The sequence below is a fragment of the Miniopterus natalensis genome, chromosome 12 (assembly GCF_054644295.1).
Source record: "Miniopterus natalensis isolate mMinNat1 chromosome 12, mMinNat1.hap1, whole genome shotgun sequence".
In the NCBI taxonomy this organism is placed as follows: domain Eukaryota; kingdom Metazoa; phylum Chordata; class Mammalia; order Chiroptera; family Miniopteridae; genus Miniopterus; species Miniopterus natalensis.
This window is the reverse complement of record NC_142092.1, coordinates 61788429-62941861: the sequence shown is the minus strand read 5'-3', so window position 1 is coordinate 62941861 and position 1153433 is coordinate 61788429. Positions and strand designations below refer to the sequence as shown.

The following is a 1153433-nucleotide window of genomic DNA, read 5'->3' as shown; positions in this document are numbered from 1 at the left end:
TTACTTCCACCAACACAGATGGTGCTTTGAATGCAGGTTTCAGTGACAGTTATATTTTTTACTATCATTTTATTCCTGACCATGTTTAGTTCATTTATCTTGTTCTTGTTCCTTGAGTCCCTAAATATTTTTTGAGCTCTTAATTCATAAACATTTGTGCTTACATTTTATAAATGCAGCAAAAATATTTGGTGACAAATGTCATTTCATATGTGGTACAATTTTGGGAGGTATTCTATTGTCTTTCCTTTGTAAGGTTCCATTTCCTTTTTATTCTTGCAGGTATTTTTCTAGATCCTATGCTGACTTTTCTTGTGTTACCATCATCATGGAGTGAGATTAGTTTCTTTATTTTTTTGTGTGTGAAAAATTAGTGGTAGTGTGAGAGAAGTGGCACTAGCAGGAACCAACTCACGGTTTAATCCCCTCTCACATGCAGTATGTGGGGGTTGTATATGTATGTAAGGGGTGTAAAAATGAGAGAGAAGCATAAAGTTTATGTCTCTGTTTTTATTTGTTAATTCTGTTGCTTTTAGAAAGAAGATGGGATAAAAGATACATTTAATTTTCCTTGTTAAAAGCCAAAGTGCAGCTATATGTTTTCAAAGATCACTCTAGTTACACTGAATAGGTTGAAGGAAGGCAAGAGATGAGGTAAGGAGCTGTAAGGGGACTATTATAAAAGTGTATATAAATATCATGGCTGGTGATATTGGAGACAGAGAAAAGAGAATGGAGGTAAAATTAATAAGACTTCATGATTATTCCAGGCTCTACCACCAATAACCTATCATCTTTCCAATGGCTGGAGATATGTTTGTTTACCTATAGATTCTCAAGGACCTACAGCAGGCACCAAGTAAAAACCAATTACTATATATTACAACCAAACAATTTATTCCAATTAATTACAATATTGTACTGGATTAATTACTTTTTATTTCTCCTTGGAAACTGCTCAGGTCACAGCAAGGGGATTTGTGTTAAACATTTTTCTGCGTCAGTTCTGTGAGATTTTTGTAACTTTTTCTAAGAGTCCTGTAATGTTTTGGACATAACCAATGTGATAAGTGACTTCACTCTACACATACATTTTTACATTTTAAAAATGGAATGATAATGATAATAAAATACTGCCACCAATACTACCAAATAATAACTGGATGGGTTTTTCTTGGGATTAGTGACTAATTGTTCAGTGTGTCTCTCATGGGCCTGATTTGTCTAGGTACCTGCTAAGGGAGCTCCCATGTACACTTTCTTTCTCCTTTCTGCAAAAAAGGTCACAGGCTTGGTTAAACTCTCATCTTAGTCTTCCCATGATAGCTTTTGCTTTTCTTTATTGCGGTTCTTTGCACAGAGTTTTACAATTATGTTTTTGTGCTTGTACTGCCAGGGTGTAATCACCAGGGATCATGAATTCTACCCTCATACATACCAGTACCTGAACATAAAAGGTCTGCCATATATTTTCAATCAATAAATAATTGATTCTTAATGTCAGGCCATTCCGTGGTTGGAGATGCACTAGTCCTTGCTGCCCACTTTCTTAGAAACATAAGAATTAAAGCAGGACCACCCACAGCCTTTGATCCTTGGGTTCAATAGAGAGGTTCATCAGTAACAAAAACAACCCAAATGTGCCATATTTGGAAGAGCATGTGGGCTTCTATGAGCAACAGTCACAAGCCATCATGTTTTGGTGAGTCATAAATAGCTTTGGCATCACTCACTTCCAGAAGAAAGGCTTTAATTCCTGAAGGAATACCTTCCATTAGAGGAGATACATATTTCTTAGGCAGAATACAGCTTCTTGGGAAAATATAGTCTCTATAAATGTATATAAAACAAAATTGTATTATCGTCAAACAGCTAGATTTCCCCCCCTTCTTTTAAAGTGTAATTTGTTATCAAGTAAGCCCTTTACTTTTATTTGGGAAATTGAATAGTTGTAACTAACCCAATGAAACTGTGCTTTGTAGAAGTTGGCCTTCTACAAATCAGTTTCACTTCCTTCTCTCTAGTGGTGCCATAGCTCATCCTAGCAAGACAGTCAGTTGGCAGTTGTTTTCTGAACTCCTGCAGGGTTTTCAGCAGCACATTAAATGATTGATGCCTAGAAAGTTCATGACTGAGAATGGGGAGGGGAGGGAGTGTCTACTGTTAGTCTAGTCACAGTTTTATTGAAGCTGGCAGAAGAACTATTACCATTCCTGAAGTATAGCAATTCTTTCATGAAAACAAGCATTTTTGTAAACTAATTTGTTTTTAGAACCAAACCAAATGCTATTAACCAATCTAAAATTCCAATCTGGAATTGTATCCCTTGTTTTTGATAATTAGATATGTTATTAGATATGTTAGGGAATTAGATATGTTTTTGTGAAGACTTACTATGCACCAGGTACTTTGCATGTTATATCATTTCATTCTCATTTAAAAAGAAAAGTTGGGGGGAGGGGCAACTTTAGCCTGGCACAAGAGAAGTGAAAATCATCTTACATGTTTGATGGATCTATTCCATTATTTTTAAATTAATTTTTAAGAATATTTATCAAAGCAATACACTATATATTTTTCAAAAACCAAAACATTTTTAAAAGAGGCAGTAGCTTCCTTTTACACCCTAGATTATCATTCTTGGAAAGGCAATCACATTTTAACACTCTTAAGTTCTTTTAAATTTGAATTGTTTTATGGTGGTAGGTGTTTCCTTTTGACTTCTTATCTACAAAAGATAAAAATGTATATATTTTTCCCACACAAATGCATGCAGATTTACATATGTCTTCTAATCATGACCTTCTAAGAATAATTATATCACAGTAATACCTAAAACACTCTAATAGGTCAGTGGTATACTTACATTAAATATCTTACCGCTGTACCAAACAATTCTATTGGCTAAAATTAAATTTATATTCATATCATCATTTAGTTATGAAACCATTGTACCCAGCAGAGCCACCAGTGTGTATACTGTGATCACATATTGTTTTGTTTTTGTACAGTTTTGTTTGTTTTTATTGGAGTTAATAATTGCCTCCTTACAATTTGCTCAGTTTTTAAAGTGTCTACCATTAAATTAGCCTGCATTTTCAGTAGAACCACAAAGCTCCTTTCATTGTGAACAAAAACACTGCTTTGTTCAATCAATTCTAGTTATTGAAATGTGAATATAAGCCTTCTAGATGTCTCTTGTCTTCCGGCTCTTATTCGAAATGGTTATTCCCTGGGTCTTTCATTTATTGGTCATCCTGAGATTTTTCATCTCCATTATCCTGACAGTTCCATTTTCCTTTCTTTCCTGTATTGGGTCCAAGTGTTCTTGAGTTTTTGTCTTCCTCTTTTTTGCTTTATTCCTTCAGGTTTTGGAAACATATCCTCCAATAGATTCTTGGAAAAAATAGGAGGTAAATTCTTCAAGACCATATATTTTTAAAAATATTTTTATGTCAAGTAACATTTATAGATAATTTTCATATAGAAATTTAGTTTGCAAGAGGAAACCAAACAGACCATAACGCTAGAAAAGTAAGGAGAGGTCAGATCATTTCAGACCTTCTGGACTTTGGTAAGAAGTTTGAATTTTGTTCTGAATGAGATAGAAAGCCTTTGGACAGTATCGAGTATAAAATGTGAAGATATAATTCTGTTTTATTAAGTATTCTTTAGTTACCATATAAAGACTAGATTCTGCCCAGCTGGTGTGGTTCTGGGGTTGAGAGTCAACCCACAAACCAGGAGGTCACCGGTTCGATTCCTGGTCAGGGAACATGCCTGGGTTGTGGGCTCCATCCGCACTAGGGGGTGTGCAGGAGGCAGCCAATTGATGTTTCTCATCATTGATGTTTCTACCTCTCTATCCCTCTCTCTCTCAAATCAATAAAAAACATATTTAAAAAAAAAACAAAAAACGACTAGATTCTAGAGGGATTTGAGATAAAGCAGAAAGGCTGTTGGGCATGATGAAAATAATCCAGGTAGATAGAAATTTGCATCTGGAACTTAGTAATGGAGAAAGGAGGTAGTGAAATGGCATCAGTATTGTGTAAGTAGTGATGCCATTTCCTGGTGTAGAGAAGACTGGGAAAGAAATAGGTTCCAGGAGAATAAATGGATAAAAGTCAAGAGATTTATTTTAGTACAGGTTACTTTTGAGAGGAGTTGTCACATGGCTCAACTTAGATAACAGAATCTTGAATTTAGGGAATTTAGACATGATTTTTAAAGCTGTGTGATTATCTAGAATAGAGGTTATCAAACCTCAGCCTTTGGGCCAAATCTGACTGCTGCCTGCATTTGCAAATAAGGTAGTGTATATGTTTTAGCACAACTGCACTTATCTTGCAATGTCTGTGGCTACTTTTATGCTACTCTGACAGTGAAGTAGTTGTGACAGAGACCATAGGGCACCGAAGCCTAAAATATTTACTCTCTGGCTCTTTACTGGAAAACCTTGTCGACTCCTGACCTAGGGAGTAAGTATAGGTAAAGAAGAAAAGACGCTCATGGATAAGCTCTGGGATTCCCAACATTTAAAGAATGGGAAGGGGAGGGTAACCCAGCAAAAGGCATGGAGAAGAAGCAGTCAGAGGAGAGGAAAGCCAGGGAAGTCTGATGTCCTAGAAACAAGACTTTCATGATAACTGAAAGTGTCTTAAGAAAAAGGGAAGGGACTCACCTTTGACAGATGTTGCTGAGAGATGAACTAAGATGAGGATTGAGATTTGATCACTGGATTTGACAAGATGAATTACAGTGAGCTTGATGAGAATAATGGATAAGGAAAGGAGTGTTAGCGACAAAGTCTGATTGGAACAGGTTCAAGAGAGAAGGGAAGGTGCAGGAGTGAAAATAGTGAACACAGAATAAGATCTGCCCTCTTGACAGATGTTTAAGTGTATGATAGTGTTGTTAGTTACAGACAAGGTTGGTATAAAGTGATGCACCCATGACAGAAAGCTGTTGGAGGCTCTTCAAAAAATTAAAAATAGAAATACTATGAGATCCAGCAATCCCACTTCTGGGTGTTTACCCGGAAGAGCTGAAATAGGATCTGAAAGAGATCTTTGCACTTTCATATTCATTGCAGCACTAGTGACAATAGGCAAGCCCTGGAAACAACCTGAATGTTCATCGAAGGACAAATGGAGAATGAATATAAATCATCTTTTGAGCTCTACTGTAAAGACAAGCAGAGAAACAGGGTGAAAACTGAAAGGAGGCAGAGGTCAAGAATAGGCAGGGCAGGCTGCTGTGCCAGAAAGCAGACTTTGAGGTGAGGACAGGCATGCAGGACGGTCACTAAGGGCATGTTTTCAACATCTTTGGAGAAGGCGAGATTAAACAGAGGGAGAAGTTGGCTGAGACGAAGTCCAAGAAAAGCTTTGTCCACCCCCAGGGAGAGCTTGGAAGCCAAGCTTGCCCTTCAAGGTGGCCTGTGATGAAGAGAGGAAGTCAGGCTAATTTCTACCCTCATTGGTTAGTCATTGGGTGAAGGCTGCCTCAGGAAGTGAGGACACCCTTGTGCGAGTTGGCCCTGCTCCACCAGGACAATTCCTTAAGGTGTATGACAACTGAGAGCTGTGGCTCAGCAGCATTCCGAGCAACTGCAGGAATAAGTTTTGCATTTCCAAAGAGGAATCTAAATGGCACATTCTAGAACCACTTTAGAAGGAACTCTAAGGAACAGAATAGACCAGTGAACATGATAGGACCACAGACATGGAAGCATGGAACAGACCAACAGATCTCAGAGGGAAGGCGGGAAAGAGGGGGGGAAGAGATTAACCAAAGAACGTATAAGCATGTGTGAACAGCCCCTGGACAGACAATGGACAGGTAGGGCCTGGGGTGGGGCAGGAGGCGGGTGGAGGAGGATAGGGGGGATGGGGCATCTGTGACACTCTCAACAATTAAAATACGGGATTCCCTGCCTCCTCCCTTCAGCCTCTTCAGTGCCTCTCTCAGGATGTCTTCATTGTTCTGAAAATCATTAACTTTGCCTTGTGACTAACTACCAGTTGGTCTCTGTTTTATGCCTTATCAAAAAAGATGGGAAGTAAAATCTATTTTAGTAGCCTGATGTGTCTCTCCTTCTATTAAAGGATATTAACATAACCAGCACTTTTACTTAAAGAATTAAGGATTATTGTTTTAATCTAAAGGTGCTTCCTGAAGACTGCTGGCCCTGGTCTATAAAAATCTAACAAAAGAAATTAAGTGTAACATGAAATCAGTGGCTGGTACCTTTGGCCTTTGGCAATAGGGTTGGGTTTAAAACTAAGTTAGGAAGGAATTTTTTTTTTTAAATATATCTTTATTGATTTCAGAGAGAAGAAAGGAGAGGGAGAGAGAGAGACAGAAACATCAATGATGAGAGAGTCATTGATGAAGCCCACAGCTGGGCATGTGCCCTGACCGGGAATCGAACCACGATCGCCTGGATCCCCAGGTTGACGCTCAACCGCTGAGCCACGCCCGGCCGGGCTAGGAAGGAATTTTCATATCACTTAATGTCTTTTCTTAAATAGTTTCTATTAAGTTCCTTTCATCTAATAGATGTCCTTTATTTATTTATGGCCTCTTTACTAATTTGGAATCATAGGTAGAAAGAAACTCATCAAGCCTCTAACCCAACCATCTCCCCAGTCCAATGACACTTTCTACGAATGATTTGGCAGGCGCTATCTATCTCTGCTTGCAGACATCTGTGTGGGGACCTCAGCAATTGTTTTCTAGTACTGAGTAAAAATGGTTCCCCTATAACTTCCATCCTTCAGTGCTGGTTCTACCCTCACAGGGTAGGTATAACTTCTCTTCTGAAGGAGAGCCTTTCAGAGAGGTTTAGTAACTTTCCATCTTCTTTCCCTAACTTTCTACCTACCTACTCTAGTTACTCCTTTTCTTCCAGCTAAATATGCCCTCCATATTCACCCAACTTAGGCAGTAAGCTCGTAAATTCTTGGCAATGAATATGCAGCCTAAACACCAGGAAATATTTCTAGTATTTTTATCACCCCAGTTGCTCTCCTGTGTTATTTCTACCCAAAAATGGGGTGCTTCCTCTTGGTTAAGGATTTCTTTCTCTTTTCTCTTTCTCACCTCCATACAAGATTCTCTCCCTAGAAAATCTTGGCTAACAGACCCCATTTATGGAACCTGAACCCTTACCCTGTGATAGGCAGTACACCAACCACTTTACAGCCATCCCCTCACTTAATATTTGCAAGAAACCTAGAGTTAAATACTTTTACTATCTCTGTTTTATAAGTGAGGGAAGAAGTCTTTGAAAGCTCAGGCAACTTGCCCAAGGTCTTACTTAGCCAATAGGTGGTGAAGAAAAGAGTCAATCCCACATCTGTCTGACTCTAGAAACTGTGCTCTTAACCACTAGGTAATGTTTATGTCTCTTACCATGGCTCTAAATAGTATCTAAGTGCTGGTTACTCCCCAAATGGATATCACCCCTGTTTGGGTTGAATTGTGTTCCCCATAAAGATATGTTGAAACCCCAACCTCCCAGTACATGAGAATGTAAATTTATTTGGAAAGGGGGTTGTTGCAGACATAATGAGTTAAAACGGGGTCATATTTGAGTAGAGTGACCCTTAATCCAGTATGACTTGTGTTCTTATAAGAAGAGGGAGATTCGGACACAGACATAGAGAAGAAAGTGGAGATGATTAGACACGCAGGACTATCAGAAGCTGGAAGCACCAAGAAAGGATCCTCCCCTAGAGCTTTCTGGGGAAGCACAACCCTGCCAATACCTTGATTTCAGACTTTCAGCCTCCAGAGCTATAAGGCAATTAATGTCTGTTATTGTAATCCAGCCAATCTGTATTAGTTTTTTACGACAGTGTTGGAAAACAAATAGAATTCCTCACGCCTCTATTCAGTACTTCAGACTCACATTTCCAGCCATTTCTCAACATCTTTTTTGGATAATCTCCTAGGTAGATACCATCCGAAGTAACTTCATGACCTTGACTGCCTTCTTTTTTAAAAATTAAATAAATTTCACATGTGACATTATGTGAATTTAAGGTATATAGCCTCTTACTTTGATACATTTATATAGTCATACCATTGCCAATATAGTGATATTTATCACATTGCATAATTATAGTACGATATTATTGACCACATTTATTATAGTGTACATTAAGTCTCTATGGCTTATTTACAACTCATTATAAGCCTGTGCCCTTAAACATCATCACTCTTATCCCCCCAACTCCAGTCCCCTGGTAACCATCATTCTGCTCTTTGTTTATTATAGGTTCTTTTTTTTATTCCACATAACTGATATCATATAGTACTTGTTTTTCTCTGACTTATCTTGCTTAGTTTGATGTGTTCAGGGTCCATCCATGTTGTGACAAATGGGGGTATGCCTCCTTTCTCATGGCTGAATAATATTCCATTGTGTATATGCACCACATCTTTGTTATCCATTCATCCGTTGAGGGGCATTTGGGTTGTTTCCATATATTGGCTATTGTAAAAAATGCTATAATAAATATGAGTGCATATAGGTCCTGGAAATCCTGTTTTTGCTTCCTTTGGGTATATACCCAGAAGTGGAATTGCTGGATTATATAATAGACCTATTTTAAATTTTTTGAGGAACATTCAAATTGCTTCCCATAGTAGTTGAACCAATTTACTTTATTACCAATAATACGTAAGTGTCCCCTTTTCACCACATCCTTGCCAACACCTTGTCTCTAGTGTCCTTGGTAACAGCCATCCTAACAGGTGTGAGGTAATATCTCGTTGCTTCCATTTGAATTTCCCTGATGATTATTGATGTTGAGCATCTCTTCATGTGTCTGTAGACCATTTTGGTATTCTCTTTGGGGAAAAAAATGTATATTTAGTTCTTCTGCCCATATTGTAATCAGGTTGTTTCTGTTTTGTTTCATTGTTGTTGCTGTTGTCCTCATTAAGTTGACTGAGTTCTTTATATATTCTTGATATTGACCCCTTTTCTGATATATGGTTTGCAAAAAATATTTCCATTCTGCAGGTTCTTTTCGTCAGTTTCTTTTGCTGCACAGAAGCTTTTGAGTATCCTATAGTCCCATTTGTTGATTTTTGCTTTCATCGTTTGTGCTTTTGGCATCATGTCCAAAAAATCACTGCCAAGACCAATATGGATTAACCTCTTCCCTATGTTTTCTTCTAGGAGTCATATGATACCAGGCCTTATGTGTAAGTCTTTGATACATTTCGAGTTTATTTTTGTGAGTGGTGTGAGATAGGGGTCCACCATTCTGCATGTGTTTCTCTAGTTTTCCCAGCACCATTTGTTGAAGAGACTATCCTTTCCCCATTGACTCTTCTTGGCTCTCTTGTCGAATATTAGTTGACCATATTTGCTGGGATCTAATTCTGGGAGCTCTATTCTGTTCATATTGATGTATGTGTCTATTTTTTGTCAGTACCATACTGTTTTCACTACTATAGCTTTTTAGTTTAGTTTGAAATCCAGAAGCAATACCTTTGGCTTTCTTCTTTTTACTTAGGATTGCCTTGACTACTCAGGGTCTTACACAGTTCCATACAGATGTTAAGCTTGTTTCTTCTATATCTTTGAAGAACGACTTTGGTATTTTGAAGGCAATTGCATTGACTCTACAAATGACTTTGGGTAGTATGTCTTGCCTGCCCTCTTGACCATGGTCACCTTTTAGCACTCTTCCTACTCAGTCCTTAGGGCCCACATTCACACAGTTATTCATGCCTCAAAGATTGTTGTTTACTTTTCATTCATTTTAAAACATTTATCATGTCCCTGCTAGATGCCAGATAGGTGGTGGGAGAACAATTAAAGTAGCTATTATTAAGCTGGTGCTTACTATATACATGGTACTCTTCTAAGGGCTTGTATGTATTATCTCATTTATTTCACACAGCTACATGAGGTAAGACTAGTAATACACTAATTTAACAGATGAGAAAATGGAGGCCCAGAGACGTTAAGTAACTAGCATGGAAACAGACAGGTGGCCAGTAGCAGGATCAAGATTTAAACCTAAACAGTCTGGCTCCAAAGTTCGTGTATTTAATGGCTGAGCTTTCCTGTCCCTTGGGAGGAAGTAGCTCCTGCTTTCAGAGATGATACAGAATTTTAGAGGATCTAAAATATTTTAAAAAGTAATTATGTGAATGAAAATAATTTAATAAACTGTGATAAGTGATGTGAAAGGAAATTAAACTGCATTAGGAGAGAGGCCAGAGGATCAGGTTTCCCTGGAGGAGTGATACTTAGGCTAAGATCTGATAAGGGTGTAACATTTTGCCAGGTAAAGAGAACAGAAAGGGAATCTGAAGGCACAGGAAACAACATACAGGGTGAGGCAAAAGTAGGTCTACTTGGCCATTGTAACATTCTTTTGAGTTAATGAAACTATTGTAATAATCTTAACCTGCATGTTTTTTTCCATACAACTGTGAACCCTATTTTTGTCCCACCCTCTACATAAGGTCTTCTGATGGAGTCAGACCACACATTTATTTCTCCCTCGTGCCCCAAGTCCAATTGATCACCCAGTGTCGTTGAATCCATTTCCTAAATATTTCTCCATCTCTCCTTAAATTTGAATCTATTTCTTAAATATTTCTCAATCTTTCTACTTGTCCACTGTCACTTTTAGACAACTGTAATGGTCTCCTAACTGCTGTCTCTGCCTGACTGCCCTGTCATAATGTCACAGTCATTGTTCTCATTTATTTATTTATTTTAATTTTTTATATATCTTTATTGATTTTAGACAGAGGGCAGCAGAGGGAGAACACCAATGGTGAGAGAGTCATTGGGGATGGAGCCTGCAACCCGGGCATGTGCCCTGACTGGGAATCGAACCCCAATCACCTGGATCCTAGGTTGACGCTAAACCGCTGAGCCACGCTGGGCTGGGCCATTGTTCTCATTTGAATACAAATTTGATTGGGTCTCTCTCCTGATGAAAACTCTCCAATAGCTTCCCCTTGCTTTCAGAATGAATTCCCAAATATTTACCATGGTGCTATGAATATCTGAGATTTTTGTCTGTCTGGTGTCCTTTTCTCATCTCTGATAATAGCAACCCACACTCCCTGCCGGTGGCCTTTGGAAACCACCTCTATACCACATTTTTGTGAGGGTATAGTAGCTCCATCAATTACAGGACTTGGCCCTGTAGACCACAGAGGTGAGCATGTAATCAGGAAATGATCAGTCATTGTGCTCCATCCCCTTAGACACAATAACTTGGTCTAAAACAGTGGTTTACAAACTGGAGTGTACATTAGAATGACCAGAAGCTTCTTGTGGAAACCTAGATTGTTGAGCCTCACCTCAGCATTTCTAATTCAGTCTGCCTAGGGTGGATCCCAAGAATTTTCATTCCTAACAGGTTTCAATGTGCTGCTGCTGCTACTGACATTGATTCATTGATGCTGAAGGTCAAGTATAGGCCAGAGACAAGCCATAGAAGTTGATATGTACTCAATAGAGGAGAGAAAAGGTCTCCTTTTTTTGGAATCTATGCTAGGAAGGTGTTTGAAGCCATTATTGGCCAAAACCTCTCAACCCCTAACACCTGGAAAGAGTCTAGCTGCTGGATAAGATGTGGCCAAAATGAAGAATAAAAAACTGAGCTGAGAGTTAAGGAGAGTCTGTGCAGAATAATTTTAGTTCCTGGATCTAATTATCACCCAGGTTACTATTACTTCTATTTTCCTTTTTTAATATGAGCAAATGCATCCGTTGACAGCCATTCTCCATCCTCGTCCCTGTCCCATGGACACTTCCTTTTTCAAATGAGTTATGGTATTTTTGTCAATCACTTGCAATAGATTCACCCTGGTTATAAATGCATGGCACTTAGTAGGTGCTGAATAAATATTGTTGAAAAGTGAATAAAGAGTGAGTGAATCAAAAAATGGTAAGTCAATAAATCTATTTTTTATAAGCAACTTCATAAATATTGACCTAGAAGGGAAAGCATAATCTATTTGAAAGCGAGAAAACTGCTTATAAGACATTATATCTAGTAGTATAATCTTATTTTCCTAAGGAAAAAAAACCTGGTCAAACATACACACCGAAAAAGTCTGTAAGTTCAATCCATTGTGGTTATTTCTGGAGGATTATGGGTGATGGACTTTTAGTTTCTACTCTATATATTTTGGTGCTCCTTGAATGCCTTAAAATAAGCACAAATTACTTACATTAAGAAGCAATCGATAAATATACTTTCATTTTGAAAAATAAATGCATAGTTTGAAATGAAATATAACACTTTAGATGTGGTCTGACCAGAGTAGTTTGAAGATAGCTACCTCTTGCTGAGCTTGGGAGGCTGGACTTCTAGTTTAAGAGGGACACATTATATGCCAGGCTCCCAAGAAGGTATTTTCTAGCCTTAGGTTAATTTTGAAAGTTTAATTTCTACCACAACCTAGCAACCCACTCTCTGGAGATTGTTCTGGACAGGGCATGGTTTTCAGTACAAAAGCAATGGGGAGATTAGAACTGCAGGAGACTAAGCTTAGGAGTAAACTTTTGTGGCTTGGCTACTTTGACAGTCCCCATCCATCCCACACACTGCACATGAGTTTTTCTAACCAGAAAACCCTACCCAGGAAAATGAGGCTTCAGGTGGAAATTGAGAGGTGGCATTCGGCTGGGAGGAAGGATATTATTATTGGTGAATCATGTCCGGTGGGAGCTTAAGAGGCAGCCCAGGCACCTTCGGGTCTTGATGTTGTCATCAGTGGTACATGAAGTTCACACTGAAGTCTTGGATGAGAACCCAGGGGCTGTTTTGGGGAAAATGACTATGCAGAGAAAGAAGTGGATTCTTCAGTTATGTGTGAGAAGAGACTGTAGAATAAGTTCAGGTGTGGGGTCATCTTGGCGAGAACATGCAAGGGAGAGGGTGTTGGATGGAGAGAGTCTACACCTGGAAGTCGGACACACGTGATACTAGTTTCAGGCTTGCCAGTAATTACTTCTGGGGTTGTGGGCAAATCATTCAATCTACTTGGACTTCTGTTTTCTCTGTTAAGTGAGGAGTTTGAACCGGTGATTGCCACGGTGTGTGTCTTGTGTAGGAGCAACAGCTGGATTGGGTTTCAGCTCCCACCTGTGCCACTTCCTAGCCCTGCGTCTAGAGTTAGTCCTCCTGCCTAGCAAGGGAGGCCAGCTGTTGCGCCTGGTTCACTGCATGGATAGGTGCTCATGGCAGTGCCCCTGACACCATTATGAATGAGACTGTGTCCTACCCACTACATTGCCCTTTTAGTAACAGTGATTATCATCGTGTGTGTTTATCTATGTGTACCACCCACATTGTGGATAGTCTCACAGACATGCTGTGTGGACCTAGTGGAGTGTGCATGCCCTGTTAGAGGTAATTCTCAGTCATCAGCTAATGAAGACAAAGAAAAGTTAGTGGACTTGTCCAAAGTCATACAGCTAGTAAGTGTAGCAGTTGGGATTTGAACCCGGTTGTGTATCTCCAGATCTCTTCCTCCTAACCCTCCAAATTACACAGCCCCTCCTGAGTAAAATTCCTTAGGAGCACTTCATTCTTTATCCCTGTGTATCACAAGCCAGAGGTAACATAACATCAGATAACACCTTTCAGTTGCCTTGACATTTGCACTACTCCAGGCCTTTCTGGTAAATGTTCACACTCTAACCACTTTTGAGTAATCCTTGCCTAGAGTTTGCATTTAAGAAGGATCTCCTTGAGCCACAGCACACATTTGACATGTATTTCTGAAAGTGGAGTCGTTCTCAAACTATTCTAAGTCCCTTCCCCCAAGGGAGGAAGACAGAGGAAATGAACAAGTCATGCCAATTAATATTTGAAGATAAACAATTATTACAAAAACCTGCAGAGAATGTGGGCTGGGAGAATTCCTTTGCTCCATGTAATGTGCTGCCAATCACAGGGACTGGCATCCATGTTCCTGTGTTCCCTTCACTGTCTCACTGCTGCTTCAGCCACGGACACAGATCACATCTCATCACAGCAGCCCCCTGACTGGTTCCTCCCTCCATTTCTAGACCAGAGTTGGGTGCTAGTGATTCCTTGGCATTGTCACTTATTTGGTCCTAAACCATCCATGGTTCTTCCTTCCCTACTGGTGCTTGAACAAGGTCCTCAAGGTCTTTGTGATATGGCCCCAGCACAGTCTACATCGCAGGCACCCATTTTTCTTCTTTACCTACCCTTTGACCCACACTTGACTGTTGCGGCCTGTTGAACAAGTTCTCCATCCTGTGTGCTTTGTGCATGCTGCCCCTTTCCCCTGGGGTACCCTCCTCATCCTGCCTGCCTTACTTTAACTTCTCCTCCAACGCCTCAGCCCAGAGCGAACTCTTGGGCCCTTGCACTGGCCTCTTCCTTGACCAACTTTAAGTTTTTGCTTAAATGCCCCTTCTGTCAGACCTTCTCCCTCTATATAACATAAAATTGCAATCACCTCCCATGCTGACTCTTTCCATCTTCTGCTTGATTAACGTTCCTCCCTAATGTCCGTCATCCTCTGACTCACTCTGTATCTTTTCTGTTCATAGATTGTCTGATTCTGCCATTGGATTATTAGCTATTATATTCATTGCTGGGCACTTCATGTGTAGAACAGCACCTTATACAGAGTAGGGGTCTTATCACTAGGCACTGAATAAATGACTGCACAGTGGAACACGGCATGCTTAATTTACCCTCTTGTTTCTCATGGACCATCATGAGGATATGGTTGACGCAACACCAGTTTCTGAGAAACGTTCTGGTAGGAAAGTAGAGGCAGCTGACTCAGACCAGGACTGTCAGGCAAAATAAGCGAGTCATTATTCTTGCCCTGAAAGAGGAATATGTTGATAAATTAACAATTAAATAGCACACAATGTGGAAATAACTTTGCCAAAGGATAAAATTAACTCTCTTCTGCACATCTTTTTCCTCCCACTTGTCTTTAAATCCTTTGAGGACTTGGTCCAGAGCAAATTCATCCATTTTTCTCTCACACTCCCCACATACATACCAGCTGCCAGGTATAGTACCTGGAGGGAGGGAGCATGCAAGATGCCTGGTGGGTAAATGAATGGCTCCTGAAACAATATGCAAGCATGTGATCCCTCTCCCCCTTAAGCAATATAAATGCCGGTGGTGTGATCTGGCTATGAGATGATTGTATTTTCCTGTTTATCCATTTGCCTGGCACAGCGAGGCAGGATTTCACGGTCATTCACTCACTGATATATGGCGTGATAAAAACAGGCATCTGCCTATGAAGAGCAGTTCTCCATAAAGCTTTTCTGAGGAAAACAGATCCAGTAAACTGAGCTCACGCCCATTACTGGGGATATCTCCAAATTTATTACTGGAAGTGGTATCCGGAGGAGAGTTGACATAGCCTTCTCCTGGTCAATCTCATCAGTGGTGACTTGGAAGGCATGAGGTCATCTAAGCCATGGAAACCTCCTGACCCTCATCCACCCCCGGGAAGGCTTATGTGGGCTGCTGGACTCTGAGGGGACACTGCTTCCCTTAAGATGACTCCCTTGTCTTCAGATTAATAGATGAGAAAACTGGGTCCAGAGGGGGACGTGATTTGTGTAAATTCACACAGCTGTGCTGCGGAGAAGTATGGGCTAGAAGCCACCATCAGATGCATGTTTGTCACCTACTCATTGCTTGCATACCTCCAATGACAGAACATAATACTACTCACTTGAATCTTCCAGTTTGTATACTGATGTGACTAAAAGAAATATTTGATTGAGAGCAGTCTCTAACATGAGACCAAAACAAAAGTAATAAAAGTCCAGAGAAAAACACACACAAATTAATTCAAGAAAAAATTTAGTGGCAGTATTATATACTGATCACTGTGTCATTTCATCTCTTCAGCCTGTATTACATAGCTACCAGTTACCTGCTTTGGGGTACTAGGGATGAAGACAGCCTTTGTCTACCAACGTGGTTTACAATCATGGTTCTGAGGGTGTCAGTAGCCAAAAAAAAAAAAAAAAAAAAAAAAATGAGAAAGTTTGATTCATATATTCACAGTGCCTATAAGAACTGGAAAGTTGTGAGGAGGGAGGGGACCATGATTGAGGGCAAGAGAGAAGTCTACCGGTCATGGCTGGCTCCTCAGATGCCCAGTCTGGACGCCTAATTTTAAACTCTCTGAAAGTGTATTTGGGATTGTTTCACTAGCCAAGGTCAAGAACTGAAGTGTAAGCTAAGCTACAGCAAATCAAAAATTATTTCTGATTCCTTCTTATCTTTTCAATGACTAGCTAAACTTGACACTTAGGTGATGCTAACACATATATCCTGAATTGTTGAATCTGGCAATTGACAGATTACACAAAGCAGTGGAGAATTAAGAGCCAAAAATATGTGGTTCAGACTTCAAATGCCAATAAAATGCCAACTCAAGAAATTAGTGAGGGGTGGGAATACCAAGTGTTGAGGGTGGGGTTTGTGCTAGATTTTGATTAATGATAATCCTTCTCATCTGCTTGGTGATTTAGAAGATGTTTCTATATCCGAGTTATTAATCTAGCTCTCAAAAAAATGAAAAGTTGGCAGGCATTATTTATTACCCCCACTATAATAGGGGTAAATTGGCTCTTGAAAGGATTCACCCATAGATGTTCCTCCCTGCAGCATTATTTGTGCTTTGTATCAGCATCTTGCCATTATTGGATGATTAAGATGTTTTAAATGTGAGGAAAAATTAGACAATGTAGAAAATTGTTTGCAAAAACAATTACAACAATTCCATCATCCTTGGATGTCCACCTTCCTCAGTGTGTCTGTGCCACTCCTGTTAAGATGTGGGGTTTACTTCTCCAGGCTTGAATTTGGGCTTGGCCACATGAATTCCTTTGGACAACAATACATCAGCAAGTGTGACAAAAACAGAGGCTAAAAAAGGGCTTATGCATCAGAGCTTATAATCTTTTGTCTCTGTTGGAATCCTGAGGCCGCACTATGTAAGAGCTCAAGCCCTCCTCCTGGAGACATCCCAGCTCACAGCATGCCCACTGTCAGACCTGAGCTAGGCTACCTAAGACCCTCCATCTCTAATCAAATTGCCAGTTAACTGCAGTCATTCTAAGTCACCTCAAGTGAGACCAGCAGAAGAAACAAAACCAAATCCCAATAAAAAACCCAGCCCAAATTTCTGACCCATAGAATTGTGAGCAAATGAATTAGTGTCCTAAGCCCCAAAATTTTAGAGTGGTTTTACAATGAGAGATAACTGGTTCAGAGGATATTAGGAAAACATTATACAATTAAGATAGAGACCTATCTTGGGTTCCTTGTGACATGAATGTGAATGGAAGAACAAAACTTCAGTAATTCCCTTATGGTAAAAATAGGACAGGCATGTAGTCTTCCGATAAAACTAAAAACCCTGGAGCTATTACTGCTTTTGGTTCATGGCCAGAGTACAAAGGTGGATTAATATGGAAAGGTACCCCCATCTCTTCTATTACAAAATTTCCATAGCGTAGTATTTATGTGGGACCACTGAAGCCAGCATCCAGTGAGACTTTCCTTCCAGAAATCTGACCATCCAACGACTCTCTAAATATAAGTAACTGCTGGAATGAGGTGGGAGGCAATATCCAGAATCAATCTGGGGGAAAACATATTTCACTATGTCCATATTTATTAAAAGAGAGAGACCATAAGTAAGTCTGGCTTAAGATATAACCTACACCTGGTCGAAGAGATAGCAGGAAGGAGATAAAAGCTTTGGGGGAAATAACCACATCATTCACAATGCTCACTAAGACACTAAAGGAGCACTAAGAGTATTAAAACAATTACATAATAATTTTCATTGCATGATGAATTTATATTAATGTATAAATCAATTTATAATGATAGATTTTTAAAAAATATTTATTGCCTGACAAATGGGTTTTATTATAGTGGTGAACCTATAAAATAGTACTATCCAAAAGCTATTTTCAAAAATTAAATTATTTTTTAAAATAGCAATTTTACTTACACTTCCAGGAATGTTATTTTTATTCCACATATTGATATTTATTAACAGGAAACAATTTTTATCAGTAAATATTTAGATAATGTAGTATCTATTTTGGTGTCTGACATTTTCTGAAGAATGTTTCTTTGCTCTTCTTAATTTTGATATTTTCACTAAATTGCTTGCAATTTTTTCATGTTATATTAAGAAATTTAAAATTGTTGACCTCTTTAATTGGCTCTTTTCTGCATAATACTGAGAAAATGCTCTCTGTAGATCCTGAGTACCTGGGAAGCTCAGAGCAATTTCTGCTACTTAGAGGAAATTATTAACTTTATTTTTTCACATTAAAATGTGCAAATACTTTAGCCCAAATATTTTTATAGGTACTATCTTTTCCCCTCAGTTTAGCTAAATGGCTTTTTCAACAAATATTTTTACAAGACAAAAACTCATCAAATAAGTGATACTAAATTTAGATGTTGCAAAATTGTACACCTTCTCAGTACAGTACAGAATATAAACTTATCGAATTAACCATAGGAGCTCCTTCAAAAGATTGTTGCAACAAATCTCAATACTTCAAAATGACATTTAATCTCACTTCCTGCCACTGCCCACATCCAATCATCATTATCCAACAATTGTCCCAAAATGATCTTTAAAAATGTTTTGAAGGAGATTCAGAAACTCAGCACTTAATCTTTGTTTTATTAAAAGGACAGTTTTATTTTTTATTTTATTGATAATGAAACAATTTATTGAAAATTTAATAAGTATTACCAAACAATTAAAGCCACATCTGGTTGTAGATCTACACCATACAATAAATGTTAAAAACCCCTGCCACGTGCATTCTGGACACTCTCTGTGGAAGGACCGCTCAGCCTTTATTTCCCATACATGTTTCATGCACACCTCACTTCTTTATTTCTCACTGACCTACCTGTCTGGCCATTTCCTCCGTCTCAGAGCCTGTGGTGGGGCCACGGCATTATTGCCTGGCACACCAAGTGGCCAGTGGAGGCCGCACAGTTGACTTCTTTATTCCTGCACCTCTGGACACAAGAAGGATGAGGCTTTTCCTAGCCAGCCCTGTCTATGTGCTAAGTCTACAAAGGAAGTGTTGGTGATTTTGAGTGTAGAAAGTTCTGAGATGAAAACTGGGCTATGGATTGTTGTTATTTGGATGACTAAGTTAAAGGAAGACCTTAGTATTCAGTGTGTTTCACATTTTGTTAGATGAGGCCATGGTGAAGTCTAGAGCACAAAGTGGAAGTCCTCCACACCATCCCAGCTAACTTAAAGGCAGCTATTAATAATAATACTTTTTAAAATATGCAAACCTGGCCAGTGTGGCTCAGCAGTTGAGCATCGACCTAGGATTCAGGAGATCGCAGTTCGATTCCTGGTCAGGGCAGATGGCCCGGGTTGCGGGCTCAACTTCAGTCGGGGGTGTGCAGGAGGCACCCTATCAATGACTCTCATCATTGATGTTTCTATCTCTCTCCCTCTCCCTTCCTCTCTCTGAAATCAATGAAGACATATAAATTTTTCTTAAAAAACAATGGGAAAGCTTGAAGAAACGGTAAACTTGAACAATAGGACAGTGTGTCCCAGGTACATTGAGTTCTATGGTCACCTTACTTTAAGGTGTTTCCTTTCTGGTAGCCATATTCAAACAAATGGTGTTTGACTTAAAATCCTGGTTAAAATAATCTTAGTTTATTGGCTTTGAATAAGTAAGGAAGAAATTTTTTTAATTAGTATACATATGAGGACCTATAAACTGTTTATGTTCAAAAACAAAATCAGACCATCTTTTATGCTCATTCTGCATATGTGAAAAATATGTGTGAAAGGAAAGAGTGACTTCCCTCTCATCGCACAAGGGTGCTGCAAAAGGAGGCTGAAATTCAGATCATGTCACTCTTTCCAGTGATTTTCTGTTTATTATTTCATTGAGTGGTGTTATTTTAAGCGGTGTATAAAGCCCTTCGATGAATGCTCCATAGTCTTGTGGTCGACACTCAAAATCCTCAGCTTAGAACTCAGGACCCATCGTGACCTGGTACCCTTCCTCTAGGCTTACCTTCCTCTGGCCTCTCTATGTTCTTCCTTCCAGCCAACTAGGATAATTTTCATTTTTGGTAACATGTTTCATGCTTCGGTGACTTTGCTATTGCCTCTGCCTAAAATTTGTTTTAGCCCATATCTTCTGTTCATTTAGCAAGTATTTATTCAGTGTCTATGACACTTCAGACTCTGCTGGCATAAGGGGTTGGTAATGAGCAGGTAAATGAATGAATGAGGCTCCTTTATCAGTTTGAAGAATGGACAGGAACTACAGTGGGGTGAGACATGACATTCTAGGTTAAAGGCGTCACAGGAGCAATTAGCATAAAGACAGACTGGGCGACTCCTTTCTCCTCCCCCCTTGCTCTTTGGTTTATCACAATTTAAAACAAGAGTAGGAAAGTGGTCCTGACCTCCAACCATTTAATTACTCTTACATTCAAGCTGATTGCACTGGGTGCCTCAATAAAAAGTAAAAAACAGGCCATAACATGGTTACAACTGGCAGAATCACAGGTGGGAACATGGCTCATCTTCTAGGACATATTTAAAGGCCACCATCTCCAGGAAGCTTTCCTTCATACTGCAGACCCACTCCACAAGGTGTGAGCTCCCCCTCTTCTCTGTCCTTCATAATGCTTAATACCCACCTTTTTTAGCATTTATTTTTATCTGGTATTGATAGTGATTTATGTCTCCTTCTTGTGTCCTTACATCCCATCCTTTACATATTGTGAGCCACCTGAGGACAAGGCACCAGGAGTCATGAATTTTTGCAGCACCTGCCAACATGTCCTCAGTGTTCTGTAATTTGATTGGAAATTTTAATTTATTATTTGGATGCATCTAGCTTAACCATTTTCACTCAGTTGCTTGCAAAATGTAGAACTATTATTTCTTTTATGTGGGTAACACTTTCCAGCCCTTTCTTCATTGGCCTCCAGCCATATAAGTTTCCATTTTATTCCTTAAGCTCACCCAACCCTTTTTCACTTAATGTCCTCCATACATATTGGTTCTTCTGCATGAAACACCAGTCTCTCCCAGTGCATGTGCATGTGTGTGTGGTGCACACACACACACCACACACACACACACCAAACACGTACCATATACCACACACACTACACATCATGCACACCACATGCACATACACACCACACATACCAAACACACCCACACACACCACACACTATACACACACACCACACACACACCATGCACACACATATCACACACCACACACAGATACCACCCACATACCACACATACACCTACATAGCTGGGTCTCTCCCAGCCTTCAAGCCTTAATCTAAATACCAGCTACTCAGAGATGCCTTTCCTGGCTACTCTACATTGACTACCCTTTCCTCAGCACACTCTCCCATGCCATGAAACACCACCCTCCTTTCATATTGACTACCCTTTCCTCAGCACACTCTCCCATGCCATGAAACACCACCCTCCTTTTGGTGCATTTGTAGTTTGTAACACTATACTTATTGGTATATCATCTGTCTCCACAACCATATCATAAGCCCCATAATGGCTCGGAGGCCTATTCCATTCATCCCTGTACACCTGTGTTTAACACAATAGTTGATATGTAGTCAGCACTCAACACATAGTTGTGGAGTGGGTGAGGTTCAAAGTGCTTTTACAAAACTCGCCATGTCTTCCAAATCTTCCTACAACCCTGGAAGTTGGAGGTGGCAGGTGAGAATGTTCCTATTTCACCCAGAAGGATGCTGAGCCACAAAGGAATTATCAACACCCTGCACAGAGTCTGTGAAGACGTTGTTCTAGTCTCCCTATCTGTAGCCCATTATCGACAACCTGCTGCCAACTCTCCTGCTCTTTCCAAACTGGAAACAGAGTTAACAAGTGCTGTTAGCATGACTTTGACCAAGGACTTCTCGGGAGACACTCTGAGAGCTCTCAAATGCCCACTTGGGCAGGCCGCCTTCAGTCAGAAGCAGGCACGTGTTGTGGGCTCTGAAACGGGAAACCTTCTCTGTGTCACAGCTGAAAGCACCGCTCTGGATATTTAAAGCAAGCCCTCTTTTAAAAAATTAATGACCTGAAAGGGGAGAGAAGAAGCTGCCTGTGTAATGCGGAAAGAGGAGCTGGATGACCACAGTCCTGGTCTCTCTCCAGATGATGTCATCATCAGTCTAGATAATAAATTTGTAACAACGTGGCTGAAAGAGATTAGACACGATTTCAATATAAGTCAAAGGATCTGGTGGCAGCAGAATCTAAAGGGAGGACTGTTTTAAATCTGGCTGGCACACAGTTTTCTATTCCCTGGGTAATTAGATTACCCAGAGGACAGAGCAGAAACCACAGGGAGCTCTGGCTGTGGGAGCCCAAATGCCCCCAGCCAGTCAGAACAGGCAAAGTGGCCAACGGGCTCTTTCCTGTTGTGTTGGCTAAGCATGCCCTTCTAGCTTGGAAGAGCAGAAACGGGAGAACACTTGTTTTGTTTTTTCTAGAAGTCAGCCACTCACTAAACATGTATCATAAGACGTGATCCCAGAGAAGGTTTCTCTCAACCATATAGTCCTCACCATCTTTCTTGTTCCTCCTGGGATCTGTTAGTGTGACTTCTCTAGATTTGGTCTAGAGTATGCCATCCCTTACAGGGTATATGTTGATCATATGTTTCACACATGTTCTCAGTTACTCGCGGTGTCGTGTTTTAAAATAGTTTTCATTCCATCTGTAGTGTTAGAATGGGATAGAGCTCAGTTGTGGTGGCAAATCTAGCCCCAAGGTTTTACATGATCTATCTCTAGGGAATCTCATAGATCCTTGTAACTATAAGTGTTTGGTAAGGAAATGAATGAATGCATGCATAGGGTTGAATTCTTGCTTAGGGCTACAAGAATCACCGGAATAATTTAATTATTCCTGAGACACATATCACCACCTCTTTTATCTCAACTCTGAGGTTTTCCCAGTCCCAAAGTCAGACTGAGAGATAATGGCTCCATGTGCTTTTGATTTGGCCATCTCAGCTGAGCATGTATAAAGGGTATACTAGTGAGGTCCACTTCTCTTTATTACCGTCTTCGTCCAAGCTGGTCACTCCTCTCTGGCCCACTAGAGTAACCTTGTTCAGGTTTCCCTGCAGCCATACTTGCTCCCCTCCAATACATTGTCCAGTGCCAGTTTGGTGTTTAAAAATATTAATTGGGGCCTGGCTGGGCGTGGCTCAGTGGTTGAGTATCAACCTAGGATCCAGGAGATCACGGTTCGATTCCTGGTCAGGGCACATGCCCAGGTTGCAGGCTCGATCCCCAGTCGGGGGGGTGCAGGAGGCAGCCGATCAGTGACTCTCTCATCATTGATGTTTCTCTCTCTCTCCCTCTCCCTTCCTTCCTCTCTCTGAAACCAATAAGGATATAATATATATATATATATATATATATATATATATACACACACACACACACATTTTATATATATATTATATATGTATATGAATTGGTTTTGGTTATAAACACTTAATGATTACCTGCTGCTCACTCCTCTGATAAGGACCAAGATTCTTCTATGAATGGCCTGCAAAGCCCTGTGTGGTCTGATGTGCACCCACCTCTCCTATCTCTACTTAAAGACCCATGGTTTTCTTGTTCAGTTCTTCAGCCACACAGGTGATTTAATTCTCTTGAACATGGCTTGATCCTTTCCATCTCTGAGGCTTCATACTTACTGTGCATTCCATCTGGGATGTCCACCTCCTCACGCATAGCTGGTTAATTCTAATTCACGTTTCAGGTCTCTCTCCATTTAAGTTACTGTGTTACTGAAGTCTCCTCTTAACCCATCACTTCAACGAGAATCTGTGCACATGCACACACACATGCATATACACACACACTAGCTCATCTCCTAGCTTGACATCCCCTCTCACTTAGTAGAACATTTCCCCATGTATAACTGTGTTAGTTTACATGACCAGTTGCTTAATTGATTGTAAGGTGTGGAGGGGTACAGTTTAAGTGCACTGCTTTTCCCAGAGACTGGGACATGATCAGTAAACACTTGTCAAATGAGTGAAAGAAAGTGTGTCTCAAGTTTCATGACCCCAAGAAGTCAAAGACATGAGTTCAATTCTGAGGGGCCTCAGGACATTACAGGCCACAATCCACAACAAAAATGATGACGACGACGACGATGACGGTGATTATCTACCATTTATTGAGCCTTTGCAAGGCATTTGACACTGAGCTAATAGGTTTCTATATATTTCTAATTCAACTCCCACAAAAGTGCTGAGAAAACTGAAGTTCAGAGAGGTCAGGTGCTCTGCCTGGGGTCATATAGAAAATGCTGAACCTTGGACTTGGAGCCAGGTTTGCCCAACTCCATCATCTGTCCCTTTTACAGTTCACCTCAGGCCTCTTCTCCTGACTATTTAGAAATGGTTTCCCTGCAGCCTGGGAGTAAATCAGCAAGTCAAAGGACATGGTCTGTGGATGTGGAGTAGGGACATGAACCTGTGGGCAAAGGAGGAAAAGTCATGAAAGAGGAGCATGTCACAGAGGAGCATGTCACTGTGTGGTGACATGCAGTGGGGGAGGTGTTTCCTCACTGGCTGAGGTGTAAAAATGTTGCTCACTGATGTTTTCTTGACAGTAAAACTGAGTTATGATGGTGTGTTATAGAAATATTAGAACATAGGATGTAAGTTGTATGAAAAAGCGATATAGCTGCTGCCTTTTGAGGATTTTGCCAAATGACTAGTCTAGAAAAGTTTAACTGCAGTTAAACATCTGGTGGAAATTTGTCCACATCTGCAGCTTTCCCTACCCATCCCCACCCCAGCCTCAGCAAGGTTCTTCCTATGAAAATGTCTAAAATCAATTATTTTAAAAAGCTAGTAATGATTTTTCTTTTTTCTTTTTAACCTGTGACTATTTTCCCAAAGCATCTTTAGAAGAATGTCATGAATTTAGTTTCTTAATTTTTTGAATGTTTGAAAAAATGCACGTAAATTGCATGAATAATAACTACATGTGAGTGAAGCTTACCACTGCACTCATGTGCTTAGCAAATAAATAACTTTGATATCATTGTAAAGAATGTTTAAACACTGTAAAGAGAACAAGCCATTCTCAAGCACTTTACATACCAACTACTGATAAGCTTATTACAAATCACTTTTCTTTATTTACCAAGATATGTCCCTAGAGACACCTACTTGGCAACTCTAGATTGAATTAATACATCTTCTTTAGAAGAGAATCTGCATTTATTTTAAAACTTTGTGTAACTCAAAGCATTACAGATGTATGCTGATAGATACACATTAGTCAGAATAGGAAAGCTTCAGTGTTTACATAATGCCTTCTCTTTGGAAGTCTGTTCACGGGCCACAGAATCTCAAGCTTCCTTCCTTCCTTCCTTCCTTCCTTCCTTCCTTCCTTCCTTCCTTCCTTCCTTCCTTCCTTCCTTCCCTCCTTCCTCCTTCCTCCTTCCTCCTTCCTCCTTCCTCCTTCCTCCTCTGCCTTTTTTTTTTTCTATGCCCCAGTTTCTAATGCATGGCTCGTCTTACTGTGACTGAATGCTCGGATTTAGAAGAGAAGGTGTTCAGAGCAGAATGTTATGTTGCCTCAACAGCAACAACATAACAAAAAAATGGAATTGCATATTGAATCTTAGTGTTCAGTATTTTAGCTTCTAAAAAAACTGGCCAGCATTTAAAAACATTTTATTACAACATACTAGTAAGTGTCTATTATGTATCTACCACTGTGTAGGCACTGGAGAGATATAAAGCATGTCTCTAAATCTTGAAGAGCTTACTCTTGTTAGGGAAACAAGATCTTGTTATGTATATTGATATAAAATAGATCAATGGTGATTTTGCTCCCCGCCCCCAGAACATTTGGCAAAGTCAGGAGACATTCTTGGTTGTCACACCTCCAGGGCAGGTGCTACTGACATCTAGCAGTTACAGGCCAGGGATGCTGCTCAACATCCTGCAATTGCCAGGATAGGCCCCCTCTCCCCCACAACAAAGAGTTAGCCAACTGAAGATGGCAACATTATGGAGGTAAAATATTTAATACACAGAGCACTAGGCCTGATTGAAAGAAAAAAGACTGAATGACAGCTAGTTCCTCTGCCTTTGTTCTGTTCTTTCCTATTCATTTCAATGTTCAGACCAATAGTGGTACTTAAGGGAAACTATCAGAAGATATAACAGTTACAAATGGAAAAGAAACTGACATGAATATGTTTGTGACCTGCAACATTGACATGAATGTTAGTTATCATTGTTATCATTTAAAGATAGTCTTAGAGGCCGATCCAAAAGCTACACTTTACAGGCGTAAAAGTTGCAAGTAATTTTTCTAGGGTCACCAATTACCAAGTGATAAAACTAAGGTAAGCTTATTTTAAAGAGATGTGTGGTGCTGTGCCTTTCTTTAAAAAAATTATCCAAAAATTCAAGGTCTAAAATGTCCAAAAACTTGATTCCAATCTAGGATCTGGAATTTGATTATAGAGCTTCACCATCTTCAAAACTCCACTCCACCCACTGGATTCTAGTTCTCAGTTTTGTCCTGATGAAACCTGGACACAGTCAGCCAGCGGAAGGCAAAACAGCTTCCTTTCTAAACCCCACTCCTGATTGGCAGGACTGCTGAACTTTGATGAATTTCAGACCTGTCTGAGGCAGTGGTAATAAAAGACAAAACAAGACCATTGAGTTGCTAGCAAAATGTCCTCAGAAGGATACATCAGTTCCTCAAATACAGTAAAAAAATGTTGCCAATGGTCTCCAGTAATTAAGAGAGCAAAGTTGCTGGGTGGGGTCTCAGAGATTACCTTTCCAACATCCTTGTGATGCAGGTGGGAGAACAGAGCTCCAGAAAGGAGAAGTGACTTGCCCGAGGTTGCATAATGGATCATGACCGAGCAAGAACTACAGTTCATGTCTCTTGGGTCTCTAGTAAATAAACAGATATAAATAAGTAGATATACACATACAGATAAAATTGTTCCCTTAAAAGCACGCTTAGGACACTCATCATTTCACTCTGACATCTTTGACCAGAGCCTGTTGTAGAGTTGTGACCTGAATAAGTGTAGAGTGACATCACTTCTAGGACATCTGCCCCTACTAGGTAGCATCTAAGACTGTCGCCAAGGACACTTCTAATCTCCTTGGACATGCTGTTTCAGCTACTTGCTTGGCTGACATCAGCCTGACTCACAGTTTCAGAAATGGCAAGATGTGCACAGTAAGGAAAGAAACAAACTCATGCCCAAAGCTAGGTCAGGTTTGCTCCAATCCTCTCCAAACCCCTGTAGCTACCTGGAGACGGCTGCAGAGGGCCTACCTTCATTCCACAGCTGAGCAACAAAAGTGCCTCCATTGGAGACTTTACCTCCCAGGGGTGAGCTGAGATCATTTCTGGCAGTGTAGTACTCCCTGTTTATTTTTAGATCAATAAAAGCGAGCTCATTGGTTGACTGCTGGGCGCACACAAATCATTTGGAAGCTACAGCTCTGAGAAGATATCTTCCAAATAAGTGCTCTTTGATTTGTTTCTGTCTACAGCCATAAGAAAAGAGGTTTGTTGTGATGTCCACGAAGCTCTGCTTTATCTTTGCATTTCTTGTGTAAATGTGGATGTGTGTGAGTCTGTGTGCCTGCTTTTGTGTGTAGACATGACATGCATAGAATAGAGATTATTCTTAAAAAGACACTTAGCCATTCCTCTTCATTTATACATTTGTTCCAGGACATTTAATAAATGACTATTGTGTGTGTTTCACTACATGACATTCATGACTGTCCTGAACCGTTGGCCAAAATAAAACAAGCAATAGAGCCATTTCCACAATGAATCAAACAAATATGTACTGAATGCCTTCTATATGGTAGACATTGATCTACATGCTCAGGACATAATGCTAAAGTAGAGTCCCAGTTACACAAGAGGACATGATCTGGTGAGTGGGGTACCTGTGTAAAGAGAAATGCATGATACAACACAGTAACAGAATAGAGGCTGCATAACATGCTCCATGAGAAGAGACAAGTGAGCAGTGAACTCTGCCTGGGGAAAGTAGAGAAGGCTTCCTGGGCAGATGACAGCTGACCTGGAATTTCTCCCATGGTCAGGACAAACAAAAGGACAACAAAGAGCTTCTCTGGCGTTGGAAACAGACCTAACCTTTCCCTCTGGAAGACTGAAGCTTCCTGGGAAAAGAAAGTCTGAGAAAGCCCCTGGAGCATTCCCTCTATGACCAATGGCCAGAAAGAGAACCTCTGTGTCTCAGGCACTCTCAAACTGGGCACATCACACAGGTCCGAAAATTGCTGCTTTAGGGAAAAAAAATGCAGGAACCCATGTGGTTTTGGAAGGTGCTTTCCCTCTGAGTCACTGCTCCCCGGCACCCAGGCCGAACCTCAGGCGGGAACAGAGTGGGTTTCCCCAGCCTAGGCCAAAACAAAGCCGTGTTCAAACCTGAGCTTCAGAGGAGGAAAATGAAGACTTTGTGTGTCTGCTGCTAGGATAAGCAGACTCACCTTTGTCCATTCAGTGGTGCTATTAATATACAGACACTTCCTGCCCCCCGGAGGACTTGGAAGTGTAACAAAGTTTGGGGATACCCAGGGGCAGGACTCCAGAACTGAGAAAGTTGTGGGTTGCACCCTGGACTGAGATTTTGGAGGCTTTTGTTCAGTTATCAGCTCTCCCATGAACTGTCCAATCGTAGGAAAATCACAGTCCTTTTTCTAGGCTGCATCTTTCCCTATTGAAAATGGCGATTGGATTATACTTCCTTATGCGATTCTTATGCTTAGGAGTCGATGATGATGATTCTGTTTAGTTATGTTCACAGCCTAATAGATCTCTATAGATTTGGGCCATTCAGTAGGAAACCCAACCATTTTGGCTAGGCCACGATGGGAACTCTGTGGAAGAAACTGGTGAGCTGGCAGCTTCACAGCCGGAGACGCCTCTCAGTGACTGGAGTAGATGGTATTTGTCTACGATTCCTGCCTTTGCTAGGCTTCACTTGGCAGAGTATCTTTCCTGGTCCCAATATTTGGGCAGCATTTTATGACTTAGGTGAGACAATGGAATGTGGGCAGAGTAACAGTGTGTCCGCTTCATCCTGAGGCTCTAAGAGGCATGGCAAATATATGCCAGCCTTTAGGAGCTTTTTCCCTCTGCCAGGAGGACAGCATGCCCCAGAGAACCATTGCTTCTTTAGCCTGGGTTCTGCAGTGAAAATTTTAGAGTTGACCTGAGCCCATCCATAAGCCTGGAACCCAGCGTAGCCAAGTCAAGCCCAGCCATATGACATTTTATGGTTTAATGTGTATCCATCCCTCTGTGAGCCTGGGGTGTCTTTTCATCGATGTAGGCCATGGAGACTTGGGGGTTGTTTGTCATGCAGCACCATTATTTCAGCCAAAAGCTGACTGATGTGGTGATCCTCCATAGATTACCCTGCAGAGCTGTGGATAGGGCTCTGTATTAGTTTCCTATTGCTGCTGTAACAAATGACTGCAAGCTTAGTGGCTTAAACAACACTCATTTATTATCTTATGGTTCTGGAGGCCAGAAGTTTGAATTGAGTCTCACTTGGCTAAAGTCAAGGTATTGGCAGGGCTGCCTTCCTTCAGGAGACTCTGAGGAACAATCCATTTCCTTGTCTTTTCCAGCTTCTAGAGGCTGCCCGCATTCCTTGGCTCAGGACCCCCTTTCTCCACTTCACAGAAAATAATGTCTTCAGTACACTGCCATCTCTCTGATTCTCTTTTTCTGCCTCCATCTTCCAGTCATAAGGATGCTTGCAATTATATTTTTTCCACTTAGATGATTCAGGATAATTTTCTTAAGGCCAACTGATTAGCAACCTTAATTCTATCTACCGACAGTATTGGTTCCTCTTTGCCATATAACCTAACAGATGCACAGTTTCCAGGAGTTACAAGGTGGACATCCTTGGGGGCACATTCTGCCTACCACAGGAACCATACCTGATCCAATAGTCATAGGAAGACCAAGTGAAAGAAGCATTTGTTGCGGGGCTCCTGCTGACTCATCAAGGACCTCTTCTTAATTTAAGTTCAACCTCTAACCAAGGAAAGGAACATCTGCATAATGGACATGGAAATCGAGCCAGATTTGTAATAAATTATGTCTTCACTTTGAAATGACTAAGATATTCTATCCCGAAATGAAGGAGGTCATGGTGAATTATAGTGCTCAGTTTCCAACATATCTTTAAGTTTTATTTGGTTATTGAAAATATGAATTAATCATATGATATGGGACCGAATGTTGTTCCATATCCTGACGCTTTGTGGTCTAAAAATCCTGGTCCTCTCCACCCTTGTCCATGTAGCACTTCCCTTATATGATAACAACACAGCAAATTTCCTTCGCGACCATCTCACAGAGCTGGAAAATAGGGGTTTAGGGAGGGAAATGTACTGATTGATTTGGTGACCTGGTGGCAAAAAGCCGGTTGAAGATCTGAGGCAGAGCAGTACTGGCCAGTGGTGCAGTAAGTGCAAAGGCCCTGAGGCTAACCCTGGCCTGTTCAGAGCAGCACAATCCTTGGTGTATCTCTAGGGAAGTAAGTGGTAATAGATGAGGTCAGAGAGGTAGGCTGGGGTCAGGTTAAATGGGGCTTTCAGGGTATGGGGGAAAGTTCATAGTTTATTTTCATTAAGATGAGAAATCTTTAGAGGTTTTTGAAGACAGGAGTAAACATGGTCTTATTTCTATTTTTTAAAATAATGCAGTGCTAGTAATTGACTCTGGAGAATGAGTGTGTCCCAGGGAGACTGGGGAGCGGGTGATCACAGTGGTCCCTGTGAAAGCTGGACATATTTTGACAGTAATGCAGTTAAGAACTGGGGCAGAATTGGGTGTAGGTTGTTAGGAAATGAGAGGAATCAAGAATGCCTTGTAGGTATCGAACCTGAGCAAGGAAAACTGGTGCTGTTCATTGAAATGCAAAAACTATGTAGAAACCAGGGGAGGGGGTCTGGAAGGGTGGCAGCGGAAATCAGAAGTTCAGTTTTAGACATATTGCAGGTAACATATCTATTAGATATTCAAGTGTGTCATTTTAGTAACTAAAAGTATGAATCTGCAGATGATGGGTGAGGTCACAGAAGGAGAAAGGGAAATGTGGGCGTCATCAGAACAGGCAGGGTATCAAAAGCTCATAAAGTCCATGCGGCCACCCAACGAGAGGAGGGTGTGAGGCTGGGGCCCAGTGTCCCCAGGTGTGGAAGGAGCACCAGCAGGATCCTGTCAAGGATGCTGAGGAAGAGAAGCCAGTGAAGTAGGAGGCAAGTGAGAGAGGGTGGCACCCTGGATGCTAACTGGAGGAAGTTCAAAGAGAGAGCAGGCGACCATGTCAGATGATGCCGATGAGCAACAGGGTGACTGAGAGGCTATACATTTAATATGTCGATGAACTTTGCAGGACGGAAAACAAATTCTCTTTAACTTTATCGAACCCACTTCCCCCCAAAATTCATTTGTCCAAACAACATTTTTTGTGTCATATCAGTTACCACGCCTGGCGAGCACTCAGATCTTAGTTCAGGGGAAAGACAGAGCACGGCTACCTCTCCTTTCCACCCCTCCCTTGCCTTCCTCCTAGGAGAGTTCTGTGAGAAGAATACAGCAGGAGGGGGGATGGCCTGCGTCCTTGCAAACGTGTGTGGCCTTTCTGTCTGATTTCGATTAAGCAAGGCCTGGTGTCTTAGGTATGAGAAGACCTCACATATGAAAGTTAAGCCACAAGCAAACTCCAAACCACAGCATTCAGAGGCTTTCTTGTCACAGCCAGGTCTGCCCTCTGGCAGTGTGGCTCCAGCGAACCCTCTGCAGTGTGGGCAGGACCTCGCCTGGCCTCTGTCCTGCCCTCCCCCCATCGGAGCCCTGAGTTCCACTGTTGCTTAAAGAGAAGTGTCAGGAAAGATTTTTTTCTTTTCCAGATCCTTGGCAAATGTTTGTTCCGATCTATTTTGGTGTCATTAGCTCAACACTGTTGTGTTGTTTTCTTCCCAAAGAATTAGAAGGGTATTTCAAACACACATTTATTTTTCCTCTCTCCTTTTATCACTGTTGCCCCCTATTTTCTCTTTCTGTCCTTCTTCCTTATTTTGACCTACTTGGATTCCACGTGGATTTTCTCTGCCATGGCATGGAAATGGCCCACTGTGGCCAGGGCAGAGTGGACATGCTCTGCTGCCACGGTGACCCTTGGCTTTCTCAGCATCCACTTAAGTTGCAAAGCAGAGCAGCTGCAGCTGACGTAGAAACACCTGTCACCCAAGTCAACGTCAGGGACCTTCGCTCAGTGCACAGCTCATGTTTGCTGCTCACGTGCTCTATGTGAGATAAAATCTTTGCCAGAGAGCAAAGGGAAAGGGTTGGACGATAAGTGAAACTGAGAAGGGCCCTTTTCCATGCCGGTGGCTGTCAAAACATTGTCACTGAATCCTTTGCAAGCGCGCTGTAAGGTAGGCATCATTACCCCCATTTTACAGGTCAGGACACTGAGGCATATTGAGATGGGACTTGCCCAGTATCAGTCAGAACTAGTGTATCAGCCCAGGCCTTTCTTTCTTTCAATGAGGGGTAAGAAAGAAACAGGAAACCAGTTACTGTCTTCCAAGAGGAGGAGAAATTTATTTAAGAAAGGTAATTTATTTAAGAACACGAATTAATAGAAGATGCAATGCCTATACCATGTTGGTCAAAACAGACTTCAAGTGCATTCCCTTGTATTTTGTTTTAACATGGTCCCTCTCTACCAGATACTATGCTGCACACTTTGCAGGATTCCTGAAAGTCGAAACAACCTTGCCATGCAATACTATTATGTAAATGGATACTGTTATGTAGATAGAAAATGTATACTTCCTTCCTGTCTTCTTTACTTAGTTCCTTTTGTAAAAACTCACCTCAGACGTATTTCTCAATGACATGAAATATTTTGATGGTCATGCTGGCCATAGACACACATACCCTAAAAGAGTAATGAGCACTTTACTCCCAGATTCTTTTTCTTGGATTGGAAAAGCTTACTGCTGTTCCAATTTGACACCTTAAAAAATCACCCAGAGTGGCATAACAAAGAACCTCTCTCTCGTCATCTTAAAGCATCTCAAAAAATTTTTTTTCCTATTTCTGGCCTAGGCGTTCTCCCTAATTTGGCATCACAAAATGAACAGGAATGAAGGAGGAAACTTTTATTTCTCCTGGAAAAATATGATCTATTCCTGTTTCGAATCACCTTCAAAAAACTAGATACTTGGTCCTACAAAGTTGTTTCAACTGCAAAATATGGGGACGTTGATGTCTTGGTGAACTGCAGTAAATACTAGATTCTTTGAGCTGGCTTGCTTCTCAGCTCCCACCAGCAGCCTCGGTACCGGGCCAGCCCACATTTTAATCCAAGGCAGCTACCATTCCCTCCAGGGTCCTGCTCAGCCCATCCAGGAGGGTGGAGGTGGCCTCCTCCTACCCCTCCTCTCACATAGGATAGTGCCCTGGTGAGTGGATGGCACCCTGGGGGTCCATGTATCCCCCCCCCTGCCCCCGGCTTCAGAAATGAGACAAACAGATCAGATATGACTGTGGAATAAACCTAGAATTTTATTTTTAAAAAATCAACAGTCCAAGTTTCTCATAAGTTGTTTATAGCAAATAGCCATTTATCAGGATGTCCGTTTTTCATACAGCCAGAGAACAATGAAAGTCATGGGCCTGCTCCTTCCGGAGTCAAGCTAATCCTTCTTTAATGGCTAGTACGAGGATTTGTTTCTCTCCCAACAGTTTGGGGCTCTGAAGGGCACTCACATGCTCTGCTGAATTACACCGGATATATCACATTAATTCTATTAACCAGCTTACCCTCTAAATCTTTAACCAGGCCCCGATGCATATGCATTCACTGGTGTGAATGACTTCAAGCAATCCCGGAGATTGCTCCTTGGAGCTGTAGCTGCACTGAAAGGTGAGCCAGTCTCTGACCTTACTGCATTCCACAACGTTAAATAATCGGCTAAATGGTTACAGCCCTTTTTCAAAAAGGGGTACTTGCATTCTCCTCTTACCCCCTCCCACTCCCTTGCTAGCTTGGAATTTGCCTTCAAACCAATTCCGGACCGTGAACTGTGATGGGCAAAAGCAGGAGATGTTAGAGGCACAGTCTCCACTGAAGAATGAATGTAGAGGAAATCCAAGGAGCAGTTTCTAAATCCCACCCTTGCCTCACTATGGCATTATGCTCACTTGCTCTCAGTGTCCTAGAAAGTTTTTATGCCCCCCCCCCCACAACTTTAGTTAAGTGCCACTTTGGCTTTTTTCTTTTTACAGCATCCTGTGCTTACCTCTATCAAAAAGAATCACAACAGCCCAGCCGGCATGACTCAGAGGTTGAGTACAGACCTATGATCCAGGAGATTGTGGTTCAATTCCCAGGTTGTGGGCTAGATCCCCAGTAGGGGGCGTGCAGGAGGCAGCCGACCAGTGACTCTCATCATTGATATTTCTGTCTCTCCCTTCCTCTCTCTGAAATCAATAAAACCATATTTTTTTAAAAAAGGTAATCACAACAATAATAGTAGTAGCTAATATTGAATCTTTACTATGTGCCAGATAATTTTCTGAGAGCTCCATAAATACCCACTTACTTCATCTTTGTTACCACCCTGTGAGGCAGGTGTCATTATGATCCCAACTTACATATGGCACAGCTGAAGCACAGGGTGGTTCAATGACTTGCTTGGGGGACACAAAGCCAGTAGCTAGTAGAGCTAGGACTAGACCAAGGCTGGTCCAGGCAAGTGGTCTAATTCCACCATAAAGACTCGCAGTGTGGGGTTACATGCAGATATGAAGTTGTTCATGTGCTTTACTCCATTTCATTCTCCTGGCCGTTGTGTGCAATAGGGGTCATTTTACAGATGCAAAAGTAAAGTGATTCATTTTATTGAGTCCATACATTGAGTAAGCTTAGAGTCAGGATTCAGATTCAGGTCTTTCTGTTTCCAAAGCCCAGGCTCTCCATCACTCTGCCTTAGGATACAGTTTTATAGTTGCTTTTTTAATTTTTCCATGAGTTTTTCTTGTGTGTGATCTCAAGATGATTGATTTCTATGTGGTGAACCGCCCCCCAACCCAGACAATAGCTATGATATGCCACCATTTATAAATGCTTGCTATGCTCACCTGCACTGACTATATTTTTAGCCTTAGCCTGTCAATTGGCCTCATCCGGGTAAAGAGAACTTCAAGGGACGGGACAACATCTGTCTTAGCTTTGTCCGTGTGGTTGCTCTGTCTTCTCTGAGAGTGTGGATGGAGATGCAGAAACCTCCACCCCTTCCGGTCCCATGAGAACACACATGGTGTGTGTAGCAAAGCCCCGGCCTACGATGCAGCACTGTACTGGTGTGAGGTGACACAGGCATCTCCCAGTACCTAAGTGTGGCTCATTGTCTGCCCTGCCAAAACCGGGGACTTACAGATGGTCACAACTGACGTTGGAGGAGCAAAATTGTAGAATCAGAAGGTCCCAAGTTGGAGTTTATTCTCTGGATTTCTTTCTCTGGGAGAATTCCTAAACGTTTCTGTGCTTTGATTGTTGGCATGAAAAGTGGGGAGTAGTACTTACCTTATAATATTTCATGGCAATTAAATGAGAAAAATATTCACGAAATACTTGACACAGTGCCAGGCACTTAATAAGCTCTCAGGAAGAGGTAGCAATTATAATGATTATGCTAAGCGATCTCTGCTTTTCTCCTACTTACCTCCCGGACAGTCTTCGCTGCTATAAGCCCAGATATATCCAATGTGTTGTATCTGCAGAACGTTTCATCAGCAAGAAGCAAGAAACCATTTTGTTCATAACCTTATATTTATTGAGTCCTTGCTGTGTGCCAGGCACTGTGCTGAGTACACAGCTAATCCTCCCCACACCATATGAAGTAGGTGTAGTTGTTTTCCCCCATTTTACAGATGAGGAAACAAAGGCTTAGAGAAGCTCATCAGCTTGCCCGAGGTCATGCAGTTAGTAAGCAGCAGGGATGGGATTCCAACTACAGCTGTCTAACTCCACAGCCTGATTCCTTAACCAAACCTGGCATGCTGAAATTTTCTCCCTGCGAGCTGGGGTTGAATCTCTCCTGTTTTTAAAATGGGTAACAAAGGAGAGCAAACACTTGGAAGGTGGAATTTACCCAGCTGTAAGCAACATTTGGGACTTGGCTTGCCAACGTGGAAATCTGCTTGTTTGCAAGCTTTTATGAGTTGCGTAGCCCGGTCCCTTCACTGGCTGTCTTCTATGTATTCTTTACAAATGATCTTCAGTGAACTTTTGGGTTCCGGGAAGCAGCTGGAGGGTTTGCAGAACGGGCTTTGCACTTTTCTGGCACAGATGTCAAATGCTCTTAAATTTAACACAGATAGGACTGAGTGGCTATTGATTGGACTCTCGACACAGAGCTCTCAGGTTCTCCTTCTATCATATTTTACTACATCCCACAGTGATGTTGGTGACCTTCTGAGCTTTCTTTGAAATCGTATTGATCATGCAATTAAATGGTTTCTCAATGTGTGTCAGAAGTCCAATTTGAATGAAGCTCCTGCTGCCTAGTTCTTGTAGCTTCAATCCACAATCCCAGGTAGATGTCCCCTCTCAGATGATCAGCCATCATATTGAAAAGTGGGCGCTGGGTTTGAAAGGGTAACTCCAGGACGGGTCAGAGCCCGCATTACAGGAAACACTACCTGCCCGGCGTGCATCTTCTACGTTCCTCCAATTCCAGGAAAGCAGTATTCTGGTTTTCAATAGGGCCACACTCAGATGGCAGTTCCACTGGAACAGGGGACACAGATTCTAAAGCAGACTTGCAAATTCTAAAGGTGTCTGTATTTTCTCTGCATGGCAAAACGGCTCAGGGAGGGCCCCAGTGAGTTCAGGGGGAAGCCACCGTTGGAAAGGTGGTGAATGCGCCTTGTTTTCCCATTGACTTACTGGATGGGTTATATGCTGCTGAAATCTGGGCCACATTTAGGAGATGGCATGGTTCAGTCCATAGATGACCCTCCATTTAGAGTAGTATCAGAGACTTTCAGAAACTAGATATGGCAAAGTAAGGGGCAGGAAATCCACTGTAGCCTGTGATTCAGGAGATAGGAATTGTGGTTCCATAACTCCCAGTGTAGCCTCAGCAAACCTTGCCTCCTCAGCAAGGCTCAGCTTTACCATCTGTAAATCGAGAACATGGGGCCTGAAATCCCTTCTCTATGAACAAGTTTCTTGTTCTGTGTACAGCGTGCATGAGAAGGCGTGTGCTTCCCCCTCTCTGAGTGGTTCTCGGGATGCAAAGCCTGTAATAACTAGGAGTGAGAAAGAAAGGAATGACTTTCAGCTCTGTTTTCAAGGAGAAAAACCTCACCACTCATTGGCCCAAGGGGGCAGCCAATGTTTCCAGAAGTCTGGTGTTAACTGAGCTCAAATCTGAACCCTTGTGAATTCTAAGGCCAATTTTCCAATCAATTCCAGCTGAGAGTCAGAACGCTCTTTGAGATTTAGGGACTGGTGAGCTGCAGAATTGCCAGAATAGAGCTGCAATTGCTGATTCTATTGCTCTGGACTCAGAACGAGTCCTAGTAATAATAATACTACTAATAATAATAAAAATACTGGCAGCGGTGCAGAGGATCCAATCTGGATGTCAGCAATGCATTTGAGTCTGTTTCCAACTCAGCGACAGGCAGGCAGGATTTAATCCTCAATGTATTCCTAACATCTTATAAAAATCTGTTGCATTTTGGTGTTTTGTTTCTTAATAGGCGGATCCACACTCAACAACAATGACAACAGGTTACAGAGAGCTTTCTGATGTTAGTCACCCAACTAGAAGTTGGTGGCTTTGCATTTTTGCCACTATTTACAGTTAGTGTTTAGAAGTTAGGACTCACCCAACTTCGTGTCAGTGTAGACTACTCAGGAGCTCCAAGGGACAGTTGAAAATGCAATAATCTATGACTACCAACAGTTAGGCAATTCCTGTGTACCTGGAACTGTAATGACCTCTTTACACAGAACCCTAACACCTGGGGACACCATGAGGGCCTCTCATTACACTGTTTCACAGGGAGGAAACCGAAACTCTGAGCAGTGAAGGAATTTATCCAGGAGCCTGTAGCTGAAAGCTTAGAGATTCGAACTCCATTCTGTCTGGTTCTGGGGCTCATGTTGATTCTGAAATTCTGTGCCAGCAAGTTAGGGTGCCTGTGATCTGTCTCCTGTGACAGCCTGTGCTATTCACAGCATCTCCTGTGAAACTCATCCTTCACCCAGTCATGGTACAGAAGTAAAGCTATTGGCTAATTGGCTGTTATAAACAGCAGGTGAATATGAGAAGTTTTGCTTCGTTTTAAATAACTTAGAATGTCATGTATAAATAATAATATTTTTTAGTTATGAAAGTGAAATGAATTCATTGTTAAAGTTTTAGAAAATTCAGAAAGTCACTAAGAAGAAAGTAAGTTATCTGTTGTCCTACAAATAGGAGACTGCCATGGCTAACTTTTTTTTTTTTCCTGAATTCTATTATGGTCAGGTGCTCAATTCTGGAGCCAGACAGACGTGCTTAAGTTCAAATCCCAGTTCAAGCAATTATTCATTGAATAGATTTGCATTGATATGAGTCCTCTTTTTGTTTGTTTATTTGGACTTTGAACAAAATTAACTTATGAATGGCATCACTTTAAAAAAAAAAAAAGCCAACACTTTTATAACATTTATTCCTTGTCAAGTACTGTTCTAAAGCTTCATCTATAAATTCATGTAATCTTCACAAAAACCCCATAAGGTGGGTACAGATATTGTCCCCCAATTTACCCAGGAGGAAACTGAGACAAGGGAGGCAATTTCCAAAATCACCCAGCAAGAAAGTGTTAGAGCTGGGACTCGAACCCAGGAGTCCTAATTCCACAGCCTGTGTACTCAACCATTAATGATACTACTCCTAGTATTATTGTTTTCTTCATAATTTTTGTTTTACAAAATTGGAAACATACTAAACATATTGTTTTGTTATCTGCTTTCTTCATTTAACAATATGCCTTGAACATGTTTCCAAGTCATTAAATACTTTTAGGGAACACAATTTTTTTTGGATGTTGACATGGTATTCAATTGAATGTCTGAAATGCAATTAACTTAGCCAAATATCTATTGTTATGCATTTCAGATGTTTCTAATTTTTATCTCTGTAATAAACAATGCTGAGATGAACATCATTGTACATGCATTCTCTGGTTATTTCCTTTGGAAATTTTCCTAGAAAAAGAATTGCACAGTCAAAAGGATATGACATGTTTTATGTGGATATTGGTGTTTTTTGAGAAATAGGGGATCTCTTTGTAACTTCACCACATCAGACACACTACTGTGACAAGGGAGCTATTAAAAGTCAAAAAACTAGAGTTAGGGCACGCACATTGCATATAAATATTTATTAAATATAAAACCAATGGTTCATCAGACCAGAAGGCTTGCTAATTCATGGTTGGAAAAACGTAATAGCTACTTAACCCTACATGTTGGGACAACCCCACTCCAGAGTCTGGAGGCAATCTGCTTCATAGCTTGGTGAAAAGAATAGTGCTTTACTGAGCAATTACCATGTATCAGCACAGAACCAGGTCTTGTAATGACCCTACATTGGGCAATGGAAAATGTACTTCACAGATAAGAAAAGGAAAGGCTGTGTGTCTTGCCCAGAGTCACAGAGATGGGGAGAGGCAGCCTGAGTGAGGCCCGGGCATGCCTGTCTTTCTGTATTTCACCACGTTACTCCAAAATTTCGACAATTCTATATCAGGACTCAGCAGAGGAAATATCACTATGGCCTGTGGTGCCTGCTCCTGCATCTAGACTTCAGTTTTAGTCCTATGTGTATTACACAGTTCTGTGCCCCTGCCTGTTAGCCTTTACCTGGGACCTGACACAACCTAAACAGCTCACTTCATGGTATCTCCATATTGTCACTCTGGGTCTCGGAAAGTTAGGTGTGTATAGGGGACCAACTCCTGCCCAGTTGTAGCTTTTCCAGTTGTAGCTCTAAAGGTCCCTCATCCCAGAAACTCTATGCCTCAGGCAAACCAGGACAGTTGGCCATCCTAAATATGGAACTACACCATGAATCCTGGGTGAGACACTCACAGATGTGTCTCCTTAAGAATCAATCAATTCATTCACTCCTTTACTCACACCCGGTCCATAGACTCAGTACTCCGGGTGAGATTCAGATAGAGGTAAAATTTGCATTTGTTATGTTCTTGGTTAACGGTTTCCAACAGGAACATGATAGGAAAGCGTAGCTCCACTGCCGCATAAGTGGTGCGATATGATCATGGAGCAGGCACTAAAGGAGCACTGGGGGACACTGCCATTAAGGAAGGTAAGAGAAGGCTTCCTAGAGAAGGGGATACCTGTGCTGAGTAGAGCAGGTGCTGTGGGACTGGAACAGTGGAAGAGTCAGAGAGGCTACTGAGAGGACAGGATGGTCCCGGGAGAGGGAGCAGCAAGAACAAAGGCTCAAAGTACACGCTCATACCCAGAAACGTACGGTGCATTTGAGAAGCCATAAGAAGCTGAGCCTTGCCGGGACGTGGGACAAGGGAATCATAGTAATTCCAGGACCCTCGTGAGAGACAGAAGAGAAGTAGAGGGGGAATGTTTACTGAGCAAGTTGCTGCCCATTTCAGAAAACGCTGAGATTGAGAGGAGGGGCAGATAAAAGAGCAAAAGAGGGTCTAATGCAGAAAGCTGTAAAAATTTGGGGCCTGGTGTCTCGGGACTTTACATAGTAGGTGACAGCTCTTTATTCTCTAATTTGTTCATTAAATAGACATTTATTGAACATTTATATGCCAGTACTTATTGTAGATGCTAGAACTATAACAGTGAATAAAAAAGCCAACTTTTCTGCTCTCATAGAACTAGCAATAGACAGATATATTCTCATAGAGCTAGCGATAGACAGATACAATCTTACAGAACTAGCGATAGATACATTCTCATAGAACTAGAGATAGATACATTCTCATAGAACTAGCGATAGATACATTCTCATAGAACTAGCGATAGATACATTCTCATAGAACTAGCGATACACAAATACATAAGTAAAGGAGTTCTCTTTGGATAGGAACACACATAGTGCACAACTAAAAGAGCAATGTGACAGCCAAGGACTGGGCAGGGAGTATAAACTGGATTGTTACAGCAGGTTTCTTTGAAGAAATGTCATTTGAGTTGGAACCACAAAAATGAGAAAAGCTAGCTGTGCTAGGATAGTGGAAGGCTGTCTCAGGCATGGGAGACAACAAGAGCAGAAGAAGAGTCGACTCAGTATGTTGGAGGGACAGAAATGTAACCAATGGAACTGGAATTGGGAACGAGAAGGGGAGGGGACAGGGACGAAGATGAAAACATCGACGACCAGACAGAATGAGGCCTATGGAATGGAAAGTTATTGAAAATTCACTAGTGAAGCAACGATGTCATTTAAGCTAGGGCTTTCTACAATATCACATACACCCCCAGAGACCACCATTCAGTTTCTCATATTATCACTTTATACTTCTATGACCATAGGAAAGACATTTGACGCACTACTAAATGCCAGGCATATAGTGGTGAGGAAAACAGACATGAAACCTTGCTTCTCTGAAGCTTGAGTTCCTGGCCCAAAACTATAGTGATGATAAATCTCACTCTGTAAAGATGTTATAATGGCCAACTAGGGTTACAAGAGACAACACCTAGCTTAGTGCTGTACACAGAAAAAGTTTAAGGAAGGTTGAGCACTCCCCCTTTCCATTATGAAGCCATCAACCACGGGGCCAGCTCAAGGTCTTTTTCTGTTTTTAGCTAGTGCTGTCTTTGTTCAACTCAGTTAAATTTTTCAATAACAGAGTCCCCATTTGGAGAAATAACATGTCCACATTTTGGTATTCCCATCATACCCTTAAACTTCCACGGGCTACTAATTTATCCCAAACTCCAGTCTTCATCACCCTAATTCTGTTTTATTTAAAGGATCCATTACAAATTTAGAAAGACAGTGAGGATGGCTAAAGATCATAGATGCTCTTGAATTGATGGCCAAAAGCAGTGGAACACAGGTACATTCATGGTAGAAACTGAGGCTGCAGCAAATGCCATTAATTTTTGTTTATGTAGCATCTGCTTACTTCACTCACTGGAACCAGCATTATGCATGGCCATGCACTACACATCAGGTATCCGGAAAAGGTTACTTATTACCTGCTCCTTGTGTGAACAGGGGCAAGTCATTTCCGAAGGAAGCCATCTTAAGGATTTTCCAGCATTTACTTTCCCATGTTCAGGAATTCTTAGAAAAGTGAATGATTACTGATAGGTTTCAAGACCTCTTCTACTTGAGCAAACTCCAAAGGCATTTGAAAGTTTCTCCAGCAAGGCTGGCTCCCAGATTTGGAAATCTAGGATCATTAAGCAACCACTTCTCAATACATCACATGCCAGGAAGTGGTTCACAAAAATGATGTGACCTAGAATTATGCCTTCCAGTCATTTATATTCTAGTAAGAATAGCTGTCCATTGCCTTCAAGCTAAATCTCAAAATCCTAAGTGAGGTCCAAGAGGCCCTTGGCAGGCTGCCTCTGCTCTACCTTCACATTGCCTCCCCAGACACCTTTTGTCCTTAACAGTCACCCCAGTCATGAATTTGTCCCACCTGATTTCCCAGAAACAATTTGATGTGGTAAAAAGAACACAAATTTCAAGTCCAGGTTATGCAACTCACTTGCTGTGTATCCTTCTGCAAGTCAAGTTCCCTCTCTGAACCCCAGTCTCTCTAGTTGTTAAAATGGGTGGGTAGTGCAAAATCATCTCTACTCTTCCTTCCATCACTGATACTCCAGGATTCTAGAGGTAATTGTAGAACAAATAGGACACCTCAAGAAATGTTACGGGATGTCTTCTCAGACCAAAAAAAAAGGAATTAGCTTTCTTCTGCTCACTCAATTCTTTTTTGCCCAGAGTGGTAAAACTTAGGTCAGCAGAGCTAGTCCAGCACACTGCCCATGGTATTTATCTGCTTCTGTTTCCTGCTGAACCTCTAAGAATACTGACTGAGGGTTCTTTCACTGCCTCTCATCAGCTCTGACATCCTCACATCAATCCTGAGAAGTGTGGGTTGTTATTTCCATGGAGGCTTAGACAGGAGACTTCTCTGAGGCTGTGCAATAAGACCATGGAGTACGGATGTAAACCAATGCTTGGGCTCCTTCTGGGACCACAGAAAGCCCCCTGTGCAGCCCATGTCCTGTCTCTGGTCCTCATGTCTGGGTCCCCATGCAGAAGTGGCAGCATAAGAAAGTCTCTGAGACTGAAGGCTGTGCAGGCATGTTTACAGTGACTGGCTTCCCTCTCTGCAGGGGGGAGAGGCCAGCTCTGTATGTGATATAAGGAAACCACAACAAGGCAATCCCTGGAACTATAAAAGCAAATTAAATCAGGGGCTCTGGCTGGGGATTCAAACGTCTTAGGCGCTTTGATTTCTCTAGAGAAGCTGGGAGATCTAGCCATCTCCCGTCATGCACTCTCCCCCCAGTTGCTGCGTGGTTTTGCCCCAGGTTTTCAATCTGGTTTAAGTTGGCCATTTGGAGAGGAGCGACTTCCTGGGCTTGGAGAAAACAGCGCTTTCTGGGCTGGGGGAGGATTTTTGTCTGCCAGTCTGCTCTGCTAACAGTGCGGGGAAAGCTGGGATGCTGGTGGGCTCCCGGTGGTGAGGATAAGGGCTCCCGTTTGCTGAGGATGGGCAGCTCTGCAAACACTCCCCCCACTAATCCCCACAGCAGCGCCATCGCAGAGATGCAGCAGGGACTGTCTTCATCCCCGTTTTACAGATGAGGGAGCTGGAGCTGAGGCTCAGGGAGATGAAATAACTGGTCTGAGGTGACGCGGCCAGCGAAGACGAAGCCATGTTTCAAATTCTGGGTTGTGTGACATGAACCCATTTCCTGCTAGACTGCATAGCCATACTACCTCCACTCCATCCTACGATGCTGTCTGGGTCCCTGAAGATAAATTTTAAAAGAATAGCGCGACCTGCCCCAAAGGAGACACCCATTTTCAGCTACCCAGACTTTCTTTTATTTTTAGGAGAGGGCCAACATGCATAGATTCTTATGACTAGTTTTCAGAATGACATTGACACACATAAATAAAGATTCTCAGCACCAATCATCTGGCAGGAGGAAGGGTACAAGCAGAGCAGAACTGAGGAAGGAAAATAACAGAGGGAGTACACGTATTTTAGAATTGCTAAGCAGCCATACAGCGTAGTACCTAAGCTTGGACCTTCTGCCGCAGTCTACCAATACTGGAACCAGTCCTTCTCTTGGGCAGATTATCTAACCTCTGAGCATCCTTTCTCTTTATCTTTAAAGAGAAAATAACATTGCTACCTAACAGGGTTGTAGTGAAGATAAAATAAGTTACTATCTACGTGCGCTTAGAAGAGTACCTGACACATTGTAATGATATACCTGTTTGCTAGTATTATTTTTAACAGGTTTATTAATGTATAATCCAGATACTGTATCATTCACACATCTAAAGTATAAAATTCATTGGTTTTTAGTATATTCACAGAGTTGTTGAACCATCATCAAGATCAATTTTATAACAATTTCATCACCCTAAAAAGAAATCCTGTGTCTATTAGCACTTACTGCCTATTTCCCCCAAGCACTAGTTCAGTTTCTGTCTGTACAGATCGGCCTATTCTGGAGGTCTCATTAAAAGAGAATTATATAATATGTGGTCTTTTGTGACTGGCTTCTTTCATTTAACATAATGTTTTTAAGGTTCATCAATGTTGTAGCATGGATCAATACTTCATTCCTTTTATGGCTGAATAATGTTTCATTATGTAGATCTACTACGACCTTTTATTTATCCTTTCATCGGTTAATGGGCATTCGAGTTGTTTCCACTTTTTGGCTACTAAGAATAATGTTGCTCTGAGCATTTGTGTACAAGTTTTCTGTAGTAAAACATTGTTAATTTTCTTTGCACATATACCCAGGAAGGGAATTGCTAGGTTACATGGTAACTCTGTTTGACTTCCTGAGAAGTTTGCTACACTGTTTTCCAAAGCAGCTGCTTCACTTTGTATTTCTTCCAGCAATGTATGCAGGCTTCAGTTTCTCCGCACTCTTGTTAACACTCCTTATTGTCTTCCTCTTTTATCTTAGCCATTTTAGTGGGAGTGAAGTGGTAACTAATGGTGCTTTGATTTGTATTTCCTTAATGGTTAATGATATTGAGGATCTTTTAATGTGTTTGCTTGCTATTTGTATATCTCCATTGGAGAAATATCTAGTCAGATATCTTACCCATTTTTAACTGGATTATTTGTCCTTTTACTATTGAGTTGTAAGAGCTCTTTATATATTATAGATTATTTGTCCCTTATCAGATACATTATTTGAAAATATTTACATTTTCTAAGATTACGAATTTTTGCTGAAAAGGGGATCATGAAACCTTAGGATCATGAGCTTTGGAATTAGTTCTGAGCTTGAATGCTGAAGATTGTCAAGTACAATGTATCGTCAGTGTTGCCTACTTACTTAGTGGCCTGTGACTGAGCTCTCTGAGAGTAGGGACCAGGTCTCATAAACCCCTGTACCTTTAATATCAGATTACCTAATTACTTGGAATGTGGTCATTCAATAAATAGTTGCTGAAGAGATGCACAAGATTTTCAGTATTAAATCATCAAAATCATAATGATGTGTCCTATCTCTTGATAACTGCTTTTCCTGGGCCAAAGTTTTTCTACCCATGGCTACTATATATCCAGTGAGAACTTTCCCCGTAGGACTATTCAAGTCACATCAAAATCACAGGAGAAAGAAAAAACCTTCTAGAATGGAGCAGGAAATACGCAAGATGAGCCTGGAACCTCTTGCAGTGCCAGGAGAAAAGGTGGTGTTCAAAAAATAAGCAAAGAAACAAATCCCACAATGACGAGAGTATGTCCAAGGGACACAGGAGCCTACCTAAGAGAGCTCCCAGTGGCCAAAGCTGGGACGGTTTGCACAGCAAAATGAATAGAGTGGCCCTGGATTATAGCTCTAAGTAGAAAACAAATAGCCCTGAGTCCATACTGGTATAAATAAGTGATTAGATAAATAAATTAGGGAGGACAGACAAATCTCCCAGGCAGAAGAATTTCATGTAATTTATGTGAGTTACTCTGCCCGCAAGGAGGAGGAGCCTCTTTTCCACTCCTGAAGTGTGGGCTGGACAGAGCAACTTCTCTCCAATGACTACAGTATGGAAAGGGTAAACAAAGGGGAAATTCACGGTGGAGACACCTGACACATGGGACCTTAGCCAGGTGATCGAGGCTAATGTTAATCATGATAAATCATGTTGACCCCTAATATGATGGCATGAAAGTGCCACTTTACGTCTGTGATTTTCCTCCTGAAAATACACAACCCCAGTCTAATCATGAGCACAAAAACCTCTGACAAAGCCCAATTGAAGGACATTCTGCAAAATGCCAAACCTGTGCTCCTTAAAACTGCCCAAGGTCATCAACAACAAGGAAACTGTCACTGAGAAACTGTCACTGCCAAGAGGAACCTAAGGACACAGGGTGACTGAATGTGGAAGAGAAGCATGTTAGGTAAAATCTAAGGCAACTGGAATAAACATGGACTTTAATTAATACTAGTATATCAATAATGGTTCATTAATTATAACAAATTTACCATAGCAGTATAAGATGTTAATGATGGGGAAAACTGGATGTGGGATATATGACAGGTATGTACTATCTTCACAATTTTTCTGTAAATCTAAAACTGTTCTAAAATTAAATTTTATTTTTTAAAACTCTCAAGGAAACACATATATTTTAAAACCTCGAGTCTATATTTTTTAATTGATCTTTACTGTTGAAAATATTGCAGGTGTCCACTTTCTTTCCCCATTGACCCCTTCCACCCCACACACACCCAACCCTCACCTCCCAGGCCTTCACCACACTAATGTCTGTGTCCATAGATTATGCATGTGAGTTTTTTGGGGGGAACCAAAAAAAATCCACCCTCAAGTTTCCCAGTTGGAAACAGAGTCTATATAATTTACCAACATAGCAGCATCTCTAAGTGAAGGATTCATAATCTATCAGCTTGCTAAACACTGGCAGACTTAACCTTCTCAATTTCACCTTGCTCCCTGAATGAGCTGCAGCAGGGAGCATGGGAGGTGGGCATGAAATTATCTGAAAACGTTTGCCTTAAGGTCTGGTGCAAAAGATCCTCTGAAGTCTGGAGCAAAAGCAGTTTCAAGCTATGTAAATATCAAGCAATGAAATTCCATATGTTGCGTGCCAGGTGCGTTCAGCTGCCACAGCTGTGCACAAACGGTGAGCGGACAGCTTGGGTTGTCAGGCAGGAGAAGTGTCATGCTTTGCAGAGGAGAAGGCTATGGCTGCCAGTTGGAGGTCAAGGGGTGACATGGATGAGTGACTTGATCCCAGCAACCTGACAAGTTAAATCATGGGACAGTTGAGAATTCCATAGGAGGCTCAAAGATTGGAAAAACTGGTTAAGGGTATCAGAGTCTTTGGAGCCAGGGGTTGCCTTTGAAACATGCTGTTTATTTTAGAAATTATATTAAAATTGCATATGTATGATGAGGGCAAAGATAGGAGAGAGATTTCCATTGTAATTAAATTTAGATGGTCATTGGAGGAAAAAAGAACATCATCAAATATAAAAAAGTAAAAGATAATAAAATTGCTTATTGTGAATAAAATTGACGCATCTGGGATAGCGTTTAAGCTTTCAGCAGTTGTCTCAACCCTCTCTAATGCCTGTCCGTTTGGGTTAAATGCTGTTTAAATCTGAAGATAGCACAAAACCTGGACGTAACTAATATTTCAGAAACGAGTGTTGGAACATGAGCATTTAGGGGTTAGACATGAGAGGTGATGTGTAAAGTTATAGGTCTAGCCAGCTTTAGAGGTTGGGAAGCTAGGAGGTTTAAGACGCGGGCTAAGTTTTCAGTAGGAAACTCTCAGAATCAGGAGCCTTGAATTCTACTCTGAGCTCATCCATTAGATTTCCAAACACACTGTTTCTCCTGTGGAGCATGAAACAGAGCTGAGGCATTGGTGTGAAATTCCTGACTTTGAATCCCAGTTCTGGGCCTTGATTCTGTGACACTTGACCAATAACGTTATCTCAGGACCTCAATTTTGTCATCTGTAAAATGGGCGCATATCTCTGTCAAGTGCTGTGGAGAGAATTCAATTGGTGAACTTCAGGACCTTGCCCCAGCATTTGACAGCACCTGTTTTTCTTTCCCAAGATTGGGACAATATTCAAAGTGACCTGGACAAATTAGAACACTAATCCGAAAACAACGAAGGATTTTAAAAGAGTATCACCCTGCTGGGTAGCTCAGTTGGTTAGAGCGTTGTCCCCATACGCCAAGGTTGTGGGTTCGATCTCCAGTCAGGGCACGTACAAGAAACAACCAACAAGTGCTTGAATAAATGGAGCAGCACATCAATGTTTCTCTCGCTCGCTTGCTCTCTCATCAATCAATCAAAAAAAAAAAAAAAATTAAAGAAAAGTTAGTATGGGACTGAATGTAATCTGAACCAACTCAGTCCATTATACATGGCTGGAATGGTTTAGATTCAGGTATGGATTTGTGGAGCAAGGAATGGGAAGCCTAAGTCAAAGCCGCATTTCCAAAGTTAATGTCACCTGGTGAATCTAATAGAGTGTCTGGTCATTCCTGTAGTCAGACCACACTTAGGGCATTGACTTTCATTCTGAACATCTTATTTTAAGAATGAGATTGACAACCTGGAGTCCCAAAGAAGACTGAAAAATAGCATGAAAAGTCTGTAAATCTTGTTCCGTGGGACAGTGGCGGGAGAACAGATTCGTGAGGCCCGTAATAGCTCTCTCCAAATATCTGGAAAGTGCCCATTTAGATAACTATGAAAACCTCTGGGTGGCATTTCAAGTCAACACGAGAAATAGTGTCCATATCTCATTTTCTTCTCTCTAAAATATGCAGAACCTCTACCTCCACGCTGACTCGTAGCTGGCAGCCTTGCTTGATATTTCGCCTGGAAAATGGAACCAACCAGGAGGTCATTTTAACAGGCTCCCACCTTCACATCCACCTCCCTCCCTACATCTATACTAATCATCTCTATTCTGACCTGCTGTACACTAGATGTTTCCAGTTTCCTGTCCAAGACCAAAATATTCTCCTCCTCCAAAGAACGTCTCCTCTCTCTCATCTAGTCATTTCTCAGGTAATTCCCTCCTCCTTTCTCCTGCATCATTAATTTTCCTCCCTCCCAGATCTTTCTGTTGAGCTTGGAAAATTGTTGTTATTTCCCCCATTAACCAAAAAAAAAAAAAAAAACTTTGGCTCTATTTTTCCTTTTATGAACTATAAAAAGGTTTGTCTTTTTCCCTTTGAAGACCTTGAGTTTCCAGTCTCTCTTCTCAGTCTCCCTTCACTTCAGTCAAACTTTTACCCACACTACTCCAGCAAAACCAGTCTTATCAAAGTGACCAGCGATTGCTGTGTTGCTAACTCCGGTGGTCAGTCCTGTCCTTGTCCCGCCTGACTGATCAAGCGGCATTCGATAGTGCTGATCTCTGTCCTCTTTGAAACACTTTGTTGTCCACCGCACGTTCCATCCACCTAGATTTCTTCCTTCCTCTCTGGCCCCTCCTTAGCCTCCTTTGAGGATTCTTTCTAATCTCTTCCATCTCTAAACATTGAATGCCTGGGACTCACATCTGGGATGGTTTCTCTTTATCTGTACTCACTCCCTGGTTAAAGCTCTCCCATTCCAGGCCTTTAAAATTCCACCTCTGTGATAACTCCCAGATTTTAGCAGCAACCTGGTGATATAACTCCTGAACCTCAGATTTTTATAACCAACTCAATCCAACATCTCTACATGATATCTAATTTTGCATTAAAAACTAGAAGTCCATCACTGAACTCTTCATATTTTCCCACCACACTTACACCAGACCTGCCTTACCCATAACATAATTTTCTACATTGTAGATCGTGAAAATGTCATTTTCTTTCCAAAGGCCAAAACACTTTTAACCTTATGATCTTGCTCTTTCACTCTCTTGCTCTTGAATCCATCAACCCTCTTGGCTTTACATTTAAAATATATCCATGATAAGGTCACTCCTCACTACTTCCACTGCTATTCCCATGGTCCAGGCTTCCATATCCTTTCACCTGCATTATGTCAATAGCCCATGATCTGTTCAACCTGCCTCTACCACTATACTCTTCTAAAAGTTCTCAACATAGCAGCTAAGATAGTCTTTAAACTTTAATATATCATGAATCTCCTTACCCAGAACCCTCTAAAGGTGGCCTTTCTCAGAGTGTGAAAGCCAATCTACAAACCATGGCCAACAGGGGCCCTACAGGTCCTGCCCACTGCCATGGTCTATCCTAATAATCTTTTTCTCTCTTCACTTCAACCACATTAGCCTCCTCAACACATCAAGCATGCTCTCACCTTTGAGTCTCTGAAGTTTTTGGTCCATCTACTTTGAATGCTCTTCCGCCAAATAGTTTCATGGCTCAATTCCTTCAGTTATTAAGGCATCATCTCAATTTGACCCTTTCTGGCTATTTACCTCCCACACTTCCAACAATTCTTACCTCCCTTTCCTGTTTTATTTTTTCCCCCTTAATCTTTTTTGACATTAAGATGCTATGTGTCTTACTTGAGCTTTCTGCTAGAATGTAAGTGCCAAATGGGTAACAGTCTTTGTCTATTATATAGGATACATCCTCAACACCAAGAACAGCCCCTGGCATAAGTATGTATCAATAAATACCTAATGAGTAAATGACTGGCTGGAAGGATGGCTAGATAAACCAGACTTCTTAGGGAAGAGGCTCCCTGTCATTGGGCATACCTCTTTCAGAGATGCTGAAAATGAGATAATTGCATAGGGCCAGCTATTTCCAACTCCACGATTATATGAATGAGTTACAGCTTAAGCAATTTGGAGATTTGGATATAACTATGCAATACTGACAGTCATAGAAGATTAAAGCAGTATGACATGTTTACACCTTAAAATAATGAATAAATCAAAATATGGGTATGATTCCATTTTATGGATGAACCGCTTGTGTCCCAAAAGTGCAAGTAATCTGCTCTATGTCATAAAGCCAGCAACTGAGAGCAAAGAGAACTACTCGAAGTAGTACTCTGCACACTTAACCACACTTAATCCTGGCTTAAAGTCTGGATCTATGTAAAAACTATGGGAAATCTTTTTTTTTTTTTTTAACCTCTGCTCCCATAGTTGAAATCTAAATAGAAGAAGGCTCACTTTATATTGTTTCTGAGAAAGTGTTTCTTTCATTAGGCACATGTGCCTTTTTTACCTATGCAAATTAGTTTTAAAGTATTATTTTATTACAGTGTTTCCTAAGAAATAATTTAAAAGGAGTGTCATGCTTTGAGTTATTTTATTTATGGAAATAGGTAGACAGAACATTTGAAAAACATGCTGCCTTATTGCCCTTAGCTAATGTGTAAGAACTGGGTCCCATGTAGTTTCCTCTACCAAGAATTATAGATTTGATCACAGGAAGGTGAGGTAATGAGGCCCAAGGTGCTGATGATTCAGCAGCTGAACCATAAACAGAACCTTAAAAACTCCTGAATTGGAGACCAGAGTGCTCACTTTCTGTGGTGACAGGGGAGTGACCTGAGGTTTGGCTCGTAAAACCTTTGTCCCTTGGGGCCTTGTCAGGAACACATGTAGCTGCAGCCTTTGGGTAGCTGAATCCTGGAAGGGGCAAAAAGAGCAGCTCAGTTCTCATGTGGTGGTTCCTCTCTTTAAGTACAAAATATATTTTGCTGATGCTTTGAAATGCAAAGAAAACCACATCTTCAGTTCTCGAGAGAAATCCAACATGCTCCCTATCAGAGGTGGTCACATCCTGAATGTTGCCCCCTAAGTCTTTTTAGGATCAACCAGCCCTCCACCCCAGCCCTCACTTCTGGCTGGCAACATGCTGGTCAAGCTGGACTTGTATCCCAGTCATCATTTAAAAACCACGGCTCAACTTACACTATCCACGCTGAGAGACTGAATGACTACATCTTGCCCTGCTCTCTTTCCTTCTCTTTTTACTTATTTGTCAACCCACATGGAAAATCCTCTCTCTCAAAAAGGGAAAAATCATAGGCCTCTGACGACATTACAGACAGTGTGTGGATCAGAGTACAGGGACCGTGATGCGTTTGCTTACAGAAGGTTGGAAGGAAGGAGGGGCGTGTATGTGAATCACTCAGCACAAGGTGAAAATATTGGTGGAAAAATCCAGCCAGCTGATGACTCTGAAATTTATTTAAATATAGTATCTATGACCCATGTTTCCAGGGAATTTAAAACAGTGGTTTCCATTGACCACACAATCCAAATTCCAAAGAATCACATACTTAAGTGTTCTTTTATGGACTTAACACAAGAGGAGAGTAGAGAGAGGAGGAACCAGAATAGTTCAGAGTGATATGTAAATAGTTTAGGCATGTGGGGTGTGTGTGTGCATGTGTGTGTTTGTAGAAGCTTGCTGGCCTCAAGGGGAATACAAAATACTTGGGGCCTGCCAAGGTATATGGTTTCTTTTACATTACTCTATCATATTGGGAAATCTCTCAGCCTCCCCTAGCACTCAAGACACAAAGAACTTAAGACACAAGTTTGCCAACAAAAACTACCGTTTCCAGCCTCACTCCTGTGGGGCCCAGCTCAACACCACTTGTCAACGTAGCTTCCTGCACCCATTGCTCACCAAATGTCCTTTGTCTCTATAATAGGCTTGGCTCAGAGTTTTAGAAGCCAACATTTTGTAAGTACAGACTTTCTGTTCATTCTGGAGGGGGAAAGGGGCAGCACAAGGAAGGGCGGGTTTCCTAAATAATTCTGAGCTTTTGGTCTGCACTGGTCATAGACCTGGATTTGTCTGCTTTTTTTTGCAACTTGGAGTTTTACAAAAACCTCTCTTGGCCTTCCTCCAATTTTATCTCTATCTTGTAGGGGGTGATCTGTTTTGACACATGTTCCCAATGTTCTCCTCCCCCTTCTTTGATGAATATCCTAATGCTATTTACCTTTGCATTTATCGCTTGTATACCATAATAAATTGATATTTTTGGTTTTATGGGTTCAACATTTTAGAATCCATTTCTCTTTAAATTCAGATTTTATGCTGTGGTTTATTATGGATTTTTAAAAACAGTTGAAGTAGGGAAGGTATAGTTGATCTCACTGGGAAAAAAATCAGACTATCCTAATCTGCAGCTCTCTATCATTTATCTTTCCTCTGTTCTGTTCAAATGTTTCTAGAAGGTTGAACCTTGATATCTTTAACCTAGCTTTTACTATAGCTTAAATTAATTTTATGTAAAGTTCATTCATTCATTCATTCAGTCATTCATTCATTGAGTCCCTATTATGAGTTTAATTATTATTTTTTCCTTCTGATGGTGCGTCTGCCTTGAATAATTTTCCCTCTTAAACCTGCTGCATTTCATACATGTAAGTCCTTTCCCCTGGAGACACCCCAGGTCACTATAGTGAGTCCCTGTGATTCTAGTCTAGAGTGCTCAAGTGGGTCATGGTAGCCTTGGTGACCTGAATAAAAATGAATACCGTATTTCATTAAGCTTTTTAGAGCAGTGGAAGCTGTTGGTGACTCCAATATAAGCCTCCTTGGTGGTAGCTAGTTTTCCAGTGTGTCCAGGCCTAACCTCTCGCAATGTTCATGCATTCAGTTACATCAAAGGAAACTTTAAATATGTCCATCTAAGTGAAGTTTGATGAGCCCTTGTACCATTTCAGGCCTAGTTTTCTCACCCTGTTATTTCTCGCTCTCTAACTCCACAGTGTGCTGTTTACTAGACGGCTCTAACTTGAAGTCCCAAAATGGAATCATCTTCCTCCCCCTCTACCCCCTCTCCTAATGGACAGTAGGACCATCCACAAACCACTTAACCAGAAGCCAGAAAGTTATTCTCGACGCACCATCAACCCTTACCCTTTGGGCCTACCACTTCCAAAATCCTAGTAAGGCCACCTGTTCCACCGTTCTTGCTCCATCTCACTCCATCTTGCCGAAGTTAGGCTTTCTTACCACTTGCCTGGAGAGCAGTGGCCTCCTCACTGGTCCTTGTACTCTACACAGCAGCCAGAGTGCTAATTCTTAAGCATCAGTTTGGATCTGCCCCTCTACAGCTGAATACCCTTCACTGAGGTTCTTACTGTCCTCAAGAGAATTTCAGGTCATTTAAAAAATATATACCCAGGCCCATCTACCTCTAGGGTCACATTGCCTCTCATAAGCACTCTGCTGCAAACACACCAACCCTCTTCTGATCCTTCATACCAGGCATGCTTGCTCCTTCGGAGGTATCCATGCCCCCTCCACACTGCTGCTTTTGCTTTGGGACACTCTTCAGGAGCACCAACCCTGTCGCTCCCTGAATACCTACCTGCTCAGTTCATTCATTCAGTGATAGCGAGGCCCTCCTCCACATCAAGCACTACGCTAGGTCCTCCAATAAAGGATCCAACCCTATTCTTTTGCATCAAGGCTCACGATGTAGAACAGAAGAGCATGATGATCGGTAGGCTGCAGAGGACAGCATGCAGGAGACAGATGTGGTTGATAAAGAAATTGCACTTTCTAGACAAACGAAACCAAGAGGCACAGAGACAGAAACTGGCCCTGAAAAGTGGCACAAGTTTGAATACAGGTTGCTCTTCCACGCCCAAGGTTAGTGCATCCTTGTTGTAATAACAGTCAGGAACATTGAGCAATGATCACAGTGTAGGCTTTTGTAGCAATGGCTGTTGTTAATGGGAGTGTTTTGGTGGTGGGGGTTGTTTTTCTTTTTTCTTTGACAATTACAGAAATAGGGAATCTTGAGATTATACCAGAATTTGCAGTTCATCTATCTTACCCCCAGAAAATGCTTTAATCGCCTCAATAAAATTGACTGAGTATAATCTTCCAATATGTGCTTGAATATCTCCTATTATGAGGATACTACTCCAACTTTGAGGAAATAGAATGCCAGGTATAGAGCTAAATGCTGTGTGTTCAAACTCTGCTTCAACCATGTATTGGTCACCAGAATGCAGCCACTTCTTTTCACCCCTCTGTTTGTTCTTAAAACTGAACCTTAAAAATCTATATCTTGGAAATGAACCTTAGGTCACCTATTGAAAAGTAGAGAGATAAAGTATGTGAAAATGCTCAGCCCTGCAACAGACACATAGTAGGTGCACAGTAAGTGGTAGTCCCTTGCACTGTGTGATGCTCTCTTCTTCATAAAGTACCTGTTAAGACTTCACCCTGCTACAGCATTTCTGCTTTCATATGTGGCTAGGGGCCCTAAGGTTTACCATCTCGCTTATTAAATCTAACTTACGCCCCCCTAGAGATGCATAATCAAGTGATTTTGGCATGTGAAATAAAATATAGCAAATGGTACTGCTACAATTATTCAGCTGCCAGGATGCTTTACAGCGATCCTCAGATGATGGGTTACATAGGAAGCTCTGGGGTAAATAAAATGAGTTTTTGCAAACTTGTAAATGGTTCATTTAACTTGGTTCTTTAGGGAAAGAGAAGAAAGCCTTCACCTTTTCCCGTCTTGAGAGAATAAATGTTAAAATACTCTGCCAGATTTTGTGCTCAGCAACTCAGGAAGTGTTTTCTGTTTCTGTATTTTACTTTTTATAAAACAGACTTCTTCTTGGCCCCTGGAAACAGTCACAGAGATAAGAGACAATAAAAATATTGGAGTATGTTCATCGTCTATTACAAAGCTCACCATTACTAGAATGTTAGGTCTTCAAAGAGGAAGGTATAATTGTTCATGTACTACTACCAGCAAGCTGAGCAGAGCTTTACCTCGAGTAGTTGCTTGAGAATTAATCAATCAAATAATTCCTGAGAAATAGGCTGATATTCTTAGGCCGAGCAAGTGCTTTAACAAAGCCATCTTCAATTTAAGAATATTTTAAATGGGGTGGGGTTTGAAATGAGAGGAAAACACAAGCATTCAGAAACACATACAAGGCTTTTGTCATAGCATCTTGTACAAAAACAAATTTAAAATAAAAACAAAAATTAGATTATTCAAAATAGAATCTTACAGTTCATCTATAAAATAGTTTTCAGACAGTTTTGATTGAGAAAAAGGTACATATGTGTGAGTGTGTGTGTATACACATACCACAATTTTTTGTCTTGAGATGATGGGAGGTGAATAGTTTTATTTCCTTTCCTTTGGCTATTGTTTGTGTAAAGTTTATATTTAAAAAGTCTTTTTGCATGACATTGATTAGAGAAGGGTTTTCCACCAGGAGAAGACTGTCCTGTCTTTTTAATTTGATATTAAATATACTTTTTGCGATTAGCCCTGACCCAGACCAATTTCCCTCAAAACATCTTATTGACATATACCTTATTAGACTACCACACTTGGCCAAGATCATCTCAAAGACTTCTGATGTTTAGTTAATAATAATCAGTTGTATTGGGTGTATTTATTATAGTTCTCTTTGGAAAACTCAGTTTGAGCACATGTTGGGAAATGGCCTTGGATCGCCTTGTCCAAAAAAAATTTCTGATTCTTTGTGTCCCCACCCCAAACTATCCCCGTTCTTTAGAATGGTGTTGGCCTAAAATCCACATTGCTTCTAAGAAAAAGGGAAACTTGCAGTTCTTTGGCAGGAAAAAAACTGTGTTATAAAAAGTATCTTAAGTCTGTGTTTTGATCATCAGAAGATAGGAAAAATAAATTTAGCCAAATTTTTTTTTTTCCGATGGCAGGAATAAAATGTGATTTTTATTGTTAACGATACTAATAAAAAAGTCAATTCAACATTGAATGTTGGAGATTGTGGGTCATATACGGACACATATATCATTATCCTAACCCGAAAGCCACCATTCTACTCTCTGTTTTAGCGAGTCTGACTATTTTAGGTGCCTCATATATGTGGAGTTATGCGGCATTTGTCCTTCTGTAATAGGCTTATTTCACTTAGCATAATGTACTATGGGTTTACCCACAATATTGTGTGTGGCAGAATTTCCTTCTTTTTTAGCACCAAATAATATTCCATTGTGTATATATGCCACAATTTGTCCATTCATTGATGGGCAAGTAAGTTGTTTTCATGTATTGGATATTTTGAAGGATACTGCAAAGTAAATGAGAGTGCAGATGCCACGTTGAGATCCCAGTTTCATTTCTTTTGGATATATATCCAGGAGTGGGATTGCTGGATTGTATAGCAGGTCTATTTTTAATATTTTGAGAAACTGCCATACTGTTTTTCATAGAAGCTACACCCGTTTACAGTCCCATTTTACAGTGCACTGGGGTTCCAATTTCCTCATATCCTCGCCACCACTTTTATTTTGATTTTGGTTTTGATAATAGCTGTCCAACAGGTGTGAGGTGATCTCTCGCTGTGGCTTTGATTTGCATTTCCCTGGTGGTTAGTGATAATGAGCATCTTTCCCTGTACCTGTTGGCCTTTTCTACAACTTCTTTAGAGAATGGTCTGTTCAAGTCCTTTGCCCGCTTTTTAAGTTGGGGTATTTTTGTCCTTTGCTGTTGAGTTATTAGAGTTTGTTATATATTTTAGGTATTAACCCCTTATCAGATATATGATTTGCAAATAGTTTCTCCCATTCCATAGGTTGCCTTTTTAATAAGTTGATTGTTTTCTTACTTTACAAAAGAGTTTTAATTTGCTGTAGCCCCCTTGTCTGTTTTTGCTTTTGTTTCTAGTCTTTTTGGTATCGTCTCCAGAAAATCATTGCCCAAACCAATCTCAAAGTTTTCCCCCATGTTTTCTTCTACAATAATCATGCTCTTAGTCAGTAAATGTTAATTGAGTGATTTGATGCCAGTCTATCCTTGATGGATCATTAATGGCATGCATGACCAGTCAACCCTGTAGGCATCTATTTGCACACCTAGGAAATCGGTTGCTCTCTGACCCATACTTCTCAAAGTTATTGATAGGATTTACTGAGCTGGTGTCTGTAAACTGTGCAATGTTAACACAGTGGTGACATACGACACTGATACAAAACTCAACTCTTTGTGGAAAGAAAAACAGCTTGGCTTGAGGGTGCTGCTGATGGCTGTTAATAAGGATTCCATTCATGAAAATTTTTTGATAGAAAATTAAATCAGTCACCAATCTCCAGCAGACTTCCCCCCGCCCTCCACCCCATCCTCCACCAGGACATCCTATCCCATCACTCCTTGATTTTCGTCGCCATGCCTTTCACTATTTGATGTTTCCTCTTTATTATTTTGCCTTGTCCTTTCCCCTGCATTACAGTGTGGCCGCCACAACAGAGTGGTGACCCTACTGATCATATTAAATGATCTGTCCGCAGTGCCTATAACAGTCATGGTCAGAGCAAGCACCTCGTCTGTGACTGTGGAAGAAATAAACAGATGCATGAATAAATAGACCTGAATTTTCAGGGCACTAAGAAAATCTGGAGGAAAAAGTTCTTTCTATTTTCCGGATAAGACTCAGACTCAGAGAGGTTGAGCAAATGGCCCGAGTAGTTAGGAAAGCACTCTAACTCCAAAGCCCATATCTGTTTTTGTTTTTTGTTTTTTGTTTTTTTGTTAACACATCATGAGCAGCTTTTCTCCTGCATGATGTATTGGTCTTCTAGAGCTTCATAACAAAGCACCAGAGAATAAATGGTTTCTAAAACAAATTTATTTTCTCACAGTTCTGGAGGCCAGAAGTCCAAGACCAAGGTGTCCATAGGTCGATTTTTTCCTGAGACTTGTCTCTGGTTTGTAGATGGTCATCTTCTCCCTGTGTCTTTGCATGGTCTTCTCTCTGTAACTCTCTCTGTCGAAAATTTTTCTTCTTGTAAGGACACTAGTCATATATGATTAGAGTTTACCCTAATGAGCTTATTTTAACTTAATTACCTTTCTAAAAACCATATCTCCAAATACAGTTCCATTCTGAGATATTGTGAGTAAAGGCATCAATATATGAATTTTGGAAAGACACGTTTTAGTCCATGAGAGGTGGTGATGTGAACTATCTCAGTCTAGTCCTGGTCTGCCACTAACACACCATACATGCTAATGTCCAGTCATTCTGAAAGACTTCCTGTGGGCATTATCACTCCTGGTTCTCATACCTACTATCTGGAGTGTCCTGGCAAGATCTCCTTCTGAAAATGAAGACAGCTCTTTCCTTCTTTTAAAAGCCCTTCATGATCACCGTCTGTGTGTCAGTCATTGTCCCAGTGAACAGTCCAAGAGAATAAAACAGGTAGAGCACTTACTCTCAAGAAGTATCCAGTCTAGTAGAGGAAGCACGCAAGTCAACAGAGAAGGGCAATGCAAGGTGTTCTCTGCTGTGACAAAAACAAAACAAAGCATGGTCCTCCATTGGAGCACAAAGGGCAACTAACCTGAATCTAGGTTAAGGTCAACATCCCAAAAGGGAGTAATTCCTAAAGAGACTTGAAAGGCAGGTAGCTAGTAGGCAGGCAAGGGTAGAGAGGGTAAGTATAGTGTAGTCTGTGTCTCACAGGCTGAAAATCCTGGATACAGTCATAACCTCAGATCAGGCCTCAACAGAGTCACTAGTCTGGAAAGCTGGGAGGACAATGACTTTGGGGTACACAAAACCATGTCAGAAGCCCATGCACATTTTAATATGTGGGGTCCTCATGGAGAGCTCATTGCTAAGTCCCAGAGCCTTAGTGAAACACCATGAAAGCTGACTTCATGACCCACAACGAATGAAGAGAAGCAACCAGAACCATGAGTGGTAAAGTAGAAGCATTACTTGGAGGCAGGCAGGGACAAGGGAAGAGAGGAGGAAACCACCTCACAGTAGACTCGTTGGATTCCCTTCAGGGAAAAGTAAATAACTCTGTACCCACAGCAAGGTCCTGAGACCATCACTGTGGGGCCAGGCAACCTTTAATCCCCCTTCAGGACAGAACTCAGTGATGTTCAGGGCTACAGGAGGAACACTTGGGAGATCTCTTTCACCGGATTGCAGGCTCGAGGTAGCTCTGATGGTGTGCCCCCCACACACCTACACAGCAGGTAAGGAGAGTCAGGGAGGCCTTCTCTGGAGGGCAACACAAGGTCAGATTGGCCTGTATTTGAGTTCAGACCAGGTTCTTGGAGTCAGGTGGGCGTGTGTAGATATTTTTAAGCTAAAAGACTCAGTGTCACCGAAAGATCCAAACAGCTGACCCTTGCTGCCAGTTTTTAAAAGACACACGTCAGTGTGCAGGTTTGATGAGGAGTATGTTCCCTTGGCCCTCCGCCCAGGCCCCTCTATGGCTCTGCCAGAGGTGGGGATGCGTGGGAAGGCACAGCTCATTGTGGCAAACCTCAGCTCCCCAGCATGTCTGGCTCTGGCAACCACCAAAGGTTAAAATAATTTTAATAAAGTCTAATGAACAGCCCAAAGCCTCAGAGTTATTCCTAGGTCAGTGGTGTTTCAGGCAAAATTCTGGGTTCAGTCCATTTCATTAGAACCATTTACTGTCACAGTTCATGGCAACCTCTCACCCACGAAACATTTGCAGAGCACTAAAATTAATATTTGTAGGTAAGTATAATAGCATTCATCCTGTGCCAAGAGCCTCGGTAAGCACTCTGCAAGCATTATCTCATCTAGTCCTCAAAACAGGGCTATGAGGGTGGTCTTATGTAGTATCCCTAATTTACAGATGAGCAAACTGAGGCTGAGCAAAATTAACTTTCCCACTGTGACCTGGAGAGTAAATGGCAGTGAGGGGACTCAAACCCCAGTCTATTAAACTCCCAGCCCCTGTGTTTTCATTGCTATGTAACATGCAGTTTTTACACAAGTCAGGCACATGTTAAATAGGGGTACTCAGAGATAAATAAAACCACACTGCTGTCCTCTAATTGCTTACAGTCTAATAGGGTAGGTAAGTAAATAAGTGCAATACAGTAGTGTATGAATAGTGTCCTAAGGCCGACCTGGAGAAGCTGTGAAAATTCTGAGGAAACGCAATGAAGCCAGTCTGGAAGGTCAGAGGGTTCCTGGCAAGGGTGACTCTGAGCAGGGTTTTGAAGGATGAGTCAGACTTAGCCATTGGGGTGATCGAGGCACAAGAATCAAGACTTTCGTGTAGTTAGGGGACTTCCGAGTCGCTCGGCAAAGCCTGAATTTGTAGTAAGTGACAGGGAGCCAGTAAGGAGCATATCTGGGGAGAGCTCAAAGCTGTGTATTTTGAAGCTCACCTTAGGACATAGGTTGGCAGCGGGGCATGAAGGGCTGTAACCCAAGTACAGAGCTGGGCAGCCACGTGTCCTGTGCCACCTTTGGCACCGATGCGCTCACTGCCTGCCTGAGAAGTGATGCTCGTGGCGCGCGCTGGGTTCACAACCCACCTGTTTTCCATCTGCTCATTTGTGCCTCAGAGGGTCAAACTCGCCTCCTGTAGGTCCCTGCAGAGTTCTGCAGCCATGGAAATTGAAAAGGAAAAATCCTCAAGTTTGGTTTTCTGTGGTCGCAGCTGATTAGAACCACATTTGACAGAGTGTAAGGAGGAAAACACCCCGAGTTTGAAGGCCGCATGTCAGAAGGAGGTGAGCAATTAGGTGCCTTGGTCTGGACTGCGCTACCCCGCGCTGATCCAGAAACTGGCCTGCTGGCCTTCCTGGGGCCGGGAGTGGCAGGGAAGGGCACGGCGAGGCAGGGAAGTCACGCACGCCCCCATCTCTGCCAGGACAGTTCTTCTCCCCGTGTCCTCCCGCGAGCCCATGCCTTTCTTCTTCCACAGCTCCTATGAGTGTGGCTAAGTTCCACATCCTGCTTTGCCTCCAATAGGGGGAGAAATAAAGTAAATCGCTCTGTGGCAAGAAGAGGCTGGTGTGATTGATTTATGAGAAAAGGAAGGTTAGAGGAACAGTATAGTGCATAGCCGGACAAAGACTCGAGGGAAAGCACATGAAAGGGTGCAGGTTTGAAGAGCAGCTCTTGGGAGACGTCAGGGAAAGCAGCACAAACAACTCCAGGCAGAATCCAAAGGAAAGAGGGGAGGAATGAGCAGGTGCTGCCTGTCTGCAGAGGAGGGGTTTTATGCTCATTGATTCTGATTCTCTTAGCCCTCATAGTATTATTGTGAGGTGAAGTACTTTTAGCTTCTTTTACAGAGAAGAAATCGACACTCAGAGGGGTTACATTATCAGTCCCAAAGTAATGCACTATAAAATGGTGCAGGTGAGTTTGGAATTCAGGTTCAACCTCTTTTCTTGAACTTACCAGTAAGCAGGAAAACTGAATTTTTGAGGTTGGCTAATCCGATGTAGACCCAATAATTTGATAAGTCTGATTTTAATACTTTCACAGTATTCTAATTGTGGAACCAGGACTTTAGTTCGTACTATATAGTTCAACCAAATAAAATAGAAATATCATTGGAGAATCAAGTCAAGAGGGAAATCAAATCATCCTTCCCAAAGACCCCTTGCCCCAAAACAATGAAGGGATTGGTCTAGAAAGGATCGGTCTCTTTTAGAAGGGAAAGTGTGATACAGGGGGGGATGTCATATTGGCCTGAGTTTAAATTATAGCTCTTTCTATTTTCAAACCAGATGATCTTGATCATGTTGTATTTTTTCCTCTCTTTCATCTCATTGATTTCATCTGTAAAATGGACATAGTATTTCCTACCTCACAAGTTGGTCACTAGAATTAAATGGGGTAGTTTTGTAAAAGAAATCCCTAATACTATAGGATTTGGCATACAGCAGGTACTCAGTAAATGCTCAGTGACTTTAAGTTCTTGCCGACAGGATGAAATGATAATTATATTATTGCTATTACTATTGTTATTGTTTCCACAGCTACGATTATTGCTATTGCTTCTAAAGTCTTTTGCCTCTAATAAAGAAACTCCCTTGATCACTTCTGATGGAAATGGAATATCTAGCTCTTTCTTTCATTCTCACCCTCCCCCCTCCAACTCCTTTGGCTTTTTTCCACAGAAACAGAAGGAGACCATCAGAGAAGAAATATACACATACACACAAGCACACACACAAATGCGACAGCCAAAATGGTAGAAAGCATCTGCCAAAAACCTACAACTTTACACCAGGGGCAAACATGTGACTTTACTTTCCCCACCAGGCTGGACTTTGCTGTCATAGCAAAAATTGATCTTCTGTTTGTGGAAAATTACGCACAGTTCCCTCTTGTCTGTGCTGGGGAAAATGCAAGTCTAAATCCTTGCTCACAGATTCTGGCAAGTGTTTCCTGTTTTATATCTGCTGATTTCCCCCCCACAAATAGTTATGGAGCACCTATTATGTGCCGGGCATGGGGTGAGCCATGAGGAAGAATTCTGAACAAAAGCATACTTGCCCCGCCTTTGTCAAGTTTACAGTCCGGGCGTGGGGAGGAGGGAAAGATGCATATGAATTACAGTCTCTTATAAACTGTGATTGGAGCGAGGATAAGGGTAAGTAGGACTTGAGTAGGTAATGAGAAAGGGGAAAACATCACAGTCAAATTACCTATTGTTTTCCTTAACTGTAAGAAATGCTACAAATTGTAGAGAACAAAAATGCTACAAATTGTAGTGACAAAACTAAGAGGAATTAATCTGAGTTAGGAAGAGCTCATGCCCGCCTGGCGTGGCTCAGTAGTTGAGTGCCAACCTATGAACCAGGAGGTCATAGTTAGATTCCCAGTCAGGACACATGAACAGGTTGCGTGCTCGATCCCCAGTCTGGGGCGTGCAGGAGGGAGCTGATGAATGACTCTCTCATCATTGATGTTTCTAACTCTCTCTCCTCTCCCTCTCTCTGAAATCAATTAAAAACACACACACATATATTTGAAGAAAAGAAAGAGCTCATGACTTGATGTCTGACCTGGTGCCCAATCCTGACATCATCGCTTACGGTTTAACTCAGTCTTCCTTAACAGGTTTTTAATCTGTTCAATGGGAATAATCCTTGCAAGGCCTAAAAAAAAAAAAAAAAAAATTCATTTAAGTCTGTTCTCTCTGCCTACACAGCTCTCCCTACCTCTGCTGCCTGGTTAATGCCTATACACCTTTAAGGTTTCACTTTAAATGCTGCTTCCTCAGGACCATCTTCTTTGACCTTCCCAGACTAGGCTAGATCCCTCTATTACACACCCCAACAGCACCATGAACTTCCCTTTCTGCACTTACTACACTGATAGTGAAATAGAGTCATATATACACCTTATTAATGCCTGTCTCCCACACTCAAGCTCATGAGGGCTGGGGCCTCGCCAGCCTTTGGCATCACTGTTTCCCCAGTTTCAGGCACATGACCGGGCCTCAATAAATATGTTTGGAATTAAGTGGAATAAATCCCAGCACATTCCTGGCACAGGCGAGGCCTTTAGTAAATGGAGCTTGTGACTGTTGTGTTGTTGGATGCAGTAGTGTTACAGAAGAATTTTGCATAGTGAAAATCACTGTCGATAGCAGTAAAGTTTACCCATCAGTTATGTTTATTATGTTCTCTGATAATTCCCAGATTTTCTGCCTACCTCATCTTCTCAGAGACAAGCACTACCTGAGCTTCCACCGTTTTTACTGTGTTGCCCTGTCTCCCCTCACTGCTACCGAGTAGACCCTGAAGTCTCCAACCAAGTGCCTGGCTCAGGAACCCCGTGAGATGGAGTCTGAGTAAACCAAACCCACCATCAATTATAAAGTATTATCACCTTGCACTGGTCCAGTACTTATTTTTATACTTCCAAAATACTCATACTCATCCTTTCACTTAATTCCCACATTATATCCACTTCATTGATAAAAAGAACTGATACCCATTGATAAAAGTCGAGTAGCCATACCCAAGTCCCACTGCAAATGATTTGAATCAGAAATCTGAATCAAAATGCCCTGGAGGGCTAGGCAGGTAGCTTAATGGGATCCAGTGTGGTGGGAGGGGATAGGAAGACCCGCTTTGGAAGAGGAGCAGTCCTGTCAATGGCTGGCAGGCAAGTTTGCCAGATACTCAGTTTTTTAAATAACACTACAGTGAGAAATCTGGATTTTTATATGAATTTCACCACTTTCAATATTGGCATTTGATTCATATTCTTTTAAGACACCTTGCTGTCCAAACCAAACATAGCCACGGGTCGAATTCAGCCCCTGAACCACCAATTTATAAGCTATGATTTAAACTTTGGAATCTTCCAAAATAATAGGCATTGTCCTTCCCAGAGGGTCAAATCTCAGAGGTGGGTGGTCCTTGGACCCTAGAGGTAGTTCCCAGATGTTGTCCACTAACTAGTAAAATGAAAGCAGAACATAGTGGGCAGCTTAATGTCCTGACTTGGCTAAATGAGAACGATGTTGCACTCCACTCTTGATTTTCTCAAAGTGTACTAAGTCAGGAAATCCGAAGTCTGGAAACCAGGGGTTTAGTACAACCCCCACGTTTATGGAAGAGAAGACAAAGACCCAGGGATGTTAACTGCATGAGCCCAGACATCAAGTTTGCGGAACACTCCCCTCTTGGGTAAGACGCCTCACTTCACACAGCTCTCAACGTGTTCAGGACCATCTAATTCTTGACACCCCCCCACCCCTGCAAAACTGTCACCTCCTTAAGGGCAGGAGTCATCTCCTCTTTGTCACGTGTTGTCACAGAGGGATGCATGGGAAGTAGGTGCTTTGTAAGGACTTGTAGCCAAGATCGTTCCCCATCTTCTCCTGTGAAGTTCTGCTTAAATGTTCAGAGCTTCACCGAAAGCCCACATCTTCTACAAAAGCCTCTTTAGATCTGCTCAGTTAAAATATGTTTCCTTCCCTGGGCTCCTACAAAGCATTTCTGCCTCTCCACCATAACACCAGCCTGGTGCGGGAGTCACTGCTGAGTTCTGTTTCTGCAGCAGAATAGTGAGCCAATGGTGGGCAGAGCCCATGTCCTCTTAACTCAGCATCTCTCACAGAGACAAGCTCAGCATCTTGCCAAGAAAAGTCCCTAACAAATATCTATTGAAGTGTCTTCCTCGTAGTGGCCTGACATAGAGCTGGTGTAGAGTTGGTGCTTAATAAATGGCTTTTGATTGCTCTTCCCTTTTAGAAGCCAACATAATACCCAGATTATGATAGGCACGCTATAAAACGTTGTCAGTGAATTCATGAAAAAGTGACCTGACTGGCTAAATACAGATCCCTTTCTTAAAAGCTCCAGGGAATTTCAAGAAACTGACAACCTCAGTCCAAACACCTCTATTGTGAGGTTTGAAGGGGAGTTTGGTGCAAGAAGGTTTCTTGATGGCTGTTTGAGGCAGGCCTAGGGTATTTCAACAAGGGCCTAAGGGAGGAATGTAAGCAGCACCTATCCTCAGGGTCATGCAGCCCCCATGGTGCCTTAGGATGATGGTGTGAGCTCCTCACTTTCCCTTGAACTCCCTCATTCCAGCCCTAGTCTTAGGTATGTTGTGGGCCCCAGTATTAGTCGGCTCAGGCTGCCATAACAGTACCGCAGATTGGATGGCTTACGCCATAGACACTTATTTTCTCATAGTTCTGGAGGCTAGATGTCCAATATCATAGTGTCTGCAGATTGTCTTCTGAGGCCTCTCTCCTTGACTTGAAGATGATTGCCCTCTTGTTATGTCTTCACTGAGGTTGCCCCTCAGTCTGGGTGTTGTCTGTATGCTAATCTCCTCTCCTTAAAAGAACACCAGTCCTACTGCCTACCACTGTGACCTCCTTTTACTTGATTAACACTTGAAAGACCCTATCTCCAAATACTGACACATTCAAGGTACTAAGGGGTTAGGATGTCAATATAGGAATCGGGAAGGGGCACACAATTGAGCTAATTACAGTTGTTAGCTATAGCTAACAATTTGTTTGATATCTTTGACATAGTTTCTACCTAGGGAAATTAACACTTGTAATAGTACCATAAACAGTATTCGTGAAAGGCCAGTTATGTGGGGTTTTAATGCAACATAACAGTATTTGCTCCTGCCAGAGATAACTGATCCCTTCTTCCTTCCACTACCTCTGTACCATGCCAGCACCTCATACATCCGTCCCTACTGAAAGCATCAGGCAAAAGAATTTACTACGTGCTAGACAACTCTGGTTATGATGTATGATTTTTTGTGATGTGAACAGACAGGGAGAGAGGAGCAAGGCCCAGAATCATTTATGTTGCCCATAAAGCACCATTACAGACAGTACCTAAGTTTAAGTGCCCATAAATTCTGGTAAAAATGATTTAAATGATATCTACTCCAGAAATAACTTTAGCTGATGGATCACCCAAAATTTAGTTCACTGGTGGAGGTTGTCTGGGGATTCTGGCACATTGGAAGAGACAGAACTATTCACTTGGATCATCTTTAACTAGGATAACTGATAACTATGTTAAAAATATAATAATAAAAGCATACAGTTTTAGGTATAAGGGCAGAACTGGGAATACTTTAAAGTTAAAGATTTATAGCTCTATGTAGTTCAGAATATTCCAGAAACATGTGGTTGTGCTTTCTTAGGACATGCATCGTTACTTGAGCTGCTCAAGCAGCAGTTGGAATCTCCTGTCTTTCCTTGCACTGGCATTACCACCTCAGCTCTGGGGTCCTTATGCTTCTTGGCAGAAAGGGTAGATTAGGAGGGCAGTAAAGGCAGTTTGAGGTGATAAGAATGGCAACAAGTGGAAGATGCTAGTTGGGTAAAGAAGTTGTAGCACAATGACTGGCCAGTCTTATCGAACGATCCATCTTCTGAGCTCCTCTTCATAATCATTACATGTCATGAAGACGCACCCCCTGAATGACCAAGCCATCAGGCTCCCTGTCTTGCAACTTTACCCTCACATTTTCTAAGTCTTGGAATCTCTGTGCTACATGCTAAGCAATATTCTAAAACTGATTTTCTGTTTTACACATTCTTTCTTCAGTGGTGTCTAAATTCCTGTTTAAAACTGCTGGCTTTATACGTTTCAGATGACAAGTTTAGTTTTCATACTCCAAGTTCTCTAAAAAATTCTTTTGTTGTTGTAGTAAGATGCATATATATTTCAGATTGTTTTATTATCTCTTGGAGTTGCCATGTCTTCTGTTTGCTGCCCTTTATAGTGGGCCATTTCTGCACATACTTTTCAATATCCTGTTTGACCTCATCTCTGTGGAGGCTGTTGTGTGGTCAGGGGGAGAATTCTAATGGTGGTGCTCAGGGCATAGAGGTCAAGCCCAGTCCAGCAACAGTTCCAAGGAGGATAATTGATCATGCTTATCAGGTTTCTGAAATAGAGATTGGATTGGAAGCATAGTTAGTACACTGGACTAGAAGATTCACCAGCTTTGGCATATAAGATGACTGCAAGGAAAGCATGGGCCAATGACAGGATAAGGCGCCAAGAAAGCTAATGAGTGAGAATGCTGAGTCCAGGCCAGAGACTGCAGTGTCATGTTCTGGCCTCTAACTGGAATCCACTTCTGCATCTGGGCACGCAGTGCATTTAGAATAATATTAAATAATTAGAAAGTGCCTGGAGTCGCTATACTGCTGGATGAAGGACCCAGATGTCACAGAGAAACTGAAGAAACCGGGAATATTTTGCCAGGGAAGAAAACCTTAAGGCTTGTCATAATGTATTTAAATGTTCGAGTTTCTGCCTTGAGGCAGAAGAATTAGACTTGTTCTGGGTGAACCTCAGAGAGCGGAGCCATGACTGATGGGTGAAAGTTATACAGAAGGAAATTTCTGCCCAACAGAAAGAAATTTCTAACCAGGGATAGATGTTACAAGTTTTAGAGGGAGGTGTGAGTTGTCTAACACTGGAATAATTCAAGGAAAGTCTCAAAAAAAAAAAAAAAAAGAAAGAAAGAAGATCAGTGCACAACCAATGACCGGACTGGATGCCCTATCCTGCCCAAGTGTGATGTTGGGGGTACATGGGTCTGGGACAAGAGTACCAGGGATCGCTACCACTTTGATGTGATGATGTCGGGCACATGTCTTTACCTCTTCTGTGAGAATTAAACAGAATAATTCATATGAGTACCTAGCACATCAAGAGAGACATAAGCATCTGCCTTCAACTAAACTATATATATAAACATCTTTTCCTCTCGTGACCCTATGATGTAATTAGTTGCTAAAATTCCCCTTTGAACAAGTGAGAAAACTGAGACTCAGAGTGGAACCAACTCACCCAAAACACACACCTAATAAGTGGAGTAAAGAAAGGCTTAATCCTAGATATTCTTTCTCAAAGACCCGACCCCTTAAAGCTTAGCTTATATAGCCATCTGCAAGTATGTTCTCTTATCCTAATGATGCCATTTTTATTAAGTGTTACAGAAGCATGTGTCTTATTTCTTCCACTTGACCAAGACCTTCTGGGGCCTGAAACCACATCCATGTGCTGTTTGTACTTTGTATCTCTAGCTCAGTCCTAAGCACATAAAAGACCTCAGTATTTCTCACACTGTAATTTTACTGTAAATTTATTTCTGGAGAAGATGATCTTATAGTACTTATTTGGGGCTGTTGGCTGATAGACATTGAAAATCCACAACCATGAATGTTTTCATATTTCTTTCAGTGATCCTCATGGCATCTACCCCATCTGAATATGTAGATGGGCCTCCCTCCAAGTTCATGTCTGTGTGTGCTTCCAGTTCAAAACATGGGCAATTCAGGTTACTATCAGGGGCACAAGCTTGTCGACTGCTATTTATGTGACTTTGAGCAAGTGACTTAGCAGCTCTAAGCCTCAGTTATCCCATGTGTAACATATGTATAATAAGCCCTCTCTTGCAACTAGTTTGTGAAAATTAAATGAGATAATAGAGCAGAAGCAAAACAGTGTGTTCAGTAAAATGTTTCATTTTCCTTCTGAGAACATAAGTGGTCTTCTTGTCCCTTATTTCTAAGTGAGGACATTGGTGATTAAATCTGGGCAAAAGAATGGGGCCATTGTGATATAGGATATTTCCAGCTCTAGACCTCAGAACCTTCCACTCAATGATTCTTCCCTAGTCGCTAGCTGGATATTAAAAAAAAAAAAATCCAGTGGAAGATTCTGAGGTCCTAAGAAGGACTGAGATGAAAGGTGCCACTCAGAGAGAGGAAAGCTGCTCCAGCCACAGCCACATTGGACTATGGTAAGGGTAGTATATACTAATTAGTTTGGGGGACTGTTTGTTATAGCAGCTAGTATTACTTGCCCTGACTTATACAACTAATAAATGCACCAAGCTATCTAGCACATAAGAAACACCCATAAGCGCTTGCATTCTTATTTAACACCACAATATGCCAAAATAAGGATATTTCCAAATAGCAACACCATTAAAGTTTATAAAGCTTCTCATCTCTGTACAGAAAATGTATTTATTTGAATTTTGCAACTTTCTTTAACTGTCAGGGAGTGAATAAAACAGAAAAATTAGAAGGAAAGAAAAACTCCTCTTGTATGAACATTCTCTGTGGGCCTGATGGCCGAGCAAGTGCTTTGTTCAAAGTGCCTCTCACCTGGTAATGCAGATGGTTAGCATTATCAAAACACCTCAGAGAGGACACTGATACTCAGAGCAGGCTCCAGGTGTGCATAGCTCATAAGTGAAAAAATTAGAAATTTAGCTTCAGCCAGTGCATCTCCCTAATTGATTCCCTTTGGAACACACTGAGAGTCTAGCCCCCTAAAGGTGCCACAACCAGCCTTCCAATGAGCTCATAGGAGACTGCAAAAGTGTCCACTCCAAGCCCCACATTGCCTTCCTCTGCAAACACTTAGTCTACGCTATTGTACGTGGTTTCCCAGCAGTTCCAAAGATAGGAATCTTTTCCATCTGCATTGCTTCTCACGAAAAACATTGTAGCAGTGGTTGAGTGAATCAATTAGATTTCAAACATTTAGAGTGAACTATGATTGTCCCTTTATGACATCAAGTAAACCAAAAGAAATATGCTTTTTGCATCCCAAGAAGTAAATATATTTTCCACAAGGGAAAATATGGGTGCCATTTGCCATTGAGTAATATGGCAGCAGATGGAACTCAGCATGAGGCACAGAAATCCATGGGTGTTTCCTGGTGGAGATGCTGTTTGCCTGAAAAAATGCTGAATTGTAAGGCTGTTTTACAGCAATAAAAATAAACAGCGTTATTCAAACATAATTAATCTTCCCCCAAATGTTCTTCCTTCCTTGGTGTTTTTGTTCTCACCAGTGTTTGAGGAATCTCTCCCGAGGTTTGAGTCACCAAACACCTAGTTTGATTTTTTTTTTAATGTTTTATGTTTAGATACAGGCATGTCATTACCCACTGAGAGCTTAGTCATCCTTTCTCGAGGTCACATCAGTGCCTCCACCCATCCCCAAGTCTAGCTTTTCACTCTCAATTACCCCATTACCTTATACCTACCTTTGACTGCAGCTCATCTAGAAGCCAGCTAATTCCTGCATAGGTCTTGCACCATCCCATCTTTGCCTCTGTTCCCTCCTTTCTGGTCTCTTGGCCTTCGTAGCCCCCTAAGAAAATCCTTCTATCTTCCCACACCCTCTCTCCTTTCTGAAAAGACTGATTCATTTATTTGTGTGTTTGTTTGTTCAATAACCCTTTAAGTGCAATATTGCTATAGATGCTCATTTACCTTAATTCTTCCAATTCCATTAGTTTTTGACATGAAAAAAATATGTAACATTAAATATACGTGCAATAGATATATGTAAAGTAAAAACATATTAAACATAGAAATATACATAACACAGCATGTTTTGGCCCAAAGCCATGCCACAACTAAATAACTAGATGATGGAGACAGTTTTGACCCAGGCAATTGGACAGAAGAGATCTAACCTATATTCACACTACTGTGATGTCTCTAAATAGAACATCCTCTGGACCCCATTTCCCCCGGGAAATCAGGGAAGCAGAACTTGAAAACAGAGAATAGAGATGACTAAATAGTGAAAAAATATCTGGGCATTAGGCAGCCTCAGCTCTTATTCTGGTTCAGAAGCTAGATTTCTGCACAACTGGGGCAAGTCATTCTCTCTGGCATTCACTCTTGTCAGTGATTCTGAAACTGCAGAGAGAACTCTAGGGGGCTCCTGAGTTTCCTTAGGTGCCCTGAGGGGTGGGGGTGGAGCCAGTTAGATAATGTCCTGAGAGATGAAGAGGAATGAAAATAGCTCTTAGTGATGTTCCCCGAGAGCTCAGCATCCCACGCTTCACCAGTATTATCTCATTTAATCTTTTTAGCAACCCAACAAGGTAGGTACCATTCCCCCCATTCGACAGCTTAGGTAAGCAAAGCGGGGAAACTGAGTAAGAGGATCTGAGATCTAATCTTGCTGACTCCAAAGGCAGTCACTGAGCCGCTCCTCTAGTCTGGAAGAGGACACTGCCTTTCCCAGGTGCCAGAGGACGAATTTCAAATGGTGAGCAAGACGCTGAGCCCAGACCCTGCACCACATCACCTGGGCTTCAGATTCCCAGGTTCCCACCCCAGACCTACTGGGTTTTGACATCCTGGCTTGTGTCCCAGAGATCATGTTTGAATGAGCTTTTAGGATGATGCTCAGGAGCAGTGATCTTTTAAAACCACTTTTTAAAAGGAACAGTAGTTGGAGAACTGGTAGTTTCATGCTGTGAATGCCGAAGTAACCAAGACTGATGGCTCAGGCCAAAGGAGGAATACAGGGTATGCACATGTGCATGCCTGTGCATGTGTGTGTATAAGCATGTGCATGTGTGTATAAGCATGTATATGTGTGCATATATGTACAAGTATATGCATGGGTGTGCATGGATGTATACGCGCGCGTGTGTAATCATGTGCATATATGTGTACCAGTATGTGCATGGGTGTGTATAAAAGTATGCGCATGTGTGTCTGCCTGAATATGTGTGCATGCGTGTGTTTAAGTACATGGGTATGGGTGGGTGCATGCACCTGCTTGTTTACATGTATATTGGTGTCTGTGTGTGTGTGCATGTGTGTGGTGTGTGGTGTGGTGTGCTATGCTGTGATGCTAAACTATCCTGGGGAGAGAAAAGAGAAGCTTATGTTTAAGGATTGGTCCAAGTGTTCACTCCAATGCCAGCCTTCCTGGCAGTCTTCCTGGGCAGTCTTTCTCGGCCATTCTACTCAGAAGCTCATCTGCCACCACTTTCCTGCTTCACCCTGCTTGTTTATCTCTAGTTTCACCTCGTCTTACTGTATTTATATCACTCCTCAGTGTTTTTACTTATTGCCACTCCTCCTGTCGAGCATGAGCTGCATGAGGACAGGAATCTTATTTTGCTCACTGCTCTACATCATCATCTCAGCAGGGGCTGGTATAGAGTAAAATCTCAATGCCTACTTTTGGAGTGAGTGGATAATAGATGGGATTTCAAAGAAGCATCATTTTATGAGTGTGGAAAAATGTGTGAAGCTGGCCATGGAAGGACTAGGCAACCCCCCTGCCAGGTCAGTAGGAAAGAGAAGGAGATTAGGCGACCCCACAGGAAGCAGCCCAGTGAAGGAAACCACAGGAGAAGGCTCTAACACTTGGGAACCTTTAACAAGTTCATTCTGCTTCTGGAAATGAGTTTTTCCATCAATGAGCACATCTACCCCCTGGGGCAGATTCAGGGAGTTAAGTGTGAAAATGCTACAGAGGACTTAGCGTAACAGTGAACGTGAAAGGCGGGCTCGGCACGTTTGTTCCTTGGGGACACAGTGGAATGAAGTAGCTCGCAGCCTAGAGCCCGGCTCTGAAGTCATTGCTCATACGTTTGTTCTGGCTCCACCACAATTAAACTTACTGTGGGACCTCTGGAAAGTCTCTAAACCTCCCTGAGCCTTCGCTCTTTTATCTGTAAAATTGTATATAAATGCTACCTACCTTAGAGTAAATGGGAACAGTGAAGGACAAAATCCACCGGAAACATTTAGCATTGCACCCAGTACGGAGGCAGCAGGCTTTCAGGATGATCTCAAAGTTTATGCTTATTTTAACTCTTTCTGCTGTTCTTCTTCTATGGAAATATTAGGTAAGTTCTGAGCTCCACATTCTATCTGTGTAAAGGGATTGCAGGTAAAGTCTCCCTCATGAAAGCAGTTATCTGTGGGATACACTGGCAAGACCGGACTTAAGAGAAGAGCATCCATGTAGACTCTGCACCCTTCCAGCAGTGCAGTCTTTTCAAGAGAGAATGCTGTTCAGTACCTGTATTCAGTATCGCCGCTAGCAGTTACGGTGGCCTGGCACAGCGTCATGGCTGTATGGAAACTTTAAAATGGAACCCTGGATGAAGAGTCTACCCCAAACTTGTCCACAGAGAGGGCAGTCACAAAGACTAGGTGAATTGTAGGAAGGTCATGAGTTTGGGATCTGCCATATTGAAGGTGAAATGCCAGAGGACATTCCATGTGGGGATATCTAGATGTAGGAGTTATATGTTAGAAATAAACTGCACATCTGTGGTGTTTGAAACTTTAAGAATGGATTGGTTGCCTGGCTGGCATGTCTCAGTGGTCGAGCATCAACCTATGATCCAGGAAATTGCGGTTCCATTGCCCGGGTTGTGGGCTCCAAACCCAGTGAGGAGCCAGCCTGCAGGAGGCAGCCGATCAATGACTCTGTCATCATTGATGTTTCTATCTCTCTCTCTCCCTTCCTCTCTCTGAAATCAATAAAGACATATTTAAAAAACAAAATGGATAGGTTTAACAAGGGTAGGGTCTAGAATAGTATATTCCAGTTTGCTCCAACATGTTTATTGGGATTTTCTAATATGAGAATCGGGTAGTGAGTGTCCCCCACAGTTTGTTCACCAGAAAATCCTTTTAACAGTCAACCTTTCAACTAGTATTCCTAAGAATGCATTTTGAGGAACTCTGATTAAACCAGCAAACAGAAGAGGGCCCCACTGATTAAGACAAATTGGGTTTTGCTTCAGTAACAACTAACCTCCAATTCTCAGTGGCTTAAAACAACACAGGTTTATTTACTTCTTACCCATCATGAGTCGGCAGGGGAACTTACTAATTGCTGTTGCTCCAGAAACCACATTGGTGGAGTCACCACCATTGTCAGTGTCATTGGTCTCTGCAATAGACAGGAAGAGACCCCTGGTGGGTCACAAGTCCATTCATTAAATTCCCCATCATGGAAGAGGTAGATATTACTTATCTTTAGAACTCTTTCACCAGGACTGGTCTCATGTTCCACTTAACCACAAGAGAGGGCTAACCTACCATGTGATCAGAATTATTTAGTGTGCAGCAGTAATATCAGTCCAAAGGCGAAAACTCTAGTGAATTTCTTCACTTACAGAGCCAGAGTAAGAATCTTGAAACAGGAATAAGAGATGGATGAAGGATTTCAGCCCATGGTTCAAGGCACAGGTTTTTCTGGGTTCTGATCATTGAAACACTCAGTTCACACTTCTCTTTCATTCTCCTTGGAAATTCTGTGCTGGCCTAAGGTCACATCTTTTTTGGATGGGAATGTTGATTTACCATGTCCCCAGCCCTTACCTGTGTCACTATTTTATCCTGAAATCCCTTCTGTTTCCTGACCTGTTTCTGGTTGGTGATCTAACTTTTCCCTTCTCTCATGGTTTAAGGTTAAACAAGAATCATCCCATTTGACCTTTGTGGGTTTCACTCCTGGTGTTCTCTTGCTCAGACTTTGGTGCATGCCTTCAAGGAGCCCCACCCCTGGATGGTGGGTAGCCCATCCTCTCCTTTCAACTCTTATCCCAAAGCCAAATACCCTGACCAACTCATAAGTCAACTTTCTCACCTTGATTAAGGTAATATGATGCAGTATAATATACATAGGATTTGGAGTTAGACAGACTGAGTAAAATCCTGACCCTACCGCTTCTAGCCTTTTCACCTTGGGTGAGTTACTTCTCACCTCATTCAACCCTTCTTTCCTCATCTGTAAAATGGGGTCAATGACCCAAGACCTCACAGACCAGTTTTGACAATTACAGGAGAAATGGTAGTACCTGAATATCAGTTCTGCACACCAATCCACCAAAAAACTTAGTGGCTTAAAACAAAAACAACTTGTCATTGTTCCTAAGTCTTTAGATCTGCTGGAAACCCTGATCTGGTTAGGCTTGGATAATATCAGCTGGGCTTACCCATGTGCTTATAGTCTGCTGGGGACTCCACTAGGACTGGTGTTAGTCTAGGATGGCCTCACTCATTGTTTGGCAATTAGCTAACTGTCAACTTGGGCTACAGGGGTGATTTGACCATGTGTCTTTCATCATGCAGCTGGCTAGGTTGGGATTGTCCTCATGGCAGTTGGCAGGGATCCAAGAGGGAAAGTAGAAGTGTGCCAGGCGTCTTGGGCCTACATTCAAAACTGGCATAACGTTACTTCTGCCACATTCTATTGGCAAAGCAAGTGCCAGGTCTGGCCCAAATTCAAAGGGTGGTGAGATAGACTCCACCTCTTGATGGGGGAAGCTGTCAAGTAGCATCACAAAAGGTGTTGATACTGGAATGAGTGGAACATTGGAGCCATTTTTGCAAGCAGTCTACCACAGTCTCATCTTCTTTCTTCCTCTCTCAGGTCTTACCTGTTTCACTCTAGCCCTGGTCCAAGTGACTGCAAGCTTTCTTGAAGGCAGGGACTAGACTATACATGATGCATCTCTACAGCCTGCATTTCCTGAGCATCAAATGATCACCACCACTATCATCACTGCCATTCATTAAATAGTGAATTTATTCCAGATTCTGTTTTAGTCACTTTTCAACATATCTCCTTGTCCTTACAACTATTCTCTTTCTAATTGCTACTCTTGACCATCTTCCCGTTCCAAGGCACTTGGTAGGTACCCAATAGGAATCTATTAAATGAACCTTTTTTTTGGTCCTAAGCTACACTGTGGGGTTAATACCTGTTTTGTAATTCTGAAAGATGGATCCAGAAGTGAGATGAGTCAGTCATTCCCATCTCTGACTTCTCCCAATACCCACCTGTTTCACCTCCAGTTCACCCCACAGACTTGTTTTCCTGGGTTGAATTCAGCCTCCCATGAACTCCTGTGATATTTATCATGCCCCGAAGTGCCCATATTACTCATCTCGCTCACCCACACACCTCCTACTTCCCTCCATTCATGCCTTTGCCCACCACCATTCTAGCCCTTTGCTTATGCCAGTTTATCGGTTATTTTTCAGAGAGAGATACCACAAACCCTTCTGCTTAGTCATAAAGAGCAATAATAATAGCATCGTTTTTCTAGTGCCAAGTACTTGTCCTGACATCTCATTTGATGTCTGAAACTGCCCTGATAGTACGTGAGGCAGGTAAAATAATCCCCATTTACAAGCATTGAAACCAAGGCAGGGAGAGATTTAGTGGCTTTCTCAAGATCACACAATACAACCATGTTCAAGATAGGAGGAAAAGTCAGGGTTTCTGATTTACAGGCCACAAATAACTCCATCTTCTTGTCCTTCAATCTGATCTGGTCTGAAGTTTCTTACAGTGCTAACTCAGTATAGTCAAGGAACGTCTAATGGTTGCTGACTGTATGCCAAGCACAGTTCTAAAAGGGAAGGCAAGCGAAGTCTGTCCGTCTAAGGAGAAACACTGCTGCGTTGTATGTGGAGGTGTTTTATATTGAGGCGGTCCTGGTTCTAATCAGGTTTCTATCCCTTGCTCATTCTGCGATCTTGAATAAGTTGCATATTATGTTTCAACCTCAGTTTCTTCAGCCCTTAGAAGTGGGTATCTCTTCACACCACAGGTTTATTAGGAAAATTACATGAGATGATGCACATAAAACTCTGATACATAGGAGCCATTCTGCAGGCCATCATTATTGTTGTTGTTGTTGTCAGATGTGAATGAGGTAAGACTGAGTCATGTTAGTCAATTGTTCAGCCCTCTGCGATTCAGTCTTCATCCCATTCATTTCTGTTATTCACATTTGTCAGCCAGAGATGTAAATGGTTCACCTACGGAAAATATAGTCCATTTTCATTTGATGCCCCTAACTCCAGGATGGGTCTTGTAGCTCAGATGAGTAATCTGAAACACAAATGACGTACATACATCTCTTAAGTGTCTTTTATCCCCTTATGTGAAGGTGTATATGAGCTGGAGGAAATGGTAACTTAGGTAAACAACGATATCCAAAACATGCAGGGAGACAAAACAGTGAGTTGGTGGCCTCTGCACCCCTGTGGGACTTGGGTTCTGGAGAGTAAATACAGCGTCCTGGACTACGATGCTCAGGAGAATGGTTGTTTCAAACTAAAATTCTTCGAAGGCAATTTCAAAGAATTTCAGTGTATTGTAGCTTTCTTATTTTTTGAGGTATATCAGAACCCACAAAAGTTAATGACAAAACCTAGACAAATTGTAAGCCTCTCCCTCTAGCCTCTTGCACTCCACGATGCCTTAATAATGGTAAATCAGCACCTTTCTTGTATTTGTTTTGTACATCTTTGTTTATAAACAGATTTGTATTTACTTCTTTCCACTTAGCCCCTTTGACACCCATGTGAGTGAGTTAAAGTGATGTTATAGCTCATTTGTAAAAGTAGAGGTGAAGGAAGTGGACTCGGAGGAGTGAAGTGGCATGCCCACCTCTTGGAGTTCATGATGGGACAGCTGTCAATCACACCTCAATAAAGGAGTTTAAAAAACAACAACTGGAAGTTGAGTGCACAATCCCAGGACACCAGCGCTTTTCCCAATGGCGTGCTGAGTAACATAAAATGAGATCGAAGCTGGACTCATCGAGGCATTTCCACCCATGCTCAGCTACGCAGGAATGCTGGTAAAGCATGACTTTCTTCTTGAGGACTGGAAAGCTGGGAAGATCTGAGTGGAACCATAGAAGATACCACTCTGTAAGGAGCAAGGAAGGGACTAAATAATTCAGTGAAACTTAATGGGCTTTTCAGAACATGCCAGCAGTCTCTTCCTATTCTCCAACCAGATGCCATGGAGCCAGCACTCTTCCTGTCTGTCTGATCCATTTGGGGAGCCTCCTTGGGGGACCAATGAAGGTTCTTCCTAGAAGGTGGAGGCCCCTCTCCTTGGGAGAAAGGTCGCCTTGTGAGAAGCTCACTGGAAATGCCAGGGGCTGGTTTGTACAGATGTTGGTGAGACTAAGTGGGGTGTTGAGAAGCTTGAGGATTTCCAAATCTTTGGACTGATACTCTAGTGTCACAGGGCTATACTAAATAGTTTCCTGGCCCCATCACAGCTAGCTCTCCTCTGCGATGTCATGATGTTGATACCATTCTGGATGTCAGTGTCCCCTCATAAAACAAGGAGGTTGGACTCTTGTCCCTGAGCATCCTTTGAGTTCCAAACTTCATGGTTTAGAATCACTTAGTAAAGTGAACAGCTCTTGTCAGGACTCGTTGGGTGAGGCAGTCTAGTTATATCACCCAGCTTGGGCACATCAACCTAACTGAGGCGCAGTTTATTCACCTGTAAAAGCAGCATAAAAAGATGATGCTTATCTCATGGACTTGAAAAGGCTGAATCATTTCTTGCATGTAAAATTCTTTGTTGCCAAGCTTAGCGTGTAGCACTCACGTTTTAGCTGCCATTGTTATTATTTAATATTGACTTCATTGTGGTTTTCATTCCTTTTCTGCTTCCCCATGAGCCTCTGAGGCCAGAGCAAGATATAAAGCCAAATAGCATCCCTATGGACTTCTTGGGCCTCCAAGAAAAATGCATACTTCACATCCTGTGGACTATCAATTAGTAACATTTTCTATGGAAGTCAATTCCCTGAAGAAAGAAGGATTTCATTTCAGGCATGAGAAAGGAGAAGGAAACAAAGATTAGTCACAGCTCCAACATGTCCCAGTGCCATCGTGTTATTATCTCAGCAGCCAGGTATCCAGCGCGTCCATAGCTACTTCGCATAAGGGGGAGTTGCTGACAAGCTTCTCAGCAGAGCTCTCTCTCGCAGGTGTATAACCACAGAATTAGCCCAGACATTATTTGAACAACAAGCTCTTCTCATGACTAAATTGAAGGGCTTTTACTTTCAGGCACAACATCTGCTTAATATAGAAATGCTGGGTTTTGGCTGCTTGTATGTGTCTGCTAGGTCACCCGAGGAGATTCAAGCTCCCTTCCCCAACGCATGGAGTTCAAAGTTCAGTCAGCTGGAATAGAGTCAAGTCCCCTCTTGGGCTGGCTTCTCCTCTCGTCCTGCAGTGTTTCATCACCAAAGAGGCTCAGCTTCTCATTGTTACGTGTCCTTTTATTTAGACAGTAGTAATAGTGAACTGAGACTGTGTATATCCTTTAATTCATTTGATTATAACATAAAACATACTAAGAAAATTCAAGCAATAGAGAAATACATCCATGAAAATATAAAATTCTTTAGTCAACCATATACCCCAAAATCTACAAGCTCATACCCTAAAGATGATGACTATTGATGGTATAATGTGTACCCCTACACAATTTTGTCTATACATTTATAATTGTAATTAGATGGAAAAAATTTATTCAATGGAAATCATTATATAAAGGGCATTTGTTTGGGAATATGTTTGAATTTGAAAATGAGCTCTTAAGTAAGGAGAGGAGGAGAGAAGAGGGCTGGAGAAAGAGGAAAGAAGTCATATAGAGGCCAGCAAGATGGCAGAATGCCATGTTTCAGTGCCACCTTATATGTTCAGTAACTCCACAAATATTCAGTGATGGCAACAAAAATAAGAAAGGATGTGGGTGTGAGTTGATTTTGGAGATACAGGTAAAAAGATTTGAGTTTTGTATCCCAAGTTCAAATGGAGTGTAATGGAAGCAGCATGAGTATATGTAGAAACAACCATATGGAGAAAAACAAAGGGGGGAAAGTTCTAGAACTTACAAAAATCATAGAGAAAGCTTTTTAACATTAAGTCATAGGGAATTTAGGTTTGGGCCAAGGTTAACTATGCTTGAAGTCCTCAGCTACTGATATATATACATATATTTTGTATGCTATATGATATATATATGCTTTATTATTGTATGTGTATATAAATGAATATACATATCTACACATGTATGTGTGCACATTATATATATATATATATACACATATACACACAAAACTATATATGCTTTTGTTTTACAACTTGCTTTTTTTTTACTCAGAAAAATGTCATAATATTGATTCATTGTATTTCAAAAATATTTAATGATTGCCTGCAGTGAGCCAGGCACTATGGTACAGGCACTGGAATACAGCCATGAAGAGTCCTTTCATCTCAGTAAATCTATAGCTTCCTTCTTAATGATTCCATTGAATCCACAGTGAAAAGTTTTGTTTTGTTTTGTTTCATTTTCTAACATGTCCTCTAGTGACAGGCATTTAGGTTGTTTTTAGCCTTTTGATGCAACGTGCTTTAGTGTACTGGTATATTTGTTCATGTGTGCAAATATTTTTGAAAGTAGCTTCCTTGAAGAAGATTGGAGGAGTCAGGGCACATGCATATTTTAAAATTAAATCTATATTTTCAAATTCACCTACAAGAGGCTAATGTCATGAAAATTTTACTTTTTAAAATATCATATAACTAAAGACTATTGTAGAAGCAGAACCCCTATCAGATCCTGTCAAGAATATTGATGATGATGATGATGATGATGATGGTGATGATGGTGATGATGATGGTGATGGTAATGATGATGGTGATGATGATGGTGATGATGATGGTGATGATGATGATGATGGTGATGTTGATAATAATGATAACGATGATGATGATGGTAGGTAACATTTATCATATTCATACAATATTCCATATATTATGCTCTGTATCTTTCAAACCTTGTGGGCTCAAAGAAATGAAACTTGTTCAAAGATACAGGGAAGGTAGATGGCAGAGTGAGGATTTGAGCTCTTTTCTCTCATACTCCAAAGCCCACTCTACTCCTTCAACAGTACATGAGGGTTTTCAACACACTAGTATTATGAGGGGTTCCACTAGAGAAAACTGCATAATAAATAAAAGGGTTCTATGACCAAACCAATTCTGAGAAATATTTTTTATAATCTGTATATTTTTGGAGATTGACAATACTCATTAATTAAATAAATCCTCTGGGAAGATGTTTGACCAAGCCAAATAACTATTTCTCAAACTTAATTTATTGTTGAATCTTTAAATTAGTACATGTCTATTCTGAGGAACACACTTTGAGAAATATTGTACCTATAGTACAGTGTCTCTATGACTCATTCATAGAATCTCAGGCATTTTTAAAGATTTTTTAAAATATCATCTACACTTAGAGATTGACATGGATAACATCCCTCCCTGGAGCCTTTGCTGGGAGATCTGCAGAAACAGTGCCTACTACCTCACGGATTGTTGTTAGAAAATTGTTTATTTTATATGTAACCACATAACCCTGTGAAATTTAATCGCTGACTCTAATTTTGCCCATTTGCAGTATCACAGAGTATGTAGATTCCCACTTTTCCCTTCAGATTTTTTTAATTTCCTAATGTTCTTTATATATTTTTCAGCATATTGCTTTCACTAAAAATGCAACCTCAATCAAAAACCATACCAGAACAATTAAATTAATGAATCCTGTTATTAAGAAATATAATGTGCTTATTCACTGGTGTTCAAAGAGTCTATCTGGGATTTATTATTGTGACTCATTTAAATACAAAGTATAGTCCCAATAACACTGATTGCCTTTCATGTTTATCTATGAAATCAAATATGAATGAGTATGTAATTTTGAAATATTAATTAATCTAACCCAGCTATATTATTAAAGACTATGTACTTAATGGAGGAAATGTTAGGACCAGTGGTGTGTTTTTTTAAGAGGAATTATGCAAAAAATATATATCTCTCTTTCATTTTCTCAAAGATCTAACTTGAAACAAAATAAATTAAAGTACCTATCTTGGAAAATATTCCCTTCAGATTTTTGAAGCCAGTATCACATCTTAGTCCATCCCTGTATCATAGGTTGATACTCAACCACTGAGCCACGCCAGCTGAGTTAGGTAGTATTTATTGAACACTATGTGCCATGCTCTGTGCTATCGTTTTATATACAATAGCACATGCAATTGTCAAACATCATATTTTGAAGTAAGTCTTATTATTGTTATTTTAAACAGCTTTTCAAAAGGTGGGAGGGAAGGAAACTTTTGGAGGTGATAGGTATGTTTAGTACCTTGATTGAATTCAGTTTTATTATTTTCCCCATTTTTATCAAAGGGGAAATTACAAAGGTAACTTGTCCAGAGTCCCAGAGTGAACAAGGAGTAGAGTCAAAGGAAGTCTGTCTGAAATCAAAGTCTGCTTAACCCCACACTTAGCCTGAAGCTTCTTGGACTTTGGAATGTATTCAAGTCTCCTAGGCCTTAGATACACACCCTATTCAGATTCTGATGCAGTCGGTCTACAGTGGGCCAAGGAATTTACATCTGGACAAGCACCACCAGACAATTCTGAGCACCATATTTGCAAAGAAAACTTTTTCAGATGATAAGTAGATTGCTCTCTTATTAAGAATTGATTCCTCCCCCTCCCCCCCCCCGTAAATGTGGTGACCTTCTAATCAGAAAATAGCTGAAAACTGAAAAAACAACAAGAGCAACAACAAAAATGAATCCATGTATGAAGAGAGGAAAAGTGAGTGATGTTGAGATAATGAAGGAGGGTGAAATGATCCATTCTGAAGTCCTGACACTCAGTGATGTTAGACATTTAGCTTAGACAGTGGTTCTGATCACAGTGATTTTCTTTTGCTTTGCCCCACTGACTTCCTGAATTTCTGGTTGGAACATTCCCTGGAACCAGAAACAACATAGCAGCAAGAAGGAAATAGAGCAGTGACTGGATAAGGGGCTTGGTTTACAAATCAATGTCCTCTCTCCTCCTGCTCCCTTCCAGACTTCTGCAGCCAAGAGGAGTGCACAGAACCGTGAACAAAAGGGGCCAGAAGATGAGCAGCTTCCTGTGGGATATGAAATGTAAAACTTATGCATTGCCTGGAAATACCATAAGAAATTAATATTTGTTACAGAAACAGTAGGGCTGCATTAATATTTTAATGGTGAATGAATATTTAATCCAAAACTCTGGATGGAAAGCGTACAAGACAACCATGGCAGGAGCAGTTACGCCGCCCGGTTAGAGATGTGAATGATTCATTGGTTCTGTCAGTAGTAATAAGGCCACACAGTGTATCCATTACATAATTCCTTTGAAATATTGGTAAGTCAGTCTTCAGAATCAAAATCAGGAGTGTTGTTCATTCTCTAAGAGGCAGCATAATGCATTGGACAGAGCGAGTCTTTGGAATCAGGGAAGCCTTGGACTGGGTACCGACTCCACGGTGTACTGACTTTGCTCCACGAATCAGCCCATTCGCCTCTGTGAGCCTTTATCTTTAAGACGAGGCAAGCATCTACTTGATGGGATTGTTGGCCATATACCTACTCACTGAATTAATGTTTCCTGTTTTGTTTCTCCTTATTTTTATAATATGGTCCCTCTCATCTCTCCTTGGTGGTCCCACTACACTTTATTAGCTTCTTTATTCTACCACTTGGGACTTTATATAACTTAATATTAAATTATAGAGACCCGTAGGCCTTAGGTACAGGTCTCCTCTTGGCCTATTATTTATAGCGTGATCTTGAACAAGGTCCTCAGTCAACCCCCTAGGTCAGGGGTCTTAAAATTGGGAGAATGACATTTACCTCATTGCATTACAATATTTATGACATATACATATAAAATGAAATATTTTGGACCATTCCTATTTTACAGATGAGAAAACTGAGATGCAGAGATCAAATAATTTACTCAAGGTCGTTCAATAAGAACTAAAACCAGGTCTTCAAAGGAGGGCTTCTTGAATCCACACTGTGCATGATAATCTCTATAATACAGCGAGAAGACATTTTAAGTGTAAGTTTGCAATGAAGAGTTAGCAACAAAGTGCCATATGATGTGTGCTCCCTGGGGGCAATAAGTCTCATTGGCCTAAGTTGTTGTATTTCAGTGCGTGTGGTAGCTGCTTGCCTCACCTAACCTAGTCTAGAACCCAGCACATTGACTACAATAGGCCAATCATAAAAGCTAGAAAATTGATTTATTGCATTTATTTATGCATTGAATTGAGATGTTACTAAACTTTATTAGTTTTTTTCTCATATTCACTGTGAATGAAAGTGTTTTCAAGGTAGCACATCTTCTTTATCCATTCGTCTGTTGGTGGACATCTGGGTTGCTTCCACATCTTGGCTATTACTAGTAATTCTACAGCGAACATAGGGGTGCATATAACTTCCTATTTAACAAATGCTCTTGTTTTCTTCAGATAAATGCCCTGAAGTGGAGTCACTGGATCGTATGGCAGATCTCTCTTTATTTTGAGGAATCTCCATACTGTTTTCCGTAGTGGTTGAACTAATTTACAGTCCTGCCAACAGTGCAGGAGGGCTCCCTTTTCTCCACATCCTCACCAGTACTTATTTGTTGATAAATTGATGAGAGCCATTCTGACAGATGTGAGGTGATATCTCATTGTGGTTTTAATTTGCATTTCTCTGATGGTAAGTGATGTGAGCATCTTTTCATGTGTCTGTTGGCCATCTGTATGTCCTGTTTGGAAAAATATCTATTCATGACCTCTGCCCATTTCATAACTGGATCATCTGTTTTTTTGGTGTTAAGTTGTATGAGTTACTTATATATTTTGGATATTAACCCCTTATCAGATGTATCACTTGCAAATATCTTCTCCTATTTGGTAGTTTGTATTTTCATTTTGTTGATGGTTTCCTTCTCGGTTCAAAAAATTTTAGTTTCATGTAGTCCCATTTGTTTATTTTGTTGTTGTTGCCCTTGCCCAGGGAGCCATATCCAAACGATGATGGTGATGATGCTAAGAACAACATCAAAGAGTTTATTGCCTATGTTTTTTTCCAGGAGTTTTATAGTTTCATGTATTGCATTTAGTCCTTAGTACATTTTGAGTTGGAAGTGTATCCCAGCAGCTAGATATCCCTCCCAGCCTGAGATGGCTGTCCTTTCCTGCCCCATGAAGCCGAAGACTCTGAATTCATTTCTCTGCTCTTTAAAGGGGGTATGTGTAGAAATTCATCATGCCCTGTTCAGTCCTCACTTCCCTAAGAAATTCACTTACTGAGAACATTTTAAAAAGAATCCCAAGGACTCCACAGAAGAACTTCAAAAACTATTAGGTGAGTTTAGCAAGATTGTAGGATACAAAGTCAACAGAAAAAGAATCAACCATATTTCTATGTTCTGACAATGAACAGTTACAAACCCAACGTAAACACACAATCCTATATACAATGCTTATAAAACACTTGAAACTTGAGGTATAAACCTAACAAAACATGCACAGTATCTATAGTAATAGCTAAAAACTACAAAACTTTTGTGAAATAATTTCTTAAGACATGTCTTCAATGGAGAAACATCCTATGTTTGTGACTTGGAAAACTCAAACAAATTAAAATGTCAGTTCTTCCCAAGTTGATCTATAGGTTTAATGCAATTCTTATCAAATCCCAGTGAGATTGTTGTAGAGATAGACAAACTGATTCTAAAATTTATAAGGAAAGCCAAAGGAACTGCAATAACAGTCTATCATTGATGGCCAGATAGACTCGTGGATCAGTGGAACAGAACAGAGAACCTAGAAATAGATCCGCACAAATGTGTTCAACTTACTTTGGACAAAAGTGCAAAAGCACTTCAATAGACAAAAGATATCCTTTCCAACAAATGGTTTTAGAACAATTGAACACTCATAGACCCCTTCAAAATAAGCCTTGAACTATACCTGTCATCTTATACAAAAATTAAAATAGATCACAGATCTAAATGTAAAACATGCAACTAAAAACTCTTAAAACACTACATAGGAGAAAATTTTTGTGCTCTAAAGTCAAGTGAAGAATTCTTAGATGTGACACCAAAAGCATGATCCATAAAAAACAAAAAAATATTAAAGTAACTTCATAAAAGTTAAAATGTTTGCTCTGTTAAAGAAACTATTAAGAGAATGAATGAATCAGCCATAGACTAGGAGAAAATATTAGGAACTTATTTATCTGACGAAGAATTCATACCCAGAATATATAAAGAATGCTCTAAACTCAACAGTAAGAAAACAAGCAATCCTATTAGAAAATGGCAAAGGATTTGTACTGTCACTTCACTAAATAGGATATATAGGAGGTAAATAAACATATAAAAAGATATTCAGTATAATTTGCCATTAGAGAAATGCAAATTAAAGCAACCATGAGATGCCACTGCACACTTAATAAAATACCTAAAATAAAAAGTCAGGTAATACTAAGTGCTGGTGAGGATGCAAAGCAGGAGGATATTTCTTACAATGCTGGAGAGAATATAAAATGTGACAATCCCTCTGGAAAACAGCTTAGTGGTTTCTTACAGAGTTAAACATTCATTTACCATGTGACCCAATATGGCACTTGTGGGTATCTGCCCTAGAAAAATATCTTAATATGACACAAAAGCCTTTAGATGAATGTTTGTAGCATCTTAATTGCAATTTCAAAACATTGGAAACAACCCAAATGTCCTTTGATAAACTGTAGTGCATCTGTACAATGGAACTCAGCAAGAGAAAGGTGCACTCAACCTCCAAAGTCCAAATCAGAAGCATCCAATCAGTCAGATCCAGGCTATGCCTTCAGGACCAGCATGCCTAAAGGGACGCATTTCTTCACATGGGCTTACTATGTCTCTCCAAGGCTCACAGTGAAGTCCCCAGAACTAGAACAAGTCCATATTTGTGGCAGGTCAAATGACAATTATCTACTGTAGGTACTAGCATCTCAGTCTTATAGCTGAAAGCACCAAGGCTCAGAAAAGTATAAAAATTGTCCTAAGATTCCATAGCTATGTTTTTTAAAACCACTTTATTGAGGTCTGAGTGACATGTAGAAAGCTGTACATAATTAATGCATACAACTCAAGTTTGGGGACAAGAGTGCATCTGCAAAATCATCACCACCATCAAGCCATAAACATATCTGTCACCTCCCAGAAGCTTCCTCCTGCCCCTTTACAAAAATAATAAGTACTGTTAGTAGTAGTAGTATTGTTAAGAACACTAACCATAAAATCTATTCTCTTAGAAGTTGTAAGTATACAATATACTATCGTTGGCTATAGGCACTATGCTTTATATTAAGTCTCCAGAAATTATTATCTTGAATAACTAAAATTTTATACCCTTTGACCATCACTTCTCCATTTTCCCCTCTGCCCAGCCCCTGGCAACCACAATTCTATACTCTGGTTCTCTGAGTTTGGCTAGTTTAGATCCTACATATAGGTGAGATCATACAGATGTGTCTTTCTGTATCTGGCTTATTTCACTTAGCAAAATGCCCTCCAAGTTCACCCATGTTGTCCCAAATGTCAGAATTTCCTTCTTTTTAAAAGCTAAATAATATTCCGTTTTATGTATATACCACATTTTCTTTATTTTTATTTTTATTATTTTATTTCATTTTAAAATTAAATTTATTGGGATGATATTGGTTAATAAAAATTATATAGGTTTCAAAATTTTAAAAATTTACTTGCAAAGATATACGTATACCACTATGTTCACTGCACCATTAGTCACGTGCTCTTTATCCACTTACGTCGATGGGCACTTGGGTTGCTTGCACTTTGGGTCTGTTGTGAATATAATATGGTTATGGACATGTGTGTGCAGATTCCTCTTTGGGTCCATGTTTTCCGTTCTTTTGGATGTACACTCAAAAGAAGAATTATTGAATCATATGGTAATTCCATTTCTCATTTTTTCAGGAATTATCATGCTCTTTTCCATTATGGCCGTACCATTTTTACATTCCCACTAACAACGAACAAGGGTCCAATTTCTCTGCTTCCTCATCAGCGATTGTTATTTTCTCTTTTGTTTGTGACAGTAGGATCCTAGTAAGTGTGATGTGAGTCCTGTAGGATAATATCTAGTGCGTGTTCAACACTGGCTCCCAGAGCTCCCTGTGGGCTGAGAGTTCCAGGTGCCGGCATCCATTGGCAACTTGCTTTTATTGCTTTCTTTCACTTTCTTGTTTGTATTCTATATATCCCCACTCTCCTACCAGGGTTTCCTCTGACTACCTCCCAAATAAACTACTTACACGCAGACTCTTGCCTCGGGGTCTGCTTCTGAGGATCTTGAACTAAGACACCTCTTGGAGATTATTCCTAATCCCTCACAGCGCTTATTGACAACAGCTACCTTGATCAGTCCTTGATCAGTGGCACTAAGTTGCTTCTCAGTATTAGTTTTACAAGAGCACCTGTCCCCACAAGCAGTATGGGGGCAGTAACCTCCTCAACACCAATTAGTTCCATGAGCATAATCCATATTCCCAAAGAAATACAGGATTCATTCAGCCCATCCCATAGAAAAGAAATCCCTCTATCTTTAGTATACTCAAAACTCTTACAACTTCGGAGGTAAGTGGGAGCTCACAGATCTATGCAGTTGTTTTAAAACTATATTCCATGGATCCCTGGGGCTTGGGGACTCTGAAGATGTTTACTTTGTGCAATATGATAAATAAATTTGTTCTATACTAAATGTTGAGATATTTCAAGTGAGCTAACTTTGGTTGCTAAATTTATTGCTTTTGGTACAGAACTCTGGTCACAATCTCTCCAATCATCTCTTAATTAAAAATATCCAGAGTCTTCTAGGCAAATTTTTTAATGTTATTATAGACAAACATATCTTTGTTAATCAGAACTTTGTCAGTCCTGTGTCATCACATAATGACTCCAGATTCCTTGTTCTTTATGTGAATCAAGAAAATAAAAATATTAAATCACCTCCAGGAAAATCCATAGCTGCTTTTCTTTCATATACACATATATTTATATATGCTAGAAGTTCCAGTACAGGTTGCATAAATATAAACAAACAGGAAGGTTTCCATAGCCATAGAAGTTGGTAATCTATAGATCTAGGTCAGCCCTCACCAATTCATAATTTCCCACAGCAGCATCTTGACTTGTGTGCTTAAACGTGGCTAGCTAGAGAAAGCTTTTACCTCCTGGAGGAGTCTGCTTTAGTTTAGAATATTTCTAATTGCTACGAAGATTCCTGTGTTTGCCTCCTGTTGGACTGAAATCTGCATCCCTTCCATCCAGGAGAGATTTTGTCTCCTTAGTCTTTCAGGGCCTCCTCCAGACCTCATTGGGGTTTCCCAGGGTTCTCCCACAAGCAGGCAAAAACCACTGCAAGCATCTGAACTCCTGGACTTTTGGCACCCGGCAAGGAGAGTGTCCCCCTTCGCCACTTGCTGGCAGCAAGTCTTCCCTCTCCAGTCCATCTGTGACATATAGGAAAGTGAAGGCAAGGGTATGGATTTCACCAAACCTAATCAGAGCCTTAAGTGAATCATCAGGGGTGGGGGTAGGAGGAGAGTTAGGGGTGCAGAGAAGGGGTGGGCAGCTTTCCAGCCCCACAACATATGGCAATAGTTTCATTGAAAGCCCAAGACAGTATTCATTTCATGCAGCGACATCGCCCCAAGAAGCACACAGGCCAGATTTCTAATACATGAACCCTAAATCCAATTTTTCAGATCTCCTCGTGACCCCCCCGAGCCAGTTTCTCATCCTTATGTTGTTGAGGACTCTTTTCTCCTTGAAAGCTGGGGCAGTATGAGTGGAATGTTTTGATTTGCTACAGCCCCCCTGAATTCTGCTTTCCCAAATCAATTAATTTCCACACATTCTGACAACCAAGGGGTAGGAGCAAAGGCTGAGGGGAGCAACGGTTGGGTGGTGAGAGGTTAGGGTATAGCAGGGGGTGAGATGAGGGGAGATCGGAGCTCCCCAGAGGGGCTTAGCCAGGGGAAGATAAATTACCCTTGTGTTGGTGATGAGAGAAAAGGACTGGGGGAGAGCTTGGTATCTGAGATGAGCACACATGAGCACTGGGGGGGGGGGGGGGGGCAGGGGAGATTGGCCGTCAATCAGAGGGTTAAAAAACATAGAAAAAGTCAAAAGCAACATCATTCCAAGGTAGGGAACTGGGGAATTAGAAGGCCTCCTCCACCGCCCTTCCCCAGGTTGCCTGGGGCCCCGGTTCTGTTTGGCTGCCTGACCGTTGCTCCTGCAGTATAGCCATCAGAGGTGGGCAGTGGCTGTCTCTACAGCAAATGTCCGAATTCTGGTGGGAGAGATGGAGAGAGGAGCCTCTGCTTTTCTACCTTCTTTTGTTTCTCTCTTTCTCCCACTCCTCCTGTTCTATTTCCCTCCCTCACTTTCTCCCTCCCTCCATTGTTCCTTTCTCCTTTCCTTTTCCTCATTCCCTCCTGATCACCCGGCCATCCCATCTTCCAGAATGTACTCAACAGCTCTTCTGTGTTGATTATAATTGTTGATTATGTTGATTATGATAAGAAAGACCAGGCCTCTGAGATACAATACAATTCAATTGAAACAACATTGACTCATCAAGCTCTGTGCTAGATGCTGGAGATACTGGGTCTACAAAGAGGAACACGGCACCGTGACTGCCAGGCCTCACCGCTCTGGGGGGGAAACAGGCATAGCATTACTCAGATTCATTATATCTGTGTGGGAGGCTCTGGGACCATCAACTGTTCTTGAATCTGTAGCATGCAGGACCATGCCTGGCCTCATTAGAAACCTGTGACGTGTCAGCTACCTTGCATGCTTTATTGTCAGTCCTTCCTCCAGCCTCATAACAAAGATACAGTTATTCCCATTTTACAGACGAGAAACAGAGCTGTGGAGAGATTAGGCAATTTCCCAATGATAAACCGCTTAAGAGGTGAAATGAAGATCTGCCTGAGGCCAACGCAGAATGGTTTCCTATCCTTCTTTTCGTGCTGCTTTCTACAAAAATATGTGAGTAAACAACTACTGAGGAGACTAAAACCTTCCTAATTCGAGAAAGAAATCTTATCCTCCTTGGTAAGGAATCTAGGTTGTAACATATTTTGCAGTGCACGGACCTCTACCAATGAACGTGTAAGTAAAGCTGGCGTGGTCCCTGTTAACCAGCCTGAGGTCTCCGTTGCCTGCACACCCACATTTTGCTGATCTGAGCTCTCGCTGGCATGATCGTGGGCCCTCAGCGTCATCCGGCTAAAGTCTCTTTCCAATTGTTTTTTGGTATCAGCCTATGCTCAGTAAGTTACCACTTGTCCTTCTGTCCTGGTCCCTTTAGTGCTGTCTCCTGCACTGTCACCTGGGGCAGTTGCTCACCATAAACCTGACACTCAGGACCCTGAAAGGGAAAATGTGCTTCTGCTAAGGATGATTCACCCCAGGGTCCCTCAAAATACACTACCAAATATTTATGTACTACTCCTACTACAGGCCCAAAGTGGAACATGAGGGAGGCTCTGCTCATGGAGTAACTGACTCATCGCAGGCTTCCACCGAGTCTCAGCAGCGAGGAGAGAGAGCCCCTTGCCAAACCCTGCTGGGTTTTTTTGCAGTACACATTACATCAGAGCCAACTGTGTCCTGGTCAGAAATGGCGAGAATGCTCCACTCTTCAACTCTGCATGGCTCTGTCACCTGAGCCCAGAGAAAGTTTGCTGATATGCAGTCGATTGACTGCAAAAGTCTTCACTCCTCCCTGAATCCATATCCTTTGATTGTAAACCCACTGACTCTGGGCTTGGGCCGTGGGACTGGTTTTGTCCAAGATGATAATAACAAACTTTATGTAAACAGAGCCTTGTAAAAGTACTTGCAAAAACATGCCTGGCCCAGACTGCTGGAGGATGAGACATGTGAAGCAGAGCTAGTTGGCTCAGCTAAGACTATTGTAGATTCACTGACACTCCCCTGATCACCTGAGTCCCAGCACGACCAAAAGAGCTGCTCCACCAAGACCATCCCAATTCCGAAAAACTGCCCAAACAACTCATAGACATGTAAAAAAATAACATGTGGTTGTTTAAAGCCACTACTTTTGGGAGGATGGTTTGTTATGTAGCTATAGCTCACTGATATATTTATCATAAGTTAAATCTCACATATTATCTCATGAAAACAGATGTTTTAGTGCTTGCCACCAACATATTCCTCCAAAGGGTCAGGCCCATCTGAGAAGGAAGCATAATCCTCGACTTTCCATCTCTGGCATCTCTCCTCTCTTCTCCACCTTCTGCCCCAGGCATCTGCTTACAAGAACTAACCTATGATGCTGTCAAGAAGCAGATACCTGCTACCCACTCCACTCTCCTGCTCTTAACTCCTCCCTCCTCCCTGTCCCCTCGCTCTGCATTCTCCAGGGCACAAACCTGCTCTCTCGTCCTTCACTAAGAGAAAAAACTAAACACAAGGCTCTCATATAAATTAATTAATGCAAATAGATGCCTATGGGTCTACCAAATCTATCGGTTCATTTGGCATACATAGACAAGGCTAAATTTCCTTTAGTCTAAGCTAGGATCTCACTACAGAAAAAATAAATATACATAAGTATAATTGATATACACTAGCATATCATACACATACACACAGATGTGACTTGTATGGATTATATAGACACAGTAAGATTAAATGGGTAAGGATAAGTAAAGGAGATTGCATTATGCAAAAATACATCGTTACCACTAAGAGAAGATGTCATTACTACTTAGGCCTTTATCATGTATTAGCATCACACATACCTTCTCTTAATTATAGCAGATAGAAATTAGCAGGGCATGAATTAACAATGTTTTTGTGCCTGCTTCCTGCCTTATGATTTTTACCAAGGACACATGAGAAGTTTTGACCTTCCAGGAACCCATGGCTGGTACCTGGTAGGGAATCAGCCTCAGCTTTGCCAGGTCATCCTGATGGCATCAGAATAAATCAGAGCTGCTCTTGCTGGCATGTTTCTAAAAACTCTCTTTATCTCCCTGACACCTGCAGACAGGCCCTCTTTTTCTTTGATCCATACTTTTATTTTACCTATTACAACCCTCAAATCAACATCAAGAACAGTATGTCTTTCTTCTCTCAGCCAAAAAAAGGGGGGAGGCTCTGTATTTCATGAACAATAATTTGCCTGTGAAATACTTGACAAGGACCAGCTCTGAGCACATGCATGCAGTAAAAGGAGCCCTGGGCTAGAAGTCAAGAAGCACAGGTTCTAATCACAGCTCTGCATCCAACTGCCTTTCTGAACTTGGCCACGTTACTGGAGACTGGACTTATGTGTCCTGTTTGATGCTTGCTATCTCTTCGTTGAAGTTCTCACTGAGTTCCTTGAGCATCCTTATAACCCGTGTTTTAAATTCTGTATCTGGTAGCTTGTTTGCCTTCACTTAGTTTATTTCTTTTTCTGGAGATTTCTCCTATTCTTTCATTTGGGGCATGTTTCTTTGTCTCTTCATTTTCGCTGTCTCTCTGTGCTTGTTCCTATGTATTAGGTAGATTTGCTATATCTCCCAGTCTTGGTAGGGTGGCCTTATGTAATGGGTGTCCTGTTGGGCCCCAGTGGTGCAGTCTCCTTGATCACCTGAGCCAGGTGCTCCAGGAGTGTCCCTTGTGTAGGTTGTGTGTGCCCTCCTACTGTGGTTGAGCCTTGATTGTGCTGTTGGCCCATAGGTCGGTGGAATTGACCCCCAGGCTGACTGGCTATGAGAACTGGCCATGACCACAGTGTACGAGCTGCTGTGCAGAGGCTGACCCCACAGAGTAGAATTCTCCCCAGTTGGTTCCGGTGCCTGCTGAGACCACCCTTCAGGTGTGCCATTTGTGGAGCTAATTGGGGGGTTCTCTGGTGTGGTCTGAAGCCAGCCACTAGGTGTGTTGGTTCTGGGGTCTCTTTGGAGGGGCTCTAGTGCAGGCTAAGGCCAGCTGCTGCCTGTGACCAACCCAGGGCTACCTATCAGGAGCTACAAAGCAATCCACAGTTGGTAGCCACCTGTGCTGGACGTAGAGATGCTTGGGAGAGGCCATGCTGCAAACCAAGGCTGGTTGCCACCAGTTCCGGGCCTGGGGCCACTGGGCAAAAGGCCTCCAGGCTGGATCTTTGTCTTCTTGTCTACTTGCCTTTGAAATGCAAAGTTGTATTAAATATTCTTTAGGACTCTAGCTTCAAAAACCAAGTAAGTTGATCTGGAGGTTCTTAAACTGTCACAAAACTGGAAGCTGTACTGCTTGAAAGTTTAGATCTTGGATTCCATCACTAGACTGCAGGACGTCATGATTTTTGCCTGGACCACTGCAGTAGATTCCCATTTGGTATTGGAGTTCTAATACTACCCTTGCATTACCACAACTTTTTCCACAGATAGAGTCCAGGGTATTGTCTATAAACATAAAATTAGATCAGGTTCCTTCCTTGTGTCAGTCCTCTAGTCACTTCCCATTGAACTTAGAATTCAGGCATCTACAAAGCACAATCCAGCTCTTTCCCACATCATCACATTGATCTCCCATGACCCTTGCATGCTGACAGACAGCAAGGAAACAGGAACTCCAGTCTTACAACTGCATGGAACTGAATTTTCCCAGCAACCTGAATGAGCTTCGAAGTGCATTCTCACCCCCAAACCAGGAAGGGATGTTGTCCTGCTGACACCTGCATTTCAGCATTGTGAGACTTTAACCAGAGCCTACTGGACTTTTTGTGAACCCCAGCCAAGCCAAACTGGACTTCTGCCCTACATAACTGTGTAATAATACACTTTTGATTTTAAGCCACTAATGGGGCAGTAATTTTTTATAACAGCAATAAAAGACTTATACGACAAGTGACCAAGCTCATCTGGGGAGATTCCACGAAGAACGGCATCCCTGATCTTCCATTTCTTATGCCTGGTTTTCCTCTCTTAGAACCGTTATCCTTCTCTGGAGCAATACAAACCCTAAGGTTCGAATTGCTCCCAGCCTCTGGCTGAAATGTAAGGTGATGGAACTGACACGTCATTGTGCATAGAGACATCAGAGTCAGGTTCTAGATGTACCAGGTTGATTTCCCATGAAGTCTTGGGACCCGCTCCTGCTACCGCACTTGAAAATGGAAAGAACAGAGTGGGGCATGTTCAACGTGGAAAGGGGTCTGAAAATCATGACAAAGGAAGAACTGGGGGTGTTGTGCCTAAAGAGCAGGCAGTCAGGGGAGAAAGGTATCTGTAGGGTTCTCAGAGGGGTGAGGAAACAGACTTCTTTTGGTTCCAGGGAAGAGAACTTAAACTTATGGGTCCATAACTTAGAGTGCTGAGAGCCCCAGGGAATGGAGCTAACCATGAAAGGCATTCAGGACTCCCTCAGAGCATGCCCTACCTGAGGCTGTGGGCTGGGAAAGCGCTGCCCAACAGGAGTTGGAGCACTCCAGAATCTCTAGGCCAACACTTACCAATAAATAAACCCAGGCCCAAAGAGCAAGACTTGTCACATGGCCTCCAGTCTTTGGGCACAGTGAAATTCTGTTTAAGTTATTCCGGTTTCATGGAATCATGGAAGACCCATAGGGAAGCCCATCTAAAGAGAACCTGCTGCAGCTCTTTGGGAATCGTAACTCCTCCTTGACTCTTTTCTCTATGATGCAGACTCTGGCTCCTGGTACCTTTATGGTGACCTACTCCCTCTGTCCATGTGCAAAAATTAACATGTGGAAATTAAGTTCTTGTCTGACTCCCCCTCCAAAAAATCCTCAGACTTCGGATGTATCTGGAACCTATACGTTCTTTTGTACTTATGTCTCAAAAAGGAATTTGTACAGCAAAATAAGGGTCCAATCAAGGTGTTCAAATCTTGTTTGACAGAATGAAAGAGTTCGAACTTTCATTCGCTCCCTCACTCTTACACTTGAAAAATATTATTTCCTTCTGTGCTAAATACAAATGCTGTAGAAATGAGTAAAATAAAATGCTCACTGTCTAGTAGCCCATGGGGAGATGACATGGGAAAAGACCACAGTACCATGCTACGTCGGAAGTGCTGGAGTGAGGGGCTCTCGGGTGAACATGAAAGCACAGAGCCCTGAGGATCAAGGACAGGGCCTGCTCCACATACAATCCGATCGCTGCCTGGGAAGCTTGCGGGTGGGCGGACTGACAGCAGATAGGCCCGGGAAATTTGGCTGAGACCAGCATGCCACGTGAAGAAACGTGTATTTTATTCTGAAACTAATGTGAATTTGAGGGTATATCTAAAGGATGGAAAGGACATGGTTATATCTTGTTTTTAGAAAGACTTCTGATAAAATAGGGATGGTCCATTTCCTGTAATCTCCTTAGCATCATCCAATTTTAAAATTATTCTCATTAACGTATGTCCAGTGGCCTTCCCTTTTGGCTACATAATGTTAGCTACTAACCCTTGCTTTTAAAGAATGTATATAAGTGGTGATTAAAAGATATCTTTATAATATTTGCACATCCAATATTTATAGCAGCATTAGTCACAGTAGCCACAAAATGGAATCAACGCAAGTGCCTATTGACAGGAATGTTACTCAGCCCTAAAAAAGGAAGGAAATTCTAACATATGCTACAACAAAGTTGGACCTTGGATTCTATGTGAAGTAACTCGGTCACACACACACACACACACACATAAGTAAGATGTGATTCCATTTATATATGATGTACCTAGAGTAGTCCAAGTCATAGAGACAGAAAGAAGACTGGTGGCTGCTGGGAACCAGGGGGAGGGAGGAATGGGGAGCTGTTTAATAAATACCAAGTTTCAATTGGGGAAGGTAAAAAAGTTCTGGAGATGGATGGTGGTGATGGTTGCAACAACGTGAATGTACTTAATGCCACACAACTGGATATTTGGAATGGTTAGAATGGTAAATTTTTTCTTATGTATATTTTACTACAATAAAAAGAAACTAAAAAATATAGGCAGGAGGTAAAATTCAAACCCAGCTGCAACAGAGCCCTGGGTTAGCATACTATACTCTCCAGCTTGTCGCCCACAGGCCTATTTGTACCAGGAGACAAACATGGACCAATTTGAGTCCCTTTTGTCCTCTTGAATCAGGGAAATTCCGTCTCTCTCATTGTGTGCGATCATACTGCCAAGGGCCCCCAGGAGAGGGACGGTCTGCCAGTAGTCTGTCTATCTCTCACCTTTCCCCTAATGTTCGACATGAGAACAGGAGCTCAGATCTTTTCAGAGAGAGGGAGAGGGGACATCTGTGTGCCGAGCCAGGCCAGAGACCTGAGTTGCCCACTCTTGGTCAGAAACCAGAGAGGATGTTTGCTACAAAGTAGGATTCCAGGAACCTGGTGCCTACTGAGGTGGCACCAGGAAACAAACCACCCGAATAAACGGAAGGTGCTGTCAGAAGTGAGCATGAGGAAGAATTAGAGGAAGGTACAGCAGCCCAAGTGGCACAGAAAGAGCACTAAATGAAAGCCAGGTGGCCTGGGTCCAGGTCCTGCTCCGAGACTTCATCCTCTATAGAGCTATGATGCGTAGTAAATGGGATGACAAAATATGAAGTGTATGTACGCTGTAGGTACCCACAAATGTTACTTCCCCTCCTCCGGGCATGGCATCAAGAGGTGGTCCAGCACTACAGTTCTATCAGGTCTGTCCTCACATCCATCTGTGCATCTCTCCTGCAAAAGATACTTCACCTTTCCCCCATATATGTCACCATCTTACTAAATGCCCACTGTGTGCTAGACATTGCTATGTAGCCATCTTGTGAAATGCCCACTGTGTGCTAGACATTGTACTGACTGCACACCTTTTATCTCACTGGAGCTTTTACTTCTGATGCTTTTTTGCTTGTAAGGCTTCCCTCTGACTTCTTTCAAGTTCATCTTGTCTTGCAGGTTTCAGACAACACCTTGGGGGAAAAATTGCAGTTGGAGTCCTAAGGCTAGGTGATACCAAATAATGTGCTCAGGTCTCCTGGAGCTCTTCCTCTCCTCACTTATGTTCTTGGAGTTTTCATGCTATTCACTGCTCTCAGTTATCTAGTGAGGGGGGTTATGTGGGGTGGGGGGATAGCCAGGGTCTTAGCAGGTAAAATGATAATTTAATTTCTCCAATTTCTCCAAAATGATTCCAATTTCCTCTTGAAGTTTTATTATTTATTGGGGAAAAGGCATCAGTAGATATTTGTTTCCCGTTATGTCCAGGGACTGGCCTCCAAGGACTTTAAGCATGGAGAAGATCTTTGAGATGGTTTGGTGCAGAGGTGGTGAGCTTAGATGTCCACCAAGGCCAGGAAGGGGGGCTGACTGAGTGACACAAGTCAGGAAAGTGAACTGGGAAGGTAAAGCCTCATCTAAGGAGGAATTTACCACTGATGTCCCAGGACTGATGTCTTCTGTGATCCTAGGAAGGCTCTGATGCATTCAGATTTTGATGAGTTGGCAATTAATTTTTTTAAAATATTAATGTTGGCATTAAATGCACGTGTTTTAAAATATACTATCTATGTAGGCCAATCATAGCATGTCAGCACAGCCCATGGGCTACCACTTTGCAATTTCTCACTTTGTCCAAACGCCTCATTTTATAGAGGCCCGGGAAATACAAATTACCCAAAGTCATACCAAACACTCCTGGCAGAACTGGAGTGAGAACTCAGATCTGAAGCTGAGCCAGATCTTTCCATAACACCTCCAGCTGTGCCGCCCTGATGCTTCCTCCACCCCATGTGTCAAGAAAGGCAAAAAAGAAAGGCAAAGGGGAGGGGGAGACACGCTTGGGCTGAGGGAGCAAAACAGTCCCTATGATGGAAAACCTGGTACTTTCTTACACCTTCCTCAACTCAGCACATTTTCCTAGGCAAGTGCTATCTGCTGACCGCGTACTAGGACTGGGGACTCACTGCGGAGCAAGGCGAGAAAGGTCGCACCCTGGTGGACACCCCTCTCTAAATGGGAATGTGCCAGCTGGGATGGGAGTGAAAGGATTGCGAGAGCACAGAGTGGGGCACCTGGCCCAGCCTAGTGGTCACAAAAAGCCTTCCAAACCCGAGGAAGGGAGTGCCTGAGGGGAGTGATGGCTGGTTGGATGGCAAAGGGAACAGCATCCCCTGGAGTGTGAAACCCCAACCCCCGTGCTAAGGGGAGAGGAGAGGATTCATGCGACCATCCCAGTGGGTGGACCGGAACTCGTCCGTTCTTTTTTGCAACAACCATTTGTGAGCACCTCCTTGGTGGTGGAGTGGCCCTAGATGTAGGAACACATGAGGGAGATGAAGGGTCAGGGTCAGGGAAAGGGCTAGCACAAAATAAACTGGGAGGGACCCAAGTGGAACTGAGAAGGAGCCATTAACACTACCTGGGGTGTGTCCGCCTCTGTCCTCTCATTTGAACCCTGCACCAGCCTCCTAACTGACCCCTCTGCCTCCCATCTTGACCCTCTTAGCCCATTCTCCCCCTGGCATAGCAGAAGTCTTCAGACGACGTGAGCCCATGCCACGCCATGGCTCATTTAGTGTCAATGTAGCTATGGGATCCTGCAGCGTGTGGCCCTGGCACACTTATGACTCATTTCTTGCCACTCCCCTCGAATCAACAAACTTCCTTCCATTACCTGAACTCATTATCTCACCTCTAGACATGGGCTTCCCTTGACACAGCTGGGCTCAGTCCTACTCCTGCTTCAACCCTCAGCTGAGATTCCACTTCCTCCGGAAAGCCTTCTGGAATGCCCTCTGATGCACATGCACACACACAATCACACACTTGCAGATCTGGAGTAGGGGACCCTCCTCTGAGACCCCTCAGTGCCCAATCGGAACTTTTACCATGGGGCATTCTAATGTCCTTTGTCTTCTCTAAACACTCAGCTACATACAGGCACATACATGGCTGCTGTGCTCACCACTCAACTCCCAGCATGTCCCACGGTCTCTATCTAGCACAGAGTGTGTGCTCCCCCTTCTAGAAATGGTGACACAAGGCCATGTGAGCTCCCCAATATCAGTTTATCTGATAGATCCAGCACTGTCCCCCACCCTGATCTGAAAGCCGGGTTCCCCGCCACCCCCTTCCTTCTGTGCAAATCTCTCCCCCTGTCCCCATGTTCCACCTCCCCACAGGTCTGGAAACAGCCCTTGCTGCATTAGGCTTTATTAGACTTTATTGCGTTCACTTTGAAGCCGTGGCTACACATGGCCACACAAACCCTGGCATCCAGGCCTCCAACCATCCAGATCCTTGGTGACCTGGCAACCAAACATCTGGGCCACTGACTCATCTTGGTTTCTTTGCATCCACGTGGTTTGGCACACTTAGGTACTGCCTGGAGGTCGGACACTGAGACCTGGTGCCGTGACAGTTTCCGTCTGGTCTCTTGAAGTCATCAAGGGTTTGTATACATGGGCAAGGCTTTTCTAATCAGGGACCAGCTGTTTGTGGTGAGGGATCTGTCTGTTGCTCCCACTATTAATTAGTAACATTGTAGAAAGCAGAACAAGCGAAGGGAAAAAGGAAAGTTTACCACTGGGAAGAAGAAGTGGGAGCCATATGTAAAAACGGGGGGCAATGGAGACGTTGCATTAACGAGGCAGGATTGAGGACCCTCAGGTGAGAGACAGATATTTCTTCTCTGTGACCTTAGTGAGGAAAGCCATGATGGAAAGTTGCAGAAAAGAGGGTTGTAGACTCTATCCTTTCAACAATAAGGGCTGGATCTTATTATTTGTTGTTTTTCAACCAACATTTTTCAAACACCTATGAACTCTGGGCCAGTGCCTGAGAGAGGCATGTGATGGCCAGTTACAACACAGAGGTCCTGCTCTCAAAGAGATGACAGCCAAAAGGGGGGAAAATGACACAAAACCAGAAAATCATGACGATGCAATGTTCATGTGCAAGGCATCGTGGGAGCAGAGGCGCAGGGCACCGTTTGAGGTTTCAGAGCTAGCACTAGCACTTACTGGTGAAGTGATCTGGAGCAAATCTAACCTACCTGGCATGATGCTAGTGGACCTAAAAGGATTAAATATAGGCAACAGCGTGTGTAGACTAAAAATTGATTTATTGGTGGTAATGTCCGCTATTCAACTTTCCCCAGTTCACACAGGATGATCTTGTAAGTTATTGAGCTTCTGGTCACTGAAAATATTTAAGGAGGCCAGATGGTGTCTAGGATAAGAAATGTTTAAATGGAAATCCCTCCACTGGGGAAAGGTCTATCAATGCCTGGGGGTCTCTATTTTATAGCACCTTGTAAATAGGACTAGTGAATTTGGTTCTTGTTCTAAAACATGTGGAGCGTGTCAACTCAGGAAGCTTACAGCCATCTGGCACTGAAGAGTGATCTACCTTTACCAGTGGGATTGAGAGGGCCATCCCTGGCCCTGACCCTGGCCCGACCTTTGTTTTCTCACTAAGAACATGGCCACCTAGACCCCAGTAAGGATGAGGGGTGAGTTCCGTCTGCATTCTCCAGTGCCCTTGATCTAGTTCCAAAGTTTCTTCTAAAATGTTTCAACTCTTCCTTCTGTCTCATTTTCCTTTCATTACTGGGTCCTTTTGTTTTACTTCCTAAGCATGTCTGTATTCACCATCTAGGCATCCTCTTCGGTCAGGCCTCACCGCCTCTCACATTAGTCCTTTCATTTCTAGTCTTATTTCCTCACCTCCAGCATCTAGTAGAGTCCTTTCTTCAAACAATAGTCAGAGTGATCCTTCGAAATGCAAATCTCATCATATCACCCCCTTATATAAAACCATTTATTGTCTCTCTCTGGCCTCAGGATCAAGCCCAGGATTGCTGAATGTCTTATAGGGAAAATTCTCCAGCTTTTTTTTTTTTTTTTTTTTAAATCATTATGCACAGCACACTCTTGGTCAGCCAATCTAACTGCATCTCTCAAATTGTCCATCGGAGTTCTTCCACAGGACCTTTGCACATGCCATTTCCTCTGCTTGAAAATGTCAGCTCTCTCCTTAACTGATTAAACTTATGTTTTATTCTCTGTGAAAATTTCCCTAACCTTTTCCCTCTTCACACCTCATCTAAGTTAGAATTAACCATTTATCCCTTGACGCACTATAGTGCTCCATATGCACCCCTATCAGAGCAGTTCGAATACTTTATTACACCTTTTTAAACACATATTTAATACTTTACATAGTTTTTTAAATATATATATATATGTTTTTTATTGATTTCAGAGAGAGGAAGGGAGAGAGAGAGATAGAAACATCAATGTTGAGAGAGTCATTGATCGGCTGCCTCCTGCATGCCCCTACTGGGGATCACGCCCGCAACCCCGGTCATGTACTCTGACCAGGAATTGAACTGTGACCTCCTGGTTCATGGGTTTATGGTCAACCACTGAGCCACACTGAGCGCACTGCACTCATTTCTTTGCAAGACTGTTTTCCTTATAGGTTTTTGAGGGCAAAGACTGCATCCCAATTGCCTGACATAAAGTATTTTTAAAATAAGAAATTGAACCTGAAGGTCTTTTATTCTATAAAAAGTTCAAGGCACTGAGCATTAAGCCAAAGATAAAGTCAAGCAAATTTCAAAATTCACCCTCTTTTTTCAAGTGACTCCCAATCTCCGGACAGGAGCCTGCTAATTAGACTATGTAATTAGTGTCATCATGAAGATCTGAAGAATAATGAAGGGAGGTGAGATTTTTCATTTTCTTAGGCCATCTGGGGACATGGACAGCATGACTATCAAAAGCCACACCATGAACAAAACATTCCTTCAAGCAAGAGATAGTCCCACTGATGTGTCTGTGGACTGGGGAGGAGCTGCTGGTCTTGACCAGAACCTTAGCTCGCGCGGTCAGGGTCCAGAGGGTGGGCGTGTGAGCAGCAGCAGCACTATGCCCTCCTCTGAGGAGGCTGCGAGCCAGTGGTGCTGGGTCCCATCCCACGAGGGCCATCGCCGCGGAACAGGAGGACTCGGGGAGCATATTCAGTCTTGATGGGCTGCCATCTGGAGCTGTCAGACTTCTTTCCCTCGGGCAATAAAGGTGTTGTTTGAAGCTTATTAATCCAGAAAAACAACAATAACAAAAGTATATAATTACCTCTAAGAGTTATCTGGGCGGGGTGGGAGCCGCTGTTATATATGCATAACTTCCCCGGGAATGTGAAGGGCATAGTAGTCTCTCTTCAAGGGCAAGGCATACTAATGAATACTTTACAACGGCGTGTTTATGTGTTTATCTGTGAGGCAACCTGTTTTTCTGCATCCGAGAGCTGTAGGACTCCTTGGGCTGGAAGCACCCAGAGCAGGGGAGCATCATTTGCACGAGTTGTGGAATTCCTAATAGTGTCATTAGTATGATTGACAGGCAGTTAGGCTTGTTCACTGTCCTCACAACATTTCTAGGCTTTAAAAGTGTTTCATTAGCATATCCTAACAAGGAGTCAGCTGAACTAGCGCCATCCACAGGAATTGAGAGAAATGCAATTGGTGCCTTTGTAGGACTCAAGAGACCTGGGATCCTGTTCCAGCAAAGGCCAGGGTCAGTGGATACCTCCTCCATTCCTCCATTTCCCCATCTCTAAAATGGGCATGGGAGCTGTTGGACGGGATAAGCTGCTTTTTGTTCTGTCTTTCTTGGCATCTGTGTTTCCGTGGGCTTTGTTAGCTCAACTGCCTCTTTCCCAATGATGACGCGATAATAGAATATTGTAAGTAAACCTTCAGAGAAAGTACATTAGAACATCAAAATTGCCACACTGATGAGGTAGGGATATATAGCTCTGGGCTCTGGGCCATTCATAAGGAAGACGCTATGATCAGTCTTAGTGAGGTCCAGTGCTCATGGACACCTTTGTAATGTTGCAAAAGTGATGACAGCCACGTCAAGCAGGCTGGAGGAAGTGCCCATCACTCAATCCCTGTGCCCATAGGGATCAAACAAGTGCACTAACTGTACTTAAGTGGACCAGTGGCTATGGTGCTCTGGATCAGTGCTCAGATTGTTCATGCTGAGAATAATTCTTATCTAGCTTAATATTATGATCAGAGAGCTTTCAAATCCGTGCATTAGGTATTTGTTAGTGAGTAAAGAGAGCAAGACACTTGGACTGAGTCTAATTTGACAGGTACGAGCTGTGTCACTGGGAGAGACAGAGGTTGTGAAGCTTGCAGCACGGTTCCTGGCGCAGTGAGTTCTCGGTACCCGAGACCTGTGAGGTGTGCAGGAGAGGGGACAGTGAGACCCATGTCCCAGCTGGCTCATTCATCCAGTCTGCCTGAGGCCAGTTGTCCTCACTCCTGAGCCTGTGTTTTGTTTGTATAAAAGGAAGAAATAAGAAAATAGTACAGGGAGAGAGAGGGAGAGAGAGAGGCTTGCGTTCAGTAGAATTCCCTGCCTGTGGTCCCAAGTAGTGTTTCATTCTTCAGATCTGAATGTCAGCACCTACTGCAAAGGTTCTATTGTCATTATCAAACTAATATTTGGCCACCCTGGTAACAGAAAAAACAAAAAGGACAAACAGGTATTTGTAGCAGAGTATGTGCCCGGCAGGGAGTCTGGGAGCCACGTTAGTGGACAAAGTGCGTGCCCAAACCAAGCGCGCTTGCTAAGGGGTCTCTGGGTTTCCTTTCCGCTCCCCTGGCATGGCAGACACACATGATGTGGCGGAGAAAATGACAACCCGAAATCCAGCAATTATACATGCATTTGCATCAAGTCTTAGCTTCTCAGGTTACCTGCCTTGGAGCCCCAGGAGTCTGAACTTTTTAAGGAGAGAGAGAAAGTTCCAGTGAAAATAAAGAACGCCATTTTTCTTTCTCGCTTATGAAATATAGACTGAGGATGAACTTGTCTACTTGGATAGAATGGGGTCCCTTGGAGCAGACCTGTGTGGTTGGGCCCGCTCCTTTGCAGTTGTGTAACTCTGTCTGTCGTCCACGGTTCGAGCCTTGGCAGCAGGCTGGTGCGGCGTGAGGCACAGGCACCGTGCAGACAGCCAGGTCTCTGAGCACGTACTCCGGGCCGGGCGCGGTGCCAAGGCCTCCGGTGCCCTATCTCACTGGTGCCTCACAATAACCCTGCAAAGTAGGCGATTTTAGGCCTGTTTACAGACGAGGAAACAGAGACCAAGAGAGAGCTGAGGTAATTTGCCCAGGGGCATGCATCTTGTAAGGAACACAGCCAGAAATTAAACTCCCGCCTGTCGTGCTCCAAAGCCTGTTTCCAAGACACGGACCTTCTCCAGATCCTTACATCCTGCTTGGCCAGGGAGGCCATTGATGTAAGACTGCAAAGCTAGGGAGCTGCTTCTGTGAGGGCTACTCCTCCGTGTCAGTTTATAACCACACTCTGTGAAGTGAAGGAGGCATTGTTGCGTCCATTCGTCAGATGGTGAAAGTGAGGTGCAGATGGACAGAGTAATTGTCAGAAGGCTAATGGCGGGACAGCTGCTCAGGATGTTGAGGTTTGCCTCAGGAGTTGGCCTTGACATTGAGGTAATGGGGAAGTCTGGTTCTTTTTGTTGCTTTGTTGTTGGTTTTTATTTTTTTCCTTTCTGATAACTAACAGGAGAAATGTTAGTCGGGAGTAGTTAAGAGCAAAATTTCCTTAGTTCAATGGCTGTGGCTGAAATCCTCACACAATCTCCTGTGAGTGGGTGAGCCTCTCCTGGTCTCAGGCTACCCATCCAGAAAGCATGACTAAGAATCGTGCTTATGTCAAATGGGTGTTGAGAAGACTTGATGAGTTAAAGCTAAGCAGAGGGCAGTGTCTTAGAAAGCACCCTAGAAATTTCACTCATTCTGTCGTTACCACTGTCCCCCTCATCATGTTTTATTGTCTAGCAGCAAAGGGAACCTGCATTAGGCGGTCAGGATGGGGTATGCTCACACATCAGGGTGCACATCAGGAGCCCCAGGCTCACCCACCTCTCGGCTGTTTTACCCTAGTTCAGTCCCTGGACCCTGAGCTTCAGGCTCCTCGTCTCTGAAGTGGAGCTGGTCAAGATGCCTGCTCTCGCACCCACCTTGCAGGGCGGTCCCGAATTTCCAATGAGATGATGGAAGAGAAAACCTTTTCACAAACTAACATGGGCTGGGTATGGAAAGCTCTGGGCTGCTAATCCATCTTTCAGTATTTTCTTCTTTGTTTTAATATCAAAATTTGTGCACAAATATACCTCCATTGTGAAAGTAGAAGCCAAACAAGGCAAGTATAGTCCCCTGACACACACTGTTTGCTTGCCCTGAGCTCTCTCATCTCTTCCCCAGAGGTACCAAGTGTGTACCATTCCAACCCGCTTCTGTCACATTTGTTTTTGGTTTGGTTTTGTTTGCTATTTTAGTTATTTATTGTTTTGCCTTTCCAGTGAGATATGTGGCTGGGTGGTTGAAGATGAGGTTCCCAACCCAAACTGCCTGAGTCTGAACTGTGGCTCCTTCATGTTTTATCACTGGATAAATTCTTTACTCTTCCTGGGTCTTTATGTTCTCGTCTGTGAAGTGAGAGCACCCATTGTATCAGACTTAGGACTTTTTTGTGAGAATTGAAGAGCTTCATGCAGCCAACAGGTCACCAGCGCCTGGCACCTGTGTTCCTCAATGTGTGTTCGTTAGTCTTATTATCAGAAAGGCAAACTCGTGAAGACATGGGCCACAGGTGAATCCTTGGCACTTAGCTGAATACCTGGTTCCCAATGGGCAAATGACACATATTTCTTAAATTAGTAAGAGAATGCTATGTTCATTTTTTTAATCTTCACCCAAGGATATTTTTTCCACTGCTTTTTCAGAGTGGGGGGGGGGGGGAGAGAGAAATATCCATGTGAGAGAGAGACATCAATTGGTTGCCTCCTGAACATGCCCTGACTTACTGGGGCTGGGGATTAAGCCTGCAACTGAGGGATGTGCCCTTGACCGGAATCGAACCTGAGACCCTTCAGTCCGAGGGTGATGCTCTGACCACTGAGCAAAACCAGCTAGAGTGCTATGTTCCCTTTTATGTGGGGATGTCAAGGATTAGGGAAAGCTTAATGGAAAGACTACTGAAATAAGAAGAACTGGTACTAACTGAGCATTAACTCTGCACAGAAGAGTCCTGTGTGCATAATACATGCTGATTTATTTAATCCTCGGGGAAACCCTAAAGGATGGGTCTTATTGTCACTGCCCTCGCCTTACTGGTGAGGGAGCTGGGACCTGGCAGGATAAGACTCCTGCTCAGCCACACAGTCAGGATTCAGGCCCAGCCAGTGCGGTGCAACATGAGCATTCTGTTTCTCTCAGCCTTGCCTCTGTCTCCAACGGTTTGTTAACCGGTTTAGCATGAAGACCCTGAGTGACTTGGGCCAGTGACAACAGCAGAGTGTTTTCCCCACTTACCTTTCTGGGCCAACAGTGTTCACTCCTCTCCCCTCTGGGGGTAAAGATGATGATGTGGGACACAAAGATAAGTCTGTATTGCCTTTGAGAACATATGTGTCCTGTGGCCCAGTCAGTGCCAGAAAGATGCTGAGACCGTTTGGTGGGCTGAAAAGCCTCGCTGGCCAGAGAGCCACTTCTAACCTTGGAGCTCATTTGACTTAAAGAGGTAGCCCACTGTTCTGAATGGTGTTGAACAGTAATGCGGAGTGCCCCCCCGGGTGCTGATGAGAATCTGGGGCGAGCTGAGTGGGTAGGGACTGTTAGGGGGCACATCATTCAGGGTGTGTTCTTTTAAAATATATACTTTAGTGACTTTTTTTTTAAAGAGGAAAGAGAATAAGAGCAAGAGAAAAAGAACGTTGATGTGAGAGAGAAACATCTATTGGTTGCCTCCTATACGCACCCCAAGTGGGGACAAAACCTACAACCTAGGTAAGTGCCCTGACTGGGAATCGAACTGGTGACCTTTCGGAGCACAGGACAAGGCTCAACTAACAGCCACACCAGCCAGGGCTCATTTGGGGGTTTTAATAGGACTCCCACTGGAATCAGGGTGATGGTGATCAACCTTCTAAAATCAGAAGTGACTTATCAACATGGGCCATGCTCAGAATCGTTTAACAACTGGTAGCTCAGACACCACGCCATCAGAAAGAATGTCAGCCCTAGAGAGAGAATGGACAGCGGTCCCAGAGCACAGCCTTGCCAGAGCATGTCTGCTGGCCATCAGCTCAGGCACCAGGTAGGGAACCAGGAAACCGGGAAGGCTCACTTCGGAGTGGTTTAGATGTGTGGCTTTGGGAGAATGCCCTCCCCTCTGAGTCTCTTCATCTGGAGATTAAACAGGTTGCAAAGCACTTTGTACTTTAAGAGAGTGTGCGTGTGTGTGCGTGCGTGTGCATGTGCGTGTGCGTGTGTGTGTGTGTGTGTGTGTGTGTGTGTGTGTGTGAATGACAATGGGCTGGTGCAGCACATGCTAACATCAGCCCCATATGCCGCCTGGGAAGGATTATGTCCACCTGACAAGACAAGTAGCCACACAAGGCTACGCATGAGTGTTGGCTGAATGGCTTGAAGATGAGATGAGAGTGAGTTTCCAAGGAGGGGGAGGGGAATTCTCACCAGTGGAGGACATGAGTAAGGTTTCCTGAAAGAGCCAGGACTTTCTTCAACTGTTTTCTTAGAATTCAAAGGACTCAAGCTATGGTCAAATGAAAGAAACAGGGCATTATGCCGGAGTCACACCTAAAGAGGAGTAACGGAGGTCCCTAGGAGTCCGCCAAATGTTCACTGAGCTTCTATTCAGCCTAAACCATAGAGGGTTAACGCCACAGGCGATCTCAAAAGGCAGAAGACTCAGGTCTCACCTTTGAGAAGCTTAACATCTGGCACAGAAGGGAAGACAAGTACATAAATCCCACCATACAGGAGACCAAGCAAAGCTAAATAATCCTCTGGGAATGATTTATTTTAATGTTTAGTAAGAAATAATGTTATGGAGAAGGGGATTATTTGCATTAGATTGGAGAAAAGCACATAGGTTGGGGTTTGGGTTTCAAAGTATATCTTCTAGCAAGGTGATTTGGGGCAAATTGCTCCCTCTTTCTAAACTTGGATTTCCTTCTCTTTTAAAACAAACAGAGCAAAACCAGCCTAATCGAATGGCTGTGAAAATATGCACCCTCGTATTTATACGTGGCACACGGAAGGTACTCAACAAGTCACACTGTTCCTCACGGGTATGGACCAAGTTCCATCAGAAACCTTTGCCGGATCCCTTTCCCATGGCAAGGTTTTTTCAGAACAATTAATCACACGTCTTCAATCTCAGTTGATATAAAAAGTGGCCAATTGGACGGCGATTCTGCAATTTCTGGAAAAAAACACAGAGTTGAAAGCATTGTCCATTATGTGACTCAAGGCCTCTTCTCAAATGAGCCACAAGATACATTTGTCCTGGAATTAAGCGGAAGGGGTTATCAAATGTTTTATTTTCTGTTCAACAGAACAAGGTGGAAGGAATGAACAGAATCCCCACCACAGCCCGTTTCCGATTTCTCACAAAGCTTCCTCTTTTCCCCCGATTCCAACTTAAAACAATAGAAAGATTAATGGTAGATTAGAGGCAGGCCAGCCAAGCAGTTAAGAACGTGTGAACTTTGGAGTGAGATAGCCTTGTCTTCAAACGTGTCATAAAATCCAACTTTACTGAGCCTCATTAAAAAAAAATATATCTGCATAATGGGGATAAGACAAACTATAAATTATAGTTTTGAGGAGTAAATGAAATAATGCATTTCATTAAATGAAATAACCATTCAAGATGCTGTCTCTGATAATAAATTACAGCTAATTATTATTACTAAAGAGAGTAAATATAAAATAATAGAATTGATAAAACTATGTTTTTCTATAGATAAAAAATGCAGGAGGGTCAACCATCAATCTTCATTTCAACTCAAATTCTACATTTAAGAAATGCCTTGGTCACCTGAGATGAACACAATGACACTCTTTGGGATGAGTCAAAGGACCAGAGCTGGAATCTAGGAGCTCCGGTTTCAGCTCCCTAGTCATAAGCCTGCAGGACGACTAAGAGGATTCTAGTTCATTCCAGAGCCACCCATTACGGACACAAAAGGTTCAAAAAATACAGAAGAAGACACCTGGAGCTCACCAGCTCCACCTCCAGCCAGAGTGGCTCCTAACCTTGAACCCCCAACCCCACTGCATGCAAGCGGTGTGCTCACTGGCTCTCTTTTCTTCATGGCCTTGAATAACAGGCAATTATTAAATCAGGAACTTAACTTTTCAGGCAGAGCTGGGAGATAATAAAAAATACTCAGGGCTGATCATAAATTTATTTGTTAATTTGAGTTAAGAAGGTAGAAGGATGTACAGAAAGCTGCTGAGCAATTCAGATAGGCTGAGTTCTAACCTACCTCCTAGTCTTGTGAAAAGCTGAAAAGCTGAGTACAGTACAGCACATAGTAGGTGCTCAGGGCAGGTGGATCGTTATTACTCTGGCACAGTTTTACAATTGACAACTCTACTACATGTGTTAAGTGAATCTAATTAAACTACTGTTGGGAAGGAAGTAAAGAAGCTAGTGTTTACCCAACTCCCACTGACATATGTACTGATCGCTATGAAACATGATACCCAGCCTCTCATTCAACCTCCTAGATAACCCCAGGAAATCTATAAAAATGAAAACCAGTATTCAAAGGGGCAAGTGATTCTTCCTAGCCCCTGATGCCAGGACACAGAGTGCTAGGCCCAGAGAAGCTGGGCGCTCCACTATTTGTGTACTCTCTGTGATTCAGGGATTCTAGATTGTTTTTTCTCCTGTAACGTAGAATGATTATTGGACCCCTTCTGCAGGCTTGTTAGAAGGATTAAATGGGATCACTCCTATGAAAAGCATTTAAATATTGATTGGAACATAGTGCATACTCAATAAATACAAGCTCTTAGAATCGTTATTTAGCAAAGATAGGATTCGAATCCAATTTCTTCTACTCCCAAGTCCACATTCTCTCTAGTGACCCTCAACTTGGTCAGCCAAAGAACTTCAGTGTTTCTATCTGGGTGTCCACAGGTATTATTTGTGAAGGGCTGGCAAAATTAGGTATTTATCAAAAACCTAGTATGTCCACAGCATCAAATGTATTGGCATCACAGAAAAAAACTAAAGCAGCAAAAAATATATATACATACACTTAAACGTCTATATACAGGTTGTCCAACAAAAACGTATGCATACTTTAACAGCTAGTGGCTCAATTTTGAAAATTAAATGTACTTTAATAAACACTGCCTTTATAATTAAAGTTTGTGTATACATTTTTTGGGAAACCCTATAGATGTACAAATCTCTGTATATGGGTATATTTATATATACATATTTATTTAAATGTAATGGTACTAAACCATCAGCTATGTGCAAAGTGCTGGGCTAGGCATTTGGGTATACACAACTATGAATGCAACAGAATCTTTGTCCACAAAGGAAGGGGTGACAAGCACATGTGCAATTAAATGTAGTAGCTGGCTTTGGGGATGTGCCCAGAGAAATTCAGAAGAAGTTCTAGGACAGCCCAGAGGAGGGAGCCCTTCAGACTGGTGGGGGAGAGAGGTGGTGACAAAACTGGCCCTTGAAGATCCTTGCCCTGGAAGGGTTCTAATCTTGGAGAAGAGACATAAACAGGACAGGAAGAACAATTGCAAGATCCCATCTAATCGCATTCCGGATTCTACCAGACAGACAATGCTTGCCTGGGGATTCTGAGATGAGACTAATCCTTCTGCCTTGGAGTAAGACGTAGGCGGGGCTCCGACTCTAAATGAAAGCTTGCAAAAGCCCAGAGGGCCATAAAATTCAGATCCTGTAAAGAAAGAGAGCACTCATTTATTGAGCACCTACTTTGTGTCACACAGCACACTATCCTCAGGACACATCTATAATACGGTCACTGAGACTCAGAGAAATCAAGCTACTTGCTGAGGGTTGTAGGAACTCAGGCCAGGATGGCTCTGAAATGGGTACTCTGAGCCTCCCTCACTCCTTCACACCCTTCCCAAACTTTAGGGAGCCACCTAAATGTTACTCTCCTAACTTCCACTAGACCCTGACACCCTCCCTGGCAAAACACCTTGTTTTTACTTATTACCAAATAAAATGAATATTGAAGGGGCATATCCTAAGAGTAGAGGAACAGAAATATTTTGATTCTAAAAAGTAGTTTTTAGGACAGAAATCCCCAGAAAGAAGGGACTCGCTGGGGGGAAGGGGGAGAGAGTTGACCAAGTATGGGATGATTGGATGTGAATTATTGCCATACTGCAATAATTAACGGCTCCATCCCACTTCAGATTTGGAAGTAACCTTAGGAATCTTCAACTCCTGTTTGTTCATTTCACTTAAGAGCAAACTGAGGTCAAAGATCTCACAGAGGTCAGAATTAGAAACTAAGTCTCCTGACTCTCAGATGATTGCTCATTGACTATAGATAATGAGAGGGACAAACCCATGAAAGATCAGGGGATGGAGCAAAAGAGAGAGCAGCATCTGACATGTTGCTCATTACATATAAATATATAAGGATGTCCTGCAGAGGCCAATGATTAGGGTGATCATGAACCAAGGGTTACGATTTATCCAGTCCTATTCATGCAGTCAAAAACACACACATGCGTACATAATACATGCGTGCATAGATACATACATGCATAAAAGAGTGGCTTCCAAGACAGGTGGGATAGAATAATAAATGTACATTCAATGAAAGACAAGTCCAAGGCTTTGACACTGGTCCCAGTACACTTAGGGACTGAGATCGGAAGCTCAAGGAGCCCCGAGACTTGGACCTCTCTGGCCCTTCCTCTTTGTGCCTGCCAAGGACAGAAATGAAAACTCGGTCTCCCAGAATACAGTTTGTCTTTAAGGGCCTAAGGAGCACTTAGTTCTTGACAACAACAGTAGATTAAATGGTGTTTATATAGCAGTTTTATAGTTTAAGAGCGTATTTTGTCTTCAAAATCATTTTGTGAAATACCTAGTCCTGTTTTAAAGGTAAGAAAGGGCAGGGTTAGCGATGTGACTCACTCAGGGCGTAGCACCGACATGTCGGAGGGCATGGGGACTTAGAACTATAGCCCTCGTGTTCCCACTCTTCCTGGGAGAGTCAACAAAGTCCCAAATGTTTAGAAATATTCAAAACTATTGTATGCAATGACTTAGAAGCCCCTGGAAGAAATACAGGTTCCAAATGCCTAACTGCCACGATTGAAGTGAATTAGTTGTCATCTTCCAGCCTCTATTAGGGAAAGAGGGGGTTTGTGGGGTATAATTCATGCAGTTCCACGCAGGGGTGTGTGTGTGTCATTGAACCGCAGCCTCTTGGCTTTCCTCGGTTACCTGGAGTTGCAGAAACTGAAAGATTTGCTTAGGCGAACTCCTTATCCGTGGTGCTTCTTTCCATCGTCTCTGGAAACAATGGAGAATGTGGTGCCATTTTCATTTTATAACTGGAGAAGCTGAGTTCAGCCATCCTTGGCCCGAGACTACAGGGCATGCGCTTCCCAAAGCAAGATTTGAACGCGGCTCTCCTGTGTTCAGAGCGGTGGCGTGATCCCTGCACACTGCACCCTGGCTTTTGCAGAGGGGATGGCTGCCTCGTTTGCTCATTCCACAGCTCTACCTAGCTTCACCGCCACCAATTCTACACTAGTGTCCCCTCTGCCTGAAGAGTACAGGAGCGAGCCCAGCCCTCCGAGAGCACCTGGAGCAGCCGAGGACAGACACATGGGGAGGAGAGTGGCGCGTCAGTGGGGTTCATTTCACCCCAGGCTTCCGCATGCTATCCACATGCGAACCTCACACAGCATATTTTTATCACCACATTATTTGAACAGACTGGGAATAATAATGTGTAATCCACCACTGCTAACTCATTTTGACTTATTAAACACTTGGAGAGAGAAAAAAGAACTGTTTTGCCATAAGGGGGAGCTTTTGAGTTCTATAAAGAGGGGGAAAAAGACGAACAAAAATATATCCCATCTATGTGCCAGTTCAACACAGACCTACAAAGCAGCAAATTGGTTGGATCGTTACCTGTGACTTGAACAGTGTTCGGGAACCTGAGCTCCTGAGGGTGATTTAAACAAAACAGGCAAATGAACGTGTTTCTCTCATCTTCCAATATAAAACGAAAATAATTCCTAACAACCAACAGGATATTTAAGAGTATCCAGGAGAATTCAGAGACCTGCTTGTGCTGAGTCCACAGCTTCTGAAAGGCAAATGCCTCTTCTCTGGTTTCTCCTGATTCCGTGAGGACAACATTTGGGCCAGCTGAAGCCAGTGACACCGGCCCAGGGAAGAGGGGGGACTTTCATCTCATCCCTGCCTAACTTTAAGGGAATTCTGAGAGGGAGAAGAGGAAAGAGAGGGAAAGATAAGAAAGGTAGGAGGGAAGGGAAAGGAGGAGAGGAAGGGAGACAGACAGAAGGGGGAGAGAGGGAGAGAGGGAGAAGGGGAGAGAAAGGGAGAGAGGGGGAGAGGGGAGAGTGGAAGGGAGAAAGACAGCATTAAAAACCCTGAGAATCAAGTTTCAGGACTCTCTATGTGCGACAGAGAAGGCTGAGGTTTACCAGCAAAGTGCAAAGGAGATCCTGAGAGGAGCGATGGTGTTTTGTTGGTTTTTTCCCCCTCCCGCCAGGAGAGGGAAAAATAATAATAAGGGGAGGGGGGAGACGGAGGGGAAAAAGCCAGCAAAACAAAACCAACCCAGGAATGTGTGTTTTGAGCAGGAATGAGGAGAGCTGGGAGGACCATAAGGGGGTGTGTACAGAATTTCATTAAATTGTTACTTTAAGATTGTCTTCTTAAAAAAAAAAAAAACACGGAGGGGAGGAGAAGCGGGAGCGAAGGAAAGGAGGCGAGCGGCAAAGTGGAGGCAGGCGGGGTGGCTCGGCCTCTGCGAACTGATTGATTAGTCATGATCCCCGCAGTTTTAACAGGGACTCATTCAATTGGGAAGGTGGAGCGCTCGGGAGCAGATTAGCATACGCTTGTTTACTCATCTTCTGAAGGATTTTTCCCCCTCTTTCATTTTGTGCAGGAGGAGGGAGGGGAGGGGGGCTGGTGGGGGCAGGAGGGGGCTGTGGCTTGTGTTATAAAGGACGCAAAAAATAAATAAATTAGAGCATCTTTTGGGGGGAGGGAATTCAGCGGAGCAGTGTCTTAGAGGAGCTTTTTTTTTTTTTTTTTTTTTTTTTTTTGGTAGAGCGAGAAATCATATAAAATAAAATGAAATAAAACGAGGAAGGCAGCCAGCTGTTAGGGGGGAAATAAGGCAGATAAAGGCGCGGGGAGAGAAATTAACTGCCAACCAGGAGGAGTTGGGCTGTATTTTTCAAAGGTGGGGGGAGTGGAGCACACACCTTGAGGAGGAAAGCGAGAAAGAAAAGAAAAAAGCAAGTGGAAGGGGGGGCTCGCCCAAGAAGGGTGAAGAAGCGAAGAAAGTCGAGGCGCCGAGGCTCCCAAAGCTGGCAGCTCCGGGCGGCGGTGCAGGGGCGAAGGGGGGGCGGGGGGGACCGTCGGACATGCGGCTCTGGAGTTGGGTGCTGCGCCTGGGGCTGCTGAGCGCCGCGCTGGGCTGCGGGCTGGCCGAGCGCCCCCGCCGGGCCCGGAGAGACCCGCGGGCCGGCCGCCCCCTGCGCCCCGCCGCCGGCCCGGCCACCTGCGCCACCCGGGCGGCCCGCGGCCGCCGCGCCTCGCCGCCGCCGCCGCCGGGCGGTGCCTGGGAAGCCGTGCGCGTCCCCCGGCGGCGGCAGCAGCGGGAGGCGCGGGGCGCCGCCGAGGAGCCGAGCCCGCCGAGCCGGGCGCTCTATTTCAGCGGGCGAGGCGAGCAGCTGCGCCTGCGGGCCGACCTCGAGCTGCCCCGGGACGCGTTCACGCTGCAAGTGTGGCTGCGAGCCGAGGGGGGCCAGAGATCTCCGGCGGTGATCGCAGGTAGGCGAGGGCGCCCGGCGGGCGCTGCACCGTCCCCGCCGCCCCAGGGGCGCGCGGGTGCCTGGGCGCGGGCGGCGGGCTGGTCCGGGGCTGACGGGTGTGTCTGCGCGGGAGCCGCCCCTCCGGAGGCGCGGAGGCGCCCGGGCGAGCTTCCAGACTCACTTTGCCCCATCTGCGGAATGGGCGCTCTCAGAGGTGTTACCCTTTTCCCCCCGGGGAGGATCGCAGGGTGCGCTCCCGGAGGTCTGAGACCTGCGAACTAAGCGCTTCTCCCTGGGAGCCTCAAGCACGTAATCCGTGCTCGGGATGGTCAGAAGTACTCTCTGTTTCGGGTGGAGGGGAGGGTGACCCAGTTGGGGTGCATGTGAAAAGAGGCCAGGGGACCATGGATTTCGTGGACTTTTTAATCGAGGTAACCCCCTTCCCTTGACCGGGTTATCCTGAAAGCCTGCAAGGGCGAGGTTGCTGTAATCTCCTGAATTTAGAAGTCCTTGAGTGCCCCAAAGTTGCTCTCTGCTTGATGTCTGCCTCTGGGATTCACCCCTACCTCCCAGCCACACACACACACACACACACACACCGCTGGCTGTGTCCCGCTCTTCAAGCCTGTTGCCTGACACCCGGGCCGGGGTAAGACCTTCCAGACGCTCAGCGCGCCAGCCTTCCTCCCCGGACTCCGCTGCTGCACGGGCGCTTTTCTCATTTGGGACCTTGAGTTCTCCCGCCTCACCCTCCCTCTCTGTCCCTTCCCCGGTTGCACAGCAGAGCTCATAGTGAAACCCGACTCTCTGCGAGGGTTGCAAACCTTAGAAATGCTCCAACATCCATTCCCCCCTCCAAAAAGGAATCTGTGGCAATTCCTTTAATGAAACTGGGGGACAGAGGTGGGGTGGCGCTGGAGGAGGGAAGGAAAGTTTTGCCTCTTCTGGCTGGGAGATTCCCTTCCTGCACAAACAGCCTGGCCATGTCCTAGGACGTCCTAAAGTCTTAAAGTGAGAGTAGGGGTTCCCCCTTCGCTGCAGCCAGGAACGTGGGGAGGCGTTTTGCGATCCCACCCCGACACACACTTTCTTAGAAGGGAAAGCTCTGAGCTCTTCGTCAATTCTGCTCCTTTCTGTCTTGGCTGAAATGTCTCCGACATAGCGACGGAGCGCTGACTCTGTCCCATTTACATGAAGTCCATTTCTGGGGGGGGGGGGACCCAAACTCAGCTGCTATGCCAAGAATGTGCCCCCGAAGCTCCCACTCTCTGGCCGAGAAACCAAGAGCAAGAAAGTGTTTTCCCCCCCACCCCTGACGTCATCATATGCTATTTTTTCCCCTCCTTTCTCCCCAGGAGGGAGAGGGAAAGTGAGCTCATTCACTCTTAGCCCTCAAGCCCTCCTCGCCCAGAGCAGGGTATAATACAGGGTAGAGGAGAGACGCTATTCATAATGATGATGATGATGATGATAATTCAGGGCTGTGGTCTGTTTACTTCTCTGTCGGAACATAAGGAAAGCAGAGCCTGCTGCTTGGAGGTGATTTTCAAAAGATGAGTAGATCAGGTTTTTCCTAGTGTTTACCTGTCATAACCGGTGATTTGGGAGCCTTCCCTTCCAGAGGGGAGAGCCCAGGGTTATATAGGTATCATCAATGAAAAGGCAGTAAATGCATTTTTAAAGAAGAATATGTAACACCTGGGATTCCACGGGAGCTTGCTTTAGAAATGTCTGTAATTCAGACAAGGAGCCTCTCTTCACGCGCGCTCTCCTGAGCGCTCATCCGCTGGCACACAAAGATCGTGCCGTAAAATACTTTAATTGGATGGGGGACGTTAGGTTATTATTGCCTGTATAAAATGCCTGGTCCATTTTATGTGTGGAGAAATAACATTCCTCTCAAAAAGAAAAAAAAAAAAGGTTCTGCTGTAGTATAGCACCAGAGAGCCAGAGCTTTTCTCGGGAGGATACTGGCGGATTTTTTCCCTCCCCTAGTTGAGTCTGAGCCAGATTTGGCCGTGTGTAAACACCTGGCCCTGTGCCAGAAAAGACTCATTCTGCGGATCCTCCACACCGGAGAGGCTGTCGGACTAAAAAGAACCTGCTTCTCCTTGAATTAAAAAGCAAACAAACAGAGGTTCTTTGCAGAAGCACTTTTTCAGCTGCTTCCCTCGTGTAAGTTTGGGCTGCGAGAGAGGCAGGGCCCAGGTGGGCAGCAGGATGCTGGTGCCGAGCCACGTCCTCCCGCTGCCTGCGACCTCAGGTGCCCAGTTTGCTGCCTGACCTCTGCTGGCTCCCTCTGGCTGGGCGTCGCCACTTTCCTAGGAATCCCTGGTCACCTATCTTGAGAGAGCAGGCATCTCTCAGCAGGGACCGCGCGGCTGTTTCAGGCAGAGGGCTGCTGCCTCGCTGTCAGGCCGGGCTGCCTTACATCACTCTTTGCTGCAGGATTCGACTGGGTTTCGCAAAGGTCTAATTTTACGGTGCAGTTAACCGGGTCTGTCGTCTGGCAGCGGCAGGCCCTGCCGCTCCTGGTAGGCGGGCTGTGCTCCCAGATCCGCCTGGGATGCTATTTCTGCCCTGGTTCAAACTTCACTGACACCAGTTCAGACAGGCGCTTGGAGAGGCAGAGGGAAGGAGGGAAGGAGCAGTTTGCTTCTGAAGCTCAGAAAACATGCCTTTTATTTTTCCAAAGGGGAAGGAGAAAAAATATATATATAATCTATATGAATACAGATATATATGAATAAATATAAAAGGGAAGCTTGGGCAGGCAAAAACAAAGCTAAAGTTAGAAAGTGCCTGTGTGCAGGATTCTCCGGATGACCCACCAACAATGGATGGGCTTTAGGATTGAAGACTCCTTAAAGGTTACCGGGAGAAGGGTGCTGGGAGGCTAACCAGGCCAGTTCTCTCTCTGGCCGAATAGAGAGTCAGAGACAGGGACAGGTCTTCAGTGGCAGGAACTGGGATTTAATCTGGGCACCCAGACTTCCAGGCCTTTTCCCCTAGGCCTCCGAGACAACGTGCCTAATAAACACCGTCACCTCTCACCCCTTGCAGACCCGCCACCCAGACAGCCTTCAGTCTTCCCGCGGGCAATTTGGGCTGCCTTTCAAGTCCCGGGGAGGGGGACTTTCTGATGCATCCCTTTGTTTTTGTACCATACCAGGCAGGCTCCAGACCCCTGCCCCTCATCCCCAAGCGCGCCCACCCCAGTGCCCTCTAGTTTGAAAGAGAAAGGAAAAGAAAACAATAGATTCAATTTGCTTCATGGAGCAGAGGCCCCAGCAGCAGTTAATCTTGTTAAAGTTTCTCCCGACCTGTTAGATAAGTGAAATGTGGACCCCACAAGCGCTGCCCTCCTCCCACCCCATCCCTTAGTGGCCCAGAATCCCCGCTCAGAAGGATTTACCTGGACCCCACCAGCGCCTCTGCTTGCCACGCTTTCTTCTTTTGTTCTAAATGTTGGGCTGTTGAGTTTGCCAGCTGCTCAGAAGTCTTTTTTGTTCCTCCCTGCTGCAGTTCCCACTTCCCACTACCCCCCCCAAAAAAAAGAATACCTGCCTTTTCCCAGCTTGAGGGTTGCTGTTGGAAAAACTAGGTTTCAAGGGGCTGGTACATTAACACCATTCTCCCCCAGCATTTGTAGTCATGGGGGGCTGGGGGGCGTCTAGAATATTGCAGTGGTTAAAAGCCAGTTTTAGTAGTCAGGTTACCTGAGTGGGAGCCCACCTCTGCCCCTAGCTGGCCGTGTGACCTTGGGCAACCTGGTTGGCTCCTCTGGGCTTCATCTTTCTCATCTACAGCTAGGATAGTGTAAGAACCTACCCATTGAATGAGCTCATATGTGCAAACTGCTCAGAACAGGATCTGGTGTACAGTAAGTGCTCAATAAACTTCACTCTTATTATTGGACGTGATTTCCCAAAGATCTCAGTCTTGATTTTATGGACTGAGGACACTTAAAGGCAGGAAGGAAGCCAGCTGTTCCTGGGTGCCTCCAAGGGGCCAGGCACTGTGCGAGGTGCTTGCTTTGTGCCTGCACGGTTCACTCTCACAACCACCCTGGGAGGTGGGCATCATCACAGTGAGGAAACAGAGTCACAGAGAGTTGAGTGACTTAGCCTGAAGTCCCACAGGCCATCAGGTGGGCAGAGTGTAGATGCCAGCTTGAGTACCAAGTGCCTTTTTCCTCTTTAGCAGTCTTTTGGGAGAGAGAAGAAATGACTGCAGCAGAATGTCCCCATTCCTTCCTGCCTCTCTGTGTGTGAACATCACCTACAGATACAAAATAAGTGTCAATCTCCCTTGGAACCCTGAGTTTGACCTAGCAAATCTGTTTTTCTTTTCATGCCAAACTATCAGACAGACCGGCCTTGGACTTTCTGTTGCCAGTTACTTGCTGTGTGATTTGAATCAAGTTACTTCAGCTCTCAGTGGCTTGGTTTGCTCATCTGTGAAATGGGCATAGTGAGATCAGGATATTGCAATAAAATAGCTATGCAGAAAGTAGCTGACATGGTTCCAGCTTGCATTAGGGACTCAGTCAGCCGCAGCTGCACCCTGGAAGCAGCCATATTCTCTTTCCAGGTTGCTAGGTTGGTCTTTAGCAAGTGGGGCCTGTTTGAGCCCTGGTAGGGCTTCTCCTTCTGAGTTGCCGGGGAGTGTACCAAGAGTAGACAGTGTGTCTTGAGGAAGAGTTAGCCCCTCTTGAATCCCTTCCTTGCACTGTGACTTCTTCTTCTTTGACCTACTTGGGTGACCCCTTGGTGGTAAGAGCCACAGAAGGTCCAGAACCACTGGACCTGTAAGCAGGAAAGGCAGATAGCCTCAAGGGGGAGCATGTACCCCCAGGAGCAGGAGCCAGGCGGTGTTCACAGCGGAGTCCAGGTCACAGACCTACAGTCACATGCCTCTTGCTCCTTCCCCAGATGGCCTCCAACTTCCAAGTTCCCCCAAGCAGCCATTCACGTGGACAGACAGGGTGATGGCGGCTGCCCCACCCTCGCCCCTCTGCACAGAGGAAGGCAGACTTGATGCGAGAGGGGTGGGGCTCAGGAGCGTGGGCCCAGGCATGGGCTGGGTCAGGCAGCTCATTGTGCAGCAGGGAAACTGAGGACCAGAGACATACAGGCACTGATAATTAAACTGTGTCCACAAACCACCCACTCTCAAATGGGCCGGGGAGATCATTTGGTCCAGTAGTTTCTGTCCCTGACAGCACTTGGCAGCACCAGCTTTTAAAACATCCCAATGCCTGGGCTGCCTCCCAGGGTTTCTGATGCCATGGGTGTGGGGTTAGCCTGGGCACTGGTGGTTTTCAAAGTCTTCTCAGGTAATGTGGAAGGACCATCAGTGGGAAGAATCACTGATTCAATCTGATGTCTCCCTGCTCTACAGATGGGGAAACTGAGGCCCAAAGGGGAAGTACTGTTCTCTGCTTATGGAGCTGGTGAGCGGCTGAACCTTTAGAGAAATTCAGCTGTCCTGATTCTGAGTTTCCAAACACCAGGAGCGACCCTTTGTCATTCTTAATTCCCCTGCTGACCCCAAGCCCCTAGGTGCCCTGGCCCTGACATCCATATTTCCAGAGCTATTCCTGTGTGTGAAGCCACATCCCCTGCCTTTAAAGTGTGAACATTCTTGTAGGGGTGTAAGATGTTGAGTTTTATGCATCTGATTTTAAATGAATCTCTCCAAATGTGTGGGAGGGGGCCCCCTCAGAGCAGAACCAAGGGATATTCAAAAGGGAAGCTCAGCTCTGAGGCATTCTGGCTTTGCCCTGGGCTAGTCCTATGAGAAGGGACATGTTCCTATTATTTCACCCCCCCATCACTTGGGACACTGTGAGACCAGCACTAACTGCAGGTGTCCCATATGAGGAAGAGAGATCCCCAGGTACCCCAGGTAGGTACAGGCAACTTGTGCCACATCTACCTATGGCCAAGGGCTCCAAAATTCACCTCCCCTCACCTGTGACATCCCTTCCCTGGAATTTAATTCTCTTTCCCTCAGTGTCCCCCTATCTTTCTTCTTGATGCACTGAGGGCTTTGCATCATGCCTTGATGAGCTTATTGGAAATGCTGAGCACTAACCTGTGGACCTTGGTTCCCTTGGCTCCATTGAAGATCTGAAACTGGGACTCAGGAGCTCTGAGTTCAAGTCCTGACTTGGCCTCCTGTGAGCTATGTGACTTGGGGCCTCTGACTCAACCACTGGGGCCTCAGGGGAGAGGGATTCAGGTGTGGTTACACTCAACATTTCACAGATTGTCACAGGAACCAGGTGGGACAATGGTGGCACACGCTGTTGGGCACGGTCAGACCCCCACCACAGATCAACAATAGTAGGAGCCAACAGGTGAGAGATGTGAGGGATTTGCACCGTCAAGGTCACCCCTGGAGAGGTGCCTTTATTTCATTTTCCACACTGCAAATGATAAACAGTAGCCTAGTCAGCAAATCTTTTGATACCTGTGACCTCACTGGAGTCCTTTGATGTTGGGACTTCACAGGTCTGCCTAATTCTACCACTTACTTGCTGAGTGACCTTTGCAACTGAACTGTCCCTCTCTGGGCCTTACTGTTCTCAGGATGCACAATGAGGCGTAAAGATATAATAGGGGCTTTCAAATTGTTCCCACAATTTTATGGAACCCCTGGGGAGAGGAGGAAGGGAAGATCTCTGCCCCACAACCTTCTCACCTGTTCTCCTTAAATTATGAGCTCTACAAGATTCCACTTAAATGAATGTGCAGATTCCTTAGCTGCAGAATTTGAGTAGACATGGGCTGACATTAGGAATTATTGTGACTTTTGTTAGGGGTGATAATGGTAGTGTTATGTATTTTTAAAGATCCTAATCTGATTGAAATGCATGCTAAGTATTTATAGGTAAAATGATGTTATGTCTGTATTGTTTGTTTAAAATTCTCCAGAGAAAAAAAAATACATAGGGTGCTGTGGGGAGGGTGTAGATGAAAGAAGATTGGCAACCTGATGACATCGTTGAAACCAGGTCCCAGAGACATCGGGCTTCAGCCCATTGTTGTCTGTTCTTCTGTGTGTGATCAGAGAGTACCATAATTAAAAGTTTTAAAAATTAAAAGAGTTTCAGAGCGACAAGGAGAGTTGACATCTTAGGTCCCTGTGTGTTCAGTGAGCTAGTAGGTTTCCAAATACAGAGGCACCAGCTTCGAGAGGATTCAGGACTCTCCCAAGGTCACACAGGTTAATTGAGAAAACACAGTGTAGGCTCCAGAATTTAGTAGATCGACCATCCTGGGAAAGCGCAAGGGGAAGGAAAGAAAGGTGGGGAGCCTTAGGAAGGGCAGGTAGAAGGGCCAAGTGGACCCTTGCTGCGCACTCAGAAGCTTTCAAGTGAGGACATTTGTTGCTGTATGGAATTGTCCCCCACACTGTGAAACATGTAGCATCCTTGGTTGTGTGCATACAAGTCCCCTAGGATCTGCTAGGCATTGTGACGATACAAAACATTGTGACAATGCACATGCACATACACACACACACATTGCCACATACCTCTAATTTTTCATGACTGGCTCCTTATTTCTCTCCATCTCTGGTAGCCTTAGGAGTATCCTAGAACCTTCTAGAGCCCTGGGGGAATAACCTGCAGTTGACTAATCTCAGCAAGAGCTGACACCATCAGGAAACAGGGAAAAGGAGCCTGTGTTCACTGAGGAAGTATTTTGTGCTTGTTGATCATAGGACTCAAGAGTCAGACGGCCGGAGTGTGATTTCCTGACTCTCCCACCTGCTCCTTGCATGACCTTGGGCAAGTTACTTAATATCGTCAAGCTTCACTTTTCCCATGCGTAAAATGCGGATAGTACTGGCTCCCACTTCACAGGGTTGTTTTGAAGATTAACTGGGCCTCCATGTGGAAAAATGCTTAGTAATGGAATCTAGACCATGGGTAAGCACCCAGTAAACGTTAACTCATATCGCTATTATGTGTGCCTGGCCCTTGCCACACATTATTTGAAATTCTCTCAATAACTCCCTGAGTTAGACAAATGCTTCTCTCCTTCGGCAGAGCCAGGAATTGCCTCCCCCCTTGTCACTCAGGAAAGATTTCTTGCGATTATCTTAACATAAAACAAAAATTAAAAGACAAACAGAATAAACACTTTGTTGTTTCATATTGCAAAAGCAGTGATTGACCATTGTAGAGAAGCTAAGAAATACAGATAAAGCAAGAGACAAAGTAAGATGTAACCATCTTTTCCCAGGCATTTGACAAGTGTTTATTGAGCGACTGCTACGTGCCAGGTACAGTGTGAGGCCTTGAGTACAGAGCAATGCACCGAAGAGGAAAATGCCCTTGCCTTTGGGAGTTGGTGTTGGAGGGGGGTGAGAAGCGAAAGGTGAAGACGGAATATAAATGAATGAAAAAATATATTGCATAAGGCCAGGTGAATGTTTATGAAGAAAAATAAAGTAGAGGAGGGATTCTTGGGAGTGCTGTGTGGGGGTGCAAGTTGTAGGAGGAGTACAATTTAAACAGGCTTGTCAGAGGAGGTAGTAATGAGCTGTGGCATTGGAGATGAGCCCTAATTGCAGACCCAAGGTCATGTCGAGAAGGCCACCTAGCCTTGCAGAAGGAGGAGCGAGCAGTGCACTGGGAGCTGGGACATGTCACTCTAGAGCATTCATTCCTTAGCTTGATGGGTGCCATTGGGTAATTCACTTTATGTCTTGGGCCAGTTTTCCTCATCTGGACAATGTGGGTAAGGAGGAGTTTATCTTTGCCCTAGAGAACCTTCTAGCAGAGATCTCCTAGGATTGGATACGTCTAATCAGGGCTATCCTGAAACAACTTTGCAAAGTTGGCATTCGGTCCAGTTTTCTTCCTTTTTTGGTGCATTTTTGTCCACTAGGTGGTGCCTGTGCCTGTCTCCCTCAGGGGCCAAGTGCCCGCACACTTTCTGCTTCCTTGCTCCCAGCAACACTCATTCTCAGGAAAGTACATGGTATTCCTTCTTGCTAACGTGTCAGTGACTGGCAGCAACTTAGAATGTTACTCTTCCAGAGACATACATACTTTAATATCTCCCCCAAATCTTTGACTCTAAAAGCAGAGTATCCATGGGTAGAATTTCAGTCCAAGACTGACTGAAGACATTATTTGGGGAATATTGGTACTTCCCAATGGCTGGAAGCCATCTCAGCAATAGTATTGCTAATAATAGCTGCCATAAATATGTAAAAATCTCACTGAGTGGCTTTCCCTGTGATCACTTACTTGGCTAATGGTTAGAGGACTCAAATTTCATAATTTCTTACTATACAAAGGCCATCCCAGTGAAGTTTTTGGACATCAGAGTGAGGCACTGACTGGCCTTTTAGTCTGGCTTATCATTTCAGTCAGATCATTTCAAGCATTAAAATAGTAAAACTCTGGAGTCTGTAACCATCTGTTAGCCTGTTTTCCTTCCGGTAGTGTCCAGTACTTTCATCCATGGAGTACCTCTTGTTCCCTCTGCCCCCTTCCTTTCTCTCTCTCTCCCTACCCCTCATGCCTACTGCACTGACTTTGGCCACTTAAATTTTTTTTCAAAAGAGAAAGAACCCGGGGTCCATACAACCTGGAAGAGTTGGAGACATGACCCTGTTTCAGTTTTAGAGAACATGAGAAGGTCTCAGGTTCAAGTCCACTTGTAAGAAACAGAAAGTTGAGTAGGTGGGAGGTCACAGCTTGGGATCTATGTATGAATTGGGGGCGGGGGGGGGGGGGGGATATGACTAAATGCAGAACCCGGCTCCAGCCTTTTTTGCCTTCACGAAGTTTGTGGCCTAACCTGTACCTATCACCTTTGCAGTCAAAAAGACATTCCTGTATCTGTCCCGTATCCATCTTCCCTAATTCCTGTTGCTTTCTAAACATGAAATGTGGTGGGCAGAATAGGACCAAATGTGTTCGTTTGGAAGGGCTTATTTCCCCCAATGAGATTAGACATCTTTCAGCTACAGAGGCTGGTGAGAAAAGAGAGAAAGGTAGGTTAACAAGCCAATCAGGAGCAAGTGGGCCTTGCTTTTAGAGCTGCATAGTACGCAGACAGAAAACATAAGAAAATAAATACATATTGTTTTCTGTTTCATGAAGTAGCATTCATGTGAGTCCAAAGACCCATCGTGTGTGAGAGCGAGAAGCACTCATCTCAGCCATTCATCTCATAGATGAGGAGCTGAGGGTTGGTGGCAGGCACGGTGTGCCCAGATGAGTGACCAGGCTGGGTAAGAGCCTCTGTTTTCTGAGGGTTAGGCCAGAGCTAGATCTGCTGGTTTCCTGACTTTGCACCCTTTCCCATGGAGTAATTTCCATCTCTTTGCTGATGAGCATCATTTATCTCCAGACTGCTGGACTCCAGACCGATGGACCAAATTTTTCTTTGGGAACTTCAACATGTACTTCAAACTCAGTATGTCCACAGCTTAATCATCTTTCCTCCAAATTCCTTGTGTCTTCGTCTAGTGCCCCTGCCGTGGGTATGCCATCCACCATATTCAGTTGGTCACCAGCTCCTGTCTGTCCTGCCTCCTTGACAGTTTTGCAGCCTTCTCTCCTCTTTTCGGCTTAGGCCCTCTTCATCTGTGGCTTTGACTCTTTCTCTGGTATTATGGTGCCCACTTCTCTGAGCTTCAGCCCCTGTACCCCTGCAGCCTACCCTTTAGTACCCGATAGTCAGATCTTTCTAAAATGCAAATTTGACTCTAGCTAGAGGTCCTTCAATAGCACGGGAGTTATTTTCAGTACCCCGGATAACTTAACTGTTTTCCACATCATTTTCTTTATTTGGGGCACCACTTATATCCCCATGCACCGTTTTGCAGAACACCTAAGCCTCTACAGGATTCTGCTCCAGGCTCCCCTCTTCTGGGAAGTCCTCCCTGACTCTTCTCCAAGGAGAACTGGTTTCCCACACCCCTTACCCATCTGTCTCCACTGCACCCTCTGCACACATATATCAAAAGACCTGGACTTCTTTCTCTCCCATTTAACTGTGTGCATATTTGAGGTTATTTGAGGCCATCTTCACTTCTCCACTGCCTAGCACAGTGCCTGGCTTATAAAGGAGTAATATGTATTTTTGCTCAATGAATGCATGACTGCAAAGAGAACCAGCTAAATATCTAATGATTCTGGAAGAAGGAGCTCAGGAACCTCAGGCATGTTGCATTACGTAACCAAAGCACATGACCTACCCCGTGTGTCACACTCAGAAGCATTACACAGTGGTTAATTCCATTTCCCCTTGAGCAAAGGAGTCAGAAAGAAAAAGAAATCTGGTCTTCCAAAACAGAGCGGGGAGGGAGCAGTGCACTTAAATGCCTCCTCAACTCACATTTCGGCCTTTCTAATCCAAGCCACATTTTAGCCTTGGTCTACCCTTCTCAGCCCCTTGCCTGTTTGCAAAGCATTTGTTCTGTGTGCGCCCTGCAGCACATAATTTTCAGCTTCACCCTGCTCTTAGATTTCCCCCTGCCCCTCGCCAGCTTCTCCTCGGTCCTCGAGCTTCCTGGCGGCCCTGTCCCTTGCCTGAGTTTGCATCCATTCCCCGTCCTTGATGGGGGGGCCTTTCCGTCTGCTTCCCTTGATCTCGTGAGACCTTGAGGTGACCTCAGGATCTGGAATCCTCAATCCCGTTTATATCCCTTGGGGGGAGAGTACACATTGTCAGCCGTAATAACAGTAATAAAAGCAGAGAGCTTACTATGTGCTGGCACTGTGCTGAGTGCTACACTTGGAATCCTGTGAGTTAGACTTAGAAAGTTACAGGACTCGCCGAAGGCCCCACAGCTAAAGGGGAGTGGAACTGGGGTTCAAATCCAGGGCATTATAACTTTTCTGCATCCGCAGCGCCTTGCCATCACCTGGGATGCAGCAGTCGTCTGGTAAATGTTCCATGTGAGAGGATGGTGGGTGACTGAGTGAGTGAGTGGGTGATGGCCGCCCAGGCCCCGAGGCGCACATTTAGAGACTGTGCAATGGAAAGGGAAGGTGTCGAGGAAGAGAGGGAGGAAGACAGCTAGAGATGGAGGAAAGTCTGAATGAACCTTAAAAGAAATAGGCTAAGAAATCTCTGGTATGCAAAATTGATTTTGTTTGCAGGTGACTTCTGGGCAAAAAGATCATTTGCACCCACAAGAGCATTCCCTATCCTTAAGTCGTCTACTGGGAGATATACACGTATTTCAAAGGTGCTCTTGGCCAAAAATGTTTCCAGATTTCTCTTTTGGGAATCAGAGCCTGGAGTGTGCTCTCCCAAATATGCCCAAAGGAGACACATTGTCACCCTCTGAGGGGGTCCCGGGTACATTCTGGGCCAGATATGACACGTGTGTAGCGATTGTGCTGCATGGACTGTGAGGTGCTGAGTAGAAGATGACTGGAGTAGCAAGGCTGAGTTGTGATGCCCTCTCACTGGAGCTGATTAAGCCTCTGTAGAGCCAGTATTAAGCTCTGAGGATGACTTCTCTCCACACCAGCCCCCTGGGCTGCTTAGGTATGATCTGCTAAAAACAAACAAATAAAGTATTTTATTCATCCCTCCCCCAAATTCAGAAGCTGGGATGATGCTGGAGTCTGCTTTATCAAATCTGCTCAGTTTACAGATGGAGAAACTGAGGTCCAGGCAAGTTAACTTGTTAAACTAAGTTAAGTTGAGTAAACTTAAGCAACAGATGGGCAGCAAACGTGAAGCTAGAATTCAGGTTTCTTGACTCTGAAATCAGTGCTCTTTCCACTGGACCCTTTTGTTTTTCGTCACAGTGTGGGATGACAGTGACATCTGTGGGTTCACATTAGTAAGCTCATTAGAATCTATCATACAGCTGCTCAGTTGCTTTTCTTAAGCACTTCTTATGTGCCAAACCTGTGTCCAGGGATTCTGTGAGGTCCAGTAGGAAATGACAATCTATTGGGAGAGGTGTAGCAATCCCTCCCTCCCTCCCTCCCTCCCTTCCTTCCTTCCTTCCTTCCTTCCTTCCTTCCTTCCTTCCTTCCTTCCTTCCTTCCTTCCTTCCTTCCTTCCTTCCATTGTCCATTCATCCATTTACCCATTTATTTAATTAGATAGTTATCGAGAAATCTGTGTGTATTATACATGGAGCTGGGATATGTGGATTAAAACAAAGAACAGGGCACAGTTCCATCCCTTGGGGAGCTCCCAGTCCTGGTGGCGGAAGCAGACTGGTAAACAGAATCATGACCTCATGGTAACTGCTATAACTAAGCAATTAATAGCGTCCTGGGCGAGCACAGAGGCGGAAACACTGTGGTGTTGAATCCATGTTTTTATTATGGGCCTAGAAGGTGCTCCGAGTTTTCAGAGGCATAAGAGGCCCCTTCCACCTAGAAGGGTTGGGGACTTATTTTTGAACTCGGCGGCATGGGTATGTATATGGAGTGTGTGCCTTGCCTTTTGTGCGGATACGTCATGTGCATCATTTGAAATGTAGAGCCACAAATCAAATTAGGACAAGGAACGCTTTTCAATTCACGTCTCAGCTGAGGACATTGACCCAGAGTAGCTTTTAGGAGTATGACGCTAGGAAATGATTGGCCAGTTAACCCATCACATGCGAATCAAGTCCCACAGCCCCTTGCATCCCCCTCGTTGCACTTCTCACTGTTGTGATCGCCTCTGAACGTGTCTGTCTCTCCCCACTTTTCTCCAGGCTCCTTGGCAGCAGAGGGCCCTCTGTCTTTGTCGCGCCCTTACTCCTGCTTTAGCAGGTCCCCAGCCCGCAGGGTGGTGCTCAGTGAACTTTGCTAGAGGAAGATGGCTCCGAGTAAGGGTGAAGACAGGGTGACTGGAAGCAGGTGCTGTGAGGGGAGATGCTTCAGGAAAGGCGCCATGGGCCTTAGGAAGGGCCAGGCAGTGAGGCAAACGTGGCACGAATGGCGCTGACCGCTGGGATGGCCTGGTGGGAGCTGCCCGTCACCTGTGTCCTTCCCACCTCGCCCGCCTCCCTTTCCTTCTGCTGAGCCAGGGCACCATCCTGCTGCGTTCCAGCCCTTCTCCCCTGGCTTTCAGCGCCTCCCGCCCGTCCCTGGTCCCTGGAGAGCGGCTGAGGAGCCAGGAGCCACCGTGTGGGGTGAGCCTGGGCCCCTCCCGCACCCTCCCCAGGCCACAGAGACCTCCCGGAGGAAACAGCCGCACTTGGCCGGATCTCGGCTGTGCGCCCGGGGCACCTTCCCAGGGCCTGGCACGGCGCAGGGGTCCAACCAATAGTGGGGGTGGATTTCTGGATGAATAAATGATGAAAATTGACGGTGCATCCCAGCCAGTCTCCTCAGCTCACAGGTGGAGAAGCTGATGTCCAGAGGCGGCAAGGGCATTATCCCCAACCCCATCCCAAATTAGGGACAGAAAAGGGCTAGGCCCAGTTGTCCTGTTTCTCCCATCCAGCCATGTTGTCCTGGGATGTGGGCTCCGCTCCCTTGAATTTGGTCACAGACATTTCAGCTCATTGGATCCTGTGGTTGGATAGAATCCAAACTGTCCTTTTACAAGTGGGAAGCCTGGAGCCCAAAGAGGGGGAGTGATTCGTCCAGGGTCCCACAGTGAGGCGGTGACGGCACCAAGGCTTCCAGAACCCCCAGCCTCTGCCTGTCTCCCTGCAGCCAGCGCACAGAGAGTGTGTGATGTGCCCGGCGCTGGTGGAGATGTAGCAGCGAGGGAAAGGGGCCGGCTCCTGCCCTCATGGGCTCTCTGCTCTTGGGAGAAAAAGACAGTAAATGAAGATGGGAGACGAGAGGATGAACAAGAGGAGAGAGGGGGAGAGGAGGAGGGAGGGAGGGAGGGAGGGAGGGAGGGAGGGAGGGAGGGAGGGAGGGAGGGAGGGAGGGAGGGACGGAGGTGTATATAAACCTCGCCCTGGGGGGAGTTCAGGACGTTTAAGGAGCCTGCGTGCCAGCCGCTGGCAGACGTGTGTGGGAGCCGAGCGCAGCCCAGGTCACGGATTCGGATTTTAATCCGGACGAACTAGGAAGTTACCAGAAAGTTTCAGACAAGGGTGTCACCGTATCTGGCGCAGGTTTCCCAAGGATTGCGCCGCCTCCTACGTGGAGACCGTAAGATGTGAGGGCGAGAATAGAACGAGGAGTCCCGGGGATGCCGTTATCACGGTGAATCGATTGCCATGCTCTTACTGGTTTATGAGTCAGTATTTCTCTCATGCCGTTACCACCCATTTTCTTATTAATACCATGGCCAGCTGAAGTCCCTGACTGGCACTGATATTTTAGATCCACAGAGGAGAAGGGGGTTTGTTGCCCTTCAGTCCAGAGGGACCTGAAGGGATTTGTGAACCCCAAGACATTTACTGTAAAAATTTGAGGCTGTGCACATTTTTCTGGGGAGAGGGTCCAGAGTTTTCATCAGTTTCTTAAAGGGGTCGATGGCCCCCAAACGATGGCTTAGATTCTGACAGGCAGGGGGCACGAGAGGTCATTTCCTGAAGCGCGTTCCCAGCCCTAAACCCCGAGCACTCTGGGAGAGCCGTGACAATGAGAATGTTGATGTTGAGTTGTCACATCAGCCTGAGGGATTGCACTTTCCTTCATCTGTACCCTTGTTGGAGTAAATAGAATTTGGGACGTTTTTTGCTCTAAGGAAAAGTTAGTTTATTCCTTAGAAATATAATCTACAACTTTGTTTATTCAAACTCCGGTCTCTGAGTTTCTCTGAGTTTTAAAATAGGCAAGTTCACTTCAAATGTGGCCTGAGGTGGTCCTGACCATAATTACTCACTGTGGCCTTTACCCATGAATCTATGGATCCAGATATCCATCCAGTTTCCACCCAGCCAGCCATCCACTCACCTCTCCCGTCCTCCCTCCGTCCCTTCCTTCCCTGCCTCCCCAGTTTCTCCATCCCTCCCATCCATCCACCCACCCTTCCATCTCCCCACCCTTCCATCACTCCATGCTGTCATTCATCTACCCTTCCGTCCGTGTAATCTTCCATTTACCAGGCTCTGTGCTAGAGTTGGGGGCAGGAGTCAGAACACTCCAGTGCCTGTTTTTATGCCACTGTGTGTGCGTCCTTGAAAGAGTCCCCTGAGGAAGCCCCCTGAGCCGTTTGCTTTTACTAGAGTACTGGTGTGAACCCCACTTCAGGAGTTGGAAACTGGTTTGAGAAAACTAAAGCGACCTGCCTGCACAGTTACACTATAAGTATTTACAGGATGCTTCGAGCCCGGGTCTAGACCACTGGAAGCTCCTTTAACACACTCATACTTTAGTTCAATAGCAGCTTTTACCCTCAGGTCAGCAGGGGGTGGGAGACCAGTAGAGAAGGTGAAAAAGAGGCAGGACTCGGGGAAAGGGCAGACTTCAGAAAGAGAGCAGAGAAGGGAGCTCACAGTCACCTGGCTCCTGGGACTCTGCCCATAACCCCCAAAGCCCTTGTCTAGTGGCTCTAAGCCTTCGTGATCCCTGTGTGCCCCTGGCTGCGTGATGTAGCAGGAAGCCCTCGTGGCATGGGGTTGTTTCAGTTTCCAAAGCATTTTCGACATGTACCTATCATATTCCCACTCGCCTTGTAAAACAAGCATTTTCATTTAATACAGTGAGGTCTTTGTATTCGCAACAACAAACACATGGTCTGAGACTCGCGGACACAACCTGCCTTTCTCTCCAACACCCTCCCCGCCACCCCAATCTGTCCGCCCTCACAAAGCCCAGTGTCAGCAGAAATAGCTGTTTACAAACAAGGGCTCCAAAAGAACAGCACCAGGAGCGCAAACAAACCTCTCAAACACGCCCCCAGCTCTGTCCTCGGAGTCCTGGTGAACAGCGTGTGTCACTGGCGGCAGCTTTCGTGGAAGGCTTCCTGCCTTTCCATCTTTCCATCTGTCTTCATGTCTGGCTTCCTCTGTCTCCCTCCGCTTATTCATTAAAACTGTGAAGAGCCTGGACAGGGGAAGGCAGTCAGATGCTGGCCTGGGCCTCCTGGATTTCTGGAAAACAGAGCCCAGACAGGGAGTTGCTTACGAACGGCAAGACAGATCCAAACCCGTCCAGCCTGCAGTGTCATCTGAAGAAGCAGCTGACTGGAAAAGGATCATTAATTGGGTGGACGTGAATGTAAGAGCCACACGAGGATCATGCAGCTCTAGATTATTTTCATTATCGGCAACTGAAGGGATTCTTTCACCACCATCTCAAACTTGAGTCTGCTATAGCTCCCTATTACCTACACATGGTAATGATAACAGTGAACACACTTAACGCATAATATATGCCAGTACACTGCATGCATTAATTCTTTAATCCTCACAATGACCTCCTGAAATAGGTTCTATTATCATTTCAGTTTTCTAGGTGACAGAATTGAGGTCCAGGAAGGTCCACTGACTTGCCCAAGGTCGCACAGCAAGTAAATGACAGAATGAGTCCCCAGAGTCCACATGCTAACCACTCCTCCACAAAACTCTAGATCAGGTCAGAATTCCTTAGCTTGACATTCAGCTTCCTCCCTAAACACCGTTTCCTACCGAAACTTTCCTAGCTCCTTACATCAGGGTTTCTCAGCCTCAGCACTGTTGATGTTTTGGAACAGCTAATTTTTTGTTCTGGGAGTTTGTCCTGTGTACTGTAGGATGTTTAGCTATATCCCTGGCCTCTACCCACCAGGTGCAGTAGCAGCCCCTTCACCCTAGTTTTGGTGAATAAAAAATGTCTGCAGAAACATTACCAGATGTGCCCTGGTTGAGAACCATTGACTTATGTGGATTCTCCTGATTAAATAGAATTATCTGGCGTTCCTACAACATACATTCCCACCTCCATGCTTTTTCACATTTGACCTTGCAGTGTCCTTGACCTCCTCCCCATCAGTCTTCTCTAAAAGACTTCCAGAGTCTTTCAGTTCCTCAACATCTTTTATAGCCAGAGAGGAAACACTAGTCTGTCTGGGTTACTGATCTACTTGCTTTTATGCTTTTTTTATTTTTAAAATGGTCACCGATTGCAAACTTTCCATTGAAAACCCCCTAAAGATTCCACAGGAGTCTTGAGTTAACAGCTCAGTTCACTTCATGTACTCAGCAGTTCTTTAGTGGGGTCTACCTTGTGTCGGGTCCCAAACTAAGCACTCAAAGTATGAAGTCAAAGAAGGTACAGTCCCCGCACCTCAGTTTATGTGATAGACTGTCTGAGCTGGAAGGGAACTTAGAGAACCACTCTCCCCCCTCTCCCAGTTGAATAGTTGGGGAAACCGCGCCCCAGAAGGTATTTGATCAAGGTCAACTAGAGACCAAGCTCAGGGCCAAGCTAGATCAGGTCAGAATTTCACCTGTGGAGTAATATTAAAATTCTGTAGTCCCAGTGGGCATCTCAGTATCATTTTTCATCTGGAACCTTTAAAGAGCTCATTTGAGTAGAGCAGCAATTCACAATTTTCTAGCAGATACCAAAACAATAGAAATTGATAGCTGAAAAGCCTGCCTGTCATCCCTCTGCAAAATTTTGCTTACATTCCACACTTCTTAATGACTGCAGATGGCCAATGAGCACTGGACAGGGAGTCCTGAGACATGAGTCCTGGTTCTTTCAGCTCTCTGACCCTATCCATTAGAATGTCATGAAATCCCTTGCTAACGATCCCTACCCCGATGGATTTTCTTCTGGAAAAAAACCGCCAGAGTCCCCGTTGTCTGTGGAGTAAACTTCAGATACCTGGCACGATGCCATCCCCAGCCCTTTGCGGTCTAGCCTCAGACAGCCCTTGCTATTTCATTTCCCTTTATTACTCTGTGTACCCTTAGTTCCATCGAGAGCAGACGTCACAATGCTTGGCCTTGGCGCATGTTTCACCTTCTGCTAGGTCTTTGCCCAGCTTCCCCCGATCAAATTCCTGTTCCTCATGCAAGGCTCAGTTACTGAGTCACTCATCCAGGAAAACTTCCCTGAGCCTTCTTGTCTGAATCAAGTAGCTCTGTTTGCTTGTACCTGGGCCACAACTTACTCCACTCTGCTTTACTTACTTATAATTAAAACTACCCCCCGGCCTCACACGGACAGTTTCCCCTGGCTGGGCAACATCATGGAGAAGTTAAGAACATGAATTCTGGAGTCTGATTGCCGGGGTTTGAGTCCCATCTCTGTCACTTGCCAGCGAGTTACTCAGGCTTGGGCATGTTCCTCGGGCCTCCCTGAGTCTCAGTTTCCTCTGTAAAATGGAGACAGTAACAGTACTTGCTGCCTGGGTTATTGTAGAGGTGGCCCGAGCTAATCCATGCGAAGAGCTCCGCACAGTGCCTGGCACGCAGTGGACGCTCGGCGGGCGTCAGCTGCCATCGCTGTCCCTGCACCGGAGAGTAATCGCAGGTGGCACCAGCCCTGTGGGGCAGGGAGCTGCCTGCCTGGCCGAGGCCCTTCGTTATCGCCCTTTCTCATCTCTCCCCAGAGGCCCCCCTGGCTGTGTGGGCCAGATGAGGTGATGGCAGGCTCGCCCGCCCAGAGAGGAGCTTTTGTTTCCAGAGCTCAGCCCACACTGTCTGGGGTGCGTTCTTCACAGCTCCCGAGGGCCTGCGTCAGCTGGGAAATTTACATCACCTGGCTCCCCCTGTGGGAACCTTCCCCCTGAGCCCTCGCGTGGCTGCCGGCGTTCAGTGCCCTCTCCCGATGCAGCTCTGGAGGTGAGGCTCCGAGGTCCGGAGATGACCCAGTGTCCGCTCATCCATTAGGCAGAGTTGGCACAGCGCCTAAAGTCCACTGTACTTTTAGGGGCCTGTAAAAGTGGCTTGATCTCTTTTAAAATCAGAAGAAAAAAGTTAATATAATGGTACTATATATGTAATAATGAATCTAGCTTCCTTGTTATATAAATCTTTATAGCAGCGTGATCATAAAATATAATTATATTTATGGGGTAGGAAAAGGCGGCGAGGGCCTGTGAAAGTCATGATGAAGAGGGATTTTTCCCAAATCAGTAGAGCATTAGTGATGAATCAAGGCAGAAGTTCATATCTTATCACCCCCAGTTAGAAATATTTTCCCTACTTTTTCAAAAAAGGCCCTCGAAGTTATTTCACTGCAGTCTTTTCCTTCTGCAGATGAGAAAGGAGACCAGAGAGAGGGTGCAACTTGCCTCAGGACACACAGCTTAGTCATGCCAACACTCAGTTAAGTCGTGCTTTCCTGACTCTTTGTCACTTAGTACTTCACACAACCAAACCTAGGACCACTGACGCCAACCTCCCACTATATGGAGGGAGAAATGGGGGGCCAGGTGTGGAAGGGGCTTTACCTAGTGTCACAGAGGTGCCTACTCCTGCTTCCAAGTTGAGGCTTTTGCTCTAGTACTGTAAAGTTGGTTCGGAAATTTAAAATCTACTAAAATCAGGTTTTCTCACAAGCCTTGGGCCAGTCTTTCTTTCCTTCTTTCTTTCCCCTCTCCTCCCCTCCCCTCCCCTGCCCTCCCCTCCCCTCCCCTCTCTTTTTCTTTCTTTCTTCCATCCATCCATCCATCCATCCATCCATCCATCCACCCAGTGAATGTTTATAGAGTATTTATGTTCTAGGCACCTTCTAGATGCAAAGTAATGAACAAACATGTACTCTTTACCTACTTGGAGACATACTCTCCCCATGTGCATGAACAGAATCATAATTTCTATTTTGCCCCCTTTGGAGAGTTCTGGGAGAAGCAAATGAAATAATTAAGATACTTTGTAGACTTTAAAACTTCAAGGAAACTTATGAATGCTTTCTGTAATGTTATAACCAACGCAGTGTATAATCAGTTTGGGGAAGGTTTAAAAATTGCCTATATGAAGAAGTAAATATGTAACTAAAAATTTTTTGCTTATGTCTATCCATAGAAAACATAAGGCATTGGTTGAGCTCTTGGCTTTGGAGTCAGAGAGCCGGGTTCTAAGCCTAGTATGTTATTACAAATCAAATGGCCTTTGCCTAGTCGGAGCAACACTCAGTCTCAGTTTCCTCATCTATAAAATGAGACCAAAAGCACTTATCTCAGAGTAGTTGTAATAATTCAAAGAGATGACGCACGTTAAGTTCTTTGGCCTTGTAGATGGCATGCCATAGATGGAGGCTCTTTTTCTTTCTCAGTAGGTTCATGAGGCTCTGAATGGCATTAGAACCAATCAGAGTAGTGATCCTAAGGATGCTGTAAGGAGACAAGTCTGGTAACAATAGGTCTTCCTAATTGCACAGTATCAACTCCTCTTGTAAGTACATTGTATCAACAGAAGGGCTGGCCTAGAATAGGGAATAGCAGGTTTCTCGCCAGAGGGCACAGCCTGTGTCTGGTCCATACCCAGGACTTCCAGCTGGGACCTGATACATAGATGACCCATGAGCTGTGTTGAATGAACCAGTGAATGGATAAATGGATACTCAGGCAGGGCTTGGGGGTTTTAATTTGGGGAGTAGAAGAGGCAGGGATAACTCAATCCAAAGCCTCAGACCTTGCCGGGGCTGTCCTGAGGTCAAGGGCACGGAATAACTCCAGGGGTTCCTGAAGGTCAGATCCTGGACCACTGAGTGGAAAAGAGAGGGAGGTGATTTGGGTTCACTGTAGGAAAGCAGCGAGAAACGCCCGACGGTGCCAAGGCCTTCTTCAGGCTGCGAGGTGTCCTCGGATTTTGGAAATACGAACAGCCACTGTTGAGATGTGGGACAGGTGGCTGCAGCAGGGGGGTGGGTGTTAAAGGAGATGATCTGATGGCCTTAAGGGACCCTCCAGCCCTGACTGTGCCTGATGCCGTGGATGATGAAGGGAAGGCCCGGGGCCGCTGTGAAGGGCGTGAACAGCGGGATGCACCGGTCCTCAGAAATTGCCCGGGAGTGGTATCATGTTCTCTGAGGTTTGACGAGTGAGTGGGGGGAGCTTGTAGGTCCCGAAATCATCAACATGGCCAGAGGTAGACTGTCCTCCCCAGGGCAGCTCCGACATGAGCCCCTCAGTCTGCGGGGCTCAGCTTTGTGCCATGGCGACGTTTAAGGGTGAGAAACAGCAACAGCAAAAAGCATGAGTCCCCCCCTTCCCCCTCTGCGCTCATCTTTGTCTTTCTTCCTCTCCTCCCCCTTTCTTTTTTTAAGTTGATCTGCACCAATTTCACTGACAATGTGAAAAAGAGAGCAGGGAACACGTCTCCCCATCTCAGAGGACAGCGTCAGACAGGATAAAGTTTTAGCAGCACAGAAGAAGGAACAAAGCAGTTGGTTCTGATTCTGAGAAAAAGGAGCAGACTTGTATGATTCACAGGAATAAAGAGTGTAGCTAACGTTGATCACGTGCCATGCGAAGGGGCCTTTGCATTCTCTCTGAGTCCCCGCCGCGGCACGAGGCGCTGCCACCGGTATTGCCGGGTCACGGGCGGGGAAAGTACCAGGGAGGCGGAGGGGCCGTGCCGCAGGCTCCACGGCCGGCGAGCGGCCGAGCTGGGCCTCGGGCAGATCAGGCTCCGCTGTGCACAGGCTCAGCCCGCGTTCCACCCGGTGACCGTGCGCCGGGTCCCGGGGCGTGCGTCACCTCCACGGCCCTCAGAGGCAGATGGCATCATCTCCGTTTTAGAGCGGTGAGGACCAGTACGAGGAGAGGCGCCCTGACTTCCCAGGTCTCACAGCCAGTGAACGGGGGCTCAGCGCTTGAATGCACGGTGGTGGTTGATCTGTAAGACCCCGACCTTCCTACGCCCGCCCGGCCGGCTCACGTAGAAGCAAAGGCGGCAGGCTGGAGAGTCAAGAGTCAGAGGGAAACAGGTGAACCCGAGGCCTCGAGAACACCTCGCCATCCCCACTGCACCGGTTAGGCCTGTGTGTTAACAGAGCGAATGGGCTTTCGGGACCCTTGGGCACACTCTTGTCAGCCTTCCTCACATCTGGACAGCCTCACGTAGTTCACAAGGAAATCTGCATGCTTTCTCTCTCTCCTCCCTGGAAAACGATGCCTGAAGCTTACAGGATAAGACTTTTTAATTCTTGGTGTACATGTGGGAAAACTGAGGCTCAGAGAGTCGAATGAACTCATCCAAGGTCACACAGCTAGGAGCTAAGGTAAGCAGACTCGTGTGGCCAGGGCAGTTTCAGATAATGGTTCCCAGCAGAGAGAAAGACCACAGGCAGAGAACAGACACCCCCATGGGGACTCTTTCCACTGCTCCACACGGTCCTGCACAGGGAAATCGACCCCACACATTCACTCACATGGACAACACATAGGAGACACCTGAGCTCATCTTGACCTTGTGGATTGTTCCAGAGGGTCACTTCTGATATTCCAGCCTCTCTTACAGCAGGAGACAGGGAGCCCAGAGCTCAGGATCGTTTGGGATAAGCCTCCAGCTAGGTGTGATTTCTTTCTAGCCGCCTCCTTCCACTGAGCCCAAGATCAATCCTCTGAGTGAAAGTGGGCCTGGAGGGTTGAGGATGCTGAGGAGCAGTCCCTCAGCTCCCGAGGGACCTGCCTCGGTGACACCCTAGCCTTTCTCTGCATGCCTGGGGCTGCTGAGTCCCCCAGGGGCACTTTGGTGGTCCTCCCCCCGACCGAAGCAAAGGCGGGGACCATGGGCACACTTAGCCCAAATCTGTCTGTTTTAATCACTGTCTTCTGGACTGATAAAAGCTTCCCATAGGATTGCTCTCTCAAGCATTCCTCTGTAGCTTTGATACCAGCCATTAACTCACGGAAGGGAAAACAAAACAAAACACAACAAGAAAGGGACCAGCTCCAACCCTGAGCTCTTAAATCTTTTAGGCTCCTGAAAGAAACCAGACTGTTGACCTACATTCCCCACTTTCATCCCCGCACCCTCTCACCTCTGCTTGTGTTTCCCCGCAGAGGTCCCGCAGCTAGTGGACACCCTTAACTTGGAGGGCCCAAAACCACCTTCCTCCCCTTCCTCCCCCTCCTCCACGACCTCACATCTCCCGCTGTGGGAACCAAGGCTGGGATGTCTGAAGGGCCTGGGATCTCAGAGTCGCAGGGAGTCTGAGACCAGCAGGACCTTTCGGCCATCTGGTATACCCCTCCTATTTCATAGGGTGGGGAAATGAGGGAGCCCAGAGAAGGGAGCTGCTTTCCCAGTGACACACAGCAGAGTAGTGGCAGAGCCGGGGTGAAGAACCTTGACCTTGGGCTCAGGGTTATTCCCAATGGAGAAAAGCGCCTGGAGGAGAGCTCTGGCTTAGAGTTGTCTGGTTGTGATTCCGCCGCTCCGGCTGGGATCCTTCAGGGACAGGGCGGGGCGGGGAATCACTCGGCTTCCCCCCATCTCAGTTTCCTTCTCTGTCACAGGACCATCAGGAAAGCCCTCTCCACTGGGTCACTCTTGAGCACTAACGGGGACGTCTGTGCTTAGCAGAGACCTGCTACATATGAGACTTTCGACAAATGTTCATTGTTATTGTCATTAATTGAAAATGCTACTGTCACAGGCAGAAATGACCTGGGTAGAGTTTCCTCCCCTCCCACCTCCACTCTCCCAATGAGAAAAAATAGGTAATAATATAAACTTCATATAAATCCGTATCCTTTGCTAATTGTCCTCCTGAGACAATGATGGAAGAAAGCCAAGTGTTATCAGAGCTAATTTGGTGTTGAGTTAACCCATCCTGGGAAAACGTTCTAGGGGAAAAAACGCAGGATGGAGGCAGAGCTGAGGCCCCGCTCGTCTGGGGGGGGGACAGAACCTGAAAGCAGGAGTCTTGAATCCCAGTCTGTCCTACTGCTTAGTGCTCTGTGACCTTGGGCAGGCGACCTCTCCTATCTGATTGTCAGTTTCCTCATCTGTAAATAGCGCCTATTACGCAAGGTTGCTGTGAGGGTTCTAGGAGAGCAGCTATCCACCTGCTCAGCACACAGCAGCTGCTCCAGATGCACACTGGAGCCGAAACACGGAGGCACCCTCCCTGTGAGGACCCGTCCTGTGTGTGGGGACCACACACGGCAGTTTGCGCCTCTTTCTAATACAACTTGTTCTGCTCATCATAGGAACTGAGTAAATGGAGGCAGTGCTTCATAACCAGACAAGAATTCTGATCTGGGCACGAGGCACTGGAAGATGGGATGGATCTTAGAGAAATTTTGGGAGGAGAGCTGAGAACGCTTGTTGAACGATGGTGTTACAGTTTTCTAGGGTTTCCATAACAAAGTACTACAGACTGGGGGACTTAAACAACAGGAACTTATTTCCTCACAGTTCTAGAAGCTTGGCATCTGAAATCAGGTGCCCACGGTGTTGGTTTCTTCTGAGGCCTCTCTCCTTGGCTTGTAGACAGCTTCCTTTTCCCTGCGCCTTCACATGTCTGTCTTCTGTGCATGTCTGTGTCCTAATGTTCTCTTCTCCTAAGGACACCAGTCGTATTGGATTCGGGCCTACCCTAGGGACCCGTTTTAGCTTGATTGCCTCTGTAAAGACCCCGTCTCCAAATAAAGTCCCATTTTGAGGTACCAGGGGTTAAGCCTTCAACTATGAATTTTGGGGGAGACACAATTGAGCTCATAGCAAATGCACAGGAAGATGGGAGGCAGCCAAGAGTGTGACAGCAACCTTGACGAAAAGACCGTTTTAGTGTAAACCCTGTAAGTTGGGACAAGCCTGTATCAGACACCAACAGGCAGGGAAGGAGGCTAGTGATGGGAGTCCAGACACTGAAGGACAGGCGCAGGGAGGCATTCCTAGCTCCATATAGGCAGCAGGTCCAGGAAAATCTTGGGTCCCTGTAAAGTGGGGTGAGCCAAGTAGAACAGAGTAAGCACTAGTCCTAAAGCATGTTGATTCTTAGTCAGGGTTTCAGGCCCAGGCAGAAGAATGACATGGGACAGCAGCCTCCTGGCTTGCAGTTCAGTTCAACTTGCTTGTGTTGGCGCTGTGGGACTTATAGAAATATTTTTGGAGGGGCTGTGCCTTCAAATAGCCCATACTTGGCGCTTCATGCGATGACGTGATTAGGAACCTGAGCCTAAGAATCCTGTAGGCCTGTATTCCAAGCCTTGTTGCCCTGGACAAGCCTCTTCCTCTCCCTGAGCCTCAATTTTCTCTGAAAAGGGGCAAGGCTGATGGTTTTGTTGTGAAGATGAAGTGAGAGAATTCATGTAGGGCACACGATACTTAGAAAGTTCTAAATAAAAGGTACACTGCTCTTTAAGAGGCCAGCGAAAGAGAAGCACCCCTCCCTTCCTTCTTTTCTTTATTTTTTACTCTTTTTTATTTTTTTATTTTTTTTTTATTTTAGAGAGAGAGAAGAAGGGAGAGGGAGAGAGAGAAACATCAATCGGCTGCCTCAACCTGGGAATCGAACTGGTGACCTCTAGGTGCACAGGACAAGTGCTCAACCAACTGAGCCACACTGGCCAGGTCTGTTTTTTACTTTCAATAACGAACTTGATGGAGCACCTACAAAGTACCAGGCTCTGTGCCAAATGCTGGGCATTTCAAAATGAACCAAATAGACACGAATCGTGAAACAGTATTACAGGAGTGGTGAGTTCCCGGAATGTATGGGAGGAAGAGTCCTCTGTCCCTGGGGTGGAACGCAGTGGTCAGACAAAGCTGCTCCGAGGTAGTGTCTGTAAAGTGACCCCGAAACCCAGAGGATTCTCCCAGTCCAGCCCTGGCCAAGGCCTTGGGAGATGCCCCAAGCGTTCTGCCTTTGGACTTGCCTCCTTCATGCATGCTTTTCACCTCTGGGGTGAGGTTTAGTGGGTAGATGAAAAGAAAGAGAGGCAGTGACAACCAGGCTTCTAGGTGGGGCTACGAAGCCCTTTCCACAGGGAGCTTCCTGCAGGAAACAGAGGGACACGTTAGAAAGGCCAGCTGACCAGGGTTCAAGTGACTAGTGATCACCCTGCCACCCAGGGCAGGCCCCCGTCCTGGGCTGGCCTCCCCTCCCCACCTGGCTGTGGGCCCCGCATACCTCCTGGGCCGGGAAGGGCTCTCTCCCACCATCACCGCCGGCTTCCCCGTGATCGCCGCCTCGGGCAGGCCTGTGCCAGTTAGAAGGGGGTGTGCGCACGGTCGCCCGCGGCTTCCGTCCCGCCAGGTGGGCGAGCTGCCCCGGAAGCAACCTCCAGCACTGCGCAGATGGCGCTGGCTTCAGACCCATTCTCGCCGTCTCCCTGCGTCTGTCTTCCTGGAGAGCCTTGGGGAGAGCCGACGGGGTGGAGGTGTCTGGGGCACCCCTGTGTCCCCTAGAACACTGTTCCGTGTCCTGTGTGGAGATACACAGAGGAAGGGGGACCTAAGCATGCAGCACTAGGAAATGACAGGAGGCGTCCCATTCAAATCCACACACAGTTTTGACTCCCTCTGCTTACAAGCAGCCGTTCTGTGAACAAAAGAGCTCTTAAATTGTGGCGGGAGATGATTTATTCCAAACCCCTCCTGTTTCAGAGAAAGGACACAAGGCTCCGCAGCATAGGGGGTGGTGTGACTTGCCCCTGGCAAGTTCACCCAGCAAGCTGAGCCCAGATCTCTGGTTCCAGGTCCCTGGTTCTGGGCTGGTGGTACACAGTGCCCCACCCCCTCCAGCCCCTGAAATGGGACTACTGTTAAAGTTATTTTCATACAGAAATAAGTCCCCGTTCCCATTATACCCCCCACCCCACCCCTGTTGAAGTCAGTGATTTCCTTTCGCCACTTACACTCCAGGTAAATATTTCCCTCTGAACTTCTGAAGCCACCGCTTCAAGGTTCTCATTTCCCTTAATGTGTTTCCTCTGGTTCCCCTGAAAACCCTCTCTCTGCCCTCCCTCTGCCTCCTGGGGCTCAGCCACCTCTTAGTCCTGGCCCCGTGTGCTCAGTGTCACAGGGTCTGGCCTTTGCTCACTGTTTCCTTCATCTCTCAGCTGCAAACAGAGGTGCCCTGAGCCAGGGTCCCAGCCCCGGGAAGGTTCTGAACTGAGGGCACCCTACAGATGTGTAAACATTTTACCTTGCTAACCCTGCCAGCCGCCTTCCAAAGGCAACAGGAAAACCCTGGACTGAGAGCCCCTGGCAAAATAAAAACCTGCAGAGAGAGAGAGAGAGAAATGGAGAAAGGATCCCATTTCAGATGTTAATTTCCTCATTAGAAGGATTTTCTGTTCCTGGGGTGGGGTGGGTAGAGCCGGGGAGGAGCAGAAGGTAAGCTCAGAGGTAGGGTGGGGGATACAAGAAAGGGGGCTCCAGGAAACATTGCTCTCCTTGGGTCCATATGGGGTAACTGATTCCAAATCCGGAGCGAGAACCTTGGGTTTGGAGGGGCCAGTGAGGCGGTGCTGTCTCCTGCTGGCAGCTGAGCCCGCAGGGATTTATGATTCCTAAGTAGGGCTCCTCAGTGGGCTTTGCCGGTGGGTTGCAAGAGGACTGGTGCTTTTGGAGCCTTCAACCTACCTGCTCTTGGTACATCCGTCGAGGTGCCCTCAGGGTACCTTCTCTCTCTGACCTTCCTGTGTTTGGCTTCCTGTCATTTTCTACTTTCCATCCCTGACATCACTCCCAGACCCTCCAGCGTCTGAAACCTGAGCTTCCATTGGATGGCCACTGTGCGCCAGGGCTGGTTTAGCTGCTGTCTTTCAAGTGTGACAACATATTTAAAGAGAGATACAGATGAGGGAAGCAAGACCCGCAGGGCTGGAGTGATTTGCCCCAGATATATAGCTAGCAACTGTCATCATCAGAATTTACCCCAAGCCCAGACCCTGCTCTTCCTACCCCACCGAGAACACACTGTCTTCTGATTCTCTCTGAGCTTTAGCCTTGGAGATGTAAAGGAGCGTTTTTGATTCTGCCGGTGCTTTTCGCTTCTCCCACTGATCATCTGTGTGCTCGTTGAAGAAACACTAAGTGCCTGCTGCAGGCAAGGTGTGGAGCGAGCTGCTGACAGTCCAGGTGACCCGGACGGAGTCATCACCCTCAAAAAGCATCCAGCCTGGGGTGGGAGAGGGTGTGACAAGATGACTCTGAAACCAGAAAGCAAGTGTTCAGTTTCCTAAAAGTAAAATGAGTTCAGAGAAAATAAGGATCATTTCTTATAGGGTTATCAGGGAGAGTTTCTTGGAAGAGGTGGTTTCTGTCTTAGCCGTTGGGAAAAGGGAATCCCAGAAAAGCACACTTAGACCAGGCACGGGAGGGAATCTTCATTCAATCAGTGCCTTCTTTTATCAGGAGGAACCAGGACCCAGAAGAGGTACTTGGGGCTTCACCAAGGTTGCTCAGCCTGTGAGAACAGGTTGGCTTCGTGGGGACACTCTGGCTGTTTCCTGAAGGGCTGTTGGGCAGGGAGTGGGAGGAGAGGTGTAGGTGGACTTAGATGCCTGGTGCCAAAACTGCCATCCACGTCAGCTGCTAACGGAGAGATGTACACAAATCCTAAGGCCCCAGGGCCCACAAAGGAGTAACGACTGCGTGGCCTCCCCTGTTGACTTTCTGGAAGCTCTCCATGCTTGTTTGATGAGCGCTAATAGCAGATGCACTCAAAGTTATGGTGACCGCAGCAGTTCTCCAGCTGAAAGTAGGGCCTGCCCTTCTAAATGAGCATCTTTTATTCATTCTCGTATCCCTCTCTTTCTCCTCCCACCTGGCTTCATGCTTCATCCGACACTTAAAATACACTCTTAATTAGACGGTCCTCTTTCCCATCCAACAGCCTGTCTGTGCCAGGGACACTGGGTATACTCCAGAAAGGCTGGGGGACGGAGGTTGGCGAGTGTAAAGATAATTAGATCCAGAGAGGATCTGGTAAGTGACTTCCTGGGGTTCCCAGAGTAAGTCTAGAGATGTCTGGCTTAAAACTTTCCCAAACACCCAACTAAAACTTGTGACATCCCCAGGCAGATGGTGTGGTCCAGATCCCTGGTGGCATTGATGGTGGAGAGGGAGATGCTGTAGAGTTAGTGCAAAGAATAGTGAATTCCAGGGTCTGATGGATCCAGGATCCACTTACCAACCAGTTGACCTTAAACTTATCTTGTTACCTTCTTTAAATTCCATTTCCTTCTCTGTTACCTTACGATCACCACCCTGGGAGTATTACATAGATTAAATGAATTAAGGCACACGTGGACCTTAGCACAATACTTGGCCTGCCAGAGAGGCTTGGTAGGTTTTCCTTGTTATTAACTATTATGTAGGAGTCCCCAACATCGGCTTATGTTAAGAGGCTGCTCTTTTTATTATTATTATTTTTAATATCAGCTTTAGTGTTAGAGGCAAACAAGCTGAATAGGGTCTCAGGAAATTGGTCAGTGACTCTGTGTAATCTGACAAATGCCTTCCATTCTCTGACTCTCAAGACTTTAACCCATCAAGTGAAAGAAGTGAAAAGTGGTGACATCTGGAAACCTTCCAAGCTCAGGTAGTAGGCATCCCTGCCTTCCTTTGGAAATAAATGTCAGGGCTCCTATAGAGATAGAAGCAATAGATTTCCTTGTCCCCGGTTCTTCAGGCCAACGTTCCTGACAGTTCACCCCCCTGAGCGCTGGACGGCTGCTCGTGCCTGATGTACAGTCAAAGTTGTGGTGGCCGTGGTAGGAGCTAACCTACTCACTGAACACCTTCCACTCATCATCACCCCCCTCTGTTTCTCCTCTTACCTTCTGGATCATCCTACACTAATAATACCCTCTTATTTACAAAGTGCTCTTCCCCGCCGAACAGCTTTGCAAAAGTCAAAGGTTTTCAGATTTGAATGATCATTATTGGTGGCGTTGTCTTTGTTGTCTTTAGCTCAAGTATCTCTTCTTCAAACAAAAATGGTTTTTGTATGTTCCATATTCTAAACCAATAAAAGGGAAACTGCTTGGGGTACAGTTATGGTGAAGACCCCCCCCATCTCAGCTGTCCTCTGTTTCTCTAGCCCTGGCCTTGTCCCAGGGGTGGTCCCAGAGGCTCCTGTAGTAACTGCCTGGATCCCATAGGGCCCAGTTCGAAGACCATTGGTCTAGGACAGCCTGATATAAACTGTATCAGAAAGAAATAATTTACCCCCCTTTATTTCCATCTTTTATTTATTCATCTTTCTTTTTTGGGGCCACCTAGGGCTGTATGACAAGTGTTCTTACACCTCGCGTGACCGAGGATGGGTCGTGGGCATTCACACCGTCAGTGACCAAGGCAACAGAGACCCACGCTACTTTTTCTCCCTGAAGACAGACCGGGCCCGGCAAGTGACCACCATCAATGCCCACCAGAGCTACCTCCCAGGCCAGTGGGTATTCCTGGCTGCCACCTACGACGGGCGGCTGATGAAGCTCTACGTGAACGGCGCCCAGGTGGCAACCTCCGGGGAGCAGGTGGGCGGCATATTCAGCCCGCTGACCCAGAAGTGCAAAGTGCTCATGTTGGGGGGCAGCACCCTGAATCACAACTTCCGGGGCTACATTGAGCGCTTCAGTCTGTGGAAGGTGGCCAGGACCCAGCGGGAGGTACTGCTGGACATGGAGACCCATGGCCTCCACGCCCCCCTACCTCAGCTCCTGCTGCAGGAGAGCTGGGACAGCGTGAAGCGCGCCTGGTCCCCCATGAAGGACGGCAGCAGCCCCCAGGTGGAATTCAGCGGCGCCCACAGCTTCCTGCTGGACACGAGTTTGGAGCCCCCTCTGTGCGGGCAGACGTTGTGCGACAACGCGGAGGTCATCGCCAGCTACAACCAGCTGCCCCGGTTCCGCCGGCCCAAGGTGGTGCGCTACCGCGTGGTCAACCTCCATGACGACGGCCACGAGAACCCCACGGTGAGCCGCCAGCAGATCGACCTGCAGCACCGGCAGCTGGCCGAGGCCTTCCAGCACTACAACATCTCCTGGGAGCTGGAGGTGCTGGAGGTGAGCAACTCCTCCCTGCGCCACCGCCTCATCCTGGCCAACTGTGACATCAGCAAGATCGGGGACGAGAGCTGTGACCCGGAGTGCAACCACACGCTGACCGGCCACGATGGCGGGGACTGCCGCCACCTGCGCCACCCTGCCTTCATGAAGAAGCAACAGAACGGGGTGTGTGACATGGACTGTAACTACGAACGCTTCAACTTTGATGGTGGCGAGTGCTGTGACCCTGAAATCACGGATGTCACCAAGACCTGCTTTGATCCCGACTCTCCACACAGGTAAGACCTTCTGGGCCCAGCTGAGAACTGAGCTTCCCCTGCCCCCATTTTACAGGCAAGTCCCCTGAGGCCCATAGGGGTCCTGGGAATTTTCCAGCTCACAGGGCAGCTTCCTAACTGCGACCAGGCTGTTGTTACTCACGTAATCATGGGAACCACATCAAGCGTAGTCCATTACAAAAATATTTGTCCGCTGCCTACTCTGGAGTAAGAAGGAAAAGTCATAACCCTGTCTTCTCTGAGAGTCTAAATTGGGTGACATGAGCTGAGTACAAATAGCTGTTGAGATGTATGTGGCAGAGTGGGTTAGAGCTGTGCAGTCCCCTACGTAATCCCTAGGCACCTGTGGCTGTTTACATGTGAATTACCTAAGATGAAATAAAACTGAAAACCCAGTTCCTGAGCCACACTAGCCACATTTCACATACACAGCAGCTGTGTGGGGTTAGTGGCTACCATACTGGCCAGAGAAATGTGCTCTGTTGAACCGCGTGAGTGAAGCTGGGATCAGCTGGGGTCACACAGCCTGGGCTCAGATCTCAGTGGTACTGTTTTCTCACTCTGTGACCTCTTGGAAGCTATTTCCCATCTGTGCAGTGGGAATACTCATGGTACCCACTTCGCTGAGCTGCTCTGAGGATTGAGAGAGAGCATATGTATAAAGCGCAGCCTCTCTTCACAGTGAGTAGGAGGTAGATACTCTGTCCTTAATATAATGAGGGGTAGCAGGAGCTGTGTTTAGGGGACAGCCATCAGGGACCACAGAGAGAAGACACACTTGCATGAGAGTCTTGGGGAAGGCATAGGTACAACCTGGACATCAGAGACTGGGGAGAAAGGAGGACACTTGGGCAGAGGAACTTATTCATGTACCACTGAGAAGAGGGTAGAAAGGGGGGGTCGTCTGTCTAATGCTCCCTTAGCCTCTGCCTTGTGCTATCTACTCTTACCAGGGACCCCAAGGGAAAACCCAAAGGTGAACCCATGGGTGATTTATAGTCAGTGTGAGACCAGGAAGAACTAGTTCTGAGCCAGAGAAACAGTCAGCATCTACTCTCCGGATGTCCCAGATTCATGCTGAACTTTTCCATTCTGTCCACACGCAGGACCCTGGACTTGCTGATAGCCCGAGTGCATTTGCAGACCTCGGCAGGTTTTCTGCTGACTTTTCTCTTTATGTCTCTCTCAAAAGAGCAAGGGCCTCCCATGTACAGGCAGAATACCTATGTGTGAAGGAATGATGGTGCTGGCAGGAGAATGTCGTGCCTGGCTGCTAGCCAACGAGCATGTCAGCTCAGCCTCCTGGCACCAGGCGGGCCCCTGGACTCTCACCTGGGCTCAGACACACGAGCAGACCATGTGGGAAGAAGCCTTGGTGTGTGGCCAGTTCCTTCCAGGTCACGGTGCCCTTTCATCTCTGCTCTCATTTGGGCTTTGACAGAAGTTGGCAAGGAAGACAAGACAGAGGTTAGCATTTGCATTTGACGGACAGGAAAATAGAGGAACTTTGAGAGTGAAATGACTCGGCCAAGGTCATGGGTTAGGAAAGTCATTTGTTTAAATCACAAATGCAAGTCTTCCAAGATTAATGCAGTGTGTGCTCTGCTGAGCTAGACTCCCAGAAGTTACCACTGTGCTCAGATAGAGTGGGCATGGGGAGGGCAAATGACCAGAAATAAATAGCTAGAAGTCATTCACCCATTTGTTTTTCTTCATTCATTCACCCATCCATCCGTCCATTCATCATTCATGCGACACATTTATTTAGCACCTAGAAGTGCCAGGAAGGTGGGTACCCTGAGCCCTCTTTTGCTGAAGGAAATCCAGGATTCAGAATGATGAAGGGATTTACCCAAGTTCACTCAGCTAACAAATGGAGAGCTCGGATTTGAACTCAGGTCTATGGACTTCAGAGCACTGAAGGAGGGTCTTTTTAAGTTCAAGAAACAATAAGAGGCAGAGTTAAAGGATATGGCTGGCAGGCAGGACTAAAGCCTTGACAGAAAAGTGCTGAGTAGGATTGGGTCAGGCCCGAGAGCAGTCGGCCTTTGTGGCAGGCGCACTGTGCTGGCATCGAGGGGCCAATGGGCCCCAGGCCTCAGATACCTCACAATCAGCAGACAGAGCTGGCAGGCCCCAGCAGCCTCCCCCTTTTCTAAGTCATGGGACCACATGCCCCAAATGTCTGTGAGAGGCCCTGTGCCAGTGCTGTGACTGCTCCCGCCAGGGCCTGTTTATTTGCTGGCTGGGAAAGTCGTGTGCCCTGGGTAAGCCCCTCCGGGAATATGTTATCTCCTGACGGTCTTGGGGGTGACAGTGCTCTGGCAGAATCAGCTCTCCTGTGTGCGGAGAGAAACCTGTGGACATTTGTAGAGAAATACTTACTTTGTGACTTTAAAAACAGGAGGGGGAGGAGAGAAGAAGAAATGAGACCAGGAAAGAAGGAAGACAGGCACCTGTGATAGAGGCAGTGGAAATTAGATTGATGCTATCTAGGAAATTTTTAATAAGGAGCTGAACTTAATTCTTACCCAAGGTGATATTTCTATCTATCATTCCCCTCTCTCTCTCTCAATGAGTAAAGACAATATTTAAATTACTTCTTATCAATCTATGGTGAAGGACTGGTTTTTATTTTTTTCTACACGTTGCAAACCAGTACCTTTGTAATATACAGCAAAACTGAATTTGAGATACCACTAGAGTGGTGAGGCAGTGTCCGAGTCCTATAAAAGTTTCTAGGTGCTTACTCCCCATTTCTGTGCAATAGACTGGTGAGGAATAGTTGGTACATTGCCTACTCTGAGTAGCCCTGATGAAAAGTCATCATTCTGACAATTTATGTAGCGGGTCCTTCGAGTAGAATATGGCCCACCGTGATGCAGCTGGGCAGCGCAGGAGACCCCGTCAGAAAGCTCCATGTCTTTCAACACATTCAAACTCACTTGCCATCATGGTCCTTGGGCCCCCTTAGCCCATGTTCTCAAGCGTTCCTTTGTTAAAAGAGCATCCAGTCCTAGCAGATCTGGGGCCCCAGACCTAGAAACATCCTGAGATCACTGGTCCCAACCCCTTATCCTCCGTGGAGGGAAACTGAGGCCAAGGCTCACCCAGCCTTAGTGCTCACACTGGGGTTAAGGGTGCTCTAGATCCCTGCATCTGGTTGTCTGCTGCGCCCCGCCCCCCAGTGCTGCCCAGACATCCTTGCAGGCCACAGACACCTGCCCCTCACTTCTGTCCCATTCTCTTCTTCTTCCCAACTGTCCTCAAGAGCTTGGGACTAGGCAGTGCTAAGGGAGGGAGTGTGGGAGGGAACTGGATAATGGCCTTGGGTTTCCCCAAGCCACTGCAGATCTGTTAGAGCTACAGCCGCAGCGAGTTTTCCTTATTAAGAGGTCACGATAAGGACAGCCAACTGAGGATGAGCACAGAGAAGGGGACCGGGACAGTGAGGGGGCCAGAAGCCATGCCATATAACCATTGAAGGTATTGAGCCATGACACATGCACTTCAAGTTATCAGAAGGCATGTTCAGTGGGAAAGGGAACAGAATTATTGTACATGGCTTCTAAGCCGTGGATGGTACCAGTGTTGCAATTACAGGAGGCAGCGTTGAACCGAGTAACAGATAACGCCATCCCTTATGAGAACTGTCCTTCCGGGGGAGTGATTCTCTGCGGGTGAGTGAGCTCCCCATCACCTGAGGCATGCACAGTGAGACCGTAGCTAGGATTACTGTAAATGGTGGAAAAGGGGGCCTTGATGGTCTTGGGGTTGAGGACTACACAGCCCAACTTTTTGCTTATGTCTTATTCCAAGTCATTGTAGGGAACCAAATGGTGACTGTTTCTCTCCTCTAAACAGGCGTCTACTGGGGACATCTACCTCTGCCGGCCTTTCTGCTAGTCACTGGGGATGTGGCAATGAGTGGGATACATTCCTCACCATTAAGGGGCTTCCACTTTAGTGGGGGAGTCATATTCAAACATAAGAAGTTGTGATCTGTGGTTTTAATGACATGCAGTGGGCAGGAGGTCTAAAGAGCAGAGGCTGAGTCTGTCTGGGGAAAGCGAGGCAAGTCGGCAGAGCAGCCCTGACTTGAGGCATCAGCACAGGCGGTGCAATGGGAGGTAGAGCTGCGGTCTGCGCCACTCGGGTCCTGGCAGGAAACAGATGGCACATTCAAACGGAATAATTAAGGACAGTTGAGAGGGAGGCTGTGTTGAAGGAGAGACTATTTACAACAGTGTCAGCAGGGTTGAGGACAGCCAGCGAGGCCAGAGTCAGAAACAGTGGGGAGAGATTTCCGCCCTTGGCCTGTAGGGTCGAGAGGAGGGTGTGGCCATGGCTGTGTGGAGAGGGCTTTTGGGGAGCCCTCTGCTGTGATTCTCAGCAGAGAGGAGAGGCCAGCTACAGCACCCTGGCCAGAGTCATTTTCCTCTGCCTCCCGGCCTCCTGCCAGTGCTTTCCATCGGGGACCAGGCTGGAAATCACAAGGGAAAGGCACCCAGAGAGAACAGCGGCTCAGGGGTGCGGGCAGGGTGGAGAGGGTGGGGAGTGGAGGTGGGTGAGCAGACAGAACACGCCCGGAGCCCGAGAAAGCGCCCAGGTACAGCACCAGCAAGGGGCGGAGGAGTTGGGAGAGGAAGGGCTTGGAGAGTCAGGAGTCATGCAGCGGCGCTGGGATCCAGACCAGGAGCAGGGAAGGGTGCAGTTTTCTCATGGAAAACTCTGACATCAGGCTAGGTCCTTCCTCCCTGCCTTTTCCCCTTTCTTTCTTTCCTCCCCTCTTCCTTCATTTTCTTTCTCTCTTATTTCCTTCCTCCCTCCCTTTCTTTCTCTTTTCTTCTCTCAATAAATATTTGTTGAATGCTTCCTCTGCGCTGGGCCAGCCCCTGCCCCCTTGGAGCTCAGATCTAGTGGATGAGTCAGTGAAATAAGCATGCCATTGCGATGTCACTGGTGTGAAAGAGGGACCCTGGTGTCACTAGGAGGAGCAGTGTGTGAACTTGTAGGGAAACATTTTGTTTTCTCTTTATTGTTATTACTATTTTTAATGTAGCGAGGGCATCCCATGGCCATGTTACTATTATTTTTTTGGACCCAAGTTGACATTGCTGGAAGTCTTGGGAAAGGGGACTGTGAGCCTTGAGGCGGCCTGTTTGACCCCTCTGCTGGTAGCTGTAGATCCCACAGCCTGTCCCCAAGCCCTTTATCAGAGGCCATTCAGTGGTTGGTCTTCATTCACTGGTCTCACTTCTCTGCTGGGGTGATTGCAATGAGCATACACTTCCTTCTCCCAAGTTCTCCCCAAATCTGGAAGAGTTGCATGGAATCAGGGACTCTCTGAGGAGAAGAGAGCCCCGCTCCCTCTTGCTATAGAGGAGGAGACTGAGCACCCAAGAGGGGCAGCGCAGACCCGGGCCTCACAGCGAGAGTGCAGCCAAGCTGAGGGCAAGACCCCGAGTCTCACCTCCCAGCCCCGAGGCCTTCCATCGCCCCCTACACTGTCCTGGGGTCTTAGAAGCCAGCAGCGTGAAACTAGGGAAAATCCTGTTTGGAATAGTCATGTTCTTACTCTTCACCCATATTTTGTTAAGACACTTTAGTAAACAAGGCACCGAGATAAATGCCCTGGACATCCCAGACGTAATCTCTGTCCTGAAGCTGCTCGTAAGCTGTGGTTTAATGACCTTTGGTTACAGTCGCTCAAGAGATGGCAAGACGGCAGGTGATTAATTTCCAGCAAACCGCGCGGAGGATAAGGCTACATGCACTCTGAGAAAAGCCAGGCTCGCTGTGGCCTGGGGAAATTCGGGAAGTCTTTCTGGTGGAGGGGGTGTTCATACAGTCTTCCAGCATCCAGCTGTCTTTGCAGAGATAGAAAAGAGGTGGGTGGGAGCAAAGGGATGCAGGTGGGAAGGTGCGGGGAAGACTTCAAGCAGGTGGGTGCCATGATTTGTTCTTCAGGTCATAGAGCTCGAAGAGTCAGACTGTTACAGAATGGAAGAAGAACTCAGGGAAAGAGATCCCAGCCCTGGCTGGGTAGCTTCTTAGCTATGCAATCTTGGGCAAGTCTCTCAACCTCCCTGTGCCTCCATTTCCTTCTCTGTCAAAAGGAAATAACAATATCTGACCACTTTGAGGGTCACATAAAACAATGCCCCAGAAAGAGTTCTGGGAAGAGTTAACCAGCGTGCAGATGAAAAAGGACTGTGTTATTTTTTCAGCTACTTTTTTCATTCTTTTCCAGTAATCGTGTAAGAGAAATTGCTTGGAATTTTATAATCAGAATATCAGAGTTTATTTAACGTGACTAATATTCATTAGAGCAATAGCAGGAGTCAGGCCTGGTGTGGTGGAAAAACAATGCGTGCTGGAGACTGACCAGGGTCTGGATCTTGCTTCCACCCTTCACTCGCTTGTCTGACCTTGGCTCATTTCTCAGTAAGAGTCGCTGGTTTGTCATCTGTAAAAACTAGGTGAGAACAGCTCTCCTGGGACAGGTCAGGAAACTTAAAGGGAGTCATTTGGCACAGTGTCTGGCGCATAGTAGGTGCTGGGATAAGCTCCCTCCCATCTGGTTCGCACACATGGATTCCTTCCCATCAGCATTGTTTTTTGGAGATGCCATCAGGCAGCCTCATAAAGAGGCCTAAATGGAACCAGTACACACGCTGAGGGCATTTACCCAGATTACTTTCATTCTTAAAATACTCACTACTTTTTTTTTTTAGGACTGTCCACAGAACTGACTTTTTAAAATAAAGACTGCATAAGTTCTATCAGACGCATTCAGCTTGCAGTCACTAGTTTATCTTGAAAACGACCCAAATATCTAACTGTGTTAGGGGATGTTTCCACATGGGAAAATCCCAGGCATTGTTGGGATTGGTTATAAGCAGTTGACGTTCCAATTTGGTTGAAGTTCCTAGATTTTTCGACCATCTCTGGGCCCTGTGCCTGCCTGGTCCAAACACACACACCCAGGCCACTTGTACTCAGGGTCTCATCTTCTCTGGTTCCGTTTGGGCTTCCCTTGTGCTTATCTTCTGAGCTAAGTCCACCCTATTCGCAGGTCCCATCTGTGACCCTGGTGCGCTTGTGACCTTGGTCTTTGAGTGCATAATAGAGGGGTGAACTGCCCATGGCCCCTGAAGGTGAGGTTGGTAAGAATCTCAAAATAGTGACCTGTGAAAAGCAGCAGAGGATCAGTAGTCTAGCAAATTCATAGGGTTCCTGGTTTTGAAGAGCATCTTTGAATTGAGTCCCTTAACATTTTTGTGACCTTGAACAAGTCTCTTTATCAAAGACTCAGTTGCCTCCTCTGTAAAGTTGGGGTGACAGTAACACACTTGGGGATTTAGAGGATTCAGTGAAATAACACAAGTCAACTGTTTAGAGCGGCGCCTGGCACTTAGTGAACTCTCAGAATAGCAGTGCTGGTTAGTTTGGGGATTTTCCATCTCCAGGAAATCTTCTGACCTCTTACTTACATCCCTCTTAGTCTCCAGCCCCCCTTCGATCCTGAGCCCCCTCACCAGAACCTCAGGACTTGCACGGGAGTTGGAGACGACCTAATCACTCTTTACCACCCGAGGGCCTCCTGCAAATTCCATTTTTAAAAGAGTTTCTTTACCCCCCCGAAGCTCTACGCATATTAAATGCTAATGTATCCGTTCTTGAGAGGTAAGCAGCACACCGCACTATATTAATGCCTTTCCAACCAAAAGCAGAGGCATGGCTGGGATCTCAGGACGGGGCTCGCTGCCTAATTCACGCCTGTCCTGGGGAAGGAGGGCGCCCTGACATGCTCAGGACCACGCTGAGCCGGGCAAGACGGGGGCCGAGCCGCCACCTGACCTGGGCTCTTGCCACAGCACACTGTCTCTGAGTTTACCGAAGCTAGCTGGAATCCTTTCTTGGAGACACTCCAGGGAGGCCTGCAGCTTGCCGGGACCTGAGGTGGCACCCTTTGTCACCCTTTTCCTAGGTGTGTTTCCACGTCTGGCTCCTGGGCGGGTGGGAGCACCGGGTGCCCTTTGCAGGGCCTCAGCGGGAGGCAGTTGGGTTTTTCCAGCCCGGGTTCGGCATAGTCAGCACTCTCATTTTCCTCTCTCCATCCACTGGTGACACTGACCACTCATGACAGCCTCAGTCAGAAGCCCTCCCAGGTTGGGGACAAAGCAGCGGGGGTGTGAGGGAGGGTTGAGAGGACAGACAGCAGGACTGACCTTTTGTTTCCACGAACCACATTTGCCTCCATCGATCACAGCTCAGCTTGTGTCTGCAAAACTCACAGCTGGCTGGCCCTCCACCTCCCGAGAGGAGCCTCTCACCTCCGCCCTCTCGGAAAGCCCAAAGCTGTGTGTGAGCAGCAGTGGCTCTTGCTCACAGGTTTGGTGGCAGAAGTTGAACAGGCTTCCATTTCCCCGTTGTTTGGTGGGGCACTTTCTGCCTTTCTCCTTCCCTCTCTGCTTCTCTCCCCCTTTATCCCATTCTAGGTTGTCTGGGTGGCCTGGCCGTGAAGGGTGGAGGGTGAGGGGCTTATTGTCGCCATTTCCAGCTTCTGATGTTTGCGATCTCAGCCTTTCTTGAGTTCAGCCAGCCAGCCGCAGCTCTTAGCCTTGAGCTTGACTTCTGACTACTGAACTATTTTTATGGCCACAGAGGACAAGGGTGATTATAACTCCAAAATGCACGAGGCATCTCAGAATCTCACAGAGGGTGGAGGAGACACCCGAGGGAGAGCTCTTTCCCATAGGGATTCATGTTGCAAAAAGCCAGTTTGCCTGTGGCTTGGCAGGACATCAGGAAGGAAGTGACCAGATAGTTCCGGTAACTTCCTAGCCACTGTGGAGTAAGTCATTTCTTTTACTTCAAATTCTTCATCTGTAACAGGGGAGGATTTGGGTAGGATATTTCTAAGATCTCTTCCTATCCAGGCGTTTTCAAATCAGACACTGTAATCCTGGCTCCAAGCTTGTGAGGACTGGAGCTACAGTACAGATGGGAGGTTAATATTGAAAGGTACAGGTATTGCCGGGCACTGACACTGGTGACATCCAGGGAGATAAGAGACAGCCTTGCCTTCCAAGTATTTACCAGCCCCTGTATCTTAATCGCGTATGAGGTATTCAGAGTAGTAATGAAGGAACAACTGTACTTTATGACAAGTTAAAAAAATCCTGCTCCCATTACTCAAGTCCCAGCAGTAGCCTAACCACGGTACCCCCACCTCGGGCCGTCTGCATGTCTGCTCCTTTATTTATTCGGTGTCCTCAGCCCTGAATGTGGCATAGCTCTTTCCAAAAATCAGTATGAGTTGAATTTTACTTTCCAGAACCTGATAGACAATATCATGCTTTTTCCAGCATCATTTCCCCATACTTGAACTCTGACTATCACAAGACCCTTTGAGAGCTATCTCTTTTTTAACCCCGGGAGAAACCCAAGTTTGGGGAAGTTCGTAGACTTGTTCAGGGTCATCCAGAGAAGGCTACATTTACTGTAACATCTCTCTAGTTCTAACTTTAGATCATTCTGTGATTTGCCTAAGGTTAGGTGATTTGTACGGGGCCACAGTTCACACTGAAAATCTAGAAGTTGCCACATTAACACACATCAGTGATGATGTTGTAATTCTTGCTCTATTTTCCCCAAACATAATATTGTTCAGTCACTTTTCACATCACTTCTATGGTTTTCGTGGCTAAACCTTAGAGCCAAACTACACAGTCTGATGAAACACCGTGGGTACCTAGAGCGCTGTGGCTGCTCCGACTTATGAAATTGAGGTGATGGGTCCTGATTTAACTGCTTCAAGTGTAAGGCAAACCACAGGGCCCTCGGGGGGCTGTGTGTGTATTCTGCTCAGTGTGGTCAGTGTATCATTTATCAGCTGTGGCTTTGATCCTCTAAGAAGAAGTGAGGCGGTGGGAAGAGGCGGCTGTGGGCCCTGAAACTGTTGTGCAAGCAGATTGGACATGAGATCCTCACATTACTATTCCAGTACCTTCAACACACCACCCCCCTTAGATTGTGCTTCTTCTTACTTCCTGGGGTATTCTTCTTGCTGAATGAAAGTAAATCCTGAGAACCTGGGGCTGTCAAAACAGAGATGATGGTACCCCGTGCTGAGATCTTAGGAAGTGACCGATCATTCCAGTGTGTATGTGTGTGTGTACGTGTGTGTGTGTGTGCGCACTCGTGCATGCACCTACTATGTGCAGGCAGAGTGCTAGGTGCTGTGGGTACAGTAATGAACATTTCACAAGGTAGGTGCGATTCTGCCCTCAAGGAATCTCCTGCACGTAGGTGAGTAGCTAGTTGGTAAGTGCTTGATGGAGAAGTTCAAGGCGCTGAGGAGACACAGAGAAAGGGCACTTGACTTGTTAGGGGTCAGAGCCACTTCCAGTCTGAGTCCTGAAGGATGAGTCATGTTCACCAAGGGAGTGTCGCTGAGCTTGCCAGGAGCCAGGTGCTCTGACACTTCGCCTTCTGCTCTGGCGTCTCTAACAGCTACTTCCAAAAGGGAGTGAGGAAAATAGGAGCTGAGTAGTTCCTAGGAAAATGCATTCATTTTAAATCTGTCCTTTATCCTGAGATGATTTTATTCTTTCCTTTGGAGTAGTACTCCAGTCCCCTTTACTTTATTATACAAGAGGCATCCTAAATGGTGTGGGGAGCTATCTTCAAATCCTTTATTTATTTGTCAAAGTTAAAAATCACTACTTTCATCTCAATTTTTTTAAATGATCCAAAGTTCTGAGAACCTCTCCGTTGGCCCCACCTGCTCCTGTGAGTCAGCACCTTCCTCTCCTCCCAGATCCTCAAAGTTCTCCATCCCGCCCATGTCCTGGTCTCATAGTGAACCTGTCCATCAGTGAGCCTCAGACCAGCAATGTTCCTGAAAGTTGCCCTTCCATGGGACTCAACAGAGGGCACAACCCTAGGAGACAACACTCCTGCGGAGCCAAAAGGTTATGGCACCAATAGGGGGCCGGGGAGCATGGATGCACAGGATCTGAGGCTAATAAGGTGAGATGCCCAGTGGACCAATCAGAACCAGACCATCATTCACCTCTCTCCCCCCACCCCCAGGTGGGCATAGAACCATCCCCCATGTGTAGAGACCTCTCCTGCTTAGATGTTCTCAGAATATTCCCACAAGCCTCTGCCAGCGCCTCCGTTTTCACGGTCTTCTCTCCTCCGTCCATCTTCTACAGTTCCCCAGAAAGGAGAGAAAGCTCTTTGGAAACCATGAACCAGATCATTTTTAGTTTCCCTAAAATCTGCGAGGGTCTGCTTGGAGCTTTCCTGACACTCCACCCTCTGTGACCTGGTGTACAAGAGCCCTCTCTGTGGCCCCTGCTGACCCCTCCAGCTCACCTGGGGGAGTTGCCCCCATGCCCCCAACTTTGCAGCCACACCAGAGGACATGCAGTGCCTTGCTCTGCTCACGCTCTTTCACACCTCTCAGTTTCTGGAGCTTCAGCCCTTTCCATGTCTCGCACACTTGGTCCAACATCCAGTCAATGTTTATTTTTCATGTGAAAACCTCACCGGTATCTTACCCACCTTCAGCGAGGGGTCATTGCTCTGTGCTTCCATCACATCCAGTGCCCTTTCTATCTGAAAACACATCATAAGAGAAGGTAAGAGACTCACAGTGAAGGATATGGTTTGTTGTAGCCAACAGACTGGGGCCAGATCCCACCTCTGACACCTGTGAGTGGGAAGAGGGACTTTGGAGAAATGGTGTCACCTCACTGAGCCTTGGTTTCTTCCCCTGTAAATAGGGGATACTCATACCTAATACATAGAGCTTTTGTAAAGCTTCAAATAAATAATATTTTTTAAAAAGTACTTCAGCAGTTCCAGGGTGTAGTCAACTCCCCAAACGGTAGGTTTTACTAGTATTATCACATTATATTGTGATCATCTGGTTATTAGTCTCACTTCCTTTATAAAACTGCTAACTCTGTGATAGTGAAAATCGTTCCTCTTTTATATTTCATTTCCAGTTTCTAGCTTAAAGCATGGTATGTGATAGCATCTCAGTCATGTTGGTGAAAGAAAGAGGGAAAGACTGAATGAACGACACACAGGGAGGAAGGGAGTTAGGGAGGGAGGAAGGGAAGGAAGAGGAGAGGAATGAAACCGTGATGTATTCAATAAATGAATAAAGGAATAATCAGTTTTTCAACTGATCTTTGATTGGTGCTGTTAGCCATGTTTCTTAGACTGTGTGTGAAGCTTCTACACAAAAGCTGTTGTTTTGGGAACCAATCATTCAGGATTCCGAGAATTTAATACACTCCCCAAGCACTTGTTTCCCCCTTTGCCTCTCCTTACAGACAAGGGAGGCATATTTAAGCGTTTCTGACAATGAAACTAAGCAGGAGCATAAAGTCCAGATCATTAGGACCCTTGGGATAAAAGTACAAAATCCAGGTTTTAGAACTGGTCACAGCTTGGGGAACGCTTGTAATTTGGAGCAAGGGATATGAATGCAATAAACATTCTGAGGTTTATCTTGCTTTAATGACTTGTCTCGAGTGGCTTTGATCTCTACGTTTGATAATCACTTTCAAATGGTCTAGTGTGTTTTGAAAGTGGAGGAGTGGGTCACGGACTTGAGATCCTCCTTGGGAATGACAGGCTGCAATCAGAATTTGGAAATAGGCAGTGTTAACAGGACTTGCTCTAAGAGTTGTAGAAACAGGGCAGCCGCCCTGTGAGGAAGACAAACACTACCTTGGTCCAGGGGTAGGAACCAGGGTTCACTGATGGAAGGGAGACAACCACAGGCCTTGGGAGCTAAGGACTGTTTTCACCATCTCCAACAGTAAGCTAGAAAGAGAATTAGGCATTTGGGGGCCTTTTCGCAGGGTTGGCACCCTTCTAGGCACTTTCTTATGTATTTCTTCCTTGAATTTTTATATTCTCCTTTCTAGGTTGAATGTGATCATCACCATTTTACAGACGAGGAAACTGAGGTTCAGAGAGACTGAGTCACTTCTCCAAGGTCACACTGCCCCTTAGTAGGAGCAGGAGGATTTGAACTCCAGTCTCTCTCTCTTTCTCTCTCTCTTTCTAAATATGTTTTCATTGGTTTCAGAGAGAGAGGAAGGGAGAAGGAGAGAGAGATAGAAACATCAATAAGAAACATTGATTGGCTGCCTCCTGCGCGCCCCCTCCTGGGGATCAAGCCCACAACCTGAGCATGTGCCCTGACCAGAAATCCAACTGGTCAGTGTTGGCCTGGGCTCCCTGTGAGCCATACCTCTACCAACCATCTCTAACATGGGAAAGCCCATGTGTTACGTTTCTAGAGTTGGAAAAACTCGAGCTTTCCATGATTTATTTAAGGGATCTGTTGTTGTTGTTCTGCGTTTTGAATGTAGTTCCCTTTCGCTTCTCTTTCAATAAAACAGGCCCTGACAGCTCTCTCATTGAGATTATTACAGAGTTGTACCATCTCAGGCCAGTGCATTTAGGAAATATGTTGCTGGCACTCACCAGCGAGTGAGATGCATAAAGAAAATATTCTAATGACAGTTGAGTTGAGAGAGCTTTGATCTCCCTCCAGAACTGCTCTCATGGCTTTGAAACGCAGTGCTGGCAGAGGGGCACAGTCTGGGTGCCTTGGCACTCGGGCTGGGCCCCTTGAAACTGACATTCCAGGGGACCTGCAACTTTCCCAGTAGGATCCAGGTGCACGGGCTGTGCAGGGAGAAAGGAGACACCTCTCGAGAGGCCGCTTAGGAGGGACTTTCCAGTTTAGCCCAACATTTCCCCAGTTGTGTTATCTATGCTTTTACTTGGTTATAGGCAAAGGCAGAGGTGGGGTAGGGAAGGGATTATGGTCAAATATGTTTGGAAACACTTTATACACTATCTGCCTGAGTCCCGTTTTGCATATTAAAGGCCCTGAGAATTCTTGCAATTAAAAAAATATACGTATTCAACCTTGTTTAACAGAGCACGTCCTACACCCACTTGACTCAGAAACATTTTTCCTTTAAACACGCATCTGGTTCTTGTGGGTTCAGCCTTCTACAGACCGTGATTTGAAAGACACTGAGCTAATTCAGCAGCTCACTGGCCAGAGCTGCAGACCGGGCGGCGGAGCCTGGCGGGAACAGGCCTGAAGTCCAGGCAGCGCAGGCTCTGCACGGAGGCCGGAGGCCACCCCCCTCCCATGCCTGACTTTCCAGGCCCTGCTCCCCTGCGGGGAAATGTGTCCCCGCAAGGAAGAGATGACTTTACTAATCGATACAGCCGTGCTGCCACGTAGCCTAGTGGATAGAGGCTTGTGGTCGGACCCCTCTGTGACCCTTGGGCAAGTCACTGCATTTCTCTGAGCCCTGGACTTCTCACCCTCTTCTGATGTAATGCAGTTTAAGAGGGAGGTGCTCAATACCTGCCAATCAGCGGTAGCTCTCTCTTGAAGGGGAGTTCTAGGGGACACAGGTGATAAAGACTTGGCCCCCACCTGCTTGGAGCTCATAGTCTGTGGGGAAGACAGATGCTCACACGGTGGAAATAACACGAAGCACAGTGATAATAAAATCTCCAGAATCACCAGAATCCATAATAGGGGGGTTCTGAAGAGGGAGAAATCATTTCCAGCTAGAGATGATGATGATGATGGTTTTGGTGTTGCTAATCATTACCGTAATTATGATGATGCAATAAAAAGAACCAAGGCTAATCAATGGGTGCCTTCCATGGGCCAGGCCTGGTGGGAGGGACTCTCTCTGCTTTGCCTCCAGTCCTTCTGACACCCTCCTAAGTGGACATCATGGTCCCACGTTACAGGTGTGGGTGGCCCTGCACGGATCCGTAGAGCACATCACCCGTAAGCTGACCCGGGAGTGAAGGGCTGGGTTTTAGACAGTTGACATTCAGGAGGAGAGACTGCGGGGCAGAGGAGGGGAAGTGATGGACGTGCTCAGGGAATGGCATTGGGGGAAACCGGAGGTTCTCCCATGAGGAAAGTGGGAGAGTGGGAGAGGAGGAGGAAGGGTGGGTGGTGGGGATGAGACACTGAAAACTGGGACCGGGTGGGAGAGCCACCCAGAGGTGGAGTGTCAGTTCAGGAGTTTCCCTCCCAGCAGGAGAAAATAGGAGGCCGGGATATGGCGGGGCTGCCCGCTGGGACTGTGCTAGGTGGCCTCATTTAACACTCCTGGTATCCTGCGACTAACCGAGGCTCGGAGAGGTAAAGCAGCCATGGACGTAGGTCTGCCCATCCCACTTGGAGAACTTGCTTATAAAGTAATAAACACACAGTTTGGGATTTGGATTGATTCTCCTGGGCTAATGATTTTTTGAAAAAATAAATTTGACCAATTCGTGTTATACACACAGGACCAACCTCCCACAGTGGCCGAATGGAGAGGCAGGGGGCCGTGAGCAAGCCCCTGCCCCTTTTTCATCATCAGCCTTTCTAGACTCTCGTGGTCCTGCTCCACTTGACCTTCTGTGGTTTCTCCTCCATCCAGTGCCTGGAAGGAGCCAGCAGTATCTTAAAGAGATGGGAGGAAGGAGCTAGATACCCACATGCACTCCTCTCCCCAAGCTTTTCCCCTGGCGCATTGGGGAGACACCCAGCTTGGCTGTGAGTTGGTGGGAAGACCTTAGCCAGCAGCGGAAAGCTTTCAGCCCCAGAGCTCCTTTCCTGTGGGTGGGTCCCCCCAAAAGGGATGGAGAGAAGCGAGGCCGGTGGGGCTAGGAGCCAGGATGGCTGTTGTGGATTCTTTCTCTTTTGGGAGACAGAGGCTTCTGAAAGCATGAAAAAGAAAAGCCCACATACAGGCAGCGGAATAGCTCCAGCATCCCACATCACTGCCTTGGGCCAGAATGAACACCACCCCCTGAAAAGATCGCCTCTGCGATTACAGCTGAGCAAATGGCCCATTAAACGCCTCCCCTGGCCCTCCCCTCCCTGCTCACTGGCCCACTCTCAGGAGGCTTCCTCAGCCTAGAGCAATGGGGCAGCGAGGTGACTTTCTCTAATCACCTTTGTGTTCTCTGCCGGAGAGAATGCTTGATGGAAACAGACAAACCAATTAGAAAATAATAAATAGCATGGACAAGGCTGATCCAAGAAGACCCCAGCTTCTCTGTGTTTTCATTTTCTTCCCACACATTGTTTCCCTTTCCGCCCTGCCCCTGGGTGCACTTGGAAATGAGGGTGAGGTTGTGGCAAGTGCTGGCCACATCTAGGGTTGCACTTGGCCTTGTCACTCTGTGATCTTGGAGCCCCCCGTCACTTCATCTGTAAGATGGGGGTAAATAGTAGCAATAGCTCAACATTTATTGAGGTTTTCTACATGCCAGGTATTATTCTAAGCCCTTTGTACTTTCTTCTGTTAATGTCCCAAATCCTCTGAACAACCCTAAGAGGTTGGTCCTATTATTACTTTTGTTTTGTGAATGAAGAAACCAGGGTTCAAGAAGTTCAGTAAATTGCCCAGGGTGACCCCAATACCAAGTAGAAGAGCTGGATTCAAACCCAGGGCTCTGGCTTGAGAACAAACTATCTTACCCACTGTGTGCTTCACCTGTTGCTGAGAGATGGGACAACATGTGTAGCTGGTATACAGCAAGTGCTTAGTAAGTGTCGGTTTTCCTTCTCTGATCACAGAACAGACTGGTTGGCAGTCCTTATGAGGCTCCCAGTCCAAGAAGTTGAAGATGGGATCTTCCGGCAGAAAATAGCACAGCACCAGGACTTTGAGTCAGTATCTGGACTTGTGTGGCTGCCTTCGAAATAAGTCACTTCATCCAAGTTCTGGTGAACGTAGATACAGCCTCTCCTGGCCCTGCCTGTGGCTCCCAATTCCTGTTAACCTGTTATTTGAAAAACCATAAAGATTACGGTCCCATGAGTATTTGGCCTCATGAATTCGTGATGACGTGGGTAGACAGGAGGGCACTCGAGGTCTCGGACATCCCCTAGTGCCATCAGAGTAGAGGTGTAAGGTGGTGACCCACAGCCGTGCTCTGTGAATCACCCAGCGTATCAATAGGGAAACTGAGGCCTCAGGAAGGAAGTGCTGAATCTGACACTGTGACCTACATATTTTGGCTTTTCTCGTTCCCAGTGTAAATTCAACTCCATCCACACGTACCGAGTGCTGCTCAGGTGTCAAGCCCTGTGCTGAGGGTGCAGTGAACAGAGATGAGTAAGGCATGTTCCCTGCCCTCTGGGGAGCACAGAGTCGCAGATATAGACAGATGCAGTGATTGTTGGGAATGGTGTTAGAGTGCCTCCAATACGAGGTGGATGAGTACAAAGATGGCAAAGAAGGGGGAGGTGACACGGAAATCAGGGAAGTCTTCTTGGAGGAGAGGTCCCAGAATAGACTTTGGATTTGTTCATAAGAGGACAAAGTGGATAGCAGAGTCCCTGACAGAGGGAACAGCATGAGCAAAGGCGCTGGGGCTGATGTGTCAGCCTGGGTGCTGCCAGTGGGGCATTAGAGAGAGGAGACACGCAGATGAGGCTCAACGCAGAGACAGGTTCTTGCAGGTCGCGCAGGGGAGCTTGGTCTTTGCTCTTTCACATACGGAGGCGCTACTGTGACTCAGAGGGAAAGAGAAGGGAGCCGTCGCTATGTGCTCTACGTGCCAGGCCCTGTGCCAACCCCCTATGGAGAGACAACATTATGAGAAAGGAAAACACTATTAACTGACTCTGTGACCTTAGCGAGGCATGAAAGTTCTTTAAGCCTCTGTTTTCTTCTCTGGGAAATGGGGATAGTAATGCTGCCCACCCTGGTGTAAATAAGCCCATTAAAGGGGATAGTCCGTGTAACGCCGGGCCACGTAGGTGGGCCCACCAGAGGGAAAGTTCTTAGGTCCTGAGCACCTAGGACATGCCAGTCCCTTTCCAACGACCATTTCTTTCTCTCCAATATGTGTGTGTTCCATGTATTAAAGAGCTGAGGATTGTGCTGCGGGGAGTTAATTCACTTTCCAGATGTGCCAGACGACCGTGGCAGCTACTCCAATACAATGTCCCTCTCTAGGCCATGTTACAAAGACACAGACACTTGCAGAATGCAGACTCATGATGCCCCGTTCAGAGGAGTGTGGGTTTCCCAGCTAGACAGGCTTGGCCTTGAATCCCAGTTCTGCCACTTGGGACAACCTGTTGAATAACATTGGGCCGCGTGTCGCTCATCTTGAAAACCACGTAACAGCCCCTCCTCGCAAGGTCGGTATGGAGATGCAAAGAAGGCTTCCCAATAAGGCTCTGTATGGACCAAATAAATGGTCCAAGGTCCGCAGGGAATGAGCAAAGGAAGAAAGAAGCCAAGACTAGAAAATACGTTGTCTCTTCCATGGTCTGCGCTCTTCATCTGTGCTCCTGTTATGTGGCCCTGTCACCAGTCTATACGGCAGAGTCCTTAGGGACACAGAAGTTGACTTTAGATAATCTCAGTCCTGAACAGCGCTCTGCTATTTGTAAACTGAGCGGCTTTATCAAGTCTCTTGAACTCATAAGAATGTCGTTTTCTTATCTGTAAAATGGGGTCATATCACTTACCTTGTAGTATTACTGAGAAGTCGATGAGGCGGTGTTTCTAAAGCGCTTAGCAAGGGGCCTGACGGCCGCTCTCGCGGAATGAGCCGTGGTGCCTGTGATGTGAAGGGTAACTCTTGCGGATGGTGATGACAGCCAAGGTTCTTTTTCTATTACAGAGCGTACTTGGATGTCAATGAGCTGAAGAACATTCTTAGCCTGGACGGAACCACACACCTCAATATCTTCTTTGCAAACTCCTCGGAGGAGGAATTGGCAGGAGTAGCCACTTGGCCATGGGACAAAGAAGCCCTAATGCCCTTAGGTGAGAACGAGAGTCGCTTCAGGAGGGAGTTGGGTTAGTGCAGGGACACATCCACTAGTGATGACGACTGTCACGGTGGCGGTGGCCATATGGGGATGGGCAGCAATCTACTTATTCATCACTTTTTAATGTACAAAACTCTTCAGCATCCCTTATCTCATTTCAACCACCAAGAAATGCCCTGAAGAACACAGTCTTATTAACCCTGTTGCACCAATAGAGAAACTGAGGCTTACAGAGGGAGTGGGGCTTATCCAGGGTCACACCCATGTTGGCGGCAGAGCCATGTTTTGAATTCAGATTTATTAATTCTGCCCATCAGTTGCTTTCATCTTATGGCCCCTGCCTCTTAGTTCATGCAGATATCTTCCCAGCCTGGCAGCCACATTGTGCTGGCACAGCCACATGGGTTGCCTTGCAGCCACCGAAGAGGCAAGAGAAAGCAAGTTTGTGAGAACTCCTTGTTCCTTCATGATCCACCCACGAACAACACCAAGAACTCTTCTTACATGCAAAGTATGCATATCCATAAACAAAACACATGTTTATACACATCAACCACCAGACACCGAAATGACAATGGTTTCTGAATCAGGCCCTGCAAGCAAACATTGAAGTTGTTCAATTTTTATTTTTCCATGCTCTCCTCCAGTTCACGGATATATGCAGATGTGCATTTTTAACTTGTGCATATTTGAAACCATAGCATACGTGCAATTTTGTGTTCTTTTTTTCCGCAGACTGTTATGCTATCTGCATTTTTCCATGTTGCAGCGATCTTCATAATTACTTCCCACTCAACATTTTTCCTTTAACATCGCAAGAGAAAACATCTTTCTAGGTTACTTCCATCTCTCTGAATACGAGATTTGTAATGGCCACATAATATTCCTTTGAGCGAGGGCACTACAGTTCATTCAGCAGTTTCCCTTTGGTAGAATGTTCCCATTTTTTACCCTAATGAGTAGTGATGACTCAATGGGCACCTTCATCAGAGAATGTGAGGGCTCAGCAGAGTGACAGTGCTGGATGCTTCCCCTGGCTGCCTGGTCTCCCAGTGGTGCACCCACAGTCCAGTAGCTGCGTCTGCACTGCCTTGGAGCTGAAGGACTCTTTACATGACAGCTTTGTGCTGAATCAAACTCTCCTTAGTTCACTCTAGACGGCCCTCATTTTTCAGTTGTTTTTAAGATGATGAAACGTGTGTGTGTGTGTGTGTGTACATGTGTATGATTGTGAAAATAGAGATAGATACAAAGATAAATATGTAGTGCTCTCAACTGGGGGGTGGATTTTATCTCCTAGGAGACACTTGGCAATGTCGAGATATTTTTGGTTGTTACAAATGGGGGGATGCTACTGGCATCTAGTGGGTAGAGGCCAGTGATGCTGCTGAATCTCCTGTAATATCCACAGGAAAAAATAATTATCTAGTCCAAAATGCCAGTTGTGCTGAGCTTGAGAAACCCGGAGATACATGATGGACGGGCAGACAGACGGACAGACAGAGAGACAGACAGGGATTAGGCAAAAGAGAGAGAGCAACTAAGGCCAACTTAGGGATGGTCAGCGTACATCACACACCTCGTACGCTGTACAGGAATCGTGCTGGCCCAGAGCCCAAATCCATGGTTGTTCTCAGCTTGAACAGACTCAGTAGGATGGTCTTAGGCAAGTCTCTTTCCTTTCCCAGATCTCAATCTCTTCAAATTTTACATGAACAGGTTAGACTAGATGGTGGCCTCCAAGGACCCAGCTCAGCCCTGAAATTCTGTGCTATTGGAAAAGCAACCGAAAAGGCCCTCAGCAGTCTTAGGAGGGGTGAACAGCAGGCTTCTAAAGTTAGAGAAAAACACTCCTGATAATTCCACAAATTTCAGGGGCTGGCTCAGGACCAGGAATACAGAAGGCTATAAATCCATAGCATGTTATAGTGTTTCAGGATGATGTCAGGCTCCAGCTATTTCACCTTTTAAGAGAAGCCGTGAAACAGGACTCGGGCTCTGTGCTGTTGCCTGTGGAAAGGGGTGCGTTGGGAGGGAATGAGGTACCACAAAGAGAGCAGCCTGGACCTTAAGTCTGCAGGCCTGTCCTTACCCATGAAGACACCTGTGGGGCCCTTCTCTCCCCCCACGTCACCTCAGTGTTGAAGCTTCCTGGAGAGATGGAGGATCACTGACGCCGTTGTGGCTGCTGCTCTTAAAACTCACCAGAGAGGCAAAGTCACCTTCCCAAGATCACACAGCCAATGTGAAGCAGATTGCAGCTTGCAGGCCATGTCAGGCTGACTGCAGCTGTCCTTCAGGCTGTGCTGAGATGCTGATCATAAGCAGTTTCTCTGAAGTAGCCCCAATCAAACCCAATTGATTAGAACCATATATATGTACTTTCCTGACCCTCTTCTCCTGCTGTTACGCCACGATCCCTGGAAAAAGTCTTGGGTGGGAAGGGGATTATGTTTCGTGTTATGATTGACAGAAAATAATTGAGAGAGATTTCCTGTCTCACTTTCTCCTCCCTGCCTCCGCCTGCCCCTTCTCACATGCACGCGTGCATTCACACCCCCGCACACCCTCCCATACGTCCTGATCTTTGTGCTGGAAGAAGGCTCTGAGCAGCAGAGAATTAGCAGACTCCCTGAGCCCCTGACAGGGAGCTCCCGCTCCCGGCAGTTCAGGGCGAGATGAAACCCCGCTCACCAGCCCCAGGCCTGCCGGGATGGAGCAGCAAGGCTCTGCCCTCTTCCCATTCTTGTACAAGATTCTACTTGGCTCTTAAAGTTACTGCTTACAGGAAGCTCAGATCTGAATTTTAAGCTTCCCTTCGACACACTCAGATTTAAAGTTGAAATATCTTTCTGCTAGCCTGTATGTATTTCTCCATTGCCTGAAATGAACAAAGAACGGTGCCACCCATTGGTTCTGCTGAGACCTGTTCCATTTGTGTCCCCAAGCAAAGCGATGCTCAGTCTTCTAAGATGTGCAGTGTGGACCATTGCTTTTCAAACTAGAATGTACAGACCAGTCATCTGGGCTCTTGTTAAAACCTAGATTCTGTAGGTCCTGGTGTGGGGGTGCGGGGGGCTGAGATTCTGCATTTCTAACACCTTCCAGGTGCTGTGCATGCTGTTTGTTTTGGAGCCACACTTTGAATAACAAGTAGTTAGACATGAGTAAGGCACTTATTGTATGTCAGATGTTATACTAGCTGCTTACATGTGATTAGATCTGGCAAAACTCCTTTTGTTGGGTGAGCATTCAGCAAATATTCAACATGCATTTAAGGAGATGCCACATCCCGGTCCCTGAGGTAGGCATTAGCAGTAGAAATCAGGTAAAGAGCCCCAGCCTCGGAATCTAAGGATCATGGTCCAGGTTTCAGCCCCATACCAACTAGCTCTTAATCATGGGCCAGTCACTTCACTTCTCTGTGAGTTGGCGCCCGTCTCGTTGGGCTGTGAGTGATTGTGATTATATGCAAGAAACACTCAGCGCAAGGCCTGAGGAGACATAATGATGCTCGAGAAAATTGGCTTTATGGTCATGGTTACAATGACAAGTGCCCACGGTGCTGACCTCCATGCGTGTTCACTCTCACAGATGATAGACATGAAGGGATGGGGTTCAGAGGTGGTCATTGGCTCACTCCATGTTGCAGAGTTCGTGAAGGCAGACTGAGAACTGAAACCAAGCTGTTTGGCCTTGGGGGCTTCATTTAAGCAGAAGCACATAGAATGCTTATAAACCAGGGCCTGACTTACTTTCCAAGGAAGAGGTTTCAGCCGAAATGTTTACCGGCCTAGAAAGCAGAGTCCTTGAATTCTAACCATGCCAAAGTTGGACATCACTGTGGGTAGGTTGCCTCACTTCTTTAGGCAAGTAGTGTTGTTTTCATCTGAAAAATGAAGGGATTGCATGAAATGACTTGATACTCCTTCCTGCTGGTTCAGTGATTCATATTATGAGTCATAACAGATCCTGGGGCAGTGGAGTCGTAGGGTAGAAAAGCCTGGGGTTACTTTGGGCAGCACTCCATTGATTAGGGGATTCCTGAGTCAGGAAGCAAAGTGTCCAGCTTGCCTAATGCTCTGGTTTTCCCCTTGCAGGTGGCATTGTCCTGAACCCATCTGTCTATGGCATTCCTGGGCACACCCACACCATGATCCACGAGATCGGGCACAGCCTGGGCCTCTATCATATCTTCCGAGGCATCTCAGAAATCCAGTCTTGCAGTGACCCCTGCATGGAGACCGAGCCCTCCTTTGAGACCGGAGACCTCTGCAGCGACACCAACCCAGCCCCAAAACACAAGTTCTGCGGTGACCCAGGGCCAGGAAACGACACCTGTGGCTTTCATAGCTTCTTCAACACTCCTTACAACAACTTCATGAGCTATGCAGGTAGGGCCCTACTCTCTGCAGGGTGCACGGGGCTGGGTGTCACATGTACGTGGATGATGTCGCATCCAAAAGCTCCTCAGAAAGACACACAGTGGGAAGCCGACCGGGACCCATAGTGAGGAAACCTGAGTAGGAGGCCTGGCTCTGCCACTCGGTCGCCTGATACCTTTCAGTCCATCACATCCCCTCTCTTTTCTCAAGAAAACAGACTCTTTAGACTCCATCTCTGAGGTCCCTCCTGGTTGTGCAGCTGTATTTTTCTCAGCTGGTGGTTTTTGAACTTTTTTTGTTTTTTACATAAAACTCTCACACCCTCCTTTACTATTTTATTACCAATAAAATAAAATAAAATAAAATAAAATAGAAGGCTTTTAGTTTTGTAAATACATAATGATGACATGAGATGCATACCACCTTTTCCTAGCTGCACATGTCCTGTCAAAGCCATTTTGATGCCATCGGTAACAGTACTAAGGATTCATTCACTGGGTGCTAGGGTGCCCTGTACCTCCTGTTAGCATATATTAAGGCCACATCTAGCCCTTGTAACATCTTCGGCAAATTAGCACAAGACACCCCTTCCTCAGAGCAGTTACAGCCCTCACTGCTGGCGCCTCACGGCAAGAGCCCTTGTGTAAGGTGAGAGCTACAAAATTGCATATGATAGCCAAGCACAAATTCTGTGACGATATTCCATTTAGGCGTCTCTTTTCCCTCTAGAAGAAGTGAGTTCTGGGAAGGTGGAGATTGCCTCTAACCCGTCACTGTATTCCTAGCACTGAGAACAGGGCCTGCGTGCTTAATAGATGTGAGGAAAGGAGGGGAGGGAGTCATGGACAGAAGAAAATGAATAAATTACCTTGTAATAGGTCTATAAAATTGATTCTTATCAATAATAGTATTTCTACTTATATAAAAGGTTATTGTCTATAAAAGACTTTATAATCTACACCATCTCATTTCATTCTCACCAAAAATCTAACGGGTAGGAGCTGTCCACATGTTACAGATGACAGGACTGGAACTGAAGTTACTGCCCCAGGTCACACATCTGGCTCCAAGCGCTCTTGTCCCTTCTACAATTGTGCCACTCATCACAAGAGGCCTAGCTGATGGGCCAGTGGGGAATTGAGCAGCCTGGGAGGTTTCACACTCTGCTCCCTGGAGATGCCTCAGGGGGCTGCCCTGGGTGGGGCTCTGGGCCTCTATCTCCACTTGAGCCATGTGTTTTTCGTTTCTACTGGGGTTTGAATTTGGATTGCATGTAGAAAGATGATTTTGTTATTAAAATGCAATGAACTAGATGATCCCCGTGGGTCTTCCTGATCTTCCATTTGGGCTGGTGACCTCTGGGGGCCTCGGGTTCATACAGTCCAAACCTGAGGTCTCTTGAAGAGGCAATAACCCACCCAGGCACCATAGAGTCTTTAGGTTTAGTTATGTAAAAAAAAAAAAAAGAAAAAGAAAAAGAAAGAAAGAACAGAGCTGCTGAGTGTTTCCTCAAAAGCAGATTCCCACTGGGTGCCCATTCCCAGCCCAGCTGGCATCCCACATCCAGTGCCCTGTCCCCTCCCACGGCCCTGCTTACGGTCCATTTCTGTAGCACCTTTCCTTGGCCAGCGCCACGCACATGGAAAATAAACAATAACATGAGTTTGGAAGCCTGCCGGCCTCTTAGGAGCCTAGGAGCTGCCACTAGCTACCAGACCCCCATAAACTAAATCTTTTTTTGTTCCCCTTTGTACAGATCTAAAGGGTGATTGATTTACTGCTGTTTTTTTAAAGGAACCCCTCAGCTCAGTGACCCATTAACAGCAGAACTAATTCACTGAGCTACGATAACAAACTTACACCCACAAAAGCATATTCGAGGCGACCACGAGCTTTGAAATGTTTGTTTTCCTTAGGATCTCTGATAGATGAGGTGACAAAAGCAGCTGGAGGAAATTCAAAATGCAGAGCAGGATCGGGTTCTCAGGGCCCGGAGAGCAGTGCACGGGGGCTGTGCAGTGAAGGCGAGAGGGCAGAGGCCCCTCGGGGTCAACTGCTCGGAGTCCCGTCCTTCCTGGGTGCGTCTTTCTCAGGCCTGGCCACTAGCTGGGTAAGGAGTCCAGTGCAGAGCCATCTGCAGAACTTTCTGCAAAGGACATGTTCCGTGCCTGTGCTGCCCTTGTGTGGCTATTGAGCATCTGAAAGATGGATAGTGAGACTGAGGAACTGAGATGTAACCATACATGGCTGGTGGCTACCGTACTGATGGGCACAGGTCTACAATGATGACTGAGGCCAGACGCTGTGTGAAACACTCCATAGATTTGTCTCACAGAACCTTCCAAATAACCCAGTGAGGTCAGTGCTATTATTCTTGCACCCATTTTACAGATGCAGAAAGTGTAGTTTAGGGAGCTTCGATAGCTGGCCCAGAGTCACACAGCAAAACCAAGACCAGTTTTTCTTACTGCAGAGTTATTAACCAATAATTATCTGGCTCTCTTTCTGATACGAGACGAGGTTGAGAGGGTCCCAAGGGCTCAGATCAAGCAGGCAACGGGCAGGTGATGGGGGCGAACCTAGTCGAGCAATAGCAGAATATGGTCACGTTGCCCTGGGCAGCTAGGAGAGCAGCAGCCTGGATTCTGCTTCCTGAAGATAGTAGGCCATGGGGGGCCCACCGAGTGCCGGGGCCACCTCAAGAGTGTGGTAACCTGGCCTTCTCCAGCCTGTGGGAGCAGCTGTCTTGTCACCACCTTCCTCTGTGTTAGGGCCTTTAATGTGTACATGTGCTGCGGCCCAACTGCCCCATAGCTAAGGACCATATCCTAAGGAAATAAATCAGTGAATGTGTTTAAAGATTTAGTCATAAGAATGTTCTTAGCAAGGTTCATTCTTGGAATATTAATTAGGCATTTACTCTGCCAGGCATAGAAGAAATGCTTATACGTGTGAAAGATTAGAAACAGCTTACAAGTCCGAAGGGAATGGATTGCTGAAATAAATCACAAGGCATCCATATGAGACAACATCATGTGGCCACTGATGATGACATAGAAGAGATGGAGGGACACAAACAGTGGGAGCGTGGCCTAGTGGCTCAGAGCATGGGGTCTGGGGCATGGAGACCCAGCCTGAATCCTCCGTGCACTAGCCTCTGACTCAAGACAGTTACTTCTCTCCGAGCCTCAGTTACTTCATCGATACCATGGAAACCAATCGCACTTAACTTGTGTGATAGGTGTCATCATAGAGGTGACAGGCTTAGTATCATAACTAGTACTCAATCAGCAACAGCTAGTGCATCATTTATGAGTCATTTAATGTGAAAACAATTCCACAGTCAGTCACAGAGTCTTATGTATAGAGTAAGGCGCGCGTGTGTGTGTGTGTGTGTGTGTGTGTACACGTGCCTGTGTATACATTTGTGATGATGGGAATTTTACATATCCACACCCATATACATATACACGTATTCCTGCATACTAAATATTAATTTTATTATGTCTGGGTAATGAGTTTAGAGTGATATTTATTTCTTTATAACTTCTTTGCCATAATCCCAGTGTTGTACAGTGAATATCTGTGACTTTCATAGTCACTTATTACTACTCTCATTGTCATTATTGTTAAAACAACAAACAGAGAGGGACTTTGACAAAAGGCAATGCAGTTATCCATGCACTGGACACGGGTCATCTTGCTAAACGCTCTCCTCAGCTTTAGGGGGCAGACAGCCCCGTCACCCCCCTTTCACAGTGGGTGGAGGTGAGGCTGTCGGGCCAGCGTCCTGCCCACAGTTCCGCAGGAAGTGGAGGGGCCGCATCGGGGCCCTGCGCCTCCGTGCTGCGTGGCCTCCCAGCCGCAGATGCCAACGTGTTCTTGAGAACAAAGCTCCGCTAGCAAACCAGGGCACGCCATCAGCATCGTGGGGCTGGTGCAGCTCCCGGCAGGCCGGCATCCCCAGATCCCTTTCTGCTAGGCGACAAGGTGGGGACAGAAGGCTGAGATGTGCTGGCTGGTCCTGAGACCAGGGTGAAGTGGCCGCAGATCAGGAGGGGAGGCACGGGTGGTGGGAAGGCAGACATTAGCTGAGTGAGACAGAGCACTCCTGATAAAGGGAAGCTCTTGGGTGCCTCACCCATGATTCTGATAGCACCCCAGTCTCTGAGTTCTGGACCCCGGGGCAGGCTTTGTTTCCTGGCTTCAGCTTTAAATTTCAGATGCATTTCTGTTTCCCGACCAGGCTCTATCACCTACCCATTTTTCAAATTCTCTTTTTATTTACTAACATGGAAATGACTCATTTTTAAGTTATAAAAGATAAATATGCTTCATTGGGGGAAAAAGAAACAAATCAGGGTGTATAGAGGGAAAAAGGCTGTGCTTCTTCCCCATGCATCTTGATAAATGCTTTCGACGCTCCAGCCCACCGAAGGCTCACAACTCTGTGTGGTGGGACTGATTTAAATATCCCCTATTTATACGTCAGGGATATGAGATGAAAGTTACTTCCTTTATTTGTAAATGATTGGTTAGCATTCTGGTCTATGCCTATTCAAGGTACACAGCCATTTCCTTATTAATAAAGAGATGTGCTGTTTCTAATGTTTTTACTATGGGAAATGGTGCTTCAAAAATCCCTGTATGTGTATTTCCCCGTATTTGTTCATGAATATCTATCTGTTACATTCTTAAATGTGCTATTGCTAGATCAAAGAGAATGAATATTTTACATTCTGTTTATTATTTCCTGCTTCCAGTTTTCTAACACTTGCGCGCACGTGCACACACACACACACGCACACATGTGCACACACGCGCGCACACGCACGCACACGCACACACACACACGCACAGGCGTCACTCCCATTGGGTGCCGTGGGCATTTACTGAGCATTTACCATGGTTCTTGGTGCTGCGCCTCCCTGAGCCCTGGGCTGTGTTCTCAGATAAGCACTTAACCGTCATCATCCCCGCCTTCCAGAGGGGGCGTGAAGCACCGAGGGCTTGAAATCACTTACTCATTTGACTCCAGCTCCATCACGCATCGATCTCGCCATGCAGACACACGTCCTTGGCCACCATGCCCTTCTCCTGTCTCTAGCTTATCCAGTGGCTGTTCCACGGCTTCCAGGATGAATGGCAAAGTTCATAGTAACAAGGAAAGTTGCACTCGATGATCTGGTCCTTACTGAGATGTTTGAACTCCATTCTCCAGGCAGTGGGGAGCCATAGAATGTCTGGTATCCAGGAGGTATCGGGGCTTGAGGCAGATTTACTTTACGCTAGTCATTCTTTTACGGAGCTTGCTAAGGGACATCAGGCTCCTCTGCTGCCTTCAGATTAGGAAAGACTTCCCCCAGGGTGCTGGAAAGGAGACTGTTAAAAATTACTAAGGGGCTCAGAGGCAGCTTCTGTGTATGACCTCCTCGCACCCCTGTCCTCTCCCCAAGCTGGATTCTCAAGGTCACGTCCAACTGCCCAGCACCTGCCCAAACTTATTTTCAGTTTGTTTGATAAGAGAAGTGAGTTTATGCTGCAGGATTCCCAGTGGTGGGTTTATTTTAAGATCTGGCCAGCCCTGTGCTCCTCCGTCTGGGGCCCAGCTGCGGAAATCCTGACCAGGCGGACACCTCTGGGAAGTGGTGCTTTTGGAAACCAAGCCAAAGCAGTGCCTTGCCCTGCCCCTGGGGCAGCTGAATAAAGCTGTTGGAGGAAGAGACAGGAGGCAAGCTTCTTTCGTGGGGGTGAGTTTTGGGTCACCGCCTTCAGTCCACATCTCAGGAAAGAGAGATTGGGATTGAAGGTCATTACATCTAAAGACATTTAGGGGATTGTATTCCAGGCCCCTCAGACTCAGGTTTAACTCCTGTTTATCAAGCACCTGCAGGACCCACACAAAGTCTAGTTTATTCTCAGTTCTCGTATTGATTAGAAAGAAGCCTGGCCTTGGAGGCAAGATTGCCTGGGTTCGAATCTCAGATTTGCCTCTAGCTTTGTGATCTCCAAAAACGTTGCTTGATCTCTCTCAGCCTCAATTTCCTCTTCTGTAAAATGGAGGAAATCATAGTATTTATTACAAAAATAGTGGGAGAGTTCATTGTGTCCAAAGCACACTGTGCCATGCCTGGTTCATACTGAGCACATGATAAGAGGTCCCACTGTCCGTGCTGCGCAGGAGTTGTCACTGTCCTCATGTTCCCAGCATGCGCCTTGTGCCTCTGTGGTCTTGCAGCTCCGCCTCCTGCAGTCCCTCAGATTTCTTTCCCAGTCTTCGCCATGCAATCTGGGTGACCTCAGGTACCTCCTCCTTTAGAAGCCTCATCGGTTCACCTCCTTCCCCAACATGCTGCCTCCGGTTCATCAGTGGTCGGCGTCACAGACTTTAGCAGCCTCATAACAGCCTTGACTCATACAGCAGCCTGACCTTGACTTTGTACCTAGATTGGCGGCTCCTCAAGGGCAGGCGTGTTTGAAGTGTCACCTTTCTGTGGCCCTTGGCACAGAGCAGGGAATATGTCACAGGTGCTCAGAAGGTTAGTGTGAAGGACAGTCGCACCGCATCAGTGAGGAGCAGAGTTAATGAAGGAGCGGGTGAGGGAGTGGGAAGGGAAGAAGGAAGGGACCGAGCGAGCTACCGGATGAGCGGGAGAGAGACTGAGTGGTGCGGGAAGGACAGACAAGGGGATGAGTGACTTACTGACCGGTGGACTTGGGGCTCATGGAAGGCAGCTTGTCCTTAGTCACGACCTCTGGGCTGTTCCCTCTCGGCCTCAGACGTACTCTTCCAGTTCCATCCGCCCTCCGCTTCCTCCTGTTCCCCCTCACCTGTCTCCAGAAGTGATGACGACACTAATTTGTTCACAGGCCATTAACTCTTGAGTGCTGCAAGAGGCCAGCTCTGAGCTGGCGGGGGCTGGGGTGCGGGCTCCTGGGCCTCCGGGGGACGTCATGCTTCCCGTGCATGTCCCCCGTGCGGCCAAGTCCTTATCTGTCCCTCCGCCCCCTGCAGACGACGACTGCACCGACTCCTTCACGCCCAATCAAGTCGCCAGAATGCACTGCTACCTGGACCTGGTGTACCAGAGCTGGCAGCCCTCCAGGAAGCCGGCGCCCGTCGCCCTGGCCCCCCAGATCGTGGGCCACACGGCTGACTCCGTGACGCTGGAGTGGTTCCCACCCATCGATGGCCACTTCTTTGAAAGGTGAGTGTGGCCTGTGAAGTGTTGACCCCCCCCCCCCCCCCCCCCGCCTCTCCTGCCAAGAGGAGGGAAACTTGCCGGGAGAGAGAGTTTGCTGTTTTCTGTCTTCGCCTTTGTTCAGCGGGCGCCCCGAGCACCCAACACAGTGACTGGTCCATAGGGGCACATCATAAATTTGAGGGTGAAGGAACAAGGGAATGATGGCTAATGAAATTAATAAGTAACAATGCATTCTAGGTGAATAAAATGAATGTTTAGCTTTATTTTATTATGAAAAACCTGGAAACCTTTGTTAGAACCTCCTCTGGGATGGATGGAGGTGCTGGTCTTGTCTCCAAGAGCTCAGGACTTTCAATTGGCAAACACCTCTGTAGACATACTATATGTGAAGGTGTGTATATGTTTATGCATATATTCATTATACGTGAAAAATGCATATATGTCATAGATAGACGTGTGCATATATCTATTTATCTATATATAACCTTAGACTGTGCTCAGTGTTTCTGTGTAGGATGAAAGGTAGAATTTTTACAGGACCAAGACTTATACACTGAGGCACAATACCTGGTCCTGCTCCCCTGTCTGTCATTTACTAGCTGTGTGGCCTTGGGCAAGTCACTTTCCCTTCCTGAGCCTTACTCTTTTCCGCTGAAAGTGGGTCTCATGTCAGTGCCTGAGGTGGAGACCGTCCCCCGTGGTGCCTTCAGCATTGAGACCCACTGAGGAGCTCTAGATTAAGAGACCCAGATTTTAAAGTGTCATGAAACTGAACTAAGATGTTGACATCTATTTTGGAACTTAGCTATAATATAGGACAGATTAGTATATCACAGCACCCCCACCCCCTGCTCCTCTTGGGCATGTTTACCCACTAATAGTGATATAACATTGATGATGCTGAAAATCATAACCAGCTAATCATGAATTAATATTGCTCTGTGGTTGCGGTTACCTATCAAGTGCTTACTCTTTGCCAGATTCTGTACTAAATGCTCTGTATACGGTCTCATTGTATCTTCTTAGTAACTCTACAAAAAAGGGGTCACCTTCCCCATGGGCCAGACGAAGAGGGAACTAGACCTCCAAAAGGCTGAGAGATTTGACCAGGAGCCCATAGAAGCTGGTGGGAGCTGGGCTGCAGCTCACGTTTGCAGTGCCTGGTCTCAGACTCCCATGTGTGTTCATTAAGTCCTTACAAAACCCGAATTATGAAGGAAGCGTGTGTGTGCATTGTGTATGTGTATATAAAAAATATATCAGATCATGGCACCACATTAAACTTGGGCTCTAATTTTCCATCCTGCCATCAGTCCTTGAATCTAGAACCTTCATTGGTAGCTGGGGGATGTGACCACAGGGAAGGAAATGCACTCCCTAAGCCCTTTGTGGAAACCCCCTCCCCCTGCCCCGGCTGCTTTCGCTGGGAGCTCAGAGCCTGGTTTGGGAAACCTCATGTGACACTTCAGAGCAGACTTTCCAGCAGCCCAGAGATTTATTTATTTTCTCTGTGGCAATGAGAAGTATCAGACTCTTGGTCAAGCCTTGGCCTCACTTCCACTTAAAAATGGAAGTTTTGTAAGTGAAGCTTCCTGTGTATGTATTCAATTTGTATTTCATAAAGCAGTTATTGTCCATTAAATAAATACCATCTGATTGTTGGAAACCTATTGGAGGGTTAATTGTTGTGTAATGAGATATGTCTCTATTCCGCAGTGCCCTCAGCTTCAATCAATATGTTTTTAATAACCGATAGTCAGTGGGTACTTGAGGCTCATACAATAGCTATTCTGTTCAGTCTAAGATTTCATAACGGAGTTATCATATGTTAAATTAGAGCTGACGTTTTAGAAACATGTCTAATTAGGGTTAACAGCTATGTAGATCACAGTCTATGGCTAAAGGAAGTCGGTCCACAAGTTCAATAAATTGTTGTAAAGAAACGGAACTGTGTATATCACTCTACCTTACACACAGCATTTATACTCCGGCAAATTGGCTTAGTTTGAAGTACACAAGCTTTGATGTCGGGTTGTGTGTGTTCATTCTGAACTTCACCACCCCAGTCTACAGGACCTTGGGCAAGTGATCTCACCTCTTGGGTTCTCACTGACCCCCTGATCTTCCGTTAAAAAGGTGCTAATCATGCCCACTTCACCTGGCTTTTTTGGGGAATTCAACAAGATGACCCCTGAGATATGCCTGGCACACACACTCTGTTTTCCAAAAATATTAGCTCCAATATTGTACAAAGTTTTCCAGAGCTGTTTAGCTACTTGGAATTGTTCTTCCCCTGCAAAATCTCTGGTGTTTCCCACTCCATCCATCAATGCCAACCTGTTGCCCCTGGCCATCCTCATGTCCTCCTGCTGTTCCTCACATCTGTGGCCTCAGAGAATACAAGGGCTTTCCTTAAAAAAACAGATTCAGATCCTCCCACAGCCTGTGTCCTCACACATGGGCAACTGAATAAATAATTCAAGGCCACCCCCCGGCTTTTCTAACCCCTTTAGTTCTGTCTGTCTTGCAAACATGTGTTGACTGGCTGGTTTCAGTTATCTGAACAATTGGCAGTGGTGTTTTGAAAACAGCATTGGACTGGGAACCAAGAGACCTGGGTCTGAAGCCTTTGCGACCTTATCTGTGCCCCCTTCCTCAGCCCAGGTTCCGATCCATAAGCCAGAGGGTTCTTTCTCAACCAGGTTCTACTCCCAAATCCCAGGATACATAAAATGACTTGGAATAACTATTTTCTCAGTACTCTCAAGGATGCTACATAACTAGTACCAATCAAGATGCAGAAGAGAGAAATTGATTCATTATATGCAGTGGAAGCCTTAGCGAATCACTATCCAGTAGGACTTTTTGCAAAAGTGGAAATATTCTCTATCTGCCCTGTCAATACGGTAGCCATCAGCCAACTGTGACTAACTTGAAGTGTGACAAATGTGACGGAGGAACTGGGCTTCTAAATTTATTAAATTTTAATTTAGTTTAAATTTAAGTAGTCACATGTGGCTGGTGGTTGCCATATTGGGCAGCATAGACTTGGAGCTTAAGTGCTGACTCTTACAATACCCAGATACGAAAGAGGATCCCTTTCAGCATTAGTATCCTGTATTTCTAAGTTTTCAGTGTGTGTGTGTATCTGTGTAGATACAGGTGCCTATAAAAATCAAATAAGTGCCAAAGGTAAGAAACACATACAGTCCCTGGATGGATAGGACATTGCCTGATTTTGATAAAGGCCACATAGACTCTGTGACATTCCAAGCTATAACCTTGGGATGATGACTTTGTACTCAAGAACCCTGGTTTACTAATCTGTAAAATGGAAACATCACATCTAATTTACTGACCCTTGGATGGTCAATGTCTGGTAGTTGTACAGCGCTAGCCACCAGAGGCAGTTCAATGACTATCCTTTGAATGTATCGCTGAAACAATGAATGAACATGTGAATCAGTGATCGATATGAGAGAATATGCTTTGTGGAGCCTTGTGAACACAAGGCACATTGCTGTCGGGTGTATGATGGTTTATATTCACTCATCAAAGTATTTATTGAAAGCCTAGGATGTGTCAAGCACTCAATGAAGTGTGCAGGTGACTATATGAATATAATCCAGAAAAAAACACCCAACATTTAAAGAAATAGAAAGAACGACTCAATGGCCATTAAGGTCAGTGTGGTTTCTGATATCATCCCGGGACATTTGTAATCTTGTTGTCATCATAAAGCCATTCATGTGGCTCGGAACTGCTATGCATGGGTTGTGGTCACTGTAACGGAACTCTGCCCTCCACAGTGGTGCTAAGTGAGTCCGTTTCTTCATTCCTCACTCTTTGCCTATAAGTTTATTTGTATAATTGTTATTATTGCTAGTTCGGAAGTAACTCATACATATTCAAAATATATAGAAAATTCAGAAAACCAGAAGGAATGAAAATAGAGTGGGTAGGGGATCATCCTGTGTTCCACCACCAGGAAATTACTTCCAATAATATTTTATCACATTAAGGTTATTTGAACAGCATTGAAATGCTGGCTATAGATTCCGTTTTCAGTATGACTTCAGTTGACTGTAGATTCAATTTTGAATATGCTTTTTTCACTTAACATTATAGCTTACATTTTCCATGAAATTTCATAATATTTATAAATATTTTTGGAATAACTGCTTACCATTCCATTGAGCAGATTAACTTTAGGTTATTTAATCACTTTCCCATCTCTGAATATTAGTGTGCTTTTAAACTTTCTATCTATATATGTTTTTATATTTACAAGTATGAAGCTGAAGATGTAAAATCTGAAATTGAGGATCTAGACTAAGTTAGTCATGAATCTTAACAATATGTCTGAGTGGCTAGTACTTATCTACCCATATATCCATCCATCCATCCATCCATCCATCCATCCATCCATCCATCCACCCATCCATTCATCCAACTACACATGTTGACCATAAAAGCAGATAAGCAGGGGTTTGCTCAGATTTAGATATGGGGGTGAGCTGCCTGGCAGCCATGTGAAGGAGGAATGGGGAGCACCAGCAGACTGTGACGTTCATAGCACTCTCTTCCTTACCATGTGAGCCACTGGGCTACAGAGCTTCCCTGTGAAGGGAAAGCCCTAAGGCTCCCCCATTGTGTCTTTGCAGGAAGCCAAAGGAGAGACCTTCTTCTAGGAATGATGAAAGAGCTATTGGCAGGATCATTGCATTTTGAGAAATAATGGGTTGGGCTGGCACATTTCTTGGCATCTTTCTTCCCTTTCCAGTTTCTTTGCAGTGGTTGCTCAGATTTGTGGAGTTTCGGTCCCCTTTGGTATATGAGGGCTCATCCCTCTCCCCTCCCGGCAACTGCCTCCTAAACATATGCCAAGTCTGGAGAACCAGTAGGATCCCAGAGACTGTTGTGGCTAAAGGGAGTTTGGATCCAGATACAAAAGACAGTAGACAGTAGGGGAAGCCACCATAATATTCCACTTCTTGGGCCCGTCCCTTTGAGGGATTGGCTCGCCCCTTGGAAAGCTGCTAAAAGGAATAAGTTGGCATGGTAAGGAAACTGCTCTTGACTGTTAAACCGAGGAGTGACTCATCTATCCCAGAATGCTGGGGTTGGGAGGTTCTCCAGTTATCTTCTAGTTCAGCCCACTCGTCTTCAGATGGAGGAACTAAACCATCCTTCTTCCTGTTTAATACCCGAGACACAGGATGGTGCCTGGCACCTGGTAGGTACCTGATAAGGACTAGTAAAAGAATAAAATTTGAGGTCAAATGGGGCAACCAGTTTTCTCACAACCACACATCAGATTCTCAGTGGAGGTTTGAGTGGCTGATGAAATGAAGATTCTGCAGGTAGCGAGTGTGATTTTGGCCTGTTGATTCTGTGTTGCTTGAAGTTAAAGAAGTGTATCCACCATCAGAATGGGAGCCACTCCAGCCCCAACAAGGTCCTTGCTGGGCAATGGGGAGGAGTCTCAGATGCAGTCATATTCTGGGAGCTTTGGCATCAAAGGGAGGGAAGGGGGTAACGTAGAATAATAGTTGTGTCCTCTGCCCTGTTGCCTTTGGCCTGGTGGAGTCAGGGGCTCGTTCAACTGTTCCTAAGTCGGTGCATTTTCCTTCTTTCCTTGGCCTCCTAGAGAATTGGGATCAGCATGTGACCTTTGCCTGGAAGGGAGAATCCTGGTGCAGTACGCCTTCAACGCCTCCTCCCCGATGCCCTGTGGCCCATCAGGACACTGGAGTCCCCGGGAAGCAGAAGGTAAGCCAGCCTGAGAGCCCATTGACAGGTTGGGTGGGGGAAGAACAGTTTTTTTGATACATCTGGAGTGTTAGGATTTCAGTGGTCTTTTCCACACACCATGTCATTCAGTCTTAAGATTGCCCCGCACTGCCAGTCTTTTTAAATTTTTAATTTTGGTCCTTTAGTCCAGCTTTATTGAGATATCATTGACATATGACATTGTGTGAGTTTAAGGTGCACACTGCTATGATTGGACACATACATATTACAAGTGATCATCACAGTAAGGTTGCGTAAGACATGCATCACCTCACATAATTACATTTTTGTGTGAGGTCATTGAAGAGCTACTCTTAGCAACAGTACAGCATTGCTAACTAGAGTCACCGTGCTGCTGATTGGAACCTCAGAACCTTTTCACCTTGTAACTGGAAGCCCGTACCCTTTGCCCAACATGAAGGCCAGGGTTCATGCCTTCATTCAGCACATGGTCTTTTGAGTATGTGCGCCGCCCCAGGTATATCATCTCACTCTACGGATGTAAGGCACTGAGACAGTCAGTCAGCACCAAGGCCACACACCTGACAGACACACCGCACGTGTGTGTTTATATACCTCCAGACCCCCACAGGCTGTAGGTACAAACAAGGTCACCTTAGAATCAGTGCACACATTTGGGGGCTTCAAGACATCAGTAGTCTTTGATTCCTTTTTAGTTATTTCTGGGATACCCAGGGCATTATCCTATATGTCATGACTCTTCCTTTCAGTTCCTGCCATGTGCCCTTCTTTTGGGATCGGTTTATCTGAAAGACCCTTGCAGGAAGCACCTCATGACTGCCCCTGTTATGGGCTCCACCTGGGACCAGACCCTTCCCTGTTCACGGGGATCTCCCAAGCTTCCCAGGGCGCCAGCGATCTCTGTTCTCTTATAGTCTTGTCCCCTGCCAGATACACTTGGTTTTCTGTAGAAATTAGGAGGGCGCCTTTTGCCCAGTGTTTCTTTACACTGTGTCCCTGCAGCAGGGCTGCTTGGAACTTGGAGACCCTCGTGGTCTGTTGCTTCTGCAGTTTCCTTCTGCAGTATCTCTTGCTTTAGTGCTCAGATCTAGTTCCTGAAGCCAGCCTGAGGGAGGGAGACCCCATATTTTCTTCTTGGGCTTCTGCCTCAGCCTCCCTCATAGACTTTGATTTAGAACACCCCTCCCCTCCCCCACTCCTGTGGCTCCTGTGCAGGTCAGCTCAGGCCAATAGTCCCTGGGCGGGGACAGGAGTCCATCAGAGGGAGCGGAGTCTGATCCCTCATGGAGGTCCAGTGAGAACTCCTCTGTTTCCCTCTGTATTTTTAGAGAGACAGTTAAAAAGAAAAAGCCAGAGACAGAATAAAGCAGGGCCGAGGGATCAGAGAGGCAAGTGAGGGAGACAAATGACAACAGTCTACTTAATCTTCTAAAGTAGCTTAAAATAAAAATGAGAGTGGACCTCGGGAACTCTAAACAAGCCCATCTGGAATGTAAAGCGAGAGGGCTGCCTGGAGAAACCCTCGGCTCAGCCTCGCGGAGTCACAGGCCCTCGGACGTGGAAGGGATGCTGGGGGTCACACAGCTTGGGTTCTCACCGGGTCAGGAAGCCCCCTGCGCCCTCCCTCGCGGAGGCTTTCCTAGCACCAGCTTGTATATTTCTGGGCCTTCCTGTTCCAGCTCCACTTGTTAGAAAGTCCTTCTAACAAAGTCTGCAGTCAGGACTTTCCCACACAAACCCAGCCCAGAAGAAAGTGTGTATCGCTAAGGGACAGCACTTTCTGTGTTCGCAGGGAGTAAACCAGTCTCATCTATGACCCCCGCAGGAACTGTGTGCCAGGCACGTGGGCAAAGCTGAGCTGACCGTAGTCAGAGAAGCAAATGGCTGATCACCATGCGGTGTGATGAGGCCTGTGCTGATAGCAGTAGGGAGCACTGGGGGCGCAGCAGAAAGGGGGCCTCACCCAGAACTGGAGACTCGAGCTTCCTGGGAAATGTCTCCACACCGGTGAGCAAGGTGCATTTGAGAATGTGAAGGACATTGGGTGGGCTTAGCGTGATCTCAAGGCTTATGTTTCTAGGGTTCCTCAAAGTCCGAAATTATTTTCACAGCAATACCATGACACGGTTTACCGTCTCCACTACCACTCTCTCCTGAGAGCATGGTAGAGCTTGGCAGCAGCTCCCTGGAATGTGAAGCCGTTACTATGAAAAAACTCGTGCTTATGTGCTCTCGTATTTTCAAGTTTCTCCTTTTTAATTAATGATACAGTAACTACTCATAGATATGACCCCCCCCCAAACAAAAGTCTGTCAATAATATTGGAAGAGCTTCAATGGATTTGGAGCATAAAGAACAAGGTGTGGAGTGGGGAGAAATTGGACTGGGTGAGATATATACCGCCCAGAAGGGGAATGGTTCGGATTTACACCAAGGGCGGTAAGGAGACAGCACGTGCCTAGGCGGCCTGGAAGAGGTCGGTGGCAGTGAGAAGGGAGAGAAGTCAATGAAACAGAGATATTTGGGAGGTAGGATCAGCAAGACTCTCCCCTGAGGCTTCTCTGGCGAAAATCCTCTTGGTTTGTTCTGCCACTTATGTGAATGAAGTAATTCCCAGACATCCCCCCCACACCTCCATCCAGCACAGCCGTCCATTGGTTACGTCTGCTCCTGGTTTGTCCCTGACCCTCTGAAAGCATGATACGCAGCAGTGAGTTCCGCGGCCACACCAAGCCCCGGTTCCCTGAGCTCACACAGGCCTCCGAGGATCCCCAGCAGCCCCGGCTTTTCCTTCAGGATATGTAAATTTAGTAGATGCACGCCAGGAAGAGACACTGCTCTTTTTTTAGAGCATCCTATTACAGGCCCTGTGATCCCTTTGGCTCAGACTCTTTTTAATATCCTTGAAGAAATAAACTTTTCCATGAGCCAAACTCTGTAATTTATTTCTCAACTCATTTTCTTCCTATTTATCTTTGCGTGTTTAAGTTTTTGGATTTCCCAAACTAACATAAAGCTCCCAAATCCATGAGCGAAGCCAGCCGTATCCTTGGGGCTGGGGAAAGAGCATGGGGGTGAGGGTGGGGAGGTAAAGAGGACTGACCCTGGTTCTAGCCTGTCCATCAAGGTGCTGTGTGCCCTTGAGTGGGTCACTTAGCTTTTCTGAATAGAGCAGCCTACCCACAGAGTGAATGCCCTGTCCAGCTCTAATATTCCAGGCAGTTGTAATTCATTTACTTTAAATTTTTAGTAACAACATAGAAGATTCTATACTTAACATATTTACTGAATATCTGCCATGTTTTATTAACTCCATTCCATGAACTTCAGGTACACACAGTCACAGGAATTCTTGCTTTGTCTACAGAAAGTGGTTGTAATCAAAAGAAAACTCGTTTTTCTATCTCTTCAGCAAAAACTATATTTCATAGATGAAATTCCTTCTGAGGTATTCAACACTGCACTACATTTGTAGCCCAGGAATTAAATAGCTAGATCTGGCGGACTCCAGTCCCAATTAAGGTGACTTACGCAAGCATATAATGCATTACAAGCGCTGGGTTTTCCATGAGAGATTAACACGTGGCACTGTTTCCTTTTTTTCTTATTTGCATGAGCCTCTCCCCCGTTTTCTGCCTAGAATATTTCAGGTGCACTGAAGTTTTCATCTGGAAAAAACTTGGCTCCAAGTTTTTATAACTGTATTTGTGTCAACAGCTGCAGTGTATATGCACATAAATATAGAATAGATGTCTGTATAGATCTTCATAAATGTAAATTTAAATCAGCATAAGTATGTATAAATATATTTTACACACACACTTGGCCTCGTTTCTAGTGGGCAGCTTATATAAACATGTGAGCTTTCCTTTAGTCACCGTACATGTAAAAGGATGTGTATTAATAATGAAGTAACAGTACCTTTGCGTTTTTCCCTCCCCCTCCCTTCTTCCCTCTCTCCCCCCACTCCTGCCCCCCCCCCTTTCTCCAGTCCTCAGTTTCTCTCCTGTCTCGGCCTTTCTCCTGCCCTGCCACCACACGTGCAATCAATTTCCCATCTGTGTGATGTTCTCCGTAGGGCTCGGATTGCTCCTCATCTGCTGTGATGTCGCTTTCTCCAAGGCACAGCTGTGCATTCACTGTCTGCATTAGCACAGATGCCTCCTAGCTGGTCGCTAGACTAGAAGCCCCATGAGGGCAGAGACTGTGTCTTTAGAAACCTCTGTTTTTTCTGGGACTAGCCAACCCTGACACAAACGAGGCACTCAATAAGTATTCTTTGAATGCATGGATGGATGGATGGATGGATGGATGGATGGATGGATGGATGGATGGATGGATGGATGGATAGACAAATGGATAAAAAGTATTTGTGTCTCTAAACAATGATTTTTCTAAAAGACGACTTTCACTTGCTTGATTAAAATTCTCCAGTAGCTCCCCACCTCTCTCAATATGAAGTCCAGCTCCCTTACAGGGACACACAAGACCCTTCGTCACCTGGGTTCTACTTTCTTTGCAGCCTGATCACCTGCTGCCCTCCCGTTGCTTTCAAAACCGCAGTCGTCTGAACGCACATTCTCTATCGACTGTTCTCTTGGTTTGGAATGCCTCCGCCCCTCGCAGGCTTTTCCTTAACTCCCCCTTACTTTTGAGAACAGAGCTAATACAGACACGAGCATCTATTAAATATTTCATCCCATTTGAGTTTTACAGCAACCCTGTAAGGCGATTTGCAGTAGGTGACACAGTGTGAAGCTGGAGAGCTGATATTTTAGCCCAACCTCCAGGGCGTCAGAGCCTGGCGTGCTGCCAGCACCAACAGTATCACATAATAGTCTCCTCCCCATCGGGGGAATTACTTAACCATCGGAGTCTCAGTTTCCTCTTCTTTAAAACGAGTTTCCTAAGACCTGCATCATAAACTTATTGCTGGGATGAAAAGAGCTGAGGCGTGTAACGTGCCTGGCGCCACGCCTGGCACGTAGAGGATGGCCGATTCATGGAGCCTGGTACCATCGAAGGGATCGCTGCTTCGTGATGGGTTGGACTCAGGGACGCTTGAGGCTCTTTTTTGACATCTAAAAGTTTGTGTCAGATAACCAGACAAGCACAAAGCTTGCTAAGATTTGTATTCCTGTTTACTTACTTGAGCACAGTGACCAGGCTCACCTTCCTGTCCTTTTGAAAGCTTTTGGCCCCTCTTTTGATTAACAAGAAACCAGGCAGAAAGCCTGAGCCAAACAGATGTGTCATCTTTGCCCTCCTGTGGCTTCCCACCGCAGACAGTTTCTCCAAGGAAGGGAGAGAGATTGCTCGGTCCCTTGCCGATTCCAGAAGAAGGCCCCTGGAGGGCGTGGAATGTTCCCCGGGCGCTCACATCCCGCAGCAGGCTCCATGGGGCACCATGGGGCGTCCCCTTCTCTCCTAACTTCACATTACCAGGACAGAAGGGTCTCCATTTAACATATACGTACTGAGAATCCACGATGTTCACTGCCTTTGGTCCAGGCTCTGTATTAAGCAAAGACTACATGGTATTGAGTGTAACAGAGCTGCAGAATAGAGACAAAAATGATCATGATCCTGCAGGATTTGCTGACGAGCAGGTGAATTAATTAATGGCTGTGGAATGTGCTTCATATGTATTGAAATGTTACCCTCAATAAAGCTTACTGAATGACTAAGCGATACATATATGCCAACAACCCACAGTTAGAGGATCAGGAACTCAGCGGGATGGAGAGGAGATGGCAAGGAAGGCTTCGGCTCAGGTGGGGAGTGCCTTGGACTTACATTACCGATCGCTGCCAGCCGGCCTTTGCTGCAGTAGGTGAATGAGCCAACGCGGAGGGGCCGAGGGAGCCTTGGAGCCCTGTGCATCTCTCCTTGTTCTGATGTGTTATATCTAAAAGGCCTCTCTGGATTTTGCCTGTCCCCCTATTTCTTCTCTTCTCTATCTCCGCTTGGTGTTTTCTCTCCTCTCCCTTGGTGGCAAGAGGCAGGGAGATGGGAGGCGTTTACAACCGTCGCCGGAACAGGTTTTCCACCCCAGATGACTTTCAGGTTTTCATATGGCGGCGATTCTGTTTTGCTGTAACAGCATCACGGAGCCTTTCCTGACAAATACTGCTTTTCCTCTTGCTTTAGAAATGCCCAGACCCCCATTCTCCACCAACTGCTGATGCCCGGGAGGAGGGGTGGCGGTGGCAGGTAGCACAGCGTAAGGTCCTCTGTCCCACCCTCACCATCGGCTCTGCGTCTCTTGCTCGACTCTCTGAAACAAATGAGAGCCAGTCACCGTGTTGAGTCCTGACTGCTCTTCTCAGCTGCGCGGAGGAGAGCTCTGTGAGGGTCCAGGACTAGTGATCTCAGCCGAGAAGAATTCAGAAGTCGCTGCCGTCTGACATCAGTGGGGATGAGGCATTGTCTCCAGGAGGAAAGAGCAGAAAATTCCCTCCCTCCTCCTCCCCCTCCTCCCCCAGCCCTCCCCTTCCCGAGTCAGGCTGGCCAGAGCATGGGGAGCTCAGTGGCGTGGAATGGCCTCGTTAGTGAAGGGCAGGAGGAGCAGTAAGGTGGCCCCAGGGCGGCCTTCCAGCTCTGTCATTCATGGTTCTAGACAGTTTCCTCCCGGAGTCCTCAGCCCCAGGGGCAGAAGCTATCTCCCCTTTGCTGAAGGTTTCTGGCCCTTCTGTCATTCCAAGCAGGTTGCACCACAGGTGACATCATGGGAATTCTAGTTTATCTGAGTGGCCCCTGCATCCAGTAGTGAAAATGAACTTCAGCTTCCACAAGAGACAACACCGGCTTCTAATGCTGACCTTGACACGTCAACCTGTGAGGCTTGGCCCATTTCCTCCATATCTCCCCACCTCTGAAATGAGTCCTTACAAGAATTAGAAAAGTTTATGGGTCCTAGTAGGTGTCTGACAAGTGGTTGTCCTTCTCTTCTTTCCATCGTAGTCGCAAAGCCTACAAATGGGAGTCGAGGAAGGGAACTTTGGGCATTAATTCAATAGTAAGACACTTAAAAATAGTCTCGACCAAATGTCTGGTAATTCACTTAGGAGCTCCACTGCAGTGGTGGGGGTGAGCTGGGTGCTATGCGGACAGCGGATTCACCGAAATGCTGAGAGTCTTCCCTTCCTTCTTCCCTGCTGTCTGAGTTTCTAGTGAGGCCAACCTCCCTTAAGGTCTGCAAGAAACTCCGAGGATCAGACTGAAAATCTTTGAGAAACTCATAGCCTCATCTCTTCCCCATAGGTCACCCAGATGTGGAACAGCCCTGTAAGTCCAGCGTCCGCACCTGGAGCCCCAATTCAGCTGTCAACCCACACACGGTCCCTCCGGCCTGCCCTGAGCCCCAAGGCTGCTACCTTGAACTGGAATTCCGCTACCCTCTGGTCCCTGAGTCTCTGACGATCTGGGTCACCTTTGTCTCCACTGACTGGGACTCCAGTGGGGCTGTCAACGACATCAAACTATTGACTACCACGGGGAAGAACATCTCCCTGGGCCCTCAGAACGTCTTCTGCGATGTTCCACTGACCATCAAACTCCGGGGCGTGGGCGAGGAGGTGTATGGCATTCAGGTCTACACGTTGGATGAGCACCTGGAGATCGATGCTGCCATGCTGACGTCCGTGGCAGACAGCCCCCTCTGCCTAGAGTGTAAGCCCCTGCAGTACAAGGTGGTCCGGGACCCTCCCCTCCAGGCGGACGTGGCCTCCACCCTGCATCTCCATAGAAGATTCACAGACATGTAAGTGTGCTTTCCTGATAAGGAGAGAACCGAGTGGGTGCGCTGTGGAGGGACGAAAGGAGAGTCAGGCTCCCCTCTAGGGCTTTATAACGTGGCATCGTGTGTAGAGTTGTCTTAACAAGGCCGAGTTGATATGGTGGGAAATACAATGGACAAGGAACCTGGCGGCTTGGATTTGGGTGATAGCTCTGCTGTGTGACTCTGAGCACCACCACCTTTCTGACACACAGTTTTCGCGACAGTTGGCTGAGGATCAGCAGTGAAGAAGTCATTGATTACTAACGAAACTAGAACAAGCAGAGTTTGCTAGCGGTTTCTTTTTTATGTTAAATTGGAGAAGATTCATGCATCCTGATTGCTCCTCCGTGGGTGAGGAGAAGGCGAAGTTATAGCAGGTTGGCTGGGAGTTGACCACGTTCCTGGGTGTTTGCATGAGAATTTCTCTGGGAGGGGAACATCGCCAATTATGGTCCTTGGTTTATTTTTATTTTGGAAATGGAGCATGTGTTCAAACCTGTTGGATCCTCACGGGCCCCTGCGGATCTAGGTCTTCGTGATTCTTTTGGATAGCCAGTGCCTTTATAGGATGCAGTGTTTCTCCTCATATATATTTCTCAAACCACCCCTCCAGTACACCCTCCTCAATCATCCTCAGGATTTATATTTTATGAGAGAGGCCACATCCTGAGGAAGCCATCAGTGCTTTGCCCATATGCCCGACAGTGGGCTACGGTCTTTACATCGTTAACTTACTGCATCCTCTCTGCATCCACAGGCCTATTATCTTTCTCATTTTATAAACAAGAAAACACAGCTTAGAGATGCGGAGTCACGTGCCCAAGATCACACAGTTGGGAAGCGGTGAGATCAGGATCAGGATTCCACCTTGACACCTAAGCCAAGGCACTTAACCAGTGTTCAGTTAACGATGCGACTCCGGCTTCTGCTTTAACCTAACATGTGAGGGAGCCTTGGCCATCTAATTTGGGTACCAAGACTCTGAAGTCCATCACCACACATTTGTGGATCATTTATCACGTGCCATGGATATTGGTAGGGAATGCTTTGAACCTTGGAAGGAACAGTAGCTCAGGAGTCAGAGGCCCCCTGTTTCCTTCCAGCCAGTCCACTTACTAATGTTAGATAAATCAGCCAATCTCCTTGAGCCTCAATTTCCTCTCTGTGTGATGAAAATGTTGAAGCCCATGGTTTCTATGGGCCTTTTGTAGCTCTTTCTTTGATTCTAAGATGATATAAGACGCAATCTGTGCCCTGTCTACTTGAAAATATTTACTAAGCCAATCATTAATAGAAACCAAGTTCTGGAGGAAACTTTTAATCTTTTTAAGAGACAGGACCACTTTCAAACACTTTCCCAGCACTTCCTTTTACATGCCAGCAATTAACGTGCTCATCACAAGCAGATCTGGCCCATTCATTGCCTCGGAGATGAAGAACATCTGTTTAAGAACTCAGAGGGAGCACTTGGTTTGTGGACTTGAAACTTAAAGAATTGTCCTGCCTTCAAAATATTCCATAACCCTGTCTCTTCCATCTGCTAACTTGTCTAGGGTAGTAAAGTTCCATAAATATGCATCCACTTAAAATTTCTTTATAAAACCATGGAGGTAATAAAGAGTAGATGTCTTAAAAACCTCAGTTTAAACACAGCTTTTTTTTTTTTAACTCAAGTTATGAGCCTGTGAGAGCTGACACTGGTTGATAAGTAGAGAATGGTGGAAATTAAATTGAAGAGCACAAGTACTCTTTTCAGCCAAGTCCCAATCTTGCTGTGTGATCTTAGGCTCATCACCTACCCTTTCTGATCTCCAGAGGCCTCCTCTACAAGACGGAGGTCGCACTCGCTTAGTGGTTCTCAAACTCTGTTGCACAACGTGAAAACTGGGGACATTTCTAAGTTGCCTGCTCCTCACTTGCATACCCTCTCAACCCTTCCCTCCCCTCCCAGGTATTGATTTAACTGGTAAGGATAAGGCCTGACCATCGGACTCTTAAAATCTCACCAGGTAATTATAATGTGCAGCCAAGTTTAAGAACCACAGTGCTGAAAAATCAGGTTCTCAAAGTGTGGCCCCCGACCAGCGGCATCAACATCAAGTGGGTGCATAGAAAGGCCAGGTCCTGAGGCTCCAGCCCAGATGACTGAAGCAGAAACTCTGAGTCCCTGGCTTTTTCAGGTGACTCCGATTCTGGTTAAAGTTTGATACCAGTGCTCTAAATGATCTCTAAGGCCCAGGAATCTGCAAGGTCTCTTTCACTCATACAGCTACTCATTGGGTTTACAGCTATGCATTGAGAACATTCTTTGTGCCAGAGTCTGTCCTGGGAGCTGGAGATTGGAGGGATGACTCAGACCCGGCCCCTTCCCTATAAACACTCACACGTTAGTGCTAAAGACCTTAATTACTGACTAAAATGCCTAGTCCTGTGCCCATGTGCTTCTAGAACCACCACTCTCCAGGTCCACGCTCTTGTGCACTATTTGTTCTTTCATTCACTCCGTCAATATTTCTTTAGTCCCTGCTCTGTGGCAAGCACAGGGGCTAACCTGCGGCATTGGCTGGCCTTTCTCTTTGCTTTCTTGAGCCCCATGGAATTTGTTAGAGACCCAGGCTGGGCTGCCTGATCTGAATGTTCTCAGAGACTCTGAACTAAGTAAAACATCATTCCAAGTCATCCTACCACTTCAACGCCTTTATCTCTTAGTAATTCAAGTTCCGAACTCCAACACAAATACCTCTGTGTGTCTCCGTGTGTGTGTATTTGGCTGCTTTCACATTTTTTCCATATCAAATAAATTGGCTCATATACAAGTTCTATATAAAGACTGTTTTGGAGAAAAAGAGGAGAGAGAAAAAAAATGCTTTTTTTTTTCCTTCCCTAACTCAACCCATTACATGATCCCCTTTGACCTTTGTCTTCATTTTTTTCCCTCAGCAAAAATATTTATTCTTTCCGTTATCTGCCCTGGAGATAGTTTCCCAAGGTATGACATTGATGAAGGGAAGGGCTTCTGTGCTCGCCCCATAGACTCTTGCAGTAGACTGATGACTTTTGGCCGGGACAGGGGAGAAATTCGGAACGTCTCCCTTAAGTGGAAACCCCTTCATTGAATGAGAAGTGACACTAGCAGAGGAAAAGGGGGACCGGTGCCAACTCTGCTACTAATTCACATGTGACATTAGACATATTGCGTCACTTATTTAGACTTCAATTTCCCTGTGTGTAAAATGAGGGGAAAACATGTTACGAAATTCTATGTGGATCGATGTTGTTCTTAGGTGACAGGTGATTCATTCTCTCTCTCTCTCTCTCTCTCTCTCTCTCTCTCTCTCTCTCTCTCATCCCTGGTTCTGGATGCCCCAGTGAAATGTGTAGTGTGTGGACAATAACCATGATAATAATAATAACTACTACTTACTGAACACTGTTTTAAGTGCCTTACAAATATTGATGAGGCAGGGGAAGCTCAGAGAAAAGGCTAGAGCTCAGAAAATGCACTCGTCCCACCTACCATAGCTGGGGATGGCTGAGCCAGGTCTGATTCCAAATCCCACCTTCTCAAGCACGGCGCCTCCTGCTGTCGCAGTGCAAGGCAGACATGCATCCATGCTGGCTAAAGTTCAAGATTCAGCAAGGAGGAGACAGGCTTAGAGCACACAGGCCTCTAGCCCACGGTCAGTTCCTGGGACCCGGACTTGCGGCCCAGCAACACGGGTTGCACGGCCAGTTCTTTATGCCTGTGGCTGGGAAGAAAGGGCAGGAAGGCTTCTGTTTCTCAGCTGGACTGTCAGCTTGACTTGGGTCTGTATGGAATCTTCAGATTTCCCCAAGAGTGAAGGCTTGACAAAGCTAAGCCTTTTTTTTCTCTTTTGGCTTTTTTCTCTTTGGCTTAGAGTAAGTGAGGTGTAAAGCAAACCAGGAAGAGTGAATAGCAGCTCCGTCATTATTTATCTATTGATCTGCCCGTCCATTCATCATCAGTTCATTCAGCAGATATTCACGAGTGTCTAGGATCACCATGGAACTAGGATAGAGATCTCTGGCCTCGTGGGCACGCAGTTTAAAGGGGGAAATAGGTAAGGAATCCAGTGATTATACTGCAGCGTGAAAGATGCTATTGTGTGAGGAGTACAGGGAAACTTAGGAAGAGTATCTAACCCAGTTTGAGGTAGTTAAGGAGGTTTCTTAGGTGAAGTTCTGTACACACTGAGACCTGAAAGATGAGTAAGAGTTGATCTTTGAAGGGACTAGGGACAGTACTGATGGTTGAAACCAAGTGAGCTCTCAGGAAACATTGGTGAATGAATGAATGCATAAGTTAATGAATGAACCAACATACTATATTTCATAGCAAAAGTGCATGTTCAAGTGCAAACAAAAGTAGGGTTTTGAGGAGGGGAAATGTAGTGATCTGGGTTGTCAATCACTTTGGTTCTTAAATCTACTTCATTCTTTTTAATGGCTGTATAGTATTCCATAGTAGGAATAGTTATACTCCTAATGCTGGGCAATAGGTGTTTCACACATTTTTCTATTACAAACAAATGCTTCAGTGAGCACTCTTGTATTAACCTCCTTGTGGGCACATGTGAGCATCTCTCCAGGCTGATACTGAGAGATAGAACTGCTGGGTTATAAACTATGGACCTTTTTCCTTTCAGTGGATACATAGCCTGTGGCATCCTGAGAGAGTGAACTAGCTCACATCCCAACAGCAGTGGCTGGTGGGTCCCATGTTCTACGTTGCCACTACTACTTGACAAAATGAAGTGCTTTGTCTTTGGCCATTTGGCAGGTAAAACAGGACTTCTCTTTGATGTTCTTATGATTGAACATCTTGAGTGAGTGTCTTTCAGTTATTTACCAGCTATTCACATTTTCTCTTCTGCAACTTGCTAATGATATCTTTCACTTATGGTTGGTTGTTAATCTCCTGATGCCCCAGTTTTGCCATTTGTTAAGTTGGGATTTTAATGTCCACCTTTTTTGCATATCCATCAATGTTATTGGACCCTAGGGTGAAGCCGGTAGTCCATAGGGTGCTATCATCTATGAAGTTACTCTGAGTAATCATTTATGCATTAGTACATTTATCAAATGCTAATTAGCATGCTCTCAGTGACATTCTATATACAAAATGGGTGACAAAACTAACCTGGTTTCTGCCCTTGGTTGGGAGCTGAAGTTAGTCATCTTGTTAACCACCCTCCCATATGCTAGTAACATCCACTACTAGTAGTACTAATGTCACTACTAATAATAAGCTACCATGTAGTAGATATTTCATCTATGCTTGGTATCTTTTACAAGCCTACCAATCAGGTGTAGGTATCAGTGTGCCTTTTTAGATGGGGGAACTGAGACTCAAAGAGATGCCATTCACTAAGGTCCCACAGTTAATAGATGCTGGAGTCCAGTTAGACATCTTCTTGCCTGACCCCAAAGGGTGTGTCTGGCACACTGTACAGCATAGCCAGTCATTGCTGTGATGACAGTCAAAGGGGGATGTGGCATCTCAGTGGATGCAGAACGTCAATGTCAAAATTAGCTCTTATGGTTTTCAAGAAGCAATGGAATGAACACGCAAAAGATAAAGTAACACATTTTTCATTTGTTTATTGAACATTTGATTAGACAAGGAAGAGTCCTGATGAAGTGTACACATAGTCAGACCAGTGTGGTTTCCAGTAGCCTGTTGCTGAGATGTATCCTCCAGGGTCGACCTCCTCCTGAGCTGAGCAGGGCCTTCTCCCAGGCCTCCCCAACATGGTCTAGCCTCTGTGCTGATGTCCTGCCCACCAGGACAGAGGAGCAGCATCAGGAGTGAGAGCCGTTTCTCCAGCCCAGAGTGAATACCTCTGTTCCTGGCCCAAGCTAGCAGGGTACAGAGTCAGCACAATCTGACTCTATTTCTGGAAGCCAGGCATCATCCACCTCTGACTCCCTCTCATCAGTCTGAGGCCAAGTACCTCTCAGAATGAAATACGGGTTCCGAGAACATGAGGGTTTAGCAAAATCAACAGATCTCCGGATTCAGCAGCAGCCATAGAAGTGCTGACTGTCTCCAAGTACCTTCTCGATTTTGAAAGTGTGAAGCATCCATTTGATGCTGGCACCACTGGAATTGCTTATCTGAAAAATGTCTGTGTATCAGTCTGATGCACCGCTGAACTTTACAGCAAGTGGTCGTTACAGTGTCTCTTCCACAGATGTTGACTAAGACCCACTGAAGTGAACTGATGGACCTGAGGCTCCATCAGTTGAAAAGTTCATTCATTCATTCATTCATTCATTCATTCATTCATTCATTCATTCAATAACAAGTCCTTATGACCCGTCCATCTCAATGCTGGCGCTGTAATCATGAATCTTATAATTTGATAGGAAAGCTGAACTGAAAAATATCTCACATAAAAATATAATTACAAACTAAAGATTATTGTTACAAGAATATAATCCTCCCTTAAAGGAAGGGGGGATGGCCCTTCTTATGGAGTTCGGATTTATTTGTTGGGAAGTGGAGAACGAAACCAGTCAGATTTGTGTTTTTATAAAATTGCCCCAGGTTCCCTGTGAGGAAAGGACTGAGGAAGATGGATACAGTCCCTATAGGGTTGTAGCTCAAGTCCAAACCAGAGGTTATGGTTATTGGCATAGGGAAGCGGGTGAATTGGAGCTATGTTTCAAAGGTGAACTCAGTAGGACTTGGCGATGTGTTGGATGCTGCAAGGGTTTTAAGGCGGAGCTGTCCAGTGACTCCCGTTTCTGGTTTGAGAATTTGGAATGAGGGGAGGGCGATTTCCTGAAATGGAGGAATAGATTTTAGTGTAGTATTTGATCAGAAGGTTTTCCAAGACTTTCTTTGGGTGACAGTTAGTGAGATCAGGTTGCAGTGTGCCCTGGAGTCACCCACTTTGTTCTTTTGCTGTTCGCCCTGGGGCCAGGTAGGTAGGTTGGAGTGGACTTGGTTGTGTAGCTCCAATTCCTGATTTTTTAGAAAACAAACAAGTGAATAGGAAAGAGAAGGGAAATGACAGCTGTCAGAGTAATTACAGATGTGGGAAAGATGGAGGAATCTATCTCACACTGGGCATCGGCAAGACGAGTGGACAGAATCCATCCAGTCTGTGCTTGGAGATGATGGGCACCCTTAGGACAGGTCTTGGTGGGTTTGTGTCGTGTCTGCTGAAACAGAAACCTCAGGCGTTTACTTTAGAGAAGCTGAATTCTGCATCAGGAGATGGGATTCCCTGGCTGTCACACGACTGCCTTGCTGTGGGAGCCTGACCAAAATCCCTTCTATGGTTTGAACCTCAGCTCCTTCCCTTGGAAAAAGCGGGTGATGACTCCTGCCCACACAGTCTCGCAAGGGGTGCCCTGGAAAACTACTGACACAATAGACTTGGGAGAACATGATGGAGTCTGGGGAACTATGAAGATTTAAATGTTTATGATTCTTTCTGTTGTTTGGTTTTCATTAGGCTTGTTCTTGGCCAGGGCCAGGCTGGAGAGTATGTGTGAAAGGCAAACACAGGCACACGAACCGACACACACGGGACCCTTTCTGTTAAACTAACCGGAGCTGCTGTGGTTCAGTGCTGGATTAGAAGAAATGAAAGATACCCTGCACTTTAATCTCTGTCGCTGAACTAAAGAAAAAATTAAAAAGGGGAAACCCACCAAAATGCTGGCTCCTGGATCAGGAGACCAGAATTTCGGAATTGATGTGAAAGTTTGCTGTGTCCTTGGAATGTGACTCTCCATCCGTGGGCCCAAGTCCTGCTTCTGGGACATGAAGAGAGAGGTAGCTGACTCTAAAGGACAGTCTCTGTGCTGATGTTCTGTTCAGATCACTGATTGTGTCTAATTCGGTAAGGGCGGAAGGAGCAGGTGACATGTCACACTGGCAACAAGTCTGGACCATGGGCTCGGAGCCTGGCCCCTCTAAAGAAAGCTTTTCAGGCACACTGGGCCTCCCCCTGGCATATCTCCCTCTTAGGGCTTATCGAGCTCTCCCTTTGTGACAATTTCAGAACATACTGGTGCGTTTTCCTGTTCAGTGGCATTTTGACAAGAGGTGGGGACTAGGCAGGAGTTGCCACATTACCCTCAGCTTCTTGCGTGCAAGGCCAGGCGTGGGGAATGGCCAATACACAGAGGTAAATATGCATGCATGCAAGAGTAAGTAAACTCTGTGGCAGATCACTAGGTAGCAGAAATTCATGATGATACAGATTATGTTCGAGGCTTTTCTTTTAACTTCTAATATGGATTAGTTACCGGAGAACCAAAAGAACAAACGAGAATCTTATAACATGGTCTTTTCTGCTCTTCGGGCCTCAGTTTCCCTATCCTTAAAGTGAAGGGCTTAGTCCCTATGATGTTAAGTCAGTCTTCCATTCATTCAACAGGCAATTATTTAACACTGTCTTTGTAACAGGCCCTGTGCTGGGCAGTGAAGGTAAGTAACCCAGGCAGTAAGGGAGTCCCAGCCCAGTAGGAGCTTTGTCTAATTAATGTGAGAAGTAGACAAATACACAAATAGTAACAAAACAGGGAGAAAGGTTTTACCATAAGAGAAGCACATGGGCTAGGAGCTCCTGACACTCATCTTAAAGAGTCAGTGAGAACCTCTGGAAGAAGGTGGCATCTAAGCTAAGGCCGGGGGGGTGTAGCCAGGGTGGGGAGACGAGGCTTCTTGCTCACGGTGGCTGAGCAAAGAGACCAGAGAGGTTGAGAGGAGGCCGGTGACGAGGGCCCAGAGTGCCAGGCCGAAGGGTCTGGCCTTCACTGCGAGGGTGGTGGGGACTCACCGAATGTCCTTAGGTAAGAGAGGGTCCTGATTAGATTTGGTTTTGGGACAGCTCTTTGTCTATGTGTGGCTCTCTGGGTGGATATAGGGATGGAGGCACAGATTGTAAAGGGTAAGGGGAGGGAGACAGTGTTGCCAAAACTGAAGTAAGAGATGATGGCGGTGGTCTAGGGTAGTGACCCTGAGACTGGAAGGAAAGGGGTGGGGCTGAGCAAGACAAATGGGCCGGAAATACTTGATGCCTGAGCAGAGGCAGGAGGAAGGTGAGTGTCGGGGGGAGATGCCTGTGTTACTGGCATCACCGAGACAGAATGTGGAGTAGAGGCACGTTTGGGTTGGGGCGAGAGGAGGAAATGAGTTCAGAGGTGCCTTCCAGTGGCCAGCCTCTGAGTCAGTGGCTGGCACACAATTACGGTTCACTGGAAACCATAACATTTCTCCCCGCCCTAGAGCTGCGGGAGCAACGGAGGTGAGCTGGAGAATGTGCGCATGTGTGCGCACAGGAATGAGTGTGCGCACGAGTGTGTGTGCACTGGGGTGGGCAGGCAGGGCCCGTGAGACCACTGTTTGCATGATCCACTGATTCTCAAAGGTCCCCTGGGGGATCGTGGGGTTAATCTTCCGTAGCACTAATGCCTATAACGTTACAAGGTACGGGCTTTGTTTTCTACCCGGGATTAATCATTCACTCATGGGCTTTAACACAAGCCAGACACCACCTCCCTGTGCCTCACGCAGAAATGCCAGTCCCCCTTGCATGCTAAGGCTGCCTCTCACATTCTTGTCAGGGTGGGAAACAGGGTTGTTTGCCCCAGTTTCAATATCCCATAGACTGGAAAGTTTGGAAACTTCCATCCAAGGATGTTAGTCAAAAACACCAGGAAGGCTGGCCTTGGCCATTAGCTTTCTGTGACGTGCGGCAATCTCTTCCCCTTCTCCACGCTCTGGAACCCGCCCCACCATGAGAACCTTGGGCTAAGTGATGTCTGAATGCATCTAGTTCTGAGTCTACATTTTTGTGTTTCCTTCTTGAGCTGAGCTCCTTCTATACAAACTCCGTCTTCAGAGTCTTTAAGCAGAGACCATTATGAGGTGCTCCGGCCTCCTACTTTCTAGGAATTAGACTGAAAAACTCTCAGACCTGGAAGGAGCTTTGAAGCCCTTTCATTTCTAAAGTGTTCACTTGAATACCTTACAAATGAAAGAATTGAGCCCGGGAGGGGCGGGGGCACTTTCTCAGGGCCACAGGGTCCTGCCACGGCAGGACGGGGAATTGAACCTGAGCTTCCCGATTCCCCATCCAGGCGCCCCTCCCCCATGTCGCCAAATGCTGGCGTTTGGCCAGACCTTGGGACTCCGAGCGGAGTTGGGCCCTCTGATCCCGGAGAAGTCTCCGCTGGAAGCTCAGGGTGAAATCACAGAGAGCTGACATCGGTAACGTCATGGCAGCTGGCGCTGGTGAGGGGGGTGGTATAGGAAATGAGAGAACACATTTGGCCAAGCTCGGGATCCACGTGACCCTCCAAGGGCCCTCGTTTCAAAACAAACTCAACCTTTTAGGTTCAAGTTCTCCCTCTCGTCAGAAACGTGACTTCCTGCTTCTAAGAAGCAAAGCTTACAAAAGAGCCCAGAAGACTTCGCGGACATCAAATAGCTCTTACAAAATAGCGTTTTGATGAGTTAAGTGTAAATGAATCAGAAACATAAGGATTACATTTTCCCCAAGTGCACATGGGTTTCAAATTTGAGGGGAAATGGAGTTTGCTAACTGCACGCCGGCTTTCACCGAACCTAGAGCATTCATGGAGCTGGTCGGGGGAGAAAAGAAAGAGCAGCCCAGCCCCCAAATGGTTTTAGATGTGGTGCCAAATTCGAAAATGCTGTTGGGCTCGCCCTCTGCCAGTAATAAAATTGCTGGCCACCCAGAGAGGCCACAGGGAGGAGAAAGGAGATTGCTTTCCCCACTGGCCCCTGGTCTCAACAACTGTGTTCAGTTAGTGCCGCTCAATCACCAGCTGTCACTGGGTCCCCGCACTGGACCCGCTGGCCCCCACTTGGCCTCGATTTTCACACTGTGCCACATGCCTTGTTTACCTCCAACGGTATCTGGTGTTTTGGCCCCCAGAGGCCTTGGCGACCGGTCAGTTTGTCACAAGCCCCTGCTCTGTAATCAAGAGGCCTGTCCATCACCAGCAGGGGTGTTTGAGGAAGCTGTCACACATCGCCTTTGGTTGCATTCAGGAAAAACAAGAGTCCCTTGTAGATCCTTTCCGCTCTCCTCTCTTTAATGCTATCCAGGTGTGGTGTTTCCCCCAAGCTGGTGAACGTCTTTCCTTCCAATCTCCGCCGGACTCAAACAGCCAGTTAAGTCTCGGGACTGGTGTTCCCTTATCCCAGGATTTGAAGCTCTGGATCTTTTATAATTTCCACATTGTCCCTCCGTTCTTTCCCTTGTTGTGTTTTGTTTTTTTTTTTTTTCTTTTTTTTTTTTTTCATTGCACCAAGAAAGTAGAAAATCATTTCAATTGGTGGTAAAAGATGATTAAAACAAAATAACAAAGGCCTTGGCTGCAAACTGTTAGTTTCATTAAATTTGCTACTGTGTTTTAAATTGGTACCAGGGCAAATCCTTGGACAACCCTGTCAAAGGCTGCTGGAATTAATCAGTCGCATGTATACATTTGTTCCTTCCTGAGCCTTGCACAGAATGAGGGCAGCATTGTCAGTGTGCAGAGAAGATTTGTGTTAGGTGTGCGAGCAGGGTGGACCCTACTCTCACTGCAGGGACCCGAACGCCCCGAGGATGCTCGGGTCCCTGTCATCTCTTTCTTCATTCCTTTACTCCTGACCGTGAGTTGGAGCTCACAGTAGTCACCAGAAGGAATGAGAAGATGGATATTGCAAGACAGTAGTCCATTTTCCCAGACAAAGATTCTTTCCTGGCACCAGAAGCTCAGCATCACAGCTTTGCTTTAATAAAAGGGCACATGGAGTGGAAAGTGCTGCTGTCCTCTGAGTGGTGGGCCTTGGAAGGAGGGACCCGTGGGAGTGGAGGGAGCCCAGGCTGTCTAAAGACATGGGTGCTGGTTCAGTATGTCAGCTGCTGTTAGCACATCTAATTCTGACTTCTACAACTGGACGGGGTGGGGGCGGGGGGCTTAGGAAGTGATTGTGTTCAACCCCTGCTTTTATTACAGTGGCTCTCCATCACTCGGGGACCCAGCATCTTGCCTCAGAGGCTTCTGCCATCTATGTCCACTCTAAACTGGCCATCTAGGAAAACTGCAGCACTTCCTTTATCTCACCTTGGAGTTCAGTCTAAATGAACTTTCTTCACCTAAAAAGGTTCACCTGTGTCCTCTTTTGTGCCGCTCCCGCTGCTCAGAATACCACGTGCATAATTTATGTCTTTTGACATTTTCCCATGTGCACTGTCTCAGACTTTAATTCATTCAGCAGATATTGTTGGAAACCTATTCTATGTCTGTCAGGCACTGTGCTAGGCACAGGTATATAGCAAAGAAAGACTTACATGTTCTCTGCCCTTGAAGCACTTAACATGCATCAGGGACGAGCAGGCATTCATCATCTGATTGCAAGGAAGCATGCTAAATTTTATAATGAGGTATGGGATGCTAAAGACACCTGTAGAAGGAATTTACCTAATCCAGGTGTTGGATATCTCCCTAAACCTTTCCCATCCTTCTAACCTCTCTTCGGTCTTCCTCTCTCTTAGTGCTCTTCAGACTCTACCTTGTATTACAACCATACTCTACGTGACTTGTCCTCCTGTTTGCCCTTGAACTGTGTGAGACTGACGATATCTTCCTCATCTTTGGGATGACTCTTATCAGAAACTCCATATATATATTTTTTTATTTTTATTTTTTTTTAATGGCACAAGGAAAGGGAGGTCCAGAGAGAACTGATTCATCCAAAAACACAACCAAATTGGATGGGGGAACCATAACCGTTTTTCTTGACACATTTTCCTGGTGACATCCAGAGTGATGTCAGAATTGCCTTTCAAGAAATTCCTCCCCAAGGGCGTATTATGCTCTTTATCCCAAGCCCTTTACAGCCAGCCTCCCTCAGTGGGAGGCCAGAGTACCTCTCAGCCTAAAGCAAAAGTGAAGTGTTCTCTGAAGAATTTAGCTGGAGCAGCAGCTTGCTAAGAGACATTAGGACTGTGGAGGGGAGCTTGGCTTCTCTTCGCGTAGTTTCAGCATTCTGTATTTGGTTGGATATGAACGCATTGCTCACTGGGTGTGCTTATCCAAGGAGTCAGCTCAATATCATGGGGAAAGGTCAGTGGTTGCAGAGTGAAGCAGCATGGTTTAAATTCTGCTTTATAACGATTATCTCCCTGACCTTGGGCAGGTTACTAAACTACCCTGAACTCAGCTAAACAATGCACATGACTTCTACCTGTCAGGTTTCTATTAAAACATAGTATGTACAACTTGGTGGACTAACTGATCCAAAAATATCTCCAATACCAACTTCTATGCAGAAATTCTAGATAAAACATAACTGAGGTAGCTGTCCGCCTTTCAGATGCATGACTGGGATCAGAAAAACATGTTACCTGGGGCCAGAAATAAACTGAAACTGAGAACGAGACAGGTATGTGCCCCACACCTCACATTTTATTGACGCTGTTTGTAGAAAGGGAGAGTCATAAGACATGGTAACTGAGTGGACAAGAAACGTAAATAAAAAACCTGAGAATTGAGAAGAAACAAACTGTCCATTGTTCTCACCTGTGAGAGCCCACATAGAAACAGTGGTAAGAGCCAGCAGATTGTTAGCACTAACAAAAAGGTCTGTGAGGACTTCTAACTAGAATATCAAATTATAAAACTCAGCCCCCAAATATGATAATACGAATGCAGATATACAGGTACATGTATGTGTGCAGATAGCTAGATACGTGGGCAGATTAAAGCTGCCATTTACAATAGTACTGACATTTATAAAAATGTCATCACAAGTTTTACGAAGAAAGCTTTAAAACTTTACTGAAACCATAAACGATGACCTGAATAAATAAAAAAATAAGCTGCGTGTGTAAATGGAAAGATGCAGTGTGACAAAGATCTCTTTTCTCTTCATAGATTAGTAGAATCCGCGCATAGATTTGTAGCGTAAATCAGGACTTTTGTAAAACCTATGGAAATTAAAGTAGACAGCGGTGGATAAGATGATAGGAAAAAATAGACCAATGAAAGAAGATAAGCCAGAAACAAACTTGTCTGGGTCCTGAGGGATGTATGGTGAGGTCAGTATTTCAGTTTGGCAGTGAAAGAATGGACCACTCCAGACATAATGCTGGACAAATGGTTCATCCGTATTTTGGGGGGGGGGGGGACAACCCTAACTCCCACCGTTTTAAAAACTACGTTGTATGTGATTGAAGCCATACATGTGAAAATTAAAACCTTAAAACTATTTGAAGGAAACAGAGGAGACTATTTACAGCCATAGAGTGAAAAAATAGTTATTCAACAAGACATGAGAAACACAAATCATGAAGGAAATGATTTAAAATTCTACTCAACAGAGCAGCATAAACAAAATAAAACAATAGGAGTCAGGGAGTTGGCAGGGGTATTTTGCAGTACCTGTAATTGCAGGGTTAGTACCCAGTATATGTGAACACACTTACATATCAATAAAGAGAAAGAACACAGTGTAAAGTAGGCACAAGTGGTGAATGGTGAACACAACCGGAAACCTGCGTGGTCAACAGACACATGAAGTGATAGCCAGTCTTGTTAATAACCAGGGAAAGGCAAAATAAAAGACTAATTAGATATCATTTCATACTAATCAGATTGGCAAAAAATTAAATGTTTGGCAGAATCAAGTGCTGGCGAGGACCTAGAGCAATCGGAAGTCTGTTGGTGGGCATGTTAATTAGTACAACCATTTTGGAAAATATCTTGGCAACACCTAATAAACTCGAAGGTACAATTGCCTTCAACCTGATGATACCACTTTAGATGTCTTTCCTTCAGACCTTTCTTGCTCAATGGACAAAGGAACATGAACACAAACATTTAAAGTAGCATTATTGAAAAATCAACCCAAATGATTACCTAGTAATGATAGTAATAATAATAGAAACAACCTAGGAGTCCACTGAGAGGAGAATATCAAATAAAGTGTGGTATATTCATACAGTATGATACTTAGGGCAGTAAATTATGAGCTAGATCTACACGAATCAATACATGGGATCTCAAAAACAATACTGGGCAAAAAATTTTAAAAGCCAGCTACGTAATGATATAGTATTAACACATTTAAAATACGTAAAACAAGGCATATGTGCAAAAAGTATAAAAATATTCATGGGAGGGAGGGAAATGGGATGCAGAAAGAGCACACAGGTGGGTTGGAAACAAGTACACAAAACAGTATATTGAATTTCTTTTACATCAAAAGTAAAATATATAAAGAAAATAGAGCAAAATGTTATACTTTGACACAGTTGGGTAGTTAGTCGTAGGACATTGGTTGCAGTGTTCTCTGTACCTTTCTGTATACTTGGTAGATTTTCTAGTGAAAACAACAACAATGGTATGTATCAAGCCCCTTGGCACACCTCAGGCCTAAGGGTGATTGTTTCCCCCTCTCCCCATTCTTGGCTGGAAGCAGGTGCACAGAGTGCCCAGGCATTACCCTCTCTGGTGTTTAGCCCAAAGCAGAACTGGAAGACTCAGGCTTTCCTGAGCCAGAGGCATCCTACGTGGTCCCCCACATCCTGTCTCCCAGGTTAGACAATCTGGGTGGTAGGTCCTGAGCTATGCCCATTCTCAGTGCAGAATTTTACCTGCTGAGGCAGCTCCTAGCCTGCGGAAAAGCGCATAACAGACAGATGCAGGAATGCTTTCTCGTTAAATTAGGACTATGGATTGCAGAGCTGATCATCACAAGCCTTCCAGATTCCCACCTCATATGTAGAGAAAGAAATGCATGGTCAGAGAGGGGTAGTGTTTAGGAGAATGTGCATTTCTGCTGACTTCCAGAACTTTCTAGCAGGCCTCAGAATGTGCCCTGTACTTGGTTCACAACTGGGTCTCTTAACCTCTATTCTGCTGTGTTTTTTCAGGTCATAACAGCTTCCACTTCCAGAAAACACTGCCTTGGGATGAAGTTAGGTAGACCTGACTCACGTCCCTGTCCCATGACAAAAACAGTGTGACTATGAGCAGTAGCTTCAGTTTCCTAAGTATTACCTTTTTCATTGGAAATGGCCTAGAATAATAAATCATTCAAGGGACTGTTGTTTGATTAAATGAGATTATTCATAGAAAATACTGGAAACTACGATTGCTGTTATTATTGCACAAGAAGGAGTTTCAAAAAAATATACACAGTTGAGTTACACAGACTATTTGGAGAAACTCTGTGGTACGTGAATGCTGTGATATGGAGACAATACACCCCCAATAAGGTGCAGTCAGGAGGCTCAGACAGGGGTTCCTGGAAGAAGCAAAGTGGGGTGTGTCCATGGTGCAGTGAGGCTCTCCCCCCCTTCTCCTACTGTAATTTCGTATTTCTCATTTTATCGTTACATTGGTATGGGGCAAGGATCATAAATTCTAATGGAAAGGTAGAAAAACAGAGCCAGAGAAGTGAATCAACTTGCTCACAGGTGTCAGATGGGTTTTAATTGACCTGCCTTATTAACTACACACCAGCACTTGAAGTAGTATGAGTTTTGGCCAAAAGCTAAGTCATAGGGTGCGTATATGAATATCCTTAAGATTTGATCATCTGTAACTGAATCTTCCCATACGATCATACCCCAAATTTGATAGACTTTCCCATCAATAGGACATTTCTGAGGATTACAGAGCAATCTCACTGGTGAAGAAAGCCAGTGTTTTTGTTTCTGATTGCCAGAAATGCCGCCCTCAGGCAGGTGTGTCCTCTGAGACACTTGCGCAGAAACGATAGCTACACGTTCGAAACGGTTTTTAATGTCATACAAGGGGTGCACAGAGCAAGCCTCCAAAACCAGCCCACCTTTCAGAAGCCAGTCTCATCACACTGAAATACAACCTCCTAAATTTATGATCTACTAACCTGAAACTAACCTGGGAAGCAGTTTGAAGAATGAATGATTAAATACTAATGGAGGTCTGCTTTTCTTCTTAATTGCACACGGCACTCAGAATTCTATGAAAGAAATCAGAAGTCATGAAACTAATCGTGCTTCTGATGAAGTGAAAAAAGTTTGGCTCCAAAGTCCCGGCAGGGAGATTTTCGGCTGGCTCATCCCTGCACTAAATGAGAAGATTTGGGGTTGGAGAGTGGCTTTGGATCTGAGAAATTCTCGTGGTGTTGGCAGGACTGGAAAAGGGAGCTCTAGAGGCAGGAGGGCAAGCCAGAGGCGGCTGCAGCCCTCAAGGCTGAGATGTTGGAGGCAGCCGGGTGCAGAGGGAATGAGGTGGAAGCTTGTGGGTGGGAAGGACTGACAGGGGCTAGGGTCTGCCTGGATGTGGGAGGCACAGAGGGGAAGGAGTTCGAGTGACACTGTAAGACCTTCCAGATGGTTTTGGGAGCAGCTGAAAGGAACAACTTGAAATAAACGTCCTACTTTTAAACCAACCATGAAATAGGTCCTAACCTCCAGCAAAGCCTTCAGAAGCCACTAAGCTGGTCCTGGGAAAATTCTATTCTACCTGGATGCCTGAGAAAAGAGTCCTTGTTCAGCATTCATTTTGGAGAAAATGTCATTTTATCACAGGCATTCTTCAGTGATAAAACATAATCTTTTTAATAAGCTGTACCCTGTTACCCCTTCCCTCCCTTTCTGTGAAGGGAGTCACCTGGGCTTCTCCTTTCCTATCTGAAAACTTGGGATAACAGCCCCAGTCTTCCAGGAGATAATGACACCTGAGCCAGGCACACGCCGCTGGAAGGAGGGTTATTAAGGTTTCTCTACTGGTGTGCCATGTGATGCTGGTGGGCTAGGAGGACAGTGGGTGGAAGTTATTGGGAGACAGATTTTGCCCCAGGGAAAAGGCAAACCTGGGATCCAGAACTTTCAGGTGTTGGCATAGTCATCTGGAGAGAAAGCAAGCTTCAGGCAGGCACTGAGGGTGTTCTAGCCAAAAGGCGGGGTAGAGTTTCCATAACAATATGAAACATGGGAGAGACGGTGACCCCATCTTCGTGGGTTTACCTAACCAAGGTTACAGGTAGGTATCTGTTACTCCATCCCTTCCAGTACAGAAAGCACAGCATAGCTCTAATGAATGAGAATCGGTAATGACTAGTAATGGGTTGATATGTATTAACTGTTTGTCACAGGCGGGCACATACTTGCTTCATATATGTTCTCATAGCCAGCCTGTAGGGAAATGCTGTGAGGCCAGGTCTGTGACTAATGTGAGATGGGCTCAGAGCGGAGAAACGCCGGCCTGCGACTCTCAGGAGAAAGGGGTGAAGTCGGGCTAGAAGCACATTTGCGGGCCCCGGGTTGTAGTTATTGAGGAAGGGGAGGAGAGGAGGGAGCAGGAGCACGGGGACAAATACTATCACCGCACCTTAAATAGTATCAGCCATAAATCACTGGGACGCCCGCCCCAGAGTGAAAAGCGCAGGGTGGGAAGTGGTTCCCACGCTCCCGCCTTTCACAGAGCTCCGCCGGCTTCGGGGAATGACCACGCACCCCAGTGGCCGGGGTGTCGCCCAAAGAGAGTTTGCTTCACGCCGTGACGTGTTCTATTTGTTTAATATAACGCGAGCCTCCATATCTTAGAGCAAAATGAATGAACACAGTAGCACGCCTGTTATCTCCACCTGCGCCTTCATGCAGCCCCTGGGAAGAACAATCCCCCCCCAATATTCCAGTTTAGAGGAGAATCGGAAAACGTATACGTTCATTAGTGTAGAGGTGGGTAAGATACTGAACGAACTAAAAGTAAAAATAAAGTATATAATTATATCAATGAACTAGCATTCCAGAGGTCTGCAGGCGGTGGTTATTCAGTCATCACGCAGGATCTCAAGAGCCGTACACATTTCACCTGCTCAGCTTTCACCCACAGCACTGATGGAACCCCAGGGCCTTCTGGTCTACCCCGATATGCCCATCCCTCCAGCACTGCTAACACAAACTTTCTTTTGGGAAATAAGCCCAACATTCTCGGGAAGGCATGTTCCTCGCCCGAGTCCTTCGGTGCTCATAAACTCCAGCTGATCGTTGTGTTGAGAGTCAGGAGACAGTGTCCGCCCATCGCCCCTACACCTGTGGTCGTACTGGCTTATCCAAACAGCCCCAGGCCCAACAACAGCTGAAAGGACAGGTGGGCGGGAGGACTTGAGATTCTTTGCCATTGCCCCTTTGTTTATGAACATACTCTGGAATCTGATAGGAATTCTCTTCATTATCATTTTCTGTGTTTTTTTCCCATGGCACTTTTTTGTTGTTGTTACTAATAAGTAAATAGTTGATGCAGAGGGCAATGAAAGAAACAAATACATCTTCCTGTGACCATGGTGGAAGAGGAAATGGGGATGGGGATTTGTTCATGTGGAATCGATATAGATATATCTGTGCCTTAGCCCGGCTGGCGTGGCTCAGTGGTTGAGCATCGACCCAGGAGATCGTGTTTCGATTCCTGGTCAGGGCACATGCCTGGGTTTAGGGCTCCATCCCCAGTAGGGGGCGTGCAGGAGGCAGCCGATCAGTGACTCTCATCATTGATGTTTCTATCTCTCTCTCTCTCTCTCTCTCTCTCTCTGTCTCCCTTCTCTCTGAAATCAATAAATAAAATAAAAATACACACACACACACGCCTCGGAGGATAATTGGCAGCAGCCAGGATCCTTTGGTGGCAGGATGAATTCAAGTGGGGACCTGGAAGGGGCTGACGAAGGGAGGGAGGTGATCTGGTGTAAGGTTGAGTGTGAGGTAATCAGAACAAGCCTTGAACTAGGAGATCTTGAGAGCAGAGGAGACATGCAATGGAAGCCAGGTGGAAATCCGGCAGTAATCAGTGCCAGAATGGCAATTCCTAGTCGAAATCGCTCCTTGCAGGGGGTGGGATTATTAAAACAGGCCTAAGCTAGGGATTAGAGAAGCAGAACGCAGTATGTTGTTTAATAGCATGTGATTGTAAGGAGGACCCCTCACCTCTCTATGCCTCAGATTCATCTGCAAAATAAAATGAAAATACTAGTGCACTTGTAAGGTGGCTTTGATTCTCAAATGAGAAAATACAAGGAAGGTACTTAGCCCCGGGCCTGACATTCTGTTAATGGATGCTGCTATTAGTATTATTATTATTTTGGTCAAGAGCGAGAGACATAGGGAGGAGGGAGAGAGTCACTGGGTGTGCATTGTAAGGAAAGGGCTTACTGGCCTGAAATGGGGTTTCTGCTCAGGTCTCAAAACAGTGAGAACAGCTTAGAGGATACCCACCGAGTCTGGCGTGGCATTTACCCACCTCTGCGCCTTTGTTTGTTCCATTTCTATCTCCCTGGCTGGCATTCTCCCACATCTTCATTACAGGCCACATACCATCCGATTCTCACCCACCAGGGCTATTGTAAAAGTTAACTTCATAACATTGTTAGTAATATGCACGGCCATCTGTCCACTGATGCTAGTTACTATTGTCATGCATTTTGGTCTAAACCATCTTGAATGGAAGAGTGCCTTCACAGGGGAGACAATACAAATTACCGGATAACTGAATGTGCGTGTGATTTTAAAAATCAGAAGCCCGTTAGAACGTACTTGAGAGGATGGATCCGCCTTGTCCGCCCCTCCCCGCATCCCATCTGTCGAGCTAATCGTCTTCCGTGTGTTTCCAGGGACCTGAGGCTTGGCAGCGTGTACCAGTACCGGGTCATCACCATTTCTGGAAGCGAGGAGAGTGAGCCATCACCTGCTGCCATATACACCCATGGAAGCGGGTACTGTGGCGATGGCATTATCCAGAAGTAAGTAGCTCTCGCTAAAGAAAGGGGAGGGGTGGTGCTGATTAGGCCAAGAGAGGGTCAGGGTGCTGAATAGAAGAGTTTCTGGGATGCTCTTCAGTGAGCCACCAGCAATCCCCAGCAGTCTATCAGTTTGCAGCAGTTTGCTACTCTCGGAAGAAAGACAGTGATGATTTTTTGAACACACCTTTCTCTCAGGTATGTAATATAACATGATTTCAACAGAGCTACCATCACGCACTGACTACCAGTATGCTCTTGCTCCTGGTGGGTGGATGCGTGCCGCAAGGATCCTAGTAGTCCTTCCCATCCCAGGGACATTCAGCTAACGGGTCACAGTGCATCCAGGGCAAAGCACTTTTACATTCTTTGCTGGTTACCAGTCGCATCTGTTAAAATTGCATATTTATTTGTCATTCTATTGTGTTGTATTATATCAACAATTTACAAAATGAGTGAAAGGCTCATAAAAATACCAGAATATTCTAACTCGCTCTAATGCTAAAACCATGAATAGTGAGCAGTACTCCAGAGTGAATACGGAATGTGAAGATAGGTACAGACTACAGACAGGCAAATTAGTGAATGTAAGGATTCCCCAGGAACAGCCAAAAAGGAAGAGTATGATTAGAAAACAGAAAGCTAGGCATCTAAAACGTGGGTTTAATGGGCTCAGCAGCCCATTCCTTCCCCTTGTCCACAGGGCAAGATGTTATGCAACCACAAAACAGGGGCAAGAAGCCCATCAAGAGCTTTGCCTTATTTTTTTTAAAGTTTTTCTTCCAGAACAAGCACAAAATCGAACAGGTTTTTTTCTCTAGAGTTGAAGAAGAAACCAAAGAGCATTCACAATTAAGTTCCTTATCGCTAAAACTGCGTTTCGTATCGCTCACGTAGTTGCGAGTCACACTCTCGCTAGGACTTTTAAAACTATTGGCAAATCGAATGATAAACATTACGCGTGGAGATGGCAAAGCAAGCTACTGGCAAAATTCCTTCATTAAATGGCACAGCTGGGTGTCCCATAATATCTGCAAGGTGGAATGGCAATGACTGGGGGGCAGGGGCGTGGTGAAGAGCGTTGATTTCACAGTCGAACGAGAGCGCTGATGTGCGGACCGTGCACCCACTCGTAGGTGTGGCCCATACACGAAAGGGACGCACTGGACTGTTTCTCCAGTGCGTTATGACAGTGCTGAGGGCAAAGCAGTTTACTGCGGCGCTGACCGCGATCCTGTCGCTGTGATGTAAACTGGACACCTCATGGGGATGACAGGACCCGCTAGGAGCTCGGCAAGTTTGACACAGTTATGCAAGGAAAGCGTTTGTGCATGAATAGCCCTCCGCACACATGTCGGTTATTGGCCTGCAAGGGCCTGGGACTTAGCATTGAAGGGAAGGGCGAGTGCTGTGAGTAGGATCTGAAGAGGGCCAGTGAGTTACATCTTTTCAACTTGCGGGGCCAGGAGACGCTCCTGTGAGCAAGATTCTGCTCCCCGCACAGCACGCACACTGAAGTGCACCGACGGCTCCAGGAAAGGTACCAGTTCAAGTTTTGAAATAAGGAGTGATGTTTTGTTGACACTGATAAGGCCAGTGATGATTTTTTTGTACATTTTCAAGGGGTTTGCTGACGTGGTGTATCTCAGGGATATCTATTCATGTCATAAAAGTCCTGCAACCATGAATTCAAAGCTGAACTGTCAAGATTTTAATATTGAGGAGCTAATGTAAGGTGTCTTAAGTGTTGAATTAAGGTGCAAACCACCTGATTGCCAAGAATTGGACTCTTCAAGTATAGAAGATGAAGCTCCTCGTGTGTCAGAGGATGAAACTGATGATGGGCTATTGGGGGTATTTAAGATCCACGCCCAGATGCAACAACCAGACATGCAGATACGGTTTCCAATACTGAAGGCACTAAAATCGGGGCCAGGGAAGCCCTGCGCTCGTCTCTCCCACACTAAGACATCAGCTTCCAGGCCCGTGCCCCTGCATCTGGTGGAACTCTGAGCCGCTGCGCGAGGCAGCCTCCGGGGAGAGTACCCCATCATTGTGGGTCCAGGACGGAGCAGCGGATCCAGAATCTCCAGGAAACACTTGCGGTCATTGCTGAAAACCCATAATTGTGATTTGGGATTTTCTAATTTAGCACAAAGAATAAAAAAGGAAACTCGCTCGATGTGGAACCTGATCTCTAACTCAGTCTCTCCACTTTGGGGCCAGATATAGACGCGTTGGTAAAACACTGCAAACAGTGTCATTCTGCTCGCTGATCTAAAACTTGACCCCTATTGTTATTCATTTAAATGACATTCTTAACAACCAAGTTTTTTTAGTGTTTTTACCTAGAATCGGTATCCTGCATAGACATCAAATACGTGTTAAGTTACCTGCAGATACCTAATCATTGCTGATGGGTCTTGTAGAGATTGAAGGCAGCTAATGAACAGTTCCCCAGGCAAAAACAGACAGACAAACACCCAAAAACAAAACCACAAAACACAACTTTGAAGAAAAGTAGGGATGGCATCTTAGCTAATTGTATTTTCCGGGGGGTGATACACACTCATTTGCTCTGTGTGTGTGTGTGTGTGTGTAGGAGAATTTACAGAGTCATACAGATAGACTCCAATTCAGTGAGGGCCCTTATGGTTGAAAACACTGGATGAATATATGACAATGATAATAATATTCATAAATATTAATTGAACCTCTACTATGCACTGTGCCACACAATCATTTTCTTGGATTCTTCCAACAAACACATGAGATAGGTCCTATTACTATACTTTCTAAAAGAGAAAATTAACACATAAAGATTAAAGTGGTTTTCTCAAGCTTCCAGACCCAGTAAGGAGCAGAACCAAGATGTGAACCCAGGGCCCAGGTTTCCATCTGGATTCATCTTTGCCTTTCTGTGTGACTGATAACCGTGCAAAACAAGTGAAGGCGTAGCTACACGCGTTCTGCTATGTCCCAGGCATTGTGCCAGGCCTCCGGGCGCAAGGATGACAAAGACTCTGTCACTTCCTTTGGCATCTTAAAGCCTAGGATAGGGAACTCTCAAGTAACAGGCAAAGGCAGACAGTTTGACAAGGGCTGTGATAGATTGAGCCTGGTGTCTTTGGTCACAGAGAAGACGGCCACCCACTCCAGCCTGCGAGGTCAAGGAAGGTTTTCCAGAGCTTCTCTATCTAATGATAGATCTTTCATGCCTAGAAGATATTTGTGGTGATCCTAATTTTATGCTTAAACCAATAGAACACACTGTTTGGGTGGTGAGGGAAGGCGGTTTAGAAGTATTCTTTGTGGCTTAGGGAACCCAGCCCAGGTTTTAAAAAAATCTCTCCCCAGATAACCCATGAAATAGCTAAGAAGCCCAAGGCCATCACCAGTTTCCAACTTGCAAGATTCCCTGGTGGAGATTGGAATAGGGGCCCAGCTTGGAATCTGGACTTCTCTGCTCCAGGGTTTGCAGACAGGAGAGAACTTGGGTGGCTCTTTGGAGATCAGTGCGATGTCCTGGCCATCTTAAGGATTGATGGCAAGGCACCATCCTGCTACTCTGACACCTCCTAAAAGCAACAAACATTGCCCGGGTGAAAGGAAAAGTCTGAAGCCTCTCCCATGCTGTGACAGGTCCCAGCTGGTCTCTGGGGAGGGAGGGACAGCTGCCACACACTTTGCAGAGACCTCCCAGGACAAAGCGGGAATGGGACTGTGATTCCCTGAGCATCTACTATGTGTCACACAGCGTGCCGGTCACTTGAAATTCCATTCCATTCTTGCACCTGCTCTAAGGAGTAGGTATAATTCTCTCCATTGTAACCTGTGAGAAAACTGAACATCAGCATCTAGAATAGCACCTTCCAATGGATTTTTTTGCAACAATGGACATACTCTGTGCTGTCCAACGCAGTAGTCACTGCTGCATCAGCTACTGAGGATTTGAAACATGGCTACTATGACTAAGCCATGGAATTTTTAATGATTTTTTTTAATTGGTTTAAATTGTCAAAGAGAGAAAGATCAGACAGAGAGAACAAATGAGTTGTTGGAGATCACACAGCTAGTCTGGAACATGGGGATCAAAAGCCAAGGTTCTGATTCTGAAAAGATGAGATTTTCTGTAAAGCTGCAGTCCATCCAATCTTCCAGCTATTATTTCTCCTTCCCTTCTCCTAGGTCCAATTAAGAGGCATTGCTCATTTTCTTCCCTTCCTAACCTCTGCAGAATCACCATTAGGTGGTGACAACAATTCCTAAAATAAACAAGAGGAGGCATTTTTGTTTCCTGGAAGCATAGTTCCCCAGGCCTAGGCATCCTTGACACCAGGAAGCGACCTGCCCCATGGAGAAGACAAAACTTCCTGAGCGTGAGAACGGGAGAAAATCTTACCTTTAAGGGCACTGGGAACGTAGGGAGGGGTTGAAACAGGGCCTAGCGAAGGGCAGCATTTATAGTTTAGAAACGCCAAAATCTCCTGTAAGTGCACCATTTTCAAACGGCAGTGATGTTTTCCGGACACCTGGCAGCAAGGTTTTCCATTCACTTGTTCACTCCGCCGTCCGTTTCTCACTCCCATCTGACTTACTAACTTAACCAACAAGGTCTCAGAGAATGATTCCCCGCGGAAATTCTGTTTGTCACCAGAAGCGAACACTAAGGCAGATGTAACAGGATCTTCCAGAGTCACCCCTTTTAGGCATCCCATTTTGATGGTGCTGGGGGACAGGCGCTTGCCCGAGGCTTCGTGGGAAGGTCAGGCCCAGGGGGGGACTTTGTGACATCCTGCTGTGGCTCTGAAGCTGACGGGATGCCTTTCTGTTCTGTTCTGGTCTGCAGAAGCCGAGGGGAAGAATGCGACGACATGAATAAGCTCAATGGTGACGGCTGCTCCCTTTTCTGCCGACAGGAGGTTTCCTTCAATTGCATTGGTGAGTCTGTCATTTCCCTGGGCCTGGCTGGACACCTGAACAGTAAGGAATGTTGGCCAATGACAATAGCAGCAATAGTTGTGACATTATTGTATTGTATTGTATTGTATTGTATTGTATTGTATTATATTATATTATATTATATTATATTATATTATATTATATTATATTATATTTTTATTATATTATATTACAAATACGTGTTGAGTGCCTCCTGTGGGTCAGGCACTGTTTTAGGCACCAGGGAATGCAGTAATGGAAACAAACAAGGGCAGGTCCATCCCTGCCCTGGGAGGCTTATGTGCTCATAGATGACATCGATGACTGGGAACTAAGTCTCCTTTGATCTAACTCTGCCTTACACAAGTTGTTCTTCACACCAGCCATCCAGGATGGTGATTAGCATAGATTTTCAAGGCTTTTATTCTTATTTTAGAGATGAGCAAAATCAAAAGTCAGAGACATTACAAAATTTGCCCAGAATCAGAAATGATTCGAGACAGGACCAGGACTTGGACCTCATCTTGGTTGATTGATTCTTAAGCATGTACTCAGTGCATTTTACTACACAACCTCCCTCCAGGATCCAGGGATCACCATGCCACACACACACACACACACACACACACACCCGCACACTCACAACCTTGAGCGTTTCTCTGGCTCAAGAGGGGGGTACAGCAGACTAGCCTGTGTTTAGAAAGCAAGCGCCCCTTTCCCACCTTCCCTCAGCCTTCTCTCCGAGTCTGGCTGGTCTTGCTTCAGCCCCACTCCGGAGGCCCTGGCCAGCCGAGGGCTGGTAAACAGACTGGGTTGGGGGGCAGGGATGGAATTTTGAGCTGGCCCAGATGAGATCATACTTCCTTTAAGATGCAAATCGATACCTGAAGATCAAAGGTCTCCCGGCTAATCCCCTGGGCTGGAGGTGAAAACTAATCACAAATCATTTGCAAGTACAAAAGACAGAGGTGCTCTATCTGAAGAGGGAAGGGGCTGCCACCTAGGGAATGAAAACAGTGCTGGGAAGATTTCTCGCTGAAAGGCAATTTTCTAGGACTAAAGGGGAGGAAATGTCCTGGGGTCCTCACATTTGCAGTACATTACAGGGGTGCGTTTAGACCATCTCCGGGTAAATTATGAGCTCTACGAGGTCTTTTCCGTGTATTTCCTTTTATTCCACTCTCAGCACACATTTATTGAGCACCTGCTACCTCCTTGGCACCTAGTAGGGGCTGAGCAGCACAATAAAGGAATCCCACTGCTGCCGTGGATAGGAGAAAGGAAAGATGGGAGGGAGGGAGGGAGGACAGGAGAATTTCTAGGCAAGGCCTTGGGTTTTTAAGTGGGGGAAGGTGGTTTATTTGTTTTCCCACTTTTCCATTGATTTCACTATGTATGGCCCATAATAAAAGCTTGATATTAGCCTAGTGGTGTGGTGGAAAGAGCCTTGGACTAAAATGAAGAAAACCGGGCTCCAGTCCTAGCTGTGGTGAGAACTTGCTGCATAAAGCTGGCCAAATTGCTTCCCTAGCCTGGGCCTCAGTTTACCTTCTGTAACTTAAAGGGATTCAGTGAGGTGGTCTTTAAGCGTCTTACCTCCACTTTTGTTGTGTGATTTTCAAGGTACGATTATTATTTCTCAAAATCACAAGCTCTACTTGAACCACACCCTCGCCTTTGCTGTCATCCTCACAACACCTAACATTACTCTCAGATCTTGCTGGAAAGTATCTTTCTGTTTTACTTGCACGAGGGTGCCCTGTAACCCATGTGCTTCTGGGAGAAAGGTAGGATGTGGAGAAGGTAGGAAATGGTACCCTAAAAGAGATGCTTGGGTTTTGACGTCCATGTTCTACGTTGCTTTAGCAGTGTGTAGCAATAAACAAAAATAAGGTAGCCCCTTGCAGGTAGAAGCTTATTGTCCATGGAAAGGGTCTGCAAACTGCTGTCCATGGACCAGAATAGGCCTATGCTTACATTTGTAAATAAAATCTTACTGGAACACAGCACACCCTTTCTTTACATATTGTCTGTTGTGCTTTCCTGCTACAACATCAGAGTTGAGTGATTGCAACAGAGACCTAAGGGCAAAAGAGCCTAAAATATTTACTACCTGGCCTTTTACAGACCATATTTGCTGACCCCTGGTCTATGGATTTAGAGTCTTTGATGCCCTTGATGGTTGGAGTCTGGTGCAGAGAGGAAGTGAGAATTATGACATAGTTCATTTCTTAGAAAAAGAACAGAATTTTAAGCATACAGTGGTAGGGCCTGGGAGACTCTGTTAGGAATAGGACTGGGCAGCGAGTCCAGCCCCAGCTTGCCTTACCTCTTGGGCCTCACTTCCCCGCATATACAGGTCCCCTGGTGTGGACTCAGTGAGTGATCTGCAAACTCTGTTACCTGAAATGCTTCAAAGGAAAGGAGTGAAGATGAGGGAGTTAGTGAGAATAGGACTTGAACCCTGGCAGATCCATTTATATAGGGTCATTTCCTGCTAGGTTCTACCTGTGCTGCTGCTGTTTATTGAGCACCTATTACAAATCAAGCATACTTATAAACTCTTACTCTCACAACAACTCTTTTAGTGCCCTGCTCTTACAAAAGAGGAAATTGAAGCATGAAAGGTGAACTCAGGAGAGGCAGTTAAGTCTTAGAACTGGGGACTCAAACCTAGAGAGCCTGACTCCAAGGCTCACAGTGGTGAGCTACTTGCAAAAAGGTAGCTCTGGGTCTTGTGGGGCTTCAGGGACGAATGAGGAACATATTGCTATTCAACAGTCCATGGAGTAGATTAATGGAATGGCATACAAAGCTGTCGGTGTGGATAGTGTCCAGGGAAGGCTCTCTGTTACCCTGTATGTTGAGTGTGGCTTGCGCTAGAGGAAAGACCTCCGCTATGGCCCCCGTCCTTGCCATTTACAACTCCGTTATAGAAACTCACAGGGACACTGGGCATTTCAGGAAGAAAGGTGTCTATCCAGAGATCCCAGCTCCTGGGAACTATGTGCCAAGGACCAACTCCATGGCTTTGAATCTAGAAAACCATCTTCCTCTAAGAAAAACAGCTGAAGAATAGACGTGACTCTTTGGTTTCCCAGAGATCCAGTTTTAATAAGTCAGAGAAATGGGATTAGGGTGTGGGAAGCTTTGCAGAGGTGGACGCTGTTCTGGTCATTACATTTGTGAATACAGTGGTCAAGAAAGTGGCCAAGAAAACAGGCTTGAGTGAGACTGACTTGGGTCCACACCAAGATTTAGATATGTAATCTTAGCTAAGCTACAGTATCTTCATCTAGAAAATGGTAAAATTTCTGGGACTCAACTGTGGAAGTTATTTACCAATATTTTTGGATGCTTACTATTTGAATCCCTTCCCTAGATTTAGAAAAGAACCCTCCTTGTAATAATAATGAGGCAGAGCCCAACCATTGTGACAGAAGTTGAAAACCCAAGCATCTCCCAGTCCCCCTTGTAGCTGAGTGTGGGCACAAGACCTACACTCTTCCCCTTCCCCTTTCTCAGGCGCACCAACCAAATACCGAATCAGAAGACACAGGGACCCTGCAGAAACCATTTTGATAGAGATAGTGGCAGTGGCCACAACCCATGCAGTTCCAAAGTACCAACGACAGCATCCAGCACTAGGGTTGAAGGTTCTGTATGTAGCAGCAGCTCTGCAATGTCTACACAAGATCAGCCATCGGACCTAATCTCGAGCTTGGAATTGGGCTTTAGAGCCTGTGAGCCTGGCTCTCCAGCCCTCCTGGAGAGGCTTCCATAAGTATCCAATGTTCTTTGAATAGAGTTTGTTTGTTTGCCTGTTTTGCTTAACTTAGCCAAGTTGGTTTCTGTTGATTGTCACTTAGAATCCTGACTGAAAATTGTTGTCATAAGATACTATGAGGTTTAGCCCCACTCTCAGCAAGTTGGACATGCTTGGTGCACATTAACTGTTAATTTTCTCAGTGTGTTCATGTGTGGGGCTGGGTATCAGCAACAACCACCATTTGTCGATACCCACAAGGTGGTAGGCCTGGTGTCATGCACCTTTGTATAATATGAACCTTTGTGAGGTCTCCAGTACCCAGATGAGGTATCTGAGACCTACAGGGACGTCTTAACTTGCCCAAGGTCATATCGCTGCTCATGGAGGTGTGATCATGTCTCCAGACCAAGTGGAGAGCCTCTGCTTTTACTACTCTGCCACTCTGCCTCCCCATCTGAGTGACTTCTCCCTCCCTCCCTCCCTCCTTTTTTATTTTTTGTCATGACCATTCAGTAGGGCTGATGTCTTCCCTGGGTTTGGTACCCACCCCCCAGTGTGAGGGGGTGACAGATTTATGGTGGCGTTTCCATTTACCCTTCAGAAGCCCACACATCCGGAAGTATTCCCACGGGGCCAATGTGTTGTTATGCAACAGCCTGGGACTTCCCTTCCCCATTCTCACCCCCAGTGCCCTGGTCCCCCTGCATATGATAACTTGCTCGTTAAAAGGAACACCGCCCACAAGACCTCTTAGGCGATGCGTGATACGGCCTCGGCAATGTGGAAATTATCTTGTTCTCCCCCCTCCCCTTGGAAAGTATAACATACGCCAGGCCTGAGATTTCAGTTAAGAAATGTGGTGTCAGTAAAGCGATAACGCGCCCCCACCCCCCCACCCCCACCGGGCCACAGGCACTGGCGGGAGGCATTGTTCAGCAGCCCTGGGAATTCTTTTCTAAAGCTCTGAGTCAGGAACTACCTACGGGCTGCTGCTAACAGCGGAGGGAAGGCAATGGTCAAATTAGACGAAATGTGAACATCACCAAAAGGAGTCACGCTTAGTGACAGACCTGAGCCGGTGCTGGACATGAGCTACCTTCTGCCCTGACGCTTAGCCCACAACAGGAGCTGCGCTGGCTGAGGCCCCCCCGCTCTGTCTCCATTCGGGAATTCAGCACCGCTGGGTCCCCGTTAGACTTGGAAACCCGGGCGGCACGTTAGCATCTCAGAGCCTCAGTTTCTCCCTCTGTGAAACGAGAGCGATTGGGCTGAGGGCCCTAAGGCTGCTCTTCCTCTTTGCCACGGGAACCCTCGATCTGTCAAGCACCTATTTAAAGGCCTGGGGGTTTTCTGTGCTGCTGGATGCTGATGTATAGTTAAGAAAACAAAGCAAAGGGACCCCCACGTTGGCTTTCCCAGACACGCACGCTCCCTGTGCGTCTCTGTTTCTGGCTCCTTCCCCATTCCCTGCCATTAGCATCGCTCTGCCTCCGGTCCCCACAGAGCATCTCCAGCCCTGTCCTACAGCCAGGGCCAATAACTCAGTTATCTGGGAGGCGGATAAGGGGGAGGAGGAGGGATCAATCGCCTCCCCAGCAGTCCCTGGGAGGGGCAAGGGTCACCCAGCCTCGTGGCCCTCTGTCAGGCCGCCCTGGCCTGCTCTGAGCCAAGGGCAGAAAGGAAAACAAGAAGATGAATCGCCACGTCCTCTTGGTGGATGCTCTGATGAGACTTTAGAACAACAGTGACTAAAAAGGAAAACAGCATCTGGTAGGGAGAGGGGAAGAAGGATGGGTTCTGCTGGGAGTCCCAGTTATTATTATTTCCTTTTTAACAACGTGAAATCGTAATAGACGACCCACCTCTCACCTTACAAAAAAATGAAAAATTAAAATAAATAAATAAAACTTCTGGCTGCCTTTGTTCTTTTACCCCTCTCTCTGTGGAAGGCAGAGTAACTTTCATCAGAATGCCTTCCCAAAATAAAGCTTCCCTTGGATGGAAGATAAGCCTTTAAAAGAAGAAAAGAGAAATCATAGTGGTAGGCGTGGTGGTGGTGACAAAGGTGATCACAGTGATATCTGTTAGCTGGAGAGGTGGCATGCTGAGCACTGGCATGATGGCCTATGACATAATGATTCACGATGAATTAATATGGATATGGGTATCCACCCATGTGGATTCTGGGTGAAAATCCTGGCCCAGACACTTCTTATCTGTGCCTGTTTTCTCACCAGTAAAATGGGTTAGTCATAGTTCTGACTTCTCACAGTTGTTTTGAGAATGAAATGAAGCTATATAGGTAAAGCATTTTAAAGCAGTGGCACCTGGTAAGTGTTATATATGAGTTTGCTACTGCTGCTGTAATTAATGTTTATTAATATAATTAATAAGTTGTACCAATCCTCCCAGGAACCCTAGATAAATAATATTATTATCTCAGTTTCGTAGAGGAAAGAAACTGACGTTCCGAGAGGTTAAGTAACTTGCCCTGGGTCACACAGCTAGAAATAGCAGAGGTGGAGTGCACAGGACCTAGGCAGAATATGCACTTAACCATGAAGTTATTTCATTTAGGAGGCACTCACCTGGATCAGCCTCTGTGCTAAGAATCCTTTTTAAAATGATTTTATTCATCCTTCCAGCACTCTGTATAAAGTCCCTTTTGCTGGTGAGACCACGGAGGCACTGAGAGGTTAAGTGAATTGCCTTCAGTAATGCGACCAGCCAGTCAGAGAAGGAGACTCCAATCCCATCTGCCTGCCTCCAAAGGCCACATCAATGTCCAGAGGAAGCCCCCCTCCCCCCCAAGAGCACTGGAGAGGCTCCTTTCCTGGCTTCTGCTTTGGTGCTACCGACTCCCAGCAGGAAGCGAAAGTGAATGCACATGTCCTTCCTGTGCCTTTTTCATGAGTCATGAAAATGACAACTTTCAGTTATTATCACCCCATAAATGTTCCCCTACATAAAGCCCATGCCCCCGACATCAGGCCGTTCCGGGTGTGGGGCTGTATTTTCATTTTTAACAGCTCGCCCTCCTTTGACAGTAGCCGTGCTGTTTTTTTAGCATAAGGGGAGCCTGACACTTAAGGGCAATGTGTTAGAGACAGAGGGGCCTGAGCGCCAATGTCTATTGGTTCCTGGGTCATCTCGGATTTCTCCCATCCTCTGTCTGAGTCTCAGTCTTGTCTTCTGAAAAATGGACATCATTATAATGCCTAGAGTTCTGTTTAGAGAAAGAAGGAAAGGAGGGATAAGAGTGCTTAGCTCAATGCATGGCAGTTAGGGAGCGCTCAAAAACACAAGTTACTGCCACTGCATCTCCTCTGCTCTCACGTCCCATCTAAACTGGCAGTGACGCAAAGTGCCAAATCCGTCCCTGGCAGAAACCGTCCTGACCTGGATCCTGCCATTAAAACGTGGCGAGACCTTATGCGGTGACTGTTCTTGGCTTCCCCAACTAGAAAGGGATGGCGGTGAGCTAGGGGAGCTCCCGGGCCCTTTCAGCTCTGACTTCTAGAATTTAAATCCCAGATCATTATTGTTTCTAAACTGTGCATTTTAAAAGAAATGAGGGCTTAGGGAGGAGAAAGGAATTCCTTTAACCCGGAGGGTCAAAGGGGGTCGCGGAGGGAACAGAGGCACAGGAAAAGGGGGCGATGGGGTGGAAGGCTGCCATGCGGGGCAGGACCAAAGATCTAAAGTCCTCTACGGGGAGGTCTGATGGATGCATTCAAACACCCTCGAGTCAGCACCGGTTAGGATCAAGCTTGCCATCCAGCCTCAGACCACAGCTTACCACCTCCTTTGGAAACCCGGGAGGCCTACCCCACAGAGAGGCCAGGCTGGAATGAAAAGAAACAGGACAGCCTCTGACGCCAGAAGGGAGCAATTCTAGCCCTCAGCCCAGGCCGGCTTCCTGACTTTCAGGGAGGGGTCAGGCTCAGAAGGACTTGGAGCTTTTGCCTGAATTCGAGGAACCGGAATCAAACTTTGATGTGTGCCTTTGAAAGGCAGCCCCAGTCCTAGGCAGGTGAATCTGGGTAGCCAAGAACAAGGGCTTCTTTGTGGCACTGAAAGTGACCAGAAACCTGCCCGCGCCCGCCTGCGCCTTGCTGTGCATCTGTGCGGTGGTGACCTAGGTAGCCCCGGAGAGGGGAGAGCCCCGGGGGCCAGGTGTCACGGCCTTTTCCTAGCTCCTCGCTCTCTGCTCTTTGTAGGGGACCATGTTTGGTTGGAAGAGACATTTAATATTCATGAGTGTGATCTCCACTTGAAGGGAGTGCCCTGAGGGAAATTGAAATATTAAGCAAGTGAGGGAGATAGACCTAATTGTATCCTGTTCTTTTTGGAGAGAAGTAATGTGCTTAAAATAAGACTATGGCTAGGCAGGCAGGATGGTGAGAGAACCCCGCTGCCCTAGCCTGCAGGATAAATCGGCTTCATGCTCTAACACATGCAGTTGGAACCAGACAGAAGCTGGTGCAGATTGGCTGCTGGGTCACACCAGGTCACCCATTCACACACTTGCTGACGCCTGCTGTGTGCCCAGCACTGTGCCAGCTGCAGGGAGAACAGCAGTGAACCAGGGAGGCCAGGGAAACGACACTAAAGAATTGTTGAAAAAACAATTGTGGAGAATTCCACTAAGTGGAAATACTCGGAGGTGTGTAAGTGAAGGCCCTCCTTTCTGTGGAGGGGCCAGGAGAGGCCTCCTTGAAGACCTGACATTTAACCTGAGCCTTGAAGGCTGAATAGGAATGGGACAAATTAGAAGAAGTGGAGCAGGGGGATGGGGTGAGGACTGCAGGAGGTCCAGACCCTTAAATCCTCCAGGCAGGAAAGGGCTTTGGAAGAGGTCAGAGAAAGCACGGCCGGAGGGTCGTGAAGGAGAGAGAGCAGAGACTGGAGCCTGGCAGGCTCTGATCCCTCAGGGCCTTGAAGACCATGCTGAGACTTGCTTATGGCACAGAAGGACAAGAAGGCACCTGCTACATGTGAGTCCCGCCTTTGATGCCAAGCCCTGCACTGGACATAAGCAAGTGCATGTTCGCATAAGTCAGGCATCAGGATGCTACTGTCCCGGACAAACCCTACACGCTGCCTATTTGGGCAGATCAACCTTGATTGAAAGAGAACTAACCCCTTTGATTCAGATATTTAACCACTACAAAGAGAGAGTGGAGCAGTTCCAGTGGAGACCTTGTATGGCCCCCATGAAGCCAGAATATTTACTATCTAGCCCTGTACAGAAAAAGTTGCTAACCAACTGCAGGCAATGTGGGTGAAGGGATGTCCAGTTAGAGAGAGATCGAGGCAGTTGAGAGATGGAGAGGTGAGGCTATCACCTACCCTTCTCACTCCTGGGCCTGTGCTAGCACAGCTGTGATTGTGAAAGTGTGGCTCCCCACATTTTCCGTGTACACATCAGATTTCCTCACCTTTGAGGGAAGATGTCATCCTGCCTATCCCTGTGTCCCCAGCATCCAGCTCAAGCCAGTGATTATCTGGTGTACTGAACCAAATGACATTTTGAGGCAGAAAATAGTAGCCAGAGGAGCCCAAGCGGCTCAGAGCCTCGGGCAGCACCCTGGATCCCCCTGGGGTGTAGAGGAGAGTGTGTTCACGCTCATGGAGAACCTACTGCTTTGTCTCATTTCACGCTCACAGTGCCCCTGGCAACCAGATGTTAGTATCACTACTTTCCAGATGACACAACAGAGCCTCCAAATGTTTAAGTGACTTTCAAGAAAGTGGCCTCAATTCAGTAAATGTTTATTAAGCTGGGAAACCACCACAAGAGGAAACAAACTTTGGTGCTTGCCGTGTCCCATGCTGGGCCCACAGCAACTTAAGTCTCCTCCCTTGGTCTTCCCGAGGCTGCAGGAAGGTGGGGATTCTTACCTGCATTTTGTACAAGGAGAAACCGAGGCACAAACAGATGATATGACCTGAGCAGAGCAGGTGACTGTTAAGTGGCAGAGCTGGGATTTGAACCACGATCTGCCTAACTCCAAACCTGGAGGAGCGAAGAGATATGTATGTGCATTTCTACCCCTCTTCCATCTCACCTTCCCAAACGGTAGCCAGAATAGCAGAAATGGCTTGTTATTAATTTAATTAATTATCATTTTTCTATTCACTCCTCCGATTAATTGCATTGCCCCTATATGGTAGTTTTAATATTATGGCCAATTTATAGATAAGGGAAAGCACAGAGATGTGAAGTAACTTACTCAAAGCTCCCAGGAAAGGATTCGGGCTCTGGAAGCCTGGCTCTTAAGTCCTCAGGCTGAACTACTGGTTTATGCTACCTCTTGATGATCTAACTTTTATCTAACTTATTTTAAGTGAGGTTATCTAACTTCTATTTTTTTAAGCGTATACTCTCCAGAGCTGGACAGCCTACCAGCAAACAGATCACGAGAAGGGGAAACGATAGGCTGTGCAAAAGGAATCTCTGAAGAACAAAAAGATCCCAGGGTCTCCTTGAGAAACACTGTCTGGAGTGTTTGTTTACAGATCATTAACTACCTAACAGAGGGAGAAACTAAAGGCGACTTTCCCCTGGCTGCTCCTGATTAAATACCAAGGAGAAATTAAGATAAAGCAAATCTGAAATTATAATAATTTTTAAGGGTTTTCAATGTTAATTTGCCAGACAGAGAGAGAAAATAGGGCCATGCCCCGAGTCTGCAGCCCGGCTCACAAGCACTGGGGCTGCCTTCTCTGTCCTGGGACCGCAGGGATGGGGTCCTGCAAAGACAGCGGAGACCAGTCTCTCTAGTTTTTGTCTGTATGAAGCACCTGCTGCATACAAAGCTCTGTGCTAGGCAGGATGCAGACGGCAGTGACAAGTAGGAGCAGAAGTCCTCCACCGGAGGACTTCAGAGGACAGTGGTCACTAAGGATATGCAGGGATTGGTGTGAGGCTGCACCAGGAGGAGTGTGAAAGCCTCGGGTGGAGGGTGGGTGAGCCTGTGGCAGCTTCCTGGACAGCTGGGCTCAATCAGACCAAGCACAGCTCTCTGCCGCTGTAGGTCCAGATGGCAGGACATGCTAGCTAGGAGCAGTGTTTTAAGATCCAGCTCCCCCCAGGGGGTGCCCTTCAAGAGCCTACAAAGTACTCTTGATGAACTGACCTGAAGAGACATCGGTGTGATTTTGGCTTTCAACACCCATCAGAAACCAGCCCCAAAGTATCCGTGAGATTGAACTATACTTGTCAACTGCGGTGGGCAGGACTATAAAGATCCTGGTTAGAGTGGGTCCCTCAGTTCAGGAGTACGAAACCACGTGTGTGACTTGAGTTCAGCCTCATGCATGAGTCTGAAAGTCCTCTACTTTCCCATTTGTCTTCTCGCCTTTTGCCAAGACAACTAAATGGAGAGAGTGAGAGAAGCCAATGAACCTGACTCAGAAGCACGGGGGTCAGGCTTGGCCCCCCCAAACATCTTATCCGAGAAATGAGAGTGATGTCCTTTACTTCGTAGGATAGCTGTGCTATATTCTTTAATTCACTTATGAATTTATTAATCACATATTTATACACCAGTGCATGCTAGGTACTGAGGATGCCAGATCTGCTGTGCTTGGGACAGTTCCTGTCCTTCAGGAAGTGGCCAATAATGTTGCTTTTAAGCTATTAAAATAATAATCTAGTTCTTATTCCAAGGAGAGAACTCCCTGTCGCTGGAAGAGAACAAGCAGAAAGCTGAGAGTCAGATAGGAAGCCAAAAAAGGTGTTTGCTATTAAAGAGGATGATTCTCCTTCGGCTTCTCTGGCTCTTCCTTGAAATTCTGCATTCCCGGGACTCTGAAGTCTTACCTTCTTCCAGTTGTCCTTGCCCTCTCTGGCCATCCCTACCCAGACCTTCTTCTGCCCATCCTTTCAACGTTTGCAACCTCCCAAGGTCCGTAGGGGCCCACTTTCCATCCTACACTCTTTCCGCGAGCCCATCACTTAAAAGCAAAGACTCCGAAATCCCTGTCTGCAGACTGGGGCCTTTCTCGTGCCCTGTGGGCTTGTTCATCTAGTTACCCTGTGGCAGGGGTGGGGAAATCACTTGATCTGCCCCTGCCAAGGCCACTGCAGGCGGGACTTGAAATTCAACAAATTCAATTAAATGTTTGACCAAATATATCAGGCTAATTTTTAAGTTGATAATTTTGTATGGCCGGCGAATGATGTTGTAAATATCCAAATGCTCCCTGGCAGAAGAAAGGCTCCCCACCCCTGCTCCGTGGGGTGCCCCACAGGGACTCAAAGTCAACGCGTGTGTCTGATACAAGGCTCACCACTTCTCTCCCCAGACCCGCTGCAACTCCTGCCCTCAGCCTCCACTGGGGGCGCCACTAGCCAACCAGACACTAAGAGGAGAAGCTTGGGAAACAACCTGAACTCTTGCTTTTCTGTCATTTCCCACCACACTTTGAAAACCTTTTCCTCCCAAATCAGTCCCTCCTCTCTCTCCCTACCTTTTCTGCTCTACCTGAGCCCCGTGCCCCATTTATGTCAGCTCCTGCCTGGACTCTTGCAAGAGAACGCTAACAGGGCATGGTCCCTGCCCGTGCTTGCCCCATCTAGCTTCCAGTGGAGCCAGAGCAAGCCTCATATAAGGCAAATGTCATTTTTGTCTCCCTCCCTTCAACAGTGCAAGGTGGCTCCACGTTGCCCTTGAGACGATCTAAATTCTTTCCTAAGGCATCAAGGCCGGAGCGGCCTGCTCTAGGCATGTGTACCTTAAGCTTCTGGGCTTCGAGCTTCCTTCCATTTGCTCTCAGGGCTCCCCTACCTGGGATGTATCCCCACCAATTCCTCCTCCTCAGGGATTCAGCCCAGGTGTTACCCCTAAAGGAAGCCTTCCAATTCTGGGTAAGGTTGAGTTGAGGGTGGGAGGTGGTCCCTCCTCCGTGCTCCCACAGCATCGTTCACCTCAGAGCCAAAAACTGTGCAGTCAGTAATCTCCTTACCTGCCCCTCTCACTAGCCTCTGAGCTTCTGGGGTGCTGAGACCCAGTTTAAGTAATCCATTCCCAGGATTTAGCCCAGGACCTGGTTAAAAACTTGTGGTTCAGTAGATGTAGACTATGAGTGAAGGACGTATTTCTAAAGGGGTGTTTCTTAAGGATAACTTTCTTAAGTTTTCTTTATCAGGAAGCAAGGTGTAGGAGAGCTTTGCTGGTCTTTAGAGTCAGACTTTCCACCTCTTGGTGGTCCTCTCTGCAAGATGTCTTGGTTCCGGCAGCTCAGGCTGCTTTCAGGCTCAGACTTCTGAGCTCGGTTGCTCCTGTTCAAATCCCGGTTCTCCCACAAAACGGGTGGGGGCTGCTTTAGTCTGATTTACCCTCCTGTTACGGAGAGACTGGCTGGAATGGTAACTCTCCTTCTTTATCTCGATACTGACTGTGGTCATAACTCTTTGACAAGGTCCAAACGTTTTACAGCTTTAGAAGAAGGGGTGTGTAGAAGCAGTGACGTTGGTGGTTACTTAAATCACCCCACAGGACTGTCTGATAACCCCAAATCGAGCTGCTTTCAAAACCAAGTCCCGGTGGCAGCTAGCTTCCTCTTGGGAACACAGCCTAATTAACTGCCAGCTGGAAAGGACTGCAGGTAGGCCACCCCCCAGGCAGAGAACTCAAAGGAAGCGGGTAACTGTGTAAATAACACTGCTTTAAGGGGCATTTAAGCCCGGGCTCTTTGTTAAGGAAATTGATGGCTTTGTAAGTACTGCCTCTGAAGGGAGTACTTGAGCCGAAGGTTCCCCCGTAGTAAATTCCCTAATGGACTGCGGGCCTGGAGGCTGGGCCCCCGCGTCTTCAATCACTTGCCAACAAAAACTCGGATTCTACTTTAAAAAAATGGAAAAGGTTTCAGCAAACCATAAGTTATTGAGCCTGTGCTGTTTAACTGGCACGAGGTAGCGGAGACAGGCTGCTTCCTTCGGGAAAGGGAGACTGCTGACCTTCCACAGAACCCTGCGTGCGAGGCCGGCTCCCTGCAGCTTCTCGTTTCCCCCTCCCCGGGCTGCGAACAGTCATCACTTCAGCTGGCGGAGAGGAAGGGGGCTGCTCGTGGATACCGGCTAATCTGCGGAGGGCAAGGACATGCCCTCAGCGCCATCAGGCCCCTGAGCCCCCAAGTACCACACAGTTGTAGGGCATCCTGGACAGAATCGGATCGGCTGTCCCATTAGATGCCCCCTCAGTATCCACAGCCACGCAGAAGACGTGAACGAGGCAGCATGGGCCGAGGGGAGGGAGTGGATTTGGGGATCAAACTGATCAGGATTTGATTTTTGATTTATGAACCTCTTTAAACACCACTTCCCTTGTCTGTGAAGTGAGGGTGATAACACCAAACACGACAGCTGCTTCTAGGGTTAAATGACACGACAGTTTAAAAGCATTTAACGCAATGCCTGGTGCGTACCACGTCATGCAATGATTCGCTTAGCAAATATACTTATGACATGGGAGCTGTCATTTTAATTGGAGAATTTGATGATGCTATGGGACAACAGACAGGGACAGCTGGCCCTCCCGGGGTGGACTGCCAGAGAGATCTCCCAGAGGAGTGCCTGGTTCAAACTATGGATAAAGGACGGGTGGAGACTCGCCTTAGGAGAAGTTGGGCTGGGAATTTGCAGGGAGCTTCTGCAAAGGTGGGGAAGTGAGAGAGACTATGGCATGTTCAGGAAAGAGACACAATTGCAGTCTGCCTGGAGCTGAGGCTAGAGGGCATCCGAGAAAACACGAGCAGGCTACGAAGCAGGCAGGGCCCAGATGATCTCTTGTCGGTTGTCATCAAGCCTCTGTTGGAAAATGTTGAATGCATTTTCTTCGGAGGCAGCCAGTTTCATTTTCAGACCAACTGGAGTTTGTTAGAGGAGTTTTCTACTGTGTCCCCCCTGAGCCTTCTCTTTAGGTTAAGCATTTCCTTACCTGTGTGACCACTGCTTAGAGATGGTGCCTCTCTTGGGCCCCAAAGGTGACCAGTGGCTTAGAATTGGTCTGCCCAGCCATCTCCAGGACCACAGGAGACTTCTTCTCTAAGCTCCGTTCTGGCGTCTGCAGCCAGCAGTGCAATCTGCAGTCTCACACTCTTGTTGGGGCATACACCTCCAGTGGGTGGAAACTGATTTCAGAGAGACCACTAATCCTTGGAACTTTTTTTGAACATGAATAGTGATGCTCACCCTTATCATCTTTGATCAGAATACAGAGGTTTTGTTGATATGAAAATGTTCCAAGTTAAAGCTTAAGATCTAGGACCAACTTTTCCCTCCTTTCCTTCCCCTTCTTATTTCCTCATTGGGAAGAGAGAGAGACGTGCTCACATTTCTGTAGGAATAAAATACAGTTTAACAATACCAATCAAAGAGCACATGGATCCAAAAGAACATAAAATCCTCTTCAAAGGGCAGAAGAGTAGCCCATCTGTCACGTAAGACAAAGAAAACTTACCTGAGTGAGGTGCAGTCCTGCCCAATGACTCGGTTTCACTCTCTAGAGCACTGCGGCGTGTCTCCCGGGCTTGGGGAAGGACACTGTGGCTCGAATGCCTTATTCTTTGGACTTATCTGAGCCATATGCTGGCTGGCACACTAATCAGAGCTCAGGGTGGGAGGGACCCATTTGTCACTAGTTTCCTGCATAGGAACCCTTCCAAGAACCCACCACACTGCGGTCACCTCAGCCACAACCAGACGGGTAACTGGCTTGGTGTTCACGTGGTCCCCTAATTCATCCCCACTCCTCGGCTGCTGTTGACATAGCGTCCCCTTGTCCAAATGTCGCTCTTTGGAACCTTGGGGATGTCTTAGCAGACAGATGGGCAGCTTGTTTTACTGAATTGAAGAATAGATTCGCACGTGTGTGCACACTGACTTTTACCGAAAGGCACTGTTTTTCTTCATGCTCACAGGCATGCATTTCTCACAGACCAATTTCTGTTTAACATTGCATGTTTCCAGTATTTATAAAACGAGGCTTATTTAGTCAACCCAAGCCCCGGGCTCTATAATGATTAACTGTGCAGCATTCAGCAGTCACTAAGCCTTTCTGAATCTCAGTTGTGATACTTGCAAACTGAGGCATGAGGACTAGGTAATTTCTAAAACGCTTACAGCACTAAACCTTCACTTATCCATTCATTCAGCAAATATTTTCTGATTGACTCCTATGTCCTGGAATCGAAATGCAATAGTGAGCAAAACAGCCCACGCTTCTGCTCTCATGGGGCCGCTCTTCTGTTTTAGAAAGAATGCAGTGATCAAATAAACTTTTGAAGGAGCAATATAATGTATGTAGACAACAAAAGAGACTAGTGGGGGGAGAGAGAGCCCGCAGTGAAAATAGTGTGGTTAGAGCGGTCTCCCCAGGTAGGTGATGGTTGAGCTGAGACTTAAGCAGTGTCTTAAAAAAGCCATTTGATGATTTGGGAGATGAGTTCTAAATTGTAGCCATGATAAAAATACATGAAAACATCGACATGTTTGAGTATGTTCCATAATGTTATTTTACTTGATCATTACAGCCGCTTACTGAAATGGGTAGGAAAAGTAATTTTGCCATATTTTAATAGACAAAAAGAATGAAGCCCAGAATGATGACGATGTGAGCTGCCTAGTAAGTTAGTGGCAGAGCTGAACTTCAGAGTTTGATTTCATGTCCCTGCTTTTCCTTATAGTGCTCTCCTATGTTTTTCAGAATGGGCTCAGTTGCAGCCATCTCAGTCTTCATTTCCCATCTCCAAACTGAAAAAAGAAAAAGAAAAACAAAACTGGTTTAATGATTAAAGGAAAACATACATCTAGAACCAAACATGTTTAGAGTGATTTAAGGAGCACATGAAGCTGGCTGGATTAACTCTCTTAGTCTGCAGGGGGGGAAATAGTAGCCTAGAGAGGGAAATGACTTGTCCAAAGCCATGGTTAGAGTGGAGGATATCTACTCGAGACTCCAGCTGTCTTGACCAAGCTGTTGATTTTGAAACTGGGTCCCATTCTTTATTCTTTCTTTCTGTTTTTTAAACCTATTTTTGTATGTATTTATTTGGGGGGGTGATGAGATCACACTAAAACCACTGGCACTCTATTTGTAGTTTGCTAACTTTCATCACTCTTCTTGTCACTTCTGCATACTCTTCTGCATATGAATGTTTCCGATTGTTTTTCTCCATTTATTATTAGCTTTTATTATCCAAGACAAATCTCATTTTATTTCTTGCTCATATTTTAAAGACCTTTGCGTCCTGCATATAATTCTTCCTCCTGTCTCTGCTTAGAGCACCAGCCTTATTTTGTGGCCACTATAGAATCCATTGTGGTACTGAAATGTATCCCCTCTTCTATCAGGAGATAGCTCAGGATCCTGAATGAGACCCGGCTAAACCCCATTCAGGGCTTAGAACATTCTTTTCTATTGAATGTATTGCCATTTATTAGGATCACTATCTTTGCTTAACAACCTTTTTAAGCCATTCCAATAACTGTACTAAATTCAAGGTGATGTAAATGTATTTTCAAGTTCCAATTCCTAAGCCCATCAAATCTCTTTATTAAATTCCAGTCTAGTATGCACCACATTTTTTTTTACCTAGATATTCCATTTCTTTGCAAATTCAGTTAAGAAAGAAAATAAAACAATATTTAGCACAGATGGTGAGTCACAATGTCTCACAGGAAAAAATATTCTGGGATGATTTAGATAGAATTAGATATTTTCCCCTAATATGTGCTTGGATTTGTAATATGATCTCATTCTAATTAATATTTTCATAAAAATCTTTCTGTAATACAGTCTGATGAAACAGACTCAAATCAGGTTTGAGGTATCTTCATTACACTCAATAACAGAGATTCTGAAACTTCAAAAAAAAAACATTGTTAATACGTTATTTATTGACTACTTGCTTTGAAATTGACATTATCCTAAGTGTTAAGGAGGTAAATAGAAGTAAGACTTTGGTCATCCCAGAAATATCTCATAATCCAAGAGCTGTGCATATTCATTCATTCATTCATTCATTCATTCATTCATTCATTCATACATGTCAGTTCACGAATGGCAAGGCAACATTCTTGATCCTAAAGAAAAAGCTGCCCTTTGAGACATGCTCCCATAAAACTCATGTCTTGCTGGGGAAGAAATGGTCATCAGTAAAAATTTATTTTTAGATAGAGAACAGTACTGTGAAAGAAATAAGATACGATGGTATGCTGCTCTCTGTGGGGTTGGGGAAATAGGAAGCGAGCTTACTATAAGTAGATGGGGTTGTTATTTGAGGAAGTAAAATATTTGAACTGAGCCATAAATGATGAAAAGGAAGGGAGATTGAGAAAAATCCAAGAAAAAGTATCCCAGGGAAAGTGACCAACATGTGCAAGTTCCTGGGGCAATTACAAGTTTGATTTATTTAAGGAATAGATACTTGTTGAATGGATAGATTTCTGCATTTATGGATGAGCAAATGAATGAATGAGAGGTAGTGAGTAAAGGGGTAGTCAGAGGAAATGTTCAGAAAAAGTAGGGCCATGATACAGGCTTTTATTTTGTTCCATGTGACAAGGGACTCCATTGAGGAGCTTCAGGTAAGAGTGTGGTCTGATATAGTTTATGTTTTTAAAGAGCACTCTAGCTGTGGTCTGGCAGAGGGAAGACTGGGAATCAGTCATAGAAGCAGCTGATTAAATGAGCGTTGCCATAGTGAGGATGCCTTGGAATGGGGTGCTAGTGATGGAGCAAAAGTGGATCCTTTTGGACTATTCTGAGATGAAGGAGTCTACAGGATGTGGGCCTTTATTTGGTGTTGGTGAGTCGGCTGAAAAAAATAGGAGTGATGATTCAGAAGGTTTTGGTTCGGCCATTGTTGAGCAATGTTGTCATTTACTAAGACGGGGAAGAAAGGAATGTGGGAGAAACCATTACTCCTGTTTTAGACGTGTTGATCTTGTGATGACTTTAAATAGATATTTAAGTAGAGCTGTCATTGTAGACAGCTGGGACTCAGAGAAGAGGTCCTATCTAAAGAAATGTTTGAGTCATTAGTACATAGGTTTTATATTTAGAGCTTGGGACTGAATGAGAAAATGTAGATAGATAAGCAAAAGGGGGGCTAAGTCCTAACCCTGAGGTGAACACTTAGTAAAGAGCTAGGGAAGCAGAAGACAGCCAGTGAATCTAGGTGGGCAGAGCTGGGAGCCAGCAGGGAAGAGGCTGGCAGGGTGCCCTGGAATTGAAGAAGCACCTCAAAGAAGATGGAATGGGCTAGTTCTTTATTTGCTTCAAGATGCTTTGACATTGTGGCTTGTGTTAGCAATGTTGAGGTCGGTGGTGGTCTTGACAAGGTTGGCTTTGTTGGAATGATCAGTACCGAAACTGGGTTGGAGAGAACTAATGAGTGACTTACAGGAGAGAAAGTTTGTAAGTTTACATAAGTCGATCAGTTTTTTTGTGAATCCTGGAAAGAGAAATGTGAAATAGGAGGCAGGGTGATAAGGTGATGTGGAATGATGGTACTTATTTAACTTTTAAAATGTACTTGACTTAAGTTTTTTAAATGGAAATGTTTCTGTAGGCACAATATCCTATTTTGGTGGTTTGGCAGGAGAGAGTAGTGATAGAGGAAATAGAGGGAATTGGTTTGTGCTGGACAAGGAGGGATGCGGAAGATTGACAGATGAGGCTTCACAGACCTGAAAATGCTAGAATTAAATCTTGATGGAAGACTCGAAGGTGGAAGGTAACCTTTCAGGCTAAAGAAATAAGGAGGGCAGCTCTGAGGTGTGAGTTCCGGGAAGGAGCTGTGTGCCTTTGAGAGTGGAGCCTGGTCAGAGGTGAGACTAGGTAGGCAAGGCAGAGCTAGACTACAAAAGGACCCGAGTGCTAGGTGGGGGAGCGTGGATTTTGCAGGAGTCAATTAAGTATTTTAAACATGATCAGATTTACATTTTAGACTAATCACTCATAGGCTGTTTGGTGAGAAGGGACTGAAGTAGGGAAGCCCTCAAGCCTCTTAGGAGAGTGGTGTCAGGGCCAAGTGGACAGAGGACAAGGCTGTCCCCCGAGGGTGCTCTTCATGGTAGGCCTGAGAGGGGAGTTGAGTGGTAACATGAGACTACATCCAGATTCACTCTTCCTTTCCTGGAGCTTTTGGTTTGCTGGATGGTGCCTGGTTGTCACAGTGAAACACAAGAAGGAATTTCTGGCCCATTTTGGTATGTGGCCAACCCTTGAAGGAACCAGAAACCGCCCTCAGCTCCACTGATTCAGTAGACTTCATCAGCATCTGAAGCTTGTTAGCAGATTCATGGTTCTGGAGGAGCCCTTCGCCACACTGTCTTTTGTACCCTGGGCAGGCTGATCTGGTTGAGAAGGTTAAGAACAACCCCCAGTTTGACTAGAATTAAATGAGGTCAACAGTGTGGGCTTCTCATGAAGCTCTTGAAAGACAGGTCATGTAAAGTTCCGATATCTCTGCTCCAGAGGAAACATATGCCAGGAGAGCCACCTCCCACACCCCAAGCTTTCCTTTTGAAAACCTTCGGGGGTTAAGTGCTCCAATTTCCCCTGTTCCAAGAAGCTATTATTTGGACACAAAGATTGTGCATATTTTGGTCTTTTTTGTTGTTGTTTGGATGAATTGTTACATGGCATGAAGCTTGTTGTGGTTGGACCCATCCCTAAACAAACAGCTGAACTCAAAAAATACTTTTTATTCCTGGTGTTTAAAAAAAAGAATAGGAAAAAAAAAGGTAATCATTGGACTAAAAGAGAATCTCCTAATGCCAATCAGTCACTGTTCCCGCAGCTGGAAATAGAAACAGATGCTAATCTCAGAAGCGGTCCCATCTTCATAAACAGGAAGTTTAGAAAGACAGGTAAATCTATCCATCCTCTGGAAGATACCTGTCTAAGTGTGCGTTCAAATTCTTTGCTTCCTCCTTGAGTCCTAAACCAAATCCATGTCCTATTAAAACTCTCATTTCCCCATCTGCAGATAGTTGTTTTTTCTCAATGGACTGGAGACTCAGTAACCCCAATAGCTTCTCAGACTAGTTAAAATATTTAGTCCACACTAGTGGCTGTTGTGAAAAGGGAAATCAGAGCTTCTCCAAAGCAATATGGAAACTCTGTAAAAGGTAAAAAAAATACTTTGTTGCCAGAATTGTATACTGAAAACCCAGTCTTACGAGATAGCATCATGCTGTACAGAGAACATTGCATTGTGAGTCAAGAACCATCAGTCCAGTTTTGTTGCTACTGGAAATTTTCTCTGAAGGCTTCAGTAAGTCACTGCAACCTCACTTTCTTTATGTAAAATGAAATCATTGCCTTCAGCTCCAAGATCATCATCATAGGCCATTTATTGATCGCCTGCTATTATTAAATGATCTGAGCATCATGCTAAACAGTCCATCCTTCAACCGTTACTCAGAGGAGGAAACCAAGGTTTAGAAAGTCTAAGTGATTTGCCCAAAGTCAAATAAATAGTAGATGGCACATCTGCTAAATAAAGTCAGGCCAACGCCTCACTGTCTCTAAAAGTGTGAACCTGACAGGTAAACAGGACTTTCCTGATCAGAAGTATCTTCAAGGTCTCCCCGTTTCTGACAGATAATATTCAAACTCCTTAACATGACACTGCAATCCTTGCTCGGTCTGGCTTCAGATCAGCTTTTTAATTTATCAGCTCCAGGATCCACTGAACTCCCTTAACCATAACCTTGCCAGGTTACTCTTACGCACACATATGGATCAAGATGCATTCATACTCTTCTCTGAACATGTGCGAATTCTTTTGATCCTCCAAGTTGCTGCCCCCAAAGCATCTTCTCGGGAAGCCTTCCCCATTCCCCCTGCAGAAGAGGAGTCCTGTCTGATCCACCAGTGGAGCCCCAGGACCAACATAGTCACAGAGCAGATACTCAGTATCTGTTGGTTAAATGGATTGATAGCCTCCTCCAGTTCTCCTCTGGGTGTCAGAGCCTGTCTCAGCTGGGGATGGTAATGTCCCTCACTCCTAAAACCTCCAGGAAGGTTTGGTACCTCTTCCTTGCTGCCCGTTTATTGCTGAAATATTGCAAATGAATTACTGTTTCTTCATCCCAGCTGGGCATCATGGAGATGTTTGAGAGACAACCAAACATCTTGGGGGTTTGTTTTAGAACAACTGCAACCAATCCCAAAGTTGGAAGAAATTTTATAGTAAAGTCAGTATATCTTTCAGGCAAAATATGTAGTCATTCCGCTGGAAGAAGATGCCTCTGTTTTGATGAAATCCGGTCTGTAGCATTCTCATGGTATGGCCAGTAATCACATTAAGAAGAAATACACCAGTGCCTGGATGGTTTGGACTGGGCATAATCTAGTAATAATACAAATTAAATAGAAGGCATTTGTTAGTATCCATTTGTCATTAATCCACTCACATATTCCCCAGGCGTTTATTAGGCCCCACCTCACTCCAGGTACCATGCTAAGGGTTGGGAATACAGATGTACAAGGCTCAGCAATTTGGCGCAGAGAGATCCTACCCAGCATTTTATTGATTCTACCCAGCACTTTATTGAAGCAATCTAAAAGGAAATCTTGTTTCTGGCTTATATGTGGGGAAACTGAGGCACGGACAGGTGAACTAACATGCCAATGTTACCCTGTTACCAGGGGCAGATCAGGAGGGTGAATCCAGGGTTTCTGACTTCAAGGATCAGAACTCTTAACAATAGCTTGACCCCCAGCGTTTGCTTATGCTTTAAGGTAAAGGCGTCTCATTCCCCTAAGACTTGGCTTTCTGAGCTTTCAGACAGGGGTGGCGATCTCTGCCTATCTCAGTGTCCTTCGGACATGCCTCGGGAACGCAGAAGCGTGGCGTTTCAGTTCCATGGCACAGGCCCGCAGAAATCAAAGACTAAGCAATGAGAAGTGACAGCGGCTGTGCCTGTCCACTTGCAGAGTCCCCTGGCCTCAGGCTCCTGGACCTGAGCTCATTTCTTCCAAAAGGAAAGGAAAAGTAAGCCTCTTTCAAATAAAAGCTCAGCCGTGGAAGACAGACTTGGCAATGCCTCGGCACTCACATCAAGACTCCTAGTCGGATAGAGCAGATCCTAAACGGGTCACCACTCGAAGGGGACTGCATCTGAATGGAGGAGTCCCTTGTGTCAGGAGAGGATGGGCTGAGACAGAGGAACCAGACTGCCCAGTCCAGTCCCACTGTGAGCCAGTCGCAACTGGTGTCTCAACAACTTCCCTTTCACCCTAACACCCAGTGTAAATTAAAAATGAAGAAAAATGAAGAGTTCAGCTTTCAAACTATATTTGGACAAAAAGTATGTGCATCAGAGGTGCCCAGTTTCTTTCATTCATTCATTCATTCATTCATTCATTCATTCATTCATTCATTCATTCAGCCGATCCTTACTGAGAGTCTAATAGGTTTTCACAGCACCCCTCCCAATGGGATGTTTTATTAGCAGTGCTACCCGGCCGCTGCATGGAAGGCAGGTGGCAAGGTGATCATTTGACTCCAGGCTCTTCTCACTACAATGTGCTCGGCTCCCGGCATTAAGCAGTCAAGAAGCACCAAGTAAACGGATGTAATCACAACAGGAAGGCCGGTTTTGTTCCGCCGTCGCTGTCTTTGTTTCTCCTGGCCACACGTTTGTGTCCCATTCCTGCCATGTCCCTTCAGCGCGGCGCTGGAGCGGCGAGGGACAGGGAGCTCCCCAGATGAAGACTGGCGGTGTGGCTGAAGGGCCCCTGGGACTCCAGCAAGAGAAACCGATAGCAGAGTCCAAGGATGTTATTCAAAAGGGGACTCAGAGAAGCCTCGTCAGCAAAATCTTGAGGCAGAAACCAGGCATCTTTCCCCTCCCCTCTCTCTTTCTGCTCTTTAGCTCTATCTCCTATCTTCTCTTTAAACTCTGTCTCTACCAATCTATCTATATATCAACTATCTACCTATTTAGGTACCTGTTTACCTACCTATACCTACCTCTTTCCTCCATTCCCAGGTTCTGCTGACTCCAGACACACATATATTAATGTCTTAAACACAATCAGGAAGAAATTAGCTGTCATGAGAACTCAACTCTAGCCCCAATTCCTGACACTGAGGTCTTTGATGAGGGAATAAGTTAAGTCATCTTACAGAATAGATGTTCTAGGATCTTATTATAATCTCACTCTGCTGGTCTTCCTATTGGAAGAAGAGAAAGGTGTTACCCTGTGATCTTATCTGTAGGAGGCTGCTTCATTATTCTGTGGGTGTGACATGTAGGGGGAGACCTCTCTGTGAGGTGTCAAAGACCAGGCTTTGTGCTTCCAGATCTGGGGACCCCTTACCTGCCATGGCTCTCAGGGTTCCATCGGATAAAATGGTTGAGGGGCTGGTGTTGTACCCGCCATCTCAGGAAATTTCTGTACAAACAACACCAGATAAGCATCATTATCTCCATTCCTTTTTGGGTGAGGTTCAGAGAAGTGAGGTTATTTTATTTCAGTCCTTATATATAGCAGAGTTAGGATCTGAAACTGGCTTCGCCTGATGCCAGAACCTATGCTCTTTGCAATTCCCCGTGTTGGATTTCTGATGAGTGAAGTCTACACTGATGGCTGGTCACCCTTGGATTGGGCCTGAGTTTTATTCTTCGTAAGTTGGCCACATTCACAGGGTTGCCGGAGCTCCGGAGAAGTGCTGAGAGTTATTCTTGCCCTGCATGAGCTGCCAGGCATGCTACTGGCCACTGGAGTCCTCAGCTGGCTCCGAGGCATCCTTAAATAATTGAATTATAATGAATCGATTTATTCTGGCTCTTTTGATAGTATTTCACTATGTAAACAAACAAAGGATTTGGGAGCTTGGAAGAGGCTCAACATTCTACAGACCCTGAATTCACCGGCTCCCTTTTCAGATAGTCAGCGTCCTAGAAACCCAAGCCTTGTTTCTGCTTGACCCAGGCTCTTTCTGTCTCAGGGAAGACTTCTTGAAAGTGTCTCAAGTGAGTACTGACTTCCGAAGCTGCTTCCATTCAGTCGCTTAGAAATAAATTCACCCCTTAGAAGATGAGGCCCATTATTTTAGAATGTGCAATGCTTACTTATGCCCATTTTCTATGAGAGTTCTCTGGCTGTCCTGAAAGGTGGCCCTGGCTGGGACAACTATTTCCGTGTTACAGACGGGAAATCAGAGCTGAGCAGGGGAGATAATTATGCAAAGTTATACAGCTAACATAAGGGACAGAAGTCAAATCCTGGTTTAAAATGGGGCTCCACTCCCTAATTCTGGCGTCGATAGGTAAAGGATGTCCTAGATCGAGCTGTGTCTTCATGGCAACCATCTATTTTGATTTGCCTGGGAAATTCGGCTTTTCCCACGGTACCTGCCTATTGCCTGGACATAGTTTTTATTGAGTCTCTGTCACTCTCCAAGTGTACTTTGTGGACGATAAATTGCATGGTCACCTGAGATACTGGATGGGGAGTAGATTGCGAAGGGCTCGCGGTCTTTAGGAGGAGGTCCAGCGTGTAGCCAGAGGGAGCTCTGTGTGATACTTGCTAAGGTGGGGATCTTTATAAAGTAGGAACCCATGCAGGAAGGGGTACTGAACTTCGCCTGGAACACTGAGAAACTAGCACAGAACACCTGACATTTGAGTGATTGAAATATAGGCAAGGTGATCTCTTTAGGATGGCTGCATGAACGATTTCTCCTTGTATTATTCTGTGTTGAATTTCCAAGAAGCATACGTAGGTCCCACCTACTCAGAAGACATCTTGCTGGCTCTGTGCTTCCACGATCTTTGTCCTTGTAGCTAGTGAGAACCCTCACAGCCATCTGTACAGTTAAATTGTCCCAGGCAGAAACATTTGCTGCAATTTGAGTCACATGGGGCTTGGTTGATCTTATATAAATGCCTACAGTATCTAACAAGCCCTTGAAACCTAGAGCATGAGACTGGAAGGGCTTCTAGGGTCCCAGTGGTCTAACCCCCTTCTCTATAATAATGATAACCAGGCCCAGAGAGGAAAAGAGTCTTGTCTAAACTAACAGAGCCATTTAGTTACAGAGCTGGGACTGGAGCCAGCCTCTCTTATATATAAATTCATTCTCACTGCAAAACTGAAATCCTCTCTGGAGTTGAATAAACCTCAGTTTGCGACTGCGGAGTTCTGTGGAATCAGAGAATGTACCCAGAACTTGGAAAGTGAAAGCCTGACTTTGAAACCAGGATCCTGCATTAACACACTGTGTGACCTCAGGCAGAGTATTGATGACACGTGAGATCTTGTTTTCCTAATCTGAAAGACTGAAATAATAATTAAAATAATAGTACCTTCCTCACCAGGTTGTGTGGGCTCACTTGGGGTAATGAAGGTAGAAGTGTTTGCGAGCTTGCATGTGTGCATATGTAGTAAAAAACACGTAAGATCTACCCTCTCAACAAAATGTTAGGTGTACAGTACAGTATTATTAACTATATAAGCACAGTGTTGCTCAGCAGATCCCTAGAACTTAATCACCTCGCATCACTGAAATTGTATACCCACTGAACAGTATTTCTCCATTTCCCTTCCCCCCAACCCCTGGCATCCACCATTCTACTTTCTTCTATAAATTTGACTACTTTATATATACAGGGTGTGTTCCAAAAAATGTATACACACACTTTGACTAACTATAAAGACAGTGTTTATTAAAATACGTTTCATTTTCAAAATTGAGCTATCAGCTGTTAAAGTGTGTATACATTTTTTGAGGACACCTTGTATATCATATACATGGAATCACACAGTATGTGTCCTTTCATGACTGGTTTATTTCACTTATTATGTCTTCCATGTTCATTCGTGCTGTCACATATGGCAGAATTTCCTCCTTTTTTTAAGGCTGAATGATAGTCCACTGTGATTATCAATGATGGGCTTAGCAGTGCTGATGATCCTGCTGGTCCAGTTCCCCAGCTGCTGCTCATAGCTGAGACCAAGGGACAAGTACCTATCTGTTCTCTCCCTTCTATGTCTGTCTCCTGCAGATGAACCCAGCCGGTGCTATTTCCATGACGGTGATGGGGTATGCGAGGAGTTTGAACAAAAAACCAGTATCAAGGACTGTGGTGTCTACACACCCCAGGGGTTCCTGGACCAGTGGGCCTCCAATGCTTCAGTTTCCCATCAAGATCAGCAATGCCCAGGTTGGGTCATCATAGGCCAGCCGGCGGCATCCCAGGTAAGACCCCAGCTGTGGGTGGCGCTTCCTGCAGATATTCTGAATCTCTGCTCTGCTCCTCAGAGCTTCCCACCTCAAAGGCAGTGTCCTTGGATGTGGCCACTTGACCATGTCTCTAGCCAAATGTCATTCCAGGGCCTCAGGAGTACCACTTCTCAGGGATTAGACACAGAGCACCTAAGCACAAGAAACCTCAGGGCAGTAGGGGTAATGACTGTCCTCTTCTGTCCCTCCCTGTTACAATGCATATTTGGGGAAAGAATTCCATTTTGGACGTACCAGTGGAATTCAATGGGGCAGAACACATTCTTTTGGGGGAGTCCCACATTTTGTGGGGGGCAGCAGGTCGTGTGCTTCTTGAACATTCTCCTGTGAGTTTGCTGTGTGGCCTTAGACCAGTCTCCCCACCTCTCTGGGCCCCATTTTTTCCCATCTTTGAATTAGAGAGTGGTTCAGCTTGATGATCTCCAAGGACTTTCCCAACTCTAAAAAGCTGTGACTCATTCCCTGGTCCCCTAACGCACTATTTACCTTCCAGGGTTCTTCCCCAAAGGACTTTCAGCTTAGTTGAGGGAGTAAGAGTGTTGGCGCCACCAGAGCTTATGTGATTCTAGGGATGGTGGTGCTGTCCCCAGAGCCCCCTTTCCAATTATGCTGCTGAGCAAGCACCTGGCTACTTCTGAGACTCCCATTTCCCAGAGACACGACTCCTGACCGCCTGGCCCCGTGGCCATCTCTGGGGCCAGCCTGCCTCCTGGCCTTGGAGATGAGTCATTATTCTTAGCCATTTCCTTCTCACACTGCTTCCCTGATTCAGGGTCGGGGGGATGGCATGATCTTAGATGAGAGAGAGATGGAACCTTCTTCTAGGGCCCAGCAAAAAGTTAAGATGGGTACACTTCATGTGTAATGTTTATTTTATAGTGTTTATCTGATCACTTTTCAGGTGTCTCTTTGCTTATGCTTACACCCATTAGATTATTTATTCATTTGCATTCGTTTATGACTGCCCTGAGGAGAGTGTGTGGAGAGAAATGAGAAAGGAAGCACAGCGCTCCCTAATGCTTCTGCTGGACAGTGCCCGCCTGCCGGATGGATGGATGGGTGGGTGTGTGGATGGATGGATGTATGGATGGGTGGGTGGATGGATGGATGGATGGATGGATGGGTGGGTGGATGGATGGATGGATGGATGGATGGATGGATGGGTGGGTGGGTGGGTGGGTGGGTGGGTGGATGGATGGATGGATGGATGGATGGATGGATGTATGGATGGGTGGGTGGATGGATGGATGGATGGATGGATGTATGGATGGGTGGGTGGATGGATGGATGGATGGATGGATGGATGGATGGGTGGGTGGGTGGGTGGGTGGATGGATGGATGGATGGATGGATGGATGGATGGATGGATGGATGGATGGGTGGATGGATGTCTAGGGATCATCCTCCCCCGTGCCGCCTCTGGCTACACCCAATTACGCAAACCCTAATAACCTGTTTGTGTGTCTGACTCCCCCATTAGGCTGCTGGTTCTTTGATAACTGCTTTGAGTTTTGTTCGTTTCTGTCCCCTCATCTTCAAGCATAAGATCTAGATAAGACTAGCTGCTCAGGGAATGTGTGTTTAATTGACTATAGATTCACACACACACGTGCACACATTGCTACCTACAAATGGACAGCACTAAGAGACACTGTTCATGAACCACGTCGCTGCGATGGAGAGCCCTGCTGCTCACGATTGGCAGGGCTGGCTGGCAGCAGAGCCAGGAATCCCAAGTTCAACGCTGGCATTCAGTTCCTAGAAACCTTTAAAAAACATCATTCAAACAAGGGAATTATTAACACACTCAGACCCTCAATGAGCAAGAAGTGAGGTAGCAGCTGTGCTTAAAATCACCCAAAGGTTATTGCTACTAATGTGAGAAAAGGAGAGAAAGACTTTTCCAGCCTTAGCATTTGAAACAGACTTCGTAGGGCAATTATTCCACTTTTGCAAGAAGGGGGCTGTCAGGAATTATGGGCAATTATCTCTTCCTAAACAAAAATCCAATTAAAAAAAAAATCATTATAAATACTACAAAGAGGAGCTGAGGAAACAAAATCATCCTTTTGCATTATTCATTGCAACCAATTTTATTTTAATGAAATCGACTAGGTTCCATTACTCTGGGCTTGGACATAATCTTTGTTACAAGGAGACTTCAGCTGTAACTAAATTTGCCATAATGAGATCAACTCACTGGAGAATACAGGGTCGGGGAGGGGTGTGTGTGCGGGCTGGGTGCAGGGCCAGGCGGGGCGGCCTGGAGGGCTGCAGAACAGTCTCCTGAAGTCCCCCTCGGAAAGCAAGTGCCTAGACATCCTTCACACACTGTGCCCCATGACGCACACACATGTACACACACACAAACACCCAGACACGCGGCCTGTGTAATTCTGAGGAAGACTGTTCATGGAGTGGAAACTAGCTCCCATCTGACAGCAGAGCAGAGGAGGGCGAGGGAGAACCACGACCCTCATTGCCTTGTGCAGTGACCAGAGGAGGCTGGTGACTCATTTTCACCCTGTCAGGGACTCCAGCAGAGAAGGCGATGGCTTGAGAGAAGGAGCTGGGAGGTACGTAGATGCACCTTCCCCCTCCACAATTAAACTCTCCTACTCCTCCCTTGTGCACACACATGCACACGCACACGCACACACACAGACACAGACACACATAAACTTTCCTACAGGAACAGGCCATGTAAAGAGCCCGGTTCCAGATAGTGGGAACCAAAGCAGGTACAGGAGAGCAGGGGAGGGGACCGGTGGTTATCCAGGTCCCCAGCCGCCATACTGAACTCTCTTGTACATCTCACAGCCTGTCCCCTTGCCATTCCTCAAGCTAAGGATTGTTACCTACCTTGGAGAAACCGAGAGGGGGAGTGGCTTCCCCAAGGTCACATAACCTATAAGTGGAGAATCTAGGATTAGGAATATCTCATGGAAGGTAACAGCAGAAGTTTAGGACTATGTGGTCATGTTTCAGCATTGGACGTAACTGGATTCCTGGATAGTATCCCTGGGAAACAAGCAGAAAGAATCGTTAGTGTTGTCACTGTGCAGACCCCATGAGATGCTTGAATTTTCCTCTGGCAGGCTCACAGTCACTGCCCACAGCTTTGAGTTCAGACGCTTCCACCCCCTGTCCAGGTGGCCCAGTTTCCTGGTCCCCTCCTGCTCACGAGGCATTCATGAACTTGGGCAGTGATGAAATGACTACAGTTGTTCCCATTTTCTCTTTACAAACCAGTTTTTTCCACCCTGCCTTTCCCTGATGCTGTAAAAGTGATAAATGCAAGTGTCTGAGTTATGTGCTAGAGGAAAGAAACCCAAAAAGGCGAAAGACCCAACCTCTGACCTTGTCCGTGTGCAAGACGTGGGCATGAGAGATCTACGGAGGGAGTAACTCTGTCGGGATAAGTTGGCAGGTTCTCACCCTGACTGCTACAGAGCAACACTCATTGCGCTATGGGTCTAGAAAGTGGATTAAAGCTTCATTTTCTATTTCGTAGAAGCCCTCCACTTCTAAGTTTCTGATCTCTCTCGTCCACTCTCCTCAAGCAAGATCCCAAATGTGGTTGGGACTAAATTACTCCACCCTGAACATTTAGTCTCATATCCAAGTGTTATCACCAGTATCCAAACTCCCTGGTTGTGCAAATTGGGCTGAACATCCTATAATAGGAGACATTCTTTGGATATTTTGGCCGTGCACCTTCCTGGCCCAGCTGGAATTCAAAAAGTCCTTGAGACAGAACGAAAATGGAAACGAACCCAAGGAATCGAGTTCTCTCTCTCCCGGGAACCTCGGAAGTGGATTGGTTTAAAAGCGCTTTTGCAGAGATCTTGTCCTGTTCTTACTGTGTCCATGTTTCACAAATCTGCCGGACGGAATGCGATGTAGATATTCCTCATCCTGCCCCCACCCCCAGCATTTGTACCAGAGCCCATTTCCTCTTCTCCCAGCGGGCACCTCCCTCCTCCTGCCGTGGCCTAAGGAAGAACTGCAAACACTGAGACTATCAGGAAGGTGCAGTGTTCTCCCAGGAATTAGGGACCTTCGGTCAACCAACCAGTTTTCTTGGTTAATCCTTTAAGGCTAAAACTTAGACAAGCCTTTCCAGGAGAGTGTTTTCAGGGCCAACGTAAAGCAACCCTTTCTAAGAATGAGACCTATCCGCAGTAGGACACAGGGCCTTGTGACTTCACTCCCGCCAGGAGGTGTTCAGCCCAGGGTGACTGAACAGGAGGTGCCTGCCTTGGGGACCTACCTAGGCATCCCCGCTTCCTTTGCAATCTCGTCTATGACTTTGTCTTACATCAGCCCCTTAGTCGGTATATCACGTCGGTCCTTTGACGCTTCACTTTGGGTTGCTTTTCCTGTTTCTTGGCATGTCTGTAATACGTGATGCCTCTGTTACAATGCAAATCATGATTTGCCTTGTGTTATAGCCATTTGTATTAATTCATTTGATCACACAGACACAGATTTGAATCCTGCACTGAGACCAGTGAGCAGGTAGAGAGCATGGGCTCTGATGGGGTGGAGTGGAAGCCGTGCAGATGTGGCTTTGCTCTGCTCGCTTCTCTTCTTACTTGTGAACCTGAAGCAAATGAACCTGTTTCCTCCCCCAGAAAGAGGAAATGATAGCACCTACCTGGGGGAGACTAAGGGAGCAAATCAGAAAAAAGCACTTAGCCCTGGGTGTGTGTTTTCCACTTAGTGGGTGGTGCCAAGGTTAATTCCCTCTCCTTCATGTTAGGCTCCCCTCCACACCCTCGCCCCAGAGCTGGCCACAGCGACCCACCCAGGACAGAAACTCAGTCAGCACTGGGTTGAGTTCAACACAGTTGTGTTAGCAAATGTTTGCTGCAATAACCCAAGACTGGGCCAGGCGTTTTGAGAGATTGCAGAGAAGTTCTGGCCTGTCTGCTGCCCTCATGGAGCTCACTGCTTCATTAGAGGGGTGTATCCATCCAGAAATCCCAGCCAAGACCCAGGAGTATGAGATTCAGAGGGAGTTACCCCGAGGAAGGAACCATACTGCTATCAGCTTACCCAGCCAGCAGGGGAGAGAGCCAGCATGTAGGGGTGGAAAAGCCCTTTGCCCACTTTCAGAAGGTCCTGGAAAAATTATAAAAATGTCATTTACCAAGTTCCTCTAGGCTGTGCATCCATTTTTCTGAATCCTCCTAAAACAGCTATAGAAATAGAAATTGCTGTTCTCAGGTGACAGATTAGGACAGTGAGGCACTGAGAACCGAGGGACGAGCTGTGAGGCTCACCCTCACGGGGGCAGAAGCAGGATGCAGGCCACTGTGCGTGTGGGCTCACGTGCAGGACCAGGCAGCTCACGCCAGCTTCAGCGACTGACACAGGACACTAAGCCCGGAGAGCAGGCGCCCTTGCTTCCCTTCGTGTGGAGCGGGAGCTAGGGGAGCACCAAGACTGGAGGCCCTCTCTCCACTCCCCCAGCGCTTCCCCCCGTTTCTGCCATGCCGCCTAATCTCCACCTATAGGTGCTCATTCTTTAAGGTCAAGGGTTGCCCTCTTCAGAAAGGCATTTAAAATGTGTGCATGAAAATATGGGAGGAACATAGGAAGTGTTAGGTGTTGTCAACCCCTGAGTGTAAAAGAGATTTTGTAGATTCGGGACTTCTTCCTGATGGTTTCTGGGTTCTGGGAGAAAAGATAAGAAACGCACACATGGGACAATTGTAGAGGGAAGAGGAGACTTCGCTTGGTTTACAGATTTGTCACAAGCCATGTGCTCTACACGGGGAGCCTAGAAATGTCAGTAAGAAAAGGGCAAGGTGTGTGGGCTCCTTGATGGCCGCCAGCTCTGAGCCAGGAAAGCAGGGCCATTGGTCTGTGTCTTCATCCTGTGTCCAGAGGAAGGGAGCAGATACCCACTGGGTTACAAGGGTAGGAATCTTTCCAGAAGCACTCATGATGCAGTCAGTGTAGGAGGTGCGGGGACAGGGGAGCCTACAGGAGGGTGGGGAGATATTTCCTGTGGGAGTGGTTGCTGAGCCGCGACTAGAGGGATAAGCTGGGGGACAGGGGAGGAGTGTGGATGGAAGAGCAAAGTCAAGGTCGGGTGGGGAGAGAGAGAGGAGAGAGGGAGAGAGACAGAAAGAGAGAGAGAGACACAGAAAAAACAGAGAGATGGAGGAAGAGGGACAGACAAACAAACATTCAAAAAGGCCAATACAAAATGAGGGAAAAGTCAAGAGACATGAGCTAGAAAGGGATATGGGACATCCTTCAGGTGCCTGAAACTGAGACTTTATCCTGAGTGTGGCGGGAGCCTCTCGGAGCTTTAAGCGGAGGGCTAGCAGGTATTCACTTGTGGGAGGGACGTCGATGGAGCCTCCTGTAGGCCAGCCCCGTATTAGGGGTTGGAAGCACCTTATGAAACTGGGAGAAACTGAGAAACTCATCAGGAAGAAACTGAGTCTCAGGGGGATGAGCCACTGCACCTATGGAGCTCCTTCTGCTTACTTTTCTTGCCCCACAGTGCTGGTATTAATTGAAAAGGCCTCACTGAGAAATCTTGCATGGATAAGCAATTCTCCGATGCTCTTGAGGTGATATTATTTGCAAAGGGCAGAGGGAAATCTTGGACTCACACTCAGTGCTGAGGACACTTCGAAGGGTTGCCCCTTCCCCACATGTACCTCCAGGAGAACATGTGGCTCTGCTCACTGGTGACACGGGACAGCATCTGCCCGTGGAGGAGTACAGAGGAGGGGCGAAGGGAACACAGGGAAATGGAGAAGATTCCAAGCAGTTTTCTCAAATACCCAAGGGATCTGCTTTCTCCTGGTGGTTTCTCAAAATTTTTTCAAGAGCACATGTGCAAGTCATCTAAGGAGACAGAACAGGAAGTCCACGGTCTGTTACAGCCTGTCCTGTTGGTGTAGGGCACCCAAACATCCCTCCAGGGGAGTTCAAAGCAGTGGACCAAAAAGGAGACCCCTGAGCTGGACCCTATAACTGCCTCAAACTTGTCAGGGAGTCTTGGCCCGGGAGGGACTTTAAATCTATCGCATTTTTCAGGATCCTAGCAAAGGACTCTCCTCCCAGTCCTCTGTTATTCCTTCCGCCTGCATCCATTCACTCTTTCAATGCAGATTAAATGCCAGGCACCATAGCTGGCCTTGAAAACTTTGACTGATGGAAGTTTTAAAGGAAAAAAATGAGATTTAGGATCAGATCAACCTAGTTCTCAGGTGTAGGGTTCACCGCGTACTAGCTCTTCACTCTGGGCAAGCCAGCTATCTTTGTCCCTGTCTAATTCCTTGCCTATAAAATAGGAATAATAGCATCTGTATGGCAGGTGCTTGTCAAGGATGAGACAGTTGAGCCAGCAATGTCATTTTCCTTCTGATAGCAACTGAGAAATGTTTTAAAGAAATGCTTCTTGCTGCCTATGAAGTTAATAGCAACCAAGAGATCCAAACAGAACAACTGAGGCATTTTTTTGCTTTTATGTTTATTATTTTTTAAAGACATATTCTTTTAATCGTAGAAGTCTAAGCAGAGAGAGACTTTTAAGAGTCTCTTGGTCTTACTTCACTTAATTAAGATTTGACTTTGATTAAACAACTTCCCTAAAGCTCTTCGTCTCCTGTCTGTTAAGAAATGGTTCTGATATTTGGATTCAAAAGCAGTGTAATCTTACTGTGGACTTCTTTCGTCCAAAGCATCACTTTGAGCCATGGGTTGAGATTGGGATGAATAATTCAGCCACTGCCCTCCAGCCATCTGTCGTGTCCATGGAGGAAAGGGGACACTGAAATAGGCACTTCTAATAAGAAGAGACAGATGTTGGCCAGCTGCTGTCACTGGTGGACAAGTGAAGTTAACCTCGGAAGGGTAGAGATTGCGGGGGAAGGGTGAGCCTGAATAAAAGGCAGGGCCTGGCATTCCTGGTCAGGCAGCAAACAGGTATCGGTGGAGCAGGAAAGGTGCCGCGTGGAGTGAGGAAGGCCTGGTGTGAGGAGCGTGTCTTCATCTCCCTCTTGCCAGCTGGCTTCTGACCTGAAGCCCAAGAACAAGCGAGGCTCTGGGGTTTGGGGCCACCTCCACCAGTTCTCTGCAGAAAGCAGACCCAGCCCTGCCAGCCCACCCCACGTGGCCCCTCTGGGAAGACCCCTTGGCCTGTGTCCCCCCTCTTCATGCCTGACCCCCTGCATCGCACTGTCTCTATTCTCCAAGCCTTCTTCCCCTCTTCATAGGTTCAGGACCAGACCCCTTCCCCTGTCCCTGTCATTCACTCAGGCTCCCTTAAGACCCTTCTCCATCCTTGCCTTTCATTTTCTTTTCTCTTCTTTTTAAAATTATTGTTGTCTTTTCAAGTGGGGGCACTGGTGTTTAGCCAGCGTGGCCTTTGCTGTATAATTTAGTTTCATGTTCTGTACCCAAGAAACATGTAAAAAATGTAAACAGCATTTGCTCTCCGGGGCTGTATTGCATTTAGGAAGCCAGAGCTGGTCAAGCTTGCTGAGCCCGCTGCTTCTCGGGATTGAGTTCTGTCCCCAGAACCACACGCTCATTTCCCTAAGTCTCAAAGTAAACTTTCTCAAGCCAGGCCCAAAGGAGGGGGTCCTGGGGGGAGTTGGGGTTGGCTCCGGATTTTGTTTTGTTTTTGTTTGTATGTGTTTGTTTTTGAAGCCCCAACCCCCCTCTACCCTCCCTCCTATCTGTACTTTTTAAATTGCCTGGATGTGCTATCCATAGAATCAGATCAAAGAGGGCCCCCTGCCCTCTCTCCCGCCCCAGCCATGGATTTCTCCAGACTCTCCAAATTCTTCAGCCAGATCCAGGTGCCAAGAAGCCCTGGATGCATTTGTGCATGTTCCTTTCCCCAAGAGAGATGGACCCAGACAGGCATGAGAGAGGTACCCCTGCCCAGGGGCGCGCTTCCCTGGCGCTCCTGCTCACCCTGGACCCTCTCCCAAAGTGGACCCATCTGTGCAGCTGGTGGAAGGGGACTCTCGGCAGATGTCGGCATTTCTGGCTTCACAGTGTGTGGTTCAGCCTCAGAGAGGTCTCCCAATGGGAGGCCCGACCAAGGAAGGTGAGAAAGTGCAAAAGAAGGAAAGAAGGGAGAAAGGAGAAGAGAGGAGTATAGAAATTAGGGAGACAAGAGGAGGAGGGGGTGAATAGTAAAAGATGACCAGTAACAATAGCATTCCTGTAATGACAAGAGCTGATATAATGATAGGAGCAGTGCCAATGGCCTGGCTCTCCGAGTAATGGCTTCACAACCCTACCCCGAGTTCCACAGTGTTTTAGCGCATTGACATCTGCCAGCCGCTCTGTAAGGTAGCCACTGACTTTCACTGGGTTACCGAGGAGTTAACTGAGACTCACGGCGGTTAAGTAACTTATCCAGGTTTCTGCAGCTAGCCCGGGGTGGGGCAGGGAAATCTAGAATTTGAACCCACACCTGTCTTGCTCTAGAGTCAAGAAGAAAGTAGGCAGGGATGGGGGGGTGTTCATTGTGTCTAGTGTGTGGGGCTATGTCTGGGCCCCTGCTTGTGCGGGGGCAGTTCTCATCCCACGCTGCCTCCCAGGGTAGGCACTATTCTCTATCTCATTTGCAGTGGAGGAATTTAGGCTCCGTGAAGGGTTCAAGGTCATGCTGACAGTCGATGGCAGATGCTTAGAGTCCCCCACATCCCTTTGGCGGTGAAATGTGTGTGACTTCCACTGCTCCAAGGAAGGTTCTGGAAAGTGGCAGGTGTGGGGACTGTTGAAAAGTTCACAGTGCAGATCCCAGATCACACGGCGGTTGTTCCCAGGGACCTCCTCTCCAGACAGCTGCTTCATCACCCCGCTTCTGTGCAGATGTGGGCTGCCCGGGCCAAGGGCGCCACTGGGGGAAAGAGTCACTCTGGAAGGTCTCTGTCCCTCACTGGAATCTGCTGATGAGGTAGTGGACACGTAAGTCAGCAGTGTCCATTGGGCATTTGGTGGGCAAAGCCCCCAGTTTGGGTATCATGATCACCACCCTTACTTCTGAATTGTCCTTAAGAATGAGAGCCCTTGTGTGAGCTGGAAGGCCAGCAGGACCCTGTAAGAAGCATGAGCTGTCCCTGATCTTTTGGTCCTTGCATGTGTCTGTGCACTGCATCCTTTGGAGCTTCCTCCTAGGAAAAACCAAGCTGGAGGCAGCTCTGGCAAGAGCACTGTCTGCTCTTCAAAAGCAAAGAGGAAAGAGCCAGTCACTTGGTGGTTTTTCAGCCTTTGCTCACCAGTTACATGTGGGGATCAGAGACCCTGAGATCTCAGTGAGAACCCAGAGACAATGCATGCCGTGGGGTCAACCTGGCATTGAGTGGGGTCCCTGCAGGTCTAGTGACTCGTACTTTATCTTGGACATAACTCAGAACTCACAGACCTTAATTAGGAAAGCTGGAGAAGACAAGGAAGGGGGAGGGAACAAAACAGCAAAATCCTAGCTTTATGAACTTGAGAAAGTCATTCTTTTAACACATAGATGTTTTTAAGTGAGAAATCACTTCTCTGACCTTTCTTCAATAGGCCAGTGTGGTCAAGACTGCCTTTAACCGCCACTGGGCTGTTTCTAACCACAGGTTTCGGTGACCAGGCACAATGCTAGGATACGGTCAGCGCTTTTTTGCTTAACCCATGAATATCTCAGGGCTTTCAGAGAAGGGCCAAGAAGAAGTCTGGAGGCTCTGAAAGACCCTGCTTCTCTCCAGGTGGCTCTGAGCTGAGCGGCGATTTCCATGTTTCAATGCTTTGCTCCAGAGTTGGCTGTGTTCCCCAATTCTATTCTGGATCCAGTAGACAGGGCATTTTGGAATCAAATGAGTTGGACTTGTGTTCTTGGGTCTTCTGATATCTGATTCTCTGCTGAGGCAGTTTTGGAGCGTGGGATTTAGAGCAGCCAGAGTTGCCTGCTCCTGCTCTAGAACCACCACATCTCCATCTTCTGGTCTAGAACCAGAAGGGTTTCGGTGCTCAGCATGCTTCTCTAGACCTGGCAACGCATCTGGGCTCTGAAATAAAGACTGCGATGCTTCGGGCCGGCCGCGCCTGCCTCGGGACTATCGTGCAGCGCTGGCAGCATCCGCGTTCTGGTCAGAGCTGATGGATCCAGAGTCTACACTGCTTTTCTCTCCTGATCTAGAATTCATGAAATTTCATCAATTGCCTTCAGTATCAGTGTTTAAAAAAGGAGAGATTTGGAAAAACAGAAAGTTAGCGATGTGTTTTTAAAAATGTGCTCAGAAGTCTGCTTGCAGCAAGATTCCGCACCTCGAACTTTAGCCTTCAGGCCTCTGCTGTTGACATCATCTGGGAAACTGGGTTGATCATGCTCAGCTGTGGCCCAGTTTTCCCCTTCTCTTGCCTTTTTTTCTCCAGCCCCTGCTCCCCGGAGCCCACGTGACATTAAGACTGCATTTCAGACCCGGCCCTCAGGCCTAGATTGCCTGGGCCACTCCCTCCTCCATGCCCCTGGAACACAGAACCTACCATGTTGCTCTAGGAGTGTCTGAGTAATCTCACCCTCCATCCACCCCCTCTGTGGATTTGGGAGCCCTTCAGGAGAAGGGATTTTTTTACCTTTCTTTTTTACCCCTCTGGGATCCGTTTTCTCATGTAGATCCTGGGGAATAAAGAACCTAACATGTTAAGTGCTATGTAAATGTATATTGAATGAGTGACTGCAAGAATTAGTGAATGAATAAGAGAGATATAAGAGAAAACTTTGAGCAATGTTTGGGAAGAATCTGAGTCTCTCAAAAGGAAGCACAGATCTCTGGGAGCCCCCAAACCCCTGCCTCTCACCCCTTAGGAATCTCAGGAAGGTCCCACAACCCACTCTCCTGAGCCTGTCAGCAGCTTGCTGCTGGAGAAGGCACGTCTGCCATGAAGTCACCCACGGACCATCTGGCTGGGGATCCCGTGTTCCTCTTCTGCTACAGGGGATTACGTAAGCTGGACAGCAGCCTCCAGATGTTAGCAGTTTCTGCTCATTTTCCCTCCCTTTTCAACAACAATAATAATAATTAAAACAAACACAGGTCTCATCCCCCACCCGCACCCCTGAAATTACAAACAGGTGGGCCCAGATGCCCTTCCCTCTCCAAAGGCCTCCTGGTCTTGAAGCAGAGCAGCTGACCCTCGGCGAGGCCCACCCTGCACTAAGCCCAAAAGCCCGGCCAGCTACCCTGTGACTTGGGCCACAGGCCCCAGAGAGAGAACATGGCCATGTCATGAGAAGTCCCTGCGCTGGACTTTCCCTCTCCCTGGCTCCCACCCCCAGAGCCTTGGCCTCCAACTTAAATGGATGTATTTTGGAGGACTAGGTGGCTTAAGAGATTAGTAATGAGATCCCAAGTCTTTCAGTGCCGGGTCAGGAGTTCAGTGGCGGGCCTGGGCGACTCGTGAATGGCATAATTACAGAGACGGGAGCAGGCCTGCCGAGGGCCCATGTGAAATGAGGCTGCCAGGCCTTTCAAGGGAGGGGTTGTCAGCAGCACAAAAGCAGACTGCCACATCCGACACTAATCACTCTCCCTTGTTAGAGGATTTAGGGGCTGGAGCACCCCGAGCCCCCTGGCCAGTTCCTCTTCAAAACAGGCGTCTGGGTTTCGGCGATGGGCGCAGCCAAATGCCTGACCCTACTCGCTGTAAGATGGGGAGAGATTGCTGAGCCCGTGGGCTGGAGATGTGGGAACTAACATTTCACACAATGTAAATTGGTGACCAGTGTCATTATTTTAATGATTCCTTCCTCTCCCTTCGCTTCGGTTTCTCCATCTGGAATTGGGCCATAGGAACCTCCCCTTCACAGTAACTTAAGGATGGAGTTAATACCGATGTTGTCGCCATCCTCATTATGATCACCGTTGACACTGTATTGCCTCAGTGTCCTCATCTGTATAATAGGAGACAGACTTGGAGCAACACAGGCAGGGGTCAGGCCCAGACTTGAGCACGCTCTTTGCCCCCTGCCTCACAAGAATGGGAGGATCTGCCCTTGGAACACAGCTGCCGGCCAGAGTTGCTGGTTTAAATGAGGGCACAGAAAACATGTTGGGCTTGCCACCTGGTGTGGATGCTCTGTCAGGCATCTTTCATCACTTTTTCCCTTTGAAGAAGGTTGGGACATCCCATCTCTGTCCCCTAGAAATCCAGAGCCTCTGTCTGTGAAGTTAAGCAATTGCATGGGCAATCCCCAAGAATCAGTTCTGTGATGCTGAACCATCTCTCTTCTAAGGAATTGTTTTCTTCCTGTGCAGATGTTAGTATGATGTCTGAGATGATTTCTTTGCTCCTTCCCTTTGAAAGCCTAGCCTTTTTCTGCGTGATCATTTGATCAGGCCAGGAGTGTGCACCCCAAGCCACCGGATTCCAGACATGGGGAGGCGCAGGCCTGGGGGATGTTAGACCCCTAAGGAGTGTGAAATGCCTCATGTGTTAGGAACAGACCCCTGGGGGGTGGGGGAATGGGGTGCTAATCACCCTAGAGCTCCAAGGCTGGAGGGCATGGACGGTGCCAAGTTATCTTATCTGGAAGTGTCTCTGGGTGAAGGCCTCAGGTCTGTCTCTATTTCCAGAGCTCTGGGTGGGAGTGAGGAGGCATCCCTCTGCTCCACACACAGGCCCTCTGCGCAGGAAATGCTCCTTTGCTTTATTGTCAGTGCACGCCAAATGATAAATCCTGAAACTGAAAGAAAGGCAGGCCACCCCTCCCCCACCCTCCCTCTATCTCTGTGAGGCAGGCGTCAAAGGGGAAAGCTGCCCTGGAGGCCCAGGGAAAGTGATAATTGTTTCTGATGGTCCCTACAAGAAAGCCTGGTGTCTCTGTCTCTCTGTCTCTCTCTGTCTCTCTGTCTCTCATTGTCTTCCCTCTCTTCATTGTTATCAAGGGTGTAAGAAGGAAGTTGGAGAAGGGGATTGAACATGTGTGTGTTTGGGTGTGTGTGTGTTGTGTTCTGTATCTTAACCCTCTGTTGGTTGACCTTTACGTTTTCTATCTTCAGGGGGTCAGTTTGTAATAAGGGGCATAGGAAAGAGGTCAGGGTGGATGTAAGAGTGGGGAGAAGAATCCAGGTGGAGAGGATGACAGGACTTAGCAGCCAGAGAGAGAAGCCCTGAGCCTGGGAGTGGAACTTGGGTTGCATGTGTTTATATGTGTGTGACTTGAGATACTTGTTAGGAAGCCTGCTATATAGCAAAGGATCAATAACTTTATTGTTATTGTTGCTAGTTCATTTTTTTATTCAACTAATATTTGCTTAGTGCCTACTTCTGGCCTTCCTCTGCTGTTAATACTGAAGATGTCACAAGCGAGACCCCATTCTTTCTCTCAGTGAGCTAACAGCCAAGTTCAAGGATTGCAGATGGGTTCATTCATCTCTTGGGCCAGTCCTGACCAATCATGAGTGGCTCATGGTAGCCTTTTGTTGAGATGGATTCAGAGGTCTCCACTCTGGGGAAGCGTGCACTGTTTAATTAATGACATCTGTCCTGACGAGAGATGGGGGCATGCCAGCCCTGGCACCACATGCTGGCTCAACTGGTCCAGGGGGCTCACTGTTAGCTCTCAGCCTCAGCTTCCCATCTGGGAAGTAGAAGTAATACTAACACCTTTCTTATAAGGCTGTTCTAAGGATTAAATGAAATAATGGTATCAAACAGGCTCTGTGGTGCATAACACTAATGAGAGAAGTCACTGTGAATACGAGTTACTATTGTCAGCATCCTATTTAATGCACATTCACTCCATGTGAGCCTGGGTGGTGGACAGGTCTGGCTGCAGCGCTTGCTAGTCCTTGTGCCTGAATTTTGGATCTGTAGCTGGTTTCCCTGCATCACGTGGTTGCTATGATCTCTGCACATTGGTCTGAGCCTATGGAGACCTGGGCTTCTGGGTCAGATGTGTCATCCCTGAACCACATGTATCACCTTGGAAAAGACACCAGTTCAACACAGGCAGCGTTCAGTGAGCCCCGCCCAGTGACAGCAGTGAAAAGGAGAGAGAAATGGGGCACAGGCAATGGCCTCGAAGCTCACGCATGGAGACGGGTGGACATACGAGAACCACGATGCACGTGCATTTCACAGAGGGTCTGACCAAGAGTTACCAGCAAGTCCAGCCACGGGAAGGAAGGGAATGGACTTGGAGTCTCACCCTTGGCTTTGACTCCTAAGCCATGGGGGAGCGACTGATGCCTTCCAAACCTCAGAGTGATTGTCTGCAACGTGGGGACAAAAATGTTTACTCCCGGGGTTGTTATGAGGGCCAGACGAGATGATACAGGGGGAGCACCCTTCCTAGTAGGCCGTCTTTAAGAGTGGGTGTCCTTTCCCTCCCCCACAGGAGCACTGAGGAGGGAGCAACACATTCTGTAGGGAACAGCCAAGCTGGCTTGACAGAGGTGGCTTTATTTTACCTGGGCCACTTCGTGTCCCTGTCTCCGAGGCCCTTTCCAGCCAGGATCTGGCGGCTGCCTCCCAGCAGGCATTCCCTCCTGCAGTCGTCATATACAGAACTCTGCCCCTCCTGCAACCTTGCAATTCTTGGGAAAATAACTTGGCATTGGACCTGCAAGCCTGAGGTTAAAATGTGGCCTGAATAGAAATGTTGGGAAACACTGCCTGGTGTGCGTGTGCGTGTGTGTGTGCATGTGCATGTGCGTGTGTGCTGGTGCGTGTGCCTGCCCACTGCGTTAACGTGTATTGTTATTGTCAGCAAGAACCCCGCACTCGCCCCTCCCTATCCCTTTTCCTCTTTTTTTCCTATGAGGCCCACTCCCAAGTCCCTTTGGGTTGAAAGAGGAAATTGGAGAGGATGGGCTCGAGGTTTGACAAGCACTTCCTCCCTCCCGTGATTGACAAAAGGGCATGTAAATCTGTAGAAGAGAAATTCAATAGAAACCTCATGGCATCTCCCCTGTGTGGGAAAATACCAGAACTCCTGCTCGCCTGTTCTCCCTCATCCCCGCCTTTGTGTACATCGTGTGTGGGTGGAAGATAAACTGGATTTAAAAAACCCTTTGAAAGCAAGACATCGTTAACTCCTCTAATTGAAAGCAGTCTTCGGCAAAGGAGGGGGTTTGGAGGCGGGCGCTGGGTGTAGTGGCTGGCAGTGCATGGAGTGGCCTAGAGTCCCCAACTCCCGGGGGCACAGAGGCCCCTGCTTCGGTCATCTTGGGCACCTCAGGCACTGTCAGACATCCTGACCCATCCAGAGGAACTTACAGCGCACATTCAAGGCTGTCTGTCCCCTCCCCACTGGGCTCTGCTCCCGTCTGTCCTTTGCGATGGCTGGAATCACATCTCTGAGGACCATCCCTGCTCAAATGCCTAGAGCTCCCAAAGCTCTGGGGCGGATCTCCCAGCTCTTTTGCAGCACACACAAAAAGAAAAGAAAACAGAAAACACATTGCTGGAATGGATGCGGCACACTTTTATGCTACCCCTCCAGGTGTCTCAGATGGAAAAGGTGGCTGTGAAATTAGCCCCCACCTCAGAGCGTCAGAGACATGGGCCCCACGGGTCGGCCCAGAGGCCAGCAGGAGGATTACCCTTCATCCCAGAGTCGGCACTTTCTTGGCAGCAGGCACTAGGGAGAGACTGGAAATCAGAAGCTGGCCGAATGTCAGGACTGAAAAGCCCTTTGGGGCTTCATCTTACTCTCTCTACAGGTGGGGAGGATGGGTGTCAGGAGTAAGCGACTGAGTCAGTTCTGGGAGGTGGGTCCCTTGGCTGGCCACCCAGGGCTCTTGAGACCACATCGCCCTGCCCAGGGCACACCTACAAGGGCCTGCTTTGGTCTGTTGAAGCAACTTCTACTCAGGAGTGCAGGAGAAGGCAACGAGGAGAAATCCCAAGCGCAGCCCGAGAGGACAGGCGGGCCCTTTCAAGCTAGCATCTTCGGGTAAGAAAGTGGGCTGAGTTGGCACCTGGATTTGAATCCTGGTTCTACTAATCAGTTCTATGACCTTAAGCAGATTACCAGGCCTCAATGTCCTGATCTATAGAATGGGTATCATAACAGCACCTAGCCCACAGAGTTGTCGTGAGGATTGCATGACCAAGGGGTATAGCGTCCTTACAGCAGTGCCCAGCGTAGGACAGGCACCCAGTACAGGCTGCTGCTGCTCTGCTGTTGTTACTGTCGTTCACGGGGCAACCGTGGCGTCCTGTGTGCTGGGCAATCTGCTAAGATTTATTGGAAGATAAATAAAACGTGATTCTCACCTTGGAAGTCTTCAGAGTTGAAAGGGCTAAGACTGGGCTCTAAACAACCATAATCCAACTTGACAGGTGCTGTAACTGATGTCTATATAAAGAACTAGGTGGACACATAAGAGAGAGCAATTAATTCTGCCCGGGGGTGAGCCAAAGCTTTCAGGGGAAGAGTGATATTTGAGACTGGCTTTGAAGTGTGTGCACTATTTCACAGAATGGCCAGTCCAGTGCGGTGGAGGGGAGTTGGGGGGTTGCAGGGAGAAGCCTGGGCGCAAGCATCACTGTGGCAGAGTCCGCGGCATGTGGGAGAAAGAGGTATCCGGTGAGAAGGGAGCACCGCTGGGGACACATGTGGACACCTGCCTGCTGCTCGTGGGGGAGCACAGCTGGCAGCAGAGAAGGCAGGGAGGTGCTGAAACAGCTGTGTCCAGGACACTGCCCATCCTGTGGCCCACAGGAAGCCATGGAGGGAGCCCTGAGTAGCATGGTGATATGATTGGTTTTTCACTTTGGAAAGTTGATTGTTCTGTGTGGAACGGCTGGTGGCCAGCAGAGTGGTAAATCGGTGCTTGCTCTCTTCTCCGTCAGAGGGAGCGGGGGTTTTCACCAAGACAACGACAGAGGTGGTACCTGGTGACTGAGTACATAGAACATGAAATCACAGGCATCAGGTTGCATGCACAACTTGATGGAAAGAGTTGCTTAAAGCTTCTGTGCCTAATTTCCTCATCGGAAAAGTGGGATGATGGTTCCAACCTCACAGAGTGATTGTGAGGATGAACTGATACTGTGACCTTGAGACCCCTGGTGGATGTATTTACTGGGGGTGTCCTATAGCAGCCGGGGCACTTAGAGATTATTTAATACAAGCACTACATTTCACAGATGGGAAAATCGATGTCCAGCTAACCAGTGGCACAGCCAGAAGTGACCCCTGTCTCCTGGTTCCCATGGGTGGTAACTGAAGTAAGCAGGTATCTCTGCAGATGATGGAGGGTCTAAGGGATTCTGCTAAAGACAAGAGACCCCCCTCACAGCCAAGGGGGGAAAGTGGTTGCTTGCCCCTGGGTTCCTACAGGTGCTAAGATGGTGATAAGAGGCACTGACCTGCTCAGCCTCCATCAGAGACCTAGGTCTGGGTTTCTTGGAGAAGAGAGAGGCATGGGGACTGGAATTCTTGTCCGCTATTTGTGCCATGAATTCTTGGAGGAAGAGGGAGAACTCTCACTGGAGATGGTTCTACCCAACAAAGGTAGAATTGTGAGGGTGTGGAACATAGGTGAGTAAAGGGCATCAAATTTTGCATTTTCATAACATTTTTGCTGCTTACTTCCTGTGCTAAACACCTACCTCCCTTGGCCACTGAAAAAGGAATAATCTCAGTAGTGAACCTGTATTCAAGTTCCCAGGAAGAACAGGGGAAAGTGCAGCCAGATACTTTTTTTGGGAAAGTGCAAAAAAGCAGGTGGATGAAAACAGAGCATCCCCATAGAATTAGTTACCTTGGGATCACACTTGCATCCTTAGTGACCAGCCTTATGGCTGTGGGCAAGGCACCCTCAGTAAGGGGCTGCTGCAAGAGCAGATTCATGCCAGGTCCTATCAAAGCAGGAGGCTTGGGAGTGTTTGCCCCCCTGCAGCCTCCCCCCAGCTCCCCAGGAACAGAGATGGTTGTAAGATCAGCAAGGGCTTTGGGCAAAGGTTCAGCTGGATTTGTTGGTTCCTCTCTGACCTGCTTTGACTGTCCCTGGTCAGGATCCCAGCCAGCTTGAAACAAACACAAAACTAAATAGGAAAACAGAATAAAATTACAGCAGCATGCTCTTCTAAAGCCCTGTCTAGTGCTGATAGGGCTGATGAGATAAGAGGAAATTGTGTGGAAGCAGGAAGAAGGCTCCGTGCGTGTGGGAGATTCTCTGACCGTGAATGCTTTAGATGGGGAATAAGCACCCCCCAACAGGCACACCCTGCGGCCCTCCAGAGATGTGCTCCGCCGCGCTCTGCTGGGGACAGGCGGCTAAGAACACAAGGGGAAGGAATTCCAGAATGAAACACGTGAATTGCTGGCCCGGATTCCGAATGCCATAGATAGTTTATGCAAAGTCTCGCACTGTTGTAAAACGTAACACAATCCACTGGCAGAGCTGCCTAAGCTGGGTCCCAGTTGTTTTTGAGAAAAATAAATAAACTTGAAAACATCTTCCAGCCCATTAATGGGGCTATGTTTTTCCCGTAGTCCCCTGGGTGTTAGGCTTCTAGAGACCTGAATACCTGAAGCCATCACCTGATCCCTGGCCAATGAGATGGTTGATCCTTGGGACCTTTACTGTCCTTAAGAAGTTACCTGTAACATTCAGGAAGCCACAGTGCATTTCCAGGATCCACGGATGGAGAGGGAGGGTGGGAAACTTTGGCGATGAACACAGTTCAATACTTTTCAGTGTTTTTAAAGCAGCCAGGCTTTTTTCTTAAATGAAAATTGCAAGGCCTCTCGATATCTAAAATGGATGATACTCAGATGATGCCCTGGTTGAAATGGTGGAGCAGAAGCTACACAGGTTTTCCCCTCAACCTGACCCCCAGGCTGACACCTCCAAGGGACCCTAGGAATTCACAGGTGATACCTTGAGAACCCAGGACGTGATCCAATATTCAAAGGTGAAAGATAAACCCAGGGCCCAAAGGGGTCAGGTAACTAGTCTACGATTACACATCAGATGTTGGGGAGCTTGGACCAGAACCAGGTTTCCCTCATCCAGAGCCAGCTCACCACTGCAGAGCTCGTGGGTGACAATGTGTGATTCTCCAAAGTTGGTTAAGCAACTTACTTCCTTTATTTGAGGCCTCAAGAATGGACCGAGTAATGTTAAGGGAAACTGGATGAAGGGCATAGGGAACTCCCAGTAGTACCTTGGCAGCTTTTCCATAAATAAAAATTACTCCGAAAGGAAAAGGTTATTTTTATTAAAAAACCAAACGAACAAACATTGATGCTTGCGATTGTAGATTACAATGCGGCCAAGTATTATCTTGAGTTTGATTTAGTGATTTTAATGTATAACCCTTCCACTCCATTTTTACTTCTGTGCTCATTTGTATGAATCCCTGGGTGTAGTCTTGCTTTGTGTGATTTGTATAAATGGCATCAAAATGTACTTACCCACTTAGGTCTTGCACGTGGGTCTCATCCAGTCCTCTCAATATTCTTTTGCTCATAGAATCCCACCAAGTGACTCTGTCGTATTTTACGCATCTTCCCTAACTGATGAGCGTGTAGACTGTTTCCAGTCTTTTGCTATTGTAGATATTGATGGAGTGGATATTCTTGACCCTTGAGGATCTCGATCCTCTGCAGGCCAGCCTTACTGCTTGGATCAGCAGACTGAGACCTGCCGATGTGGAATGATGGGCCCAGATTCCCAGGGCGGTTTTGAGAGAGGAGCCACTTCAGAGGAAAAGCACTGATTTGGGATGAACTTCTGCAAACGTTCTGGCCAATCACGAGGACGACTCAGCTCTTAAATCATAGCCCTTTCCTGCTCTACAGTTTACAGTTGTGTACACCTTTGCGATTACTTGATGGACATCTGCGCATATTGTCACTCTGAGCTCCTCACCATCTGTTTTATCCACTGTCTTGTCTTCACAGTGCTTGGCAAAGAGCAGTTACTCAATAAGTATTATTTGAATGGATGAACCGGTGAATGAAATGACATTTGGATACAGGCAAAACCCTTACGTCTGAAGGATTCCACTTGTTTATACGTGCGCTGTGTTTCTTTGAACGCCACTTCGTATGTCTGTCATTGAGAACGAGTGCGTGTGTATGTGTTTGTATTTGTGTGTATAGATGTTTGCATATATTACGTGAAGTGGTGGATCTGATTTTCTTTGGGGTAAGCAAATGCTCATACTAAGGTAATCTTGCTCTGTTGTGAATATGGCTCTGAGCACAGTTTACAGATTGATTCTAAAGTGCTCTGGTTGGTGTGCAGGAGCCTCTGGTGTCCAACCCTTCAGCCTGCCTTTTCTGCCACTTTCCCCCAGACTCGAACAATACCAGGCAGCTTATCACAACATGACCCTTCTGGGTTTCTGCTTTCCTCTGAGCCTCTGCTTCTGTTCCCTCTACCTACAAGGCCCTTCCCCTTATCTCTGCCCTCTTCTTCCAGACCCAACGCAGATGTCAGCTCCTGTAGGACTTGTCCCCATAAGAACTACTGTCAGCTCTCCCACCAGAACACGTTGTCTGTTCGTCCTTGACCGCACCGAGGGCTTGCCTCCCAGGGGAGAACACGGACTCCTGGAACAGACTCTTATCTCTTCACCCCCGGCTCTTCCTGCGGGGCCAAGAACAAATCTCGGTTTATCGATTTGAATTTAATTCCACCTCTGCAACCCTCCACAACGCTTGTTTTTCTTTATCTTTCCCCAGGCGTGCCGAACCAAGGTGATCGACCTCAGTGAAGGCATTTCCCAGCACGCCTGGTACCCGTGCACCATCAGCTACCCCTACTCCCAGCTGACGCAGACCACCTTCTGGCTCCGGGTAAGCCGAAGCTCTGAGGGCCTAGAATCCCCAGTGGCCCCCAGGAAGCAGTGCCTCCCAGGACCCTTTCTCAAGGTGGTTTCTCTACCCACTGAGGGTGCTCATTGGAAGGACAGGGGACAAAGCACTTAGCGATGGGATGCTTTCCAAAATGGGATTCCTTAATTGCTTGTGAAATACCACCCCCAAGTCATTCTTGTCTTGGCAGAGTTTGGATACCTTTGTCTGCCTGGATCTTCCTATGCATTGTTCAAGACCTTTTAAAATGATCTCTTCCATGAAGTGTTTAGTGATCCCCCCCAGAGAGAAGCGACTCTTCTCTCCCCTCTAGTCCTGCATGTGTTTGGTCACATGTCAGATGGCACTTGTCACATGGTATTACATAGTAGTCTATGAGCCCATCTTGCAGAGGACTGTGATCCTATTGCATTTTGATGTGCATGGCACTGACCTACATCGAACTCCATAGTCCGCAGAAATGCAAGGACCGTGTCTTACTTCATGTTGCCTAGTCCTGAGGTTGGTATGGAGAAGTGACAAATAATAACAGAACCATTTTTTACGGTATAAGTATGTGCCAGACACTTGACTCCCGTTATCTTACTGAGACTAACAGCCACCCTGCCATACAGATCTTCACTTAATCCACCACTTAGAGATGAGGGAACGTAGGCCCAGAGCGCCACAGCCACCACGGAGCATCCGCGGGGGCATCTCGGGAGGAGCAGAGCTGCAATAGGAGCAGAGTTTCTGATCTCAGAGCCTGTGCTCTTCACTGTGAGGTTTCCCTGCCTCCCTGTTCCCATGATGGAGCCATGATGAGTAATCCAGTCCCCGAGATAGAAGGTTCTCTTTCAGACTCCTACCCTGTGGCTGCTTCCCCACCAGGAGACAGGACATGAGTGACCCTCTTATGTCATATGCATTTCAGGCGTACTTTTCTCAGCCAATGGTTGCTGCAGCTGTCATTGTCCACCTGGTGACCGATGGCACCTATTACGGGGACCAAAAGCAGGAAACCATCAGTGTCCAGCTGCTTGATACCAAAGATCAGAGTCACGATCTCGGTGAGCAAGTCCCCTCGGGCCTGACTTGCTGTCGGGACCTGGTCCCACAATTGCCCACGTGTCGTCATGAGGGTCAGCTGAGATTGGGCTCTTCCTTCCCCTTTCCTCTATGTTCTCAATGTGGCATTCTGATGCCTTCAAGTCAGGATGTGTCTGTGTGTCGAGAGGAGCCTGAATCTGACAGGTACAGGGATGAGGGTCAGCGTGAAAGTCCTCCCTTCACTTCAGTGGCTTCCTTCTGCCAGTCACCTTTATCTAACCTCAGCATCCCATCCCACATGACCCTCCAAAGACCGTGGGGGGGGAGACTGAGCCAAGGCCGGTTCCCACTGTACATGTGGGACCCTGGGTCACAGGGCAGTAGCTCTTGACCCTATAGCCAGAGGTGCTGTGAAAGCTCCCAGAGTGCCCACTGTGTGTCCAGCATGAGCTCCGGACTTTTCCACGAGAGTAAGAACCAACAAAGGTCCGATTCAGGTGAGGAGCCAGATGCCCCAGAACAAGGGCTAGAGTTCACTTGTACCCCGGTCCCACCTCTGCATACCCTCATGAGCCATGGGACACGGGAAAGAGCCCCAGCTCCAGAGCTGATAGGCAAGGTTTGAATCCCTGCCCCGCCACTCACGCACCTGGAAAATGTGAGCAACTTTCTCCATCTCTGTGCCTCATTAGGAGTTCTGCCTTCCCTCCCATGCGCTTCGGGACAATGGTGCCATTTTATAGTCTGAGTGACACATTAAATGAGATACGCCTTGAGATGGCGATGACCGGTGCCTAGCACAGGACCTGGCACCAGGAAGTGCTGTCACCTGCTTCCACGTTCCCGGTGAGGCCATTCCAGGTGCTCGGAAGCCCAGGCCCGCCCCGCAGCCCAGGCCCCAAGGCCGTGCCCACGCCATTCCACAGGGAGCTCATTTCAAAGACCCCTAGGAAGCAGGCCGGCGACGGGTCATCCCAGGGTCAGGCAGAAGCCAGGGGAGCAGCGAGGGCTTTTTGGTTTTGTTTTCATGTTTACTTATTTAGTTAGTTTTCAAGGCAAGGGGGGACAGCCTAATAAGGAAGAGAGAGAAAACCCCTCTGGACTTATCTGGATTCCTGGTAAATTTCCCTAAGTGGGAAGCAAATATTTTCATAGCTGGCCCGGGAGATCTGACCACAGCCCGGCTCGGAGCAGAGGGTTTCAGCTGAGGGAGCGGGGAGCAGTCCGGTTCCCGGGGAGCTCTTTGGATCCTGCTAATTGATGCCTGAAACTTTCACATGTCCCTGTCCCTCTCCACTGGGCCCCTGTCCTCGGTCTTCAGAATCCTGATTTCCCCTGTAGACGCGGCCCAGCTCTAAGAGAGTGGACCGTTTAAGGGGGCTGCTGGGCAGGGGATTTCACGTCCCAGTCTGGCAGGCCTGCCCAACATGGTTCAGGTCATCCCATTTTCTAGATACAGAAACTGAGAGTTAAGGTTTGCTGGAGTCACATAATAGGGAAATGGCTAAAGCAAGAATCAGCCAAGTTCCACCAACACCAAAATGGGCTTTGTTTTACCCATTGCATCCTGCCTATCACTCCCTTCCCTCTTCTTCTGGATGTGCCCTGTCTCCCTGCACCCTCCCTGCCCCTCTGCCTTTCTTCCTGAAGCCTGGAGACCTGCTCCCTACTGCATTCTACTTGGGCTTTATGTCACTGGCTATTCTGTGTCCCTCTGGAAGGCCACTTCCTGCTCAGGGTTCCGTCTCCTGTCCACAGAATGGTCACAGAGTCCCTTTCCTAATCACAGGGCTGCTCCCAAGTCCCTAGATTTAGAATGAGAATAGCTCCCCCACCCCTGAATGGCCTGTTGCTGTGAATTGTTTCTGGAAGGCAGCCTGAAAACTGGCAACTCGGACCATGAGGCCCTAGTGCAATGTGGGAGGGAGGAGAGGGCCGGCCAGTGATGCTTGGCTGAGGGGTGGCCCTTTGCGGGAGGAGAGGGGCCCTGGGCGATAGGTGAAGGGAAAGCTTAGGGGGCAGGGAGGCAAAGGGGTTGGGAAGATTTGGAACCAAGAGAAAAAGGCAGACAAAGAAACTTTCAATCAAACTCAAAATCCCCGCTGGCCACCCAATGGCGCTTTTGTGCAGTGACATGAAAGGGTCTGGGGGCTTCTGGAAGGGCCCGTTGGGGAGGGCGTGACTGGCCTTGAGTAATGAGCCTGGCCCCCTGGCCCTCTGTCTCCCCTGACAGGCCTCCATGTCCTGAGCTGCAGGAACAATCCCCTGATTATCCCTGTGGTCCATGACCTCAGCCAGCCCTTCTACCACAGCCAGGCGGTCCGTGTGAGCTTCAGTTCACCCCTGGTCGCCATCTCGGGGGTGGCCCTCCGCTCCTTCGACAGCTTTGACCCCGTCACCCTGAGCAGCTGCCAGAGAGGGGAGACCTACAGCTCTGCGGAGCAGAGGTAAGGCACCCTGGGTCTGCCCACCCTGGGCCATTCTCTCACCAAGTGGCGGTGGAGGAATTCTGGGACTGGGGTGGGATAGCCATGTGTGTTGCTGTGAAAATCTCGGCTGTGTGTCTCTCTTCCCCAATTTCTGGGCTCTGGTCGGTGCTGCCTTTGGACCTGCATTTGAGAGAGGAAGGTTCAGCAGGGCTGGGGAGTGGAAAGGGAACCTCTTTCACCTGGTTGCAGTCCCACAGCTGACAGTGGCTTGCAGGGTGACCCTGGGAACATCACTTTCTCTCTCTGGGCTTCAGCATCCTCATTTGAACACAGGGTAGGTGGATTAGCTCGCTTTCAGCTCTGAAGTACTAGAATATCCTGCGTCCTGAGGAGGCATAACCCTCTGAAATTTAGGGGGAGAGAGGAGGACTGTTACTTTTTTCATCCCAGCTCACTGCCTATTTCAGGGACTGGTAAAATCTCTGTTTCTCCAAGCCCAGCTCCTGAGACCCCACAGTGGGCTAGGAGCCTGTCTTTTAGCTACATAACATCACTTCCTTAGTGCCCTTGATCTGTCATCTGTTAATGAACCTGGCTTAGGGCTAAGAGGGGAAGGTGTTTCCTGGATGGAAGAGAAGCTTTGGTGAACCTCCTATTGGATCTGAATGTACCCCTTCCTGCCTGTGTGTCCGTGAATATGTTGCTTCACTTTTCTAAGTCGCAGTTTTCTGTTTTGAAACAAACTGGATGGTAATATCTACCCCATAGGGTGGTCTTGAGGTTGAATAGTACACTGTAGATAGAGGTGCTTCTGCAAACTGCCAGGCACCAGGCAAAGCTAATGCATGAACAAAGGACATTTATCTCCATATGACATTTGACATTTGACGGGGGTGCTTTTCAGCACAGAATTCTGCACTGAGTTCTCAGAGTTGGGGGCTGGAAGAAGCCTGGGAGATGATCTAGTACGTAAAAATGCCCAAACTTCTGTACCCTCTAGAATTCCAGGGCACCCAAAGGGGAAGAACTGGTCCAGCATCACCCAGCACTGCTCATGTTTATTTAATGAGATCCAGAAGGAGAGAGAGTTGGGGTCTCAGTGGGCTCCTCCAGAGTGAGGCCCTCTGAAGGGCAATGCAGCCCTGCTGTGTGTACCTGGGAGCAGGGAGCAGAAAGAGGGGTGGGAGGGCAACATCGGCCTTTCCCACGCCCCTGCTGCCCCAGAGGACACAAAAGGTGGTTGCAACACCCACATTGCTTTGCGCCCACTGTCTCTAGCCTCTGTTGTGCAAAGTCTGTTGCAATCCTTTGGAGGCCAAAGAGCTCCTTAAATATCACTCATTGTTATATTTCACCCTAAGAGGGCTTCTTCCTCCCTGGCTCTCCAGGCTATAAAAATAAGTTGATTCTCAGAACCCAGAGAAACATTGTGGATGGAAACTGCAAACCCATCGCCTTTGCCACAATGCTTTCTGTCCTTACCCAGGCACCCACAGCCTCCACAAGTAGACTGAGGCCGGCAAGGCTTCTTTGAATTCTTAAGTAACAGTTCCTGCACCCTGAGTAAACAGTAGGAAGTGCTCAACCTCAGAAACAAACCAATGGATCAGGGTTTATCAAATTCTTTGACTTGGGAAAGAACATTGAAATGGGAGAGAGTGTTCTCCTTCCTGTCTCTGGTTATATGCCTGTGAACCTGTCGCTCCTTCTCTCTGGGCCTCAGTTTCCCCATCTGTGGAATGATAATGGATGGGATCTTTCCAGTTTTAATGGTCTGTGATTCCCAAGAGCTAGGAGGGGTGAGAAGGAAGAGGAAGGGCCCGGCATTTATTATTTTATTATCTTATTTCATTATCATATCCGGCCTGGGGGGTATGGAAAGAGCGAAGGAGTTGGGGCTATCAAAACCCTGCTTTGTCAGTCCCTAAAAGCAACGCTCTGCCCCCCAGAGCCAGGCACATCTGTCCGGGAGAGGAGGACTTTTCACAGCTGCTCACCTGCGAGCATGCAGTGAGGGAGACAGTGGAGCGGTGGGGACGCAGCCCTGAGGGCCTCTGCTGGCCTGGCCCTGAGCTTGGACCCGGCTGGGACAGGGACAGGCTCCCAGGGCCCAGGACCCCCTCCTGAATGCCTGGGTGGGGTGGGAGGAGGAAGGCAGCTGCTCCTGGGGAGCTGAAGAGGCATTTACCCAAATAGGCAAGGCTGTGCAAATGTGCAAGTGCGTTCAGACCAACGAGGTGGAAAGAAAAGAGAAATGAGCAGCGACTGTAAAAAGCCATGGGGTGTTTTCCTTCCTTCTCAAAACACCAAGGTAAATAGCGTCGCTTTTTATAGACCTCAGCTTGTAGGAGAAACATCCCACTTTGCTCCCAGCTTTCCCCAGGTAGTGAAAGGGGCTGTTTCTCCCCTCCCCGCTCCCACCCCTTTCTCCCCCCTCCCCATCTGCTCTTTCTCCCTGTCTCTCCTTGCCTCCCCTCCCCTCTGTCTCCCTCCCCTCTCTCCTGTCTCACCCCTTCCCCCCTCATTTCCTTCCTCTTCTGAGAGCAGCGTAGTACCTACTGGGCTGCCTTGGAAGAAATGTCGCTGCTACATCAACTCAGGTGGCATGTTCTGACCTAGACTCGGGGGTCTCCATTCCCCTGCAGTGCTCAGAAAAAATTCAGGGGTCCAAGAAATCAGGATTGGGTGTCAAACGAGAGGTCCAGTTGTGGAATTCTGTCCAAACCCGAGCTCCACAGTCTCCTTTTAGGGGAAGAGGGAAAGATGGGGGGGGGATAGTGATGGTGGTGAGGGAGTTAAGAGGCTTTTTCAATAAGAAACACAATCTTGAATTGAGGCTCCAGTGAGTCTCACACACACACACACACACACACACACACACACACACACACACACACACACACACACACACACACACACACACACACACCCCCCACCCCTGTCTATCCTTATGGTTCTAAGCAGACATTGGGCCATTTATTATGAAATTCAGTAGACCATGTGTTTAGACAAATAACTTCCCCCCTCCCTCCCTCCCTTCCTCCCTCCCTTCCTCCCTCCCTCCCTCCTTCCTTCCCTTCTCCTGCCCCCTTTATTGTTTGCATTCTTTCTTCCTCTACCTCAAACTCTTACTTTCTCATGCCAGCCCATCCAGAGAGAGGCTGCCTGAGAGGGAAGTAACTTCTGGAAGGCCAGCTTTTAGAGAAAGGAATTCTTCCTGTGGCCCGATTAACTCCTTCCAGTCAGCGTAACTCTGCGGTTGGAAGGGGTGGTGGGTGCCCACTGGCCAGAGCCAGGAGTTCCTAGAGTCTTGCCCTGACCAGAGCCCATGCGTGGGATGGCCTCCTGCGCGAGTGTTTAGGGATTCATATATAAGATCCGGAGCCCGGAATGAAGCTGCCCACGGCCAGAGGCCGCAGGGCTCAGATCACTATCCGCACGCTCACCCAACTCCTCCAGCCCACCAAGGCACCGGAGCCTCTCAGAGCGTCTGCTGGGGGTCACTGGTCTGGGGGAGACACCTGCAGACAGAGGTGCAGTGCCTGACATGTATGTCCACTGTGCCGGAGACTCCGGGCTCTTCTCCAACTCGCATGAGCCCCTGTCAGAGCCCGGCCCTTCCGCATCCTTGTCAGTCCTCGGGATTATCAAGTCTCTTTTTTCCCAGGGGCTCTGCAGTGATGCATGTCCGTTGCTTTGTCCTCATGAAACCATGACTCCTGAGACCTGGGAGACTCTTAAGAGCTGCTGTGGTTCTGTTTCCTCATCTGAGGATGGGAAACCTAAGATCCAGGCAAGAGAAGTGAGTTAGCCAAGGTCACCCCTACAGTTAGGGGCAGAGCCGGCCTTTGAATCCAGTTTTCTGGATCCAGGGCCAAGATCTTCCCTCTTCATCGGAGGTTTGAGCACTGCTGTGCCACAGGCCAGACTAGGCCACTGGCCCTCTCCCACCAGGCAGCCTGGGACTGGAGTGAAAGGCTGCTTGGGCCAGGCACGTGCCCTCCCACCCGGTGCTCCCAGCTCACCTTGCCTTCACATTGTCTACAGACTCTCTCCTCTGCCCCACCACGTCACTGGCCTCCAGAATTCCAGGGCAGAGGAGCCTCTTAGGATCGCTTCTCGCAGTCACTTCGTTTCTGGGCAAAAAAAAAAAAAAACAAAAAACAAGCCTTATTCTGGTAGCTCTAGGGTCTCACTTCCCAAGCGCTCCCGCACTGCGGGTGCCAAGAGCATTTTCCCTCTGCTCCTTCCAGTGCTCGGCATGCTGGGTTTGTTTTTGTTGTTGTTGTTTTCTGTCCCAGTCTGAATAGCCTGGAATGATTTATAAACAACCTGCCAGTTATTATCTCCACTTGCCCCCAGCATAATTGCAGCTAAGTAGCAGGGCACAGAGCCAGGAGAGGAGCCCTCACCCGCCCTTTAACTTGTGGCTGTTCCTGTGCTGGTTTCAGTTTGACCCCAGTGTCCTCTCTTTTGCACATTTGGGGCCATTTCAGGTGGCAGTGGGGGCAGCAGTTTGGGGGCTTGGCTGTCAGATCACCTAAGGTTTTAGCCCTACCTGGAACTATAAGGAAATAAGTTAAAATATAGATAAGAAAAGAAAATCCAGAAGTATCTAATTATCTGCATCCCGGGGAGCAGGGAGGGAGTTCTCCACCTTTGTCCAGATGTCCAGAATCTCATCGGCAGCTTACCTGTGTCCCTTCCCCCATCCCTCTGATCAGCCCCATTCCTCCCTTCTGAGAAGTATCCCTTTTTCCTTTCAAATTATCTCTATTGACCGTCCATCACGAGTATTAAATTCTTCCCCCACTTTTTTATTTTTTTATTTTTATTTTTTATGAAGCCAGAGGCTTTTCTTTTGTTTTGTTTTCTTTGTTTTAATTTTTGTTTTTGTGTTTCAGAAATGACAGGGCTGTGTCAGGGAGGTATTTGGGAGGGGCAGTTGGGGTAATGTTTATCGTCTTTGGACAATGTGTTCACATAACCCTTTCCAACTAAGTGGAAAGTAAAGGAAGGGACTTGGGACAGACAGGCAGATCCACACAAATTCTGTCTACACAGAGGACCTTTGGACGAGCAACTTAAACTCTTCAGTCTCCTCTTCTTCAAGGTGGGGAGATAATGCCACCTCAAGGAGTCACTGTAAGGATGCAGACAAAATGCCGTGGATCAAACACAGAGGCCAGTGCCCAGCACATAACACCTCTCTTCCCCTTGCCTTCCTGTCTTCAAGCCTGCAAACCAGGTGCAGACAGATATGCTGAAAAAGTAGGGATGCCTCACTCCCCCAAAGTGTGTTCTGGAAGATGCTAGTCCTAAGAAATGTCCCATGAAGAAAGGTTATCAGAGTTTGGAGAAATGGACATACCTTAGCCTCTTCTGGAAATCCAAGTGTGCTTTAGAACATTCAGGGTTCTGAGAAGTCCTGCAGTGAAGAAAGCTGACTGGTCTCATTCATGCAATGCTACCTTTCTCATCTGACTGTGAAACCTTTGTGGTCGGGTAACTCAGGAATACTTTCCTTCTAGAGCAGAAAGAGCCAGAGTACAGAGACCACTTTCTCATGGAGCTGTAGTCTCCAAAGCATTTTTCACGCATTGATCTTTCTACTCTGCAAACACGCTGAGCTCCACCCTCTCTTGGACCTTTGCACATGTTCTTCCTTCTGCTTGGGATTCCCTCTGCCCCAAACCTTTGTATGGTTGATCCTTTCCTTTCATCCAGGTCTTAGTGCAGACGTTCTCTCTTCCTGGAGGCTGTCCTTGGCCCCTGTATACAAAGTGTCCTGCCCCCAGCCCCCCACAGTCACCCTCTATACTTTTACCTTGTTTTAGGGCCCTTACCACATGCATCACTGTCTAAAACAGGCTTATGTATTACTTTACTTTGGCATGTGTCCTTCCTCAAACACACAGGTGGCAGGAGTCTGACCTGTCCCCTCCATTGCTGTGTCCCCAGTGTTGAGAACAGTGTCTGGTACGCAGCAGGGCGCCCAGAAAAGGTCTGTTGAATAGATGAATGAGTGGCTGGCATGTCATCCTGCTGACAATCTTGAGAGAGAAATCATTTTATTACCTCCATTTTGCAGATGAGGAAACTGAGGCTCAGGGTGGTATGTAACTTTCCAAGGTCAAATAGCTAATAAAAATGGCAGAACTGGGGCGGGATCCCAGACTTGCCCAATTTCGAAGTCCTGTGCTCTTTCCATTCTAGAAAGTCAAGTTTTTCAGCTTGCCCTTTTCCTGCAAAGAAGAATATTAACATGCACAGAACTGAGGGCACTGCTCCTTCCTTAATGGCCCCACAGCCCAGAGAAGCCCAGATCTTGTCTCTCAGTGGGGCTCCTAGAGTCCCCTGGGTCATCCTCTGACATGAACCCAGGGACATCCTGGGAGTGCAGAGAGAGAGTAGCTAATCTGTAAGGTGTAGTTAGAAGACCAGCTGGGAAGCTGGTAGCTCCCAGAGTGAATCCAGATGAATTGGAACCACGTGGCCCTTTCCCCAGCCCGTACACAACATGAGCAGATGCACTGTTTAGTGTCAAGGCCCTGAGTCGACTCCACAGCCACAGTCTCTTTGAGGTCCCCGTGTGGCACAGCACCAAGGCTCTGAGGAGCAGGAAGGAGGGTGGGAGTTGGAAAGTCTCAGCATCTCAGCGCATGTGAAGGAACCCGCTAGCCCTGCACCTACTTCCGAAGGGGCGGTGGGTGGGGGGTTATGTGGACAGTGCAAAGCCCACATCAGCGTGGGGGCTGAGGCCTAATCAGACGCTTGCCCTCTCCCAGGTATTTAAAAAAGTGAATTGGAACAAAAAGGTGAATTCGTTGGTGGTATGTTCTGGAGATTTTAGCTCCTCCCCTCCCTCACCCACTTCATTTCTCACCACAGTTCCCAGCAGGGGATGGAGTGTGGTGGTGTTTAACCGGGTGCCTGTAAAACCCTCAGGAGTGTGTCCTGAAACTGGCAAAAAGGAAAAACACTGGGGATTTCTCCTTAAGCTGGTGTGGCCCCCAGTCGCTCCCTGTCTCTCGCCACCATTCACCTCTCGCTAGTTAGGGGATGTTTACTATATGCGAGGAGTTTTTCTTGCCAGTGCGAAGTGAACCGAGATGAAACGGGCATTATCTCGACCCTCAGGGCAGCTCCAGTGCAGGTGTAGGGAGAGGTTAACCACAGGACTTTGGAGCCGCACATCTGGGTGGGAGCTGCAGTAACTTAATCTCACTGGTCCCCGGTTTTTCCAGCTGTAAAATGAGTAACACTTAGCTCATAGGGTTGTCGTGAGGATGGAGTGAGCTCATGTACATACCCACTCGTGAATAGCCATTCATGCGCCGGAGGGTCGGTGTAGCTGTGATAGGAGGGGAAAGGCCGCCAGGCGCAGGGGTGTCCTGTGGCTCTCGCCTGCACCCTCCGGGATGAGCACACGTTCCGGCCCGGGGGGCGCCAGGACCTGTGCTGCTGGTGCAGCAGGACCCCGCAGCGCCAGGGGAAAGGGGGCAGGAGCCTGCAGGGAAGCTCACCTGGGGCACAGGTAAAATGTCCTGTGGAAATGTACCTGTACCGGGACTTGAAGAATAGGTAGAATTGGAATTGGCAGGAAGATTGGAACAGCAGCTGCAGAAGACACGAGGCGTGATCTCTGTACAGCTTTCCTAGCAATTCACAAATTACAGTTTATAAAAGACTCTCCATGCAACACCTCCCTGGAGGCTCATGGCTCTGTGGGTTGGCCGAGCCTGAGAATATGCTGCAGGTACATCAGAAAGGTGATGTGCGTTGCTCAGAGTTACGCAGCGTCTAGGTAACAGAGTATAGATTTAGTTATATCGTTAGCTGCCATTTACTGCGCCCTTTTTTGTGCCAGGAATTCTGCTCTGTACTATCATAAAACATAGAGAGGCTTTCATTCAATTCGGTGTCAGGCAGATAAGAAACACAGTAAATACTTGCCATAAGGGAATGATCCCCATTTCACAGATGGAAAAACTGAGGCTCTGCAAGGTTTGAAACATAGTAACTTATAAAGCTTCCAAGGATTTGAACCCTGGTTTGTCTGTTTCCGTAACTTGCGCTCGTAACACATCCGCTGCCTCCAGAATCTTCCTCACCCAAGCCGGCTCCCCTTCCTTCCCTCAGTCTCCTCTTCCTCTCCTCAGTCTCGGCCTCCTGAAATTTTGGAGAGGGAGGCCATTGGCTCTCCTCTTCCAGCTGGAGGGCAGAGGTCCTGCAGGAAAGCTCCCTCTTACCTGCCTGTTTCCTCCCTCCAGCTGTGTGCACTTCGCGTGTGAGGCCGCTGATTGTCCGGAGCTGGTGGTGCAGAACGCCTCTCTCAACTGCTCCAGCAGCGACCGCTACCACGGCGCCCAGTGCACCGTCAGCTGCCAGACGGGCTACGTGCTGCAGATACAGCGGGACGACGAGCTGATCAAGACCCAGGTGCGTGCAGGTGCTGGCCTGCAGCCCTCCAGCCTGGAGAGGCCGAGCGGGCGCTAGACGTGCTCTCGGCTGGATCTCCAGCATTTAAAGTAGCGATGCCACATAGCAGATGCTCAGTGAACGTGGGCTGATTGAATGAGTCAGTCATGGATCAGGAACTTGTATGACAGTGGTTCCGGGCAGAGTAGTGTTCCACGCTACAGGTGTCAGAGTCTTTGTGTGGGCTGCAAGTCTGGAAGACTACGGCTGAGCGTTTCGAATGAAACCTTTACAGTCAAAACTCTGCTACAGTTGAATGGGCTGCTTTAGGAAGAGGTGAGCCCTCTGTCAATGAGGTTCATTCATCCATTCATCACAGAGCACCTTTTCACTGGGAACCAGAGGGTATACTAGAAGCTAGAGGGGAGGAAGTTGCTAAGATAAACCTAGTTTTGCCTCTCGAGCACTTAGGATGAGCCAGTGAGTCACGACCAAGCAGTGTAACAGCACTGTAAAGGGAAGTGTGAAATGTGCAAATGCCCTGGGAGAAGTGACATGAAAACTGAGGATTAGATCAACAGGCAAAGGGGTGTGTGCTGGGGAGAGGGAAGAGCTACGTGTTTTGGGGTTCTGGGCACAGGCAGGGATGGTAAGTGGAAGCCCACAGGCGAGAGAGAGCATGCCACACACAGGTTTTTCTTTTTCTGAACTCACCTGAGCAGTGAGGCAGGATCCGCTGGCATAAGGCCCTGTTTGTGTGGTTAGGAAGTCTGGGTTTATCTGTAGGGCAGCAGGGAGCTGATAAAAGAAGTAATGTGGTCCAGTCATGGTTGATGAAGGCCCTTCTGGCTGCCCGCTTGGGTGTGGCTTGGAGTCTGGCAGTAGACTGGCCCCAGGGAGAGCCCTCAGTGGCCATCAGAAGAGATCGGGGGGAGGGGTGTGTCCTGCACGAGGGGTGTGGCAGTGAGTGGGTTTGAGATACGGCGTAATGTTGCTTCAGCCAGACGTTGCTGCCGGGTCTCGGGTGGGTGAGGGAGAGTGGGGCTCGGTGGCAGTGAGGCCTGAGACTTGAGGATTCGGAGCTCTGTCACTAGATGCAGACTTCGAAGTTGCTGCCGGGTCTCGGGTGGGTGAGGGAGAGTGGGGCTTGGTGGCAGTGAGGCCTGAGACTTGAGGATTCAGAGCTCTGTCACTAGATGCAGACTTCGAAGTCCAGGACCCCACCAGCAGACTTCGCCTTCATGCTGTGAACACACAGGGCATGTTCCTTGGTGCTGGGAACAGCTATTGGTACCAACCTGCAAGCTCTAGACAGCTTGTCTTAGACCCCTGCTTCCGTGGGTCAGACAGGGCAGGTCTGAACTCCTGTGGAGACAATTAGGCTGTTTGGCAGTGAGGCCCTCTGCTCTCTTTGATGTGTGCTGTAGAGGGGAAAGTGTCCTTTGCTTTTAAAATCCCAGATCCACATTTGGCATCCCTAATGCCCTAGGATTTGGTGCCTTCCTCCGTGAATGGGAGCCCCCAGGGTTGCGGATGACTGTCCCTCTTTTGGCTCAGTAGCTTGGCCTCGCCCTTCCACCCATGGGGCCCTGTCACCTTCTAGGTTGGTTCCAGTCACTGTGGACCCTATGACTTTCCCCAGCCTTGTTCCTTTTTCACATCTACCGCTCTCAACTATTGAACCATCAAATTCTAGCGTGGGGAGTGGCTCCTGAAGCAATTCTTCGATTCAGTGGCAGTGGGAAAACTGAAATAAGAAAGAGACTTGTCACAGAGGAAAACCATCCAGGGCCCCAAGATCCCAGAGAGCCCATTGTCCACCAGACACTATAATAGATTCCTGTAACTGCCTCCAGAGCCAGAAAAAGATAGAGTTTGGCAGACAGTGTCCTATTTTGCGCCATGTGTCAGAGGCCCTTTTGTGAAAGAACTCATCACGACCCAGAGGTCTTGAGTCTCAAGATTCTTATCAATATAATGAAATAATGACCTGGAGAGCTATAGACAGCAGTTAGATGCATAGCCTTTGGGTTCAATTTCCATTTATTCTCTTTCCAGCTGTGTAACCTGGGGATGATCACTGATTGTCTCTGAGCCTCAGTTTCTACATCTGTGAAATGGGAACCGAGATGCCTAATTCATGCAATTGTTGGGATTAAAAGTGGGCTGCAGGGAAGCACTAAGCATTGGTCTCCTAAGCAGTTGCCTGGGGAGAAGGGTGCTTCCCCATATCTGGGATGCAGTCTGCCACCACTCACTGTGTCCACTCCTGCCTTCCAGACGGGGCCCAGCGTCACAGTGACCTGCACTGAGGGCAAGTGGAACAAGCAGGTGGCATGTGAGCCTGTGGACTGTGGCATCCCGGACCAACATCACGTCTATGCTGCCTCCTTCTCCTGCCTGGAGGGCACCACCTTTGGCAGCAAATGCTCTTTCCAGTGTCGTCACCCAGCGCAGTTGAAAGGTAATGGAGCGCCCTTCTGCTGGGCTCACCCTGCTTCCTGCGCGGGAATCCCAGAGACTCTTCCAGGTTCTCCTCCTGGGTCTCAGACACCAAGCTTTGGATGGATTTTTCTTTCCACCAATTGTACTTATGTAAATGTCCCTGCTGGGCAGCTAAGGAAAAATCACGAGTGTGGATAAGTGTGGCAGTGGAATCCTCTCCGAGATCTTGCAAATTTTGCAAGAAAACGGAGGAAAATAGGGCGAGAGAGAGGGAGGAAAAGACGATTAAGAGAGTAACATTCTCAGGATGTGATTAGGGCCCAGTGAGCCTAGGAGGTGAGCATTATAATCCTCATTGCCCCAGAGGGGGACATTGTCCAAGGCTACCATATTAGTGGTGGAATTCACATTGGAGCCCAGGTCTTGGCTTTCTCCAAAGCCAACTGCCACTCTTTAGGAAAGGCTAGCAGGGAGAGAGGGCGGGTGTGGCTAGGAGCTGATTACTACCATCTCCTGGGCTAGACAGGAGGAGTATTAGAACTCAAATCAGACGTCATCAAGCAAACTGAAGAAGAGACCACATTTAGGAAATGAGTGGGAGGCTGGTCCGAAGGGCACTCAGAGCTCATCAGGAATCACTGGTTATGGGAAAGACGGTGAAACTGAGGTCCAGTGAGAGGAAGGAAGGAATTTGTGCAAAATCACAGAGCAAGGTAGTGGCATTATCAGGATAAATGCTGTTGGCTTTCAACTGACTATTGGATTTTGACATTATGTTCAATTATCAGAGGTGCCAGGACCCTCTCCTTAGCTTGGTTTATCAGAGGAAGCATCGCCCCTTTATCAGATATCCAAAATGATACCTCACTCGAGCACAGATGCCCATTCGGGTCCATAATTCTGTAAAGTGTGTAAGAGTAGACTTCTGTGGGGTGGGGGTGGGGGGTTGGAAGAAAATCTGTAAATTCCCTTAAACTTAGATATAATGTATATTCATGAGTCTCAGGCATTTTGAAGATCAGAGAGCATCATTAGTATCCCCAAATTTTCAAGGGGATACACAACTTTGAAAGATTAGTGGACTTGAGTCTCTGGGAAGCAGTGTCTGTGTTTAATTCCTTTCAACATTGCTGTCATCGAACCCAGGGCCTGCACGTAGGGAGACTCAATAAAACATATTGCCTAGATGGTCCAATGAAATGATGACAGTAACACCACAGGAAACATTTCTTTTAGGAATGAATGAAAGACACACAGTCTCACTAAACTGTCCCAAAAGAGAAGCAGGGAACACTTTGGGGATGAATCCCTTAGGTCCCTTGTTTTAAACCCAATACGACTTGAGTAAAAAAGCTGTAGACAGTTCATTTGAGCTACTATAAAGATTTGACCTGAGAAAGGTGAAGAGACCAGTAGAAATTGTAAACCCTCCATCATTAGATTATCTGAGCCTTTCACATGGCCCATTTGCCCAGATGTGGGGTGTATGGCTAAGAAATCACACACATCTCAGTAAGAGGCTGTTGGAAATGTGTATAAATTGGCATTGAATATTACAACCCTCATTGCGGCTAATAATAATTCTTAATCAAAGGGATTCAGACCCATCTGCCATTGCTTCTCTGCTGACCACAATAGAGGAGGAGTCGCTGTGCTGTGGACACGAGGACCCAGAAAGACCATCATTTTGATAGCGGTTGACCCCAACTTTGCCCTTCCCTTAAGAATACAGGGAAGCATCTCCCCAGTGGCCACAATGATGCACTAGAACCCATTGGCACTGCGTGCATCTCAAACCATGGGGTAAAGAGTTCGTCTAAACAATTTCCTCCCCAGGACTCGGGGGTTAATGTCCCCAGATGAGCAGCCACCACCCAGGACAAGCTGCCAAATGTAGACTCTGGGAACCTGGTGTAGCACAAGTAGCACCACAAACCCACTTGCCCCTTCTATTCCAGGTGAATTTTTCTTGACTTCCACTTAAATTCCAAGCCCAATAATGTTTAATGGGATGGTTAAAACTGCAGCATTACTTATGTCGCCTCAACTGAACCAGGTTGGGTGCACTTGAATTTGACTGTGGAGTGGGATGTCTAACGTAAGTGTGCCCTCTTTTAAAACACTGGCTTTCTATTCTGGTTCTTGGTGCCTTTTCTATCCCTGCTTTGCCTCTGTTACCTCAGATATAAAACTCAGTCTCTTCACTAATTTCTATAAGATACCCCGATACCATCGAGCACCTTCCGAAGAGAGGGACTGATCCGGTTGGACAGGGACAGTGGCCGCATCCTACAGTGCCCAGCACTTAACTTTTCTGCCGGCCCTCAGCTCTTTTAGAGGTCCCTTACCTTCTCCCTTCTGAATCCTGCCACAGCCTCCCTCCCTCTAGGAATTCCAAATTCTCTCCCCTCTCAGGCAGGGACCCTTCCGTCTTTCTCAGAAGCAGGTAGCCAGGCCCTGGAGGGTTCGGCTTTATTCCACAGGTCTCACCAGGCATCTTCCCACAAACAAGGTCACCTCCTAAGAGGAATTTTCTTACAACTCCTAAAAGAATGTTTCCTCTTATCCCCCCAGTATTTTGGAGATCTGAAAGTCTGGGGTGTCCTGGGGTCCAAACCACTACTGTGCTCTTTGTCTTTCTGCCTTGGTCTTCTACTGTGACCTCTGTGTCTTACCAAGAAAAATAAAACAAGTCTCTTCCCAATTCCACCAGCACTAGCCCTCAGCTAATGCAGCCACCTGAGTGTGTATTTGTCCTTGCCAGCTGCAGTTTTGTTTTCTCAAAGCAACATAGGGGCCAACAATATATAGCCTTTCACATCCTAAAATGTTAATTTAGGGCCAGAGAGGTTAGTTGACTTGCTCAAGGTCACAGGTAGATTCATAATACTTCATGTACTTCACAGATGGATATTGAGGGCCTACTGTGTGCTTGGCACTATGCTGTATTCTAGAAATAAAAGAATGAAGAAGATGCATTCCCCGCCTTTATGATGCGGGCAGTGCTGACACCATGCATGGGGTACAAAGAGCCAGAGCTTGGGTCTCCCGGCCCTTCCCTCCTGGATTCTGTTCTGGGTGAATTTTAATCTCCAAGCCCCTCCCAAAGAGATTGGGTCTTCTGTACAGTCTTTTAAATAACATAACAAAAACAGGCACATCTCCTTTGACACTATGTTTATAATTATTTCAATACTCGTTAGAGACTGAAATTTCCTGAGGCACATTTGTAGACAGGCCGAGCAAGTTTTACTTTCTTGACTTTGAAAGTTGAACGGATGAAGGTCAGGGTCACATGAATATGCATCAGAACCTTCAGAGCACAGAGGTCAGGGCCGAGGGGGCGCAGTCTGGGCATGGACGGCCAGTGTCACCCCCCACTTTCTTAAAGCCGGTGCGCAGGAGCGGCCGCAGCTGCGCGGGGAGACACGGATGCTGCCCGGAGCAGCGGCTGCACCCCGGGTTTGCTGGGCGGGGGCGGGGGCATGTCCATGGTCCTGAATCACCAGCTCCTGCCTTTCGCAGGCTTCTTCCTTCGACCCTGGTACAGGGTTAACTCCAGCTTACCCTCTCCCAGAATTTACGTTCCTGGCTTGCGTCTTTTCTCTCTCGATTAACATTTTGCAATTTTTATGTTATTTTGCCGCAAAGGAACCGCGCCGTTCATTTCACAATTCATGATTGGCATAGCAGATATGGGATACTTTTTAAAGAGTCCCAACACTTTTTCCACAGATGTTTTGTCCTTGGGGAATTCAGAGAGGGTGTTCCCCGCAGATCTTTTATAACTCCTCTCTCCGCTAAGCACCTGCCGTCCCGGGCACCCGGCAGCACCGCCCCTGTCGCCACAGCAGCGCAGGCAGCCGCGTGTGGTCTCCGGGCGTCCGGGAGCCTCCGCCTCGATGGAAGCGAAATGAATCGCCCTTCCACACCCTTCACTCCTCCTGCTTGATAGAGAAATATCTGCAGTTTGTTTTTGCAGCATCGCAGTTTATCAACGTGGGATCCCCCGGGGGTTGCAGACACTAAATTATCTTGTGCTCGCCAGATGATTCACACTGACGGTGACCGGAACGGGGGAGAGGCGGAGGAGCTGCATAAAGCTGCACAGACTCTCTCTCCTTTTTCCTGCTTATTTCTCTCCATGGTACTTACCACCTCTTAGCATGCCGAAAGGTTTACTGCCTGGCATAATTTATTGTGTGCCCCACCCACCCCGTCCAAGGAGAATAGAAGCTCCCGGAGGGCAGGGTTTGAGGTTTTGTTTTTAAGTTTTGTCCATTGCTTTGTCCCAACATATAAAATCGGAGCTGGCATTGTAGTAACCACTATGTAGATGCTTGTTGAATGAATGAAGGCTTGTGTGTAACTCACATGGTCCTTTCAGATCTTCTAGTGCAGGCAAAAGATTAGGAGGGAGCGAGGGAGGGAGGGGGGAGTGAGGGAGAGACGGAGGGAGGGAAGCAAATAAGGAATTCAATAGCATTTTTCTGGACCCTTTTCATAAATGTATCTTCTCATCAGCATGAATTGTTTTCTTTCTGTAGCTAAGATATTGAGGTTTGCCTCTCAGACTAGATCATAAGGGCTCTGCTGAGCATATATGGCCAACTTCTCATTAAAAACAGTAACCATCTTGTAGTTACACAAAGCTGGTTTTGAACTTCAGTTTTGCCTTTTACTAACTGTGAGAACTTGGTCAAGTCACTCCTCTTCCTGAGCCTCTGTTTCTAACGAGGAAGCCTCAGGCTAGGAGCACCGCTGTGAGGATACAGGAGATTCCACACCCAGGCACTCAGTACGTAGTAAATGTCAGCCTCATCCCTGTCACTCAGCTCTCCAACCTTCAGATCAGACCTTCCAACCTCCAAATCCCAGAGCCTCCCCGTGCTTCCAGCCCTGGCTGTCAACACCGTTCAGTAATGGCCCGGAAGAGGAGTTTGATTGAGAAACCCGAGTTTTAGGCCCGTCTCTAATTGTCTCGGGGAGGGTTGGGGCAGGCCGTGTTGATAATATACGACCTGGCAAGGAAAAGCCGGACTCTCTGTGTTTCACTTTTATTTGCTACGTCCCCATCAGGCCAGCTTCCCGATGGCAATCAGCACGTCTGTCAGAGCTGGCATGGGCTGCGGGGGGACGTGCTGCTCTCTCAGCTGCTTTGGCAAAACTTCACGGACACTGGGGACTGAAAAGAAAGTGAGGCCTCTGATACCACGATGCTGTCGCCTCCAGGCAGGAGGGGAGCTGGGGTGAATGCGGAGTGCAGGGCCAGCAAGGGGCGGCCTTGAGGCCACACAGCACACCGGAGCCAGAGCTCTCAGTACACTGACAGGCACTTACGCTGCCAGCTATTAGAAGGCAAGGACGTTCATCCCTGGGCTCAGGTGTCCACCTGGCAAAGCCAGATCTCTTTCCTCTGCAGTAAAGAGGTTCAGGAGAAGAGGTCCAGAGCCTCAAATCTTTAATTCACTATAGACATGGGGTAAGTCCCCCCCCCCCCCCAAGCTGGATCTCTTCTTTGGGGCACTCTCTCGATCTCCCTAGGTTCCTGGGTTGTAAGTGGAGAGTCTGGAATTACAGGTGGAAGGAAGATCCTCTGGTTCCTCAGGTTGGCTTAAGTCCAGGCAGCTCGTGAATTGGCTTGCCTACCAGAGACCCCCGTCTGCTAACCCTGCCTGTCTGTTGTCTCCAGGCAACAACAGCCTCCTGACCTGTATGGAGGACGGGCTGTGGTCCTTCCCGGAGGCCCTGTGCGAGCTCATGTGTCTCGCCCCACCCCCGGTGCCCAACGCGGACCTGCAGACTGCCCGGTGCCGAGAAAACAAGCACAAGGTGGGCTCCTTCTGCAAGTACAAGTGCAAACCTGGATACCATGTGCCCGGCTCCTCTCGGAAGTCAAAGAAGTAAGTGGGGCTGCAAACACAAACCCCCAGGTTCAGGGTTTCAGGAGAGCGGGGCCTTGCAGTCTGACTAGAAGAAAGTGCTCATTTCTTTAATGGAGGCACAACCCACCCTGGGAACCTTGATGGACATTGTTAATGACTGCCTACTGGCTGTGTGACCTCATGTGAGTGACTTCACTTCTCTGGGCCTCTGTTTTTTCAACAGTAAGCTGAAGGTGACAGTAAGAGTTTCACATAGGATACTGTGAAGAATAAATGAGAATGTATACGTAAGGTGCTTGCAAAGTGCCTGGCACGTAGTAATTTTCAATAAACAGTGGGTGTTAATGTCCTCGGAGTGTCAGCACCAATCAGACCACTTGGGAAGAAAGGGAGAAGACCGGGACTAGCACGGCTTGGGTTTAATTTCAATCCACATGTAACTACGACAAAATCTGAAAGCCTTGCTTGCCCCCATTGAAGGATTTCTATGAGTCAATTTTCCTCAATCCCTTCACACGCCCCCCACCTCCCAGTAGGACAGGTAGGGAACCAAGAACAGGAAAGGGGAGTGAGAGACCAGCTGGCCGCAGAGAAACTTGGGTGTTTTGGTAGAGCATGGGTCTAGCCATTGGGTCCTTAAGATCTTCTTTTATCTCTTCCTTGAAGACGGGCCTTCAAGACTCAGTGTACCCAAGATGGCAGCTGGCAGGAGGGGGCTTGTGTTCCTGTAACCTGTGACCCGCCTCCACCGAAATTCCACGGGCTCTACCAGTGCACAGACGGCTTCCGGTTCAACAGTGAGTGCAGGGTCAAGTGCGAAGACAGCGACACCAACCAGGTGAGACCAGTACTTGAGTCCCTCTCCTGTTTGCGTACCAGAGACCAGCCTATATTTCAAGAACCCCTTCCTCCAGGGGACACTCGGCAGATGACAGATTTGTATAATAGCAACATCACCAATGCAGAAGTTAAGAGACTGGATTCCAGTGATCTTTCTTTGTAACCTCTCTGAGCCTCGTTTTCTTCCCTGTAATGCCATATTTTATTTGTTCAGAGATTCTTAGCTTTGAGAACATTTTAGTATTGGAACCCCGATGAGGGAAGTCATCTGTGGAATCTGAGTGTATGAATTTGATCAAAGATAACTTAATGAGATAGGAATGACCAGGGCTGTTTTGCCAACTTTCCGCCACCATCAGCACTATATTGATCCCTGAAGTAAAGTCACAAGACTACCACTATCTTAAGGCATCAATGGGCTTCTCAAGTGTAAACAGAAAGGGAACCATATTTAGACTTGAGGTACAGTTTTGAGAAAACTTTGGAAAAGGGGAGAAGGGAAGGAGATGGCAGGGATTGGATTTTATCTTAATCCACATGTAACTGAGAAAGCCCGGTACTCTTGCCTGCCTCTGCTGGAGTTCTGTGAATTAATTTTCCTTACCCCTTACACATACCCTCCCCTACACCACCCAGTAAGGCATGTAGGGGATTGAGAATGGGGAAGAGAAATGAGAGGCCAGGCTGGCTCCAAAGAGACCACAGTCCATAAGGATCTCCACCTTGACAGACCCAAGGCATTAGGGTCAAACCCCAAACACCATGCCTCACAGGTGTGCAAGGTTCTTCATCCAGGTGAGGCCAGCGTTCTGCCAACTGAGCCCCAGTGCAGGTTTCACCCTCTGCCAGTACTCACTAGTCTTTACTGTTGGCTACCAAATACCAGGCACTGCCAAACCACCATCCTCTCGTCCTCTAAGCAATCACCAAGTCCTAACCATTCTCCCTCCAAGACCTCTGAAGTTCTCACCTGTCTGCAATGCCACCAAGCTAACTTAGGCCACCACCATCTTCCCTGGGCCACCATGCAGCTTCCTGACCATCTCCCTGTTTCTACGTTCTTGCCTCTCTCCACTGTAGTGTCTGCATTTGAGCCAGAGCAGTTGGTTTGGAGCACATCTGATCATGAAGGTTCCCCTGCTTAAAGCCCTTGTGAACCAGCCACTCCCGTTTCCCTTGGGCTAGAATCCCAACTCCTCAGTGTGGGATTCAAGACCTTTCCTCTGTCACCGTAAGACTGATCTCACCTCTGCAGTCTTTCACCTTTTCAAGCTGCACCCTTCCCTCCAGGAACCCTGTCTTGATGTCCCTTCCCCTGTCAGGCTCAATGACAGCATTGCACACAGTGCACTGAAATTCACTTATGCACCTCCCCCACCCTCCTGCTTCCTCCCATCCTAAGCTCTGAACTCCTTGACCACATCTTTAATCCTCCCTGTGTTTTGAACACTGGGGACAATGCCAAGCACCTGGTAGGGGCTCAAGAAATGACAAGGCAGGACAGAGAGCTACAGTGAACATCCAGGCGAATCTCTTCATTTTCCAGTTCAGAAACCTGAGGCTCAGAGAAGTCACTCAACCACTCAAGGTGACATAGCTGGGGTCGGCGGAGTCAGAATCAGAACCCAGGTCCCCCCAACTGTGGACAGACTGAATCCAATAGGTACTACCTGAGAATCCTTGCTAGTGTCTCAGGGATGTCTACGTGCCCGCCCCAGTCACTCCCATCCTTGACGGCCAGGGAAGCAGAAGCCGGTGCTGGAACAAGCTAAGGCCAGAGATTACCACGGCCTCACGCAGGCCAATCAACTTCCCTCTGCCTCCCTTACATAAAACTGTTGCTAACCGTTACCCCGACTACTGAGCCAAATAATATTCTGGCCGCGGTCATGTTATCATACTGAAACCCAGTCTGCCTGGGGCTTGCCAAGTACCTTTCATGGCCAGTTTGTATTTAAGGGAGAGGAAAATGTAAATTTATCAGACGACTCAAGCAGTTCAGTCTGGCAACGGGCGGAGAGGCCAGACGCAAAGGAGCAGGGTATTGCTCGTCGGCTCGAAGAATGATGGAGCGCGTGCCAAATGGGCTCCTAATACAATTGACGTTTCTAGTTTGTACTGCAAATGAATTTCCTCTACCCTCAGACCGGGGGACTGAGAGCCAAAGCTAGTATTCACCTCAGATCCCCTCTTGCTGCCTGTAAACACGCAGAAACGTACGGCCCAGAGCATCTCGAATCCAATAGCTTGTGTGGAGCAGGAATTCTTCGCTGTCCAAACCAGTTCCAGACCCTGGCGGAGAGGAGGGGGGCTGTTGTAGGGGAGACTCACGTTTGCTCTCCCACTGCCACTAAAAGCAAATTAACGGATAAAACCTCCACTTTATTGGTTCCTTGGGAGCCAGGATGATGCGAGGTCTGGTGTCTGAGTTCGGATCCTGGCTCCACCACTTACTAGCTGGGAAACTTGGGCGAGTTATTTAACTCTTTCAGCTTCAGTTTCCTCATACAAAAAATGGGGTGGTGGGGGGGGGGTAATAACACCACCTACCTCACGGTTTATTTGTGGGGATGAAATGAAAGCAGTGTATGTGTACAGGTACCCCCTGGAATTGTGCGGAACACACTGCGCCCCCATACCCTGCAGCCCTGGGGAAGGCACAAATGAACCAGCCTGCCTATACGGTCGCTTCTGGAGGGGAAAATCCGGGATGCTCCCTGCGGGCTCCTACAGGAGCTAAACACAAAGGCAGTGGCTTGAAAGTGAGGCCAGAAAGTCAGAGAAGGGGGCATCCATAATGCATGAGGCCAGGACGTGGGGTGGGGAGGTCAGTACGAACCAGGGAAAACCTGTTCTCTTGCTCAAATTAACCTGTAGAATATGTGGATTCTCTAGACCAGTGCTGCCTGGTAGAATTTTGTGCAATGATGATGTTCCATAGCTACGCTGTGCAGTGTGGTGGCCACTGGCCACGTGTGGCTATGGGGCACTTGAAAGGTGCTAGAAGGCTTGCCCACAGTTGCAAGTTAGTAGATGGTGTTGACTGATGCACAGCGCCACTCCTCCCACTGCCTCCAGAGCTTAACTGTTTAAATCCTGCACTTCCCGGTTCCACCTTCCCCTAGTGTGGCCACATTTCTCTCGGCCATTATTTTGTATGTTTTTATTTCTACTAAGGAGAAGAAGTCTAGTTCTCCATCTCCCTTCACCTCCCCTCCCCTCCCTGCCTCTCCCCTCCCTTGCTTGGTAGTAAATCCACAGAGGCTTACAGTCAAGAGACCTGGCCCCAGCATTGGCAACCTACAGGACTGGGCACGTTGGCCCCCCTTTCTGACCACTGGCATTTCTAAAATGTGGGTGATGGTTGGGCTGATACTTAGAGACAGTATAGCAGAGTGGTTAAGAGCCTTAGCTAACTTGCAGAAAGCCCGATGTGTGTGTCAATATCTAAATGCTTCCCATAGGCTAACTCCCAGGATCCTCATGAAGACTCTTGGGTAGTGGATGCCATGCCCATTTAACAGCTGAGGAAACTGAGGCATGGAAAAGTTACAGGACACAGATAGGATGTTGTAGAGATGGGGTTTGAACTCTGGTATTAGTCCATACTCTTAACCATGACTCTGGCATCATTTCAGAACTTACTTTTTCAATTCCAAGCTGAGCCTTAGTTTCCAAATCTGTAAAAGGGACATCATTTCTCCTCCACTACATAGTTAAAAGGATTTTTAAATGTGTGGAAAACACCTGGCACATAAAAGGTATTTGATCATGTAATTATCATAAGCCTTCAGCTCTTTGTGGACCTGTGTAGTTGAAGAGAGCTTGAGAGAGTACAACATGTTCTTTTTTGCAGACGGATGCACAGGCACAGAGAGGCAAACTGTTTTGCTGAGGGATGCTTAGCCCTCTTGTGAAAGATTTCACCTTAGTGTGCAAAACTGTGCATTTAGAGCCAGATATTCCAGTGGGCCCCCTGCCACTGGGCCCTGGTCTTCCCAGATTGGTTGCTCAATGTCAGGTCTTCTGTGGTCCAACCAGACTCAGCATCAGGGATCTACTCCAAGGATCTTCACGAGGTGGTAGGCAAGCCCTGAGTGCACCAAGATCTAGTCCTAAAGGAGGGTTTGAAAATCCAAAGAGGCTCCAGAAAGTCTGCTGTGCAGGGGGCACAGCAAAGGAGTGATGGCGGGAAACGAGAAGCATGCTGGAGAGGCAAGGTGACCACAGGGCCAGAAGGAAGGACATGCACGTAACAAGAGATGGGGCTAGACATGCTGTCTGGGTTCCACTGTGGAAGCCCGGAACTGCCAGCCTATGAGCATGCCTTGTTTGGAAGGCTAAGGCACCTCCACAGGAGTCTTTTAAAAGCAGATTTAGTCAACAGCACAAAGTGCCAGATGAACTGGGCAAGAGGGAGAGAGACTGGAGGCAGTAAGACTGGTGCCTTCATGCTCCCACCTTTTATGGTGGAGCCTTCCCAGTTCGAAATTCCCTGAGCAGATTCCAGCTAGTTCTAATACATTCTCTGCTGCAAAATGAGCTCCCCAGCCAGCTCTGGCCCAAGTAGTGCTGAGGTCTGCAGCCCTTCGGGGGCTGGAGGCCAAATGCATCATAGCCTCAGGCCAAGGCTCCAGGAAATTGGGGTCAATTCCTACTCCCCTGGGGGCCCAGCAGAATCATGGGGCCTGGATCCTGGGGCTCTGGGAGGGAGAATTGGGGTTCTCTGAAGCCACATGAAGCCTCTTAAACTTGCCTGAGCTCACACAGAACATCTAGGGGTGGACTATGCAAGTCGCCCCGCTGCTGCATGCTGGGGATGGATCACCCTTCACCCATGGACACAGAGCTTCCCACTGCAATTGGACCCTCCTTGCGCTGGCCCAAGAGAGGCTCAGAGAGGGGCTCCCTTTATTTTCTGAATCCTGCTTCCTTGCAGCTGTTTTCCCAGGCAGGGGAGCTTCAGCCTGCATCAGCCCTTTCAAAGAGTTTATTTATTTCCTCAAGCATGCTCTCATTCATTCATCCCCACATGCCCTCATTTCTTCATTTACTCACCAACTCATTGATTTCCCTGTCCATGCATTCATTTTTCTTCTTTTATTAACCAAATTCATTCCATAACTCTCTACCTATTCACCCTACCTTTTATTTTTGTTAAGCAAATAGTCCATGAGTGAATAGAAATATCCATTGAGTGATGAATGAATGAACTGAGTGGCCAGGGCCTATTAAATGTTGTGGGAGGCCCTGAGGCTGTGCACATGAATAGGGCATCTCCCTGGGCTTGATCTCATCACCTAGGTGGAAACAGATGACAGACAAAGAGGTGATGCGTGTCAGAGACCTTAAGGTGGGTGGCGTGCTCTGCAGAATTGGAATGCCACTAGGCCAGGATGGCTTGTCCTAGATGACGATTATGGGGGGAGGAGGGGAAGGAACAGCAGACAGAAGGGCAGGAGCACAGAAGCACGGCAGTGTGAACCTGCTTATGGTGCACTGAAGAACGCAGGCAATTTAATCGGAAGTCCAAGGTAGATGATGGTGCTATAGGGAGCAATAGGCAGGAGAATATGGCAGAGTTAAGGCTGGGGGTGTCCTAGGGTTGGACACAAGAGCTGCAGTGGAAGCTGAAGTGCATGCAAGCCGTCCCAGAGATTGGTGCGCTGGTGGAGCATGGTCAGCTCCTCTGCCTCATGTGCTTTCTCTCCTTATCGTGAGCTTGAAAGATGGAGAGAATATACAGCTTGTTCTCATGTAGATGGACCCCGTGTGCATACACCACCCATGGTTCTGTTTCCAAGGGCAGAGTCCAAATGTAAGCTGATGTTTAAGGCCCCACACTTTACTGGCCTTTCCAGCTCCACCCTCCCTCTTTTTCTCCCTTGGGTCCCAAGACTGGTGGGGTCAGGGGTCTTTCTGCTACTAACTATACGTCCTTGCACTTGCATGTTTGGCCTTCTAGAGATGTCCTCCCATCCCTATTATGCTTGTGATTTGACATATCCTTGAAAACTCTTTTCCATATAGCACCTCCTCTATGAAGCCTTCCCTGCTTACCCTCTCACAATTGGTGACTGTCCCCATGTACACTCAGCACTGTCACCGAGCACTTCTCTGGCTGTTCACATGACTTTCTTTTCCTTGCCTCACTGGGACAGATACTTTGCTCGCTTCGCTTTCGGGCCCCGTGGAGCTGGGCACAGAATGGGCACTAAAAAAATGCTGCTTGAATTCAGAGGCAGCTCTGAGATTTCTACAGGGCTGGACTCCCTTTCTAATCTTAGACATTGGAAGGGGGTTTGCAGAAAGGACCTTGTCCACAAGCTGCATTTGCATAAATGCAGTAGACTGAGGAACTGTATACTGCTTGTCTTAAAGAACTGAGGGAGGGCAAAGGTTGAAGTATCCCCATGCCACCTTCTTGGTGCCAGTATTGCTGGAATGGGCTGGAATGGAATGGAATGAAATGGAAGATGCCCGCAGAAGGGAAGGGAAAGGAGAGGAAGGCAATGCCCTGGAATAGGAAGCTTCTCAGCCAGGCCCAGAGTGCCCAGTTAGCAGATGGCAAGCCCTGGCATGGATGCTTTCTCATTGGCTGAGAGGAAGCAGGCTTTGGTGTGTACCTACCATCCTCATGAACAGCCCCAGGACCCGTGCTCTCACTCACTGCACGAGCTGGGGTGCATTGGGGCCCCTGCCTTCTCAGTTAAAAAAAAAAAACAGCCAACAAAACAAACCTCTCTGATTGAAGTCTCTGCAGGAACACTAAGCCAGGACTTAGGGAACCTGGGAGCTAGGCTCTCCGGGATGCTCTGAGCCAGTTTCTTCCTACACGGAGTCCTCCCTCAGTGTCCTCATCTGTAAAACAGAGGTACTACCAGTGCCTCTAGTTTCGGGTGATCGAATTACACCAGTGTGAAGAAATTGTTTGGGGACGCCTTCAGAACTCTGGGAGATGTGAAATGGTTTCCCTTTTTATTTTGAGAAGCTTAGATTGAGGGTGGGGTGTCTCTTGGTCCTGACTGGGTTTCCATTCTGTTCAGGGACGCGGGAGCAATGTCATCCACTGCCGGAAAGACGGTACCTGGAGCGGCTCCTTCCACCTCTGCCAGGAGATGCAAGGCCAGTGCTCGGCCCCGAACCAGCTCAACAGCAACCTCAAACTGCAGTGTCCTGAAGGCTATGCCATAGGTAGGATGGGCACACGGCGGCACTGGGGGGAGGGGGCAGGACCTGCCGGGAAGCCGAGCTAGTGCTCTCTGGGTAGCTGGGGACCTTGCCATGCGGGGCCCTCCCCCTATGAGGCACTGGGGAAACGGAGATGGATGAGACCAGACTCCTTCCTCCAGGGAGCGTTAGGGCACGGATGTTGTTAAGCAACAGTGGGTGTGTGCATGTAGTCACACTGGAGTACAGAAGAGCTAGCAGATCAGTGCCCTGGGGACACAGGAGGCTCTCGGAGGAAGGGACACTCACACAAGGCTTTGAAAGAGCTTGATGGGCAAGAAATTATATTCTAGACAACAGGAACCATGGGGCAGGGGGAGGGAGATAAGAAAGCAAGGGTGGTTCGATGCAGCAGCCTTTATTATTAATCTTAACATTTGCGTAACGCTCATCGTTCATGAGTACCTACTGTGGGTCAAGCACTTTAGAGGTCTTATATCTTACCTTCTCGGTAACCTCCAACAGCTGAGAAAATTGAGACTCAAAAGGATAACAGAACCTGCTCCAAAGCCTGAGTTCTTTCCACAGTGTCTCAGTTGCCTCCAGAATTAGGATAAATAAATAGCAGTTTCAGAATATCATGTGTGCGGTGATAGCGCGTTTGCAGGTGCTCCCAGCGAGGGGAGACAACCTGGGCTTTGATGCCAGGGATTTGCCTGGTCGAAACCAGGAGTCTGGACAGATGCATTAATCACAGGCTCCGAGGCTTCCTGGGGAGCCCACCGAGCACTGAGCCTGAGCTCAGCTGAGGACAGTGCCGCTGACCTTTGGGGCCGATTCCCTAATTGACCATGATGAAAAGCCCAGGGAATTGAATGTCCTTTCTCATGGCCAGGGTGATTTATGGGACAATCACCAGGCATGTCTGCTGCAGAAGGTTATCTGTGTGCACACTCACTCCCTGTCACACAGAGCCAACGTGTTCTGCACCCAGCAAAGGAGTGGCCACTTCCTGAGAGTGGAGGTGGGCAGGGCCTGACCACCTCTGCTGGAGATGGAAACACATAGCCTCAGAGCACAGGGTCCTTTGACAGACTCAGAGTAGAAATCAGCACGCCTTCCTACCTTTAGTCCAGAGGACCTGTCTCCTGCAAGGGTTGGAAATGCCAAAATGGATGGTTGCCCCCTGCGATGACTCGAAGGCTCTTTAAGATCCTACAGAGCCACCAATCCAAAGGACCCTGACAGGAGGGTTGCAGAGAGGTGGCATCTCGTAGGGCCTGCCAACAGAGACATTCTAGAAGGCGGGGGCCACAGGTATAGCAACAGCGAGTCCGGTTGGCTGCTCCTTCCCAAGGCCAGCGCTTCTCCGCTTCACCCCATCAGTGCTGGTGGGTGTGCACGGCTCTGGACACTATGCTTGTGACGGGGCCCCTACCTGCAACTTACAATGTGCAAGTGGATATTCAGTCATACTCACGACTGACATTAAGCAGCCCTGGGAGAAAAACACTGATTAAGTTACTTCTATTTAGAAAAAAAACTGTAAAACAGACTTTCTTTATGTCTGTGTCCACTGACACATTCAACTATATTCACACGTGCATAAATAAACACAAGCACAAATGCTCAGTAATGAAACATAGACAGACCCAAACACACACATCATTCAGTAAACTCATGCCTAGCGTGTACACATCAGCCAAATGCCACACAAACACATACACACACAAGCACATACACAGCCACACGTAGCACATGCTCTCATGTGACACATAAGTACACACACATCACAGGCGCAAACATACCTTATGCCCCAAACATATCAAACATGCAGAAAGATGCACAAAAGGCAAGCATAGCTCACACCCATGCACACAAGGACATATCGTGCCCACTTTGAACACACATTGCATTCCCATGTCACAACCACATGCAAGTGAGCCACAACACCTGGCTCTGTGCGCCCTCCGAACAGTCTAGAGGCAGGCGGAGGTGTGGCGGCCGCATTGTTTTACCCCTGAGCTTTCTGTGGGCAAAGCGAAAGGGAAGGAAGTCTGCATGACATCGGGCCTGGGTCTCCTTCCCCTCCCCTGAACCCATGCTCCCACTGCCGTGCAGATGCCCTTTTCTGAGCGGTCACCAGGGTGAGTGGGGACACATGGAGGGGGGCTGAGAGAAAAAGCAGCCTGGGACACTGGGGGAGGAGGGACAGCAGGGTTCCTGCTGGACGCCAGCTCCCCTCCGGCCTCACCTCTGAAGGCCCCTCAGGTGTCCCGCCCAGGCTGAGCCCCTCCCCGGGGAGCGGGACTCAATCGGAGGCCTTGTAAACGGGGGTGAGGTATGTGTTGGTACATGTCAGACCTGGGGGCTGGAGGGCACATCTGGAGCCACCCAGAGCAGCAGCTCTGGGCCCCACCCCCCGCAGGACAGGGAGGCTTCTGTGGCAGTGAGAGCCCTCGGAAAGCTGCTACTGCCACCGGGGCTGCCACCCGCCCGCTCCTCCCAGGAAGGAGAGGCAGGCAGGGGCCTGGTGAGATCACTGCTCTGTAATGATGCCAATTAGGGCTCACATATCACAACACAGCAGCCTGGTCCTGAGGCCCAGAGCTGCCCGGGAGTGGGGGGTGGGGAGTGCAGAGAAGGGAAATTAGGACAGGGCTGCTGCACTGGGTAGCAGTGGCCTCTGTGTGGACCAGCGATGGCCTCCGTGTGGACCAGCGATGGCCCCCTGGGCGGACCAGCGATGGCCTCCATGTGGACCAGCGATGGCCTCCTGGGCAGACCAGCGATGGCCCCCTGGGCGGACCAGCGATGGCCTCCTGGGCGGACCAGCGATGGCCTCCTGGGTGGACCAGAATTTTTCCTTTTTTCCCCTCTTGGGATAAGCCAGCTTTGGTCTGTTTCTCAGAGGCTGCCCCTCCTTTTCTCAGACTCGCTTTATCATGGCAGCCTCGCTTCCTCCCGGCTCCCTAAAAACTCCTTCGGAAGGGACCTCATGACGCACACAGCTCCGAGCTTCCCCCCTGCTCAGCGAGTCCCCCTTTATTCTCATCGCTCATCTTGTCTTTTGTCGCTCTCCCCATTGCTCTCTTCCCCTCTGGCCCTCACCCGCCACTGTCCCCTCTGCTGCTGTGTCCCCTCCTCCTCTGTGTGCTCCATCATGCCATGCCGAGTCAGAGGGACCAGGGCTCTCACCAGGCCCTGTACCCGCCAGCTCCGTGCCCGTCGCTCTCACCTGTGCGAGGGGCACGATGACACTTTATCGCAGGGCTGGCTTTGCAGAAGGAGCAGCCTGTGAAAACCACCGGGCGAGGCGGGGCCCTCCGCTTCGGGGCGCAGTGTCCTTGTGTTTAAAGTGAGGTCCTGAGCTGTCCTGCGCCTGCCACCCCCCCTCGCCTCCTCCTCAGTCCCACTGTCTGTTCCAACGAAGGGGGTGACACCCCGGCAGCAGGAAGGACCCTGGGCGGATCAGCTGCACCTGAGGAGATGTGGACGCGGGGATGTACGTGCGTGTGGGTGTGTGCGGGGTGGGGCACATGTCGGTGTGCAGTTGTGAGTATGTGAAACACAGAGTTTATTCTTGTATTATTATTTATCAATTACTGTATTATTTTCCAGCTGCAAATCTACTTTGGCCCCACGCTGTACGTACACACATTTATACGCACATATACCCACACATTTGGAAGGGAGCCTTCAAAATGGCTAATAGACTACATTATTTTATTATTGATTTTATAGAGAGAGGCAGGGAGAGGGAGAGAAAGAGAGAAATATTGACGTGAGAAATATCAATCAGCTGCTTCCCCTGCCTGCCCCGGCTGGGGGTCAAACCAGCAACCTGAGTATATGCCCTGACCGGAAATCGAACCCGCAGCCTTTTGGTGTAGGGAATGATGCTCTAGCCAACTGAGCCAGGGCAAGAATAATTTTTTTTTTTTTTAAAGAGTTGACTGTCTCTTGTGAACCACTTAGTGTTCAAGGGTGGTCTTGGCACTAAGGCAGGGAAATGACCTCCTAGGGCTCTGGTCAGATTCTAACACCTCAGTTCTTTGCCCACATGAATAAGCCCCTTTTCGGAGTCCTGGGGAGACCTCATAGGGTAGGATTGGTTTTGGGGACACTTCAAAGTGTGTGAGGTCAGGGCAGAGAGTGAATGAGGCAAATTCTAGTCAACTTGCCAACCCACAGCTTGAAAGTGAACTATCTTCAAGGAGGCGCCCCTGGACCGAGGGCTCCTGTCCCCGTTGGTCACCCTTGCCCTCGTCTCATTACCTGATTTTTTTCCAGTTCTTTGTACTGCTTTCCATGTATTCAGCCATTTATTCATCTGCTCGTCTATTTACATATTCATTTCCTTCGTAAGATGCCTATCCCTCACTCACTCTCCATGTCCTTCCATCACTCATTCCCTCCTCTCCCCTCCATCTGTGCACTCATTCCCTCAGCGTCTTCCATTCATTCCACAAATCCTTATTGAGCGCCTGCCGCCCACCACGCACAGTGCCAGGCTCTGGGCACAGAGGGGGGAGCACAGAGCGTGCTGACCTCATAGAGTTTACCATCCAGCAGGGAAGAGAGTCACTGATAGAGCGTATCAGTCACCAAGCAGTAATGTGACCAGTGCTGTCACAGGTGCCTGTGAAGGGGATTTGGCCCCTCAGGAAAGCATGGAGGTCCTCCCTGAGCAGGCTGGAGGTCTGAAGGGTCCTTGGTCATGCGCCAGTTGAAGAGGAGTGGGAAGGGTCTTGGAGGCACAGGGGAGGCATGAATGCAAGGCCTGTGCAGAGAGAAAGCCTGAGGCTAGGGACCTGGTGTTGCGGGCCTGCAGTCACCATTCACTGGGCTGGTGCTTACTGAGCAACCCCTGTGTGTCAGGCGGCTGATTAGGCTCAGAGATGAACCTGCCTTGTCCCTGCCCTCCCGAGGCATCAGTGTAACTGTGGAAAGGAGGCAGAAGGGATTGGGACCAACACCGGAGCAAGACTCCTCACGCTGAACCCTGCTCACTCTGCTGCACACATCAGGGCAGGGTCCCTAGAGGATTTGAACTGGGCCTTGAAGCCAGTAGGACTTGACTGCAAGGAGGCAGATGGTCCAGGAGGAGAGAGAGAGCAGGAGAGAGGCGAGGAGTGTGAGGCTCGGAGGGAAAACCAGGCGCGGGCCAGTTGAACAAACAAAGTGTGAAGGTGAAAAGTGGGAGGTGAGATGGCCCCAATCACGGAAGCTGTGAAGGCTAGGGAAAGGGGGTTGGACTTCATCCTGGGTCTTGGATGTGGGGAACTTGGAAAGGTTTTCAGGCGCAGGAAAAATAAAATCAGTCTGGGCTCGGGGCTGATGAGAGTGGCAGTGGGTGCCTGTGGATTGGAGATGAGAGAACAGTCAGGGAGACCAGAGGGAGCCCTGCTGGGGAGTTCACTCCACCTCACTGCCCTCAAGGGTGGGACAGCTCCATCCACTGAGGACCAGAGAGTGGCAGGGCCCACACTGGGTGAGAGCACCCAGGGGCATCTGGAGACGAGCTGAGCGGCCACCTCACACTCTGCTTCCCCTCAGGGTCAGAGTGCGCCACGTCGTGCCTGGACCACAACAGCGAGCCCATCATCCTGCCAGTGAACGTGACCGTACGCGACATCCCCCACTGGCTGAACCCCACCCGGGTGGCGGTGAGTGACACGGGCTGCCTTCCTGGGGCTAACGGGAGGGAAATGACCTTCTGAAACACTTACTTTACCCTGGTCCTGCATTAATCCCTTTACTTGTGTTAAATTATCAAATTGTATCACACCTGCACATGGGGCAGGGACTCATTCGCAATCATTTCTTCAGTCCATACATATTTAATACATTCCCTGTGTCGGGCCCTATGGTAAGGACCTATTATTTACTGTCCCACTGAATCCTGATGACAACCTAGGAATAAGAGGACTGATGTTTCTAGTTACAGAGGAGGAAACCAAGACTCATACACATAAATGGCAAGCACAGGGTCTGGTCAAACGCCTGTGTGTCTGGAAAGCCTGCACTCAGGAGAATGAAGCTATTGGGCTTCTCTAACAAAAGTTCTTGGAGGGCCTTCCACAGCCCACAGCCTGGACTTGTGCTATCTTTACCCGGGCTTTACTCATTTGGTGGAAAGCAATTAATATGTGATGTGAGAAACTAATAACACCTACAGTTTATAAAACACCTACTATGTGTGTGTGCCCAGCACTTGAACACAAGGCCGCACTGAAACTCCAGAATGGTATTACCGTGCAGGGTGGACAGCACCCTCTGCATTCTGGACTTGCGGACCCTGAGATCTCAGGAGAGAGAGCTCGAACCCAAATCCAGTGCCCGGCTCTTCTTGCCCAACCAGACCATTGGAGCCCTGCCTCCTGGCAGCCAATGTCAATGCCCAGTTCATTTGTGGGCTGGCCGTTCCCACTTCCCTTTATGTGATCAGTCAGGGGCCCCCAGAACTGATATGGGGGCCCGCTCTTGTCCTCCAGGGAAACACGCATCCCAGGCCACATGTACTGATTCTGGGCACTGGTTCCTTACCCTGGAGAAAGTGGGAGAAGGTATCAGGGGGTGCACGGTGAGGTTCAGCTGTGTCTCTGGCCTAGCCTTGATGCCTGGGGTGCTGGGAGGCCTCGCTGTCTGCCCGCCTGCTGCAGATCACACCCTGGATAGCCAGGCAGAACCCGATACTGGGTGTCCAGTTTCTCAAACGAGCCAAGGGCATAATTGCAAGGCCTTACTCAGCACTCTGGGTCTAGGCACCTGGCTCTGGACCTGGCCAGCCCCTCTGCTGCCCCGTGCACCCCAGCATCCTCCCCTCCCCCTCCTTCCTCTGCGCCATCTCCAGCTCTGTCTCCTTTTCCTGCCTCTGTTTTCGGTTTCTCTCGGTCTCCCTGCCTCTGACTCCCTCTCCCACGCATCCACCCCACAGGCCCGCTTCCCTCAGCTCATGCTCCTCCATCCATTTCCTCCATCAGCCTGCCTTTCCCCGTCCCTGACCCCGAGTCCCGCAGAGATTCTCACCGAATGCCCCAGCTGATGTGCTGCACACACCCAGGACACACTCAGAGGCCTTACGTCAGACCCCAAGGAGGTTGGAGATCACCAAGCACAAGCCCCTCATTCTACAGACGATGAAATGAGGAGCAGCTGCAGGGGACTAGGCCATGGTCACCCAGCAGAGCCAGGAGCAGATCTCGGCTCCTTCCCTGCCATGCCAACCCCCTCTCCTACCCTGACTCCCTCATGCCCACCTGCAGGGGATACGCAGGGCAGACCCAGGGGACCACACTCACACCCAGGACCACCGGGCTTCTATGCCTGGTCCAGACCTCGTTCCCCTGGGCCAGCTTCTACTCAGGCCTTTTCTCCACACCCCCTGACCCTGGGTGAATTCCCACCCTTCCCTCTGTGAGCCCCGGGCACTAAAGAGTTCAGTTATAATTCACTGTGAAATAAATCCAGGGATTTGAAAGCCCGCAAGCCCCCCTCCCCAGTTGCCCACCCGCTGCCTGCCCGCCCCAGCCCCCACCCGTTCCCCGGTCTGCCGGCCTTTATTGATGCCGGCCTACCGAGAGAGCCATAACGAGGCTCAGGCCTCCCCCAGTCTCCGGAGGCCTCATTATCCAGGAGGAAAAAAGTGCGGTAGAAACAGGGAGGAGGGCGAAGGGCAGAGATTGATGGTTTCCAGGAATACGGCAGAAAGGCTGGCCTCCGCTGCACACTTGCCCCTTGTGTGGGGATAGCTGCAGAAACAGAGCTGCTGGTGCGGGCGTCGCCAGGTCCAGGCAGGCCCTGGACAGCTCTGCCTCCTGCAGGTCTGCCTCCCAGGGCCAGGGCCAGGTAGATGGTTGGGGACAAGACTGCTCCCACCCCACTCCTGTCACCTTTGTCCCAGGGTAAGAAACTGAGAGGCAAGAACTGACTATTCATGGACACCTACTGTGCATCAGGCATTGGATCAGGCATTTTCCATCTTTAATTTGCACCCCCACCCCTACCACACACACACATGTGCACACACATAGCCCTTTGAGATGGGTATTAGTCTCTGTTTTTCCAGTGGAGGAAATGGAGTCTAAGAGATGGGAGCCTCATGCCTAAGAAGAACAGAAGGGGGACCCAAGTCAGTTTAATGCTGCAGCTTGCTCCAGCTACCCATGCAGCCTCTCTTGAATGGACAATAATAATAAAGGCAAAATGTTTACTGACTGCTTAACCAGGGATGTGCTGGTAAATGGTTAGCAACTGGCTCTCCCCAAAAAACAAACTCATTTGCACCATTTGCCACTTACTGTGGTGTAAATATTCCCACCACAGCAGATGTCAAGTTTGGCAAGTCGCTGTCACTGTACAAAGTTAGGAAGAGAGAAACACTATTGTCTCTTGTGAGCCATGCAAGCTGGCTGCAGCCCACCACTGGTGCTCAGTACATTATGTGCTCTCTTTATACCTACTGGCACATATGGAGGGAATGATGACTACTTGGATGAGTGCAGTATCACCACTGACATGTGTTATGATTAGTACACCACAACAGTGACCTTGTGAAGGCAGGGCCATGATCATCTTATTTACCATGGAACACCCCACTCCCCGCAGCACCTAGCACACAGTAGACACTCACTAAATATTTATGGTTGGTGAGTGAGGTGACCAAGGCTCTAGTTCAAGCCCAGGCACTTTCTTGCTGCATGTCCTTGGACAAATCCTATCACTTTTTAGGCCACAGTTTCCCCATCTGTGAAATGAGAGATAGGCTGAGGTCAAAGAGCCACAAACTCAAACATCTACAGGAACCAGGCAGGCAGGCTGAGTGGGTAAAGCAGGACGAACACATCGTTTTTTTATGTTTAATACCTATGTATATTTTTCATAGTAGTAGTATTTGCTATAAATATTTCAGAAAGACTTAGAGAAAATATAACAAACGCTCATGTACATACTACCCAACTTAACAAATAACACTTTTCAAATGCAGTTGAGGTTCTTTACTTCTAATTGAGCATTAACTTGCATGGCCATCTTAAGCCTAAGGGTTGGTAAATGTTTATGTTTATGTCCACTCATGAAACCAGTACCCAAGTTGAGGTGGGGACATTTCCAGCTCCCCAGAGTCCTCCCTCTCCATACTAGCCAGGCAATGCCTCTACCACCAAGGTAATCTCTATTGGTTTCGTTTATTTATTTATTTATTTATTTATTTATTTATTTATTTATTTATTTATAAATTGATATGTAATTGACATAGAAGATTATATAAGTTTCTGGTGTACTAAAATATCTTAGTTTTACTTTCATTAAGAACAAAACACTGTACGCCTTTATTTTTTTCAAGTACTCCCTTATGGAAGCCCCCCTCCCAGTACCCACACACATGCACTTTAAAAGTGATGGGGATACAGAGAAATCTTCTTCCAACCTAATAAATGAGACAATACTATACAAACTCAAGGATAGATTGAAATGCCCCTTGGGTTGAACACTGGAGAGACTGCAGGGAATGGTGGGGACTGTGGTGAATTGAGGATAACAGGCTGCTTGGTGGCCAGATTTTCTTTTTTTTCTTGAATACAAGAAATCTGGAGTCTTTAAAATATGAAATCTCTCATTTTTTTTTTTTTAATATTGGCAACTAATTTTGACTTCTGTTAAGGCCTTCATGTGCCAAACCAAACATTTCTGTGGGTTGTGTAGCCTGGAAGCTGTTGGCTCATAACCTTTGAAGGAGATAGACTCCTCTGGCCCCGGGCATCTAGAATTCAGGGCTCAGGCTCTCTCCCTCCAGCTCCTCGGGAACTCCTCCTGTCTGCCCAGCATTTCCTCTTGCTCAGGGGTGCTGGGAGGGTTTCCCAATAGAAAATGGTGCTCACAACCTCAGAGGCTTATATTTCCTTTAGGTAGGTGGGACCTTGGGTTTTATAATGGCTTCTGGAAAAAAAAGGGTGGAAGGAGGAAAGAGGAAAAGAGGAAGAAAGGGAAAGAGGGAAGGAATTAAGGAAAGAAAGCATAAATCACCATTTATTGAATACCTCTGATATGTAGGCTCTGCTTGTTAGGGAATTCCATATATTCCTGACCGTCATCACCTATGTGTATGATTTGGGGCAGGGTGTTTAACTTCTCTGTGTTTCAGTTTCCTCTTGTATAAACCAGAGTCAAGATTAGTACCTATCTCATAATTAGTTTAAGAATTAAATAGAGGAAAGTTCTGAGCACGGGCTTGTACCATAATATTTGCTTAATAGAGAGTTTTGTATTGATAAGGATATGGGTAATGGTGCTGGGGTTGGTGATGATTAAGATGATGACGGTGGTGGTGGTGGAGGTGAAGATGGAAGGGTTGGTGGTGGTGATGATGGTGGTAGTGCCGGTGTTGTTGCCGATGATGATGGTGGCAGTGATAGTGGTGGTGGCGTTGATGCTGGTGGTCACTGAAGCTAGGAAGACAGTGTGTCCTTCCTATGCACCAAGGCACGAAATGAAAGCCGCCGTACAAAGCCTGGTCTGAAAGGACTCTGACGGGACCAGAGGTCTCCCCAGCATCAAGAGGAACAAGGCTGACATTTGAGGGGCCCCATTGGGATCTCCCAACTTGTGGTGTAAACAGCCTAGCCTTTCCTTCATCTCCTGCTGCTTGTCCCCTTTCCCAGTTCTCCTCACATACAGAGGGGCCCTGTAGTGAGACAGGTGGGGCGTGCAGCCCTGAGAAATAGTGGAAAATCCAAAACACCTTGGAAAGATAAATAGGCTCATGCAGATAGTATAAAAGTCCTTTTTCTGAACTCACGTCAGGTAAACCTCAACTGACAGAAACGTGTACAACCACACCAGGACACTCCTACAGAGGGATTAAATTAGCTCCCAAATAAATAGGGGGAGGGATGGGCATCAAGTCCCTAGTGGATCCTAACCCTGCTGTTTCTACTGCTTGAACCGTTACCAAGTGTCCCTCCAACGTCCCTGAATTTTGGCTGAGAACAGACTCCCAGACCTAGATGAAAGGCTGGTTCAGGTTTCCCAGAGAATGAAAGCAGGTGATTCTCTCTACTTCTAGCCCCATGGCTGGGAAGCGGGGGGCAAGAAAGTAGCTGAGCTGGAAGGGAGGAACACTGGGGCCACTCACATTCCTTCATCTGGCCAACACGTGTGTGTTCGCTGTGCTCCATGTCTGGTCCCGGGGAGAGACTGAGATGTCTAAAACCCAGGCTCTCCCCTTAAGAACATTAAGTAATCGATCCTAGGTTAACCATGTCCATATTATTTATCTCAGTGTGTCATCACAACAAGCCTATGCCATTTTCACTACCCATTTGACAGATGGGAGAACCAAGTCTCAGAGTGGAAATTTACAGAGCAATTTTAAGTCAGAATTGCAACCACCCCCGTCATACCTCAGCACCCAAGGTCTTTCCCATATATTGCCTTGTGTATATCTATTGGGAGAAGAGGCAGTAGGGAGCTAGATAGTAGATTTCCTATTTCAAGATTGGTTGGCCAATTTTCAAGGTAGGTTGTTTGTCCAAGATCTTTAATTCAGTCTACACTAAACTGATTCTCTGAACTGGACACTGTGCTAGGTAGGCATAAGGAAGACAAGAAAATATAGACCCTTGTTAAAATCATCTCTATCTTGAGATGGATCCATTCGTTCATTTATAACATAAATATTTACCGGGCTTCCTCCATGTGCCAGGCACCATTCTAGGAATGGAAGATCCAAGGGTGAACCAGAGATGCTGTGGGGCAGAGAAGAGAGACGCCCAACCCAGTCTTAGCAAGATCTCAGAGTCATGTCATCTTTGTTCCGAACTCACCAAGAAACCGAATTACTATTTGCGTCCCCTGTAGGTCTGCCCTCAGGGAGAGAATGAGCTGGTCACATTGCTTCTCCATATTCTGGCCCATGTGGCTGCTCATTTCTTAATTAAAGCAAATCAACAGGCCCCCAGCCAGGAGAGCAAGCCCTGATCTTATAGACTTCCGAGGCTGGCCCCTGACACAGTCACTTCTCATTGCAGATCTCAGCATGTGCCTCCAGGTCACTTTTATTTTATTTTTTTACTTTTTAAGAGAAATCATTGTCACCTGGCATGAAAAGTGAAATATCTATGGCAGAACAGAGACGAGAGCTTCTGGGAGGGCTAAGCTAAGTTAGCCCCGTTCCCGATGCTGCTTTCTCTTCTGGTTTTACCTTTCTTTTTTTTACCGACTTTAAAAATTATCACCATGTTGGATGTTATGTTATGAGCTGCCTTAAATCATTTCCGAAACAATTGCCAGGTTTCAAGTTCTGGTTTCCCCCACCCAGCAGCTATGGAGCTTGGGGAATTTTTGTCCTTATGACCTGAGATTAATGCCCTCCTCTGCATGGCTAGAAGTAAAGAGGCTAATGCACAAAGCAGTTAGCATGGTGCATGCACTCAATACAGTTCACTTGTCAGTATCATGACAACAGTTATTATTATTAAAGAAGGCTATAAATAAATACATATATGCACACCTGTAAGCTCTGCCTGGGGGAGGGGGGCTGCAGAGGAAGGAAGTCTGGAGCAGAAACTTCAAAGATAACTAAAGATTCCCCAGGTGAAAAGATGGGGAAAAGCAGTTCAGAGAAGGAGAGCAGCAAGAACAAAGGCTCAGGAGTGGGGTAGGGAAGGGTAGGCAACTCGGGGAAGTGCGAGCCGGCCCATAGGCCATGGCTGCAGGTGGAGGCTGCAAGGGTTCTCTGTCTCCACGTTTCCGAATCGAAGGTTAGTTCACTCATCCTCTGGCTCTCAAACTGCATTTTGGATCAGAACCATCTGGAGGCTGGCTTTTAAAATGTACAGTTCCAGGCCCTGGACCTCAGAGGTTTGGATTCATTAGATCCAAGGAGGCCCCAAAGAATGTGCCTTTTTAATGTGTTCCCACAGCGATCCTGGGAAAGTGGTCCTTCCTCAGTGTTCTCATGCTTCCTGCCCCACCATCGCCCCATCTTCCTGCTGCAGCCACACACGTGCACGCACATGGACACATAAGCACAGGAGGCACACTTACGTGCACACACATGCATGTGCACGTGCGCTTGCTGGCGCTCTCTGTTTCTCTCTCTCTGTCTCTCTCTCCCCACCCCCTTCCTCCTTCCTCCCACCTTACCCTCAACTCTGTCCATGGGTCAAAGATCAGCCACAAATTTTCTGAAGGGCCTTTCTGATCCTGTCTCCATCCTCCAATTCTGCTCCTGTCAGCCCTCATTCCTGCCAGGGAAATACAGAATCAGGACACCTACAGCAAACACCAAGTTGTCTTAATCTTGTGGCTCCTGTTACTGGAAGTAGCTGGGCAAATTCTCCACGTAAATGCTCAGGTGAGGTCAGAACTTGGAAGCTCCAAAGAGAGGTGGGGTGGTTGAATGTGGTGCCCACAAAGAGATGGCTCCCTCCTGGAACCAAACCCATCTGACCCGTCTCCCTCTCTCCACAGAGAGTTGTCTGCACGGCTGGTCTCAAGTGGTACCCTCACCCTGCCGTGATCCACTGTGTCAAAGGCTGTGAGGTGAGTTCCTAGAAATGATCCTACTGTTATTGTTAGCGTTGTATTAATCACGGCTACCATGTACTGTGCCTCCTAAATGCTGCAAATCCCTTCAACTGACTTCCTGGACTGGAACCAGCAATCCTATTGCACAGCTGGGGGAACTGAGGCACGGAGATACCTACAAACATACTCAAAAATATGTGTAATGGGGAACGGCATCAGGATTCCCAACCAGGTGCTTCTGCCTCCTAGCCCTGTGTTCAGCGTGGCATTGCATTTATGAAAGAGGGAGGGAGGGAGGCCGTATTGATTTAGCATCTGCCAGGATTTACCAACATTTTCACATTTAACCTTCAGAGAACCACACGGGCAGGTTTTTTCAATTCCCACTTCACTGATGAGCATCTTACAGGTTACTTCCTTCTGCCATATGCTTGTCACTCATTCACTCTTCAACCCCAGGAGTAAGGTGGACACCTTAGACCCAGAGGGTCTCTGAGCTGAGAGTGGAAGATGCCCTCTGACCCTTCAACTCTGACTTTGCAGCCATGCCCTGGAACTTGGCATCATAGAGCTTGGTCTCTGTGTATCAGGGACCAGCTTGGGGAGGGGCAGGCTACTAGGGATGTCATCTTTATTCTCAGGGGGTGCTCCTCATAAAACTAGAAGACCTTTCTGTATGCCCCCATGCCCCTGTGGCTCTCAGCTGGTGGTGAAAAGGAGACCCCAAATCCCATCCAAGGAGACATCCACATCTCTGTGGTCCCCCCAGAGCCAGCTCAGGAAAAGGCAGGTGAAATGGACTAGGCTGTGCTCTAGAAAACTTTGTATTCGATGAAATTCTTAGAATGCCACAACCAGAAATGCTCTTCTAGGGGATCTAAACCTGATCTTTTATTTTAAAGATGGGGAAACTGAGCCCTAGGTGGTGGTTGGTCTGAAATGTGATAGAATGCCAAAACCGGAAGGGTTCTTAGTGTGTCCTGGTCCTGTTCATTGGTTGGAGAGATGACACTGTGGGCCAGAGAGGGGATAGACTGGCCCAAGGTAGCACATGATTCAGGTCTCCTGACTTCCAGGTGGTGCATTTTCTTCTGCAGTAGGTCACCTCCTGCTCATGAAAACCATCCCCTCACCTGGAAATGTCACAAGACAGTCCCTGGGTCACACAGTTTTTTCTACGTATTGGTTAGGAACCTCCTGCAGCATCTTCTCAGGGCACTTGACACTGGAGTCTCTAAGAACCCCCTTGTCCCAAGAGTCGGCCAGGAACAGCAAAACCAAGGCCACAGCCATGTGGTTGTTGCTTCCTCCCATCTCTCTGGATCAGTCGAGCATTTCGGGCAAAGGGAGCTTGGGTTACCTGGGCACTTATTCTGCTGAGTCGGCGGTCTGGGCCACCAGTGTGACAGCAGAATTCGATCCCTCCTTTGACTCAGCACTGGGGCCTAAGAGACCCTCACCTGTCAGGCTCTGAGCCCTGCCAGTGATGCTTATCTCCTTTGCCCTTGCAGGTGCCCCTCGTTTCCTTTCCTCCTCAGCTTAGCACTAATGGTTTTTCTCTTATGTGGGACAGATAAGTATGCTCAGAAGAGATACAAATGCTGGGTCTAGGGAGGGGGCATCCACCTGGAGTGTCTAGAGGTAGCCAAGATCCAGAAGGGGTTTGGGACCCCAGCCCCCAGCCCTCTACCCCAAGCTGTGTCCAAAGCGGTCATTCACTCACTCGTTCAGCACAGCATCACTGACCACCTGTTATGTGCCCGACACCACTCTGCATTCTGAGAATGAAGTGATCTTAGCCAAGTGAAAACAGTAGTTATACTCTCCCCAAGTCACCTGTGGAATCTTCTTGCTCTCCATCTATCCATGCATCATTTATCCATGTATGCATACATCTATCATCTATCATTTTACTAAATAAACACTCAGTGATAAAGTTTTGATCAAATTGCCAGGCATTTTGCTGGCAAATCTAGGATATACAAATGGATGACACACATTCCTGCCCATAGGAACTCATAAAGGAAATAGACAGTTAAGGAGAGCAGCCTAAAATAGGTACCGAGGCTATAATCAAACAAGTTCAGGAAACAATAGAAGCACAGAATGTCTTGGGGGTATTAGGGAAGGCATTTTAGAGGGGCGATGTTTGAACTACATCTTGAAGAATGAATTGCTTACATTGTTAGAAGTAGCAGCATGACAAATTCCAAAGACAAGAGAAATCTCTAAGTAGCAGATGTTTTCACATGCCCCTTTCTCTAGAAATTCTCCCTTCCCCACCCCTAGATAATTAACTCCCGCCCATCTCATGATCTCAGCCCAAATGTCCCTTCCTTGGGGACACCTTCACTGCTCTGCCTCTGCCCACGGGATCTTGGTCAAGTCCCTTTCTTGTTCTGAGTCTCAGAGTTGCCATCTGTAAAGTGGGAATAGCAATGCCTACCTCACATGTTGTCCTGAGAATGGAAGAAGAAAACAAACGTGCGAAGCACTTGACATCAAGTGCCCCTGTGCTTCTGGGATAGAGGATGGGAGGTCACAACCATGTGCAGACCACTGTGCCAAATTCCTATGAATTCTAACGCTTGATCTGCACAATTCCTGGGCAGTTTGCATTCCTCTTCCTCTTATATTTGCATATATTTTATTATAAATTATTTTTAATTACCTTCTACCAGGAAAAGTGGGGCAAGGGGACTCAAATTTTCTTATCATTTCTTCAAGTAAAATGAGCCCCCTACTTCAGGAAGATGTAAGTGGTCTGCACATTCCCCAGGATACAGGAGCGTGTCTCCCAGGATAACAGTACTTTAGCTGGGAAACACTTGGCTAGATAAGACTCTTTCTAAATGTATAAATGTTGACTTGTCCAAGGGGGTGTTGGGATCTGAAGCCAGGTAGAGGTTTGTGAGATGAGACAGCTGAATGATTACAGAGACCACCCCCTGATCCCTCTGGGATGCTGACGGTACCTTTCCTTCCTGCCTCTCTCCTCCTATATAGCCCTTCATGGGAGACAATTACTGTGATGCCATCAACAACAGAGCCTTCTGCAACTATGACGGTGGGGACTGCTGCACATCCACGGTGAAGACCAAAAAGGTAGGCAACGCCCCCTCCCCCCTGCAGCCCTCCCACAGGCCCCTCCAGCTTACCAGGCCAGGATCCCCCTACCTGTTGGACAACACATTGTCCTGGTGTGCCAGCGCTCGCCTGCAAGCTGTATTGCATTATATTGTATTGCATTGTATTGTATTGCATTGTATCGTGTTGTGTTGTATTGCATTGTGTCGTGTTGTGTTTTTTATTGTTTTAGTCAGTAGTTGAGCTAATGTCATGTGGGTTTGGAGGCTCATGGAAGATTTTTGCAGATGTGGTCCCTCACCCTCAAAGCTTAGACAAATAAAGGTATAATGCATACTTTCAGAAGGGAAGGAGAGTGCTACGAGGGCTTGGGTGAGAGGTGGGAGAAGGCTCTGCAGAAGGATCGGATTCGATGCCAAACCTGGAGCAATGAGGGGAAGGAGCGGGGGGTAGCCAGGGAAAGGGTTTCAGGGGCATGAGGCTGGCATGTAAAGTTCTGCAGGGAACATGCACTTCTAGGGGTGGTAGCTAAAGTTGAGGGGAAAAGAGAAGACGGGACGTTCCCAACAAGGTCGGTCACCAGGACCGCTGAGCATTTTATAATCTCTTTTGTTCACACCTGTAGAATTAGGGATGTGGTCTTGGTTGTGATTTTCTTCCTTTGTGTATTAGGATGCAACAGGACTGACTCAAGTGTTTATAGTAAAACCGAAACCTTGGACTGAGATGCACAGCAATCACTCACAGAAGGGTGGCCACATCCACTTTCCTCCTGGCCAGAGCTGGGACCAGAGTTGGGGGCCCCAGCCAAGAGCTGGGAGAGTGGTGGTCAGCCTGGGCCACCCGAGTTTAGAAGTAATCTTCTGATGAGTGAGTGCGTGGGAAAGTCTTTCCATTTTTATACTGAGCTGAAAAATCACCTGATCTCAGATATCATTTGATCTAATCGCTCATTTTTAAGGAGAACTGTGTTCCTAAGAAAAAGCGAAGGATCATAGTCAGTCTTGTGATGATCTGGTCAAACTTCTCATTTCACGAAGGGAGACCTGGGGCCCATAAAGGAGGGATAACGATTTGTCCTCAGGGGCAAAGTGAGAGATGGAAACGGAGCAAGTCTCCTGGCTTCCTACGCAAGTCCCATTGCATTCCACATCCTTAGGGGAATTAGGCTCCTTCAGGAAGGATACTCTGACCCCAAAATGCAGCATGGATAGGACAAGGCCCAAGGGACACACTGAAACTGGACAGCACGAGGCTCGACCAACCGAACCACACCCGCCAGGCCAGTTCTTTGCTAGTTCTGAACATGCTTAACAGTCCTCTTTCCCATTCACGTTATAAATGTAATTTTGGCTTTTTGTGTGTTGAAAAGACTCCCTTCTTCCACTTGAAACTGTTGTTCCTGTTAGCCAAGGCTGCGGAATGCCGACGGCCGGGCTTCCTTCCTGCAGCGAGATGCGTGATCACGGGGCACGTCCTGGAGCCCAGCACCGGCCCGGCCGTGTGCCCGCGGCAGGCACGGCGCCCCCTTGGCAAGCCCGCGGCCTATGGAGGCCACCAATCGTTAGGCAGTGAGGCATCCAGCATGCACTTAATTACCTTTGCGGAAGAGGCAGTGCGGGAGAGGTGTGGGACCTTATGGACAGTGCGAAAGTCAGCAGGTTTCCCCGAGGAAGTGACGTTTGTTTTGAGGCCTGAGCCATGAGCAGGAGTTTTCCAGGAGCCAGGAGCAGCGGCTGGGGCGGGCGGACAGAGCCTCAGGACCGTGTGCTCCGGGTAGGTTCGGGCCGGAGCCCTCTCCTACGGTGCCCGGGGCTTGGCCTTAGTCATTAGCTGTGAAGAGTTTTGGGGGCTTTCTTCAGCTGTGAGATTCCTGGAAGTCTTTCTTCTGGAGGACAGAGGTGTCCCAAATTACAGGCATTCTTCCTGTCACAGTCTAACCTCTACATGAGTCCAACTTCTTGAAATCTTTCCACTTTCTCTTGTAAACACCCAACTACTCCCTGCAATAGGCTGCTTTATAGAGATAATAGGTGGAGAAAGTATATAAGAATCTAAAGTACCTCTAAGTGAGCTGCCGTATATGCCAGACACGGCCAGACACTTGTCCTCCGTTGTCTTCTTTAATCCCCATTTCAACCCGCCGGGTTGCCATTAGCCCGTCGCACAGGTGAGCCAGTGCTGGCTCAGAGCGCCTGCGGGACTTGCCTGAGTGCACTTGGCCTCGAGTGCCAAGGCTCGCGTTCAGACCCAGTTCTGTCTGACTCAGAAGCTCAGCTCTTTCTCCTGGACGGGCTGAGTCTCCAAAGAGGAAAGCAGGTGTCCTCAGAGCACCCGGGCATGACCGTCTCAGTTCCGGTTGGAGACAGTTCACTGTCAACCAGACCACCAAGGAGCCTTGGGTGTGGGACCCCTCCCCTCGGCAAAGGCAAAAGCAGCTTTTCCCAGCAGCAGAGACGGGGCTGGGAGTAACCGAGGCTCCCAGCCTGCCAGTCATCCCTGACATCCCAGACAGGAGTTTCCCCAAGTGGAAAAATGTCCTGGTTCTGTCTCCAGTTTCCACAGCAGGGTGCCTCTGAGAGTAGGAGAGGGGCCAGATTCCTTCCTCTCATCCCCGTGCCTTTACCTACTTGTCCCACCTGGACTCTTGGCCCCAACACATATCATGGGACATTCCCTGACCATGGACACCCAGACTGGCACTCAGAAACTCATGGAGAGGGCAGATTTGCTTCTGTACCTTCCCAAGGACAGTAATTCCATTAATTGAACATACAGATGTGCCTGGCCATGGGTTGGAATCTGTGTGCATATTATCTCACTTAAATATCCAGAACCACCCAACAAGGTAGAGAGCTGAGGCTCAGAGAGGTAGAATCATCTGTACGAGGTGACAGAGCTGTGTTAGGATTTAGCTTTTCCTGGCACCAGCAAATAATGTAGCTGCTATTTATCGAGAGCATGCTATTTGCCAAGCATAGTGCTAACTGCTTTTACATGTGTCATTTCATTCACAGTAGCCCTCTTGTAGGTATTGCCTTTGTATCCCCATTTTATAGACGATGCAACTGAGGCTTAGAAGGGTTGAGGTCACGCGGCCAGGGAGTGGTAGAGCTGAGGTGCAAACCCAGTGGCTCCTAACCCTGCAGCACCTGCTTCTCTCTAAGCCCTGCTCTGGACATCTCCTTGCTGTAGGCTTGCATCTGGCCCTCCCCCAGTGGGTGGGCTTCTTGCTTCCCAGTCCTCCTGGACTGCAGTCCTGGGTGTGAACTGCGGGCCCAGGGTTAAGCGCTCCGCACCTTCTCCCAGACTTCCTTCTTGCCAGCTCTCCACCTAAACTCTTCCCCGTCCCCAGGCCTGGGGCCTCCCAGTCACTTGGCCCAGAAGGATGTCTGTCTGCTCCCTCCATCCTTCCTCCCCTTGTTTGTCTCTGCAGACACCAGCTGTTTCCCACATCTGCCTTGTGTGACCTGGGCCCGGCTAATAGACAAGAGCAAGACAGTGCAGGAAACTCGGTCTGACGGGTGACCAGTGTCTCACCCAGACACCTGTCTGCAGCGCGAGGCAGACAGGAAGGGGCGGGCCGCAGCTTCTCAGCGAAGGTTGATTGTTTTCCTGGTGGGGCTTTGAGGAGCCTCCAACACAGAGCACATTTCCAGAGCGGTTGCTTCCACAGTTTTCCCCCATAATAACCACAACAAAAAGCAGTCCTTCTAATCGCAGCCGTTCTGAGTAAGCATGCGCTGGGCTGGAACGGAGGAGGGCAATCACCTAAACACGGTCAGCAGACCCAGGCTCCCTAATGGGCCCACGGTCACGGTCATGTTGCAGGCAGCTGCGAGAGACACCCCTGGAAGGCGTCTGGGAAGGGGGGGTGCAGTCCCAGCTCCGAGACTTAGCTCTGTGACCTTGGGCAGGCCAGGCTCACCCAGCTTTTTATTTCTTGATATTTGGATTCACTTCATGTCTCGGGACTCTCTACGTGGCCACTGAGCGAGAACTTGAAGGTGACTAGAGAGTAAGAAGTTGTCAAGCCTAGAAACATATCCTCGCAGAGGGCACGCCTCACCGATGACATTAAGTGTAGGCTGCCAGACTGACTTACTAAATCTAAGTGAAGACAAAGTGTTATACCCAGAGGTAGCCATTGGTCTAAGGAGGCCAGTGATTCTATAAGCTGTGGGAGGATCATCATGATCATGAGATGGAAAACAACCTTCTCAGCAGAGTGTCCAAGATAAAGGGTTGGACATTGGGTGTCAGAGTTAGGGATGTATATCAGTGGCTTTTACATCTTGATTTAGCGACCAGAATGACCCCCTTCTCCATCACACCTCTGTGCCAAGCCCTGCAGTGTCTCCCCATTTTAATCAGAGTAAAACCAGTTCTCCCAATGGCCTTTAAGGCACCACATGCACTGCCTACCCCATTCTCTCTCTGACCTCACCCCCCACCATCGGTGCCCCCTTCACTTGATCCCAGCCCTCTGGACTCCTTGCACAGGGCAGGCATCCTCCTGCCTCACAGCTGTTGTCACTGGCTGTTCCTGTGGCTGAGAACCTTCTCCATTCATCCTTACCTCACCTCCTCCAGTCTTCGCCCAAGTGCCATGCTCTCAGCGAGCCCACCCTGACCACCCACCTTATATCACCCTGGCATTCCCAGGCCCACTTGCCTTGGCTTCCACTTCTTTTCCCTCCCACAACACTTACTACTTTGGCACATACTATAAAGTATATGTATTGTTTATTGTCTGGCAACCCCTACCCTCCTTGCTGCTGGGTGGAGATTTCATGAGGGCAAGAATATGCATCTAATTTGTTTCCTGACGAACCCCGGGTCCTGGTGCTGTGTGATAACACTGAGCTAGGCCACGAGCAAGAGGGACCTGGGTTCCGCCACGCTGAGTTCACGTCTCGTGGACCGGTGGTGGGGCACTGAGAGTATAGTCAGTGCTCATGGAGACACAGCAGGTGAGGAGAGTCGAGGAGCTTCTAGAGAGGGCAGCGCCAGAGCTGAGACATGACAGGGTTAGGTCTTTCCCAGTTCAAAGAAGTGGGACGATGACCAGACACAAGGATGGGAGAGAAGGTTGCTTCTGGCAGGGGGCATAGTCTGTGCCAAGACCCAGACACAGGGAAGACGACAAGGGAAATGATGGCTCCTCAAGTGTGGCGGGAGCAGAGTGCACGAGGAAAGGGGCAAGAGGTGAGCTGAGAGGGATGAGAAAGGCTGTTATAAGCCAAGCCAGGAAATTTGGACTTTATCTAGAGAGCAATGGGGGTAGTCAATGAGTTTAAGCACAGAAGCAGCCTAGAAGGCTTCCTGGAAGAGGGGATAGATATGCTTAACTTGGAAGGTTAGTAAAGATAGAGGCAAATGGCTAAGCAGATTAGACAGATCCCTCCTTGTCCAAAAATCACTGGCTTCTGGAGCATTATAATTTCCTTATTTGGGATGTAGCTTTCACTTTTCATGTGGATGAATTAGACACTCATTTTAGCTTGTTCCTATGAAGGAATCTGCTCCTCTCTCCTGAAAAGTTAGTATTATCATAACTATTGTCATTGCCATCATCACCACCATTATCACCACATCACCATCACCACCATCACCATCATCATCATCACCATCACTACCATCATCATCATCACCACCATCACCACCACCATCATATCACCACCATCATCACCATCAGTTGAGCACGTATTATATGCCATGCACTGTGCTAAATACTTGAATTTTATACTCTATCCAAAATACTTCTGTGTGGCAGGACTGCTATTACCTCCCTTTTACAGAGAGAGAGACTGAAGCCCCCCAAAGGGAAGTCACCTGTTTGATGGCACACACAAGTCAATGAGAAGGTGAGGACTCACACCCAGGTCTCCTCCTGGTCAGGCTGGTGCTTTTCTCCGGCTAACCAGCCCTTTCCTCCATTTTACCCCCCACTCACTCACATTTAAACAGGCCCCTGTATTCACTGACTGCTCCACGCCCTCCGCCGGGCACCGAGGCGCTCACAGGGAGCCCTCACACCCACCATCACACCATAGCCTACTTGGTCTTGCTAAGTCTTTCCGTCAACACTGCGAATGCCCTGAGACTCACCGTGCCAAGCGATCTGCCCAAGTCCCACAGAGGGCGGTGCACAGAGCAGGCTCTCTGCCCTTCAGCACTGGGCCCCTCTTGCTCACCCCCCCCCCCCCCCACTGCACACTCTCTGCTTGTGACCTCCCTGTGGAGTCTGAGTCAGAATCCAGCCCCTGCCCGTCTCCCAGCTGCGGATGAGACCCGCGGCCAGGGCCTCGAGGTGCCTTTGCTTGGCCTGCATTCCCGGGCCGCTCACACACACCTCACACACACGGGCAGAGGTGTCAGCCCGGGCAGCTCACCCTGAGAGAGAAACCCCTGTGCCTGAGCGACATCTTCAGCCCGGAGGGAAAAAAGGAGAGAATCCTGGCCTTTAGTCATTGACCTGGGCTTGTTGACAGAATCCCAGAGTGGGTGGCCAAGCCATTTACGGGACAGCCTAGCCACATGGTGCTGGGTATCCCACATGTAAACTGGCCACCACAGGCGCTTGTGCTGTGGGTGGTAGGCTTTCTTGGGAGGCCATGTGGGGGAGAAGGTGGGAAGCTGCTGGGCAAGGCAGGGAACCTGGGAATCCTGCTGAGAGCTGACATTATCAGGATGTAACTCTATCAGGATGCCCTAGTTTCTTTCTCTGTGAAAAGGGGACCCTGACTCCCACTCTGCCTGCCATTTTGGGGGACAGTGGGGAGGAAAGGTTACGGACAGGGATGCAGATCCCAGGCTACCTGCCAGCCCAGTGACTCACCTCTTTGCATCTTAGTTTCCTCCAAGATGTGAAACAGGGATAGTAAGAATAGCTGCCTTGTTAGGGTGGTTGGGAAGGGTGAGTGAGATGATGCATGTTGAGTTACCTTAGGGCTGGGCACATAACAGGGAGAGAAGGCTCTTGGCTATTAGAGCCACCGTCAGCCTAGCCAGGGTGCCTTGTCCTGACTCTCACTTGCTGAAAACTCTCAGTGTTTGGAGTGGGCTTTAGAATCCTGCATCGTCTAGTTACTGACTGGCAGTGAAGCCCAGGGCAGGTGTGCTTTGTTTTAAATATTCTGAAGCCTTTATTTTCTCATCTGCAGGATAGGTAGCTAATAAGGACAGCCTGGCGAGGTGGTGTGGAGTCCACATGCTGGCACATGGCATCATCTGCATGTGGAAGGCCCTCAGGAAATGCTCGCGTGCTTGTGTGTGTGCATGCATGTGCATGTGTGTGTGCGTGTGTATAAAGTGGTGTTCACTGCTGTGAATCTTCATGAGTGGGCTTCCCCGGTCTTTTCTAGGTCAGACCTGGGAATGCCTGGGAGAGTGGGTGGAGCTGGCTGTCTCCACCTCCTCCCAGTTATAGGCCCTTGATCAGGAAGGTGCTTGTGATGAGAGGACGGCAGTTCCCGCAGAGGCGAGAGGAAGGGCAGGAGGAGGGGACAAGATGCTGGGTGTCCCTGCACCAGGCACTGTGCGAGCTGGTTTGGAGGCAACATTACTTTGTTGACTCCTTCCCACACTCGGTGAGGTCTTTATGAAGACCCGCATCTTACATATGGGAAGATGAAATCCACAGGGTGCCAAGGACTTGCCAGAGCCATGCAGTGGCCGTGTGGAGCCCACCCCAGATTGGGGCTTGTCAGCCCCCAAACTCCTTGCCAGGGCTCAGTAGACGCAGCTGCGTTTCAAGCGTGTGGTGGAGGCGAGGAGCTGCTTGTCTGTAGACCTGCCTCCTGAGAGCAAACCTTCTAGGCTTCGCTGTATTCTGCTTGGCATCCCTTCCCTTAGGTGCAGACACATTTCTTTGGGAAAATGCTGAAATGGCCTGGGCTGACCCAGGGAGGAGAGAGAATGGTCACTCACACCCACAGAGCCAGGGTGGCCAGACCAGCCTGAGAAAGGAACTGAAGGCAGAGTGTGGCAACCAATGACTGTTGGGGATGGCGGACAGGGGACATGCAAGGCAGGGTGTGTGCAGAATATGCATTTTTAGGTCATTTCAGGGGGTTGCCTTCTGCCTTTCTCAGCCTGTGAAGGACTTCCCCACAGACAGAACGGTACGGACCATTACAATCCAATCTTCATGTACAAAGAGGGGAACCAAAGCTCAGGGGAGGGAAGGAACCTTTACCGAGTCACCCAGCAAGCAAGTGCAGGAGGAGAGGCTCCCTGACGCGTGTTCTGCCTGGATAGTCATGTATTCATTTGTCCCTCCATCCGTGGGTTCATCGAACACCTGATCTTGGTATATAAAGACTCAGTTCAAAGCAGACATGGTCCCTGCCTAGACTGAGCCGGGATACAAGTGCAGACGTGCTTAGTACAGGGCGGCGTCGAAACAGGATGCTGCGGGACGGGGTGAAGGTGCTGTGTCCTTGGCCAGGCAGTGGGGAAGAGGTAGCACTCGAGGTGAGGCCTGAAGAATGACGGGGAGCTGGCCAGGGGAGAGCAGCGGGGTGGGGGGACATTAATGGCTAAAGACTTACAACTAGGAAAGCCCTCAGAGTATTTGAGGAACCGGTCAATAAATAAATAAGCCACAGACAGTGAGGACAAGAAGGGAGCCAGGAGAGGTCTAAGAAGCGTGGAGATCAGATCCTGCAAGGCCTTGAACGCGGGGCAAGGACTCGAGGTCTTATTTGAAGCGAGAGAATCGTTGAGTTTTTGCCTGTGTGAGGTGCAGCAGGAAGCATGAGCGGACTCAGCTGTGAGACTGTCCCTCCTGGGCCCTAGAGCCCAAAGGGAAAGAGCTACCGAGAGAATCGTGCGGGAGACATTAGAGGTAACTGGATCATCCTAATGTTAGGATGTGGGCAAGGGCAGGGGAAGGGGACAGACAAGGGCAGGGGAAGGGGACAGACAAGGGCATGGTTGAGCTGAGGACAAAGAGGCCGCCCAAGTCAGGGAGGGGGGAGAGCGCGGACAGTAGGCAGGAAAGGTGTCACAGGCGGTGACATCTGAGCTGGTGGGGAATCTGACTCAGCACACATGTATTTAGCATCAGGTATCTCCCGAGTGTTAGGCCGTGTGCTGGGGCTTTTGCATATTTCTTCTTGTTTGTTCCTCAAAACCATATGAAATACTGTGTTTTTTTTAAATCACATTTTTATAAATGTAGAAACTCAAGGGTATGGCAGTGAAGGGATTTTCTCAAGATTGTTCAGCAGGTATGAGGCAAGCGAGGATGCCACCCCAGGCCTCCTAGCTCCCAGGATGGTCCTCTCCCCACTCAACGTCAGTTGTTAGGTTTGGGCTTGGCTCTGCCCTCAGTTCTCCCACCTAGACTGGAGGGTTTTCTCTATGCCTTTTCCAGCTCTAAAATTCTGTGCTGCTTTGGAGGTGAAGAGGTTGTGGGAGAATATTCTAGATTGGAAAGTATAGCCTCCCCAACAGCATGGAGGCTGGGAAGAAAATATCCTATGCAGGGAACAGCAGCAAGAAGTCTTGCCCAGCGTCAAGCACCTGTGGCGTTAAATTGACTAGAGAAGCAGATAGGCTGGCCGGGAGTGCAGCGACCGTCAGAGAGGAGAAGTGAACATCCACTCCTTCTATGGACTGGGCCCTGGAAAATGAGAATGAACGAGACCCACATGGTCCTGCCTCATCGAGTGAGAGAGGAAACACATGTATATGCATCTATGTGTGTATATGGTTGAGCTCTGAGCATGTAACACACTGTGTACTAGGTGTTTTCCGTCACTTCCTTCACTCATCCCTCATCACCACCTCAGGAACACATATGCTGTCACCATTCCCATTTCACCAAGGCTCAGGGAAACTGTCACATGCTCCAGGTCACACCTCAGTTAGGGACAGAGCTGCTGGGGCTGATACTTCGATCTTCCTGTTCATTCTTACATTTTAAATTATTGCATAATTGCAGGATGGGGAGGGAGGGAGGGAGGGAGGGAGGGAGGGAGGGAGGGAGGGAGGGAGGGCCAAGAGGCAGAGAGAAAACAGTTAGATACAGAGAGAAAATGAATCCACAAGCTAGAGAGTCAAAATGCTCTCTGAGGCTCCGCAAGCACTCGAAGACCCTGCCCAGGCAGGAGGCGAATGAGGTCATTCAGTCCATCTGCGCAGATGGGGGACCCTCTGGGGAAGCGATATGCAAATGTCATGATGCAATGAGGTGAAATCCACTTGGCTTGCGTTAGCCCAGCCTGGGCTCGGCAGGGCCTGCACTGTGCTCTTTGGAAAGACACATCTCCGGCTGCGTGGGGAAGACGTTCGCTCTGCTGGGTTCTGTCTCTGTTTCTAGAAAGGAAGGCGGCTCAAGGTCACTGAGCATGTGGGGATGGAGTGGGAACTGAAACTCAGGCCTCTCGCTTTTTCTTTTTAAACTTTTTTACAATTATAATTTCTGATTTTTCCCAGCTTTGGGAATACATACATAGAGCAAATCACATTGTATGCCTCTCACTTTTTCTTATGCTAAAGTCTGTTCCCCAGGTCCTTCAACCAAGTTGTATGCAGTATGTCTATGTGAATTGCCCCCCCTCCCCCAGGATCTCAGGTGCCCTAGCTCTGAGCTTGCTGAGACATGCTTCTGTGATTTTCATCATTGCCCCCCAACATTGAAATTACCAATCTGTGCAGAGAGCTGTGTTTTCTTAAGATGCTTTCATATCCTTTATTTCACTTGATCACCTCCACAGTCCCACTTGATATTCCATTGTCAATTCTATGAACCAGCTCTGGGAGAGTACATTACGATTTTTCACCCATGATTTCATTCAGCTCAAGAGGTCATCGCAGTTCTATACCTAGGAGCCCCTAAGGGTTAGGGAGAGGGGGCTCGTCCTACTTGAAATACAAGATTTGTTACTTATTACTTTGGGCGAATGCCTGCCCCTTTCTGAGACTCAGTTTCTCCATCTGTAAAGGGTAATTGTTTTTGTACCTATCTTATGGTATTGTCAAAGGGCTTGATGTTTCCCTGTTTGGAAAGTGTGTAGCACATTGCCTGACCCATAATAAATGCCACTGAAAATGAAAGCTGCTTGGATAAGGACCGTGATCATCTTGATAAAAGTTATCATAGGGCTAGAAAGAAGCAGAGCTATAACCTGAACTTGAATCCAGTGATTGTCCCCTGCCCTGCCTCTCTGAAAATTATTGCCTAGGACACAACCATCTGGTTCACCTCTTCTCTCTTTCTCTCTGCAGGTCACCCCCTTCCCTATGTCCTGTGACCTACAAGGTGACTGTGCTTGTCGGGACCCCCAGGCCCGAGAACACAGCCGGAAAGACCTCCGGGGATACAGCCACGGCTAAGGAAAGAGGAGTTGTCCAAGAATTCCCAGCGCCAGGACCTGCATCCCTTTGGTATTGATTTCACAGTCAGCTGCTCAATGGAATGGCCTCTCCACACCAGGGATCCTTAGCATCCAACCGGTTTGCCTTTAATTTCACCCAGGAAGGACTCCTAGTGGGGGCGCATGAACCAAGTCTCACCATGTTGAGTAATGGAATGGAACCATCCCAAAGTCTTAGATGGATTACACATACAGGCGTGCAGTCTCAGAGCCTCCTAAAAGTCTAACCATTTGTCACACGACCACCACGAGAAACATGTTCTGTATCTAGGAGTGTGCACATCTGTGGTTAGTACACATGCATGCATACACACCCATACAAACATCTGTGTGAGGGCAGTTTTGGAGACTGAGCAGAGAGAGACTGGAACAAAGTCAATCTTTCCTTTCCCAAGCTCCTAGCCAACACTGTCCTTGGGAGAAAGAGAGTTTTGCAGAAAACTGCTAAGACCAAGTGTTGAGATGCCAAGAGCGTTCACACCCTGAGGCTTGGAATACGTAGGGCGTGCACACTGGTGCGGTCCTTTGGGACCGGAAGTGAAATGGTCTCTGAGCACCTACCTTCTAGGAAAGTAGGACCCAGGAAGAGGTATAGAACCCAAAATATACAAAGCCCCCTGATTTTTCCGCTGCCATGGGGGATTTACCCCAACTCCAGGGTTTGAGGCCAAGCTGGGAATGGCTTAGGATTGCAATGGCAAGGTATTATAAGAGGCCCCTGCTTGAGGCTTGAGGCATGAGGCCACAATATCCCTCCAGAACCCACCCATTCCCCAAATCTTGCCTTGGGACCACATTTGCTGCTACTTTTCCTGCTGCTCTATCCTATACATTTGAGGACCCCAAGATGGTAGGACTAGGTTAGGAAAAACCCTACACAACCAAACAGTCTGCCTTAAGAGTGACCCGCATTTCCCCACAGCTCCTCATTCCCAGCCCTTCCCCAGGAGAGAGCCCCACTGGCCCGCGTGGTGAGAAGTTCTGTACTCTATGGTTGGGCTTCTCGTCCTGGAAGGGAGTTGAGGGACTTAAGATGCTGGAACCCTCACTGAGAGTCCAGAATGTTTAAGCCAGTGTTACATTTTATAACCAAGTGGAACAGTGTTAAATTTCTATGATGTTGGAGTCATCCAGAGACTATTAGAATTGTAGGGACTTGAGTTATTCTCATTAACCAAGCCTTCCTGCACCTCCAGGCTACAGGGGGCTCTGGTCCTGAGCACCTCTCGGTGGCCCCGAGTAGCTGTACTGCTGAAACAGAGCATCATCGTGGATGTGATCAGTCTAGACTGTGCTCCAAGGGGCCATCAGAGGGAAGTCCAAAAGTTCCCAGCCTCTGTCCCCCACACCCAACATGGTCATCCTGTTTCCTGTCTTCCGTCTGCCAGTGCCCCGTCCACACCCATGGGTGGGCAACCCTTCCCACTGCCCCACATTCAGCCTCCAAACATTCAGAGTGAGTTAGTCAAATGCATGTGGAAGCCTCCACCTCTTTGGGGCCCTCTTTGCCTCTTTCCAGCTAGTTACTTTCCACTCCTTTGGATGAACATGGGGAGAGATGAATACAGGAGGAGGTGGAGAGAACGGTTCCCTCTGACATACTTCCTGAGACCTGGAACTGAGAAGATGAGGCGATGGTAGGGTCTAAACTAGATGCGTCACAAAACGATTGCTATAAATCAAGTCATCTCAAGTCTAGAGAAGACAACCCACAAAAACCAAGCCTAGCACAGGAACGGGAACTACCAGGCACAGGTGCTGACCCTCTCATTGTGCTTCCGAGGCAGGCGTTATTGATCAGCTATAGCCCTTTTCTCTATGGGGACCAAAAATAACTTCAGAAAGCTCCTTACTTCATCACTCCCAACAGCAATTACCTGCTGATCAAGAACACTTGAAAAGACATTTATTGGCCATCTTTGGTGGTCTGTTATGTTAGAAAACATCTATCAAGGTGCTTTTTGCACAGGTGCCCACAAATAAGGATGCAGCGCGTAGATAGTTTTGTGTGGCTTGTGGTTTATTACCAACTCTGAGACTGAGTTCCAGAGTGGACAGGCTGCCACCTTGTCAAGGCCAGGCTCAAATATTTTATGTTTCTTCCTTACAGGCTCATATTTTTAGTCAGGACATTTTTTTTCCTTTAATTACCAGGGCCAATTGTTAGCAAAATAATAGTTATAATAGAAGAGCTTTCCCTGTTTTGTACGGCTCCCCAGTGTCTAAGAGATCTTTCCAACACGTATAGCCCCTGTCTTGCCCTAGCTCAGTTACATTCGTTGGAAGCTCTGAGCTAAGAAAGGTAACTTCGTTAGCCCTCCCCGGTGCTTTATTTCACCAATAAGCAATGCCAAAAGCCTTGGAGACCCAAAGACAACATCACCAATGCTGGGGCTGCAGGAACCACAGAAGAACCTCACCAGCGTCCCTGAAATCAACCCTCACCCTCTTTCTTCCTTCACTGTCCCCTGGTCTGTCCCCACATTCTCCAGCTGAGCAAAGTTTCCTGAAGGCTGGCTTCTACCTTCAGATCCCCAGATTGAGTTGAGCCCTCTGAACATACATCCAGCCAGTCTCCTCACCGTCATTCAGACCTGTCACTCCCAAATTCACATTTGCCAAGGCTACTGGGCAAGAGGGGCTGCTGGATTGGTGGCCAGCCTCATGCCCACGCGGAAGGTGGAATTAACAGCCCTTTGCAAACCTTAGTGGGGGCGGGTCTGCTCGGTTTGTGCAATGCACTGATATACCCGCTTTCATTTTCTTTCTGGAAGCAAACTTGTCTCATCCTTCCATCATCTCCCGTTCAGGAGAGTGGAGCACTCGCAGGAGGCAGCTGGGAAGCAGTGCTGTCTCTTAGCACTTGGGGGTTCTGGGTCTGAAGAAGGATTAGCCTGTTAGCAGCAAGAAAGAAGAGACGAGGTAGACAGTCCTCTAAGCCCTCTCTTGGGGAGCCTTTTTAAGCCACAACCCTAACTGCCTGCCCAGAGGACTTGCATTTCCCCTACCCCTCACCCCCGATTCAGTGCCAACCACGTCATAAGGGAAGACAGTCCTTGAGAAGCCCATTTTGGTGGCAGATGGGGTGTCACGGAAGGGAGAGATCCATGGTCATAAACAGCAGGGCTCTGAAGATGAAGGGTGTCGGCTGCTACTCCTGGCTGCAGCACGTTGAGTCTCTGCCTAGACAGTTCTCTTGGTCTTGGTCCCACCTGGCCAATGCTTTAATGCTATTTGTTGAAAATAATTCTTTGAGACAGATTTCAGCTACCTCCCTTCCAGGTTTGATTTAACTTGGTTGTAACTGTCCATTTGTTATAGGTCTTACCTGTGTTAGAAAGAAAGAGAGGAAAGCAAGGAAAGGAAGGAGGGAAGAAAGAAAGGAAACCAGTACTTTCAAAAGTGACCAGTTTTGAGGTTTTGTGCGTGTTTTTTCTGGAACTACTTCAAGTGTAAAAATAAAAGGAAGAAATTGATGGTGACAAAACTCTACAGATAGAAATTAATAGAAGGCAAGGACATGAAAAGGAAATATGCATGATTAGAAATAAGAATTTAAAACAACAACAACACTATTTTTGTGCTTCCTAAAGAGAATTGTTTATTCTACAGACTGAGTAGGTAGACACAAGCATCAGGATTTCCCTGGCAGGAGACACAGAGTGGGATTTTATTACACTGCTATTTGCTGTACATTGTGGTAGGTCCAGGAAATAGGGCACCACCCCCCCTTGATGTGCAGTCGTCGTTGGGGAAGCGTTTTCTCTGTCTGTTTGTTGGCAATCTGTGTTCGTAAGGAGTGGGAGAGCTTGCGATTGGTCTCACCAGATATTAAGGGGACATGCTTTTCACATTATAAAATGTGTGTATCTCCCAATAGAGCCCTGAGCTTTACAAAGACTGTACTTAGAACCACACTGAGTGGTCCACTTTCCTAAAGAGCTGCTATATGACCAGGCAGGTAATTCCCATGGGCTTTGAGAAACAAAACAAACCAAGCAAACAACAAACATAAAAACTTAACAGCACCTGAAGAGCCTGTTCTTTTTAAAATTCATTCAAGTTTTGCCAAATCCCTACCCTTTGTTGGGTCTGTAAAGGAAATGTTTAATAGCCAAAGCAGGAATGATGTCCCTAGAATAAGAACCTAGAAATCTGGACTCCAGGCAGCAGTTTGCTTTGTGATCTCGAACAAGTCATCAAATCGCCTCTCCATTTGCCTCAGTTTCTCCAGCTGCAAAATGGGGATAATACTATTTAACCTACCTCACAGTGGGAGGCCGGGGAGTTGTGAGGCCCTGAGGTTTTACACAGGCTGTGGCGAGCTGTGAGAGCCAAGGCTGCACACAGAGTTCGTGGGTCCCCCTTTCAGGAGTGCACAGACTGCTGGCCTTTTAGGGTAGACGGCGCATGCGCCTTTGGTATTCTGAGGAAGAGAGCTGGAGCTCCTGGATGAGTGTCCGTGTTAAAAGAGAGGCTTGTATCGGGGAATATTTCATCCTTAGGTAAACTGGACTTTTCCCCCTTATCCTGGCCTTGACCAGGTCTACAATTTGACTCATAGCCAATTACTTCCTGCAAAGTAAAAGCCCATTTACTGTTGTCTGTTCAATACTTCCAGGCCATTTCCAACTTTATGGAGGAAGGGAGTCCCTCAGATCTCTTTTTCCCGAGTGTTTCATTAGAAGATCTGGCTTTCTGAGTGCAAACACCTCGGGGCTTCGTAAACTAGACACCAGCAGTCAGCAAGGAGAGTTCTGAACAATTACTGAGTTGCTTTTTTGGGTCTCTATAATCAATAACCTGTCCGCAGATACCTATCTATATAAAGATATTATATATAAATATAAATTTACATATATATGCACATGTATATATAGTTGTACATATATGTGTGTATATATATACTTAAATGTAATATTTACAAAATAAAACTGTGATCTCGTCTAGAGAAAATGTATTCATATTACAAACTGCTCTTCCATATTTATGTACCATATTATACCTTTTTATTATTGTTATAATTATTATGGGTATTTCTAATTATTATGATGTTGAAATCTGTTTGGCACCTTCTGGAAACTACCAAAAAATAGCTCTCCATTGAAGTGCTTAAAAATCTGTTCTCATGAGAACTCTACTGGCCTCCTATGAAAAAGGAAAAAAAAAAAAATCTAAACACCGAAACCAAAACACGATTCCAATCCTTTTTCTGTACCTCACGCGCATAAATTTGCTGCTCCTATTTTGGGTTTTATTATTTTTCCTGTTTATGTGTTTTTATGGATCTAAGTTAAGTCTTTTAGCAATATATAAAAATGTAAATAGTAAACTTTATTTATTAAGAATGTCATCTTTTTTAATTTATATTTACACAATTGTTCATCTAATTTATTTTTTCTATACGGTTTTAAATACTCAGACATATTTTGCTGTTCATGGTATTTTTATCCTGTTCTCATGGATTAGTTTTTCCATACTGTTTTCTCTGGTCTCAATTACAGGTTGGATCTCACAAAAAAAACTAATGTCAAAGACAGAAATATTTTGCCACTGTTGATTACTATACCTTAAAGTTCTATATTATGAAAATATATAATAGCTTGTATGCTTCAGTATGGAGTGGTGTGTTTTTTTGTCTGCTGTGGAAATCAATGGACTCTCATAGATATACACTAAAATCCCAGGAAGAAAACCCCAGGGCCTGGAATGAAATCAAAGGCAGCATGAATCCCATGTGCACCTGATCTGATCTCCACAGACGATTCCTGGAGAGCAACTCCATTTTGCATATGCAAACAGGGAAAAACATTATCACATCTTTTAAGAAAGTGCAGTTTTCAGGGAGCTAAATAAAAGTTACTCCAGCCCTGCCTGCCCTCTTGAATGCTCTCCAACAATACGCTTCCAGCACGTTCATTATTTTAATTTTTCTCTGCATCATGGTCATCCAGTTCATCCAATGAACCTGCAGCCGAGACTGAAGTTTTGCTTTTTTTGAGCTACCTATTGGATCTCATTTTTAAAAAATCTTATCACTACTTAGCTATGTGATCTTCGGAAAGTTATTTAGTTGCTCTAAGAAAGAGTTTGCCCATTTGTAAAATGAAAATAAAATACCCACATCATGAGGTTGTTGCTAGAGTAAGATAAACACGCAAAGTTTCTAGAACTGCGACAGACATATTAATTCTTGCTCTGGTTATGACGAGATGGGCTGCTTGTGGCGGCATTAATCAGACACTAATTTTGTTAAGAATAAAAACGAGATGCACTAAAGCTCTCGCCCGCACAGGCGCCGCCGTGGAGCGAGGTTCCCGGCGCTTGTGCTGCGCGGGCGCCTGCAGTTCAACCACAGGACGGTCAGAATACACGATGCTTGAAGTGCTGAATTCTGCACAAAAGGGCAGTCTCGGGATCTCCGTGTGAGTCGCATAAAAGGGCGCGCGTAGGGAAGTCCGGAACTCCCGTAGCAGGTGTTTTGGCCAACCCACTAAGGGACACACGGGAGGACACCAAATAAAATAATAAAATGAAATAGAGGGCACTGCTACGATCGGCCAGGTAACTGGTTATTTCCAAAGTGAGATGAGTGATTAAAGTTTTAGTTTTATTGGATTCACTGTGAAGACTGAAACCAAAAATAAAGAACAGCTTCATGAAAAGAGGCGAGTTTTTCCCAGGTAGAAAGATTAAGTGAGAAAGCCTTAATAGGACTTTTGTAGTCCCTGGTTCTGTTGGCAGAGACCGGGAGCCGCGGGGCAGAGAGTTCTCGCGGGAGACAAGAAACGTTCCTTCTAGTGTCCTTTGCGTGCACACGGGCACACGGGCACACACGTGCAGTGATGGAAAAGTTCATGGGCTTTAGTTGCTTCATCTGCCAAATGGTAAAATGACTTCTTACTCGAAAACAGGCAGAAACAGCATACAAACCTATGCACATCTGTCACCCAAGGTTTAGAGTTTGTCTAACTAGAAATGTGGTTTTAAAGCCTTTTTACAGAAGAAAGAAAGATGGGGGTGACATTCTATCATGCGACGCTGGCGCTGGTAAACCCAGTTCTTCCAAAAGCCAACAGTTAGGGCCCGGGTCAAAGCACAGCCTCCCCGGAGAGGCCTGGCTTCCCCGAGTGGAAGCTTTAAACTCTCTCAAGGAACGAGGTCTTGAGTTAAGGATCAGGGAAACCAGGCTCAAGGAACATCTGCCCCTTGAGCCCTGGGGCGAACACATGTCTTTTCTCAGGCCGGAGGAGTCAGCAGTGTGGAAAAGGCACGTGGTATGTTTAGCAAATGGGACCAGCAGGTGTAGCATCCTAAGGAAGAAAACCAACACGGTGCTCTGGAGAAACTGAGTAACAGGCCAGTGTGCGTAGAAAGTACCTAGAGAGGCTAACGGTGGGCCAGTGAGAGGATGCGGAGGGCACCGACCCGTGCGCCATGCTGAGGGTTCCGGGCATTATCTCAACAGCCTGGGGAACCATAGGATGGTTTTCTGGAAAGCACTTTGCATGATCAGATCTGTGGCTGAGGAAGATCCTTAGAAGGCAGTGTGAAGGAGAAAACTGAGGGAGGGAGGGGCAGATGTAGGGCGTCAGAGGACACTGTGTAGTCCAGGGAAGAGCCATTTGGATGAAGTGGTAACGGCGGGCGGGCAGAGGATATTTCCCAGCTATTAAATGGTGAGGTTGGACAAAAGGACCCGCAGCGTGTCACGTTCTGTGATTCTAGAAACTCTTTTCTACACCACCGCTAGTGACTGACTTCAGATTCCTTTTTTTAAAAATTAATAAACTTTATTTTTTAGAGAAGTTTTGAGTTTATAGAAAATTTGAGCAGAAAGTAGGGTTCTAATTAGATTTCCTTTTAAATAGTAAAATATGGGGATGGGGACATCGAGCTATTTTCTAAGATGAGCTATCAGGAAAATATAAAAACACAAGTTATTTTTATCGTGTGTGATATCAAATAATATTCCTGCTGGCCCCTCTGTGGTCCTGCCAGGATGAGGTCTCAGGATTGGAGAGGAAAGCTTTGGGGAAGGTGTCAGAATGGATTCGGGAGGGATCTGGGAGCCTAGTTATGTAGATGCAGCAGTTTTCTCCACCTGTTGGAATTTCAGTAGCCTTATTCATGGAATGGGAGTTATAATTTCTGTCCTAAATGGGCCAAAAACACCATTATTTAAATACTCCAAGGATGGCAATTATTTCAACTTAATCTCAACACAGACTGACTGGTAGTGATTGCAGTGCTGGGTTGAGAAAGGTTTTCACAATATATCCAGGCTCCAGGAAAAAGAGGAATGGGACCTTGTGCAAGTCATCTCTCTGAGCTTATTGCTTCATGAGGAGCTGCCTACGATGGAAATGGGAAGGACGCTGGCCATATAAATGCTCTACTTTTCTTTCGGTGTTTGGTACAGTTTTTTTATTTGTCAAATGATGAATTGAAGTTTGCGTTGAAGAGGAGATTCTCCAGGGCTACACATCATGCAGGCCACAGAGCCCCGCATTTGCCTCCCTGGCCAGTACCTTCTCTCCTTGACCAGAATTAGAGATTTAATCACCTTTGTGCTATCCGGATCCCCTTGAACAAGGGACCGATCTGTACCATGACTGCTGCAAAGTGAGCATTTCTGCCAAAAGCTGCAGAATCTTGGTTTTTGGGATGGCACTGGTCTTGTCATGTGCACTCCTCTAACCTCCCTATCTTCTGACTGAACAGCTGGGGTGGGAAAGACAACCCTTGTAATAATCTAAGGAACATTTTTGCGATAGAGAGCCTGGAGAGTTCTGGGCATAAAGGTGGAGTTTACCTGAGGTAAGAGGAGGTGGGTGTTTGAAACATTCCAGGTCCCCAGTATAGCTGCTGGGTTGGAGAGCGTCTTTAGATGTCATCTTTAGAAAGAATCAGTATCTAATGCTAAAGATAAACATGCCCTAAGACCCAGAAATTCCACTTCTAGAAGTACACCCATCAGAAATGGATAGATACATAAGACGGTTTCTAGAACGTGTATAGTAGCCGTGTTTGTGGTAGCCCAAATTTTAAAACTCCCCAAGTGGCCATCAACAGTATGCTGAGCAAATAATTAGTATATATCAATGCACTGAAATGCTATACAGCAATGAGAAGAAATGATCTACAACTTCATGTAACAATATGAATAAATCCCACAAAAATCATGTTGAGCACAAAAAAAGCAAGACACAAGAAATGCATATGTCATTTCCACTTTATGAAGTACAGAAATAAGCAAAGCACCATTAATGGTGCTGAGACAACGGGATATCCACAAGCAAATGAATGAAGTTGTACCCCTACCTCACACGATATACTCAAATTAACTCAAAATGGGTCAATGACCTAAAAATACAAAGTAAAACCATACAATTCTTAGAATAAAACATAGGAATAAATCTTCATAACCTTTAATTTGGTGATGGGTTCTTAGCTATGACACCAAAAGGATAAGTGAGGATAACAAAATTTAGACTTCATCAAAATCAAAATTAAAAACTCATGCACCAAAGGGCATTATCAAGAAATAGAAGAAAATATTTCCAAGTCATTTATCAAGAATATATAGAGAACTATTATAAAACACAAAGGAATCCAATGTAAAATGGGCAGATAATGTGAATAGATAGTTTTCTAAAGATTAAAGACAAAAGATGGATATAATTTTTAAAACGGAAAATAACAACTGTTTGTGAAGACGTCAAGGAATTGCAACCCTTACATGCCCAAAATAATTGAAGGCAGTTATTCAAACAGGTACATGTTACACACATGTTCATAGCAGCATTATTCACAGGAGCCAAAAGGTGAAACAGCCCCTATGTCCACCAAAAGATGAATAGATGAACAAATTGTGGTAGGCTCAAACAAAGGGATATTGTTCAGCCATAAAAAAGAATAAAGTATTGATTTTATATATATACACACACACATACACCAAAGTGGATGAACCTCCAAAACATTATGCTAAGTCAAAGAAGCCAGACATAAAAAGTTACATATCATGTGGTTCCATTTCTATGAAATATCCAGGATATATAAATCCATATAAACAGAATACAGAGTGGTGGTTGCCAGGGGCTTGGGGGAAGGCAAATGGGGAGAAGGTGATTACGGGGTAAGGGATTTTTACTATGGTGCGATGGAATTTTTTGGAAACTAGATAAAGGTGGTGCTTGCACAAAATTGTGAATATATTAAACGCGACCAAATTGTTCACCTTAAAGTGGTTAATTTTGTTATGTGAATTTCACCCAACTGATTTTTTAAAAGATAGACTGGAATAAATCCACAGGTGAATAGCAAAATAATAACCAGAAAAGGGGGAAGAGGGGGAGGAGAGAAGGGCAAGAAGGGGGCTGGGCTGACAGAAGTCAGGACAGTGGCCCTTCAGAGAGAGAGACAGGGTTGTCACTGGAAGACGACAAGGAGAGGGCTTCCGGGATGCTGGTAATATCCTATTTCTTGATTTAAGTTCTGGTTACACAAGTCTGATCAGTTAATGAAAATCCATCAAGCACTTACCGGAAGTGCACATACTTTTCTGAATGTATATTCTATGCCAACGTAAAAGCTTTCTAAAAGATTCGTTGGCAACAATGCTCCATTAGAAAGAAGACATTTTTCTAGAGCATTGAAAGTGAAGACCCCACTTCCATTCAGCAGAAAGAATTGGTACCCGCATCGCCCCCCTCCCCAAATTAGCAATAATTCTTTGAAACGCAACAAAGCTTGGCCATACAAAGGGCGGGGAGGGGGAGCCACGTGGGCTCCGACTGTGGGAGAGCAAACAGGACTCCTGGGTCCAGGTCTGCCGCCTGCTCTACAGCACTGCGGCCAGGGTGGCCCCCTTCGCCTTGGAGCCGCCTGGTTCCTCATCTGGGCATCGGGGATCGTGAGGACCAAGATGAGATGAAATGCGCCGGTCTGGGCCTGCTGCTGTCACACTGTGTGCCGTGGCGGAAATGCAGGAAATACCACGGAGAAGTGGGGGAAGAAGACGAAAGAATGAGGCGCGTTCCCTGGAAGCCTCATGCAGCCCTAAACAGAGCTAGAGCAGGTTTCAATCTGCTCACCCCGCAAGCTTCTGTGCACTGAGAGTGCCCGTTCGATGCCTGCCTTTTCCTTTCCGGGCCTTCGTATTTCTAGGAGGCCGTCCCAGGGGTAATCAGGTTCCAGACTCTTCGGCAATGTAATCCATTCTTCAAGTGCAAAAGGATATAAAATGTCAATCAAATCTAACCAAAGAGGAGATGAGGGACCCTCCCAGTTGGCCCATCTTTATCTTCTCTAACCTACCAAGGATCATCCCAACAGCACCCACCCAGAGCTTTGGAGGTCTAAAGAGCATAAATGCAAAAGCAACTGATCTAACCTAATCTATTTTACAGATGGGGAGACTGTCAGAAGCTCAGTCAGGGCCTGAACTTGTCACTTCCTCAGAGCCCCTGAATAGAAGAGAAAGTAGCATTGCTGACTGACTTGTCCTGCCGCTACCTGGGCTCTGGATTCTCCCCACAGAGGTCTTGATGGAGGAAATTATCTGTGAGGTTCTGGAAGCCTGGGCTCCACGCCCAAAGATAAAATGATACAGGCAAGACCCACACTTTTTTGACATTCTGTTTTCTCTCTTCTTGACATGTAGCCGGGCCATGGTTCACCCCGGGGAGTGGGGGCTTCTTATCCCCAAATTGCTCTGAGGCTGCGCCACTCATAGGCCGGCCTGGGCCACCTGCCTAGTTGAGTGCTTCCATCTCCCTCTTTAACCCGTGGCTCTCTAAGCCGAGCATAACTCCTCTCGGGGGCTGCAGAGATGGTGACCATGTCCTTTGGTCAATGTCTGGGTGTCAGCTTGTTGAAATCATAGTTCCTTTCATAAACATACTACCTCATACTCCGCAAAATACATTTAGGAACACTTAAATATATTTGTTCATCCAATTATAAGTTGAACAGTTGTTTATTGAGTATTACTATGTGCAATGCATTAGATTAAGCACTAATAAGAGCAGTGGCCAAGACAGACAGTCACAGCCACAGCCCTCACAGGGTTTACCTTCCAAATATAGAGAGAAAAAAACCAGCTCATTGGACTGCAGTGTTGTCAATGGGGACACCATCCCAGAGGGAAAATTATAAAAGCTGTAGGCACAGATAACCACAAAGACCAAGAGGCTGAAATAGGACGTGGCTTACTTGGGGAATGGCAAGTGTTCAGGTCACTGGGATCTAGATTGGAGATAAAAATAAATTAGGGACCACAAGAAAGAAAGGTGCCAGCTAATGCCGGAGAGGTACAGAGACAACAGATTGCTAAGAGCTTTGTAAACGTGTGTCTCAGTTTCGGTTCCTTCAGAAGCAAACACCGAGGCAAGGATTCGAGGGCAAGGAGTTTATCTGGAAGCCGACCCCAGCACCCACCAGTTAAGGAAGGTAGCCACAGAGGATGTGGGCCCTAACGTGTTACCACCGTGAGCCACTGCAGCTTAATTCCCCTGAGCACTCTGAACCAAGGGAGAGCGCTCCTGTGTTACCCCGCCTGAGAGGCCGGGAAGGTGGGCTCCTTGTCCGTTCACTCTCATCCAGAGGTTTCCCTGGGGCGCTGATCTCCTCCAGGACACTGCTCTCTCACGCTGGCAGGGAGAATGGGCTCGGGCCACCAGAAAAGGCTCTTAGAAAAAAGATGTGCGTATGACTGACTAGGGGAAGTTAGGGTGGCATACTCCAGGGTGGCAAGGCTAAGGGAAGTGGGCAGGGGTCCATGGGCTATGCTACAGGGCTAAAGCGTTCATTCCCTCGTCTAAGGGTGATGGACAGACATGGACATTTTCAGAGAGAGCGATGTCAGGAACAAATTTCAATTTTGAGGGAGAGCCCTTTGTGGGGCACAAGGGGTTCAAGGGAGAACCGGGATGTACTGAGAGCCAGCAGGAGGCTGGAGCAGCAGCCCAGGGGAGAAAGGCCCTGGTGGTGATGGGCAGCAATGGAAAAAAAGCAGTGGGATTGAGAGAATGGTGAAGTAGCAGGACAGCATCAGGGATCGATTCGATATTAAGGACTAGGGGCAAAAGAGGTGGTGTGATTTACTTAGAATCCATGCACTTGCCATGGACACCTGGAGAGTCCAGAGTGTTTAGGGACAAAAAAGTAGCCATAAAAATATAAAGGCCATGGGGAACCAGGTCAAATCCATACGAATTCAGATTTCCATAAAAAAGGGAATGGAGTGTCATGACAACTATGGATGGTTGCCTGAGTCCTTTTAACTATTTAAATCCACAAGAAACTGCCCACTGAGTCTCCAGGATTAGCCTCCTAACAGAGTAAAGAACTGTTGGTCTATAGCTCGTGATGCCCTTGAGTTCTACTGAGGCTAGTGTCAGCAGACCTCTCAGAAACTATGGCATTCTCATCACAGAGGTCCAACACTTTTTTCTAGAACCAGTGGTGTTCAAACTTTAGCATGCATTAGAACCCCCAGAAAGGCTCCTGAAGATTCTGTGCCCCACCTCCAAAGTTTCTGATTCAGTAGTTTTGGAACAGGGCCCCAAAATTTGTTTTTCTAAAAACTTTCCACAAGATACTGTTGCTAGCAATGAGGGGGCCATGGTTGAGAACCACAGATACTGGTCCCTCAACAACCCATGTACTCACACAGACCTACTAAGCTAGGTGATATGCTTTCCAAATGAAACGTGCAAGAGAAGCACCAGATGGCTCCTGCCCTCAGGCAGTTTCCTGTCTGTTGGCAAGGACAGGACAGAGTGAGCACATACTTGAATTGTATGGTCAAAGGCCAAGCATAAGAGGGACTCAGGCCTGAGGACAAGAATGGGGTGATCAAATGGGATTCTAAGCCCAAGAAAGAGTCCGCCAGGTCAAGAAGGGAGAGACGGGTGTTCCAGGCAGGGGGAGAGCCTACAAGAGAGCCCTAGTGGCAGGATGCACAGTGATGAATTTGGAGAACTGCAAGCAGCTAGGCATGGTCAGAAAAGTGTCCATACCTGAACAATCACAGGAAATGGAGCTGGGAAAGAACCCAGGAGGCCTTTTGGAGGAGGCAGGACTTGAGATGAGCCTTGAAGAACAGGAGGGCTTTAGCAAAGAAGGAAGGGTAGGAGGCTGAAGGCGCTTTAGGCCCAGGGATTTTAAGGACTCCCTATTATCTCCCTCGTTTCCTCTCCTTCCTTCAAATGTCTGAAGGACCATACAGGAGGTGTTCTGTGAGGAGTCTGTCTAGAAGGTGGGATCCTCCCCTGGCTCCTACCAGCAGCCTGTCTGGGCTCTGCACGGAAAAGGAGCAGCTCATTCTCTCAGACAGCACTGCTCCATACAGAACATATTCCATTCCAGGATTACAAACACATCCATGTAACACAGACCACATGTCAGAAGGGAAGTGACCAGACATCCCATCTTCTCTAGTCCCTGAAACACAGACACACTGCGTCTATCCATCCATTCATCTGTGCGCGCGCACATGCACACACACACACGCACACACACACCCTCTCTACCAGCACAGGCCAGGAAGGCGCAATTCCCAAGAACCAATTGCAAAACCTCTTTCCAAGGATCCAGAGAGAACTTAGTTTCCAGACCATTAGTGCACCGTCCAAGACCTAAACCCAAACCTTGATATTTCTCTTCCACTAGGGGAATGGCTTTCCATCGAGTTGTTACAAATTTTTCTCTGTGTTGATATTTTAGAAATATTTTCCACGAAGCTCCCTGCCAAATGCTTTCATCTCAAACATCTGCAGTCCCCTGTAACTCATGTTAACACATACAAAGCGGCAGTTGTTGGGACTCCATTCACCTGTAAATTTCAGTTGTCTTCATAGCCTGAGATTTGTAAACAGGCTCAGTTCTCAAGAACACAGCTGCCCCACGTTTAGCTTGCCTGCGCCCTCCGCTGTGGATTCTGCCTACTTGCTAGACTTACCTTTTGCTAGGATCACTGCACCACCGCCTACCCCACCCTCACTTTATGCTCTGGGCAAACTGAGCTTCCTTTGGTGACCATAGCATTCCATGTTCTCTTAGTTCTGAGCTTTGAAGACAGGCTCTGCCATTTACCTGGAGACCCTCCCTTAACTATACATAGCTTGCTCCTACTCAGTCTTTAGGTCTCGGCTTCCATAAGCATATTAATAATTATTTTTATAGCTTTCATTGATTGCAGGCTTGCTATATCCCTGGCATGAAACAAAGTACTTGATAGGCACTTATTTAATATACACAATAACCCATAGGTATAATTATCAGTATTCTCATTTGATAAATGAGGAAACTGAGGCATGACATTTTCAATAACTTTCCCAAAGTCATATGACTAGTAAGGCATGAAATCTGAATTTGAACCCAGACAATCTGATTCTGAATCCCCAAACATAACTAGGCCTAATGATGTCCCTTGAAGCCCTTTCCAGGCTCAACCACACCTGGCAAGCCTGAGTCCCGACCAGCCCCTATTTCTTCCAAAATTGCCTTACCCATCCCGCACTCATGGTCCGTTTACTTCTTCCATTCCACCAAATACAGAGAAGCTGTTTTTCATTCAACCGGTATCCCTTGGTTCACAGTAGGTCTTCTGTGATTGTTTGATGAAGATATGAATAAATTTGGACTGAGTATGAGTTAAGCATCATTCATGAAGAAAACACATGCTGACCCAATTAGTGATATGAACTCCAGGCTGTAACTAAACCAATTATGGGGGGAAAGATTTTCAGCATTTTGGTAAAGTCTGCCAACAAAAAAAATCATATGTCAATTACCAATCCTTTTCATTTATTCATCAAAGAAGGAGCCCCAAAGACCTCCAATGAGCATGTGGTTAGAGATAGAAAAAAATCTGATTTAAAAAAAAAAAAAATCAGTAAATTCCAACACTGAGCGCATTTGCCTGTGTTTGGATAAACAGAGTCAAATATGGGTAGGAGTTTGGTTAATTGAGTGGAAAGCTATGTTTAAATTTTCAAGGCCAGGTGGAGAACTGGGCAAACAGAAGGGTATCTGAGTACCTGAGAAGGGGTTGGTTTAACCAAGGCGAGCTCACCCACCCAGGAGGTCTAGTGAGGTTCAGCTTGAAGATAGGTCTCAGCCTCCACAGGCTCAGATGTGAGAAAATGCCAACTCCTCTGCCTCAGGCCGGGATGGGTTCTATAACCTAAACCTCCAATTCTGTACATGAAAATACCCACTGGATCTCAGAGACTTTGTACTAAAAAAATAATGTAAAATTTCATTAACAATTGTTTAAACTGATCACATGTAGAAAAGATAATATTTAGGCTTAAGTAAAACATATTATTAAATATAATTTCACTCTTTTTTATTCCATTTTTAAATGTAGCTACTAAAAATTTTTAAATGACATGTGTGACTCACACTATATTTGTATTGGGTGGCACTGACCTAACAATACTTAATATTCAGCCTCAATTCCTGCATCTCTTCCCATCACAACCTGTGCTCCAGGTACACTGACTACCTTCTGGACACTCTAACCTGGCAGGCCCTCTGTCACTGTCAACCCCCCAGGCTTTATTTATATGGAAACTTTTGTTTTTTTCATTTACTCTTCCTCAGGCTTTGGGCCAATCAAATGAGGACAGTGGGATCTGCTCTGCCCACTGCGCTGGGCATCAGCGTAGAGGCATCGGGGAGAGAACTTCTCAACCTGTAAAGTACTCTCCAGATGTAGGCTATGGCGGGGATTATCCCCCAGGTATGTGGGCCAAGCCAGCACGGACACATCTGCAAGGAGCAAACATCTGGATCCTGGCATTCCATCATCCAACCTCTGCCTCCCTGTCCCCTCGGGCACAGCCCCTCTTCCCACCCAGGGGCGGCTTGCCTGCCGGTCCCTGGTTGGAGCAGGAAGAAGAACATTCCTCTGTCCTCACCGGGTGGAAATTCCATCTCTTCGCAGTTTCCATCATGTCAGAGTTGCACTGAGGGTCCATTAAGGCCTCTTATGGGAAGAGAGGAGGGTGTGGGGAGAGGGAGGGAACGGGAATCCCTTTCACTGAGACTTTTACTAGCACCCCTAGATGAAACCTTTCCATTCAGTCACCAAAGCCCTCAGAGGGGCAAGGCTTCTGCTAGAATGTGATCTTTTAAAAACAGGCCAACAGCAAAAGAACGCCTCATTGAATCTCAGCCTGCATCCATTGAGACTCCCCGCTCCCCCAACCATTTTTTTCCTCTCTGCTTTCCCGAATACAACACTGTCTGGCTTAGTTCTCAAAGCAGTTTTGGATTTAAGGCTGAGGGTGATTTGCAGGGAGGTCCCAAAAGTAAGTCAATTCTGTTCAACACACATTTGTTTGGCATTAAATATGTGCCCGGAACCATGCTGGGTCCTGGAGGCCCAGAGGCGCGTGGACCACTCGGTGGCGATCACACAGCAGTAGCGGGAGACAGCTGCGGAACCCAGAGCTCCCTGGCCGGCTTAGGTGGGGCTCGCATAGACACTTGGGGATCTCAGAAGAGAGGGCAGTACCTAGTCTTGGGGTTGCCTGGCTCCAGCACAGGACCAGGCACATAGTAGGTCCTCCCTAGGAATAACATGAATGAAAAAATGAGCCCTGTATCTGAGAGTTCAAGGAAGGCTTCCCTCCAAGCTCCCAAACACTCTTGGATCATGGCTGACTATCCGTGCCAGGTTCATAGTTTGTCAGCAGCAACGACATAATGTGGCAGAAGGGGCATTTATTGCAAGTAGTGGGAGCAGCCTGGCCCGCGGGTCTCCACCTGCGAGAGAAGGGTGGAGAAGAAGACTTGAAGGAGCTAGAAAGCCAGGCCCTTTCAGAGGCTCAGCAGCAAGAGCTAAAACATCTCCTGGCTCTACAGCTAAACGCACCCCAGCGGCTCCTTTCCTGCATCAGTCTGCTCACGATTCCGAGTCCTGGGAGTGAGATTCCAGTTGGTACAAGCGGGTCATATGCCTGGGTCATGAGAAGACTCATCTGCAGTGGCAGAATGTAACACTTTAAGTTCCACCAACACCATCCTCAATGGGTTCTCCACCCTCTCCTTCCAAGAAATCAGGGTGTTGCTGAGAAGCAATAACTGTTGCTGAGCAGCCAAAAAAAAAAAAAAAAAAAAGAAGAGGACAGTTGGGCCGAAGAACGAAGACAGCAAGAGTCTGCGAGCTCAGGAAAGCACAATGCGCGGTTAGGGAGGGCTAGAAAAATAAGCAATGGGCGGGGACTTCCAAGCAACTTGGCATGACTTGGGTATAAGGCATGAGACAAAAAGTGACTGGTTGTGAACAGGGGCACAGCATGGCAGGCTTAAAGTTGAAACTGCACTGTGCGGTGACTGGGATAAAGAAGAGGCTGAGGAACCCGGGGCCACCCTTGCCTTTGTCACTGCTGCTTGGAAATATCGTGATGTTTCTGCCCACCGTTAAGGGCTTCAGTATATTCTGTGACTGTTACACCCCACTGACACTGAGACAAATAGATTAAACAAGTCCAAATGCCATTAACCCAATTACAGATGTGCAGGCCGAGCTCTGCGCCTGGCCCATCCCCAACTGGAAGCTTCACTTAAGACTTAAGAGGAACAAAGGCAAAAAATTCTCATCTGTGGCCCATGCCCCATGTCCCCAGCCAACCACTGAAACTTCTGCTGACCAGTAATCACCCTTTGTTCTGTTTGAGTTTGTTGATTTTGTGTTTAGCACAAGCCCTGGCGTCTTACGTAACAGAACATGTGGTTGGGTGAGAAGCTGTCTCTCCCCGAAGTTAGGTTTTCCTGGAACTTGTAGTGATGCCAAAGGAATGGACAAGTGAAAACTTAAGGGAAAGCAAACCACAAGCACCTACTGTGTGCCAGGCTCTCTGCCAGGCCCTTTCTTATTTATTGGTAATGTCTCCCTTACAATGTCCCAGAGAGGTAGATGAATCTGGGGAGTCCTGTTTTTCTGGTGGGAAAATTGAATTCCAGGTCTGTAAAGGTCCCATGTTTGGGGGAGCTGGAATTGAAACCCAAGTTTGTTTGACTCCAAAGACTGGCATTCATTCCTCAGAATTACTCTGTCCCTTGATAGTTCTTTCTGTAGTTGGTTTGTTCTTTGCCACAGGGATGTGAGCTTCAACTTGGTTGACTCCCAATTTGTACCTCTCTATTGATGGAAAGCTCACCACCTCACACACACAAAATATCCTTTATATGAAGCCAAAACTGGCCTCCCTGGGCAAACCTCTTGTCTCTACACTATTCTCCTGAGCTCCAACAAAGGAGCCCATTCCTTCATCTACATGTCCACTATTATAATATCTGAAGATGAGATGGGGCCTCGATGTATTCGCCATGTAAGATCAAACTCTCTGTGACCTGGTTGGAAAGGTTCTTGGAGTTCACCTAGATCTGTGGTTCTTAATTATGGCATGCATCGAAGTCACCTGGGAAACATGCATGGATGCAGATTCCCAGGTCTCTCCCAAGACACTGGAATCTCCATGAGTGGAGCTTACACATCTCTCTTTCCCCCAAGCTCCCGAGTCATTAGAACGGTTCAGTTTAATTCTCCAAATTATATTGCAGAGGAGATCAAGATCCAAAGAGGGGAAGCAATGTGCCCAAGGCCACACAGCCAGTGCGTCATGCTTTCATTTTCCAACGAGGCCAGGCCAGCCTTGCTGATCCCTGCAGACAGCCCCTCTAAACACACACCTCTTTCTTGTGCTAACCCAGGAAGGCCGTTCATTGGCTGTGGGGTTGAATAGCTTGCAAATGAGTGAAGAAACTACGTCATCCCTGATCATAAAACCCAGTGAACTGCAACCAGGCTGGTATTTGTTCTACAGAACCACCTGGGAGGCCAGCCTGACTTGGCACTGGCCTTGCTTCCTGAGCAGAGGTAAGCTTTCCTCCCTGCCCCTCCCCACGTGCCCAGACATCAGGAAAGGGGATGGGCGTGGGGTTGCCGAGGGGTCAGGAAAGCACTGGAGATAAAATCAGGGAATATTCCACTGGTGGTTCTCCCAGCTGCATGACCTCAGACAGGTACTTTTTCCTTCTGGTCCTCAGGATCCCCATGTGTAAAATGGGAGCACTGGCCTCTAGCACAGCTATGAGAACAGAGCTCCAGAATCACAGTGTCCTAAGTTAGAACTGTCTCCCAGCTCCTACAAATGGTGTGACTCCAGGCACATCACCTAACCTCCCTGAGCCTCAGGACTCGTTCTGTAAAATGGAATGTTGACCGTTACATCATGGGGTATGAATGGAAACTAAATGAGATAATGCAACTTGCCACGGACCATGGCCTTGGAAACTGCTCAAGGAATGGTAGTTACTGCTCTTATTGTGATTGAAGTTTGTCATTCCCAAGACACCTGCCTTTCAGACCAAGAGGGAGAGTGCTGAGGCCTTACATTTGGGCAGATTCTTCCAGTTCCTATTAGATGGTCTTTCAGTCCCCCAGGGGCTCCATGGCAATTCCACAAATGGACCTTTTGCCAATGGGGGCTGCCCTGAAGATCAGAAGAAAGAAGCCCAAAGGCCTGTGCTGGAGACCCTGTATGAACACAAATCCAGCTTCAGTTTCCTTGTCCACAGAGCATAGATCATGAGCCCTGTCCTTGAAGACTCCAGTAGAAATGGTCTTGAAACGATGTAGAACCACATCAGGACACATTTTCTGACCATCTACGATATGTGTTGACCTGTTTTGGGCAGACTTTAAAGATGGCCCAACCCAGGAGTTTACATTTTGGGGAAAAGAAACACGTAAAGAGTCAATGAGAACTCAATGGGCTAAGTAGAAATATCACAGAAGTATGGGGATTGTGAGAACCAAGAGCAGAAGCCCCTATCTTAAATTTGAGGGGTATGGTCGGAGAAGCTTTCCTGCAATAAGTAACAATTCTCTTCTGGGAGTTTGCTTTGTAAATCTCAATGTCCTCTACAAATATATGGAATTGTTTACTTCCTTTGCTTCCAGTTGTGGGCCTTGAGGGCTTGAGAAGTCAGGAATATCAGAGCTGAAGGATTCTTCAGTGAAGCTCTAGCACAACCAATCTGCCTATGAAAAGACACTGAGGGCAACACTAGAGAGAAACTGGCCCAGGGTCCCAGAGCCTGTCAGTGTCAGAGCTGGGTCCAGAATCTGAATTCTTCACTTCCTGCTGGCGGCGCTCACTGATGCCATAACTAACAACTTCCTCCAGAGCTTCTTCATCTCTGTCTTTGTTTCTGTATGTCTTTCTTTCTCTAACACACACACACACACACACACACACACACACACACACATACACACATGCCTGTTTGTCCATTAGAGCACACTTGTGGCCCCTTGCCCTCTTCTAATGCCAACTCCTGTAAAACAGGAAAACAGAGCAGCTTGGCTTCAGCTGTAACATGTACAAACACATGCAGCAAAGTTTCCAAAGGGAGACAGTGCATGCCATTCAGGGTCTGGCAGTTTTACCAGCAGAGGCCCATTAAAAAGCATACCTCACACAAAGCCCGTGGGTACAGCCCTACACAAAGCCCGTGGGTTTTGTTTGGCTGCGGTCTTCTCTCCACACCCCTGCTGTGCTGCACTGATGGTGCAAATGGGAAGGGCCACTCTTCTCAAGGGATCCTAGGCCTTCATGTGCTTCCCTGGGATCCTCCCTCAGGGTTCCTTCCATCTGCGCATCAAGCTCAATTTTACTGGATGACTTAATTTTATTATGCGCTAAGTCCAATGAAAGGTTCCACGTACAGAGAGAATCTTCCCCAGTCCATGTCCTTAGTCCTATAGGGGACAATTATATGACTGAGAAAAATGCTGGAATGAGGCAAGGAGTCCCCACTCTAAGACTCCAGAGGAGAGAGTTACCAACTTCTTCTGGGAGAGACAAAAGGTCTCAGGGAGCCAGTAGAGAACATTTCAGCTGAGTCTGCCCAAGTTGGAAGGGCATTCCCAGCAGAGAGAACAGCACATGCAAAGGCTGAGAGGGAGGGTGTGGAAGGGCATTTTTTGAGACTTTTCAGTGTGACCACTGAGTGGGGTGTTTAGTACAAGAATGACAGCAACTAACACTTACTCGTTACATGCCACGTACTGTTCTAAGTATCTGACACACTGACCCATTTAATTTTCACTAAAACCTTTGAGGAGTGCTACTAGTTCCCCCAATTGGGAGAAGAGAAAACCAACACATGGAGAGGTCACTTGTCCAAAGCTATTGGACCTTTAGCAACCAGTGGCATGTATGACCATGAGTGTGAGACTGGGGTTGTCTCTAGGGCAGTAAAGTTGGCTGGGGATCCAGGCTCTGCTCCAGCCTTGCTAGGACCTTAACCTTCTCTAGACTGGCCAAATGGAGCCATCTATTCTGCCTCTGTCAATTTCAAAGGGAGGTGGTGAAGATAAAAGGGAGAGAGAGGTGAAAAATGTTCCCTGTACATGAGTCATCCTGGAATATAATCCCTCATATCCATGGTACACATCTTCCCCAGTATAGTGGGGGCATATGGAGAACCCAAGGCCCACAGAGGGTAAATGGCCTGCTCAAGGTCATCCAGCCACTCTGCTACAGAGGCCAGGCTAGAACCCAGAGCTCCCCACCTCAGCAGGCAACAGAGAAGAGTAGTTAAAATTCTGGGCTCAGATGACACCTGGGTTGAAATTCTGGTTCTGTCACTCACTTAGCTGCCTGAGACCAGGAAGTTTCAATTCCCTCAACTCTAAAATGGGAATGGAAATTTATATATAACACAGTTGTTTTGAGGAGTACATAAAACATTACATATGTAAAAAATCTGGTGTGTGGTAAGCAATCAATCAGTTAAATGATAATGGTAATGAGGATGAAGACAGTGATGGTGATGATGATGATGGTGATGATGGTGATGGTGATGATGGTGATGATGATGGTGATGATGGTGATGATGATGATGGTGATGGTGATGATGGTGATGGTGATGATGGTGATGATGATGATGGTGATAATGATGGTGGTGATGGTGATGATGATGGTGATAATGTTGATGGTGATGATGGTAATAATGTTGATGGTGATGATGATGATGATGGTGATGATGGTGATGATGGAGAGAGGGGAGGGGAAGGGAGGAGAGGGGGAGAAGATGATGATGATGAAGAATCCAGCACTCTTTCCATAAGTCTGGCAACTCACTCTTCCAGAAGACTTTACACTGGTTTTACACAGCCCCTCACTATGATTCACACACCTGCATTTGGAAGTCATAACATATTTGTGCCTAGTTACACACAGGCCCATGCATGGTTTCCACATAAAGTTAAATGATATTTTTGGCTCTAATATGTTCCAATTACTGTACCTGCATGATGTCAATCATGCCTCATCCATGCACTGTCCATTGAGCCTATGTGATTTGTCATCCACTTCATGCCTCAACTGGTTCTGCCCAGTCTAATTCAGACATCAGAGGGAAAGGGGAAGTTAGCAAGTCTTTCTGACATCCCCTTTAATACCACTCAGATCCAGCCTCACCACTGCTATGGCTCTGGCTCAGATATCATCTCTCTCGTAAACAATACTCATCTAGTCTTTTATCCTATCCTATCCTATCCTATCCTATCCTATCCTATCCTATCCTATCCTATCCTATCCTATCCTATCCTACCCTATCCATTATCCCATCCCATCCCAACCCATCCTATGATATGCTATCCTAATCCTAATCCTAATCCTAATCCTAATCCTATCCTATCTTATCCTATCCTATCCTATCCTATCCTATCCTATCCTATCCAGTCTCCATGCTGCTGACTCTCTCCCTTCTCTCCACTCTCCTACCTGCAGCCAGAGGAATCTCTTTAAAGTACTTATCTGCCCAGGTAACATTTTTGTGTTCAAGTCAATGCTTTCCAATGGCCAGCGAGGCCTGGCTCTGCCAACCTCTCTAAACACAGCCTCCTTCTCTCAGCCCACACCAGGTTCTCAACATCCCTCAAACTGATATGTTGGTCTCTCTACTCACAATGCCTTCTCCCTCCTGCTCTCCTTACTGAGCTCTCATACATCCTTTGAGTGTGAGGACTTTCCTGATGCCTGCCTTCCAATGGCAGCGTTAGTCACACCCATCCTTTCTCGTGTAAATAAGCCATTGTAATAACTATTGATTAAGAGCTTTTGTTTTCAAGCATCCACTGACTTTATATATACATTAAATTTATACAATTATGTAATTTAATCTTTCTAACGGTCCCTTGAGGTAGTGTATTTATCCCCTTTATAGGTGAAGAAAGTGAGGCTATCAGAGGTTAAGTTAGTGTCAGCTAACCTGAGCCCCCAATTAGCAAGACCTGTTGGGCTTGCCTTATACAAATCGCTCAGGGTCCAGCCCCTCCTCTCTGTAAATTGCACAGCTAATATTTAAACCCAGATTGGCATGACTCCAAAGCGTCTGATTTTATCACACTGTATTTAGTTAGCTAAGTTCTGGGAGTTCGCTAAGGGAAGGGTCTGGGTCCTGTTCATCTCAGTACCCTAACCCTAGAAATTAGCACAGGTTGGAAGTTAGAGAGACTTAGCTTTGGACTTAAGATAAAGAAGAGGGCATTACACGCAATAGCCTGAGGAGGCAGCAAGCACAGTGCTCACCAGTTTGAACTCTTGGTCTGCCCAAGCTTAGGTCTCGGTATCTCAATGTCATCACTTACTAGCTACAGGATTTAAGCAGGTTATTCAACCTGCGTAAACCTCAGTTTCTGTCATTGTAAATTGGTCATCATAATAGCACTTGACTGTTTTGTACATGGTTAAATGAGATGCGCATGTAGAATCACTGATATGGCAAGGACACCATAAATGGTAGTTAGCCGCGTTTTCTATGCAGTTCACTCTTCATCATATGGCCTACCCAAAGAGACGCTTTTTGATCATGCAGAAGATGGGAGTCATCTAGGAGCGGTTTCCTGTGCACTCCCCCCCACACACCTCTGTGTGTTCACAACTTCTTTATTCAGTGGTGGAGACCACACGGAAAGTCCCATGTTTGCCAGCACAGTGGTACAGGAGCGTCCCTGGCATTTTCAGAGGCACCACATGAATCAGTGTGGCCCGGCAGAAGCCAGGGTGGGTGCTGAACTCAGCAGCCTCATTTGCACTTCAAGAATTTTTCTTTCTCTTTATCCAATGAAACATCTTTATTATTATTTTAATCCTCACCCGAGGATATGTTATTATTGATTTTAGAGAGAGGAAGGGAGAGAGAGAAACACCAATGTGAGAGAGAAACATCAATTGGTTGCCTCCTGTACACCCCCCAACCAAGGATAGAACCGGCAACCTGGGTATGTGCCCTGACTGGGAATCGAACCCGCGACCTTTCGATGTATGAAATGACACTACGACCACCTGAGCCACACTGGCCAGCCAATGAAACATCATAACAAATATTGGTCTAGCCTCCTTTCCTTTCCTGTCATGGCAGGGCACACGCGCGCACACACACACACACACACACACATCTATTCAGGCTCCTGGAATTTCACTCTGGAGAGCTTTATGGTGGCTGGGAAGGGCAATAGGCTCCATGGTGCCAGGAAATGGAGATTGAAACCAAAGAGGGGCGTGGGCAGAGGAACAAGTTGGGGACAGCCTGATTGCACGTATCCTCAGGGGTCAGCTGTCTTCGGCCAACTGTGTGGCTCTCCAGAGGCCACAGCTGTCTGCAAGAGGCTCAAAGCAACCACATACTTCTTGGGGTTCTTGCTATTGCACTGAGTTCCACCATCAAGGCCACTTCTCTCTGAGTTAATTTTTTAATACTATTTACAATTCATATATCTCACAGGCTGTTAGTTATTAATTCCATTTCTTAATCGGACTTCTGTAGACCTTTCCCAGCCAAAGTTTCCTAGTCATCTTCCTAAGATTCATAGCATTACACATATTGTCTCTATCAGGAGAAAGGAAAAGTTACTATATATTATGTTGGATGCATTAGAGTTACTCTCTCACTCAGGCCTCACAACACCACCATCAGGTGGGACTATCATTGATCTCATTTTGTTGATAATGAAATTGAGGTTCAGATGTCAAATTACTCACCCAAAGTAATAGCTGGTGAATGGCAGCAGTCAGATTCAGACTTACTCAGGTTCAGACCACAGCCCCAGCACATTGGGAAGTTTAACTTACTGCAACTGATGAGCTAAATTTTTCTTCAGGTTGGGTCAAGACAATGGAAAGCTACAGCAATGAGGAGACTCGGCAAAGGCCTGGGACCTAGGGTTCAAAAAAGGGTATATATGAGAGGAATTTAGAACAGGGCTTGGCATGTGGTAATGCTATAGACTGAATGTTTGCGTCCCCCCAAAATTTACATTTTAAAACCTAATCCCCAATGGGATGGTATTTGGAGGTGGGGACTTTGGGAGGTAATTAGGTCATGAGGACGGAGCCCTCGTGAATGGGATTAGTGCCCTTACAAAGGAAACCTCAGAGAGCTCCCTCTTCCCTTCCACCATGTGACGATACAGGGAAAAGACTGTCACCTAGGAACTAAGAAGAGAGCTCTCACCAGACACCAAGTCTGTTGACAATCTTGAACCTCCCAACCTCCAGAACTGTGAGAAACAAAATTGTGTTGTTTATACGTCACCCAGTCTATGGTATTCTTTTATACCATAATTGACTAAAACATGCAATTGACAAAGAAGGGCAAGTACTCAATGAATGGTAACTATTACTTTTTTGGTAAGATCTTGGATCCTCTCTGAATATACCGTTCCTGGGAAAAGAGTCATCAACACTGTAGGGAGAATTTATTCAGCTTAACTCCACCTTATACTTCTAGAAACGTAAATCCAATAATCATACTTCTTGAAAGAGCACCTTTGAGCTTAGTTTTTGGACACTGAGCAGATCTCTAGGTACCAGAGTCATTTGGAAGAATCTCCTTCTGCTTTGTTAACCCATGTGGATTAAAGTCCTGGGGGCTGGGGGCTGGGGGTGGAAATAACCTCAGCATGTAGGTTTTCAGGAAGGGGACTGTTGATCTCATCATCACTCATAAGTATTGAGAAGTAGGCATATTTTTAACTGCTTGTATCTTACTGATGTTCACCACCCTTTTCTCCCTGAATCCCCACAGTGCCCGACTCTCTTCTCTTTAACAGGTGTCATCCTTGCTTTATGAACTACCTGACCTACATCCCACTTCCCCTAGTCAGCCAGCTTCTCTGAGCTACTGTCAAGGTGTTAGGAGTCTACAATGCCCCTTTGCACTCATGACCCTCCCAGGTAACACACTGGAAGCAATTCACGTGCCATGTGAAAGGTTTCAAAGGTAGATGGTCTCCTTCATGACCACAAGGTCCAAACTGCCATCACTTCTTGCCTGGAAAATGACAAGAGTCACCCTTTTTGGTGCTTTCACCAGTCCAACCTCCACCTTGTAGCTGGAATGTTTCTTTTTCATAAAGAGCGAGTTGGCCATTGCACTCTTCTGTGAACGTCCTGCGGTGACTCTCAAGTTACTTCAAATACTGTCACACTTTTGGTTCAAGGCTTCCCAGGGGCTGTCCAGCTCCCAGCCTTACCCCTTGCTACTTCCTACTTAATCTCTCTTCTCAATGAAAGTGCTTTCGGCCCTGGGATGAGTTCTGTTTTCTCTGACCTCTGGGCTTTTGCTCATGGTGTCCCATCTGACGGGGGCAAATCCCATTTTTCCTCACTCTGCTTATTTATCTCTGCTCCTTTGAGCACAGGTGTCACGTTTTCAAAAGAGCATTTTATCTGTGTCCAGTTTGTCTAATGGCCCAACAATGAGTTCAAAGAACCTCTACTCTTCCCCCACCACAGCCCAAAATCACCAGATTGCTTCTCTACTGCCACTGGAAGGTAAGTTCCCCAAGAGCAGGGCGCTCCTCTGTCTTCCAGCCCATGCCCCGTGCCTGGCATATAATAGATAATCAATACATATTTGTTGAGTGAATAAGCAGAGGTCCCCCGTTGGTAAGAAACACCACCCAAGCAGAAAGAGAGACAAGAGGAACTTTTAATGCATGGACAGTCCTGCAGGGGCTCTGGGCAGACCCACAGGCGGCAGGAAGAGGCAGAGGTCCTGCAAACTCAATGACATCTGGGGAAAAAAGCCCTAAAGACCCGAGCTTCCTCACTGCAACAGTCCTCCGGGCCCCTTGCTGACGCGGAAGAGGCCCGGCTGTCTCTCCACCGGTCTCCTCCAGGGCTCCAGGGCTGCAAGGAAGCTGAGCGTGGCCGTGGGAAGGAAGAAGAAAGGCCGCTGGGTCTCCACCTGAAAGCTCCTGCCTCCCAACTGACCACCGTCCATAAGAAAAAGTTTAAAAAGGGGAGACTTCGATAGAGTCAAATAATATCTTAGAAAAAATAAAAGATAGGCAAAAATGGATAATTCCAGTGGTTACAAAGTTCTCTGGCGGCTATCCACGGGAGAGAGAGTTTGCTTTGGCCTTGCTGGCAAGCCTCGCCTGCCAAGCCCATCCTCAGCTGTCCCCCAGCCCACCCAGGCCCCGGGATCCACGCGAGTGCTGCTCCCCCTCCCACGGAGAGTCTCTGTGCTCACGGAGGGCGGCGCCCTCCCTCACCGGCCCTTGGACTCCCCATACGTGTTTCGGGCCATGGACACCATCTTCTCCTCGCACGTGACCTTGGTGTCCTTGAGGATGCTGTACCACACCATCCCCGCGGGCCGGACCTCCTCGCTGCGGCAGAACAGGTAGGGCACGGTGTCCACGCGGCTCTGGATGTAGGCGCTGCGCAGGAGGCCGGCGCAGTGGCTGCTCACCCTCTCCAGCCGCCGCAGGATCAGGTGCGCCTTCCTGCAAGGCAGGAGGGGACAGTGAGGAAGGCGCGAGCCCAGGCGGGGGCGAGCCTCTGGGGGCTGAATCAAGGTCGACAGGGCAAAGGGGACTTGTCCCAGCCATTTCCCGTCCATTCCTGACGTGAGTGTGGTATTTCAAACACCCATTCAAGCATCACAGTATCCCTCCCCTCTCCAACTGTGCAGTGTCTAAAAAGTGAGAAAGAGGGATAACCTTGGACTCAGCATTTTCACTACTGAGATAGGAGAGTCCTAGGAGGGATGAGGTCATCAGCTCTGGGACTCTGGCCCAGTAGAAATGATTATAATAGGGATAATCAACAACAGTAATAACTAAAATTTATTGACACCATGTGTGAGAAGTTGGGTACTTTATTTACATTTAAAATTTTTATTTAATCTGTACAACAGCCCTGAATATATTGCTCTTTTCACACTTAAGGGTGAAGCCCAAGGCTCAGAGAAGTGACATTACTTGACCAAGGTCAGACATCAAGTTGACCTGGGAGCTGGACATTTGGATCTAGGCCATGAAAACCCACAAGTCCCTCTCTATCTGCTCTCACGCTTCTCTAATTCCCTTACACTCTCTTCACAGTCAGGAAATTTGGAATCGTATGTCACAGCTTAGTACATATGTCCCCAAATCAGAGCCTCTCTGCATCTCATTTTTCTCACATCTAACACAGTGATGGGGGGCCTGCCTTCCTAAACTGATTGTGAGATTAGCTCTGAGAAAGGCCTAAAGCCTGACACAGAGTAAGCGACCAATAAATGACAGCTACTGTTATAGAGAATTGTTACAACGATGTCTCAGGATCGAGGTCATACAAACAGTGGTCTGAGCAAGAATCCCTCTGTGCCGTGGTGAGCATTCTTAGTAATTTACCTGGAGCCCTTTACCTAGTACCAGGGAGAGGACCCCGAGGAGATAAGACTGCACAGAAGATGAAAGCCACCAAGGATCTCTGAGGTGACCTAGTCTGGGGCTCTCAAAGGCAGGGATATCGCATTTGGGCCAGATCATTCTTTGTGGTGGAGGCTGTCCTGTAGAAAATCCAGCAGCGTCCCTGGGCCTCTGCCCACCAGATGCCAAGAGCACTTCCAGTTGGGAACCAATGACCCAGTCTGACCTGCTCTCACGAAAGATGTGGAAACAGGCTGAGGGAGGGAAAGGAATGTCCTTTCCTGGGTCCTAGCAACCACAGGTCAGCGTCACTGTCCATGGGCCTGTCTCCATGTGCGGAATCCGCTTTGCTTTATGTCCCATCACCTTCTAGATACCCAGGAACTCTGAGAGGCTAAATAACAGGCTCTCCTGCTGTCCTCTCCATGCCCCTGCGAGACCCCGGGAGGCAGGACGTTTTATGACAACAGACCCCACAAATGGGAGACTGTGTTAGGCACCTGCGTGGCGGCTGGAAAAGGGCCGGCTTATGTGTGTATGTTTTGTGGGCACAATTTACGAGGTGCCTTTCAAAAAGTCCCCTTTGTATAGTTCACCACTTGGGTGGAATATTTCCTGAGGTGCCAAGAATTCATAGCTTCATAATCTCACTCGAGTGGCCGCACTACCCACAGTCCTCGCTCCCTTCTGGCAGGCGCCCCCCCGAGAGCAGCCTGGGGAGCTTATTTCCCTCCCACCCTCCCCACTGGAGTCCTTGCTCTGCTCCTTAATAGCTCCGTGTCCTTGGGAAACTTACTTATGGTCTCTAAGGCTGTTTTTTCGTTTGCAGAATAGGGCTGTTGTGAAGTCAAAGAGGATTCAGTCATCAGTTGCTCATTTATTGAGCGTTTACTATATGGCTGAGCTCCCCATCCAGAGGGAAAGACAGACAAATTAAAAGTTACAGCACAGGTGGCAAGAGCAAGGGTACAAGGGGGCGCAGGACCGTGGGAAGGCAGGGGAAGGTGCCGAGGTGGGATCGGGGATATCCAAGAGGCCGTCTTTGATGGGGGGCAGCTTGGGTTGAGCCTCATAAATGAGGACAGGTCAGGTACTGAAGAGGGCAGGACATAACAGGAGGAGAGGCAAAGGCACGGGGGTAAGGGGTTCCATGGGTGTTCTGGGAACTTGTGGCTGGAATCCAGTGTGCTAGTGGGGACACAGTGGGAAACTGGGGAAGTGGCAGGGGCCAGGCCATTGAAACTTAGAAACCGGTTGTATCTAGCACTGTGACTCATGCAGGCTCTAGAGCTTGACGGCTTGGGTTCCAGTCCCAGCTCAGCCACCTACTAGTTCCATGATACTGACAGAATTATTTAACCAGTTCTGCCTCAGTTCTCTTACCCATGCAATGGGAATAAGTGTATCCACCATAAAGGGTGATTTTCAAAATACACAAAAGCACTAATCTCTCTATAATAAGCTGTCCATAAATGTTACCTATGATTTTTGTCACAGGGTAAGTAGGGAGTTACTGAAGTTACCGAAGGGTTTCAGGCACAAGGTGACAGATTCAGAGCCTCCGTGTTTAAAAACATTTCTAGCTGCCTCGCAGAGAACTGAATTAGGGGAGGGCAAGACTGGTAGCAAGAAACAAGATAAAGAACACATCCAGGTGTCACTGTTCTTAGGGGTGCTGGTTTGCTTTTGTTCTCTGTACTTTTAAAAGAGACTTACTGTTTCCTCATTTATAAAAAGGGAATAACATTTGCCTGCCTCATAGAGTTACAGTGATGCTGAAATTAGTTAATATTTGTAAAACTCTTAGGAAAGTGGCACACAGTCAGCCCCTCATAGGTGTTAGAAAGTATCACCACCATCGTCACCACCTCCGCCACGGCCATCATGATTATTTGTGTACTGGTTTAAGCCTTGAGCATCTTTATAAGTCAGTGGCAGGAGACAGACAAAAACAGTAGCAGCCTCTAATATAAGGGCAGAGTGCTGGGTTGGAAAGCATGCCAGGTGCTATGGGGATATATCAAGTGGACACCTAATCATCAGTTTAGGGGCTCAGAGAAGCCTACCTAGAGGATGTAACATCTAAGCTAGGTCTTCTATGATTAAACAATTACTTTTCAGGCAGACAGAGAGGCAGAGGGGATATCCTCCAAAGTTAGACTGGAGACAGCATAAAACCACCAATTGTATGTAACGGTCATTGCACAGAACGGGTAACAGACCAGTCAGCTTGGCAGAGATCAGACCATCCAGACTCTGCTAAGCCACGGTGAAGTATTTTATTTGTGGGGCAGTGGAGAGTCACTGTCCGATCCAGACAGTCACAAAAATAAGCCACAAATACAGAATTAGGTTGGAAAGTGAAATTCCTCCAACATACCCCATTGCTTTGTCTTCATTGGCTCAGCCAGTCCCTCCAAGAGAGTGTTGGGGCTCAACTGAACCAAGCCTCCTTTTGAATGGGTGGGGAAACTAAGGTTTGGAGTGAGAAAATTATTTGCGTTAACGAATGACTTACGTTAGTAACCAAGAATAAGCTAGAAGCAAGGCTCCTGGCCATGTAGAGCTGAGGTGAAATATTTGGCTCTGAAGCCCCAGACTCAAATCTTAGCTCTACAACTTAGTTATATGGATCATGAGCAAGTTCTTCAATGCCACCAATTCTTAGTTCCACGTCAGTAAAATGAAAATATAAGAGTGCTTGGAGGAGTACCTGGGCAATTTGCTTAGCTCTCACTAAATGTTAGCCAAGGTTCAGAGTAGCATTTTATAATAGAAAGCACATAGGTGTCAAGGCACATTAGGGCAAGACATTTTTCTTCTGTGAGCCTGTTTCCTCACTTGTAAAATGGAATCGAGGTGCTTATCTTGTGGGGATGCTGTTAGGCTGCAATGAAATGACTGCCATAGGCACCCAGGTTGCGGATCTGTACATAGTAGGCACTCCACCAATGCCATTTTGCTTAATTGTCCCTGCTCTTTCTCCACCATACACGCCTTGGCATGTTGGTTTGCATTTAGATCACAAAGACAGAAGACTTCGGAGAGTGAAGCCATGGAGAGAAGGGTTGGAGGTGTTCAAATGATGGACCAGAGGAAGGGGAGAGAGGAGCCAAAGGCAAGAGTGCTGGGTAATAAATTGTAAGTAATAGAAATCCATAAATCAAAGGCCCGGCATGCACCAAGCTTTCCCTGGAGGGACAGATAGTAGGGCAGAGTGACCACTTTTCTCAAATACCGAAATGAAATCTTCCGCATTGCAGACTGGACTCAAGCCTACTGGGACAGGAAGCAAGAGGTGAAGGAAGGCCACCACATAATAATTTATTGGTTCTATCAGCAGTGAGATTGAGACAGGGATGGCTTGTGAAAGAGGCAGGGGCTGGGATCAAAAGCCACTTCTCCGGGAATTGTAGAACCTTTGACCAACTATCCCATTCCCGGCACTATGACCCAATCAGCTGCTGACACAGTTATCAGACAGAGACCTAATTTCTAAGGGGGCCTTGGAATGGAGGGGAAGAGAGGAGGCAATAAGAAAGCATTCCCGATGGCCTCGCTCCCTCCTCCCCGTCTCTTTGAGTTGAGCTCAAATGGCTCTGGGTTAGCTGACCTAAAGCTTAATGAGAGTGGAGGGCATGACATGGCTGCAAAACCTTGGAATGCAACTTCTAGAAGTGGAGAGGGCAGATCAAGGGAAGTAATGATGTCATTCATGCCGCCCTGGTCAGGACACATCTGGAAAACCCCAGTCACTTCTGGTAAGAGGGACATATGCAAATTGTAGCCAGGTCATGATGATGACGGTTGTCTCAAAAACAAGTCTTCTGAGGAATGCTGAAAACAGGAGTGAATGTGTCCACTGAAGGGGGGATGTTGGCAAGTGGTTGTGTTGTTCTAAGAACTGAAGACAAGTGGTGGGGAAAATTGGAGTCAGGGATGATAATGACTCTAACTGACGGGGTACCCACTATGTGCCAGGAACCTATGCATCATCTTTAATATAACTCTCACCACAGTTCTAAAGTGTGTACTTTATTCCCAGGCCTCAGATGGTAAAAGTGAGCCTCAGGCTGGTTATGTGATTTGACCAGGATTAACAGGCTGAGAAAAAAGGGTTGCAGATCTCTGCTGCAAGGCACCTGAGTTTTACTCATTAAGCCACTTGAAAATTGACAGAAGGCAAATTTTGACTCAATGTAATTAAAAAAAAAACAACTTAAAACAGGAGTCCTCTAAATATATAATGAGTCCTTCAATATCTCCAGGGGGTCCCCCTTCACTGGAAATGATCAAATCAAATGGATTTTAAAAAGGAGTCTGTGTTAGTCTATTTGGGCTGCTATAACAAAACACCCCAGATCGGGTAGCTTATAAATGACAAGAACTTTTTTCTTAGTATTGGAGGCTGGAAATCCAGGAGATCATTGCACCAGATGATGGTATGGTGTGGTGGTTGGTGAGGACCTGTTTCTTGGCACTTTAATGGCACTTTCTCACTATGTCCTCACAAGGTGAAAGGGGCAAAGGCTCTCTCTGAGGTCCCTTTTATAAGAGCACTAACCCCATTCATGAGGGATTTGCCCTACTGATCTAATCACTTCCTAACGGCCCCACCTCCTACCACCCTCACATTGAGGATTGGGTTTCAACATACAAATTTGGGGGAAGACACAAACATGTAGACCATAGCAGAGTCAAAGTTGGAGTCAATTTTTGTTTGTTTGAAATATAAAGTGAATCAGGGGTTTGATTCATAGAAAAATGTCATCTGCTGAGCATCTGACAAGCACTTCACAACAGAACATGGTGTGACACAATTGCCAAAGAATTCCATTCCTAAGACAAGAGAACCACACTCACTGAGATCTACTCATGAGTCAACGTCATGCTAAGATAAAGGTCTTCAAAGCGTCCCAGCTACCATCAATCATGCTTTCCCTTTGTTGCTGAAGTGTTTTGTTTCTCTATTGAGCCCCATTTTCCCTTATTTGTGCACAAGTCATAGGATGCAATGTGTTATAATGGATGGGACCCTGGTTTGATATCGGAAGACAATGTTTTGCATTTGGGCTCTGCCATTTACCAGCTGTGTAACCTTGAACAATTTACTTAACGCCATTGATTTTCTCTTGCTTAAACTTCAAAATGGACTGATCAGGAAATGAAATGAGACATAAGTGAGTGGGCCCTCATAGGTGCTCAACCAGTATTTCCCACCTCATACTTAGACAGTGCACAGCTCGCCAGGGGTCCAGATCCTGACTGTGCAAGGAGAATGGATTAATAAGGGTGAATTGACTTGAAGGGAGGAAATTCTCAGTCCTCGGCTTTCAAAATCTAGCAATTCTCTAGCCAGGGTTGATAAAGGGAATTCTATGTCACAAGAGCATCATGGGGGGCTTGGGTCATAACCACACCATTCTTAGTCTCAAGAGATCAATCCCACTTAAACAAAACCTCTTAAAGTACTTACTCTCTTCTCCTTACTTTATCATTTTAGTCAAATGTAACAGAGAACTGAGAGGCCCAAGAGTGGTCAAGGATGTTCAGACTGGAGCAAGTTCTGGTCCCTGGCCACATATGAGCTCAGTTTTTCAAATCTCCTAATAGGAACCGTATGGCTGGGACAGCTGAGTGTCAGCAGGTCTTCTCTGGGCAGCTGTTTGAAGTAACCTGTGGTTGCCATGGGAACCAGGCTCTGGTGGACATTGGCTTGATATATTTATTAGGCAGAAGTAAGAGACGACCTTTTTGTCACTAAATTTTATGAGGATAAGTGATCACAGATCTGGAGGCTTGGTGATTATAGACCAAGAGAATCCTACCAGAGCTCATCCCATAAGATCAGCTGCTTTCACCTGGGCCTGCCCATCTGTCCTATTTTAGCTTTTATCTAAAGAACCTTCCTTTCTTGTGAAAGGGAGAAAGTTATAGTCCAGGGCCCAACAGAACAGATAAGGCCCTACCCAGGGAAAGATCCCTTTTATCCCTGGACCAAGCTCTCATCTCTTCCCTTGAGGGCCTCACATATTTGGAAGGTTACTGCAATCATGGTGAGGACTTACGGCGAGAGCTCAGGGCAGAACCAGACTCCATAAACAATTGTGCCACTCTGGGCAGCTCATTTAACCCCATGGGCCCTCCAGTTCTTTATCATCTTTGAAATGGGGAGGATACCCTACTTTGTCCAGCTTACAGGGCAAGTCTAAAGCATTTGAAAGCACAATGCGCTGCCCATTAAGTATTCCAGGAAATCTTGCAATTCTCTCTAACGCCACGGATGCTTTCCTGGCCTGGAGCACCACTCTGTCTCTCCCCGGCTATTATCACAACAGCCTCCAGGGCCTCACTGCCTCCCTCCAGTCTGGGCCTCTCTAGTCCATGCTTCCAACTGTAGTCAGAGGGATCTTTCTCCCTTGACAATCTAATAATATCACCCCCCCTCCCAGTGAAAAACACTTGAAAAGCTTCCCATTACCCCAGGGAGATAATCCAAACTCTTTAACCCTACTTAGCTGGCATTCAGGGCTGGCCCCTGCTGACCTCCCCCTCTTATCTTTAACCACTCCTGCTGTCACACACTTTGCTCCAACTACTTGGAAATTCTTTCAGTTCCTACACACACAGTGTTTACCAAAGTGTAAAAGGAGTTCCCCCAGGACTGGGGGGTGGGATTTGAGGTGGTGCTCACGATGATCATAGACCCGGTATTAAAGGACAGTGAATCACACTGGGAAAGGCAACTAGCTTCCCTTGTTCATTCCCTTTCCTTCCTCCAGATTACTTAAAAAAAAAAAAATCTTGGTTTAGCACTGTGTCTTTAGTATTGCTCTAACACTCGCCAATCTCCCTTTTTAAAGGGAGAGCCTTGGGTGCCTCCAGGGTGGAACAACACTGTTAATTTTTTTTCCCACTGCATGAATGTTTAGGTTTAATTTTCTACTGAGGTTAGACGGTGCTACTCTTCCATTTACAAAATGAAACAGTGCTTTCATTTCAAATATATTTTCAATAAGAAGTGAATCTAAGGAAGAGCCTATGACAAAAATGTGGCAGGGAAACAATCATGATCATAAGTGCGGCAGGCAAATGATCATGATCATAAGTGTGGCAGGCAAATGATCGTGATTTGTGAGGAAAAGCCCTGCTCTAATGTAACATTATCTCCTCTGCGTACTTCCCAGGGAGTCGCTCTGCCCCAAGCCCTCCAATCCTCCTCTCTCTCCACTTGCCTGACCTTCCTCACCCTTTAGGTCTCAGAGGTCAGCCCCTGGGAGGCCCTCACTGGGTCACCTAGACCAGGTTTCTATGACCCCCTGCCCAAAGGGCCCTATTATTTTGCTATCGTGACACTTACTATTCCTGTTCTCTGCTATTGCTTGTTTAACTACCTGCAAAGGTAAGCTATGTGTAGGCAGGGATGGCTTCCACCTTTTTACCATTGCGTGGTCAACGGCCAACATGTAAGACGTGCTCATAAGTATGTGCTGAATGAATGAATGATGTTTTTAGGTGAGGCATGAAATGCAGCCACCATTTCATATGCTACTTTATTAAGTTTCAGAAGAAGTTTCTTAGTTCTGTTTGAGTCCTCCATAGCACTTAGAACAGTGGTTGACATAGTAATTGTTGGTGACAAAAATCATGCCTTAATACATGTTGAATTTATGAATGTATTTAGTCATGGTTGCTACTGGACTTCATTCCAGAAAAACTCAGATGTCTTAAGGAACAGTGGGAAGAGCCTTGGGTTAGGGGCCATGACCCTGCCAACTGTGCCTCTCCATGATCTTGGTTAGGAAACAGCTCCTCAATGAGCCTCCATTTCCCATCTCTAAAATCAGAGGTGGAAGTTGGGCAAGAGGAGTGATTAATCAAAAGAACAGTGATGTTTCTCAATTATCTGACATTCCAGGAGTCCAGGAAGCTAAGATTCCAAGATTCTTTCTCCCTGCCCATGTCCCATCTCTACGTAGCCCAGACATGACTGAGGTGAGTGCCACCCTTATTTATTTGATCAAGCCCATTCTCAGCCTATGAGGCAAAGGGAACAGTAAAGTCAAATGAAAGCAAGAATAACTGACCCTTCCACTCACACTCATCTGCTCATACCTGGGCCCCAGCTCATCCTCACTCCTCCAGACGAAGTCGCCGAACTTCTCATAGTGAGAGTTGTAGTGGTGCTGGACGCGGAACAGCATCGAGGCCGAGACCTCCATCAGCATGTTGTAGGCAGTCTGCTGCTCCTTCCCACTTGTGTACCCATTGTACAGATTGTAGATCTTGTCAGCTATCTCTGAGGGGGAAAAGTGCAGGCACAGATCACATAGACACACTCTATCAAAGAGGAGCAAGTCTGTCCATTGGCAAAGATAATGTTGCCCATTATGGGTTTTCCTTCATGGCTTTGGCTAACTTAGCTCCATGCTCCTCCCTCAGTTCCTTCACTTTCTTCTCCCAGTGCCAACATGTGTGGGGGTGGGAAAGCAGTGGTGGTTAGTGACTGCTGGGTACAAAAGTTAGAGATAATATGGGAGTCACTTGGCAAGTGAAGAAATGGGTCACCTACCTTCTGCCTTGTTGTCATCCACCAGTGGACAAGCTGTCCTTAGGGTCACCGTGCTAAGCTCCGAGTGCCTCCCTCGTGTGTCCACAGCATACAGAGTGAACCTATCGCACAGCAAGAAAACAAAGTACTGGGCTGTGGCTTCAGAGAAGCCCTGGACAAGCAATGCGAGGAGGAACAGAAACCATAGCAGGTGTGGTTGAGAAAGCTCAGGCTGCAGTAGAAAGGATTTGCAAAATAATAATAATAATAATTAATTATAATTATAAAGCATTTACTGAGCACCAACTGCCTCCTGGGCACTTTGCACTTAATCTCTTAATTTACAAGTAAGCAAGCCTAGAAGGCAGGGATTTTTATCACTTACATTTCACCAGTGAGGAAACTGAGACACTGCATATCCTTCCACGGACTCATAGTGACTGCGGAAAAGAGCAATCTGAGTTCAGTGCTTGAGCAGTGAACCCCAGTGCTGTCCTGGATAGCTGGGTATACCCACATATATTACTTCATTCATTTATTTAACAAATACTTAGTGGGCATTAAGTATGCACCAGGAATTATTTCAGGTGCTCAGGTTGTAAAGATGAGCGAGATTCAAGGTCCCTGCTTGCAGAAAGCTAATCAAAAGTAAACAAAATATTATTTAATGGTAAGTGTGAGAAAAAGTATACTAATATGAGGTGAAGAAGACTCGTGCGGAGGGGGCTGTGGGTGGCTTGGACAGGGTTGTCCACGAAGGCCTCCCAGTGGAGAGAACGTGTGAGCTGAGGAGGGAATGAGAGAAGGAGCTGGCTTCTGGGAGGAATCCCCTGGGGGTGAGCCTTCCAGGCAGGGACAGCAGTAAGTGCAAAGGTCCTGAGTAAGGAGAGAAGGGTCCCAGGCTGTTGGAGGAATCGGTAGCTGGTGTGGCCATAGCAAAATGACATGAGGTGGAAGATCAGTGGGCATCTCAGTTATTCTAGGTTCAAGGCATGCCCCCGCCTTCCCATGATGTCCCTTGAGGCTCCATGCTGGACTGGAGGAAGCAGACAGCAGACAGAGGGCATTAAAAGGGAAGAGCAGGAGAACCACAGACCTGGTGGATTAGGGTCCAATCCAGGGCACAGATTTCTTTCTAGGACAGTCCCTATCCTCTGACCTACCTTGAGAAGGCTAAGGCTCTCTGACTCTTCACACCTCCAGATAGCAAAGTTCTGTGGTGTAAACAAAGTGTAAGGAGTAGAGAAGACTTGCAAGAGGAGGCGAGCCTTGAAAGCCAGGAGCAACCTGAACAGAAGGGTTGAGCATCTGCATGTCTTGTCTCTGCCATGCTGTCCTCTTTCATGTCTTCAAGGTCAGCGGCAGCAGTATGGCATGGGAAGAGGGTTCCCTGGGCCAAGTAGAAGAAACTGTGGTCCCAGGGGCCCTCTTTCCTTTCCTCTTTCCCCAATACCTCATTGGTTTCAAACATTGGTTTCAAAGATGCCAAGTAATTGAGCTATTATTACATATTAAGTAGAAACTGGACCAGAACTTAGGCCTGCCTGAATCCAAAGATTATATTCTTAATCACCTTGTACAATAGCCCCCCTATCTGCGGGGGATGTGTCTGTGACCCTCAGTGGATGCCTAAAACTGTAGCTAGTACCCAATTCTACAGGTACAATGTTTTTCCTACACACACATTCCTACAATTAGATCTTTTAGGCAATTTTATGGATAATAGATTTGTTCTTAGCAACCTCAGCATACAATTTTTTTCTTTCCTTATGAAGTTGAGAACTTTTGCCTTTTCAATTAAAGGAAGCACGTCTTGGCTCCTCCTTGGCATATCCGAATGGCCAGCGTCACTACTCGTGTGCTTTGGGGCCATCATGAAGTAAAATGAGGGTGACTTGAGCACAAGCACTGAGATACCACAACAGTAGATCTGATAACCCCGATGGCTACTCAGTAACTGACAAGTGGGAGCGACTCCAGCATCAGGCATCTGTGACAGGCAGGCCCCTGCCCACCACCTGCTCAGTGTGTGCGGATATGAAAGGTAAGTGCTGCACAAGGTGAGTTAAGATCGGCGAGTCTTGCAGAGGGATTGAAAGGAGATCACAAAGGAAGTTCAGGATGTGAGAATAAACATCTAGCAAAGTGGGGAGGTCAGGCCAGCACGGGGTGAGTGCCTACTGCCCAAACAACAGCCCAGTGGCAGAGGCAGGATCCAAGCCCAGCCTGCAGCTCCCACACTCAGCGTGGGGGCTGCTGTTCCCTGGCGTGGGACCCAGCACTGTGGATGCGGCAGGCGCTCAGCAAGTGCTTGAGTAAACCAATGAACTCGAGCGCATCGCGTCTCATTCCTCAGTTTCAGTTTCCGCATCAACGGGATGGGAACGGCGCGTGGCTCTCTCAAGGACTAGGTGGGGTGACACGTGAGAAGTGGCTTGTAAGCTGCAGGTTTTTATAAAGACCATGGAAGAGCACTTATTTGTGCAACAGTAAAATACTTTCTTCGAGTGGAAGAGAAGGGGATGCGTTTCAGAGGGAAACGTGAAAGGCTGCAGTGAATGGAACGTGCGAAGGAGCCCGAAACCAAGAGGGGGTGGCCTTTTCTAACACTGCTTTCCCATCGGCTACACAGGTTTCCACGGAGCCTCCACAACACATTCCTCCACCGCGAGGGCCCAGGGCCACCTCTCTGCTTAGCCAAGGGGCATGAATACCGGTATTCTGGCAAAAAGCAGTCTCAGGTTTTCGAGTTACAAAACCTGGGTAGAATCCTTGCTTTCTCCAATTGCTGGCTGAGCAGTCTTAATATATATATATATATCTTTATTGATTTCAGAGAGAGGAAGGGAGAGGGAGAGTTGAAGCATCAATGATGAGAGTCACTGACCGGCCGCCTCCTGCACACCCCTGGCTAGGGATCGAGACTGCACCCGGACATGTGCCCTGACCGGGAATCGAACCCTGATCGCCTGGATCCTAGCTTGACGCTCAACCGCTGAGCCACGCCGGCCGGGCTGAGCATTCTTTACCAAGTCACTTTACCTGCTCTGAGCCTCAGTCTCTGCACCTGTCAAGTAGGGTGAAATTATCCACATCTCACACCTCGAGGATCAGGGCTCAGTGATATAATGACCGTGACAGGCCTGGTTCGGTCTTTGCTCCCTAAAAGGCGGCTTCTACGTGTGTCATTAGAGTAAGCGAATGTGTCAGCGGAGGCCTGGGGATGGAGGAGGCCTGGGGCCACCCTGCCGGTGGGGGCGGAGGGGTGGGGAAAGAGGAAATGTCAACCTCACAGGCCTGGGTCAGAAGTCACAAGGCCATACGCTTTCTGCCTGTCTCAGCTGTAATTGTAGAACTGTTCCAGAGGCACATCTGAAAGCTGTTAGGGGACCAGGCAGGGCCTGGGGGGGCTCCCTGTGAGGGGAAGAGCGTGGCGGCCCCTGATGTGGAGGAAGAGGGAAAGGGAGGGGGAGAGATGGAGAAACAGACCCACCTACGTGCCCGTAGCGTGGAGTGAAAACGGGGAGAGACAGGGACTGAGGGGGCGCAGTCAGGCCTCTGTGTTTCCCAGGGCTTCCAGAAAGGTGCCAGCTCCCTTCTGCTCAGTCTATCATTTTCTTTTTGCCCACGGAGACAGGCTGAGAGCCACTGAAGTTTGAACTAGAACTCCTGAGCCATCCCCATCTTCACATTACAGGTGGGGAAACTGAGGCCCGGAGAGAAGAGAGACCCACACTGGCTTTTCTGATGCCTCCTGAGCTTCTTCTCTCACTACCCTGCTTCTTATACAGCCAGCAGACTTCAGTCCAACTGCACTCCTGGGACACTTTTATTACAAAAGAGGTAGGATGGGTGACAGGAGCCTGGAGCTCCAGGCTCAAACCCTTGCTAATTTTGCCTCTGATCTTGTTTCAGGGGAAAGAATGCTGGCGAAGGTGGCCGAAAACCAGAGTCTGTGCCCCAGCTTCTGCACAGACTGAGGGCCTGTGAAACCCTGGATGCCTAGAGCAATAGGGTTTTAGTGTATTGGGATTTCATCGTGTAGACAAGGGCCTGGGGACTGACTACTCAAAGGCAAAGTATTTTTCAATGTTTCTCCAACACCCTCAGGACAAAGTCCAAATTCCTTACCAGGGGCCCTCAGTGCCGCTTCTTCATGTCCATTCACTGAACAGTACTCACTATTGAGTCACAAATCAACCCTGGCCGCAGATCCAGCCGTGGTTACCAATCTGCTTCCAACTCTGTCCCACAGTGAGACCCTATCCAGCTGCTAAAGACTCTAGAACATGGATCCCACCTCTTTGCCTCTGCACACACTGTAACCTCTATCAGGTCACCCTTCCCCTTCTCCACTTGACCCTCTCCACCTTTCCTTGAAGCATCAGAAAAACCTCATCTCCTCCAGAAAGCCCTTCTCCCTGCAGGACTCCCTGTTACAGCCCATGTCACCATAGCAGGCCAGTGCCCGTGTGCCTCTCTCTGCCCGTGAGTATGTGAGTATCCTCAGGGCCAGAATGTGTCTCTGCCCATCTCTCTCCACCTCCATCTGGTGCTCAGCTACCTAAACCATGAGGTGCCCAGCAAACACGTTCCAGAATGAATGACAGACTGAATGAATGACAACTATGAGGTAGTAGTGCCCTTGTCTGGAAATCAGTTTTTCCATCTGTAAAATGAACAAAACACATTTAGCTTGAAGGGTCGTGACAGGAGACAGAAGAACAGAATAGCTAAAGGCATGGCTTTGGAATCAGGTGATATGGTTTTCAATTTCTGGTTCCTCATGTAGTATGAGGCCTTGCCTCAATTTACCCACCTGTAAAATAGGAATCATAATATTAAATCCCACTGTGTAGGGTCATCTTTAGGAGAAGTGAAATGTGGTATGGGAGTGCTTGCCATGATGCCTGGCATGTGCTAGCACTCAGATCACTGTGGGTATTAGTTTCAATAGCATTACTATGCCAGGGCCCAGGGCTCTGACTCCCCCCTACCCAGAGCAAGCTGTCCTAGTGGAGATCAGAGGAGGGTGGGTGGGGAGGAAGCTGTTGTTGGTCCCATCCGAGACCCCCAGACCCCTCGCAGCAGGGGTGAGAGAATGAAACTGAGAAGTTAATTGGCGGTGAGAGCTTCTCACGGATCTGACAGGGGGTAGGTAAGAGCCAGGACAGAGCCCCAGAGGCCCACGTCAGGACCGTCCCCGAGAGTACGGGAGAATGCGTTTGAAGTCTCCAGGCCAACGCCTGCTCTTCCCCAGCCGCCGCATGATTTAGGCATTCTGGGGAGGCGAAAGTCTCCTTGCTGATTTGAAGGGAAACAGATGTTTCCAGGCCAGAAGCCCTGGTTTTGTAAAATGCTCCTTGCTGCAACCCCCCCACACAGCTTTGGCAACCAACTTCCCCTTAACTCGCTGCCCCCCTTCCTCCAACTGCCATCTCTCCCCTCCCTGCCACCATTCCCAGCACAACTTGGCAGCTCCAGCTCCTGGGCTGAGCAGCTGGATGGCCAGGGGCACCTAAAAGCACTCCTCTGGGTCTCAGTCTCCTGTCACTGCAGCGAGAGAACTTAACCAGGACCACCTCTGAGGGACAGGCTAGATCTGACATTCTAGGGACTGGGGGCTTTCCCTCTGGGGTAGATGGTGTTATCCATTTCAAATCTTTCTCTGTTGGAGTGTATGGCAAAGAACATGGGCTTGCATATCAGAGGCCTCTGGGTTCCAATCTCAACTCCACCAGCTACTGGGCAAGCAGAAACTTAACCTCCGGGCCTTGGATTCCTTATCTGTAAAGGTTTCATCTCATGAGGTTGTGAGAATTAAATCAGAATTCGATCGCCCCCACCCATGCTTTAGGTTTCTTCTGAACAAAATTGAGTACCATCCCTCTTTCCTTTGATTACCCGTGGTGCACAGAAGAGTCTGGACCCCGAGCACGTGTGTAATAGTTTGCATTTGATTATTGGCAGGAAAACTTTCTAGACATGCGGCAGTCCAAAGACTCGGGGTCCTAATCCAGCTCTGGTTAAGAAGCAGAGAGAGCATCTCATCCCATGACCATCATGTAGCAGGATGTGGTGTGTATGATTAGAACAGTTTTGGGGGCCTGACTACCCAAGTTCAAATGTTGGTTCTGCAACCTACTATCTTCATGACCTTGGGCAAGTTCATTAATCTCTCTGTTCTTCAGTGTTTCTTGTCTTTAAACTGTGGGTGATACTATTATCACCTTCAAAGGGATATTAGAGGGATAAAGTCATCAAAAACAGCACCTGGCACATGGTGAATTCACCATTATTCAATGTGTGTGCGTGTGCTCAAATTGTTAATCTCTTCTCTAATGGTTTTTAAATGAGCTCCCCACCCAAACTCTATGACATTGCTTCCATTGAGAGGCAGAGGCTCTGTGTCCCTTCACCTTGAACGTGGGCAGGTTCTTGACTCTTTTGACTAATAGAGCGCAGTGGGAGAGACACTGGGTGACTTCAGAGTCTGGGTCATAAAGGCTGTGCAACATCCACCTTGCTCGCTGAAGCTTTCTCACTTGGAGCCCTAAGCCTCTGAGCAAGACATCCTGGTGTGGGAAGCCAGGCCACGGAGAACAGCTACTCCAGGCACCTTAGCCATCCCGGTGTTTGGGTCACCCCAGCCCAGGCTCCAGATGGATGGATGAAGAAGCCTTCAGGTAATTTCAGCCCAAGTAGTCAAGTCACCCCCAACTTTTCAGTCCTTGAAACTGAAGCCCCAGACCTCACGGCGCAAAGGCAGCCCAGCCTGTTTGCCCTGTCAGAATGCCCATGAAGTCCATCAGCATAATCAAATGGCTGTTTTAAGCCACTGAATGTTAAGGTCATTTGTTATGTCATCAATGGTAACTGTGACAACTTCCAAGCATCTAGAGCAGGGGTCAGCACACTGTGGCCCATGGGCCAAGTCTGGTCTGCTTCCTGTATTTGTAAATTATATTTGAATGGACCACTGCCACACTCACTTACTTAAAATGTATTCCTGTGGATGCTGTCGCAGGACAGTGGCAGAGCTGAGTAATTGCAACAGAGACCATATGGCCCATGAACCTAAAATATGTACTATCTGTACTTCTAGAGAAAAGTTTGACCTTGACCTTGGCCTAGAGTTTTAACAGTATTTAACATAAAATCATTTGCTTACATTATTTTGTTTGATCCCAGGGTTAGAGATCGTTCCTGTTTTACACATAGGCTCAGTGAGTTCAGGTGACTGTCCAAGGTCACAAAGCCCTTCTGTCCCTGGGTCTAATGCCAGGACTGCTTGCTGAAGATCTGAACTCAGGCTTGGGCTCAGACACTGAATGAGCAGCATGGCCTTGGGCACTGCCCTGGGGTCCTCAGCCTGTGAATGAGGGCACTGGGCAAGCTGCCAGAATTCCGATGTCCAAAGTTTTCCCCAGCTGGGTGCTGGCCACCAGGCAAAATACCTCTGTTTTCCATTCGCCCAGGAGTATCAAAGTGAGACCCGAGCATGGATAGCCAGGGGTTGCTATGGATCCCAACCCAGATCCACAGCAGCCCACCCACTCCCGGCACCAAAACACAACCTTCTTATCTCCCAACTTGGGCTGGCAACCCATGCTTTCTACCAACATAAATACTGAATTCCAGCGCCCAGCACAGAGGGCCATCATGGTATAAGGACTCCAGTCCTGGTTTCTACTTTGAAAACAACCCAGTCTGAGGCTGGCTTGGGAGACCCTTCCTGGGACAAAGGTGAGTCTGTGTTTGGACTCTAAACATCCGCTCCCCCCACTTGCACTCCCTTCAACCCCTCCAAGTTCATGAGCTAACAGGTAAAGACTTCTGGTGGGGATGGCAGCAAAGAGAGCTTTGGGGGAGGGCAAGTCTGAAACCAATGCTGGTGCTAAGCTCGGGCAGAGGCAAGAGCAATCTAGAATCAGAGCTAGACATCCACTGCTTTGCCTGCCTCAGTACCAGAAATTCAATGGGATGTGACATTACCCTAAAAGTCACAGTGCCAAGAACACCGGAACTCAAATGAATGATTATAGCACTGACATTTAAAGTCAAATAAATGTAAGATGATTTACAATTAAACCATGTTGGGTATATCTCTCATACCAGGGTGAGGAAAACGATGCTCACAGCAGCCTAGCTCTGTGTGCGTCCGCACCAGTGGGACACCGGCCAGGTGCGTGGCCCTCCGCCAGGCGGGGGAGACATGCTCATAGAGAACGGGCGTTCTCCGTGCTCTCGGGAGCTCACAGAAGAACAGGGAGATGGCCAAGTGCACACAAATAGGATGCAGAGCAACGAGCACTTCAATGAAAATGTACTCTTGCCTCCACCCAGGTTGGCTTCGGGTGGCTCCCTGCTCCCTTCTTGCAATACTGGACTAAGCCCTGAATTTGCAGGCCACCTGGATCCCTGGTGGGCTTTACCCCACAGGAAGGTCAACCACCTGCAGGAATCTCACTTTTTCCTACTAAAAAATGGTAACTATCCTTACCCTCCCCACACAAAAAGCCTTAGAGGGGTGAAGTGCCAAGAGATTTTAATAAACAAATACTATGCAAATGACCTGTCAGAGCTCATTCAGTCACCTGCCAAGTGCAACCTGACCCCTCTTGAAAGAAAAATCCCGGTTGGCATCTGACCTGGCTTCACAGTATTTTTTGTCTTGTCCTTCCTTTACTTCTCTGCCCCTTCCCTTCCTTCCCCCAACCCTTTCTTTATTTTCAGAGAATGGAGTACATGATAACATGTAGTTGGACTGACCATAGTTCTTAGTTGGAGGGTGTTCATCTTTTGATAGGTTGCTTTAGGGCAAAGCAGACAGACTAATTTTATGGTTTCAAGTCAAGGAATGAATTGAGCATGGAATGCTCGGTTATTCTACTTCAACTTGTATTCCTGGGATCTTTAAAGCAAATTGTGGCCTTTTTCTCATATATTTTTGTATACTGGACAGACTCTCTGAAACTCAGATAAAAAAAAACAACACTATCATTTTTAAGTAACTTCAGGTATAGAAATGTTTTGCAGGAAAGCATAAGTTGGAGGTATGTTGGACTGAGAGAGAGAGGACATGACCTTGTCGGTTTAACCTTGTTGTTAAAGAGCTATGTGTCTTTGGACACACTGTCTGACCTCTCTGTGCCTCAGGTACCTATCGATTTCCCCACAGGGATGCTATGAGGACCAAAAGGTCATTATGGACGTGAAAGTGTCTTAGACGTTCCACCCGCATTTCCTGGGCATCTACTCTGTATCAGACACAGCACTGGAGCTTTCATACAGTCGTCTTCTGTTCTCTTTACAACTGCCTAAGGGGTGTGTGTTATTAAATCCATTTTACAAGGAGGCAAGTGAGCCATGGAAATTTGAATTCACTTTCCAAAGACTGCACAGATCTAGTGCAGCCAGGCGCCGGCATAGGTCTCCTAACCCAAAGTCCAGTGCTGTTTCCAAATGGATAGAATTATTAGGTATTCATTGGTCCCAACGGGGTCTTGAGTCACAGTTCAGAGGAGGCTAGTCTATTAGGAGGGTGAACTCCACGTTCCCAACTTTTGACAAGAACGAGTTCTTAGTACAGGAACACCATCACCCGTCACCCCTTCTCAGCACGGACATGGCTCCCCTCCCCACATCTGCCTCTCAGGCCTGTATCTTCCTACATGGTGCCTTTAGAGACTGCGTTTTGCCAAGGCCAAGTCCAGAGGAGAGGAGGCCAAGCAGAGGCCACCAATGTGGATTTACTCTTGGACACTGAGTTAGGGAACACTATGGGCAGGATGATTCTTATTTAGTTCAAGATAAGCTCAGTCTCCATGACATGTGCGAGCTGTGCTTTCCCAAGGGTGGAGGGATGGGTGTGGGAAAAAAGAACATGCCTGCACTTGGAGCCTGAAGGGCTCAATTTGTATTTTGTCTCTATTTCCTATTCCATCATCTCTGAGAGCCTCAGTTTCCATACCTGTAAAATGAAGTCAACAATATCTGACTCCCAAGATTGTTGTAAGAAAGAACAAGGGAAATAGCTAGAACAGCACTTTGTACAGTAAATGTTATCTTGCTTGTCCCCCTTGTTCATGGTACCCAAGTAAGATGATGTGGGGAGGATGTTTCTTGAAAATCAAACCCTGGGCAAAGGCAATTCTCTGCAAGGTGTTAAAAGCAATAGGCCATTGTTTTCATAAGGTTTGGTTGGAGCTTCAGCACAGCCACTGGGTGTATAGGCAAGTCCTACCAAGTCTCTGAGCCTCAAGGAAAGTCCAATATCCCTTATAAATATAGACAGAAGATACTAACAAAATCCAATAACATGTAAAAAATATATACACTATGACCAAGTGGGATTTATCCTGTGAAAGTGAGATTCAGCACAAGAAAGTCAACCAATATAATACACTGTATTAATAGAATAAAGGACAGAATTACACGATCATCTTCATAGACAAAGAAAAAGCTTTCACAAAACCCAACACACTTTCACAATAAAAGCACTCAACAAACTATAAATAAAGAAACCTCCCCAAACTTGATAAAAGGCACCTGTGGAAAACCCATAGCTAGCATCATACTTAAGGGTAAAGACTGAAAGCTTCCCCCCAAAGATCAGAAACAGGACTAGGATGTCCATTTTCCCTCTTTCTATTCAACATTGTATGGAAGGTTCTAGACAGGGCAATTAAGCAAGAAAGAGAAATAAAAGTCATCAGATAGTAAAGGAAAATGTGAAACTATCTCTAATTGCAGATGGCATGATCTTGTATTTAGAAATACAAAGGAATTCACAATAGATCTTAAAAAGAAAGAAGTCCCGTACGGTTACATGTTAAAAGATTAATATACAAAAGTGAACTGTATTTCAACATACTAGCAATAAGCCATTGGGAAATAAAACTAAGAAATAAGTGCATTTGCTGTAGCACTGAAATCAACAAAACATTTAGGAACAAATTTAACAGAAGGAGAGTAAGATGTATACACAAAAAACTACAAAACATCATTGAAAGAAATGAAAGAAGACCTAAACAAATGGAAAGTTGTCCTGTGTTCATGGATGAAAAGACTTAACATTGTTAAAATGGAAATAATCCCAAATTTATCTATAGATTCGATACAGTCCCTATTGAAATTCTAGCTGTTTTTTTACTGTTTTGGGCAGAAATCGACATGTTACTCCAAAATCATCTTGATGAAAGAAAACAAGATTGAAAGACGCATCCTGATTTCAAAAATTACTACAAAATCACATTAATCAATACTGTCTAATATTGATACAAGGATAGATACAGATCAATGGAGTAAAACTGAGAGTCCAGAAATGAACTTATACATTTATAATCAACTGATTTTCAACAAGAGCGCCAAGACAATTCAATGGGGAACGAGGGGTCCCGTTAAAAGTTCTATTCCTAGGTATATGCCCAAGAGAATGGAAAACATATGTCCACAGAAAAACCTGCACACAAATGTTCATAGCTGCATTATTGCTAATAGCCAAAAGGCAGAAAACAACTTAAATGCCCATCAACTGATGAATGGACAAACAAAATGTTTTATTTCCATACGACTGAATATTATTCCACCAGGGAAAAGAGTAAACTCTTTCACACTACAATATACCGAAACCTGAAAACAGTGTGCTAAGTGAAAGAATCCGGGCTGAAAAGATCACATGACTCCATTGGTATGAAATGCCCACAACAGGCGGATCCCTAGAGACAGAACGTAGACGAGCGGTTGCCGGGCTGGGCGGAGGGGCGATGGGGTGTGGATTTCCTTTCTCAGATGATTAAAATGTCTGCAATTAGCTGTGATGGTTTCACAACTTGTGACTATCCTAAAATCCACTGAATTGGATACTCTAAAAGGGTGAATTCCATGGTATGTGAATTAGATCTAAAGAAATAAAAAACTGTAAGAAAAAAACCCCAGTGATGTCAGCTTAGAAGAACCTGCATCCATAATGTGGCCATGGCAGGAATTCAGTGCCTGGGTCTCTGATACCTGTAGGTTTCTGAATCCTGAGTTTGAACAAACAACTCCTGCCCCACCCTTTGCCCCATACTTGCTCATGTAAGTAGAAAGTGTTAAAGGGAAAACAGGGACCTTCAGTGGGACCTGAAGTGGGTAGCAGTGTCTCTGGTTTATTTGCAAAGGCAGGAGAGTCTGAGGACCACAGCAGAGCTGCTCCAAACCCTGGTCCGAAGCAGAGCTTAGGAGCAGAGCTCCGTGTTTAAATGTCACCTGTGTTTAAATACCATCTCTGTTGCTCATGGGCTATGTGACACTGGGTAAGTACTTTATGTTTTCCAGCCTCAGTTTCCTTGTCAGTAAAATAAACACAGTTCCACCTGCCGCACAGGGTTGTTAGGATTCTTCAGAGCAGAGAACATGCCCTTGGCCAAGTTCTTGACAGATGGTAACAGCTCAATCCGTGGTTAGAATGACTGCTTTTAATGATCCTCATCTGCATTTTCTATCTCTTTGATAAACAAAAACAAACAACTGTGTTCAATCCAGGGCGGCTTCACCTTGAACCTCTGGCACAGTCCCAACAACCTGTGCGGGCCCCTCTCTCCGCCTGACGTTCTCCCTCCAGCGCCGTTCCTCACCTGCTTCCAGCCTGTGCCTCCTTCTCGGCGAGGTTCCCTTTTAAGTTTCACCTGCTGGGCCCAAAGTGTCTGAGAACACCATTTACCCGGCTCTATTTTGTGTCCATACTTATAATGTTCAAATATGTTATATAAAATATCCTTGTCTGTTATATTATTGATTTTGTCATTCCCACTTGAATATAAAATACACATAACAAAGACTTATTGTGTTATAAATCACTGACATATCCCCAGTGGCAAAAGCTATGCTAGTCACAGGATAAGTCTTCAATAAATATTTATGGAATAAGTGAAAATGTATAGATTAGATGATAGATTAGATTAGATTAGATAGATAGATAGATAGATAGATAGATAGATAGATAGATAGATAGATAGATAGATAGATAGAGATAGAGATAGAATAGAGATAGATAGACGATGATAGATGATAGATAGATGATAGATAGATGATAGAGATAGATAGATAGATAGATAGATAGATAGATAGATAGATAGATAGATAGATAGATAGATAGATAGATAGATAGATATGTCCACATGTCTGAGCATGTGTAGGTGCGTGTGTGTGCGCACATGCGCACGTGTGGATTGGGGGTAGAATGTGAAAAATAGCATACACATTGCTCAGGGGGGTCTTTTTCCCACACTCAGCACTTGGAAGCTGCAGAAGGAGAGAGGAGAGAGGAGAGAGGAGGAGGAATACAGTTTTCACAAGCTCAGGGACTTGGGAAGGCTAGACCCTCTGTGTTTGTTTGAACAGCTCTCTGTTCGCTTTACAGCATTTCTAGAAACCTATGTGCACCCAAGTGCCTTGGCTGCAGCTATTATAAAAAACAGGTGCAGCCCAGCAACCCTATGCACCAGTGGACACTACATGAGAAGAGATTAAAAAGAAATATAAAAACACAGACCGTGCCTCTCAAGGGGCTCCTGATTTACTTAACCAGACAAGATATACGTCTGTCTCATATATACCTATCATCGTTGCCAATTATTGGCTATATATTATCTAATTTACTCTTTGCAACAGTCGTAAGTAGTGGAGCACATTATATTTATATTTACAGATAAAAAAATGAGTCTCCAAGAGATGAAATGAGATCCCTGATTCACATGGCTAGTCAGTTGCAGAGCAGGTTCCAATCCCAGAGCCCACCTGACCCCACGTCTGCATTCTCTGCATTACACAGCACCCCCACCATGAATTAACAACACTTCAGTCCTAATCCAAAAGGCACCTGAACAGATAAGACATGCCCACATGAACCTATGGTGAACAGGACAGGGTAGAAAGTTAGGTGCTGGTAAAACTACTCAGAGTAGCTGTAAGGAGGTTGCCAAAGTCTTTCCTTAGGTGAGAGTGGGGAGCTGTTCCCCTCACCAAATTAGGAAGGCAAGAGACATAGAGGTAAAGTTACTTGGTACAAATAGTATGACTTAAAGATGGACTGTCCAATCCAGGCTGCGAATAAAAGGTTAATGATGGCGAAAGCACACTGGGCTTGGCCTTGTGATACCTCAGCAGGATTCCCAACAGAGTGGGGAAGTGCAGAATGCGCTGGAAGCAGCTGCCCGGCAAGCACGGAGGAAAGCCCTGCCTATGTCAGCCCTGAGCTCCTAAGGGGAGCTCAACGCTCACAAGCTGAGAAACTGCACCAGCTTGTCAAGTAGCTGGTTCAACCCTCAGTTTAACTAAAGCTCAGAGAGGCCAATCAACTTGTCCTAGGTCACACAGTAAGTTCAAAGCGAATCCAGGATTTGAATCCAGGCTCCCTGCCTCCCAGGTGGGCTGCTGTCTGGACACAGCGAGGCGAGCAGATTCACAGGACTAAGGACCGTGCTGAGAGTGTGCTGTCCTCCCCAAAGCTGTCACCTTACCTCCTCTCCACTTAGCAGGGACTGTCAGTGGGGACCCCAGGGAGCTTTTATGCTGAGCAATTTTTGCTCTGCTTTGAATGTGTTTATTTTTCTGCTTTCCCTCCTTCCATGCCTGCTCTCTGGGCTACACTGTCCTGTTCTCTGCTCACCCATATAATGCAGCTTACCACTTCTTCACATCAGCCTGGAAAGCAAATGTCAGGCATACAGATGCTACACGCCGGACCCCTGTTTCCCCAAGGAACTTGCAAAGGGGGCGCCTCTCCTGCTCCCAGGCGCAGGCTGCAGAAACGGGCTCAGAGCCTGCCCGAGATGCAGCAGAGTCCAGGATTTGAACCCAGGTCTGTCTGCCGCCACCACCAGGGCTGCATACCCCCACCATGCTGCCCCTCCTTGCTCCAGCCAGCAGGCCTGATCACTGCCGTGAACTCAGGCAACCCCACATAGCCTTTGTCTAATATCTCGGAGCCACTGCCGCCATCCAGCTCCCTTTGCCCCATGAAGATAAGCCTCTCTGGTCGACTGGACACATTGGCCTTAGAAACCTTGAGCTACCAGAATGAGGGCAACAGGCTGGCTGGGCACAGTTGGGGCATCCGGCCCTGATAAGACCTCGCCATGGCTGGACAAGCTCTCAGAGACGTAAGAATTTGCGTAAGCAGGAGATTGGAAGAATACATTATTAAAATATTTATTTATATTCTTACAGGTATTGACATAAAAGGGGGGGGAGGAAGGTTCCCAGGAGAGATAAGATCCAGTAGGACTTTCTGTGCCTGACTTTTAAATATATTACAGAAATTAAATAAATATTAATAATAAATAATAACAAAAGCTGCATGTCAGCTGGAAGTAGCTGCAGTTTCAACAGCTACCATGGGAAGCCAGGGCTGATGGTGGAAATAAAAAAGCAGAGAAAGAAAGCAAGCACAGAAACAAGCAAACATAAACTCACTTTGCTCTTTGGACTGGACTGATGCAAATTTGGGACAGCGGCTGTGCCTTAGGAGGAAGGGGCGAACAGAATAAGGCTGGCGGTGGCGAGACAGAGGCATCTTCCAGTGAATGTTTAGTTTTAATTTGTGTCAGGAGGAGAGAAAGGGCTCCGGAGCAAATGTGACCGGATCCTGATGTGTATTAATCCTGCACTGCAAGCACATGGCGGCTTATTATACGGTCTCCATACTTTCTGCATTATATTTTCGTTTTCATGATTAAAGCAAACAAATGAATGCATCCCCGACGGCAATCAATTCACACTTTGCAAAGCTTATTACAAAAATAACCTTGAAAGCAAGACAAAGCTGGGTTTACGGCCCACGTTTTACATTCAGAGAACTTGCTGTTTGCAGGGAGGGTGGGGAGGGGGCTTTCTAATCAAGGACAGACACGGGTGGCAGAGTGATAGAGCCAGCCCTTAATCAGCTGCTCGGCCGAGGCCTCCCTGTGCTGCATTCACCTTGACTTTGAAGACAAAACTGTTCCCTCCTGCGGGAGAATCGCCAGGAGGTTTGGATGGGTCCAAGGCCTAAGGCGGCACCCGCCACTCCTGCTCTCTGGCTTCCCGGCCAGTCCACCACCTTCCCCTCTCTCCGCATTCCGACCATGAGCCTTGACATCATTGTTCGGGAAATGTCTCTTGAAGCCTGGCTATGAGGCTGGGACTTCTGGGCAGTCCGCCCCAACACCCTGCTTCACGTTTCCATCAGCCCCTTCTCTCTGGGACCCTCCTCACCCAGTCCCTTGTTGTGAGTTTTGTTGCTGTGCCTCAGTGGGGTTTCCCACCTCCCCACCTTCCTCAGACACAACCTTGATGGTGAGGTGAGGCTGGACTGCGCAGTGGTTAGGGGGCCAGGGCGATGGCAGGGAAAGACCCTGATATAGGCCCTGCTCTGGGCTGCATCCTGTGAGCCCCTAAGACTCTGAGGACATCAATGTTTGTCGTCGGTTCTGTTTGTTTCCCTTACCTGGCCTTTCTTGGAAGCATGGTGCCCATATCCGCTTAAGAACCATTTCTCCACTTCTCAGTGTGATGTGAGTAGGGCTGTCTGTCTGATGTCCCCACCTCCCACCACAGTAGTGGTGACACCACCCTAGCAAGGTGACCAGAACCCTTTCCTGGGATTGATACGGATGTTAGGAAGAGGGTGTGTGTCTCTCTCCCAGATCACAGACATAAGGGATCAGCAAAGCCCGTGGCCACCAAGACCCAGATCCACCTCCTCCTATGAGAAAAACCCACCTCAGAAAACAGCCAACCGTATCAAAGCAGAGCAGAGGCAGAGAGAGGGAGTCTTTAGCTACCATCTGAACCCCTGGACTCCTCCAGGGCTGAAGTCAGCACACCTGTTGGACTCTCCCTAAGTGGATAAACTCCACTCTTTCCAGAAGCAACTGAGATTTGAGTTCCTGTCACTTACATCCAAGAGTGCAGGCTCATCTGTCCTTCAGAAAACCCTTCAGGAAGCTGTTGTGAAGATTAAACAAGATAATGTTGTTTAATCACACACTTAACATAGTATCTGGTACATTTCTAAGTGCTTAAGAAGTGGAGGGGGGAGGTGACTGTTGTCCTTAACAGGACTCTAGTGGACTCTTGTCCCAGAAGGAGGGCTGCCCCCTGCTCAGCTCGGCAGCTCAACCTAGTGACCAGCAAACAAACCTTCTACCACTGCCTGACTAGGTGACCTTGGTCAGGTCTCTCTCAGCTGGCCCAGAACCAAATTTCCAGGCTGGAGGAAAGACCTACACCTCCTCATTCGGGGCTAATTGCTCCTGCCTGCCTGCCTGAATGCCTAGGGCAGGACGCCGTGAACAGTGAATGGCACTGTCCTGTCTCTCCTTTACTTGTCATCGCCACCTGCTGTGAGCTCTCTGGGAGGAAGAAACCACATCTCACTCTCCTTTCAATCCCATTAGCCGCTTCCGTGGCAGGGACACCCCTAAAGAATTTCTTGCTGTTTCATAAACAGATGTGGCCAAATGCTTCCACAGGCTTATTTTATAACTCCTGTCCTACTGGGAGGAGTCAGATGGGCACACAAACTACCACAGGAGGTGCAGCTATAGCCCAGAGTAGGTGCTTGGAAAACACTTCCTGGCTGCTGCTGGTCCTGCCCTACCTGGAGCCAGCCTAAGAGGCAGGGACTGAAGTAGGATCCTTACCCATCAGCGCCGGGCAGGATACCTGCTGCTGAGCTGTCTCTGGCTCACCCCTCACCTTCTCTCATCCTGTTCATCTGACGCTGTAGATGGCAACCACTCTCCTTCCAATGTCGGCCTAGACTGGATCTCTTGGCCCCTCACCCAGGCCCTGGGAACAGCTTCCTTATCTGCTTCCTACATCTCTCTTCCACCTCTAGCCTCCTGCCGATTTATTAGCCAGCGACCTTCCTAACAGGCCATCTGACGGTATCTACCGAGCAGCTGCTCGAAACACGGGAGGGTCCCTTTCCCCTCGAGAGCAAGCCCACACTCCTCAGCCTGGCAACAAAGCCCTTGACGGTCTGAGCCCCACCAGCCTCTCCAGCCTCAGCACCCACATCTGCCCCGCTGCCCCATGACGGCTTCGCAAGGTGTGCAAATCACAATGTTGCCTTGTTGTTCAATAACTTTGCCCATAGCGCTCCTCCTTCCTGGAAAACCGTTTCCCCTTCTCTCTGTATCTTCCTTTGCAAGTCAACTAAAATGTCACCCTTTCTGAACCGCTTTCACTGCACTGAGAGGCATTCTCTCCTCCAAGCTCTCATATCAAGGGACACATTTTTTAAAAAAATTGATTTGAGAGAGAGAGGAAGGGGGGGGGGAGGATAGAGAGAAACATCCATCGGCTGCCTCCTGTATACACCCCAACTGGGGATCGAACCCAAAACCTGGGTATGTGCCCTGACTAGGAATTGAACCCACGACCTTTAGGTGTACAGGATGATGCTCCAACTTACTGAGCCACCTGGCAAGGACAAGGGACACGTGTTGTCATGAGCTCCATGATGGCAGAGGCAATGAGCTGTTCACCTCTGGGTCCATAGAAGGTAGTGCAAAGCCATACTGAGGAAGAAGCCAACGCTCTGAAGCCAAAGGAACAAAGACCAAAGCTTACAGGGAGGAGGCGACATCTGAGCACACCTTAGGGAAGAAGTGTGCGCTGGATAAACAGAGAAAGGTTGCAGGAGGCTGCACCTGGCTGGCAAAAACGTCCTGTTTCCCTACTTTTTCTCCATAGCTGATCTGTATGCTGTAGAAGCAGCTCACGGATTTTCATTGGCTAGCAGCGCTGTAGTTTGTGTACACATTTGTCTCCTCCCAGCAGAACAGGAAGCTCTGTAGGACAGGTGCCCTGTCTCACCCCTTCTACTGGCCCCTTAAAATAGGCTCGACAGGAGGGAACATAGTGCAGAGGTTCAGAGCATGGGCTCTGAGGTCAGAAAAGACCTGCTTTCAAATACTAGTTCTGTCATTTATTCCTTCCTTGACTTTGCCCAGTTTATGAAACCTTTATTTCTTTCTCTCTAAAGTGTGGGGGAGACACGTCTGTCTCATAGGATGATAGCTATGATTAAATATAATATTACATGCATGTGTTAATTTTTTTACCCAATAAATATTTCCTGCGTGCCTCTGCATGTGTGCAATTAAGTATAGAGTTAAACAGAACAGACGGCATCTTCACCCTCATAGGCCATCAAGTCTAACTGAGGACGGACTAAACAGGCCACTGCAAAGTTTAGTAACTGTAATGATGGAAAGGGATGGGGAGCGTAACTGAGGTGACGGGTTCTGGGGAGGCTGTTTCTGAAGAAGCAGCTTTCAGGCTGAGAACGAAGGATGAAGAGGAGACGCAGCATGTGCCAAGGCCCTGTGATGGGTGAGAGCACGAGGCCCAGCATACAGGAGGCTCATTACATGCTCGTGTGACTTCCGTGGAGGCTGGGCTGCTTAATGATTAGGGGCCCGGGCTCTGGAGCCAGCCTGTCTGAGATTAAATCCTGGCTCTACTACTGACTATCCCATGACATTAGGCAAACTTCTCAGCCTCTCTGGGCTTTGGTTTTCATGTCCGTAAAATGGGGACAATAAAATACTGTCCTCATTAGGTTATTGAGAGGAAGGATGAGTTATGTAAAGCATTTAGAAAAGTGCCTGGCATATCACACTCTTTCAGTAATTCTTGTGATGATTCTTTCCCTTTTTCCTCTGAAATATTTACATGAATACTGTTACAAAGGAAAAGGCAAAGGCCTTGCCTGAAGAAGACATAGCTGGGCTAGGAGCTGATAAAGAGTAACGGAAAAGTATGGGACGTTGTCCAATAAAAGAGTAGGGACTCAGCTGGCCTCTCTGTAAATAGTGCAATCCTTGTATCACCTTTCCTGGTGCCAGTGGCACTCCTGCGACGCCTCCGGGGGACTCCCTTTGGCCTGGGGTGGTTATCTGGATTTGGACAAGGTTACTGGGATTCCTGGAAGCAAGTAAAACTCCAAGAGACTGTATTATTTAAAAATTCACAGGGTTAAAGCAAAAACAAACAAATTAAAAACTCTAGGAATTACCTCTGCTCCTTTTTTTATAAAGATGCTTTTGCTGATTTAACATCCATCAAGAAGCCAGCAAAGTTGCTGTTAATTCACCCTGTAGCTTCCAAGCATCTTCCTGGCCCCTGTGTTCCCTCTCCCTGTTACAGGCCACAGATATGATTAAGAACAAGTTCTTCATGGTCTTAAGTGACTACACACACTGAAGGAGAGGTTTCTGGGGGCGGGTCCCCGATAAGGATGAGAGGCGCTGGATAAGGCGGGGGGAGTCAGGCAGGCCGCCCCCCACCCAGTACCCTCTCCACAGTGAGGCAGCGCCCGGCCTTCCTTGCTCCTACAGATCTGTGACTGTTTCCCAGAAAGCAATAGTAACTTCTCCCTTTTCTGGCAGGGACCCCTGATGCAACTCCCTGCAAACAGGGCCTCTCCCTCCCCTGCACGCTGGCCTCACACATGCTAATGCAAATGAGTCCTGACCCAGCCAGGGGGCTGTGGGAAGGCTGCCAGGAGCTTTAGAACAAACACGCAAAGAATGTTATTTCACTTCTGGCATCCTGGGGAAAGAGGGTCGGGAGAGGGAGGTGGGGTGGCGAGGGGTGGAGGGAGAGAGAATGAACACGAATGTTTACCACAATACGACCAAAGCAAGTGGAAAGGATGGGAGGAAACCCATAGGAACAAAGGGCCTACTAGGTGCCAGAAACTGACGTTCAGAATCCTTCTTTAAGAATTTCACGAGCACTACAGTAGGGCTGATTACTCCCACTTTTTGGACGCAGGAAAAGGCTTGGTCTCACAAGTTAGGTGTTTTTTTTTCAAAGGTTTCCCAGCTACCAAACGGTAGACTCAGGACTTGAACCCAGATTTTAAAATATCAGTATACTATATATCTCAACGATCCTGAACTTTCTGCTCTTTCCTTATGTGTCCCTTCAACTTCCCACCCCCTGGACTTTGTATTTCATCTGTTTCCGCTACCTGGGCTGCAATAGCCTCCCTGATTCTAAAAGGTCAATGTTACCCATCCTTCCAGACCCAGCATTTGCACCTCCCCCAAGGTACACTGGCTGTTAGAGATGAAGCCCCTCAGAACTTCCATGTCTTGGTCATGGGGCAAATCACCCTCTACCCCAGGATAATTAGCTGCTCACAAGCTTATCCCCAACACTGGGCACAGCTCTTTCAATCTGAGCTGTAAGATTTCAAATTTGGCCACACCACTGCCTATATGAGAAACATATCAGAATATATACGAGAGGACTCGGGAGCCAGGTCTCCTGTGTTAGACTCGTGGTTCTGCCATTTACTGATTGGGGGGACCCTGGATAAGTCCGTTAGCTTTTCTGTCTTTGTTTCCTTATTTATAAAATGAGGTTACCATAGTGCCTACCTTAGAGGGTACCATATTGTGAAGGTTCAAAGAGTTAGTGGACATAAAAATCTTAACACACTGAGTGGCAGGCAGTGCAGCTGGATAAATGGTGGATTACAATCGTGGGAGGCAGGCAGGGGCATGTCACTGTTATGTCCCTGGCTCATAGATACAGATGTTTACACGCAGGACTGACTCCCTCCATCCAACCTGCGATACCTATTACTGGCTTTTGGTATTTGCTGAATTGAGTGCCTATAAGTGCCAGGGGTTAGCAAATTCCTAAAATGAGGTTTTTAAAACCTGTCCCACTCTGACCACTGGCAATCTTAGTTCTCTGTGATCATGAGAACTATATTAGAGATGGCTTTAAAGAAGTATGTGGGGGGGGGAAGGCATTTCTTGTTATGTTAGATGTTTGGGGAAAACAATCCCAAATTCGCCACATTTCATGTCCAAAGGGGTCCTGGGACATGCTTGGAGAGAGCAGAGAACTGTGAGCAGCTTCACAGTAGGACAATTTGCTGACTATGAGTCCCCTTCACAGTCATCTCTGATGAAGACCTACTAAAGAAACATGTGTACTTGGTATGTTCTTGACACTGAGTACCTTCTGTGTGCTGGACATGTTATGCCTGGGAGCCCTGCATGTGATAACTACTCTGTATCTGTTTCACAACAAAACTCTAATACAAAATGTAGCAATACCCTCACCATCCACATGTGAAAACAGAGAGCCAGGGAAAATAAGTATCTTGTACAGCCAGAGAGTGTCTGAAGTTTGCATTGACCCCAGACTCCTAGGCTCCCAGATGCACAGGATCAGGGGCACCTGCATGATCAGATCTAGGACAAGAGAGCAGCAGGTGGGCTAGTGGAGCTAAGGGCCCTGGTTCAGCCCAGCTCTGACTCTGGTTCTATGGGTGACCTGGGGCAGGCCTCGTGCCTCCCTGAGCTTCAGTTTCTCCTGTACAGAGAGAGGGTTCAGTCAATGATGTCTGAGGCCTCGAGCTCTATTCTGCAGTGATTCAAATGTGAAAGCAGAAGGGGGTTGTTGGTACATGGGGGAGTCTGTTCTTGGGAGAAAGGAGAACAGAGCAGGAAAAAAAATGCAGGAAGAAATCTGGAATCTGTCTTGCCTCTGTGTTTCTGCACATCATTGAAGGTGATTCCCTGCAGTCTGCTAACACCTTTCCAGTGATGACATCAGGGTTATTAACAGCAACGTCTCCTTCAGGGATGGAGGTGGGACTCAGGGGTGGGGGGTGGCAGCCCCTCAGCATTAATGGACCCACAGCTAAGACAATGGATGCAGGGAAGGTTAGAAGACCTGGTTTCTAGCCTGGGTTCACTCCTATATTCAGGAGTTCCTAGAACCCTAGAAGGCCAGCAAAGAAAGGGACTTCTCCATCCAATCCCCTCACTGTAACCAGTAAGAAACTGAACCTCAGGAAGTGAAGCTCTTTGTCCAAGGCCCCTTGTGGATGGGCTGCAAAGCTGGGGACAGAACCTAGTGTGGCTTGTGATCCCAGCCTGGGAACCCTCCTCATGCTGAGCTGTTTCTGTTCCTTCCCCCTGACATGGGGACCCTAAGGTACAAGGTAAGAGCCCTGGATTAGGTGTCAGGACCCCTATGTGTTAATCCTGGCTCTGCCTTGACTGTGAAGCCTCTGGGTCCCTCAGGGCCTTTGCTTCCTCATCTTTACACTGACAGAGTTGAACTAGATTAGAGATTCCAAATTAGTGACCTTCAGGCTAATTGTGAACTACAAAATTGGTTTATGGGACCAATTTTAAATTGGTTGCCGGCAAGTACTAATTAAGAGATTTCACTTAAACACCTAAACTTATGGCTTGGAAAAATTTTCAACACTGGGTCTACATTCTCCCATATTAGTGATTACCTGGACCTAAGTATTCTCTGCTGCATTTCTAGTTTACCACAGTCCCCACTGCTCCCTATTACCAAGCACCTGGCCACACTGTTCCATTTCTGTCACTTTCAACGTCCTCCTTACAAAGCCCAGCTGAGAGCTTGCCCCACGTGCCTGAGCATGGGGCTCTCAGTGCCCCATGAGATTGCCACCCTATGAGGGCCAGCATTGGAATGTTTCCTGACAGTGACCTAAAACCTGCCTCCCTCACAGCTTTAGCCTCACCTTGTTCTCTGGGGTCCGAGTGACCACACTTGTGCCCTCTGACACCTGCATAGCTCTACTGAAGTTGAAGACTGGGGCCACCGTCCTCTGTGTCTTCTTTTAACTGGAATAAACAGTCCAGGGACATGATTTCCAGGGCCTTCGGTGACCTGCTTCTGCCCCTCTGGGCGTCTTTCAGATGCTAGGCCTTCCCCCCGTGGAAGTCAATTCTTCCCTGCAGCCATGAAGCTTGTTCATGCCACCCGCCCTGAGTCCTTGCCATGCTGACCTCCCATCCCGCCCTCCACACTCCAGCCGCACTTCTGCCGCGACAGCTGTTGTCTTTCGCCTCCCACGCTTCTGACCGATCTGTCCTCTGCCCGAGACCCTCTGCGCCGCTGCATTAGTTTTCTAGGGCTGCCAACAAATGACGGCAACTGTGATGGCTTAAACAATAGAAATGTGTCCTTTCACGGTGTGGAGGCCAGAGTAGGAAATCCAGGCGTCAGCAGGGCCAAGTTCCCCCTGAAGGCTCTTGGGAAGAATCCTCTGCCTCTTCTGGCTGCTGATGGCATCAGCACTCCTTGGTTTGTGGGAGCATCACTCCATCTCTGCCTGCCTTCCCATGGTCTTCTCTCTGGTGTCTTTCTGTGTCCTCTCCTCTTCTTACAGTGACACCAGTCCTTATCTTGGATTTAGGGACCAACCTAATCCGGTATGATCTCATCTTGATTCTTAACTCATTAGGTTTGCAAAGACTCTATTACCAAATAAGGTCACATCTGAGGAGTTGGGCAGACATAGATTTTGGGGGAAAAGGGGTCTTATTAAACCCAGTGCCCCCTCCTCTAATTTCCTCAGGAAGACTTTGCAGTAGACGTAGCTGGGCGGCAGCCCTTCCTCGGTATCCCCCAGCCCCTGGCTTTCCCATTAGAGCCTGACGTGGAGCATCAGGTTACTGCCTGGTCTCTTTGCCGCCCTGCCAGGACCATGAGCAACACGAGGGCAGAGACCTTGCCTGGCTTTGTTAGTTCTGAATCCCAAGTACCTGGCTCAGTGTGAGGCGCACTGTAGATGCCCAACCAATGTGTCTTTTTCCTTAGTGCTCTGCACTGCAGTCAGTTATTACAAATAGGAAAAGCTGTTTGCAATGTTTCCAGAACCATGATGAGTCCCTGTGGCTACTCTTGGGCCTAGCATATGCCTGACTCCCAGGGGAAGGGCACCATTTATTAGATCCCCAAATGTGTGAGGACCCGCCCTCCCCCACACCTAAACCAGATGCCTCCCTGACTCTCAACACAGCCTGTTCTCCACACCAAGTTTAGAGTCATCACCACAAAGCACAGGTTTAAATATAGACTGCTCCTCCTCAAAAGCCTTCCCTGGCTCCCCGTTGCCTATGGGATAAAGTCAAGCTCCTCTGCCCGGCATTCAAGGCCCAGCTCTCCGGCCTCGGCTCCCATCCCTCCACCCTCCACAAGCTCACACACGTGGTCTGTGCCCCATCCCTCGGGAACCCTGGCTGGCGTCCCATTCCTGGATGAGATCCTGATGCAGTCCGAGGAAAGAAACAGCCTGCCCGAGAGTCCCCAGCAGGTTTTAGGAGCCTCACTGTCTGTCGGCTGAAAAACAGGGTTATTTTTCCTCTATGAGTCTCTCTTGGCTTGGGACGCACAGCTGTGTTTGCTTCTGGCATGAGGACAGCTCTTCCCCTCTCTAGGGCCCCGACTGTGCACTTTGGAGAGGTCAGCATGACCCGATGCTAGATGGAATGGAGTCTTCCGTGGCTGGGCTGTCCCCTCTACCCTTACCCCTGACCAATGGGACAGGGCACCACAGTCAGGGAAAATTCACAGTCCACCAGGGCTTGGGGACATCAGAGGTCCCGGCCCCTGCTGAGCTCTGGGACCCTTGGCCACACCCGACTGGCTGTTTACCACAGAGTCAGATTATAGGCCCAGACCTTTGTGCTTAGGCGGGGGTAGGAGGTGGGGGAGGGGAATGGGAGGGGAAACACTCAGAGGATAGAAGGAGAGAGGTCCAGGGGCTGAGCAAGACAGAGGCCGAGAAGTGGTAAGAAAGGTAGACAGAGACGGATGCGGAGAGAGCAAGTAGACACGGAAAGGCAGGATTCCGAGCGACAGAGAGCGCAGCATCCGCGACCAAGGCGGAGAGACGACAGGAAAGCAAAAGGGAAGAAAGAGGGGAGCAGAGAAAAGAGTCAGGCGGAGACTGCAACAAAAATGAACAAAAGGAGGGGCGCGGGGAGGGGAGGGGAGGGGAGGGGGGAGGGGGGAAGGAAGGAAGGAAGAGAGGAGGGAGGGAGGGGGAAGGAAGGGGGCACGGAGGGGGAACTGAAGAGAAAAAAAGACAGACAGTTTCACGGGGAGAAGAGAAGCCAGGAGAGAGCGGGACAGGAACCGTGGGGCCGACCTGGCGCCCTTCCCCGGTGTGTCCTGGAGCAACCTTGGGCCTCAGCCTCCGCTCACACTGGTCCAGAGGCTGCAGCCCAGGACCCCGCTCGGCACGGGAGGCCTCCTCTGTGCCTGTCTCCTTTCTCCTGGGAGCCGAAAGTCCCTCCAGACACTGGTCCGGTCTCATCGGGGCCTTGGCTCAGGAGGCCCACTAAACAGGCCGGCCACTGACACCGCAGGAGGGAAAAGTATCAAGCCTGAAGCTGAATGAAGCTCTTCCACCCGAGGCCAACCCTCCTAACTGCCAGGGGCCCGGGTCCATCTTCTCGCTTCCGTTATCTCCTGAGATGCACAGACTCTGAAATCATGAACCGGTCCTCCGGGACGGTCCCGTTCCACCCCTCTTCTCCCGATGGGGAACCGGAGGCCTCCGAAATGGAAGCGCCTTGCCCAAGGCCACATGACTGCTCGGGGCCGAGGCAGCATGATCCTCGGGTCTCTGCCTCGCATCGTCTGGGCGAGCACTTCAAACCCAGCCCTGGAGGGCCCCTGACGACTCTCATGCTGTTTCCAGTAAATTCTGTGCTGATTCTTGGCACGAAGAGAGGAAATGAAGAGGGTAGGGTAGGAATGTAAATAAAGGGAAACTTTGGGATTTCATCTAATATATAATTATAGGATCCATGGTGGGGGTCCTAGATGCTTCTGCGAGGTACTGCTCAGGCTGTGCCCGAGCGGGGAAAGGGTGTCCTGGGGGTGACAAGGATCCCAGCAATGCTCCATCTGAGGCTCCAAGCCCCTTGGGCTTTTGGAATAGCATCTCTGGGCCGGAAGCCTGGACTTGTTTGCAGAAACACATGGCATTCCGGAGACGCTGGGAAACTACTCAGCAGATGAGAGCTGGGCATCCTGGGCATCTCAAAAATGGCACTGGGAGGATATCCTGGGCGGAGCAGGGGCCCTCGTACTGACTCAGGGTTTAACTGTTTGTGTGGCACCTGCCACGGCTGTAGACGTAGGGCTTAGCTTGTTGTTCTGCTGGAATGCTGCAAGCACTCCGGTGTCACCATGGCAGTCCCGGGCACAAATGCTCAGGTTAAGTGTGTAACCACAGATACTCACAGCAGTGGGTCCTCCCCCTCCCACCACCTATGAAATATTGACAATGAGTTTGACACCAGCTCGTGCTCTCTACTTGTTTCAGGTCACTGAAGCTTCGCTGTCTTATGAAATAGGTCCAATTATGATTCCATTTTACAGATGGAAAAAAAGGAAACTCAGAGAGGTTAAGAAATTGGCACAGGGCCACACCGGGGGTAGGTGTTGGAGCCGAGGTCTGATTTCAAAGCCCTCATCAAACAATGTGTGTGTGAGGTGGGGAGTGGGGAGAGGCATGTGGATTGAAGGCCTCGGGGGGGGGGGGGGCCTGGAGGAGGTCAATGGGGGAAAAAGGGGGACATCTGTAATACTTACAATAATAAAGATAAATTAAAAAACAAACAAACAAAAACATCTACTGCCTTCCAGCTGCTGTTGACACACAGTGATCATGCTAACCCTTCCTATGCACGGGACCTGATGGAAAATTCAAAGCCCTTTCTCATATACTCTTCAGTTCAAGCTCTGCAACAACCTGTGGGAGTATAATTAATGATCTCCAGTTTGCAGATGAGATGAATTAGCTCCATTTTACAGATGAGCAAGACGAGCTGTGAAGTACCTTCCCCGGGGATCTGCAGGCTGGATCTGGGTCTTCCCTTCCCCAGTGTGTGTTTGGTTTTTTCCATCGCAAACAGCGTCGCTTGCAGTTAGCAGGCCCTCCTCCACACTTCATTCATACCCTCACCAGGTACCTCCGACAACTCCACACGTGTGTGTACAGGACAGTGACAGCACATGGGGTGGGGAGGGGAGGGAAGGGGAAGGTGGGTGTAAGAGTCAGCTCGGGTACGAATCGCTGCTCTCTCTCTTCTTGTCACGTGACTTTGGGCAAAACGTTTCCTCCTTCAAGCCCTACTTTTCTCATCTGTGAAGTGGGAGATGATGATGAAGACGACGATGATGATAACAATACCACCAGATCCAGAGAGTTATGGTGAAGATTAAATGAAACAGCACAGGTAACATCCTTCACGAGTTCCCTGGCATGCTGTGAATGCCCAATAAACTGATTGTCACGACTACTTGTATTACCAGGAACTCCTGGAGGCCCAGAGACTCGAGACCTTGGTGTGGCGCCTGCATCCCCACCTCAGTGTGCAATGCTTAGAGCTCACTGAGTTTAACCTTTCCATTTCACAGATGAGAACATCAAGGCCAGAGGAGGGGGAGGAACTGGAGTCAGGTCTCACTGGGAGCAAGTGTGGGAATTGCTGTCTGACTCCTGACCTTAGGCTCTTTCTTCACAATGCCTTTCCTTCTCCAGGGCCTTGGTGTCCCTTTTGCTCCTTTCCTCCAACTCCACCCACCTCTGCTAAAAAGCAGTGTTTGCCTGAGCCTCTGGTCCCACCATGGGTGCTGGCACGTGGTTGCAGGCCCCAGGCTCCCTTGGCATTCTTTTCATAGAGCTGAGGCCAGGGAGGTGAGGGTGGGCCTGGGGCAAGCCTCCGAATGTGTGGGAATGAGCCCCCCACCCCAGGAATCAGGCCTGGCTGCCACTGTGTGTTTGCTCAGGACCCTTTGGCAGTCATCCATGGTTAGAGAAAGGCAGGGCAGCCAAGACAAGACAGAGGTTAATTACCTTGGGTAATAGGAAATTGGGGAGCGGCAACAATAAGGGTGTCTAGGCCTCTGGCCAGGCAAGGGCAGAGGCCACAGAGGCCCAGCCTGGCCCGGCCCATCTACCCGGAGTAGAGATTCCTACTCAGGGTCACCCTCAGACTCCAACAACCCAAGGGTGCAGGGGCTGGCCACACGATCAGACCTTCTGTGGACCCTCTCTCTCTGCTGCTCTTTGTTTGCTTTCATTCAAAAAAAACAATGAAACAAACAAGGAAATTCAATTTAAACAGGGCCGGAGCGCTGCTGTTTCTGTTTTGTTACACCAGGGTGAGCTTAGGACAGAAAATCAGCCATGACTTTCACTCCTCCAGTTGGTCTCAACCCTGTGGCGCTATGCAAAACTGCATGGAGGGGCGGGCTGCAAAGGCAATCTGCCTTGCTAGGTGGGGTGGAGGGGGGCAGACTCAGAGAGAGACAGCAGGACAGAGAATCTCAAAGAAGAAACAGCAGAGAAACTGAGACACACGCAGAAATCACGAGAATAACAAATAGCAAAGCAAAGAAGGAATCACTGGGAGAATGGCAGGCAGACAAAGAGAAGAAGAGACAGACGGAGACGCAGAAAGGCACACAGTAGGGCAAAACAACAGTGAGAGAGGCAGAAGAGCTGGAAAGGCCAGAGCCAGGGAGGAGGGGAAGAGGGAGGAAGAGAAAAAGTTTCCTGGCAAAACCAAGCTTCCCCGAACTCAGGCTGGGGTCCATCTCACCCCCCTTCGTTTGGAAGGTGCTGAAATTGCAAAACAAAGAGAGGAACGTTTGCCCAAGGTCCCAGAGGCAGAGGCGGTGGCAGTGGGCTACGAACCCAGGCGTCCGGCCTGAGAGACTGGTCCTCCACACCTGTGCCCCCCGAATCCTTCCGTCACATCCTCTGGCAGCGTGCACAAGGGGTTCGGCGCCCGACTGTCCCTAATTAAAACTCGGGGGTCTGGGCCCAAGCTCTCTTTCATCTTATTTCCTCCCAGAAGATCCTGGACGGTCATTCTCTCCAGGGCTAGTGGGACCCCCCACGTGCCTCACAGGGTCTAGCCCCCCCCAGGATGGTCCTTGGAAGAAAGCAAACCAGCAACTAAGTCCAGAAGAATGACGCAGAGAGGAAGGAAGGAGCTAACTTCCTGCAGGCCCCTAGAGGCCGGACAGCCTGGTAGACCCCGCTCATGGAGTTTCTCACCTAATGCCCCGCCCTGTAACCCGGTGGGATGAGAATGATGGCCAGCCCTCTTTTTCCAGAAGAAACTATTGCATAGAACAGTGGAACAGGACTTGCCCGGGGGCAGGTGATGGGTAGGGGGCAGAATCAGGAACTGCCCCCAGCTCGGCCTGTCCTTAGAGCCTGGGCTCTTTCCACTGCCACACACAACCTTTTTGGCCCAAGAGGAGTAAGACTAATTTTGGTAAGAAACAAGCAAGCAGAAAATGAGAAGCCCCAAGAACTGACACTGGAACTATTTTAAACTCGGGACCAAGTCGGTCAGACTTCAGGGCAGGACAGCTGCCAGTGGGATGAGAGACGGGTCCAAACAACACCCAGGCTCCTTGTTGGAACGGCCAGGTCTCAGGGCCACTAATACAAGGAATTTCAAAAAGAAAATCAAGAGGTATGTGGAGTTAGGTATAGCAAGCTCACAAGCAGCACATTTCCAAGGGGAAAGAAGAAAGGATGGTCCTACTTCAAGAGGTAGGAAGAGGGCAGGGGTGTCCAGCAGTGAAAAAAAGAAGAGGTGGGGTGGGGGTTGGGGGGAAGGTCCTCACTTTTAAAGGATGGCAGGTGATTTCTCAGCTCTCAGTGTTAACTGCTTTTGGGGTGCCATAAAACATTTCACTGCTTTCTTTCACTGCTGGGCCCGCAGGATTCCAGCCTAGCTAAAGTCAAGTCCCCGCAGTGTCACGGAGACAGGGCTACTACTTGTGTCTCAGTTATAGGAACCCCCTGCCGGGGCTCTGCTCCCCTCTGCTAAGTGCTATCTCTCCCAGCAACTGCAGAAGGCGGGGGAGGGAGTTGAAATTAATTTTTACCACCAACAAGGGCAACGAGAGCAGTAGTGATAACAGCTAACACCTATGCTCCCACTGGGAGCTCATCGCCAAGTGCAGGGCTTTTGTGCACCGTCTCATCAAATCCTCCTGGGGTCCCAGTGAGCTGGCCATCGTGTGACCCGCCTTGTCATGGAGGAGGAAGTGGAGGCTTGGAAGGTTGAGAAGCTCACACAGCTGATAAAGAGCAGGGCGGAGATTTGAACCCAGGTCTATCTGCCTCCAGTCCATGCCCTTAGCAAGGGACAGAGGGACCAGAGGCCAGCCATCAGAAACCTTCAAAATATATCTGCTGAATAAGCCAGTAATGGATGAGTCATCAAAAATGCAAATGAATAAAAGAACTGATGACCAAATGAATGAATGATGGAGCATAAAATGGATGAATAAATAGATGGGCGGACAGACGGATGAAACAAAGAAGGCAAGGAGGGATGGATGGAGCGATAGATGATTGACTGGGTAGCTGGATACATGAATGAATCACTGAGTAAATAAAAGAAAAAAATGATGAGCCGAAGAATTGTAATCCTTGCGATAATGATGCTCACCCTGTTAACAACTACAGTTTCTAGGTTGGTAAGAGAGGTGGTCTGCGGTTTCATAATTAGGGCACATGAAGAAAACTGGTTTCTAGAACTCTATAACATGATGGCAGCGCCCAGATGTGGCAACAATCACTGAGATGGGGAACAGAAAGCAAGCATCTTTTCCCTCTGAGGTTACACACGAGTCTCAGAATGATGCCCCTTCCCATCTCCAGAAGTCTGGATGCAGGGACTCATACTCTATGAAGGAGTGATAATGCTGTCATTTCTAAGGAACTGGTGGGATCTATTACTAAAAATTCATATGTATATACATGCATAAACATATCTACATATATGTAAATAAGTGTATATGTGTATATACACACTGCGTGTTTACGTATACAGAGCATATATATAGAGCACACACTTCAGATACGCTAAAATAATATTTTTCAAGGAGATATCATGAAATTGAGAAAAGAACACAGGCAGGGACACTGGCCAGAGCCCTCCTTGCTAACTTGTCACCTTCCCTCTTTGGCCTACAGATTCTTCATCTGCAGGAGGCATGTTTTGAGTTTCTGGCCTCCCTGGGCCCTTCAGCACCAGCCATGTATGCTTTTGTGACTCACTATGGCCACGCTTCTCCAATGGCCCCTTCTACACCTTAGCGCCTCAAGGTGCACACACAGGCTGGCCTACAAGGCACCTGGCTGGCCTGTGCAGGTGATCCATGCCTTGGCCTCCAGGCTTAAAACCGTCCTGCCTGCTTCACACTCCCCATGCACCCAGCATGTCTTACTTGTAGAGGCCGTCGGGCTCCAGACACTTGAAGATGACGGAGTAGATACTGACTTCAGGGACCTCTCCATGGCTTCGACCAGCTGCTACACAAGATGTGCCCAGGCCAGAGAGTAAGTCATCGGCAAAACTCAGGAATTCTCCTGGAGGGAGACAGAGAAAAATGAGCTCCCCGGCTCAGGCCTTGGTGAGTGGACATTCTTACTGTCGTCCAATCCCATCAAATGTCTGCATACCATTGTCAGGAGAATTAGCACAGGGTATGAAAATGCCACAGGTTAGTACACAGTCCTATGACTCTTTGTTTAAACTTATGCCTGAACTTTCTCAACTGTAAAGTGGGGATACTAATACCTACCTTTATAATAGGGTACCAAGGCTCAACTGAGCTCAACTGATGTGTAATAAAGACGCACGAAAAGGCTGCAGGGGGACAGTGTTCTCTGTAAGTCCCTTCCTTTTCAGAATTGCAGTTCCTGTCCTGTATAGAGAAGGAGCTGGACTAACAATGTAAGATAGGTTTCATGTCACCTGGCACTAGATTTATGGAGTGCCGTGTAGTGATGGACAGAGGCCTGGTCCAGCTAAGGAGGTAAGAATTCAGTGACTGATTAGTGATGAAGGATATGGGACAGAAAGGGACAGTGGAAGAACACATGCCCCGGACACCATGATTTCTAAGTCACCTGGCCATCACATGTTAGAAAGCAGCTGACATTTACTAGAAATAGGAGTAATGCGGAAGATTCGATGAACACTAGAAAGAATGAGTGAACATTTGGAAACCCGAGGTCACTTCACTTTGTTAAGAATCTGCTGCATAGCTTTGGGCAACCGAATTCCCATCTCTGAGCTGTCGTTTTCTCCTCTATAAATTGGAGGTGCTGGAATCACTATTAGGGTTTTTGAAAAATAAAATAAAACTATAGCTGTGCACAAAGATTAAGTTCTGAGGATAAGCATTGCAGCACTATTGAAACGAGCAGGAATTTAGAAATTAAACGTCCAACAACATAGAAACAGCAATATCAATTAGAGTTCAATGATGCAATGGAATATTTTATAGCCCCTACAAGTAATACTGTGGAATGGTATGAGTTACATGAAAGGATATTCATGGCATATTAAGTTTATAAGCAGGTTGCGCTATTACAGAATAATCTACTTTGGGGTGGAAATTTTACATGTGTACCTATTGAGAAAGAGGAGGCAAAAACACAGCAAATGCATGCTAGTTGCTGTGTCTGGAGACTGAGACAATGGTTACTGTTTCGCTCTTAGTTTTGCTTATCTCTATTTTCTCAAATTATCTACAATGAACATGTATTGCTTTCGTAACAAGGGGGGAAAATCAATAAAATTTACTTAAAAATAGGTGAAGTGAATGAGCCAGACCAAATGGCGTCTGTGTTCCCTTCCAATTCTAAAAGTGGACGATTTTGGAGCAAAGTGGGCACGTGCGGTATTTTATACCACGCAGGATGAAACGGTCTGAGGCCTCCCCACTGCGGAGCCCTTGTTCACCTTCCTGCCCCGCCAGAGGGCCTCGCACTCCCTGCTGCCTCATACGCTCAGTAATAACAAGGGGGGGACATCCGCTCAACTCTCTCTTCTCGGCTGGGGCTGAAGGACAATCCAGTTTAACGGAACCATTGTGGAACAGTGTCTGGGAAGAGTGAGACCCAGAGAAGTCAAGTGGCACTTCTGTCCCAGGGAACCGGGCGGGCAGAACACGCAGATCGCTTCCTGTTAGTGTTTCAGAGGAAAGGCCACTCTCGCCTCACGCGTGAACCGTGTAACGCTCGTCTCACCGAAGTGTCTGGGTGGGCCTGGGATTCAGGTGAACGACGGTTTGATAACGTGCTGGTCCCTGTGGTCCAGTATAACAGATCTGATGGGGAGTGTTTTTTGTTTTCCACTTTTTAAAAGGCTACCTACAGTCCACAGCCTTGATCCGTAGACGCCAGAGCGCGGGTCTGGATCAGGCTGCCCGTGACAGGCAAGTTCAGCCGCTATCGCCAGGCAGACTTGGGACTGAATTCTATTTCCACCATTTATTGCCAATCCCTTAGCCTCTTAAAGTCTAAGTTTTCCTTTCTGTGACAAGGGACCCATCACTCTTTTATGAGTTTGGAGTCTAGAAAGAAAAAAGCTGAGTCTAGGAAGAAACTCTTTGCCCAGAACGAGAGGTCTTGCTAGAAAATACAGGTAAATGAAACCCATTTTTTCTATTACAGGTTTTCGCATCCCCTGTCCCCTATTTCTTCTGTAGGCCTCTTCTGTCAGCTTCTTTCATAGTGAAATCATAAACCATGAATGTGTCTCTTCCAATAGGTACCACAGCAGAGCAACACATGGGGTGAAAATGAAAAAATGAAAACCCCGGGGGGGGGGGTGCAGGGCCTGGGATTATTCACCGAATGCAGTGAGGGCTTTGTTTCTCAGGATTCCACGTCTGGCTGCTTCCATTTGTTTTCTTTGAGCTTGGATCCATGTCTGTGTACTTTTCAATTTGTTTCCAGATAGCCATTGAAAAAGCTGGCCCTTCGCGAGGGAATTCAGTTTGCTGTGGCCTGTACTATTAATTGTCTTCCAGCCAAAAGATGGTTGACATTCATCTTCAAATGGGCATAGCTTTCCAGATATTTCCATGCATTTCAGGACAATTTAGACCATGGACAAAAGCCCCATAAATACTGGCACACAGTCCTTCGGTTTACAGGTTCAGTTCAAATGAAGAAAATGGATAACATGGACTATGTAAACAGTCACACGAAGGGCATTCTAAGGACAGCGAGGTTCCAGTTCTACTTGGGACCATCTATACTGAAGGGCCTTCAAATGAAAAGAATGTGAAAGAAGAAAACTGACATTTAGTAGCAGCTTTTCTTCTTTTCTATTTCATCCTCACAGTAGTCAGTCCTAATGAGTTAGATTTTAGGAGCTCATTGTAAAGCTGAGGCCACGCCTACAAATTTAGGAAGGGACAGGGCTGAGATTCGAACCCTTACCCTCCTAACTGCAAAGCCATACCTTTTCTTTTATACTGTGCTGCCTCCTAGAGAAAGTTTAAAACAGACAGTGTTAGAGAGTGAGCTTTCTCAATTCTGTTCAATTTGCCATTGAATTCATTCCACTCTCTTAGCTCTTATGGGCTTGGGGAATGAAACAATAAAAGAAATGGTCCCTGACCTTCTACAGCTTGTAATCTGACAACAGGAAGGGTTGTTAAATACGAGAACAGGCCCATAAAGTAAATTGTAATATTGCTTTTCTTGGCACTCTGTTCGAGAAGGTTTAAATGCAACCTAGATGGAGACAGGTGAACGAGGCAAGCCCTCGCTGTCCCTCCTCACTTAGCGGAGGGGGGATAAGAGAGGCCTGGGGCTTCTCTATGCACAAATGCATTTCAGTGCAATTCAACACATGCACTGTGGTTCCACAATATAACATCTTCCCCAGCGGGCAGCCGCACAACGGAATGACCGGTAATATAGCGCAGTGCGTAAGAGGCTGGGCTCCGAATCGACTCTGCCTAAGATTAGATCCTGGTCCACCCCCACCTACGGCTTGCCTTGGACAGGTTCTATCTCCTCACATGTAAAAACCATACTACCCTGCAGTATGGTTGTGAATATCATATAAACTACCATGTATATTGTTAGAAATCAATTAGCACAATGTCTGGCCTACTGCAAGAGCCCGAAAATATTTCAACTACCATTATTGTTTTTGTTAACTATTGTTGTCATAATCCAGGAGAGAGATGAGGACTCCTAGGGATTATTTTTTATGCAACCCGCTCCCTCTCCAGGTGACAAAACTGAAGCCCAGAGAAGGAAAGTGGCAGCCCATGGCCGTACACAGTGTGGGAGGAAGACTTGCTCTCCTATCAGATACAGCAGCCAACCTATGAGACAACATCGCCTAGAACTTAAGGGCTTCCAGAGCTGACCCACGAGCCCTTTGCTCCTCAATTTCTAACCAACTTTATTCAACTTGAATGCAAGCCACATCTCCTGGGTGTTTACTATAGGCCAGGCACTGGGCTAGGCACATAGTTTCACCCTGCTATCTTCTTAAACTTGCAAACTCTGAGAAAGATAAAAATCCCAGGAGAGAGAGAAGGAGTTCAGCTGCTTTCCAATAGGCAACATAGTCTACCAGTGGTTTGCAAATTAGAATATCTAGAACTCTGGGGGTCAGAGGAATGGCAAATGTGGGGGGAGGGAGCTAAGTCTGTCTCCTCTACACCCATACCGACCTTCAACCAGATTAATTCCACTTCAATCTATTTTATATACTGATGGCCCCTGTTTTATTTAGGTTGGGAGAAAACACTTAAAAAATAAAAAGCTTGGCTGAAAAGTTGTATTGCTGGAAATGTTTGAATCCTAAACCCCTGCCACCTTCCCTGATAGAAATACAGGAGTCCAGGAATGTTGCACCCCACCCCCTGCCCTGGGCTCTGCATCCACTCCAGGCAGAGTCCAGAGTAACGAGCTCTTGGCCTCTGAGATCCGTGTCCCTTCCACGAGGACACTGCCTGGGCCACCTCTGTCCCTCCTCCCTGCTACACCGTTATGGCCGAGCCTCCTAGGCCCCGGCTGCTGCCACCACAGCCTCACCCATGCCTGTCCAAGACTCTGACATTCTTTTTCTGTTTCCCTTCCCTTGAAAACAGATAGGGAGCTGGGAGTCGCCGTACAGGAATGTGCCTGTTCCCCATTATGGCTCTTCTGGGGCTGTAACCCGAGTGGGCTCGGGCCAGACCCCCACACATTTCTTTCTCCACTCAGGCTCCAGCCTTGCTCACATTACGATCCACAGAAAGGGTCGATCGCCATTCTAGGGAAGCTTCCAAACCAACCCAACAGAGCACAGAGCCGTTTTTTTCGGGAGGCCCCACCCCCTGCCTCCATTCTCTCTCCTGCTCCTTTCATCACTCCCTCAACCCTCTTGCTCCTCGCGGCTCCCTCTCCCTCTCTTTCGCCCCTCACCCTCTGCCTCCAATGGAGGTCACAGTCAAAGCTGGCCACAAGAGCAAATTGAAACCAGGTTGGGAGAAAAGCAGCAGAGAAATTCCAAGATGGAAGGGGTGGGAGCAGTGAGTTATTTAGCCCAGGTGGGGAGGAAGGCCCCAGCTCAGGACGCTACACTCTTTTCAGGAAACGCCAAGGGCACTCTGAGGCTGCCCTGGGCTGGCCTCTCTCTAGCCTGCAGCGGCTCTTCCCTGGGTGCCCAGGGAGGAGCGGGCGCGGGGTTTCCCTGCCTTTCTTTGACTTGGGCAAATGTAGAAATTCATTCTGAGACCTTGTCAGTGACAGAATGCTTCTTGGAGGGCCTCACCCTACCCGCCGGAGTGGATTCTCTCCTTCCAATCCATGGTGGTGTTTTGATGGTGCAACAGGGCAAAGGGCGTGTATTTGGGGCCAGAAGAGACCTGGTTTTGGAGCCAGGACCGCCACTTTTGAACTATATTATCTAGGGATGAAGGGACGAACTCTCAGAGACTGCTCTTCATCTGGGAAGCGGATGGTCATCAGAGACCCCGGCCAGGAATGAATAAGACACGCACATCCCTGCCACACGGATGGTGCACCAACGCCCGTGCCCCGCACGCTGCTTCCTCTCCCGGCTCAGGTCCCATCAATTTGCTCATAAATTTTTAGTGGCCAAACTCAGCTGCATTTAGATACATTGCATGATACCTAACTCCCTAGAACTTCCTTTTTATTTTTATTTTTTCAAAAGGACATAAATCTTAAAAGAAGGAAAGGAGGGAGGAAGGAGAGAGGGGGGAAAATGTTTTAGTTAGTTCTCACTGTGTGGTATCGAAAGCGTTTGGCATTTTTACTTATATTGTCTTGGTTGAACATTCGAAACAACCCATGTCCGTGAATATCCAATATGCCCCAACGGATTAGGTTCACTGAGCTTCTACAAATGAGGAATTAGGTGCCCTAGCCCATTTGGCTCAGTGGTTAGCGCGTTGGTCCGAGGACTGAAGGGTCCCGCCCGGGTTTGATTCCAGCCAAGGACACGTACCTCGGTTGCAGGTTCGATCCCCCGCCCCAGTCAGGAGGCAACCAATCGATGCATCTCTCTCACATCAATGTTTCTCTCTCTCTCTCCCTTCCTCTCTCTTAAGCACATCCTCGGTGAGGGGTAAAGATTAAAAAAAAAGTTCTGTGAGGTCGATTTTATGATTACCACTTTATACATGAAAAAAAAATATATATATTCAGAGCTCTTAAGCAAGTCGCCAAGGTCACACTCCATCTAAATAACAAGGCTGACTTCAAATCCAAAGCTGTCAGATTCTAAAACCTGAGCCTTTCCCATCATAAAACACTACCCGGGGCAAGGGACACAAAGAGTCCATTATTGAACAAAAGTCACCGAGCATTTCCAATGCCCTGCTTCCTGTGGCCCCGGCTTGCTGACCTCATCGCCCGTGTTCCCTTCCTCACTTGCTCGCTCCTGCCACGCTGGCCCTCTTCCCCCACGCCTAGCATGCCAAGCACGTTCCTACCCAGGGGCTCTGCGCCTGGAGCGCTCCTCCCAGCTCTCTGCATGGCTCACTCCCTCTCCTTACCCAGATCACTGCTTAAATGTCACTTCCTCAGACAGGCCTTCTCCAGCCACACAACTTCATCCAATCACTCTCTGGGACGGTTCCCTCTTTTACTCCTTTTCATGAAATGTATCTTGTTCTCTCATATATTGGTGAATTAAAATATTGTTCGTATCTCCCATTGTAAGCCCCAAGAGGAAGGGTCGCCGTGGTGCCTGTATGCAGCAGGCTTTCCATAAATATTTTTCTAGGGACTGTATGTATTTACTGGGTACTTTAAACTGAGCTGATGGCTGGGAACAACATGAAGGAAAATGTCTTAGTCTGCGATCCCTGGGAAGAAGAGCCTAAGAGAAGGGCTCGGGGTGCAGATGGTTTGTCTGGGAGGTGATTCCAAGAAGCAGGCCTGGGGGAGAATGGTATAGGGAAGGGGAAACACTGACAGAGAGGAGCATCATTATGTTTGCTTCTGTGACTGATCGGGACGCTGTTCCCCTGTGACCTTCTAAGAAATGAATGGGACGTCTCCCAGAATTGTTTGTCTGAAAGCTGAGGATCCAAAGCATGTACCCATGATTCCTGATGACCATAGGCTGGGAGCCTCCTTGGGAGTGTAAATTTCCCCACACTATTTTTTTTAGCCGTGCTTGCTCTAGGATGTACGGAGCCCCCTCAGTCTTGCACAAGGCCGTGGGGCAGAAGCTGGAAGCATGGGCTCGATGCCACTGGCAGGACAAGGTGAGCCTGGCTGTGGACAGAAGTGCCCACCACAGCTGCACCTGAAGTAGCCACGGGCCAAGAGGACGTGGCATGGCCCCTCGAGGCCTGCTACAAAGACCCGATATCGCTCTGCCTTTAAGGAATTTACAGAAAAAGCAATGGGGTGCCTTCCTCACTGAGGTCTAGGACAGACCTGCTAGTCTCACTGTTGAAACAGTCCACAAGCAGTTACTGAACACCAGTAAGTACCAGGGAAAACATGACCCACTGCGGACACAGCACAAAGTCCCCTCCTCCCCTGTGGTGCTCACAGCTGAACGAGGCAGAATCGTCATGGTTGCTTTTATGAGGGACCCAGACTTTAATAATATTAGCCTCAGCATTAACAGGCGCTTGGCGAACAGTCTGCCCTTTCCTACAGCTGGATTAATTAGGGCCATTAAAAGCCCTGGTCATCCCCACCGTCCCGAGGACAAATGATGCTAACACATTTGGCCGGGGAAGGTATTGCTAACATGTGTGCAGAGAGCCGACCTGGGGACCGGACGGCGGAGGAGGGAGGGCCAGGGAGCCAAGGCCCGGCCTCACCGTCACTCTCTGAGGACCGCAGCGTGGCGGGTGCAGCGCTCACCCACGGAGGGCTTTCTTTCCCTTTTTTAAAGTATCAATCCTAAATGTCACACTATTGTGAAGGGGAAAGAACCGATTGTACAAAATGTGCTTCTCATCAGAGCCTCAGTTCCTTAACACTTGCGGCTTTCTCCGGGCTGAACACGTTAGTCACCGTCTCCCCCTGTGCGCAAAGGGCAGCGTGTGTGCCGACGGCGGGCCCGAGGAGCCCCTGTGCCCACGAATGTGCCCAAACACTGTGTCATCTGGCAGAGCTGCGCTTGCTACTCTCGCTTTGTCGAGAAGAGCGGCGCGGCTCAGGGAGCCGGGGCAGGCTGCCGGCCACACAGCACTGCGCCGCGGAGCTAGGCCCCGAACGCAGGCTGGTCCGGCGCCAGGGCTGTGGTTTTTTCACAACACGCACTTCCTAATTGCTCTGTCTCCAGGGCCTCGGTCTCCCGGTCTCTCAAATGAGGACGTCAGTATTCCTCGGCGAGGGGGTCAGGAGGAGTGAATTAAATCAAGTCCATAAAAATCGAAAAGCACTTTATAACCTGGAAAGCGCGATGCGTACGTCAGGGGTGGTGGTTCGGGGAAACCCGCAGAGAGCCAGGGAAGGTGATGGGAATGTCAGATGGGCGCCGCTGCAGTCAGAAGGGGGGCGGGGAGGCCGTGCTTTGCGAGGTGCTGAGGTCTGTCAGTGTGAGGGCCTCACCACACACGAGGACACACAAAGTGCAGGAATGAAGAGCCTCTCGCGGGGGTAGAGCATAGACACTTACCCGCCGGTGACATGGAGGGGTTTCTGCATCACAGGAAAGGAGGAAAGAGGGAGGGGAATGGGGAAGCTAAATGCAGAGAAACGTACATACCACTAGCTTCCTGCGATCGCAGCTTCCAGACCCCTCTCAGCTCCCGAGCCCAGCTTCTCTTCTGAAGTTCTGCCTCCCCGCGCCCTCCTGGCCGGCCAATCTAGAGCAGAGCACGCCGCCCACCAGTGGCAGCCTACAGCTACTCTATTTGTTTATTTACCCCTTTACTGTCATTTGATGACTAAAATGTTAGCTCCACGACTTCAGGAGGTTGTCCATTGTGGCCCATCACGTTCATGGTCTCCCCGGTGTCTAGCAGCAGAGTGTGAGGGACACAGTAGCTGTTCATTAATATCCACTGAATGAATGGGGTGGGGGGGACCTGGAGAGGTGGCTTTGAAAACATGTTGAGACAACTTGGGGTTTTCCCTTAAGTTTTGCTCACACCCAATTTCTTTCTAAAAACTTTCCTTGGCCACCTCTCCATCCGGCAAGGGTCAGGCCCTTCTGCTGGGTTCCCACAGCGCCCTTGCTTCCCACCACTGTGGTCCTTCACGCAATGCTCTGAGATCACCTGTTTAGTGTCTCCCTCCCTGGTGGGCTTGGAGAACCCATGGAAAGGGACCTGGCCTGTCTTACTCACCATCTGAGCCCTGTGCCTGGGTGTATGGGACAAGGAAAACTTCCTTTCTGGATGGAAGTCAGCCCACGAGCCCAGGGCTGGGCTGGGTTTCCTTGTACACCATCCTGAGCAATGTGTCCCATGAGGCCAGCAGATCTTGTGTGAAGAAGCAGTAACTGCAGAGTTGGGACCTGAGCTGCGCCCCCACCTCCCTGGGAGACTCTATGTGCCTCAGTTCACATCGCTGCCCAAGCAGATGGCCGTGATGGAGAGAAGGTGCATTAAGCACTCCCCCATCTGTACCTGATTTGATCTTGCAAGTAACTCAATGCTGCAACCCTCCCGACTTTTCTCTCTATGTGCCTGTCCCTTTGTTTCTTCAGTCTTAGCCTCTCCAGGCTCTTCATCTACCTGCCAGACCCCCAAGCTCCAGGAAATTTCCCTCATTAATAATATTGCTCCTTGATTTCTGCCCAGCCCCAGCGTTGCTGCCCAGCCGAGACCTCCGCCGCCTCACCTCAGCATCCACGCTGGCTGCCCAGATCCTCTCTACAGTGAGGATGGCCTTTCTCTCCCTACAGCCTCTGCTCTTGTAAAACTCTTTACAGTTTATAACGTGCGCCCTCACCTTCTCGTATTTAAGCTTTGTAAGTGCTCAGCAAGGTAGGTGGGATGAGATGGAAGTACAAATTCCCATTTCATGGAAGGAAAAACTGCAGCTCGGGAAAGGGCTGTGTCCCCCTGAAGAGCCACCTGGGCTGGAGCCTGCCCAGGTTTCCTGACTCCTCGTGTGGCGCTCCAGCAGCTGGGCCTGGGCTCTGGCCTCCTGCTTCAGACTCGGAGCCCACACGGCCAGCACAGCCTGACAGCGCTAATGAGGCTCTAGCCTCTGCTGAGCTCTCCAAGCATTTCCCAACCCAGACACCAGTATCAAATCCCGTGAGCAGCAACACTGTGCTCAGTCCTGGGCTTAAGTCCTGGCTTTGCCAAATGATTCTTCTAAGCAAGTGACTTAATCTCCCTCAAGTCTCACTCTCCTCATCTGCACAATCGGTGTGAAAATGCCCGTCTGAACATCACCGATGGAGTCGCACTGAGGACTGACTGACAATGTATTCAGGACTTAGCACAGGGCTTGGCCCATGGCTAACACCTAGTAAATGGCAGTTTTGTTCTTACTACCATTATTATGAAAACTGCCAATTCATGAAGCATCCTCTATGGGGTAAGTAGACAGAGAAATTCAATGATCCAGGAAAAGTGGATTATCCTTGTGAATCGGGCACCTCACCCTCCTCCCAAACCAGGCCAGGCCAGAGACTCAAGACTGTGGAATGCCCACAGCTCCCCTCCACTTTCTAAATAGAAACCTCGGAGCCCGTGGTCAGCAGGTAGCTGGGATCGCTTCGTAGATGACGGAGCCCCCATTTGTCTTTCTCCCCACCTAGGATGGGACTAAGCTTCAAACCGAAACCTGACCGGAACCCGTCAAAGGTAGCTCCTGAGGATCCCATCATGGCACCACAGAGGATTCAAATGGGATCCCGAAGCCATTCCATTGCTCTGACCCACTTCCAGGCCACACTGGCCCATGCACGCTGGCCCACACACACACACACACACACCCTCCTCAGACCATCCCTGTGCCCAGGCCTACAGCAGGGAATCTCCAGGAGGGTGGAGAGAAGGTTGGCAAAGATGAGTCAGGTTTTCTGGTCGTGCGAGCAACACCATTCCACCAGGCTGAGGTGAATCACTGAGAAGAGGTGGGACCCGGGAGGTGGCGAAGAGAGGTGGACTTCCAAATGGGGGTGGCGGGGGAGAGTCAGAGAGAACTACAGCCAGGAAATACTCAGAGTCAGAGAGACTGAAGGAGAAATAGACACCAGTAGAAAGGACCGGGAAGAGAAAGGAAAAAAGGGAGTGGGAGGGTCATAGAGAGATGGAGAGGGTTCGATAAAGAGGGAGGGAAGGAGGGAAAGAGAGAGAGAGAGAGAGAGAGAGAGAGATACAGGTAGAGACTAAAACAGAGAGAAACAGAGACAGAAGAAGACCAAGATTAAGAGAACTGGAAGGGCCTGGCCGGGCGTGGCTCAGCGGTTGAGCATCGACCTAGGATCCAGGAGATCGGGGTTTGATTCCCAGTCAGGGCACAGGCCCGGGTTGCGGGCTAGGCAGCCAATCAATGACTCTCTCATCATTGATGTTTCTATCTCTCTCTCTCTTTCCCTCCTTTCCTCTCTCTGAGATCAATAAAGATATGTTAAAAAAAAAAAAAAAGAGAGAGAGAGAACTGGAAGGGAGGGAGGGAGGGAGGTTATTGTCCAGCAAGAGAATGGACAATAGCAAGACAAAAGTAGAAACAGGAGAGAGGGAAGTGGGGTGCTGTAGAGTGAGAGGCTGGCCACTGAGCCGCCAGCAAGGCTTCACGTGTCTCGGCTCTCCCGAGGGCTGGCCAGTGCCGCCTCCGCTCGTTCCAGGCTGCAAGGCTGTACCTAGTGCCCCGGGCAGAGGAGACAGACCCTGGCCCAAAGTGTCGATGCTGCTTTCTTCTCCCTTCAGCTTTGGGCCAAAACCCAAGACAGCTGAAGATCTTATTCCCCCACAGCCTGGCTGGGGGACCCACTTAAATTGCACAGGCAGAGGCTACTTTCTGGAGATGCTCAGAGGCCAAAAAGGCCTCCACCAGAAATGAATGGCCTTGAGCAAATGACCTGGGCAATTTTCGTGACCATTTTCATCCAAATCCCCCTCATGTATCCCTCCCACGCACATACAGATCTTTATTTTCACTCTCTAGAAAAATGACTCCCTGGCTTCCCCATTTATATTAAAATTTTCCTTTAAATAGAGAAAGGGAAACAAGCTCTCTCTTCAATCCACAATGAAAGCTATAAAAGGGTTTTTAAACTTGGAAAATTGGGCTGGTCAGTTTTTCCTACTGTTTAATACATGCATTAGGTTACACTGCGTGAGTGCACATGGTTTATAAGCTTCTAATTCATACCTAGCCCTGCGAGTTTACAGCTTTACATGTATATATATATATATATATAATATATATATATATATATAATATGTGTGTATGTGTGTATATTACACATATATATTTATATATACACACACAAATACTCACATGTGAGTGTCTGTGTGTACATAAGTAATCCCTCTAAATTGTACAGCTCATTCGAGTTTACAAAGAACTCTCTCTCACTTGATCCACACAATAACCCTGGGAGGCAGGCAGGGCAGGATTAGCGCCTCCACTTCACGGGTACCTGTGTGTAAGGCAGAGGCTCCAGGGCCCCATGGGTCTCCAAGGGGTCATGGCCCGTATCACAGTTCCCCATCTCCACAGTCACACAGACGGATTTCACGACCACAGGTCTGGGAAGGGCCCAAAACCAAGGGAAGCCTGAGGCATCATCTGGACAGGGTTCCCTTTCACAGATGGGAAGACCGAAGCTGGGAGAGTCACCACTGGCCCATACGGCATTTCTGTGCCAAGGAGACAAGGATGACAAAAAAGCATCCCTTCTGCAGGGCACTTTCGTTCCAGTATCTGGGATTCTCCCAAAGTTCTGACTTATTAGAACAAGACCCTTGATCGCTGACTGATGCACGTCTGTGGCGTGTCCGACTGGAATGGGGAGCGCTGGGACACGGCAGCACTCTGCGCCCCAAAGCACGCGTAACCGTACCTGGCCGCCTGGCAGGAGCTCAGACAAGGTTTGGGCAGAGACAATGAGAGGAGGCGGGGGGGTCGGGTGAGAGAGGCGCCAACCGGATCACGGGGCCTAAGGAGAGAGCTCGTTTCGCTTACAGTGTAACAGGAATATAATAATGACTCGTGTGCATTAGGTGCTTACTCGTGTCTAACGCTGACATACCTCTAACTGCTGCTTGCACCTCCGCCTTGCTTTCTCAACTAATCACATTAATATAATAACTACCATGATGATGGTGGTTATCACTATTTGGGCTTTCACAATCCTTAGCTACCATGCCTAGCATTTCATGGAGTTTATCATGTTTGGGCCTCACGAGAACTCTGAGCTCTGTCCCACACTTACAGGTGAAGACATCGGGCTCCCAGAGGGGCAGTGCTGGCCCCAGGTCATGCAGCAGACTGTGTGGCTGCGGTCTGAGTTTTACGAGGACAGGGGAGAGGTCAGAGATACCTTGTCACCCTCTGAAGATGACTGAAGCGTCTACATACTCACAGCTGACCGTCCCCACACGCCGGACCCTACCTGGTGGACAGGGCATGGGCTCCCAGCAAGGGCAAGAGATTTGGATCAAGTCGCATCATAAGAAGCCCCGACCAGGAACGAAAGCAGCTCTCTGACTTGTCATCCTGTGTGCATTCCCGTGTCTCACGGCCTATTCATTCCTTTAATCACACCGAGGTTGTCGATGAAAAGAGCCATCTGGACGAGGTACTCGTGAAGTCTGTGCTCTGGGGCCCCTATGGGAGCTCAGCTCCAGCCTGGCTTTAACCCGGCACCCAGCTCGCCTCCTTGTTTCCACCTCTCCCTCACCGGCCGCCCGATGGGCGAAAACAAAGATGGACAGTCATCGAAATTGGGAACAAAAGGCAAGGCGAAACAAAATCGAGGCCGGGAGGCCGCCACAGCAGGCGAAGCCCCGTCTGTGGACTTGCTGCTTCAGCGTCCTTTGTGTAAAGGGGAGCTCGCACCCCCACTCTGACTGAATGTTTTAAAGGCTTGATGTGATGTAGATGATCTGTCCCAGCGCTTGCCTTCGATGCATAAATGATGCTGTTTCCAGTGCAAGGAGAAGTGACTACTGGCCAGGGTGCTCACACTGGGCTGGAACTGTACAGTGTACATGGCATTTCACATCCACCACTCCTTACCAGGGTCTGTAAGCGATCCAGGGCCCCACGGCCCCTGCAGCCAGGGCCCCTCGGCTCCCCGCTTGCTAAGCCCACTTCAATTGCTCTGGAGTCATGTCCTCAGAGAGGTGTCCCCTGGTCACCATAATCAAAATGACATCCCCCAACCTCCATCCACATGCTCACTTTCTTCTTCTTTTTGAGCTCATATGACCCTTTGACCGTACACTGTACGTGTATAATTTTGTCATCACCGCTCCCCATCTACACTGGAACACAGGCTGCATGATCGGAGAGATTTTGTTTTGCTCAGTGCTGTCTCCTCAGCCTCTAGAATAGTGTTTGGTGCATAGTAGGTGCTCAGTAAGTATGCACTGAATGACTTAACTCACAGTTCCACACAAAACACTAAGAGGCTAGCCAGGCTGGCATTTGGGTTCCCATTTTACACATGAATCAACTGAGGCCTAAGGAGAAACAGCTCCAAAGCCCTTCAGCTGGTAAGGCACTGGCAAGCTGAGGTGTCAGATTCCAATCCAAAGCTCTTTCTATCCTACTGCATTTATTTCCAATGATCACTCTCTTGGCCTCCAAGTAGACACAGGGCAGTGGATGTTACCTGGGATTCTGCTGTTTAGGCGAGAGGCCACAGGAGATGGAGGAGTTTGGAGTGATTTCCCCATGTGTTCCTCACCCAGAGTAGGCCTGCCAGCGCCATGCTATACGCAAACCAGAGCGCTGGCCCTGGGCTGCAAGCAGGCTGCAGAGCACCCACGTTCTAGTCCAGCTGCCGGCAGCCAGAGGGAGGAAGGAAGGGACTGGTATCAAGTTGACAGAAGGTGGGAAGAGGGTAGGAAGGGACTGCCACCTACAAGGCTCCAACTGCCACCTACAAGGCTCCAGAGAGCCAGGCAGGAGAAGTCCGATTACCCTTTTAGAGCAATTTCCACCCTATAAAGAGGTGATGACTGACTTCATTGCCTGGAGGTTTCCATTTGCCTCCTGGGGACAGCCAAGTCCTGCAGGGGAGGAAGGGACTCACGGGCTCGTAGGTCGTCAGTGAGAGGAAGGAAGCTGGGATTGAACTTGGGCTGTGCTCTGACTTCCTCTGTGACTCACCTGCCCTCTCTGGATGCCATTTCTCCCACCTATTAAAGTAATTCTTGGGCTTAGAGGAACTCCGGGGATTGATCTGGGGAGATGGTGTTGAGAAAAAGATGGCCCATGGAATGTACACACGGTATAGGCCGGGCACTGGGCTCGGTGCTCTATATCCATGGATCTCTTTAATCATCACAGAAACGCCTGAAGGTGGAACTACTACGCTCACTCTGCACTTGGAGAAATAGAGGTGCAAGGTCAATGATCATGTCCAAACTCACACACATGGTGAGTAACAGTGTTGGGATCAGAACTGAGAGCAACCCAGGCTCTTAATAATTTGTCCCCACCCCCATGCAGAGTTGGGGTATTGTCACCTGGTATCCCCAGAAGTACAGCCAGGGCCTTCAGAAGTCATTAAAGGGAATCTTCTGTTTCCCATACAGAGAAACAGGCACAGAAAGGAAGGTGGCGTGTCTGAGGTCACAGAGCAGGATCAAAGCAGAGTCTAATTAGAACCGAGCCAGACTTTTCTACCAACGTAAACACTATTGAACATGCTATGGACGTCCACAGTCCATCATTATTGGCCACGAGAGAAGGTGTGCAGGCTGTAAGTGTGATCCTAGGAAAGATCCTTCCCCTCTGGACCACAACATCCCCAGGGACTACCACAGTGGATACTCAAGGTATTTTAGAATAAATGAGTGAAGAAAGGAAGGGATAAATGCATGAATGAATACATTCCCAGACCAGAGTCACTCCTCTCTTCTTCCTAATCTTGGCACCTTCCCACAGTGGTACTTTGTCCACACTCATGTACCTGTCTGTTCTTTCTGTCCTTCTGAGAACTCAGTCTTCAGGCACTTGCCTAAAGCTCACGCCCATCTCGGCCACCTTCCCACTCTATGTTCTACCCTGGTTCACAGGGACCTCATTAGCATCTAAACCTGGGCAAGTTTCACAGCTTTTCTGGGCCTCAGTTTTCTCACCTACACAATAGGGATGGTAGCAGAGTCTCCAGGGAGCTGCTGTGAGGATCCACAATGTCAGGTGAGTTCAGGCATCACACGGTGGTGGTACCGTCATGGTCATGGTCATTGTCTTCTCCACTCACGCTCCTAGAACTCCAGTTCCCTTTCAGTGTGTCCTTTCCGCAGGAGCAGTCAACTGTCTATGAGGTAGGTGTGTGTGTGTGTGTGTGTGAGAGCGTGAGCCCACCCTTGCATGCTAGAGAACGTTTTTGGGAAGCCCTGATCATAAGCACATCACGGGCACCGTTGCCTTGGCATGGCACTTTACAGTTACTAGTCACAATAATACAGATAAAATATTTAAGAATGCTTGGCTTCTTAGATAATCTAAACCAGTGATTTTTGACCTTTTTCATCTTGTGGCACACATAAACTCATCACTAAAATTCTGCAGCACACCAAAAAATATATTTTTTGCCAATCTGACAAAAAAAAAAAAAGGTATAATTTTATTCATTCATACCGGATGGCTATTGTTGTGCTGGCTGCTGTCATCTTTTTATTTGACAATCTAAGGGAACAGAGGTCAGCGCCCTTGGCTAAATAGTCAGGTGTTGCATGTTTTAAAAATTCTTGAGGCCCGCTGGTCGAAAATCGCTGATCTAGACCAATGGTCCTCAAGTTTTATCATGCATCAGAATCACCTAGTTCGGGGCTCTTGTTAAAACACAGGTGGCTAGGCCCCACCTCCCAGGTTACTAGTTCAGTCAAGTCTGCGGTAGGGCTGGAGAATTTAGATTTCTAACAAGTTCCCAGATATTGACACTGCTGCTGGTCTGAGGACCACATTTTGAGAACAAGTGATATCAACAGTTATATAATAATGTGCCTCATACTTATTTGCATATAAATATTATTTCTTGGGCGGGAGAGAAGGGAAGTGGAACTATGGCTAGTAGTCAGTCACCTGAACACACCTAGGGGAGTGAGAAGGACCTAGACAAGAAGGGGCTGAGGAGGGTGGCTCCCATTGTAGAGATGTGGAAACTGAGGCTGAACGATGTCCGTCATACAGCTAGTAAATTCCTGAGCTAAGTCTGAAGCGCAGGTCCATCTGCCATTCAGTTCTATAATCTCTCTACTAACCCATGATATTTTTTCTTGTGCGTTAGTACAGGTATGAACAGTGGCTAAGGAAACCCAAAGTCAGGAATTCTAGGGCAAGTCACTTCCAAAAGAAGGCTAACTTCCTGCCTCAGAGACACCAGCAGAGCAGACACAGCCTTTTGGGATGGCATGGCACAGAAAACACAGCACAGTGGCCTTGGGCAGGTTACTAAACCTCTCCGAGCATCCGTCTCCTTGGTTGTGAAATTCAAGGCCGTAATGCCTTCCTTACAGAATTGTGAAGACTGGCAATAATTACACAGAAAGATCCTAACAGTCCTTGGCCCAAGGAGACCCTAAACAGCAGGAGGCTCTTGTGATTTTGACGATGACGACTCTTCGGGGAGGCTCTAAGAATGGACGTGCAGGAGGCGGGGGGCGGGAGAGGTTCAGATGGGCCGGCCCGCAGAGGCTTGGGCAGACACAGGCACTTCCTCCCGCACCAGGCCTTCGACGCCTGCTTCAAATATTACTCTCTAAAGTCATAATTTGCTAAACCGAGCAGTTCATGGGCCTTACTTCACAAATTATTACTTTGCTGTTTCAAACGCCTCCCATAACGAGAACCAGCCCTCCACCAGGCAGGCAGTCCGAGGGGAGCCGGCGAGGAGCGCACTGTCTCGGGGGCAGCACACGCGTGCAACAGACTTTTGGCCGGTGCTGGTTGGATTTTTAGCGAGGGGAGAAAGGCCAACATGCTTGAAGAAAAATCACACAGCTTAGATGCTTAGATGTGGACTAAGGTCTGCTCACTCTGAACTTTAACTGTTACGGATGCCGCTTCCCTGTTTCACCGGCGGATCTGTTCTAATGTGGGTTTGCACAGCCGAGCAAGAGGAAAAGCGACTCCCGGTGGGAGAGGGATTGGGGTCCCTTTCTGAGTGACTTCTGCAGATGTCTGCATTCTTAGCCATCGAAGGAAAAACCTCTTATTTTATTGTAGTCCTGCCTGGTAGGTGCCACGTAAAACGTAACTACGGTGACTGGAAGGCAAGGGCACTGCTGAAACACAGGGCTGTACTATTCGAGCCCTGGATCGTAACCACCACGGGTGAGAATGTTTCCATGGGAAAATGTGGTCAGAGTTCCCTTCCGAGCCGAGGTGCCAGAACACCTCTCCCCGCCGCCTCGCGCGCATCCCCGCGAGGCAGCGTGCTGTCATGGAAAGAGCTCTATGTTTAGAGCACGATGACATGAGTCCCAGATTTCCTGCTGTATTAGCTGAACGGCCCTTGGACTCTCTGAGGCTCAGTTTCTTTACCTGTCAGGCAGGCATGAAAACTCCTACTTCTTTGGGGGTTTCTGAGCGTAAAAGAAAATAACGTTTACGGTATCACTTTGAGAGCTGTGAAGCCCCCATACAACTTTAAAATAAATATATTTTTAATGATTTTAGACAGAGAGGAAGGGAGAGGGAGAGCAATAGAGAAACACTGATCGGCTGCCTCCTGTACACCCCCTACTGGGGACTGAGCACAAAACCAGGCGTATGCCCTGACCGGAATCAAACCAGCGACCTCTTGGTGCACAAGATGATGTCCGACCAACTGAACCACACCGGCCAGGATACCCCCGTGCAATTTGGAAGAGTGGATATAACTCTCCAGTCTGTTAGGACGTGAACCCCCTAAACAACTTCTACATGAAAGCGGCATTCACTTCTCAGGGCTCCGTGGCCAAGGCCCCAGGCCTGTGTGTGGAGGTGAGCCTGCTTCTGTCTCAGAGCTGCCCAGGTGACACTGCTCCAAAAGCTTCACCTTTCAAATGGCTCAGGCTTTGGAGAGAGTGTCTACAGCGGACGGGTAAGATCAGAGAACTCTGACTATCACAGGTTCAGAAGAGCTGGGGGAACTGCCACATGGGAAACAGGATACTAGTATAGAATCAAAACATCTCATTTCAAGTCATAGGTACCAAGGGGTGGAGGAGGGATCCAAGCCAGAGCCAGGGCAGCTGCGGCTGGGAGAAGTATCACCTGTAAACACGAGGCCCTCCTGTGATTTCACCGTTACCACAACAACCCTTCTAGGCTGCTATCGTTTTACAGAGGACGGGACTGAGGCTCCGAGAGGCTTAAGGATTTACCCACAATCCCAGTGCCCCTCAGTGGCCACGGCAGGACTGGAAACTAAATCTTATCCCCCAAATTCACTACTGACCTCATTCTGCAGCGATGCCTCCTGGGCTGTGCTGAGGCTGCCTCGGGCTGACCTGTCAGGAATGAGCTGGAGCTGTGGTTCTCAGTCCTGGATTAGCTTCCAAGAAAGAAAGAGAGAAGGAATGCAAGGAATGGAAGAAGAAAAGAAAGGAGGGAGGGAAGGAGGGATGGAATAGGAAAAGAAGAGAGAGAGAAAGAGCCTGGTACTTCACCAGCCCCACTGGAAAGGGATCTTTGGGCTGTGACCTGTGACTTCATATTGAAGAACATTCTCCAGGTGATTCTTGTGCCCAAGGACAGAGAACCACAGGGTCTGGGGGGCTGGGGGGGGTGGTACTTAGGCTCTGGCTCTGACTTGTGACTTCTACTATCCCTTCAAATCCTGGTCTGTGTGTCCAAGTCTCTGTCTTTTGGCGCTCAGAGTGAACTCTCTTCATACTGATCTAAGGAGAAATACTAAAGATATAGTCCATGCTTTATCAATTCTGAGATACACACTTTCAGAAGATCTGAAATTGAGACGTGTCCTACAAGCGATGCTGAGGCAGGAATAGTTTCCGTCACCCAGGCAGCAGAGGTCACTGGGTGCACCTGGGCAAACCCGGGTGTCATTCCAGGTGGGTCAGCTGGATACCAACAACCCTGGGTGTTTCAGGACACAAACTACTCAGGGACTAATTGTGGAAGGAACATGAGTCCCAGCTGTTGTCTGACAGCCTTCTCTGACAGCTGCTGGTAAGATCAGAAAAGTACCAACATTAGAATTCGAAGGAAAATTCAAGAGATAATAATGGAGTCTCCTTTTAAAATATACAGTGACAAGCCTTGGCCAGTGTTTCTCAGTGGTTAGACTGTTGGCCTGCACACCGAAGGGTCACAGGTTCGATTCCTGGTCAAGGGCACATACCTGGGTTGCAGGTTCCACCCCCAGCCCCTGTTGGGGTGCCTGCGGGGGGTGGGGGAGTGGAGGGTACCAATCAATGTGTCTGTCTCACATCTTTCTCTCTCTCCCCCTCCCTCCCTTCCACTATCTCTACAACTCAATGGAAAAAAATATCTTTGGATGCGAATTAACAACAACAAAATGCAATAATAAAAATGAGTGGTATATTGATACACGCCACAACGTGGATGAACCTTGAAAACACTGTTATGCAAAAGAAGCCAGTCGCAAAAGACCCCATATTGTAAGACTCCGTTTCTATAAAACGTCCACAATAGACAAATCCAAAGAGACAGAAAGTAGGCTAGTGCTTGTTGAGGACTGGGGAAATGAGAGCAATAAGAGACTGAGGGTTAATGGAGGTGGGGTTTATTGTGAGGGTGCTGGAAATGTCCTAAAATTGATCGTGGTGATAGTTACAACTCTATGAATGCACTAAAAGCTATTAAGTGGTACACTTTAAACAGGCAAGTTGTATGCTATGTACATTATATCACAATAAAGCTGTTATAAAAAAAACTATTGCGGGAGGAGGGGGGATACAGCACAACCAATCCTTTGGCTAGCAAAGAGGGCAGTGATATATGGGAGAACCCAGAATCCAATGCCCCTGAGTCAAAAAGGGATTCAGAAAAGGCAGAAGCCGGATGTGAAGAAGTTTTATGAATATGTGAACATTTATTTGACTTTTATATCACAAGAGTGATGCATTATAAAAAATAGGACCAGAAAAAATGAACTCTTCCAATAAGTCTAAAAATTTAATTGCCAGGGAAGCGTTGGGTTATAGTTCAGTTGGCAGCATTTTCTTTTCTTTCTTATTGGCACTTAAAATAAAGTGGCTCTTAAAATCCATGGCATCTCAATGTGATGAAATACAGTATCTGAGTCTCAGCTACGTGAGGCTGATTTTTTGCAGTCAATGACTAGCAGTGAAATATCCCTCACCTACTCCATTCCTAAGCTTTCACATCTGTACAGTGGATTTATTTCTAAGGATGCTCTGGGCTCTCAGATGTTCCAGTTCTAATTTAAATTTCTATTCATGTCTGGTGGGAAATTCACCGTTCATTACACCCTGCCCAGACCACAGGCTTGAAAAATTAGGAAACGAGAGAAATGTCACATCTGTCTGTTTGTACCTTCTACAAACAGACACATGCTGCAAGAGAAAGGTAAAATGACTTCTTGCACCTTTCCCTTGGTTATCTACAGATTTCACTGCTTGGTCCTCTCTGGATCCCAGATCCCCAGAGACCTGAGAGTGAGTGGAATGACACATTAAGGGGAAAACTCTGGGCCTGTGGTCAAAGTGTTTTCGCCACCCCAGCCAATAGCTTGGGCAACAGCTTTGGCCTCTGGACGAGTTCTCCTTGGGGTGCAGTTGTCCAGCTTGTTAGGTGGCTTCCTGATCAGCTCTCAGGGTGCCAACCAGGACATCTAAAGCGCTCGCCTCAGAGGGAGCTCAGAGGGAGAGAGGACTTTCAAAAAGAAAAGAAACACACAGAAGAAGAGACTGGCCTCTCAGCTCCGTCGGTAGGTTCCAGGATTCCTTTAGTGACCAGACTTCATAAAAGATTATTTGTGTCTAAAAATGCAAAGGCCAATGTTTATTTCTCCAAAGCAAGCGAGGAATAAGAAATGCCTAAATGTTAATACTGGAGAGAAGGTAAATAGAATCGGGGCTATAAAACACTAAACAGACGCTCAAATGTTTGCAATACTACAAGGAAAGACCTGGCTTTCACCATGTGATAAAAAAAAGGCAGAAAAATGTAAAAATATATTATGTTCCCCGTCATATAAAGAATATGCGTTTTCTGGGAAGGAAATATGCCAAGAATTCTGATCATCTCATACTGGTATAGTCCTGAGTGATATGTTCCTGTTTCTGCATTCCCTTTTCCATCATGAAATTCAATTCTATGAAACATAATTTTAAATGTTTTTCTTCTTGTAAAAAAAAATATATATATATGTTTGTTACAGAAAATTTAAGGAAAAAAGATGGGTGTGTAGACATGCCAGCCCTAACACAAAGAAAAGAACTTACAATAACGTGATAGACCTTTGGTACATACGCATATATTCATTGCTGCTTGAATAAATACACAGCGTGCACACACATGCACACACACACGCGCACACACATACATGAGAGCCATAACAGCTGAGACACTGCAAGGTCCACCCATCCTGCAACTCTATTTCTGACAACTGGTCCCAATGAACACAGCACTAGATCGTTTTAGTCATGGTTTTCCTAGGTGACCCCATCCCTTTAATCATAGCTGATTGGACCAAGAATAAAACCTAACCCGAGGCGGCCCAATCATATTTTTTCCTCCTGGAAGTTAAAGCTGGCAATACCAACCTACTAGGAAGACGGGCAACTGGCTGCAACACTGGCCTGGGGCAGCGGCTCTATTCTGTAAGCAGAGGCAAGGGATCATGGGCCCCCAAAAGACTGAGAACAGCACCTGTAGCTCCTAATAACTCCCCCGTTCCTGTGTCTTCTTGATTTACGAGATTTCTCCTTCTCAGTAAAGACACCCACCACCCTACAGCAAAAAGTGCTTTAATTACAGCATCCCATGTCTTATTGTGTAACTGGTTTTCTTTAATAGCAATATGTAATGATCTTCTTTATGTCCTTACTGTGCGCATCCTTACATAGAAATCTTTTATAAACACACACTGTACAAGACTTCCAATTTCTCCACATCCTGGCAGACACTTACTGACCTTTGTTCTTTTGATAATATCCATTCTGGCATGTGTGAGGGGATACCCAATTGTGGTTTTGATTCACAACAAGCCAAGATATTGAAACATCCTAAAAGTCCATCACCAGGTGAACAGATAGAGAAAATGTGGAATATACATACAATGAGGCGACATGGATGAACCTTGAGGACATTGCGCTAAGTGAAAGTCACAGAAGGATAAGTACCACATGATTCCACTTACACGAGATATCTAAAATAGTCAAACTTGCCCAGCCGGGCATGGCTCAGCGGTTGAGCATGGACCTAGGATCTGGGAGATCGAGGTTTGATTCCAAGTCAGGGCACATGCCCAGGTTGCGGGCTCGATCCCCAGTCGGGGACGTGCAGGAGGCAGCCGATCCATGATGACTCTCTCATCATTGATGTTTCTATCTCTCTCTCTCCTTCTCTCTTCCTCTCTCTGAAATCAATAAAAATATATTTTAAATAAAATAAAATAGTCAAACTTATAGAAACAGAGAGTGGAATGGTGGTTTCCAGGGGGTGGGGGGAGGGGAAATGGGGAGTTTCAGATAAACAGGCCTAAAGTTTCTGTTTTGCAAGATGAATTAGGTCTAGAGATCTGCTGTACGGTAAGTTCCTATAGTTAACAACACCGTATGGTGCACCTAAAAGACTTGCTAAAAGGCAGAGCTCATGTTAACTGTTCTCACCACAATAAAATAAGATGAAAAAACAAAGAAGCCGAACATTGCTTGAAAAGCAGAAGCCTGGCGAGGTAGCACAGTGTACCACTCTGCCACATCCTATGTTGCTCAGCCGAACCAGGGAGCCCTCTCGGATCCTGTTCCCTTAAGACAATAGCTGCACTTTCCTCAACCCCTTTCCAGTGGCCTCTCTTGAAAATCCTCCTCATGCACAGATGGTCAACATTATGATGGAATTTTGTTTTTCTCTCATGTGAATGTGGAGCTGATAGAAGCTTCCCGGCTCCTTGGTGGGATCTGCTGACAAACCGATGGCCCCAGAACCATCTGTGACGTCGAGATGACGCTTCTGAGGCTCCTCTCGGTACCTTCTGCTGAGCCACGGGGCTCGGTGGACACGCGCTGCGGAGGACCTGGAGTTCAGACGTTGTCACTGCCCCGCACAAAGCCAGCGTGACGCGGAGTGCTTGACTCACCCCTCCACTGTGGTTTCCCCCATCAGGACACGGCAGAGTCTAGTTCCAGGGAATGGGGAATGGGTGAGCAACATCAAAGTCCCTGAGGAAGCACTTGGGAAGAGGCTGCTGGAAAGGACCCTGTTTGTAAGTTAAGGGGGTTGCTCTCAGAACCCTCCAAGGGCACTATATGGCTGATACTCTAGTGGTCCAGGGTAAATCAACCCTGAAATCTGCACTGAGGCAGTCATGCTGAGGAATATGCACCGTCTGGGGAGAGGGGAGATATCTACATGAAAGGCGGAGTGTTTCTAGATGATGAGGGGAGGGCCCTCCACGTCTAATCAAGTGACTCACCTACGACAGTAGCCCTTTCCCACAAAAAAATGTTTATCATCAAACACTGTCATTGACAAAGGACGCAGGTATCTTAGACATACTGGTGGTAGGTCTTCCCCTGAAATGGTCCGTCCACCTGCTATTTTTCCATATTTATGGGTGATCTGTTACATTTACACATCCCAGAAATAAAGGACAGGATAACTTAGGCTCCTCTATTTACACAGGCTTTATGAACTTTTGACACAAAATCTACCACATTTCTGAGAGATGCACATTTTTTTGGTCCTGGGTTGTTTAGATGATTAGTTTTTAGGAGGATCAGAAGTTTGCACTGGAACACTGTAAAGGCGCACAGACCTCTTACACTTTTTTATTTCTATTTTTTAATTGATTTCTTTAAAAATATGTTTTTATTGATTCTAGAGAGAGAGGAAGGGAGATGGAGAGAGAGAGAAACACTGATGAGAGAGAAACATCGATCGGCTGCCTCCTAAACTGGGGATCAAGCCCACAATCTAGGCATGTGTTCTGACCCAGAATCAAACCGGTGACCTCTTGGTGTACAGGATGATAACCAACTGAGCCACACCAGTCAGGCCAATTGACTTTTTTTTTCTTTTTTAAAGAGAGAGAGGAAGGGAAAGGGAGGGAGGGAGAGAGAAACATTGATTTAAGAAAGAAACACCAATTGGTAGCCTCTTATACGTACCTGCAACCTAGACATGTGCCCTGACCAGGATCGAACTGGCAACCTTTTGGTGCATGGGACAACGCTTAACCAACTGAGCCACACTGGCCACGGCAGACCTCTTATACTTCTGACACCAAAGATCACACTTTGGATCAGGCACTGGGGGCCAGGCCTCTGTACCACAGGCATAAATACAACAGCAATTTTCCAGGAGCCAAATCAGTGGGAAATATGTCAAAAAAGATGAAGCCGAGACACATTTCTGTGGCTGTCTTAAGACATAAAAAGCTATGAAGCATTAAAAAATGCCTCAGAGGGATTCCTGCATCTCTCTTCCCAGTGCAGAAACATCCTCCCTAGCTTGTTTTGGAGTCTAAGCCAGAAGACCCTTGGTGGGAATGCCAATGTCCTGCTCCTGGACCAGCTACCGGTTCCCTGGGTGCCCAGCAAACATGGATGGGCCCTGATCCTCTGAAGCTTCTGGGACACCGATGTTCTTGGACTGCCCAACAAGTCCTGGCCCAGATGTGCCAACTCACAGCCAGGGAGGCCAGACCTGGCATAGGGGGCTGCCTGTCTGGGGCCATGGGCTATCCTCAAGAAAACAGAGAGTTTGAGAGGGCCTGGAGTTTCAACCCCTCAGTGGCTAGATGCCAGTGAGTTTCTGTAACTCTTATACGTGTTCCTGTGGAACCACCTAAAGATTTATGTAGAAAGAATTACTACTCGAACTGAAGAATGAACTGCCAATTGGAGTCTTCACATATACCCCACCATGCTACACTCAGCACCTAATCTGGGATATTCCAACCCCTTCTCATTCCCTTAAACCAGTCATTTTTCAAATATTCCAAAGCAATAGAACCCACTTTCCAAAACACCTCACCTACACATCCTATATGAGAACATGACAGTGGGGACATCAGATTGTACCCAACACCTTTCCCCATCCCCTTATCAGCTGCTCCATCACATAGCTTGCTATTCCCTGAGGCCTAGCCACAGATCCCTGAAGCTCTGAGAAGCACATATGAAAACCATGGTTTAAGGATTTTTATAAACAACTTATATCTTTCTTAAAATCCAATTTCAAAAATCACCAATTTTTAGCAGGAAAAAAATATTAAGCAAATTCACACGTGGTCAGTGTCAGCATGCATTCAGCAAACATTTTCTGCACACAGGGTGCAGGCCAGGCACTGTGCTAGGCAGTGGGCATGAAGAGAAAAATAAGACACGACTCTATCACCAAACAGACCTTACTACTGATGGCCCTAGGAAAGCCACTTGCATCTCTCTGAGTCCCGGTCGTGTCCTGTGAAATGTGCTAACAGTGTGAGAGGTCATGACTGCTGTCATCTGGAACCTCTTCATTTTCCACTAAAAGAAGCTGAGTTCCACAGTCGGACATCAGACTCCACTCCTGGTTTCCTGGCTTCCGGCTGAGCAGTGTTTTAGATTCCAGGACTGCCAAGGATGGCAGAAGTCGGTGAGGGCACTCTGTGGAGAATGACTTGGGGACAGCAGAGATGGGGCGGACCCCTGAGTCTTCCAACCCAAAGTGCTGAAGGTATGGAGTCTTGGATGATAGTGTGAAAGGACTCCAGGGGTAGGGTACCCACAGCCTCACAGAAGTGACAGTCAAATACATCAGTCTGATAGACGAGTCCCCATGACCTACAGCATTCCCTCTGCTTTCCAAATGCCTGACAATTTGCAAAGCATTTTCACTGGTAGTATCATATCTGATCCTCCCAGCAAGTGTTTAGGTATGTAGGAGGGACACTGGCCCTATGTGAAAGATGAAGAACCTGAGTCTCAGAGATGTGAACTGACTTGCTCAATATCAGACAAGCGACAAGTAGCAGAGCCTGAGCACCTCAACAAGTCAGGAGTCCCGTGCTCCACAGTCTCTGTCCTAGCTGAGTGATACACTGAATTAAGAGACAGGCCTAGGTCTGAGCTTTAGCTTGGGAGTACAAAGATGGAGTGGCTTTGAAAGAATTAAAGAAGAACAGGGGCTGACATCTGTTGAATATATATCCCTCACATCAAAACGAAGCACGGTTGTTGCCTTTGGAACTTTGCAGTAAAATGGGGGAGACGGGCCCATCAAGAGGGAAAGAGTATCTCACCTGATGAGTCCTATACCAGACTATGTACAGGGGCCTGTTGCTGGTTTGTAGCAACCAGGTGATAGAAGTGTTTTATTCCCAACTTTCTGAGAAAACAGAGGGTCAGAGAGGCCAAGTCACCAGCCTCCAGTCCACCCAGCCAGTACGTGAAAGGACCAGTGACTCCCACTCAGAAGCCTTGCTCTCTGGACTTCACCCAGCTTCAACGAGAACATCTGCAGCCCTGCTGGTTGGAGCGGGTAGGAATAATATTATTCCATTTAGGTTTTATTTATGTGGTGCCATGATATTTATCTAGAAGCTTTCATCTGAGAGATGTGGAGTGTTTTATAAACAGGTTCTTATGATTGCCTCTCTCCCCTTCCACTCCTCCACCTGAGTCCTTGGGAACCAGAGAGGTTGCCAGAGATGGCCAAGGTCACAGTGTGCACAGGTGTATGTGTGATGGTGGTTCCCCATGTGTCGACACAGCTGTGTTTGACGATAATAGAAATCATCTTACCTTGTATATCTCTCTGTTGTTTACTAACCTCTTTTGTGTCCAACTTTCATTTGATCTTCACACCGGTCATGTGAATTAGGCAGAACAAGAGTCAGTATACAGAGGAGAAAGCTGAGGTCCACGGAGGTCAATTACTTTGCCTAAAGACACGCAGCCTGTCATTAAAGGAGTGGAGATTCACACCCAGGTCTATTGACCCATGTGAAAGCAGCATGGCTGAGAGGCTGAGCTTTGGATCCAGCAAACCTGAGCTTGTGCTGTTCACCTACTATGTACCTTCACCTACTATGTGCCTTCAGGGCTGTATGCCTGGGACCCTCTCTCCTATCCTGTTTCTTCACTGTGAAGTGGGCCAACTAATCACCCCCACCCTAGTGAGCTGTGAAGAATCCACATGAAAATTACATACAAAGTATAAAGAATGTATCACAACGGCGGACATGTAGGGAGCTCTCAATAAACAGCAGCTATAACAAAGATCCCAACCAAGATGTTCCACTCTAACCGCTATCTGGGAGGAAGGAGCGAGGCCTGCATATGTGTGAGAGGGTCTACTTGGGGGCAGGTCAAGGCATAAGGTTCACCTGTAGCTGAGGTTCCAGCCCCGATTCCCCCGCCCCCCGTTAGGCCTCCGCTCCTGGGAGGCCTGCACTCTCAGGCAGCCCAGGGGCCCTGCCCACCTGTCTCCGGTCCTCCCCATCTGGCGGCCCCACTTTGCCTGGGAGAAGAGCGGCAAACCTGCGTCCTCAGGTGCTCTCCTCCTAGCTCGCCCACCTCGGGAGACAGCCAAAGAAAACCAACGCACTCTGTTTGTTTTCTAAGCTGGAGCCAGAAGCGATTCCCGTAAGGCATGCCCGGCTTAATGGGGCTGTGTCTGGGCCCTGCCCCTACGCCAGGCTCTGGCAGGGTCCGAGGCTGCCCTCCTGCCTGGCCCCGCTGCCGGTGGTGACATTTGCTTGATGGCGGGCCGCGTCTCGGTTCTGGCCCTGTCTGCACAAACTCACCCTGTGACCCTGGACGTGTCCCTTTCCCAGCTCAGGGCCTCAGTTCCTCCACTTTTACCAAATGTCAGTTTCTGCTTCTTCCTTTTTCTTTTAAATTTTTTTTTACTAAGGCAGCTTCTTCTAATCAGTAATTCTCCACCCTGGCTGCTCAAGAGAATCACTCGGGGAACCTTTTATAAATGAATGCCCGAGTCCCACGCCTGTAAATTTTCCTCCCGTGGGTCTGGCGTGGGGTCTGGGCAACAGCAGTTTTCAGAAGCTCGAGAGGTGGTTCCAGCGGGCAGCCCGTTTCTCGGCCCACGGCCCTAAATGAATCCTGAGAGCCCCGTGGACTCTGTCATTTACTGATTCTCTGAAAGAGGTAACGGAGTGGAAGCAGAGGCTTCTAGAAGGAGAAATCCTGATGGCTCTTTGTTCTAAACCACCAAGCCGGCAAACTGAGGCCCAGAGAGAAGCGGTGAGTCTAAAGCCTTCGAATGAGTCGCTGGTGGCCGGGTCTAAACCTGGGTCTCCCGAGTCCCGCTACAAACACCAAGATGTAGATAATAAAAGGATTCGAAGGAGGGAGCGGGGAAGCTGAACGTCAGGAAAGAAGGAAAGGCAGGTGAGGGCAAATTAGAAAACGCAAGAGGAAGGAAGTAAAAGGGAAAAAAATGGGAGGTAAGGGGAGGGGAGGGGGGCACGTGGAGGAAAGAAATGGAGGAAGGAAAGGCAGGCACGGGCACGAGCCACTCGGACAGTCCCGGCGTCCGTCGGCAGCTCTGAGGCACCCTTGGCTGCACAGCGCTTACTTGGCAAGTGTAACCTGGGCAGGAGCCCCCACGCCCGCTGGGGCCCCAGGCAGGGCCGAGCCTGCGTGCAGGGGGCGGACGGACTTACAGCCGCCGCTTCCTCCCCCGCTCCTGCCCCTTGCTCAATCCAGGCAGCAGGAGGCAGGATGGATGCTCTCCTACAAGGTGATCCGGGCAGAGGGGCCCCTGCAGCCTTTGGAAGGATTCCCGCGAGGGGTAGGGAACCGATGGGGCAGAGGACCCTGTGCTCTTGCCATGCTTAACCCCGGGCAGCTCCGAAACGGGCCTGTTTTCCCGCCTCCAGGCCCCTGTTCGATGCACGCAGCCGCTGGGTGTCCTTCCCGCGCACACCCTGCCTGGCATGGCACCGAGGCCACGTCTGCTCGGCTCCTGCAATAGCTCCTTACTCTCCATTCCCCCCGTGCTTCCAGACTACCCTGAAGACCGGTTGGGCCCCAAATGTGAGTGGGAGCCTCCTTCCTACCTCCACTCCGTTGCTTATGCTGTGTCCACCCTCCGGTCCTACGGAGCCCACAGGCATCCTTCCAGCCCCACTTAAAATGTCACACGAATGTCCCTGTTTGAATCCCACCCCTTCCAAATGGCCCGCTCGGACCTCCACGGTCAGAATCACTCCCTCCGCCTTCTACCCTTCTATCTTCCCACATCACTTTCCCCGACCCCCCTCGGCGGCACTCAGCACCCCTACCCTGGGCTTCTGTGTCAGACCACAGAGCTGGGCGTTTCTGGGTGACCGGAATTACGTGTGTGTAACGTCTCTGGGTGTGAGCTGTGGACTCCGGACAGACCTGAGTTTCAGTCAAGGCCCCACCACCTGCTGTCCCCCATGGGCAAGGTGGATGTCAATTCTCCCCTCCTAGGGAGCTGTGGGCCTCACCCCAGCAGGTCTAGAGTGAAGAGGAGGTCAGGAGAGCAGGAGAGGATGAGAATGAACCCCACGAGGCTGCGGCTACGAGGATGCAGTGAAGGCTCTTTCGTGGGTGGGGAAACTGAGGCTGGCAGCTCTGAAGTAATTTCACACTCAAGATCTCTTTCCCTCCTCCTAATAGCCCTGGGAGATAGAATTTCCTGCCCCTAAAATGGGAGAAAGACCCTATCGGATGTAGGGTAGCTTGGGCAAAGGGCAGGGCGATCAGAACTGGGACCCTCCTATCCTCTAGGTGCCTGGTCTTGCTCTGGGGCTCCAGGCCTGCAGGAAGAGAAGCGGCGATGGAGCCAAGGGAAGGGAAGGCACTCAGGGAACCCTGCTTGCTAGTGCTGGGCCCTCACAGGAAGCCCGGTGGGGTGGGGTGGGGTGGGGTGGGGTGGGAGGAGAAGACCCCTCCAAGGGCCTGCAGAACCCTTTGGGAAACGCTGATTTGGTTTCATCATCTCAAGGAGTCTCCGTCGTGGTGACTCTGAAAGGTCAGTAGACCTGGGACCCCTTTGGGGAGTGTGCCAAAAGTAATGATTCCCAGAAATTCCCTTTCAGTAGCTTTGAGCTTTGAGGTCAACCCAGTAATTTGCATAATAAAATGCTCCCCCTGGTGACTGTGATGTCGGTGGACCGCACAATGCAAACTGCTTCAGCCCATTCCCTGATCTAAAGTCCTCTCCTTCTGCTCCCAGCCTGGTGAGCCCTTCCTCAGGATCACCTTTTACTGAGAATGCTGAGTAAACCCACATGTGTACCCTCTTCCTCTCCTTGTACCCGCGCCCATCACTTCCTCCTGCCCTGTGTCACCTGGGCCAGGGACTGGGGAGAGGTGACCGAGAGAACCACAGACCCTTCCCCCTCCACGAGCCAGCCCCTCCCATGGGGCTCCCTTGACACCCCCTCTTGAATCTTTCGGGCCTTAGTTCTGTCAGTGACTGTATTTCCTTCCCTCCAGAATTGCTTCCGCTCCTCCATTCGTTTCCATTTGGGAAACTGGCCCCGACAGCCAGAGTTAGTGGTCCTGGCTCACCCTCAGAGTCTAGCCTCTCTGCCCAGTCTTCTCTAGCCGCCTTCCACCACACACACCACACACACACACCACACACATGCACACATGCCATATACATACGCACACACACTTACCACACATTACACATACCACACACACACCATATACATACACAAATTTACCACACACATATATACACATACCACACACATACCACACATATACACCACATACCATACACAGAAGCACACATACATAATACATACATACATACACATACACGTACACCTGCCACATACATATATACACATACCACACATGCATACACATCTACCACACACATCTACCACACACATCTACCACACACACACACACACACACACTCTCTCTCTCTCTCTCTCCCCACTTTCCCACGGATTCTACCTCTCAGCATCCCTCGGCCCTCCCCTCACTGCCATCGCTCCAGTTTAGCTCCTTCTGCCTGGAGCACTGTATGTAGTTCAGTGAGGCTCCAGAGTGGAGAGTGAGGGGAAGAAATCAGGCCTTGGATCAAGGGAGCAGGGCCTTCCTGTCTCAGATTCTCAAGAAATAGGAAGAGCTGTGGAGGTGCAGGGGAGTCAGAGAAAAGTCAAAGACGTCTACCCAAGTTTGTAGCTCTATCCAAAATGATAAGGCCAGCAGATTTTTAAATCGTCTGCCATATAAATATGCATATGCATATACATATACAATACACATATACAATATACATACACACCACACATACATACATATACACATGCACATATACATAGTCACAAACACATCCTTGGTTGTACAAATTTTCAGAAAAACAAAAGCATCCGTGAGCACTTTGCTTCCTGTCCTCCCAGACTTGGCCCACGGGACTCTTATAACACCAAAGATCCTAAGATTCTTCCCTCTTGGAATGTGTGAAGGCGTGGTGAGTGAGAAAAGCATTTTCTTAGTCAACTTCCTTCCCATGTGTCAGTTAATCTATCATCTCCAACGGGCATACTGCTAGGAAAGTAATATGTTTTGTTCATTTTCATCTATTTTCTGTGGGAGTTTTGTTGGTGCTTGTGTTCGTGTGTCTGTCTGTGGATGTGTGTGTGTATATGGGGGGGGTTGTCTCAGCTGAAAGTAATCTAAGGAAACATGTACTTTTCAAACACTTTTTATTTAAACAGAGAACCACTTATTCCTAATAACATCTCCAGAAAAACCCAACGGGTAAAGGTAAGATACTTCTGCTAACAGCAGGAGGTGAGTGGGCAAAGGGACTGTCTCGTCTAATTTACCCCCCTTGATGGCTCTTGGGGTGCCTTATAGCATCCCTCAGGTTCTAATAACATAGTTTCAAAAACTACTGATCTAGTCCAAACTCCTTATTTAGAGAACCAGAGAGAGCAGGAGACTTGCTGGAGCTCACACAGCAGCCATAGCAGAACTGGGAGTTGAACCCTTGGTTCCTAACCCCCGCATCAGTGTTCCTCCAGCTAAGGGCTCTCCTGTGCATGCCGGGGCAATAAACCCAGCCTGGGGTCAAGGGAAAGAAGACAACCCAAGGCCTGGTGCCCTGAAACTTGACATCACCTGGGACCAGGTTTGGGTCCGGCCACTCTGGTCCAAGCTGTTATGGGCACAGCAGGTGAGCATCCCAACCCCTGCAGGACGATCAACGGCTCCTGGTGAGCCTTCAGAGCTTCATGTGGAAATCCATGGAATTATTAGCGTCATGGAGAGAATGGGAAAGTTTCCGTCAGGGAGAGGGGGCAGTAGAGTGGAAGGTGCCGGGGCCCAGTACAAAGACTGGCGCAGTGTCAGAGGACCTGGCCAGGTGAGACAGACTGGAGGGAGTCCCCTGGAGGAGAGTCTTCAGAGATGTCCGGGTCCAGCTCAGGCAAACCTCTTGTTGAAGAGCAGGTATTTTCCTCCCTCTCTTGGCTTTTGCATTTCATTTTTTAGATTTTCTTTTTTTAACAGTCTGCTGGTCTGTGCCTGCAGACACGCCAGGGAAGATGCCGGAGAGTCTGCCTTTGACTCTAAAACAAGGCTGATCAATAACCAGTCTCACCTCACTTCATTTCAGTTCCCAAATTAAAAATATATAAAAAGATGCAACTTCAGAGGTTTAGAGCACTCAGCTCCGCAGAGCCTTAGGTCAGGCTGCGAAGTGCAGAGAGCACTGGGCCGGGGGTCAGCACTCGTCCTGTTCACTTTTCTGCACTTCAACTTCCCCGGCTGTCACATTACTATTACCCTCAGCAGATATGTACTGGGCAGCAACTCTGTGCAGGGCACCGGGTGAGGCCCTGGGAGAGAATGGAAAGCACAGGGGAGTAAAACTGTCTGCTCTCAAAATGCTCATGAGCACGTAGCCCTGGGAGGCCGTGGAAAGAGTGCCAGCTATGGAATCAGGGAGGGCTGAGCCTAAGTCAAAGGTCCACCTGTCCAGGCTGGCATGACTTGGGCAAGGCGCTTCAGCCAAGTCTCCTCTGCTCTATGCCTAAGGTCGGATGACAGCACCTACCTAGCACAGCCCTGGGCACACTGGTGGCCCTCAACAAAATGACAGCCTCTCTTCCCTCTTCCACAAAATGTGGGGGAGTCAAATCTGGGGAGAACTCGTCCCTGGATTCGTTGACCTTGAACAAAAGCTGAAGTTCAGAAAATAGTCTCAAAGAACAGATGGCAGGCTCCAAAGGGCCTTCTACCAGAGATAGGAGGATGGAAGGAAAGGTGTGAGTTGCTAAATGAGTATTGAATGAATGACTAAACTATTTATAGTCAAAGTTCAGTATGCTTGTGACTGATTTACTTTTAAATTTTTATAATTTTGCACAAATTACCTTATTACTAATAGTAGTCAATTCGAATGCACTTCTTAAGTAGGATATAAAAATACAAAGTGGTAGCTAGAATGCTGAACACCTAATATCTATCTCAGCAAAACCATGGACACAGAGTGTCACGGTACAAAAAAATAATATGACAAAATCCTTACTGGATGAGACTCTGCTCCTAAAAAGTAAACTGTTTCCCTCAAAAAGGCCAGTCTATGTTTGTGTATGTGTGGGTGTTTTTTAAGAATGTGATGATGCTATTCTTAATTTTTTATAGATTTTTGAGAGAGAGAGATTTTTGTTGTTCCACTTACTTACGCATTCATTGGTTTACTCTTATATGTGCTCTGACATGCAAGAGAACCTGCAACCTTGACATATCGGGACGATGCTCTAACCAACTGAGCTGCCTGGCCAGGGCTCAGCTGATGTGTGTTTAAAGGACAGGGAGAACCTGCTCTGAAGTCTAGTGTCCTGGGTCTGATCCCACCATTGTCACAGACTTACAGTGTGACCAGAATCCAGTCCCTGGGAAAAAAATCCTTTTATTGGGCTACATGGCATTTACCACAGTGTGGGATACATCAGAATTAAATCATATTATGGGGGGGGGGGGGGGGGGGAATGGTCCAGTTTTCTTTCAGTCCTTCACATTCAGTCATGGAGAAGGTTTGGTTTAGTGCTGATTTTCCTGACAGTTTGGTCACATTTGCAACCTCCCCCCTTTCAAAGAGACAAAACAAAGCTCGGGCTCAGAATGTTCCGGAGGCAACAGCATCTGTCTGGAATTATATACAATTGTTTTGTTTTCATTGTATTGATTTTTGGGGGGCTTGTCTTCTATTATGGCAAGTAATCCTGGTCTTCCATTTACTGGTAGTGATATAAATTTCCATTCTGAAATCATTGATTTCACCAAAAATAAAAATAATGAAAAAGAAATGAGTCAATTTCAAGAAGAACACATTAGGTTAATAATATCCCAGATGCGACAAAATTGTGAGGCTGACGCCTGACTGCGGGGTAGGAGAAGCTGTACGTGAAGATTCTGCAGGGTCCTTCAAGGAAGGGAGCTGTGATTCCAAGGTTAGCTCTTCCAACACGGTGCCAGCCTGAATATTCTTCAGGGGGTCGAATGCACACTAGTTTTCAGGGAAACCAGGTTTTGGTTTCCGGGAAAACTCAATTGTATAAGGTGATACCGAGATATTCAGGAGCATTTCTTTTCCTCAACCGGTTGCCATAAAGACAAGAAGCAGGTCTAAGAAGGCTCTGGGAAAAGTTAGTGCCCTTTCAGTTTAGAGGCCACAGAAAACAGCCCGCAGCTGCCCAGACGCCACCCCAGCGAGAGGCCGAGGCCCTAGGATTTCTCCAAGCTCCCCAGCCGGGGCCTCCCTGCTCCCTGGCCAAGGAGAGAGGCGAGGCCAGCTGCTCGGGCCGCCCACTCGTGCGCGCAGCTGGAATCCCTTCGCCAAAGCCAGGCAGGGCCCCGCTGCAGGCCCCTTCTCCTCCCCACCCCGCTTGAAATAGAGCAGATCAAGAGGGTGAAACCAGGACAACCCAAACCCAAACAGCAGGGTTTAGTGGGATGGGTGGGCTGTCCTGCCCCCAGTTCAGCTCATTCCAGCTCCTGCCCTCCAGCCCCCAGGCCATCCGAGCTCACCAAGGCCTCTGGCCGAGGCAGGCCTCAGGGACAGCCACCAACAGTGCTCAGAAGACACTGGGCAGGAAGAGGTTCCCAGCTCGGGAGGGGCAGGAGGAGAGGGAGGGAGAGAGATTTCTCCACGGATTCAACATGCGCTGAACAGTAAATGGAGTCATCGGAATTAAAAAACAAACCAAAAATCTCAACCCTGAACCAGACAGCCAAACGACAGGAGCTGCTGGCTGTGGACTGAGGAGAGGCCTCGGGGAGTGGGGGTGTGGGGAGGGGTCGATTATTATTAGGGTAATTAACATCTCGAGTTAGGGGCTGCTAGTTCTGTGATTCACTGACTCACCACGTGGCTGCATCACACATGCACAGCATGGCACGGGGCTGGGCAGAAAGGACCTACTGTGCTCATCCATCTGTTCATCCATTCAGCAACATTGCATTCAACACCTACCGGGTGCCTCAGGGCTGGGTATTAAAATACAGTAGAGAATCGCTGGATGCTGTCTTTGCCCTCCAGGTCCTTTACTTTCCATCAACAAAAGCAGGAAATTAGAATAAATAATTGCAATATAGTGTGAAGACAGCTTTCAGAGGAGCACTTGAATCCCACCTCACCCCTGCTAAGAAGTTTCTGAGACATGGAGAAGCGTCTCCGCATCCCTGGCCTTGTGTTGCCTCGTCGGTGCCAAGTCTGGAGGCCCAGACGTGTGGTTTTCAAGTCGTAGGGCTCTTTGGAAGTGCCCACAGGTGCTGGAAAGGGGCTCCGGCCTGGATCCCTCGGCCACCTGCTTTCATTTTGCTTTGTACATCGGGCTTTCCTAAATTGGGTTTGACAACGCATTCGGCTGATGTTAGAAGAAAAAGAAGAGGGAGAGAGGAAGAGGGGAGGAGAGAGGGTCCTAGACATCAGTCTCCCCAAAGTTAACCCTGTAACTGCGGGTCATACGGAAATATATGTCTATGACCATATTTACATGCTGAGATTATTTTCCCCACTCTATCCATTTGTTTTCCTGTAAGCTACTAGAAAGCTGAAGTCATGAGAGTGTATGTATATGCACATATCTGCACGTGCCTGTTACACTTACAGAAAATGTATACAGAGAGGTGTAGATGAAGAGAGATGTGAATATAGGCCCCACTGGGTGTGACGCAGGGCCCTTCCATTCAGTGGTGTAATGGTTGAAAGCACAGTGTCTTCCATCTGCGTGACTACTATTTCCTGGACATGGGATTGGGTGGGGGAGCTGACTTAATTTTTCTAAGTCTCAGTCTCTCATTCTGTGAAATGGGAAGAGTAATGCCTAACTTGGCAGGACATTTGGGTGAATTAAATAAGAGCTGTCATTACAGCACTTAGCATGGTGGGCAGCGAGGAACAGAAGCCCATTCGGCAAACTCTGAATGGTATTTCCTTTCCCCTTTTTTGCTGCTTCCTAAATGTCTAGGCATGGACGACCACCATATTTTTCTCTGTGCCCTTCTTGCTCTGAATTCAGACAGGGCCTTGCCGCTTGGAAATCATCCTTAAAGAAAACACAGGTTGGTAACGAGGTGGAGGGCTATAATTTGGAAGATCTTAGGTGGAGTCCCTTCACATTTCTACATAAATTACCTGAGTAATGCATAGTCCTGCAGCAGGATGGTGGAAAGTATATGTAAGCAACAAGGAGGGGAAAAAGTTACCTGCAATCACCCCACTTCAAAATCACCACTGTTGGCACCTCAGTGCATATTTCCCAAGCCTTTTTCTAAGTATATATAAACAAGTGTAATATTTTCTATGTCTCTGAGCAACTATAAACCCCCAGGATGAAAGAGGCACCGTGATAATGCAGACAAATAAGACACTAGGACAAATAAACACACACCCCCCTTTCATTTTGCTCTTTGGTTCGTGAACAGCTCTGAACTTGCATTTGTGTCAAGCAGTGTCCACGTTCCAAGAGGCTAGGGTTGCAGAAACGTGGCTGGATTTTTATTATTACAGAAGTCCCATTATGGAGCTATGACTACGGAGCTAGAATGACCACGTCCGCTCCACTGCTGCTCAACCGTTCAGCCAGTGAGTCCCGGGCTCTCACTAGGAGCCACGTCCTCTCTGATGGGGGCCTGAGATGACGGGCACTGTCCCCATCCTCCCAGGGCACGCAGACTACTGTCATCACACAGTCGCCGCTCCTTTCAGACCCCAAATTCAGCCCATGACATGGTCAACCAGCTGGAGACCTTCAGATAAAATAGCAATACAAATAGCAACAGCAGTGGCAGCTACCACTCAGGAGGACTTCTTAATATCACAGAAACTATGCCAACACTTCACACCTGCTGTGTCCGATTCTCTCGACACCTCTGCAAGGTAAATGCGGCCACCCTTTTTAAACCGTATTGACAAGAAAAGCAAAACGGGACTTGCCTAAGGTCACGCAGTCAGCGCGTGGTTGAGCCCGGATGACATAAGGAGGCCCTGTGCAGCAAGAAGGCTGATAGCAGGACAGGAGCTGTTTCTCAGCAGGACCAGAGCCCAGGGTCACAGGCCAAGGACTTGGCCTTGCTTTGGCCCAGGAAGGAGGGCCAGCTCAGGGAAGGGGACCCAGGCAGCCCAGGAATATCATCGGCCTGGGGAAGTTGTACCTGCTCGACTCGGTTGAGCCAAGGGCTCTGATGGGGCTGGACTCCCTCAGACCACCCGCCTCAGCCTCCGCCTCAGTCTTGAGCCCACTGGCCCGCCCTGCCTGCTCCGTCCAAAGGGCAGGCGACACCTGCCAGACACCAGGTGCGCCTCTCGCATTAGGCCCCTGATGCGCTGGGGCACACAAGAAAGAGCCGGGGCTGCGGCCAAGATGCAGAGCCTGCTAATGGGAGCCTCAGTTTCCTCACATGAAAAACGGAGAAGAGGGCATTACCTACTACATAAGATTCACACGAGGTTCGGAGAAATTAAGTAAAATTGCCTGGCATGTGGTAGATAATTAATAAATACTCATTCACATTCACTTTTTTTCCGTTTTTTAAAATAAATACTTATTATCTATGATGGGCCAGTCATTGATTTTATTTTAAGTTTTGCAATTACAGCTGACATTCAATACTGTTAGTTTTAGTTTCCGGGATAGAGCATAGTGGTTAGACCATCGCCCACTTGACAAAGTGTGTTCCCCGGTATGGGCCAGTCACTCTTGTGCTTACAACAGACCAGTAAACAAAACAAACAACATGAACAAGCCAAACAGGGGAACAAATGAAAGATTGTTGCCTTTGCGGAGGTTATACTTGGGGATTACATGGTTCTCCGGTGATTAGAAAAAACAACAACAAACAACCAGTTCTCACTCCACCTGGACTACCTTGTTTCTTGTCGCCCCATTCCCCCTGTGGAAGGGCCCCCTGGGGCTGGAGGGGACCCCGCTGCTCCTCCTGAGGGTACAGTGTTGCACTCAGAAGGACCCTCGGAAAGTCCACGCGGGCCTTCGCTCCGGTAAATCCTTTGCCCTAACTTTATTCCTAGGGACCGATCCAGAAGGGGGGGACCTTGGGACTCTCATCCCACCAGGTAGACAAGAGCATAATACAGGGGGGTGCAATTCAACAGACACATGCTCAATACCTTCCTATGCCAGGTCCTACGCTACTGCGAATCAACGTGGAGCCCACACTCAGATTTTTTCACAACTTATTTAGAGGCCAATTCTGATCTCAAATAACTGTGAGCCATCTGTGGTCTTTGCTCTTTAATTCCACTGAGAGTCACTGCACATCAGTAGATGTATAGCTGCAGAAAAAACATTCGATTATGGAGGCCACCATCCAAGAACCCAGTGGGAATGTTACAAAATAGATGATATATGCACTGCATTACCATCCTAAAAATAAAATAAATAAATTCCGAATCCAGAAACACATCTAGTATCATGAATTTTGGATAGGGAATTGTGGGTTGAGCTGCAGAGAACTTAAGGAACTTGTTCAAGGTTACGCAGCTAGTGAGGAAGTCTGACTTAAGAACCTGCATTTTGGGGGGCCTCTACACTATTCTGTCTTTCTTACTCTCCCAACTATTACGGGGTGCCAGGCACTTTATAGCCTTCTTTAAAGATTTTAATCCTCACAACAATCAAGTAAGTGGTTATTACTACTGTCCCTATTTTGCTAATAAAGAAACAATTGCTGAAATCAACATACTTAAGGTGACGCTGCTTAAGTTAGCGGGGCTGGGATTTGAACCCTGGGGCAGGCTGACTCCAACTCTCACTCTGAGTCGCTGTAGATACATTGCCACTGCCCAGTTAGGTCCAAAACAGGCTGCAGCAACGCATGACTTACACGTTTCTTTGGCTTATGGACAGCCTCTCTCTTACCTCCTTGCAATTCATTCTCCACATAACAGCACAGTGATATTTATAAAATAAAATCTGATCGTGTCACTAATTCACGAACTCATTCATTCAGTAAACAATTTTGGGGTGGTAACCTCCATGCCAGGCATGTCTCTGGTCACCAAGAAGGCAGTGATTTAAAAATAATAATAAAAGGGAGTGTCTAGCCCCTTATAGGGTGTCAAACTCCTGTTTCCATTCTACTTAGAATAAACACTGAGAGCCTTAGCATCAGACCCAGGCCATCTGAACGCCCCCTCCCTCCTCCCCCCTTCCTTTCCCCTCATTTTCTCCTGCATTCACAGTGATCTGTGGTGAGTTCACCCATCATTCCAGCTCCCTCACAGCCTCAAGTCCTTGGCACATGAGAGTTCCTTTATCAGAAATAGTTTTCTTTAAAAGTAGCCCCGCCTTCATCCATGGGGGTTGTGTTCCAAGACCTCCCAGGGGATGCCTGGACCTGCGGACAGTGCCGACCCTACGTATGCGATGATTTTTCCCATACGTACCCACCTTTTCACTTAAAGGAGGCCCTTTACAGCTTCTCTCTGGCATGTCCGCATTGCCAGCGTCCCTACTCATGCTTTGGGGCCATTGTGATGTAAAATGAGGGCGACCTGAACGCAAGCGCAGCGACATCGCAGCAGCGGATCTGATAACCCAGACGGCTGCTTAAGTGACTAAGAGGCTGGGAGATGCTGGACAAAGGGATGAGTCACATCCCGGGCGGGACAGAGCTGGACGGCTCGGGATTCCATTCCACTATTCAGAGCGGCACACGCTTGAAGACTTACCAACGGTTTATTTCTAGAATTTTCCACTAAATATGTTTGACCTGTGGTTGACTAGGTAACTGAAACCATAGAAAGCAAAACTGTAGATTGGGGAGCTACTGTCCATTAATAAATGTTATAATTAAGTTAACGTGTTTGTCTTCCTCTATGTTTTTTCTTGTTGACACAGGTATCTCCAAACTCCAGGAAAAGGTTTCTGGGACCCAGGGGCCATTCAATAAATACTTCTTGAATAAATGAAGATATAAACACTATGTCAGAGCACAATTTTTAAAAATGCTAAGCCAGTAGTGTAATATTAGGACATTTATTTTCTTGTATAACTTAGTTTATTGGGGCTAATTACTGATCACCCTCTCCGCAGCTTTACTGAGATATTACTGACATACAACCTATATAAGTTTCAGGTGTACATGATGATTTGATACATGAATATATTGTGAAATTACCACAATAAGGTTAGTTAACACCTCCACCTCCTCTCATAATTACCTCTGTGTGTGTGCTGGTAACTTTTAAGATCTGCTCTCTTAAAATCTTTCCAGTATGTAACACGGTATTGTTAATGATAGCTGTCATGCTGTACATTAGGTCCCCAGAACGTGTTTACTTTATAGCTGGACATTTATATCCTTTAACCAACATGTCCCATTTCCTCCGCCCCAGACCCTGGCAACTGCCATTCTACTCTCTATTTCTTTGAGTTCAGCTTTTTTTTTTTTCAATTCCACATATAAGTGAGAACATACAATATTTGTCATTCTCTGTCTGACTTAATCACTTAGCATAATGCCTTCAAGGTTCATCCATGTTGTCACAAAAATCAGGGTTCCCTTCTTTTTTATGGCTGAGTAACATTCAAATCACACACATACTTTTTTTTTTTTTTAATCACTGATCCATTGATGGAAACAGGTTGTTTTAGAGGCACAGAACTCCATTATTAACATCTGGCTGGATGGGAGGCGCACAGTAAAAAATACTCAGAAAAAGTGAGAGTGCCTTTAGCTAAGAATCATGGATGTTTTTAGAAAGGAGCCCCTGGAGGAAGAACCGTCCGTGCATGTGTGAGGAGGGCTGAGCGTACAGGTGTCTAGGAGAACCCTGGCTTGTTTGTAAAAATGAAGCTGAGAGACTTTGGGGAAAAAATGTCTAGAGACATCATGCATGTGAAAAAAAACCAATGCCCTTAAAAAAAGCAAAACAAAACAAAAGAGTCCCTGCTTCAAACCCATCCCATGAGCACAAACCCTCCGGTCCTTCCCCCCCGGGTGGGTCCCCTCTCCTCTTAGACCCTCTGGCCTAGTGAGCATCTCCACGCATTTCATCACCTCCCGATGTTGGTTCCCGCAACCAGGCCGGAGCGCTCTCCTGATGGCTGCCTATTGCAGAGGCCCCAGCAGACGTTCAAGAAACACCTCTTGACTTAAACTGAACTGAATCCAAATAAAATAAGCCGAGGCCCAATCAGCTGCATTTTTCTCACCTGTCTACTGTCCGGTTGTCATCTTGCCTTTCCTAACATTTAGCTGGATCGTCAGGTTCCAGATAGGAAAAAGTCCTTCCAACTTTATGAGGCAAAGGAGACCACCACAGAGTAAAGGAGAAACAAAGACTGACTTTGAGACATACGCAAAATGAGACTGAGAATAAAAAAAAAAAAGCACCTCCTTGTCAAAATTGATGTCTCCCACCAGCACCAGGGAGCGAAGCTAAAGATCCCATCCCTCTGGGTATCAGGCTGCATCCATGACATAGCGCCACTGATTTCATTTCTACGCCACGAACTGACCTGACAAACTTCAACTGTAGAGACCACCTGAGAAGGTAGCTATCGAGGGTAAGAAGGAAAAGGCCATGGACTCTTCTTCCAGGGCCTGGGTCATAGGTGTCCCCTTTTCATTCCTTTGGCTTTCTCCCACGTCTCATAATTATGAGTCTTTATGTTTTATTAGGGGTTCCCTACTGGCCAGCAAAATTTTAAAGTCCGAGGTCGTTTCTCCTTCCTGAGCAGCCTTTCCCTCGGCAGGCAAGTAGGAGGTAGAAACTGAAACTAAGGTGGCTGCCCTGGGCCGTGGAGCTAGAATGACACTGGTGGGCTGAGATTAAACCAAAGAATGTTCCGAACGCTGGGGGAGTCCCAACCAAGCTTCAGCCTAGTATTTCCCACACTGAGCCCCTAAAGGTCGCTCCTTTGGGAAAAAGTGCATCATAGTCAAATACATTTAGGACGCATTCTCCAAAAATCCTTGTCTGAGATTCGCAATGCCCTTTATCATAGCAAAGTCTCCAAGAAGTCACTGAATAAAGAAATCCACTTAGATTTCTTTAACCAACCACCTTCCAAGCCCATTGATCTCAGCACTCTTTTTATGTTCCATGTTGGACATATTAGGACCCCACAGAACTAATGTTCTTCTGGGAAGACTTTGGAGTTCGGGTCGAGATGTAAGCATGACCTTGCCGAGTTAAAGATGATTCTTAGAGAGCACAGGCTAATGTAGGACCTTGAAGGGTGGAGAAAGAGGAGGCATTGAGGAGGCCGACCTGAGAAGGAAGGTTCAGGAGGCTCCTGTGTTTGTTTTATTTATTGATTTCAGAGAGAGGAAGGGAGAGGGAGAGAGAGAGACATCAATGATGACAGAGTCATTGATCAGCTGCCTCCTGCACACCCCCACTGGGGATAGAGCCCGCAACCTGGGCATGAGCCCTGACAGGGAATTGAACTGCAATCTCCTGAATCATAGATCAATGCTCAACCGCTGAGCCACCCCAGCTGGGCTCTTTTGTTTGTTTCATAATGCATTTGATAAATATCCATTCAGTGCCCATTCTCAGCCAGAGAGTATTCTAATTGCAGAGGCCACAGCGATGACCCAGAGAGGCATGAACCTGAGCTTCACGGAACCTCCATTCTGCAGTTGGAGGACAGATGTAAGCAAAAAACCACAGAGCGATTCCTCTCTCCAGATGGCCAAGGAAAAGGACCTGGGCCTGCCGGTTAATCAAGAATTCTCCCAGCAGAGAGGCAGGGAAAGGAATTTGAAATAGAGAAGGCATGAGCAATGGCTCCCTTGCCATCCTTAAATACAGCAGGTGCACTCCTACCTCAGGGCCTCTGTACTTGCTCGTCCCGCTTCCCCTTTAGGTCTCTGGACACACATTTTTCCTCTGTTTTATTTTGTTTTCTAATCTCTGTCTCCCCCTCCTACTAGAGGTATCCTTGAGAGCTGCATAAGTGGTGCCCCTGGAGTTATGTTCCACTGTGTGACCACACCCTCCAGAACATCTGCTCTAGAAAAGCAAGGGTCTTGTCACTCTGTTTCACTCATGCATCCCCAGCACCTGGTGCCTGGCACACAGTGAGCACTCGAGAGGTATTTACTGAATAAATGAATTAATGAGTGAATAAAAGGTGTGGGAAATTTGAAGGACAAAGCGAGGAGGAAAAGACGAGACATTTATTTAGCATGAACTCTCTAAGGCGCATGGATCACAGAAATACCATCGATATCATGTCCACTTTATAGGTGAGTCAACTGAAGCCAAGCCAATAAACAGAGAAGCTCAGGTCCAAACCCGGATCTGATTCAAGCAGTTAAAACGACCTGGGCTTGGTTAACTTTTGGTGATCTCAGGTGGCTCTCTCGGTTCTTGCTCTTCCCCTAATGCACTTCTCCCCTGCACTAAATGTGCAGCTTTCTGTGGTGGCCCAGGGTGCATGGACCTGGCTGGCTCCCCATCAAGGGATCGATGCATAATGAATGGCATGGCAGCCCTCAAAGCTGGGGATGACTCAGCAGACCAGAGCTGGGGAAAAGAGCCCATCTCTCCCCACCCCAAACACCTCATCCATTCTCTGATGTCAGGCGCCTGACTACCCCCATGCCGGGCCAGTTAATAGCTCACCCTATAAACTGGTGCGTAACAAAGTCTACTGCAAGGCCGTCATCACTCCCTCAGGTTTGGCTGATCTCTGTGCTGACCACAGGTTTAATTCCAACTGGCTGTGGTCCCCTGCCTGGGGTCATTCAGAAATCCTTCACTCCTTGGCTGGGAGTCTACAGAGTCACAGTGTTTGTGATGGGATTTGTGAGTTTCCTTCCTCCCTTCCTCCCTCCCTCTCTTTCTCCCTCTCACCTTTCTTTCCTTCCTTTGTTAATTCGTCCACCCAGTTTCTCATACAGTTATGTATTCATCTATTCATTCATTCATTTATTCATTCATTTATTCAGGTATTGCTATAATATTAATTTATGGTATGTATTCATTCATAAAGGCATACATTGACCCACTCTCTTAATCAAACCAGGTATTATAAAGGATATCATGAGAATTATCTGATCTTGGAGAAACCACTCAACTTCTCCAAGCATCATTTTCCAACTGAAAGAGGCAGAGCGGGGGTCCTCAATGGCACAAAACTTCTAAGTCAGTGAGAACCACAGGCCTCCTCCAATTCTATAACACCTTGAGTTAAGATTTATAAGCTACAACCCCTGCCCTATGAGAGTTCATAGCCTAAGAAAGTGTCTTTCAAATGTTTTTTTACTGTGACTCATATATTTTACATCTCAACCTAGTATGCACACGCACCTATATATGACTGAAACAAGTTTTATGAAATAATATTTACACTTGCTATATGCAACATATATTCTATTTATTCTGTTAAATGTTGGCCACAATCCAGGAAGTTAATTTTATGACCCACTAATGGGTTATGAGCTGAGGTTCAAAAAGTATGGTCTAGACCATCTAGAAAGAGACTTGGTTACAAGTATGTATAGTACAAGCTAGCTTTTTGGACATCGACATAGACTCTCTACTCTCATATTCTTTCCAACCCAGCAGCCGTCTACTAGTGGAAACTCTCTCTTAAATGCCTCTCGACTGACTTCCCTTCTTACACTCGCTGGCCCTGCCGTCTCCCTCGTCTCCCTCCCACACGGACCCTGCTTCTAGGCCGACTTCCTGCCTCCGTCTCACTCCTCGACTCTCCCCTCCACACCGCGGCTATGCATTTGAGGAGAAGTCTGTAATGTTCCTCACTTATCTACAGTCTACAAAACAAATAAATGCACCCCATTCCTTGGCCTTGTCTGGCCTTGGTTCCTTCTTCAGGGTCATTTCTCACTAATTCCATCTTGCATCTTACGTTGAATCCATGTTGAGCCACTCGCAAGTCCTTCAGTCTTCCCTGCTCTTTCACGTCTCCAAGCCTTTGCTTTTGAGGATTTTTCTGTCTAGAATTCCCATTCTGCCAAACACTGGGTTTGTTCAAGGATCATCCAGCCACTTATTTTTCTATGCCGCCTTTTCTGACAGGCTTCTTCACCACCCCCTTGCTTTCCACACGATCCTGAGTGTGTTCATTTACTTGTCAGCCTCCCTTGCATGAGTCCCCTATGGCCAAGGGCCATGTTTTGAGCCCCTAGTCTTCCCATCTCCGCAGTGTCTGGCACATAGTTAGGTGCTTAGAACACATTGTTAAAGGTGCACAGTGTGATCTGGATAAGGTACATCCAATGGAATCTGAGGCGTCGCCTCTGGCAGCCATGAGCATGCAGCTTGGGAATCCAACAGTAGGGGGCGCAATGAGCCAGGAGCCCTGGTCGGAGTGCTCCAGGGTCCATCTGTCACCACACCGGCACTGAGGCCCTGTTCCGTGCAGGCTCCCCCAGCCAGCGCCTGGATACCGCAGGGGTAAGAAGGCAGGCCTGCTCCCGGGAGGCACAGGACTCCTCGGATGGAAGACCATCTTGGGGACTCCTTGATGGCCCTGCCAGACATCCTTCAAGCCTTCCTCTCTCCCCTTCACTCAGGGAAAGATCTGCACCACCGTCTGATGGCTCTCCCGGCCTGCAGACAACCTCGCACAGGTGTTTCCCCCTAATAAAATCCTTGAACGTTTCGTCCCATCTCAGCATCTGCTTCTCAGGGAGGCTGATCAGCACACGGTCCTCAACGTATACATGAGGGAACCGAGGGTCAACGCGCTCACGTGACTTGTGAAGGACCTGCGGTTCAGCAGAGGGCTGGCCAATGTTTAACAACTGGCTTTCAGGAGAAGAAAAAGGGAGGGACAGGTGCTGATTCGTAACATTGGCTGGTTTCCACGGTGTGCGCACGTCCATCACAACTCCACTTCCAACTTTACACCACCGAGGTGACATCACTGAGCATGGCATTGGGAGACACCTGCCCGGTGGCCCTCAGGACCCAGTGCCGCCGGCTCCAGCGTACCTCTGCGAGGCTGCAGGCCTGGGCTTCTCTCTGCTGGGCATCTGCCGACAACCCCCGCTGTCTGCTTCACTCCTAGGTGCTCTTCCCAGGAGGGTGCCCTGCACCCACCCTGTCCCGGGAAGTGTCTGTCAGGCCACTGGGCCGGGCACCTTGTGCATCGGGGGCTTCTCCATGGGCAGGAATGTAGACTCTGCTATGTGAGAGTGCTCATGGGCTGTGTTCTCAGAAAAGACGCGAGGCACCACGGTGGCCTTGGGTGAGCTTCCTGGCTGCGGCGTGGGAGACGGATCGAAGGGAAGGCAGAAGACGGCAAGGCCCATAAGAGGTGGTTTAAGTAGAGCGGCGGCGCCCGAATGAAAGGTGGTCCGCTGACCCGAATCTCTTTCACCGAGCGCCCTGTGGTTCCGGGAAGCGAGTCTCATTTGCTTAGTCACATAATAAGCAAGCTGGCCAAGTCCTTGACCACCCTGACCTGTCCGGTCTCCTCCGGAGGGACAGCCCCTCTCAGGATCGCTCAAGGGATCCTTTCCGTTTTTAAAAGGTACCCTTTGAAAAGGGGGAAACGAAATATCCCAAGTCTGGGTAAGTTTCTTTGCAATACTGCTGCCAGGGGAGAGTCAGGCTGCGGGCGGTCAGCAGCTCGTGGGGCGGGATTAAATGAGTTGGCGTGGGTGGGTCCTGGGGATGGACGGGGACACAGGGGCCCAGGGAGAGGGAGCTGTGGTCCCTGCTGAAACTGACGCCCAAGCCCCGGGCCCAGGCGGGTGGCTCATTTTCCCGGTGGCACCGCCGCCCCAGCTATAGCCACCAACAGATCGGTGCGGCCTCCCCAAGGGCACCGCTCGAAACCAGAGAGGGAGACGAGGCCGGCTGACGTGGGCTCCAGGCTCGTCCCGGGGCCGCTCCTCTCTCTCCCGATTCCCTGTCCTCTTTTCCATTTTTCAGCGCCCTTTCTCTTCTCCCGCCCCATTTCTGGCCTCTTACAGAAACATTTACTGAATTCCGCGTGCTTTGGATGCATGTGGACGCGTGCCCGCAGAGCGAGCGTGGCTGTGGTGTGGGGTGGGTGCGGGCGCGTGGTGCCTAATGCGTTATGTTCCCGCTTGTGGAGCAGACCAACCCGGCGTGTGTCTTCACATATGCACGGAACATATGTCTCTGCACACGCCCCTGGGAGCTGGCGACGTTTGGGCTTCTGTCGCCTGCGACCACGAGCCTCCGGAGGTGTCTGCCGCGTGCGGTGCGCGGCCCAGTGCCCGGTGCCTCCGCATGCGCGTGGGTCCGCCGTGTGTGCCTGTGTGCTTACCACGTGTGTCTTTGTTTTCCGCGTTTACACGTTGTGCGCGGCGGGAACGTCCCTGTGGGCTGAAGTGTTTACTTACGTGTGTGCCTCTGTGTGTTCCCTTTGTTAGAGCTTAGCTGGGCGAGACGACGCTGCCGTGTGTGTCTGTGTGCGACGGATGGCACCCGTGTTGTGGCTCCGCAGCCCGTGAGTCTTTAAAAACCCCTCGGTTGTATCCTGTGTCTGCGTGGGGTGCACTGTGTTTGTTGTTTGTAGGTACAATGTGCCTCCGCTGCCTGTTTCCCTGTGTCCCTGACTGTGAAATGTTCGTCTGTGTCTCCCCTGCCAGCTCTTCCTCCCCTTCGGGTGCCCCAGCCTCCCTCCTTCCCCTCGCCTCCCTAGACTGTGACCGTTCTCAGCTGACACCTCCGCTGCTCTGGCAACCGGAGAGCAGCCTGGAGAAAGGTCAGCTGGCCACCTTCTGCCCGGCCTGCCCAGCGCAGGGCCGGTTGTGCGGTGCGGGGGCGCCCTCTGTCGGCCACGTGGGCCAGGCGCGGCCCTCACAGCCGGGGTTTCTTTCCAATCCAGATCCCCCGGAGGCTTCCGCTGGGTTAGTGAAGGGCCTTAGAGAGGGAAACGACCACGCAATTTCTCATTCAAACTGAGACGCTGCTGGGAACAAAAGAGGGTGTTATTAAGCTCACGGAGACACTGAGTACACGCCAGACACATCCTGAGTCGACGGTCAGGAAGACGTCCCTGACCACTACTCAGGGCACAGCCCCACCGAGATGAGACTGCAAAATGTGTGCTGGCCCTCACTTAATGGCTACTCCCAATTTATATTCAAGCCAGTTAAAACCTCAAACCCACATTTACCTGATGATTTCATGCTCCCCCCGCCCCTTCCCCCAGGATAACTCCCCAAGGCTTCAATTTCCCCTTTGCAACAGGGACCCAAGGCTGAGACCCAAGCGTTGCAGTTCCAGAAAGAGGGAGGGATCAGCTGTGCAAGATGCACACTGATAGGTTCCCAGTGGGTGGACATAAGGAAGCCAGAGGAACCCCTGCGGGAGGGTTTCACTTAGTGGAAGAAGAGAGAATAGTAATGGATGCACCCAGAACTTGCCATGCCCCCAGCTTCGTGACTCCAGGAGCCTCAGCAGGAGGGGAAAGGAACTGTGTGCTCAAATGTGGGCATGAACACGCACATACACACACATACACACACGCATGCACACACACACACCCCCAACGCAGAACTCTCAGGCAGTCTCTATGGCAAATCATGAGGTCTGGGAGCAGGCACATTTTCTACTTCTTGACTTATAGAACAAACATCTAGATGGCACTATTTTATGCAAAAACGTAGATTTTCATTACATTCTTTTTGCTGGTGGGTAAAGAGGAGGCTGGTAAGCAGTGGCTGCTTCAGTAAGTTCAGCATGGCAGGGTTGCAGGGGACACTAGGGGCCACCTGGCCCAGAAGGTCGAAAATGTGATTTTTCAGAACGCTGCCTCTCATGAGATATTACTAGTTATTTCAAGGTGTGGCCAGATCATTTTTTTAAATGCAGGGTTAAATAAAGTCAAACAAACTTGTTTCCCACAGGATGTCTCAGAGTCTTTAATATGATGATACGTCTTATGAATTTCCAAGAAAGGGGGAGACTGCAGGCAGTATTTCTCCAAGTACATGGACAATAGAATTTCTTTTTTCTCTTTCCCAGAAATTTAGGAGAGAAAATTTAGATTTACACCTTGATAAAGCAAGATCCCAGCTAACATAGGCATAAGTCAGTTACTATTCAATTCCCACTGCCTAGGATAGTCACATGCTGTGTTTTCATTTCGTGTGTTTGTTTCAGTTTATCTCTTTGGATCTTGTAATAACCTGGATAGGCAGGTACTATGTTAACATGCTAAATGACAGAGAGGGGAGAGGTACAAGGGGGTGAGGTGACTTGTCTGTCCCACATTCATGACATTTTGGTCAGTGACAGAGCAAGACTTGGCGCCAGGAGTGTCTCTTTCTAAAACACACATACTTCTTACTCTGCTCACTACTGAGGAACATACCTTGACAGAAAGTTTAGAATGGGGTCCCTGCCCGTAAAAGCTGTACACTATGCTTAGAGAGGTCTTTTTAAAAATAACATACAAAAAGAGGGAAAGATGTGGTACTGAAAATTAGAGGGTAATAAGTGGCATCACATATAGGAGGTAAGCACACTCAGTGAGAAGGGGGAAGGTCAGGGAAAGCTTCCTGGAGGAGGTGAACTTTGAAGGATGCAGAAAGCTTAGTTAGTTCAAGCATCGGTGGCTTCTTAATGTAAAACCCCAGATAGTAAATGTTTTCTATGAGCCATATAGCCTCTGTCCTAAGTACATGGCATTCCCATTGTAGCAAGAAAACAGACACAGACACCAGTAAATAAATAGTTGTGTTTTGATAAAACTTTATTTATAAAATAGGCATCTCAGTCTATGGGCCCTAGTTTGCCAACTCCTGAGTTAGATGGAGGGAGGAGGGGATGAGGCCTTTCGGGACTAGAAGAATCTCTTATACAAATGCAATGAGCAGCATACTCAAAGGCCAGCACCAGGCCTCAGGTCTTCTCCTAAGTGTTCCCTCTGTCTCCCACTCCACCCCAACCCCACCTATCCTGTGCTCTAAGCCCTGAGGGTGAGCTCACTGCAGCTCTGCAAAGAGAAAGCTGCCTGCCTTCCAGATCAGCTGACAAATAGCTCAGCAATCCCAGAGGAAAGAGCTTGTGAACAGGTGCCTGGACTTAGTTTGTTGGAAAGGCAGAGAAAGACAACAAACCTAGTTCCCTCTTGGAAAGAGCATTGGCCTTTTCTCCTTCCTAGAAGTCAAGGCCAATGTTAAAATGCTTGCCTGTTTCTGTATACGGGGTGTGGACCGCCTGCCCCTTTGCAGGTAGCCAAGCCAACCTGCAGAGGTCCCCATACTCATCAAATGTAACACATCAGAGCAACCTCCCTGTTCTCCTATCTCCAGCACAGGCCTGATGGTGCTTTTCCTTGCACATTAAACGTCGGCAGTCTCCACGTGGTAGAGGTTCGCAGTCAACTGCTCCAGCCTGGCATTCAAGGCCCTGCACATCTGACCTCAATCTAAGACTCAGCGTTGTCTCTCGAGCATCCATCCCAGCTAGACTACATTTGTCTCTGTGTCCCTGGGCATGGCGTACACCGTCCAACCATCCTGCCTTCGCACTTGCATCTGGGATGCTCTCCTTCTTCCTTCCTCTCATCCAAGTCCTATCCTGACCTTCAAGGCTCTGCTCAATTCCTCCAGCTTGGTGAAGACACTGTTCTCTCCTCTCAATTGCCACAACCCAGATACTGCATTTCTCAAGAGCAGTATTACTCTTCTTGGCTGGTTTTTTCGTTGTTTTCCAAAGTGAAACTAACTTTTTAATGATTATAAAAAAAACACACAAACTCGCTGTTTAAAAGACTGAAGCATTCTAGAAACTATAATGAAAGAAGAGAGAAACTCAGACGGGTAATAAAGTCTGAAGAGGTGAGAAGGGGTCATAGGGCACAGTCTTCCAGCGCATGCAGCAGGTCTGGTGTGGCTGAGTTAAGGGCCCCTACTCAGGAGTGGCCAGAGATGAGGCTGGGGAAATGGAAGGAACCAAAACACCCTAAATTCTGTAGGTTTCATTGTCTTGATTTGCAGATTTCCAGAGAAAAAGCAAAAAAAACAGATGGCATGTCCCCCCCCAAGCACCTAGTCTGTCACATTGTAGGTGATCAATAAATATATATGTTCAATTAATAGAAGGTTGGTCTTGAAGTCTTAGGCTGAGAAAACACTTCTAACGATTTCCTAACATCGCTCATGTAGGAAAGGCACTGAGTGAGAGAGAGTCTGCAAGAGAAAGCTCAGGGGGACTGACTCCTGCAGATGGTCCCGTAAACTAATTCCTTAATCTTTCCCCCTCCAAACACTGACTGAGCCCCTCCGCCTCTGTGGGGACCTGTGTGCTGAGGCTCAGCGGGGGCATGTGAGCCGTTAAGTTGCACAATGAGCTGCTGGGAAGAGCAGGGCGTGAGCGGCCCCTCGTTTGCACACTGACCTCCTCGACCTTGGGAGTAGTTCACAGAGTAGCCTAATCTTAGGTTTGGAAGAGCCCAAAAGGTCGCTGAGCCCGACCCCTCTGTCCACATTTGGGCGCCTTTGGGCCCCGCCCTGCACACTCCCAGTTACAGGAAACTAACTGGTCGTCTGTCCAGGAGGCTGGCGCGGAGCAGTGTCCAGGATGCAAGTGTGGACACGGAGCAGGAGCAGGAGCCTAATCCCCGAGGAAGCGCTGACTCGATGCGAGGCGCTGACGAGGCACGCCACCGCCACCGCTCCGCCAAACCCTCATGACAGTCCTGAGAATGGGGATTAATGCCCGTTTCCCAGGCACGGCAACTGGGGCTCCGGGGGACTGAGTCACTGGGCCTCACCGCACATCTGGGAAGGAGGGAAGCTGGAAATCACACTCAGGGTGGCCTCCCACCTGGGCCCATGGTAGTGTAGCCAAAAAGGAGCTTCGGGTCAGACCCAGACACTTAGGTTGTCCCCACAGGAGGCCGGGGTAGCAGGGGATGGGAGGTGCCAGGCTGGGGCAGGAGTGCAGGAAACGCCCCAGGACAGGATTATGGGGCACTGGCAAGGACAGCCCTGCTGGCTCATGTGTCCTCGGTTCTCTGTACATATGCCTGTGCCTGCCCCACCAGGAGCATTTGGGCATCTCCCCTTCCCAAGTCTCAAACAAAAGAGGGAGGGAGGAGAAGGGCTCGGGGGAACAGGAGTGCCCTGGCCTGATCCCATAATCACACAAAGCAAGCCCCACCCTGGATCTGTTACCAACTCTCCTCTGAAAACCATCAGAAAGCTCATCCCACACTCCCCCTTGCTTGGAAAGCGCTTTCATCTTTTCAACAATCATTGTGTCGTCTCCTGGCCGGGCTCTGGGGATGACAGCAGACATTTATCTCGCTCCTTCCATGTGCCAGGAGCACCGGCTGCTAAGTGCTTTGTGTGCATTTTCTCACTTAATCCTAAACACAGCCTTGCGAGAGAGAGGCTGTCATGGTTCCCATTTTACAGATGAGGCTTGAAGGCTCCAAGGAACGCGCCCCAGCGATGGAGCTGGGATTCAAAACCGAAACCGCAGACCCGCAAGGGCGCTCAAGGAACTCACTGGCCATCCTATGAGAGAGGAAGGCGGGGGCAGGGCAGGGGTCTGTGCTGAGCCCTGGGCTTGTGAGAACACAGGCGGGGGTGAAACAGGAGGCAAGTGGCAAGGGTAAAAGGTGGGAGGCCGGGGGTTAACCTCGGGAAAAGTACTTTAGTTATGCTGGTTGTCTCATTTCGTTCCTTTTTCAAGCCTGTGGAGAGGGGATCAACATTCCCATTTTACAGAAGGGCAGTTTGGAGTTTGGAGGAGCCGAGTCACCTGACCTAAGTGATAAATCCAATAATTAGGGGCGAGCTCTTCAAACAGTCTTAAGCTGAGGGTGGGCTCTTGAGCGGGGTAGGCATGCAAGGGGACCTCAGGAGAGTCAATGCAATGTGCAGTGGCCGGAGGTGAGGGTGGCAGGCCCGAACCAGGGAGGGGAGGCGAGATGAGGCTGGAGAGACCAGAAGGGGTCAGATTTTAGAAACCCTTAAAAACCACACCAAGAAACCAGGACCTGATTCCAAAGGCAAAAGAGAATGGCCGTTTTCTAATCCTCCCACCAACTGCTAAGTGCAAATCTGAGGGTGATGGGCAGGGAAAGCACTGTGCAGGGTGCGGACAGGGAGAGAGGTTAGGGAAACATTACAATAGCCCAGGAAAGCGGGGGAAGAGGAAGGGCCCCAGGCTAAGGAGCCCTGTGCTGAGATGACAGTAACAAGGTCATTTTATTATTGGGAGGCGAGGCTCAGAAAGGAAAGTCCCGATCACTGTTAGAGCTAGCCGCCCCCCCCCCCCCCCGACTCTGAGGGCCCTTGGTGGAAATGCTTACACTCTTTCTTCCAGAATTCTCTCTTCCACTATTTAACAGCGTAAATACATTTTTATGTGTATATTTTTAATCCCCACCTGAGGATATTTTTTCCACTGCTTTTCAGAGAGAGTGGAAGGGGGGGAGGGAGAGAGAGAGAGAAAAACATTGATGTGAAAGAGACACATTGACTGGGTGCCTTCTGCATGGGCCCCGACCAGGGCCGGATCCAGCCTGCAACCAAGGTACATGCCCTTGGCCGGAATCGAACCCAGGACCCTTCAGTCCCAGGGCAGATTCTCTAACCACTGAGCCAAACTGGCTAGGGCATGAATACATTTTTAATTCTCCAGATATGCCTTCTATGATTCTCATAGAAATTGAAATTACGAAATCACAAGTTCAGAAGAGCCAAAAAAAAATACACACAAACGATTATGTCCAAAATTCATACAAAGAGGAAGTAGCCGAGAAGGGTTTGAACCCAAAGCCTGTGTCTCTTCTGCTCTATCACGCCGAACCCGAGACAACCAGTGCTTCTTCTTCCCAACACGCGACCTCCCCACTGATATATATATTTTTTATGTTGGGTTTTTCAAATGGGAAAACTCCTGGCCGAGGAAATCAAGTATGCAATCCATTTCTGGGTGAAGCTATTTTTGTCTGCGGCACTCTGTCCCTTCCGAAGAATCGCAGAAGGTTCAGATCAGCAGAAAAGCAGCCTGAGAATGTCATGCTTTAACAAGTTCCAAATATTTCTGTATTATTTACTTATTTTCTTAGGAAGTGAACTCCACATGCGGAGGGAGAGGGGACCAAGAAGGAGCCACATACACAGGTATTGATTTTCTCTTAAGGAGAGAGGCCCCTGGGAAAACCATAGCCTCCCATCACTGACCCCCTAATACAGGTCTATTACACCCATGAGCCCATTTAATTTTATTAATATTGATCCCCTAACTCAGGTCTATTATTCCCATGAGCGCCGCTCTCCTCACAACCCCAGGAGAGCGGCACTATCGCCCCTATTTTATGGATGGGGTAACTGATGCCTAAAAAGGTGAAGTCATGGGCCTGTCATCACGTAGTCGGACATGGAAGGAGCTGAGGCTTGAACACAGGACGTGTCCGAGATTTTTTTCTCCCACAGTCGACAGCATCCACCTTAACACTGCAGAGGAAATGCAGGGGGTCGGTTCTTAGGGCAAAGGTGGACAAACACTGGACAGAAGAGGTGGCGGTTGGGGCTGAAACAGGGAGCAGGTATTTGACACAGGGCCGGAGAGGCTGCCCGAGGTGACACCCTGCCCTCTTGTCCAGAGCCTCGCTGATCAGCTTCGTCCCGGATCAAGGACCCACGGCCCTGGGAAGAACATCAATGAGAGACCGGCTGGAATTTAGGAGGGGAAAGGGGAGCAGGAGACAGCCAGGGACAGATCTGCCCTTCAGTCTGGGCGCCCCGTGAGACCAGGCTGTGTCCTAAAGCTGCTGTTTGCTGCAGGACAGCCAAGCTGGTGGCACAGGAGGGCCAGGCGTAATTGCAGACCCGGCCTGGTCTTCCCTCTCTTTTTTCCCTGGCTGCCATTTTCACATGAGAACGATAAAAGATCCCAGAAATGGGAGGTGCACTTAATGGGGTTTTTTTTGGCACCAAGAAATTAATCTTTTTTAAACCAAGGGGATTTTTTTTTTTCTTCTTTCCTAAAGATCTTTGGCAAACAGAAGCTAAATTGCTTCCAGACCTCATGAAAGGTATTTTGTGCAAACGAGGTGTGATTTACACTTCCTTTAATTAGTCTGAACCCTGGAAAAAGAGAGAAATAATAGAAAACAAGAGCTATGTAGAAAACAAGTCCAAACAGCCCTAAAATAACAGTTTTGTAAAGGCATCAGCCGAGGGTGTTAGAAAGAGACCAATAACAACAACAAAAAAATCCTTCTAATTCTGGGAGTGGAGCAATTACAAGTGAATTGAAGTTTTGTTGGACTCGGATCCCTGGGGATGGGGGTGGGGGGAAGGTTTGGCAGAAAGGAGCCTCAGTGCTCTCGGAGTCAGCTTCAAGTTCTGGTTACCTTCCTTCCGTTAAGACCCAGTCTTTTCTGAGGGCATCTGGGGTCTTGGGAGCCAGAGCCAGGAAGGCGGAGGACAGTTCTGTTTGCAATCACAGACACTTTACCATCCGGTCCGTCTCATAGCTGGGTCGCAACATTTTGGAAGGGGTGTGGCCTCTGGAATCACAGACCCAGGTTCAAGTTTGGGCTCTGCCACTGGCGACTGGAGTGACTCTGGGCAACTTGAGTCTGCAATTATCAACCACTTCCCTACTGCCAGGCCTCTCTTTTCCTGGCTGCCGAACCCCCCTAATCCTATTATCCTATCAGGTTGCTGCTTAGCCCCATTTGCAGGTCCAGGCGCCATCTATCTAGAAGTTAGTTGCTGGGATCACTCAAGGCTCAGACCCAAGCCCACTTCTCTCCATCCATTGACTTTATCGAGGCCACGTATCCGCAGGAACTGTTCACCTTTTCATCTGAGTAACTTTCAAAGTTCTATTGCTGGGGCCACATCTTCGTGTCCAATGTCTTGCTACATCTTAGCTGAACGTTTCCAGGCGCTTCAGATTCAACACATCTAAGGCTGAACTCAGGATCTTCCACCTTCATCGGGCCCGCTCCCGGAGAACAGGACCCTCCATCCTTGGTCCTCATATTCCTTCACCTTCTGTGCCTGATCCAGGTTCAGTGGATTTTATCTTTGCACCGACCTTGCACGGCATGATCCAATCTTGCCCCATCTCCGTGCAACATGGGAAAGTTGAGGGAGACGGTGTCTGAGCAGGCCCCGGCTGGGACACTGTGCGAGACTCAGAGGTGATCATCTCCCTTCCCCCACTCTCCTCTTCTCTCTTACTCTGGATCCACCCATAGCCTGGGCCCAGGAGCCCTTCGAGGAGTTTAAGTTTATTGATACAATACATGACCCAGCATGAAGAGTCTGTGAATCTTATCTTTATCTTTGTTAATCCCATCCCTTCTGACTACTCACCTCCTTCAGGAGAAGGGGAAGGCCAAAAAAAAAAAAAAAAAGCCCTTATCATCGCACAATCACACCTTTTGGGTAAAGGAATGGACTAGCCCAAGGGACGCACTAGGCAAGCTAAAAGAATAAGTCCATTTGACCTTGTGAGTGTTTAAGGGCCAGGGGCTCCAGGCTGCCTCTAGAACACTGGAAACCATGGAGCCGGTTTCATCGATACAAACTGCACTGCTCATACCCGAGTGAGGAGTGATGAACCAGAGACCTGGGCAGGTCCCGGCTCTGCCTCTACCTTGCTGCAGAAACTAGGATCAGCCCCTTCCACACTCCAGGGCTTGATCCTCACATCTGTACCGTGAAGGGGTTAAACTAGATGCTTTATGTGGGCTCCGGCAGCTCGGCAGCTAGGGGCTAGCAGAGCTTTGCTATAAACCATGCAGAGAATGAGAGAGGGGGCCGGGGATTCTCCTTCGAATATCCCCAGGGCTCAGACAGGATGTACCTGAGATTTCAAACTTCGCGCCCACTGATTCGAAGCCTGCGTTGGACACTGAGCTCTCCATCTACCCAGCTATTTTTGTTGCTGTGCCTTTGTTTGTTCATTTATCCATTCGCGCTACAAACGTGCCCTGTGTACTTACGCTGTGTGTGGAACTGCGCTAACCGCAAGGATGCGTGAGAGAAGGCCCATCAGGAGGCTCACAGGTTGGCTAAAGACACAGGAAATCACGGTGAGGTTTAGAAGTTACCCTCCTTTCCAAAGCGCCCCTCTGATCGTGTTCCTGATTCTCCTCAGAAGGCTTCCAAGGCTCCCTCCGCCTACAGGATGAAGTCCGAACGGCCCAGCCCGTTTTCTAATCCCTCTGCGATCTGGCTCGTCTCCTCTCCCCTCAACCGCATTCATTCACCAACACTTGTTAAGAATTAAGCATGTGCCAGACACTGTACTAGTACCAGAAAACCGGAATGCAATGTTGAGCGACAAAGACTCGAGCCCTGCTCTCCTGTCCTGGAGCTTACAGATATTAATCAAATCATCACATTAATTAAGAGCGTTCCCTCAAGCTTTCGGTGATCCAGCCCCACAACACGCAGGGCCTCCAACCCCTTCAGACGCTCATGGCCCAGCAAGCCTACCATGATGCCCTTCTCGGACCCCTTTGACGATCCACTGACCTTTTAGCAACGGCATCTGTCCTGCTAATCATAAAGAAACATCTGCCTAAACAGAGAGACTATTTTGGGTTCCCTAAATAAATTTTTATTTTATTTCAAAGCGTTTTTTCAACAATAGGTAACACATCTTGATGTATACTGCACTACCATAGGATGTGGCCACGGTCCCTCCACAGGAGCACCCGTGCTTAAAGTCAATGGCTTACTGTCTGGCTCACCCAGTCAACTCTCAGGTTGAAGAAGGCTGAGTTCCTGCCTATTCTGGTTCACCCATGAATTCCCAGCATGAAGCCCAGTGCTTGGCACACTGTAGACGTTCAGCCATGTGTTGGTTAGATTGAATCACCCTGAGTGAACCTCAGAAGCGTCATCCAAAAGGAGATTGTGGCAAGCAGAGGTTCTTACCCCTCCCTCTACCCCCTTGCTTTTTTTTTTTTTTTTTTTTCCCCCAGATGGGGAAACAGAGCCTGAAAAAAAGAAGCAACTTTCCAAAGGTTGCAGAGAAAGTTGGTAGCTTAATTGAAGTCAGAACCAAAGGGAATCCAACATCCGGAACTCCTGCTCTACCACACCCACTCATAAACCTCGAGTCTGAAATGGCCAGGAAGATATGGCCTTGGGGAAAAACAGTGCTTGACTGAGGGCTGACAGGCTCCCCAGCCCTCGCTGCGCAGGGAGTCGCTGAGTGGGCTCTTCCAGGGCCAGTGGGCCCATCTGCATGGGAGAAACCCCAGTCTGCCCCCAAACAAGGCCTTTGACTGAACAAGGGAGTCAGTCGCCCTCTCTAACCCAAACTCTCCGAAACACTATTTCCTATTATGTCTCGATAACTACCACGTTTAACCCGCCTTCAAGATTAGATCTCTGAGCTCACAATGGCTCAGTCACTCAATTAAGGAGGGAAACTTTAATCTTCTCCAAACACAGTGATGTGACATAAGCCAGTGGCTAGGATTATGTCTCACTCAGGAAAGAGAGAAGCAGGGAGAGATGGGTGGGTTGCTTATGACAAGGAATTTTCCAGGGAACTTTCAGTGGTGTGGGCCTCTAAGTTTCAATGTTCTGGTCCCCAAAACAATGCTGAAGGAGAGTCATAGGGGTGAGGCTGGCTCTTCTCCCCTTGGCCTGAATCCCTGGGTGACCTCCAGGTGTGTTCTGATTCTTGCCTGGACAACTGGCAGGACACTCATGAGCTTTACACCCAGGCCCAGAGAATCCTAGAGGAAGGTGCCAATCTCCATACCGACTTGATCAGGCTAATGCAGGGTATGGGGAAATGCCTCTTAATGAGCAATCCATTCCCTCCCAGGGCCTCAACTTGCACATCCTGAAAAGGCAGTTGGCTTGGATAATATCTAAAGTCCCTTCCAACATCTAGGTTCAGTAATTGCAAGACAATTTGGCTTACCAGAAAGGGCAGGGACTCTAATAGACCTTGTTCAAATACCAGCTCTGCATTGGACTAGTGATTTCACTGGATTGACCAGCAGTTTCTTCTTTAGAAAAGGAGCACCAATTTATAGCTCACAGAATTGCTGTGAGGTTTCGAGAAAGTATAGCTGATGTCCTAAGAACAGTGCCCAACATACAAACACATGCAGTCGATGGTAGCGGTCACTTTGAGAAGGTCCGTAGACACTGGCTAATTAAGGACTGATTTCAGGCATGAGAACTTCATAGATAAAATCTCTGAGTTTTGAAAGGAGTCATGGTCTCAAGTTAAAGATGCTGCTAATTCATCAGCAACTGCTTGTCTCCTAGAAGCCACCAATCCACAGCTGGCGAAACCTGCTTTCCTAAACTCAAATGGCCATTTTAAAAAGCAATCCAGCCCCACCGGTGTTGCTCAGCAGTTGAGCGTCAACTCAGGAACCAAGAGGTCAGCAGTTCGATTCCCAGTCAGGACACATGCCCAGGTTGCAGGCTCAATCCCCAGTAGGGGGCGTGCAGGAGGCAGCCAATGGACGATGTTTCTCATTGATGTTTCTATCTCTCTCTCCCTCTCCCTTCCTCTCTCTAAAAATCAATAAAAAATATATATATACTTAAAAAGCAATCCACTTATAGAACATCCTGGTCTCAGGCCAGCTTTGGAGGGAACTACTGTTTTAATGGGGAGGGTTACTAAGAGGGACCTTGGTATGGACTTAAATTTAGACAATCTGGGATAATGTTTGCTGGTGACCGAGCCACGTAATTAGTTGTGGGCCACCCACAGTACTGTGCCCAGGTTTCAGCTCCCCCATTCATACAGTGAGGGTGATGATATAAGCATCGAGGAGTTACTAAAAGGATCAACTGTGAGAACCTCAACTCCTTGCAGGGTGGCTGGTTGGCAATAAGTCCTTAGTACTCCTGCACCTTTTACCAGCTATGTGTCCTTGGTTAAATCACTTTCCCTCTCTGAATCTCCATTTTCTCATCTGGAAAATGAGTCCAAGATACTCCGCATGATAGGCCTATTGAAAGTCACTGATGAGATAGACAGCAGAAGGCATTACCCAAGGGCAGCAGATGCTCAGGTCGTGCCCAAGCCCTTTTAGAGACGCATTCCAGCATCTCTATCCGTCCAGGCTTAAAGTGATAGTACTTCTGTGTAGACAAGAATTTTAAGGTCGCATTTCCATCTCTGCCCTGGCAAAAGGTTACCAGTATTTCTTTTTTTAATTGTCATTAAAGTGATCAGAGGGGAAGTTGTCCAGACTGTTGTCCTAGGTCCAGAGTCTTACTACAAAACTCAAACTCCACCCAAAAACCTGAGTCAACTGAAAAATGAGGCACTGGGCATAAATCACACCAAAAATATCCACCCTCCGCTTTCCAGGATCCCAGATGACACTGGTCATTGAAAACCCATCTGAGTAACCCAGAGGGAAACTTCAGCTCTGCTTAAGATAAAGTTAATGCCCAGCATTAGTGTTAAAACCCCAAAAGTTCCTTCCAAAACTGTGACCTTCTGTTAAAAGACTTGCTTTTGTTTGGTTGTATCTTGTAAAACACTTGAGCAGCAAATTTAGAAATAGGGCCAACTGACAGCCTTGGGAACTGAATATCTCTGATTATTCACTGAACAGAGACAGTAGACGCAGAAGCAACAGATGAAATGGTGGTACCTACGCCAGGACTTCTGGAGCATCGAAGATATCTCAGAACCCAGAATTGCAATGGGTCCTGGGGTGGGAATCAGGAAAAACCTTGGGGAGAAAGCAGAGCCAGTTATAACTGCAGTAGGCTTGGGAATGAAGATGGGTGAAAACCGACACCATTTGACCTTGGATATGCTACTTAGTGTCTCATTAATAAAATGGGTCATGCACTTCCTACTCCATTAGTACTACTGAGTATTACTATCACAAAGGGCTCAGTAAATGGTAGGTTTTCTCTCTGACATCTCACAGTAACTTTTTTTAAATTGAGGAATCTCACTTACATATAACAAAATGCACAGATCTTAAATATATATTTTATACCTCAATGTTTTTGAAAAATGACCAGGATCTCTATTTTTACATAGGTGGCTGACCCATGTCACAGAGACTTAGGCAAGATAAATAAAGGAAAAGAGATTATCCCTCTGGGATCTAGGAAACACATACCTATAAGGGAATTTACACATGGACTGGTACAACAATTTTCTCTTTTCCTTCCACTGGGAAAACTGAGACCTAGAGAACTGATTTTGGGGAGCAGATGTGGAGAAAGGTATAGAATTCTACAGTGATTAAAATGATCCTAATAATTTGCAGATATCTAGTCCATGCTTAATTTGTCCCAGGAAGATAACTCTCCCACTACATGCTTCATCGCCAACCACGTTGAAAGGGGCGCAGCCTTGTAACCATTGGTTACCATACTGGTTACATTAAGACAGAGGGCCCGGCCAGGCATGGCTCAGTGGTTAAGTGTTGACCTAGGATCCAGGCGATCAGGGTTCGATTCCCGGTCAGGGCACATGCCCAGGTTGCGGGCTTGATCAATGACTCTCTCATCATTGATGTTTCTATCTCTCTCTCTCCCTCTCCTTTCCTCTCTGAAATCAATAAAGATATATTTAAAAAAAAAAAGAAGACAGAGGAATGGAACAAATGCTGAAGGAACAGATTGCTGTGCCAAATACTGAATGTATAGTTAACAGAAACTCGATAATGTTGAATGAATTAATGTATAATCTGTAGACAACTCCATCCACCTGGACTACAAACGCTCCTCTTAATGTTTGGAATAATTGTTCTCTTAGTCCCATATGCACACGTTGCTAAGTGCGGTGTCCTTCTCAAGGCTCACTCCTCACCCATCCTAGAGGTTTCCCAGTCAAGGTGTCCTAGTGCCTTGTGGAGAGAGAGGGGAGAATGACACCAGGTCTCAACAGGCCCTCTTTCCTTCTTTGGCTATCATCCCTGTCACTACCATATGATATCAGTATGGGAATCAGGTGTTCTGTATGGCGCTATGCCAGGTCATGGTGGAAGAGGCGGCACCGGACGGTTGCCTTACCTGGGCCACAGTGGTTCTCCAAGGGCTGACAATCCCACTCTTTCAGCCACAAGAGGTCCAAGCTTAGGCTCCCAAGGCTGCAGGTTAATTTCATTCCTCATTTTCAGTCATGACCACCATGCCCAGGCAGCTGTGCATACTTTAGCTCAGAGCCTGAGGCACCATCAGACATCTCCCTCCTACATGCTGAGTTCCCCTATGTGTTGGGACAATCTTAACCCACCTGAGAGGTTCCATACTTCACAAGGGAAAGGCAATCGGGATCTTCCACCCATTGTTCCCAGCAGCTCTTGGATGTGTAATGAAATTTTCATAGCCGCTACCCTTGAGCTCTACATAACAAATGTTAAGGAGAGAGCCTTTCTCAGGCCTCAAATTCCTCTTATTAAATTCTTCCTCCAGAGTAACCAATGGTTCTCTACTGGCCTTAATCACCTTTATAGACCAAAGAGAGGCCATTCACAAGAACTTCCCAAGACAAAAAGGCTCAGCTCCAAGCTAACTTGCTGCCTTTAGATATAAAAACTACCGCCCCCTTTTAAAATGGGAGCTTCCCTTAGAACCAGAAAAAAAGTAATAATAATAAAAATACAACTCTCTCCCACAATATGAGAGAATCTCACAATAGGGTAAACAAAAGAACCCAGGCACAACAGAATGTGCATTGTATGATTTTATATTTTTATGTAGAATCTGAAAGCAGGTAACTTTAATCTATGTTAATAGAAGTCTGGGTAGTCATTTACCCTTGAGGAAGGAGCTGTGTCTGAATGGGAGCAAGGGATGAGCTCCTGGGAGGCTGGCAATGTCCTGCACCTTGAGCTGGGTACCATTACAGGGCTGTGTTCACTTTGTGAGAAATTCATCAAGAGGGAAACATATGGTTACTGTACTTCTGTGTATGAATGTCACACTTCCATAGACTTTTCAAAAAATAAATACAGGCACTCTGCCAAAAATGAATGAATGCAGAGAGAATAGTATATGCATTTAATATCCTAGAGGCTTGAGATCATAAAACCTTAAAGACAGAAAGACCTCAGAGGTCATCAGTTTCAACCACCTCATTTCAGAGAGAACAGCTGAGGTCCACGGCGCAGAATCCCAAGATCACACAGGGACTCATTGTCGGATCAGGTCTCCCAAACCCAGCCCTCTGTAGTGTCGCTCTCCTTCTTCAGATGATGAAGCGAAGATGGGACCAGAGTCTAAAGAAAAGCCATGCATCAGGGTATCAAGGTACAAAAATTTTTCAGACACCAATTAATCTGCCTTGCACATGGCCTGAGCAGCTGAGACAAGACAGATGTGGCCACATAAATGTGTTGCCCATGACACATGGGTTGGAAGCGTGAGGCACAAGCAGCTCTAGAGGAACAAAAGGAGAGCTTGTCTGCCAGGAATGCATTGGGAATGAGGATTCCAAAGAGGTCATCCAGGGAGAAGCTGCGCCTGAACCCCGGAGAAGGCTGGGTGCATTTACTGACATTCCAAACATCTGTGCTCTTGTGAGGCAGATAAAAGGGAATCCGCATCCCTGCCTTGAGGCATGATATATGGGCTTCCGAGGCACTGGGTGTGGGCCGCCGCTGAAGGCATGATGCAGAGCTTGATGGATGAAGGCTGGGGAAACTCATGAGGCCACACATTAATAAAAATTATCAGACTGTCCTGGTTGGCGGGATAGAATGCTAATGCCATTCTCCATGTGGACGTCACAGGCAGGGAATGTCTGGAGGGAGCTAACCTGCTTTATATCTTTACCTTGATCCCACTTGTCCAAATTAGAGCCTCTGTTCTGTTGCCAAGACCCTACAGAAGCCAAGACTCTACAAGACAACCAGCCATGGTCCTCACTTGCCTCTAGCCATCCTTAATTCAGAGGGTGAAGGTGTACTCTATCTACAGCTTAGGCCTAGAAATATGTTCTGTGACTCTCCATGGCCCAGAGAATAGGTCTGAATACCTTATCCTGGCATTCAAGGCCCTCATCCACTTGACCATAGACTCCAGTCTCTTTGTGTCACGTTCCTCCACACACTTTTCCTTGGTCTGTGCTCTTTCCTCTGCCTGAATTTCCCTTTCCTCATTTCTGCTATTGAAACTCTTCTCATCTTTCCAGGCTGAGGTCACAGGCCGCCTTCTTCAAGAAGGCCTCCTTGATCACCAGTTCCCCAGCCCAACCAATCTTCCTTCCATTGCAAGTTTTTGTATCTATTTAGTCACACTTCATTTTTACTAATATCATCATGTAGTTGTCTGCTTTTCATTCCTCTCTCCCCAGAATGAGTGCTCTAAGAGAGAAGAGATAGTATTTACCATGATCTCCATTAGTTTCCAAGAACACAACAATATGCTTGGCATGTGTTGTTAATTGTTCCATATACACATTTTCTAATGAGTATGTAAGAGAATCCTTGGGGTGGCCACACATAGCCAGTTTCTGATTTCAGCCTCAATTGCAGTGGACAGTTCCAGCATGTGCTGAGGCTCAGCTTGTGCTGTTCCAGTGACCTCCACCCGGAGCACATGCCAGGTCTCTGCTTCCTGCCCTGAGGCCTTCTTGGATGCCATGGGAGAGCTCATCTCGCGCAGTCAAGCAGAGCCCAGGAGTGTAGGGGAGCGGCGATGTTCAGACGTGGGTAGGGAGCCAGATCAGACGACTCCAGCTTTGCACACTCAGGCAATAATGCTGGAGGTCTTAGTCTCCTTCGCAGAAGGTGCCAGTGGAATGTAGCCCATATTAGCTCAATAATGACCCTGTGAGCACAACCCCTGCGTTGGCGCTCTCCCCTAGTATCACTGCCCAAGCTCCCCACAAAGGTTTCCTGTGTGCACCTACCAAGGAAAAGACTTGCTCCCAGTCCTGGCTCAGGCTCTGCTTTTAAGTTAATCGACGTGACAAACGAAACAAAACAAACCAAAACGAACACATGTCCTCTACTTTAAATTACAGTTAGGGAACCAACTCCTGCACAGAGTAGATAGTCTATAATTATTTGTCAGCTCGAAATGACTGAAAAAATATGAGCCTCTAGTCTCAGCGTAGCGTGTGGATAAAGCCCTGCTTATAAACTACATAATCATCAAGATGGTTGTCCAACATTCCAGACATAGCTGATCCTAGGTGAGAACATTAGGAGAGCCCAGTCTTGCTGACATTTGATTTCGTTCTGTCACTTTGGGTTCAGCCAGTCGCGCATATTCATGGAACACGGCTCCCTCTGCTACAGGCCCAGAGCTCCCCCGAGGAGCTCCCTCCGCCGCTGCGGAGCAGCCAGGCCTGACCTTCCCAAGGTGTGATCCATCACGCGCATGCTGACAGCACATCTGTGCCCAATGCAGGGAACACGGAGACCTGCAGTCCCCGGCCCAGGATGTGACCCAAGGGGCTCGGAGCTAAAGTTTCCCCATGATTTCTGCCTTGAAAACAATTCCCAGCTCCCTCTCTGCCCCCAATCAAAAAACACCCCCTAAAATTTGATTTCTCTTTCATTATACTCTGCTCTCCTTTCTTTCATTTAAAAAAAAAAAAAAATTAATCTTTTTCCCTTGAGGAATTCCTTGGAAGCTATGGAGAGTAAGGCTAAAGACATGGACTTCTCAGTGAGAGCTAATTGGTTTCAAATCCTGCCTCTGTCACTTAGTAAATACATGTCCCTGGGTAAGTGACTCTCCCTCTAAACCTCAGTCTTCCCATCTGTAGAATAAAGAAAGTAATAACTACTGTTTGGAATAATTCTGATGATTAAATACTATACAGAGATAGCAGGTATGTCAGTGCTCAGTAAACAATGGCTCTTTCCTTTCCCTGCAATTAGCGTAGTACTTTCTAAAATGTTTACCAAGTTACCGGTATGGAGCAGGTAACCAACAAATGCTACTGCTACAGCTCCCTGGAAGCCAGCTCAGCAAGGGAGAGCTGGAGTTGCTCTTTCCCAAATGTAATGAAACTCTCTCTCAAGGATGGTTAGAGAAAGAAATTTATTTTCTCGCCTACTAGAATGCATGGCTCCCATCTTTCTGGACTTTGAAAATGATATGTTCCTTTCTTGGAGGTCATTCTCCCCGAAACTCAGGCTCCCCCGAAGGATGACTGCTGCCCGGCGGTCTGAAATAATAAGTGCGTGAACCCAACTCCGTAGGTTTTGTGACCAAACTCTTTGGCACTTGAATTGTCAGTGTTGAGGGCAGGGATTATTCCAGGACGCCTGCTGTCTCCTGGGGCCTACAGATTTACACTCATGTACTTGGAGTGGCCTTGGTCAAGTCAGTTCTTTTCCGAGTTGTACTCCTCCTCAGTGATTGGGGGACCGGGGGGGCACTGGGTAGAGGTTTATCTGTGGACCCCATGGTGCTCCCAGACTTCCTGTGATCCTAAAGGCCCTGTGCAATCGTGAAGTCAATACTCTGAGAACTTTGATGTGCTAGAAACTCACCTACATCATTGATGACCCCTGTGCCTGAGGCTTTTAACTGGGCTGATGATCTTGGAGAGAAACCAGGCAATTATGGGTTAACGGGCAATGCCAATGGGGCCCCTAACTGTTCTCTTTTAAGCCAGTCTTCACGGTAGTTATAGGCAAATACCCTCTTTTAGGGGACTCCACCCTTACATTTTCCAGCTGGGGTGGGTGAGGCCAGATCAGGGCAGGGCAGTTGGGTTCTGCCTGAGGAGCTTGGGGTCAGGTAAACACAACTCTTTGATCTCATCTCTTATGGCTCCAGGGATGTACCCAGAATCGCTCCCTTGGAAGGCAGGACAGGATGACTCAAGGAGAGGGCAGTCAATTCCAAGAAGTTTACGAAGAACGGGAGTGGGATTTGTGGACAAATCCAACCTGGAGAGTCCTAAGGGCTCATGGCACGGAGACCGGTGCTGGGTGGCAGCCAGGAGGTCCTGCCTGTGTGCCAGCCGGAACGTGCCCACCGGGAGATGAGGGCTAGTGCCATGACCTCTGGGGTTCAGTTTCTTCATCTGAATTGAGGGGACTGGCCTAACTGACGTGCAAGGGTCTCGTAAGTATGATATTTTAGGGGTCCAGAAGCATGTGACCCAGCGGGCTACTCCTGAGCCTCAGTTTCTGTTTTTGTGAAAACGCGGATGCCAACAGTATCTTCATGGCAGGATCGCTGTGAGGGTTAATGAGCTTCTCACCACCACTGCCTCATTCGCTCAGTGCACCCCTCTGCTGGTTACCCACTGGGTTTCTACCGTACCCACACTCTGCGAGACGGGGGGTGAACAAGTGAATACGGTGATGGCCAGAGAGAGACCCTCAGGGAGCTCGAAGTCTTGGGGGGCGCACAGCAAACAGAAATGGGAGCCATCTGAACAAGACATTTCTGTTACTGCTCAACCGTCAGCTCCACACCCCTGCCCGTGTTCCCAGCAAACACAGTCCCAGACGTGGTGAGTATACAAAATGTTCAAGGGAAAACGTTCCCCGACCCTGGTCTAAGTTAGAGGTGACACATTCAAATATCTGCAGGGGCAAAGCAGATAATGAAAGGACTGTAGTGAGCCGGGTGTCAGAGAACCTGGAAGAGGGAGACTGTGACATACTAGAGCTCCCGCGTATTCTCTGCCGTTACTCACCTGCCACCCGCCAGCGCCCCGTGGGAATCTGAGCCGGAGACTCCTAGAACCTGCCCTTCCCCAGCCAGGAAGCCGGGCTCGCAGGTAAGAAACAGTCCCGCTTTCAAACAAAAGCAACTTATGCAAACATATAAACACGCTGTGTAGCCACTGGTTTGCCACCTCTAGCTTAAGGACAGGTCTTACAGGTAAGTAATGGTGCGTATTTTCCGAGGGGAAGGTAAGGACAGAGGGGAAAGGCCGAGTGACTGCTGACCGTCCTCCGGGCGCCGGGCATCCCGCATACACCATGCACTGTTCCGTCGATTCCTCACAACAAGGCTGGGAAGTATTGGCGGTTAGTTATCACTCCCCCCTCTAATACATTCCCATATGGGGCATGTGTTTTGAGAAACACCGGGACAGGTAAGACTCTGGCAGCGTGAGGAAAGTTAAATATGGGGGCAAAACTCAAGGCGGGGAAGCCTGGCGCATAGGTTACACTGGAAGTATCTTAGAGCGGCCTTGGTTGGGGGGGGGGGGGGAGGAGACAGATTCCAGGTTTGACGGAGAAGAGATTTACGAAGATTTTAAAAGCCAATCAGTAACGTCTTAGAGGGAAATCCTACTTCCCTCTCACCTTCCTTGTCTGATGGAGGAGGAAGGGGCCTTGTAGCTGCACAGTGAGCCCTGGGTGCCCGTGGGTTCTGCATCCACGGAGTCAACCAACCATGGACTGAAAATACTGGGGGTGGGGGTGGGGCAGGGATGTCACACTGCTGCTGACACGTACTCCGTACATGGGCCCATGATGCTCGTGTTCGCTGAGCACGTGCAGGCTTTTTTTTCTTGTCAATTATTCAAGAAACACTAAACACTACAGCTTAAAATCTATTTAGATAGCATTTACATTGGATGAGGTATAAGTAACCTGGAGGTGATTTAAAGCACACGGAAGGCTATACAAGGGCTACGTGTAAGCAATACACCGTTCTACTAAGGGACTTGAGCATCCTGGACCTTGGTACCTGTGGCGGTCCTGAAACCAATCCCGCGGATGTGTGGGGACGACAGCACCCCTTTTCTTGTCTCCACCTTCACCTGTCTTTGGTGCCTCTGCTTAGTCCCATGCCAGCCATCCCTCCAGCTGGGCAACAGACGCTGGACCTTAGTCCTGCAGACCGGGTCGCCTAGTCCAACCCTTGATGCCACACAGAGCCCGTTCTTGGCGCAACGACGTTTTGTAGGAAAGACCATCCAGCCATTCTTGATTCCCAAATCCAGAGGCTTCTTGCCTCCGGCTGCCATTACACTGGCAACGAAATACGGAAAGGGGACCCAAATTCAATTCCCGACCCCACTGTTCCTAGAAGTGTGACCTTCAACCAACAGCTTCATAAAACTGATCTTCAACTCCCTCATCTGTAAAACGGAGGCGATAATTCCCTCCTATTTGGAAGAATTAATTTGTGAATAAAACGAAATCATAGATTCAAAGGTCCTACAATTAATCTTCAACAGAGCGGCCAGGGCGCTAAAACTCTTACCCTTCGGTGTTCCTTAAACATCGCCATAGTCTCATCCCTTCTATAGTCCTTTCTCTCTTAATTCTACCACTCAAAGCCTACACTGCGGCCACACGGCCCTTTTATGCCCTAAGGCCCCTGCATCCGCCTGTCCCACGGGTGGGCATGCTCCCCACGCTCAGGCAGCCCTCGGCCTTCACCCCATCTCGCCAGTGGCGGCTCGCGCTCCAGGCCTTTACTGGTGGCCTAGTACGTGCCTGGCGTTTCACAGGCACTGGGGACAGGGCAATGAAAAAGATGAACACAGCTCCATCTTGGACGGGCTAATATTTTAGCGAGCACAGCAAACGCTACACCCTCTCTCCCCCAATTCAAAATGCATTCACTATCATTATAACAAGTTGCTACCAAGCGAGTGTCAAATGCTAAAAATTCACATAACCCATGAGAGGCCAAATCTAATCTGAACATTCAGCTCAGCGACATTTAAGCTGAGACCTGAGTGTACAGACCCACTCAGCAAAGGAAACTGGTGGTATCAGGAGTGGATAAAAGACGGGAGAAGGCGGCAACAATAACTCGTAATTATTAGGCCACGCCAATTTTTCTCATTCAGTTAGAAGAGTTATAAAAAGCTCTTAAAGGGTTTAAATTAGGAAAGTGATGCTTATAAATCAGATATCTATTCATCAAATACTTATTGAGCGTCCAAGGTATTCCAAGCACTGTGCTAGGCACTGGATATGATCTGAAGTTGTATTCTGAAGGGTAATTCTGGCGTCAGAATTGAGAACTGAACGGGGTAAAAAGTGGCTGATGGGAAGACTAATTACAAGGTGATTGCAAGAGTTGAATGCTGGCTTAGACTAGACAAATGAGAACAGAAAGAAAGGAGTAGATTCAAGAGACAATTATATCTCGATAAAGCCGAAAAAGGGACATCAGGAGGTTGTTAACAGTGATGAAAATACGAAGCATCGACTGCACGATGGTGTCTTAGTTTGTTTGGGCTGCTGTAACGAAACTCCACGTATTGGGTGGCTTATAAACAACAGAGATGTATTTATTGCTGTGCTGGAGGCTGGGAATTCCCAGATCCAGGCATCAGCAGACATGGCACATGGCGAGGGCCCACATCCTCACAGATGGCCTTCTTTTCATTGTCACTTCACATTGCAGAGGTGGCGAGGGATCTCTCTGGGGTCTCCTTTATAAGGGCATGAATCCAATTGGTGGTGCTCTCATGGCCCAAACACTGCCCAAGGGCCCTGCCTCTTAATACCGTCACCTTGGGGGTTAGGATTTCAACATATGAATTTGGGGGGGGACAGAAATATTCCGTCCATTGCACATGGTTTAGGGAGATGACTAAAGAAAGGATAGGACTGGTAGCGGGAGATAGAGTCGTGATACCAAGGGATGAAAGTCCTGTTGAACTTAAAGAATGCATGGTGGGAGTGGGGGAGCAATACAACTGACAGGATAAAAGATCATGGTCAGAGCTCACCCCATGGCATGTTGGAAATCACAGTTTTGACGCAACGACATCATGTGAGGACAAAGTCCAGGGTGTGACCTAGGCTTGAGTGGCTGAGGTAGAATGAAGGAAAGTTCACTGGAGATGAGCAGGGTAAGGAAATAAGAGTGGACTGTTGGACAGGGCACCCAGGAGGCCCTGAACTCATCTATTGTGATGACCAGAGCACGGAAGAGAGAAAGCTGCAGACCAACAGCTTAAGTACTTGGAGAGTCAGCTTCCGTTGATATAAGAAGATCAAGTCTGGATTCTATTTGACTTTACCTTTTGCGTAATGACTGAATTTCGTGGACATAAAGCAGGATGGATTTAGTCTTGACAAAGTCTTTGGGTGGAAGGTAGGCACTTAACTACCGTAACTCGTCCCTGGCCTGGAAGGAGGTTCTAGAGAGTGCAGAGGAAAAGGTAACTTCTCTTAGAATCTGCAATGGGCAGCTGGCCCTAAGGTCAAGCAGGGCAACAGGCAGCAGCGAAAGGAAGTGAGACCTGAAGAGCACTTTTTTTTTTCAGCCAAAGGGGTGAGCTCCACATGGGGACTGGTACTCTTGAGTCTGAGGGCTTGATTGGTATGATTAATTACTGTGACCGGTATCTCGAATAATTGCCTCCTCTAGGTAGCCTTTGCTGAGCCCACTGGACTAAAGTAGGAGACCCTGTGCTGTGCTCTTACAGCATCTGAATTAGCTCAAAGCCCATGGAGCTACAGTGTAGTTTCTTGCTAAATTGCACCTCGCTCTTACTAGACCATAAGCTCCATGCAGACAGGAATCATGCGTGTCTGTTACCAGGCCGCGCCCAGCACGTTCTGCAGCGCCTGGGCCCTAAGCAGAGCTCTGGATACGTCAATGGCATGAGTGAGTACGCTCTGCAAACTGCAGTAAAAACTCTGTGAGATGGAAGGCAGGCTGGGTGGCGTGGCGAATGGAGAGAATTAAGACCCTCCAAGTTCCTTTTCCCTTTGGAGGCCCTTGACTCTAGAAACCTCTCACCCGAGGAGCAGCTGGAGTGACAGAAACATTTTCTGAGGGCCTAATATCAGTTCCAGATGTGTGCAGTCATGTCGGTTTGTACCTCACCCTGTAAAACATATTTTCCTCACCACCCCCCTCCACTCTGGCCGAGGGAGTGGGGCCCGGCCTCCAATGACATCACCTCCCGCAAGCTGGTCCAGGGCAGGCAGACAGCAGGCGGGCGAGGGCCCCTCTGGCTTCCTGGACGAAGCGTGTGGCTCACCGTGGCCCGTGCTGCCTGAGGAGCCAGTGGAGCTGCCACAGGGTTTCACACGCAGCTCCAAAGGCCCTGCTCCCTCTCGGCGGCTGCTGCCACCATCCTCTCAGCAGCCAGGGGGATGTGGGGTCTTGCTGTCCCTCACGTTAAGTTCTCCCCTTTACTTGAGGAGGTCCTCCGCCTAAGGGCTAAGATGGGATGGTGGGCATGGGGGGGGGGCATGTCTTTTCAGTGGTAGATTAGAGTTCATGCAGACAGGGAGAGAGAGGCTATAAAGTGGGGCTGGGTGGACAGAGACGTCTTCTGATCATTTGGGACATTACTCTTGACCCAGATCCAGATGAGTCCAGATGAGCAGCTTCTACCTGAGCCAGCTCGGAGAGACAAACAGGGGAAAAGACAGGCTGCCACAGGGGCAGAAGGTGACATGGAATGGAAATCACCAAAGAAGAGACCGACAAAGATATAAAGAGGAGATGCAAAAAGAAAGAAAAAGCGGAGAGTCAGGAAAGGGTAGAGAAAGGAAGAAAGAGAGACACGAGCTGAGAGTTGGCAGGAGGAGAGCCTGGTGCTGATCATCTGGGGAGCAGACCGTCAGGCTCCCAGATGCCAGGACAGACAGGGGCACTGACCAGCTCCAGATGTTGCTGCCTTTCGTGAGGAGGTGTGGGGGGATGGTGGGGAGGGCCTGCTGCCTCGGTGAGGGCCAACAGGGCCAGCTGGCCTCCCAGCCCTGAACCAAACAAGCTAAAGCTGGGAATCCCATGGTGAAAGACAGAAGTCTCTGATTTTTAAAAGGTTAAAGAAAAACCCAGCAGACGATAAAATAAGATGCAGGAGAGTGCAGTGGGAGATCATGACCCTGGGTGAGACCCTTCCCATTCCTGTCTCCACTCTTCTGATCTTTACAATGAAGAAACTGACCTCCATCCCCAAGGTCCTTCCACTCTGGGTTTGAAGGTTCTAGGAAGCTGGCATACATAGAAGCTCTGATGACAAAAAAAATAAGGCATCTGAAGGGCTACATTCCCTATAAGGTCAGAGCACTCCAGCTGGCATCAGGTGGCTAGAGACCCCTTCCTGTCCCCTAATTTCCATCTGCCTCTTGCTTTATGCTCAACCAGAGCAAATCACATCAGGGGCAACAGGACTGGTGGAAAGAAGTTTGGACTTGGAGGGGAGAGCAGGTCTAGAAACCAAAGCCCCTCTTCTAGCTCCGACTCTACCGCCAAACCATCATGTGTGTAACCTCTGGACAAGTCCCTCCCCTTCCTCAGCCTTATAGGTCAAACAGATTTGGAGTCATTAAGTCTCCTTGTGCCTCAGCCCCCTTCTGAGCCCCACCCCCCTGTGTCTACCCCGGCCCAAGAGGCCGAGACCCGTGCCAGTTGCTCCGATGAGGCCATGCAGAAGAACCAAACGTCTGTTTTTAATATTGAGGACAGATTAGCATGCGGGGAATTCAGCCACCCTCCCCCCCCCCCAAACAAGCTTCGTTCTGCTCAAAACAGCTGGAACAGGAGGCTGCTTGTGTTTGGATTTCCCAATAGAGTCCCAGAACCAACAGAGCAATGGTTTCTCTGAAGGAGATAAAGTGGGCACCAAACCAAGGAGTTGGGGGCAGAGGAAGGATACAGGGCAACAGAGGAAGCATCTCAACAGCCAGTTCAAACGGGTGTCGGACAGATGGCAGCCATAAAGTGTGTGTTTGTGTATGTGTGTATGCGTGTGTGTGTATGAGTGGGAGAGAGAGAGGGAGAGATTGTGTGTATGCATGCATCTCTGTGCACACACACACACACACACACGAGCTCACGAATAAATAACAATTCCAGCACAGCATTCGTCTGCCAGCAAAAATCCAGAGAGATCAAAGACAACGACCACATCTCCCTGTTCTGGCCTCACCTGGCCAAATGTGTGAGTAATCCCCATTCTCTATCCAAAGTAAGTCTTAAACCTTATTTTGTTGTTTACTTCCTAACATTTAATTTTCCTTTTCATTTTTTTTCTAATTCATGAAAATGAGACGCAATTAAATTGTATTAGTCCCTGCTATGTGCCAAGAACTGTGCTACATTTGACTCTCAAAGTAGCCTGTGAATAGGTGGTGTCTTCCCTGTTCCACAGGGAGGGAGACTGAGACCTCAGAAAGGTGTTGACTGGCCCTAGATTTCTCAGTGAGGTGCAGTGGGGACCGAAAGCAGAAGCCAGGTTTTCTGAGGTCCATACCCCTGCATCGGGCTTACATGTTCCAAGCAAACACAGGAACTGAAATCTTCGCATTTGGGCTGGGATCCACTTCCAGATGGTTGAGCGGTTGTAAAGGTGGCGCAAGAGCAAAGAGATGGGATCTTGTTTCATACCCCACCTGACATCTTCTACATCATCAATCAGTCATGGCATTTTGGAAGGCCTACTATGTGCTCGGCTAGACTCTAAAACTACATAAGATCCCATAAGACCACAAAGCACTCAAGGAATTCATGCCACAATTAAAAAGTTAAGACGCGCATATGCCTGCCCAGACACAGTTCAGTTCCGTGAACAATGAACATCTATGTATGTCAGGCACTGTGGGAGGATCCCAAGTGATAAAGACACAAGAGGCGTTTCCTTGTTTCTTTAAACACAGCTGCCCACTGAAATACTGCATAAAGGGCTGAATGAAAGCTGTACGAGGAAGGATTAAAAAACCTGTGCAGATGGAGGCACAGGTCATTACCTTCATAGGTCATTACCTATGTCATTACCTTCAGGCTTCTGAATGGCAGCAGGAAGAAGGGGTGATATCTGTGGGAGGTGACTCCAGGCCAAGTAACTCAAAAGAAATCAGTTTTATCTGTCCCCCCCTTCCCCCCCACAAAGGAACTCTTGGATCAGAGCAACTGCTTTTTTGGACTATCAAGAGGAAGAATCTTGGGTGTCCATTTCTAGACTAGAAGGAAAAATGGGGACTAGATTTATTTACCCTACTGCTTAACACATTAAGAAAACTTAAAACAATAAATGTACATAAAACAAGTTTTCAAACTGGAACTCCGGCAACAAAGGACAGCGATCCTGGATGATGGGAAACAAATTACCTGAGCCCTAAAATTTCCTCAGATTTCTGTCTTTAGAGAGATTCCAGGGAGCAGGATGCCTGGCAGGTTTTCTTAACTGAGAAGACAGAGTTTTCCGCCCGGGGCGACTCGAGGGACTGGAGTTTACAGGGTAGAGTAATGGAGGGGAGAGAGCTGTACAGATAGAAAATTAGAGAGATCTGTGGAGGGTCCCCTTTCAATATTCAGCAGAATCGTGACTGATGAATGTATGTGAGGAACCTACCAACCTCGGAGGTTTAGATGGAGCAGCGCCCATTGCTCATTAAGGGGCCAGAATCAGTTCCTGTTCCACCAGCCACACTGGAAAACCTCATAATTCACGGGCCATTGTAGAGAGCACAGAGAAGGGTGTTGCCTCGGTATTAGGAGTAATTAGCCCTAGACTAAACACTGCTCTGCTTCTACCTAACAAATCTTAAAAGCAAGACCCAAAAGAATCAAACTGTATCCAAGAAACTGTGCCCCAAAACAATTCAAAAATACCGAGTGGGGCAAAAGTAAGTTTACAGTTGTGAGCACATGAAACATAGAGCTTATTCTTGTATTACTATTTATTAATTACTGTATTATTTTTTCCATATGAACAACTGTAAATCTTTTTTCTTTTTGCAATTCATTTTGTGAGGCCAAAATAATCTGATAGCAAAAGAGACAAAGGCGTTACAAGAAGAGTAAACTACAGGGCAGAATCCCTCATGAACACAGATGCAAAAATGCTAAGCAAGTTTTAACACATCAAGTCCAACAATATACAAAAAAGATAAGGCATCGTGGCCAGGTGGGGTTTCCTCGTTCCAGGAGTGCAAGGCTCTTCATCATTTGAAAATCCATCCATGAAATTTACCATATAAACAAACTCAGAGACATAAACCATACAGTCATTTCAATAGACACAGAACATTAAATAGTCATTTCTAATGGAAACAAAACAGAATGGAAACCTCTCGGCAAGCTAGCATTCAGTCTTCTACCCTTAAGCGAGATGTTACATAGAATGAGCACTGAGCTGGGAGCACGACAGGCTGGGCTGTAAAGCCCGGCTCGACCTGCACGGGTTGTGGGAATTTGGGACAGTCACACACCTCTCTGGGATTCACTTATTTGATCATAAAACAAGGTTGGAAATCATTCAGAGGGTGATATTAGCTAAATGGTGCCACAGGAATTTCCAGCACTCGTTCCCCTCCTCCATCCCACCATGCCCCAGAAAAATCCATTTGGACCACAATCCATGCCCGAAAATACCTTCACAAGAACTAAGGTTTATAGGTGAAGGGTTATAGCACCTGGGTAAAGCACAGAAATAAGAAAAGATGCACTGAGGAGGGTAGGAAAGATGGATTCACATTACTCCCATACCCCTCCCCAAGCCAGGGGCAGCCCAGTGCAGAGAGAGAAACTCTCCCTGTGGGAGGAGAGAGAAGTGATTATCTGACTTCGCCGAGGACCCCACAGCAGCCCCACCCCAGCACCAGGCTGACCCCCACGGCTGTAGGTGGCTCCGACAAGGTGTAGGCTTCTGTGAACCCGGGTCCCTGCTCACCCCAGTGGCTGCTGGCTCTCACAACACCAGGCTCCCAGTGGACTGCCAGAGACCCAGGCCCCTAACCTACCCCAGTGCTATCCAGCTCCCATGGCCTCAGGCGGCCCTTGTGGCCTAGTCTCCTAATCAGCTTCTGTAAACCCAGGTTCCGGACAAGCACCCTCAAACCCAGGCTCCTGGCTGGGCCCAACACAGGCTGACTACCATAGACCCAGGCTTTACACCCAACTCAGCACCGGGCCAGTTCCCATGGTCCCAGGCCCCTGACACCCCAGCACCAGGCCTGCCCTCATGGGCCCAGGCTCAAGGCCAGCTCCCACGGACCCAGGCTCCCAACCTGCTCTAAAGCCAGACCTGCTGGGACAGACCCAACCTCCAGGATGATATAGCTTCTCAGCTGGGTCAGACTTTTTTAGAAGAACTCAGAGAGCACTCTCAGGTACAACCAAATACGTGTAACCCTTTGCTCTTCTCCTGCATGTCTGCATCTTTTCCAAACTCCTCTTACACAGCACTAAGGACAACTATCTCAGCACGTCTCACTAGATAAGGCAACTGCTTGAATCTCTTTATCTCAGTCCCAGAGATGACCTCCAGGAAAGGTCAGATCCCCTTCTGCATTAACTAGCCACTTGATATGTGGCTTTGAGGATCCAACTCAGAGAATCGGAACTTTCCAACTATCTGCAATCTGCTATCTTTCCCTTATGAAATCATACACAAGAGCACACAGGCGTGGGAGCCAGGTGGCAACCAGCAAACAACGAAACCTCCCAGTGCCCTCTCGGGTCAGATGATGCGGAGTCCCCAAAGACAGCAGAAACGCCCAGCCTCCCTCCTCCGTGACACGGCCCTCACGCGAGGCCGGCCGTGGGCTTCCACTCACCCGTGTAGAGGTCCGTCTCCGTGTACTCTTCCACTTTCTTGTGCTGCAGAATATAGTCAGAGACCTTGGTCCCGATGGCCGGCTGAACGTCCACCCACTCCAAGGAGACCACGGTGCTGGAGGGCTCCACGGTTGGGGACAGCCGCAGCCTAGAGGGGGTGACAGGCAAGGGCGTTTGTTTGCCAGCCAGCATGAACCCCCAAAGAGTCTGCGTGTGTCAAGATGAAAAGCACAGGCCTCAGCCTGAGTTCAAACCCTAATTCAACCCTCCGCCACCACCTTGTGTGAACTTAGGCAATTCTTGAGGCTTCTTTCAGCCTCCGTTTCCTTGTCTGTAAAATGGGGCTAAGAAGAGCTACCTTTCAGAATCAATGTGGAATCCGGTAAATCAAGCCAAGCACACAGCGTGTGCTCACGGGCAGTTGATTGGCTTTCTATTTATTTAAATTATATTCTTAATGATGCCTCGCTGTCAGATCAATTGGCGGCACTTTCAAACACTGTAGCTTTCAATCTCTCTGCCATTTTCAATCCCTCTCTTTAACATCCTTAAATCAATACTCCCTCACAGAGGTCAGGAATCCTGGGAAATGCTTTTATGGAGCAAAATAATAATAATAAATAATAATAACAATAACAGAATGATTGAAGGGTCTTTAGAGAGAGGGAAGTGGCATTCTCCCATTTGACAGATGGGAAAAGTAAGGCCCAGAAAAGGGAAATGATTTGCACCAAGTCACATAGCCACTTGGAGACAGAACCATGACGGTAGGTTTGTCTGTCCTTAGCCCAGTTTCTTTCTGTCTTTCCACCATACCACACTACCTCTTTAAGGACCATCTTGCAACGCAATTCCACTCACCCCACAGAGGGGTGTTACGGGGCTCTGGTTCCCACGGCGGGCCCCTGCCCAGCTCTGCAGGGCTCCCCACACCGCCCTCCCTCTCGATGGCGCTCCTCCTGCAGGTGCCCTTCCTCCGCCCCCTGGGCGTGGATTCCCAAGTCCAGGCTCTCACACAGGCTCTTCCTTCTGAAACGTGACTCTTGCCTCCCATCCAGGCTTCCCTGACTCCCTCCCTCCCCTCCAACTAAAGCATCCCCAAATTACTCTATTAGCATCTCTTTTTCTTTCATATTTTCATTACTTAACTGTTTTCACTATATCTTACTTTCCTGTTTTTGCTTTGACATTTGTTCCCCTCACTAAATGGTCAGCTCCCTAAGTGCACAGACTGTGCCTGATTCATTGATTGATAAATTCCCCAGTGTCTGACACAGGGCAGGTGTTCAAAAATTACTTATGGAATGAATGAATAAAATGAACTTTCTTAGAAAAGGCTCTATACCTTCTTCATCTCAGTATCCCCAGTGTCCCACACAGGCACTGACGGCACATGGTAGTCGGTGCCCAGTGAACCTTTGCTGAGTGGAGGAGTCAAGGAAGCAATGATGGACCGAGGGACATCATTAAAACAGCGGGGGCCGCAAGATCAGTGTCTACCCTGCCCAAGCTCCCCGCTTTCTTAAAGGAGGCAGGCCCGTGGGAACAGAAGCAAATCATGGCTTGGACTGCCAGGGCTGGAGTGTGTGCCCATGGAGAGGGGTGGCCAAGGCGGAGGGGCCATACATACGTACACCGGCTGCGGGAGGGGGCTGCAGTTGGGGAGCCCACTGGCATCGAAGGCGCTGAGGTCACACCTGCACCAGTCATCGATCACGTCCCCTTTCCCTGAGCACCAGTAGGAGCTCATCAGCGCGCTCCTGAAGGCCTGCGAGAAAGGAGACAGAAGAGAAGATGATGGCCGTGGTGGGGAGGTTGAAAGTGAAGATACCAACGGCCGTGATAGTCCCCGGCCAAAATTTAGCAGCAACCCTCGCAGGCACAGGGCACCCCCTGGTGCCTAAACCCCCACCTAGCACTCTACCACCAGGTGTTCCCACTCGGAGCCTTTCTCTACCCAGCGGCCAGAAGGACCATCAGGATGGGATCCATTGAGGACCTCCTCTGGGCCTGGCACTGTACCTGCCTCAACTCACTTCCTCTTCACCACTGCACACGATAGGTATGCATGAAGATAATTATCATTATTTCCCATCTGCAAACTGGAAAACTGAGGCATAGAGGAGGTAACTTGCCTGAGGTTCAAAGCTAGTAAGAGAAGGCGCTGGGACCTGCTCCAAGGCATTCTGGCTCCAGGCCCTGTCTTCTTAAACACCCTGCTGCGCTGCTTTGTGTAGGAGTCTGACTCCCCTGCTCAGTAACCTTCAGAGGCTCCCCCGTGGCCCTCAAGATAAAGTCTAAACTCCTTACTCTGGCTCCTGCCCACCTGCCCAGATTCATCCAGCACCACTCGTCCGACACCCCTTTCCACGCCGCCATCCACCTTCCTGAAACCACCGACATTTCCACCAGCGGTGTGAGTTTCCGCTCCCGGGAATGCGCTCTAATTCAGGAGGCAGCCAATAGTTTCTGTAAAGGGCCAGGCAGTAAATGTTTTTGGCTTTGCGACTAGGTAGTCTCTGACATTTCAGGCACTGGGGAATCAGAAGGTTTCACAGCTCTTTTTAAAACTTAGGGCTTCCAGAGAATGTTGATCTCTTACACCTTTGCAAGGTAACAAACAATGTCCCTCCCCTCCCTCCCTGCCTCCCTTCCTTCCTTTTTTTAACTTTCTGTGCACTTTGTAAATGAAAGCTCCACACTGCCTATAATCACGGACACTTGATTACCAAGGTGTCGCTATTTCCATCCTGCGCTGTGTAAGGTGGGTCTGGGGTCTGCCTCCTTGGCTACCCAGAGCACAGAGCTAGAAGAAGGTGTGTACAAGGATGCTAGTGCGTAAGCCCGTCACATTTCTCCCAGTGCCTCTGATTAGGAGGCTCTAATTATTTTTACCATATATTCTTACCCACGTCCTTTCCCAGGGTATGCACAAATGATCTAATTTCCCTTGAATTAAGAACAGTGAACCAAACATATTAAAAAAATAATTTTAATAAAAGCGAATGTTCACAGAGCACTTAATTACACAGAGTAAGGTGTTTCAAGGCATTAAAAATGTAACCTTCACAACAGTCCTGAGATACAGATGGCACAATCCTCATTCACAGTTAAAAGAACCAGGAATCAGAGCAGTGAAGCAATTTTCCCAAGATCACACAGCAAGCACATGGTGGAGGTAGAATCCCAGCCCAGACCTCTGAGCCTCCTAAACTCAGGTCTTTTCTATTTAACCACGCAGGGCGGTAGATTAACCCCACAAGTAGGGATGCCAGATTTAGTCAATAAAAATAGGACGCCCAGTTCAATTTGAATTTCAGGTAAATAACAGCTTTTTTTTGTGTGTGTGTGTGTAAATATACCCCACCCAATGTTTGCATATCAGGTATGCGAGCCAGGATCCGGCACATAGCAGTAACATTGTGCCTGCTACACGTCAGAAACTAGGCTGGGAACAAATGTCTGTTCTCCTCCCGGCATCTGAGGGGGCACTCTCAGCAGGCCCGAGACCAGATGGGACGGCATGAAGTCCTGCTGACTGACAGACTGTTTTCTCCCCCCACTTGCAGGTTCCCCCTCACTGAAATTAACATGCGCCAGGCTCAGGGCTCAGGATCCTCTAACATCTCCCGCCAGCAGGAAGGGCTTAATTACCATAATGGTGCAATCCAGGGCCACGGGTGAAAGTGACGCAGATGGTAAGAGGCTGCCTTAGACTCCAGCGAGGGGAGGAGAGGGAACATCCTGTTTTGTTTGTGTGTGTGTTTTTGTTTTTGCGGCACGCACGCAGGCTCGGGTGCGCGTGCGCGCGTGTGTGTGTTCTGTAATCAACAGTCACTTGAGCTTGTGGAAAACAGAACAGAAAATCTCTCTGGACTTGGTGAGTTTCACCATCCAAGCAGCTCTTGGGAAGAAATCCTGTCTGTGCTTCTCCACATCCACTGGACAGAATAGGGACCTGCGCAGTGGCCAGGCAAACCCTGGACGGAGCGCAAACGCGCCCTGATAAAAGGCCTACATCAAACGGGGGGCCCCGAAAAGGCAGCAGAGGCCAGCGCTGTGTCAGCGAAGGCTCGCTCTTCCCTGACGCCTTCGGGCCTTGCAACACTCCATCCCGAATCCAGGGAGCTCTCAGGGGAGGAGAGGCGCAGCACGCTCCAGCTTCCAGGGACTCTGCAAATCATCTCATCTAATGCATTTTTACCCAAGCAGATATCGTGGCTCAGAGAGACTGGCTGGCTGGGCCAAGGCAACAGAGCAGCTTTGTGACGAAACGACTCTTCCTCCTTTTAAATCTCAGAGTTGGCCCTGGAGATGGGTGTCGCGTCCATTCACAGAAGAGCAGAGGAGCGAGGCCGTGAACTGGAGCCCATCCGAATCCTGGCACCTTCGACTTTCCCAGGTCGCACAGGAACGGTACAAGCCAAGGTTTCATCCAAAACATCCTTTTCAGCTGCTCGGCCTGATCACGTGCGGATGCATTGTTTGTGTGCCTCTGTGTGTGTTCTCTGAGGCACTGAAACCTTACACTGGAGCCATTGTTGACTCCTGGCTTTTGAGTCAGTGAAGGGACTTAAGAAACAAATCCTGTACTTAATACAGGGCTAAGGGCTATATTTGCATGGCCATTGGTTTTCATAACAAAGAACGTTCTCGTTGCCACTACTTATAAATGCTTCCAACTTCTGGCTAATGAACTAGCAAACCAAGGCGGGCGGGAGGAGAAGACGGCCACAAAAATGTTAAGCAATCCAAATAAACTGGGATTTATTTTTCATTCTATTGTTACTTCCCTATTTGAACTTGCATAAATCAGTCCTCTCTTGAAGCCTCAATTTCCCCATCTGCAAAATGAGGACACAGAAGATAGATTTTTGAAGGTTTAATTAAGTTTAATAAACACTCACTCCAAACCACGTGCTGCGTAAATGCTGAGGAAGGAGATGAAAAGCCCCGGTCGCTGACTTCAAAGGGCTCATAGCTTAATGGTGAAGACAAACACAATTACAATTAATACGGTTCAAGTGCTATGAAGTAATAACACACAACGGGCTGTGAGGATACAAAGGAAGTGGCCCTCCCAGCTCTTAAGAATTTTGACAATGTCTTAGGAATCTTAAGATTCAAGTCAACATCCACATTTGATTAAGGTAGTTGGGGCCATCTATATAGAATGTCACCAAGCCCATGAATTAAATTCCACACTCTATACTTACGGTAACTGTGTATTTTACACTGAAAATTATACTCAGGGCTTGACACCAAGTCTGTTATTTTTGATACTAAGATGGTTCTGGTCTGTATGATCGGAACGATGGCCTGAAGTCCTCACTCAAGGCTTAATGGATTTTGTTATCGACGCAAGATTGGTCTTAGAGCTGCCAAATCCATCACAATTGAGGTGAAAGACCTTCTAGAGACAAAATAATCATCACCTTTTTACTGTGTTAGTGCCTAACACAGTATCTTACAGATAACATAAGTCAGTCAGTATTTGTTGAATTGAATTAAAAGTTCACAGGAATGTTGAGTGAAACAAGCCCATATATAAATGATTAAAAGCAAAGAAAATGTGTGTGTCTGTGTGTCTGTGTGTGTGCGCGTGATCCTTTCTTCCCCAAGATTACTTGCATCCCCAATGTCAGTGAGCATCACCCCCATCAACGCGGTACCTCCAGCCAATAACGGAGGGTCAACCTGGGCTCATCCCTCTTCTCATAGCATGTCTCAAAACCACCTTCTCTTCCCTGCTCCCAGGCTGTCTCCCTGGTACAGGTCAGAAATGCCTCTTCTCTAGGCATTCGTCACAGCCTCTGGACTGGCCTTCCAGCTCCAAGGTCATCTTTCCCAGCACATTCTAAAACATTACCGCTTGGGCCCCTTTGAAAGTCCCGCCACCGTCTGGGCAATACCTCCGATTCTTTATCTTAATTTTCAAAGTCCTTTCTTGCTCATCCTGGGGCTCGTCTCCTGTCTTCTCCCCACGGTGCCCACTCTGTGATCCGGCACAAACCGCCTCCTTGGAGTGATGCACTGTTTCATACTAAGCCTTTTTTTCAGCTCCGCCTCTGGTCTACAAGCCGGTTCTCCACAATTGCTCCTTGCTGAACGCCAGGAAACGTCCTGTCCACCGGGACCCAGCCACACTCGGGAGATTTTGACTCTCCCTCCTATCATTCCATTTTTGCCCATTTCAGATTTCCTTGTAATGTTTCCTGTTGATGGGTCCTTCTTGTTTATCACACTGTTAACTCTTTCAGGCCAAGGTAATATATTGATTTATCACCATGTCCCCAGCTCCAGACATGAGTCAACATATAGTATGGGCCCAAAATACATGCTGAATTCCAGAGCCATGTCATAGGATGCTCTGCCATGGATTAAACCTGTGTACTTGCCATTGCTTTTCTCTCCCAGCAAAAAGGATGACAGAAAAGCAATTGGTCACCATAAAAAGATTAAATTTCCAGGAAGCCATTGAAATAGGGTCCGGGGTGGGCTACAGAGGTAGAATGCCTTTTGAAGATACTTGAGATTACTGCTCTGGAGAGTGGGTTGATAGTTTTTGCCAAGAAAGTGTTTGAAGGTTTAAAATAAGATGCTCCGAGGACCCTAGAGAGAAATGGGAGGAGGGGAGAGTGGCTGGCCCTCTCGCTTTGTAGGGACACTGATTCCTAAGCCCGTGCTGACCACGTGTTTGATGAGTCAGGAGGAACTGGGATGATGCACACAGGAAGGACTGAGGAGGACATCACAGCAGTGCTTCCCCAGAGGCCCACGTAGCCTAGACCTCTGGGGTAGGGCCTATCTGGGCCATTACCATCAGTCAGCAGCATGCCCCGGAGTGGTGGCTGCAGGAGATGTAATCACTCATGTCCCTGGTAGCTATAGGAGCTGGAGACCAGGGGCTGGAGCCCCATTCTTTGGGATGGAATAAGAAATGCTGATGTGCCCTGACAGAGAGGAGATGAACTAGTTATCTTGTTATAAACTAATGACCGCATAATTAAGCAGCATGTGTGAGAGCCCATTTGGGGAGAGAAGCGGGTAATGTTAATAGGCTTATTCCCAAACAGAGCAGGAAGGCAGGTGTGGGGACTTTAAAACATAACCCTAAGTATCTTTGGCATTTCTGTCATCATGAGGTGGGATCCAGGGTCCATCCCCTTGAGTCTGGGCTCTATGATTGCTGGACCAAAAAAAAAAAAAAAAAAGTACTGCCACTTCAATGTTTGGGTCCAGACCTTATGACACTGGCAGCTTCCACATGTCTCGGGGGATGCCTGTTCTTTGAACCCAAGCACCATGCTGAGAGGAAGTTCAGGCCACATGGAGAGGCCACATGTAGGTAATCCAGCCAGCAGACCCAGCCGAGGTCCTAGCCAACAGCCAGGTCATCTGGTGGACATGTGAGTGGGGAAGCTTTTGAGATGACTCCAGCCGTGGCCACCAGCTGACTGCAACCACATGAGAGAGCTGAGTAAGACCTGCCCAGCTCAGCCCCCTCAGCCCCCAGCATGATCGGAAAATAATGAAATGATCATTGCTGTTTTAATGGATTCGGAGGATTGCATAGCAATAAGTAGCTGAAACAGCAGGTAATGCACCTCGGAACAATCCTGAAAGGCTGCTTGGAGGAGGTAGCATCCAAGGAGCAGCTGGGCAAAGGGAAGTAAGAACTTCAAGCTCATGCATATCCCAGGAGCTGGCGGGGCTCTCAAGTGCATAAATGCATACTCATTGTCACAGGTCCCTGTCATTTCAGATCTAGAAGAATCCTGAAAGGTGATACTGGCCTCACAACTTCCAGGCAGAGGCCCAAAGAGGGGAAGGGACTTGCCCAGGTTTACACCACAAGAATCTGGCAGAAACAAAGCAAGATTTTCATGTCAACTAACATTCACTGCATGAGGTCGCCTATCTTTGGACCTGGGTTTAAGCCACGAATCAGCTGTGCTGGTGGATACGAAACACCATAATAACATTAATGAGGGTGTGCTAAGCACTTTCACAGATTATCTCATTAAACCCTGCCAATAGCCTTATGAGGCAGATCCTGCTGATACCATCCCCATTTTACAGATATGGAAACTGAGGTTCAGAAGGGCAGAAAGCCTGTTCAAAATCACCGAGTTAAAAAGTTAAAAAATGTATTACCTCATTTAATTTTCCCAACAGCCTGTGAGGTAAGTATGGTTATTATGTCCTTTTTACATTTGTGCCCAGGGTCATAGAGCTAGTAAGTGGCACGGCTGGGATTTGAACCCAGGCTCTGAATTTGATCTGGGTGTGGAGCCTGTGCTCTGAAATACGAAACCTCCAAATAAACACTCTGACAGAGACGATCCATTCTTTGAAAACGTTATTTACACTCTTGATTCCCCCACCTTTGGCATACATTGCAATTTTTCACTGTGCTGATGGGAACGGACCAATGAAAACGCCATCGGTAACTGCGGTTTTTGTACGTCAAATGTCAGCAATTTCACATGGCTCAATATAATAGAAGCCACAGAGCGAATATAATCCCAAAAGAAGAGGAGAGAGAGCATGAAAAAAGCAGAATGACTGAGATAGGAGAATCTCAGGGAACGCAAACATCTGACTAACTTGCTGTGTGACCTCTGAAAGTCCCTCACCCTCTCTGGGCCTTACTGTCACCTGTAATTTCTTCAACTTGGACATTAGTCCAGAGCATTGCTGGTTCTGATCACATACGTTCTGGTGTGTCCTGGGTTTTGCTTTTTCTCAAAGCTGCCCACCGTTTTCACATCCTCTGTAAAACCTCCCATCTTAGATACACTGCCTGGAACCCTTTAAAAATTCCCGCCCAGCAAAACCATGGAGACAGTAAAAGGATCAGAGGATGGCCAGGGCTGGGGGAAGGGAGGGATGAACAGGTGGAGCACAAAGGATTTTAGGGCGGTGAAACTATTCTGTATGGCACCATTATGATGGATTCGTCATTACACACTTGCCACAACTCACAGAATGCACACCAAGCGTGAACCTTCGAGTAAACTGCGCACTGTGAGTGACAGTGATGTGTCATTGTGGCTTCATCAACTGCAACACGCTCTGGGTGGGATGCTGGTGATGGAGGAGGCTCAGCGTGTGTTCAGTGGTGGCGGGAGGGGGGAGCAAGTAAGAACTAGGTACAGGACACTCCATTTTTTTTTCTATATGTTTGTTGATTTCAGAGAGAGGAAGGGGAGAGAGAGAGAGAGAGAGAAACATCAATGATGAGGGTCATCGATGGGCTGCCTCCTGCACGCCCCCTGCTGGGGATCGAGCCCGCAACCCGGGCCTGTGCCCTGACCGGGAATCGAACTGACAGCTCCTGGATCCTAGGTCGATGCTCGACCGCTGAGCCACGCCAGCCGGGCCTGACCACTCAATTTTTTTAAATAAACGGGGTTGACTACTTTGACATATTTTTTTTGGAGCATCAGTGGCAGTTAAGAGATAGCAGATAGTGGCGGCATCTAACTCAGGGAGGGGAACTGCCCTCTCTCTCTCCCCCCTTCCTTTCTTTCTTCCTTTATTTCACATCCTACACTATAAAACAGTCAAAACACTATGTTGCACATCTGATACTAATATACTATCGTATGCCAACTAGACTTTAATAAAGCATTTTTTAAAAAAAACAAATAAACTCAATTTTGCCTGGAACCTAAAATGTCTCTAAAAAAATAAAGTCTATTTAAAAAACTCATGCCAGCTAACATCCTCTCCGTAGAGGAGGCCACACAGATGACAAGCATACCAGCGATGGTGTCTGAGGAAAGGGAGGAGTGGCAAGAAGAGATGACACACTTCTTGGCATCTCCTGATTCTAGGCCTGGTGGTAGGGAACCTGTCTATTAGTTCCTATAAGCCTCCCAGCAGCCTGTGCAGCAGCGACTCTTCTGTCTGCGGTACTCCTCTCAGATGAGCAAGTGTAGGGTCGGAGAGTAGAGGATACTGGCCTGGGGTCCCCCAGAAAGAATGCAGTAGAGCAGAGGGTCTCTGACTCCAAGCCCAAGCTTTGCCCCCTGACCTCCCTTGCCTCAGCCCCCACTTTCAGCCTCTGAGTCAACACCCCGCCCCCCCACTGCAAGGCCATACACTGAAGGACTAACTGGCAGGGGCCCATTTCCTATATGAGCAATTGTGCAGCTTGATCTTGGGCTCTATAAATCACAAAAATGACACCTAATTTCCCCTGTCAGGACGAACTTGGCTCCTCCAGCCATTCTCCCCTGAATGATGGGAGCCTGACAGAACAGCTTGTTAATCTGGGTGACAGGGGGAAGACATTTAGAGCCAGCCAAACCCCCCCCCTCTTGCCACACTTACCTCTGCTAATGAAAAAATATTAGAGAAATAAATACACAGCCCACTGAGACACTCCTGCATGGGGCTCTGTCAGCTGTCTGTTTCAGAAGATGTACAGACACAAGATGATAGGTTATATGATCCCCAGGCAAGGAGCTATTTGTCTTGTCAGTTCACCCAGTATTTCAGCTCCCATCGGCCTCATGTAGAAGACAAAGTGCTAGGTTTTAATGCATTAACAGTGAGCATTTCTGAGCATGTATATGCCAGGCGCAGAGCTCAATGTTTGCCATGAAGAGAGTCTATGTGCTTCCACAGCAACACCAGGAATTGGGTCCTCCTGTCACTCCCATTATACAGAGGATGAGACTGTGGCCTTGGTACGTTTGGGTCCCTTCCCTGTGTCACATAACCAGTATTTCCCAGAGCAAAATTCAAACTCAATTTCTTCAAATTCCAAAGCCTAAAGCCTTCACTGCTATGAATTAGTGTAATCCTCATCGGAAGCCTGGATGTTAGGTTGCATTGACTCCATGGGATCTTGGAAAAAGTTAAAATTTAGAAAAGCTTGGGGCTCCTGTGAGCAGCTGACTTGAACTACGTCAGGAACCCAGGATGACTCCGAGTTAGGATTCGAACCCAAGTCTGATTCCAAAAGCTGAATCTTCTTCTTCACCCTGGTCCTTTTTCCTACAAACTGAACACAGGTGGGAGTTGAGGTGCATGACGTGTTCTCAGGGTGAGACAGGTGACCAGTTAACCTTGCTCTGCTCAGTCCCCAAGTCCTTAGTCTCCATAACAGCTCTCCAAAGTGTGTCTTCAGGGACATGACTTCAAGGGGATATTAACTGATTCGAGTTCCAAAAAATTGGGGGCGGAGTGAGGAAGGTTGTCTCTGTGGTCAAATAAATTTTAAAAAGACTAGATCAAACAAAACCAAGTCAGTTATTCCACATGGAACTTTCAGGGCCATTCCTATGCTAATGGCACCAGGAGGCCCTAGGAAGTTCATGTATAAAACACAGCATTTCCCAAATACACTTGTCCTTGGAATTTCCCCCCCACATGGCATATGGGGGTCTGGCGCCCTGCAGGGCCTTCTCCAGGCTTTGTTAGTCCAGATTTTAGGCAGAATCTTCCCCAGGCAGCCAGCGCAGGTGGCTGGGTCGCACTGATGATCTGTGACCACCGTGATTGGCCTGTCTGGCCACAGACTTCTGCCACTTCTCACTCGACGGCTATGAGTTCTCTGGATGCCTTTGATCTAATGTCAGGCCCTCCAAATCTCCCTCTGCTTCTCCCTCCTGCATCACCTCTTGCCAATACCCTTTTTATACTCTGCTCTCCAGCCATGCTTTCTCACCTCTAGCCTTTTATATGCTATTTCCTCTCCTGTATCACTCCTCCCCACCCAATAATTTCCCCAAGGATTAATCCATCAACTCTCAGCTGGGAGACAGACCACCTCCTGCAGATGGCCTTCCCTAACCCTCTAAAGCTGGGACAGACCCCTTCCTTTAGAACACATCTCCCCCACCTTTCATTATAATAAACCTTAGTTTACCATCTTCTACTTTATTGTCTATTTCACTGCTCATCTGTTTCTCCTAATAGACAGTGTACAAATTGAGGTTGGGGCCCTGTCTGCTTTGTTTACTATTTAATCCCTAGTGCCTGACATAGAGTCGGGGTCCCGTAATTGATTAATCAATCAGTCTATCAAAAGTTAATTAACTTAAGAACCTTAATCTGTTGCACCTCTCTCTGTTCCTTCACCCCATGTTGGCCTTGGCATGGAAGATTTCTCCTCTGCCCAGAGCCCTGGGTTAATTCTATGCTCTTAACCTGTTCCATGCTCCTGCCAGTTGCTAACATCACTCCTGAGAACAGCCCATGCATGGAGACCAGAAAAGGGGAGAGAGAGGGAGAGAAAAAGAGGGGGAGATGGGGAGGAGGGAGAGAAAGAGAACTTAAGTGCAGGGAGCAGCAGAGGTGACAGGCTCCAGGGTTACTCTTAAGAGTGGCTCCCTGCATCCTGGCAGCTCAGCTGTACCTTCTGCGCGTGAATTACATGAAGAATCCCTAACTCGTTATAATAATTTCTCCCTTCTTTTTGCTTAGAATGTTTCAGTGTTTGTTTTTTACCACTAAAAACTTTGGCTAATACAAGTATAAACATTCTACTTCTTAGCCTAGCACATGGGGCCCCTCATGCAGTGGTGCCTAAAAACCTCCCCAGCCTCATACCCACCCCACCCTCCACAGTCAGCCCCAGCCCCACATACCAGCTACATTGAGCCACTTGTCACTGACCAGACGGGAAACAAACTTTCACGCCCCTGCATCTTTGCGTGTGGTTTCCCTGGGCTCAGAACGCCTTCCCTGCGTTCTGCCTCTGATTGAATCCTACTAGTGCTTTAAGACCCACTACGACTGCAATCGTTTCTGGAAACCCTTTTCCGACTTCCCAGCAGAATTTAAGGCCCCCATTGCACCTTGGGAAACACATCTGGTAGTGAACTACAATATCTTATTGAATTATTTACTTGGATGTCCCTTCTCTCCCCTGAACTTGGAGTTCTTTGCCTTATTGAATCATAAGCTCCTTGCACAAGACCTGACTCAAAGTAGGTGCTCCGTAAATGTCTGTTGCATCAGAAGGGGTAGCGCGGATAGGGGTAAACTCTGAGGAGTAGAAGATGGGGAGCTCTCTGGATGTCCCTGCTATGTCATCCTAAGTAGGCCCACTCAGTCATCAGAGCAATAGATTGTGCTTACGTTGCTCCAGACTATCTCCAGACCATTTGTCCTGCCTGTCACTGAGCTGATAGCAATAATGAAAGTGATGAATAGCAGGCCAATTATGAGCAATAGGAAACATCAGTTACAACTCCAGGGAGAAGACACGGCCATATCAGTAGCCTCATCCATCTAATTGTGAGTCATCTTTCCGAGGCATCTTGCCCTGTGACCTTGAACTGCCAAGGGCTTCTTAGTCTTGCACAAATCCAAGTTCCTCAGAGGATGGCTCCTCCTCTCAGAGCCTGTCTTCTTCAAGGCGTTGTTATTGTTTCTGGCCCACTCAGTCCTGGAAGGGGAGACCTGGATAGAACTCGTGTGCTTTTCCTGAAGAAAGACTTTAGCCAGGGATCCCAGCCCCACCCAGTAGACAAGACCTGTCTTTTTAAGGCCTGTTGCCCTTTGAGATAGCAACTCCTCTACCCTGTGGTGAGAACATCTGGAGATGAGAGGCGGGTGGGAAGGTTTCAAGTGGAGGATTAGTCCAAGACTGGGGAGCTTATGTTGCTAAATGCTGACTTTAGTTAATGGTGAGTTCTGAATAAAGGACTGCGAAATTTCCCTCCGGTGGCCACTGGTGACCTCAACTTTCCAGTACACCAATTTTCCCCCAGGAGGCGTCTGAGGGAGGCAGTCTCTCCAGCTGGTGGGGCTTCCACGGTTGGGCCTGTGGGCGGGGGCAGGAAAAGAAAGGTCAGAGGACAGGAGGGGACATGCTTAGTCTAGACCAGACTGAGCTTATCTTTGCCTCTGAAAGGGAGCCTTAGGTATTTGGCTGAAGAGGTTGTGAAAAGGGAGATTTCCATTTCTAGTTTCACTGTAGCCACACTTCCATTATGGCAAGTTGGACACAAGAAGTCTAGATCCCTTCAGCCAGCAAAGGATGGTGCACACGCTGGAGGGAAGGCACAGCAGGGAGGTTAAGAGTATGGGCTTTGGAACCAAATCCCTGGGTTCACATGTTAGTGCTATCGCTAAGCAAACTGAGAGAAGTGACCTCAGCTCTCTCTGTCTCACTTTCCACGTGTGTCAAACGGGGATGTATTAATACCTACATCAATACAGAACGTCCTGAGGATCGTTTATAAAGTAATGCTGGGTCTGTATGTGTACCCACACATATACATATATTTGATAATTAAAAGACTGTTGACCAAGCCCTGAACTTGGGTGTTCTCTAGATGGAATCACACTGATGAACACAATCAAGTCATTATTTATGATTATGTATAGACATAAGCAATTCTAGACATATCTACGCTCGCAATTATTTTTATCATTTTTAATTTTTTCCAGTGGGGAAACTGTATCATTAGAACCAACTGTCAGAGACAAGATTCTTTGCTTTTGGGTAAGTTTCTGTGAACTGACTACCCTTTTCATTTTTTAATCACTGGCTGCCCGAGGGTAAGGCAATTACTATTTACTGTGTGCAGCTCTGTGCCCGATGCTTTAACCGGAAGCAAGAGCAGGAACAGAAGAGAAACGGAGGCAAAGGAAAGAGAGGGACGGTGAGGAAGGTGAGGGAACGGATCGCAGCTCACACTGACCGGGTTTTCAGCCCTACTGGGCATTGTGAAGTGCTTTTCACACAGAATCCATGTAGCTGAACATAAACTCTGTGTTATCCTCAAGGTGTAATTAAGTTGTATCTCCACGTTATGTGGCAAAATGAGAATATAAGTCTAGGTCTGCCTGCCTCTCGTACCTCCTTTCTTTACGACTTTCATCCTATGTAACATCCAGAACCATCCTAGAAAGCGGGACTTAATATCCCCACCTTACAGGTAAGAAAATGGAGTTCAGGCCGGCCAAGTCACCTGTGCAGTGACATCCCGCAGGTGAGCATGACACCTGGAATTCAAATCTGTGTCTGGTTGACTCCAAAACGTGGGCCCTGTACATGACATCTCACTAAAACCCAACAGTTTCAAAATCCCACTAATAAATCTGTTTATCTTAAATGTAACTAATAACCTTCTGAAAATAAAAAAGTAAATAAGCCTATGTATATATAAATATATGTATTATGTATAGCAGGTGCTCGGATAACGTCATTTTGTTCACCTCCTTTTTGTTATAATGTTGAGATGCCACAGGAACTTCTGTTTATATCCAACAGACTAGGGTAAAATTGGTTTGGCTATCCATTATTTTGTTTAACGTCACAGAACCTACTGATGATGTAGAGTGAGGACTTACTATATGTCAATACACCTACCAATAGGTATATGTCCATATCTCCATTTTCTCTAACTCTATTCAAAATGGGTCTCTGTGCATTTGAGAAACAACAACTCCGGGAGAAGCACTGTGGAGGGATGGCCAGAGCCTCACGAATGTGTTCTTGCCCACCTCCGAGCAGCTACCACCCTCTTTCCAGGGTATCCCCCCTCATTATTTGAAGGGAAGCAATGATTTCTGGGAAATATTCAGGTTGGGCAAGCTGAAGTTGAAGAGGCCAAGCCTCAGCTCCCTTAAGAGTGGATTGATACTCCTAATCAAAGGTTGAAGAAAGGGTTTTGGATTGAGTTAAGAGAAGGTCTTTGATGATTTTTGAGACAAGAACTCTAATTCAATGGTGGAGCAGAACTCAGCTTCCAAGAGGCTGAGGCATGACTAGGAGGTGGGAACAGCAAGAAGCTTTACTGTCAAGGGAACGTGAACAGAAAGAGAGTGACAGGAAGGGATCCAGAATCCAAGAGAGGCTCCTTGCTCCTAGAACGGCTCGCCCATGTCACAGTGTACAGAAAGGAGTCAGCCATGAGGTCATCACTATCACTTACAGGGTGAGACCAGGGGCTATGAAACCAGGAAAGCCTGTGCTTGAACCCTGCTTCCATAACTACCAGTACATGACATTGATAAGAGATTTCTCCTAAGCTCCCATTTCCTGTAGCCTTGCAAAAGTTATGTTTTGAATACCTACTGTGTGCACTGAAGATAGAAGCTACTGTGATCCAGGACAAACCCTAGAGTCTGGAAGCAAGAGACCTGGAGTCCACCTTTAATTCTGTGGGCAGGTGCGCAGTCTGTGTGCACTCTGCCTTCTCGTTATGAGTCACACATCATCAAGGAGAACACCGACCTACTGGAGCCCTTTCAGAGGCTGGGACAAGCAGGAGGGTTGGGATGAGACTCCGTCAAGCAAGAGGCAGACCCACGTGATGAAACCTATTGAAGGAACTGGGGATGTTGACCAGAAGAAAAGTCCAACCAAAACCTAACGTGTCTTCAAGTACCTGAAAGACTTAGAACCAGGAGAGAGGACTACCTTTTACTGAGCTGCTTCTATGGGCCAAGTATTGTTACCAAGCGCCTTACGTGGATTGTCTTAGTTCATTTACAAAACAATCCCAAAGGGCAGACACTATTAATCCCATTTTACTGATGAGAAAACAGAAACTGAAAAACGTAAGTAACGTGCCCGAAGGCGCACAGGGATTTTGAGGCAAAGCTGATATCTGAACCCTCATTTCTCGGATTCCAAGACATGTGCTCTCTCTGCAAGTCAATAGATAAGACTGTTTCAGTACAGTGTTGATGGGTGGAAGGAGACACAAAAAGAATGGGAAATGTAGAGGAACATATCTGACTGAGGGTAACAGAGGATGTTCTCGTGGTGAGAGCAGGCTGCCTAGGGGTCACTGAGCAAGCTGCTAACTGGGGGTGTTCAAACACAGGCTCTCGCAAAGTATGGTACAGAGGACTTGTTAGTTTGGAGAACATGGTAAAGGTAATGAGGAATTGTTCTGAGTCCTTACCTTTTAGAAATACAAACCTGCGCTTTTACACGTAAAATTATATAATGTTTGAGACGAGAGCAGGCGACGCCAGCTTGGTGTGAGTTGACCTCGGTTGAAACTAGAAGGGGGCAGGTACGTGGAGGTTCATCACACTCTTTTCCCTGCCTTCATCTATGTCATGCTTTTCTACACTCAGTTGTTTGGTGGCTGGGTAGCTGGAGATCCAGGGGCTTGACAGTGAGTGCTCCCCCAAATGGGAAAATTTGGAGAGGAAGCTAAAAATGCAAAGAAACGCATAGAACCCGGAGAAGCCGCTTTCCTCGAGGCTTTCCCCGCCTCCCGGGACACGCACCCCTGGCTGGGCCCGCTCTGCTGGGAAACGCTAGGAAGGCCTGGCTGCTGCCCAGCGCAGGCTCGCCCGGGCCGGCGGGCTGCGCGGGCACAGAATCACGCTGCTCTCCCCGCGCACGGCGAGGAATCTGGAAGGACTCTCCCTCCCGAGACTAGAGAGACAGGCGGGGAGTCGGGTGGTTTGTGGAGTCTCTCTGGGCCCTCGGCATCGCTGCTGACCGGAGTTGCCTCATGGCCCGAGAAGAGCCCCTGTGAGCGGGGCCGGGCTCCAGCAGGGCCGGGGCCAGCGGCTCCCTCTGCTCCTGGAAGCGCAGCTCTGCCCTGGCTGGGGCTGTCTTTGCAGGACTTCCTCGGATAAATGATGGTTGCGTGACAAATGCGTGGTTATGGGACAGCTGGAAAAGGGATTCCAGGCCTGGCTCTGACATGTGTTAGCCCTGTGTGGTTCCAGAGGGTGGCGCCTACCCTTTGGGAACCTCTGTTTCCTTATCTGTATAATGAAGATAGACGTTGAAACCTTCTCGGGCCTATTGGAAGGATTAAGGCAGCAAGTGTATGGGAAAGCAACATGTAAGCATATCACTCATCCACTCATTTATTCTCAAAAATAGATTTCCTGAATGTCTACAATGCACCAGGCACTATACTAAAAGCTGTTGGTACAAAGCTGAGCAAAAAGTATGTCCAGACCCTGGTTCAGTGGACTTTGCCCCCTAATGAATAGGAAAATATTTTGACTTGATATAAGGAAGGATATTCTGAAAGTGAGTGAACCAGGATGCTCAGGGGTCACTGAGCAAGCTGAGAACGTTCATACCCTTTGCAAGGCGCGGTAGAAAAGAATCAAGAAGTAGACGAGCCCTGGATGGTGTGGCTCGGTGGGCTGGAGCATTGTCCTGTACACGGAAAGGTCGTGGGTTCGATTCCTGGTCAGGGCACACCCGGAGGTTGCAGGTTTGATCTCCGGTCAGGGCACATATAGGAGGCAGCCGATCAATGTTTCTCTCTCCCCCTGTCTCCCTTTCTCTTCCCCTTCCCCTCTCTCTAAAATCAATAAACATATCCTTGGGGGAGGATTGAAAATACAGAGAAGCAGAGAGGGTTTGGATGCCTGCTTGAGGCATCCCTGAGCCCACCCGCGCTTCCCTCCTCAGAAGAGCCACTGTCATCATTAAGGAAAATAACAAAATGTGGACGAGGGAGAGAGAGGAGACCCATTAATCAGACAATTACAAAACATGAAAGCGTCATTAGAAACTATGGTAACTGCTATGGAAGAAAGAAAAGATTCAAGAAAGGAAGTAAACGAGCACACGGGGGATCTGATCACATCTAGAAGCCTCAGGGATCCGGTAGGGGAGGAGCAGCGAACTCGGTGGACAGGAGCGAGTGGAAGGGCAGGACAATCTGAGCAGAGGGAACAGCATGTGCAAAGGCCCTCTGGAATGATAAAAGACATTGCTTCCAGGGACTGGAAGATCACTGTGGCTAGAGCACAACAAGCCAGGAGGGGAGAAGGGGTGAGTCTTAAGGAGTTGGCGGGGCCCGTCCAAGCAGCCCCTTGTAGGTCACTGTAAATACCTTGGTCTTGAGCCTAAGAGCAATGGGAGGCCAGTTAAGGATTTTAATCTGGAAAGTGATGTGAGCAAGTTTCAGTTTTGAAAATATCTCTCTGGCTATCAAGGAAAAGGCTGGATTAGAGGGGGCAAGGTTCATTGTGAGCCAGTTAGGAGGCTCTAGCACTAGTCCAGGCAAGACTTGGACTAGACTGGGTAAAAGCGAACCTATCTGAGAAATTCTTAAGAAGAAAAATCTGTAGGATTTGTTAATGGGTTGTCGTGTCGGGGGGGTGGGTGCAGACAGGAAGAAATGAGAGGTATCAAAGATGTCTTATTGTTTTCAGGATTGTAAGAGCTGAGATAGAAAACACTATCAAAACATAGGTAAAGTCATTTGTGACAAATGAGGAGAACCCATTATATGTCCATTGGATGGAGGGAACCAACCCTGGAATGAATGCGGGTGACTCAAGGCAGAGAGCAGGAGATAGTCGATTTTTCAAAAACTGTGGCCATTAACTAAAGACATGAAGACAGTAGATGGAGAAGGCAATATAGTGCAGTGATAGCGTCAACAGTACACATTAGACTTCTGTTTATTATACTTGATTCACAAAGTTGAAGGGAGGCGGCCAGCAGAGAGGGTGTGTGGCCAAGTGAGAAAAAGCTCAGGTGTCCAGGTCAAACCCTGGCTCCACCAGTTCCTCTTGGTAGGACCTAGAGGCAAAGCGACTGAACTTCTCCGAGCCTCACTTTTCCTCATGGAAAAAGAAAGATGGTGATAGAACCCACCACGTGGGGTTGATGAGAGGATTCAGTGAGCTACGTACGAAAAGAGCTTGAGCTGAGCTCCTGGTCCAACTGAAGCGCTCAGTAAATGGTTGTTATTTTTAAAAGTACATGGGAAAGACATTCAGCCGTTCTCTTCTTTATTACGTTTGCTAACTGAATTCAATGTCCCATGCGGTAAAAACGAAACAAAATAAACACACACCAAAAAAACAAAAACCCCACGACCGCCCTGACCTCTGACATGCAAAAACATTTGCATTTGCTACGTCTGTGTGTCTCGTCTCTCTTATGGAACCTGGTAGTTTTCTGGTCTCACGAAATTGCCATGTTCTCCAGTCCCTCAAGTAGACAAGCCAAGCATTAAGTTCCTCTTCTGTAATTGACCGTGAGCATGTTGAGTAACGTGGATTGTCCCCTCTCTCCTTTGATCTTCCCTCTTGCCAAGGACTGCCCACAGCCTGGTTGCTGACCAGTTCGCCTGCTTCTCAGAATGCGCGGGACACGAAGAGGAAGTGGCCCACGACAGCAGAGGAGATTTACGCCAGACAAGAAGAAGTATTTGACTTTCTTAATCCCCAAGCAAGGAACTCCCTGAAGGAGTTTCAGAATGAGGAAGACCAGAGATGTATGAAGCATGATTTTGGGCAGTGGTTCCCAAGCTCAGGGTGCATCAGACTCACCCCCCAGAGAAACAGAATCAGGGAGAGGAAGCCAAGAATCTGCCCCTATCCACATGATGCTGATGGACTTTGAGACACTGAGATGCAGGTTTCTACACCCCACTAGGAGCTCCTAACCTCCCTTACTCTGCTTCTCATTTCCCCCCCTTCATTTTCTAATATACCCTATCATTTACTCTTCTGATTGTTTATGTCTCCCACACATACTCCGGTAGAAATTAAGGTCCAGATGGTAGAAATATATGCCTGTTTTGCTCCCTAGTGTATCCCAAAGGGCCTGGCCCACAGGAGACAGACCCTTAGTAAATATTTGTTAAAATATTTGAATTGAGTCTCCCAGCCATCTCATATCTGGACTTCTGCAGTGGACATGGTAACTAACTGGCCCTCGTATTTTACTGTTCTACAATATTTGGGTCAAGAACATTTAGTAAAATGTGCTGATTCCAGGTGTCTTTTTTCCCCAGAAAAAGAATTTACAAGAATGTATAATTCTGTAAAAACTTTCTGGGGCTGGAGACCCAAAGACCCCTTAAAACCAGGGATCTGAAGACACCAAATGAATAACCTTTGCCATAAAGCAGCCCTGCTCCCTGTAATTCACCCTTCAACTGTTGCTGTAGTTATGAGCCTAAAACTCACATTATTCCCTTGACCCCAAATCTTGAAGGGCTCCTTAAAGTTTACATGATACCCACAAGCTTCAACACAGCATTCAAACGGGCCCACAATTCAACCTTCTGCATGGCACTTCTCCAGTTTCATCTCTCCCAAATCTTTCAGACCTATCACTAGAGTGAGAAACACATGGACTTTAGACACAGACATCTGGGCGTGAATTGTGACCCCACAGGTCACTAGCTGTGTGATCACAAATGAATTATTTATCTCTTTAAAGCCTCAGGTTCTTGCTTTTGAATTTGTGAAATGGGCATAACAGTGCATACTTCGAATGTGTTGTAGACGGATAGAATGAGAAGACACATACTAATATGCTTAAAGCCCTTTAAAATGCCAGGGTATGGTTGGCACTCAATCATAGTTGGGTTTCTGTATCATTGCACTCATATGTGGGATGTAAAACACAAAGCGACAAACAAAATAAACAAACTCACAGATACAGATGACAGAATGGTTACCAGAGGGGAAGGGTGGTGGGGGAAGGGCAAAGAGGTCAAATGCAAGGCGATGGAAGGAAACTGGACTTCAGGTGATGAGCACACAAGAGAGTACACAGGGGTGGTGCTATGAAGTTGTACACCTGACATTTATATAATGGTGTGGACCAATGTCACCCCAATATATTTGATAATAAAAATTTTAAAAATAATTGTTGGGTTTTAGTTTTCTATATGTTTGGCACATAGTATTTGACTTAACTTTTCCCTGCTTTTCTGATACATCTTGGTCTAGATCAAGGCTTGTGAAACGTTTTTGGTGAAGGACTTGGACAGTGAACATTCCGGGCTTCTCAGGTCACACCGTCTTCGGAGGCTGCCACTCGACTCTGCCATTGCTGCAGGAAAGCAGCCGTAGGTGACATGCAAAGAGATGAGCGTGGCTATGCTTGATAAATTTTATTTGTAAGAACAGGTGCGGGGCTAGTTTTCCAACTCTGGCCTAGACTAGCTGTGGAATTTCACCGACCTGGGCTCAAGCTTCTCTGAGCCTCAGTCTCCCCACCTGTTACTTAGGGACAATAGCGCTTCCCTCCTAAGCTGCCAAATGACTCACTGCGATAAAGCTGTGAAGCCCTTGGCACAGTTTTTGGCAGATGACACGCATCTGACAGGTAGTGTTGTCTTCGGCAGCAGCGGGTCTGCCTCAAGCCATTCGCTATCTGCCCACGTCCACCTTCCCTGCCCCAAGCATCTTGCCCAGAGTCTCCCTTTCGGAGTTGCTTTCTCCCTCTTTCCTAACGCTGTTGGAATGTCTGCTGTGTTATTTGAAAACAAATCGTGCATTAATGCAGCATGTGCAAGTAATTATAGTTACTTATGTGGCTCTTCTGCCTCATCTACCCGACCAGGGCTCCTGAAGGCAGGATCTGTGTCTTACTCCCTCCGCACTGCACCTCCTGGTGTGGCCTCTGCACCCACGGAGCACCCAGGGCGAGGGATGTGGTGATGGTGAGGCTGGTTGTGATAATGACAGTGGTAGCGGTGGTAATAATAACGGTGTGGGGGGGGGGAGGGCACAGTCTTGGCTGTTAATTTCTTTTCAAAAAGCAGTCATTTGGAATTCTCTTCTCAGTTTGAGCCAAGAGTGTAAATAGAGAAAACAAGTCTTTCTGGCAGAGAGGGAGGATCTGCTGGAAGGTCAGACAACCACAACAAGACCAAAATTACACAGGGCTCTCCCTTGGGCAGAATGAAAAGGAAAAATCACACACCTCACATTATCGGAAGTCAGGGGACCCAGCACTAGAAAAGAATGATTCAGATCTACAGAGTATTTTACAGTCTTCAAAACAATCGCAAAAGGGCTCCTCATTTTTCTACCCAAGAGCCCTGCGGGGAGGTTAGCACCATCCACTCCACCGATGAGGAAACTGAGTCTCAGAGAGGCGACATCTCTCAGGTCAGAAGCCACGCCTGCCCCTCGGAATTCAGACTTGGCTACATGACCTGGAGCAAGTCACTGTTCATGTCTAGGCCTCAGTTTTACTATTTGTCAAATAGAGAGGTTGATCTGGAAAAGCAATGGGACATACATTTAATACCCTTCTCTACTCATACATGCTGTGACCTTGGGGTAGAGTACAGGATATGTATATCTTTCTTTGCCCGATATTAATTTAAGGAGGGAAACTGGTAATATCTCTGGGTGAAAAACACGTTGCAGGCCCCACCTTCCAAACTCAAAATATGTTCCTTATTTTTAGGGTAGAAGTTAGATCTGACCCCTCACAAGGCCAGAGGGGACTTTGGGCAAAGTTGACCAGCACTTATCATACAGAGAAAGAAACAGAGACCAAAACAGCAGAAGCATGCATGTCCAACATCACAAAATCACAGGTGGAGCCTAAGGTGTCCCAGGTGTCTCAGATGCCAGGTGTCCCAATTCTCTAGTTCTTCCAAAGAAAACATTTAATCCCCAAATGGAGAGGGATAGATAGTAGAGTGCCTGCTTTCTACACAGGAGCCAAAGTCAGGTCACCCAGACAGATGGCAGAGGTGGAATTCAAATCCAGCTCTGCCTGGCTTTTCACCAGGACACTGGGCTGTCTCCCCCACTTGGACTCTCCTCTCCGTCTTCACTCAAAGGCTAAATTAACAGGCACACAGAGTCTTGTCCATTAAGTACTAGCTATGCTCAGCCAAGCTCTGGGGCTTTGGGCTGTGTACGGGTCATTTAACAGGTGGAGGGAGGAGATTTACATATTAATCAAAGTTTCCATCATGAAGACTTTTTTCCTGCTTTGCTTGTTCAAAACCACAGGGTGAAGAATAATGATGGTTCTTTTCCAGCTGGGGCAGAAGGCACCTTCCTTTCCCACGTATTCGCAGACATGGACGCGAGGCCACCCCAGCCACCACGGGGCTAGTGTCCGGTGGTCCCGAGGCTGTCCAGACCACACTCTGGCTCTGGCCCAGACTCAGAGACCAGAGCTGCCCACAGACCTCAGGCAAGTCATACCCCCTTTCTGATACTCCTGACTGTGTCATAAAATGGGACTCAGGAGCTGCTCGGCACCTCAAATAGCTCAAGGGACTGGGAGTTCTGACATAGAAGAATGGCTCCATCCTGCTTTGGAAGGCCTACAAGAGAGGGAAATCGTTATGCTAATGTTTAACTCCACCTTCGGTATTCCTTGCCTGCAGAGTGTGAGTTCCAGAAGCATTTATAAAGTGAGAAACTCATTCTAAATTCCCTCCATTTGTGATCTGCTCTTTTGGGTTAAGCAATGACTTCTCCCATGCAAAATACAGATCCCACCCTAATTATCATGTCCCCAGCTCTTTGGGCATCTGCAAAGTTACCACCAAGAAGAGAAGGTACCAAAGGGACCATAGAGAAAGGAAGGGGCCGGTTTAGACACACCATATTTTTTATCATTATAGATAAATTTTGCCCATTACATGCTATGAGCCATGTATCTCATGTGATTCCCATAAAGGAGGGATCATGAGACCACGTTTTACAGATGTGGAAACTGAGGTATAGAGAGGTCGTTCAGCATCACACGGTGACTAGGGGATTCCAGCCCAACCTGGGTGGGATGCAGAGCCTGCACTAGCTGATTCCACTTAGACAAAGCCTCTTGCAGTATGAGAGTCCAGGCCTTTTTCGAGTTTTCCGCATGTGGTCTCTGCCTCCGGCTGCAGAGAAAGGCAGAGAGCTGGAGGAATCATGAGGAGTGATGGGGGTGTGGGAAGAGGTAGAAAAGCAGGTGCCTGAGATCATGAGAGCGGCTGCTTTCTTATCACACCGGCCTCCCTCAGTGGCCATACTCCCCTCCTCCAGGCTCATTTCGTGACCTAAAGGGGCTGTCCTATCCACTCCCACCACAGCCTGGCTCCCTTGGAGATGCCTAAGACGCCACAGCCCTAGGCTGCTGTGAAACTTTAAACAGGCCTGTCTGGGGGTTTGAGGATGGGGGTGAGGAAACCGGAGACCAGGAGGGAGCCAGCTCTAGTCACCAGCTCTAACATTCTGTGCAGGGGTGACTGAGAGGAGCGGTGCTTGAGCTGAGAACCAGCACCCATGCTCTCCCCCTGAACTCCTCCATGGCTCCGCAACACCAGGGACCAAACCCCTCGCCACCACAGCCTTCACAGCTGCGCTCCGTCTGGTGCTGCCACCTCCCGTCAGCATTGCCCATGGGGCTGGCCCTCAGTCTCAGCCCCGGCCACACTGGTTGTCACTCAGCCGCTGGGGGAAATGGGCCCTGTTTGCTAATTCTTCAGGCCTCTGCAGGAGCTGGGCCTTCAACCAAGCATGTGCTCAGCCTTCTCCCCTGCCCCAAACGCAGTCCTCCAAGTTCACTTTATGTACCTGGCCCCAAAAGATTCCATTTCAATGTCACCTCCTCAGGGCCCCTGTTACACACTTTCAAACCACGGCCGTGAACTCCTCTTGGTACTTAGCACAGTCTGTCTTTATGTATTTGTGTGATTGTTCCATTGATATCTGTCTTCTCCAAAACTCTGTAAACTCCACGAAGATAAAGACCATGTCTACGTGTCATACTCTTCACTTCCCAGGGTGTGACACAGTACTTGGCACACAGTAGGTGCCCCAAAATAATTACTGATTGAATGAATCTATGACTAGTGCTCCCAGGGCTCCAGATCGCCTGTAAGGAGAACAGTGACACCTAGTGGCCACTTTCACACCCTTGGCTGACAACACATCAAGAAGGGGCCTCAGGAAGACCTCACTGAATTTCCAGAGTTGAATATTGTAAGGATGGTAAGGGAAGCTGGCACAGAAATCAGAAATGAGGTACTCGTAGGCAAAGAAGAAAGGAACTACCACTCCCTTGTTCCCATACACATGCCAAGAACACATCACAAAAGTCCCAGGACTGAGCTAGTACTGACATTACAGATGATGAGAGTGTGGCCCAGGATGGCAGTCCTCAGGGCATGTTCACGGAGCAGCTCATAGAAATATTAATAGCCTCACTCACCTTGATGGCTGTGTAGCGAGAGCTCAGCCCTTCACAGCTACCAAGGTGCTGTTTTTTTCGACCTCGCTGACACACCACCGGTCAGACCCACCTTCATGTTCACTGGAAGCTTCAACGGCCTCCACGGGTCCCCCTGCTTCCACTCTTACATACATTTCCACAGTGGACGCTCACCCTGAAGCCAGAGGTGTGGAGACATATGCGTATTTGGCTTTTCTGGTGTTGTTACTTTGGGGACCTCTGATGCACAGAATTAGATTATTCGAGATGTTTGGTTCATGATGGAAGCTCACCGTTGCCCCACGCATGGTTAGGCTTGATGTAACATCCAGTTAGTGCTAATAAGTCAGCTAGTTTTAATTCTCTAACGAACTCCCACAAATCCACCACACAAAACGCCAGCTAGGGACTTGGCTCCCCCGTGACAACCCCTGCTTTCCCTGCCTCAAGATCACCACCTACCTGAATCTATGGTTATCATCTCCTTGATTCCACTTTTAAATGGTTTACTGCATCTGTATTTGTTCCTAAAACATAATGTATTAGGGGTGTGTGCGTATCTTTTTTAAACTCAAAACAGTAGAAAGGATACCATGCTGTTTCAAATGTATCCCTGGGACTTGTTTTCTTCATTTAAATGATGTTCGCTCATCTCATATTGTTGCAGCAGTTCATTCATTTTGCCCGTTGCACGGTACTCCATCGCGTGCATGTTCCACCTCAACTCCATCCTGTTGATGGTCACCTGGGTTGTTTCCAGAGGGCTCCTTCTGCCACCCAGATCTAATCCTGTCACCCTCCTGCGGATCATGTATCTTCAACATCTCAGTGCCCTCCAGGTAGGATCCAAACTCCATGATGCAGCTTAAATATCCTAAAGGACTGGGCTCCTCCTTACCCCCGGGCCTCACCTCTGCTCTCGCTCCGTGTCCTGGGAGTTTCTTGCCGTCTCTGTGCAGACCTTGTCTGTTCCGCCTCTGGCTGTCCACCTGATACCCCCCCTCACTGTTACTCTCACGCCCCTCTGTCCTCGCTGCAGCCCTCACTACCCTCTGGCACTTCCTCAGCCCACTGGGATGCTATGGGAGGGGACGCCATCCATGGCCTCCTGCTGGACTTGGCCAGGGTCTGCCACATTGTCTCCTTGGGAGGCCTGGAGCTGGGGGGGGGAGGGAGGGTCTGCAGAGAGGAGAGTGGGGACCAAGTAGAGCCGCTTTATTCACCCTCCCGCTCGCCCAGGGAGTGGCATCGCTATTCCTGGTTTTATGGACTGGCGATCCTGAAGACTGCCTTTGGAAAAAGTGTGCCACGGACACAAGTTTGCAAACCAGTGACGCAGATCGCGCGCATGGCCCCCTCAAGCCCCGGCATGCCGTAATGGAAAGTGAGAGACGCAGAAAGAAGATGAAGAGACGGTACAGTTTCACAGTTAAGCCGTCGTCTCTGGAGCGAGCCAGCTTTCAGTGAATCACTGAACATCTCTGAGGCGTCCTCGCTCGTGAAGCGGGTGGGACACTGAAATGAACCATACGGGATTGCCATTTGGACAAAGAAAAGATGGTCAAGTGTCTGCGTTTTCATAGGAATCCTCCTAGTATTTATAAGAAAAACACGGCTTTGAACGGTGAATCAAACAAGGTAATCCAAGGATAGGACCGAGGCAGATACGCTAGCTTTTCCCCAAAGCTGCGTCTTCTCCCAGATACACAGATGCGATACATTTCCCTGCCTCACGGCAGACCCGTGCCCAGCGGCTGAGTTCCAGCCGATGGAAGGGGGCCCGAAAGGGTATTTGCCACTTTTAGCCTGGCCCTTTTAAACTGCTCACGTGCAATCCCCCATGTTCTTTACTTTTCCACCTCAACTGTGGAAACATCAGGTGGATGGAGCACAAGATGGAACAGGCTGGATCCCTGAACTGCTTCTCAGAGTAAAGCTATTCATAAAAGAAAAAAATCTATTTCAGACTCTGCGCAAACAAGAAATAACCTCTGTTGCATTAAGCCATTGAGATTTGAGGGCGTGTTTGTTATAGCAGCGAGTGTTACCCAGCTATATATGTACTTAAAACACGGTAAGGCATCAACAAATGCTAGTCATGATATGATGATGATGATGATGATGATGATGACAACGGCGAAAATCCCAACAGACCAAGGGCCCACAGGGCAGGAGAGGGGAGGGTTGGCACTACCTAGATTTGACTTAGTGGCTGTGGCTGGGGCTCACCTCCTTGGTGCCATTGTCTTGGATGAGCGTGTAGAGTGGTACCACACGGTTGATTTCCAGCAGCACCGGCGTGGGGCTCAGCTGCTCCTTGCCTGGTCGGCGGCAAAGGTGGCAGGTGGATGGGCAGCGGCCTTTCTCCTCACAGCGGATCTCCACACCCGAGATGAGCTGGTCGTCCGAAAGCATCTGCGCCGTCAGCAGACCTGAGAGGTAGGTGATGAAGGGCATGGACTTGAGCTCCTTCTTGCTGCCCAACTCCGTGGTCTCTGGAGAGGGAGAGAGAAATTCAGAATTGTTCAAAAGGTCGGACTCTTGAGCCCATAAGGAGTCCGATGTGCTAAGGAGCTCGTGTCAGCTGGAAACGAAAAAATATGACAGAGTGGTTTGTTCATGATGCTTCCGTGAGAGCACAGGCCTGAGGGTTCAGAGACCAGGATGGAGCCTTGCTCTTACATTCAACAGCCTTCTTGCTCCCCTTGGGCCTCACAATCTCCATATTTAAAGATGGTAGGTTGGATTAGAGGATTCTCCAAGGACCTTGCAAGATGTTGATATTTGAGGATATTTCCTCCAACCACAAATTCCTTTCTTCTATGGTCAATTTACAGAATTTCTACCTTTCTTTCACAGACTCTCTCCAGCCCTATGTTTTTCATGAAGTCCATGTAACAGGGGAAGCACAGCTTCAAAGTCAAGCCAGTTTCAGTTTAAATCTCAGTTCCACTTGATAACAGCAACACCACCTCGGGAAAAAAAGTCTCTTAACCTCCCATTAGTAACTAATTCTGTAAATGGGATTAATAACACCAACTGAAATAGTTATGAGGGATAAATGTGACAGAAGGAGGTGGACCTGTCTGGAAAAGACATCATCCCCCCTTTCTTTCTGTGCCCATCGGTTCCCTTGTCCAAACTCTTCTCCTGCCTTGCTCTCCCTGTGCACCCTGAGATCTGGTGCATGCATGCTCCATCCTGCGCTGTATCTCTTGATCCGTATGAATAGCATCTCCCAGTTCTGTGCCTTTGCTCACCCTGTCCTACTTTCCCCTCTGCCTCTCCAAATCCTAAGCACCCATCAGTGCTCCATTCCAATGTGACCCTCTTCAGGAAGTCCCTCTTCTTCGTCCCAGTCCCTCTTCTCTGAATAGGTATTTCCACTTATAAGACCTTACCTTGTTAAGCTCATTGTCTCATCCCATTTGCTGCTGACCTCTCTAACTATGTTATCAGGTCTCGGAGCTCAGGGCCCAAGTCTCCCACTCCTGTCCCTGCCTCTTCAGTGCCTGGCATGGTGCTAAGGATGTATTTGAAACCAAATCAAAGAGGAAGACTATGGAACTTGGAATGGCTAGAATGACATTCATGACCAAGTCTAAAGGCTCCAAAATTCTTCTGAGGACTTCTAGGGATCCCAGGGAGCACCTCAGCAGCTACCTGAAGAGGGCAAGAGGAAAACCAAGCAGGCAGAAGAACTCTACATTCATATCTCAAATTCAAGTGGAACAGTTCCATTTCTATCTGTTCTATAGACTGGCCTTGTACATAAGATTTCGTAAGGAGAGAGGGGTGAGTGGCTATATCAAAAAGCTTGAAGAGGCAGTGATGTGTACAACCCAGAGGGTTCCATTTACATTACAGACTATGTGAACGGTACATTCAAAGTTGTGCAATGCACGGTCTGGTCTGAGGGGCGAGGGGCTGTACTAAGGAGCAGAGCCTGCTACAGATGGCAGTTTCTTCCAAGCCTGGTAAAGTCAAGGCAAGTTCCTGCCTCAATGGAACCAAGTGCCCTGGATTGTCTCCTGCTTTTGCTCTGGACTTGCAGGGACACGAAGCTGAACTGGAAACGGGCTTGCCAGTTAGAAATACAAATAAATGCAACCTTCATTCATTACCCTCTGGGCCCTGGGGCCTGTTCTCTGGGCTCCACCTTTTCTGTCTGGCTGTCAGCAAATGCTTATGAGCATCAGATCAAAGGCTCTGGGGGAGGAAGACAAGACGTATTCCAGCTAACCAGTCCTTCAGAGGGATTAAAGATGGGTAGTTACAAGATAAACAAAACAAAGATGTGAAGAAGGCATCTCAGCAGCTGGGGAGATGGAGACGGTCTTATATACAGACAGATGGAAAGAAGATGATGACTTTTGGAAGTGTAAGCCAGAGGGATAGTTTTGGAGGAAAATTACTTCAAACTTGGGAGAGAAAATAACAGTTCAGGAGAGAAGGGGCAGGGAGTATTAGAGCTGCAAGGACATCAGGGAGCAGTTAGCACACACTCTGACCCAAAGGTCAGTAAACTGTGGCCCTTGGTTCAAATCCAGCCCTCTGCCTGTTATTGTAAATAAAGTTTTATTGGAACACAGCTGTCCTCATTCTTTCTATTGAGTATGGCTACAAGGGCAGAATTGAGCAGTTGAAACAAAGACTCCATGGCCCACAAAACCTAAAATATTTACTATCTGATCCTTGGCAGAAAAAGTCTGGAAACCTCTGCTCTAGCCTTAGGTTATAGATGGGGAAACTGAGTCTCAGAGGGGGGTCAACCTATAGTCAAACAAGAATGTGGAACAATGATGGATTCATTAAAGAAAACCTGGAATTAACTGGACCATCAACACACTTGGATTGTGCATCTCCAAGGAGACAACCGTGGCACATCTTTTCTCAGTAAGACATCTTTCAAAAACAATTGAAAAGCACACCTTTGAAAAAACACTATCTAGTACCACTCTCCCATTTTAAACAGGAGGAAATTGTGTCCCAAGAAAGGAAAATTACTTTCCAAGGTCACAGGGTGAGTTAGTGATTTTCAGCACTGGCCCCAGTTTGTCTGATCAATACACCACTTCAACCATTGTTTTTATGTTGTATTTTATGTAGTTTTTAATTTATTGATTTGAGAGAGAGAGAAGGGAGAGAAGGTGCATGGGGGGGAGGCATCGATTTGTTGCTCCACTTATTTATGCATTCTTTGGTTGATTCTTGTATGTTCCCTGACTGGGGATTGAACCCACAACCTTGGCACATTGGGACCACGCTCTAACCAACTGAGCTACCCAGCCAGGACTTATCTCTTATTTTAAAACGCAGATGGCCTGCCCCTCATAGCACCTTGCAATGTGCACATAATTTAACTGAGAAGGAATGCAACATGGGGCTGGGAGTAAGACATTCCCTTGATCAAACAAACATTCATAGCCATTGAGTTAAAGATATAACTACCCATTTAACAATAAAACAAACTGTAGCTGTTTGCTGGTCTGCCTTTGCCTAATAAATTTTAGCTTTTTCAGTCAATCAGGTCAACAAATGGGGTTAAAAGCCCAGAGTCCAGGCTGAAACCTGCGCCGAAGTAGTGGTACAGAATTCACAGCCGAACTCAAGGGCTGGTTTTGCAAAAGGAAGGCACTTGGGTGTCATCTGGTCTCACTCCACCGCTGAACAAGTAAAGGACCCAATACCTAAGTGCACACTTATTAACAGTGACCCTTTCTGGAAGGATTGCGTCATGTCTAAGTCATGATCTGGACGAAAGTTGCAAGGGGGAAGACCTTCAGCCATTCTGTTCGTTGCTCCACTGAAGACATTCCAGTTGCTAAAGCTAATTGCTTCTGAAACCTCACTCTGTGGCTAAAGTCATCTCTTTAAAAGGTGAAGCCTATGTTCTGCTCCTTCTTAAAGCTCTTCCATGGCACGTCACTGCTCTTAGGATAGAGACCAAAATCCTCACTACAACGTGTAGGTCGTGTGGGATCCAGACAACCTGTTGGCCTCTCCAGTCGGATCTCTTAGCCTGCTGCTCCTAGCTCTCTGACTTCCAGCTACACAGGCCTTTAAGGTCCTTGCATATCCGCTCGCCTTTCTTTCCCAGTCTCAGCAGGTGCTCTTCTTACAGAATGCTTTCCCCCATCCATCCCACCCCTAGCCCCTGGCTTCTCCTGGCTCCCGCTCATCCTTCAGATCGTAGCTCAAGAGCCAGTTCCTCAGCAAAGCCTCCCCTGAGCTGTATCCCGCATGCCGCCAGTCTATATATCACAGTTTCCCACTAAAGATCCTCATAGCATCCTGCTCTACGGGTCGCCTGCTAATGTCCCCAGACTGCGAGTTCCAGACGGGCAAGAACAGTACTAGTCTTGCTCATTCCCACACTATCTGCTTTACACGGTACCTGGAACAGAGCTGGCTTCCCACAATACTTTCAATAAGTAGTTGTTGAATATATAACATATCTACATACCCTGATCAGTGTGCTCTTATTGAAGCACTGGTGAGTCTAGGAGACAAGACTTGTGAATTTCAAGATCGGTAATTAATGGACGGCTCCTAATCCAGTGACCTCTCCCCAAAGTAAAATCGGCGCTCTCGACGGGAACGTTGGCAGTCGAGTAACTGATAAGTCTGCCCGCTGTTCTGACCCCCCTAAGTTTTCACAGGGGGCCTTGCCATGGAGGGGATGGGAGAGTTCATTTGAAACAGGCCATCTTTAACCAGCAAGGATAAAGAGCATTTTTGAAGAGTCTTACCCTCTGTTCGCATTTCCCATCCCTCTGAACAATGCTTCCAAAATAGGATCATGTCTGGTTTCAAGCCCGATTCAGTTCCAATGACACTACAACCCATTCATTTGAGAACCTGCCAACTGAACTCTCTTTTTTCTTCTCCCAAATTCCTGCTGGGTATTATTTTGATGCCACAAAAAAAAAAAAAAAAGTCTCCGTTGAAGTGACAACTCCTTGTTGGGAGGGCAGCCAGGGCTTTTCGGCAGGAGGTGATGGCACGGCTTGCCCTCATCCAGAAAACAAAACAAAGGCATGAGACTGAGGGCTTCTGGGAGAGCCAAAGTCGTGCGAATGTTTGTCCAATACTCAGCAACAGCTCAGGGCACTGCCTCTCGCGTCAGGCAGCTTGCTTGGCAGTAGGCTTGCACTTGAAGCATTTAAAGGCTCCACGGGGACCAGAGGGGCTCAAATTAGAAACGTTAAGGGTGGGGGAAAGAGGGTGAGACTTTTATATCATAAAGAATGGCCTTTATTGCAACAATGGCCTCCCAGGAATTGCTAAAATGGGATCATTTCTTAGGCGGAGTAACTGTCTCCTGTTGGAGGAAAGCAAAGGCTCTGAGGCCTGACTCAAGGGCCCAGACAGATGTCCTTAACAAAGGGAAGGGAGCCAGCTGAAGCGCCATCAGCAAGGCCTGCACTGGGTGTCACGCAGGCTGAACTTCTCAGCCCAACAAAGTTCAGCACTGTGAGAGTGCCAATTATAGGTAGCAGTACCAGTTTATTTTTTTTAATTTATTTTTTTAAATCCTCACCTGAGGATATTTTTTCCATTGCTTTTCAGAGAGAGTGGAAGGGAGAGAGAGAGAGAGGAAGAGAGAGAAAGAGAGAGAGAGAAACATCGATGTGAGAGAGACACACTGATCGCTTGTCTCTCGCACGTGCCCCAGTTGAGGCGAGCCTGCAACAGAGGTACGTGTCCTTGGCCGGAATCAAACCTGGAACCCTTCAGTCCGCACGCTGACGCTCCAACCACAGAGCCAAACCGGCCAAGGCAAACATTCAATCAGTTTAGTTGTTATTACTGTTGCTGCTGTGATTGTTATAATTATTATTACTCTGCTGTAACAGGATGTTAACACTGACATTTCTATTGAGACATCAAGACAGGATAGAAGTGACATCCCAAAGCCAATCCCCAAAATGCAGAATTTACGAAGGAGATGAATCCAAACTTGTTTCATAACTCTAGAAACCCCAGCCAGAACAAGGGATAAGACAAGGTCAGAGAGCAGACAGGACGGACTGAGGGGAGCTTTGCTTTGCAGAGAGCTTCTATCACCTGATTTTTCGAGTTCCCAGTGACCCAGGTGGGACATGGAGAACATGCTACCTTCTAACCCCAGGTTTTGTGAAAAGGGGCCTCAGGAGTGCCTCTTGGAGAGCTTGCTATGTGCCCTTGGAAACTGGGAAGACAGTGGGCTCGGGCCTTACTCCACCTGCAAAAGCTCCAGTTGCCTGTGGCAGCAGAAGAGGAGCGGACGCATGGGGATTAGCCCCGATCCAGAGGCTGCCGGTGTGAAAACTGCTTGAGCATTTTCCCTGGGCCACATGTGGGGCCCATAGAAGAAAGGGATGTCCTGGAATTTTGAGTCCCACTCAAAAAGAATTCCAACAGGTTGGCGGGGGGGTTCCCCCACAGTGAGGATCTCAAAGGAGTGGGCAGCCAGAGAAAGAGAAGTGAGAGAGGTCAGCAGCAGCCAGCCAAAGAGACAGTACACCCTCCCGGTACTAGGAGAAGCCCCTGGCGCTGGGAATCACTAAATCATGTTCTTAACTTTACTGATGTACAAATGGTAGCTCAGAGAGGTAAGGGAATTTGTCCAAGGCCACACAGCTAATAGCTAGTCTAGCTTTTCGTACCTGGTTCTACTGCTCCTTCTATCCTGCAGCACTAATTCTCATTCCTGCACAATAAGTAATCTCTCTTTAAAAAAATAAATTTTTAAAAAAAATTTATTTTAGAGAGAGAGGAAGGAAGAGGGATAGAGAGAGAGAAACACCAATGTGAGAGAGGAACATCGATCAGTTGCCTTCCATATGTGCCTTGACCAGGGATCAAACCAACAACCTTACGGTGCATAAAACGATGCTCTAACCAATAAGCCATGCGGACCAGGGCATGAAACACCTGGGCCTTCCCTATTCCTGACAGCACCAGGCTCCCCACCCCTTTCCATGGGCTAAAGGATCTCATGAGGAAAAGGCATTTTAGGCCACCTGGTCAGAGGTTCCATCTAGTGTGTCATTCACCACCAAATAACCCTCTAACTTCTTTTGGACACTTCTCACTCTGCAGAGCCCATTACCTCCTTAGGCCTAGCAGTGGGACAGCTCTGTTACACCTAGATGCCCGTCTCCATCTGTAAATATTCCCTGTTAACTGCAGTCAGGAATTCCTCCTTAAATGACCTGCTTCCTACACAGTGGAACGCAGTAGACAAGGGTAGAATTGGACGCTTAAATCTAAAGCTATTGAGTTAGAGGGTCTGATTTGAGATCCTGGGCAAGTCACTTCACTTCGCCAACCTTAGTTTCCTCATTTGTAAAACGGGGGTCTGATTGCTCATTGAACTGCTCCGAGCATCCAGCGTGAGATGCAGCCCTAGCTGACTGATACCTGGGTTCTCACAAGGTCCTCCCTGCAGGGTAAAGACTTGCCCTCTTCCACAGAGGAGGGGACCGAGGCTCAGAGTGACATGGAGCACCCTTGACAAGAAGGTACTTGTTTCAGTTCAATCGCTAAGGAAGTCCATACTCTTCGTGGGACAGGGAGAGGGACCCCTGGACACTGACCGGTGGCCGAGTCGTGGCTGACGTCTTTTGTTTGCTTGTTTGCAAATTAAAATTATTTTAATATATTTTTTAAAGTACAAAAATCCCCGCGTGGCTCTGCTGTTACTTGTCCTGAAGAAAGTGGGGCAGAGAGTGAAGAATGCCGGTGCAGCGCAGTGGCCCCGACGGTGGGCTTCCCCGCACGCTAAGGTGTGCTCCCGCTTCCTCCCCTCCCTGCACCTTGCTTTTTCCTTCTTAATCCCCAAGGCTGTTCGGTCAGCATTAAAGCTTCGCATTTCCTCGGGCCTCTGGAGCGCAGGTGGGCTGTGGCCCGCAAAGGGCGGCGGAAAAGGGCATGTGCGGTCGCCTGCTGCCCTCTAGTGCCAGCTTGAGATGCTTGCTCTGGGGGAAAATCGGTTCTTCTGTGCCAGGCAAGGACTACTGCGTGCAAAGCAACTTGCTGCGGGCTGAGGACAGCGGGGCAGCCAGCAAGGGCTCGGCTCAGACGCGGGAAGCCCGCTGTCAAGGCCCTGGAGGGGGAGGGCGGGAGTGAAAGTACGAGTGATGGGTTCCAGTCCCCGTGGTACCCAAGAGGAGAGCTTTGATCGAGTGCATCAGCTAGGAAGGAGCCAGACGAAGGAGAGGGAAGGGGCTGGACGGAAGGCGGAGAGGGGAGACGACCTGTGGGGCAGGACCCTGACGGTGCCGGGAAGAGATGAACCCCAGGCAGCCGCCGAAAAGACATGGGCTTGTGGATGGGGTGGGGGGGGCACATACTAAACCTGCCGAGCTCAGGGGAGGCCTGCATGGTGACCTTATCATCCCAGAGACCTAAAGTAAGCACATCGGATGGTCTAAACTGAAAACTTTCTAACTAAAGTGGCTCGTGGTGAGTAGTCACATCCTAGGCCAGCATTTTCTCCTAACAAAGGTCAATTTTTACCTTAACTGAGCCTGTTGTATGTATGTATGTTTTATTTATTTTGCATCTGCAATAACACACCTGATAACATCCCTTTGGAATATCAAAGTAATTTCCTCCCCCACCCAGCCACCCACCCCTCAAAGCACAACCAGGTACCTCGGCCGAGACCACAAATCCCCTCATTGCCTCTATTACCAAGTTCATTGTTAACTAGTACCTAACTATCCTATACCCGCATATGTAAATGAAGTATGTGTTTATTTCTTTTGCTTGGAAAGGGATCAGAGGGTGGCAGTTTGTTTTCCGATGGCTCTTCGAGCCAAAGCCTCCAACTGGTGCCACCCCAGGTCCAGGCTCTTCTCAACGTTTGAACCTGGCAACCTCCCACGGGCCCCAGGGTGGCCTGCTAACGCCTGGCTGTCCTGCTCTACTCCCACCATCATGTCCAGGTAGGAGAATCTGGGAATTTCCATGTAAAGTAGGTCATTACCATCTCAGAGGCTTGTTTCCTGACCCCTGTCCAGGGATGCTTCCTTTGGGCCCTTCCTCCTTGACCCCAGGCCTAAGGAGCTCCTGGAAGGAGGCAGAAGGAACTGAGGAGGAACTAATCTTGGAATCCTTCCCTACGGGGATAAGTGGGATCCCAGGGAGAGGCCGGGCTTCCAATTAACGAAGCTTCCATGCTCCAGGGGACAGAAAAGGGGCTTTGGAGTCGGTCCCCAGGGCCTGGTAACCTTTGGCTGCAGTCTGTCACCTCTCTCTGAGGAACCTCTGTTTCCTCAGTCATAAAAGTAAGGTTACAAAAATTGTAGTATTCCTAGTCCAAATCACGGTCATGAGGATTCGAGGAGATCCACGATGTCTTGTGCTTGGCAAGAAGAACGGGAGCTCAGGCCCCGGGGATTTCCTTCCTACCCTGTCCCCTTTTCACAGGCTTTCCCTACTCTGTCTGAAAAAGAAAACTAGATTGTTATAATACTAGCAACCACAAGAACAAACTCCTTGGGTGGCAGCGCCCTATGCTATTTTACATTTTACCAGCAACTTTGCATTGTCGGTGGCGTTGCCCTCCTTTTAAGCCCAGAAGAGCAGAGGCTCTGAGAGAGGAAGCCTCTCAAGCTTGCCCGCGGTCACCTGCAGAGCCTCGGCTAGCCCGGGAGGCACCTTCTGTAGGAATCAGGAAAGGGTGCTCTTCCACTTGGGTTCAGTCCTGTGGGCGCGGGCCTGGCCGGCGGGGCTGCCCGAGGCTGATCCAGTGTCCCCTCACGCCCTTGCCTGGTCACGGTTTGTCACGGTCATGCAGTGCACAGCCTGCGCACCTCTACCCACAGAGCCTGGTTGAAGGCACAGAAATTCAAACCCAGATCTGTCTCGCATTCAGACTGTCAACGTAAGAAATGTCCTGTCTTGCTGTCACACTTGTAACTATTTCCACCAAAATCTTAACAACACTTGGGGCTAAAAGGTCACTTTTAAACATGCTGATGGGCAATGCTTTTGGGAAACATATTTAAGGGGAGTTACTTTTCCCATTAGCTTCCATCTTCCCTGTAGCTGTGCTGCTAGGGTCAGGGAGGGCGACAAATGAGGTCACCCATCAAAAAAAATAATAAAATAAAATAAAAGAAATAAAATAAAATAATTAAATAAAAATAAAAATATAGGACAAAGACCCATCAGGGATTCCCTGTCTTATCACTGAGGAAACCAGTACAATTAATATTAATATTAACTAGGATTTTATATGCACATATTCCAGGCCAGATGTTCTGCTGCTTGCTTTGCATACAATGCCTCATTTGGTCTGTTAACCCTAACAGCGATGAGGGGTAGGTTTCATTACTGCTCTTTAAAGATGAGGAAATGGAAGCTCACGGAGGTGACATCAGGAGTTGTGGAGAAATGAACTTCCACCTTGACCTGTCTTCCTTGTAAGCACTTTCCCACTATCTTAAGTTTCCTGGAGATTCCGGTGCAGGCAGTTATAGATTCTGGAAATTAAATGTGCAAATACTCTGCTCATTATATTCTAGTGACTAGCAATAAAACTCTTAAAATCACTATCTACGGACAATCAATAGGGAATTGGTCAACAAACTACGATGTAGCCACACAGTGGGGTCTATGTTCCTAAGAAGGAACTAGGGCAATCTTTACATGCATATGGAGGAATCGCAAATATGTTTTATTAAATGGAAAAAGCAAAGTGCAGAAATGTGATAGTGCTCTCTTTTTTTTAATAAAGAAGAAATGTAAATATATATATACATATTATATAAATATATGAGATATATAACAGATAGATATAGATAGGCAGATAGATAGATGATAGATATAGACAGATACAATTTTTCACTAACAATCACTGAAACAAATAACCACAGCAAATACAAATAGTTACCCCCAAAGGGAGCAAGGAAACAGGGTCAAGGGGAAAAGAGTAGAAGCCGGAAGTTTTTGAATATATCTTGTTTTATACATTTTAGCTTCAGAACTACGTAAGATTATTATCTATGTATCTTAAATCATAAAAGACAAAAATAATCTCTACAAATTATATGCAATCTGAAAAAAAAAAAATCTAGCTACATATCAATGTGTTGGCATAACCACACAGAGAAAATAATTATTTTGAGTGGCTTTAAAATGCGGTATTTTGACTTTACATGCTTAGTGAGAAATATTCCAAAGAAAAAAATAACCTGCAAGTAAATCTTAAACTAGGTGCAATAAACACATTGCTAGTTCTAACACTGGTGTTATTTTGAAACTATTAGGCATACACTGCAGGCTACAGCAGACAAGCCATTACAGACTGTCTTTAAGAACTAAGATTACCAGCTAAAAGGCAACCAATCCAGGTACAAAGTCAAAGATGAAATATTCTGCATGTTGAAATTTCAAACAGAAATCACATAAACTTATCATTTGTTTTTCTCTTTTAAAAAATAAACATTTTATAGCTCTGTCCATTGAAAAGGCCTAGAAGTAATTGCAACCCAATGGTAATAAATAGCCTTAATGCCCAGACTCTTGTTTTTAAATATCATTTCCCACTAAAAGGAACAAAAGATTCTTGAAAAACTCCCTTATCCCAAGTCTGGAATTGGTGTGGTACAAGCTGAGCCTGGGAGATCTTGCTGTTGCCAAAAAGCAGGAGAGCTGCCCACGATTAATGGGGTCCTTTCTAAAGGACAAAGAAGCCAATTTAGAGGGGCTCATGCTGGCCTAACATTGAACCAACTGAACATCAAAGTAAGGACTATAATTGATTGATCAAATAAATAAATTTCCTGTAATTCATAGTGTTCTTCACACCAAAACCGAAAAACAAATGAACAAAGCCCATTGGTCACCATTGGCGATGGCTAGGAGACCAGCTCATTATTCTGAAAAATTAACAAAAGAATCAAATATTAGTCAATCCTTCATCATATGAACTGGATATGAGGGTAATCATATTGTTCTTATAAATATTGCAGGTTCTAACGGCAGGAAGAATTACAGAATTAGAAAATTACTATTTTGCAATCAATAGATCCAGACAGCTATCATCAATGAATCCTCAAACCACTAAGAGAAAGGCCGATGGGAAATTTTCTAATTGATGGGTCAGACTTACAGCAGCTGCCCCGCTGTCCCGTAAACCGGACATCCAGTGCTTTCGAAATGATGCCACAGGAATTGCATGGCACAGCTGGTCTGCTTCCGCTGGCACTGCTTGGGCCCACGGGTAGAATTCAAGGGTCTGTGAACTTGTGTGGGGAAAAATACATCTTTATTTTCAGCATCCTCTAGATGCAATTTAGCATTTCCTTCCATTATGAATGGAGGCAATGGCCTATAGGAGCGTAGCACTTCCTGTGACTTTGAAACAATCAAATTCACACATATTTCTATCACATTACAGTTGCTACAAGTATTTTAATTATTTATGTGCAACTCTACTTAGAAATTATTATAGCTATTAAGCTCTCCACTAGATCTTGCCAATAATAAAGGGGCCTATATATCACTCCATTATGAATTTTTTATATTTTGATAACTATATCTTGATATCATTTCTTCCTTGCATAGTCAGTCCCCATGTATTTAATTTTATGCATTTAAAAACATTATTCTGGGAAGGAGGTCTATAGTCTGCATCATTCTACAAGAGGGGTCCACAAAACAAACAAAAATCAAAGTGATGAATCCCTAGGAGAGAGGAACGAGTTTAAAAAAACCACCAAGAGAAAGCCATCAGCCAATCTGCAAAGCCAAACATTCTAAAAAAACAAAGGTGATGTCTTCAAAAAAATAATGGCAACATTAGGAGGTGTAATTCTTACCGATTAAAGAAGACCTAGTACAGCATGCAGACATCTGGGTCGTTATTTAAACGCAGCTACTACAGAAAGATATTGCAAAGCAATAAAGGAAATTTGAATGTGAACTGCTAGACGGGATGATGATCATGTTGAGGTTATGTTAAAAAAATAATTGTCTGTTAGAGATACATGCTGAGGTATTTACAGGAGGAATGATAGGGTATCTGGGATTCCCTTTAACAGGCTCCAGCAACAAAAAACAAATTGGAGGGGAGGGATAGCCCAGGCAAAACTGGGAAACTATTGACAGCAAGTGCCTCAGGGTGATGGGCACACAGGGACGCACTCTACCATTTCCTCTCCGTGTGTGTGCACTTTCCTCGAGAAAACACCGAGAGCAGAGGCTGCCAGGAGAGCCAGGGACTCACTGCAGACAGTTACTGCGGGGAGTGGAACGCAGAGGGATTGTCCACGTCCACGTTCTGTACTGTTTTGAACCTTTCTTCCAAATGCACTTTCACTTGCGTTATGTTTAAAATTTTAAAAATAACAAAAGGCCAATCCTTCCCAATAGACCCTTGGAATGAGCCCCCAGCCCTGGCCAACAACTTGACTGTGGTCTCGTGGGAGACCCCGAAGCAGAGGCTCTCTCGCAAAGCTGTGCTCCGACTCCGGCCTGGCAGAAGCTGCCACATAAGAAATGTGTGTTGTTTCCAACGGAAGCCTTCAGAGGCAATTTGTTATACAGTGATAGGCAAGTGATAAAGGCAGGCAGATATAATTTTATATTATTGCATGAAAATTCTCGCAAGTATAAACCTCTAGACTCAGACACGTTTGGTTAAGATGAATCCGTTTTAATTTTCTCCCCTACATTCGATAAGCAAGAAATGCCTCTCCCTCCTCAGAATTCAGTTGCTAATAAGGCAGGAGGAGAATATTTTGTGGAGAATAGCAATAATAACAATAATCACAACATAACAGTAGTTAACGTTCACAGGCTACTTATTCTTTATGCGGTAGTGCTCTAAATACTTTAGATCTCTAAAGTCATCTAACATTTACAAAATCCCTATGTGGCAGATAGCTGGTATTATACCCAGTTTGCAGAGGCAGAAAGTAAACTTCAGAGAGGCTAAGTCAGTTGTCCAAGGTTAGGTACCTTGTCTTACAAGTCACCAAGCATTGCTTCAGGCTACCTCCTAATCTGTTTTCCAAAAGAATCTTGCAGGTGGGTGGAACTGGGGTTCCAACCCAGGTCAGACTCCAAATCCCTTACCTTTTCTACTATATAATGGTGAACTTAACAAACTTATTTATTATAATAATAATAATAAATACAATTAACATTAATGCATGTTAGGCACCATGCTAAAATGTTCGTGCTTAACATCCAATATCTTACTTTGCTGCCCCAAATCCTTTGATTTAGCTATTGTTCTGCCCACTTTAAAGAGAATGAAAGACAGGCTAAACTAGAGATCTTCACTGTAAATGGCGAAAACGATACTTAGCTCACGGGGTGGTAACTGTGTCCCCCAACAATATATGTTGAAATCCTAATCCCTAGTACATCAGAATGCAACTTTACTTGGAAATAGGGTCACTGTCGATGTAACTAGTTATATAAGGTCATAGTGGAGTTTTAATTAGGTAAGATGAAGGTCATACTCAATCTAATAAGACTGGTGTCCTTATAAGAAGACAGACACACACCAACAGGGAGAAAATGACCACATGAAGACAAGCAAAAATTGGAGTTATGCTACCACAAGCCAAGGAATGCCTGGGGCCACCAGAAGCTAAAAGGGGCAAGGAAGGTAAAAGAGATTTCAGAGAAAGCATGGCCACATCCATACCTTGATTTCAGACTTCCAGCCTCCAGAGCTGTGACAGAATAAATCTCTCTTGTTCTAAGCCACCTGTATGTGACACTTTGTTATGACAGTGCTAAGAAACTGATACAGGTGGTTTCAATCTTAAATGAAAAGCCATTATATTAAAATGCCGAATAGAGTACAGGCGTATCTCGTTTTACTTCACTTCACTTTACTGTTGCTTTGCAAATACTGTGTTTTATTTTAAAGATTTTTCTAAAATTGATTTTTAGACAGAGAGCAAGGGAGAGGGGGAGAGAGAGAGAAACACGAATGTAAGAGCAAAACATCAATCGGCTGCCTCCTGCACGCCCCCTCCTGGGGGTGGAGTCTGCAGCCTGGGCATGTGCTACACAGAACAACACCCAGCCCGCTGAGCCACACTGGCCACGGCTATCCTGCATTCTTTTACAAATTAAAGGTTTGTCGCAACCCTGCATTGAAGCAAGCCTATTGGCACCATCTTTCCAAAAGCATTTCCTTATTGCAGGTCCCTGTGTCCATTTTGGTAATTCTTGCAACATTTCATACTTTTAAATTATTACCTTCGTTATGATGATCTGTGATCAGTGATCTTTGATATTACTATTGTAATAATGACTCCCTGAAAGCTCAGATGATGGTTAGCCTTTTTAGCCCTAAGTATTGTTTAGTTAAGGTATATACGTTGTTTTAGACATAATGCTACTGCACGCTTAATAGACTAATTGAGAAACCAAAAAATTCCTGTGGCTTACTTTTTTGTGATATTTGCCTCACTGCAGGGATCTGGAACGGGACCCACAGCATCTCTGAGGTTTGCCTGTATTTACAGCGCTCCACAAAGAGTACTTAAAAAATGTTTGTGTGTGTGAGGAATGCTGATATTGTACCAGGGTATGCAAAGCCACACACTTAAATGAGTGCAGTTTCCTAGGGTGTTTATTTGACTCTGAGATTTCGTGGTATGGTAATTAATTTAACTGGTAGGTAGTTGAAGCATTAAAAACAAGATAGTCAAACACATATTTTTTAAGAGAAAAGAAGAGTTTTGTTGTTACTATTGTTTAAAAGCATGCTTGAGCTACATCCCCAGACTATCAGGAGCACCACTGGCTCCACTCCATGACTGGGGGAACATCCGTATAAAAATATCAGCAGTCCTGAATTGAGACTTTGGGCTGGTAACTGTGGTTTTCAGCAAACAGGTTGCAAACTCCCAACCTGGTCTGAGAAGAAGGTATAAGTGAGGTCTCAAGGCCGGGAAGAAAATATTTGACAGCAACTCTCCTATCTCCCTGGGACATGGGGCTGGTAGAAGTACCCCAGGCCCTTGTTTAGAGCAGCTCCTTGCCATTCTGGTGAAAATGGCCACATTAAGTCTCCAATGCCTCAGAAACCCGGGGCAAGGGGCAGTCCCTGCTCTTCTCTGATACTGATCAGAACAGCTCATGGGAATGTCTTTGCCTTGGAAGGATGACACTCTGTGGTCATAATGACAGCCTTGGATTGACCCGTAATCCTTGACTTGCTAAGCATTGTCATCTCTTCTCTCTTTTGAGTCTTACCAAGAAACCGTGCTCAACAGAAAGAGAGCCGGTGTTGTAAAATGTGGGTAGTGTTTAGGTGGTGCTTCAGAGCATGTCACAGGCCCGAGTGGCCCCACCGCTTCACACGAGGCACTGTAAGTAAGCTAGTGAATCTTGCTGAACCTCAGCTGCCTCTTTTGTAAGATGGAGCTGCTGCTACCCACTCGAATCATTTGTTGAGGGCATTAATTCTGACTTGTGACCATATGTAGGAAGTACCTGGTATATTGCTGGTGTGCAAAGAATGGCTGGTTCTTACCCAACTGATCCCAGTGAGTGATTCTGCAGCTAGAATAACTCTAGGTCAGACAGGGAATGTGATTTGCCTAAGGTCACATTTCTAAGTCTGACTCACTCACTCAGCAACTCTTATGCGCTGGGCACTGTGCTAATAAGATGTGACAACAAATGGGCATTGTCCTTCAGGGAGCTCCCAGAACACTGGTGAAAATCGTGAGGAATTAAAGTCCAACCCAGTATGTGTTCGGTGAGAAATCGTCAAATTACAGATCCTGCTACTTGCTGAGCATGCAGTGAGCACTTGGGAGTTCCCAAGGGCCCGGAAAGGTGGGAGAAGCAAGCACCCCTGCTCTCCTGGCCCTGCAAGGCTTTGTCTGCACCAGGGCTGTCTGTGTGGATTTTGAGCAAAACCTGCCCCAGGGCCTTTCAGTCTCTGACTGAGCTCCCTCTTTGGCCTACTCCTGGCCTATCTGGTCAAACCCTGGCTGGCTCTGCATTGTAAGCATATCCCTGAAGTCTCAGATAGGCCCAGAGTCCATACCAACTCAGGCACGCAGAGCCCTCAGGCCTGCTCAGGGAAGCCATGAAGTATATCAACCCAACCTCCCATTTCCTTCAATATCTGAAATGCTGGGAGCTGGGGCTTCTGGAACCAGCAGTCCAGAGAGTGTAAGAGCTAATTATAATATATATATATATATATATGTATATACCATATATATATATATTTAGCATTAATTAAATGTAAGCCACTATATATTAATAACCTTAGTCCTTACAGCAAACTTCATTTCAATTTAGAGATACAGAAATGGGCAGAGAGATTAAACAAAGTTAAGAGGGTGGGTTCTCAGGTAGGATTGAGTTCCAATCTGGGCTTTATACTAATGAACACGTGGCTTTGTCATTTAATCACTTGGGCATCAGGTGCTTATCTCATAGGGTCTTTATGAGGATTAAGTGAGCCAAGCTTGTGAAGTGTTTAGCTGCAGCCAGATGCTAAATGCTCAGAGAGTAATTTTGTTACTGTTTTTGTGTCGTTTTATCATTGTGCAGGGTCACACACCTAAGTGGGATTTCAAGTCCCAGCCCATTCTATACCAAACCCCTTCTTGCCCCTAAGCTAAACTATAGGATCGCCTGTAGAAACCAGTCAAGAGCTCCACACGAAGGGGCCACAGGTCCTCCCTAGCCTGTAGGCCAGACCACCTCCCCCTGGCAAGACTCTACCCTTTCCCTGCTACCCCAGAGCTAGGCTTGGGTTTGGGTTCCTGGGTAGCTTCCGTCTGCAGGCACAGGAGCTACAGTGTGCGTTTCCACCTCTACCTCTGCTGAGGGCGCCTCCCAACTGAGCTGGCAAAAGACTCCTCCCAAGGTTCATCAGATAACCTCGTCTCCAGGCTTGATGTGTCATCGGGAGAAACAGGGGCCAGAAGCACTATTTTCTAAGCAAGTCTGGTTCTGTATTTGCCCCGGGGTGGAAGTTGTATTCTTCCCTCGGCCCATTTCTCAGAAGGGAAAGCTGAGGTCCAGAGAGGCCTTCTCGGGTGGCGCCAGGGCTTTGTTAAGGACCACTCCTGGCGGTCACGGTTTAGCGATGGGGTTCAGACACCTATTGGAGTCGGATTTAGCTTCCGACTCTCTGAGCGAACTCAGGCAGGCCCCTCTCGCCTCAGTTTCGTTCTCTCTGCAACAGAGACACAAAGCTCAACTATGCATCGCCAAGATCTACAGTTCTCAGCGCAGAGCTTGCCGCTACACGGCCGCCCCGCTGGGAGCCCTGGGACCTGGCGGACTACAAGCCCCAGCATGCCTCGGGAAGCCGGATCCAGTGACAGACAGGTGGCTCTGCGAATTGGAGCCCGCCCAGGGAGGCGCTGCGGCGCGTGCGCAGAGTGCAGCGGCGGGTGGGCTGGACGTGGTTGACGCGGCGGAGCGGCGGGCGGTCAGGTAGGGGGTGGGAGGGAGGGTCCGGGACCCGCGGCCCCCGCGGGAGTCGCGGGCCGAGGGCGGCGGCGGGTGGGGCTGCGCCGCGCCGTCCCGCGCGCGAATGGCAGGGCGCGGGGACCCGGTCTCAGCGCCCGGCCGGGGTGGGGGTGGGGCTGAGAGGGGGCCGGCTCGGGAGGGGCTCGACGGGACCGAGCCGTCGGCGGACGAGCCGCTCCGGGCGGGAGCGAGGGCTCGGGGAGCTTCGCGCTGCAGCGTGTTGGGAGGTACGCGGAGATGTGGGGGCCCCGAGGAGACGCGGGGTGCAGCATCTGGGAGGTGGGAGGAGACCTGGAAGCCCTGGAGGGGGTCAGGGTGCAGAATTTCGGATATATGAAGGAAATCTGGGAGACCTGATGACATTTGGGGTGCAGAATCTAAGGAGATTTGAAGGAATCTGGGGGCGCTAGGATTCTAGGGCTGCAAGATCTGAGGTCAGAGGGGACAGGGTTAGGGGCTCTCCTCACTGATAAGGAGGAAGCATTTTGGGGTGGGGTCTGGGGAAGATTGAGAGGGCGACTTCTTGAGGGAATCAGTGGGAAGCAGTGTCTTGTTTGCAAGAAGGGACCTGGGAGGGTTTGGTGACAACACGTGATGTGGGGGTGGGCAAGGAGGAAGGTGCACGGTTTGAGGGCGCACCGGCCTGATGGAATGGGGGGATCAGACTGAGGGAGGGCAGAAATCTGAGGTGTGGATGGGGGTGTTAGACTGGGATGCAGGGTTGAAAGCCGCAGAGGTGAAAACAGATTAAAGGACCTATGTCAGGGACCTGGGGTACCTGAGTGAGGAATCGGTGAGGCTGCACTGTGGAGCTCTAAAGACTCTGAATTCGGCTGGAAAGTGGATTTGGGGTGGCGATGTCATCCCTGGGCTACAGAATTAAAGTGCCCTGAATAGATTTGCGAGTCGGGGTTACGGGCTGCTGAAGGAATTTCCCCGACGTCTGCACTGGAAGCAAATTGAGTTCTGGGGACCCGAGGACCTAGAAGTCAGGCATGAAACCCTGAGTGTGTGAAGTTTCGCAGCCTCCAAAGGCTCAGCAGCAAAGTCCAAAATCCTGAAGGAGCCTGACTTCCTCTGTGTGAGGCTGAATCTCCCTCATTCATTAATCAAAGATCCCTTTTCATGAGGCAGCCACGAAACCCCGGCCTGCCCAAAGCGGTAGGATTGGGGAAGAAGAGCGGTCAAAGAGGGCATGTGGCAGGAAACCAGTCAAGGTCATCTCCCTAAGCTTCCTTTGCCTGTCCCTCCAAGCTGAGACGGCACACAGGATGTGAGGCCTCCAGGGAACGAGTGGAACGTGATCTCGGGCCTTATTTTCCTCATCAGTTAAATAAGTAGATTGAATTAATCCTACGTTAGGTCCATAACATCTCCAAGAGGCAGTGGCTCTGTGAATGAAGTGGGAGAGAGACCAGGGGAACGCACGTGTACTGAGCATTTAGTCCTGTGCCAGGTTCTGAAGCGGTGGTTTCTAACTGGGGCCATGTCCCCCAGGGGACATTTGGCAATGTCTAGAGACATTTTTGGTTGTCACATTTGGGGTGTGGGGTACTACTGGCCTCTAGTGGGTAGACACCAGGGATGCAGTTAAACATCCTTCAGTGCACTGGACAGCCCCACAATAAGGAGTTATCTTCCCCAATGTCAGTAGTGCCAAAGTTGAAGAACCCTGCTGTAGAGTGAGGTACCCTGGATTCAGATCCTGGCTCTGTCGCTTCCTGACTTGGTGATCTTGATCCAGACTTGGTTTTCATAATGGCTCTACTAAGTAGGCTCTACTGTATCCAGTTTTACACACAAGGAAACGAAAGCATAGGAAGTGACTTGTCTAAGGTTCCATAGTTAGGAATGGCAGGGCTAGGCTCATACTCAGATCTCTGTAACCCTGCATAATCCCCCTTTCCTTGCTTTGTCCTGGGTGGACCTGCTCAGTCTTATATTCTCAACCGATTCCCCTCTAATGAAAGGATAGCCCAGTGAGTATTGCTGAATATCAAATTGCACCCTGCAGGGATAAATCTGTCTAATTAGGTAGGGAGTAGCCCTGGACTTTGTTCTTGATTTGTTCTTACACCAGGACCAGTGGGTTGATAAGGGAAGGAGCTTTAGGTTAGCAGAGAGGATGGGGTATAGGGACTAGAAGGTGAGGTATGGAGGCCACTGGCTTGAAAGAAAATATCTCAGAGCAGGGATTGAGGCCGAAGACAGTCATAACTGTTGTTCTGAATGATCTCTTTCAGGCTTCTTTCCCCTGGGGCAGAAGAGCAGCGTTAGTTCTATCAGCTCCAGGACTAGCTATAACATTGCTGAATCCAGTTCAGGAACATAGTAGGACTGGATCGGAAGGCAAGAGACTTAGCTGGAATATTCACACACACCCTTAAGGACAGTATGTAAAAGAAATTGACTCAGCCTGGGAATCAGAGGCTTGAAGTCCAAAATCCTTCCTCTGCTGCTAATTTCCTAAGTGATCTTGGACAAGTGCTTGCTCTTATCAGCCACAATCTGTTTTTTAATACGAATCGCTACCACTTACCAGGTTTATTATGTGCATTATCTCTGTTAATCCTGTCAGTGGTCTGGCCAATAATCTAGGTGTTACTCCCCATTTCACAGATGAGAAAAGTATTAAGTTAAATGATTCACCAAGGCTAGGTAGTGAATGGCAAAGCAGAGATGCCAGCCCAGTTCTCCCTGACCCCTAACCTGCATTATACTAGTTTCATTAGAAAGCCTTTTCCAACACTCAAGAACCCACACCCACTTACGTCTGAGAGTGGTTGGTAGTCAAAAGTTTATGAGGCCCTTGAAGTGGATCGTGTCCATGCACAGTGACATGCAGCCTCTGTGACGTTCCCTCCACGATGCTTCTGGTCGAACAATCAGATTTAAAAATCAGTCCTCAGTGCATCTACCAGCCTCTCAGCCACACTACCTAGAGCCTAATCAGCTCAGGAGCTGTGACATCTTTTAAGTCGATGTGTTTTTATGGCTGGGAGTGGACATACCTGGATTTGAACTTCAGTTCTATGACTTATCAGCTTTGAGACCTTGGGTAGATTGCTTTCCTCTGAGCCTTGGTCTCCTTATTTATAAAGAGGAATAACACTTACTTCAAATAGTTATGATAAGAAAAAGAGATATGGATAACAGGTATTATGAGAATAAGAGATGTGTATAACAGGTATTGTGAGAATAAAATATGGATAACAGGTGCTTGGCATTCAGTTCAGTAAATGGTAGTTTCATGAAAGGAAGGAAATGCTGCAAGGGAACTAAATGTTGCTTTGCCGAGTTTCAGTGATCCCAAGCGGCCCCCACCAGGCTCCCCAAACTCCTGTCCCCTCTTGTACCTTTCCCAGGATCAGCTTCCTGAACCTTTCATCAAAATTTTATGATTAAATGAACATGTGTTATATGCAGAGAAAGGAATGGAAAGAAATTGGAGTGGGTCAAGATGAGTGGGGTTCCCCTGGGGAAAAAAAATTGATTTTTTTCCCCCCTTGTCCTATTTTCTTTGAGTCATGCTGGCAGAATTGATGTTACCCAAATGTTTGTGGGAGATGCAAGGGAAGCTTTCTAGGTCCTTCAGCTTTAGAGGAAGGAGGGAGAACAGACAAGCATTCTTCCAGCAAACTTACTGATGTAACCTGTCCTTGATATATGTTAGCTATAGCTTCCTTTCCCACAAGCATTTCCTTCTGGGTTTTAAGTGTCCCAGACTGGTACAGCTTTAAGGTCAATCCTATGTTTCCCTATAAGCCCCTACTTGTTGCATTTATCTTAACTGTTTGCAAGGTGCCTTAAGTGCCCTAAATAAACTTCAGAATCCTCCCCCACACAGGGCAGGGTGTCAAGTGGGCACCTCACTGACTTCCTTACCGACAGTCCCCTAGTCACTCTCAGGGAGTGACCACTGGTGGCCTGGAGATGGTTATGTACTTGATTACCCTTCCATTCCAACAAAGGAGGGATACGTGCAGTTTTGAAAGCCCTTATGAGAGGAAATGTGATAAGCCTTGCAAAACCCAGTCAAACCAGGGCAGTGTGTCAGGAATAGGACAGACCTTTGTGTCCAGTGAAAAGAAATGCATTAGTGCTTTACATGTTTTTAGTTTTTAGGTGAAGAGCTCTGTTTTTGTCTGCTTTTGCTCAAAATTATACCTCCAGTGTTTTCATTGGGCTCAACTCATAGTAGATACTCAGTGAGGATTTATTTATTTGCTGGAAGTTCTCCAGTTTTGCTCATAGCCTAAGACTCCAAGGGGCTGAATATAGGCATCTAGAAAACTACCCCATGGTGGAAATTAAGCACTGGATGGAGATTTGAAACCTAGGTCATCTCTAATCCTTTGGTTCTGAGATCAGGCAAAACAGTCTCCAAGGAAGGCTCAGAATGTTTATTTGCGAAATGTGTGGGTCTCATAGCTTGGGCACAGTCTGCCTGTTGCAAGTGCCTACCCATTTCTTACTGGCTGGGTGGTGGCTACACTGCTGCTACTACTACAAAACTATTATTTACTGCACAGTTAATTGTATACCTTGCTTGGTACTATACTAAGCCCTTTATGCACACAATTTCATTTCCTTTTTGCAGTAACCTTGTAATGAAAACACAGTTTTGAAGCCCCTTTTCTTAGATAAGCTGAGAACTAAAGAGGTTAGGTAACTTGCCCAGTTCTCCACGGTAAGTGGTAGAGCTGGGATTCAAATCTGGAAAGCCGGACTCCTGAGCCCACTGTTCCCAGTTCTGCCATGTGACTAATGCGGTCTTGGTTTCTGGACTCATCTCTGTTACTCTCTGAGATTACTATCGCTACTAACTGTAGCATTCCACATTTAGTCCCTGCAAGAATGAGGTACACAGCTTATTTTCTGAGCGAGAGAAGTTACAGGTTCATTTGCCCAGAAGTTTCAAGAAGGGCTATTTAGTGTCTGCAGTCAGATTCCTTCAAATCTTACCAATCCTTTTCTTAGTCTTTTTATGTCATGAAAGGAAAGATTCTTCATCTTTTCAAAGTACAGTTTGAAAACTGAATACTCTGTTAACACTAGTACTAGTTATGATTGTTAATGCTGTTCCTGATTGCTATTTGTTGTAATTTTAGGAACAGTCTTTCATTGCACACCTGCCTGTTTCCAGGCTAAGCACTTCATATGCATTATCCCTAGTTGTCACACTAGCTTCTTTATAAAATAAGGAAACATGTTAGTGGGGTTGAATAACTTGCTCACTGTCCCACAGTGTGTAAATGTCAGTGATCATTTGATCCCAGCTCTGCCTGACTTCATGGGTGTTGTGTTTGTGTGTGTGTTTGTGTATGTGTGTGGTGGTTTTTTTTCTGCTACTCTGGTCATTTCTGTCATGGACTAGGGGAAGCTGCACGGTGCCAGAAGTGGCTAGATCAGGCTAGGATGTGACTACAAAATTTTCCTGCTTAAGGGGTAGATTCTCATCTGGAGCTGGAGAGCTGGGCCGGCATCACGTGGGGTGTGCAGTATTAGTCATGAGGTCAAAGGGATGTGGCACACTGAGGTGACATGAGGTGAGGGGGTCAGGAGTTAACAGTACAAAGTGAACAAGAAACATGTCCACAGTTTCATGAAGGCAGCCAATATTATAAATAGCATGTTGGGGGTTCATTCAGATTGGTTTCAGATTTTGTAGCTGGCATTAAATGGACAGCTAATTTAAAGACCTGGAATGGTGAGACAATTCCTTTTACCTGTCTGGTCTTTTCAGGGAAACTAAATAATAATGGAGTTTCCACCTGAATCATCCTCAGTATGAACAGTAATGACAACACGTACCCTTCTGGAGGAGAGGAGCCTTATCTGACTATCACGTAGCTCCATTAAGGCTAGGACCCTGAATTCCCAAGTTATAGAAATGGGAGACATGGGTCAGGCTTTTTCCAGGTCTGAGGCTATCTCCATGCCTGATGCTGTAGGAATGGGAGCTCATCTTTCCTTGGCAAAGCATGAACACTATAGGGAAGGAATTCCTAGCTTTGTCTTCTGCCTCAGAGAGCCTAGCAAAGGTGCAGATGGCTGAGATAACTCCGAGGGCAGATGTGCACATAGTAAGTCCATTTTTTAAGGTGGATGGCTTAGCAGGGAGGCAGGCAGGAAGCTTTTTAATTGAAGGAAGTAGTGTGGTATTCCAGAAATGCAGGGGAAGAATTTCTTGGTATTTTTACAAGTTGGCAGGCTTGTTTAATGAGCTGATCTGCAGTGCCAGCTCCGGGAAGCACAGATGTCCCTATGCTTTGTAAGGTAACATGCTCTGGATCCAAACACCAACTGTCGCCCTTAGTCTGTTGTCTCAGATGATGGGAGGACTGGAGCTATTCTCAAAATACAAATTGAGAAGGTTTGCATGGCTCCTGAGTTCAGGTTTCTATCAGTGTTTCTGTACTATTGCCCAGACCCAGGGCCTCCCAGCACTCAGCATGCATAGTTTCAGATGTTTACAGGAGACCTTACAGGTGGGTGATAGGTGGTCATGTGCTATTTTGCTGAGGCATAGGTTTGAGTTGTAACAGGTTACAAAGCTGCCATGTGGGAGTGGGTCACTCAGCTTATAAATCACATGATGGCAACTACATCTCATAACATTATTGTTCCTTCTTCCTTGTGGGGAAATTATATGCTATAAGGCTGCATTTCCCAGGGCACAATCTAGAGAACATTTGTTAAGAAGTGTTATATGACAGCTAAAAAGTATTGCTTCAAGTAATGTTGGATCAGGCAAAGTTAAAAATATCTGTTCTGCAGGGATCTGCAGGGTTCCAGCTGTGTGGCCTTGAACCAGTCTTCCTGAGCCTTAGTTTCCTCCTCTGTATACTAGGATAATAGTACTGGTACCTACTTCAAAGGGCCATGATGGGGATTAAATGAGATTACATGAAGCATTTAGCATGTTATTGAACACGCAGTAGATACTAGATATATACTATTTCCTGTCCAGTGAAAAAGATACAGGTTTCAGGGCGGTGGGAGTGACATGAGATAAATTGTGCGTGTCGGCTGTGATTTGTCAGATGCAATCGAAAGCCAGATATGGGGGAAATCTGTAACATGTATCTCTGCATTGACTCCCCTTCTTTATGCCTGGAAAGAGAGCTGATGGCATTTGCAAAGCTTTCATCCACTTGCCTCACTGTCCTTAAAACCAAGCTAACCCCTCCTCTTCCTCGGTGGTTGAGCATCTGCATGTCATGAAACTGCACAGGTGGCTCGGTAGGATTTGCATTTCAGAAGAGATGAATTTATCCATGCGCCTCACCTTGCTAAATGTACTCATTCTAATTCGGGGTATAAATTGGCAATGGCGTAAGGCTGCAGAGCACCGAGACTCTGGTTCTATTTCACGAGCATATGTGGACTGAGGACGGTGGGAGTACTCATGGCATGTACTGTGTGAAGCCGGGGTGTGCCAGCCTAAAATAAATTGTCCTGGGAAAGCGCTACCATTTTTAAACTCATCTGGGCTCGAGTCTTTGGCTAGCATAGCTCTACCACTTCCCCACCCTCATCTACTCAGTTTATAAACCTTAGTGGCTGTACTTCTGGAATATTGCTCAAATGTGTCTTCTTTCCATGTCCACCGCCTGCTCGCTATGTCAGGCTCCCCAACACTTCTGCCAGTCACTGCACAGCTTCCAAACCAGTTTCTCTGCCCTTTTCCCCACTCCGTTTGAACTTCGCTCATATCAGCTCCAAAACACGCATTGCTTCACTCTGCCCATTAAAATGCCCTTCAAATGGCTCATTTTGGCTGTGAAGACTTCCTATAATCGTGCCCCACTTTCCAAACCAGTTAGTATAAACCCCCTGTATTCTTCCAGAATTTTAACCTAAGGATGAGAGGAAAGAAAACAGATTTACTTCAGACCTTTTTGGTGCTGAGTCTTAGCGTTTTATACACTACACTCATCTCACTTGATGCTGACATTAACCTCGCGAAGGCAGGAGAGAGAAGAAACAGGCCCAGAGAGGCTATGTGTTCTCTATTCTCTTTCAAATTCACTAGCTCTGTCCTTCCCCATGCTTTCTAACCTTAGTTAAGACTGCCCTGTGCCTGGAACACCTTTTCCCCCACCTCCGCATATCTGTGCGTCCTCCCAGGTCCCTGTCAAAGCCATCTCCCCTCAGGAAAGTCCTCTTACCCTTCAGATTAGAGTGAAACCCTCTTAGCTGCCATCAAACTTAGTTTATATCTACTTTCTGCCCTGATTACTACTTACCTTTATTTTTGTCTCCTTTCCTAAATTTTGAATATCTGAAGGACAGAACTTGTATCCTGAAAACCTTAGTATCTAGTACAGTACAGGGTACCTAGTCTTAGATGGGCGCATAGGTGAGTAGTTATGAGGATGCATGAATGGAAAATACATGTGTTTTTCTGATCTAATGTTTTGCTAATCATCATCAATTTCTGTTTCTCTGGGTGATTCCTAGGTCCCCAAACGTAACACGATTAAAAAGCCTCCATGCGGTTGCCCACACAGTTCTCTTTGCTTAATGCTTTTGTCCCTCATTGCCTTGTTTATCTCATGACATATCTCAGGAGCGGCAGTGCTTCTGGGACGCTTTCCCCACAGGTAGAATCTGTTACTGCATCCACTGTGCTCTGGCAAAACTTCCTGTACTTAATTTTTGGATGCCTTTCTCCTAATACAAATCATAAGTCGGAGACAAAATATAAAAATGATCACCAGCATTTATCAAGCCACCACTTGCCAGGTGCTGTACTGAGTGGGTCATATTCATTATGTTATTTAACCCTTCCAAAACCACGTAACGTAGGCACCATTGTTATTTCAGTTTTATAGATGGGTGATGGGGAAACTGAGCTTTGGGAGGCTTAGGTTACTTCCTTCAGGTCACACGCCTAAGTAAGTATCAGAGACTGGATGAGTGATTGTAGCTATTCTCTAAATGTTCCTTGAGTGGGTTAATTTATCGAGGCACTGGAATAATGGGCTCCTTTTTCTCTTTAGCAGAACTTGACCTTGAGGAGCATGACTGGTAAGCTGTTCCGTTCTGGGCTGTGCTAGCAGGACCCTGCAAAGGAAGAGCGATGGCCACGGCAGCAGCGGCAGCTTCTCACTTGAACCTGGATGCCCTCCGGGAGGTGCTGGAATGCCCCATCTGCATGGAGTCCTTCACGGAGGAGCAGCTGCGGCCCAAGCTCCTGCACTGTGGCCACACCATCTGCCGCCAGTGCCTGGAGAAGCTGCTGGCCAGTAGCATCAACGGGGTCCGCTGTCCCTTTTGCAGCAAGATCACCCGCATAACCAGCCTGACGCAGCTGACGGACAACCTGACGGTGCTGAAGATCATCGACACAGCCGGGCTCAGCGAGGCCGTGGGGCTGCTCCTGTGCCGGTCCTGCGGGCGGCGGCTGCCCCGGCAGTTCTGCCGGCCGTGCGGCGTGGTGCTGTGCGAGCCCTGCCGGGAGGCAGACCACAAGCCGCCCGGCCACTGCACGCTCCCGGTGAAAGAGGCGGCCGACGAGCGGCGGCGGGAGTTTGGTGAGAAGTTGGCCCATCTGCGGGAACTGGTGGGGGAGCTGCAGCGGCGGAAGGTCGCCCTGGAAGGTGTGTCCAAGGACCTCCAGGCGAGGTACAAAGCCGTCCTCCAGGAGTACGGGCACGAGGAGCGCAGGGTCCAGGAGGAGCTGGCTCGCTCTCGGAAGTTCTTCACGGGCTCGCTGGCCGAGGCCGAGAAGAGCAACAGCCAAGCCGTGGAGGAGCAGAGCTACCTGCTCAACATCGCCGAGGTGCAGGCGGTGTCCCGCTGCGACTACTTCCTGGCCAAGATCAAGCAGGCAGATGTGGCGCTGCTGGAGGAGACGGCCGACGAGGAGGAGCCCGAGCTCACCGCCAGCCTGCCCCGCGAGCTCACCCTGCAGGACGTGGAGCTCCTCAAGGTCGGCCACGTGGGCCCCCTCCAAATCGGGCAGGTCGTGAAGAAGCCCCGGACAGTCAACATGGAAGATTCCTGGGCCATGGAGGCTGCGGCCTCCGTGGCCTCTGCCTCTGTTACATTTAGAGAGATGGACATGAGCCCGGAGGAGGCGGCTGCCAGCCCCAAGGCTTCGCCTGCTAAGCAGCGGGTTCCCGAGACAGCCACCAGCATCCAGCAGTGTCTCTTTCTCAAGAAGATGGGTGCCAAGGGCAGCACTCCGGGCATGTTCAACCTGCCAGTCAGCCTCTACGTGACCAGTCAGGGCGAGGTGCTGGTTGCTGACCGTGGCAACTACCGCATCCAAGTCTTCACGCGTAAAGGCTTCCTGAAGGAGATCCGCCGCAGCCCCAGTGGCATCGACAGCTTTGTGCTGAGCTTCCTTGGGGCTGATTTGCCCAACCTCACCCCTCTCTCAGTGGCCATGAACTGCCACGGGCTGATTGGTGTGACTGACAGCTACGACAACTCCCTCAAGGTGTACACCTTGGATGGTCACTGTGTGGCGTGTCACCGGAGCCAGCTGAGCAAGCCCTGGGGCATCACAGCCCTTCCCTCTGGCCAGTTCGTGGTGACCGATGTGGAAGGTGGAAAGCTCTGGTGCTTCACCGTTGACCGAGGAGCGGGGGTGGTCAAATACAGCTGCCTCTGCAGTGCCGTGCGCCCCAAGTTTGTCACCTGTGATGCCGACGGCACCGTCTACTTCACCCAGGGCTTGGGCCTCAATTTGGAGAATCGGCAGAATGAGCACCACCTGGAGGGTGGCTTCTCCATCGGCTCTGTGGGCTCGGATGGGCAGCTGGGTCGCCAGATCAGCCACTTCTTCTCAGAGAACGAGGACTTCCGCTGCATCGCGGGCATGTGTGTGGATGCCCGTGGCGACCTCATTGTGGCTGACAGTAGTCGCAAGGAGATTCTCCACTTTCCCAAGGGTGGGGGCTACAGTGTCCTCATTCGAGAGGGGCTTACCTGTCCAGTGGGCATCGCTCTCACTCCTAAGGGACAGCTGCTGGTCTTGGACTGTTGGGATCATTGCATCAAGATTTACAGCTACCACCTGAGAAGATACTCCACCCCTTAGGGAATGAGAAATAGGAGTTTCTTCTGGACTCCAACCAACTTCCCCTCCCTTTTTCCTTGGCTGTCAGCGGTACTGTAGAGTAGACCTGGCCTATGTCTCCATCCCAGCTGGCTAGTCCTAGAAATTTAGAAGCTCTTTCAGTTTTTTTATTTGTGTTATTTCCCCCCTAAATTTAGAGCTTTATCAGATGCATTTCCTCAAACAAGATCCATGAGGGGTCAGCTGAAGTCCAATGAGAACTTAGACACTTCCAAGGCTTCAGTATAGAGCTTCTGCCCTGTGTTTGAAGTTTGCCCTTGTGTTGAATGCACCCTTGTTGATTTTCCTCTCTTGGCTTTGAAGACTCTGGTCTGTTATTTCCCTCTTATTACAGTGTTTCATCTGTGACACCTTCTCTTCAGCTCTGCTGCCCTCAGTGGGGGTGCTCCAGTGGGATCTGCTCTGTCTTTCCGTGACAGTCGAGACATCATATCCTTGTGGCATGCTGTCCCAGGTCTGATCACCTTCACCAGTGCTACAGCTCATTCATTCAGTGCCACTGAGGGAGATACACAGTCCCTTTGGGAAGCAGTTCCTCTGGCCCTGCTCTGGCCCTCTGGGTGTTCTGTTCCATCTCTGATTGGTCTCTAATTGCAGATGTGACAGAATGGATTGACCCTAGTTGGTTGATGTTGAAGACTTTAGTCTGGAAGTTGCTTGCCTTTTAAAGGAGCATACGGATTGGAATTATGCCAAAGCACAGGAAGTTGGGAACAGCAAACATAAATGCTAATATTGTCACAGTAAACACTCTTGGATAGTCCCTAGAGCTCGTACCTTTTCATCCCACCTTTCTCCACGGACCTGTGCTGAGAGTTGTGTGTGGAATTGTACCTTATAACATAGGCCAACTCAACAAAGTGGGAACATGGACGCATCGCATTTCATTAGTGAAACAAAATTGTCGGGTCCTTCTTCTGTATTTTCCTCAAGTGAGTGTATAATACTGTGTTTCGGGGTTTATTTCCACTCTATCAAGCATTAAATAATTGATAACTGTTTCTTCGTCACTGGTGTTCGTCTTTTAATTAAATATGGGATTTGCGAGGCGAGGAAATGTTACATTGTTTTGGTTTCATGCTGGTTTGCTTTCCTGTCTGACACTGCATTGTTTGTGAGCATTAAGGATCTACCCAGGTCAGAATTCACCGAAAATCTCTATTAGGTAAAGACAATCCCAGTTTTATTCCCACATACACGGTTCCTAACCAGCCCATCCTAAACGGAGCCTTCTGTCACCTGCTGTGTCCTTATAATTACAGTTCACAAAAGGAAGGCTCATGCTTTTAAGACCAGAAGTCGGTGAGGGGATTTGAGACTGTCCCTGAGGCTTGGCGTTTACTAAGTTACACATCTTGCTCTTTAGGTGCAGGGCTCATGGCAGGCCAGAGAGCTGTCAGCTTGCTTTCATGGAAACTGTGCCAAGCTGAGCTGCTCAAAATTGTATTTTTGGTGATGGCCTGTATTGTTTGTTTGTTGTTTTGTGGGGTCTTGTTTTTGTTTTTTGTTTATTTGGCTTCTGTTGGAATCCCTGCCAAAGGACAGGAAAGGAGATAAAATGATGTTGGACTAGTTTGTCTTGTGCTTTTCACCTGAAGAAAAGCCCCATGTTCTGATTATGAAATTGCATCCCATTTGCAAAGATTGTGTACTTGAGAGGAAATTGATCCAATTAAAGGTGCATCACAAATGACTCCACTAGTTTCTCTAGCCACTTGATCTGTGCTGGTGGCCGACAGCAGGAGATCTGTCTTTGCTGTCAGTGGGGGACTTGCTGAGGCCATGACAGTGGCTGAGGCCTTCGGCACTTGGTTTTCAGCAGAGAAATGAATATTACGGGCTGGCTTGCTGTAAACTAGGCCCGGGATCCTCTAGCTTTTGGAAGGAAATGCTGTCACTGCTGGCATTCGGCATTTAGGTGTGCCCACCTTCGAACCAGCACTCATGCCTTTGCTCCAGTATGGCAGGTTTCTGCTGGCTCAGAATGGAAACAAGTGTGGTCTCAATGTTTTTCTTTCTTTGATGTGAGTATTTCAGGCTGTGCTTAGTACAATCAACTTTCAATTATCTACCATGTTGACTAAATTGCAGAGTATAACCCCAAGAAACTAACTTCCTCAACAGCAGTTTTTTCTGTTTTTTTAAGCAGCAGTACCCTTATTCAAGTAAAGTCTTAAGTGTAACTCTATATGTAAAATAGATCAGAGAGCAGCTGCTCTGGCGGAAGCAGGTTTGTGGGCCTGGGGAACAGGCTTTGGCAACCCTCGCCTAACCTGTGTGCTACTGCAAAACTGTGAATCTACAGAGCATTTCCTGAAAACCACTGAACTACAGCATTGCTTATTTGCAGTTCCATCTCATTAGCCTTGTGGCCATGGACAAGTCATATAACCTTCCTCTTGTGGAAGATGATGGAAATGATTCCTGCCTCCAACAGGGTGTAAGATGTGAGATCACAGACATGAAAGTTCCAAGTACAGTGCCTGGCATACTCAATGAGTGATAGAAATTACTGTCTTCTTTTATCGAATTGTTCAAAAGAATGGCATGAAGCTGCCTGACCACTCCAAACAATACCTTCCCTCTTTCCTATTTTACAGATTCCTACTGGGCAATCAGAACCTTTCTCAGGCACCTTCCCCAGCCACAAGTCTCCAAATAAATCTGATCACCAGTTCCTTTTTACAACAGCTCTGCCTATTTCCTGTTTCTAATACTGTATAAGTAACTGTGTTACTGGCCCGTATAGCTGAGCTTTATTGAGGGCTAACTTTAATATCTAGCTACAGGCACATGACATGGGTTCTAATTTAGAGTAAGTCCTCAGTTTTTAATTGGCTGTTACTTACTTGACTTGATGTTTATGGGTCCTCCAGGAACTTGAGTCTCTCTAACACAGCCCCCTTACATGGGATAAATACTCTCAGGCAAGCCCTTTTATAAAGTACATAAAAAAGCTAAAGGCAAGCCTGGCTGGTGTGGCTCAGTGCTTGAGCATCGACCTATGAACCAGGAGGTCACTGTTTGATTCCCTGTCAGGGCACATGCCCCGGTTTCAGGCTCAATCCCCAGTTGGGAACATGCAGGAGGCAGCTGATCAATGACCCATCATTGAGTTTTTCTCCCTCTCCCTTCTCTCTGAAATCACTAAAAACATTAAAAAAAACAAAAAAAACACACACTAAAGGCAAACAAGTGACATAGATTGGTCAAGGCCCTGCTTTCCTTTATCATTCTGAGTAATTATATAGAATTGAAGGTTTGGGAGCAATGAGTCATTCAGTGTTGACTGAGTACCTACTGTGAGCCAGGCACTGTGCCAAGTTTCAGAAAAGAATAATGATAAACTATGTTATCCATGTGTCTGCTTTCTCATAAATAATTCACAGTCTTTCCTGTCTGAAGTATGTGAAATCTTGTGTTCCATTGCCCTGGACTTCCCCAAAGGCCAGGTATAGGCAATGTCTGAAAGACTGTGAGGGCTGGGCCATACCAGTGTATACTCCTGCAGGGGTCACCCACTGAGGGTCGCTTCATTCCAGTCAGCTGGATAAATGGGGGCTGAAGTCTCCCAGTGTTCCTGTGAGTAAGGCGAGTAATGCTTAAATAGTGGTGCCTTTAATCTAGTGCTAATTAATGATTTCTGAAAATTGAAGTGGTACTCAGCTCTGTAGGAGGGAAGTGGAAGGCAGAGCCTAGGAGGAAACTCAGGGCTCTACCTTGCACCTGACCAGGCTGCTGGTTTGCACGCAGGACGTGCAGCCCCTCAAGGGATCGCCGGATAAATTACAGATCTGAAACGGGAGGTGCCTGGATGAATTTTACAAACATGGCAGTGATGAGGTAGGAGGCTATTTAGTAAAATACACACTTAAGACTCCAGACCTGTGGCTTCATTTGGTCAATATCATTAATATTCATGGTACCTTGGCTAAGTCTGAAGTTAATGAGGCAGCTCCAGGACTGACAATATGTTCTAGTGGGAAAGGCATTGGACTTGGTCTGGGTCTGAATCACAGCTCTGCCTCTTAACTGGCTGTGTTTCCTCAAGTGATCACCACACACCTGTATCAGTTTCTCTATAAAATAAGCAGGCTGGACTAGACTAGATCATCACGAAAATTCCTTCCGGCTCTATGATTTTAATTTCTTAATCAACTAGAATTATGATTGAGTTTTCCCCCAGTGTTTTTGCATAATTCTTGCTATAACTATCGCGTTTACATGAGAGTGGTAGAAAGACCTTGCCCTTGGTAATCAACCCCACCTTGGTCCACTTGCTTACTCTACCCCAATTAATGCAACCTTAGGTCAATCACTAGCTATTGTCACTCTATGGACCTACAGTTTCCTCACCTGGCAAAATGCAATGAGAGCTTATGTTTTAAAGATTTGTTGCAAGAATTAAAAGATAATGGGATGGTATATGTAAAAGTAATTCAGAAAATGTGACTTCCACTGTAGGGGGCAAAGGCTTCCTTCTCATGGTGAACTGATGTAGATTTTTTAAGCCATTATTTGCCCATGGACTCCTGGTGCAAGAAACTGCTCCCCTCAGCTCCACACTGTGTGCCATTCAAGTGTAGTTCCTGGCTGCACACTGGGCTGACCCTGAGCCTGTGACCTTCCACACCCAGCTGCTTATTAGGCCTCGGATCATGGGAGCAGCATCTTGAGCGCTCAGCACAGCCAATGAGGCCTCCTTGCTGCCGGAAAGAGCCAAACCTGGGCCCCGTGTCATATCCAGTCTGTAGAAGGGACTGCTCCCCCAGCCCCAGATGCCAGATGCCACAGTGCTGGAGAAGGCTGCCTTCTTTCGCAGGTCCTTTGGCTATCTGGGGAGTCCCTTCTGATCAAGTGAACAGCAAGGGGAGTTTATAGGCTTTAGAGATGGTGTCTCCACCATATGAGCTGGAAAGCTGCTGCTTTGAAGTCCTCAACTGGGATATTCCTAATCATGGGTGGGACCCAAGAGTCAGCACATCTGGGCAAACTCCGTGCCGCCTCATTGTGTTGGATGCCCTGGCCGACGGCCTTTCTGCACGTTTCTACAGACTCTTGGGCCATCGCCAGTGACCTGCTCATCTGGTCCAGTCAATGGCCGCAACCCTTCCCTGGTTGCTGCTTTGGGGTAAAGAACTCTGGGAATCGCTTGCCTCACAGATACCAAAAACATAACTCAAGATCACCCGCATCTCAACACAGTAAATCCACAATGAAAGGCTGCAAGAAGACACTCCTCATACCTTTCAGAACTCAGACACTACTGGTAGTGACCAAAACATACAGCATTGGGCCCTTGCACAACTTAGGGGGATTTTCCACCACACTCCCTTCCCTTGGACTGCAGGCCTCAAAGAGCGGCATAATAGCTTACTTCAGCAAGTTCAAGTTCACTCACATGAGACTTGGTACCTCTCAGTGATTGAACATTCAGTGTGAACTATAATAGAGATTCCTGCTCCATTTTTTTTAAAAAAAAAAATATCTTTATTGATTTTAGAGAGAGAGGGAGAGGGGGAGAGAGACATCAATGATGCGAGAGTCATTGATCGGCTGCCTCCTACAGGCCCCTGACTGGGGATCGAGCCTGCCATCAGGACATGTGCCCTGGCTGGGAATCGATCCTCGATCTCCTGGATCCTAGGTTGATGCTCAACCCCTAAGCCACGCCCTGCCGGGCCCTGCTCCATTTTTGACATTTGACTTGCTGACAAGTTTCAAGCCTCACTACTCCCCTTCTTCAGCCCCACTCCTGGGCACACTGATAAGAAAGCCTAGGGCTCTCACCTTTGCAGTCCGAGAGGTTCAACCCTTGCAAGTGCCAACCAGCACGTGGAGACCGCCCCCAAAACCTTCCCCCAGCCATTACGTAAGAACCAAGCCAGTCTCATCTCCCTGCTCTCTCAGGCCGTTCTTGGACACCTGCCCTCCCCAGAAAGCTTTGTTATGTGAGTGATACATCTTTTTATATCCTCTTGGTGTCTGTGTGGTATTATTAGTTTCATCATCTGACCACATGTTAGGTGGGAGCCCTTCTCACTACTTCAGTGACAACTGTTTAAACATCAAGAACAACTTCCTAATATGATAAATGAAAACTGTGTGAATTTAATTTCTGAGCAACCTCATGAATAAAATCCTGTTTTTATGAAATGGCATTTAATATTTACACTTAAAAATAATAATAAATCTCTCAGGCCCAAGGATCTGAAACGTGTTTGACAGATTTAGTGATTCTGTACAAGTGTTAGAAATAAAGTTAGATTAAAAATAGCATGGCTCAAAGGGTGGAGGAAGCATGTTTCCTCACCTGATCCAAGACTCAGGGGCTGGGGCTGGGGCTGGGAGAGTAAAACCTGTAGCGATTGACACCCTGGAGGAAAAGACACCTACAAATGGGCACATCTACCCTGGACCCTGCACAGAAGACTAAAGAATTGTTAGGTAAATGAGAGGGACACACAATAAAGCAAAACCCCTGAAAGTATGTGCTGTTCCCTTCTGACTATGGCCAGATATGCCTGCTTCTGTCAGTGAAATGGGGGCTGTTAATCCCAGCCCACTTAATGCGTTCAAGGTCTCATCGCCTCCCCAAAGCAATTCACACAAGTAAAAGCAGCCAGAAAGGAGCAGTACAGGCAGACTGACCTAATGCCTCTCTAAATAAAAAAGCAGAAACAATACTGGGTGTGGCAGGAGAAATAGCTCCCTAAGGAAATGAGTTGCAAAAGGAGAGCTTTGTATTTATGGTGGAAGATACTATCTCCTTCCTTGACTTCAATTATCTGCACAACTAGGTCCCAAACCTACAATTTTCAGGTCTTAGCTTTCTTTTGATCATATATATATACATATATTGCACACACATACACACACACACACATCTCCAACTGCCCACTTTATATTGCCAGGGGATGTGCAATTGTGAGCTAGCGCGTTACAGGAAGATATCCCTCAGAAAACTTACACTCGGCATATTCTAAACTGAACTCAGCTGATGGATTCGCGGGTTTGGATACCTGCTGTTCTGCTTTTGTTCCCCTTAAGGAACAGCAGCATGGGCTCAGGCACCTAAGCCAGAAACCTTGCCCCCATCTCTAGTCACTTCCCTCACCTCCCACCTCCCACCATTCATCATAAAGCTCGCATCAAACTAGCAACTTAATACTGTTCACGTGCATGTACCCTTTTCTTCACCCTCACAACTATTAAAATAGAAGCTGCTGTTTTTTCTACTGAAACATTCCTACAACTTCTTAACCGATCTTCCCAACCCTAATCGAGCCTCCTGTATACACTCCCTCCCTTTCCACATGGATCCCCTCCGTACACCAGCCAGAGTAGGATTCTAAGACGCAAATGCTAATAATATCACTTAAAACCTTTCAACGGCCTTAAACTGGGCCTAGTAAAAGGACTGGGCCCTCAACAAGATCTGCACGTCAGTGGGATATGGTTCCTGGCTCACTATCTTTCTAGGTTTATCTCCTGTCCGCTGCCTCCCTCTCTGGCAATCTGCTCAATCCACTCCCCCCATTCCCCATCCCCACCCCTTATTTTAGAACCTCTATTGTACATGCTTTCCTTGCTGCCGGAATCACTTTCCCTCTCTCTAGCTACCCATGTCTACTAAATCCCACCTCCCCCAGGTTTTCTGGGGTGCCCTTCCTGATCCACCACACAGTGCGAGTCAGGTGGCCTTGTCACATTTTGGGTTTCCTCCTTCTGGCATTTACACACTGCACCGTGACTTCCTCGCTACCCATCTCTCTCCAAGACTAGGCTGAGCTCTGTGAAGGCCTAGTGACATTTAATTGACTGTTACATCTATAGCACCTAGCCCGGTACCCGACACAGAGCAGGCACTATCGCTGTCACTGGGTAAAGCCAGCGCAGGGGGTCAGCCCCGCTCCTCTGCTGACACAGATGAACGCTTTGGGTTGCAGGTAGTGCCAGCTGGCCAAGCCACCTCCTGCTCCTCTCGCCAGCTGCCTCCCTGATCACTGACCGAGGCTGTGCCACAAAACGGGATGTGGTTGGAAGCTGGGAGGGGTGCTTCCCTCAGACTGCATTTTCCTTAGAGAAGCTTCCCTCATGGAAACTCAAACTTCATCTTGGTGCAAAGTCACCACTGCAAGACAAGGCTCAAAAAGACACCTCTGATTGTACGATATGTAAATTTTATCCCAATAAAACTAACAAAAAGAGGTACCTTTGGACACATGGTCTCCTGAATGACCCCTCAACACACTTTCTTGGACGAGGGAGGGACGAGAGGAAGATAATTTGAGACCTAACGCTTTCACTATCAAAGTTCCCCTTGAGCAAGCTGCGCGTTCCCCCTGGGGCTCTCTTTCACCATCTATATTAACAGATTTAATAGTGTTATTAAATTAAGGATCTTTCCTGTTGCAAATTTCAATGATTCTGGTGTCCCAGCCCTCAGGGACGTCTTGGACCAAGATCTCCAAAAGGAGCCTTCCATCGCCCTGGGCACCTGTGGAATGGGAGAAAACAAAAGTACAGACCCCCAGGACTCTCAGGAGGAACCCTGTGGTCTAGGACGGGGTCAAATGAAGACAGTCAGGCCAGCACTCGCCCAACGGGTCAATGGCCACGTCCGTCCCTAAGGCCTGGCTCAGAGCCTGCACCCGGCCCCACAGGCCAGGTGTTGCCAGGAAACCAGGCTCTGGAGCCAGCTGGCCGGCATCGCGCTGGCCCGGATCCCGCTGACCTGCCTGCGTCTTTTCTCCCTCTTCCTGCCCAAGGGCCCCTCATCATCTCAGGGGAAAGAGAGATGCCTCTCAGGACTCTCAGGAGGCCGGCTGTGGTTAAGTAACAGCCACTGTAGCTGGAGAGAGGACTGGAGGAAGAGAAGATGGTCGAAAGAGAAGGCAAGAGGGACCGTCATTTGCCAGCTGAGCCTGAGTGACACAGCCTACCCCAGCCCGAGTCTCAGTTCCCAGGCCCGACGACACCGGCCTTAGAGGGCTGTTGTGAGGATTGAATGAGAGCCCGTGCGAGACGCGCCCAGGGTCCCTCCTGGCTCGTGGCGGCTCCCAGCGCGCAGCGTGTTGTTACAGGGAGACAGGAGCGCATGTGGGCTTCGGAGCCCGACGGTCCCGGGGTAGAATCCCGCCCCGGCCTGTGACCAGCCATGTGGCCTTGAGCAGATGAGTGTTTCACCTTTGGGAGATGCTCATAATTCTCTCCACCTCACAGCGTTGCTGTGCAGACAGCTGGGCTCCTGTGGTTAATTGGCCCATTGTAGGAACGCAATCCAAGTCAGTCATTGTTGCCTGCTCCTGTCGCCCTCCCTCAACACACACACACACACACACACACACCCCTAAATATTCTTCTTTTTTTTAAAAAAAAGTATATTTATTGATTTCAGAGAGATGGGAAGGGAAAGGGAGAAAGAGAGATAGAAACATCAATGATGAGAGTCATTGATCGGCTGCCTCCTGCATGCCCCCTGCTGGGGATCGAGCCCAAAACCTGGGCATGTGCCCTGACCCGGAATGAAACCCATGACCTCCTCATTCATGGGTCGATGCTCAACCGCTGAGCCACACCGGCCGGGCCCTACACATTCTCCATGAGCACAACAAGCTTGGTATTCAGCCGTGCAGACATGCTCCCCTGTCCCCCACTATTGGCCTTTCTGATAACTTTGACTTCTACTCCCACCTCCAGGTTCAGGCAGGACTCAAATTCACAAGCTGGCGGACTGGCCGGAGAGCAAGAGCCATGGTTTTAGAAGGTCTGAAAGGAAGGGGGTTTATATCTTAGCCTGCTGTACTCAGGACTGGCCAGAGCTGCACCATTATACTTTCTGTTTAGGAAAACTAATAGTAATAATAATCATCACCGACTTAAATGTGTTTTATAACAATAACTGATAATAATAGTAGGTAGCATTTCCTGAGCATTGCTTATATGCCAGAGGCCGTGATAATCACTTTAGAAATACTATTTCATTCAGTCCACAGGCTCTAACTGCTGAGCCAAACCATTTAGGGCTCATTAATTCTCATAACAAGACTTCAAGGCAAGCAATATTATACCCATTTAACAATGAACAAATTGAGGCCCAGTTAACCAGAAGTCACACACTCGGCAGATGGGACAGGTGACACAGGCACAGCTTGATTTGTAGGTTGTTACATGCTGAAAGGTGGGCCTTTGGTAAGGAGCGGGTGACAAAGACTGATTTGTGTTGATTCCTACTATTGTTTGTCTTGAGCTCCTTCTATCCATTAATCACAGGACCTGCTGTCATCTTCATAACCTTCGTGAAAGTGCTCTGTGAGTGCACTGCGCCAAGCACATGGGAAGGGTTATTATTCTTGGGATGCACCAATGGGAAAAAGACAAGGGTGTTCCGTTCCAGATGGACTCAGTCTTAACCAGAGAACAAATGCTTTTTTTGATAATTTCATCTGGTAGGAAAGGCAGTCTCGCGGGCCTATTTGTGTGTAATGAACCACATCCTGTATCGTCTTTTTGCAAAGTTCCGAGGAGAAATACATTGGCTCTCTCCTCTGGCGTGCTACAGGCTCGAGAATGTCCGGCTCCTATTTAACCTCTGGTACCCCTGCCTCTCAGAGAAAAAACACAGCCTCAGAGCTCTATTGATCCAACAAGCAGTTGCACAGGAGCCAAGGCGGGAGGGGGAGGCAGTATTCAGCCCTCCTCCTGGCACACTGGGACCCTGGCATAGACGAATGCAGCCAGGCTGAGATCTCTGACCCACGTTATAGTTAAGGGCTCAGTGTGACCGAAAGGCAAAGAGTGTGGGCCAGGTGGGGCTGGAGAGGTTGGCTGGGGACACATCAGGTCTGAGAGAACCATGGGGAGGAGTTTGGAAATCAGCCTCAGGGCAATGAGAAGGCACCCAGGAGTGTTCCTCCAAGGAGTGGCATGATGAAACACGCCATCATGTTTTAGAAACAGCCCATGACAGTTATTTTTACATGTGACCTCGACTGGATGTCCAGATATTGGTCAAGCATTAGACTGGATGTATCTGTGAGGTTATCAGTGAAGGTGTTCTGGATGAGATAATCAGTAGATTGAATAAAGCAGATTGCTCTCCCTAATGTGGGTGGGCCTCATCAAATCAGTTGAAGGCCTAAATAGAACAAAAAGGTTGACCTCCTGTGAACAAGAAGGAACTCCTTCTGCCTGACTCTTTGAAGCTGGGACACTGGTCTTTTCTTTCCTTTAGACTCAAACTAAAACATTGGTTCTTGGGTCTCAAGCCTGCCAGCTATGGAGCTGGCTCTCTTAGATTTCCAGTTTGCTGAGCCGATCTTGGCTTGGAACTACTCAGCCTCCATAATCACACAAGACAATTCCTCATAACAAATATCTATCTCTCTTTCTCTCTCCATATATAAATGAAATCAAATATATATATATTTCATACATAAATCATATATAATATATAAATATATCATACATACCCTATACATTAATATTATACATAATAAAGAGACTTTTTACCTACCATCTATCTATCCATCCATCTATCTATTTGCCTACCTACTTATCTATTCTTTGCTTCTGTGTCCCTGGAGAACCCTGGCCGACCCATGTCCTCAGGGCTGTTGCATGGTTTGGGTTGATGAGAGACAAGAGTGGATGCAGGGAGACCAGTAGGAGGCCCACACTGGAGTCCAGGAAAGACATGAAGTCAGCTTGGGACAGGGTGGCAGCTTTAGGTGGAAAGAAGTGGACAAATTCCAGAGATTTTTGGGGAATTAAAATGGAAAAGACTTGGGATGGCTCTTCACGAGAACACTTGGGAAGGCGTAGTAGTGTGGGGCAGAGTTTGGGCAGCAGGGGAGCTACTGTGACAGCAAATATCAGAGGAGAGCTTGGAGGCGGAGGTGGAAAGTGGGAGTCCTCGGCGGAGGGGTGACAACAGAGAGCACGGCTGAGATTCCCCACAGACAGCATGCAGTCGGGAAGAGGCGCCTGCAGGATGGGGCCTGCGAAGCCATGGCGACTGGTCGGGCAGAGGGGGATGCAGCTGCCAAGGAGCGGACAGGGTGGGGCGGAGGGCGGTGGGCAGTCAGGAAGATCTGGTACCGTGGAGCGCACACATAAAGGGCCTCGAGCTGGAAGTGGCCAACTCCATCAAATGCTAATGAAAGGTCAAGCAAATGGGATTTGAAAACTGCCCCTGGACAACTAGATCACCGGGGAAAGAAACCAGTACCCATGCAGGTCTCAGCTCTGGAACCAGCTCCTTTCATGTCTGGTGGCCGCTTTTGAAGCAAGGTCCCCCAGGAGGCTGGATGCCCGGGAGAGTTCTCCAGTTCACAGCAGGCCCTGGCCACACCTGTCTTCACAAAAGGAGGTGACATTTGACTACATCGTTCCCTCCCCCCTTCTCCTCTCCCCACCCCAACCCCTGGGCTGCCTTTCAGACAGCCAAAGTTCCTCTACAGCGGAGTCTAGAAATGTTTCAGCTGACATTCAAAAGTGCACTGTAATTCAAATGGAAATGCAGAAATCCACTCCCTGGGCAGTCTTGGGAAATTATAAGAGAGAGAAAATATATTTTAAAGGTGGCAACAGGCACACATCTGAGTGGATATCTCTATCCTATGGACTCTCCCAATCTAAACTCAAGAGCAGTGCGACCTTCACCTGGAGAATGTCCTTTCACTGGGTCACTGAGTCCCTAAACTTGAAAAGGACATGTTAATTGCATACATTCTCTCTTCTACACAATCTCTCCATTTCCTTTTGTGAATTTCCCTGCATTTGTCTCTTTGTTTTCCTGGGTCTTCCTATTTTCCTCAGTCAATCTCTCAGTCTCTCTCTCTCTCACACACACAGACCCCCTCCCCCAGAATAAACAATCCCTTCACATACACAGATCCTTCACCTTCCATAGTCACTTTCTTCATGAAAAAGGAATGCAACTAAAAATTCAGGAAACCTTTCAGACTGGTCATTTTTGCATCCATCACTGACCACCCAGAATAGAGGGTGACAGAGGATGAGGAAAGTGCAGGCCACAGAGCCCTTCTGAGATGTCCCCAGCAACGGTCCACAACTACCTCCCTCTCCTGGCTCCAGCCCTACAGCTGAACTCACCTAGGCCCCTCTCAACCCCAGGCCAATCTGCCCCTGTCCTTGGTCCTGAGTCAAGTGACAAGGGATGGGAGTAAATTAGCAGCCGTAAAACATCCCCTGCTCCCATACAGACGTGTGCACACACATGCATGCACATGCGTGCGCACACACACACACACACACACACACTTGGGCACATGGTTACCTGAGTGGATGTGGCAACTACTGGTGGAACAAATGGGTTGAATCAAGATAATAATTAGGTGCCCTGCTCAGTGCTAGAGGAGCCCATCCTTGATCTGTCTATTTGCTCATTGAATCCGGTATTTTACAGGTGGGGAAATTGATCTTAGTGAATCAGTTTGCCCAAGACCACAGGGCTTCTAAGAGGTAGAGCTGGGATTTGAACCAGGATCCATCTGACTGCAGAACCTTGTGCTTTATCTCCAAATGAGGAAGTCTATGCAAGGTAGCCAGATGCAGGCTCACTTTATACACAGAGTCTTAATCATTAACTACCGCTCATGTGTCAAGATCACAGGTAGGGAGAGCATGTGATCACCAGGTCAGAGAGTGAACTGAAGCCCTGATTGGGTGAAAGGTAACTTTTCAAAATACAGGTATATCCAGAGCACAGAAGCAAGTAGTGAAAGTACTGAGCTGGGGCAGGAGACTCAAAGCTTCACGTGGTGCTGGGGACACATGCCCTGGGACCAGAGCGAACAGTGATAGGAACCTGAAGGCTGACAGCTTCCATGCTCATCTGGTTGCCTTGTAGGGCCCAGCTGTCCCTGGCATCTGTCAGATGCCATCTGATTGACATGCCCAGTGCTCCAAGCCCCTCCAGACTAGTAGAATGCCCACCCAGGATACTGGCTGGCAGTGAAAGCCCCACCCCCCTGCCAGGATCTTCCGAGTCCTTCTGCCCAGGCCCCTCTGGAATCAGTCAGAAGCTGGGCCTGTTTCATTTTGCCCCGTTATGGGGAAAACAATACATAGGGTATGGACCGCTGCTCCCACTTTCTGTAGCTAGAGCAGACATTGCGAGTTAATCACAGCGTTTTCAGTGACCCCAGCTACCTCCATGCAGTGGTCTAGACAAACCACCCCAACTGATCAGAAATGGCACATGAATCGAACGCTAGGATCCACCACGTGATAGTGACTGGGTTCCCTCCCACGGGCCAGGCCCTCCCTCGTTCTCACTGTGCATCAGGGGATTAAAAGGAGTCTGTGACAAAAATGATGAAATGTTGGGAGGTAAGACAGGCTGGAATGGGGACAGCGCACACGTCTTGTCCATTACGGTGCCCCAGCACCTGGCACAAGGTCTGCGAGAGGAAGCACGTGGGACACAGCCGTGAACTAGAGGCTCAGTGAACGATAAACTGTCAAGCGCTGGACGAGGCCTGTGGTTGTCACCCAGGCCCTGCTTGGCCTCTTCTCCCACCGCCTCTTCTACCTGGGAGCCCGCCCTCTCCGAGAGAAGGGAAACTTGCAGGATTGTCCTTGCTCCTGACGTAGAGGCTGCTCAGGGAAGACTGAGAGCTGCCGCCAGGACCAGAAGCCTCAGCGGGTGCCCACAGTTTTTGCTTTATTTTAAGCCACTGCTGCTCGTGTGCCCACTGTGCCAGGCGTCTTACCTATCTTATCTCACTTCATTCTCCCAAAAGCCATGCGAGGGAATCGCTCCTTTAACAGGAGGAAGCGGAAACGGAGAAGTTCCTTCCCCCTTGGATAGCTGGCAGGGATTTTAGAAGAGCCACCGGGATGGAAAATCCTGTCTGTCCCACGTCAACCCTGCTCCTCTGCCCGGCCTCTTCCCACAAGCTCTGCCCCCAGAGCGATGGGCTGCACACCCAGATTCACCCGACCTGGCTCCCGGGACCCCCCTAATTGCATTTAGCGCATGTCAGTGGCGCACACTCGGCGGCTGGGGAGAGGAGGGTCACCGACGATATCTGAGTCCAGAGGTCCCTCAGTTCTCCGGGGGAACGTTCCCCGCGTCTCATCCCCCCACTCCCAGCATCACTCTCAAGTTAAAAACAAAATCAAGCCACGGTACCCGATGTGCCGTCTAAGTGGCCCCAGCAGGTGATGGAGAGAGCAAGAAATACACCCAGAGCGGTGCGGCTGGCCTCGGCGCATCCGTGTGCTCGTCTTGGGGGTGAGCAGGGATGACGGCCTTAGGGAAAGCGCCCTTGCCCTGGGGGCCCAGAGAGAAGAGCTCGGGTGCCAAGTTCATCCAGCAACCTCGGAGGCTCCGCGCCCTGAAGGGGCCCAGGCTGCGGCACTCTCTCTGCCTCCTTCCCCATCTTACTTGTACCAGACGCCACGCATCCTCTGTACAGAAAGCCTGAGATTTCCTGGGGCGAACGAAACTGCGGCCACGAAGGGAGGCGGGCAGGGATTTAGCATGAGCGCGGTGCCCCGGCCCCGAATGCAGGACGAGGCAAATTAGTTCAGTGGCCACGGTGAGCGAAGGTTTTTATAAACATAACCTAATTGCATTACCTCGAAGTCCTGAAGCTTATTGCCCTGCTTAATGATGTGTCACATTATTTATAGGGTGGCACGACCAGACTTCTATTGATTTAATGCACTTCCTTAAAGACCGTCATTGTCACAGCCATAAAACAGCTATTCCCAGGCAACTCAATTATGTCCCCTGTGCCTATAAACCACCCTCGCCCCTCGCAGCTGCACGCGGGAGGCAGGGGGTGAGAGCACGCAGCGGGTGGGGGCGGGCGGGAAGGGTCTGGAGGTGTCAGATGCAGGTGGGCCGGGCTCCTCCAGTTGGGGTGAGAGGCAGTGTAAGAGGCGGGGGGCAGGCAGTGTGTGCCCCGCTCTGTCCTGGCCCTGCTTGGCGGGGTGGAGCCGTGTGACTCTGAGCAAGCTACCTCCTGCCTCTGGGCCTTAGGTTTCCCAACGATGACACTGGAGTGCTGCCCCCAGTGCGACCGGCAAGGTCCCCCCAGCTCCGCATTCTGCGGTTTTATGAGTTCTGGTTGAGCCACAGGAAGAAGATGCAGGCACGATTTTAACATCACTCCCCACCCTTTCCGTCCATCCAGAGCCTTTCTTTTTAAATTAATTGATAACAATAGTAACAGTGATGACAGGAAGCAATCCTCACCTTATTACTTATTAAGTAATTATTACTGTGGGCACTTGACCTAGCATTTCTGTGACTCATTTTCTCATCTGTGAAATGGGGGGATGAATACATGGGCCTAATAAAATACATAATGCATGCATGCGACATTTCTATCTTTCTCAAAATGTTGTTATATACACCACTTCCCCTTAATGTGGGAGCTAGACAAGAATAGCTGTCTATGTACTCATCTCACAGGAAGGGAAAACTGAGGCAGGAAGGGAATGACTTTCCCAAGGTCAGTGACAGAGGCTGGTCTCCATCTGGTTTGGGAAATTCTAGTTATGATAATAGCTGGGACTCCAAGGGAAATAAGATCTGGTGACCCCCATAAGATTAAAAGTCCTTCCTTGGGAAACTGTCCCCTCAGACATGCGGTGATCTCTCCCAGAGGAGCTGGAGCTCTTCTTGGCTTCCTCCAAGAAGCCTGGAGAGAAGAAGATGCCCCCTCCCCATTGCCCTGCCCGAGACAGTTGTTTCAAGCAGAGAGAGAGAGAAACAGGAGCCTGCAGTAGTCAGTTCTGGAGTCCAGAACACCACCCGGGTCTCAGAAAATGCTGGCTAAGAAGCTGAGAAATCATCACCCGGCCCCTCATTCTCATTCTGCCCAGGGTGGAACAGAAGCCCAGAGAGAGGCAGGGACTTGCCTAAGGCCACACAGCTTATACAGAGCAGAGCTAGGATTTAGCTCCCAGGGAGCTCAGTCATCCCCCAGCAGCCTTCCCTTCACACCCCAGCTGGCCGCCACCTCCAGCGAGCGCTCCAGGCTTACCTTTCTGGTACTGGAGCCACAGCTGCTGCTGGACCTTCTTGCTGGGGAAGTGGATGATGCAGGTGAGCTCGGAGCCGTAGAGGGCCTCTGCGATGTAGTGGGAGCCGTAGTGCTGGATGAAGGTCAGCAGCTCCTCCCGACTGCTCTCCTTGGTCAGGATCTTGAGGACGTTGGTGAAGCCTGGACAGAGGGGGAGCATGAGAAGAGGGGGTCAGACTCTGGAGGCTGGTGGCTGGCAAATCATAAGAGGCAGGGGGGCTCTTTCCAGGGTCAGCCTAATGGCTGCACCAGTCCAAACGTGAACAGCATCCCCTCACTGGCACGGCAAAGATTGCTCTCTCCGGTGGACATGCGAGACACTGACCAAGAGGGGACTGATCACAGAGGAAGGCCAAAGCCTGGTGATCTTGATCACAGGGACCTGAAAGCCACAATCAGGAAATCAAAGCTGACGTTTACTGAGCAACTAATGCGCATCCGGCACACCGCTTGATTGAATGCACTTACCACGCGCTTTGCTTGATTTAACCTCGGTGTCAGCTCTGCAGCCCCACCACAGCAACCCATAGTGTAGATGAGCAAGTCAAAGCTCAGAGGCCGTAAATGAACCTGCCGTGGTCCAAGGCCATCAACCATGAGCCACCTGCATCGGGCTTTACCTCCAGCCAAGTCAGCGATTGGATTACTCCTGAATATGACATAGGATTTCTACCATCCTTTCTTCATTTCTACCCGTCATCTCACCTCCAACACATACACACCACCCCCACCCCCACCCCCCACCTAAAATAGCCTCCCTACGTCCTGCCGAAGCCCCACCTGTGCTTCTAGTCACCCCTCTCCTAGGAAACCTTTCGCACCATCCTGGCCGGGGTACTGAGTCTCTGCACCTTCCACATGCTCCACCTTGAAAACAGAAGCTCTGGCCCACTGGTCTCTGAGCCTGCACACGCGCCCTCCCCACCCCACCCCGGCCAGGTACCTGGCACAGGCACAGCAGGCACACCCATCCCCGTGGTCACAAGGACAACCAACCCCAGGCCGCATCAAAGTAAACTGTAAACGAGCAGGCTCTTTTTCAACCTTACACATGAGCTCCAATCTGCCGACATTTGATTTACAAGGGGGTTCTCCGGAGCATCGTTATTGATTAATTAACTCAGATGCACCTCTGTAGTTCTAATAGGAACAGTGCAGTTTATTCAAAAGTGCGACACGAGGGTGCGGGTGGCGGGGAACAGAACAGGACTCGGAGAATGGGCGCTTGATGAGAGCAGCCTCTCTCTGTCAGCCTGTTAGCTCCTGCAGCCGGGTAATTAATAGACCAGTGTTCACGAGGAGATGGTGGCTGTTAAGGAATAATGACATCGCAGAGATGCCCTGCGGCACTTCGTCCAGGCGGATGAAACTGCCATCAAATCCCTGCTCTGCTCCTGGTCTGCCACTCACTAGCTGTGTGATGTTGGGCAAATTACCTAACCTCTCTGACCCCCCGTTTCCTTCTCTGAAAAACAATGGAATAAAAATGCCTTCCTTGCAAGACTGATAGGAGTCCTAAGACAGAAAATGTTATAAAGTTCGGGCCAGTGTCAGCAATAATTACTGTTTGCACTTCTCAGAGGAAGTCCTCCGATTCCCAGGCCACCCGAGTGACATGTTGCTCATGAAGACAGTGACAATGAGGAAGGCAATTTAGGGCAGGAGCTGATGGGTGATGAGGCGACGCTGGGACAAGAACCCAGGGGCAGCGCTGTGAGTGAGGGCCAGCGGAGAAAACCCTAGGTCAGGCCTCATAGTTCCGAAGTCCTTCACTCGTTCCTTGTTTTTCAGTTTTCGTTTGTATATATTTTATTCCTTCATCAAATATGAGCCCCAGCCATGTGCTGATTCTGTTACAGAGAAGACGGGAAGGGAGGACCCGAGCCCCACCCGCAGGCTGGGATCTGTGTGTGAGGCGGGGCTCAGAGAGGAACCGAGCACTTGCCGGTGCTTTAGCTCAGGGAGCTGCCCGCAGGAAATTTCCTGAGTTACTCTGAGGGGAATGGAGAGTGTGGGAGGTGTCTCGGGGGATCGCAGGCAGGGCTCCCCGGGCAAGGACATCCAGACAGAGGGAACAGCATGTGCAAAGTCACAGAGGCATCAAAGAACATGTCCCATCTGTAGAACTACAAATGATCACCGTCAGCTCAGGGTGAGTGTGGGCCACGCGCGTGTGTGTGTGTGTGTGCTGGGAGGGGGTATGTGTTATTGTTGTGTACAAGATGAGCAGGAAAAGAAATCAGCCAGGAGGGAAGACCAGAGGGATCAGCTCCTGAGAACTTACAACCCACAAACTTGAACTATGTCAAGTGCATAAACGGGACATAGGCGGTCATTTCCCCCCTCCCTCCGTTCATGCTTCCACACCCTGCGCAGACACTCCTTCCTCCAGGAAGCCTCTCTGACTTCTCCGAATGGCTGTCTCACGATTGGGTTGGCCCTACTGCAGGGCGTAGATGCCACCGTCCGTCGGCCTGTCCGTCTGCTCTCCCTGGGAGCTCCCGGACGGCAGCCTCCCGGTGCTAGCACAGGGCCTGGCGTGCCCTAGGTCCTTGGGAACACGTGCCGAATGACGCCCGGTGCCCCGGCGCCCGGGGGTGGTCCTCACCTGCCGAGAGGGTGATGGTGCTGAGCTTCACGCGGTACAGGTTGCTCCGGACCCGCCACTGCTGCACCATGGGGTAGCCCATGGCCTCGTCATACCGGATGTCCCCTGCGGGAGGGAAAAGAAGGCCCGGTGAGCCTGGCATCTGGAGGCCTCGAGTCGCCACCCCTCTGCCTTGCACCCCTGGGCTCCAGGTGACGGCCACCTCTTCGAAGCACCCACGGCTGGGCCTTGGAGTACAGGCTCTCGCCGGGGCTGACAACAATTGAGGTCCGGACTCCAATTCCAGACCCCTCCCTGGCCTCAGATTTCAGCCCCAACCGCCTTTAATCTCTGTCTGACAGCTTGTGAGGTCCTTTAAACACCAGAGCGGCTTTATGGTCCCATCTCACCCTGTTGGCACCTTGCCATGGGAAACCAGACATCTCAGTGCCTCAGTTTCCCCGTCTGATACTGCTGCTCCCCACGATGACCCCGTTCCACAGGCACATTGTGAGACTCAAGCAAGGGAGTGAGAAATGCTGTAAGGACGGGCCAGGGTCGCTAAGGACAGCCGTTCACCACGTATCGGCAGGTGGCTGCTTTCTCAGGATGGCCGCCGAGCGGAGCGGCTGCGACAGAGGCCACGTGGAAAGCCGAGCACAGCCACCGTCTGACCCTCCGTGTTTCCTGACCCCCGTGGAGACCACCGTTTCCCAGCATGGAAACACCAGATGGCCACAGGTATCGTCAAAACATACGCATGTAAAAGGTTCCCATTTCAAGTAAGGCTGAGAAACACCGGCTAAGCAGAGCGAAACACTTTGTTTAAAAAAGCTGCCGTTTCTCGGTCCTTTAAATAGATTAACACGCAGGTAAAAGCTCCGCGGAGGCAGTGCCAGCATTTTGCAAACTTCTTTGACCCCTTAACTCTTTTTCTACAGAGAATCCACTGGAACTCACATTCCATAGAATGCATTTTGGGGAAACAAAAGTACAGACAAAAACAAAAAAACAAACAAAAAACCCCCACAACAAAATGTTAGCAAGTAGGTGGTGGGTGTATAAACGATTCTTATTTCCTGATTTATATTCATCCCCATTTTCTAAATTTCCGGCTCTGAGCGTTCCAAACTCTCTTTTGTATAATCAGAGGAGAAATGCATGAAGAAGGCTGGTCACATCGGCAGTTATTACTATTGTTGTTATGAACCCTCTGCAAACGGCAGGCGCATTTTCCAGCCTCTCCCTTTGCCCCCTGGTGCGGAGGCGCTTAAAGAGAGATTTGATGCTGAGATTAAAACGAGAATCTCCTTGGAACCAGTGACTTCTTCCTGGACATTACTGTGGTATTAAAGTTGTCCATTACTGTCGACTTGTTGTTTCCCTCCTTAGCCTTTTCAAAAATAATATAATTATTTTAGAGGCTTTCATTTTAAAGTAAAATATTCATGATCCCCAAAGATATGTCCACTGGAGCGAGGTTGTTTTGTTATAAATATGTCCCGTTTATCTGCTCTGCCAGTCGCCCTCTCCTTCCTCTGCAGAGGCCGGGGACAGGGGGACAGCGGGTGGGGAAAGGGGGGGAAGGCGGTGTTTCGACTCAGGGCAAAGAGGACAGTGTGCCCAGGAAAACCAGACGCCAGAGCCCAGGCAGCCTCTGCCCATATATTCACGCGCGTCCTAGTTCAGACCAAGCTTGGAGGGGTGTCGGTAAGTGGGGCCCATCTCCAGGGGAGGGGGCAGACATGTGAACACAGGCTGTTGATACAGCTCATCCACTGGGTGGTGTGATGTCCAAAAGGAAAAAAAAAATACTACTTCTTCTGGTTATCAAGTCTTAGCCCATGCCTGGGCCTCCCTGGTAAGCGGTCGTCACTCCACCCCTCACTTCCCCTCACCCCCTGGTCTTTCTGGAGTCCAACGTGGAATAAAGCTCCGCCTGTGGGATGTCAGCTTCTTGAGGTTGACACCGTGGTCTGTATTTTCCCACTTCTGCAGAGCCTAGAACAGAGCCTGACGCACAGCAGGCTCTCAATAAGTAACGATTTCCTGGCTCGCTCACATTCATAAACCCATCCCCAGTTCTTCCTCCATCTCTGAGCCCATCTTACGTGACTCTATCCTCGATCCCCATTTTACACCCAGAGATTGGGGGTAGAATGAAGCTCTGGAATGGGGGAAGGTATTTTTTTCCTGGTAATTAAAAAAAATTAACTCTTGAAAGGTAGCAATTTCTTTATTAGGACACTTCCAAAGACCCCACAAATCAAAACAAATCATCCTGAAAATTCATGCCACTCATGTGAACCGCAATGTACCAAGCATTTCACATCCATGATCTCAAATTCTCACCACAATCCTGAAAAATAATTGTTATACACCATTTTTGAGAAGGAAAAACTGAGGCTCAGAGAGGGAAACTGCCCAAGGACACACACCAATCATAGATCCAGGACTTTTCCATTAGGGGACAGCACCCCTCCACCCCATGGACCATGTGGTTTTAACAGGTGGCGAACTCCCCATCACTGGGGATATGCAAGAGGGATCATCACTCAGCAGGAAAAGGGAAGACCTGATTTCCTCATCAGTAAGGAGTAGGCTGGAAGCCCTTTGCAGCCCATGTCAGCTCTGAAATTCCATAATCTTATGAAATGTGAAAATGAAGGATGGCACAGCGGTTTTTAGACATATTTTACCAAGTATTTTTACATCTGTGATTTCCTGTGATCTACATCTGGGCTCCTCCTTGAAGCGGGACAGGTCAGGGAGGTGATGTGGCACAGTGGACACAGCACCCGCTTTGAAATCAAGTCCAGCTGTGCTTAAATCGTGACAGGGCTTTAGACTAGCCACGTGGCCTCGGACCAGTTAAATGACTTCTTCAGCCGGTTTAAAAGGAGACAATAACACCCTTACAGGGCGGCACAGATTAATGCTGCACAGCGCCCGGCCCCCAGGAGGCTCAGCACATGCGGGTTCTCCCCCGCCTGGGATCAGACAACCGTACGAGGTTTCCGAGGGCTCGGAAGTGATGAGGGGAATGAGACCTACATCTGTCTCGTTTCAGGGCCCTCCCTGGGGGACAATTTCCCTCTCAGCGAGATGGCTCAATCATCCCTCACTGACCGTGCCCTCTCCCTGGGCCGTGGTGGAGATAGCCAACGACTGGATCAAAAAGGCAGAGCCAGGGCCCTTCCACCTTAGGAAAGTCCCCAAGAAAAGGGTAGGGGAGGAACTGGGGAGAGACTGTGAGGAGCAGAAAGGCACCGTGGGAGGGACAGAGATACGGAGCCTCGGGAGAGGCTGCTAAAGGCTGCTTCTCAATAAGGGAGAGAGCTGCAGAGTGGTGTGAATGGGCAGACGGTGCAGAGCCCCCGCACCTGGCCGTGTCCTCGCAGGTGTGCTGTGTGGCCTCGGGCTGCCCCCTTCCCCCGAGTCTCGATTCCTCCTCTATAAAGGGGAAAATTCAGCACCAATGTTCAAAAACAAGTTGGGCAACTGAAGTACTTTCAAGTGGAAGAGGCTCTAGTTGGGGGGGGGGGGGAGTCCACTGTCTTTACTTTAGAATGATTTAAAAATGCACCTCATGAATTAAGCCAGAACCAGACAAAGACTACACGATCTCACTTAAATGCAGGATCTAAAAGAACCGAACTCGTAAAAAGCAGACAGTAGAATGGTCCGGGGTGGGGAAAATGGGGAGATGTTAGTGTGTGCGAAGGTTACGCAGGATGGATGAGTTCTGGGGATCTATATTAGGCATGGTGACTACAGTTAATGATATTCTAGCATATACTTGAAATTTGCTAAGACAGTAGGTCTTAGAGTCCCGGCTCAGAGTCCCGGGTCTCAGGCAAGCCCCTAGTTCTGCACAGGACATAGTAGGAGCCCAAGAAACGGCCTGTCCCTCTCACCCCCGCCCCTCACTAGGGGAAGGCCTGGTGGGGCCTGTCCTGGAGGTGCTGAGGGCTGACACGCACCTGGAGGCCAGGTGTGTGGTCCGGGAGGCTGGGGAGGGGGCCGCACGTGTCTTACCAGTGAGCAGCTGGAGGTCCGGGAGGGGCTCGGAGAGGACGCCCCGGCACTGCTCCTCCACCGGCAGCGGGATCACCAGCAGCCCATCGGCCAGCTGAGGGAAGTCCTTGATGAAGTTGTTTTCTCTGTGGAGAGGAGCAGAGAGACTGCCAGGTCGAGGCGTGGGGGCTGCTGGGGCCGCGGGGCAGGGAGGCAGGGAGCCTGGGAGCCTGGGTCCGAACGGAGACTGGCGGGTGGTGGGCGGCTCTGCTGTGCTACCGCTGGCTCCCTGAATCCCAGCTCTGGGAACATGGTGCTGACGACAGGCTCAGAATCCAGCAGGCTGGGGCTCAAATCCCGGCCCACACTTACCAGCTGTGTCATCCTGAGAAAGCTACTGGTCCTCTTAGCACCTCAGTTTCCTTTTCTATAAAGTGAGACCTCAGGGTAGTTATAGACACTTAATGGGCCAAAGCTGCCAATTGCTTAGGACAGTCTGGTGCTGTACAGACTACATTTGGCTGCTAAATGTCCCCTTGCATAAGCAATGACAATGGTGGACCAGCCTGTGAGGGAACTGGGAAGAGCATGGAGTGCTTGAAGATAAAGGGGGTGAGGTTAAGCTGGAGGAAGGAAGGCTTGAACGAGTGTAGAAGGACCCTAGGAGATCTTTTGGATCAAACTCCTCCTTTTAGAGAGGGGAAACCAAGGCCTGGAGAAAGGCAGTGCCTTGCTCAGCAACAACCAATGGTTTATACTCAAACCCAGGTCTCTCGACCCCCAGGCTAGTAATCCTCCTGCCTTAACTTCTTCAGACGCTTCTATCCCTTACCTGTAGGACGGGATGCAGAAGGCAGACCTCTGGATGACCTGTTTACTGAACCCCAAACAGAGGTAGTCTCAAGGGGGGTCAGTGATAATGCGTCACGGGAGGAAGGCTTTACTCTTGTAGACAACAGACCTGCCTAAAAACAGAGCACCTGCCAAGAGAGGTGGTGAGCTTCCTGTCTCTGGGAGTACACAAGCAGGGAACTTGGTAGCCACTTGGCATGGATGGCATCAAGGGCATTTCTGAATTAAAATCTGACTTGGGAGATCCTCGGAGTTAGAGACGCTGATTATAATCTGGAGAGGGGGAGAGTGAGGAGGGGAGGAGGAAAGGGAAGGGCAGGGCCAGGGTGCTTATCACTTCATTCGCAACCTTAAATGAGAATCAGAGAGAGGAAAACAGAAATCTGTGAGCCAAAGCCATGCCTTTGAAGCCTGGGTCTCCCACCGTCCAAAAGCAACTGCGCAAGCTGTGGGGTGGCCTGCGTCACCTGTCTGTCTGTCCTCCAGGTCCCTGTGCACCTGCCCCAGGCACCTGCGAAGCTCACCATCAACCCACTTATTCAGTGAACATCTTCTCCGTGTCTGACCCCTGAGCCCAGAGGAGGAGACACTGGCCGCATCTCAGCATCACCAGCACCTTCATCATCACCATTATCACTGTCATTTCTGACAACGTCTTTATTGAATTGTCATTTGCTAGGATCCGGCTAAGCACTTTACACCCATTTTACCATTTACTCTTTACCTGCAAGATAGTATCTTCATTTTATGGGTGAGAGTAAGAGGTTCAGAGGTCAGAAGCAGCAGAGATGGGACTGGAGCCCAGGTCAGGCTGACTGCACACCTGGTGAGGCCAGGGCTGGGCCTGGCACTGTCTACTAGGCATGCCTGTGCATGGCGGTGCGTTTCTAGGTATGCACGTGTATATTTAAGTATACTTTTTTGTGTGCCCATGTGGGTGTGCCCTGTGACCACGGATCTGCCTAGGTGTGTATGTGTGTTGCTGGCCTTTGATTTTCCTGCCAGCCTGGGTTCTAGTTTCAAATCTTCCCCGTGGTGGTTTTTATAATGGTACAAGAGGGGAGACAGAGCCATCCTCTCCACCCCTATGTCCCTCTCCTCCAATCCCCTGCCAGGCTTCACCCTGTGGGCAAATCCAGCCACAAAGGGCCAATGGGAGGCGGCGCAGTGGGCAACCTCAGCATGGCTGGGGGCCTGGCTCGGGACACCCCTTCTTAGAGGAAGGTTTTCCCTGCGCTCCCAGGAACCAGGGAGGGTCTCGAGGAAGCACTGCAGAAAGAGGGAGAAGACGGAAGGTGGGAGCTTGCAGGCCAGTGTGCAAGGCTGGGACGGAGGCAAGGACCAAGCAGAGGGACAAGACAGCAACGGCAAAGACCAAGGATGGTCCCCGAGGCCCCGGCCCCTTAGCGCCACCTGCGCGAGGCAGTCCTGTGAGGCCTCGGCCAGCAGAGGGCGCCCAGGGCCTTCGCATCAATCAGCTCTCTCTGGAGGCAAAACCCGATGGGACCCTGGCCTGGAGGGAGAGCTCCTCTGGGATGAGAGAGGCAGGGCGGGGGAGCCGGGACAGCAGTTTCAGATCCACCCACCTGGGCAGAAAGGGGGCAGCGAGGCAGGCAGGGTGCTGGCAGAAACTCAGGCAGAAGCCGGTCAGATTCTCAGAGCTTGTGAGTGTGTGTGTGTGTGTGTGTGCATGTGTGTGTAAGTGGATACTGTGTTTCAAACAGCAACGGGGCCACTGTTCCTTTAGATAAACATTTCTCCAAATTATCTATAAAAACAGTTCCTTCTTGGATAACATTATATGGAAACAATTCATCCCATTTTTTAAATAGATCCTGGGCCCAGTGGACTGGACAACTCTGGGAGTGACAGGCCTAAATCATCCCACATTTGCTGGGGTCTCCCATGTTCCAGGCATGGGTCTGCCCATAGGGAGATGGCGTGGGAAGTCAGGGGAGGCGCCTCCATTCATGAAGGCCGGGAGAGGAGCAGGCTCTGTAGGAGGCCTCCAAGGCCTTCAAACCCAGCCCCTGCCTCTCCCTCCTGCCCTTTTTACGAGCACTGCCCCCTGCCCGCTCTTGTCCAGCTGCACTGATTGCCCTTAAACTCCTCTTATGGGCCATCCTTGCTTCCTATAGATGAGCCTTCCGAGGTTTTGCCCTCTCTCTGGAAAGCTCTTGCCCCAACCCCTGCACCTGGCCAACTCCCACTTATCATTCGGGCCACACATTTCTCTCTGCCTCAGATCTTCCCGGGATTGGCTCTCCTGTCACATTCTCTCCAGGCACCTTGCTGTTTTCTTCCCTGCAGAGCATCACAGTTCCCAACCACAGAGGGGCTCGTGGGGACCTTATTTTATACCTACCTCCCCCCTTGGACTCTGACTCCACGGGAGCAAGACTATACCTGCCCCATGTACTGCCCCCCCCCCCCCATCAGAGCCTAGAGCCCTGAGAATTGCGTACGTAGTGGACGCTCAATGAACATGTATTGAGGAGACAAGAGGGGAAGCCCAGAGATGCAAGTAATGTGTGTATGACCTATATCTTTGGATAAAGTACTTTCTAATGTTTTATCGCAGTTGCCAGCATGCTTTAGGACCCACGGGACACTGGGATTGGTGTCTAAAGTTCCAGCTCTTCCACAGAAGCTTAAAAACCTACTTTCTTCCTCTAACTTGTTATGGGCATAGGCACCCTGGTCCTGTGGAGCTCAGACAGGGGTCAGGAGCCCCCCGAGCTAGTGAGGATCAGAGAGGAAAGGTGATCTCTCTAAGCTGGCTGGTCAGACCTCCTATTCTTCGTGTTCACGTGCGCATGGGTGTGTGTTCGCGTCTGTGTGGAGGTACAGCCAGCAAGAAACAAGAGGCCCCATTAAAAACCACCTCTTCCATGAAACCATCCCCCTTTTCCCCAGCTGGAATAAATCTTTCCTGTCACCCTTCTCTCATGCATCTTATTTGTGAACAAATACCCAGAAGTGGCCTTGGGATCTGGTGGTAGAAAGTTCATGGGCTCAGGAGTCATACAGACATGGATCCCAATTCTGGCTGTGTGACCTCTGGGAGGTCACTTACCTTTTATGAGTCTTAGTGCCTTCATCTGTAAAAGGGGCACAGTGAGTTCAACTTCAAAGATTTAGGAGGAAGATTCATATAATGTTTTCTTTCTTTTTTTAATCTTTATTGATTTCAGAGAGAGGAAGGGAGAGGGAGAGAGAGAGAGAGAAACATCAGTGATGAGAGAGAGTCATCAATCGGCTGCCTCCTGCACGCCCCCGACTGGGGATTGAGCCCGCAACTCGGACATGTGCCCTGACCAGGAATCGATCCGTGACCTCCTGGATCCTAGGTCGATGATCACTGAGCCACACCAGCCGGGCCATGTAAAGTTATCGCTAATGCTCATTCCTTTCCCTGTGTCCCACACTAGATTCTGAATCTCCTGAGAGCCTCGGGGAGCCCCGCCCAGTGCCTGCTCACAGCAGAGCCCCCAAGCACCTGTTGGATTGTGCATGGAGGTGAGGGACAGGCCTCCACACTCTCCCGTCACCTGCATATGACCTCGGCGCGGCACAGGCCTACACAGCATTTCCATGGCAGATGTGCCTCGTCCGTTTCCCTCTGATCAGCTGCGCTAACAGCAATCACGAGCAAGGAAAGCTGGGCTCAAACATCGCCCTCCCCCAGATTTTCCCTGGCCCCCTTTTAAGAACATGTATGAGTGTTTTGGATACATTAACACACAGCCACCAGCACACAGGATCCCCTTAGTTCTGGGGAAATTAGCATTTAAATTGAGGTATTTCAGGGAAGTAAATCATCCTGGAGAAGCCAGCACTGTCTGCAGCCTTTCCTTAGTGGGAGGCAGGCTAGGAGCTTTGGCCTGTGAGCTGCTGCGTTTTCAGGGAGCGGTCTCCACCCTCCCTGGCTCCCTGTAGGCTGTCCAGAGCCACCTAAAAGGGTGGCATCAAACTCCCAACACCAATGCAGACATCTCCCTTGGTTTTCCGTGCCCCATCCCTCAACCCCCAACTAACCATGAGCCTTTCTGCCAGGAGAGGGAGGGGGAGACGAGCTGAGATGTGATTTCCTCTATTATCAAGCAGGTGGGAGACCTGTTTTGACAGTGGCTTTGTCACTGCCTGGCTGGGTGCTTTGGGAAAGCTACTCCCTGCCTCTGGAACTGGGAGGGGTGGGCAGCTGGGATGCAATATCGATTTCTCTGAAGCCCAGAGGGAAAGGCATTGGGCTAGCTTTTGTCCATTCAGTAGGCGCAGGAGTCTACGCTGTAACCACGGAGCCAAACCAGCTGGGGTAGGTCTGGTGTAGTATTTAAACCAAGCCCACCCTCAAGCTCCACCTTTGTGGGGAACAGGCAGAAAGTCCATTCTCATGTGATCTGCTCGTTAATTATGGGTCTTCATTTAAGTTCCCTGGCCAAGCACTCCAGACGGAGTCATTCTTTCATTCAACTTTTCCCCAATTCATTCATTCTGCACATCTTTACTATTATGTGACAGGCATTGGGAGACATTCCCCGGCCTCAAGATGCCCCCAGCCTGGTAGGAGACAAGTACACAAATGCTTTCTACACATGCGTGCACATGTGTGCGAGGTCAATATGGTTTTGAAAAATGTGAAAATGAAGCATTTTTTATTCCCCATAAGTCGCATTTGTCCATGGGACCCTGCCTGCTAAATCAAAGGCATTCATCCCTTAGGTGGAAAAGCAGATACCATCTCAGAGAAAAGGAGGGTCACTGCTCAGCTAGGTAATAGTTTCAAAAGCCAGCCAGTGCTGGTGGCGAAGATTCTGTTTATGTCAAAGCCAAGCCTGGCCGACTCTGGTCACGCTCTTATTTATTTTTTAAATATGTTTTTATTGATTTCAGAGAGAGGAAGGGAGAAGGAGAGGGAGAGAGAAACATCAATGATGAGAGCCACTGATCGGCTGCCTCCTGCATGCCCCCTGCTGGGGATCGAGCCCGCAACCTGGGCCTGTGCCCTGACCGGGAATTGAACCGTGACCTCCTGGCTCGTAGGTCGATGCTCAACCACTGAGCCAGGCTGGCTGGGCCACAGTCTTATTTTAATGTACAGATGTTGTGGGCTGTGACCCCAGGGGACTTTGCACAAGACAGGAAAAGGAGGGAGAAAACTCTTCTTTTGGCCATTAGTGCTGGGCGGGATCCCTGAGGAGGGAAGACCTGCGAGTCAGCAGCCCCCTTTCTCGTCTTTTGGAAGTCAGTACCCCCTCCCCACGCACCCCACACTTGAAGGTGGTGTCAACAAATTCCTAAGACACTAACAAGGGCTTGGGGTGATCCCAGGGCTGGTGAGCAGGAACATTGGGGTTTGCTCCCCCGGATCAGGTTATAGTCTGGAGAGATTTGGAGCCCCTCTAGCTAAGGAGCCAGTGGTAGCTCCAGGGGGTGGGTGGCAGTAGGCGAGCAGGAAGCCAGCAAAACTCAGCCCCGCGGCCCTGCATCCGCAGGACGGAGAGAGAGAAGCCGATGAGCCTCCCTGGCTTACCCCCGGCTCAGGGAGGCAGGGTGCGGAAGGGGGCTATTATTTTGCTCGCCAAGCTCCAGTTGCATTTTCCCAGGAGGGTTCTATCACTGCTTCTCCCTTCACGTTTGTGAAGCGCCCACCATGGCCTATGTCAGCATTTTCACACTGGCCTGTTGTTCCTGCTCAGTCACTGTCTCCCTCACTGGGTCAAAGGCACAATAACCACGTCTGTGCATCCAGCCCCGGCCGGCACAGTGGCTGCCGCACACACTAGGGGCTCCCTAAACACTTACTCAGTGAATGAATGAATGAACGCCTCTTGGCGGAACGGAAAGGCAGGGGAGACGATCCGTTGGGCTGTGGCCCTGCAAGCTCCCCGCTGCGGAGCCCGGGCCATTCATCACTCACCTCCACGTCCCCTCCCATCTCTCCCTTTCTTCCCTAGACACCCAGCACACACGCAACAAGCATCGTTTTCAAAGCGACGTCTATTGATTGTTGACAAAGGGCTAGACATCATTCTAAGGGCTCTGCTCGTATCTCATTTCACCCTCACAATGAGCCTGCAAGGTAAGTGCTCTTACCGTAATTTTTTTAAAGTGAGGGAGCAGAAGTATAAAGAGGTCAAGTGCCCAGAACAAGCAAGCTGGACGCGAAAAAGCTAAACTCCAAGTTCTTAAAAACGATGCAGAAATATGCTAGTGATGTTTCATTTTGACGCTAAACGCAATGCTGAAAAGTGAAGGGTGACTCGTTGAGGATGCCAGTGCCAGCAGAATGCCCAGGCGGGCGGCCTCGCTCATCGCAGAAACTGCTCTTCACTGAATACGTGCTGGGTGTGGCCGCACAGGCCCCCTCTTCCCAACCTCCTTGCTATACGGAGACTGAGCGTTTGTGTCCCCCCAGGATTTCTACGTGGAAACCTAATCCTCAACGTGGTAGTATCTGGAGGTGGGCCTCGGAGAGAGGCTTAGAGAAGGCCCCCTGTCCCTTCCGCCAGGGAGGACATGGCCAGAAGGTGCCATCTCCTGGCGAACCAGGAGCGCCTCTCACCCGACACTGAGTCTGCTGGTGCCTTGACCTTGGACGTCCCAGCCTCCAGAACTGTGAGAAATCAACGTGTTGTTGGAGCCTGTGGTGTCTTGTTACAGCAGCCCAACCAGATGAAGATACTTCTCAACAATCTCGTGAGTCGGGCATTATCTCCATGATGAAGGTGAGGGGACCGGGGCTCAGAGAGGTGAGACCACTTTCCTGGGGTCATGTAGGATGAAGTTGGGGCTGTCAGCTTCCCTCCGCCACCCACCTCTCCGACCGAGCTCACACCTGCCGCTCTCTCTCCTGCCCTCCCTCATTCATATGCCGCTATGAAAACACACACACACACACACACACACAGTGGGACACCTGGGTTACCCACTGCACACGCCTTCCCTCTCGAAATGCAAAACAGCTCCCACCAGTGGTACGGAGACTCACTTAAGCATTCCAGGCATGGCCGTTGCTAACTCCTGCCCGGGTAATTGTGGTCCCTGAAACTGAAAGAAATTGCAGGCTGGAGAAGCATTATCCCGTCCTCAGCCCCTTCAGCCTCCCTCTCCTCGCCTGTGCGTGTCAGCCCTGGGGCGCCTCCTCCTGTCCTAACACCGGGAACAAGCCCAGCTGCTGTCCCTGGGGCCTCGGCAGCAGCTTGCCCAACTTTTCTTTTTTTTTTTTTTTTTCTGTCTTTACCCGAGGGTATGTTTATTGATTTTAGAGAGAAGAAGGGAGAGGGAGAGAGAGGTAGAAACGTCGATGAGAGAGAAACTTTGATTGGCTGCCTTCTGCACGCCCCCTACTGGGGACGGAGCAGGAAACCCCGGGCATGTGCCCTGACCGGAAACCTAACTGGTGACCTCTTGGTTCATGAGTCAATGCTCAACCACTGGGTCACACTGGCCGGGCTGCTTTCTTACATTTTTGGAAGGAGTCTTTGCAGCCAGACACACCGGGGCTTGCACCCTGGTGCCACCCCCCCTCCCCAGGGAGCCCTGGTTGAACCTTGAACATTGAGCCTTTCCTGGGTCTCCGTCTCCTCCTTAGAGAAAATGGAAACGTGACTCCTCCTTGCCTCGCAGACTTGCTGTAAGGATTAAAAGTGTCTATCATATGAGTTGCTTAGCAGAGGACTGAGAATAGCGGGCCCTCTGTAAACGGTGGGTGGCTATTGCTGCTGTAGACAGCACAGTTCTAGCAGCTTCATTTAACATTCTCACAGTGTCTGTCTTGATTAGGATTTAAAAAAATCAAATTATAGAGCTGGAATGGGCCTCAGATTCTTTCCTTCTAATACTTTCCAGAAAGCATATGCAGCTTATCCGGGTCTCATGATAGAGCTATAATGAGACCCAGGACAAGTGGCTACTAATGTGGAGGTCTTCTCTCTGTCTTGCAGAATCCTTTTTCTTGCCAGTGGATTTGGTTCTTTCCTAGCCTCATGCCCCACCCCCGCCCCAGGAGAGTGGTCACTGCTGAAGGCAGCGCCCAGGCCCTGGCAGAGCCCTCCTCCTGCCAGCGCAGCGCAGAAGCCCCATCACGGCCCAGCCCAGCCCCTGCCAGGCGGCGGCAGGGACACACTGCGCCTTCTCTCTCCTTTCCAGCTCCCAACGAAGCTTTAGAGACATAGGAGATGCTCAGAAACGTTCGTGAAATTAAACCTGAAGGAGGTCAGACTCCGAATGAAAGGTAACAGTTGTTTCAGAGCTCCGAACTTAAAGCAACAGGCAGGAAAATTCAAAGCCGCGCTTTCACTGACCACACGGCCCCCGCGCCTTTATAATAACCTGGTTCATCCCTCGTGGTAGTCAGAGAGGGAGAAGATTTTCTTCCTCATGTCAACATTTAAATCCAAGCCACGAGGTGCATTTCAGATTGAGAACATGTGGCCCAGGGACAGCTGGCTCTGGCGTAGATTTGTGGCTGGGATCACATCTCTGAATGTGTCCCCTCTCCTCCCTTGCGTCTTTCCCAGTCTCCCCAGGGCACCTTGAAAGTCTTTCCATAGAGCCACCTCTAATGAGCTTTACAAAATGAGAAACCTGCCACAGTCAAAGAAATCTAATCACAATTGCTTTCTTGTTTGCTCTCTCCTCCCTTTCTCTCTCTCTCTCTCTTTTTTTATTAGGCATCAGCAACGGAGAGAGGAAACCCCCAAAGGCAGGAGAAAGGCAGCAATATTTGTGCGCGCCTCCTGCTAACGAGGAGCCCTGACCATCTCTCACATCCCTTCCTTTTTAATTCCCACAGGCCTGCCGACATCAGTTGCAGCGAAATCCAGAACCCAGCCAGTGTGTCCATGAGCCAGTTTACATGGTAACCAGGGCGAAGTGTGCGTATTGTTAGAGGACAGTGGAAATGGTTTCTAATTGCTCCTCAAAAACCAAAATCAAGGCTTAAAAAGTACGTGGGAAAAATAGAAATCCAATTAACAAACACAATTTTCAGTCTTTTCAAAAGCTGACACCAAAATGTAAGGTAGCCCAGGTTCTAAAGCCCTAGCTTCCATCCGGCCTTGTGAGTTACAGGTCACGGCGTCACAGGCAGTCACACCGTCCTGCTGAGTCTCGGGTTTGTCTGCAATAACCCTACCCACAAGCACTGAGAATGGATCTTACTGGGTATGTCATCCTGAGCAGGTTATTTAATTTCAGGAGCCCCAGTTACTTCATTTGTACAATGAGGATCTTAATAGTACCTACTTTTATTGATTTAATAGTTAGGATCCAAAGGGGCAATGCATTTTAACAGTCTGGCATACACTTAAGTATGTAGTGGTTATTATTATTATGGCTATTATTTATTTCCTAGTCAGAAGGACCAGGCTTAGGTCTGGCCTCTGCCTTTGGCAAGTTCAGGTAAGTTGCATACCTTACTAAGCTTCAGTTTTCTCATTTGTAATAGAGACGAAATAACAACACCGGTGATTGTAAGTACTGTGGAATGAAATGAGACGGTGGTGCAGAATGACCGATGCCTGGCACATCTTACTGTGCTCTGTAAATGTTATTATTATTATTAGTTATTGATGTGATGTAGGTTTGAAAAATATAATATGCAGTAGAAAACCCCAAAGAATTAACAACAACCACCAAAACTTCCTGGAACTAGTAAGTGATATGGCAAGGCTTCGGGATACAAGGTTAGTGTATGAAAGTCAATTTCTTTCCTATGTGCCAGCAATGAACAAGGGGGGTTTGAAAGTAAAGACACAACACCATTTACACTGGCACCAAATTATTTGATATACTTAAGTATAAATCTAGTAAAATAGGTATAAGACCAATATAAGAAAAACTATAAAACTTTGATAAAACAAATCAAAAGCGAACTAAGTGGAAAGATATTCCATGTTCATGCTTGACACTGTTAAAGTGTCAGCTCCTCCCAATTTGATCTATAGGCTCATAAAAAATCCCAGTAACGTATTTTGTAGAGTTTGACAAACTCATTCTAAAGTTTACTATGGAAAAGCAAAAGACCCAGAACGAACCGGCACAAAACTGGAGAAGGAAAACGGTCAGAGAACCGACATGACCTGACCCGAAGACATATTATAACTTTACAGCAATCAAGACAGCGTGTATTAGTAACCTAACAAACGCACAGCTTGACGGAACGGAACAGAGAGCCCAGAAACAGTCCCCCACGAAACTAGTCAACTACTTTTTGACAAAAGAGCAAAGGCAACTCGATGGAGAGAGGAGAGTCTTTTCAACAGGTGGTCCTGGGACAGACAGACAGCCACGTGTGGGGGGAGGGAAGAATCGAAACCCTGACAACACTGAAGGCTGGCGAGGATGTGGAGCATCGGGAATGGGAGTGTGACCTGGTGGAGCCGCTTTGGAAGGAAGGGGGGCAGTTTCTTACACAGTGAAATTCAGTAATCGTGCTTTTTGGTATTTACCCACAAAAATGGAAAACTTAGGTCGACACAAATCCCTGTGCATGAATGTCTGTGGAGACCTCATTCACAATCGCCCAAACCTGGAGGCAGCCAAGTTATGCTTCAGGGGGTGACTGGGCAAACAAACGGGGAGGCCCATCCAATGGGATACTTCTCAGCAATAATGGGAAATGAGCTATCAAGTCACGGAAAGACTTGGGTGAAACGTAACAGCGTGTTGCTAAGTGAAAGGAGCTGAAAAGGCTACATGCTCTGTGACTCCAACTACATGACATTCTGGAAAATGCAAAGCTGTGGAGACAGAAACATCGGTGGTTGCTGGGAGTTCAGGGAGGGATGAAGAGGTGGCGTGGGGATTTTCAGGGTAGTGAAACTATTCCCTATGACGCTGTAATGGTGGATACATGGCATGAGACATTTGTCAAAACCCATAGAAGGTACAACATTAAGTATAAACTATGGGCTAATGAATAATATTGTATCAACTACTTCCTTCTCTCATTTACTAAAATCTGTCTGTGAGATGCTTAGAATGAAAAAACGAAACAATACATGGTCATCACTGACTCCAATCCTGCTATTCGGCACTTAAGGGAGACTGAGTGGCTTAATCAGAGAGGCTAAGCCACCTGCCCAAGGTCACACAGCTAGTAAGTGACAACTCTGGGATTTAAACCCGGGTTTCCAATGTGCTATCCACTATGCCACTACAGTGATTCACCTGCTAGGCCTGGCTCTCCAACTTCTGCACCCCAAACAGAGTGCTCCCCCCTGACAGAACCTCCTGAACTGGGTGCAGGGGTTTCCTGTCCATAGGCCAGACTCCCTCCTTCCATCGTGTGGGGACTTCCTTCTCCAGGGCAGCTCCTAGTGAGGAGGCAGATGGGACGACTCCAGGCAGGTGGTGGGAAGTCCTGAGTCTGTGCCCTTGTGTAAGAGGATGTGGTGACCCACCTAATATCTTCCCACCCCCCAGGAAACCAGGAAACAGGCACTCACCCAGAGCGCCTTCCCACTCTGTCAGCAATCCAGACCATATGGTTAATTAGCTAAAATTTGTGACTGCATCTGTGATGCTATTTTTCGTTTTGGCATGTGTGAACTTAATTACTAAAGCCATGGGAAACTCTTGGCCCATGGGGACTGTGGTGGGCATGGGGGTCGCAGGGCACACCGAGGGTCAGGGAGTGGGATGGTTGAGGGTCTGAGGAACTGAGGATAGAGAGGGCCAGGGCCACTTTTGGCCAGCTGAGGATGGGGTGTCTATGGTGATTGCATGGACTCCGGGACATAATGTCACAAGGTCCCCATCTGTGAATGTTGGCAAGCACCCACACATAGAGGCCAACCTCCCTGCATGGTAGAATGCAGGGTTCAGTCTCTGCTTACCCACTGCCCTTTAAATTATATCCTTAGTTATTACTCTGCAGAATACCTGTCTCCCCAACACATAACCACTGTCTCCCCAGAACACGAGACAGGGCCTGCAACACGGGGGGTGTTCAGTAAAGAAGGTTGACTGGCCCAAACAAACCCTTTGGAGCTTTTGTTTCCTCACCTGTAGAATGGATCATAAGTGTTATATTCGACCATTCTGGTAGCATTAAATGAAATAAAATACAGGTAGCGCCTGTCATAGTCCCTGATATATGATAGGTGTTCAACAAGAATTTGTTGAATGGATGGATGGATGGATGGATGGATGGATGGATGGATGAATAGGAGAATCTGAGAGCCACTGAAGGCCAGTACTGGAAGAAGCCTGAGAGATCAAATCCATCCAGCCCCCCCCCCCCCCACCACTGTGCTTCGGCTTCCTCATCTGTACAATGGAGACAATCAAATCTCCTCCCTTTTGGGGTTGCTTGAGGATTAAAAGAAATAGCTTATGTAGACTTTTTAGAAGTGTGCCTGGAAAGTAGTAAGCACTCGATACATGCTATTGATGCTGTTGTGAATGATCATGAAATGGGGAAACGCACTGCTAGCGAGGGAGGGGCCTTGACCCAACACCATCAGCTTGTGGTACACCCTGGACTGCACCTCAGAACCCCTCCTCTCAGCCCACATTGCATTTCCCAAGCAGCACAGGCTGGCACCATGCTCATAGTGCCAGGGCTCATTGGATGGACGCCTGCCAGCTCTCCAGGGTCACTGGTACAAGGAGGGAGACAGAGCCCCACTTTGGGGAACACCGGACTCAGAAGTAAGTAAGTCAGGACCAGGGATACTTTACCAGGGATACTTTAGTCAACAGTGTCAACGTGGGTCTCACTCATCTCTCCATCCCTAGTGCCTAGAGCAGTGTCTGACCTCGGGGACGGACACTCAGGCAAACATATATGTTGACTTCAGGAGCCACCCTACTCTTAACATCGGTCATAGACCCCACTGTGCAGTTTGGGCTCAGTGCATGCTGGATACGTGTGTCACTGAAACAGCAGAACGCGTGTGAGAAAAACTGATTCCCCAGACCTTTCGTCCTGTACAGGGTCAGGGGTGCATTTCGTGGGAGTGACTCCACCCAGGCGCAGGATGAATTGCTGTGTACGCGTCATCCCCGGGAATCTCACCGGAGCCCCATGAGGAAGGGACTAAGCTGTGTGCGCTGCGGAAAGCAGGGCACTGAGGCTTCGGGAGGCTCCGGGGTTTGCCTGAGCCCACAGACGCCGAAGAAGCAATGCTGACGTGAGAACTGGTGTTCCACGGCCTCCAGTGTCCTTTTTACCCACCGTGTGTTCCCTGCTGGGTAGTGGGCCGGCTCATGAGGTATCAGGAGACCTCCCATCCCCTCTGCCTGCTACGCTGTTGCCCTGCACTCGCACAGTGCTCACCCCTTCCCGTCCTTCAGGCCTCTGCTTTACGGTCACCTCCTCCAAGAAGCCTGCCATGACCACCTCGTATAAAGCAAAACTTTCCAATTCCTCACCCTGCTTATTTCTCTTCATACCCTTTCCCACCACCAAAAGTATATGTCGATTTTCTCCTGGCTGCCTCCACATTCCCATGCCTTTCCAGAAGGTGGGCTTTACAAGGGCAAGGGCCTCATCTGTCTTGTTAACCACTGTTGCCAACATTCGGAATGGTACCTAACACATAAGAGCACTTCACGTGTATTCATGAGAGGACCGGGTGGCCGTAGGTCTGCTATTTCCACGTGTCTCACGCCTGGCATTCCCTTTCCCTTCTCTCTCTCCCTCCGGTTTCCTCATCAGTCAGACAAGAGACAGACACCAGACCTGACGCCTCCCTGCTCGTAGGAGAAGGGCCATCGGGACGCGTTTACGAGCTCCCCAGAGGAGAAGATATTATTAAGATTATTAAACACCTAGGCACACACTCCGTGAACACAGATCTTTCGTCCCGTCCACGTGGACAACGCCCAGGTCACTACCAACCTGGGACACACATCCTAACCTCAGAGCCCCAGTTTTTGCCACGCAGGGGACAAGGGCCTCCAGGGAGACACGTTGGTGTCAGGCAGAGTGAAGACTTTTTTTGAACAGGGAAGCAGGGGGCAGCTGTTTTTGGCAGCAACATTTAGTGACGACATAACAGTGGGTCAGACACTATTTCCCCTCAGTTGTCTCTTACATAAAATCAAAGGAATCACTACACGGATCTTAAATGGCACCTGCTAGGAACGAGCTACTGATCCTGAAAGCGCCCTGTGAAGCATAAAACTTTATACAGGTATCAGGCCCGCTGTAGCCTCAGGAGGTCAAAGCCGGGCCGGGCAGTTCAGGCCCGAATGAGAGCTGGGAGCCTGGAGTCTCTGGAGCAGGGAAGAGCCACACTAAGACGTCATTCTTGGGGAGTGGGTCCGGGCGTGTGTCCAGACAGGCCGGGCCTCCCAGGTTTCTTTATTCCCTTCTAGATTGTGCCTGAGAAGGGGAAGGGAGGGAGGCAGAGTCTGTAGGGTGGAGCATCCCCCTTCCATGCACACAGGAGGGAATGGGGGTGGCGGGGCCCGGGTCTGGGTGACAGGGATGGCTTGTGCCACCCTGATTAGCTGGGAAAATGCAAATCTGCACTTCCTTCCCTGAGGCGGCTAACAAGATAATGAATATTTTCATCCGCTGCAGAGAATACAAACATCTGTAGGAACACCAAACCTACTCTCAGGGGTGGGGGGGAGGCGGGAGGAAGCGGAGGTGGGGAAACGCAGCTTCTCAGCAATTTTAGGCAAGCGGAGACGTGCTGAGATGCTGGAGGGGGAGCTGGGAGCCAGGAGCTCTGGCTGGTGCCTACTGTACCTGGCACAGTGGGAAACAGATAACGGGCTAGCACAACCCATGCCTGCTGCTCATCGGGGTTGACACGAGGTCCTGGGTGGAGTTAGCTCACCCCCCATCGGCCCAGCTGTCTGCTCTTGCATCCAGACCCCCACTTATCCATTCAACAGACACTTACTGAATCTTACTGTGTGTCAGGCACTGGACTTTAGGGGATAGAGGTAAATAAAATGCCCTTGCCCTCAAGAAGCTCATGCATTCATGTATTCACTTTTAAAATGCCTATTCATGAAGTACATACTGCACGCTGGGCACTCAATCTACTTCGAGAGACAGACACGGGAATGGCCCCCTGTTGAAGGTAGGTTCTGATAGAGAAGAGGGGAGAGGACTCACCCTTCTGGAGAAGAGGTGTTCAAGGAAGACTCCTGGAGGAGGCGACAGACCCCTGATGCAAATCCAGGATGAATTAGAGTACTTTAGGCCAAGAACGTGGAAGAGCATTTCAACGGAGGGAACAGCATGTGCCAAGTCAGGAGGCAAGAGGAACCCCAGGAAACTCAGGGAACCACAAGCAGCCCAGTAGAAATGGATGATACCAGGCAAGGTGTGGGCCAAGGGCAGGGATTGAGGAAGCCCGAGAGGTGGGCTTGAGCCCAGTTAAGTGGGGCCTTGTCCATCAAGCTAAGGGGGCTGGACTTTATCCTGAGCACAGTGGGGAACTATGGGAGAGATAGGAGCAGAGGAGTGACATATCAGATCTGCATTTTAGGGAGATCACTCTGGCTGCAGCATGGAGAATGGATTCAGAGGTAAGACTGGGAGGTGAACAAGGGGGCTGCTGAGGATTCCAGTGCGAGGTAGCCTGGCTCCTGTGCAATACTCAGCAGGTCTGTTTCTCTAGGGCCTGGCAGGTACTTGTGGGTGCAACCATGTGTCTTGGCAATTTTGCCAGCTCTGTGACTTTGCAGAGCATCAGGAACTACTAATAATGCCTCCTTCATGAAGTTTCAGTGAAGAGCAAATGAGATAATGTGTCGCAAAATGACCTACGAGGTCTAAGGCGCTACAGAAATATTAGTTATCAGTTATTTAATCACGGCAGCACTCATGGGTCTAATCATGACTTCACTCTGCTGTCTTCCCTTCCCCTTGCTTAAGTCCAGAAACAGAAAACAGTACAAAATGACAGCCGCGAGGCTCTGGGCTGTCACTTACTCGCTGAACTTGGAAAGTCCCCTGAGTCTCTGCTTTCATTTCTGCATCTCTGACATGGGGATACTAGTACTCTTCTCTCTGCCTATTTCTCAGGGCTCCCAGGGGGACTAATCCAGATCTTTGGCAACTTGAATGGCAAGTGGAACCCAAATCCACAGCCTCTGTATTTCAGGTTTAACGCCTGACACTCTGCCATCCAAGAGCCAAATCTAGCCGCTGCCTGTTTTTGTCCTGACCACAGGCTAAAACTGGTTTTCATGTTCTTAGCTAGCTAGAGGGGAAAAAAACAGAACCCAAAATGAAAATAATATTTTGTGTGACATGTAAAAATTACATGAAATTCAAAACTTGAGAGTCGATAAGTAAAGTTTTATCGGAGCTCGCCCACGACTGACCCTGCTTTAGATGCGCCGACTTATCAGGTTACTGCAGCCCCGTCCAGCTACAGGGGATGAAAGGGAGACTCGGGGAAATTGGATCACTTGCCCGAGGAGACACAGAATGAAGCTGCCTCTGCTCCGTGGCTGCTTTATTTGAAGGCTCACTCTCTTTTTACCTCATTCTGATCCTCCGTAAGGGGCCAATTTTCCTCCTTCTCTGAAGACACCTAACGATCGTGGGCCCAGTGACTGTCTCCTCCACCAGACTGTGCGCTATGTGAGACCAAAGACCAAGGCCGCCTAGTTCATGGGTCCGCAGCGGCCACCGTGGAGTTGGACACGCAGCAGGTAAATTATTGCCACTCAGCACACCGCGGCTGGGGGCAGCCCTGTTCTACCACATTTCCCCCCAGCCAGCGTTCATGGGTATCAGTCATAAATTTATAAAATGCAACCCCTTTCTGCTTTGGAAATGAGTGTGCATTTGCCCCAGGTACAGCGATTTGGAGGTGTCCCAGACCCTCTGCTCACAGCTCCCCCGCAGGAGCCCAGCGGTCAGTTCCTGCTCCATTTCATTGCACGCAGCTCCTGCGATTGATACCCACCCGCTTCTACCTCCGGCTGCATGGCCACCTTCAAATTCCCTGAATTTCTGCTTCTCCAGGCAGTCGTCGTTACTCAGAGTTCCTGAAAATAGGCAAGAGGATCCCCACCGAGAGTGGATCTCGAAAAGGAAACACTGCCTGTATTTGCTTGGGGGTCTGGAGTCAGGGAGGTGGGCCTGGATTCTCATCTCATTCCAACTCTAGCTATGAAGTGCTGTGTGACCTAGGGCAAGATCCTTCACCTCTCTGAGTTTCAGTCTCCTCATACGTGAAGTGGGGTTGCTAAAGCCCAGATGTCAGGGTTACAGAGAGGGCTGGACAGGATGTCAGAGGCAGAGAGAGTGCCATGCAGGGTCTGGCTCACAGGGGACACTCAGTGAGCTCCACTACCATTCCCTTGTCTACCAGATGCAAAGCACTGTACCAGGCCCTTGAGAGCAGGGGTTGGGATGGAGGTGAGAGAGAAATACACCAGATAACTCCAGCACCAGGCAAGGTAAGAGGCTGCAGGGGGATCCCAGAGGAAGAGAAACCAGGATGGAAATTTACTGAGGATCCCTTGGGGGCCACTTAGCGAACCTCTTACTCTTTGCAGCATTCATATGGAAAATAATACAATCATTAATAAATAATAGTACAAACCATGTTTCGTGTACTCACAACTGTAAACCTACTTTCACACGACCCTATATAAGGAGTATTCTCTTCATTACATGGATAGGAAAGCTGATGGGGGAAATCACGTGGCTGGTCCAAGGTCAGGGAGCTAGTGTGGCCGACGCTGCAATACGCCACCCAGACCCCACCTCGGTTAAGGACCTGCCATCCCAGACCCTGGGCATGCTGTTAGTAAGCAGCATTCAGCTGCCAGCCCCTTCAGGGACTGCCCCGACGCAGCCAGCCAGCCGCCTCGCCCGAGATCCCACCCCTGGCCCGGCGGCCGCACCCACGACTCTCCTTGCGGGCATGTGAAGGCCTAGGCATCTGAGCCCAGCTCCAGCCAATTCTGAAGGGCCGTCTCAGCCCCGAGCTCCCCAAGGGGCCAGCTGAGGCTGGCATGAATCCGCAGGGAAGCACGGCTCCTTCCTGTAGTTTCCACAGGCGTCCATCCCACAGCCCCCCCGTAAGCATTCTGCTTCTTGGACTCAAGATCCTGCAGCCTTAGCGATGGCAGCCAGCAAGCGATGGAGCTAACACTCAAATCATTCCTGCCTATTCTCAGTTATAAGGGCCGCTTTCTGTGGATAACTTAACAACTCGTCATTCATTCATTCATTCGTTCATGCATTCATTTCTTCAACTACTCACTGACTCTTCCAAGAACTGTGATCCCTTCCCCACCCCTGCCTTCAGGAAGCTTGGAGTGCAAGAAACTTGCACTTATTGTTTCTGATATCGTTATCTCCCCACCTCGATGTGAGGTCAAATGTCTGAGCATTTTAGCTGCCTCTTGCTATTTTAATTGAAAGTCGAGGGAAGTGTATATTTAAAAAAATAATAATGGCCTAATGTGAGTCTCAGTCTTACCCTCGGTTCTTCCTACAGGCCCCTCGGTGCCTGCCTTTGAGTCTGCACGTGCCTGTAGGCTCAGCCCCGCCGCCCCAGCCTTGCCTGCCTTTCCCCCTCATCGAGTCCTGTGACAATCCGCCTCTACAGCATGCTCGCTCATGACAAAGCTGAGGACCAAGACGGCTGAGGACCAAGGGGGCGCCTTCTGAGCGGAGGCCGCGTCCTACCTGAGCGCGCCGTCCGATGCGGCAGAGCAGCCTAGGAAGGTTTCCTCGCGGAGAGGGGCCTTCTCCTGTCCCCTGCGCTCGCCTGCCGGGCCCCCCGCAGCGGAATCTCTAAACAGCTCCTGGGCCCCGAGTCTCGAGTCTCGGACCAACCACGGTCCTGAGGCAACACAAAGCCTGCTCCCTGCCCCGGCTTTGGGAGGGGAAGCAGGGCCCCAGACCACACCAGCGGCACACCCTCTGGCTGGATCAGTGCCCTGCCAAGCCAGGGCCTCGGGGACTTCAGTGTAAACTGGCCTGACCTTTCTGGAGGCTACGTGGGAGTGGGTATCGATCGTTACATGTGCAAACCTCTTGCCCAAGAGGTTTTAATCCTGGATTTATCCTAAGGGGACAATCAATGAAGGGCTCACAGCTGTATTTACAAAGATGCTCATCACAACCAGCTATGACAGCAAAAAGCTGGAGGAGATCTAACTGTCTGTCAATAAGGGATTGATCAGACGAGTGATAAGTCTGGGTAATGGAATACTGTGCAGACATTAAAAACATATAGCCGATCTTTATAAATGAGACGAGAAAGCTCTCCAGGGACCACAAGCACGGGGGGCTGTTTGGAAGGAGGGTCACTAACGTGTGAAGGTGGCCACACATGGGTGAGACTTCTGGCGACTTTTAACTTCTAATTTTTAAAAATATTGCTTGGATTTTCTGCAGAAATATATGTTAATTTTATGAGGGGGGGTGATGGCAGATGTGTGGTCTTGGGCAAATAACTTTCCCTTTTATTTCTTAGTGAAAAGGAGACTAATATTACCTATTAATAAGGCTACGAAATATAAAATAAAAAGGTATCTAAGTGACTTAAATAGAGTCTAAGACCTGGCGAGTCTCAGCCCATGGTCACTGGTAATAGTTACTCTGAAAAAGCAGAGGGAGGGCAGGCATCCTGGCCTGGGGCTGTGATAATAGATTTCAACCCACTGAGCCAAACTCCATCCCTCCCACTCCCATAGGCCCAGGCTCATGTACACACACACCACATATACATACTCATATCCACATAAACACACACCCCAGCACACATTCACACCCGCACACGAATGCACACAGATACACGTTCACACCCATATGCACTTAGGCATGTATTGACATACACATACGGAGGCTCGTATACATAGGGCACATGCAGACTTACACACAGACACACACAAACACACTCACATACAGACACGCACACAGTAGCAGGCACGGCCGGGAGCCAGAGAGGACCAAGCTGGCACGCAGAGCCCACTGAGCTGGCACGCGCCCCTCCCCCTGCCCTCCAGCCCACTCACGCCCCTGCCCGGTTGCGCTGCCTCGGCTGCTCTGTGCAGGCTCCCGGAGCTTGTCTCCTGCGAGGGGAGGGAGGGGAGGCTTGCGAGAGGGGAGGGTGGTTGCCCGGGTTTAATTACACATGACGTCCGGAGACAGGCTTGGAGGGCAGATGCACTGTGAGAGACATTCTGCTGAACTGGGACCCCTGTTCTCTCGGCGTGCGGGGGCCTGACACAATATTTCAAAGCCGCGGAGAGCATCAGGCACAGAGGGGCTGACAGCTGCTAATAGCACAGTAACAAGGAAACACTAGGAAGAGTGCGTCTGCGAGCTGAGCAGCTCCAGAGACGAGAGGCAAACCCGCTTCTTCTAAGGCATGTTGGCAATGCCCCGGCCTTTGTTCGGGTGTCTTCCGTCCCCTCCCACAACACAGCCGAGGGACAGACACTCCTGGTGAATTGTGCTCAGGCGCCCTCTGTGGTCAGGGGTCCCTGCAGCTGGTACTGTGGAATACGGCCTTGAGAGCCATGAAGTCCTGCAGTAAATATCTCTGGAAGGAGAGAGAAGGGCAGGAAGGGAGGGCGGGGAGAGAAGGGAGAATGGGCCCCGCTTCCTGGCTGCACACCTACAGCAAGAGAGGGCTCACTACCGCCCTAAACAACCCTTGTCCGTGTGGATGGTTCTTGTGCTCTTTTTAATACAGAAGCTACTAAATGCCTACATTGTGTCAAACCCTATGTATTAAAAATGAAAGCCAAGCACAACTCAGCAGAAAAATTATGACCCTGTCTTCAAGCACTTAGCAGCCCGGCAGGGGAGTCACGCAGGTAAAAAGACAATCATAATAAATTGTAAACTCCCCAAATGCAATGATCTGCCTCCTCTTTCTAGCAAGATTCCTCTTTGAAAAGGGGGTTTATCCAGCTGACTCTGATTTCTCACAGGCATCGTCCCCTAATCCATTCCAACCAGCCTTCGTCACACACATTCCACATCGTCCTTGGTTACTGACGACTCCCAATTTGTCAGCTCACTGGTGTCCACGTCAGGTGACCTCTGAGCGGCAGGTGACACAGAAGACCAAGCTCCCTTTATGAAGTCCGCTCTGGGGACTAAGCCCCCCCAGCCCCCGCTGTTCCCTCTTCCTCCTGCCTCCCCGGCCACTCCTGTGTCAGCTTGTCTGGGCTCTTCTCTTGGCCCACCCCTAAATAATCTGCCCTGGCTCTTTTCACGATCTGTCCTCTGTCCGATCTCAACTAAAACTATTATTTTTAAATGGTCTACGTGCTGGTGGTTACCAAATGGGCTAGTTCAGAACTCTACCCATACAGGTGGGTGGTTGGAAATACCTGACTAGCTCAAAGGAAGGCCCGGGCTGGGGTACAGACTGGGAATAGAGAATACAGGGAGAGGGAAGACAAAAGCGAGGGGGTCACGCTCATGATGGCTGGGGGGTGTCTGTGGAGGCGGGAAGAAAACCAGAAGTCTGGACAGAAGCCAGAGAAGTTCTCAAGAGAGAGTGAACCACAGTGCCACATACAGAGAAGAGCCGGCGTGAGGAGGAAGGTGAGACGTGTCATAACCACGAAGGGGCGCGCTTCTGGCCTCGGGGAGAGCGTTCTCTGTGGCCGGGCTGCCGTGGGTGGGAAACAAGTGGGAAGGGAGGGACCGCAGACCATCTGCACAGGCTTCCCCTTCCAGAAGGCTGGCTGGCGGTGGGAGACACACGGCGGTCGCTGGAGGCAACTCAAAGTGTGGAGAGGGGACGAGATGGGAGGAACGGACACATTCCTAGACTGAGGGGAGTGACAGGAGGGATGGAGGCATTTAAGAGAAAAAGGGAGGGTTTCCTGGTAACATCGGGTTTCTGATGAACTAAGGAAGGAGAGGGTGAGCCACGTCGTAGGCAGCTGAGGAAACATCTCGTCCCAGGACAGGCCTGGGTGTGCACGCAGGTACCCGCGAAGGAGACTGGAAGTTATGCCCTTTCTTGCCTGATGGTCTCACACCGATTCTAGAAGAGAAAGGCTGCGGTTGTGCTAGAAGCTTAAACAAGGGCTCTCCAGGTTTCAGAAAGCCACCACAGGGATGGGCAGAAGGAAGAGAGTAGCAAGGGGGTGGCCGACCGGTACTGAGGACCCGCTGATACTGGAGACGGCGGGTGGGCGTTGGTGCCAACCTGCACCCTGGTGGAGGTTACTTTACATGAGGCCATCCCCGGATGGAGGGAATACAGCTCACTGGGGATCTTTGCAGGACTAGGCCTTCCCGCACCTGTATCTTCCACTGGACAACAGTTATAGCGACAGCTGCTACCGTTTTGTTGAGTGTTGGTTATAAGCCAAGTGGCTTACATACAGTAAATCTAATTTTCAGGATAGTGCCACAAAACCACTAAATAGTTCCCCTTTTACCCTAAAAAAACTCAAGTTCACAGAGGTGATGTCTCTCCCCCAAGGTTTCACAAGCCTAGCTGACTCGGGAGCCCGGGCCCTTTCCCTGACTCTGTCCCTCGTCACACAACCCTTGAGCCCTGGCTTCTCATTCTTCCCGGGAGTTTGCTTCTCTAGGATAAACAGCTCCGGACTTTGAAGGCTTCCTTGCGGGACCTTGTTTCCGGGCCCCTCGCTCTCCCACCTTCCCCCCAGTTTGCTAGTTTCACATTCGCAAACACGCGTGTACCTGCCTGCACTTTTTTCAAGGTGGTAATGAGTTCCCTGCGGGAAAGACAAGACACCTCAGCGAAAAGTTCTTGAGATGGCCCCTCTGGAGGGTTTTCCCCATAGACACTCTCACCTGCTTCAGTCTTGTTTCCTTCCCAAACTAATTTTCCAACTCAGATGCCCTTCAAGGAGCTAAGAACATAGAGCCCAGCGTGATATGACGTTGATCCCCTCTTTACCTCTCTCTCCAAACACTGACCCCCATGTTCCCCAAAGACCAAACCATTTGGAGCCTTACGTGCTTTCTTCCCAAGTATAGTGCTTCTTTGGCTGTTGACTTCTCTGCCTGAAATGGCCATTCTTTTGTCCTTTCCTAACAACCACTTGTCCTTAAAGATTCAACTCAGGTATCACCGTTTAGAAACCTTTCAGGTGACCTGGCTACATCACCTGACCCCTGTCATTTCTGTGCTTCTTCTATAATAACACAGAACAAGCAGAGGGCAGTGACTAAGAGAGTGGGCTAGTGAGACTGTCAGACTCGACAAGACCTGGTTCACGGTGCTTACTCCTTGTGTCACTTAACCTCTCAATTTTGCCATTTTCTCATCTACAGAATGGGGACAGTGTGCGCCTACCGCATAGGGTTGTTATGAGGAAGAAACAAGCTAATGCACTTAAAGCCCTTGGCACAGTGCTCAGCACGTGATAAGTGGTAGTTATTCCTACAACACTTGTCAGAGAGTGTTCATATGTAGTTTATGCTGATATCTCCCTCACCAGTCCCTAAGTAACCCAGAGGACAGGGAGAGCATCTGGCTCATGTTTCCATCTCCAGCACTGAGCTCAGAGTCTAGCACATGGTAGGGGCTCACGAATAAATGAATGAAAGAATCTAAGTCACCACAGTGTATACTGTCCTTGTCATCATGTTATCTGAAGTTACCTATTGCATATGTAATTGAGAGAAGATGAGGGATGTGGCATATATTCTTCATTTCAAGGGCAGGAGGCCTCCCCAAGGAATGACTGGATGATAGGGAGATTTATGGGTCAAGTGCCAGGCTCCGTACAGGGCTGTGGACAGTGGCAGTGGCCATCCCCAGCTGGAATACAGTCACATCCATTTAGAAGTGGTGAGAGTGTCGGTAGGCAAGGGAAGACCTAAGTCGCATGGAGCGGTGGGGGCTCTGCATCACGGCCAGCATACCATTGGTACTCATGATACGACCTTTCTTGTTGATGGCTGATAATCTAATAGTTCCAGGGTCCATTCTGATTGTTTGGCATCTATTTATGAAATATATTCAATACTACCCTTTCTCTGAAACATCAGGATCCTAGGTTCTCAGCAGGTCTGGGGAAAGAGATGGAGAGCACTATTAAAGAACTGCAAACCCCAAAATTAGGCTTCAGGTGACCACAAGCTAAGGGCAAAGAAGCAGAGTTCAGGTCAGGCAAAGGCTAGTCAGCCATCTAGTTGAATCAGTGAGTTAGCAATCTGAGCCCTGCCATGTAAGCTACCCCTTAGAAGACTGCCAGCCAGAAGTTTACCATGGATTAAAATGATCAGTTCCATTCTCAGCGCTCCTCCTTGACCACTTCCCCCCACACCCCTCTCTTCTGCCTTGACCCGAGCCATGTGACTCTAGACAGCAGCCTCATCCTGGCCGCAGTCACTGGGACCTGATTTCAGCCAGAGAAAATTTATGAACCTCTAGGTCAGAGCTCAGGAGACTCAGCTCCACATTAGTACTTGGTACTCATGTCTGTTAAACACGCTCTGAGTGGTAGAGTCATTATTTCTTTACAGACGTGTCTTTCCTGCTGGCCTGAGGCTTTCCTAGAAGCAGTAAGGTTTTTAATTAGAAAAAATAAATGGAGGGAGAAATAAAGGAAGAAATGCAAGAGAATGAAATGAGGCTGGCTTCTGAGTTTGCTCTCACTTCGGGAACCAGTTTGGACCCTGGGTCTCCACTCCATTTTCATGATAACTGTCTTGATAACCTGCCCGGAAAGCCGTGTTCTTTTGACCCTTGATGCTTTCCCTCTAGCAGCTAGAACCCTACCTCTAAATTTCTGCTCCATATCTGGTCTGGGGCCCTTAGTCTTTGGAATATACCTACTTCCCACTTCAAAGTTCTGGGCCTCAACTCTGAACCAACATATACTTGTACTACCCAAGGGGCCCTGTGTTGGGCTTTGTAGGCTACTACAGAGCTCTGTAGGTTGAAGGAAGAATATGCCGTGGCTGAGTGAGGAGGTCATGAGGAACAGGGGTCACAGAGGAGACAGGGAAGGTGGGAGAGAACCCGTCTCTTTCATAAGGGAGCACTTCTCATAAATACAGGCCTTGAAGAGCAGGGATAAACACAGAAGCCAGGGTTCAGTTGGAGAAGAGGGGAAGAAAAAACATGCATTCAGTAGGAGCCATTGCCTCCATTTCACAGGTGAGAAACCTCAGGGTCAGAGAGGCTAAGAATCTTGTTCAATAGCCCCAAGCAGGTTAGGTGCACAGTCTGAACAGAATCAGCTCTGTCTGACTGTAGAGCCATTCTCCCTTCCCACAGAATCAGATCTCTAGTCTAGGCAGACAGACCCAGGATGTCCCCGCACTTTTAAGACATGCCTTGTCTCCAACCCAGCCCTACAGCCCCAGCATAACTATTTTTTTTATAGTTTAAGAGAGAGGTCACTGTCCCCTCTGCTTGTTTGGCTCCTCCCAGCAGGAAGCTATAGAATCACGGGCCATCAAAACTATAAGCGCATGAGTGATCTGCTAGAGCAGTGGCTTTCGAATTTCTTATATTTTTTTGTAGCAGAATTTGTGTTTGAAACTCCCACACATGGGACAGTGATTAGATGGAGGGCTCTCCGGCTGCCCTCCCATCTATGCCTCTCTGGAAGGGACTCCTGAGGCTCTCGGAAGACCTCATGCCCCTCCAGGAAACACAGTCTCACCTACTCTGGCCCATCATTTGTGGATGAGGAGCCTGGGGACCAAGGTCAGGAAGGAACTTGCCCAAGGTTACCCAGTGACCTTGAGAAACTACATCTCTAGTGCTCTTCATTCTAGAATGGCCATGTCATATCCACCAGTGTGGAGGAGGTATCCTGGGTCTATGCAGACAGATTATGTGGGATCTGAAGATAGAACTTTCCTTCTGGCAGAGAGGGTAAGCATTGCTCATAGTGGCCAACACTAGGATGCTGGGTGCAGGGCAAAGCGCTTTGCTTGCATTACCCAATTCAATCCCCTCATCAGGTTATTATTCCATTCAGGAGAGAATGAAGCTGAGTCTTAGTTCCTCGGTACTAGGCTACGCCGCTAGTAAACGGCTTCAGTGCGATTTGATCCCTGGTCATCCTGCTCCAGAGCCTCGCCCTGAACCCGCTGGCCATTCAGTCTTCCTAGTGAAGGCTGGACTCCTTCATATTTACCAACACATCCTTCCCGCCCCTCCTGCCGATGCCCCAGCCAAGGCTCTGCATGATCAGCCATCTATTTTCCTCACTGTGGCCGCCAACATGCAGGGTCTCGGGTATAAACACGAGTCCCCCACCCTCCCTCCGACAAACCCAGGCGCAGGGCACACACAGGCAGTGCGCACTCATGCATAATGCATGACACTGCGGCCTCAAATCCTGCTAAATTCAGATTCAGCCAGCTGTTGGGTCTGGAGGCACCTCAGTGCCTGCGTCATTAGCTGAGCTCCGAAAGCCATCATTACTGGAGCCACTGTGGCTGAGTCACTGAGACCGCGAGCAGGTAATAGAATTGCGGAGACACATAATAAAAGGGACTGGAATAGGGCTCGGGCCGGAAAGGAGGGCTATCCGTTATAGGGTCCTGAAGGGTGATATGTAAACAAGGAGCTCCAGTCCCCTCGAGATGGCACTTCTGCCAAGTCCCTCAGCAGAGGACAATAAATGGCTTAATTATAACCTCCACACTCTGAGGTTTCAAAGGAGAGGAAGGAAAAAAGAATCAATGGAATTAATTTAATGCGGACCCATTCTGCTTGTTTGTTTTGCCAGAGCGGTTGTGTGAGACACCCCTACAGACCTGCCTCCCCCACTGTCTTTACCCACAAGAGCAAAGAAGAAAAGAAAAAGCTAAGACTTGAGGCATCTTTGTTCATGACATCTCAAAGAAGGGAGGCAGATCAGAGGATCAATCCCAGGGCTGGAACAGGCTTTAAAAATCTAATTTTCGTGGCACAGGGGAAGGTGCAGGGCCTCTCCCTATAGTTGCGCAGGTTGTGCACTGTGCAAGGGAGCCCTGTTGAGGGATAGTGAGGACTGAGATGTGGCCTGCGCTCTTCTGGATAACTGATCCTTGCTTGGGGTACACCCGCCTCTACCTAATTAACTGGGTGGGGTGCAGAGCGGGCAAAGCTAGACCTAGGGAGCTGCACTGAACAAGGACTCGGGTCCTTGCCTTCTGCGGGGTTGACACTCTATGTGATTTTTCACGTGTCTCCTTCCTGGATCTAGTCCCTCTTTTGTGAAGGGGGGTATTAGATAAGATGCAGGAGAGGGGACCGCCGCTAACAGGGCACCGACTCCCGGCAGGCACAGCGCTGAGAGTATGAACCGTTTGTCCTATTTATTCCCTCCAGTAAGCCTCTTGAGGTTTACTTAGTCCTATTTTCCAGATGGAAAAAAGGAAAGGTGAGACTCAGGGAGATGTGGTCACTTGCCCCAAGTCACAAAGCACTTGGGTGGAGGTGCCAGGTTTGCATCCAAGTGTGCCTGGGCTGTTGCCCACAGCGTGCCTCCCCCGGACGGCTGCTGCCACTTCTAGGTTCCTGTAATTCTGTATGTAAAACGGCCTCGGTTATCGGAGCCTCGGCGGGGTGAAGGCGGAGGAATACTGATGCTACCGGCAGACACCAGGGGACACTGCCCAGCGGGGGTGGTGGTCTGGGCAGAAGGAAGCAGAAGGTCGGGGAGGTAGCGGTGAAACTGCGAAATTGACCAAATGCAGAACTAGTCTCCTAAGGAGGTTAATGAGAGGTAATCCCGAAATCACTGTCCAGCAAGCCTGGTGTCAATATTTAGTAAAATAATTGGACAGAGGCACCCAGAGAGAATCTGTAAGCACTCGAGAGCTAATGGAACCGTGAGCTATAAGGAGCACTGGAGGTTCATGCAAACAAATCACTCTGGACAACTCGACAGCTTTTCCTGACAAAATTATGAAATTAGTGGTTGCAGGAGAAGTAGCAAAGGTTATGCATCTGAGCTCCAGCTAAATACTGAACAGCGCCACGTGTGATGGTCAATTTGCCAAACTCATTCAAACTGCCTCTGGTTCCAGCTGTGCGGGGCGGGCCACAGCTATTGCTGAATCGGGGCGAAGGCCAGAGCCAGTTGAGATGTGAGCCCCGGAATCCTCCTCCCACTTCTCGAGCTCTTAACCAATCTGCTGTGTCCACTGGTCTATCAGCGGTGCCCCTAGTGCCGACTAGCATTTCTGGGGAGTGATGTGGGAGAAATCGAACCAGAAAGCTGTGAGAAGTAACTGAAAAGAGAGGAAGTAGAAATGACAAGTTTCTATTAAGGAGCGCGTCTTTCAAGGCTGCAGCTGAACTGGGGCTTGGGACTGAGTCTTGGACAGGGCATCAGAGAATCTCATTTGGTGCAGCCACTGTGGAAAACAGTGTGGAAGGTCCTCAAAAAGTTAGAAATGAAACTGCCTTATGGCCAAGAGATTCCACTTCTGGGTACATTTCTGAAGAGACCCAAAACACTAATTTGAAGGACCATATGCACCCCCGTGTTCATTGCAGTGTTATTTACAATAGCCAAGATCTAGAAGTAATCCGAGTGCCCTTCAATAGATAAGTAGGTAAAAAGGCTGTGGTACATATACACAATGGAATATTACTCGGCCATAGGAAAGAATGAAATCTTACCATTTTCCACAGCGTGGATGGATCTAGAGGGTATTATGTTTAGTAAAATAGCGAGAGAAAGACAGATACCATATGATTTCACTTATACGTTGAATCTAAAAAATAAACGAAGAAAAAATTGAAACAGACTCATAGATACAGAGAACAGACAGATGGTTGCCAGAGGGGAGAGAGGTTGAGGGACTGGATGAAAAAAGTGAAGGGATTGAGAGGTACAAATTGGTAGCCACAAAATAGTCATGGGGATGTAAAGTACAGCTTAGGGAATGTAGTCGATAATATTGCAATAACTATGTGTGGTGCCAGGTGGGTACTGGAAATATTGGGAGGACACTTTTTTAAGTTTATAACTGTCTAACCACCATACTGTACACCCAAAACTAATACAAAATAATATTAAATGCAAACAGTAATTGAAAAATAAAATTGAAAAAAGAAGAGCGTCTCATGCATTAGGACAAGCGTGTCTATCACTGCAGGTTTCCTCCAAGCTCTCCCTTTATTTGTCTTCATTTCTGGTGCCCCCGCCATAACTGTGAGCTGTTTTATTTACTTCTGTCAATACCAGGACTTAACACGGAGCCTGCCATATGTAGTTGCAAAATTAATACCTATAGAACGAATGTCAAATGTTGTGCAATGGATTCACATGTCACCCAGAGCTGCTCTTTATAGAGAGGAGAGAGGAGGTCAGGGCTGCCCACCGAGCAGCCAGTATAACCAAGGGGGTCCTGGAAGGCGGGTCATACAGAGGGAGTGACATGTGACAGCCAGAAAAATAAGTGAAGTCAGACTTGATAAGGAAAGTGCAGCTTTAACACAGGGCACAACTGAATTCACGCAGGATCACAGGATTACAGTGGGGGAGCTGAGCAGGTGGGTAGAATGATCTCAGAGTAGAAAGGACACTGGCGTAGAAAACAAACCCAAGCAGCGAATGTCATGATCCTGTACTATTTGTATGTTTGCATAATGCGCTGGAAACATGCATTGGATCAGGAGCCCCAGCAGAGAAAACAGTCCAACGGGTGTGGAGAAAATGAAGGTTTTCACTTCAGAGGGGTGGGTTTTATTAGAACTGTTATTAGTTTATTGAACAAAAAGCTCATTAGAAAGTCACTGTGGCTACACAATTTTAATAATCACACTCCTTCTGACTCCTCCGGGGGTTCCTCCATGCTGTCTGAGCGTGGTACCTATCAAAGGTGTTTGGGGAGCAATAGCTCCTGGCTCACTTGTCATTCGAGCCCAGAGCCAGATACCTGCAGTTCACATCCCGCGTGTTGTCGACAGGGAGAGGGGCCTGGCGGGCGGTGAACTGCAGCTGGACCATTGACGGATTATTTTATATCGCAACCACCAGGGGAACCAGAGCATCGGTACTTCAAGATTCCACAAGGTCACGCTGCTAGTAAGGGGCAGAATCATCCTTCAAACCCCAGTTGGTCTAACTGCAAAGCCTACGCCTTTTGCCAGGGCCCCAAGCTCCCCAACAATGGGATCTGTTCTGTAAAGGGGAGAGTTCTCCTTAGGCTGGTGACCTAGGATTTGGGGAAGGGAGGGGGTGGGGGGGAAGGGAAAGAGTAATTCACCTCGTTTCAGACTCAAAACAGATTACGCTCCAGCTGTCAGCTGAGCCCGCCATCACCGTGCATTTTTATTAAGGAGCAAGAGTCACAGATGAGGGAAGTGACAGATTTAAAATTAACTTGCCAAACTCCCCATCAATATTGTGACAGTCCCCAAGTACCAGTTCAGCGACCCAGCGTAGCAACTTGACAACATTAACATAACTTTGTCGGAACAAAATTGTCCCCTCTGTCTTTTCAAGGGAAGCTCATTTGGGGGCGACAGGTTCCCTCTCTGCCTTTTTGGCGCTTCTGTGACGGGTCCCTTTGGGCCCGCCCAGGAGTGCATGTTTCATAAACTTTCATGCTTTTTCTCTCTCCCCAGGGCTGCCACCCACAGCAGGGTGGCAAAGTGACTCGGAGAGATGATTCTCCCCTTTAGGGGCCTACTAAGTGAATGAAGACAAGGGGAGGGACCCCTACATCTGCCACTTTTTGGACACCGACTCCCGTCCCCTTTAATCTTTATATTTGCAGCAATATGTTCTCTGTACCAACTCTGACAAGCTCAGCACAGCCTGTCCCCCTTTTCCCCCTTTGCCTGCTAACCTTCTACATCTCACCTTGGACGTTACTTCCTGGGGAGTAAACCCACATGGGTCCCTGGTGTTTGTTCCCAGTGCACCCTGACTTCCACTTGTCACTTGGCATGGCTCACTTGACTGAATTTTACTTGAATAAACATCTATCTTTTGTTATCTAAGAGCTCAGTACGTAGAGTGACTAAATTATTTATCATGTAATCCAGGTGACTTTGGTGACTTTTATCTGGGATAAATGCTAAACCAGACAGGACTCTGGGACAACAGGCATAAACTAGAACTGTCCTAGTCAAACTGGAATACAAGGTCACCCTACAGATATGGGAGTGTCCTATAACTGTCTGGTTCTCTTTGTGTCTCCATCACTTTGCACTGTGATTAAAATTTAGCAAACTCAGGATATTAGTTCAGTGAATGAACACAATGGTTTCTTTTCTTTAACAAGCTTAAAGATAAACTCACGGAGCCTTTCTGCCTTCCTTCTTTCCTCCTGCCTTCCAACTTGTTAGTCACCTTCTGTGCATCAAGCCCTGTTTATTTTGATCACTTTTTTATTCTTATACAAATAAACATGCTTTGTGCCTGGGGGGGTGGGGTGGAAAGAGAAAGTGAGTTGAATGTACTGAGCATCTACCATGGGTTAGTTGACTTAAACACTGTGTATTATTTAGCTACCAGACCAATGAGGCAGTTACTATATTCACCTTGTAAAAATAAGAACAATGAAGTTCAGAGAGGTCAGGTAACTTGACCAAGGTCACACAGCCAATAGCGGCAGAGGTCGAATTCAATTCCAGGTCTACCCGAGTCCAAGCCATGGTCTCACCATCACACTATACCAACTGTCTCAGCTCCGTAGAGGTGAATTATGAAGCAGTATAGGGAGGGAAGTGCTATGAGTGAGGGTAGGTCCCAGTCTGTGGATGGGTTTAAAGCTTCTGTGACCCACGAATCTCATACACTTTACACATAAACTTAAAAAAATCAACTGCTGCCTCATAGCCACCAACTGCAGAGACCTTAGCTGTACAGACACTTTGCCAGGTCTTGGGGATTTACAATAGTGAACAGTGAAAGATGGTCCCGGGGCTCTTTTCAGTAGGGAAGGTGGACATTGAAGAATCACACAAATATTAATTTAGGTTTTTACAAATATTTCATAGGAAAAATAGCACGAGGACAAGACAGGCTTTTTTTCATCATTATTTTCATGGAAAGGGAAACTGAGGCTGGGTGGGTAAGTGATCAAGCTCATAGTGCAGAGACCTAACATCTGAATCCAAGTCTACTTGACCCCAAAGCCTACACTGCTCTTCCTCCACCCCTGCCCTTCCTTCTGAACAAAGTGATCGCAAAGCCATTAGAAGAACAGAGCAAGTCCCTCCCACCCCTTCCTAAACTCTGTCACCTCAGGGTCTGCACGTACAGAATGGATATAATGTTGGCTCACCTCCATAAACTTGTTGTGAGGATTAAAGCGCCTGAAGCACTTTGCAGAGTGCCTGACCCTTGGCTCCGTGCGCAGTAAACAGCGATCACTGTCATCCTAATATTCTCAGGCGGTGGGAGTTACTGAGGAAGGCATCTGGTGGCCCATCGCACACACAGTGCCCTGCGTTGTTAGCTAACGTTTAACGTGGGCGCATTTTCATAACATTCTCCCACTCGCTGCGCCCCAGCCTCCGGCCCCCGTCCTAGCACGGGGATCCCAGGGGGCGGAATGCGGACCGTGTGGCGGGAGACCGGGGAGGAACGGCCGTCTGAGGGTGGGTTTCGGGTCAGGCGGCCTAGATGCCCATCCTGGCTCCACTGCTTACAAGCAGAATGATGGTGAGGAAATTAGTGTCAGACCTCCACGTGACACTGTTGTAAGAACTGACGGGGTTTCAAGGGTGAAGCTGCTCCCTGGCTTCTCCTCTCCGTCACTGGGAGCTGGTTGTCACTCTCCTTTGCTGCTGGGTCTTTGTCTCTCTGACCTATAAGGATGGGAGCTCCGGGCTCAGGGCCGGGGCTCTTCACTCCTCTCTCTACTCCCTGGTGAGTTTGTCTCCTCTCATTTCTTTTTATATCATCTATATGCTAAATAATCTGAAATTTGCATTTCAAGCCTGGCCTCTCCTCTGGATGGATCTATGCAACTGGCTTCCTGACATCTCCGTGAGGGTGTGTGTTAGACGTGACATGATGGGGATGAAGCAGGGGGATGAGTGCCTCAGGTTTCATTACATTGTAGTCTACTTTTATACACGACTGGAATCTCCACGAGAAAGTTCATTTTTTAACATGGTCAAAAACAAATTTCTGTTTATCCTTCCCTCCCTTTGCCTGCTCCTCGCATGGGCCTCTTGCCTCCGTCAGTGGCACTTCCATCTGTCCGGCTGCTCAAGCCGACCCTGCCCCCCTGCCTCCCTGCCCCTTCCTCACCAGTAAATTCGGTGGCTCTGCCCTGAGGACACGCCCAGACTCTGCCCACCTCTCTCCGCGTCGAATCCTATGGCCCCGCGCCCTCCACCCGGACCACTGCCCAAGCCTGGGGAGTCTTTCGCTGCCTCCCCTGCCCACTGGCATCTACTCTTCGTGCCCCGGACGGAGCGGCCTCAAACGCAGGAGTGAGGTCACAGGCCTCTTCTCAGGCCACACGCTGGCTTCCTTCGATTCTCACTCAGTGTGAAATCCAAGCGCTGCGCCCCCGCGCCTCCCAGGACTCTGCTAAGCGCCACGCCGCCCGCCTCGGCCCCAGGACCTTTTCATTTACAGCCTGTCCTCCTACTGCGCGCCTCCTCGCCCTAAGTTCTGTCCAGCCGGGCTGCTCTCTGCTCGTGGACCATGCCCAGGGCCTGGGGACGTGCTGTGCCCTCAGCCTGGACGCTCTTCCCTGGGTATCTGCAGGGCTCGCTGTCTCACCACTAAGATCCCTGCACAAACGCCACCTTCCCCAAGACCTCTTCCCTGTCCAGCCTCTACTAAGTAGAATCCCCTGCCAGACACCCTCTCCTGGCCTTTCCTCCGCGCTGCGTACGCTTGATGTAATATATGTCCATCTGAGGACTGTCTCCGACGCTAGAATATAATTCGCGAGGGCAGGTCCTATGAGTTCTGTTCACGGCTGTGTCCTGGTTTCCTTGTGAGCGGCACACAGGGCTGAGCAAAAGTAGGATCGCAGTTGTTTGTATGGGAAAATATATAATACAAGAATAAGTAATAACACAAAAATAAAGCCTGTGTTTCGTATACTCACAACTGTAAACCTACGTTTGCCCACCCAGTATAACCGGTTCTCAGTGAATGTTTTTGATTGAACAAAGGTACAAGGCGCCTGGGGCAGGGTAAGTAGGGATGTCCGACTTTGCCAGTATTGTTACCATTGTTACTGCTACCACTGCTGTTACTTCTACTGGTATTAGACTCCGTACGTTTATTGTCTTAGTTGTGTCACAGCAACACAGTGAGACTTAGAGGCCCACATTTTACATCTGAGGGGAGCAGGCTGAGGAAGGTGAAGGCACCTGTGTGAGGCCCGACAGCCCGAGAGGCAGAATCACCCGTCTCCGAAACCCAGTTGTCTCCACCTCCCTGGGGCCCCTCCTGCTTGCATGGGGCCCGGAGTTCATCAGTGGGATCCCTGTGCAAGAATGTAGAAGGCTCCCTGCCCCTAGGTTCCCTCTGCTTGAGCAAACTCAGGCGAGCTCTGCCCTGGCCTTGGGTCCCTGACCTCCCTTTTCTTAGGGCACTTTCTTGAGCAATGCGTCACTGTAAATTCTTCCTCTTCCCCCTTTAACATGTAAATCTTTTTAAAAGCCTCTTTGTTTTACAACCGGGCAATGTCTTACTCAAGGACCTGGGAGCCACCTCTTTGAAACATAATCACCCAGGAGGACAGCAGAAAAACACATCTGCAAATTCCAGAAAAACTGCAAAGTACAGGGTGCACCCATCCCATAGGTAAGTCCTACAGACCTTCTCCACTGCCCCCCGCAGCCTGGAAAACCCTCCTGCCCTTTGTTTCAATGGGATTGACTTGGACTCCCCTCCCCCATTGCAATAGCCTGAGTAACAACTTCCCTGCCGGTCTGACAGTGTCCGGTGCAATTTTTGCTCTGATAGTCATACACTGGGAAAGATCCTGGTATCGGAAAAAAAAGGACCCCAGGTAAAGCCTAAGGTAACTTGAACAACTGACTTTACTCAAGGCTATTGCAACAGGGCTATTGCAATCTAACAGACTTAGATAATACCAAAAAGAAGTATATTCTTCTCTACTTTATGCCAGTGTTGGACCCTGCGAGTCTTGTTTAGCCTGCATGTCCAGAACCTGCCACATAATAAATACACAATGTATGTTTATTGGTTGAAGCATAAGGCTGAAAGACAATTTAATTGCAGCGCAGTTTAATTTCGAGCTAGGTTTGCACCTCCTTTGCAGATACAGCTGCAACATGCCTGTATGGCCTGGGGCTTGTACATTCCCAGCCGCTGAGTGCTCACTAACTCCTTAGAAGTAGTTTGGAATGAACAAAAACTTGAAGGGGTATCTCTTGGTGTAACTTGGTTCTCTGAACTATGTGATGGCAAGGAAGACTAAGCCCTTTATGCTCTTTCCTTCTACTCTAGAAAGCATCCAAAACAAGTTAAAGCAGCTTCAAGATCACAGCCAGCGCCAGGACCCTCACAGAGAGTAGAGAGGTGGCCAGGTGATTTGAGAGTGAAGGTTCTTTCAAAGTGGTCAGGGATAGACTGGGTTAAACAGGGCTGGGCTACCCACATACCTGCCAGCTCTGGCTCCTAGCTTGTGCCTGCTAATTAATTGCACATTTAATGGGCTCCTCTGAGGATGCTGGGAGACATAAAAATAAATGTTCGTGTTGGACTCTTAAGAGCCACCTTTGAGGTGTTTTACCAGATTACCGTTAACAATAATTATTCAGTGGCGATGTTACATAAAACCCCAGACACTGCCCTTGGAGCTTTCTGTATTAATTCATACCCAATAGACTGTGATCATAGCTTGCATTAGAATTGTTACTAAGTATATTTCTATTCGGGGCATCTCCCTGAAATGGAAATATTTCCCTAAAACTTAATTTTCTTGATACACACGCATAGGCTGATTAATGTGATCTTTGAATAGACATGCTTTTTCATTTCTCTGGAAGGAATACAAAGAAAGTAACGCTGATGAATTCGGATGCTTGTGATCTCAAGTGGGCCAGGATGCACACAATTTCCAGGCAAGTGGAACTCACAGACCCGCAGACTCGTGTTAGGAAAATGTCACTAGCATTTGCACATGTCTTTACACTTTACAAAGCATTTAAACCTGACTTTTCTCATCACCTCTCCCTCCCCACAATACTTCTCCGCTAGGGCTGGTATTATTATGTTCCCTGATTTAGTGGTGAGCAAACTGGGCTTAGAAAGGTTATAAGACTGTGCAAAGTCTTATAGCCATAAACAGCCCCGTTCCGGTGGTACCTAAGGAACCTCCCTGACCGACTGCCCATCCTTCATCTGGTTTCTCTCTGCGGCCCCACGATGCGCCTGGACGCTCACGTCTGCAGATGCTCTGTGCCCTTACCTGCCTGGAGCCCTCTCCCACGAGCTACCTGGGCCTCACGTCCTCTAGATGTCCGCAGGCATCTCTTTCAGGAAGGCTTCCCTGCCTCTCAGCCACGCCAAGGCCGGGCCAGCCTTGACTGTCCCCCTCATTTCATCCCCAAGGCTCAGGACATCACAGGGACTGGACAGAAACTTGCTAAATGAGAACAAGTGGTAAAAGCCAGGACTGGACTCTTTGACCCTGGCCTCACCCCACTCCCTCCTGTGATAAAGCAAACAGCAAGAACAATAACAAATGGCTTCTGAGGGGCTCTGATTTCTTCAGAGAGCAACAGCATAATGCAAACAGAGTAAAACTTCAGTGCCGTGGCCTCCATTAATTAAGGACACCTAATGCTTGGCCAGGGGATGGGCTGGCTTGTACCTTTGGAGTGTTTATTTATAAAAGAGATTGCTAAGCACATTAGGACATTAGCAGGGTAAACAAGATCACCAGGAAAGGCAGAAGATACTTAGAAGAACAAACTGCCTGGAGTTGCTTTGGAAGCACCCAAACAATCGCTGTGCTAATGACAATTGCTCTGCTAATTACAGTCGCTGTGCTAATTACAACCCATCCTTATCTGGTGGGCAGGTTCCCCAGTGGACTGTTCCTTCGGAGCACTTAGAGCAGCCTGAGTTACTGCCTGCATTGGAGGGTAATGAAATCGCGGCTCTTTAAAAATTGTCTCTGCTTTAGATGCCCCAGTGATTCAGATGGGCTTCCCACTCCCAGAAAAAGAACATCGTCAGGGATTCTGGAGCCAGAAAATTAGAACCAAAACCAAAAAAAGGAGAGGGGAGAACTGAAATGGACCTGGTTGCTTTTATTATTTTCACACCTTTTGCAGACTAGAGACACACATTTTTAGGTTCGTTGGAGAACATTCAGAATATACTACGTATAATATGTTTTCCTCATAAAATGGCCATGTTTGGTACATTCAGAGATGTGAACACTGAGAATCAGTTTAAAAAAAAAAAATGAGGTGGCTATTTTTCTTTCTTCCCTTATTATAATTAGCCAGAAAGATTGGAGAGGTCTTGTTTAAAGCTGCTCCCCCAACACACAAAAACAGGAGGCGTCTTTCACTACATCTTAATTTTACGATTTTTCTTTTTGTCCTCAATTAAACCAATGTGTGTTGATGGTATGATAGTTTTGTCTCAGCACTTAAGAATGACCAAGTTCACCAGGCAATGTCCTCTCCTACATGGATGTTCTCCTACCTTCCCAGGGCTCAGTCTTCACCTATGCCCTGAGGCAGACGGCAGCCCAGCTCCCCGCTGGAAAGAACCTTCTAGTGCATCATCAAATGCTGGCTGGAAAGGCACCGTGGGAGCGAGCGTGCAGGAGGCTCTTGCCTGGGCACCCGACCGTGGCTTCAGGACAATGCAGCCAGGGCAGGTGCCCTGCCCACTGGCCCTGCGGCTCAGAGCATCCCTGTGCCATCAGTGAGCAGGATGCACGGACAGGTGGATGTGGAGAATGCGTGTGCTGTGTTATGCATTCATGGGCCGTGTTACACACTCATGGGCTACATTATGCACTTGGACTTCAGGACAGCGCCCTCCACCTCGGCTGCGGCACATCAGACAAGTCTCTGCACCTGGTCACTCTGGAGGGAGACTCCTTTGGGACTCTGCGCCCTCTAATGCCATTGGCCTTGGGGTTTGGTTCCTGCTTTCAAACAGGCGAATGGAGGCGCAACAACCCTTCTCCATCCGCAGGCAGAACCTGGGCTTACATCTAGCATCAAGTTCCATGCAACACCTTCCTGTTCACAGCTGGTCCTCAGACTCAGAAGTTCATTTGAAATGCAGAGTCTCAGGCCTTACCTGCAACCCCCTGAACCAGAGCATGTGTCTCAGCAGGATCCCTTAGGCTGTGTATGCCCATGAGAGTTTGAGAAGCACTGATGTGCCTCACGTATGTTGAGTTCTGGCTATAAGCAGACATATGGAAAGTCCCTACCTTTGAGGATCCTATGGTTTGAGACCATATGCACGGGCCTGTGCACACATTATGTGGAGGCTGAAGCGTGGGGCAAGAGGCAAACCTTGAGTCCCGGCTCCATCACTCACCAGCTGTGTGGCCTTGGATGCCATGCCTCACCTCTCTGAACTTCAGTTGTCTCATGTAAAAGGTATGATAGTCAACCCGCTCTGTTCACACGTGTCATGGGACAAATATCTGCCTATACGCCTCAAAGACAGGCTTTGATAAACAAAGAAAAAATACTTTTACACTGTCGATTGTGTGTAAAGATATCGAGAAATGCACCAGAGGATGCAATGAGCTGATGAGGAAGACAGGGAGGAGGCGAGCATCCTGCTACGCAGACAGACCAGCGGGGCTCCATTCTGCCCACTTAGATGCGCCGCTCCTAAGCTGTTCAGCAAATATCACCCCGGAGGCGGGAGATGGACAACTTCTGGAGCTTTGGGATCTGGGTCCAGGCCCATTATCAAATCCCACACAGGACACATGAGCATCTAAGTCCTACGTTTCTAATTAGATGTATGTCACCATAGGCCATTCAGGCAGAAACAAAGGCCACTCTCTAGGACACAGGTGATGCAACACGGAGCTTGGCAAGGTCTCATCTTCCCCAAGGCTGGGATAAACACCCCCACAAGGAGACCTTGGGCTGCCGTCCATTCCCCACTGCAGGCTGCGCTGCGCACCCCGCAGGCCCACGGAGCATGAAGGGCTGGGTTTCTGTCCCCACCCTGGTCATTTCACAAAGCACTGTAATCACAAAAACACGTGCTGGTCGGAGGCAGCTGTGAGGACAGCCGTGGCTCCAGTCCAAGGGTGAATTTTGGGGGGGGGGGTGCAACAACAAAAAATATTTATCTGCTGTATGCTTCTGGAATTGGGGCAGGGTGGGGAGAAACACAACTGAAGGAAGAGAAAACAATATTACTGAGAGCCTACTGAGTCTCGGACCTTTGCTTATTAGTCTGTTAAATCATCACCACAGCTTTCTGTGGATATTTTGAGGTAAAACCCAATTTTATAGTTGAAGATGTTGAGGTTCAGAGAGGGTCAGAGATTTGCCCAAAGCAGCACAGCTAGGAAATGGTAGATGTGTAACTTGGACCCTATTCTTTATTTTTTAAATCTTCACCTGAGGATATGTTTAGAGAGAAGAAAGGAGAGAGAGAGAGAAACATCCATCAGTTGCCTCCATATATGCCCCAACTGGGGATGGAACCTGCAACTTAGGTATGTGCCCTGGCTGGAAATCAAACCTGGAATCTTCTGCTGTATGGACAGTTCTCCAAACAACTGAGCTACCTGGCCAGGGCTGGACCCTATTACTTCTCAGGGCAGCACCCTGACACCCTGAATTGGGTCCCAGCCATGAAAGGGGTCAAGTTCCTGCAGAATCATGCACATGGGGGTGTCCTTTGCCTAAGATTCTTTCTCAGTGACTGATCTGGCAGCCTCCTATGGCACCTGGGTCCTTCCTGTCTGCTGAAAACAGGGACACAGCAGGTGTCAATCTCATTTAATCATCACTCCACCACCAGGAATTGGGGGTTATTGTTACTTTCCCTAATTTCGTTAATGAACTAACATGCCTAAGGTCATAGGGTTGACAAGCAGCAAGCTGGGACTCAAACCCTAACTCCGGGTATCTTAGACACAAGGCCAGTATATCCCCACCTTGCTAGGTAATGCTAGCCTCCCAGGAATAGTGAAAATCACCTTCCCAGTCTCTTTATCTGGGGGGAAAATATCATTCATATGTCTTGGTGCAGCCGTGGGTGATTCTTAGGATCAGCGGAGGAAGAAAGACTTCACTGAGGCCCTGGCCTTGGGGGCGGAGAAGAAAGAGAGCCGCACTCTAGGTCTGAAGCCCTCAGTCTTTGTGTAAGTTCTGCCTGAACTTCAATTTAGAGAAAAGGCAACAGAAATCAGAAGGGGAGAATGGCCAGGGGCGATAGAGCAGGAAGGGGCAGAGCAGGCGTAGAAACTCAGCTTTCTGACTCCAGGGCCTGTGGCACACCAGACACATGGATCTGGACTCTGGCAGAAGATGCCAGGAGACCTTGGAAAAATGGAGACACAGAAGATAAGTTCTTTTGCAGCCAGCCCAAGAGTCGGGACCCCAGAAAAATCGCCCCTTAGCTCCTGTAATCCTGCCTCCAAACTCTGTCCTCAGTCCACTTCTAAGATCTCACCAATGGTCCCCCTAAAAGGTAGCATACAGCTGTGTCTCCAGGTGGCACGTTGGGGATTTTGCCAAGTGCTGGAAAATTACTGCATAGAATGGCTTGGGAATGGCCTTGAAAACAGAAAGCTAATGCCACTATTAATTAGTAATCTCTCCACCACCAGCCTCCTTTGCTTTCCCTTGTTGCAATAAGATCATGGTATATTAAAAAAACACAAACAGGCCTCTGAGTGCAGATAAACAGTTTCTAGGTCTGGCTCTGCTGTTAATTCTTCATGGCACCTTGGCCCTGACATTACCATCTGTACAGCGTAGGAGTTGGATCCTACGTCTCTAAGCTCTCAGTGTGGATGTGGTGCAGCCCAGCAGACTGGGGGTTGGAATCCTGGCTTATTCATTTACTAGTTATATGATTTTAGAAAATCTACATAAACATCGTGAGCCTCAGGCATCTCATCTACAAAATGGGTGGGTGGGGGGAATCTGTAGAAAATATTCCCCAAGGTTCTTCCATCTACAAGGCCCACAGTTATTTGGGAATTAAATGAATAAAGTTGACAGAAAGAGAATAGGTCTTCCTACAGTTTTCAGAAGTGGCCACAGGAAGTGAGAGAATGGTGGGAGCAGGAGAGGCCCTGCTAAACGGGCCTCGTTTTTAGGCCCAGGCGCTATCGGCTTTCAGCTGCATGAGTACTGGGCTGGTTAGTTTAACATCTCTGTGCCTCCGTGTCGTGAGCGACACTGACGTCCTACACACTCCGGGTCTCTGCTTCTCAGCACATGATAGGGTCGAATGTCCCCGCCCAACCTTCCGAGGGGCGCTGTGACCAGGGGGCTTGCTGGGACCAATGGAACATGAGCAGAAGGCCATCTCCAGGAGGGGGGCAGGAGCGCCAAGTTTCCTTCCCTCTGTTACAGCGCCCACGGAGGCTGTGCGCCCAGGTTCCCAAATATCCCAATGCGCAGGGCGAGTGGTTAGAGCAACACATACGCGTTTTCCTGTGAAACCACTGAGGCTCTGAAGTTGTTTCTTATCAGGCACAACCTAATGCATTCTGGTTGATGCATCCATTTCTTTTCTTTCCTTTTTTATTTTTATTTTTTGTAAAACCAAGTTGTTAAGGGGTATTTTGCAATAAGTATTGGAAAGGTTAAGTGAGAAATAGTTAAAATACGTGGTATAGGATCTGGCACATAAAAAATGCACACATGGTTAAAAGGGGGAAGGGAAAGAGGCGGAACAGAGGGAAGGAAAGGATCCAGAAGCAGCGTATACAGCTGACACCTCCCAGGGAGGCACCAGAAAAACCAAAGCTTTGGAGGCCACTTAATAAGATGGGACGCAGAACCTTCAGCTAGGGAAGGAGTGGGCGCCACTTGCGAGAGGCAGCCTTCCTCAGATCCTTAAAGGGAGCCCTTCTGTCTTGCCAGGCGTGGGCTGGTGGTGCCTCATCCTGAAATCGCACATCTTACCCCAAACTGTCCTCTCATGCTGCTCAGCATGCACATCCGATAGGCAGACTGAATTGAAAAGTGCTGTCCTGGCAAATCTTTCATGAGCTCCCCACGCTCTTTGCAGGTCATTCTTGAAGGCTCACGAACAAATTGCTGCTGGCAGAAGCGTCCCGTTTTTGATAGGGCTTCTGCAGAATCTACCGTTGCAATTTGTTCAGCCCCCATTCCCAAGCAACTTCTCCTTGCTGTGATTTCTGAGACCCCGGGCTCAGTAACAGTTCCTGACTGATGGTCACCTCGATCCAGGCAATCCATAACCAAAGCTGACCTTTCTTTCTTACAGGAATGAGGTAGGATGGATGGGGGGGGGAATAAAAACCACGCCAACCAACAAAACATCAAATACCACCACCCTCTGATGAGTCTGTCTCACTCTGACAGTCTGCCCGTTCCCTCAGTGACTGAGAGCTAAGGGGTGGGGGGATCCTGAGAGCGACCCCGCACCGTCACCCAGACCAACACAGGGCAGCGAAAGGGATTCATGCCAGTAGAGTGGGCCTCACTCACTGGGGGCGGGGAAAATCAGAAATGCAATCTTTGACTCTTCATGTTTCCAGTTTACTAAGGGCTTTTAGGTCCATGCTTCCCCATCTGAACTCTCTCCTGGCACCAACCGGCCCCTTAGAATAACCCTCATTCCGTCCTGGAGATAAAGTCCCTTGTGACCTTGGCGTGAACTCCGTGTCTCTTGTTCTGTATCCCTCGGGGGCTCTCCTTTAGCCCTTCCATCCTTCACTCCTCTCCAAGCCTTTCCCCATCTGTCTCCTCATCTCTCTAACCCTGTCCCTGCTCAATGCCACTTTAATGTTTTCTGCCGTTGTCCTTCCTGCCTTCTGCCACTCAGACTCTTACTGAATGCCTCCTCTATCTCGGTCTTTCTCCCCATGTCTCTACTTTGTCCCTCTGATGGCTTCTCTTTATCACTCTCGCCCTGTCTCCATCTTTTGTGTGGTCTCTTAGTGTGTGCCACACTTGACCTTCACACACTGTGGCTGGCTGACAACTCCTGGACTTGACAGGGTCCTAACCACCTCTACACACTCATCCGCCAGAGCCAGGCTGCAGCCAAATGTGGCATCCCGAGGGGGTGGCCAGAATCATGCACATGGGGTGGCCTTTGCCTCAGGCCCCTCCTTAGTCATGCATGTGACATGTCCCTGTGGCAAGTGGGCCCTCCCTCTCTGCTGAGAGCAGGGATGGACCAGGCGGCTTTTCCCACCACATGCTAATAGGGATATTTAGAAGTTATATGCATCCCTTACATCAGAACCAGAAACCAGAAAACTGGTCCAGGAGTCACAGACTCTAACCTTGGTCTCTGAGGGGCCCCACGTCCTGGTGAGCACTGGGCAAGCTATAGTCTTTCCTGGGCCTTGGTTTCTCCATCTGCACCACAAGGGGTTAGTTCTGAACTCGTTAATCTTTCAGTGTCTGTCCAGTTTGGAAACTTGAAACCTGAGACTTTCTGTAAAGCAGAAATCCAGGTTGCTCTTTTGGAGATTCAGGAGAGTGCACAAGAACGCAGACCTGTCTCCTCTCAGCAGTGGCGAGGTGTGGGGGCCTGGGCAGAGCAGGGAGAAGATAAGGCAGAGCTGCGGCTGTCACGGGAGACCCTTTCACGGGTAGTTTGAAACCCCAGGCCAGGCAGTGGCCAGGAAAGGAGGCATATGGCAGGACAGTGGGCAGGGGTGCCCGCTGGCTACTCTGGGGGCCTGGACTAGAGATTGCTTGGAGGAGGGAGGGACAGGAGGAAAAGGCAGTGAGAAATGACAACTGCCTTTGATGCTGAAAAATTTGCAGGCCTGCCTCATGGAACTTGGGGGACAAAGGAGCTGCAGCCCCCCAACCCCTCAAGTCCTGTCTGGGGCCCAGGGAGGGAGACTTAAAAGAGATAAACTTAGACTCAACAGAAGCTGCTCAGTAGGAAGTCAACTGCCTTAGCATGTGGCTCCAATAGGTGACATGGTCTAGAGATGGAAATAATTGCAAAGAAAGTTTAACGGAAGCCAAGGATGAGAGAGCTTACGTGTAGAGGGCTGCTCTAATATAATAACAGTCTGGGAAGTTCTCAAAATCTTGAGGCTGTTGTCAAAAGAGAAAGTGTGGTATGCTCACTATACGTCCCTCCGTGAGCAAATCAGGGCAGACACAGACCCTGGCTATTCAGAGGGAACCTGAAGTTGAACGGTTGGAACAATGAACAGTGTTTGAGGCTGAATAAAAGCTCCCGATGGGGATAATATTCTGTCTGAGCCTGGAGACTCCCAAGCGCCTGTAGGGAGGCATGCTCTCTTTACTGAGCAGTCTGTGGGTAGTTGGAAGACAAGCTCTCTGGGCCACCAGGGGATCATGGGCTGGCTCAGCAGTGACCTGCTTTGTGACCTTAGCCAAGTCCCTTCTCCATACATAAAGTGAGATCCTGGGATTCCATGAAGCCCCTTCAAGATCTAGCATTTTACTACCCAATGTGGAAGCTCCTTTTGGACCACGCTAATCTTCACACAAAGGAATGAGAGCTAGTGCATTTGATTGTCTATCACATGCAGCCACTCTGATGGTTGCTGTGAAAAATCAATCCACATAAAACATACGATGTGCCCATCACAGTGGCTGGCATCAGATAAAACTCCCTTTTTAAGGAGGAGGCGGGAGGACTATGCTTGTCACGCATGGGGCCAGGATTTGGAACCAGGTCTGTCTGGAGATCTGGTTTCCTGACACCCCCTCCTGCTTTGTGTCTGGACTTCTGTGGGCTCCTTCCTGGACAGGTAAATGCCCTTATGGCTCTTTTCCCTCTTCAAACTCCAGTTCACAAGCCTCACCCTCTGACAGACCCTTTATCAAGAAACTGGTTGCATTTTTATACACCAATAATGAACTATCAGAAAGGGAAACTAAAAAAAAAAAAAAACACACACCAAAAAACAACCCCATTTACAAGAGCATTAAAAAATAAAATACTTAGAAGTAAATTTAACCAAGGAAGTAAAAGATCTGGACTCGAATAATTATAAGACACTCAAGGAAGAACTTGAAATAGATACAAATAAATGGAGGCACATACCATGATCATGGATAAGAAAATTAACATCATTAAAATGCCCATCCCACCCAAAGCAAGCTATTGATTCAACATAGTTCCTATCAAAATAGGCATTTTTCAAAGACCTAGAACAAAGAATCCAAAAAGTTATATGGCACCACAAACCATTCTTTGTAATTCGTCTCCAAAGGCTTCCCATGGAAACTCTTTGGAAACTACTGGCATTCCTTAGAACACCACTGTGAAAATTAAATTTCCATATATTTCTTTCAATAGCATGGGTTACCTGAAAGCTTTTAAGTTCCTTTCTCAAAGGCAAGGGACGATTTCTTTGTTTTTTCCTTTTGGGTTCACGTAGCATTATCCTATCCACCCTGATGCTCAAGGCAGAGTTTCATAGATTTTATTAAAATGATAGAAAACTAGTAGAATCTCAGTTCTGAGTAGTTCATCTAGATTGTCCTTAAATTTCTCCCAAAGTCTTTCCAATAATATAGCACTCAGCCTCTGCTCGAGCATCTGAGTAGCAGAAAGCAATTTGCTGGCAATTGGGGGCCTTGGCTCTGCCACTAAATTGCTGTGTGGCTGCCAGTCACTCTACCACCCTTGACTCCTCCTTCAACCTTACCCTTTTGCCTGCAGCTGCTTCTGGACCTCACGACTATCTCCCAAAATTCCTTTTAATCTTCAATATTGTTCCAGTCATCCTGCTTGAAGTCACCAAACAGTCTCATGTGGCTTCAACAATAGACACCTAATTGACCCTCCATTCTACTGTCTCCCTGCCACCCTCGTCACAATCTGCTTCCCAGGCAGCCACGGTGAGGTTGAAAACGACAATGCAACCATGACAGGCTCCCCTCCCTTGGCCATCTGAGGGGTCTATCAGGATAAAGACTGGGCCTGCAAGACTCCCCTGACCTGCCTCTGCTTACAGCCCTGCCTTCGCCTCCCACAGTTCTTTCCTCGCTTGCTCGGCTCCAACCTCACCAGACTTCATTTCCTGAGGTCAGCCATGTATTTTTATTTGTTTCTGTCTTAAAATAGATATCTCCGCTTGAAACCTTTTCCCAGGCTAACTCCCATTCATCTTCCAGGCATTAGTTAAATAAAAGTAGACTCCGAAGCCTTACTATTGCTTTCCAGTCCAATAGATGTGCTCCCGCCACTCTCTACATTAAATTCAACTAAATTGGATCCCACTGCTAATTGGTTTCCTGGAACCTTATATCTTAACTTCACATTACCTACCACGAATTAAGTAAGTGCAGAAGATCACAATCACACACACACACACACACACACACACACACAATACCTAAGCACCACAGGGTATGGGGCTATTTTTATTTCGTTTTCCGTTGTATCCCAAATAACCAGTTGGTTCCTAGGTGCTCAAAGAGCTTTCAAAGCGCATGTGATCACTGCATAGATGAGTGACTTCAGGGAATTCACATTTCTCACATTTCTGTCCTTGTTCTGTGCAACAGGAAACAATGATGCCTGTTGAATCAGAGGACAAGAGCAGAGTTGTGGAGTCTGCAAGGCTTACATCTGAATCCCCTCTCCCTCGCTAGACGGTGACCTTGGGAAAGTCACCTTACCGCAGCTGTGAAATGAAGGTCATGGTACCTGAAAGGGCTTTACTAACGGAGCTAACATGGTCTTCTCCTGGCCCTCTCACTGCCTGGAAGGGGGTTTGGGAAAGACAGTCAACGTTTCCACTTCTTATATGTAGAAAGGGGAGCGTAACAGCCTCCGCTTCCTAGAACCACTGCGAGGATTACATGAAATAACGGATCGATGGTGCTTAGAATGCGCTCAGCATGTGCTGAAATAACCTTAGTGGCTACTTTATTATTATTATTATTATTATTATTTATAGAGCTTGATATATAGTAATTCTAAATAAATAGTAGCCATGATTACCACTCCAACTACAATTAACCACTATTATTAATTAGATGATGGGATGAAGGTGACGATTATTGTGATGATGTTTCTTACTAGCTCTGCCTTTTGTTGATATAACCTCAGATGGTGGGGAGAACCCTGGCTGGTGATAATATCCTGCCACATATTCATGCAAAACTGTCTAAAAGTATAGTTGTTTTAAAGATAATAACTTATTATACATGGAATAATTCTTCTCACTCTACCATCTTATTATGTTCTTCAGATTCTGAGGCCTGACTACATCCCACCCAAGGTCTCCCTTCTCCAGAATGAATAGCCCCGGTTCCTCCAACCTTCCCAGTTTGCCCTTCACAACTAGATTGCAGGTCAAATCGTCAACCCAGTCCCCATTCTGGTTGCCCTCATAAGAGAACAGTCTCATCTTTTAATTTCTCATGTGCTTCTGTATTTGTTAACAGGGAAACAGGTCTTTGACATATTGCTGAGGGGGAAAAAAAGCAATTTCTAACAGCTTTACTGAGATTTAGTGTGTGTGTGTGTGTGTGTGTGTGCGCGCGCACACACGCACACACAAAGAATGCGCAGATAGAGGAGAGGGAACATTCTTTTAAGAATGTTCAAGAAAATGTTAATTCTGCGTATTTCTGTGCAATGGTAATTTTATTTTCTACTTCATTAAATGTCTTTATATTTGAACTGCTTGACTAGCCTACACAGGACACTTATTTTGTAATAGACTGAAAAATTAATTAATTTTTTAAAAAACTCCATTAAGTGTACTTACAGGAGGATTTAATATTGAATTGAAAATATGTGGACAGAGTTAGAAAAATGAGAGGGTGGGATAGATAAGGGCTGGGTCAGAAGGAAAGGAGCCTCATGGGGAGGATTTTACTGACTTCTAACACTTCATGGATGGGTATCAGTGAGCCTGGGGAGGTGCCTGCCAGTGGAAGAGACCCCTATTCGATGGGGCCCATGGCTCCCCCTCCCCCATATGTGACTCAACCGGTGAAGTGCCAGCATCTGCCCCATACCTAAAGGTCATTTGGAAGACTTGGCCTTGGTTCACATGCTGGGTCCGGTTGTTGTAGCCATGTAGCATCTCTCCAAAGAGGGTGTCATTGAATTTGGAGTCAGGTTTGAGGCACTTGGGGCCCTCGCAGACATCTGAGAGCATGAGGCAGGATTTCCCATCAGGAGCCAGCTTGTACTCCTCCACGCAGCTGTGTGACAAAGCAGAGGCCAGAGTTAGCTCCGCGTGCCGGATGCCCCCCTCGGAGGTGACCTGAAACCAAGGCCTCCCTTGCCTGCAAAACACGTCAGGGTTTAGGAGTGGAGACAGCTCTTCTGGCTGGAGTCTATCTAGGGCACAGATGTCTTGAGAGAAGCACATTAATCCTGCAAATTGGTAAATTCAAGGAAAGTCGTTTGTGACATTTTGGAGGAGCCGAGGGGGAAACCAGGGGGCACATCCAGGCACAAAGCAAATTTAAAAACTGTTTTCTATGAACACACAGACTCTAAAAAGCATGACAAAGCAATTCGCTGGGAATTATCAACCAGTTCCTCAAACCAGAATCTATTCCCAATGTATCTGTCAACCAACGTTAAAGACTGTTGCAAAAGCAAGGTTTTTATTGCCCTTGTAGCTCAGAGGTGATCCTTCCAGGACCATGGACAGCGTGTGTAGCTGCTCCTGCGGCTGCTGCTGTTCAATTAGCAATGCCAGCACCTCCTGCTGGCCTGTAACTGCCCAATCCTGACAGCACAGGGCCCTGGGCCGCCTCTGAGGCAGGGTGGGCTCCTCTGTGGACCAAAGAGGCAGCTGAGTGGGATGTGGAAATCATATTTGCTATTTCGGGGTTTGCGGTGGGAAAGGGATCTCTTAGAGAGGCATGGGGAGATGGGAGGAAGCAGACAAATCAGGCCCTGAGAAGCATCGAGTGTCCACCTATTTGTGGTCCTTTGCTAGACATGAGGGGTAGGGTGCACATAATAAATAGGACAAGAGCTGCACAATCGGAGAGACCTTTACAAATATGGTCTCTGTTTCTTTGGACCTATCTAAATCCTGGCCAGTCATGTAACTCCTTCAAGCTCCAGCTTCCTCATCTGTAAAGCAGGGTGGACTCCCCTACCTTAATTTACTAGGGTGTTATGAGGTCCTCCGATACTTTGGCTGCAAAAAACAGGACTGCAAGGTACTTAACAAGGTAATTGTAGTAATAGTGGCAATGGCGGTCTTTCTCTTTACTGAGTGTATAATATCCAATAGGTATTTTGCATATATATAGTCTAACCATGAAAAAAAAGGAATATTGTCATTATTGCTTTACACAGAAGCAAAATGAGAGGCCAAGAAATAAAGAAAGCCACACCATGAGTGGCAAAGCTGGCATTCAAATTCAGGTCTGTTTAAAAACCAAGCATTTTTTTTCTATTCTTGTTTCTCTAAATCCGGTTTCTATTTGCAAGATACGACCCTAGTCAGTCTGTTCCAGTCGGGGGCAGTCTCCTGTTTGCCTTTTCCAGGAGGTGGAGCAAAGATCTATTGAATCTGATCACAGAGACTCAGGAACTCATATGTAGCGAGCTCCAGAGAGGCTCTGTGAGGTAGTTTGGGAAGAAAATGCCCCAGGGTGCAGGAAGCGTAGCTGATGTGAGAGACTTAAAGCCCAGCTAAAGGCAGAGCTGAGAACTTGACCTAAGATGACTCCAATGGAAGCCCAGGAGCACCCCATGCATGAGGCAAGCTGCCACTCTGCTCTCGCTCTCCTCTAACCCCCAGCATATTGCACAGACACAACTGTCTTTCTAAGGTTTACTTGCTCCTGCCCAAAGCACAGAGGAAGTTCTTGGAAGAAGGCCTGTCCTGGTGCCTTGGTCAAGCCTATTTCCTTTTCTTCTTGCATTTGTTAAATGTAAGTAACTTTCCTTCAATAAAGTTGCTGTACAGATAAAGTGAGTTATACAAACATGCAGAGTATATGGTAAGTAATTGATAAAGTCTAAATCCATCCATTTACGCCAGGCGGCTCCCAGCAAACATGAGAAATGGTTTACTGAATGGAGTGTCTCCCTCTCTCTCCCTCCCCCCCCCACAAATAATTATACTTTTGTTGTGAATGATTAAATATTATCAAAGTCCATAGAGAAAATGTGGAAATTCTGCATTTCTCACTCCACATATATTCTTACCTCCTGTTCTAGTGGTCATCATTGTTAACTACTATGTATTCTTCTAAAGTTTTATCAATGCATTTAAAGGTACACATTAGCCCGGCTGGTGTAGCTCAGCGGTTGAGCATCAATCTAGGATCCAGGAGATGGTGATTTGATTCCCGGTCAGGGCACATGCCCAGGTTGCGGGCTCGATCCCCAGTCAGGGGTGTGCAGGAGGCAGCCGATCAATGACTCTCATCATTGATGTTTCTATCTCCCTCTCCCTTCCTCTCTCTGAAATCAGTAAAGATATATTTAAAAAATAAAGATACACATTAAATACATAAAATATGTGTGTTGTGAGACAAGCATTTGTACCTAATACTATTTCTTGAAAATCTTTTTAAATCTGTATTCATAGAGATCTATCTTTTTAATGGTTATTTGGCATTGCACATTATAAATGTACCATAAGGCTTGTAGCCAATCTTTATTGATGGACATTTAGGTAGTTTATAGCTGTTTGCTATTACAAACGGTGCCATAATAAAGATCTTTGTACATATATCACTGCACATGTGTGTGTTTCTGTAAAGGGGATTCTTAGAAGAGTGATTGCTGGGTCAATGTTTTAGGAATTTTACAATTTTGATAGATATTCTAAAAGACTATGTGCAGAGACTCTGAGTTGCCAGTCCTATCACTGATGAATGAGTGAGCCCTTCGCTCACATTTTCATGTTCATTATTGCCGATCTAGGGCGGGGAAAATAACTCACTTTTGTGTGGATTTGCATTTCCCCGATTACCGGTGAGGCTCACCATCTTTCATCCCGGGGTTACGTGTATTTCTCCTTCTGCAGATTGTCTGACCATGTGCTCTGACCATTTTCTTATTGTAATGCTGGTTTTTCCTTACTTCCTTGTATATGTTTTACATATTTTGTGAATAGTTACCCTTCTCTTTCCATGTATATTGAAATTTTGTTCCAGTCTGTATTGGTATTTTAATCTTGCTTTTGACATCTTATAATCTCTCTATCCAGATCCTTTGTTGCTTCTGAATTTTGTGCAATGCTTAGGAAGCCACAAAATGATAAAACATCGTTCTGTGTATTCTTCTAACATACGTAGTTTTTTACATCTTTGGTTATTTAATCTACATGGAGTTACATTGTGTGCATGGTAGAAGTGGCTATTTTAACTTAATTATTTCATAATGAGTAATAACGACCTGAAGGTGCTACTCTGTCCTATAAGAAATCCCTATGTATGCAATGCATACCAGGTTGGAGTTTTCCCTGTTGAATGACCGTCTGTTCCCGCAACAATTGTACACTAGTTTAACTACTACAGCTTCATCCTGTGGCTTGGCTATAGCAAAGCAAGTCTCCCCCCATCACGAGGGCCAATTTCCTATTCAAGATCTTCTCGCTGCTCTCACTCATTTCCCCCTTCAGGTGAATTCCGGAGTTGGCTTGTCAAGCTCCACATAAAACCCTAGTGGCACTAGGGGGGGTGGTGCACTGAATTTGTTCGCCAAATCGGGGGAAGGATTAAATACATTTTTTCTTTAAGAAATATGTATTGAAAGCCAACCCTGTACTGGGCCCTGCTGACCACCGCGGCAGAGGTGGTGTCACCACGCTGGGGCCTCTTCCTGGACATGCGCTGTAGACAGTGGCCCTAGGCCTCCCTTGCAGATGGGCTGGGGCGGGGGGGGGTGACAGGATTCTGGAGGGTGGGACCTGTGTGAAATGGTACCAGTCACCGCCAGAGCCGGCTCTTTGCAACATCCTGTGTTTCTCAAGCCCTCTCTTCTCTTGCTATGGCCAGCGTGGAGACCGGGAGATCCGGATGCTGCTGCAGGGTGGAAGGGGGCTCCCATTCACACCCCGCCTCGCGTGAACAAGGCTTAAACTCTCGTGTGCAAGCTTCTGGCTTTGGGGGGACCATTTGCGAGAGCAACATAGCTTCTCCTATCCTAGCTGATTGATACAGCATCTTCACAGCTGTGAATCTTGTAATTTGGAAAATGTAGTTTGCATCTCCATTTATCAAATGTTCCTTTATTTTTGTAAAATGTGTTTTTATTGATTTCAGAGAGAGGAAGGGAGAGAGATAGAAACATCAATGATGAGAGAGTCATTGATCGGCTGCCTCCCGCATGCCCCCCACTGAGAATCGAGCCCGCAACCCGGGCATGTGCCTTGACCGGGAATCGAACCTCGAACTCCTGGATCCTAGGCTGATGCTCAACCATGGAGCCCCACTCCCCAGCCCTTCACTGAAGTTATTGACTCTTGATCATAAAAGCCTTGCACATATCTTGGGGGCAGGGGAGTTCCTTCATAGGTGTTTATGTGATGCACTGTGCTCTAGAGGTTAAACATGTGTTTTGGATCCAGACCACCAGACCACCAGAGGTCAAATCCTGGTTCCCTCACTTATTGACTGTGTGACCTTGGACAAAACGCCTAACCTCTCTGTACAGCCTTTGTTTACCCGCACAGAAGTCCCCGCCTCATCGCGCCACTGTTAGGATTAAGTGAGTTGCATTTGGAATATAGCGTGAGAAACGCAGCTCCCATTATTACAGTCTTTTGCACTTCAGCGTTTCTCTTATGTTTTCCTTTACGTTTTCTAGTGACTGATTGCTGATATTGAGGAAAGCTACTACTGATTTTTGTACAGGGTTTTTCATCCTACCACATAAGGAACTCATCAGTTCTAATATGTCTACAGATTTTTCTAGATGGATGAGTTTATTCCTGCCCAATTTGGGTATGAGGATTACGTGAGCATTTGGAATGTATTAGAACACTGTCCTTTTATTTTTCTGTCTCTGGATCGCTTTATATAAGAGTTTATTCGTCCCTTTAATGATCTGGTAGGACCTGCCTATAATCCCCTGGGCTTGATGTCTTCTTTTGTATTGTAGCTATTAAGCTCTCTTATCGGTTTATTTTATGTTATCTGTCTATTTAGATTTTCTGCAGCATCATGACTCAAAATTGGTAATTTATATTTTCTAAGAAAATATTACATTTTATCAAGACTCAAATTTATTGGTATGTAGCCGTGCACAGTATTCTCATTAAATGTGTTTTATCTTCGGTGCGTCTATGGTTATGTCCCCAGCTCATCCCTAATGTGCTTATTTGTGTTCTCTGTCTTGCTCTCCTTGGAACAGGCTTTTTCATTTTATTGATGAGGCTCCTTTTATTTTTTTCCTGATTTTGTTTATTTCGGCTTTTATTTGTATTAATTCCTTCCTGCCCCTGTCTTTGGCTTTGTTACAGAATTCCTTTCCTGGTCTCTTGAGTTGAAGGCTTCTTGTTTATTTGCAGTCTTCCTTGCCTCTTAGTAAGTGCCACAGGGCTCCTGACTGCGACCTGCCTGTGCACGGCCTGGGTCCCACATGCAGCCTCCCAGCTCCTGCCCCTTTCTCGAGAGGCGGTGATGTGAGTGTGTGTTTGCCTTACCCAAGTGTTACTCAGAAGTTCGTCTTTCTGCAGTTTGCAAGTAGAGAGGTTCACTTGCTAGCTAGACTGTTGTTGTATTCTAGTCTGAGAATTTATTGAGATTCGATGCCTCTTAACTTAAGGACGACACAAGGTGTCAAGTTCATACTTTGGATCTAATTAAATTTGACTTTAAATAGAGGCTGTACCATCTACCAGCTACGTGACCCTGATGAAGTCTGTAAACTTCCTTAGGCCTCAGTGTCATAATCTGTTAAATGGGGGCAATACTGCTCCTTATCCTAAAGCTGATGTGAGGCTTCGAGATAACTTTCAGAAAAGACAAAATAGCATCTATCCTGTGGGAGCCAAGGAATGCATCGGCTATCGTGACAACTATTATTAGTGTTATTATGACTATGCTATTATCACCTATGCTTGTTATATGATCTATTAGCCCACTGATACTTCCCGGGGGATGTGAATTTATTTCCAGTGGTTCTCGGATCTTGGTTTCTGGCTTCTCTCTAGATCTGTTTCTTAAAGTCCGCAGAGTTGCCTTTCTTTGACTTTTCTTTTTTTAAAATTTATTCAAATTATATAATTGGGAACTTAGGCATCGTTCATGGAAAATAAATTATACATATATACATACATTTAAATATATAAATTTGTACACATGTAATTATTACATGTAGGTTAAATTTATACATTATATACATATATGGATGTACACACACACACACACGCAAAGCTCAGCCTTGCATTCAAGATTCCACAGTCTAGTAGAACTGTATTCTATATGTAGCCTGATTCGCTCCTTATTACAATCTATAGCAGAGATAACAATGATCCACAAAAATTGCCCATGTCCTAATCCCCAGAACCTGGGGCTGGGTTGCCTTACGCGGTGAAAGGAGTTTTGCAGATATGATTAGGAATTCTGAGATGGGAAGATTACCCTGAATTATCCCGGGGAGCTCAATGTAATCAGAAGGGGCCTTATAAGAGCTTAAGAGGTAGATAAGAGCGTCACGGTCAGAGAATGAGACACAACTTGGAAGGGGGAAGGGGGGCTGTGTCTCTGGCCTTGAAGTCTTGCCAATGCCTAGATTTTAGGCATTCTGACTGCCACAAGTGTAAAATAATAAATCTTTGTTGTTTCAAGCCACTGAACTTGTGGAAATTTATTGCAGAGGCATTAGGAAGCTAACGCATAACCTTCACAGGGCTGCACGACTCCCAATTTCAGATAAAAAAAAACTTGAGAATCTACAGCCTTCGCCCATGGAGCTATGCTGTGTCTATAGTGGTGGGAGGAGGTTAACCTAGGAGTTTATACTTCAAGGTGTGGATACGTGAGTGTGAGTGTGTGTGAGTGTGTGTGTGCCCTTAGTCATATTCCAACTGTAGCTTCATGGTGGTTTTCTTTTACCTGGGGTGGGAAAGGATTCTGGCTCAACAGGGAAGGAGGAGGGGAGATGAAAGGCCTGGGGTAGTTAGTAAGACCCTAAGAGATGCAGGAAGGAAAAAAAGAGGGGCCCACAAAGGCCAATGTTCCTCTCAGTTTTGAAGTGTGAGCAACTCTCTCCCTCAAGCCCCCACAGGGCACAAGATGATGTATGCAAAGGTCTGGTTAGTTGTTGGTTTCTTTTTTTGTTCATTTTATTTTTGTACCAAATGACACAAATAGAGAGCTCCTTTAGAGCACTCTGCCGTCTGGGAGATTTTCTTACAGAAATTCTAAAGAGTGTTGGCTCACAGGAAACCTGCCAATATCTGCATGAAACTATATTTATACTGATGCCAAAATGGAAACCAGAAAATAAAATAAGTACAAAGATGCAAACTGGGCATCTGAGCTGAAGGCAAAGAATGTGTCACCCTTAACATACCCATCACATTACAGAGAAGATTAGAACTACATGGGACTTTTCAGGTTGCACCATAAAACCTTACTCGGGTTCAGTCAAGAGTATGTTTTGCTTAAACCTTGTTGCAACATCGTGAAATGGGTACTTCCATTTCTGCCTCTTGGCATATTAGATTCCTTGACCGAGATCCCATGAACATTTCAGAAAAGCCAGGGATTTGATTTAGATCTTCTGACTCCAGATCTAGTGCCTGTTCCACGTTGGCACAAATAACTGCTTCCAAGCTGCCTGCTTTCAAAAGGGGACACTGGGACCTACAGAGAGGGGCATCCATACAGAGTCTCATGGCAGAGTTTTATTGAGTCATTCGTGTATTTGTTCTCTCACTCACTCATTCCTCAGAGGTTTATGGAATCAATAAATTATCTACTGAAATGTCTCAGTTAGAAACTATTTTTTAAACAGGAAAGGGAATCAAATCCTAGAAAAAATAAGAACTGAGAAAAGTAAAGGGCAATAAGAGCTCAAGGAACCGCACATTGCAGACTTGGACCATGTTAGGGATGAGCCGCAGCACCCTCCTACCAAGGCAGGAGAGGAACAGGGCTCTGGGCTTTCCCGACCTGACACCTGTGAGATATCCCGCCTGCGCTCATCAGGACCAGGACCCTCTGTGACCTGGCAGCTATGACCCTCTACCACATGACTCCCCTAACCAATGTCACAGGAAGGGCCTGGGGATTGCCCCAACATCACCCAATGTCTTTCTCAGTAGGGCCTCAAGATTATCCCATTACCCAAAATGAAGTCTAGTGAAACTGTTCTCAGAGAGGGCTCCATCTGAAGGCTTCACTCATGGGAAAAATTTCAAGTTTCTAGAAAAGCCGTTTTGAAGATAACGTACTCAAGGGTAGTCTTTAGGAAAGAAGAAAGGAAGGAAAGGGAAGGTTAAAAAAAAAAAAAGGAAACAATTTCATGGGGAACTTTGGGGTAAATTATGTAACATATTGTATCTGCTCTAAGACCCCCCAAAATGTATAAGAAGCCCTAATATTTCAGCTAACACTGAAAAAGAAAAAAAAAATCACTAACTTTGTCAAAATGCTGATAGTAAAATATATTGTAATTTCAGAGACATTAAAACGTGGAAAACATGAAAACTTTAGAACCAATGAAATATATGTTTCACTACTGCAGGACTTGTCAGAGCCTTTACCATCCCCAGGTGCACTGAGAACCTTCAAGAGGCAGTGATAGAGTACAGACTTCCCCACGTGGGTTTGATCATTAAGCTTTCTCTTTTTGTCTTTAAGCAGCTCATGCAACTAATGTTCCACAAAACCCACACTGGAAAACACCTATTGGGCCCTGGCTGGTGTGGCTCAGTTGGTCGGGCGTCGTCCCGTGCACCAGAGGGTTGTTGGTTCAGTTCCTAGTCAGGGCACACACCCGGTTTGCAGGTGTTTGGGAGGGAGGCGATGTTCCGCTCTCATATTGATGTTTCTCTTTCTCTCGCCCTCTCCCTACCTCTCTCTCTACAAATCAATAAAACTATTTCTTTAAAAAAGAAAAGCAAAACATCTACCTGAACAAATGGATGAAAGTATTTCAAACAGCGGAGAGCAGAAGGTTGTAACGTTTGACAAGAACCTGGCCCGCGGGTGTTCTGTGTTAACTGTGAGTTTAATTGCGCTATTACGTTAACTATGAGGCAAATTTCACATCCTTCAACCAGAGGTCAGCGGGCGAGAGCTCAGGCCTAAACCACAAACTGGAAACCACAATAAAACAAGCGCCGCACAAATGCCCCACACCTCCGCCGCTAGTTACTGAGAGCCAAGCTAAAGTCCCTGTCTCCATCTGCTTCCTCCTGTTAGAGCGGACTTCGCTGTGACAGTGACAATGAACAGCGTCCAGCTGATGATGGACATAAAACACATGCATGCACCTCTTCTCCCTCCTAAAATCGCTTTAAAATGACATTAAACAGGCTAGGAAGGACTATTTGAGGCCGGACATGCTCTTTGAGCCCATGTTTTAAAATACATTTTCATTACATGTTTGATTAGGTTACATTTAAACACATTAAGCTTTCAAATGAGAAGAGAGCAGCCCGGGTACCTCCTCTCCCACCTTCACCCCGGGACCTTCAGCTCCCCGCTGCGTGACCTGAGACATGCTGCAGCTTCAGAGCCGTTGGCGGCTTGCTCGCTATTTCTCATAGAGGCACGGAGGCAACACTTGCTTGGTGAATTAAGTCAGGAGAAGATGTACACCCTCTGGGGGAAAAAGCAGAAAAACAAAACTCACAACTGTCCTTTTCGCAAGCAAGGGCAGCTATTTCATCAACCGGGTGCCTTTGTTGTTCCTGTTTTGTTTTCTTCTGTTTACTTTGGTTGACAAGAAGCACAGAGCTGAATCCATCTCATCTTGAGACACTCTCCCATGGCAGGCCCCCGGGTCACACTCTCCCTCACCCTTCCTCTCCTTACGAATGGCTGCGAGGGGTCCTACCTTTATATTCCCCATTTTATTTTATTTTATTTTATTTTATTTTATTTTATTTTATTTATTTTATTTTATTTTATTTTATTTATTTTATTTATTTTATTTTATTTTATTATTTTATTTTATTTTATTTTATTTTTTCCATCACCATTTATCCCCTCTATGCCCTCTCCCACCTCTCCCCACCCCACTCCCCCCAAATTACACGTTTTTTACAGGTTGGATATATGTAGATAATATTAAGTTCTCTTGAAAGCACTCAGTGTACCCTGTACACACACACACACACACACACACGCACACACACACACACGCACACACACACACGAAGCAAAGATGGTTGCTAGGTAACTTGCCAAGGTCTTAGCGGCAAGTAATGTTCCCTCACCTATAAGATTTCACTGTAAACGCCTCCGCTTAGTGTCCCATGACCTTACCAAACTATCTCACAGTCACAGGCTTCTCTCCACCCTACCAGTACCTGTGCTCTGTCCACATCAATCAGGGCCGAGTGAGGCTCGGCCCCCTGTCCCCAGTGTCCCCTTTGCCCCTGGTGGGCAGGGACTTGTGCTCAATACTTCTTCGCATTCTCAGCGTCCCACAATGACTGGGCACAGAGCAGGTGCACCAAACCTTAGGTAGATGAATTCCTTAACTCAACAATTATGGTTTTGCAGAAGTCTTTGGGTCAAGCAACAGGAAATGACAATGGGGACACACAGGTGACTAAGACCCAGTCCCTGCTCACGAGGTGTTCACAGGGTGACTGGGACCAGACAGGAAAGCGGATAAGTCAACAGAGCAGTGGGGCTGCCACAGGGAGAAGCACAGGGCTGGGGGGGTGGTAAGTGACCCCAGAAAAAGGATTCTTGACTCACTTTTGGGGAACTTGCCTCGACTAGAGGCTGATAACCAGGGCAGCAAGCCAGAGGTCCAGTCTGCCAGAGGCATCAAGGTTTCACCCGTAAGAAAAGTTAGCTCCGCCTCGATCCACAGACTTGAGAACCAAGAGGCCAAGTTGGGGGCTATTGTCATTACTATCATTCACTTGTACTTAACAAATACAGAGTACTAACTGCAGGACAGTGGTCCGAAGGCCTTCACAAATATTCATGTAAATTGTGATGTAATTAAGGTAATGCTTTCAGTCCTCATAACAACTCCATAGTGAGATACTATTATCACCCCCATTTCACAGATGAGGAAACTGAGGCGCAGAAACTTGAAACGACTTGTTCAAGGTCACACAGCAAAGAGGCGGGGCACTACATTACTAGCCATATGACCTCGGGCACATCCCTTAACCTCAATGAAGTTTTATTAAATGCAAAGTACTTTGCACTCTTTGCAACCATCATTATAGGAGGTAGATATTATTAAAAGTTTAGAGATGGGGAAATGGAAGGTCAGGGCTCCAGTGCCTGAGAGAGAGTCAGAGGTGGGGAGCTAGGATGAGAACCCAAGTCTGTCGACTCCCCTGGACCACTGCCACATACTATGGATAGTTTCTATGTCAAAATCTACTATTGCTGTCGCCGTGCTGTTACCGCTGTTACTTGCAACAGAAGGACACCTCCCGCAAGTACACAGGGGGAAAATAACAAAGATAGAAGATGCCTGATTCTGTACTCAGCCTGGCATCTAATCCCGTGCATAATTCACAGCGCTCCGCAGTCACTTACGCTGAGGGGAGACTGCTATAAATTCAGGCCTGCATGCACTAATTCATTTCTTATTTCACCGACACATCACCAGGGCCTCAGGTGAGTTCTCCCAACACCTGCTCGAAGGCACCTGCAGCCCAGGTGTAACTGGGGCAGAGGGAGGCCCTGAAACAAGCCCCGCACGGAACACTGGGCCCCACACATTAGAAGCAAGCAGGCGAAATTAATTTTCTGCTAAGCTGAGTTGCAACCCATACCCACTCCTCCACCCCTGTTCTGGGGGCCTGTTCTCTCTCAGTGATGCACTGAGCAGACTTTGATGATAGACACTCTCACCAAGGACAGGGCTGTTATTCTGAGTCACAGAATGTCAAAAGGTGAGGACGTTTTCTAATTCGAAGGCCTCATCAGAAAGGGAACAAAGAGGCTGCCATTTTCTTGAGTGATTGCTGAGGACCAAACACCATGCCAGGTGCTATGTATGACGGGGAAAGGACAACTGAGTCCTCAGTTATGGAAAACAAAGTCAGCTGGGAGAAAGGGAAGGCATCATTGTCCAAAATCTCATTTTATAGGTTATCAAACAGTGGCCCAGAGAGGGAAAGTGACTTGTCCCAGGTGACCCAGCAAGCTGGAAGGAGTGTGTCCCTTCTTTTTGTCTCAGTGTGAATTTAAAACTCCACTGAGTTCCCAGCATTCGTCTGCATGGTTTCCTTTCCATCTCCTTTCCCCAGTTAATTACCCCTACGGATAAGGGCAGCGGGGCACAGGGAGGCCAAGCCTGGAAACTGGCAATGCCAGCTTCCTGCAGACAGAGTTGAAAGCCTGGGCCACGCCTGTTCCCTTAACACTACACCTGCTGATTTCTTAGTGACACCTTTGCGGTGCCTGCATTTGTCTCCTAACTGCACTCAGCAGGCTGCAGGGGGATGCAGGAGGGGCAGGAGCCTTCAGCAGAAATGAATCCTGACCCTAGGATGCAGGCTGGGCATGGATTACGCTTATTATAATTATTAACCAATTATTTATTCTTCTTCCCAATACCCAAAAGGATGTCATATATACTCTTGCCTTCTGCCTCTTGGGCCGCAAGAGCAGCGGCCAAAAGACCATCCCGTTGAAGGGCAGGCCCAGCCTGGCCAAGCTGTGGCTCTAGGCCTTTGCTCTTCACCTCCCGCCCCTGTGAAGGGAGTGGCTGGGCCTCGGGGAAACTCACCCGCAGAACATGAAGATGGTGCTGGAGGTGGCATCGTAGGGCAAAGGCAGTGTCTGCTGCAGGCACAGCTGCTCGCAGCCACCGTTGAAGCCGTCGGAGCAGTCGATGCCCTTGGAGTGGTCATAGCAGCCGGAGCCGTCCTTCATGGGCCTCAGCTCTTCGGGACACTGCTCGGAGAGAGAGCGACAGGGGAGTTAGGGCTGAGGAGGTGGCGGTCCCATCACACCGTCTCCTCTCAACTGCTGAAAAGGTACATGAAGTTCCCTTTGGCCAACTAATAGCTGTGTGGCCTTGGGCAAGTCCCATCACCTCTCTGAACCTCAGTGCGCCCACCTGTAAAATGGGACTTTTGTCAGCACCTGCCTCATAGAATTGTGAGAATGAAGAGAGCGAATGTCCACAAAGTGCCTAGCGTGCTGTGGCTCATGGGGCAACCACATCGCAAATATTAGATGCTGTTGGTATTGCTGTGGTTGGGATCATCATCTTTATTGTGCCTATTATAATGGGGAGTCAGGTCTGCAGCTATAGAGGTCACTTAGAGAGGCAGCCAGGCACCCAATGTGACTTTCAATTCAAGCGCTTCCCTTTCTCCCTGTGTGATCCAGGGCAAGATACTCACCCTCTCTGAGCCTTAACTTACTTATCTGTTAAACGGGCACAGCACCTACATCTATGAGTTGTTATGAAGCAGAAATTGGATCATGAAGGTATATATCTTACTTCAAAATTTGGCACCAATTTGGTACCCATCAAATGTGAGTGTTCTTCCTTCCTGTCTTCAGTCTGTCACTTCTCCATTCTTGTGCCCGGAGCCCTAACTGAGATGCCTGCATACTCCCATCAGGAGCCTTCAGAGGCCTCGTAACCAGTTTGCTGGCCTCCAGCCTGGCCTCCACCTAAATGGCCACTGGAGTGATATTTCTAAATAGCATCACTCTCAGCCTAAATAAATGAATGGTTTTCAAGCGACCACAATAACCTGAATCTTCCTCCAGCTGATAGCCCAGGTCCTCCGCCTGGCCCTGAGCACATCCCTCCATGTAGCCCAATGGCTGCCCCTGGACCCTGAGAAACCTCAAAGATTCCCACCCTGAGTGACTCAGACAAATGCTCTTGCTGGTGTGCCTGGCACCTGCTAAGTGCTCTGTGAAAGGAAGAGCTTATACTGTAGGGACAACTGGCTATTTAATTTCCTTTTCCATCACCTGATGAGGCTGAGCTCATCTCCAGTCCAGCAGATGGAGGAGCCTTTCCGACTCTCCTGTGTTCGGGAGAGAAAATGAGGTACTAGGTTTTAATTTCAGTCACCCTGCTGCATTTCCTGTCCAGAAAGATTAACACGCAGCGCCCGGCCCTCCCCATCCATCACTGAACACAGCTGATTACAACGCCCCCCCAATGTACTCCCCCGCCAACCAGCTCCACAGTCCTTTCCCCCTGAACGGCATCAATAACACACACACGCAAAGATTAATTTACAAAACCATGGTTACAAACAAAAGGTCAGCCCTCTTGGAAATTAAATTTTGCTTAAGGAGAATTCATAATTACCAGTGCAGGACAGAGTTCTTGGAGACATTTGAGGCTGGCGCCAGGAAGGGTGGTGGGAAAGTAGGTTATAAATGGCCTTTGTCAAACTGCAGAAAGGTTATAAAACTGGCCACATTTTGTGCTTAAAATGAAAAATCAATTTTCCATGTGAGCAAAGTGCTGTACATATTAAGACGAGCTCAGAGAAAACCTCTGCTCATCTGGGAACATTCGCCGTGAGACAGGAGGGCACCTGGTCTGGGGGTGATTTGGAGCCATTGGCTGGCACTGGGGCTGGGCTGTCTGTCTGCAGAGACTCGGGGATGAGCACTGGAAGGAACGACTGACCTCACCAGGTAACAGGAGACAGCTGGGCCAGGGTATTATAGTTCTTCCCGTCCCCCACTTAATCCCTACCACTTTTTTTTTTTAAAGTTTGTTCTAGCCCGGCCGGGCGTGGCTCAGCGGTTGAGCGGCGACCTAGGATCCAGGAGATCGTGGTTCGATTCCCGGTCAGGGCACATGCCCGGGTTGCGGGCTCGATCCCCAGTCAGGGGCGAGCAGGTGGCAGCCGATCAATGACTCTCTCATCACTGATGTTTCTCTTTCTCTCTCTGTCTCTCCCTTCCTCTCTCTGAAATCAATAAAGATATATTAAAAAAAAAAAGTTTGTTCTAGCCCTAGCTGGTGTGGCTCAGTGGTTAGAGCATCGGCCCCGCACATCGAAGGGTCTCGGTTTCAATTCCTGGTCAAAAGCATGTACTTGGGTTGCAGGTTCAGTCCCTAGGCCCAGTTGTGACGCCTGCAGGGAGCAGCCAGTCGATGTGTCTGTCTCACATTGACGTTTCTCTCTCTCTCCTCCTCCTTCCCTTCCTTCCACTCTCTCTAACAATCAACGGAAAAAATATCCTTGCGTGAGGATTAACAACACAAAGTTTGTTCTATAACCCAGGTATAATCTAAACACTACTTTTCACTTAACCTTTATAGCAAACCTATGAGGTAGCGTGGTACAGTTTCTGGAGATGTGATTTAATTGAGGCTCCTGGATTGGCCAGGTAGGTCTGAAGGCAGTCAGGAGCTCCTTAAGAGAGAGGCACAGACAGGTTACACACACAGAGGAGAAGGCCACAGTAGTCTTCTTGGAGATGAGACTATCGGGGACTGAAAGCAGGTCTCAGTTTCACACAGGCTCTATGACCCTGAGCGCCCAGGCCAGTGCTTCGCCTCAGAGAGAGCCTCAGCTTCCTCACCGTGGGAATATCAGCGCCTCTCTTGGAGGCATCTCTGGAGACTAGGACAAAACAACCTGAAGTGCCCGGCTCTGAACCAGCGCATCACAGGCACTCAAGGAATGAATACAGCCCAGCCGGGCGTGGCTCAGCGGTTGAGCATCGGCCTAGGATCCAGGCGATCGGGGTTCGATTCCCGGTCAGGGCACATGCCTGGGTTGTGGGCTCGATCCCTAGTCGGGGGCGTGCAGGAGGCGGCCGATCGATGACTCTCACTGATGTTTCTCTCTCTCTCCCTCTCCCTTCCTCTCTCTGAAACCAATAAACATATATATATAAAAAAAAAAAAAAAAAGCAAAGAAATGAATACAGTAGGTACATGCTTACTTTTTTTAGAAAGCCGCCAATGTTTTCTGGGGTGGTTGCACTATTTTAAATCCCCACCAGCAGTGTCTAAGCAATCCAGTTTCTCCATCTCCTCACTGGTATTTGACGTTGTCAATAGTTTTTATTTTAGCCATCCTGATAGGTGTCTAGTAATATCTCATTGTGGTTTTAATTTGCATTTCCCTAATGGTTAATGATGTCGAACATCTTTTGTGTTTATTTTGGTCTATCTATCCTTGGTAGTGAGCTGTCTCTTAATGTCTCTCACCCATTTTCTAATTGGATTGAGGTTGTTTTGTTTTGTTTCACTATTAAGTTTTGAATGTTCTTTTTACATTCTAGACACTAGACTTTTGTCAGACATGTGGTTTGCAAATATTTTCTCTCCCACTCTAACTTGTCTTATCTTCAAATGAGCTTTCACAGAGCAAATGTTTTTAACTTTGATAAAATACAAGTTATCGTTTTCTCTTTTATGCATCATATGTTGGAATCTAAGAACTTTTTGCCAAGCCCAAATTCCAAAGATTTTCTCGTGTGTGTGCGAGCACGTGCGTGTGTTCTAGAAATGCTAATAGCGTAGTCTTACAGTTGATTCTGTTACGCATTTTCGAGTTTATTTTTGCATGAGCAGTGAGGCTTACATTGAGGTTTGATTTTTTTTTTTGCCCATGAAAGTGTACTTGCCCCAGCACCCTTTTCTGAAAGGCTCCCTTTCCTCCGTTAAATTGCTTTTGCACTTCTGTTAAAAAAACACACATACAAATTGAGCTTATGTGCATGGGTCATTTCTGGGTTTTCTATGCTGGACCGTGGTCTATATGTCTGTTCTCCTGCTAACCCCACACAGTCTGGGTTACTGTAGCTGTTTAAGTCTAGAAACATAGTCGACTGAGTCCTTCTACATCATTTTCACAATAAGTCTCTTGCCTCTTCTAATTCCTTTTGCCCTTCCATATAAATTTCAGAAAAATCTTGTCTGTATCTATTTAAAAAACCCTGCTGAGGTTTTGATAGGAATTATGTTAAACCTTTATATCAATTTGGAGGGAATGGAGATATTTCCTATGTCCAGTCTTCCAATCCATGAACCATATGTCTCTCCATTTATTTAGATCTTTCAAAAACTTATTTTATCAGAATTTTGTAGTATTCAGCATACTCCTACCATTCATAGTTTGTTAGATTTACATCTAGGTATTTCATTATTTTTTTTAGGGATTGTAAATGGTATTTTGAGTATATAGAGATACAATTGATAATGTTGCATACTTTTCTTATATTATGACACCTTGCTGAACTCACTCAGTACTTCTAGAGATTTTTATGTAAATTTCTTGGGATTTTTTATTTAGACAATCATGTGATCTGTCAATGGGGGTAGTTTTATTTCTTCCTTCTTGCTCTGTATGCCTTCGACTTCCTTTTCTTGCCTCATAAGTCACTAGTAAAGGGATAGATCACCATGCTAGCTGTGTCCTATAAATTCTGATATTTTTTTATTTCATTCAGTTCAGTGTTGTTGTTGTTTTTATTTCCCCTGAGACTCTCTCTTCAAGTCATGGATTATTCAGAAGTATGTTGTGTAGTTTCCAAGTATTTAGAGATTTTCCTGTTATATCTGTTATTGCTTTCTAGTTCAATTTTATTGTGGCTGGAGAACACTGTGTCTGACTTGAATTCTTAAATTTGCTGAGGCTTTTCATGGTCCAGAATATGGTCTATAGGCACTTTAAATGAATGTGTATTTTGTTTTTGCTGTGCAGTGTGTTCTATAAATATGAACTAGATCCTTTGGGCCGATGATGTTACTCAGTTGTATAATGTTGCTGATTTTCTGTCTAATTGCTATCAGTTGTTGAGGGAGGACTGCTGAAGTATCCAGCTATTAATGTGAACTTGTCGACTTTTCCTTTCAGTTCTATTGGGTTTTACTCACATGTTTTGCAGCTCTGTAGTTTGATGCACAGATTTCAGGACTACTATGTATTGTTGGTGGATGACACTTTCATGATCGGATGATGCCCGTCTCTGGTAAATTTCTTTGCTCCAAGGCCTACATTATCGGACATTAATATAGCTTCTCCTGCTTTACTTTGGTTTGTATATGTCTTTTTCTATCTGTTTACTTTCAACCTGCCTCAGTAGTTACATGTGAAGTGAATTTCTTTCAGAAAGCATACCATTGGGTCATGTTTTTAAATCCAATCTGCCAGTTTCTATCTTTTAACTTGTGTGTGTAAACTAAATACACAGATATCTCGAGGGGTGAGTCTGCCTTTTTAATTTTGTTTCCTGATCTCTGTTTACTTCTCTCTGCTTTCTATTTCCTGCCTTCCTGTGGGTTACTTGAACATTTTTAGGGTTCCATTTTGACTTGTGATAGTGTTTTTGAGTCCATGTCTTTATATGGCTTTCAGTGGCTGTCCCAGGTCCGCATTAACTTGTCACAGCCTAGTGTTGTCATCACTGTGACAGTTGAAGTGATATATAGAAATCTTATCTCCTTAATGTTCCTTGACTCTCTTCCATCTATCACATCATCTTCTTAAATATTTCTCTAAATACATTTACAACCACAACAGGGATTACAATCATTTTTGCTTTAACCAGCAAACATAACATAGAAAACTCAAGGGGCAAAGAAAGGTGCCCTGCATTTACACGTATTTTTGCTAACTGTTCTTTCTTCCTTTCTAATGTTCCAAGATTCCTTCTTTTATCATTTCCCTTCTGTTTGGAAAACTTTTCTACGTTTATCGGCCATTTTTCTTTCTCTTTTTGTAGAGTAAGTGTGCTGGCCACAAATTTCTCCAGTTTTGTTTCATATGAGAATGTTTTGATATTTTGTTGGACGTAGGATTCTGAGCCGACAGTCCTTATTTATTCAACACTTGTGCCACTTGCTTCTGGCTTCCAGGGTTTTTCATGATAACTCCAGTCATTCAAATTGTGTTTTTCCCATTCATAAGATGTCATTTCTCTCTCTTTGCTTTTAAGATTTTTTTCCTTGCAAAACTAAAAATAGTTTCAGAAATTTGCCTTTGATGTGTTGGTGTAGATTTCTGTGTGTTTATCCTGGTTGGGGTTTACTCAGCTTTTTGAATCTGTATGTTTATGTATTTTGCCAAATTTGAGAAGCTTTTAGCTAGTCTTTCTTTGACTATTTCTTGAGTCCCACTCTCTTCCTTCTCTCCTTTTGGGACATCAGTGACACAGATATTAGATTATTTATTTATTTTTTTTTACATTTCCACAGGATCTTGAAACAGTGTTCATATTTGTTTTTTCAGTCTATTTTCTCTTGATGTTCAGAATGGGTAATTTCTACTGTTCTGTCTTTAAGTTCACTGATTATTTCCCCTGTCCTTTTGATCTGCTGTTGAGTCAATTTGTTGTGTTTTTTAAATTTCAATTATTGTATTTTTTCAGTTTATAATTTCCATTTGTCCTTCACTTAGAACTTCTATTTATTTGCCAAGACATTTTTGTTTTTGTTTTTTTCATTTTGTGCTTATAATTTTATGATGGCTATTTTAACATATTTGTCAGCTAATATCTCTTGTCATCTAATATCTCTTGTCATCTCAGTGGTGACATCTACTGGTTGTCTTTTTTTTTCTTCTTCAATTCTGTTTTAGATCTCCTTGGTTCTTGGTATGATAAGGGATTCTTGATTGAAACCTAGACACTGGGGCATTATGTTTTAACTGTAGATCCTATTTAAATCTTTGTTTTATTGAGTTTCCTTTGACTCTGCTCCATCAGGAAAAGGGGAGGCACACCTCATTGAGTGAGGGGGAGGTAGAAACCCAGTTTCCCCACTTGGCCTCCACAAATAACCAAGAGTGAAGGCGCCTCATTGCTGCTGAGGGGTGGTGGGAACCTGACTACCTACTAGGAGTTTGGATATGTTCCTGGATGAGCGTGGCTGGCGTGCCTAGTTACTGGGCCTCCACTGACACCATGCGGGGTGGTAGTGGGCGGCTTTATTACTACTGGTCAATTGATCAATGGTTGATTGTCCTCACTTTTTACCAGGCCTTCTCTGGCAACACCCCAGAAGGGAGAGGAAGGGTTCCTCATTGCTGTAGGTTGGGGTGAAGCTCCAGGCTCTTTGCTTACTTTGCAATGACGCTGCATGGGATTGGGACAGGGGTGGGGCAATGGTTTATTACCTCTCAGTAGGGATTAAAGTCCTGGCTCCTTCCTTGGTTTACTCTAACACCTCCCCAGCAGGGAGAGGGGAGGAAGGGTTCCTGACAGCCCGGAAATGATGGAAATCTAGCTCCTATTTGGCTTTTTTAGCATGAGTCGGAGAGGGGGGCAGGTGTTTTTCTGTGATGTTTGGCAGAGTGGAATGGTTATTGTCTAAAAACTTCTGTCCTGTTAGGCTGCACTTTTGGTGGTATGTGCTCTGGCTGAAGAGAGCAGGAGTTTGGAGTGTTTTATTTTTGTTCTGTTTTGGTCTTCACCTGTTGTGTTTCTGAGTTGCTGGCTCCTTCAACTTCAAATTTGGGACATATGAGGAAAAAAGAAAACCCAAGGCACTGACCGCCATATCTTTGTTTGGCCCCCAAATCCCTGGCTGGTCTGCCTCCTTTCCTCCACTTCTCACAGTCCTATGCCTGTTTTATAGACAGCCTCCAGGGTTTGCAGCGGTAGTTAGAGGGAGGAATAGAGAAAAGACATCTATTCCCCCACAGGCACAGCCCTAGAGCTAAGAATGGTTTCTTACTTTTTTTTGGGGGGGGGGGAGGTTTCTTTAAGGAAGACTATAAGGCAAAAAAATAACAATAATAAATAAGACCACATGTGACTTTCAATGCCTAAAATAGTTACTACATGGTCCTTATACAAAAACATTGTTCATACCCGCCCCCCCGCAACCATCCCCCAGACTTCAGCCATGGGAAGGCATCTTGAGTTTAATCCAAGTACAGCTGGAAGGCCTTGGAGGGTTGTTGGCAGAGGAATGAAGTGATTTGATTTGCTACTTGAAAGAGATTACTGGTTAATGAATTCAATTATCTGTAAGCACTTTCTTAGAGGCATAAAAGGAGCCTTGGGAGGCAGGCCCTGTGGGACTAGCAGTGGGTTTGAGAGAGGGGCAGGTCTATCTGATAATGACCCCAGTCCCTGGAGGGCTGTTCCTTTGCCTGGAAGTTTTACAGTAAGTAGATGAGAGAGCTGGGGGTCTAACCCTATCGATCTATCGGCTGGGCTCCAGGGCTTCACAGTCCCCATTCTGCTCCAACTGACACAAGGACCCACAGGGAGACCCTGGGCCTGGGTCCCTGAGCCTTACGGCCTTTAAGATCTGAGTGGGGAGGGGCACCTGGGGGATTCCCAGCAGTTCTGTCACAGGCTGGCCCTGCCCCCAGCCCCTGAGCCTGCCCTCCCTCTTTCTCAGCCCAAGTTTTCATCAGTACCAAGCCATTTGCTTCTGTTTATAATTATGCATTTTAATGTTCATTAATTATGGAATGCAAATTGCTCCGAGTGCAAATTTTGTAATGAGCTGTTCTACCACCCCACCCCCAGGTCTGGAAGGTGGGCCAGCTGTTCTGAGCAGAAACAGAAACAAGCAACTTACAAAGCAGAGTAAGTTTTCCTGGGGCCTGAGCGACTCATGGTAAATGAGGTTGGAGGGTTTCCTGAGGTGCTGGAGAAGAGCCCCGTCCCTCTCCTGGGCTCTGGGGGACATCTGTGTGGTCATTCCCTGGCACCTTGGGCCTGAGGGGCAGGGTAGGGTAATGGAAAGAATTCCAGCCTTAAACCCAGCCTCTTACCGGCTCATACTGAGCTAGCCACTTGGTGTCTCTGAGCCTCAGTTTCTCCACCCGGAAGACCTGATAATGCCAAAACCATTCTCAAAGTGGGCGTGCCGGGCCTGGACGCTGGAGATGAGAAGCCGGGTCCTAGCAAGCTGTCTGAGTGGCTCTAAGGACAGCGGAGTCCTGGCTCTGACTGGCTGGGTGGCTTCAGGCAAGCACGCCCCACTCTGGGTCTGTCTCCTCTACTATAAAATGAAGGACTTGGGGCACAGGAAGCTGGGGAAGTCTTTGAGCTCTGAGCTGCTGGGCACTTGCCAAAGCAACTATAAATCGCGAAAACGGAGACATGGCTCTAGAGTGAGTCTCCTCCTCTGGAGGGACTGAGCCGCACTAACACGTCACGAGCAGGCCTCTGAGCGTCTCCCAGGGCTCAGCAGGCAGTTCATTTCTCTCTCATCACCGGTGCAGGAGGAATGAGAGCCCTGCCCAAGAAAGCCCTGCCTCCTAGCATTGCCTCAGAAGACCAGAGTAAGGGTGAAATGAGACAAGGTACAAAAGGTGGCATTAGACGAGAGGCCCAGCACGCCACGAGCCACAGGGGACCCCACAGCTGCGAGGGTGCGCCTTGCTTCCCTGAGCCTCAGTTTCCACATCCCTACACTGGAAAGAGGGATTCCTACCTCCCTGGGCTTGTGAGAGAACTAAACCAGATTCCTGACCTGACACATGCCTACCCCACTGGCAGGGCCTCGGAAAATGACAACTGCTGCTCTGGACACCTTGTTACATTCCCCCAAATAGGAAATGCGTTCAGGAGCCATGGGAGGGGGCCCCATACATGCAGAGGCGAGGAGGAGTATGGTCGCAGGCAGCTTTTGCTCCTCCCAACAATGTTCGGGTAGGACCAGCATCCTCTTGTTTGCTTCACAGATGAGGAAACTAAAGCCCCAAGAGGCCAAGTGAGCTGCCTGAGGTCACACAGCAAGAGAGCGGCTCACATGTCCACCTTAAAGGTTCCCCGATTACCACTGAGGTGCTCTCTCCTTTGATCCACACGGAGGTGGCCCGTCCTGATGTTGCAGGTGGTTTAGACTAGCTGGGGCTACACAAGGATTCTAAATACCTTTGGAGAAGGTCACTGCGATGGGCAGTGAGGGGACCCAGAGAGTTGCTGGCAGTATGGTCTTGGATATAGCATCCTCGGAAGAAAAGGCAGGGAAGGAACCAAAGAAGAAAGTGAAATGGATATTTCTTGAGCACCTACTGTGTGCTGAACATTTTCCATCTGCTATTTCTTCGAATCACCGCAATAAAACTCAGAGGTTCCTAGAAGTTTCACCCATTTTACAGGCAAGGCTACTGAAGATCACACAAGCTCAGTAAGGGCTGCTGAGCCTTCAGTATGCACTGTCCCTTTGGTTAGAGACTGAGATGGCCTGGCTCTCCTTGGCCCAGGAGGCCTCTGGAGTACTTGCTGGAGTGGGGGTGAGCGGAGAGAGCCCTGCCAGGCCCCAGGCCCCCCCACCTTCTCCCCCCTCAGGCTCAATCTGTCAACAAGGCCACGGAGCCCAGCTGTTATTGCCGACATTGATCTGGACGATCAGAACCGTCAAGAGCCCGTTATTACTAGGAGTTTTAATCAACGCATGCCAGCTCAGCTGCCACTCAATTTGTGCTGGGCTGTGATGCTGACAGAGAGGGAAGGAGTGGGCATGCCAAAAAGGATTAAGGGGTCAACAGTCCCAGGCAAGGCAGGGCTGAAGCTGCCAGCACCACCAGGGGGCCTGGGACCTCACAGGGAGAAGGCAGAGCCTGTCCCCAGTCCCAAGGGGAGCTCCCAGGCACATAGCCCAAGTCACCCTGCCTCGCCTGTTCCTCCACCTGGCTCTGGAAATCACCCAGGCAAACACCCAGCAGCGCCCACTGCACGCAGGGTCGAACCTCATTACTGTTTGCCCTCTGCCGGGCCCGCTACCTCCTTCTAAAAGATTCCTACGTATCTGTATTCTATAATTTACAGCTCAAGGAGCCCCCTCCCAGGGCCGTTCTTGACCTCCAGAAGCAGAGGGATGCTGAGGAGACAGAGAGAAAGGAGACTGATTCCAGACACTGCTACAGACAGCCCAGCTGTGTGACCTTGGGCAAGTCGCCACACCTTCTGGTCTGGTTGCATGGCTTAGTTCTGGCTTGAGCTCCAGTGAAATACCAACCAGCTATTCCCCCTGCATGCCAGCCGTCTGGGCAGCATTCAACACACACTGAAGACACGAAAAGGGAAACTCAAACGCCCTGAGCACCGCCTGTGGGCAGGTGCTACACCAGGTGTCTTCCTCACTGTGCCCCTGAAGGCCCACCACTCCATGAGCTCGCTCTCGTTAGCCCAGTGCTGCAGACGGGGAGGCAGCCTCGAGGCCACAAGTGCCTTTCCCACGTCACTCAGCCTTCGAGAACTAGAGCCGTGTGCAAACACGGAGTGTCTGACTCCAAATCCACGCCTTCTCCACTGCGACACACGGCCCCTGTCCTATGGAGACGTAGAGAAGTAGGAGGTGTGGTCCCTGACGTCCAGGAGAACCTAGACCAACTGCAGGTATTGGGGAAACCCTGAGAGGGAGGGAGTCCTAGTGCAAGGTGGCTTATGCTTAGGAACAGCGCTAAAGTTCATGGCTGGCTTTGCCCACACACACGATGATCATGGCTAGCTATCTGGATGTACGGCCACCTGTCATTCCCATTAGAGGACCCCAGGGCATTCGGAGGCACTGGCTACCATCCCTGCTTCGGGCGGGGCGCTTCCCTTCCCTTCTCTGGCCCTCGGTCTTCTCATCTGTTCACCAAGAAAGGTGGCAGCTGGTCTCTCTGGGCCCTACAACTTGCACATCCCTTGTTCTCTGCAAGAGGCTGGCAGGCATCCCAAGGGAGGTCGGGTGGTAGGTTCAGGTAGCAGGTGGCACCTGAGCTGGGAGCTGCGCAGAAGGGTTGCTCTAGGGCAGGGGTGGGGAATGCCCAGCCCGCCGGCCATACAGGGCCCGCAAAATCATTCGGTCTGGTCCTGCCAAGGCAACCACAGGTAGGACTTGAAATTCAATAAATCTAGGAGCCTTTTTTCATAGCAATAATAATTCTGTATGGCCCGTGGATGATGCTGTAAATATTCAAATGGCAGAAAAAAGGTTCCCCACCCCTGCTCGAGGGGGAACGACTTGAGAGCATTGCTTGCAGGGCATTCTCATAGCCTCTTCAGATGGCTGGTTATCCTTCTGGGGGAAGTCGAGTCACCATGCCTTCTGCAACTCCCTCTAGAGCCCCCAGGACCCTGCCTGGAGTGGGCGTCCAGTTCAGCACTCGCCTCGTCAAAGTCAAAGCCTGCTGTCCTCCAGGTGACCAAGGTTATGAAGCCTTAGCCCCAGCCCTCCGGGCGCACCTATCCCCAAGGGGGGTGGGCACAGGGAGAGAAACACAAATGCATATTCTCACAGTCCTTAAAGTTTTTTACGCGGTGCAAATAAGCACGAGGGGCCGAGAGAAGGGAAACCAGGGAACACTTTCCCAAGCAAGTGTGTCAGGAGACCTGGAGAATGCCTGTTCAATAACTGTCCGGCAATTAGAATAAATAGCCTTCATGTAGCTCATTAATAACAATAATAGCCAACGCTTCCCAGTGCTTAGGGTGTGCCAGGCACTGTTCTAGATGCCTGATGGATATTAACTCGGAATATTAACCGCAGCCCGGTGGCGGAGGTGTTACTATCTCCTAGGGACCTGGACTTTCCGTTGCCTGCCCGTTTTCCCTCCCCCATCCCGGGTAACTAGACTCAGTCTGCGGCTCCGGGCGCGTCCCCGCACCACACCTTCTCACGGATAGCCTGGGCTCTGCGGGAGAAAGGATTTTATAAGCTGCTGGCTCTGGAAAGCACGGAGCAGCAGCCACGGAGCATATGCTTGAGCGGGTATATATTTATCCAGCGTATGCTGAGTGTAATTTTGGGCAGTTTGCATGTTTTATTTTTTGTCGCAGGGAGCGATTTAAGAGAAGGGACAAGAAGAGTTTACCCCTGAATGGAGACAGATGCCATATATGTTGGACCCTGAGGTTCCCCAAGTCGCAGGTGAATAGAAGTGGGTGGAGCATCAAGCTCCAGCTCTGACATCTCAGGTCCCTGCCACCCACAGCAAGGTACTCACCGGCCAGGCCAGCCACAGGGCCGGGCGCGTCAAGTCTGTTTCAGTGTCCCCCCCAGGCCTTCCTGACACTCTCCTAGCTGCTATTTACCAAGTACTAGACAGCGGCAGACACTGGGAGAAGCGCACACCATCCCCCTGACCTCTCTGGCAACCTGTGTCCCAGTGCTGCTGTGCAGGTGAGAACACTGACAGTCGCTGACACATCAATGTCATGGTCGGTACAGCAGGGACCTGCGTGCCAGGAAGCCCGCCCCCAGACCAGCGCTCTTGGCGTTTCCACCAAGGTTACTGGGGTCCTTCAGATTTGGGTTCTGATCCGGTGCTGCTGATCCCGATCCGAGTGACCCTGGGCACACCGCTGCTGGTCTCACTCACGGAATGGGGACGGCGGTTCCACTGGGCCGGGGCACTATGCAGATCCAAGATCCAAAGTGACACTCGGCAGCAGCTCAAGGGACATTTGTTCTCTTTCTCTCCCCCTCCACTCTCTGCCTGAAAGGTTTCCCTCTCACCCAGAATGAACTCAGGATGTAACATTTAAAAATATGCCTTAGAAAGAGCCTGCAAGGTTTCGGACCAGCTGGGAAAAAAATAAACAATATGCTCACGTGGGCGCCAGTGATTCAAAGCACGGGAAGCATTGGCTCAGCCAGAATCTACACCAGGGAACCAGCGGGGAAGGAGAGAGTCCATCGCGTGTGTGCGGAAAGGAGGCACCTGTGTGTGAGTCCCGGGGGCGGGATCCGAAGCCTCATTTTGGGGCTAGGTGAACAGACTGAGCTCTTTGGCAGCCAGGACACTGTGCAGGGCTATAACTTTGGGGCCTCGCAGAGTGCCCAACACATAGTAGGGACTTAGGACTGCATTGTGAATGCAGCTAAAATTTAAATAAAACTGTCGTCTGACTGATCACCAGTTTTTACTTCAACCAGTGATCAGTTTTCCCAGCTTAGTGAGATGTACCGAATGCTGGAAAACCCACCACCAACAATAAAAACAACAACAACTTGTTCTACGTATACATAGGTGGGGGAACTATAAGAAAAGATGAGGGACCTGATTAGTATAAAGGTCTGGGCCATGGCTACTTCTATAGGGCAGAAGGGGTGAAGTGAGAAAGGGAGGCGCCGGGGGCACGCTGACCACAGGATTCTGGAAGCAGGCGGTGGTCACCTTCTTGACTTGGGTGATGGTTACATGGGCCCCACTAATTACTATTGATGAAACTGCTATTTTACACACTTTTCTTTGTGCGTACTTCACAATAATATGGCTAAATGTGGATCACAGAGAAACTACTAAAGGGAAATACCAATATGTTAAGGGTGGTTGTTGGAGGTGGTATAACCATGTGATTTTTTTTCATTCTTTCTGCATTCTAAACATTCTTATAGGTACATATCATAATCTTACCATTGAAACAGATACGTTTTTAGTTGAAATGCCTCATTATCTAAACAAGGCAACAACAACATCATGGAGGTTGGATACAACACTCCGGCTTGAGACCCACCCTGTGGAGGGCCCTGTCTGTCCCTAGAGCTCACTGTGCACGAAAGAACAGCTCTCCAGGGAAAGAGCGGAGGGAAGAGTCCCACCGGCTGCCATATAGACTCATCTTCAGGGTCTTCCCTCTAGGGGCCCAGGCACAGATTTGATTCATGACCTTTGAGGGGAAGGAAGGAGCCAAGTCCAATTCTCTGGTTTCACAGGCAGCATTCGGGGCTCAGCTGAGGATGCACAATGAGCAGAGCCGCGCTGACATACAGGGTCCTTCTATTTATTATTTATTTATTTATTTAAATATATTTTTATTGATTCCAGAGAGAGAGGAAGGGAGAGGGAGAGAGAGAGAGAAACATCAATGATGAGAGTCATTGCTCGGCTGCCTCCTGCACGCCCCCTGCTGGGGGCCAAGCCCAAAACCCAGGTACGTGCCCTGACCAGGAATCGAACCGCGATCTCCTGGGTCATAGGTTGATGCTCGAACACTGGGCCACGCTGGTGGGCCGGGCAAGGGTCCTTTTATTACCTACATCTGTATCATCTCCATGACAGCGGTCTCCTGAAGTCACCACTCCTTTCAATGGTGGTGAGGGAAATCCTTAAAGATCAGTGAAAGCCAGGAAAGGATCCCATGTTTCTTGGGTCACCAAGCTCCTCCCTGTCTGATAGGACCTGGCCCCGCAAAGGGGAGGTTATGGGACTGTCCAGCTGGCGCCAGGCTATTAGCACTGAGTTTAGCCAGCAACGTTACACGTGCAGGAATAATTCCCAGTTTATGGACAAGATCACAGAGACTCAGAGACGTTCAGCAACTTGCTCAAAGCCACACAGCTTCCCCATGACGGGAATATTGAATTTGAACCCACTGAGTATCACAGCCAAGTCTGTTCTCCCCACGGGACCAGAATTCTAATTATTAGCCAGCCTCCCTAAGATCATATATAACTCTATCCAGGTACTATTTTCTCAGTCAGAAGAAAGGCTAGGGAGCATTTTATGAAACCTTTTCACTGTTTGCTACCTCAAGGCTAAAAGTTTCCAAGATCGTGGCTGGTGGTGAGAGCCCAGTTATTTTTTTTTTACCTGTACCCCAAACTACCTGTTTGCCACCACCGGAAAATTTCTATGGTCTCCAAGAATATCTGGGCTGGTGGGTGAAGACTTATTAAGGCAGAGTCAGTGAGAACTTGGAGGATATAAGAAAGGATATGTTTTCAAATCAGGAATAATGATGACAACTTCTCACCCATGTATCCCGAGACCCATGATAAAAGAGAAGAATGGTGATGAAAGATACAAGGATGCCACACTGTACGAAAAAGTGAATCCTAGACTGGAATTTAGGACGCCTGGCCTCAAGCCAAGCTTAGCTCTTGTGCTTTTGGACTCACTTTGTTCATCTTTATGTTTTACATAAGGAAAAAAGGTTCATATATTGTTAAGATCAAGTTAGGGAGTCAGTTGTCTCAAAGAGAAAGAAAATGTTCTTTGAATAGCATCTATAAAGATATGCTGCTCCGATATAGGAAGCTGCCCACAGAACCCACAACTTTCTGCTCTTTCTGCTTCCAATTTTAAACTTACATGTATAAATTCTTATTTATATTTGCATGTGCAGAGGGGGAAAAAGTAGAGCAAGACAGATATAGACCAAAGCGTGACAAAGTTATCTCTAAAGCGAGTGAGTAGTAGAGAAAGAGGACCTGGGTTTATACATTTTAGCAGTGTTTGAGTTATTTTATTACTTTATTTTGTTTTATTTTATTTTATTTTATTTTATTTTATTATTTTGTATTTTACAATGAGCACTGGTTACTAAACAACAAAAATGCAAAGAAACAAGGTGTGTGATTATCAGCAGCCCACAGCGGTGGATCCGGCGCTCACGGGCTCAGCACGTCCGCGCAGAACCTTGCAGTCGCTGGGTCCGACCCCCTCCCACTGTCCCGGAGACGACACCCCGCCCCCACCTGCCCTTCTCCGCGCTGACGCTCAGTGTTGGACCCTCTCCCACTCGCATCTTGCACACTTCACCAGGCTCGACTCCCTAAAGTACTGCTTTTACTTTATCACTCCTCTGCCCAAGGTCCCACTGGGCCGACCCCCCCAGCCTGCCCTCCACCTGCACCCTGAAAGAACACCAGCCCTCTAAATCGGGGCTCGTTGGGAAAGCCAGAAGCAGTGTTGCTCCTTCTAAAAACAACTCCCATCCCGTACCTGCTCCCACATTGTGGAACACACGCCATTTGCAAACTGTCCTCGCAGACTTCCATGCTAAATAAATAACTCAGAGCACAGAGAGATGCTTCTGCTCAGAGCAACTCTGTTTATAATGGACTAAAGTTGGGAACACTCAAAATGCCCATCAATTAGACAAAGTAAATGATGGTACAGTCCCCTCCTTGGAATATTAGGCCACCGCTACAAATGACGCCATGAGGTGGCTCTGGTTGAGCACTAGGGTTCTGGCCCTGGGCTGCTTGGCTTACGCTCCCGCTTCAGAACTTAGGAGCCACGCAATCTTCAGTGAGCTACTTAAGATTTCCCTGCCTCAGTTTCCCCATCTGTAAGAGCAGGGGTAATGAGACCCATCTCAGAGGTGTTGGAACATAATGAGCACTCAGGTAATTTCAGCTCCCGTTGCCACCGCCGCCACCATCACGGTCCCTGCGTGAAATATCAGATAATCGCAGTAACAGCGCCCCTGTTTCCTGCCTACTTCGGGCCAGGAGCTGGTGCATTAGGTCTGCATTATCTTAGTTAATCCTGACAGCGGTTTGTCAGGCTTTATTATCTCCCTTTTACTCAACAGGATCCTGAGACTCAGAGGCCTTACGGGATTTGTCCCGAAGCTACACGGCTAGTGAATGACAGAGTGAGTTTGTGGCCGGGGCGTCTCTAATGCCAGACACTGGGCTCTTAAACACTACACTGACCTCCTGGAGGGGAAGGCGACGCTGGGAGGAAATGCGTCCTCTCATAGGGGCACCTGTCCAGAGATGAAACGGTGTTTGAGGCAGGCGAGTGAAATACAATTAAAATGTCAACAATTGCTCCCGAGATGATTACAACAGGGATAGAGATCCCCCCCCCCCCCCCCCCCCGTATGTTGACTTTTCCACCAACCAACAAGCTAAACCCCAGGCTGCTTTTTCTGCCCTCAGGCCCTTCCAATATTAGAACTACCGCCCTTTGGGAATATTCATTCATGACAGCACAGAGCTCAGGAGTTGAAAGGGACTCTGGGCCCGCCCAAGGCGGGCCCCAAACTGCTTCTCTGGTTCCAGGGCACCTTCCCGGGAATCATTCAAGACAGCCAACAGGTGGTAGAACCAGCACAGCAGCCCCCATCCCCACCTCCAGTGGGCTCCTTTCCTCCAGGCCCTTCTTCAGGAAACCAAAGGGCGCAACCTATCGCTTTGGCAGGGCGGGGGCTGCTCCCTGACTTGAACAGATGATGACTTCCACACAATAAAACCGGCTTCCCAGAAACACCATCGGACCCCGCAAATGCAGGGCCCCAAGAAATAAAACAAGGGGGGAAAATAAAGAAGGCTTCAGATGTCACACAGAGAATAAAATCCATAATGTCATAAAAGGGTGCATAGGCTCGATGACATATAATCTTGGAAACCCCGTCACCTGGAAGAGAGGAAGGCGCTGCTGGAAGTTTACAAAAGGGGAACCTGCAAATACAGAGCTCCCAATGGAGGGGCGGCTCCTCCCCTTTCGCCCCCAAGGTCCGAGCCTTGGCTGCAGGCGCCGAGTCAAGGGGCACCGTTCCAATTTCTTTCTTTTCTGACCTCCCCACCCCCTTTCCCTTATTCATTCTCTCTTACCTTCCTCCAGATTCAAGGAAGGACACTGAAGGAGGGTGGAGAGGAGGAGGAGCCCCTCCCTTTACGTCCCTGACACTAGGGACACTGGCTTTATCCTGGCGACTACCCTCACTCAGCCTGCGGAAGTTGCCATCTGATGAGTTGAGAGAATGGGCTTTGGAATTAATTGGGCGGCTCTGAACGCCTGCTCTGCCTTTACCTGGCCGCCTGGACTTGGCAAGTTTCTCAAGCCTTCTGGATCCCTTTCCTCAAGCACAACGTAGGCGTGACAAGTCAGGAGAATGCAATGCGACGCTGTTTACAAGCATTTATCCCAGGGTCTGGCACCTAATCAGCGTTTGGAAACTCCCTCTGTTTCCTCCATCAGTACTACTATTACTGATAACATTGATAGCACTGCTTTGTTCATCGGTAGCATCAGCTCGCTAATGCTATCAGTAATAACATCAGTACCAGTATTACTGATGCAGGGGCATGTGGAGAACTCTCTGTCTGAGGACCTGGGTGGTCAGAGGGCACTTTGATGAGGACACCATGTGGGAGATGTTCCACCCTTTAAATGCTCTTTCCCAACCCAGGAGTCTGAATTTCCCTAAAGAGGCTTTGCCTCCTGACTTTGCATATTTCTATAGATTTTTTAAAAAACATATCTTTATTGATTTCAGAGAGAGGAAGGGAGAGAGAGAGATAGAAGCATCAATGATGAGAGAGTCATTGTTTGGCTGCGTCCTGCACACCCCGACTGGGCATCGAACCCGCAACCCAGGCATGTGCCCTGACCGGGAATCAAACCTCCATCTCCTGGATCCTAGGTTGATGCTCAACCTGAGCCATGCCCAGCCGGGCTAGGTTTTAGTTTTGAAGAAATATGTGACAAGCATCATTCCTCCTACTTTGGATTCTGGCACAGCCTGTCCTGGTTATACAGTGAATCCATCTCACCCCATCGCTGCTCTGCAGAGATGAACTGAGCTCTGAGAGTCCTTTTGAGGAGAACCAGTTCCCAGGGGCCAGACCCACCCAGGCTCAGCCCTGCCCCACCCGCCCAGGGGGCCGGATGCCGGGTAGAGGGGTTTGGGCTTGCCGGGGGCAGCGGTGCCTGGGCTGTGTGCCACAGTGATCCCTTGCTCTGTGGCCCCTCCTGCAGATCTTCCCCACCCTCTTGAGTTTTGTTTCCTTTAATTATAGTCAATTGAGTCATAGAAGGGGGGAGAGGAGGAATGGAGAAGCAGCCTCTCTTTAACTGAACCAGATTTCAGTTTTTGCCTCCTGCTGAGCAGTGCCAAGAGGCTCCTGACCCATAATAAATGAAAATTCATATCTTTATGCATCTTGGCTTTTTAAAAGGCAGCATTTTTTGGTTGCCTCTCAGCATCGCAGGGCAAGCAGGGGTCCTATGGTTCTTTGTAGCATTTGGGAGGCCAGATGGCATTTTAGGTCAAATCGGGAAAGAAAAAGAGGAGAGGAGGTGAGGATGTGGCAGGGTGACTCGGGGGTGGAACAGAGTGGGCTTGGTCTGGAATCCAGAGGCATGGCGAGAACACCTCCCTCCCCAATGGCACTGTCACTCCCTAGGATCTGCCCAGCATGCCGACCCCGGCACCTCCTGCCGTCCTCACTTTCCATGAAGACCCTGGACCGGCTCACCTTGCCCCTCCTTCCTCTATGCTTCTTCACATTCCCTCATTTTCCACCAGGCAGTTCTGTTTTTCTCATGTATAAAGTGGAGACAGTCATAAAACCTAGCTCATAGGATGCCTGTGAGAATTAAATTGGCTAAAATAAGCAATGCACTTAGAATCACGCCTGGCACAGGCACTGTATGGATGATTGCTCTTCTATTACTAGCTTTTCTCTCTTGTGAAATGGATATAATGATATCCATCTAGGAGCAGAGTTACAAGCATTTGCTGCCACAAACATAAGGGAGCTGGCATACAGTCGGTGCTTAATGAGTGCCTGGCCTTTCCTATCACCACCTGCCTTCTCCCCACTACTCACATCAGCCCCATTAGATGGTCTTATGCAGAAATACAAAGCGGTGTGTTCAAGGACACAACTGCAGCCCTGCTGAAGTGCATCTCATCTTGTGAACTAGCTTATAAAACAAGGCGGGCTCTTGGTTTTGTCTCTCTCGATCCATTCACAGTCCTGGATACAGGAGTGTTGCTAAGTAAATCTTTGGTCTGCTGCAGTGGCCAATGCTATAAGGCTACAACTGTAGCCAGGCCAGCGTGGCTCAGCAGTTGAGCATCAACCTAGGATCCAGGAGATCACGGTTCGATGCCCAGTCATGGCACATGCCCGGGTTGCGGGCTCGAATCCCCGGTTGGGGGCGTGCAGAAGGCAGCCGATCAATGGTTCTCTCATCATTGATGTTTCTATCTCTCTCTCTCCCTCTCCCTTTCTCTCTCTGAAATCAATAAACACACATTAAAAGAAAAAAGACCAAAAAAACAAACAAAAAAAAGACTACAATTGTAGGAAGGTGCAACTGGGAGGAAGGAGTCCTGGGATCGTTTTGATTGGATCACTGCTTTCTACATGAACTTGAGTGATCCTGGCATTTCCCAGACCTTCGCCTTTCTGTCTGTATGATGGTAGAGGTGCTGGCCTGGTTAGAGGTTCTACAGGGTCCTTTCATGCTATGGCAGCCTTGGTCTGTGAATTCACGCTATAGGTCAATGTGTAGATTAAAGGTGGCCACACAATCCTGGCTACTCTTCTATGGACAAGTGAAGTACCGTTCCCTCCCCTTGAATCTGAGCTGACCAAATGACCTGTCTGACTGATAGAAAGTGGTAGGAATGATGTTCTGGGACTTCTGAAACTCGGTGCTAAGAAGCCCCGCAGCTCCCGCCTAGGCTCTTGGAACACCTGATCTTGGGATGCTCGCCATGCAAATCCAGCCTCCCTGGTGTGAGGAGCCCAAACCAAAAGGCAAGGCCATGGGCCGGCACTCTAGTCAACAGCCCCAGCTGAGGTCCAACCCAGTCAGAATCGATGGCCAGCTCTCCCAGCCCCAGCCCCTGCCCTGCCAGGTAAGTGAAGGGGCTCTCCTGGATCAAACCCTCCAGCCTCAGATAGCCCACCCGTCCTGGATCAGAGGCAAATCACCCAGGTGAGCCCTTCCCATATTCCTTACCCACAAAACTGTGAGCAAAAGATAAGTTGTTTGACTGAATGCAAGAAGTCAAAGAAGGTGGCCTTATAGATGCTGGTGAATATGCTTAAAAGACACTCTGTGCTCTGTTCTCCCCAGGCAGAGAAGTGGGTGAGAGCTACCGAAGGAAGTCATGTGGGTTTGAGGGATCTGAGGGCAAAGGGGGTCTGTGTCTCTTTTGACGGGTAGCATTTGGTGGATGGTAAGCATGGTCATGTGCCATCCCTGGCATAAAAAGCAGCTGCCGATAAATGCCCTCGTGGTCTGTCTAGGTCAAGAGGGCTCCATCCAGCTCCCCTCAGATCCTCATGGCCTCAGGGTGGTGTAGAAGAGCTGCTGGACATTCCTCGTGCTCCCCACAGAATGGAAAAGCTATCTGATGACAGAGCCAGCTGGGCTCTAACGACCGGTGGTGGGATGCACAGAACACAGCAGCAGGTGCCAGGATGGACCACACACCTACATGGCGCATGGGAACAGAGAGCTCCTGGCATATACCAGAGAGGAAAGAGTGCTGGGCGAGGGCCGGAGGAGACAGCAGGTACTAGGACTGAGAGGCGACGGTCCAGCACAAAGCGTCTCCTGGCCGCCATGCCTTAGGCATGCACCAGCCCCCCTGAGCTTGGATGTTCAGGAAGAAGACGGGGCAGGAAACCTAAATTATCTAGAAGTGAGTTTCTACTACCCATGAAAGGAGCAAAACAAAAATGGAATTCGGTTACCGAAACGCTAAAAAAATTAAATACGGTTTGCTCCTGAAATGTTGTGGCCCCAGATGTCATATCCAGAACATAAAGGCATCAGTAATTGTGGTCCCATCATCTCACACATAAATAGCACTTTGTAAATCCCAAATAATTTACCGCGGCGTTCTTTGATTTTTCAGAGAAACCTGTGGGTTTAAGAGCAATTGCTTCCTTTTAAAAAGATTAATGAACTGAGGCTAATGAGGTCAACATAGATTGTAAAGCTCTCCCAGGACCAACTCAGGGCCTACGCCCAATTCACCCGGACCAGCCTCGTTTCTAATGTTCTTTGCCGCCACCTCCTCTCCGGTCCACAGGAGAGCAACCCAAAGTGACTCTGGCACTAATCATGACACTGTAGACATGTTCTTGGCCTCCATCCTGCTACCTTGGGGTGAAACCTTGAAAAGTCCGTTTGCTCTCCACATTGCTGAGGGAAGCTACCGTCCAGGTTTGCCCTAAAGATGAGTTAGTCATTGGGTGCAGACGTGCCTTGAGAGCTCTAAAAGCGTTCTAAAAATATAAGGTATAATGATTTCTTTTTGCCATATGGCGTTTATTAAAAGAGGGGCTGTTAGAAAAAGTTTCTCTTTGCAGGCGTGATGAAGAGCATACAGAGAAATGAGAGAGATTTTACATTTCAGTGTGAAAGCCGGTATTTATCTGTCTCTTCTGAAGTCATGGAGAGAAAGCCTGCCTTACATCCACCGAGCCCTGGAGTTGCAGCTTCAACATCAGATCCTTAATCTAGAGAGGAAGCTCCCTGACAACCTCATCAGACTGTTGAAATTTCTCTCCACCTCCAGGGACTGAATGTCCTTTTGTTCTCTCTTTCTCTTCATTTTTCCAGTTTACATTAATGAGAGGAAAAAAGACATTTCTTGCCTAGACACATACACGCGCACGCACACCGCTCGGCGTTCTGAGGGTTCATTCTCCTGGGATATCTACCCTCAGGAAGGAGCTTAATTAGTCCAGGAAAAAAGAACTGATGGGAAAAGGGAAAAGAGACAGGCAGATTAATGCTTTCAGAAATATCAGTCTCATGGTTTGGAGGCAACACCAATGACTTGGGACATCCTTTTGAGTTGTCTGTCCACTGACTAGCCCTAAGGCCTGGGCAAGCCCTCCTCTCCCTCACTGGGCCTCGCTTTTCCGATATGCAAAAGGAAGGGTTGGTTTGCAATACCCTGTAGCATGTGGCTGCTGGTGCACACTGACCTCGCATCCACAGCCCCTCTTTCTGTTGCTAGCACCCTACTTTTCCTTGAGTCTATGCCTTCCCCCAGCTCACTACCACATATTTTAGGTGCGCTTGGCCCAAGCCCCAGGGAATGACTGTTTCTGGGATGAGCCCCATCCTTCCCCCTGACCACAGTGACTGGTACAGGGATGGGCCTGGAAACCCAGCTGGCCCACTGAGGTGGAATCCTGTGACTTTAGGGGGCGCTAGGAGAGAGGTCTCCGCGCCCTGCAGGACTCACTGAGTGCAGAGGGCATGGCTGGCCAGAGAAGGACACGTCCTGAGGAAAGCAGAGCTAAGGGAAGGAGAGCGATCCCAAAGACACTGTTTGAGCCTCTCAGTCCTCCCGAGCCTGCACTTCCATTTGAGCCAATATACGACCTCTTTTTGCCTAAACTAGTTTCTATTGAGCTTCTCTCATTTACAATCCTTAGATTTCTAATCAATAAAATCTCCAATGGCCCATCCACCTCTGTGGATACGCTGATCTTTGAGTCTAAAATAGGGTTTCGTTGCACCATCTCATTCTCTAGAAACGTCTCCTTATTGGTCTCCTGGCCGTTGTCTATTTCCCAGCCATGTGTTGGCACCTTAAGAGCCCGCTTCCCAAGAGCCTAGTGCAGAGCAGGGACTCCCATTCCCGGGCCAACCCTGCCTCCCCACCCTTTTTCCTTCCTTCCTCATTTACCCAGGTGGGCACTATTGGGGTGCTGAGTTGGATCCACAGATTCCACGGTCTCTCCCTCAGCTTGTTAGTTGAGATTAAACCTGAAAAAAGCCAGGCTGTGCTATAAATCATCACAGGTGATAGAACAGATGCAGGTACAGAGAACCGTGATGATCGTCAGAAAAACATAGTCTCTTCTCCAAGTGGGGGATGGGAACAGCTTCATAAAGGAAGGGACTCTGGATAGGCATCTACTTGTTTGCTAAATGGGCTGGGGGAGCAATTCACTTTAGGCAAATAAAACAGCCTGAGCAAAGGCCCTGAGGCAGTAAACAGGGAAGTGTATGTTCACAGAATGACCTTTAATTAGCTCCATTTGGCTCTAGTGTAAAATGAAGTAAAGGGAACCAAATCAAGAAGGGCGATGAATGCCAGGGTAAGGAGCTTAGCCTGTAGGGCAACGTTTCTCGAGTCGGCTTCCAAGGTCCCCCTGCCTCCCCCACATGTAAACACTCATTAAACTGTTACAAATCCAGGTTTCTGGGACCAAAGCTCCTCTACAGAATCAAAATTTCTGGCGTGGAATCCTGATACCCACATTTGAAATAAGGTCATTCCTACGGGGGAAAATCGCCCAGCTTGACACCCTCTTCTGTAGGCCACGCATGTCTTCGGTGTCCTATTCCACATGAGACACTAAATAAAGCTCCGTACTCACAAGTTTGCCATCCTCTCCGTGCGTTAGCCATCCCTGCTCCTTTCCTAAGGTACGTGAGATCAGTTCCAACACCAGCTTCCCCAGCAAGCGTTCTACCAACCTTAGGTCTCAGCTAAAACTTCCTCTTCTGGACATTCATGGTGACGCACCCCCATTAATAGAGATAAGACGTGCCGTGTCCCACCCCACTCCCCAACGAGCCGCAGGCTTCCCGAAGCCCGGAGCTCTCAGGGACCTGTCATATACTGGGGACTAATGTTCTCATTTCATTCTTTCAACAATTCTACAAGGCAGGTTTAATCGTCCCACTCTACAGGTGAGGAAACTGAAGGCCACCGAGGTCGGAGCGGTGAGCAGTGGCCAGCGGCCCCTGGCAGGCAGGGGGCTCCCGCAGGCAGCCTGGGCGCCTGGGCGCGCACCTCACTCACGAGTCGTTGGCACTTACCACGCAGCCCGAGGAGTCCACCTGGCGGTCAGACACGCACTTGAAGTTCCGAGTGCAGCCCCCGTTGTTCCGAGAGCAGTCGCGGACCGGCCCAAAGGAGGACAGCAGGTCGTTGATGGTTTCAAAGTACGTGGACAGCATCGCTTCTTCCCTTGGAGAGAAAGGGGATGGTTAAACCCCAGGGACATCTGGATCGTTAGCTCTTTTAAAAAAAAAACAACTTAAATGTGCACTCGTTACATTCGATATCATCGTTTATGATATTTATAATCAAGAAAATGATACAAAAACATACCTAAAGAGAAAAGAAGGAAAGGAAAGAAAACCAGTCCAATAGTTGCATCATTATATGGCATGATGTGTGTCTAGTTGTGATAAAAGAAGATTGTACTTGGAACTTTATGCCCTTTATTTCATGAATCTTCATAATTTTGGAAGGAAGGCACCCAACTTCCAGTCAACCAGTAAGGGAACCGTGGCTCAGAAAGGTGAAGACATCTCCTGCTGATGGCCACCACCTTGGGATGGGGCGGAATGGAGGTTTGGGCCAACCCCCTCCCACTGCCCAGCTCTTAACTTGCATCATTTATGTTTCTACACATGCCAGACCTCCCCATGGTAACTCTTCTAAATGGGCACACCCCTACCATTCTGACTTCATGGATATAAACTGAAAGACTGGTCACAACAGCTGTTGGAAAGGTTCTGGGATTCTAGGCAAACACATAATTCCCCCCAAATGAGGTTCCCAAGAGATAAAGCTGGACTAGGTACCACGGTTCATGGCTCTTCCAAAATTCTCTTAGATGAGAGATACAGATGGAAGTTTCTGGAGTCTGTTTTCCTGAGAAAGGTCCACACAAGGATTACTCTAGCACTGGAACATCTAAGATGCCCACAGTTGCAGGAGGTATTAAAGGGGCCCCACAGGCAGTGAGAAGAGGCATTGTATCTTCCATGATGTGTGACTCGTGGAATCCAGAATTGTGAAAGGGGAGACGCCGGTATATCTACATGTAGCAAGAAGGGGTGATGAGTGCTACTAGTGATGTCTCTGGATAACCCTTCATGCCTTTCCCCATCCTTTCCCTCCTCAGGCTCGGAGCTCCAGATTTTGGTCTCCTAGCTTACTTCCTGTCTCCAGTTTTCCTGCCTGCTGTCCGATCTTTCATACTAACTGCCAGCGAACAGGTTAAATTCCGGCTCTAATTAGGTACCCCACTGGTCAATAGCTCTCCATTACTTATAGAAGAAAATCTAAAGTAGTTTCCTTGGCTTTCAAGGTCCTTTATAATCTGGCCCCTGCCCACCTGCCCGGCTACAGTTACCCTGCTCTCATATTCTCTATCTGCTCACCACAGGCCCCTTTCATTCCCTAAATACGCAAGCTGAGGTCTGGTTCCCTGTAGACAGACTCTGGAACAGAGTTGCCTATAGGGGGTTATCAAGGAACCCTCTTGGGATCCACTTGGAGGAAATAAGCAGGGCAGGACTGGGCAAAGGAGAGGCTGGCCTACAATGCGGTTGATTCTATGTAGATCATAGGCCCCAGTCGGGTCCTGTGGGGAGCTCTCAGGAAGGTGGGAGGGCTCTTTACAGGGGCCCCGAGAAGAGGCAAGGGATCCAGGCCTTGACATCATGTCAGCCACTCACTGGCAAGGGCTGCCATCTGGAAGGAGGTACCCTTGGGTGAAGCAGTTCCCTGTGGCCGAAGGCAATGCCCAGTAAGGGACACAGTGCGGACCATCGGCCATGATCTCGGGATGGGTGCGTCAGGTCTGAAGAGGGAACCTGAACACAGTGTGTACCTTCACCTCCCCGAATCCTTAACCATGCTGTTCTGTCTAGGATGCTCATCTCTAACTTTTCTCCCTGACACACTCCTAAGAATCCTCCAAAACTGTTGAAATCCATTCATTCATTCATTCATTCATTCATTCATTCATTCATTCGTTCATATACTGCACGTGATTTTCGAGTGCTTACCGTGTACCGGGCACCACTCTAGGTACTGGGGATGCAGCAGTGACACGGGTCAGGACTCTGCTCCCCAGAGCTTATTCTGCATGACCTGCTTTGTGAAACTTTCTCTGCCCCCACAACCAGAACTGATTCCTTTTCCATTTGTGGACACTGTTTATTCTATTATCTTACTGATTTTAATCATCAGCTCCACGATTTCCTAGAAAGACTGGAGACTGTAAGCTTTTGCCATGAAGGGGCCAAGCTTTACTCATCCGTGTTTAGCCCTCAGCACAAGGCCTGGTAAGAACTTGTACTATGTAAAATGTTTTTCAAATGAAACAAAGAAAACACCAGAAGGCGTGGCTGCAGTCTCCACCCATCAGTCCTTTTACCAAGTCTCTCCAGCAGCACACGCCCTGCCCGCCCGCACCTCGGGGTTCCCAGTCCGAATCCTCCGTGCTCTGGGTGTGGCGCCGGGACCAAGGAGCGGACGCTGAGAGAGCTGCCGTTAGCCCTCCTCCCTAACTTCCTATCGAGTGCGGCGGGTGACGGGTGGGGGAAGAAGGAACAGTTCCTGAAGCGGGGCCCTGGGGACTTGTCACTTCTGAATCATGGAAAGAGTTGGTTATCCTGAGACCACGTGAAGGCTACTACATATTAATATCCTTAGAGGGGGAAGAATACGTGGGGAATGAGAGGAGGAGATAGAGACAGAGGGAGAGACAATCTCCCTCTGTCAAAGTGTGAGAATGAGACAAGAGACAAACATGTACAGAAACCACGAAAAAGAAAGAAGAGAAACATAGAGGCAGAAACAGTCATCCAGAAGAAGATGGACAGATGGATGGATGGATGGACGGATGGGTGGATGATGGATGGATGGATGGATGATGGATGGATGGATGGATGGGTGGATAAATGGGTGGATGGGTGGATATTCAGATGGATGGATGGACGGACGGACAGGTGGATGGATGGATGGATGGATGGATGGATGGATGGATGGATGGATGGATGGATGGATGGATGGATGGATAAATGGGTGGATGGGTGGATGGATAAATGGGTGGATGGGTGGATATTCAGATGGACGGACGGATGGACAGACGGACGGGTGGATGGATGGATCCAGAAGAATATCATATAGAGATTAAAACAGAGGAGCATGGAGGCAAAGTATGCGGCAAGAGAGACAAAGATAAAATTAGATTAGTAGAAAGACAGAGAGGGAGAAACAAACTAAACACAGAGATTCAAAATGGAGCAAACATGAAGGAAGTAAACAGAACAAATGTGTGCAGTGTGGAGGGGAAGGGGTGGGGGAGGAGACAGAAAGGCCGAGGCGACACTGCAGATAAAAACACTGCGTGCGTGGAGAAGAACAGAGACAGCGAGAGGAGACACGGAGGACGCCGGAGAGGAACAAAGGAAAGGAAGAAAAATACAAAAAAAGGCCCCTTCCCGGGAACCTGGAGACAGCTTGCTGCACAAATTAGGAGGCTGTTAGTTTCTGAAAGGACTGATTCTGAATAAACATCAGTTACATCGGGAACATTATTTAAAAAACACAAAGACCTGACACTGGGGCTGTTACTGTCTAGAGAAGCGATTGTGTCAGGCTGGGAAAATGAAGGATCTGGGTGCCGTTACAGAAGGAGCTTGAGGCCGAGGCAGACGCTGGCATCCTCCTAACGCAGGACTCGAGCCCTCACGCTGGCTGCATCCTCCCGAGGCCAGGATGGGGTCTACTTGAGCTTGGAGCTGTCCCACCCACCCACAGAGGGCAAAGGGATCAGGGGAGCTGCCCTGGGGGTGGAGGCGAGCTGGGCGACGGGGAGATCTGCGTGAGAGTCTGGCTTTGCCAGAAATCACATCATAAGGAAGCCACTTCTTCATTAGAGAGAAGAAAAGACCAACATTAATTAAGTGCTTAACACACCCCAGGCAGAACAGGGGTGAGCAAGCTTTTCTATACAGGAATCCATAGTAAATATATTAGGCTCTGCCAGCCACACAGTCTGTGTCCCAACTACTCAATTCTGCTTTTATGGCACATAAGTGGCTGTAGAAAATATGCAGTGAAAATATATGAAATGCAATGGATGAGTATGGCTCTTTCAGTAAAACTATTTACAAGAAGACACAGTGGGCAGGATTACTAGTTCCTGTTTTACATGGGAAACCCTACAGGTCAGTGTGGAGTCAGGACTGAACCCAGGTATGTCCAACACCAGAACCTACATTCTTTCTCCTACATGAAGTTTCTTCGGAACCCCAGCCTTCTCATCTGTAAAGTGAGAACATTTTTCCAGCTCCCAACCATGTAGAATTATTTTGAGAAGGCACTGACACAGTGCATAGAGACATGTTTTCCAAACTCTAAAACCCAATGCAAAGCCTCTCATCGTTCATTCACTGGACAAACATTTGACCACCTAGTGCATGCCAGGTACTGAGCTGATTAAGATGATGGCTCTCCTTTGGCCACTCTCTGTCTCTACTTCTGCACCTATTAAGTTCAGACACTGTCCAAGACACTTCCAAGCAGCTGTGACATCCTAATTATTTTTTCTGGTAAAACTGCTTTCAAAACTGAGTCTGCCAGACTTCACCAGGCTGAGTAAGGCTGCCTTCCCTCCCTACCTGATGGCTCCAGTGTGAATGCATCACCTGGGTTCCATCTGGCCAAGTCAGCTGAGCCCCCAGCCCGGTGAGCATTAGGCAGGGTGGCTGGGAACAGATGTTGGCATGGCCTGCTCTTAATAAACACCAGGAGAGGTCTGTGCCACTCAGAGAGAGGTGTGAATGGATGACAGGGGGCCCAGACAGTGACAAAGCCCCCAGGGTGCAGACTAATCATTCTCTGATAACAACAGGCAATCTTGTTTCCTGAGATCCCAGGGAGGGAGGAACCAATAACAGAGCTTGATAAAAATCAAGCTTCCCTCCCACCCCACCTGCCTTGGGTTTCAGGGAGCCCTCTGAGCACCCACAGCATGAGCTACAGTGCAGAAGAGTAGAGAGGAGGCAGGCCTGTCTCTCAGACTCACTCACTATGAGACCTTAAACTCTGAGCCTCCATTTTCTCACCTGAAAAATGGGCATATTAAAACCTAGCTGGCAGAGTTAGAATGAGAAATAAATTAGATAACATATGTAAAATGTCCCCCCACACAAAAAGTGTGCAATAACCTGTAGTGATTAATGCCATTTTGATGTCCCTCAGAGCTGCAAGAAGTGTGGCTTGAGAATGGAAGGAGCTCAAGGCAGGAGATGGGAAGGTGAACCTGGGCCCCATATTGTCCATTTACTCATTTGAAGTTTTTCACTGATGCCTAATTTGTGCTGATTCCTGGGGGACACAGGAACAGTGTGACATACGGTGCAAACAAGCAAACAAAAAAGCTAAACTAGCAATAAAACTGGGGCAATAGGACCATAAAGAAGAGCCTCCCCTCCCCACACACCTTGGAAGTGGGGGCTCAGACGAGGCTTTTTGGAGGCGGCAATATCGAGACATAAAAGATGAGCAGGGACCAAAGATGAGCCAAATGAAGGAGGGTGGCATGGGACAAGGGCATCCAGGCAGAGGGGGCAGGTTGTGCCAAGGCCTGGAGGCAGAAGAGGGTGTATGTGCCCTGACTGGGGGAGCCGCAGCCAGGCAAGGGGGCCGCGGCGTTGAGGACGGCGGTGGCAAGCCCGGGGCAGCCAGGCTGGACGAGGTTCTGAGTCCCAGGCCTTGGTGATTCCAGACGTCAACCCGTGAACTCTGCGCGGCCACCCAAAGGCTCTAAAAGCAGCCGCTGGGCAGGGGGCTGCTGTCCCCAGGTCCTGCTGCTGCCACGGCAGGGGTGCCAGCTCAGGGGGACGGCTCGTCTCGGGGACGGCTGTGCAGGACAGTCAAGCTTCCACGACATCACAGTGACAGTAACAAGTGCCTATGAGAACTAGGACATGAGAAATCTGCCTTAGCATGGATTATCTCATTTCTTGCCATAGCCCCGCGAGGGAGTGCTTATTTGTATCCCCATTTTGTTGATTTAAAAGGAATTGCACGTACTTGCAGGCAGGGCCTGGCACTTACAGAGGTGGGCGGCGTGCCCTGTGCCAGCAGCGGGCCAAAGGCAGAGCTGGGCTCTGCTCCGGTGGGTCCCACTCCAGGCCCGGCGGTGTCCTGCCTGCCTCCTTCCCACTTGGGCATTCTGAGACGGGGGCGCAGCCGACACTTCCCGTTCCCCTTCCTCTAGCGAGCACGGTTTGCACTAATTTAGGTCAAGAATACACACTGCCGCGCAGGGCGGCCGCGCAGCTTCCTGCGCGCGTCTGTGCCTCTGAGGGGCTGCGGGCTTCCTGCGTGCAGAGCCCCCCGCTCGCCGCCCACTTCCCCGCGCGGGGCGAGCCCCGGCTGCCCACCGAACAAGCGCAGCCGGTGCGGGAAGAGGAGGGTCCAGTGGGACCCCGCTGCTGCTGGTCTTGGGGGCAAAGGGAACATGATTCTGAGTGTCCATTGCCCTTCTATGAAACGGGGACAATGCCCTTCAACTCACAGGGTCGTGGTCAGCACGCAGCGAGAGAAAAGATTTTGTAAAAGACTCTCATCGTCACCAGGCCCAGACAGGACCTTAACCAAGGGCTGGCGTGATTTGGAGACGCATTTGTTCATCTCACAGATATTTCCTCAGCACGGGCCACGCGGGCTGGAGGTTAGGGGTACAGAGAAGATAAAATCAGACAGGCTTTGCCCTGCTGGAACTCACAGTTCAGTTAACGGAAGAGTCACCAGCAAGGACGTGTCTCTAGGCCTATACCGATGTTTATATCTACACCTATGTCTATGTCTATATATGTCTATATCTATGCATGCCTGTATCGATGCCTACATGTTATCTGTCTATATATCTATACCCATATCTATGTTTATGTCTATACTATGTATCTCTTCTATATCTATGCCTATGCCTATATTTATATTTATTCTATGCTTATGTCTAGGCAGATATACTATATAAACCACGAATGATGCTTTAAAAAGACAGGATACTATGAGAGCAGACTACAGAGGGGCCCATCTAGGGAACTGGGGGGGGGGGGGGGCGGCAGATTTCCCTGCACAGTGTCAGGCTCTGAAGCCAAACCAGCCAGCGGCCTGATGAAGTTTTGTCACACGAGGGCTTTCCCCCCAAGCGTCAGATAGAGCACGACCTGCACCGCACTCCCACCTCACCCTTGCATGTACAATGACCGTGGAGTCTGTCTGATCTCCGAGGCCACCATTCCATGGCAAAAAGCTGTCCCCTCCTCCCCGTACTTGCTCCGACTGTTCAGTCATAGAAATCCTCCGCCTCGCCCCACCTCCCCCTTTTCCTAACCCTTGAAAATCCCATCATCATATTAAAAAGGGGAAAAAAAGAGAGTTTCAGGGACTAATGCTGAGGCTTGAGGATTATTTATTCATGAAATACCCACATGGAGTCATTGAGAGCCCCGCACAGCGCTCTCGTCTCAGAGAGAAGCTCATTAAGATGGGCTGCAGAAGTGGGAGGCCACTGGGTTCTCAGGACCAGCCGCTCAGAAAGCCCAGCAGGCAGTGTGCCTGCTGCCCAGGGAAGACGGAGGCCTGGTGATCTGGGATGGCAGAGGGGGTTGCCATGCAGCCGGGGGAGCCCCCCATTAGAGAACAAGTGGGCTGTGTCCGCTGGCAAGAGGAGCATTGGCCGGAGGGGTCCAGCTCTGCCTCACTGTGCTATGTCCCTCCAGGTGACCCTCTACCCTCTTTGGGCCTCAGGCTCCACATTTCTAAAATGATGAGGTGACCTTCAAGGGTCCTTCCTGCTCCAATTTCTAATAACATGTCGCTCCCCAAGAAGGCCAAGGTGGAAATATAAGCATGCAGGACAGGGGTGGGGAATATCCATTGGTTCTACTCTTCCTATTGTTTTGCGTCTAAGGAAATCAAGCCACTTAAGCAATCGGCAGGGAAATCAGAAATAAAAACCACTGTGTTACCACGAAGAAGCCCTGGGTTCAATCTCAGGTCCTGCTACTTATTAGCTGAGAAAACTTGAATGAGTTATTCAAACGCTGAATCTCAGTTTCCTCACACCTAACCCTCAGGTTACCATGGCGGTTACATGAGATAATCAAAAGCTCCTTGAAGGCAGGGGCTCAGTCATGCTCACTGCAGCCTAGCACCTGGAACAGTGCCTGGAATATCACAGGCACCCAGCTGTTTACTGGAAAGGTGAATGAATGAGTGAATAAATGAGTGAGCGAATGAATGCAAACTTACATGAACCACTCCACAAAGCATTGGCTTTCATTGCGGTGGTGGTTGTTACTACCAATAGCCTGCTTTATTGACATCAACCCTAAAAATTACTCAGGCCTAGAGAACAGGGATCCTTTGTCAGTCTGGAGAAGCAAATGGGCCACATCTTAAAATTATGTTTTTAAATGCAGAAAATCAAATGCAGAAAGTGTTACAAAAGAAACCACTTATCAAAACAGGTTTTTAAAAAGCCAACTGTACTCTAATAATGTGTATGCTTCTTTATTGACACATGAAATAAAAAGATCTAGTAACAGAGGTAATAACAACCACAAATTGGAAGTAGTGATAAACATAACCTATATTTTAAGACATCTGCAGCAAATGAAATAATAAATAGAAGGAAACGCTAAATTGCAATGAGAGACTGGGAAAGTGAAAATGTGTCATCTCCCCATGTAGTTTCATGGACCTCCAGCATGGGCCCCAGGTGGAGAGCCCCTGCCGAGACTGACATTTTGATGGAGACAGCTTTCCCTGAGTATCCGTCAGTCTGTGAACAGAACCAAAATCGTAGGTCTAGATAAGAAAAGACAGGAAATTAAAATTCGACTATGATCACACCAAAATCATTCTTTCCTGGAGGGACACATGTGCAGCAGTGAAAGGACAGACTTTGGATTCAGAAAAAAAAAAATTTTTTAAGTTCTCAAGGCTGTGTGCTTGCAGGAGTGGCCTCTCTCTCCGAGGCTCAGTGTCCTCCTCTGTGCCTGCATCACTGCAACGCTTCCTTGCGGGATGGCTGGGGTGCTGCGGGAAATAAACAAGGCTATGTACCTTGTGCTAAGATGCAGACGCTAGCCCCTCTCTGTCCCCCCTCTGTTCCTTCTAGGGAGACACATTTGTAGCAGCTACCCACACTTAGAGCTGCCAATGTACTGCAGTGGGAATGCGTTTCTCCATTCCTCAGCACCTACTGGGTACCAGGCCATCTGCTAGATACCCAACTCGCACAGGTGCCCAGAGAAAGTCCCTTCCCTCAAGAAGTGCGCAGGCTGAAACCACAGACAACAAATAAAGGTTTTATAATATGAAGCAGAGTGAACACGTAACACAGACACACAAAAATACACTGTGAGGTTCCCAAGGGGAAGCGACAAATTCTTCAAGGGCTGGGTGGAGAGGGCTTCCTGGAGGAGGCAGCAACACATTGGCTCAAAGAAAGATGAGAATGATGATGGTGAGGAGGAGGAGGGGGAAAAGAGGAAGAAAGGGGGAGAAAGGCAGGGCAGGCATTAGAGGGCAGCACAGAGTAGGGGAGAGGGGAGAGAAGTGGGGGTGAGCCTATTATACAGGTGAGAGGTGGGCAGGAAAAACGATGCCCACCAGCCTGTGCTGTAGGTGCTCATAGACCTTTTTTCAGGTCAGTCCTATAAGGTAGATCTCATTTCCCCATTTTAAAGATGAGAAAACTGAGGGTCAGGGTGGTCAAGTCATGCAGGGTCCCATAGTTCCTTAAAAGGGAGCCATAACAGGTATCCAGCTGTGCTCCCAGGGGCACTTCTCCCCAGCAGGTCTCTGAATGTCCCCTGTAGAATACCTGTGCCCTTGGCGAGAGCCCAGCAGAGGGCAGAGGCGAGGGGAGAAAGGCATCCCCTCGTCATGGCTTGTCTCCCTCTGGGAGAGCATGGAGCAAGTAGGAGGGGAGAAGAAAAAGCAGAGAAGGTACTTGGAGGCCAATGTTAATAGAGTTGTTGGGTAGATTTAATCTCACGGCCAATCGGGCGGGCAGATGGGCTTTGCCTAGGAGCGGTGTCGCTTACAAACCCGGGCCTAACACTGAGGACCCGTGCTGTCTCGGAGGCCAAAGCGTGCAGGAGAAAGCCACTGACCCTGGGATGGAGAAGTAGGTCCAAGTCCCTGCTCTGCTGCTAAGGTGAGAGATATGAGGAAGTTGCTTCCTTTGCTGAGCTTCAGTTGCCTTATTTTGTTTTGTAAATTTTCATTGAATTTATTGGGGTGACATTGGTTAATAAAATTATGTAGGTTTCAGGTGTACAATTCTATAATACATCATCTCTATATTTATTGTGTGTTCGCCACCCCCAGTCAAGTCTCCTTCCATCACCACTTACCCCCCCTTTGCCCTGTTCTACCTCCCCCCACGTCCCCTTTCCCTCTGGTAAGCACCAATTGTTGTCTGTGTCTATGAGGTTTTTTTGGTTTTTTTTTGTTTTTTGCTTAATCGCTTCACCTTTTCACCCAACTCCCCAACCCTCTCTGCTCTGACAGCTGTCAGTCTGTTCTCTGTATCTATGAGTCTGTTTCAATTTTGTTTGTTAGTTTATTTTGTACATTAGAGTCCACATATAAGTGAAATCATATGGTACTTGTCTTTCTCTGACTGTTTTATTTTGCTTAGCATAATACTCTCCAGGTCCATCCATGCTGTCGCAAAGGGTAAGCTATCGTTTTTTACAGCTGCGTAGTATTCCACTGTATAAATGTCCCTCAGCTTTTTTACCCACTCATCTACCAATAGGCATTTGGGCTGCTTCCAAATCTTGGCTATTGTAAATAATGCTGCAATGAACATAGGGCTGCATAGATTCTTTCAAATTAGTCTTTTAGGTTTTTTTGGAAACCTGTAAGACTAATTCCAAGAAGTGGAATCGCAAGTCATACAGCAGCTCCATTTTTAATTTTTTGAGGAAACTCTATACTGTTCCCCACAGTGGATGCACCAGTCTGCACCCCCACCAACTGTGCAGGAGGGCTCCCCTTCTCCACATCCTGGCCAGCACTTGTGCGTTGATTTATTGGTGGCAGCCTTTCTGACAGATGTGAGGGGATCAGTTACCTTATTTTCAACAGGGTTGTCTACTCATTCATTTGAGTCTGTTCATTCATTCATTCATTCATTCATTCATTCAACAAATGCCTACTGAATGTCTACTACTATCACTTACTGCTAGTTTAGGCTTTTACAGGAAAATAAGGAAACCGGTTCTTTATGTAAAAATAGTTGGTAGGCTCTCTGTGGAACCGTCCAGGGAGGACTGGGGAGCTGCGGACGCCTCACTTCTATGCTTACCCCCTTGTCTCCACGTTTTAAGGATCTGGGCAGACCTGCAACAACAGGCAGCAGAGCGTCTAGCCCTGGCCTGCTGTCAGCGAGACCCACGGCACCAGGAAGATGCAGTTATCCGCCCACGAGCCTGCTCTGTCCTCTTGTTCTACACACGGCCGCTCTCTGGCCGGCCTGGGGGTTGGGAAAGCAGGAGCCTGGGGGAGGAAGCGGGCGGGTACGGTGCCTGTGGGCCAGTCACAGGGTCTGTGAGGCACTCCAATGCTCACTGCGCACAAGCAGCGTGGGAAGCTGTCCTCTTTTGCAAAGTGGGTTTTCTATTTTGGTGGGGGAAATGATTTGACATTTCAGAAATATCAAAAGCTATTTACTGAGCATCTATGGCATGGCAGGCATTGTTCTAGGTATAGCAAAGACTACGATGTATTAAAAAAAGTCCCTTCTCTCAGGGAGAGAAACTTTAAACAAATGAACGAGGCTTGAAGAGCTCAGTGGCTTTAGTGTTAAACAGTTACTAGGTCAGAGGCAGCTAGGGAGTGTTGCGTGGGTTGCAGGCAGTGTGCTGGGTTAGGGAGGTGGTCAGGGAAGGCCTGTCTGGTCATCGTGATAGTCGAGTGGGATAGTAAGTACAGCGTGATTGACACAGCATCTGGGGTAGGACTGGTGCTCAATACACTGCTGGCTTGTTGTGGCTAATTGTGTTCTAAGTCCGTCATGTGAATATGGGGACACTCATGCCTGTGTAGCAGGGTTGCTGAATTGATTAAATTTAGAAACACAGAAACATAACTTTATAAGACAAGCTCAACGGGCGATTACTGAGAGCCAGCTGTGTTCCTGGGAGACAGGCGTACGCAAACATATACAGACATAGTGTAAGAGAACGGTAAGTGAGGGAAGGAAACAAAGGAGGGGCCGAGAGAGAGGTTCCTGGGGGCGGAGGAAAGGACCCTGGAGCAGGAGCAGGAGAAGGAAGCATGACACAAGCAGAGGGAACAGCGGGTGCCCAGCCCAGAGGCGGGGTGGGGCTGGCTCTGCGAGGAGCAGCAGGGCCCTGAGGATCTTGGCGGTGACAGTAAGGGCCTTTGGTTTTATCATAGGTATAAAGCAGAGGCATTGGAGAGTTTTGAGCAAGGAGTGTAATGGTCTGATTTACATTTAAAAGGATGACTCTGACCACTCCATGTAGGTATCGGTATATATCATCCATTCACCTTTGAGGTATCTCGAGATCAGAGGTAACATATGCAAAGTCTCTGATGCTTATCCTAAAATAAACATATTCATTACATGCCTGTTATGTACAGGCTGCTAGATGCAGCTGTGTAGAGACAGTCACTACTTCTTGCCCTCAGAGACCTCCCAATGGTTTTATTAGCACAGGGTAGATACCCAAAGTATTACTTGATATGAAATTTATATTATTACATTATTATATTATATTATATTTATTATATTATATTATATTATATTATATTATATTATATTATTATATTATTATATTAATTATATTATATTACTATTATATTCCATCATATTAATCATATGAAGAATATAGCATTCACATTTTTCTTTGTCTTGCCCCAAAATGACAATGTTGAAATCCACCAAAGGCTCCTTCCTGAGGGAAAGAAAGCAACAAAAGGAGAGAAAAGAAGAGGAGTTTCGAGGAAATAATGCAAGAGGGAGCGGGGACGTGCTGTTTCTCCCACCACATCTCTGAATTGTGGATATGGCCTTCCTCTCATATGGCTGCCTGGCGAACTCCTATTCACCTGCCAGAGCCCAGCTCACCGAGCGCCTCCTCCATGAAGCCGGGGCCTCCATCTACCGCATTACTCAGGCTGTGCCGTCACCCGCCGACTGCCCGGACCCTGGATCCGTCTCTGCTGAGGCACATCGCAGGGCGTACGAGTAGGTTGTTTGCTCCTGACATTTATTCTTCTAATTTATTTGTGTATCCTCAGTGATCAGGACTGGGTATGACATGTGGCTAGTATAATAAATGTTTGCAGGGGAGAGAGAGGAAGGAGGGAGGGAGGAGGGAGGGAGGGAGGGAGGGAGGGAGGGAGGGAGGGAGGGAGGGAGGAGGGAAAGGAGCCCACACCTTTCCCCCTCCTTTTCCAGGTGATGCTAAGGCTCCTATCAATCAGCACAGGCCGAGCTGATCGATCCGGTTTCTGAGGCATTGACCTGAGTTGCTATTGACAGCGATCACCACCAGCCAGGCTGGGGGAGAGAAATGTGCTGACAGCCAGCAAATCACGAGCCTGCGGGCGGAGCGCCTGTCTCTGCCGCGGGAACCATCATTAATTTCCTGTTCCTTCACTGTTACATTTCTTGGCCAGACTGACAAGTTCATTTTGGAGATTCATCAGGCCCATTATAAATAAACTTCCTTCTTATTCCATGTTTTTAACTGCACCTGCCACCCAGATGATCGGCTGCTCAGGACTCACATAAACACTTCAAATTGCCAGCAATAGCTCAACGTGGTAGTTAAAGGAAATCTTGCAGTGACTCTATGATATTATCAAAAGAATCCACTTCCCCGTCATCTCAGGCATCTCACTTCCATGCACAAAACAAAAGTGGATTTATTCATTACCCTCCCCGCCACCATTACCTAAATGATAGTCAAGCATTTAGCTATAAAATAGCCCATTGGCATGCACAACTTAAAACGAAGTACCCTGCAAAAGCTGTGTGATTCTGACTAAGTCACTTAACCTCTCTGAGCTTCAGTTTTCTTGCCTAAAAAAGGTGGCTAAATTGTGACTGGCACTGTTGATACAGAAGACGTGAGGTACCAGAGGTGAAATCTGCAAGATTATCTCATTAAGTCTCATAAGGAATCTCATGATGACTGGTCTCCACGTTACAGACAAACAACAGAGTCTCCAAGAGGGAAAGTGACCTACTCCTGGCTGGTAAGTGGCAGAGGTGTGATATGAATCCAGCCCTGCCTGAGGCAGCTGCTCACAGAAAGACAATTTATCATTAACGCTCTTAGTGATTTTACTCTGGCCTGGAGGTTAACAGGGAAAGTACTCAGCTTTCCACCAGCCCTCACATAAACAAAGCTATTCAAGTCCATCTAGAAAAAATCCTGCAGGCTCCCAGCCATCAAAGCAAAGTTCCAAGACTCCCGATGCCCGGGGTGGATGTAGCTAATGTATTCACTGTTCTGTTTATTTTGCTAACAGTAGCCAGGGGTACCTTGACATTTGTGTTAGAGGCTGTTTATGTTTTGAAAAGGTTTTGAGTAGTTCTACCTATTAACTCGGGCAGGGAACTTTCTCTGTTGAAAGACAATGAGCCCTATGTGGTGGAGCTTTTAGGCTGGGGTACAAGACATTGCACCTCCATTTACTCACAGGCATTCACTGAACACCCACTGTTCAATGGCATTCGGCCACCACAGCCATTCTGCAGCTTCCATCAGAGTAGGGAGGGGGATCATTAATCCAAGAATGCTACGTTTCCCGCGTGTCAAACAGTGAGCATGGCCCTTACCACCTGCTGTCTCACCACAAACCTGTGAAGCAGTGACTGTCTTATCCCCATTTGACAGATGAGGAAACGGAGGCATGTGCACAGGGATATGCACAATGCCCCACGGCCTGCAAGCATAGGACCTGGCACTTGAGCATTGGTAGGCTCTACGTCAATGGGCTGTGATGAGCCAGGTGGTGACCCCTGATTGCCAGTTGGGTTCTGGGCCATGAAGTGAGGTTATTACACTTGGGTGATGGTCACATGGGGATCCATTGCACTGTTCTTTCTACTTTTGTATATGGTTATCATTTCTCATAATAAAAATTTACATACATACATGTATATATTTTTTAAAAGTACAGGCTCTGCCCGGCTGGCGTGGCTCAGCAGTTGAGCATTGACCTAGGATCCAGGAGATTGCAGTTTGATTCCCTGTCAGGGCACATGCCTGGCTTGTGGGCTCGATCCCCAGTAGGAGGCGTGCAGGAGGCAGCCAATCAGTGACTCATCAATGATATTTCTATCTCTCTCTCTCTCCCTTCCTCTCTCTAAAATCAATAAAGATATATTTAAAAAACAAACAAAAGACAGGCTCTGGAGCCAGACAGCCCACGGTTTTAACTATGAAAAAGGGGTAATAATACCACCATTGTCAAGGGGTTGCTATGAAGATAAATCAATCTAGACAAAGCACTTAGAACTGGTCACATCGTAAGCACAGTCAGTCCCCTTTTATCTGGTTTCACATTCCACAGTGTCTGTTCCCCGAGGTCAACTGAGGTGCAAAAATATTAAATGGAAAATGCCAGAAATAAACAATTCATAAGTTTTTAAATTGAATGTCGTTCTGAGCAGTGAGAGGAAATCTCAGGCCGCCCCACTCAGTGCCACCCGGGGCGTGAGTCACCCCTTTGTCCTGCGCATCTGAGCTGCGTAGGCTACCTGCCTGTTAGTCACTCGGTAGCCTGCTCGTTTATGACATCAGCTGTGGGGATGTCTCAGTGCTTGTGTTCCAGTCATGCTTATTTTACTTAATAATGCACCCAAAGCCATTTCCATAACTTTTATTACAGTACACTGTTATAATGATTCTATTTTCTGGTTATTGTTGTTAATTGCTTACTGTGCCTAATTTTTAAACTTTATCATAGGAATATATGTATAGAAAACGCATATATATAGGGTTCAGTACTATCTGTGGTTTCAGACAGGCATGGGGGTCTCAGATACTATTCCCTGTCGATAAGGGGGAGAGATACCGTAAAAAGGAAAAGAGCAGCTACACGGTAGCAATCACAGAACAGTAGGAGCAGGCGCCCTGCCATGAGTGCCACCTGCTTCATTGTAATTCCAACCACCATCCTGACTCCTCCTTTAAGGGTCAGTAGCAGAAGCTCAGAGAGGGTGGGTAATTTGCCCAGCATCTCAGTTAAGCTGGGAGCAGCTGGGATTAGAATCCAGGGTCAGCTGGGAACGCTCGCTAGGCGGGTGCTGACTTGAGGCCCCTCGGCGGTTGCTAGGATGTGAAAGCAACCGGCTTTTCAGAAGTGTTCATGTTTTCATTTGTGGCCAAGGCATTTATTTACTTCCTGTGCATTACGAGGGCGGCCCTGATAGAGGGAGTGTTTGGGCAGAGCTCTCGGAGACCCAGTGCATTCTGAAGGCAAATTTAATACAGATGGTTCCCGATTTACGATGGTCCAACTTACAATTTTTCAACTTTACAATGGTGCGGAAGCAATGTACATTCTGTAGAAATAGTACTTCGGGTGTTTATCTTTTCCAGGGATAGTGATCACGGCACGGGGTATGATACTCTCTTGTGATGCTGAGCATCTCAGGGAGCCCCAGGTCCCAGCCAGCCTGGCGACCATCAGGGTGGAGGACCAGTTCTCTACAGGGTATTTCGTTGTCTGTGATGACTGTGCCCAGCTATACGCTAATGTAAGTGTTCTACGCATGTTTCGGGTGGGTTAGGCTAAGCTGTGATGTTCAGTAGGTTAGGTGTATTAAATGCATTTTTGACTTATGACATTTTCAAATTACAATGGGTTCATTGGGACATGACCCCACTGAAACCTGAGCAGCATCTGTACTGCTCAGACACAGTAAGCCAGTTTCAAGGAAATGGGACAGAGACCCTAACACTCAGTGAGGGGAGTGGCAAGGTCACAGTGTAACAAGTGCACATGGGATGGGAGATATTGTTGTGGTTGTCTTTGGAAAACGCAACCTATCATAAATATCTACTATGTGTTAGGTACCACTCGAGGTGCTAAGCATACTTCAGAAAAGAAATTAAAGACCCCTGCCAGCATGGCACTTTCACTCCACGGGGAGAAAACAGACAATAAAATGAAAAATAAATAAATTATGTAGTAAGATAGAGGTGATAAGTACCTAAAATAAATAAATAAATAAGAACGGAATAAGGGAGTATGGAGTGCTGAGGGTGGGGTGAGAGTGGCAGTTTTAAATAAGATAATCATGGGAGGTCTTCCCAAAAATATGGCATTTGAACAAAAAATTGAAGGAGAATGAGCCTTCCCAGAAGGAGCCACCAGTGCAAAGGCCCTGGGGCACAGGAGCCTGGGCATTTGAAGAATGATGAGATCAGCGCTCCTGAGGAGGGAAGTGGGGACACCAGTGAGAAATAAAAATGTTTAAGAAGCAATAGGTGCCCTATCATATAAGAGCTGTAGCTTTTACTCTGGAAGAAATGGCAATCTACTGGAGGACTCAGAGAAAAAGATAATCATGATCCAACCTAAGGTTCAAATGGGACACTGTGGCTGCTTCGGGGAGGACAGCCTGCAGAGGAGCAAGGATAGGAGGGCGGGCAGGAGACCGCTGCAGGGCTCCAGGTGAGGGGCAGCGAGGCTGGATCGGGGTGGTGGCCTGGAGCTGGGGAGAAGGGCTGAGGTCCGGGAAGCATTTTGAAGGTCAGGTCTCCTTAGAGTTTAAAGAGAGAGAGAGGCGCCAAGCATGACTTCACGATGCCCCCTCATCTGTCCCATGAAATTGGCTACTCTTCCCAAAGGGAAATGGTGGGCTTCTTGTCTTGGCTCACCCGGGCGCTCTTCTTTAAGAAACGGTTCTTGCTATTCTTTTGGATCATTTAACTGGACTTTTTATTTTTTTCCTGACTTATATTCATGTAACCAGATGGAGTGTCTTACCCGCTTCTGTGCAATAGTAGCCCTGTGCAACCATGGGGTGATGGCTTCTGTGGTTGTGTAAGTGGGGAAAACACTACCTTCATTGTCCCCCCTTTTGAACATTTACAATGTGCACTTGCTCTGGAAAGTCTTGAACTAAAAGACCTTGCTCAGCTTCGTTCCAACATAGCACTTCTTGAATATCTGTGACTCCAGGGACTTTTAGAGCCAGCGTGCTTTCTCAGAGCAGTTTTGGAAGGGCCAGTCTTGCCTCAGTGAGCGTCTCCCCAGGGGAGATCATCAAAGCAGCCAGGTCTCAGCTATCTAAGCAATGCGGAGCCCCTACCTCAGCCTGTTTTGGGAGGCTGCTCTGGCCTTTCTGGTCTCCTGCACTCGGTCCCCTTGCCTTCAAGTGGCTGCCCTTCACCAGGATAATGCCACCCCACCCACCTGGGTTGTCTGCGCTGAGATGTCATGTGAAGGAAAGCTCCGGGGTCAGCACACCAAGCTTGTCCCTGACTCTCCCCTTTGTCCCGTAATCATTTACTGGCCAGTATCCTACGCCTGGCACAGGCTGAAGAAGCCAGAGATACAGAGACAAGCCCAAGCTGGGTCCTGCTCTCGGTGTGATTCATGCACATAAATAATGGTCACCGAAGGAGAAAGTAAAAATTGCTATAAGAATAACACAGCTTTAAATAGACACACGCATGCACACACATATGCACACACGCACGCACATGCCTGCGCACACTCAAGAGACACACCATGGTTTGGGATTCAGAGCTCACTTTAAATTGCAGCCATGACCAATGTGTGTGACCTTGGACAAATTCCTTTACACTTCTATCTTGGTTTTCCAGAAATCCAGTTAAAAAAAAGTTCTTTGATGTAGTAAATAGTTTTACTCCCCCCAGCGAGCCAGGAGCAAAGCTAAGGCAAAGTAACCCTAGAGAAAAGCACCAGGACTCTGGTTCTCTCAGAGAGTACATTTATTCTCCCCTCCTACTTATTTCCTGTGGAAACTGAGCGCCAAAGGGAGGTGTGGAGGTGGGAGGAGAGGGAAGGAGGTGGGGGGGGAGAAGGGGGGAGGAGGGAGCAGGCCAGGGCCTACTGAGGCTGGTGGTGAGAGATCTTTCCTGCTGGAGACTGAGAAAGAGCCCTGGGACTCGGTCATGCAGACTATTCTGGAAGCTGCAGGCGGTCCCTGCCCTCCCCGGCTGCGTGCAGCTGTGCTGCGTTGCCTTGGCAGCCAGATGTCAGGTCCCCTCCTATTCCATCCTGTGGGGTGAGCTAGTATGAGCGGTGAGCCTCCACCTTGAGAATGCATTTTACTTTAGGTCCTTTCATGAGGCTCTATTTTTTCTCTCTCTGACTTGTGCATTAACTTTAAAACTTTGTTTCTGAGGGCTTGCCCAAGGAGTATAGCCCTCAACAAGGAAATCCTCTGAAAATCATTTCTCTCTCTACAAACCACGTACCACAGAAACTGCAGACCCCAGGAAGCCATGAACATGACAAGGGGGGGACAGTGTCGGAAAGCAGGGCCTCTGGAAAGGGTGACCCCCTCCTCACTCAAGTCTTTCCACAATCACCGAGCTTTGCTTTCTTTTTTTTAAAAAAAAAAAAATGTCTTTATTGATTTCAGAGAGAGGAAGAGAGAGGGAGAGAGACAGAAGCATCAATGATGAGAGAGTCATTGACCGGCCGCCTCCTGCAGGCCCCCGACTGGGGATCGAGCCGGCAACCCGGGCCTGTGCCCTGACCAGGAATCGAACCTCGATCTCCTGGATCCTAGGTCGATGCTCAACCACTGAGCCATGTTGGCCGGGCATGGGCCTTGCTTTCTTCATCCATAAAATGGGAATATGGATGCTTAGTTCCTAGAGTCGCCTTGACGATTAGATGAAGACCGGGCATGAAGCCTGGTGACTAATGCTGCTTTCTATAAACAGTAACTGTTGCAATCATCATGATCGTTATTACTGGGGGGGGGGGGGGGGGAGTTATCCAGGAAGGGTAATGGAGAAAATGACATAAAGAAAAACAGGATGTGGACATGCGGACATGGGGGAGCAGACAGAATTCCAGATGGAGGACTAGCCTGGTCAACAGGAGGTCCCGGGAGCTCAGCGTGCTATTGCAGAGACCGTCTCTGCCCTGGCGGCTTCTCCTGGTTCCACCTAACCCCAGCTGCCCTACCTCAGGGCCACCAGGGACTCCCCGACTTCAGCACCCCCCCCCCCGGTGTTCTCACTGCGGAGTGGCTGATCCTTCATACTCAGTGATACCCAAACAGCAAGGAGGATGGGCACGTCCAAGTCCAGCTGGAACCCTGCTCAGTTCCAGCACTGACACTATGACGATTAAGAAAACATTAAGAACCTCATTAGTTCCGAGTCCATTAAATCAGATTTCTGATTCCACGGAGATTAGGCAGCAACGGCACCTTTCAACTCAATAAAGGAATGCTTTTTTTTTTTTTTTTTTAAAGTATAAGAAACACATCAAGAAGATGCATGTCCTGTTTTCCAAAGAGCAGGGAACAAACAGTAGGTGAATGGAAATTGTGGCCCAGAAGGGAGACAAGACAGGTCACTTCATCGGTGCCCAGCTTCGTGAAGTCAGTATCTCGTGTCTATTTGCAACTGGAGAGTCAGAGGGTCTTAGCTGAGAAGTTATAGCTGGAATTGCTGGGTATGATTCCATCTTCTGACTCTCTCCATATTATCATGCAGTCTTTTGTGAAACCAGGCTGTCTAGTAGACGTTTCTTATTTTTTGTGTGTTTACTTAAAAATACATAAATCACTCTGCTTTTATAAATGAGGATGATAGCACTAGAGCGAAGATCTCTTTGCCGACCCCACAAGCATCATTCATCGTGGCCGGTGCTGGCCTTTTCTGATCGCCGCTTTCCTTTACCCCAAAGTAGCCGCCGATGTAAATGTGGTTTCAATCTTCCCAAGTCTTCCCAAAATAACTTTAAATGAGTTTGTGTTGGCAGTTTTCAGTCCTCCAAAATACTTTTCCACATATATACCCTATCCACAGGGAAGCTATGATGTGTGTATGTTTTCTTAAACGGGGCCATTCTGTGTATAACGTTCTGCATCTTGCTTTTCCCCTCGGAAACCTTTTTTGAGCTCTACCCATGTTGACACATACAGATTCAGCTCATTCCTTTTAACTGCAGGAGAACATTGCTGCATGCGAACAAACCAATTTTACTCAGTTATGCCCCGATTGAGGGATATTTAGGTTATTTGCAGTGTTCTGCTATTACAAACGACGCCTCACAGATCACCTGGTACAAAAGCATCTCTGTGTACATATTCGAGGACTTGAAAAGCTGACACTTTAAAAGCTAACAAGTGGAGTGCTCATTATAGATCGCGCTCAGCTGTGTGAGAAGCAGTTTCCTGAAGGGCCTCTATTCCTTGGGTTCTGGACTGGACCATCTGGTTCTCAGAGTTACCGACACTCCGTCTTGGAGGCAATGTAACGATGCACACCTTACTTTTTAGAGTCAGATTCTATGCCCAGAGAGGTGAAGGGACTGGTCACAGTGCCCAGAGCTCATTCTTTTTTAAAAATATTTTTTTATTGACTTTAGAGAGAGAGGAAGAGAGAGGGAGAGAGAAACATCTATCAGCTGCCTCCCACGTGTACCCACCCATACCAGGGATTGAATCTGCAACCTGGGTGTGTGCCCTGACCGGGAATCAAACTGGCGACCTTTTGGTGCATAGGATGGCGCTCAACCAACTGGGCCACCTGGCCAGGGCCAGAGCTCCTTCGTCCAGCGCCTCACCTGGCAGTGCTGCTTGCCTGTCCCTAGCCGCCCTTGCCTCTTAGCAGGGGTCAGCTGCGTCTTCAGGTGTAGGCTGCACTTGAGTCTGTCTGCCTTAGGGTTTAAAAAGATTTGGGGGCGGGGGAAGGTAAGGGTAATACCCTCAACAAATAGCCCAACCATCCACAAATGATGGACAGGGAGTTGGTGGGAAAACACCCCAGGTTCCTTGCCCCTTGGTGGAAAGATTCTGGGTTCATCCTACCCCATCTCCCCAGTAAGTCTGAGCCTGTTTCCCACATGGTGGTCCATTCATTAACAGGCTCTTTCTGGCTTTTCTCCTTCCTTCTCTCTTTTCTCAGTTCCTCTCCTGCTTCCTGGGATCCCCTCCCCAATCAACTACCAGTATTCAAAGTCTTGACCCAAGGTCTGTGCTTCACAAATTCAATTAAAGGCTCCTCCATCTGTACACCAGGGTCTATGCTAGGCAAAGGGCATACAAATGGGTAATGCTTGATTCTGTGCTCTTAACAAGGCACAAGCCAGGACCCAGCTCTCTCGACTCCCCATGCAGTGCTCTTTTTGGTACATTGTATCTGTGCATTTTAATTCAATGGCATTATTTAAAAAAAAAAAAAAAAAAAAATCAATCGATCTTCCCAGCAATAAATATGACAAAATGAAATTTTATTGTAATAACTCAATTCCATAGCCTTTTTTTTTTTTTTTTTGGAAAGACCTGACTAAAATAGTAATCCTTAAACACAGACCTTCGCTGGAAACTAAGCAGCTGCCCCAATGCTCTATTGGCATCTCCATTTTTCTGATATATATGTTTCTCCTACCCCTGCTCTTAGTAAATGTTGACGTTTGCTTCACCCCGATCACTACTTAGCTCTCTGGTGAATTTTTCTTATTTATTGACCCGAGCAGAAAATCAATACAGTCTTCATTTGCCATCCTGTTTAATTCAGGAGAATTTGATTCTGTGGATACTGTGCCCACGTTACTAAGGCCTCAACAGAATAGCACCGACTCCAGAAAGCCTTCCAGGGTCTGGCCATCAATGACCTCCTCTCCCCTCCTCCCCACTTCCAGTCCCGCCTCTTTATGAACAGAGGCAGCCAAGATATGATTCCTTTGCTTAGTAAGTACACGTGAATATAGTACCGTGGACATGAAGCTCTGTAACTTCCAAGGCTGGGTCATAAAAACACCAGGCACATCGCCCTGCTCTCTTAGAACTCACCCACCATATTGTGAGGGAGCCCAAGCAGCGCATGGAGAGGTCCAACTGGAAAGTTACTGGGCCCTCAGCCTGCAGCTCCACCTGAGTTCCTGCCGAGGTGGCAGCTGGCTCCAGCCACTTTGAAAGCTGACCCTCTAGCCCTGGTGAACCACCCTAGCTGACCTGCAAAGGAACCGAGATAAACCATCCATCTCCTGTGGAACCACTCAGGCCGGACTTCGCCCAATAGGAGGTTTATAAACAAAATAAATGATCAGCCAGACTGCCTGGCCTAAATTAGAGCTCTACAGTCAGGGCCTTGCCGGCAGCATTTAAATCACTCCCCATAGGCAGGTCTGAGGTCAGGGTGCTGGCGTGAGAAGCCAGGCTTAGATATATCCCAACCCCAGTGCCAAGCCCACCTCCTCCTCTTTCTGGACATAGGACAAAGTCCCTCTCTGGGCCTCAGATTCCTTGGGAGAATAAATAAATAAAATGACACAGTTAAAGAGCTTAGGCCAGGGTGTGGTGCCAGGTCTCAGTCCTGAGACTCTAGTTTGATGCCCCCTTCTTTCCATGCGGAGGTCTGGAGCCCAGAGGAAACACGTCTGGAGAGGTCCCTTTACCTCTACGACCAGGCAGGGACCCCTGTGGACGTGCTCGCAGGGGACAGGCGGTCCAGGAGGGACCCGCTCTCACTTGTTTCCAGGTCTCTGCCAGGAACACTGTTCATCCCCTCCCTCTGCTCCAGGCTTCAGGAATCCCCGCCAGTCGTTCCAGTCTCAGGTTCATGACTACTTCCACCCAGAAGCCTCAGTCAGCCTCTTTTTCCCATTTGGGGTTTCTGCTGTGTGCCCTCGGGGAACCTGTCCCTCTGCCATCCTGGCCAGCATCACACCAGAGTGTGAGCGTTGGCTGTCCCTCTGTCTCCTGCGCATGGCGAGGACATGGGCAGGGAGTCTCTCGCACCCGGTGCAGCCGCTCCAGCGCCTCCCACAGGGCTGGCATAATGTCGATGTGCATTATCCGGGAACAGCGCGTCTCTGCAGGGCGAAGGAGCGGCAAGGGTTAAGGCTGCATGCGGCTCCTATGATGTAGGGAGACACTCTCATCAGGCCAGGTGAGGCTTCTTCGGAGGACCCAGGCAGTCTCGGGTGTAACCAGGAGGTAACAGGCGGGACTGCAGGGCTCCACCCCGAGTCCGGGCAGGCAGCTCACATCCGAGACCTTCCCGCGTTGTGGTCAAGGCCTCGCCCCAGGAGCCAGGCTGCCTACCTCGCAGTGTTGGCCACGTCGAGAACTAGCTGTCCGACCTCCAACAATTTCCTTAAGCCCCGGGGCCTCGGTTTCCTTCTGTAAAATGGCAATCACGACATCACCTAGCCGGGAGGGTTGGACTTGCTGGGATTAAATGAATGAATGCTTGTTAAGCGCTCTGAACCGTGTTTGTTTTGGCGTCCTGTAAGTGCTACAGAAGTGTCAGTTAATCCACCGGCGAGGAGAATCTGCATCTGTACTCTCCTGCAGAAAGGCCCCGGCCACTTACACATTTTAAAAAAATCCGCATGCCAAACAGGGTTACAAAGATAACTCCAGACTGAGGCTGTGTGAGGAGCATGCTCCATCCTAGGGTGTGTTTCTGTGTCCGTGCTCTGGGGTGTCACCTGGTGGTAGTGTCGGAGCTCTGTGTTTGCAGCTTGTGACTGTAAGGCCCTGGCCAAATGCCTGCAGCACCCCACCCCTACGCTCCCCTAAGCCCTCGGAAGGCTCCTCTGGAGTCCTGTCTTCTGCAGAGATCCAGGAGCAAGCCCAGCCTTCAAAACCCTCCCCACCTTGAAAGCCTTCCGCCACCACTTCCTTCCTTGGAGTCTGGGCTATTTTAGGAAACAAAAAAAAAAACAACCCACCCAGGGAGCTAATCTTGGGCTTCACTTCTGGGGGGACTGGGGGTGGGTGGGAAGGCAGCTTTTCTTGCACAGAAGAGCGTGTGTTCTTTTTGAAAAGTCCTAGCAGAAATAAATGTGCAACCTATTGTGGGCTGCGAGGACACACCAGCAGGAGTTGGTGAGATACAAAAGGGACATTTGTAATGGCACAAAACACTTAGCACTTTACTAAGACATGCACAGGATACAAAAGGAGAGGGAAGGCTCCAGGGATGCGCCAGGAAAGCTACGTGCCCTGAATGCTGGATGGCCCATCGCTACCGCCCAACACACAGTCTCGAGCCTCTGCCAATGGTGCCACGGGCAACGCCAGCGTGCAGGGAGCTCTGACTGAGCGCAGGTGTGCAAGCAGGTCCGTCTGCCTCTGGGCTCCCTTTGCTTTTCTTCCTAAGCAGACACGCCCACCCCTACCAGTCTCAGCGCCCAGGGCAAGGACACAAATAGAAACCCAGGTGTAAAAGACTATTAGCAAGTTCCACAGTAAAGTAAGACACTCAATAAATGTGTTCGACAAGTATCCTTTCGTAAGGCCTGGAAGGTGAGGCTCAAATTTAGCTTCCTTGGAAGGCCAGGAGGCCTCCGGGTGGACCCCCACCTTCACGGTGCTCAGGGAGCCCAGAAGCATGGGCATGGGGAATCACGGGACTGAGTCCCCAGTGTCTTAGCTTTGAGAGTCTAGGAGTCACAGGTCCTTATGAGGAGACGGGTAGGAAATGTTTTCTGCCTTTAAACCCAAGCTGGCCTCTACAGAGCGATCTTTCACCCTTTGTACCTTTTTTGTGCCTGCCCTTCAAGGCCACACAGAAGAAGCAGATCCCTGGACTCCACTGACCAGCCAAGCCTCAGATTTTTTGCCAGAATCCAAGGGAGAGACCTCCTGTGTGCCAGGCCCTGCCTTGGAGACTGGGGATAACCATGGGAGGCTGCACGGACCTTGGGCTTTGCGGGGGGGGGGGGGGGGGGGGGCGCGCAGGAAGCTAGGCCCAGGTGAGCTCACTAAATAACACACGTGGTAAGGCTCAAAGTGCATGGTGTGTAAAGCGGATACATCTGGGGAGCAAGTCCTAGGATATCAGCCCAGAAAGAGACCAGAGGAAGCATGTTGTTCAATGTTAGAAAAAATTAGCAGCAGAGCCATCTACTCAAACATTACTTTAGGTGGGATCGGGACATAGGAAGCTGAAGGAAGTGGAGCTGCTCTCTTAGGTTGAAGCAGGTGGGGGCAGGGGGTGGAGCTCCAGCCCTCCAGACTCTCTCCTTCCCTCCCTCCTGTGGGCAGAAGGCCCCCCACCATGGAATACCAGGTGTCTGGACAGCCCTATTTACATTTGGATCCTTACCCGAGTATATGTTTACCGATTCTAGAAAGAAACGAAGGGGGAGAGAGAGAGAGAGAGATAGGGAGAGAGAGAGAGACACCACCACACCTGCCAGGGCTAGACATCCCTATTTTTAATACTTTCAGTCTTCATTTAGAGAAGACAATTTGCTTTTGTGCCCATCACCGCCCACAGTCAGCTTCTAGGAGGTGCAGCCTGGGCCTTGCCCTTTTTTGCACTCTGGAGTCCGCACATGGTGGCCACTCAAGGAGTGTGAGCTGAATAGATTCAAGGGGAGATTCCAGCCCAGAATCAAAGTATGGAGAGACTTGTGTGAGCTCATCCAGCCAGTCAGAGGATGCTTGAAATGACTTTTAGAAAAGCAAGGGAAAACTGGGTGAGTTTAGGTAAGACAGAAACCAGAGAGAAAAAAGGGATCAGGTAGGAAGCTAAAAGTACCTTCAAGTGAGAGCCTTACGTTATTGTCATTTCAATAAATATTCAGCATTTCTCCATTAATTCTCTCACTGACTTAGAGTAACAATTGCTAAAAGCTATTGAGCAACTATTATTATAGTCTATTAAGAGTGTTGCGTGAGTTCCCTCATCTAACTCTCAGAACAACCCTTTCAGTCAGGACTATGAGTTCCTTTACAAAAATAACAAAACTGAGAACTCAAAGAGGTTGCAAGACCACTCAGCCATGAAGTGGTGAAATGGGCCTTAGAACCCACCGTGTGTGTTTACTGACTGTTTCACAAGGGTAGGTGATGTATTCAGTACTGTGGAGGACAGGCTCCCTTTTCCCTTGGCCTGTGGTCGCAGAGCTGGGCAATGCACTCCTCTCACTGCAGCTCAGAGGCCTGGAGGTTGGGCTTACCTAGGCTCCAGGCTCTCCTTGGGGCGAAGACACCTCAGACTTCAGTCTGGATCCCCAAGGGTACTAAAGGACAAGCTGCAGCCCCACAGAAAGGTCTCTGAGTAGGCTCCAAGGAGGGACAGCCTGCCCAAACCTCAGGCCTGGGAAAATCTTCCAACCTGTTTCGGAGTATGCTACACCTTCATCTGGAGAGGCAGACCTGCCTTCATGGGCTCTCCCACTGGCATTATGCATGGCTCAGTGGGGGCCATATTTCACCCTAGAAGTGGCTGCATTTCAGGAGAAGAGTGTGATTAAGAAAGACAAATGGCAGGTAATATCCATTACCAACACCTGTACCATGCACAGGGATCCATTTGCTCATATGTAAGAGCAAGATCATTACGATTTGAACTAGAAAACAAAAAATCTGGTGGAAGCAATGTAGAGTGGGAGGGGAGAGGGGGGAAGAAGGGTGACTGAGAAGTGCAGAAGGAAGGCACCCCAGGAAAAGGCTGTGCCACGGGAGGAGCTTGGTCCCTGGCACCACAGGACTGGGTCCTAAGGCCAGTTCAGCCACTAACAGACTAAGAAGGCTGGGACAAGTTGCCCCCTCCCTGGGCCTTAGCCCACCCATAAGATGCTGACAGCCTCAGAGATCTTGTCTTGCTCAGGCACCAAAGGTTGTAGGAGGCAGCCACACCCAACAAGACTAGATCAGCCTCCAAGAATGCCTGGAACAGTATTTAGCCAAGTGCTGATGGCATCAGCCCTCCCACATTTTGAAAGGCAGGGACCTCTGGCTGTGGAAACTCAAAACTGAAGCATAAAGGTATACAGGCCCAGATGTGCGGGAAAATGAAAGGACACAGGCTATGCAGCTGGATGGACCAGAGCCCCAATGCTTCCACAGTTTTGTTGGTTAATAAATTTCAGTCAACATTTTCAGAAAGGGAAAGAAAGATGAAAGGATCTGGTATAAGATGAAACAGACTTCAGGGTTGAACAGATCAGGGCAGGTACCAGCTCTGCCACGTGTATGCTCTGTAAACTCAGGCAAGTTGTTGTTCTTGGAGTTGGCCTTTTTTGTCCCCTATAAAGTGGGGATGAAGACTCACCTCATTGAGCTACTATGAATATAGAACAGAATAATGATATATAAGTTCTTACCACAGAGCCTGGCATACAACTGACTCAATAAATAGAGGCTACCTCCTTCTCATCATTGGAAATATCACCATCATCATCCCCATCACCACCATCATCATCACCATCACCATCACTATCCTCATCATCATCCCCATCATCATCATTACCATCATCACTATCATCACCACCACCATCATCACCATCATCACCATCCCCATCATCACCATCATCCTCATCACCACCATCACCATCATCATTATCACCATCACCATCCCCACCATCATCATCATCACCATTGCCATCATCACCATCACCGTCACCATCACCATCATCATCATCACCATCACATCACCATCATCACCATCATCCCCATCACCACCATCATCATCACCATTGCCATCATCACCATCACCATCATCATCACTATATTCAGCCTGGACCAGGAAGCTGTTTCTTTTTATTTTGGTGGTTTCCCTAAAGGCCGTCACAGAGCAGGAGAGCTCTGTTGTGTGTCCCCAGAGGGAAGCTGGGATCAACAGGCATAAACAATAGAGAGGAGATGGGAAAAGGCAGGGTGAGAGCTAGCATGCATTTGGCGCATGCATTTGGCACATGCATTTTGTTTGTTCAAAGCAGCCACTGTCTATTGTCTTAGAGGCTGGGTATGCAGAATTGCATACAACATAAGTATATAATGTGTAATATTATAATAATATATACATTAATGACATAGGCGTGTATGAATAGAATCAGAAGGCCTAGGTGAAGCAATGGAACCAGCCACTTAAACATCAGGGAGAAGTGCACGCCCTGGCCAGGAAACAGTGAGGGCAAAACCCTGAAGCTGAACAGGGCTTGAAGTGCCAGGACGGCAACACACAGGCCGTGCTCAGTGCATGAGGGGTGTAGGAAAGGGTAGAGGTATGCAGGGGTCAGATCAGAAAGGGTCTAGGTAGTGGAGAGGACACTGGATTCATTCTAAGCACACTGGAAAAGCCATTGGGGGGTGGGGTGACATGATCTGATTTTTATTTTAAATGACAATAATGCCTTCTGTTGTGTGGAGAATGGACTAGGTGGGGATGCATAAGGGGGGAAACTGAGACCAGTCAAGGCCATTGCCATCTCCCAGGTGAGGGATGATGCTGGCTTGAACTAGGAGCCTGACTGAGGGGGTGAGGCGTTTTTGAACAATGGATACATTTTCCAGGGGGAGCAGACAGCATTTGCTAACGGTGTGGAGGTGGCGATGAGAGGCAGAACCAGTCAAGGGTGACTCCAAGTGTTTTCGCCTCAGGAACAGGGTGCAGGGTGCCTTTTCCAGGAAGGGACAGGGGAATAATGTCCCCTGTGGGTGGAGCGGGCAGGGGAATAATGAGCTCTGCTCCAGACGTGGGCCTTAGAGATGCCCGTTAGCCACTCAAATGGAGGCATCTGTGAGGTTGGGGCTGGAGCTATTTGGCATTTAAAACCAGGACACTGAATGAAATCACAGCGGGAGAAGTCTGAGGACTGAGCCCCGGTGCCCTCTGACATTTAGAAATCAGGAAGCAGCGAGGACCCAGCCGGGGGTGGGGGTGGTGAGCAACAGCTGCCTGTGAGGTGAGCAGAGAACCAGGGCACAGTGTGCCCTCGGGAGCTAAATAAAGAAAATGTTTCTAGCAGGAAGGAGTGACCAGCCATGTCACACAAGACAAGGGCTCCAGCAAATGTAGACTGAGAATCGGCCAGTGGACTTTGGGAAGATGGAGGTCCTGGGGGACATGGGCAATACAATTTTAGCGTGGTGCTGGGAGGGAAGGGGGTTGATAGCCTGTTGGAAGTGAATCCAAGAGAGAAGAAAGGTGAGGGGTGGGAGGTGATGACTACAGGTAACTCTTAGGAGGGCTGATGCTATAAAAGGTGGGATGTGAATGGGGCAGAGGCAATTCATTAGGAGAGGTCAAGGAAGGCATTTTGCTTTGTTCTGCCAGATGAGAGACCTTAAAACATGTTTATATGGATGGGCATGAAGCAGCAGAGAAGAGAAATTGCAAGAGCAAAGCCTGTAATGGGAGAGGGGGGGCCAGTGACCCAGAGCAAGGACGGTCCAAATTGCGTGGGCCTGAGACAGTGCAATCTGAAGAGGCTTCTTTGAGGAAAGGAATCCCAACCCATGAATTCAAAATTAGGTATGGAAGTGAATGCTTAGTACGAGAAAAGAAATCATAACAAATCAAAAGCACTTTTAAAAATGCACGTATCCTTCTTCTGAGATCTCTTTAGGCCAGGGTTTCCCAGTCTCTGCAACACTGACATTTGGGGGCAGATAATTCTTTGTTGTGAGGAGCTGTCCTGTGCATTGTAGGATGTTTCTCCCAGCAGAATCCCTGGCATCCACCCACTAGATGCCAGAAGAACCCCTTCCCCACAACTGTGACGAAGAAAATGTCTTGAGACATTGCCCACCATCACCTTGAGAACCATGCCCTAGGTCATTTGCTTGAGATGCTTCCATGCCAATGTTCCTGGTTAGACTCTTCATTTCAAATGCCCTACAGCCCCCAGGAGCCTCCACACTGACAGGGGCCAGGCAAGTGAAAGTCTCTGAAGCTCAGGCTTGCTTTGCTTCTGATAAATCCATCGCAGCTCGAGTTGAGGGCTTGCATATAGGGAAGGCAGCATACAGGCACAGATGCCAGTAAGCTAGGAGACTTGAATCTTCTCATTACTTACGTTTCTCTGAGCAATAAAAAGCAAGGGCATCCATTGGGAGGGTGATGGTGGGAGGCTGCATTAGAGTTTTGCAGAAAGGGAAGGAATAAAATAGTCATCCTGTAGGGAAAGAGAGTGGACTAGGATTCCTATGAGACCTGCAATGGGTTAGAAGTGGGGTACAGAAAGAAGACCAGCCCTCGTGGCTTGAGGATGGCACGAGTGTCTTACAAAACCAGTGCATGACTCATTGCTGGAGCTCTCAGCCCTGTCACAGGTCAAGCTGCAATGCAGGTCAGATCAAAGGAGCCTACTAGCCCTTTTTGTTCTGGGATTCTGGGGTTTTATTGCAAAGCAACCAGATGCCCTATAGTATAGCACCTTCACTCCCAAGAGGGTAAGATCCATCCCATAAAACAATGGTCCTGTTAGTTGAGAGCATTGGCGTTGGGTGGGGGCTTTCTAGGCTCCATCTCATCTCATACAACAAGGTCAGAGAGTTTAAGGCGCTGATCCATTGTCGCACAGCTAGTAGAAATGGTAAGACCCACATTTTACCAAATGCCTGACCAGTATTCCTTATCACCGTCAAGGTCATGAAAAAAATCAGACTGAGAATCTGTCTTAGGCCAGAGGAGACATGATAAGTAATGCAGTGCCATGTCTTGGACTGGATTCTGAAACAAAAAGAGGATCTTACTGGAAAAACTAGTGAAATCCAAGCAAAGTCTGAAGATAGTTCATAGTAATGCATCAAAAATGGTTTCCAAGTTCTGACAAGTGTATCACGTTAAGGGAAGGAGCTAACAGTAGAGGAAAACAGGTGAGGTGCCTATGGGAGCTCTCTGTAGTGCCTTTGAAATTTTTATCCAGGCAAATGGTGGTTCAGCCTCGGTTTCCCTATTTATCTTTAAATCCTCATTTGAGGTTATGCTTATAGATTCTTAGAGAGAGGAGAAGAGAGAGAGACATCAGTGTGAGAGAGATCAGTTGGTTGCCTTCCTATGAGCCCCAACCAGGGATCGAACCTGAAACCTAGGTATGTGCGCTGACTGGGAACTGAACCCACAGCTTTCAGTGTACAGGCCAACGCTCCAACCAACTGAGCCACACCAGCCAGGGCTCGGCTCCCCTATTAACTAACTGTAGAGAAATCACTTTTCCAGCTCAAACCTTTGGTTTCCTGCATTTGTCAAAAGCAACTAATACGCTGTCCTTCTGCTAGGCTTCCTGGGAAACTCCAGACGGGAACCGAGGAGACCATGGCACTTGGTACCCGGTAGGTGCTCAGTAAACCTGAGGTCAGTTCTCTTTCTTTTTAAGAGCAAAGAACCAAGCAAGAGAAAACACGGCCTCTTTCTTTCTGACAAAAACTTTTCATGTTTAATTTATAGGCTGGTTTAGGTAGATGAATTTTAAATAATTCATAGCCTTGCTGTTAATATTTGTAGTTGTTGAATTCCTTTAACAAAACACTAAGGGATTTCTTTCCCTCCCGAAGTGGAAGTGTATTTTGCCTGAAGAATGACTTGTTTTCTGAAATCCAGGGCTCGGCTGCGCTTTCTTTATTTTCCTGTCTGCATCTAATCCCGAGGATGGCCAGGGGCAGTGGTTTAGCGCCGCAGGTATGGGGCGCCAACAGGGGCGCAAACAGGGGCGCCAGCTCCCCTGGGGCTGCGCTTGGGAGGCGAGGGCGCTTTCCTGGCTCCTGTGCTGTGGTTTCCTTACCAGAGCCGAGCTTGAGCTTCGGTCCCCTAGTTCCTTGCCCTGTGAGGTCACACAGGTAGCCTCACCTTTCTGACCCCTTTTCCCCTCACGTACAAACACAGGACTGTTGGCACTTTCCGTCTACTTTGCCTGCCACGCTTCTGCTTCTTTAAATCCTGCGGAAATTCCTGGAACCTGCTTGATGTAACCTCTCCCAGCCTCGAGCACTTCGCTGACTGTATTCTTCTCGCCTTGGTTTGGGCCATTTTCACAAGAACCCCAGGCTCTTTCTTGGACAAAACCCCCCTGACTCTGTCCTTTCTTGGTAGCCCTGGGTTCGGGAAAGGGGAAGGGCCCCTGGGGCATGCTGCGGCATTTTCTCGAAGGAGGCTCCCCGTCGAAGACGCAGGGGAGCCTGAGCCGCAGGGCAAGCTTCGCAGGTGCCACCTGCATTGTGCAAAGAATACACTCTGTTTTACAGCACTTACATTCCACCCTCGGCCGCCAGCACGGAGACCCACGCTGGGTTTCTGCATTCGTAATTGGGGAAGAACAGATGGGAGAGGCGCAGCTGGAAGTAATACCATCATTAAAATAATCTATAGCGCTCGTAACTCTCGGGCGCGCGAGAAGGTGAGTGGAGCCACGTGGACCCGGCTGCTTCATATCCATTCCTCATGGAAATTACGGGGGGCTCGTGCCTGGTAAGATGTGAAGATTCACATTCTCTCATGGCATTCCTCTGTGGGTACACTGCTAGCTCCGGGGCCCCGAAGAAAAGGAAAGGAACAGATGAGCCGAAATATTCGTTAGGCAAAGGGAGAGGTGGGCCTTCTGGATAGAAAGCACAGCATGGACAGAGGTGCAGGGTGGGGGCTGGGAAAATGGGGTGCTTTCAATTAATAGTAAGTAGAGCAGCCTGGCTGGGCAGACTTCTTGTTAGGGAAGGAGCTGGGGAAATGAATGGGAGAACGGGGGCCTTGGTGAGGAGGTGCTTGATTGACAAGAAAGCTACTGAATGAGAGTTCCACATGGTGTGACAGGAAGAGCACTGGACTGCGAGTCAGGGTCAGTTCAGGCTGTTACTCACTAGCTATGTGAACACGGGAAGGCACTTCTCTTTCCTGGGCCTCAGTTCTTCATCTGTCAAATGGGAATAAAATAAATGATCCGGGTAAATCTTCAGTAGCTCGCAGGACAACAGCTTTGAACTTCAGAAGAACACATCTAATTTCTGAGTCTTTTTTTTTTCTTTCTGGCCATGCAGGTCAAGTCTAAACTAAGCTCACGCCAGTCTGTTGTTTAATTAATAATTAATAATAAAAACGGTAAAATAATATGGTTCCCCTTTACTGAGGGCCGACTTTGCTCCAGGCCCCCTAAAGAGCTTTATTAACATACTTCGATCTTCCTCATCGCCATCAGAAGCCCATCATGCAGGGTGGTCACCCCCTTCTCAGCTGAGGCTCAGAGAGGTAAGAGGATGTGTGTCACCCAGCGCTGAGTGGCAGGGTCTAGAGCCCCAGCCGCCGTCTCCTCTCTAACCCCACGGCCACAGCATCGGCGCCTCCTAAGGCAGAGAGCACTGTGGAGATGCTCATGTCCACTGGCTAATGTATCCTTTCCAGTGCCCTTCAAGGTAGATACTGGGATCCCCATTTTATAGACCAGTCACCAAACTGCAATTTTTCGTTTCCATTTTTCTGGAGAAATATCTGGCTATCTTTTTTTTTAAGGTCGACATCCCTATTTTCACGACGAAGGTAATGGTGGTGGTTGTGGTGGAGATGATGATGCATGGGCTAGAGCTCTGAGCGGAGCACTTAACAGAAACATCTGATATTTCGGTACTTGAGACTGAGGAAATAATTTTTTTTTTTTTTAAATGAAAAAGCAAATTAGATGTATTCTTTTAGCATTTAACTGAGGGTCAAGAGATGTGGGTTTTAATCACCCATTTTCCCCCCTCCTATCTGTAAAATGAGAAATTAGATGTTAAGGAATCTTTCAGCTAAGGCCTCCAAGTACCTTGGGTGACCTGTCCCAAGTCCTACATTAGTCAGGGGTCAAGCTTCCGGTCCTTTCATCTCAGAGTCCCCCAGGCTTTATTTGGAAACAAAGAATTGCAATATGGGACATGCAGCCTAAAGGCGAACCACATGCACGTCCAGACAAAGGCCTGGGATACTCTTTTATGGGCTTCAAAGGGGCTGCAGTAAACAAAGAGTCCACTGGAGGAAACTGAAAGTTCCCAAGTAGAGTGACTTTCCACTGGCCGAGTCGTGGCAGCTTCCCACCGGCTGAGCTGCTGCTGGGCAGGGGGCGATCTCTTCTGCCTCCTGCTGTAGGCAGTTCAGCAGCGTCACTCACTGCTGGAGGTGTGAAGCGGGCGGGGCCGGTAGTGTGCACTGAACCATGTGTGAGAGCTGTCTCTTCTAGCCTTCCGACGTCATTTTAAATGAGGTTTCTGTTTATTAATTTTCACAGCGATTTAGTATGTGCGTCTGCCATGTACCAGGCATTCTGTTAAGTGTTGTACATGAATATCCGCTTCCCAAGAACCTTGTGGGGAAGGGTGCGGAATCTCCCGGTAAGAGCAGAAACGCCACCTATCACGGTAGTTGTCTTTCAAGGAGCTTTTTAATGAAGCAGAAGATGTGCTTCTTCCTGCCAGAGCTCATCATCGGCGGCTTGTAGTCTCAGAGCAGCGCAGAAGCCAGGCTGCTTTCCCTTTGCCTGCAAGGAAACTCGGGTGCATGTGTGTGCAACAAACCCGCACGGGCTCACACAGGCTCCCCGATACAGACACATTCAAAGGAGCTGGGGCGGGCTCCAGGAACTGCCTCCTCATTTGGAATTAGCTGCAGTCCCTGAGCACTTGTTTGAGTTTCTCAAACAGACCCACGCCTGGCCCTGCTGCTCTTTTTAAATTTTTGGTACATACTGTAGGCCATGATTAATGGTGAAAGAAGACCAACCTTGCTGATCCCAGCTTGGATCATATGTACCTCTCCTTCCCTGAACCATCCTCTTATCTTCCTACTTATACAAGAACACGCACACACGCACATTAAAAAATGTCCAATGTCCCCTCATTATCTGTAGAGACAAGTTGAAACACCCTAGCCTGGAAACAAGGTCCCTTATGATTCAGTCCCATTCCTTCTTCCAAAACTTAGATCCTTCATTCTTTGTCACGCTCCATTCAAAGCGGTGCTCTCTCTTTTGTCCCCTGGCTGGAATGCCATTCGCTGTCCAATCACCAAGGCCTAGTTCAAATACCACACTGGTCAAGAAACCAGCCATGAGGTCCCTAGGATTCTTGCTGTAAATGAACTCTCCCTCATCGGTGTTCTTAGTATCATAAAAAAAAAATAAAAATCTCAAAACACATATTGATCCCGATAGTTTATGCAGGTGACTGAACTGTTACCACCCACCACCCACCCTCCCAATCAGAGATTTCTTTGATGTACTTCCTTTGGCCTTGGCGACTTTATCTGCTCTTGTAAGAACCTCCGCTTCTCCCTTCTTTTCATTGCTGCCTTGATGTCATCAGGTCTGATTTCAACACCTTCGCCTTCATAGAACAAGTGTAGGTACTCTGGCATTGCTATTACTGGTGTTACAAGAAATGTTTGACCAGCTCTCAGAATCTTATGAACCCAGGTGTAGCTGACTCAGAAGCCCAAGCTCCTCATCAGAGAATAACTCAGGAGATATTCAGTTAGTCACATGTACAGCCATGAGACCATTATTTAGAAATAAAAGCAAAAACAGGATTTATAAGAGGGTGGGATGGAAAGAGTACAGTCTGAGCAGGCAGTCTGAGAACAATGAATTGTGGTTTACAAGTTTAGGGTAAATTAATTAGCCGGAATGTAGCAAAGAGGACAGCCTGCATAGTCTACCCTTGAGCAGGCCAAACGTGGTTCTAACAAGAATCATTTTCACTGTTTGCGGATAGTTCAGAAAACCTTGAGCGCTTAGCTGAGACGCGGAGGAGGCAGGGTTTTTCCGCCCCCTTCCATCAGCACCTCTACTTTGGTTGGGCCAAATCTCCACCACTTCCCTCATCAGAACCTCTCCCTAAGAGGCGAGGCTTCTTATCTTCCAAAAGATTGACTTCCATGGTTAAAAGACATCATTCATGCAGAACCCTCACCTCAGCACGTGATTTTGTCACATGGTCATACAGCAATAAATGCAGTGCTAGCCTTATAACCATGAAGCTTCTTATTTTTAGATTCACTGTTAGTAAAGGGAGCTGGTGCGGTTTGTTTTCCTGGCTTTAACTGGTGTTCAGGTTCCTTCTTCAGCCAGCTCTGCCAACTCAGTCATGTAACATCACACTCACGAGTATTCATAGAGCACACTGCTCTGAATGAATTGGCGCCATCTATTCAAATTGTCTTGGCCACGGTCAACAGAAATCTGTACCAGACTGTCCCTTCCATACCTGCTGGCTCCCAAGGAACCGTGCCTGGCCTCTGCTGGGCTTCAACCCTTTGTCCACCCAAGTGCTCTCTCCCTCTCCGAACCTAGCATCTCAGGGTGGAGGTGTTTTCCGAAGTATCTTTGTCTCCCTGTAGCCCAGCATCATGCTGTGGCAGATGCTTAGGAAGTGTTCTTGGAATAAATGAGTGAGTGATTGACAATACACACAACTGGCTGCCAGTGCCCACAGCCCCTGTGGTGTGTTTCCTTCCCTGGAAACCACACAGATTTAGCTTTGGCCACAGTTCTCTCCACACACTCTTTCATGCTGGGGCAACATCCCCACAGTACCTTTTGCTTCCAACTTGCTATAGTTCAGCATTTCCCATAACACTCCACAGCCATGGCTTCTCTCCCCGTCACTACCCCAGGTCTCCCAGCTGCCTCTCTCTCCCCAATAATGCTAAATAGCAGCTACCATTTACTGAGTACCTACTGCACGGCAGGTATTTTATGTGCAAGTCCCCACTGGATCCTCACAACAGCCCAAAAAGGAGGTCTATTCCTACCCGTTTTACAGATGAGAAAACTGAGGCTCACAGAAGGGATTTTATAAGCCTTAGAGAAATAGCTCAAGTGCAAACTCAGCTGTGACTGACTCCAAGCCCAGCATTTAACCATTACACTCTATTAGCTCTTCCTACAGAACCATCCGTTGGCTTCTTCAGGCATTCAAGGAAAAGTGTGCATACAGATGTGAATTCTACTGAGCAGTCACACACTCTGAACTTGCATTTGCTCATGAATCTTCATGGTACCAGTGCTTCCTCCTCTAACCTCATGCATACTCCCAGCCTCTGCAGCTTCAGGTCTCCCAAGCATAAGACAGATGGCTGGGCACTGTTAGGGGTGCAAAGTGTATATGAGTTAGCAAAGTGTATATGAGTTACATGAGTCAGCAAGGTAGAAATTCTTTCCTTGGAGTGTTAGGGATCGCTCCCAAACCCAGGGAAATCAAGTGCACAGGGCTTTAGGGAGACGAAATGGCACTTGCTCCCCACTGTCTATTCTGAACAGCCCTTTTCTGACTAATTGAATTACTCTGGCCCACAAACTAACAGACAGCTGCTAAAAATGGTTATTGCATTATTAATTCGCTCCAGCAATTTCACATTAAACCTATGCTGTTAATAATTTTCCCCTTTCTATTTCTTCCCCCTTAATTAGACTATTTAAAACTTTGAAGGAATAGTCTTCCTAAGCTAAATGGAGGCATCGGGCAAATTACATTTTTGATTGAATACTTCTCTGATAGGCCAGCAAATGAGACTGTTGAGTTGTTAATTATTGTCAGAGTTCCACACGAGGCCTGCTAATGAGGCAGTCAATCTTGGCTGTCAGTCCCCAAATATTAATGGAGCCAATGGGCTGTACTGGGAAGAATGCTTGCTGGAGGCCCAGGGTGTCCAGTTGGCTGGCTGCACAGAGAAGGCTGGTGACTTCCTGTTGCTACAGCTAATGGGCACCTGTGATGAGTGCAGAAAAGTGTGGATGGTGAAACAGAGGTGAGGGCATCCAGAATGGCTTCATGGCACCGGGTGGGCACCGCTGGGATGGCCTGCTAAGTTAGCATTTATCACTGCTGGCCTGGCTTCAAAGAGCTTCCTAGCAAGACTGTGTCTTGGGAAGCTGCCAGGTATGTGGAAGCGGCTGTTGAGCAGCCAGGAGAAAGTACAGGTTTTAAGACTGATGACCTGGGCTCACAATGACCCGGCCTCGGGCTCTAGTGCTGGCTGATGTCTTGGGATCTAGTCTTGACCTCAGTTCTGGTCATGTTGTGGGTTCTGAGAAATGTCAGGAGGTCTTATTTAGCAAGGCTGAGGGTGACAAAGAAGGGATGACATCCAAGATTGGGTGTCAGGGAACCGTATAGTCTGGGACAAAGCAAAAATCTCAGTAGAAGGGCAGAGAAGGGAGCAAAATTTGGATTTGATTCAGTAAATATTTACCTAGCACTTTGCATGCATGGTAAAGACTAGAGGTCCCTGTGCAAACCCCCAGGACAGATGGTTTCAGAGAATCACCCTTGACCTTTACTTGTGTTTCACAATAGCCACTCCTCCTCCCTGCCAGCAGACTGCTTGCTGAGGCTCTGACTCTCTCTCACCAAGGCGTGGGCGATTCGTCTTCTCTTCCATCCCCATTTCTCCTTCCCTAGCCCACCGCTCCTGGGTCACTGACATCATCTAATTATTGCTGGGTCTGTGCTCTCCGCTCTCTCCTGCTGTGACCTCTTTGACCTCTTTTCCTACTGCTCCTGCTGGTTTACTTGCTCCACAAGGACACCAGCCAGACCCCCTGCCTCTCTTGTCAGATTTTGTTTCACTGTCTCTGAATCAAGGCGTCCACCTGCTGACATACAGGGCAAGGTACCTGGTCAACACATGCATTTCCATCTCCCTGAGCTTCCCTTCTCTAAGCCTGTTATTCCAGCTGACATTTAATCTTTCCTCTTGGGTACATCTGCCTACCCCTCTGATCACTTGATGATGACCTAGAAATGGGTCCTGGGTGGGGACAGGGAGGTTGGCATGGCAAGGCTAGAAATGCTGGCGACACTTAGGAAGTCGATTCCTAAAATGAAGACTTGCCTTCCATCTCATGGGAGAAGGACTGAAGGCACATTTCTACCCTGAGAGGGGCAGAAGGCCACAAGTCTGTGAATTTACATAGATTTTAAGGCTGATTCTAGGTTTTGTTTTGCAAATTTGTGGGAGGGATATAATTTAAAAAAAAAAAAAGGAATAGAATTTAACTTTTGAAGATGTAATGTGACCACTTGGCTAACTTACAACTGATTTCACAAATGCTTATTGACAGCTGACTAAACACTGTTTTAGACACGTAGGATACCACGAGTTACAGACAGGCAAGGTCTCTGCCCACGAGGAGCTTATATTCTAATACGGGGGGGGAGGGCAAAGAGCCAACACGTAAATCAATACCTACCTACCTACCCACCTGCATCCATACAAACAACGATTTCAGATAATGACAAGGGACATGAAGGCCACATCTCTAATGGCATAAAGGGGCACGAGAGTGATGGTGGGACAGGAGTAGGTGGGGTTGGGCACTGCTAGGGAACTACCATCAAGAGGGAGATCTGAGCAGGGACCTCGGTGAAGAGAAACGAGCTAAGTGATCATGGCTGAGGGGGAGCATTCCAGGCAGAGGGAACAGCGCACATGAAGGGCGAGGCAGGTGAAGCGATCAAGCAAAAACAACAACAACGAACCTCACAGACCCAGACGACAGCATGGTGATTAGCAGAGGGGAGAGGGTTGGGGGCGGTGGGAGAGGGCAAAGCGGGGATACGTGGTGATGGAAGGAGACGTGACTGTGGCTGATGCCAATACAATATATAGATGATGCATCACAGAATTGTACACCTGAAACCTATGTAATTTTATAACCAGTGCCACCCCAATAAATTCAATACAAACAAATAAAGGGCCTGAGAAGAAACAGTTTGGCAAGCTGCGGGGACAGAGACAATGCCATCTGCCTGAATGGTGATGATGAGGGCTGGGGTGCAGTGCATGTGAGCTGAGAGGAGTAGGGTCTTGGAGGCCACGGTTATAGCTTGGATTTGTACTATCGAGGATTGAAACTGTGGCACGGCATAACTGAGTGCAGGTGCTTTCAAGAGATTCCCACCGAGCACCTCTTCTAGGTGAACCCAGTGCCAGGTGGTGGGTGCACAGCAATGAAGCAGATTCGGTCACCGCCTTCCTAGAGTTCAGTCTAACGGCGGAGACAGACATACAGCCAGGCAGGTGACGCAACATCAGCACAAACAGACCAAAGGTGGAGCCCTGTGGATGCGCTTTCCTTGATCTGTAATAGCAGATACTTTAGTGTGGTTTCTGGCTCCCCAGAATGAGATCACATTTCCCAACCGTCCCGGAAGCTGGCTGTGGCCAGGAGATTACTCTGTGGCCGACGGGATATCCACGGAGGTGAATTAGAGCAGCTCTGGGGTCCTCCTTGGGAGACAGCTGTTTTGCATCCGGCCTCCATCCTCCTGCAGTAGCACCTTGGGGCACGCTGCTGACAGCAGGCCTCAGGCCAGAGGAGCAGGAGGCTGGCACGGGCCTGCGTCTCTAAGCGCTCCCGGAGCCGAGAGCCACCAGCCGGCCGGGATCCCTGCCTCTGAACATCACCAGGAGGAATACACCCCCACCTCATGGAGAAGCACGCTTTATTTTGGGTTTGTCACTGAAGACTAGCTGAATCCTACATGTGCTAAGAAAGGAGGCAGGGATTTTATGGGCATTCAGAGAGACAGGCACTAATTCCAGCTCCTCCAAAACAAGTGGCCGACATTTACTCTGAGCTGCCCTCCTGGTTTCTTCTCACTCCCTGCTCTCCATTCCTCCCTGCTCCAGGAATGGGTAAGACCGGCTCTCGGGGGACCTCAACGTGGTCTCCTTTGTGCTTCCTTGCCCCCCCCCTTTAAGCAGGAGCCAGAGGAAGGTGAGCAGGAGGCAGTCCCTTCCCGCAGAGAAGCTTCGAAGGTCTGTTCCCTGTTTTTGAGACAGGCAGGCCAAGACAAGTTTGGATTACAAAAAGAGAGCACTTAGGCAATTAAACTGGAGCATTTGTTTCACAAGGCAGAGATGGGGGAAGCCCGGGGAAAAGAGAACCTAACGGACAGGAGATGGCAACCTTTTTGAAGCTATTACTTACTGGCAAAGATCATTCCTGAATTTTATTAAGGAAAAAAAAAAGAGGCCAAGAAAAATTCAGCACTGACTAAAATACCACCATTTAAACGCAAAAGGTAGAACATCCCAATTGTGCAAGATGTTACACATGGCAAAAAAAAAAAATACTGAGAGGATAATATGAATGGTCTGAGCGTCTGAGCTGTCCTCGGGCTAAATAACGTCTCCAGGCAGAGGGAACTGTCAAAGAATCGAACAGTGGGTATGTGAACTGCACCACCAACCAATCAATCTGAATATGGCAGGGTCTTCTGTTGTGCCACCTGTTAGTCCTTTATTTCCTTGATCAAGGGACATCTGGGGAGTCCTAGCAGAGGGTCTGGGGTGGTCAGGAGCACTCAGGGGCCCTGGAAGCGGCTATTTAAGAACTGCTCCAAGGCACTTCGGTGTCTGAGCAGCCACCACAGTGCTCTCTCTGTTGCATGTCTGCTGAGTACCAGCCCTGCCTCCACTGATGAGAAGCGATGGCTCCAAAGAGATACCTTGATGCCTTGGATCCAAAAAGCCTGTTTCTTTTCTCAGTAGCCTCAGAGGTGCCTACGTTCTGCATGTTTTCTCCCAAGTCTCCTAAAGGGCCCTGAAATACCGATCAGGAGCAACGCCAGCTGCAGCAAATGCACGCAGAAGGCTTTGCAGTTAACAGGGCCGAGGGTGCATTAGGACAACCTCATGAGGAAGGCAGTGCCCCCAATAAGCCTCAGAGAGTAATACAGTTAGTCAGGCTGGGGAACACCTAAGTGATGGCCTTATTTAAAAAAAAAAATGGCTTTTGAGTTCATTTAGCTCCACAGCCTGAGACATGGCACAGACAACTGATGGTTGTTCCATTACTTTCTGTTGATATTTAATTGCCCCCCCCCCCAAATATGGTGGCTGTTGGAGAAATAGGTTTAGCTTTCTAGACTCAGGCTGTTTGGCATGCACAATCCAGCTGCTTTCCTGTGCAAACTTGGGGAAGTTACTTCAATTCTCTGAGCTTTTATTTTTCTCATCTGTAAAGAGGCTTGGGGGGTGACCTTCTTCCTGCTACGTGTTGTTAAGAGTAATGCCAATCAGTGGTAATTCCCTTAGCAATCTTCCTGTCTGTGCTGTTTGAACATATACTTCCGGGTCTCACACTTTAAATAAAACAAGATACTGCACTTAATCCCAAGATGGAAATCTCACCATTCATTACATTTAGGGATTAAGGGTGAGGAAAGCCCAGTGCTCGAGACCATGGGGTTCACAGTTTTATATACCTGCACTTGAGTCCTGTCCGTGCTATTTTGCAATAGCTGTGTGATCTTGAGCAAGTAAATTAACCTCTCTGAGCCTCACTGTCTTCGTCTTTAACATGGGAATGATACTGGTAACTCATAGGATTCTTGTGAGAATGAAAACAGGTAATGTGTACGCCTAGCAACTAGAAGACACTCGCTGAATGTGGGCTTTTAAAGAGATTCCCGTTATTCCAGAAACATGTTCCTCCTTGGGTCACAGCTGGACTTTGAGATGAGCCAAGAAAAGTCACAAGCACTCATCCTGCCATCTGAATTCAAATTCCATTTCCACCCTTTAGTGACTGAGTGACTGAGTGACAGGGACAACTTGCATGATTTCTCTTTCTCAGTTTCTCCTCTGCAAGATAAGCAGTTCCTTTTTTATTTGGGGTTATGCATGCTCTACCTCATTTGTGTGTGTGTGTGTGTGTGTGTTTTGTCGTGCGTGTTTTTTTTTAAAATATATCTTTATTTGTTTCAGAGAGAGGAAGGGAGAGAGAGAAAGAGATAGAAACATCAATGATAAGAGTCATTGATTGGCTGCACGCCCCCAACTGGGGATCAAACCTGCAACCCGGGCATGTGCCCTGACCGGGAATTGAACCACCATCTCCTGGCTCAATCACTGAGCCATGCCAGCCAGGCTCCCTCATTGTTTTGAGCACTTGTGAGCTTATATATTTATTTAAGGTTTATTTATACTTACCCTGTTCCAGGAAATGTCTTCCTACTTTACAACTGTAATTCATTAAGTTTAATCTTCTTATCAACTCTTTGAGATAAGTACTACTATTATCTCTATTTTACAGATGAGAAATTAATTGAGTGAGAGGCGTTGAGCAACTGGCCCAAGCTCGCATGGCTAGTGAGTGGCAGGCCTGGGATCTGATCCCAATATATTTTGGCTTTGGGGTTGGTGCTCTCTTAGTCACAAGCTGTGGGCCACTAAGATTACAACCCCTACAACCACCACAGTTAACAGCCACTATCACAACCACATTTACTATGTGCTGATCAGGTACCTAGCACTTCACATGCACGGCCTCATTTCATTCTCCCCACAGCCCTATGGGGTGGGCTGAATGACCTAGCCAAGGTGACTCAGTTAGCAAGAGCCAGTGCTGAATGTAGGTCTCTCTGGCCCCTACACACCCAGCACATTGCCAGGCACAAATCGGACATTCTCCAGAAAACATTTCTCTCTTCCAGGAACTTTCAATCTGTAGAGGTTGGACTTTCTGAGGGTCCTGGAGCACTCTGGTATCAATCTTTCCCTCCTGTCTAATTTGAAGGGTGAATCTGGGGGCTTCAGATAACAGATGGACGCATACACATCTCCACCTTGCTCTGGCTTAGCACAGCTCTGCCCATGGCCTGGCACTTTGTTTAGGTCTTTGGAAAAGACGAATGATCAGCTGATCAGTGGAGGCGGTGGCGGAGCCCTGCCGGTCTCCTTAGGGCCTAGACAAATCGCTGGATGTGAGAACACAGTCATAAGACTCTAGGGACCTGAGTAGAAGAGAAGGTGTGAGTGACCCATCATTGTTTGGACTGTATGTGTTGGATTTCTAATTCAGTTTAACTGTATAAACATATGCCTATTATCTCTCAGAAGGAGGTTGGGCTGGGCCAATTCTAAGACAGTGACCCTGCTTTCCCTCTGTATCCATCTTCCACAATGAGCCAGAATACCGGCTCTAGAATGAAAACATAGTAATTTTCTCTCCTCCTTACAGTCCTTTCATGGCATCCAATTGCCCTTAGGAAAAAAGACAGACCCTTGAATATAACCTACTAGGCTCCTCATGGTCGGCCCCTCTCCCCTCGCTTCCTCTCCCCATACTCCCTCCCTCAACTTGCATTTCCCAGAATGTGGCAGCTATTATTTCCCCTCTGCCTTCTGTCTCCAGCTTTTCCCTCGGATCTCAGCTGGGGCTCTACTTTTCTCAGAGACGCCACCCCGGACAGTTCAAATCTGTCCATCCCCTAAGCCCCTATCTGTTGGCACTGCCTATGAGCCCACCATCTATGGGAGAGTCTCATACCCAGTAGGTGGGCCCTCCCTAAATACTTATTGGTTGAATGAATATATGAATGAGCATTTCCAATGATTAACAACTACCTTGCTTTGTGGAGGGTAGATAGAAAGAAATATAATTTAGGCAAGATAAAGGGGCAAATGGAATTGAAAGTTTTTTTTTTAAATTAATAATAATTTTTTTCTGATTCCTAGTTGATCCTGGTCCTATACTTAATTCATTTTATAAATACTTGTTCATTTATGCTGAATTGCCGAACCATGCTCTAGACTCTGCTGCAAAGATAAAGATATATTTTTGGCCTTGGAAAGTTCACAGTCTAACGGGGGAGGCAGAAACACCAGAAAGCAGCTCTCAGAAGATTTATTAGCAGATGGGGAGCATGCCCCGTACCAAGCTCTTCTGACACATTGTTGCCGGTTTTCCCTGCAATTTAGGAGCTAGGCCTTGATCCTGTTTTTTATAGATGAGGAACTGAGTTTGGGGAGATTTAAGTAGGTAACTTCCCTTTGTTCAATCATGCACTGGAGGAACAGAAATATGTACGGGCATTCCTTCACACCTGCACTCCTTTTTACTCTATTACCAAATTCACACTGCACAGGGCTGTTAATACACGTGAGTAGCACTTCCTACATTTGTTGTCATTTTTATGCATATTACCTCCTTTCAGTCTCCCAAAGCTCTGTTCATGGTGCAGACAAGGACATGATTACAATCCTTAATTTACAGATAGGAAAACCGAGGCCCCAGGAGGCTCGGCGACATATTCCCAGGTCATATGTTAGTGCAAATAGGGACGGAACCCAGGTTTTGTGAGGGTGGGGCCCTTTCCTTGTCACTTTCCAAATACACCCTCCAAAACCAGACCTCTCCCACCCTAAACATGTTATTCCTTTTGTCCGTCCACAGGAGACAGGGACGTTTCTTTCTCATGGGAGATGGGGGGCACGGCCCTAGAGCTGGACGGCAGCCGTTTTACAGGCCCCAGGGACCCTCCGCAAGGCACCCGTCCCCAGTCAGTGCTTACATTAAGTTCGCTTTCAGGCCTTTACCCATCGCTCCCCTTTCAACTGACACGTGAAAGGGCCCTGGAGACCATGGCCAGTTCTTGGCCCCATTTGAGGACATCCCATTGGCTCAAACCACAGCTCATTATCTGGGCCTCAGTATTTTACCCCGATATTGTTTTCTCCAGACTTACAGCAATTCATTACTTTTAAGTACACAGGGGGATAATTCCAGAAGAGGACTGATCATCTCTTTGAGATACAGTTCTTGCTATTAAAAAAAAACAGAATATTCCCAGGGAGGGATTCCTTCTGCCTTGATTGTTTCTTGAGCCTTTATTTCCTTAATTCAACAAGCATGTACTTTCTTTACTGTGTGTCTAGCTGTGCTAAGATGTAAAGGAACAAAGAGAAATACAATTAGGACCCTTTCTCTTAGGGTAACAACTCTGTTAAAAAAAAAAAAAAAAAGAAGAAGATAGATGTGTGAAAATGTAGCTCTAACTCAGAAAGATGATATAGCATAGTAGTAAAAAGTTCAGGTTTGCTGGCAGGCCAGTCATGAGTTCAAATCCCTGTTCTGCCACTTATTTAGAATTACGTCCTTGGAACAGTGAGTAAACCCCACAGAGTCTTGACTGTCTCATCTGGTATAATGCAGACAATGCCAGTACCAACCTCAGTGCCTTATTTTAGGATGATATGAGATAATATATAGGAAATCCTGTTTAGTAGTCAATGCACAGTAACTGTTCAATGCAAATAAGTATCTTTATTATATAAAAGGTATGTTGGACTGTTACTATTTTCCAACTCTCTGGCCCCCTGCAGGGTTGTCAACCCTTGAATGTTGGGATTGTGTGTTTTTCTTTTGTCATCCCTCACATTTAGCAAAAGGGTCATCACACATTTAATTCTCAAAATAAAAATAAAAATGTGTGTGTTTTTAATTAGCTGACTGTATTTTTTTTTTTTTTTAAATATATCTTTATTGATTTCAGAGAGAGGAAAGGAGAGGGAGAGAGAGAGAATCATCAATGATGAGAGAGTCATTGATCGGCTGCCTCCTGCGCGCCCCCGACTGGGGATGAAGCCCACAGCCCGGGCATGTGCCCTGACCGGGAATTGAACCCCAATCGCCTGGATCCTAGGTCGACGCAAAATTGCTGAGCCACGCCTGGCTGGGCGCTGAGTGTATTTTAGACAGACAGAAATAAAATCATTCCTGTCATTCTTTCATACATTTTTAAAACTGGTTTCATTAAAAAGCACACAAAAGCTGTGGTACATTTACACAGTGGAATACTGCGCAGCTGTAAAAACGAAGGCCCTCTTACCCTTTGGGACAGCATGGAGGGACCTGGAGAGTATTATGCTAAGTGAAATAAGCCAGGCAGAGAAAGACAAGTACCACATGATCTCACTCATATGTGGAATCTAATGAACAAAATAAAATGAGGAACAAAAATGATCCAGAGACATAGAAGCATGGAACAGACTGAGGGATCTCAGAGGGAGGTGGGGGCGGGAAGAGATTAACTAATGAACTTACACGCATAGCCCATGGACAGGCAATAGTGCAGAAAAGGCCGGGGGAGGGGACGGAAGTGGGGGGAGGGGATCAATGGGGGAAAGGGGGAACATCTGTAATACTTTCAACAATAAAGATAAATTAAAAAACAAACAAACAAACAATGACACGCTTGAGTTCCTTAACTATCTTAAATCTCTACCTACTGTGTGCCAGGTCCTGCTGCCAGTAGGTATGAACTGGGTGGGAAAAGGTCAATCAGCCATGATCTTAAACATCGAAGGGCTCACAGATCGGAGGGAAGGATGAGCGGGAAAAGTATGGAATAAATTATGTGCAAATGCTGGGCCTGAGGCAGAAGGAAAAAGACGGAGGGCCCAGCACTCCTGGCACACCTGGGGGTCAGGGATGCAGAGGTTAGGGTCCCCACTGTCCAAGAATCGGCTCTCAGAGTAAAGGAAGACAGATAACTCATTCTTGCCTCTACCACCTCCATTTCACGTCTAACCCACAAGACCGAGCCCTACGTGGCCTGCTCCTGCAGGACTGTCCACAGTTCACCCCACGCTGCCAGAGAAGCCAGATTCCACTGTGCTAAAACTAGATTCTGGTGGCGGTTATACAACTCTGTAAACTTTTCAATACCCACGGAAATGTACACTTAGGCTGGGTGAGTGTTTGGGTATGTAAATTAGATCTCAAAAAAGCTCTTAGAAAAGGCAGATTCCTCTTTCTGGATCACTGAGGACTGCACAGTCCTGCAGACGCAGCTCCTCTGCGCTCCCTAACGTCAAGGTAGACCCAGCCCTTTGGCCTGACACTCAACACCCGGCGCCCAGGCGAGCTCAGCTCTGCACGGTATCTTTAGCGTCACATGGGCCGGCCTGCCAGGTGGCCTGCGTGCTCCCTGTCATCCCCGTGCATCCGTTTCTGTCCACCCTACTTCACTGCCTGCCATCCCCTCCCACAGGGCTTGGTTTGCGCTGCTTTAAGCACTTACCCCAGCAATGCATGGCTCCGTGACAGGGGCCGAGAATAAAGAAATGAGGGACCTCTGCCTGTCAGGAGAGGAGCCGGCAGACCCCCCTGTTCATCGCGAGGACAGATATGAAACGACGCAAACAGAACCCTCACTGCAACCACTCATGTGCTGCTTACTGTGCGCTGGGCATTGTTTTCGTTGCTTTTACATACACGAGCTCAGCTCATTTTCATAACTACCTTGGACGGGAGGGTCTATTATTATTTCCGTTTTTAAAAGGATTGAGGAGAATGCTCGCGGCTACAAAGCAGGGAGGTGGCGGAGCTGGAATTCAAATCCAGGTGTCCTGGCTCCGAGTCCGTGCTCTTAACCTCCACGCCATGGACACACAGATCAGAGGTGGAAAGGTTTCCCGAGGGGGTGACATCTCGGTTAGTTTCGGGACAGGAGAGGTGATCAGACATATGGGGGGGAGACAGACCGAGAAGCATGGGTAGAGACGCGGAGGCCTGCAGAGGGATGTGCCTGGGGATCACACAGCGCAGGGTGGCTGAGAGGTAAAGAGACAGGGGCGCCGTGCTGCTGGGAGATGAGGCTTGAGATGTCGAGGGGACTGGCCTCCATCAGGTGGAGGCTCTATATTAACCAGGATGCCGTCACCGCCAAGAAGCAGAAGCATGACTGAAACTGGCTCCATCCATACAAACGCGGATGGTTGCTTACATCAGAAAGTCCAGGGCCGGGGAGGACTTCAGCATCCTTCAATTCGGCAGCCCCACTGTGTGATCAAGAGCCCCACTGTGTGATCAAGGACCCAGGCTTTCCATCCCTGACCCCTGGCACACTCAGGGTGGGTTTATTTTTCCAGGTGATTCACCTCACAGTCTCAAGAAGGCAGAACGTTTTCAGGTTCCGTGGCCGGACATGGCAAAGTCCAAAATCAGAAAGCAAGCACCCCTTACGGTGCTTCCTTCTTAAGAACAAAAGGAACTGTTCCAGAAGGCCCTCCGTCTATGCCTCGCTGGCCAGGCCGAGGTCCGCATTCCAACCTGACCGCTCACTGGCAGGGAGAACTCACCGCATTGGTTTGGACAAACCGTGACGGAGCTCTTAGAAAGGGCCGGCTCCCCCTGCCCGAGTCACAGGGCACCTATGTGCAGCAAGCCCAGGTCAGTGAGCAAAGAACGGAGGACGCCGTCTCCGAGAGAAAGGCTTAATCTTTTTCCTGAGGCTGATGTTGCTGGGAGGTGGGAGGCAGGCCCTCAAAGTTAAGACACAACCAGGCCGAAGTTTCGAAAGATCCTTATTTATAGTTCTATTGATTTTTACCGCTCTAGCCTCCACTCGTGACTTCTCCTTCCCTTCCTCCCTTCCTTCCTTTCCTCTCCCCACTTCCCTTCTATTGAACACAAATCTACTGAGGTTTATAATTTGCTCAATATTATTCTAAGCACCGGAATCACAGTCCTGAGCAACACACACAGTTCCTTGCTGCATTTTCTAGGACCATGAGTGTCCGCCTCCCTCCAACCCACGCCACCCCACCCTTCCTGCATGAAGCCTTTTATGAACACCCAGCCCCCAGGGATCTCTCCTTTTTATTAGGTTTTCCCCTCACCCCCGAGGCTGCTTGCCAATCCGTGTGGAACCTGGTGTGAGAAAACAGGAGAGTCTTTGGACATTAAAAGCATCTCAGAACCACAGAGCATCTGTTTATTCCCCCCACTCCCAACTTAAATCCCTCTGTCCTTTCACTCTCTTTAAAAATTCTCCATTAAGAATGATTGGTTTTCTGTAGCCGAGGGGCAAAATTAATAAATTCCTAGCCACACAATTTTCTTGAAATCTAATAATGATCTTCCACTGTTAGCGCTGGGATGAAGGAGGGAGGAGGGAAGGAGAGGAAGGCAATGGAAGGGCGGTGGGATGGGGCAGGGGGATCGAACCTGTGTACTTTGAACAGTTGTTCAGTAAGACCGGGGAATCGGCCCCTGGGGAAGGAAGAGGGATCTCATTATCTCAAGATGGGGGGGGGGGGGGGGGGGGGGAGGGTTGAGGGCAAGAAGAGGGTGGGGTACCTGAGAGCAGTGAGTGGTCCAGGGCCTGTGCAGACCAGTCACCCTTATCTGTGAAGGCTTCCCCACCCCCACTCCCCACCTCCATCCCTGGAATTAGAACCACGGGCTTCAATGGGCCCGAGTGATCAGCCACCAGTATGCATTTTGCCAAAAATGAGATTGCCTTGACATTTCTAGATAGGAAAAGGCAGGGCAAAGCTCTCCGACGGTGTGTATTAAGCTAAGGCAGGACTCGGGGGACCGGAGAGGGGTGATGCCAGTAGACACAGACTGACCATCGCGCTTCCTTTCAGGGAGTCTCCATCGGATGCATATCTGGGGAGGCAGTGGGTAAACCTGAAAGGGTCTTTGACATCAGACGGTCCGAGGTTTGCTTCTATGAACTGTTATCTGCCAGATGCGTGGTGTTGGGAAGCGACTTCCCTCCCGGGGGACTTAGTTTCCCCCGTGTGCGATGCAATACCTATTCTCTGTGCATTCCGCCTGCACGCCCTGTTTGAGGAGTACATGGGATAATGAATGTGGAAGTCTCCTAGAGACGTCCCAAGTTGATGAGGTTTGCATCTCTTGTGGGAAGATACTTCTGAGCTCCCAAAGGGATCCCATGGCAGAGCTCGCTGAGTAATTAACGTGTAAACAACTTTGATTTTCCATCTCAATGGCTTTCTCTCTCTCCTCTGTGCCTCTGGGTATCTCACATCTCTAGACTCTTCTACAAGGGAGGCGTGGGAGATGGGCTACATCTTTTTATTTCTCTGGAAGATATGCAAGAAGAGATTTCTTTGGCTATAGACTCATTCTCAAAGCATAACATTTTGATCCAAGCAAGATTTTTAGATTCCAGGTCAGACCAAAGAATCTTTTCCTACGAAAGAGCGGAGAGTAAGTTGCTGACCAGACTCCCCGTTAGTCCGAGCACTTGCGCAGTATTTTCCACAAACAAGTCTCAGGCATAACAACAATATAATCGTGGAAAATCAAGAAGTTAACACTGATGCATTACTACTATGGAATCCTCAAGTCCCATTCGAGTTTTGCCAAATGTCCCCAAATTTCCTTTAGGGGAAAGGATCCAGGTCAGAATGCATTACGTGTTGCCTTTATTTGTCATGTCTTCTGGTCTAGAAGGTGTCCTTGGTTCTGCTTGGTTTGGTTTGGTTTGGTTTTTCTTTCATAATCTTGAAGTTGTGGATGAAAAAATGTTTCTATGGACAGTAACCTCCCAGGGTGATCTGATCATAAACTCCTAACTGGCAGGCCACGGTGGGTAGTCGGGCCGTCCTGCCCCAGGCACACAACTTGTTAGTGAAAGGTTTCTCTTTGCCTTGAGCAAGCCCTGTCCATCGTTTCTGTGCATCTATGTTACACGCCTCTGAGATAAATAAGCCTTAACCACCTTCAAGAAAGCACATAATCTTAAATCTCTTTATCCTCAGGGAGGACATATTTATTGATTTTAGAGAGAGAGAAAGAGAGGGAGGGAGAGAGAGAGACATCGATGTGAGAAACATAGATCAGTTGCCTCCTCTATGCACCCCAACTGGGGTTGGAACCTGCAACCCATGTGCCCTCACTGAGAACTGACGAGCTAACTTTTGGTGTACAGGACGGCGCTCCAACCAACCGAGCACCCAGCCAGGGTGAGTGCCTGTCATCTTAACTATCCTGTCATCCGGTCTCCACATGACAACCCTGCAAGATAACACACAACCTTAACTGCCCAGTAGTCCCATCCCTGTGTGGCTCGCTCCAGCCTTCAGGTGATCTTTCTGGCCGACCCTCCTTAGTCTCCAACGTGTAAGGAAAAGTGCCAGCTGCTGTTCTCTGAAGCATTTGTCTCAGTCTGTTGAGCTCTTGCTTCAGGGGTATCTTCTGTTTGGCTCAAATAAATGTTTATAAAAATTCTCTACAGGTTTGGACATTTCTTACACTGACAAAGCTCTTGATTGACTACCCCTTTCCGTGTGGGTTTGTCTGACGTTCCTTCATTGTCAAATTCAGTAGGGCATCTTCAGAAAAGAATGTCCCCGAAGTCACCTGTCCTGGCCGGGGCACCCTACCAGGGGGCACACGATTTTGATTTGCCCCATTCAGAGTGATTTCACTTCATTCGTTCAATTAGAGTGCTGTCCGCCCGCCAGTCTTCTCTACTCTAAAGTTAAACTTGTTGAGCATCGACCTAGGATCCAGGAGATCGGGGTTCGATTCCCGGTCAGGGCACCTGCCCGGGTTGTGGGCTCGATCCTCAGTCGGAGGCCTGCGGGAGGCAGCAGATCAACGACGACTCTCTCATCATTGATGTTTCTCTCTCTCTCTCTGAAATCAATAAAGATATATTCAAAAAAATAAAATAAAGTAACTCTTCCCCCCTCTGTAATTATTTTGGGGGATGGGGAGATACTCTGAAAATATGTAAATGTCTCTTTCTTCACCAAATATTCAATGCATTCATTTATTAAGTATATCGGTATTGAAAGGTGGTTTCTGACTCTACTGACTGGGTTATGTTACTATATTTATTTTGATGCCCAAATTGTACTAAATTTGGCCAATGGATGTTTCGCCAAGCGGGTTCCTGTGTCCTCTGACGTGTCTCCATCTTTCTGACTTTTTTTCTGGGACAAGATGCTCTTTTTCCCTTGTCCTAGTCCTGGAATAAGCCATTTCTTCAAAGAGACTGGGTTCCTGTTGCTGAACATGGTACTTATAAGCCAAGGTCTGGACAGTAGGTATGTTCATTGCTAGTGTGTGTGTAGAGAGGGGAGAGTTGCTGCTCTCAGGCCCTTCACTTTCAGGAGACAGAGTTTTACTTGTGTGTGGTTGTGTGTGTGAGAGAGAGAGAGAGAGAGAGAGAGAGAGAGATGTGTATTTTGGTTTATTTTTGAATTACAGCAACAGTAATTAGCTTAGCACTTTTCAAAATATATTTCAATAAACGGTTAATCAGTAATCTGTGAACAAGAGATCCAAGGTCAACTGAGTTTGGCAAACACTGGACTTCCCGGGGCTTGACTGCGCTCCTGGGCTTGCGGACCATCCAGAAGGGCTACGCAGAATGCAGCTTCTATTTCCAGCAGGTCAGCCCCACTGCTAGAATTATTTGTTGCATCTAAGTGATATAAAGGGGTGTATTTTTAAAGCTTTACTTGAGTTCTCTACAACACATTTGTCATCACTGTTGGACGATATGCTAGAGAAACCCTGATTCCTCTTTCCCCCCTTCCTCCCTCCCTCTTCCTTGCACATCCCTGGTTTACGGAAGGCCAGGCTCTTCTCCTCTGGGGGAAAACAGGAGCTGAGCCTGTGCCACAGCCACGAAGGTGCTAGGGCCTGGGGCAGCCTCGCGGGGGTCGGGGCACGCCCCATTCTGCAATGTGCTGGCGTCCAAGAGGTCAGGTCCCGGAGGGGGAGGGATGGAGCCCACCCTCAGAGCTTCTTGCTGGATGCAGCGAGGGTCCCTGGGGTTAGGGAGCCTTTGCTGCTCAGTGGTTAACGGCACAGCCCTTGCAACAGCCAGTCTGAGTCTCGGCTGCCCTGAGAGAAGGTTCTGCGACGTTAAGTGCAAGAATGGTACCTGTCTTAGAGTGCCCCTGAGGATTAGGCGTGCCAGCTGCATGACAAACACTTAGCCCGTTGCCTGGCATATGGAAAATGCTCGATAAATGGCAGGTGGGTTTTTTTTTTCTTTATTCTTTGTTTGGTGGTGGTTATTTCAGCATCAGCTGAGAGTTTGGATGGTCGATCGGGAGGGCCTACGAAACAATATGCCAGGCAACCAGGAACAAAGGAGAAAGCTCTAGGGAAGGGGACGGAGGTTTCTCAGCCTTGACACTGATGGTATTTGGGGCGCTTCGGTTCTTTGCTGTGGGCGGGCGGAGCTGTCCCGTGTATTGCAGGATGTTTACAGCATCCCTGGCCTCTACCCACTAGATGCCAGTCGCACCCTCCCGCTTGTGGCAACCAAAATCACTTCCAGGCATTGCCAAGTATCCGGGAGGTGGGGACAAAATTGTCCGTGGTTAAGAATTGGGCTAAAGGAAGCTATTTTTCAGTGAGCCGAGAAGTGGCTAGGAAATTACACAAATAAACCATTTGTTCAGTAAAATCTGGCTGTTAAGAAAGGGAGAGAGATAAGCGGATAGCTGAAAAAGCATGATTAAGAGAGAATTACTATTGTATTTTCAATGATCATTATTTATTTTTAATGAGAGATATGGCTGAGCATGTTTAAATACTGGAAAAAAAAAAGGCCAATACTGAGAGAGAAATTAAAGATTGTCCTGGGCAGTTGCTTTCATGTGGAAACCGTCCCTTTCCATCTTGTTCTGGCAACATCGCCCAACTTTCCTTTTTCTTTCTCTCATTCTTTCTTTTCCAGCATTATCTCTTTATAGCTCCACATGGCTATGAGGGGAGGGAACAAATACGAAAGCAGCCTGCCGTCCCGGCCACAGTACAGCCCAGGCTCGACCAGTCCTAGCGCTCGACCCCCTTTATCAGCACCAGTCCCAGGGAGGGCATGTGTCCCTGCCTGGGCCACTACCAATCCTTCCTTGGGATTTTATGCAATACAGGGAGGGAGGGAGATGCGCTCTGTTTCCTCTATTTCAAGATGTAAGACTGTGTCTCCCGACTCCCTGGAGCCCAGGCCCTATACCTTATGGGGGACATGAAAAGAATGTGGTCAACACAGAGACAGGAGCCGAGGCGAGAGGGGGAGAACAGAGAGCTCTGCTTTTCTAGATCCTGGGTACGTGAGCCCATCTTTATCACAGTCATCTCCAGTCATGGCCACCACGAGGCTCCCACTTATAGGTAAGCTGCTTAGGGTTGTTTTTTTGTCACTGACCATGAAGACAGCCTGGTTTCTAGTGCAACAATAAAGAGGGGGAGGGTATAACCAACAGGGTGAGGTCCTTCCACAAACAGGAGCTCATGAGACCCCGAGCCCAGGCCGAAGAGAGTGCCTTGGAGCAGGGAGGGCCAGGGCCATGTCCTGGAGTTCGTGAGAGAGGGGGTGTCGATGAAACCCAGTTGCTTATTTGGAGGCAGAAGTTCAGGGAGATTCTGCAGATTCGGTTGGTAAGTTATCACCATCAAGTTATCTATGATCACGCCTCTCTCTCTTCCACTCCCGAAACCATTCCAGGCTTCGGGTGAGGGCTGCTAGCTTACTCATTGCTTTGAATCCACTATATTTTAAAAATCCCTCTCAAAAAGAAAATACCTCCAAACTTGAGTAATATTATTATTATTACTATTGTATTTTTTGCAACTTATCCAACCTCTGGGTTGAGACCCTTCAGTTTCAAAGATCACAAACCAGAGCAACTCAGGTTGTTTTAGGGTTATATTTTTTGCACCTTTCCCTGAAAACTTCTTTGGACAAATCCACAGGTTGTGCTACCGTATCTGGGAGCTAATGCACTGACTGAAATAACAGGGAAATGTAAGCTCTCATTCATTGGCTATGATTTCACATTACCTTTAACTTCTGTTTAGTTTATTTTTACGCTGTTTGGGATGTGACAGAGCTGGAGAGTTGTATGAAACAGCTCAGCCGTGCCCATCGTCGAACGGAGGGTTACGCATGGAGTATTTCTGACTCCTGCGTCTAGACCTGCTGCAGCCATCACGAATGGATCCGGCTCTCAGGCTCCGTGCGTGCTCCAGAGGGTGCGAGGCCGGGCTGAAAGAGGCTACTTGCTCGCTGTTGCTGATCGGCTTAAAAGCCCTGGACTTTTGCTTCTGTCCATCTCCTGGTTAAGACGAGATGGCCGCAGTGTCCGGCCAGGCTGAGAAAGGCCCCGGAGCAGCCCGAGCCCCCAGCGCTCTGTCTTGCCAGCCTTGCTCCCCCTGAAGAAGAGGCGAGATGCGATGAGAATCACAGGCTGCGGGGCCCAGGCTTTTATCTCCGGTGATGACATGGGCAGTGTGACATGCTGGATAATGAATTGGCCTCTTTGCAGAAATGAATAAGTTGTGGTCGGTGATGCAATGATCAATTTGCTCCATCACATTAAGCTGCCCATTCATCATCTCTACCTGCTGTCAGGAGCCGAGGGCCGCTGCTATTGGCCTCCAGCCTCTGTCTCCGCCACTGAGCAACAGCTCTCAGAGCTGCCTCCTTCGGGCTCAAGGCTGCTTCTGAAAACGACCTCCAGTGAGGGGCCTGATTCCTGCTCAGCCACCTGTGACTTCAGAAGAAAGGGCAACTGTGCTGAACTGGGCCATGGAGATGCAGCCTATAAAATTGGAAGAGCCCCCTGACAGGGACCCAGGTGGTCTGGTCCACAGTCCTACCAGGGATCAAGCTGGGAACCAGGCAGGTGTCCTGACCAGGAATCAATCCGTGACCTTCTGGTCATAGGTCGACATTCAACCACTGAGCCACACCGGCTGAGCCCAAGTGGGAGGTTTTTAAGAAAAGCCACTGGCTAAGTGCCACCCCAGACTGACTGAATCAGAATTCCATAGGTAGGGCCTTCAGTATTTTTTTTAACTTCTTATTTTAACATAGTGTCAGACCTACAGAGCAGTTGTGAGAGCAAATGTAAATTTTTCCATGTCTCTTAATGTTGTTCTGGAAGCTCTAGTCAGGAAATTAGTCAAGAAGAAGAAATAAAACCCATCCAGACTGTTTAAGAAATAAAATTCTCTCTATTCACAGGTAACATGATTTTGGATATAGAAAACCCTAGGGAATCCCTGCCCACAACACACGCACAAGCAGAACTAATAAATGAGTTCAGGATAAAAAGTCAGTGTCCAGAAATCAACTGTATTTCTATACACTAGCAACAAACAATTTGAAAATGAAATTAAGAAAATGATTCCATTTATGATATCATTAAAAAGAACAAAATAGTTAGAAATATAAGGAAAAATGCATACCTTTACACCGAAAACAAAAACAACCAAAAGAAGTTAGAGAAGATGTAATACATGGAAAGATATCCTGTGTTCATGGATTAAAAGATTTAATATTGTTAAGATGCCTATACTCCCCCAAACAGATATACAGATTCAATGAATCCCTTTCAAAATCCCAGCCCTTTTTTTTTTTGGTAGAAATTGACAAGCCCATCCTAGAAATCATACAGAAACACAAGGGACCCCGAAACAATCTTGTACTTGAAACAATCTTGAAAAAGAAAAGAATTGGAGAACTCACGCGTTCCAAGTTTTCTTGTTTTCTCTCTCCTTCTTTATTTCACTTTCTCTCTACACACACACACACTGAACCGACTGGCGGCTTTTAAAAACTGCCGCTTTCTGAGCGTCACCACAACATAGTGTGTGTGTATATATAGTTGTGTGTGCGGTTGTGTGTTCGCACAGCGCATACACTCACATATTTTGTTCTGAGCTATTTGGGACTAAGTTAAAGACATGATGCTCCCCCTTACCATTGACTAATTCAGTGTCCACTTTCTAAACACAAAGATCTATCTGTTATAACTAAAACACACTTATTGATATCAGGAGATTAGCATTGCTCAGGACTCTCACCTAATCTACAAATTCCTTCACACGTCCCCTGCTAATGTCCTATACAGCAGAAGAAAATCCCAGCTTAGCGGAAATCCTTCCACAATGTATATATACACCAAATCATCGCATTGTGCAGTTGGGATATATTGCAATTTTATTTGTGAATTATATCTCAGTCAAGCTGAAAAAGGGGATCCCAGCGTATAGGCCACACTCCGTTGTCACAGTCTCTCGGGACTCCTGTAATTCGGCCAGCTCCTTGGCTGGCTTTGTCTTTCGTGACCTTGTCATTCTTAAAGGTACACATAGGTCAGCTGTTTTGTAGAATGCCCCTCAGTCTGGGTCTTCCTCATGTCTGCTGCTGCTGAGATTCGGGTCACGTGCTTCTGGCAGGAGCACCCCAGGGCGACGCCGTGGCCTTCTCTGTGCATCACAGCAGGAGGCTGCTTGTAGCGACAGGATTTGAGGCTGCGTGAATCTTCTGTTCCTCTTCGAACTTTCACCCACAAGCTCCAGCAGGCATCCACGATTTTTAAAAGCTCCCCAGGTGAGACACATGTAGCCAGGTTTGAGAGCCACTCATCTGACCTAACCTAAGGAGGTAAGACCTGGCCTCCTAGAAGAAGAGACGTTTAAGTTGAGAAAGGACTTGTAGGAATGACCCCATTCATTGGAAACCGGTGGTGGTGCTGAACGTTGTGCATTCGAAATAAGCCCGGTGACAAGAAAGCACCAAGATGCCTAGAAATGAACCCCGGCCAGCTGGGCACAGAGTGCAATGTAGGATGGAGGCGGGAGATGCTGGCAGGGGGCACGCACCGAGTCTGCACTTCTTATAAGGACAGGGAAAGACTATGGAATGGGCTCAATCGGAATGACAGAACTAGGATTTTGTGTTGGAAAAAGAGTATCCCTTTGCGTATCATATGAGGCATGGATTTGAGGGTGGCAAGAGTGAAGGCAGGAGGTGTGGTGAGGAGTTGATAGCAGTGTTTAGAGAGAGGAAACGGTGACCTGGGCAGGAGAGCAGGGATCATGGAGCTCAGCAGCCCTGAAATGCAGTAGCTCTGGGTGGCGAGGGTGAGTTCAGCAATGGGGAGATGTCAGATGCTGTGGACGGGCAGAGGCAGGGCTTCTACACTGGACTTGTGAGATCAGACAAGGCTTCCTGGAGGAGGTGGCATGTTCTGAGCCCTGATGGATGAGTGGAAGGCAGCCAGATGAATAGGCAGATGATGCCTGTGCTGCAGGCAGGAGGAACAAGGGGCATGAGGGGACTAAAAGCATTCGAGAAGGCTGGAGCCTCTAGGAGGGACCTCGGGGATGTGACTGAAGAGAGAAGCAGGGATAGACCCCAAGGGCTGAGTGTCCCACTCAGGAGTTTCGGCTCTGTCCTCCTGGCCACAGACAAAGGGGAGTGACGGAAAGGTCTAAAGTGGGTTTGCTATCATGAGGAATGTACTTTAGCTGCAGGCAGAGGATGGTTTAGCTGGTAGGGTTCGGGAGGCAGGAAGAAAATCTAGGAGGCCAATCTGCCTACGTTGTGGAAGAAATATCTGCCTGGTGTCCGCACGGATTGGTGCTGAAGACGCGGGAGCCACCGTAATCCCTCAGCAGAGGGAGCCCAGCCAGGCAGGCCCGGCGGGTCTTCCCAGGCGCTCAGGGGTCTGGTGGGCACACCTTCGAGGGAAAGGGAGAAGTTGCCTTCCTGGCAGGGAGCACAGGGAGGGGAGCAACCTGTTGACTGGGGACGGCGCGAGGGGGAAGGAGCCAGGGGCTCGCTCGGGTGCAGAATGAAGACGAATGGGCAGTGAGTCCAGAGAATACATTCTCTCTCCGGAACACTTGCCTCTCCATCAGGCCCCACGCGGGCCCTTCAGGCGAGAGTGGCGCTTTTGTGCATGTGCCCACTGCGCTCCTGTTGCCATGGCGATGGGGCCATAAGTCACGTCTGCTGCTTCTGCACAGAGGCGCTGTGATTTATGCCTGCCCGGCTGGGATTGTGAACTTTTTTTTAATGTTCAAAAATCCGTCACAGCCAGGGAGGGCGGGGTGTCGCCAGCTCACTTTGCAGGAGCAGTTGCTGTCAGGCCTGCCTGCAATGCTGCCACTCGCTCCCACAGCAAGGGTGCTGGACCCCGAGCCCAGCTGGACTCTGCAGGGTGGCGTCCTGGGGACCCAGAAGGAAGGGTACCAAAAGCTCACTCTTGGGCCGGGACACGGCCTCATTCCTGAGACCCATTCGTGTCTCCCCAGGCTACGTCTATGCATGCCAGCTTTGTTCTTCATGCTTCAGTTTCTGGCTTACGAACCTGCACCATACCCCACCCCTTTAGAACTGGGCCTTTAAAAGGTTGCAATGGAATGGACATAAATTTGAAATCATACCTCCTGAGCCTTAGTTTGCTCACCTGTTCAATGGGGCTAAATCTAACGTCATCTAAGGTAGAGCTTCTCAACCTTGGCTCTATTGAAACATGGGGTTGGGTAATTCTTTATTGGAGGCGGTGCACTATATATTGCAGGATGCTTAGCAACATCTCTGGCCTCTACTCACTAGATGCCAGTAGCACCTTCCCAATTGCAGCTACCACCAGTGTTCCCAGAGATTGCCAAATGTCCCCTGAGGGCAAAAGAGCACCCCCTTTGATGCCCACATTACAGATGAGGGAAGTGAGCCTTTTCCTCTTGACCGATAGTACCTCATCTTTCATGGGCAACTGAAATCTTTCCCCGAAGACTAGCCCCTTCTAGAGCACGTGGAGCCATGGGCTTCCCTACTTCCCACCATGCCTTGCGCTGGACCGGGCACCCTCACAGCTGGCTCACCCACCTCCAGCACCCCTGCAAGCCCAGTGTGTATATGCAGATCCACATCGCATGCCCCCAGGCTGTTCCGTTTCTCTGTGGCTCACCCGTTCCTGTTGTACACAGGGGTGTGGGGACACGGCTAAGCATGCCTAGGGGGGACGAGGGAGGCAGGGAGGAGCCATACCCTGTGCTGCGGGACTCGTCCCTAGGATGCCTTTGAGGGGCCTGGCACGGCTCCTAGCACTGGCTGGGACAGACCCGCATGCTTCCCCCAAAACCACTCTCTCCCATTTTCATCTTCTTCCTGCCCCCCCCCAATTTAAAAAATATTTTTTGGTAAAACATACATAACAAAATTCACTCAACCATTTTTAGGTGCACAGTTGGGTGATGTCAGAGCACTCAATGCTGCTGTGCAGCCATCACCACCACCCCTCTCTAAACCCTGTGCACCTTGCAAAGCGAAAACTTCCTGTTCCTCCTCTGCCCATTCCAGGTGATCTGCAAGTTCTATCTATGCAGGACTATTTATGTTCTATTTATGTTCCCTCTCTGGCACAACCAACCATGTCCATCCTACCCAAACCCTGCCCCCGCCCCCACAGGCCCTTCCATTTTGCAGGGTCAGGAGCTGTGGCGCTCAGGGGCCCACTGGCCTGACAAGAAGCCAGCAGGAGGCCAGCCCCCACTTCTCCTCCCCAGGGAAAGTGCGATTGCTCTGAGAGAGGCCCCCTGGGAACCAAATGCCTCTTTCTGTGATGTTTGGTATAACTCCAGCAGCCTCTGAGCCTCGGTAGACTAACGTGGTGTCACTTGAAGTGGGCATCAGGGCATGTTGGTCCTGAGCCTGCATTTCGTTCGACAGTGTTGGGGAGATTAGTGTGCAGACTTCACTTCCGGAAGATTTGGGATGTTCATGAACATGTTAACATCCTTGGGAAAGCTGCTGTCAAGGGAACCAACGTAGCGGCTTCATTTATAATAGGATTTCTCAAACCTTTCAAATTAGGGGACCCTCTTTTTAATTATTGTGTCACATTTACTAACCCCAAAGCAATGGTGTTTCTTGGACCACTCTGAGCCAGTATGGATTTTATAATATAACACAATACAATTGTGTGATCTGGACCACTTGGAAACAATATGGATTTTCTAATATAATACAATAAACACTGTGAGGTAGGAAGTGCTCATGGGCTGTGTGGTGCTGAGCGTGTTTATATATAAGGGGATTGAGTGCTACTCAGAGGTAGTGTCAAGATATATGTTGAGCAATTTATTGATAATTCAAAATATGCCCATGACCATACCAACACAGCCACATCAAACTGGGGTCATCAAAATGCTCCATATCCTTCTCTGAGCCATTTACTAGAACTGAGAATGCAAAGATGGTAAAGATTCAGTCTTTGACCTCCAAGAGCACAGAGTGGGAGGACGCAGCCACAACTGAACTATAATGCGAGGCAACGTGCTGTCCCACGAGTAAGGAAGAGGCATTCCAGCAGCATCAACAAAGCAAAGAGGGGGCTCTGCTTCTGGGAGGTGGAAGGGCATGTTCCGAGAAGGCTGCTCAGAGGAAGTGATGCGCCCGCAAGGCTGTGATGGGTGAGGGGTGGTACACCAGGCGCACTGGAGAGTGTGTGTATTAGGACATTTCAGGCAGACGGCAGCACCAGCAAAGGCTTGGAGACAGGAAAGTGTGTGACCTTTAGAAGACATGGTAATGGGAGCATGGTGAGAAAGGAGATCACAGAGGGGGTGAGGGGCAGATTCTGAAGTACTAATGTGTACCAGGTGACAGGGTTTGGAGTTTTATTCCAAGGCAGTGCGGGGCCAGGGTGCATCGGGCTGGGGCTCTAAGTGGTTTTAGCAGGAGAGGGGCATGGCCCATCTGTGCAGAGGCTGGATGGGGCATGTGCATGAGGTAGGGTGGGGACTGAGAATCGCACGTGCATGGAACTCTTCAGGAGGCTCTGAGTCTGGGAGTGCTGGAGAAGATGGAGAGGCATGGACATCTGAGGATATTTTGAAGGTAGGATGGTTGGATTTTACACTGGATCTGTTCCATGTGCTCCTCCACGCCCACCCCTGGCTCATTGTTACCCTGCTTTGGCCTCAGTAGGCTGGCTTCGATGGAATGCCTCAATGGGCTCTCTTGCCTGGGTTCCCACTGGGTTAGCCCATGGGGGCACCAGCAGGTCTGATGGGAGGCAGATGAGTGAGACTTGAACATCTATTCCCTTGGCTTCTTTCCTGTGTCCCTTGACCAAAGGTCACAGCTCCTGTGAGGCAGCACTCTCCACGGAGTTCTCGCTCCCTGTTCTGGTGACCTCGCCCTCACCTTGACCCACTGACACTGGCCACAGTGTGCTGCATATGTCTTACTGCTTTCCTAGAACCTCCCCCAAATCTGTAAATAGCCTCCTTTAAACATCTTTCATCTTGAGCATGCCACTGGCTTCCTGCTGGGACCCTCGTAGGTACTGTTTTCCTTGGTTAATGAGAGGAAAAGTAGTTAAACCTAATATCCATGTCAATTAATTATTCATTGAAATATCCAAATCATCCTTCTGACCAGACCCTGCCCTGGGGGGGTGTTGGGTGCAAAGGGGACCAGTACTTAGCTGGCAGAGTAAGACACACTGAGGGAAATGGGTGTTCTTAAACAGACCCAAAGAGTGGCTCTTAGAAGGCAAAATGACTGCTCATCTTAGCTTATCCTGTGACCACGGTCCCTGAGTGACTGCTCGTGCAATCTAAAGCCTGGCCTGTCCCGGTGAGACCAGGGCAAGGGTTTCTAAGAGAACATTGTGAGACCATGGCGGGTGGAGGGGATTCTGTCAACTTAGCGCCATGGACGTGATGCCGGCTGGCCGGTCCTTGTAGCTCATGAGCCTATCATTGTTGGAACAGGCCTTGGAAGTCTAAGATACAGTTCAAGTCCCCTGTCAGGTGGGTGGTTCTGTTTACAGCTTAAATTGGAGTGTTCCATTTTTAATACATTGCAAGTGACAATGACAGTGCCAGACAGTATCTAGGAAGCACCTATACAGAGGCTTCAACTTTGCCTCAAGCCAGAAATTTATTTCAGGAAACTCATTGGCATCATGATGAGATTATCCAAACATACCCCCGAGAGAAGAGACAGATGGATAAAAACAGATAAGTGGAGTAAGACAGCTCCATTTCTAATCCATCCTCAATGCCTCCGCCCACACGACTATCTTCCTTCTGCATCCCATCAACCAGAAATCTCTCTTCCTTTTACAGGAGGACACTGGAAGGACCTCATCAAGTAACACAAGGCGACACTGGAAAGACCTCTGAATACCACCAAGTTCAGAGGTGGCAAGTACCTGGCCCCTCGCTCACAAACCCCCCATCTGATGCTGAAGGCGTCATGGGTTGACCACGACTCTTTTCCCAGCTGAGTCTGTCGGTAGCCTCGGAAATCTTTCCAACAGAAAATCCTGGGCAGCCCTACCTCATTTATCCGAGTCGGCAAATGAGATGCCTCATACCTGCCGTCTCTGCCTGAGCCCGGCCTCTAAGGTAAGTGGATGCAGGGAGGCCGGGGGAGGATTCTGCAGGCAAGGCCTGGACTAGATGTTCAGCGCACGCTCCTCCCACTTCCTCCCCTGGCTGTGTCTGTGCCCCATGGTCCCCCCACACACACTCTTAGATGGCTAATACAGGGGTGAGCTCCTAGCCCATGCCAGGCCAATAAGATTCCTGCTCTAGGGTTTTCCAAACAGCAAATCGAGGCAGAGAAGCATTCGCTCTGTAGTGGTTAAGAACACAGCATCTTGGGGAGTCATGGTTACCTCACCACTACCATGGGTGGGGAGGGGCAGAAGGAGCTGTGTCCTAGGAGAGAAAGCAGCCATACAGGAGAGGTGCAGAGAGGAGAGAGAGACTCCTACTGCCCCGTAATTCCCTCAACTCGCCTCATCTCGGCGGCCCAGCCAACCTCTCACCCTTCCTTCCCATCATGGTCATGGCACCCTTCTAATACAGTTGTCATTAAGCTAATTTAAACTGGGTTTCTGTCCCCTGAAACCAAAGACAGATAGACTAATAAAGAACAGAGAGCGCTTCCACACAGCAAGGGGGGTGGGCATGGTGAGACGAGGGATGAAGCCGGGTCTTGAGATCAGAAACCTATATTCAAATTCAGACTCGTCTTCTCACCAGCTGTGCCTGTGAAGGTCTTAGAATGTCAGATTCCTCACCTGGGAAAGGAGGGATTAAAAATAGCATCGCCCCGGGAAGATGGCTGTAAGGATCACCTATGAGAAGTTGTGTGGAAGGCATCTGCCCAGTAAGGCATGCCCAAAATGCCACTTGTCACTGTCTTTAGTATGGATTCAGGACTGAGGCCCAGGTGTCCTGACTCCCAGCTCAGCCTGCTGGGCCAAGGACCACACTTTCTTGCCTCTCCCTTATCTCTCTTTCTTTCTCCTAAAAAGCTGCAGTCCCATTTCAACATCAGAAGTTGAAAAGTGTTTAACTTCTAATGCAGATATAACAAGTCGTTTCTCCATTTCACTGTATCTGCAAAGCCTGCTGTAATTCAACATCAAATATTTATTATTACATTTATTAAAGTTTTAATAATTCAGCACCTCCTGCATGTCAGAGAGGAGCTTAGCTAACTGGCTCCCCTGTATCCAACCCGGGTCACTTCAATATTTATATTCTAAAGTTTCCGTCTGAGTTGCACTTAGCAGAGCCCGTGTCGCGGGCGTCTCACCGGAGCTGACAGTCGGCGCATGCTCCCGCCTCCCCAGTGGCCAAGACTAACAGAAATCTGGTGCTGAGCGGCTTTTGAAGAGATTTACGGAGTCTGGGCAGAAACTCATCGTAATAGACTTCACTTTTATTATGATCGCTAAACTAAAACGGGGGAAATATATATGTCTCCAGGCTCACTGGCTGAATGACAGGCAGGCGGCCGTGGAGAGATGCGGGTACACAGTAGATCCGTTCGGCGGGGCGTGCGGAGGCCTTTGCGGTAATGCTTCCCAGAGGGGCTTGGTTCTAGCGGAAGGGAGGAGCGTGATGGCGCAGGGCAATCCTGAGGCCCGAACTTCATGAACCGGGCTGTGAGTGCCAGGCGACTCCCTGTCTCCCTCAGGGGCTCCCCTTTTCCCATTTAATACTTCATCCGCCTCTAGCATGGACGCGCAATGACTAAGACAGAAAGTCCAATGAGCTTACCCCTCAATCTTAGAGAATCCGCCTGCAGGAGAGCCAGCATTACATTACTGCCTGCTCACCAAACAGCTCGAGCTCAAATCCTGATTCTGTGTCTCACCGTAATATGTTGGGCAAATGACTGAAAGCTTTTGCACCTCAGTTCCCTCACCTCTAAACGGCAGCAAGTCCATCCCTGACGTGGTGCAGTCAGGACTAAGGCACGGAGCGTGCTCAGACAGGCCCTGACAAGAGCAAGTGCTCAGAGCACGCTAGCCGTCACAATTTATGACTACGGGGCTAGGAGTTTACACGCATCTCATTCCATTCTCAAAAACATCCAGAGGTATAAGAGCGGTTACTATGCCCATGTGCAGGTAGGAAGCCGAGGCTCTGAAGTTTAAGTGACTTAACCAAGGTCAGCTAGGGCGTGGTGGAGCGGGGACTGGAACTCGGACAGTTGGGCTCCAGCACCCTCACTATTCCCTTTACCCAACACTCCTCTCTTCTGTGTTTCAAGCAGGTAAGCAGGCTGCCTGTTGAGGCTCTTTTCCCTTTGGGAACGTGCGCGTGTCTGCGTGAGTAATTGGTGAGCAAGGGGAAAGTGGCAGAGGCATGGCGCGGTCCAGACGCTAATGAATGAGAACTGAGAAGCCCACCCCTGAGTCAACATCCCTGCGGGGAAGGAAAGTGCACGTCTAGGATGACTGCCATGAGTGTGCCCACGTGCGCGCGCACACACACACACACACACACACACACACACACACACGCGCGCGCTCATTAGCAAAATCCGCTGAGCGTTACTTACCTCCAATAGGAGGGAGGCATCTTGAGAATTAAACCAAACAAGGCCCTTTATCAGGATACTTCCCCAGACTCTGCTGCCCGGGGCATTCCCATCCAGGTGCCTCCTGACAGGTTGTCACTTCCCTTGGCCTGGCCTCACTCCTGACTGCTCCACACACCCCGACGACCTCCTGTTCTCTCCCTCTTTGCCTCTGCCATTGACGTCTCACGTGATCAGGAGAAAGGACGGCACAGCCCTTCTCAGGACCGCTTCTGTACCATGAACTCCCACGGGACTCACCTGGGCCCAGGGCAGGGCATGCTTACTGCCCTGTCTGTGCTGCAGGGCCTGCTGAAACGCCTAGTGTCTCACACACTGAACACCAGTTACATGTAAGATGCTGGACTAGTCCATCTATCTCCAGACTCTTTTTTCCCCCTAACAACAAAACCCAAGGGAAACACAACAATCTGGATTGTGCAGGTTGGAAATGGAGGTTGGGAGACTTGGCCCAAGAAGCTCAGGTAGCAGACTGTGGTGCCAGGATTCCCATCCAGGTCTGCAGGGTCCCGAGGCTCCACTCGCTTTCTCTGGCCTCTGTATTTCTAGGACTGCAGCCGGGTCCACCGCACAGGGGAGTGCCTAGAGCGTTTCTGGGGAGGGTTTCGCCATAAGACCGATGGTCCACATTTCCCTAGCGTACTGTGTGTGACCAGAGGTGCTTCTCTCATCGGGCATGTCCCTGCAAGACCCCAGGCCTGTCCACGGAGAGAACCTCTGAGGGGGTGTGTGTGTGTGTCCATCCAACATCCATTCGCTGCCAGTTCTGATTTCCTTTGGGGAACTATCCTACCTACAGTCCACATGGCAAGTCTCTCCAACCTCGCTGGTTTCAGGAGTGGGGGGGTGGCCCAGGTCTGGCTAATCAGAACACTTTCCCCCTTAAGGCCCTGAGGTATCGGCAAATGTCCCCAAACAGGCCAAACAGAGGCACAGAAGCCTAGAGATGCGGAGTACGGAGTAAGGAGTCAGATTCTCAGATTCAGATCCTGGTTCTGCTGTTTACTGACTGTGTGCCCTTGGGCAAGTCATACAATCTCTTTGTGCCTCAGTTTCCTCATGCATTAAATAGGCTAATCATGGGTGAAGATTAAAGGAGCTCATTTCAGTCAAGCGCTTGGAACCCTTCTGTCTCGTGATGCCACTTGTTATGGCACTTTGGGCTCATGCAGATAACCCAGGGTGGTCAACCTATCTCAAGATTCTTTTTTTTAAAAAAATTCGTTTTGCCCGGCCGGGCATGGCTCAGCGGTTGAGCATCAACCTAGGATCCAGGCAATTGGGGTTCGATTCCAGGTCAGGGCACATGCCCAGGTTGCGGGCTGCAGCCAATCAATGACTCTCATCATTGATGTTTCTATCTCTCTCTCTCCCTCTCCTTTCCTCTCTCTGAAATCAATAAAGATATATTTTAAAACAAATAAGTAAATAAAAAAAAAATACATTTTTATTGATTTTAGAGGAAGGAAGGGAGAGGGAGAGATAGAAACATCAATGAGAGAGAAACATCAACATCGATCAGCTGCCTCCTGCACGTCCCCCTGCTGGGGATCGAACCTGCAACCGGGGCATGTGCCCCGACCCGGGATCAAACCTGCGACCTCCTAGTGTATAGATTGACACTCAACTGCTGAGACACACCTGCTGGGCTATCTCAAGATTCCTAACTATCACATCTGCAAAGCCCCTTTTTCCAAATAAGATAGCATTTCCAAGTTCTTGGAATTGTAATCTGATCCTGTCGGGGATCAGTATCCGTCTACCATAGAGAGAGGCCGAGAATCTGCCTTTTGAACAGGTTTCCGGGTGATGTGGATGCTACCGGTCTGGGGACTACATTTTGAGAACCAGTGTCCTAGTGACTTCCTGCTAATAGTTCACAATTTGGCCCTGCAGTCCTCCCGTCAGGTCTCCCCTGTAATCCCCAGGGGAGTCTAATCACCTCATTCCTTCTTGGCTTTGAACTTTCCCACTGTCCTTTCTGACTGTCCCCAAGCATGACATCTTTTTGTTTGCCATTTTGTCTCATTCTGACCCCCGGAGATCTCTGTCTTCACATTTTCATACCCCCCAATACTTAGCCTCGCACACAGTAGGTGTTCAATAAATTCTTAGTGCCTGGAATTGAAAAGCCAAAAGAACAAGGGCCGTCCATTCTGGATTCTGTTCAGAACGGATTCAGGGTGAAAACTGTCACCAAGTGAGCAAAGCTGGCTCGCGCTCTGATACCCCGTGATTCTCTCCACAACGTGCCGGGGATTTAACAGTATTTCACCACTTCATTTTCATTGATTTGAGATAATAGAAAAATCACTGAGGGGCTCCAAAAGCTGAGCTTTGTGGACGATTATTATTCCAACGATAACAGCTAGTCTCGAATCTCTCTTGTAAGAAGAACCAGCTCCGCCTGAAATTGTGAAGGGGGCCCAGCGTGGAGCAGTGAGTGCCGTCTGCCGCGCTTCTCTCCACGAGGGCCTTTCATTCTCTCTCAAGCCAGCCTCTTGTTCCATGCTCCTTGCTGCACCAGGAGAGGCCTTCTTCACCTGCTTCCCGACAGTCGCTGGCACAGCGTCTGGCACACAGGAGGGGCCTCGCGAAGGTGCTCAGCATTGAAAAGAAGCCGTATGCCATTCGACTGGAGTGCGCGCTGCTCCAGTGCCTTTGTAGCAGACACCATTAGAGCCTCGGACGCTGAAAATCTCATTCCCACAGCTTCCTGCTGGGCCCGCCGCGCGTGGGAGCCGTCCAGGGGAGAGCGCGCGTCTTCGGCCCTTCAACTCACACGCTTGAAAGCCTTCCCTCCCGCCTCAGATTCCACGCAGCCAAACGCTCTCCACATCCAAGGTTAATTGCCAATGTTCTGGTTCCTGCAAATACTTGCCTAAAGCCTTTGGTCAGGATTTTTTTCTTCCTTTTGCAGCCCCCCGAGGCCCTCCGTGTGTGCCGCACACGTGCCTTCGCATTCGTTCTGCTCATATCCGCATGCACATAAAGCCCCAGACTTACCACATGGTATAGATCTGTATATTCATGTAAGTCTCCCCGAACCCCCTGACAAAGGACTGCTGTGAGCTCTCGATACTAAGACGCTATTGATTTTAAGATGCATCATAGATCGGATGTAGCCTTTCAGCAAAAGAAACAGAAAAGAGCTCGAAAGATGAAGGGAACAAAAAAACCAAAAAAAAATGCTACACTAGGCTACAATAATAGCAAACATAATAATGAATGCTTCTGGAGTTCACTGCGTGCCAAACTCAGTGCTTCACAACGTGTTGTCATTTAGTTTCACCTTCCCCCTGTGAGGCAGAGATACTATCTGCAGTCCCCACGAGGGCAAACCCTATAGAGCAGCTCCTGCAGGACACAGGGCGTGGAGCTGGGGCCTGAACTCGGGGCAGGTCAGCTGAGCTCCAAAGCCCATGCCTTTAAAACAATGAACTGCCTTATATCATCATGTTCAGTCAAAATATAGCATGCAGAGAGAAAATAGTGCAATCATATCTGCAGAGCCTGCCGCATTTTTATAGACGGAAAACACCCGTGCGTGCACCCACCACCCAGATCAAGAATTATTATCAGCATCACATAAAACTTTTCATGAGCTCCCCACATCACTGCCCCCTCCATCTAACAAATGTAATCCCTACCCTTTCTTCTCACTTCATAGATTAGTTTTTACTGGTTTTGAAGTTTACATAAACATATATAGTGGACCCTTGAACAACAACACAGGGGTTAGAGGTACCGCCCCCCGGACACCCCCACACAGTTGAAAATCTGCATGTAACTTTTAGCTCCCCACCCAAATTAATTATATTCTTTGTGTCTGGCTTCCATAATTCAATGTTCCATTTGTGAGAGCCATCCACAGTGATGGGTGTGGCTGTTGTGTTCTTTAATATCCATCATTCATAGTATTCCACTGTATGATTAGTCCATAATTCATATGTCTACTTTTTCTGTCAACTTGTGGACTTCCCCCCAGCTTTTTAGCAGTACAGATGAGTGTTCTTGAATGTCTCATACACGTTTCTGTTAGGTGTATTACTTGGAGGGGAACTGATGAGCTATAGGGTATGTGGACACTGAAGTGGACACTGCCCCGCAGGCTGGGGAAGCGGTCATCCTAACTTACGTTCCCACTGGAACGGTGTGAGAGTTCCAGTTGTTCCCTGTCCTTGTCCACATCTGTTATTGTCGGTTGTTTTAAATTTAGCCACCTAGGAAGGGCAGCCGGTGCATTTGACGGCTTAATTGCTCTGCCTCCCCTAGAGTGAGACTGGAGATTCGATACTTAGGTAACATTCTGTCACAGACTAAAACACACAAAAAAAAACACAAACTAGCAAAGTACCTTTACGGTTTCCTTTCCAATCCTACCCGAAGGCTTATCTTTTTCTCCGTGACTCTGCTTTCCCACAGCCTTTCTTCTCACCTCTCTGCTGAGATCCTGAGGCATATTATCGGCTATCTATAATTATGATCTATCATTTATTAATTTCTAACAGAGCATCTGATTAGAACTCATTAATTCTTTAAGCGCCCATGATAGGCTCGTCTGGGCAACAGCGTGTCAAACGAGGTTTATCTGTGCAACTTGAAAACCTCAGCCTGCACAGCACAGGCTCTTCTGAATGGTGGTGATCACCATCGTTTTTCCACCTCGCAGTGAATCTAATGGGCATGCAAGAGGTAAAATCAAGAGGAAACTTAAAAGGCTGCCTGTAGGTGCTTCAAGCCCAGGCAAAGGCACTGTGGGTACCCCGAGCAGGACAATCACTTAGTGCCCTAATCAAACCAATACTTTTGGAATATTTATACTTTTCTTTGAAGGAGATGTTTACTGGTTTATCCAGAAAGGGTTGAGAAGCGGGGGGCCCGTGGCTGCAGATTTTCATCCCCTCTGCAGTCCTGAGCAACTCTGCTCTGGCCCCAACTTGATGAAAGCACAGCCTCCACGTAACCAGGCACAGCATCCTTAGCTGGAGCTCAGACGCGTCTAATTGCTATTGGACCAGGCCCCTTAGAGGTCTCACCCCTGTCCACGTACTACAGTATCCCTTCCAACTACATCCAGTACTCTCCCTGAAATGCATTCTACTACTTACACTTTTCTTATTTTTTTTACATTTCCAAAGAAGTTTTAGAGTCCCCGAAAGTTGATATCCTGGGCCCCTCCTTGGCTGGCTAGCTAGTTAACATAATTCGGGTTGGAGAACAATGAGCTCTTTTATCCTGAAGATCATGGTCTTTCTCAGCTGCATGACCTAGTACACGGCCTTCCCAACACTGCCTTCCCCACCATCACCAGTTGCTACTTGAACTTGGCCATAGTGGGAATTCAATTCATCGAAAATTGATGTGTACCAGCCTCTACCTATATTATTTAATCATAACTCTTGGGAAGTGTTTCGGTGAAATAGTTAGGAACATAGGTTCCAGAACTGGAGAGATCTGGGTGGAAACTTGGCTTCATCGTTTAGGGAAGGCATCGCCTTCATGCCTCAGATTATATTTTACTCTGTAAAATGAAAATAATAACAATCGCATCAACTCATGGGGTTGACACAGGATGCAATGAGAGGTTCAGAAGGTGTTGGGCACATAAGGAATGATCAATGGATATGAGTCATCACTACACTCTGTGAGGATGGCACTGTTATCCCCCTTTGCAGAGAAACGGAAACTCGGCCAGTGCAGTGGGACAGGATCACAAAGCTCATACAGGGTAGAGATGGGATTCTAGCCCAGGGTGAGGATCGGCACCATCAGTCTGACAGCTTTAGCTTCACTGGATTCACAAATTCAATGTCAAGTATATAGAACCCTGAGGAAAGTTAGTTGAGACCGACTTGCAGTTGATTTCAGGCAAGCTCACTGGATGACTTTGAGAGGAGTCTTTCAACCAGATGGTCTTTGCTCCATCTTTAAAATATGTAATGCAGAGAAACCTCACCACATGCTTTACGAAGGTCTCATCTACTTCAGCTCTATCAAAAATGGAAATAACAACAATCTACCATTAGTTAATTTATGCGTGCCTGAAACCGTCTTAGGTCTTCATAACGACCACTTCATTTCCTAAAGGCTATCCCTTTTGTAATCTGTTCTTTTTTTAAAGCTATCTCTTTGGGAAAATACTAATAACCTGAAAAATCATGTCAGTTTCATCCCCCCCATGAAAAGACTAGAATAAACACATTGCAAAGCAGGAGAGCTGGGTTCTAGGGGCTTCCTACCCAGACGCCATGGACATATGACAACATCTCAACTCAGAAGGACCCGAAGGCAGCTGTCCAGCGGCAGAATAACAATCGCTGGGAGCATGAATCACCACGGCTCCACGCTCCAGGTCAGCAGCCAGTAAGTGTGTACAAGCCAATCCCAAAAGTGCTATCTGAGTCCATTTTTAATAACATTTACATTTCTAAAATGCTTCTCCTAATCAAATTGGGAAACAGAAAAAAGAAAAAACTCCAGCAGACAGCTCCAAAATAGCAGTAGGATCAGATCTAAGACCACGGGTTTAATTAAATCAATAAACACTTAGTAGATGTCCAATATGTGCAGGGAACTGGGGATTAAAAAGCTAAATAAGTTATTTCTTTGACCTTAAGAGATTCTCCACATAATCGGACAGAATGATATGTAAGCAACTGATTAGAGCACAGAAGAGGAAGTCTATAATGAAGTTAACTACGGGGTATAAAATGTATAAGGAGAGACGTGGTCTCCATCCTTTCACGAGGAAAAAGCAAATAAATGGGACCTGGACAATTAGAACCTACGAAGTAGCCCACAGTCTGCACCAGAGTCACCACAGAGACCATCTCATGCTCCAATCTTTCATTTCCGTGACGCTCCAATGTACTATTTTCAGTAATGGTCTTTTATAAGGTATGACCACTAATGATCCCATGATGTGCCAGATAATGTGTTAGCCTCTCTCATATTTTATAAAAGCCCCAAAGGAGAGGAATGATGTTGAAATACAAGCATGGAGGCCCACCAGCGGGGGGCGCTGTTCGGAGCATGGACCATGGCATAGTGAACAGAGTTCTTTACATCAGCCTCAAGGCAGCCGCCTACTTCAACCCTGTGAGGGGCCCTTCATCACAGGAGCTGCTGAGGTCCTGGAGCAGAGGGGCCTTCCCTGCTCCAAGAAGTCCTTGCTGCGGGATGCTGGGGATGGCTTCCCTACCTGACGTCTGCGGGGTCTTCCGTGACGAGCACGTCGGTCTTGCAGCTGGCCAGGGGGTTGATGGACAGCTCCACAGGCGGCACCACGAAGCTTTTGCTGACAGGAAGCCAGAGTCCTTGGCCCAAGCTGAAAGTAGACCTGCAATGTAAGAGTTTCCATTGGGGGACTCCCCAGGAAGCAGAGTGAGAACAGAAGAATCGGGTCCCTCCTCCCGTCCCCTCCCGGGCCCTTCTTACTTCCCCACCCAACCGAGTCCCCTGCATTCTCAAGGCACCAGCTGTACTCAGACTTGGGCATTTCTTAAACCCGTTCATCACGCAGCCCATGTGCGCATAGGTCCTGACTCCCAGTAAACAGTGGGCTCTGCGAGGACAGGGACCATCTCGGCTCCGCCTTCCCCAGCGGTCCTGGGAGTCAGCAGGGCTCCAGAGGTGACTGCTTAGTCAGCAGGGCAGTCAGCAGAGGCGAAAAGCCTGCACTCTGAATCCACTGGAACCCAAATCTGATTCCCAGTCGGCCGCTTAATTTGCCATGATGTCTTTATCAGCTTAAGTGTTGATGTTTCACACGAGATTTCATGGGGGTAGCAGGAGCAGGTTCTATAGTTATAGAATATGTTTCAAACCTCTCGACGACATAATCAGTAATGTCTCTTCCAGGTTAAGTGCTTGAGTCTTTAAGTCTAGGTGGCGGGCAGACAAGAACAGGTCGCCACAGTAACCTGGGCGAGGACGGTGCACCTGTGCCAGCGAGGGCTCCTTTGTACTCATTACAGCCCAGAGGTGCACAGGTTCCATCATCTAAGGAGGCGTGACGACACTGCCCCATAAGCCCCCTCCTCTCCCCAGCATCAGGCCCCAACGGGATTCTCAACTCACCTGAGAATCTTTTCCGGGGCTTGCTCCCCCGTCACCAAGTCGTAGCCCCTCTCAAGTGTTGTGTAAGGCCAAGGCCTGCAGGGCAAGAAGGCGGCAAAGAAAAGGAGACAGGAGATACTATTAGTGAGGAGCCAGGAGGATTCATGCGTGGATATTGCTTCAGAGCAGCTTTATAAACAGCCCAGTTTTGCACAGGTAATTATTGGGCAAGACTGTGTATATTACAAAAGAGTGTCTCCATTGTATAGAAGGACTCGGCCCTTTTAAAGGCCACTTTGCCCATCCTGGGGTCATGTACAAAACCCTGCCTCTCTTCCAGGACCCGTCCACTTAAGAAAGTCTTCTTTCATGGCTTACGGCTTGGGACGGGTGTTAACCTTCAGCATTTGATCTCTGGGAGAGTCATCATGTGCCTTTAATACTAAAATGGGATTCGCTGGGAAATAGGGCTCACTTTCCACTGGGTTTTGCAGAAATCAAACTGTGACAGAGGAAGAGTCCTCTTTGAGGAGCGGTTTGGGGCCTCTGGGAACAGAACAGAGGAGGTGAGGATGGTCCTCCGCTATCGCTGCCCCAGTGTCCTTTGTCACTCACCCTTCACTCTGTCCCCAGTCACTGCGCACACACAGATGTCTGTGAACTGGGTCGGGGGCATAGCCTTCATGACAGCTACACTCTCCTGTAAGCAAAACAAGAAAACAGTTTTGTGAAATTCTGCCTGCTTCACATAGTCTCCCCCTGGTTTCCTTGTTTTCTTAGAAAGTAAAGCAAGTTGCTTTGCTTTAGAAAAGGCCCATGGAAAGAGGGCTTTCTGGTCTACCCACCATGGTGGTTAATAACAAATCTATTCATTTGTTCATTCATTCATTCATTCATTCATTCATTCATCCATCAAATCCTGACCTCAATCCCTGCCAGGTTCTCTGCTGGGGATACAGAAATCAAGGTAAAACCCAGATGCCGAAAGAGCTCCTGGCTTAATGAGGGAAACAGAAAGTGACCCAGTGGCCACAAACGGAGGGCTCGTATTCAAATATTTACGCCATGATAAAGTACATTTGTACTAAAAGTGTAATCAGAAAGTTAAATTCTCTCCACCTGAATAAATAATCCATGTTCATTCGTAAGCCCCAAATCAAATGTCACTGCCTCCAAATATTCTTGATTTCCCCTTTTGGAAAAATTATTTTCATTTACAATCTCCAGATTTTATTTATTTTTGTTGTTTGCTTATTTTAATTGGTTTTCCTCTCATCTTCTCCCCTCCTTTCCCTTCTTGTTCCCTCCCATCTGCCCACCTATCCATCTGCCCACCTATCCATCCACCCATCTATGCATCCATCCATGCATGCATGCATCCATCCATGCATCCATCCATCCATGGATCCATCCATCCATGTATCCATGCATCCATCCATCCATGCATCCTTCCACTCATGCATGCATGCGTCCATCCATTCATCCATCCACGTATCCATGCATCATTTTTCTCTCGCCACATCTTATGCTTGGATGCACGAATTCTTGCTAGCACCCTTAAGTGTATTCTTCCATTGGCCATGCCCATTTGATTTGGTCAGTAGATGATTCATTTCCTAGTATATGCCCGAAGTTCAGAATCCTGGAAGGGTTTTCAGAAACTCTCTGTCCTACCCCTTTGCTATTATCTGTCCTGCTCCACTCTACACTCCTTAGGGTTTTGATCCAATTAGTTATTAGGTTTTCCTAAGGTGCATTTGTAAAATGTTCACAGATGTTTTACCAAAAATAGATTCTATAAAAAAAAGTGTTTGGGAAACATGGTACCATTCCTCAGAGCCAGTAGAGTGTGATTCTGCACGAGGGTGATACAGATAGTTTCCCCTAAACGTATTTCACTTTGGAAAGCTGGCTGATGCAACAAGTCACAGGGTTAGTGTTCTGTGGAACAAACCTTGGAAAATGCTGGTGGGAAGTGCCCTGGTTTAGCTCACTGTCTGGAACAGAGTAGATGTTCAACACTGTGGGTTGAATGAATAATTTCGCTATGGCTCTGATAAGTTTCCAGACTACTGCTGTCAGGTTGCCTTCTTCCTGGTCTTCTCGAGATCGCCCTCACGCACACCCCCAGATGAACCGCAATTCTTCAGTCCGACAGGCATTCTATTTGATCTGCTCTGCGAGTTTTCAAACCACATTTCTCAGGAATATATATAGTTCTATGGGGGATTTTTAGGGACTTTGTAACTTTCAGATTTTAGTTTTCTCAAGAAAAATTACTTTTAAATTTCTTTAAAAGTGAAAACTAAACACTCAGCTATTACAGGCTAGAATTTAGGACGATGGAGAGAATATTCAGGTTATGTTTTATGCAGGCCTCATTAAAAAAAAATCTCCTGTCATCTTTGCTTCATGGCAGAGGATACTGAGACTGTGAGCCGAGGCGCTAACAAGCTCATGCTATTTACAACTGCGTGTCTTATGAATCAGGATTTTCTCACCTTTGTGCAACCCAAACAAAGCCTGGCAGCGATATGATGCTAGGGTAACACGGGTTCTACAACTCTCACCCATGACTCCCGATTTCAAAATGTTTGCATTCCTCAAACAACCTTATTGCTTTCACCGATTCACTGTAAATGTTACGCATTTGACCTTACACAAAGCATTCTGAGTGTTAACAAACACTCTAACCTGTTTTATATATTACAGTGCTGCTTAATCTTTGTACCTCTGGCATTGCAAACATCTGGCAATCGGCCTGGGCTTAATAAATGTTCGTTGAACAAGGTAATAAGACAGAATATGGGGTGAAAAATCAGTCGGAGATAGTATTAAAAATATTCAGAATATCTAAGATTGTTAAAAGACACAGGGAGAGACGCAGAGAGAGTGAGATCCAACTGCCCCCTTCCTTGGACACCTAGTCTGCGGGCAGGGGTGGCCCCTGTAACTCTCTCCAGCGTCATGCCCCGGGTCTTCCACTGAACGCGGGCGCTGTTATTATGGGCAACCTAATGGACTTGTGATTGTTACTGGAGGTAAAAATAATGGAAGAGAGGTCCGAGATCCTTGAGATTTGGATGAGAGTAATCTGCCAACGTGGGAGGGAGAGGAGTCGCTAATGATGTGTTAAAATGCAACAGTCCCTTCATGAAATATTCACCACTTTAAACACGTCTAATATTAAAGATGAAAAGTCCTGGGATTTGTCCTCGAGACTCCCAGGACTGATTTATGACCTGTCACAAGCCACAGTCCTCATGATTCATAATGGGGGAGGTAAAATGGTTACCTCTGGCCAAGGGACGGGATGTGAGGCTGGGTGGGCGAGCAGGGCTGCCAGGAAAGGGCACCTGTCTCTCCTGTCAGGGGCTCTGCAGGAAAGGGCACAGGTCATTTTCCCTCCTTCGGGGACTATTAGTGAGCATGAAAAATCTACCCAGGAAAAGGGTGCTGCTCTATTTTTCTCTTTCTTTCTTCCTCCTGTGCTTACTAGGCAAGTTTCCCCTGCCTCGGAATGGATCATTAATTACTGACACTGATTATACAGCAAATATGTATTTTGCAAATGAGAGGCATCCCCGGAGGGCCCCGCAGGCTGCCTGGGGAACAGGAAGCGGGGAGGGAAAAGCGCAGGGATGCAGGCCGCACACAGGCCCGGGTTCCAGGCCTCACTTTCTCTCTCCCTGGACGTGTGGCCTTAGGAAACTGACCTTACGTTTTCGGGACTCAGTTTTGTCATCTATAGAATGGGGGCGGCAGTAACGTCACTCCCACAGAGCTGATGTGCGAATACGTTGAAGTAGCGAAAGGCAAAGCTCGCGGTTCAGGCAGATACATTAGTTTCCTCCCCTTTCCCTTTCACTGAATTCTGCTCCATGCTGACATATTAACTCTAGGGACACTGTACAAGTAATTTGCGCCTTGCTGGGCCTCAGTTTCCCCATCTGAAAAATGGGCCATTAGAGTAGATGCTCCTCAGTTCGGAGCACCGGGAGTCAGTTGTTTGTGTTGTCTTCCCAACCCCTAACCCCTGCTTTCTGGACAGTGTTAGTTTTAGCCTCAGCTCTGCTCTCTCTTAGCAGTCGGGCCAGGTGTCTGCAGCAAGATTTCCATCAACGCCGTGGCTGTCGGCTTTACTGACTCCCGTTGCCCATTTCGCTGGCTTAGCCTATTCTCCACTGTTTGCAACCGAGCATTGCCTTCTTGCAAGATGCAAACCTCCGACAGCCAGAGCTGGGGATGAAGCCCTTCCCCGGGCGAGGCCCTTCCTCAGTCCTGCCTCTGCTCATGCAGGGCAGCCAGGCTTTCAAAGGCGAGCTCCAGGGACTCAGGGTTCCCAGGTTGCCCATGCTCCCTTCCTCTGGTTGCAACAGAGGGGACTGCACCCCTCTTGCTCACAGCTGCATCCAACACCTGCTGCACTGCCTGGCACATGCGTAAGTGAGGGGTGTATTTCACTATAGTAATGCCTATGTCAATGGGAGAGGGAAACCTTTTTTTTTTTTTTTTTTTTTTGCCTATTTTCCCCACTAACCTGGGAGTTTCTTGATCGCAGAAACCTTTTCTTAATCATCTCTATATCCTAGCAATTAGTAAGTACAGTGCCTGATGAAGGGTAGGCAAAGCATTTGTTAAACAAACAAATGAATAGATGGGAGAATTCGTGAACATATAAATATAGTCTAATGATCATAAATTCAGGCCGACTTCATCTAGAAAAATGACAGTTCTGCTAGAGACTGAAAGAAACGTTCTTACATTGGTGACATGCATTTGCCGAGGAAATGGAAAGTGTAAACATGAGTGCTGGTAAAACATCTAAAATAGAATTCTATTTCACATCAGAGCAGGAAACGCTCCTAAAGAGCATCTTGTTCCAATTGCCCCAGCTTCATTTCTCAGAGAGGGGAGACCTTTGGCCAAATCACTGGACTGGCCTCTGGGCCGGGCAGGATTAGAACCCAGGGCTCTTGACTATGACCTCAGCATTCTTTCATGGCACTGGTGGCCTCAATCTTTCAACATTACACCTGGCAACATTTTCTAGGAATTCTTTTTTTAGCTGGTCCTCCTCTGACATGTCTACGTTTCCTATAATGACAGTGTATTGCATTTACGAAGAGGAGTTTTTAAATATAATCAATTTAAAATATTCTTAACAGATTAAAAACATACATTTATATGTGATTGATAACCCAGAACTTAAAACAAGAGTTTAATCTCTTCATTAAAGTGCTTCCCAGAAGGAAATTGAATTAAATAGATTTTCATCGTGCTAATTACTAGAACTCTGTATTATCAGCTACACATGAGTTGCACTGGTTTTAAAATATTTATTCTTTAGGTCTCTTAGGTTCCACTTATTGAATTCTCACTTTTCATTATGTGCATTCTCACTCCATAAATGCTCGGGTAAAAACAACAGAATCCCTCCACTATGAACAGTCTGAGTGTATCTTGCAGAAGGTGCTCCAGTATCGCTTCGAAGCAGACAACGCCTCGTGGGGGTCGTGGAAGGCTGGTGGCTGCTGAGGCGGTTCAGACGTGGGCCCCAAGATCATCTCGTTTCGGGTTTACAGCATGGCTCTGCCTCTTAGCATTTGTATGAACTTGATCAAGTCGCTTCGCCTCTCTGTTTCCTAACCTATAATGAGTGATATCACCTATCTGCCAGAATGATCAGAGATATATCTGAAAAGTCCTCAGAGCAATCTTTGGCACATTTCTTCCTGCCGAAACATCATAACTGTTTGGGTTTTTGTTACCATTGTTCCTGAATAAGTGGGGCACATGTAGTGTCTTGTTTTAGTGGAAACAGAAAATGCTTTCTAGAGGAAGGGTGGTCTCAATGCCCATGGATGCCCTTTGCAAGGCCAAAGGGACACAGTTTCTTTGCCTGCACGTGGGGGCAGCTTTGATGAAATAATCTATAGGGCTGATCCCTGTGCGCCCAGAGTCCGCAACAGCTGTTGCCTGTTTCTTTGGCTCCTCCTATGAAAGAGACCCAGGCAGAGGAGGACCGGGGTACGAGCCAGGGGGTGCTGCCCACTCCGTCCCCCAGGCCAGAGGAGCTCGTCGCCTGCCCACAAGAGTGCCAGGTAAGTGCGAAGCCCTCTTCCCAAGTTAGCCCGCTGTCGGGCTCCTCTCCTCCCAGCCGTCACCCTCTTGTGATTCCATTTTCACTTCTTCCAGCTCAGTCATCACTTATCATCACAGGCCAGGGACACTGGCTGCTGCTCACTTTCTTGTTTACTCTTCTTGACGCTGTGGCTTAGAAAGACATCTCCCCGGGCCCCCGGAGCAGCCGCGTGCATGGCACCCCCTCCCGTCCCGACCCTGAGGGGGCTGCCCTGAGCCCCTGCCCTTCTGCGTCGCTGGGGTCCCGCTGGGGGCCAGGCGTGCGGTGGGGGAGGCATGGGGGAGGCAGAGCATGACCAGGGCCTGCTCTGTGCAAGGACGCATGGAAGACACTTGAAACAGCTTATTGTGTGTCACCTCACAGGTCACTCCCAAGGCCCGTTCGAGGGGGAAGGTATGAGCATACACGCTGTAAAATAAGAAAACCGAAGCTCAGGCTTGATTAGCCCGTTGCCCAAGGTCATAGCTGGGTCTTCAGAGCTCAGGTCTTTCACACGATCGCAAACATCACAACAATGAGAGTAACCACAAGGGCAAGAGCAAGGAGAGCTGCTTTAACTTGACAATGATCGTTACGGCAAGGGTAAGGGGAGAAGGGAGCCTGCAATCGCATCCTGCTGGTTTCTAAAACTGCACTACATCTAAAGGTTAAGAATTGCTCTTTGAAATACCTGCTGTTCAAACGAAGATGCTGTATGCAGGATTGCACTGAATTCCTAACAACACCTAAATAACGAAGGGCCTTTGGATTGATTTTCTACTGGCAGGGGTCAGACACAGGGGTAACGTCAGACCTTCTGCTAATTGAGCATCTACTACATGCTGAACGTAGCCAAATAATTTCTGGTTTCCATGACGACATGGGCAGGAAGGCTTACTGCCTCCACTTTAAATAACATGAAGATGAGGCTTGGAGAGAGTGAGCAGCTACCTAATGCTGTGATGAGAGGAGGGAACATCCCAGCACAGCATCTCTGGTCCTTCCTTCCCAGGCTATACGACAGCTCTCTGGGGGGAATTCTTTAAGATGGAAAATAACACAGGGACAGGAAATCAGGGGTGTTGAAGGTCACTCTACCCTGTGGTAGGCTGAATCACTGGTGTCATTTCCCTACAGCAGTGTCACCCAGTCATATGGCTGTGAGAATAAAAGTTCTTTCCTGGCCCTTGTCGTCAGGCTTGTCATGTGACTTGTGTTGGTCAACGGGATGCAACAGGCAGGATATAAGGCGTAAAGTGTGCCGTGCGGCCGGGCTTGCTGCCTTGTAGTCCCGCCTCTTGCCATGAGCAGGCCTGATCCCAGAAGGATACGGGGCATGTGGGACAGAGCTGGATACAGCTTGGACACCGGCATTTCAGCTGCTGGGCCCTCATTGTTATTCAGCATCATACCTCTGAGAGCAAGAGAAAAAAAAAAATAGAGGCCAAAAGGTTTTGGTGGCACTGGATGGTGATGGAGTCAGATGGAGATCAGAGTCCTTAATTGAGGCTACATGGCATTGACCCAGTTCACGTGGGCATCTGTGTGGGGTGGCCCGGGCACTGAGAGGCCACCAGCCAGGTCACACCAGGGCCACCAGTTCAGGGTCTCAGCCAGGGTGATCCCTCTCCACTGGCTCCATTCCCTCTCTTCCTAGCCTCCCCCATCCCTGAGTGTACCACTCACACATAATCTACAAACTCGTGCTGGGGGGAAAACATGTGGGTAAGAGATCCTTGTAAATTCTGGCTGATTGAGGAGGGAGGAAGGGTGGAGAAACCTCCCTAACAGCCTGGAACAGATACACACGCAGACGTCTCCAGCATCCAGGAAGGATCTCATTCCAGTTGGCCAACCTGGGATTCCTGACACAAGCACACAGAGCTGGGCCTGCTGGGCGGGGAGTCGCCCTCTCTGCACCCCCCCACCTTCATCCAGAGCCCCGAATCACCCATGCTGCCTTGATGAACCCGGATGGGGTCAGGGGCCACGGGAAAGGGAAGGGGAATCGGCATTGGCCTACGAACCAAAAGGACCTGAGACTGAGTCCTTGATCGATTACCCATGACCTGAGCTGCCTGGATAAGTCATTGCACTTCTCTGGGCCTCAGTTTTCCCATCGGAAAATAGGCATCTTAAGCCCAATTTTAAAAGCCATCCTAAGGATTGGAGATAAATTAAAAATAATCAGTTACCACATCCCCAGACGTGCAGGCAGCATTCAGTAAGTGGAGGTGTTGTTGTTATTACTATTACTGCCAGCACTGCTATCTCTGCTGTTGCTGCTGTGCAGGCTGGGCAAACCCAGGCCCTCCTTGCCCCCTGGTTTGTTGCCCCGTCCCTCTCGGCTGCAGCTCCCCTCCTGGGCTTCCTGCTGTTAGCTCCTCTCTTCTCGCCACACGGTCCTTGCCTCCTCTCTGGTTCAGGTCTCACTTCTTCAGACCATTTTTCATTCTCTGTACCACTGCTCTGTGCCTGGCACAGGTGGCACCAGGGCACAGCGGTGCACCCACCCAGCTCCCTGCCTTCCAGCTGCTGACGCTCAAGTGCGGAGATGGAGAGGAAACTATGTCACGGCCGCAAGGTGTGTGATTTGTGCTAGAGGGAGAGTGTGTGCCAAGAGTCACAGGGTCCTGAAAAAAGGGTGTCACACTCTTCCCCAAGGGCAGGACACATCCCTGACGTGGCCGAGTAATAAGAATGAGGGGACAGAGACTCCTCCCTGCCCGACGGCGTTGGAAGTTCATTTATACCCACTCACGTGACCCTCATGAAAAGCCTACGTGAATAGGTTCTATCTTCAACCCCATCTCACAGGTGAGGAGACTGAGGCCCAGAGAGGGTAAGTTACTTGCTTGACGAAAGTCAAAACGCTGAGTGTCAAGAGCCAGGACTGGAACCCAGCCAGCCGCCCCCAGGCCGTAGGGCCTCCCTCTCCAGGGGAAGGAAGTTTTCCAGACAGAGGCGAGGACGGGTGCAAAGGCAGGTCACGGCATGAATGGGAAACTGCGAGCCCTTTGGCTTCTCCGGAGCGGCAGGGTCCGCTGGATCAGCAGAGCCAGAGGGTTTAAGGGACACTGAGGAACCCAGTCCTAGTTCTGCAGGGGTGAGGCAACAGCCTCTGGGAACCCCCCACGACCCCTCTACAAAAACAGTAATTCTCCATGCTGAGCCCCAGCACCGTGCGTGAAGAGGGGCGAGTTAAAGCAGAGCAGACAGGCCAGGAGCCAGGACAGGGCTTGAACCCCACCTCTGTTCCCCAGCGTCTCCATGAGTGTGTGTCCCGTCTCTGGCCAAGGCTCGCTGCCTCAGGTCTGCGCTGAGCCTCATCACTCCTGCCGCCGCCAGGGACAGCGCGTGATTCTTGGCACGGGCTCCACAGGCAGGACCTGCTATTGCCGTGAAGACGCCGAGGGGGCTGGTTGGCCTAACGTTCGTTCCTGACTGTAGCCCTTACCCTGGACCCTCAGTTACGAGCTGGCGAAAGGGAAGAGCTAGGAGGTGCTGATGGAGCCTGTTAAGCTGACACGGTTGGTCCAGCTTTTCACCAATACCCCCCCCAGCCGTTCTGTGAAGCAGGAGCTACTGTCCCCCAGATTTTACAGCTGAGGCAGGGGAAGTCCTCGGGAGCTCAGTGACTGGACCCCAGTCCTCACAGGGAGAGAGCAACAGGGTCACAATCGAACTCGGGTCTGCTCGGCTCTGGCGTCAGAGCTCCCCGCTAGCCCAGGTAGGATAAAGGAGGTTCAGTGTGACCCTGCGTGGCACTGAACAGGGCCCGCCTTGGTGGTGCCACCTGGCTGCTTCCCACACCTCTACTGGGGCTCACAGGGGTGAAGGTGAGGCAGGGCCATGAGGTTGTCGATGCCCCTGGAGCTGTGACCCCACCAGTTAGCAAGTGGCCCTTCTCTGAGCCTTGTCCTTCTCAGCTAAAAGATGGGGAACACAGCCTGGCGCACCCCCATTCACAAGGATGCAGTGAGGATACGATATATGATTATTCTATGGGGAACACACGAGGATTAATCGTGTGGCTGTTCCATGCTCCAACAAAATCCAAAACCACAGAGTGAAAAATACAGAATAAATTAAGCAGAGAGTAATTACTCACTTTGCAAAAGAGTTCTTTACAAAAGCGATGCACCGATGGCTTTTTCGAGCACTGGCTATCTTTATGGGTTTAAAATCAAATTCATTTATAAAATTAAAGCCAAGAGAGTAATTATTTTCCAGATGTGCACTGAGTGCACTGGCCACGTGCACGTGACCTGCCCATGCCGTCAATGCCATAAAGCAAGGGGTGCAGACGCCCCTAGATGGGACTTGGCCTTTGTCTAGTCATGAAAGGGAAAACGAGGAGAGCCTGCGGGCAGCATGTGGCTTCTGCCCTTTCTCAGCGTGACCTCAGGCTCAGCTACGGCCAGGGGTCAGGGTCCCGGTGAGCTTCCATGGAAGCTGGAGAACTGCCGTTTCCAGTTCCTTCCATCTGGAGTACTGCACCACTGTCCATAATATGTACCCTCCGCGGAACCCGCTCGTTTTCACTTTGCCAACCTCGCTCCTGATTACTCTCGCTTTCCTATTCTTGCGCCCCCGGCCTCCCGTGTCCCTCTTCTCTTTTGTGGTTCTCCCGTCACCCTCCTCTTTATTTCTCAATCTTTGTGTTTCTGTAGCTGCCTCAGTTTCTCTCTTGGTCCTCTGCTTCTCGGTTCTTCCCTTTCCCTCTATAGGAGTGTGTCTCTATAGACCTTGCTGTCTGTCTGTCTTTCCCCATGCCTTGCTTTCCTTTGTAGCACAGTCAGGGAAGAATTTGAAAGTCGGAGGCCCAAGTTCAATTCTCAGACCCATCTTCATTTCCTCCGCACACAAAAGGAGTCTAAAAAAGAAGAGTCTGCCTGGCCGGCATGGCTCAGAAGTTGCACATCTGCCTATGAACCAGGGGGTCATGGTTGGATTCCGGTCAGGGCACATGCCTGGGTTTTGGGCTCCATCCCCAGTAGGGGGCGTGCAGGAGGCAGCCGATCAATGTCTCTCATTATTGATTTCTCTCTCTCTCTCTCTCTCTCTCTCTCTCTCCCCCTTCCTCTCTTTGAAATCCATAAACATATTTTAAAAAATAAAATAAAAAAGGAGTCTGTCTCCTTCAAGAGTTAATGTCTACAGCCAACATCATACTCAACGGTCAAAAACTAAAACAATTTCCCTTAAAAACAGGAACAAGACAGGGGTATCCACTCTCACCACTCTTATTCAACATAGTCCTGGAAGTCCTAGCCACAGCCATCAGGCAGGAAGAAAACATAAAAGGTATCCAAATTGGAAAGGAGGAAGTAAAACTGTCATTATTTCCAGATGACATGATACTGTACATAGAAAACCCTAAAGACTCCATCAAAGTACTACTTGATTTGATAAACAAATTTGGCAAGGTAGCTGGATACAAAATAAACATCTGGAAATCAACGGCATTCTTATACACCAACAATGAACTTTCAGAGAGAGAAACTAAAAAAAAATACCATTTACCACTGCAACTAAAAAAATAACATTCCTAGGAATAAACTTAACCAAGGATGTCAAAGACCTATGCTTGGAAAACTACAGGACACTGAAAAAAGAAATAGAGGAAGATTTAAACAAGTGGAAGAATATACCATGCTCATGGATTGGAAGAATCAATATCATTAAAATGCCCATACTACCCAAAGCAATTTATAAATTCAATGCAATTCCTATTAAAATACCAACAGCATATTTCACAGATCCAGAACAAACATTTTGAAAATTTATATGGAACCAAAAAAGACCCCGAATAGCTGCAGCCATCTTGAGAAAAAAGAACAGAGTGGGAGGGATCACTTTGCCAGACATCAAACTGTACTACAAAGCCACTGTAAGCAAAACGGCCTGGTATTAGTACAATAGACCTATAGATCAATGGAACAGAACAGAGACCCCAGAAATAGACCACGCCATTATGGTCAGTTAATATTTGACAAAGGATGCAAGAGCGTACGACGGAGTAAAGACAGTCTCTTCAATAAGTGGTGCTGGGAAAATTGGACAGATACATGCAAAAAAATGAAACCATAAAAATCCTGGAAGAAAGCGTAGGCAGTAAAGTCACAGACATCCCACGTAGTGGACGTTTCACTGATACATCTCCTAGGGCAAGAGAAACAAAAGAAAAAATAAACATATGGGACCACATCAAACTAAAAAGCTTCTGCATAGCAAAAGAAAACAGCCTCAAAATACAAAGGAGCCCCACGGTCTGGGAGAACATATTTGCCAAGGATGCATCTGATAAGGGGCTAATTTCCAAAGTGTACAAAGAACTCCGATTACTCAGCAAGAGGAAGACAAACAATTCAATTAAGAAATGGGGAAAGGACCTGAATAGACACTTCTCCAAAGAGGACATACGGAAGGCCAAGAGACACATGAGAAAATGTTCAACGTCGCTAATCATCAGAGAGATGCAAATTAAAACCACAATGAGGTATCACTTCACCCCTGTCAGAATGGCTCCATCAACAAATCAACAAATCAACAAATCAGCAAACGACTAGCGCTGGCGAGGGTGTGGAGAAAGGGGAACCTGGTGCACTGCTGGCGGGAATGCAGACTGGTGCAGCCACTATGGAAAACAGTATGGAGGTTCCTCAAAAAATTAAAAATGGAGCTGCCTTTTGACCTAGTGATCCCACTTCTAGGAATATATCCTAAGAATCCTGAAACACTCATCAGAAAGAATATTTGCACCCCTGTGTTCATAGCAGCACAGTTTACAATAGCCAAGATCTGGCAACAGCCCAAGTGTCCATCAGTAGATGAGTGGATGAAAAAGCTGAGGGACATTTACACCATGGAATACTACTTAGCTGTGAAGAAGAAGGACCTTGTGCCCTTTGGGACAGTCTAGAAGAACCTGGAGAATATTATGCTAAGTGAAATAAGCCAGGCAGCGAAAGACAAACATCACATGATCTCGCTTATACGTGGAATCTAAAGACCTTAATAAACTGATGAAAAGAATAGATTCAATGACATGGAAGCATAGAGGAGACTGACGAATGTCAGAGGGATGGAGGAGGGGGAGAGAGTAACCAAAGAATGTATATGCAGATATGCACAACCCAAGGACACGGACAATGGTGGGGAGAGGGACTGGGGAGGGGGAGGGGACGGGGTGGAATGGGTCATTGGGGAGAAAAAGAGACATCTGTAATATTTTAAACAAAAATAAATAAATAAATAAATAAATAAATAAATAAATAAATAAATAAATCAGAAAAAAAAAAAGAGTTAATGTGAAGATTACATAAGATATAGCTGTCAGGGCGCCTAGAGCAAAGACTAATTCGCTTCCTGTTAATTCCACCCCCTCTTTTACTGGATTTCTCCCATGCCCCCTCCCTTCTTTTCTCTTCCCTCCCCACTCCTCCCACTGTCTCGGCGCTTCTCTCGCACAAGCACACACATGCTCCACCCCCAGCGCTCACCCCATGCCCCAGCCAGCCTCCGCTTTCTGGCAACAATTTGATTTAAAAAAAAAAAACAAGTTCCCATCAGTTTCTCTCTTTTTTAAAAATGGAACTTATCAGGGTGACTGGTTAATAAAACCATATAGGCTTCAGGTGTCCAATTCCACAATACATCATCTGTATATTGTACTGTGTGTTCACCACCCCGAGTCAAGTCTCCTTCCATCAGCTTCTCTTACAAAACATCTTTACGCCACATTGACTGGTCTATGATGGAGAATCGTTGTGAATCATTAAAACTAAGCAGTGTGTGTCCAAGCGCCCGCGCCGGGCGTCACTAGGGAGCCGGGATTCGCTGTGATGTCCGTTTTCGGTCATTAGAGAGATGGCAGCAGGCTGTGCCCACGGCCCAGGGAGACACCACCTGCCCTCGCGTCACTGTGTGGAGCAGCTTGAATTCCCGACGCCCTGTCCTGAGGGACAGTCTTGGTGTGCCACCTCCACCCCTGTGGGCACTACGGAGCCATTCAGTGAAGTTTCAATTAAGAGACATTTAATTCTGTGACCAAGAGGCTGGGATGGAAATAGACACACACACACACGCGCCCCCTATTCAGAGGCCTTTATCATCTCCATTGGCATGAAAAGTGACATGAAAGCTGCCATCAGGCAAGAGAGGGAGAAGGGGCTCCCTACGGATGGCATCGGCAGCCAGAAAAGGCTCTGGCTACCGCCAAGTGCTGCGTTTCCAATGGTTGCGTGGAGGGCCCGCCTGCTCGGCACCTGTCCTCACGCTTCACAGTCCATCACCGTTAAGCCTTTTGCGGGCTCAGCGCTGCCAACACGGGGGGTTCTTTTTGCCCCTGATTCAATAATTCCCATTTGTTGAAAACGTCTATTTGCCATATAACGTAGCGGGGACTTTGTATTGATTATAATCGTCACAATAACTTCGCAAAAGTGAATACCTTTTCTTTTGATGAAAAAGAGCAGGGAATTGATGCTCGGGGGAAATTAAGCAATCTTCTCAAAACCGCAGCACTAGTCAGAGAGGGCGCCACGATGTCAGCCCAGGTCTGTCTGAATTCGATGTTTGGACTGTTTCCATCTTGCTCTTACTTTCTCTCCAAAACAAAACAGGGCCCACCAGGAGGGCAGCTTGATTTGTTGCAAATTAGGGGTGGGGGCAGTGTCTCCTCTGCTTCCCTCCTGGTGACTGACTCTTCCTGGGGCTCAATATTGGTGAAAGAGACATTAATGAAGCTTACGGGGAACTAGCCACACCCCGGATGACCTGCACTGAGGCATTTGCTGGCATGAATGAGTGGATCGGACCAGAAGGCTACAAAACACACCTGGAAGTCTCTGCCAGAGCCAATATCACCCTCACACATTGTAAGCCTCCTGAAGCCAGCGTTGGGCAGAGCACTGCTTTCAGTGGAGTGTGCACTACATAGAATCGAGATCCAGAGAGCACGTAGATAGATTCTCATGTAAACTCCTCTTGTATTATAAATGGAGACACTGAGGCCCAGAGAACAAAGTGGCATGTCAAAGGTCACACCACAAGTAAAAATTGCAGGTCTAAGGGTGAAGCCCATGGAATTTGTTTCCAAATCCGGCATTCCTCCTTTCATTCGCTCATTCCATTATCCCTATCAAACATCCCCGCTGTGCTAGACAGCGGGCTGGGCTTGGGGACAGAGCAGTGAGTGACACAGACACAACCCTGCCTTTACACAGCACGCAGTCTCTTAGGTGCTGGTCATTAAACACAGAATCACACAAATAGGTTCGTAATGACAAGCAGTAATCATGTATTGATGGTATAGGCCAGCAGTTAAGAGGTTAAACTCTGAAGCCAGACTTCTAGGATTCCAATCTATACGCCACCACTTCCGAGACGTGTGACTCTGGGAGAATGCCTTCACTTGTGTGATTTATTTCCCTCACTGGTACATGGTGAAAACAGGGCATTACATTGCATAGCCTTCCACATTCCAGTACCCCTGAAGTGAGGACTTGTCTGGTTACTATTAGTGTCGTATGGTTATTACTGACAGCCTGTTTTCCCTACTGGTACATAAAATATTGGTATATTTATATCAGATTGTTTCTTGGTTTGGTTACAGTTTGACTGTATTTATTGCATAGGGTAATGGAGGGGATTATACAAGGTCATATGTGAAGTGCTTAGAAGAGTGCCTAACACATAAGTTTGCACTATATAGCACACATTGTTATTATTATTATTTACTATAAAGGAAACGCTGAGTACACGAATGGAGCATCAGCCACAAGGGAATAATGGAGTCTAGAAGGTCAGGGAAAACCTCCTGGAGGAAGTGACATTTACCCTGAAACACGGAGGAGTGAAGACAGTGACACAATGGGGCCTGTAAGAAGTGGCAGGGGGCACAGCAGGTGCGGCTCAGCAGTTGAACATCAACCTATAAACCAGGAGGTCACAGTTCAATTCCTGATCAGGGCACATGCCTGGGTTGCAGGCTCGATCCCCAGTAGGAGGCAGCCGGTCAATGATTTGCTCTCATCATTGATGTTCCTCTCTCCTTCTCTCCCTTCCTCTCTCTGAAATCAATAAAAACATATTTAAAACAAACAAACAAAAAAAGAAGTGGTGGTGGCTGGAGAGCAGATTGGCTACTGGAAATGGCTCACCATTAACACGTATGGGGACACTTCGCAGCAAGGATTGTGCATCCCAATTACACTCCCAACTCTGCCCTATACTTGTACCACCATCTTCTCTTCCCATACACTTGTCTGTTGATAACTCATTGGCCATAAGGTTTTGCAATACATTTAGAAGTTTCCTGGAATCTTTTACTAAATAGTAAGATATATACCATTTTTGGAGGCCCTAATATATTTTTGTAATATAGTTGCTGAATGAAATTAAATATAGAATCTAATTTAAATCCCATTAGATTATACTTTTTATGATCAATTCTAGTCTTAGAAACCAAGAGCCTCCCTCCTTTTCGGAAAAAAAAAAAAAATACCCCAAAGATAATCATCAGAGATACTTCAAGTTATCTTCTTATACGCAGCTTTACAAAACGAGATTTCAGATCTCTCACAACTTCTTTTCTTTCTCAAGTTCAGAAGCAAATGTTGCCTTGAACCTTCAGTGGGATTGGCAAGTTCCCAATAAGGAAAATTTTCAAAGTCAGTTCTGTAGCCCATTCGAACCTTCATGTCCTTCCCAGGGCCTGAGTGGTCAGTCCTATTGCTCACCATGTGGGCTCTCTGAAATTTCATGACCTCATCTTTGACACAGATTGTCCTTTTTCAAAGGACCTCAACCCTCTTCCACAACGTAACATTTTACAACACATTTAAAGCAAACAGAGCAAGACTCCCAGGCAGACGTAAAAAATGGTTTCCCTACAACTCATCAATGCGGTCACAGTGCCACCTCTCAGTTCTGCACTTTCCCCTTGTCGCCAGTCCAATTGGGTCCTTTTATTTTTTTCAAGTCCACTTATTCTATAAATTCTTTGTCCAAAGGATTCATACCTGCCTCTGAGAATTCTCTGCAAACACCTATGAAAGGAGAATGCCAGAATGCCTCGCTCTTGCTAGGCCAACTCTCTCACACACCGACTCCTCCAAACAGCAGCTTGTTACTCAGTCTGGGTCCAAATCCCAGCTGTGATACTTCATAAATATATGACCTTGGGAATGTCAATCATCTGCTTTAAGACACAACTTCTTCTATGGAAAATGGAAGCAATAATAAGTACCTCGAATGTTGTTATGGAAACCAAGATAGTTATATAAAGTTTCAGCACGATGTCTGGTACATAATAAGGGCATAAAAATTGTACGTGCTGTTATTGTTACCCCAGCTTTCATATACCTCTCAATACCTCCTCACAACTCCACCACGGCTCTCTTAACCTTAAGCCATATGTCTTCATTGTCTAACACCCCCATCTGCTATATGTAGAAAACGAATCTAACCAAATGGGCCAGTCTGGCGAGATAAATGGGCTTTTATAATTAACATTCATTTCATGGCCTTCAAGCAGAACAACCTTGGTTCATTGCTGTTCTCTGAATGGCTTTTGTTGGAAATGGTTTTTAAAAGTTTGAGCCATAATCTTGCACGTCTGAATAATAAGGCGTGGGGTTCATTAATTGACAATCAGTTTAGATGAGTTTTGTTTAAATCAGGTTCCAGCAAAGCTCAGGACCAAGGAACGGTGAGGTACAGAGAGCGTTATTGATTCTGAGGAGCAGAGTGACTCACTCCATGGAGGATTGATTTCCCCAGTTGAGGCCCAACGGAGTAACGGCATAGTTGGACATAGACCAATCCTGAACAGATAAAAGACAGAGCTTACTTTAATTGAGCTCAAGAAAGACTAGTACACATCTCAAGAGAAAAGGTGGCTTTCAGAAGGTAATTAGCTGGGCCAGATAAAAGTTCAGCAGAAACACTTAGCCTAAAAGACATCGGCCTGCCCAAAGAGCTATCCATGGTCCTGACCCCAGGACACTGCACCGGATCCATTATCTAAGCCATGATATTTCAGCACCTGAAAGTAACTTGTCATTCATTCATTCATTCATTCATTCATTCATTCATTCATTCAAAAAATGCACTGATGCAGGAACTGTTTCAATCCCTGCTATATGGCAATAAGCAATACGAGCAAAGGCCAAGTTCTTATAAAACTTATGCTCACATATACAACTCTCTCTTTTCTGGGGTGACAGAAAGTTGGCTCTCCCCTGCTTATTTAACTGCACATCTCACCTACGAACTACTCAACTTAAGTCCTACACATCTGCCACATTACCTAGAACCCCCATGGTACAATCTCCTTCAAGGCAGGGACATTCTCCATCCCTGGGGATTCTTGGACTTTATACCTTCTTAAAGTCCTTGTGTCCCTTTGAACTTTAATACTACAGGGCTCAGCAAATAATAGAAACAATATGTGAACATTAGAAACATTTAGTAGGACATAAGACATGTGTATGATATAACTACACACAGGGTATTTTCATTTCATTCCTATTGCAAATGAAAAGTGGCTGCTGAAGACATGAAAATAAACTGAATTTGATGGTGAACACGACTGAAGTTCATATCAATTTGAAAAGAAAATTCAATCTGCTTTAAATGCCAGTTACAAATTGTTTCAATCATACTTATGCTCTAACTTATTAGTTCTTAGAAGGTCATAGACACATGCATTTCGAGCTGGAAAATACCTCAGGAATTATTCAGGGTTGTAAATTGTATCTTTCCATCAATTTACTGAGTGACACTGGGCAACTTGCTTAGCCTCAGTGGCCCTCGGTCTCCTCATTAGACAAGGCTAGATGAACTCTACAGACCTTTATTGCATTTATAGTAGGTGTGCACTAAGCTCTTCGCTGGAGAGAAGGAATGTAAAGTATATGACATACCCAAGGTCAAATGGCAAATCTGTGGCAAAACTGGCACTAGGATTGAGAGCCTGGGACTTTGTTCACTGCACAGGTTTAAAAGTCACCCAGGGACTGAATGAAAGGTCAGCTGAAGGCATGTCCAGGTTGTTGTAATTTTCATGTTAGGTGGTCAGGTCCTGGAGGGCAGGGACTTTAACTTACTTTCTTCTCACATAATTAACACAGTTGTGCATCGCTGGATTAAAGGCATCTCATAAAACATTACAACATTTGAAATTTAGTAAATTAAGTGAAGACACAAGTGAATGAATAACTGATTATAAAAATAACATTAGGCACTGTGTTTGGAGTGCCTGCCGTATATTAGGCACTAAACTAAGTGCATTTTAACTCTCATTTTTCATCTCATTCTCACAACAGCCCTGCAGAATGAGAACTAGTCTCCTAATTTATACATAGGTAGAGAATGGGGCTCGTATATGTTCAATGAATTGTCCAAAGCTCTACAACCAGTAAACAGAGAAGCAAGGTTCTGTCTTACTGCAAAGGATTTTATAGGTCTACTCTGGTTCACTGAATGCTTGAATGAAGAAATAAATAGATGAGTGGGTTAGTGACTAAATGAAGTAGTGTCCCGCTGTTGTTTCACGTGGTTTGGGCCACAGCGTCAAAGATTTTGTACACAGAATTTAGCATGACACCACACACGTGCAGAACATTAATAAAGATGTTTCACAATGAGATTCACCCATGACAACATTCTTAAGAGACAGGGCCTGATCATTTGAACTGGTTGGTGCTGCATATTACGGGGCTATCGCAAGAGGTCCTTGAATGTCCACTTTCTGTCTTCAGAGAGGTAAGAGTTATGGTGATCTAGTCTGCAAAGGAGCGTAATGCCGGCCTCTGGCAACATTTCAAGCCTTCACTAAGCCTTCACTGGGGCACTTCTTTGCCTTGGCCCTTGATTGGCATGTGCTCATCCCATCCGTTGTCATGATGGTAAATGTTTAACGATTGGCTTTCCAATGAAAATAAGCCATGATTTGTAATGTTTACTAATTTTGTTGGTATAAATACCCTCATAATAGCCAACTCCCAAGCTATCTACCTGGCATAACTGAACAAAGAATTGGGAAGACATGATAGCAATCAACTCTCCTGAGTCCATACGAGCCAGCTCCAGCACACTATGGATCCAATTCCGTAACCTGGCCCATGAGTGGTCCTAATTGTCAAAATCCCTGGAGAAGCATGCCTGGGCAGGGCTATGGTGCATCCATGCATCATGACAATTATATATTCCTCAGAAGAGGTACCTCCCCACTTTCCTCCTTTCCCCCCTCAGTTGGGAGGAGCGACCCTCCCATTGACACATCCAATAAAGCTTTTATGGCATGATGAGCCATGCTTGGACTCCGTGACTCTGTTCAACACTATACATCCCACCCACAGAAGAAGGGGCTCGGGGATTTAGTTTTCTCATGATTTCTCCCAAATTCTAATTCCTGATGAACGGCGGAAGAGCAGATGCCCAGCTTGGATGTTCCCGCAAACCATGGGACAGATGTGAAGGGCAGTTTCCCTGTTTCAGTGGCCGCAGTAGGCTTCCCAAGTCCTCGGTGGTTCACAGTCCTCAGGTCCTTATCTCTAGGAGTTCTCTTTGTTTTACCTTTTCAATAGCCTCCCCTGCACTCCCCTTGGCCTCTTCTTCTGGCTCACGCGCAGCTCATTCTCTACATAACAGCACAACCACGCTGCTCTCTGGTTTCTGGAATCACTCCAAACTCCCCTCCTCCGGTTTTCAGTCCTGAAGTTCCCTCGGCTAAAGCACCCTTCCTACGCATGCTCCCCACCGATCACATGAGGCTCAGCTGAAAGGACATCTCCATGATGTAGCTCCTGAAATCCCCATCTAGAACATATTTCTCCCTGTTCTCCGGGCACGAGGCACTGTATTAGTGCCTGCTCTTGATTTATGCCATATTGTGTCTCTTATAATAGCTGTATATGAGCATATCTGTTTTATCCCTGCGAAAATGTGAAATCCACCAAGGCAGGAACATTGTCCAATGTGCCAGTGATTTCTCGTAGCACTTAACACAGAGACTTATGAGTTCTGGAATTAAGAAAATCTTCCTTGAATTGAATCTAATGAATTGAAGTCAATTTTGCAAAGTGGGTCTGAGTCAAGCCCCATGGAAATCTATGCAGGGATCTTATGTGCCCATGTCTGCTCTTTACTTGTAGATAGTCCCGTCCATTTATGCTCTGAGTGAGATATAACAACAGTAGGGCGCTTTGCTGGGTGGGCATTGGGGTGGGGGAAGGATACAAGGGTGAATTAGATATAGTCCTTGGCTTTAAGGAGGTTACACTTTAGCAGATAGGCAAGTTTTTAAACAACTGATTTTAATCAATAGAGAACTCTGATGATACTGTGGAAGTCATCCATTCACCAAGAAGAAATGAAAGATGATTAAGTTAATAGAATTTTGGAAGGTAAATAATTAATGAAGGAACGCATTTGAGGTGGAGGGAAGAGACAGAAACTTAGTCAGGAGGTAAGCGTGTTTGGGGACAGTGTGAATATGGGCAGAGTGGAGAATGCAGAGGTGGCTGAATGGAAGGGTGAGACCAGAGCATCCTAGAGGCCCAGGGACTGGCTAGTGGGCAGTTCTTGGTGATCCGATTCCTCTAGAGCTGGGATATATTTAATCGGAAGAAGAAACTAAATAATGGCCTATAAAATTGCTTCAGGGAGCATGGGGAGGGAAAGTTCCTTCCTTCCTTCCTTCCTTCCTTCCTCCCTCCCTCCCTCTCTCCCTTCCTTCCTCCCTCCCTCCCTCTCTCCTTCCTTCCTTCCTTCCTTCCTTCCTTCCTTCCTTCCTTCCTTCCTTCCTTCCTTCCAGACTGGAGATGGTGAGTCAGGAATGCCTCTAGGAAGAAGGATATTTAGGTTGAATTAAATGAAAGTAAAAATAATCAATAGAGTAAAAGGGGAAGAAAGCTATTTCAGGGGCGAAGACACAGCCCGTGAGAGGGGTGGAACCCTGAGAGGGCATGGTGTCTTCAGGGTGTGGCAGGTACTGTTGTTCCTGGAGCCCTGGGCACCCAGCAAACAGGGGCAGGAGATGAGGTGACATAAGTGAGAGAGGTTCTGCCAAACAATTAAATTAACAGAGAGAGTGGCTGGGCCTTTTACTGCTTGTGTAGAAATGAGAGGACTACTTGGGGGGGAGAGTGATTAGAGCCTTGCTACTCAAGGGTAATCTTTAAGCCAGAAGCATCAGCGATAGCTGGCAGCTCGTTAGAAATGCAGAACCTCAGGCCCTGCTCTGGACCTGCTGAGGCTTGAGAAACAGTGGTGACAAGCACAGAACTACTGAGTTTGAATCCGGCTCTGCCATCTGTTGGGGTATAACTCTGGTCCTCTCACCTTTCTTCTCTGGGCAGCAATATCCTCAGCAATAAAGTCGAGAAGGTCAGTGGATTCTATTGACATTTGCAGCTGTAAGGTGTGTGTGTGTGCCTGTGTGAGCGTGAATGTGTTTAATTCTAGGGGATATTGGGGGAAGAGCTGATTATTTTCAAATCTGGCTAACACATGCCTGCTCCCTGGATGACCCACTATTTGGAATTATGCCCTTAAGCCTGTGGCTGAAGGAAAAGATCATTAGAAACCACAGACGTGCTCCTGAAGGCTGATTAGCAGCAGAAACCAGGTCAGACCCTCAGCACTCGGCACTCAGCACTCGCCTGGCTGGGGTTTCGTGGAGGGGGGCAAAGCATAGGATCACCCCTGTTCCCTCCCACCAGTAGCGTTGCCTCCTTTTTAAGGAAAGAAAGAAAATGCAGCAGCACCCACGGGACCAGATCCAGAGGCAGATGATTCTACAAGGTTTCCCTGGCTATAGGGTGAGAAAAATCCAGAACGTGTGTATGTGCGTGTGTGTGTGTGTCAAGAGTCGCGGGGTACTTCTTAGGGTGACGGTGCCTTAAAGCCCAAGTGTCTGAATGGGGAGAAAGAAGAGGGGCCACCTGCTCGAAGGGTACACTAGAGCTGCACTGCATTTTCCAAACAGCTTCCCCAGCAGGCCTATGTAAAGGCTACAAAAATGTGTCTGAACTGGTTCCCAACTAAACAATACCAGAGAACGGAGGTTAGAAAGCAAAACCATGGCCCCACACTGCAGAGACACAGGGCTAGCCTGGAGGAGCCCTCTCCTTACTTCTGGACTCCTGCCCACAGAGGAGGGGGCGAGAGCATGGACTGAGGGGGCACTGGGCCGCCGAGACCCCTCGGCTCCGCGCAGAGGCAGGCCCAGGGCATCCATGCCCTGAGTTTTCCAGGAAAGATCACTGGGCTCTTGTTAACAGAGAGAGAGGAATGAGAAAATAGACCAACACAGATGGCAGGAAGGAGCAGAGGGCTGGCAGGGAGCAAGGAGAGCTGGACTTCCAGCACCAGCTCTTTTCTCACTTGCTTTGTGACCATGGCAAGTCTCTTCTTCCTGGCTCCTGTTTCCCTGTTTGTGGACATTAAGAACTGCCACTTACTGAGCAACAGCTATGACTAGGGTATTGTCCATTTACCATAAAGAAGACAGTGTCTACTGGGTTTAAAGGTCACCCGTATGTTGCTGATTCACAGATTTCTGTCTCCAGCTAAGATCTCTTCCTTGTATTCAACTTTTGGACCCGGACGCCCATGTTCCTTCTCTACTGGATGTTCAGAAGTCATCTTGAACTTGCATTCAAAACAGCTCCTGTGCTATCCCTCACCTCAACCCTGACCCTCCTCTGGCACCTCCTGGCTCCGTAGTGGTAAATCCATCCATCCCGCTGCTCAGGCAGAACAGTTTGGAATCGCCTTTGATTCCGCTTTCTCACCTCCCATATCCAGTAACAAATTCTGTCAACTCTATGCTCTAAAATATCCGGAATTGGATTTTTTCTTACATCTGCTCCCCTAACCCCCTTGGCCCAAGCCACTACCAACTCCTGCCTAGATTAGAATCATAGTGTCCTTGAGTGGCCCTAAGTCAACTGGCCACAAAACAGCCAGAGCAATGCCATCAATCCAACTGGTGCTTAAACTGTGTGCTGCCATTGGCTGGCAGGGGAGAAAGTTCTCAGAAAACCACTTGTCAATCGCTCAAAAGCCATGATTCTTCAGGTAGGAGCACAGACCATCCCCCAACCCACAGCCTCCCTCCCTCTGCCCCCAGCCCCACCGCATGGCTCACCGGTTTCTGGGTCGCAGAGCTGCTCACAGGCATCTGTTGTCCTCTGTCCGCAGAGGTCCCTCACCCATGGGGAGGTGGCGTTGATCTGGTAATACAGGGACAGCTTGGCGGGGTTTAGCCAGTCGGAGATGTCCAGGTAGCTCCCTTCGCTCACCACAAAGCTGCTCCCTACAGATAAACAGAGAGGAAGACAGCTACTTTCTCTCTGGTTTCAAGTACAGATGTGCTTCCTGCTGAACCGCAGGCCAGGAACACCGACAGGTACATACAAGTCACCGCCCTCCCCACATATACCAAAGGTCCCTGTTCTCACTTGTCTGCACACATTCACAAAGCATTTACAATGTTCCAATCATGGGGTCAGCGGCCAGTAGAGACAGAGACAAATCAGACACGAGAGACAGTTCAACTTAGGGATTAAGTCAGGCCCTGCGTCTGAGTGAGGCTTGGGTTCAAATCCTTCATCCAGCCCTACCAGCCATGGATTTGCAGAGAGTCACTCAATGCCTCTGGGCCTTGATTACCTCATCTGTAAATGGAAATATTAATGGAACCAGCCTCATAGGGTTACTGTGAGAAGGAAATAAGTTAATGTAGATAAAGCACTTTGCCAGTATCTGACTTGTCCTAGTAAAGAATGATTCAATATTAAAATTTAAAAGAAAAGGAATGTTAATGTCTCCGTCATCTAGGCATCTCCTCTGGAGCAGGGGTCACTGATTTCCACAGGGGCCAGGTGGGTGGGTCGATGGGAGAGACCAGCTGAGTGTAAGGGAAATAAATAGCATAGCTTCCAGGCTTCCAGGCTTAGCTTGGTGTTTGTTTGTTTGTTTGTTTGTTTGTTTTTATTAGGCAGAGAGATTCAAAGATATCTCTAGCACCTCTAAGAAAAAGAGCAGCACCTGTACAATGAAAATGCCTTGGTGCTAGGAAACAACAGGGGAAGGTGGAGCTTGGGGTGAACAGGGCACTGCAGGTTCTACACAAAGGAAGCTGCAACCTGGCTGCAGCCAGCTCTTGCCAAGTGGCCAGCGGTGGCAGGTCTTCAGATTTTCTTCAGGAGAGACTGAAAATTCAGACTTTTATTGTAATCAACCAGTTTTTGAACAATCGCTTAAATTTGTTATTGAAAGTTTGTGTAGGCCAATCTAAAGACCCTGGCTTGCTTTGCAATTTACGTTCCAAAACATTCCCCTTTAACACACACACACATGTATATACATATGTAAGCACATATACATATATGCATATGTGTGTATATATATGCACACCTATATGGATTACATACATATATGCACATGCATATATTCTCTGGGAGGCAAGGAACTGACACCCACTCGGGATGGCTGCATACAGGGTGTAAATGGTAGTGCATGTATTTAGCGATATACCAAAAGAAAAATTTTACAGGGAGAACAAAAGGTTCAGATAGGACCAGACTCCACAAAGCTGGCCTTAGAGAGCGGTTCTGGATTTCTGCAGATCTAGGGATCTCGGCGGCAGGAGACCTTATATCATTTCATAACTAACATGCCTCGGCTTCTCTCCTGCATGTTCTCCCTTCCTCGCTGTCCACCAACAAAACCTTTCCATGTTTGCCATTCAAATTGCCGAAGGAAGGACTCAGTAAGGAGGCATCACAGGGGCTGGAGAACAGCCTCTGGGTCGGGTCGGTCACATCACACGCAGCTGGCTGGCCGACGGCTCGGCTCCCTCGGCTCCGGTGCCCTGCGTGGCCCAGTGGGCAATGGCCAGAGACGCGGGATCCCATCAGACCTTCCCCGGCTGCCCTGAGGATCTAAGATTCCCTGCCAGGGGCATGGCAGGCAATGCTCTTTCCTGGCTCACACAGGTGCCATGGTTTCTGTCACCCTGCAGACTAAGTTCTTCAGAAAAGCGCAGTGCAGCTTTGGGTGAGAAGGAAAGAGGAGTCTCCGGGAAAGCAGGGGTACATAGCATCAGGCTCGGAGATAAGAAAATGACCGTATTTGAAGCGGGCCTTGAAATCTTTGGCAGCCAAACAAGAAAGAAGAAGTCTGCTGGATCCCATATTTCAGGTTTCTGGCAAGGGAAGATATGCAAATCTACCCGCAAAGCCGTATTTTCCCCTTTGGAGCTCAGCCCGAGCAGAAACATGTCGCATGGGTCCTCGTGTAGGACGCCGAACGTCACTATCGACTACAGAATTTTCTTTTAAAAAGCACAGTCATGCTGTTTAAATGGGGGAATTTTTGTATTTATTCTCACTGAAGGCTGAGGGATGGATATTGAATTCTGTCCCAGGGCTGCGTTGGGCTAATCCCACTACTTGGGGAAAGCTACAATGAGCGGCAAAGAGAAAGGAGGCAGCGAGACGTGCATTCGGGCCTCCACGCTGCTGTTCGCCAGCTCTGGGAACCTGGGCAAGGAAAGCATCCCTCGGTCATCTCGTGGGAAAAGGGGGAATGGGAATTCCCTCTTCACGGGGTTAATATAAAGATTAAATGAGACAGTGCATTTCTCGTAGGTCTGATTCCCCAGAAAACAGACTCAAAGGCAGGGGGCCGTGGAGGCGCCCCCTTGCAAAAGGTTGAGCACAGTGGGGCTGGACAAAGAGAGAAGTAGGATTGAAATACAGTTGCAGCAAAGACCCCAGCTCATCTCCTAGGGAGCTCTGGAGCTGGGGTGGGCCTTCAGATTTTTCAAAATCGAGACAAGAACGTCAGGCCATTGTCCCTCAGCACTAGCCAGTCACAGGCTGTGGGCTATCCCCAGGGAAGAGACATAATTTGGGCAAAGTGGTCCCTTTCCACGGAGGACATTTCTGCAAGAAAGACTTGGAGTGAGTGGTCAACCACCAACAATCCTGGCAGCCGGGAAAAAGAGTTCTAACGAGAGATTTGGACACAGCACATCTCCATATGATATTCACAATATGTGAAGTCCCTGGCATATAGTGAAAACTCACAGGAGCTATTCTGACTACCATTTGGATTTCTTACAAACTTGGACACTCTGAATTCAATACCAATTAACAGATCTCTCTCAAGTATGAGAAATGTGGGTTTCTTTGGAAGGGACTAACTCCTCAACTTCCTCAAAAAGATACTCTAACAAGGTCTACGGTTGCTTTCATGGCAGAAGAGAGTGACGATCCTTTGAACACCCTCTCTGTCCCAGTCCCTGGGCTGAATGTGTCCTACGTCCTGTTGACTAGTCCTTACAAGAGCCTTGCATGATAAATATTTTTCCATTTTACATAAGGTAATCTGAGGCTCAGAGAGAAGCTGATTTAACCAAATTCGTACAACTAGTAAGTGGCCATGGTAGAAACTGAACCCAGGTTGTTCAGCATCCGGAGTTGGGACCCGCCCATTGCTCTGGGCCGTCTTGAGAATCTGGGGCTTTGGTTGGGTTCTCAACAGAACCTTCTGTGGAACTCCCACTCCTCTGCATCCCCCTTTGGTGCATATCCTATCGCGTGGGAGGGCTTTTGCTTTCTCTGATAGACTGTGATTTCCTACAGGGAAGAGGTCATGAGTTATTCATGAGTCCTCCTCAATCAAGCCCTCAGTAAAATGTCTGGCACACACTGGAAGTTGAGTGAGTGTCTGCGGAGTGAATTAATGAAATCAAAGTTCCATGCCTGACTAGAGGGAAGCTCGACTCCCTTCGTCATGAGATTGTGAAGCAGAAATGCCTCCATGCGGCTCCCAAAGTTTAATTCACTTCATCCTGTGACAGCCAGAATACAAAATCAGCCCTTCAGAGTCTCCCCTGTTCCAAACCGAAACCTGAACTTCACTATCGTGGCTCCTGAGCTCTCACTCACCTGATGGGCTTGTGATGTGGACAATTAAGGTGGAGATGCTGGAGGGACGCGGCGTGACAAGGCAAGGCTACAGGGCGCAGGGATGGCACATCAGATGGTGAAAGGGGGTAACTGTGAAAATATAGTCCCCGAGGCTCCATTCAAGGAATAGGCAGAGAATAAGACTGACTCTGTCACGAAAGGGGTGGACTACCAAGGGGGAGCGAATGTGTCCCTAGACAGCTGCAGCACAACTGAGCGCGGGGTGCGAACCGCCTGAAGAAAGGGGGGCGGAGAGGCACCTCTGCAATGCTGGTCTAGACGCTGGGCCTTGAAGGACACGAAGGAGTAAAACAAGCGAGGCAAACATGGAGGTGGCATTTGTATCTTAAGGCTCGCCTTCAGGCTTGCTCACGGTGCTCTTAATCTCTCTAATACTTAGGACGTATTCCACTCAACTCATAGCTATATGCTCCATGTTGCAGAATCATCCATCTATCCACCCACCCACCCATCCATCCATCCATCCGTCTGTCCGTCTGTCCATCCATCCATCCGTCCATCCATATAGTCTTCTTTTAACAAAAAGGAGACCTACTATGTGCTGCGCCCTGCCCCAGTGTCTGGATGATCGCAGGAGGAAAATACAGTGTCTGCCCATTGAGAACTGAAGGTTCAAGAAGGGACTTCAGAGGTGCCAACTCTACGGGGAAGGGCGAGTACTTCTTATCCCCCTTTCTTGCCCCCTCATCTAGAGCGCACATTTCTTGAAGGTAAAGGCCATGCTTTATTTTACTCTGCAGTCTCCATCGTGCTTAGGGTGTAGCAGATGTTCAGGAGACGTTGAGGGATGTGTGTGTGTGTGTGTGTGTGTGTGTGTGTGTGTGTGTGAGAGAGAGAGAGAGAGAGGGAGCTAAGGTTAAATAGTGGCAGGCATGCAACTCTCTCTGGCTAAATTCGAGCATTACTCTGGGAATAAATACATAGGAAATGAATAAAAATGCATTATTCCATGTGTCTCATATTTCTCTAGTTTTCCAACAGACCCCTGTTTTATTTTCTTGGTGGAAAGTTCCCACCTTTTTCTGGGAGCTCTGAGATTTCTTCTTTGTGCTCAAGTCAATCTCCCCAGAGAGTGAGGACTCTGAAACGAACCTTTGCCAAAATCTCAACTTTAAAATGTCATGTTTCCTTATTTTTTTTAAAAAAACATATATCTATATCTATATATATTCTCCCACTGGCTTGTGGGACTATACATCATCTAATTAGCCAAATGGATTTTCAGTTCAGCCCAATCATTTCCTTATCTACATCTGAAGCTCGGCGTTGCTCAGGGGACTGCACCGGCGCGGAGGTCCTCATTAACCCTGATCTTCAATTACATTGATTATAAGCCCGCTCCTGTAATTGTGCGGCATAGATCAGGGGTGAGCTGGGGAGCTCAGGCCACTCCGGAGTGTTCTCTAAAAGCCAGAGGCACAACGGTCCCCAAAGAAACAGAAAGCTACAGAGGAGAACTGAAAGTACCACGGAAGGAGGTACCACCAGACAAAATGCCTTGAGAGCCAGACGGAGGCTCTACCCCCTTCATGACACCCTGAATCGTGCCGCGGGCCTCTGAGAGCTACGGACAGAGGCTTCAGAGGAGTCTCCGGACACGGTGCTGAGCGGGGAGCGGAGGAATGGAAGGTTATGCACAGGACTGAAAGACGGTCTTCACAAGGGAAGCTCGGGGGAATTATTTTGGCCAAAAGTACTTCTTTCGTCCTGGCTCAGTTGGTTGGAGCGTCTTCCAGGACCCCGGAAGGTGGTGGGTTTGACTCCCGGTCAAGGCACATGCCCAGGTTCCCGTCCGCTGCCTGGCCTGGTTCCAAGCATGTCCAGCGTCACTGGGTGAGAGAGGGAGCGGCGGCAAATGAGGATGGACGTGCAGTCCTGGTGACGGGTGCGAAGGAAATGCAAGTGACAAGGCAAAACAAGGCAGCAGTCCAGTGGCTTTTTAAAAGAGGGTCCACGCATTCCTGCTATGCCGATTCTCGTCTTATCCCAGCAGCATCTCCTCTGATCTTCACAAGGCCCCGGGTGAGCTGGGTGGGGAGGGACGAGGGGTCCCACTTCAAGATGTGCCGCAGGCGTTCGGCAGCATTGCCGAGGCCCTAGGAGAATGCTTGGCACCTAAGTGCGTAATGCACGCACGCAACGTGTGGCTAAGGCTGGACCGGCTGACGGGGTTGACCAATGAATGAACGCACAGCGTGACTTTCTGGATCCACCAACTGAACTGCGTCCCCTGCCCTGTTCCCGCTGCTCGGGGTCCACCCTCCTCTATAAAGGACACTTGTTTTTACCTTTCCGAAAACATCTGCACAAACGTCAGGGGCTTTTTGGCAAAGACGGCTCACAACTGTGAGCCCTGAGAATAATCATATTAGCAACACCTCCTGGATCTGTTTCATTAATACATCGTGGGTTCAATGTCAACTCACCACACTAGGCCCCGGGGCCTGCCGGCTTTTGTGTCTCTCACCGCTGCGCACGTGTGTGTGCGTGTGTGTGTGCGCACGTGTGTGCACGCGCCTGTGTTCCTTTCTCTCTAGATCTTTAGCCTCCCATTCTCCTCTCTTTCATCCAGAAATAAATTAGGCGGGAAAAACACAGGCCCTGGGATGGGCAAACCTGGATTCAGAAAGTGCCCTTACCACTTATTATATGGGAATGCCCTTGAGAAATGCTTACTATTTCTCTTCTTTTAAAAGAGAATGAATGGGACCTTGCAGCCTTTGCATTGAATATTAAAGGCGACTGGGTGGGAACCTGACTTATTGGATGTGCCGACCAAATGGTTTTGTTTTTTTTTTTTACAGCTGTTATTAATCTAATTGACCCTAGAAATAGCTCTGGAGGGCAAGTGTTACTTTTATACTCATTTTATGGAAAAGGAAGTTCAAGAAGGTTAAAGATTCATGTTTTAAATGGCACAGCTAGGAAGTTGATTCCAAATAAGAACTCGGGCTGCCTGTCTCTGCGTCTGGCGCTCAGTCTGCAACACCGGCTGCCTCCGGTTCCTCCCGCTTCAGGGAAAGCGCATGCACACTGGTAAAGGGTGTGTGCGCGTGTGTGTGCGTGTTTGGCGCCTGTTGATATCCATCTCCGGTTACTTCTCTAAGCACTCAGCTTCTCATGGTGGCTGAAGCATAAATCAGACCATGGTAAGAGTGTGTGACAGAGAGGGAGAGAAATGGCAGAGGGAAGGTGACATAATATTGTAATTCAATACTTAATGTCTCCAAAGACATGTAATACATCCTCATGACATTTCCAGAAGATATTTTCTGGAAACTGGACTATAATTCAAATTAATGCGAAGCCTAAATCTAATTGTTTTATGATGCTACCAAGGACTACGCGGGGGCAAAGCTTCCAAAAATCAGAGGTTTCAAGTTATGTGGATGGAACAGGTTTCACTGCCTGGCGCAGATGAGAACAGCTGCCGAAATGTTCTGATATTGGTACCTGGAGCAACATAATAAAGGAGGTTTTGCAGCTCTGCCACGGTGCAGCACTCGTGGCAATCAGCCCTTCACCAGCCAAACCCTGCTCTGAATTCCGGGAAAGGTAAGGAGAGAAAGGTGAGAGTTTTATCCGAGGGCCAAATGAAGGTCTATGAGGCTCCGACAGGATGCAGGAGGCTGAGGCCCGAGTTTCTGCTCTATGAGACCTGAAGGGTGAATTTTTCATTCTGCTTCCAGAGAGGCTGGTGGGGTGTAGCTCGCAGGCACCAGGCTCTAGAGCCAGACAGGACTGGTTGGAACCCCAACCCCGCCCCTTACGAGCTGGCCAACTTTACGCCCAGTACTTGACTTTGTGAGCCTCGGGGCCCCTCTTCTATAGAGCGGGGACACTAATGCCTGTCCCCTCTCCTGTGCACAAAGGCACACTGAGGTGGTCGGCGAGGAAGGCACATTGCCCAAGAATAATAGGATCTTATCTGAGGTTTCAAACGAACAGCCAGCAGATGAGGGTATGTGTGTGTGTGTGTGTGTGTGTGTGTGTAGGACGAGCGACAATTCTGGAAGGATTTCCTCTAACAGACTAGAACCAGGAATACAAAAGAAGGAAGGCACATTTAAGACTTACTTCACTCACTCCTGCACTACTTTTGTAATGAGACCACTGCTGCTGCTCCTGGTGCTCCTACTGCTCTTACTGTTAGTATGGTTCCAACAACTTCACAGGGCTTGGGGAGGAACACAGGATAGAATATACATAAAGTTATTGTACTGAGTCACACATAGCAGGTGGCTGGATGTGCCTGTTATTTCTTTCTTTGTCCCTGAGACCTCGGGAATATGTTCTCCCTCTCTTGGGACAGGACAGGCGTTGGTGGGAGAAAGGCAGCCCTGGACTAAATGCCCCTGCTACTTCCTCCCATGGGTGCCACTCCCCGCCCACCCTCCTGCCTTTGCTCTGGCTGTTTCCATATTTCTGGGGCATCTTCCTCCCCATACTTATCCTCCCAGACCCAGCCAGCAAAAGGCAGCCCTGTCCTTCCCTGGTCCTCTCACCTGGAGTGGCCTGTACCCCTGCTGTCCCCAAAGGCCTGGCATATGTGCCGCTCTGCTTACATCAGGGTCAGTACTAATGCACAGCAGTGTGGTGCACACTGTCCGAGTATCCCCCACGTGGCAAGGTGTGGGGCACGCTGAATTACTGACGTCGATTGACCTTGGAGGAGAGTGAGCTTTCTGAGGGACAGCCCATGTCTAACCCATTTTCAGTTTGTTGTTTCTTAGCACAGTATTTGGCACTTAGCAGGCAATGAGAAAATAGGATGGATGGATGGATGGATGGATGGATGGATGGATGGATGGATGGATGGATGGATGGATGGGGTGGATGGATGGATGGATAAGTGGATGGATGGATGGATGGATGGATGGATGGATGGATGGATGGATGGATGGATGGATGGATGGATGGATGATGGATGGATAAGTGGATGGATGGATGGATGGATGGATGGATGGATGGGGTGGATGGATGGATGGATAAGTGGATGGATGGATGGATGGATGGATGGATGGATGGATGGATGGATGGATGGATGGATGGATGGATGGATGGATGGATGGATGGATGGATGGATAAGTGGATGGATGGATGGATGGATGGATGGATGGATGGATGGATGGATGGATGGATGGATGGATAAGTGGATGGATGGATGGATGGATGGATGGATGGATGGATGGATGGATGGATGGATGGATAAGTGGATGGATGGATGGATGGATGGATGGATGGATGGATGGATGGATGGATAAGTGGATGGTGGATGGATGGATGGATGGATGGATGGATGGATGGATGGATGGATGGATGGATAAGTGGGTGGATGGATGGATGGATGGATGGATGGATGGATGGGTGGATGGAGAGACAAATGATGCTTTCCGCTATTTGAAGATTGCTGCCTTAGTGCTATCAAATGGAAAGAAAAGAAGGGATCCACACAGTCCTCTCCCCTCACTCTCCAACAGTGCTTCAAATTTCACCTGAGCCGCACTAATGAGCCTCAGTCACAGGCAAGCTCTGTTCAATACTTAAGACACCGTGTATCACCTTTAGATTAAATCTCACTTCATCCTCACAGCATAAGGTATTAGAGGTTCTAGAGTGAGAAAGATCTTGCTTGGCAATTGTGTGACTTTGAGCAAACTTATCTCCTTCTTTGGAACTCAGTTTCCTCATTAAAAAATTGAGAAAAAGAACAGTTGTTACCTCCAGGGCTATTGTCAGGAAGAAATAAGTTAATGAATGTAACATATCTTCCTGAGTGGTGAGCAAATGGACAATATTCTGTCTATACGCACGTGTGCCCCATAGTTATCATCACTCCCCCCTCATAAATGAAGATATTGAGGGCAGTAAAGATGTTTGTTGCCCAAGTTGCACACCATTATTTGATTACAAACCTGGGACTAGAGTCCAGATGTCCTTTCTGTCAGCAGGCTGGTGGTGTGTTTAAGTCTGAATGTATTTTTCTGTACAGTTGACAAACGATCATCCAGCACCATACATATGCCAGGCCCGGTTGTGAGAACTGGGCATTCAGCAGGAAACAAAAAAGACACAACCCTATAGCACTTGGATGCAGAGAGTATATAATGCCAGGTAGGAGATGGACATTAAACAAGTAAATGCACCAACATTTATATCACTACAAATAAGGACTGCTGTGAGTACCCAATGGGGGTGTATGTGTGGGTCTGTGTGTGTGTGTGTGTGTGTGTGTGTGTGTGTGTTGGTGTGGAGATGGAAGGGAGGTAGAATCGATGAAATCATGTTCCTTGAAAATAAAATGGTATATGTGATGTTTCTGAGATAGAAAATATGTTGGGTTCTGTTTTCAGTTGGAACCACCATTATAGAGCCTGATGTTAACTGAATTTGCTGTATATTTATGCTTTTGCTTTCAAATTTAATTGTCCTTTCTGGGCCATTAAGTATCTGAAAGAGCAGTTAAATGCTCAAACCATGATCTTGTGAATCCAAACCAAACTCCGAGGTACAGTTTCACAATTTACACAACAGGAAGGGGCAGTAGCAGAGCCACATAAAAACCCGAACATAAACTAACATAATTTTGCTTTTGCAAAGAACTCATGCTTGCTGTTGTTAAATTCATTTAGATGATGAGGCCCTTTTGTATTTTTATAGAGAGAGAGTCTAGTGCAGTGTTTAAGAGCCGAAATATGGAGTCAGGCAGCTGGTATTTATGTGCTGACCCTGCCACAAACTACCCGAGTGATAATGACCCAGTTAAATGGGCCTTGGTTTCTCAGCTATAAAACTGTAGATAATCATCTCATAGGAATGTGGGAGGCAATGTATGTAAACTACAGTTCTGTTGTTTCAAATTACTCACTTTTAATGTAAATGAGGTAACATAGATAAAGTATTTAAAACAGTACCTGGCACATAATAAATGCTTAATAAGCGTTAGTGATTCTTAGATTATTTCTAACTACACATATTTGAGAATCCTATTGTGAAATACAAGGGAATGCTGTCTTGTTCAAATAAAATTTGGCAAAAACAAACACAATAACCCAGATTCCTGCTTAAGCAACATATTAGCTTTGGAAATAACAGTGCAAACAAAAGCTCACTCTGCGACTCATTTCTGTTTTCCTAACTGCCTGCTCTCGCCCTGGACCTCGGCCAGGAGTCAGTCTTTAGCCACCCCATGGACACACACACACACCGGCCTGTGCACCGACATAAACAAGCACACACAGCCCTGTTGCTTCTCAGGGCTGCAAAGAATGACATTAAAAGTGAGGGATATGAAACAACTGAAATTTAATTAGAAACAAAATTAAAAGTTGTTCCAAGCCTGGCTTCAGCCAGCAAGACTCAGAGGAAATTAGTGAGAGCTGCTAATAGCTGGATGCAATTCATGAGCGTCTATGAAGAGGGAGGCAGAGGAACAAAGCCGCGCACTCCTCAGCTGAAACAATTAAAGATCTCTTCTGAGAAATACTCACCAGCGGTATCCCAGGGCAAAAAGGAACATCATTTGCTGCTGGGTTGCTTTTCTGACTTTCTCTTTTCCATTATGGGAAAGTGCCCTGAGATTCCCCCAAGTAGCATCTTCTATGGCAAAGAGAGGGGCACTGATTCTGAAAACCAGACTTAAATGAGCGGCAGGTGGGGGCGAACTCCTTTTAAAAAATAATCGCCACTCCCTGCCTGAAAATCTACCTTACCTTCGAAATTTCAAATACTCGGGCTGCTAAGTAAAAGTCCAATCCCGCTCAAATTATGGACCTCAGCTCATGAGCCAGCAAGTGTCGGCTGAGGATTGGGGACTGGGTGGTGGGAAGACTGAATGAGCTGGTTTCTGGGGTGTCACCGCGGGGGGAACCGGAGTGGGCAGTGGGCTGTGTCCGAGACGGAGCACAGAGGCAGGTCTAGGAGAGGCCAGCCTGCCCCTGGACCTCAGGGCAGAGGGAGGGAAGCAAAAGCGACATGAGCCACCGCAAGACACAGGACAGGAGCTGAGGGCAACGAGTGAGGGTGCGGGAAGCGGGGGAAGGAGGCGGGGAGAAGCGGTTAAAGCTGGGATGCTGAAGCTCCCTGAGCGTCAACCAGCTGGAAGTGGGATGTCTTTTCTTTCCTTTACAGGGAAAGGCCGTGGTGTTGATTGCATAATGCTACACAAAGGAAGAACCGGCAGCTTGGGCTGCAGAAACCCCAACTCCCCAACCCGGGTTCGAGGCGGGTTTTTCAAGGCTTGGGGAGAATGGGTATGCAGAAGCGCGGGCTGGGCAAGTTTTAATGGGAGGACCTTGGAGCTTGGCCCTTACACTAAGGGGTGTTGGCGCGGCATCTTCGCAGGCAAAGGACCCTTCGCTTCTGAAAGGCTTCCAGTGTCCAAGTTCGGGTTGTGTCCCGGTCCTTTGGTGCTGTGTGTGTTGGGGGTGGGCGGTGGGCAAGGGGCCGGGGACAGATCACTTTCTCCACCCTCTGTCCAGGCCCCAGTACTGCAGAGAGACATCACCTGAAACACTATTCAAATGAGCAGCCCTCAGAGATTGGGTGAATTAATTTAGCTCACAGAACACAGTGGCATCTCTTCCTAATAATTTTCATCCAGGCAGGATTGGTAAAGGTCCTAGTTCTCCATGTTCCTCAAAGTTGCTTGCATTTGTCTTTTTTTTTTTTTCCTACAGAGCCAAGAGGCAGGCATCTGAGTCTTGATTGCACGTAAGAAAGCTGGCACATGAGCGGAATAGTAACAATAGCCGGCCCTCGAGTGTGTTTACCACGGGCCAGGCTCTTGCATTGAACATCAAGGGAGTCTTCACAGTCTGGTCCGGAGGGCATTGGCGTCTCTGTTTCAGGAGACGGAGCTGCACCATGGGGAAGGTGGGGTTAGGCTTTAAACCCACGCATTCTGGTGTCGGTGTTCATGCTCTTAACCCCACACCCCACTGGGCAAAAGTGTTTTTATTTTGATATCTGGAGTCACCACCCTCTCAGGGATTCCAGGAGGCTTAAGCTAAGTAATCTTTGTTTTTTAGTTTGTTTTTAATTGATTTTAGAGAGAGAGGAAGGGGGTGAGGGGGAGAGAGAGAGAGAAAAACATGGATGAGAGTGAAACATCCACTGGCTGCCTCCTGCACACCCCCTACTGGGATCCAGCCTGCATCCTGGGCATGTGCCCTGACTGGGAATTGAACTGGGGACCTCTTGGTGGCTGGGACAATGCCCAACCAACTGAGCCACATTGGACAGGCAAGCCAAGTAGTCTTTGACCCCTTCCCCTTCTCCGCCCCTCCTTACAATTAGTTGCTAAATTTCCTTGGTTCTAGCTCTACAGGAACTCCCTTTATCTTCATTCACACTTCTAATGCCTTTGTTCGAACATTATCACGTAGACTAAATGTCACAGCCCCCTAACAGGCTCCTTGCCTTGCCCCCGCAAACTCACCTTCTATCCTATGCTCGGTCAGTCCCCCAATCCTTCCTGAAGGCTGGATGTGCACTGCAGATTTCACAGGCACAAGGCAGCTACCCTCCCTGCCCTTAAGGGCTCAAAGGAGCATTGGCAGGGGCTGTTTGTTTACTGCGTGTTGACCAGTGCCAAGCACTGGCCAAGTGCACCCTAGGCAATCATTCAGTTGCCCTTAGAGGTGGTTTATTGTTATCTTGCCATTTCACCGGTGACCAGACTGAGGCTTAGAGATGAAATACTAGCTCAATGCTCCACAGCTAGAAAACATCCGGGCTATGTATTGAACCCAGAGAGTGTGATTCTGCAGCCAAGACTCTTCGACATCCAATAAGCAATTTTAAATGAGCTGAGTGCCAAAAGGAAGAGTTCAGGGCCATTTAACAGAAGACCTAACTTAGACCACAGGGCGATTACTGATGACCATGCCAATAAAAACTAATATCACAGGGTGCATCCAGTTTGCCAAACATTCTACTAAATGTTTCACAAATATTATCTCATTGAATTTGCCTAAGTGGGAGCTACTGTTACTACGCCCACTGGACAGATGAAGGGACAAGTCAGAACGGTTAAGCAACGTCAAAAGGCTATGAACTCATAGAACCAGCATTTGAACCCAGATGGATCTGACTCTCCTGCCTGATTTTTCAATTCACATCTTGCATTGCTTTTTGTACAAGCCACTGTGAGCCCTAAACTCCCTAGTTTAAAAATCTTCAGTGGTCTCACCAACCCCAACCACCTCCACAAGAAAAGCCCAACACTGAGACCCCAGCTTTTCCGGTCTGCTCTTCCCCTTTGTCCTGTGCCTGCCACCCGGCGCCCCAGAAGCTCTGGGTGCGATCTGTTCCCGCCCCACCTTTGCTCACGCTGTTCCCTCTGCCTGGAAGACACTCCCTCTTGCCCTCGCCCTGTCCCAGCATCTCCAACAGAGCAAACACTCTCACGCCCAATCCCCGCCCGTCCAAGTTTCCTCCAAGGGGTCAAATCCTCCTGCTCCCTAAAGCTTTACCCAGAGGTGTCCAGGGGAAAACACTCCAGGATTCCCGGGCGGCCTGGCTGACTCTTGTCTCTCTGCCCCACCTGGTCGGTTATGACCTGTCTTCCACTGTAGTCTTCTGCTTTATAGCTGCCCTGTCATTTTAAATAACACGTGTGATCCCTTTGAGGGTGTCCCGAGCACCTCCTGAGCACGTGTTAGGGTGTATTTTCATGGCACTCTCCTTTCACCCTCGTTACCACGCTGTGGACACGGGGGCTAAGCGCGGGGCTTTCACAGGTGGTGAAGCCGATGGGGCGGAGGGGTGCGGCCACGTGCCTAAGATTCACGGTCAGGGGAGGAAAGCAGGTTTGAACCTGAGGGTTCCCCATTCTAAACCTCACACTGCGTGAGCGCTGACTGTGTGTGAGTTTGTCCCAGAATGCGAGTCAGCAGAAAGTCTCAATGTGTGGGATTCACAGATAAAGCCCAAATGGGCGTCCGGGTTAAAGCAGAGAAGGGGAAACATGGGGTTCAGGGGCGTTCCAGGCTCCAGGGAGGATTCCGGCTGAGGGTAAGATGCCCAGGTCTTTAGCAGTCTCAGAAAGTCACAGAAGACCCAGGGTGTGCAGCTGCAGATATATTTGGCTGAGGTAATCCAGGGGGCGGCTGGGGAGGAAGGCCGAACGGCAAGGCTCTGCTGGCACCACTGCCAGGGTGGGGAGGGGGCGGAGGAGTGGGAAGGGCGTGCAGCGGGAGGGTGGAGGCGGGAGGGACGTGCAGGTTTTAGCTCTTCCCCCATCTCATCATTTCCCCTCTGAATGTGACACGCGCCCCCCTCGCACACTGTAGCTGGCATCCGAGGTGCTCGAGGTCCCCGGCAGCTGACGCCGGGAGCTGGGGCTGGAGCGGATCCTTCCCACCGTGGCCTGGCTACCCACCGGTTCGTTTCTATCCAGCAGCCTTGGGAGCTCCCAGGCCCTGCCCAAGCCTGGCTGTGATCTTTCTAAGCTTTCTTCAAATGGCAACTTGTGGGCTGTAAAAGGTTCGCTTAGCTGCCTCGCACAGGGGGCTCCTGGCCACAGCCCAGCCCAGACGAGAGGGGGAAGAGAGAGGACTCGGGGTGCTAATGGGGCGGTTGCCTGAACACTTCGCAGGTCATCTGCATAATGAGATGGGGAAAGGGTAACTCTGAACCCCCACATTTCTCTGTCTAGCTTTACAATGGCAGGGCAGGAAGAAATTTTAAGTACCCTCTTGTTTTCTTCCCACATCTTTCAATGAGGAAACCAAGGGCTGGAGAAGGGCAGACGTGCCAAAGGTCATGGTGAGTTCATGCAGAGCTAGGACACAATCGTAGTCACTGCCCTCTCTGTCTACCACATTCTGTAGCTGCTCATTCGAAATAATTCTTCTCAACCATTCCTGCTTATGGGACACTGAGGTAGCCACATACATTTCTTGGGACTTAGTTTCCTTTAAATTTAAAATGGGGAAAATGCCTGAATCTACTTCATAAGGTAAGATAATTAAGTGAGATAATGTTTTGCAAGGCCTTTAGCACAGGGCCCCTCACTTAGCCATGTTCTGTACATGTTACCAATTATTAGTGCTGTGATGATCACAGCCACAGGGAGGCCTGAACAGGTCTATGTGAATGCAGTGAAAGTGGCCAGGCCCCTCTAGAAGCCTGCTGTCACCCATCACCCACCGCCAGGTAAGTGTCAATGGCTCTAAGACCCAGTTCAGGTATCGCCTCCTCAAGACATCCTCTCCTTACATCACCCCCATCTCCACCTGGGCCAGGGGAGTGGCTGCCCCTCCTCTGTTTTCCCCAGTGCAACCCCCATCATGACTCAAGACCACACTGCGTTTCATATTTCATCATATTTCACTACCACCAACTGGGGGAGGTCCCACCTCCGCCTCCCTACCATCTATCTGAGCATGCCACAGATAAGGAGTCACATGCCACTTACCAACAGTGGTGCAGTCTGAGAAATGCATGGTTGGGTGGGTCATCAGTGTGCAAACACCACAGAGTGCACTTCCACAAGCCTAGGTGGGACAGCCCACTACACACCTAGGTCACATGTGTACCACCACGGCACACGGTAAGTCACCATGATATGTGTGCTCCGTGTTGACTGTTATGCTGAGCATGACTGTATTTGTTGACCACAGGAAGGGAGAGAGGAAGAAATAGGCACTATATATGACGAGGGATTAGTATTATGTAACCGAGGAATTTTTAACTGTTAAATTTGCCTTCTGACCAAGCTAAGCCTCCCTGAAGTTGTAGCTTCTGCTTACTTGGCCACACCCACGTAGACCTCGATCCAAGCTTTTTACTGTCTTTGTAAATAAGAAAGCTATGAAGAAACCGAAAGGGCAAAGAACGACACTGTCATAACCATACTTACTCTCACAGTTGGCCAAGATCTTCCACACTCATCATCTGCCTAGTAACACTTGTTTGGGCAAGGAGCATTAATGTTGATTTGGGATGAAAAAACTGGGGCTCAGGGGGCAAAATAATATATCCAAAGTCACAAAACTGGAGAAAGCAGAAGGCCTGGGAGTAGACTCACACCTCCTAGGCCACAGATCCATGTACTTAACCTCTGTGCCATGTTCCCTCCTCCCTCTCAGCACTACAGCACTGACTCAACCCTACATTAACACCGAGCCAATAATAATGGAACATCTAACTCTATCAGAGGCGGTGGAAAGTCTCAATGTGTGAATTCACCAACAGAGCCCTAATGGGAGTCAAGGTGCTCCATCTCCTCAAACCCCACACTCACCACCCACCACTCTCTCCTCCCAGGCTTGTTTTTCCCTCAGTCTAGGAGTGAGGATATTTTTCCCATCGATTTTTAGAGAGAGTGGAAGAGAGGACTGAGGAGGGGAGAGAGAGAGAAACATCTGTGTGAGAGAGACACATCCATTGGTTGCCTCCCACATGCACCCCGACTGGGGGTGGAGATCAAACCTGCAACCCAGGTAACATGCCCTTGACTGGCAATCAAACCCATGACCCTTCAGCGTGTGGGCTGACGCTCTAACCACTGGGCCACGCCAGCCAGGGCTCTCTACCTAGCCTTAGAGTCAGAGTAGCCGTCTTCTCACAACAGCAGGATGGAATTATTAACGAGAAAAGATTAAATTCCCCCACCTCTCTCAACCACTCTCTGCTCCCAGTTCCAGAAACATAGTTTTGGACTCCATTCGCTATCAAAACACAGAAATTAGTCTCCAATTTTGGACGTCAAACTCAGTTATCCCTTTTGTTAAGAAGGGGAATTAGTAACAATTCATCCTGGTCGGAAGCCAAGCTCACATCTCAGTCATTAAAAATCCCAACCCAACTGGCGGCTGTGGTATCTTCGGGAGCCTGAGCAGGCTCAGCTGCTCAGAATGGGCTTCCCGGGCTACCCTCCCTCGGCCCCCTGTCACTTTAACCTGGGACCGGGGAGTGCTTGAGGAAGACACGGCTAGCGGCATTTTCCCTCCGTGGTTCTATGGATTTAGACTTTCCTAATGAAGAGGCTTGAGAAAAAACAAACAAACTAAAAACACCCAACAGTTCCACTCGCGGGGGTACCCACAGCGTCCCGCACCAGCCCCAGGCCATTGCTGAGCAAGCTGTCCCTTACAAACAAGAAGAGGGAGAGGGGAAAGTTTGCACAGTTTGTAACGACGCTACCAATTCCCTGACAGGCCTCGCCTGAATTCTGACCAGAGCCCAGCCCCCTCCTTCCTGCGCTCTCTCTAGAATTGTTATTAAATCTGGTTGGAGTTCAACCTGTTCTTCCTGATTTCAGCATATTAATATGGTTTATTGGTATTTCATTGCCACCTCCCACCTGGGTGCTCTGAATCTCAGCTCAATTTATATTTTCCCTTCTTCCTGGGCTCTGGGATAAAGCTTGTTTCATTTTGATGCCGGGGAAGAAATGTGAGTTTGATTGGAATTTCTTATCTTTGGGGGTGGGAACGAAAGCCTGGGGGAGTGGAGTCCATCACAGAAGAGGAGGCAGCTTCCAGTTTCTCGTCCTGTCATTGCCGGGGATGTAGCTTCCTAGGGCATCTGGCCGACCCGCCGGCCAGCCCCCCCCCTTCCCTCCATTTGTTTCGCAGACATAATTTATTATATGTCTACTGAGCCAGGAGCTCTCACAGGTATCACAATAGGTTAGGACATGAATGAGCTCTGGCCCTTGCCCTTGAGGAAATTGAAGCCCAGCTACTGAACTCATTTCTTTTGGGGAACGGACTCTGTGTGGGCACTGTCCTGGGTGCTGAATGTAACGTACAAGACAAATGTAACCTCTCTCTTTAGGGAGCTGACATTATGGTGTGAGACCCCCAACATTCACTAAATACATATATAATTACAAACAGAAACCAGTGCAAGGAAGGAACCGCAGGGATCGGGGAGAATGGTTAGTAAGGGACCTGATGGAGGCAAGGATATGAAAAAAAGAAAAGAGGCCAATCGCTGGAGAGTACATAAAATTTGTCCAGGAGAAACTGGCTAGGAGAAGTGGGGAGACATTTTTCAGGAGATGAGAACAACCTTCAAAGAGGCCCCGAGGCAGGAGGCAGCCAGGGATATTTAAGGAACTGATGTAAAGAGAGTGTACAAGCTGAGGCTAGAGAGGCAGGGCCTGATCTTGCGGCGACTTACAGGTCATGTTAAGCTCGGTCTCTATAACAAGTAATAAGAAGAACTAGAGCAGTTCTCTGGGAAGATGCAACATGTTGAGATTTTTTTACTTTAAAAGATCACTCTGTTTGCAGTGTTGAGAAAATACTGGAGGTTTAATGAGGGGGCCTGTTCTTAAGACCTCAACAGTTGCTCCATTGACACGTACCTAACCACACCGACAGTGGAAGGTGCACTGCGGGATCCTTAGAAAGGCAGAAATACAGTTCCATGTCATTTTCACGGAAGGAGAGATTATTTTTGACTGGGGTTTTCTTTAAAGAAGTTTTGGGGTTTTGTTAAAAAACATTTTTTTGGAGAAAGGAGAAAATTAAATGAGACCTTAGAGATGGGTAGGGTTGCAATATATGGAAATTAGGAAGGGCATTCCTGGTGCAGAGGAGCATTTAGGAAAATGTATATAGAGGGGCAGATACCAGGTAAGACAACCTATTTGTGTAGACAGCGTTAAGTGTGTGCGAAGGAGTCAAGGACAAAAACGGCAGAGGCCAAACTGTAGAGCACTTTTACACCTGAGCACGGTCCACGGTGCTCAGAGATCTGCCATCAGCCTGGGAATGTGGGGTGCAGCGTGGGGAACACAGTCAATAATACTGTAATAACTGTGTCTGGTGCCAGGTGCATACTTGAACGATAAGGGGTCACTTGGTAAATTATATAGTTATCTAACCACGATGCTTCATGCCTGAACCTAACATAAAATAATATTAAATGTCAATTGTAATTGAAAAATAAAATAAATAAAGCAAAGCCCCAGATGATTCCAGAGAGCACGGTGTCCGGTCTGTGGCTCGGCAGCCACCCTCAGTGTGGTGTGATTTCCCCTCTAAGAGTTGACGATACTCCTCCCACGTATTCAAATCACTGCAGACAAGCCCCGAAGTCATTTCCGAACCTCATTCCCCATTAAAGGCACAAGGCCACAGGTTAGCTCCCCTTCCGGGCTGAAAGATATGAATTAGGGGTGGGAGCAAATAATGTTGACCAAGATTCAGTATATACAGTTCTGTCTTCAAAAGCAGCCACACGTGTATGTAGCATATTAATAAACGAGGCCAGCTAATGATGAACATTTCGACTTGGTAAGATTTCTTAGGCTGGCAAAGAACCTTTAGCACCTTAGGCTGGCAAAGAACCTTTAGCACCTTAGGCTGGCAAAGAACCTTTAGCACCTTAGGCTGGCAAAGAACCTTGAATAGCACCTTAGTAAAGCCCCAAACATGATGCTAACAATTTAACTTAACATTAAGAAATAGACTTTGGCAAGGGTATTTTGATGCAGTGGGCATGTCAACATAAAAAATCCCACACCACTGTGTGTGTGCGTGTGTGTGTGGTTTCATGACGTGTTCAAGAGACATCCCTGTCTTCATCCACTCATGAGTCTCACTCCATTTCTGAGCTTAGGCAAAGAATGGATGACACTCCTGGAAGAGGCAGTAAAGAGCAAACAGTCTGCAAGTCCTAAAAATTAAGTGTTTTTAAAGTTTATGTTCAGATAAAATGGCTCTGAATCAAAATACCATCTGCCCAAGCCAAATGCACTCCTTCACTTTTCTTCTACAGCTTCATAGAAATGCGGTCATCTATTCTCAAGAAATTCCTTGTGATGGGGAACTCATTACCTTGCAATGACCCCTTCCTATATTAAAAAAAATATTATCACAACTACTAACATTTATACGATTTATTGAGCCATTACTGGGCCTCAGGTACTGAGCTAAAAGCTTTAAGGGCATTATTTCATTTATTCATCACAATAACTCTGTAAGATAAGTACTGCTATTATCCCTACCTTATAGAAGCTTAAAGATATTTTCAGACTAAAGCTCAATCTCCTCCCACCTCTGACCACCCTCATCACCCATAGAGCTCTGATTTTGCTTCCTGGGGACTTCCAGGACAAACCTGAACCAGGCAAATAATAATTTTCAGGGTCATTTTTGTGGAAGCGTGGGGCATGGAAGGATCAGGGGTCAGGAACGCTTGGACTTTCATACATTGCTTCACTTCTGTGTGTTAAGTGGGCATAATCACGCGACGTCTCTGGGGCTTGCCTCCCACGTGTGCAAAATGAAGATGCTAAATCCTGTCTCACTCTTCTGCTATGAGAACTGAATAAGTCACTCCATGTAAAGTATTTTTGAAACTGCAATATGAATATCGGACATGCTCAATAATAGTAAGTTCACTTTTTGTCTAGGTTCCCTCAACTCTTATAGAACGAGTCTCCTCCAGCCTTTCCTTAAGAGGGCGCTAGGTATCTACAATGCTTTTCCAATATCTTGACTAAAAAAATCCTCTCCTTTGGGTAACTTCAAATATATCATTCACCTTCTCGAAGCACAACTCCCAGAAGAGAACAGAACTTAAAAGAATAGAACAGAGAACTCTAGTTGCAGTGTTACTTGTCTCCATGAGAGTGGAACCATCTCACCCACTTAATGGGGATAACCTATCCCTTTAAAAGCTGCCTCCTCTACTGGCCGGAATATTGGGGTGACTATATCTTGACTTACATTGGGAGCCTCAAGGGATACACAAACATGAGTTTTTAATATTAACCGATTACCATTCATTAACAATGCTACCTGCATGGCAATTTGGGTGAGGCCCCAAACCATGTGATAAGGGCTGCTTTATTATAAAACCCTTAGCAAATCATTCACATTGCATGCAGTGCTATGGGCAACCACCAGAGTTGTGCCATGAGGAAGCTCCATTAATGTGGCATTGATAAAATGAAAGATGGAAGAAGCCAAAGCCCCCAGAGGGTCTCAAGGAGTTATTACATCTGTTAGTTAGAAGGAAAGTAACACAGAGATATTGATAAAACTCTCAAACTTCTACTAAGGGATCACCTAAAGTCCTCACTGAAAACATTAATACTTGGGCTCCACTCCTAGAACATATGATTCACTATTCTGGGGATCATCAGCCAGAATGAACCAAAGGCAGATGATTTATAGGCCACAGCTGGAAAAAAACAAAAACAACCAGAGTTACATCCAGTAAGTTTGGATGCGAACCCAGGCCATCTCTTCAGTCTGTGCTTAGCAGGGCAAAAAGCCACGGGTGGCCTTGAGAAGACTCAGACAAAGGAAGGGGTGAGATCTGCCAAGGGCTTGGATGGGGGGCTGTGTCAGTATTTATCACTCTTGCCAGCTGGGCTCTGGACAAGTGCTATATTGTGCTGACCTTTCCCTATAATGGGCAGTAAGTATCAAGTATAACTATGTTGTAATGCAAGGGCAGAGCGGCAGAATTCATTTTCTTCCTGAACATCAGATCCCTCAGCCCGGCCAATATTTCAGCACCATGGACAGCCCAGTGCACCGGGCTGGCCGAGAGCTCTCCCGACTAAGGGCGGGCTGGCCCAGAGCTCTCCCGACTAAGGGCGGGCTGGGGGCTTTGCAGCCAGCGTAAGGTCCATGGGGGATGGTGGGAAAGGCAAAAGCCGCCTTGGCCACTGTCCATCTCAGAGACGTAAGTCATTCACGTGGCTACGGAAGTAGCAGGGTATTTCAGTTCATGTCTGTAGGGTTCTATAGCCTCTGCTCTTCTTAGTCATTAGACTATTTACCATGACCTTGAGCAAGCTACATAGCCTCTTAAGACCTTCATTAGTGCGTGCATGAAAATAAATACTGAAAATCTGAATGTCTCCAAGGAAGTCTACAGTTAATGAGGAATGAAAAGTGAGGGTGAAGTGTAAGGTCACATGGCCTCGACAGTGGTCAAAATTTGACGTATTGACTTTTCCAGTCTCATTGTTCATCGGTCTTAAGCTTGCATCCCCACACTCCTGCCACACCCAGGTCCAGGCGATTCTTCCAACCCCAAGCCCCACAACACCTGCTTGCATAGCTGCTTCTGCTTCTGTACATATCTTTCCTTCTTGCTCCCCCCACCATCCCTGCTCCACTTCCCACTCATGTTTGCCTGTCTTGTGTTCACGTTTGATTTTTTTTTTAATGTCCATCACTAATTTATTTTTTCTGTTCATTTATGACTTGATAGGCATGAAACAAAAGCCTTGTTCTTAGATCAGAAACTTAACTGAATATATATAATATGAGAAATACTGAGCTCTTTTGTGGTTTAAGTGAAAAACAAGTAGGGGCGCATTCACCAAGGAGAAGTGGGAGCAATCATGGGATGTATTAATAGAAGTCTGGGTGTCTCTAAGAAGGGAGGTGAAAGTTCCACTATGAACAGAAAATACTGAAGGAATTGGTGCTAAGTTCTGAACACTGTAATTTAAAATAGGAGATAAAATTGAGTTACACTGAGATAAGGCTGACAAATATAGGGTTAGAATCTCAAAAACATATATATCCAATAGGAAAATATTTCTAAAAAAATAAAAAATGCCAATATGGCGGTTACCTCTGGGAAGGCCTTAATTGGGAAGGAGCATAAGAAAGCTGAGATGCTGGCATTGTTTTATGGTTTGATCTAGGTGGACTCCTGTGTAAAAATGCACTAAGCTGCATACTGAAGACATGCCTTCTTTATTGCATTTATGACAAACTTCAGTCTATCTGAAAATAGTGTCAAGTAAGAACAAGGGTTTGGAGTATTAACGTAGAACAACTTTCTGGAGGGCACGTTGGCAATAAATATCAAGCACCTAATCAGCTTCTTGGACCAGGCTCTGTAAACGATTATAGTGACTACAGTGTCTCATCAATTCAAATTAACTGAGTGAAGAGCAAATGGTAGGATATAAGCTACTTATAAAGTACATTTACAGAGAATGAGGAAGGAGTTTTCTTCAGGACATTCAGGAAATTCCAAACAAGCTCAGACACTTCTCTGTCAGTTTTTTTAAATTGCTAAAAACAGTTTTGCAGGGGGGCATTTTTAGTTTGGAATGGGACCCACAAGCATGATGAGAAACCATGGGTTCTCTGATATGGCCCAGTCTTTCTGCACTCACATTGGAATTCCATTTTTATCTAACAAACCATATTGTCGCCCGTGGAATAAAAGCAGTTCTTTCGTTGCATTCAAATAAGCCAGGACTAAAGGGTCAGGGCCTCTCCCAAGGCCTTCGAATGCTCCTTTTCCCCTGTCACTTAATTCTAAGGCCGGGCCGTGCATGGAGGACACCTGACCAGCCAGGGGAGCAAGGTGCCCGGTAGGCCTGGGGCGTCCCGAGGCTCGGCTCTTACCGTCCGCAATGAAGTGCTCAGGCACGTGCAGAGTCACCTTCACGGTGAGTGGACAGGACATCTGACTGCCGCACACCATGGCCAGGATGCAGGAGCTCACAGCAATCAGCGTTAGGGCCGTCTTGTTCACTGGGCTTTTCAGCAAACCTAACGACACAAAGACACACAAAGACACCTAAGTCTATGAGGTGAGGAAATGGGGGTAGCACTGAGTTTGGAAATCCCGGTCGGCGTGCGAGTGGGGGGCAACCAATCAATGCGTCTCTCTCATAGCGATGTTTCTGTCTCCCCCCCCCCCCCCCCCGTGCACTCTCTCTGAAAAAGCAATGGAAAAAATATCCCTGAGTGAAGATTAAAAATAACAATAAAGTACCCCCACTTAAACTGCTCAGAAACCTAGATGCCATATTTCGATCTCCTGTCCCCCTCTTTTACAGCATCTAAACAGCCATGCAAGTCTTACTTATTTTATGTCCTGAGCATTTTCCCCTCTCCTCTCACCTCATCTGCTGTGTGTCTGCGTGTGGGTTGTGGGGGGTGCAGGCGCATCGTCCCATCACGCTGCCCGCGGCGACCCCGGGAGCTGCTCCACGGCATCGCAGTAGAGGACGGGCCCATGCTCGTTAGCCTGGCATCTGAAACTTTTCCTGGCTCCTTACCCTCAGGCCCCCCGTTGCCCTCTGCCACCTGGCCCGGGTGCTGGCCGGCCTGCATCACTACGGGGCCACCCCAATCAACACCAACATCCTGCTAATATGAACACAGAAGCTCTTTCTTTTGCATGCAGTTCCACTTGTTTCCTTGCCTCCCATCACTCATTGAGATTAATAATAAATATAAATTCCTCTCCCTGTAGGGCAGACAAACTGTCTACATTTGATGTGTTTCCTGAAATGTCTTATTCAAACACTAGAGCCTAGTGAGTGGATGGGGAGCTCCTTGAGGGTGGGCACTGTGTCCTTTGCTCACTGTTGTTATCCAAAGCTCAGCACAGTGCCCAGCACATGATAGAATCTCAGTAAATGCATCCTAATTTCCAGGGGTAACAGTAACAAAATTAGCAGCCGGATACAGTTGCTGTGCAGACAGACACAGTGGCAAGCCAGCCCTAACCAACCAACACTGCCAGACCGATGGGTCCTAAAGGCACAAGAGCCCATGTGACAGCCCACTGGCGACTTTTTGTATGAAAATCTATTTTTCTTAATAAACAGTGAGCTGCTTTGGGGAAGGGATCCCCTATTCACCTTTCTCGCGTCTGTCACTCCAAAATCATGGCCTGCAATGGACTTAAAAGAGCTGCTTCCTTTAAGAACAGGATCCTTATCTTTACTGCCCGACCTAGGACAATGCATAACTCATGGTTGAGACTATTCTTACATTTGTGGTCATTATATTTGTTAAAGGAAATAGCAGATGAAATAAAAAAGATGGTTCCGGTGTCAGGAGATGAAGAATGTCTAAACCTAAAATGACCCCACAAAAAAAGGAAACACATTTTCTCTCTCATCTGTGAGCCACGAGAGGAGACGCTATGTCGAACTCGGACAGTATAAACATTTTAGTAACTACAGCACGGCAAGCTAACACCAGCGTTTTCTCCTAGAAAGAGCACAGGCCGGGGGTTGGTGCCTTGCACAGGCCTTTCCCTAAAATGTCCACATATTACCCTGAGCCTAGCTATTTAACAAAAGCCCCAAATAACAGCAGCAGCAGCATAGACTTTTCACTCTAGAGTCTACGGAGCCTGTTCTGCGGGGAAGAAGGTATTGGGGTGAGTCCAGCATGAACAAGTTCTTGGGAGGAAAGCCAGGTGCAGACGGAGGTGAGATGCAGTTAGAAGCTCCCGGCATCTGTGAGATGGGTGCTCTGGATGGACACCCGCATCTCCGAGAAGGCCTCTCGTACCTGCCCGGCACAGCCGCAGACACGGGCGTGGTCAGGCCATTCCTTTCGCTAGTTAACTGGCCACCAGGCCTGCCGCCGAGGCTCCGGGGGGCCCACGGGGCCCATTTCCAAAGCGGGGGAGAGCTGAGGCGCAGGCCTGAAGTGGCTTCTACTGTCTCCCTGGCCTCCTGCTGGGTTAACTGCACCCCTGTCACTTAACCTTCACAGGAATCCGGGGTCTTTAAGAGTCAATGGGGTGGGAGGGAAGTCACATTAGCTAATGACCCTCAGTTTTCTCACCTAGAAGACAGGAAGGAATACAATGACTGTATGCTTCAAAAGGAGCTGTAAGAACTGCATGAGACAGCAGATGTCCAGTGCCTCAGGCAGTGGCTGGCACACGGGTGGCTCCTGGTAAGTGGCCATTTCCAGGCCCGACAATGGTATTTACCTCATCACTGGTGGCAAAAGCCAGGACTTACCTTCCCCTTTGTCCAGCCCGTTCTCAGAACGTACTAGGAACTGCATTACTCTTTACAGAAATGAAACACAAGAAGGCTGGAGAGTGAAGGGAGAGTGATCAGAAAACGGACAGAGCGGGAGGCAGACGGAGGACAAACCGCGCCCCGGGCCGCCGCCGTGGGCTCTGAAGTCCAGGGAGCAGAAAGCAGCCGGGGAACCTCCCGTCAGGCTGGGCGACAGTGGAGAAGCCACAGGGATGGGGGAGTTTCCACGGCAACTGGACCTGGCAGAAACTTCACAGCGCGACTCAGGCAGAGGTGGCTTTTCGAGAGGCCCTGGCCCAGCGTCAGCACTTAGCCCCGAGCACGGGGTGGGGCCACGGTAAGGTGGAGGCTCTCATAACATCCCCGCTCCTGTTCTAGGCTCTGCGCTGCAGTGCGGGACAGGGACAGGGACAGGGACAGGGACAGGACGAGACCTCCGTTTGTCCAGTGCTCGTTGTGGTCCAGGCACTAGGCCTAGCATTTACTTCGATCCGTCCATCCATCCATCCATCCATCCATCCATCCATCCATCCATCCATCATCTGTTTGTCCCTCCATCCATGCACCCATCCATTCATCCATCCATCCATCCATCCATCTGCCCATATATCCACCCATTCAACCAACTTCCATTGGCCATCGCCTCTTTCCCTGCACTGTTCTAGGCACAGGGGAGATGATTTTGACGAAACAGCCAACAGCCTTCAGGCTTACGTTTTGGTGGAGAGACTCCTCTCATTTAACCTTTACAGCGAACTGCTACCTGAAATGACTTGCTTAAGGTCTCACCCAGTTTGTATGTGGCACAGACAGAATCAGAACCAGCTCTTTCAGTGTCTGCCCCATACCATGCTAGCTCCTAGTCCACCCAGGACAAGCGGCCCAGGGTGGCAGCCCATAGCTGCAGAACAAGCACGGCCTTTGCAGCAGACACGCCGATGTTCAGACCCTGGCTTAACCACAAAGTCTCCGCGGGACCACCTGCCAATTGATCTAACCCCGGCAAGACAAAGTGTCTCCCTCTCAGAAATGGGAGCAGCAGGGTTCTTTCAGAGCTGACGTGAGCACAAAAGAAGATAATGCATGTAACTGGGGGGGGGGGGGGGGGGAGAGAGCTTGATAAATGACAGTTCCACATCCTGACGTGAGCACCCAGGCAGCCTGGGCCACAGCTACCCCTGGGTTACACCCCAGCCTGCAGTTCCAGTCCCGACACTTTCAGGGGAGCGAGCTGAGCTGAGCTGGGCTGTAGGAGCAGAATTTCATCAGAGCATATTGATTGCTGGAGCCGGAGAAAGTTAATCTAATTTTCCTTTCGTTCCCCCTCCTCCCTACCCCTCGACTCCCCTCCTGGCAGAGGAGGGCGGTGTAAAACGCATTGCTGGGGAAATTCAATGGGAAATAACTCAGCGTTGTTGATCCACAAGCTGCCTATAATTTGGGGTTTGATTGATCCCCTGTTTGGAAATGCCAGGTTGAGAGAAGAAAATCAAATTTAAGTTAAATTTGGAATTAAATCAATCACCTTTTACAATGAAGAAAATAGATCTAACCCCATCAGACCCCGGTATGTGGAAAACTTAAAGCTGCTGCACGCCCATGGATCCCTTCCTCCCGATACTCCCTGGGCCCAAGAGACTGGGGCCTATGCCAAGAAGTCCTTTCTTTCTTTAAATGGCATGTGGGGTGTGGGGTGCCGAGGGAGGCAGGGATTGTAGGAACCCAGGACATTAGGGTGGAAGGTCCCAGGAGGAAGGGGCCAGGACTCGGTTCCAGATGTAGAAATTTATATCCGTGCTCTTCCATTTAATAGCTGTTTAAGTTTTGGCAAGTTACCTGCACTCTCAGAGCCTCGGTGCTCTAATCTATGAAATGGCAATGCTTATCTCTGACCGACAAAGAAGCCGTGAGGATTAAGTGGGAGGTGATATCACAGCACTAAACACACACACTTAGGGATCTATAGGCTCTTGGTATCTTTCCTTTCATCTCAATTCCTCAAAACCTCACTGCCCACACTTGGCGCCTACGTGGATAGCAGCAGGACACATGGTACTTTGGCTTAAGCTGGGACTCTGGTTTTTACACTTAGCTGCTAACCCCCGTGGATAAGCTCCCTGACTCCTCTGAGTCACAATGCCCTCATCTGGGAATTGGTCCATTCGATAAATAGTTATTTAAAGTACATTTGCTCTGTGCCAGACCTCATATTTTGTGCTCTCCTATTATTTCCGGTGTCTGTAAGTATGCATGAGTGTATTAGGTGCTCAATAAACACCTATCGAATGAGTGAACAAATGCATGTTTGCTTCAGTGCTGTTCCCCATTCTACCAAGAGGTGTCAGTATTGGGACATTGCTATTGGCTCTTTTCTAGTCCAACCTATTCATTCACTTCCTTCAGCAAACACTGGTCCCTGCCTGCCCAGAAATCACACAAGGAGCCCTTGAGAAGCCGCCACCCATCCTGTACATGAGGGTGACCACTGCAGGTTGCCGGTAAGCCCCATTCGCCTCACTGTATGGCTTCAGGGGATTCCTGTCACACCTGAGCTCTGGGACCTCTGAGCTTCTCTGCTTATTTCTGGAAACTAAAACTAGGATACAGCGTCTGACAACTGCCAGTGTCACGCTGGAGGCAGAAGGAAAGAGTATTTGAAATTGGGGTTTTCACTGAAGTCCAGGAAAGGTGGCCCCCTGTCCTCAGCCTGACTCCTGTCTGGCTGAGCATCGGGGATGCCCCAGGCCTACCGGGCACCTTGCTCCCTGCTGGTCGAGCGTCTTCCATGCACGGCCCAGCCTTAGAATTAAGTGACAGGGGAAAAGAAGCATTCGAAGGCCTTGGAAGAGGCCCTGACCCTTTAGTCCTGGCTTATTTGAATGCAACGAAAGAACTGCTTTTATTCCACAGGCGAGGATATGGTTTGTTAGATAAAAATGGAATTCCAATATGAGTGCAGAAAGATTGGGCCATATCAGAGAACCTATGGTTTCTTATCATGCTGTGGGTCCCATTCCAAACTAAAAAAGGCCCCCTGCAAAACTGTATTTAGCAATTTAAAAAAAAACTGACAGAGAAGTGTCTGAGCTTGTTTGGAATTTCCTGAATGTCCTGAAGAAAACTCCTACCTCATTCTCTGTAAATGTACTTTGTTAAATATCTTACATCCTACCATTTACTCTTTTTAAAAATATGTATATATCTTTAGTGGTTTCAGAGAGCGGAAGGGAGAGGGAGGGAGAGAGAAACATCAGCGATGAGAGTCATTGATCGGCTGCCTCCTGCATGCCCCCTGCTGGGATCGTGCCCCCCCGTCTTCCTTCCATCACATGGCGCTGCCTCCAATGTCTATGCCCCACTCACTCCTTTCTCCTGATTCTCAGCCTGTACCTAAGAAATCACGGAGAACGACGCTTTGCCTGATGGTCCATGAACTCTCTCCTGCCGTTAGGTTCCTGTGATGGGCTGCACGCACTCCCCACGCCCACGAGGTCCTTCCTCCTTGGCTCAGCGTGTCTAAGGGAGACCAGCTTCTCAAGACCAGAGAACTCCCATCTCCCGCAAGTCTGCCCTGAACATCGCAACTCATGAGATCCTGAAATTCCTCTTCACTCGGGCCACGCGTCTCACCCGTTCTAATTCGAAACACAGGGTCTCAGAACGACAGGAGACGACAAGAGCTTTGACCCCAACCTATTACCCAGCGCAGGCAGTTCCTTACGAGGCTCCCCCAGGGTTATCCAGCCTGTGCTTGAACATGACCTCAGCTCAGAGGAGGAGGAGGAGGATGGCGACGCTGACGACAATGTTTTTTGGAGAACTTACTGTGTATGACATATTGTGCTAAATATTTTACAGATACTACTTTATTCGATCAATCATAAAATTTGGTAGCTCCTCATTTTACAAGTGAGGAAGCTGAGTCTAGCGCGCGGCTAGAAGGCTGTCGAGCGGCAAAGCCGGGATTCCCATCCTGCTCTAGAGCTCAGAGCTCTTATCAGTATCATGGAGTCTCCCTGCCCCATGAACCTTCAGTGCAAGGGCCACGCCAGTGTTAAATGAAGACCCAGGGCTAGCGCTAGGACCAGCTGAGCACGGGCCTGCCTTCAGGAGCTCACAAGCCAGCCGCCCCGCCTGTCCAAGGCAGCCCTTCGGCCCTGAAGCTGGGGAATAGGCTCCCCATCCCTCCTTGGTTCTAAACACAGAGTCTGTCATTGGACTCCTACATGCAGGAGGTAATCATGGAGCCAAAAAAGCAGAGCTGAAGGAGTCCCTTTAGGTCAGTGAGTCTAATCCATCTTGCTGAAGGTCAGGAGGCCCGGGGAGCGCTCTTTCCTTAGAGACACAGTGCCCAGAGCCAGACCCAGACCCCGTCTGTCCCAGAGCCCACAGCGGCGTTCCTCGGCTCACCTCTTGGGGTAGCTGTCATATTTTCTTTTTTAGCCAATATCGTCTGGAACAAAAGCAGTACATCTTATGTCTCTTGTTCCCTGCGGGACTGGCTATAACATCCTTCATGTTACTGTCTGTTATATGGGTCCAACTGCAATAATTTGGTCAATGTGGGCACACAATCAAAATGAACCCACCCAAATATTCCCACAAAACCACCTCAGCAGATGGGTGTAAAGTCTAATGCACAGTACATTAAGGTAATGGAAGAACATGGACTTGAAGGTAGAGGATCTTGGGTTCAAATCCCAGGTCTGTAATTTTCCAGTTGACCTTGGGCATATCTCATGGTCCTAATGTGCAAAACATGAGTAAGATCCACTCCACAGGGTTGTGAGAAAGATCATACAGGAAAACATACCTCGCATAGTAGGTAGGTACTCAAGGAATAGTAGCTTTTATCATCATCATCATCATCAACAACAAATGTAAGACCAATAAATGTAGAGATCGATCTTCACATTTAGGAAATCACCTGCATAAATTTAGGATGGGTCAGAAGTGGGAGAAAGACCACGTGGTCAGAAGGATGCTGAGTTTCCCTGTGAGAGGGTTCAAACGCAGCGGAGCACCTACTACGTGCTAAGCATCTGGTGGACCCCTTGCATCCATTATCCCGTTAGTTCCTCACAACACCCCTCGAGTACCCATTTTATGGATCAGAGACGCTGAGCTCAGGGAGAAGTGATGTGTTCACAGTCACACAACCAGTGAGCTGCAGAGCTGGGGATAAAACCCAAGTCTGCTTGACGCTCTAAACAGGATCTAGAGAAGGGGCCCATGTTCTGAAGAGAGGAGCCAGTGCTGGGCCGATGATTTGGTCGGGAGAGAACGCCCGTTGGAGGATATGGGACACTGAGCCTTGGAGCAAGGAAGTCTCAGGCAGAGGGGCCTGTTGATGGGGCTGCTGCAGAAGACAGCAGAACACAGAAAACGGGGAAGGAAACAGATATTCCCCGTGAGCCACTGTGGGAACCCGGGCGCTGCCTGAGGTCCTTGGCACGCATTGCCGCCTGGGCCTCAAAGCAGCCCTCTGGGTTAAGGACCACGGTCTCCTTTTCACACATGAGGAAAATGAAGCTCAAAGCAACCAGACACTTATCTCAGAGGCGCAGTCAGAGGCGCAGCTGGGATTCAACCCAGGTCGGCTTGACCCAGAGCATCTCTGCTCTCCTTGCTTCCCATGCGGCTTGTTTACCATCGGTTCCCGCGCAGGTCTAAGAAACCAGAGGGGCCTGTGGCCTGAGGAAGTGGATTCTGAGAACAAGGGTCTTGCTTAGCTAAGGAAGGCACTAGGGTCCCAGGGGGGACAGAGGACCCTGCCCTTTCCCGGGTGCAGAAGTTCAGCTGCTAAATACCTCGGGAGCGTGTTAGAGTGAGCACAGCTGTCTGCGGCCCTTTAAACCAAGAGGGGATTTGTTCCTCGGGTTTTCCAATTCATCACCTCCTCTCCAGACCACTAACATTTCAGCAAAAGCACGCTGCATTGTGCTTAAACAGCCAGCCAACTGGAGATAAACAGCTTTGCCTTCGGACCTCCGAGCAGGGGATATAAAAGAGATAAAAGAAGAAATAAGCGAGAAAAAGATGCTCCTGCCAAGTGTTTCTGCCCAAATACGTTTCTGCCCAGAGGCCTCTCCCCATTTCAGGCTGAGGGCCTGGGCCCAACTCTCTCAAGCCGGCTGGTTTAAATCTGCCACCTCCACAAGAACAATAGTGACCTTAGCCTGAGGGACATGCCAGACCCACACTCTGTCTTGATCTTTAGTGGCAAGGAAGTGCCTGGGGGCGGGGGGCTGTGCAAAGAGCTCTGGTCTGAGAATCTATAGACCAAAGTTGAATCCTGGGCTCTGTCATTGCCAGCTGGGTGACCTTGTGCAAACCCTGCCCCTCTTTGGACGCCTGTCTCTCCTTCTGTAGCAGGAGGCGATCCATTCCTTCAGCAGTATTTACTGAGGGCCCACTCCGCATTGAGCTCTGTGCTGCGAGCTGGAAACACAGAGATCCGGGTCATCAAGGGGCTCAACGTCCAGAGAGGCAGCTGACATCTGAACAAAAAACGTAACGCAAGGGGACCACCGTGGTGGCAGAGATAATCCATGTTTGCTGTTTTAAGATGCTAATTTCTGGGTAAGTTGTTCCATGGTGTAGATAACTAATACTGGGACCTATTTAAATGAGTAACTGTGGAAGGAAAGTCCTCATCTCTAGCAAAATATTCAGAGGCCTTCAGGTTTAGAAGGGACCTCCGTTCACCTAAAAAAAGGTCCCCTGAGCATGCAGTGTGTGCTACACCCTGGGCAAGGTTCAGGATTCCCCAAGGAGCCAGGCATAGCCCAAACCTGGAGGGGCCACAGTCAGGGAGGCGAGGTCAGGGAGACACAGTTACGCTAGACCAGGATAGCTGCCAGGTTATCTTCATACTTCATAAGCTGGCAAGAGCTGAGAGGAAGGAACCGCCGACGCGCTGGGCAAAATCAGGGGTGGCTTCCAGGAGCAGGAAGTTCCCTTTATCTCTACAAAGTCATTTCTTTCTGGAAGACTCTGTATTTCCACCTCAATCCTGGAAGCTAAGCTTGTGGAATGGAGGGCTTGTGAGCTCTGCCATCAGACAAATTAAGCTTGAAACCCAGCTCAATAATTTCTCGACACTGTGGACTTAGAAAATCAATAGAGAGGAAGAGCTAAGAACGCGTCCCTTAGGTTCCCACGGAGCTGCAATCAAGCACGGGCGCTGCCCAGATCTAGCTGCGGACGCTGGTGCAAATCACTTGATCTTCCCAAGTCTCAGTGTCTCCATTTGTAAAACAGGAATAATTAAAATACCGGCTTGGCAACATTACCTGAGCTAAAGCAATGAGTTTTTAGCACAGTGGCTGATAATACCAAAGACTCAGTAATTTTTAATTAAAACCACTGAGAAAGTTACTTAACTTCTCCATGCCTCTTTATGTACGTAAAGTCCTCGGCACTTTGCTTGGTACATACTGAGTGCTCAGCGGCTGTCAGCTGCTGTGCCTGTTATTAGCATCAGCGACCTGTCACAGCTGCTCCTACACTAAGGGCCAGCCACCAATGATGCATCCAAGTCACACATCCTGTATATTTATAGAATTGCTCCCTACCCCCCCCCGGGGGCACTTGGCTCCTTGTGTGGGATGAAAGGGCGCCGATTATTTCTGCAGCGGCGGGTGCGCTGAGGCATCACTCAGGTAGCGATGACAGGGACATGCCAGCGGTGGTTCCCTAAGTTACGGTGATTCGGATGCTACACACACCTGGAGCTTCCTGCCTGTGCCGTTAAATTTATGGTACAGCAATAACAGTGACAACATTAGCACGTACTTACTTATAAAATGCCCACACCTGAACAGCCTAAAGAGCTAAACTAGAAGCCCTACTAAATTTTATAGAAACCTACACGGGTTCCTCTATGTGAGAATGTGAATATATGTGTAAGTGTATGAGAACTGAGGCTGGGACGCAGGCCTGCTCGGGGTAGAAGTAACGGCAGCCCTGGGAATCGTAACTGAATTTCTTCTTCCATTTCAATCGTCTGCCAGGACCAGCATCGGCGATGTGGCTTCCTTCTTGATTTTCCAGCCGTCAGCAGCTCAAAGAACAAAAAACTGCCATCGCAAAAATCAGCAGAGTTCAAATTCCCAGATTCACCAGTTTCTGGCTGCGGGACCTTGGGCTGGTCATTACCGTTTGGAACTATCGGGTTCTTCAAGTGATAAAATGGGCATAATGACGCCGTGGTGAACTGTAGGAGACAGACGCTTCCTTCATATTCCAAACAACAAAGGGCAGGGTATATCAAAGTTCACTGGTCATGTAGACAATCTCCCAAATGACTATTTGCAAAGCTTATTAAGTAAAATCCTACAACCAGTGAGAGAAATATAGGACCTACCATCCCCTCCCCGCGTGTGACTCCACTTTCCTCTTGCACAGGGCCTCGTACTGTGTAGGAGCTAAATTAATATCTGGTTAATGACTAACTGGACAGAGTCCCCCACCAATCATTTATTTCTGAGAGAAGGAGCGGGCTGCCCGGGATCTTTCCAAAGGGGAAGGAAATACAACCCCGTCGTTGCCGCCTTGTGCAGGGAGACAGCTGAGGCACCACGCTGGCTCGCGGCTGAGGAATGCCACCTACCGCGGTCGAAAGCGCTCTGTGCGCCGAGTTCCGGACGATGCTTTACATGAAATGATCTCCTCGGGTCCTCTGAACACCCTGGATGGAGTTAGTTTTACTACATCTATTTTACAGAGGAGAAAGCTGAGTCCATCTGAATGAAACTGCCCGCCTACGGCCACAGAGTTAATAAACACGGAACCCAAGAGAGCTGACCCCAGGGCGCAGCCTCCGAAACTGCCACACTGCCTCCCAGGCCACCCAGACGTAGCTGCCTCCCCGACACTGCTGGGCAGAGGGCATGGCACAGAAACGGCCGTGGCCCCCCCCCGCGACTGTGTCCGCCTCGTGGGGGTGGGGACTTACAGACGCGAATACATCATTTGTGAATATATCATTTACACTCAGACTCATGCTGGGATGGAGAAGAACAGCGTGGGGGAAAAATATACCAGAAGGGCCTCTTTTACGAAGGGACAGGTAAGCCCCATCCTGGCGGTGCAAAGGCGGACAGTCCAGGGTGGAGAGCAGAGGAAATGTGGTAACTGACAGGAGTGAGGCCGGCCAGGGGCCAGGAGCCAGGGGGTCAGGGGGCCAGGGGGCAAGGGGGCCAGGGGGCAAGGGGGCCAGGGGTCCAGGGGGCCAGGGGGCCAGGGGCCAGGGGGCAAGGGGTTCAGGGGGCCAGGGGGCCAGGGGCCAGGGGACAAGGGGGCCAGGGGGCCAGGGGGCAAGGGGGCCAGGGGCCCAGGGGGCTGGGGGCCAGGGGACCAGGGGGCCAGGGGGCAAGGGGGCCAGGGGGCCAGGGGGTCAGGGGCCAGGGGACCAGGGGGCCAGGGGCCAGGGGGCAAGGGGGCCAGGGGGCCAGGGGGCCAGGGGATCAGGGGGCCGGGGGCCGGGGGCCAGGAGCCAGGGGGCCAGGGGGTCAGGGGGCCGGGGGCCAGGGGGTCAGGGGCCAGGGGCCAGCGGGCCAGGGGTCCCGGGGGCCAAGGCTTGAGGCCAAGTTGAGGAGTGTGCTCCTAACCAGAAGAGAGCGAGGAACCGTCGCAGGGTGCTGCCAAGGAGGGGCCGTGATGAGGTGATGTATTATGACGCTCAAGCTGCCTGCAGGGACAAATGATGCCACTGTGAGAGTGGCGGTGAGGGGCAACAGGTGACATGGCTTGACGGCGGTGGCCACACTGAGGATTAATAAGAGTCATCAAATGCAAGGTGCATTTGGAGGTCGGGTTGCTGGTTTGCGATCAACCGGATCTCCTGGGAAGTAGAGCGGAGGAGGTAAGTGGTGATTTGACATTTACACCCCAGCTCTCCTCCCAGGCCGAACTCCTTCAGCCGGACGGCTCAGGGCCGCAGAGAAGTGCAGACAAGCACCCAGCCTCCCCTAGTGAGAGGATGGTGTGTCCGTAATTCAGGGCAGAAGTCAGTCCCTGCTCTCTTCTCTGTTTTCATTATTCATCTACCATCCGACTGTTTATTATTTAATCCACAAATATTTACTGAGTTCCTGTATTTCCTTTATGGGCCAAACTGTGGCAGGCACTGCAGATACGGGGAGACAAGACGGCACCCGTGAGAGATGGGTCCCCGGTTCGTGGGCGGGACTGGAGCAATGGTGTGTTGGGACCGGCTCCAGTTGGCTCCCTGGAGCTAATTATTCGATACTTGGGGTGCTCCATCGCAGTTGTTAAAGCCACTGCCTTGAAATTGAACACGGTGGGAGAACTTATGCCAAGGAAATTGGGAAACACTACCAATAAGGCTTTTTACATTTATTTCCCCAGCCAGCCAGCTTGCCAGCACACCATTGGGTTGGATCAGGCTACCTCAGTGGGGCTGACAGTCTGGCGGTTTCTCCTCCAAGGTGAAAGAAGTCAGAAATGTGTGTAGAGACCTAGGTCACAGTTAAACTACACACCAATTCTTTTTTAAGAACTCTAAGAATTTCAGGGCCAGATGGCAGAGGTTGGAATCAGACAGACCTGGACCTGTAGGTGGCTGCCAGCACTTGCTGAGGATCCAGATCTGGCAGTTTACTTTACTATTCTGACCCTCAACCCCCTGCATTTAAAATGGAAACAATGGATACACACTAGGATGCTTGTAAGTGCTCTGCACGGTGCCTGGCACTTAGTAAGCCCTGGGCGAATGACATGCATTATTACACTGGCTCTTCCCTTTCCTATTATTTTCTAGTCTACCCTGTCACCCTGTGTTACTCTTGATTATCCTTAGTAGCATCCAGCTGTCACTTACACACTTCCTAGAACGGGCATCTCACCACTCTCAATGCAACCCATTCCACCTCTAGTCTGCTCTGGGTATAAGAAAGATCCTTCTTAGCCAGAAAACAGTACCATTCCTACCAAGAGTCTTCTTCTATCTAATAATGCGCAGTGCAAATACTTGCTACGGGCACGTTAAAGGATTCGAGTTGCACTGAAGCCACAGACCCAGCAGCCCATGACACAGCGTGAATTGTGTTTACAGAGGCACTGCTACCAGAGGAGCGCCGGCTCTGGCAGCGGAAGACCTGGGATTCAGTTCCAGCTCAGCATTCAGCAGCTGTGTGACTGCAGGCAACTTACACAACCTCTCTGTGCCTGATGTCCTCCTTCGCATATTTGTACCCTGCAGACTGTTGTCAAAGATTAAATGAATTCATATGCCCTCCCTGGTTAGAATAGCAGCTGATAAATATAAGCTAAAAATGCCTTGTGACACAGAGGAGGCAACACTGTTTCCGAGAGTCCCTGGCCTGCTTCATGGTAGGTCCTGGGGGCATAAAAAAATGAGTAAGAAACAAGACTGTATACATCCGCCGTGCATGGCAAAGCGCTTTAGTGGCAGGTGTCCTCTAAAGGGAGCAGCTAAAGTCCATGGTGACAATGCCTTTGCCCTAGAGAAGTCTGTGTTCTGCGCATGAGGAAGAGTCATCAGGGCCCCACACTCAGTGTCACAGCGGCTCAGCATTAGGGCTACTTCCCCGTCCCCGGGCCTGCAAAACAAGGACAACGGTGGGCCCGGCCACGCAGGCTGCTGTGGGGATTATGTGGAGGAGCGTTCACGTTTCTCATACAGGGTCTGGCTCATGGTCGGTGTTCAACAAAGCATTAGCTTGAGAATAAATAAATGTGACTTCTCCCGAGTCCCCAGAGCAGCGTGGGATTAGAACAGCCCATTTCCATGTTTATTCCTTTCCTCAGCTGTACCCTCCCCTTTGCACAGCATTAATTCTTACTTACTCAGATTCAGCCCAATTCCAATTCTATTTACTCTTCTTCTGTCTTTACGGAAAAAGACACCCCCCCCCCACCCCCAATCTGCTTTGCTGATTTGTAGTTTAGTTGGATTGTTTCAAACATTTACACAGACTCACTGGGGAGAAGCTGCCTGCCCGCTTCTGGGTGGTGGCTTTGCACTCGGATGATTTAAAAGCATCTTAAGGGTCCAGCGTAAGCCCTTGACATGCAGAAGGGAGTCAAGTGGATAAATCCCGAAGTTAGTGGGAGGCTGTAAATCGTGTGTTACAAATGCGCATTATGCCATTTGCTGTATAAACTGTCGATGCCGGGCAGGGCTGTGGCTTGCTTACATTCCCTGTACAAGGCAATAAACGCTCTCATCCCCGAGCTCTCATTGGGGGAAGGGACAGGGAGAGGAGGCCCCCAAATCGGTCCGCAGGTTTCTTGCCCCTGTGCAAGGAGGGGAGAAAGAAGGGAGAGAGGAGGAAAGGAAACATGCGAAAACCTACTACGTGCCACATAGAGTAGCGGTTTCTTTACCCTCTGTTTTGCTTAAACTTCGTTACAACATCGTCGGTACTTCTACAGAGCAGGGCAAGGGGCTCGGGGAAGCCATGTTCTCGGCGCAAGGCCATGCAGCTGGTAAGTGGAAGAACCGGGACCTGAACCCAGGTTTGAGTTCAAAGGACAAGCCATCTCTTGTGCAGCAAGGAGTTGGCCCTATTTGGGGGTAACTCCAGCAGGACTGGCCCTACAGAGGGGCTGCTGAGTGGCCGGGCCTACCTCCCCCACACACCATGCCCATGGCTTTATCGAGGTGTCCTCCGCCTCCGCCCACCTGCTCATCCCGTCACCCTTAGAGCATCTTCTCACCCGGGGTGAGCAGAGGGCCACCACTGCCTCTAGACAGCCACTCTGAAGCCACCCAGCAGCACCCGCCCCTCAGAGGGAGCTCTCGCAGGCACAGCTTTGCCCCCTGCCTCAGAATCCCCCCTCAGGTAACTTGTTAAAAGTACAGTCTCCGGGCCCTGCGTAACAGCTACTAAACAAGAACTCTGATTTTCAAACTCTCCCCCTAAGAATTGTTAACCATTGTTCCTGCAGGGGGCAACTCAGAGTAAAGTTGTTTAAAAACCATATAGAGATCCTAGTTTTTTACAGCTGCATAGTATTCCACGGTGTAAATGTACCCAGAGAGAGACGCATGCAACAGACTGAGGAATTTCAGAGGGATGGTGGGGGTGGGGAGAGATTAATCAAAGAACTTATAATGCATATATGCATAACCCATGATGCTGACAATAGTGTGGGGAAGGCCTGGGGGTGGAGGGGATCGATGGGGAAACAAAAGGAGACATCTGTAATATTGTCAACAATAAACATAAATGAAAAAAAAAAATCACATAGAGATGAGCTGTAGTCAATGGAATGTGCACTCAGGCCCCAAGCCGTGCTCTCGGCACCTGCGGGTGCTGATGCCTTCAGCAGTGGCGATGGTGCCTGTGTGTGCGTGTGCGTGTGCGTGTGTGTGTGTATGCATACACATGCATGCTCTTCTGGCACACTGTGTAGGAACACTGAAGATGGATCTCTTTAAAATTAACTCTATAAAAGATATTTATGTGTAGCGAATGCAATACTCTTCATATTTCTCATATGTAACGGGTTCATTAGGCTTGCAGATGAGACGGGAAACTTAATTCTTATTCATAGCCCTATCACTTTGCAGGGTGACTGTGATCCAGAAAGCTCTGGAGGGGCTAGCCTTGGATCCAAACCACGGCCTTTACTACTCCACCCCTCAGGCACACGCCGGGGCAGAGCTTAAGCTGAATGCGGCGTCGGCCTCAGCTGGAACCAACCCTGTTGTGTTCTCTTATTTCAGGTGCAATCTGGACAAAGACAATTGTTACAACATAGCCTTGACGCCCCACCACACTCGTTTACGAAGATTTTCGTTATGAACTGGCCATGTCGGGCATAGCTCTAGCTCAAACACATCCCAGGGTAAAGTCCCAACTAGAACTATTGTGAGAAATAACCACAGCTTATAACCTTTCACCCTTAAGATTCATTTCTTCAGTTTAAGGAACCATTTGGAGCTCGTCTGGGCACCTGGTGGGCATCTCCCTAGCACTGTCATATTTTTGATCCACTAGGACGTAGGAGAGATTTTGTGGGCTAGCCTGGGAGCTCTGCCCTTATTTAGATGTTTGTTTTTATGAGGAAGCACATTTTGTGTGCCAGGAGATCTGAAAAAACAAATGTCTGGCCACTCAGTGGGCTCCTCGGTTGGGCTTCTAGGGGCTGTAGCAAAGACTTACTGGGGTGCTGGGAGCCACAGGACCACAGGGCTGGATGAAGGCCGCGCTAGCTGAGAGCTATAAATAGTGTGCCAAGTGACCCTAACAAGCTCCCCTATCCACTGGGGCTGTTCCAACAGCTTTCTCTTTCGGATACATGAAAGCCGCTGAAAGGACTGTTTTCCCGAGAGCTTTCTGACTGCCCTGAGCGTGTCGAGGGACTTTGCTGTTTCTAATTATCTCCCTTTATGTTCAGGCCGAGACTTGTTAATACAATAAACCGGCGTTTCCAGGATGCACTCACCACGCGGAAACATCTCAAGGTGTTTTACAAGCAGAAGATCATGTTAAATCAAATCAAATTCCAATTAAAAACTAACAGCCGTGTGAAAGAACCAGTATCCCGGGCCAGCCAGGGCCACTGGGACAGTGGTATTCCCTCCCCTCCAAGCTTCAGTGGTCTAGCTCCTGCCCAGCGTAATATTTTGAAATCTATTGGGCAAAACAATCTTTGCCTGAGTTCAAGGTCCCAGGATATCGACATTGGAAAGATGTTAAAGATCATTCCAGCTGAACCCTGTTGTTTCAAATGGGGAAACTGAGCTCTAGAGAGAAGGGGTGATCCTGCATCACCCGACATCAAGAATCCAAGCTCCCTGATATGGGCCCAAGAACCCCTATCATTGATATATGACCCCATCTGGCTGCTTTCCAACACCTATGAATATTTCCTCTGCTTTCCACTTACAGCTGATTGAATGGTAGCCCCCCAAAGACATGTCCACCTGGAACCTCAGACTGTACTCTTGTTTGCAAAAAGGGTATTTGCAGACGTATTTAAGTTCAGGGTCTCAAGATGAGAGTATCCTGGATTTAGGATAGGCCCTAAGTCCAATGACTTGGGTTCTTATAAGAGAAAGAGAAAGGAGATTTGAGACAGTCAGAGGGGAAGTCGTGTGAAGACAAAGGCAGAGATTTGGGTGATGCATCTACAAGACAGGAAGTGCCACCAGCCGCCAGGAGCCAGGAGGGAAGCATGGGATGGGTTTTCCCTGAGAGCTTCCAGAAGAAATCTGCTCTGTCAACTCTGGCATCCAGAACTGTGGGAGAATGCATTTCTGTTGCTTTAAGCCACCACGTTGGAGGGCATTTGTTACAGCAGCAACAGCAAACTGATCCTCGCCTCTTCCTGGAATGTCCTTGCTCACCCCTTCCACCTGGTGGGTACCTGCTTTGCTTTAATGATCATCTTTACTACTCCTGCCAGCCTATGTGTGAGCCTTCCTAACTGAGCCTCCAGCTTGAATCGATCCCAACTTCCTTGGGGTCCCTAAGTGTATTCACCTGTAAAGTTCACCTCGGCATCTGGTACCCATTGTTTTAGTTACTTGTCCCTCTCCCCTATCAGATTCTGGGTTCATCGAGAGCAGCGATTTCCAACCCTTTTTATCTCATAGCACACATACACTAATTACTAAAATTCTGTGGCACACCAAAAACGATATTTTTTGCTGATTTGACACACACACAAAAATAGGTATAATTTTGATTCATGCACATCGGACAGATATTGTTGTGTTGGCGGTTGTCATTTTTTTATTTGACAATCTAAGGGAACAGAGGTCGGTGCCCCTGATTAGTCGGGTATTGCATGTTTTAAAAATTCTTGCAGCCTCCTGGTTAAAAATCGCTTATCTAGTTAACAAAATTATACAGGTTTCAGGTGCACAATTCTACAACACATCATCTGTACACTAACCCCAATAAATTCAATAAAAAGGAAAAATAAAAAAAAGAAAATCACTGGTCTAGAGCATAGACCACAGTGATTCAGGTTTGGGCCCCAGAACCAATCACTCCCATACAAGTGTTCAGAAATGTCTGTAGAATTAATGTGAGCATAAATGAATGACATTTCTTTCTCTCTTCCTTCCTTTCCCAATGACAGAAACCCATACCCACTGCATCTCTAGGCCTGTCTACTAACCTTCCCTCCTCCCCTAACTTGAAGTATATTAAATCCTAAGCTTAAGAGATTTTCAGGCCTTAACATGAGGCAGCATGATCTATACAACCAAGCTTTGGGGTCAAACATACCTAGGTGTATGCCCTGATTCTACCACTTTCTAGTAAATAACTGAACCTCTCTGAACCCCCAAGCCCTCATCTTTAAAATGTGAGCAAAAGGTTAAATGGGTTAATGTAACTAATCTGGACAATAACTCCTTTCACACAATAACACTACACTCCCATTTTATAGATTAAGACCGGGGATCTAAAGGAAGTGAATTGTTGAGGATGACACAGGCAGTTCGTGCCACTGCAGGACTTGAACTTAGGACACTTCATGTCCATGCTCTTGAACAACACACCATACAGAACCACAGGGTCTCTACCGCCCCAAGATTCCAGCCCCCCCCTCCCCCCAATCCATTTGCTGAGCGATTAGAAAATGTTTTCAATCATCGCCCCAGAACAGCACAGGTCCTTGAATGCATTCTGTTCCGTCTTCAGGCTCCTTGGGAGCCCTCTAGATCTGCATCTAATACCGCCTCTCAAGTCTCAGCTGGTTTGAGACACTGTGAATCGTGATGCCGGGAGTATGAAAACAAATGCCTTCTGCCCAAACCATCGTCTTTCAATTACAGATCATTCTCCCTACTTGTGAGCACTTCCTTTGGATGCAGACATCTCGCAGTCTGGCGCTGGTTAGAACTGAGAAGACTAGCGAGAGGGGGCGTGGAGGGAGGGGGAGACGCGGGGAGGGGAGGCAGGGAGAGGGGCAGGAGAGAGACAGTGGGATGGCCAGCGTGGGCCGGTGCTCAGGGCCCATCAGGCTCGGAGCCCTGGCGGCGCCGTTCCGGGGGCCCGGTCCTCGTGGATCTGTGGGCTGCCACCAAAGGAGCTGCAAGTGAAATATGGTGACACAGATGCAATCCAGCTTTTTTTTTTTTTTTAACAGTGGATGAAACTAAGGCACAGAGAAGTTAAGTGGCTTCACCAGCCAGCCGGCAGGGTAACGGCAGAGCCAGGAAGCCTGACTTCTAACCCAGGGCCCTGCGGCCGACAAGGGGTCAGGGATCCCAACAAAAGACTGGAGGTGTGAACAGAAGAATTTGCAGGGAAGGCAAACAGAGTAAAGGCTGAAACGAGGGAAAATGAGAGAAGGGAGGAATAGGGGAATGAAAGTAGACAAGGAACGGGACAGGAAGAGATGGGAAACACGAAGACAGCGGCAGTGAAGGTGCGAGAACACAGAGAAAGGCCAAGGCAATAAATACAGAGCAGCAAGAAGTCAAAGAGGGGGCCTGGAAATGAAAATTCTGGGGGAGGTAACTGCTTAGTCTCTCTCTGGCGAAGGTGCTTGAATGCATCCCCACTGCTTCTCCCCACCGAGTGCTGGCTCCTTACCAGGGCCCCAGCTTCTGTGACTGGGCCTGGCCACGCCCCCAGCCCAGCCTTCTGCCTCCAGGAGCACCTTCTGCCTGGACCAGCGTTCTGCTTCCCGCCGCTCCTGGATATCACAGGTTCACCTTCCCTAAGGCTTTGAGCCCCTCCCTTCAGGAACTCTTCCCTCCCCTCTTCCTATTGCCCACCCTCCATTCCAGACAGGGCTGGAAGGCTCTCCTCTGTATTACAATGACACCCTTTAACTGCCATCTTATTACTGTCACAATGAATTTTAGATCTCTGCTTTAATGTCACCCTCCTTCCCCCAGGGGACCATACATTTTCCAAGACCAGGCTTGATACGTATTGTGTCTCCAACACCTACCACGGGGAACGCGTGCATTCTGCACCCAACAGCAAGACTGAGGAACGCAGGACTGACAAGTGCATGATGGGACAAACCGCTGCTCCTCTCGGAGGAGTGACAATTATGCCTACCACCACTAGGGGGCGCTCCTGGGTAATGTCAGCAACAGACCCTGGGGGAGCAGAGGAGGCAGAATTTCCCTCTACCAAACACCTCTGCAAAACACAGAAGGCAAGAGTAACGCAAGGCTGGAGAGATCCTTCCAGACGCTACCACCTGAAGCTGCGGATGGAACAAAGCCTGCCTGATGGATTAGAGACTAAAATGAAAGTCAGCAGCACTGAACTCCAGCCTGTGGAACTGGCAAGCTCTGTAGCCTGGGGGAGTCACTTATCAGCAAAGGGCAATAGTTCATTCCATTCACACAAGTCTGGGCGGTGGCCTTTATTATCACTGGCCCTCACTTGCCAGGAACAGCAGGACGGATGAGCAATAAAGCATTCTGATCTGTCAGGGGGGGGAAAATACCTTAATACAAGGAGTGAGGGTATCTCAGCTTCGTATTCTAATTGGCAACATTTATTGCATCCCTACGAAGTCAACCACAACTTCAGACACTGCCAATACAGGTGTGAGCAAGTCACTGCCCCGGTCTCCAGTTCTCCAGAGGGGAGCACAGACATATAGGACCAACCACAGTTTTAAAAAAGAGACAAGGCCCTAGCTGGTTTCGCTCAGTGGTTAGAGCATCAGCCTGCAGACTGAAGGGTCCGGGGTTCGATTCTGGCCAAGGGCACGTACCTAGGGAGCAGGCTCCATCCCTGGCCCTGGCTGGGGTGTGGGAGGGAGGCAACCAATTGATGTTTCTCTCTCTCCCTCCCTTCCACTCTGTCTGAAAAGCAATGGAAAAAATATCCTTGGGTGAGAATTTTAAAAAAAAAAGAGAGAGAGAGACAAGGCCTCAATAAGAGAGATATAGGTAACATGCCATGGTGGCATTTTGTCTGGAGGGATCGGCCTCCGAAGGTGGCGATACTACTTCCAACCAGACCTAGAAGAACAGTCGGGTTTTACTAGACACAGTGAGCGAACACCAGCAGGCGGACACGTGCAGGGTGTGTCTATGGGGGTCTGAGCGGGAGGGGGAGTGGACGTCAAGGTGAGAGAGGCAGGTTTGGCTAATAGTGACTGCAGGGAACAGCGATAGGAACGGAAGAGGTAGCCATGGCAGGTGGAAATGGCTGCAGCTAACGCAATCCCAGGGTTGCTTTCAGAATATGACACCCGTGTCACTCATACCCCATCAGCTTTGGGGGATTCCTGCCTTCCTAGGCCTAATGAGGCCCCTCCTGGGGTGTGTGGGGGCAGACAGGGCCCATCTGCAGCAGCTCCGGTCTCCCAGAGGAGCACAGGGTGGGCCCAGCCCCTCTAGAAACACTGCCGCCTCCCCTGGGCCCAGGGAGTGATTTATCAGAGCAGCGTCAGCGCCTCTGCCCGGCAGCCTGCCATCCAAGGCTGGCGGTCCAGGCTGGGGTTTTTAATTAGCTGAGAGAGGGAGGAGTCAAGCCCTCGGCCAGGGAAAGAAGGAGAGACACGGAGCAGGCTCATAAATCCTGAACCAGGGAGCCACAGATGAGTCTGGCCAGGAGCGAGGGGGAGGGGCAGAGCGTTTTGTTTGGGGGGTTTCTTTTTCGTGGTCTCCTTGCCTTTCTCGCCCAGGTACTACAGAGAAGATAGGAATCTGCACCACTTTTTACACAGGAATCCCTCAGGGTGCCCCGGTTTCCAGCCTGGTTGTGTGACCAAAAGTCAGGGAACCTCATTTCCAGTTTCCCCTCCGCTACCAAGTTGCTGTGAGAGTTGAGACAAAAATGCAACACAAAAGCTGGCAGGCTTTGGAGTTAGACATGCACTTCAATCTCTATTCTACAATCCTTACTAAACCTGTGACTTGGGCAGGTTGCTTTCCCTCTCTGTGCCTCAGTTTCCTCATCTATTAAACCAGGATAAGCCCTTATGGTGCATGGATTAAATGAGATAGTAAAGTGCCTGACCTGTAATGGACGCTCAATATATATATCACAGCTCTTTTAATTTCTTTTCCTCCCTCTGGGCCTTGGTTTCCCCACACGCAAAATGCAAAGTTGTGCTACATGACTTTTAAGAGCTTTTCTACTGCTGATTTCCTCTGGGTAATTTTAGCTGAATAGGGGAAGACTTGGGTGTGGGGAGAAATGATAATATTTCCATCTCCAAAGCTGGGGCGGGGGAGGGAAGGAGCTCAGCTAGGAAGGAGGCTGCAAATTTGCTCTTTGCAGGGGTCCAGAAGGCAGGGCTGGGGCTAAGACAGGGTGAAAATCTTCAGGGATGCATACTGCATGCCATTTTAAGCAAGGCAATTCTGAGTCAGAGCTATTGGCTGCCTAGATAGGAAATGAGCTCCCCATCTCTGGAGGAAAGCAAGCAAAGCCTGGACAATGGTCTAGGGCAGATGTTCTGAAAGAAATTTAAACAGTGGATGGGGTGACAGGGTTTTTCCTTTAAGGATCTTAAGTGCCGAAAATATCATGGCATCATGCGTAGGGGTATTAACTTACTATATAGTTTCTCATTTGATTCTCACACCTCGGCGAGGTAGGAGGCACCCAGACAGAAGGACGCGCAGGGCAAGGACAGGAGCTCCGGTGACTCTAACTCTTAAGCCCCTGTCTTTGTTACACAGCTGGCCTCCCATCTCTGATGCTACACCTGATAGCGGAGCCCCAGCCCGACTCATATTGATTGCAGCTGTCCCTTCCTTCCTCCCCAACCCATCTCTGTCCCCTGCCTGCTCCCCCACATGCTTTTACGCTGGGCTGCCTGGTAACAAACGGCTGGCTTCCTTACCATGCAGAAGGCGACAGCCCGGCGATTAGTAAAATTTGTTACCCGTGCGTCTCTGAACAAAATTAAATTAAAAGTGCTGCTTCTCTGTCAAGATAAGGGCCAAGCTGCTGAGAAAATTTTTCACTTTCAAACCCTCAATTACCCAGTGAGGCCAGATCAGATACAAGCAAAGGGGGGGAAAGAAGAAACAGAGAGAGAGAGAGAGGGAGGGAGGGAGGAAGGGAGAGGGGGCGGGAGGGAGGGAGGGAGGGAACCTCCTGAAACAGATGTAGGAGTTGTTACTGCTCTCTCTGGCCAGGGATGTTAAAGAGGCTGTTGCCATGGTGATGGGGCTGGACCACATGAGGCAGGTGGGTGGGTGTGGCCTGTGACTGTATCTTATAATAAAAACAGATGCTCTTCCTCCCCACTGCCCCTGTCTCAGGCCAGGTGGTGTCATTTTTTCATCTGAATTATTATATCAGTCTCCTAACGGGTCTCCCTCACCCCACTCGTGCCCCCCTCCATCCCGGCTTCCACGAAAGCTAGAGCGACCTTTCTACCACAGAAATCCAAAACATCACTTCTCTGTTGAAACCCTTTGGTGGCTTCTCATCGTCCTCAAGATAAAGTCCAAGTCACTTAGCTAGTGTCTCCTACAGCTCTCTGCTCTTCAAATTTTATGTTTTAATGAAATGAACTAGACATCTCCCTCCCTCTTTCCCTCCCTCCCTCCATCAACAGGAATTACTTTGAGGTCGGACAATATGCCTACTAGGACTCCGCCAAGCTGGTCAGGGGCTCTTCCTTTGTGCCAACACAGAATTTATGACCAGCCCTGACCACAGCCCGTTTCACGCTCTATTGTAGTTGCCCACCTGCCTGTCTCCCCCACCAGACAGGGGGCCCACAAGGGCAGAGCTGTTCTTCAGGTCTGTCTGCATTGCCATGCATCCTTCTCAGCCTTTCTTCTCAGTCTCTTCCTTCGCATACTTTATACTTTGGTGATGCGTGGCTCTGTTTCGTAAATCCCATAAAGGACTATCTCTTCTATTTTCGAGAGGGGGAAACTGAGGCAGAGAAGGTAACCAGACTGGTCCAAGGTCACCCGCACTAAGAGTCAGGGCTAAACAAGGTCACGCGTCCAAGCCCCTTTGGTTCCCGGCACCCCGGGGGGGGGGTTGCAGGGTAAGAGGACCCTGCTCGTCCCCCAGGGTGGCAGGGAACGGAGATGACAGAGCGGCACGCCCGGGGCGGGAAGTGGGTGGTCACCATCTCTCAGCCGAAGGAAAAGGGGGAGAAATCCTGCTCAGCCTGGTTGAAAATCAAGAAAGCGAGAAAGACGGATCATTCCTCCTTGCTAGTGTAAGCAACTAAAAACGACATGTTTGCTTTATCGCCTTTGGTCTCCCATTTGATTCCTGACAGCCGTCTCCCTCCCTGCGATGCCGGCCTGTCAGGTGCCGAGCTGGTTTTCGAGGCAAAGGAGCAAGGGAACCGAGGACAATTTAAACGATGTTTCCGAGCCGGCGCAGGCTTGGGAGGGAGCTTTTGAAGTCATCTGGCTTCCTCACTGCATTCAAGGAACCCTCATTTACCAAGACCGCTTGATGTTTCTGCAGGCTCGGAAGAGAGAGCCTGGAAGGGACCTTTAAGAGGAAAAAAAATCCACAACAAAAACTAATGTCTGTTTCCTCTGAGGTTTAGAAGGGAGAAAAGAGAGAGACATCAGACATAAGCTTTTTTAGCCTAATACAATTTCTGAATACATAATTTCCTCTTCTCTAATATCTTGGTAAATAGGGCCAAATGCAGGCATAGATCAAAGCCAGGTTTCTGCATTTTACTGTTCTTTCAGTAAGAGAAATCCAAGCTCCAGTCTCTTCTCCCCATGAGGGAAACTAGGATCTCTCCAAAAAGCCAGCAGGAGCTGCTGGAACCTTCCTGAGAAACATACTCACCTACTGCAAAGAGCAAAAGGCTAACTAGCAGGGCAAGAGTTATGAGAAAGGGGGCAGTTATGATAAAAATCTATGACATTCTCCCAGGGACAGCCCTGGGGTGTTGTGACAAGAGATTTCAGAGCCAATCGGGCTGGGGTCCAAGCCTCGGTCCCACCACTTTTTGATTGTATGACCTTGGAGAAGTTCCCTGCCTGGTTTTAGTTTCATTCTTTTACATACAGAGATGAAGACAATAACTGATCAGTAAATAGGCAATAGGCCTGGCACCAAAGTGACACTAAATGGTTGCTCTGAGTTATTATTCCTCTTATTATTGATGTTCTCAAGCTCCTATCTTGGGAAAGGGAAGGGAACACTCCATGGGAGCCCAACGTCAGACAGGAACAGGAAGATGCTGTTGACTAACATGGCAAGGAAGCTGCAGGGTGGTAGTTCCCAGTTCCGGCTGGAAACTGGAATTCGGCAAGGATTTTATAGCAATATCCAGACCCTGTGGCCAGACATCCCCATGCAATGGATCTGAGGTAGGTACTTGGTACTGGCTATCTCTAAAAAGCTTTCCAAGTGACTTGGAGGTTCAGTTGGGCCAGAGAACTACCTACCTCTCAGGCCCTAAATATCTAGCCTCCCCCGTTGAACTTGCCTTCTGTGTCTGAAAGAGATCTTCTGCCTGGACCCTTGGAGTCTGTGGTTTGCTTCGTCCCCAGCCTACTGCATCATTCTCTAGCAAAGATTCTGGAATTGCTTAATTTCTAGACAAAGCTCTATGGCTAAATTCTTACTTCTGACTAATAGCTATTTTCAGGGGTGCAATGGCTCTCTGAGGAGGAAGGAGAAACATCCACTGCAGTGTTTGCCAATTTCCATGGTGTAAATACTTCCACCATGGCCGATGATAAGCTGCCAACATGACATCACTCACGGCAGAGTCAGGAATGATGAGTGAAACTGGCTCCCACAAACTGATATGAGTTGGCTCTTGCACAGCATTGGAAGTTTTCTTTGTCATATGGTTTCCTAATTTACCAAATACCAGGGCCCCCACTGCTGGTGGCGCCCTGGAAGGGTTGGTCCCCATGGATGCGGCCTTTTTTTCTAACTTCTCAGTGCCTCAGCTGGTTCTGATCACCTCTATTTCTGGTTCTAAATCCCTGAAAGGGTTAGAGAGTTGACACTGGGAAGTTCTCAGGGATAACGCATGTCCTCTGCACACATGATCTCCTTTTACCTTCTCAACAAGACTAAGGAGGAGTAGAGGGACTAATGCCAGGAGAAATGGAGGCTCAGAGAAGGAAAGTGCCTTGTTCTCAGCCACACAGCCAGGACGCAGCAAGCATGGGTGTGGATCTGCTGATCCTGAAGCCTATAATCAACCTAGAAGGATCTCGTTTACTTAACGTTTTAGTTTGGAAATAATTTCAAACCTATAGAAAAGCTGCAAGGGTAAGAAGAGCAGAAAGAACACCCATTTATGGTTCTTCGCCCAGACTCACCTATTGTTTACATCTCGCCCCACTTGCTTTGTCATTTGAAAAGGCAGCATTTAACCTTGGGGAATATGCTTCCCATCTCTGGGCCTTGGTTTCTATGTGCATAAAACAGAAGAGTGGATGGATTATCTGTGTGACTGCAAAAACAAGAACAAAAAAACCCACTGTGGTTTGATGAGAAGTGATGGATGAAGGATGGGCTCCTGCCTGTTTCTCCAGCCCACCTGCCATTATTCCTGACGCCACAGACTTGGACTCTGCTCAGTTTCTCTCCCATCCCCTCCCCAGCGAATGTGCCTTCTGTCCTCACACGTGGCAGGTACTGTTCTGCAGGTGCTCAGCTTTCGCCCCAGCCCATTCCCATTTCTGCTCTGCCTCTGCCTCCTCAGCTAATACTGCAGAACAGTCTCCTCCGCTCAGTCCCCAAAGGCCTCCTTTTCTGCAGATGTGGCTTGAATAGTCCCTCACCTGTCTTTTTCTTTCTAAGTAGGATTAATCTGTGCATGTGTGCATGCGTGCATGTGTGCAAGTGTGTGTGTGTGTCTGTGTGTTGTCAAGGGAGAATCAAAAAGAAAAAAGTTTACACATCCATACAAATTAGCGCCAAGTTTTATTTATGATTCAAGAGTTCTTACCGTGATAGAAAAATCTCAGCCAGAAAAATGCTAAATGAAAACAAGCAGCTAAAACAAAGAAAGCAGTGAAACCAGGGACATGCATGCCCTGGTTCTCTCTGCTGGTGAACTAATAATTAGCAAAGCTTAGAGGAAAGTACAGAGGACTGGGAATCAGAAAACCTGGGTTTCTAGAACTGCCTGAATGGCCAGCAGATGGATGAGAAGAGTGAGGGCCAGAGAGGGAGAGAGCCTCGCCCACGGCCACACAGCTGCCCACCGAGCTGGGCCGGGAGGCTCGTGTCACCCAGCATCTGCGTCTGCTCTGTCTCCTGCTCCACATGGCTCCCGGGGAAGAAGAAAATAGAAATCAAAACAAAGTGAGCAAACAAACCCAGGGTACCGAAGAGGAAGAGAAAGATGTGGGGGAACCAGAGGTGGAGGGAGAGGGACTGGTCACTGCTGGGCAATGAGTGGAAGACAGAGATGAAGCAGCTGCTTTGACATTCAGCTGGCAAGAGGGCCAGGGAGGAGGGTGTGTCGGGGTGGGGGTGGGGGTGGGGTGGGGGGAGAACACCACCCTGCAAACACAGCCAGGCCGGCCAGTCGGAGTGTACGGAGGCGCCAGGCCAAATCGCTTCTCTCACGTCCTGCCGCTTGCTTTTGCTTTTCTACGTTTAACTCTGATTTACGAGGGGAATGTTCAGTGATGGATGTTTTCCCAATTAGCTATAAATAGCCCGGTCCTGCAGAGGAGACCCACCGCCTTCCCCAGCCTGAATCCTGGCAGCTGTTTTGGGAGAGGGAGGAGACAGGTCAAGAATCATCCATCAGCAACTTCTAAACCTCCAGTGCAGCAGATGCCCGACAGCCGGGACACGGGCGGGAGGGAGAGGCAGGCCCAATTACCCTAATGGCTGCAGAGGCTGCAAAACCTTCCCCGGGGTTGTGCCAGTGGGGACGTCCCCACACAGGGGCCTTTCAGTGAGAGGTCCCAGGACCAGCGGGATGTGGAAAACGATGAGACGTGAACTGGCATTAATAGCATCTAATTCTTTTGCCCTTCATATATACCAGGCGCCATGACACATCTTTTTATATGTCATAACCAAAATTCATCTTCAAGTCTCCAAGGCAGTTACAAGACCCATTTTACAGATGAGAAAACTGAGGCACAGGGAAGGTGGATAACTTGCTTAAGAGCAAAAGGAGCCCAGAGAGGCAATGGGATCTGTGCTCTCTGAACATCATCAAGGGCGGGGGGATGCACACAGAATGGCCTTGCGGGGCAGCTTCGCCCCCTCTTCCCGACCGCAGGCACTCCCCCTGCCCGCTTCCCGGAGAGACACGAGGGCCACGGGCTGCCACGTGCCTTGAGGAGCTGCCTCCCTGTTTGCCAGAGGACCTGCTTCCTCCCAGGGCCTGCTCCAAGCCCCCGGCTCTGCCCTTCATCACCGGCATGTTTACACCCCAAGTTCTCTGCCAGGACCGCAATCTTGAACTCGCTAATTTCTCATCCTTATAAAAACACTCAGGGGTGAGGAATTGCAGTCACAGGTAATTGCCTGAAATACGGCCTGTGTTCCCTTCGGAGCACATTTTATCCCAGAGAACCATGGGCTCAGCCCTTCCCGGAGTCCTGCCTCCGAGTTTGACACCTCCTTGCACCGAGTGTCACTGCAAGCGAGCAATACTCATTCAGCGACGCGGATTTCACCCGCCGAAGGCACAGCCCGGAGAGTCTCAGGGTGTCATGCTCATAGGGACCGAATTTCCCTCCAGCCTAGGTCTCGGTGCCAGGTAAGTAGAATCTCCTGAGTAACCGCTGGCTCTGCCCCATGGCCTCTGCACACTTTGTTGCCAAGCATGTTTCCTTTGGCCCTTTGACCGCTGAGAATCCCCGAGTGAAACCGTCAGCTCGCTCGGAGGACTGCCCAGCGGCATGGCCCAGGTCACCCTGCGCGACCTAACCTGCCTTTGAGCAACGTTCCTTTCCTATTTTCCTTTCAATTGGATTCTCTTAGCGACTTCATTTCCTGTGCTGGATTAAAAAACAACAACAAATAACTCCATAAACTTAAAAAATCAGCCCTGTATCCTTTGAGGAATGGGGGGGGCGGGCAGAGAGCACACAAAGGATGGAGGGAAAGGGTTGAATGATGGCCACTAGTCCAGCCGGGGTTTCATTGCCAAGCTCAGCATTAGCTGGACCGGGACCAGGTTGAAGAAGATTTAGGGTCTGCGTTTTAGCACAAAATCTGCTTCCCAGGTTCTCCTCCGACAGACTGGTTACCTTTGCTGCGGCGACGGCTGCTACGGTACTGCTCCGTGTAGAAGGTCAGCTGCGTTTCGTCGTCCGCCTCGGACCCCGACGTCCCCTTGGCTCTCCCAAAGCTGATTCCCCCTGCAAGGAAGCACACGCCACTGGTCATCGCTGGCTCCTCCCTCCCAGAGACCAGCAGCCCCCCCTCCCCCCAGGACTTCTTTTTGTAAGTCCCAAGTGCCCCAGGAGTGGGCGTGATTTATGGGAGGGGTTCAGCCCTGCAGTGAGGGGATCTGGGTTCTAATCACAGCCTGGCAGCCCCTGGGCTGTGTGACCTAGAAAAAGTGCATCGCCTCTCTGGGCCCTGGGTCCCTTCTTCCTAAAACAGGAGCAATAACTATTAGCCCTGCAGGATTGTTTAAGGATTAAAGGAGACGTGATGTGTAAAATGCCTGGTCCGTGGCGGCTGCTAAATAACTGATAGCTACATTGATGCTTAGTGTGATGAGCCTGCCTCTAAGAAAACAGTCTAGGCATCTTAATTTCACATACATTCCAGTTAAACGCTTACTGTACACCAGGCCCAGAGCCAGGCACTGGATATACAGAGATACAGCCGGGTCCTTGCCAACCAGGGGATCACAGGCTAGTCAAGGTGACAAACAGGGTCCCGTGGGGCCTTTAGCCTAACTCACGGCTGTGCTTTGGACACAATGAGACCCTGGGAACATGGGGGGGAGAGCAGCCCGTCACCACACAGGTGACCTGGGAAGGCTTTGTGGGGGAAGGAAGGTTTCAGTTGGAGCTGGAAGGATGGATGGGGTTCAGTGGTAGAAAATGGAGCTCCCAGGAGAGGGAAGAGCTCGAGCACCCCTGGGGTGGGGCGTGTGGGCAGGTGGAGGCCACATCGGGCGGCGCAGTGACTGGGAGGCATACGCTGGAGCCGCGGAGCGGAAGGACCTGAGCCTCACGCTGAGGGCGGGTGTCACGGAAGGTTCTGGAGCAGAGGGAAGAATTCACGGCTGTGCATCCCAGGAAGGACATGACTCACAGTACTCAGGACAGAGGCATCGTGATGCCCGCTTTATAGATGAAACCACCAAGGTTCAGAAAAGGAAAGCGGTTCGCCAATAACGAGGGGTGGCCAAGCTCAAAGGTTGAACCACTTGTGACACTGTGTCCCGGCTTAAAGCTCCGTAAAAATGGGAAAGCTGATACCTGCCCTGCCCCTTCCTCGACAGAGTATGTTGCAATGCGCGGGACTGCACGAGAAACAACGACGTCTCATCTTGGTCCCCAAAGGCGTCTCGTCTTCAGTCGCGGTCTGTCCCTGCCCCTCAGTGCAAAGCCCCCAACCCCCAGCAACGAGGGTGGGGTCTGGAGACAGCAGACTGTCCAGATTACAGCAGATGCAGCGGCCCCTTTAAGGCGCGCCTCGGGAACGGAGCTGGCGGAGGCCCCGCGGACCCGGGGAGAGTAAACGAGGGGAGCTCCACGGAGGCCAGGGGAGCTGTTTAAACTGTCCTCAAAATATTTTACTGTTACAGAAAAGGGGGCGGGGAGGAAGGGAGGGAAGGAGCAAGGGAAGAATGGTGACGGGGGGGGCTTTTGTTCATCTCTAAATAATTCTTGGCCAAGGGGAAATAAAGGGATCTGATAAAATAGTTGCCTTAGGTAGAGGGAGTATCCGTCCGTCTTCCTGCTGGGTTTGGGCAACAGAGGATAAGGGAGGAACCTGCGCCTGTTCAGAGTCTACCCCAGGCCCTTCCCCCCCTTTAATGCCACCCCAGTACCTTGAAATGTTCCAGCTAAATCCCTCTCTCTCTCCTTCCCTCCCACCCTCTCTCCCAAACGAATGGCCCGTTACGCCCCTGCCATGACGAACATGTCAGACAGGATTCATTCTTCATTGGGATAGTCTCCTGGGGGTAATAAAACAAGTCACCAGACAATTTTAATATAATAAGAAAAGCTAACCCTTGTACAGCGCTGTCTCCCTGCCAGGTAAAAGCCTTTACACGTATCGACCTGTTTAATCCTTACAGGAACCCCAAGAAGTAGGTTACTATTTTTACACCCACTTTAATAGACGTGCAAATATAGGCACAAAGAAATTAAGTCATTTTTCCCAGGGCCACGCAGCTCGTAAGTAGCGGAAACAGGCTCCCAAGGCAGACAGCGGCCACAGGGCCCTTGGCCTCAGTCTCCAGGCTGGCGTCCAGCAAGCAGGAGAGGAAGGGCCCCTGCCCAGCGCCCTCCCTGGAGGCAGGCGCAGGAACCGTGTTTGACAGTGAGGAAGCCGGGTCCGGGGAAGGGACGCCAGGCGTCAGCCCGGGAGCTGGGGCGCAAAGCAGGTCTGCCTACCTGCTAGGCCCCCCCGCTGCACGGCCCGGGCGAGCGTGAGTGCAGGTGTGCGTGCGAGTGTGCAAGGAGGTGCAGCGCTGGCGAAAGCGCGATGATTTGACGGCCGAGCGTTGGCAGGAGTGCGACCTGCTCCCAGCGCCAGGTGCTTTCTCCACTCCCCGCCGCTCCTCCCCTGAGCCTCTGTAAGGGCACCGCTGGTGGGGCCCCACTCGGGCTCAGCTACATCCAGGGACGCCTCCGTCATCCCACACGCCCAAGCACACGGACATCATGCCCCCACCACCATTTGGGCTTCTCCAGTCCCCCCTCCATCCCCACACCTCTGACCCTCACCTCCCTCCTCGAGTGCCAAGGTGCCATTTTCAGAATGGAAACTGAGGCTCGGCGAGGCTGCCTCTAAACCAGCCTGTCCAATAAAAATATCATGCAAGCCACACACGCGATTTTATTTTAGTCCTCACTGGAGGATATTTTCTCCATTGCTTTTCAGAGACAGTGGAAGGGGGAGAGAGAGAGAGAGAGAGGCATCGATGTGAGAGAGACACATCGATTGCTTGCCTCCTGCACACACCCCAACCAGGGCTGGGGATGGAGCCTGCAACTCAGGCACGTGCCCTTGGCTGGAAGCGAACCTGGGATCCTTCAGGACTGAGCCAACACTCTAACCACTGAGCCAACCGGCCAGGGCACACACAGGCAATTTTAAATATTCTAGTAGCCACATTAAAAAGGTAAAAACAAACATTAATTTTCAGAATATGTTGCATTCGGACCCAATATACTAAAAATATTGTCATTTTAGCATGGACTTAGTGTAAATGACCATTATACTGAAATATGTGATATATTTTGCACAACAAGTTTCCAGCACCCAGCGTGTTTTACGCTGAAGCACAGCTCAGGAGGGAGGGGCCGCGTGTCGGGCCCACCATGCGGGGGAACACAGTTCCGCGGGTGGCACTTGCGCAGTCGTGACTGCGGCATGATTAAGGACCAGGCGCTGGGCACCGGAGAGAGATGAATAAGCCACGGGCCCCGCGAAGGTGTTGAATCATTTTTTAATGCGACTTGGGTGAAAAATGGTGTAGCTCAGCTTCCATTAAAAGACAATAGCCATTGCCTCTGCCTAAGGCATTTAGAGTCTAGCAGATTTCTACACTGGCTTAATCCATGAGCCGTGAGGGGTAATGAACTTCTATAGAAAGAAATTGGGGCACTGAAATCAGACGTGAGTTCTAATTCCTGGTCTCACGAATTAGCTGCGTGGGCTTGGGCAAGGCACCTAACCTCTCTGAATTCATCTTTAAAAGAGAGGCAATATTTCTCAGCTCACAGGGTTATTATGAGGGAAGGTATATATAGTGCGTGTAAACAGCACAAAGCCGAAAGAGATGATGCGGGCACAGTCATTTAGTCAATGCTGGCCCAAGTTTATCGGGAGAAAAGGAAGTGCCGATGGGTGGTGACTCCCTGCCTTATGTGACATCCCAGGGAGGGGGCAGCCACCCAGGGCGTCTAGCCTCTGAGTGTCCATATAATCTTACGGGGCCACAGGCCAATTACAGGCCCACTTGGAGATGATTCGCTCGAATGGAAAAGGGCCCCCTTTGCTTGCATTTTAATATGAAATTGTTGATTCTGTGACCTAAAGTACAGCCATTAATTATTCAGGGCTGCTCAAGTAATTCCATTAAGGAGCTGAGAGAAAGTGAGAATGGTCAGAGACTGGCAGGAGAAAAGAAGGGAACCATAAGGTCCCTTGTCCTTGTTTCATGAGCCCCTAGTTATTCTGGTCCTGAATGATCTGAGATGCAGCCATGAAGATGGGCTGAGCACATACCTCGGCGGGATAGGCTCCGCTCTAGGCGCTGTGTATGCAACAACCCATCTAGTCTTCACAGGGGGACTGAGAGCTAAGAATCATGTCGGTTTTACAGAGGGGAAACCAGCCTTCAGGATGTCAATGCTGCTTATCCAAGATCACACAAGTTACAAGTGGCAGAGCCCCCAAATTTGAACCTAGCTTTTGTCTCACTGAAAACCCTCTCTGCTCATGAAAAGATTAATCATCAGGGAGATGCAAATTAAAACCAAAGGCAAACAACCACTTCATACCTACTAGGTTGACCATAATCAACATAACGGGAAAGGAACAGGTGTTAAAATAGGTGTGGAGAAAGTGGAACCCTCATATGTTGCTGGTGGGAATGTGAACTGGTGCAGACACTGTGGAAAATAGTTTGACAGCTCCTCAAGGAGTCAAACCCCAAATTATCACGTGACCAGGCCATTCTGCCCTAGGGATATCCCAAAAGAATTGAAGACAGGGCATTCCAATAAATACCTGTACATGAATGTTCATAGCAGCACTATTTACAACAGTGAAAAGGTAGGAAAACCCCCAAATATCCATCAACTGATAAATGGATAACCAAAATGTGGTATATCTATATAATGGAATATTATTCAGCCGTAAAAAGGGAATGCTGCCATGGTACAATGTGGACGGACCTTGCAAACACTGTGCTAAGTGAAGGAAGCCAGACGTCAGAGGTCATATATCACATGATTCTGTTTATATAAAATATCCAAAATAAGTAAGCTCATAGAGTCAGAAAGTGGTGGCGGCCAGGGCTGGGCAGAGGGAGAAGAGAAATACAAAGTGATCATTAATGCGTATGGGGTTTCCTTCTGGTGTGATGGAAATGTCTGGAGCTACACAGAGGTGATAGTTGCACAATCTTGTGAATCTTACTGAATGGCAATGAATTACACAGTTTAAAATAGTTAATGGTTAATATTATGTTATATGAATTTTACCTCAATAGGTAAAAGGTTAAAAAAAAACTGACCCTCTGTTCTCTTTTAACTTCACAAGACTGATGACAGAACTGTAAAATGAGGGAACTGTGAGGGGCGGGGGGGGAGAGAGAGAGGATGAGATGAGACGAGACGGGACGAGACGAGACGAGACGAGACGAGACCAGGGGAGACACAGAAAGGAGGTATTTCTGAGCCATGTTGAAAGGGGCCAAGCTCAGGCATCTGGAGTCCTGACCCAGTGTTTGAGAAAGCAATGGGTGACCACTGAGTCCATCTTGGGCCCACTGGACATCTCAAAAAAAAATCACAACAGTTACTCATTTGTTTGTTCATGCATTTAACAACTACCAGCTAAGTGTCCGTTCCTTACCAATGTCCTAGACACTGAGAATGAGGCAGTAAATAATAAAGACTTTCTGACTTCCTGGTGCTTACTTTCTGGTGAGGAAGCAATTGAGATATTCCAGGCATGATGCTAAGCTCTCTACAAAGGAATTACTGCAATTTTGCTGATTAAAAAACTGAGATATTCAGAGGTATTTAGAGCTTCCCTACGATGGCATAAATATCTGGTAGCAAACTAGGAACCTGAGCCCAAGTTTGGAGCAAATCGGAGCATCGGAAACCACTTGAGAGTCAGATGATGGGAGAGGCCGGAGCAGGCGCTGGGCAGTGGAGTCGTCCCGGGCCTGGGAAATGAACTCACCGTTCCCTGCAAGCCCACCTTCTCTGCCTGGGCTGTCCTGGCCACAACCTGCTCTGCAGCCTCAGCAGCACCCCCCGACCCCCCCTCCACGCTCCATCTCCCGCACTCTTGGTATCATGATGGATGGTGGTGACATGTTAAATTATTCAGGCTCTGTGTCTTCCTTGAGCTGGTGACAGCAATATTGCATTTTTAGATTGCCCAGGACTGTGCCAGATAGAGAAATATGTAGCTTGGGAATGTAAAAACCCACCTGACCCCCAACCCCACAGGGAATAGGAATGGTGCCAGTCCTGGAAAGATGACAAAAGTAGTTATACCTTCCAGCACCCCCTAAACCACGCAACTGACCATTGTTCTGAGCTCTCGGGCTACACCACAGATGTTCATACCCATCCACCCCTTGAAATGCTCTCACCACAATTGCGACCTGCCATCGGGCACTGCTATAAGCCAGGCACAGTGCCAGGCACGCTGCCCAGACATGGCCACACAGATCCCTCTTCCTCCAGATGTGGAAGCAGAGGCTGAGAGAGGGAAGGTCCTTATCTGTCGCCACACAGCCAGTAAGCAGCACAACCTGAATTCAAATGCTGGTTTATCTGATGCCCCGGGAAAAGATGATACTGCAACATTCTTGGGATTCACGTTGAATTTTTAAACCGATCTTCATGGTTAAAAAAAATCTTTAGGTAAAATATAATTAAACACGACTGTTTAAAATTTCAGAAAAATATGGAAATGACCAGAGACCCACTTACAGGGAAGTGCTTTGAAAAATGATGGCATATCTGTAAAATAGACTTTCATGAGGCCATCCAGTACAGTGACACAGATCTATATTTATTGACGTGCAGGCCTCTCCATGATATATTGTTGAGTGGAAAAGTATACAGAGAAGAATGCCAAGAGGGATTCCACTCATGTAAATTCATACACAGTGGCAGATATTTGGTGTGATTTCCACTGAGTGTGTGTAACAAAAACAAATATGTTTTAATATAAAATATAAATAGGAGAAAAATACAACTTATTCTGAGATGTTCATGATCTGGCATCAAGAAGGAATTTTTAAAAAGCATATTGTGAGCCCCGGCCAGGTAGCTCAGGTCGGTTAGAGCATCGTCCCAATACACCAAGGTTGCGGGTTCGATCCTCGGTCAGGGCACATATAAGAGGAGTGGGGGGGAGAGATTAATAAAAGAATTTATATGTTTATAAGCATAACCCATGGACACAGGCCTTGGTCGGGGGAAGGCCTGGAGGCGGGGTGGATGCAGGGCAGACGGAATCAATGGGGGTAAAAAGGGGACATCTATAATATTTTCAACAATAAAGATAAATAAAAGGAATGAATCAATGGATGCCTAAATAAGTGGAAAAACAAATCTCTCCCTTCTTCTCTCTCTCCCCTTCTCCTTTCCTCTCTCTCTGAAATCAATCAATAAATTTTAAAAAGAAAAATAAATAAAAAAAAATAAAAAGCATACTGTGAAACTGTAAGTGCAAAACAATCCTATTCTGTTTTAAAAATACACATATGAAGTACGTAAATGTATGCATATATGTGTGTAAAAATACACGTACACAGAAATAAATATATTAAGGAGCTACAGTGGTTATTCTCTGAATAGTAAGATTTGGGATATTTAAATTTTTTTTCTTACTGTTGCTCATCTGCATTTTTAATTTTCCTCCAATGAGTATCTAATGCTTGGTAATAAAAAAGACAATAAAAGTTATATTTAATTCTAAAATAGACTGTTTTTATTGCTGCAGTGTAAGCTCATCCCTCACTTGACCTTTACTGAAATATGGCCATTTCTGAGGTGGCCATCCCACTACCCAAGAAGGGAGATACCTCAATTTATCCTCAAATTCTGGCTCAATCCAGCCTCAGTATCTCCTGAAAGTACAGCCTCATCTCTGGGAATACCCCGTTGCTCCCTGTGGGAGGCTCCATTTTCCAGAGATGGTCGTAACAACATCTCCCTTCCCACATTTTCTTCTCTAATGGGGCTTTGGCTGCTCCCCCATTAAAGATGGAGATTACTCCCCCTTTGAATCTGGGCTGCCTTGGGGGGTGCTTTCAATAAAGGGGCTGCAAAGGAAGTGACTCTGCAGAACCTCTCGGCCTGGGTCATCGAAGGTAATGCAGCTCATGCCTGGCTGTCCTGAAATGCTGCCTGGAGATGCTCACTCCCTGCTTAGAAACCCGCCACCGCACTGTGAGGAGTCCTGGCCACGGCGGGGGGCTGAGTGTCGGCAGGCCAGTCAGCAGTCCCAGCTGAGCGCAGCTTTTCAGGCATTCCAGTCCAGGTAGCAAACATGTCAGGGAAGAAGCTTCTGGATGATTCCAGCCCCCGCCATCTGAGTCGCTGTCTGAGCCAACTATCTGTGTATTTCCAGCTGAGGCCCGGTCATTGTGTAGCTGAGACAACCTATCTTCCCTTTCTTACTTATCAGGTCATGACTCCTAGGATCTATGAGCATAATAAGATCGCCGTTGTCTCAGGCACTAAGTGTGGGGTGGTGTATTACGCAGCCCTATAAAAATATCCGCAGTCCTTCCAACCTGTCGCCGTACTGCAGCACTGGGCAATGGAAAGATGAATTAGGTGTCCAGAGACCCAAGTCCTAAGTCTGTCCTGTTGCTAACACACTGTATGGCTGAAAAAGGCACTAACGTCTAGAAAATATTACATAACACCTAACACACTTTTACTTTTTTCCCAAAGATAGCAACTCATTGGACCCTCACAATAATTGGATGAGAGAGGTATCGCTGTCCCCATTGGAAAGGTGAGAAAACTGAGGGTCAGAGACACTACAGTTTGACATGCTCAAGGTCACATAGTTTCTAAATGGCAGAGATTAGAACACAGAGGCAGATCCAGAAGATATGATAGAATAAAAGAACAGATGTGGGCCTGTGAGGCTGGTTGGGAATCAAGTTCCCTGCAGTTTCCACCCTCTAGATTCCGTCCAGCCTGTTGAAATCACAGGCTCAGACTATTTCATGACCCCGTAACGATGGTCATGGTCCTTCAGCTGGCTGAAGGCTGCTCATGAGCCCATTATCTTCCCATCCCAGCTAAGTATTCCAAGTAATACTGTCAACATTCTTTATATCATATGCTTTACAAAAATTATAACTATGTTTGAATTACAAAGTCAATGCCTACTATTTGCAGAAAATCAGAGAAAACAAAAAAAGCACAAAGAAGAAAATAATAAAGTCAAATACTATCACTTCCAACTGACTTCCTTATTTCTAGTATTATCCAAGCATCTATTTGCATGTTTTTACAAGTGGATTTTATTGTCTTGTGATGTGAGTACATCTTGTAAATTTTGTTTAAAATATCTAAGCATATATCTATTCATTCATTTATGTCAGAAATACATATTGAGATCCAACTATATGCTCTGTACTTTTGCGATCACATAAATTACATATATCATATATGTGTGGATATGCGCGCGCACACATCTAGATCTACATCTAAATTTATATGTATCTCAATATCTTCATCTATATCTATACCTATATCCACCGAATATTAGTAGTGATTTTCTCTGAATACTGAAATTTTCTTCCTTTTGTTCCCCCACCCTCAGGAAAATGAACTGAGATCACATGTGGAATTAAAATTAAGCTAAGTAAAATATATCTTACCCATTACCCCATGTCATTAAGTATCGACTCCACTAACATTTAATGTCTGCAATATTCCACTGTGTCAATGCATCATCATTTATTTAATCAATTCCCTACTGTTTAAATTTTATAATCGTTCCCAATTTTTCACAACAATCCGCATTGCCTGCTCCTAAAGATATATCTTTCTACACATCCCTGTGCCTCGGAGTGCAGAATTTTTTGAGAGTAGAAAGATGAATTGGTTGGTCAAAGGAGAGTGACATATTTAAAGTTTTTGATCCATGTCAAGATGTCCTCCAGAAAGGTTACACCAATTTCATCCTGACCTGATCGGCTGTCTCCGCGAGTGAGTGTGTCACTATATTCTCTTCCACACCGGGTATTACAGAATTATTTTCCAATCTCAGTGATTTTGATACGCGTCCCATATCTCAAATTCCTTTAGTGTTGGATTCTTCTCAACATGCTCCAATTTGCTCAAGTCTTTTTTGAGTCTCGATGTCCAGAACTAGGCCCAGTCATCGGGTGGGGGCTGCCTCCCACAGGGCAGAAACGGGCTACCGAGAGCCCCCCTTTCTGTGGACACAGGACTCGCAGGAAGGCGGCCAGGCCGCTCCCGCGGACTTGTGTTCAGCGAGCCCTCGGCTCTCGGTCCCCACGTGCCGCAAATTAATCTGGTCCTTCCCACCCTGTGTCTGTAGAACTGATTTTTCCAAACCAAAGCAGAGGACATGCTGTACCACCCAATCACATCTGTATCTGTTGGCCCCTTCTTCTATCCAGCATCTCAAGCTATTTTTTGGCCCCGTCCCTCTTATCTCACGTTTCTCCCGGTCCCTGACCACATGCCCTCAGTGACCGGGGTAAACACCCAGAGGAGCTGAATGGACGCAAAGGACAAGCGGCTACTGAGTGTTCACAACCCGACAAGCCACGGACTGGAAGCTCATGTGGTTAAATCACACAGTGCGTAGGAGAGCACAGTTAGGGTGATGCAGGCTTTCTCGTTGTGATAGGAAGAAATCGATGTTTACGGGGGTGCTCTGTCATGGGCAGGGCCACCCAGACCGTCGGGGAAGGGCTGGGCTGGGGAGTCTGACCGTGGTCTTTGCTGTTCCCAGCCCCCCGTGCCAGGTGTCCCCGGCTTTAAGGAGAGGACTTGGGAGTTGAGGGGAACTGAAGGAGAAGATCTGACAGCTTGCGGCTAGAGAGCTCTCTCCTGGGTGACATCGGTCCCACAAGGAAAACTCTCCAGGAGCATGGAATCAAGTAAAGACGAACCATCTGGCTATACTACCAAGCGGTCTACAGCTGACCCCTCTGGAAAGAAAACGGCATAGTTCATTCAGGGGGCAGCTGTGGAGTGTCCAAGGTGCCAGGCAGCGCTGTGCGCTGGGGGGCTGAGCTCCCCGTCATCGCCCGGCTTGCACAGGCCCAGGAAGCCGCCGCTCAGATGCATGCGTGTGAAACTCAATACGCTTATGACGCATGCGTGTGAAAATCAATACGCTTACGATGCATGCGTGTGAAAATCAATACGCTTATGACGCATGCGTGTAAAAATCAATACACTTATGATGCATGCGTGTGAAAATCAATACGCCTATGAGCAGCTCTGTCCAGGATCTTGCTGGCGTTCAGGGATCCGGGGTCTGTGGCATCCCCCTGATCTACTTGTGAACAGCACAACTATTCAAAGTCGAAATGCAGTTGGCCTGTCCCGATTTAGTCCTCGAGAGCCCACGATGGCTTCCGGCGCCCGCAGCCTCCCTCCGCAGGCTCCCCGACCCTCATGCCCTTGAGAAAGGAAGCAAAGTTCCCAACGCGCGGCCTCAACTGTTGGAAAGCAGGACAAGGTTTGTTCTTCAGAGTTTCAGACCGTCCTCCGCCTAAACCTTCGACCCTGCCATGAGAATAACTAACTGCGCTTCTGAAACATACGTGGAAATTAATGTCGCCGTGGGCAGTAACTTGGGGGTGGGCCCCGGCCACGGAAACCGAGGCAGGCTTCAGGCCCCAGGGCTCCCCCGCGCCGCGCCCCATCCCGGCCAGCGTCTTCTCTCCCTTCCCTGGTCTCCAGGCTTTGCCCCTGACAAAGGGGACAGGCCTGACAGATTCAGGATGGATCTAGTTTTGCACTTTCATCTGGTAATAAGGTTTCGGTTGTTTTAAGCAAAGGGACAATCATCTTCTGTTCTTATTGCTCCAAAACCAATTCTAAAAGCTTGTTTGAGTTTTGCTTGTCTTCTTTCAAATTTGTCCACTAGGCACTGACAGATGCGAAGCTGCAGCCTCCTGGGGAGTCTTTTCCTATTTTGGACTAAACTGTTACACATTTTTGGCCTGTTTCCCCATCTGTGAGGTTTTTGTGCAGGTAGATTTTCTCTCCCATGCTTCCCCAATTCCTCCTTCATTGTTATTCCCTTTGAATATTTGTTCAGAATTTCACTCCTCAGAGCCTTCCCCTCCTAATATGTCTATTTAATTTTAGAGCCTCCAGTCATAAAACCAGAAAACTCTATCCTCTGGCATGAAAATATTATGTGTACATGTGTTCATAAATTCTTGGTTATAATTTTTCCTCTTTCGAAATAGCAATGCTATTTCTTCATTTCATAACGTCCAGAGCTGACAAGGGCTTTATGAAATGATTATTTGCCTAAATTGCTGTAAGCAGCGCAAATTTGTTGGGCCCTTTTGGGAAGCCATTTGGCATAAAAAAGAGCCTTAAAAACATCCACCCCTCTTGACCCACTTCTGGGAATCCACCCTAAGGGAACCACCCGAAATACAGAAGAAGACATATGCAGTATTACACTCATCACAACGTTATTTATAAACATAAGTTCACTTCATGGGCAACTTGAGTGGAATGGTTAATTATGTTGGAATAGTAAATGGGCCCAGATGATGATAGGATATTATAGAAAGTACTGGTGTCCAATACTAATTTCAAGGAAGGGGGTCAAAAACATAAATTCTACCTTGTAAAATGAACATTGTTGACTATAATGGAGGCTCTGCTTCTGGTATGAAAGACTGAGATACTAACGGATCGGCCCTCCTGCAGATAACAATAAATTCTGAACAAAATATAGAAACAGAAACAAAAAAATCACTACCTGAGGGCTCTGGAAATAAATATAAGCAGGGATGTTTTAGGATGTACCTCTCATGTGTCCAGCTTTGTCCTGAGGTGAGGCTGCAATTTCAGCATGGCTCAGGGCAACTGAAACATCAAGAGGAAATCTGCTGACTTTCTGGACTGAGGATCCCTGTTCGACCAAGTCCACGAGGGAGGAAAGGAGCGGCCCAGAGACCTGCCTCCCGGTCTGTGTGTAATCTCTGCCCAGGCCTCTGAACCACCCGCGTGTAAGGCAGACTCCAACCAGCTCAGCTAAAGGAAACCAAGCACCTGCTGCTCTCCCCAGGCAAGGCAGCTGGAGTCCAACCAAGTCAACTGCCTGCGGAAAGCAAAACATCAACATTCTCAGGAGAAACGAATCCAAAAATCTTCGTACAATAAATTCACAATTTCTTGCATTCAATCCAAAATGATCTAACATATGGTGAATGCAGGAAGGCTGCATCCCTTCCCAAGAGAAAAGACAATGGGCAGAGGCCAACCTGAGATGATCCAGGTGCACAAGGACTTGAACGAGACACTGTAGCCACGCTCAGTAAGGAAAAGCAAAGATGACTGCAATGAATACAAAAGATAAGAATTAACAGGAAAATATATAAAATCAAATGATTTTACAACTAAAAATGAAACACATATATGAATTTTTTTTTTTAAATCATTGGATGGACATAACAGAATGAAAATAACAGAAAATAATCATTGGCCTTGAAGATAGATTAATGGAAATTCTCTAATCTGAAGACAAGAGAGAAGGTTGAAAACAATTAGACAGTGTCTAAGGGATTCATGGAACACCACAAGTTCTAAATATAGATAACTGGGATCTCAGAAGTAGAGGAGAGAGAATAGAGTTAAAAAAATACATTTAGAAATATAATGATTGCAATTAACCAAATTTAGTATAAGATATAAATCTGCAAATTCACAAAGATCAGGGAACACCAGGCGGGATGAACACAGGGGTTGGAGAGAGCCTATGCTTACAGTCAAACTGATGGAAATCAAACATATAGCCACCTCCTTGCTCAAACCATTTCAATAGGGGGAAAATTGTTTTAAGCATAAAGATTAGAAAGGAGGGAACAAAACTATCATTGTTTGCAGATGACATAATTGTTTAGAGAAAGAATTACAAGGAATCTACAAAACAACTATTAAAATAAGTGACTTTAGTAGGGTTGAAAGATAAAATATTAATATATGAAAGTTAATTATATGTTTATATATAGGAAGCAAACAATTGGAAAATAAAATTTCAAAACCAGTTCCATTTATAATAGTGCAAGAAAGTCTAAGTACTTAATAACATGTTTAAGAAAAGGCATTCAAGGTCTCTTCAATGAGAACAATAGGAAGCTGTTAAAATAAATTAAAATAAAAAATCTAAATAAGCGGAGAGATAAACCTACCACGTTTGTGGATTTCAAGACTCAATATTGTAAAGATGTGATTTCCCCATCATGGTATCTATAGGTTAAGTGCAGTCCTAGTTGTAATACCAGCAGGCATTTTTTTTTTAATTGACAAGATAATTCAAAAACTTATATGGAAGTCTAAGTTACCTAGAATAGTCAAGCAATTTTAAAATAAAACAAAATTGTAGGACTTACACAAACTGTTTTCAAGACTTACTATAAAACTATAGTAACCAAGACTATATTATTGGCTAAAGGACAGACATAGAGTTCACTGAAACAGAATAGAGAGTTCAGAAATATATACAACTGATTTTTTATTAAGCTATTGAAAGAAAGTCTTTCTAACAAATGGTGGTGGAACAACTGGAGAGCCACGTGCTAAAAGAAATGAACATAGGCCCTTAGTTTATACCATGCACACATACTAACATAAAATGGATCACAGAACTAAATGCAAATGCTAAAACTATAAACCTTCTAGAAGAAAACAGGAGGAAAACCTTTGTGACCTTGGCACAGGTAAAGATCTTATATAGAAAACCAAATGCATAAAACATAAAAGAAAAAACATATATAAATTGAACTTTATAAAAATGGGAAAAATTGCTCTCCAAAGGATACCAGTAAAAAAAGTAAAAGCAATCCACAGAATGGGGAAAAAAATATCTGTAATGCATATACCCAACAAAGGACTTGTATCCAGAATATATATAAAGACTCCTGATAATTCTATAAAAAAAGATAAAGAACCCAGTTTTTAAAATTGGCAAATAATTTGAAGAAATACTTCATCAAAAAAACATAAGAAGGGCAATAAGAGCTGAAAAGCCTTTAGTCATCAGGGTAATAGATATTAAACCACAATGCGACACCACCACACAACCATTAGAATGGCTAAATTTTTAAAAAACATCAGCCTTACCAATTTTGACATGGTTTGGGAGCAGGCGAGATTCTCACACTCGGCTGATAAGAATGTGCATCCTGCACCTTCATTGAAAAAAATGTTTCTCAAAAAGGTAAAACTACAACAGATATGAGACCCAGACAGTCCATTCATAGGTATTTACTGAAGAGGAATGAAAACATGTGCACACAAGAACTTGCACATGAGTGTCCATAGCAGATTTACGCACAATAGCAGAAAACTGGAGTCAACCAAAATGTCCATCCACAGGTGAATCCACAAAAGAAAGCAGATCCATATAACGGACACTAGTCATCCTGAAAAGGAACTTGGGATACCGGCAACAATACCGATGAATCTCGAAATCATTAAGCTGAGTGAATTATATCAGACACAAAAATGACATACCGTATAAATCCATTCGTGAGCAATTCTGGGCAAGGCAATCCCAAGCTGCAATGCAAAGAGCAGATCTCTGGTTGCCTGAAGTAGGTGGGAAGATGGATGTATTCCCAAAGGTCACAGGGAATCTTTCTGGGGTGATGCAAATGTCCACGGGGAGATACATCTTTTGAAACTCATTGAATTGTATACTCTACATTGATGAGGTTAATTGTACATAAAACACACCTTAATAAAGTTGACTTTTAAACTGCACATAGAAAACTATAAATCAAGCTTGGAAAGAAATTAGGGAGAAATTTAAATGTTGGTGGTAGTATCTGGATGCTGGCATTACAGGAAATTTGTATTTTTCTGGTTGCACTTCTAGGAATTTTACAAACTTCCTTTAATGAACATGAATCATTTTAAATTAAAACATATAAAGCGGTCTATGGCATTTATTAGATCGAGGCCAGTATCCTGTTCCCGGGTAAATGTATGACTAAGATGTATAGTTTTGCCTAAGACATGCTGGTTCCTAAGACTTCCTGTTAGTCAGACTTAAGGGCAGAGAGGTCACCCCAGAGAGATAAGTGTTCTCACTTCTCTACACTTCAGGCATCACACTGGCACAGAGACAGTTCAACAATTTATCATAAGTTACATTTTCAGCAGAATGATATCCATCATGGGTTAGCAAAAACAATTGGATTTGGAGTTTAGGTCTTTCATTCTGTTGCTATAGTGTGCTTTCTTAAATTGCCAATTTTATTTGTTTTTTATTTTATTTTATTTATTTATTTATTGCTTTTAGAGAAAGAAGCACTGATTTGTTGTTCCACTTATTTATGCATTCATTGGTTAATTCTTGCATGTGCCCTGAACTGGGGTCAAACCCATAACCTTGGTGCATCCGGACGATGCTCCACCTGACTGAGCTACCCAGCCAGGGACCATAGTGATTTTAAACACAGCCCCCAAATTCTTTGACAGCTCCCACTGAGAGAGGGGATCTCCTCCTCTTGAAGCCAGGTGGGCTCCTTACTGTTTTGACTAAAGTAGAGTGACCAGAGGTGAGGCTATGCCTCTTCCAAGCCCTGTCGGAAGAGGCCATGCAGCTTCGCCTGGTTCTCTTGGGAAGGATGCACTGAGTGAAGCCAATCACCATCCAAAGAAGTTGACTGCCCAGAGACTCCCAAGTCAGAGAGGCGACAGGTAACAGCACCAATCCGCCCCAGCTGAGCTTCTAGCCAACAACTGGTGTCAGCTGCCAGCCATGCCAGTGGCCCCCTAACCCCTGAGAGGCTCAGCAAGAACTGCCCAGCCATGCCCTACTTGAATGCCTAACCTACAAAATTTGGGGCAAAATAAAAGTTGTTTTTAGCCACTATGTCTTGGGATCATTGATTATGCAGCAATAATAACCGTAGCGGTGATCTTGGATGAGTCACTTGACCTCTTTAAACTCTTAAGTCTTACATCTCTAATGGGAATATCATCTACTTTTAGTACCGCTGGAAGACTTAAAAGGATGTTGTAAATCTTAGACTACTGAGCAAATACCGTCCTTTCATTTCATTCTCTTCTTTATATGTTTACTGAACATGTTTACTGAATACGCACTGTACGTGAAGCCTGGGTAGTAAGCTAGAAATATAACCACTAATAAAATATGGTTCCTCACATCAACAACTCACATTTGGATAGAGAAAGTAGTTAAGAAATAAGGTGAGAGAATGAAGTGTGATAAGGCCACCACTATAGGTCAGTGCAGGAGCTGTGGGAGCCGTGGAAGGGGCCAGCTCCGACCATCCTGGGAGCAGAGGGGCTGATCCGATTCCAGGCCAGGTGTGTGGAGGTGCAGGAGGCATGAAAGCGGAGGGACGATCATCGCCCAAGAGAAAGAGAGCCCCTGGCTTAGCTCTACAGTGGCTGAGTCGAAACTGAACGAGGAACGTAGACTGCTGCGGACCTACGGAAACTGTGGTGAGAACAGACGCTTTTGAGCAGGATGGAGGCACGGCAGTGTCTATCTTCTATGAACCTTTCTGGCCACACAAGACTAAAAAACAAATAAGCAAACAGACAATCAAGAAAAACAGGCTTAAATAACTGCCACCTGGAGTAATCTTTGTCCCTTTGGACCATCAAAGCTTGAGACAGGGCCACAGTACAAGATTTCATCAGAAACATCTCATCCTGCTCAGTGGAATGATAGAGAAAGGTGATGCTGGGGGGGGCGATAGTGGAAGTCTGGTCAAAATCTTTGCAAAATCCCTCTTTTTAAGTCAGACTTGCACAGGGATCTTCCTGCCTCCCATGGCCTAATGGCTGTCCTGTGGCCAGAAGAGTTATTCCTTGATTGTCAGATGACTGTAATCATCATTCGCCCAGAATGTGTGTCCGTGTGTGTGTGTGTGTGTGTGTGTGTTTGGGGCCGGGGAAAATCTAGGCATCAGAAAAGAAAAAAAAAAAAAAGGCTCTTTCCCAATTGTCATTTAAGTTGGTCGATTTGGCATCTCCATGCCGGAGGCAGGAGAAGCGGAATGTCACATAACTGATGTGCAAGGTCAGGTGTCCAGATGACAGTAAAACAGTGGGTTCAAAATCAACTCTTGAATCTCCGCACCCAGTGTTCCTCGCCCGTTCCTCCTGCAAATGACAGTGGAGTTTAACACGGGGTGGCGGCAGCAGGGCTCTCAGAGAAAGCGAGGCCTCGGCGGAGGAGGGACAGTGGGGAGGGGGCCCGTCGCTGTCTGGACCGAGGGGCCGCAGCGCCCCCTCCCTGGGAAAGGTCCACGACTCTGTGGCAGACACGTGAAGGCTCTAAACAAATGCCAGCTTTAATTAGCTCAGATCCAAGTGAGATGAACTAAATTCAATCTGCTATTTGCACAGCTTCTTTTCTCCCTTGGACCAGGTGAAGGTTTTAAACAGCTTAGGGAGATGGGGGGGAAAAGTCAAAGTCAAAACAAAGGAAAAAGCAAAGCCAAGCAGCCCTAACACTCAGAGTCCTGCCCAGAAAGCAGAGTCAGAAAAGAGTGGGAGGACTTGCTGGGGGCTGGAAGGACTTCTCTCACAGGGTCTCAAAATGTGGACAAGGGCCTGTTCCCCGCCCTCGGTGGCACCGGGCACACAGCAGGGCTAACAAGTGTTGGCAGGAGCGCGGCAGGCGGAGGGGTCTCCCCGCGCCCTCCAGCTGAGGTTTGCAGAGGCCCTGAAGAGCGCTCTGGGCTCTAGTGCTGTGTGCTGAGTTATTAGCCTGCTAATCCCAAACAGAAATATTCCACCACGTGGGATTTTCCCTTTCCCCTCGCTGCCCTCCCCGACCAGCCCTCCCACGTCCATCCCAGCAGAAGACAGCGTCTTTCCAAAGCTGCCACCACACAGCGCCTTCCTTCAAACGGGGCGATCTCAGGCTGAGCTTCGCCTCCCTCTGGGCTTAAGATCACACCCGGAGGTCCCTGGATCTTAGGACAGCAGGGGTATCATGCAGGTGAAACCTCCTTTTAAAAATGCTGTTCTGCAAAACCACAAAAACCACATCATTTTCAACCTGTAAGAGCAAAAAATGACAAGCGATTTCACTGTCATTCAAAAAGGGATGCTCTGGCAAGTTGTATGGGCTCCTCAACTAAGACATGGGTTTCCTGGGTCCTCATTCTGTTTCTATCAATGTTGTGGCTTCAGGTAAGTCATGTGACTTCCCCATCTTCTTATAAGAGAAAAAATAATTCCACCTTCCCATATATTTTGCAAAGCTACTACTCAGTTCAGATGAAACACTCCCATGTGGCCAAGTCGTAAATCTTGATGCCCCCTCCTAAACCTGCCACACTTCCTTTTTTCCCCATTCTGGAAAAAGTGATCTCGAGTCATACACTCACTCAGGCTAAAATACGGCAGGCAGCCTTCAGTGGCCCCTTTCTTTCTCTCCCAGAGAACAGCCGGTCCAACCTTATTTCCTTCTGTCCTTATACACGTGCTCCATTCACCCTGGTCTTTCTGCTGGTCATGGAACACATTAACTGTGCTTTTGCCTCTGGGTCATGACATTGCCCTTTCCCTGCCTGGCATGTTCTTTCTCCAGTGCATGCAGGCCGCTACTCAAATGTCACCTCCTCCGAGAAGCCTTCCCTGACCACCCAAAATGAGCTACCCTCTTCTTTCACTTTCACACGCTCTGCACCGTGCTTTATTTTTCTTCATGACATTTATTCCTATCTGACATGGTGCCATGCTTTGCTGCCTCTCTCTTCCAGCAGAATAGAATGGTCAGGAGATTAGGCTGTCTTCCCATCACCACGCTCTCTATACCTAGTTGAATGCCTGGCATACACTAGGCACTCAATAATTATTTGTGGAAGGAATGAATAGATAATGCATGTGGAAAAATTCAAAGCTGCGCAGCTGATGGGAAGATTACACACTATCAGCTCTGCCTGCCCACTCCAAAGAAGAGAGGATTCACACAGAGGTTTGCAAATTTCTTGCAAACACATGTAGTCAGTTCTCCGGATCTGCAGGTTTCAATTCTGCAGGTTGAAGCTATTTGGAAAAAAATCCCAGAAAATTTCAAAAGGCAAAATTTGAATTTGCCACACATCAAACACTGTGATGAAGTCACAGGAATAAAGTGGTGGGTAGGTATGTCCCGCTGTAGCCTCAGTATCCACGGGGGATTGGTTCCAGAACACCCCCACCCATGGACATCAAAATTCACTAATGCTCAAGGCCCTCATATAAAATGGCACAGTATTTGCATATAACCTATATTTGCATATAAGCCACAGCAGGGTCCGCCTACACACCCCTTCACTGGGGTGGATTCAGCAGGCAGTGCTTAGTGCGTGGCAAATTCAAGTTTTGCTTTTTGGAATTTTCTGGCTCTGTTTTTTTTTCTCGCCCAAATATTTTTGATCTGCAGTTGGTTGAATCTATGGACGTGAAACCTGCAATAACAGGGCTGACTGCGTAGGTTATATGCAAATACTATGCCATTTCCTAGAAGGGACTTGAGCATCTGTGGACTTTGGGATCCGTGGGGATCTTGGAACCAATCCCCCGTGGATACTGGGGGACGTGACTGTATATGTACTAGGAACTCGCCTACTTGGTTATGTGAGGAAATCTCTTTAGAAATGAAGGAAATGAAAGAAATGAATTTCATTCTGCTAGGCAGGATGTGTTATTTCCCAAATTGCTCTGGATTTCCCAGAAAATGGCTTCAGGCTTCGGGGTGAGAATGCCAAGGCTTGGTGCAGCCAGAACAGGAAGGAAGGCCCCTGCTGAGGACCAGATGGGCTGTGTTCTGAGGGAGTGGCATCCAAGGTCCCTGCCCCCTCCAAGGCCTCCCTCCCCACACTCGCTCATCCACTGGTCCTGGGTTTTCTCCCTCTGGTTAGTAACAAAGCCGACCCTTAGAAGTGCAAGAAAAACACATGTGCCGGGGGACAAGATTTAAGCACAGCCTCTTCTTTGTTGTGTGACTGAGAAAATTACTTAACCTTTTTGACTCTCTTTTACAATTTTTAAAATGCTTTTATTGATTTCAGAGAGAGTAAGGGCGAGGGAGAGAGAGAGAAACATCAATGATGAGAGTCATTGATCGGCTGCCTCCTGCGCACCTCCTACTGGGGATGGAGCCCGCAACCCAGGCATGTGCCCTGACCGGGAATCGAACCATGACCTCCTGATTCATAGGTTGACGCTCAAACACTGAGCCATACTGGCCAGGCTTGACTCTCTTTTGATTTAAAATATTTGGTTTGTAATATGAAAAATAGGGACACTGATTCCTGCCTCATAGATCTTCCTTGAGATAAGGTATTTGTGAGTAACAGATATTAGGGGATCCTATCGTGACACATCTGATATCTGCATTTCCCCAGAAAGGCGAAAGCCTGACTTTAAAAGCTTTTCTGCCAGTAGGTTTTGCGACGTGGAGGTGAACGGAAAAACGAAAGAATGTGAAAAGGCAATTCCATAAACACTGCACGGCTATCACTTCGCATTAAAGGAAACTTGTAGTCAAAGATTGCGTGATTGTGAAATGCTGAACAATTACAAAATATTTTGGCTCCTACTGGGTCTGGGGGAGGGAGACAAAACCCTGAAATAGAAGGCGGTGGCTCACAGGAAAATTTTGTCATCTCTGCTGGTGAATGACTGAAAGCTCCACCTTCCCACACACACTGTGAACACTTGTGGCAAAATGAGTCACGATGTGTGCCAGTGGGCGTTTGCCAAGCCTCGACTAGACCAGAGCCCGTCCTCAGGCCCGTCGCCGGCTCTCTCGCATCCACCAGCTAACGGAGAGCCTGCGTCCTAAGAGAAAGGCCGCTAAGCCAGAGCAAGTGTGCACAGCATGTCCCTCCAGGCCCTCCTCAGAGGGACGCATGGCATTTACCCGGCAGCCACACACCCGGGTGACAGCAACATCGGATTCTCCAAACAGTAGAATGCGAGTGGACACTCATACCCGGGGACACAAAGCACACGAGAGTGGGGACATAGGAACTGCCAGGTAACAGAGTGCAGTCTTCACCTGGGTCCGTTTCACAGGGAGACGGTCGTTTTCCCAGTCCCCGCGTGTAACTCACACGGACACACGGAACGCTTGTCGGAGCCTCTTCCTGCTGTCCCCTCGGTCCCTCTGATGAACTGTCACAGTGGGAAAGGCGAGCGGGGCATCTCCACCCCAACCAAGGGGAAACCACAAGCAGCCGCTCAGCCTGAGTAACGGATGTGATAAGGGATCCTCCCGAAGACCTTAAAGATGCAGGATGGTGGTTTCCTTGACTCCACTGAACTCACCAACCGGGTCCCTTAAAAACTCAGATGCGTCCAGGAGGATGGCAGCGAGCTACCACAAACGCAAACAAATGGTAGTTTCGATGGCAGCTGCCAGACGTGGCACCTGTGCTACAGCCAGTTAACAGCCTCGGGGACACAGTCTGTGGCTACTGACCGGGGAAGGAAGGTTTTTTCCGATCTCTATCCAGAAGGTGGATCGGAGCAGTTTCCACTCTCATGGGGTGGGCAGCACTGCACCCCGACAGCCTTGCCCCAGAGCTGTATTAACTGCCCCGCCCTCTGTCACAGTGGTCTGAAGGGACACGTGTCACCTGGACATAATGCAGATGCAGGATATCACGCTGGGCCACCACGTTGAAGCACCATCGCTGGACCAGAAAGTGAAAGTACATTCAAGAGCTTGGTAAGACATGTGCTGCAGAAGGTACTGGAAATCCAGTGAAGGAGCTGGTTTGCCACAGCAGAGAGCAGTTTAGTTTCTGTGGTCTGCAGCACGCCATACATCTGTTCCAAAATAAATTAGAATTCCCCGCATCTTATACTCCCTCTTTGGGTTCGGAAGGCAGCGCATTAAACACTCGGGGTTACTGCCCTGACCCATTTTCCCAGGGGCACGGAAGGCTGCCAGCTCCAAGTGAATCTGCAGCAGGTCAGGCTCGGGTGCAAACCCTGCCATTTGCAGCATTCGATCCGGTGCACCCTGTAGTATAAGAGCCATTGGTGGTTAACAAATGCTGTGTGGAGTTCACTGCAAGTGTCAATGAGGAAACTTATAATGTAGACTCCTGAGCTTCTGGACTAAGGCCCTGCCATCTGCAGAACAGAACTAGGCGTTTGCAGGGAGAGACATTCCTGGCAGGCTACCGGGTCCGATCAAGAGACCAGGAGGCCAGAGCTCCCTATCAAGAGCTGGATTCTGTCGGATCCACTAAGTCCTGTGGGAGAAATGACAACTGGCACATCCAGGATCAGGCCCAAGCAAGGTCAGAGGGCACAGGCAAACTATACAAGTAGGTGGCCCAGATCCCATGTCATTCTCCACTGGCACCTTTCACTCGCCTTAACACTTATGGCCACCTGGTCGACGGGGTGGATGGAAGGCCAGGCTGTTATCACAAGGAGGTACTGGCTCTATAAGTAGACACAAGCCAAAAACCGACTACTTCTGCTCTATGGGCAGGACTTGAAAAGATGCACCTGGCCATCCCCTTTGTGGGGAAAGAGGAGAGGTTCCAGGTAAGACATAAATGGGTGCATGACCTGGTCGGCAGGTCAGTGGCCCTGGCAGAGGAAGACAGGGTCTCTTCCCCTTGCCTGCTCAGTAACAACTTAAACAAAAGCCTTAATAAGTCAGCAAGGCATGTCTGCCTGGGGCTATCAGCTGAGCGGGTTCGGGTTCACGGAGGGGAAGGCAAACAAAGGACTGTGGAACTTGCCCCTCTGTTCTAGTGGCTCAGACACATGCCACGGGGCGATGCTCCACAAAAAACATGCCCCTGGTCCCTGGAGCCTGCCTAAAAAGTTTTCAGCCCTCGACCTGATTTAAGCTGGCTTTGACCACCCATGTAAAATACAACAGCACCCAAAAAACAGAGACCAGATGAACAGGACAAAGCTCCAAAGGGGCGTGACTCAGTGGCCTGCAGGGTCCCTCTGGCCCTGAGACTCCATAGTAAAGGAACCAAGGACGGGAATGTTTTCCTAGTGCAGTGGCTCTCCTGCTCAATCATGCCTCAGAATCACAGGGAAAGCAGTCGCAAGGCAGATTGCTAGGCTGCCCTGCAGAGTGGGAGGGTCTGAAAAATTTGCATTTCTATTTTATAGATTTCGGAGATAGGAAGGGAGAGAGAGAGACATCAACGATGAGAGAGTCATTGATCGGCTGCCTCCTGCACACCCCCGACTGGGGATCGAGCCCACAACCCTGGCATGTGCCCTGACTGGGAACCCAACTGCGATCTCCTGGTTTAATGGGTCGACGCTCAGCCACCGAGCCACACCAGGCAGGCATCTCTATCAAGTTCTCATGGACAGAGGCTGCTCACTCAGGAACCACCCTCTGAGTCACTGTCCTAGAGCAACAGGGACTGGAGGCTGACCCTGTGGGCACCGCTGCTGTCTCCGGCCTCCCTTCCCCCTGTGCTCTATCAGAGGGCTCTGGGCTTCGAGTGATCTGTGTTCAAGTCCAGGCTCTGCCTCTGACCAGCTATGTGACCTCTGGCAAGGGGACCGGGCCTTACGAGCCTCAGTTTTCTCATCTGCAGAATGCGAGTCATAATAATGTCAACCTTAGAGGGGCATTGTGGAGACTTAATAATTAGACCTGATGTTGGGTACACGGTGAGCCCTTGGTGAATAAAGATACACTGACAACAGGCGATGCTAGTGTTTTACAAACTGTAAAGCGCTGGCCAAATGTGAGAGACTTCATTCGACTGGCATCTAGCCTTTATTCTTCAATTCAAATGTTCATCTTTGGCGACAGAGAGAGGTAACAACATTAGGAGAAGAGCAAAGAAAAGAGGTTTTGTAATGAGGGTGGTAACTCCCCTCTCCTCACCCCTCCCCACTGTACCCCTCAGCCCTGTTCTCCAAGGTCATCTTGTTTAAATTTGGACTTGGGCTTCCCTGGGAAAGTTTCCCTTTCTCCTTATGCACAGTGCCAAGTGACGCTGAGTTACCAGATTATTTTCTCCCGTCTCTAAAACAGGGCTGCGTGTGCTTCTGTATGTAAGCAGCGGTAACCACGGCAGTTCACACAATGCCTGGCACATAACACTCACACAAACACTATTCGTTGAACTGAACTGAATTTACAGAAATTAAGGAGACATGATTTGGGACCCAAGATGGCCTCTGGGTCAGTGTGTGACCTTGGGCACACCACCGCCCTTGTCAAGGAGTTCATTGTCAAAAAGGAGATTTCTCAGGCCTCTTCCAGCTTCAGGTCACAGCTACAGTGTAGCGGACAGACACATAAACTGGGAGTCAGTAAACCAGGGTTGGGGCCCAGATATGCCCCCCATTAACTCACGGACGCCCTCTCTATGCCTCAGTTTTCTCATCAGCATTATGGGTGATTTCTAAGTACCCATTTCCCATTCCACAATCCTGAATTTCTAGAATATTTTATTTTAGGCCTCTCTGGGGTTCAAGGTCAAGGCATGTAAGCAGTGGCCACATTTTACCGGAGGCCTCTCAGTTCTTACTGGATAAACTCTCCCGTAAAAATACACAGTAATAACGATCATTAATATTGCATGCAATCGTTAAAGTAAGTAGCATCGTATTACTCTTAACTCAGATGGTATCTTTTAGCTGAGAGTCTGCTGATGCTTTAGCAAGAGGAATCTTCCCTGCCTGCACTTTCAAACCTAAAGGGAGGTGGCCTAGGTAGTGAAGACAGCCCTGGATTTGGCTTGAGAAGCTCTGGCTTCACTGCCAGGTTCTTTTACTTTCTAGCTGTGTGACTGTGGGCAAGTGACTCAACCTCTCTGGGCCTCAGTCTCCTCATCTGTGAACATTTCTCTGCTCACCTCCCAGGGTTATTGCAAAGATCACCTCAGATAATTGATGTGAAAATTGTAAGCCCTTAGGCTCTTTGCAAACACAGGCATTGCCATTCTGATATTCAAAAGCAAACGGCACATGAATATTTTACAAGCATGGACTGGGGCAGGTTATTTGCAAAGTATACCCATCCAATGGGGTTTTATAAGTATACACTCCCTCTCCTTATTACGATCTTCCTAATAATCTCTTTCCAAATCTTATCTTCAAACTCCCTTTGTCTCCCCTGTCATTTCTTCTTAATATCTCCTCTCTCGTCTAGCTATTTATTACTGAACGCTGGGGTGGCATTTGAGGAGACAGTTAGTTAGAAAAACACACAAATACATGTTTTGCACAGAGGCATAAACAAAATGAAGCAAAGACACGTCGATTCTAAGCTAAGATATTAAAAAATATACATCTTCCTTGTGGGTCTGTTGGAGCTGCTCATATTAGTGATACTTAGTCTGAAATTAGGTTTAACAACCCTTCCCCACAGGTGGCCTCAAATCCATCCACATGTGGCACTAATGTGGGAAGGGAAAGAAATGAAACAGGCTTGGATGCATTTTTTCCCCCTCTTAAAAAAAAGTATAAGGGTTTTTACAAAGCCTTTTGGAGTCTCTCTTGGCTCAAAAAGAAATCCTTTAGCCATTAACGGCTCCTGCAGCGAGGGCTTGCGAGCTGCAAGATTATGACGAGGGTAAGCATTAATTAAATCTAACTGCGAGAGGATAATTAGGTACACATATCCGTCAGGGCAAGTTGTCACTATCCAGTAACAAAGTTGGACACCAACTCCATCAGCAGAACTGTCAGGCGGCTGTTAAAAGGATATAAATGTGTCCCAAAAGTATCATTTCATTTAGGGGGGGAAAAATTGGATTGCCAAGGATTAATGAGGCGAGGGGTTTGTGTTTTCAATTGGATGTAAAATGCAAACCAAGTAAGTTGTGATATAATCACTTAACCTTAATGTTTAGTTACATTTGGGCTTCTAACACGTGGTGGGGACAATTAGGCCTCGTACATCAAACCAACATTTTCCATCACAAAATGAGATAAAGGTTAGATTTTTTTTTTTTTTAAACTAAATTGCACAAAAGTTTACAGCAAAATCATAAAATCTCATTTACACAGATGGCACATTCTTAATAATAATTAAGCAAGAAAAATGAATGCAAATCCCACCAGGGTGATTAGGGGATTCAGGGAAGGGCCCTTTCTGTGTGGCTGCCTTTATTGCTGCCAAATTTCAGTCTAACCCCGGAGGCCTGCGTGTGTGCAGAGCCTCACACAGCCGGTGTGAACGCAAGCGCCGGAGGCAAGCTCTGTGACCGGGCAGGGCTCCGATGCAGGAGCAAGGACAGCCGGCTGAGAGCAGACAGACAGGGTGACGTTCACACCTGGGCTCCACCATGGACTGTGGGCAACTTAACTTCATGTCTCTCAACATCCGTTTCTTTTACAAAATAGGGTTATAGAAGGGTGGTTACAACAACACGTTTGAAAGCACCTACAGCCTTGACTGGCACAAAATAGGCAGCAATCATTGCTGTTGTTCCCCATCAGATATCTATCCCAAAGTAAGAAATGGAATAAAAACAGACCATGGCACTGACTCGGGATGCGAGCCTCCTGCAATGTTCTCTCGGCTGGGGGGTCACGGGCAGCGATGGCTTCCAGCCAAGGCGAGGAACAGGAGGCCTGACTGGTTTCACTGCAGGCCTGGTGGGCACCTCAGATGGTCAACCCCAAGGTCATTTCCTCCGATGCACTCGCAACGATTTGTAATTGTTGCGCCTGAACGCTTCCTTGCTTGATGGATCGCCTGTCCGTCTCCTCCTCTGTACCTTGAGTCCATAGAGACAGGGGCCTCGTGGGTCTGGCTTTCCACTGCCATCTCAGGACCCAGCAGGGTGCCTCACACCAGGTAGGCACTCAGCTGAAGGATGAATGAAAGTCACCTTGGGGGTCACACACAGGGATGCAGCGGGAGGGGCTGGAATCTGGGAAATGGGACTCAGCAGCAGCAACAGCAGCACTAGAGACAAGTTAGGAAGGATGCATCCTAGGCAGGGGGTGTGCCGGGGACACAGAAGCTGGTCTTAGTGAGAATGAGGCCAGACAATCTACCAGAGCCTAGCCTTTCTGGGATGCTGTAATTATCAGCGTAACTACCTAGCTCAAGATCTTGTTATTTCCATGTAGTCCCGCCTGAAAGCAGAATTTCTTCAAGATCCTTCCCCATCTTGGACTCTACGAACTCGGCGACTAACCTCACAACATTCTACTGAAGGGGATCAGACCGACCCTTCTCAGACAACAGCGTTGGCAGGGTCACCCGGCTAACAGAGGCAGTCATTCCCCCAACCCTCAAAACTAGACCACACAAAGGGCCTTTGTATTTCCGGAAGCTATCCTAATAAATGCACTATGTCTATGGCCTGAAGGAGGAATATGAGGCATAGGGATTGAAACGAAACCCCACCCCTTTGTCTTGACAGTGACCATTTTTCTGGCAGTGTTCTCTTTCAACCACAACTGCTCCACAATACCTTCCCCCACAGAAAGCAAAATCTACATAAACGCAGTGCACACAGATTGCTTCCCCCTCCTACCCCTGGTTGAAAAAAACGTCTTGCACAGAGATAAAAATTAAACCACATTTAGTCATCAATGTTGCAAAGAGTCATCATGAAAAATAAAATAAAATTTCATGAAATGGGGCCAAAGCTGGAAAATTGAAGTTATAAGATGTCAAGACCTATAAAGAGAATTTCTCACTTCCTGAGAAAAATCATTAAACTCTGACTCTTGGGGACAGAATTGTATAGGTGCCCATTTGATTATATTTTTAATAATACAGTTCAATTTATCTGTATTATTACTTTGCCTACTTGATCTAAGAGGAAGATCTCTGTAAAATGTCTCACTTTGATTATAAATTCATCAACCTGTTGCACTTCTCTCAGTTGTTTTCTTTACACATTTGGAAGCTGTGTTGTTCCTGGATGTGAGCACAGAGTTCACTTGTCTCTCAGTGAACCATCCTTTTTGTAATTAATTAATGATACTTTTATTCCTAAAAAACCCACCACACCTTTATTTTGCAGATGGCATGATTTTTAAAAATCACCTGAGGACATGCTTATTGATTTTAGAGAGAGGAAGGGAGAGAAGGAGAAAGAGAGAGGGAAGAATTATTAATATGAGAGGAGAAACCGATCGGTTTCCTCTCGCACCTGCCCCAACTGGGGACTGAACCCGCAACCTGGGCATGTGCCCTGACCAGGAATCCAACTCCCAACGTTTTGGAGCCAAGGATGATGCTCCAACAGAGTCACACAAGCCAGGGCAGGTGACATGATTTTATTTTTTAATTGTTTTTAGTTTTTTAAAAATGTTTTTATTGATTTTTTAGACAGAGAGGAAGGGAGAAGGAGAGAGAGAAACATCAATGGGTTGCCTCCTGCACGCCCCCTACTGGGGACTGAACCCGCAACCTGGGCATGGGCCCTGACTGGGAACGAAACTGGCAACCTCTTGGTACGTGGGATGACCCTTAACCAACTGAGCCACACTGGCCAGGCAGATGACATGATTTTAATATATAAAATCCTAACGATTCCATCAAAAAAACCTCAGATCTAATCAACACATCCAGTAAAGTTGCAGGACACAACATTGGCGTACAAATATCGGTAGCATTTCTACATACTAACAGTAGATTATCTGAAAGGAAAATAAAGAATATTATTCCACTTACAATAGCATCAAAAACAATAAAACACTGGGAATAAATTCAACCAAAGAGGTTAAAGATCTCTACACTGAAAACTACAAGACGATAAAAAAAAAAAAAAAAATCAAAAAAGACTCAAATAAATTAAAAGGTATCCTGTCTTCAAGAATTGGAAGGATTCATCCCAGCAGCGAAGCTCAGCAGTTAAGCATCGACCTAGGATCCAGTGGATTGCAGTTCGATTCCCGGTCAGGGCACATGCCCAGGCTGGGGGCTCGATCCCCAGTCAGGGGCGTGCAGGAGGCAGCCGATCAATGAATCCCTCTCCCTTCCTCTCTCTGAAATCAATAAAGACATATTAAACAAAAATTGGAAGGGTTAATATTGTTAAAATGTCCATACTGCCCAAAGTCATCTATAGGCTCGATGCAATCCCTACCAAGATTCCAAAGGCATTTTTCCAGAAGTATTTTGCCAAATATTTATATTCTCCCCCAGCTTTCATTTGATGAGTACTTGGCTAGTATATATTTTTCCTTTTCTTTCACTGTCAGACTTTTGTGCCTATGTCTTAGGAGATCTCTAAACATCATATAGCTGGGCTTTGTTTAATACAATCCGTCCCTGAACTTTAACAGGCATGTCCCACTTCCTGTGATCACTGATCTCTTGGCTTATTGCTGCAACGTCACCTTCCATTTCTTCCCTCCTTGGCTTTCTCCTCACTCTCCTCCCGCCCACCTTGCTGCCCACCTGCGTCACCACGACATCAGCTCCTGAACTCAGAGCCCAGGCTTCGCGTTTCCTTCTTACTCCTGACTCCTGGGGAGTTGCCTTCCTTCATTTTTGAGATGAACTTACAATTATTTAAAAAGTTATCTTTCAGCCAGCGTGTGGTATGCGTGCGTGCGTGCATGTGTGCATGTGTGTGTGTGTGTGCGCGTGTGTGTGTGTGTAAGGAAGCAGGACCCCATCAGCTTTGGTGCCATGCTCTGGAAGGTTTACACAATCTGCCAGCTTTCTTTCCATATAGGAACGGGAGTTTTGGTTACAAATAAAAGCATTTCTGTATTTAAAAACATGTATTCTAGAATTGGAATTTTCTCCCAAAACACTGAAGCCCAATATATACATATAGACTAGGAGCTGAAAGAGCCCCAGCTACTCAGCAACACCCCTAACCCCCCTTCCCCTGCATGTCTATTTGGAGCGCAGCTTGAAAACTCCCGCTAAAGGCTCCTGCCCTACACCCCACATCCTCAGCATGTTTAACCATGGTCACCCCACATCCTCGGCATGTTTAACCATGGTCACCCCACATCCTCGGCATGTTTAACCATGGTCACCCCACATCCTCAGCATGTTTAACCATGGTCACCCCACATCCTCAGCATGTTTAACCATGTCCACTCCACATCCTCGGCATGTTTAACCATGGTCACCCCACATCCTCGGCATATTTAACCATGTCCACCCCACATCCTCGGCATGTTTAACCATGTCCACCCCACATCCTCGGCATGTTTAACCATGTCCACCCCACATCCTCGGTATGTTTAACCATGTCCACCCCACATCCTCGGCATGTTTAACCATGTCCACCCCACATCCTCGGCATGTTTAACCATGTCCACCCCACATCCTCAGCATGTTTAACCATGTTCATCCCACATCCTCGGCGTATTTAATCATGTCTATCCCAAATACAGGAAAATGCAAAGCGTCTCTTTGCAAAAATCTTCTAAGAGTCTTACCATTTGATTACAGTTGAATCAGAAAAGAACCCAAGCTACCAGCTTCCAACAATGTGTTTTATCCCAACTCCCCAACAGTCAATTCCATTGCGAGTTACATGGCCCACATGATTTTACATGTTTGAATGGCATGAAAAGAGGGCAACTGTGTACACCAGGGGACTTCCATTCTAGTTCCTGGCTGCTGGTTCCTGTCTGTGGCTTGGATGAGGCCTCCCCTCCACCATGCTTGACATCTACAAGCAGGTCAGATGAGAGGACCTTGAAATTCACGTCCATCTCTGATGGACTCAGAGGATGCTGGAAGCTGTGTCCTCCTAGCATGTGCTTGGCAGCCTGAGGCAACAATGACTCTGAGGCATGAAAGCTTTGCCTAAAGTCACGCAGCAAGTAGACAGCAATATGGATCTAAGATTCTCCAAGTACAAATCTGAAATGCCCCCTTACACTGGCGGGAAGGGGTGAGGGGTGGGCGAGGTTGCAGGCGGAATCTGGCCCTCTGCTTGTTTTTGTACTGTTCACAAGCTAAGAAGGGTTTTTCATCGTTAAGCGGTTAAAGCAAATCAAAAGGAGAGTATGTTAAGATGTGAAAATTATATGAAATTCACATCTCAGTGTCAGAAATTCCAATTTCATTAGAACTTTATTATAAAAAAACGGTACTTTATTATTATATATTGAATTTTATCAATAAAAGTTTCTAGAAAAACTGTTCTCTCATTATATAAGTGCCTACATACTATCCTCAAGTTTCCCTCTTGGTCAGCAAGGCCTCAAATATTTTCTAACTGGTCCTTTACTGAAAACATGGAGCCAGGATCAAAACCTACTGCTCTTCCACACACCACAAGCCAGGCTGTGTCTCACTAACAATGGCCTGAGGTCAAAACCTCTTTAGCACTGTTGAAGACAGGCAAGGTAGCAGAGGTACAAAAAAGTATACGACATACCTTGGAGATATTGCGGGTTCAGTCCCGGACCACGGCAATAAAGCCAGCCGTAGCCTTCTAGCTGGTGGAGGCTCATGCCTCCCGTTTGTAAAAATCACAACACCTGGGGAGCTCAATAAAGCCAGGGCAATAAAACAAGGTGTGCCTGCAGTCTTTATATCAGCTACAAAAAGATTAGGATCAGAGATCGGGCCCTCCCTTGACCAGCTGTAACACATTATGGTTTTGTCACATAGTTGAGCCTCAGTTTTCCCATCCACAAAGTGGGAATGATTGTGTTAACTTATAAGCGTGTGAGGATCAACCCAGGTTTTACCAGAAAATAGAGGCTTCACAGAATATCAATACTTAGAGGTTTCACAGTTCATCCCAATATTTTGTCACTTTTTCCTCTGAGGAATGAAGTCTATTCCTCTACTCCAGGGGTGGGGAAGCTTTTCCTGCCAAGGGCCATTTGGATATCTGTAACATCATTCATGGGCCATACAAAATTATCAACTTAAAAATTCGCTATGGAAAAAGCTCCTAGATTTATTGAATTTCCAGTCTCGCCTGCGTGGCCTTGGTAGGGCCAGACCAAATGATGCTGCGGGCAGCGTGGGGTCCTCGGCAGGGCGTTCCCCACCCTGCTCTATTCCTTGAATCTGAGATGGCCTCAGGACTTTCTAACAGCCACAGAATGAAGTAGGAATGAGGTGTGCCTTCTGCACTTAAGCCTCAAAGGCCTTGCAGCTCCTTTTCTTGCTGTGTTTGGAGTCGTCCACATGTTACCCAGCCTCAGATAGCTGGCTGCCCACAGGTACATGACCTAGGACCGATGAGCCTGCCCCTCCCAGACCAGAAGACCAGCCCAGCTGAGCCCAATCCAAATGCTTGAATTAAGAGCCAAATAAATGGTTGCTGTATTAAGTCACCAAGTTTCAGGGTGATCATTTGCCACAACTCTCACTGACAGAACACCAGACCACTCTAATGAAGGAAATATCCCAGAGTGGTGTCCGCAGGAGCCACCAGGACCTTGTCCAGAGCCTTGCATTCAAGGCTGTTTGCAGTTGACTCTCCACCAGGCCAGGCCAGGCCAGGCAGAATGAACTGACAGCCACCTGACGTATTTCAGATGAACAAAGAAAACCGCCTGGAGGAGACATACATTTTCAGGAACGCAAACTTCTCTGAAAGACACATCAGGGAAGATTTATGGAAGCAGCTGTGTGCTTGGACTACAAATCAGCTCTCCTACGCCTCAGCCCAACACGACCTGGGGATGGCTGGGTAGTAGCGGTACCGGCCCTGGCAGCATCTCTTAGGAGGAGCCCAAAGTCAAGAAAAGGAAAACCAGGGCCCCTGGCAAAAGGCTCCCAGATCAAATATGCATGTCATGCCCCATCTTTGAAGATGCCAAGGCTCTGATTCTAGAAGGCAGTGAATCTGTGGAGTGCTTTAAAGGAGGATTTCCATAGCATTCCAACACATTCCCCTAAAGCACGCTCCCAAGATCAAGCCCTTTGCTGGAGGACCCACTGAAGGTAAAAGCTGGGTTCAAATCAAGTTTTCTGACTCCAAATACAAGGCTTCACATGAGATAATAAATGCTCCCAATCAGATTTATAATCAAAGACCATTTGAGTTGGGGGAGGCCTGTGGAAAGGATCTAGCCCATCACCTTTGCTTTCCAAATTAGCAGCCAGGATTCATTAGTACTTACTGTGTTCGGTGTGGCCTGTGGAGCACTTTGCATACATTAACTCCTACCCTCCTAACGAGGCTCTTGGTACAATTAGCAGCTTGGGTCACGGTGACTTAGCACAGTTAAGTCACTTCTCAAAGATCAGCAAGTCAGAGGCAGAGCTGGCAGATGTGTCCACCTGGACCTGACTGCAAAGCCTGAGCTCCTTTCCACAAAGCCACGCGGCTTCTTAGATGGGAACACTGAGGCCTGGGGAGGGAAGGTCTTGTCCAAGATCATGCAGCCCATTTGGCTACTCGTCCATTAATTCATCAAGTGTTCGCTGAGCATCTGCTCTTTGTCAGGAACGAGGCTGGTATGTGGACGCAAGACCTGACCTGGAAACAGTCGCTGTACTTAAGGAATTAATTAAGGGAGAAGAGAAGTGGCCATAAATTACCTTAATGAAAGGTAATAAATGACAAATATCATAAGGAGCATGGGGAAAAGGTTATCAAAGTTTGGAGGAAGTTTGTGTGGCTTTTATTTGGGAAAATTTTGAAAAGACTTCATGGAGAAAGTGTCCTTAAGATTCTGAAGGACGGGCAGGTTTTTGGCATCTGGCAATGGGACAGGGAGGAAAATCAAGCTGGAGAAATGGCACAGAGGTAGAGAAAAGGGGTTTCTCACCATAGATTTGGGGCTAGACTCCAGGTACCTGGGGTCTATCCAGTCTTTTTCCTATCCTTCGAACTCCCTCACGGTTTCAAGTTGAATTTTATTTTGATTAGTCAGTATCAGAACTTCCTTTGGCAAAAGGGGCAGCGAGCTCCGCCCAAGCTCCTGGGTAGGAAGGGGAGGCTGCTGAGGGGGCACAGGGCTCGGGGAACGAAGATGGGGACCAAAGGAATAAAGGAGGGGTCCTGTTGGCTGCCTGTTTGATAGTTAAGCACAGCAACAGCCAGATAAGGCAAATGATTTAAAGCCATTAATGTTTCTGAATGTTTTCCCCAAGTAAGTGAATAATTTATAGCCAGGTACTAATAAACAGGAAAAAATATATTAACATCTGCCTGCACGCTGAGGCCAGTGTCTCGGCATAAAGGAGCACATCCATCGGGCTCACCCACCAGGGAGCATCAGCAGCCGGGATGCGCCTCTCCTCTGGGTGCGGGCACAGCCTGGAATCCTGGCGGGGAGTTCCAGGGCCTGTCTCTGCGGCGGAACTGGTGTCTGCCCAGCTCACCAGCATCTTCTTTGTTCACAGTTTTCCCCAGATATTCCCATAATGCCCTGCACAGTGTCACTCCCATGTGCCTTCCTGTATTGTCTTTCTTCTGCCAGCAACGCCTTCTCCTGATTAACACGAATGCATTCTTCAAAGCCCACCTCCTCTGTGAAGCCCCCTTTAATGAGTCTCCCAGTCTAGGAGGCAGCCCAGGCCAGCCCACACCACCTTCTCAAGTATCCCATTGTAGTGCAAATGGCCAACACCCTGCCCTTCACTACACCATGGAGTGCTGAGGGGCTGAGATCTGGGTGGCACACCTTATACACATATGACACACTGAAAATGTTGAGTGAGTGCCTTAAAATCTCATGGAGCACTGGACAGTGACATAGCCACTGGGGTTGCCTCTGCTGAGGACATGGCACTGGATTCCTGGGGCCAGAGGCAGCCCGTAAGGGGCCAGTCCTGACTGTTTGCTCAGAGAGAGATGCCTCGCTTTCCAGAACCCTGTAGCTCCTAAACACCCTCATAGCAGCACAGATACTAACACCTGCCAGTGCAAGATAAGCTACAACTTCTTTCCAGTATTTAGACTAGGTGCTTGCAATTTCACAACTCAAAGGTCTAGGTCTGACCAGCTAAGACTAAAATTCAAGTCTTTGAAGAACTAAACTGTTGGCTCTGTCAGGGCTCTGAATTCACTTCAGCAAGTAAATGAACCTAAGTTTCAATTTTCTCTTTTGTAGAATGAAATGTGGGAAAGTTTTTATATGAGATATACTTGATGAGCACAGATCTTAGAACATACTAAATGCTCAACAGATGCTCATTGCACCACATCTTGTCAACCCTTTGTATACCAGGAAATCTCAACTATTTCCTTCTATCTTTCCATTCATCCATCCATCCATCTATTCATATATTCTTCCATTCAGGCAGTGCTATTCTATGCCAGTTCTGCGTTAGGCATTTGGGATACAGAGAGACATAAATCATTGTCCTTTCCATCGCAGGACTGTCAAAGTAAAGAGGGAGACAGGTGTGTCCACATGTATTTACGCTGGACTGATTACGATTAGTGCTGTGACAGAAGGTAGCATTCCAGTGCCTAGAAAAGGAGTGGCTCGCTCAGCTTATTTAGGGTGTGTGCGGGGTCTTCACAGAGAAGACTTTGAGACTGAATTTTGAAAAAATGAGGATCAGTTTATTGCCTGAAGAAGAGAGAAGGGAGAAGAGGAGGGTATTTCAAGTAGAGAGTGATCGGTGCACACACTTGGGAGGCGTATGGGGAGAAGGGAAAATGGCCAGTGTTCTGGAGGCAGCAGAATACAGTGGCTTAGGGCCTGAAGGGGGCCAGAGGGAGGCTGGAGTCCAGGCGAGAAAGGAGCTTTGTGTAGTAGGCTATGGCTACTTTTAAATCCTATTAAACAACATGCCCTTCATACTATAGATTCTTGCTTCTAAATCTGGGTAAATGTATCCCTAATGGGTAATGATCCTGACAAAATTAATAGTCATAATAAAATAGTAGTGATAAAGGCAGTAAACAATAAAGTAACAGAGTCCACGGGTTCAATGTGGCTCCATGCTCAGTGCTTTACGGCAATATCTCATTTGGTCCTATGGACACCCTTTGACGATGGGACATTACCATCCTAGGATAATCAGCATAGGATGGTTCTTCCTGGGATGTCCATGTCACCTTAAGACCTGAGAGACTGTTAAATAATTCAACTGACAAATAATTTAATAATTTAGACTAAAACAAGCATATTTTATGAAATAGAATGTCATGGATTTTTTTTTTTAAAGATAGAACCTGGGATTTGGGACTTTGACAAATGTCTTTTGAGCTCAGCTGCAGACTCTCTGGGGTATGCTGATTCTCATCTGCCTTCACTGCAGGAGCCTCCAATGCAAGTGACAGAATATCAGCAAAATGTTCTGGGCAGCAGAGTGACATGGATTTAGTGTGTTTTCAGAAGATCACTCCAGCCGTCAGGATGGAAGATGGGTTTGTGGACGAAGAGGCCGCTGCAAGAATACGACGGTGGGTAATGAAACCTCAGCCATGCCAGAGGCAATGGCCCGGACACAGGGGATGGATGTGTGCGCCTCCGGAAGCCAAATGAGTGGGACCTTGACGACAACCAGAAAATTAGCTTCTCTTTACTGAGGGTCAGCTGTGTGCCAGACACTGGACCACACATTTTGCAGGCATTCTCTCACAACCTACACATGATTTTGGTATTTTACAGATGAGAAAATGAAGCTAAACAGAGCTCCTTTTGCTTAAGATCATTCCATTAGCCAATGGTTGAACTGAATTTCAAATACAAATTCTTGCTTTTAAAGACCACCGAACCTCAGGAATCCCATCCTCACATCCCAGGAAGCCTTACCCTGTTTTATCTGAAAGTCAAGGTCTCCTTTACAGTGCTCATGGACTCAGGGGAGTGGCTACCCAACAGCTGCCCCATAAAACCCCACCGCGAAGACAAAGGCAGCCGCCAAGTCCTCCACGGCCTTCCTGTCTGCCTAAGGATGATGCGTTTTGCATCCACCAGGCCCCTCGGGAGGAAGCCATAGCTACAAGAACACACTGGAGCCGCCTTCAGCCACGTGTTTAATTCCATGACAACAGCTTTCCGCTACTCATTCTGCTGCTTACCTCTGGGCACCACGGGCTGGGCACGAGGCCTAATGAAGCCAAGAGAGGCCAGGTGCTCCCGCTCTGGGCCAGAAGGCCCACAGCCACCTCAGTGGCAGGAAGGGGAGAGAGACAGTAAAAGACTGAGGATTTAGCCCAGCCCGCATGGCTCAGCGGCTGAGCATTGACCTAGGATCCAGGAGATCGAGGCTCAATTCCTGGTCAGGGCACCTGCTCAGGTTGCGGGCTTGATCGCCAGTGGGGGGCATGCAGGAAGCAGCTGATCAATGACTCTCTCATCACTGATGTTTCTGTCTCTCTCTCCCTCTCCCTTCCACTCTCTGAAATCAATAAAAAATATTTTTTTAAAACAAAGACTGAGGATATAGGACACCGTATCTGGGATTTTTGATGATCAGTGGGCTAACAGAGCACTTCCAAATTTGTGTTTCTATGTTCGCTTCTGTTCTTCAAGATGCTAATAAATGTTCCGGGGGTAGGGGCCAGGGAGGATAGTCTGGGGTGAGGATGGTTTTGCAGGCATAGAGGTAAACAAAGAAATCCAGCTCTCCGTAGTAAAGGACTTCCCAGGGTCTTCAAGAGTCTAAGGTACATTGGGAAATTCCCAAGAGAAAGAGGCCATGTGCAAATCCCCAAAACTTTTATTAACCATGAAGTTGCTTTGTCCAAGAAAACCTTGAGGACCCTTGGTGGGGGTGTGTGAGCTGCGGATTGCAGGGCTGGTGCCTACTCTTCTTGGACTCTGTTGCAAAAACCTTACCCAACCTGGCAGTAAACTCACAAGCTCAATGTTATTAAGCCATTTTAAAAATTGTTTTAACAGCATCCTCTTAAACACATTTAATCCACTATGCGTCAGTGAGTCTGTTTCTAGGAGAAACAGGGCTCCCTGGAGGTCGGCACCAGGAGGCTTTGGTTTATCCTGGATCCCTCTTAAACATCCACTTGCAAGTTATAAAACTGGGCCACTTTCCAATGATCTTTGATGTTAATACACTCATTTATTCAACAAATGTTCATTAGACACTTTTTCTGCATTTGGTTTAAGAATATGAAACATATTTTAGAGAGGAAAATAGTAAACAAGCAAACAAATAAAAATAATTTTAGTTCCTAATATTATGGAAGAAGTACAAAAGGGGGGTGTAACAGCAGCAGGCTGAGGGTGGAGAGGAGGGGACCGTCGGCTGGGGTGGGCATGGAAGACAGTTCTGAGGACTTAACATTGGAGTTGAGAGCTAGAAGGTGAGAAGGGGCCGGGCAGCCAGGAGAGCAGCTGGGGTGCGAGAAGAGGCCTGGGAAGGAGAAGGGACAGGCAGTTCTCAGACTGCAAAGCGGAGAACCATTTGCTGTGTTCTTGCAACAGGAAGGAAGTCCTTGTGGCTGAAGCAAAGGCAATGCCAACCGAGTGAAGAGGGCAGGAGCCAGGCCCGGATGGAACAGGGTCTGAAGCCAGGGCCAGGGGTTCGGCTTGTCTTCTAAGGATAAAGGGAAACCAGGGAATGGTTTTAAACAGAAAAGTAACCTTATCTGGTGCATGCTTCTGAAAAGGTTACTCTGGCTGCTTCAGGGAGGCTGCACCTCAAGGAGGGTACAGTTGCAAGTGGGAGTTGAGAGGTGGCAGCGGACATAATGGTGACAAAGGTAGAGAGGACAGATCGCAGATGCATTTAGCGGGAAAATGAATTTCTTCTTGCATTTTCTTAGGCCCCATTTAACTTGTAAATTAAAATAACTTGATATCTAATTAGAGTCTAAGTCAAACAACAGATTTTCTTTAATAATCTGATTCTGAAATTCTGCTCTAAGAGAAGGAAACAGATTCCAAAGTAAAGGCCAAGTTTTATGCCAAAAAGAAAAAATGTTCCATGTGTTACTGTTTATGATGGTGAACTATTAGAAAGAGCCCAGATGCTGAATAATAGGGGCCTCGTTAAGACAGCTGTGGTGCATAAAAGGAAACTTTTGAGGGGAGAATTCGGTGACATAAAAAGTGTTTAGAATATGACACTAAGAAAACAAATTCAGGCCGGTAAAGAAGAGGGAGCTGTTTTGGGAGAGATAAAGGAGGGTGATTCTTGGTGAATGGTGGAGGAAGAAAGATGGATAGGTGTGGCTGAGCAAAATTACAGGTGACCCTGAATGTCCACCCAGAACAAATAAAATGATGGCATTTATTCAGTTCCTGACAAACATTAGCTGAGCATTCCAAGGTGGTCTACACTCATCATTTAATCAAATTTTTTACAGCAATGCTCTGATGTAGGGATTCACATCCCCATTCTACAGGAGAGGAAACTGAGGCTCGGACACCTCCCATGACTCTTCTAAAACCATGCAAGTGGAACCTGACTGGGCTGGGATTAGCACCCAGACATTGCTGACCTCAAAGAAACTGTTCTTTATCACTCAAATGGTTCAACCTGGGGTTGGCCACATGAGTTCCAAAAAGGGACCTCACCATCAACTTCTGCCTTGATTTAAGACCTCAGCATAATGTGCAGATTTTGATTTTTCAATGGATACAGCACTTCACAGGATTAAGACATAGACATTCTCTCAACAAATAGCCAGTGTCTACCGTGTGTTCAGGCACTGATTTAGGCCCAGAAATGGGAAGGTGAATCAAACCATAAGATAACTCCCGCTTTCAAAGAACTCTCTGCCTAGCTAAGGAGAGAGCCATACAAAAGAAAAGCATATTACTAAAACATGAAATCAGTGTTTAACACATGTATAAAGATACTGGAGAAGTCACGCAGGCGAGAATTCAGAGTGACTTCTGACTGTGACCATTAGTGATGTCTTCATGGAAATGTGCCATTCAAGTGAAATTTGGAAAGACAGTAGGGCTTCGCTAGCATAGAACACAGTGGCCTCATTAAAAAGTCTGGAACTCAGACTGCTTAATTCTTCCTGGCTCTAGTGCTCACCAGGGTATCCCTCTGGCCAGGTTATTGAGCCATCTGGGCCTTAGTGATACCATCTGTAAAATGGAAATTATCATTGTATCTGCTTCTTTAAAAAAGAAAGAATAATTTATTGATTTTTAGAGAGGGAGGGAGAGAAGAGAGAGAAACATCAGTGTGAGAGCATAATATCGATTGGCTGCCTCCTGCACGTGCCCCGCCGAGGATCGAGCCCGTAACCTGGGCATGTGCCCTTGACCAGGAATCAAACTGGAGCCCTCCCAATGCACAGCACAATGCCCAACCAACCGAGCCACACTGGCCAGGGCCATTGTACCTGCTTCTTCCGGTTGCTGAGGAGCAAATGAGCGAAGATATATACAGCATTTAGCCTGCTGCTTGGAATAAGTGTCACTAGGTGACAACAATTATTCACAGGGTCCAGACAGGGAGATCTGGGGCCGAGCGAATGGTATGGAAAAGAACATGGGAGTGAGTGGAAAAAATGGATTTAGAAGAGACGGCAGAGAGATCAGAGCTCTGCGGAGGCCCTGACGGTCCTCTTCATAAGCCTGAGCACTTCTGAAGGGGCTGGACAACCCCTGAAGCCGGGAGAGAGGAGCAGTGACGTAATCAGAGCCAAGTCAAAAGGAACTGGAGAAGTGAGAGGCAGAGAGGAGAGAGCAGCTGGAGGCTACTGCGTGGACTGAAAGAAATGAGATGAGATTTGGGAATCGGGCAGTGCTGAAGGGATCTGTCCCATCCACAAAGTCACACAGAGGGTCAGAGGAGAAAGGAAGGAGGAGGGAGGGGGAACGGGGAGGAGCGGGACAAAAAAGAGGTGGTGAGACCAGGAGGACTGAAGGGGAGGAGGCAGTGGAGGGGGAGGGAAGATCTACTTTCCATTGCACAGTGGGCTGTGTGCTAAGATGTTACAGCAACCCGGTGAGCTGGGCACATAGCTTGAAGGAGCAGAGTGACCCGCCAAGGTGACACTGCTGGTTAATTTGAATTTGAACAGAAATGCAAATGCAAACTCAAATGTGAACACAAATTGAATCCGGCTCAGAGTAATTTACAGAGCTCCTGCCCTTGACCACCACACTCTTCAGGCTGTGAAAGAATGAGCTGGAACCTTGCTGGGGATCCCAGCCTGAGGGTCCCCGCATGAGAACATTCTGCCTCTCTTGCCATCCCCAAAATGACACCAGCTTCAACTGAAAGAGCATCAGCCCTGCTCAGGCCCCGGGATGGGCACTTTCCATAGAGTACTGCAAATCTTCTCAACCACTGAAAGGCGGATGACACATCCCCATTCGCAGACAGGCGGCTGGGCTCAGAAACCTTAGCTCGACACCCAGGGGCACAGGCACAGTGTCAAGGCCTCCGCCGAGACGATCCATCAGGGAGACAGTGGCACGAGTCCCATGAGCACAGGGAAGCAGGGAAGGGGGCCGGGCTCCGGCTCCTTCTGGTGCCAGCCGAGCCCGGGCCCCGCGACGCCCTGGCAGGAGGTGGTGGCAGAGCCTACCTCGGGACTTGCTCCTCCGCTTCCGCTTCCCGGCCGAGGCGCTGCGCGGCGCTGGCTGCAGCTGAGCGATCTCGATGGGCGTGTTAGCGCGGAAACTCTCCTTGAACTTCTGCATCAGGGACTCCACTGTCTCCTGCGTCGCCTCAGCTGCTGCTACAGGGTGGGCAATGGGGCTGAGGTTAGGGCTTGATCCACCCCCAGTCCCTGGAGGACTGGGCCTGGCTCCCCGGAGTCCCTGGAGTTCCCTCCCTGACCCAGGGATGAGACAGAAGCCGCAGGTGCCAGTACAGATGAATGTACTGGCTTACGCACTCACTTCTTTTCTTTTTAAAATGTATCTGTATTGATTTCAGAGAGAGGAAGGGAGAGGGAGAGAGAGAGAAACATCAATGATGAGAGTCATTGATCGGCTGCCTCTTGCATGGCCCGTACTGGGGATCGAGCCCACAACCCGGGCATGTGCCCTGACCGGGAATTGAACCATGATCTCCTGGATCCTAGGAAGATGCTCAACCACTGAGCCATGCCGGTCAGGCGCCGCACTTATTTCTTGAATACCTATTATGTTCCAGGCACTTCCTCCAACCCCTGTGATATGGTGGTGAAAAGTCAGACACAACGCATGATTCAAGGAATGCAGAACTGGGTAGTATTGTGCCAAACCTCTGTCAGGGAAGTACAGAGAGTAAGAGGAGCAGCAAGAAGGGTCATCTCTCCCATTCTGGGAGTCAAGGCAGGCTTCCTGGAGGAGGCAACATCTTCACTGCAATTTTAAGAATGAGTGAGAATGAGCAAAGAAAGTAGGATCAGGGTGTGGTTACTAAAACAGATTTGGGATAAGAGTGCCTTGGGTAGAAGGAAAGGCATGTGCAAGTATCTGAAGCCACAGAGCATGGTGCCTGAGAGATGAAAAGGAGTTCAGTGCAGCTGGAACAGAGCATGCAAAGAGAGGATGCAAAGAGGCTGGCTGGAGAGGTCAGATCACCCTGTAAGTCGCGCTCAGGAGTATGGATTGTATCCTAATGGCTAAAGTTCAACACTGAAAGGTATTAAACAGAAAATTGGCATGTTCAAGTTAAGTCCCTTTGTTAAAAGTTGTAAACAAAAGTATGGACAATCCGAGCAGAGGCGACGAGAGAGGCTGGTACAGAGGCTTTTGCAGTAGCCAGAGGCAATGGTGGCTTGAACCCAAACAGTGGCACTAAAGGTGAACAGCAGAATGGGTCAAACAACATTCTGGGAGACAAAACTCTGGTATCGTGATATGTAGATCACTTGGTATGATATCCCCATTTTACTTCAGTATATATACTTAAGAAAATTAAGGCCCCCCTGCAATGAGGCATACAACTCACTCCAAGCTTGCATGTGGCAAAGTCCAGCCTTCCAACTCCTAGTCCAATGTTCCATTTGTATCAATACTGTCCAATGGTTTGTCAGCAGCCACATTTCCACAAAACTTCAGAACTGAAAATAGTAGAAAGTTGCAGAGAATGGAAAAAGTGAGGTCAGTCAGGGAGAGAAAAAAAGAAGATAAAAGGAAAAACACCAGAAAAGCTTGAAAAGGAAGGAGAGAGGTCACATAAAAGGCAAGGAGAAAGAAGAGAAGGAACATGGCTTAGTGGCCTCAGTGCCTTTGTTCTGAGACATCCCCAAAGAGAGGCCCGACTTTGAAATCTTCAAGCGCGGCCCTCCCTCCATCTATGTCTTCAGAACCTAGGAAATTTCTCCAGTTGGGGCTACTTGCTGTCTGATGCCAAGAGATGGGACAAGCCAAAAGTTTCTGTTTCTTTGAAGGGGTTTCACTAGACTGGTCAAGAAAGGCTTCTGAGCATCCCAACACCGATGTCTAAGGAGCTCCTATTTCCCCAGGAAATTGCATCAGCTGAGACAGTGTGTCTGCAGGGCTGCTCATACCCAGAAGGCAGGTCTGGGCATTGGCTCTGCGAGAAGCCCCATCTTTGGGGAGACAGTGCAGATTCATGTTTGCTATGGAAAAGACAAATGTCAATACAAACAAGCCATGGGGTGGCATTATCACTTCCTTGCCTGCCTGTCTTGCCCTCTCTCTCCCAGATAACCTCAGTCAAGTCTACATAAAGGTGAGCAAGATCACAATCCTGGGGACCCTCCTCCAAGCCTGTGACGCAGAGCCCTCCAGTGAGCGGCTACAGTCCAGTTCTGACAAGCACTGTCAGGCCCAATCCTGATGCTTTACACCCAGATAGCAGAGTAACTTGCCCAAAGTTGTAAGAGTTATGCTATTCTGTGGTCAAAAATCTAGAGTAACTTAGTACACAGCCTGCTGTGTATTGAACTATGTATCCCCAAATTTCATGGCTTGGAGCCTTAACCCCCAACGTGACGTGTGTTTGGAGATAGGGTGTTTAGAAGATAATTAAAATTAAATGAGGTCATACAGGCGGGGTCCTAACTATAGGGTTCGTGTCTTTATAAAAAGAGGAAGAGAAACTCCCTCGGTTGTACACACTAAGGAAAGGCCATGCATGGGAGCACAGGGTAAGGAGACGGCTGTCTAAAAGCCAGAACCCACCCACGCTGGACTTCTGGCCTCTAGAACTGTGAGAAAATGCATCCACCCTGTTGTTTACCCTAACCAGCCGCGGCGTGTTGGTGGCAGCCCAGGCAGACGAAGGCACAGTCACGTTGGAGGTAAAGGCTTCAACGTATAAATTTGTGGGAGACACAGACATGCAGCCCAATACAAGGTACCATGGTGAAAAACTAACAACAAAAAAAACCCCTCTTGATGCCCACTGTGTGGACAGGAAGGCTAATATCAATGAGCTGATCGACGCAGACCCCCCTCTGGGTGCTCCATGGCTCCTTCTTTGCTGGCTACCAGTTGGGTGTGCCCAGCGGGATGCTCTGCAGGATGTGAGAGGACAGCCTGGGGCCCTTTCCTGTCTATGTCCTATTTCTGATAAAGACAGGGACCCTCCACCATCACAGCTTCTGCCCCCTTTCCACAGACCCCGTTCTCACAGGCTCCAGTAAAACCCTTTCCTGTCCCTGCCCCTCCGCAGTGCTAGGGGTGGGAAGCGGTTTCCTGATAATCTTGTCCCCGTTTCCTCGATGCCCCAGGTCGATCTTTTTCACTCTGCACATACCTCTATCAATAGTCGCTTCACTGAACTTTTCCTAAAAACCCCATGTAAAGGTGCTTTCTTCGTCCATCTAGAACCTGGACTGATGATACCTCAACCCTTTTCATCATGGCTCTGACCTTCGGCAAATCCTGAAGGTCAGCTTCTCCCAGTCCTGTTATTTCTGCTTGCCTTTCTCCCAAGCTGATACAGATGTGACTGGCGGTGGGGGGGAATACGAAGACGCATGGAGAGGGAAGGTTTGCTCCCCTGAGCTGCGGGGCTTTCTGGTCCCGACTAGAGCAAATCCCTTCCATCTGTTTGGCTGCTCTTACCTCGGCGACAGTGCCAGCAGCCCAGACAGGCTGAGAGGGGGAAGCGCCTGTGCAAAGCCCTCCATGGCCTGTCTCCTCCTGTGTGCCATCCTCCCTCCCGCCCCGGCCCTCCCAATCCCATTCGGTAGCTCTATCAATATCAATGTATCAAGTTGTCCAAACAAGCCACATTACCTCCTGGTACCCGCGGAGCTCTGCCTCCCCAGAGCGGCAGAACGCGCGCCCCGCCGCCGGGCTGAATGCAACAGATGGTGCTCGATCTGAGCATCGCGGCAGGCCCGGGAGGGGGAGGGAGGGGGTGGGGGAGCCGCCTCTCTCTAATTGACATATGAGAGATTGTCAAGTTTAATGAGAATGAACCACTGGGGCCTGAGCAGAGAAGGCCTGGTCCTGGTCCCCTAGCCACGAGAGAGGGAGAGAGAGAGAGAGCGCAGAGGAGAGGAAGAGGGAGGAGAGCGGAGGAAGGGAAGGCAAGAACGGAAAGTAAAACCGTGTTGGATAACGCAGGGCAGGGGATAGGGCAGGAAGAGGTATGGACCCGTGGAGAGGAGAGGACAGGGCAGGAAGACTCTGGGAGAGAGAAGACAGGGAGGGACAGGGAGGACAAGAGGGGGCACAGAGAAGGCAGGAGACGATGAAGGAAGAAACAAAGGAAGGTGTCCCCCGAGTGTCTTTGCCAAGGCGCTAGGGGTGTGCCGGCTTCCAGACACCAGGCCAGCTCCTGCGTGACACCCCACCCTGCAGGACAGGCCCTCCGTGCTGCGCCTACACTGATCCTCGGCCATCCTGCAATCAAGCTCTCTCCTGCTCCTCTCCCCCGCTCGCAGCCTGGGGTGCTTTACCACTAAGCCTCACACGAGTTCAGGTCCAAGTTCCTGTATCACCTTTATCACCCTCTTTAAGTTTTCTAGACTCACCCAGGCTACATAGAAAGGAAACCCACAATTCCTGAACACCGCCTCTGCCAAGCAAGAAGCCTAGCATTTCCTGTGGTTTCCCACTGATTCCTCCTAACAACCTTGCGAGGTAAGCATCATTAGCTGCCGTTCAGGAAGGAGGAAACTGAGACTCAGAGAAGTAGATCATCGCCCAGGGTCGCACAGCTTAGACATGGCAGAGCTAGGATTTCGATCCAGGTGACGGGGACTCTGATGACATGGGCCCATGCGCTGTTATCACCCTACACATGCTCTTTCTGGCCTGCCTGGTGGGTGGAGATGGATATCTCGGTCTTGGAGTTTGGATGTGACCTGAGAAGTGACGCTGACAGCCCAGCGCCTCTTAAATCATCTGGGCAAGTTGCCCCAGGCAACCTGGCCCTGGCTGGAGCCAGGGGCTCATCATGATTGGCAGCTGACCAGCCACGCAAGAGGAACTTTGCTCAGTGTCGATGGTCAAGACTGTCCAACCTGGAGGCGCTAAGTTCAGCTCATGCCCCAACTTCCCCGTCTGTCTCCTTACAGAACTAGGTTCAGAGAATCAAGACGCACGTGGGCATTAGTTGGCCATACTGTCCAGTGCAAGTAAAAAGGGCTCCAATGTAAACTCTGCCATTGTGTAACCTTGAGTCACCCCCTTCTCTTTCACAGCCCTTGGTCTCCTCCTCTGTACATGTCTGCGGGGTCACTGGAGGATTGAAGGTCATTATGTGCATAAACTGTCTCACAGAGTGTCCAGAAGGTATAAGTGCTCACCTTCTCTCTCCCCCTTCAGCTTCATGACTGGTCAGTCCATTCACTCATTCATTCATTTTGAAAGCCATCTTCATTATAAAATATCCACTTCGGAAAGTGTTTTAGGGGGTATATCTTTCCCCTTTTATTCAGATGGGAGCATAGGAGCACCAAGAGACAAAGTCGTGATAAAGATAAGCAGCAGACCAAGGACTCTCATTCAGGTCTCCTATTTCCACTATTTCCCCCTGTTTTCCCAAATTCTAGGACAATTTTGGCCTCAGCTCTTATGATGCTTAATGTATGTGGCAACGTGTCTAGGCCATGGAACCCAGACATTTGGTCAACCATTATACTAGACTTTTGTGTGAAGGCATTTTTTAGTTGAGATTGGCATTTAAATTAGATTTTGAGTAAGGCTAAGACTATTCTCCATAATGTTGGTGGGCTTCATCCAATTGGTCGAGGGCCTTAACAGAAAAAAGACCACCCTTCCCCCAAAGAAAAAGGAATTCTGCAACAGACTACCTTCAGACTCGAGCTGCAACATCAACTCTTCCCTGGGTCTCCAGTGGACCAGCTTACCCTGAAGATTCTGGACTTTTCAGCCTCCACAATCACACTAATCAATTCCTTAAAATCAATCAATCAATAGAGAGATTGATCATCACGGTTCACTTATAAACAGATTTTTCCCCTCAATAAATACGTAGAGTCAAAATCTATCTGTGGATTTTCTACTGTGCAGGGGGTCAGCATCCCTAAGCCCCAGGTTGTTCAAGGGTCAACTCTATAGAGAGAGATGGGATGTATGTATATCACCAATCTATACCTATAGCTCATATTGGTTTTGTTTCTCTGAAGAACCCTAATACAGACCTCAAATTGTATCCCCAGGCTTTGGGCTGCACACACTCAAATGCCAGGGTTGGAAGGACGGAAATAAGAAGACAGCTCAGTCCTAAAGTACACCTTAGCTGGCAAGACCTGATCGAAATGCAAAGAAACATGAAATTTGGAAGTGGTGAGAGTCCAGTCACTGACCCCAACATTCCATCTCACATAGGAGTCACTGCTTCATGACAAGAAAAAAATTAAAATAAGAAAGAAAACAGCCAGTGTTCCTCAGCCAGATGAGAATATTCTACCCGCAGAACACGTTTAAAACCTAAGAACACATTTTTAAAAATGGCCACCTCTTCCCAATCTCAGGGATAAAACGTTGATGGATAGAATTTTCTCACTTTGTAGTTTTTTCTCGCACATGTTTTCGCAAACCTTTGATGCCTGGCAGAGCTTATCTTCAAGCAAGTGCCTGCAGACAAGACAAATGAACAAACAGCCACCAGTACAAATTGGAAAATGTAGAAATCGCCTTTTCTTACGTCCACGATCTGGGGCCTGGCCGTGGATACTGCAGGCCTGTAGGGTGCTCGCAATTTCTGCGGCAGAGCTGCATCGAGTTTGAATGACCGAATTAAATTCAGTGATATTTCCCTCTGTTCTGTTAAAAAACACGGTCCCTTCCAGGTTCTCTGGAGCTGGCTCCACTGTCCCTAACCAGGACACAGACGTCTCTAAGATTCTTCCTGCCCCACAGCCCTGGCCCTGTCCTTCTAAATGTGAACAAAATATGCTTTCAATAAGATTGGTGCAGTGACCGCAGGAACTGTACTCTTTGGTTTGCAAGGCACTTACGCCTCTTTCAAATAACGCTGTCCTTACAACCTCCCATTTTACAGAGCTGGAGAAGCAGAGAAGATTTTCAAAGGTCTGGCTGGAGCTGATACGACAGGCCAACAAGTCCATTCAAGAGAGAAAGGGTGACCTGGCTGGCACTGGCTCAGCGGTTGAGCATCGACCTAGGATCCAGGAGATCAAGGTTCGATTCCCAGTCAGGGCACATGCCCGGGTTGCAGGCTTGATCCCCAGTGAGGGGTGAGCAGGAGGCAGCCGATCAATGACTCTCTCATCATTGATGTTTCTATCTCTCCATCTCCCTTCCTCCGAAATCAACAAAAAAACGTATTTTAAAAAAAGAGAGAGAGAAAGAGAGAGAAAGGGTACAGTGACTAGAGAGGCTGGGACAAAGACTCCTTGGTCCCTTACTACCGCCTTGGTGGCAAGGCCCGGCTATGGAGAGGGTGCTGGAATCGGCCACAGCTTGGAATGTCAGGCTTGTTTCTCACCAGCTAAGAGATGTGGGCAAATCACTGGACTACGCGGAGCCTCAGCTTCTCCAAGTGTTAAAGTGGGGTTTGTAATTCCAACTTCATCAAGCTGGTTTTGGATTAAATAAAATGTTAAAATGCTTACCACACTGCCAGGTACAAAGTAAGGATTTTCACGATGAGAGTTACTATTATTAGTGCCCAAAAGATCTTAAGGCATCAGTCATGGCAAATCTGGATTTTCCACCCAATCCAGTGGCCTGTGCATGCCCAGAATCTGACGGGACTCACAGTCACTAGCCGTTTCCTCTCCTAGATTCATCCCTCTGTAAATGCCCAGGAAGGCCATACGTGTGGCTCAGCTCTCCTTGTCACTGGAGGGCACCTATGTCACACATTTGGAATTCTTCATCCAACACCATAACTGAGCACTGTGTCAGAGGTGGACACTGGGGACACCGTGATGAGCTGAACACTGCCCCTTCTTTCAAAGGTGACGCTGTTTACTGGAAGACACAGGTCAACACAATGAAAATAGACTGCTAAATGTCCAGACAGAAAGAGACATGTGACAAGAACACTGAAAACGTGTCCTCTAATTCCTTCTGTGAGCAAAAAGGCTTTGGAAATTTCCCAGAGGAGATGCCGACTCTGCCGAGCCTTAAGGACTACGGGAACCAGGTAAAGAGAAACATCAGCAGGCGGCAGGGGTGAGGACTGTGGAGAAAATGCCACAGAGTCTGGTTCTGCTACAGCTTAAAGTGAGAGACTATTTTATTACCCAGGAAATCCATCTCCGAGCTGACTCACCCAGATCCCAGCTCAAAAAGCCCGGCTATTTTGAGAGTCCTGCTCTCCAGTCTCACTCTCCTCTCCTGCACCTGTTACTGTTAGCTCAGATACACAGGGTGTGTGACAAACTTGGGTTTAAATCTCCATTCTGTCACTTACACATTATGTGACTTTTGGGCAGCGGGTATGCTCCTTAACGTCTCTAAGCCCCAGTTCCTCATCTGTAAAACCTTGAGCATAAACGTCCCTCAAGAATTGTGAGTTTTTGTAGGTTTTTTCCACTTAATTCATTGCAATAATATATGCAAAGTTTTAGCACAGAACCCCAAATGGATTAAGCACTCAATAAAGCAGAGCCTTTATTATCATTACTGTTATCCAGCTTAATTGAGATAAGCTTGTATGGGGGCCGTGCACCAAGTCAAAGCTTAATACAGGCTAAGATCTCCATTTCTATACTGGATAACTCATGGCCTTTGATAAAGATTGGACTCTAATTCCCTGTTGTCCTCTCATGTATAAATTTTACACCATCCCTGGCCCCTGTAACACCCAGGGATTCGGTCTCCACTGCTTCAGCCCATGCCCATCATGGCTCTGCCTTGGACGTAGCCATAACCTGGGACCTGGATATGGCTACAACACGGATCCTGGAAATACAGCTCCTGCTCGCAGTCCTCTGTTTACTTTCACAGAGCGCTGTGTCACACTCATCGAGTCTGTGCTTCGACCTCTCAAGGATCAATCACCAGGTCATGAATTTCAGTTTTACTGTGGCAAGCACTTGGGAAGATGTATATCTGTTGCTGATGGTGTAGCTCCATCACTATGAGCCAGAGGAAGTTGTTTTTCTGGCTGCTGGTTGGCAGAGAGGGGACAGTCCCATGCTCTTACCCCTACGCCTTTCCTCCCCAGAAATTTAACTTCCTCTTGGTTTCACTTCTCCCTCCAAAGAGTTACCTTGAACATCTCTGGTTTCTCTTACAGCAAAGTTCACCTAAACATGCCATCCCAATTTGCCACGATTATCTCCTTAGCCACGTAATCACAACCATAATAGTAATAATGTTTACCGTTTATGGAATCTTTATAATGGGACAGGTTTTATTTTAAGGTAAGTATAGCCATCATTTAATGTAATTATCACAACTGACTGTAGTCTACGGAACTATTAGCCTTGTTTCTTCACCACGCCCTGGACAAAGCCCCCATGTAGATGGGAGTGTACCACATTGATTGACCTTTGACTGGTGCCTGGCTTTGTGACTTGATTTGGCCAATGGCATGTGGGTGGAAATCAACATGTACTGGTTATGAGGCTGGGCTTCCAGAGGCATCACATATTTCTGCTCACACATGTACACAGGCCACCAGCATGAGGAGGAGCTGTCCCAGCAAGCCTGCTGGCTCCAGGAAGATGACCAGCTCATGGGAGACTCACATTTCCACAGCACAGAATGAATCGCCTGATGCCTACAGCCCAGGTCACCGACCCCAGCCAACCCGTGCAGGATGAGCCAACCCACCTGAGATGCGCACAACACCCTCCCATGCGATCCTCAGATACATGGCAAATCAAATCTACGTTTATTATTCGATGCCACTGAGATTTTGTAGTTATTTCTTATATAACATTCTTGTGGCAAGAATTGACTGATATACAACTTTCCAAGATAAATATAATTACATTAAGCTTCCAAATGGATGTGACTCACAGCAAGGTTAATTAATTTTTCAAGGGTCATATAGTCAATTAATAGCACAGCTGGACAAATGCCTTCAAATACTACTTTGTAGCTTATTTTGGGGTGAGACCAATAAACACGGTTTAGTGAAATGACTTTGGAGTTGGTGAAAGGAAGCCCTCTCAGCCAGCTTCCCTTTAGACCATATTAATGATAATTATGAGGACGATCCCAGAAATGACAACCATCTAAAACCGATGTGTCTCCCTTCAGTGGCACAAAGACTGTTAACATGGCTATTCAGAGCTTTCAGGGCCAGGCTATGCCTGCTGAATGGATGAACACATGGCGTATAGTACATATAACGACACTGGATGAGTAATATGAAAAATGCGCCTTGCGACTCAGGTGCGTTCCTGTCTCATGCTGTGGTGAGGGAGGGGGTTGATCAGAGAGCAGGCTATGAAACCTGTACAGTTCTCACTACTTCACTGGGCAGGTTTTCCCACCCATCTTCTGTTAAACTAAGGACAGATCTTCCCACTGCAAAAGGGTGGTTGTAAATTTAAACACATGGAAGTCAGCTCCAGCAAATGGCAGGGATTTGGGAGTAAAATTAATGCAGCTGCATTATAAGTGTGTCCTATTTCTCAATATTAAACTCTTAAAAATAGACTGGCTAAATATATAGACAAGAATGGATGGAGGCTGAGTTGGCGTTACTCTAAGGCTCAGGATTTTCCACTTAATGACTTATAATTTCAATTTCCCATTTCTACATGACAGCTAGAGCAGGCTCGCTTTATTACTCAGGATCGCATGGAACCACCACACAAAAACGAAAGCGGAGAGCTAGAGAGCAGCAGTGGGGGGGGGGGGGGCATGGCACGGAGTCCTGTCCCAAAGCTCAGCATTTCTGGGGGCAGACTAGGTCTCCAGTTCCAGCCTAGCTGCTGTGTGACCTGGGACACCTCGCCGAGCCTCTCTGAGCTGTGGGAAATAAAACTTTCTCTGAGATGCATATGGAAGCACATTGAAGCCGGGTCGCTCGCTCTCAAGTTTGGAACATTGTCGCTTCACTATTACTCGTCAAGGCTGAGGTTCTAAACTGGGCTCTTCACGTCCTCAATCAAATAGATGGTGTCTGTGCAAAGAGGTGAGACAAAACGTGGTAAGCACAGCGCAAAAGCATTTGATTATTAAGCTGAGGTTCGATTCCTGGACCTGCCCGTTAGCACTGTACCCCCGGGTACAAGGACACTGCCTCTCTGAGCCTCGGTTCTTCATTTACTAACGGAGATGAAGACACCTACAAGAAGGTTATAAATAAGCACACTAGTGATGCCATTATGTCAGAGTGGCTGACTTGTTGACTGTTTACTCTATGCCAGCCACCGTGACGTCATATGCCACTCACCACAAGCCTGGGAAGTGCGGGATATTACATCCCCGTATGGGGACAGAGCTTGGCCTGGAGCCCCAGCTGGCCCTACGCCTATGGTCTTGACCACGGCCGGTATGATGCGAACAGGAGGGGCAAAGGAAAGATGTGGAAGGGACAGAAAAGGGATCAGCCTGTGGAACGGTGGGGCTGCCCCAAGCGCCCGTGGGTGGGCGCCGTGTGGATATGGGGTGACACCTGCCTCTCAGGAATCGGTTTTACTCCCTGGCTCCATAACCCTGAACTACCTTCTTCCTTCCTTCCTTCCTCAGTCCTGGTTAAAGCTGGTTCAACCCGGTTACAGATGCCTCCTTTTCCTCTATTCTTTTCCCGGGGAGCAGCCAAAGACTAAGCTCAGGCAGTAGAGAAGACAGAAAATCATGTCCTTAGTGGAGCAGAACAAATTCCTCCTCTGATGTTTTTGGTGAAATAATAGAGATCCATCCCGGGGAGCCATTTGTACGGGAAGGCTGCATGCATGGGCGGGTGGGTCTGGAGGAATACCCTCATTTTGCTGTATGTGCACCGCGAGGTGGCGAAATGTGATAAAAGGCGACAGGCAGGCTGCGCTAGAACCTCCAAGCCAGGCTCGTCTGGCAGCCCCGGGGGGCGGCTCCCACTCCAGGGGTGTTCCAGGATTATAAACAGCATGGCTGGGTCTCTCTCCTCTTTCTTTCCCCCCACCTCCTCCGAGTGGCCCCCTCTTCTTCCTCACCCTTTATCTCTTAGCAGTCACCTCCTAATTCACGCCTCCAGAATCTGGACCCCTCATGCCTGGATTAGAGGTGGGTGCCCAACTAGATTTGGGGGGAGCGTTCTCCAACAATGTAACACGCACATCCCGCTGGGTGTTCTTCCTTCCTCTCCTTACTATGCAATTTCCATTCAGCAATTTGGGCATCAGAGATCTCAATGTGAGTTAACAGTAGGGTGACCACTGAGAAAGTGACATGTATTTTCAGGCTACATCCATAAAAGTATAAAGTCTTAGAACCAAGAAGAGGACACCTCCACAGTGCACTGCTCAGACCACACCCAGAGGACTGTGTTAAGGCCTGAGTGTCATGTTAAGAATATAATTGGCAAAGCAGAACAGGTCCAGATATGAAAAGCTAGCCTGACAGGAAGGGCTGTAATGGCATCGTAAGGAACATCAAGACACTGTGCGGGAGTCAATATTAGCTGCCTTCAATCATCTGAATGGCTGTAGCACTAGTACAACTTTTAATGCTAATGTTTAACATTCTTATTACTGTAGCTCTGTCTCCTACACCATGGTACATGTATTATATACATGATAATTACAAGAGCTAATTTTTGAGTGCTTAAATTAAGCCAGGCATCTGCTAAAGTGGGTGAAAAAGGAAAGGGCTTAAGATGTACAAATTGCCAGTTATAAAAACAGTCACGGGGATGTAAAGTACAGCATAGGGAATATAGTCAATAGTATTGTAATAACTATATGTAAGGTGTCAGACGGGTACTAGACTTATCGGGGTGATCACTTTGTACCTTACATAAATGTGTAATGACTATGTTGTGCACCTGAAACCAATATAATATTGTAAGTCAACTGTAATTAAATTTTTTTAATTTAAAAAAATAAAGTGCTTTGCCAATATAATTTCACATAGTTCTCAATGACGCTGTAAAGCAAACTCTATTTATATCTCTCTTTTACATGTGGGAAATCTGACCCTGAGACAGGTAAGGTTCTGGACTAAGGCAGAGTTTTGCAATCTTAGCATTATTGACATTTGGGATTGCACAATTATTTGCTGTGGAGACTGTCCTGGGTATTGTAGGATGTTTAGCAGCACCCCTGGCCTCTGCTAATTAGATGCTAGTAGTATCCCACTTGAGTTGTGATGACCAGAACTGCCTTTAGATATTGACCAATAGCCCTTGAGGGGTAACAGTCAACCCTGGTTGAGAATCACTGGACTAGATAAGCTAGGTGGTAAGTGGGAGGGCTGTTTGGAACCAAGATCAAAGATCTTAAAATGACTCATATCAGTAACAATCATAATAGTAACATTTACTATTTTAGCAGCCCGCTATATGATGAACTTTCTAAATATGAAAGGAAGAGCTTGTGGAGGTGGTAAGATCTCGGACACAGGAAGTAATCAGGCAGAGGTGCCACATTCTGAAAATAACACAGATTAAAGTATTACATAAAAATGGGGCAGACCAGCGATAAATCTAAAAGTCCATTATTCTGTGAATTGAGAATTTGAGGTTCTAATCGCCTATCAATAATTATAGGCGAATAAAGAAATCTTAATTTAAATTGCTGCCTTCTTAGCAGAAACCCAAAGAAATTCACCTTGCTCTTATATGTTCCAGATTAGGGGGACACCACCCCCAACTCCCTCTTCATCCCTGCAGCACACACAGACACAAACCCTGTTGTCCAAGCACCTGGGCTCACAATGAATCGATCCATTATCCGATTTTAGGCAGAGGAAAGCTGAGCCACAGCAGCGAGCTGTCAGCGGTGCGGCCAACGGGCAGGTCTCGCCCGGCGTGGAGTCAGCTAACGGTGCCTGAGAAGGGAACACGGCGCCCGCAGAAAGCCGACACCCTCCCGCCTGCCTCTTTTCATGGCCAGCACATCTCCATCACGAACTGCATTTGAGCACAGAAAAGGGAAGTGGAGGGGAAACATGGACAATTCTAGCAATTAGAGGCCGGAACAAAAAAAGACACATGGATCCAAGGCAGTAGGAAACCCGCTCGAAGCTCATCATGCAGGTGGCATTTCAGAGTCAGGTCTGCAGAAAGCCTGAGGATGCAATGAATTATACACAGAGGAAGTTAAATTAAAGGCCACATCGAGTTGGGCTGGACATGAAAAATAATTCTTCAATCAACGGGTGACTTAAGCACCTAAAAGAAGGCAAGAAGAGGAAGTGGAGGTCCACGGCCAAAGCCAAGTGGAGGGAGATGTCTACCTGTCTGGTTGACTTTAACGATCACCTGCAAAGCACAGGGACTGAGGCAACACTCAGCTCCTCCTTCCATACCGATGTGGTTGTGGATACCAAAGGGGAAGGAGAGGGAGTTTTCCTAGGCGGCATAGATAAATGCAGAAGTCCAAAGCCATCTCCAGCTCCGAAAGTGCCACGTCATTCCGTCCAGCTAGAATTCAGTGTCCCCGGAGGGGTGCTGCAGCCGCCGAGGTGAGAAAGATGTTCTGCCTACATCAGGAAGAGATCTGAATACCAAGCTAAGCTTATGAACTTTTGTCTGTAAAATAAAGCAGCTTATGCATAATTTATCGTAAGATACATGTACATACAGAAAAGGTTTGATCAGAAGAGTGACACAGTCAGAGATATAATTAAGAGAGATCAATACGACTGTCAGTGTGGAAGAGGGATGTTAAGGGAAAGAATGAACAGAGATAATAATGATAAAACGAGCCAAAATGTATTCAGTTACTCAGCCTGTGCCAGTAACTGTGCTAAGCGCTTTACCTGAATTTCCCAATTTACTACTCACAACAATTGTATGAGGTAAGCACGCCAACAAATTGCTTTTCCTAGAACAAGAATTTGAGCTTAGAGTTCAGATTGGGCTCAGGGACCCAAACTAATTATTGCTAAAGTCAAGATACTAACAGATTCAGTTCTGGTGACTATGCATTTTGTTCAAGGAGGTTGTGAAGTCTGGACAAAAGACAATACAGGTCTTGACTATAGCAGTGTCAAAGAAAACAGGAAAAAAATATATGTATACACACACATACATACATACACATATTTAGGTGTCGGAATGTACAGGAATGATCGAACTTAGATCTAACTTGGAGGAGAGAGAGAAAAGTAAAGAAGCCATCACCCCTGGGAAGGGCATATAGCTATATGATTCGGGAGTGAACTACACCCCAGTATATCCAAAAGTTACCTGAACATTCCCACGTTCAATTACAAAGGGATGGCTTTTCTGTGATGTTTTCCTCACCATGATCAACTTACCTACAAAATTTAATCACAACATTCGTTACAGAAAAGAAAAAAGTTACGGCATGAAGAATTTTCTTCTTGCCATCAACCCCCTCAGGGCAGAGGTTGTTGGGCAAAATCACAACCAAGACTCTGGGATCTGGGCAGAACTAGAGGGTTCAGACACGCAGCCAAGGGGGTTCAGACAGAGAGAGACGGGGGGCACTGGTTGGATGAGCAGGAAGGCTTGTGGGTGCCTAACCTTGAAACTTAAATGAACACAACTCATGTAAATACCCCCACTCACCTGTTCAATGAGCTTACGAATGTCTCCAGAGCTTTCCCTATAAGACCAGTCCTTGAAGTTCCGCAGCCCTTCTTGGACATACTGTCTACTCTGACCTTCAATATTTTCCAGCTTCAGCAGAGTCTAAATCCCTTCCGCCACCCTTACGCGTCTGGATGTGCCTGGCCCTCCTCTCCCCACCTCACTCTCTCTCCAGTTAGGACCCTCACTCACTTCCCAGCTAACTGTCTCCATCCCTGTGGGCCAACTGGCCATTTACGGGAAGTGCCGGGGAATGCTAATTTCATTTGGAATTGGGAAACTGCAAAGCACTTCCATTTTATTTTTTTATTATATAGAATGAGTAAGTATTGTATTGATAGTACCATTTCCAATTATAACCACAATTGCAGGCCTGCCACCCCCTAACTGTGAGTTCTTTTTCATGGAACATTTTTCTGAAGTTTTCTTTTTAAATCCTTCTGCCCCGCTCCCTTCCTCACATCACTGCAATTAAGATAATGCAGCATAATTATAAACACATATTGGGAAGCTCAAATGCCAGCGTGGACTTATCCAACTAGTGCTACGCGCTTATGGAAATTGCTCAAGCAAAAAGAAAAAGTGTTGAAGTGACTGCTGAGGGAGGGAAATGAGGGCTGGTGGAGGCGGCAAGGAAAACCCAGAGCCGTGACAGCACCTGGCCAGAGTCCAGGCCTGAGAGCTGAGCTCGACTGGGTGTTTCTAGGAGGAAACGAAGAAGCATGCTCAAAGCTTTTGGATATCAAGGGGGAAAAAACGCATTGAGCATCTACCATATACGGGTTCTTCATATACATCACCTGATTTCTTCAAGGCAAATCCATGAAGTTTGCTTGTTATTACCATTTTATAGATGAAAAACTGAGAGTCTAAGAAGTTAAGGAAGTTGGCTAATGTAAAGAGTTAGATTGAACAAGCTGAGATTGACTTAATCCTTGATCATAGTATGAGCTAGTTAATGCCATTAAATACCACTCCAGCATTTAAAAAAAATTTAAACTGATTTTAGAGATAGGAAGGGGGTGGGGGTGGGGAGAGAGGTGAGAGGGAAACATGGATCAGTTGCCTCCCGCAACTGTCCCAACCTGTGTTGAACCTGCAACCTGGATATGTGCCCTGACCGGGAATCGAACCCACCACCTTTTGGTGTATTGGATGACAGTCAACCAACTGAGCCACCTGTCCAGGGCCAGAATATTTCTTTTCATTCAAGACTGCATTCATCCATGTGTCTGTGGTCAAGTGAGGGTCAGACTGTTCAGACCGGGCTTTGCTTGCTGCACACTGCAGGTTGGGTTCCCGAGTCTCTCGTCCTCTTTGGACCAGTGGGCCACGTGGGGCATCTTCCCACAGAGATATGAGAAGGCACAAGAAGGAAACTCCACTGTGCAAGCACATTGCAAGCTTTTGCTGTGTCACACCTGCTAACATGCCAGTGATCAAAGTAAGTCAAATGGTCAAACCCAGGATCAGTGAGAGAGGAAAGCATGCCTGGTCACAGTGGCAGATGGAGAGTGAATATCTGCTGAACAATAATCTAAGCTTTCACACCTATAAGGCTTTCAAGTTGCCACTACACCATGAAAACCATACCACTTAAAGTCCAAGTTCCTGGGGTGTGACGGGTCAGGTCAACGGGAGGTGGCCATGGCGACACAGGAGCATTAGTGTTATAGGACCTGGAGCTTTTTTCATCTGTATCAATGACAATAATACTGATCCAGTCTTCCTAAGAAGGCTGTTGGGAGGTGACTGAGAGGCCTATAACAGAGTTTTAAAACACAGAATGCTCATGTTCTAACACCTTGCTCTGCTTTATTTGACAATATGTTGCGTATTTATTCAGTATATTTGTCCCCCTCAATCCTTCTAAATATCTATTTTGTTAACTATTATATTGCCAGCCCCCTAGAGTATCGAATGTAGCATGCTTTGTGTGTGGCCCCTGCCTAGCAAGCTAGCATCTAGCTCCTAACAGGGAAATGTAAGGGAGGAGAGATGGGCTGGCCAACCTGCACCCCCAGAGTGTTCTCCATGGCCCAGGTAAGATGTTGAGCCAGAGAAAACCAGCATGGGGTTGAGTACAGAACAGCTATTGAAAGAAGGTCCCTAAGCTAGACTCTGTGGGCTCAAATCTTAGGCCGTCCACATTGTAGCTTCGAGACCTGGGGTGAGCTCCCTAAGCTTTCTAAGGCTCAATGTCTGTATCTGTAAAAATAAGGGCAACAATCATACCAACATAGGGCATTGTGAGGATTAAATAGTCAAATGTTTAGCACATTGTTGGTGCCATACAAGTGTTAGCTACCACACTTATCTGAAGTTCTGAGAAACGTTCACCCTAGAAGGATGACTAGACCTCACCAGAGAGGAGCTGGAGAGATTACTAGAGTCAGAGAGAGACTGAATGAACACAGGGAAACAGGGGTGCACCCAACTGTGTGAAGAGACCTCAGGGAAGGGGTCGTTAGGATGGGGGCTGGTCTCTGAGGAGACCCTGGGAACACGGGCACACAGAGAGCCGGCCACAGCTCATCGGGCTCCCTGAAGTTGCAGCCAAGTTGCAGCCAGGCCAGTCACGCTGGACCTTTTCTGATCCTCTTGTTTAACCTCGCACCTCAGCCACCTCCAGCCCCGAGGGGTTAGCAGCAGCAGCTAAAACATACGAAAGGCAAAAGGCGTCACTGAGAAAGCAAGAGCCGCCCGCCTTGCTGAGCCGCAGAGATGCCTACGCCCCAGTTGCAGAAGCAGAAGGGAAACTCTCCTTTGAATGGAGACCCAAGGGTGGGCTATTACATGACATTGGACATCCCTGAATTCAGATTGTGTTTTGCTACATTAAGTAAATGCTGGATTTGCATTAGCTACTGCTCATCAGAAAAGGAATTGTTTTTATATAGGTGCAGAGGGGAATCTAATACCATTATTACTACTAAACAAATATAAAGGGGTAATAGGAAACAAAACTAAACATGCTCTATGACTGTATCCTATGGGCGATATTTGGACAACATGCTAGGTTACAACTTGCTAATACTATTTTTCTTACATTTACTATTCTATGACATTTATACAGCCTTTCCCATTCCAACCAGGGCTTTCTTTTCATTTTTAATTTAATGGAAGCATCACAACATAGCCAGATAAAAATTACGTAGCAAGGAAGTGGCAGATTTTGATTTGAGTCTATACCTCCCAACTCATGAGGCCACCTTCATACCATGATTCAATTGACATATATAATTTGTGGTTCTAAATAATGTATTTTTTTTAGCTCAAACTTGGATTGACCGTTAAGTCTTTTTCCCATTGGGTTGAGCACTTTTTCTTTATGCTCACGTATTATCATGGACTCCTCGCTCTTATCACTTCTCATATTTGCAAGATGCACAACTGCTACCCTTCCCAGCTGGAGTGACATTCCCGTTGGCAAAGACCACCTTTGCACAGTGTACTGCTATCTCTCAGTCCTTCTCCAGTGCATGTAGTGCCTGGCACAGGGCACACGATCAGCACAGGTCAGATAAATGAATGAAAAAGTGGATTAATTAACACATTGTTTGCGGGTAGTTTTCATCGCGCTCTCTACTACCAGTCAACGTAAAACGTATAAATACGTTTCCTGCATACAATGCGTTAACAGGGACTCACCACTTTAACTCTGAGCTTCAAAACTCTGATCTTTTGGGTTAAGTATTATTTTTTACATATGTTTTTATTGATTTCAGAGAGAGGAAGGGAGCGGGGGAGAGAGATAGAAATATCAATGATGAGAGAGAATCATTGATTGCCTCCTGCACGTTCCCCACTAGGAACTGAGCCCACAACCTGGGCATGTGCTCTGACATGGAATCAAACAGTGACCTCTGGGTTCATGGGTTGGTCGATGCTCAACCTCTGAGCCACACCGGCCAGGCTAACTAGTTATTTTTATTTGTAAACAATAAAATTGTCAATTATTCGATATGTGAAGTTCTGTATTAAAATACATTCCCAACTAAAATCACTTCTGTTAGCCTTTAAAATCAGTTTTAGAAGTGTCACTATTAAGAAGTATGTGAAACCTTCAAAACCATCCTTTACAGATGGCAACACTGAGTGCCCGAGAGTGGGACTGACATCTGAGGAAGGGTCAGGGCAGGCAAGCGGGCGCGCAGGCGTCCCCCTCTTGGTCAAGTGCCCTTTCTGCTGCACCGAGCTGGCTGAGGAACACTGTGGCCTTGCGTAACTGATTGTTTTCATGGATTTACACTCCAGGGTATCACCTGGTCACCTGTTGAGACTGTCACTGGGTATAAATGAAAAGGGAATAAAAGCCTGGGGGAAGTTTCCAGTCTGGTATTAATGAACACACAGCAGAATCCCAGCTTAATGTTGCATGAAGTTTGGGGAAAGATCAATAACCTTCAAGTCAAAACAGATCTGCAGCCTCCTGGTCTCCCTAGACCACCACACCCACCTCCTGTAGGCAGCCAGTGGGTCCTGAGTGTGTTAGTCATGGCTGAGTTTGAGGCTGTTAATAAAAAGTCTTTATGAAGCATGGGTATGAGCCGAAACAGGAGAGGTTTGTCTGAGCACAAGACACAGGCATTTCTGACTCTGCCATAAGGTGTCAGGCTTTGGTAAAATTGTCCCCCTCTTGCAGGAACTCTGCTGGGAGCTTTACCCTTTCCCCACTGGGCATCTGATTCTCAGCAGGTAAGCAGAAGGACAAATGGTGATGGGGAAGGCCAACTCAGTGCCCTTTCTACACTGGCACTGCTCTCAGCATATGTTTAGATTCTTTTACGTCCCACAATCTTATAAGGGAACTAACTTCTTTCTATGGCTATTTCACAGATGAAGAAACTGCAGCTCAGGAAGTTTAACTACCCCCTCCCAAGCTCACAGGGCTACCTGAGGGTAGAGGAAGGGCGGAACACACAGTCCCACTTCAGAGCCCCACGCTGACATCCACTAAGCTTCATAACTCCCACTGTTAGCGTAGGTAGCCAGATACTAATAAAGGAAAGGAGCAAAGGGAATCAGACATTAAGAAGCCTAATAAACGGGGAAGCTGAATCCAATACTGGGCTGGTTTCACTAGGAAGCTACAGCTTCACACACCCCACCCTCAGCACCCAGGGAACCACAGGTCCATTCCCCACAGATTATTGGGGGGCGGGATAGAACAACAGAGGGGAAATTCCTCTGCTGGGTGCATGCCCAGTAGAAGTCAAGATAGTATAGGAGGAGGTCCTTCTATTATAAGCACCTATTATATACTAGGCTCTGAACAAGGAATACATTGACCTTCTTATGGGATTCATATGCTAGAAAGAGAGAGAGACATCGACTCCAGCAATTTCATGTCTGACCTGCACTGCGCAGGACACTCTGTGAGCACGTAAAGGGGAACCTGGCTGCATCTGAGAGGTCAGCACATTTTCTCCTGAGGAAAGAATATTTGTGCTCGCATCTGACTTTGCCTTTATCCTAAAACAATGGTTTTTAGTCATGAGAGTTAGTGAGAGCTTATCTGCATTTTTAGAGATATGACCTGATTTGCTTTTATTACCAAGAACCACAGGCAGTGGTTGGTGTGGCAGGTGGAAGACCACTAACGGTGACCACTAACCAAGTCATCTTCTTCAAGACTCAGTTTCCTCACCTCTAAAGAAGGGGTTACAATTCTTCTGCCTCTGTTGCCAAGTTGACAGAAGGAGCTAAGGGGATAGCGGGAGTGGCTAAGGGGATAGTGGGAGGAGCTCTGAGGATGGCACAGAAGCTAAGGGGATGATGGAGGAGCTGAGAAAATGATACGAATGCAAACACTTCACAACCCGAAAACGCCCTGCGCGTTACAGTAACAGGAATAAAAGTTGCTCTATCAATATCTTCATTTCCGCAAGGAAAGGGACAGTGCAATGGCTTATGCTCATACTCACTCATGGGGAACCTGATGGAGTATAGGGGTCCTTAGCTCTTACTTGGTGGTCAACATCCTTGAGAATTTAAAGAGCGAGCCCTTTGCTTAGAAAAGTGCTCAGTGCAAGACAATGGTCTGCAACCCGCCGGTGTCCAGGCGCAGCACCCTAAGTCCGTCCGTAGGCCTCGATACCGCCCAGGTGCAGAGGAAAGCATTCGGGGGGATATCACGGCAGGAGCTTTCTAACTTGCCAGATTGGAACCCGCCATAAAATACGAATTACTAAAATTCTGCGGCGCACCACGATATATTTTTGCTGATCTGACCAAAAAATAGGTCTAATTTTGATTTATTCACACCAGATAGCTATTGTGTTGGCTGTTGTCATTTTTTTATCTGACGATCTAAGGGGAAAGAGGTCAGTGCCCCTGACTAAATAGCCAGGTATTGCATGTTTTACAAGTTCTGGCTGCACACCGGTTAAAAATCGCTGGCCAAGAGAACAAAAGTTGCCGGAAACAATCCTAATGTGCTATATTATAGTGTTTTCTATTTTATCCTAATTCATTGTTCTCTATCTTAGTTCACTGCAGGCTGTTTCTTCATGTTTTTAAATGCTGCCACTCAATAAACGGAAGCTGACTTGCAGTCTGAAAAGTGCTGGTTGAAGAATGACAAGCGTGCTTTCGAGTTCTGCCTCGGTCAACGCATCGCGGGTGTGATCTCCGAGGACACGCGTCCTCTCTGAGCCTCAGTGTCCTGAGCTGTGAAGTGGGGATGACGGTGCCCGCACCCCAGGAGTTGAGCAAATTAAGGCGATAACTCAGAAATCACTGCGCAGCTTTCCTGGCACAGAATAGGTGTTCAAGAAACAGCAGTGATTGTAAACAGAGGCTGGTAACGGGGGAATTAGAGCAAAGCGAAATCCCTCTGGCCTGAGTGTGGGGGGAAAAAAAGAAAGAAGTAGGAAAAAAAATCACATTCATTTTCTACCCAGGGGGTCTCCCTGGCTTCCCAATGTAGCTCTTTGCGGCGGGGAGGGGAACTGGGTCCAAATGCCTCTGTTTGCTGTGACAGGCTTTATAAATAAGTAAACTGCTTCATCAAACATTTATAGTTGTGTGTGAATCAAAAAAATAATATGAGGTACGTGGGCTCTGGGTTTATTTATAGTGACTCCCTGTTTTCCCTCTCCGCCACAATTTCACAGTTTAGCTTTCATTCGCTTATGATTGTTCTTGGATAAACTTAACTTGTGAGCAGAAGGTATTAATTATTAAAACACAGACCAGAAAAAAGAGCCCACGCTGCTCCCCAGACAATGACAGGATGATGCAGCAGAAGGGAGCTCCCGGGGAGAAGGCCTGGAACGGCGCGCCAAGCTTTCCCAGGGAGCCAACCTTCGCGACACTCACTCTAACGGACGTTCTACGGGCGCCCACCATCGGACACCTGGGGCTGTGCCAGCCTCGGCCGGGTCCGGATGTCGCAGATGAACTGGGCGGTCTCCAGCTCACCTCCCAGGGAAGGGCGGGAGCTCTGGCCAAGGAGGGAGGAGGCATAAAGGCACCAGAGGGAAGGGAGGGCACCGCGGCTGCAGCAAGTGAGCGAGGACTGGCAGCGCAGAGGGCATCTCCTGCTGCTCTGCGGAGAGAGCGGCTTTCATCACCAGCCCACGGCAGGTTCAAATCCCTGCTCCAGCACCGTCCTGGTTCCGTGATCTGGGGCATGTCACGGTCATCCCATGGGTGACATCCAATAGCACATATTTGCGAATAATCTCTGACAGCATTAGGGTTTTGTGGAGGAATTCCAACTAAGTACATTGAAACCAGAAGCAAAAGCAGAAAAGGAAGACATGTGTATTGGGAATAGTTCTTTTAGCCCAATTAGTTGAAATGCTCACAGGTATGCGACGCCTGCCCGAGTACAATGAGAGAGGGAACGTCAAATAGAAAAGTAAAGGCTCCAGGCGAAACCTGCCTGCCCGGGCTCCTGGCCTACCTGCCTGACTCAACCTCTCTGCCCTGCCTTCCTCCGCCTATAGATAGAAATGCTCACGGTACTCATCTCAAAGGGCTTACGCTACGGTGAAGTGAGCTAACCTGGGTTAATATGTAGCACCGTGCCTGGCTCCCAGTAAAGGACATAAAAGTTAGTGTCTGGGAGAATGGACGTCTACATTTTGGAAAATTCATTTAATGAAACACTACAGAGCCATAAAAGAGAATGAATTGTGGGTACCGGTAACAATATGGATGGATCTCACAGATCAGTAAAAAAGAAGCCAGACACAGAAGAGCACACGCTGTAGGATCCCATATAACCAAAGGATAGGAAAAACCAACTGATGGTAAAAGTCAGAATACTGGTTACTTTTGAGAGGTGGACATTGTCTAGGAAGGTACAAGATGGAAACGTTAGGGACGCTGGAAGCATCCCATCATAAGGCCGCCCACTAGAACGTTCCACGGTGATAGAACTGGTCGTATCCTGAGCTGTGTCATCCAGGTAAGTACAACACAAAAGGCACATGCATGTGACCACTGAGTATTGGAAATGTGGCTGGTGTGACCAAAACACTGAATTTTTAGGTTTAATGAATTTAACTACATTTAAGTAGCCACATGTGGCCACTATATGAAGAGGCCAAGGTGTAAATCTCAGTCTGGATGGTGGTAACGTAAGCATACACATGCGTAAAAACCATCACGGATACACTTAAGATTTGTGTAATTTATAGACTTTATGGTATATATATGTTATCCTTCGAAAGTGAGCTAAGGTTAGTGTTAGTTTGCATGCATTGCCTCATATGGTCTTCACATACTGGGGGCAATGTAGGGAGGACAATCCCTATTGTGTCCTTTCAGGCAGTGGTACCTGAGGCTCAGGGAGGTGGCCTGAGCTTGTAAAGAAATGGCAGGGTGGGCGGCAAGTCCATCCAGCCTCTTCTCAGGGATGGGAAGAAAGCAGCCCGAAGGGACCCGCTGAGATGACGCCATTCAGCAATGCAGTCAAGCAACACCGGCTTTGGGAGCATCTGCCAGGCACGGAGCTAGATGTTTGAAAGGGAGCAGTGGACAAAGCAGGGACAAAGTCAGCCCCATCCTCCCTGGAGCTGACTTTAGAAACCTTTGCTCACTTCATCCTCTGGCTACCACTTCAGAGTCCCTTACGGGGCTGACATGGCCACGGGCCAATATGAAATCAGACTCCACTAAACACCTATCAGGAATCTATTTTCTGTCAGATAATCCATTCTGGAACCTGGTTCTTTTCTGAGCAGAACAGCCTACTTATTTTTCTGAGGCCTTACTCTTTCATTTATAAGATAAGGGACAAAATAAGATATATACTAGAAAAATACTAAGTAAAAGAAAGGGGCAAAGCATTACTAGTAATAAAGATATTCATTACTTAACAGTAAAAGTTCAATTCCCTACAAAAATATCAATCTAAAACATGATTCTCTTAGCAATGTAGTCCCAAAACATAAAAATCAAAAATTGCCAGAAATAAGTGAAATTGAATAGTCTAGATTTTGAATGGAAGATTTTAGCATATCTGTCTTAGAAACAACAATATCAACAAAAACCCAGCATACAAATATTTAGATATAAAAATTTTGGTTAATAAAATTAACAAGTAGGATCTAATGGTTACACAGGGAATCTTGTGCCTGATAATTAGAAAATGCACGATGTTTCTCAGACTCACAGGAATCGTTTACAAAAAGTAGCCATGTCCCAGAGAACAAAGCAAGCTTCAACAAGTAACTAACAGCTTAACAGCATCCAGATCACATTCTCTGGCAAAGTACAGTAAAATCAATGTCAATAACAAAATGCTTTAAAAAAGTATGTTTAGAATTTAAAACAAAAATGTTTGATATAATTGATTGTTCAAATTAGAAACAAACAAATTTGAAAAATATTTAGACGTAAATAACATGCACTCTATATAGCAAAACTTGATGTCTAAATAGAAAGTAATACTTAGAAATTAAACTTGTAATGCAAATACAGTAAAAGAGAAAGTTTGGAAATTAATAAGGTAGGCTTTTAATTCAAGGATTTTAAAAAAGAACAGAGTAAAAGCAAAGGATGTAGAAATAAATAACTAAGATAGCAGAAATTTATGATATGGAAAAGAAATAGCACAGAGTGTCAACAAACCATAACTTAATTGAAAAAATAAATAGAACAGATATAACACTAACAAGATTGAGAGAAGAGACCCAAATAAACCCATATCTGGAATTAAAATGAGGATATGGTTATAGACATGATAGAGATTTGAGATTTTTACTTGTGATATATATATATATGTGTGTGTGTGTATATATATCTATATCTATCCAAAAACACACACATGTGTATGGATACACATACTTCTCACACACACATATTCATACAAATATGTAAAATACTACTTGCTAAATATGTTTAAAATAATATTAAAACACAAAATATTATGTCCATAAGTGAGACAACTTAGACAAAAATCAGTGATTCTAAGCAAAAGCATCCAATAAAAAACTGACTTAAGTAGACAACTGGTATGGCCACATAAACAACTGAATCAAGCAGACAGAAATGAGCATCCGAGAAACAAACAAAAATATCAGGCCCAGGCATATTTAGGCAAAAATTATAACAAACTTTATGAGACATTCCCTACATCATACAATAGTTATACACACAGAGAGTTTTCCATAAAAGCATCGTAGTATAAAAAGGACGGCTCGGATAGTGTTGATACTGAAACGTACCAAAGACATCAGAAAATGTAAGGATGTCTTACTAACAGAATGCGTATTATTGAAATCCACTACACAGTCAGGTTAAAAGAGAAAACATGATCATCTCCTTGATGCGGAAAGAGTATTTGATAAAATGTAACCCCCAATAATGATTTTTAAAAGTCTTGATGTACTAGGAATAGAAGGGGAATATCTTTACTTTCAATAGCTTCCTAAATTTGACTACTTGCCTATGCACCAAAATCTACGGAAACATAATACATAATGATAGGGTTTTTGGATTCTTCCCTTTAACAACAACAATGAACAATAACAAACATAGCATGTTCTGTCATCATTTTTATTCAATGCGAATAAAAGTCCCAGCCTAGAAGAGTAACAGGACAAGGGAACACAAATACCAGATGCACAGCTTTGCAAAATAACTGCTAATGGTCAAGTATATGATATTTTTCACATGGGAATTTTTAAAAAATCAAGAGGCCAAAAGTAATAGATAATGAATCATGTTTTCTGTATTCAAGACCAATGAAAAACTAGTATTTCTATACACAAGAAAACAACAGTTGAGAAGTATAATAAAAATTAAAAGATATGACTTTCAATAGTAACAGAAGTGGCGATGCTTCTAGAAACTAGACGTAATAAAAGGGGTGTGACATGTGTACAGAGAAAAACTTAAACCTGTAATCAAAGACGTAAAAGAAAGCCTGCATAAAGAGATACGTTATTTCATGAAAGGGGAGTCTGAGTTTCGTGAATTTTGGAAATTAATCTGTAAATTCAATGCAACCCCAATCCTTAACCCAGCAGGGCTTTTCCTAAAATTGGAGTAGTTTATTTTAAAATTCAAAGGAAGAGTAAAAAGGAAAAACTAACCAAGACACTTAAACCAAAGCAAAGAAGGGGTCCTGACCTATCCGATAGCAAGACGTTGGAAAATGATAATAATGAAAAGTAGCGAGGTCCTGGTGCAGGGCTCAATAAACAGAACACTGAAAGCAAAGAGAGCTGAGAAACTGGCCTCCACATACACAGTCTTATAAATCAGGGGAGTAAAGATGAACTTTTAGAGCATAGACAGAGCAAATAGCTTCCCCTGTGAAAAAAAATAAAGCAAATTAAATCTCTGAATCATCCCATATACAAGCAAGTCCAAAGCTAAAGACCTGAATGTAACAAGCAAAAATCTTAAGAATTTAGAAGAGCCCGGCCGGGCGTGGCTCCAGGATCCAGGCGATCAGGGTTCGATTCCCGGTCAGGGCACATGCCCGGGTTGCGGGCTCGATCAATGACTCTCTCGTCATTGATGTTTCTATCTCTCTCTCTCCCTCTCCTTTCCTCTCTCTGAAATCAATGAAGATATTTAAAAAAACAAAAACAAAAAAGAATTTAGGAGAACATAGAGGAGCGTCATTAAGACATTTGGATAGTGAGAGATTTCTTCCATAAATTACAAGAAGTGTAAACTAGAAATGAAAACATAATGTCCTAACAGTAAAACGAAAATCTTCAGAATGAGAAAATGATTCTCTTAACGAAATAAAATGTAAGTCATAGGCTGGAAGGAGATGCTTTCAAATGACAAGGGGTTACTTATTTTTTTAAATCTGATTATCGCTAAGAAAAAGAAAAACAACCCATTAGAAACATGTGCAGTGGATGTAATCAGGAGGTTGACGGAAGAAGAAAACGTAATGTAAGAAAAGATGTTTAACCTCATTAGTCATCTCTGACATGCAAATCAGATCAAATCACAGTTACAATTTTATATCCTGCAGATGGGCAAAATGTAAGTCATCCAATAACAAGTGTTGTTCAGAATTTTGGAAAAGGGTAGTTTATACATTGCTGGTGGGAGTGTGGGAAGACATTACATTTAAAAGCACAGAGGAGAGTTTGAATTATGATCGTGGATACTACACATGAAGTAGAAGTATAAACATTCAAATAAGACAGAAACCCCAAATTTAGGGTAATGAGGAATGGAGTTGGTGGAGGAGATGATTTAGCTGTGTAATTTGTAAAAAGATGTCTGACGTAGACAACAAAATATTTATATCTGTTCTAATCTGGTAAGAATATGTGTATATTATTATATTTATTGTGTGATTAAAGTAGCTTGTAATTTAAAATAAAGTGTAGGAAGATTTTTTTAAAAGGATGCAATTCAAGAGAAAGAGTTATAGATACAAGGATATAAGATGAAGCCAAGAGGAAGGGCAGTGTCCAAAATGAACACTTATGGGTCCAGTACGCTCCCTAGAATTTCAGCCTCGAGTCCGGCTCTGGGTATCCCAGCAGCAGCTCAGAGAGGGGAAGCTGGTTGTAAGACCCAGATCTCCACTAACTTCAACTCCCCACAGCACCCTTAGCTCTGATTCCCGGGGCTGATGCTCCTACCTTGTGCCCGCGTAAGGCGGTGAACAGTGTCCCCAACCGGACCCTCTCAGAAGTTAGGGTGAACTGCGCAAAGACTCGTGATAGGAACAGTGCCTACAGAGGCCACGCCGGTGACCTCAACGGCTTTACGCTTCATCGCTCATTTAACACCTCCAACGACCTTTATTTTATTACCCCGTGTCAGCTATAAGGAAACTGAGGAAAAGCCAGTAAGTAGCTTCCCTCAGTCGTAGGAAGCGGAAAACCCGGAGCAGAACTGAGACTGAGGCTCTGGGATCCTTGGGTGACGTCATCACAGCAAAGGCGGTCTCGTGGACGTCGGTCCAGGATCTCAGGGCGGGGGTCCTGGGTGTGGCCGTCTGCCTGTCTGACCTTCCAGCAGCTAGGTTTCTGGAACAGGGAAACCAGCGCTCATGGCTCCTGCTCGAGCCTGAGAGCTTCTGAGTCGCAAAGCCATGGATACTACTGCCGAGCAACGGAAGACACCCCAAATTCTGCAAATAATTTTAGGGAAAAATTCAAGCATGGATCCCCTCATTAAAAAAACCCCCGTTCTGGAGAGGCGCGAACAGACTGCAGAGTCGCAGGCCCTGCACCGTGGCTGTGAACTCCCGCCGCGGGACGCCGCGCTTTGAGAGGCTGAGTGTAACAGACGGCACAGGTGTCACCGTCGGGGTAACGGCTGTGGCCCACGCAGCGACTTCCTAACCATCCCCCCAGGCCCGTGCTTGTACCCTACATTCTCTGAGCTCCCTGCGCAGCGGGAAGAGCCCTCGGAGAACATCCATCTGCACTTGCCGCTCCTTAGCCTGACGCCATCTGAGGGCTGCAGTCACGTCTGGAACAGGACCCAGCTCTTCACCACCACCAGCGGGATCTGGGCCCATGAATGGGTCTCCAACCTCAACGCCCATGATTCTCCCCTCTTCTCACTCCGCTCCACCCCCACTGTGTCCCTTGTCACTGAAACCCGTCTCAGAGCCTTGGGAGTCACACTCCGACGGGCTGGACTCTGCAACAGCTGAGCTGGACCTCCTCTCACTCTTTACTGCCCCACCAATCGCCCACTTATCGCCACTTTGCACTGCAGTTCCTCTGAAGGGTTGCTGGCATTAAGGTCTGTCTTTCCCTCCCCCACCTCCTTGGAATGTAAGCTCCGAGAGGAACACTACTTGTCTATTGTGATCACTGCTCTGTCCCCGCCACCTGAAATGTGCCTGCACACAGTAGGTGCTCAGTGGTTACCAGTGAACAGAAGGAAAGGAAGGAGAGAGAGAAAGTAGCTGGTTTTTGTCATCATGATTCCTGGACATGATTTTAGACACATCCGTGTGCCCAACCTTGATGGCATCATGGGGTAGACTGGCTTTACCCCCAGCAATTAAGGACAAGAAAAGATGTGTGTCCAATACCAGGGGACATCATAGACAGAACGTGGCAGCAATTTCCCCAACGCCTCTCACGAACTACCCAGGGGCAGGCAGAGAAGTGACAACACATGCCTGGAAGGCATAAAACGGAAAGGGCAAGATTCTGGGGTCCTGCCTGGCAGGACAAGTGGGGGGAGCGCTCCTCTGGGGCTGCCCAGCCTGGCACCAGACCCTTTGCATTCCCACTTAATTAACAAGGCCCCACAGAAGAAGCAGGCAGGGGACTCAAAGCCCCAAGCCCTGCAAAACAGCATCTGCAGAGGGAGAGGGCAGGGCCCAGCTGGGCTGCGCCAGCTGCATGGGCCTTGATTAAGTTATTAGACACACACGGCTGCAGCCAGGGTGCTCCTGGGCCCAGCGCCCACAGACAGGGCTGGCTCTGCGGGGAGCTGACACAGAGGATGGGAACCGGGCTGCCTGCAGCCCTCTCTCAGCCCCTTTCCCTTCTTCCTCTACTCTTTCGTAAACACGATCGACAAGACAGATATTCCCCCACAAGTACAGGAACAGATAACTGACATGTGCACAGCCCTTCACAGTCTACATTCCACACCATTAGCTCATTCCTTTTAGTTACTCAACCCATATGTATTGAGGACTTGTTATAGGCCGGGACACATGCTAAGTGCTGGGGACAGAGTGAGTTTGAACAGACCTCAAATTCCATCTTCCTTGCAGCTTATTTCTATTGTGGAAGGGGTAACGCTGTATATGTATATATTTACACACATGTGCATGCATGTGTGTACGTGTGTGTGCATGTGAAAGATATATACAGTTGATTCTTGACCAATGTGGGGGTTCAAGTTAACCCTCCGCACAGCCAAAAATCTGCATGTGGCTTTTGACTCCCCAAAAACTTAACTACTAATAGCCTACTGTTGACCAGAAGCCTTACAGATAACATATACAGTTGATTAACACATATTTTGTGTATTATATGTATTATACACTGTATTCTAACAATACACTAAGCTACAGAAAAGAGAATCTTAAGAAAATCATAAGGAAGAAAAAATATTTACAGTATTTACTGGAAAAAATCTGCATAAGTGGACCCATGCAGTTCAAACCATCTAGTTCAGGGGTCAACTCTATATTTTACATATAAAATAGCATTTATATTAAATATTTGATTATATATGTATAAATAATGAGCTGGAGAAGAGATAAGGGAGCCAGCATATTACCATTTCCCTCTCCCACATGAAGGATCAGAGTCACCCAGAGGTAAGATGCACCACACAGCATGAGGCGCCATCCTAATACGAGACCCCTGGTTTGTACTGACAGGCAAGAGGCAGGGGTTCTCCTTGCTCCTCAAAGGGAGTCTCTCCCCTTCCTCTTCTCAGATGCCTCCCCTTCTTGCACCTCTCTCTTGCCCTGTCTCTCCCCTTTCCTTCAATAAATCAAGGTACAACATAAGGACAACAGGGATGCCCCCACCCCCTGCTTGCAGCATCCCAGGCTCGCTGGGCCAGGGCGGTGGCAGGGCCTCTCTTACTCTCTTATGCCCCCAACCCTAGGATTCCCTTCCTGCCTCACTGTAGATCTGTCATTCATTCATAGATGTGTTGAAAATTAGGGACTTACCTTACTCCCTCCTCCATTTATTTTGCAATCTCCTTACCCCAGACTCATCCTTCCTCTCTACTTTTCCTCCTAAGGATCTAGGGTAGAGGAGGTGAATGTTCCCCCAGAGATCACTGGGTCTCCTTTGACAGGTGGGGGAACCGAGGTCCAGAATAGGGAAGCCTTCCTGGCATCTTTGGCACATTGAAACGCTATTTTCTGTGTGCTCCTAAAATACCTGTTCATAACCATATTCCAGCCCCTTCCTGGCAATAATTTATGGGATGCTCACTATGAACCAAGAAGTGTCCAAAACACCTTCCACAGAGTATCTCACTCACCGCAGCGATTTTTAATCTGGGTATGCTCATATACCTGTCTCAGAGATGGGGAAACTGAGGCCCAGGAAAGCTAAATAACTTGCCCCAGGTCATAGAACTAGTAAGTGTCAGAGCTCAGACTGCACGCTGACCACACTCAAATATATGTCATCCTGCTGTGACTACCTTTTGCCGAAATCTCTCTCACACACCATGAACTAGCCAAAGACATTAATCTCCCCTAACGGCCCAGACCGTGGCACAGTAGCTCGAGTCTCAGCCTGGAGTGTGCAGTTTGAAGATGGCTTTAAGGGAATGAGCCATGTCTCTCTGGCTTCTTTTTTTCATAGCACGTGAGATAGCAGGAGGGTGTGGTGGCTAAAAACACCAGCTCTGGGAGGAGATGGACACAAGGCTCAGTAAAATGGGGTGCAGGATGATACGATATAAAATAAGCACAAGGATTAAATAAAGAAATTCATAAACAGTGCACAGCATAGCACCTGGAACTCAGCAGAGAGCAGGTTCTCCATTAAGTATTTGTCCTGATGGCTGTTACCGCTCAGTGTTTTCCTTCTCTTGCCAGTTCTCCCCCCCCACGTCTTGCCTTAATCAAGAGGCAAGCCCTCTCTGCGAGACTCGCCTGGGGTCCGCGAAGGCCGGGAGGGGGCCCGGCCGCTCTGGCCCACTGAGCCCGGCGCCCTCTTTCCGCTCCACACGGCCGCCTCCCAGCTGTGAAATAGGGGCGCTGCTCCACTGCGCCCAGAGCTGTCACGGGCCTGCCAATTTCACAGTTCAGGAGACCGCTGCTCCCCCCTGATGAATGGGGTGCCCGCAGCCATGGGCATGGCCGTGACACCACGGGCATGGGGCTCTCCCCATCCCCCCCACCCGCCATGCTTCATGAGGAGGGGGGAGTGGGCCAGCCTCATGCATACTCACGCAGGGGGAGATGATTTTGTAGTGCACGCCTTCCAAAAAAATAAATAAGGTTTCACCTAAGTCCCTGCGTTTCCCTCTGTGAACTCAGCGTGTCAGCATGCCTCGGGGAAGAAAACCACATGCACACACACACACACACACACACACACACACACACACACACACACACACACAGAAACATGAAAAACCAAAACCGCTTTACACCACTGATCTGAGCAGAGCTCTCTCCTGCCAAGGATGACCCAGGCAACACAGGAGATATTAAACCCTGGAGCATGGATGGGGTTATTCTGAAATTAATCCAGTTCCACCCTGTAGCCCCAGGGGAATTAGAAGAGATACAGTCCAAACTCAGGAGGGCCTGGGAGGCCTGCCCACCACCTCCCGCGTAATCACCCTCCATCTATACCATCCCCGGGCTCACTCTTCCCTGTAAAAGTAAACCAGGACCAGCTCCCCTGGTATGTTCCCTATTGGGGCTGCAGGAAACGCCCTCATCTCAGGCAGAACCCCACCCTTCCATTCAAGATACATAACCTCCGGAAAGCCTTGTCAGCTTGTGTGCCTCAGTTTCCCCCATTGTGTACAATAGAATGCTCTGGCCCAGTCAGTCCCCCAAGCTTTTTCTTTGCAAAAGTCAAGTACTCTGTTCTTCAGCTTTTCATTTGGCCAAATATTAGGTACCCTTCTGACTTCACCTTAAACCTTCCTTCCTCAGAAAGGCCTTTCTGAATAGCCAGGAATCCCATTTCCTCTCCCAGAGCACCCAGTTCATTTCCTTCCCGGCAGTTCTGCGCTAGTTAAATTAGTAACTGTGTGATAATTGGGTCAGGGTCTCAAGTCTGTCTTCCCATTATAAGGTGGCATCTCTGAGGGCAGGGGTCATGCCGGTCACTTCCACTAGATGGATGGATGAGTAAATGAATGAATGAATGAATCGCTGAATCGGCATGAGAATTAGATGAAATAGCATAGAAAGTGCCTGACCTATTTGCAGGGCACTGGAACCATACTATAACAACTAACATCCACTGAGCTTTTTCTTCGTAAAAAGCACTCTTTTGATCCCTGTGACAGGTCCAACTCATTTAGTCCAACAACAACTCAGGGATGCACACTCTGATCTTCCCCATTTTAGAGACAAGGACAGTGAGAGAAAAGGGCCATTGACTCATTTGTCCAGGTTACACACAGCTAGGAAATATCAGAAAGTATCAGAGCTAACAGGGACAGCCTAGCTCCAAAGCCCACATGCCTACCCACCATGCCACAGAGAGATCTCAGTGCCATCCCTTCGCCTTCCCTCTTGGATTTTTCTCAGCCCTAAATACCCTGGTTGTAGGCTCTCTTCCCCTCAAAGTCTCTCCTGATTTACCAGCCCCACTCTCTTGCTTCAGGAAACCCACAACCTTTTTCCCCAAACCTATGGGTAAGACAATTAAAGTTACAAAATGTAGCCCTTGAGATCAGAACATTCTCTACCACCCTCTGGCCCTTTTATAGGGGGGGAACACCTCATTATCTTAGGACTTGAGGGAAGTTCCCACTCTTACAGGGGATATTTCTTCCAGCGCAGAAAATGCTTTCTCCTGCAGGGTCCTACAGGGAGACATTCGGACCCCAGGACCAAACCAACCTACACCCAGCAGGGCCCTTAGAATGCCCATGTCACCTTCCTCCTGAGATACGGGCAGGCCGAGAGCTGAGTAAGAGCGGAGAGATCTCACAGTGCACCCGATCGTGCATAAACGGCCAGGCTGGGGTCCGGGACGCAGGACTCAGCCAGGGCCCCACGGCGCGCTGAAGGCAGGGCCCAGGCTCCCTCACGCCTACTCAGCACCCTCCCCTTTGTCTCCACTGCTTTCTCTTCCCCAAAGGAGAGCCATGGGCACAACATGCAGTCACGGCCAAGGACAGGGCTGGATGAGAGGGACGGAGCTGTGCTGAGCTTCCTGTGTGTCCCCAGGGCATGGCTGCCTCCCCGGGGTGATGGACAGAGCCAATCAGTCTGCACTTAGCATCATTATAATGAAGCAAAGGCCTCATTCACAACAGGGGTGATAAGGAAGAGATCTCTAGCTCTAACCACCTCCTTGTGACACTTACAGACAGTCCTGGAGCCAGGAGGCTTGAGACTCGCCTCTGAGATCTGTTAGCCTGGTTACAATGCCAGTTGCAGGTGCCCCTTTGCCTTCTGCATCATTCTGTACAAGGAGGTACGAGGAGATCAGGGTTTATAAGAGTAAAATCCTCCCTCTCTTCCTCCTAAAGACCTTTTTTCTCCAATAACTTCTCTCCCCTACACACACACACACACACACACACACAAGTGCCATTAGTCGTGCCAGCGGGGCATGTGGCACTGTGTTCTGGCTCAGCTTCCACTGGTCTCCTGCCATATGAATAACCTCAGCCCGAGAATTCTGGGGAAAGGGGGAGAAACTGAAGAATATAAGAGTTTGGGCCTGCGAAGGTCCAAGCTGATCATTAGACAGATGGGAAGACTGAGGCTCAGGAGGGGGGATATGATTTTCCCAAGGTCATTAATATTTATGGCAGGTGGCCTCTGCACTAGGCTCTTCATATGTTATTAAATTTCACTCTCAAACCAACCCCAGGAGCCCGACACTATTATTAAACCAGTTTCATAGATGAGTTAACTTATCCAAGATCAAGGTGCTTTGGAGGTACAGGATTCATACCCAAGCCTGCCCCATTCCAAACCCATCATCCTATAGCTGCCATCTCCCAGAATGCCCTGATGTCATGGTTTTGCTCTGGTTCCCGGACTAGCACATCTTTAAACATTTCTGTAAGTTAACAGTTGGTTGAATCCCACCCTCTCTTACATGCACTGGTAGGGTGCTAGATATTGAAAGGAATCCTGTGGTGAATGCTTCTGTAAAATAAAGAACCGTTTAGGAAAATAATCTGTCACTCCCTGATTTCTCTCTTTGCTAAACTGAGCTATTCACCAACCAGGCTCTTTTGAAGCAAGGCACACCAGCCCTGCTCTGAGACGATGGGCTCCCCACTGCTTGGACGGGACGGGAAGACGGGAGGGCGAGCCGTCCCCATGGCTGCCTGCTCTCGGGAACAGCAGCTGCTTCAGGGCCCAGAGGGAGCCCCGCTGAGTCCTCTGAGCCTCTGCCACCCGGGCGAGGTGGTGGAACCGCAGCTCCACGTCTGAGCAGCAGACGACAGCCCAGATGAGCTTGCAAATGATGACATGGCCTGTTGCGAGGATCTGCCCACTTGGACACTCAATATTGAACGTGACGGATTTCCTCGTGGAGCGTCTTATCTCGTGAGGGACAGAGAGGAGGGAGGAGTGGGAGCCGTGAGGCAGTAGGGGCCAGGTTGGGAGAGAAAGCGGTCACTCCCCAATGGGACAGAAGAGGAGGGGACGGAGGGACACGGATTCATGAATTTAGCGGCGCTGCGGGCTAACGATGGCTCTTTCTCCGGGAACCTGCGGCTGTTTTACGATCAGCCCTGGTCCCTGTGTTCTAGCAACAGCATTGGTGAGGGGTGACATTCCAAGGTCACGCAGCCCCAGGTACGAATCCCGGCTCTAACACAAAGCATGGTCCTGGACGAGCTACTTGAGTTCTCCCAGCAACGGCTTCCTCATTTGAAAAAGGGGACAATTAGAGCTCCCGACAATACCTTTTATTTATGAGGACTAAATGTGTAAATATTTATTAAGTGCTAATATGGAGCGCAGCCCATATAGGCTAGCTAATTTTACCCCTATTGCAACTCATAAGAAATCCTCATCATTGGAACCAGTCTGTTCTTTGAAACCTGAACAAGCTGAATGAAAACACTCAATGTCAGTCATTCATTGAGTCATTGACTCATTCTATTTATCCACTCATTCAAAAATTATTTATTTTGATGCCTGCTCTGTGCCAGGCAATGTTTTAACCAGCATTGAACAAAACAGACAAAATACGGAAGGGGAGACAGACAACAGACACATAAATGTGTATAATGGGTCAAATGGTGATACCAGCTATGAAGAAAAAGAGAGGAGGGTATAAAATAATAGAAAGTGTGAAGTATGTGCTTGTGGTTGTGTATATTGCGCTGTTTCATACGGGGTGGGAAGGATGACCTCAATGACAAGGTGACTTATGAGGAAAGGCCTGGAGGGAGAGAAGGAATAAGCCATGCAGGTATCTGGGGAAAGAGCTGTTCAGGGAGAGAACAGTGATGCAAAGGCCCTGAGGTAGCTTACTCCAAATGGATCCTTACAGATGACATTTTAAAACACAATGCAATGATGACGCCATCCTATGTTTGCGCAGTGTACTAGTTTACGAAAAGCATTCACCTCCATCATTGTTTGGTCATCCCACATTCTGACAAAATTGGCATCTTCACTTTGCCGACGTGACAACTAAACCTTGGCAATATTGACATTTGGAGTAACTCTTTACTGTTCAGCAGCATCCCGGCCCTTGTCCACTGAAAGCCAGCAGCACCTCCCACCTCTCCCCAGTCATGACAATCAAAAATGTCTCCAGTAAAGTGGGAGGATGACAAAATCACCCCTGACTTAGAAAAAATAAGTGACGAGTCCAAGATCTCAGCATTAGTGGGCAGATAAGGTTAACTCCTAACCCAGCTCTCCCAGTCAAGAGAAGTGTAGGCCAACCCCCTTCACCAGCATGCGGAGTTCTCTGAAACCAGGCTGTGTACAGTAACTGTCCGGGTGCCGTGCAGTGAACTGGGGGGCAAGGGGGAAGGGAAAGCAGGGGAAGAAGAAACAGTGGGCAGTCCTCTCCATTTTGCTGACCACTGGTTTCTACTCCCATACAGAAGAGCCAAGCCAAGGAAGGAAAATGCGTATTCCCCCATTCCTGTGTCATTGCTGGTTACCCAGGAAACTGAGTGGCCAAGACTCTTTAGAAACCTGACTCTTGTCCTGCAAGGGACAGAGTGGCTCCTGGCCAAGGTACAGGGGTGTTTTTTCTCCAGTATTAATCCCACAGATGAGGAAACATGCATAGAAGAGACTGAACAGCCTGTTTAAGGTAGCATAGCCTTAAAACGCAGAGAAGAAAGGCAATGACATAAATGCTCAGCTTGGAAATGCCAAGGAGCAAGAGTCTGGGCCACTGACAAGGTCAGCCACATCGTAAGAACCGCATTACAGCCAGGTACCCGGTGGGGACCATCTGCTCACATGTAGGTTGGTGGCCTCTATGGTCATGTTCAGTGGGCACCATTGCACCTGCATATGACTGAACCTCTGTGGATGTCCTTCCCCCAGGAGCCTGGAGCCAGAGCTGGACGTCAGGGCTCACTGCTTCATAATCCCCATGAACTCCCTGTCCCGCACCTGAGACTGGGGGAAAGATCTTGTCTGCCAGACATCCTAACCGTCACAGACAGAAGCCATCCTCTTCCTGAGCAATGGCCGATGGAAGAGACAAAAAACATTCATTTCATACATATTTAGTAATCTCCTGCAATATGTCAGAACCAGGAATAAGAGAGGAAAAAGCACCCCTTCAGAAGGGGTGTGGTGGAAATTTTAAGATGACATCAGATGGAAAGTCAGTCTGTATTAGAACCACCACCTCCACCACCTCCATCCCCTAATACACAGAAATACCTAGTATTAATTTGCTGTGCAACCTCAGATAAACCCTTCCCCCTCTCTGGGCCTCTATTTGCTCAGTATAATGAGCATTTCGGACAAAATAACAATAACAGCTTTACTTTATTAAGTCAAAGCAGTGTGCTAAATATTTTACATAATCTTCTTTAATTCTCACAAGCATCCTGCAAAAAGCAATCCCCTTTTAGAGATGAGGAGGCTGAGTCTCAAGAGACGTCAGCGACTTGCTCCAGTTTTCACACTTGGTAAGTTCAGGAGCGAGGCTTGACCCCGGTGGGTCTGATTGGAGAGCTGGGCTTCGTCCCTACTCTCTGTTCTGCTGCCCAAGTTCTCGGAGGCCTCCCGGCCTCCGAGCTGCTGCCTCTGGCTGGAAACACACAGCTCATGAAGCTGGGAAGAAGGGGGGATGGTGTCTTCTTCTGCCACCACCCTGAGCATCCCTCCTCCGGGTACCAATGGGAGGTCGATACGCATGCGTTCGGGAAGGTCCTGGAGATCTATCCCACCCCCCCCCCCTTGATACAAAACAGGAGGTGAATTTATTGCTCCTGTGGGCTTCTTTGTTCCCACTGCTCAGACAGCAAGGGCTGCCTGGATTCCTCCTGTCTCTGGGAGAGCACTTGAGTCCAAGAGCCCAGAGGGACAGGGAGGACTTTGGGTAGGGAGGTGCATCAGGTGGCGTCTGTGTTGAAATGGAGAGAGCAGCCCTTCCGGAGGGGGTGCCGCCCTCAGGCTCTACCAAGTGCTGGAAGACCTGGTGTTTCCAGATCCTGCGATAATCAAGTGAGACAGAAATGTGGACTGGGATGTGAAGTTTCCCAGTTTATAAATATTGAAAACTTTATTGGAAAATGTGCTCTCAATGCAAGCAAAACAAACAGAGCTGGGGGCTAAATTCTACCTCTAAGAGTCCAGAGAACAACCTCTATTCCCTGACCTCCCCAGCCTCTTCCCTTCTGAATGCCAACTCCATGCTTAAGCCTCTCCTTCTCATGTGGCCCTATTTGCTTACCAATTTGCTAAAAAATTACTTCCCTGTTTTCCAGTGGTTTCCCATCTCACTCACAGCAAAAGCCTCTATCCTTACCTATCAGGTGCTACGTGACCTCAATGTCTCTGTGACCCAATGTGTCTCACTGCTCTCTTCCTCATACTGCATTTCCTAGTCCTGAAATGCTCTCAGCTCACCAATACCCCAGGGCCTTTGCACTTGCTAGTTCCTCTGCCTGAAAAGGTCTTTCCCTAAATATCCAAATGGCTAATTGTTTCATTTACTGTAGACTGGTCCTCAAATATTACCTCATCAGTGAGGCCTTTCCTGAGGGTGCTAATTCCCTTCCTTCTTTTATTCTCCCCAACTGCAATTCTCATGATTTGATATTATATCTATATAACTCCACATAACCTCATATATGTTATATAATTATATAGTATTTATTCTTATAATATATATTTATAAAATATTTGTATTTCATATTTAATATATTTCTAGTATAAATATGTTCCTTATAATATATTTTATATAATTTTTTCTTGTTCATTTGTTTATGGTCTTTTCCCACTAGCAAGTAAGTTCAACAGAAATAGACTTGTAAATATTTCATTCACTGCTTTATCCTCAGTGCCCTCAATAGTGCCTGACACATAGTAGGCACTTAATTAAAGCTTAAGTTAATGAATAAAAAATAAATGAAAAAAATTTTTTCCTTATTTAATAAATATTTACCCAGACTTCCTGATGCAAAGATACTGAGCTAAACATTTATCAAGTCTGAAACATTCAGACCATTTGACCCAATCATACGGAAATAATACGGAATGGCAAAAAAACAAATGCAAGCTCAAAAGTGTTTGTTGCTGATGAAAACAAAATGGAGGGGGGGGAGCAACTGAAATGGGCACCAATAAATAAACTACGAGGTCGTTAAGAACGACAAACATGTTGAAATCCTTATGGAATAATACTCAGTAAGAATATATAATAAAATACAATATAGGTCTTCATTTTCGATACGTAAAAGAAGAGAGGAAAAGTGGTAAAAAGTTACCGTGGCTCTTTGAAGAGGTATTCTGAAAAATGCAAATTTATGCTTAATTTTTTAAGCTTTGTACAGTGAGCATACATTTTACAGGTAGGAAGTGTTAGGTAGAGCAGGGCCAGCAGTGGGGGAAGGGGGGGATTCCTGCGTTCCTGCCCGACGTGGGCGAGGGCATGGGAGCCAGGCAGGCCGGGTCCCTGTCCCTGCGGGAGACAGACGGAGGCGGAGCTGCCAGGCCTCTGCGTGACAGCCAGGGCCCCGGGTGATTTGCAGCCATCGCCAGGGAGGCCTGGAAGGGAGGTAGAGTCCCTGACTGCTGCCAAATTGCTCCAGCTCCGATCCATCAGGAAACAGCCTCCCCAGCCCGACGTTTATCAAGCCTCTGTCACCCTCACTTATCAGTGTGGGGTGCCGCCCTGCCTGGCGCAGTCTAATCAAGTCAGGATGCCCAAGGCTCCCTGCAGACCCAGGGGAAGGGGCTCTGGGGGCAGGGAGATAGGAGAGGGGAGGGGAAGAGCAAATGTTCAGGCAATGTCCGTTTGTTTTGCTATCATGGCAATTAATGCCGGGAAGTGACATTTTAAGGGGCTCTGGTGACAGCTTTGGTGACACTTCTGTGTGTGATCCCATGACAAGTCTCTGTCTGTATCTTATTCTAGAGAGGATGCTGCCTGGGGCTGCCGGCTCCTGCCAGTGGAAGGCGGCTCCCTCTGCCTTCGCCAGGCCAGGCGTCAGGCACTGGGGCCAGTGTCCAAGGCCCAGAAATCAAAGCCCAAAAGCTCTGCTGAGAGTTAGGGTCTGGTCTTCCACCGTGTGGTATGATTAACTGGGGCAAAAACGAGCCTTCTACCATTCCGCCAGTGCCCAACTGCACTTTCAAAGAAAAAACACACACACAAAACAAACTTCTTAATTCTGAATACTTCCCAGGCTGGCTAGTTTAAAGAAACCTACTTTTTCAACCACAGATTTTATCTCTTTGTTTCCCAAGAAGTAGTACGACAAAAATGGAGTAGAAACAGATTAAATTCAAGTTTGCCATCTGAGAATTAGAAGGGATTACTTAGACGGTGTTTAATCTCTAACCCTGCTACGCCATCCTTGGCAGATGGCTCTCCAGTCTTGTCTGAATACTTCCGAAGACAAAGAGTTTACAATCTTTAAAATTAAGAAGGGAGCCCGGCCGGGGCGTGGCTCAGCGGTTGAGCGTCAACCTAGGATCCAGGCGATCGGGGTTCGATTCCCGGTCAGGGCACAGGCCCGGGTTGCAGGCTCGATCAATGACTCTCTCATCATTGGTGTTTCTATCTCTCTCTCTCTCCCTCTCCTTTCCTCTCTCTTAAATCAATAAAGATATGTTTAAAAAATAAAATAAAATAAAATAAAAATAAAATGAAGGAGGGCAATGGAGATGTAATAAGTTGTTAGCCAAATGACATTCAGGATGCTGCAGGGATAAATACAAGGTGGCAAATCAAAGCCAGCAGTGGACTGAACTCTAGAAACGAGGGTGTAAGTAGAGCCTCACCACCACCCTCAATTTGATTTCTCTGAGCCCAAGTAAAGCTCCTTGTCTCTCAACAGTGCTCGGTAGCACACAGAGTTTATCACACAGTGTTTATGAAGCCATTCTATAAGTGATAAAGGGCTACATGAAATAAAGCAGCTATTACTGTCTTATACTCTAAACTGTGAGCTTCCAGGAGGAAATGATTTCCCACCTTGCTTCCTGTCTTCTGCATTAAACACAGTGCTTTGCACATAGTAGGTGCTCGGTAAACATCTGTGAAATAAGCGAGTGAATGAGTGGATAAATAACTGAGTAGTGACGGAGAGGTGTACCCAAAGAGAAGATGCAGGGACTCAAATGCCAGCCCATCTCTGCGCGAACAGCGGATGGAGATGCAGAGGAGCCAGAAGGCGCCAAATAGCCTCTGGGATGTTGCCCAGGGCAGACTTCAAAGAGTGCTTTGAACAAAAAGAGGGAGCAGGACAGCAGGGCGCTTCGGCGTAAGAAAGCCATATGCCTAATCTTCTTTTTATGCTGGACAGCCCATCTTTCAAAAATAGCCTTATGTGGAATCCCAAAGGATGAAACAGTTTAAAGCAGCCCTGCTCTGGCTAAGACAAGTCTATCTATTCTGCCTTCTTCCTGTCGCCAGGGAGCTCAGGTGGCACCCTCAAGGCTCTGTCAAAATGGGAACTGCAGTTAAAAAGGGAGTTCCCACAGGCTCTTGGAGAACCTGCATCTGGGGCTCCAGGACCGGTGGGAACAGGGAGGCGCTGAGCTGGAGCTTGAAGGATGGGTGGTGTTTCCCGAGCAGAGGGGAAGAACTTTGGGGGGGGGGGGGGCTAGGGCGTAGACGAACATTTAAGGAAAAAAGAGAGGAGACACAAAGGGTCCACTGGGAGAGCAGGGTGACCCGCTTTAACAGAAAGTATGGAGATGATGGGACCGGTGGGCCAGAGAGTTGGGTGAAAGACACCAATAGGTTGGCCACAGGGACAGTGTGGGTGAGACATAAAGCTGTCGTGTGGGCCTTGCCTGTCTCAGGCACCACTCAGAGCTCCTCCATCAGCCCTTTACCTTCAGTCCCCTGGATTACTTCCATCCTTCAAATCTCTGGGCAAGGAGCACCTGCAGGACACTATCACAGGCCCAGTGACCAGGGATCTGTCCCTCTGTGGAACTCCCAGCACAATATAGCCTCTCTAGGGGCTGAAAGGTATTTGAAATTCAGGTTATGACCCACTCATAAACTGCGAAATTAATTCTGTGGCTCCTGCCAGCATTTAAAAGATAACATAAAAAGAATAGAAAATGTCAGAGCATGTCAAACGTCATAGGGTAAGTATTCTTTTGCAAAGCTTATCTTAGAGATGTGCACACACACATTCACATGCATATATGTGTGACCACTGTGCAAAGTATATTTCTCATTGTGATTGGTGTTTAACATTTTTGATAAAAAGGCATAGCTTGCAAGAGTCTCAGCCTGTGTCTTACCTCTCCTGGTAAATTAGTGGGCGGGATTAATGCACACTGTCCTTAGAACATGCTTGGGTTTGGGAGTCGGGCAAAGCTGGGTTCAAATTATGGCTCCATGACTTTTAGCTGTATTGAAATGATCTCTAAATTTTGATAATTTCTTCCTTATGAGATGGATGGGAAGATTCAACAGACCATTGATTTGGAAAATACCAGAAAAGGTTTGTACAGTTCCAAAAAAGGGTAAGTAGTCCATGCAGAGGTTACAGCCTGTGGAAAGGCTCTAAGGTATGTATTTACCCATCCATTCATTTTCCATTCCTCCATCTAATGGTCTAACACATATTTTAACACCTGTTATGTGCTAGTCACTGTATTAGACACAGATCACACCCAACAGACCTGGTACACAATCTCATAGAACTCTGAGCCTAGTAAGAGAATAAAAATATTGAATAAACACAAACTATAAAAGGTAAGATTACAGAAACAAACAGGAGAGTGGACAGAAGACAAGAGAGGAGAATTCATAGAGAAAAGAGTTTATCTGGTGAGGCAGGACTCAAGCTAAGACCAAAATAAAGAGGAGGCGACCATGACAGAGGGGGGAAGGAAAGAGGAAAATCTGTTCAAGAAAAGATAACTGTGGCATATGCAAAGGGCCTGTGGAGGATGAACCTCAGCAAGTTTAAAAAACAGCCCAGCAGGTGTGGTTCCTGGTTGAGCGTCAACCTATGAACCAGGAGGTCACGGGTTCGATTCCCAGTCAGGGCACATGCCCAGGTTGCAGGCTCGATCCCCAGTCGGGGGGGTGCAGGAGGCAGCTGACCAGTGACTCTCTTTCATCACTGATGTATCCATCTCTCCCTCCCTCTCCCTTCCTCTCTCCGAAATGAATTTAAAAATCACACATATTTTTAATTTAAAAAAAACAAAGCAGAATAAAGGCCATTTTGGCTGGAGCCTACAGGGTGAGGGTCAAGAGCAGTGAGAATTCTGGGGAAACTTTGAGGGATCACAGGAGAGTGGCTGCTGTGTGTAGGGTGGGGGAGGAAATGCATGCCGGCGGGAAGTACCAGGAGGAGGTGTTTGGGGACATCAGGGAGACGTGATGCAACTTGAAGAGGGCATCTGAGCCGGGGTGCGGAGAGGGGGCTGGAAACCCAGGCTGGAGCCTCTGTGAAGACGTCTGGATATCAAGATAAGGTACTGACAGAAGTGCTGCTATGAAAGAGCCCTGAAATTTCAGAAAGAGCCGTACAAGGATGACATTTACATGGCATTCACGGGACTGTCAGAAGGGTGGGTTAATAAGCAGCTCCTAGGTACTCTGTCACCCTAGAGTGCTTTATTGACACCAAACATGAGTTCCCTGAACCCGTGGGGACCACTAACACACTCCAAAAAACCAGGATCTCCCTGTTGCGAAGTCCCTTCTGCCAACTGAGCTCAGAATTACCGTGTAGCAGCTTCCTGCCTGGGAGAACAGATGTTAATTGCCTATTTTTCTTCCCAGATTTGTGGGGAGCTCATGGTTGCTACACTTGAGCTATCCATGGGACTGAAGAGCTTGGCGCCCTCCCAAGGATCGTGAGATTCGGGGTGGCTGTGGCGTGGCGCGAACACCTCCCGGCCCCGCCCTCCCCTGAGGGCTCCGGTGCCAGAGTTTAACCTGGCTCTGCCACCTTCCAGCTGTGTGACCTCAGACGAGACACCTCAGCCTTCTCTGCTGCAGACTCCTGCTCCGCAGAGTGGAGGCAATATTAGTGCATAACTCACAGGGTAAGGTGTGAATGACATAATTCGTGGGAAATCCCCAGAACAGTGGTTATCCCTAAGTAGAGGTCAGCTGCCTTCATGGGCAGCAGCAACAGCACTGGTTTCCTAGCCAACCCTTCCCTCCCCCTGCCCCTGGGGGTTAATGACAAATGGCTCGATGAGATAATGCACAGGACAGCTGGGTTGTTATAGGGACTCAGTAAACATCCCTTCCTCCCCATCTCTCCACAAAGTCCCATTCGCCCCGAGAATGTTCTGGCCTGTGATCCTGAGCGACACTAAGCATTGTTTGGGCTACTGGCTCCATGTCAGAGACACTGTGACCCCCCCCGTCTGTCATTGGGTGCCGCTGCTGGTATATGATGCCACATCTCTTTCCTGCTGCCACCCAAGGTCCTCAACCAAAGTAGAAGAAAAAAGGCAAGTCTTTATTCTGCACCACCTCACCCAAAGAATCCCTGCTCAGGGGAACTAAGAGGAGGGACTTCTCACAAGGAGAAGAAATGGACCAATGTTAATTAGTAAAAACAAAAAATCAAAAAAGAGAACTGCACATATAAAGTGATGGTAAGTATATAGATACAGGCCAGGAGGGCTCACGATAACATGCGAATAGCCAGTGCGGCCGGGTAGTGGGCTGCTTGTGCAGACCGGTGCGGGAGAGCCTATACAGTGCATCTTGAGAGTATAAGACCAATTTTTAAAATGAATAAATATGGCAGAACTCACCAAAACTACAAATGTGTAATTTATAATTACAAATGTATAATGTGCTCCCTTTGATGCAGAGACTATGCTTTTGGGCACCTGTCTTACAGAAATGGTCTCACGCTCTGGAAGATCCATGTGCGCATGCGTGTGTGTGTGTGTGTTTGCAGGATATTTATTAGCTTATTGTAACTGCCAAAAATCGAGATAATGATGAGCTACAGGGGGTAGTAAAGGAAACAGTGCCTTTCGAATATTCATACGCTGGGATCCTGTAGAGCTTTCAACATGGGTGAGAGGTGCGCAGGGCTCACATGGAAAGAGGCTTTCCCCACATTGTTGGGAAACCAGCACGCTGCTCCGGAATGATGTATGCGGCTGGACGGCCCCACCGTGTATACCTGTGTGCACTGGGAAATGCCAGAAGAGCATAAATCAAACTATTATAAAGGCTTAGCCTTTGGGTCCTGTCAGTGGGAGAGGGTGGAGAGACAAAGTAGGGTTTTAGTTATTGCTTTCCACGACTCAGACTTTCCTTCTCTCACATATTTCTTTTTCTTTTCTTTCTCTCTCTCTTTCCTTTCTTTCCGCTCCTGCCCTGATGGTGGCCGGGATACACTATTGAATGAAGTGCTTTGTTTTATTTCAAAGAGTACTTTATTTTAAAGCCTATTCAGTGGAATGTTTGGAAAAATAACTTTGCTCAGACGAAAACGGGTGAAACAAAGGCACGGATTTGCAGGGTGACTGAGAGTTTTGCCCAAGGCCTGGCAGCCAGTGAACTGAAGAGCCCGGCTCCAGTCAAATCCGCCACCTCCACCCCACTGGCTGCCTTGCGGGGAGGATCGATTGGGTCTCACGCATCCACCACTCCCTCTCTTGGGATTTCTTTCTGTGCTTCTCAACACTGGAGCTGAGATCCCAGAAAATAAGGGCCTAGCTCTGTTATTGCTGGAAAAGAGTTCTGCTCGAAAGAAAACACGAGGGAAAGAGTGGCCCACTGGGAAGAGGGGGCCAATAGCACCTTCCCCTACTTCCCAGGAGTTTGTCTTCTGTATCCTCTGGATTCAGCGCCATTCTGTCCCCTGGGCTACCACCATCATATGAGTCAGATACCTTCCCCGCCAACCATGAGAGCAACTCAGAGAGGCTCTGCAGGCGGCTAAAATACACAGCAGCTAAAATCGCAAGCCTGTGTGTGTTCTCTTTAAGGAGCACAGGGCCTGGATGGCCCCATCTCCCAGTGAAACGGGCCATGCCCGCGATGCGACGTGGGCATGACAGATGTCTATGGCAAAGGTTCTGGCAGGAAGCTGAGGCTCGCTGCCGGGGATCTGGGCTCTTACCTCAGCTTTGCCCCGTCCTTGCTGTGTGACACAGAGGCCCAGGGCCATGCGAGCCTCAGCTTTGGTTTCCTAACCCGCATCCCCGTTTTTTTCTCCTGGGAGGGTAACGGCAATGTGAAGGCAGAGGCTCTGCCTTCCTCCCCTCTACTTCAGGGTCTGTCCTGGCGTCTGGCACAGTGTAACGACTGTGAGGACTGATGGCAGGAAAGACAACAAGAGAAACGTGTGCTGAACATTGACTGTGTCTCCTCATTTAAATTTCCTCACCACCCTGTGAGGCAGAATACAGTGTCATGCCCCTTTTATGGGAGAGACACGGGGGGCCGTCTACGGTCCCAGAGCTAGTAAAGGTGAATGGAAGACTTAATTTCTGAGTCATTCTACCTCCTGAGCACAGACTCTTTATGGCCACGTTGTATGGCCTTCCAGTTTGGGGGAGGGGAGGAGAGAGGGCAGTGACCTGCCTCCGAGACCCATTCCCCACTTTGACGATATTTGCTGTTCTGCATGTGGAGCTCGGTGGAGGCACGTGTGGGGCGTGGCTCATAAAAAGATGCACCTGAGAGGAAAGATCTTAGGCGCAGAGGAGAAGACTGTAGAGTTCAGAGCTGTAGGGCTGAGCCAAGCACTGAGGGTTCCTCTTAGCCCTCGGAGAGGAGTGGGTCAGTGTCAGAACTGGGGTCCCCAGGCCAAACCTTTAATCTGTTATCACCAGCATCACAAAGACAATGTGGAGACAAAGCAGGACGGTACGTCTGTGGCATTTATCTAAAGGAAAATAGCCAAATTCCACCTATAAACAAGCTGGAGCCATAGACACTTAACAAAGGCAAGTGTGAACACATCGCGGGTGTATGACCAAATCATTAACTGTCTCCAACAGACTAAATGATGTCTTTGAAATAGCAAATGTGAAAAAAGAGTGAGGGGTTTTCCGCATCAAACATTCCAGTATGAGCCAGGAATAGTTGCGAAATATAAATGCAACCTCAGGCTGCATCAACAGAAACATCAGAGCTAGCAAGAGGGAGGTGAGAGTCCCACTTTGCTCGGCACGGGAGCATTCCCACCTCAAGGAAGAGGAGTGTCAATTCTGGTGTTCCACTCCAGGAAACACAAACTTATAATCTCCACCTAGAGGGCAGTGACCAAAATGATAAAATATCTGAAAACTACATCATGTGAGAGAGCTGAAGAAACTGGGATTGTGTATTTAGGTTGATTTCCAGAAGTTACAGGGAGTGGTTTTTTTGTGTGTTTTTTTTTCCCTGTTGTCAAATTTCCCAAGAGATGCCTTGGAGAAGGAAGCTAAGATTTACTTTCTTTGCGGACCTGGAAGGCCAGGGAAACACATTTCAACTCAATGTAAGAAAACACTTTCTAACTGCAGTGTCTGGAAATGAGATGAGCTCTCTCCTGGGTAGTGAGGCGGCCATCCAGGGGGCGAATCAAGAGACACCTGAGAGGTGTTGGACTCCATACCTTCTGATGCTCCCGGAAACTCCAATTCCAGGAACACGGACACTTTCCCCGCACCCCCCTCCCGTCACTCTGCACCAAGAAGAGAGAGCAAACTCTGCTAACCCAGCAGAGGCTGCCCATCGATCCTCGAGGGCTTAGCCCAGAAGACAGCACCGGTGTCCCCAAACCGCCGTGGCTCCCACGCCTCTTCCCAGCTCCCCCAAAACGGCCCCTGGAAGGTGGGATGCACCAGGGCGGACTCACCTTTCTTCTCAAAGTCGCCCTTGTCCTCGCCCGGCCGGCCCAGGCTGTCCAGCCCGTGGGTCCCCTGGCTGCCGAAGTCGTCGTCGCGGGCGACGTGGTTGGCGCGGCGCGGGGGCTCCTCGTCGTCCTCGTAGTCGTAGTCGTCCAGGATGGGCGTCTCGCGGATGGGCACCCCGATGACCGAGCCGTGCGCGGGCCGCCGCGCGCCGCGGAAGCTGTCGCGGGCCTGCGGGCCGAGCAGCACCGACGGGATGTAGTGGATCTCGTGCGTGGCCTCGGTGCTCGCGCTCTTCTGCGGGGCGCGGCGCCGCCTGTGCCAGCGCCGCTGCGCGAACAGCGCGGCCGTGAACACCAGCAGCAGCAGCAGCAGCGCGATCAGGCCACCCTGCAGCGGAGGGAAGGGCACCAATGGGCGCGGCTCTCCACGCACCACCCCAGGGGCCCTTCTGGGCGCTGCAGGCCCATCGGCGGCCTCCAGGCACGGGGGTGGGGGTGGGGGGCTGGAGCCCGCCACCCGGGTATTTCCCACAGCTCCCGTCCAGGGCGGGAGCTGGAAGGTTTGCATCCTTCCAGCCTCCCCCCACTCTCCAGAAACATCTCCCAGGAAGGGGGTGGGCCTCTTGGTTATCTTGCCTCTGGGAGCCTGGAGGCTGCCTCTCTGCAGTTGGGGAGGACCACCCCCTGTTGCATGCCGAAGGGGGGGCTGGATGCAGAAATCAAGACTCAGAAACCCCACCGTGAGCAGCGGAGTGAGATCCCTGTCTTGGTCTCATTTTTTTGTGTTTGTTTTGTTCGGTTTTGCTTTTTAGCTCTTAAGCCTGTGTTCTTTCGAACACATCCCTGTGGCCGATTGCTCTTCCTTGACTATGATCTCATGGAAGGCGAGGGCAATTTCTGATAACTACCTGTGTAACATCTAACAGAGGTGACGGATGTTAACCCTGAATACATCGCCTGGGGGGGGTGACTGCTGTTAAGAATACCTGTGTAGGCCAGGAGCATTTGTCACTAAAGGGGCTATCCTGCCGGCTGCATTGGGAAACTATCACGCTATAGTTGCAAGGACCTCAGCAAACTGAGCTAGACGTCATCACCTCCATGGGGCTGGGGAGTGGATGGGCAAGTGAGCTAACAGGTGGCCAGGTGGCAGGTATGGCTAACAGCCCTGCCTTGACTTTGGCCATGAGCTACTGCAGGATCCCCAGGAAGGTTTCTCTGGATGCCAGAACTTAAAAATAGATCCACGAACCAAACAGAGCTTAAGAATGTGTTTTTATGTATATTTGTATGTATGCGTGTAATCTGTCAAAACATAAAATTTGTGTATAGTTTATCACCTCTGAGCCTTAAAACACATGAACAGATCTTTCTCCCTCCACAGAATATATTGTTCCCGTGACTGGAAGTCATGTGTGACATGGTTTTAGCTGTCAGGTTTTTACATCAACGACAAGAAAGGAAGGAGACATGGGGGGGGAGGGGAGTGAGATGGAAAGGTCAGAGGAAAGGACAGTGAAGACTGAAAGGAGGCAGGAGGAACACTAACCCTTGGTAAAAACAATAGCAGACCTTCTCCTTACTGTTACTTAATGTTATTTTATTTGATCATAAAGGCTTAAAGACAATCATATGGGATAGGGTTTATAGTTTCTACTGCATAAGTAACATGTGAAAAAGGTGGCCCAGAGAGGTTAGGTAACTTGCTTGAAGTCACACAAGATTTGATGAGCCTAATCAAACAGTCCACCTACAACTATGGCCCTTATCCGACTCATTGTGTCCCCAAACCCTCCCTCATCAGCCCTGTAGTCCTGTATCAGCTTCAAGTTTACTCACTGTGTGATCTCCAACTTCCCAGCCTCCCCTATGGACCCTCGGTTTACACATCTGTAAACGGGACTTGACAATACTTGGAACAGTATAGCGTACAATTAGCGGTAAAGGCTGGGGGTCAGAAAGACGTCTTTATAATCTCAGGCTGCTACATATAAACTGGGCGATCTTGGACAAACAACTGAATCTCTCTGAATCACAATATTCACAATATTCTCATCCATAAAACGGGGTCAATAACATCCTCTGCCCTAACGGGACATTTTATCCAAAGGAAGCAGGTGAGTAACAGGCCCACAAAGGAACTGTAATCCGTATCCATCCTGGACTGTTCCAGGCTCCTGCACTGCTCCATCCCTGCAGAGCTGGGCCCCACATCCAGGCTTCCTTCACCAGGGACAAGCAAACAGGAGAGCAGGAGCTGTCGCTGGAGAGGTGAGCTGGGCCAGAGTGTCCGGTCACTGAGGCTGCACACCTGAGGCAAGCCCAGGCTCTGGTGGGAGAGAAAACGCTGCAGGGCAAGCAGGGAGCAGAGGAGGGAGGGAAAGGGCTGTGAATTTTTAAAAAGCAAGTTCAGAAGAGGTCGGGGCTTCAGGGGTGGCAAGCGGAGGCCCTGCTGGCCTCAGAGGCGACCCAGTGCCAAACTCGATTTGGACTGTGCTGGAGAAGTAGCAGCAAGTTCCAGAGATAAAAATGCCAGTCTGTGAGCTGGGTTGGTTTCTGCGAGGCTGCAAGCAGCACAGGTCTCCGGGTGACGGTGTTACCTCATCAGTCTGAGGATCTCACTAAGCTCCAGGCAGAAAGTGGGAAAGAGGCAGGAGAAGGAAGGCGGGTCCCATCCCTTCTGAAATCTTCCCTATTAGAAGTCTGTCTAGGGCAGGATCAGCCCACTCAGCTCTTGTTCTGTTCTTGATTGTGAGTCTCAGATCCCCCAAGGAGACAAGGGGACGGGTATGTGACATCAGGAGCAGAGTGCCGTGATGGGGAATCCAGGAGTCGGGGGCACAGGCCAGCATGGGAATCTTGGCTGCCCTGCCTCCTGCTGGCTGTCTGCAGCAAGCTGGCCAAGGCGTTCTACTTCCTTGGGCTGCAGTAGGCTCACCTATAAAATGTGCTGATTGTTCCAAATGTGTCAGGTTATGTTAATGATTAAACAAGACAAGAAAAGGTCTGGCACCAGAAAAGTCAACAAATACCAGCCTCATTATTTCAGCCTCTCTATTCCTCTATCTCAAACCAAATCCTTATGCACATGCACACCCTTGCTTAAAACCCTTCCCTGGCTCCCTCAGGCTCTCAGAAAAATGTCCAGGTCCCTAGCCTGGCACCCAAGGCCCTTCACGACTGCTTCCTTCTCATGCCTCAGCCCCACACAAGTCCCCCTACACCTGGCCCACTGAGCAATCAGCATCTGCCAAAGTGATGCTCTGAGCTCCTCCCCACTAGCTGCTTCCTCAGCCCAGAGCCTCCATCACTCACTCCCTGTGGGGGTTTGAATTCACATCCACCCAGAACCTCAGAATGTGATCGTATTTGGAAATAGGATCTTTGCCGTTGTCACTGGTTAAAATGCAGTCACAATGGATTGGGTGGGCCCCACATCCAGTGACCGATGTCTTGTAAGAAGAGGAAAGGACACATACACACACACACACACACACACACACACACACACACGGCCATGTGAAGATAGAGACAGGATGGGAGCATCGCATCTACAAGCCAAGGGACGCCAAGGACTGCTGGCAACCATCGGAGGCTGCCAGGAGGCATGGGGCAGATTTTCCCTTGGAGCTTCCAGAATGAATGAGCCGGGTGACGTCTTGACTTTGGACATCTGGCCTCCTGATTATGAGAGAGCAAATTTCTCCTGTTTTAAGCCCCCCGATTAGTGGTAATCTGTTACGGCAGCCTGGAAACTAATACACAGCCTTCCCCTTCACCTGCTCATCTCTACTCACCTGGCCGGCCCAGCCTGGAGAGCACGTCCTCCTGGGGGATGTCTCCGCCTCTTGAAGTCAGAGCAGGGCTGTCCCCTCCTCTGAAACTCCCATGGTTGCCGATCACCTGGCTCCATCCAGTCTTCTGGTTGACCATCTGCCCACACTAGGCCCTGGGCTGCCACTGGCCCTACCAGTTACCCAGCCTTGGATGCAATACTTGGCCCAAAGAAGGTGCTTAATAAACACCCAGAAGCCTGAACTCCTGCGCCTATGTGCCAGCGGCACGTAGTCCCCGCATCAGCTCTGACCGCAGCCTCCGCAGGGCACCTGATCAGACCCTGCGTGGCCCCTCTGCCATTATCCGGGTGTGAGGGCCTCCAGCCGGTCTGCTTACATACAACAGCAAACACTGCAAACTACAGAGAGGTGAAAAATAAAAAGCGCCCCCAAACCACCCCACCAAGGGAGCCTTCCGAAAGGCAGAACCACATCCAGCCTGGGCTCATTTTAATCTATTTTCCATGTTAAAATATCCAGGCATGGGAGAAGGAGCCAGAGAAAGGAGAGAGGGATCATGTGAGGAATGCTTTATTTGACAATGTGTCATTTGGAAACTGATTATTTCTGTCTCTGGCCTTTTTAATATTCCTTCACAACGGCCAAGCTGCAAGGGGATTTGGTATTCTAAGACGGGATTTATAACGCTCTGTGCAGCAGTGATAAGAACACGGGCCTTTAATCCTCAGAGCTGTGAACATGCATATTCTCCCAAGTAATGTCCTTCTCTTCTCGCCACTTGTGTCTGGTCCCGACAGCCAGCCCCAGGGTAACTGAGGAGCACTGATTCACTGGGTGGGCCTTGGCCATCTGCAGAGTGACAGAGCTCGTAGGGCAAGGGGCTGGGCCTCCAAGGTCTCTAGAAGTCTCCTTTCAGGCCTTAGTCTATGTTTATGCTGGAGGCATTATTACAAAAATAATCCAAATCTTACGGTACAGATGAGGAAACTGAGCTTCAGAGAGCAGTGACTTGACCAAGTTTACAGAGCATCCTAAAATGGTCCTGGAGGCAGAATATGGGGCCAGTACCACCCCTTTCTCAGCAGGCCGCAAGCTGCTGAGAAATCCACCACCTTCTTTCTCTCCATCCTGTGGCCAGTCTATGTCCAGTCACCACTGCCTCTCACAGTGGTAATTTTAATGCACTCTTCTCAATCCAACACCCCTACCACAAGTGAGACTCAGCTGGAAACAGAGCCCCTTCCCATGGACTAAACTGGCAGTCCTGCAGTTCCACAGTGCAAGTTCCAATCAGGCTTCCACCCTGTGGATCACCTAGTCTCAAAGGTTCCCTTCTCAGATGTATGCTTCACCCATCCATGCTACCAACCTTACTGAGCGCCTACTACAGCGCAGGCACAGGGCTAAATCTCCAACCACACTGGAACTCACCGCCCCAGCTGAATGCCCTGAGGCTACGCTCAAGCCCTTTCTCCAGCCCTGAATGCAGCCCCTGTTGTTAATCCGCACTCCCCCATCTGCATGTCCAAACACCACCCACACTTCACAGCTAATTTCAGTGCCATCTCTCCACGAACTGTGCTGGGATCGCCCCTCTCCAAGCTCAGCCAAAAGGACTCTACCCTCTGAACTCCCACAGTGACTCACGTTAACCCTCCCTTAAGAAATGTTAGCATTTTCTACCTTGTAATAGAGTTGCAGATGCTCATTACATAGCTTTCCTACTGGTTAGATTATACCCACTGCACAGATGGCAAAGTGGAGGCTCAGAAGATAAGCTTTCTTGAGAGCACACAACAAGGTGGCAAATATATGGGGGAAGGCCTTGCAGCTGGGCTGTTTCCAGGCAATATGAAGCTTATTCTCTCAGGGACTGGATATGTATACTGGACCCCGAGGGAGCTGCGGGATGATAACCGGGTCAGAGTTACATTGCAAAAGGCATGACCGGTCTTTCAGCATCAAGGATTCAGAGACTTAATCATTTTTAAACAATAGTGTGTCAGGATCACATTGAATGTGTGTGGTGGAGACACTGGAGACAGGGAGCCGGTTGAGGTAGTTGTTCATAATGTAGGACACTCCCAGGTGCCATTTGGTAATAAAGACATTTTTGGTTGTCAAACTAGGGAGAGGCCATTTGGTGGGTAGAGGCCGGGGAATCTGTAAACATTGTACAGGCACAGGGAAGACATGTACAACAAAGGATCACCTGGCCCCAAGTTCAATAGTACAGAGAGAGATGATGAGACCTGAAATTAGGGCAGTAGAAGTGGGGAGTTAGCTAATGCAGTAGATTAAAATAGACACCACAGGATGAGAAAACTTGGGTTTCGACTGGCAGGCAAGGGGGAGCAAGAAGGGGCCAACAGTGACACTGAGGTGTGGATTTTGTCACTGGGTGGGAAAGGAGTCTACCTTTTTGTTAATTTTTTTCCTGAGCAAGTTCCCAGAAGGTTATGAAAGACTCCAGCACATAATAAATGAAGAGATAGGTTGACATGTGTGAACAATCAGAACATAAATGTAGAACAACAGACAAAGATTCGTGCATATATAATATATATATGTATATAGCCACAAGTATAAAAATATACTCACACCTACCTTTATATGTCTATAATTAGCTGTATTTATCTATCGTCATCTCTCTGCCTCCAGACAGACAGAGGGTGACCTATTTAAGTAGGTCCCATTATAGAACATGAACATTTTTCTTTTAAAGTGATCATCTACTATCTATTAGAGACACTATTTTATTTCCCAAGATGATGCCAAGGAAATAAGGTGAGAACTCAGTGGTTCTTTGGAACATATTCATTCCTCACCCAGATCAATGTTCCTCGATCCCCTGCAGATCAGACTGGAATGGGAGCCAAACCCTGGGAGATGGCTGTGAATCGCAGAGTGACTTATCAAGGGAAGAGCTAATGAACCGGGACAGCAGCTTCTGCCCATGAGTCGGGTAGACAGGGATCTGAGTCGTGGCTCTGCCACGTTTAGTTGTATGTCTTTGGGGGCCTCCCTTGAGTGTCCTCAGTATTCACATCTGTAAACTGGGTTCCTAACACCAAATTGAGAGGGTTTGGGCTGGATTAAATGAGGCTGCATTACAGAACACATTTAGCATGGCGCCTTACAGGTAGTGGGTCTCAGGAGATGTTAGCATCCTGTTGATGTAAGACCTGGTTTCCTTAAAAATTGTACACAAAGCAGCAGCACGACCACCAATTCCCCCCCACTGTAGTGTGAGATATTCTGTGTGCAGCACCCCAGCTTCGTTCTCAGGTTCACTCCTGCTGGTCTCCTACTTAACCATGTCCCTTCCCCTCCTTGGGGTGAGTAGGTGACCTTAGCTGGTTTTTAACAGTCTCTCCAGCTCCGATATTCTAGGTGAGAAAGGCAAAGGCAAACCTGAGAGTGCTTTTGAGCAGATGAAATATATATACACATATATACAGGGTGCCCCAAAATTGCATACACACTGTAACAGCTGAGAGCTCAATTTTGAAAATGAATTGTATTTTAATCAACACTGTCTTTATAATTAATCAAAGTGTGCGTATACATTCTTGGGGACACCCTATATATATATATATATATTCGTAGGACCTCCGGCCTAGTGTTGCAGCTGTATCTGCATGTACTTACAGCAGTTGAATGTCCTGTGTCCCTTGCAGCATCTCATGCGTCCTCTGTCCCTCTGCCCAGGCTCCTCACTCTGCCTGAAATGCCTCCCCCTTGCGTCTTGGTCTAGTCCTTTAAAATTCAGCTCTTGGGTCATGAGTTCTCAACAAGCCTTCCTGAAACCTGCTCTCCCTGGCTGGGTTCACACACCACCTGCCAGGCCCCTCAGTGATTCATGCTCTGTCTGCCAACTACCCTCCCATCCCCTTGGGTGCCCCTGGAGGGCATCCTTCACCAAGTCTGTGTACCTGAGATACAGCCCACGTCTGACAGTGAGAGCCCTCATTATGCGCCTACTGCATCTCTACACCGAGAGGCAGTGACGAGAAGGGCAGGGTTTTATTTATTTATGATCATATTTAAATGGTACATGGTATATAGTAGATCCTCAATTGCCTGTTGAAGGAATTAATGAATAAATGCCTCTCTGAAGGCAGATGACTGAGATACACCTACATCTGCTTGGCAATTCTCCATTTGTGTGTGAGGGAGCTGAATTTAATTCACATGCGCCATTTAGCACAAATCAGTATCCTACTCCATATCCTCGGGTGGCCTCTCAAGTTCACTCTGCAGCCCCACTCAGAAGGATGGATGGATGAATGGGGAGGGTGGGAGAAAGCATCTTCGAGAGGATTGATTTTCTTCCGTTTCTTTGAGTCATGAAGATAAACAGATGAGCCCAGGTGCCCAGGGAATAGCCTTGCACTCAGTCACGGATGTATTCCTTTGCCAGGTTAAGGGCACGCCCGGAAACAGACAGACGCAATTTCAAGTTCTTCTCTGCCACCCAGAGGTGTGACCTTGGAAATTTCTCCCTGTGAGGCCCAACTTTCATCAGTCTAACATGGGAATAAAACCAGGCACCAAAAAAGGCTCCTGTGAGGACTAGATAAGGCGATGTACGTAAAATGTACCGTGCAGCCCTTCACCTATAGAGGAAGTATTCAATACAGGGTAGCAACTGGCTTCATTGTTCCAGCTGTTACTGTTATGCCTCGACTCTGTGCCAAACCTTCAGCCTGGATTTAGGAACAGGAAGATGAGGCTTGGAAGAAATTGAAGTTAGTTTGGGGAAATAGATAAGCAAGCAGGTAATTTCTGTAATGCGCAGTTCGATAAGTTCAATGCGGGAGGGAAACGTAGCAAGCAGCAGAGTTTCTTATAGCTTCTAAGTGCAAAACACAGAGGAAGAGGGAAGAAAAAGGACTTCCTTACAATTTCAGTTACAGTCAAGTTCAAAGGTGGGGGAGTGGAACGGCTCTTTCAACCTCATGTATTCATACCCCAAATCTAACAGATAAAGAAGCTTGCAGAACACTCGCAGGTCCTCGTGTACATTGTTTTTTTTTTTTAAATCCTCACCCAAGGATATTTTTTCCATTGCTTATCAGCGAGAGTGGAAGGGGGAGAGACAAAGAAAGAGAGAGAAACACTGAAGCGAGAGACACATCGATTGGTCGCCTCATGCACGCTCCCCGAGCACAGTCGGGGATCCAGCCTGCAACCGAGGTACGTGGCCTTGACTGGGAATTGAACCCAAGATGCTCCAGTCTAAGGGCTGATGCTGGAACCATTGAGTAAAACTGGCCAGGGCATACATTTGTTTTAATTGACTTTTTAGAGAGAGAGGAAGGGAGAGGGAGAGAGAGATAGAAACATCGATGAGAGAGAAACATCAATCAGCTGCCTCCTTCATGCTCCCTTGGGGGATCGAGCCCGCAACCCACGCGAGTGCCCTGACCGGGAATCAAACCAGTGACCTCTTGGTTCACGGGTCCACGCTCAACCCCAGAGCCACACCGGCTGGGCCTCAAGTACATTTTTAAAAGAGGTGGCCATAAAAGCCACATGAGCAAGGCATTCTTAACAGACAAGGAAAGCGAGCTTCCAAGAGGTGACCTTGCAGAGCCAGTTGGTGGCAGGGCAACAACTCAGCCTTCTGAGATAGAGGGAGGGCTAATGCTCGAGAGGAAGCTGGAGGCCACTGGGAGCCAATACTTACTATGTGCTAAGTAACATTCATATAGGCAGGGGGCTTCCCAAGTGAGCGGGCTTCTTTACACATCATGGGTACGGGCACGGGCCCGGGAGTGCTGGTCTACCACTGAGACACAGCTTCATCTGGGAAGACGTCCCTTGACTCACTTGGGATGGCGCCCTTACCCTAGTCTCCATCACAGGAAGCCTATCTCTGTTCCCTGCTTTAACTTTCTTTATAGTAATTACCTCCCCCTGCTGTTATATTTTACATTCATGAGCTAACTTTGTTTATGCCTCTAATAAAAGAGAACTTCCATAAGGTGGGACCTTTGTTTTGTTTATCTCTCTATTGCAACAAAACAACTTCGTGCTTTGTTGGTGCTTATTAATAGTTTTCGCATGGACAGATGGATGGATAAATGAGTGGACACATCTTCCTCAAATGGCCTAGAAGCCCCTAAAGGGCAAGGGCTGGGGTTGAATAATCTTTGAGTCCTGTCCCCTTGTTAAAAGAATGGAAGATACTTAGTTTAAGAACTATGTAAAACATTGCCCTTAGCCGTTTTCTGGGGCCGGAGAAGGAAAGCTAGTTCTAAGGGATAATTAAGAGGCAAATATGACAACTTTCTGGCTACTTCTCCCTGCTTTTAGGGCACAGGGGGCAAGGTGGTCTGAATTCCAAACTTGTTTAATCACTTACTTACTCATAAATACCCAGGAGATACTGAACCAGAAAGCAGAAAGGTGAGGTGATGTCAGTCCCAACTATTAATGGACAATCACCCTTCTCAGAAATAAAATTGACAGCTGTATCCCTTCTCCATTCCCACTCCCACAGCTGGATGGAAATAATGAGCTTTCAGTGAGCAAGGGCACCTATCGTCTATCTGGAAAAGCACTGGATTTGGGCTCAAATCCTGGCTGTCCCTGATCTGCCTGGGCCAGCCAGTTCACTTTCCAAGCCTCAGTTTCCCCACCTTTAAAAAAATCATAACAGGGGCCTTTTCCTCTTTCTTCAAAAACCCCATTAAAAATTATGTTTATGCCAGGCCAGTGTGGCTCAGTGGCTGAGCACTGATCCATGAACCAAGAGGTGACCAGTTCTATTCCCGGACAGGGCACAGCCCAGTTTGCAGGCTGAATCCCCAGCAGGGGTGTGCAGGAGGCGGCCTATCGATGATGTTTGTCTCTCACTGATGTTTTTAATTTTATCTCTCTCCCTGCCTCTCCCTCTAAAAAAACAATTAAAAAACATGTTAAATAAAAAGAATCATGTTTATGAAGGAATTTCATATGTTGCAAAGTGACTTACAGCCAAGAATGCTCAGTAAAAGAAGTGGTGAAAGAGACGGAAGACCCCAGACACCAGCGGCAACTGGGCCCGAGAGTCACTGAAGTCACAGAAAGCAAAGCTGCAGGTGCAGAGGCTTCCCAACATTTCCAGTGCCTTCCTCACCCACCCATCAAGCTTCTTCACAACAAGGGTCTTTTAAAGGCCCGGTTCTGCTGCCGTTCCCCAGCAAAATAAATAAATAAATAACATTTTAAAACCCCGGAGATGGAGCTGCAATTGTCCTGAAGGTGTGTTGTGATGGCCTTGGGATCTCCCCTACTGGGCCTGATCAGGAAAACCTCAGGGAAGTTAGTTACTGAGGGCGAAAAGTCAGGCAGAAAATGCCAAGCAAAGGGGAAAGAGAGAGAACTGGACTGGAGGCTGCTGTGGGCAAAGACGGGCAGGAAGAAAGGGATGCCCAGTGTCCCTGCTGCACCCACTGAGAGGTAGGGGTCACCCTCTCCACTTCACCTTCCATTGTCTCTTCAGTTTTTAAAAACATGGAATTCAGCATTTCCTGAGTACCCAAGTTAGGAGAAAGCTGCCCAGCCACCTACCGCCTTACCCTTAGTAACCCTTATACCCTGGGGGTGCCCTCCACCCTCAGCCTAACGGCAGGTGCCTCTGAATCCAGGCCTTGAGCTTGTCTTACCCAGCTGTGGGCCTCACAGCCCTGGGGACCTGGTGATGGAGGTGTGACGGGGCTGGGGGGTAGAGCTGAGCCCATTACACACACCAGGAAAGCAAAGCCCAGAGCAGCTGAATGAGTGGTCCAAGAACCAGCGCTATCGTGTGCCAGAGCTCGGCTATAAGCTCCACGCTGCCTTGTATCATTTCCAAAACGTGAGGATTATCACATTTCCTAATAACACATGGAAACGTTGAGGCACTGAGTGAGCCCACCGCCAGCCAGGTTGCAGTCCAGGCCTGGAGGGAGCCGGAGCGAAGCTGTCAGTGGGCAGGCAGTGGGAGAAACTCCAGGGTGTTGGCTGTTTGGACACTTGTCCAAAAATTATGAGCAAAGGAGAAGGCGCTCAGGGCAGGACCTGGAATCCCGGCCGGGGCTGACTCTGCCACAAGGTTCCCACTGTGGGCCACACGTCACCATGAAGGCAGCGTGCTATCTGTTCACTGCTCCGCACCGTCAGTGCCTGAGACAGTTCCTAACGCGTAGCAAAGGCTGGCTAATGGGTGGATGGAAAACAGACACTTTGAGATGCAACAGAGCACGATGAGCCCTGGCTGGCAAGTCTGACTCCCAGCTTTTCCACGGAGCCCCAGGCAAGGGCAACCTCTCTCTGCCTCGGTGTCCTCTCCTGGAACATCCCTACAGTGCACCTAGGGGACACGTTGTGAGGATAAGGTGAGTTAATACACGTCAAGCTCCAGGTACGGCGTCTGGCACCTGGTAAGTGCTTTATAAATGTTAGCTTTGATCAGGCAAAGGAACAATAAGGAAAGTTAGCCCAGAAATGCAAACAAAATACTCTTGATATCGTCTTTTTTTGTGTCAGACTTTCATCCCGGCCCAGTTGCTGACCTCGGATTATCAAATGCACAGCAACGCCTGGAACCATGGAGGGAGGGAGACACCATCTGTCTGGTACTTTCTACCCCCACTCCCTGCCTCGCCAGCTTTACCCCTATTACACTAATCAACTCTGGCCAGTTTGTAAAGTAAGTTCTATTTCTCTCCCCTTTTCACAGATAAAAACATTGAGCCTCTGAGAGACTAGGTGATTTGCTCGAGGTTGTTAGAAGCACTCGTCAATGAAGACAAATAATTCCGCGGGCCAAGTTCCACCTCTGTGCCATGCTGTGTTGCCATCACTCTCCTTCTGTGTGGGTGCCTGCACCCATCTGGAGTGGAGGGGCTCAGACAGGAGATGCTGGTGCCGGGGGCTCCTCCCCCCAATACTCGGTAGATACAGCTGTGTTTCCCAAAGGGCCTGGGGGGGGGCGGGCTCCACTGGCCTTGGCTGTGGGAAGATGACATAGTAAACTCCCACCATCTCGCAGAAGTGCAATCATCACCACCCTGCTCCACGGCGGGCAGGGAGGTGTTCTAATAAAGATACTCCCGCCCCCAGGCGGCACAGCAAGGAAGGGCAGACAGACACACATCCAAGGAGGCTCTGGTCAGAGGCCCCACTGTTTCCCTGGTCCAGCCATGTGTGCCTATGGCCATGAAACAGGGCTGGGCTCCCTCTGCAGCACTCACTGAGGGACAGTGAGATGTCCGGATGTAGGTGACAGAGACAGAATTCAAACCTAGGTCTGCCTGACTCCAGGAGTTTTATGAGTGACAGTGGTCAAGTCCTTGCCCTTCTTGAAGCCTCAGTTTCCCCCTCTATGAGGGGATTGTAGCAGACAGTGCGAAGGGTCCTCCCAGTGCCGACCATCATTATGAGTCTATGAATTGATAAGGCCACAGCCAGGATCTCCAGCTCGGCTCTGGTCCAGCCTGCGGCTGAATCTCTTCCACGACTCCCTTCAGTGATGACAAGCATATTATTTCTTGGTGGCGTAGAGGCCTGGAAGGAATTCTGAATAAGTCTTTCTCTGACTAGCTGTGTGACTGAAGAGAATGAACTGAGAATTCTCGCCTCAGATTCTCAGTTTAATCATTGGGGATTCATCAATAGGGGTGCTGGTGCCCACCTCTGAGAATTGCTGTAGAGATTAAATTAGCTCCTGTGAGTGAAGTTCCTGGCACCCAGGAGCAACTCAGAAGCACTGGCTTTTGTTCCCCAAGTTGCCAAGCTGCCATCTCTCAAGAAAAACAAACAAAATGATGTTCTGTTCCCATGCAGGTATTAAACTTTCTCAGGTCTTTCCCACCCTAAGATGTTCTATAATATTCAAGGATCAGTCAAACGGAATTCTTTGTAGAACCAAAGATTCATCACTTTATCCATGTACAAACCAAGAGAGAACCAGAGAGTGTCCCAGCCTTGCCCAAGGCTGCACAGCACAGCAGGAGCACAATCAGGACCCCGAATCTCAAGCTCCTCATATCCCCACTTGGGTAACCCAGTGGCCCTGCCGTCCTAGGCTGACAGCGTCACCCAGAGCCATGAGTCCCCACAGCCAATGCATCCAGTCTCCCAAACTTAGAGCCGGGCGCTGGGCGGGGCCTGAAGCACTGAGATGGGAGAGAAGTGGCCCCTCCTCCTCAGGGGATTGGGGGGGGGGGGGCAGGAGGCACTGAAACCTGTTCACACATTTCTAGAATAGGATCCTTCCAGTTCTTTTGTTTCCTCTCTGTAAAAGGCCAGCGAAGCAGACAGATGTTGGCAACATCTGGGCACTGTTGTGGGGCAGCAAGAGGCTCTGGGCTGCCTCTGGAGAAAAGAAGCTGCCAGTGTCAGGAATCATAATCAAGAGCCTACATCTGCCCAGTGTTGTCTCCTGTTTCAAGAGACATCCCAGGCGTCCATGAGCCCAGCGAGCGATGCAGAAAGCAGCCCAGCCGTCTGAGAGCCAGGGAGAACCTTTTCCATTTCTCAGAAGGCAAAACCTGGGCTCTCAGAAGTTAAGCTTCCTCCCCCACATCACAGAACTAATAAGGGAGCCAGGGCCCAAACATGACGTCCCATGACTCCTGGACTAATGCTCATTCTTTGCGCAGAACTCAGGCAGGGCTGGGAGCGAGTGTAAAAATGAATGCAGCCCTATCTCTATACTTAAAGAAAGCATTTGGTGAGTGTTTACTAAGTACCAGGCTCCTCGTTAATTCTCTCAACATGACATAAAAATTATTGTCTGCCTCCTTTTCTGGATGTCAACCTTGAGCCTCAGAGAGGAGACGTGCCTGTGGTCATATCAGTGACTGGGATGGGCCATCAGTGACGTGGAATGCACTGGGACGCTGGGGTCCTGGCCCTGCCCGCTTCACAGACTGTGTGACACTCTTGGGAAGTGGCAGAGCTGGGGTTTGAATCCATCACTGTGTGAAGGTGTGTGTGACGGAGGAAGGGGACAGGGCAGGTTTCCAGGAGGAGGAACGGAGCCTTGAGAAGTAGGGTTCTGCCAGGATGAAGAGAAGGTGTGTAGAAGCTGACGCAGGACCCTCCGTGGCCTATGCATGGCACGTCCCCAGGACAGGAGGTTGCTAGAGCTAGAGGGAGGAGAGACGAGAAAGGGATGGAGCTAGGGATGCACCACGGAGCCCGAGAGCAGAGCGCCAAGAGCTCAGGCAGGGAGAAAAATTTAGTGCAGTTGCTGTAAATTCAGAGCAGCCACTGGAGCCCTTAGATAAACCTTTTCACAGCCTTGCCCTCCAGCCTGCATCTTTCTCCAGCTACATGGGCCAGTTCTTTCTCCAGGATAAAGATCTTTGGAAGGGTTTCTAGAGCCTATCTAGTCCAATCCCCATTTTGCAAATGGGGGTCTAAAGCTCAGAAAAGGAAGGGTTTTGCCCAAACTCACAGGACACATCAGGAGCTTGACGGGATCCAGCCCAGGCTTTCTGCCCCCCAGGCAGACACTTGCCAGCACCCCGCACCATGTTCTCTCTGGCCTCGTTTTCTGCACATTACAGGGCTTTAGCATAAAGCTCACATTTGCTCCCTGACTGCCTGAGTCCCAGTGACAATCCTCCTTTCCATCTGAGCCTCTCTGGGCTTCCCCTTTGTCCACTGTCAAAGAGCCACTCAAGATGAGAGGGAGGGAAGGACAATTGTCTCTGTGCCAGCTGCTCTTTCTGAGCCTGAGGCCATTCAAAGCCAGTGAGACCATCAGCCCTGACATGAACCGAGCCCAACAAACAAAACCCTAAGGAGGTGATTTGTCCTTTTGATGCTTTTCAGAGTTGACACAGTAGCTCCTCGGTGTGTCTGCATGACTCATGAGTTCTTCCGAATGGATTAGTTTGGGTAAATTGTCAGCTAGAAGAAACTGACAACTGTACTTCTACAAGCCAGGAGTATCTGCTAAAGGATCCATCAGGTTTCACTCAGGCTAGAGGTTATTTTGACATTTGTATTACTTCAAGCAGTGATACAAATGTGAGGAAGAAGCCGAAACACAAATATCTTTAGAGGACACAAATGGGGAAGGGAGCAGGATACAATGAAAGGGACAATAGGGAGTGGTAGGGACTGCAGCAAAAGAGAGCACATGTGATCTTTCTAAAGGGGTACCTCTACAGAAATCCAGCTAACTCTTGCCATCAGGAATGTAGACCCACTGTAGACAGAGCATGTAATTTTCTCACACACACATGCACATATACACAATCTATACTGTCATTTGAAAACTGATTCTCAAATTTTGGGCAACCAATTTTTTAAAAAACTAGGTGGCCCAACTCTGGACACAATGAGACTCATCTACAGCCTAGATAAGGTCTTGGGGTCCCAGCTTACAAACTCTGTTCTGCCGGGTCCAATTAGCTTCTTTTCATTTGGAGCTAACTTTGACATTGGCATTAACATAAATCCTCTTGGACAGTGTTTCCACTTGGCGTGGTTCCCCTGGACCGAGCCGACGCCCTCCTGGGCATTCCCAGAGATCGCTGGACTGAACACTGGCAAGTTTCCACCTAGAGCCTGCAACCTACGAATGCATGTCCACCCCCACTCCTTTTACACTCTGCTGCTGGACATAACTGAGCTTCACTCTGTACCAAATGAGCTCTGAGTTTTTAGTACTTGATGTGTCTAATGGAGGGAAGTCCGGAAGAGTCTGGGAAAGGAGGAACACGGAAACGGAACAGAGACACGAGGGCCGGAGGCGTCATAAATGTTTCAGCACCTCTTGTTAGAACGGGGAAGCATAAGCAATGTTAAAATCTGACGCTCTGTGTAATAAACGCTTTATGGCACCCTGCCCAGCGACATGTATAACCGGTGGCCTGGAGACGCAGATGAAGCCCCAACCACTGCCAGGAGCTAATGCTCAATAGGAGGCGAGTGGGCCTAAGGCCGATTGCAGACCTGGAGAACCTGCTCTCTCAGGGACATGATAAGACTTCCCTAAGGGAGTCCGTCAACACACATCGTGTGGTCCCTGCTGGTGTGAGCAACCTGCTGCACAAGGCTGAGGCTGCCTGGAGCAAAAGCTGGGGTCAGAAATCCCACTCTCTGGTGCTCCCTTGTGTTTTTTTAGGCACTTTGAATTTGCATAGATAATTTCCTTCAATTTGTACAAGAAACCTGCAAGGAAACTATTGTTATTCCTACTTTACTAATAAAGAAACCAAGGCTCAGCAAGGTGATGTGATAAGTCCAAACTCACACATCTAAAAAGTGGCAGAGCTGGGGTGTGAAACTCAATTGTCTGACCGCCCCAGCCCCCCAGGTTGTGAACACCACCTTAATAACAGTATAGCATTCTGTTGTGTGTTGGAAAGTAATTATTCGATTCTCATACCTGAGTGTAGATCTAATTATCGTTATTTTCCAGAAAAGATATTGAGTCTCAGACCAGCTGTGTGACTTGCCGGAGGCTATACAGCCATCACTTGTGTCTCCAGCTTAGGTCTTCTCACTCCAAACCTAGTATTCTTTAAAATAGGATACAGTGCCTACCTCTAGATTCCTTCAATGATGGTGACAATCATTAATAACCCCAGAAGTTATCAATGGAAATTACTGCTGTCTCTCTATGTGCCAGAAGTCCTGCTAAGATGCACATGAATAAAATTCACTCATTCAATCTTCATAACAGCCTTATAAAGTCAGTGTGACAATTACCATAATAAAGAAAATAGACTCGGAAATGTAAACAAAGCTTGCCCAAGCCACACAGCTGGTAAATAGCAGAGCCAGGCTGTACACCAAGGCTTATCTGACCTAAATTCTTAAACCATATTTTTAACCCTGCTCACGACATGCAAGGAAGGCCTTGGTGAGGGCTGAATCAGACCCGGTCAGTCTGCCAAAGAACGCAAGGTGCCTGCCCCACATGCATTCTCATTTTCTTCCTTGGGAACAGACCCTGATATTATTTAAATAAGTATACTTCCACCTAATGACGGCCATAAGTGTTGTGATTTCCCAAGAGGATCCTTAAAGGGAGCTGCTGTAGCTGGGAGGGGTGTCTATTTTCCCTCCCTTCCTGCTGCAAGGACTCAGATGCGGAGGCTGACTTTCCTGCAGTCATCTCAGACCCTGAGGGTTAATGCCACACCTTAGGATGGTAGGGGGAAAAAAAGAAAGGCAGGAAAGAAGGAAGGATGGGGAGAGAGATGGAGGAAGAAAGGCGGGGAGGGACAGAGGGAGGGAGGTTGGGCTAAGTCCTTGAAGACACCTGCCCTAGCTATCCTATCATCAGACTTGTTTATTTATGAGAAAAAAATAAATGTCACGGTGTTTGAAGCACAGTTATTCTGGCCTTCTTGTTATATGGAGCTGGGCCCGACGCTAACTGATACGGATCTGTCCTCAAGTAGCGCACAGTCCAGCAGGGACGATGGATACGCAGCAAACTGACACTGAGACACACGGAGGTGGCTACAGCCCCGACAAAGGTGAGAAAAGGGCTCCATTCATTTCCCTGGCCTCCTCCGGAGTGGCCCTGACAGCAAAATCCATGGGCCAGGGCGAGCTCCCCGTGTAGGGGCAATGGATAAGCTGTCCGCCCTGAACGGCGACAGCATCCATTTCAATTAGATGTGCCCAGTGCGAGGATTGTGACCAATTAATCCTGCCCTCGTCTGAAGGCTGACTAGTCAGAATACTGGGTGAACGCATACATAACAGGCTAATAAACCTGCCATCGGAATGCCACCGCACGTCTTTTTTGACACGATATTGCAGATGCGTTAATCTTCAAGTGGCAGGAGGCCGGGTTTGCGGAGCGGCAGTGGGATGCGGCTCAGGGGCTCGGTCCGGCAGCTGCAGCCTGCGGGGTGTAGTCATTGCATCTGTGTTGGCCCCGGGCTCTTCCTCTAACACGCCCTCTGCTTCCTGCGGCCAAGGGGGCTGGACCCGGTGGGAGGCCGGAGGTCGCAGCTGTGGTTTCAGATCCACCCTGAATCCACTGGGTGGCTCAAGCCAGCCCATTCCCTTCATGGCCCTCAGTTTACTCATTTGTATTACTCACAATCATTTTTTTTTTAATCAAGTTTAGAACACTTAACCCGAGATCTACCCTCCTAACAAATTTTACGTGCCCAATACAGTGCTGTTAGGTACAGGCACTACGTGGTCCAGCAGATCCCCAGGACTTATGCATCGTGCGTAATGGAGAATTCACACCAGTTGAATAATAACCCCCCCATTTCCCCTTCCCCCACCCCTGGCAGCTGCCATTCAACACTCTGCTTCTATGAATTGGTCTGTTTGAGATACTGCACATGGTGGGATCACACAGCATCTGTCCTTCTGTGTCTGCCTTATTTACTGAGCATGTTGTCCTCAAGGTTCATCCATGGCATTGCATAGAGCAGGATTTCTTACGTTTGTGCCCACCCATCTGCTGGTGACATTCAGGTAGGGTCCACATCCGGGCTCTGGTGGACAGTGCTTCACGAACCTTCAGGCTCTCTCACTTCGGCCTCCTGGGAATTGCACACAGACCCCCTGCCTAGTACATGACCCCACCCAGTTAACCTCTCCCTGTTCTTCAGATCTGTCTTCTTTTAGAAAATCTGCCCCAGCTTCCCCTTGTCCTAGGCTCTCTATGCTACACGAAATACTGTGTGTCTGGCATCCTAGTGTAAATAATACAGCAATTACCACTGTGTCCTGTTAAAACTGTGCATTCACTAGTCCCATTCACGTCTAAGCTCCAGGATGGCAGAGGCCACGTCTGGCTGCTCACATATCCTTGGTGCCTGGCATGGTGCCTGGCATGGGGGAGGCACAATAAAAATGGGTTTGCCCATTCCACTGAGTCAAATAAGAGGCAAATGGAACTGGGATTGGGGGGAAAAAAATCACATTGCAAATGTCTAAATTGATATACGAATGTAGAGAAGGAGGTGTCATGAAAAAGTCCTTGAAGGTACAGAAAGAAAGCATTTCAATTCTTCTAAGAGCTTCACACTTGTTCAGCGTGTCACCAATAATTACCCTGGCGTTTCCTTCCCTCACTCATTGTAATTAAGATACAGTGTCTCTGTTAGGGGAGAAATCAAGGTCCAAAGCAGCAGAAAGCTTTTTGGGGGGGAGGGGGGTAAACCCCATAGGAGTTCTGTGGCCCCAGAAAAGTCACAAGCCCCTTCGAGTCTCAGCGTCCCTTCTGTGAAATGGAATGAAACTCTCCACCACAGAATGCATAGGTTGTTGTGAAATCAAATAGAGTTAATGTGTGTAAAATGGCTTGCGATCTGTAAAATGCTATGGAGTGTCACTTCAATAGCTTCCTGCTGGCACCTCTCCCAAACAGACCGCAGATAGTAGAACTCAAATTCCCAGCCTCTAAATCGGGGAAGAGGGCAGAGGTGAAGGAGAGTGGAGCCTCTGATGCATGTGTTCACTAAATTCACTAAATATTTACTGAGCACCTAGTACGTGCAAGGTGCTGTACCAGAGACTAGAAGACAGAGGTGAATTAAGCAGGCCCTTCCCTCAAACCTGGTGGTTGTGGGCTCAGGTGAGCAGGCAGGTGAAGCAAAGTTTCCACATGGCAGGGTGTCTCCTCAGAGCTGAGAGCTGCGGGAACGGAAGGATGGTGGAGAGGGGCCCTGGGGCAACTGTTTCAACCTGATCCTGAAGGAACTTCTTGCATAAGCAAAGGTACTTGGACTCTACCTTGTGGGAGATTTTGAACAGGAAAATAACCAGGTCAAACTGTTACTGTAAGAAATCATTCAAACCTGTGAAGAATTTTTGTAAGTTTATTTGAGCCAAACTGTCAACAATTGCAGGAAAGCCAATACCTCAATGGATTGAGAAAATGCTCCCTAGGATGGCAGTTTTGCACCTTGTTTTATAGGTTACAATCAAAGGGGGCGACGTAAGTGGGTTACATGAAATCCATTGGTGATAGATAAGGGAGGTGGGAGAAAGCAAAGGGGGGGGCACACAGCTGCTGGGATTGGATAAAAAGTAAAATGATAGACACATACTTTTTTTACATAGGTGGGTACAGGATAGTTAACAGTCAACAGTTAACAAGATATCAGTAACAATGAGAAGATTCCCGGTCTCTGCCCTCCAGCACTGAGGGCCCAGAAAAAGGGGGAATTACTTTGTTTTGCAAAGGCATGTTAATCAGGTATGTTATCTCAGACGCAAAAGACAAAACAGGCTTAGTTAGGGTGAAAATTAACCTTTGTGAAGGAAAAATACTGCCTCAGGACATGGCTACCAACCATAAACTTCTTATGTTTAAAAAGTTTCAATTTCAGACCATCCTTTGTGGTTACTTTAGGTATTTGAGTTTGCAAGGTCTCCACGCAGGCCTGCTTTGAGCTTTTCAGGTTTAGCATGTGGCCCCTTTTCGTCCACAAAATTTACCAGTCAAAAAAACATTCTGGAAGCGGGCACAGAGGCAAAGCAATGACAAGGGAGACCATTCAGAATTTTGGAGAGAATATAGAAAAAGAACAGGAGAGACATATCAGAGAGAATCAGGAAGGAATGCTAATTGAAAATGTGAGGAGAGAATGTCTAATGAGAAACTTGTAAAGATAAAGACAGGAAAGGCAAGGATTAATGGCTTGCCTCCTAATCAAAAGGCCTTGGGAGCAGGCCACCCACAGCCTGCAGTGCTCATCACTCAGGCTGTGTTCCTGGCTATAGGACCAAAGCCTGCCCCACAGACTCTTGCTCATTGATGGAGACACAGGGAGCCAAGGGAAAGCCCAGATGTGGATTCTGATCCCAGTACTGGTCTATCCACACTGAGGAGGTGGGGAAGTTACTTAACCTGTGACTGGCTGTCCCTTCATTTGTAGTAAGGGACAGCAGCACCCACTTCACAGGGTGAAGGGGCGAAGTCAAAAGGAAAAATATGTAAAAGGCACAGAATACAGTTCTTAGGATGGAGCAGTGCTTCTGGGTCCTTGCCCTTCACCCATCCTTCGCCTAATTCCTGACCCACATCTGGCACACAATGCTTAGCACCCACTATGTACCAGGTATGGGGGGGGTGATGCCTTGCAGAGGTCATGCTCAAGGAGCTTACTGTGTCTCACTGGGCATGCAACACCACAGCTAAGTGGGCAGAGAAAGGTCATCACTATCTTGCAGAGTCAAGACCTGAGGCCAAGAGAGGGGAAGAGATGGGGCCCTGCCCAGAGCTGGGATATTGTGGTGAACCCAAATCTCTGCCAGTAACACCCAGGTCCTTGCACAGTGATCAGAGCTGGTCCTATGGCTCAGAAGAGCCTCCTCCCAACAATGACTGATGCAGGGAGAGCCCTATTGCGTGATCTTGGTCCCAAAGCTTGGCAGCCCACTAAAGGTTCATTCCTCTCATCCCATCATCTGGTTCTGAACAACAGAACAAAACAAAAACAGGCAAAAACCCCTGGCAATTTACGTTTATGCTTCTTTTGCAAAGACTTAATTGCCCGTGGGAAACTAAGGAAAATGACTCCATCCTTTCATACTTGGTGCCATCATCAGTAAAATAAAAAAAACAACTCTCCAATTCTGCTGACTTCACAAGGGGCCATTATTAGGGCCATTTATGAACAGATGTGAAAGTGTTCCCATGGTACAAACATGATACTTTTGGCAAAAGAATTTTTCAACCAGATTCAGAAGAAATGATTTTTAGTTTCTTGCCTGTTGAGGTTGTTAAGGTCATCCTAATTCTGGTTGGATCTAAAATGCCTGCCGGAGTTTAAGCTTCATGAGAGCAGAGACTCTGTGGATGGTGCCTAATATTTAGTAGATACTCAATAAAATAGATGGATGGATGGATGGATGGATGGATGGATGGATGGATGGATGGATGGATGGATGGATGGGGTGGATGGATGGGGTGGATGGATGGGTGGGTGGGGTGGGTGGATGGATGGATGGGTGGATGGATGGGGTGGATGGATGGATGGGTGGAGTGGGTGGATGGATGGGTGGGTAGATAGGCCCCAAACAGGCACAGGGGAAAGTAAAAGACATGCAAGACATGATGCCAACAGTCTACATTGAAATTCAAGGCCAACAACCCCCCACATCTCTGTGACCCATTTGGGATTATGTCCCCCAAGTCAGAAACTGCACCTAGGCTGGCTGGGCTATCAGGCTGCTGATGGCTTGACTTTGGACAAGGCTCTTCCCTCTACAGGCCTCAGTTTCTCCATCTGTATGAGTGGATTAAACCAGAAGTTCTGTGGTTCCATCTACATCTGGTGTGTGATGAGTCTCACTTTTCAATACATTTTTCTTTTTAATTTTTATTTACTGATATATGTTTTTATATATGAGTAAATAATATATATAATATATATATATTTTTTTAGAGAGAGAGAAAAACACTGATTTATAGTTCCACTTATTTATGCATTCATTGGTTGACTCGTGTATGTGCCCTCACCGGGGGTCAAACCTGCAACCTTGGCATATGGGGACAATGCTCTAACCAAATGAGTTATCCAGCCAGGGCGCCAATAAATTTTTCAATGAGTATTTACAGCATCTGTTCTCATGGCCAACATCTATAAGTCACACTTAGAGAAAAGAACAGAGCTTAATGAAGTTATGGCTTAATAATCCACAACAGCTAAAGCCCTATCAAGTTCTTCAAGTAGCTACTTAGAGCAAAAAAGAAGAAAATAAAGGCAATAAAATCTTAACAGAAAAGTGAAAAAGGAAGTCCGTGGGCGGTGTGTTCTCTCAGTCTTGACTCTCGGTCACTGAGAACGACGGCAGCTTCTTCAGGCCCCTTCCCTTCACTCCCGCACCCCCTGCAGCCTCTCCGCCTTCTTTCCTGAGTGCTTGAAATGGGAGGCCTGGTTTCCAAGCAGACCCTCCCTTCACAGACTGTCCAAACTGGGAAGCCATTTAAGATCACTTTGGCCAAGGGTTTCCAAACTTCATTTTGGAGCAGAACCCTTTGTTCCAATGAAATTTTATATTCGAAATCCAATATACAAAACCCACGAAAGAAAAGTTTCTGTAAGAGCGAGGGTGTATGTTCCTGTCCTCACCTCCCGGCTTGGCCCAGAAGCACAGCCACATATCCCTAGAGTCCCAAAGAATGTGACTTAAAGAACACTAAACTAATTTTTTCTTTTTTTAACCCAGATTGAAGAAGGCACTTGCTCCAGCTGCACTGCCAGGAGGTAACAGAGTTGGAAGCAGAGCTCAGGTCTCTGGGCTCGCAGGCAACTCGCAACACATATGCCGCGGTCCCAGTCTGTGGAGACCTCAGCTGCAAGGGCCCTCAAGGTCATATTCTCTCCAGAGAATGCCACGCCCTCCTCACGTCCTCTCTCCTTTTCCTTGCAGAATCAACTCAGTAGCTCCCACACCCAGTGCCAACTTTAGTTTGTGGAAGCAGATGTGTCAGCCTCCCCTGACCTGGACACACATTCTCAGAGCTTTGGGCTTTTCCACTACCTGCTGCCCTGGCAGGGCGGGGACTTTGGTGTCCAGGTGGGACCAGAAGGCTTCCCTTGAAATGCCCCTCCCCCCTTACACACACACACACACACACAGTCTCTAGTGCTTCAGACATAGGAGCTGGTAAAACCCGTAATGAGCTCAGAGTCAGACACGGGGTTTGAGTGCTAGTCCCATTCCTTTCAACTTCATTGATCTTGTTTGATGCAAGTTTCTTTGCCCTTTGAGGTCTCCCCAACCCCCACTAGCCATCTCAGGTTTGCTGTGAAGATCAAGTGAGACAGTAAAAGCAGAAGGATTGATAACCTGATAGTCTATAACGGGTGATTTTGTTTGGTCAATTTTTCATCATTTTTCCCTTGTGCAGGACCTTGTCACCTATTTCAGCTAATACGTAACAAGTATTTCCATTTGTCTATTAATTTATTAATGGATGCTTTTTGAAAAGGGCTTTTTAATCATTATTTGAGCCTGACTTCTACCAAAACCCTGAGACAGTGAGCTTTGTGAGGCAGCAGAGCTGGTGTTCGGCACATAGTAGGTGACAAACACTCGGGGAGCACCTGCTATGTGTCAAACATTGTCTTGGACGGCCTCACAAAGCTCGGAGTTTCATGAGACGCACGGATACTATCAATCCTGTGGACAACGCTGGGAAGGGAGGGCACAGAGAGGCCTTGGGGTATGTCGCCAAAGGCTTCCAGGAGTAAGTGATGACCAAGCTAGTATCTGTAGCTGAGGGAGTGACCCAGGTGAAGGGAGCGGGATGGAGATAAGATGGAGAGAAGCCAAGGACCATCCGCGTGGAGAGAAGAGCAGCTGGAAAGAGGCTACAGTGGTTCGGTGTGGCTGCACCAGGCAGGGAGTGGTCAGGGATGAGACTGGGTCAGACGTAAGCAGGGGTCAGAGCATGAAGGGTCCCACGAGGAAGGCTAAGAAGTCAGAACGATCCCAGCATCCTTGTCTGACAGATGAGAAACTGCGAGCCAGAGATGAAATGACTTGCCCAAGGTCACAAGTGGAAAACCACAGAGGTGGAATGTCAACCTATATCTGCCCCTCTGCCTGGAGCTCTACTTCCCCCAAACACCTCTGCAGCTTCCTGGTCACCTTCTTTAAAACACACCCACCTGTCATGCTCTAGCCCATTACCCTGCTTCATTTTCCCTCAGGGCACTTCCTACAGCCTGATGGTGTAATATTCATGCGTGTATTTGTACCGCACCTTCCTCTCTGACAAAACATGACCTCCTTGAAGATAACAATTTGGTTCTATTCATGCTGAATACCTCGTCCTTACCGCAGCTCCTGGCACATGAAAGAAAGTCAATCAATGTTGAATGAATGAATGAATGAATGAATGAATGAATGAATGAATGAATGAGTGAATTTCAATCTATCTGAGAGCCTTGCTCTGATACTCAATGCTATATCACGGTCCTACGCCTGATGGGGAGCTTTGGCCTTTCAGTTACTATTGGCAGGAAAATGACAAGGTAAGATTTGGCTTCAGAAAGCCCATGGTAGTAGCAGGGTGGGGGATGAATCAGAGAGAGAATTTCGAGACCAGGAGGGCAGTGAAGAAGCTGCTGCGCTGTTCCTTGCCAGGGAAGGCGATGGTCTAGACCGAGGAGTAGTGACATGAATGGGGAGCAAAAGCCCCCAAAGGAACAGAAGCCTCAGGCAGGCCATCAGCCCAAGGCTTGGGAGCCCACCAGCAGCTCACAGAAGGAAGGACACATCTCCATGAAGGCAGATGTGTTCAGATTTCTGAAGATTATAATCGAAAGTGGCTAAAATAGTGACTCACATTAAATTTTTCCAGAATAGCCCCTTACAAAATGATACCCTCTCTGGGTTGGAGGAGAGATGTCTGAGGAAAAGAGAAAATATTTTTGTATTGCCTAATGATGATGGGGATAACCGTGTGGGAGGCATGGCCAGGCTCACTTGATACTCAGAGACGCAGAGTTTTCTGAGAAGATGGAGCCTGATACCTGACAGATCCAGGCTCACCCCCTGGGCAGCACTCTAGCTCCCCCACTCCGCCCACCTGTGGTCCGAACTGGAGAGGAACAACTGAGAGGTGGTAGTTTTCATTCCAACAAAGCCTGGAAGGAAATTAAGGAGATGCTGCAAATACCAAATTCAATTGCATTCATTCATTTAGTGAATCAATCCATCAGAGTCGTTCAACCCCTGCTTACTAACACCCTTGAAGTGCCAGGCACAGTGCCACCAGGGAGGGGGGGACAAGCAGCAGGTCAGATCTAGCCTCCATCTGCATGGTGGGAATGGCCCGCTGTTTCTGGGCTACGTTATTTGCACAAGGCCATTAAAAAACTAAATAATCATTATGTCATTAGAGTGTTTTATGTTTTCCAGGGACTAAACTGTCTTGATCCTTAAAAAAAAAAAAAAAGCTGTGAAGGAGAGAGGACACAGGCCACTTTGTCTGCATTTAAGAGATGGGGAATCCAAGGTTCAGAGAGGTAAGTAATTGCTGAAGGTATTAGTACCCAATCCAAAAAAATTTAGGTTAAAAAAAGGGAAGACTTTGAATAATATTCCTTGAAATATTTTTAAATCATTACACATGGTAAGAAAACATTTTTCCAGCTTTATTGAGATGTAATTGACAAATAACATTGTGTAAATTTAAGAACCCTGGTACACTGTTGGTGGGAATGTAAACTGGCACAGCCATTATGGAAAACAGTGTGGAAAATACAAATAGAACTATCATGTGATCTAGCAACCCCACTTCTGGGTATATATCTGAAGGAAATAAAATCACTCTGGAAGAGATAAATGCACCCCCATGTTCATTGTGCCATGATTTGCAATAACCAAAACATGGAAAAAACACTTTTCAGTGGGACCCAGTCCACACACTCACACGTACATACACACACACACACACACATATGCAAGCATCAAAATTTCAGAAACCAGTCTTGCTTTTCCTTTCTGCAATCCATCCTGATTGCAGAATCCATCCTGATATTCTCCATTGCACTCTTCCATTCCATACTACTTTGTTGCAGAACATGCTGGTCCTAACTCATTAAATGGATTTAATATCTTACTAATGGATCAAACACAGGAGTCTGGGGGGAAAAAAATCATTGACTTTCAGGGCATGAAAGCATGAGACTGAGCTCAAAGGACCCAAAGGACTCCCACCAGGAAGCAAAAATAGATTCAAGCTTCACTGCTAGAGATCGCAGAACTATGACCAAAAAAAGTAGAAACTATACGAACATCAAATTTTAGGTCAACGTGAAGAGGTCTTTCTAAACAGGCAAAACTGTCCAAAAATAGATGGATCACCTTGGGAAGTAGTGAGTTCCCTGGCACCAGAGCCATGCAAACTCAAGCTTGCAGATCACTTGACAGGGATGCTGCAGGTGAAATGGAAGGTGACCTCTAAGTTTCTTTCTAGGCCAGACACACAATTTAACGTCTTTTTCTCATTTTTCTCCCTGTGACAGCAGCCATCACAGGAAATCCTGGAAGCTTTGATGGCTGAGTCAGAGGGCACAGAGGGAAAATAGAGATGCTGAATTTTGGTCCCACTGGCAAACTGGGGAATGGAACATGACGCTCTCCGTTCCCACAAAACAGAAGAGGCGAGGTCTAAGACAGCCGTCTAGGGGAAGGCGCGAGGTGGAAAAGAGCACAGGAAATTAAGAAAACAGGAGAGATGTTTTACTCCCGGTCCTGTTTTCTCACTGTGGGACACAGGGCCAGCCTTTTGAACTACATCTCCAAAGACCAGTCTCGATTTCACGTTCCAGGTATTCCTTGTCGCTTTATTTCTGGGCCCCTAGTCCCCTCTCTCGATGCCCATCCAGCAGCTGAGGAAGGTCAAAGGAAGAGAGGGGGTGGCCTAGCCTGGCCTTCCGAGGGGAGAAAGAAGGAACAGTTGTGCTCCATCCCCACGGCCCCGTGCTGACTTAGAGCCTCATACCGTCAAGCGCATGGGTCACGAAGTTCAATTCATTAATTCTGGGGGTGGAGGGAGGCTGACAGGCCTGTTGCTGACATGAATAACGATGGATCACTAGGAGAGAGCCCAGCAAAACCTGCAGCCTAATCAGACCCAGAGCGTCTCCTCGGGCACTGATGTAGGCCAAGAGCTTTCTAGCCAATCAGACCCAATTTCGATTTAATGTTGCAAATTGTTACCATGCAGCTCAGCGCCCAACTCAGCCTCAAACCGGGTTACTCATTCGTTCCCTTCGCCTTCCTTTGGAAACACCTGCCTGCTCGCTGTCTGCGCTGCACCTGCGGCGGAGGAGGGGTGGGGAGTGGCCAGGCTCCGGTGAGAAAAAATCATGCATCCCTGTTCTACCACTTGGCACTCTTGTCTCTAAAGCCCATTGTTTGCTTGCCTGTCAAGACCCGCTGTCTCATCATAGCAGGGCAGAAGCCAAGTCTTTACCTTTAGGCTTCTCCAGCCTTGCCACCCACGGTGCTTCCCCAAGCAGCCCGCGCCTCAGTCACAACAAACCATTTCCACTCCCCAACACAGTGCTGTGCCCGGCATCTTGAGGCCTCTGGGGTCGGCATGCGCTGTGCCCTCCGCCTGGAACGCCTTTATTTGCTGCCCGCTGTTCTCCACCTCACCTGTATCTACCATCCTCTTAATCCAGAGGACAGTGGCCATTTACCCAAAGCAGACACTCAACAGAAGTAGAATGAATGAATGTATAACTCAGAACGAGACGTTCCAAGTTTCTAATCCTGTTTTCTCAGCTATAAAGTGAGAAAAATAATGAAACTAACTTTTACACCAGTGTTGGGGTGACCACTCATGAAGGAACCTTCTCACCTTCCCGGTGCCTTTCGGAGTTATCAATGGAGGCTTTGGTCCTACAAACCCCTCCCCTTAGCTGCCGGCGTCTCACTTCTCCGAAGTTCAGTTTCTTCATATGTAAAATGTGGGTACTGAACCCTAAAGGACTGGGAAGACTCACAGCATTCATTCACCTGTGCACTCAGGATACGTCAGATGCAAATTATTGAAACAATGAATGTAAAAAGGGAGTTTCCTAAGACGGGGTGCAGAGGGGATGCTCAATAAAAGCTTTCTGCCTCATCTCCTTTCTTCTCCTGTGTCCGGCTCTTCCCTGTCTCCCTGCCTTCCCCCTTCCTCCCCCTACGAGTCTGTACGGTGTCCAATATAAATGATCTGTCATCATCCTCAGCACTGCAGACAGAGCAGTGAACACAACCAAGCCTCTGCTTTCGTAAAGCTTACATTCTAGTGATAAAAAAGTCACATGTGAGGGGGGAAAGAAGAAACTTTGGCTTTTTCACCCCGTTATGGAGGCATAATTAAAGATAGGCCTTTGGCTTGACCAGCCATGGCTCAGCGGTCAAACATCAACCTAGGATCCAGGAGACTGAGGTTCAATTCCCGGTCAGGGCACATGCCCGGGTTGCGGGTTCAATCCCCAGTGAGGGGCGTGCAGGAGGCAGCCGATCAATGACGACTCTCTCACCATTGATGTTTCTGTCTCTCTCTCCCTCTCCCTTCCTTTCTCTATCAATAAAGATATATTTAAAGAAAGAAAAGAAGATAGGTGATAGATAGATAGATGATAGATAGATAGATAGATGATAGATAGATATAGATAGATAGATAGATAGATAGATAGATAGATAGATAGATGATAGGTAGATATAGATAGATGATAGGTAGATGATAGATAGATAGATAGACAGACAGACAGACAGATAGATAGATAGATAGATAGGCAGGTCTTTGGTCACAAACAGGAACCAAGACAAACCGAAGCTGTGTTCTTTGCCAGAAAGCAGGCCAGGTGGTCATTTGGCCAGGTGTGAGCCAGCACCTCGGACAGCACCCCACCAAGGAGCTTGGCCTCGGGCTTTCATTGCTGGGCCACCGGATCTGTTCAACCTGCCTGGGGCTTAAAAAGAATTTACAGAGCCTGGAAGCACAGGAGGCGTGTGTGCAGCACCTGATTCCACTTTTACTGCTGTGCCTGAATTGCGCAGGACTTGTCTGTATTGGCAAAGGTCTCCCCGATAAGTGCTCAGCCTGGCCTCCTGCTTGAACACGGTGGACTCTGAAGTCAGGCCAAAAAAATTTAATGCCGCATCACTTCCCCGAAAATGTCTCCCCGGACTCTCTCCTCATCCTGACCTCTGCTTTCTATCCCCTCCACCATCTGCAGCCCTAAAGTGCGCATTTGACTGGAAATGCATATCGCTCCAGGCACCTGGGGTGGAGTAAAATTGGTTAGGATTTCATGATCCCATCTAATTTCAGCTAGCAGCAGGCAAGGAGGGGAAATGTTCAGTTCTGGGGAGCCCCACATTTTTTGATTTTCTTAAAGTAAAGTTGGAAAAGAAAGGTTTTATTATTGTTTTTTCCTCTAGAGAACTCTGTCCCTTTGGAAAAATATGTTGCTGAAGACTTTCCTGGACTCTTTTAAGATGTGTCTCTAAAAATATCCTTCTCTGGTAAGGAAGATGGCAATCTTTCTTTTATTTCTTAAAGAAATATTATATCAACACTTGCTTTTTGATAGACACTATCCCAGTAGTCAAGCCTCCTGCATGAACACTTTGAGCTCTAAAGTATGAAAAAATAAATTCATAGAACATCATTTCTCCCAAAATGTCTCCTGTGCCTCTCACTAGTTGAGTCCAGCATTTAGGAGCTGGGGAACAAAATAAACAAGATGGTAAATTTGGGTCTAAGGATTCCTGGGGCCTTATCTAGGAATAGAGGATAGGAATTATATCATTAGACAGAATCAGCTATTTGCTTTCTCTGCAGACAGGCATAGCCATGGAGTATGGTCTTCAAACAATGGAATACAAAAATATATATATATTTACAATCACTAATTTCATCCCCTACTCAGTATCCAACCCCACGCTGTGGTTGATTGTTTTTAACCTTAGCATCTCTTCCCTCTCCTTTTGCAACAAGAACCTAGTGTTCCTTTGGGAGACTGAATGACAGCCACTTCAACACTCTCAGTCACGTGGTCTGGCTCTGGCATACCTGAGTCTAGGTCCAGGGGTGGCCACCTGACCCAGGGTTAGCCAGCTGGAGCATCCCAGTGCTTGCTTAGGGATTGCCATAGGCAGAATGATGCCCAGAGATGCCATGCCTTTATCCCTGGAACCTGTGATATGTTAGCTTACACGGCAAAGGGTAATCAAGGTTGCAGACAGAACTGAGGTTTCTAATCAGCAGACCTTTTGATAGGTAGATTAGATGGTCACTGATTACACAGATGGTCCAACAGAATCATAAACGGGAGAGGGAGGCAGGAGAAGAGGTCGGAGTGATTGTGTGAGAAGAACCTGACTCCCTTTTGTTGGCTTTGCAGATGGAAGGAAGGGGCCTCAAGTCAAGGAACGTGGGCAGCCTCTGCCTGCAGGAAAGGGCCGGGAAACAGATTCTCCCCTCGGACCTCCAGAAGGAACGCAGTCCTTCTGGACTCCAGGGAGACCTGTTTCAAACTCATGAACAGAACTGTAAGACAACAGGCCTGTGTTGCTTTAAGCCATTAAGTTTGTGGTAATTTGTTACAACATCAACTGAAAACTAACATAGGGATGGACACATGAGCAGATGATGTTTTGGGCACACACTTAACAATAAGCAGCCCTCTTCTTTCTTCCTGGTGATGCTAAAGTATCAAGTAATCTTACCACCTGGAGAGAGTTTGCCCGAGAATGAAATCTACCTGAAGGAAACCAGGGTGAAGGAACAGAGACATATTCCCGATGACTCTGTGTGGACGTTGTGATCTTGCCGTTCCTGCACTACAGGTAGGCTTAGATACTTCAGTTCCTTGAGGAGTTAGAGACCTTATCTGACCTCTAGCCAGGTTTGAGTTGGATTTATATCACTTCCAAATTTTAAAAAAATCCTAACTAACCCAGGCATGATGGAGTAAACAGCTCCTCTTGAAATATCCTATCCCAATTCTGGATACTCATGTCATCATATCTTTTTATTTTTTTTTATTATTATTATTTTTAATGTATCTTTATTGATTTCAGAGAGAGGAAAGGAGAGAGAGAGAGAGCTAGAAACATCAATGATGAGAGAGTCATTGATCGAGCCCGCAACCCCGATTGCCTGGATCCTAGGTCGACGCTCGACCGCTGACCCACGCCCGGCCGGGCCGTATCTTTTTAAAGCAAAGGTTGAATTAGCTGTTATACAGCTTCTCCCATTGCTTCTTATGTCCTAAGGCCATACAGGACAGATTTGACCCCCAGCTCTCCTGGAGGGATTTTTAGGGTTTGAAGTGGTGATCTCACCAAGACCCCCAAGGCTTCTCTCCTTCAGATTAAATCCTCAAACATAGTTTAAGAATTGTGGTCACGTGGTTCTGAGCTCCTTCACCACCCTGTGGTTCGTACTGCCTGGACACACTTGATTCCAGTCATCTTTTTAAGGTAATGCCACATCTGAGCACAACATTCCCCCCAAATGACTAATCAGATCGGTACATCCCTGTTCTCAGCGAGACACTTATATTGATGCAGTTTAAATGGAAAATAGAAAGCGGGTTTTTGTTGTTATTGCTGAGCACTGTTACTGCACGTGGCATACTGTCCAGTAAAATCCCCGTGTGTTCTCCCTAGTTGCTGTGGAGTCATTGCTCTGTCCCTCCCTCTACGCTTACGCAGTTCTTATAAATAATATTCTAAAGCATATCGAGGTCTTTAGAGTAATACCTACTGGATTTCATGATGTAGATAAGCAGGGAATGAGTAATATACAGGATTTCAATTCAGACAAGCGTGGATTCCAATCCTGGCTTCACCCCTAACAGCTGCCTGACCTTGGACAATTGCATAATCTCCCCCAATCTTAGCTTCCTCGCGATAAAATAATAATAGGGCTTCCTTCATAGGACTGTTGTAGAAATAAACAAGATAATGTATGGAAAGTGTTTGGCATAGTGCCCGGCATGTACTAAGCTCTCAAAAAGCGGTACCTATTATTATAGTCAGCCAGGGAAAACTAGGTCAGAGCTTTCGAGCTCAGGACCGTGCGTGCAAATGGAAAAGTTGGTGCGGAGAGAGGGCCGAAGACAGACGCGCGGGAGAGGAAGCACGGCCGGCCTGCCACAGTCGGCGTTTGCGTGCCAGGCCTCTGACTCCCAGGAAGCTTCCCTTAGGAGACTGTTTTGGAAACAGGACTTGGTAGGTAGGGAACATAAAAAAAAAAGTCCTTAGGACAGATTAAATAAATTCCTGGAAACCATACATAAAGTGGAGGAATGAAGGCGTTTGGAAGTTGCAACCTCAGAGTGCAAGGGTTCTGGCAACCTGCGAGCCAACCTCTCCCCTTGCACGTAAGGCATGTGGCCTCAGAGACCGACGCGTCCTGCTCTGTTTCGACCAGCGAATCTGTTTCAGAGCCAAATGAAGTCGAGGTCCTTTTGTTTCTCTTTTCTCTTTTTGCCCCAAACTTTCTGGTCAAAGAGGCCATAAAAGAAGCCCATTTGAGCCCTAGTCGGTTTGGCTCCATGGTTAGAGAGACAGCTTGCGGACTGAAGGGTCCTGGGTTCGATTCCAGCCAAGGGCACGTACCTCAGTTGCAGGCTCAATCTCCGGCCCTGGTTGGGGTGCGCGTGGGAGGCAACCAATCCATGTGTCTCTCTCACATTGATGTTTCTCCCTCCCTCCCTCTCTCCCACTTTCTCTGAAAAGCAATGGAAAAAATATCCTCAGTAGAGGATTAAAAAAAAAAAAAAAAAAAAGGCTGTTTGAGTTTGTCTTTCTCTAGATGAAATTCAGAAAACAAGGATTTGAGTGTATGTGGTCATTTGAGAAGTGATTCTGGGATACACCAGGGGGAGGATGGGGCGGGGAAGGAAACCAGTCAAGGACAGCTGATTAAGCCAGATACCACACACGACTGGCAACAGGCCTATCCTGCTGGGGTGGCAAGGGCAGGGGTGCGCATTTCCAACCCTCAACGGTCACTGTTTCAGGGCTGCCAGTGAAAGGCCACGAGTCCCTGACGCTCTAGGCTGCCTCGCGCATCGGCAGAGGCCACCGAGCTGCCCGGAGCCTCCAGCCAGAGCCCCGTGGCCGGCACCTGCAAGTGTGGTCAGGACTCACAGGACCAGCGAGTGCTGGGGGATCTGAGCTAGACACAACAGTGCCCGCTACACGGTTCAAACGGCAAAGAGGCAGAGTCTGAAAACTACCAACCAGTGGACTGGCCAATCCACTAACCAATGAAGAAACTTATTAGCACTACCTGGGTTGGTATCACAAGACGTCAAAGACACAGAGAGGACAGCCAAAGTGTGATCACCGTGTGGATGCAGCCAGTCACAGCCCTGCACCACAGTGCCTCAGAATCAGAAACAACTCCAGGCAAAATCGGCCGGAATTCCCCCAATATTTAAGGGGTAGAGAATTTCTTAATATCCTTAGAGTCTTGCATGCTGATTCCTGTCTGGAATACTTCCTGTCACCCTCATTTTTACAAACACCAGCTCAAAGTCCACCTTTACATTAAGATTTTCTCCCAGGGCTCAAATGTGCTGGTCTGGCACGCTTAACTCCCAGTGACACCCCCCCGCCCCAGATACCCCCACGATGTGTCACTCCATGTGCCCTCCTGCTGTTTTATACACATGGAAGCCTAGAGACGATCAGAGTCAGAGACCCAGCTTTACCCGCTTCCCCAACCAGGAGTATTTTAAAATGAACTCCGGGGAGGCGATCGGCAAATTAGGTGTTGCTGCATGGCTCCGACTGACCTTTCCCAGCAGTTACAGGGCCTCCTGTGCCTCGGGGTGAGGCGCTTACCGACAGTGCCGGGGTGATGCCAATTAGGACGCCCTCGAGCTGGGATAAGGTCAGCAAAGCTGGTGGGAACAGCACGGGCCCCCTTGTCCCTGACACCTACCCTGGCCCAGCTCCTCACCTAGAAAAGCGGGTGGCTTTCATAAGTGAACACTTATATTTTCTATATTTTCCCTTCCTTTCTTGTCTATTTGTGTGTGTGTGTGTGTGTGTGTTTGTTTTGCTTTCAAGTCCCTTTTCTCCGCTGCAGTAATAAATCACTGCGGGCAGGACCCACTGATGAATGCTCAAGTCAGTGGGAAAACCTTACCGAGAGGGAGGCTCCTTGCAGAGTCTCAAAGTATCTCTCGGAAACATTCATTCATTACTGTGGGGTTTCTAGCAAATACCCACGAGTTCCTTGGCACTCCTCCCTCCAGGAGGCAGACCCGAGTCCCCTTCTCTCTGTGTGTGCTGATCTTAGTAACGTCTTCCAATAATAGAGATTGGAAAGAGTAAAACACGTTCTCCAGGGCGGAGAAGCCAGGCAGACACCACCTTAAACAAGTAATGGGGGCTCCTAGGATCGGCAGTAAGTCCTGTGGATACCACGCCCCTCCTGACATGATGTGATGAGCAGGCCACTCGCCTTTGTGGGGCTCTCCCTTCAAATCTCCAACCCCAGTCTGATTGTACGAGAGCAGCAGACAAACTGAAACTGAAGAACGCCTTACAGAAGCACCTGCCCCGTGCTCTCCGAGAGGATCGAGGTGATCATCAGCAAGGAAAGACTGAGGGCCGCTAAGTGCCACGGGGATTAAGTACCTGAGGCCGGATTCTGGAGCAAGAGAAGGACACTGGTGGAAGGAAGAACGGGGGAAACGGAAATCAAGCGTTCAGTTAACAGCGTTGCATCAACGTCATTTCTCGTCGCGACAGGCTGACCGCGGCTGAGAAAGGTGTTGACATCAGGGGAAGCTGATTAAAGGGTAGGTGGGAATTCTCTGTAATGTCTTTGCCACTCTTCTGTAAAACTAAAATGATTTCTAAGCAAAACGTTTTGAAGAAAAACACAAGAAGAGATAAAAACTAAGAGCAGTCCCTCCTCTGGGCGGTGGGGTGGAAGCCCCGGGCTGGGACTCCGGGGCCGCTCCTGCCTTCCGCCCGCCGGCTGCCGTCACCTGCAGGAAGCTCCTCTCCGGGCACAGCTCCCCGTCACACGGGGCGGGGCGGAGGGCTCTCAGCAGTTCCTGGGCACATTCGCCAGGGCACAGCTTTGGCGTTACGTGGGGTGAACATAAGAAAAAGCACCACCCAGATCCTGCCCACAGCTGCAAGTCCCCACCTAGCTCCTAACTTCCAGCCAGAGCGGAGCCACTTCAGTCTGTTACAAAGTGTCCACACCGCATTGCGTTTCATGAAAAAGTTTTCTGATGCAAAAGGCTGAAAAGTACCGGAATGGATCATTTATGAGGCTCCTTTCTAAACTTAAATTCGTCCTCTCGAGCCATGTCTTCCCTGAATTAACTGAAAAAGTAACTTACACGTTCCCTTCTCTGTCTCACCTGTGAGTTTTCCACGGGTGGGAGCCGTATCTGTTCCCTTGCGTGGATCAGTCCCCAGCCCTTGTCGTGGGGCAGAGCAGTCGCTACCGGGGGAGCTGCTGTTGAAGAAGACAGGAGGAAATCTAACAGCCTCTTGGAAAGTGAGTGCCCTGACCCCGGGGTCTTGCTAATATCATCTGCTTCAAAGAAATCTTGACTGAAGGGCAAAAGTTGTCAATTATTGACTGGTGATCAAATCCACACAAGCATGTAAGACCTAGATTAGTTCTCCCCTTCCTCCGGGAAGCTTTCCTTGATTTTTCCAGCTGGAAGTGACCTCTTCCTCCTCTGTGCTCCCAGTCTTTGCTCTGTGTGTCTGACACAGCGCTACCTTGTCTCCCCTAAATACCCGACTCAAGGCCCCTACCTGAAGACATGGAAGCCTTCCTCTTGGACCCCCTGCAGTGTTTACCACGGTGCCCTGTGCTTATGAGATGCCCCATGAAAAGTGTAGGAGTGAAGAAGCTCCAGGCCTCCTTGTTTCCAAAGGATCAAAACCAGATTCGAGCAAATCTAGGTCTGAATCTCAGCTCTGCCAGTTCCTACACTGTGACCTTAGATAAGTCCCTTCTTGCCCTCAATCACAAGTCAGACTCTGGTTGGTTAGTGATGTGGTCCAACCCTACAGGCCAGGTCACACAATTCCAGGGGTCTAACACAGTACTCTATACACAGTGCATGGGTGTTCAAGAAATATCAGTTGTACAAATAACTAAATCGCTGCCTCTCTGAGCTTCAGCTTCTTTATCTGTAAAATAGGAACATGGACACCTAGTTTGCATCTTTACAGTGAGATGAAGTAGCAGGAGCATAGCTGTGCGTTCAGTAAGATGCCCGGAGCATGGCAATTGCTCAATAAATGTTATTTCTCTTCTAGTCTCTTCCCACCAGGTATTTTCTCCAATGAGGGTCTAACTTAAGCACTTCTCCCAGCCACGAGCTTCATCAGGGAAGCCAAATTAAGAATCCAAGGTGCTTACATTGGAGAAAAAACGAAGGATGCTAGACCACGGAGTGCCCCATGGGGTGTAATGGATTCGCAGTAGCTCTGCTAAGAAAACATCCTGGCCCCCAGTTGAGAGACTAACGCAGCACCATTTGCATAACAGGTGTTTTTGCAACAAGAATGGCACTCTAAAGACAAATCCCCCCAGTGCATCCCCAAAGGTAGGGGTGCATATTTAATTACATTTCATGCCATCTTTTCCTCTAGCTCTGTGCTAGGAGGGGACATATCTCTCCACAAAGATGGGAAGATTTTTAATAGAAATGGCAGGAATCCAGAGCGGCTCCTTAGCTGCAGTGCCCAAAGGAAAATGTCAACAGTGCTGCTTTGGGAGAGGAGCCACGGGCTTGCTTTCTTTGCTGGAAGAACATCGAGCTGAGAGGGAAAAAGCATAAAATGGGAAGAGCGGAGCACACTGGGGCCCAGGAGAGTGGAGTTTCACTTCGGGCAAGGCCCTGAGCTGGTCTTTATCACAGATTTCATTTTATTTTTAATTTATACAGCAAACAAAAGGCATAGTTATAACCAGCCTTCTGATACTGATAGCAGGAAACGGAGGTTAAGAGGATTTGAGTAATTTTTCTAGGGTCATAGAGCTCATACAGCTTCGAGTTGGGCCCCAAGCCTATGTGTTTTCCCCCTTGTCCACTGTCCCAGTGACTGCCCCTTAGTTGGCACACGTTCGGTGACATGCACTGTGTCACCATTTCATGCACATGACCTCGGTGAATCCTTGTGCCTGTTCCCCTACCTTATAGAAGAGAAAACCAAGACGCAAATAAATTTGGGATTTAAACCCAAATTTGTCCATCTTTTATCCCCAGTGTCATGCTAATTTGCTGTGTGGGTTTGAATAAGCCAGTCCGTTTAATAAGCAACGGTTTTCTCCTCTTTAAAATGAAGGTCTTGGCAGCAGAGATGGGAAAGGTTCCCGTGTCTCTCACACGCCATGGCTTTATGTGCTTCTCCGCCACGCGCTCTTCCCCGTCTGCCACCTCCGGGCACCCCAGGCCTTTCAGTTATCCCCGGGGGTGCTGAGATAGTTGGTAAAAGGGGGTCTGGCTTTACCGTTGAGTCCCCGTGTGAACCTTGGACACGATGAACCTTTCTAAGGTTAACCAGGGCTGCTAATAATAATAATAATAATAATAATAATAATAATAATAATAATAATGGCTGCAACATGAATGCCTAAATACCCAAGGACGCTTTTGAAGATAAAATGCAACAGTAGATGTGTAATGTTGCCTCCAAACTGCCAAAGCACCGCGCAAACACCAGCCAGCCTTCATACTGGTATTGCTGCTGAGGTGAAATGCGGTCTGGAGGGCCATTAACTTCTGTGTCAGCGGAGCTGATCCACCACAGCAGGAATGGTGTTCTGGCCCCCACAAGAATCCCAGTGCTTTCTAGGGTCTGCTCTTCAAAATTCCTCCCTCAGCTTTTAACAGGGACTCGGCTACCTGCTACAAATGGACACTTCAGAGAACCTTATCAGGAAGGCAAGGAGGCCCTGCTACAGCACAGGATCCTGCCAAAGGCAGAGACCTCGGACTCCAGCAACCCTGGTTCACGCCTGAGCAAAACCCTTCTCACAAAAGGCTTGGCCCCTCTGAGCCTCAGTTCTCTCACATTTAAAAGGCAGTTCCTAAGAATAGCCTCCTCGCAGACTGTTGTGGAGATCGGAGAAGGTAACTGTGGAAAGCACTGAGCACTGTGCCTGGCACACACTCAGCAGACTATGCTATGATGAAGACCAAAATGCCACCGAGGCACAGACCGGCAGCCGCGCCTGGGCGCACAGAGGCGGGACAGGAAGGGGCTCAGGTGTCCCCTTCCGAGGCGTTTCCTGGAGCCCCCACTCTAGTATGCACCCTTTCACATGGTGTGAAAGGGTGAAAAATGCATTTGCTTAAAATCCATCTGCTTTTTATAACTTCCAGAGACCAGAATCTGCGCAGGCAGCAGGTCTCGGCTGCTCCTAATTAATTCCTAAACAAAGACCGCTCTGGCAACAGCAGTTGATGAAGCCAGTTGACCTCCTGGTGCAGAAATGATGACATGATGTTGTTGCTGCTCCACAATCTCGTTTTTCACTTTGCACCACTTGGTCCGGCCAGCCATGTCGTCACCTTCTGAGGAGCAGGAGGTGGCCCCCGGGGCGGCTCGGAGACCCCAGCTGTCACCTCCCAATGCTGCTGGCCTTTCTCCACTCAGGGGAGGGCTCCTGACAGCAGCGCGGGGTAGAAGCAGCCAGAAAAACGTCAGCTTGGCCTTTAGTTTCTCTAAGAGATTCCCAAGTTGAGGTCTCTCTTGTCTGCATGGTGTCTGGGAGGCCACAGGTAATAATAATCAGTTGTCATGAACTGAACATCTACTATGTGCCAGCACTCTCCTGGGCATTCTGCCTGGGTTATCTAATTTCATTCAACACAGTCTTTTAATATATGAGTTACTGTCCAAAACCCGAAGTCCAGGAAACAGGTAATGGAGAGATGAAAAGAGGTTGCACAACTATAGAGTGTCATCTACGGAGCCCTTCCTGCAGGTGGGGCTCCAAGCGCTTCACCTTGCGGCCTCACTGAAGCCTCTCCACCACTGGGAGGGCCTCTGGCAGGTTAGACACCTTTCCAGGTCATACAGGGAGCAAGTGGAGGAGCAGACACCTAACAAAGTGCGGGCCTCTCCTCTGAGCTGGCTGTGCTTCTAATGTCACTGGTCTCAATGCGTTCTCGGGGAGACCACTGGCTCCAGACACAGATCCCAGCTCCTGGGTGGCCATGTGACCTTGGGCCATCTCAGTTTTGGATGAGCATATGCTCACGCACCTCGTCTGTGAATGAGTGGTAACAGTTTTGTACATCTTAATGAAGCTGTATGTGCCAAAGGCCTTGCTGGCATGCAAAGTGCACTCTTGAGAAGCTGTTGCAATGCCTGAGTGGAAACTGTTACCATCAGTTCCTCTCCCTGCAACCTGTGAACCTGCACCCAGTGCTAGAAGCTGTGAAAAGCTCACAACCATAACACACCAGACTCAATCATGTCTCCCAGGCCATTCGTCTCACAGTTTACTGAGCTGCTCTTAGATGCCAGGAACCTCTCTCCTCTCCTTTCTTCCCTCCCCATCCTGTTCCCTTTCTGCTCTCAGGTCACCTCCTCCCCCGTTTCTCTTTTACCCTGTTGTCCCAGGAGCAAGAGCAGAGGGAAAGGAAAATATTGATTCCAGCTTCCCTAATTCCCTCCGCCGCTGGAGGCTGGGGAGCCACCAGCCACAGTTCTCTGCTGCGTTAGTTTGCTCAGGCGGCCGCAACAGAATTCCACAGGCTGCGAGGCTCAAACAACAGAGATTTCTTTTCTTACAGTTCTGGAGGCTGGAAGTTCAAGACAAGATGCCAACAGGGGTGGTTCCTGGTAAAAGCCTTCTTCCCAGCGACAGACAGTCCCCTCTCACTGGGTCCTCACTGGCCCTACCATTATGGATAGGCATGACTGGCCCCCTCTCCCTCCTTATAAGGACACCAGCCCTATTGCATTAAGGGTGTCACTCGCATGCCTCATGTAACCTTAATTACCTTCTTAAAGGTCCTATCTCCAAATGCAGTCATAGTAGTGGTTAGGGCTTCAACCTATGAAATTTAGGGGGAACACAATTCAGTCTGTAACACCTACCATTCTGAATCTCAAAAAGACAGTGGCCATCCCAGATTTCACCCCGGGCCTTAAATGACCTGACTCAGGGCGAATGTCCACCAAAGGCACACCTACCCAGGTATGCCAGGGCTCCGGAACTTCCTGTTCTGACACTGACCAACTGTGCGACCCAAACAAGCACCTTCCCGGCGGCTCAGCCTGCCCTGCTATAAAATAATGTAAAAAAGAGCACCTACTTAATATATTGTCAGGAAGTCTTCATAAGATGTTCAACAGGAGCAGGCTCCATAAACATCTGTGGTCAGCAGTGTTTGAGCTTGAAGAGTAGCTACAATTTATTGAGGAATGCATCTAACACTAAGTTGGCGCTTCACATAGATGCTTCCATTCCTGGCGATGATTTTATTAGACAAGGTACTATTGTTACACCTATTTTGCATATGAGGAAACCAAAGCCCGGAGAGGGCAAGTAGCTCTCCCGAGATCACACAGTTGGCAAAGGGCAAACTGATCCAGGTCTGGCTGATTCCTCTCTCCCTTCATCGAAGTTGCTATGGTTATTGTAACAGTACAGACCTGCCCTGCAGGTGAGCTTTCTTTACCTGAGGTCATCTGCCATGAGGGGAGGGGAGGACTGCCCCACATCTCTCCCTAGAAGGCCTCTGGAGGTCTGTGAACCACCCTAACAAAGCCCCTGGCACAGACACCAATGTATCTCACCCCCTATTAAGGAAGCTGAAACAGGGCAGGCCTCTAGTTGCTGCATTAGGGGAACATCAGGACACGTAAGGACTGTAATAAAACAGGAACGCAGGAGGGTGTCCACGGGGAAAGCCCAGGGCCACTCTGCTTGTGCTACTGCAGAATTTTAGAGAAGAGAGGAAGGGAGGGACACGGAACAACAAGGACAGGAGGAGATCAGATGGGGATGCAACATGAAAGCAAGAGTTTTACAGCCAGGCAGGCAAACACAGCTTCTAGAACCCAGCTCGGCCTCTTCCCAGCTGTGTGACCTTGGGCAAGGCCGCTTAACTTTTTGTACCTCAGCATTTCAACCTGGAAGATGGGGACATCTATGCCCGCCTGGAAGGGTTGTGTGAGAAGTAAGGAATAATTTAAACGATTAGTGGGTGGATGCTGTGGCTTCCCCACGGCTGGTCTCAGGATGCTGCCGGTCAGGGGTTCTCTGCCTTGGCTATCCGTCAGCATCAGAAGCGGGGCTCGCCGTATGCAGGTTCCCAGAACCCCACCCCCGCTGTCCCGATCCGACACACCTGGGGCAGGGCCCACGAAGCTGCCTTTAAAGTTTGTTTACAATAATTCTTACAGAGGAAAAAGATCTTGTTCTGTATCTAATGATATACCAACAGTAAACTTAACGTTAGGCGATTTTGAAAAATCCTAAAGCATAGTGGTAATGCAAGGGATGAAAAGTTTATCATCTATGGACTTCAGTCTCCTCCCAGGTATTATGGGAAAACCAGCCTACAGAACTGTGCTAATAAGTAAAATAATGACAGAAAGCTTCCAGCATGCGGTGAGTGCTCAGTGCTATTTCTATGGGAGTCATTCTTACCCGGCCCTTGAAAGGAACGCATCATAGCCCCGTAACTGTGGAAACCCAGGAGGGGAAACTAAGGCACAAAAAAGTTTTTCTACCTTAATTCCAACCTCGCGTTTTGCTTGATGAAGCAATCTGCAGGGGCCAGAACCAATTAGTGGTTTTAAATGCTTTGATCCAAGCAGGCGCTGGCAATCACGTTCCATCATCTCCCACATACGCCCGGCCCCTCCAAGTGACAGATGTCAAACAAAAGCAGGACAAGGTCCTCCATCACAGGCGGAATCGCCGAATTAATGGAAGAATTATGGCTTCTGAAATCCACTCCAGCCCTATTGAGGGGAACGTTCCAATTTATCAAAGCCAAATGAACATTAATTGCAGCAGTCGGGTAAGTTTTCCAGACGCTATGACCTTCATTGAATTTTAATCCAAAACAGATAAGATTTCCTTCCACACAAGAGGAAACAACACAATTAGCTCCAAATGACAGCGAGACCACGGAGCAGACACACACAAACGGCGCGCACACTCGCACCCCCCGCGAAAACATTGATTCTGCCCGACTTAAAATTCAGCGCGGGGCAGGTAGGCCGCGAAAAGGCGGGTCAACACGAGCACGCGGCTGCAAACCGCCCCCGCCCCGCGCCCTCCACCCGGGAGGGAAATCTGGGGGGCGGAAGCCACGACGGGGAAGGTGGCAGGCGGTAATGGAGACAGAATTTCCGTTAACTGCTGTAATTAATGTTATGTCTCATCGGGGAGAGATTAGGCAAAAACAGAGAGAGAAGAACAGAAAAACAAGCATTATTTTGCTATTAAAGACACCCTCGAGCTGGGGAGCACGCGCAGCAGGAGCCTGAGTTGGGTAAGGGTTCGAGGGCACTGTGGCTGTGCGGGCGTGGTTACCGCAAGACAGTGAAGTGGCGTGTCGCTGTGCTGAGCCTGTGCGCGCAGGGCTCCCACCCCATGGGCGAGAGGCCCTCTGCCACCCCATGGGGAGAGAGGCCCACCCATGGGCGAGAGGCCCTCTGCCACCCCATGGGGAGAGAGGCCCACCCATGGGTGAGAGGCCCTCTGAGACCCCATGGGGAGAGAGGCCCACCCATGGGCGAGAGGCCCTCTGCCACCCCATGGGGAGAGAGGCCCACCCATGGGCGAGAGGCCCACCCATGGGCGAGAGGCCCTCTGCCGTGTGCAGACCCCAGCGGCGAAGGCCTAGGGGGAGCCCACACACCACCCTGAGGCCTAGGGGGGAAGGCCAGCTCTGCCACTGGCCTGCCACGTGGCATTAATTGGGTCGCTCTTTGAGACCCACAGGCTTTGTTTCTGGTTTTGTTTTCACCCTAAGACAAAGGAGTTGGATTCAGTGAGCTTTTTTCAAAGCTTTTTTTTTTTTGAGAATGAAGTCAGAAATTTCCACTCTCCTCACTTTGAAGTGTATCCGGTCAGGGAGAACCAGCCGTCTCCTTCCACGGTTCAAAGCTGAGGATCAGGCCTGTGTTAACAACAGGCTCTCTGTGAGTCCGGCTTCTGCTACTGGGCTGTCCTTGGCATCCTCCCACACTATGGCTTGTGAATAACACAACAGTGGCACTTACTGGTATCAATTAATTGTGTTCTTGTACCAAAAAGAGATATGGGGGACGCCTAATCCCAGTAACTCAGAATGGGACCTTATATGGAGACTGGGTCTTTATGGAAGTTATCAAGTTATACAGAGGTCTTTAGGGTAGGCCCCAATCCAGCATAGCTGGTGTCCTTATAAAGAAGGAAAATCCGACCGGAGAGGCAGGCATGCCCACAAGAACAATGCCACGTGACGACTGGGGTTACGCTGCCTCAGGCCTGGACCAGATCCTTCCCTGGCTCCTTCAGAAGGAGCATGGCTCTGCCCACGTCCTGATCTTCTAGCCTCCAGAACTGAGAGACAGTAAAAGTTTGCTGTTTTAGTCACTTCCTCTACGGTATTCTGTGGGCAGCCCTAGGAAACTAATGCAGACTCGTGCATAGCAGAGTGCTCAGCCTTACGAAGACCTCGCCGTGTGTCAGCACCAGCTCTGTGTGCACCATCCAGGCACCCGCACAGCAGCCCTCACGCGGACACCCCTCCCTCACCGCTGCAGGTGAGGAAATGGGAACAGAGGGAGGAACCGAGCCCATGTTACAGGGCCAGGAAGCCAGGGACAGAGCCAGAAGCAAACCTTGGGATCCCAAGTCCACCTTTCTTGCACAGGAGTTACATTCTCTGTGCCTACATTTTCTCAAAAGTGGAACAGGAGTAATAACGGATGTTGAATTAGGATTGCTCTAAGAATTAAAGGAGTTAAAGTTGTGTCGACTACTATAACACTGACTAAGCCGTTAGCATTTTTATTTTAAGGTTCTTCATTGTCTGGATTATTTTCTCAAAACCTTTCTAGCTGGTTATTTTCCTCCTGACATGTAATCTCCAAAAGTAAACAAAGTATTTCAAGTCTCACAAAACCTCTAAAACTAGTTGAACAGAAAACTAGTTCTTAGCAGTCAGATCCTACAGAGCTGGTTTCTTCTGAGCTAGTGGTTGATTTTTTAAAAGATTTTCTTTTCTTTTTTTTCTTTTCTTTCTTTTTTTTTAGCAAATAGAATTTTCATTGTGAAGTGTAGTAGGCAAGAAAACCATTGCATGATTGAGTGGCTAAATCAATAACCTGAGGAATGTATGATACGCTGTGAATAAATAAATGCGATAGCTGGGGAAGTGATCTAAAGCCATTTTCACAAAAAGCTTTAAAAAGCATTATCCCCATATCACACGGATCCTTTAAACAAAGATATTGATTGAGAACAGTAATAATAATTTCTTAGATTTATGTGACATTTTTTAATCCTCAAAGTATTTTTCTATACAGTATGTCATAGAACCATAGATCTTCTAAGTTGGAAGCAACTACAATAATCATCTAATTTAACTATTATTTCTTTCAAAATCCCAATGAATAGCTCTTCCAGCCTTTGCTTGCATACCCACAGAAACAGGGAACTCACTACCCCTTGACTCAGTTCACTCCACTGCTGTATAACTCAAACAGTTTGAAAGGTTTGTCCACTGTCTTGCCATGAACAGGAATGTTGGTCGCCCCTCAATGGGGCCCACCTGCATAAATCTGCATCATTTTCTGTGGGACGGTCCCTTTGATAAAAACATGTCTTCAAAGGTCTTCTCTTCTCACACTGAAAATCAAATGTTCCCTTTCATCCCCTTTGGTAACACAGTCTGTCACTGATGTCAGAATATTTTACTACAGCTAACATTTTAATAACAGTTATCATTTCTTGAGCACTTATTGAATGTCAGGCACTGTACCATACAGAATTCTGCCCAAGAGCAAAGACTCTCATTTTGGACTGACAGGAGTTGGAATTCCAGGTTCAGCACCCATTGGTGAGGTGAACTGGAGCAAGTTAAAAATCTCACAACTCCCAGATTCTTCATGAACAGTGCTTACCTCACAGGTATTAGACCAATTCAATGGAATAATGCATGTCTCTACCTAGACTATGCAGGACACTTGCATGTGCAACCTCACTTGGTGCTTAGGAAATCTCTAAGAATTGGGGGATATTACAACAGCTTTACAGATGATGAGGCTGGTCTGGCGAAGGTCGTAAGACTAGCAATGGAGACATCCTTCAACCTTGGAGCTGAATTCCAAGTCCTACGCTCCCTTAATATAGCAAGAATTCCATGTAGGAAGGGAGTCTTTGTAAGATTTTATCCATACTCTCCTATAATTTCAGCCAGCAACTAATGTACAGAAAGGAGAAATCATGGTCTACACATTAAGGAAGGAGGTTCTGGAGTCAGCCGACACAGAGCGAAATATCTGTTTTACCATTTAACCTTCGCAGGACCAAGTCACACCAATAGATATTGTTTGTATTAACATCTCAGGTTCCTCACCTATGAAATAAGCATAATAACAGCATCCACCTTATGATGTGCTGTGAGGATTAAATGTAATAATGTATGTAAGACAAAGTTTGGAATACTACCTCGCGTATAGTAAATAATCAATGCCAGGCAGTATCATTTTGCCTCTAGATCAATAGCAAAATAGCAGCAACAATAAGACTAAACCCAGTGTCTTCTTACTCCCAGATTACAGTCCTTGCTGCAATGGCAATGGTGCCCATGACGTGCCAGGCTGGATATTAGGTACTATTTATATATTTCTTCCACTCTTCCAAATAACCCTGTGAGACCAGCGGAGATGGCCTTCCACTCTGTTTCTCACCTGAGGTCCCCCGAGTACCTCCTCATTGCATGATCCTTGGGATATTAACAGTCAGATGACATGACCTTTTAGGACAAAGTAGATGCTCAACTGAGGTCTTAACAAGCCCGAAAGACTAGGCTGGTTCCATTCCAGGAGGCATGGACTGCGCCAGGTTTCAGTGACTAAGCGGGAGCTGGATGCCCCACATGGACGGGCACAATGTTTATGCTAAGAAAAGGGAATGGAGAACATTGACCCTGACCTCCAGATTTCTTTGAGATTTGACTGAATGATTTGGGTCTTCCCACAAACGATCTCAGATCTTCACCGAAGATAAAAACCATGAGAAATTTGACAGAGTGAGAGTCACGGTCTCACGAGTAGCCATGCGGCATGAGTTTGGATTCCTGGCAAAAGCCTCCTCCTAGAACTGCCCTCTTATTAGCACTGTAGCCTTAGTCAAGTCAGTTAAACACACTGCGTCTTGGATTTCTCATCTGTGAAATGGGGAGACAGACCCAAGCCAAGGCCATTCTGAACAGCTGCTTGGGGGGGATGGAAGGAGCAAACACTCTTTATTTTTGCTGAACTGTCTGTGGCCAGAAGAGCAAGGACGGAGTCTGAGACGCAGGAGAGGCCTATTCTCCAGGCCATGCCCCGCTAGCTGGTGGGGAGATCCTAGACATGTCCTAACCTATACTTGGGACTCAGTTTGTCCATCCATGAAATGAAAGGATAGAACACATCAGCATGTCTCAATAATAAAAATCCCCTAATAATAAAAGCTAACGCTCTTATATGCCAAGCTCCTCTGAACAAAGTACTTGGTGTACCTGCACGGTAAGTGTTAGGATAACCCTCTTTATAGATGAAAACACAAGGCACGGTGGGGAAGTACTTTGCCCAGATGATTCAAAGTGTTGAGTACATGACAGACTTTCCATCCAGACACGTGGGCTCTGGAACCTGCGCTTATAACCTCCATGTCACCCTAACTCTAGATAGAGGGCAGAGTCCTCCGAGGTGCATCCCACCTGTGAGAGGCTGGGCTGCCATCAATGGATGCCCTGGAGTTCAAAGTTTCCTGGGCAGGACTCTGTGTCCTGAGGATAATGTAAGGGGAGGAAAGATCCAGGTGTTGGAGCTCCGAAGGAGGAAAGGAACCACCAGGTGGTAGCCTTGGGCCACTTTAGTGCATGGGCAGGAGGGTCTGCAGGGTGGCAGCCCGGTGATCTACTCGGCCAGCCACATCCTAACTCACAGAGAGCTTCAGAGACACCTGGGCCTCCGTGAGTTCTTCTTTCCAAGCTGACTTCTCTGAGCAGAAGGAGAGGTGAGCAGCGCCTACAGTCCTTGCTGATACAGTCTGATTTTGTGGAACTACCACTGGGCCTGGAGACAGAGACAGCCCATTTAAGATCTCTTATAATTGAGATAGTACTATCCAGGTCACTGGATTATGGCAAGAATGTATGTAAATAAATGCTGTGTTGGAGCACATAAAATGCTTAATAAATATGAGTCCAAACTGAGTCTTTCTCTCCAATGTAACAAGAAGAACAGTCACACCCCCTCAGTTCTTCTTAACGTTAGACGGTGCCCATGCTCCATGAGGAACTCGGCAAGTCCCCTGAGGTGGTACAAACTTGCACCTCAAAGTTAGCGTGCAGGCACCCACTTGGCTTGACATGTGGCTGCATCATGCGCTAAATATATACATGGGCAAAGTCTGTCACATTCACTCCATGAATAACACAAAGGCCTTGATTTGTGCCTCCAAGTGAAGAGCACGCGTTAGGTCCAAAATTAACACTGCTGTCTAGCTGGGGTTTGCGTGTGTTTTTCCAAAAACAGAAAACTTCCAAGCTCTTGCTCAGCCCCAATCCGAATGTCTAATGCGCACTGTTAGTTGAAACAGGAAAACAAAGACCGAAAGCAAAGATCTGCTCCGTGGTAGACTCTCCAAAAACACCTGCGGACTGTTGAACAGGAAGAAATGAGAAGGTGGGTGGTAGCCTTACTTGGCTGTGTGGCCTATGCCCATCACCTCCCCTCCAAGCCACACCGTCCTCACACACAGACTGGGAGTCCCATCCCCTAGCCTCAGGCACCAGGCAGAGCTGTGCTAAGGAGAAAACACTGTAAGAGAGGCTTGAGGACTGAAAATCACTGGGGTGGGGGTCATCTATAGCTATTAACTGATCTCTTATCCAGCCAACTAGACCCCACACATTCTGCATACTGAATTTGTCTTTTCCCATCTACCTTGCAAAGTCATTAATTACTGCTTTTTAAAGAGACCATAAATGTGAACCCATTTATATTTTAGATTTCCAGTCACTTGATTTCACCCCAGGCGCCTTCATCGAGGAGGCAACAGGTTCAGGGAGTTCCCGATTGTGGAACCACCAGAGGTAGAGGGCCGCCTCACCTCTCTGCCCATCACTTCACCTCCAGCATGGAAGCGACACGCCTGGCTACATACGCAGCCTTCCTGGCGAGAACACAATGAGATTACGTCCACAGAGGTGCCCAGCACAGTGCCCGAGAGGTGACAGACAGGCGTTTCATTCTCACCCTGAGAGTGTAGAGGACATCGCGCCGGCTTCGTAGCCAGACACGCCTGGGTTCGAAGAGCGCCCCCCTCTCTTAAGAGCCGTGTGACCCTGGATGTTTCTCTGCCCACTTTATGGTATTTATAACTGTAAAGTAAGGGCCATGAGGGGCTTCTGTGTGCAACCACACAAGCTATGCCCAGCCCGGCTCCAGGGGCCACCATGTGGTGCCTACGCTGCAGGGGGTGTTGTGAGGGTTAAAGCACCTGGCACATCAAGGGCACTTGGGAAAGGGCAGCCGCATTCCGATTTGTTCCGATTTTGTTTGCTCAGCCATTCTTGGAAAGGCCAGATGTATTTTGGAGCAACTGGACCTCAGCCCTCGGCAAAGCAGGCCAAGCACATGACAGATGTTAAACAGCTATTCCCAGAGACGTCAGCCAAAAGGCCAAGGAGTTGAGGACCCTTTATTTTCTTCTGCGAAGCACAATTAGTTTGTCACAGCTGACAGATGACGGATGGGTATGCATCAGTCCAAGTGACACCATGGGATCTGTCTGACCTTCTCTTATCACTCTCACCTCACACTCCATCAGCTTTCCCGCTACCTGCTGACCACCCCCTGCCTCCCCCTCCATCCCTCCCCACCTTGCCCTCCCCTGCCCCCAGGGCTCCCCACCTTGTTTCCACTCACTCACCATCACTGAAATGTGGAGAATGTGCATCTGCTCCTCCACAATCTCCGAGGGCTCCTGGAGTGTGGGGGCGGTGGCCCGGGCCAGCTGCCCGGAGCTGCTCATGGAGACGTGGAAGTAGAGAGTGCCGTTCTCCAGCCACTGCTGCCTCCAGTGCACCAGCGAGATGTCCGCCGCCGTGCCCGACATCTCTGCAAGACAAGACGCAAGGTGCCCGGTGAGCTGCATGCCAGGCCTCGGTGCTGCAGTGAGGGAAGAAGCCACGCCTCTTCAGAAGCTCAGAAGGTACCTCCTTTGGACCAGGAAGCCTGTCCTCACATCAAATCTATGAGCCAGAGGTCATCACTTCCATTTATAGATGGGTCAACGGTGGCCAAGATCCATCCCAAGCAACAGAAAGGCAGAGGCAGGATTTAAACTCAGGTCTGTCTGGTGCCCTTCTGCAGAGCACCATGCATGATACGGTGATTCCTTCTGCTGCCAGCAATGAAATCAAACTAAGCAAGGGGGTAAAGTGCTTACATTCTCCTGAGGCCACGGAACAAGACAAAGGGAGGGCACTGCTGAGAGGGTGACTTCTTCAGCAGCTGAGCTGGAGGCACTAGTGGCCAAACAGCAGAACCTCAGAACCGTAAAGGCCCAAGAGAATGGGCCGGCCAAGGGGCTCAGGGCCATCCTTTGTGTGAAAGGAGCTTGGCAAGTAGGATGTTCTGAATCTGTTTCTACCGCTTCAAGCAGAGCAGCTCCACGTTTTGGCAGAGTATGTGCTGCGCTCCCAAGCACTGGGGTGTCGGCACAAAGGTTTCCATGGCTTAAAAATACTTGAAAAGCCACTGTGCCCCCCCCCACCCCGTGTTCTCATATATAACCAGTGGAAAGTTAGGTTATACGCCGTAGCCAGTTTAGCTCAGTGCTTACAGCATCGGCCAGAGGACTGAAGGGTACCAGGTTTGATTCCCACCAAGGGCACATTCCTCGGCAGCAAGCTCAATCCCCAGCCCTGGTCAGGGCTCGGGAGGCAACCAATCAATGTGTCTCTCTCACATCGGTGTTTCTCTCTCTCTTCTCTTCCTTCCACTCTCTCTGAAAAAGCAATGAAAAAAAAATATCTTCAGGTGAGAATTAAAAATAAATAAATAATAATAATAAAAGTTAGGACAATCTAGTCAACGGGAAAGTCACCTGACTTGAAGTTACTAACTCTTAGCTCTCTGCTGTTTCCCTCTGCACATACTTTATATCTATATAATATTTTAATAGTATTTGCACTCAATCTAATCATACCTACATACCCTCTTGCTAAGTAGAAGGGTGATGGCATAAAGTACCCAAAGTGCCCTTGCATGGGCATCATACAATCTTTTCACAGTTCTGTCTACTAAAGGGGTGTGTCCCTGGAAAGGCCCTAGAACGGCGAGGCCTATCAGTGTGTCCTATGGAGAAGAGGGAAGGGCGGTGGTGTCCTTGGAGGGTGGGCAGGTCTTCACTCAAGTGAGAGTCCTGTAGGAGACCTAGGCCAGCCATCAGCAGACAAGTAGCCTCAATTGTGTCTGAGGCTTGGAACTTGGAACTCTCTTCCTAAGACAGGAATCTGACCTAGAGGCAGTATTCCTCCAGTCCCCAAAGACTGTATACGCACACACATGTGTGCTTCCACACACACACAAGCACACGCGCACACACACACACACTTGAGGACTGATGGGAGGCTGAGCTAGAACTTCTTATCTGATCAGCTCTCCCCACGCCCTAGTGCAGCCCCCCTGTTATATCTGATGACACTGAAGGCAAAAGAGTTTCCTTGAAGACAGGAGATGATGTTTGTCCACCAAACTCTACTTATATCACCCTTTTCCAATAAACTCTAGCTCCTCGAGGTGCACAAATAAAAGTCCTTAGGGGAAGAGCATCTGACACTTAATAAGTGCTATAAAAAGTTAGCTATTAATATTTATAATCATTATTATTCATAGGAATAGGATCTTATTTACTCTTCGGCTTCTCTAAGAAAAACCTTGAGACATCCTTGACTGCCTGCTTTCTCTCCCACTCCTGACCCAGCCCCTTCATGGAATCCTCCAAAAGCCACCCAGAATCCACCCCTCTCAGCTCCTCTGCTGCAACCACTGGGCCCAGGCACCACGCTCTGCGGCCTGGCTTACTGTGAGGGCTTCGGAACTTGACTCTCTCCTTCCACCTCTGCCCCTCCCGACTATTGTCAGCCAGCAGCCAGAGGAATCCTGCCACAGCCTAAATCCGCTCGTGCCACTCCTCTGCTCGACACCTTCCATGGCCTCCCCCCTCATTCTAAGTAAAACACAAAGTGACCGGAACATGGTAAGTTACTAGTCCAAGAGCGAACTTGCTTGTGTTTCCCTTGCTGCACCGTGACACTGAAGGCCCTTGAGCAGGGCAGAGATAATCACAAGAGCTCATCAGCTCCTGGAATGTGGGCCCTAAGGGCCCGGGAAAGCTCACTGTGCTGCCCCAGGGTAGGAGACAGGGCAGGTGTGCTGTCTGGGATGGTCTCGTCCCAGGACCTTCTCTCCTCCCACCACCCACCTCCGAACCTCGGCACCTGAGGCCTGGGCAGTGGCTTCTCTGGCAGCCAGCCAGCTGGGCCAAGGCGAGGTGAAGACATTGTGGTAAAGGGCCTGGCGCAGTACCTCACTCATTTTCCTCTCAGTGCATAAAAGCCCAGAGTCAGAGGCCCAGGGACCCAAGGCTGAGAGTTGCCTCTAGAAACGGCTCTCATTCAGCAGCTCAGGAAGGAGGACCCATGTGCCCCTGGGGGGTGGGCATTAACTGTGCTAAGACTCCCTGGATGGCACCAGCAGGAAGCCCCAGGGCAGGCCACATATGGTTAGCATGGCCTGCTAAAGACACAAGCAGAGCAAGTGAAGGAACGCTTGCTAAAATCTGCCTTCCTTACTTCTCGAGCTGTCCGCGGCCTGTGCCTGAAATCCCCCATTAAAGAGGCTCAGACTTCCCATGTTCAGATGAGAAAACAGAAGGTCTCAGAGGGTTAATGACTTGCTTAAGGTCACTGGTGAGTTTGTACCCAGCTGGGTTTCAAGTCTGCGCAATTTCTACGATGCCAGTTGCTCTTACGACGTCTCCTTTTCTGTGACTAAATTAGCCCATGAACCAAAACTAGATTGAGCTCTTGTTTGCTACGGTGATGAGTGCACAGTCAGCAGACAGTAAAAGTTAAATGATAATAACAGTGTGTGAAACACAGTAAATATTGAATCACAGAGAACAGCTCCGGACTTACTCTATTACAAAGGAAAGAAACTGTTGTCGGAGTGGAAAGGAGGGGCATGAGACCTCAAAGAGAAACTTTCCCTGGTGGAAACAGAGGCCTTGTTCATTCATTCATTCATTCATTCATTCATTCATTCATTCATTCATGTTTATTTATTCAACACACTTTCTTAAGGACCTTCTCAACTGCAGTCAGCTTAGTAGCTCAGAATATGTAGTGAGATGAGACACAGCCTTGCCTTCAAGAAGCTCAGGGTCCTTTAGTAGAATAAAGGATCCCTTCTACACATGCCCCCTTCCCCATGTCACTGTCCACACGTGCACACTCTTCATGAATGTGGCTGTAAATTATTCTGACCCACCTCCTATCATCGGCCCCTTGCCCTGTACTCCAGCCCTGCAGGACTTATAAGTGTCCTCAAACAGGCCAGGCTGCCTCCTGTCTCAGGGCACATGTACCTTCTGTCTGGTCTACCTGGAACTCACCATCTAGAGCTTGCAAGCTAGCTCTTCTCAGCATTCATCTCTCAGTCCAAATGAGACCTGCTCAGAGAGGCCATGCCACTCTTAGTGAAGGTGCTCCACACACATCCACTCCGCATTATATCCCTTTTACAAAAACTTTCTCCAGCACCTGTCGCTGTGAGAAATTCACTTCATGTATTTTCTTGAATATGTGTTTAATGCCTGTCTCTCCAGGGACCTTGCATGTCTGATTTCCTGCCATATCAAGTCCTTTCAGTAGTGCTCGACACATATAAGTGCTCAGTAGATAATTACCGAATTGCTGATGAATACACACAAGTATTTACACATATCCATAATAAGATGAGGAAGGGAGTATTAACCCTCATTAGAGAACTAAGGAAAAAGTAAGTAAAAATCCACTGGGAACTCAAAGGTGGAACAGGACTCTCCTAGCTTGGAGAGCAAGAGCTACTCCAAGACCATGTGATATGAGTGTTGCAGGAGATGGGCCTACTGTTGGGCCACAGTGGAGGGAAGGAGGCCTGGGCACGGGCTGAGTGGCTGGGTATCTCAGGAGGTGCAACCACATGTTTAAGTAGGAGTGCAGCAAAAATTCACGTTGACTGTGCAGTTGCGACGCACTTAGGGGCTTAGGATGCGCGGTGATAGGGCGCGTTTGATTCCGTATGCGGCAGGGAATCGGCGGAGTACACTGGGTCAGAGAGCCAGTCCTCCGTCCATTACCAACAGGCCAAGGAAATAGTGGCAAAACCAAAGCCAGCTCCTGAAAGTCCCCGCTGACTGATTTTCCAATTGCATTTTCCTCTCCTCTTCCCCGCGTCCTCCCATATAAACATTTCATTGAATTCTTCAAGTCCTATTACAATCAAACTTAAAGCAAAAGGGGGGACTAAACGCATTTGGTCGGGAACCAAGACGATTCCCATAAAGGCAGATTATGCTGACATGATGAATATAAAATGAAACAGCAGATATGAAAGTGGGAGAATTGGTGCCCCGTGCCTTCCGGCTGTGGGCTGACTGCAGTGTCTGTTTCCCTCCCACGGCGAAGAGCTTGATTTTATATCGGAATCATAAAGAATCACAGGCATTGCCTCTTCACCTTTCCCTGTTCTCCCCCCATGGGCCGCAGCTTGTGAAATATTCAATAGGCTCCAATCCCCTCAACCACCTTGCTAAGGCCAAGCTAGAGGATCAGCCCTCATCGGGGATCCTGGGTAGACAGCCATCCTGCCTCAGCAGCCACACATGCTTTTCAGCCTCCTGGAAAAGAAATAAAATAAGAAAAATCCCAAAGGCATGTTGTGCTTTTAATTGGCTTGTTCTTCCTAATCTATGGCGCTCGTTGTATTTTTATTTAATTCCTGAAGGTCGTTATGAAAATAAGCAGCGCTTCTGATCACCAGCCATCTTGGTAACATCTCCCAAGTGGCTAACTAACCCGCCTTCCGAGTCCAAACACCAGCTGACCCGCCAGCCGATTATCTGCAGGCCAGAGAGTGCTTCTGATGAGCTTGCAAATGGCCTTTGCCTGGCTGGGGGGAGCAGACGTTATGGGAGATGAACTCACTGCCTAGGCAGAAAGAGTGGGGAAAGTTAGTGACCTTGACTTCCACCCCCTGGCCATTAGCCATTCCAGTGTCCATGGGTGGTTGTCTCCATGCAGCAAGGCCTGCTGAGGGGGCTGGGAAATATGTTTGAAGCACACGCCCTCATTCCCATCTCCGAGATGGGTGCCCGAATGCAAACCTTTATCATCTCATTCAGCAAGGTCACTGGGAAGTGTTTAAAGATGGGACCGTTTGCAAAGGCTTTGGAGGTTTATTAGTCAGGCTCCTCCAGAGAAACAGAACCGACAGGGCATATATAGGTATATAGAAAGATTTCTTATGAGGGATTGACTCACATGCTTATGGAGGCTAAGAAGCCCCACAACCTGCCATCTTCAAGCTGGAGACCCAGGAAAGCCATTGGTGTACTTCCAGCACAACCTCGAAGGCCTGAGAACCAGGGGAGCTAATGGTGTAAGTCCCAGTCTGAGACTGAGTCCAGTGGCCCAAAAACAGGAGTGCTGATGCCCGAGGGTAGGAGAAAATATGGGTGTCCTGGCTCAAGCAGGGAGCAAGTTGGCCCTTCCTCCACCCCGTGGTTCCCTTCAGGCCCTCGTGAATTAAATGATGCCCACCTCTATTGACAAAGCCCTTTCTCTTTTACTTGGTCTACTGGTTCAAATGCTAATGCTCTCTTCCAGAAACACCCTCACAGACACATCCAGAAATAATCTTCTACCAGTTCCTTGGACATCCCTTGGCCCAGTCAAGGTGACATACAAAATTAATCAGCACAGGCAGGGGCAAGGCAAACCAATGATGAAGCACCTCAAGGCTGGCCGCAGCAAGGAGCCGCCACCCCCCAGGCTCTGAAAGAGCTACTGCTGTGGGAAAGGGCTGCCAGGCGGGAGCTGCGGCCTCAACCCAGCTACTGGCAAGGCTCGGCCACCATGCAGGTACTGAGATAATAAACACTCCAACCTCATTCCTCTCCTACCTGCTAATCTCTTACAGGTCAGCTTTCCAGGGCACAGAAAGGGGAGGGAAGAGTTGAGGGGTGGAGATGATTCAGAAGGCCCCCGACCGATATCCCTGCCTCCAGGCTTCCTTCCTTCCAACAGCCTTTCAAATGACTACCAGGATTAAATTTATAACTTATAAATCTGGCCATGTCATACCTTTGCTCAAAACATTTCAAGGGCTCCTGATTCGTCTCAGAATAAATCTAATTTCACAAGACTGGCATCTACATTTCTCCCCCACCCTCACCTCTTTTCATTCCTTTCCTTGCACTTACATGTTAAATCTGATCAAATATGTGTGTAATCTCTCACATATACTGTGCTGTTTCCTAATCCAATGTCTCTGAAGATGTTTTTTTCAGTCTAGAATAACCTTCTCTACTGAACCCTATTGCTGCTCTGGAAGATTTCCCTGGCCCCCATTCGAGCTGGGTGTTGCTTTAGGCATGTCACATAAGATCACAGACTCTGGAGGCCAACCGCATGAATTTGAATCCCAACTCCCCTGTGTTTAGGCTGTGTGTCTTTGGACAAGCATTTTAGCTACTTTGTGCCTCAGTTTCCCCATCTGTCAAATGAGGTAAATAATAATAGAACCTGGCGCATGGAGTTGTGAGAATTAAATGACATAATACAAACAATTTAGCTTTCAGAATTAATCTTGATCATCAGCAAGCATTCCTCTACTACATTTGTTATATATAAATCACAGACACTGTTATAGCATCTTCTTTAACCAATGCCTCAGTCCTGGTATTTACCTATGTTAAAGTTATCTGTTTACATGGTGTTGTCTCTCACCGGACTCTAGTGCAGGACACATCAGAGCCATCTGTGTAGCCTAGTGCCTGACATAGTGGCCAAATACAGAGTAGAGAGGTCTATAAATGTTTGGTGAGTTGAACTGAGCCGTCTGCATATTTGAATTCAGGTGGGCATCCCCAGTGAACAGAGAGAAGACATGGCAACTTAGAATGTCAATGATGGCTGGATTCCCACAGAACAACTCTACAGAAATTGACTTAACATCTGACTCAAATTTAGGCACCCTGGAGAATGCCAATGAAGAGAAAGACAGAACTTTAACTTTCAAGGAGCTTGCATTCTCATGAAAAGACAGTATTTATATAGAAAGTAGACAATCATCTGATTCTGTGCAGGCATGAGCATGTGTATGTATAACTGGAAAGAAATATACTGGAACATCAAGAATGATAGTCTTTAAATGGTGGGATCAGAGGTGATTTTAATCATGGTATGATTCATTTTTTCTGCATTTTCTACATAGACTATACATTGCCTCTGTAGCAGATGCAAATACATGCTCATTGGAAAGATTCATTTAGTCAACCAGCTTTTCTGAGATCCGGCATTGAGGGACTCCATCCTCGGGAGTTTGGTCCAAGGGATGGAGAAAAAGCATAATATAAATATGTATGAATCTAAGTAGGAAGCTTAGAGGAGAGGAGATGACCTCTAGATGGATCTTAAAGGAGGGAGGAGTCTGAAGGATGGGCACGATTTCAACAGGTAGCCATGTGACACAGGGTATTTCAGATGAGGAGTGGCACAAAGGCAAGAAGGCAGGAGGGCTGCAAATGTGCAAAGGGGTGTAGTGGGAAGATGCCATTAGAAAATACAGAGGTGTCTCACTACAGAGGAAATAGGGAGAGGCTGCTATAGCAAGTTTGCGAGAGGACAGTAAGAAGGGGGCTACCACTTCTTACCTGTGAACTACCTCCTAGCATAACAAAAAGTGCCAGGTCCCACTTGTGACTCCTTCATGCCATCAGGTCTTCCTAGTTCAGAGGCTAATGAAGCTCTTAACATGCCATAAATTAAAATGACAAGATGATGGATGGATGGATGGATGGATGGATGGATGGATGGATGGATGGATGGATGGATGGATGGATGGAGCGAGGGGTGGACGGAGGGATGGATGGATGGACCGATGGATGGACAGATGGACGGATGGACGAATATATCCCAGTCTTTCCGACATGATCAATAATCACACATCTTGGGTTAGTGAGAACACTGAATTTGGAGGTAGAAGCTTAGATTTTTGTGATGCCTCTGCACCAACTAGCTGGTTTACCTAAGGACAAATCACAAAGCATCTGATTTTCTTTCTTTTTATGTAAAACTTTTTTTTTGGGGGGGGGGGGTGTCATGATCTGTCCTATTTACATCACATCTAACTTAGAATTGAGAGAAAATAAGGTCATACCTAGCAACATGCTTGGAAATATGCAAAGTCCCACAGTTAGCCCCGAAAGCAAATGCAATCACGATCCCCATCATTGAACAACCTAACTCCCATATATATTTATCTTCTGTCTAAAATATGGCAGGCACAGCGTGAGGTCCTGTGGATACCTTGGGTGAAAAGTTAAACTGGATTGCTGCCCTCACAGGCCTTCCATTCTAGCCCAGACTGTCCTCAGTTCCCACAAGCAGCCCCAGCATTTCCCTTGATTCAGGCTCTTCATTTACTGGTCATTTATCCATTCATTAATTCACTCACAGCAGACGACTGTGTCTGCCTTGGTGCTTAGCATGCAGTAGGCGCTCAAGTATTTGTTGGATAAATCCATCACTCAATGCATATTTTATAAGTTCTCTGCCCTCAAGAAAATCTCAATCTAGGAGAGAGAGAAAAAAGGAAAATCAACATAGGAAATGATCGTGTAGCCCTGGCCACGAAAGGCGGTGTATGGAGAGTTATAGGAACATGCGTGAGGGGCGGCTCAGTGCTGCGCCTTCGTCAGGGGCCTGGACAAGGCGAGCAGGCAGAGTCTATAACCTGGGCCCTTCATGCAGCGCAGAGGCCCTGACGTCAGGCCGGGCTAACCGCCCACCGGATGACACCGCGGTGGCGCTGGGTTCGGGCAGCCGCCGGGAGGGAACAGGAGGTGCAGGCGGGGTGGGGGCCGTGACACAGCCAGGCCCCGCAGCAGCAATGGAGAAAGACGTCCCAGGGGTACCCCGGCCCCCCGCCCCCGCCCCCCCTCCACTCCCGCCCCATCTGTCAGGTCTTATCTCCGCCTGCGCCTCCGGGTGCCCGTTCCCAAGTCCTTGGGGGGCGGCGTCTTTTACACAGAACTGCTTTTCCCCAGCCATTTGGTGGGGATAAATAATACATTTATACCCGATTAAATAAGGGAGGGGAACAGAAGAATTAAGAGATATTGGCAAGGGAGAAAAGCAGAGCGCTTTAGATTAGATTTGAAAATAGACGGAGGGTTGACGGAATTGACTCTCATTACTCCTGAGCGGCTTCCCCCCCTTCTTGCTGCATCTTTTCCGCGGGGCCTCTCTTTGTCATTTAGCCTCGCCATACGGTGGTTTCTCTGTGCTAGTGCTCTCTGTACTCCCTCTCCTCCCTCCCTCCTTTTTAAATCCGCCAAACAGTCAACGGCTGCCCCCCCCACCCCCTCGGTTGTACAACAGTTGGCAGCCGAGAGAGATCACCCCAAGGATGCAGGCCGGGGCTGGCTTCCACCAGCACCTGCTGTGAGCCAGGCCCCAGGCTGGGGAGCTTTCCTTCCCTGCCTCAGTTCCCCACTGCCCCGCCTGGGCCCAGAGAGGGAGCTTCCCATTTGGGTAAAAATGCTGAGGAACCAGGTCTGCCCTGGGGGATGTCCTCCCAGGTCCTTCAGAGGTTCTCCACCCTCCACCCTCACTGGTCATTTGCTAAGTGTCGCTCCCTTGGTTATTGAGATGCAAGTTTCTCCGGGGGAGAGGTGTAGGAAGCAGTCTGTCTTACGGTAAAATGTGTTTTTAAGAGCACTTTGCTTCACTGGGCGGGTGGCCTTTCACAAACTAAGCTCACCTCTCTAAGGCTCACCTGCCTCACGTGGAAAACGGGAACCACAAAGCAGTCTCTTAGGATGGCTGTGAGCATCAGGGAGATGAGGTGTTTGGAGGAGCCTAGCACAGTATTTAGCACACGCATAGTCCCTGTCAGCTGTCTGTCTTCTCTTCACTTTCTCTACTTCGCCACTGTCAAGACAAGAAGAATCAGGCTGTTTTGAGAGTGATGGGAAATGACACAGTATCCAACTCAGAGAAAAAGCAGGCCAAGGTCACAGACATAAAACTTCATAGTCCAGTGGGAAAGACGTCTCTTAGGCCTTTCCATCTGGTCCCCAGTGATCCCAACCCCCACCCTTTTAAAATCGTACCTATTGTCCGTGACCTGGAATCATAGAAAATCACAACAGAAAGGAAGTATAAAGGGATGGAGATCAGTGATCTAATCTGCAATTTTACTGATCAGGAAAATGAAGTCCAGAGAGGGGTGGCAACTTGCCCCAAGTCACACAGCCTTATAATTCAGTGCCCTTCAAAAACTACAAGGGCATAAGAGACAAGAATTTACAAAGGAGCTGGGCCAGAGGTGAGAGATGGAGCCTCCCTGACTCCCACAGGTGATTTAGCAGCATGGCAGAGGGGAAGGGAGGGGAGGGTGCAGAACTCCCTCATAACTCCAGGGCTCCCTCAGCCTCTCCTGAAAGTGCTACTAAGATGGCTCCTTATGTCTTTGTTGCTGAGTCTGGCTTGTTAATCCCCGGCACCCTCATCTCCACCCAGAGGGCTCCACGTCTGAGTGCCAAACACTTGGATCCAAACTGACAGGTAATACAGTGTGAGGAGTCAGGAGAGCCTGGCACCATGCAGTGCTGTGGGTGGGGGAGGAGAGTGAAACCTGTAAAAACCAGCAACCCAACAGAGACTAAGATAGTGAACATACCTGCCACAGACACCACCAGCTACTACCAGTAAGGTGGGACAGGCTAGACCTGGAGAAATCCTTTTATATGATGAACTCATCACAATGCCTGCCATGGACTGAACCCGTGGCCTCTGGACTCCAAGCCATGGTCCACCAGCCCCACGCTGCATTCCAGCCTCCAGGTCTTCGCTCATGCCAGGCCTCCTGCCTGGAATGCTCTAATCTCCTCTAAGGCACACACAGACATCACCCACCTTCCCACACCCAGAGAAGTCACCCCTCTGAAGATTTCTGCCCCCAAATGCCCCTCTCCCTGCTCTGAGCTCTGGCAGGTTTCTACTCCCTTCCCTGGCTCACTCACCACACCAGCCACAATTTAGCAGGTGCTTAATACATATGGGCTGATACAAGATTAAAACAAGCCCAAGAGGGTGAGACTCTCTCCTCCAATTTCACAGATGGGGTTATTGAGGCACAGTGGCTGGAAAAGACACTTAGATTAAGATCCAGAGGTAGAAGGAACCAGCTAAACGTCTCTCAGCGTAAGAAAATACAGGTCCGCTTGCCCCTCCTCCCACTTTATAGCTCCTTGCAGCATCTATCAAACTAGCAACAACCTGGATCAAGTGGCATTTGCTGTGGTCAAAGCATGAGAAGAGCCATCCTGTGCGCTGCTGTGTCTCCTGCGGCTCCCTCCCATTCCCTGCCTTCAGAAGCGTAACTCCAAGCCCTTGTTCACACTGTTTTCTCTCGGCTGATCTTCTCACTTTTTTGCCTGCCCAACTCTTCATCCTTAGAACTCAGCTGCGAGTAGACCATCCAACAGTCCACAATCCTGCCCCTCCTCACATCTACAGCAGCGTACATGACACTGCAGATCCCCCATCAAGAGGTGAGTCTATTTCTTCTCCCCTTGGATCCAGATTGGCCGCAGGGACGAATGTCTTTGGCCAAAGGGACAAAGCTAAAAACGATACAAGTGGAGACTTGCAAAGCGTTTATGTACCAGGGCTTGCTCTCTCTGGTGTCTCTTGAGAACCCTGAAATGGTTACGGGCAGAAGTCCAGGCTAGCCTCCTAGAAGATGAGAGAAGCATGGCCCATTTGCCCAGATCACCCCAGGCGAAGCCTGCTGCTAACCACCAGACATGTGAGAGATCACCCGGCTCCCAGCAAGCTGCCAGCTGACACAGACACACGACAGGGCCCAGAGGAGAACTGGCAAGACCACCAGAACTGTCCAATCAATGAAGCTCAGCCTGAACTACCAGCCCGTGGAATTGTGAACTAGAAAATTGTTTTAAGCCTCAGTGTTTGGGTGTGTTTGTTATGCAGCAAGGCTAACTTAGAGACCAACACAGATGTCTCCTCCTCGGTGAAGTCTCCTTCCCCCCAGGGCTGGCTGGGTGCCCCTGCTCTGTGCCTCCTTCCACACAATTCTGTAATCATCCCTTTCCCTATTTCACACCTCACCTACCATCTGCTCCCCAAGTCTCCAAGCTTCATTAAACTAAAGGCCTAGTCTCCCTTGCTGCCTTACCTAGCTCAATGGACAGCAAAGAAAAAAACCACTGAATGCTGAAAATTTCCCCGAGGTGGGATGCTACCATATTTCCATCAACGCTTCCTCCTGCTAATCAAAGTCTCTGTGGCCCTGATTCCAGAGAGTGAGTAGGTATCGATTGGCTCCAACTGCAACATTTGGGAGCATAATCGGCCTGTATATTCCTTAAACAAGCTCCACGCCTGTTCCGAGGGTTCTTAGCAGCCTTGATTGTAATGCAGCCTCTACTCCATTACCCTTATTTATGACACAGCTCTGGAGCACAAAGCCCCAGGCCCTCGGCGGAACGATTATAGGAGCCTATTGACTTGCAATTCCACAACACTCAGGCCAATTTAGACCTGACACAGATGGTGCCCAGTGGCAGGGAAGGGACAATGAGAGGATGCCAGGCTGGGGGTGGGGAGGAGGGAAGGACCCTCTTGATTTTCTAACTGTATCAGAGAAGGGTGAGAAAAAGGCTCAGATGCCCTATGTCCCTCCTGTCCAGGACAGTGAGTGCCCAAATGATGGCAAAGTGTGCCATCTGGACAGGGCCAGGCATGAGGACTCCTGTCACCAGACTCCTCTCCCCAGTGAGATGATGGAATGCTGTTCCCACATTGCCAGTTTAGCTGTTGGAAAAGTCAAAGTCCATTCTGGTCTTGGCTCTGTGACCTTAGGTGAGGCATTTGTACCTCGGCACCTCGGTCTTCTCCTCTGTCAAATGGGAACGCTGAGGCCTCGCCTGACTCCTGCACGAGTCACTGGAAGAGGTAGTGGGAGAAATTCATGAGAGGAGACATGAGAATAAAACATTCTCTGGGCCAAGGTTATAATTATGATAAATACTAATCAACCTGATGGCAGATGTTTAGAAAACTGAAACCAAGTGACTCAATGGTAAAGGCTAAACCCCCTCCCATCTGTTAAAAACCCAGCGCCCTAAAAAGCACAGGGTCAGGCTCAGGCTAAAGCCAGTCACCTGGATCCCCACCTCTGACACTCTGGTTACTAGCTGAGTAGCCTTGGCAAAGTCACATCAGTTCTCGAGGTCTCTTCTTCCTCCTAGAAAGTGGACACAATAACTTCATAACAATCACTGGAGTGTGGATGCAAGGAAGGCAGGGGCGGGACTGTCCTGTTTGTCCCTGGGTCCGGGTGCCTAGAACAGTGCCTGGTACAGTGTAGCCCCTAAATCTAAAATAATGGAGTGATGACACTTATTAAGTAGTACGAGGTGCAAGGCTCTGTGCGCAGCCGTTTGCTCATATTATCTCCTTTCACCCTCAGGGCAGATGGATAATAGGTCCACGTTTGCACAGTGTTGAGAAAATGTGTGGGCACAGGCCAGGCCCCAGAATTCGCCCACTGAGGTTTGCAACAGTGCACACTGCTCCTACCACCACCTCTTCTGTGCTACGCAAGTACACTGTTTCCACTCCACGTGATATGGGCTCTGAAGCACTAGGGCCTGTCTTTGTAAATGTCTGCAGAATTGGAAGCACATCTATCCAATGACCTCTCCCCGGGGCACCTCAGTTATAACCCTGAATACCATCAAGGCGCGGGGTTAGGAATTTTCACCCCTCCGAATTGCAACTCCTACCCCACCTTTTGGTTCCCCTCCCAAAAGCCACAGAAACTAAACATAGAAGGAGTCAGCTCAGCAAGTGTTTCTGGAGAGCCTTCGCTGCACCAGGCCCTTTGCTCGGAGCTTTTGAGCGTCATTTCCCTGAGTTTCCTCCAATCCTCATTTGGAATCAAGAGGACAAACTCAGAGAGGAAGGGAGTTACTCCAGATTGTACAGTAAGTCAGGAACTGGGCAGGTGAGAACCCAGCCTCTGGACCTCAGGGACAGACTTTCGTACTCTGTGTGCCAGGTTCTGAGTGGCCTCCTGGCTCTGACACTGACTTTCTGTGTCACTAGGAAAAAGCTGCTTTCCTCTCCTAACCTCACTTTTCTCACCTACAAAATGGGAGCAGTGGTGCCGTCCTCCAAGGCTGTTTTGAGGATTTACTAGAGAATGGTGTTGGTGAGACAGGTGCTTGGCCCTGTCTCTGTCTTAATGGAAACTGTCACGCCATCGCACAGAGAACGATGCCGTTCACATCACTGTTTACAGGACAGTCTCAGCCATGGGGTCAGTCTTGTCCCATGACAATGACAAATGGGAACTGGGAGGCAGAGGCTCGCTTAAGTGGTATCCCATGCACTCATCACATGAATCTCTGTTACAGGCTCTTTACCTTGACTGAATGTTTCTCTCTAATGACTTGGTGGTTTAACTCCTACCACTGCCACGGCGGTTCCTGTCCACAGCCTTACATGAAATGTACCAGGGTGAACCCCACTGCCAGACGCCCTGTGGTGGGCAGGGGTGCCTGTCACAGAGGATCCAGGTAGTTTGCTGGCATTGGGAGTGAGGACACACTTAGATATACATCTCTAGAGAATATACAAGGGAATCAGGTCAGAGGGGTCACAGGTACATAGGAAGTCAGGTTCGCGCAACCTAAAAATACCTTCAGAGATGCCCAGCCAGGGGAGCATCCATGTTTATATGTCTGTGCTCCCAAAGCACAGGTGAGCTCATAGACGCATGCGCCTCCTCATGAGTCTACATATCTGTGTAACGCCAGGAAAACATCCGCATCTCCTTGCCACACAAACTCTTATGTTCACACGCAGCCACTGTCTCATACACATGCATGGATGCACAGATTGACGCATTCACGTATGAATACATGGTGTTGCATGTAGACTCACATGTACATTCTGCAAAACTGCTCCCTTCCTTACACTGGCATCATGAGTATTTGTGCACACATACACATCCACGCATACCGGGGCACATATAAACAGGTAACAACTACATGTACATACACACATACACATATGGACACTTGGACAACACGGCAGCCACACACATACGCAGGGCCCTCACACACGCCTATGATCACAGTGTGCTCACCCCATTTGCACAATGCCATGCATGCTCCATTCTGCATGTTCAAACTCATGAGCATGTATGTGCACTGGTGTCTTTACACATAGATGGCTGCATCCAGATTTGTGCTCAGACATGCACATGCCTACAGATATGGGTACCTCTAGCCTACAGACGTACTCAAGCTCTCATTTATGTCCTCATAGACACGGGCCCATAACTGACATAGGAAATGTCCCTCCAAGCCTGAGGAATATCTCTGGATCTGTCTTCCAAGAGGCCTGCCTTTAAACTCAAGGAGATAGACCAAATCCTCTCCCACAGTCTCTGAAAGCTGTTTCTTCTTTTCTGGTATGACTGGCAGGCCACTGGGGAGCAGAGGAGAGCAGAACGGTTTCTGTTCCAGAGCTGTCCATCCACTTAATCTTTTCTGATTTTTGTTATGGGGGAAAAATTCCACCAATTTGCCATTTCATCCCCTCAGCCTGATGTCCTTGAAAGAGACAGACTGACACCAGCAGAAAGAGGCCCACTGATACTGGGCCCCAGGCAGTCCTGGTGACATTCCACGGGGCCTTGGCGACCCAGTGCTGTGCAGGAGGCCTGGCAGGAAAGCCAGAGCCCGTGCCCTGGACGTGGGGGCACCAGAATCCAGAAGAGAAATAATGCACGAATACTCCTCACCTTCTTCTTACAGCCACACTCCACGCTCGGCCCCATCACACACAGCAATTCATTGCATCATCAGAACTCTCTCAATGGAGCTGTAAGCTAGCCCATCTGACAGGGAAAGAAACCGGGGCACCCAGAGGAGAAGCCACATGCCTAAGGTGCCACTGCAGTTACTAGGGAGCAGGAGTGGAGATCTCAATGCAGCTTGGTTTGCCCCAAAGCACTTTCTAAACTCAGGCGAATCTGGAAGGAAGCTGCCCAGCCAGGTGCCACTGCCTGGTCCCTGGAATCTTCCTAGTTTGAAACGCACCTTTAGGACTTTCATTTGTAGATGGCTGCCCAGTGCCCTGCAGAGGTGTTCCCCCAGCCCGACCCGAAAACAGGGGCCTGGACACGGAGACAAGCAAGGGGAGCAGGCTTAGGTGGCAAAAGGACTAACTGAGTGAGGGGAGGGAGTGAAACAATGAGGGCGGGGAGAAGCCGGAGACGGTGAAGGAAGCTGCTTCAGCACGCAGTAGAGCCCATCTGTCCTCGTTTCTAGTCGCATGCTCTGTGCTGGGCCCTGCGAGGGATGCTGATGATGCTACGGAACAGGGCAGGACTTCGTCCAGGGAACGCCTGGACTCGCGGGGCTGTTTCACAGATCACCTTAACTCTTGACCAGATGTTTTTAAAATATTTGCATAATTAATTTCCAAATCGATGAGGAAAGGGAGCTGCAAAAATGACTCCAACACCCCCTGGCCCCTGCCATAAGTCTGCTCACAACGATGAGCATTAATTAATTATCCAGCAAGCCTATGGTACACACTTTCCCACATAATTTTCACAATTACCTTTCAAGACAGTCATTATATCCTGTTATTTATTTCTGTAAATGTGCGCATGTATATATATTTTACAGAAAATATATGTATATACATATACATGCACACACATGTACATTGCATATATTACATGCACACACGTGTATATATATATGCATATATATACATGCTCACACATGCATACATACCTATTTGGCTCAGAGAAATTAAGACATTAAGTGAAAATCACACAGGATTTCGGCAGCAGAGGCGGCACTCAGACCCATTTAGCCTAACTCCGCGGTCCTTGCCCAAAGGCATTCTTCCTACTGCCCCTCCTGCAGCTGCGCCTACTACCCGTGGTGGCCAATTTTCCATAATATTGGCTATTTAGCACAGGAGAGCACAGCTGAATGAACCCTAAGAGATAATCCAGAGAGAGCAAAAGTGAGTTTGGGAGAGGCGTGGCCAAGGTCATTGTACAGTAAATGTCTGGACTGAAACTAGGACCTGCCCTCCATACTCCAAGATTCCGCAGGCTGTGCATTTGCAAGATGAGAAATCCTCCCCCTAAAGTCACTGACCCAGAAAGCAGGAAAGCAAGGCAATGCCTCTGAGCTCTGCTCTCCTACGGAGGGCAAAAGTGCTGTAAGGAAGGCAATCCTTCCATCCCCAGGGCGACAGCATTAGCACCTTTATTTTATAGATGAGCCAGCTGAAGCCTGGGGAAAGGAAGGGATTTACCTAAGAAAAATCAGAGCAGCCCTTTCAAACAAAATCCAGGCTCCTTTCCCTTGGAATGCCTCTGAAAACACCCAAAGCCACTGGGTGTTGTGGTTAAAAAGACAAGGGCGGGAGACAGGCAGACCAGTGGGTCCAGAGGTGCCACTTATCGGCTCTGAGATCTTTGACCCAGGGCACAGGGACTAGCATTTAGAAGGTCACCATGCTTAGTTTAAGGTTCTGCTGTCACCGCCTTGAAATCTTAATACTGTCTGAACAAAGGGCCTTGCATTCTCATTTGGCAATAGGCCCTGCAAGTTTTGTAGCTGGTCTTGTTTTGACACGGCCCCTCTCTGAGCCATGGTTTCCTCAAGTTGAATGAGGTTCGTCATGGTAGCCGAGCCCACATCCCCTGTGGCACTTACCTTCCCAGAGAGGTCAACAGAGCATCCTCTTGTCCATACCTGCACTCTGCCTGGGGCCCCCCCAACACTCATTCAGGGCAGGCCAGAAATACCAGGGAGCTCCCCCCATTCCTCAACCTGGTGTAACCCTTAGCCAATGACAGATGGGAGGTGAGGTGGAGGATAAATGCCCCCACTCAGGATGGTCCTGGGCTTGTTCTCTTCTGGCTCCCTCAGGGGACGGAGCCCCAGCTGCCCACAGCAGCCACTGCTCAGCTATGGATCCTTCGTTGGTTTGCTCCCCTGACCTGCCTCATCTGTCCTACTGGTGATTCCTGGGACCACCTCCCACGTAAATTACTTGCATGCATCTCCTCAACTGGGGTCTGTTCCTGTGGAACCCAATTTAAGACAGAGACGCTGTGAGCTTCGTTGAGATAATGCATGTAAAGTGCCCAATACAGCATCAGGCACAGATGCGAGCCCTCAATAAATGGTAGGCTTATCAAAAAAAAAAAAAAAAAAAAAAAGGCCACTTTCCGAGAAGACATGAGAAGACAACAGAACACTTATAATTGATTCTAAATTTACCCTCCTAATGAAATCATCCCTGGCAGATCCTGCTCATGACCATTCAGAAATGATTTTCGGGGCCCCACTTCCCACAAGAGGCAGATGCCAGTCACTCTGGCTCCTACAACCCAGCCTAAGGTGAAAGCTCAGGCGACCATCCTCCACAGCCTTCCTGGCCTCAGCAGCAAAAGGGAAGCACGAACCTGCCCAGCATCTCAGAGCCAGGGGATCTGACATCTTGTCTACCCCTTTGTCACACAGGTGCTAAAACGAAGGGACAGAAATATGCCCAGAGAAACTAATGTGTGAATGGCAAGTTCAGAAGAATCAATCAGGTGGCCTGCCGCCTATTCTTCGAATAGACCTCATTATTTACCGATTTATTAATTCTTTTTAATTGCCCATGCACACATATACATACTAGAAAGAAAGCTCCAAAGATGCAAGACATTTGCTTGTTTTATTGGATGCTGTATCCCACAGGAGCCTAGCCCAGTGCCTGGCACATAGTAACTTCATTAATATTTATTAGGTGAACAAATGTTCACTTAATAAGCTCTTCCTTGCCTGCCTCGAGGAGAACAGCAAATCTAAAGAGCTTCACAGCCCTACCCCCGTTATGGTCAGAATAACATGGTCAAGAGCGGGGGCTCTGGAGCCAGACCACCAGGGTGGAACTCAGCGCCACTGTGAGTCCCTAGGAGACCCTCAGTCTCCCCATCTTTAAACAGGGCAGCTGCGGGTATTTATCAAAGGAGGTACAGTATGTAAAACACCAACCGCAGGGCAAGTGCACATACAGATGAGCTATGAGTAATGGAGAAAGAAAAGCCCTTCTGCCCCTAAGGCTTCTCTCTTGCTGCTAATCCATTAGGGGACAGTTCCCCGCGTGTGACAGTGTGCACTAACGCCGCAGTCCATTTGCATCTCACTAATGAGCAGAGGGTCTCAATGGGAGAAAGTTACATTCTCCCCTGCCTCTCCCTGTCCTTTTGCTGACCTCAGGAGGAAGTGTCACTGAGGGGCTACACCGGACCCAGCCTCCCGTGCCCCTGGCTGCTGGCACCAGCTGGCTAGGATGTATTGCACTGCTTGCTTTCATTGTATTTATTTTTATAGTGGCCTTCTAATTTTAGTAAATGATGCTGGTTTCCCATTTATCATTATGATATTCAAGTTTCCGCTTCCAACACATATACATTAATACAGAAAAACAAAAAATATGAGGCAAAAAAGAAAATGCAGATATGTGTCTGTGGAATATCAGATGACATCCTGAAATGGCTGAAGTCTGGAATCCCGCCCTCACCTTGGCTTATAAAGCACCTTAGGTCAGGGGCAGGGGGTGCAGGGCTCCTACCCAGCCCTGTCATTGACTTAACGCTGTGTGACTTTGAACCAGCCCATCTCCCTCCCTGGGCCTCAGTCCTCATATTTTAAAGTGAAGGATCAGAAGTTCAAGGCTTCCGAACACTTTTGAAATGTGTTGAATCCTTCCAGGATTCCAATAAAAACTGTAACCAACCAGCAGAAAATGCACCAAGGCCATGTGACCACCCGCCTGTGTCCATGATGTCTCACTCCCAGAGGGAAGCTTGCAACCTCCGGAGATGGTTGGAACCCATTTGCTTATTTATAACGGATTCACTCTTTATGTCACTTCCTCTCTCCCCGCCTAAGTCCTGACAAAGGAAATGAAGCCAGCATTTAAGATCCACGCTTAGAACCCTCACTCATTACAGCACCCAGTGTCCACCCATAGCACCCATGTCATTTTCTATCCCCTCTGCTCCTGGTTGGCAGCAGTCACATCCCCTGTGTGGTGCTGGGACAAAAGGAGCCTTGGGGAGGGCACCTGTGTGGTTACAGCAGATTCTCAGGATATACCTGGGCTTTGGTTCTGAATTGGCTCTTGTATTTGGATTATCTCGTATTTACTAAGCTCCAGAGCTAAGACAGCCTGTGATACTAGGAGGCTCAAGAGACAGGAAAGAATCAGACCAGGTCTCCTTCTGCCCCCGGGAGGCCTCAGATTGGTGGATGGACACCCAGCTCACCCAGTGCCCCAGGATGCAGCGTGAGAAGTGCAGCCCAGGAGCACGCATGGGCGGAGCACTAGCACAGGAGCCAGCGGTTCACTTGGCCTTAAGGGGCGAGCACGGGAAGGTCCCTGGACAGATAGCGCCTGAGTGCGGTCATGAAGAGAGGGCAGGTGTGTGCCCGGTGACGGTGGGGAAAGATTTCTGGGCACAAAAACGCAAACCCCTGTGTTGAAGATATACCAGTCTCTGGTTGCCACTGGCTCGCAAAGTTGAGGCCACTGCTTTCTGGGTGACCTTGCGAAGTCACCAACCATGAGCTTCCAGGACTGCCAAGTCCCAACAGGCACTGGACATTGGGGAAGGTCTCGCATGAGAGACACATAACCCATCGGTGAACAGCAGATGGCCTGGGATGCAGTCGTGGTGAACACGGAGGGCCAGGACCTCAGCATTGCAAGGCAACTTGGAAAAGGGTGTGTATGGAGAGCCTGACAACCAGACCCAATGAGACCCACCTCCGCCTTCTAATTTCTCTCTGAATCATCTTTTTTCTTTGTGCTTTGACACTTACGTCCTTGCTTCCTAAACTCTCCTCGCCACCCCTCCCTTCCAGCAAATCCCCTCCTTTTCAGGAACAAAACAAAAACTCTATGTATCACTTCCCCAACTAACAGGCAGAGAGAGGCTTTTAACAGGTTTTTAATGCATTGCTAGACAACGCCTGAACGCTCAAATCCCCAAGGACACCTAGCTGAAAAGGAGAGAATCCCTAGGTCCCAGTGCTTTGGGTTTTATTGTTTTCATAAAACACTGCCAACAACTGTCTGTTTCACTCACTGGGAGACACACACAGAGTTAGTCTGCCCACCCTCTCGAAAATGTCTAAGTAATGTACAGATGATGTAATGTAAAGCGATGTACAGATGAACTAACAGCATCCTAGGAGGGCCAGGGTCTGCATTAGCAACAGTGATACAAGGGCTCAGAGAATGGTGTCAGTGGCCAAACCTAAAGGTCGTTTCCGTCTCCCCAAATCTCATCTGGACCTGGGTCTTCTCGATGCCTCTCTACTCAGCTCTAACCTGAGTAGGGTTATTTAATGACAAATTCTCTCAGATCTTTTCTCTACTGGTCACCAAAACTTGCCCTTCCTGTGCCCTTCCTGTAATATTTTTATAGGTGATGGTTCAGATTCCTTCTGATTAAAAATGTACCCAAGACTGTTTCCGGAGGCCACCTGTGTCAGTTAAGAGAACTCTTGGTAGGTGGTTCCCAATGGAAAGAACTAAGAATGATCTGAAATTGAGATACAGATACAGAAGAAATTCTCAGCATGGCTGGCTCCTTCCAAACACATCCATGACACCAGCACTTCTAAGTGATCTAAGCGAACTAGCTCGTGTCACCTTCACAACAATGCTGGGAGGTAGATACTCATACCAATCCCACCATGCAGATGAAAGCAACTGAAATGTTCAAAGATCTGACGTCTGATCTCAAACCAAAGAGCTCAGACTCACACGCTCCACTCTGTGGCTCCCCAGCCCATGCAGCCGACCACTCCTCTGTCCTGGCTCCCTGAATGTGACCTTGAGAATCGGGCAACACGGGATGCCCGTGGGCTCCAACATGATTACCTGAGTACCTCTAGGTAAGGCAGTTCTCCCCTCTGTGCTTCAGTATCTCATCCATAAACTGGGGGGATTAAAAATTAAACATAACTTACAGGAGAGCATTGAGCGTTCATTACTGAGAGAGACACACAGAGACAGACAGTGAGAAACAAAGAAAAAAAGTATGGTGCCCTTGCTCCAAATGGCAGTATCTTTACTCTGCCCCTCAAGGAGCTCCTTGGGGGCTGGAGGAAGGAGAGACACTAGAAAGGGTCATGCTGTGGCCCACGGGCCGTGGCTCCTGGGCCATGGTACTCTAAGTGCTCAGGAAGGAGCCCAGAGCCCTGCCCAGGAGGGACACGAGACAATGCTCTCCTTGCTCAGATGCCCTCTGCCTGAGGGCATCACCCTCCAAGATCTGTGGTTCCTGCCCCCACTGAATGGCTGGACTCTGGCTCCACAAAATACTCACACTGCTGGGCCTCCCACCTTCAGGTGTCCTTGTGGGCACCATAGAGACAACAAACCACAAACCAGACACACAGCTGCTGGAACCTGGCATACTGTAGACTCAGGCCTGGTGATCTTTCATCCTGGGAGGGTTGGGGGTGTGGTCAGAAGCTGGTAGAGCCCATGAAGGCTGGAGTGGAGCTGAGTGGACGTCAGGAGGGTACACTATTTGGGTACCTGGGGCCCCAGGAGCATAACTGGAGAGCCCCTGGGTGTGTTTAATTCTCTCCTCTTCTCAGCTCCCCTTTGTTACTTCTCCCTCTTCACCCCCCACCCCGTTCGGTTCCGGTTCCATTTCTCTCTATTTTCCCTCCTCTACTTGTCACCACCACTTCCCCCCGCCAACACACACACCTATACACAGACTCCTACCTTCCTCAGAATGCTGAAATGAGACAAATTTGGAGCCTTTTTTGTTGTTGAAATAGCCTTGAGCCCCCCAAGAGATTTCAGAAGCTCAGAAAGATTCCTTATATCTCTGCCTCCATGCACATCCCCCAGCACCCACTATGAGCCGAATGGTCACCGTGGACCCATCAAATGCTGGGACTAAGAGGGAACATAGGGCTGGCTCCACTCAGCTATTACTTGCTGCTGACTCAGGAGAGCCTAAAACAATGCTTGGGAAGAAGCAGGTGCTCAATACCGATTTGTTGAATAAACACATTTTAAAATGTCAGTTCTTGGCCCCATTTAACAGGTGGAGAAACCGAGGTGCCAAGAAAGTTGTCTCCTACCCTGGATCACACAGTGAGTTAACAGCAGAACCAAGATGTTGACTCACTTCTGGTGACAGGCTCATTTCTTACTCCCCACACTATCGGGATGCAGATCCCAGGCCTTTCATGGGAGGCACTGGAAGCAGCCCGGAGAGGCGGCAGATTCTCCAAGGAGGAGCAGCACCTCCATCCGTTGTCATCCACTAACCCCGCAGCAGAGACCAGCTTCCCAGACCCCAACCTTGGGAGAACTGATGTCAGGACTCCCCAGAGAGCTGGGCGCTGGGTAGAGAAGCAGCACGCGCCAGCCCCAGCACCGGCAGCACCCTGACACGCCGGGAAGGCAGGCTGGGCGCCAGCCCTTATCTATCTGCTCCAGACGTGGGCTGTGATCCAGGCCAGAGAGCTGGCAAGACTGAGTGTGGCCACGGTGGTCAAACCCCTGGTCAGAGGTGCTGGGAGCTCAGCAAGATAACAGATCCAAGGTGGCCAAGAATATATTCCCATTTCTTTGGGACCCTATTGGAGCCACAGGAGAATGCCAAGTGGCATGACACTCACTGGGGAGGCGAGTGTGGCAGAGAAGTAAGGGTGTGGTCTCTGGGGCTACCCTGGCTGGGTTCAAATCCCACCTCTGCTAATCTCTGACTTGCATGCTTTTCAAATTTGCTCATGTTCTCTATGCCTCAGTTTTCCATCTGTAAAATGGGGGTGCTAATAATAATGCCTCTATCACTGCATTTTGTGAGGATTAGATATGTTTTTATATGCAACACACTTTGCAACTTTGCCTGGAAGGAAAATCTACATTTTATAAATCTTAGTTATTCTTATTATCATTGTGCATCTGAATGACACGGACACAGCGGTCTTACAGTTTAGGTGACTCCAAACCCCCCAGGTCCCCGCTCAAGGCTTGTTCCATCTGAGACTTTCCTCTTCCTGGCTGGAGGGGGAAGACACTTGGGAGAGTCGTCAGACGCTGAAGAGCCTCTGGGTCAAGGAAGGCCAGCCTCCAATGCCGAGGCTAATTCAGCCTGGTGCTCCCCGGGGAATGAGCCACCCCTTTTCTGTTTGCCCAGCGTGGGGCTCTCAGTCAGGCTCCAGGTGTGAATGAACAACACAGCCTCTGGACATGATGCTGGAGTGGCCTTGGAATGAATGCGGCCGATGCCCTCATTTTGGATGGAACACTGAGGTGCCCAGTGGGGAAGGGTCATCTCCACAGACCCCCGCAGGTACCCACACTAAGTGATAACCTGTGTCCTGTGTCTCAGCCATTTGTTGCTGCTTCTGCCCCAAGGTGTTGCCCTGCAAACAGCCTGGGTTTGCAGAGCTCCGGAGGCCTTACAGTCACCAAGCACTTCTGGAAATAAAGTAGCCCAGAAGGACCCGGCCTGGCACTGGTTCTGCTGATCCGCTGAGGGGAGGGGACCCCACTAGTCACTGTGGGAGGCAAATTAAGGCCCATTTGTTTTATGCAGGGCACCACTTAGAAAATTGCTTCTTCCAAAGACTCCTGGGAAAATGTCCTTCTCTTCCAAGGGAAAAGCCATTTGCTCTCAGAGAACCATTTATCCTGATAAGATCCAAGTTATCATTAGGGCCGCGCTCCTCTCTAGACACACTTTTTTATTAAATACGGTGCAAGGCCCCATTGTGGGGTGTTTTATGCAGATCCACAGTCACACCTTCCATGTGAAAGTCTAATGCTCAATCAGTTCTCACCTGTGTTTCAGTCCAATGCTTTCTCTCGGCAATACAGTGAGCAATTTAGCACCGCAGGAAAAAATAAAACCTGGATTCCATCACTTCATAACTGTATGGCCTCAGATAGGCTACGTTACTGTCCTATGAAATGGGAGTGATGAATGTGGCCCGCTCTATTTCACGGAAGGCATCACGAGTAAACAAGGGGTCTAGGCTCACTCTCTGTCAGTGGTCGCCCTTCACACATCAGGGAACTGGAGCCAAGTGACCTAGAGACAGCGATGCCCGTGATACACGAGACAAACAGTGGGAGACAGAGGCTGCACAATTCCCGGCCCCATAGCTTCCCTACTACACCATGGGTTGGAGCTAATAACACCGGCACTGACGCACTAGAAGCGGATTCAAACGCGGGAGTTGTTTTGTTGAGTCTGGACAACTCTCTGTGGCAGGGGTTCTGTTGTGCACTGTAGGATATTGAGTAGCCTCCCTGGCATCTACCTGCTAGATACTAGTAGCATTTCCCCATCCACCACTTGTGACAACCCAAAATACCTCCAAACGTGGCCAAATGTCCCCTAGGGGGGCAAAATTGCTTCCCATTGAGAACTATTGCTTTAGAGAAAAGATAATAAAAGGAAATTGCTAATCTCATAATGCAGAACTAATCCCGCGTGCTTGAACACACCACGGTCTCTCTTACCACCCATTCCTGCACATTCTGTTCCCTCCCCCTGGAATCTCTCCCCCTGCCCCGCTCCCACCTCACCACCTGGCAAACCTTCACTGGCCTTCAACTCAGGGGTCACTCCCTCTGCCAAACCACGCAGGGCCCCTAACACTGGGGTGGCAGAGACACTTCCCTCATTTGAAAGCAAGTTGTGTCACACTGTGGTTATTTCTCTGCACCCTTGAACTGAACTGACATTCCTTGAGGGCAGGGTCTCTGCCTTTTTCGTAGTTCAGTTCCCAGCTCCTAACATGAGGGCCCAGACTGAATACATAAATGCCTGAGCAGAATGCTAACACTTAAGCACGGTGCCTCCTATCTCAGCATGTCCTCACATAGATGTCCATGCTGTGTCATAGGCTATTATTACCATGTGTTTCCAGAGGGTAATGAACTCCCAGGGAGCAGAGATAACTCATCCAGTGTCACACAGGCAGCGAACGGCACAAGTGGCCTTGGGAAGTTCAGCCTGTGAGGCTCCGGGTCTGCCAGCCTGACCTGGCTCTCCCTCGCCTGCTCAGCTGCCCTGCTTCCTGCAGCAGCCCCGCTGCACGGCCCTCTGCCCTCGGCCCTCGCGTCCTGAGAGCACCCACTCCTGCCTCCGGGCCGTGGAGCAGCAGCGGGCGGGCGTGGGCGGTGGTGATGTGTGTCCAGCCTCCGCACAGGCACGGGTGGGCCCCGGCGAAGCAGCCGGCTTCTCCACGCAGCAGCAGGGACCTAAAAAGACTGTGGGCATTTTCAGCACACTCCTGTCTCTGGTGGTATTATTACCTACCCAGTAATGGGGACCTTCAGGGGCTGAAATAGAAACAACGATTTATTTCCCCTTTTCCTAGAGTCAAGGCCAGAATTTAATAAAGGTAAAAAAAAAACAAAAAAACAAACACCAAAAAACAAACGAAGGTATTCCAGTTCCTCTTTCTGCAGATTTTTTTTAAATTTAATTTTAGCCACGATGTTAGATTGACAGTCCTGAGGGCTAAAGTTTACCCATTCCCGTAACGGATCTGGTGCAGACGGAGTGAGCCATTTTTATGTGTGTGTGCGTGCTCACATACACACCCTGAAAAAAGCAGTTTCTTTGACAAAAACAAAAATCGGCTGCATTAAACTGACGGAGGCACAGTCGGTCTTCCCCACCTCTGACCCCAGAAGCGGCATCCTCGAATGTGAACTGACACTCCAGGCCTTCGATGAAGACCTCCCCTCTGCAGACCCCCTCCACGATTTGATCCTACCTGTTTTCACTCAATGTCTGGAATCCATCTCTGGGTTCTAGTTCTTCCCAGACTGAATCTCTTTGGGGGACATGGACCTCAGCTTCCAAAATGTTTTGTGACTTTGCCAACCTTAGGAACACCAAACGTCGCTAGGCCGGGGGCCCCACGCCAGCTCCCACTCGGCAGAATTCCATGTCACCTCCTGCTTTCCTTCTAAATCACCAGCATTGGGCTCACTCGAAGAGGCCGAGAGGGGGCCGGGGAGGACTCAGGGACCACAAAGACACCTTCAGCGTCAGAAGTCAACACGCTCTCAGTGTGAGATACACCCAGGGTTCACTCTCAGCCTCATATTAATTATCTCCCTCATATGGAAGCAGGTAGCGGGTACTCTGCTTTTCTTACTTCATGTACATTTTTACCTTCTGTCCTCGTAGGCAGTCGATATCATGACACACACTTTGGAGAGGAGGAAATAACGGCTCAGAGTAAAACTGAGTTGACTCTACTTATATTTAAATCAATTCATGCAATCAATCAACAAACTGCCTGTCAGCTGGATCCCAGTACTAGGCTCAGGAGACACAATGAGAAAGTAGACAGGCAGGGCCACGTGCCCTCCTAACTGGGGAGACACGTACCAATCAGCCCATATGGTGCCCAATGCCAAGCAGAAAGGACCTGATGGGGCGAGCACTGTGCAGCTATGAGAGCCAACAGAAAAGACCCCCCCCAATGGCCATGCAGGCTCATCGGTGGGCGCAGCATCTACACTGGGAGCTACAGGATAAGTCGAGATCTCAACGGGGAGAGGAACAAAAGTGTTCCACCCAGAGGGAGCACATGTGAACATCCAGGAAGAGATATTGAATGTAGATCCTTTCGAAAACTGGAAAAAAAACTCCGCATGGCTGGTGCAGGGGTTTGAGGAAGCAGAGACAGGCCATAGCAAGCAAAGAGGCTGGAGCCGTGGGTGGAGCTGAATCTTGTCGGCCTCACAGGCCATGCTCAGGATTTGGAATTTCCCTGGTATCCAAGAGGAAGCACTGCAGAAATTTAAGCAGCTTAAGAAGAAACGGCACAGGCAGGCAGGCTCTCTACCTACTGTACGTCCAAAAAGATGAGATGGGACCTAAGAGCAGCTGAAATGCAGAGGGAGTGGGGTGAAGGGAACTAACTATAGAAGGTGGGACTTGGCCTGGGTGACCCTGAAGCTGGACAGGCAGGAATGGGTTGGGCATTCAAGAAATAATGCGTCTAAGACACTCCACCTTGTGTTTCAGGAGCATTAAACTCGGGAAGACAGGAGCTAGATGTTGCTGGAGCAGCTGTTTGGTGAGACTGTGGCATCATCCATGTAACTTATTTAATAATAAAACAGGCAGACAAGAGACGCCATCTGAAGTGTAGATTCTTGGCCCTGGTCCCTGTGGGAGAGGCCGATGACAGGCCAGACTCCTGCAGGTCCAGACAGCACGAGACTATTCCAGATGATCTGCATGAGGATGTCCGGACCAAAACCAGACACAGACAGCCACGCCCGCCTCCCATCTCCTCTGCCGCCGCGGCCCCCCAGGCTCCCCTGATGTTCAGCCAGCCCGGGCAGTCCTGAGTCGGAGTTGGGCTGACCTAGGCGGATCACGTGACTGAGGAGCTAGCACAGGGCCCCAGAACCCCACTCCCCTTCCCGGATCCACAGTCTCCTGTCCCCGTCTCCCGTTACCATGGGACTCCTTGAGGATGAAGAGAGTCTCATCAATTCCACTACTAATTACCTGCTTTTGTCCGCATGCAGGCTGATAAGGAAGTAATTAGGATGGACAAGCAGGAATTACAGGAAGGGAATATGTTCCATTGTCGAGATAACACCACTTTTCCCACCACCCCATCCCTGACAAATGACCAAGCAGGATTTGGGGTTCTTTAAGAGATGCAGGAAAGAAAAGAGGCGTGAGAGAAACTGAGTGGAAGGGCAGGGGATTTGCACATCTCAGAGCTGAAGCAGCCCTTCGCCATCTGACTCAGGAGCTCCAACCTCACAGCCTGAGGACACCAGGCAGGGAGTTAAAGGAATGGAGTGGAATGGATTGCAGAAAATCAGCAGCACCTGCATGAGGATAAATGACAAGTGACACTGGGCCTTTGGGAGTTCCCCACTCAGGAGGGAGGGAGGGAGGGAGGGAGGGAGGGAGGGAAGGGGGGCAGTTCACTCCCCTTTCAGAAGAGACAACCCAACAGCCCCATCAGCGCATTGCCATGCAGGAAGGAAGCCCAGGTTTGGCAGTTCTTCTGATTTTTCCAGAGAAGCTGGAAATCCAGCTGTTGTGTGAAATTTCTCCCCCCCCCCCACTCTTTTTCTTCATTTTTTGGAAGCCTCTCCACTTCTTTTTTTAAAAAAAAAACACACACAAACTATTTTACGAGCCAAGCAAAATGATATCTGCGAGCCAGATGTAGCCTGTGGGCAGCCAGTTTGCCATCGCTAATTTTAGTCCTGCGCCTTCTTCATAGACTGGGAAACTAACGGCGCCTTCATAGCTACAGGGGGTCTCGTCCAAGGTCACAGAGCGAGTAGAAGATGGAGCCGAGACTCAAACAGGCATTTTGCTCCCCACCCTCCCGCCTCTTACAATACTAAAACCCGGGGGCTTATGGCAGGTCACAGGGATGAAACAGGCGTGTGAGCAACACCGAGGAGAGCAAGCAGAAATATCAAATTACACAAAGAAAATCCTGCCTGGAGAAAGGAAGAGGTCACTTCCAGTGGTGGCTGTGGGGAAAGAAGGAGGGGCAGACGAGCGGCTTCACACAGAAGGGACTAACCCCTGTGATGCTTCAATACCTTAAGGTCATCTTGGAGCACCCACCTCTGTATTAGGGGATTGGAGCTCGGGATACGGGCACAATCCCAACCCTTCAAGCTGCGAGGAAACTAGAGCAAAGGGTGAGAAAGTGCTGTAAACGCCGAGGAAGAGCATCTTCGGGAAACAGGGCCGAGCCCAAGAAAACCAGTGTCGAACCCACGGGGAGTGACGGCACTTACGATGAAGCGTGAAGGGTCAGCATTCTGCCAGTGAATGGGGGCCGTGGATATAAGATAGGTCAGCTAGGATCTTAAGGACCTAGTGGAGGGCATGCATTCCAGACAGCGGGGACACCGAAGCCATGGTCCTGAGATGGAAATGCATGGGAGTGTACGTAGCTGAGCAGTGGAGGTCATTTTAGCCACACTATGTGTTCGAGAAGGGAGCCATGAGGGGAGGAAGGCTGAGCCCACATCGGACAAAGCTGAGCGTGCCAAGCAAAGAAGTGCGTGTATGCTCCTTAGGAAATGGGCAGCTACTAAAAGTGTGCGAGCAGGGAACAGAGGCGGTGGCCCTCTCAGGGCTGTGCTTGGGAAGGGTTCGCCTGGCAGGACACAGTGAACTGCGGAGGCCCCTCGGGAGGCTGCGAAGAGCTCACTCATCCGCCTTCAATAAAAAATGTGTTGAACCACTACCAAGTTCCAGGCACTGTGCCTGGCGCTGGGGCTGCGGATGAATAATGCAGTCACCCAATACATCTGCCCTTTGAGAGCGGGGTTTCAGTCATTCATTTTAGAGCCAAGCACAGAGCTCCACATATGCTAAGTGCTCAGTACCTGGTGGCTCCATCTAGCTCTACGGGATCAAAGGGTAAGTGGAAGGACGGAGCTTGAGTAATTCCGCAGAGCTCAGAGCACGGAGGGGAGAGAAGATGTGTGGTGGGGTTCAAGGTCTCTGGTTCTGAGACCAGGCTTCTGGGTTTGTTTCCAGTCTTGGTAATTGTTACATAGGCCTGAACAATTCCCTTCCCCAGCCTGGGGGTCAGTTTGCACATGTGTAAAATCAAGGAGCTTGGGCCAGTCCTCTGCCCTGAAGGTCGTGTATGAAATTGAAAGCATGATGAAATGGGGAAGATTGGGATGGAGGGAGATAGTACAGAATATACAGGATCTCTGAGGGTGAAAACACAGTGCCGAAAAAAAGAAGGGGAGGGACACCAGATTTGGGAACCTTTGGGGCTCCTCAGAGCCATGAAGCTGGATATCTGCCAACTTCTGAAATCACCCCTCTACCTTGACCTGCCCCTGGGAAGACCTCAGGCTAAATGGCCATTGCTGTTTCCCATCACTTGCATTATTATAATTACTGAGCTCATTGGTGTTCTCTATGTATTCTCTACATGGTGGAAAAGCACTTTCCTGATGACTGTTAATTAATCTTTCACCAGCCCTGTGCAGGGCCGGGACTGCTAAGCAGCCTCATTTCTCATGCCAGGGAAATGGACACAGAAAGGGGGCTGCAAGGTCACTCAGGCTAAGGCTGGTTCAGGACTGGAACTCGGTGCCTTTGTCCAGCCACTCGTCATGTGCCTGGAGGTTGACCAGCTAGAGAGACACAAAGCGACTGAGCTCAGCAACGAGCGGCGTCTTGAAGAAAGGAATGGCCAATCCCTGCCACCGTGGGGGAGGAACAGCGGTCTCATGGAGAGGACAAGAAGGGTGGATGCCCTTTGGAGACTACAAGGGGAAGGAAGGTAAATGGAAGGCTTGGGTAGCATCCCAAGAAGTCTGGGCTCTATAGATAGGGGTCTAACCTTTTACTGGGATTCAGAGAAGGGAAGGGTGACCTCCTGCTGTAGGAGCAGAGAAAGGTGACCTCTGGTAAGAGGGTCATGGAAGGTTCGGGAAAGGGTGACCACTGGCAGGAAGAGCAGAGCAAGGTGACCTCCACCTAGAGGAGCAGAGAAGGGCGAGTTCCAGCAGGCGGATCAGGGACAGGTGACCTTCTACAGGAGGGCTCCTAAGACTTACAGGAAGAAGAGGTATTTGAGCTGACTGCCCTTAAAGAACTGCAGATGGAAAAAAAACCACAAAAAACACAGCAGACATACCAAGCCACTGTCATGGCTCTCAGCAAGGGGCCGCTGCCCTGCCTTCTTCCGACTAAGCAGTTAATTTGTCCAACTCACTGCTTTCTAGTTCCTCACTTTTTAATATGCATTTGAGGTCCCTGTCACTGGTGGGTTAGGATGATTTAGGATTGGGTTTTGAAGGAAGGCAGAGAGGAGGAGAGCCACTACGGAAGGGAAAGAAGAAACCCTGCTGGTTTTTATCAACTGAAAGACAAAGACAGAGAAGCACTGAGGGCAGGTGCAAAGAGGGGCTACACGCATCCCTTCCTTCTCCAAGGTCACATGGCAAAAGGTGCTAGCTCTCAGGGCTCCATATAAAGTAGCCTGAGCAGCAGCTGCTGGGGTCATAAATGTAAAGCCCCCTGCCCCGACCGGGTAGCTCAGTTGGTGGGAGCATCATCCTGATACACCAAGGTTGAGGGTTCAATCCCTGGTCACGGCACATATAAGAAGCAACCAATGAATGCATAAAAAAGTGGAACAACAAATCGATGTTTCTGTTTCTCTCCTTCCCTCTCTCTCTTTCCACCCTCCCCCACCCAAATCAATCAATAAAATAAATAAAATAAATGCAGGGCCTCAAAAAGCCAGGAGCTTGTAATGATAGCAGCTACCAGTTACTGGTGTTCCAGGAATTGAGCTGCACACTAAAATGATAAGGGACATGACAAGCATTTTTCAGCACACACTGTCCGAGGAGCCGGTGCTGGGCACTTCTAATGCACTGCCACCTTTCACCCTCAAGCTGCCCTACGCGGTGGGAGCTGCTTCCGTTCCTACTAGTAAGTGAAGGAACTGGGACCCAGAGGGGTTAAGTCCTTTGACCAAAGTCACCAGCAACTGGCAGAGCATGGACTCAAGCCCTGGCCTGTGTGACTCCACATCCCTTGCTCTTAACCACAGTGCATCCACTTGAGGACTCATTCTCTGCCCTCAGCTTCCCCATCACCAAGGGCAGAAGTCGATGTGGCTACAGTGTCCCTGAAGGAGACACTACCTGTGAGCCTGGCTACTCCCATCACAATTTCCCATGAGGCCACTCCAGCCAGTTCCCAAGAAGGAAAGATTCTGAGACCTCGGGGTGCTAAGAACTCCCGCTCATTTTGCACACTCCGCCTAAGGTTTCTAACCAACCGACTGGCGAGAAATGAGCGCAGCCGAGACGCAGAGGCCGAGGGCTTGGCAAGCGTCAGGGACGGATGGAAACACAGCGCAGGGCTTTCCCCCTGAGCCCCTCTCCCAACCCTCTAGGCTGCTTCCTGAGGGTTGGTGGGCGATCCCGCTGCACAGATCAGAAGGGAAGCGAGAGAGGCCAGGAGCCCTGGACTCTGGGCTTGAACTGAGCCCAGAGCTCATGTTCCCCCATCCTGACTTCAATCCTTCAGTCTGACCTTTGGTGCAAGACCCTGCCTCCAGCCCAAGTAACCTTGTGTCTGCCCGCTCCTCGCAGCCCGCCCCTGCTCTGAGACAGCCTCCTTGAACACAAGTGGAGGGAACACAAGCACCGCAGAGAGGGCTCATGCCCACCCTATCCCACCGAGAGCACAAGCTTCCCCTTCAGCAGGAACAGGATCCCCTAAGTTTAGCTGGGCAACTGCCCCCTTCCCCTGGAGCTCGCTGTGACTGCAAACCTGATCCTGGCTTAACGGACGTAAATGGAACTTAGCTTACCTTGCAGAAAACTCCCGAAGCAAGGGGCCATGCCCTTCTCCTACACTGTTCTTCACATGGCTGGAACTTGGACACAACGGGTCTTGCCGGGGCAGTCCTGTTGGTCTACGAGGTGAGTTTGGGAATGCAGACCACGTACAACAGGCACACACATCAGAGCGACAGGATGAAGGAACCCTAGGTCCCCGACACCGTGTCCTACAGCGTGAAACACCCACGAGAGAAACAAGCACCTGTCTCGTGTGAGCCACTGGAATGTCGGATTTTCTGTCACTCACAGCTAAATCAATACTAACCCGGGGAGAAGGAATTAGACAGTGGAGACTACAGCAGGAGTCGCATTGCCTCTGTCTTGTTTGCCTGCAAACAGTGTGGTTTAACAGAAGAAAAACAAGGGCGTTGGAGACAGACAAAAAGTCCAATAGGGTTCTACCATTTACTAGGCAGCATAGACTCACTGGGCCTCAGTGTTCGCATACATTAAATGGGGCTCTGAGGATTAAATGCGATAAGCTGTGCCCTCATGGAGGAAGGGCTGTGTCTGCTTGTTCGCTGGCCTATCCATCCAGCAACACTAGCAAAAATTAATTTACACCTAGTAAATGTTTGGTCAAGAACTGGGGAATGATGAATACTGTATGCTAAGCACACGGCCTAGTGTGGGTGCACTTGGAATATTATTAATTACCAACACATTCCTGATACGCCTTCCCCATTCGAACTTGGGAAGATCAAACCAAAAGCCTATCAAAGAAGTGGGGGGACCTAGATCTGTGAGTTAAATGTCTGGGGTCAGATGCAAAAAAACACATAGGTCCCTTTGCCCTTTTGAAGTTGAAAAGCAAAAGGATAATTACCTTCTTCCTACCGCCCTCCTAGTCCCTCTCTCCTTAACAGCCCTCCTCTCATGCTCCATTTAATTTTCACACATATTCTAAGATGCTAATTTCCTTTCAGACTTCACTGGGCAGGCTCCTCAGCTTCTGTCTGAAACAGACCAAACCTCAAAAGCTGGAAAATGGAAAGTGCATTATGAGGGAGTGGCTCCCTGCCCCCAAGGAGCCCCGAGATTTAACACAAAGGGGGAAGAGAAGAGAGTAACTTGTTTTGCTTTTTTGAGAACCTGCTTTGTCTCATAATTATAGTAAACAGCTACTTATCAGATATCAAATCACATCAGGCTCTACGCTAGATGTTTTACCATGCGCTCCCTTAGAACCCTGACAATAAACCCACAAGCACGTAGGCTCAGCCTATTTAACAGAAGGAGGAAAAAGAGGTTGAGAGGGCTTAAGGTATCTGCCCAAGGCAAGAGCCGATGCCTGCTACACATAAACTTACACACAAAAGTTCATAACATCGTTATTTACAATAGCCACAGGCTACCATAGAACAGAATACCAGATGGTCTTAAAAAGGAATGAAGCACCGACACATGATACAACATGGATGAACCTTGAAAACATGCTAAGTGAAAGAAGCCAGGTATAAAATACCACATGGTATATGATTCCGTTTATATGAAATGTCCAGACAGTAGATTAGTGGTTGCTTAGGGAAGTGTTAGCTAAAGGTCATACAGTTCCTTTTCAAGGTGATGAAATGTTCTAAGATTGACCAGTGATGGGTGCACATATCTGTGAATACACTAAAATCCATTGAACTATGCACCGAATGGGTGAATCATACAGTATGTGAATTATACCTCAATGAAGCTGGTTTTTTTAAACAAAAATGTGTTGCCTGAACCCATGTCTAGAAGGTGCCCAACCCCTGTTCCTTCCATCTCATTACCTGGCCCTTGGCCTGTGTACCTTACTGAATTCTCAGACAGTGCTGGGAGGCATAGATGACTGTTCTCATTTCATAAGTGAGGAAATTGAGAGCCAGAGAGGAAAATTAACATGTCCTCTTTCCAAAGAAGAATTTAATTCATAGAGAAGAAAAGTGATTTTCTCAATATCTCCATATATGATCTACCCACCCAAGTGAGAGCCAGAGCAGACCCTAAAATGGTCTAATCTCGTGCTTTTCAAATTGCCCTCAAAGTTTCATACCCTAAAGATGCCCATGAAGGTGCCATTGCAGGGAGCTTGGGAGGTTCAATTAGAGCAGTTTTAAAATTCTATTTTAGATACTGGGCTTCCACATAAGAGTTTAACTGAAAATACTGCTAAGGTAGTCTGGAAGGCACTAATCTTGTCCAACCTTCCCTTTTTAAACATAAGATAACTTAGGAGAGGAAAAAGTCTCTTTGAGTCACATTGTGAATTAGTATCAGTGCTGGGCAGGGGCCCAGTTTTCTTCTCTCTCCACATCACCCATTCCTCTTAGACCAGATTAACGGCCTGATGCAGGATGACCAGGCTGGAGAACTTGGTTCTGGTCACCAACTCATGCTCCAAGCCAGGGGTCAGCACACTTTTCTGTAGAGGGCCAGATGGTCCATTCTTTTGGCTTTGCAGGCCATACGGTCTCTTTAGCAATTAACCTGGCCACTGTGGTGGGAGAGCAGCCATAGATAATACATAGAAAAAGGTAGGGTCGTGTTCCAATCAAATGGGTGGGGCGCCACAGTTTTCTGTCACTTGCCACAAACGCGTCCCTTACTGTCAGCTATTGCTCTTCCCAGGGATGAAAGGGACAGGGTGTGATGGGGAAGGGGGTCCCTCCTCAATGCTTTGCCTGCGGTGGCGGGGTGGTCTGGGGGAGAGCACTGCACCTGGACTCGGGCAGATCTGCTCCCAGGTTCGCGCTCCCACCCATCTACCTCGGGGCCCAGGCCCCTTGACACTTCCCTTTACTTGCAACATGGGGACACCAATGCTCATCCCGGGGGATACTGGGAGGATTACACAAGAAGTGTGTGTGCCGGGGATTCCTCTGACACTGCGGAGGACAATGATGGCCAACAAAGCCAGCCCCCCTCTCCTTCACTTCCCATCCCTCTGCTCTGACCCACCTGAGCCCTTTTACTCACCGAGCTCCAGCCACTGGGGCCTCCTTGCTAAGCGTCTTTTCCACACCAAGCTCTCCCCAGCCTTGGTGCTTCACCCTCAGCACTGCTTCTCCTTGAGATGCTTTTCCCCATATCTCCCTACGGCTCATTCTCCTCAGGTTCCTGGTCTCTGCACCAGGGCCACTTTGGGGCAGAGTTTTCCTGATGACACTGTCTAGCAGCAGGCCCTGCCCAGCACTCTGACCCATGACCCCCGTGTTTTCTTCGCAGCCCCCCTGCTACCTTAAACGTCAGTGCTGACGTATTCATGTGCTCGCCCACTGTGTTTCTTTCTGTGCTCCCTAAGTATCTGATGGGATCTTCCTGGCTTCCTAGGATCAGGAGTGGTGGCTGAAACAGCGGGCACTAAGGAAATGTTTCTTGACAGAAAAATAAGGGAGTGATGATCTCCCCAACTGCTATGATCCTCCGAATTCCCTCCTCCGCCTCAAGCCTGTGCGCGGGGAGGTCTAGGCTTGAACGCGGTACAAACGCTACCGTGTTCGGAAGGTCAGTCTAACGATATAGCCCCCAGGCAGGTACAGGGTCACCTGGAACACAGAAATCCCGTGTTTGGAATGATCCGGGTCTCTACTGACATTGACTGCCAAGAGCTGGCACTGCACCGGGATTGCAGGAAGGCCGTTTCATTAACCTCCGTGTTAAATTAGACCTGCCAGGGCCCTTGCACTCCATCCCTATGTAGATTCTGCTGATGGGGCAATTGAGGCTCAAACAGCAGAATGGAACTTCTCATGGTTTTGTTCTACACTGGTTGAGGAACCCTTTAAGTCAATCATCATAAAAATCACAGGCCAGAGGTTCCTTAAAAACCAGCCCATCTGATAATACAGATGGAGAACTCAGAGCAGCATAGAAAGATGGACTTGCCCACGATCACACAGCATGTCAGGGTCAGAAGGGGGCAGGGCCCGTGTCTATCCGCACCCTGAGTTCACTCTCCCTGCTCCCCCTCCATGCTGCTCTTTGGACAGAAACAGGAAAGGAAGAAAAGGAAAAGAAACGACTCCAGGCACATATTTAGCAACGCTCATAAATCCTAACAATATTAACAACACACGACAGCTTCGTTGAACAAACTGGCAGCCAGTGTAGGCAGCTTAAAGAGGCAGGAGGTCTGGAAAGAAAAAAAAGAAGAAAGCTCCCAGGCACACAGAAACCTTCCCCTTCTGCTCTTTTCTAAGTTGTCCCATAAGCCAAGGGCTCAGACAGGAGATGCCGGGGTACGGCAGGAGCTTGGAGAAGGTGCATACACGGCCTGTGAGTGTGTGTGCGTGCGTGTGTGTGCACACAAAGCTCCCAAGGGGCTGCCTGGGGAACACTCCATTTGTAAGATGTCACTCACCTTTTATACAAATTAACCTCCACCCCCTCCTGCCTAGATTAATTTGCTCTTTGTTTCCTTGACACTCAGCTGGGGAGATCTCAGAATTAGAGAAAGGTCTTCAAGAGGTAAAAAGGGGAAGTCAGGGCTTCGGGGGGCCTGCAACCTGGGCAATCAGCACCTGCATCTCTGCGGGAACAAAGAGGAAGCTGCCTCGGTCCTTACCTCCTCCTGTCGTAGGGAAACCCATCCCAGTCCCCAGATCCAGGTAGGTAATAGCAGTATCTCCTATTTGCTCTGTGCCTGGTCTGTGCTGAGTGCTTTGCAAGCATCATGCCAGCTCCCACGAGCTCACTGCCGATCGGGTTCTGGCCAGCTTTCCACGATATTCCCGACCTCATCTCGAGTGTTTGATTCCTCCAGCAGGAAAACACCAGCCCCATTACTCTCCCCCCTTCCCAGATGACCTCCCACCCTTTGTTCTCTACTGGGGAGCTGCAGGGCCACGAGTGCCGGTGCCCTGTTGGGGCCGTGGTTATGACTCCCCCACAATCGCAAGCTTCAGCCACTGAGAATGTTCTGCCATAAAGGGCGAGTTTAAAGAGAAATGTGAAGCACCACTAGACACATACCTAAAAGTAGGCTCCTTTCATTTGGCCCCTAGGCTGTGTATGGTGTTAGCCGTCACAGTTTGCATGAGTAAATAAGCCATCTAACATTTCTGGAAAGAGGAGCAATATAAATAAACACATGAATAATAATAAATAATGCTAATAGCAAATTAATAAAAATAGGTTTTAAAAATACATATATGCAAATCACATTGAATGTGAAGGATCGGAGAAATCAACATATCCCCAGGGCACCTCTGCTGGACACAACCAATTACCATGAAATGGGTAGTTGCCGTTGCACAGATGGGTCCACAGAGGCCAATGAGGGGAAGGCAGCCATTAAGTTCAATGGCTTCGTTAAGGAATTAAAACTATTTCGTTGCAGGGCAATGACCTTGACTTCTGGGTTCCAGAGATCAAAATTCCTGTACATTAGGCCTATCATAACATTCTTTGAGAAGTTCAAACAAAGAACAATGAAAAGGTAGGTCATTCTCACTTCTTTATCTTGTACCATATGTTGCCCAAGACCATGTGAATGATCTTCTTGCCAGGCACTAGATTAGGTGGTTTGCAAAAATTATTTCATTCCATTTTTTTAACACCTCCTGAATTAAAAGCAGTGCACCCATTTTTCAGATGAGGGTATTGAGGATGAGAGAGAGACACGGTGACTTTCTGGAGGTGAAACAGCTTATAAATGTAGTCTGTACATCTCTCTAAATCCAGGACATGTAATTTTCCTCTTAATGACACAGATACAAGGTAATGAGGCATCATGGGGAAGAAAAGGTAAGGAACTTCTCTGCAAATATCCAACAAGTAGAGACTCTGTTTTGAGTGGCAGCGCTGTGTAGGACACAGAGTGAGCTCACAGTCAAAGCAAGAAGCAGGAGCCACACAACAAATCTAATATCCAAGGCGTGGGGGTGGGCAGCAGCTGGCTGAGCGGGTGCTCATGACCTTGGCAGCCAATCTAACGGATCTAGTAACTGGCTCAACCTCCTTCCTGCAGCTGAAGTGTTATCAAAAACCCATACTGGCCCGGCCGGGCGTGGCTCAGTGGTTGAGCATCAACCTAGGATCCAGGAGATCGAGGTTCGATTGCCAGTCAGGGCACATGCTTGCACTGTGGGCTCCATTCCCAGTCGGGGGCATGCAGGAGGCAGCTGATCAATGACAACACTCTCATCATTGATGTTTCTATCTCTCTCTCCCTCTCCCTTCTTCTCTCTGAAATCAATAAAGATATTTTTTTTAAAAAAAATCCATATTGCATGGATTTATCTGAATTTAACTCTGTTCTTACTCATATGAAAAAAAACAAAACAAGTAAGGAACAAATGAATATCTATATATCATCTATCTATCTATCTATCTATCTATCTATCTATCTATCATCTATCATCTATCGTCTATCTATAATTTCACAATGTTTAATATTCCCTAACCATCCTCTCATCTTCAGAGACTACCTGGAGGGAATTGGAGGACTGGAAAAGATCCCACCTTTGCAAATAGAAAAACACAACTTCCAGTCATCTATATAAAATTTGACTGTTTTTAAGGAATTATTATTTTATACTCAAATTATCCTGAGCCATTCCCATGTTCGACGTGACCTTAATAGATGTGTATCCCCAATATTTTAATTCCCCAAATAAAATATGCCCATTGAGCCTCTATTTTTTTTCAGATCTAGAACTCCCTTCTTTAAGCACAGAAACACTCTCACCTCCACAGCTCCTATCCACTTACCTGTCCGTCTATCCATTCATTCATCCATCCACCCATCTGTAAACCTTTCCAAAAGCTTTTTCAGATGGCCTATCTGGTGCCCGGCACACATAAGACAGGGGTTTAGCCCCAAGGGGTTTAGCGACTAATTGGAAAAATAGATGATATCCACAACACACTCAGAGACATAGTAGAAGGTGACGCGTGCATTGGTGGGGAAGCAAGTGCAGGAAAGGAGAGGGGACGGTCAGGGTAGACCTCACGGCAGGCGGCGCGCTCATTTATGGCACCGCATTTACTAGACATTTTCTGTTTAGCATTTTACTCACTTTTAACAAGCACATAAGTTATTCATATGAGATCACTATCGGGGAAGGAGCTTCTGCTCTCCCCCATCACTAGCACCATTTTACTGAGGTTCCGCTGGCGAGACTGACGAAAATGACGCAATCACCCTCACTTTCAGACTAGGTCCCCACGCTACAGCACACAGCTGTCCACGGGAACCCTTCTTCTACCTCTACACACCACAGATGGGCTGGTAAATTCAGTCACCCAGCTCTGATGGCCCTTTCTCAGCAACCTTGCGAGCGCCTACCGCTCTCCGGGGGACAGTCAGACGACACTGTCTCCCCTGCCTGGGAGGCGGTGCTAGAAGACACGGCCACTCCACTCGGGCTTCACCCCCGCCTCGCCCCACCGCGGGCTCTGCAAATAACCCTCCGGGGATCTCTGGGCCCTCAGGGCAAGAGGCGGCCGTGGTCATGGCAGGATTCAGGCAGCCCGGGTTCCTGGCTACAATGCTGTCAAAGGCCTCATATTTCTCTGAACAATTGGTATTAGTATTTCCCCTTTTTGCCAAAGGGGGAAACTGAGGTTCAGAGGAGGGAACTGATGCTGTTCCAGGGCCCAGAACTTTTAAAGGTCAGGATAGGACCTTAAATGAGTCTAAGGCCACAGTGAGTGCTCTTTCCTCCCTGCCACGCGACACCGAGGCTGAGATCTGACGGGCCCGGGGATCTGTGTACTGTGCAGGCAGGAGGAGGTGGGGTAACCGTCTCCCGCTGCAAAGGTCCACTGAGCTCACCCCCCATCTGCAGCTACCACATCACCCGCATCACCAGCCCGGCGGAGAAACCCCGTGCTTTCTCCCGCAGAAACTTCTCTGTTAAAAGCAAGAACCAAGAACTTCCCTGGGACCCATTTTTCATACAATTAATGTCAGGCCTCCCAGGTTTCCTAATGAAATCTGACACTAACGGTGAAAAATGAATACATTAATATTGAGTTCATTAGTAAATAGATCACCCGGATGTTGGGGTGAGTGGGGGGAGGAAGGTGAAGGAAACAGAGAAGAGGGGAGAGAGGCACGCATACCCACTCAGCTGTTCTGTCAGGAGCCCCTCCTCCGAGACCACATGCCCATCAAATATTTATGGGTTTTAATGCATTGATCTGTTAAATCTGGAAATATCCTCTATTACCAAAAATTAGTTTTTTTAAGAGATAGAAGAACTCAGCTGATGCTATCGCGTTTTACTGAGATGCAGAGCCCAGACAAGAATTGTCCTTTGTCCCCTGGACAGTAAGTACAAATGACTATTCTCCTGAGACATCACCCCACCCACAACCCTCCAGGGCAAGAGAAAGTGACATGGAGAAGAGGGGAGGTATGGCCATGGCCCTGTGTGGGGAGTAATACATTAGGCTGGCAGGAAGACAGGTTGTAGAAGAAAAAAAATGCCTGTATGCCCTGCAAAGTTCTTTCTCACCCTCTAAAGAATCAGTTAATGGGCCCATGGTCACCTATCTAAGCCCTGTGTGGGGACCGACGCCCAGACAGCAGCAGCAGGAGCAGAGGGTCGCCGCCCACAGAGCAGGAGTCCGGTCCTGCCCCTTCCTTTGGCGTTACCTTGGACAGCTCTCCTCACTTCCCATCTCTGCAAAAAGATGTTAATGGTATAGTGTTCATCTGTCTCACAGAATTACCACCACCATGGTAAATGAGTTCACAGGCAGGGAAACTCTTAACGTAAAACGTAAACTGCCATAAAGGGCATGTTACTGATTGTCGAAGACACCCCATCCCGTTATGCCTATATGATGAGGTGGAAAGTGAGAACCAGGCCCAGCTCAGCAGGCTACTATGTGTGACCTTGGGCAGCCATGACATGTGAACTTAATCCCTTTGGGCCTTAGATTGCCCATCAGCAACGTAGCCAGGCTGGGCCACAGCTAGATAGGTTGTGCTCAGGGCCTGAGAACAACCTGGTGCCTAGGACAACCAGGAGGAGATTTTGTGGGGGAGCCTGGCATTAGGATGCTGGCTTCTCTAGAGACCCAAGATTAAGGTCAGAATGCACAGAGAGGGAGGGAGGATCGGACGATGTCTGGGAACTACTGTAGTAGCTCTCACATTGTATGAGATGGGACATTTCATGTCTCTCGAAGTCCTTGAGCAAGGGAATCTCGTGTCATGCTCTGAGGAGAAAACAACTTAATAGAAGCGAGGATGGAAAGAAATAAGGAAACAGCCCAGGTAGAAATGGGCCCCAGAGAGAGTTGATGCTCATGAATCAAATAGTTTCTTTTCTGCTCGCTGAGCTCCGCTCTGTCATGGGCACTTTAATCACTGAGATTGGAACGATCTGCCAAAACATTTTTACACACAAGAGACGGAGATACACAGACAGATGGTGAGAGGCAGAGGCAGACACAGCCTCCGAGCCACAGGCAGAAACTTTCCTGGTCTTCGGGAGCAGGAGGTTAAGAAAACAGAGGTAGAAAAAGGAAAGGAGAGGAAAATGACATTAAAGTAGCAAAGGATCGGGGAAAAGACAATGCCACATTCAGAGCATGGCCCTTGTATCCAAAACAGCTGTGACACTTCCTTAAAAAGCAAGACGAATTCTCTTAAGCGGTGTTTCTTTTAAGAGGCTCCTTTTATATCGGGTCTCTTGCCACCCAAAATATTAGGGGAAAAGAGAAATGCATGGAAAAGAAGGGGTAGGGTGTAGGGGAGGCCACAAAGCAAAAACCCACAAAATGTATTTTCCTCCCCAGATCTGCTAATGGGACTCACTAGCTCTATTGTGACGAAGTGAGAGGTCTCTGGGTTCATTTCATGTCTCATCCATCCTCAGAGTAATGGGAAATCTCACCTTGTTTCTGCAAAATACCAGCACACACTGTGTGCCACAAACACTCAATTCCATTAGACGTAATGGAACGAGATTGTCCCAGAGTTGTTTTCAATTGCTTGAGCGCATCCTTCATTTAGGGGAACAAGAATGGATGAGCTGTTTGACTCGAACTGAAGTGTGGGCCCAAGGCTGCAGCGAGAGCCATGGCTATTTCCTTACGGACGGCTAGGCGGAGGCCCAGTCAACTCTCCCCTCTCCCCGCGGATGAAGAGATGACAGTCTGCGTCTCCATTCCCCGTCATACATTACAAAGCGGCGCACGGCTATTCATCCACTGTTGTTAAGGGAGCACGGGGCCCTGAATGGTCCACACCCACAAAGGCGTTTGCATTCTGTGACCAACCATGACAATCCGATTGAGATGAAAGAATACCTGAACTGAAGAGCCCGATGGGCAGGAGTTTGAATCCCCCACTCTCCCACGTCTAGCTGCTTGACTGGTGGCAAGTCATTCAGCCTTGCCTAACCTCAGTTTTATCGGGTGAAAAACCAAAGAAAAACGGGACGTGCTTGGTGGGAGAATTCAATTTAATGCGGCAAGGATGGAGACAAGCCTGTGGGAAGTGTGCAGAACTTGGGAAAGGCTAGTGATCAGTGAGTTGGAGCTTCCCAGAACGAGTCCTGCCTCGGAACCACCCTCCCCTGTGTGTCAGCTGGTGGCTTAGAATTGAAGTCTCGATGCCAGTAAGAGGGGCCTAGAGGCCTCCAGTGTAACTCCTCCTGCTGCCACTCACTTCCCGGGCAAAGTTGGTCATTTGTCTTCCCTGGCTGGGTCCCTGTTTCCTGACCTATAGATTGAGTGGGTGAACCTGATGTCATTTAGCAGTTTCCAAACTGTGTGTTCAGAACAGAATCATTTCTTCAAACACAGCTTTATGCAGAATTAGAAGATGCATAACAAATGAGAGCGGGTATGAACTGGGCACAGTGGCCTGAAAGCCATCCACCCGTGCCCTGCCCACCTTTAATAGCACCTCCCCTGGAGAACCCCAAGGAGGTGTGGGATATAGTGAGAAAAACCACGGTCTCAATGACGCTGAGATCCTGTCTATAGACATTCTGTGGGACCACAGAAGAGAAATGGCTTGGGAATTTCATGAGCTTGGTTGGTTGGACAGATCTTTCCTGACTTCAGCTTCCAAAGCTGGCCTCTGGTCACCATGGCTATAGAGCATGGCAGGAAAACCAAGGCAGGGAGAGCAGACGAGAGAGGTGAGGCTTCAAGATACTAGAGGCAGCCAATAGGAATCCTGTGCACTGTGATTCATCCCCATGTTTGGACAGTGTATCTACTAAGGGGCTACCCCAGGGCTGGGCTGGGCTGGAAATACTTGCAGTTATCATTATTATTTGTATTTGTTTCCTCTGGCTGCTATAACCAAGTACCACAAACCTTGTGTCTTAAACCAACAGAAATTTAATCTCTTAAATTTCTAGAGGCCAGAAAATCCATATCAGATGCACTGGACCCAAATCAAGGATGTCAGGAGGCCCACACTCCCTCTAGACGTCAATGGGAGAATCTGTTCCGTGCCTCTTCCAGCTTCTGGTAGTTACCGCCATTCCTTGGTTTATGGCTGCATCCCTCCAAACTCTGCCTCTGTGATCACACTGCCTTCTTCCCTCTGTCTGAGGTCCAATCTCCTGCCTCTCTCTCTCCCTGACGCTTGAGGGACCCACTTGGATAATACAGGACAATCTCCCCACCTGGAAATTGCATCTGCAGAGACCTTCCTGCCTGTAAGGCAACATTCACACATCTAGGGATTAGGATGTGGACACCTTGAGGGAGGAGAAGCATTATTTGGGCCACCACACCATTGCTCCGATTCATAGTCTCAGTGCAGACTTTAAGGATGCAGTCAGGTGCACCTGGTAGCTCACCCATGGAAGGCTTTTCAACTCTACAGACATAAAGAGAAATCTCCAGGGCCCCTTTGTCACTCTGCTCATCTGTTCCTTTTGTTAGAACTACACTCAGCTCTCACCCCAAGTTCACTTGTACACAGCCTACTCACCCTTGAGAAACAGTTTGAAAATAACTCATCCACGAAGATTTCTCGGATCACCCCAGTGCCTGAACTTGCTTCTTTCTCCCTGGGAAAGACTCACAGAAATCATTAGCTGAACTGTCATGATGTCATTGAGAAGCGGTAACAATAGACAGTGTTTGTGCAGCACACAAGAAGACTCGGGCACCACGCTTTACACAAAAAATATCACCGAACCCTCACAGACGCCCTGGGAACTAGATCCCATTATTTTCACCCCTGTTTATAGACGGGGATACTGAGGTTTGTCAAGGTTAAGTAACTTGCCCAGGAGCGAGGGGTAGAGAGAGGGTCCCAGCCCCATCCAATGGGGGGGGGTTCCAGGATCCTAGCTCTCAACAGCTTAGGCTTTCTCCTCTGCTGTTCACTGCCTTCCTCCTAAGCCCATTCTTCCCAGTATTAATTAGTTCTAGACCAACTTTATCTTTCCTCTTAGAATGGGCCTTTCTTAAAGGCTAAGCTAGTGCTTTCTGCATTGTTGCACCCCTCCCACACCTGGCCTAATCCCTGGTCCCATGAATGAGTGAATGAGTGAATGAATGAAAAAGAAATAGAGAAAATTAAGAAAGAAGAGATCAAGGGAGGCAGAGACGACAGGGGAAAGTAGAAACAGAAGGAGAGAAGAGGGAAGGGGAAGGGATGAAGGGCTGGAACTACTCAGAAAATATCACCCAGACTGTCTCCCTCTTAGATGTTACTCCAAAAAAATCCAGAGGCAGGAAAAGCACCTCCCAAGGTGGCCCCAGCAGTTCTAGTAGACGGAGGGAGGGAGGGAGGGGAATTACGGGCAGAGAGAGGGAGAGAGGAAGAAGAAAGGAGCCGCTAGCATACCATGCCTGATAAAAGCAGCCAGCAAAACTTCACAACTATCCACACCAACTTGAAGGAAAAACTCATCCCCAAAAGCAACATAACAGGAGAAAAATTAAACCCTACACCAAGGCACTGCCAATAGGACTTCAAAGCCCTCTGCACATGGAAATGGATCCTGCAGGCAGGTCGGGAGCTAGGATGCCAGGCATCCGGCAGATGAAAACACGCGCATGTGGAGATACTCTCAGCCATAAGAAGTCCAGAAGCCCAGAGAGCCCCGCTCCCCAGCGTCATTCACCCCCAGAACCTTGGGGGGCCCCGAGAGGAAAGGGGCTGTGTGGACTCAGTGCTGCAGACGTCTGGGGACGACATCTAGGCCTGGGAGGCGGCGGCGTGGGGCGCCAGCGTCAGTTTGTGGGCACCCCCCAGGCTCATGCGCCCCGCGGCCTGGCGCCGGATCACAGCCAGCCGGTTCCCTGCATCCGAAGCTCTGCCCCCTTCATGCAACCCCCCCACCTCGATGATTTATTTTGTTTTCATTTCTCCATCCCTGAGCCGCAAGCTAAGGAAGGAGGAAAGAATAAACACGGGTTTCAGCTCTAGACCTGAGAGTAATGAAAAGGGTGAGGCAAGAGGAGTGCAGGGGAGGCGCACAGCCGGCTGGAGGTGTCGTGAGCAATACTAATGCGCGCACGGCCCTCCCAGCGCTCATTTCTCCTAAGGGGCCAATGCATTTTTCATCCAAACAGAACTTAGTTGTGTCCTTTGGTTTGTTTGTTTTTCCTCCAGCATGTGGGGAGCAACACCGACACCAGCAGCCTGCACAAGAGCAGAGGGAGTTTTTTCTCCCTGGGGCACGGACAGATCGCAGCTCCACGAAGAGACCCAGGATCCTAAGACAGCCAGGGGTACAGCCGGGAGGGCCCATCGCAGTAAAGAGGCCACCCCAGTGTTTTTCCTCCATCGCAATAAGAGAGGCCACCCCAGTGTTTTTCCTCGGAGCCGTTTTCTGCAGGAAGTGACTGCTTGGAGCCCAGCCTGTAACCTACAGAATCCTCCAGCTGGCAGAGCTCATTCTTAATGGTCACTCTTTGTTTTGTTTTTGTCTGTAATTCTTTTTTACACTTGTTCTTTTATTTATGAAAACAATATGTGTTGTGCATCTCATATACGTCCACAGGCACTAGGTCCTGGATGGTCAGTGGAAAATAAACAGATAACGTCCTTGCGCTTATGGGTCCGCAATCCAGAGGAGGGCGCGGGCCGGCAAACATGAAGGCCGCAGCTGCCTGTGGGAGCTCTCCATGCGCCCCGCACGATTCTAAGTGCGCATTGCGCTTAGAATTTAATCTTCACGAAATCCGTAGATGATAGGTGAGGAAACTGTGACTATGAACACGCCTAAGGTCACACAGCTGGCAAATGACAGAGCTGGGTTTCAAACCCAGGCGGTCTGTCCTTACCCCCAAATTAAAACAAAGCAAAAATCAACGCCTCCTTACAATCGGTGGTGTCAGAGGAAATGAACAAGATGCAGTGAGAGAACTGAGGTCAGGGCACCTTTGGACACGGTGGCCTGGGAGGCTTCTCTGAGGAGGTGATATTTAACCTGGAGGAGGTGACATGTGAAGGAGGCAGCCATGTGAGAAGCAAGAGAAGAGACTGTCCCAGGATAACATGCACGCTCCCTTAGTCCACTCTCTTAACCACAGCCTCTCTTCCTCACCATTCTTTTATTCCCGCTCCCTCCTGCACAGCATCCTCAATTCTGCAACTGTTGCTCTCTTCTTTTACCTCCATATTCCCAGTTCTCCTGTGGACTTCAGGGTCATTATGAAATTTGTCCAAAGCTGCGTGGCCCATAGGTATGACGGTCAAAACTAAACCCGTGCGTACTAATTCTTTGTCCAGGGCAGCACACTATTCCACTAGCATGGGTGACTTTTGAAAGGATTTGCAGATATCAAATCAAGGTAAGGCACAGAAAGTAGGAAACAGAGTCTGACCAATATAGCATTTCTTCGTTTCTCAAGTAGAACTCAGATCTGCACCTCCTACTAAGCCTTGGACTTGATCACCTCTTTAGACGGTATTTGTCCAACCAACCCACCAACTCCTAACACTCTTGAAAATTCTATTATCTTCATGCAGTAAGAGCTGCCCAATCCTTTCATTTTGTGGACACAGAAACTGCCAAGCCAAGAACAGAAGTTAGGTTTACCGAGAAATCATTAAGTAGAAATAAACAATTAAATATGGAGGAGAAACCGATCTGCCCTCACAGGTGAGAGTGAGATAGGTGCCCTAGATTTTCTCTGCCATCTCCTTCTCCTGCCAGTGGGGTGACTGAATTTGTCCTGAGCCATCTCTATTTTCCGAAGGTGATGTACATAGTACCTGGGCATTGAAATCACATAGACTTGGGTTAGAATCCTGCCACTGCCAATCTAGACCAATTTGCCTAATCTCTCTGAGCTTAACTCTCACTATGCAAACTGGGGACACTGATACCTACACGTTTGTTTGTTATGAGTATTAAACGGGAACACATGTGAAGAACTGAACATACTGCTGACAAATAATCTGTGCTCAATACATGCACATTCCCTTTGACTCTCCGGGAAAATGAAATGCAAGGTAATGGACCAGAGTCAGAGATGCAGTTAATTATCATTAACCTGCTCACAGCTTACTAGCCCACCACCAACCTCCACCCTAAGGGTATCTTGCTGCTTCAGTGCTGGGTGTTTCCTGAGGCAGAATGACCCAGCATATCCGGTACCCACGGACATCCAAGGAGAGGGCTTCAAGGTGGAAAACGGTAGAAAATAGAATGGAGGTGAGGTCAAGGAGAAAAAGCAGCTGAAGCACTTCTGCCATACTTTGTGTGAAGATTATGTGGGAATGCAGTGCTGGTATCTTGGCAAACCATAACTACTTCTTAATTTAACATAGAATAATACACAGTTCTGCATTTTTTCAAAGTGAGCTTAATAGGTAAGTATTTTTGATATGCTTTAGCTATGGCCAAAGAAAACTGATTACTAACAAAACTGAATAGTATTACTCATTGGTGCTCCTAAAATATATTGTTTTTCATTGTAAAATATGCATATTTTTATAAAACTCTAGAGGTGATCTGTTTTTCCCAGTCCTTTTAGGACTTTAGGTACTTAGGTATTTATATTAATTAGGTGTAATTAAGAGTGTCTTTCCCAGAAGTTAGCATTTTACTATATAAAGTCATTGAACTTTAGAGGTAGAAGTTTTTAAAGAATATGTATTCTGCCTTATCTAGTGTAATTGCCTTTTCCAATACACTCAACTCTCTGTCCTTTATACAGAAATACCTATGTGTTTCTAGAAATAAGAAATAGGTCATAAATAAAAAGTGAGAAGACAGCGGCTACCAGAAAGAGAGACATAGGCTCTCAAGAGCAGAGAAGGCGTGAAATGCTCAAAGGGAACAGAAGGTGCACCTGACCTCACACTTCTTGAGCAAAGCCCTCAGCACCAGATGACAGGGGCACGCGTGTTAAGGGGCAGTGAAGGCCCAGGGACCTGGGTATTATACGCCCAGCTTCCCGAAGACTAAAATGCAGTATTCATTTAGCTTCCAAAGCCCTGTGCATGCTGCTGAGCTGGAATTTGGAGGAAACAAAAAAATGCACATCAGAGAGCCTAGTAACCAGATCAGAAGATTGCAGTTAACTTACATTCTCATTATTTTTAATGCTTTCAACCAACACAACACTAAGCTTCAAATCAGAGAGGAGTATAATCTATTTACAAGTAAGTGGGGAGGTAATTGGGGACGCCTGCTCAGCCTGGGCCTGAAGTTCAAGTCAACCTGGCCGCCAGGGAGGGGAGATAAAGGAACTTGGCCACAGGCAAAATTAAGCTGGGATTCAAGGCAATTTTCCAGGTATGTTGATCTAAAATTTACTCCTCTAACGGAAGAAGCAAGGCAGCTGCGGACAAAAACAAAATACTGGCTGTGTCTCCCTTATAACTCTGCAGATTCTTCTTTCTTTTAAAAACATATATTTTTATTGATTTCAGAGAGAGGAAGGGAAAGGGAGAGAGAGACAGAAACATCAATGATGAGAGTCACCGATCGGCTGCCTCCTGCACGCCCCCGACTGGGGATCGAGCCCGAAACCTGGGCCTGTGCCCTGACCCGGAATCAAACCGCGATCTCCTGGCTCCTAGGTCAATGCTCCACTGCTGAGCCACGCCAGCCGGGCTGCAGATTCTTATTTCAATTTGCCACTCTCAGTTTGCATAGACATGACCCAGGAGGTGCTGGGCAGTGTCAGAAACATGCATTTTTCTGGAAATGTATTCCAAGGAACCCTGTATTCATAAGCCATTAATAGGAAATAGGGTGTTCTATGGTCAAATACATTTAGGAAATGTTCAGATAAGCAAAGAAAAATGGGACTATTGACTGTAAAGCTGCTCAGGGTCTATTCACTTAAAATGCTGATTTATAGCATGAATCTCTAATGCACCCGTATATGTGTTTGTTTGGGTGTACACAGCCATTTTCCCGCACTTATTCTGGACCACAGCTTGAAAAATTCTGGTTTAGATGGTTCCTGCCTTACTTCACTGTGGGAAAAAGAGAGGCGAGGAAAGACATCTACGCTGTTATTTGACAAGTGTCCAACACTTTACGCAGAGTCAAGGGCTTCACTGCTATGATATTAGGTTGGAGTGTCTCATTAATAACTGATCTCTTAATTCATGTTTTATGATCCTGCCAGCACATCGCGACATTCATCTTTGCCCAAAAAGAAAGTCTGTGTAGCTTCTAATTGTGTGCCTCCCCTCCCTCTGCCCCATTAACTTGGAAGAGAAGGCACGCTGGAAAAGGTGGGGGAAAGTCAAAACAATTGAGTTGTCTCTCTATGGATTTATCGAGTGGCAACTGGTGCCACAGGGAGCGCCGGGGGGGGGGGGGGGGCGGAGGGACGTGCCGGGAAGCCCATTGATCACCAGGCACCGGGGCACGAGCATTTGATCTCCCGTCCTCAAAGCTGAGCGGCAAGCTCCAGCGGGAGGCCGGGGCTGACACAGGCTCGGTTCTCCCCTCGCCAGCCCCCCCCATGGAAAGGTCTCCAAGGTCACAGGAGGGTAAGGGAACCCTCCTTGGGAGGCCTTTGAGTCCACCTTCTTACTGAGATTCTATTGTGGACTAAATTCTGAGAAGATGGAAAAATTAGACATGATCCCTGCCTTGGGGAATCCACTGTTTAGTGGGGAAAGGACAGACAGGTGACTGCCCAACAGTCACTGAAACGAAGAAGTTCACTGGCTCTCATGGGGCCAGGAGGGCTCCAAAGAGGTAGCTGTTCCCTCCAGGAGGTGGAGCTTAATTCCCAGTCCAGGGTAGACTGAGCTTAGTGATGCAATTCTGATGAACGGAGTAGAGAAAGGGGGAAGTAAGAACCCTGCAGTGGGGAGACCTGGGAGGCCGCAACCAGGTGGCCAGGGGTGACATCGGGTGGGCATCATATACTCTGAGATATGACACGGAAACACAGGCACTTCCCGTGTGGTATGCTTCCCCAAAACCCAGAGAGCCTCTGTTCAGTCATGAAAAAACAATACACAAACCCAAACTGAGGGGCATTCTGTAAAACACTTGACCAGAGCCTTTCACAGCTGTGAAGGTCAAAGGGAGGGAGGGAGGGAGGGAGGGAGGGAGGGAGGGAGGGAGGAGGGAGGAGGAGACTTGACGTGGGGTGGTGAAGGCACACTACAATATACAGATGGTGTATTATAGAATTGTGCACCTGAAACCTATATAATTTTATTAACCAATGTCACCCCAATAAATTCAAGTAAAAAGAAAAAAATAAGAGAGGAAGGAAGGGAAGGAAACTGTCACATATTAGAGGAAACCAAGGAAACATAATGACTAAAAGTGACATGGATTGGGTCCTAGGACAGCAAAAGGACACTGGTGGGAACTGAGTGAAATCTGAATAAAGTCTGTATTTAGTTAATAGCAATGTAAAAAAAAGTGTCAACTGCTCAGTTTTGACAAATGTACCACGGTAACGTAAGAGGTAGCCTTAGGGGAAGCTGGGCCAAGGGTATACGGAAGGTGTCTGAACTATCTGTGCCAACTTTCTATAAATCTAAAGCTATTAAATTAAAAATTTTTAAAAAGTCTAAAAAAACACACACAACAGTGCTTAGGAAGGGTTTTGAGAGATGAATTGCTCCTATGAAGCAGTTTGGGGGAGGGGAAGTGCCACTGTAGTGTGAGGGGAGCCTGCCCAGAGTGGCAGGAGGGCGTCTGCTGCGGGGGGCACCCTGGGCAGGCGCGGGGCTGGGAAACAAAGGCAGGGGCAGAAAGGATCTTCCGCAGTAGGCAGAGCGTTCGTGGGTCAGTGAAGGCTTTCGAGCCGAGAAAGACCTTCGGATATGAGCAAAATGACTAGAAGGCGGATGGGCTGGCGAAGACCAGCAGCAGGTCATGCCTGGTGCGGAGGCAGGAAAGCGGGGAGAGCAGCGATCAGCTGGCGGCCAAGCCCTGCGCGGGCCCCGCGCACGGCGCTTCCACGCTGAGCGGCAGCGGGGGCCGGGGAGCTGCTCTTCAGGCTTCTGGCTTGAAAGCATGAGGGTCATCAAGGGCGGAGGCCTGCCTGTCCGCTTGCACACCCAGCGTCCACACTGCTACTCAGAGGACTTGGGGGAAGGTATGGGCAACTGGGCACAACTGAGAACTGGGGTCACAAAAAATTAAGGTCAACCCATGCTGGCAAATCTGCCACCAGATGTAAAGAAGCAGTGGGGTTTGGGGGAACAGATCACGGCCACCCCGACTCAGAGACCTTCCTATCTACCCAGCGTCTTCAGAAGAGTCTGAACACCTAACCCTGGCACTCGAGGCCTATTATATCTGCCTTTATATAAACTACCTTCATATCCCACTTCCCTCCTCATTGCATTTTATCACAGGTAGTCCACACTTACACCTTAAAATACACACACTTGAATCTCCAGCTCCTGTCCTTTGTGTATGCTGTTCTCTGAGCCTGAGCCTTGACTTGAGCCCAAACCCTTCACTATCACTGCCTCATGCACATGCCGCTGCCTCCAGGAAGGATTCCCGGACTATGCAGAGAGTATGAGCCATTCCTCCCTTCAATTTTCTACAGTCCAGCTCTCTCGTGCATCTTTATAAGGACCTATCCCATTTCACTATGTGTCCGGTTTGCCGGGAGCATGCACGTCTCCCTGAGGGCAGGGACTGTGCCTCCTCAGTCTCCGTATTTCCACTACACCTGGCAGCACCGGTGCTCAGGTAAATAGTGCTGGCCGGCTGTCTAATGCTCATGCTCCATCCACACCTTATGACTCTCCCCCTACAGGGCGGGGAACCTCGCTTCCCCAGGCTCCACCTCGTGGAGAGGCCACCATGTGACACTCTTGGCTCCTGAGTCATAAGGTAAAATCTTTGGAGCTGCTTCTGGAAAAGACTTTTCTTCTAATAAAGGAATAAGCTCACAGGAGAGTTTTGTTTCCTGCCTGCCCCCACCCCGTCCCTGCTTCGGATGCTGTTAGTTCATGCATCTTGGGGTGCTACAGCCGCCTTGGAACCCCAAGGAGAAGCCCAAGACAACCAGAGGGATGCCAACCTTGGGCATGGACACCTTGACCTCCCAAGTTTCTGTCACATAGGATAATTAAATGTCTTCATTGTCTAGGCCTCTAGGATATGGGTAAAAGTTTCTAAAGTAAGACACTGTTTAATATCTTTTTAATTGAATCGGATATGAGCCTTTCCTACCATTGAGTCCATGTGGAGAAGAAACCTGGCCTTATCTATGTACCTCCGCTGAGAGAGACAGTCCCTCGGAGCTCAGAGTCTACGCCTCCAGCCCCAGGCTGGAGAGAACACGGGGTCTGACCCCAGAAAACAATGACTGTCTCATGTGATTTTCTAATCTGGCCCAAGAAACGGTATTCAAGGCCAAGTCATAATCTCCTTATGACTTCATCTACCTTTAAATGTCAAGTGCTGCTTTCCACCACACTTCCCTCGAGAGGAATTATTAGTTTAATGAGGAGCATGGGCCGTCATCTGCGTCCCAGGACTTGTGACACTTGAGAGGTATTATCTCCACCAAACTGGAACCTCCGACGCATTAAACACGCAGAGGTCAAATTAAATATTCTCCTCACAGTCTACAGCCCAAGAATCAGAGCAGAGCTAATGGGCCCGGAGAGAATCAACAGTTGGCAAACATTATTGAGCGTCTAATACACAGGCTCCAGGCTCCAGGCCCCAGGCTCCAGGGCGGGTGATAGAGGACTGGACAAAAAGGGGGGGGAATTAACAACTGCTGAACTGGAAACCTCACCCAAAGAGCTTTACGTTTGGTGTGCCTTCTAATCCTCACAACCACCTTAGGAATTAAAGATTCATATACCCATTTCACTGAAATGAAGCTTGAGGAAATTACAGTAAGAGATTATTCAAAACCGTATCACTAAGCCAAATGTCCATCAATGGGCAAATGGACCGACATACTGTGGCATATCCATACAATGGAATATCATTCAGCCATAAAAAAGGGGTAAATTCTCATACATGATACAACAGGGGTGAAGTCTGAAGATATACTAAATTAAAGAAGCTAGACCCAAATAGACAGACACGAAGTGAGTTTACTTACAGGAAGTGTCCTAGAATAGGCAGCTTCATGGAGACAGAAAGCGGGCTGAGCACACCAGGGCGTGGGGGAGGCGTGTGGAATGGGCAGTATTGCGGGGTGATTAAAGGCTCTGGAAAGAACAGCGGTAATGGGTGCACAACATCGCGAATGTAACTGAGGACGCTGAGTTTTACACTGAAAACTGGTTAGGATGCAAATGTTACGTTACAGATACGTATTACCACAATAAAAAAAAAATCACCTCACTAATAAATGTTTTGGCAACAACTTAAAACCTATCTCTGACTCCAAAGTCTGTAATCTTTCCAGCAAACCTTAAAGAGGTCCTTGGAGACCTAGTCCAATGCTGTCCAACAAAACATTCTGCAATGACAGGAAAGTCCCACAGCTGCACAGTCCAATATGGTGGCCACGGACCACATGTGGCTACCGCGAACCTGAAATGTGGCCAATGGGCCTGAGTGACTGAAATTTAATTAATTTATATTTAAATAAAGGCCACCTGTTGGACAGCACATATCAAGTGAAGCACAGATGCCTAAGGAGACATTATAACAAAATAATGACAAACTGGCAACTGACAAGGTAAGTCTTTGAAGTGAAGGCTTCAGTATGAAAAAATGTGGACCCAAATCTGCAAAGATTTCCTGTCTCCTTGATTTTGTTTCACCTCTGCCTCTAATCCATCCGTCAGGAAGAGCAGCCTTGACAATAGCAGAGCTGACCAAGTCATCTGCTTTACCAAAACTACGAATCTTAAATGCATACGCTATGTGAAAGAAGCCAATCTGAAAAGGCCACACAATATATGCCTCCAACTATGTGACATTTTCAAAAAGGCAAAACAAGGGAGGCCGTAAAAAGATCAGTGGCTGTCAGAGGTTAGGGGGAGGGATAAGTAGGGAAACACAGTGGATTTTTAGGGCAGTGAAACTATTCTGTATGAATAATAATAGTAAATATATGTCATTACAAATGTGTCAAAACCCATAGAATGTACAACACCAAGAGTGAATTCCAATATAAAACATGCACTTTGGGCGACAGCGATGTGTCATGTAGGGTCATCAGCTGTGAATGCACCGCTCTGGTGTGGGATGTTGGTGGCGGGGAAGCCTGGGGTGGGGAAACAGGCTACATGGAAACTCCCTGTACTTTCTGCTTAATTTTGCTATGAACCTAAAACTGGCTTAAAAAAATAAAATCAATTAAAAAAAAATCACCCCATGGTAAAACCCCATTAAAACTCAGCATCCCATGAAATCGTTACCTGGCCCTTGCCTCTCCTCCAGTCCCCTTTCCCATGGCCCCGTGGTCCCATTCATGCCCTGTGCCAGCTCCCTAGACTCGCCAGCAGTTTCTCACCACAGACCCAAGGCCCGCCAGTCCCTGGGAGCTGAGCGCCCCTCACCTCTCCACCAGAGCCACCTGGCCAACGCCTCACATTTCTCCAAACAGGCACTCCCTCTCTGAACGCTTCCTGAAGGCACAGAAACTGAACTAGCGGCTCCCTCCTTCCCTTCCTGTGCCCACCCCCCCCCCCACCCCACCCCCACCCCCGCACGGAATAAATATCGCAGCTTCATTCTCCTTTAGTACCGATGTCTCTCTTCTAATCACCTCTGGGTTGCTCCAGGGTAGGTCTTACCCAATCCACCAGGCCCTCCCTGATCCCGCCCCAGGCAATCTCTTCAGGCACCCGCACTCCTCCCCTCCAGCTACACTGGCCTTCCTGCCCTCCCGGAGCTCACACAGAGCTGCTGCTGCTGCTGCTGCTGCAGGCCTCAGGCCTCAGGCCTCTCCTCCCCCAGCCAGCCAGGGCCCCCCCCCAGCCCACTTGAACTCATCCTCCAGCTGGGACTCCATCTCCTGCTCCTGGAAGGCCTCCTTGATTTCTCAGAGTAAAATAAATGCCCCTGTAATAAGTGCTCCAAATGCTCAATGCGTTTCCCTTCAAGGCATTTATTTAAAAATGTGTGTCTAAATAATTATTTATGGAAGTATTTGTTTAGTTTTTATCTCCTCCTTTAAGCTTTAAACTCCCTGCCCTGTTTTGTTTTGTTTTCCCTCACAGTTCCTTCCATATCTGAAGTTCCCAATATGTATTTGTGAATAAATACTCTGTCCTCCAGATTCCAGGTGGGTGTTTAATAATTATTTGTAAAGGGACTGTATTTATTTTACATCCAGAGTCTAGGACAGTTCCTGACATAGAATCGGAGGTCAGCCAATTCAGCATCTGTTGAACGAATAAATGAATGAATGGATGAATGAATTCAGGCATCCTTGCACAAATGAACCGCTCGCTTTACCTCTTCATGGTCAAAACTGTTTAGCGCCTTAACAGTTTCAAGCTGAAGGAGCTGTTGCAAGGGTGTATAAAAATAATGCTATGAGTATGAGGACAACGGTTCCTCTTCCAGTTATTTTTCAAGCATGCTGGCTACCTTATTTTTTCAGCCACGTTACATGCTGAGTAATGCAGGCCCCAATATGGGCAGAGGGGTTCAGAGAGAGAACCTGGCCTGCCACGTGGCACAGTGAACAAGGGGCCAACCAGATGCCAGGCTGCCCGGCTCCCAGGACAGGCACAGAGTGACAGCTGAGGCTGGGAAGCGAAACAAGCCTTCCGATTCTCGAGGACCAGAGCGGATGGGAAGAGAGAATGGACCCTGATTACAATCTGAGGGGGATTCTTCCGCTGAAAGAGAGTTGATTGAATTGTGCTGTGATGCCAGAGTCTGTCGGCAATCAAACTTCCTCTGGCTACCTCTGAGCAGCTGAAAGGAGAGCTTGGGGGCAGAGGCTGGCCTGCTGCTGAGAGACAGGCTGCAGGACACAGGGGCTGCTCAGCCACAGGCTACAGCTAAAGTGGAAGCTGGTAGACTTGTCCAGTCACAGCACTGCTGATGGAAGACGCTTCCCCGAAGTAGTCAGAGAAAGATGCAGCTTGCCCTGGGGGCAGGGGACGGACGAGTAAGGGCGAGGACCCTCTATAATTGCAGGCTGTGTGAATGCTTACAAGGTGTTATAACTTATATTTCATCAGACTCTCCCCCCATCCCTACTGAAGTCAGCGTTATAACCCCCATTTTATAGATGCAAACAGCTAGGTTGGTAGAGAGGAAATATCATGCTCAAAGTTATAAGGTATAAAGTTAGAGCCGAGATAACAATTCCAAGTCTGCCTGGCTCTCTAAAGTCCACTGCAACCCGAAGCAAGAATCTCCAAGATAAAGTAAAAATCTCAAAATACTGAAATGGGTTAGATTTTCCCAGAAGGATGCTCTTGGATCCGAATTCTTCTTATATACCTACTAGTAGGCACTCCACATGGGCCAACCGTATAATCTGTGTGGTTGAGATTACTGTCCCCCGTTCAATATGATGAAACTGATGGAGGTTAGGAGAGGTGAAATCATTTACTGCAAGTGGCAGGGCCAGTCGTTAAAACCAGACCTAGTTCTAGTCATGGGGATGTAAAGTACAACATGGGAAACATAGTTAATAATATTGTCATAACTATGCATGGTGCCAGCGGGGTACTGAAACTATCAGGGGAACACTCTCTAAAGTGTGTAATTGTCTAACCTCTATCATGGACAAAGCTAAGGTTCTGAGGATCACCAGAGAACTGGAAATATGCTCCTTGGTGCACGGGGGCATTTCCCCTTTGGCTATGCCCAGATGACAAGGCTAAATTAAAGTCACCTTTAGCTTTATCATTTTCTCCATCTCGAACATCACACTTATTATGGGGCCTTGGGACACAATGGTACCCTGGAGAGGGCAATCAATATCTAATCTCTGGTCAGGCAGGCCTTTCATGCCAGCCCAAATCCTGCCTATCCCAGCTACAGTCTTTAATTTTGCATCCTAAGAGTGAATATCTGTAAATGTTGCTTCCCTGGCATTGTCGCGAGGATTTCCTTGTAACGAGATCCATGTGGAAGTGTGGACACCTAACATCCTGAGGGACAAACCGAGCACCTGAATGGCAATGAGAAGCTGCAGACTGTAGCAACAGCTCAGTAATCCATTTCCATGACCTGGGCAAGTCACTTCTTCTTTCTGGCATTGGTTTCCTATATCTAAAAAAGGAGAGAGCTACCAGAATCTGTAAATTTGAAGGACGCTTTGATAGTACACCTACGGAATAGTATGGATGGTCCTATCAAAAATCCCCTTACAGTAAAATCAGTGTTGAAATGAGGGTCTACCAGGTTTGGTGTTTAAGAAGCTGTCTTCTGCTCTAGCCGGTTTGGCGCAGGGGTTAGAGCAGTGGCCTGTGGACTGAAGGGTCCCTGGTTCAATTCCAGCCAAAGGCACCAAGGGCACGTAATTCAGCTGCAGGCTGGATCCCTCGCCCCAGGTGGGGTGCGGGCAGGAGGCAACCAATTGATGTGTCTCTCTCACATCAATGTTTCTCTCTCTTTCTGAAAAGCAATGGAAAAAATATCCTGGAGTGAGGATTGAAAAAAAAAAAAAAAAAAGCCTTCTTCTAATTCGCTCCAAATCTAGGATATGCCTATTTTCTTCTTCAAGGACAGCATCATTTCTAAAACTTTGCAAAGGGAAAGTAAAGGTCAGACGGGTTACATCACACACACGCGCACACACACACGCACACACACACACACGCACACACACGCAGCCACAGAGCAAATCAGGGGGCTGTGAAGGGGCAGGCGTGTGGCTACGTCCCCTGCAGGGACTGTCACATTACAAACACCTCAGTCCTGGAGTTGCAAACTCGGATTCCTGGCATGACAGCTGAATGAGAAATCCCATTTCCGACCCAATTATTGGAATGACAAAGGGGCAGACATTGAACAGGGAACAATTGTCTTTACATCACCCTGGGCACCACTTCTCGTCACAAACTTGCGGACACCAGCCTCTTGTGGCGCCGATAGGCAGCCTGGAAATTATCATGTAATTTACAACAGGCGGCGCCTGAGCGCGACTCCTCGGCATCTGCTCGCGAGCAGTCCCAAGAGCAGGGGAATGAAGACAGCTCACGGCGTTGCTGGGAGAAATGGAATCTCCTCCAGTTGCATCCGACGGGTCAATCGCTCCCCCCCAGGCTCTTCAAACTGGCCTCTTCCCTCTGCTTCCCTCATCCTGTCACACCTCTCAGGGCTACTGAAGTCCTACCCATCCTTCGAAACTTCCCTCCATAGATCCAACCTTTCTCCAAGAGCCTGCCCAGCCCGCCTCAGCTCCCTGCCCTCCTCTCCCGGAATGTCAATCTCCATCACTCGTGAGTTGGGAGCAAGTGAAGCACGGTTTGAATCTGACCCAATTGTAATGACTCTGTGAATCACCCTGGTTGGACCCTGGTGTCTCTCAGAGCCCTTTTTTCCTGTGCAATACACGACACAGATTCGTAACAAACTGGCCAATGTAAGAGGATCAATCTCACGCTCTGGAGCCCTCTGTTATCATTGCAGCTGTGCCCCATCCTAATGCTGTGCCCTTGGGTGAGTCCTTTCACACCTCGAAACCTCAGATTTCCCATCTTTAAAATGGGCAGAAGGTGCTTAAACCTTAATGTTGTATTTTGAGGATAAAGCAAAGCAAAGAAATGATTGCAAGTCGTGATAAGTTGGTAAGACAGAGAATAAAGTGAAATGTGGACATCTATAGGGACATTCTATAGATGACGCAGAATCCCTTGAAGTTTCTTTCCACTCCTGTGACTCTGTATCCACAGTAGGCATGTTCAGGGGACACTGGACTGAGCAGCCAACATGATTTCAAGGCTTGGCTGTTAGATGGTCCTCCACGTGACCGTGGACAAGTCCCTTTCCCTCTCCGGCCTCAGTTTCCCCATCTGTCAAATGAGGAGGTTATGTCAGATCACCATGTACATGCATTTTAATCTAAAAAGTCGATGCTCCGGCTAGACTTAGCAATTTTCAGGATTTATTCCTTCCTTCTAATATAATCAGTTTTTCTTTTTTCTTCCACATTATACCCCTTTATGTGGAATGGCTGACATTATTTATTTCTCATATCGTCGGGATGTAAATCCCTGAATTATTCTAAATCTTGCCTGGGCCTGACATCGCAAATAAATTCTCAATCCCAGGGGCACGGAGATAAATGGGGGCTGCCATGCCTGTGACCTCCATCAGGGATTTGGCTCCAGTGCTCTACCCAAGGAAAATGTTGTACCAAGTCAGGCTGGAGGAGGAAGGGGACATTAAAAATAAGAAGGAGAGAAAGATATAAAGCTGGGCTTTCGTGAGCCAGAGCTTCCCTCTGGATGCACCTCAGTGACCCCCAGCAGATGGAGGGGACGCAGTTTGGGGGCTTTTCTGTTTATTCTCAGACGGAAAGGAGTGTGAACCTAGATGGGAGACAGCCAGGCAGCTCCCAAGCTGGGGGTCTGGTGGAGCTGAGGTGACGCCCCACCACTTAGAATCAGGGTGACCTGGGGCCATTCATTGCCTTTGTTATGGGACTTGGTTTCCTCAGCTATAAATAAGGTGCCAGCATTTCCTCAAGGAGTCACCGTAAGAATAAAACAATAAAATGCACGTGTGGACACCCCGATGCAGGCAAGCCACGCGGGAAGTACTGAGGGCGGAGTAGCCGAAACTGAACCGGGTGGGGCTGGGCGGAAGGCTGGTGGGAGCCGTCTATGGCTCTCAGCTCGCTGGCGCCAGGTAGCCCGGCCTGCGAGTATGGGTAGGACTTGAACACTTGGATATCAGGAAGAGGAAAAAGGGGACAGACCTGGGGACATGACATGGAGATGTGGGACAGACAGGGTGATACGGGCCTTGAAGGCCTTGCACATCATGGGCCATCAGGCCTTACTTAATGCAGCCACGCCTCCTCCGTGTTCATGAATAACTCTTACCCCTGACCCACCAGGACTGAGCAGTGCATATCGCTTCTTTATAAGGTCTGTTTCCCTGTCTACAAAATGTGGGCTGTTTTGCTGCATGTTTACTTGCTTAAACGGGCGTAAAAGCCATCGGCAGCGTCACATTTGGTCAGGCATCCTAAGAGTGAACACATTCTGACTTGCATTCACAGTACTGTACGTCTCTTCTTACCCACCCCCTGCACTAGCCTGGGAGCTGCGTGACTGAAGGCATGGCCCATGTATGTCTCCCCTTTAAGCCTCCAGAGTACCTGCTACAGGGCAGACATCCAACGCACATTTTCAGAAGAGTAAATTAACGTGGTCCAGCCTTCCTCTGATAACTTAGAAAACCAAGAACCTGGGAGGTAATGACTTGTCCAAGGTCCCAAGCAGATGAATGGCTCCCTCAGGGAATCAAGCCCATAAAGACCCCCCTCAGAGCTCGTCCCCAGGGCCCGTTTTGCAGGCCACAGGCCACAGGCCACAGGCTGCCGATTCCCACTCGGTATCGCAGGTGAGAGGTTAAAGCAAGAGGCAGCCCAGGTGGGTCTCTCTGCGACAGGGAGAAATACAAGCCTTCCAACTTGCCTGAATTCTCTGACAAGTTTAATCAAGTTCGGAATAAAAGGCAGGCACGGTTTACTGCGTTTTCTCCAGACCCTGTTCGTGAGGGACCTCAGGAAAGCCTGAGGAGGAAGATAAACAGCTGGGGGATGGGTTGTGAAATGTGGGTGCAGAACAAGAGGCATTTAAGCCTCGGGGAACAAAGGTCTGGTCCCCTTCAGAGAAGAAAAGATGTCGGTTGAATGAGCCCAGGAAAAGCAGCCTAGACGTAGAGAGGTAGCTGGGATCCAACTTGGGGTACAGGGGATGTCGGGAAGTCGGAGCCCTGTACGGCATCACCGAGAGCCTGGCAAGGAGGCAGTCGGCGGGCAAACGGGCATCTCCCTGCTCCGTCTACCCTGTCACAGCAGGACCCCTGCACCAGCCAACGCTAGGGTGCGCTTCAGTGACAACCTCCAACCCTCGGCCCGGAGGATAATGGCCTATGTTTTCCTCACGCCGTGTGTTCATCCCAGGCTGGGAGGGGCCCGCTACTCACCACAGTCTCTCAATGACCCAGGCAGCCTCTCAGTGACACCGCCATCCGAAATGCTGCCAATCTCCACGTGAGAGGGAAAGAGAGCTCTGGAAAGTCCTCCCGGGCAGCTAAGTGTTCCGGTCCCCACGGAGCGGAGAGCCCCGCCCTTCACAACGTCAGCCACCCGACGGTAAGTAGGCCAGGGAGTGCAACTCCAGCGTGTACCCCGAAAGGAGGGAAATCAGGAAGAGCTGACAAAACAGTACTAAAGTGTGGCCAACACCCTCGCAGGAAAAGCCTGCCACGTTCTGACGACGTGGGAGCCCGAGTTCAGCAAAGGAAGCAGGCAGCTTGGACTCATCTGTGGAAAGGCACTGGCCTGGGAGGTGGCAGTGCCCGGGCAGGGCACTCCCCTCCCGCTGCGTGCAGGGGGACGCCCTTCGAGCACCATGCCAGCGCTTCCTAGGCAGCGGACGCACTGTGGCAGAAGGTGACCAGTTAACACAGCAATCTGTTGGCTCTGCACTCCTGACACATTACGTAACACAGCCTCTGTACAGTCCTCCAAGGCCTCGGACGATTTTCCCTTGTAAACTCCTCCAGGACAGAGGCCTTGTCTCACTCATCTTGCAAAATCCGGTACAATTCTTTACACACTGAGGGTGATCGCTACATGTTTATTTAATAAATGAACACATTACACTTTCTGAAAACGATGCCTTCCAGGACTTAGCCTAGCCCAGTCTGTGGGTGTTTCCATGAATACATGCAACGATACTACGGATGGTGTCTAGGGTCAGCTGATAAATACTGATGATATTAATAATAATAAACAACGTGAGTGGAGCACTTGCCGATGTGCAGGTCCCTTGCCGCTCTACTCTCTCTTCTGATGCTCTCGTTAACCCTGTGTGGGAAGCAGAGCAGAGACTGTCATCCCCATTTTAAAGAGGAGAAAACTGAAGTCGTGAGAAGTAATGGGACTTCCCCAAGGTCACCTAGCGTGTTAAGGTTGAGCCGGGATAAAATTTTAGGTCCCTTCATACCTTGCCCGTGATCATCCCATAAGAAGTTTTCTCCTCTCCCTGACTCTTCCCATAACACAGAAATAAGCCTTTATTGTAATATGTGGGCCCAGTGTTTCCCTGTGTCTTGCAGATTAGTCTCCTTGTGACCTTGGCCTTGGTGTCTGATCTCCCCATATCCAGAGCAGCCACCCACTTGCCTCCCTGCTCCAGCAGGTGTTCTCTGAGAGCACCTGCTCTGAATCACAAATAGCATCAACTTCATCTTCTTCAGTGAGCTCTTTAATTAGCAGGGACCTTTTCAGAGCAGAATGGAGGCTCAGCCTTAGGTGGACTTCACTTCTCCACTTTGGGTGCTGTTTTATTGCAACAGCGATAAACAGGAACAAACCACAATAAAAACAAGTCATACTATAGTATAAGCTTCTCTCAGCAGTTTCCTGTAACTGCTTCAGATGAAGCCATGCCACCCATTTCACAGATGAGGACCATGAGGTTCATAGCCGAAGTGATGAACCTCACCAGGCAGGATGGTAACTGGTTCTGAGCATGAGCCACAAAAGGCATCCAGATCTGGGGTGCAGTGTTGGCTCTGCCCCTTGTGAGCTCCAAAACCTTCTGCCGCTCCCAACTCCTCTCAGCCTCAAATCCCTTCTCGGTAAGGTAGGCACATAGTCCCAGCCCTCTAAGGGTTGTAAAGAGAGGATGTATAGGAAGCTGTCGCAGAGGGACCTGCGTCCCTGTATCGGCCTCGCCTCCCGAGGGGAAGCTGGTGACCAGTGAGGTCCTCCAGCGGGCACAGCTGGTTCCGGGCCCAGCGCTGTGCCTTGGCCCGGCCAACGCCTCATAAGCTCTTGCAAATGTCCTGAGATTGACCGAGTTCACCTAGATATGTAATTTGTTTATAAAGTCACTAAGGCTCTCCTGTGACCTACGGAACTTGGGTTAGCTCTCACCCAGTGTCATTTTCAGGTCCAGTCAGCATCACGTGACCCTTGGGAAAGGGGCTTGAAGCCAGCCCCGCCCAGGGCCAGGCTCCTCTGAGCAACACGCCCAGACGCCGCCCGCAGCACGGCTCTTTCAGCAAACAACTCCGCTCGTCGTTCTTCAGTTTCTCACTTGTAAACCAGGACGGCAACCCCAGGTCTCAACCAGACCGCAGAAAAGTGAGGGTGAGTAAAAAAAGACTCTCCCGTAGCTCAGGATCTGGGGAAGCGGGCATGGCTTATGCCGCAGCTAAGGATCCGGGACTCACAAAAGCAGTGCAATATTTATGCAGTGATTCTTCATCGGCCTTGGAAAAAGTACGACAGTTGACAAGAATAGCCTCGAGAGACCTAGAATTCTCATCAAATAGGGGTTCTTGGAAACACGTCATAAGCACACACTTGTGTGCACACACAGACACACATTCACAGTTTTGAATCTCACACTCAATACAGACTAAAGAAGAATGGACCAAAATAAAAACAAAAGTCATAAGAGCTTTTTTTAAAAAAAAAACAACCTACTGAAGTAGCTTATATACTAAATAATGATCTCTTTTCCCACGGTTAGAAAAAAAACACTGCCATGGTGGGGAAAACTGCCAAAAAGTATTCTCATCTATTGTTTCCTTCTAATGTTTTTAGAATAAACTAATCCCATGTGTTTGGCAGGGGGAGTAGAAGACTGTATTTTCCATTTCCCTTATTAATCTTCCCAGTGTATGAATGTGTGTAACACATCCATCTTTCAAATTACCCCTGGGTTAAGGACACAAGCGGGTGGGAGATCGTATCCTACCCCTAAATTGAAAGGCAACGGTAAACGGCTCTCTTTTGTCGATACTAATCCATAGGACTCCTTTGGTTTCCCAGCGACCAGAATAATGATTGACAAGGGCTGTCTAAGAGTTCTGATCTGAACAACTTACATATAAAAATAACACACATGTTGGTTCATAAATATAAAATCCCATTATCCCAAAGCCACAGTTGGCCAAGTCTCCTAGGATTACTGTGCATTTAACACAGTAGGGAGAGTAATCATTTGTAGGCTTAACAAATGGCCTGAACCTCGACTGCAGGTATCGGCACAGAAGAGTCCTGCCTGAGCTGAGGTCACCTGAAATGGGGCAAATCCATATACATCATCATTTACTTAGAGGAAACTAAAGTGCTGCTAATGAAGACAGAAATTCTTACAAGCAGCACAGGATAACACTTGCCAACAAAAGCACAGCCCAGCCCAGATTAATACGTTCTCCGAGCGTTCTTCCCTGCCGTGGCTATTTGTTAAAACTGGGAGAGTGCTGTTCAAACGTGAAGTTCTGCTTCTTGTTAATAATATTATTTTGTTTTTCTAGGCACCAGCGATCCTGATTGCTCTCGGAATCTCTTGGGAAATGAGTCTCTATGTAACGTGATTATAATGATTCATTATATTTGCGTAGGGTTTTGTGGCTTAAAAATCACTTCCACATCCATTATTAATATTATCATTATTAATAATAATAGCTCCCATTTATTGTGTGCTTTTTAGGGGCTGGGCACTGTTCAGTGAACAGTAAACACAGTATCTGCAATCTTTACAATAACCCTACAGGGAAGTGTAACATCCTTGCCATTCAGGAGGAAAACAAGGCTCTCAGAGATCAAATAACCTGCCAACGACAACATAGCTCCTAAGTGGTCAAGATGGGACTAAACTCCTGCCTGCCTGACCCCAAGACCCAAGCCACTCTCACTCTGTCCCATTTCACGTGACCTGAAAGTTACCTGTTTGCTATGTATCATCTGTCATCCGTTTAGTCCAAACACTCTCTGAAGGCAGGAAATGTATCCACCACTACCTGGCACAATACTTGGAACACTGTAGGCACTGGATGAATATTTGGTAAAAGAATGAATAAACCAATAAACGAGTGAGCCAGTGAACCCTTACCTCTCTTCTGAGGCAAGGCGATTGCTTGGTAATTAAGAAACAGGGATGCGGAGACTCTAAGAGGTGAAGGGACTTCCCCAGGGGCACACAGCTGCTAGGTGCCAGGGACTGGGCCCCAACCTAAGCCCATGACTCCTGGTCTGATTGGCCACCCACAAGCCAGGCTGCCTCCTTACTGCATGGAAAGCAGGTGCATTTGCTGTGTCATCGTGTGTTGACAAGCAGAGGGCAAGAGCTGCAGGCCAGCCCTGAGCCTGGGTACACGGCCCACCTCCCTGCACACCCCCCCCCAGCCCAGACTGGAAGCCCGTGACCCTGAGAATAAAGGCAGAAGCTCCAGCCAGGGAATGGATGAGGTTCGGGGGAGCAGTAGATGGAGAGCTGACAATTCAGGCAGCCAAATTCAATTTGAGGGTATTTGGTTCAGCGCTTCCCATTAAGAACACTCAAAGAAAACGATAATTCCCAGGGCTAAGTAAGGAAAGGAGGGAAAAACCTAAAACGAAACAACTTTTCACTGAGTACAGTCAATGCTAAGCAAATCCATCACACTGTTTCTCCCGGGGCCAGCCCGGCAGTTGCAGGCCTGTCCTCAGGGCGGCGGAGGGAGAGAGACGCACCAGACGGGAGAGAGCAGACCCACAAAAGGCTCTTCACAGCCCAGGCCGCATGCAGGCATCCAAAGGAACCCTTACGCCGTCCACAAAGCACTTTATCTCACTCAGTCCTTTGGTTCTCACGAAAACTTTGGAAGGAGGTATTAGCAGAATTCCTATTTTGTAAATGAGAAATTGTGTGGGAGTAATTAAGTAATGTGGTCAATACATGGCAACTTATAAGTGGCTGGCATCTGAACCCAGGTCCCTGTGACCTCCGTAGCTGAACCCTTCCACTCTCCACTACCAAAGGGCTCCGGCCACCCAAGGGGGAGCCGAGACTAAATCCAGCTGGGCGTTCCGCACACACAGCTGGAGGTCTCCTGTTCCAATCCAAGCTCAACCCAACACAGGAACTAAAAGGGCCTATGTATTTTTAATACGGTAACATCACTCCCTGCCTCGCCTCCCTCATCTCAGCAAAACTTGAACAAAAATAGCAACGCTTTAAGTTCCCATAGTGCTGTTCCTGTAAGAGTGTCCTCTCGCCTGCCAGCAGGGAGTTGGGGAGCACTGTTTCCAGTGGAAAGGTAGTAAAGCACAGTGCTTAAAATCGCAAACTCGGGAGCCCGATGACTTAAATTTGAATCCCAATTTTAAAGTTGTGTGACCAGCCCGGCCGGGCGTGGCTCAGCGGTTAAGCGTCGACCTAGGATCCAGGCGATCAGGGTTCGATTCCCGGTCAGGGCACATGCCCGGGTTGCGGGCTGCAGCCGATCAATGACTCTCTCATCACTGATGTCTCTATCTCTCTCTCTCCCTCTCCCTTCCTCTCTCAGAAATCAATAAAGATATATTTAAAAAAAATTAAAATTTAAAAAAAAAATAAAGTTGTGTGAGCAGGAGCAAGACTTGTAACCTCCTTGAGCCCCAATTTCTTGATCTGTAAAGTCAGTCTCTCATCGACTTGTTGTGAGGATTAATGACATGAGACCTGAAGCACTTAGACAGTGGCTGGAAGATGGAAAGCATTTCCTAAAATTCTGTCATTATCATCACTAGATGTCAACACACAGGTGGACCACAGGACGCTAGATCGGGGAGGCCCCTGCAAAGTCAGCTCCCCTAATTCTTCAAAGGAGAAACTGAGCCCCAGGGGGAAGCCCCATCTCCAACCCCCTGCGCTAAAACACTTAGAAAGCCAAGGACTGGCCCCCTCTGCCCGGGGGGGGGGTGTCTTTGCTGCATTTCCACACCTTCCTCAAAGTCCCATATTTCCACAGGACTGTTCATCTGAAAAGGGCTTCCCTTCCCTGACTTGTGAGAGGTGGTGTTGCGGCCTTGGCTGAGCAGGGTTTTCAGAGAAGCCTTAATACCACTTGGCAAGGCAGCTAATGATAGTCGTTGAGCATCCTCAATCCAGAAGCTGCACAAGACCAGGCTGCAATCCCCAGGGCCAGCATGGGCACATTAACGTGCAGCCAGTGCAATGACTCAAGGGCTGATTATGTCCTTGGTGGATTAGCTGTGCGCCTGGCTTCTCCTCTCTCAATCGGATGTCCCTTGGTTGCTTCATGACTCATTGACTCTCCCCTCAGAGGGTGAGAAGGGAAGCGGAGAGCCTCTGAGTCTCACTGGTACTAATTAGCAAGTCTTACCAAGGCTTCCATGCAATGGCAACATCTGCCAACACAGACCCCAGTCGTATGGGCATTTGAGAGCTGAAGGTTATTTCCATAGTAACCTAGGATCCTGGATTTGGAGCATTCGAATCCTACTGCGGCCACGTATTAGCCACGTGCATTTGGGCAACTCACTTTATCTCACTGAGCCTCAGTCTTTTCATCTGTAAACTGGAAAGAATAATAGTATCTACCTCCAATGGTCGCAACAATGAAACGAGATCATAAATGCAAACATACAGCACAACGCCTGATACACAGAAGTTACTGAATAAATTGTACCTATTATTTAAAAAAATTTTTTTTAATGTTCTGGCAATTATGTGTTCCGAATCCTGAGGTTTTGCAGCTAGCTCATGACTTCCCTGCTGACTCCTGGCTGACGTTGGCTGCAAGGAGGAAGGCTCTGCACATTCATCAGGGAGGTTCCTGTTTGCAAGACCATTGGGAGAAAGAAGCATAAAGTGGAAAGTGGGACGTGTCGCCAGATTTCCACTCCATTCCCATGGTTCCAACATTTCTAAGTTACAGCATCGTGTCTGATAAATCACTGAATCTCTCTGAGACTCAGTTTCCTCATTTCTACATTGGGGAAGGTGGTATTTCCTGATCTGCCACCTGAATGTGAGTGTGAGGAAAGGTGGTATTCATATGGTTGTTGCTGCCACTAGCGTCATCACTATTATCATCAGTGAGGAGCATATTTATAATTACTGAGTTGCTAACTACAAGCCATACAGTTAAACATTTACCTAGTTCTATGTCCAAACTAAAACATTAGTGTTAATCATTGCATTTTGCAGATGCAGAAAGCCTCACTTCCATAGCTTTCTCTCATGCCCACCTGCTCACACTCCACCGGTCTGCTTGCATTCTCTTAGCTGGTAACGTGACTCCCCACATTTAATATCTGTGACTTGAAGACATGTTTATCTACGTGAGGTGCTCAGACCAAGGACAGTTATCTTCATTTCTGCATCCCTGGGACCTCGCACGGCGCCTTGCATTTAACAAACATCAGTCAATTACTGTCCGTCGCAGGGGGAAACTTTTAGGTGAAACTAAGAGACTCGGACCAGCCAAGATGTGCTCCTCCAGGGCTGGTTAGGAGGGTCCCTTCAGAAAGGCCTCTTCTGAAGGGAACTGTGATTGCAGAGGCGCTGAGGTCACGGAGGGTCCTAGAAAGAACCGGGGGGGGGGGGGGCTTGGAGAGCAAACGGAACACGCCCTGCCCTCGCAAGGAGGGAGAAAGGACATTAATGCCGACTCCAACGTGGCAGAGTTCCTGAACCTGTCTTTGATAATCTATCTTTTGCCAGAAAAACAAAAAAGGGGGGGAAAAAAGAGAGAGAGAGGAGAAATGTGGACCATTAGGAAGTAATTAAGACCTCACATGGACGGCTGCGGCAAGAGGCCGCGAAGGGAACCTCAGGGCCCTGGGGAAGCGCCAAGCGGGCAGGAGGTGCCCCGAGGGGCTCGGAGGAGGCTAACACCGTACCGAAGCTCTTACGGTTATTTCCGAAAAGTCGTGGAGGAGCAGCAGGAGAACATACACTTAAATTTTTTAAAACATCAAATGTCGTATTGATCTTTCAGACAGAAAGAAAAAATACGAGAAGCAGGAGCTTTAAGAGCTCCGAGAGAAGGGGAAATGCTGCCAACTGTGCGGGGCAGGCGTTTTCAGATAGAGCATCGCAGCCGATGCCCGCCTGCCAGCCAGGCCTGGGTCCCTTCCCTGTCCCTGTCCCTGTCCCTTTCCCAGGCCGGGAAGCCAGGTCTCAAACTGAGGAAGCGACTGGGCTAAGGGGCCGCTAATCACTGCCTGGGCTGGGATCCCACCCGTCTCTGCCTCGCTCTGGCAGGGCCCCGAGATGTACCCTTTTTATTGCTCTCTTACAACAGGGATTAACAAATTGGACACAACCCAGGAAAACAAAGGAATTATGAGGCTGCATAAGGCCAGGGTTATAAAAAAAAAAAAAAAAAAAAAAGCACTGATCACAGCCCACAAACATGATAGCTTTTCAATACAATTACAGACAGTGGATGAGAGGATCACAAGATGACTTAATCTGGACCCACAATAAGTCAAAAGCGCTTCTTGCAAAATTAATTCAAATGGACCAGGAGAGGCTGCATGACTGGAAATCTCAAAATTAGCTGAAAGGCATTAAACACCGAATAATGGTGGAAATAATTCAAATACCAGGGCAGGCACCAGGTCTGGTGGAGCTCACAGCCCCTCGCAATGTCATTTTATGAATCCTCCTGCTGGTCAGTAGCACGTGGTAGGACTGAGCTAAGGTCCTGGGCGAAGAAGAGCCCCGTTCAAGGGAGCTTCATCCCGAGGCCTGGGGTTAACAGAAGGAAGGGCCAGACAAGGGCTGGTTTCCTTTCTCGCCATTAACACCTACAGAAGAGGAGTTGTGGGCACTGCATAGGGAAGCAATGAGGCAGGCAGAACAGAAGCCTGAATATCTGGCTGAACCAAATCCCATCATCCCAGGCTTAGAGACCTATTATGCCAGGTCCTGCCTAACCCTGCGGTCTCCATCCTGCCCTTTGCAATGGACCAAACTTTAGAACCAATTCTTCCTCCTGATGGGTCCCCCAATCCCTTGTCCTACTGTCTTCTGAGGCCTGGGGTTTACTCAGACAATACTAGACCGAACTCAGTTCAGTGTCTGCAACAAACACCTCCATGCACAACTATGTGCCCCACACACTGTGTTAGGTCATAAGGTTGGAGAGATGGACAAGGCAGGTGCCCTTGCCCTGCCCTCTAGGAGCTCAAGCTAGAGGGAGATGTTTAAGCCAGAGTGTGCACAGTATATTCATTCATCCTTGCCTAAATTTATGTTCAGGAGGTTCACCATTCTTCACAGAGGTTCAGGTCACAGAATTAGCGAATCCCAGAGGAGGCATTCAAAGCTGCCGTACAACAAGCTCACCAAAGCCATGCACACCCTTTCATGGCTACAGGTCAAGAAAAATAACTTTCATGACTGAGCATCTATTTTGTGCCAGGCATTTTCTTAGGGCATGACAGCATGCCACCTTCACAACCCCTCTTACAGCGTCATCATTAATCCTACGTGGCACGTGACAAAACAAGGACCCGAAGAGGCACAAGGTCACACACGGCTTGTACGGAGAGGAGCAGGGGAGTCAAGCTCAAGTCCGTCTGCCTCACAGATTTTAAGGCGCCCACCATTTAGTGAGGATGTGTATTAGTTTCCTATTGCTGCTGTAACAAACGACCCCGAACTTAATGATGCGAAACAACACGAATTTATGATCTTCCAGTTCTGGAGGTCAGAAGTCAAAAACAGGAGCCAAAGTCAAGGTGCCAGGAGGGCTGCGTTCCTTCTGGAGGCTCTGGGGAAAAATCCACTTCCTTGTGTTTTCCAGAGGCGGAGCTGCATTCCTCGGCCCCAGGCCCCTCCCTCCCTCCTCATAGCATCTTTAATTCTCTCTGTGCCTCTCTCTTCACATCTCCTTCTCTTAAATGGACCCTTGCCATTATATTGGGCCCACCTGGATAATCCAGAATAACCCCCGCATCCCAAGATTCTTAGCTTAATCACATCTGCATGGTCCTTTTTGTCATATGCCACAGCACATTCACAGGTTAGGAGATCAGGACATGGGCATCTTGGGGAGGGGGTAGCAATAGCATACTTACCTACACTAGAAACCATAAATAATAGTTCCACCGTCCTAAAAAGACTGTGACGGTCAAAGAGGTAAAGTGAGTCATTGGGACACATGTGCAATTGGCAAGGTAAGAATCTGAACCCAAACTGGTCTAACTTCAAAGTCCGTTTCCCCCCCTTAACACAGCACACAGCCTCCAGGCAACTGACAGACAGATCAGCCATTCACAGGGATAAACAGCCAAATCCAAATCTATAATCATCAGGAAGGTGTCAGGACTGACTCGGTGATTCTCCGGGGTGGTGGGAAATGGTTGTGAAGATCTGACGCTTGCATCTTTGGATATACCAAAAAATACATGTTTGCGGTTAGTAGAATGCTGATGGGTGTGGCTAAAGGTAAAAAAATAAAATCTCCTTTTCAGTAGCTGAGGGGGAGAGGGGCTGAGCCTGAGGAAGGGAGTCAGACAGACACGGATTCAGGCCCCAGATCTTATGACTTTAGTCATAAGCAGGTTACATCACTTCACTGGGCTTGGCTTCCTCATGTGAAAATAGGGTGGCGATGTCTTCTTGGGAAGACCCAACACTGCAATACAGTAGGAGCTCAATAAATGTGGGTACGTTATTTTTTAAAAGATATGTTTTTCTTGTTTTGGGGTTTTTTTAGAGAGAGGAAGGAAGAGAGGGAGAGAGAACATCAATTGGCTGCCTCCTGCACACCCCCTACTGGGGATCAAGCCTGTAACCTGCGTCATGTGCGGACTGGACAGCTTCTGGTGCCTGGGACTGCGCTCGAGCCACGCCGGCCGGGGCTAAAATGTGGGCACTTTCATTTTCTCACCTTCCCTGTGCTGACTCAGGTTTAAGAGCGAGAAACAAAGACATCTGGGCTTCATTTGAAGACAAACCTCTAGCTGTGCAACTAATCTTGACAAAATCACCGCTCCCCCGGCGCGGCTGTGCTCAAGGCCTGGCTGAAGGCACACAGAGGAGGGAGAGCGGGCGGGGGAGGGGAAAACAGGCCTGTCAGCCCAGGAGGACTAGCCGGATGCATTATTCAGGGTTTCGGGGGGGGGCCGTCAGGAACGGGCCAGGGAGCGAGAAGGCTTTTGGACTCTTCGGGACTTGGCGGCTCTCCGAGCGAGGCCAGGTGCCACAGCCCCTATTAGTCAGCTGCTTGCCAGCCCTTGGTGATCCACAGGGACCATCTCAGCAAACCCAGGGCTCTGTGCCGGGCAGGAGGTTAATCGCGCCAGGGCCCCGTTCTGGAAAGCCTTTCCTAAAACCCTGCTGCGGGAGCCGGCGAGCGCTGAACTGCAGGAAACCAGATGCGGCAGGCACGGGGCAGATCCCCCTCACCCGTCAACAGGGTCACTGGCGGCCTGCAGAGGGAGGTGGGAAGGGTGGTGAGCAGCGTCCCAAACCCAGAGATGCCCCTACCTATCTAAAATCCCACCTGGCCTCTCTCTGGGTATAAACTGGCATAGCTACTTTGGAGGGCAAATCCACAGTGTCTATGCAAGCTGACAATGCCCATATTCTTGTACCTGGTAATACAACCCGCATAAGCTTCTAATCTACAGAAACACAGACTCAGTGGAAAGTTAAAAACGGGTTCTCTGTAACAGGTTTTTAATAATAAAAGACTAGAAAGAGCATAAATGTTCAGCAACAGGAAAACGGTCTGGATAAACTGCAGTATATCTATACTTCGGAATGAGGCCATTAGAAATAATGAGGCAGATCCACACGTCCTGATACTGAAAGATTTCCAATCGTATTTAAATGAAAAACATACCCATGCAAGTCTCAGAATAACAGATACGGCAACGGTCCTACGTAGGGGAAAGCGCAGGTGCATATCTGGGTTGACACATACATGTGGATGTATGTAACGGGGAAAATGACTGGAAGGAGACGCGTCAAACCGCGAACAGCGATGCTCTGGGAAGGGAAGGGGCACGGGGATGCTGAGGGCAGGCTGCCTCTTTAGAACTCCATGTAATTATATTTTGATTATATTTTTACAAAAGGAATGGGTTTATATATTATTTATGTAATTTATAAAAGTATAAATTTTAAAAATGCAACCCATTTCTAACCATGATGAGAACAGGAAGCGGCTTGGCAGGTGGACTCAAGTCCTTTATTTCTCAAGTGAGGCGAACAGGCAGAGACAGACAGAGACCTGTCCCAGGTCACTCAGTGGGTTTGAAGAGTTGAGTTCTTGGCATCTAGTCCACAGCTGTCTCCACCTTCAAGGTGTGCAGTCCTTGAGTGTCCATGTCAGGAAGCCAGATTCCCGCTCGGTAGCAGGGGGACTTTAATTGTCATCAGGCTACCTGGGGGCACCGTGCTACGGAGGCCTGGGTCGGGGCACTGGCTGCCTGGGGCCTCAACCAAGCCACTCTTTCCTTCTGGGACTCCGATTTCTTACCTGCAATGTGGGGACAATACCACCTTTCTCATGGAGATGTTATGAGCACAAAATATTAATTCCCCTTCCTCTTTTCTAAGAAATGCTCGTTCCCTGTCCTTCTTTTCTGAGAGGGATGCCACTCCTGGAAAAATTGAGAGACAGCGAGGTTGAGGGTGTCTCAAAGCAAGGGGTGCAAATTTCTGTCCTACCCTAGACCTTCCTGGTGGCATCTGAGAAAGTCTGAAAACATTCTCCCCACTGCAATGCCGCCCCCTCCCCTCCAGCTTTCTGAATGCTGTCATCAGGAACCAAGGGTTCAATGTGCTCCCCCATCTCTGGGGTCTGGAGCCAGGGGATCATCTGCAGAAAAGAGGCGCCTGGTGTTCTCCTGAATCTGGCCAGAAGGAGAGTCACTCGGCTGCCTCCCGCTGACCCAAGAAGAGCCAGCCCAAGCTCCTGCAGAGGGGGCGGCCTCGCCAAGGTGAGATGATGGTGACTGGCCGGCTCCAAAAATATCTCCCAACCTGGCTGTTGTAGATGCCAGAAAGTCCACCGTTAATCTTTCCAGTTAAGTCTGCATAGGCCTCTGTTAGCATGTAAATGCTTCTCCCGGGAGGAACAATAAAACTTAACCCGACTGAACAAACATGTACTGACAGCTGCTTCAAATCGGACACTCGCGAGGGGCAGCGGGGTGCGAAGGCGGATGCAGTAGGTGGTCCCTGTCCTCCAGGCGCTCAGCGCCCGCAGGAGCAGCAGGGCGTGTTCCAAACACTCAAAGCAACGGAGAGAACTCAGAAACCAGGTAAAAGGGAAGGTTTCATCACGCTCTCCCTTACATTTTATTAAGAGCTCACCTGCGGCACACACTACCCGGGCGGGCTCCACCGAAATGGCTCAAAAGTGTGTGACTTCTTTGGAACATCGCAGTCAGCCAAGGATGCTTTCGGAGAATCATGATTTTTTTTAAAAAGTAGTTTAAAAGATCAATGTGACAGCTTTGGGGGTGATGGGTAAAAATGCTCAAGGTTATATAGTTCGGAAAAAAAAGAGGAAACACTAATGTGAAAGATTTTAAACAGCGAGAAACAACAGGCTGTGAGAATATATGGCCGGGAAAGGTAGGCTCTGGAAAAGATGAAGGGATCCGTGGATAAATAAAATGTGGTAAATCCATGCACTGGAGAACTGTTCACCCAAAAAAGGGGATGTAGTACTGATACATGCGACAGCGTGCACGAACTTTTAATGGGTTATTCTAAGTGAAAGGAGCTGGTCACAAAAGATCACATATTGTACGATTCCATTTATATGAAGCGTCCCGAGCAGGCAAAAGCCACAGAGACGGCGCGTAGGTGAGCAGCTGGGGGAGGGAATGGGGAGTGACGCTTTCAGTTACGGGGTTTCTTTTGGGGGTTATGAACTGTTCTGCAAGTAGACAGTCGTGATTGTTGCATGAGCCTGTAATTCTACTAAAAGCCACTGCATCGTACACTTTCTTCAAAGGGGTGAATTTTATGATATGCAAAGTTTATCTCAATAAAAAAATTAAAGTGTGAAGAGGGAGAAATAAGTGTTCAGGTCATGGGAAGGGGCGTGTGGTTCTTCAGGAGAACTCAGGTCAAGGTCATAGTCAAGGTCACTGGGGTGTTGGGAGCAAGTGTGATAAGACATAAGACCAGAAAGTGGGCAGGGGTCGGCCGTGTGTGCCCCTCGGGCCGCATTAAACGGCGTGGTCTCTATGGTCAGAATAAAGAGCACTGGTAGGGGTCAGGCGTATGCTGCTCTAGGCTCACTCTGCCTGTACCAGCACCATGAATGGCAGGGAGTCGGGGACAGCAAAAAGGGCGACCTGTTACGGGGTCACGCGAGGGTGAGGGGCGGAGGGTGTCCCAGGAGAGAGCAGGCCATGGCTCTGCTGTCTGACGCCCGGGGCGTGGATGACTGAGCAGGTCACTAAGTGCACTAACCGGGAAGGGCAAGAGCTTAGGCGAACAGAAAGAGTCTGTTTGGCAGAGATACCTACTTAGTACCTACCATATGCCAGGGGCTCATAAGACATGGTACGGCCATATTTCTATTAATGCTCCCATCCAACCAGCGAGATCAATTTCATTATTTTCCCACTGTTTAGGGAGGGAAACGGAGGCTTGGAAGAGCTACAGAACTTGCCCAAATACACCGAGATGGCAAGAGGGAGCATGGAGATACAGATCCAGGTTTGTCGGATGCCAAGTTCTTTGCCTCTATGCTCTTCTCTATGGTTCTCCTAGGCGTGGGCTGGCAAATGACTTTCAGCACCCCCCCCACTCCCATCTAGTAGCAGTGACTGCCTGAAGCCCTGGGTTGAGATAAATTCTGAGCCCAAGCCCAGGCCCAGCAGGAAAATAGACCATGATTGATCAGGAACGCAAGACATGGGCTCAGAAAGAGACGGCGGTGGGGGAAGCACACCGGAGTTTCCATTCCTGCTGTAGCAGTTCAGGGACGGAAAATACAACATCCAGCTGAAGGGATTAAAAACAGCCACTTGTAAACTACGGGTGCACACAGCAAAAGATGAACCTCAAAAACTCACAGAGCAAAGGCGTCAGGAAGGGGTGCATGCCGTATCAAGGCCCAGAAACTTTTTCTGTGAAAGGCCAGCTAATGAGTATGTTAGGGTTGTTGTTTTTTTGGGGGGGGGGGGGGCGGACAATCTCTATCACAACCACTCAGCTCCGCCCTCTTGGCATGAAAGCAGCTGTAGACAATACATGGACCAATGAACACGGCACTTTGCCAAGAGGACTATTTATGAACGTGAAATTGGAATTTCATATACTTTTTATGAGTCATAAAATATCATTCTCCTTTGGATTTTCTTTCCAACTATTTAAAAATGTTAAAACCATTCTTCATTCACAAGTCACACAAAAAGAGGCGATGGGCTATTTTTGGCCCAAAGACCATAGTTTCCTGTCCCCTATACTAAATGTATCCATTTATACAGGTCCGGGACAGACGGAAATAATGAGTAGTGATAGGTACCAGCCCAGTGGCTGCCTAGGGGTGGAAATAGGCTGACTGGGAGGGATCGCCAGGGAACCTTCCAGAGTGATGGTCTTATGCATATATACGTATACAAAATTCACTGAAATGTACATGTAAGAGCTGTGCATTGCATTGTATGTAATTTTAACTTCAATTTAACACTGTTGCTTTGAACTGAAACACTGGGGTAGGGGTGGGGAGAATGGCTGCCTGGAGGAGGTGCCATTTGAATGAACCTTGAAGAATGCATTCAGCCTCCAAGAACAGGAAGGAAATGTTGGAGCAGACGACCTATAAGGTTCAATCAGGACTCAAACACTAACAAAAAAAATGAAGGAAAAATTCTATTTGGCAGGAAGCAATGAAAGTATGGCTTTATTTTCCACCTCAGAAATAATTGCCTTATGCAATAATTGGGGGACGCCGTCTGGGAGCTGATGCAAGTGGAGCTGGGTGCAATTTGGGGAGATTTGTTACGCTCAGCTCCCTCCAATCAATTCCAGTGGCTCAGATGTTCCTGACCTGTTGCCTGGCATATTGTGAAAACAGCTTTTATTTACTGTACTTCCATTAAAAGATGAAATCCACGAACAGGGACTCACAGGCCAGAAAATCACCGTTTACGTCTCCACTTATCTTCCTTCGGCAGCCAAGAACGTCATCTCCTCGGCGCCTGGGATCTGGCTTCAGCTGCCAATTTCAGGGATGCCAGGGAATATCTGTAGGAGCCCAAATCTGGGTAGTGAGATCCGGCTCTGAGGAAAGGCTGCACTGGGTTAAAATGGGAGTCCCCCTGAAGGTAAGCAGACAGCATGGTCACACAGGATGACGCGGGGTGGCAAGAAAAGGGATGGATGCCAAGTCTGGCTTCAGCCAGAACTCAAGGGGTCTTGGGAAGTCTGGTCAAGCAGTGTGGTTGTTTGGAGGAAATACTGGATGGTGATTCAAAGACAAAAATGAAACCGAAGATAACTTGAGCAAGTCACTAGTCCTTTCTCAGCATAACACATGTCTGAGCCTAACCAAGGCAGGTATCTGCTTAAATGTCAGCTTTGCTGCCAGATGAATGACAAGAACTGTGGTAACTGGATGGATGGATGGATGGATGGATGGATGGATGGATGGATGGATGGATGGATGGATGGATAAGTGGATGGATGGATGGATGGATGGATGGATGGATGGATGGATGGATGGATGGATGGATAACTGGATGGATGGATGGATGGATGGATGGATGGATGGATGGATGGATGGATGGATGGATGGATGGATGGATGGATGGATGGATGGATAAGTGGATGGATGGATGGATAACTGGATGGATGGATGGATGGATGGATGGATGGATGGATGGATGGATGGATGGATGGATGGATGGATGGATGGATAAGTGGATGGATGGATGGATAACTGGATGGATGGATGGATGGATGGATGGATGGATGGATGGATGGATGGATGGATGGATGGATGGATAAGTGGATGGATGGATGGATAACTGGATGGATGGATGGATGGATGGATGGATGGATGGATGGATGGATGGATAAGTGGATGGATGGATGGATAACTGGATGGATGGATGGATGGATGGATGGATGGATGGATGGATGGATGGATGGATAAGTGGATGGATGGATGGATGGATGGATGGATGGATGGATGGATGGATGGATGGATGGATGGATAAGTGGATGGATGGATAAGTGGATGGATGGATGGATGGATGGATGGATGGATGGATGGATGGATGGATGGATGGATGGATAAGTGGATGGATGGATGGATGGATGGATGGATGGATGGATGGATGGATGGATGGATGGATGGATGGATAAGTGGATGGATGGATAAGTGGATGGATGGATGGATGGATGGATGGATGGATGGATGGATGGATGGATGGATGGATGGATGGATGGATAAGTGGATGGATGGATGGATGGGTGGGTGGATGGATGGATGGATAAGTGGATGGATGGATGGATGGATGGATGGATGGATGGATGGATGGATGGATGAGTGGAAGGGCAGATGGGTGGGGGGCTGATGAGTTAATCAGTGGTATGAATACATGGATGAAGGGGAGTCTGGAAATACTGTAGAGCAGAAGTGGGAAGAAAGACATCTACAGGTATTACCTCAACACTCCTCTTACTACCACAGCTCAGCCTCGCTACACTGTGTGCCCACCGTGACCAATTCCACAACACATATTATCACGGAAGCTTCCTGACGTCCTTACTTCAATAAAGTGACCATTACATTCCTTCTACTTCAGAGTAATAAGCACGTGAATTACACGCACACACCATGCCTATAAACATGCTAACCGTGAGAAGAACATAAGGGAGTTTGGGATTCCTTCTCTTATTGGGAAGCATAACTCAGACCCAGAAGAGCACGTAGTGTAGAGTCAAAGAATTAAAACTTTTCACAAACTATACCTAGAGTACGCGGTCCAGACACTAAGCAATGAATCAGAAGTTTTAGGCCGACATGAATACGTGTGCACATGGAGTGCGGGCGTGGGGGTGAGCTAATGGGAGAGGTCGCCCATGGAAGAGCTCTGGAAGACAGAAAGGGGTCAGACAGGGACAGAGAAGTGGGGGTCGGGGGAGGCCGGGGGGGAGCACAGGGGTACTGACAACTCCGTGGTCAAGGCCCAGGGGGCAGGGGTGTCCAGGCAGGTTGGAGGCGGCTCAGTGAGGGAAGTGCTGAGCACCAGGGCACAAACCTCTCGCCTGCTGCCTACCCTAGGAAGACACGGGGGGGCAGGGAAAGACAAGAGAGAGAACAGAAGACGGGGTGCAAAGGGAGAGAGGTGGAAGTGGAGCTAAACAGAGAAAGAACAGAAATGTAGGGAATTCTCTGCATCCGGGAATTTTAATCCTTGACTCAGGAGAGACGAGGACTCCCGGGAGCTTCGGAGCCAGCCCCAGCTGGGCAGAGGTGGGGCTGCTAATGCAGGAAGGGGCAGGGGCCTTGCCCAGAGTGCCCAGGGCTCAGGCGAGTGGGGCGCCGGGAACCGTCCCTTCCTCCAGCACCAGCTCTAAGTTGCTAAGGTTACCTCCTCAACTCCTAATTAGAGAAGCTGTCACTCTCTGACAAAGATCAGGAGGGAAGGGGGGTGAGCGCAGGCATTTCATACTCTCCGACAAGAAGAAAATAATAAAGCTAGTTCCGCAATCACAGAAACCCTGCCTGCAGCCAAAGGCCTGTCTTCGCGGGGACCACCCTCTGCCACCTCCTGGGGGAGAGCTGGGGATGAGCAGCCATCCCTGCAAGCGGAAGCCGCGGGCAGCCCGTGGCAAAGTGCAATGGGGTGTCAGACGGGCCAGTCGGAAGGAATGAGCCCATTTTGCTGCTGGGGTCTGGTGAGCCTCAGTGACCCGGAAACACGACACCCCTCTCAGCCAGCCGGCTCCGCTGAGCTGAGGCAGCCTTCGCCCCGTGGGGACCCACCGTCTGGGGGCCAGCACTACTGGGACCAGGATGGAGCATGACCTGTGTTCAGACTGCGTTTCCGGAGGAGAGCGCTGAGAAAGATGGGGGTAAGGCAGAGCGGGACGGGATCAGGGACACAAAAGGGAAGCAAGCTCTGTGAGGTCCTTGAACTGCAAGATCCCAAACGAATGTCTCCCCCTCTGACAGCAGGGCGCACGCCACTGAAGGTGCCAGCTCGATTCCTCAGCCGCCCTGGGCAGCCCCGGCGCATCCTGGACTGGCGAGACCCACATGTGCGGAAGCACCTTCCTTTGCTAAGCCCCCTCCTTATTTTTCTCCTGCACCCACACACCTCGTCCTTACCCAGCCAAGACTACTCCGTCCCCAGGGGAAAGAAGGGCCGGACTTTGTGCCGTGTGCAAGGAAATCCCTTTTCACTAATTACATTTCATTACTCTCTGCAGGAATGGGAGAAGCAGAGGAGCACTGGGCCAGGAGCCATCAACTCACTGTGTGACCCTGGTCAGATCCCTCGACCTCTCTGGGCCTCAGAACGCACACTGTTGCCTGGCCGGGAGTGGCTCAGAGGTTGAGTGTCGACTTAGGATCCAGGCGATCGGGGTTCGATTCCCGGTCAGGGCACATGCCCGGGTTGCGGGCTCGATCAATGACTCTCTCATCATTGATGTTTCTATCTCTCTCTCCCTCTCCTTTCCTCTCTCTGAAATCAATTAAGATATATTTTAAAAAAAAGAAAGAACTCACACTGTTGACTTCCTACAGTAAGTTGCGGATCAAATGGGAGAACAGAAAAAAATTCTCCTGCCCAAGAAAATGAGCAACCCAACAACTGGATCTCTGTCCTGTTCAGAGATCCAGCCCAGCCCCTAGGAGAGGACCTGGTATACAGAAGGTGCTCAGTAAATGCTCGCGGAACTGAATCAATGCTTTGAGAACTGTATGCCCTACATGTATTTCTTCGTTCCACATACATCTTTTAGTAATTAACAGAGGCATGATTCTGCATGCTGAGCTTACAGTAGAGTGGAAGGAAATAAATGTATCATTAAAATCTGTAACAAGTTCTACCAATCACAGGATGCGATGCGATACACAAAACAGGGAGACCAGCGCTAAGCTGAGAAGTCAGGAAAGGCTCATCTGAAGGAAGGACATTAATTGAGAATCTGAACATAGTAGCAGGAGTCAGTCAGACAACAAGAGGTGGAGGCAGGGCCTTTCTAGGCAACAGAAACAGCTGGTGCAAAGGCCCAGAGGCACAAGGGAGATTGCCACATTAGAGGAACTGAGAGAAGCCCAGCAGTCCACAGAGAGGTCACCATCTCCGGCAGGCAAACTGGAAGTCACTGAGCCCTGTAACTACCCCCGAAGCGCCCTCTCCTCTGCACACGGCTTTACAGAGCCCCGACTTCGACGCTCTGTTCTGCTGCAAAGGCCAGAGCTGAACAGGACCCTGGAGATCATCTGGGCCTGTGGTGTCTAACTGCACTTCATGGAGCTCTAGGTTCTAAACAGACATCGCAAGGACCACTTCGGGAGTGAGGGGGAGAGAAGGCTGGAGGAGGGCTCAGGGTCCGAGTCTCAGCCAGAGCAATTCTGCTCTCCTCGGGTTTTTGCAGTGGGTTGCCCCAGATTCCACTTGAAGCTTCCGTGGCTGAAAGAGGCTTTGGAAAACCACTGCTACCTTACAGGTGAGGACACCACTGGCCCTGATGAGGACGGCTGTGGCTTTGGCTATCTGGGAACCATTTTATCAGCTCCTAGACTCAGCTTTCAAACTATACCTCTCCCTTCAACCACACCCGGAGGGAATGTCAGTCCAGGTGACCGCTTTTTCCCTGCCTGAGAGGAAACGATGCAGCCACTTTGAGCCAATGGATGCAGAAGGGGGGGAGGAAAGGATGGAAACTGTGGGCGCCCGTCTATCATGGTGGGGGTGCTCAGGTCCCCAGGGCAGCCTTTTCTGAGCCTGCGCCTTCCACCCTGCTATGAGCCATCCCAAACCCTTCCCATAAAGTCCCTTCGCTTAAATGAAGTTATTTCCTGTTGCTCGCAACCCCACTGATAGAGCTCTAGAATGCACGGACGGCTGGCTCAGGGACTCAGGGAGTTAGAAGTATGCCCAAGGTGAGAAATCGGAGCCCTTCAACGACAGCTCGGGGCTGTCTGGGCTGGTGGCCATTTGCCTCGTCTCTCCAGCCTCTTTCCCTAAGTCTCACCGGCACCAAAAATTCAGTCCCCTACCTTCCTCTCCATATCCCCCAACAGAACTTACAGGCTGTCCTGCCCTCGGGGTCCTTCACGGTAAACCTGACATGAGCCACTCCTCACTGCCATAAAGAAATGTACTGAATGTGCAGAGAAACAAGTACAAATATTGCACCAGGAGCTGGAACTCAGGCCAAACAAAAGCAAAGATAAACGCTTACCTGCTTCCTCACTGTGCTACTCCAGTGCATGTGTGTCTCCTACGTGAGCAAAGATTAAAGAAATCTTTTGCAATTTTCTCTGCTCCAGAAAGCACCTGTGAATATCCTGTTTCTACGTGGCTTTTACCTTTGTTCTCAGTCTAAAGGCAATTTAATTTCTTATGTGAAGGAAGCAGCAAAGGGGACGGGCACTGGGGGTGGGGGAAGGGCTCTGGGTTTCTCTCCTTCCAGCTTGCTTGTTGACTACAGAGCTGTTTCCAGCAGGAGCAGAATTCACTTCCAAGGCACCCGGAGGAGAGAGGAAGACGTGAGCCTAATTGCATTATGCTGCAGTTTGACCAAGCAATCACTGATTTTACTGCAGAGCAAGAAAACGGAAACGACAGAGATAAATTTAACTCATCCATTCCCCAACTTAAGCTCGGGACTCGGGCCACCAACCGGAGGGCTTGGGTCGTGAAGGGGATACGTTGTCTGGGTTCTGCAGCCCCCTCGCAGCGTGCACACTTCGTCTCACCCAGCTCCAGCCATCACCACTTTCCCCCAGTCTCCTCCAACTTGCTATGATGTTGAAGAGAGGAGCCTATTAAATGGTAGGACCTGTTCATTCGCTCAGTAAATACTTACTTACTGAGTGCTAATTACGAGGCAAATGCTTTGAGGAGCACAGTGTGGAACACAGTCCCTTCCCTCACAAAGTTTGTGGTCTAGAGACAATAAACACCGACAAACGGAGAGCCAGGCGCAATTTAGATCCAACAGTCAGGGAGGGCGTCCGGGGGCCTCTGGCAAGGAGAGAGAAACAGCAGGGGAGGCGAGGAGGCCGGGGAGGGGGCCCCCCTGGGCAGGGACCCTGCTCCCAGCTGTGTATTAGGATCCCCAAGGCACCTCGAGTGATTAAAAACCAAACAGAACAGTAATGCTTCCTTATTCTGATTTAACTGGCTTAGGACGGGGCCCTGGCTTTTTAAAATTTAAATTAATGCACTATTTATTTTAAGAGCAGTTTTAGGTTTACATAAATACTGATGGGGAAGCACACAGAGGTCCCACATAGCACCTCTACACACACACACACACACACACACACACACAGTTTCCCCCGTTTTTTACATCTTGTCTTAGTATGGCACATCTGTTACAATTGATGGGCCAATATAATTGCATTTGATGAACTGAAGTCTAGTTTTCACAGGGTTCACCCTTTGTGATGTGCACGCTTTGGGTTCTGACAAGTTTGGAAATGTGCCCATTCTTACTGCACATATGAAACAGTTTCACTGCTGTTAAACCCCCCGGGCTCCACCTGTTCCTCTTCCTCCCTCCCCCCAAACCCGTAACAATGTATCTTGTTCTTGTCTCCACAGGTTTGCCTTTCCCAGAATGTAATATATCTGAAATCATATAGTATGTGGCCTTTTCAGATTGGCCTCTTTCACTTAGCAATATTATTTTAAGGTTCCGCCATGTCTTTTTGAGGCTTGATAGCTCATTTCTTTTAATCACTGAATTATATTGTCGTCTGGATGTATCACAGTTTATCCATTCATCTATTGACAGGCATCTTGTTTGCATCCAAGTTTTGGAAATTTTAAATTAAGCTTCTGTAAATATTCATGTGCAGGGTATTTTTTTTTTTGCATGGGACATAAGTTTCCAACTCATTTGAGTAAATAACAAGGAATGTGACTGCTGGGTCATATGGTAAGAGTATGTTTAATTCTACATGAAACTGTCAAACAATCTAACTCCCGTTTATACTTATTTAATTTGCCTAGGGTCCATTCTAGGTCCTGACATTTTTAAAGCTTCCTAATATTCTAATATGCAGCTGAGGCTGAATATCTTGTAGGCCTTCGCTGGGGACAATGTATTTCCCGATAAGCACAATGGGAAGACACTGAATTTAAGCAGAGGAGAGGTCCGATCTGATGTTCAAGTTCATAGTCATTCTGGCAGCTTGTGAGGACAGGGAAGGGCTAGGCGGGAATTAAGAGCGGCAGGGAATCTGAGAGGCCAGTTAGGAGCCTCCTGAATCACCTGTCAGAGATGAAAGGAACTTGTACCAGGGTAAAGATGTAAAGAAACGGATAAATTCAAAGGATAGGTTGGGAGAAAAATGAATAAGCTTTGGTTATAGGTTAAATAATGAAAGTGTGGAAAACAAAAGGACAAATCCAAGGATTGCAAGAGGTGTTTCCAGTCCTGCTCCAGGAGTGAACTCAAGTCTACCTTGCGGGCGGCAGGAGAGGTTACTAGCCTGTCTTCATCTTCACCTTCCTCCCCTCCTAACTCCTTCCTTCTTCATTTTGCTCTTTTGTTTTGTTACTTTTGAAACAAGAGATCCTGTCGACTCAAGACCAACGGCTACCTTAACATACTACTAAGGCTTGCAAGCTAAACTGAGCGTGGGCGCCCTGGCTCAGTCTCGAGAAGGCACATGTATTTTGGGGACACGGTAACTTGGCTCAGGTGCCTTTCATTGTCAGGTACAGCCAAGGGTTGAAACTGCAGAAGGGATGATCCTTCTTGAAACTTTTCTTCTGAAACTATTCAGCAGATGTTTCTAATGCCCTGAAGGAAAAAGCTTTAAAATAAGACTGGTGATGAATAGAGCAAGAGGAGCAGAGGCTGAGAAAGAGGGGCCCGCCAGAGTCGCAGAAAAAGACCTTCAAATATTTAGCAAAACAGGAATAAGCTCCCCGCCCCCCCGCCCAGGTCCTTTTTACCAGCTGCTCTCGGTATCACACCTCACACTGAAAATCAGGGTCTGGGCCAAATTTGTGCAAGATGCACCAAGGGGCCACGGAGGCCTCTGAAGTCCCCCAGGACACCTGGAGTGACATGGGACAACAGGGGCAGGGAAGGAGGCAGCCTCCCTGGTCAGGAGTGTGGAGCCCCTGGCACTGGGGGTGAGGGAGCTGCACCAGGACCATCCCTGCCCTGCCCACCTCCTCTCTCCTGGCTGAGCTGTGCACGGGCCTCGATGGTCAACAGGGGGCCTGGGCTGGCATCTCGGGTCACCCTGCCCTGCCCACCTCTTCTCTCCTGGCTGAGCTGTGCACGGGCCTCGATGGTCAACAGGGGGCCTGGGCTAGCATCTCGGGTCACCCTGCCCTGCGCACCTCCTCTCTCCTGGCTGAGCTGTGCACGGGCCTCCATGGTCAACAGGGGGCCTGGGCTGGCATCTCGGGTCACCCTGCCCTGCCCACTTCCTCTCTCCTGGCTGAGCTGTGCACGGGCCTCCATGGTCAACAGGGGGCCTGGGCTGGCATCTCGGGTCACCCTGCCCTGCCCACTTCCTCTCTCCTGGCTGAGCTGTGCATGGGCCTCAATGGTCAACAGGGGGCCTGGGCTGGCATCTGGGGTCAGGGTTGGCAGACAGGAGTGACTTGTCCTCAGGGTGCTAGACAGACTTCAGGGCTGTGGGGAGAGACACGGGGAAAGACAGATACACACAGCCAGGGAGGGAGCAAGGAAAAAGGGCATGCTAAAGAGAGAGACACCCGGGAGAGCAGGGAGAAAGGGTTCAGGAGAAAGTGGGAGTGAAGAGGAGATGGGGGGGGACCAGAGCGACTCCCACTCCACTCTCACCCATCACTCGCAGGGGAGAGTTTTCTGTTCTCTCTCAAAGAAACGCTCATGAATCTTCCATGAAACAGCCACAGAAGCTCAAACCTGTGCATTCAGTCGCATGGCCCTGCTGGCCCCTCTGTCTGAGGCCGGGCTGTGGGATGGACCTGCTCGGGGTGGGGAGGAAGAGACTGAGAGGAAGGGGTGCGGCTGAGAAATGACCCATCGGGGGCCAGGAATTTCTACCAGTGCCATGAACGGGTTAATCTGGGACATCCCGGACTAGAGGGCAGGCCAGACTTTGCAGGAGAAAGCCTATGAGGCCTTAGTGTCCTTAGGGAACATTGATGTGTTTTAGAAATAAATGGCTGTGCATCTCCTCCTCACAGCTGGATCTCTCTGAGGCCAGGGGTTAAACGGTCTCGCCTGAATGGCAGCTCCACCAACATCTATTGACATGTTACAAATAATAGGTCCTGGGCTAGGAACAGGGTACAGAAAAGACAAAACCCCATCCCTCCCCCTCAAGGTCTCGTAAGCAGTGCTGTTCAACAGAATTTCCGGCGGTGGTGGGCGAGCTCTATATGTGTGCTGTGCAGTGTGGCAGGCGCTACCCACGGCGGCGATCATTTAAATTCAAATTCATTAGAATTAAGTAAATTTTAAAACTGAGGCCCTTGGTTTTGCTGGTCACACTCTGAGCGCTCAGGAGCCACTGTCTACTGCACTGGACTGTGCAGAGTGAGACAAGACACAGATGTACACATTTGCATATAAGACAGGTGGCCCAAGAGGGGCCTGATAAAGTTTTCTGAATAAAGTTATTAAAATATGAATGAAGGGAGGGAGGAGAGGGGAAGCTATAAGGATGGAAGTTTCCCTCAGAAAGTAGCTCACGAAGGCCCTCGCCAGTGTCTTCAGTGGTCAGAGCGTCCGCCTGCGCACCGAGGGGTCGGGGGTTCAATCCCAGGTCAAGGGCACCTACCTCGGTGTGGGCTGGTTCCCTGCCCCTGGTCGCAGTGTGGGGGGGAGGCAACCAGTCAATGTCTCTCTCTCACATCAATGTTTCTCCCTCTCTCTCCCCCTCCCTCCCTTCTACCCTCTCTGAAAACACAGTGGGAAAAATATCCTCAGGTGAAGGTTAAAAAAAAAAAAAAAAGATTATGAGGGAGAGAGAGGGTTCCGCCAGCAGACAGAGAGGGAAACAAGGACACCTGTGATAGGGGACGGCCTGTACAGAATCACAGAAATGCGAAAGTAGAGCCTGTTTTCTGGGAGGTGTAAAAAAACCAGTTTGGCTGACATGTAGGCAGAGAAATGGAGAGAGAGACGGAGAAGGTCCTTAGGCGGTGAGCTCAGACGCCAGGGAGCCTGCTCCTAATCCTGCGAGCAGTGGGTCACTGAGGGGTCCAAGCGAGGGAGAACTGGCCGTTGGGAGTGACCCTCCAGGCAGCGCATGAAGTGATGAAGGAGCTCCTCCAGGGAAGAGACTGGCGCAGCACTGAAGGAGGCTGGGGGAGGCCTCACAACGTGGCCGTGGCCGTGGCCGTGGCCGCGACCGTGGCTGTGACCAGGCGAGGGGGAAACAAGGAAGGAGCAGCTGCTACTGCTTTACAAGACTATCCAGGTGCCTTGTTTTGCCTAAAATAAGAATGGCATCTATAGATCTAACTGTAAGAGTGGAAGGCAGATCCCTGGTGTCATTTCCTGAGCCAATGTCTTTGCAGAGGAAGAAACATCCAAGAAAAGTGAGCGTTTCCACAACCACTTGCAGCCCATTAACCTATATGGCAGGATCCCTTCCCCAAGTACCACCCCCCCTGTGTCCCCCCATAAGCCACCAGGAGCTTACGGTCCCATGAGAATTAGGTAGAAAAAAAAGACGCAGAAAAAAGAAGAAAATAGGATGGAGAGAAGAGGTATTATTTTAAAAAATGTGCTGGGAAAGTCAAATTCCCAGCCATTCCTGCTTGAGATTTTATGGGGCAAGACGTCCCCAAAATGGACTCTGAATTATACTCTGCACCTCATAAAGCATGAGAACCCCTGGCCGCGGGTTCGCACACACCGCCCTCTCCTTGACTGCCCACCCTCCGCAGCACGGAGGCAGCCTGGAGACCCAGGGCCAGGCACGCAACCAGGTGCGGGAGAGAGCCCGGCCAGGCGCACAGGGCTCTGCACTCATGAGCAGGCCCAGCCCCTCTGCACAGGGCATTGGCCTTTTCTGGGCCTGGGTCTCCCTCCGTGCAATGAGGGTCTGGATAGCCTGAGGGTCCTGAGAGCTCTAAGTTGGGATGGCCTGGAGATGTGGCACAAGAACAGAGTTACAGAGAGCCCCTAAAAACCACGCGTGTATAGGAGGGGTATGCGGCGAGAGCAAAGAGGAATCGAAGGGGACATCCTGCTTTCATTCCCTCATAAGGCGATGGGAAGATCAGGTGTGGTGATGAATGAAAAACAAACTCTTCATAAGGTTTAATTCTTCATAAGGTTTAAAAGAAAAGGAGCATCGGTGACCATCGCTGTGGAGTCCCGAGGGGGGGCCATAAGCCCTTAGAGTCCAATGGTTTGAGTTCCCGACTCTGAATTCAGTTTCTCTCTCTTTATTTTTAAAACATTTTCTCCAGCTTTACTGGTATAATTGTCATATAACATTGAGTAAATTCAAGGCTTACAATGGGTTGATCTGATACATTGCAAAATGGGTTGATACATTGCAAAATGATTACCATCAAAGCGGCACTTGCGAACATCTCCATCATGCTACATAATTACACTTACATGCTGCAAACTTTTCAGATCTGAGCAACTTTGAGGTATGTAACACACTCTCACTCACTGGTCCCCACTACATCCCTAGAACTTACTGTGGTGTAACTGGAAGTTTGTGCTCCTTGACCAACACCCCCCGTAACGGCCCTCTAGCCTGTTTCTGTGAGCTCGGCTTTTTGGATTGCGCATTTCAGTGAAACCACACAGTATCCATTTTTCTCTGTCTGATTTATTTCACTTAGCATGATGCCCCCAAGGTCCACGCACATTGTCACAAATGGCAGGGTTTCCTTTTTTTCTCACAGCTGAGTAACCTTCCATCATAGGTTTACAGCACATCTCCTTTCTCCATCCATCCGCTGACTGACACAGATCTGTCTCCCTATCTTGACTATTGTAAATAATGCTTCAGTGAACATGGGGGGGGGGGGCTATATCTCTTCAAGATCCTGTTTTCATTTCCTTTGGATATATACTCAGAAGTGGAACTGCTGGATCATACAGCAGTTCTGTTTTTAATTTTTTGAGGAACCTCCATGCTGTTTTCCATAGTGGCTGCAACAACTTATATCCCCACCAATGGATTCCTTTTTCTCTTCTTTAAATCAGAGTTTGGGGCCAACAGGTTAGCTAAAGGCTCAAGCACTAAAATCCCCGTGACTTCCTGACTCTGTCAATCTGAGCCATGTATGAATTTCCACAGCTTTTAGCTCGCCTTCCCTGTGCTGGCCCCAGCTCGGCCGGGCCCCCAGGACTCCGGCGGAGCCTCCTGAAGCCCAGGAGCACTGCCGACCGTTCGCACTAGCAGGTGGCTTCCTCTCCGGGGTTCTTAGGACGTGGCTGTCAGTTGAGTTGTGTTTTTACAGAGGGCTGGTTTGTTTCCCAAACCTGTTTATGCCTGTTGGGATTCTTATCAGTATAAAATGTAATGAAATATTGTGAAAATTAAAAATTTATTAGCATCCAAAGAAAGCGGTTCCTAAGAGGACTACGTTGATTTTACTGTAAGAATAAAGTCACTTCATATTGCTATTGAATTAGGTCAGGTGCAACCACTATAAAAATGTAGAAAGGAATCATAAAACTCTAGACGGATTACTTGGCAAGCATCTCTAAGTTCTCAGTCCCCTTTAATGAAACGCTGGAGATCATATTTGCTACATTATGAGAATGGTTTAGACAAGAATGGAGTCATGGAACTCCAATCAGCTGACCCAGACCAAGAGGAGAGGCCCTGGGCTACATCAAATAATTGGCAAATGTATACACGTTTATGTGTTTTAAGTTAAAATATAACGTTTACGGTGCATTATAATTTTTTATGATTTCCTGCTGTAATGAGACTTTTTCTATTAACTGACCAACTGCCAATCCACATGGCCTCATAAAAGAGGGTTTCTAAGGTAAGCAACTCAGCCTACCCCCAGGTAGCCCTCTCCTGAACAGCCTGTCCCCAGTGAGTGTGAGAAAGGGCTTGAGGAAGAACTGCTTTATCAGCCTTGCCAGGGACAGAGACACCTGCCCCCTACCTATGCCTTGTGCTAATTGTTCCCCTTCTGGCCCCTCCCCTGCTGGGTTCAGCGTCTTCTTTTAGTTCCCCAGCTAGAAAAATTATTTTCATATTCTCTCTCTCATATGTATCTGCACGTATGTGTATGCATGTGTTATATCTACACACGTGTTACATGTATACATATATACACACATTTACGCATATACCCATATCACACGTAGATGTAGATGCAGATGTCAGTAAAGGGTCAGGTAAACAAGGGGACTCCAGCCTGCAGCCTGGAGAAAATCTGGAGGTGGATTCTGGGGCCTGGCCATGTGTGGAGCGGGTTTATAAAGCTGGCTTAATATCAACTATAAGATGGTCAGTGAGCTTTCCACAGTCGTGCTACCTCCATAAAATACTGTGGCAGGAACATTGCCCGTCTTCTTCCCAATATATTATGCATGGGGCAGTCCAGACATAGCACCCTGCTTGCAGAACATCTTTTTAAAGCTGTGGACTCTTTTGTGACAATGAAATCAGAGCTCCAGTGTTACACACACATAAAAGTGGAGCATCTCTTTAGATGAATCCCAGAGCAACTCATACTCCCCTGCTCTATCACGGAACTGAGCTTGAAAAGCCAGCGCCCTCGTGAAAAAACAATTTCATTAATGTCCCTGAGCTGCCTGAGGAAATCTTGCAGAGCGACCTTGAGCCAGTCACTTCCTCTCTGTTACGTCACCAAAGGTGGCTGCTCGGGCACATACGTATTCCACGGTCCACAAGGATCCCCGCAAACTCTTCATCATGACCATTTCTGGGGGGTGAGACTGGGTAAGGGGGAGACTCTCACTTTTTCCTTTATAATATCCCTGACCGGTTTGAATTTGTTACAACAAGCCTGTATTTTTTAATCATTTTGTGAACATTTAAACCGATGGTTAAAAATTCAACAAGCGTGCGTGCACTAGCTGCTGGAATTAAACATATTAAAGAGGCATGATGCTTAACTTAGAAAGCTCACAAACCAGCAAGAGAAACAGGATTAAAAAATCACATTTCCTTGAAAACACAAGTTGCAGTGAACATGCAAAGTGCTTGGGAAACCACTGTTCTTGGGGAGCAAGGAGAGTCATCCTGGCAGCTAGGAAGGTATATTCTAGCTGGATCCCAAAAGACGAGTAGTAGTGATGAGGCAGGAAAGAGAGCTTTTAATGTATATATTAGGGGGAAATCTGACAATTAAATGGGCAAAATTTAAATTTTAAACGAAAATCTTTGCATGAGTGTCTGGACTAAATCAATGTTTCCCAAGGTGTGGTATGATAAATTTAGGTGGAACATGAAAATATGTATATATATAATCAATAGCTACATTAATTTTACAGGCTACCTTCCATTTATAGCAAGTTATTCTGGTGTTCCATTCGTGATAGTGATACAAAGTTTCCTTTTAAAAATAAATACAGCTAATCCCACTTACTATGTGACCTTGTTCAATTGACTTTATGTCTCTGAATGGCCATGTGTTCCTCTGTAATATGCGGATACTAAAAATAGCCACGAAAAGGAATTTTTTAAATTGAAAAGCGTAAATGTTATCATCCCCAAAGACTGTTGCCTCTTTGCATTCCTGTGCCCCCAGGGACACAGCACAGGGTCTGGGATGGAGGAAGCACTGAAAATGACTGGGGGGGGCTTAGCTCCAGGCCAGGGGAGTTTACGGAGAGCAGGGGGCTTTAGGTGGAGCGGTTGGGTCTAAGGAAGGAGAATAGAACTCATGTCCCAGGCAAATCCCAGGTGATCGTAGTGACTGATGAGGGCACTGCATTCAGGAGGAATCTGAAGCTGAGATGAAGTCGTTGCTTAGCAATGTCTGATCACGCACACTTTCCATCTAGTCATTCCTTCATTCAGCGGACATTTACTGAGCGCCTACTATGTGACGGGCACAGGTCTGGGCACCCGGGATTCTGAGAGCAGACAGGACTGGAAGGTTCCTCCTCTCCTGAGTGACTCTGTGCAGCCCAATCTTCCCATGTCAGGGAGTACTGGCTCTGACAATACTCATTTAGGCCCAGGAGGACCTGTCATTTAAGTGAGCTCACGTCGTAGCATGTGAACGGCACTATCAGGACTAGAACCCAAGGCACCTGCTTCCCCGTCCAGCGCAGTTTGGCATGCAGCAGACTTGCAAAACCAGCCTGGTGTTCCAAGGTTGGCAGCTGTCTTTTCTCAGCCACCCGCCTTCCCACCTGCTGTCCCTCTTGGGGGAAGGGTGGCCTTCTGTTCCCTGGCTGGAAGTAGGGAACCAGGTGAACGGGCCATCTCCCTAGAGGCCTCTGCCCTGCGGAGAGGCGCTTTAGAGAGGCCAGGGGAATAAAGTGACGAGAGAGATGAAGGGAGGGGGGGACTGTGGGAGGCCTGCTATTGGCAGACAGGTAATTGGTTACTCTGGGCGGTCACCTTCTCCAGTCTCTCTCCCAGGGGGAAGATGGAGAGAAAGTAAATGAAGGTTGTCTAACAAATTAGTGTGAGGCTGGGCCTGAGGATGTGAGTTGCATCTGGGTTCAGAGCTGAGGGTTTGATCCTCAGAGGCCCCAGGAAGGAGGCAGAGAGGGAGGGAGGGAGGGAGGGAGTTGTTTTTATCCTGCTGCAGGAGCTTTCAAGCTCAGAGGCGCCCTGGGAAACCGTTTCCTCCTTGTGGGGCCCTTGCTGAGCCAGGGGGGCTGAGAAGAACCTCACAGGTGGCTTGGCTCAATCTCATCACGTAAGAAACAAGGGGAAGCCCAGAGAGCTGCAGGGACATGACCACAGGCGGCAGAGCCCGGACTCAGCCCCAGGACCCCTCGCTCCCAGGCTACCCTGCCCCGTGGGTTCCACGAGGTCTTCCTTCGCAGAGCTTCCTTTGAATTGCCCTACACTCCCTCCAACTGCAGAGACAGTGGGGAGAGTCCAGGTCCTAAGGACTTGGGTACAGGCCTACTTATTTTTGTTTATTTAACAAACACCGAGGCAGCATCTGCTGGGGGTCAGGCACCGCTCTACAAGGTGGACAAACTTTAGCTCTTGGAATCCTCACCACAACCTCCTAATGCACCACAGAACCACCCGACGCGGCGGGTGCCCCCCAGGTGCTCACAAACCATCGCCCCTATTCCTGCCCGTTTCATTCACTCGGCCAGGAAATAGCCACTCAGCACCTACTATGTGCTGTGTTGTGTCCTTCAGTACATAATTTAGAGACTAAAATGATCAACAAGATATAACCCCTACCTTTAAGGCGCTGTCAGATAAAGGAATAGAAATAAACGGAATAGAAAGCTATGGGGCGAGGGTGTACCAGGGTGCGACTATGGTGAGGGAGCACTTCATGAAGGAGGTGATATTTGAGTTCTGTAAGCGAGGGAGAAAATGGAAGATGAATGCAGAAGAAGGCAACTTGTTTAGGATTTTCTAGGCTCTGAAGATGAATTAGGGTCTTATCCTTAAGAGCAATGACAAACAAAAGTTTTAAACAAGAGGGTGAAGAGATCTGATTTGCTTTTTTATTTTTTAGGTTTTTTTTTTAAATATATCTTTATTGATTTCGGAGAGAGGAAGGGAGAGGGAGAGAGAGAGAAACATCGATGATGAGAGAGTCATTGACCGGCTGCCTCCTGCACGCCCCCGACTGAGGATCGAGCCCGCAACCCGGGCGTGTGCCCTGACCAGGCATCGAACCCCGATCGCCCGGATCCTAGGTCGATGCTCAACCTCTGCGCCACGGCCAGCCGGGCTGCTTTTTTAGAGATCGCTTTGGTTACTGTATGCAGCGTGGTTGGCAAGTTTTTCTCTAAGGGGACAGTTAGGAAACGTTTCAAGCTCTGCGAGCCAGAGAGTCAATGCTGCGGCAGGAAAGCAAACGTAGAAAATACACACATGAAGGCATGCGTGGGCGCGGGCGCCAACGAATCCTTATTTATGGACACTGACCATTGAACTTGATATCACTGTCACATAGCATGAGACGCTAGTCTTCTTTTGATTTTTTTTCAACTGTTTAAACAAGTAAATCGGCTTACGGGCCGTATGAAAGCAGGCAGAAGCTGGGCTTGGCCCGTGTGCCGTAGCTCACATGATATGAAGAAAGGACGGGGCAGAGAGGCAGCGGGGCGGCCTGTCAGAAGATGGACATCGCAGCCCACGTGAGAAAGGACGATGGCTTGGACAACGGAGATGGCGTTAGGAAATCATGAGAAGCAAGTGCTTTTGAGAGTCATTGTAGAAGCCAAATCAAGAGGGTTGGCCGACTGAAAGAACGCGAGAAGCGAGGGAAAGAGAACATGAGGGATGGCCCCTTCCCCGAGTGACCTGGTGAGTGGGGGTGTGGTTTCCTGAGACGGGGGAATCACACGTCAGCAGTGTGATCCTCGACGGGGAAGGAAGATACTGGAGTCCCTGTGGGTTGCCGGATAAAATAGAGGGTACCCTGTTAAATACGAATTTCTGATCATCAGACAGTCACTTTTGGTAAAACTATGTTCCAAATATTGCATGGGACATAGTTAGACAAGGCAAGTATTTACTGGCCGAAACTCAAGTTTAGCTGGGCGTCCTGTACTCTATTTTTTGTATTTATGTTTATTAATGAAATATGGCAACCCTACCAGGGGGATATGAGCATTCAGGAAAAAAAAAAAAACAAAGAAAGAAACAAAAACACCTCTACGTAAGCCTGGGAGGAAAAAGAGAAGGTTCCCCAGAGGAGGTAATAGTCAGCTAAGGCTAGGAGTCGGCCAGGTGAACGGGGGTGGGGAAAGTATTCGGAACAGAGACCAGCATCTCAGTTCCGGGGTCAGGTGGGGGCATTATGCCTGGTGCCCTCAGATACCCTCAAGTCCTCAGTGAGGCTACAGCGTCCAGTGCCAACGGGAATGTCAGGGGGCGAGGCTGAAGAGGTGCACAGGGATCACTTCACCCAGCTCCTCCAGGGGGGCCTCCAAGGGCCCCCCCCAAGCAGTTGGTACACTAGCTGAAGTGTTCCCAGGCCCCTCCCCGGGTGCTTCGGCTCCCCGGGTGAGATCCGGGGTCCTAAGGTGATTCTGAGGAGTCGCTAATGCTAGGAGACACTGGGCTAAATAATCGGGGAACTTTCCCACCTGCAAAGCCCAGGAGCCCAGGAAGTTGCTGCTGGCTCCTAAGTCTTGAAAACAGGAGCCCAGAGAATCAGAGCAAAAGCAGCACAGAATGAGTGTGCGGCCTCCCCCAGGGCCTCCCGAGCACGGGGCTCTGTTCATTTGGAGGGAACGGGGGTCCAGAGACCCGGCCGGCGCTGTGCGTCTGGCACCTGGCTCCCATTCCCGCTGCGGTCTCTCAGCTCCCTGCAAGCAGACCAGACGTCTCCCGGTGCCTTTCCCTGCTGCCCCGCCCCCTTCCCTCCTCCGCCCACAGCCGGCACTGAAATGATTCCCCCAAATGCAGCTATTACAGTGACTGGAAATCTCTTTACTGCTGATTCTGCTAATGGAAATGTTCCTTCCCTTTTCCGCTGCTCGCAAAGCCACTCGTGACTTCCCTGGGTGCCTGAGAGCAGGGCCTTGTCAGCCCGTCTCCACCACAAGGGAGAGGATTCTGCCCCGCCTGCCTCCCCCAACACCCACCTGCCTTAGACTCGGCCTCTAAGAGCTTCTCTGTCCAAGCTGTCCTCAGACAACCCCGGAGATCCCCGCTTCCCCAGCTCCAGCAGAACCGCAGAGATCAATGGTGAATTTCATCCTGTTTCGCCTTGATGGGGGGTGGGGGTGAAGAGGGAGGGCGGGAGGGGCCTAAGCAGAACGTGCAGCATTGGAAAGAGGGGGAAAGGAGAGGAAATTTGCATACATTATTTATTCATACCTCCACCTCCTTTCAAAAAAAGGATTCCAGGTGGCTATGAGGCACAGAGCACAAATTGTGTGCCAGATTCTGGGCTAGGTGCTTGGCACACAACTATCTCTGTAAGGATCATATGGCTCTAGTGTAACTGAAAATTCAGTACAGTGCTGGGCGCTGCCTAAAATTCAGTTTATGGAGGGCACTCCAAAAATAATGCTCAGAGAGACCGGGGGGAGTGAGATTTATGTTATTTTCACTTTACTGATGGACATACAGAGGCTCCAAGTGGTGGCATACGGAAGTCTACAGTTAGCAAGTTGTACATCAGGACTCAAACCCAGGGCTTGATTGTCAGAGCTGGCAAGTGTTCCAGCCCAGCACACTGGCTAGAGATAGTTGCTGTGAATTACCTGTGTGACCTTGCAAAACATACTTCTCTTCACTAGGTAAATGAGGGAGTGGAGCTACATCTCAAAGGCCATATTTCACCCAGTTTCTGACACTATAGAAGCCTACACCATTTATTTGGGTTTTTACAACATTACAATATTTTTGTAAATGTTATATATTATTATATGTATCCCATATGCATAGATTAGGCAATGTAAATCCCCTTTTCAAGATGGGAATGTAAAAACTGTGCGATGCTGCTAGGAAGCACTGGGTAGGCAGAATTCACCTTGGATAGAGCAGAAGAGTGACAGGAAAGTGCAAATAAGGGCTTATCTTACACAACTGATGCCTTGACAAAGGCAGAGCTTCTGCCTGGCCGGTGTGGCTTAGTGGTTGAGCATCGACCTATAATCCAGGAGATTGAGGTTCGATTCCCAGTCAGGGCACATGCCCAGGTTTTGGGCCCGATCCCCAGCAGGGGGCGTGCAGGAGGCAGCCGATCAATGACTCTCTCATCATTGATGTTTCTCTCTTGCTCTCTCTCTCCCTCTCCCTTTCTGAAATCAATAAAGGCCTATTAAAATAAAAAAAAAAAAAAAAAAGGTAGAGCTTCTATAAGGACTAGATCACAGGTCTCCTGTATGACACTATGCCAAGCCCAAGGTGGGAACTCCCTGAGCACTGGGGAAAGAGGGAAGTGGAACGGGGAGAAGGAAGGGTGGGGGAGAGGGAGAGAATTCAGAAGGCACAGCGGCCAGGAATCCCGCTGTCCAGCAGTCCAGGGACAATGAGCGGCGCACACAACAAAGTGAGACAAGGCCTGGGGCTCTCTCGGCAAATGAGTGAGGAGCGACGGGGCCCAGGGAGATGCTGAGTCAGCTCCTGGCAGCACAGAGACAAGTTCAGTCCCTGTGAGGCTGTCACACCTGAAGTTCCTGCAAAGGAAACATCCCCAACTTCTTGGAAACAAGAATAGGAAGAGATACAATGGAAAAGAGATCGTCACAGACAGAACAACTCACTAAATTCCTGGTTCTGCGCAGCATGGGAGGCAGAGGGAGCGCAGGGCCCGGAACCAGGCAGAGCGGAGTTGGTGCCCTGCTCCAATGTACAATCGCTGTGTGACCTCGGGCATGCTCCTTAACTCATCTGGGCCTCGGCGCTCACCTGTCACACGGGGGCAAATCTAATCTGTCTTTTAGCATTGTGGAGAGAATAAATGAGATAACAGATGTACCAGCGCAACATCTGGGCCCAATAAATATTCAAGGAATAGTTGCGGTTTTCATAGCCTACCCCATACCAGAAAGATAAAGTCTGGGACTATCAGCTCCCCTCACCCCCACTGGCTGGCTGCCCCTCCCTCAGGTGGGTGGAAGACACACGGGATTCGGGGTCAAGTACATTGGTATCTGGTGACTTGCTCTACCGCTGACTTGCTATGGTGACCTTGACTTCTCCCATCTTTGTATATAAAGGTTTTGTTCAGATAATGTCCTAACTCATACCATTTATGACATTTGATGATCCCAGAACCATGGTATCATCTTCTCCAATATAGTCAGCACCTCCCTGTTTGCCACCATGCGAAGGTTCTAATCCCTTATCTGGCTTCCGTAATTCTTAAGGTAAGGTCTTTCCTCTAATGAAATTGGTCCTGTTACTCATCTGATAAACATCCCAGAGCAACGAGGGGGGCAAAGATAGAAAAAATGTCTACAGGATCCCAGAAAAGGGAAGGCTATAGTTATGGAAGGGAAGGCATTCCGGCTTAGCCTCAACAGATGAATGGAATTCCCGCACCTCTCTGGTTTTACTCAAAACAGATTCTGGGATAATACTTTGCAAACCCTGGGCTCTAGTCATCTAAGGTGCTCTGGACACCTAGGAAGTGCGGAGCACACAGTGAGTCACAGCAGCCCGGGAGATGAATGAGGTATGTTCTCTGCTCTCTGCTCTCTGCATATGGATCCATAGTCCAGACAGACAAAGAAACACATAAGCTCCTCTCATTCTACTCCAAACCACCATCTCACCTGAACAGACTCGCACAGGCCTTCCTGCTTCCATCTCTGCCCCTCTACAGAGCAGCCTGAGTAATTCTTTTGGAGCATAACTCAGATATTGACACTCTTTTGCTTAAATTCCTGCATTTCACTCAGAGTAAAAGCCCAGGCCCTGGCAGCAATCTGTATGGCCCTATGTGACACCCCTTATCCCTTTCGCGCCCTCTCCTGCCCACCTTTGCTCACTCCACTCAGGAGCACTGGCCTTCCTGCTGTGCCAAGAGTCAGGGCTTGAGCCCTCCAAGAGCCAGGGCTGCAGAGTCAGGGCTCTCCTGAGGCCCTGCTCTGTCTGGGATGCTCTTCTCCCAGGTACCTACTTGGCTCACTTCTTCAATGCCTTCCAGTCTTGGTGCCAATCCTACATTCTCAATAAGCTCCTCTCACTCTTCCCTATTTAATATTCAAACCGATCTCTCCTTGCAAAAAGTTCCCTGTTTTATTTTTATTTTTTGCCCTGTCTCATAGAATTTATCACCTCACAGATTACATACTTTTCTTATTTGTTATAATTGTTATTGTCCTCTCCCCATCACATACACACATGCACACGCGGTCACATGCACAGTCACACACTCCTGGATATGATCTCTCTGAACAAAGGGATCAATGCATTTTGGTCTCCGATGGATCCCAAGCACCTGGCACAGTGCCTAGAACATTGTAGGCGCTCAATAGCTCTTAAGGGACTCGCCCTGCTATCGAAATCTTTATACTGACAGTGGGTGCGAAGGCCCAGAATGTTCAACGCCAGTGTGAAGAGGCCAGGAAAGACTTCAAAGATCAGTTGATGTTTGAATTCAGTCCTGAAAGGTAAGAAGGAATTTCCCCAGGGCTGCGGGGGCAGAATTCTAGAACAAGGAAGGATTCTCAGGGCAGGACAGTCGGAGCAGAGTCTGATCACGGACCTTGTACCACAACAAAGAACTTGGACTTCACACTAAGAACTATGGGGAACTGGTGAGGTGCTTTAGCAGAGGAGAGGCACGATCATATTTGGGCTTTAAATGAAATCACTGCGTCTGCAAGTACAGGGGACGGATTAGAGAGGATCAGACTAGAGGCACAGGCCCGTGAGCTGACTGTGGAAATCTTAGGGCAGAGAAGCGCTGAGGCCTGCCAGGGGCTGCGGCAATGGGGACGGAGAAATGTTTCCCCTTCACGGGTAAAACCCTAACCGTTTGTAACATGCCACATCTCTGTCAATGTCTGACTCACAGGCTGAGCTGCTTTGCATGTTCTAGTGTGCCAGAAAGGAAGCTACAAATACTTCAGTCCTGAATTGTGTAAGTCACCAGCACCCGCCTCCAATCCGAAGGGAAATCTTAATGGGGGCTGTTATGCAAAAGCCCTACAGGCAACTGCAAGGAGCCCCCAAAAGGAGAGTGCGAGTGAGGGAGAACTGAGAGAGCCCCGACAGGCAGGGCCGCCGGCCTGCCTCCCTCCCGGCAGACGGCCCGCGCTCTGCGGGAAGGAAGGAAAACCAGCTCGCTCGCTATAGTTAATCTTCTGTTGCCACTAGCTGGCCAGTGTGAGAACTTGGGGAAGTATCGGCTGTCAAGGAAGCGTGCCCGTGATGCTGCTCCACCCGCAGGTTAAATCCCGCTCGCTCCTTCCTCTCCTGGAAAAGACAGGCTTCCTCTGCTCGGCCCCAAAGGCAGCTGGTGAAAGGCAAGGAGGCTACCTCCTCCCCCAGAACAAAACCCGCCGGCTCAGGGTCTCAGGAAGGATTGGGGCCAACCAGCTGGATACTGGGGAGGGGGGATTCAAGTTCCCTAAGGGATATCTTTCTCCTTAGATTTTAGGGGTTTTGTAGTTTTGCTTTTTGCAGAGGCATGAGGAGAGGATGGTGCATTTTATGAGTTCAACCGAGTTGCAGACACTGATCTGTGTTTAAACCCAGGGCCAAGTGAGGGAGGTCCGGCGTTGCATGGAATGGGACTCAGGGCCACTGAAGCCTGAAATGCTGGTCCTTAAGTCGCTTTCTTCCCTGGCGCTTGGCCCCAGTGTTACCACATAAAGGGAGTGGATTCAGTGAGCTCCAAGAATCTGTGATACTGTGAGTCCCCCAGTGTCGATGGTTGTAACAGTTTTCGTGACTTCCCCCAAAGAAGTCAGTATACGTGTTCTCTCCCTGCGGCACACGTGGTCACACGGTCCTGTGCCAGGACTAGTTTACACAGCAAAGCAAGGGGCTGAGAGCAGGAGGCTTTGCCTGCCAGAGGTCCAGTTAAACCTACTGCCAGCCCTGCCCTAAAGGAAAAGCACAGAGTGATCTGAGGGAAACCATCCAGCTCCGGGTCACAGGAAAGTGTGCAGAGCTCTGCCGTCTCGGCTGGTGAAAATGACCCCCAGACACAGCAAACCTCTCTAACGCAGCCGCAACGAAACGCCCCCTCCCCGAACGCCCATCGCCCTCTCCGGAACAGAGTGCTTTCTGAGGGCAGACGGTAATCTGTGCTTTCTGAGGGCAGACGGTAATCTCTCTCCGCCCTGAGTCTTCAGTAGGTTTCATCAGATTGGAGCTGGAAAGGGGGTGGGGACGGACTGAAGTGAGTGGAACCAGGGAAAAGACTCAGGTCAGAGACCACCAAACACCCCTCTGCCCACGGCAGGCGCCTTATTTACAATGTCTCAGAAGCCTGGGACATCAGAACAGGATAGGACCTTGACCTTCCAGTGCTACCCAAACACTTTAACACTTTATTTAGTAATAAGGGAACCTGGTGCCCAAATGAGGAAACAACATACATTTTAAAAACTCTAGCTTTGTTGGAAAACATCAAATTCTCCCTCTTCTCCACCCCAGAATTTCTCTCTCACACACGCATACAGTAAAAACACTGGCATTGATTTTTCTTTTCTCTCTTTTTTTTTTATTGATTCCAGAGAGAGGAAGGGAGCAGGAGAGCGAGAAACATCAGTGATGAGAGAGTCATTGATCGGCTGCCTCCTGCCCGCCCCCTACTGGGCGTGGCGCCTGAAACCCAGGCGTCTGCCCTGATGGGGAATCCAACCATAACATCCTGGTTCATAGGCTGACACTCAACCACTGAGCCACGCCGGCCGGGCACTGGCATTGATTTTAATGAATATTCTGTGGTCAGCCATCTCTTCAGAAAATCCAGCTTACCACAGTCTGTTCTTCCTCCCTCTTAGTGACTGGCATCCACCTGCAGGATCCAACCAGAAACCGACAGCTAGCCTGACCGTCTCCCGGGGCTGAGGTTCCCTCTCCAAACGCCTGCCCAAAGCTGCTAGTCACCGCCTGAAGGCTCCTCCCACAGGGGTCCTACCTCCCCAGGGGTCAGGCGCTGGGTTGCTGGACAGCCCCCTGGGACACTCCCTCCAGAGGGGTTGAACTCTGTCCCCTTAGTACCAGGCAGAAAAAAGCCCATTCCTCATTCCCTGCTGACATCTGAAGGAAGCTCATCCAGCCTTTTGTGGGCTGTTCTTAGGCTAAACTCCCTGCTTCTAACAACCCTTCTGACCTGGTTCCTGGTCCCTCCGTCCTTCCAGAGGCTTTTCTCTTTTGGTACTCATTTTTTAAAAAATATGTCTTTATTGATTTCAGAGAGAAGAAGGCAGAGGGAGAGGGAGAGAGATGCAAACATCAATGATGAGAGTCCCTGCAGCCGCCTGCTGGGGATCGAGCCCGCAGCCCGGGCATGTGCCCTGACCAGGAATCGAACCGTGATCTCCTGGATCCTAAGTCGATGCTCAACCGCTGAGCCCGCTGGCAGGACACGGCACTCAGACTGTCTGTATTTTAAGGAATCTTTGTAGACCTGACCAAGTTGGCATTTCAGGCTGTGCCTTTCCCTTCCACGCAGGGCAATCAGCTTCCTGCAAAGCGCATTCTTCGGCACAGAGCTTCAGGACACTGTCCTATCTACCGGTGTAGGTGCATTTAAAGACACAGGACTGGATGGCTCTTCCTTCTTCACCCACCCTCCCCGGAATGCAGAGCACACGCCTCTTTGTGTGATTTATACGACAAGGCAAATTAGCAAGACATTTTGACAATGAAGGGCTGGTTATTCGGTATCATCTCTTTTTCTCCCTTTTGCCGAATCAAGGCTGGTGGTCAACAGTCCAGCCCAGCCACTACCAAGCAGAGGGAGAAGGGTGCCATGTCCCCACCTGCAGACAGGAAAGCTAAGTCCACAAGCAAACCCCGAGGGATGCCTGGGGGCAGGTGAGGACTGAGTGACGCGCAGCTTCACCTCAGAAGCCCTGCACTGGCTGCTGCTCCTGTTCAAGTTCTTCCTTTTCAATCAGTCCTTCCCAACACCCCCATGTTATCGGCAAAAGAAAGGAGCCAGTGAGAAGCAAGGGGAGCTAGTCGGAGTGACAGACTAGGTCAGGGCGCTTCAAGTTCATAGAATCTTTACACCCAAGGATTATTTTCGGGCTCATCCACCCACTCATATTACAGCACAAAGAACTGAAGCTCTGGGGGCTAAATGACTTGTTCAAGGTCACCGTGGGCCAGAGCTGAGACTCCAGGTCCTAACCAACATCAAGTTCCCAAGCTCTACTGGAGCACTCAACTTCTCCAGCGTGTCCTCCAAGGCCTCGCTCAGGACTTTTCCTGTCCAGGAAGTGTCCCCAGCCTTCTCCCAGTCTTCAGAGATGTCTCCCCACCCTGATGCGACTGAGCGGGCGTGGTGTCACTTCCATCACTCATTGGCACCATTAAATACAACGCCCTCTGACATCCCGTGAGTCACAGGACTTGGAGCTGGCAGGGCCACTGTCGGTCATCTAACCCATGCCTCACATTAGACTTCGGATCTCAGCTCACTCGCGTAGCTGAAGTTCCTTTAGAGAAATGTTCCTGCCCTGTTGAAGATTGTTATATTTCTCTCCAGAACCCAGCACCACGCCCTACATACATGTACAACCAGCACCTCAATGCATATTTGGCTCAGGATGCCTACTTAGCAATTACCAAGAATGCGGGTGGATGGCAGACTGAGATTCCAGTTCCACGTCTGCCATTTATTCACAGCCTGGCCTTGGATTAGGCACCTGACCTCTCTGTGAATGTTTCCTAACGTGCAGGGTGGCAATAACAGCGGTGCCCACTCCACACGCTTTATGTGAATTAACGGTAACAGGCAAGAGTAGAGCCTGCAGCCCCACACTGCTATTCCTTGATCACTTTCAGGGAAATTCACTTTGTTGACACCACTGACTTGGAATCAGATTCTAGAGAAGAGGCCCGACACAGAAACTTGGGGGATCTTTCACCTCTCGGCGAAACCTACTCCTGCCTAAAGCAGGCTGGAACACGATGGGAAGAGTAGAAATATGAAGAGGGAGAGACCTGAAGAAAAGTCGTTTAAGTCCGGGCATGACCAATAACACAGCCAGTAACTCTGATAACAGGAGCAGCGGGGGTAGGGAGGGCCAGGTGTGCAGGCGATTTTGGTGAAAGATGTTGGTAAACAGTATGGAAAAATTACCTGAGTTCTCCAGTTGGACTTGAGTAAAATGGGAAATATATCTTTTACTTGTTCAACTGCCCAGTTTTAATGCCAGGAACATTTTACCACCACCAACTCTGGGCCCACAGCCCAAAGCTTTGGCAGTCACCACCACCCCCTAGTGGTGGCTCCACATACCCCGCTCTCGGCAGGATTTGGCATTCACTGACTGCATGCCCAGAAGTGGCAGGTGCCATCTCCAAAGCCCTTGAACTGGCGAGTCAGTAGTGACAGACTCGCTCAGCCCGGCAGACACAAATACTCGGCTTTTAAACGAACGGTGTTTAAAAGGTCTTGGGATGCGATGGGGCTGCCTCAGGACCCTCAGAAAGATGCGGCCATAAATGACTCCTAGTACCCCCCAACAAGCAGCAGTCCTCATTTCCAGCCAGCCTGGCCCTCCCGGAGCTCACTGTGCACTCCGTGTTTACACGCAAACAGGGAAAGACCAACACAAATAAAAAGCCCACGTCTCCCTGCACAGCTCCTGCTATACTTGGCCATCTGGTGACTACCTCGCTAGCCAAATCCTCGGGGGAGGGAGCGCCTCGAGCTGTCAGTCCAGGGCACTGAGGGGAAGGGGGGAGGAAGAGGGAACCCAGTTCCCCACATGCACCAGAAAGGGCAGGGTGACAAGGAGGACAGCACCGGGCCACTCCAAGGCAGGCAGTGCCCAGCCTCCAGGCTCAGCCACCAGCGTCAGAGAAGGCGGAAGGCTCCAAATGGAGAGCCGGAGAAGGCTGAGCTAACTCACAGGCTCCTCACTCAGCTTGCCCCTCGCTCTCCGGCACCTGTTCCCTCTTGAAAGCCAGAGTTTAAAAAGGCAGAGGTTGCCAGCTCCAGAAATTTTGGGTCAATTCCTATTAATGGACTGGACCGGGTCCTCCGCATCCTTGGGGAATTGGACTGCTCTGGGGTCCTTGCTTCCAAATAACACCATCTCCAAGGACGTCCCCTTTCCCCCCTCATCTGACCAGTCATTTAGGGAGATCTGCACTCCTGGCCTGCGAGGGGCACGCTGTGGAGAGATCGCCAGGGTGAGGAGAGAAGGCTGAGAGTCAGTGCTGTGAAAGGGACCCCCTCCGTGCCCCCCTGGGGGAAGCAGCCGCAGGAGTTAGCTCTGAGCCCAAGGTTAGCTCTTTGCCCCATCTCCACCCACCCTCATTCCCGTCCTTGGGAACGGGCAGCCCCAGGGGCGCACGCGTGTTTGCCTGAGTGTATGTGCGAGTCCCTGGGTGTCGCGTGCCAGGCGCACCGCCCAAGGGAAGTCCCCTGGGAACCTGCGAAGCGCTGGCAGAAAGCTCAGCAAGCTCGGGTTACAGCCAGCTGGGGAGCGCCCAAGGGCCAGGAGCCCCGGCTCCAGCTCTGAGCACGGGAGCGCCTGGCACTCACTCAAATCTCCAGAGGCAGCGGCGTGAAAGGGAAGGGGGGGGGGGCACAAAAAATACATTTAAAAATACTATGGCTCCCAGCAGGGAGGCGCCGAGTCCACGGATTCCTCTTTGGGGCTTCTCCAGCGAGCAAAGAGTTAACCTCAGAGGTTCAAGCCTGGATTCGGAAGGCGCCGACCACGGCGGCCCATCACCCCCGCGGCGCCTGGGCCGGGCCGGTCCGAGGAGGAAAGGATGCGGGGAGGGCGAGCGGGGGAGTCCCGCGCAGAAGCCCCGCGCCTTCCGGGCGCAGCTGCCGACCGGCTCCCGCAGCCAGTCGCGCCCCGCGCCCAGGGGCGGAGGGAGAGGGGGCGGCCGGGGGCGCGGGCGCGCGGGGGGCGGCCTTTCGGGGCCGCTCTCGGAGGTCACTGAGCTTTCAGTCACCCGGGTGGGACGCCGGCCGCGCTCCCCACGGCTCTGCGAGGGGCCGGCTCCTCGGGGATTCGCGCGGGGAACCAGCGGGCAGCAAGCTGCCGGCGAACTTTCCCATGAACTTTTCCGGGCGAGCCCCCGCCCCACCCGACCCCACCCCACCCTCTCCCCTTCCACTTTCTCGCCTGTAAGTTACTAGGACTAGCCCAGGGGCGCAGGGGCGAGGACAAACCTGCCGTCGGCTGGGAGAGGGGGGTTGAGCGCGACTGAGGCAGCAAGAGTGGGGGGCGAATCGGACAAGCCCAGCGTGGAGACCTTGGGCTCGGAATCCCAGTCCCCAGAAATCACTCAATCCCCCCCCTTCACAGGTGGCCGAAACTGAGGGCCCGAGAGGGGAACCGACTTGGCCAAGGTCACCCAACCCATTCGGGAACTCAGTTTTTGAGGGTGGAGCTTCTCCGCTCCGATTCTCGAGAAAATCTACCCCGAAGGGCGCAGCCAGAAACTCCCCGGCAAGGGCGCAGGGGCGGCCGCGGCGGGCGCAGGGACCGGGCGCAGGGAGCGGGCGGGACCTGCCCCGGCCTCGCAGCGGGGCTTCCCCGGCCCCCGCGCGGGCGCGCCCAGCGACCCGGGGTCTGGGACGCGGGGACCGGCCGCGCAGCGCGGCACCTCGGGGCTGAGCCGAGGCGGGTGCCCGCACGCCCCGGGCTCCCGCCACGCACTCTCCGGGACCTCCGGCCCCACACTCCTCTCCAACCACCTGTACGCCCTCCGGGCCCTTCAGCCGCCCCCTCCAACCCCGCTCCGGGGCCCGGGGCGGGGATCCCCAAGGCGCCCCGCCCGCCCGCTTCCCCGGGGCTCGCGTTCCTCGGGGTGCCGCGCGCCGGCGCCAGCCTTACCCAGAGTGAAGAAGGGCAGCTCGGTGTTGTCCAGGTCGTCCTGCACCGCGACGCGCCCGGGCAGCTCGTTGCGCACAAAGAGCAGGAGGCGCGACTCGGCGGGGGCGCCCGCGGAGCTGGCGGAGCCCGGGGACGCGGCGGCGGCGGCCCCGGCCCCGGCCCCGGCCCCGGCGCGGGCGCCGCTCCAGCCGATGTCGCTCTCCCGCAGCGCGGGCAGCGTGGACACCGTGACCGTCTTGAGCCGGCAGGGGCTGTCGGGCTCCCGCGCGGCGGCGGCCAGCGGCGGCGGCAGGAGCAGCAGCAGCAGCAGCGGCGGCGGCGGCGGGTGGAAGCCGAGCCTCGGCCGCCCCCGGGGCCCCGAGCCGGGGCCGGGGCCGGGGCTGCGCCGGGCGCCGGCGGCGGCCATGGCGGGAGGGGCTGCGGTGCTGCGAGCGGCGGCCGCGCGGCGCGGGAGGAGGAACCGGCGGCGGCCGACGACCAGGACGCGGAGCGAGGGAGCCGCGCGAGCCGCTCGCAGCAGCCCCGCGCCGGCTCCGCCCCCCGCGCGGCCGGCCCGCCCCCCCGCGCCGCCTCCCGGGCCCGCGCCGCCCCGCGCCGGCTCCCCGCGGACCCCGGGCGTTCCGGAGGCTCCGCCCGGCCGCGCGCGAATCCCAGTCGCCCCCTCTCCTTTCCCAGGATCCCCCGAAGCCGCCGCCCGGTGTCCTTCGGCCGCGCCGCCCCTCCCCGGGCCCCTACGGCTCCGGGGCCCGCTCCCGCCTCCCCGGAGCCCCCCTGGCTGGCCCCGCGCACCCACCGTCACCCCACCCCCGGCCCACCCCGGAGGCGGCACCTGGGGGCGAGCCTCAGACCCGCCGCGCCCCAGGCCCCGCCTTCTTCAGGGGGCAGGTCGCCGCCGGGTGGCCGGGACCTAACTTCGTCTCCCGCAGCCCAGTCCCCAGTCCGGGCCCCTTCCAGCTGCTGGAGGGAGCCCCCTCCCCACCCCCTTTCCACCCGCCCGAGCAACCGCCCCCGCCGGGCCCCCACCCCCCAGGCCTCTCCCTGGCGGCGCTAATTCCTAATTGGCCCAGGGGTGTGGAGCCCCCGCCCTCCCAAATTGCCCGGGCCTGGAGGCTCCGGCCCCCTAGCTGCCGCCCCGCAGCCCAGCCCACTCATGTGCTTTTATTTTGGATCCTGCTCCTGCTTAGAGCTGCTCTACTTGGCTGGTTTTGCTCTCTGTGTGAAATTCCTGAAAAGGGTGAGAGAGGGAGGTGCAGAGAGAAGAGAAGGGGTGCAGCGAGAAGACGGGGTGCAGAGAGAGGAGAGACCAGAGAGTGACAGGAGAGAGACCTATACTTGGCCTTCCTGGGGCTCCCCCAGGCTTCTCCATCCTGTGCCCCATTCCCAGAGGAGTCTGCTCAGCAAACCTGGACACACCCCCCTCCTTCCGCTGGAGTCAGGTTGAACTGTAACCCTAGGTCCTCAGACACAGGGCAGCCTTTGACCTTCAGCTGACCCTGCCTGGGCCTCAGGCCGGATCCTCCAGGAGCCAGCACCCCCCAGACACCCAGTGCTGGAGCAGCCCCTCCTGCACGCCCCCGCTCCTCATCTTCCCTCCCTCGGTGCCCTCCTCTTTCATCAGTTTTATCTCGACCTTCATGGCACAAATGCTCCCCCTCTGTAATCTGTGGGCGGCGTCCCACCTCTCCAAGGCGCTCGCCTCTGAACCTTTCCCATGGTCTCTGAGCAGCGTCTCTTCCTTCCTACCTTCAGCCCTCACGTGAATTTTCTTTCTCCCTCTCCCATTGCATTTGAGCTACTTTTTTTTATGACTTTGGGTAAAGGCAGGGGACTGGAAGGGTGGCAACACCGAAGCCTGTTCGTGACCTTGGGCTTTGTGCTTATGAGGCATTCCCCGGCTGTCAGAATGCCCATATGCTAGCTGTTACACATAATCAAAATCCAGTGAGATGGGTGTTATGATTCCCATTTTCCAGATGAGAAAACTGAGATCAGGAGGTCAAGGAGGTGAAGGGGCTTCCCAAGGTCACACAGCTAATGAGCAGAAGCACTGCAACTGGAACTCCAGGCTGCCAAGCGGCAGCTGTTTCCATTGAATCACACTGTCCCCGGTGACCTTGGAAAAGCCCACCTATCAAAGATGTGAAAGGCGCAGCTGCAGGAGCACACCTGGGGCTGCTTCAGCTCTGAGGTTTGTAAGGTGTGCTTCTCCTGTCTCAGTTTACTAATCTGTGAACTTGGGGGGAGGTGGGAGTGGGGGGTCAGACTCTGGCCTTTCAAGTCCTCTGATTCTAAATTGTCTCCCGCCTCTCTGATGCCGGCTCAGTTCATTTACTCCTCCAAAATATGTCCCCCTGCCTCCCTCAGTCTCTCCTTTGTACCCTTACAATCCGCCACTATCCTCCGCAATGGGGCTTTCTGATTCTCTATGCCCCTTTCTTCAAATATGCTGACATAGTCCCTTTATAGAAGTGCTCACCAGGAAAAAAGGGCTCCCTTATGTAAGGCAGAGTCTGTGCAAGTCCTTCATGGACCTCTGGTACAAAGGCCTGTCGAATGTGACCCACACTTTCATTCATTCATCCTCAACTACATATCCAGGTTCCTACCAGGCGCTATATGGGGATCCGGAGACGGTAAGCACAGCTCCTGCCCTTGGAGAACTTATAATGATGGGGAGTTGGGAGGGGGGAAGGGAGAATAGACGGGCATGGAAACATCTGAGCTACCAGGCAGATAGACAGACATGTGTTTCTTCTATGAGATGCTTAGAAAGGTATTCTTGGAGAAATCAAAGAAAGCTTCCCTGAAGAGGTGGCGCTGGGGTAAAGCCAAGAAGAATTAGTAGCATGGGGGTGGGCATTCCAGACTAAAGCTTGCATCTGGGGTCTTTGCAGCTGCTCAGCATCTGAATCAATCCCTTCTCTTCATCAAAAGGTGCTTCCCTCTCGGAGGCACGGCCCACCTCTCCCATGAAGAAGCTAAAATTTCCAGATACTTTCTCAGCTCCCACTGCAGCTAGGACTTGGGCACATGACCCAGAATTCACCAATCAGATTCACCCACCCAGGATGCTGGGAAGGAAGCTAGAATCAGGCAGAAGCCACTTGGGAGCCAAAGTGGCAACTGTTGGGGCGGTTAATCCAGGTTCACTTTTAGTGAACGCGGTTCTAACAGCACTGCGCAGCCCCCAGGCTCACTGGTGTCGGTATGAGCTGCCCTCCTTAGGCCTGGCTGCAGCAGTATCTCCATCAGCCAGTGCTGTGCTGTGCTTTGGAGCGGAGCTTTGAGTCCATGGCCTCTAGGCCCAGGTCCTACGCCATCCTGGAGATTCTAAGTAATCCGATGTCACTTTACCTGAATTCTGTGTTTGCCTAAGTGACCCAGAATTGGCGTCTGTCCCTTGCAACTAAGACACCTGCCCGAGGACACAGAACGTGGGACCAGTGGGAGGCAGAGAGGGCAAAGCATATGAAGTTAAGCGGAGGAAGTTCAGTGAGGGGGAGAGAGAGCGATGGGAGACGCAGCAAAGACAGGCCCGAAACGCGCTGTTCATTTTGAGGATCTACGTTAGTGTCGAGTCCAGAGTGACCGCAGGAAGAGAGCTCGTATTTCTGAACGCATATTTTACCTCTTCAGAACTTTATACAGTTCGTCCATGAGTGATGACAAAGCCTGCCTTCTGGTGGCAGTGAGGCGTCGGAAATAATTATGCAAAGGACTTAACGTAGTAGGTGCTCAATAATTCATAACTGCTGCTGAGATGCAGGGTCCCAGCAACAGCTGGAGGAAGGCTTGTTATCCCCACTTGAAGGCTGTGCAGTGTGAGTTCGGGGAAGCTGGGAAAGTTGACTTCGATCGTGTAGTTATCAAGTGGTGGGACACAAGTCTGTCCCAACCCTCAACCCGGGCTCTGTCTGCCCCAGCAGCCGCCTCCCTGCACCAGCCCTTCCCCAGCTCTCCCCAGTAGCTGGGACTTCCCTGCTCATACCCTAGTGGCCCCCCTAGCCTCCCCCCAGCTTCTCCCTCCCCTTCTCCTTCCTCTTCACTCAGCCACATTTCATTATTGTAATTTATCCCCCTTTAGGGTCCCCTTGTACCCCCATCTCTGACTCCGCTGATCTGAAATTCCTTTTCATTCTTTCCGACTCCTTCCCAGTCCTCGCAGCAAATGCTTCCTCTTGGTTCATCTTTCATCTTTCATCTTTCTCTTTCTAGGGAGTTTTGCAACATTTTTTCTCCCCCCTCCCCCTTCCTTCATACTCTGTTCTGGGGGGGGTGTGTGTGTGTGTATAAGTCCTTCTATTCATACCTCCTGACCTGGCAGCCTGTGTAGTTGGAGAGCAGAGACTCGGGAGGCCAAGGGCGTTGGTTTCGACGTCATCTTTGCTCTTTCCCTACTGGTTCAAGTCGCTTAGTAATGCCCCTCCTGACCTTTATTCTCATTTGTGAAATGGTGAAAGTCGACCTGCTTTTCCGGATCGTTAGAGGAATTAAATGAGATCACATGTATGAAAATATATAGCCCTTATAACTCATTAATGTTATAAGTAAATCCAAACATTTTATGGTGTCTCACTCCCTACTTTCCAACCCAGCCCGACGTAACAAGATCCTCAGCACCGCTACTCTGTTCCAGCCGTTGGTGTCTCTTTTCTGTTTCTGGATGTTGTAAGCTCTTGATGCCCCAGTGTGTTTTGTTGGTGATGGTGGTGTTGGTGGCGGGGCTGGGGGGTTGTCTAGATTGTGGAGAGAGAGAGAAGCATCGATGGGAGAGAGAAACACTGATCGACTGGTGGCCTCCCTTACCCACCCCAATCAGGGATTGAACCCACAACCCGAGTATGTGCACTGACGGGGAATCAAACCCACAACCTTTTCATGGGGAGGACAATGCTCCAACCAACTGAGCCACACCGGCCAGGGCAGCCCCGGTGTTTTCACGAGCCCCTTCCTTCGGCCTCAAGAGGATGCCCTCCAGGCTTCACCTTGCTACCTGTTGCTCCCTACGGGTCTCAGCTAATGACGTACTTTCCCTAAGACGACTCAGCACCCAGTCTAAACTAGCCCCCTCTATCTGCCCAGCCACGTCCTTTCACAGCTCCTCATATTTTTTAAATTGCGCGCATTACATAGTTTCACGTGTCCATTTAATAGCGTCTTTTCTTAATGAATCCTCCCCACCAGGCTGGGAACTCCGGGAGATCAGAGAACTCCCGCGTCTTGATCCCCGCCATGTGCATACACACTAGCGCGCCGACGGACACAAGGTGCACACAAAATAAGCACTTTGTCAATGAGTGATCACGGATTTATCCACTTCTTACTCTAAGGAAGGCATTGTCGGCGCACTGGCCCTAATGCTGCAGTGAAGGGGCCTGGCCATCCTTCCGCTGCACTGCCCTCCCTCTGTCCATTTGTCTGTCCCTCCTTCCTTCCTCCAGTCCTTCTTTCCTTCTTTCCTCCCTTCTCAGCTTTCCACGATTCGAGTCGTTTTTTTAAACAGTCTTTGTTCTTCAAACCTCGAGGTGACCTCTAGAACCCAAACTCTAATTCAGGAGGAGAGCTGGATGCCTCCTGCTTTGTCTCTATTGCACCTAAGCTCAGCCTCCATCGGTCCTGTTCGTGCCCACAGATCTCCACCACGTGTCTCCTCTCACGTCCGTCGTCGCCCTCGCTGTCCTTTGAACTCTGCCTGGTCCCGGCAGCACGGTCGCTCCATTCATCACCCAGCCTACAGCCACCTTCCCTTCCCTCCGGCCACCACCCCCAGGACTCCTCTGTCTTGGTCCTGCCAACCCCTCAGCATCTTGGCGCAGGTAGATCCCCGCTCCATCGGTTGGTGCAGGATCAATTACAAACCTGAGTTCAGCCTTGGAGCTTTTCACTTTACCGTCGACGTATCCAAAACAGACCCCCGTGCACAGATCTATTACTGCTGTTTCTTGGTCGCAGAAACCTCTCTTACACGTAAGTTCAAACGATCTTCTCTACCATGAGCCAGCTGGCTAACGTTTGGTGATTCACAGCCTCTCTGAGCCTTCACTTCCTTTCCCCTAAGTGGGGTAATGGGGGGAATGAGTGGGCAGGTGTAAGCGGACGCGCCCCGTGTCCTCTGGTACACGGTCAGCCCTCAGTGACAGTGGCCTTCGTGAAAAATGAAAGAACATTTTCATCACCGTTGTCTTTCCTCATCTGCACTTGCATCTGTTTGACCGATTTCTGCTTCAGCCCAGTACTTCTCTCTCTCCCTTAACAATTCTCAAATTTATTCTCGCTCATCTCCAGCTCACACCTCTCACGGCTCCCGCTTTCCCTGTCCCCGGCCCCCTAAATCAGCCCCTTGTCGTCTGGTGATTTACCGCAGTCGTTTGTATCCCTCTTACGCCACCCGGTGAAAACCCTCCCAGCACTCCTTGGAAGTCTCTCTTCCCTCCTCTCGTTCGTTCTTTGCGTTTTCTTTTTTGGGCCCGCGCGTCTTTAATTCATCCCCACTCTTCACGTGCTTGTGCCTGCGTCTCGGTGGTGCGCTGTGCCTCGTGAAGCCTCGGACCCATTCCCGTTCCCTGCCTCCTCCCTCACACTGGTCTCCCTGCACCGTTAACATATACTTGGAGGATCCTCTTTCTGGGTCGCATTAGCTCTTCCTGTCTGGAATCTTTTCTCTCTGGGACCCTGCCTTAGGTAAAAAAATAAAAAAGTGGAAGCCTTGCGGCATCTGCTCTGGGTTCATTCACCCTGAGCTGCTAACCTGGTGCGCTGGGAGGTACATGACTAATAAAAAGCGTAAGCTTTCCTCTCCGCGGTAGAGTCCTCGGTCATTTTTCTTCCTGCGTCACATTTGAAATGGTGAAGGCAATGTCGGCACAGAGTGACTGTTTTTACATTTTCTGGATGCCTACTGTGCGTTGGGCTCAGAGCACAGTTTCTTACGTAATGTTTACAACCACCTTGATTCCTGCTTTCCTGGGAAGAACTGGGCACACTCAGAAAATGCCATATGCTGGGCAACCGGTATCTAATAAAGTCCTTCTAACTTCTCTGGGTAAAAACTTAAAACTGGCTCCCACACACCAAGGGCAAGGAGAGAATGGAAAGAGGTGAACTGCTCCAGGTTGGTAGGTGGCAGGTGTAACAAGCAGGGAAACTTACCTACGAGCTAATCTTGGGCAACCGCAGGATGAGCTTATATAGAGGCCTAACTGTTCAGTCACGTGCGCTGTCCAGATGGCCTCAGCGACACGTTACCCTCCCGAGGCTGTGTCCTTGAAATGGCCCAGGCCATGGGAATGGGGGGAGAAATGTACGTTTCAAGGACAGGTGAGGGGGTAAGGGGCTCTGATTGCCCATCGCTCGGGTCCAGCTCACGGTCCACCAGCAGTCACAGACTCCCCATGGCCTCCTCCAAGAAGACCTCATAGTGTGGGGTTAAGAGTTCCCATACTTTGTAACAGGGATGATACAATCACTTTGCAGGAGTGTTACTTAAGATAACACTGATTATAGTTTCCACAGGGGCAGAAATCCTGTCAGTCTTGGTCCCTGCTGCCTGGCATGTGTTAGGCCATCAGTGATTACTGAATGAATGAGTGAGTGAATGAATGAATGAATGAATCAATGTTAAAAGCACAGTCTCTTGCATAAGACAACACTAGTTTTGGATTTCAGCTTGCCATTTAAACCTGTGTGACCCTGAACACAGCAGGGAGAGAGCAGTTACCTTTCTCACAGTCTGTACCTTTAAGCTTGTCCACGCACGCTGTTGTATGTGTTGTTTTTAATTTTTCAGTAACATCATTTAGCAGCCTTAAGGGCCAGAGCTCAAATCCTAGCTTTCCCAGTTGCTAACTTTATTTATTTGATGGCTTAGGCAAGTTATTTATCCCTTCAAGCATCGCTTCTCCATCTATAAAATGGGAACGACACAACCTATTAACTTGCGGGACAGGTGCTAGTGCGGCCGATGAGCTGTGGTGAAGCCCCAAGACTGCCTGCTTTTCGAGGCTCCTGCACACTTTATTACAGCGGTGGTCTCACGGCCCTGACTCCCAACTCCACGCCTCCTTTCACGGTTTCTCTCGCTACCTGAAAGAGCTTTATGGAAACATAACTCCCGGGGCCATGCTCAGCTGGGTGACAGAGAAGCAGAGGACACCCCCCACTCCTGACCCACTTACCAAGCTATATTTGATGACTATTGTATGGGAATCTGCACACTCAGCAAGGCTGGGCTCTGCCGCCTCCCGATGTCTCCCGAAGGTTCAGCTGCACTCCATCGCCTTCTAGAGGGACTTTCAGCGAAATCTATTGGGAGTACCTCCTCTTAGCTCTGGGCAACAAATAGAATATATACAGAATTTTTACTGTTGTTGTGGTGTGGTTTTTTGTTTTTTTGTTTTTTAAACTGGGGCTCTAGTCTATAGAGGAGAAAAAGAAAAAAAATATTTAAACTCAAAAGAGCTCTCCTGCCTCCTCCCTCCCTCCCTCCCTCCCTTCTTGCCTCCCTTTCTCCCTGTCATCTCTCCTGCATGGAATCCAATAGAAGACTATGCTCCAGGAACAGGGACGCGACGCTAGCAAAACTAGAATGGTCCCTGCACTCCCGGGGCTTACAGCCTTCGTCAAGGGATAAGCAAAAACAAATCATCAAAAATGTGTATATGGGAGGGGGAGATGGTGAGCACCTGGGGGATAAAGTCACAGTTACGAAGTGAAAAAGGTTAAGTTCTAGAGACCTGCTGTCCAACATTGTGCCGAGGTTCACAACACTATTTGTAAGAGGGTAGGTGTCATGTTAACTGTCCTTACCACAATCAAAAGAGAATATACTGAAACGTTCTGTGATGGGACAGAATCTTGTTCTATGAGGTAGAATGCTGAGAGAGGGAAGAATTTATATTATATTTGAGGACGGCTGCACCTCTGAAAGTGTGGCAATTAATTAGAAACAAGGAAGGATGAGTAGAGTTGTGAGGGTGGGGGGCGGGGTGGTCAGGCAGCGATTCCAGGCGGAAGGAGCTGCAAGAACAAAGGCTCTGAGAGAAAACCTGGCAGGTTCCAGGAGCCCAACACTGGAAGTCAGCGTGGCTGGAGAGTTGAGAGGGAAGGCTGAGGAAGGGTGGGACGAGTCTTGGAAAGTTAGTCCGGCTCCTATCATTCAGGCCTATGTAGGCCATGGTGAAGAGTTTGGATTTAATTCTAATTTCAAATGGGAAGCCACGGGCAATTTTACATAGGTGGATGGCACAGTCAGATACACATTTTTTAAATGCTACTTTGGCTTCAGGTGGAGAATAGGCCTGAGTAGCACCAGAGGGGACAGCCGGCGTGGAGCTGGCACCTGTCACAGCTGCGCAGGTGTAGGCCTCTCCTCTCCGGCACGCAGGTGCCCACGGCAGCCTGCCCCTGCCACGAGGTCCTGTCGCTTGCGCACATCGGTAGTGGGGAAGTCATTGTCTCCATTGTAAACGGGGTCTGTCTTTGGTTGGCTCTGACCAGTAGAAGGTACTGATTCATATTTTCCGAATCTACTCCCACTGATTGATTCAAATTCCATATTGGGGCAAACCATATGGGGCAAGTTTCATGACAATTCTCAAAGTCTCCAAAGGCATCATGTTCTTCTCCTTATCAGGGAGTGACTGTCCCTGTGGCCACCCTCACAATTCTCTGCCTGGGTATTAAAATGAAAATGGCAATAAATTTCCACTCACGCTGAATGTGTCGACACGCATCAACAGAACCTTTGACTTCCACAAATTTGTGAGCCATTAGGAAGGAATTTCTAGCCTCATTTACACATGATGAGAGTGAGATTCAATGATGTGATTTACCTAAGGTTGGGCAGATGACAAGCTTGAAGAACAGGGTTCTGAACCAAGTCCTACAGCTCCTCGTCCAAGCTTCTTCCATCCTAACGTGAGAGACAGCATAGATGGCAAATAAACTCATGGGTTCTAGAATCAGATTGTCTAAATTCAAATCCTTGCTGTGTGACCTTGGGAAAACTACTTAACCTCTCTGAACTATGTGGTGTGTTTTTTTTTAATCTGTCAACAACGAAAGTACATATTTCATGGAGCTAGTTGAGGATTAAATGAACTAATAAATTAAAAGCATAAAGCTTTTTTTATGTTAATAATCATTAAATGTTAGCTATTTTAGTATCCTAGACTTTCTTGGTCAAAAGTAATAGTGGTGAAATTCAAGTTGCTATTGGTTTAGTATAAGGTGCCTTTGTTTAGAATACTAACTCTGCCACAATGTCAAGGGTAAGGTACACAAACAGAGGTAAGATTCTTCATCTCGGCATAATCATACCTAGCTCACAAAGTTGTGAAAAATAAATTCTACAGATAATAAGAGAAATCAGCTAGCATCAAGAACTATGGACTTAATAAATAGTATTTTCCCTCCTCTCTGCTTTGATTTAGCATCATTTCCCCAGGAAGACGTCTCTGAGGCCCAGGCTGGGGAGGCAGCCTCCTTTCCTCCCTTCTTTGCTCTTAGCACCTTGCACCCACCAGGGGCAAAGAGGAAGAGCAGCTGCTTATCTATCTCCACCTATTGACTGAAGTTGCTTGGTGTGCCAGGTACTGCTCTAAGCGCTTTGCAAGTAATAAGGTCTTTAATCTCCATATAAACCCTAGGAGAAGGTGGGATCCTATCACCCTCTTCTTACCAATTGGGAAACTGAGGCAAGAGGGGGCTTGAGTGGAGCATCCCGGGCTGCACGGCTGGCAGGGAGGGGTCATTGCCTGTTCCTTGCTGTTCGAGCCTCAGAGGGGGGCCTTCCCAGCAGGCGGCCTTCCATGGCTCCCTGCTCCAAAGGGCTCGCCCACTCGCCATCACTTCCACGTCGACATTTTCTCCACTGCAGCTGATTTGTTGTTTGATTGACGGATTGTCTCCGTCACTCAAATGCAGGCTTTCCGGGGAAAGGAATTTTACTTCTCTTGTCCACTGCTGACTACCCAGCCTTTAGTGAAGCCTCTGACAGCCAGGAGGTGCTCAGTGAGTATTTGTGGAATAAATAAATAAACGGCATGCGTTTATTAACTACCGAATATATTTTGTAACTTAAAAACAACGGCCTATTGACAGTACGTGCTGCGTTCTTATGAACCTCAGTTGTACTTTAAAATGAAGATGGGTTGTGGGAGGGGAATGACGACACAGAAACAGCCCCCTTCTGCCCTGCCCCGGGCCTTCTGCACCCTCAGCAGCATCGCTTCTCTCTGAGCAGCGGGCCAACAGCTGGCGAGGTGCCCTCCCCGGGAAGGCAGGAGGGGTCTCGGCTCCAGGGGCCAGGGTGGGAAGCAGGAGGAAGCCGCCCCCGGCTTTGCGCCTGAGGTTTGAGACGCCCACGAAGATTCACTGGGAAAAAATAATACTTGAAAAAGTGTAATGTCTGGTATTTATCACCTTGGCCTGCTGGTAGTTCATTCTCCCTGACAACTATGGAGATTCTTAGGAACTAATATATTGTCTAACACCTACCTTGCCAAGACACAATGTGCTTTTTTATGGTTGTTAGCTTTAATTCTCACCTGTTATTCTCTAATTAATTTTTGTTGCTCTAGGTCTTATGGAGCCCATTAGCGAGATATTTAAGTTCCCAAACAACCTTTCTGATCTACTCTCTCGCATTTTTTCCCCCCCTATAACCTATGCTCTCATCCAAATAAATGTCCTTCCTATTTCCGCTACTCTCTCCGAATGCGGGTACCTCTGTCTAGGTTACCGTCCTCTAACCAGCGCTCTGCGTGCACCTATAGGAGCCATTCCTCAGGGCCACATCTGAGTCTCCTCATATCCTTTATATGTAATAGATCTGTGCCCCTTTACATGTCCTTATTTTTATGAAACTTATTTATAACATTTACTATTTTATTACATATGCTATCTGCATGAAAGCCTGGGATGCTTACGACGATTGCCCAGCAAACACTCATTCCCTTCCTCCTCTCACTGTGAGCAGAGAGACTCCTCCAGAACCTGCTGACGTTGAACTTGGCTGGGGGACCTGCATTGGCCAGTGAGATATTGACAATCGTGCTGTGAGCCAAGATGTTTGTGGTGGGGCTGCCTCTTCGTGCCTCTGCATTGGCATGAGGGGAAGATGCCCTGTCTAGGTCACCAGACCGGGTAGGGTGACGGATATGAGAGCAGACCTGGACCGAACCCACAGCCTGGAGGTACGTCTAGCCAGACCAGCCTAAATCAGCAGGGCCCACCATTCAACCTTCGGATGTTTCACTGAGGATAAACGATGGCCACTTTAAGCCACTGAATGTTAGAGTGGTTTTTGTCACACAGCATTACTGCAGAAATAACCGACTGATACAAAGTCTCATCTCCTTTCCTATCCTCTGAGTTTCTTAAAGCTACAGACAGTCTGATTCATATTTTGTCACTCAAGCAAAACTCCCAAGCCAAGGCCTAGTACATATTTGTTAAACAAATAAATAGATGAATAAATGAGTGATGAAAGCGCGCTAGAGAGAGATTCGAGAATCAGGAAGACTAATGTGCTCATTAGTTAATGGGAATTTATTGGACACTTATTTTGTGTCAGGTATTGTATTCTGTGCTAGACAAGCTGGGCAGGCTCCGTTTCCAAGGCTCCTTGGTGACTTGGGAAAGCCTGAGGCTCAGGGATTCATAATGCAGCCAGCGTAGACTCTGATTATCCTTGAGTTGCATGCCAGGGCACCAAAATAATCAGAGGAGCGGTAATGGATGGAAAAGAGCAAGGGGCCCCTCTTTCACTGCGGATTCGCATTATCTCAGGTTAAGAGCAAATCCCCAGACAGATGGGAGGAATCACATCCACCTGAAGAGAACGGATAGAAGCAGCTGACCCGAGGGGTAAAATTGAAACCTGTAGGGATGAGCGTTGGTTGGCCATATTCTGATTGCTGAGTGACACCTCTGTGCCTTTCCCCTGCTAGGAAGAAGCTGTCAGCACGCTGGGCTTCAGTGCCGTTACCGTATGTAAATCAAAACCCTGGACCCGTGACACCCAGATCGGACGGTCTAACCCCGATGCCCTCTTCTGAGAGCTTTTCTGATTATTAAATGTTTCTGTCACACTTTCCGGCCTCCCCTCCCTCCCCCACTGGCTCCAAAGGTAGCCTGTGGCTGATGACTTGTGTTTAGCAACAGGAGGAAGCTCCAGGAATGAGGGTTGTGGCGCTGAAATCTGTAACTCCTGGAAGGCCTCACCAGGGCCAAGGCTTAGTCCATCTTCCCTTGCCTCGGACACAGCCCCTGGGGAGCGGAATTCACCCAGCCTGTGCGTTCATATTGCCTAAGGGGGTTCGCTTGTGTCTATGTTTTTGAAAGAGCAGGTGGCTCGTACAGATGGACTGTGAGAGAGAAAAGCAACGTCTGCAGGGTTCAAAGGATGACACCCCAAAAGAAATGCGTGGCTATTTCCAGGACTAGCACCTCTCAGCTTGAAAGAATACATTGGGATTATTTCACTACCTTCCATAAATGACACTTTGATATGCTAGAAATCCCTAATGGGGACAGCAGCCATAGAAAATAAACTTTTAGGTCAGGGAGGTGAAATTCAACAGAAATCTATTTTCTAATCACTGTGCAATTTAAGTGTGATCATCAGGGACAGCGTTTAGGACACTATTTAACATATGGCAGCAACAACACAAAAATAAGAGTAACATTTACTGAGTCACTACAATATACCAGGCAATGTGCTCAATGCTGTGAAGGTCTCGTCTCAATGATCTCATATAACAACTCTAAGAGCTAGGAGCTGTAAGCATTGTCCTTTGACATATGAGGAAACGACTGCAAAGAAAGGTGAGATTCCGTATCCCGAGTCACACAGCTAGTAAGTGACGGGGCCAGGACTTGCCCGCAGGCGGGCTTACTGTAGAGTTCCTGGTTACCACCACTGCCTCACATTCCCTCCCCAAACGGAGATCAGACATACAATCAGTGAAAGCCAACTGCCATCATCATTTCCTCCATCATAAACATCATCATGCGACGCCATAACAAGAAAAGTCCCCGCTTGAGGGTAGTTTTCTGGAAGGTTCCCACTGAAACAAACTTGATCGAAAAGTAAGGGTGCAAGCTTAAGGGTGGCCTTTAGGGACAACCTGGAGGAGACAGATGTAGAGGAAGTTAAAGGTCTTTCGAGTACAAAATACTTGGTTCAGACTTTACCACACAGCAGCCTAGGCGAGGCAGGCCCTGAGCCACGTGAAAAGTGCCACGCAGTAGATTGTATCCTGGCCCCAATTCTTCACCTGCCCCGTGTCTGCAACCTTTTGCCAGGTGTCTTTGCAGCTCCTCTTGCTAAAGAGGCAGAGCTACTTGCTCACCCTCTGAGCCGGGCTCGGCCATGTGGCTTCTCTGGCCCACAGACTGAGGCGGAGGGGTGGCGGGCCAGCTTTGAGCCTGTGTGTGTCGTGCGCACCTAGGAGGAGCACAGGCCTGGGCCGGCCTGCCGGTCTCAGACGGAGAATGAAGAACATGTGGAGCAGGGACGCCCCAGCTACAGTGTTGCAACCAGGCTGAGCTTAGAGCTGAATCGCAGCCCACTGATGAGCCCAACCCAGCAAGCTGACCTCCACCAACCCGCTGGCGTGTCGCTGAAATGATAAGTAATCGTTGTTTTAAGGCACTGAATTTTGGGGTAGTTTGTTAGGCAATCACAGTAAGTGGTAGAGGGAAGAGTCCGTTGCTGGCACATAGCAGCTGCTGAATAAAGAGTAGTTCCCTTTCCTATCGCTCCAATCAATCAGAACAGTCTTAGTCCCTGACAGTTAAACTCCCCAAAGCATGTTGCGGTCATCGGTCACACAGGCAGAGGAAGCCAGCTCAAGGAGACCAGGCATCACTCCTTCTGCTTTGGCTCCGTGCTGAGGCTCGGAGGTGGAGCATCAGACACCACGTGAGCCTCCTGGGCCAGGAATGTGCAGCCCCGCCACCAACACGCGGCGGCCTGACAGCCCAGGGCGAGTTTTTCCGAAGTAATCACTTCCGTTGCCACAACTGGTTATTTTTATGTCAAAGTCAGTTCCCCTCTTCACTCCTGAATTCCCGTCTCTGTAAACAGAGCGTCTGATTTAGCTCTTGGAACAGGACGCGGAGTTCAGGGAGGGATGGGGGCATGGCCGAGACAGGCAAGGGAGGAAAGGGACAAAATTACTCTAAAATGGGCTTCGCACATACAGAGCGCTAATGAAATCTGAAATAGCGGTGTGCACATACGTTTAAAAAATTTTTTTAACTTCTCCTGTTCTATTTTTACCTGGACTAAGGCAGGCCCCTGGCTGGCTTCATAATGTCCATGTTCTAATATTCTTCGTAGCTGTGATTTGTGTCTGACTGGTTGTCCAGGTGCAGACATCTTAAATAAAAGATGCTTAAAATGTCAAAATCTAAGTTAGAAGCGGGGGGGAGAAAAGTGGAAACTACTCTCGTTCTGGCTGCTAAATGGGCACAGGTGCAATATCACTTGATTCTGAGCTTGGTCTCCAGGAATCTGACAAGGAAACACAGCCCATCTTTTATTCACAGGGTATTGCTGAGCTATCAACGGAGGGGTGCAACCTGCTACGTCAAGAGGTCTTCAGTGCCTCCCAAGCTCAGAAGAACATCTGCGCAGCAACATTGTTCCAATGCACAGGGAATGTAGACACAATGTATCAGTCTGCTCGGGCTGCAGTAACAACACACCACAGGCTGAGCGGCTGAAACAGCAGGAATTTATTTCCTCACAGTTACAGAGACTGGAAGTTCAAGATCAAAGTGCCAGCCAGGTCTGTGTCTGGTAAGAGCTCTCTCTAGGCTGCAGATGGCGGCCTTCTCTCTATCCTCACATGGCCTTTCCTTGGGGGGTGCAGGCATGGGGGAGGGGTGGGGAGAGAGACGGGGGGGCGGGGGGGGAGAAAGATGATCTCTTTCACTTAAAAGGCCACCAATTCCATCAGATAAGAGCCCCGTGCCTATGACCTCATTTGATCGAATTACCTCCTAAAGGCCCTATCTCTAAGTAGCATCACATTGGGGGCAGGGCTCCAATGTATAAATTCCGGGGAGTCAGAATTCAGCCTCTAGCACACACTCCCTGCCGACACTTGCGAAGGTAGCACAATGTCGGCTGTCACCAAGGGGAAGAAATGGCCCGTGTTACCCAGCTATGATGTAATCCCTGGCTCTATTTCGGGGCCTGAGAGTCAGAATGTCAGCGTGGATAACACCACTCCCCAGGGGGTGAGGGCAGGGGAATTTGGGGCAGAGGCAGGAAAGGAGTGAGGCAGGAATCACACGCTTTAGCAAATCCCAGGGGAACAACAGGCCCGCAGCTGTGAGCCAGAGGGCTTCCTTTCCAGGTCTCTGCAAAGCAGCCAGATGTGCTCACATCAGCAGTCAGGCAGAGAGCCCCAGGGACGGGGAGGCCTCGGGAACTGCTGATGCCCGCGTGCCCTGGAGGAGGCGCGTGCCGGTCAGTAGGCCGAGCGGATGGGCGTGCGAGACAAAGCACAAGAAGATGGTAAATGTTGACACATAAAGTCTTCCCCCGAAATAGCTCTTATCTTTGCTTAGAAACCTTCAGCTGCTTCTTGGTGCTTTATGAGAACGGTCTACAGTCCTTAACTAGGCACTCGTGGCTCTGCATGTTGCGGTTTCAACTAACTCCTCTAGTTTCTTGAGATGACAGTCACGGCTATCGTTTAGGGACTGCATATTCCAGACAGCCACTGCTCTGAAAACTATGCATATAAACGTACTTAATTCTCACAACAATCTGAGAAGGTCGGAGTTACTATTCTCATTTTATAGACAGAAAAAAAAAAGGGGGGGGGGAGCTCATAGGAGCTAAAGGTTCAGCCAAGGTCATGTAGCTAGTAAAGAGTCGAGCTGGAATTCAAACCCAGGACATCTAACTCCAGAGCCCATGCTCATAAACATGACAGGATACAACAGAATCTCTGGGCTTCTCCCAAACACATCCTCTGTATTTTCCCCCCTTGGATCCTCTACCTCAATCCATCCTCTGTCGATCCCAATTCTCCTTAACATGCAAGACTAAATTTAAGGAAGTCTCCTCCGCGAAAAAGTCTGTGGTCCTGCCCGCTGTGAGAGGTATCTCCCGATTCCATATCCCACTGAGCATTTTATCTTTTCTTCTCTTGTGGTGATTCCCATTTGGGGACTGAAAGAAAATGAATATGACCAGAGTGTAGTGTGTCATATACTCATCAGATACAGATGCATCACAGCTCTCCTGCAGGCTGTGAGCTCCACACAGGCACAGACCAGGCAGGTCAGCAGGCCTTGCAATCCCTAGAACAGTGCTCCACACTTAGCGGTTATATCAGCTGCGATTGGGTTCAGAGTCAATTAACAGAAAATCAAAAACAGTGCATTTAATAAGATAGAAATCTACTTATCTCTTATGCAAAAGAAGTCTGGAAATAGTGCAGAAATGTGCTAGCATTTCCGTGGTCATCGGGAACCCAGATGTCAACCATATTTCTGTTCCTGAATCCCTAGGTGTGGCTCTGATTTTCATGGTCTAAAGTGGCTGCTTGAGCTCCAGCCATCACATGCATGATCTCAGCAGGAGGATGGAGTAAGAGAAGCTTGCAGAGGTGCAGTAGAGCACATCTGCTTGCGTCTCATTTTCCAGGCTTAGTTACACGGTCACTCCTAACCTCAAAGCGGCTGGATGTGTCCTTTTGAGTCACTTAGTTGGAGGCATGGCCTTCTGGTTATGAATGAGAATTATGTCACTAAGGAAGCAGAGGTATGCTGGTGTTGGAAGCAACCGGCAATCTTGTCATAGTAGATCCTCAGTAAGTATTCAATTCAGCAACTGTCTCTTGAAATCTACTCTGTGCCAGTCCCTGGGTGAATTCAATAAGACAGGCAAGGTCCCTGCTTGTTAGGCATTTATAGCTTAGGTGGAAAGACGGATAGAACAAAAAATAATTAACAAAAATTGTGATAGGGGCTACGGCGGGGTGGGTTCGGGGTGCTACAGGAGCCCTGAGTGGATGAGACTTTGCCTGCCTGCCTATGGAATGAATAAATTATTTGCATACAAAGATCAAATAAGGCCTTCTTTTGTTCCAGTCTGGTAAGTGTAGATGAGCAGGGGGCGCACAGTAGTGCTGAGGGAATGTAGGTTTGGAGGAAAGTATATAGTCAGACCCATCATGTTCTAAAGGTGGCTGGCCAACGTTATATTTTAGACAAATTACTTAACATCTCCAAAACTCAGTTTCTTCAGTCTGTGAAATGAAATCACACTGACTCATCGAGATTGTGGGAGAGCTGATACAGCACACAGTAGGTGCTCAACAAAAGTTAGCTTTTTCAGCAGCAGCAGCACATGCCCTCTCCCCTTCTTGTTTCTTCCTGCCCTCTAACACCAGGCAAAGGCCTCCAGCTTCAGCACAAGTCAGTTTTGGATGAAGCTGAGACTGAATTTCATTTTTTCCCCTTGAGTTGACATAAGGGGCCTGTCCCTTAATTACTAGTCATTGCCCTTTACACACAGAAACGGTAACCCGCTCAGCCCATCAAAGCGTGCCCTTTGAAACGCTGAACTAGACAGTGAACAGAAAGTATCTGCCAAAAGGCGTCTTTTCTTCCAGTGATAAAAGCAGCTTGAAATGCATGTAAGTCCTGCGCCCTTGTTAATTAATCAGGATTCGTATAAAAAGCTTAAACATCTTTGATGCGGGAAGCTCGGGGAGTCTGACCCTTTTTTCTGTTCTCCCTGTTCTGTAGATGGGAGATGGGAGGACAGGGCAGCCCAAGAGGGTGCGTGTGGGAAGGGAAATGAAGCACAGATCACCTGTCGCCTTCAGGACAGATGTTACAGGCAGGGAGGGGCCCGGTTCCAAAGTGAGAAGACCCCAGGCTCATGTGGTCCCACCCACTCAGTAAGGGAGCACAGGGCTCTGAACCACCAATGCTTCTGACACAGCCCTCTCCCCAACATTCATTCATTCATTCAGCGGGAGCTACAGGGCTTTCCTTCATGCAACGTGTGGCTAACTGGCTTCTACTACGTGCCAGGTTGGGGACAGAGCGGCGAGTAAAACACACTATCTCCTCAAGAGCCTGGTGCAGTGGTTCTCAAACGAAGGTGTTTTTGTTCCCAGGGGACACGTCGCAACGTCTGGAGATGCTCTTGGTTGTCACAAGTGACACCGGCGTGTCGTGAGTACAGGCCAGGCAGGCTTCCGACCCCCCGCCCTGCACAGGGCGGCCCCCACGGGAGAGTTCTCCAGTCCAAAATGTCAGCGGTGCCAAGGCGGAGAGAGCAATTTCAGTGGAGCATAGTAGGCGCCTGTTCTAACTAGCAAGAGGCGACGTCAGGGCAGCCTCTGGGCAGAAGCGGCGTATCAGCTGGGGCTTGAAGGCGAGGAGGAGCGAGAGGCCGGGGCAGGGCTGGGCAGGCCAAGCGATGGAGCATGTGAGGGTCAAAGGCAAGCAGAGCCAGGGGGATCGAGAAACTGTGGAGGGGAGAGGCAAGGGGCAGGGGTGAGGCGGGCAGGGGTGAGGCTGGCAGGCTCGTGGGGGCTGGGACTGGTGAGCTGTGAGGAAGGGTGGAGTTTTGTCTGAAGATTCACGCAGGGTCCCGGAAGGTGTTTGAACCCAAAGAGTGACGCGACAGAAATTTATTATAGAAAATTTATCGCTACACGCTGTTCTAAGTGCTTGGGAGGAAATACAAATCAGAGAGCTACGATACCAATCACATGTTAGAGAAGACTTGAGGCAGATGGGTTTCCATTCCCGCGACCAGAGGGGAATGTGTCCTGTCTCAGGCAGGGCAGCTATGACACACCTCCAGGGGACGGGTGACTCAAACAGCGAAGACTCGAAGACTCGTTTCTCACAGTCCGGGGAGGGCACAAGTGCTTAGTCCACAGCAAGTGCCTTTTGGGATCAAAGGGAAGAGGGGCCCAAGGGTTGGGCGGAACTGGGGAGGTGATTGGTGGGCTGGGGTGGGGAGGGAGTTGGAGCTAAAGTTTCAATTCCAACTGAAACGGCAGAGCCCAACATCAAGGGTGACGGTGCCGCAGAAGGTGAAACTGGAAATGGAGAAATAAGTAAGGAAGTTGTCTTTTGTTTACTGCTTAACTTTGGCCAGAATAAATGTCTCTCAATTTCTTACATGAAGTAGTTTCTCCTTTGCCTCCCAGATGTGCTACTCGGAGTATTCTGCCTTCTCTTTCTTCCCACACTGGCTACCTGAGTGTTTCCACCTGGTTAACACCTTCTCGGTCTGCAGGTCTCAGACCGGCTATCACCTTTCCTGGAAGCTTCTCCAAAGATTCCTCAGTCTGGGGACTGGAATTGTTTAATAGTCTACCTCCCTATTGGGTTATAACCTCCATGAGGACAAGGGACGTAATGTGCCCCTTTTCTTAGCACAGATCTAGCAAATAGCAGGTGCTTGCTAATATTTAGGGACTTGACTGAAAGTTGGAAAGGAAGAGAATAAATACAAACAGAGAGGAATCTAACCTGAGGCAGGGGTCAGGAGCAGGGGCAGAGTTTTAGAACGGAGGCTACGCACTCAGAGAGGGCTGGGGACTCGATTAATTTGGTGCCAGCTGAATGCTGTGGGGGTTGGCTTGGGTGCTTAAAGTTCAGGGCTATACCACTAAAGTGAGACAAGTGCATAGATTTGGGAGAAATTAATTTTTTTTTTTCAGAGGAAAGAGGAGCCCTGGAAAGCTGTGTGGATACAGTGGTTTTTCAGCTTGGCCTTGAGGGGCAGGCTTGGTGCTGCTATTGTGTGGCCGTGTTCTCTCGGCCGTAGAATACGTGGGCCTGCCAGATTCTTCTCTACACACCACTGCCTCCGCCAGAGCACAGGTGCAGCTCAGTGTGCAGAAAGTCACCTAGGTCACACCCCACAGAGGCATCTATTATGTGCCGTTACAGGCTGGTATCTCCAGGTGCATGCACTCAGAGCACAAAACACCCACAGCATAGTCAACACAGAGCACATTGTGTGGTCATGATTATGACCAGTGCACGCGTGTGCGGATCCATAAAAGCGTACATTTCATTCAGAGGCTTAACTTGTCAAAGGACTTCCGCAACTAGAACCTCATTTCCTCTGCATGCCAGTAGTGTCCGGTGGGCGAGGAAGACACTGTGATGCTCACATTGCAGAGGGGGAAGCAAGGGCTCAGAGAGGTTAAGTGACTTGCCCAAGGCCACAGGGCTACTGTTATGCGATTGGGGACGGGACCCAGGCCTCTCAGTTGCCAATTAATCAACCCCCTCCGATCTGGTGTAGGTAACTCTCTAGATTGTGAGAAAAACATGCTTGAACATGTTCAGAAAAACAAGTGCCTTTAACTCCGCTGGCTGTGAACTATGTAGTGGAGTCTTAATACATGATTGTTTGATATGTGCATGATCTTTAATTAAGACGTTGAAGACATTAATTTCTTCAATTATAAAATTTGTATTCTTGTGTTTCAGTATGCATTATGGTGAATTTTAAAATAAGTGAATAACTGCTAATAACATAAACTTGTATTCACCTAAAGTTAAGAGCATTTGTTACAGTTGCAGCCTATATGGAAATCAACTGAAGTAAATCCCTAAGGGTCAAACCTTTCCCCAGGAAACTGTTTCTTTCCTGAATTTGAACATTAGGCCAAATAGCCAGAAAGTTACTGTGGAAATAATGTGACTAGTGGCAAAGCCTGTGTAACTACGCAGCTGCAACCTGTTACGGCGAAGTGCGGAGCCCCACGGACCTTTCAAGTCCACCCTGACGCAAACACGTTCTTTGTCCCGTACCCCTTCCGCTCCCGCCAACCTTTCACCTCCTGTCCCTGTCCCCTCCCGCCCGTGTCTCTCTGAGACCCTTCCTCCCGGCGAAGGCTGCGCAATCAAGCCCACGGACATGCAGGCTCGCTAATCCTGAGGAAGGGTTAGGCACGAGGCCCTGCACGGGCCTGAGGCCCTTCAGCACCCTGCTTTCCAGCGTTCAGAGGCGCCCTTTCATGGTGTCTGTTGTCTTTACTTCACACACACATATAGACACACACAGAGACACACACACACACATGCATACACACACATGTATAACCACAAACACACACACACATACTTACATACATGTACACACAAACATACAGGCACACACATACAGGCACACCCACACACATATACACACATACACACATGTATACAGACATATACAAACATAAAGACATACACACAGACACGCGCTTGCAGAGACAGGCTGCTCCTATGCAAACTTTGCCCAGACAGCGTGCTCCCACAGATACGTTCCCGTCCTCCCAAGGAAGCAAATGCCTTTGCCACATGCCTGGAACGGCGGGAGGGCTCCATGTCCTGCCCCACTCACCTGCCTGTCAATCGGTCCTCGCGTGAGCCAGGAGAGGCCCTCTCAGTGCCGAGCCGCCGGGAGAGTTGCCCACGCCGGACATCCGGACTGAGGCCTCTTCCTCAAGGAGCCTGCGGGGACTGGCTCTGGGATGGTCTGAAGGACCCTGCGTCAAGAGACAGCTCTGATTCGTGGTGGGAGCCCTCCAGGATGCCTTCCCTACCTGCCTGGAGAGCGCAGCATGCGAGCTTCCCAGAGCTAATGTCAACACCGAGGGGGGAGCCTCGGACGGACGAGTTATGGCTCGGAGATCCCGTGAAGGGCACCTCCCCCCTCCCGCACTGCTCAAGGGGGGAAATCAAACCCGACGTGCGGAGAGGCTGTGAGCCTACGAGTGCTGGTCATGTGCTTCCCCTAGTCCACAAAGGAAGAAAACCCATCAGCGGCTGATTAGCTCCAGTGCAGCGTTTAATTAGAGCATCTTTGTTCCCTCTGCTCCAGCCAGAATCTCAATGATCAACCCCTATTTCTAGGACTTTTGAGCATGGACGTAGATTTTCACTTGGGGCTCCCCACCTGAAACTTGGGGTACCAGCTATCTTCCATGTGGCACTGGCAGCCTATTTCAACAGGAAACTTCGATTACCTTGGGGTGATCTCATTATCACAGGGAAAGATGACTCTTTTCAGCACTCCAAAGGTGTATTTCCCTCTGTACATGTATAATGATAAATAGGTTTTTTAACGTCCAGATTGCAGCCAGGGCTGGAAACATGGTGACTTATTTTTCCATAAGATGAAGCAATGATGAGTGACCTTGATCTTCTCATAACTCTTTGAATTCTCACAGCCATCCTCTAAGGTAGGTATTATTATAATTATTGTCAGCATTTTCCAGATAAATAGAGTCACAGAGAGGTCAGGAGCTCTGTCCAGAGACTTGAAGCCGTGTGGTCTGGATCCCAGGTTCACACGCTCAAGCCTCCTGCTCTTGTCTGTCTCTTAATAATACAAGAGCCTCTTGCTTTAAGGACGCCAACATCAAATCCATCAGAATCATACATCGAAACAAATCATTCACTTACAGGAACAATATCATTTTGAGCTATTTGGATTCTGAGTGACAGAAATCAGTCCTGTACCCAACTTACGCAAAAGGGGACAGTTACTGTAATGGGGGTGGAGATGTCTCGTGAGGAAGCCAAGGGCAGAAGTGCAGCCGGCTGGCCCTGAGACAGGCCGGGACCGGCACCAGGTCCCTCTCCTTGTCTCTCTCCCTTATTTCTTTCTACTATCGCCGGCACCTGCTTTCTTTATTCCGCCACTGGCAGGGCTGCATCCTGCCGATGAAAAGCACATGCCCTCAGATTCGGAGCCTTATTTCTCACACACTTGGATCCAAAGAGAGACTCATTCAATATTTGCTCCTAATATGTCCATAAAGGCCAGAACGAAAGCGATTATTATTACCGTCATCACCGAAGCCCTCATGGTTGATAACTATTGATTTCTGTGTCCGGTGCTTGGAACAGCCCAAGCCCCTTCACCTACCCACGTGCCTGCAGTAGAAGCAGCTGAGTTTTAAAGTACAAGCATGGCAAGGGCCCCAATCCTTACTGGGCCAGCAAGGAGCTTTCTTGGACTTTTTTTTTTATATATAATATATCTTTATTGATTTTAGAGAGAAGAAGGGAGAGAGAGAGAGAGATGGAAACATCAGTGATGAGAGAGTCATTGATCGGCTGCCTCCTGCATGCCCCCCGCTGGGGATCGAGCCCCCAACCCGGGCATGTGCCCTGACCGGGAATCGAACCTCGATATCCTGGATCCTAGGTCGACGCTCAACCGCTGAGCCATGCCCAGCCGGGCGCTTTCTTGGACTCTTAAAAAGGTATCACTGCTTTCCAGAAGCTGGTCCTTGCAACAGCATCGGGAAGTAGTAAGACGAGTCCTATCCCATTTTGCACTATCAAGCAGCAAAGTCCTTTGTCAGTGACTCCTTGTACAGCTCACTCAGAATCCCGAGTCCGGCTTTTTGCCTGTCTACCCTACGCTGGGGAGTCCGAGAGCAGTGCCCCCGACCCCAGGGCCAGGGGCCAGGTCTCCTGATTTCCGGTCTTGCCACAAAATACTTCTCTGCGTTCATAGGGGTTTAAAGCACATGCTATTTCGTCAGCCCAGACTTCAGAATGTAACCTTTTTTCCTAGAATCATTCCCTTTTGGCACTGAGCACATGCAATTCTCTTTTATTATTTTCTACTTAGCTCCTCGTTTTGTTGCCAACTCTGGGTCCGGAAAAAGTGGCCAACTTGTAGCTGTGAAAGCTACTGAATGTTCAGATTGCCCACGTGGAGGCCACGGGTTTCTCTGCTCCCCCTCTAGCATCTCTTAAGAGTATTTCCTCCACTAAACAACCTATTAGTTGTTGCGGTCAGTTAACACATAGGGGCCCCCCCTCCTTGGAGCCTCACACTGAGCCAGGCAAGGTTCTCCGCAGGAGTCCAGCAACACTTTTCCAGGGAAATTAGAACAGATCTTTTGGGCGAACGGTGTCCTACAAATCACGAATGTGTAGTTAACCAGCTGCAGAGTATCTCTCACTCCATGGCACAAAAAGTTGGTCTTAATACTGAATTTAAAACAAGAAAGATTCAGGTTGCTTCCTAAACAGAGCTTCTTTTCCAAAAAAATTTAAAATTTTTTTCAATTATAGTTTATATTCAATATTATTTTGTATTAATTTCAGCATAGTGGTTAGACAATCATATGCTTTACAAAGTGTTCCCCCTGATGTTTCCAGTAGCCACCTGGCACCATACATAGTTATTACAATATTATTGTAATATTACAATATTACAATATTTTACTTCACATCCCCATGGCTATTTTCGTAACTACCAATCTGCACTTCTCAATCCCTTCACCTTTTTCACCCAGACCCCCAAGTCCTCTCCCCTCTGGCAACCATCAGTTGAAACAGAGCTGCTTGATGACCCAGGGGAAAAGCACTGGATGAGTTACTCAATGAAGATGTTGTACCCTTGTCCCTAGAAAACTGTCCTAATGCTGGCTCTGCAGTAGCCCAGCATCCAAGGTGGCCCCTGATGATCCTCACCATCTGGCATTCATGCCATTGCACAGTCTCCTCCCACCACAAATGGGGCTGACCTGCGTAACAACAGGATGTTACAGAAACAACAGTGTGCTGCTTCTGAGGCTAGGTCACGAAAGACACGTGGCTTCCCTACAGTCTTGGATTGCTTGCTCATGGGAAGCCAGCTGCCATGCCATGAAGACACTCAAGCAGCTCATCGAAGAGGCCCCTGTGGGGTGAGGGTGGGGACTGGGGCCTCCTGGAAAAAGCCAGCATGTGAGTGAGCCACCCTGGATGTGAATCCTCCAAGCCCAGTCCAGCCTTCAGGTGACCATGGCCCAGCTGACACCTTGACTGAAACCGCATGAGACATTTTGAGCTGGAACCACTCGGCTAAGCCGCTAAGTTCCTGAGCCACAGAGACTTTGAGATAACAAATGTTTATTATTTTGTTGAGCCACAGAGTTCTGGGGAAAGTGTTATACAATAGATGGCTAATACAGCTTTCAAATCTGTATTAGCTCTGCCCACATCCCGTCTCAGACAGGCTACCTTCATGCGGCCCTCGACGAACGAGCACAGCCCTGCATTGTGCCCAGTATGCCCCGGGCCTGGCGACAGCAGACGGCAGCAGGCAGCCAGGCGCGGACACAGTCGGGTGCCTCTTTCAGGAGGCTGAGTTTGGGTAATGAAAAGACTGAACCTGTAACAGGTGGGCACCGCTTCTGACAAAGGAATTCAGAGTTCGGGTTTGTGGCAGCCACCTTGAGCCACGCAGAAGGCAGAGGATACTTGTGCCTGAGGGAGGGCAAGAGGCAACGGAGGAGCAGAGGAGACACAAACCAAGTACATGTGAAAAAGCGGCTTTGGATCCTGGTGGCCTTTTCTCAGGGGACTGGAATTGCCGTGTCTCCATGAAATTTCAGACCCTTTGATTTAGGCCAGTCTGAGGTGCACCCTAGAGTCCTGGCACAAAAAGTGCTCTCAAAAGTCACCAGACGACCACCTTTCCAGATGTGGGATATTTACCTAGAAGGACTCGAGGCCTTAGGAAGCAGAATTCCATGGAGGAAGTAACATATTTCCCTTGCCATCTCTTCATTTTAAAGACAAAGAAATGACTTAGAGAAAGTGGTTTGCACACAGTCCCATCGCGCTTTAAAGAGACAATTCTCTCTCTCTTGCCTCATATAGGCACATAACCAAGAAAACCTTGTCTTCTGTAGATTCCTGTTCACGCCTTTCTGCAAAGCCCAGGTTCAAGAACAGGAGAGGTCACACAGCTTTGGAACAATGATCTTTCCCCTCTGAATCCCACGACGTGCCAGGATGGGCAGCCGGAGCAGCAGGTCCCAGGAGATGTCACATCCTGGCATTGCTTGTTGGTGTGAACATGGTCTCAGGGGAGAGGACACTCTCTAGAGGAGCCCTGAACTGGCTCGTATACTAACTTGGCATTGAGACTGAGCTTTCTGTGTGCAAAGAGCTCTGGTTAGGAGCTTTCAGTTTTCACGAAACAGTAATGCTAAGTGCCCAGATTATGTTCCAGCTTCCTCCTCCGGAGAGACCTCACAAAAAGGAATATTTGCATATGAAAAGTGTCCAGAGCCCCTTTACCTGGTTAACTTCTTTCCTGAGCTCAGCAGAGAATTCAGCACCTCTGGGAAGCTCGGCATGTTCCCGTGCACTCTCCATCCCATTCAGTTCTGCAGTGGGGTCTGTTATGGACACTTGTCTCGCTTTTTCAGCTACCCAGCAACTAACTAACTAACTAACTAACTAACTAACTAACTAACTAACTAACAACTAACTAACTCTCTCTCTCTCTCTCTCTCTCTCTATTAGGCAATATCCTGCATTATTCCAATTCGATTAGTTACAGCTCCAGCCTGACCAATCATGTACATGCAAGTTAGACTTTTATTAGGAAGTCAGGGACATAAGGAAGGAAACATGCAAAAAATCTCCTGTGAGACTAACAGTAGAGGAGCCTGGCATTCAGGCCACAGGAGGGGGGTTCTGGTGTCTAGCGCCCAGGGCCCAGGGCACTGGAATGAGCTGCCATCTTCAGTCGGCGGGCAGCAGGACAGGGTTTGCCGGGACACTCCCACACCACGGCTTGGGGCTTGTATGGTGCACAAGCCTGGTTCTCTGTGGGCCACTGTGAAGCATTATTTTCCTCAATTCCTTCCTGTTTCAATTACCTTAGGAGTTGTTTCAGCTAAGAGCCCTGACTGAGGTAGTGCCCCCTTCGTCTTTGCCCTGAACTTTCCCTGCTCTCCTAGTTGTCTCGCTATCTATCTTCCTCCTGTCCCATCACTATCCTGAGGTCTGGGGCCACTATGCCTTTTCCATAATGATATTCATGTTCTTATTGTGGTGGTTGGGGAAATAAATATTTACTCATTAAATAAATACATAAGTGAAGTTTTTCTAGGGGCCTTTTCCCTTTCTCTGACTCAGGAGGACCCTTGTCAGCGATATTTTCACCCAGAATGTGTCAACCCCAGAATACATGTCTGTGGGCACCAGGGTGGCCTTGAAAGCGGAGGTGAGGATCAGAATGGGGGTAGACAGTCGCCCAGAACAGCCAGAGATAAAACAGAGACAGTGGGACATAAGGAAATAGACAAGCTCATTACCAGGCAAGCTCAATGTCGAGGACTTCTGTTGGATTTAAGGGGTGAGTGCACGTTCACGGACAGAGAGTGGGGAAACCAGGCACAGGAGCAGAGAACAGAGAGCGGCCCCAGGAGTCCAATGTCATGTGGGACAGGGAATGCTCAGGGCTTCCTGCTGATGGGTGGGGTTGGCAGAGGAAAAGCAGCTGTACAGTGACCTTGAGGTGGAAGGTCTGGGCATGTGCCAGAAACGGGAAGAAAGCCAGTGGGGCTGTGGGTACTGCTACTGAAAGTAAGGCTCAGAGAGGTAAAGTGACTAGACTAAGGCTGCACAGCCATTGAGCAGCAGAGAGAAGATATGAACTTAACTCTGCCTGATTTCAGAGCCTCTGTCCTTACACATTAGGTTATGGTGACTTGGAGCCATGTCTCAGACGAGTAAACAAGAGCTAGTTCTCTTACCCCTGTTAAAGCCCAAGAAGCCAAATGAAGATTCAGGAGTGAGAAATGAAAAGAAATTGCGTGGATGACACAGACAGTGATGGGCAGAGCTGGAAACGGACCCTAGATCTCTCAGCTCATGTAGATGGTCATCTTGCTTTGGGAGAACCGTGTGGGAAGACAAGGCTGGCTCAGGCAGACGAGGAGGGATGTGGGGGCGGGGAGGGGCACCAGCCACCGGCTCTCCGGATGTGCCAGATATTACTGCTCAGAGAAAATGACTTTCTGCACAGTTTGCAAGGCTGGTAATTAATGTCTTGTGCGTCTGGACGAGCTGGTGCCATCCAAAGGCAGCAGAGCCTGTACAGTCTTGCTGCTCACTTACCTGACATCTCCAGACATTAGCTGCTTGGAGGGGAAAATGCTTCTGATCTGCATTGGCTCCAGTCCCAAAAATCTGAGATTTATGGGCAGGCCCATGGGGGAAGAACTGAGACTCGCTCCAGGCCCTCATTCAGCTGTCTCCACGTGGGGCCCACCCCCTTTCCTTACCTCTCAGCTGACAGCTGAACGGACACTAGAAGTATGGAATCTTAGACCTGGTCATGTCTCCTGGGATCCCCTCAAGTGAGGGCCTTCCTGGTCCCTGCAGTTATCCAGAACATTGTGAAAAACACACATTATGAGTCCCATTTAACCCCCAGAGGCCCAAGTATTGCACTTTTCAATAGCACCTTGAGGGATGCTGATGATCGATCGGCCAGGGGGAGGAATCTCAGATATAACCCGACAGAACCACAGTCACATTTTATAGACAGGAAAACAGGAGGGGAGGGCATCAGGCAGTGTAAGAAAGTGGTTAAAGCCTGGGCCCTGCCTTGTGCTTTCTTCTTCCTCAGCTCCGGTGTCCTCATATTAAATGATTTTTTTTTTTAAGTTTTTTGTCCTCATATTAAAACCAGACATAACAGAACTTCCCTCGTAGAGCTGTTGCAAGATAGAAGCATAAAGATCTCAGCTCGGTGCCTGATAACAACAATGGAAGTCATATATGTTTTACTAGATTACTCCCCGACTACTACTTAATATGCTGTTGCATATTATCAGCTAATTTTTCTTTTCAAACCTTGCCTGAGATTCAAGCCTGCTCACCATTGTTTCCTTGGTACCCTGCTGACCCTGGACCACAAGCCGATCCTTCCCGCGTGCATCTGCGCAGATGGCCTCCCTGGCTGTGACACAGATCTCCTTTTGTGCTCTGAGTTTTTCTCTCCCACCAGATCAGCCTGCAAACACCTGAAAAGACCCTACATAGGGCCTGACCTGCCATCAAAGTCCCTCTGGAGTGGAGCATCTGAGAGAACTGGCCCATTCCGCGGTACAGGGACGCAGCGGCAAGGGCATGGATAATTCCGAGGGACATTGGCCATGGCCTGGCCCCGGGGCATCTGCAGTGGAAACTCCCTGGGCCCCTCTCTGGAAAGACCAGATGCAGAGAGCTGGCCAGTGTGAGCGTCTGACCCTGGATGCATTAGCTTGTCTGCGTTTTAACTGGGTGCTTTGTGTTTCCATGGGCATGTATGTGAGCACACATGTTTGCAGGCACAGAACAGACAAATCTACTGAGACTGTACCGAGGCTCGCACTCATCTATGGCGATAGGTACATAACACGTTTATTAAATAAATGAATGAATCCATGATAGCAGGAGTGAATATATGACTGAACAAATTAATGTTTCTATAAGAGTGTCTCAAGTGGAAGCCAAGGGAAACATCCGTAATTCCAAGTCTAAAGCCAGGGGCTGACAAATCCATGCCCCTGAAAATGTCTGTACCTTCACTTGGGGCATAATTTTGAAAGTCCTACAGGTCTTATAGTTAGACAGACTTGGATGAGAATCTAGCATAAGCAACTTCGCCTCTCTAAGCAGCAAGTTTTTTGTCTGTAAATCAGGAATGTCATTTTCTAGTTAATAAGATTGTGCCAAAGATTAAATAAAATACCATATGTATTTTAAATGCTAAGTACAATGCCTAATACAGAACAATTTAATAAGTCTTCCCCCACCCTCGCTCCCTCCCTCCTCCCTCCTCCCTCCTTCCCTCCCTTTCTTCCTGTCCTTCCTCCTTTCCTTTCCCCCTTCTACATGCCTTCCTTCATGGAAACAGTGATGCGTGCATTACCTGTCAAAGACTTTACGAGGCATGGTCCCTAGGAAGGTCAACTTGGAGACCAGAGAATATTCTAGATGGTTCGTAGCCTTGTTTCCAAACTTGAAGCCCTGTTAGGTGTTCACTAATACAATTCACTTTTTTTTTTTTTTTTTAACAGTCAGTAAAAAGCAATGGAAAGGAGAAATAAGCAAAAGAGATGTATTTTGTATTTTGTCCAGGTCCTGCCATTATGGTAGAGCAGTGACCTTAGATGAATCCTGTCCCCTTTCTGGCCCTCAGATGTCCAGTCATCAGGAGACTGAATTACATGAGGATCCTTACAACTCTGCAGTGCTACATGAGAATATCAGTATTTGGGGTGCTGGAGGAGAGGGGTTTACAATGTCCAGGGTGTAGGTGCAGGGTGGCAAATGGGGACAGAATTTGTACAAGCATCTATTCAGATGCCCGGGCCATATAAAATGATGATGGGAAGACAACTGGGGGCTGCTGGCACAGACCTTAGATGCTAAGGCAGCTCAGGAAAAGGAGGGGTCTTTGGGGGTCATGGCCATTTGGAAAGGCTCTCCAGGTGTGAGGGATCAGAGCATCCTTCAGTAACGCCTCCTCTCATTAGGGAGAGACAATCATCATCATAACAATGATGACTACCATTTATTAAGCCTCCCCTCAATTCCTGGACCTGCACTAACTGTTTTACATGCAACACCTGGCATGAGTCTTGCAAAACATGGGTCAATGCTACTATTATCCCCGTTGTATAGATTATAAGGGACTTGCAAAGGTGAATGGCAAGGTGGGATGTCACTGAGACCATGTGACTCCACAGCTGGTGCTCTGAACAGCAACCCCCCAGCATCTCTGAGTGAGGCAACACCCCCGCAGACACGGCCAGTGCCCCTGCCCCCCTCCCCCCCGAACTGCTGTAAGTACTGAAGGTGCTGACGAGGGTCTACCCTTTGTGTGGACGTTTCAGGCTGTTCCAGAATGGTTTTTCATGCACCCTCCCCACTGCCTCTCAACACTGTCCTAGGAGGAAGGTGGGATGGGATTATTCCCATTTTGCAGATTAAGACAGTGAGGCTCTGGGAATTTGTTTCTTGTGTAAGAACATACTTAGCAAGTAACAGAGATCACACCAGGGCACTTGACTCTAAATGTAGCACGTCCCCATGTGAATAGCAAATGCAGTAAAGTGCAATTATATCTCTAGCAAGAGGGTAAACTGAGGCACAGAGCAGTTCAGCTGTTTGCCATACTCGTTTAGGAAGTGGTGAGGGCACTGGGCATAGAAACCGGGCTCCCTGATCACCATCCTGTGGGCTTTGGTTGCCCCGACCTGCACGCCTGCTGGAAGGTTCCCTGGTGTCGTTTTAGACGTGAGAGCAGTCGTGCGTCGATCAGGTTCTCTAACCCACATGCCACAGCTCAGCAATCAGCAGAGAAAACTCAGATGTCATGAATCACTATTAATCACGGCTCTGTTTTCATAAATGCCGTCATCCGCCATCCCAGGAGAAGGCAGGAATCCCTAGGGGAGAAACTCTAGAAACAGGAGCCGAGGCATGCACCCCTAGCCAGATGGGGGGGAAGGGGCTGAGGCGACTGCGGTGTCAGGAGGGGGGTGACATCTTTTGCTGTCCTGCAGGGAAAGAGCTTTGCTGAGAGACCTGTCAGAGCACTAGAACCTCAGCCTTCAGGAGCAACTCACCCAGAATTAAATCCTGATGCCCTCTGTTGGTGTTTTCCAGTAATGGTTAAATTTTGGAGATTTAGAAAGGAAGCAAAAATTTGTGGGGCACTGACATGAACGCTAGACTCAAGCATACACACAAATCCACATGCACCATCCAGTTACTCTCAGAGTCTGCAGAAATGAATCGCGGATAGTTGCCTGGGGAGGACTTTATAAACAGCCTTTTTTTTTTTTTTCCCCAAATGAAGAAACAGGAGCTGCAGAGGGAAAATAATTTTTCAGAGACAAAACAATGATAGCTATTCTCATGGCATAGTGCATGAGCATTTACTACGTGCCAGCAGTGTGCCAAGGTTTTTACACATCTGACCGCATCTGATCCTTCCTGCAGCCTCACGCAGGAGGCGTGACACTCTCAGAAGGGAAATAGCAGGTGCAGGGAAGCTGCGGAATGTGCCCAACGTTAATAAAGCTGCTAATTGGCGGGTCTAGGATGCTAGTCCAGGCAGATTTGGCTCCAGAATCCATCCTGCCTCCCAACTTAGTTAGAGCTTCCACTGGAACCTGGATCTCCTAACCTTCAATCTTGTGACCTTTACATAAATGTGTACAAAATATATTCAGTTTTCCCCAGTCCACATGGAGACACGGGATGGTTTTAAGCTCATGCCCTGGCTATACCACTGTGGAACATAATGTCTGTTTCAATAAATAACAGTTTATTTTTCCACCTGTGTTGAGAACCAATTGAGAGAGACACACACACAAGAGCCCAAAGAGAAAACTAGACTATCATTGTTGTTTCTCTTAAAGCTCCTGGATTATGTGGCTTTGGGTCTGCTGCCCAGGTGGGCCTGCCGGTGCTTCATCTGTGAATAAAGTGAGCTCACCTGTATGGCTGCTGTTACAGTGGACGAGCACAGGCCTCCACCTCGGAGAGAGTCTGCCCAACTTCGCTTAGCACACGGCAAAGAGCAGCTGAGGATGCACCTCCCTACAGGCGGGAGGACCTGAAAAAACAAGCAAAGATGCACACTGAGCTTTGCATGCCCATTTCTTTCAAAAGAATCCCCCAACGAGCTGTCCCTTCCCCTTCCCTGGGGGTTACCGAGAGGCCAGGAATATTACGTGAATGCAAGTTCCTCCATGCGGAAACATAAGAAGCCGAGCATAGCCATTCCACCTAACGCTGTTATTTTAGGGGTCCACTAATTCCGAGTATATAAACTTCTTTGCCTCGTCTGCAAAGTTTGCCAAGTAAGTTAAAGCTGTAATAGAGAGTACACTGAACAATTAGACTCATTAGGAGAGCAATTTTCAAGCACTGTGCTATAGCTAACATGTTATATGCTAGTTCCCAAGGAGCATCTTTCTGTTTCCATCAGCGGGTCCCCACGGGAACTTGAATGAAATTCTAAAACGAGCACTTCTGGAGTTCAGACCGGCTTTCCCTTAATTAGTACAAACGACAGGCCTGGCTCTATGTAAATGAGTTATATGGTTCACTCATGTGAGCTACATCCTAGCAGGAAGGACAGTTTTCATTATAAGCCCAACTTTCACCTGCTTAAAATTTTCTGAAAAGCCTCCTTCTGGGTGGTAACTTGTCAGGCCCATTTCTTGTCATAAGTCAGAGGAAAATCAATCCCACTCTTTGGGAACTGGACTCAATCTGAAAGCAATAGGCTTGTCACATGTAATTATTTCACACTCTGCCCACCAAGCCGGGAGAGTGCCAGCTTCACCTGCGGGGTCACGGGACCAGGGAGGAAAAGGTGCCCAAGCGTGGGGACTCAGCGAGGGATGGCCAACAGGAGCGGCCCTGGGAGTCAGGGGAGGAGTTTCCCGGCGAGGAGCTGCAGGGGGGCTGAGAGCCAGATTTGCGGATGGACTTCCTCCTGTTTGTTTCTGATGAACAATTAGAATAAGAGAACATCCACGCGGGAAGGAGCCTCAGAGGCCTGTGCACCGACCGCAGTGTGGCGAAGGCCTGGCGGGCCAGGAGCGGTGCGGTTGGGAGGGGTCAGTGGGGGGAAGGGGAGCATCTGCAATACTTTTGACCATAAACATAAGTTTAAAAACGAAGCTTTCAAATCAAATCGCTTTAGTTTATTGATACAGTAACAACAAAACAACAATAATAGCAACTGTTATTTCTTCATCATTGATTATGTGTCAGTTGCTTCCAAGGTCTCCCAGCTGCTCAGTGGGAGAACTTGGGTCAGCAACTAGGTTTTCCGGTTGCTACTATTTTTATAGTAAACCCTAGACTGAGTGAGCACCATATAGGAAAGCCTGATAATTCCATATTTCACTCTCCTTAAATGCAAACACCCTAAAGAATACATTCAGGAAACATTATTTGTTTAACTCGGGCACAGACCACAGCATTAGGTCACCCAGGTGCCATCAGCAGATGCGTGGACAAACAAAACGCGGCACGTGTGTTCCACACTGAGATAGCACTCAGTCTTAAAAAGGAATGAATTCTGATACAGATTTTTTTTTTAAAGACAAACACTGAAAACAGAAAGGTCGTGACAAGGTACAGCGCCTTTGTTCTACGGTTCCGACGTGAATAAAATCACATCCGAGCCCTGTTATTTCTCGTAGTTGGCAGGACGGAGGAGTGGGGGTTAGGATTCCTAAGCTACAGGGTCTAATGTCATGGAAAATGATGCTTTGTCCCAAGTTGCTGGGGGCAGGAGACACAGACGCAAGAGTTAGAACATTTTAGTTTATTTCCAAATGGTATGTGGGATGGAGGCACTTTCATTGTATTTTTAATCTATTGAGGCGAGATATGAGCAGGGAGCACATGAATACCATGTGCAGCAAGATACCAGGAACATCACTTCTTTGCCTCATTGAAAATTGTGTCTTGCCCACAAAATGTGTGCAGTGAGTGAGTGTTGATCAGTCAAGAGTAGACTAAGGGATTAGCAACTTCAAGAGTACATCTTTCTGGAGAATGTTTTAAAACATATTTTTATTGATTTTGAGAGGGAGAGAAAGGAGAGGGAGAGAGAGAGAAACATTGATGGGAGAGCCCGACATCAGCCGGCTGCCTCCTGCACGCCCCCTGCTGGGGAACGAGCCTGCCACCCGGGCGCGTACCCCGACCAGGAATCGAACCGGCAACCTTTAGGTGCGCAGGACGAGGCCCAGCCAACTGAGCCACATCAGCCAGCGCGAGTTTCTTTTGTTTTGTTTTGTTTTGTTTTTCTTTTAATCTGAAGAGGTTTTTAGGAATGAGTGGGGAGGGAAACAAAATGCGACTGATTGCGTGTCTCCCACTACATGCCAGGGGCTTCTTTATCATAATCCTCCTGGGTCACTGACACAGGAGGAAACTGGGGCTCAGAGAGTAAATATCTTACTCAAAGTCAAGGAATTCGTAAGTGGTGGAACCAGGCTTCACACCTGGTTGTTTCTGTTTTAATATCTATGATCTTGTCATTCCTCCACCCCCCTCCCCCAGGTACAGGGCTCAGATACCGGGTCCAGAAATCTGTGTCAGCGGTATCGAGAAATAAATTTAACCTTTGCATGTCTTAATTTACTATCTGCAAAATAAGGGTGAAGACACTTAATTAAATAGGGTGTATTATGAGTATTAATCAGTGGAGGTTTCGAATGGGAGGTGAAATGTAAAGGCAACATCTAATCACGCCATCATTACTTGGAAGAATAACGCCATCAGCGTTGGGTTCATAATTTAATCCATGAAGCATTTGACACACCAGCTCTGATTATTATTATTGATAATTATTAAGCATAAGCCGTGAGGTTAATGAGGGTTCTTTGCACCTTCCTATCTTTACTGGGTAGGAAGAGACGAAAATTAATTCTTTTTTTTTTATACCAAATGTAACTGAATTTGGATCTGTTGTCTATTTTGTGTTTCTTTACTTCTCCCTTAAAATTCCCTGGGGCCCACTTGTAGCAATGGAGTAAGTGAGTTAGCCTGCAAAAATGCCTTTCGAAGCCCACGGTGGGGGCAGTTGCAAGCCTGGTGGTTGAGGCAGCCAGGGGCTCAGCAGGGAAGTGTTGGTTCAAACCCCAGCTTGGCTGTCTTCTGAAATTCAGAGGGAAAGGCTTGAGAGGAAGATAACCTCCTATAAATGTGAGCCCAGGACTTAGGAAACCTCAGCGAGAGCTCTGGCTCCAGGACTGACCGACAGAGTGTTTAGCCGAGCTGCGGTACTTCCACAACCTCATCTGCAAAACGGGAGTGGCAGCCTTTGTTCAGGCTGCAAGGCTGTTTTTAGAACCAAAGGATGCGATGGATATAGAAGTCCTGTTGGTCACTAGCTTAGTTTGCAAAGGAGGTCACAAAGAGAAAGCGAAGAGTTTGAATCCTAGACAGGCAAACGAATTGCATGCTTCGTTAATAGGTGGATTAGTGAGTTATAAAGCCAGAGGACTGATTTGGGTCTGATATTTGGAATTTGCTGCTCCAGAGTGATGCCTATGTTCCCTGAAAGTCAGGCCATGCAGCCAGGACACCGTCCTCCTGGGCTGAGCTTATCTACCTCGGGACGTGTGAGCTGCTCAGCAGACTCCCTTCCTCAGTGCAAGCAGAGACTCAGGTACCTTGGTATCTTGCTTATAGAAAGTTTTGTTACTGAATATATTTCTTAAGTATAATTTGACTGGAGAAGTGGCCCTACATTTTGTTTAACCCTTTCATCATGAGTTCTAAACTCAGCACCTATACAATATAATACTGAATAGCAGTTGGAACATTTAAGAGAAATAGCTCCAATATGAGAAACTTGTAGCGTGAATGCAAAACTGCCACCGTTCCTTGCAATACAACTTGGCTGTGCCTTCCAGAAGTGCTGGTCTGGTCCCTCTTCCTTGAACGTGGATTTGTGGCGTCCATTGGCTAAGAGGGTGGAAGTGACAGTGTGATGTCTCTTAGGCCTCATGATGTGTTTTTCTCACTTTCTTTGGGAAGCCAACTGTTGGACACGTCAACAGCCCTGGCTAACCCTCTGGAGGATCAGGTTCCTTAAAGATGGCCAGCGGGGGCCATCTAAGAACAGTGCATGGTCAGCAGAGCTGAAGGACTGACACGCAGCTGTGGGCCTCCGCACAGGTAAGGCAAGCGAAGACAAGACAAACACTCTGCTGGCACACAGGCTCAAAACCCAGTAACAGTGTGAGTCGCTTTAGGTCATTAAGTTTGAGGTGGCTGGTTAGGCAGGAGTGGCTAACTCTTACAAATAGACAATGGAGCTCTTCAGGTATAACGTCTCTTCTTGCAGCTTTATGAGAGAAAGTAAAGGGAAAAAGTACCTAGCGTGAGTTTATCAGCAACCAGATTTGTCCAATATCTAATTGAAGTTTTTTTAAAAAAATTTAACTGTGATCAAATATCTAATCGTGGTTTTGTTGTTCATAGCAGAAAAGATCTTGACCACCTAGAGTTGGGTGCAAGACACCATGAAACGACCTGTTTATTTATCTCATTGAGTCATTAAAACACAAAAACCAAACACCTTATTTGCGCGCCTGCTCTGTGTCGTCAGTGTTGCTAGCTGCTGGGATGTGAAGTCAATTAAGGTATATTTGACATTTCATCTTTAGTGAGTTAGTCTTTGGAAATCTGCTTTCAAATATGCCCAGAAGTTATACCATTTTAAGCTGGCCTCTACCACCAATATAGAAGATTTCTCTGTATATTTCCGCTCAACTCTCTTGCCCTCACTGATGATCAATTTTCCCATTTGAAAAGCAGAAGGATGGGGCCAAGTTCTTGTCCATCTCTATTAACTGACATGAGAAGCTGTCCACATTTTCATTCCCAGATGGCATATGACTGATACAGTGACTTAAGGCTGCCAGTGACTTAGCTCAAAGCAATGACATTTTAATGGTAAAAACTGTGGACACTGGATTTCAGCTCCAAAGCATAAAGAGCTTAGAATTAATCACTTCCATCCTAACAATAAGAAAAAGCTGGACAAGTGGAAAACAATGACTTTTCTTGTACTTATAAGAGAATTGAGGCTGCGGGGTAAAATGCTACTCTGAAATCTGGAGAAACAGTCCCATCTAGAAAGACTCAGTGAGACCTCCTCCAGATAAGGATACTATGATGATCATTTTGGGACTTGCTGGTGGCTGAATATGAACTAGCATGGGAATGAAAATGCCTGGGGACCTCAGTCTTAGGGGACTCTCTACACTTTTACGGACTTGACCTCCAGGAAGCTATCGATGTAACAGAGACGCATTGATTGCTTGCCTCCCGCACGCACCCCTACCAGGGCCAGGGATTGAGCCTGCAATTGAGGTACATGCCCTTGGCTGGAATCGAACCCAAGACTCTTCAGTCCATGGGCTGATGCTCTAAGTACTGAGCCAAACTAGCCAGGGCAGGGAAACACTGAGTCTTAATGAGAAGATGCCAGACGCTTTTGTGGTATGCTGAGTAGTGGCCCACAAAAGATATTTACATCCTAATTCCAAGAACCTGTGAATATGTTGCCTTGCATGGTAAAAGCGACTTGCAGATATAATTAAGGTGAATAATCTTGAAGTGAGGAGATTATCCTGGGTTACCCTGGTGGGCCTTATATTTAATCTCAAGGGTCCTGGTAAAGGGGAGGAAAGATAGTCAGAGGAGGAAGTAGGAGATGGGACGAGAAAAGCAAGAGGTTGGAGAGGGTCACAAGCCAAGAAACGCATGTGGCCTCCAGAAGTTGGAGGTCGAGTGAATGGACTTTCCTCTGGAGTCTCTAGAAGAAACCAGTCTTGCTGACATCTGTACTTCAGTCTGGTGATACAGATTTCAGACTGCTGTCCTCCAGAACCATAAGAGAATACATGTGTGTTGTTTAAGCTGCCAAGTCTGGTCAGTTCATCACCGCGGCAACAGGGATTACTAGAGCTTCCCTCCCTACACCTTACCTGCACAGCAGCAGGGTTGCAATATATGGTGGATTACACCTGAAAGATCGGAAAGGTCCACTTTTTATGAGAAACAGTATTTAGGGAACCCCTAATTTAAGGGGGAGGCAAAAACACGGGCACCAGAGGAATTTGAAGTGTCTGGCACCCAAAGCTACACTAAACACTGACCACTCCCAGTTCCTAGCCAGATAACTGTAAATCCTCACACTGAAGGCTTATTTACTGTAATTCCCACTACCTGATACATGGCTGCCTTTCAACAAAAAACATTACAAGACACGTCAAGAGGTAACAAAAAAACACAGTCTGAAGTGACAAAGCAAATGTGAGAATAGACTCAGATAGGACACAGATGTTTGAACTATCAGACAGGGAATTTAAAATAACCATGATTAACATGTAAAGGTCTCCAACAGGAACAAAGTATACAACATGCAAGAACAGATGGATACTGTAACTAGAGAACGAAAAGAAATTTAAATCTTAATGCCACAAAAAAAAATAAATAAGACAAAAAAACACAACACGGTTAAAAACTGGACAGAGGAACTGAATGCACAGTTCTCCAGTGAGGACATGCAGGTGGCCGATAGACATATGAAAAGAGGCTCAACATCACTAATTGTCAGAGAAATTAAAAGTAAAACCACAACGAGATATCACCTCACACCTGTAAGAATGCCTGCCTTTAATAAATCAACAAAAACAAGTGTTGGAGAGAATATGAAAAAAGGGAACCCTTATACACCACTGATGGGGTTGTAAATTGGTGCACCCATCATGAAAAACAGCATGGAGGTTTCTCAAAAAATTAAAAATAGAACTACCGTATGACCCAGAAATGCTACATCTGGGTATTTATCAGAAGAAATCCAAAACCCCAATTTGACGAGATATATGCACCCCTATGCTCATTACAATGGCCAAGATATGGAAGCACCCTAAGTGTCCATTGATAGACAAATGGATAAAAGAGCTGTGATACATGTAACAATGGGATATTACTCAGGCATAAAAACAGAATGAAATAGTGCCATTTGGTACAACACGGATGGACTTCGAGGGTATTCTGCTAAGTGAAACAAGTCAGGCAGAGAAAGACAAACGCCATGTGATTTCACTCATATGTGGAACCTAAAAAATAAACAAGCAAACAGAACAGAAACAAACTCATAGGTACAGAGAACCTATTGAGGGCTCCCGGGTGGGAGACGGGTAGGGGGATGTGTGAAAGGGGTGAAAGGATTAAGAAGTACAGATCGTCAGCTGGGCATAATGACTCCTAAAGATCGCAGTGTGGAAAGGGGGGACAAGGCAGCTGATGGTAGAGGGACCACCATGTGCCCAAGCTGAGCGTTCTCAGTGATAACTCATGTTGATGCCATGTATCCATGACATGAGGTGGTGAAAGTGACATTTCTGTGTCATTTGTGATCTTCCCCCTCAAAACCGGACCCCAGTTCAATCACGAGAAAAAACATCAGACCAATCCCAATCGAGAGACATTCTACCAAATACCTGGAAAATAGTCCTTAAAACTCTCAAGACAATAAAAAAAACAAGGGAAGTCTGAGAAACAGCCCAGTGGAAAGGAAGGCTATAGAGATGCGTACAAGGAATGTGGGAACTAGAAACAAAAACAAGGATATTAGGTAAAGACTACAAAAATCTGGGTAATATGTAGGCATTAATTAGTAATAATGTGTTCATATTAGTTCATTAATCGTGACATGTCAACGTGAGATGTTAATAACAGAGCAACCTGGGTGTGGGTTATATGGGAGCTCTGAACACCCTTTACGATTTTTCTGTAGATCTAAAAGTATTCTAAAATTTAACAAGTTTATTAAAGAAAACACTGGGCACTGCAGCAAGCTTGGTGAGAAGAATATTTTTAGGTAGAAGAGGCAGCCAAGAAAATCAGTATGGCGTATGGATACTGGGCGTTAGCGCTAGACAAACCTGGGTTCCAAGACCAACCCTGCTCCTCTCCGGATGTGCTGTTCAGCATCTAAATTAACCTCTGCTTCCTCACATGCTAATTGGGCACCATGTAACGATTGCAGTTGGGTTATATTAGGCATATGGCACATATGCCAGATAGCTGGTCCTACCATTCTCGTTATGACACGGGTCCTCTTGGTTTGGCTCTCCACGATGATTACCAGCACGCACTAGGTAGATATCTATGGATCTTTGGAGGACGGCATTCGTTGAATTCAACCCAAATCCAGCCTGCTGTCTTTCCGACATTTCCCCTCTTGGGGAGACAGAAAGCAGATGCTCTCCTTTGCCTCAACAAAGCCATCAATTAAATTTAGTCAGATTTCTCTACAGACTTAAGGCTTCTTTTCTATCTTTTGTGATCATTTAAACTGATCCTTTCATTATTATAAATTGAAGGAGACTCGAGACTTGGAATGTCTATTATGCATGTTAAAAATAACTGCTCACTATTTTCCTTTGTACAAAATAACATATACAGTGGTACCTTGGTTTTTGAATGTAATCCGTTCTGGAAGACTGTTCAAGTTCTGAAACGTTAAAAATCCCAGGGATCAACAGCTGACAGGCCTCAGGACCTTGCCCTCAGCGGAAGCCGTGTGGCATGTTCGACTTCCAAGGGGTGTTCGAAAACCGAAGCATTTCCTTCCCGGTTTACAGCGTTCGTGACCCGAAATGTTCCTCAACAGAGACGTTCAAAAACCGAGGCACCGCTGTATTCATTATAGAAACGTGATAAAATGCTAACAATCAAAAAGAATTAAAAAAATACACCTACAATGACAACGGTCACAGAGTTTTATAACCCACTTTTAAAAACTAACATATATCCTTTAACACATGATCATGTTTGTCTCCCTAAATATTGTCAAGTAATTTTTCATTGCTGCACAGAATTCCACCTATAATGACCGTGCCGTAGTTTATTAGTTCAGCGCCTACTTTGGGGTATTTGGGGAGCTTCCTTTTATTTATTCATTTGATGTTGTAAGTAGTTTGATGATGAACATCCTGTAGTTACACCTTCATGTATATTTTTAATTATGCCCTTGGGATGTTATTTGTCATTGCTGCTTGGGCATCATGAGGCTCCGAAAGCCAGTACTATTCTTAGGCCAAACAAAGTGTAAGAGGGAGGGGTGGGGTGTAGGGGGTTCAGAATGAATACATAGGTGATTCCATATAAAACAGCCCAAACAAACTTGTGCTCAGGCAAGCTTGAACTTCGTGTCTCAGGATCTACTGGGGCAAGGGCCCTTTGTAGCTACACATGCTTGGATATGACGCTCAGTTACACCCCACACCAGCAGCATGCCCCATAGTCATCTGCAAAATGGGGGTAGTCTTATGAGAACTGAAAGAGAGAATACATGCAAACCCCCCAGCACCCCATAAAGGCTCAATAAACAGTGGCTGCCTCCACCCGAGTGATGCTTGAATTTTTCCACAGCCCATAACAAAGCCTTTTTTCCCCTCAACGTTGGTCAATTTATAAGATCTATCCAATATTTTCCTTCGGAGAAAAGAGCAAGGGTATTTTTCTTTTTCTCCTTCGTGCATCCTCGCAGCCCCGGGCCCTTCTGAGATGCCCAAGACTACAAAGTCACTTCCATTATAACCCGGATTAGAAGCGTAACTGTCCCTGACAAATAGGATTTTAATTCACCAGGGGCCCCCTGACACCTCAGTGTCCAAAATGCTTTATCTGGCAGTTTCTCAGCCAAGGTATGGGCAAGGAAGGAAAAGGCAAGAGGCTACGCGAGGTGTGACTCTAATAAGCCCTAGAAAATTCAACTCCTGCTTATGCCTGCTGCTCTGCATTTTTTTGGAGCTACCCATTTTCCAATGGCCTCAACTCTACATCAGAAGGGGCCTGATCAAAGGACATACACTGATTAACCAGCCATGTCAGGGTTCTATTCTCTGGCTCTGCTGCTTTGCTAGCTTTGGGGTTTGGGGCGAGTTAATTCATCCCCCTGACCCTCAATTTTCTCATCTGCACAATGAAGGCAATGACAGTTGGAGAACAATAATCTCATGACTAATGAAAAATGCAGAACATAGTGCCAGCACATAGCCGCATTTCCCCATTTATTGTCTCTCACCCATCACAGCCCCATTAATGTTTCCCCAGGAGAGGGAGAAATGTACGCGTCGGCATATCCCCCCCTGCGCCTTCCAGAGTGCTTTGGTTACAACTGCCTAAAATCCTGCCTCCTAGACTTCTTGTTACCCACCAAGAGCCCTTCATTTACCCACTCACTCATCTGGTGCCAGGAATTATGCTGGGTACCAAGAATGCCAAAATGAACAAGACACTCTCCGTCCTCAGGGTGCTCACAGCCTAGTGGGAGACAGACAAGCAAGCATGAGGTTATAATTGAGCAACAGAGGATTTGTGTTACGGCAGAGGGGTTGTCGGGGCTGGGCAGGGCATGGAGCAGGGCCACTTAGCGAAGGCTTGGGGGGACATCATCGCGAGAGGGGGCAGCTGAGCTGTCTGATGAGTCAGTATGAGCAGACTGATACAAGTTAAGTCCTTTCGTTTTTATGACCATGCTGAAAAACAGATATTTCCATCTTACAAATGTGGAAACTAAGGCTCAAAGAGGCCGTTACTGAAGAGCACTCAGAAGCATAGCAGCCCAATAAAATTCAAGGGAACGCAGCTCCAAAGCTCCTGATCGTCCCACCCACGAAGCTGCCTCTCCGGCACTGGGGATGTGGCCCTGACCCTGGGAGTTCGGGCCGAAGCTGCGTCTCCGGCACTGGGGATGTGGCCCTGACCCTGGGAGTTCGGGCCGAAGCTGCGTCTCCGGCACTGGGGATGTGGCCCTGACCCTGGGAGTTCGGGCATGTGTCAGCATCCCCGCTGCCTATCACAGGAAGCCCTGCGGCATGTTTTTCAGCTTTCTTTCAACCCCCTTCCCCCCGCCCCTCCTTTTTTCATGCTGAAGCTCTTCGTTTTCCACAGATACGCTGGGGATTTAGGGAAGGCAGGGACTCCGCTTTGCTTCCACGGCCCAGCCCCCGATATGGGCTGCAGGGGCCTCAGCCACCTCCCAGTCATCATTCTTTCTTCCCGGGACTGAGTTATGGCCCCCGGGAGAGGTCTGTTCCACCAGAGTAGTCAGTTACTAATGAGCTTCATGCTGCTTCTCCGCCCTCAGCTTTCCAGCCATTCTCCACCCCCAGGTCTCCCAAGTCACCTTCGGCTGGCGACTGGAGACTGCAGACGTGTGTGTGTGTGTGCGCGCGTGTGCGTGTGTGTGCGTGCGTGTGTGCGCGCGTGTGTGTAGGGGTGCTCAGCCCAGAGGTGAGGGCATGCCCCTGGACCCCCGTGTATTCACTGGGTGTGAGCCAGCCACAGAGCACAGGGGCTCAGCTTCTTGGGCCACTGCCAAGGACAGACAAGCCTGGCCTCAGTAACCAAGCTTTGTGGCTCCCGCGCTTCTGGGGAAAAGCCAATTTCCCCGAGGCCCACCCAGTTCTGGTCATTCTCTGCCAGAACCCCAGGACCCCCCTGCTAAGCCTGCTCCTACTGCATGACAAGCATGCATAACAGTATATGGGCTCAAACCGGGAACATCAATATCATAATAGCTCCCGTCTCCTGGGAACCAGCTACACGCGAGATACCCCGATGGACCGAATCCGAATTCCTTCCCGTGCTGCTCACCGTAACCTGTGAGGAAGGCGAAATTACTATTCTGATTCTATACATGGAGAAGTCAAGCCTTAGAGAAGTTAAGTCATTTATCCGTCTTCCTGACACTGAAAGCGCTCGATCTGGGATTTCACCCCAGCAGCCTGATTGCGGAGCCTGTACCCCTAACTGCCGAGAGGAAGGAAAGGAGCTAACGTTTGACCACTTGCTTTGTGCCAGGCACTGGGCTAAGCTCTGCGCATGGGTCACTTTAGTGGCCCCTAACCAGCCAGTGAAGTAGGTACTGATATCATCCCTATTTCACTAAAGAGAGCCCTGCGACTCAGAGAGGCAGAGAGGTTTTTCTAGGTCACAGCGCCAGCCAGCGGCATACCTGGGGCCACCCTCTCAGGCAGCCAGTCCTGAGCCCACCCCCAGCCACTGTGCTGAGTTGAACAGTGTCTCCTCCTCCCCTAAATCATATCCTCTTCCGAATATGACCTTATTTGGAAATAGAATTTTTGCAGCTGTAATCTGGTTAAGATGAAGTCATACTGGCTTAGGCTACGCCCTACATACAATGACTGGCAACTTGACATAAAAGAGAGGGGAAGACGACTCAGATACAAAGAGTCAGGCACGCGGAGGGGAGGCGGCCATGTGGAGACAGGGCAGGAATTGGAGTGATGCCGCCACAAGCCAAGGAATGCCGATTGCTGGTCACCCCCAGAAACAACTAGGCAAGGAAGGCTCTCTCCTAGAGCCACGGAGGGGACACAGCCCTGCCACAGCGTGGTTTAGGACCTCGAGCCTCCAGGCTGTGAGAGGGCGCGTGTCTGCTGTTTTGCCGCCCGACGCGCGGTGATTTGTTTTGGCAGCCGTGGGAAACCAATATACCCTCTCAGTACCACACTGTCCCCTGAAAACAGGAGCCTGGACTTCGTGCTCCCGTGGAGTTCTATTTGGTTCCAAGAAGCATAATTCTGTGATTCTTAATGAAACCAAGGGGGGGCTCTGGAGCTCCTGCGGTGAATGATCTGGGGGAAACCATGGCGGCCAATGGGGTCTGGGAGCACGAATCTCTCCACCAACCATTACATGGTGCAGGGGGAATGGACCTGAATTTTCCAACAGCAAGGCCTTGGGTGAGTCGGTTAGCCTCTTAGCCTCAGTGTTCATGTCTGTAAAATGGGAGTGACTATTCTTGAAATTGTGAGGACTCAATAAGGTAGTGGATATACAGTGCCTGACACATGGAAAAGCAAAACATATATACATTAGCCGCCCACGCCCACTTCAGGGAAGTTTCCTTGAAGGTGGTGGTATTTTTGTAAGGATGTCCCCAGCAGGAGAGGGGCCGAGGCTATTTGGGGCGGAAAGTGAGGGGACTAGGGCAGCATCGTGGGTCTCATGAAGATGTCTGCACAGCAAAACCTTGCTGGTGGGGAGGGGTGTTAGGATTCAGAGTCAGCTCAATAAAACATTCACTGGCCGGCTACTGTGTCCCGGGCACTGGGCAGGATGCCACCCTAGGGGAGGAACCCCCAGGAGCTGCGTGCCAGATGTGGCTGCCTGCTCCACAGGGGAGTTTAGCTGTACCTTTCTATATTTAGATTCTATCTTTGTCAAACCAGAAGACTTGTTTGACAGGACTGTGGTTTTTCATCTCTGAAAAGCCACTCATCCATGGAGCTTGGGTTTGGGGGAGAGGGAAGAGGGAGGAGATCTGGCTTCTCTCCCCCACTCTGAACAGATGGGACCAGAACAGGGCCCTTCCACATCCCCAGCCAAGATGCCTGAGCCTTGGCAGTTGTCCCAGGACACAGACAATGGGGTCTGACGGCAGCTTCTCAGGCCTGGCTTTCCCTGGGCAGGGTCCTGCTCCTGGGGCTGGCAGAGCCATTTCCTCAGATCAAAAGAGGGATTTGGGGAGAGGGAAGAGCAAACTGCATTGAGGCAGCTCCTGACAGCTTATCTTGGAAAACGAGGACGCAGCTTGTGGCATCCTAGCCCAGCGACTCTGCCATCTGACGCCTCTGTCTCGGGGTCCATTGTCTAGGAAGACAGAGGCAGAACTAGCCTAAGAACATTGGTCTGCTGGGTGCCTGTACGAGGCGAGGGGTGAGAGAGGGAGGGCCAGGTTGCTGCGATGGGACAGTTGGTTAGAGTCTGACGTTTCTGTATGTCGGTGAGGCAGGATGTGGACCGAATGGGTAAGACCAGTTGGCCTCTGGGCACAGCTAAAACAGAAAAGATTTAGCGTTAGGTAGGGGAATGGGTCCATCTGCTCATACGTCGCAGACACAGACTTGAACAATGAAGGAATCAGATCCTGAAGAGGCCCTCAGAGGTGCTTGAGCCCAGACTGCTGCCTTCAGAAAGATGAATTTTGAAACCACCCAGGGAGGATGGCTGGACATAATCCCTCCATTCATCTCCTGTTGACTCCGTATTGCAGTCTAAGCCACTTTCATTCCCCATAAGTCCTCGGCTTCCTCCCTTCCTAAGTAGATGACTTACTCTGTTCTTTATCAAAATTAAGTCCATCTGGCACCATCTCCCTCCACTTCCTTCCTCTCTCAGAAAATGTGTGACTCTTCCACCCGGCAGATTGTAAACCCCTCAAGGGCAGGTGCCCTGCCGTAATCCTTGCCTGTGTCCCCATCATAGGGCATAAAAGCGAGGGGAGAGAGTGGGGAGCAAAGGGGAGGGGAGATATATAGTTAGATAGAGAGAATTGCAACCGAGTAAAAGAGAGGCATACGGAAAGCAAGCCAGAGACAGGACACTAAGGTACATAGAAATCCCTTGCTAGGGGCTCTGCACTAGGCACAGTGCTAACATCTTTTTGGAGGGGGAGGTAATATTTCATTGGGTTTTCTCTTCAAATCCTGAAGGAACACCAATTGATAGGCTGATACCTGCCAAACAACTGAGATATGAACATAGATAAAACCAGCAATCTTCCTTTCCTTGTGTACATTGTAATAAATATCAGCAATTAGGTGCATTAGCTTTTGTCCTACATGGCTTGTCCATATGCTTGTGTCAACACAGGCTTCTTCATAGTCTATTTCTTTACAAAAAACACAATATCTTATTACCTGTTTACTCTGCATTTTGCCCTTCTTACTAACAATATAATCCCAGACATCCCTTCCTGTCAATACACACAGATCTAATTCATTCTTTTAATAACTGATCAACTCTCCATAGAGTAGATGCATGAGAATTATTCTATTATTGATGGACGTTCAGGCTGTTTCCAGACTATGTTTCATGTTATCATAAACTTCTCTAACAAAGACGCTTGGCTAGCTATTCATGGATAGTGGTGTTTTTATGTCTCTGCACTGGATTCCTCTAAGTGGGATTGCTACGGTAAAGGTATACAGTCTTCAAATTTTTATTAGATGCTTCCAGCTTAATTTCTAAAAACGCTACAATAATTTATATTCTCACCGGCAATATGAGACAGTTTTTATTTTCCTACATTGTTGTCAGCAAGTAGATGGAATCAATCTTTAGTTTCCACAGACTGGATGGGCAAAAATGCTATTTCTTTGTTGTTTTGATGTGTATTTCTCTAACAACTAGGGGAGCCTCGTCTTACTTTACGCTTGTACTGGCCATTAGGGTTTCCTCTTCAGACATTTGCCTCACACATTCTTTGTCTTTCCCTCCTGGATGCTCCATTTTTTGTTTGTTTGTTTAATCAGTTCATAACTGATAAAAAATAGTATATTACACATACATTAATTTAAGTTAATCTTTAGAATAATGGTCCCCCAAATGTTCCAAGGTGCCCAGGGGGCCATAGAAAACTTAGAGGGGCACCAAGACATATTCGACACTTTAGAGAGAAACTGAGCAACGTTTGACATCTGCTGAGCACCCTGGACCCACCAGGGTGAGGGATCAGTTCACCACGTCGACATCAGATCATATCACAAACATCCCTCCCCACTGAATCCTTCTTCTGGAGACCAGGAAAATGTTTAATTCTTACCTTAAAAGAAGTAGGGGGAAAAGTCCCTTGACCCTGATAATCCTTTAAGCCACTGCTCTCCTTTCCACCACAAACTTCTCCATCCTTTGCTGTTCCCTGTGCTTCCTCACTTCCCAACATGCCTCCACCACTCGGTGTAACCCAGCCTCCTGCACTCTGCTGAAATGGAATTCACCAAAGCTACCAGATGACTTCACAAGATCATTACACAGTCCGAGGCTTATTTTCCAGGCTCCCCGCCCAACGTGCCTTTGTGCGTATTGGAACCGCACCCACTAGGCGCTCAGCGCGCGAGTGCCTGGGCCGTCACTGTCTCTGCGGGTCTGCTCCCAGCGTCTTTCCTCAGCACCAGGCCCGCTAGCCTCCAGCTGCCTTCTGAGACCCCTACCTGAATAAACTTCTGAAAGGATCATCTGCGTCAATCCGTTTCCCCCACTGTCTCTGAGCCCCACCTGTCCCTCCCCTAAATCCTCTTACTCACCCACCTCCCACTCTTTTCCTTCTTCTGCTGTTCAATAGATGTGTAGGAACTTAGAATCCGTCCACAGTTAAGTGGAAGGAACATGTGCTTTAGTGGAAGGGACATTCGCTTTGGAGTCGGAATGGCCTCCACGAAAAAGCCAACCTTCCTCCGAGCACACCCTCCCCCAACGAGGGTAACCCCAGCGTCCTCCATACGCAGCGTCCAGTGAGACGGGAGGCAGGAATTACTTTACAGCCCATGCACTGCGAGGCAAGTGTATGCTTTAGCGTATGGTTTTCTATTGTGTCCAAGGGGCTACCATTCTCAAGGAGGCAAGGTCAAGGTTACCCCTGACATCCAGCCTCTGCCCTCCCGTCCACACCCAAGGCCGGTGTCCACCTTCGGCCCCTCTTCTTGCATGTTCTGGTCAGGCACGTGCACTGGACCAAGAAGCCTTTCTCCGCTCGCTCCGCGCTTGCTCTGGACTCACACTCACGCGACCCGGGCAGGGCAGGAGATTCAGCCCCACCGGGGCTGTCCCCGCATCTTCCCCTGCCACCCTATGCTGCCTACTGGCCCGGTAAGGCTTTCTAACAAGGTGAGCACACGTTCCGAGTATCTCCACATCTTAATGGAAAATTCTCCCGCAACTTCTCAGACGCTTTATCTGTGATTAAATATTAACATTCTCAACCAGCATATTTTTCATTGGAAAGTGTGAAATATTGTAAGATCCTCTCGCGTTGCCTGCTCACGCGACTTCCTGAAGCCCGTGCCAGATGGGGGAGCTGATTGGAAATGCAAAGGGCGTTAAAAAGGGGAGAAGCGAGAGCTGGGGGTGGGGGTGGGGGTGGGGGAGGGGAAATGAGGACAGACCCTTCGACGACTGCGAGAGCTGGCCTGGAGCTGCTCTCTTCTTTATTAAGCCCTGCTCTGCAGACCTCACAAAGTTCCCCGGTATCTCCTCCCCAACCGGTGGCCTCCCCCCGCCCCCAGATTTTTTATATGATTCGCAAAACAGGGGGAGCAAAATGCAACTGTCAGGAAGAGATTATAACCAGAATCTCTTTTTAAAGCAGAATCTTTAACTCCCCAACTTATCTATCTCCACAAGAAGGTTTCCCTGCCCAAACCCCTTGCATCAGAACCTGGTGAAACATACGGAGGGGAGGGAGGAGTTTGCTTTAACCGATAGCATTCACCATTTTTTACGGGGCTATTCGTCTAAGTGACAAAGCCAGAAGGCAAACCTATACTTCTTTTTGACTTTTTATTGCTTTTCATCCCAGTGGGAACCAGAAGACGTGGAGGAAAAAAAAAAAAAAATTCTTCGAATGGCGAAATGTGCTTAAGATTTTTTTAGGAGGAGGGAGGGGAAAAAACTGTCCAAGAAATATGATTCCAGTTTGTTACAGTCTAGAGGAAAATGTTGAAATTTGGCTCCTGAAAACTCTAGGTGACTCCTGCGAATCCAGCTAGAGCTCAAAGGTAGAAACAGAACAAAAGGGAAAAGCAACTGGGATTTGCATTTTTGGCCTAACATAAGAGAGCTTAGCACGCAGAAAACTGTGTGCAGAGTGAACTGCAGTGCCAGATAGTGAGGTCCCCATCAACAGAGGTATTCAGGTATATGCCATTTGGAGAGAATTCAAGCACTGGCAAGAAGGTCAGGTGGGTGGCCCCTGAAGACCTCTCCAGCCCGCAAGTCCATGATTCTCTAAGGTCAGTTGAAACAAGCAAATGGGTGAACAGGCTTTAAGAGTAAAAGTACAGAAATTTTCTTCTCTCTCTTTGCTTCAAATATAACTAAGTTCTGATTACTGGGTGAGGGGATGTATATCCTGTTTTATAATGGAAGTAGCTAATAATAACCACCACAGTGGCAACGGCTACTTTATATTTTGCATTGGCTATGTGCCAAGCAGCCTTTCTAAGCATTATCTACTTTACTCCTCGGAATAACCCTTTAAGGGAGAGTCTGTAATTATTCCTCCCAAATTAGACTGAGGAAACTGAAATGCACAGATAGGTTGTATAAGGACACTAGAACCTCCCTGAGAGAAGGGAAGATTGTAGCCCAGAGGGTTAAATTATTTACCCAAGGCCTCAGAGCATGTTTGAAGCAGGGTGACTGGACAGGATGAGGGGAGTGGACTGGGGTCCTCAAGTCCTAGGTATCAAGGATCAGTCTGTGTCCATGACTGTATCAGGTTCATTACCGCATAACAACCCTGAGAGACTATTACTTTTGTCTCCTTTTATAGATGAGGAAATGGAAGATCAGAGAGGCTAAGTAACTTGCCCAACAGTGCACAGCAAGGTAGTGGTAAAGCTTGACATTTTCAGATGAATTGCTCCCAGTGCACAGAGACCGTCCAACACCTCAGTCAGATCTCAGGGAAGTCACTTAACATCTTTTGGCCTTCGTTTTCTCATTTGAAACAAAGAGACAACATTATAAGTGTCCCTGTCTTGTCCATTGTTTGGGGTTTTTTAGAGCTCCTAATAATGCAGATTAAAGTACATTGTGAATTAAATGTAGAGTCAAATTATTGCAAGCATGGGTCTCCTAATTATAAGCCTGGGGGGGGGGTGCTCCTTTTATTTGTTACCCTTTCTGGTTCCTTAAAGCAGCAGCTAGGGGCCAGGGCTTGGGATTTCTGAACGTGAGTAATGTTCTTTAGGTGCCAAGGCCTCAGTGGCTGGTGGCTCTGTACCCGTAAGCACCTAGAATCGTTTCTGCTCTCCCTGCCCCACGCTATGCTTGACTCAGAAAGCAGAGTCCAGACAAAAATGCCCTTTGAGTAAGCCTGACATATGGTACATGGGCCTCCCAACATATTATCTGCATTTCCTTCAACACAGGCCAAGGGGTGTCTCTGGTCTCAGGCACCTGCACAGCATTTGTGGCAGAGCTGTGCTACGTGCCCCTGCCTAGAGGATGCTTCCACTTTGGGCTTTTGCCATAAGCCTCTCCTGTGTTCCCAGTCTGAGGGACAGAATCTGATTGCCAGGCCCATAAAGACACACCTTCATTCCTCTCTGGCAGACCTAGAATTATTCCTTCATAAAGTCCATGTTGGACAATTTTTTTTTTTTCACTCAAAATAGGAGCTCTATGGAGCGGAAGGACAAAGGCTTGAGGTTTCCAAAGCACTCGGCATGTTCTACAGCACACGAAGCCCTTGACCGAGGAGAAGACGTAGCACGACACCTTGGGGAAGCCGTTTTTACTTAACAATCCCCAGTCTACTGAGCAGATGGAAGCACAGTGAGAGAAATGCCTGCCAGGTGGAAGCCTGGGGTGCTGATGTGACCAGAGCAGGCCTTCAGTCCTTCCTGGAGGAGGTGTGATGAAGCTGAAATTTTGAAGGATGAGTGAAGGTTGACAGGTAAACAGGGGGAGGAAGGGCGTTCTGCAGAGAGAACAGTTTGCTTAAAGACACAGAGGGACAGGGAGAGGCCTGGTGCTTTCAGGGACCAAACTCCATCATGAGTGGCTGGGGCATAAAGTGAACCTCAGGGGATGGTGAGGCAGACTATGGAGAGCCTTGTGTGCCAAAAAAGGGTGTGGCTTATTCTGGCAGCAGTGGGGAGGCATCAGAGAGCGCCAACCCATCGGGGGTAGGCGGAGTGCATACTAAAACCACTACCGAGGCTGCAGCCTAAAAGGCAGGTGGAAGGGCGCAGTAGAGGCTGGGACCAGGGAGGACACTAGTGCCTAAGTCCAAGAGAGGGGAGGTGAAGCATGACCTAAGTAAGAGCGTTAAGGAGAGGCGTTTCGGGGTGTAGCCTGCCTCTGTGGGTTCCACCCTCCTCATCTATAAAATGTGGGGATCTCTGTGGTCCAAATCCTTCATCATCGCACTATTAAGTTTTCCTTCTATAACATTCCATAGAGCCCCCGATGTTTCAAGAGGTTATGTCTATTAAGTTACACTTATTAAAGGTATAATTCGTTTTCCAATAAGTACTGATTTTAGTGGATATAATTCCCACCAAAAGCAATTAATGTCCGATTTTATTGGGAAATATATGATTCCCATCAGCATTTTTGAAATATGCTCCCGTTGTTCCTGCAGGGTTCTCCTAGCCGGGGAGCGAGAAGCAGAGAGTCTGGAAGCAGAGAGTCTGGGAATCACTGGATGTGTTCCTCTGCGGGGTTCCTCTGAAATTTTATGAGTCTGGGATGAAACCCTCTTCGACAAGTACTTTGTAAGTTATAAATCACTATATAAGTAGGAGGGACTATTATAACTCATCATGATTATGTAGATTCTTCCAAAATATTAGACTTCAGACACAGGAGGTAGAAAGGTGGGAGTTACTAGTGTTTAACTTACGAGAAACTGGAGGCTTGAAGAGGCCGAATGATTGGTTTTAAAATGTCAGCAAATTAGCAAAAAATAGCAGCAATTGCTCCCTCTGCTTGGCTTTCTGATTTTAAAGGGTGTTTGAAATTATCCTCTCTCCACCTTCTAACACCCCCACTTAGTGGGAAGTGATTCATTTCTTGGTGCAAAGAAGCAAGTAATTAAATATTGGTGCTCATAGAAAACTCAAAGGGGCCTTATGGGAACTCCTACATTGAACTGACCTCAGGGTTGGAAACCAGGAGATCCTGCCTTGCTGTCACTCCGAGGGGAGGGGCAGAGGCGGCGAGGAGTCGGGAGATGTGGTGGAGAAAACCCTGGACCTTTAGAGAAGGGCGGTTTGAGGGCGCTCGGTTCAGCTGCCAAGTGGGAGGAGACAGAAGACAAGATTAAATATTAGCAAGTGAAAAAAACAAAACCACTGTGTGGCTACACTGAAATTAAAGCCCTATACTAATCTGAAATGGAACAGATGGAGCCCGAGTTTAAACGTCGTGGTGTACATAACTATGCACAACATACTTTAAGTGGAAAAGGCACATTGTGAGTTAACCGGTCTAGTATGACACATTTATATGTTTAAAAAATAGCAACCCTCCCTCAGTTTCCTTAGCTGTAAAATGAGGTCAAAATAACATTTATTTAAATGAGCTAATATACATGAAATAAATTAATACACACAAGTGCTGAGAAACATACTGGCACGTTGTAAGACCACAATCATTTTTATTACTATATCTAAACATTTATATGCATGTGGAGTTTGCATGGCCATGGGCCATGCGGCTGCTTAAGGCCATGTGGCCGTGGAGAGGGACAGACAGTCGTGGGAGTAAGTGCGGATCACGGAGCCGGTGACAGAGCAGGAGCCAGAGGAAGGGTGGGCGAGAACACCTTTGTGCAGGGATTTTAACTTTCCAAGGCCTCACGCACTTCTCTTGGGGTCCACCCCCTACCCGATCCGTTGTTTCCCAGGCTTGACTGACAGGCAAGCACGGCACCCCGACTTCACTGCACGTGCGCCCATCTCCCCCTTCTCCCCGAACAATCCGGGGCCCGATGGGGGAAGGGGTGTGTGTGTGCCCCTTGGAGGAACAGTGCTGTGTGAAGCTGGAGCTTCCTGCTGAGGCTCCCCAGGTGACCCTGCTCACAGTGCCTGACTTCCCTTTGCTATTTTTCCCTTTACTAATAGTAACTGGCTAATTACGACACCACCACCTTCAGACACCAGGCATGAGTCTGGATTGTCCCCTGTGCTTCTGACTGACTGGCTAGGAAACAGGTGGTGTAGGTCCAGCAACCCCCTCCTTGGGTTCTATTAATTTGCTACAGCAGCTCACGGGACTCAGAGAAACATGTTAATCACCAGACCAACAGTTTATTATAAGAAGATACAGCTCAGCAACAGCCAGATGGAAGAGATGCGTAGAGCAAGGTATGGGGAAGGTGAAGCCAATGTCCTCATCATTTTGATTTGATTTGTGATGATAGCTTTAGAAATCATTTGCCCCCCTTTCTCTCCCCTCACCTCAGAGACCTGGCCTTTCCCCCTGACAGTCATTAACCCCTGAGGAAGCAGAAGGCAATAGCTGGGACCTGAGCAACGATCATGATCACATGGACCCCTGGCAGGCTAATGATAACATCTTGGCCTAAGTTATGTTTCAGCTCCTGAGCCCTAAGGTGAAAGGACTCCCTGGCTGCTTTTCCATGAAACTAGACAGGGATGTGGAGCAGACCTCAGAGCTGTCCTCCAGACCTGAAAAAAATGGTTTTTACCTTACTTCACCTTCAACCAATCAGCTCCTAAGGCGACCCCACGCCCCTGGCCCACGGTGTCTGGTGATTCTGCCCTATATAATTTGTAACCTACACACCACGGGGGAGCAGGGTCTCCCAGCACAGGAGCGTGCCCCTTCTCTGGACTGGCCAGTCCTGTAATAAACTACATTCTCTCTTCTTTGCAAATGCCTGCTCCTGCCCTGGTTTCGGATTCTGAGCGCGGGCGGAGGGACTCAGATGCGGGGGTGAGATAACTAACAGGCGCAGAGCCCCCATGTCCCCTTCAGGCTCAGCACTCCGCCTAAATCCCACAGGCTCACTAACCCGGAGGTGACTGGAACCCCATCCTTTCGAAAGTTTGTGGAGGCTTCATTACGTAGGTGTGATTTATTAAATCATCGGCCATTGTGGATCGATTCAACACCCAGTCCCTCTCCCCCACCCCCGGAAATCAAGGAAAGGTTTCCACCCTTTATTTGTGGTTGGCCCTGTGACAACCAGCCCCGTCTTTGGGAGCCTTCTAAAGGTCACCTCATTAACATAAACGCAGCTGTGGTGGGGTGAGGCTGGTTAGGAGTAACGCACACTCATTTCTCCTTCAGCTCTCTGTCTCTGCCGTTATTTCACAAGCTGAGTACAAGAGACCAAATATTATCACAAAAGATGCTTCCGCTGCTTGTAATGCTCAGGCAATTCCAGGAACCTTGGGGCAAATATATATGAGAAATATATTTTGGTCGTCTGAATGACCAAATACTTATATTCCTTACAAATCACAATATCACAATAACTTTATTAGTGATAATATACAGATATTAGATACTTAGATGGCTGATAAATGTTTCATTTGCAAGAGGTCTACACGGAGGCTTAAGGTGTAGACAACAGAGATGGCAAGAACAACTGAAACAAGAGCTCATGTAGGGATCCAAATGCCCAGATAACGGTGCTACCATTTTATTTTCTAAAACCAAGTCTAAGGCTGCATGGTGAGAGAGAAAACAATAACTATTTTATTTTACTTGGAAGGAAAACTCAGTGAGTGCGGTTATGGACACGCTGTTCCATGCCCACTCTACTCTCCTCATCCAGGACATCACCAGTTTATCACGGGGCTCATTCACAGCTCTAGTGTTCTCGCATTCAGTTACGTGCAGCCGCACAGTCAGAGCCAGGCCCATAAAATACTGATCTGAACACGCTAGTCCTCTGCTGAAAACCCCCTTGCCCAGCCAGCGTGGCTCAGTGATTGAGCGTCAACCATGAACCAGGAGGTCAGGGATCGATTCCCAGTCAGGGCTCGATTCCCAGTCAGGGCACGTGCCCAGGTTGTGGGCTCGATCCCCAGCGGGGGGTGTGCAGGAGGCAGCCGATCAATGATTCTCTCTCATCACTGATCCTTCTCTCTCTCTTCCTCTCTCTGAAATCAATAAAAAACCAACATATTTAAAAAAAACACACACACAGAAAACCCTTCCATGGCTCCCCATTATCCTCCAAATAAAATCACTTTCCAACATGGCTCAAAAAAGCTCTTGATGATTATGTCCCTACAGACATCTTCCGACTCATCTCTTATTGTTATTATTCATTCGCATTTTCCCCAGACCGGCCATCGGTGCCATCCCACCCGAGCAGGCCACTGCTTTTGCCTAGTAACTGCCTATTTCCCCACCTCCACTACTGCCCACCGCTGCCAAGGCTGGGCAGGCTGGCCCCTTGTCTGTGCTGCTCCGGCACTCCTGCTAGTCCAGCCGCAGCACTTGTCACCTCGTATCATCACTGTTGGCAGTCAGTGTCTCCAATTAGATCGTGTCTGTCTGATTCATTTTTTAAAGCACAGAACCTACTGCAGTTTCTGATATAGAGAAGGTAGTGAGTAAAAATAGAAAATGAATATAAATAGCAACCATTTATTGAATTTTTCCTGAGTAGCAGATACTATGCTAAGCGCTTGACACAGTTATCATTTAATCGTCATAATAAGGGCAGGGATCCTTCAGAAAGTATCCTCTCCAGGATGTCAGAGCAAAGATGTGGATACTCTGCTGTGTATGGCATTGATTCTTTAGCAGCAGAATTGTCTATCTGTCCAGTGCATCCCAGGGGAGGAGGGTGGGCTGTCCAGGTAGGTGTGTGTGTGTGTGTGTGTGTGTGCGCGCAGCTGCTGCTTACCGAAAGGAATGGAATTATTTGACAAAATATTTGAGGCAGTATAACTGTATCTTATGTGTCCATATAACTTATTGTCCAAACTGGGACATCTGGAATTGAAAGAAGACACTATTAATAAGTAGCTAAATCAATGATTTAAAGTGAAACTTTAGCATGCATCAGATCCACTTTGGAGGGCCTGGTAAAACTACAAATTGCTGAGCTCCACTCCAGACTTTCTGATTCAGTGGATCTGGAGTGAGGCATGAAAATCTGTATTTATGGAAAATTACCACCAAGTGATTCTCAAAAGAAAGGGTGGAAGTGGGAGAGAGAGGCAGAGAGAGGAGAAAAAAGAAACATAAAAGTATAGAATCTAAGGAAAAAAAGTGACATGATCTCATTTCTGTCTTTCTTAGATTTCCATACCTTAATTTTTCCAGTTTTAATGCAGTTATCACAATGTACTTTTTAAAACAGAAGCCAGTGTAGTAAGGTAACTCTCAAATTTTATTTCCTGATAAGTGAGTTCCAGCATGTAAGTAATTACTGAGGGGGGTCGGAAATCTTCTATGAGTCAGTTACCACTTAAAGCTTAATGGCACTCAGGTCTGTGTAGAGAAATTTGCATAGTTGCAAATTTAGTGTTATTTGTTCTGTGACCCCTTTTAAAGTTTTTGTCCCTAGACCACATTTATTAACATTTCATAGAACAAGACTTCCCTGGAACCCGATATGGGAAATGACTATAGACATGAAAAGGTTTTGTAAAATGTAAATAGCCATTTAAATCAGAAAAACACTAAAAATTGTGTGCTATTTTTACAGTTTGTAATGTACAATAAAATGCATAGGACAGTTTAATTCTCTAAAAAATATGGGAGCCTGACTGAGAAGGATATGAAAATCAAGACTCAAGTGGCAGAAGCAAGATTGGGACTTAGGTTCCCTGGCTGCCTGACACCAGGCAGGATGCAGATAAAAGCAGGAAGTCGAAAAATTTAAGTGAAGATACCAGGCAAAGAGGAGCCGCATACATTTTTGTGGCAGGAGAGACTATCTGGAGAAAGCAAGTCTCATTATAGCCAAGCTTATGCCAAGGAAAGTTATAAGATGTTCATCTGATATTAGCAGGGTAATGAGAAGAGGGAAAAAAAGACTGTTCTCAGTCAGGGCCCTGTGAAGACCAGAGACCAGGTTCTGGCCGGATGATGTTTGAATGATAGTCTATAATTAGTTGGCAAATAGATGCTGATATTTCTTTTAACTGCCTGGAACATGGCCCCGGCACTGTGCCTCATCCTGCTCGAGCCAAACACAAGGTCCCGGCTGCTGTCACAACTTTAGGTCTTTGGCTGTCTCCCTTCTGATTAGGTCCTGTGGACACCTGACTGCACCATGCAAGAGCTCAGGTTGCCACAGTAACCACCTGAAGTTGCTCAGGTGCTGCAGCTGACACTCAGCATCTGAATATGTGCCATTGGGTTCCCGTGGGTCCTAGCTTTCTTCAGGAAAACAGAGTGAGATAAAAGGGAGCATTACAGAAGGAAGGAGGAATAGATTGCTTATTATATGAGTGCCTTTTTCATTTGTTCAGACTATTACATCTGGTGGGGCCATTGGGTATTATTCCATCTCTCCCACTTTACAGATGGGAAAAGTGAGGCATTGGAAAGGGATGTCTCACAGTGAGTCACATGCAGAATGGTGGCTAAGCTGACATCTTTAAGCTCCTTGCATAGTGCTCTTTCAAGTACACCAAACTTCTCCTTAAAATATTTATGGCCCATTGTTTTCTAATGGTATTCTCTAGAGACTTAAGGTTTAAAAGAAAAGTTAGAAAAAGAGAAAGTAAAAGAAGAGACAGGGTGGGTGGGATGGTGGGGCCTGTGAGACCTATACCCCCTTCACCACCACGCACATACATTTCAACCGAAACAGATCCTACATTGTATAGGGTGATTCTGGGTAAGATTTCATTTAGCTACAGTGACCTGCCCCGCAAAGGAAACTTGAACACAAGTGCTGCAGAGGAATTCATAGGAAATTTATTCTCCAAGTTTGGATAGGTTAGTGTTTCCTTGTGTGATGCATTCAGTGTGAGTACAGACAGAGGTTGTCCTTGCATTCTGAGCCAGCCACTGGAAAAGTGGGATCATTCATTCATTCATTCATTCTTTCATTCATTCAAAAAGGCCCTGCTCAAGAGCATGCAATAGAGGGGAAAACAAATGAGTTCCTGGCCTTGGAGCGCTCCCCATCCACAGAACTGGTGTAAGCAAAGCTCGATGAAGCTCTTGTTGGAAGGGGCCCTGGGAAACCATCTGGTTTCCTTCCAGCAGAGTAAATGGAAGTCCAGGGCAGACGAGCGACTTCTCCAAAGTCACACCATGGAACTGAGGCTATCAGCACGGCTTCATTAACCTCCAGTTTAGCCCTAACATTGATTGCCTCTCAGGAGCCTGAGCATAAGTCAGGGATGTAGGCGGTGTCTGGCGGGGAAAGGAGAGAGATGCTGCTCCAAATGGCCAGAGAAAGCTGCTCTGGCCAAAGTTTCATAGCAGTCACCAATACCCTCAAACGGAGGGGAAAATCAGGCCCTAAGGAGCAAACGGGCACGGTCATCATACCTGAACTCAACAGGTGTTCATGGGGTGCCCGTTCCTGCTCAGGCGCCGTGCTGAGCGCTGACAGGGCCCCTGCTTTTTCAGCACATGCGAAGGCAGATAAACATACTCTCTGCCACCCAAGCCGAGGACTCAGGGCTTGAGAATTCAGGCTCTGGACCCGAATTAGCTTATTTCATACACTTCTCCACCACGTACGAGCTGGTGGAGCTTAGGCAAGTAACAAGCTCTCGAAGCTTCGACTTTCTCATCTGTGAAGTGGGAATAATAAGAGTACGTCTGCTCACAGGGCCGTCTTGAGAACAGAAGCAAGAAGAGCGAGTAGAAGCAACAGCTGGCGACAGCGGTAGTTGGAATTGCTGTGGACACCGGCCCTGAGTTCTTGTCTGCCTCCTCCCACTTCAGCTAAGTGACCTGACACACTTCACTCTCCATTTCTGGGTCTAGGTAAAGTGACCAGATAGGACTAGCTCTTTGTGGGCTATGACTCTTATCCTCTGTCCCCCGAGCGACCGCTGGGTCCAGCAGTGTTGCCCTCTTCTAGAACCCGGCCATCCCCCCACCCATGCTGATGTCGTTAGGCCCCTGCATCACCCACAATGCAGCCAGCAAGGGCTGGCTGGGTCCCCGTGGCTCGGCAAAGCGGAGGTGGTGGCGTAGCTGTGGCTTCAGGCAGGCCAGCCCCTGGTGCCTACCGGCTGTCCCTGGCTACAGGGAAGCACACTGGCGCCAGCCTGCAGTGATCGTGGGCAGTCCTCAGAGGGAAGATGGTAGTGTTTTTATTTTTAACAGAATGACTCATTGCCCCTCTGGCTGTGAGCTGTCGAAGGCCCGGGAAGGGAGCAGGGGATTGAGGAGTGCAAGTTCAGGACACCTGTGCCCCATTGGGAGTCCACCACAGGGGATGCCACACACGTTTGCTCTGCTTAATAGGGCTCGGTAGGAGGTGTTTACACCACAGAGGCTGCCTCAGGGCCGTGGCTTTCAGGGCAGCAAGGACAAGACAAGCAATGGTTGCAGAACGTGGCCGTGGCAGAATTAGAACCCCGGCTCGGACGGGGAGAGTGCTGACGGACGCTTAATGCTGGGTGTGACCAGGGCCCGGTGCTTTCTGGGGTGTGGTTTCCGGGTGTAGGCTTAAATCCGGAGCTCTGGAATGATGTTCTGCAGAGTCACGGGGCTCTCCACCGCCCCGTCTGTCCTGTGTGGTTCTGTTCTCTGTCCAGCTCCAACTGGAACGAATGGCTCTGCTTGTATCTACGTCACATATTAAAACCTCAAGAGTTAACATAATTTCTGGGTCCTCGTTATGAACCGGGCATTGCACTGAACACTCGATAGGTGTGAAGTTATTTAGCTTCGTAACAACCTTATGAAATATTTACAATCACTATCGCTATGAAAGGGCGGCTGAAAGCCAAGGTAAATCATTGGCCCCGAGTCACAGGCTAATGAGCAGCTTGGCCAGAGCTGGAAGTCGGACCTGCCCATCTGCAGAGCCCGTTGTCTCAGCCACAGTGCTGCAAGCCCCCCTGCCCCCATGCTGGGTTGCCACGCAGGCTTTCATTTTCAAAAAGGGTTCCATGCTTCCTTTTAAAGAAATAAAATACAAGTTTGAAAGTGACTGATTAGATGTTCTGAGATCCCTCCCAGCTCCAAATTTATAACTTTTATGATTTATTGAAGGAAGGAAGCAGAAGCCCTGTTACAAGGTTTGGTGGTGGGAGACAATGGACCAGCTCCCGGATGAGAATAGCAGCTAATATCTGAGCACTTAATAGGCTAGGCAATGCTATAAATATTTCACACACATTAACTCATTTAACCCTTGCACCAACCTTCTGCAGCAGGTGGTATTACTATTACTCCCACTTCTAGATAAGAAAACTGCGTGGCAAGGTTATAACTCATCCAAGGTCACATGAAGGGAAGGTGACTGGCCAGGCTCCAGCCTGTGCTCCTGGCTGCTGTGCTCTGTTGAGATGACTGAGTCTGGAGGAAACCACTTTCCCTAATATCAGCATTTATTGTTTAACATCACCCCGATGCAAATTTATGCAAATAGACACGCAGATCATCTGCTGCCCTGGCATTGGTGCCAGCTTCCCGTCAGGAATGTTGATTTAACAAAATTTGGCCATTGTCACTGATTTGAGCTGTCACAGTGGCAGAGGTTTTCAGTAATTCCTCACATTTCTCAGGCATGGAAGGAATGAATTCCTATTACATAGCTGTGTGCCTACATATGCTGCAAGTCTGCATTTTCTTTCTTAGAGACATTTTCCCAACTGTGGATAGTTGGTACCCACTGAAAACGAGATAACGCCTCGTGCCTATTTTCTCACTGATCGCTGCACTGGGGCCTTGCTGCAGTCCCCCGAGGAAGGTGAACACACGCCTTTGAGAGCAGCAGCATTCAGCGGGAAGGGGCTTTCTTAGGATACCCCAGAGGTTGTTGGCCTGGTTTTCTTTCTATGTCTCCTCACCCCTTCACCAGATATTTTTCCCCCCTAACACTGCAGTGCAGCTTTCTCAGTTGGATGCAGGAAAGCTGGCCTCCAGTTTGTCCCACAGAAAGAAAGGGAAAGGAAACTGCCTCACTTGTCCCTTTAAAACGGACATGCAGGTTCACAGTAGAAGACCGGCGGCCTAACAAAGGAGAGAGGGGTGGGGCTCCCTGAGTGACTCCTACGCCTGGCCGAGTGCCCTGGGCTCCGAGTGAGCCGGCCACATCCTTCATCATCCACCGCGTGAAAAGGGGCGCTACTAATCATCACATCCGGACCCCAGGCACAAACTGAGACTGTCCCGGGCAGACTGGGGTGTCTGGTCACCCTTGGTGAAGAGATGTTATTTGTCTCATATTTATCATCCCCTCAATAATGCAGGTGACTGTTTGGAATCTCAGGAAGGTGAAGCCCACCCAGGGTCACATAGCAAATGCACAGCAGGACTGTCCGGTTCCAAATCAAGGATGACATTGGAGATGGGGCTCTAGCCACACAAGAGGTGACCCTTGAGGCTGCTTAGCTGTCAAGCGCTTCTCCTCCCCGCTCTTCCCAGCCACTGTCCTCGGTCATCCTGGCTCAGGTGGGGCGCAATAACCGCGCGTCTCCGGCAGAGGGCAGTGCTGCCATGCCGGCCAGGGAGGGCCGCTGGGCACTGACGGGGCTCAGGCTGAGCAGGCCCAGGGGGCCTGGGCCGTGTCACCAAACCGGCCAGCCTCATGGGCTGCCCGCCGGCCACCTGCTTCCTTGGCCCCCATCCCCTTAGCGCTCACCATGGACTGTCCCCCTCACCTGTCTGCTGGCTCCCGGGACGCAGCACCTGAGCAAATTCAAGAGCTCCGTGCCACGTGGGGTGGGAAGGGACCCAGGGACAGCTTCCAGGTTGGAAGCAGGGACTGTTGCCATTTTCTTGTTTGCTCAGAATTACTCCAGAGCTAGGAGCGCTGTTGACATATGTGTTACCACTTAATCTCTCATAAAAATCTTTTTCATGGGGGAGCTGAATTCTGGACCCATGCCAGTTTAGATAATTACATTTCCTCAGAAGCCTGAAGCTGCGGAGGCTACATTCTTTTTCCAGGAGTTAGGGGTTTCGAGAACGCAGCGTAGGCACTGGGGGGAGGGCCGGGGGGCAGGGCAAAACGGTCCCTGGGCAAACGCAGGCCAGGGTCTGATGAGGAAAAGTACACCTGGGGCGTCACTCGCTGTTGTTTTTCTTCCCTTGGCCTCATTCGGAGTGACATTCATTTGTACTGCTTCCCTATAACTAGGAACTCAATTTTTTGCTCTTTTTAAAGAAACCTGATTCACAGGGGGTGTGAAACAAAGCAGAAAATGGTAAGAGGGGGGGGAAAATAGCAATTCAAATGGAAAAAGGAGAAAGAAAGAAAGAAAGAAAGAAAGAAAGAAAGAAAGAAAGAAAGAAAGAAAGAAAGAAAGAAGAAAGAAAGAAAGAAAGAAAGAAGGAAGAAAGAAGAAAGAAAGAAAGAAAGAAAGAAAGAAAGAAAGAAAGAAAGAAAGAAAGAAAGAAAGAAAGAAAGAAAGAAAGAAAGAAAGAAAGAAAGTCCTTTTAACAATTCCTCTCATCTAAAGTGGATGGGACAGCATTTTTATATGACATTCAGCATTTTGTCAGGAGAAGAGACAATGCCCTGTGATCCTCAGACTAAGAATCGCTGGTAAATTCACACCCTCCTGCTGGCATAGATCTTAATCAACCGGAAAACCTCAAAATGACAAACAAAAGACAGCTTTGCTCTTCGAGGTTCATTAGCTCAGGCCAAGGTTGAGGAGACATGCTAGACACGGGCGAGCTCGAGAAGTCACCTTGTGGTACTTCTCCCCTCCCCGCCCCCCCTCCTTCCTAAGCAGGGGTCTTTCTGGATTGCCTCCTGGGGCTTGTGTCGCTCGAGTCCCTGGTGAGAGGAGGCGAGGCTCACGGGGCGGGCGGGGAGGACGGAGGGGCTCTCTGGAGCGCTGGCTCATGCAGAACCCAGAAATACGGGTCTCTTCTTTCAAGGACGTTGGCCTTGTCATGAGAAACACAGCAAATCCAGGCTGAGCTCCGACTCCTCACCTTCCTCCCCAGCCCAGCCCCTCCTCCTCATGTTCAAAAGGCACCACCCTCTCCTGGACATCTGATCAGAAACTCCGCAGACACCTACTCCTCCCCTCTCTTTCTCTGACCAGTTTTCAAACCCTGTCAAAACGTCTTCCAAATCTCCCTTACACGTCTCCCCTTCTTTCACAGCTCCTGGTATGGCCCTCAATATCTTTCCCTTAACAACTTCCTTGCGGCTCTCTCTGCCCCTCTAGGCGTGACAGCCAGAGGGAGTAAACCTCCTTAAGCCCATTTCTGACGGTATAATCTCCCTCTGAACTCCCGCAGCTCACCACTGCCGACGGGATCCAGGCCCACCTCCTTGGTTGGCGTTCGCGGCCCTTCGCGGTCTGGCAGGCTCCTGTCAGTATCCTGTCCCTGTGCTCCGGCCACACAGCGCTACTGCTCCTCAGCACCTTCCTCTCCATTCCCACTGTGTTTTCTCAACTCGCTGCCCCTACTCATTCGGTCCTCTTGGCCTGGCTGACCTCGTCCACATTCTGTCTACCCACCGCGCTTCAGCTTAAAAGCCACCTTCTCCCGCACAGTATGCTTCCCATCCCCCATGTCTGTGTATAAACGAAATAAACCTTCCTGGCTTGTGGATTTCCACAATGCTTTGCTGGTAACACATATATATTTTTTAATTGATCTAATATTTAGCCTTTTTATGCTCCTGCTTTTCCTCCCCTCTTAAGTATGCAATCCATGAGGACAGGGAAATATCTTCATTCTGCACGTAGCTTTGTGTATGGTTAAGTTTTAAATTGCGACTTATTAACAAGATTAATGAATACTTGTAGAACCCATACACGGAAGAGTAAATCAGAGCTGCATGGGTGCATGAATAAGTGACTGTGGGCATGGATGAGTAAGTGAGTTTGTGTACTTATGCATTCAAATACATCTTGGAAGCCTACTATGCAAATCCACCCAGGAACAGATGACTGCTTGCATGCATAAATCAGTAAAAACAGGCCTGCATGAATCTCTGAATGAATGGCTGGATGGCTGGACTCCTGGTTCTTCGGATGGTCTCTCACAGAGAAGTCGCCACAGTTATTCTTACATTCGGCTGTTGTACAGTTCTGTCACCATTTCTTGAGTGCTAGTTCGTTTTTAACTAACTAAAAGCCGTAACTATGTTCACGTCTTTAACCAAACAAATCCATTCTTTTTTCTTTACTGGCCCTTTAGGTGAGGATGGCCCACATTTGCACCTCACCATTGAAACTGGGCATAAAAAATAGAATTAATTTTAGGCAGTTCTTCAGACCTTGTCCTTCTACATCTTGACCAAGTTTCCTATTCTACTCTCAGGTCTTCATCTTTTCTTGATTCCAGCACCCAGTGGTTTCTATTGAGCATGGTTTCCACCAACCCCAAGCCAAGACATCCCTACAAGGGGATGATATTCTGACCACATTTATACTGAAGAGGTTTGGCTGTTTCCCTGGGAAGCGGTAAACAATTCATTCCCAAGTGTTCCCAGAAGGACGGTACCATTACTTCTCTGTATCACATAGTGGCCAAAGTCTATGGGCTTTACTTTAATCCACAGTAGAGATCATCTGCACTCTAAATTCTTGGTGGAGGATTTGATTGTGAATTGAATGCGAGCCAGCACTTCTTATAAGCTCATTTATGATATCTGATGCTTCATAGAGAAAGTCTAATAGACATGCTAACTATCCATTCATCTCCAGTCTCCACCGGAAAGGAAACGCCAGAGTCACGTTATCTCAGCCCGTGGCAGAAGTGCTTTCCCCGAGTTACGACTTAATATTTTGCTCTTTGCCTTTTCAGAGGGGCCGCAGGAAAACTGCCCAGAAGGAAGAATCATGTCTGTATTTTCCCGAAAGTGTGATTGAAGATTGGATCCACTATTTATCTCAATGGACTTTAAAATCTCTATTTATATTCTAGCAAGAGTCCTAAAATTAAAGAATGGGTCATAACATGAAGCTAACTCAGGGCCCCGTGGGCTGTGTTCCACCGTGACGTGCACGCCCGGTGGAAGGATGTGGCTCTCCGGATGACTGACGTGGCCGTATCTGACAGAGGAAATACCATGGTGCAAGATTTAGGACATGGAACCAGGCCTGGGTCACAAGGTATTTATGGACAAAATGGGAACTCAGAGGCCACTAACGTTATTTGCCTATTAACCTGGCTTATCATGAGGTATTGGGGGTGGGAGTCCAGAGAGCACCCTAGAACACAGGCCACAAAGCTATTGCCTGTGGGCTGGCTGCCTGTTTGTAAATAAACACAGTGGGACATTGTTGAAACACAGCTAGTCATTCCCCTGTGCTTTGTCTGGGGCTGTTTTCACACTGTAATCGCAGAGTTGAGTTACTACAGAGACCCTACAGCCCGAAAAGCCTGAACAGTATACTCTTTAGTCCTGGGGAAAAAAGGCATTGAGATGGAGTCAAAGGACACGAGTTAGAGTCCAGAGCTCACCCCTGTTTAAAGGTCTCCGAGCTCTCTGAGATTCAGTGTCCTCAAAGGGGACTGGTAATTCTGTCTGGGTTACAGGCATTTTTTACGAGTCAGGAACCATGCTCGCTCTGCATGAGGCTCGGGGGCAAGGACAGGACGACATCTCCTCTGGCGCCCGCTGTGAACATGACCCCTTCCAAACGAAAGTCAGTGCCTCAGTCTCTCTCCAGAAGAGCCACTATCAGAAGAAGTTTTCCCCCAAACGCACGGCCTGGGGGAAGTACTCTCAGTCAGTTCTTCTCATTGAGCAGCAACTAGAAAGATAATCTCAGGTGGGAAAAGCTCAATTCTTTTCTCCCAGGGCCTCATGTGTCAGGTATGATTTTAATTTCAGATAATGTCCACACTAGATAAGAATCCCATGGATAGTGCTAGCAGCTCTCCCGGCACTGCCTGTGTCTCAGGCCGGCCCCTGCTCCCCCCTCAGCCCGGCCCTAAGCTGGGGGAGGACCCCACTGGGATGAAGGCAGACTCCAGCTGGCTCTCCCCCGCTGCTCCTGACTGACTGATGGAAATCGCCATTTGAGGTGCAAGTTTGCTCCAGGCCCCGAGTGGAGCTGTTCCTGATCGCCCTTCCTCCCCAGTGCCCGGTACTAGTAGGTCCAATTAGAATGGGCCCGGCCCACCCAGCCACACGAATGCAGAGGACAGAACCATTCCATCTGGCGCCCTGCAGACACTTAGTAAATTCGATTCAAATGGAGTTGAATAAAATTGGGTTTGAATCTCGCTGGGGATGGTGATACAGCGGGAGCCGTGGAGGCGGTGGTAGAGCGATGTCAGCTGAAATGGAGGGATCAGAATGAGGATTTGAAAAACTGGAATGTATTAAACCAGGGCGCTAATGAATGCTCAGAACCTAGCCTGCTGCTCGCACGCTCTGGAGGCTCTCAGTGGAGGTGGATGTGTGCATAAAGGGAGACACCCACATAGGCCACACAGCCCTCCTCTGTTAATAGCTGATCCAATACCCAAAACCCTCCACGATGAGCTCTGATAAAAGTCCCCTCGCACCATAAGGCTTAGGGATCTAAGCCGGTCTGTTTAATTCCTTTCCTTAAATTTGGGGTGGCTGAGCCTGCAGGGAGGTAACAGCACAAGGGACTCACGTATAGGCACATGTGAAACGGGGCAGACATACAGACGGGGCTTATCTTTCCGAGGAGGCAAAAATGTACCCAGCTGTGCTTACCACATGGGAGCCAGAGGTGACCCTGAAAATGAACACAGCCAATTCAATGGCCTGGGGAGATAACCAACTAGACGGGCTACTAAAGGGACGGACGGACAGAGATGGAAGCCTAAGGAGATGTGATCAAAAATTTCCTTCCCCTACAGTTTATCATCCCAACACTTTGCAAAGCGTTTTCAAACATATTTGTTTCCCTTCAATCCTCACAACAACCCTAGCAGATAAATGAAATCATTTTTCCAGGTGAGAAAAGAGGTGCAGAGTAATTAAGCGACTTGTCTGAAGTCGCTCGCTAAGACGTGGCTGAGCCGGGTCTCAGACCCCTGCCTGCCTGGCTTCAAAGCCCCTGCTCTTTGCTCTGCACCCTTGCTACTCACAATGGGATCCGTGGGCCAGCTGCTCAGGGTCACCTGGGCGGCCCGAAGCATTTCAAGAGAGCAAGTGTCTCAGGCCCGCAGCAGGCTTACTGAAGCGGAATGTCCACGTGCTTCGGCTGTGACTGAAGTTAGAGAAGCACCACACCACACAACACTGCCCATCTCTTGGTGATCACTTTTTCCAGAAAACAAGCCCACTCATTGTGGTCATACATGCAGAGAAGGATGACCTGGACTTGGGAACCCCCGTGCAACTGGACATACCCTGCTGGCTGAGTTGGAACCCTCAGTGCTACCAGACTGTGCCTGAGTTTCCCGAGGCCCCTGGGTGCTTCGTATCGACTGGCCACTTCCCCTCACTGGAGCCAATGTCCCAATTCCTACTCCCTCTCTCTTAACTGCCACGCAATCTGAAGCCATGGAATCCCAAAAGATGTTGGACAGGGTTTGAGTGGCCTCCCCAGACCCTCAAAGGAGGAGAGAGTCTGTTATATCTTCCCTTCAAGGAAAGGAATATACAGATCTATATATGCGGAATCCCGTGGAAACGAAGCCCCAGGATAACCTAACCTAAAGAGTTTGTCAGGCATTTTCCTTTTTTCACTTTTGATGACATTTTGTTATTTCTCAGCATAATTTCCTAGGGCAGATTAAGATTCATAATGTTCCAAGAGACTGTGATTCATACGTAAGAGGGACTTGGAATGAAAGATACATTTGTTGACGCTTACTGCTCAGGCGCTTGATAAACACTTTCGCTGCAGCCTCAAAACAACACTCTGAGGAGAGGGGAATGATCCCCATTTCGTAGATGAAAGGCAATAGGCTCAGTCTTGTCATATCAACGAAGCCAGTTTTTAAGAGTAGCTCCACACCATTCCCAAGGTGCATCTGGCTGAGGTGCATGATAGGAGTGAAGGGTGCCTAAAAACAAATGAGACTTAGGGTCCTAAATCGACCATCTGACTTGAATATTTGAGGTGGTAGGGACTTAAAGATTTTTTTTTTTTTTAAATGAATCATGTATATAGTAATGAGCGCACATGGAATCAGGGAAAGTCCACGGCCTGGGGCTAATAATGGGAGGGGACACTATAGGCTGGATGTATGCACATAAAGCACCACGTTATTTCAAATTAGTTACGGAGAGTATAGGACACTGGACACCAGCACATTTTAAAAGGTATTATTCTCAGTGAACATCCATTAAAAACAAAACCACGGCACTGTGCTAAGCACGCTCCCTTACAGTGGGGAGAGTGAGGTGACACTATGATGTCATGGGCAGGAGTGACTTGTGCTGATGTCAGTGTGGCTCAGGCCACTTCACAGGCACAGCACAGTGTGGCTTTTAATGGACAGTGACTACAGAAGAGTGTGTGTGTGTGTGCGCGCGCGCGTTCCAGATAGGTTTGGCTGGCAGCAGTTTTCAAGCAATAACTTGCAATTATGCAAATGTATATATATTACATGTTCATTTCTAAAACAGTTTTACGGGAACCAAATTCCAGAAATATAGTTGCTCCAATCAGAGCAAATCCAAGACATTCCTTGTAAACTATCTATTGCTTTTTTATTTCTTTGTCTTCTTTCCCCCTCATCTGCTCATTACTTCGTTAAATCTTTGGGGATGAGCTTCTTAATGTTAAACTCTCTATGGATGTAGGGGGTCGGGAAACGTCCTGAAATTTCATCAAGTTCTGTACACGGGAGTAAATGCATTTTTGTTTCTGGAGAGAGTGTCATGTTCACAAAGGGAGGTGCAAGGACAACCATTCCCTTGCCACGTCAGTGTTAAGAATTATGTTAATTGGAACAACGCTCTGTGAAAATAACCACAGGTTTTAAGAGTAAGATAGATTTAAATTCTAGCTCCATAAATTTCTTGAACGAATTACTCAACAGCTCCACGCCTTGGACCCCTTCTTTAAAAAATGAGATGACACTTGCTCTGCAAGGCCACTATTTAAATCAGTTAATCAGATAAACCAAATAAATGTTTTCAGAGCACCTAATCCAGTAGTAGGTATTCAGAAAGTGATAGCTGTCACTATCATTACGATTATTCTTGAAAATACCCCCTCCAGCACCAAAGGGCTAGGACACATCCCCTGGCTGCCCTTCGAAAGGCTCTGCCTGCCAGACTCAGCTCTCCTTTAATTCCAAGGCCTGTCCACCGAGCCCCCCGCCCCCCTCAGATACATCTGGCCGTTCCTGCATTTACCCCTTGCATGGCTGCTTCTTTGGAAAGGCCTTCAGTTTCCCATCTCTGTTTAGCCAGCTAGCTTAGCCCAGACCATTTCTGACAAAGAGAAACAAGACTGGGTTTATTTTAAAAAAATCTCTGATCTTTAATCATGGCTGAGGATAGTTCATGCGGTCTTCTTTACTGCGGCGGTTATAACCATCAGCTCTAGCCCCTGACTCGGATAAATGCTCGCCCCGCATTATTACAATAAAACCAACATCATAGAGTGATATTTTATTCCCCCTTTCTTGACGATATCATCACAGAGAATTAATGTCCCTTTTTTTTTCCGTTACTGCTTCATTGTATAAAATATGGACTACATCAAACCTTTGATCAGATATTTTTATCTGCGGTACTAAGGAGGCGGGAAACTCAACCGCTGGGTTCAACAGGTGGGCGGCCGGTGGGAATCATGCGAGGGCGCGGGACGTGCTCCGCTTAAGGCTTTCTCCCGACCTAAGCGGCTCCGTGTCCTGTGTCAGCCGGCGGCATTGCTGTCCTGCTAGCAGGGACGCTCAAGCTTCACTTTCATGATGGGTGGTGTTGGCGCATGGCCGAGTGGGCTTTGACTAGGAGTCACATGGAATTCCTGAATCCTGAATCCTGCCTTTCCCTTGCAAGGATTCCCGGGGACAATAAGCACAGAAACAATGACAGCAAATCAGAAATTGAACTTCCACTTTATTTTTGCCAGAAACCCAAATTTGATCTCTGTGTTAAACTGGATGGGAACCCAGGGGATGGGCAGGAGAAAAGGAGATTATTTCTCTCATATGTCCAAATCTAAATCTTCCCTTTAGCCCAGTGCCTTTGAACCTTGGCTGTGTATTGGAGTCAAATTGGGAGCTTTTAAAACATCGCTGTCTGGGTCCTACCACCAAAGGATTTTGATATAAATGGTTGGAGATGCAGACTGGGTCCTACCTCAAAAATATTTTGATATAAATGGCTGGGGATGTTTAAAAGTCTTCAGGTGAGTCCAGTATGTAGCCGAGGGGGACAGTCATGCTTTCTAGCTACTTGGCAGAGGCTGAAGTGATCAGTTCCTAGAGCAGTAGTACTTTTCAGGCTTCAATCTGCATGGATCCCCTGGGATCTTATTAACATGCAGACTCTGACTTAGTAGTGTCGAGGTAGAACCTGAGAATGTGCTTTTCTGAAAGTTCCCTGCTGCTGCTGCTGGTCAGTGGGCTATGTTTTGAGTGCCAACGTCCTCGAGTTCTTAACAGGAGAGAGAAAAGGGAGTTTCAAGTTTGATCAACTAACCCACTGATCTGCAATGAAAGGAAAGAACAGAAGAGAGCATGGCAATTTTGTGTATAACCCAGTGACCCTACCTTGGGGTACTTGTCCCTATCTCTGCCCTAGGGTCCAACCTAAACAGATTAGTAACACTTTTTTTTTTTTTTTTTTTAAGCAAGGTGGGGTTGAGAGAGGAATGGTGTAGAAACATCCCTTCCAAATGTTGGCTGTATAGGAGAGATGACCTTCATAGAAGAGGTGCTATTTGAACCAAGTCTTCTAGGAGAGAGTTTTTCTGGTAACTAAGTCAATTTGGAGTCCAAGAGATAGAAAATGCAAACTTAGAGAGGCATAAAAAGAGGGCATCGTGTTCAAAAAAGGTACACATCTTTTGTAGTGTAGTTTCAGGAGGCTCGGGTAGATAGGGAAATAGAATGAGTAGACTAGAAACTCAGGCTGAGAGACTGTGGAGCCCGAGATATATCTCAGGCAGCAGGGAATCTAGAAGGAGAGGATTTTGTGCTAGTAGTTTCATTGAGATGCACGTTGGCCCACATTTGGCATTTGTCTTTGTTGTTCCCTTGCCCTGGAAGTGCTCCTTTCCCTCCATTTTTCCCGATGGAGGTCTACTCATCCATGCTTTAGGTGAAAGAACCTCTCCCTACAAGAGGGAATCAATCCTTTCAGCACTTTGGACTCAAGTTATTTAGGTGATGTGTGTCTCTTTGCCTACATCTTGAGATATTTAAACAGAAAATATGGTGCTTTATTAATCTTTGGATCTCTTTACCTGTTAACACCTATGCTTTCTCATGACTCATGTTAAATGTTCAACAAACAGCTGTTGAATCAAATTAAGATAGAAAAAGCCATGTCATCAATGATGGCTTAAGCACTCACCATCTCCACTCTTCTCATATTGACTAGAGTGTTGATCAAAGCATATTTACTGAAAAACAGTGCTCACTCGGGACTGTCCCCACAGAGACTGTGCTGAAGAGCACAGGGTTGGGAGTTAAAAGGTCTCTTGCATCACAGCCAAATTGATGGCTCAGTTTCTCCTGTCAGGGTGTCCAGTCCAGAGCTGAGTACCACCACAGGCACGGCTGGATCTTCTTAAACCAGGTGGCCATGAAGGAACAAAGGGATAGCATTGGCACCAGCCATTCCGCCCACTTTTGCTACTAGCTCTTTGGAAACAAAGCTTACCTATCAGGCCATTCATCGGCCCCAAGCTTAGAGGGCATACTAATAGTTGCCAGTATTTCTAGCGTGCTTACCACAGTCCACACACTGTGAGGAGCATGTCCTGTGAGGTACTGCAGATACGATTTACAATAATCCTGCGTGGCGGGCATTATCGTATCCATTTCACAGAAGTGGAGACTGAGGCAGCAAGTAATGACATAACATGCCGAGGCTCATTCGAACGGTACTGACGAGTGTTGGAACCGGGAACTAAGCTCAGGCTGTCTGGCTCCAAAGCCCGGGCATTTCACTACTCTGCCACGTTGTCTCAAGAAACTGAAAATGATGCCCTGAGAGTCAGGGGGTGTTCTGACAGGTGCAGGGGGCGCACGAAATGTATGCCAACCGGGAGCCTTTAAAGCCGTGCCCCCCCATTGCCATCAGCTCCCGTCAGGGCAACAGCAGCGGGACACGTAGGAGTGTCTGAATATGTTCCTATTGATTGGAAGTAATTATTACCTTTTCTATGTTACGGATCCACTATCAGAAAGTAATCGCAGACATGCTAAGCAAGATTAATAGCTGCGTTTCATTATTTTTAATGCAAACTATTGATTTTAAAGTGGCACAAGGTATGGAAGTTTATTACAATAAAACAATAAAATAGACTATATGAAATAATTGAGAATAATCTTTTCCCTTTTTGCTGCAGCTATGGGATATAATACACTGCATGTGAAGGCATTTATAGCAAGCTCTATCCAGATACAGCAGCTTAAGCACTCTATAAAGAAGCACTTTGAAACCAGAGTATTATAAATAATCAGCAATAAAGCTGGAAAATGGGCCTTTAATTTGATTCTATTATGTCACAGGATCACAAGGACCAAGGGGGCCCAGCATCAAAACCACTAACTACTTAGCGGAACACAAAGCTAGGACGTCAGGTGGCCTCAAGGTGGCATTCCCACCTGGGGAATTTCCAGGAAAAAGCTGGGTCCTTGGCATTGAGTATGGGGTGATATCTTACCTACATATCCACATTAAACCCCACCTCCCCTCTTATCACAAAAGAGACTTCTAACAGTCTTCCTCACGAGGCCTTGTTTCTCCTAGTATCCCCTCAACTTCTATTCGCCTTGCGCATTTTCACAGTTAACAGTAGAGACATTTAGAGGCCATTTCCTTTTGGAGTCATTTCTGTTGTTTGGGGTCTTAGAGGCTGCCAAAATAATGTATGACTTCACTGTCATAAACAGACCGTAAAAGATCAAGGAGGTAACAGGCCAACTACATATGTTGTGCTAATCAGACCACACCTGGAGCGGTAAATACAGGTCTACACTAATCTCTAAAATCAGATTAACACCAGACACATCAAGCAGAAATAATCTACGATGAGAAGATGAAGGTGAAGTCATGGCCAAGGACAGGACAAGTGGTGGATGCACCTGTGGTTGTTGAAGTTACAGAAGACGGGGAAATGTATGAATTTTCAGCTAATATTGAAAGGCGGATTTAAGTTTGTTCTTTGAGGCCCTAGAAGTCAGACATGGGTTTGAGTCCTATTTGCCAATTTATAGCTGTGTGACCCAGTGCAAGTGATTGGATCTTGCTGGGGCTCAATTCCTTTGTCTGCACAATGGAGGTAATAGTAAGTCTTACCTCATAGGGTTTGAAGAGGGGTGGATTAAGTGAGACCAAACAGATCAAGTGCTTAGCACAGTGCTTTTTACAAAGCAACAATTCTATAAACAGTAGCTTCAAAAAATAAACACTGACAATAACAAAAGCAAAACTGGAAGGTAAATAGCATCATCTCTGGAGAGACTAGGACAGACATAGTTGACACTGTAATTTGAGTCATGGGGGCTTGAACTGGCTCCATAAAGCTAACCAAAGCATCAGGGGGATCTACTTTGAGGGCAGGGCAGGAAAGTCAGACAATCCTTATCTTCTAAAAGCATAGTAGATTAAAACTGTGAAAGCTAAGGTCAGTCCAATTTAAGAGGCAAGCATGGGGCCAGCCACAAAGCCAACAGGAGGGATACACAGGGGAATGGAGAGAAAGCAGGAGGAAGGGTAAGACTGAGAGGCGACAATGGGTTCTTCAGTGCTGTGGGTTGTCTGTAGCTCACTTTGGTGGCCTGTGTGATTCCATAGTGGACAGGATAGTCGGCTTGTTATAGTCTTGGGTTTAGAATGGACACAGAAAGACAGAATCCAAGTGGGTATGAGGAAGAAATTCCTGACTGGGAGGCAAAAATCTTATAATGGGTTTATGGGAGGAAGTTGAATACCAATTAAGAACACAGCTCTGGAGCCAGACTTGCCGATTCTAGCCCTGACCACCGCAGTGAGACATGCCTAACCTCTCTCTGCCCTCACTTCCTCACCTGAAAAATGAGGATAATGTATCTCCTTAGGTTGTAAGGATTTAATGAAATAATGCATATAATGGTAGTTATTACTATAGTCAGACTTATCCATAGACAGCATGGGCTTCCATCCGCAGGAGTCTAGGGTCAGGCGCTGAAAATAGATGTGTTTTGATTAATTTCACCACCAGCATTTCTGAGCAGCAAGGAGAGCACATTTCCCTGGAGTGAGAGCCTATTGTCTCTTCTACCACTCACAGCAGAGAGGAAATTGATTAAAATAGGGTTTTTTATTTTTTTAAAGTGCAAGGACATCTGGAGATAGGGCCCAAATACAAGCACATGGTCCAAACGGATCATTTGGAGAAGGCACTGGCTTCCCAGTATACACTTGTGTGCTGATCACAGAGGAGGCTGCAACTATCGAGGGTGATTTTCACCCCCAGTCCTCGGGATCCTCAATTTCTGGAGTGTCATCATCTTCCCAAACTCTGGAGATATTGACAGTGGGACTGGAGTTGTGTTCTTTGCTGCCTGGAGTACTTTTCTCTTCCTGTCTACCTAAGAAAGCCTATTAGGTCCTATATACTCTAGGGTCATCTTTCACTGGTCCCCTACTCCTCTGAAGTCCTTAATTTTACAGAACACCACAAAATCAGGAATCTGGGTACACCGCCAGAGTGTGGTATTTCACAAAGATGCAAGACTGTGCTCTTTACCTTCTTTCTAAATCTTCGTGCCCTCTGGGGGAAAGAGCCACTTCTATCTCTCATAGCCTCTAGCTCCAGTAACCTTGGGTATGTAACACATAACCTCTGGACCACAACTGTCATTCATGGAGGAATGGTGGGAGTTTGTTGAGTAGATTAAGAGCATGGAAGATAGTGGTTGTTTTCCAAACAACAGCTACTCCCCTTATTCCTTTTACCAGACCCTATGGGATGAAACATGGTGGATCTAAGTCATTTCAAATCTACCCTTTACTCTCTCAGCCTCCCTTGCAGCTAAGATTGGCTTACCCTGCAGATATGGCCAATGAGACACAAAGGGCTTGTAGGAAAACTTGTTTTCCTGGTGAGAGGGACCGGAGGCCCATCTTTTTTCCCTTCTTCCTGCACTGAAGGCTGACTTGCAAGCTCTGGTACTACTGAGGCTCTGAACCAATGCCAGCTGACACTAACCTTGAAACTCATAATAAGAGTCTCTATTTAAGCCATTCTTACTCAGGATTTCAGTTACACAAAACCCAAAACATTCCTAACCAAAATGAGGGGCAGGGGATTAAATTTTAGTCTGAAGAAACTCAGTAAGTAGAAATGAGGAGGTATGAAAGTGGTCAGTGTGTAACACAAGGGGGGGATGCTATGGAATAGTGTTAGGGGACTGACTGGAAGGCAGGGATGAAATCACAGAGGGAAGGCGGGCCAGCCTGTAAATCCTGGCTGTACATTTGAATCACCCGGAGAGCTTTCTAAACCGATGCATGCTCAGGGCACTCCCTCTGGTATTCAAAGTGAATTAATGTGTGGTAACGACAGGGCCTCTATAGTTTTTTCCTACAATTTATCAAATTTATTGGGGTGACGCTGGTTAACAATTTTATATGGTTTTCAGGTGCACAACTTCACAACACATCATCTGTACACTGTATTGTGTGTTCATCTTCCCAAGTAAAGTCCCTGTCCCTGTACACTCCTCCCCCATCCTCCCCCTCACAATCACCACACTGCTGTCCCTGTCCATGAGCTTTGTCTCTTTTCTCCTCTCTGCTCCATCACTCCACCCCCCCCAGCCCCCCAACCCCCCCCCACAGCTGTCCGCCGGCTCCCTATCTATGAGTCTGTGTCTACTCTGCTGGTTCGCTCAGCTTGTTCATTAGGGTATGAGGGAAATCATACAGCGCTTGTCTTTCTCTGACCGGCCTATCCCACGGAGCATAGTGCTCTCCATAATGCTCGTCCACGCTGTCCCAAAGGGTAAGATTTCCTTCTTTTTTTACGGCCGAGGAGAATGACCCAGCGATCCCACTTCTGGGAAATTATCTGAAGCAACCCAAAAAACTAATTGGAAAGAATCTATGCAGCCCTATGTTCACCGCAGCGTTATTTACAACAGCCAGGATTTGGAAGCAGCCCCAGTGCCCACCAGCAGATGAGGACATCCGGAGTTTCTACAAGGTCCCCAGCACTGAACAGGGGTCAGGATGGCCATCGTATACGGAGGGACAGCCAGGCCCCTGCCCACCTGCCCGCCTTCACGTTTCTCCTTGAGCAGTGGGCTCAGCCATACTGTCTTGAGCTAACCTTGAGGTTTCCCCCTCCCCTCATGTCCTAGGCTTTACCTCAACTGTCAGTCCCTCGGACTCCGGAGACCCCCCGGCCTCCTCAGAGCAGCCTGAGCTGGGTGTGCTGTCTTACCCTCTTTCCTAGCAGTGCTTGTTTCCTAACCAGACGGTTCAAAACTGTGCACTTATTTTCGTGCTCTTTATTTATTTACTCATTTAATTATCTATTGTGAGAGCAAAATTGGTGGCTTATTTTAATCACTGCTGTATCTCCCAATGCCTTGTAACAGTGTGCCTGGTATATACTGTATACTAAACGATTACTTGTAAAATGAATTAATGAAGTAAAGGCTCTATGTCCCAGCCTAAGCTGCATAATGGCAATTTCTGCAGTCACTGAAGGGGGGCAGTCACATCAGTGCTTTATCAAAATGTCCCCATGTGCCAATGGAGGAAGGACTGGAGCCAAATGGGGAAGGGATGCTCGTCAGAAGATCACTGGAGCCTCCTAGGAGAGACGGGCACAGAAGCGTGGACAGCAGGTGCATATTCAGCCGCAAGTACCCAGTGTCCAGCTCTGTGCCTGGGTCCGAGCAACCCAAGGATATTTGGGGGAAAAAGAAACAGGGGGCTGGATGACCGATGGAAGGGGGTAGTGAAGGGAGCAGATTTCAACAGAGAAGGAGAACTCCAGATTTCCCAGGAGAGGAAAGGATATAGAAGGCATGCACAGTCGTTTGGTAGGTTAACCTGGCCAACTTCACATCACATTTTGCAGATACGAAGAATTTTTCTAGTGCATGTAGTTGAGAACAGCAGGTTCAGGCAGCTTGTGGCATTTTGTTTGCTTTCTTTGTTAGGAAAGGGAGAATTTAAATAAGTTTAACCTTCGATGATCTGCTGATTGTAAAAATCAGCCTACCGAAGTTCAGGCGGTGTCAGATGCGGAGACACCCTCTCTGAACAGCTCATCTTCCCAGACCTTTCTCTGTCAAAAGTTAAAGCCCAAATGAGCTTGTTTGGAAGGCAAATTACACGTTGCAAACAGTCATTTCCCATAGCCGGTAACTTCTGTTCTGAATACTTACATAATACAGCAACAAAAATGCTGTCTTCAGGTCTAAACATAAGGGTATCTATATATTTTAAACTGTCCTCATAGTCTCTGGGATTGGGGGAGTTCAGGTGTTGAACCAGCCATCAGTAATCATCTACCCAGAATGAAGCATTATTTAAGGACTACAGTCTATTTGATGTAAAGCCTGGGTTATGAGCACAGTTTTAATGGGACAAGAGAAAAGAGAGAAATTCATTCTTTTTGGAAGGGGTAAGGAGGTCAGGGCAAGATACTGCAAGGGATTAATAAATGGATGGAGCTTGGTCTGTGAAACCAGAGGAAATGGTTCTGGAAAGGTGTGGTCCCCCTCCCCCTCCCCCATCCTCACTCTCCTCTCCCATCTACATAAGGAAGCCCTCACATTTACAGCACAGCTTAATATTTGTAAAGTGCAAAAGTAAGCTGACATATTCTGCATGTAAGCAAAGCAGGTCTCATTACCCTCATTGAGCACATGGGGAAACTGAGGCTCAGAGACGTAAGGTGGCGTATCAGATAACCCAACTAGCAATGGTGACGACCAGAAGGTGGGGTCAGCGATACCCTAAGTCTGCTGATATCTAAGAGAGACTGTGGAGCAGAGAAGGCCGTCAAGACTGCAGCCTCAGAGAGAGTATGTCTACGTCCAAACTCATCAAAATGCACACATTACACATGAGAAATGTTTTGTATGTTAACTATGCCTTGATAAAGCCTGAAAAAAGGGGGCTCTGAATCTAGCCGTGTGGCCTCTGGCAGGTCAGTCTGTACTGACTGCTCCCAACACTGCTTCCTGACTCAGGCGCGCGAATCCCTCACCGGGACGGCTCCAGTAGCCTGGTCGCTGCTCTCCCGGCCTCCAGTCTGAAGCTCACCCCTATCCACCCACCACCAAGCGATGGGAATGCTCATTCTAAGACATGTACTTGATCAAGATCAAACCATGCCCTTCGATAACTAGCCACCATCCCACAGTCTAGCCCTCATCCCTCAAGCCTACCCGAAAACCAGAGATCTGGAACCATCTACTTCAGGACCTCACTTCTCCCAAGTCCATTCGACTCCCAGAGCCCTAGATTCTAGTTGTTCAATGAGATACACCATGGAAAATGCTCAGACCAGGGTCCGGCACGTGGCGAGTGCTACGGAAGTGTTAGCTAGTGTATTTCTATTGCTACTATTACCAGCACCGCCGTCGCTGCCAGCGCTCTCACCGAGCTTCATGGGCTCCCCAGCAGGCGCCACGAGCTCGCCCTGCGTGTGCCCACACGTGCCTCTCCTTCACCTGGCCAACGCCAGCCTCCCGAGAAGCCCGGCTCAGCTGCCGCTCCCTTCAGAAAAACTGCCTTGGCTTCCTCCAGCCCAAAGCAGTGCTTCCCATCTGGTCATATTGACCATATTGTATTGTAATTGTGTTTTTTCCTGGCCCCACCCCTTCCCTTGCCAACAATGACTTACATTGTTTTCTCTATCACCACAGGACTTAGCATGTGCTCGGCACATGGCACAGTCTCGGTGCACGTGTGGGAACAGATCAATGATGTGTCTGGGGCAAAATGAACAGCTCTCGGTGCCTATTATTTGGAGTGTTGGGTTTTGGGGTTTTGAATATCCTGTAAATGGCCTTCATTCTCTGTTCGTTTTTTGAAAACATTAACTGTGAGTAAGCCGGTTATTTTTTCTCAATTTTTAGCCACCATCGTTGACACCAATTAGTAAGCACATGTAATAAATGCCCTCAGCTCTGACCTTGTGGCTCCGTGCAGATGAGGGCAGGCGGCCGAGTGGCCTGGGAAAGGGACTAAAACAGAGTGGCACTAAAGAGTCCCCCTAGAGCCGTTCTAGTTGACGAGGCTCTGAGTGAGGCAGAGCTACACGTGCAGTGGAGGAGAGAGCTAGCCCCTTCAGGACTCTAGCACACACACACACACACACACACACACACACACACACACACACACACACAGAGACACACTCACCATGCACACACGGGTCAGGCACACATTCATGCATGCACACACACACATCACATCACACTTTAAAAGTTTTTGCCTAGCCCAGCAGGTATTGCTCAGTGGTTGAGTGTCCACCTGTGCACCCAGGAGGTCATGGGTTCGATTTCGGATGAGGGCACATGCCCAGGTTTCGGGCTCAAGCTGCAGCAGAGGGCATGCAGGAGGCAGCCTCTCTCCTTGTTGTTCCTAGCTCTCTCTCCCTTTTCCCTTCCTCTCTAAAATCAATAAAAACCTATTTTTAAAAAAGTCTTTACCCAGTTTCTGCTTTCCAACATGAATTTCAGAAATATTTGAGCCCATTCTGTGCACCAGCCACCAGGTTAAGAATTGGTGGTGAGCAAAACAGGGTACGTGATCTCACACAGCTTGCAGTCTTGTAGAAAGATAAACTTGGACTAAGTTGATACACCCAGAGGTAACTGCTGCGAGCTCATGATGATGAACATGATGGCGATGCTAAAATTTGTGCTGATCTGTTGAGTGATTACTATGGACCAGGCCCTGTGCTAAATATGTTACATGTATTTTCTTGTTTATATTTCCTATGCATGTACGAGGTATATGCCACCCTCCTGACTACAGAGAGGCGGAGAGTCAAGCTCAGAGAAGTTATGCAACGTGACAAAGTTCAACTGCAACCCAAATCATGCTTGTTCTCTCCAAAACCAGGCTTAGAAGAGATGGGGGTGAATGGAAAGATAAAATGAAGAGCAAGGGGGTAAGGAAAAACGAACTAGAAAAATCAGAGGTGCTCTTAGATGCTGTCTAGGGCATCATGACAACGGCTCTCCCCTGCCAAGCACTGGGAGAACTGGATAACACAACCACTGAGGTAGCTCAGCCGTGCGGAGACAGGCCCAGGGTCAGTGTTGCCATGCCAGCAGCAGCCGTACATGGAGAGATCTGCCCCAGCATTGGGGGGGGGCGGTATTGGGGTTGGCAGAAGAGTTAACATCGTGGCTCAGGGTGTTTCTCAGAAAACACATTCATTATAGGTAGGTTTTTGACATACATACAAATCACTAAAATCTTGGGTTTTCATGGTAGCTCTCTCTTTACTTTTCAGGTGGAGGAACACATAGGGGCCAGAGGCTTGTCTAGAGTCTGAAAACATTAACTGCGGTAGAAACACGGCAAGGAGATATGATCCGCTGTGCTCTTTCCCTCTCCCTCCGCAGGAGGGTTTGCTTCTGCTATGCGCCAGGGCCCAGCAGGACAAGAGTGGCCCCCTGCGGCTTGGCCAGCAGTTGCTCTCCGCCTCCCCGTTTCCTCTGTTTTTGGTTCCTTCGCTACACCTGCCTGCTGACGGGTGCAAAGGCCGCCAGAGAGCCTGCTGGTCACAGCTGCTCAGGCTGTAGCTGAGATGGGGCAGGGAGCTCCCTGTCCCGGCGGCATTTCCTGGAATGAACCGCTGGCCAAAGCAAATGCCATCCCTGTGCTAAGCGGGGCCAGCTCAGGGCCCCACCTCACAGGCTCTCCACAGTTTCCTCCTTCTCTGTCCCCCCTCCCTCCCCTGCCGTCTCATCAGACCACTGAGTCTCTGGTGAGAATATCCAGCTCTGGGCCAGCGATGTTTTGCCACCATAAATTTTTATATATTGCTCTTTAAAAAGTGTACAGTGGTCGGAAGTACAGATAACAAACTATAATCTACTATGTTGTAGGGGAGAGTGCTTATCCAAATAGCTGGAAAATCAATAAAAATCACAGTCGCCTCTAATTTTAGAAAAAAATCTCCATGATATTGTAAATATTTGATACAATCTACTTAACTTTGCTATTTCTTCACAAGTAATTATAAAGCCAATTAGATTAAGTGCAATGAAAGCCAGAAGTAATTAACCAATGATCAAAACCACAAAACAAGCAGGTGCCATGCAGTGAAGACTTGCTTTATGGCAGGTACGTTTTTTACATTTTGTTTATAAATCCAGGATAAACCTGATATTGTTCTTACTTTGCAGATGAGAAAACGGAGGCACGAACAGGCTGTACAATTCACCCCAAATCACACAATTAGTAAGAGGCAGAAACAGAATTTAGGTCTAGATCATTTAACTTTTGAGCCTGATCTTCTCTATCATGGCTTATGGCAGCATCAGCACTCGGATGCGTCAGAAACACCTGAATGGCTTGGCAACAGATTGCTGGGCCCACGCCCAGACTTTCTGGAGTGGGGCTGGAGAATTTGTATTTCAGAGTTCACAGATGATGCTGAGGCCGCTGGCCAGGAATACTCCACCTTGAAAACCACTGCCTTATGGGGCCTCTAAATAACATCATTCATGATTACATAATGTATCTCTCGCACGGCATGGGAGAAAGGAATTTTATGATAATCCCCATTTTATAGAAGACGAAAAAGCATTTTGCCCTAAGGTTATCCAGCTAGTATGGGACGGCGCCTACATGCAAGCTTCCCAGACACACACAGGCATTATGCTGGAGTGCTTCCCATCTTTTCCTTGATTGTATTAAGCTTATTATAGCTCTGCTTTTGTCACAAGTAGCAGCACTTGCATTTTCCAACTCTCCAGTCACAACTGTGAGACCGTCAAGAAGGCAATCGCTTGGCCAAACAAGCCCTGCTCCACGAAGGACACGGCTCAGCTGCCCAGTCTGAACTGCTGGCAGGCGTGCAGTGCCACTAGGTGGTAGCTCAAAATGTTGACTGCACAGAGGTCCAAACTCGATGTTTTATTTTGTTGAGTAAAATTTAAAAAATAGTAGTAGAAGATAACTTTTACCGGTTTCTGAGTCTGGGTTCTCCTAAGTCCTGACATCAGCTGGTGTAACCATGTCCACAAGGCTAGCACCCAGTTTGCACCGATGAGGTCCAATCGGACATCTCTGCCCGACCACAGACCCACCTCTCCTGCTCACAAATCAACCAAACTCAATGACATGAAAGAAAAATGGGGAGAGACATCAAGAAGTTAGAAGTACTTATGTTGGCTGTTTATCAAGAAATCTGGATCAGTTGGTTCAAAATGATTCCACAAAATGTGCTTTTTTATTTGTTTGTTTTTGCCACAGGAAAGAAGGAAAATTGTTCTTACATTATGTATGTCTGTCTTGTTGGCGAAGACAAGAGAAAAGGGAATTTTGCTTATGTTTAGCCCTCTACGTGGCCATGACAGAGATTCCTCCTTTTCTGATCAGTCAGGCTTGGGTTAAGTGAGCTCGAAGATCACACTTGGTAACCTGAAAGTGTGAGGCCAGACGGGAGATTGTCATGATGAGACACAGTGGAGTGAAATGGTCAATTTTCTAGCCTTGAAAACAGACAAATTGAAGTTTAAAAGACTGTTATGCTAATCGCGGTGTAATTTTGGAATGAAAATTAACCTCTTGGAGCCTTCCTTTTCTAAACTGTAAGATGGAAATGATAATCCTATTTTATGAATGTAATTGTGGAATAGAATTAAGAAATAATATATGGTCAAGGAGGCATTATAATTGGACATTCTTTTTGGGGTAATACTGGTATGGGAATCTTTAAAGGCAAAAGTATAGAAAAAAATAACTAGGATACATAGACCAAAATGCTCCTAAGCCATTCTCATTTTACACTGAATTGATATGTGAAAAATCATGAATAAAATATTCACTTTTGGCCAAAATCTGGCCTTCACTAAAAATTTAAATAATCCATAAAGTAAGAAATTGCCAGATGGTATAAAAAGTGTCGTTTTAAGACATGCGAAAGATTTGAAGTTGTGCTCAGTAGACCCCTCAGTCAGACAACGGGCTTCTCGGGATCTTAAAGGCATTTTACCCAAAGTAGCTTAACACACAACATGAGGTTAAAAGCAAAGAGCGGCATGTCAAAAGGTTGGCAGCGGCTGCTCCTGCCAAATGAATTGCACACTTGATTCTACATTTCTACACTGATATGGAGAGAGCTCATAAAGACTTGAATGGAGTTGTATCAACAATGGACCACCAGCTTACTTAAAAGGAACAGACTGCTCATGTTTTTAAAATACCTCTAAGCCCCCAACTTCCTATAGGCAGGAAACAGGCTAAGGACTGTACTTGGTTGTAAACAAGGGGCCGTTTCTTACAGAACAGTAAGAACAACTCAGAGGGTGGGCGTCAAGATCCCAGAAGGCAAAGCGAAGAGCTGAGGAGGGTAATAGATTCAGGAGCCACTCCCGGGATGGAGATCCAGGCCCTAATCCAAGACCGTTACCTGTTCCTGAATTAGAGGAGCTATTTACCCAGGGTTGTGACCTCTATGGCACTTCCACGTCTCCTCCCTTTAAGTAGGACTGTCCTTTATGGCTATTCAGTCTCTGTCTCACCATGGTATGCTGGGTCCCTGGGGAAAGAGGTCGCCTTTTTAGGTCATAGGTTTTTGGATGAAGAGTGACACCCAGGGAGGGGTACCTGAGGAGCCTACACCACGCCTGGGCCTGACTTAATATGATTCTGACGTTGGAGTCTGATCCCGCAGTGGCTTTGGTCAGTGGTGCCTCCAACAGTGTCAGCTGCACACAGAGGGAGGAGAGGGTCTCGGGCGGACACTCCTTGGCAATGCTGCCGAAACAGATCGTGGTCTCTCTGTGTCTCGCTACAGTGAAACCTCCAGCTTGGAAGATCCCTCTGGGAATGCCTTTCCACTTGGTAAAAGTTCCTGGATGACGGAGGATCTGCCCCATTAAAGCTCCAAAGGGTTGCCTTTCAACAATTTTTACAGCGATGCCATTCTGAAATGTGTCACATGCTTCCCTGACTCTTGAAATAGCAAATTCAGAACAAATTCAATTTTGTATTTTCCTACGACAACACCTGGCTCATGCTTGCCCTTCTCTGAGGACACCTAATCCATCTGATTTCTACCTACGAAAAATCCTCCCCAGCCACCAGGAGCTGCTAAAATACCACTTCCTTCGAGGAGAATTTCTTGATTCTTTCTCTCCAACTAATTTTAATAATAACATATAATTATCATCATGACAACAGCTATCATTTATTGAGCAGTTACCATGCATTAATTACTTTACCTAAATTACATGATTTAATTTTTACAACAGTCAGGTAAGTGTTGCCCTATTGTTATTTCACCCAGAGAGATGGTTTAGAAAGCTACAGGATTTTGCCGGTGAAAACACCGAGGTTCAGAGAGATTTACTGTACCTTCCAAAGTCATAAACCAAATAGCACCTATTAAGTAACAAGAGTCAGGAATGGGTCCCAGACTGTACTGCTCCCAAATCAGACTGCTTTCCAGCCCACATAGAAAGATCTGCTCAGCCACAGTGAAAGATGATCTTTCCCCCTCCTCCCTCTCCTAGGATATTTCTCCATCTCATACCAGCTTACCTTGTCAGGCTGTATGAGGCAGGGGTTTAAAGGGCCAGACTGGCTGGGTTAATGCTGACTTTCTCTCGTAGCAGCTGTTACATTTTGGACAAATCACTTAATATCTCAACACTTCAGTCCTTACCTATAAAACAGGTACAAGAGTAACGTCCCTGTGGAGTTGTTGTGAATCATAGTGTATTAATTCATGCAAGACATTTAAAAGTGCCTGGCACATAGTAAGGACTCAGTAAATGTTAGCTATTATTGCCTTCCTTCCTTCCCTCTTGCTCTCTCTCCACCTCTCTCTCTTCTCTCTTATGGTTTGAGGTTTAAAAAACAACTTGGCTTCGATTGATCAAGCTGAAAAGTAAATAAATAGCAGGTGCAGGCAGAAAGCAGATGGAATTCACTCTGGGTTTCCTTTCCTGTTAGCGACGGACAGGTTTGGTGTTTGCACAGTTGCTCTCTGCCTTCTCCCAAACAGCTCCTATGGGGCTCGGTGTTTGTTATTTATAAATTCGGTCCATTTCCTTTCCTTCCAGCTATCCTACCCCATTATTTCCCTCAATATTCATAAGAGTTGGCATTTGTAGAGCCCTTCCTCTGCGTCAGGCACCCTCCATATTCTCCCTTATAGAATACTCGCAGGATCCTGGAGACATAGATATCATTGTTTCCTTTTTACAGATGAGGAAACTGAGATTCCACAGGGACAATCTCTTGCATTTCTGCTTGTGTTTATCTAATATATATGTGACATTAAAAAAATAAGGCAGGCTTCAAAGTGTTTATGGAAATTTTAAACCTCAAGGGTTCTCTCTCTTGGAAAATAGAGAAAATGCCACTATTCGTGAATGTGTGTGTTTTAATGAAAACTGTGGCTGAGTCAAAAGATCACTTTTAGGAAACAGGACCCATGCTGAAGAAGGCTTGGTTTATTGGGAAAGTTGTCCTCAGTGAGAGAGGGAGTTGAATCAGCTGTAGTGAGATGCCCTCTCCATCTTAGGAGGAAATAAGCCAGCGAGGCAGGAGCCCCTCGCTTACAATATACGGGCCTCTGGGAGAAGGCCCCGTGTGGAGCTGCTTCTGCGATGGCAGGCGTAGGGGTGAGGTCATAAGGCCCGAGCCTGAGCCTACGCTCGGGCCACTGCACCTGGCATTGCACTCACCTTGCCACTGTAATGACTTTAGACCCAACCCAGCTCCTCCAGCTCTCCCCAGGGGAGAAATGTTGAAATACTCTCTAATTCTTTCTGCAGGCTAACTTCCTATGACTTCTTATGGGCTCTCTGTTCCTTCATAGCTACAGTTGCATGTGGCTTACGATGAAACCCATACCTGAAGTAGGAGACAGAAAGGCATGTGGTGCCTTTCTTGGTGATGGTGTTGCTCCCCCGGATCAATCCTTACCTGAAGTTTGCCCTACCTGTCTACACTGTATGTATGTGATGCGATACATTTCATTTATTGCCTAAGTCTGAATACGTTTTACTACAAAAAGCATCCAAAATTATATAATCAAACTAATGACCTTCACTAACCTCATCAACACCAGTATCAGAATTCTGTAGCTGCTACCATTTTCATGACTACCTCCATAATATCTCTAGAAGTCCTTAATTGGAGCTCAAACTACAGATATGAAGAAAAGAGGTGCAGAAACACGATACGAAGATACTTTTTTTCCTCCTATAAATATTTTTGGCATTTGGGGGGAAAAATTATCCTCTATTTTCTGCACCTTTCATATCAATAACCTATTGGTTCTAAAAGCAAGTTTGGGCATACATAATACATTTTATGTTTCAAAATTAATAAAGTGATTTTATATCTAAAAACCTGTTCTGAAAAGGTGCCCAGGCCTGGATGATCAGGCAGCAGCGAGGGGCAGGAAGTGCACTGATCAGCTTCCTTCTTGACTGAGAATCCAGAAGGCGCCGTTTAAGGGTGCTAACCACTAATTTGCGTGTGACCTTGGGAAAGTCTTTTCCCTCTCTGGACTTCAGTGTCTTCATCTCTAAATTGATAGAGTTAGTCCAGGTTCTCACTGAAGAGCCTTAGATTCCAAGCTGTTTGTATGTTTTCTGAGCAGTGAGGAAATGTTATAATAGTTTTAGATCTATTAAATCTATTACATAGATCTGGACAAGTCATACATCTAAGTTTGCTAGCTTTTAAGTTTATAAGTGAGCCGTAGAATCATAGGCTGTTAGAGCCAGAGAGGGCCATTGAGCTCAACTAATGCAACTCCCGCACAGCGGAGATAAGGAAACCAGGGTCCAGGGAGGTTAAATCACTTACCCAAGGGCACCCAGGCAATTTCATGGCCATGCCCTTTGCCCACTCCTTATAACCTTAATTTTATCTGATATTCTTGACATAATGTTGCCCTTTCATCTCTTCCAAATGGAGAATTCACCAGTGGTAAGTTATTTTTTTCCCCCTTCCTCCGTAGCAAATGAATCACAAGACCATGAGCTCTTCCAAAATGGGACTGTTAGTTATTTCTGCACCTTCCAGGCCCCTTAGCCTGACAATCAAGGCAAACTGAGTGAATGAACCTCAGTGAGAAGAGAAGTCTTTTCAGCCATTCCCCTGCCTCTCCAATGCTTTCATTTAACTGTTCCAAATGAGGTGGCTGGGTGACTTTTTAACTCTTAATCAATTAGGCTGGAAACATATTGAAGATCTGAGCCTCTATCACAGCTATCTAGAAGATGTTAGGCAAAGACTAAGAAAGACTCCCCTGAAACCACCTGCATTTGTAAACCAGGGACCCACTTTACCTGTCTCAAATCTGCCCTCCACTTCTGACACAGCCCTCAGGTAGTCACTGCTAACAGGCATAAATGGTTATTTGACTTTTCAGAACTGAATTTGTCAGTTCTGCCACTTAGCAATGCATTAGCCTTCCTTGTCCAAAGTGAGGAGTGACAGGTCCTCCATGACATTTGCTGATCTCTAGAAGCTGAGAATCCAGAGGGAGATTTTATTTTGCAATTACAAGGAGTAATGCGAATGGGGGGCCATCTAAACGTGGCTCCCTATAGTTTCCCCTCTGACTAAGATCTGTAACGGAGCTCGTCATCTTATTATGTTTTGCGTAGCCTGTAGGGGGGTCACAGTAAAATCACATACAAGGTCCCAGGTTCTCCTTGAAAGAAAGAAAAACCACCTGTGTGTTTCCTGAGGAACCATACCTAGCCATCTCCTGCGTAGTGTCCTCTCTGACACTAACAGACTGAATATGAATGAGCCTGCCTCTCTGTGATCTTCTTTACCTTTTTCCCCTTTCAGACACAAGCCAGGTTGTGGCTGCAGAACCCGAGCTTCACAGGAAAGCAGCTGTGGAGTCAGGACTGAGAGTCAGGAGGCCTGAGTTCAAACCCTGATCCCGCCACTTCCGGGTGGTGTCACTTTGTCACTCAGGGCCTGTTTTATTCACCTCTAAGGTGGGATCATACCTACTCCTCAGGGTAAATGTGACTGTTATAAGTGATATAGGTAAGATGTTTGCCCCATAGTCGGTGCTGAACAAATAGTATCTGCAATTATTATTATTTTAATAGCCACCAGTTTGGGAGAAAGATATTGTTTAGGCTATTAAATTCAAGAACAGCATTCGTCTAACTTTAGGATGCATGGAACTGTCACCTGGGGAGCTTATTAAAACACCAGTTCTGGAAATTAGCCCCAGAGAGTCAGATTCAGTAGGAGCGAGTCGAAGAATCTACATTTTTACCGTGAGCTCCAGGTGATTCTGATGCTTACGGTTTGCGATCCACACTTTGAGTTAAATGTTGGAAGAGAAATATGAGCAGTAAGCAGGATTAGCACGTATTTGCTAATTCACTGATTGACTCATCGGGGACGCTGGCTCTCACCTGTAGAGGAGACTGAACGTAGGCATCACTTTAATCCCTGTAGTAATCAAGAAATCTCTCCGTATATTTAATTGCATCCCTGCTGCAATAACCAAAGCCCGTTCCTCTTAGCGAAAACGAGAACACATGAGCAGCAGCCCCATCACAACTCTTCAGTCACTGGCAGAGAGCAGTCATGCCACCCCTTGCCATCTCATGTTTTCACAAGATAGCTCCCTTATTTGCTTTAATTTCAAGTCACCGTTAAGACTCAATAAATGATGTCTAGTGAATCGAGTCCTGATGAAACAGGGATATTTATCAAAGAATATCAGAACTCAATAGGACCTTGGAGAATTTCTTACAGAAATCTTTCATTTGACAGATGAGTTCATTAAGACCTAGACATCACATAGCAGGCTGGTGGCAGGACAGGGATTTGGACCCCAGGTTTCCGGCATTCCATTCTTCTTTCCACATGGCATGGCTCCTAATTCGTTTTAAACTGACGGAACACCTACCCCTTCCTAGGCACTGTTCTGGGCCCTGTCGGGAATGGGGAGGTCTGCATTAAAGATGATCACTGCCTGGTGCGGGAAACAAAGCTAACACGCAATCGACAAACAATGTAATTGTGAGGTAGGTCTAGTTTTCTCTGTTTTACTAGGATAGAAATTGAGGACCAGAATGAATAACTTGCCCAAGATCTAAGAGTATCCTAAAGAGGCTGAGCTTGGTCTTTTCATTCATGCAATCAACAAAAATTTATGGCGGGCTCACCCGCGATGTGCCAGACTTATGCTAGTCGTTTGTTACATAACCACAAATGGGACCTCCACCCCCCCAGCGTAATGAGCATGGAGCGTAAGAAATCAAGTCCTGGAGCTCATGGACCACAGATTTTCTGCTCTCTCCCCCTTTAAACAAAGACCAACTGGCCTGCAGGCATCCTGGAAATTGCCAAAGGAAAAAGAAAGGTAGTTCTCGAGAACTCAAGCAAGGGAAGCACGGATCCTCTCTCGCTTAATAAAAGTGAAGACCCAATCCATGGAAAGTCGAATCAACGTTTCCTTACGCTGTGGAAGCCCAGCGACTAAAGACACTGAAGAAGGACACCCCATCTTGAGGCTGTGATTACATTTGCCACGATTATGTTCCCAGCAGTCAGATGCTGGGCAATGAGGGAAACACACACCCTGGGGGCCCCCACCCGCGTTAAATGTTGAATTATCTTACAGTTGATAGTTCCCCAGATCCCTCAACCTTTAAATGCCGAGCACTACATGCCTGTTGAATTTTAATCAATTTATTTTTTTCAACTGGAAATGTCAGACTTCTGTATGGAATTACTTGGCGCTGCTGCTGTGACAAAGACTCAAAGTTCAGTGTCTCAAGTCAAGGAAGAGCAGGGGAGCCAGCGTGCGTCGGGAGACGTAATGTGCAGCCAGCCAAGGAAGGACGTGCGAGGACATCTATTTTTCATTAGCTTCCATCGATAGGTTTGGGGATCTGAATTTATGTCTTCTATACTCCCACATAAATAAAACTAGTCAGGATTGCTAATGACCTGGAAAATGTCACGAAGAAAGCTGAAAGCTGAAAACTGAGGAGGGAATGCGAGTTCTTGTTTGTAAAGTTCCTAGCAAGAATCTGAAAAAGTAGTATCTTCTGGCCCTCACCCAAACGCTGTGATAGAACAAAAAAAGTTCAGGTTCCTATTTTATAGAAGAGGGAACAGAGGCTCAGAGAAACTTGCTGGTTACTTCGGGGCCTGTAAGTGATAGGGAGCAGTTTAAACTGTGGACTAGGTGACTCCAAAACTCATGATCTTGTCATTATATCAGTGGCCCTGAGATGGGTCAATATTCCTTGACTCACCCCCTGGAATGAGAGTCTGTCTGCAGGTGTGTTTAGGGTGAGCACAAGTGGCTGGATCCCGTCACCCAACTCCCATCTACTGTTGGTTTAACGGACCCAGAGCCTTCACATCTGTGTATTTTTGTATACTTATAACGTCTATAGTATTTATCTTCTGTGAAAAAATCATGTCTAGCATGTTCTCCATCATATGGTCACCAGTTTGACTGCCAGGAAAGGTATACATGGCACACAGTAGGTGCTCAATAAATATATATTTTTTGTAGTTCTGTCTCTGTTTCTCTCTCTCCCCTTTTTTTTCTTTGTCTCTCTCTTTCCTAGAAATATATTCCAGTGTTTATCCCTAGGTTAAGAAAATGCAAAACCAGTCTTAGAAATCTATGGGTCTCCCCCTTCACTGGTCCATTAGCCTCCACCTGGGTGGCTAAATAAAGTTAATGTTTCAGTCACAGAAAAGGCCCCGAGGTGATAATGGGAAGTACCTCGTCACTAATCACCAGTTAGTTTTACCTTCTGAGAAAAGGCTGTTTGGTCAAGAGCACAACTCCACAGCCCTACCCCCTTCCAGATGCCCTCCTTCTGTCTAGAGAGCTATCTGCCCAGCAGGTTTAGCAGGCTGTCAGTTCCTGGGCAGGAGTCGACTTGTCCCAGGCTGTCACAGCATCCTGGCTCCACCTCCTCACGGAGGGCAGTGCTAAAAGCTGATTTAAGCAGCTAACAGCAGACAAGCTCAGTCCCCTTAGCTGACTTTTCCATCAGCTGATCCCCTGGGGGAAAGAAACCTGCCAATGCCCCAATCTATCTTTCTGGCTTCATCTGTTGGCACTTATTCTACATCTTCTACTCACAGGGTTGAACTCGAACGCACACTGTGGCTGAGCAGATAACAGGAACATTTACACTGGCCCAAGAGAATTCGAGAGCAGATGGCTCCCTAGGAAAGGGGCAGTTATCACTTAGCTCCAGCAGATTGTGCCCAGGGGAAAGGTGGCCCTGTGCTGCTATAACTTCAAGTTTTCAAAAGGATTCTAATGCCCAATATAGATATGTGAAATCTGTCCATCTTAAATACCTTTTCAAATGTTCTAAACCTAGGTGTGTGGCTGCAGAAACCTCTTGTGTATTCCTCTGATTCCCTGTAATCTGTATTTTCTGACCTTTGGATTTTTTTTCATGCTGTTCCCTCCACCTACAATTCTTGGCCCTCTGTCCCCATCTGCTCACACTCTAAGTCGCCACCTCCTCTGTGAAGGGTATCCCCAGGTTTAGCTGACCTTTTTCTCCTCTGAGTTACCACACCACATTTCATGAACTTAAATAAATGGAATACTTTGTAGGCACTGAGTTCATTGGGTCTTACTCAAAGTTTCATTCCCCTTTGCCCATATTGTCTACCCCTAGGACTGGACTCAATAAATATATCTTGAAACAAAGACTGAATGCATGAATGGGCAAACAAAAAGGCAGTGTGTTGTGATAGAAAGAGCATAAACTTTGGAGACGTTCTTTGGGTTCAACTTTGAGATCTAAGAAATGCTACTTTTGTCACCTGTAAAAGAAAAAGATATCTACACGTCAGAGTTGTTGAGACGATTAAAAAAAAAATGAGGTTCAGAGCCCGAACCTCTGCTCTCATTACTGCTATTGCACTGCTTTTTCAAATGTGGCTGAGCATAAGAAACCATCCCTGAGCCCCTTGTTATTAATCATCTTGATTCAAGGCCCCACCCAAGGCATATTAAATCAACACCTCCAGGAGAGGTCGTGTGTTCTCATAATCAGGAGAGCTTGAAAAAATAAAGCACACTCATTATTATCATTTTTTATATCTCCAACAGCAGCCTTCTAAACAACAGTGTTTCAACCTGCTGGGCACCCTTCCTGCTAATATTTAAGTACAAAAGGAACAAGGACTCACTCTTTTCCTCAGTCTCATTAGGAGGGTATTTCCCAAGTCAAAGCAATGACTGAGGATTTGTCAATAGGAGTCTTACTTTGAAAGATATGAAACAATTATTTTCTGATTCCTAAGGATCCCATTAAAATGTTAGCGCCATAAAGGCAGAAGATTTTTGTCTGTTTTGTTTGTTGCTATATCCCCAGAACTTAAAACGGTGCCTGAAACATAGGTGTTCAATACATGTTTAATGAGCTGGGATCACATAACTCAGGTCACAGCGCAGATGCTCCAAGGATAGGTTCACGTTTTAAGGATTAAATGGTTCTTCCACTCCAACTCTCACTGCAAAACCGCCCAAGGAGTAGGACCACGGAAAGGATGCTTCAAGTCCCAGCTCAAAACCTCAGACCCTGAAACCCTAGCAGGGTAGTTGATGGTTCTATCACTGTCTATTTATCTTTTCATTAGTCACTTTATGGACTGACTGTCCAAGCGCATGCCTGCGTGATGCACAGGACCAAGGGATGGGCAAGGAAGACGGGATGCTGGTATTAGGATAGTCATTCCCTTCCTGGGGCTGGTCCCAAGGGATGTTTCTGATGAAAATCAAGTTAGGAATCCAGACTTTTTCTGTTGAATCACAGTGGAAAAAAGTAGAAGTGACTTATTTACTCAGTTGGTATACTGATTTAAAAAGGACCCCCCCAAAAAAATAAGAAAAACAACTATAAATTGGGAAAATAAAAAACCCCATATTGTGAATACATGTTTGTCTACACAATTCAAGGCAGCAATATTATAACCTATTGATTAAATCAGGAGTTATCTGTAATTTTATGATTGATCACAAAAAATTAAGCCCATATATAGTAAAATTAAAATGCCTTTTGCCAAAATAGGACTCAAGACAAGGATGAGCTACAAGGTGGCCAGGACATAAAAAGTCACAAATAAATAATCAATAAGTCAATAGATTAATATGTAAATTTTAAAAAACCACAAGAGCAAATATTTCAGGACCAGGAAATACTAAATACGTAGCTGAATAGTATCATGGGGAGAGGAAATTTAAGATTTCTGAAACAAAGGACCTTCAGTTAAATTTCCCTGTTCCAGTATGATTGCTTTGGTAGAATGATTCTTTTCCTATTTTTTCACTCCTTTCCTTTAATAGAATTATACACTCATACCTTTTATTTCACATAGTTTTGATGTGCGTAAAGGAGAGAGTAGGGGGAGTGTACGGCTCCACCCCAAACCCACCTCCATTCACTTTGGGCTTGGCCCTCTGGCTTCTGTGACCGACGATACGTCAGCAGAGATGCCATGAATAGAGACTTTAAATGTGTTTGCTCAATGTGTGTTGCTCTCTGGTGCTTTTGCTACCCACCATGAGAAAACCATGCCCTGGACATCCTCTTGACCCAGAATGAAACACCTGTAACATGAATGACACAGCCTGTGGCGGAGGACCCCCTACCCCTCTTGCAGGCAACCCATAAACTAGTTAACCAAAGAGTCAGGACCATAAGTGGTTTTGCTGTAAAACCACAAAACTTTTATAAAACATTATCACAGTAATACCTCACTACTATCGTCCCCATAAACCTGTTACTTCTGATGAGGATTATTATTACTCAAGGTGGCATTCCCTTTACCTAAACTGCTCTGGACCCTTGAACGCATGGCACTTGGATTGCGGGAACCTCACGCAGCTCACAGAACCTCGTGGAGCTGTTCGTGAGAGGCTGGGTGGTAGGTATACAGAGACTGGCCTTGAACTCTACGTCTCAGGGACACCTGGTCTTACCTTGAACACTAACTGTAAATGGAACTAGGGGCATACGACATTGTGCCTAATTACAGAAGACATCTTTATTAGTAAGGAAAGGCTAGATTACGCTACAGTGATTAATAGAAAAACACACGCCTAAATCTTAGTGGTTTAGCAAAATGCAGGTATATTTCTCACTCGTGCAAAGTCCAGGTGACTCTCCAAAGCAACAGCCCTTCATCTGGTGACTCAGGGAGATGGGCTAGTGGAGGTTGTACCATCCCACAGCTGCACCGTCTAGATTACACAGCCTCCATGGCCAAGGTCACAGGTTAAATGCAAAGAGGTCTTATATTGGCCTTTAGGTACTTCATCCTAGAGATGATGCTATCACTTCCTCTCCCAGCCCATTGACCAGGACTAGACATATGGTCCTATCCAAGTATGAGGAAGCAGGGAAATATATTATCCTGTGCCTGGAAGGAAAATGGAACTAGATATGGGTAAACACTGGGAATTTCAACCACAAAATTATATTGTTGTATTTTATTACATGAAGAAGGTAATCAGTGGGTTGTCAATGTGCCAATGATAATTACTGTGTCAAACATGACACACGACAAACTTGAGCTGATTGACGTGTGAACACCATTTTAAAAAAGTATCCTAGTGTATAAGGAGTGACATATACCTTTAAAGTGAGTATCTCCATTAACATGTAAAACTATTCTAAGTGCTTACTAGCACTGTGTGATGGAAAGCCTCCAGGAAATTACTTTCTATACCTTGATCTGGGGTGATGAATCTGGCTGTATAATTGGAATCCCACACAGAGAAAGGCATAACCTTTTGAGCCCTTTTGGGAGTGGAATTATAAAGGACATGAGGTAGAGGGAGGGAGCGTTTTAAGTCTCTCCATAGACCTAAGTGGCTTTGGGGTAGAAATCGTATCACCACATTGCTCTGAGGCCATACAAGCATTAAAAATTCCATGCAACAGAGAGCCGTGTTAAACTAAAATAAGATGCCATGTAGACATGTAGAAAGAACCCCTGGAAGAAACCCGAACTCTGCTCTAGAGGTGATGTTTGGTAGAAGGGGGGTTGATCATGGGAATTTGTAGCTGTGGCTCACAATGCATGATCCAGGCAACGCTTACCTACTGTAAAATGAGCTAGACTCTCCCATACGACAGCAGGGCCCAAAGTACCGAAAGTGTGGATTGGGCAAAATAACCACAGGGACAATACAACTATTTTATAGGCTTTGAAAAATAGAAAGCAGTGTTTCAAAATGAGACATATTTTTAGGTCCACACAGGAAGAAAAATTGGTAATAGTTAGGGAGTTAATAAGAGGAAACTGGATGAAAACTGTGCCTTCATGTCTTGGGTATGATTTTATTTCTAACATCTCTATTGGGTATAAAAAGTAAGATGGGAAGAAACATCGTCCAGACATGACTCCCACTAGTATCATTTTGCTTTTGTTCTCCTGAGCAATTGTTAAATTTGTGACCGCCCCAAGCACCCGCCCCTCCTGAGTGCACACGGCTGGACCACAGCGTTTCATTTTCCCAGCCCAGCGTGGAGTCCTAGAGACCTGCTCACTGCGGCTTCTGTGAAACCATCTTTACAGTGGATGCTATAGATGACCCTTCCTTAGATGGCGACTCTAAACCTGGGTAGAGAAACTGGTATCCATGTGAATAAAGTGACACAGACGTCTGTGAGTGCTCTCAGGGGGGTCACTGCCTTCAAAGCTGTGGGATCCCTAACTGTTGCTACTCCATCACTGGCCGAGGGTAAACGGCACACCGCAGAAGGAATCTACCGTATTTGGGTGAATGTTGTAAGAGCTAGGAGTGTTACTGTTGAATACAGCGCTCTGAGGTGAATTAGGGCTTACCTCTTTTGTAGGTGATTATGCATAAAGTTGAAAACACAGGAACCAAACACTGTACACACACACGCTCACGCACATGCACACATAGCTTGACGGTTATTTTCATGAATAACAATATTTTAATGAATTCTGGCCAAATGCAAGGATTTCTATACCTTGCAGTGTACAGCACTCACCTTTTGTTCCAATTAGTAAGAAAAAATTAAATGATAAAAGGTATCAGAGACTCTTAGAAAATTCTTCCCTGAAAACCTAGGCATTTTGGCCACTTTCATAATTATGATTATGCCTTCATCTGGGGACCAGAATTGATGGGACGCATTGTTACCCAAAGAACGTGGAACATGAGGTGTGAGCCGTATGAGTCTCAAGGGAGAATTTGTGTAAGTTGCGACCAAAGTAGAGAATAAATACTGACATATTCTGTAGTCTTTTTATCTTATATCACAATATTATGTAAGATAAAAAGACGATATGTTTCATGCTTACTACTCTGTCATATTCCTATTAGTAAAAAGGAGAAGCTTGACCTACTTTCCAATGTTTTCGCCAGAGAAGAGAGGAGGCCCCACTCACACGGCCCCACGAGCAAAAGGAAAAGTTGTAAGTGGGTGTCACTGCTGCTGGACATGTTGAGAATAAGTGAGAGAGGCGGGTCTCACCCCAGGAGCAGCTGGGTGCAGGCCTTACCTGCTGAGGCTGACGCTGGTGACCACCCACATCTGCCTACCTCTTCTCAGATGGAAAGGGGGGGGTACTGTCTCCATTGCTTCCAGAAATGAAGATTTAAAACACCCACTCCAGGAACAGGCCAAGAAGCCAGATCAGTTTTGTTTTAGTTTGCCATGTTTTTCTTGAGAACAAAGTAAAAAGATTTTGCTAAAGTAACAGTGTTCCCTTAGCATGTCCTGTGCGTCTTGGAACACACCCATTCACTGCCTTATAAAAGGGACCAAGAACATCGTTGCTGATCTCTACAAGAGTGTCCATTTCTCCCCAGTCATTCTCCTGTAGTCCTTGCATTTGAATTATTTATCTCATTCGCATCTTACCTCTTGAAGGTTTTATTTTCTGCCTGTCATTAAGTCCTGGGACTCAGGATTTTTGCGTCAAGTATGAAATATGCCGCTCACAGAGAGACTTGAGGCCCTGACGGAACTTCACTCACAGTGCTGGCCGGGTAGTGCAGCTGGTCAGGGTCGCCCTGGCACACCAAGGCGGTGGGCCCCATCCCCGCTCAGAGCACATACCGGGGGCCACCAATGAAGGCATAAACAAGCGGAACAAGTCGATGTTTCCCACTCCCTCCCTCTCTCTCTCTAAAAAAAAAAAAAAAAAATCACTAAAATTGTTTTTTTTTAAAGTTCTCTTATTTTTTTCTGAAAAATAAAGTAAAAAGACCAAAAGACCACTAGAGGCAGTGAAAGAGAGTAAGGTGCCCATAATAAGCAGAAGAAGGCAATGGTCCTGCCAAAGGGGGAGCCTGGGGCAGACATTCAGTTTCCCCCAGGATTCTATCAGCCCCCCCTTACTGCTTTTCCCTTCCACAGCCCCTCAGCAATGTTAGTCCCTCCCCAAGTCTTCTCCAATTTTAGCCCACATAACTTTCTCCTCTCCCTTACCCAGGTTCAGCATCACAACAGTCCAAATAAATCTTTCCTATTATACGGAAAAAACATGTACGGGGTGGGGTGAAAAACTGAGTGACAAAGTCAAAGCATTTTGTAATGATCAAAGGGTCAAAAAGGACAGGGATATTCTAGGCACTTCTGTCCCATCACTCAGGATACCCACTAAGACAGTTTCATTTTAAAAGAGGGAAAGAGGTGGGGAGTTCTATCTACCCTAATTTTTATTTGAAAAAATTTCTAACTCTCAGAGAATCTGAAATACTACTATAATGAATACATAGATATCCTTCTTCCAGATTCACAGTCCCTAGCACGTTGCTACATTTGCTTTATCTGTGTGTACACACACACACACACACACACACACACACACACACACACACACACACACACACACACACACACACACAGGCTTTTTTCTCCCTGAATCTTTTGGAAGTTGCAAGCATCATAACATTTTAACCCTACATAATTTAAAATATGTCTATCTATAGAGAAAAGGACCTTGTCTCACAGGACTATACTATTGTTATCACACCCAAGAAATTTAATACTGATGTGATAATTATCCAACATGCAGCCCATATTCAAATTACCCCAACTGCTCCACAGCTCTTTAAAAAAATTCAAGATCTAATTAAGGGCTTCTCATTGCATTTGGTTTTTATGCACTTATTCTCATTTAATATACAAAACCTTCCTCCTTTATTCATGTGCTTGTGTGTATGTTTGTGTGTTTTAATTCGCGGGCAATCTTTTGGACATCCAGGATAGCTGTCTTGCAGAATTTCCCCCTATGTAGAACTTTTCTGTTTCCTATTGAATATACTCAAGTTAAAATTTTTTAGGGGGGCAAAATATTGTGTAACTGACTTTGAATCACACCAAAAGGCACATAATCCCAGTTTATCCCATTATTGGTGATGTTAAATTTGATCACTTAGTTAAGGTGGTAGCCACCATGACTTGTGGGGTTATACTCTGGAATCCCACGAATATCCAATTTTTTTCAAGAACCTTTTATACTCAGTGGCTAAAATTTCTCTTGCTCACCCTTCATTGACTAAATTATTTCTTATGGTTACCAAATTGTGACTTTTATTCTATTATTCCAATGATCTATATTAGTTAATATTCTTCTGTAAATAGATCTCCCTTTCTCTCTCAAGGGGGGAGGCAGAAATTGTCTTGAAGACAAAACCCCAAAGTGCACACACACTGTGGACGAAAGCCCACAGTACTGACGACATACTGCTTAAAATGTGGTTAAACGCTTTCCTTTACAAATGGTCTTCTTTGATGTGGATCACAAACCAAGATCCTTGGATGTCCCGCCACCACAAATGTCTGCTTCCTCCTAACTCTCTGAGCATGAAAAAGCACCCGGATTGTATGCGGAATTTAAATAACCTTTCCAGGAGGGAAAAGTTTGGAAACACTCTTATAAGTGATACACATGCAATTCCTTATTAGGGATGAGGTTAACTCAGTGGGGCACCCATTCGAGGTAGAAAGAGGGTGGGAGATCTTAGGGTCCAGATTGGAACAGTTGGAGTAGGGGAGATGCATGAAGCATTGACAAGTCCATAAGGGTTTAGCTTCTAACTTACAGACTGAGAAGGGCAAGAGGAATAAAGGGAAATGAGCAAAAGACAGAGGTCCCAATGAATGTCAGGGACAAGTAGGAAAGGGGGACACTGGGGCTCTCTTGTCTAATTCAGAACCCTTTGAGTTGACTGTGGATTTAACGCAGATTCAGCTGCCCTCAATGGAGCCCGCTGCTATGTAGACTGGACTGGGTTAACTGAGTCAGATGTCTAATGGGGGTTCACGGTTACAGAGGTGGCTGTCCGCCTTGACACTCCTGCACCTCCTTTCCTGGTCTCTGCGGCCCGGTTCCTGTGGGATTTGGTATTGCGGGTGTCAGCAACAAGGCTGACATGCGATGGCTCCATCTCCACCTGGCGAGGAAGCTGCTGCCGAGCTTAGAGGAAGGGAGAGTGAGTGTGGGCGTGGGCGTGGGTGTGGGGTACGGTGGCAGGGCCCAGAGTGTGCAGACAAGTGTGTTTAAATCAGCAGGACGATCAATCCTAGGCAAGGGCAATTTTGAGATTAGGGCTTTGGGTTCTATTTTATTATTTTTTTTAATAAAAAGCAACGATCTCTCTGATGAAAAAGTCGTGCTGCTCTGTTGTTGTAATCTCACCTCCACTCACAGTTCCACGGGGTTTCATATCTGACCCACTTTCCTCATCGTCTTCGCTTGTTTCCTTCAAGAGCTGTTTTAGCTCCTAGCCCCAGCCAGCACCTTGCTTAAATTGCTTTAATCTCCAAGTGCTTCTTATATTGATTTTAAACAGTTAGGCTGCCAATCAACTCCTCTCCTTGTGCAGCAGCTCAAGGCAGAGAGATTAAAACAACAAACAAATAAGGCTGAGGCTGGGAAGTTGGTTAGAATTTCCAAATGAATGTCAGCAGCTACCAGCAGAGCCTCCCTCCCCCCTCCCACCATGGAGGAGCAAGATTATTACAAAGAAACTAGGCCTAGCTTTGTAATGTTAAAAATAGCCAGCACTTAATGAATAGTTGCTCTGTGCCAGGATCCCTTCTAAATATTGTGTTCATATCGACTCATCTAATTCCTGCAACATTATAGCAGGTAAATACTATCATTGTTTCTTTTTTAACGGAAGAGGAAACTGACGCACAGAAAGGTTAAGTGACACATCTAAGGTCACACAGCCAGGGAACAGCACAGCAGGATACCCAACGCAGGCTGGCTCTGGAATGTGAACTAGCAGGCAGCAAGCTGTAAGTGCTCCTTTTCCTTGTTACAAAGTCTCTACCAGGCTGTAGCACAGAGTGAAGTGGAAATGCCACTTTCCAAAAAACAGACGGAAGAGGAGTCGAAACAGGGGAAAGTTAAATGCCGTTTAATCCAATAAACATGCATGAAGCCCCGATTATGCACAGGCAGGGAGCTTGAAGATGCACTTGCAGCACTCAGCGACCTCAAACTCTAACGGAGTCTAGTCACAGATATGCAATCAGTCTGCTGGGGCAGGTGATGTGGAGGAAGAAAAGGCAAGCAAGTGGTCAAACTGCTCTTCAGCCTTCAAGTTATAACCCAAACCTCACCTCTTCCAAGAAGTCTTCCAGATCTACCTTCGGCTGCTTCCCTCTTGTCATATCACTCACCGCTGAACACTGCAACAGTAGGATCAATTGTCTCTCCCACTAGACTAGGGTCCTGCAAATCACATCTTGAGAGCCAAATAGGCTTACCGTTTTTATAAATAAAGATTTATTGGAACACAGTCACAGTCATTTGCTTACATATTATCTATGGTTGCATCAGAGACTATCTGGCCTGAAAGCCTAAGCTATTTATTATCAGGCTCTTTTCAGAAAAAGGTTTCTGATGCCCTGTGCCAGACTATGAGCATCTTTAGTGGAGGGAGCTTGCCTTTTGTTTCCAAATCTGCAGTAGCCAGCCCTAAAGGGGCAGGTAGGGTCATTCTGGGACTGCAATCCCTGCCAACAGCATCATTCAAGCTTGGCATGGGATAGATCCTAAAAATGAAGATTTCTGCTAGAGAGAGTAGAGGGGAGATGCTGGAACCCCTACCCAGGTCTTCTGTTTCCTGGCTCAATGTACAACCTATAAGCAACACAGCAAATGGCTAGGTGATTTCACAATCAAACACAAATCTGCTAAAAGGACTCTGAAAGACGTAGCCCACATAAGGAAGGGAGGCTGGGGGAGGGCAGAGGAATGAAGTAGAGACAAAGGGAAACAGACCACACGTGGGATGATTTGTCACTTTAATTTTCTTAGGGCGTTGACATAGCTTCTGTGACAGGTATGCTGTTTGGGTTCTTCATTAGGACTTTATTAATACGGTGTTGGATGTATCTACCTGCACCTGCTGTGTGAGTGGTCGTAAAGTGTGTATAATGTCACATCTATCTTGGGAAGGGCTGAACAGGAGCTGGAGAGAGGACAGGCAAGCAACAGATTGGACGGCGAGGGGAAATTACCTGCACAATTTCTGTGCTCTGAGCTGGTAACAAGCCCAGCACGTTAAATGAGCACTCTATTTAAGCAATTGCTGGCGAGAGGGTCGTCTGTCTTGAAAGAGAACATTTTTGTCCAAATTGCAGCAATGCCATGGAAGAGCCGAGCCAGTCGGTGCCTGCTGTGTTCAGCACTCCCCTCTCCCCACAAGCGGTATGTGGGGAACAGTGCAGACTGTTCAGAGACTGGCTGCAACCTGCAGAGAGGCCTAGGGTCATGAGGGAGATGTCCACCTGCTGAAGAGGTGACCCCTGACCCCTATCTATACGACTAAGGCATTGCCACGGGAGGCAGGCTGAGCTTCCGATTGTTAGGGAAATCTTGCCGGGTTCGGTTGTGCTTCTGCTTCAATCCAAAGGCCCTCAAGGTTGTGTATGTAGGACAACCGAGGATCTCAGTTCTCCCACCATAACCTGGGAGTCATTACAACTTCAAGATTAAAGGGATGTTAAAAATCAAGTTCTATCACTTAAGTGATTACTAAAATTCAATTAGGGAGCTCTTTAAACAGGCAGGGAGTAGGCTTTGCCTGAACACCTGCTTTTGCAGAGAAATGAGATCTTCCGCAAGTACTGCCTGGTATCTGGGGCCAGTTTAACTGTGAGGAAGTTGTCCAGTTCCCTTCGTGCCGCACCCAGAGCTGTCTTCCTCACGTGACAGAATGGGCCCAATCTTGCTTTTGCATAAAACATCTTCACGTATTTGCCGACAGTTTCCCCTTTACCCCTACCACTCACATCGTGAGTCTCCTCTCGGTTTGATAAGGTTTGGATTGTGCTCACAACTCTGACAGGTTTTTTCGTCAGAGGCCTCAGCCTGTCTTTAGCCTTCCTGGTGCCTACTATCCAGAATGCACCCAGTGAGACCACGCTCCTTCCCTCCTGCCCATGCGCTTCCCTCACAAGGCAGGATGCGCTGAGAAAGGGCGACCTCCGGCGTCAACAACGACAGGCTCTCAGAGAAGCCCTCCCATTCTTATTATGAGTTTAAGTACAAAGACAAGGAATAATTTAATGGGGAGCATTGCAGATGCCCTGATTTCAGGGGCACTCACCCAGTCACTAGAACATTGAGTGTTCTAGTTTAGATTCAAAGTTTTGTTGCTGTTATTTTTCTTGGGCTTGGAAAAAGTTATTCATTAATTTTGAAATTACTTTTTTCTAAGATACTGTTCTGAAATAAAATAAAAGTAACCTGAATGGTTGTTGTTGGAAAAGCTTTGCTGACTTACACCACTCGCCTCTTCTTCTTGGTGGCGACAGTGCTTTGAAAATACAGAAATAATTTTCTAGATTTAAACCAGTGAGCTTGTGAGTTTCCTTTTCCTCTATGATTTTGGCAAGGGGTTTTACTTTCATAGCTATTCAAGTGATTCCCAAGTTATTCTATGGACAAAAGATGTAGCATTTTGCTTGAGCCAGACTTTTGTTTTTTAGAAAGAACCAAGGTATAGGATGTCCCCAGTGGAGGAATCCAAGAAATCACGAAGCCTGTCACTTCATGCGAGGAGATGAAAAGCATCCACAGCTGGTCCTGGACTGAGTCTGGACAGGAGCCAAGGCTCTCCCAAGGTTATTCACGTCTGCCGAAACGGAGGGATCTCACTAAGAATCATTTTACTCTTATAGGGTGGTAACATCAGAAAGGCAATTGTGGAAAATTTGCCCTTTTTTTTTCTTTCTTTACTGTTTTAATTTCCTTTCCCTGTCCCTTTGGCTCTTGTGTAAAATCCTTCTTCAAAATGTCAGTCTGTTTCAGCTACAGTGTGGGGAGATAGGACAGGGGATCCCCCAAAGTTGAAGTGGAATGCTAGAGAGAGGGCTGAGTTCCTAGTAGCCTGTGCTGAGGGGGCAACACAAATCAAAGAGAGGAGACAGGACCCTACAGTGGGCCATGCAACGCAAAGCCATCTACCTGGGCTTTAAGCATAGCCAGCCCCCCTGCATTCCACAGCCCCAGGGGACAAGGAATGGTCAGGGAGGGCCACAGAAACTCCAGCCAGCTCAGAAAAGTTCCAGTCTCCGATTTTATCTTAAAAATGTTATATGAATTGTGGGTCATACTCTGCAATGCTAAAATCCATAAAATTGAAGATGAATTTATTGCAAGACACATGATTTTTTCATCACCAGGAAAGAAAAGAAAAAAAAAAACAACGCTGCAAATTAAACTGTGGCACAGCATCGATTCTAATCTGTATTCTAATTTCAAAGGTGTTAAAACATAAATGTTTGAGAATCAATGAAATATTTGATATTTGTCTCTATTTAATATAGAAACATAATTCCTACCCTGCCCCCACCCCTCAATTGTTACATAAGCTTGCTTCAAAAAGATGGACCCTGTGTCTTCTTTGGCTCTGTGTCCCCCTGGTGCACCACCACCGACACCTAGAAGTATTCATACTCCCATTAAAGAAGCTTTAATTACACCATTTCCTGGAGTCAGTGGTACAAAGCATCTTTGGGGAGAAGGGTAAAGGGTGGAGCTGTGCAACCTTTTTCATTTAAAACCCTATAAACCCAAGAAAATTAGAAACATATGTTCCAGTAAAAACGTGCTCTGGAACGCATATGGCATTATTCATGATAGCCATAAAGTGGAAGCAAACCAAACGCCCATCAAATGATGAGTTTGGTCTAAAACACAACATAGTCTGTTCCTAGAACATCATTCTGCCATGCAAAGGAATGAAGGACCCAGACATGTGACAACAGGGATGAACCCTGAAACATTATGCTAAGTGAAAGAAGCCTGTCACAAAAGCCATATTATAGGAGGCCATTTATTTAAAAATGTTCAGAACAGGCAAATCCATAGAGGCTGCCAAGGGGCTGGAGCAAGGTGGATATAGGGAGTGATGTTGATGAATATAGGGTTTTGTTTGGGGGGGTGATGGAGATGTTTTGGAATTAGATAATGACAGTTGTACAACACTGTGAATATACTAAAGGGCACTGAATTGTACACCTCAAAATGGTTAAAAGGCTAAATTTTATGTTATGTAATTTTATCTCAATAAAATGAATTAAAAAAAAACAAAAAAACCTACAGAAAGTTTCCTCCCTCCCCCGCCATTAGAAGTAGAAGTAACTCTGTTGGAAATCGGGTTGGCGGGGCCTTTTGGCTTAGCCTTGCTCTTGCTCCCAAGGGTAACCCCTGAGGTCTTTCAACAGAACTCTGAAGCTCTGAGGAGCCAGTTTGAAACCTTAAACTTTCCTCACAAAATGGCCTTTCCTTCCCTGGTACACTGAAGGCTGGAGTCGCCTTCTCCCAGGAGCAGTTTCCCTGAACAGCAAGGATAGCATTCTGCTCAACACATGTCCTGCCCGTCCCTCTCCAGCTCCTCCAGGTACTGGGTACTCCAGATTCAGACTGCCCCCTCCCTGGCACCAAGTTCCTCGCACGTTCAGCAGCCAAGTTTGTATACCACCCACGTCCACCACGAAAAGCCAGCCATGAGGACTTCAGAAAAGCAGCACGTTCTGCCAGAAAGATAACTTTCCAGCCCTGATCCCCTCTGGAGCAAGGCACACGGACATGCATGTTTCTCTCTCATACGTAAAGCATGTAGTTCATAAGGCTGGGTGCTGCTTTGGTCAGAAATGCCCAGTGGAGCCTGCCCCACATCCGGCGTGTTTGAGAGCTGATCACAGAAGACCCACGGAGACAGAGTACCATTTACTCAGACCCAGTTTCATCTGTTACTCATGTCTGCACTTGTGTAGACTCTCCTAGTAACCCACTCTGTTGGCTCTGGGGATCAGCCTGAGAGAGGCATCTGGAGCCCCGGGCTCCACCTACACTAGGTCACCAAGAAGGAGCCCACGGCATTGTGTGTCCCACTTCTTTCCTCGCGCATTTTCTCTGCCTGACATATCCTTCCCTCCTCTTTTTGC

The 1153433-nt window shown here is 47.8% G+C and overlaps 3 protein-coding genes across 6 annotated transcripts; 2 read left to right on the top strand and 1 right to left on the bottom strand.

The window, feature by feature from the left end:
- The first annotated feature begins 116794 nt into the window (after positions 1-116794).
- PAPPA (pappalysin 1) lies at positions 116795-329710 on the top strand. Its single transcript, XM_087822859.1, is given in 24 exon segments — positions 116795-116944; positions 116947-116981; positions 116983-117203; positions 148211-149273; positions 167994-168139; positions 172245-172538; positions 179545-179737; positions 185385-185506; positions 192773-193271; positions 213946-214074; positions 218921-219012; positions 245820-246013; positions 267741-267854; positions 268786-268921; positions 271135-271348; positions 279604-279772; positions 282032-282215; positions 287889-288099; positions 288748-288919; positions 295968-296115; positions 301651-301760; positions 309565-309636; positions 312628-312726; positions 323947-329710. Coding segments are annotated over 24 exon segments (4875 nt in total). The 3' UTR covers positions 324055-329710.
- A 21897-nt stretch (positions 329711-351607) lies between these two features.
- On the bottom strand, positions 351608-1046079 carry ASTN2 (astrotactin 2). 2 transcript variants are annotated; one of them, XM_087822856.1, is made up of 23 exons: positions 1045674-1046079; positions 936781-936968; positions 886375-886759; positions 837335-837487; positions 795129-795239; positions 765615-765761; positions 741411-741578; positions 717739-717823; positions 717145-717219; positions 716267-716404; positions 641909-642059; positions 616468-616634; positions 603615-603803; positions 554794-554918; positions 550777-550881; positions 548130-548309; positions 501768-502033; positions 475291-475424; positions 473656-473804; positions 394490-394631; positions 362405-362505; positions 361948-362131; positions 351608-352923 (listed from the first exon to the last, which is right to left on the bottom strand). In XM_087822856.1, exons 1-23 carry the CDS (start codon positions 1046077-1046079, stop codon positions 352686-352688), a joined length of 3987 nt encoding a protein of 1328 aa, XP_087678982.1. In that variant the 3' UTR covers positions 351608-352685. The 2 variants fall into 2 exon arrangements, with proteins under 2 accessions (XP_087678982.1, XP_087678983.1); XM_087822857.1 differs by having other exon boundaries at positions 716267-716392.
- TRIM32 (tripartite motif containing 32) lies at positions 519919-532103 on the top strand. Of its 3 annotated transcripts, none has more exons than XM_087822858.1 (2): positions 519919-519971; positions 529019-532103. In XM_087822858.1, exon 2 carries the CDS (start codon positions 529096-529098, stop codon positions 531061-531063), a length of 1968 nt encoding a protein of 655 aa, XP_087678984.1. In that variant the 5' UTR covers positions 519919-519971; positions 529019-529095; the 3' UTR covers positions 531064-532103. The 3 variants fall into 3 exon arrangements, with proteins under 3 accessions (XP_087678984.1, XP_016069243.2, XP_016069240.2); XM_016213757.2 differs by lacking the exon at positions 519919-519971 and adding an exon at positions 520152-520234; XM_016213754.2 differs by lacking the exon at positions 519919-519971 and adding an exon at positions 520152-520234 and having other exon boundaries at positions 529016-532103.
- Positions 1046080-1153433: the final 107354 nt, after the last annotated feature.

Bases quoted from the DNA above. Each gene is read 5' to 3' on its own strand.
- TRIM32 (XM_087822858.1), top strand. From the start codon at position 529,096: ATGGCCACGGCAGCAGCGGCAGCTTCTCACTTGAACCTGGATGCCCTC.
- ASTN2 (XM_087822856.1), bottom strand. From the start codon at position 1,046,079: ATGGCCGCCGCCGGCGCCCGGCGCAGCCCCGGCCCCGGCCCCGGCTCG. The intron at 837,488-886,374 runs GTGAGTCCGCCC...CCCACCCTGTAG, and splicing joins GGGCGACTTTGAGAAGAAAG to CAGCAGCTGAGGCGACGCAG. The intron at 362,506-394,489 runs GTAAGACATGCT...GCTGTGCGATAG, and splicing joins GAGCCCGACGGCCTCTACAA to GTTCACTCTGTATGCTGTGG.